The 1153433-nt window shown below is 43.7% G+C and overlaps 4 protein-coding genes and 1 pseudogene across 4 annotated transcripts; 1 reads left to right on the forward strand and 4 right to left on the reverse strand.

Moving 5' to 3' along the window:
• Nucleotides 1-99795: 99795 nt before the first annotated feature.
• On the reverse strand, nucleotides 99796-768530 carry RP1 (RP1 axonemal microtubule associated). The gene is made up of 59 exons (XM_088469748.1): nucleotides 768521-768530; nucleotides 718274-718931; nucleotides 716409-716580; nucleotides 668719-668882; nucleotides 650345-650431; nucleotides 648577-648709; nucleotides 638635-638786; nucleotides 634047-634125; nucleotides 631611-631686; nucleotides 619527-619603; nucleotides 619406-619437; nucleotides 619181-619310; nucleotides 617023-617126; nucleotides 613995-614171; nucleotides 594775-594987; nucleotides 592124-592301; nucleotides 568822-568956; nucleotides 545752-545951; nucleotides 544061-544147; nucleotides 479782-479914; nucleotides 466575-466726; nucleotides 449099-449253; nucleotides 447041-447099; nucleotides 445081-445125; nucleotides 428414-428577; nucleotides 377322-377541; nucleotides 368884-369038; nucleotides 360986-361064; nucleotides 358377-358458; nucleotides 350905-350960; nucleotides 347728-347757; nucleotides 343358-343527; nucleotides 314414-314633; nucleotides 303985-304139; nucleotides 298750-298963; nucleotides 289654-289835; nucleotides 276571-276778; nucleotides 276323-276477; nucleotides 262416-262494; nucleotides 257640-257768; nucleotides 254711-254892; nucleotides 253002-253088; nucleotides 244704-244836; nucleotides 240598-240749; nucleotides 239157-239415; nucleotides 222949-223190; nucleotides 205228-205354; nucleotides 204075-204223; nucleotides 179223-179421; nucleotides 176056-176115; nucleotides 164185-164351; nucleotides 162486-162708; nucleotides 132069-132217; nucleotides 120839-120914; nucleotides 120621-120696; nucleotides 119251-119521; nucleotides 110760-110838; nucleotides 103115-103190; nucleotides 99796-99850 (listed from the first exon to the last, which is right to left on the reverse strand). Exons 2-59 carry the CDS (start codon nucleotides 718916-718918, stop codon nucleotides 99796-99798), a joined length of 8445 nt encoding a protein of 2814 aa, XP_088325874.1. The 5' UTR covers nucleotides 718919-718931; nucleotides 768521-768530.
• On the forward strand, nucleotides 486537-486655 carry LOC148526793 (5S ribosomal RNA; annotated as a pseudogene).
• On the reverse strand, nucleotides 706841-711804 carry LOC148526794 (oxygen-regulated protein 1-like). Its single transcript, XM_088469517.1, has one exon. The coding sequence runs from the start codon at nucleotides 711802-711804 to the stop codon at nucleotides 706915-706917; it is 4890 nt and encodes a 1629-aa protein (XP_088325643.1). The 3' UTR covers nucleotides 706841-706914.
• A 161275-nt stretch (nucleotides 768531-929805) lies between the features above and the next one.
• SOX17 (SRY-box transcription factor 17) lies at nucleotides 929806-931660 on the reverse strand. Its single transcript, XM_088469749.1, has 2 exons — nucleotides 931308-931660; nucleotides 929806-930710 (listed from the first exon to the last, which is right to left on the reverse strand). The coding sequence occupies exons 1-2, from the start codon at nucleotides 931591-931593 to the stop codon at nucleotides 929881-929883; spliced, it is 1116 nt and encodes a 371-aa protein (XP_088325875.1). The 5' UTR covers nucleotides 931594-931660; the 3' UTR covers nucleotides 929806-929880.
• A 16351-nt stretch (nucleotides 931661-948011) lies between these two features.
• LOC148526796 (transcription factor Sox-17-alpha-like) lies at nucleotides 948012-950955 on the reverse strand. Its single transcript, XM_088469750.1, has 2 exons — nucleotides 950611-950955; nucleotides 948012-949785 (listed from the first exon to the last, which is right to left on the reverse strand). Exons 1-2 carry the CDS (start codon nucleotides 950894-950896, stop codon nucleotides 948911-948913), a joined length of 1161 nt encoding a protein of 386 aa, XP_088325876.1. The 5' UTR covers nucleotides 950897-950955; the 3' UTR covers nucleotides 948012-948910.
• Nucleotides 950956-1153433: the final 202478 nt, after the last annotated feature.

Here is a 1153433-nt window from a genome sequence, read left to right on the forward strand (position 1 = left end):
CTCATCCCTCTCTCTGCCTGTCTCTGCCACCACTACAAGTGCAGGGATGCAAAAAAAAAAAAAAAAAACAACGGAGGAGGGGTTGCAGTGAGGCGGTGGTGCTGCTGGTGGGGAGAGGTGAAACGAGGATAGAAGGACCCACAAAGCATAATGCATTATATACCATTCACAATAAATAAAGGACGGCCCCTAGCACCAAAACTCAGCATCCTCCCCCCTGTGACTCCTTCTTGCACTCTGCATTACAATAAGGAATCACCTCAGCTTCACATATCATCATGGGCATGCTGGCTGGTGCTTCACTCCTCGTGCAGTTCATTAATAGCTATACAAATGGGAGCATGTAAGTGAGGAGGTTACTTGTCTCATGCTGGATGGAGGTGCTGCTGTATACAGTGTAGTCAGGGTTGGTGGGAGAGGTTGCATTGAAGCTCAGAGATGTGCATTAGTGCATACCGGCCGCACCTCCCTATTGTGACTGGAGCTGTGTATTTCTGGGAAGGGAAGACAATTCTGTCTCATTCATACCTTTGTTGTGGACTACTTCATAGATATAGAGTGTGTGGAAGCCAATGCTATTTTTCATTTCATGGCCACACCTATCGGATACGTATGGTGACATATTTCCAGTTGGTTACTGTAGTATATCAGAGGGTGAGTTGATAGTTTAAGAATGGGTTGATTTAGTCCAATTCATTTGGTAAAAAAAAAACAACTGTTTGCTTACGATGACCTTGAACAAGCCCCTCACATCTGCATGTACAGGAGTTTTATTTTCCTGCGGTTATGAAGCTTTATCATACTGTAATATGCATTATGTTATATAGTCCATTTTCTGATCATTTCCCATTTTATTTTTTGTGCCGGTATCTTCTACATTATTGGCATGATGCATAGCTGGCCGCAATTGCGCACTGTATCTCAGACCCAAATTGCGCTCATTAAAAAAAAGCTGCAATGGCATCGTATATGCAAAGCGACAATTAACTTAAGATGTGTACAGTAGCGGATGCAACTGGTTTGTACCTTGCAAGAATCTTATAGACTTATGTCCTACTTGTGCCTACATTTTTAAACATTTATTTTATTTGCAACACACGCTTTCAATGTTAGGCAACAATAAACTGCTTTTCCTTTCAAGTGCGGCTCATAAACTCCCCATTGCGTGTACAAAAAAAACCCATTTTGCTTAAACACACATATAAATAGTATAATGTATTCCGTAGTGATAAAGGAATTATTAATCAGCACCTGCGGAGCATTCACAAATAGCCAATCGCAAGCGCTTTGCTAGTGCTGTGGTACAGTCCAGGGCCTATCTATCTTGGGGGTGGGGGGGCAGAAGTGACACTTGCCCTGGGTGATGGAGGGAGGAAAGCAACAGAGGGCCTGGTTCAGGGATGCACAAAATTCCAATGGCTACAACAGGGGGGAGTGGAGACTCAAATGCAGACGTGTCACGACCATTTTCAGGGCATGTGTCAGTTTGAGTCTGCTATCCCATACACAGTAAAAATGTCTCTGATGCAGGGGTGGATTGGGCCTCCAGGAGCATGGGACAGTTTCCGCTGGGCTGGGCCCTGTGCTTTCCTCAGTGGCTGCCACCCCCTTCCCTTCCAGGCTGATTCATATAACTGTGGCTGCCCCACAGAGTATGTAGTTTCTGCGAATGCGCAGAAGCTAATTTATGCCGGGACCCGCGGTGATGATGGTGCTGATAGACGTCACGTGTACGCCCAAACTAAGTGACCCGGCCTTCACCCAGTAATAGTTCATTCTTCAGTGGGGTTAATTACAGTAGGATTAAGTTTTTGGATGTAATTAGGAGTTCGATGTACATAAATGTAATTATTTGATGTTGCGGTTAATTAATAGGGATTATGAAGGGTTAATTATTTTTGTTATATTACATGGGTTTGTTGCTATGAAGTTGAAGCAGTTCATTATTTTGATATTATTGATAAGGGAATAATATTGTAAGGCGATCTCAGTAATATATGGTAATTACACTCTATTATATGGTGATCACTGATGCTCTCTGTATTATATGACAGTCACTGATGTTTTCTGTATTATATGGCAGTCACTAATGCTCTGTGTATTACATGGCAGTCACTCATTCTCTCTATATTATATGGTGGTCACTGATGCTTTTTGGATTATACGGTGGTCACTGATGTGGCGCCGAGAGGGGGGGGGAGTGGGTACTAATTATCCAGGCTTGGTGGAGGGGCCCGGGTATAGCACCGTTTCCATCACAGCAGCCCAGCACACGCTGCTGTGTGCTGGGCTGCACTGGGAGACTGCTCACGGCTGCTAAGAAGCAGCCACAGCAGTCTCCTATACCTGTGGGGGAGCGATCAAGCTGATCATGCCCCCCACTGGTTGTGCGCCGGGCTGAGGGGGCTCGAGCGACACCCTCCCCAGTTCGCAGCGGCGCTGCAAAACTGTATTTTTTTTTAACCAAAGGGGGCATGGCCACACCTCCCACAATTAGGCCATGCCCCCTTTTACCCGGGCCTGCCGCGGCTCTTGTCAGGCCTGACGATGCTTTCTGTTTTTTATGGTGGTCATTAATCACTGGCATATCTAGAATGGGTGCAGGGTGTGCAGGTCCAGGGGGCCCACACCGCACACTAATATAATTAGTATATTTACCTCTCCAAAGTCCTGTATCGGCCGGTTCTGCAGACTGAAATCACAAGGAAAATGGCATGGCAGGCATTTTCCAGGTGATAGGCTCATGCACACTAGAAATGTCTCCTAAAACATAGCACAGACGCCATGTTCCCAGAGTCTTGCACATGTGCAGTAAACTTTTGTACAAAGCCAGAGTCTACTGTGCAGCCGGAGAAGAGGGAGTCCACATGGAGGTTGCACACGGGCACCCTCCTCTCTTAAAACGCCCCAGTCACTAATGCAGTCTGAATTATATGGCAGTCATAGGCAGCAGGTGACTGCAATCTATTATTAGGGGCAGTGGGGGGGTCGAACAAAGTCTTTGCCCTGCCTAGCTTCACCCCTCGGGACAGTCATCATTACCATTCACTATTTGCACCTGCCCCAAAACACGCATATATAATACAGGTTGAGTCTCCCATATCCAAAATGCTTGGGACCAGGGGTGTTTTGGATATCGGAATATTCTGTACTTTGGAATATGTGCATACCATAATGAAATATCTTGGGAATGGGACCCAAATCTAAACACAGAATGTATTTATGTGTTATATACGCCTTATACACATAGCCTGCAGGTAATTTTATACAATATTTTCAATCATTTTGTGGTTCAAACAAAATTTGTGTACATACATGAAATTTATTTATGTTTCATATACACCTTATACACACGGCCTGAAGGTAATTTTATACAATATTTTTAACAATTCTGTGCTTTAAACAATTTGTGCACATTGAACCATCAAAAAAACAAAGTTTTTACTATTTCAGTCATGCTCAAAAAATTCCGTCTTTCGGAATATTCCGTATTTCGGAATATTTGGATATGGGAGACTCAACCTGTATGACTTTCTAAGGTTTATATGCTTCTTTATCCTGATCTCAATATGTTCTCAATTACACAAAAGTACTTACTATGCTACCTTTGAATGCCCTGTACGGCCGTACTACCTATCTGCAGGGCCGACAACAGAAATCTTTGGAACCCATTGATATCTCCGACCCCCTTTCAACCGACTTTGACACCTCCTCCACACAACCCTCTATATATGTGTATATATATATATATATATATATATATATATATGCATTTAACCTGTATGCATCTATAAAAAGTATTAAAAGCCACCCTCTGCTTATGCAGGTATTTTGATCAATTTCATAGCTGATGCTATATACTGTATAAGGTGCATGATGTAGGGTCCGCATTCACATCTTCAGCCTTTCAGACAACAATTGGGGTGCTCCCCACTGTGACCTCCAATGAGATTTAGAGTCAAATAGTAAAATTAGGAAAAGGTGAACTTACCACAGCTCTGAGACTTACATATCTGCCAATATCCAATAGCTAAAATTAAAGAACGTAAAACAGGGGTGTTTCTGCGGGTCCGAGCACCCCTGGAAAAGCAAGGGACTGGCACCTCCCACGCCATATTCTACCTTCCCTATGTTTTTCCCTCTACCACACGTTAAAAACAAAAAATTAAAATAGAGATTAATTTAATTTGAAAAAAAGTACAGAAGCTACATAAAATCCCAGCACCAGTAGTCAGAGTACTTTTTGAAGCATTAGTGCTGCAAATAAGACACACATTTTGGGAAAAAGTATCTGGCGGGTTGCTTGGCGCGGCTATATCGAAATGTCTGTGGCACACCAACGGGGCTGTTTAGTGCGTTTTAACAAAGTAGTATGTGGGCTCATCTGGATAGATACATACATACACACACACAAAGCCTCTCAGTGGCATACATGCCTAAGCACTAAATGGACAATGTGAAACATAACATGCCGTGCCACGACACGCACACACACACACACACACACACACACATATACACACACATTATATATACACTCAAACAGATCTACATATACAACCCCTTGGTGGCATACATGCCTAAGAATCAGATCCGGAGATGAATGGAAGATGGCCTTTAACACCTATGACGGGCACTACAAATTTTCATGCCATTTGGCTTAAGTAACGCACAAGCTGTTTTCCAAAAATATGTGACGAGCATATTCAGGGATCTCCTGTATAAATATATTGTGGTCTACCTGCAAGACATTCCATTGTGATATTTTCTTAAGTTTTAACACCCCTTCCCTAAACATTTGAATGAAGTCTTGACCCGTCTTTGGGCACATAAGCTATATTGTAAATCAGAGAAATGCATTTTTGAGCAGGAGGAGATTGCATTCTTCGGATACATTATCTCTGGTTCCAGTCTACGGATGAACATTGGGAAGCCCTTTGCCTCATCGTAGATTGAAGCAATTCAGTGCTGTCTGCTATTCTACCGTTTGTATAGGCAGTTTATCAAGAATTATTCATCTGTAGTGGCTCCCAACACAGCACTGACCAGGATATCACAAAATACCAAGGTTTGGCCTCTTGAAGCTGAGATGTCGTTCTCTCATTTGAAACAGCTCTTTACTTCAGCAACCATTCCGAGGCAACCAGATCCCAACCAGACTTTCTTCCGAGAAGTGGATGCCTCTTTCAGTTAGAGTTGGAGCGGTCCTCTCACATAAAGATATAGCTGAAAATGGTACTCCTGCCTGTGGTTTCTTTTACCACATGTTTTCAGCTCCTGAGAAGAAATATGCTGTGTGGGATAAGTTGCTGGCAGTTAAACTTTTCTTTCAGGATTAGCGGCACCATTTGGAAGGAGTGAAATTCCCTGTGACGGTCTGCACAGGACATAGAAATCTGCTGTATCTTCAAACAGTTTACTGTTTCAATTATTGCCAGGCCAGATGGTCGTTGTTTTTTGACCGATTTAATTTATTTATCACTTACCATCAAGGTAGCAAAAATGTCAAGGTCCATGCCTTGTTTCCTTCATTCTGTACCATTGAGTCAGACTTATTTTAAATCAGTAGCCAGTAAAGTAAAGATTCCTACAGAAAAATCATTAATGTCACCAGAACTACTTCTGAATTTACTTAAGTGGGTAAATGCATCTCACTTTACCGGCCATGTGGGGGTGAAAAAGCCCCTGGACTTGATCCTCAAAAGTTTTTGGTAGTCATCTGTACGTCAGGATGTTAAGGACTTCGCAACAGCCTGTCCTACCTGTTCTCTGCACAAGATTCCATCTCAAGTTCCTATGGGCCATTTACATCCTCTGCCAGTTCCTGACCGTCCGTGGTCCCAAATCTCCATGGACTTTATTACGGATTTGCCTCCTTGTCAGGGATTCAATACTGTCTCAGTGGTGGTGGACAGTTTCTCCAAACACCCCACTTCGTTCCCTTAAAGGGATTACCCTAAGCTCTGAAGCTGGTGAATGCATTTATTAAAGAAATGTTTAAGCTGCACGGGTTCCCCTATGACATCATCTCTGACCTGGTTAATTTGAGATTGTCCTCAGCCTACTACCCTCTGAGCAACAGACAAACCGAACAATCGAACCAGAATCTAGAAAAATTGATTAGAATCTACATCTCCGCCAATTAGGATGATTGGATTCCATCCTGTTTTAGGTGAATTGCCATCTTGTCAGTCAGTACCCATTTCGGCATTTCACCCTGAATGGATACCATCCTGTTTTACCTGAGTTGCCATCTTGTCAGTCAGTACCCCTTTCGGCGGTCTGTGACACAGTCAAACATTTTGTCAAGATTTGGAATGAGGTGTAAAGGAACTTATGCAACGCTTCTGCACATTACAAATTCTTCTCCGACAGGAAGAGAAGGAAATTTCCAATGTCTTTTATATCTCCCTTTAAAACCCCTGGTTTTTAATCAGTTTTTACCATCTAGAAATCCTCCTTCTGCCATCTCCGTTGATCATCAGGAGGAATATGAGGTGAGGCAGATTCTGGACTCCAGAATATCTTGAGTAGCAATTTAATACCTAGTAGATTGTAAGAGGCTGGCCCTGAATAAAGATGTTGGATAAAGTCTTTAGATGTTCATACCCCCCTCAGCTTCTCCAGAAACCTTTTGTGGGGTGTTCGGTGCTTACCCCTAGAGGAAGGGGGGGGTATTGTCAAAGTTGGGATGCAGTTCATTTACCAGCATCCGGGATGCCGTCGAAACGAAGGTAGGTGGGGACTGTTAGCCGTGGGTGGGGGGGGAGGTTAGTTTCAGGCACCCCCAGGGGGACTTAGGGTAAGGCACCCCCCAGGGAGGGTTAGGCTAGGGGAGTTAGGGTTAGGCACCAATGGGGGGGTTAGGGTTTGGCACCCCCCCTGGTGGATTAGATTTAGGGTGCGGGAAGGGGGTGTTAGGTTTAGGTATCACCTGGGGGAGGTTAGGATTAGGGTTAGGCACCACTAAGGGAGGGTTAGGGTTGGGGAGGGAGAGGGGAGGGTTAGGGTACTTACCAGCCCCAGTCGTGATCCAGATGGTTCGGGCTTCCAGCGTTGGTATTTAGTTCGCTGACAATACATCCGGCGGCATTACATACTATATTTGTGGGGTTGCACTACTGTTATTACACACCCATTTCCGTGCACATTTGTTCTGGCATTTATGGGGTGCTGGAAAAAATGATGGAGGTCAGGGGATGGGCAGATGCATTCAGCTAGCTTTCTGGCTGCAAAGTTTTGCTTGCAGCACATTAAGGCATCATGACACTTCATTCTACTCCCTGCGAGACAGCAAGTAAATTAGAGGAGCCTGTGAAGAGTCTGGGGCAGTGTGTGACTTATTGTGCACTGGGGGCACTAAAACATATTGTGAACTGGGGGCACTGTGTAGCATATTGTAAATTGGCATATTAAATAAAAAAATATTAGATCTTATTGTAAAAATTATTTACTTCCATTTTTTGTCTGAATGCTCAGCAGTACACACTTTTGTATAAAAATTAGACTGTGATGCTGCGAGCGAGATGAGGAGCCTGTGAAGAAGAGCAGCCTGCTAGGGAAGAGGGGAAATAGTAGAGAAAAAATCTAGATGGTAGATAAAAGTGGAGAGGAAACTAAGTAAGAAAGACATGAAGGGGAGGTATACAATCGGGAAACTGGCTGCCTTAATACCGGCAGCCGGCTTCCCGACTGTCATATCCTGGCAAGGGTGAAATGCCGGGCGTCTAGATGTAGACGCCTGACAATTCCCCGACGCCGGGCTCCGCGAGCGGACAGTCGCGCGGGGGGGGGGTTAGGTTTAGGGTAGGGATGTGCAGGCTCGGATTTACTCGGTCCTTATTGCCACTTTACCGCAAATTCGGATTTATTATATTGGCTATCCAAAACACATGACAGGCGCTAGCCAATAAAATGCCGTTTAAAGATCCGAGTAAAACCGAACCCACTCACCCCTAGTTTAGGGCTCCCGGGGGGGACAGGGTTAGGCACCTCCCCGGGAGGGTTAGGGTTAGGCCAGGGGGAGGGAGGGTTAGGCACCCCCGGGGGGGACTTAGGGTTAGGCACCCCCCGGGGGACTTAGGTTTAGGCAGCGGTGAAGGGGGGGGGTTAGGGTTAGGCATTTAGAGGGGGGATTAGGGTTAGGCACTTGGGGGGGAGGTTAGGGTTAGGCACCCTAAGGAGGGTTAGGGGGTTAGGTTAGTTTATACTTACCTTAGCGACGATCAGGATTTCCAGCGCTGTCGGGCTTCCGCTGCCGTGCTTTATCATCTGTCAGCCAGACGCTGTCGGGAATCGAACCACCGGCCATGCGGCCGGCGGTATTTCATTCTGGTTCCGAAGGGGACACTACTGTGGAATATTGTGTACGAAGGGGAGGGCTCTGAACTAGTGATTTTATGTCAGGCTAGTCCAGATGAGAGTGTTCTCATTGCTTTGCTTTCCAGGATATAAATAGAACCTCTTTTCCAAAGAGGGCCTTAATGTCCCTGAGCCAAACAGCAACTGAGATTAAGACACCAACAGCAGCAGCACCTGGTCGTCAAAGCAGCAAGAATCGGTTGGAAAGAGTGAATACAGGGTTGGAGGGCAGTCTAGTGCTTATAGCAGTTTAGCTACTATAAACACGTGTCCTGGGTGCTTAAAAGTCTAGTAAAGGCTATCCTGCCTGATGTCATATTATTCTATCGAATGGAAGGGTTTGTAGCGCCCACCTCCCTGCAATTTATCACGACCAGCAGCCGTCCCAAGGGTCCTCCAGTTCCCTATTCCAAGGAATAAAACAGTAGAAAAAATAGAAACGGAGCATGTAGGTCTAACCGGACCCAGAAGACACACTGATAATAAAAGATAAATTGTTTATTATAACATACAAGTGTAGATAATAAATGGTAGATATTGGAGATAGATTGAAAGGTCAATGACCACAATAAATTACTGCAGAAATTTGTACATAAAAAAGGAAAAAAACCTCACATGTATTATTGGAGATTAGAGCACCAGCTGTGTACTCCAATCACATGTGTTGTACTAAAGTGCTGTTAATAAATACACCTCTATAATATAGAATAAAATCCTCTTCAGGAATAGATGAATAAATGGCCTATTACTGGCATAAAATGATAGTTCCGTTATTGTGAATCCATATTGACACAAATTTTGTATCCAATCATTGGCTGTGAATGCAAAAATGTAACAGATAATAGAGCCAATGTTACCAAAAATGTGTTCCTCGCTGAGGTAAAAAGAAGGGTGAGTATTAATGCATATAAATCCTCCTCTAGCCCACCTAGGATTAAGGCTGGGGGATATGATGTGGATATGTCTCTCACCTAGTGTTCTTAGACACTTGCTGCTGTGCACTGGATCTGTGCCATGGAAAGTAAAGCAGTGATGCCGTCAATGTACGGTGTGGAGGTAATATGTCCCGTGTCAGCGCTGGTTCAATATGCGCTAGCTGATATATAGCTGCGACTGTTCACCGGAGGATCCTAGGCCGTGATGGAAGGCTAAGGCTCTACGGAGGCACTCACAGGAGTATATCAACTCCGGAGCATAGCGTTGTCTGCGACTCCAGCAGGAGGGATGGAGCTCTAACGGCTGGATCAGAGCCGTCTTTCTGATCCAGCCGTTAGAGCTCCATCCCTCCTGCTGGAGTCGCAGACAACGCTATGCTCCGGAGTTGATATACTCCTGTGAGTGCCTCCGTAGAGCCTTAGCCTTCCATCACGGCCTAGGATCCTCCGGTGAACAGTCGCAGCTATATATCAGCTAGCGCATATTGAACCAGCGCTGACACGGGACATATTACCTCCACACCGTACATTGACGGCATCACTGCTTTACTTTCCATGGCACAGATCCAGTGCACAGCAGCAAGTGTCTAAGAACACTAGGTGAGAGACATATCCACATCATATCCCCCAGCCTTAATCCTAGGTGGGCTAGAGGAGGATTTATATGCATTAATACTCACCCTTCTTTTTACCTCAGCGAGGAACACATTTTTGGTAACATTGGCTCTATTATCTGTTACATTTTTGCATTCACAGCCAATGATTGGATACAAAATTTGTGTCAATATGGATTCACAATAACGGAACTATCATTTTATGCCAGTAATAGGCCATTTATTCATCTATTCCTGAAGAGGATTTTATTCTATATTATAGAGGTGTATTTATTAACAGCACTTTAGTACAACACATGTGATTGGAGTACACAGCTGGTGCTCTAATCTCCAATAATACATGTGAGGTTTTTTTCCTTTTTTATGTTCAAATTTCTGCAGTAATTTATTGTGGTCATTGACCTTTCAATCTATCTCCAATATCTACCATTTATTATCTACACTTGTATGTTATAATAAACAATTTATCTTTTATTATCAGTGTGTCTTCTGGGTCCAGTTAGACCTACATGCGCCGTTTCTATTTTTTCTACATATTATTCTATCCACTTTAATTATTTTAATACTTCCATTTAGAATTGCGCTAATTTTGGGTAGTGGCATGGAACCAAGTGCTTCCAACAGAGCCGTAACTAGACTTTTTGGTGCCCTGTGCCAGAGAGCGCATTGCCCCCCCCCCCATTTTTTAAATAGAGACATAAGATAGTGCACTTGAAAAAGGGCCATGGCCATATGGGGAAGGACCAGGGAAGAGATAGGGGAGGCCAGGAGATGCTGGGGATAAAAGAAGAGGAAGCTACAAGTGAGAATCATAATAAACAAGAAATTTGAGAGGTCCAAAGTCCAAACAGCTCACCCTGCCCTGCGGTGCCCTGTGCCACAGCACTGGTCGCACTACCCTAGTTACAGCCCTGGCTTCCAATGACGCCAAGTCCATGTCCGCTTGCTCCTGCATCTAGGACCTGTACTGGCAGAGCAGCGTTTTTGTGATTCCCCCTGCTCTATGCTCTCACTTTCATTGTAAGTGACTCTAGGGGGGCAATGACGTTTGCTGCAATGGCCAGCTACAGCCTTCTACAGGTGTAAATTCTGGTTACACATGACAGGTCACACACAATCATGTCTGACAAGCATGCCACTGATATTTTACACCGCCAGTGGGTAAGAACCCTGCAGCGGATTGATTGTTCTATGCTACTACCCATTATATCTGGAATGCCTTCAAATATACAAGATCGACCCTCTTTTCAGCTAATTTAAATGTAAATGTTTTTAAATAAGTAAATATGTTATTCTCTAATACTAAAGTGTGCTTGTTATCTACTGTACAGTGTGCTGGCCGTAGTCTCCAGTCTTTTATGTTTGCCTACTCTCTATTTCTTTCTTCCTCTCTACCCACCCCCCCCCCCACCGTCTCCTCCTCTCTCTCCACTTCTTACTTCATCTCTTTCGTTCCCATCATCCCTTTCCTTTTCTCCCTTTGACAACCTTACTCCTCCGTTTCTTACTCTTTTCCCATCTCTCTTTTTTTTCAGTACTTGTGCTTCTGTTGACCCATCCTTAATCCTTCCAGTTGTGGTCCATGTGCACGGTGGACCAAATGTGCATGACCAAGTGCCTGGACTGTGTTTTTAAACTTTATAGAGGGCTAGTGTAAATATTTTGTATTTGTTTAAGAGGGGCGCGGGAGCTGGGTTGCTGGGTGCTCACAGTGAGTGGAAGTTTCTTTAATTAGACTCTGCGGTAGACACTCGCCGTGCACATTTGGTCCAACATGCATGCAAGCACCAACGAGGTGACATAACTTTAATCAGCATATCATTTTACTATGTAGGTTTTCTTTAGCATTGTCATTTTGCTTTTCATCTTTGTACTTTTTGCGATGTTCTCACTCTATCTTCTCTCTATTTGCAATGTGCATTTTTGGTTGTGGACAATGTTGTGAAGGGTTGGTTTTCAGGATTTTCAGGAGTGTCTTTTGCTTTCATCATGAGATGGTATTTGCAGGGCTGATGGAAGGTTTCTAGGCTCCCTAGACAAAGCTTCACCATACTGACCTTGCTCCACAATACCAAATATATATGTTTACATGACCTGTGCATTGGCCATGTTAAAAGGAAATAAACTGTACAACAATTTAGGCAAACTAAATATTAGTAGTGACGATAGTTCCCTACCTGGGTGCACTCTGTAATATATGACCATTTTGTCTGTAGGCTTCATTCATGCAGCTCCTGCTTCTTGTTCCTTCTGGGAGGGGGGGAGCTTCACAGAATCACTGGCTGGCAGGGTAGGAACGCTGCTGCCTGGCTACACCAGTACTGTCTGTCAGTGTCTCAGAGACTAAGGAACAGCCAGCCTTGACCAAGTGGAAGCAGGGGGATAGGACAGGGGCAGCGGCTTACAACATCCGAAGACGCTACAAGCATTCAGTACAATAAGGATGACTCGTTCAGAGCATACCTCCCAACTTTTTTATATCCTGGATCTGGACTTCTTGCATGAAAAGGGGCGTGGCCTTGTAGCCACTATGGCAGGCCCCCTAAAGTATGACATTTTAGGGGCATGACACGCAGTCAAGCCCCCATTTTCTGTCACGCTGGGGGCGACACAAGTACTCTGGCAGCTGCTGGGCTACCCCCATCCTCCCGGTATTAAATGAATGCCCGCAGCTCTGCAGCTAGAGCAGTGGTGACAGAGTGTGCCACAACCTCCTGACCACCCACTGGACACTGTGGCCCGCGGGTGGGACAGCGGGACAGTGCCTGAAAAGCGCAACGGTCCTGTTGCAATCTGCATGGTTAGTAGGTACTGTATGTTCAGAGTCATCCTTAATTGTAGTGTTAGGCAGCCTTATAGTGCCTGCTACCTAAAGCTGCCTAATGGTAGCGACAATCCCGGGTATTTGGAGAGTAAGTATGGAAAATAAGAGAAATGTTTGTAGACTGGAGGTGCGTGTTGTACTCTCTGGAAGTAACATCACTGTCACTGTTGTGAGGGGTCAGAGTTCATACAAACTGTAATTAACTGCCAACGTGATATCTTAGGTTTATTATATTCTAATATATTGGACATGGCATATTTCCAGTCACCTCAGTCCTCCTGTCCTCTGCTGCCTTCGTGGTAATGCCCCGTTACAGCCCATATACACCTACTAAGTCACAAGTGGAGATGCGTCTGAAATGTTGACAACCCTGAATTGCTTGTAGCTGCATACGCTAAAGGGTCAGGTTTAATTCTCTCCAGTTAGTGCTCCCTCACAAACTTGCCCACATCCAGAACTAGGTAGTGTCCCAGTTGTAAGAGAAGGAGCTGTAGCACTTGTCCCAGCCAAGGCCCCTCATAGGGGTAGGAGGAAAAAGCAAGACATGGAGATGCCTCCAGAGCTGTTAAACTTTACACAGAGCACCCTGTGGATGCAGTTATGAATGACAAAGGCTTGCAGCATGGTACAGATGCCTGGAATCCCTTTCCCACCTTCTAGGGGCTCCTTTGACATAACAGAATGCTTCACTCTGTCCAATTTCAAGTTCAAGATTAAGTCAACCACTGCCCTCCCCTGTGTGTTGTGTTGTGGCTGTGCTGTGACACCATACACTTGAATGTAACATATGTCCTTCAACTTTCATTCAAACAGAAGGCGGCGTTGCAAGAACCTCCGGCAGGTGATCTCTTGCAGCTGCTGAATGGGATCAAACTGAGGTGGCTACAGTCACCCAGTTAAGTCACCCATTTATTAAGTAGTTGCTCCTGCATCATCCTTACTGGACTTCCAGGGATGACCCCCCAATAGTGTTCCAGTTTACAGGGATCAGAGCAATTGATCCCCACTGAATCACAAGGGCATAAGGTACAAACATTTTAAATCCATTTTATTATTTATTTTAAGATATGAATTTAAGCACGTCTATATATTAGCACCAACACCACTACAATGCCGTAACCAGTCCGGTGCTGCAGTACAACACTTTTAAAACACTTTTTAATATAATACACATAGATTAATACACATATACCTTTCCTAGTCCCATTGTGTAGCACCACTGAGTCATCACATTGCTGATTGCTGTGGCTGCTGGAGCTCAGTTCAGGTTTGGTCACTTAGTAAATCTGCTGTCAGTCAATGCCATAGTAATTCATAATATGCTTTCATCATACATTGGGCTCTATTTATCAACATTATTTTTACTAAAATAATGTGAAAAAGGGTGTTTTCACACCCTTTTCACATTATTTTAGTATCACCTATAGTTATTACAGGGCAATTGGAGTAGAATTCGTAAAATTCTACTCCAACCCCTAAGTATCACTTATTTTTAGTAAAGCAGATCACATTTCCCATAACTGTACTGGGAAATGTGATCTGACCATAGTTACTAAAAATAAATGTGAATAAAATATCGGGGGAAGCCCTGTGATAATAACGCAACCTGGTCTCCCCCGGTTACCGGCCTCCTGCCCTGCTCTAACGGGGAGAGCAGAGCCGGGAGTCGGTCCCTGTAATCAGCTGTGTGGTCTAAACAGACCCCAGTGCAGTATGGGAGATCACCTGACCGGAGGAATGGAGAACATCACCGGAGGCCCGGAGCATGCAGGTAAGTGTAAGTAAGGGAGAGGGGGGTCCGCGATTGCGGGGGCGGGGCTTAGCACTGGGGGCGGGGCTTAGCGCCGGGGGGTAGCAGCGGCGACCGGTCGGCGCATGCGCGGGCACTTAATCACGGTATTTTTTGCGAAAATACCGTGATAAGGCTCCGAAGGGGATTAGCAGGGACAGAGCTTTATCGCAAGCTCTGTCCCTGCAAGGGATTTGTAGTAAATCCCTGTGATATTGCCTGAATTCGCAATGCGAATTCACTCGGTAATATCACTATACAATCTGCATTACCAATGTGGATTGTAGTAAATAGAGCCCTTACTGTATGTGTTTGGCTTTCTGTTGAGTAACATCATCTGGTAGCCCAACTACATCATTTGTTTGGTTAAGGTCATGGGACACTCTGAAGACAAATTTGGTTGGTCAGGAAATCTAATAAAGCTTTACTGTAGTAAGTAATCCAGTATATACAGTATATCTATTGGCTGGACATTATTAGCATATTTATGACTCTATAATAATAGTTTCCTATTTAATGTAATTGCAATGTCAAACAAAGTCTTGCAGCAGCTTCCATTTTATGTTTGCTGTGTTGAGAGGCGTAACTGAGCCAGCATTTGGAGGGCATGCTGGCTCTTGTAGTGCTAATTGAAGTTCCCAGGGGTGACTCCCAGGTAAGCTGGCTCTCAATTTGGATATATTTCTGTATGTGCCTTTATCATGAGGCCTAACAATAGATAATTACATGGCCCAGAGTGGGCACTATTATCTTTTAGTATAGGAACTGCAAGTATCAGAGAAGCCGTGAAGTGGCCTGGCAGCTTACCATGTACCTATACATGCATGCAACAAATATCTCTGAATTTCTATTACCATATAGTTTTCATGTATTGTTGCAGGTACAATTTAGTGTGCTGGAGGATATCTAGGGGATACTCCCCTTCTGTTTTTCTGTTTAGTATGACCCCCTCCTTTTCATGCACTATTGCCAAATTGATTTGAGCAGCTTCCTTTTTGTGTTAGCATTGTCATTTTCCCTGTTTACGCTGAAATGGGGTTTACTTCTACCTGCTCTCCATGGAATTCGGTGCCGAAAAGGGCATCTACCGTACTTTACAAGTGTCTTCTCTTCCTTGTACCCTCTTAACCAGACTTGGGTGCCAGGGCCATAACTAGGGTGGTGCGGCCGGTGCCACCGCACAGAGCACAGGATCCCCTGGGGAAGAACCGGACGCCACCACAATCTCTTTTTGTTGGATGCCCACATGTCAGTAGCGGTGCGCCCAGCTTGTTCCATGCAGTCCTGAGCTCCGCCTCCCAGACAGATCCTTGGGCCAGTGGCAGCAATGGTGCAGTGGCCAATTATGGTGGAGGTCGGAGTGTGCGGCTGTGAACAGAACAGACTGGGCACTAGCGGCTTCAGCAGCTCAGGTATTGTCTTTGCATGCCCGCACACCCTCCATCCCGAACAGCAGCACTTTCAGCATCACCCCCCAACCACACACCAAACAGCAGCACCTTCAGTATCCCCATACACCCCTTAGCCCCCCAACCCCTTTCGTGATTGCCCCCACACAATCACCCCCCATGAACAGCAGCAGCACCTTCAGTATCTTCCTGCCCCTCCCCCCCCCTAGGGATCATGCACCACCCTACACAGCTGCAGCACCTTCAGTATCTTCCTGCCCCTCCCCCCCTAGGGATCACGCACCCCCCTACACAGCTGCAGCACCTTCAATATCTCCCTGCCTCACCCCCCACTCACGATCGTGGCATCCACCGCTGCAGTCAGCCCCCCTGAACAGCTGCAGCACCTTCACTATTTTCCTGCTTCATCTCCCCTCGTGATCGCGTTAACGTGAATAAGGGGCTCTACTGTGTGAGATAACGTGAATAAGGGGCTCTACTGTGCAGTGTATTGTGAATAAGGTTGCACTGTTGCGTAGTGTCATTTGAATTGGTACTATTGTGTGACCACACCCCCACGCGCTGTCACTGTTTAAACTTTAAAGTATGGGGGCAATTGCCAAAGCTCTTTCTGGCACAGGGCACCAAAATGTCTAGTTACAGATCTGTTGGGTGCATATACTTGTTGCGACTGTGCAAATGACATTTACACAGCTATGAAAATATTGATTTGTCTCTTGGAAGTCCCGTTCACAGTGCCGATACACGCATTCACACAGATATAATCATACTTGCAACCTTCAATTCCAGGCTTCTGAACTATCAAAAGAAAATTGTTGTACCAGCATACACACTCTTTCAATTCCAGGCTATACTCACAGTGGTTGTACTTGAAATTAACATAATGGACAGGGTAGGGGGTGTAATTATGGGACCTAAACAAAGCCCTCTGGAATCGATGTGTCATTTTCTGAACTAGTACTGAAGTTTGAATACGTTCACCTGTTTAATTCCCCACCATGAGTATCAGTCTGAGAATAAGGAAGGCTCGTGCTTGTATTCATGCAGCTATGTGATGTAGAAAGGTTGTAAGGTTAAAGGTTGTATGCATTTGCCCACTTGCACTTGCATTCATCATACACATCCCTGCAGGTTGTGGAACTATACATGCCAGCAGACCCTCATGCTGTGCATGCCAAAAGGCAGGGCCGGTGCAAGGTTTCCCGGGGCCCTAGGCAGAACTTCAGCCTATTTCACTCCCCCCCACCAATGTGTGTTGTGTGTCAGTAAGTGTAATGGTGCTGTAGACAGTATATTATATACTGTTTACAGCACCATTACACTTACTGACAAACATCCCTAATATATATTAACTTACTTGTTAATATATATTAGGGATGAGCGGGTTCGGATTTCTGAAATCCGAACCCCCTGAGCCCCCACGATCCGAGCCGGATCCGAGTCGGGTTCGAATTTTCCTGCCTGACTCGGATCTGAAATCGAGGCAAAACGTCATAATCCTGCTGTCGGATTCTCACGGGTTTTGGATTCAATAAAAGGTCCCCGTGTCAGTGCCATTTTTCACTCCGGCTGTGGACAGCAAAACAGGAGGGTGGAAGTTGTGCTGCTGTTGTTGTCCATAGGGGCTGTGTCCACTCCAAAGTCCATAGGGGTTGGCTGGGCTGTGTTGTGCAGTGTCCCATAAAGGCTGTAGTCCTAAAGGGGTGCTGTAGTGTTGTCCAGGGGGTGCTCTGTCCATCAGGGGTGCTCCCCCAAGTGCAAAAATAAAAAAAAATCTGTTTGTGTGCTCTTTAGCCGCCCGTGCATCAACACAGTTGTAACAAGTGTGCGCCTGTGTCATAAGTAAAGGGCCGGCTGGCTCGTCTTTTGAAGGGTATGTAACCCCCAAAGCGCCTGAAAAAAATAAAAATTTCTGTGTTTGTGACTTGTGTGCGCTGTAGACGCACGTGCATCACCAAAGTAGCAGTGCCAAGCGTGCGCCTCTGTCATAAGTAAAGGGCCGGCTGGCTCGTCTGTTGAAGGGTGGTGTAACCCCCAAAGTGCGCTCCAAAAAAAAAAATTTTTTTTCTGTGTTTGTGACTTGTGTGCACTGTAGCCGCACGTGCACCAACAAAGTAGCAGTGCCAAGCGTGCGCCTCTGTCATAAGTAAAGGGCTGGCTGGCTCGTATGTTGAAGGGTGGTGTAACCCTCAAAGCGCGCTCCAAAAAAACATATATATATTCTGTGTTTGTGACTTGTGTGCTTTAGGCACACATGCATCAACAAAGTAGCGCCAAGCATACGCCTGTGTCATAAGTAAAGGGCCGGCTGGCTCGTCTGTTGAAGGGTGGTGTGACCCCCAAAGTGCCTAAAATTTTTTTTTCTCTGTTTGTGACTTGTGTGCACAGTAGCCACACGTGCATCAACAAAGTAGCAGCGCCAAGCGTGTGCCTGTGTCATAAGTCAAGGGCCGGCTGGCTCGTCTGTTGAAGGGTGGTATGACCCCCAAAGTGCTTGAAAATTATAATTTTTTCTTTCTATGTTCGTGACTTGTGTGCACTGTAGCTGCACATGCATCAATAAAGTAGCAGCGCAAAGCGTGCGCCTGTGTCATAAGTCAAGGGCCAGCTGGCTCGTCTGTTGAAGGGTGGTGTAACCCCCAAAGCGCGCTCAAGAAAAAATAAAAATATATTATTCTGTGTTTGTGACTTGTGTGCTTTAGCCGCACGTGCATCAACAAAGTAGTGCCAAGCATGAGCCTGTGTCATAAGTAAAGGGCCGGCTGGCTCGTCTGTTGAAGGGTGGTGTAACCCTCAAAGTACCTGAAAAAAAAATAAAAATCTTTTTCTGTGTTTGTGCACGTGTGCGCTGTAGCATCAACAAAGTAGCAGTGGCAAGTGTGCGCCTCTGTCATAAGTCAAGGGCCGGCTGGCTCGTCTGTTGAAGGGTGGTGTAACCCCCAAAGCGCGCTCCAAAAAAATCTATATATATTTTTCTGTGTTTGTGACTTGTGTGCTTTAGCCGCACGTGCATCAACAAAGTAGCGCCAATGGTACGCCTGTGTCATAAGTAAAGGGTCAGCTGGCTCATCTGTTGAAGGGTAGTGGGACCCCCAAAGTGCCTAAAAATTTTTTTTTTTTTCTGTTTGTGACTTGTGTGCACTGTAGCCGCATGTGCATCAACAAAGTAGCAGCGTCAAGCGTGCGCCTGTGTCACAAGTCAAGGGCCAGCTGGCTCATCTGTTGAAGGGTGGTGTGACCCCCAAAGTGCTTAAAAATTTATTTATTTTTTTTCTGTTTGTGACTTGTGTGCACTGTAGCCGCACGTGTATCAACAAAGTAGAAGCACAAAGTGTGCGCCTGTGTCATAAGTCAAGGGCCAGCTGGCTCGTCTGTTGAAGGGTGGTGTAACCCCCAAAGCGCGCTCCAAAAAGAAATAAAAAAATCTTTTTCTGTGTTTGTGACTTGTGTGCTTTAGCTGCACATGCATCAACAAAGTAGTGCCAAGCTTGCGCCTGTGTCATAAGTAAAGGGCCGGCTGGCTCGTCTGTTGAAGGGTGGTGTAACCCCCAAAGTACCTGAAAAAAATAAATCAATCTTTTTCTGTGTTTGTGACTTGTGTGCGCTGTAGCATCAACAAAGTAGCAGTGCCAAGTGTGCGCCTCTGTCATAAGTCAAGGGCCAGCTGGCTCGTCTGTTGAAGGGTGGTGTAACCCCCAAAGTACCTGAAAAAAAATAAAATCTTTTTCTGTGTTTGTGACTTGTGTGCGCTGTAGCCGCACGTGCATCAACAAAGTAGCGCCAAGCGTGCGCCTGTGTCATAAGTCAAGGGCCGGCTGGCTCGTCTGTTGAAGGGTGGTGTGACCCCAAAGTGCCTGAAAATTATTTTATTTTTCTGTGTTTGTGACTTGTGTGCACTGTAGCCGCACGTGCATAAACAAAGTAGCAGCACCAAGCATGCGCCAGTGTCATAAGTCAAGGGCTGGCTGGCTCGTCTGTTGAAGGGTGGCCTAACCCCCAAAGCGCGCTCCAAAAAAAAAATATATATATTATTCTGTGTTTGTGACTTGTGTGTGCTGTAGCCGCACGTGCATCAACAAAGTAATGCCAAGTGTGCGCCTGTGTCATAAGTCAAGGGCCGGCTGGCTCGTCTGTTGAAGGGTGGCCTAACCCCCAAAGCGCGCTCCAAAAAAAAAAAATATATATTATTCTGTGTTTGTGACTTGTGTGTGCTGTAGCCGCACGTGCATCAACAAAGTAACGCCAAGTGTGCGCCTGTGTCATAAGTCAAGGGCTGGCTGGCTCATCTGTTGAAGGGTGGTGTAACCCCCAAAGCGCGCTCCAAAAAAAAAATATATATATTTTTCTGTGTTTGTGACTTGTGTGCTTTAGCCGCATGTACATCAACAAAGTAGCACCAAGCGTACGCCTGTGTCATAAGTAAAGGGCCAGCTGGCTCATCTGTTGAAGGGTAGTGGGACCCCCAAAGTGCCTGAAAATTTTAATTTTTTTTTCTGTTTGTGACTTGTGTGCACTGTAGCTGCACATGCATCAACAAAGTAGCGCCAAGCGTGCGCCTGTGTCATAAGTCAAGGGCCAGCTGGCTCGTCTGTTGAAGGGTGGTGTAACCCCCAAAGCGCGCTCCAAAAATAAATAAAAAAATCTTTTTCTGTGTGTGTGACTTGTGTGCTTTACCTGCACGTGCATCAACAAAGCGCCAAGCGTACGCCTGTGTCATAAGTAAAGGGCAGGCTGGCTCATTTGTAGAAGAGTGGTGTGACCCCCAAAGTGCCTGAAAATTATTGTTTTTTTTTTTCTGTGTTTGTGACTTGTGTGCACTGTAGCCGCACGTGCATCAACAAAGTAGCAGCGCCAAGCGTGCGCCTGTGTCATAAGTCAAGGGCCGGCTGGCTCATCTGTTGAAGGGTGGTGTAACCCCCCAAAGTGCCTGAAAAAAAAATTAAAAAATCTTTTTCTGTGTTTGTGTGTGCCTTAGCCGCACGTGCATCAATATCACATAAATGGAGGACAAAAATTTGTCCGATAAAAATAAAATAGGGAAAGATCAAGAACCACTTCCTCCTAGTGCTGAAGCTGCTGCCACTAGTCATGACATAGACGATGAAATGCCATCAACGTTGTCTACCAAGGCCGATGCCCAATGTCATAGTAGAGGGCATCTAAAATCCCAAATGGAAAAGTTCAGGAAAATGATCTTAAAAAATAAATTAAAATCGTCTGAGGAGAAAGGTAAACTTGCCAATATGCCATTTACGACACGGAGTTGCAAGGAACGGCTAAGGTCCTCCCCTATGTTCATGACTAGTGGTTCAGCTTCACATGACGATGGAAGCCCTCCTCCCGCTACAAAAATCAAATGAGTTAAGCTGGCAAAAGCACAGCAACGAATTGTGCTTTCTAATTCTAAGAAGACATCACAAATCCCCATGGAGAGTCCAAGTGTGGCGACGGTTGCGATGCCTGAGCTTCCCAGCACTGGATGGGAAGAGGTGGCTCCTTCCACCATTTGCACGCCCTCTGCAAGTGCTGGAAGGAACACCCACAATCCACTTGCTGATATTCAAATTGAAGATATCACTGTTGAAGTACAACAGGATGAGGATATTGGTGGAACTGGCGGTGAGGAGGAAGTTGACGAGGAGGATTCTGATGGTGAGGTGGTTTATTTAAATCAGGCACCAGGGGAGACAGTTGTTGTCCATAGGATGAAAAAGCCCATCACGGTCATGCCTGGGCAGAAGACCAAACATTCCACCTCTTTGGTCAGGAAATATTTCCATCCAAATCCGGACAACAACTGTCTTGCCATATGTACCATATGTAAAGATGGAATAAGTAGAGGTAGGGACGTTAACCACCTAGGAACATCCTATAAATCCACCTATGACATAGGCAAAGGAGGGGGTATGCACCTGACTCAAGCGCAGTGGAGAATGATTTCCGTGTTGTGCAAGGTTCTCCAGCCCTTCGAACTTGCTACACGTGAAGTCAGTTCAGACACTGCCAGCTTGTGTCAGGTCATTCCCCTCATCAGGCTTTTGCAGAAGCAGCTGGAGAAAGTGAAGGAGGAACTAAGACAGAGCTATTCCGCTTGGTATGTGGGACTTGTGGATGAAGCCCTTCATTCGCTTTGCCAGGATTCGAGGGTGGTCAATCTGTTGAAATCAGACCACTAGATTTTGGCCACCGTGCTCGATCCTGGGTTTAAAGCCTACGTGGTATCTCTTTCCAGCCGACACAAGCCTGCAGAGGTGCGAAGACCTGCTGGTGAAAACACTGTCAGCTGAACTGGAACGTGACACGTCAACAGCTCCTTCTTCATTTTCTCCTGCAACTGGGGCTGCCAGGAAATAACCTAGGTATCCTAAGCAACCCGCTGGTGGTGATGCAGGGCAGATAGGACCAAGTTTGGACATCTGGTCCAGACTGAAGGACCTGGCAACAATTTCTGACATGTCTACTGTCAATGCATATGATACTGTCACCATTGACAGAATGGTGGAGGATTACATCGGTGACAGCATCCAAGTAGGCATCTCAGACAGTCCGTACCTGTACTGGCAGGAAAAAGAGGCAATTTGGAGGCCTCTGTACAAACTGGCTCTATTTTACCTAAATTGCCCCCCCCCTCCAGTGTGTACTCCGAAAGAGTGTTTAGTGCAGCCGGGAACCTTGTCAGCGAAAGGCGTAGGAGGTTGCTTCCACAAAATGTGGAGAAGATGATGTTCATCAAAATGAATAATCAATTCTTCCAGGGAGACTAGCCTCCAGAACATACAGAGGGACCTGTGGTGGTGGATTCCAGTGGGGACGAATGAATACTCTGTGAGGATGTACACAACACTGAAGAGGGTGAGGAATCGGTGGATGAGGAGGATGAGGACGACAACTTGCCTCCGTAGAGCCAGTTTGTGCAGGGACAGATTAATTGCCAGCTTGTTTTGTGGGGGCCCAAACAAACCAATAATTTCAGCCACAGTCGTGTGGCAGATCCCGGCGCTGAAATGATTGGTTTGTTAAAGTGTGCATGTCCTGTTTATACAAAATAAGGGTGGATGGGAGGGCCAAAAGACAATTCCATCTTGCACCTCTTTTTTTTCTTTGCATTATGTACTGTTTGGGGCCTAGTTTTCAAACTGCCATCCTGTCTGCCACTGCAGTGTCACTCCTAGATGGGCCACGTGTTTGTGCCGCCCACTTGTGTTGCTTTGTATAGTCATCCAGCTACCTCGGTGCAACCTTTTGGCCTAAAAACAATATTGTGAGGTGTTCAGAATAGACTGGAAATGAGTGGAAATTAATGTTATTGAGGTTAATAATAGCATAGGAACAGAAAAACCCACAAATTCTGTGATTTTAGCTGTTTTTATACTTTTTTCCAAAAAAATACAAATCCAAAACACAAAACCCAGAACCCAAAACACGGAAGGGTGGTTTTGGCAAAACCAATCCAGATTCAAAACACGAGAAAAGATCCAGATCCAAAACACAAAACACGAAAAATGGCCGGTGCACACCCATACTGTATGTATATATTAGGGGTGAGCGGGTTCGGATTTCTGAAATCCGAACCCCCCGAGCCCCCCCGATCCGAGGCCGTTCTGAGTCAGGCTCGACTTTTCCCGCCTGACTCGGATCTGAAATCGAGGCAAAACGTCATCATCTCGCCTTCCGGGTCTCACGGGTTTTGGATTCTATATAAGGTACCCGTGTCTGCGTCATTTTTTTCACTCGGCTGTGGACAGTGAAGAGGGATGGTGGGAGTTAGGGCTGGCTGGGCTGTGTAGTGTAGTGTAGTGCAGTGTAGTGTTGTGCTGTGCTGTGCTGCACTGCAATTGTACTTAGGAGCTGTGTCCATTCCTCCAAAGTCCATAGGGCCTGGCTGTGTTGTGCTGTGCTGCTGTTGTCCATAGGGGCTTTGTCCACTCCTCCAAAGTCCATAGTGGCTGGCTGTGTTGTGCTGTGCTGCTGTTGTCCATAGGGGCTGTGTCCACTCCTCCAACATCCATAGGGGCTGGCTGGACTGTGTTGTGCAGTCAGTTGTCCAAAGGGGCTGTGTCCACTCCAAAGTCCTGTGCAGTATCCCAGTCCTAAAGGGGTGCTGTAGTGTTGTCCAGGTGGTGCTCTGTCCATCAGGGGTGCTCCCCCAAGTGCAAAAAAAATAAATATTTTTTCTCTGTTTGTGAATTGTGTGCACTGTGGCTGCATGTGAATCAACAAAGGAGCAGCGCCAAGCGTGCGTCTGTCTGTTAAAGGGTGGTGTAACCCTCAAAGTGCGCTCCTCAAAAAATAAAAAAATTCTTCTTTTTTTTCTGTTTCTGTGAATTGTGTGGGCTGTAGCCGCACCTGCATCCTCAAAGCAGCAGCGACAAGCGTGCGTCTGTCTGTTAAAGGGTGGTGTAACCCCCAAAGTGCACTCCAATCAAAATAAAATAATCTTTTTTTCTGTGTTTGTGTGTGAAATGTATGCGCAGTAGCCGCACCTGCATCCTCAAAGCAGCAGCGACAAGTGTGCATCTGTCTATTAAAGGGTGGTGTAACCCTCAAAGTGCGCTCCACAAAAAATAAAAAAATTCTTCTTTTTTTTCTGTTTCTGTGAATTGTGTGGGCTGTAGCCGCACCTGCATCCTCAAAGCAGCAGCGACAAGCATGCGTCTGTCTGTTAAAGGATTACATCGGTGACAGCATCCAAGTAGGCATTTCAGACAGTCCGTACCTGTACTGGCAGGAAAAAGAGGCAATTTGGAGGCCCCTGTACAAACTGGCTCTATTTTACCTGTGTTGCCCCCCTCCAGTGTGTGCTCTGAAAGAGTGTTTAGTGCACCGGGAACCTTGTCAGCGAAAGGCGTAGGAGGTTGCTTCCACAAAATGTGGAGAAGTTGATGTTCATAAAAATTATTTATCAACTCTTCCAGGGAGACGAGCCTCCAGAATGTACAGAGGGACCTGTGGTGGTGGATTACAGCGGGGACGAATTAATACTCTGTGAGGATGAGGATATACACAACACTGAAGAGGGTGAGGAATCGGTGGATGAGGAGGATGAGGATGACATCTTGCCTCCGTAGAGCCAGTTTGTGCAGGGACAGATTAATTGCCAGCTTGTTTTGTGGGGGCCCAAACGAACCAATCATTTCAGCCACAGTAGTGTGGCAGACCCTGGCGCTAAAATGATTGGTTTGTTAAAGTGTGTATGGCCTGTTTATACAACATAAGGGTGGGTGGGAGGGCCCAAGGACAATTCCATCTTGCACCTCTTTTTTTTCTTTACATTATGTACTGTTTGGGGCCTAGTTTTTCAAACTGCCATCCTGTCTGCCACTGCAGTGTCACTCCTAGATGGGCCACGTGTTTGTGCTGCCCACTTGTGTCACTTAGCATAGTCATCCAGCTACCTTGGTGCAACCTTTTGGACATAAAAACACTATTGTGAGGTGTGAGGTGTTCAGAATAGACTGGAAATTAGTGGAAATTAAGGTTATTGAGGTTAATAATAGCATAGGAGCAGTAAAACCCACAAATTTTGTGATTTTAGCTCTTTTTATGCTTTTTAAAAAAAAAATACAGATCCAAAACCCAGAACCCAAAACACGGAAGGGTGGTTTTGGCAAAACCAATCCAGATCCAAAACACGAAGAAAGATCCAGATCCAAAACCAAAATACAAAACACGAAAAGTGGCTGGTGCACACCCCTAGTATGTATATATATATATATTAGGGGTGTGCACCGGCCACTTTTCGTGTTTTGTGTTTTGGTTTTGGATCTGGATCTTTCTTCGTGTTTTGGATCTGGATTGGTTTTGCCAAAACCACCCTTCCGTGTTTTGGGTTCTGGGTTTTGTGTTTTGGATCTGTATTTTTTTGAAAAAAAGCATAAAAACAGCTAAAATCACAGAATTTGTGGGTTTTTCTGCTCCTATGCTATTATTAACCTCAATAATCTATTCTGAACACCTCACACCTCACAATAGTGTTTTTATGTCCAAAAGGTTGCACCGAGGTAGCTGGATGACTATGCTAAGAGATACGAGTGGGCGGCACAAACACGTGGTCCATCTAGGAGTGGCACTGCAGTGGCAGACAGGATGGCAGATTGAAAAACTAGGCCCCAAACTATACATAATGCAAAGAAAAAAAAGAGGTGCAAGATGGAATTGTCCTTGGGCCCTCCCACCCACCCTTATGTTGTATAAACAGGACATGCACACTTTAACAAACCAAACATTTCAGCGCCAGGGTCTGCCACACGACTGTGGCTGAAATGATTGGTTCATTTGGGCCCCCACATAACAAGCTGGCAATTAATCTGTCCCTGCACAAACTGGCTCTACGGAGGCAAGATGTCGTCCTCATCCTCCTCATCCACCGATTCCTCACCCTCTTCAGTGTTGTGTACATCCTCATCCTCACAGAGTATTAATTTGTCCCCGCTGGAATCCACAACCACAGGTCCCTCTGTACGTTCTGGTGGCTCGTCTCCCTGGAAGAGTTGATAATTCATTTTATGAACATCATCTTCTCCACATTTTGTGGAAGCAACCTCCTACGCCTTTCGCTGACAAGGTTCCCGGCTGCACTAAACACTCTTTTGGAGTACACACTGGAGGGGGGGCAACTCAGGTAAAATAGAGCCAGTTTGTACAGGGACCTCCAAATTGCTTCTTTTTCCTGCCAGTACAGGTACGGACTGTCTGACATGCCTACTTGGATGCTGTCACCGATGTAATCCTTTAACAGACAGACGCACGCTTGTCGCTGCTGCTTTGAGGATGCAAGTGCGGCTACAGCCCACACAATTCACAAAGACAGAAAAAAAAGAAGAATATTTTTATTGTTTGTGGAGCGCACTTTGAGGGTTACACCACCCTTTAACAGACAGACGCACGCTTGTCGCTGCTGCTTTGAGGATGCAAGTGCGGCTACAGCCCACACAATTCACAAAGACAGAAAAAAGAAGAATATTTTTATTGTTTGTGTAGCACATTTTGAGGGTGTCACCACCCTTTAACAGACAGACGCACGCTTGTCGCTGCTGCTTTGAGGATGCAAGTGCAGCTACAGCCCACACAATTCACAAAGACAGAAAACAAAAGAAGAATATTTTTATTGTTTGTGTAGCACACTTTGAGGGTGTCACCACCCTTTCACAGACAGACGCACACTTGTCGCTGCTGCTTTGAGGATGCAAGTGCGGCTACATCGCACACAAGTCACAAACACATTACAAAAATAGTTTTTTATATTTTGGAGCACTTTGAGAGTTACACCACCCTTTAACAGACAGACGCACGCTTGTCGCTGCTGCTTTGAGGATGCAAGTGCGGCTACAGCCCACACAATTCACAAAGACAGAAAAAAAAGAACAATATTTTTATTGTTTGTGTTGCACACTTTGTGGGTGTCACCACCCTTTAACAGACAGACGCACGCTTGTCGCTGCTGCTTTGAGGACAGTATCATATGCAGTGACAGTAGACTTGTCAGAAATTGTTGGCACGTCCTTCAGTCCGGACCAGATGTCCAAACCAGTCCTTGACTTATGACACAGGCGCACGCTTGGCGCTGCTACTATGTTGATGCACGTGCGGCTACATCGCACACAAGTCACAAACATTAAAAAAATTGTTTTTTATTTTTTGGAGCACTTTGAGGGTTACACCACCCTTTAACAGACAGACGCACGCTTGTCGCTGCTGGTTTGAGGATGCAAGTGCGGCTACAGCCCACACAATTCACAAAGACAGAAAAAAGAAGAATATTTTTATTGTTTGTGTAGCACACTTTGAGGGTGTCACCACCCTTTAACAGACAGACGCACGCTTGTCGCTGTTGCTTTGAGGATGCAAGTGCGGCTACAGCCCACACAATTCACAAAGACAGAAAAAAGAAGAATATTTTTATTGTTTGTGTAGCACACTTTGAGGGTGTCACCACCCTTTAACAGACAGACGCACGCTTGTCGCTGCTGCTTTGAGGATGCAGGTGGAGTCTAGACGGGATTTGGAACCGGGGACACACTACTTCCATCAATTGTCTAAATCCCACTGCACTAATGGCGGATACCGGACGCACGTCTAACACCAACATAGCAGTCAAGACCTCAGTTATACGTTTTGCTTCAGGATGACTGCTGTCGTACTTCATCCTCATCGCTAGGGACTGTTGGAGGGTCAATTGTTTAGTAAAAGTAGTGATGTTCCTACTTCCTCTCTGGGATGACGAACAACTCCCAGCAGCAGCAACAGCACTAGGAGGAAGTGGTTCTTGATCTTTCCCTATTTTATTTTTATCGGAGAAAGTTTGGTCCTCCATTTATGTTATATTGATATATACGTGCGGCTAAAGCGCACACAAACACAGAAAATATTTTTTTATTTTTGCTGGAGAGTAGTGCACTTTGTGGGTTACACCACCCTTTAAGAAATGAGCCAGCCGGCTCTTTACTTATGGGACACAGGCGCACGCTTGGCGCTGCTCCTTTGTTGATGCACGTGCAGCCACAGTGCACACAATTCACAAACACATAAAATAATTTTTTTTTGGTTTGGACTGGAGTGTACTTTGGGGGTTACAGCACCCTTTAACGGTCAAGCCAGCCGGCCCTTTACTTATGACACAGGCGCACGCTTGGCACTACTTTGTTGATGCACGTGCGGCTACTGCACACACAATTCACAAACACAGAAAATAATTTTTTTTTTGGTTTGTGCTGGAGTGTACTTTGGGGGTTACAGCACCCTTTAACGGTCAAGCCAGCCGGCCCTTTACTTATGACACAGGCGCACGCTTGGCACTACTTTGTTGATGCACATGCGGCTACTGCGCACACAATTCACAAACACAGAAAATATTTTTTTAGTTGGTTTGGAGTGTACTTTGGGGGTTACAGCACCCTTTAATGGTCAAGCCAACCGGCCCTTTACTTATGACACAGGTGCACGCTTGGCACTACTTTGTTGATGCACGTGCGGCTACTGCGCACACAATTCACAAACACAGAAAATAATTTTTTTTTTGGTTTGGAGTGTACTTTGGGGGTTACAGCACCCTTTAACGGTCAAGCCAGCCGGCCCTTTACTTATGACACAGGCGCACGCTTGGCACTACTTTGTTGATGCACGTGCGGCTACTGCGCACACAATTCACAAACACAGAAAATAATTTTTTTTTTGGTTTGGAGTGTACTTTGGGGGTTACAGCACCCTTTAACGGTCAAGCCAGCCGGCCCTTTACTTATGACACAGGCGCACGCTTGGCACTACTTTGTTGATGCACGTGCGGCTACTGCGCACACAATTCACAAACACAGAAAATATATTTTTTTTTGGTTTGGAGTGTACTTTGGGGGTTACAGCACCCTTTAACGGTCAAGCCAGCCGGCCCTTTACTTATGACACAGGCGCACGCTTGGCACTACTTTGTTGATGCACGTGCGGCTACTGCGCACACAATTCACAAACACACAAAAAATATTATTTTTTTAGCACTTGGGGGGAGCACCCCTGATGGACAGAGCACCCCCTGGACAACACTACAGCACCCCTTTAGGACTGGGACACTGCACAGGACTTTGGAGTGGACACAGCCCCTATGGAGAACTGACTGCACAACACAGTCCAGCCAGCCCTTATGGACTTTGAAGTAGTGGACACAGCCCCTATTAACAACAGCAGCACAGCACAACACAGCCAGCCCCTATGGACTTTGAAGTAGTGGACAACAGCAGCACAGCGCAGCACAGCACAGCACAACACTACTCTGCACTACACTACACTACACTACACTACACAGCCAAGCCAGCCCTAACTCCCACCCTCCCTCTTCACTGTCCACAGACGAGTGAGAAAATGGCGCCGACGCGGGTACCTTATATAGGATCCAAAACCCGCGAGACTCGGAAGGTGGGATGATGACGTTTTGCCTCGATTTCAGATCCGAGTCAGGCGGGAAAAGTCGAGCCTGACTCGGATCTGCCTCGGATCGGGGGGGCTCGGGGGGGTTCGGATTTCAGAAATCCGAACCCGCTCACCCCTAATATATATATATATATATATATATATATACACTATATATACACAGTACATATACATCTACAGTTCTACACTAACTATCTATATAATATATATATATAATATTACTTACTGTTTACACTGTAGTTCCACTGCAGTTGCAGGCAGCGCTCGGTGACATCCAACTTCCAGGCTTTCAGCCCGGGTGGCATCTATTCCTGCTCCTCCTCTCTGAGAAGAAGAGAGGAGGAGAAATATGTATAGAGTATAGAGAGCTTGGGGGCAGACAGCATTAAGTCAGCGCTGACACTGTAGGAAGGCAGGCTGAAACCATCAGACGCTGCCAGGAACTGAGGAGACAGTGTACAGCATTGCTGCTGGTCACTGTCTCAGTCAGGTCACTGACAGAGCAGCTGGCTTTACAAGTGCCGCGGCCGCTGCTCGGATGCTACACGAGTGCCATCACTATCTGTACACAGTCACTAATGCAACAGGGTGTCGAGCAGCGCCCCCCAGTGGCCGGCGCCCCTAGGCAGCTGCCTAAAGTTGCCTAATGGTGGCGCCCGCCCTGGTAATAGGGGTAAATAAGGCTTGGGGTATATGTACTGGGGAAAGGTTATAAGGTTAAAGGGTGTATGCATTTGCCCACGGTCGCAAGAACGGTCGAATGTGCGCACACACTGCACTTTGGTCCAATATAGCCCAGTCAAATCAGATGAATATTAAACAGCACATAAGATGCTATCCTTCGATTCGACCGTTTTCCTTCCAACAAAACATGATGGAAGGTCTGACTCTGTACACACTCTTCCGATATTGAACAAATGGCTCAAAATCAAAAGAGCGTGAAGACGATTGTATAGGTGTATACCCAGCTTAAGTTTTACGACATGTAGAATTACTCTCTTAATAAATATTTTATATGTAACAGACATAGTTGGACAGCCTGAAGATCATCTACAATATGTTAAATGAGAAATCAGTTCTGTATAACCAGGTCACTGCGGTGTACCTCCAAAATAGAACTTACTACCTAATGTAGTGCAGTAGAAATTTGATTAAAATTGTCAAAGTGTAAATCTAGAAGTGATAAAATCCCACCCCTAAACAGCCTTATTTAACAATATTTTATGCATATCCTACTAACATATATGCTGTGAAGTTTTATTTTCCAAGTAGACCCCTTAATTATTAAACTACAGTACTAGTATACAAAATAAAATAATTTAATACATAAATCATGCATCCCTACTTTTAAACCCTCCCCTTTGGCATCTCACAGTGAAGATAGATGTGGAAGGTGCGGGGGCCATAGTCTGCAAATGCGTCATCGTGGCTCCGCCCCTCACTGTGCAGTACTAACATTTGTTTCATTGTACATTTTCTTGCGGATGTGTCACGGTTCTGTAGATCTGGCATGGATGGCCCAGGGTATTAACTGAGTGCAAAAAACGGGGAGGTTCAAGATACCAGGACTCATAGGTAATACAGGTACTGGCAGGCTAGAAACACTAGGAATCACGGACCGCAGCAATGCAAAGATACTAGAATTGGAACAGGAACCCAAGCCACCGGGCAGGCTCTCACCTAATGGTCCAAGGACCAGTTAGACCAGAGAACTACTCCAGTGATAAGAAGAACCTGAAATCAAAGCAGTATAGTACTGAAAGTCTGGACCTGGGAACCAAGCCAGGAATCTGAGTCTTATGTAACCAGCAAAAAAAATGGTAGTTGCTCAGATCAGCTTAATTGCATAACACAGGTGCTTGTAAAGGGCGGGGTTTACACTGAACACAGAAAAAAAAGGCAGTCAGCATTAGGAGGATGTGCTGATGCTTATAGTGCCATGTGGAGGTTTTTTGGGGTATCTCCAAGGTAAGTTAGCTCTCAGCTTTTATATGTACTGGTATCATGCAGTACATCAATTGCAATTATATGACTCAGAGTGGGTGCTACCATTATGTAGCAATAATTATTTTGGGGTGAGCTTTTGGGAGTGGGGCCCCCGGGGGGGTTCTGACTAGGCCTTTCTCATGGCATCACCACTTAATTCACATAGAATACCTTTATCACTTCTCTATTTGTTTGTATATTATTTGTGTCATTTTAATTCTTTCTCATTTCATTAACACTTATTGATTTATACTTACACATCTTTTCTTTATACTTCACTATCACCTTTTTCCCTTTTTCGTGTGATGCCCTGGGGATGGCCCTTGGTTGGAATTTTTTTGGGGTGCCTTGCTTCTCGGGCGTGAACCCCTTAATGCTAGGGACGCCAGTATAGAGGAGCCTTGACGATTGGCCTGGCGCTTATTCATATATTTGCAAATGTATGTAACTAATACCTCTGAATCGCTATTATCATGTAGGATTTAAGTATTGTTTTTGCTGCAGTGTGCTGGGGGGCAAATCTCTTTTTTTTCTGTGTTCAGTGTAAACCCCGCCCTTTACAAGCACCTGTGTTATGCAATTAAGCTGATCTGAGCAACTACCATTTTTTTGCAAGTTTGGAGAGGCATGAAGGCAGTCAGCATTAGGAGGATGTGCTGATGCTTATAGTGCCATGTGGAGGTTTTTGGGGGTACCTCCAAGGTAAGTTAGCTCTCAGCTTTTATATGTACTGTTATCATGCAGTACATCAATTGTAATTATATGACCCAGAGTGGGTGCTACCATTATGTAGCAATAATTATTTTGGGGTGAGCGTTTGGGAGTGGGGCCCCCGGGGGGGTTCTGACTGGGCCTTTCTCATGGCATCACCACTTAATTCACGTAGAATACCTTTATCACTTCTCTATTTGTTTGTATATTATTTGTGTCATTTTAATTCTTTCTCATTTCATTAACACTTATTGATTTATACTTACACATCTTTTCTTTATACTTCACTATCACCTTTTTCCCTTTTTCATGTGATGCCCTGGGGATGGCCCTTGGTTGGAATTTTTTTGGGGTGCCTTGCTTCTCGGATGTGAACCCCTTAATGCTAGGGACACCAGTATAGAGGAGCCTTGACGATTGGCCTGGCGCTCATTCATATATTTGCAAATGTATGTAACTAATACCTCTGAATCGCTATTATCATGTAGGATTTAAGTATTGTTTTTGCTGCAGTGTGCTGGGGGGCAAATCTCCTTTTTTTTCTGTGTTCAGTGTAAACCCCGCCCTTTACAAGCACCTGTGTTATGCAATTAAGCTGATCTGAGCAACTACCATTTTTTTTGCAAGTTTGGAGAGGCATGAAGGCAGTCAGCATTAGGAGGATGTGCTGATGCTTATAGTGCCATGTGGAGGTTTTTTGGGATACCTCCAAGGTAAGTTAGCTCTCAGCTTTTATATGTACTGGTATCATGCAGTACATCAATTGCAATTATATGACCCAGAGTGGGTGCTACCATTATGTAGCAATAATTATTTTGGGGTGAGTGTTTGGGAGTGGGGCCCCCGGGGGGGTTCTGACTGGGCCTTTCTCATGGCATCACCACTTAATTCACATAGAATACCTTTATCACTTATCTATTTGTTTGTATATTATTTGTGTCATTTTAATTCTTTCTCATTTCATTAACACTTATTGATTTATACTTACACATCTTTTCTTTATACTTCACTATCACCTTTTTCCCTTTTTCGTGTGATGCCCTGGGGATGGCCCTTGGTTGGAATTTTTTTGGGGTGCCTTGCTTCCCGGACAGTACAGAGGAGCCTTGATGATTGGCCTGGCGCTTATTCATATATTTGCAAATGTATGTAACTAATACCTCTGAATCGCTATTATCATGTAGGATTTAAGTATTGTTTTTGCTGCGGTGTGCTGGGGGGCAAATCTCTTTTTTTCTGTGTTCTTATGTGTCCAGGGAAGAACTAATGGAGCTGGAGTTGGAAGAGGTGTGTGTGCAGCTTGGGAGCTGCAGCGCTGATAGATGGTACACATCGGTAGATGGAATGCAGACAATGATGATGAGTCTGTGTGCAGCATGGAAACTGAGGCGCTGAGAGATGATACACAGCGGTAGATGGAATACAGACAACAGCAAGCGGTCTGCATGCGGCGTGAAAGAGATTGTATACAGCTTCGATGGTAAACAGTCCCGGTGGTTATCTGTATGAGGCTTGGAAGCCGCGGCGCTGAGATGGTATACAGTCCCGGTGGTTATCTGTATGCGACGTTGAAGCCGCAGCGCTGAGAGGCAAACAGCAATGATAGAAGTGGGTAATGGTTGAGTTTCAGCAAGGACAGTATCCACAGGAGAAGGCTCTGAAAACACAGGAGACACTGAGCCTGGAACAATCCTCAGAAAGGAACACAGTTGTTCAGGCAATGAGTCTTTCCTAAGCCTGGAAATATATAGGGAGTGGTAACAGGTAATTGGTCAGGCTGACCAGGTGAGCAGCCAGGTGAGCGGTAATCACTGGCATAGTCTGTTGGAGATTTTAGGCACAGCAATGAATGAATGTTTAACCCTTTATGGGCGGCTAAGACCACGATTCATGACAGGATCATTGGCGGCTTTGACTGATAGATTCAAAACAGTCATAAAAAGAACTGCTAAATCAGTCTTGCTTAGCATTAATTTCTATTGGCTGTCTTAAATCCATAATTCAAATACTATCATTGGCTGTTTCAAAACCACACTGCTTAGTAAATCTACCCCTAACAAATTATGGTATAAGCTCCAAAGTTTCAGATTTTACTCTATCATCAGGGAAGAAGATAATAGAAATGCATTTTGCCTTAAATAGGCACCCATACTCAGGAGCCACACAAAGCTCTGATTACCTCTTCCAATAAAACCGGAAGTATGTAATTGTGCCCACCGGTGATCCCATGGCAATGGATAAACAAAGTGAATACTGCACCCACCACCTGCAATTCTTAAAAAACAATACAAATACAGTAGTGCTAACTACACCCTTGTACAAATGTATGCAGGGATATAGGTAGTAATATCACCTGCGCAATGCCAAAGACATTCAGCAATCAAAATATACAAAACAAATTATGACTGCAAAGGGGCAGAATGACTATGGGCTCAATTTATTAACATTATTTTGACTAAAATAAAGTGATAAAGGGTGTTTTCACACCCTTTTCACATTATTTTAGTATCACCTATATCACCTAAAATAAAATGTGAAAAAATATTGGGGAAAGCCCTTTGATAATAACGCCACCTGGAGGTGGCGTTATCCAGGGTCTCCCCCGGTTACCGGACTCCTGGCCTGCTCTAACGGGGAGAGCAGAGCCGGGAGTCGGTCCCAGTAAGCAGCTGTGTGGTCTAAACAGACCGTAAGCTGATTACTGTAAAAAAAAGGAAAAAAAATAGTAAAAAAAAAAATTACTTACCTGACTCCAGGGACCGGTGGTCGGGTCTCCGGAGATGACTCCCCTCCGGTCAGCTGGTCTCCCATAGTGCACTGCTGCCCGGTCATCAGGTGATTGGGTCCCAGTGCAGTATGGGGGATCACCTAACTGGAGGAATGGAGAACATCACCGGAGACCTGGAGCATTCGCAATGCGAATTCAGTCGTTAATATCACACTACACTCTGCATTACAAATGCGGATTATAGTAAATAGAGCAGACTATACTTGACTGTACTATATAAATTACAGGTTGAGTCTCCCATATCCAAATATTCCGAAATACGGAATATTCCGAAATACGGAATATTTTCAGCATGACTGAGATAGTGAAACCTTTGCTTTTTGATGGTTCATTGTACACAAACTTTGTTTAAGGCACAACATTATTAAAAATAAAGCATAAAATGACCTATAGGCTTTGTGTATAATGTGTATATGAAACAAATTAATTTCATGTATGTACACAAACTTTGTTTGAACCACAAAATTACTGAAAATATTGTATAAAATTACTTTCAGGCTGTGTTTATAAGGTGTATATGAATCATAAATGCATTCTGTGTTTAGATTTGGGCCCTATTCTTAAGACATTTCAATATGGTATGCAAATATTCCAAAATATGTAATATTCTGATATTACTACCCTTGGTCCCAAGCATTTTGGATATGGGAGACTCAACCTGCATGTATTCCTGTAGCCAGAAACATGAAGGTGCATTACATACAGTGGTGTAACAGGTGTGCCACACAGTAATGCCCCTTACACTATTATGCCACACAGTAATGCCCATAACATCCCACCCTGACAGATTTACTTCACCAACCCTCCTCTCACTCCTACCAGTCTATCCCCTCAACTCAAGACAGGTTGCACAGTTTCTATGTCCGTGGAGAACAGATTATTGGGAACATAGCTTATAACCTATAAACTGCGTGTATCAAGTTAGTGCCCCTTATACAGTGCCCCCCTGTAGTAGACCCCCCTAGTTGTGCCCATTATGCAATGCCCCCTGTAGCAGTGCACCTTATGCAAAGCCCCCTGTAGCAGTGCCCATTTTGCAGGGTCCCCTGTAGCAGTGCCCATTATGCAGGGTCGCCTGTAGCAGTGCCCCTTATGTAATGCCTCCTGTAGCAGTGCCCCTTATGCAATGCCCTCTGTAGTAGTGCCCCTTATGCAGAGCCCTCTGTAGCAGTGACCCTTATGCAATGTCCCTTGTAGCAGTGACCTTTATGCAATGCCCCCTGTAGTAGTGCCCATTATGCAGGCCCCCCTGTAGCAGTGCCCGTTATGCAATACCCCCTGTAGTAGTGCCCCTTATGCAATGCTCCCTGTAGTAGTGCCCCTTATGCATGGCTCCTGTAGTTGTGCCCATATGCAGTGCCCTCTGTAGTTATTCCCATATGCAGTGCCCCCTGTAGTTGAGCCCATATGCAGTGCCCCCTGTAGTTGTGCCCATATGCACCACCCCCGTAGTTGTGCCCCCTGTAGCTGTGCCCCTTAAAGTAGTGCCCCTGTAGTTGTGCCCCCCCAATACTTACCTGATTCCAGCACATACCTAACTCTATGCGGCCGTCGTCTGGGCTGTCGCTCCCGCTGTCATGCTGACTGGATGTAACTTGATCCAGCAGGCATGGCCGTGCAGGCTCCTCACGTCGCGGGTGACGTCTTGACATCACCCGCGCACTGCATCAATGGGAACAGTGGTCTCTGATTGGAGGCTTCCTTAGCCTGTGATCACTTCAGAGGCCAGCATTCACAGTTGCAGTGGTGAAGCAATGGCCCCCGGCGCCCCCAAGCCACCGCAGGGGCTGCGGGGGCCGTAGTTATGCCACTGATTACATAAGTGACATAGGTGACACTCTGCTAAAAATCCCCAGCACAGGACAATCTAGATGCTGGTATTCTGTAAGGATAAAAAGCGTGATTATGCTGACTCCAGCAATAGGACTGTAAGGACAAAATAAGCATAAACTGTCTGAAGCAGAGGGCAGCAGTCATGTGAAACGTGTAACAAAGTTATGCAGTTTATCACATCACGTTTGTATTAATGCCATACTACGAATCTTCAATAAACTATTTATTTCGAAGAAGTGGTATTGAATACTCAATTGTGGGTACCTGCACCAGAAAGGACATTGGCCCTGATTCAGAGCCGCTCGTAAGCGGCCGCTCGTTCGTGCTGACCGATGTTCGCACATCTGCGCATGCATACGGATTTTAATATGCATGCGCGAACCAGTCAGTGCGGACGAAAATCGTTTGTTCGCTATATAGCAAATGCCTGCTATTTTGAGTGACAGAAGGGGGCGTATGTGGGTGGTAACAGGGGAAGGTGCTTGAAAACGGGGGTGTGGAATTCGAACGCAGGCGTGCTTAAAGGTCAAAACGGGCGTTTTAAGGGAGTGCATAATTAATACTGCAGCGTCATTGACCACGTCACTTGTTTTTTTTTTACTCAGAACTGCTCGCAAAATAGCGGTTGAAAAAACCAACCACAAGAATAGCGAGCAGTTCATACGCTGTTCGATGTACTCGATTAATCTAATAAATAGCGGACATGACGTATGGTGCGAGCGGCAAGGGGGCGTCTTTTTCAAAATTACAACCGCAAGTTTTGCTCGCTTGTTCAGACTTAGAGGCGTGAACAGACCGCAATAGAGAACGGTTTATTTGAATAGCCACCCCTTGTTTTAGAACGAACGACCGCAAATAGCGAGCGGCTCTGAATGAGGGCCTTTGTTTGCTTAGGTATAAACTATGCCTCAGGTTCAATATTTTCTCTGTACCTTAAAGAAAGTTAGATAATGAGCATAAACAGTATTAACAGGCTTGCTAAAGACATGCATGTTTAATCTTTATTCCATGAAAGATTGACCTCAGATTGCTTCTTTCTTTAAGAGTATTAGTAGGATGTGTAAGCTCTTCTTAATTCGTTCACCTAGAGAGAATTTCAGGTATTTGGTAACATTTCACTCTGCTGTCATGATGGAAGTAGCACAACAACCTCCACCAACAGAGGTGTAGAGGCCGGTTTTATATTATATTTGTACTATATGCAAAAGTATTTTATCAGTCTGGTAAGAACTAATAAGTAACTTTGGGCCTGACTCAGACCCACTCACAAGCGCTATGCGCTCGCAAGCGGGTTGATGGACACTGCGCGTGCGTGAGCCCCGGAGCGAGCAAGAAAGCACTCACTCCAGCGCTTGCATCCAAAAGGGGTGGCTGTCGATGTTGATCGACAGCTCGCCCCGTTTGGTAGGCGGGTCGGGGGGGTGGCTGGCCAAACGGAGGCGTTCCCAAATGAACGCCTGCCATTTGGGGGCGGCCCCACTGACATCACTAAGTGATGTCAGTGGTGAGCTTCCAGCTCTATTAGAGCTGAAAGCTCACTGGAGCTTGCGGCAGATGAGACCCTACCACAAGGGTCTCATCGCAAGCCCCGATGGTCGCGACCATCGCAACCTTCACATGGCCGCTCGCTAAACTGTGGGTGGTGGCTGCACAGAAAAAAAAAAAAAACGCCCTTCAGACCTGCGAGCTGCCTCCGGCAGCGAGCGGGTCTGAATTAGGGCCTTTCTGCATATATGCCAGACACCTTATCTTACAGTTTATTAAATGTCCCACAACCACATACATATATAAGTAGCAGTTACTTAACCTACTTCAGTGTCATTCGTTATTGTCCGTGATGCGTAAAAGAGCATGGAGCCAGGTGGTCTGTCATTAAGCCTGATTCCATGGTCTAGGCTCCTCCATTCCTAGTGTAGTGTTGTAACTCTCAGGCAGGGGGGGCATTCAGTGATTTCCCTGATACCCTGTTGGGCCAGCCTGACTTTGTGGAGGGTCTCACTCCTGTACATTCTAGAGTAGACTTATATAAAGTTAGGTGATTGTCCTTGTTAACTCTTGCAAAGCTATTTTAGCAATGCTTATCTTCTTAAAAAATACCTTGAATAAAGACATATATATATATATACTGGTGGCCAAAATTGCGGACACATTTTGAAATTTGAATGTTCTTCCACTTTGAATGCTTATAAAAACTATTTCACTTCACGCAGTGCAATGATTCATATATCAAATGAAAGGAAATGTAATACTGAATTCAACACAATAAACAGAGGTCAAATATTTGCATTACAAGGGAAGTTATGCAGTGAAAACAACACTTAGGGTGAAAATCCCTGTGTACTTATGATGTTACTGTCCTATCAGTATTTCGTTGGGTATCCTTAATTTTTCAAGACAGCAGCACAGCAACGTGGCATTGAGCCAACCAGTGTTTGGAGCTCTTCTTCTTTATTATGTGGTGCCATGAGACAATTATAGCCTCAATTAATTGTCTTTTATTGGATGGATGCCTCAGATGTGCCAGTTTTTTCAAACTGAACCACAAATGTTCTGTGGGGTTCAGGTCTGGGCTGTTTCCTGGCCATCCCAGCACCTGCATGTCATTCTCCGTGAACCACTGTTTGCATATCCATGCAGTGTGGCAGGAGCTGAATCCTGATGGGAAAAAATGGGGCATTATCTGGAAAAAGATCCCTGATAGAAGGTAGAAGTTTTGGTTTTGGTTGTAGGATGGTATAAATGTACTTTCTGCTGTTCAGTGTGCCATCTATGACATAAAGGCGGCCTACAGCATCTGCTGTCATACATGCCCAGATCATAACACTTGTAGGATTCTTTGTTGTCGCTTGAATGCAATCTGGATGTACCTCTTCCCCGATGCGACATCTCCGATATTTTCTCCCATTACTGCCTAATATCGATATCTCAGTTTCGTCACTCCATATCACTTGTTTCCACTGACTTTCTGTCCATGCAATGTGTTATTTTGCCTACTGTATTCATTTATGCCGCTGCTTTTTATTCAGCAATGGCTTTTATCTGGGAATCCTACCTTTTAGGCCAACCTCCATTAGTCTTCTCTGTACCGTTCTTGCACTGACAAACACACTAGTTACACTCAGGTCACTGCTAATGGCCACAGATAACATCCATCTGTCCCTGACGCAAATTCGTTTTATTCTCCTATCATCAACAGTTGTTGTGCACTTTTTCGGATGCTATAGCCAGAAGAAAAAGAGTCTTTGCTGTGAGCCACTTGAGATCCACAGATTCTAAAGATTCAAACTGAATGCCCTGTAAGACCTGAAGAACCACTGACAAATCCCACGGAGCCACTGGAGGGACAAAGGGAGGTTGTGTGTGAAGGACACCTTGAAGGAAGGTGTGGACATCCAGCATTGAAGCAATTCTATGCTGGAATGAAGTGGACACAGAGACGTGTACCTTAAGTGAAGTAAGGCAGAGTCCAAGATCCTATCCAGCTTGGAGTAAGGCCAGGACTCTAGAAACCCAAAACACATGAGGGTTATAGCTTCTGGCATCAAACCATTGGAAGTAGGTATGCCACACTCTATGGTAAATCCTAGCAGAGACCAGTTTACGCGCCCTGAGCATAGTCTGGACCACAGAGCGAGAAAACCCTTTAGACCTCAGGAGGGATGTCTCAAGAGCCACACTGTCAAAGACAGACAACACAGGTCCGGGTGAAGATAAGGACCCTGAGACAACAGGTCCGGCCGCTGAGGTAGCAGGAATGGTGCGTCTATGGAGAAGCTCCAAAGATCTGATTATCAATCCTGTCTGGGCCATACTGGGGCCACTAGCAGGACAGTGCCTCCATCTTGTTCGAACTTCTGAAGAACTCGAGGAAGAAAGGAGACTGGAGGGATTAGGTACACCAGATGGAAGGACCACTTCACTGATTAGGCATCTACGAAGGCTGCTTCTGTGTCCCTTGTTCTGGACCCATACACTGGCAGTTTGTGATTGTGTCTGGAAGCCATGGTGGACACCTCTGGTAGGCACCATTTGTCCACAATGAGACTTCCGGATGGAAAGACCCCAGCATGCATGTCATGACGGCTGAGGAAGTCTGCTTCCCAGTTTAGAACTTTCCAGTTTAGAACTCCTGGAATGAACACTGCGAACATTGCTGGGAGGTGACCTTTGGCCCATGTGAGAATACATGACACTTCTATCATTGCTGACCAACTTTGAGTGCCTCCTTGGTGATTGATATATGCCACTGCTGTGGGGTTGTCGGACTGCACTTGTACAGGCTTGCCCTGAAGAATGTCCTGAGCCAAAGTGAGGGTTTTGTAGATGACTCAGAGTTCCAATACATTGATTGGCAAGGTCAACTCGGCTGATGTCCAACTCCCCTGGAAGTAATGTTGACCGGTCACTGTGCCCCAGCACCAGAGACTGGCATCCATTGTAAGGAGTACCCAATCCAGGATCCAAAAGGGGTGACCTTTGGTTAAATGGGATGTCTGTAGCCACCAGGAGAGGGACAGACGGTCCTCTGAAGAAATGACCATCATTTGAGACTTGGGACCTCATTCAGACCCGCTCGCTAAGACACGATCGCTCGCTCTGAGCGATTTTCACCCATCTGCGCATGCGTATAATTCGCAGTGTGCATGCGCAAGCCATTCATTGCGATCTGATTCTGTTTGCTCATAAGCCACTATCAGGTCTCTGCTTTGAGTGACAGATAGTGCCGTTTGTGGGTGGTAACAGGGGAAGGTGCTTGTGAATGGGGGAGTGGATGTGCATGTCATGCCGCCAAAATGCTGTTTAAAGGGCATGCATAATTAGCAAAGTAGCGTCATTGTACACGTGACCTGCATGTATTTCAGCCAGCACTGATCGCTGTGCTTGTGGCAGGCTAAGGCAACCCCAAGGGCTGCGAGCAGCTCCGATGGCTCTCGATGGTCCCGATTAATCCTTCATTTCCCAGAGATGATGTGTTGCGAGTGGTAAGGGGGCGTCTTTAGACACTTGCGAGCACACTTTGCCGTAGCTCGCTAAAACATAATGGGCGTCCTTACGCAACGCAGTGTGAGCACTTAATTTAAATATCCGGCCCCTTTTTGCCAGCGAGCGACCACAACTTGCGAGCGGGTCTGAATCAGGTCTATGATTCAATGGGGCAACCTGTTCCACCTGGACAGGATTAGCTGTTGCAGGGGCCTGGAGTGGAACTGAGCGTACTCTACCATGTCGAAGGTGGATACCATGGATCCTCAAACTTGCATTGCTGAGTGGACTGACACTCGACGGCTGCGTAGCAATCTGCGCACACGTATTTGCAGTGTAGAGATCTTATCTGCTGTCAGGAAGATTCTCTGATCCTGAGAATCCAAAAGTGCTCCCAGATGAACCATCCTTTTTGAAGGATTCCAGGAGGATTCTCCCAGTTGATTAACCAGCTGTGCTTTTGTAGGAAGGCAATGGTTACCTGAAGATGCCGTTGAACCACCTCTGGGGAGCTTGCTAAGAGCAAGAGGTCATCCAGGTATGATACCAGCCGGATCCCCTGACCATGCAGGTGTTCCGCCATGACAGCCATAATCTTGGTTAACACCCATGGAGCTGTAGACAGTCCAAAAGGTAGAGCCTGAAATTGGATGTGTTGCTGTAGTATAGCAAACTGAAGATATTGCTAATGAGAGGATGCTATAGGTACCTGTAGGTAAGCGTCCTGAATATCCAGAGGTACCATAAAGTCCCAAGGCTCCATAGCTAGGATAATAGAGTGTCGGGTTTCCATTCTGAACCTGAGTACCCTGATGAACTTGTTCAGGGATCTGAGGTTGAGGATAGGCCAATGAGACCCATTAGGTTTCTGAACTAGAAAGATAGTAGAATAATAACCATTCCCTCACTATGATAGCGGGACTGGAACTATAACCCCTGCTTACAGCAAGCCCTGAATGGCTTTCTGGATGAGCAGGGCCCTGGTTGGGTCTGATGGAGGGCCTGTGAAGAAAAATTGATGGGGTGGCCGTCTTAGAAATGAGAGGGCGTACCCATGGGAGACCACTTTTCTTACCCAAGCGTCTGTGGTGGTTTGATGCCAGCACTGGGCAAACTGAAGAAGTCAGCCTCCTAATCTGGAGTCCCCCAGGGGGAGGCCCTTCCCATCAGGCTGAAGGCTTGTCTTTGGATTTTGAAGCAGGACGTCTGGTGGTCCAGGTCCGCTTAGTCCTCAGCTTAGCAGCCCTAGTGGAAGCCGACTGCGGAGGAAAGGATTGACCTTTAGGCTTTCCTTGGGGATAAAAGGACCTAAAGGACGTTGTCCTAGGTTTTGCGGTAGCTGCTGAAGGCAGAAAGACAGTCTTTGATGCTGCTAATGTGGCTACAATCTTGTCTAAGTCTGGGCCAAACAAGATCTCCTCATTGTAAGGTAATGAATCTAAGGTTTTCTTAGAATCTGCATCCGCCTTCCATGACCGCAGCCACAGAATGCGGCTTATGACACTGCTGCGGCCAAAGCTCTAGAAGCTAGGAGACCGAGGATGCTTCTCCAATATGAAGCTGTATCTCTTATGTGAGCTCCCTAAAACATCTAATCCTGAGAAGCGTCTGAGGGAAAAGATTCTTCAAGGGCGTCTGCCCAGTTCTCAATTGCTTTAGCCACCCATGCAATAGCCATGGTGGGGCGATCAATGGCTCATGAAAGAGAGTACACAGATTTAAGGCCAGTTTCAATCTTTCTATCCGTATGGTCCTTTAGTGAGGAAACTGTAGGGATAGGTAATGTAGCGCTTTTAATCAAACGCGTAACATGGGAATCCACCGCTGGGGAAGTCTCCCATCTTGCATAATGAGCTGCAGGAAATGGATAACAAGAGGTCAGGTGTTTTTGGAGCTGAAACCTCTTACTAGGCATCTGCCAAGCTGCTGCCAGGTGCTCAACTAGTCTATCCGAGAGGGGAAATTCTGCTGAAGCCGCTTTTTGTCATTTAAATAGTGGGTGCTTTGATTTGGGGCCGGGCTTATCATCTTCTATTTGTAAGACAGATTGAACCACTCGCACTAAAGCAGGTATATTAATTTTAGACTGAATCTCTGCTTCTTCCCCCGAAGGGAACTTAGTATTAGAGAGATCAGCATCTTCTGCCTCCTAAGATGACACCTCAGAATCTGAGAGCTGAGTACACTGTGAAGATAACACAGAACACTTAGTAATCTTACTCGGTAGGGGCTTCTCACCTTCCAACATATTTTGAAAGGCTGTAGAGGTAGCCGCTAGACTTTGGCCCTCATTCAGAGCTGTACGCTCTGAATGAGGGCCGCCCTCCATAAAAATGGAGCGTCCTCCTGGACGCTCGTATAGCTGTGGGTCACCACCCACAGCCTATACGAGCATGCAGTTTGATGGCCGCGATGGTCGTGACCATCGCGACCATCGAAACTGCGAGCCGGAGCCTGCGGTTGAGGTTTTCAACCGCAAGCCCCGGAGTGATTTTGGCTCTATCAGAGCCAAAATCACTCCCACTGACATCACTAGTGATGTCAGTGGGCCGGCTTCTGACGGGAGGCGTTCCCGTGGGAACGCCCCCGTCAGGGAGGCACGCCCTCGGCACGCCCACCAAAGGGGGCGTGCTGTCAATCAACATCGACAGCACGTCCCCTTTGATCAGACACAACGAGCGAAGGACTTTCCTTCGCTCGTCGCGTCTGGCGCATGCGCACGACGGAGCTCCCTCCGTCGTGCGCATGCTCAGTGCAGAACAGCGACCCACTTGCGAGCGGACAGCCGCTCGCGAGTGGGTCTGAATCAGGGCCTTTGTACTGAGTTAAAGAGTATGTCTACCCATGGAGGGGGCATAGGAGGTACCTGTATTGCTTATACCTGTTGTGGCAACCCCATAAGGGGAATTACAGCAGGGACTGCTAGGCAGTCTGCAATAGTGGCTAGCACCTGAGAAAAGGAAGCCCAGGGCTGGGGTGGTCTGATGGGCCTGGTGGGGTATAACAGCAAATATCCCATCCTGTATTAAATCCTCCTCATTTAAGCCTGCATCACATAATTTGCATGAGAGCAGTATGGGTGCAGCTGCTTACTTGCTACTCTTGCCTTTGCTAGACATAGCTGCAGAGTAGTATAGCACACAATATGGCACTGAGTAATATGCAACCACTAGGTGTCACAGTTGAAGGGATTTGAGGCTGTGTTCCTGGGCTGGGTCTTGGACCTGTCTTGTTAGACTCGGATGGTCTCTGGAGGAGACTAGGTTTAATGAAGTTCCTGTGCCTGTAGGATTATATTGGCAGGAGGAGCCTAGGAGTGGTTACTGAGGCTTAGCAGATTACCGGTAGGACCAGAAGGTAACTGGACTCCAGGTGAATGGAGGATGGCTGGATTGTCACCGGTTAGGACCGGCAGGTAGCTGGTCTCCAGGTAAATGGAGGACGGCTGGTTCACCAGTTAGGATTGGGAGGTGACTGGACTCCAGATAATTGGCAGGATCACCGGCTGGTTCACCGGTTAGGACCGGGAGGTGATTGGACTCCAGATAATTGAAGGACGGCTGGTTCACCGTTTAAGACCGGGAGGTGACTGGACTCCAGATAATTGGAGAATGGCTGGAACAAATAGGAACAGCTACGGACGTGTAGCAAATACACACTTGAAAGCACAGTAGGGAAGCTCACTGACAAAGCTATGAGTCCTGTTGCACTGACAACTTGTTACTGCAGCAGGTATCCTTTTATAGGGGCTGCAGGAAGCTAATTGGTGGAGGACTGCAAAAGAGCTGTTCCATGCGTGGAGGCGGTCATGTGGTCCAGTCCAACATGGCTGCGCCCATGAACCGGAGAGCGGCAGCCTAATTATGTGGAATGCTGGCCCTGCTACAGCTGAGAGACCGCAGGTGCCAGCATGGAGAGATGAGACCAGCGGGACCCGCCGGAGAGGAGGGTGCCGCCGCAGCACAGCGTGGGAGCCGGAGAGTGAACGGGACAGTGCCCATAGAGGTAAGTGATGGGGTCTGGTTCTGGGGTCTTTTAGGTGGGCTGTGACACTAGGTATGTGATATACAAGTGGGAATGCAATATACTGATCCTGCCTTATGCTTGGGCAAGCTGCAGGAGCTCACAGCACAAAATATGGCACAGTGCAGTAACTAACTGTTTGTGACAACTTTCACAAATACAAGAAATGTGAGGTACAGAACACTCTGCATACACCTGTATTTTAGGGCAAAGATGAGAAAAAAGGGAAAGATATGTGCTGACAGTATAGAGAGAGTATACAGACAGGCAGCGTTAGTATAAGTCACATACAATGCAGAAATACATATAACTGCAAAATGGCACTACAATCACCTACTCAGTCCTTAAAGGCTGGTAGGCTATAGTGCTACATAACCTGTCTCCAGGAAGAGGAATGACCGGACCCTGCTTTTCCCCGAGAGAACTGTGGCTGAGCCTGTAGAAGATGGCCGCCGGAGACCTCTGAGGGGGCGTGGTCAGAGGAGGAGAGCAGCTCAGAGAAGCTAGACCTCAGAGGAATGGCGCCCTGAGCTGAGGGGAGGGGCCGCTGTGATAGGGAAAGCTGACCTCCCCATGCTGATTGTTAACCACCTGGAAGCTGGATTCCCGCGCCATATGTACCCTGGTGGTCTAGTGGATCATGTGGTTGGAGCCAGTTTTTACCCTCAGCACCTCCAGTCTGTCCCCTGAGACTGTAGGTAAGACCCGCCTTACCTGTCCCCATAGAAACTGGGCTGCAGTCTGGGTCTGTCCGTGGGGCTGGCTATCAAGGTCCCTGGGATTCCCACCGAGAGCACCAGACGGAGCAGGTGTTGCAGCACCCGGAGGGGTGATGGAGTGGCCACACAGACGTCCTGCGGACAGTCGCTGCCCGGTCAGAAGAATAAATGTAAAATAAAGAAAATAATAAAAATAAAAGCTTTTGGGCTGCTGAAGCAGACCACTGTTATAATGGTGAGCCGACGAAACTGAAGTGCTTCTGGCTTGGGGGCGGGGTAAAGGGGGAAGGACCATTGCATCCTGGGGGCAAAGCTTTAACTGTTCGGTGCCCGGTTCTCAACCGCCACCTACACCCCAAGGTCTCCCTGTGGAGCCCTATGGACCCTGAAGAAGAAATACATATATTATAGATAAGATTCATTGGTCTGTTCATTTGTTCAGTTATGCATTCGGATACCCCTGAACCGATTGGGATGAAAATAATGTGAGGTGGTCCAGTTGGATCCTGGCCAGGTTTTAGAGGGGTTAGGTCCCGGTCAGACCCAGGGCTGAATTAACAATGGGGCTGGTGGGGCTGCAGCTCTAAGCCCCCCATGAAAATATGCCCACTGGAGACTGACAGACAGTGTTGACAGGAAAAAACCTAATAATCTAATAAGCTTGCTATGGCCCACAGCACTGTACTTGCACTGGGGATGGACATCGAATTTTGATGGTTTAACACCATCAATGTGTTTCTTGTTATGGTAGTACTTTTGCCATATGATGGCGGCTTTTTGATGATAGCCGCCATCGGATATTGTGGAAGTGATGGCCACTTGATGTTAAAATACAGCTGAATTCAGTTGTTTAACATCGAGAATGGCCACGGGTCACTATTACGCATGTGCAAACTTATTTTTTTGCACATGTATATACTGTACCATCGCAATGTTTTTCCATCTAATTCTTTTGATGTGATGATTAGTTTTGATGGTGGAAGCCCAGCAATTTGATAGCAGGTTTCCAATGTCCATTTCTACAGGATCCTCCTACAGGTGTTGTAACTCCACCTACCATGTGACATTGGCCTTGCTCAATACCATTGTGACTAATGCTAACAATTTGCTAACTCCACCTACTTTTGCTTTGGGTACCGTCTATAGATGATTTATTCCAAACTATATGAGACCACTTTTCATATTTTGCCAGGGCCACTTTAAGTTCTCAATCCTCCCCTTTCTGGCAAAAAATAAGCTTGAGTCTTAAAGTAACGTTATCTGTAGATGGAAACCCCTCTTTAAGCACCTTGAGACCTATTGGAGGACAGCGCTATATAAATAAAACTATTATTATTATTATTATTTTCACATTATTTTATACTGTGAATTTCTAACCCTATTTACCAAGACAAAAACATTGTTAATAATAATAATTGAACTTGCTAATTAAGTGAAAGGGGGACACAAAACTGTCTGGGAGATGTATCAAGCCTTGAAAGATAAAATGGAGAAGATGTTCAAAGCAACCAATCAGCTTTTAATTGTCATTTCAACTATTGTTCTAGATAAATGACAGTTAGAAGCTGATTGGTTGATTTGGACAACCTCTCCTCTTTATTTCTCTCCAAGGGGTTATTTACGAAGTGTCGGGATGTAAAACCCAACACTTCTGTTCCTGTTTATGCCCGATAATTAAAAGGGCTGTACTATTACTAATCGTGTCTTATTAGTAAAAGCACTGATCTTTTAAATATTGGGTATAAGCACGAACAGAAGTATTGGGTTTTACAACTTGACATTTATTACATAAACCACCAAGGCTAAATATAAAATATAATTGTGTCTAGCTGTTATATAGCTGTTCAGGAGCACCAGCAGCACAGTAGAGTAACAATCATATCAGAAATAATTTGTAGACTCTGTGAAAGTAGTATTCAGTAAAGAATGGAGACTCAATGAATACATAAAACATTTTTATTATACGTTATACTATAAAACAATTTATTATGCGGAATGATGCAGTGGTGTGAACTGGAGAGATGCAAGGGTGTGAGCTGGAGAGACGTAGTGGTGTGAGCTGGGAGATGCACGGGTGTGAGCTGGAGAGACGCAGGGGTGTGAGCTGGAGAGACGCAGGGGTGTGAGCTGGAGAGACATAGGGGTGTGAGCTGGAGAGACAAAGGGGTGTGAGCTGGAGAGATGCAGGGGTGTGTGCTGGAGAGATGCAGGGGTGTGAGCTGGAGAGACATAGGGGTGTGATCTGGAGAGATGCAGGGGTGTGTTCTGGAGAGATGCAGTGTTAAAAGCTATAGAGATGCAGTGTTAAAAGCTGGAGAGATGCTGGGTGCTGCAAGACTAGCTAGACTAGCTAGCTGGAGTGACTAGCTAGTCTCACAGCACCCAGAGTGGCCACAACTTGCCTGGGACATGCCTAGATGTGAACTAAAGAGATGCAGTGGTGTGAGCTGCAGAGACACAGGGGTGGGAGCTGCAGAAATGGAGAGATGCAGGGGCATGAGCTGTAGAGATACAGGGCACTGAGCTGGAGAGATGCAGTTTTGAAAGCTTAAGAGACGTTGGGTGCACCCAGATTGGCCGTACCCTGCCTTGGATGCACCAGCCCTAGCTAGTCTTGCAGCACACAGTGTGGCTGCACCATGCATGGGATGCGCCGACTCTAGCTAATCTCGCAGCAACCAGAGTGGCTGCACCCTGCTTGGGATACACCGGGATGTGAGCTGGAGAGATGCAGGGATGTGATTTGGAGGAGCTGAAGAGACGCAGGGGTGTGAGCTGGAGAGGTGCAAGGTGTGAGCTGGAGAGATGCAGGGGTGTGAACTGGAGAGATGTAGGGGTGTGAGCTGGAGAGATGCAGGGATGTGAGCTGGAGAGATGCAGGGTTGTGAGCTGGAGAGATGTAGGGGCGTGAGCTGAAGAGACAGGATTGTGAGCTGAAGAGACGCTGGGATGTGAGCTGGAGAGATGCAGGGGTGTGAGCTGGGAGATGCAGGGGTGTGAGCTGTAGAGATACAGGAATGTGAGCTGGAGAGATGCAGGGGTGTGTGCTGGGGAGACGTAGGGGTGAGAGCTGCAGAGATGCATGGGTGTTAGCTGGAGAAACACAGTGGATTGATCTGGAGAGATGCAGGGGTGTGATCTGAAAAAATGCAGGGGTGCTTGCTGGAAAGAAATGGTGTTGAAAGCTGGAGAGACCCTGTGTGCTATGAGACTAGCTAGTCTCACAGACCCAGAGTGACTGTACCCTGCCTGGGATGCACTGGCCATAACAAGTCTTGCAGCACCCAGAGTAGCCACTCCCTCCTTGGGATGAACTGGCTCTAGCTAGTCTCATAGCACCCAGAGTGGCTGCAACCTGCCTGGGACACACCGACCATAGCTAATCTTGCAGTAGCCAGAGTGTCTACACCCTGTCTTTGGTTTGATCTGAAAAAATGCAGGGGTGCTTGCTGGAAAGAAATGGTGTTGAAAGCTGGAGAGACCCTGGGTGCTATGAGACTAGCTAATCTCGCAGCACCCAGAGTGGCTGCACCCTGCCTGGGATGTGCCAGCCCTAGCTAGTCTCGCAGCACCCAGAGTGGCTGCACCATGCCTGGGATTTGCCAAGATGTGAGCTGCAGAGATGCAGGGGTGTGAGCTGGAGAGATGCAGGAGTGTGAGCTGAAGAGATGCCAGGGTGTGATCTGAAGAAACACAGGGGTGTATGCTGGAAAGATGTGTTGAAAGCTGGAGAGATCCTGGGTGCTATGAGACTAGCTAGTCTCACAACACCCAGATTGGCTGTAACCTGCCTGAGACACGCTGGCCATAACTAGTCTCGCAGCACCCAGAGAAGCCGCACCCTGCCTGGGACGCACTGGCCATAACTAGTCTCACAGCACCCAGAGAAGCCGCACCCTGCCTGAGATGTGCTGGCCCTAGCTAGTCTCGCAGCACCCAGAGTGGCTACACCCTGTCTTTGATGCGCTGGCCATAGCTATTCTCGCAGCACCCAGAGTGGCCACACTCTGCCTGGGAAGTGCAAGGCCTAGCTAGTCTCACAGCATCCAGAGTGGCTGCACCCTGCCTGGGACACACCTATCCTAGCTAGTCTTGCAGAACCCAGAGGGGCTGCACTTGGGATGCACCGGCCCTAGCCAGACTCAGCACACAGAGTGGCCGCACCCTGCCTGGGACCTGATGGCACTAGCTAATCCTGCAGCACCCAGAGTGGTTGCACCCTGCCTGGAATGCACACACCCCTAGCTAGTCTTGCAGCACCCAGAGTGGCCTCACCCTGCCTGGGATGTGAACTGGAGAGATGCAGGAATGTGAGCTGGTGAGATGCAGGGGTGTGAGTTGGAGAGACGCAGAGGTGTGAGCTGAAGAGATGCACGGGTGTGAGCTAGAGAGGCACAGGGAAGTGAGCTGGAGAGATGCAAGTGTGAGAGCTGGAGAGATGCAGGGATGTGAGCTGGGGAGACAGGGGTGTGAGTTGGAGAGATGCAGGGGTGTGAGCTAGAGAGATGCAGGGGTGAGAGCTGGTGATATGCAGGGGGCTGAGCTGGAGAGATGCAGTGTTAAAAGCTTAAGAGATGCTGGGTGCTGCAAGACTAGCTAGTCTTGCAGCACCTAGAGTGGTAGCACCATGTCTTGGATTTGCTAGCCCTAGCTAGTCTCGCTGCACCCAGAGTGACTGCACCCTGCCTGGGATATGCCGGGATGTGAGCTGGAGAGATGCAGGAATGTGAGCTGGAGAGATGAAGGGATGTGAGATTGAGAGACGCAGAGGTGTGAGCTGAAGAGATGCAGGGGTGTGAGCTAGAGAGGCACAGGGAAGTGAGCTGGAGAGATGCAAGTGTGAGAGCTGGAGAGATGCAGGGGTGTGAGCTGGGGAGATGTAGGGGTGTGAGCTGGAGAGATGCAGGAGTGTGAGCTGACGAGATGCCGGGGTGTGATCTGAAGAGACACAGGGGTGTATGCTGGAAAGATGTGGTGTTGAAAGCTAGAAAGACCCTAGGTGCTATGAGATTAGCTAGTCTCACAACACCCAGAGTGACTCTACCCTGCCTGGGACATGCTGGCCATAACTAGTCTCGCAGCACCAAGAGAAGCCGCACCCTGCCTGGGATGCGCCGGCCCTAGCTAGTCTTGCAGCACCCAGAGTGGCTGCACCCTGTCTTTGATGCGCTGGCCATAGCTATTCTCACAGCACCCAGAGTGGCCACACTCTGCCTGGGAAGTGCCAGCCCTAGCTAGTCTCACAGCATCCAGAGTGGCTGCACCCTGTCTGGGACACACCTATCCTAGCTAGTCTCGCAGCACCCAGAGGGGCTGCACTTTGCCTGGGATGCACCGGCCCTAGACAGACTCAGCACACAGAGTGGCCGCACCCTGCCTGGGACCTGATGGCACTAGCTAATCCTGCAGCACCCAGAGTGGTTGCACCCTGCCTGGGATGTACACACCCCTAGCTAATCTTGCAGCACCCAGAGTGGCCTCACCCTGCCTGGGATGTGAACTGGAGAGATGCAGGAATGTGAGCTGGTGAGATGCAGGGGTGTGAGTTGGAGAGACGCAGAGGTGTGAGCTGAAGAGATGCAGGGGTGTGAGCTAGAGAGGCACAGGGAAGTGAGCTGGAGAGATGCAAGTGTGAGAGCTGGAGAGATGCAGGGATGTGAGCTGGGGAGACAGGGGTGTGAGTTGGAGAGATGCAGGGGTGTGAGCTAGAGAGATGCAGGGGTGAGAGCTGGTGATATGCAGGGGGCTGAGCTGGAGAGATGCAGTGTTAAAAGCTTAAGAGATGCTGGGTGCTGCAAGACTAGCTAGTCTTGCAGCACCTAGAGTGGTAGCACCATGTCTTGGATTTGCTAGCCCTAGCTAGTCTCGATGCACCCTGAGTGACTGCACCCTGCCTGGGATATGCCGGGATGTGAGCTGGAGAGATGCAGGAATGTGAGCTGGAGAGATGAAGGGATGTGAGATTGAGAGATGCAGAGGTGTGAGCTGAAGAGATGCAGGGGTGTGAGCTAGAGAGGCACAGGGAAGTGAGCTGGAGAGATGCAAGTGTGAGAGCTGGAGAGATGCAGGGGTGTGAGCTGGGGAGATGTAGGGGTGTGAGCTGGAGAGATGCAGGAGTGTGAGCTGATGAGATGCCGGGGTGTGATCTGAAGAGACACAGGGGTGTATGCTGGAAAGATGTGGTGTTGAAAGCTAGAAAGACCCTAGGTGCTATGAGATTAGCTAGTCTCACAACACCCAGAGTGACTCTACCCTGCCTGGGACATGCTGGCCATAACTAGTCTCGCAGCACCAAGAGAAGCCGCACCCTGCCTGGGATGCGCCGGCCCTAGCTAGTCTCGCAGCACCCAGAGTGGCTGCACCCTGTCTTTGATGCGCTGGCCATAGCTATTCTCACAGCACCCAGAGTGGCCACACTCTACCTGGGAAGTGCCAGCCCTAGCTAGTCTCACAGCATCCAGAGTGGCTGCACCCTGCCTGGGACACACCTATCCTAGCTAGTCTCGCAGCACCCAGAGGGGCTGCACTTTGCCTGGGATGCACCGGCCCTAGCCAGACTCAGCACACAGAGTGGCCGCACCCTGCCTGGGACCTGATGGCACTAGCTAGTCCTGCAGCACCCAGAGTGGTTGCACCCTGCCTGGGATGTACACACCCCTAGCTAATCTTGCATCACCCAGAGTGGCCTCACCCTGCCTGGGATGTGAGCTGGAGAGATGCAGGAATGTGAGCTGGAGAGATGTAGGGGTGTGAGTTGGAGAGACGCAGAGGTGTGAGCTGAAGAGATGCAGGGGTGTGAGCTAGAGAGGCACAGGGAAGTGAGCTGGAGAGATGCAAGTGTGAGAGCTGGAGAGATGCAGGGATGTGAGCTGGGGAGACAGGGGTGTGAGTTGGAGAGATGCAGGGGTGTGAGCTAGAGAGATGCAGGGGTGAGAGCTGGTGATATGCAGGGGGCTGAGCTGGAGAGACGCAGTGTTAAAAGCTTAAGAGATGCTGGGTGCTGCAAGACTAGCTAGTCTTGCAGTACCTACAGTGGTCGCACCATGTCTTGGATGAGCCGGCCCTAGCTAGTCTCACTGCACCCAGAGTGACCGCACCCTGCCTGGGATATGCCGGGATGTGAGCTGGAGAGATGCAGGAATGTGAGCTGGAGAGATGAAGGGATGTGAGATTGAGAGATGCAGAGGTGTGAGCTGAATAGATGCAGGGGTGTTAGCTAGAGAGGCACAGGGGAGTGAGCTGGAGAGATGCAAGTGTGAGAGCTGGAGAGATGCTGGAGTGTGAGCTGACGAGATGCCGGGTGTGATCTGAAGAGACACAGGGGTGTATGCTGGAAAGATGTGGTGTTGAAAGCTAGAAAGACCCTAGGTGCTATGAGATTAGCTAGTTTCACAACACCCAGAGTGACTCTACCCTGCCTGGGACATGCTGGCCATAACTAGTCTCGCAGCACCAAGAGAAGTCGCACCTTTCCTGGGATGCGCCGGCCCTAGCTAGCCTCGCAGCACCCAGAGTGGCTGCACCCTTCCTGGGATATGTTGGGATGTGAGCTGAAGACATGCAGGAATGTGAGCTGGAGAGATGAAGGGATATGAGATTGAGAGACGCAGATGTGTGAGCTGAAGAGACGCAGGGGTATGAGCTAGAGAGGCACAGGGGTGTGAGCTGGAGAGATGCAGGGGTGTGAGCTGGAGAGATGCATGTGTGAGAGCTGGAGAGATGCAGGGGTGTGAGCTGGGGAGACATAGGGGTGTGAGCTGGAGAGATTCAGGAGTGTGAGCTGAAGAGATGCCGGGGTGTGATCTGAAGAAACACAGGGGTGTATGCTGGAAAGATGTGGTGTTGAAAGCTGGAGAGATCCTGGGTGTTATGAGTCTAGCTAGTCTCACAACACCCAGAGTGGCCTCACCCTTCCTGGGATGCACCGTCCCTAGCTAGTCTCATAGCACCCGGAGTGGCTGCACCCTGCCTGGGACATGACGGCACTAGCTACTCTTGCAGCACCCAGAGTGGCTGTACCCTGCCAGGGATGCACCGATCCTAGCTATTCTTGCAGCACTCAGAGTGGCCTCACCCTGCCTGGGATGTGAACTGGAGAGATGCAGGAATGTGAGCTGGAGAGACACAGGGGTGTCAGCTGGATAGACTCAGGGGTGTGAGCTGGAGAGATGCACGGGTGTGAGCTGGAGAGATAGGTGAATGATGGGTGAACATAATGGCATAACAGCCACATACTTGGGCAACCTCTAGACTCACGAAGAGTCATCCTTCAGCACTCAAGAGAGGAAAAACCCCCTGTGGAGGAAATCTCTGGGGAACCATGGCTTCAGGATCACCCTTCCCTCTGGGCATTAAGAGGTATACGAATAGATAAAGGGAGAGGTTAAATACTTTCCAATACATCCCAAAGATCATCAGTTGCCGTGTAGACTAAGGGAAAAGGGAGAAGACATTGTTGGTGTAAGAACAAGCAGAGTGACAAAATGTTATCCTTGGTGTGGTTGTGAAGAGGAAATATCTCTCTACGTAAATACAGTAGGGTAATCTGACTTATTAACTATTGAGGACATTGAAAATGCATAAAATATGAACAATTGCCCTAAGGGCCTATTTTATTCCCCCTAAAGTGTGAATTATTCCCCCTAAAGTGTGAATTATAGAAATAAGTTGTCTTATAATAACAAGTGGGTACATTCTGAAAATAAATTTCCCCAGTAAATAAGAGCTTTACAGTAAATGGTTAATTTTAGATGTTAAATGCGGTAAAATATTAAAATTTACTAGTACAATTGTGTGCAATCAGGAACAGGTTCCTAGGAAAAAGGCTATTTCACACTGAGGGCCCCATTTATCAACGAATGTCAATACTAGCGGGGATATTTTGTTCAGTATCGCAGTGATCCTGTATTGTGCCCTTCCCCTCCCCTTATCTGTATATGTCCTATAGTGTACATCCCCCCATTTTTATGTTTTTGTATTTCCCCCCACATCTATACAGTATGTCCTATACTGTGCTGGACCCCAACTGCATGTTTTGTATTGTCCACTCTCCTCAAGCCCAGCTCCACCGCTCCCTCCAGTCTTCTGCAGTCCTGACTATGACACAGCTCCAGAAGCAGTCCTTGAAAAAGCCCCTGTCTTCACAATCACTGATGTATTATGTAAGTCCCCCAAAGGTAATATATATGTCCAGGGCAGTGCTAGGTCCTTCTGCTGCTCCTCCATGATCCCGGACTTGCTCCAATAGTCTGGAATGATGCCCACATCTGGAGGCTGCGGCCGTAGAGGAAAGGACTGGATTTGATGAGGAGCCATAGGTCTCTCAGACCGGGACTGCTTCCTGATTCACATCTGTTTGCCGGTGTACACCTCTCTATCTGGTACGTTACCTAAACCCCCAAGTGCTGGAGGATAATATGTTTTAAATTGTTTTTCAAATAAAAAGATTGTACTTCACTATATTTGGCAATCTTTTTCTCTTTTATATACGTCTGAAATATATGCCTGGTGGCAATTAATGTGGAAAAAGAAAGAAGAACCACTTATAAAGGGACTTTCATTCTAAAGAACCTGCAGAAGGGAATTACACTTTATACTGGCCTAGGAGGAAGTGCTGGGACTTTATTGTTTATGTTTTTATATAATGATAGAGCCAACTATCTTTTATATTAGAGATGAGGCAAATAGGTGTCATGTGCCAATAGGAGGGGTAGGTGGGGACAGATATAATAAGGGATGGGGGGAATGACTCTTGCTTAACGAGCATGTAGTGATAAAAAAAACCAGCTAAATCATTGCAATTGGGGCTCAGTTGATTAATATGACCCTAAGCTTCTATACAGTATGTACAGCCACTGTTATCACATGCTAAACACATTTACCTCAAACTAATACAAATTAATTTATATGCCACTGTCTGTATCTCTCTCGATCATCCTGTCCCTCCTCCCTGTGCCAGCTCTCCTCACTCTGCACAGTCCTCTGTTACTGTCTCACGTGGATAGTTCTCCTGTGTTTTCCCCATCCATGATCCAAGTCCTTCCAGCCAGTTTATGTGTGTTTATCCTCCATACTGCCCTCTTGATTTCCCTAATATTACATTATGTATTCTTGTTCCTAAATGTGTTATTCCTTCCTGTACTTCTCCTAGTTATGTGCCCTTGTACATATATTCCATTTTCTATCTTGTCTTTCACCCTAATATACTGCACTCTGCTTTCCTTACCCACCTCCATCATACCCTGCTATGTAGGACTTACCTTCCTCCTTCCTGGCCAGTAACTGTAAACTGGGGGCAATTGTAGATAGGATGTTACAGGATGAAGCACTGTGATGTCACAGGACAGGTGTATGATGTCACAGCCACCATAGCAATGTTGCTGAGGTACAGCTATCATACATATACATCAATTATAACTGAATTTACATGAACTTGCAATTAAAAAGAGAGTAATGTAGAAAATGAACTATAAGGCAATATTGTACAGTGTGCCCCATTATATAAGCGAAGGGAAAATCTAAGTGATAGTAAAATCTAGACTATATCTGCATGTGCAGAGATCAGCTGCAACCAGGCGGGGGCTGATAATCAGTTCCCTCTGCACCACGCTACGCTGCACTCTGCAAAAAGCAGGTTGGGGGGGGCTACCAGAGGAGGCATCAATTGGCATTAGGGGAGAGGGGGGTCATGATAATTAAGGGTGGGGTTATTATTCCTGGGGATTTTTTTGTACACTGGGGGGTTAGGTCTCTCTTTTTATATAGAGAGATGTCACATTCATGACAACAGTAAGTGACTCATGTGCTCTTTAGTAGAGAGGTTTCAATTTATGTGATCACTAATACCCCTTTTACACCAACCTAAAAATCCCAGGTTGATGCACATCACCCTGGGATTTTTGTCTGTATAAATGGATCTACCCAGTTCCAGGGACCCGGGGATCCAACTCGGGTACTTTGCAGGGTTGGCCACGGGTTGTTCTTGCAACATCCTGCAGTGTAAACAGCACGATCCGGGTCACGATGACCTGGATCGTTCTGCATGCCGCCCGTTTGGCCGGCTTCAGTGGCACTTGGAGATAACATCATCTCCAAGCGTCCACTGCAACGCCGGAAGAGCTGGGTCACTGCAGACCCAGCTCCAGTGTGAATGGCACCGACTCGGGCATATCCTAGGTCGGCACAGCAGTATGAAAGGGGTAAGTTCCGGGTCTGATCCGGATTGGAACCCTGTTCCAATCCCCGGGTCAGACCTGGACCTTTGATATAAAAGTGGTATAAGTTACATATTTCTTTTTTTGTCATGTTAACAAAGGGGGTTTTCCTTTGTTTGTAGACTTTCCCATTACACTGTTGATATAGGCAAAGTGGGGAGGGCAAATGAGGTGATTGAAGGAAGGCGCTAGCCGCAGCACATGATGCAAAGGAAAAGAAAACTGAAATCTAGTTGGTGCAAAAACAACAACTAGCTCCTTGTGCTAATAAAACAGGTGTGTAAATAAAACAATTCAAGCTGCTAGTCCAAATAGACCAGTACCACCTGGTCTCAATAAAGTCACCCACAAAAACCGACAAATTAGGACTGCGCTATAAAATATAATATATCATATATATCGCTTGTTTGAAATAAATCAATGCTCCTCTAAATATAAAAAACTAATTTATTCACAACTTACAATAGATAGAAGTAAAAATAGACATAATAAAACAAAAAACATGTATCTAAAACACACAGTAATTGTATAAAATAGCACTGGTAGCAATTCAATTTAAATCACTTGTGACATGCACATAATCATTCCACGTAAAGCTTAGTGCATCAGCAAATGTCCTGATGGAAAAGAGGGAGATATCTCTCCTTTAGTTGGTATATATCTGTCTGTATAAACTCTGATCCATCTGCATAATATCAGTTAAAGAAAGTCTTTTCATGCACTGTGTAGATCATACTCCCACAGCACTTTTCATGCCACCCTACATCACTAGTCACTAGGGATGAGCAGGTTCGGCTTTCTGAAATCCGAACCCCCCCAAGCCCCCCCGCTTTTCCTGCCTGACTCGGAACTGAAATCGAGGCAAAACGTCATCATCCCGCCTTCCGGATCTCGCTGGTTTTGGATTCTATAAAAGGTCCCCGCGTCTGCACCATTTCTCACTCCAGCTGTCGACAGTGAAGAGGGAGGGTGGGAGTTAGGGCTGGCTGGGCTGTGTTGTGTTGTGCTGTGCTGCTGTTGTCCATAGGGGCTGTGTCCACTCCTTCAAAGTCCATAGGGGCTGGCTGGGCTGTGTTGTGCTGCTGTTATCCATAGGGGCTGGCTGGGCTGTGTTGTGCAGTCAGTTGTTCATAGGGGCTGTGCCCACTCCAAAAGTCTATAGGGGCTGACTGGGCTGTGTTGTGCAGTGTCCCATAAAGGCGGTAGTCCTAAAGGGGTGCTGTAGTGTTGTCCAGGGGGTGATCTGTCCATCAGGGGTGCTCCCACCAAGTGCAAAATAAACATTTATTTTTGTGTTTGTGAATTGTGTGCGCTGTAGCTGCACGTGCATCAACAAAGGAGCAGCGCCAAGCGTGCACCTGTGTCATAAGTCAAGGGCCGGTTTGGACATCTGGTCCGGACTGAAGGACCTGCCAACAATTTCTGACATGTCTACTGTCACTTCATATGATACTGTCACCATTGACAGAATGGTGGAGGATTACATCGGTGACAGCATCCAAGTAGGCATGTCAGACAGTCCGTACCTGTACTGGCAGGAAAAAGAGGAAATTTGGAGGCCCCTGTACAAACTGACTCTATTTTATCTAAGTTGCCCCCCTCCAGTGTATACTCCGAAAGAGTTTTTAGTGCAGCCGGGAACCTTATCAGTGAAAGGCGTAGGAAGTTGCTTACACAAAATGTGGAGAAGATGATGTTCATCAAAATTAATTATCAACTCTTCCAGGGAGACCAGCCTCCAGAAAGTACAGAGGTACCTGTGGTGGTGGATTCCAGTGGGAACGAATTAATACTCTGTGAGGATGAGGATGTACACAACACTGAAGAGGGTGAGAAATTGGGGGATGAGGAGGATGAGGACGACATCTAGAGCCAGTTTGTGCAGGGACAGATTAATTGCCAGCTTGATTTGTGGGGGCCCAAACAAACTAATAATTTCAGCCACAGTCATGTGGCAGACCCTGGAGCTGAAATGATTGGTTTGTTAAAGTGTGCATGTCCAGTTTATACAACATAAGGGTGGGTGGGAGGGCCCAAGGACAATTCCATCTTGCACCTCTTTTTTTTCTTTGCATTATGTACAGTTTGGGGCCTAGTTTTTCAAACTGCCATCCTGTCTGCCACTCCAGTGTCACTCCTAGATGGGCCACATGTTTGTGTCGCCCACTGGTGTCGCTTAACATAGTCATCCAGCTACCTCGGTGCAGCCTTTTGGCCTAAAAACAATATTGTGAGGTGTGAGGTGTTCAGAATAGACTGGAAATGAGTGGAAATTAATGTTATTGAGGTTAATAATAGCATAGGAACAGAAAAACCCACAAATTCTGTGATTTTAGCTGTTTTTATGCTTTTTTCCCAAAAAAATAGAGATCCAAAACACAAAACCCAGAACCCAAAACACGGAAGGGTGGTTTTGGCAAAACCAATCCAGATCCAAAACACGAAGAAAGATCCAGATCCAAAACCAAAACACAAAACACGAAAACTGGCCGGTGCCCACCCCTACTAGTCACACTCCCTCTAGCAGTGCACAATAAGCCCTTCGTAACTTTCAGCTCCAGGCCCATGTGGACCTTAATCTGGCACTGGTCGGACCTCTCGTTGGTGTACGCTGGGCAAATATGTAAATATGTATTTTATGTCTTAGTGTGAAACAGGATAAGAAAACTTTTAAATCTCTGCTTTTGTGAATGTATACAAATGGCAAATCAATGTCCAAAACAGGAACTGTCACTTGTAACATTTACATGGCAGCCCTACATTCTGATGCATTACCAATTGAAATTAGCAAGCACCTTGAAATTTCACCTTGTAGTATGGCTTGGAGAAGCCCACCAAGGTACCAGGGAAATCCCTTGTGAGCTCCAGTACCTGTGGGCCTGAGTGGATGGACACTGCCTGGTTCTCAGTGTCAGGATTTTTGCATACGAGTATGATGATTCTTACTATCTGTTAAGATTTGCATTACCAATAACAGAAGTGCAGAGTCTAATGTACTGGGTGTATTCACCAGGGTCTCCCAAGAAGAGGTTTGGGCTTTGCTGTGCCCAGCACGCAGGTAGCGGTTTTCTGAGTCGGTTCCTAGTGTGGTAGACTTGTACATGGAGCCAAGTGGATACGTGAAAGAGAAAGGGAGCAAACAGGGTGCTTGTTCTGCAAACAGCAATATTTCTGTAAATGTAAATATTACCTCTATCAGTGGCAAACAGAGGATTTCTAGAGGGGGGTTTAGAAATGCTTGATTTTAGAGTGTGTGGCCAGTCCATGAAGAGGGCAGAATTAGCACTTATCCAGCTTTAATATGCATCATACAAAGTGTATAATGTGTCATAATTCCAGCATATACAGGACCAGAGATCACAGTAAGCCATTAAATGTGGCAGTAGGGCCATCCTGCCTGAGCTGGATGTTTGTATTTTAGATGTGGGCACCATTCCAGACTATTGGAGCAAGTCCGGGAGTCTGGGAGCAGCAGAATAACCTAGCACTGTCCTGGACATATATGTACATATTGGGCTCTATAGCAGCACATCCCTAACAGTGCATGTTTTCCAGATCTCCTAGTTGATGCACAGGTTATTTATTAATAGCTGATACATGATACGGGCAGCACAGACGGTGTAATGGTTAGCGTTACTGCCTCACAGCACAGATACCCACCACGGCCCTACCTGTGCGGAGTTTGTATATTCTCCCTGTGCTTGCGTGGGTTTCCTCCGGGTACTCCGGTTTCCTCCCACACTCCAAAAATATACTGGCAGGTTAATTGGCCCCCAACACAAATTAACCCTAGTGTGTATGTGTGTGCGCATGTGATAGGGAATATAGATTGTAAGCTCCCCTGGAGCAGGGACTGATGTGAATGGCCAGATATTCTCTGTAAAGTGCTGCGGAATATGTGTGCGCTATATAAATAACTGGTAATAAATAAATAATGTGAAAAGATCCACAGGTGGTGCTAATTATTTCATTTGTGATACTGAGAATAAAGGTCCCCATACATCAGAGATTGATTGCAGCAATCGTTCAATTTGCAATCAATTGTGTATAAAAATCTTTCCCTTTTTCAATCGATTGCAGATTACTGAATTGCCACAATCGATTTAAAAAGGGAAAGATTTTTATACACAATCGATTGCACATTGCACGATTGCTGCAATCAATCTCTGATGTATGGGGGCCTTAACATGCAGCACTTGTAAAATTCTATTATATTACTATTTCTATTGTGGTCATGGTGTGGGTTGGGGAGGGGGGTTTCCAGGCAGATGGAAACCCCCCTGCGTTTGCCTATGTCTATGCAGGAAAATACTATCCAGTATCTATACCAGTCATGCACCCCAATAGCATTGCAGAGTCATTTTAAGCTAACAATGAGGGTTTTGTCATGAGTTACTATACACCAGCAGCTGACTTCTCAGAGTAATCCAAATTAAAATTGCCTAACTGCAATGAGTACCTAGCAATATTAATTTTGGTACAGTAGCTATAAATTACTGGCAGCTGCTAACCCATCAATAATATGTCCAGGAGCCTCTCAGAATATTGCCTGGATTCTCCCTGTGCCTCACAGTCAGCTGACAAATGTTCATGTTCACATATGATCACTTAATGTTGCACACACATGTGATGTTAGGTGCACTAGCCAGTATGTGCATACTGCATACCAAGGAACAGCAAGAATCAGGATTGGTGTCATTTCTCTCTCTTCAAACTTTTTAAGGAGAGTAGAGAGGAGTAGGTAATCAGGAAGATCCAGCTATTCCATTAGTTAAAGTATGCATTAGCTGATATTGAAAATGTATAATAGAGTATATAATAAATTCAATATTAAACATTAACAGAACAAATGTTCATTTTTGAAAGTAAGCAGTAGTTATTTGCTGGTCTTGATTAAGGGTTCCAGCTGTACTAATAGGCAATGAAACTGCGCTCTAAAGTCTATGGCCCTGATTCAGACCCACTCGCAAGCGGCTGTCCGCTCGCAAGTGGGTCGATGGTCTGCACTGAGCATGCGCACGACGGAGGGAGCTCCGTCATGCGCATGCGCCAGACGCGATGAGCGAAGGAAAGTCCTTCGCTCGTTGTGTCTGATCAAAGGGGGCGTGCTGTCGATGTTGATTGACAGCACGCCCCCTTTGGTGGGCGTGCCGGGGGCGTGCCTCCCTGACGGGGAGCCAAAATCACTCCGGGCCTTGCGGTTGAAAACCTCAACCGCAGGCTCCGGCTCGCAGTTTCGATGGTCGCGATGGTCACGACCATCGCGGCCATCAAACTGCACGCTCGTATAGGCTGTGGGTGGTGACCCACAGCTATACGAGCGTCTAGGAGGACGCTCCATTTTTATGGAGGGCGGCCCTCATTCAGAGCGTGCGCTCTGCTCAGAGCGTACGGCTCTGAATGAGGGCCTATGTTGGAACACCAGCAAGATACAATAATTAGGGATTATACAATTAAGTTTAATAAAAAAAGGCTAATTAGCCACACATAGACAAACAGGAAATAATGAAAAATAATAAATAACAATGCAATAACAATGCAATAGAGTTGATCAGACTCTCAACATATAAATAAAAAATTAAAAGAAACAGTCTTGAATTAACTTGTATCTGAGAAATAGATACAATACAAAGTAGCAATTATGTGCCTGGAGATCCTTGTCAAAGCGAGTCAATGTATCAATAATCCTTCAATTGGAGGATATTTATAAAAATAAACAAGTATGGTAGCCTGGAGACTGTACTAGGCTAATACACACACTTAACCTCCCACCCCACCCTAATATTTGCATTTATATTCAACTACCTCCTGTGACTTTCAGTTGTTTTTGCTGCAATCTGATAGCAGCAATTAGTTCAAATCACCACTCCTGAGACACACTAGGAGCCTGGGATTGTCATACATTAAAGAAAGCACCTCAGTCACCACCTTAAAATATAAAGAGCATACCAGTGACCACCATACAACATAAAGAGCATCCCAATGATTGCCATATGACATAGACAGCATCCTAGTGACCATCAAGCAATGCAGAGAGCATCTCGGTGACCACCATACAACATAATGAGCATCCCAATGACTGCCATATGACAGAGACAGCATCCTAGTGACCATCAAGCAATGCAGAGAGCATCTCGGTGACCACCATACAACATAAAGAGCATCCCAATGACTGCAATATGACAGAGACAGCATCCTACTGACCATCATACAGTTCTGAGAGCATCCCGGTGACCAGAACACATTACATGGAGTATTTTAGAATATTTTACATCTAAGGGCCATATTCAATTAGATGCGAATAGTCCATTGCCGGACTTTTTGCAGTCATCGGAGGTTTTGGGTGCAAAAAAGTATCGCGCCCGTCCCCGCTTATCCTCTTATTCAATTTCAAATCGCCGAAAACGGGACCTGGTGAAAACGAAGTGAGCGAAAAGTGCTGTCATTTTAGGGAAAATCAACCTGACACCTCCCTAAAGATGCTGTGACATGGGGGTTCACTATGGGTACCCCCGAATAGCCCTGCTGAAGGTATTTTGGGTCTTTAAATTGTCTCAATAGCTGCTGTTCAGTGTCTTTGAATAAGTGATGAAGAATAGCATTTAGCAAGGTTTTTTTGGAAAAAAGAATAGACCCAGCAAATTTGGGGTACATGAAAATCGGTGCAAGCATATTTTAAAGTGGCTAAAGTGAAATTTTAAAAATCATTAAAAAAAACACCTACCGCAAACCACCTGCAATAAAAAAAACCCCTGTGGCATACTTGGGGACCCCCTCTGAGTCTATTTTGCTAGTTTAAAAGTTTATACCACAACTTTGTTTTTGTTCTGTTTTTTTTTCCCCCAAAATGAAAGTATACTTTTTTGGGGTGTCCTGGGTTACTTTTTAACATTTTTTTGACACAGTTTACCTTTGGGGGACAGTCCAAGGGGTGCAGGGTGGTTTTTGGAAGTTTGTACCCCAAAACCCCAATTCTGCACTTTTTTCCGACACCTATTCATAGGTGATACTTTCGAAAAGTCAGAAGAATTGCTTACGGGGAAAAGTCTAGATTGGTCAAAATGACATCATCGGCGAAAAAGTATCGCCAATAACGGCTTTTCGCCGGCAATTGAATATGGCCATAAGTGGTGGGTGGCATCCAATCTTTAATACTAGTTGTACTCCTGGTGCGTAAAATCTAAGAAAATGGTAGAAGAAACCTACTAGGTGTAGTATTTTAGATCATACAATGTATCAAACAGGTGCAGAATATTGAATAAATACATTACTGCACCACAATGTCTGTGTATCTTTAGGGTGGTCATCAAAAGCTGCAATTGTGCAGTGTGATCATCTCAAATATATTCATACTGAATAAAACATTTGTTTCAAAGTGACTTTGGGGTCTATTTACTAAGCTGTGTTAGGAGTCAATGGGATTCGTACAGAGATGCCCACCAGCTGCGGCGCTAATCTACCACTGTGCGTACAAAGACGCATCATCGGACATTGCACCAACCATATGGTGGAGCAGAATCTTTGTATAAACATTGTCACCAAAATCAGTGCAAGTGCAGGAATAGACGCAGTTGCTGACCACAACATGCCCACAACACATGTACATCTAGTTAGCCAACCCTCTGCTACCACCCTCAAACGCCCACTGAAATTGTCTCTCTCTGCGAATAATTTTTTTCTGCTTCCACTGGAGGTAACCATCGACTCGGATGCTTGCACAGACTAAAAACATTGTCCGCTTGCGTCTGACATTAATACTGTGTTCTTCTCTGAATCAGGCCCTATATATACTGTACAGGAGAAAAGATTCTCTTAGAATACCAAGTTTCCAATAAATGCTTCCAATTGCTTTGAAGATGCGCCCAGGTCCAGGCATCCAGGAATAGTGGGGAACACAGGGGAGGGCGGGGGTTGATGAAGGGGTGCACTGCAGAAAATGGGGGTGCTCAGCAATTCGGGACAAGGGCTACAGGGTGGATGTTGGGGCGTGCATTGCCAGCAGCGCTTGCAGGGATGAAAGGGCTGGCTGGGACCTGTAATACCATGGCTGAAATTAGCGGCAGTGGATGCGATAGTAGCGGGACAGTGTCTAGGATGTATACCTTCTTGTATTGTCTAACTGTAATGTGTCGATCATTTATTTGTCGATCTATTAACTGTCTACCTATTTAGTTTCGATCTAGGACGCGTTGATCTATTGTTACTGATGGACTTTACATTGTCTAACTATAAGTTGTCGATCTAAGTACTGTCGCCCTTATATACCTGTCTATCTTAGATATTCGATATATTACATATCGATCTATTGTCACATTCTACTATATTACAGTCTAACTAATGTTACTATGGATCTATGGTATGTCGATCTACACACCCCGTCTAACTACCGTGGTCGACCTATTTATTGTCTATCTAGACATGGCCGATATAATGATCCACATCCAAGATCTACTTTGCCATTTAAAACTGCTTGCATCAATTCATTGCCAGAGAGGAAGCGAGAGATTTGAGATAGGACCTGTTTACAGAGTCCAGCCAGTGCTGATTGGTTTCCGTATAATTAACAAGAACACATTGAATATGTTGTAGTTCATGACTTTATATAATAGTATTTTAGAGCTTGGAAAAAAGTGAATGTGAAAATATGATCATTGGGTAGGAACATTGAAATTCAAAGCCATTTAAAGACCTGATTTATGGATTGCAGACACCAAGCTACATAATTACACAGCTGAGCAAAAAATCACCAGCCAGGTGAAGACTGACTGGAACAATTAATTCAGACATTAAGCTGAAACCTGCGCCCAATAAAATGTGTTTCCATCTATGGACATTCATCAGCTGTCATGTCTTATGGACCCTGTCACATTCTGCTAGTCCAGCTGATCCTACAAATGGCTAAAAATAGGATCTTCTTCATCAGGTATCTTACAAATGTTAATTGGTAAAGTTATGGACATTAAAAGTGTGGTTGAATAGGACAATTGTTTATTATGGCATTATAATTTAGCTAATGAGCAATTACAGCACACTTATGTTATCTTACATATTAAAATTCAATTTCCATTAGCAATAACACAGAGTGGCAGAGCTGCAGACCAGTGTGTCTGATTTTGGTTGCTGGCTTCTATCACTAGAATCATTATCTCATACATGGGGAGATGTACCAAGCCTTGGAGAGAGATAAAGTGGATAAGTTGCCCAAAAGCATCCAATCAGCTTCTGTCAGTCATCTAGCCCAGCCTTTGGAATGACAGTTAGAAGCTTATTGGTTGCTTTCGGCAACTACACAACTTTATCTCTATCCAAGACTTGGTACATCTCCCCTACAACAAGATGAAGCAACTTGTCTACAAACGTTAATATTAGTGTACCAGTTTCTCATGACTTTGAGTCCTGTGTACCAATTGTGGTGATCAGGCTGATTTCCTATCGCTCCTGATTCCGTCAATAGAAAATCAATTATGGGCATAATTTAAAAGTTTGTTGGAGGCGATACTACCTGGCAGTAGCACATTAGGGACCTGGCTTCCAGTTGCACTTTCGATAAAAAATATTTTTATATATTTGTCAGAGGAAAAAGTGCTTTATTTTATACCCCTTTTACACCGGAGCTAAAACCCGGGTTTTTGAAGGGTTAACCCGGGCAGCTCCCTGGTGTAAAAGGGCAGAGGGTTGGATCGCCGGGTCGAGTGACCCGGCAATCCAACCCAGGTAACTAGCAGGGATTAACACGGGCGTAGCCCGTGAAACCCTGCTATGGGAACAGCGCCCTCCGGGTCACGATGACCTGGAGTGCGCTGCTAGCCGGCCGATTGGTCCGGCTTCAGTGGCGCTTGGAGATGACGTCATCTCCAAGCGTCCACTTTCACTCCGCAAAAGCCGGGTCTATGCAGACCCGACTGCGGTGTGAGCAGCGCTGACTCGGGAATATCCCGAGTCAGCGCCGGCAAAATTCCGGGTCTGATCCGGATAGGAACTTTGTTCCAACTCCGGGTCAGACCCGGAATTTAGGTGGAAAAGGGGTATAAGTGATGAATTTCTTTTTGCTGTCCTGAGCCTTTGCTATTGCCACCCTGAGATGGATAGAGCAATAGTAAGACAGTACTTGTACCAGCAATGTTCTTGTTACATAAGCTTCTCTATGTTTTATATGCGGAATCAATGGATGGCGGTGCCCAGCAAAAGCGTTTCTTGTTGTGAAGATGCTTCTTCACATGATTAATAGGGAGAAGACTTATTTTTGCCAAAAAATACTATTGTTTTATGGATTTATGGCTTATATTCATTTAATGAATATATACTTAGTTTTAAACTATGTCATTACATTAAATTAAGACTTTGGTGGTTGTAAAGAACCATGGCTCATTCTTATTATGTAGTCACAGAAAAAAGAAAATTGCCCCCAGCACACTGCAGATAAATCAAAAATACTTGAATCCTACATGATAATAGAAATTCAGAGGTATTGGTTTACATACATTTGCAAATATATGAATAAGCACTGGGCCGACGTCAAGCCTCCTCTATACTATCGTCCCTAACATTAAGGGGTTCACATCCGAGAAGCAAGGCACCCCAAAAAATTGCAGCCAAGGACCATCCCCAGGGCATCACACGAAAGAGGGGAAAAAAGGTGATAGGGAAGTGTAAAGGATAGATGTGTAAAGATAAATCAATAAGTGTTAATGAAATGTAAAATAATTAAAATGGCATAAATAATATACAAACGAATAGAGAAGTGAAAAAATATTCTATGTGAATTAAGTGGTGATGCCATGAGAAAGGTCCAGCCAAGAACAACCCCGGGGACCCCACTCCCAAACGATCACCCCAAAATAATTATTGCTACATAATAGTAGCACCCACTCTGGGTCATATAATTACAAATTGGTGTACTGCATGATAACAGTACATGTATGAGCTGAGAGCTAACTTACCTTGGAGGTACCCAAAAAACCTCCACATGGCACTATAAGGATCAGCACCTCCTCCTAATGCTGACTCCCTTCATGCCTCCAAACTGCAAGCAAAAAATATGGTAGTTGCTCAATCAGCTTAATGATATACTATAGGTGCTTGTTATTTATATTATTTATGTCATTTTAATTATTTTACATTTCATTAACACTTATTGATTTATCTTTATACATCTATCCTTTTACACTTCACTATCACCTTTTTTCCCCTTTTTCGTGTGATGCCCTTGGCTGGAATTTTTTGGGGTGCCTTGCTTCTCGGATGTGAACCCCTTAATGTTAGGGACGCTGGTATAGAGGAGCCTTGACGTTGGCCCAGTGCTTATTCATATATTTGCAAATGTATGTAAACCAATACCTCTGAATTTCTATTATCATGTAGGATTCAAGTATTTTTGATTTATCTGCAGTGTGCTGGGGGGCAATTTTCTTTTTTCTGTGTTCAGTGTAAACCCCACCCTTTACAAGCACCTGTATTATATCATTAAGCTGATTGAGCAACTACCATATTTTTTGCTTGCAGTTTGGAGGCATGAAGGGAGTCAGCATTAGGAGGAGGTGCTGATCCTTATAGTGCCATGTGGAGGCTTTTTTGGGTACCTCCAAGGTAAGTTGGCTCTCAGCTCATACATGTACTGTTATCATGCAGTACACCAATTTGTAATTATATGACCCAGAGTGGGTGCTACTATTATGTAGCAATAATTATTTTGGGGAGAGCGTTTGGGAGTGGGGCCCCCGGGGTTGTTCTGGCTGGACCTTTCTCATGGCATCACCACTTAATTCACATAGAATATTTTTTCACTTCTCTATTCGTTTGTATATTATTTATGTCATTTTAATTCTTTTACATTTCATTAACACTTATTGATTTATCTTTACACATCTATCCTTTTACACTTCGCTACCGCCTTTTTCCCCCTTTTTCGTGTGATGCTCTGGGGATGGTCCTTGGCTGGAATTTTTTGGGGTGCCTTGCTTCTCAGACGTGAACCCCTTAATGTTAGGGTCGCTGGTATAGAGGAGCCTTGATGTCGGCCCAGTGCTTATTCATATATTTGCAAATGTATGTAAAAAAATACCTCTGAATTTCTATTATCATGTAGGATTCAAGTATTTTTGATTTATCTGCAGTGTGCTGGGGGGCAATTTTCTTTTTTCTGTGTTCAGTGTAAACCCCGCCCTTTACAAGCACCTGTAGTATATCATTAAGCTGATTGAGCAACTACCATATTTTTTCTTATTATGTAGTCACAAATGCAGTTCTATATTCTAAACATACTGTATTTGTAGGAAACGTTATTGTTTATCATTACTACCTTGTGGTTATTTAGTAAATTGAGTTTGTGACAGAAATGTACAATGGAAGGGCTTTAAATAAATAACTGCTTGATTGACACTCTCTGTCATTATATAAACCTTTAAAGCAGGGGTGGGGAACCTTTTTTCTGCCGAGGGCCATTTTGATATATATAACATTATTTGCAGGCCCGGTGCAAGCCACACCGACCCACACATGTCACATGGGGCGGGGCCACAATCGCCAGTAATTACAGCAATGCCCGGAGCTGTAAGGGCAGCGGTGTGACTGTCTGAAGGGTCCTAGGATACTCCATGTGGCACTTCTGCATAGATTCTGGCTGCAGAGTACCATTCTTGGCACCCTGCTAGCCAGATGAGGAGAGCAGAAAAAAGCTCAGAGGGCCAGACCAAATGACTCTGTGGGCCTTATTCGGCCCCCGGGCCTGAGGTTCCCCATCTCTGCTTTAAAGCAAGGTGTCATCAGGCTTACCTTTATTGTAAGTTATGTCATACTTGCCTACTTTTCATTTTTCTTCCCTGGGGGAAGCCTGGGGAGGAGAAGCAGGTGGGCGGTGGGGCCTAAAGTTTCATGTAATTTAGCCCCACCCCCCCATCGCCGCCCACCTGCTTCTCCTCCCTGGGAGACCTCCGGGGACCTCCGATCTCTGGGAAAATTCTCCCCATTCTGCCCACTTCACTAGGAAGTGGGCAGGAATGCGGGAGAAGAACTCTACCGGGGGTGCGGGGGGTTACCCAAAAAATCGGGGGCCTCCCTCGACTTCCAGAAGAGTAGGCATTTATGAATACCCTAAGGGGTATATTTACTAAAATGAGTTTTTTTAGAACTGGAGATGTTGCCCATAGCAACCAATCAGATACTACCTAACATTTACCTAGCACCTTCTAGAAAATAATAGCTAGAATCTGATTGGTTGCTGTGGGCAATATCCCCACTTCTAAAAACCTGCACTTTAGTAAATATACCCCCTAGATTACATTTACTTTTGCATATTAATGTATAACTTTTGAATAATATACAGTACCTACATCACGCTGTCCAAATGACATTCCACTAAGATCACTGAATGAGTAGTTTACACCATGTCCAAGGCCATTTAAGTCTAATAATTGGGCACTTCAAATGGCTTTGCAGAGACTTGTGCATAATCTAATTAATAATCATACATACCGTGAAATAAATGCACAAATGTGATTGAGCTAGGGTTCTTACTTCTCGCTTATATTCCTACAAAGGGTGGAATTCAATTGATTTCGCAGCCCGCATCTCCCGTCTAAAGTGACAGAAGATCGCGGGCCGCTATTCAATTGTGCCAGAATTTCATGCTGATCGCGCCCATAGAGGTCAGGTTTAGCCGCGTAAAGCTGCTAAACCCGACCAAAGTGCTGGGCGCGATCGCGAAAAGTGGTATTTGGGCACCCAAACATGTCACTTTTCGCACATTTCAGCTCTCATCCCCCAGGGGCTGCGAGCTGAAGTGTAGCGCTTGGCAGCTGATCGCGCCCGACAGGAGCAAGAATAGAATAGCTCCGTCGGGCGCGATAGGGGCTGGAGAGAATTGAATTCTGCCCAATGTATCTAAGTTGGAAATATGTCCTGACTGTACAGCGCATATGCACCATGTAAATGTAGGCATACTTCCATGGGCCTGATTCAGAGTTGTACGCTATTAGCACAGCTATGCAAAAATTGTGTCAATAGCCTCCTGCTGCCGCTTTCTGTGATCCGCTGCTGGAACCGATGAGGCAGCATTGGATCATTCTGCATGAACATTGGTCATCTGAGTAATCTTCAGTAACCTTTCAGGTTGCTCAGGATAGCCAGTGTTTTCACATAGCTGAAGCCAGTCAAGCTGTGTACAAGGACGCAGCCACTGGCTTCAGCATGCCCCTAAAAATGTGGCTACACATCCTCATTTTCTGGGAAGCTGTCTGATGTCCTGTCAATCAGGCTGCGGCGTCCGGGCACTGCGAGGGAGATCTGCACATGTGCAGTACAGATCCTGCGCAATCACTGATCTTATCGCAAAACATCAGGTTTGCATACAGCTCTGAATAAGCCCCCATATGTACATTTTGGAGCATGTTACACCTATAGTGGGGGAATGGTTCAGGGAAATGGCAGGCAAACTTAGGCTGAGCTCAATAGGGTATGATAATAATATCTATATAATTGTGTCCCAGAAACACCTATCAGACTACATATCTTTCCATGTGCTGGAGGGTGGTCCAAAAATACTCACTGATGATGATGGTATTTACACATTACTTCCTCTAGCTGACAGTACTTAAATAATAAGCAAAAATGCCTCCATAGTGTTGAAGCTGGATTAGTGGCTGAGACGGAATCAGTGTAAAAAGAATCTGCAAGACGCCATTTTGCGAATGACCACCCAGCGCCATTTTAGCTAAACTCACACTTAAGTACATATGGCGATGCTACTATTAGCATCATGCGATTGCATATTTTACCATACCTCATACGCACATTAATACACACAGTTGCGCTGTTAATATGTTGCACATTAGTGAAAACATAACAGCCTACATGCGAATGCTGTTTAGTAGCTGCATGCGTGCGCAATCACATAGCAAACTAGCATCTTTTCTCATATCCCTAATACTTACATAATGCACACTTACACAAAAGGTTCCATAGCTATAAAGTAAAAGATCCAAGTTTTATTAATTTATTACAAATGCTGTGAAATATAGACTATTTGGTATATAAGGTTTAATACATGATAAGTAAGCCATGTTTGGTGCTATACTGATGTGCACTTTCTTATCAGTTTTCCGGTATCATCGGGGTGAAGATCGCAACATGCATTCTCAACTTATGGACCGTAGAGAGTTAAAACACCAAAATGTACCTTGTAAAATGTTAGCAGCTTAGTTATGCATGCAGGGGGGGGGGGATAAGGGGACAACAAGCTTTTGGAGGCTGATCTGTGTCCATTTTAAGTGACCTGTTTAGCTTTTGTATCACACTGGTAGGATAGGAGTTTCAAGGTGGGGGTTTGGGAGGCCCTTTTCACAGGTGAGGGGAGGAGTATGGCTCTTACACTGCGGACACCCTTACAGGGACACACTGGGAACACACATTCTTGCAAGGAGACATCAGAGACACAGGCAGAGCAGACCCCCCCCCCCCCCAGAAGGAGGCCAAAATGCAGCTTCATTCCCCAGGAGGCCTGGAAATATCTACTCATAATGGCTAAGTAAACTGTACATTAGTTAGCCTATTTGGGTATTTGTAACAAATTTGTATTAATCTGTTTATAGCTTATATAGATTGTGTGTAGTGATTAATATGGTGATTAAGGTTATCAAGCTGTAATGCTTTGAATATCCCTTGGGTAGTTAGTGTATTTGTAGCAAGTTTGTCTCAATCTGTAGTAGACTATATGTGTAACACGTTTGTATTGTAGTCTGGTAAAGGCTGTGTTAACATTTAATAATGAAGTGAATTTGTAAAAGTAGTATTCAATATGGGTCTGACTGAGATATACATACATACTTGGTTCCATGTGTTGTTCCTTTTGTGATATGGGCCTGGTACCATGTACTTGATTCATTGGAATGGTGAATTATTAATAGTGTGATTATGGCAATAAGACTGGCATGGGTTTGGTGTTATTTCAGTGTTATAATAGAATTGTGTATTGTGAGTACTGGTATGTTGGCTACTATATGATAATTACTATCTGAATTAGTTTGTATAGTATCATGAATGTAATCATAAGCTGGTATCAGTGTTATATCATGGAACTTTAATGAATAACAGCTTTGAATGGTACAAGTAATAATCGTGTGTAAGATAGACAATGCAGTTTTTGTTAAAGATGGCTACCAGCACGTGGGTTAGACAATGGCATTACATGTGATACTCCCCCCCCCCCCCGCTGAAACATGTGCTTGATTCATGGAAGTTGTGAATTAATAGTCTTGTTATTATAGTTATAATTCTACTCAGTTTGTTGTTGTATAGTACAAATAGGTTGTTGTACTGTAGTTATTATAAGTATGATCATTAATGGATATAAGATTTACAGAGTTACAACATTATGTGAGTTTTCTTACATTCAAAATGGAGTTTGTGTTCGGAGACCATGCAGTTTGAACAATAGGACGGGCCCTAACAACCCCCCCCCCACACACACACACCCTCATCAGCCATCTTGGAAATGTGCTCACAACAGACATCTCTCTCTCTCCCTCTCTCTCCCTCTCTCTCTCTCTCTCTCTCTCTCTCTCTCTCTCTCTCTCTCTCTCATTGTTTGAAGTTTAATCACTGTTTTTTTGCATATGTAATAACTGTATCTTGGGTCTGTATAATTTCTTTGTGCTAAATTGTACTTAGATCACAGCGTGTATTATCTGTACTTTGGTTGAATAATACTTTGTGCTTTGGAAACACATGTTCAAGGTCTAAAGTCTTTATTTTACTGTATGACTGCGTACGCAAATAGCGTAAATTTTAGAGGTTTATAGGCAGGTTTTAGAAGGTATAGGTAGGAGCGTATAGAGGTTGACATCCAGAATCCTAAATAGGGATAAAGCAATGAAACTAACTGCCTAATGCAGAGCTGTACGCTATTCTGCTTTCGCAGTTGAGCAATTATCGGTAAATTGCGCATGTGTATGCTTTGCACTGCACAGGTGCTAAGCTCCATTAGCAATGCCATATGCAGAGCCTACCTTCACGCAGAGTGATTGACAGTCAGGCACCGTTTGAGGATGTTGACAGGGGAGTGGTGGCAAAAATGCGTGGCGGTTTTCTGGGTGTGTCACTGGCTGCGTCTGCGATCCCATACAGTAATAGCGTGGCTCCGGTGTTTCAGTTCAGGCTGCCATGCTGCACAGCCATAGACTTTCTCAAGCAACCGATTATTGATGGATCCTTGTGTGGGCTGCGAATGTGCATACAGTTATTGTGCATTTGCCATGGATTCGGTGGGCATCTCTGTGCTGTTCCTGGCGGCTTAGATTGTAGCATAATTTCGCACATCCTCAGTGTGCACAATCACAGCTGCGATCGGCATATAGCGTAAAAAGCTAAATCAGGCTCTAAGCTAAGAAAAGCTCAGGAAATTGTTCTAGAGTGACCACAGGGCCTGATTCAGACCTGCTCAAAAGCGCTATGCGCTCGCAAGTGGGTCGATGGCCGGGCAGTGTGCACACACGGCGTGCACACTGCGCGTGCATGAGCCCCGCAGCGAGCGAGAAATCACTCACTGCGGGACTCACTACAAGACGGGGCGGCTGTCGATGTTGATTGACAGCTCGCCCTGTTTAGTAGGCGGGGAGGGGGGATGGCTGGCCAAACGGTTGCGTTCCCGAAGGAATGCCTGCCATTTGGGGGCGGCCTTACTGACGAGTGATGTCAGTAGTGAGCTTCCTGCTCTAATAGAGCAGGAAGCTCACTGGGGCTTACGGGAACGAGACCCTACCACAAGGCAGAGCTGTCTTAGCAGCATTGTGGGCCCTGGGCAAAGCAATGCACTGGGGCCCCTACCCACCCATTCACGGGAAAAAAATGTAAATGGTCAATAAAATTAAACCTGAGTACTGACTCCTGAGAGGAAGTTGAGACCAGACCCCGTGATGACGACGGACAGATCCTCAACTCGTAACTATGCATAAAGAGTGGAGAAGTAACATCATGAGACCTGTTGTCAGGGCTGCATCTACTGTATAAAGTAAACCTATAGATAAGGTAGTCCTATCAAAGTGGCAGCCGATAAATGGATTTATGATAGTAGTGTTTTAAATTACATAATTAATTACCACTTTTTTTTTCACCCTTTAAACTACATTATTTAACTCTTTAACAGTGCATTCACTGGTTTGGAAATCTAGTCCTCATGTAGCACCTTTCCCATCCAGAAAAAAACAAGGGTTAGGTCAAGTAGATGAACTCACTGTTAAGGAGTTAAATAATGTAGTGTAAAAGGTGAAAAAAAAGGTGGTAATTAATTATGTCATTTAAAACACTACTATCATAAATCAATTTATAGGCTGCCCCTTTGATAGGGCTACCTTATCTATAGGTTTAGGTCATCAGCTTAATATAAGCACTGACCTGCTCCAGACTTTGGCTTCCAGTCACCTCACCACCAGTCCGGTGACGTCACCACCAGTCCGACCGGCACCAGAGAGACGGAGTCGGACTACGCGCAATCGGTGGCAGCGTCTGAGCGGGACAAGGAGGTGAAGCAAGCAGCAGCTGGTAGGGGCAGAGATGCTGCGTCTTGCATCATACTTGACGTGACGTCTGCATCTGGACTGGTGAGTCAACCGCAGGCAGGGGGCGGGTGCTGGTGACAGATGGACTGGGGGGGAGGTTAGGGGGTGGTGTTAGTATTGCGGATGGTGTCTTGAAACAAAATGCACAGTGCTAAAAAAAAAAAAAAAAAAACATTTACTGACAGGCCAGGACTGCAGGGGGCTGGGGGGCCACTTGAATCTTCGGGCCCTTGGGCAACTGCCCATCAAGCCCAATGAAAGAGATGGCCCTGCCACAAGGGTCTCGTCGCAAGCCTGATGATCGCGACCATCGCGACCATCACCTGGCCGCTCGCAAAAGCTGTGGGTGGTCACTCACAGCTTAGCGAGCGGCCAGGAGGCCGGCTCCACAAAAAAAAAAACGCCCTGATTCAGAGCGAGTGCTCTGAAAGAGCGTCCGGCTCTGAATCAGGGCCATAGTTCCCACTGTTAATAATGGGGGCTGCAGAATCCTGCGGTAGTTTGCATATCTCTGATCTCTGCTGTGTTAGGAATTTATTACATTGCAGGGATACCTATAACATGTAGAAACTACTGTTAAATAGGTTCACAAAAGTGTTATGCCTACTTTCATTACTTCTCAGTCTTGTATTTATTCTTTTTCATACACTAGATTGTCATAAACAACTATACCATGAGTAATTAAGCATCCTGCATACACACGTAGGCCCTCATTCAGACCTGGTCGCAAGCGCTGAGCGCTCACAACCGGGTCGATGTTTAGGCCCTGCGCACGCGCAGCGGCTGCACTGCGCGTGCGCAGGTCCCGGAGCAGGAGAAATTCTCTCGCTCCGGAGCTCGCTACAAAAGGGCCAGCTGTCGATGTTGATCGACAGCTCGGCCCATTTTGTAGGCGTGGTGGGGGGGTGGTTGCACAAACGGAGGCGTTCCTTAAGGAACACCTGCCGTTTTGTGGGCGGCTGCACTGACATCAGCAGTGATGTCAGTGGGGAGCTTCCTGCTCGATCAGAGCAGAAAGCTCCCTGGGGCTTGCGGTTGCCGAGACCCAACTTTAGGGTCTCGTCGCATAGCCCCGATGGTCGCGATGGTCTTGATCATCATGACCATCAACCTGGTCGGTTGCTAATGCTGTGGGTGGTAACCCACAGCTTAGCTAGTGACCAGGAGGCCGCACTTAAAAATACAAGTGGCCGCCCTCATTCAGAACGAGCGCTCGCTTCTCGTGAGCGCCTCTGAATGAGGGCCATAATGTGGGAAGATGGCACATTCCTACCAACAACATAAAAGAAAAAAAGTCTATAAAGTAATTTTTTAATGTGCCCTGTTTAGTACCACCATAGACTTGTGTGCCCTCGAAGGACCATGCTTCACATCAGCAATGCCTATTCAATAAAATCTGCAATACAAAAGATGTAGCCATTTGGCCAAAACCTAAGTAAAACCAATTTTGCTAAATATAACAACTGTATTTTTAAATGACATTTTTGGTTGAAGCAATTATAAAAGATTAGTGGTCAACCAATAAGGAAGCTCTATTGGCCCAATATCACTAATCATTCAAGGGGACTGAGGGCCTGATTCAGACCCGCTCGCGAGCGCTGAGCGCTCGCAAGCGGGTCGATGTTGGCCCAGTGCGCATGCGCACGACGGACGCGGCTCCGTCATGCGCATGCGCGAGACTCGGATAGCGACGGGCAAGCCGTCACTATGGGTCTCGCTACAAAGGGGGCGTGCTGTCGATGGTGAGTGACAGCACGCCCCCTTTGGTGGGCGTGACGGGGGCGTGGCTGGCCAGACGGAGGCGTTCCCATGGGAATGCCTACCGTCTGGGGCCGGCCCCACTGACATCACAAGTGATGTCAGTGGGAGCGCTTTTGGCTCTGATAGAGCCAAAAGAACTCCAGGGCTTGCGGCAGACGAGACCCTGCCACAAGGGTCTTGTCGCAAGCCCGATGGTCACGATGGTCTTGACCATCGTGACCATCTTTTTGGCCGCTCGCTATAGCTGTGGGTGGTCACCCACAGCTTTGCGAGCGGCCAGGAGGCCACTCTAAAATCAGGAAGGACGGCCCTGATTCAGAGCGAGCGCTCTGTCAGAACGTCCGGCTCTGAATCAGGGCCTGAGTGAGCACTGGTAGATGCACTAATCTCCGGTGTAGAATATTTATTGCATAGAACAGTAAAAGCAAAACCAATAAATATCCCTAAAATATTCTCCAAAACAATCTATCATGTGAGAAGCAGTTCCAGAAGACTGTAGACAATCTAAAGTAATACTACATCATAACAATGTTAATAATATGAGTTAGTGAGACTAAAGAATAGGTCAGAAGTATTACTGGTACAACAAATTGCATTTGGAAACCATGTACCATGTCTCAGAACTTTGTGAGAGCTATAGTTTAACAACCATGGAAGAGCCAAGGGTTGCTTACAAGTGCCCATCAGTGACGGAGAGCAAATGGTTAGTATAAAGGACAGGCTGTCTAGCTAACTACATTTCTGCTGCTTTATAATGACTGTTGTTGATGTTAGTCTCCCTTCAGCCTTGTAACAACATTTGTTTGATCTGTGTCTTGTTATCGCTACACCTAATCAGGCAAATCTATTGGAAAAAACATTTATTTATCATTTTCACCAGGTCACTAACAAGTTTCATATAAATAATTATTCACAGATCAACAACACAATATGGTAGTTATCAGGTAAATAGCTTCATGTTCAAAGGGTAAAACTGCATGGGCAGAAAATGATTTTTTATCATCCCACACATAGTTCTGCCATCCACATTTTTCTTGCCCATTACTTGTATTCTTACTGAAACAGCTTTAGTCCTATTAAGTAACAATTTGGAGATTCATTTTCGGCAATTGAAAATAAATTATCCAAAAACAATTTTCAATTAAATAGCTTGTGCCTTGTTTACAGTTATAGATGTATCCTCATACATCTAGCCTCAATACGCCACGCTGTGCCACTTGCCTGGTTTGATTGAGCTACCAGGTCCCGTAAAACTCTACTAGTGCCGGGTGTCTTTTTTGGCCAGAAATGCTATGCAACACTTGTATATCTGTGTGCACCTGAGTCTGTATATGAAGCACAAACGAACTTGGAATGAAAAAAGCTGTCGCTGCTATATTGTAGCAATCGCATACAGATTTAGGGTCTCTTTTTGGCACGATTGCAGCAAAGATGTGTGAGGACACATCTGTAGGCAAATTTGCACCAGGACAAATACAGCAACAGATGTTTTCATGGGATATTTATTTATATGCCGCAAAGATTGAATGATAAATAGGCCCCTTGGTGCACTAATACTGGGTAGCTATATTTTTACAGTGATCTACTATGTGACCCTTTCCTAACTCATCTGCAGCTAGAAAGTACAAAATTGCATATTCTATCTGGACTTACTCCTAACTCTGAAGGAGACCCCTTATGTGCATACATAATGCCATACATCATTGTTTATTTAATGAAACACATTTTTGTTTCCAAACATTCTGTGTGTCCACCGTTTTGACTTGGGCAAGGATAGAATAACCTTTGTCCAATAAGATCGTCAGGATTTTCATAATAGCACAGATTATTTCAGAAACTAGTGCAATAATCCTGTAGGAGGTACGGGGTGTATTAAAACCGGAGGCGGACCATGTACGGACATTCGTGGGCCTCCTCCCCCTAGGAAAAAAATCAGACGCCAGCACACGCACAGATTAGGAGAGACTCTGGCACTGTGGGAGAGTCTTGTGCTCATGCGTAGATTTCTGGTTTAGTCTTTGGAAACATGATGCCGGCTACATATTTCCAAAGCTCAAGCAGCAGACAGGAGGTAAGTAAAGCAATGGGACCCCGGCATGGGGCCCCTGGACACAGGGGCCCATGTGCACAACACAACATGCACCCATTATAGATATGCCACTGAGGAGGCAGTAACATGTGCACTCATATGGTGGATTGGGGAAAGACAGTTTCATGATGTGTGCAGGGGAATGGAAATGAGAGGAATGGATAAACAGGGTCCTGAGAATAGAGGTGGTGCTGATAGTTGTCCAGTCTGTAATAAAAAGTTCAAATGTCCAACTTGTTTTCACTAAATATAATTTAATAGTTTTGCAAGTATAAGCCTGTCTAAATTTTGTTGGTTAGACACAATCAGATGGTGGCTAGCTACCGAGGACAAACAAAAGCACGTGGCCCACACTTTTCTACCAGTGTTCCTCAATGAAAAAATGGGAGTGAGAAAGTTTTTAATGTGGGAGAGATTTATATAACAAGTGAAATATATGGAAAAAGTTATATCATAAAGCTGTAATCAATACAAAACAACCATATCTGACCACTATTCAAAGTATAGAGTATTCTAGTGATCTATCTACAATATTGTGGCCAAAATAGTATACAGGGATGATCCTAGTAACTGATACAATACAGGGCGCTATACAACACAGAGAACATTCAGTTGACATCTATACAATACAGGGACCATTCTAGTGACCACTATACAATGCAAAGATAATTCCAGTGACCAATATGTATGCATTAATGGGAGAAAGCCAGTAACCAATTTACAATGCAAGCAGTATACTAGTAACTGATATACAATACAGAAAGCATTCTAGTGACCTATATACAATACAGTGATCACTGTAGTAGAAAATATAGGTTGCATATGGCTCAAAAAGTTTATTAGCCCTTCACTCAAATTGTATACATAAATGTTGGAATATCAAGCTGCTGGCTTTTAGATATCAAAGAAATCTCTTAAATAGAAAGTAACCATATAAGTAAAGCCTGTGCTTCAATGCATGGGCATATCCGCACCATTTTCCTGGAGATTGGCGCATGCACAGTAGTCTCTACAATGTGCCAAATTCTACTGAGGAATCCATCGGGAAGAGAGGGGCCTATACGGAGTCTACACACAGGCCCTCCCTTCTCTTGATCTGCCCCTGCTTCTATGTTCATAACACTTTTATGAAATAATGAAAATAAATCTCAGTATTGAAATATGTATCTATAAATGTATTATAAACATAAGTAAATATCTATAGCAAACATAAAAATATATAAAATTGCACAGATTTAAATTGTAGATAGACTTATTTCTATATTGTACTTGTAAAGTGGTATATAACTTTTTAATGTGACCCAGAGTTCTATTGTTCAGATTGAAAAGTCCTTATACTTTTGAAATGATAACAGAGCCCATTCATATTATAGCACAGCCTAAGCGCACTTAGGAATCATTACCAGAGATTATGGAGTATTGTGGCAGATTTGCAGGACCTATAGGACAGCAGCAGAGTCTACTTGTGTAATATAAGTCCCTCCAAAATGTCCGGAATTAATGACAATCAGATATATAAGCCAAGTCTCCTACACTTCCCAAGGTGACCCATGTGATCCTCATAAAGGTCTGATATCTTTAAGCTGTGTAAGCTTGAAATAAAGTTTCCAATAATTAAAGTTACTCTTACTAACGTGTTTCAGTGCTATCAGTGCCTTTATCAAAGGTTAAATGGAACATAAGAAACATGAATCCAGAAATGGATATTTATAGTGCTGGGGGCTATTGGGGATTGGGGCTCTCAAGTTTAACTTAAGCAGGTGAGTTGATTAAGAGTCCCAGGTGTAGCTTAAGTAAGAGAGACAATTCCCAGGCATTTCAATCAGTAAACAATAAAATGAACTTGGCTTGTGTATAAAAAACAATCAGTATAAACATAAAAGGTTAATTAATTAGAACAAATTGATTTACAAACTTTTAATTTGACCTGGGATTCCTAAGTGCACTTAGGCTGTGCTAAATATTAATAGTATCTTTAACATTTTAACAGTATAATGACTTTTCTGTCTGGGCAATAGAACTGTGGATCACAATTAAAGTTACATATAACTTTGCAAGTACTACATAGAAATTAGTTTATCTACAATTTTAATCTGTACAATTTTATATTTTCTTTTATGTTTTATATAGATGTCTACAATGTTAATAATTCATAATAAATGTATTGATACATATGTCAACTCAAATTTATATTAATTATTATTTCAGAAGTGCTGTGAACATAGAAGTGCAGTGATCATTCTAAAAACAGTCTGTTGACAGCCAAACAATGTAGAGCATACTAGGAACAATGGTATGTAGTGAGCATCGTGGTAATTACCACGCATTGCAGAGAGAATACCAGTGGCTATTATACATTACATGAGCATACTAGGGATAGTCATACCATACAGATAGCATCACAATTACCTCTATACATTATATAGAACATCCCATTAGCCATCATACAATACATAAAGCATACTAGAAACAGCTAAACCATACAGAAAACATCTCATTGACCTTTAACCATTAATTACAGAGCATAGAGACCACCATACAATGCAGAGAGCCTGTCAGTGGCTACCATACAATACAGTGAGCATACTGAGACTGTCATACAAAACAAAGCACAACACAGTGACTACCATACACTACACAGAGCAACCTAGGCATCATCATACAATTACCTACATTAGTCTCATCAAAATTAACCCCATTAAAAGCATTTCACTCTTATAAAATAATGTAATAATTTTATGTAATTCCCTTATTCTTAATGTTACCTTCCCTTTACCCGTTCATCTCTCCAATTTCACTGACATGTTGATTGAACTTCATATCCTGCCACAGAGCATGGTGATAGTGTTTTGGTCCAACTACAGTACGACAGGGAGAGTGGCCATCAGTGAGGTGCCATTCACTGCAGCAATAGGCTGCACGACTCCTACGTGACAAGGGATTGCTGCACAAAACTATTTAAGCAGCCATACATCCTCTGCCTCATAGAGATGTCACATGATGTGTCTAAACTGCCTCATTACCTGGCAGGAATGTTGGTGGTCAATGTTGGGGCCACCTGACAGCGGGGTGATGAGGCCTGTGTCCTCCCCCCACCTAAATCCAGGTCTGTCCTGTCTCCTAGTATTTTCAGCCTGCACAGCTGAGCTGGGACATGCAAGTGATGAAGGTGCTCTTCAATCCCTGTCCTGGACAGCAACATCAAAGAGGAGAGTCCACCAGACACAGACCAAACCGTTCAATTCTACGGGACAGAGCAAACATGGGCTCTCTGGTCATTCTGGGCCCCTTACACCTGTACCCCCAGCTGGTCACCCTGTAGATAACAATATAGTGACCAGTGGCATATCTATAATGGGTGCAGTGTATGCGGGGCACACGGGCCCCTGGGTCCAGGGGGCCCCGCACTGCACACCCTGCACCCATATTATTTTACACTTGCCTGTCTGTGGTCCCATGTCGGGTGTCAGTTCTGCTCAGAACACCAGAAAATGACCACCGTGACCATTTTTCCGGTGTTCTGTGCATGTGCAGTAGACTCCGGGCACACTCTAGTACCCGGAGTCTACTAATGCTCTGGTGGCTGGACAGCCGCGTCAGTCGGCTGCCAGCTGCCGGCTACCGAGGAGAGAGGAGGGGGCCCTGCACGGGTAGTGCACACGGACCCCCTCCTCTCTTAGGGCGCCCCTGATAGTGACCTATATACAATGCAGACAGAATGCTAGTGACCGATATATACAACAGTGTTGGCAATATGAGAGACCTATTGGAAGTTTTTTGTCTCTACAAAATGTACTTTTGCTGTGCGGAACCCTTAAAACTACATTACACAAGGGTGCAGAAGCACACACATTCAGCCACACCCTCTCCAGTACCAGGACACTAAATGTCTGGCACTGCATAACATGTAGATGACATATGAAGAACAGCTAATAAATAAAATAGAGTAAATAGTTGCTGTAGTGTAAATTAGATGGTAGTGCATCTCTCATATGCATAGCTTGCTCCATCTCATCCCACAGATGTTTCATTGAATTGAGATCTAGAAGGGGCACCTGCCAGTCCATCTCCAACAACTTAATATCTAGATAAAGACCAACTGCCAGCCATCACCAACAACTTAATGTCTAGATGGGTCCAACTACCAGCTCATCACAGGGAACACGGGTAAGAAACACGATCACATACACCATCGAAAAACATGATTCAGCAAAACACGATTCTTGATTGTTTTAGCTGGCACAGGTCACCCATGTTCCTGCGATGCTGTACATGTTTAAACTCGGACAATCTCGGGCCAGACGTGATTCTTAGTAACTTTACCCCTTACAGTTAATGGGGGAGATGTACAGTACTAAGCTCTGAAAAGTGGTAAAGTGGAAAGTGATAAACAACCAGCCACTCAGCTCCCAACTTTCATGTTACAGGCTGTGTTTGAATAATGATAGTTGGGAGCTGATTGGCTGATGGTTTATCACTCTCCACTTTATCACTTTTTAGAGCTTAGTACATCTGGCCCATTAATGTGAGCTGATTATAACAATATTAATCTAAAACAACTAAAAATAATATTTTAGATTTTTTTCTTATAAAGTACCTTCTAGATAACTATTGTATTTCACCTAAGAATGTCTGTATTTCACCAATGAATGACTCTTATAACTATTTGCAATGTGGTCGATGTATAACATTAAGTAAAGAGGTAAAAGACTTCCTTCATGGGTCACATAAACCCACCATTACTTAACTCTTAGCTCTTGGCTGTTTATGTATCATAATAAACAGTGTCAGCTTTATGCATAGACAATGCATGCAAGATTTTATGTGCTACACTTCTGCTTTTATGTCTTTTCTAAGAATCATTACTTCATGATTGGATCTCTTTCATTTCACACTGATACTGAGCATCTTCTCCATTCATAATCAGTTCTTATTCAGAGGAACCAAATAGATTCTACAGACATTGCAGGAAATGTAACGAACTAATGGATGCTATTCGGTCACAAACTGAGCAGTCCTTTTTGTTCTCAGTACAATGACTTAGAGAAGGAGATGTGTGTGCTACACATATTACAACTTCAGAGCAAACAATTATTTGTTGCAAAGTGTTTATAAAGGTAAAATGTGCTAGAATATTTTTGCAAAAAACTTTTTTGTTTACTGTACGTTGCTCCTGGCAGCTGTTTTTGGGCTTGATGCAGAGATGAATGTATCCTTCTGTGCGGAGCATAGTGTGTGTTTTGCGAGCTTTTACACTGCCCAGTTACAATGATGTGCATTCATCAAAAGGTTTCTTTATATCCGCAAGCTCCTGGGGATATAAATAAACCTTTTGATGACCGCACATAAATGGAACTGGGTTAGTCCAAAGGTTCCTTCATCTGTATGAGAAAAAGACTGATGCCTCCATGTATTTGATAAGATTTCCCCTTAATGTTTTTGGAGGAATATAGGGCGTCTGCACATATCTCACTGATATGTGCAGGCTGCTTGTTCGGGAGAGTATGGCAGAGAGAAAACACTGCAATCTTGGGTGAGTAATCTCATTCTAAACTTGCTACTCAGGGGAGAAATCTCGATCTGCTTCACCACCAGCCAACTCAGTCACAGCTAAACTCACTTATTAGTAAATTTGTGAGTTTCAAAAGCATCAAATCCCCTGAGTTTCGGCGATGCTAATCGAGTTGAAAAAAAAAAACTCGATCAGACTTGAATCTTAGTAAATTTCTCCTATGGAGCTAAATGCTAGTCTTTGCATCCCAAAAATTTGCTTACAAAAATCTAGTTACCAAATAATTTGTATATTATTAGTTTCACAGAGTCAACGTCCTGCTTCCTGAGGCTGGTAGTAGGTAACCACTCATTGGTTCTCTCCACTCCTTCATTTTTTCTTCTGATATTATTTTTTTATTATATTATTAAATTGTATTTTATTGCAATATTTCAGTGTTTTTATCATTTTCGCAATAGTTTTTTTGACAACTGTAAAACTTATTTGGTGTAATTAGATCACATCAATTCAGACTAATAAAGTACAAATTATTTGGTAACTGGAGTTTTGTAAGCAAATTTTTGGGATGCAAAGGCTAGCACTTAGCTCCATAGAATCTTCATTAAACCGACGGACATCTGTTTCTAAAGATAAATGTCCAAGGCTTTCATCACACCCCATTCAAGGTGAGTATGCTACATAATACTGTAGGACCTTCTATTGGGTTTATTGATTTGTACTATGGAGGTTTGTGGTATGTGTTTCCCCTATTGATCTACATCAACCTGGAGTAATCCAAAGACCTCCAGATCTACATTGCAATTAGCAACCACCGTAAGACCACAATGAAAATTGTGTCCAATGCCTATCACCCACCGACAAAGAGTGAATGCATTTCTATCTCCCAAAAGAGAGAAACTTGTCTGACAGTATTACACGATATTGTTATTTTGTTTTTTCAACATTTATACGAATACATAGAGAAACAATCAAATATCTATTAGGCTAGATCTTAGAAAGCACTGGAACCATTCTGTATCTCTATAACCCTTAGACTGGTGTCACATTTAACCCCCAAGATCAGTCTGTCCTCGAGTGTGGTGCAATGTTCTTGCCCTGGTGAGTCACTTAGTAATTGTATCAGCCTTATAGCCCCATTCCAGGAAGCGTGATCTCACTTCTTGAAGTTGCTTTTCTGCTAAATCAGCTTCCAAGTTGTTGTGCAATACTCTAAAGAACTGCGAGACCGGTAGATTATTCTTTTGTGTATCTGGATGATGGCTGGTTGAATACAGCAACGTGTTCCTGTCTGTAGGTTTACGAAACAGTGTGTAAGCTAGTCTTGTGTCCTTTTTGAAGACTGTGACATCTAGGAAATTGATAGACACATCACTAATGTCTGCTGTCAAGCATACTGGACTATCCAGGGTATTAAGAAAATGAATCATTTTATGGAAAGCGCTTCCTGTATTCTTCCAAACTATGAAAATGTCGTTGATGAAACGTTTCTAATAAATAATGTCCTGTGCAAAATTGAGGAGAATATACCTGGTTTCATATGCTCCATATAGATGTTCATATATGCAGGGGCTAGATTGGAAGCCGTGGCCGTCCCTGCTGTTTGTATATAGTATTCCTCCTGGTATAAAAAATGGTCACGTTCAAGAACCTTTCTAAGCATCAGGAGTACAAACTCAATAGGTGGGCCTGAACTTGGACTCTTCAACAGGGACTCATGTACTGCCTCAATACCATCATCATGTGGTATTATGGTATATAAGGATGAGATACCCATGCTAGCCAGTAGACAATTGTTAGGTAAACCAATCAAGCTCAGGAAATCACCAGTACCCCTAGTGTAGCTACTAATATTCTTCACAATAGGCTGAAGATAAAAATCCAGTAATGAGCTATTGTTGTAATAGTAACCCTTGAGCTGAGATGATGGGGTGCCCTGGCGGGTCTACTAGGGTTTTCTGTATCTTGGAAAGTGTGTATATCACCAGGCACACTGAATTATCAACCATCAAAAATGTGTCCAACGTTTCATCTATCCAATTGTTAGTGAGTGCCATGGTGATTACCTAATCCGTTTTAATCCTGGGTAGGGGATTAAATGACACCCTCATGTAGGTGGTTCTGTTGGACAATTCCACATCTGATTGTATCAACAAGGAGCACAGATCTAAATGATATTCAATATTTTAATATCTATATAAATGCAAATACACTTAATTTGATACTATAAAACTGCACTTTGTAATAGTACAATACATTGAATAAAAGACAATGAAAAAAACAATAAAGTCATATAAAAAAATCCATCTTTTCAGATAAAGTATTGTGCAGCTGATATAATCATTGCAACATTTCCATCACTTAAGCCTTTTGTCTCCACAATATTAATTGCCAGGTTTATTCCTTTGCCTCCAGTTTCACTTTTATATGTAAAGCCCACAATCTCGCTACCCTACACAGCGGAGAAACGCGTAAAGGACTGGGGACAATTCCACCGATGTGCAGCTGCTCTGCAAAATACCTACACTTGCCGTCTGTCCACCAACTGGAAGACTCCAGTTACCCTGCATGCTGCTTTACCAGCCAGAGGTCCTTACAAATGGATATACCTCCTCTCTCAGTGGAGTGACGGCGCCGTGTGCTGTCGGTACCTGACACCTAGAGATCCAAGCCCGAGCACCGGAAGCAGTAAGAGCATATTATAAGACACATTGCTCTTGGACTGCAATTACCTATACCACACAAACCGGGTGGGCAAACAACTGAGACTGTGGGCTTTACATATAAAAGTGAAACTGGAGACAAAGGAATAAACCTGGCAATTAATATTGTGGAAGCAAAAGGCTTAAGTGATGGAGATGTTGCAATGATTATATCAGCTGCACAATAACTTATCTGAAAAGGTGGATTTTTTTTAAATATGACTTTTTTATTGTTTTTTTTCATTGTTTTTTATTCAATGTATTGTACTATTACAAAGTGCACTTTTATAGTATCAAATTCAGTGTATTTGTATTTATATAGATATTAAAATATTGAATACCATTTATATATGTGCTCCTTGTTGATACAATCAGCTGTGGAATTGTTAAGGGAGTAAATCAGGATTACTCAGTAGGAGCTGTAGTTACACTCATTGTATTTTTATACAGCGAAACATATTCTTAGAAACAATTTTAAATTTGTTTAAGCGCCTGAATATTGATAATCGAATGGTTCTGTCAGACAGTTGTCTAAGAATTTCTCAGTCATAATCTGCCACATTTGTAGAACTGCACCACACTTATCGGCTGCTATATTGACAATGGCCCTCATTCAGAGCCGTACGCTCTGAGCAGAGCGCACGCTCTGAATGAGGGCCGGCCTCCATAACTATGGAGCATCCTCCTGGACGCTCGTATAGCTGTGGGTCACCACCCACAGCCTATACGAGCGTGCAGTTTGATGGCCGCGATGGTCTTGACCATCGCGACCATCGAAACTGCGAGCCGGAGCCTGCGGTTGAGGTTTTCAACCGCAAGGCCCGGAGTGATTTTGGCTCTATCAGTGCCAAAATCACTCCCACTGACATCACTAGTGATGTCAGTGGGCCGGCTTCTGACGGGAGGCGTTCCCCGTCAGGGAGGCACGCCCACCAAAGGGGGAGTGCTGTCAATCAACATCGACAGCACGCCCCCTTTGATCAGACACAACGAGCGAAGGAAAGTCCTTCGCTCATCGCGTCTGGCGCATGCGCACGACGGAGCTCCCTGCGCAAGCTCAGTGCAGAACATCGACCCACTTGCGAGCGGACAGCCGCTCGCGAGTGGGTCTGAATCAGGGCCAATGTTCTCATCCAAGCGTAATGATTCAAAGCTTGTCTTTCACCGGGACTGAGATTATCAAACTTTTTTAAATGTTTATGTTTACTCGCTCGTACTTCTGAGTCTACCACTCTGAGAAAAATATTGAGGAAATCTCCAGAGGGGACTAGGTCCCTTGGTGGAAGGAACATGTAAATCAAGCCACATCATGGCATGATCCGATAGACAAATCGGTTCTATCTTGACTGTAGAAATGTTGGGTAATAGTGATATAGATGAAAGGATGTAATAAAAAGAGTCCCATGCGCATGCGATAAGCACGTGAACTCTTTTTCTACAGGATGCAAAAACCTCCATGTATCCACTAAATTAAGATTTTCAGCAAGAGCTGGGACACCAAACGTAGGGGGTTTACGATGTTGATCACCCTCCGAGCATTGTTTATCTAAGTAAGAGGAAGATATCAGGTTGAAATCTCCGCAAACAAACAAGGGGCTACTCTGAAGAGGACTGAGTAGGGCATTTTGTTTTTGTAAATACAGTTTAGAGTATACATTGGGGGCATAGACGGAGCATAAGGTTATTTTCTGTTCAGCCACTAGCATTTCACATATCAGATAGCGACCTTCAGGATCTGCCACCGAGGACAACAACTGGATCTGTAGATTCTGCTTTACCAGGATAACTACTCCTCTCGCCTTAGACGAAAAAGGGGCTGAGGCTAAAACCGACCATTTCAAGGTATTCAATTTAGCAATTTCAGATGCTACTAAATGCGATTCCTGTAGCCATATTATATCTATCTTCATTTTGTTTAGATACAATAGTATCTTTTTCCTTTTCTGTGGCGAGTTAAAACCACCGATGTTCCATGATCCTAATCTAATCTTATCTGCCATCACCATTGGTCAGAGTAGAAGAATGCACAGTTCTAGGATATATATAAAAAAGAAAGTTGCTCAAAGACAATCCATAACCATACAAATCATGGTGTTGGGGGGGAGAGACACATAGGGGAAAAGTTGACAGACAAACAAGAAGGGGAGACAACATCATCAGTACCATGAGGACAAGAATGGAGTTCTCCATCCCCAATTGTACATACAGCCAGAAAAAGGAAATCTTCAGGGAAACAAATGTAATCAAGAATTAACAGAATAATATTCAGGTACACTCCTAACCAACCTACCGCAATGAGTAAAATATTTAGGTCAACAGTAATATGCGGCTTATTTTATAGATTAACATCTAACTTAATGTTAAAGAGACCCAATTGTGATAGGGTCTGTTCAATAGAAAAAGTTTTTTGTTTTTTTTCCCTAGTATATGACACACCGAGACAAGTGCTCTCCAGATTCTAAATATAAGGTATGGTATTACGCTATTTACCTTTATAATAGCTTCTATTGAAAATTAGCAAACAAAAAATATCATCATACAATTGTATATAACCAAAAAACTTTCAGGCAAGAATAAGCATGAGTAAATCTTCAAAATTAACCAATGACATTCACTTGTAAATGGGGATGGCAGAAAGGAGGGTAATAACAGCAATGAGAAGTGAGAAAAGGCTAACCCACAATGTAGATGATTGTGAACCTTTTATGAAAAGGTAATGCAGTCAAGCATTTCTGGTAGCTATCACTTCTTAACAGAGTCAGCCGATCCACGACATTCATCTTCCAGCTCCTTTAGATAAGATTCTCCGTCTGCCACAGTAGTAAAATCGACAGATGATGTACCATCATATAATCGGAGACGAGCAGGGTAAAGCAAATTTTTTTTGCCTTCCTTAATGAGACGTGAACAAAGTGGAGAGAAGTCTTTGCGAGCTTTAGTCAGCTCAGCTGAATAGTCCTGAAATAGGTAAATCTTGTTCGAGTTCCGGGTAAGGTCTTGAATTTTCCGAGAAGCAGACCAGGGTGTTTCCTTATGCACATAATTGAGACACTTAAAGACTACCACTCTAGGATGGGCCCCCTGATGAGTACGCTGTGGACCCATTCTGTGTGCTCGCTCGATCACGAGGTCACCACATGTATCTTGAATGTGAAGTAGCGAGGGGAGCACATTGCGAATAAAAGTCATATAGGTCTGCATCCTTTACAGTCTCCGGTAAACCTACAATACGCAAGTTATTCCGCCTGGAGCGGTTCTCCAAGTCGTCTAACTTGTTCCAAATGGCGTAATGTGATTTCTCCATTTTAGCTGTGGTCTTTTTTAGGTGATGAACATCAGTAAAACATTCCCCTAGTTTATGTTCTGTAGTCAGCACTCTCTGGGACAAATTTTGGAGTTGTGCTTTTATGTCTGCTGTTTGTGCTTGTAATAGTGGACCCATTGCGTCCCTCACAGCCTGCACCAAGTCGTTGTAGGTGACAGGGGTGTCAGGGAGAGGGGGAGAAGCACCCAGAGGGGATATTAAAGCTATGTCAGAAGGAGTAGACTCACTGTCAGACGAGCGATCAGTTTCCAGGTTGAGCTGTTCATCTGAGGATCCCACCGTGTCAGCGGCGTCCGGCGCCGTGTTGGAAGTGTGGCATCTGTCCGTTCTGACCTTTTGCGCTTTGCCTGGAGCTGGAGCCATGAGATACCATCTCATAAGTTGCAGAGGTAAGACAGCGGGGTCTTCAAGGAGTGCACCTTGGTAAATAGAGGCCAGGGAACGGCCGTGAAATGAGGTATGCGGCGATAGGTAACGGAGCTCCTGCTTTTAGCTTCCAGCCATGTCCGCACCGGAACCGGAAGTCCGGCATTGATTGTTTATATATTATATGAGATTTAATGTACAAATATATTTAAACATAAATCTAGAATATTGGTGTGTTGGGATTGATATGGACATTTAGAGAGATCTTGTGTAACAGCCAAAGACATAAATGAAGAACAATTCAAAAACTCTTCTACTGTAAAAACAGTATTCTCGAAAACATAATTGAAAGGGTCCTGGGCCACATCATTAGGGGGTACTATTTCACTCTGATACATTGTAACATGACCGAGATGTCACCCCATAAAACAAAAGGTAAAGGGTCCAGGAGCACCTAACTGGGTGATACTTTGCCACTGTGATACTTGGTAACATGGCTGAGATGTTACCTCCATAGACACATTGCGTATATATATACTTGATATAATTTATACACATTGGCCACTATTGGTTGAGCTACTTGTTTTTGTGGGGCCATTGCTGAACTGGTTAATGACTTTGGTTTGTTTCACTTTGTCTTTTTCTTGTTGTCAATACTCTAAACTTGGTGAAATAACTGCCAATATAGTTATACACGGGTTGGGTACGGGATGCCGATGCAGTCAGAATCCTGATGCCGGCATCCCGACAGGGTTAGGATACTGACTTCGGTAAGTGTCCTAACCCTACCCCTCCTCCCTAGTGCCTAAACTTAACCCTCCCCCCAGTTCCTAACCCTCCCCCTAGTGCCTCACCCTAACCCCACTACTTACTGTCGGGATGCTGGCACCAGGATTCCGGCTGGTGGTGGGATTCCGGCATCGGCATTCTAAGCGTCGGAATCCCAACAGCCGGGATTTCAACTACCTCCCTTATACACTACTCCAACAGAGGACCTGTGAGTATCTATGGCTCTAACAAAAAGAGCTCAGTAGCTTGGGACACTGGTGATCAAGAAGGAATTTTACTGGAGACATTTTTTATTCTGCGATATGAACACTGGAACAAGAGTTGAAATCTGACACCATAGGCGTGCATGCGACATTTACACAGAAATATAAAACACTGTTTTACATCCTTAAAGTTTATTGTCAAATTATTGACAGATTGTGACATTTTTGTGTGTCTGCAATTTTTTAATTAATATATTATTTCTTAAGGTTTAATGCTACTGTATATTGGGGCAGATTGAATTAGTTCTGCCGAAGCTTGGCAAAAGGTACAGCTACCCAAACTCAAAGTTATTATGGTAGGTAAAGTCTTGCTTATTTTTGTTACACCTTTGTGGAGAGTAGAAATAAGTGGTTTGTTGGTTCCTTTATTAGCTATAAGTCGCTCATTTATATTTAGCTTTATTACAAGAAGACGGATGCATTCTAGAGAGCCACACATTACTTCCTGGTGTTGGCTGGTGGTCACTTCTCCTATGCCCGCTGCGCTCTGTTTGCGTATTGCAGAAAAGGTAATCAAATGTCACTCTTGGCCTGATTCAGTGAGGATCGGTATTGCTATCGCAATAGCGATTACGCATGCAGTCTTTCTGCGAACATATGCAATTGCAATGCCATGAGCAGTCTAACATAAGGACACCCACCTTACCTTGCACACATCCGTAATACTTAAGAAGACTGCGAAACCACAGGTAACATCGAGTACAATCGGAGCCTCACGCACACTTGCACAAGGTCTGACCTTACTGAGAAATTGCTAACCTCATCGCACGCAGTGGAAGCCCAAGCTGCGTATTGCATTGCAGTGGCTAATTTATACATGCCCCTGCAATGGCGTTCAAACGCAGTGGCACACCTGCGTTTCACTGACCAACCCCCTGTTAACACCCCCAAACTGTACTTCCTATCAATCATTCTGCGATGGGTCTGCGTAGTCACTGCAAATGCAGTCTCATGATCACAGTGGCGTCTTCGCACACGCACACTGCGATGCATGCGCAGTACGCAACAATCGGCCGATTGCATGCGTAATCGCAGTTGCGATCACTGCTGAATCAAGCCCATGGTTGCAAAAGTCACTGTAAGTGTCACATTTATTTTCCAGCTATGGGTAATATGAATATTCTCATACAATTTTGTATAAGGGCACCTGGCGTGCTGGACTTGAAGCTCCATTTGTTTCAATTAACTGTGCTCCGCCTGTACTGTGGTGTTATTATACTTCCAGCACGTCCAGTTCCTGAATATATTATACAATGTTATTTTTGTGTAGCTCGGGAGTCTGCGCTTTTGGGTAAACAAACAAAATCATAGGGCGATTAGCGCATTGTAAATTTATTGGTGCTGCAAACTAGTATCTGTCTTTGGGAACAACTATCTGTTTACAAATAAAGAATGGCCCTAAATGTTATTGCTTATGTTTAAAGTGTGTGTAACCTCAACGCCATTATGTGGTTCACACAATAACCTCCAAAATCATTAGTTTTATTAGTAAACAATGTCACTGGTATTATCTAAACAGCGATATAGTATATTGAACATGTCAATTTAATAAAGCAAATGTTACATAAAATGAACAGATACAGTATATAAAAGCACAACGAAATTAAAGTATTCTTATGTAAATAGTAATTGCCACATTCACAAAAACTGTCTTCTGTTGTATTAGTCAAGATAAGTGTCATGCATTGAGCTGCATAGATATATATGCAATATAATAAAATAAATGTTGCTGTCAGTCACAATAATCAGAAGTGATCAGTGTAAATGAAGGAATGTATTCAGAATGAGACTGGATTATAAGCAGTCACGCACTGGAGACATGCAGGGATCTGCATTATATAATCCTCATTCTAGGATCTTACATAATAAGTAGAAATCAGATGTAACCAAATCCTAAGAAAGAAATTGTATTGAAAGGCATTAGGCAGCAAGGTTTTATTTTACTTGTGCACAGAAGACCTGATTCAGCAAGGATCGCTATTGCGACTACGCACATAATCGGACGATTGTTGTGCTCAGCACATGCATGTGCATCGTAGTGCACGAAGACCCCACTGTAATCGGGACTGCGATCGCAGTGACTACGCAGACCCATAGTAGAGTGATTGACAATAAGTACAGTTTGGGGGTGTTGATGGGGAGGTGGTCGTCAAAACGCAGGCGTGCCAGTGCATTTGAACGCCGTTGCAGGGGCGTGCATAAATTAGCCACTGCGATGCCATACGCAGCTTGGGCTTCCACTGCGTGCGATGAGGTTAGCAATTCAGGAGTAAGGTCAGACCTTGTGCAAGTGTGCGTGAGGCTCCGAATGTACTCAGTGTCACCGATGGTTTCGCAGACTTGCTAAGTATTACAGGATTGTTATGAAATCCCACTGGTCCTGAGGCCGGAAGATGTAATCCCGATGCCAGAAGCTCAACAGGACTAGATCCCCACACGGTAAGTATCTCATCTATCCCTAACCTTTTCCCCACCCTAACCCTCCTTTAGGGGTGCTTAACCCTAACCTCCCCACCAAGTGCCTAACCCTAACCTCCCCCCAGGGGTGCGTAAACCTAACCCCCCCTCCCTGCACCCTAAACCTAACCCTCCCGGGGGGTACCTAAACCTAACCTCCCCCAGGGGGTGCCTAACCCTAAACCCACCTTCCCCTAGCCTAACCCTCCCAGGGGAATTGGTATGAAATACCGCCGGCCGCATGGTTCGATTCCCGTCAGCCCGACAGGAGCAGGGTGCGACGCAGCGGAAGCCCGACAGCGCTGGAAATCCCGATCGTGGATAGGTAAGTATCCACTAACCTAACCCCCCTAACCCTCCTTAGGGGTGCCTAACCCTAACTTTCCAACCAAGTGCCTAACCCTAATCCCCCCTCTAAGTGCCTAACCCTAACCACCCCCTTCCCCACTGCCTAAACCTAAGTCCCCCGGGGGGGTGCCTAACCCTGAGTCCCCCCCGGGGGTGCCTAACCCTAACCCTCCCTCCCCCTAGCCTAACCCTAACCCTCCCGGGGGGGTGCCTAACCCTAAGTCCCCCCCGGGAGCCCTAAACCTAACCCTCCCCCCCCTGCGGCTGTCCGCTCGCGTCGCCCGGCATCACTATGATCGTTGATACCGGGCGCCGGTCTCCCGGCGTCGGGGAATTGCGGGCGTCTACATCTAGATGCCCGGCATTTCACCCTTGCCGGGATAAGACAGTCGGGAAGCTGGCTGCCGGTATTTAGGCAGTCGGCTTCCCGATTGCCTCCCCTCCCAGGGGGGTGCCTAACCCTAAGTCCCCCCTAGGAGCACCTAACCTAACCCTCCCACCCGCGGCTGTCCGCTGCCGCCTGGCTTGCATTCGTTCGGTATGCCGGGCGTCGGTCTCACAGCATAGGGCTAATGATAGGCGTCGGGATTTCAACGCCTATCATTAGTACCTTGCCGGGAAATGACATTCGAGAAGCCGGCGGTCGGCATTTCGACCGTCGGCTTCCTGACTGCATGCCAGTATTACGGATGTGTGTAAGGTAAAGTGGGCATCCTTTTGTTAGACTGAGCATTGCATTTGCAATCATTAGCATATCTTCGCAGTGAGACTGCATGCATAATCGTTATTGCTGAATCAGGCCCAGAAGCTATGTTTAGTGTTTTGGTATGTTTAGTGTTTTCACCCACAAACACTTAAGATGATTTATATTATATTGATTGTTAGTTTGTTAATTACTTTGCCAGAAATTATTATTTTGTAGGGTATCTATAAATGACAAAACTTTATATGTATCATACACATAGAGCAGGCCTCCATTTCCTTTCCTTTACCATGTTGTGAATTATGGACAATTACTACTAATTAGTTATAAATATACAACATACTTGCCAACTTTTGAAAAAGCATTTCAGGAAGATTGTGAAAATAACCCCTATGAGCGTATACTGCTACATCGGAGAGGCGCGTCATAAAATTGACTTAAATCCAAATGTAAATGAGTCTCAAAGCAGTTAGTAAGATCTACTTGTTGATGAAAACACGCTGATACTTATCAGAAAATGCATGTAGCCATAGGGATCATTGTGCCTTATAACCAATGCAGGGAAATTACACTGATGATCCCATTTGAATGTAAATAGCTCTGTTTTTTATTAATATAACAGCTTCATAATTGGGATAAGGTGCAATCAGGGAGATTGATGAACTCTTCAGGGAGACAAGGAGATTGCTACTATTTCAGGGAGTCTCCATGAGGGAGAGTTGGCAAGTATAATATATATGAGGGGTATTCCCCCTAGCTGCTGTGGAACTACATATCTCAGCATGCCCTGCCAGCAAAACTGGTGCAAGGCATGCTGGGATGTGTGGTTCCACAGCAGTTGGATGGCTGCATGGTGAATACCCTTGATGTACATGCTTGGCAATGTTATGTACTTTCTATATACTTTTAATATTGATACTGTAATGTATTGCTACATTTTATATACAGTATACAGTGGCTTGCAAAAGTATCCAAACTACTAGAAAGGAAACAGTTGGCTGAATTACAAAATAGTTTGACAATTTACTTTAAGAGCTTACAGGTTAGCAATAAAAATACTGCCTGGAACAATCTGTGTGTGTGAATCATTGGATCGACAGTAATAAGGTTAACAAGCAATAGGTCGATACCAGATGATCGACAGTCAATAGGTCGACAGGTACAAAAGGTTGACACACAAAAGGTCGGCATTGCTGTAGGTTGACAGGTACAAAAGGTCGACGTGGTTCAAAGGTTGACATGGGAATGGTCTACACAAAAATGGTCAACTAATTTTTTTTGTTTAGTAACTCTAATCTTCACCCTTAGGGGTAAATTTACTAAGAATTGTGTTTGGGCGAGTTTGCAATCTCATGTGAGTTTAGCCTGTATTTCCAACTCGCAAATTTACTAAGGGCAAACACATGTGAACTCGCAGGAAACAGACATCAAAACTCTCATGAGTTTACAAAACACAAACAAATACGCCATCGGCCAGACTTGCAAGTACTTTCCATAGGAAACCATCCAACTCACAAATTTAACAAGAATCGAGTTTTGAAACTCGCATGAGAAATGACCAAACTCACCCCAAAATAGACTTTTTCAATAGACGACCTCCTGAGGTGAGTGTTTGTGTGAGTTTGGATGTGTTTGCATGTGTTCACAGGTGTTTCAAGTTGCAATTAGTAGGAAAACAATGATGATGTCTTTTAAAGGTGCTAAATGAGATGCATTGATTTGTGTGCAGAAAAAATGGCAGTATATACTACCATTGCTATTCACTGCATGTGGCTGGGATTTCAGAGGCTCTACCACCAGGCTGGTAGGACTCAGGAGCAAGAAACTGAGCAGAAATGGAGGTAATGCAGGTATCACAAATGCTGCTCAGGCCACATTTTTTTGGATGTGTTTGAACCTGAACGCATTGGCCAATGGCGAAGTCAAAAAGATGTCCCGGATGAACTGTAACAACATATTCCATTTATATGACCAAGTCAAACTGGACCTAGACCCTGACACAGCACATTCCCACTCTGTCACTGGCTACTGGTATGTTTTCTGTCTATAACCAGTAGAGTTCTCGTGATATCCCAGTCAACATTCTCACGGTACATACAGTAACTCTGGTAATGGCGGCATTTCAGCCACTAATGGATACCTGCATCTGCTTACCTAGCAGGAGTCACAGTGGCATGCAGTCAGGGTAGATTTTTTTATAGCATTGCGGGCATGCCTAATGTCCTGGGTGATATGGCATTCTTGTGGTCGGGTCAATCTGCTGGCAGCCTTTCGTCCAAACAGCATGTGGTGGGATTTCATGACCTCCTGCATAATGACCATGTTATACTCCACAGAAAAATTCACATTGCGCCCCATCTTGGTCTTGCCACGCTGCCTGGGCGCCTCATCACTGTTACCTGTACTGTCCTATAGAGTATCTTGTGTTGCAACCTCCTACACCTCACTCTCTCCCTGCCTCTCCTCTGCCCTGGAAATATTCCTTTCCCCCTCCCTATACAAACGCAAAACACACTGAAAAAAGACAAACACTAACCTCCTCTCCTAGTACCCACACACATGCCACACACACAAAACACACTGACAGGACAAAATAAAAAAACACAATCAAGAAAAACAGAAAAATGCTTTCTAAGAGCTTACAATCTACAAATACAGACAGATATGTTGACTTTGTTGGAGGTTGAATACTTTTGCAAGCCATTCTATATATATGTGAGAACAGATTGGTTTATGTAAAACAAGTGGCACCCAAGAACTATTGGATGATATCAGAAGAGAACCACTGGGAGCAGTCAGCGTGAATGTGAGCAGTTTGCTAAAACGACGATTAGGAGTAAATCTGTATCACGGTGCGTCCGTCATCCTCATCCTCAGCCAACCACCTTGAAATGAAAGAGATATGGAGGTTTAGATTTACAACTACAATCCCATAGGTTAAACGTGCATAACCATGATATTTGGAAATACACATATTATCCAAAGAGTCTGGTATATAACCAAACAGTCATGTACAGTATTCAGTTAATAAAAATGGCATTAAGATGGACCTGTCGTCTACACACAATGGAGAGAGCCCTTTTCTCATGACAATGTTGCCTATCAGTTACTAAAATCATCATCATCACTCTTTGCAAAAACTCCCAGAAAACGGAGCGAAACCAGTTAGAGACACTAACAAGTGTGGATCTATTGCTTGGTGCCCGCAGTGTATAACAACTTGCCTGGAGACATCACTTTTGCTGACCACTTACCGCAGAGGTGTGCCCCTACACAGATGCTGCATGGTGACACCAGGAATACCGGCTCTGTGTAAAGGGGAGAGTTCAGCCACCTGACTGGTGACAAGTAGCCGCTTATTGTCTGGGGACGTGGCATAACAAACTGTAAGTACACAGCTAAACAGCACAGTGTTTTAAGCACCTGTGCGAATGATCTTACACAGGTTCAAGGCACTAAGGTGAATTTAGCCCAGGAGTACCTGTTAACTGGGCCAGAAATAACAGGACCCAAAAAAGAATAAATCTGCTGTGGTGAGCTTCCATTGTAATGGCCATTAAAGGGGATCAATTTATAGATCCTTGGAGTATAACAATAAGATACATTATATTTTCTATTTGTCTTAATGGTTTTTTATATGCCATTTTATTGTGATTTTTTATAGGAATATACATTGATATAATAGCAACCGGTTGCAACCTTTGTACTGTTACATTGTGCAATAAATAAGTTTATATAAGTATTTTAGAGTATTTGAGTGTTTAATTCACATGCCAGACCTCTTTAATAATTAGCGCAAAACTAATATATATTTATTGTTGTACTGTGTCTTTGTGGAAACAGATTTGTGTGTAGTCACAAACACATAATAGTTTCTGCAGCTGTGAACATACTGTAGAAAAAAACTCTCAATGATATCATATTTATACAATGGTTTAGTATCAGAACCTGATTTGAGTTTGTTTTGTGTACTAAAATCCTCATGCCTCAGTGTTTTATTAGGTTCTGATGAACTGTGTGCGCATCATGCATCAGCGAAGGTAAGCTGACAGGCTCCGTATCGGATCAGCACATAACATGGCTGTGTGCAGCAGTGACTCCTACCCTCATGGATGGTGGAGGTTGCTGCTGTCTGTGCTGCCGCTGCCTGCACTGCAGGTTGGAGGAGAGGAGGAGACAGTAGTCCTGGGCGGGCAGCCAGATCCTGGCGCTTGCGTAATGGCACATGTGCAAATGCAGCGATGGGACCACACATGCACAAAACACTGGCTTTTAGGGACTGCATCGGCAGCAGCCCCTGGAAGCACGCTCTGCTAATCGCACTCCAGACTGGCAGTCTCAGGAGGAGAAAACACCTTCCCCTGGGACTGTCTGTCCTCTGTGTGACTGGCAGGTAGAGCTTCCAATGGGAAGTCACTGCCTGTCACAGTTTAGCCAGTATAGTCACGGACTGCAACTGGCTCACTGATGTGGCGGATCTTACTGGGGAGGCTGTAGCCCCAAGGTAAAATCAGCCACTGTCTGTGTGTATGATAAATCAACTAATTTCAGTTTCTGTATGTAGTCTCTAAACTGCTTCATGAATTTTAATTGAATGATCTAATTCATAAACAGCCTTCTCATTTGACACTTTGTACACATGCAGAACAACTATGAACAAGCACTGAAATGGATTGCTTACTTATTCAATCTGCATTTGCACTGCTTTTAAAAATGCTTTAACTGCGTTTAAAAAATATACTAAATATATATAAATTGCTTTTAATTGTGTATGTGCAATATATGGTGCAATACTTGTATGATCTTATCAAATATGACTGCATGCAAAAAAAAAAAAAAAATTAAAGTGACCACAATGTATACATAAAAATGCCAAACAGATGGCAGCAAATGCATAAATAAAGTCATGGAAAAGTATGATCACATAATGTATATTTAGTCAGCTCTCCGTAAGGGCTCTATTTACTACAATCCGCATATTGAATGCAGATTGTAGTGTGATATTAACGACTGAATTCGCATTGCGAATTCAAGCAATATCACAGGGAATTCATACAAATCCCTTGCAGGGACAGAGCTTGCGATAAGGCTCTGTCCCTGTGAATCCCATCCACACACTAGTCACTGTATTTTCGGAAAAAATACCTTGACAAAGTGCCCGCTCATGCGCCGACCGGCTACTGCTGCTACCCCCCCGATGCTAAGCCGCCCCTGGCACTAAGCCCCGCCCCCGTGATCGCAGACCCCCGCGACTCCCCCACTCCCCCCTACCTTAATTACATTTACCTGCAGTCACCGGTGCTCCGGTGATGTCTTCCATGCCTCCGGTCAGGTGATATCCCATACTGCACTGGGACCCGATCAGCTGATGACCAGGCCGCAGTGCAGCATGGGAGACCAGCTGGCCGGAGGGAGGACATCACCCGGAGCCCCGACCACCGGTCCCTGGACTCAGGTAAGTGAAGTTTTTTTTTTTCTATTTTTTTTTGCAGTGAATCAGCTTGCAGTCTGTTTAGACCACACAGCTGATCACTGGGACTGGCTTCGGGCTCTGCTCTGCTTTTTAGAGCAGAGTAGGAGTCTGGTAACTGGGGGAGACCCTGGATAACGCCACCTCCAGGTGGCGTTATTATCACAGGGCTTTCCTCGGTATCTTTTTACAATTTGTTTTTAGTAACTCTGGTCAGATCACATTTCCCATTACAATTATGGGAAATGCGATCTGCTTACTAAAAATAAGTGATACTTAGGGGTTGGAGTAGAAGTTTACGAATTCTACTCCAATTGCCCTGTAATAACTATAGGTGATACTAAGATAATGTGAAAAGGGTGTGAAAACACCCTTTTTCACTTTATTTTAGTCAAAATAATGTTAATAAATAGAGCCCTAAAAATCCAACAGTTCAGCTATGCATTCCTTGTATCTGCTACATCTTGTACAGTATGTATCAGCCAGGCTGTGCTGGCAGTTTCGCCTCTATGAAGTTCCCATTCATAATTTGCAACCTCAGTGAGAAGTGCATTACCGGAATATAATAGACATCCACCAAATCAAGGGGAACACCGAACCCCAGGTAAATACTACTAAGTATTATTATATAGTGTATTGATCTCCACCCAATACTCAACTGACATTACTTAACATTTACCTGTTACAGGAGAATACTGTAATTTCATTTGTGGATAACGTGATGATCTCAATCTTTTCCAGGAACCAGCTGCTACCTGCTTGCCAGAATAATACAGCAGTTACCAGGAATGAATATAGAGAAAAACATATATCTAATAAAGGCAAACATGTTACAACCATGCACTTTTCAATGTACTTACTGTACATCAAATTGATTTTTATTTATTTAGGATTACATTTAAAGGTTAGACATGTAAACCCACTTGTGATATAATGTATAAATAAGTTGACTAAACTTTTGTTCCTAGAGACCTACATTAAAACTGAAGCAACATAATGTATTTATTATTTGTGAGTCATAGTGTCCTCCAAGTAACAGGACTGTAGCTTATCTTTGGATGTGCCACTATTGTAGTTACTGTAAGCTGCCTCTGATCCAGTGTTTTCCATAGTCAAAAGAAATGCTCACAAATACTGATTAAACCAGGTTTGCTTTAAGAGAGTATTGGTGCCAAGGAAACATTTACATTTGTGGGCCTTTATACCTCCTGTGTCTTTTTTAAATGAGCTAAGATACAGAGGTAAAACTCGTCAAAGAAAGCTACTTATTATTCCTGGAATCCAAATGCACCAGAATTTAGGGGTTACGTGTTGAACCTTGGCTCAGGTCTTCCTGCAAACTTCAGATCCCCAAATGATGCAAAACGTCATCTACTTGGTGCCGGACCTCTCGTGTTTTAGATTGCGTCATCTTCCCGGCGCCTTATCTCCCGTGTTTTGTATTGGTCATCTTTCCGGCGCCGGATCTGTCGTGTTTTGGATTACGTCATCTTTCCGTCAGCGGATCTCAATTGTTTTAGATTGCATATTAAAGTCCGTCCCTCGTGATCGGACGCCATTTCACACTGGAGACTGTAGGGAGTGGTTAGTATAGGGGCACTTTGTACTAAACAAAAAATAATTAAGAGCACTGAAGGCAGGGCACTGTGTAGTGTGGGCTGGCTGCAGCACTCACACAAGAAAACGCCATAGGAGTGGACTGCCGCACTGTGTTTGTTACTAAAATGAAAAAAGCCTATTGGGTTACTCGTTTATAAAACAAAAAAAAGATTATTATAATGTCCTTATTAGGGTGCCATCTGGCTAATACTAGGGGCCTCATTCATTAGGGATCACTATTGTGATTACGCACACAGATGGCTGATTGTTGCATACTGCGCATGTGTATGCATTGCAATGCGCAAAGGCACCACTGCAATCACACTGCGATCGCAGAGACCATGCAGACCCATCGCAGAGTGATTGACAGGAAGTAAGAGTTAGGGGGTGTTGACCGGGGGGTGATCAGTGAAACGCAGGTGTGCAAGTCCGTTTGAATGAGATTAGCAATTTCTTAGTAAGGTCAGACCTATTGTAAATGTGCGTGAGGGGCCGATGTTACTTGATGTTCCCAATGTATACGCAGGATTGCAAAGTATTACGGATATGCGAAAACAGTAGTGGGCGTCTCTGCTGGCCTTGGGCGTCTCTATAATAGCTTTGCGATGGCAGTCATTACCAAGGTGCCATCTGCCCCCCCGGGCCGGTATGATTTCTGTGTTGTGGGGCCGCCAGTTAACAGCCGCCACATGCTCCATATGCATCTGGTGACATGCAGAGACATGCAGAGGCCACTTGGTTGTGTTACAAGAGTAATCAGCGTGACCGGCCACGCTCATTATCTTTGTAAGAAACTGACCAGCCTGGGAGCATCCTCTGTATGTTTACCGGCCGCCAGACATGTGACTAGGGTCGTCACCCAGGACGCAGGTTACCGGCTGCCAGACATATGACTAGGGTCGTCACCCAGGACACAGGTTACCGGCCACCAGACATGTGACTAGGGTCGTCACCCAGGACACAGGTTACCAGCCGTCAGACATATGACTAGGGTCATCACCCAGGACACAGGTTACCGGCCACCAGACATGTGACTAGGGTCGTCACCCAGGACACAGATTACCGGCCGCCAGACATATGACTAGGGTTGTCACCCAGGATGCAGGTTACCGGCTGCCAGACATATGACTAGGGTCGTCACCCAGGACACAGGTTACCGGCCGCCAGACATGTGACTAGGGTCGTCACCCAGGACGCAGGTTACCGGCTGCCAGACATATGACTAGGGTTGTCACCCAGGATGCAGGTTACCGGCTGCCAGACATATGACTAGGGTCTTCACCCAGGACACAGGTTACCGGCCACCAGACACGTGACTAGGGTCGTCACCCAGGACGCAGGTTACCGGCCGCCAGACATATGACTAGAGTCGTCACCCAGGACACAGGTTACCGGCCGCCAGACATGTGACTAGGGTCGTCACCCAGGACGCAGGTTACCGGCTGCCAGACATATGACTAGGGTCGTCACCCAGGACACAGGTTACCGGCCGCCTGACATATGACTAGGGTCGTCACCCAGGACGCAGGTTACCGGCCACCAGACATGTGACTAGGGTCGTCACCCAGGACGCAGGTTACCGGCCACCAGACATGTGACTAGGGTAGTCACTCAGGACACAGGGCCCTGTGTGGGTGTCGCGACGGCCACTTGTCCTTTCCTGCCCCAATGGCCTCCTCCTGCATGGGCTCCATTCCCCCCCATCGGCACCACTTACTGTTGCTGTCAAATGTAGAGGACATCAAATAAGATGTTGCAATATCAGCAGCTGCCAGCGGGAACCTGCACTGTCTGGAGAGAAACTGCACCTGCTGCTGGAGTGAGAGTGGACTGGAGGAGCCACCAAGCTGCAGTATTGAAACAAAGGAAAACTCCACAAGAAATCAAGTAAATTAACTCCTGCAGGGGGGGGAGCAGTAAATTTAAAAATACTCAGATGGGGAGGGGGCATAATAATGGCTATATAGGTGGGGAGGAGTGCACAGCAATGGGTATATAGGTGGGGAGGGGTGCACAGCAATGGGTATAAAGGTGGGGAGAGGGAAATAATGGGTATACAGGTGGGGAGGAGCAGGGCCGTAACTAGGGTAGTGTGACCTGTGCCATGGCACAGGGCACCGCAGGACAGGGGACGCTGTATGGGCCTGTCAATTTTCCAGTTAATTATCATTCTCACTTGTAGCTTCCTCTTCTTTTATCCCCAGCATCTCCTGGCCTCCCCTGTCTCTTCCCTATCCCTTCCCCATGAGGCCATGGCTCTTTATAAGGTGCACTATCTTATGTCCCTATTTAAAAAATGGGGAGGGAGGCACCAATGCTCTATCTGGCACAGGGCACCAAAAAAGTCTAGTTATGGCTCTGGGGAGGAGGGCACAGCAATGGGTATACAGGTGGTGAGGACGGCACAGCAATGGGTATACAGGTGGGGGAGAGGAGCACAGCAATGGGTATACAGGTGGGGAGGGGAGCACAGCAATGGGTATATAGGTGGGGAGAGGTGCACAATAATGGGTATACAGATGGGGACTGGACACAATTAGGCATATTCAGATGGGAAGGGCTGCACAATAAAGGGTATACAGATGAGATAGGGTGGAGGTCTCAATAAAGTGTATACAGATGGGGAGGAGTTGCACAATAAATATACACACGATGCCCATTTTTCCGTCACAGGTGTTTTTAATATGAAAACTGGGGAGCCACTTGTTTGTGTTGACTCCCAGGCTGAAAGTTGCCAGCCAGCCCCTGGTCATTACCATATTTCCCCAACAGACCTGCATGCGTAATCGCAGCTGCGATCACATTAGCGATCCGTAATGAATCAGGTCCTAGGAGCGCTGTGAGGGAGTTTATTGTTTGTTCAGGGGGCACTGTCAAAAATGTTAATAATATAAGACTTATGTGTTAAAAAATGTAACACTATCATTACTATATATTTATTTATTTATTTTTTTGTTCAGCTATATTTGTTTCTTTGAGTCAGTGAGGGTTTCTATTGTTTATATTAGTGTTATAATACAAAAGAAACACAATTTGGGATAGGACTTGTGTTAATGTGGAGTAGATCCAGATTTAAGGCTTGGGAAGTGTTGGTATAAGGATTTTTTTGATTGAGGTAGACTGCAGTCTGGTCCAAGAGATTGTGATAAGGTAAGTAGCTCATTAAACACAAAGAATCTCCTCTCTAGAACTGGGGGCTTTCTGCCGTCCTTGGATACCATGTAGGGCTGTGAGCCTCTCTTCTATAGTCCATTGCAAGGAGACTCAAGAAGAGCCAGCTGTACTGGTGGTCCCCATGAAAATAATGTTTTTTTCCCTGGACTGAGAAGTCTGTGTCATTGCAAATACAGTAAGTTCACGTGGCTGATCATTTATTAGCCCCCAATTAAAAAGCTCATTTCATATCTACTGTATGCACAGTGATGGGACACAATGTGAATTATAGTCTAGTTTATCTACAGTAACAGATTCAGGCCAATAATGGATGTGAGTGCCTAAAGATTTTGAGAAACAGATAACATTTTAGCAGCAGTAGTTCTCCAAGTAATAACAAGTGGATTGTGGTATAGCCTATCTAGCACTTTATAAAACTAATAATAATATTGCTTGTAAGTAACATAAGGTATAGTTTTTTTCTTCATTTAAATTCAGACTATGTTTATGCTTTGGTATGTGAAATCCGCTTGCATTGTTAGTCACTTATAAACAGATTTAACAGGTACTCAATTATTTCTTGCAATGCTTTGTTTGATTTCAGTTAATTTTCTGTCCCAGTAAATAGCTTCCCTCACTTGGCTGCCCTCAGCTGGCTGTGCCTGAGGGATCTGTACCTTAGCTTATTAGGAGAAATGATTTCCCTTCATCCTGCCCAGGACAAATGTGAGAGCTCAGAAGTCTATGTATGTGAGCGTCACCTTTTGTGACACTGTATAAATGATAGAAAAAGTTACAAAGAATTGTCCTTTTTTACGGCTGCAGATAAGTTCATATTAGGTTACACTTCCATTTAAAGAACACTTTGCTGTACAGTTGTACAAATCCTTATCTGTCCATTTATTTTTTGGAAGCTGTTCTCAATCTTTTTCTTTAAATTGCAAGTAAACAAAACACAAACTCCTTATAAAACACCACTTGTACTGCATTTTTCAGGTGCTTGCTAAAAGGGTCATATATATATGAATTTACCACATTTGTGCTCTCTATACTTTTGCTGACAGTTATGTATAGAAAAGCTACATTATGGATAAAGGATATATTTTATTTTTCTCTAAAGTTGTGTTCAGGACATTCATAGACAATAGATTGCTGCCATTTTGTAGATTCCCTATAACGAGCCTATGAAGTGTGTAGAGACGCTTATTGGCACATGAAGATGAGCAGGACTGAATAATATGAACTTAGGCAAGTCAGTGAGAATCATATATATGTTGCCAGGTGCTCATGTTGAAGATATCCTGGTGGCCATACACAAATGTACATACTTGTTGTCATACAAAGGGGCTGATTCTGAGTAGGACGCAGCCGCGTCCCTGTCTATTGGAGGTTGCCCATGTGTGACTTTATGTAAATGCCGCTACAAAGTCCTTCCCTGGTGTACATCTGTGCGTCCGAATGTGTCCACTGCCAGCATCCGTACACACTGAAATACCTTCGACGCCCCATCGAAAATTGCACCAGCCCTATGACAGGTGCAATTTCTCCATCTGAGGGCCTCATTCAGCAAGGATCGCAGTTGCTAATATGCACGCAGTTGGCCAATTGTTGTGTTCTGCGATTGTTGCGATTGCAGAGGTTACGCAGACCCATCACAGAGTGATTGACACCGTTTCAGGGGATATTCAGTCGGGAAGCTGGCGGACTTAATCCCGACAGCCGTCTTCCCGACTACTTAATCCCGGCGAGGGTTAAATGACAGGCATCTAAATTTAGATGCCTTTCATTTTACCGACGCTGGGAGACCGTTGCTCGGCATCTTGATCGAAGACATGCCGGGCGCCAAGCGCGAACAGCTGCGCGGGGGGGTGGGTTAGGTTAGGGGCTCCCGGGGGGGATTTAGGGTTAGGCACCCCCCTGGGAGGTTAGGGTTAGGCTAGGGGGAGGGAGGGTTAGGCACCCCTGTGGGGAGGTTAGGGTTAGGCACCCCCCCGGGGGACTTAGGTTTAGGTGGCGGGGAAGGAGGGGTTAGGTTTAGGCACTTAGAGGGGGGATTAGGGTTTGGCACTGGGGGGAGGTTAGGGTTAGGCACCCCTAAGGGATGGTTAGGATTAGTGGGTAGAATTAGGTTAGACAATACTTACCTTGGACGATCGGGATTTGCTCCTCTGCCGGGATGCCAACCGCCGGGCATGGGTCCAGCGGTAAGTCATACCGATTCCTTTCAGGGGCGTGCATAAATCATCCACTGACAAGCCATACTCAGTCTGAGGTCTCATAGCGTGCGTGACTGTTAGTAATTTCTGAGTAAGGACAGGGCTTGTGCAAGTGTGCGTATGGGTCGAATGGTACTCGAGCTTACCAATGGTTTTGCTAAGTATTACGGATGTGCGTATGGTAGAGTGGGCTTCCTTATGTAGCGCTGAGTTTGCATTGTGATCGCAGTGGAGTGGCTTGCTATCACAGTTGAACTGCGTGCGTACGCAGCATTGCGATCCGTACTGAATCAGGCCCTGAGTTTGGCCTCCTAGGGTAGCGTTTGACCACTTTCAGCAATACGGCTGTGAAACTCCCATAACACAGACCATCTCTGTGCGTGTGCTAAGCCTCCGCCTTGTTATTGCTCAGGAACGTCCAGTACATCGGCAGTACGTGTGACTCAGCTCCAACGTGTATATGCTCCACATTTGGGAAGTGCAGTGTAAATGCACAGGATGAACCTGTATAATTGCAGGCTGGGAGTGAAAGCATAGTGCTTGCTAGAGAGAATAATAAGTCACTTCCACGCCTAGCTGGCTATGCTCATGGGATCACACTTTTAATAGACTTTAACGTTTCATATATTTTCTTAAAATGGTTATTTTGATCCTCCTATAAGTCATGAAAGTAAGGGAACATTTGAACTATGTAACTACTGTCCCTCTGATTTCCTACCAGCTTTCAGCTGAACTTCAGGTACTCTGCTAAAATACCAGCAGCTACAGGCATTACTAAAGTATGGCACCAATAGCCGTTCCGGTGTCTTATTCTACGTCATCAGACTAGGGATAGATAACTGGCATATTTGTATTAAATAAACGTAAAAATAGAAAAAATATCAGTTTTTTCCGGGAACAATGTTAATTTCAAGCATGCACAGTTTAAAGGGAAAGGAGAAATAATGTGCATGTGCAGAACAGTTCAGCACAGGACACATGGGTGCAGGAATGCCAGAGAGCGCTTAAAACATCACCACCACCGCCATTTTTGAAATGATCCTATTGATCTTTGAAACAATCCTATCGATACACCAAACTGTACCTCCAGGATCAATCCAAAAGTCAACCTGTATCGTACATGGAAATTGATCTATCTGAAAGATCGATCTTCGCTGACCATTCATATGCCAGGCACAAGATAGGTAATTACAGCCCAGCTTCTAGCTTGTCCAAGGGCTGCACTGTAATTCCAAAATTTTATGAAATGTGTCTCAGGTTTTGCTGGATATTCTTTATAGTGTAGTATTTGGTGTATTATACACATGCTGTGAATGCCGTACATTCATTAGAATAAATCAAATTATGGATACTCACCCAATCCTTTTCCATCATGACCTATTTCAATATGGGAGATTCTTTCTATGTTCTTTGTGGTTATCTTAAATGTATCAACCTGATTAAATAAAAGGAGAATGATAAAAAAAAGATGCATTGCATAAAGATGCACAACATCTACAACACATAATATTTATATTGTCACATAATTCACATAATATTATTATCTTTTATTTATAGGGTTCCACAAGGTGTCTGGAGAGCCATACAGTAATAAGCAGCAGTGCAATACAATAATAAGCAGTAGTGCCATACAGTAATTAGCAGCAGTGCCATACAGTAATTAGCAGGGCCATAGCTAGGGTAGTGCGGCCGGTGCCATCGCACAGGGCACCACAGGTCAGAGGGCGCTGTTTGGGCCTGTTAAATTTCTGTTTATTATAATTCTTGGTTGTAGCTCCCTCTTATTTCATCCCCAGGATCTCCTGGCCTCTCCTGCCTCTTCCCTGGCCCTTCCCTATGAAGCAATGGCCCTTTTTTGGGTGCATTATGTCCCTTTGAATAATGGGGGGAGGGCGCCAATGCTCTTTCTGGCACAGGGCACCAAACAGTCTAGTTACGGCTCTGGTAATTAGCAGCAGTGCCATACAGTAATAAGCAGCAGTGCAATTGACATAAGCAGATAGGGGCTGATTGTGAGTTGCAGGCACTGCCAATATTCATGTAAACTGACGTTTTTTGCAACTGTATCTAAATCCTGAAAAAGTCACATTACGCATGAATTACATGGTGTCTACATATAGAGTCGCAGGACTGATTGGGCTACACAGACTTTGGAATGTTTTAAGGGTTACTGGGTGATGACTGGGAGGTGGCTAAACCAATGCTCAAAGATATTCCGTCTGATAGGTGTGTTAGGGGAGTGTTGTGGGCGTGTCGCTGGAGTAGTTGCAAACTCAAATGCTTAACTGTGTACATTGGAGGCCATACACTGATGGATATTCTGCTCCTAGCATGGGGCAGGTGCAAGTCCCGATGATGCGTCTGCTCTGCTGGGTGCGACTGCTACCGTTCAAAGTGGGTGTGCCAGCCTAGGTGTGCAGGCCACGCCGGGTTACACCATCAGAGGGTGTGACACCAAAATAGCAGAGCAGATCTGCTATTCTGGTGTCACCCCCACAGTTGGTGTCACCGCGTAGGGCTACAGCTGTTGTGATGGATGGTGCGCACGTCATTCACACCCCCCTGTGTCCGGAGAGGCTGGGGGCTGCCCTTCAACTCTCAGAGTGCTCGGAAAGACCCCAGCGTGATGAGCATGGGGGCATGATACATGGTCATGACCCCAAAATGGCAAAGTGAAGGCGCACACAAAGGTTTAATTTCGTGCCACAACGGGTGTCACCAAACATACTATAGTGACGCCACTGAGTGTGGCTGCTATATTATATGAAGTAAGGCCGTATACTGTATATGGCATAATACAGGAAAGAAGATTCCTATTGGAATTTTAAAGTGAAAAACAACAGATGTATGTAATTTAATTTGTAATTCTGTTTTGTGTTTGTATGAAATGACATAATTTGGAGCATGCGCCTTTCACATTTATTAACAACAATGTGAAGACACAATTCTCTGTTGTGTATGTAAAACTTCAAATTATTATGTTTTGTTTTTATTTGGAATGCAGCCGGAAGAAGATTCCCATTTAATATTTATAGGGGAAAAACAGTTGTTTGTATTATCATCATTACATTATTATCTTGTGTAAGAATAGAGTAATATAATAAAAAACAAGTTATTCCTTTGTGGGGCACTCACAGACCAATTATTCTTACAATTGACAAACTTAATGTCAGCTAGACAGAGGAGATTATTACAAATATTAAAATATAACCTTTAATAATATTTGAAATAAAAAAGTTTTCTGGGAAATATAAGATAGATCTGTATGCAATCATATATGGATCAACACAAATATTAGATAAGTGAAAAGTAAAAATTGTGAAACCACTGTATGTCTCCTGTGTGTTTTATTTCTTAAGTATATATAATAATATTCCATAAAACAATGGTAAATGTATTTATTGGGTGTCTGTAGAGCTGAGGACAAATCGTACTTCTTATGATAAATAGATATGAAATCAAATAATATCCAAGTGTCTTGTCCCTTTATCCTCACTACCACCTTTATTATCAAAAGATGAAGCTGTGTATTCGATTTCAGGGATATTTAAACCAGACATATATTGTATTGCCTTAATGAGTGCCATATAATTCCATGACCCATGTCACTAGTCTGGACAAAAATATAATGTAATAATCTTGGCTCTTGATGTATAGAAAAGAACACTGTGTTCGCTTAGGAATTATTGCAAATCCCAGAACATATACATGACTTATGGTGTATTCACAACTTCCATATCACTTCCTCAAGGAGACATAAATAGAAATCATGTCTCAGACACTGACATCCTTCAAGGTCAATAGTGACTATTGGTTTATATAATAAAAATCTATTTAGGGGTTTTAATAAATCCCACAGATGTCCCAATTAACAGAGCTTTGTGGAGGATTACTGTGTGGATTGGGGTGAAATCCATAGGCTCATTCAAAAACCTTGGTCTGCATTGACGTTAGATCAAGATCTAAAGTTTGGGGCCGAGAGCACAGATCAGTTGGAGGCGATCTCCCAATTCAAGGGACAAACTGGTCCATAGCCATTTTACTAGTTCCAAATGGAGAAAACCTCCTGCAGAAGGGTCTTTTAAATGCAGTAATTGCAAGGCCTGTACTTACATGCAAAGAACTACGGAATTCACGTATAAATATCAGAAGGTACATAAAATACAACAGTTTATTAACTGCAATTCCTCGGGAGTAATCTACTGCATCATCTGCCCATGTGATAAAAAAAATATAGGGATGACATCCAGACCCCTTAAACAAAGGATTCTAGAACATGTGTGTACAATAAGGAATGTGGAGATAGATCTGAAAAGACTTAAAAAACTAACCACAGGGGCGAAACACTTCCACGATACACATCAAGGAAACCCTACTGTTCTAAGAGTTTTCGGAATAGAACAAGTGAACCTTGGTATCAGAGGTGGAAATTAAACACAAGAATTGCTCAAGAAGGAGAGCTTCTGGACATTCTCGATAGGAGGTCTCAAACCGATTGGTTTGAATGAACATATTTATTATGGAGCCTTTCTATAAATATTCAATATTTATATAATTTTTGTTATAATATGTGTTTATTACATATTTCAACACTTTTTCACTTTAAATACATTATTTTTTAACACATTCACTAGTGTGGTTTTGGTTTGTTCACTTTTATATATACTGTATATTTAATAGGATCTATAATAAATAGCACTCAAACATTATAATTTGTTTTCATATTTAATCAGACTAGATACAGTGATTTACATCACAAGCTCATATGTATTCATAGCACTTGACTATTCACATTATATATTTTCTGAGGGGAATATATACATGATTATTTCACATTTTGCACTTAATATAGACACTTATACTTCGACACAAAATATATTATTGTTTTTATATTTTTAGATATTTATACACTATTAATTATGAATTTGGTTATATACACACTTATTAATACTGGGTACAAATCTATTTATGTTCATGAAGTATATGAATTACTCTAATAAAAATCTAGAATCATCTTAAGGTTACTATTATATTAGTGAGTTATATATGGGGGTAAATACTTAAGGTGCATACATACACACAACGATTTTTTGAACGATTATCAATAACGATATAGTTTATTGTTCAATTGTTGAAAAAATCGTTCACTTTCTGAGTGAAAACGATGAACGATTATCGTTCATGCGCGTTCACGTTTGTAGTTTGTAGTTCAGTCAGACTGACCAACTGACCGATTTTCATTAAGGGAATATGCAAAAATCGTTTGTAGTTAAAAAAAATCGTTCATTACACTTCAAAAAATCTGACAGATAATCTGACAGAAAATCGTTCATAAAATCGTTCATAAAATCGTTGGTAACAAACTAGTTGTGTGTGTATGCAGCTTACCAACGATTTTATGAACGATTTTCTGTCAGATTATCTGTCAGATTATCTGCCAGATTTTTTAAAGTGTAATGAACGATGTTTTTGAACTGCCAACGATTTTTGCATATTCCCTTAATGAAAATCGTTCAGTTGGTCAGTCTGACTGAACTACAAACTACAAACCTGAACCTGAATGCCCATTGTTTTAACTCAAAAAGTGAACGATTTTTTCAACGAGTGAACAATAAATGATATTGTTATCGATAATCGTTCAATAAATCATTGTGTGTGTATGCACCTTTATACTATATCACAGTGAAGGTGATTCATAATGTTACTCAAAACATTTCTTCAGTTATAACAGGATGAACGCTAAGGGCCAAATGTAATAGGGTGAGAGTTTAGAAAATGTGAGCGAAAACTGTCACATTTTTAAACTCAGCCAATGTAATAACGTCACAGAATATGCAAACATATGTTTTTGAGACTAAAAAACTCTCAAGATGTAAATTCTCATCCAGGTGTTTCCTGTTTTGGAAATACAACTCGATCAATGTATTAGTGTGAGAGTGTTAATGCTAAACTCTCCCATTTTCAAAACTCTCACTCTATTACATTTGGCCCCATATGTGCAACTTACTGTTTAGACTCTCATTAGAATCCATTGTATCTGTAAATATTATGTAGATCTTGATGATACTATTGATTTGCATGTGTAATTTACGATTGTCACAGGTATTGGATTTTATGTGTTTGTTTACTAAAAGGATTTCCAGGCACAGCTATGAACCAATAGGAAAGCTGACAGGCTGCCCTGATTGGCTCTCATAACAGTCACTCACTAGGGAGAACAACGATTGGCTGAAGTGAATGTCCATCAACCGAAATGATGCTGTAATTGGCCAGGGGATGATATGATAGAGCCGTCAACCCAGGAGACGGGTTGACCCTATGACTAAGCTGTTTGTGTGAAACGCACGTTAGAAGACACGTGGCACACGCCATTTAGTGTGTACTATGTTTTAAACTTATATTTTGTTAACCACTATGAAACTATAATACTGTAAAAAGAAGGGTGTCTGAGAGATAGTGGGACTGAAAAGCGGGAGCATTTGACTCTCTGTATCCACGTTACTACATTATATTACATTGTTGCAATTGCATAATAACATGAGACACAATAAGCGGGACCACGTGCTTTACCTGTTAGTCTACCAAGGGTGATCACCACTACCTGATCATCTCAATATATATCAATAACATGATTGCTAGTGTTAGCAACGTATTTATTGTTTTTGTGAAGCTGCATTCATTGAAGTATCCCATTTTACATTTGTAGCTTATTGCTAGTTACAATGGTCTCTTTATGGACCAGATTACTATACAGACTGCACTGAAAGAATGATATGAAGTTATTTCTTGTGCTGTTTATATTAAGAAAGGGAAGAATAAACGGTGCCTATTAATAAGGGAATGACCCATGACTAAATAAGAAACTATATCAGCCTCATTACAAGCTCTTTGTTAATTGGGACATCTGTGGGATTTACTAAAACCCCTAAATAGGTTTTTATTATATAAACCAATGGTCACTATTGACCTTGAAGGATGTCAGTGTCTGAGACATGATTTCTATTTATGTCTCCTTGAGGAAGTGATACGGAAGTTGTGAATACACCTTAAGTCATGTATATGTTCTGGGATTTGCAATAATTCCTAAGTGAACACGGTGTTCTTTTCTATACATCAAGAGCCAAGATTATTACATTATATTTTTGTCCAGAATAACCTATTAAGTCTGGATAGTGACATGGGTCATGGATATATATGGCACTCATTAAGGCAATACAATACACCGCTTCATTTTTTGATAATACAGGTGGTAGTGAGTATCAAGGGACAAGACCCTTGGATATTATTTGATTTCATATCTATTTATCATAAGAAGTACGATTTGTCCTCAGCTCTACAGACACCCGATTAATACATTTACCATTGTTTATAGAATATTATTATATATGCTTAAGAAATAAAACACACAGGAGACATACAGTGATTTCACAATTTTTAATTTTCACTTATCTAATTTCTTTTGGATCACATTTGTGTTGATCCATATATGATTGCATACAGAACTATCTTATATTTCGCGGACAACTTTTTTATTTCAAATAATAATAAAGGTTATATTTTAATATTTGTAATAATCTCCTCTGTCTAGTTGACATTAAGTTTGTCAAATTGTAAGAATAATTGGTCCGTGAGTGCCCCACAAAGGATTAACCTGATTTCTTTATATTAGTCTATACTGTTAATTGTATTCCAGGGTGCACCTCCTATATAAATTACTTTATACTCAGTATTTCAAACTGGTATTATCAATATAATTTCTATAAGGAAGGACTTATAATACACTTATCGTGCGGGTATTCCAGATCTTTAGTCTTTAGTTTGGGCTGCAAATTCCCTGTACTCTTCATGATATATAAACTATTCTGAAATTATTAGAGGCCAATGATTACAATTAAATACAATTACGGTAACAACAATTTTTTTCAAGAATCATGAAACATTGTATTTAACTGTAATCATTAGAGCCCAATGGTTACAGTTAAGTACAATGAACACATTTTTTTTTTCAAGAATCATGAAACATACTTCCCGCAAACCACTTTATATTATTAAAAAAAATACCAGCAAGAACAGAACAAGTGGCAAACGTCAGCATTTGTCCTAATACAATCACACTGATTCTATCTTCAGATGACTAATGTATGCTAACAGAAATAATTGTTGAGAGGGATTAAGTGCTTTTAATGGGCAAATAAAAATAATTATACATTTTACTAACTGAGAGCTAAAATGCAAAATGTTCAGAATGAGCAAGAAAGTAACAAAATGCAAATACAAATTATTTCACTGCATGTGTGATTTTTTTTATTAATCCACATGTATTTGTTATAACCTCTTCGTATAATAGGAGCTAATTAGAGAGCATGGTCACTGGGATGCCAGTCTAACTGGTAAGTGCATTTGGATAGTCTGTAGTTTTATAAGAGATCACTGTGTTGTGTCACTTAATAATGGCAAATAGCTACCTGATGACATCTTGTGTCATTTTCTATAAAATCTTTTCCAAATTGTCAGGGAAAGTCTCATTTTAAATAAAAATTGCCGCTAGATACTTCCTTCCTTCTGAATGTACTTACCTTTCAAAAATACCAAATGCATAATATAACTTCTGTTGTCAATATGTCTGGTGACATCCTATGGATCTCCTCTTATTTAATATGCTTTATAAGGTAGGTTTGATTCAAAATGAATATTTAAAATAAAAAAACAGATATTCTTGGAAATGAATTCATTCTATTAGCTGCACTATGCTGGGGTTCCAGGTTATATCATCTTTTACACAAGAGCTTGATGAACCACAACCTCCATGTCTTCTATGTGTTTCACAGTCATTGTAGTATCATCTTTAGGCATGAAACAAATAGGAGGAGAAAGAAGCTATCATGGAAACAAGATTGAGAGCAATGTATGGAATTACAGTGGTATGTACTGAGCCACCCAAGGATGGGTTATGTACTGTATTACCACTTGTGAGCTAAGCAAAGCTGGCCACACACCAGACCAACTTTCCTCCAACCACCCAACTAGTTGGTTGGCTGAAAGGAAAATCCGGTAATACATGGGAGCAAATGACAAACCAGCAATTTGCTCCCAAGCACCAGAAAACACAAAAAAGGTTATTCAGGCAAGTTGATTAAATCTGTTTGATTTAAACAACAGCTTTCGTCCGTTTTTTGGTGTTTGGGAGCAAATGGCTGACTGTCATTTGCTCCCATGCATTACCAGATTTTCATTCCAACCAACCAACTAGTTGTAGGAAAGTTGGACTGGTGTATAGCCAGCTTGATAATCTATTTCCAGTAACAGAGATGGGAAGATCTGTAGTGGTTTATTAGAGACAGGCATGTTACCAATGTACAGTCAACTAGAACCACAGAGATTTCACCAGAGAGACCCAAGTTGGGACACTAGCAATAAGTATGTTATAAGGAAATGTACCTTCCCACGCAGAAGTGAAGCTTTTTTTGTTATTCTTGTTAATTAACAAAATTTTTAATAGTACTTTTATTGGTACTGGATAGAACAATTTTATATTGTAGATATAACTGAGAGAACCTAGGGGGAAATGTAATGAACTGTGACTTGTCAATTTTCGCCATGTGATTACAGCAGCAGCTATAGAAGAACCAGACAGGTGTTGCCTTTTAAAAATTCATTGCTTTATATACTGATTCAAAAATCTGCAATTTTGACAAATAGTTGTTCATTATATTCCTCCCATAATCATTGACTGTGTGAAATAGTCAGGAACTTTTTAGGGCAAAATCTTCATATAAATGAAGTACTGTACATACACACAAATACGCATGGATGATTTAGAAATTATCTTTACATGATTTGGTTTTACCTTCCCCCTTTCAAATGGATTTTTATCCTGCAGTGGCTTATTGAGCTGGACAGGTCCAAATGAGTTTCCATTATCACTAAATAAAGTGACATAGATGTTGGCATCAGTTCCTGCTCCCATAACATCACCCGTGTACACCATAATCTCCTGATCTTCCAGCTTTTCCTCCATATTTCCTATTTCACTGGGGGTAGCAGAGTGGCCATGGACAACTTGGGAAATGAGAACTTCTTTTCTTATCTCTGGTTTATCGCCACCAACTGAAAAATCCCTAAGCAAGTAAATGAATCCAAAAGCTATTATGATACATATGAGCAGATAAAACTGTATAAAACACATCTATTATACTTTATACAATAACTATACACAATAATAAAAAAGTTTTGTTCAAGATACATTCTAATAAACAATTACATCATTATTTTTTCATAATGGATTGCATATCTGTCAGAAGAACACACCTAAGCTAGGTACACACCTGAACAATGTAACAAATAATGTGACAGCCGATACAATATCACTTACAATCATACGATCCCAGAACACACAATTTTGTGTACACAGAGTTGTACCCTATGATGATGTTCATACAGTTGAGCAATTATCAGCTGACTGCGCATACGCCACGGCCGCAATGCGCGGCGAATGAATTGCGAATTGCTAGCCCAGAGGATTTATTAGCATGCGATTGATAGGCAGGGGCCATTCTGTGGAAGGTGATGGGGAGAAAAATACAGGCGTGTTGCAACCGTTTTCAGGGAATGTACCATACGCCAACGGTGATCCTGTATGCAGGAAACATGGCTCCGGCGTCTCAGATACGTGGGCCATTTTCAGTGACCATAGACTCAGTGAGGAAGTTGATATTTGCGGATATCTGCGATGGTTCAGGCGGGTATCTCAGTACAAGTCCTGGATGCTGTAGCATTAGCATATTTTCGCACATCCACAGCCGTGAAAATCGCAGCATTGGCGTACATCTCTGTATCAGGCCCTATGTGTGGTCGGGAGTACACACTACACTATGTGCACCACATTGTGCATCTCATCGTCCTGTCAGACATGCAGCACATCAGATGGGACAATGCGATGAACGACATGTGTAAATGATAGATTGGGTGTACACACTATACGATGGTCGTGCAGATTGTTTAACACTACTAAGATTGTACGATATATCATATAGTGTGTACCTACCTTTATACAGTACAAGAGGGTCATCTGACAGAAGCATCGTCCAGCAAATTCTATAAATATGTATTGAGCAAATAGATATTGTGGTAGTATTTAGTCCCTCCTAAATATCCCTGCTACTTACTACTTACAGCATGTGGAAGCTAACTATTAAAGCACAATGTATGTAAACTTACTCATTTACATCAAACACGTAGAGCTTTTTACTTGAAGGTTCCATAACATGAAGTCTTTTGATATGCAGCTGGCAATCTAAAGAGTAATTACAAGGATATTTTGTCAGTAATGATGATAATACATGTACAGTATATTTTATATCATACTGTACTTTTTTAGTAAAACTAAAACAATTTATTTTGTACTATACTTAAAGTATAAATGAAGTGGAACCCACCATCTCTGCAGCTTATTGATATAACAGCCTGATGTACTTCTCCTAGCTCAACCGCGTCTAATACAGCTGTAAATGACTGTGAAGAAAGAGCAGCCTGTTTACTGAGAAATCTAAACAGCAATAGGAACATGAGCATGTCTGGCTCACATCACAACATTTTAATTAAGTCCACCTTTAGATACAAGTAATTGAATGTAATGCATTTGTCACACATTTCCTGTCACAATGTCACACACAGTATGATGCTCGCTTTACTGTGCAGGAGATCATACTCCATTTGACTTAAATCCAATGCAATGAAGGGAAATAAACACAAACGATAACAAGAAATTCAGTCTAAACACCACTTCACAGAGTTGGGTAGAAGCGGCAGGATACAGGTTATTGTATGTCTTACCAGGGCTGAAACTAGGATTTTTGTCACCCGGGGCGAGGCCATAATTTGGTGCCCCCCCCCCCCAAAAAAAAATACAACATAGAGGACGAAAAGGGTGTGTGGTTTTGTGAAACAGTAATTCCCCCTATAACACATTATGCCACACATTAATGACCCTTATAACACATTATGCCACAGTAATGCCCCTTACAACACATTATGCCACACAGTAATGTCCCTTACAACACATTATGCCACAGTAATGTCCCTTAAAACACATTATGACACAGTAATGCCCCTTATACATTAAGCCACAGTAATGCCCCTAATTCATTAAGCCACGGTAATGCCCCTTACTCATTAAGCCACAGTAAGGTCCCCTTTACATTATGCCACAGTAAGGCCCCATAAACACTATGCCACAGTAAGGCTCCTTACACATTATGCCACAGTAAGGCTCTTTACACATTATGCCACAGTAAGGACCCTTGCACATTATGCCACAATAAGGCCCCTTACACATTATGCCACAGTAAGGCTCTTATATATTATGCCACAGTAAGGTTCCTTACACATTATGCCACAGTAAGACTCCTTACACATTATGCCACAGTAAGGCTCCTTACACATTATGCCACAGTAAGGCCTCTGTTACATTAAGACACAGTAAGGCCCCATCTCCCTTCTCTTACCTGCCAGGGCTGTGCGGTGGGTGAGCTCGGGGGGTGCGGAACGGGACTGCCACATGCTGGGGAACTGTCAGTATTGCCGTCATTGTAATGTGGCGCCGCTCGTGAACCAATTGGAGTTCACGGACCCGCAGCACTGATTGGCTTGCGACCGGCACCACATTAGACTGACGGTGTCTCTGTGCAGCAACCTAGCCTACCGGCACCCCCTCAAATCCGGCACCTGAGTCACGTGCCCCCTTAGCCCCCCCCCCCCCTAGTTGCGGTCCTGAAAGAAGTATACATAACATATACCAATATGAGAACAATATAATTGTACACTTTAAAACATGAGCAAACTAGAGGTTATTTAGATTTATTATAGAGATCAACTTTTTTTTAAAAGGTTTATGTCTCCGGCTAACCTTGACTTTTATCTATAGCTGGCTGCCATGCGAACAAGCATTCTTTTTTTGATGACTAATCAAATGGAATGAAATGAAAGTACTGAGAATAATCTGGAGCTTTGTTAAATCTATTGTGACTCACTAACTAGTTCACTTACTGGGTACATTGAGAACATGTACTTTAAATAGTGAAAAGTAACTAATAAAAACATAGAATGTTGTACAATAGTGACGTTTAATGTCTTATACAGTATATTAGCAGCAAAGCAGTTAAAAAAAATTAGAGAACTTGAGGGAATTCAATAGAACGGCTGGCACTGGTGTAGATCAGACATTGTGAATATGGTGGTATAGATAATAAAAAAGGCGATGTAACTCTGGTACATACAACTCTGCTTCAGCACCTATGTGTTGATTTAAAGAAAACAATTGATGAAGGCAGTCTTGATAAAAAATAAAGTATATGCCACCAGAACTCTCATTCATGTCATGTCACTCTGTCATAATTTCTGGCTTAGACTACAGTAACCTCCTCCTCTCAGGCCTCCCTTGCCTTTTCCCACTTCAATTCATTCTTAACATCTCATTTTCTTCTCCCACCATACAGCTTCTGCCTCCACCTCTCCACAACCACTTTCACTGGCTCCCCATACCTCTCAGAATCCAGTTCAAACTCCTCACCCTAACCTACAAAGCCTTAAATTACTCTGCACCTCCTTACATTTCCAACCTACTCTCTGCCCACATTCCCTCCTGCCATCTTTGCTTCTCCTCTGACCAGCGCCTCTCCTCCACCCTGGTCACTTTCCCTAACACACAGAGCCGGCCCTAGGCATAGACATTCCAGGCAAATGCCTAGGGCTTTTAGAATGCCTAAGGGGCATCCTGTGGCTCAGAACTATTAGCGGTGCAGCAGGTCCTCAATGCACCAGGTCCTGCGACAAAGAAGGGGCCTGTATTGCTAATAATGAGTCACACTGACTCATTATTACAGTAGTATTCTGCGCTGCGGCTGGCCGCGGGTAGTCTGACTGTGGCCGGAGGATCCTCACTCTGACCAGGCTGTCACTATACAGCCTCACACCCAGACTCTCCCCCCTGAGTCTCCGTTCCCCCGCTCTGTCTAGACTACATGCACACTTGTTTCCCTGCCTGATACCACTCCCCCTAACCTTGGGTCTTCGCCCTGTCTATTCTACATGCACACTGCTTTCCCTGCCCGAGACCCCGCCCCCTAACTACGGGTCCCCATCCCTTCCTCTCCAGTCTATCCACTGTCATCTCACTCACAGGCTCTTCTATTTTCTCTCCTTTCCTGTGCCATGGAGACCAGCCCCAGCAGGGACCACACATCCTCTTCCAGGACAGGTAAGTGCCAGTGTCATCTAGGGGGGTGGTATCTGTATGCAATGGGGAGAGGTGTATTTGTTTTTTTTTCTACGAAGGGAGTGTGTTTTGCTCTCTGTGGTGGGGTGGTCATGGTGTATTAAAGTAGTGTGTGTGTGGGTTGGGTGTATTAATTTTATGTGTATGTGTGTAAGGGGTATGTTTTGTTATCTGTGTTATAAGTAATATGTGGGTCACTGATCACTGTTCTCTGTGTTTTATGGTCCTCACTGCTGCGCTCTCTGCACTGTATAGCCCTCACTGTGACGCAATCTGCATTATATGGTCCTCACTGCTATGCACTCTGCATTATATGGTCCTCACTGCTACGCACTCTGCATTATATGGCCCTCACTGCTATGCACTCTGCATTATATGGCTCTCACTGCTACGCACTCTGCATTATATGGCCCTCACTGCTATGCACTCTGCATTATATGGTCCTCACTGCTACACACTCTGCATTATATGGCCCTTACTGCTATGCACTCTGCATTATTGGCCCTCACTGCTATGCACTCCGCATTATATGGCTCTCACTGCTACGCACTCTGCATTATATGGCCTTCACTGCTATGCACTCTGCATTATATGGTCCATAGGCAAACGCAGGGGGGGTTTCCATCTGCCTGTAAACCCCCCTCCCCAGCCCACACCATGACCACAATAGAAATAGTAATATAATAGATTACTGATGTTACTAGTGCTGCATGTTCTTCTCAGTATCACAAATGAAATAATTAGCACCATCTGTGGATCTTATAACATGTATCAGCCAGTAATAAATAACATCTGCACCAACTAGAAGATATGGAAAACATGCAGTGTTAGGGATGCACTGTTATAGAGCCCAATATGTACATATGCGTCCAGGGAAGTGCTAGGTTCTTCTACTGCTCCTCCAGGCTCCTGGACTTGCTCCAATACTCTGGAATGGTGCCCACATATAAAATAAACAAAATTCATCTCAGGCAGGATGGCGCATATAAGGGCTTACTGTGATCACTGGTCCTGTATATGCTGGAATTATGACACACAATACACTTTGTATGACGCTTATTAAAGCTGGTTAAGTACTAATTCTGCCCTCTTCATTGACTGGCCACACTCACTCTAAAATTAAGCATTTGGAAACCCCCCTCTGGAAATCCTGCATTTGCCACTGTGGTCCTCACTGCTACGCACTCTGCATTATATGGTCCTCACTGCTACGCACTCTGCATTATATGGTCCTCACTGCTACGCACTCTGCATTATATGGCCATCACTGTGATGCACTCTGCATTATATGGCCCTCACTGTGACACACTCTGCATTATATGGATGAGGGGTACTGTGCTGGGAAAGGGGTGCATAATGAAGCCAGGGGAGCTATTCTGTATGTGGGGTGCTGGATGACGACAGGGGTGCTGTGCTGGGTAAGTGGTACTAGATGAGGCCACGGGCGCTGTGCTGAGAGGGGTGCTGTGAGCTGGGCAGCAAATGGATCACTGTGTGTGCTGTATCTGTGTACATGTAGCTATATATGTATCTATCTATAGAGAGAGAGAGATGTAATAGATATGTTAAAATGGGGGCAAATTAATCACAATTTGATGCCCTCTGCCAGACTCCTAAAGGAAGGAAGAATAGGAAGAAAGAAAAGTGGGGAAGGGACACCTAAGAGGTAAGTGAAAACTGAGTATCATGTATGAAGAGGTGGGGGAGAGTGTCTGCAGAGTGTATTGTGGTGGGATTATCTGCTAGGGGGCACCAGGCAAAATCTTGCCTAGGGCACCAAATTGGTTAGAGCCGGTTCTGCTCACACATGCCTCCAAGACTTCACTAGAGGTGCCCCCATCCTCTGGAACTCACTCCTTTGCCTAATCAGACTTTCTACCAGCCGTTCCACTTTTAAATGTGCCATTAAAATGGTCCTTTTTATTGCAGTGTACCTACCCCCCTCTTAAATCAATACTTCTCCAAACCCCACCATTTATCTTTCTTTCCCAGTTTACCCTCCAACTGTTCTTCCCTACTCCTTAGTATGTAAGCTCTTATGAGCAGGGCCCTCCTCCCTCTTATTCTTCCCTAGCCCACTCCATGTTACCAGTGCTCTACTACGTTCCCTCTCTCTACCCTTCAGCTACTCTAATTCTGCCTGCTCGCCCATATATTGAGTACAGGTTCACTGAACACTGATTTGATTACAACCCGTGACACCTGCTACAATAGCTTCAGTCAGTTGCTCAACCCATGCCCCAGGTTTCAGTCCTTCCTTATCTTATGTGATAATAACATTTGCTATTTCTGCTACGGCATTCCTTATGTTCTGTACTTAAGATCTGATACCTTGGGCCAAATGTAATAGGGTGAGAGTTTTGAAAATGTGACAGTTTAGCAGTAAACTCTCACACTATTACATTGGTCGAGTTGTATCTTCAAAATGGGAAAACTTCTGGATGAGAATTTAAATCGTGAGAGTTTTTTTAGTCTAAAAAACATGCAAGTATTCATGTCCTCAGACTCTATTACATTGGGCGAGCTTAAAGAGTGTGAGAGTTTACTGCTAAACTCTCACATGTTCTAAACATCTATTACAATTGGCCCCTTGTCTAATTTGAAATGTTTTGTATGTTTACTCTGTAATTGGTGCTGTGTACTTTATGTGTTGCCTTATAAATAAAAGATCAAAAAAATAATGATGCACACACAGAATACATATTTTATATTTTGCTTCTTATTTAGTTTCAGTGACTGATAGCTCCATAGTGTCATTGATACAAAATTCAATGTTCTGGGCAGATAAGACTGAACATTAACCAGTAATAATAATGAACAGGAAGGACCACATTTCACACAAACATGTACAGCAAGGGCACAAATTATTGTGTGTTCCCTTTTCACGTATTTTTTTTATATTGTGCATATATTAAACCTGTATGTAAAAGAAGTCTTTCAAAAAGATAGAATTATTACTATAGTCATTGATTTGTAAAATGCCATAGGTCTCTGCAGCGCTGCACAGTGAGGAAACCAGGGAACATACAATACAGACATAATAAGATATGCATACAAAGGACAGCAAAGCTTATGTCCATGAGAGCTTCCATCTAAAAGTTATAGCTGAAACGGATATTCCAACAATGTGGGGTACATTAAGTCAATGAAGGGCTGGAAATGGTCAATGCAATATAGCAGTTACCGGTCAATTGCAGTACGTGTTCAGGCGGACCAGCGGACCAAACCCATGCCACGTGAACATATCTCACACCATTATGGAACCACAACCAGCCGGCACGTGTCTTTTTAACAACTGCGGTCCATGGTCTTATGTGGTCTGCTCCAAACAAAACCCTACTATCACTACCAGCCCGAAAATACTGGAACTGTGGGACCATGCCACATGTTGCCAGTCCTCCAGGGTCCAATTAGCAACATCACGGGCCCAGGTGAGCTACTTTGTCCGGTGTTGTACTGTAAATAGGGGCATTCTGGTGGGTCTTCTGCTCCTATATCCCATGGAAGCTAAAGAATGCTGCACTGACCTGCTGGATATGCATCTGGTACCTCCTACATTGAATGTGGATGTGATTTGAGCCAGTGTCGCTGGTCTGTTACCACAGATAATTCTGGATGGATGCCGCAGGTCATGATCATTAAGCACCCGTGGTCAGCCACTGCGTTGTCCGTGGTGGGTGGTAATGACCTCTATGAGGGACACAAGGGACACCGTAGTTCGAGGAATGTTGAATGTCCACTCAACTTCGGAAACGGAATATCCCCTCCGTCGGGCACCCACTAAGATGCCTTGTTCGAACTGCAATGACTCACGTTGCCTTGCCATGAGCAGCATAGCCAATGTTCAAACTGACTCACAAGATGTCAGATTACACAACCGATGCAGGTCTGGACATTTGCAAGATATATTATAATACATCCATAGAGCCAGCACTCCCATTCACATATCTCAAAACCAAAGTGCCAGTCAGAGGTGAATTGAATAACAAGAACATGGCAGCTGCACTGAGCGGGTTTATCAAGACAACTTCAAACAGGTTCTTTAATATCAACGTTTCGGGTTTATTGCAACCTGTAATCCTGTATTCTGGTTGCAATAAACCCGAAAAAGTGATGCAATGGGTCCTGTTTGAACTTGAACTTTGAAGTTGTCTCCTTTATAAATCTGCCCTCATTCTTGTTATATATACTGTATGTATGTATGTATATATATATCCACAGTACGGTCACTGCGAAAAGGTTAAATTAAAAACCCTGTTAGTATCAGCTTTTTCAGGTTTTAAATAACCCTGGGTTTTAGAAACAAACATTTTGTTTTTTATTATTTCACTTTATTTTGTTTGAAATTTTTTTTTTAAATTATACAGTATGTTTGTTGTTTCCTGAGTTGGTTTCTTTATCTCTTCAGTTGATAAATATGACACACATAGCATACACACACACAGTGTACTTGCAAACACATAGCATACATACATACATACATACCATACTTACATAAACCAAGAGCAGAGGAGAGTAGGAGGCTGGCTACCAGAGTTGGATAACAGATGGCATGATGTAAGCGGAGCTGCTGTGGCTCTGTCGGTCATCTGTATTCAGTCTATTAGAGGCATCTGAGAAACTGACGCGCATGCGCAGCAGATGCAATTGTAGGCAGCCCACTCACCATGCAGACTGCACAGGCAGAGACAAGGCTCTGTCTCTGAAATAAAAAATTGGTTCGTCAGAGGGGTTTCTGGGTAATCAGAAACCCCCCTGCGTGTGCCACTGCTTTATTAGGTGTGAGATCCACAAGGCTAATGTACTCGCCTGGAGTCTAGGATAGCTTCACAGAATTCCAGGAGAGTAAGCTAATATGCCACAACAGCCATTATAAAGTGGAGAGCTTGAAAAATTTGAATTTTTTAACAGCCAGGAGGCCCAGGTCACAGTACAGGGCTCAGGGCGCCAAACTGTCTAGTTATGGCTCTGCAATGATGCAGTGGATATAGAGTATTCAGAGAGGAAAATCAGACTTGATGCATCATTTAGGTTGGAATGAACAGGGGGGCAAAATGGTGAGATGAATGCCTGATAGGAGAATATTGCATTAGTTGGAGTGGGAGACATATGCAAAGAAATAAAAACATACTGATATACAGTATGCAGTTGTGGTCCCTCTTATGCAGGCCCATAGTAGTGCCCCTTATACAGTATCCCCAGCAGTGGTCCCCCTTATACAGCCCCCAATTAGTTCCCCTTACTCAGTACCCCCAGTAGTGCCCCCCCAAATGCAGTGCCCCATGTAGTGTTCCCCCTTATGCAGTGCCCCCAGTAGCAGTCCCCACAATGCAGTGCGCCCAGTAGCAGTATCCCCTTATGCAGTGCCCTTTATATGGTGCCCCCAGTAGTAGTCCCCCCCTATGCAGTGCCCTTTATATAGTGCCCCCAGCAGTAGTCCCCCCCATGCAGTTTTCCCAGTAGTGGTCCCGTTATGCAGGCACCCAATAGTGATCCCCCCTATCCAGTGCCCCCTGTAGTGGCCCTTCCTATTATTGCCCCCGTAAAGTGGTCCCCCCAGTGCAGTGCCTCTAGTAGTAGACCCCTTGTATAATGCCTCCAGTGGTAGTTCCCCCCCCAAGTAGTAGTCCCCAGTAGAGGTTCCCCCTCCCGAATAAGTGCCCCCAGTAGTAGCCCCGCCCCCAGTAGAGGTCCTCCCAATAATGGTGCCCCCAGTAGTAGTCACCCCTTCCCTATTGTGCCCCCACCCCCAGTAGAGTTCCCCCCAGTAGTAGCCACCCCCCCTCTCCCGTTGTGCCCCCAGTAGTGCAGATAGGTTAAAAAAAAATATATATATATATATAAAAATATACTTACCTGAATCCAAGCTGCTGCTGCTCCGGTTCGTGATACCGCTCCCGCCGCCCGCCAGTCCTCCCGGGCTGGCGCGCTCAGCATTATGGGACAGACGTCATGACATCATGACGTCTGTCCCATTACCCACTGCAGGAGCCGGACTTGCAGTGGGTGCTGCAGCAATCAATGAGAGTCTCTCTGACTCTCATTGGCTGCTGTTTAACACACGCATCACCGCTGGCGGCGATGCATGTGTTATGCACAGCCTGAGCCCGCATCCTACCGCTATTGGGCAAGCGCTCAGGGGGAGGGAACGGGCTCAGCTGTGCAGCACAGGACCGGCGCTGGAAGCCTAGCGCCGGTCCTGTGTAAATGTGTAGCGCTGACCGCACACACTGCGGTCGGCGCTACACTGGCTAACTAGGGTGGGCGGGCCGGTACCGTGGCCGGCGGCACCCCCCCGCGCCGCCGGTCCCACGGCGCCCAGGGCACGCACCCTGCTCGCCCTGCCCTAGTTACGCCACTGCTGATATATGATTAATAATCAAAACTGGGAAATCCCAGTGGTAACTGCCTTAGTTATGGAGGTTTTTATAGATATTTGAGTCCATACTTTTGTTATAAAGAGTTCTGCTAAATATGGTGGAACAAACACATTGGGCAACAAAACCTTTCCAGTGTGACATCAGTCTGAAAAATGGTTGTTAATCTCCTTTACCAAGAAGTGTAGGGCACCACATTTCACACATTGTATGTCCATAGGACCCAAAGGGTAGTATTGTGGTGAATATATCATGCCCAATGCAAGCGGCATATCAGTTGATCTTGTTATACATTGTTTAAGGTCTTTGAGCGGTGCGCTATAGGCAACCTATTAGAGTTCCACCATGCAGCCGTCCTTGAGGTCAGCCTCTATGCATGTTTGGTGTACACAATGTGAGGTGATTAATTAAATAACACAGCAATTGGTGATTGAAGTTCCCACAAGACACGCTGATATATGTGGCTGCAAATAACTCTCACAGTTTCCAGACTTCCCAGCAGTGTTCAAAGTCACCCAGCAGGTGCACAAGGAGAGGTCAGTAACTGACACAGTTTCCAGATAACCCAGCAGGTCACATGTTCCTGGTCACCCAGCGGGTGCACAGAGAGAGTTCACCAACTGTCACATGTTCCAGCGCACAATGGTGATGCATTGTAAATGGCGGGTGGATATTTTGCCACATAACTCAGAAAAGAAACAACCAATTACAATGCTAATATTTTTCAGCAAATCTACTGACCAAGACCTTCAATTTGGTATATGATGTGCCCTGCTCAGAAAACGGCATCATAGAAATATGTTACTCATAAAAGTTGTCCTTCTGCTATCAATATAGAAACAGACTATACAGTTCTTCCACAGTGGCTGTGCATCTATCTACAGTACTGCCAAGCCTAAATCCTGTTAGCTTAATAAGTCTTTCAGACTGTGTATATGTCTTAACTAGGAACATAAATGGAGAACAGGAGATCAGGATCATTTATGGTAAATCTCCTTTTCACTAATACCTGTAGCTCTTGTGTCCCAAAATACAAGTCACATAGTACAGGTGTTCTCATTTGTTCAACAAAAACAAAGGGGTCAGGTCTTTAGAAGTGGAGATGTTGCCCACAGCAACCATATCAGATTTTAGGTATTATCTTCTAGAAGCTGCTAGGTAAATGTTAAGTAGAATCTGATTTGTTGCTATGGGCAACATCTCTACTTCTACAAACCTGCACTTTAGTAAATATACCCCAAAGTCTTAAACTGTAGTAAAAGTATCTGTTTTATCCTAGGTAGAGATGTGTCCTTTCTTACTGCTGCTTCAGTCGCGCCCAATAGCCTTTCTTGGTGCACCAGGTCTTGCACGACTTCAAACATATTTCTCGCTTTAAAATGTGCGTCTTATTTGCATAAATAAAACTGTCTCGGAGCGACAAAACTGTACTTGTAACTTACACAGATCAATTTGATGTGGGACATTTGTATATCTGTATGCGGCTGAGTCTAAATTTGTGTAAAAAGAACTCTAATGAGAGCGGCCGCGGCTTTTCCTCGCGCCGAGTTCCAATTCCCTTGCCATTAAACTCGCAGCCTGGTACACTGTGAGTGGATTTTTGCTGCATCTGTGAAGCGACATACGGTACCATTAAGTGATTTTCGTGCCCATAGTTGTCGGGTTTAGCCACATAAAATGGCTACCACCGACAAAAGTGCTGGGTGCGATCGCGAAAAGTGCTGTTTGGGCACCCCTGGGGCTGTGAGCTGAAATGGTGCGCCAGCAGCTGACCTCGTCCAACAGGAGCAACAATTGAATGGCTCCTGTTGGGCGTGTAAGGGGGCGAAACAATTGAATACTGCCCAAAGATACATAATTTAAAGAAAAATATGGTAAGCTGCTACTCTCTAAATGTCTTAGTCACGCTGGGCGACTTGCGCCATATGGCATATGGACAACCAATTAGTGAGGACAAATCTGAATTTATACATCCTATTTACTATGCAATAGTCATAAATGTGTACGTTGGCTTACCTCATCTCCATTCTCATCCTGTGCAAGCTGCCAGTTAACATATCTGTGTCCAGTGTCACCATGTTTCCCATACAAGCACATTCCAAAATGCAACTTACTTTTGTTCTCCAGCATATCAGCAGAAAATAAGGTTACATGATACGTAACAGCTGCAAAATTATAAGGACAGAAGCATTACAAAATGGAAGTTGGGAATTTTCAGTTAATGGCGATAGACAGATAGATAGATAGATAGATAGATAGATAGATAGATAGATAGATAGATAGATAGATAGATAGATAGATAGATAGATAGATAGATATATGAGATTTTTTTTTAAGGGAGTCAACCTTTAAAACAAATTATTATTATTGTAAGAATAATGAAACTAACAGGATAGTTAATAATATTTTTATCACATGTTTTACCAGCATTTCAGGTTATCTCACTTTATGCAACTTCACATATAATTAAGATGAGTATCAGGACAAAGTAGAGGTTAAGTGATGCTATTATAGTTAAGTAATTCTTATAAATAAAGGTACAGTAAGACGGCTACATTTGTGTAAATTTATTCTGTTAATGGTACTGGGTCACTTCAGAAATAATTAACTAGAAGGGACATTTTTTAGGTAATTTCTGTTAATGTATCTGGCTGTAACTGTGCACCATGTGACCTCTCCTCAAATCCTCTGTGCTTACATCATAAATGTAAATTGTAAACTATACAATGAGAGGAGAGCTGACCTATAGCTGCTTATATAAATAATGTTTTCATACATGGATAAATAAGTATGTATTGCCACATTATGTGTTATAATTATGTGCTCTCTGAATTAAACCCAATATATCTTTCAATTTAAAAAAGACAAAATCCAACAATAAGGTTAGATTTAATTGAGTTGATACCTACATGACCACAATGGGTGATTTACATTGTGAAAATATACTGTGATGAATCTCGCATATTATAATCAGTTTCATAAGGATTAAGGTGTTTCTTGCAATGTCCCAGTGATAATTATGTTTATTTTTTACACATTTATTGTGATGTTTTTGCCTTCTCATAACATAGTGATCATTGACCTGGGAAGGTTACAGGGTATTTATCACTATTTGATAAATTGCTGACATGATGACCTCATTAATATCCTATTAGTGATTATACACCACGCCCTGTTTTGCAGTAAACAGGGCTTTTCTGTGCTTGTTGCTGTTCACAAAGCGGGTTATCGTGGAGGAATCGGTATGGACAGGATGCCGGCTGTCAGTACACTGACAGCGGCATCCCTAAGGTTGAAATCCCGACAGGGGAATGGTGAGTACGGTTCCCCTGTCCTATTTACCCCCTAACCCTCCTTTCCTGTACCCTAATACTAACTCTCCCTACCCTGCACCCTAACCCTCCCGGTAAGTGCTAAACCTAACTCTCCCCCTTTAGTGCCTAACCCTAACCCTCCCCCCTTAGTGCCTAAGCCTAAACCCCCTGGGTGGTGCCTGAACCTAACCCCCCATTCCCAGAGCCTAACGCTAACCTCCACCCTCCCACAGAGCCTAACGCTAACACCACCCTGGGGCCCCTAAACCTTAGTGTCTAAACCCTCCCCCGCAGCTGATGTTCACCTTTCCGCGGTGTCCTTACGATCGGGATGCAGTCTGCTGGGATCCCAACATCAGCATCTCGAGTCATGTCGGGATTTCGGCGTCGGTGTTGTCTTGGCGTTCGGAATTCCGATGCCGGGGGTCTGCTGATGTTTGCGTGTAGGGAGGGGGTGGTGACGGCCTCCTTTTCCCAAAATGGGGGCATGTCGCTGCTGTTGGGGGGGAGGGAAGAGGGCAGGATCTCCATCAGCTGACTGAGATTTCCTGGCCTCATTCTCTCATAGGCGACAGCTGGGTTGCGTTACCAGAGATGCAGTGGCAAACACAGGATTTCGAAATCCTTGGTTACCGGACCAATGAAAAAATACAGAGCCACAAATATATATATTATATATATATATTATATATATATATATAGAGAGAGAGAGGGAGAGAGAAAGAGAGATTATACAGGATTTAGGACCACTACAGTAAAATACACCACTCAGCCTATGACAGGGTACACACAGACACACACACACACACACACACACACACACACACACACACACACACACACACACACACACACACACACACACACACACACGTCTACCACTAAAAAACATGAATGCAGCAGGCAAATAAATATGATTTATTAAAGGCCCATCACTCCCCAGTAGTGCCTCTTATACAGTGCCCCCAGTAGTGGTCCCCCTATGCAGTGCCCCCAGTAGTATCCCACATACAGTTCCCTCCTATGTAGTGACCCTAGTAAAGGTCCCCCCTATGCAATGCCCCCAGTAGTGCCCCTTATACAGTGCCCTCAGTAGTGCCCCTTATACAGTGCCCCCTATGTAGTGCCCCCAGTAGTGGTCCCCCCCTATGTAGTGCCCCCAGTAGTGGTCCCCTCTGTGTAGTGCCCCCAGTAGTGGTCCCCCTATGCAGTGCCCCAGTAGTGCCCCTTATACAGTGCCCTCAGTAGTGCCATTTTCAGATGGTGAGTGCTCGTGCTAGCTGCTCCTTCCCTATGGTAAGTAGTCCCGGGTTGCTAAGAGGGATCTGACTCCTTCCGCCGGACATTGGGGCTCTAGAAGTAGCGTCCAAAAGGAGCAGTGAAGCCGCTCGCGGGGACAGCTGATTTTCGCAACTGTCTCCACGCCGGAGCAATGATGAATTGCTCTGGCGTCCGCGGCGAATTAGAATATTAATTATCAGGGTCCTGATAATTAACATCCTGAATAGACCCCTAACTGCGCTGAAAACTAAGCATAACCAATATTACTGTTAAGTTCTATTGACTATTCACAGCAGTTGGAGCAGGAGCCTGATGAGACAGTAGCACTGCAATGTGACAGGTAGTTTCAAATGGCTAATAAGGATGAAGATTTACTCTCATCACATTCTCAGAGGTTGTCAGATGAGGGATAAAATGTACTATTAAGTAATAAGCTTAGATCTGACACAGGAAAGGAGGGAAATTTACATAAACAATACCGCATAGCTAAGTACATTGTACAAAATGTACAATGAAACAGAAACAGAAGTATGTATCCTCATTCAACATATATCTACAGAATAAAAAAATATTTCATGGGTGACAAATGGTTTTTTAGTTGCACAAATTGCATAGCAGCAGCTTTTAGTGACATCTTCACAGAATTAAATTACTCCCTCTAAATTAAATTACTCTACTTCCTAGCTTGAAGCAGGCAGGATGGGAAGATTTAATGGAGAATTTGTGGGTTTGCGAGGAGGGGGTGGGGCTAAACAGTGCAATTTGCATAATTTAGCCCCGTCCCCTCTTCGCGGACTTTCAAATTAAGAACATTTCCGGTTGGAAGGGGCGGGCCATAATTACATCACCAGTTTGACTCCACCCCCCGAACCAGTCTGCAGCAGCAGCTCTCCCAGAAAGGATGTATTCAAAGTCGGTAAGTATGAATTAAATGCAGCTGTACAGTATAAATTGGACATCTAAAAATAATAAGCAACAATTATCTGCCACTGATCACATCTGATAAGCACAACTCTTCCTAAAAAAAAAAGCATTGGGCCTGATTCAGAGTTGTACGATATTGCATCAGATCACCATCATGACCATCGGTCACAATGGTCGCAGCCATCGGCCATCTGAATACTGGCTGCTGGAACTGCACTGCCGGGGCCAGGAAATCTGAAATGCAATCCCTGGCCGTGGCATGCCTACAAAATGTGGGTGACGTCCTCGTATTGTAAAACAGACCTTGTTGCCACCCCTGCCCCCAAATGCCCGCAGCATGGTAATTATTCTATGGCTTAAGGGCACTGCAAGCGATTTCGCGCACATTAAAAACAGAAAATAGTGGCAATAGTACCGTGCGCCCTAAAGCAGCCCGTGGTTGAAGATAAAAGAAAGTGTCACTCACACACCACCAGAAAATTTAAAACAGAAAAATATTACCAACAATATTCCTCAGGCCCTCACCAGATGTCAGGTATACTTGAAAAAGATACAGACGTATCGAAACGCGTTGAAGGAGGAGCTGAGTGGGGATTTTTCTGGACACTTCCCAGCAGGTCCGTTTGACAGCTACCGGGGATGCCTGATATTTGAACTTATGCGCTGTTGTCTACGGGTAGACCAATTCATCTGGTGAGGGTCCATTCATTCCTCACTCGCACTTGTTTTATTATATATTTTAAATTCATGTTTTAATTTGTGTTTGGAATTAAATAGTATTACACTATTTTGGGATTGTTTTTCTTCACATATACTACGTTGGAGACTGTGTTTCTTAAAAAGAAAGGAAATCTCACTTCTGGAGGAGAGCCACAAGTTTTTATCTATGCTGGTTTGTCTACTTTATTCATAGAAGACGATCCCTAATGGTACGAGTCTGAATAAGAGGGGGGTAATTTTTATAAGAGACATCAAGGAACAATATTTTAAATATACTACATTATGGATTCTCTTGTTTTTTATTGAGGTCTAGATAACTTAGAGCACCTGAGGAATATTGTTAGTAATTGGCACATGCTCAATACAGATCTTGTACATGTGCCAATCACTAAACATTGGAGTTGAATCAGGCACATTATACAGTAAAGTTTAGTTTCTCACAAGCTAAGTGAAACTATAACAGAATACCAGACATTGTCATGTCTTTTTGTTCTCCATCACCTACAACATTACAAACAAGAGCTATGAAAATACACTATTCAAAAAAAACAACATACATGGTGTAAAAAGCCAGATACCATTGCAAACAATCCATTCATAAATCATTGATTTTTAATAGTTTTTTTCTGAATGACTTGGATAATATGGCGGTGGTCAAGTGTGTATTATACTAATTCATAACACTATGGGGCTCTATTCATTATGTTAATTATCGGGGTCTGCTCGGATAATTAACATTTTATCTCGCCACGAGCACTGGAGCAATGATGATCCGAAAATCAGCTGTCTCCCCGAACGCTCTCACTGCTCCTTTCAGAGCAATAAATCTTTTCACTGCCACTTTAGGAGACGTGATACAAGTGCGCATGCGTGACCTACAGGTCACGTATGTGCACATGAGCCCCGACGTCCGGCGGAAGGAGCCTGACAGGGGCGAAGGGATCCAAAAGGATCCCTCTTCGCGAGCCAGACCTCCTTCCCATAGGGAAGGAATGGGTTGCTCGCAGTGAGCGGGAGCAAACGCCATCTAAAGATGGCAAATGCTCCCGCAGTCAATCTCTGAAAATATATTTTCAGAGCTTGATGAATTCTGTCCCCATACTAGTGTATGGGGACAGCGGGTCATTCCGCAAGAGGAAGGTAAGTAGGAGATACAGTATCTGTGATACTAGTGTATGGGGACAGCGGGTCATTCCGCAAGAGGAAGGTAAGTAGGAGATACAGTATCTGTGATACTAGTGTATGGGGACAGCGGGTCATTCCGCAAGAGGAAGGTAAGTAGGAGATACAGTATCTGTGATACTAGTGTATGGGGACAGTGGGCCATTCCGCAAGAGGAAGGTAAGTAGGAGATACAGTATCTGTGATTCTCCTGCTTTACCTTCTTGATGAATGGCCCGATAACGTAATTTCTAAAATTGCAGGTGAAAATCTTCTGCTTTTGTAGAAATTAAGTGATGATGAATAGTCCCCTAAATCTGTGGAACTGAAAGACACAATAAGCTTGCAGAGTGCATGCTGATCAAATACCACTGTTCTTGCCATTGTGAAGTGAACATAAAAGGAGACCAGTGAGAATATAACGATGTCTTGCAAATGGGTTAGTGCTACTGGCGTCGGGATTCTCAGCACCAGCATCCTGTTCCCAACCCCTTCAAATTCTATGTGGTGGTATATTTGGTAGTCTAACAGGCATTAGGTGAGTAATGGCATAGTTCTTTTTTCACAGCTGTGATGCTTTTAAGTCACATTGAATAAATAGATTGTAAAAGTGTTTATGACATATTACTACCGAGGCTACCTATAATATGCTCCTATTGGTCCCCTTAGATGGTTTGGGTATGGGATGCCAGCCTTTAGGATCTCTGTGCTGAAAATCCCGATAAGGTTGAAATATAAATACCTGCTGGTAAGTACCCTAATCCAGCATCTACTGCTAACCTTCCCATCCGCAGCCTAAACCTAACCCTCCCCCCCGTAGCCTGACCCTAACCCTCCCCCCTTCAGCCTAAACCTAACCCTCCCCCCGTAGACTAAACCTAACCCTCCCCCCGTAGCCTAAACCTAACTCTCCCCCCTTCAGCCTAAACCTAACCCTCCCCCCGTAGACTAAACCTAACCCTCCCCCCGTAGCCTAAACCTAACTCTCCCCCCTGCAGCCTAAACCTAACCCTCCCCCTGTAGCCTAAACCTAACTCTCCCCCTGCAGCCTGACCCTAACCCTCCCCCTGTAGCCTAAACCTAACACTCCCCCCTGCAGCCTGACCCTAACCCTCCCCCCTGTAGCCTAAACCTAACTCTCCCCCCTGCAGCCTGACCCTAACCCTCCCCCCGTAGCCTAAACCTAACACTCCCCCCTGCAGCCTGACCCTAACCCTCCCCCCTGTAGCCTAAACCTAACTCTCCCCCTGCAGCCTGACCCTAACCCTCCCTCTAGTGCCTAACCCCTAACCCCAACACTTACCATCAGGATGCCGGCTGTCAGGATTCTGACTGGTGTTGGGATTCCGGGAACCGGCATTCTGATTGCCAGCATCCCGACAGCCAGGATTATAACTACATCCCAATGTAAAGTCATAACTGTAAGTAAGAATTACATCCTCATTATTAGTTACAAAACGAGTCCATTCTAATCTGTCTTCTCATTATTGTTATTATAGTAAGAATAAGAATAATAGGAATAATAATAGTCTGCTTTAATATGGAAATGCATGCAACCAAAATAATTGCTAGATGCTATCAGTTGTGCAAGTAAAATATTTTTAACAAGTGTTGAATAATGTATTCAGGGCTTGTGGTGACTTTGTATGTGTATCACATAAATTGTAACTGTAATTCTCATAAAATGCTGGTCATGATCCAGCAAGTCTCCTGAGCCAGTGTAATATTATTATAGGAGAGCAACTGATTTTATTACAATATTGTTAATCGCTTTATTTCTTGAATTCTACTGGTTACATTTTCCTTGGAGACCTATATTAACACAGTTAACCCCTGTACTGTGATTTTATGACCTCTCTGCAGTCAGGAAATTATATATATATATATATATATATATATTGCAGATGGATATCACATTTGTAACACTGGGGTGCAAGAGGAGTGTGTCCATATGGAATAAACAGTAGGACATGATCCTCTTTATTCACCAATGATATTATTAATGCTATGCAATCTACTTTAAGCTGAATATTAAAAATAGGAAGTGACAGTTCCACATACAGATTTGTCCTTGACTCCTCATACACTGGGGTGGCCTGGTGGGGCAGGGTGCCATATACCCTCTAGGCAGGTAAATTTTTGCTTCAATGAGGGCTGCAGGCACACACTGCACTTAAAGGGGATGTAGTCTGGAACCCGACGGTCTACATGCCGACCGCCGGTTTCCAGACTGCTTTATCCCGACAAGGGACGAATGACAGGCGTCTAAATCTAGACGCCTGTCATTTGGGAGACTGGCACCTGGCATCCCGAGCGAGCGGATGCCGGGCGCCGCTGCGGACAGCTGCGGGGGGGGAGGGTTAGGTTTAGGGCTCCCGGGGGGACTTAGGGTTAGGCACCTCCCGGGGAGGTTAGGGTTAGGGCTAGGGGGAGGGCGGGTTAGGGTTAGGCACCCCCGGGGGGAGGTTAGGGTCAGGCACCCCCTCGGGGGACTTAGGTTTAGGCAGCGTGGAAGGGGGGGTTAGGTTTAGGCACTTAGAGAGGGGTTAGGGTTAGACACAGGGGGGGAGGTTAGGGTTAGGCACCCCTAAGGAGGTTTAGGGTTAGGGGAGTTAGGTTAGTGAATACTTACCTTTATGACGATCGGGATTTCCTCCTTTGTCGGGCAGCCGCTGTCGGGAATTGAACCGCCGGCCATGCGGCCGGCAGTAATACATATCACACCCCACATAAAGGTCTGTTGGCCAGTCGACGGGCAGAAATTGCTCTGCAATCGCTCCAAATGTGGCTATAACACAATCAGAGCAGCCGGGCAGCATTCTCTGCCTGTTGCCTGGTTGTCACTTACCAGAGGCTAAACTACATCAGACCACTCATTAAGGTGGGAGGAGATGACAGCAGGAACTCTGTTCTCCATATTGAGCAGTGCTGCATTATGTCCCTGTTTTAGAATGGTCATTGAGAATTGCAGCACCTATCCTATGGGGTTGTAGTGGACTAGTTTTGGGGGGGGTGCACTTTACCACAGATGTCATAGAGTGCAACTTGATTGGCTGTGTTGGCCCGGGGCATCATCAGGGGGTGGCCCCTAACCTGCAGGGCAGAGCACCCCGGTGAGAGAGAGAGCAGCACAGACAAGTACAGGGGTGTTTGGGGGGATGAGGGGGCACATTAGCAGATCACTAGCCCTGGCACAGTTCTTTGCAAAAAGTGTAATCGGTCTGTGAATGCAGTGCAGAGGCGGCTGTCAGAGAATTAACAGCAGGAACAGCTAAAGGCGGCAAATTCAAAAGTGCAAATATCGATCAATGCAATGTATGTGTTTCAGTAACTGAAGAAGTGACATAGGCAGCCTGTATTCCTCACTGATACACTCAGTGGCATCACTAGGGGGTGGGGGGTTCTGCTATGCTGACCGATTAGCAGTGATTGGCAGCACAGCAGACACAGGGGGAGAGGGTGCTGGCAAGCAGAGGGACTGGAAAGTCCCTCTGAGAGCAGCAGCTGCGGGAGGATTCTCTTCCTGCAGCCACACTTATGTTTATCATGTTTATCTGACTGGTTGAAATTTTGCGACCAGAGCAGATAAAGAACTGCCTGGTGTAGTCAGAAAATTACGACCATACCAGGCAAGTGGTTAATATGCTTACTGATGCTTCACAGTATCGATTTGGAGCATTACTCAGAGAGCAGAGACCTGGGGCGGGATGCACTAATAATTACCGCCAGTCACCGCCATTGTACAGATTGCATATGCACTAACATATGCGATCTGTACAGAAAAGGACAGCTCTTCCGATAAGAGCTATCCTTTGCGATCCCTGCCGCCGTGTGGACTTCCGGGTTTATGACCCGGGAGTCCATCTGCGCATGCGCAGAGAGACGCGGTGGCCGCGGGGCATGCTGGGAGGGATCCGATCAGATCCCTCATAGCAACGTGATGCGGTAGAAGCCCATAGGCTTCTATGGAGTAACGCCAGCAAAAGCTGGCGTTACCCTCCGCATCGCAGCCCGGCGGCCAGCTGCTTGATACATACGGAAAATGCGGTAAACAGGGGTTTTACTGCATTTTCCGTTTAGTGCATCTCGGCCCTGATGGTGGGAGGATTTTCACTTGGCAAAGTAAGCAGCTTGGCTGCTCTCATTTCTGTTAGAAAACCCATACATGCATGAGACTCTAAGGCGTAAATTTACTAAGGGTCGATTTGACTTTTGTTTTGTAGTTTGATTTAGCTCACCTCAAACCGACTCAAATCAAAAGTTCAAATCCCTCATTTACTAACAAATTCGATTTGGGTCAGTTTGGAACAGTGATTTGCTGTTCGATTTGTCATGTTCATGTACAAATCGTGCAGCAAATCCCACTTCAAACCGGACAGCAAATCCCCGACTGAATCGAACTGCTTCATGCTTTCACTTTCAGCATGAACAGTTCGTTTTCACACAGATACATGCAGACATCAGTGAAATGCATGCATGTATCTTACTGTAACAAACTTATGTATAGTTACATTTAGAAATGTTGTGGGGTCCCCCCCCAAAACAGAACCATCCCCGGACTTTTCATAGCAAGTCATGGTTGTCTAAGTACAGGGAAAAAAATACGTACTTAATACAACCAGCACTGGGCTCTGGGAACCAGTCCTGGTTCTATGACAGTAAAGTTTTAATACATACATACACACTCACACATACTCACCCACAATACCTGGACTGGTCCACTTGTCCCTGTAGGGGGGTAGTGCAGGGAAGGCTGGACGGACTAGGGGGTAGTGCAGGGCAGGGTCAGGCACATATCTGGTTTCTTCTGCCAGGCATTTCCGGAGAGAGTGGCAGTGGTACTGGCAGCAAGCAGAAAGATCATTGGCGGTTGCTCCTGATTGGCTGCCATTCCGTGAGCTGTGTCTGGCTTGCGGCTGGCTCCATATTTCTAATGCTGCCGATGCTCTTTCTCCCTGGCTGCCGCTGCATTCTGTGCCACTGCCACCCAGGCCCCCTCTCTCTCTAGTCCCCTTATGATGGTATATATATATATATATATACTATATATATATATATATCCACAAGGTCTAGTCCCCTCCTGATGGTATATATATATATCCACAAGGTCTAGTCCCCTCCTGATGGCATATATATAGATATATCCACAAGGTCAAGTGTTTAACAGATAAAAAGACTATGGGGTCTATTTACTAAGCTTTGTTTGGAGATAAAGTGAACAGTGATAAGGTCCAAGCCAATCTGCTCCTATCTGCCATTTTTCAAACACAGTCTGTGACATGGCAGTTAGGAGCAGATTGGCTGGTACCTTATCACTGTTCACTTTATCTCCTAACACAGCTTAGTAAACAGAAATTCTATAGTATTTTAAAAGGCAAGGATAACATGTAAAAACTACATAATTTGTGAAAATCTATATGATGGAATATATAAGTGAATGAGTGTGTTTCACCTGCAGCAAGTCTTGGAGGACTTATTGCTGAAAGTCCAATAAGGAGAAAATTTACTAAGAAATGTAATTAAGGAGAATGCACCAGTGAAGTTTGTAATAATTAGTTCAATAAATTAATAGAGGAATGGCTGTATGAAATATAAAATTAATCCTAAACACATAAAAAATCTCATTACACATTAAACAAAAAGCATATTTACATACACAATAGGCAGCAGCAGATAAGGATATATATATATAACCACATAAAATACCTATATTGAGCAAAAAGAGTCTTTCAACCGAACTCTGGGATTATAACCGTCTGGGATTATAAAATGGCCACTTGCCAATCACAGCTCGTAGAACAGCAGCCAATCAGGAGTGGCCGTTCCTGATTGGCTGCCATTCCGCGAGCTGTGATTATCTCATGGCCGGCTCCATATTTCGAATGCCGCCGATGCTCCCCAGGCTCTTTCAGTGGCTACTGCTGCATTCCCCACCGCTGCCAACCGGGCCTCCTCTCTCTTCAGTCCCGGGACTGGAGTCCCGGCAGTCCCCGCTGATGGCAGCCCTGCTTATACCTCCCAACTGTCCCACTTTGACGGGACAGTCCCGATATTCAGGGACTGTCCCGCTGTCCCACCCAAAGGCCACAGTATCCCGCGGTAGGGGAAAGTTGGGGTAGATCATTCTCACTGCTGCTTTGCTCTTCACAGTGCGGGGAGAGGCTGGGGGCAGCCCAGCATCCGCTCGCAGGCACGCTTCTCATGGTATCCTTGGCGCGACTTGCCACGCCAGCAGCAAGGATATAGCTGGGTACATCTGTATGCACAGGCAGGGGCAAACGCAGGATTTCTAGAGGGGGTTTACAAGTACTTGATTTTAGCGTATGTGGCCAGTCCATGAAGAGGGCATAATTAGCACTTACACCAGCTATAGGCTGCCTCATGCAAAGTGTATGTCACAAATCCGTAATATACATCACAAGCGATCATGGAAAGCAATTAGATGCGGCAGTAGGGCAATCCTGTCTGAGCTAAATGTTTTTATTTCAGATGTGGGCACCATTCCAGAGCATTAGAACAAGTCTGTGAGACTGGGTTAGGGACAGAAGTACCTAGCACCACCATGGACACATTGGTCTCCTTATACAGTACACTGGATAATGTTTGTTAAACAGTATTAGTAATTAACCCTATAGATGGTCTATAGCATTGCACCCCTAACAGTGCATGTTATTATTATTATCATTTATTTATATGGCGCCACAAGTGTTCTGCAGCACCTTACAAAGTACATAGACAAATAATAAGTAACCAGTGACTTACAATACAATACAAAGCAGGGCACGGACATGTATAATAAACATTGCTATATTAGCGACCTTTACACCCATATAAGCAGCCAAGTTTTAGTTGCCCTAGTGGGGAGTAAGAGATAAATGAAAATACAGTAGGAGAAGCACAAGAGGGTAGAGGGCCTTGCTCGAAAGAGCTTACATTCAAAAAGGGAGGGACAAACAAACAGGTGTGACACAGATGGGGTAGGCAGGAAGGAAGGCAGATGTAGCAGCAAATTAGGATGAGAGCTGGAAGGCTTTAATGAAGTAGTGGGTCTTAAGAGCTCTTTTGAATGATTGTACAGAGGTGCAGAGTCTGATGGGGAGAGGGAAGGAGTTCCAGAGGTGGGGAGCAGCACAGGCAAAATCTTGGAGGCGGGAGTGGGAGGAAGTAATCAATTGGCATGAAAGGCGGCGTGTATTTCCAGATCTCCTAGTTGGTGCACATGTGTATTCATTACTGGCTGACAAAAATTAAAATATCCACAGCTGGTGCTAATTATTGCATTTGTGATACTGTGGAGATCTTTAAAACATGCAGTTCTAGTATAATTGTATTATATACTATAGCTCTGGTCATAGTATGAGCTGGGGAGGGGGAGTTTCCAGACAACTGCTGCATTTTTAGGTTGGGGGGGCAAGATATTTCATTTTGGTGCCCTTATATATTTATATTTATTTAAATATATTTATCTATATATCCATAATTTATATATTTTTATTATAATAATAATAATAATAATAATAATAATAATAATAATAATAAAATTCACACACATTGTCCCCCACAGGAAAAAACACACATATTGCATATTGTCTCCCACAGAAACACACACATTGGGCCTCATTTAGAGGCGGTCGTAGGATCGGCCGCCTCCATGTCGGTCGTTAGGCTGTGGGTTAACACCCATAGCTCTAACAACCGCTAAGGGTGATGGTCGCGATGGTCAAGACCATCGCGACCTTTGGGGCTTACGACGAGACCCTAAGGTAGGGTCTCGTCAACCTTAAGCCCCAGGGAGCTTCCTGCTCTGTTTGAGCAGGAAGTTCCACACTGACATCACTGATGATGTCAGTGGGGCCGCCCCCAAATAGCAAGCGTTCCGTTAGGAACGCCTCCGTTTGGCCGGGCACGCCCCCGGCCCGCCCAGCGAACGGAGCGAGCTTTCACTCAACATCGACAGCTCGCCCCGGATCACCCGTCGTTAGCCGGGTCTCGCCCATGCGCACGACGGAGCTGGCTACGTTGTGCGCATGCACACTGGAGCAACATAGACCCGGTTGTGAGCTCATAGAGCTGATGACCGGGTCTGAATAAGCTCCATTGTCCCCCCACAGAAAAAACAAACAAATATATTGTACCTTGCTGTAGAAAAATAAAGCACATTGGGCCTAATTCAGACCCGGTCGCAAGCGCTGAGCGCTCGCAGCTGGGTCGATGTTTGCCCACTGTGCATGCGCATGTCAGAGCCGCCTCCGACGTGCGCATGCGCAAGACCCGGCTAGCAATGCCCGCTTTGTCGCTCCAGGTCTTGCACCAAAGGAAGCGAGCTGTCGATGTTGATTGACAGCTCGCCCGGTTTGGAAGGCGGGCCGGAGGGGGTGGCCGGCCAAACGGAGGCGTTCCCGATGGAACGCTTGCCGTTTGGGGGCGGCCCCACTGACATCAGCAATGATGTCAGTGGGGAGCTTCCTGCTCGATCAGAGCAAGAAGCTCCCTGGGGCTTGCGAGTGCCGAGACCCAACCTTAGGGTCTCATCGCAAGCCCTGATGGTCGCGATGGTCCTGACCATCGCGACCATCACCCTGGTCGGTCGCTAAGCTGTGGGTGGTAACCCACAGCTTAGCTAGCAACCAGGAGGCGGCACTTCAAGATGCAAGGATTCCTACAGGAAATGAATAAAATACAGATTAATTATTGCCCCAGCCCCACACAGAAAACTTACCTGAGCTCCCGCGCCGTTAGCCATGAGCAGCACCGGCTTCCCTATCAGGTGGTGCATTTGTGCGGCCGCTCCACTGGAACATCCATCGAGCTGGCCCTGGGTATAGGGCAGGCTCGGACAGGTAGGGAGAAGAGGGCAGGCTGTGATAGGTAGGGGTCAGAGGGCAGGCTGTTATAGGTAGGGTCAGAAGGCAGGCCATGACTGGTGGGTAGCAGAGGGCATGCTGTGACAGGTAGGGAGCAGAGAGCAGGCTGTTATAGGAAGGGGTCAGTAGACAGGCTGTGACAGGCAGGGGAGCAGAGGGCAGGCTATGACAGGTAGGTATCAAAGGAAAGACTGTAATAGATGGCGTAGGCTGCTCTGAGTCTCCAGGTGCACAGTCAACAGCACAACAGGCTGTATGGCAGGTCGAGGTGTCTGGTGGTGGTATAAGGGGGGAGGTTGGGGGGCCACGATGGTGGGTAGAAGGATCCGTGAGTGAGAGGGTCTGCAAGTGGTGGGTCGAGGGTGCAGCAAGAGGAGATGGGGCAAGGGGGCATCGGTTAGTGATGCAATTTCAGAGGGTGCTGCAAGGGTGGGCATTTGGCTTCAAGAGAGAGCTAGGACAAAGGGCAGGGGAGCTGAGGGGAAGAAAATGTGAAGTGGGAGGTGAGAAGGGTGCAGGGCTGGTCCCAAAGGGGGGCCGCTCCACAGTAACGAGCCACACACTGGTCGGAACTAGGTTACAAGGGGGAGAAGGGCCCTGGAGGGGGTTACAGAAAGGATGTGGGGAGGGAGGAGGTTGACTAGCCGGAAAGGGATTATTTCTCTCTGCAAAGACACTGCCCATGGTAATCCATCCCAGATGGCAGCTGCACTGTGGCCCGCAACCCAGTATATTGACTGGCGCCGCTCTCAAATGTTTTGTATGCAGTACAGGACAGTTATACAAAATGAAGTAGAGATCAGATCTGTATGCTAAATACTTTCTTACGTAATTAAGTACCAGAATTAGTAAGAAAATCTAAAATAATACGATACAGTTCTAGATATTTTAAAGATAAACACGAGTCAGTTAAACCCTGAAGCTGATTGGCCAGTACAGTGTTACCTGTGAATAAGGGACACAGGACCTGATTCACTACAGATCGCAACTGTGATTGCAATACATTGCAATGTAAGGTAAAGGGGGCGTCCTTATGTTAGGCTGCGTATAGCATTGCGATTGCAGTCATTAGCATAACTTTGCAGTGAGACTGCATGCGTAATCGCTATTGTGATTGCAATATCAATCCTTACTGATCAAGCCCTCAGTCCCAAGGCAACACAGATCAATGTCTAGGGCAGTGGTTCCCAAACTGGGTGCCGTAGCACCCTGGGGTGCCACAAACTGAAGTTTTCTAGTATTTTTGTAGGGGGATTTAAAGCAGCAATTTCTATAAAGGCAATACTCATTGTGTATTGCCTTTGGGAAACAAAATTGCAGCTTTACAGTAAAACCAATGACAAAGCCGACAGTTGGAAAATATACCCCTTAATGTTAATTGTGTAATCTCTTTTGCTACTTCACCAAATTACCATTAAAATGGACAGCAGGCCATGAGCATATGTGGTACAAAATGAGTCATGCTAATGGTAGCATCATCTTGCAAATACAAAACACAAATACACTGGGGCAATGCTTAAAGTGGTCCTAGAGAAGTGGTAAAACTCCATCCCCCCATCTGCATTTTTTAAGTAAAGGAACAGTGTGTACAGCAGGCATGTGCTGAAAAAGGGGCGTGGTCACACAATAGTATTCCCAATTCAAATTACGCCACAGTAGCACAATCTCGATTCACCCAATTCACATTACACCGCATAGTAGTGTCCCTTATTCATGTATGACACACAATGCCCACAGTAATATTGCCCCTAATACACATAATGCCCACAGTAGCAGTGCCCTTACACAATGTCCACAGCAGTAGTGCCCCTTACACATAATACTCACAGCAGTAGTGCCCCTTATGCAATACCCATTGTAGCAGTGCCCACAGTAGTGGTAGTGCCCCTTATTCAGTGCCCAAAGTAGCGGTAGTGCCCCTCATGCAGTTCCCCCAGTAGTGGTGCCCCTTATGCAATGCCCCCAGTAGTGGTGCCCCTTATACAGTTTCCCAGTAGTGGTAGTGCCCCTTATGCAGTGACCCCAGTAGAGGTGCCCCTTATGTAGTGCCCGCAGTAGTGGTGCCCCTTCTGCAGTTACCCCAGTAGTGGTAGTGCCCCTTATGCAGTGTCCACAGTGGTAATGTCCCTTATGCAGTGCCCCCAGTAGTGGTAGTGGCCCTTATGCAGTGCCCACAGTAGTGATAGTGCCCCTTATGCAGTGACCCCAGTAGTGGTGCCCCAAGTAGTAGTGCCCCTTATGCAGTTCCCCCAGTAGTGGTAGGGCCCCTTATACAGTGCCCACAGTGGTAATGCCCCTTATTCAGTGCCCCCTGTAGTGGTAGTGCCCCTTATGCAGTGCCCACAGTGGTAATGCCCCTTATTCAGTGCCCCCTGTAGTGGTAGTGCCCTTTATGCAGTGCACACAGTGGTTGTGTCCCTTATTCACTGACCCCAGTAGTGATGCCTCTTACTCAGTGCCCCCAGTAGTGGTGCTTCTTATGCAGTGCCCCCAGGAGTGGTTCCCCCTGTAGTAATGCCCCCTGTAGAAGTAATGCCTCCAGTAGTAATGCCCCCTGAAGTAGTGCCAATAGTAATGCCCCCTGTAGTAATGCCCCCAGTAGTAGTGCCTCCAATAGTAATGCCCCCGAGTAAATGCCCACAGTAGTAGTGCTCCCAAGTAAATGCCCCCAGTAGTAGTGCCACCAATAGTAATGCCCCTGAGTAAATGTCCCCAGTAGTAGTGTTCCCATTAATAATGCCCCAGTAGTAGTGCCCCCGAATAAATGCCCCCAGTAGTAGTGGCCCCAGAAGTTATGCCCCCAATATGGAAGCCGCTTACCCCCCCAAAAAACAACAATACTTACCTTAAGCCCCGCTCCCACGTCCATCCGGCTGGCTGCTCCTCGGAACTATGGGAGAAACATCATGATGTCTCTCCTATAGTGCACTGTGGGAGCCGGAAGTCGGAGCTCAGGTGTGAGCTACAGCCTCCGGCTGGTGCTGCGAGGAGGGAGCCGGGCGCCCGCTGGTAACAAAATCTCATCGGGTGCTCGGCAAATGGAGCCTCCCTCCAGCGCCGGGCTAAGGTGGGTCGAGGGGGAGGAACTGGTTCCGTCTCCAAATAGAAGTGAAGGAACGCAGTTCTGCCCCATTCCGGCCAACTTTAACCCCTGCACTGGGGCGCAGTGCTGTAGCCACCACACAGCCCTAATTAGGGCAGCTGCTCGCACAGTGGGATATGCCACCTAATGCCCATTTTACACTAAAAACCTGGGTCTTACCTGGGTTTTCGGACAAGGTTCCAACCCAGGTCCGACCCCGTTTACACTGCACCTTCGATCTGGGTTGCTCCTGGCTCAGCCCTGTTCACACTGAACTTGGATCTGCCCTGCTAAACTTGTGAGGTCATAAAAAGTGGGAGATGACTTCTCCACAGCCACCAATCAGCTTATTTTAGGCATGACCCAGGTCGAATAACCCGGGTCGCTACATTTACACTGCACCATTACCCATTTCCATCCAGGGTCCAACCCTGGTAGCTACCTGGGTTGGATTCCCAGAACACTTGACCCAGGATATTTTTCAGGGACCCTTTCACACTGAGCCGCTACCTGGGAAGACCCAGCAATAACCTAGGTTATTGCAGCGTGGAAAATGGGTATTATTCTGGTCAAGCTCTGCACCTTTCCTATCTTCTTGCAAATGGCAGGGAAGAGACAGAAAATAAAAGCATTTCCTAGAATATTTAATTGAAAGTCCATTATAACTCATGGCCTATCTGAAGTAATAATAATATAGGGCTATATATATATATATATATATATATATAGCATAATAGCTTGATTTATATAATTTACACATGGGCCACACATGCAATCTTTACGAAACTCCGGAAACATTGGGATAGGTTTTAATTGGAACTCATGGGTAGTCAGCAGCTGTGAACCTGTGCTCTGATAGTATCATCACAGTTCAGCTAGTATTTGTACAACTGTAGTTTATTGAGGAGCCCCTGTGACAGGTGCGAATGTATCTGCCTAAGACAAACACTCTTGAGACCCAGCGACTTTCATGTCCTTCATGGATATCAAATCAATACTGTACATCAAAGCACAGAGCTGCCACTCAGTGCAATCAGTTGATCTCTGGGTTTATGAAAGTTTCATAGGCTGAGCAGTGACAGTTTTCCATTAAAAGTTTCTACCACCCGCATTGATTTGTATTGTGTGCCCGGCTTTTGTTTGTTTATTATTTTGATGCAATATCCTCACAGACACCAGTCGAGTGATCCTTTAAAAGATGTCTTTCCCTAATCAATTCAACTATTTTACTGGAGTCTTCTCCTATCAATAGCTGTGACTTTAGCTATTTGTGTTAGACTAATGGAAAAAACATTGTTTTTTGTCCATTTCATAGAGACACCAAGATAAATAATAGCATAGATTTCACTGCTTAACAAGGGATGGTGGGGGAATGCAGTATAATTTAATTTTGGGAGTCATAAGGGAAATAGGTATATACAAAATTAAATTATACAAAGATTATACTAAACCTAAAGACATTTAAATTTTATATACTTTATATACTTTTATATACTGTCCAAAGATATTAAATGCTGGCCAGGAAATCTATATATATTTATATAATGGTAAGGGCTCCCCCTAGTAGGGGAATTACTGTGAGCAATACCTGTCTAGCATAATGGACCTTATTATGAGTCGGATGTTATGTCAATATTTAAGTAAATGATCGATTGTTTTTCAACTGCGCGCGCGTCTAATTTTCTAAAATGCTGCACTACACATGCATTGCAGTACTGATTGAGACGTATGGGCATTAGGCAGTCCTTGGTGATGACTGCGAGGTGGCTATTCAGACACATGAAGTACCATCTTATGGGCATGTTATGTCTCAGGCGTGGTTGAGAACTCAGACACTTAATTGCTCACACTGCAGGCTATGCTTCTAGCATGCGGCTGGTGCAAGCTTACATAGTGCGACCGATGGTGGCATCCAAAGATGCATCAAGCAGTATTTCAGCATCTAAAGATGCTCAAAGTGGGTGTCTCAGTCCTTGCACATTCAGACGCACAGCTGTACACCTCCTAGCCAGTGGCGTAAGTTCATCCCAGATACCCGGAGGCACGTTATAATTTGGCGCCCCCCCCCCCCCCCCGTCACAGCCGCTGACACTGTAGTGTAGTAATTTGCATGCAGGCAGCCTATAGATAGACCAAGGCAGCAGCTGATGGTCTGACATGGAGCTCTCCCCTAGTGTATAGTGGCTTCTCAGGTGCTGGAAAGAGGTGACATGTATTGGGCAACCGTGGCGGTACACTCCTGGTACATAGTAACAGCCCTAAGGGGGGTGAATAAGTTGTAGACAATGGAGGAGGTGCCCCTTCAGAGCTGGAGCCCGCCGGCAGGCGCCTCCATTGTCTCCCATAGTTCTGCCTCTGCTCCTAGCAGCTTACTTTCAACGAATATTCTAAGCAGCCATAGAGTTGCTGAAAAGTTCGATGTGCGACCGAAGGTGCATCTTTGTATGTAGGCGGGGGATTAATGACACAGCTGGTGAGTGTCTCTGTGCAAATTACAATGGCTGCGGCATTAGTATAGATTTTCAGTACTGCTGTGTACAAAGACACAGCTGAGACGGGATTAGCGTCCACCTCTGAATCCGGCCCCAAGTTGCAGACGCTACAGTGGTAAAAGACGTACACATGGAATCAGGCCCATTTTTAAGGTGTCTCTGACAAAGAAGCATAGCAAGATGTGATATTTTCTGCCAAATTCTGTATTCTGCTTCATAAATATAATTGATAATTGTAGCTAAAGGCATATAGCTGTCTATTCATAGAGCAGTGACAAGCCGTTTCACTGCTTTCAATTCATAGTGTGGGTTTCCGTGGAGAAGGTTATTTCTTTTCCGGTGGCACCCCCGCTTTTTTGTATGGTGAGTGCGATTCACACTGCGTACAGATTCGCCATCTCGGAAGTTGAATATTTCCCTGCTCTCTGCCTGGCACTGGCTCCGCCCTGTCACGACCAGAGTTGTTGTACCTGGCAGGTCGCGGCTTCTGCCTTTGCAGGTGCTTTGGTGCGGTCCTACCAGTAAGGGTGCTGGTGTCTGGAGGTTGGCGCAAGGTGAGCGTGGATGTCCGAAGGGTACAGGCTATGAGGTGACATGTGAGACTGGCAGCACTGCCCGCTGGGAATTGCTGGATGCCGCCATCTTGGTTTTGGGGATGTGACCTGAATGGGCCAATCAGGTTGGAGCATCTTGAGTGTACTCTCAGCAGCCTATCATGCATTTTCCCATGGTACTTAAGGGTGTTCAGCACGCCCTCTAGTTGCCAGTGCAACGTATACACAGTGCAAGTTGTGTGAGAGTTCTCTGTGCTCCTTATCTCGGTGCGATATTTGCAGTCCCAGCAGTGCTCCGTTTCCTGCTCCGTCTCCATCACAGGCCGTTCCCGGATACCTGCATCTACCCTGCTATACCCCATTACTCACCCCACGGTTTGTGAACCCTCCAGCTCTCAGGACTCAGAATCCACTCCAGTACTTCAGACCTCTGTTCCTCAGTCACACCTCTATTGGACTTTGTTTTGTCTGCCTGACACGTATTTCTAGCCTCACTAATTGGACTTTGTTTTTTCTGCCTGACACTTGTTCCCAGCCTCATTAATTGGACTGTTTTCCTGCCAGATATTTGTTTTCAGCCACACATTATTTGGACTTGTTTATTTCTGCCAGTTTATATATCTATCACAATTTCATGAATTATAATACTCCTATTAAACCTGCTGCATTTCAATACTGCAAACCCATTCCAGTTTCTTCTCCTACATCCACCCCGGGTTAAAAAAATAATCCAAACCTGACACGCCCCCTGTTGCCCAGCGTCCTTTGCAGCAGGTCTGACGTGACCCTTCTACTCTCTGATGCTGGGACATGCGCAGTGAGAAGAAGAGATATCGGACTCCAGACATGTCTGTCTTTGTACTGCTTCCAGGGATCGCAGATCGGCCGTTTACTGGAGGACGTCGCCGGACAGGTAAGTTAATATGAATGGCTACTAAACATTACTATGGGCGGTATTCAATAAGTTTCGCACCCGCGATACTTTTTCACCTGCCGGACTTTTCGCCTATATCATGTGTTTTGGGTGCAGAAACTTTTTGCCCGCGTCCCTGTGAGTCCCCGTATTCAATATGAAAGTACGCGAAAACGGCACCCAGCGATACTTGAACAGACGGAAAGTCCTCTCCAGAATGGGGTAATCAGCCTGGCAACCCCCAAAAGATGCACTGACATGGGGGTTCACTATGGATACCCTGAATTGGCCTGCTGAAGGTATTTGGTGTATTTAAATGGTCTCAATAGGTGCTGTTTTGTGTATTTGCATAAGTGGTGAATAATAGCATTTTATTTTATTTTTTGGATAAAATAACTAGTCCCAGCAAATTTGGGGTACCTGAAAATGGGGGGTAGCATATTTCAACTAAAAATACTTTTTGAATCCCTTTTACCCACTAAGCAAAACCAAAACAGTCACCTTCAGTTCTTTTGCTTTCTAGTAGACACATTGGCAGCTTTGCAACTCTAGGCATTGTTTTGTTAATACTGTTTAAAAAAAACTTTACTGAATGTAACAGAAAAATATCTTTCTGGTCAAGTGCATAAGTAGGATTTTGGGGGCAAAATTATGAAGGTGGGCCCGTGGTATAGATGGTGTCTCCCCTACCCTCTTCTCACTTAACTTCACCAACTGGCTAGCATGCTGCTTTTCTTCCATCCCTGTTATGCACTACACTTCCTTGCCAGGTTGGATAGAATCACCAAACCTGTCTCCCTTTAAAAAGAATTAGGCCCTGATTCAGAGCCGGACGCTCTGACCAGAGCGCTCGCTCTGAATCAGGGCCCATCTCCATTAATATGGAGCGTCCTCCTGGACGCTCGTATAGCTGTGGGTCACCACCCACAGCATATATGAGCATACAGGATGATGGTCGCGATGGTCTTGACCATCGCGACCATCGAAACTGCGAGCAAAAGCCTGCGGTTGGGTTTTTCAACCGCAAGGCCAGGAGTGATTTTGGCTCTATCAGAGCCAAAATCACTCCCACTGACATCACTAGTGATGTCAGTGGGGCCGGCTTCAGACAGTAGGTGTTCCCTTGGGAACGCCTACGTCTGGCAGGCACGCCCCCGGCACGCCCACCAAAGGGGGCGTGCTGTCAGTCACCATCGACAGCACGCCCCCTTTGATGAGACACTCCGAGCGAAGGAAAGTCCTTCGCTCGTCGGGTCTCGCGCATGCGCACGACGGAGCTCCCTCCGTCGTGCGCATGCGTAGTGGGGACCATCGACCCACTTGCGAGCGGACAGCCGCTCGCGAGTGGGTCTGAATGAGGGCCTTAATACCTTGTTGTGGCGGCTGTCACCCATCAAATACATCATTCAGCAGGGTCTGCAGTAAGGGCCTCATTCAGAGACAGATGCAGTGCCAATGTTTATGAAATTCAGAGATATTTTGCTAATGTGCAAGTGCAAAAAGTTTAGGAAACCGTTACTGTGCATGCACTGACCGAGGTCTGTGATGTCATAAGCAATAGGGGATGACATCGCTATGATTAGAGACGGCATCTGTGATCCATAGGCGTTTCAGGGTGGAGACTGGGTGTGTTTGCAAAAAAAAAAGGCTGTCTCATGAACATGTTATGGAGCGTCAAGGGCGTATCTTATATCACAGCGGCATTCCCAATCGCACATCCACAGACACAAAGGACATGTTTGGAAGTACTTGAGATTAGTAGCCCGAGAAACAGCAGGGGCGCTGAGAAAGGGGGGAGTGGGTACTAATTAATCGGGCCCGGGCTTGCTGGAGGAGCCGGGTAGGGGCGTGGGTACAATGCTGACGTCCCCCTCCCTCCTCCCTCTTACATGTCAGCTGAGAAGTTGCTGTGTGCTGGGCTGCAAAGGGAGACTGCTTGCTGCTGCAGTGCAGCAGCAGCAGCAGCAGCAGTCTCCTCTGCCTTTGGGGCGGAATGATTATCCTGATCGTGCCCCCCTTGGATTTGCTGTGGGTTGAGGGGCTCACAGCGCCCCCCTCCCCGGTGCTGCAATTAAGTTTTTATTATATTTTTCCCTAAGGGGGTGTGGCCACACCTCCCACAGTAAGGACCTACCCCCTTCCCCCGTGCTTGGGACGGCTGTTAACGGTCCCGATCCCTAGGCTACTGCAAGTGGTGATGGCACATCCGATGGTGGAGTGTTTACAACCACCATCACAGTTGCACAGCCATCTCTGAACTTGCACTCTCTGTCGCATACTGGAGTACAAGGGGCAGGCTAATGATTGGCATTAGCATATTTCCGCAACTGCTGTTGAGACATCTAAAACATGGATTCTGGAAAGAAAAAAACTAATATTTTTTTGTGACATTAATTCTCTAAAATATCCTTCACTAATAGAGGACTAGTGTAATGCAGTGGGCCTGATTCTGAGTTGGACACAAGTGGAATATTGCGTACAGTTCAAAGAGCTTCTGCGATATTATTAAAAAGATTGGTTGTGCGAACATGCAAAATGCAAATATACTATGTGAACGTGGCCCAATTGTCAAGGATATCCATTAACTTCTATAGTATGGTATTGAGTAGTACAAATTTCATCAGTGGTGCACTCGCCACCCAGCGATTAAGCAGTGTATTACATGCCGTGGATTCTCTTTCGTTATACAATGCCACAGTACAGCCATCACGTAACGTTCCATGGCGCCACTCAGAAGCCTAAATGTCATGCTATGAGCAGCAAACTAGCTGGGCCCATCTGTATATGCAAATATTGACACTCTAACAGATAAGAACAAAAAGAACAAGTAACCGATGCTATAAGATTGACCATCGGTACCTGGATAGATTGCAAAACATTAAAGGAGTATTGGAACTCCAGATATTTATAATTGTTCCAAACAATATCCAAATGAAACAGAGACATACATACATGATAATTGATAGCGTATTCACAACAAATTGGGAACCAATATATATGCAAATGAGAATATATGTAGTGAATACGCAGCTTGTTGAGGGTTTAAAAACACTGTATGTATTTAGGGCCTGATTCAGGTTGGTTCGCAAGGCTGCATTCGCACGCACCCGCTCACTGCGAAAATATGGTAATGCATGCAATTGCACGGCAACCGCAGCACTATACCAAGACGCCCACCACTGTATAAAGCCACCCACTTCCCATGACATGCATCTGCAAGTCAGCGAAAACATTGGTAACATCGAGTAACATGGAACCCATACGCACAGTTGTGGTTGACCATGACCTGCTGCACAAACTAGTAAACTTCCTGACACCAACTAGATCTCTGGCTACGTATACAGTCGCAGGGGCTTAATTATGCACGCCCCTGTAATGGCATTCTAACGCACAGGCACACCTGCGTTCGCCAGACCACCCCCCCTCTCCACCCCCAAATGGTCACTTCCTGCTAATCACTGTATAATGGGACTGTGTGCTTACTGCGATCGATTCCCGATCACAGCGGCCGGTTCGCTCACGAGCACTGCGATGCATATTCATGCGAAAAGTGCAAACATTGGCCGGCTGTGTGCAAACGCAGCCTTGCGAACCAACCTGAATCAGGCTCTTAGTCCAGAAGACTTATTCTGATTGGCATCGAATGGTCAGAGCGGTTTAACACATGGAGCCGTATTCAATTTGGGAGCGAAAAGTCTGTGCTGGACTTTTCGCTCCACATCGGCGTTCTCCTGAGGATAAAGTATCGGGCGAAAACGGGAGCCAGCGAATTTGGATCTACGAAAAAAATGGGAATTTTCGGGAAATGTGTCTGGGACCCCCCTAGAGATGTCCAGACATGGGGGATCACTGTGGGTACCCCCATTTTTGCCTGCAGAAGGAAGCCGGGGTTTGTAATAGCCGCGGCAGGTGCATATTTGCGGCTATGAAGTGTTGAAGAATAGCACTTAGATTTTTTTTTCCGTTAAAATAACTATTCCTATCAAATTTGGGGTAAGCATATTTTTAAGTCCCTAAAGCTATTTTTAAAAATTCTGCAAAAGTGCACCTGCCGCTACCACCCACATTCTTTTAAACACCTGCCACATATTAGGGAACCCTCCCCTGAATTAATTTAGTTATTTAAAAACGTGTTCCCCATTTTTTTTTTTAACCATAAAAATTTAAATCATTTTTTCGGGTTGTCCCTATTTTCTTTTACTTTTTTTTGATACAGTTCGTTTTTAGGGGCTATTCCCAGGGGTGCAGGCTATTTTTTTAAAGCCTGCACCCTAAACCCCAATTCTGCACTTTTTTTCACCATGTAAAACATGGTGAAAAGTTATCCCCTTTTTTTTCAAAGACTTTTGGAACCTGCGAAAAGTCTTTGAAATTGAATACAGGGATAATTGAAATAGGCGAAAATGACGTCATGTCATTCAATTAGGCTGCGAAAAGTCAGAATCGGCGATAATTTACAGCCGATTCCGACTTTTTCGCAGCCTAATTGAATACCCCCCATAGTTGCGCTGGGAGTCAGCGGTGAATCTGTGGACATATAATATATGACCCACTGGTTTATTCATTATTTCATACTTTGGATGATGGGATCCAGTCACCTACATTAGATACATATGTTGCAACTAGCATTAGAACACCCGAACACTGTATCAAGTAAAGGGACAAAATTTGCTACAGTTAACATTACAGTTTGAGACAGAAATATTATCTGTTGGAGATACTAAAGGACTAGAAAGCGTGTAGACACCTTCATTTTAATGCTTATTTATTTCACATATTCTTTTCTATTATCACTACTTTATTTTATATTTTGCTGCTAATACTTATATTTTAAGGTAATTTAATAAAAGTTTTAAATCAATCAGAGATATACACATTGATCTGTAAGACTGTATGTAGAAAAGAAGGGATATGTGCACTGGGTAAAATAACCCCTTATTTCTTTTTTCTTCTCTCTAATAATCAAATATTTTCAAGAAAATCAATATTTAAACACAAAAAACATGATGTAAAGAAAGGATTACAGACCACCTCTTCTCTTCTCCAGCTTGCAGTGCAGCTCCTGCTCTGCACTGCAGCGATGACTAAAGTACAGGGGGGCCTGAGAGAGGGGGCTCAGGGTGACATGCCCCCTGTGCCCCCATCCCCCTTAATCTGGCTCTGTGGCTGCAGGCTGGACATCAGGTAGAGAATGCTGCCTTGCCATTTTGATTGTGTGTCATTCACAATTAGAGCAGGTGGGGAGCATCTTCCTCTACCTGCCTTTCTGCTGGTTGCCTAATGCACTGAGCAAGCGGCTGCATACTTCATGTAGGTTCCCCCAGCCCACCCTTGCTTGAAGGCCCCTAGAATCCTGGGCACTGCCCAGTGCGCCTATACATTAAGATTAAGATGGCCCTGCTTCCACATGCAGAAGCATGGACATTCAGCATACAAGGGTGGATTTTCACAATAGTATAAGGCTGTTTTGACTGACCAGGCTGCAGGCGACGGGAAGCAACAGGCTCAGTCAGTGTGCAGCAGCAGTTCTGACTGAGCTGGCATTCCAGGAGGGAGCAGCGCAGGTGTAGGCACTCCCTGCACAAAGGAGCCAAGTCCAGAAGAAAACAACAAGGAGAAAGATGTGGATCCAGTGAGCCTCAGCATCAGCCGCACCAAGCAAGCTGAATGGCATAAACAGTAAATGCCTTAAATTAAAGCCAAGGTTAGTATTTTACTATCTTGTACTGGTCTTTTGAGAAAATCCAAAAGATAATGATAGTCCAGCACAGGGTACTTTTGTTGCTTGTATACTTATAACCAATAGTCAGTCACTCCTCATCTTAGTACGGGCAATGGCCCTCATTCAGAGCCGGACGCTCTGAGCAGAGCGCACGCTCTGAATGAGGGCCGTCCTCCATAATTATGGAGCGTCCTCCTGGAAGCTCGTATAGCTGTGGGTCACCACCCACAGCCTATACGAGCGTGCAGGTTGATGGCCGCGATGGTCTTGACCATCGCGACCATCGCCACTGCGAGCCGGAGCCTGCGGTTGAGTTTCTCAACCGCAAGGCCCGGAGTGATTTTGGCTCTATCAGAGCCAAAATCACTCCCACTGACATCACTAGTGATGTCAGTGGGCCGGCTTCTGATGGTAGGCTTTCCCTTGGGAACGCACCCGTCTGGGAGGCACGCCCCCGGCACACCCACCAAAGGGGGCGTGCTGTCAATAAACATCGACAGCACGCCCCCTTTGATCAGACACAACGAGCGAAGGAAAGTCCTTCGCTCGTCGCGTCTGGCGCATGCGCACGACGGAGCTCCCGCCATCGTGCGCATACGCAGTGCACACCATCGACCCACTTGCGAGCGGACAGCCGCTTGCGAGTGGGTCTGAATCAGGCCCAATGTCTTTTGGCACTCTCTGTAAATGTTAAGGAATTTTCTAATGCTTATCCAGCATATTATTAGTTATTATACTATTTATAGTGTGTCCACAGGAATCCATCAGAACTGGGGAGGGGACAATATTATATTTATGAGTCCCAAATCAAATTTTAGACTATAGGGGTCTCGCTCTGTTTTTTTTGTGCCCCAGGGCCTCCAAAGATTTAATCCAGCTCTGAGAACAATGAGAAATACTGTATGTGGGTACTTTGGGTGATGTGTGGGTGCATTGGTGGTATTGTACTCTTAGGGTACAGGCTGGTACTGTATGTGTGCTCACTGGTGCTATAATATGGAAAAAAACGGATATAAATTGTATGTTGAATGATAATGGTATACTGAAAGGATTGCTGCTATCCTAATTAACTAACCATGCCGGCAAAGCTGGGTACACACTAGACAACTTGTGTACCCAGTTGATGGCAGATGCAACGGACCCCATTTATTAATGAGTTTTATCACCAACACGAGTGATACATTTCACTGTGTATGATAAATGGTGCTCCAGCCAATCAGCTCCCAACTGTCAACTGTTTTAAAAATGACAGATGGTAGCTGATTGGCTGGAGCGCCATTTATCATACACAGTGAAATTTATCACTCGTTTTGGTGATAAAACTCGTTAATAAATGGGGGTCATTGTGCGGTCCGCACACACACCACATGATGTATGGCAGATCTGAAGATGCAACGGATGATGCCACAGGAGGGTGCATAGGGCATACACACTGGACGATTTGAATAATCTGTCGTTCCTATCAGTCAGAAAACGACAAATCAGTTAAAAAATCGTCTAGTGTGTAATCACATTTACCCTTTTTTCTGGCGTACTGAACACAACATAAATATTTACTTCCAAAATTGCTGGCTTCTGATACTTGGCTATGGCTCCTAGCTGTCCGTAAAATATTCCCAGGCCTGCTGTAATGTATATGCTGTGCACAGGGAGTAATGTATAGTCACTCCCTGTGCACAGTTGTTAGACACTAGTCTCGCACTGCATTTGCTGCTCTTACTTCAACTACAGGATGACCATTTCCTCTTTAGCAGGGTGCTGCAGCTTGGTGTGGCACATGTCATTGGCTCTAGTATTTGTTACCAAGTAGGCCCTTCGTACCTCATTCTAACACTTGTTACGACCCTTCTGTCGATGCCCTTAATGTACCAGTCCAATACTGAGTGCTATATAAGTTTTAGCAATATTAATATTTATTGTAAAATTGCAAAATTCTGCAGACAATAGGAGCCAACTCTATAAAGTGATTGGTGGTGTGTAAATTACCCTGCCCCCATATGACTGTAAAATGCCATGCAGCAGCCAGTGTCAGATTAACAACCGGGCGGCATGGGCCGATCGTCCAGGGGCCCCCACACATAGCTAAATTTTTAGTGTGGGGGGCACTGTGGCATATTTGAACCGGGATTTCTTTGTGGCATAATGTGAACTGGGGCACTACTGTACATTTTATTTAACACATTTTGTGGTGCTGGGAGTATTTACACATTACACTTTTTATAGCATCGCCAGCATATCATATTGACAGTTTTATTGGTAGGGGCCACCACAGGTTAGTTACCCTGGGGCCCCTATTCCGGCTCTTGCAGCAGCACAAAAATTGGGGGTGCTTAAACACCAACAAAGCTGGCCCCTATGTTGCAGAGTACTATAGAGATTAAACACTATTAACTTGGGTACACAGAGGTTCTGCCAGTTGGGACTACTGTACTATAGTAAGAGAAACTTAGCTTTATGGGAGTGCTTAGTGCCTGATTCAGCAAGGAACGCAGTTGCTAATACGCATGCAATCTGGCAATTGTTGTGTTCTGTGCATGTATCGCAGTGCGTGAACCGGCCACTGCAATCAGGATTGTAGTCGCAGAGGCTACACAGACCCATCGCAGAGTGATTGACAGGAAATGCCGTTTGTGGGTGGTGAAGGGGGGGTGGTCCAGGAAACTGAGGCGTACCACTGTGATTGCATGCTGTTTCAGGGGTATGCATATATTATCCACTGAGAAGCCATACGCAGTGTGAGGTCTCATAGCGTGCGTGGCTGTTAGCAATTTTGGAGTGAGGTCAGGGCTTGTGCAACTGCGTGAGGCTGTGATGGTACTCGATTGTACAGATGGTTTCGCTATTCTGCTAAGTATTATGGATGTGCGTATAGTAACGTGGGCGTCCTTATGAAGTGCGGAGTTTGCATTGCGATCGCAGTGGTTTGGTTTGGTATCGCAGTTGAACTGCGTGCATATGCAATATTGCGATCCGTAGTGAATCTGGCCCTTAAGGTGCATATACACGTAACGTCGTTATCGTTAAATCGTTCAAAAAAATTGTTCAGTTTATGAGTTATAACGATGAACGATAATCACAAATGTGCACTCCCATTTGTAGTTTGTATTTATTGTTCATCGTCCATTGCATACTGTCCAACATGATGATTTTCATTAAGGGAAGGAACATTATTCATTCAACGTTCAAAAAAATCGTTCATTACACTTCAAAAAATCGTTCACTTTTTCAGGGGAAAATCTGACAGAAAATCGCTGGTTACAAAATCATTACGTGTGTATGTATCATTAGTCTGCAAATGATTTCTTAAAGAAACTCCAGTCTTACAGCTTCCACACATTTTTGTACTACGTACTAGTTTAAAGAGTCATTCAGATTAAAATATGCAATAGGTTACTCTCAAACATACCAGAAAGAGAAGCTTTTACAGGCCATTCCACTGGGACTTCAATCCATCTGTCTCCACTTAATGAAAGAGGAAGTGTTTTATTTATTGTCTGGTTAAAGGTATCCAAGGTTTTTGTATTCTGCATTTTCAGATGGTACAAGGATAACCGCCTCAGGTCTTCTCGCCAGTCTTCAATGCCCAGCCTCACTTTAAATAATTCTCCTAAATCATACGTAAGATTTGCCTAGACAAAGGTAAATATTTATGTTAGCACTGACAGGCCACTCACCGCAGTGATTGATTTAGAGAATATGAAAGAAAAACTGGTGCACTAATCACGCAGGTGTTGTCTAATATAGAGACTTGCTGCTGACACCAGAGGGATACCTGCAAACCACCCTCAAAAAGGAACAAAAAAATATACAAAATATACAAATAAGGTGTCTGCGCTAATCACTATATAAAAACATAGGCTGTGAAAATTATAAATATATTATTATCATATTGAACATATGAAAAAATGAACTGCAGTTCAACTCTAAAAACATATGTAAACAGTACACACTGAATGGAAAAAGAAATTGAATGTTACATTAAGGATCTAAACACATACTGTTTCCAATATATCATAGGAAGACAGATAGATGTTTTAAACTCTATGAAGAGCCTTGACGGTAATCAGCATATGTTGCTAATGGCAACCAGAATTATATCAATCTGTAAAGTAGGTATAGTCACTCTGTTGAAACTTGATATAGGGTATAGTGACTCCCTAAATTATGGAGCCGTGGAGCTAACAAAATCTTGGTATGGTGAATATAATAGGGGGGGGGGGGGTCTCCAGACCAAAACCTGCAGTCCAGTATCTCACCTGTCCCAGTGGACAAAGCTCTAAAGAATCCCTAGGAACCAACTGCTCCTGCGACTCCCAGACAAATAGAAACAAGTAGGTGTAATGTTGGTCCCTGTGACCAACGCCGCTCCGGCGACTAACTGTGGGACTGTGCTCCAGTGACTCACAAGCAGGGAAGTGATGCAGGATGGTGAGTCAGTGGAGCTACGCACAGTCGCGATATGCTGTTTGTCGTTCGAATACACAATATATCGACAAGTGTGTACCCAGCTTTACTGACATCAGAATATTGCAGGCTTCTCAGGTAAATGCAGTGATACTAGTCTTGGAACATATAAGGTGATCATTTACAAAACTATTTTAGTGGGAGAATAAATAAATTCAAATAGTCTATGGGGGAAAATCAATTCATTGCAATGTGTAGTGCAGCTGCGCACATCACTGAGAATCAGAGATGGACTGGGGCTACAATTCGGCTCCAGCTCCCCTGTGCCTCTGGCCTTCATGCCAGATGGCCAGTCCGGCCCTGTTGAGAACTATGGTAGCCTGACACAATTCCAAGAGCACCTCGGTTGGGAGTAGGGGAAATAGGTGCAATGTTGTTGCCTGTGAGGTGCCAGCATTCTACCCATTTCATTAAATGAATTGCTCCCTATCGTCTTCAAGTAACCCCAAAAATTTTATTTGAAGAACATCCTTAATCATGCATTGGTGAGTTACTCAAATTGGCAGGATCAGAACCTATCCCACTTAAATATGATCTGTTTTGGGTACTTGAAGCCTGAAGTTGGGTAACAATAGTGCATGTTGCTATAAGTTTCCAAGAATTTTCTGATCAATAAATATCTTCATTTACAAAAAAAATACCTTGTAAAAAAGTGTATCCATATATTGAGATGGGTCTTGCCTTTCTAAAATTACTGGATTTGACCTGCCTTTGTCACCATAAAACACAATAGTTAATTGTGGATAATACTCCAGAGTCATTTGGGTTTCTTCACTTGACGTCGCTAAATAAATGTTCCATTCCCCATCTGTGTTAGACAATGAATTATATGCATTAGCTTGCATCATACAAAAGAAAAAATATGCAATACAATAACAAAAAATGACAATGAAATGTTAATATAAAGTTTGAGGTATGCAATTCAGGAGTATAAACTAAATAATTTAGAATTTACTTTATTTCAGAAAATACAAATCGTATGTATTTTCCTACAAGCGGAAGCACAAGTAAACATATGTAGATTACACACAAATTTCCTCTACATAGGGCACCAGCATATCCACAGATAAATAATACTGCTAATATGTTGTATGTTTTCATTGCTTGTATGAAACAAAGTAGAACTATTATATTCACAATATGTAAGTAAAAGTATCAGTGAGTAAATTGGTAAAAGTATTGATTTGCATATATGTCTGGGCGTCAATAGAATGATTACAGAGGACAGTAGCTTGTGTGAGGTTTCATGGGCCTTACAAATAGAAAATCCTGTCAGATATTCACCACATGGAAGGTTCACTCAACAATAGTAATTTACACGCATGAAAAGATAGTATGTTGGCATGCAATGTATTTCTATTTACACAAATGCACAAACGATAGAGCACACCCACAGCAAGCTAACACTTAAGGCCCCTACACACGGTACGATTTTTTAAATGATATTGCAGCCTTCAACCGATTGGAACGACAAATCATTTAAAAAGTGCTGTGTGTAGGCACAATAACAATACCTATGCGCGCTCCCGATGGTCGTTGGTTGTGGACGGTGATCTTTTCAACATACAGAAAGAACACGACCTGTCTTTCACAACTTGTCATTCATTGTTCCGTGTGTAGGCGCAATGAACGATGTCATGGACTAAACAGATGCACGCACGAATCAGCGCAATCCGTGCGGCAAGCACCTGTGATAAAATACACAGATGCAAGGATGGATCAGTGAGATAAGGCTGTGCATCTGTGTAAAAAAAAATTAATAAAAAAAAAACGTCAAGGACCCCCCCAAAGCTCAACCAGCCCCGAGCTTTTCACAACCGGTCCTGATTGTGCTAAATAGAGGGGACAAATGACGTAGGGGTCCCTTGTATTTAGCACAACCAGCACTGGGTTTTGAACTGGTCCTGATTTTGGAAATACAGGGGACAAAAAGAGTAGGGGTCCCCTGTATTATCCATAACCAGCACCAAACTTTCTAATGGGGGAGTAATGCCACAGCCAGGGGAACCCTTTCACTGGGTCCCCTGGCCAAAGCATTACCCCTGACCCCTAGTCAGCATAGGTCGGGGATCCCTGGGGAGTTGGGGATCTCCCAATAAAGGGGTCACCCTCTCTAGGGCACCCCAGGCCTAGGCTGATAGCACGGGGCTATCCCCGACACTCCTGGAGCGGTGGGTGCTGGGTTGATAGTGTATAGTGTGGTGCAATTGAAAGAGTTAAAAATATTGTCTTTTGCAGTAGAACTACTGGTCCCAGCAAGCCTCCCCGCCTGCTGATACTTGGAGAACCACAAGTACCAGCATGCGGGGCATTTCGTGCCCGCTGGTACCTATAGTTCCATTGCAAAATAAATATTAAAATAAACACAGTACACACACACCGTGAAAGTACAAGTTTATTACAACATACATGCACACACACATTCACACTTGCAATCACTCATACTCACCTGGTTTCCCTGAAGCCAATCACATCCACTTCTCCAAGTAGAGAATCCACAGTTACCTGTAAAAAAAATTCCATATTCACCTCCTCATATGCGTAGATTATGTCCTCTTCTTTTCATGTAGGCAAAACAAAAAAACCTGGACCAGCGGACATTAGTACCGTCCTCTAATCTAAGGACGGTACTACCCGAATAACGGCTCAGTGGCAGGATATCACTATGAGAATCCTGGTGCTGAGCGCTCATTAGCTGAGAGAGGCGAGCCTTCTGCCTCTCAGCCAATGAGCGGTTCCCACCATTGACTTCAATGGTGAGAACCGCTAAGGTAACTTAAGGTTACATTCACGGTTCCCACCATTAGTTTGGTGCTGGTTATGGATAATATAGGGGACCCATCAACCAGGACCAGCTCAGAGCCCAGTAATCGTTGTGCTAAATACAGGGGACCCCTACGTCATTTGTCCCCTATATTTTGGCAACCAGGACTGGCTTTGAAAAGCCTGGTGCTGGTTGTGCTAAATACAGGGGGCCCCTATGTCATTTGTCCCCTGTATTTAGCACAACCAGGACCGTCTGTGAAAAGCCCAGGGCTGGTTGAGCTTTAGGGGGGGGCGCCGTTTTTTTATTTATACACTTATATAACATTTTTTTAACACAGATGCACCTGTGTGTAAGGGCCTGATTCGGCAAGGAACGCAATGCTGCGTTAGTATGCAGCTGGCCAATGTTTACAATCTGCGTATGCATATAAGACGCAGTGCGCATGCGCGAACTAGGCGCTGCAAAGGGGAATGTGATCGCAGACAGCACGCAGACCTACCACCCAGTGATTGACAGGAAGTACCATTTGTGGGTGGTGACAGGGTGTGGTCATGCGAACGCAGGCGTGTCAGTGCGTTTCGACGCCATTGCAGATGCCAGTGGCCGGGTGCGTGCGTGCACACACTTACTATATCAGTCCCTAAAACAAACGATTACTTTTTTGATGGTTGCCCCATCGATAAATAATCGATTGCTTGAGACCAAAGTCACCAATGTTTCCTTAACATAGGTTGGAGCTGCCATCGATGGTGCAGCTGTCAATAACCATCACTACAGTATACCATAACATTTGCTATTTTTATGGTATACTGAGTTTAAAAAAAAAACATTTTAATAAAATCGTGTTGGATAAGTTTTAAAAAGATGTTCTTAACCTTATTCAGTCATAAAAATACCTGACAATTTTGAACGGTTTTTTGGGGAAAAAATTGTCAGTTAAGTGGTTAAACTAAGTTTGTGTACATTGAACCATAAGAAAGCAAAGGTGTCACTATCTCATGCTCCAAAAATTCCGTATTTCGGATCATTCCAGAGTTCAGAATTTTATGGTAAAATCAGCCTATAATGACATTGTCAAACACTTACACCTTAGTGAACATAGGACCTCATCCAGAGCAGCTTGCAAAATGCGAGCGCTCGCTCTGAATGAGGACGGACGCTTTTTTTTTTCAGCCGGCCTCCTGGCCGCTCTCTAAGTTGTGGGTGACCACCCACAGCTTTTGCGAGCGGCCAGGTGATGGTCGCGACCATCGGGCTTGCAACGAGACCCTTGTGGTAGGGTCTCGTCTGCCGCAAGCCCCAGTGAGCTTCCTGCCCACAAACGGCAGGTGTTCCTTCAGGTACGCTTCAGTTTGTCCAGCCATCCCCCCTCCCCGCCTACAAAAAGGGGCGAGCTGTCAATCAACATCAGCAACCACCCCGTTTGTAGCAAGCCCCTGTGCTTGCACATGCGCACGGCGCGTGCGCAGTGCCCCACCATCAACCCGCTTGCGAGTGAGTGCCACTGAACACATGATTCAGAGTAGCATGTAATGCTGGGTACACACTTACCCGAACCAGCGACAACCGGCTGTCGCACCGACCAAACGCCTGATTTGGTAACCTACACATACTTATTAATCAGCCGCTCGATATGTCTGGCCAGACATCACAACTGGACGGGCATTTAAAATTTTCCTGCCCAGTTGCTATGTTAATGTCGTCAGTACCTGCAGCCAGTGTACAGGCGGTCGGCAGGTTCCCCAAACACACATGCAGATGCACCGATATAGCTTCATGCAGCGCTGACCTGAAATGTCTGTGAACTACGTCGTTCACAGACATATCGGCACCCATCGATGCGCTACCGATATATTGTTCGGCATTCGAGCAAACAATGTTACTGTAATTGTGTACCCAGTTAAGTTTGCTTTGCAGATGGATCTGGAGATATTTTGCACTGTGCATGTGTCTGAGCCAAGCATAAGTAACTGTGACAAACTATGGGCAATTCAGAGCCTTATATATTGCAGTCGCATCTCTGAATGAGTGTAACTGGGCAGCAAATCGGCTTTTGCACAAATAGGCAATGAGGAAATGAGGGCATGCAGAGATTCCTCTGATTTCACATGGATCTCTTTCACCAAGTACAGGGCTAGTGCAGACGTGAGCTGATAGTGATGATGACTAATGTCACAAGCTGATGGATGGGGGAGTGCGGCCAAGTCTGAATACAAGCAAAGATCCATATTTAGTCAAGAGCATGCAATGCGGCATCAGATACGACTGATTTGGATGCAGCCCTGAATCATGCGCTGAGTGTGCAGGTGAGTAATGATGACATCTGCGGCATCATACACCTGGAGCTACCCACTTATTGACACAAACCACCGTTTGTTCACTATAACCCATGGGCACAGAGACCAGTCACACTACTGGTTGGTTGTTGTTTTTTTTTGTAGACGTGCAATTCAACAAAAAAAACATCCTTATTGACAATGGTGGTTATTACTAATGTACAGTATATACTAATCCATTTTTCTTATCTCATTTTATTAATATGTACTTATCTTGTCCACATAGCTTTCTTTCTATGAACCTATCCAGACCTTCAAGTTCAGTTTTCGTACTGATCAAGTCATTTTAGTTTTATCACAATTAGGGGTGAGCGGGTTCGGATTTCTGAAATCCGAACCCCCCCGAGCCCCCCCGATCCGAGTCCGATCCGAATCAGGCTCGACTTTTCCCGCCTGACTCGGATCTGAAATCGAGGCAAAACGTCATCATCCCGCCTTCCGAGTCTCGCGGGTTTTGGATCCTATATAAGGTACCCACGTCGGCGCCATTTTCTCACTCGGCTGTGGACAGTGAAGAGGGAGGGTGGGAGTTAGGGCTGTGTAGTGTAGTGTAGTGTAGTGCTGCTGTTGTCCACTACTTCAAAGTCCATAGGGGCTGGCTGTGTTGTGCTGTGCTGCTGTTGTTAATAGGGGCTGTGTCCACTACTTCAAAGTCCATAGGGGCTGGCTGGACTGTGTTGTGCAGTCAGTTCTCCATAGGGGCTGTGTCCACTCCAAAGTCCTGTGCAGTGTCCCAGTCCTAAAGAGGTGCTGTAGTGTTGTCCAGGGGGTGCTCTGTCCATCAGGGGTGCTCCCCCCAAGTGCTAAAAAAATAATATATTTTCTGTGTTTGTGAATTGTGTGCGCAGTAGCCGCACGTGCATCAACAAAGTAGTGCCAAGCGTGCGCCTGTGTCATAAGTAAAGGGCCGGCTGGCTTGACCGTTAAAGGGTGCTGTAACCCCCGAAAGTACACTCCAGTCCAAACCAAAAAAAAATTATTTTCTGTGTTTGTGAATTGTGTGCGCAGTAGCCGCACGTGCATCAACAAAGTAGTGCCAAGCGTGCGCCTGTGTCATAAGTAAAGGGCCGGCTGGCTTGACCGTTAAGGGTGCTGTAACCCCCGAAAGTACACTCCAGTCCAAACCAAAAAAAAAATTATTTTCTGTGTTTGTGAATTGTGTGCGCAGTAGCCGCACGTGCATCAACAAAGTAGTGCCAAGCGTGCGCCTGTGTCATAAGTAAAGGGCCAGCTGGCTTGACCGTTAAGGGTGCTGTAACCCCCGAAAGTACACTCCAGTCCAAACCAAAAAAAAAATTCTTTTCTGTGTTTGTGAATTGTGTGCGCAGTAGCCGCACGTGCATCAACAAAGTAGTGCCAAGCGTGCGCCTGTGTCATAAGAAAAGGGCCGGCTGGCTTGACCGTTAAGGGTGCTGTAACCCCCGAAAGTACACTCCAGTCCAAACCAAAAAAAAAATTATTTTCTGTGTTTGTGAATTGTGTGCGCAGTAGCCGCACGTGCATCAACAAAGTAGTGCCAAGCGTGCGCCTGTGTCATAAGTAAAGGGCCGGCTGGCTTGACCGTTAAAGGGTGCTGTAACCCCCAAAGTACACTCCAGTCCAAACCAAAAAAAAAATTATTTTCTGTGTTTGTGAATTGTGTGCGCAGTAGCCGCATGTGCATCAACAAAGTAGTGCCAAGCGTGCGCCTGTGTCATAAGTAAAGGGCCAGCTGGCTTGACCGTTAAAGGGTGCTGTAACCCCCAAAGTACACTCCAGTCCAAACCAAAAAAAAATTTATTTTCTGTGTTTGTGAATTGTGTGTGCAGTAGCCGCACGTGCATCAACAAAGTAGTGCCAAGCGTGCGCCTGTGTCATAAGTAAAGGGCCGGCTGGCTTGACCGTTAAAGGGTGCTGTAACCCCCGAAAGTACACTCCAGTCCAAACCAAAAAAAAAATTATTTTCTGTGTTTGTGAATTGTGTGCGCAGTAGCCGCACGTGCATCAACAAAGTAGTGCCAAGCGTGCGCCTGTGTCATAAGTAAAGGGCCGGCTGGCTTGACCGTTAAAGGGTGCTGTAACCCCCGAAAGTACACTCCAGTCCAAACCGAAAAAAAATTATTTTCTGTGTTTGTGAATTGTGTGCGCAGTAGCCGCACGTGCATCAACAAAGTAGTGCCAAGTGTGCGCCTGTGTCATAAGTAAAGGGCCGGCTGGCTTGACCGTTAAAGGGTGCTGTAACCCCCGAAAGTACACTCCAGTCCAAACCAAAAAAAAAATTATTTTCTGTGTTTGTGAATTGTGTGCGCAGTAGCCGCACGTGCATCAACAAAGTAGTGCCAAGCGTGCGCCTGTGTCATAAGTAAAGGGTCGGCTGGCTTGACCATTAAAGGGTTCTGTAACCCCCAAAGTACACTCCAAACCAAAAAAATATATATTTTCTGTGTTTGTGACTTGTGTGCACTGTGGCTGCACGTGCATCAACAAAGGAGCAGCGCCAAGCGTGCGCCTGTGTCCCATAAGTAAAGAGCCGGCTGGCTCATTTCTTAAAGGGTGGTGTAACCCACAAAGTGCACTACTCTCCAGCAAAAATAAAAAAATATTTTCTGTGTTTGTGTGCGCTTTAGCCGCACGTATATATATCAATATAACATAAATGGAGGACCAAACTTTCTCTGATAAAAATAAAATAGGGAAAGATCAAGAACCACTTCCTACTAGTGCTGTTGCTGCTGCTGGGAGTTGTTCATCATCCCAGAGAGGAAGTAGGAACATCACTACTTTTACTAAACAATTGACCCTCCAACAGTCCCTAGCGATGAGGATGAAGTACGACAGCAGTCATCCTGAAGCAAAACGTATAACTGAGGCCTTGACTGCTATGTTGGTGTTAGACGTGCGTCCGGTATCCGACATTAGTGCAGTGGGATTTAGACAATTGATGGAGGTAGTGTGTCCTCGGTTCCAAATCCCGTCTAGATTCCACCTGCATCCTCAAAGCAGCAGCGACAAGCGTGCGTCTGTCTGTTAAAGGGTGGTGACACCCTCAAAGTGTGCTACACAAACAATTAAAATATTGTTCTTTTTTTTTCGGTCTTTGTGAAATGTGTGGGCTATAGCCGCACCTGCATCCTTAAAGCAGCAGCGACAAGCGTGCGTCTGTCTGTTAAAGGGTGGTGACACCCTCAAAGTGTGCTACACAAACAATTAAAATATTGTTCTTTTTTTTTCTGTCTTTGTGAATTGTGTGGGCTGTAGCCGCACTTGCATCCTCAAAGCAGCAGCGACAAGCGTGCGTCTGTCTGTTAAAGGGTGTTGTAACTCTCAAAGTGCTCCAAAAAAATCAAAAAATTTTTTTTAATGTGTTTGTGACTTGTGTGCGATGTAGCCACACTTGCATCCTCAAAGCAGCAGCGACAAGCGTGCGTCTGTCTGTTAAAGGGTGGTGACACCCTCAAAGTGTGCTACACAAACAATAAAAATATTCTTCTTCTTTTTTCTGTCTTTGTGAATTGTGTGGGCTGTAGCCGCACCTGCATCCTTAAAGCAGCAGCGACAAGCGTGCGTCTGTCTGTTAAAGGGTGGTGACACCCTCAAAGTGTGCTACACAAACAATTAAAATATTGTTCTTTTTTTTTCGGTCTTTGTGAAATGTGTGGGCTGTAGCCGCACCTGCATCCTTAAAGCAGCAGCGACAAGCGTGCGTCTGTCTGTTAAAGGGTGGTGACACCCTCAAAGTGTGCTACACAAAGAATAAAAATATTCTTCTTCTTTTTTCTGTCTTTGTGAATTGTGTGGGCTGTAGCCGCACTTGCATCCTCAAAGCAGCAGCGACAAGCGTGCGTCTGTCTGTTAGAGGGTGGTGTAACCCTCAAAGTGTGCTCCACAAACAATAAAAATATTCTTTTTTTTTTTCTGTCTTTGTGAATTGTGTGGGCTGTAGCCGCACTTGAATCCTCAAAGCAGCAGCGACAAGCGTGCGTCTGTCTGTTAAAGGATTACATCGGTGACAGCATCCAAGTAGGCATGTCAGACAGTCCGTATCTGTACTGGCAGGAAAAAGAAGCAATTTGGAGGTCCCTGTACAAACTGGCTCTATTTTACCTGAGTTGCCCCCCCTCCAGTGTGTACTCCGAAAGAGTGTTTAGTGCAGCCGGGAACCTTGTTAGCGAAAGGCGTAGGAGGTTGCTTCCACAAAATGTGGAGAAGATGATGTTCATAAAATGAATGATCAACTCTTCCAGGGAGACCAGCCTCCAGAACGTACAGAGGGACCTGTGGTTCCAGCAGGGACGAATTAATACTCTGTGAGGATGAGGATGTACATAACACTGAAGAGGGTGAGGAATCTGTGGATGAGGAGGATGAGGACGACTTCTTGCCTCCGTAGAGCCAGTTTGTGCAGGGACAGATTAATTGCCAGCTTGTTTTGTGGGGGCCCAAACGAACCAATCATTTCAGCCACAGTTGTGTGGCAGACCCTGGCGCTGAAATGATTGGTTTGTTAAAGTGTGCATGTCCTGTTTATACAACATAAGGGTGGGTGGGAGGGCCCAAGGACAATTCCATCTTGCACCTCTTTTTTTTCTTTGCATTATGTACAGTTTGGGGCCTAGTTTTTCAATGCCATCCTGTCTGCCACTGCAGTTTCACGCCTAGATGGGTCACGTGTTTGTGCCGCCCACTCGTGTCGCTTAGCATAGTCATCCAGCTACCTCGGTGCAACCTTTTGGACATAAAAACACTATTGTGAGGTGTGAGGTATTCAGAATAGACTGGAAATGAGTGGAAATTAAGGTTATTGAGGTTAATAATAGCATAGGAGCAGAAAAACCTACAAATTCTGTGATTTTAGCTGTTTTTATGCTTTTTTTCAAAAAAATACAGATCCAAAACACAAAACCCAGAACCCAAAACACGGAAGGGTGGTTTTGGCAAAACCAATCCAGATCCAAAACACGAAGAAAGATCCAGATCCAAAACCAAAACACAAAACACGAAAAGTGGCCGGTGCACACCCCTAATCACAATGCATCATCCTGTCATCTTAGTTTTACTACTATGCAGTGACCCAGTACTCTTAGTTTTATTGCTATGTACTGATTTGGTACCCTTGGTTTTATTACAATGCAGTTATGCAATGACTCTGTTTTAATAGTTTCATTTCTATTTACTGATTCAGTCTTCCTTAGTTTTATTACAATGCATTGATCGTGTCTTGTATACCTACAGTGTGTACTAATCCAGTCCTCTTAGTTATTTCTTACATTCTAATCCAGTCCTCTTAGTAGTATTACTACACAATAATCCTCTCATCCTATCTGTATTGCTATGTATTGATCCAGTCCTCTAAGCTTTATTACTAGGTACTAAACCGGTCATGTTAGGATTCATTTTTTACTATGTTCATATCCGTTCCGCTGAGTTGTGTTACTATGTTCTGTTTCTGTCATCTTAATTTTATTATGTATTGATATAATAATCAAAATTTTGTCACTGTGGACCCAGACCTAGGGGTCTATTCATCATCTACTAAGATTTTCACCTATTTTTGTATAAATTAAGTCAGGTTTATTCATCGTTCATATAATGCAGAATATATCACTGATATCTTCTGGTGCAATTGTCCCCCGAAAATTTTCACAGTCCTCATACTACAGTATATTATAGGGATGTGTAAATTTTGTAATTCATCAAGTTCTGAAAAAGCATTTTTTTTGGACCTTGACAGTGACACTGTACGCCATCCGAGATGGCGTACAGCACCCGATGCAGCAGAGGGATCTGAAAAGATCCCTCCCTGTTGTATGCTCTTACCTCAAGCCGCTCCCCCCCCCCCCCCAGCTCCCCAAGCAGTCTTCCTGTGAGCAAGTGTGAGGTCACAGCAGCAGCAGCAGCAGCAGCAAGGGATTGAAACGACGGGGCTGCAAGTCTGAGAAGGGGGGTCAGGGTCTGTGGTGGCAGGGGGGCAGGGGTTTGGGCTGGACAGATGACAGGGTTGGCTGGCAAGCCCTCCTCTTTTCTCCTGCTGCTTCACTTTACAGTCTCTCCGCAGCCTCTTCAAGACAGGCTGCGAAGAGTCCAAGAAGACCAAAGCAGCAGGAGAAATGTGCCCTATTTCCAAAAAGCTGTTTCTGCAAAAAGAGCAGCTTTTCAGAAGTGATAATTAATATAACTGGGCATATTATTATCATAATGAATAGGGCTCCTATTCTCTTTATGTACTGACCTAATGCGCCTAATCTTATTACTATGTGTTAATCCAGTGTACTTAGTTTTGTTGCTGTGTTTTTAAAGCAGTTATCTTACTGTAAATGTCTTATTATATAGTATATACTGTTCCAGTTCATTTACTTAAATATATACTGATCCAGTTATCTTAGTTTTATTACTATATACTGATTCATTCCTCTTTGTTGTATTAATATGTACCTCATTCCATTAGCTGTAGTGGGATGTAGTTAATTTGACGGCGTTCAGGATGCCGACTGTCAAAATCCCGATGCCTGAATCCCGAACCATGACTATGGACCGGCGCCTGCATCCAGTGGTGGTATGAGATGCTGATGGCTGTATACCGACAGCCGGCATCCCTTACAATGGTACAGTGTGTAAGTATAGTCTTACACCATCGGGGGAAAGGTTTAGGTACCATGGGGGGGTTAGGGTTAGGCACCATGGGGGGGGGTTCTCTTAACAGTAGTGTGGGCCCTGGGCAAAGCACTGCACTGGGGCCCCTACCCACCCATTCACAGGAAAAAATGTAAATGGTCAATAAAATTAAACCCCCTACATGCCCATCAGACCTCCCACACATGCAGAGACTGGTCTGAAGCTGGCGGATGAAGTGAAACTGGGACCGAGGTGAGTACTCATCACTGAGAGGGGAATGGGGTGGGGGAGGTTAGATCAGAATACAGCGCACTGGCGACCGGCTTATAAAAATATCACAAATTTACCAACTGGCCGCAGCTGCAGGGGGGTGGGTTGGCGGGCCCCTACAAGCTTCAAGCGCTTGGGCAACTGCCCAACAAGGCCAATGGAAGAGATGACCCTGGGGTGGGTTAGGGTTAGGCACATTAAAGGGTGAGGGATAGGGTGGGGGGGAGTTTAGCTGTAGGATGGGAGGGTTAGGGTGTGAAGGGGGAGGGTTAGTGTACTTACGGAGCCACCGTCAACATGCTTATGATCGGGATGCCGCTGTCGGTCTTTTGACTGGTGGCATCCTGAATGCCGGCATGCCTTATCACACCCGTGTAGTAGTAAAGATATACTTATTAGAAAAGATAAAAAAAACACCCTCACGCAGCCTAAAAAACCCAGCACACACAAAATGGACCTGTACATTGTGTTCTGATTATTCAAATGATATGTTTCTATGTAAAATGGCTACAAAGGAAATAGAACATAATCAATCACATATACATTACCGGATATCATGGACTGACTCTCATATGGAAGAGGGCCTGAGCTGCTGACTTCTTTCTTTTCTATAGTGGTAACATAGATAAAATGCACATTTAAGATCACAGTGAACATAATGCATGAACACATCTGTTTAATATGAACATGTATTTACAAGCTGCTAATTATTCAAGATATTGACTGAATACAACAAAAGAGGGATACTAATCAAAAACCGTATTGTTCAAAATGTAAAATTGCTCAAAATGGCCATAAATTGTTAATTAAGGGCCTGATTCTAATCTGAACGGATTCAGCATTACGATGCTAACATATGCAGAAGCAGCGTAGGCATCTGTAGTAAAAAGATGCCCCTGCATGCTTCAGTGATCTATGGACGCAGCCACCTTATTGTGCTTTACAGTGGGACTACAGGTCCCAGACATGTCCTGACGAAACAGTAAAACTCTGAAATGGTGACCTAATTGGCTGCATTGGTTGAGATTATTTATGGTTACAGAGTGCCATCCTACTTTGCTGCTTATATATACAGTATATATATATATATATATATATGCACACACACACGAGAACTGGCACATCACTCCACCCAATAAGTACTTGCCCAGGTTGCCTCCTGGATGTAGAAATAGTAGATATGTACCATCAGTAAAGCGACACTCTTAGAATCATTTACAAGAAGAGTCAGTCAGAGACAGCATCCTTAATTCAACGTTTCAGTCCTTTAATGGACTTTCATCGGGAGCACAGGATATAATAACTTACCTTAGCTTACCTTAAATACATAACACCTCAGTAACCAGTGAGCACCATACATGTAGCACACAAGGCACTGACGTCACAGCAGGGCAACGTGCACCCAACTGCGTCATGCTGTCACAAGGACCACAGCGTGACCATCGATGTGTATGGTAACCAAGTGACCATGACAGAGGAAACAAAAACAGCAATACCAATGTTGGTCATATTCAAATAGAGTCAATATAAAATATAATACAAGAGTGGAGATAGTTAGACCAACTATTAAGCAAAACCCACATGAAATAACCATGGGCAGAAAACAAGCCAAATAAAAACTAATCTTGGAAAATAATGAATAACAGGAAAAAATTTGTATATATAAACTCCCAGGGGGACTTGAAAATAGTGTCACAACTGACAAATGCTAATAAGATGTAAAATAACTAATTGATCCCAAGGGTCATAAACATTTTGGACAATACACGCCCCTGGTCATGCTGCTGTGCGTGGGATGGCATGACGCAGGTTGGTGCATGTTGCACTGCTGTGATGTCAGTGCCTTGGCATGAGATGTGTATGGCACTCACTGGTCATGGAGGTGTTCTTATGTATTTAATATAAGCAGTTTGTTGTGTCTGTGTTCCTGATGAAAGTCCATTAAAGGACTTAGGGCCATATCCAATTAGTTCGGGAGCTAATTGTTCCCCGCGATCAGCAAAAAACCGGGGATTTTTCGCCGATAATCCCGATTTTTGCCGATATTTTTTTATCCCTATCCTATTAATTTGGGCAAATTAATAGGATAGTTCGCCCATTAACACATAGGAGCCGCGATAAGCTTGCGGTCCTATGTGCACTCGCCTTTTTTGGGTGAAAAAATGGCACTTATCATGGATTATTTTTCGGGAAACATCAGGTCCCGTAACCCCCCCCCCCCCCGATAAGTGCAGTTGTCATTCCGACTACGAGTCTACTTGGATAGCCCCGAGCGAGCTAATTAGCCGCGGTAATTTACCGCAGCTAATTTGGATATGGCCCTATAATGTTGAAATCAGGATGCTGTGTCTGTCTGAATCTTCTTGTGAATGCTACAGAGTGCCGCCTTACTGCAGATCTTACTAATTAAAGGGATTGTGTTTTAGTGTTATTTTTCTGTTATATATAGGGGATAGGGTCACTTATATGTATATTTTATACATGTATATATATAAATATATTCAGAAAATTATAGCTTATCTCATTTGTGGCTAAGAAAACATGCCAAATTCCAATTGCGATCTCACTGATGGGGACACAACAGAAGAAAACGTGGTAGGCAACCATTGTCCACCCTAGGCATTTTTTCTGTGTGACTTCAGCAGGGGTGTCATTGACATCTTTGCTGAATTTTAGTGATCTAAATGTGTTTTCTTACCTGTGTTTGTGTTTTCTAGATCATCTTTATGTCCACCCAGGCTCTGGGCTACTGCAGGACTGAGCACCTGACTAAAAACTTTCTATACATATTCTTTATTGCTTGTTTATAAATTAATTTTGCACTGACAGAGTTTTGGGTTATTTTGTGTGTGTTTGGAGAAATTGCCTTCTTTAGTCATTTTTAAATCAGTTTTTCTGTTTGCAAAATATGTATTTATTCCAAGGGAATCCTAGTGACCAGTATATACGAGACTGAACCAATATCCGGAACTTAGAGATTGTAAGGCAGAGCACAGGGGGTCATTCAGACCCGCTCGCAAGCAAAGGACGCTCGCAAGCGGGTCGATGTTGCCCCACTGCGCATACGCATGACGGAGGGAGCTCCGTCGCGCGCATGCGCGAGACCCGGCGAGCGACGAGGAATACGTCGCTCAGGGTCTCGCACCAAAGGGGGCGTGCTGTCGATGGTGACTGACAGCACGCCCCCTTTGGTGGGCGTGCCGGGGGCGTGGCTGCCAGACGGAGGTGTTCCCATGGGAATGCCTACCGTCTGAAGCCAGCCCCACTGACATCAGTAATGATGTCAGTGGGAGTGATTTTGGCTCTGATAGAGCCAAAATCACTCCTGGGCTTGCGGCAGCGAGACCCTACCGCAGGGTCTCGTCGCAAGCCCGATGGTCGCAATGGTCTTGACCATCGCGACCATCTTTTTGGCCGATCGCATATGCTGTGGGTGGTCACCCACAGCTATGCGAGCGGCCAGGAGGCCACTCAATTTTCAGGTAGGAGGGCACTGATTCAGAGCGAGGGCTCTGGTCAGAGCGTTCGGCTCTGAATCAGGCCCACAGTGCAGGATAAATCAGAAGGACATCAGCAGAACAAGGTAAGAGGAACTCACCACAACCTAATGTATAGAACAATGGCTAATGCAAAGATAAAACACAACATATAGTATTATAGAGTGTGTCTTTAAAAACCTTTCCTTTTCCCCAGCTATTTGTCACAATGCTCTGACCTGTCACTGGCAGAGTCATGGATAACATTTCAGTTTTTTCTTTTCTCCACGGCTGGGCTATAAAGATGTATTTGTTCTTGATGAATGATCCATCCTCGACCACGGCTTTCTCCAGCTGTAAATTAGTTTGCTTTTCTTTTTCTATGAGCAGTTCATGTATTACACCAATGTCAACAGCTTCCAATTGACATCCAACTGCCTGTTAGATAAGAGTATTGTAGCATGGTGTTTATTGCATACTGTGGTAGGACACTTAGCTGCTCTTCCTTTGATTAATAATCAATCTTTTGCTGTCTTTATGTTTAGTCAGCATTAGCATTATACAGTACAGCTATGTGTGATGCTCAATCATGGAGTAATGTCACAGAGAATTATAATAGGCTTAGATAGGGTTATATGCCAAGGTTACAGCTATGCGATATCTGATACAGGCATGCTCATGCAGGAACTTTGGGTAGGAAATATAAATACTTAAACAAAACAAATGATTGCTGACTCGTTATTTATGTAATCCTAAATTGTATTAAGAAAACTGAACATAGTATAGTGTAGAGAACAATGGGGTCAGAGATTGGAAATAGGAGGTCCATACCTTTACTGGGACACAACCCCCCCCCCCCACGATATGGCGAATGCTATGTACAGTCACGTTTTGTCCGTTGGGTGCCACATTTTTACTGATCCCTATTTTCTTCTCCCTATTTCTTCTTTCACACAGGCAGAAAAGTGATATTTCTTAATTGTCAGTAAATGTACTATTTGGTTGGCAACTACAGTACATAGATCATTGATGTCATATGGAATGGTATTCTGATCCTTATGGGATACATGGTGACAAAGTGTATGGACTACATTGATAGAGCTCACAAAAGCATGAAGAGAAAGGTAAGTAGTTTTGAGGGTGCACTGACAACCAGAATAATATAATTTAAAAGTTATAAACTTTTTTGGTATGTATTAAATGTATTAATCTTATCAATTGAAATAGGTGAATATAAAACAAAAGAACGTGAAGAAATGAATGAAAAATAGAAAAGAGTATTAAAAAATATGTTCAACAAAAAAAACGTCGTCTGTGTTGTTACGTTTCTGTATATCACTTATCACAGCTATTTGCTTAGTGGTATTCACGTACTGTTATGTCTTCGTTTCATATGTTATAGCCAGAGAGTTTAATTGAAGGTAATTCCCTCACACAGGGAGAGATAGGTGTTGTGTAGTCTTAGCCCTTTATCAAAATAACCAGTCAATGCTGCCAAAGATACTCTATTTCACATAATTATTACACATTCCCAAATCATCAGTAATGGGCTAATCATAATGGTCCTGCTATAATTCTATATACAGTATACTGTGGCCCTCATTCAGAGCCGCACGTTACCAACAGTACGCTCGTTGCGTTCCGATGTTGACTAACCGCGCATGCGTCGGTGTTACACTGCGCATGTGCGTACGGCAGATTGCGAGCTTTTTTTCTGTCGTTCCTAAAATAGCGTACAGGAAGTGACATGTCAAATGTGATTGACAGAACAGGGCGTTTTTGGGTGTTGACGGGGGTGGAGATGGAAAAACGCAGGCGTGGCGAGGCGTTTTTGGGGCGTACATACATTAGCAGATGCGAACGTCAAATGTGTTCGGACCGTCACATACGTCACTGGAACATCCTCTTTCCCTTCAAAATGCTCGCACAGTTTAGGGTCTGGATTACTCGACCACATTGGCGATGGCCTTCTCCTCCGTCCCGGGACTCCATGATGTTGCAGCAATTAATCGCGGGTCGTCACAAAAGCAATTAGTGTTGTATTGAAAACCGGCTTGGTATGTGTTTGGAAAGTAGTTTATTGGGATAGCACAAAACCGTACGCAGGTGGAGATCATACCTGCTAATGTCAGGATTACACAATCAATTGGCGTACATTTTTGGGGGGTTTTTTTGGCCTCAATTTGTTGTTTATGGCCTATTGTGACAATAATGTCATCATGTTTTAATTAGCTCCCCTTTTTTTATTAATGTGGAATTTGCATCGTTATGTGATTTTTTAAACGTTCCTTCAAGAGGCCTTTTTTTTAAAAAAATGAAATGGTTTTTGGTGTCCTTTTTTGCCTTTAGGGCCAGGATTAAATGTAACCCATTTGTACAATAATGTCACAATACAATGTCAGATTTTTAACATAAATTTATTGGTTAAACACAAACCAATTGGCCTAATATTTTGTTTTGTTTTTTTCTGGCAAAGATACTTTTTATCAAAAATAAATAATCAATAACTGCTAACATAAACGTACAAAAATAAATTAAAAACATTTCACAAGAAAGGAGAGGGAAGTTTTGACCAGAAAGGAATATGAGCCAGGCACAGAAGGAGTGTGGGAAAAGTCGCCATTGCTGTCACCGTTTTTTCGCCCGTTTGGATGGGGGAGGGTGGGCGCCAGACCGGGTCCGGGATGCCATCGGGCTGGCCTGTCCAGAGGCAGATGTTGTGGCCTCTGGACTAGGCACAGGGCTAGGCACATTTGGAGGATTGGCTGATGTTGTGCCAGAGGTGGAGGATCCTGATGTTCCGGCAGGAAGGGAGGTCGGCTCCACCATGTGCTGGCGAACGAGCTGCTCCAGGGCATCGGCGATGCGGATGTTGGCCCTGGTATTATCCGCCAGGGCCTGACCAATGGTCACGTTGGCCGCAGCATTTTGCTCCAGGGCCTCAGCCACCCGTATCAGACTGGCGTCCATCCTCTGCAGAATCTCCGTATGGAAATCCGATTTGAAATTGAGTTCTGTGAGGAGGCCCACTGCCTGCGAGGGGGCACGCCCTGGACTGGCTTCTGCAGGGTCCTCAGCCGGATGTACTGGTTCCTCCCCTGCAGAGCCAGCAGAAATTCTGCGGCCAAGGCTTCCCTCTGGAGCAGACTCATCCGCCTGTGTCTCTGTTGGAAAAATGAGAAAAGAGTCACATTAGAATCTACATATTGGCACAATAGCATTTCAGAGTTGGTGACATCACAATACTTACCTGGGCCAACATGAGGAGCCGCAAAGTCTGGCATGTCCGTATCCATGTTGGACACGCCAAACACCTCCACAGGCTGCACACACCCCTGTGCCAGCTCTTCTAAATCCGTCAACTCCAATGACACAGGGGTGGGACCCCCACCTGTCCCCCTTGCATGCCTAGCCCTGTCCGCGAGTTTTTGCTTTAGGCGATATTTGAAGTCACCCCATCTGTGGGGAAAAATGGAAGCCATTATCCTTTGGTTTAAAATGGGGTTTGTTTTTAGGGGGGGCAAGGGTTTACTTACCGCCGTTTGACATCCCGGGCTAGACGGACATAATCACCCACTCTATTGACAGCAACGGCTACCTCTTCCCACATTCTCCACTTCTGGCTTAGACTCATATTCCTGTTTGCCTGTGGCAGGATGTCCACACACTTATGGATCAAAACCTCCATCTCCTTTCTTGTGAAATGTGGCTGCCTTTTTTTTTTGGCCACTTTGGCCGGAATACTGGGCCCAGCAGCCTCTTCCATGTCATCCTCCTCACCTATTTGTGTAAATTTACAGAATTCACAAAATCACAACTTGCCTAATCTTATGTTTCAAATTAATCGTTGATAGAAAATGCATGAAAGACTTACCGCCTGAATCTTGGCCATTTTTTCCCTGGTCTGTCGCCATGTCCGAGGTCCAAACAAGAAATACACCAGAATTTGAATGTGTTTTCGTGACGTATTTATACATGCGTCCTTATTTTGCGGCCGCATCATTGATTGTGCGGCCCTATGATCCCTCCTTAATTTGTGCGGGAAACGAAACACTATTTATGGCTTGGTGTGTCTCAAGTCGAGGTGGCGTTTTTGGATTGTTGGAGGTTATCTTGGCTGGAGTTTATTGATTGCGTAGAAAGGAGTTGGCGGTTGGAGATTCGTTTGTTGGTTAGATTTGCGTTTTTTTTTCCGTTATCTTTGTTGGTTTATATTTTTGGGACCTCATTTCTTGATTTGGTAAGTTTTGTGAAGTCTAACTTTTGTTCAGTTGTTGTTTCATTGTGTTTCGTATATTTTGTAATTTTTGGATCCCTAATTTTTTCTATTTTAGATTTTGTTTATTTTCGACCCCAAAGACCTTTTGATTTTGCATCTTAGATATTTGCTCTTGGTAAGTCCATTTTTTATCTTGTATTAGCGAACTAATTAGCGCATTTTTAGTAGTTACTCTTGTGACTTGTATTAGCGAACTAATTAGCGCATTTTTAGTAGTTACTCTTGTGACTTGTATTAGCAAACTAATTAGCGCATTTTAAACAGCTTAATAATCATTCTAACTTTTTGGTGGTTTATCTTTCGCTTTTTGAGCCAACATTTCGACCCGTTTTGATGTACTGTGTTAAATGTCGCTTTGCGGTTTTGCTAAATGGGTGTTTGGCATATTTTAACTTTGGTCTAGCACAAAATTTTTAAACAAACATGCCCAGAGTGAAATGTGTCAAGTAATTTTGGTGTTTATTTTCAGTTTGGACGTATCATGACAATACCCCGGCATGTAAGCAGCAATGGATGGTATCATCAAGCTAAGTTGTTTTAATATAGTTTTGGGGTGGGTCAAAAGCCTTACTTTGAAATCTTTGAATTTCAGGTTGATCTGGGGCGGATTGTTCTGGCCATGCTCCCGGAAGCCGACCAACCTCAATCTCATCCCAGGCGTAGGCATCGTAGGCATGCAAGGCCCCAGATATTTCGAACACGTGTCACCCTTTTTGGAATGCCCGATGATGAGGTTTTACGACGCTACCGTCTACCTCCCAAAATCATCATAGACACTCTCTCATTAATAGAAAGTGATCTTGAGCGGCAAATTGACAGTCCAACAGCAATACCACCACTGACGCAATTTATGGCGGTGTTACATTTCTGTGCCTCAGGATCGTTTCAAACAACGGTGGGAATAGTGGCGGGCATCTCCCAATCCTCCTTTTCCCGGATCCTGAGGGCAGTGATGGAGGCACTTTTCAAGCACCTCCATCATTTTATTCAAATGCCTTTGGATATGGGTGCCCTTAGTGTGGCCAAGGCCAATTTTTACCAAATAGCTGGCTTCCCACACATCATAGGGGTTGTGGATGGTACTCACCACTTCAGCCACCAGCACGGCTGGAGGCCATATTTCGAAACAGGAAACACTATCACTCCCTGAATGTATTGGTGGTATGTGATGCCTCCCTCCAGATCCTGTCCCTGAATGCAAAATTACCAGGAAGTGCACATGACTCCTTCGTCATCCGGCAATCAGGGATATGGCACAAATTAAACAACCTACAAGCTGGTGATGCGTGGCTTCTGGGTAAGTGGAGACCTTTAGTACATAACAATGTTAAGCTTGATACACAGTGTTCCTGATGTTGTCTCTTATTTTTCACAGGAGACAGTGGATACCCTTGCATGTCCTGGCTGCTCACTCCTTATTTGGCTCCCACACCAGGCCCACAAAGTGAGTATAATTCCGCACTTACAGCCACCAGGCAAGTGGTGGAGCGCTGTATCGGCCTTTTAAAAGGCTGATTCAGATGCCTCCACCGCTCTGGTGGCGAGCTCATGTATTTGCCGGATATGGTGTCGAAAATTGTGGTCCTGTGTGGGATATTTCACAACATCGCCATAAGGAGTGGTGTCCCAATGCAGCCAGAGGATGCCTTACCTGAGGATGGTCCCCCCGAGGTTGGTCGGAGGTCAGTATGTGGGGGGGCCATACGCGATGATGTGGTGGCCAGATTTTTTAGGTAAGTTTGACCAAAACTACAGTGTTTATACCTAATGTGTTTGTGTTTGTTTGCGAACATCTAATTTATTTTTATTTTTTTCACCATCTTCTGTTTGTTCACAAAATCTTTGCCACTCCAACGCTCACTACTTCCTGCTACCCTTACCAAACCTGGATCTTGTGATTTTGGGCATATATTCTGGAACCCATATCGCAACGCCATGTTTGTGGAATCATGTTGGCATGGTCCTTCGTCAACCAGTTCTTGATTGTTTTTTTTATTTAAATATTTTATTTGTATGTGTTGTATTTGAGATTATCACTGTTTTTTTTTTTTGGGAGTGACCACTTTGATTTCTCATTTATGTTGTGAATAAATGTTTGGAGAGTGAAATGGTCTTCCTTTTTTTGGACGTTAACAGCAAGTGTAACCAGGTTAACACACCTTACATTTGACTAAGGGGTAATCCAGTACTGACACCAGTTGATGTAAACTGAAATATGTTTTCAGGTTCCCAACCCACACCAAAAGGAAGCCTGTCCAAACCTTTGGATTTTGAAGATTGGCCTAAGCAGCTTGCACACCAACTAGGAACCTGTAAAATGTCGAAATATCTAATTGACACTACACCCAAAAAGGGAAATGACATTGTTACTGTTATGTGTTTCTTGTGGCTGTTTAACATACAAATACAAAACACAATCTAACTTTTAAAAAAGGCAAATCCTTGCAGGAACAGTCTACTTATGTCAGGGAAAACTATTTTTGTTTTGGAAAAAAAGAATGAGCCAGAACGTATATTAGAACAAAAAAATTTATTTAGAAAACGAAAATAAACAAAAAAAACTACTGGCGAAGGATGCCAGACAGCCGGTCAAGGCCCACAAGAATGCCAATGACATGTTGGCGCATCTGGCCAACACATTCGTCCACCTCTTGTCGACGCCTCTGTTCCTCTGTGGGTGAGAAAAGTGTGTGGATTAATAAAACAATAGGGAATCCACATTAAAAAAAGAAAAACACAACGAAATCACTCCTAAACCTATAAAAAATAAACAAAAACAAAAAGGGGGTGCTGCCAAAAATACAAGGCCTATGTACAAATTCCCACAGGTGTGATATGTGTTGTTGAAATCAGCAGGAAGAGGTAAAGGCAAACTGCTAAATCACCAAAAGTAAACCAAACAAGCACGAATAAAGGCACGACACATGATTACATACAAACAGTTTGTGGTTAAAAAAAATGTGAAAGAAAAACATACCGGGAGCCAAAACGGGAGCTCCGGAAGTCCCTCCATGTTCTTCCTCGGAGGAGCCTTCATTCCCCAAAGAACGGGGAGGGGTAATGACGGACTCCGGGGAGGGGGTAATTGGAAGAGGGGTGGGTGGAGGAGAGGGGGAAGTGGGACGGAGGGGAAGGAGGCCCGACAGTTCCGGGAGAGGGTCTTGGAAGGCTGGGGAGGAGTGGGGTATAGGGCAAATATTTGGGGTGGAGTGTTGGCTGGGGGTTGGGGATAGTGGCCGGGAACGCCGTCTGGCCGGACGGTGACGGCGTAGTCTTGGCTGTCCTCCTAAAATATGTCAAACAAATTGAGGTTAGTTTCTGGGCAAATCCGGGGCCCAAATAAAAAAAAAATAAAACAACAACAAAAAACATGCAAATAGGAGTAGAATGAAAAAAACAGAAATAGAGGGAAAACATGCACACGCAGATATGAGGACAAATAATAAATAGGACAGACAGGAAAACATGCACACGCAGTTTGCCCCACAAACACAAACATGAAAACCACAATACATAACACTTACTTTCCAGGATCTGCATGCGAAAGCATGCCAGCAAGCGGGGCGTTCGCCGTTGCAGGTCTGACCACCTGCGCTCCAGCTGCCCGATGTTGCGGCGTGAACCTAAGGACCGCAGGCGGGACCGTGCCTCCGCATACGCGGAGCGCTTCTGCCGGTTGGTGATGGGTGGAGGCTGGCTGGTGATACGGCGATCCATCACCTCCGTAAGCACCAGCAGCTCGCGCCTGGTGAATGTGGAGGCTCTCATGATGGCAATGGAGTTTTTCATACAAAACATTTTTGATAAAGTGTGCAATAAATTTCTGATTGGCTAATGTATTTTGGAAATTAACAGGAGCAATTTTATTGGTTAGTGTATGAGTCGTGTTCAACAGGGCCAGAAATCTCTGGAGAGTTATGATAGGCTTGATGCAGTGACATGCGTTTGCAAATTTAAATAAAGAAATGAACCCCGGAAAATATGCGAGGATCCACAGCAATAGAACAATTGTTTAATTGTGGTTCACATGTTTTTTGAACAATAAAAACGAATGTTCCATCCGTACGTATTCTGCGGGTAAACACAAACACGGACAAGAGTAAAGTTTCTTGCATTGTGTTGAAAAAAAAAAAAAAATTAAGCTAATTGATACATTGATTGGCATGATACGATTGAGGGAGGTAGGCAGAATAAAGGAGCAGGTAATCGACATCTGACAAGGCCACTTCCGGTTTCACTTGTGCGTGCGTTCCCTTCAAGCCATTTCGGGGATGTACGCTCGCTATTTCGCACGCTCGTTAGTTAGAGGAGGAGTCGCCTGAGTTTAGGGAGGAATTTTAGATGCGAAAGAAAATACGAGCGACCCATTGAATTTAAATAATTTTGTACGTACGCCTAACGTACGTGCGCCCGCTTGCGAGTGGGTCTGAATGAGGGCCTGTATCCTCTCTCTGCTAATACAGTATTATATTCCAACTGATAACAGTTATACTTTGGATACATTTAATCAGGAGATAAAAGTGACACAATCAGTTCCCCCTTAGTAACTGCATAAATTGGCACTATAGTCTAAAGGGGCCTATCCATTAGCAGATCTTTCTGTAAGATGAAAGACAAAAGATTTATCCCTTGAAAATTCCTGGGGCTGCTGTGACAGATATCTGTCATGTACATGACAGATTTTTGCAAACGACGAACGACGAACAATATTGCATGACATCATTCTGGGAGTGGATTTTTTTTAATGTTTCTATTCACTTTCATTAAAAAAATCGTTTGTCATTCGTCGATTACCGCAACAGATATTTCTAATATCTGTCAGCGATAAACGATAATTAACCAACATGTTGGAGAGACAAAAGACCAAATTTGTCGGCAGCGGGAGTGCGCATTTTTATCGTTCAGAGCCTATCCATTAGCAGATAAATTGAACGACTGAACGATAAATCGCTCATCGTTCAAATTTATCTGCTAATGGATAGGCCCCTTTAGTCATTATGTCATTCATATAATTTTCTTTGGGGATAATTTTGTTGGTAGGACCATATAGAAGGCTGTTTGTGGGCATTAGGAAGTTACTGTAGGTTTTTAAATGGTGTCAAATTACTGATTTGTGTTTTTTTTTTTAAATGCAAGAAAATGATTTAAAAAAAACACTTTTTTCGTTTACTCTCAAACTAATTAAACGAAAAATGCAAAAAAAAAGTAGGAAAAAAGGTGATTTTGGGGTACTTTGATGGCACCTTGAAAAATAAAAAAAAATGTATAAAAAACTATTATTTTTCAATGTAAAAAATATTGTAATTACATTTGGGGTGCCTAAACTAATGCAAAAGTTGATTTTGGGGTAACTTGAGGACATTTTTTTACCCCCAAAAATGACATGTAATTATTGGACTAATTAAGCTAATTGGAAACTTCCAATTGCCTAATTAGTCATTAGGGGGGATATCCAAGGAGTTCAGCACAGTGTCCAGACATTTTAACCTTAAAATAAAGATTTTCCTTTCGGTCTCTCACCCTCAGGGAGGTGCAAATGGAAAGATGTGAATTCAGTCTGATTGATTCAGTGTGAGTTGCTAATTTGATTGTAAAATGAATTAGGTATCCGAATTCGAAGAGAAAATAGCAACTCGCACCTCGCAATTTGCACCTAATTGGATAGTGTCTTTATTTCACTGATGTTGACATTACATTATTGTCGACTTGATGGATGTCTACATTACTAATATCGACATCAGGAACAGGTTGACATGTTCAATGTTGACATGACTACCATGTCAACATTCTTATGTTAATGATTGTCAACATTGTGAATATTGATGAGATATACTACACCCGCAAGCTCTGTGGGTCCTTGAGCACTCCACAGCAACTAATCATGCCCATATATGCCACTTTTCAATCATAAGACTTGAGGATGGTGTCCACCTTCACTTCATAGTGATCACTACGAGTAAGACCAAGGGGTTTGTGATTATAAAACAGAATACAGCAGTTACAAAGCAATGTGCTTATAAAATGCAATCTAGTAAATAAATATAACCATAACGTAAATGTGATCACTTAGATTCACTGTACATTGCCTTCAGTTCCAGATATGACTATGGGGTAAATTTACTAAGGGTTGGGTTTGCCATCTATTTGTAAACAAAGGATATTAATGCTAGATTGCAGTCTCAAAACGCATAATTTACTAATGACCGGTTTTGACTGTCATTTAAAATGTCTAAATACCCGTCGGATTTCAAACCCCTATACCGCAGAGATCTGATGGCAAACCCGCCATCAAGCTGCTGCAGAGCGGAAGCCCTGCACAAATCACTTTTAGGTGTGCAGGCCTCGTTTGCTGATATTGTTAGATTATTGGAGGGTCCCCACTTCCCCAGGAATTCAAGACCTGGACTGACCAGTTTGCAGCTGGTTGCTATGGGCAGGGGCTGGTTTAGTGTAGTGCTGGGTATTGGAAAATAGAGGGAACCCCACACTTTATTCCACTTATATTTTCCAATAACAGCCTAGGCTCATGGGCCTGGAGCTGGTTATAGTGTGTTTATATTTCTGGGGGAAAGGGGAGCACCACATTTTTTTCCTCTGAATTTAAACATTCAAATTTTCAGCAAATAAAGTTTGCACAGATCATAGTGATCTGTGCAGGGCTTCACCCAAACTTGTCAGCCACAGGCAGATCTATTGTATGAGCGTAATTGGTGTAATTTTATGGTTGGCTTTTGGTCATTTTGAAAGCCGGCGCTTAGTAAATCTCTGGTTTGTATACTTGTCTATGTAAAATAACTGATAGTTGGTCGAATGTTCTAAAGTGTTCTAAGGTCAGTCATTTGGTAATTTTTCTATCAGTTGTGCCTTTAGTAAATGGGTGAATTGCAAAAGCGACAGATAAAAAACCAAAAACCCAAACTGAATTTGTTAAATTATTAATATCTGCCAAATATTCATCTAAAGCTCAAGTCTGTTGTCTACAAAATTTCGAACATGTATTAGGGCTCTAGTCATTATGTTAGTTATTGGGGGACCCGGATAATTAATATACAAAAATTATGCGAGCGCCGGCGCAATTCCCATAGGGAAGGAGCAGGTTGCGGGAGCAAACATCATCTGAAGATGGCGAATGCTCCCGCAGTCAAGGTCCGAAAATACTGTATTTTTGGAGCTTGATGAATTCTGTTCCCATACTAGTGTATGGGGAAAGCGGGCCATTCCGGGAGAGAAAGGTAAGCAGGAGATATCTGTGATACTAGTGTATGGGGACAGCGGGCCATTCCGCGAGAGAAAGGTAAGTAGGAGATATATCTGTGATACTTGTGTATGGGGACAGCGGGCCATTCCGCGAGAGAAAGGTAAGTAGGAGATATATCTGTGATACTTGTGTATGGGGACAGCGGGCCATTCCAGGAGACAAAGGTAAGCAGGAGATATCTGTGTTACTTTTGTATGGGGACAGCGGGCCATTCCGCGAGAGAAAGGTAAGTAGGAGATATATCTGTGATACTTGTGTATGGGGACAGCGGGCCATTCCATGAGAGGAAGGTTAGCAGGCGATATCTGTGATACTAGTGTATGGGGACAGCGGGCCATTCCGTGAGAGGAAGTTTAGCAGGAAATATCTGTGATACTAGTGTATGGGGACAGCGGGCCATTCCGCGAGAGAAAGGTAAGCAGGAGATATCTGTGATACTAGTGTATGGGGACAGTGGGCCATTCCGCGAGAGAAAGGTAAGCAGGAGATATCTGTGATACTAGTGTATGGGGACAGCGGGCCATTCCGCGAGAGAAAGGTAAGCAGGAGATATCTGTGATACTAGTGTATGGGGACAGCGGGCCATTCCGCGTGAGAAAGGTAAGTAGGAGATATATCTGTGATACTTGTGTATGGGGACAGCGGGCCATTCCGCGAGAGAAAGGTAAGTAGGAGATATATCTGTGATACTTGTGTATGGGGACAGCGGGCCATTCCAGGAGACAAAGGTAAGCAGGAGATATCTGTGTTACTTTTGTATGGGGACAGCGGGCCATTCCGCGAGAGAAAGGTAAGTAGGAGATATATCTGTGATACTTGTGTATGGGGACAGCGGGCCATTCCATGAGAGGAAGGTTAGCAGGCGATATCTGTGATACTAGTGTATGGGGACAGCGGGCCATTCCGTGAGAGGAAGTTTAGCAGGAAATATCTGTGATACTAGTGTATGGGGACAGCGGGCCATTCCGCGAGAGAAAGGTAAGCAGGAGATATCTGTGATACTAGTGTATGGGGACAGTGGGCCATTCCGCGAGAGAAAGGTAAGCAGGAGATATCTGTGATACTAGTGTATGGGGACAGCGGGCCATTCCGCGAGAGAAAGGTAAGCAGGAGATATCTGTGATACTAGTGTATGGGGACAGCGGGCCATTCCGCGTGAGAAAGGTAAGTAGGAGATATATCTGTGATACTTGTGTATGGGGACAGCGGGCCATTCCAGGAGAGAAAGGTAAGCAGGAGATATCTGTGATACTTTTGTATGGGGACAGCGGGCCATTCCGCGAGAGAAAGGTAAGTAGGAGATATATCTGTGATACTTGTGTATGGGGACAGCGGGCCATTCCGTGAGAGGAAGGTTAGCAGGTGATATCTGTGATACTAGTGTATGGGGACATCGGGCCATTCCGTGAGAGGAAGTTTAGCAGGAGATATCTGTGATACTAGTGTATGGGGACAGCTGGCCCATCCGCTAGAGAAAGGTAAGCAGGAGATATCTGTCATACTAGTGTATGGGGACAGCGGGGCATTCCGCGAGAGAAAGGTAAGTAGGAGATATATCTGTGATACTAGTGTATGGGGACAGCGGGCCATTCCAGGAGAGAAAGGTAAGTAGGAGATATCTGTGATACTAGTATATGGGGAAAGCGGGCGATTCCAGGAGAGAAAGGTAAGCAGGAGATATCTGTGATACTAGTGTATGGGGACAGCGGGCCATTCCAGGAGAGAAAGGTAAGTAGGAGATATCTGTGATACTTGTGTATAGGGACAGTAGGCCATTCCAGGAGGGAAAGGTAAGCAGGATATATGTGATATCTCCTGCATTACCTTTTTGATGAATGGCCCGAAAACTTAATTTTTACAAAAGCAGGTGAAAATTTTCATTTTCACCTGCTTTTGTAGAAATTAAGGGGTATATTTACTAAAGTGCGGGTATTTAGAAGTGGAGATATTGTCCATAGCGACCAATCAGATTCTAGCTAATATCTTCTAGAAGGTGCTAGATAAATGTTAAGTAGAGTCTAATACTGTAGGTTGCTATGGGCAACATCTCTACTTCTAAAAACCTGCACTTTAGTTAATATACCCCTAAGTATGGATGAATAGACCCTATAGTAATATGAAACAAAGTGGTGCACTTTTCCACACTGCAGTCAAGATGAAAAAGAAAGAAATAAGGAATTCTCCCTCTGTGCAAGAGATTTTTTGCTTTTTAGAATTACAGTACAACACTGTGAGGGAGATTTATCAAGCACAAGTCTGTTAAACTGACTCTTTTGGTGTGTTTTTGGGTGTGTTCCAAAGCACCATTTAAAAAAAAAAAGACATACAGCAAATCACCATCCCAACTCTTTTCACACGTTAAGAATATAATTTGCTATATTAATCTGCAGTGTCACAGTGGAAATCCTGCCAAAAAATATTTGGATTTTATGGTCATGGAAATGAGTAAGTTGATTCCTGCAGGGTTAGAATCCCTATGGCCGGTATCTGAGTGGTTCCTATAACATTGTCTGTAGTGGGGTAATGTGGGCAGCAGCAGGATAGAGACTCAGCGTGACAAGTGCTGTATAGACAAGGTTATCAAGGAGCTTACAGTCAGCAGCTGATCTGGTACACAGTTAGCGGGTGCTTCTAAGCGAGGTACAGACAAGGATTGTAGTGAACTTGTGGTCTGCAGCAACGTTTGGTACACGCAGGGCCGGCGGAATGCATCAAGTTGGCCCTGCGTAGCAGGAAGGCGTCGGACTGGAGAGACGCTGCAGCCTTCTCCATTGGCCAGGTGCCTGCTGAGATTTTGTTACCAGCAGGTGCCCAGCAGCTCCTCTGCAGCCGGAGGATGGAGCACACTCCTGAGGTCCACCTGCCAGTTCTTGAAGTGTGTGCAGGGAGATATGTCATGACATCTCTCCCATAGTGCCTAGCGCAAGGAGCTGTCAGATGGTGGCAGGCCAGGAGCGGGGCTTCAGTTAAGTACAGTGTTGTGTGTCTGTGTGCCATAATGTGTAAGGAGCACTACGGTGGGCATTATGTCTAAGGTGTACTAAGACTGTGGGCATTGTGTAAGAGGCACTACTACTGTGGGCATTGTATAAGGATGACTACTACTGTGGGCACTGTGTAAGGGGCACTACTACTGTGGGCATTGTTTAAGGAGCACAACTACTGTGGGCATTGTATAAAGATGACTACTACTGTGGGCATTATGTGTAAAGGGCACTACTACTGTGGGCATTGTATAAGGGGCACTACTACTGTGGGCATTATGTGTCTAAGGGGAACTCCTACTGAAGACATTATGTGTAAGGGGCACTATTACTGTGGGCATTATGTGTCTAAGGGGAACTCCTACTGAAGACATTATGTGTAAGGGGCACTATTACTGTGGGCATTATGTGTATAAGGGGCACTACTGTGTGGCATTATGTGTATAAGAGCCACTACTGTGTGGCATTATGTGTATAAGAGCCACTACTGTGTGGCATTATGTGTATAGGGGGGCACTAATGTAGATATTATGTGTATAAGGGGCACAACCACTGTGGCATTATGTGTATTAAGGGCACTACTGTGATCATTATGTGTATAATGGGCACTACTGTGATCATTATGTGTATAAGGGACATTACTATTGTGACATTATGTGTTAAGGGGGTACTAACACTGTGGCATTATGTGTATAAGGGGCACTACCACTGTGGCATTATAAAAGGCACTACTACTGTGTGGGGCATAACATGAATAAGGGATACTACTAAGTGGTGTAATGTGAATTAGGGGCGCTATGTGCAGTGTAATGTGAATAAGATTGTGCTACTACCTTTGGGGCGTACTGTCCCTTCATAAAAAATGGGAGGGAAGGCGCACATTTATAATTTGCAGGGGGACATCAAACACCCCAGCACCGGCCCTGGGTACACGGTTATCAGATATCACCAGGCAAATGAAAGACAAGGATTGTAACAAACTTGTGTTCAGCAGCAAGAATTGGTACAAAGATGTCAGATATCTCCAGGAGCTTTACAGAAAAGGCCAAGAACTGGAACATAGTCAGAATCAAGCAGAAAGTAGGGATAAACTGGTCCACATCAGACACGGAACACCAAGGCAAAATAGACTCACAATACTCAAGCCCAGATTGCTAGATGGATCTCCCATAAACAGGAAGCAGACCAGTGACATCAGTACACAAAGATGATATAGACAAATGGAAATCTAAACCTGTGCGTGGAGCTCTTTTGACCTTACAGATGCCGTGATGGCAGTGGACCAAGGAAGCTGGTGACCCTGAGCCAACTGCTAAGACTGAACAGAACAATATACTATGGCATAGATGACTACAAAAACCCTCCCTGTGCCCTGGGATCTCTGTGATTGCCTACCTATGGTGATGAGTACAGTTAGCGCTGCTTGTGACATTTAGCAGGTTTGAAACTGCCAGTATAAGTTTGGAGTTTGGAGGACAAAATTGCCAGTGATATGTGGCCGTATCAAACTCGCCAAAAACACCATATATTGATAAATTTACCCCTATGAATGATTTCTTACTTCTACTGTCATTGTATCACCATATCATCCAAATTACAGTATGAAGAAAACAGGCCACCTAGACCAGGTCCTAAACTACTAAGACATAATCCCATTTAGCCATGACCCCTGGCTAAAGTTGGGAGCTAAGCAAAAAAAAAGGAGTAACTTTGCACCTGGTCAATACCATGTTGCAATGAAAGGGGTTCAAATCTTTTTTTGTTTTGCATGCAGTGTAGATATGCTGGTCAGCTTTATTTTTATTCTGCAATTTAGAGTTCAGCTAGGACACACTGATCCCACACCTAAATATCTTTGCACATCGTAAACCTTCCCCACCTGCAGAGCAACATGGTTTTGCCAAGGTATAAAGTTACTCCTTTGTTGTTTTTGCTTTGCTCCCAGCTCTGACTCAGCTACTCTCTTTTTATGATGAGAACTTTGAGCAGTGGTATAATTATGAAAAAAGACTTGCTCTACTACAGACTGAGCATAGCTATACTGCTTTAGTACAGAAAAGCTTAACGCTGTGCTCTGAGGACCCTGATGAAAGTGTGCTACAGTATATTGTGCTGAAACGTCGATCTGAATGAAGTGCACTGATGGAACTGCTAAGGGAGTTCATCCATTTACTAAGTTATTTTTTTCTCAATACATCACCAATAAGTTTGGTCATTTCAGTTGACTATAAAAAAATATGATTGAGTACTACGTGAAGGACTAACAGCCTCCTAAGGATTAGAAAAAAAGCAACCACATTTAGCTTTTATAGGAATAAGGAGAAGCAATAAACTAGAGGTAAAGCAGAGAAGTTTTGCTAATATATATTTCCCTTTGAGGCTGCAGTTGCTATGGTATCATTATCACTAGGTGTAGTGTATCTAAATGTAGGGCACAATAAAAGATAACGTAACATGAGCACAAAGACTCGAGTTTTAATAAAATAAAAAACAAACATTCATCCAATATGTCTATTATATATTTTTGTGTTTTTAACTTACGCGATTTCATCAGTTAAACAACTACAGTATTGGCATAACATCTAACAATGCTATCACACAATGGAAGATGTCAATTCTTTTTTTTAAGCCTTTATTTAATGTATGTATTAGTAATATTTATAGTCAGAGGTGTAGAGAGCCAGACGGGGAAGGGGGCATGTCCTAACCGAGTGAGGCATGACCACGCCCCCTTTGGAAAAAAAAAACAATTTGGGGAGGGGGACTCTGTGAGCCCCTCAGCCCGGTGCAAATTTGGTATAGGAGACTGCTGCTGCTATCAGCGATCAGTCTCCCACAGCAGCACAGCACACACCAGTGTATGCTGGGCTGCTGAGAGGTAAGAGGGAGGGGGGTGGGCAGCGTCGGACATGGGCCACCGCCGGGACCCTCCAACAAGCCCAGTCCCAGGTAATTAGTACCCGCTCCTCTCCTCCAGTATATAGTTAGTTGATTAATTGCTTAGCATTTACAATTAGTACAAAATATACACAACTCATATTCAGTTGCTTATGGAAGCTTGGAGAAAGCATTGAAGACTCTCAATGATTTATAGTGAAATGCAAACAAAAGTCATATTAAAGTAAACATGGTTTGGCTAGCGCAACATCATGGGAAGAAGTGTAAAAGAAGTTCTCCCTGGGGGTTGTACTCCTAGAGGAGACACTGTCAGACAGATAAGCTTTAATCGTCAGTCTATGGAGTCTGAGCTCTGAAAGAAAGAATAAACAAAAAGGGAGAACAGGTGGGAAGGATAGCAATTTGGTCCTGATTCCTGAAAAAGGGAGTACAGTTAATGCAGAGAGCATCAGGGTATGAGATGATGGGTATAAAATACATAGTTCCCAAAATTTCTGAAATATCCCGTTTGTCTAGTAAATGCTAGAAATGTTTTCATTGATCATAATTCAAGTAAGTTTGCTTTTCACTGATTGTAAATCAATAAGGACATTCATTATTTATCAATTGTTATTCTATCCACCATACAAATTTAATGTATGGGTTTGTTTTCAACAAGTAATGCTTCTATGGTTATATGGACATCATCACTGTACAGTATATGGAGCCTCTAAAACACAGAGCTAATATAGATTTGGTAAAGTTGGCCACACTTAATGACATCAGTTATACCATCTAGTTATTACTTTGTAACATAATTTAAGTAATGTACAGTAGCATTTGATTAAACAGTTGTGTTTTGACATATTTTGCTAGTTCTCAATGGTTCTGTAAAGATAATATTTTATTTTTTTACCAGTTATTTATATAGTGCACACATATTCCGCATGGGATGTAGTTATGAGGTCGAAATACCGACGCCTATCTTAATCCCGACGTCGGAACGCCGAAGGAAGCCAGACCGAATGAGGTAAGTCCAGGGCGTCCTTAGTGTTAGCCGCGGGAGGGGAGAGTTAGGTTTAGGGAGCGTAGCGAGATTAGGTTTTGGGGGGAGGTTAGTGTTAGGCACCCCTAGGGGGGAGGGTTAGGCACCCCCGGGGGGAGGTTAGGGTTAGGCAGAGCCATAACTAGACTTTGTCAGAGAGAGCATTGGTGCCCCCCCTTTTTTTAAATAGGGACATAAGATAATGCACCTGAAAAAGGGCCATGGCCTCATGGGGAAGGGCCAGGGTAGAGATAGGGGAGGCCAGGAGATGCTGGGGATCAAATAAGAGGAAGCTACAAGTGAGAATGACAATAAACAGGAAAATTGACAGGCCCAAACAGCACTCCCTGCCCCGCGGTGCCCTGTGCCGTGGCACTGGTCGCACCACCCTAGGTCCGGACCTGGGGGCAGGCACCCCCGGGGGGAGCTTAGGGTTAGGCACTAGGGGGGAAAGTTAGGGTTAGGCAGCAATAAGGGAGGGTTAGGGTTAGGGGTGGGAGAGTGGTAGGGATAGGGTACTCACCTGCCCGGTCAGGATCTTCTCCCTTCAGGCTCCCGGCGTCGTTATATGAACTGGCGGCTATTCAGCCGCCGGGACTTCATACCCATTCCTTCCGCAGCGCTTTACAGGGAATATTTTGACATTCATATCAGTCCCTGCTTCAGTCTAGTTTACAATATATTTTCCCTACCATATGGACACACACATACACACTAGTGTTGATTTTTTTGTTGGAATCCATTTAACTTATCTGTATACTGTTGGATTGTGGGAATAAATTGGAGTACCCGGAGGAAGCTCAATCACAGGGAGAACATACTAACTCCACACAGTTAGGGCCTTGGTGGGAATCCAGCACAAGACCTCAGTGCTGTGAGGCAGTAATGCTAACCATTACACTAACTGTGCTGCCTCACTTCTAACACTAAGGGGGAAAGTAAGAAGGGATTTGTTTCTTCAGTGCACAGGAGCCCTTTATAGAGCGTAATTTCCGTCATACAAAATGTTATATATATATTACATATCTAAAACATAACTTTTATTTCTTAATAAAATATAAAAACACTGCAAAAGCAAAAAACGCAAAATATAAAGATACAACACGGCATGTACTAAGCACCAAAGTATGGTAAAAAACTGTCATTTTCTGAGGTTTTTCCACAATACCCATAAGTATTAAAGTGGTGTGCAGCCTATATAGTACATATGTATGTATCAGGCTCCAGAAAGCAAAACTTTCTGAGCTTGTGCCTGATAGAAGCCCATAGGGCGTTGCCTTTCTGTAGCTCTCCTTCCCTCCGCGGCTTGCCCATTTGATGGCCGATGGTGCACATGCACAATAGGATGCCCAGGTCATAAACCCGGAAGTCATAACTTGTCAAGGGTCAGTTATGATCGGAACAGCTGTCCCGAGTGTAAATATTCATGTATACAGTGTTAATAAACTCCGGTATGCAAGAGAAAAGAGGGGGGATGTATCGCATAAAATATATGATTCATGATACAAGGGCTACCCTGTGATCAAGTATAGCGAAACGTATGTCAGGCCGCGGGCGGGCCACGTGGGGTGCACACGTGATCCGCAACAGTTGATTTTCCTTCTCGCACAGCTGAGCTCTGCCCAGAGTACAGCACGGGAGACGCTGCAGCATCAGAGCCGCACAGCAGACTTATCCAGCAGAATGGAATGGGTATGCCCTGCAATGCTTATTGTAACAGTGCCTACAGCCATGTATCCCTGCTGATAGATACCTCTCTGTCTTCCATCATTTTGCTATTAGGACCCCTCAGACTCTCATTCCCTGCCCAATACCTTATGGTAAGATGGAAAAAAGCAGAGCAGAGGAGCCCCATAAAATAGCACATTATATCCCCCTTTTTTGGTGCTAAACCATCACTTTACATACCTCTTGGGAATATATCAATCATGACTTATTAACGTATAGACAATGTATTATGCAAACTGTCCTCTACAAATGTTATTTGAAGGGTTATACTGTATATTTTCATTAAGGTCATTTATATGCATTAATATCTGCAGTTACACTCACATATGTATATAGATCTTTGATATTGATTGGAGAACACTCCTCTATATTTTGGTATGTGAGGCCTCCATTTTGCTGCATCGATTTTTTTGCATCGATTTTTTTATGCATTAATATCTGCAGTTACACTCACATAATATGTATATACAGATTTGGAGATCTTTGATATTGATTGGAGAATAATCCTCTATATTTTGATTTGTGAGGCCTCCATTTTTTTGCATCAATTTTTTTGCATCGATTGTTTTGGATAATTTACGACAGGTATCTGCACAATATATTCATACGGGGATGAATGAAGGGAAATGAAACATATATATAGTTGCAGTTTGAAAAGCATGTGAGTGCCGAGTTTGTATGATATTTTTTATGTAGATGGTGTGGTCACATACCAAGGGCACCCCAGATGGTCGAGTGCCGTGGATTGAGCCTGTCGTTTATTTAAATTTTGTGGTCACACTTCCAAGGGCACCCTGTTTTTCAAATGTAAGACAAACTTTTTTCTTTTTCCAGGTGCTTATTAACTGATAGCCCTGGGTGTGGTCCTGTCTCTTTAAGGCAGGACCCAGTTTTCTGTTTAAAATGTATGCAAGCTTGAGGCCAAGATGGCAGATCAAGTTCATTTATCTGAGAATCAGTGTAGGGACTGGCTAGATGGGAATGACCGTGAAGCGGTGGCCAACTTAACAAATTATTGCAATATTTTGGAACCAACATTCCCTATGTTCAAAGGAGTTGCAGTTTGAAAAGCATGTGAGTGCCGAGTTTGTATGATATTTTTTATGTAGATGGTGTGGTCACATACCAAGGGCACCCCAGATGGTCGAGTGCCGTGGATTGAGCCTGTCGTGTATATATATATATATATATATATATATTCCTTTTTGCAAATATACTCTGGTAGAAGGAAATGATCAGCTCTGATAAATAAATATTCTGAAGCTTCCGCTATTAATTAATGTATGAATCTTCTTAGAAAACAGTATTAACTATGATAATGTTTATAATACTACTGCTTATTATTTCGCTTTGGTAACCTATGTTTTTCTTTTGTAACATTTATCACTGATAACCAACACTATAGATTCTGGGACCAGACGAGATTTGGTCATTGTTACTGATTTATACCAGAACGATGACACATGCATGCATGATATCATCGGCATTCTATGTTATGTGTATATTAGTTTATGTGCGTGATTATTAATATTGTTAGTGTATACATTTTTATTTTTATCCTAATTAAAAGTTAAGTTTTATATATTTTTTTTGGGAGTACCTGAACACCCATATAGCTACTGCATACCTACTATTCTCTTATTACGTATATTATTTAACTATACTGTGACTATTTAAGTGTGCCCCCTACCAGGAGTCCTTTGTGATCCTTTTCCTCTCTTGGAAACTTTTTCAAGTTCATGATGCAAAAAGTCCAGTTTGAGAAAAATAAAGATATGTGTAATCTAAACTAAATGAAACAAATGACTGCAGACAGCAATTATTGTTTATTCCGCCAATAGTTTCATGTAACTATGTCAATTTGAGGGGGCGATTCAAATCAAGGCGATGCTGAATAGCCCCGGGAGGGAGCTCCCGGTACTATTCAATTCAGCGTGATGTTTGGTCCGACTAAAGGATTACTTCTCACACCCCCATGAGGGTGTGAGGAGAAAATTCCAACTAAAGTGCCTGCCGTGCGGTTCTTGCTGGCTTAGCATGGTGCTAAGAGCCTCGTGGCCGGCACTTTAGTCAGAGAATGCGGGTTCTCGATACTAAACACCTAGCTTAAGTTGCAAGAATCGGCATTCACCAACTTAACAGAGCGCTGAATTGAATAGCTCCGGGAGCACCCTCCTGGGGTTATTCAGTATCGTTTTGAATTGGATCACGGCCTAAGATTAGTAGTCTATACTTTATACCCCTTTTCCACCACCGTAAAAACCCGGGTTATTGCCATGTCAACCCGGGTCACGGCTCAGAGGAAAATTATCCTAGGAAAAACTCCTGGGTTGACTAACCCAGCATTTCTTCCCAAGCCTTGAACAGGGTTTTACGCGGATAAGATACGGGTAAAGCTCAGTGTAAACTGGTAACCCAGGTCATCTGACCCGGTACCTGTTTACAGCATGGTGATTGGGTGAACTTGGAAGTTGTCTGTGACAGCTGTCACCGGGGAGGGAGAGATTACAGCCTCCCTGTATGGTCCGGACCCCATCCCCACTTTATACAGGGAGGCTGTTATCTCTCCCTGTCCGTCTCCCCGGTGACAGCTGTGACATCAGACACCCTCCCGGAAGGACAGCCTCCCCCCCCTTACCCCCGCAGGTCGATGGTCCGCTCCAGTCTGTCGCTCAGGGGAGAGCTGGAGTTTCTGGCGCTTGGTGATGATATCTCCAAGCGATGGCACTGCACGCAGTGGGAACCGGGTAAGTCCCGGGTCTGACCCGGGATTTTAGTGGAATAGTGGTATGAGTTAATATAATCTTAGAATATATTTTATTGTCTGTTTTTCAGAATTATTTGTTGAAATGGTGGTAATTGTAGGGGAAGTCTTTAGGTTGTAGAAGCTTAGTTGCAGTATTAAGTTAGATAACCACTTGTACAATCATACTTTCGAAGCGATTTTACTTTCGGTTACACTTATATTCAGAAGTCCTGTTCAAAGTGCCGATTCATGCGTACACACCTCTACAATCTAACCTGTGATCCAGGAAACTCACCTGTCTAAAATATCTGCTGAAAATACACAAAGATGGCGCAGCTCCTGGGGGAGTATTTTTTAATGTTTATCTTTGGGTGAGTGCCCTATTCTTATACAGCAGCAAATCAGCTATATTTAGTAGCTTTTGATGATTTTAAATAATTCAAGATATACTATATAATTTTAAAATCTTGTTTTATTGTTTACACATTGTATCTATTGACAATTACACTTTCTGGACTGACGTCCTGGTAGCGCCTTTATATGTATTTTTTAGTGTCTGTTTTATATTTTGAGGAGTATGGGTAGAAGCATCGGACAGAATGGTAGAAAGAGCATACTGTACACACCTCACTCTTTGGCCGATATTGTACCATCAAATCAGATGAAAATTAAATAACACATAAAATCAGATTTTTTGATGCAACCAGTTTTCTTCTGAGAAAACATGTTCCAGAACAGTGCGCACACAAGTAGCCTACCAAGCATACGTAATTGGGGTGGGTGTAATGCAAGCGTGCATACAACTCTGAAAATGGCCGAATATACGCAGTTATTTCACTGCACAGAATTTGCATTCAATTCAGCATTGGCCCCTGTATTGTCTTTAGAGTATGTTCAAAGGGGCAGTACTACAAATGCCTACTCATCATAACACGTGTAAAATATTTATGTCTATCATCAACGTTTTAGTTGTACTTCTGGTTACTGTAAACCCTGCCATTATACTACTGTGTCTATCTAATCTGTATGGACTGTTTGTTGCTGCAGAGTATTCAAATAATGTTACCACTAAAATAGTAACAGCTGCTGAGGCTACAATAGAGGCTCTTCTTTCTGGATAAAACAAGTACTAGACAGTATGACAGATGTTTATTTCCAAAGTGACTTTAGAGCAGGGGTGTAACTAGGTATTTAAAGGCCCCATAGCAAAAGTATGTACAGTAAGGGCTCCTATTACCACCCAATGGTGAAAAATGCATATAACACATGTAACTTTGACAGGGAAGATGGGCCCCCTCAGCTCTGGGCTCCATAACAACGGCACCTCTTACACCTATGGTAATTACACCCATGCTTGAGGGTAAAACTTGGCAATATTCTAATTATACCTAAAGATACTGACCTCTAAGGGAGCTATTTATTGCAGTCTGTTCATGAAGGTTTGGTACGGGATGTAAATACACTCACTATGTCCATACTGAGTATGTTGACCTCACAATGCTGGGGCTAGGATCCCGACATGGGTATAATTCTACTTATAGCATTGGGGTTGATGTATCAAGTAGTGAAAACAGTGGAGAAGTTGCCTACAGCAACTAATCAGCTTCAAGTTAGCATTTATCAAATACATTCTATAAAATGATGATGATATAGTTGTTCTCAGTCAGGTTGACAGGTGCAAATATGCTCATTACAAGTTCTATTTGACTATAAAAAAAGAAAAAATATAGAAAAAATATGCTTAGTACATAATGAGGTTTATTTAAAAATATTAAAGAAAACTCAGAACAATTACTACTGATTGTCATTTCAATCTTGCTTATATTGCAGGACTACCTATTCTATAAGTACACTGGACTCCTTTCCATGTGTATTGTACAGTTTAATTTACTATGAAACAGATACTGGTATACTTCTAAAACATCAATCTTTTATTTACAAATAAATTACACGGGGACCCAATCCTACCAGTCCTTACACCTGAGGATTCTGTTGAAGAGGACAGGATGGACTATACACTGCAATAAAAATGAGCAAAGCCCAAAGTATAAAATCCCTATTATGTGTCCAACAGATACGATGGCAGATATTTATTTCCACAATTAGATGCCACCTCTTTCCTGCAAATGAAACATGGAAAGCATTTGAGCTGCAAGTATAATAAAATATTTCACCTTCTGTTTGGAAGATATTTTTTTCTTTTTACAAATAAACTTTCTTCTTCCGGTGTTCCCCAAGCTTCCAGTCAATGTGACGAACAGAACTGCATCTGCAGTTAGCTTTGATTGTTGACTGATACTAATACATAGGTCATAGGTCTTCACTGCAAATAATTACACATAGTTTTAAAACATTAAAACCAGATTTTGTTCTAAATTGTGTATCTTGATATACAGTTTAATTACATTTTATTGCTACATTACAAATCATGCACCCCAAAATTCTAAGATTATCCCCTACAAGTGAGAATTAGGGAGGTGTATTTTAAAATTAATTGTTTACTATTTGCATACATCCCTTCAAATAATAGAATTGTTTAATTTTGCTGAAACTCCCTTGTTTAACCAGTCAGCCACTATATATATATATGCCCGGTGTGAATGTGCCCCTCCTCCCACCCCCACCTTCATCTAAAGGGCCCCATACATCTACAGAGATCGGACCCGCCACTCCGCCGGTCAGAAATGCTGAGCGGTGGTCATTGATGATCGCCGACCCAACAATGTATCTGTGAAATTTTACATGTTAAAAATCACAGATTTGCAGATCACAATTATATAACACTGAAGCGCCGATCACGATGGCTGGGGATCAGTGAATTGCCCCAATCAATCATAGATGTATGGGGGCCTTAAGACTCCTAATCAATTGAACAACGGCAGGTGATCATTTATCTTATTTGTGTTTGTAAGAGCTTTATATACTGGTGCTCTAAGTATATTTTTATGTGCTTATTATCAAGATATTTTATTTTTGTGCTTATTATTTTATATAACATTTTGTGCTTTTTAATACAAGAAGTCTCCTTGTTCTTATGAAAAAAATAGCAAATTTACTCACACTTATACAGGCGCAGTAAAACCAATTTCTTGAATGTGTTTTTAAAACTATTTTCATGACAACTAGCATGTTAAAAGGTGTTTAATTAGATCACCAAATAGATTTATGGTAAGCTACCCCTCCACAAACACACTTTCTCTATTTCTATATCCTCTCCAATTTCAAATAGAATACATTATATTTTTTCAGATAAATCTGAGACAGTAAACTTATTTTGCACCTTAAATTTCTAAATCTAGAAGAAACTGTAGAAATAGAAACAAATACCTGTTAATAAAGGACCAGAAGGATTCAAAATCGGTCGTTCTGCCACTAAGTTATTTTCTTTACTGCTTAAAGTTTGTAAAAATGGAATTTCCAAAATTTCACCACTTTCTTGAAGCTGTAGTTTAACCTAAATAAAATAAAATAAAAACAATTTAGATCATGTTCATGTGATAATTAGAATTGACATGAAAACAAACACTCCCCGACTCTTGCTGATTATAAGCTAAAAAAATAAAAAGGGGGAAATTAATAATTCTAATAATATTGTTTTATTTGGTATTTTGAGCAGTTTGGTTTTGGCTTGGATCTTCCCGTCAGTGACTGATAAATGTCATTTTTGTCTGTGAAAGATGACGTTTTATCTCTTTCTAAGACCCGAACTTGGCGGGAAGATCCGAGCCAAAACCACACCGCTCATCTCTAGCTCAAATGCTATTGTAAAACCAAAATATATATTTTTTCTGAACTATTTGTCCACAGGAAATGTTGTTCAATAGAGGTATATTGATGATTATTTACCTCAGCAGAGAAAAGTACAGTTCTAATTATTGCAGATAAATAATGCTGTGTCTCGCTTAATATTTGTATAAAAAAATAATACGAAGTAATAAAACAAATGATTTTGCTTATTGTAAATAAAGACATTTGCCCAGTCCAATATCAATCAAATGATAAAATAACATTGTGGTTCCTACCGGTTTTATATATTTATTTTCCGAGAGGCCAGTGAGTAATTTTATTTAAGAAGCATAAACGTTACTGAGCTCTTAGCAGCTACACTTGTTGTTCTCATTATATATAACATCACAAAAGGAACATGCCAGGGGTGGCAGTATAAACACTATCAATTCTCATGCTATTTCTTTCCAGTTTACTTCATTACTAACAGTGTGCCCATTACTGTATGTGTGCTCTCTGTTGGAAAATGCCTTCCCCACAGTGATAAACTGTAGTCATGTATACAGCACTGTCTAAAAAGCAGTTATACTTTCAGCATAAGGACTTTTTTGTTTCAAGCAGACCCCTAGAGGTTTGTAAAAATGTTTGCGTAAAAATAAGAAGAAATAGTATTCCGTCACGGTTATAGTCTACTGGATTAGTGGTATATTATCTATGATGATGTAACGTACCATTTGTGAAAGTGTCTCAGGCTGCAGATAGTATAGAGACACAGCAAGAGCTGAGCCTGCTGCGCTGAATGAGCAGTATCAGAGTTTTAGTCCGTAATCACCTCAATTGTTTTAATTGCCCAACTGTATTCTAGAGGGATTATAATTTCAACCACTACAGATGTGTCCTCTTACATCCTTGCTGATCGCGCTACAAACGTGCGCACGTATTGCGCCATGAGGTTACCTGCAGCAGTGTACGCTATGGTACGCACTGTGATCACGCCATGCAATCCTATGCAGTGCGCATATCCGTGAGCACACGCCTCGTGCCATGCGTGGCACAATTTTACACATCTGTATATCAAACATACTGTCATTTAGCAGTGATTTGGAAATGGTAAGTGAAAGATTGTTATATTTAGGATAAAATATTTATATAGAGCCTTTATAATCCTGTTTTTATTTTGATCACTGGACTGTTGGTCCAGTGGAATTGATAGTGCCTGGAATCCCTCCAGCCGAAGAAATGTTAAGTAAAAGAATATTATAAACACCCCCCCGGGCGCACACACACACACACACACACACACACACACACACACACACACACACACACACACACACACACAGCAGTACCACAGTTGATTACCAGAATGCAAAACTCTACCATTCAATTGTACTGTATATTTACTGTACAGTAGATTTTGTAGGATATGCTGGTGCAGAAACTGTAATACATCTGAGCATTATATATGTGCCTGTATCATATGTATGTTATACATATATGAAATGTCATGTACTGTAGAATTTCAAAAGAATCTTGTGATTTGTGTCCATTTAATTTCCAGCACTTGGTACAATTATCGCATCTGACCTCCCCTCACCCCAATGTTTATGCTTATCCTTGTTGTCTTATATTTATTTTTATAGGAGCTGATTCTGAATCACACTGATATTTCATTTTAGGGTGTGATCTGGACGGTGACAATGTGATTGCATGGGAGCGTCATGGGAATGTTGTGGGCATGTATCAAAAGCTCCATGTGATTCTGAGTCATGCATAAGAGAGGGAAGGCTGTTTGTAAAGGTGCTCTTGCACTTAGAATGGGGCTGGTGCAGGTGCAAATATCAATAATGATGGTTGCAGTGGCTGGCAGAAAATCAGTGGGTGGCACAGATATTCTCATTAGCATTAGTTAGTAAATCAGGCTTGCGGACTGCGGCTATCAATAAGTACAGCCACTTTGCATAGAATAAAGAATCAGCCACATAGTGTTCAAGATATTAAGTTTCTATTGAATCCAATGGTCACTTATATATGCTACAGACAACTTTCTTGTGAAGAAAAAAGTATTAAAAAGTAATAGTAGTTTCTGGTATATAATAATTATCTAAATCATTAGATTACATGGACAGTTCAGGAGTTGGCTCTCATTTTTCTGGTATAGTAATTAGGATGCAATGCCGGAAGATACGTCATCACAATGGGGCTGACGTACAGTTGGTCGTACGCCAGTTAATATAGTATACGTTACGTGATTTAACACTGGGCATGCTCCAAAGATGGCCTAGTGCAAGTATGGGCTATGCTGGGGTATACACAATTCAACGATATCTTAGATTCTCCAAAGAGGCAGAACTATGTTGTTTGGGGCTTCTAATTTAGCCAAAGTTTGGTGAGTACGTGTCCACACCAATATCGGCTGTGCAGACCTAGACGTAAGACAAAATACACCTGTTTGCACCTAGTAGAGAGAAGGTGCGAGTGCCTACTGATGAGGATGACTAGCAGCAAACCAGGTGCACACGCCGCTGTGGTCGTATCTCAGGATGCGCACAAGTCTGCATGAGGGCGAATATACGCATTTCTCTTTTCACTACATGTTCTGTTGTGCAAAATACGCTCAAGTTTGTTTCAGCTCAGCATCAAACCCAATGTGTTCCCTTCCACCATCTGGCATCCTATGATTATGCCTGTTTGGATACTGTTTGGATACACATTGCAATTTAAACATGTTCTACACAGAATACTTCTGGAGAAAGATGCAGAAACATTGCAAAGCAGCGCTTTAGGTTTCGTTTTATATAATGTAAAATGATAACAAAAGGCCAAATCACAGACGTCATTCAGAATTCTGCAGATCATGGAAAATAATGGTTGGGTTATAATAAACTGGAGCCGTAAAGAAAAGATCAATGAAGTGAATTGCATCACTTGTATTATCATCCTCAACAACTGGCCAGAAAAAAAGAGGCTTTCAACAACCTCCATACTGGAAAGAAACACACTGCATTGTATGAATGTCACAGTTTGATAGTAAGTGAATGAGTTCAGAAAGGTCTACCTAAAACATTTTTCAGTATGTGGAGCAAATTTGTGTTTTAAAATGCCATTTTGAGCAATGCTGCCTCTCAAATGTCAGTTTTGAACAAGAAACTCAGTAAAACCATCTGATTGTATAGGAAATGTATTGGGCACCTCTATGTAAAGATGTTAGTTGATGAAAAGTAAAGGAACAATCTCCTTTCATTAGTTTGACAGTAGTCTGGTACCACACTGCTCTGTCTGCTATCTAGCACTATTTCCTGCTTACCTCCATCACCTCATCACATGCATTGTATTTATTCACATAATGACGCAATCAGACAGGTCAGTCCCAAAAGTCCCAGGTGCCAAAGGATTAGCACACTCATATCAAAACATACTCTGAAACAGGGACAAACTGGGGCTGCCGAACAGCCCTGGCATCCCTTCTTGTGAGCACACTAATGGAAAAAAGGGCATGGCTACGCCTCACGGGAGCTGCTGTGAGTCACAGGAGCTGTGACTGACCCTGTCTCTCTGTACGTCGGCTGAGCAGGTTGCCAGGAGGCGAAACTGCTTGGCCAGGCTTCAGGCCAGAACACCCCATTAGGCCATCATACTGGACCGACCTATCAAGTCATCAGCCCTTCTGGTATTTGCCAGAAGTGCCAGATGGCCAGTCCGACCCTGCTCTGAAACATAATATGACTGGTCACAGGATGGTCTACAGGGCAGGATTAAGATTTTTGGGGGCCCCAGGGCAACTAAATTGTGGGGGGGGGCCCTCACAATAAAACTGTCCATAAGATATGCTTGCGATTTTAATATAAATACTCAAAGATCCACAAATGTGTTAAACACAATGTAGTGCCCCGGTTCACATTATGCCACAAAAAATCCCCTGTCCACACATGCCGCAGTGCCCCCACATTTATGTAATGTACTGTAGACAATATGTGGGCCGACCAGTGTGTGGCGTCCCCTGGGAATTTGTCGAAGCTGGGAAATTGGCTGAGACAATATAAGTTTAAAATTGAATCACGGCGACGCCATCTTGCGACTGGCCGCAAGATGCCATCTTGGAAATGAAATCGCAAGATGCCATTTTGTGAATGGCCTCCCCAGCACCATTTTAGATAAACTCACAATTAAGTACATATGGCGAGATTACTATTAGCACCACGCGATTGCATCTTTCTCACTTCTCATACACACAGTAATACGCACAATTGCGCTGTTAACTAGTCGCATATTAGCGAATGCATAAGATAAAACACCGTTTTAGTAGCTAAATGCGTACGCATCCGCACCAAGTTAACTAGCATCTTTATATCAAACCCCTCATACTCACACATTACATATTGAAATACAAGGTTTCATAAGCTTTAAGGTATAAGATTTAAGTTTGTTCATTTAGTATAAATGCTATGAAATAAAGATTGTTTGGTAACTAAGGTTTTCTACATGCTAAGTAAGCCGTGTTTGGTTTTGTACTGATGCGTACTCTTTCCACAGTATTCTGGTGTTATCGGTGGGGAGATCGCATCATGCATTCTCAACTTATGGACCGCAGAGACTTCAAGCAACAAAATGTATAGGAAATGAATAACTGTTAGGATGTTGCATGTGGCGGGAATCTAGGGACCCTCAGTTGTTGGAGGCTGGGTTGTGTCTATTTGAATCAGCCTGTTAAATGCTCTGTAACAGATGGATCCCCCTTGGAACCAATAGCATCAGCAACAAACTTCCCTATTGTGTTGTCTATTTCTGGGGGGTATAAATATGTGTGCTCCAACACTGGGTCTTTAGTCTTCGTGCTGAATGCTGATAGACGAGGGGTTTCTTGCTGATGCCTAACATCTGGTCCGGAAGCGCTGCGTATGTATACTGTACTTGGGTCTGTATAATTCCTTTGCGCCGAATTGTGTCTGGATCAATAGCGTGTAACTGACTGTACTTTTACTTGAATAATACTTGTGCTTTGGTACCACAGATTCCAGGTCTTAAGTCTTTATTTACAGTATGACTGCATATGCAAATTAGCGTCATCCTTAGAAGGTATAGGCAGGATATTAGAAGGTATAGGCAGGATATTAGAAGGTATAGGAAGAAGTGTATAAAGGTTCTGATCCAGTATCGTTAGTTGGGGGCTCGTAGTGAAGTCACTTACCTGCTCACACAGTACATACGGCTATCGATACTTCAGCAAAGGGTGGAGTGGCCACATGCAGGGTTTACCTGCAACCGCTTTGTGCTGAAAGATCGCTATCCGTCTCCGTGTGAATCAAGGAAGCTGACTAGAATCCAGGGACAAGAGAGGAAAAAGTTTATTTTCCTCTGTTGATAGAACCTAACATTTAAAGGGGTGCCGCAGTATTGAGTACGCGGCTGAGTCGCAAGTTTGCACACAGCAAAGACGCACCTTTGCGTACGCAGCTAAAAAGGTTGTCATATGGTTGTGTGGTAGTCGCATTATTGTGTATGCGACTGGTCGCACAATAGCGTATACGTACTACCGGTTGTGCTGCCATGTGTTTAAATAAAGCCGTTGAGGTTTACATTTTTTCAATTGTTATCAATATCTGGGTTAATGTGTATTTTTCTGTGCAGGAAAAAGTGTGCAACAGTGAGTGTTTGTTGGTAGGGGTAACTTGTTCCCTACAGTTAAAGGTACCGTATGACCTTTAAGGAGTAAGTGCTAGTCGCTCGGTAAGCAGATTTACCGTTCTATACATAGTAGCAGGTGTACATGATGTCTTTGTTGTAGAGAGGTGCGTGGAAGTAGCCGCCAAATCCAAACTTCCATAGGTGTGGAAGTTGCCTTACTAAATCTAATCCGGGTGTGGAAGTTGCCTTTGTCAAATCTTATCCAGGTGTGTGGGCGCCGTCGACTTAAATCGTCCACAGGTAAGTGAAAGTATCTTGATTGTCTTTCACCAGTTGAAATCTTCATTGAAAAGCGTAGGATTTTGTCTCAGAATGGGAGCCGCGCAAACAGTAGAGATGTTAGACAATGATGTGCTGCTAATGGAGGCGCTGATCGGATCGGCACGTCGTATTATGCATACTAAGTACGGTACTTATGCGATAAGGTATTGTGATATATGGTTTAAAATGATGATGAAGAGTGTTAGACCGTTTCCCAGAATTGGTAGTTTTGATAAAAATGTATTAGATAATGTCCGGGATCACATCAGTCTGATCACAAAAAGGTTAAATATTATCAATGTTTAAAACAGTGGCAGCATGAAGGGGATGCGTGGCTTAAAAATGTGCAAGCGACGCAAACTAGCGTCGCAAGCACATCGCCAGAGAATACATCCACGGCGCTAAATTGCAATACGTGCGAGCCACAAAATGGTGCGCACGTGCGACAAGGTAGCGTTGTGGAGAGTATTGCCAGCAGTTCACGCTCACCTCCACCACCTTATGTGGATGGAGGTGCAAGTACAGTTACCAAAAATACTCATAAAAAATGTAACAAGCAATTTGTACCCTCTCTTAAGCAACCATAAAGAAAATGTTTATGATGTGGATGATGAGCCTATTGTAATGTCTGCCATTTCCCATTCTGTGCAAATGATAGATGCTGCATCACCACAATCACGAGTGGTGCCGCCATCTCCATCGGTAACAGCAAGGGAAGTGTTAACACCCTCTGCACCCATAGAGGAAGTTGTTCATACCATACATAGCAGCAGCAGACTAAACCCCCAGCCAGGTAACCAGGTCAAAGGTAGCAGCGCTACCGGTCTGCATCCCATTCGGACAATAACCATTCCAAATGGAAATGCAGATGCGAACGGTATAGTGCCCACGAGGGAAGTGGTAATGCATTGTCCTTGGACAAGAGCAGAACTAAATTCCATCATAAATGATTTCCCCGATCCCAAAAAGGAACTAGTCAAATATCAAAGATTTTGAGAAATTTGGGTAGTTCACATGAGCCCACTAATAAAGATTGGCGTGTGGTGTTAAGGGCTTACCTACCGCGCAATACCGTCGTGACAAAATTTATTGCGGATTGTGTATTGGATGGTGACGTTCCCTTAACAGACCAAGTAAACCAAGGTAACATTTCCCGTATTGTAACTCAATTGGGTATATATTTTCCGGTAGTAGTTAACTGGAATAAAATTTTCACCATTAAGCAAAAGGAGAGTGAAACTGCAGAAGATTATTGTGATCGGGCTCTGCAGGCTATCACCCAGTACACAGAGATAGAAGATATTAAAGATAGCACTCACCATAGGGGAATGATAGTCACGGTACTAATGGACGGTCTGAAAGAGAGTTTAAAAACTCGGGTTCAGACCTCACAGCCTGGCTGGTGGGGCCTCACAATAGATGCCCTCATAGAATCCGCCATCGAACATGATAAAACCATCTCAAAGAAGAGAGAAGCCCAGAGCGAAAAACTAATGGCTGTCAGTATCCAAGCTCTGGAGGGAATGACGGTAACATAACAGCCAACAGACACACTTGCACCTGCACACACACTTACATCTGAACAAGTATATGCCCTCACTAACCCCACGCAACAACAATCACATCTTATCCCACTAACCCAATACAACCACAGGTCCCATACTACTCACAAACTTCATATACCCAACAATACCCTTACCCTCCCTATCCTTACCCATATCCACCACCTTTACCCTCTGCTCAAACCTCACAACAACACATACCTTCACCCGATCCACGAACATGTTTTAATTGTAAACAAACAGGACACTTAAGTAGAAACTGTACAGTAAAAAGAGTAGGAACCCCAAATCAGGGAAGACCTGGATATCCCCATAAGGAATATGCACAGAGACCAGCAAATGTCCAGCAGGCACCAGCTCCAATTGTGGCCGTAAATGCTTTATTGGAGAATGATAGCCAATGCTAGGGGTCAGGTCATACCTTTAGTTTACAGATAGTCAGGTTAACGGGAAGTACTAGGGAAGAACCGGTCATGATGGTTGATGTAGCTGGTACTGAATATCCTTTTCTTGTAGACACAGGGGTGACCAGGTCAGTAATAAAATCTCCTGTTAATTTACAGATGACCAACAAGACAGTACCAACAATGGGTGTAACAGGTAAAGTGGAACATTATCCTTTAACAAAGTCCACAGAGGTTACTATTGGGCCGTTGCATACCAGGCATTCTTTCCTCCTGGCTGCTGCGGCTCCTACTAACCTGCTGGGCAGAGACTTGTTATGTAAGATGGATGTGTTATATATTGCACCCCTGATGGTGTATTTTTAGATATCCCAGAGAGAGTTGCACACGAAGTGCGGGATATACTGGACACTTCCCAAAGGATAATGTATCACTCTACAAGTTTAAATGAAAATCCATCTCAGGTAAATGAAATGTTGTCCCAAATTCCAGATTCCCTTTGGACTAAGGATGCACAGGACACTTGGTTAATGGCAAAGTTAAGCCCCGTAATGGTAAATTTAAAAAGCGGTAGGCAAGCTCCAAAAATTCCCCAATACCCACTAAAACAGGAGGTAGAATTAGGGGTTTTTCCAATAATTGAACGATTATTGCAACAGAGAATTTTAGTCCGTACAGCTGGTGTAGCCAACAGCCCCATCTTTCCAGTGAAGAAGAGTGGTGGAAGGAGTTATAGGCTGGTACAAGACCTTAGAGGTGTTAATAAGGTAGTAGAGAGCCAATTCCCTGTAGTGCCAAATCCAGCTGTCATCCTGATGCAGATCCCACCAAATGCAACCCATTTCACTGTCATTGACCTCTGTTCTGCTTTCTTCTCTGTGCCTCTCCACCCTGACTGTCAGTATCTATTCGCATTTACATACAGAGGTTTACAATACACATGGACACGGTAACCCCAAGGTTTCATAGACAGCCCCAGTATCTTCTCCCAGGCATTGCACGACTGTTTACAATCTTTTCAACCTGCCAATGGATCTGTTCTAATTCAATATGTGGATGAATTATTGTTATGTTCTGACTCGTTTATGTCATGTTTAAATGATACTAAACTTTTGTTACTTCATCTCTCGCATACAGGACAGAGTAAAATATTTGGGATACTGCCTAACCCAGGGTTTATGACATCTTACAACAGATATAATCCAGGCCATACAAAACATGACACTGCCACAGAATCAACAGCAAATTCGTACCTTCTTGGGAATGTGTGGATACTGTAGAATGTGGATCCCAGGTTTTTCTATTTTGGCTTTACCTTTACAGGAATTAGTATCTTCCTCAAAACCCGATCGTGTCATACACACAGAGGAATCAGAGCAGGCTTTCCTTAATCTTAAGGATAGTCTGACAAAAGCTCCTGCATTGGGAATACCTGATTATGAAAAACGTTTTGATTTGTATTGTACGGAAGCCGATGGTTGTGCTGCAGGTGTCCTTACACAAAAACATGGTGATGCCAGTAGGCCCGTAGCATACTACAGTGCCCAACTGGACACTGTAGCAAGATCACTCCCCACCTGTTTGAGAAGTGTAGCAGCTACCACTCTATTGGTGAGTAAAAGTGAGGACGTAGTATTGGGTCATGATATGATTGTCTACACTCCCCATGCTGTATCTGCTCTGTTGAACTCAGCTCAAACAAGACACATCTCTTCGGCTAGGTTTACCAAATGGGAACTAGCACTAATCACACCCGCAAACATTACTGTTAAACGTTGCAGCACGCTGAATCCAACAACGTATTTACCATATGTACAACATGATGTACAAAGGGTGGAAGGAGGCGAGTTGCTGGTGGGAGGTGAGTTCAGCAGACATATTGATACGCACGATTGGATGACATATCTGAACCAGACCTTTACTGCTAGACCTGACGTACATGACATACCTTTAGAGAATGTGGATGTGACTTTTTATACGGATGGGAGTTGTCATAGACAAACAGACACAGGTGAATTATGTACAGGTTATGCTGTTGTAAATGACACAGACATCATAGAAGCTAAGCCTCTTGGTCCTCCTCACTCAGCCCAGGTGGCAGAGTTAGTAGCACTAACTAGAGCATGTGAACTGGCAGCAGGCAAATCTGTTAACATTTACACTGACTCGAGGTATGCGTTCGGGGTGGTGCACGATTTTGGGGCTCTATGGCGTCTGAGAAATTTTATGACAGCAGCAGGCACACCAGTTGCACATTCCTGACACATAAAACATCTTTTAGAAGCAATCCAACTGCCCAAAGTGGTGGCAGTAATTAAATGTAAAGCCCATACATGTGAGGATGATCCGGTGTCACTGGGCAACAACAGAGCCGATGAAGCTGCAAAATGGGCAGCAGGGTTAAAAATGTTTTCTCCAACTGAGAAAATTATGTCTTTCCAAACAATTGATATGCTGAAATTAATTGAGATGCAAAATTTGTGTTCCATTCAGGAAAAATACATTTGGAAGTCCAAGGGATGTGGGCAAGAGTCCTCTGGGCTCTGGAGGGACAGACAAGGTAAGCCAGTAGCCCCCAAGGCATATTACCCCAGCCTGGCTGAGGCAGCACACGGTCTGACTCATCTGGGCAAACAAGGTATGTGCAAGTTGGTGAGAGCATACTTGTGCGCACCAGGTTTTTCTTCACAAGCAGAAAAGATGGCAATGTCCTGTCTGACCTGCTTGAGGAAGAATATAGGGAAAGCGATCCCTACCAAACCGTCCCACATTCCACTAACGGACCTTTCCAGGTGATACAAATTGATTTAATCCAATTACCACCCTGCAGGAACCTTAAGTATGTATTAGTGTACATTGACGTATTTTCTAACTGGGTTGAGGCCAACCCAGCGGCCACTAATACTGCTGCGTTTACTGCCAAGAAAATAGTTCAGGAATTTGTATGCAGGTACGGTGTCCCTAAAATCATTGAAAGTGAAAGGGGTACTCATTTCACAGGTGATGTTTTTCAAAATATGTGTAAGCTGATGGGTATTAATAGCCGACTTCATACCCCCTGCCGACCGCAAGCCAGTGCCAAGGTAGAGAGGATGAACGGGACTATTAAAAATAAGTTAAGTAAAATCATGGCAGAGACTGGACTAGGATGGCCAGAAGCGTTACCTTTGGTCCTACATAGCATAAGGACCACTCCTAGACCTCCTCTAAATCTGTCCCCATTTGAAATATTGTTTGGTAGACAACCTCATTTGATTATAAGTCCACAGGAAGACCTGAAGGGTAACAACGAGGTAACTGTAAAGTATCCTATAGCAATGAGTAAGCAGTTAAAGCAACAGCAGCAGAAACTGAAATTGTTGTCTAATGATATGCCTGAAACTAACTGTCATGATGTGAACCAGGAGAATATGTAATGATCAGAAATTTCTTGCGTTCAGGTTGTTTGACTGATCGGTGGGAAGGTCCGTACCAGGTGCTGCTGACAAGTACTACATCTTTGAAGGTGGCCGCGAGAGATACCTGGGTCCATTCCACTCACTGCAAAAAGGTCAATCAACCGGTGGAGAAACAAGTCGGAGACAAGGCTGATAGTGTGGACCTGTCGCTCGCGAGCTTGTTCCGGGAGGATTGAAAAGGTTGTAGTGCGTTACCTGAACTAAAAGAAACTTGCAGGTTTTGTTGTGACAATGGACGGGCCTGTTGTGTTCATTTTCATATTCTCTTTTAGAGTGTTCACCATCTTGGTCAGTTCGGGAATATCCAGTTTCTGTGATGGGAGACCGATCGAGGAAATGGGAGCTGATGGCAGTGCTGATGGAGTGGAGTCTGGAGGAATGCAGTGCCAATCAGGGGAATGTCAGACCAATCTTAGTACTGTTATTGTTAATAGAGCTGTCATTCCAGATACTCGGGGACGGTGTGGAGGTTTATCGTCTGAAGATTCCTGTATTTGTGAGCTATGTGGGTCCCTAGTTGATGAGAACTGTATCCAACGGTGCCAACCTAAATATAACCCGTACTTGGGTGGGTATCCTTTAGAGGATTATCATAGCATGGTAGGCAAAGTGTTAAATCAAACTGATTGGTGGGTGTGTTCACATGTGCCACAGGGACAGCATAATGTAGGGTTGGTGCCATTTCCGCTGAATATCACGGAAATTTTAGAATTACAGAAAGGGAAAACATTGGATGGAAAATTCCTCTCATCCAAACCACCTCATTTCAAACTCTATCAATTTCAAGTAGATAGATCACTTTTGTGTTTAAACATAACCAACCCCAATAAACCCGGGAGTTGGGAAGTGACGGGGAATGACCTTCTCACAAAGAGCTGATAATGAGCCCATAGACCATAATCTGTTACGCTCAATTAAATCTGGTGGGAAACATTTTAGGTATCGGTATACATTGAGTTCCACCAAAGAAATTATTGGTAAGGTGCCAAATGGTTATTGTGCTAAAATAATACAGCCAGAAACTTGCATGTATCAGATGGAAGACCCAGAAATAGGATTGTTTGCAAGGGAAATGTGCTTAATGATAATGATGCATACCATTCCTTATGTTCTCCCTGATAATGTATATTTCATATGTGGAAGAAAAGCGTATAAATGGCTCTCCCCGAGTTCCAAAGGTCTGTGTTACCTGGGAAGAGTAGTCCCAGAAGTTATGACCCTCACACATGTTGAAATGCTTGGTATACATAAAACCACACCGTCACCATATCTTCACACACAATATGAACACAGAGGCAAAAGAAATATGATACCTGGTGACGTGCATAAAGCCACTCAGTTAATCAGTGAGGCAACTGGCTTTCAAGTTTTAGTTGCATTGGATCCCACCAGGATTGCTCGGGGTACATTAAATTTTAGGTATATTCAGGAACTTGCTAAATTGATAGATAATATCACCGAGATGTACGATGACACATTCAGGTATACAGGGAGAGAATTGCAAGCGTACAAGAAAGAACTGGTGCAACACAGGCTAGTGTTGAATTATTTAACTGCTGTTACTGGAGGGTATTGCGTAACATTGGCCACCCAGTTTGGAGTAAAATGTTGCACCTATGTCACCAATGATACCAGTGACCCCAAGGAGGTGATAGACCGAAGGATGGATGAAATTCTGCAGCTAAAATGGGAGTTTCGTAAGAACCATAATGCTTCAGTGGCTGAAGTAGGGGAAAAGATAGAAGGATGGGTTTCATGGCTGAACCCAGTAAAATGTTTTTCAGGTCTAGGGGAATGGGTCCAGGAAGTGATCGCTAGCATAGGCAAATTCTTGATCCTTATACTAATTGTCATCATAACAATTGGCATATGCGTCCGGTGTCTTCCTATTGTGTTGAGGTGTGGAAAATGTAAAAATAGAGTAAAATGCATGAACAAAACTATGATGGTGGTCAGTAATGACAATATGAATACCGAGGTAAATATAGAACTGCATTACAACCCTGAACTAGGAAATACCATCATTTAATGTATTATATTTAGACATGCATAGAATGTATTATTGAAATGTTATTTTTAGAACACCTCAGATAATGTAAAGTCTCAATTCCCCTCCTAGACTGCTTTTATAAGACTGGTGCATTCCCACACCTTTCACATGATCTTCCAAGATCCACAGTGTGCGTATAATAGTAGTTTTATGTCCCCACCCAGAGACACATTATTGATGGATTAAGAACCACTTTGTGCCATCCCACAATAACACTAAATAATATGTAAATGTAAGCCTAAATTAAACTCAAAGAGTAGATTGTGATAGCATGTTGCTATCAAAGGGTGGACTGTCGAAGCTGGGAAATTGGCTGAGACAATATTAGTTTAAAATTGAATCACGGCGATGCCATCTTGGAAATGAAATCGCAAGACGCCATTTTGCGAATGGCCGCCCCAGCACCATTTTAGATAAACTCACAATTAAGTACATATGGCGAGATTACTATTAGCATCATGCATCTTTCTCACTTCTAATACACACAGTAATACGCACAATTGCGCTGTTAACTAGTCGCATATTAGCGAATGCATAAGATAAAACACCGTTTTAGTAGCTAAATGCGTACGCATCCGCACCAAGTTAACTAGCGTCTTTATATCAAACCCTGCATACTTACACATTACATATTCACATACAAGGTTTCATAAGCTTTAAGGTATAAGATTTAAGTTTGTTCATTTAGTATAAATGCTATGAAATTAAGATTGTTTGGTAACTAAGGTTTTCTACATGCTAAGTGTTTGGTTTTGTACTGATGCGTACTCTTTCCACAGTATTCCGGTGTTATCGGTGGGGAGATCGCATCATGCAGTCTCAACTTATGGACCGCAGAGACTTCAAGCAACAAAATGTATAGGAAATGAATAACTGTTAGGATGTTGCATGTGGCGGGAATCTAGGGACCCTCAGTTGTTGGAGGCTGGGTTGTGTCTATTTGAATCAGCCTGTTAAATGCTCTGTAACAGATGGATACCCCTTGGGAACCAATAGCATCAGCAACAAACTTCCCTATTGTGTTGTCTATTTCTGGGGGGTATAAATATGTGTGCTCCAACACTGGGTCTTTTGTCTTCGTGCTGAATGCTGATAGACGAGGGGTTTCTTGCTGATGCCTAACATCTGGTCCGGAAGCGCTGCATATGTATACTGTACTTGGGTCTGTATAATTCCTTTGCGCAGAATTGTGTCTGGATCAATAGCGTGTAACTGACTGTACTTTTACTTGAATAATACTTGTGCTTTGGAACCACAGATTCCAGGTCTTAAGTCTTTATTTACTGTATGACTGCGTACGCAAATTAGTGTCATCCTTAGAAGGTATAGGCAGGATATTAGAAGGTATAGGAAGGAGTGTACAGAGGTTCTGATCCAGTATCGTTACATTCGTCATGGATGCCCTGTTGTTAATCCAGCTCTGATGGGCTAAGTTTTAAATGTATATGTGCTTTAGGGCCTGATTCAGCAAGGAACGCTATTCTGCTTATACACACGCAACTGCATTCCTAATATCAGCAGCGCTATTTAAATGCAGGGCCAGCAACAGAAATCTTGGGGCCTGGTACACTGATGTCTCTGGGCGCCCCACCTTCTCACCACCACCCCTGATCCCGCACATCCCTCCCCTGCATGTGTTATATTTGAAGTATGAGATATATAATATGACTAAAAGGACCAGAGTGTCCTGAAACGTTGCCAGATGGATGCATATTGCGTTATTTTCACCTGCTTATATATAGATATAAAATATATTCTATATATAGCGTGCAGAGGGTCCAGCACTCCCAACAACTTAAATAACTTTTATAGGTGGGCCCTCACAAAAAATATAAAGGCATACAAAGGTGCGGCACTCTCATTAAATAATACAGATGACACAGCTGTGTATAACCGACGTTTCAGTACTTTATCTGAACTATCTAATCCTGAAGATAGTACAGATAAAATACTGAAATGTTGATTATAGACTGCTGTGTCATCTGTATTATTTACTAAGAGTGCTGCACCTTTGTATGCATATATAATTATATATATATATATAATTTTATATATATATATATATATACACACACAAATATATATATATATATATATATATATATATGTACATACATACATTTAAGGGAACAGACCCAGTGCCTTTATTTAATTAATTTTAATTTGGCTAAAAAAAAATCTATTCAATACTGTCTCTTACTTTTTTTTCCTTTTGTGATCAGATGCTGACAGCCAGACTTGTCCTCAACAACTGAACTGTTGCGTGTTCCATCCACAGGCAGCCCTCTGTCTCCATCCATATATGGCTGTGGCTGCGCCCGCCCCTCCCATTCAAGTCCTGCCCTCTTCTTACCTGCAGCATGCGCGCGGCGCCAGCCAGTCACTGTCACTGGGAGGCACAGGCTGTAGGCTTCTCATTGGTCCACCGCCGGCCCGGCAACCCAGCACTGCTCTGAGGTGCCGGCAGGGGAGAGAATGGCTGGCTGCTACTGGGCTGGCCTGGCTGCCGTTGCACCTGCTGTGGATCGCGGCGGCGGCCCGACGGGATCAATCGGGCCGGGGGTACTTGCCCCCTTAATCCGGCCTTGGTTGGGCCGTGGCTATGGGTCCCGTTGGCTGCGACCATCATTTTGTGCCCGTCCAGTCCTCGGGGCCCCTCTGGACCTCGGGACCCGGTAAGGGTGTACCCTTAATCCTCCCGTCGCTGGGCCTGTTTAATGTGTGCATTCATTTTGCATACGCAGCCTGACATAAGGACGCCCATTTCCGTTTACTCACATCCGTATACTAGCGCAACATAGCAAGACAATCGGTAACATCGAGTAATATCGGGCCCATGCGCACAGTTAAGGAAGCCCAGACATCACTCAGGAATTGCTAACTTCTGCAGGTAACGCAGTGGCTAATTTATGCACGCTAATGCCTCTGCAGACGCAGTTCCCATCGCCATTGCTAGTACGCACACTGCGATGCATACGAATGCGCAGTGTGAATTAATCGACTGACTGCGTGCGTATACACAACTACGTTCCTTGCTGAATCAAGCCCTTAGATACACTTTTATTTATTTCAATAGCCATAGTAACTGCATGAAAAACATGCAATCTTTATTTAAATGTGGGGACTATATATCACTGACTAGAAAACAATTACAATAAAGCTGACACACTGGCCTAATGTGTCTAAAAAATAACAACACACTTAATAAATGTAAATTATAAACACTCCTTTTGAAACCCTTAAAATGTCTCTAAACAACTGTTCTGTTCAACCTCCAGTAAAAGCTTTGTGAATACATTTGCAGGAAATAGAACTATTGGCATAATGCTGGCAATTATCCTGCATATAAAACTATGTTCTTTCTATTTTTAAATGTTTTATAGTGACTTGTGGGCACAATCGCAGACGGTAAACACTTTGCCGGAGGTACTGGAAAGTCTCATATGTCCAGGGGCATTTAAGCAATGAGGGGGCTTGTGTGCAAGTTTTTTGAGTGAGCCTCCATCCCATGGACATATGGCACTGGCAGCCACTCAGTCAGAGCTTCTTCTGGTTGCAGGGTTGGCGGCGTGGGCCCAACTGCACTCCGGGTGCCAGGTGCACTGCACAGCATGCAACAATTAAAGCTATGTCAAGTCACATGACATGACCCTTAACATAAATACCTGCACTCAGTATACCTTGCCTGTATGCAAGGATGGTACACAATATTGTAGAAAGGAGATAAATGTTTTACAATGATAAAGAGGAAGACTAACCTTGTTTAGGTTGTTAGAAGCTATGATCACTAACATTTTGGGATGCAGAAACATATTCAATTGTCAATATCATTCCACTAATAACTTAATCAAACGTAGCTAAACATACATAAAGGTGATATTTGCAGTTTGTGTGGCACTTACCATTTTGCAATACCAGTTGTTATTATTTTCATCGTCTTCCATTTCCAAACGGATTTTTTGAATCGCTCCGAGATTCATAGTGAGATCCACTGTGGTGCGCGATGTGCTGCCCCCTGTCAGTGTGCCTTTGGCAAACATGACTGGTTCATGATTTCCATTGATACAGCAGATTGTTAACATTACAGCAGAATTGGTTCCAGTATTTGGCATTTCAGCAGTCACAACCATGACATTGATTGTTCCTGAAAAGACCATACGTACAGTATATGCATCACATTTCACATATATAATCACACTACAACTTACAGAAACACTGCTGCTTGCCAGATTTTTGCCAAGGAGTTGCATTTGAAGTAATTCTGTCTTTATGATATAAAATGTGTTTTTAAAATTAGAGATAAGGAATTCATGTTGAGACTCTGGTGCTAATGTACCGGTGGATATTAAAAAAAAAAAAAAATAATAAAAAAAATAAAATATATATATATATATATACACATATCCATACTACATTAGAGAGATACATTTTAACAGTGTCAACATCTAAAATATCACCATGTGAAATGTTGACATTCTCAGAATGCCGACAGTTAATTGTTTGCTGTCTGTAGAGTTTAGGGTTACACTGCTGGGGGAGACTAGGGTTAGGATCTGACAGACGTCTTCGTCGGAAGTGTTGGTCACATGGCCGCTGGGACTGGGCAGATGACATTGAAAACACCATTACTACCTGAACCAGGTAAGTGGCAATCCAGCCAAGTCAACATTCTCATGTCAACCTGATGCATGCCGACATGAGAACTGTAAAACTAACAAACCACACTCCCTGCCACATTCATTAATAATAACAAAGGGAAATGAGGGAACAAAGAGAGCGGGGGGGGGGGGGCGAGTGGGGTGCATAATTTTGAGAGTACGAGGAGAGTTTGTAGGCTTCAGTAAAAGAAGATGGGTTTTTATGGGACTTGTAAGGCTGGGAGGATAGGTAAAAGTCTGATTACTTGCAGGAGCACATTCCAGAGATTGGGAGCAGGGCGGGAGTGAGAATAAGTGATACTTATTATAATTATTTATTATTATAATTGATAGTAATTATTATAACGAAACAGGAACCATTAACTGCCCTGTAATGTGAAACAGGAACCACTAACTGCCCTGTAATGTTATTATGCTATTAAAATTTCTCCACCTATTGTTCCCTAAAATATTTCCATAGTGCAGAGGTACTGTATCACAATTAACTTATCTGTCATGCAAAATTTATGTTTGTAGCATACACTTATTCTGTGTAAGCTCCACCTAGTGGTCAGCCTTATACCAGCATAATTGAAAAAATGATATGACCGCGCTCAAATTAGAAGCAGCTTATTTTAATCAAATCAATATGGTGTAATTTGTTGAATAAATCTAATGTTAATATGTAAATTGAATAATATAATGTTTGGGAGATTGAAAAATAATAAATAATAAAAGTCATAGATAAAATTGAGTAGAATAAATAATATTTAAAAAATTGTGACAGTATAAAAATAAGTTAAAGTAAACCAATCAAAGTAAAAATAAAGATAAGAATAGGATCCAAATAAAATAAGATAAATAACACTATAGTGAGCTAAAAAAAAGCAAAATAAGACACTATCACTGATGGTACCTGAAAAGAGAGAAGTATATAATGGAGTAACGATGTTTAATGCATATAGCTCTCTTTGAGAATAGTTTTGAAACTTTTAAACACTATGATTAGTTTCTTTTGGTTATATACAGAGATGATCCATTGAATACAACAGAAAGGACGGGAAGAAAAGGGTGACAGGAAGATTCAGAAGGAATTATAAAGATACCTTTATGTGTACACATCTCACCTAGTTAAGGTGAGGAGTCATCCCTAAATAGTCCTTAAAAGGACACGTTTGTGTAAAAAATCATAATCATTTCTTGTTGTATCTCTTCTTCTTTAAAGAGGGTTAGAGAAACTTTTTCCAGCGCCGGTTGGCCATCTCATATTTTTTTTATTAGATTTATCCACAAATACAAGCATGGTTTAAATTTCATAGGCTTTATCAGAATGCTCCCCAGTGCACCCTGAGTATATGATAGTACAGGACCACCATTTTAGCCTCATGTTCCCCATAATACAGGTGCAGCTACAGTATATTCTCCCCTTTGCATTAACAATAGTAAGAAATAAGAATTCTGATTTACATTTACTACCATTATATCTGCTGACAGTTCAGAACTTAGTTGTGTCTGCATTTGTGTGTTAAAACTTAGTACATTATTACACAGTACAGATTCTCTGCATACACCCACTCATATTTGTATGCTCATTATATGTATGTATACTGTACATGTATGTATTTCATGTTTTATGTATGCATTGCCATATCTCATACATATTGCATGTTTTATGTTTGCTTTACGTGAAGTGCATATTGTAATTCCATTCTATTGCTTGTTTGTATCCCAGTTTTACCAATTCACCTTATGAATTCTATTACTACAATAAAGCACTATTCTTCACATTTTCACATCTACTTTGGAACTATTGAAAAGTAGGAGTGGTTATGCTATCTGCCAACATATACTCAGGCCTTAGGGAAGTTTATAGAGAGGACAGAACATTACCTACACTCTACTTCTTATGCTGGATCTGATGTACTCTATCAATTAAATAAGTAAAAAAAAACATTGAAGATGGACTGTTCACAATGATCACCTAATGCATAATGAGTTAATGTCTGGGTGACTGCTTACTTACTACACGCCAGCCAATCAGTGGTCTCTTATTATCAATCAGTTTGTTAGTGAAGGGAGGGCGGAGTTTCGTTATACATTCTTTTTTGTTTTAGTACACATGCTGGCAGGTAAGATAGCTGAAAGTACAAGGGGTTTGAGCTAGCTAGTCTGTCACAACCATCTTTTTATGGAGTTTTTCCTGTGATTTTTGAAATCGCAGACTAATATATCTGGTTATTTGTATTTTTCACATATAATAAATCCAGATGGCGATTTGGAACATTTTGAAAATGGCACGTTTGCAGCTGTTTTCTGGTAACTTTGCAATTACCAAATCCACTGGTTTGACCAAATTGCTATTTGATAATTCTCCTGAGTGTAGACATAAATATATACACCTATCAGGATAGATATCTGTTGAGGCACTGGAGGGCAAGGACACACATGATGATAATGCAGCACATCTGAGCAGCATCTGTAGACTGACCCTCCAGATGACTAGAACTTAATTAATTAATAAGGTTACTATAGTGTACGAAGTCTCTGTCATCGGTTCAGATTACTTAATTTATATTTACATTAAGCTACTGAAGTAAATATTATTTCAATTGATTGATTTAAAAAAATAGATATTTGATTTTCATTTAATTTTGTTTATATTTAATTATGTTTGAAATTCAACGTTCAAATTCATTAATAACTCTGAATACATTATTATCTCTCGTATCTATTGCAATTCTATATATCATTAGAATGTTATGAACAAATAGAGTAATGCAATTTTTGTCACATACCTACATCAGCTCTATGTGCATGGTGCATAAATATACTCGTGTGACTCCTAACGTAAACCTGGAGCACATGCTAATGATGTACAGATTTCATAGATGCATCACCTCAATGTACGCATGTAAGCACACCATTTTCTGCGTGCTTCTTTCCTGCTTACAACTCTACATAAGCCTCTATGTATTTTAAATAGCAAAAATAATCTGCAATTGCAGGGACTTTGGTTTTAGGGCCTGATTCAGAGATGTGCATTCAACCGATGATGAACGTACATCTCCGATGGTGAGCGGTCTGCGCCTGTGCAGGACCCGTTCTGCCTATGTGCAGAATGAGTCCTGCGATTATGCTCTCAGCTCTCCCGCCCCCCAAACCACAGCTTGACCGACATGCTGCAGTGTTTGGGGAGTGGAGTGGGGGCATGGCAGGTCACCGTACCTGGGAATGGGGGCATCGCCCCCGTTTTTGGGGAAGGACGAGGCTTGGGTCAATAAAGCAAAGTCAGTCTATTACTGTAGCTTGGCAACAAGAGTTCTTAACACTGAAAGAGGGACTACTGTACTGGGAGACACCCAGAGAAATGGGAGAATCTGGGAACAAATTGTTTTGCCTGAGAATTATAAACAAATGGACCTGCACAATGGGAGTGTATTTGGAATGGGAATACAACAGCTGGCCTGATTAAGGACTTAAGCTGGCCACACACTAGACCAGCTTACATCCAACCAGCCAACTTGTTGATTGGTTGGAATGAAAATCTGGTAAGGAATGGGAGTAAATGATGATCAGCAATGTGCTCCTAAATGCCAGAAAACAGATGAAAATGACAAGTTTGTTAAATGTTTGATCTAAACAATTTGTTCAAACAACAGTTTTGGTCCATTTTCCAGAACTTGGGAGCAAATTGCTGATTGTACACCTTACCAGATTTTCATTCCAACCAATCAACTAGTTGGCTGGTTGGACAGATAATCTTTAGATGTGTGGCCAGCTTTATTCTATTGTCCATGAACGGAAGCAGAAATTTAAATATACTGTAAGCCATGGTGCTGAAGTAAAACTTTCCAGACAAAATATATCACCTCCAGTAGTTTCAGCTGTTGTGCATTGACTTTTTATATTGAAACTGATAAATTACCAATCACTGTACACGTTATGCTCAAGCCTATACTACCAGAGATCAGATGATAACTATGTTTGTAAATATTTTCAGGAACAAAGCTTCGAATATGCAACTGTCTGAAGTTTGTGGAATTATGGATTAAAGGATACTTTTGCCCTGAGCTCCGCAGACCCTAGAACCATCCCTGTCTCTATGGACCTGTTTATAGTCAGGGCAAGAAGTCACCAAAATCCAAAAACAGTAATCACCACAATCCAATGACAGTGATCAGAGAGCCATAAATCACCAGAATCCAAAGCCAGCAGCCAGAGCCAGCAGTCACAGGAACATTGGCGTATTTATAATGGGTGCAGGGTGTGCGGTGCACACAGGCCCCTGGGTCCAGTGAGGCTCACACCGAACACCCTGCACCCATTTATCTTCAATATTCACCTCTCAGGAGTTCTGCATCTGCAGCGGCAGTACTGCACAGATCACCGGGAAAATGGTGTAGCGGCTATTTTCCCACAGTTTTGCATATGTGCAGTAGGAAATAATCACAAGGAAAATGACCGCACAGTGCCAGAGTCTACCAGTGCTTAGTCACTATGTGCTGCCAGCTAGAGAGGAGGGGGCCCGGACGAAGAGTGCACAAGGGCCCCCTCCTCTCTTAATACGTCCCTGCACAGGAAGTAGTACTCCTAGCAGAAACGACGTGAAGTGGCGAGTGGCTTATCATATATTTGCAAAATGTGTGTAACTAAGGCTTCAGCATTTTATTTACAGATATAATATTACCTTTTATACTATTTTATGGCAGTGGGGGAAATATTTGTGTGTTTCTTAATGTTGCCCTTGCTGCCAATGGGAGTATTGGAGAGCGGATGCTGCAGTAGGCAGCTGTGGAGATTATATTCCCCTTCAAGCCTTGCAGGAGGAAAGAGAGGGGGAACCACAAAGAAAGAGGTGTGGGATTGATATTGCTTATCTTATTCAGGGTGGGATGTACTAAGTTTCGGATCCGCGATGCGGTACATCCCGCCACGTATCAAGTACATACCGCGTACTTAAAAATACTATTAAATATGCAAAGGACAGCTCTTCTGATAAGAGATAAGAGCTGTCCTTTACGTTGACTTGGTCTTCTGGGTTTAATACCTATTTGTTCCTCTGCACATGCACAGAATGGCGAACATCACCGCGGTGGACACTAGGAGGGATCGGATTGGATCCCTCCTAGAAGAAATGCGAATAGAAGACCATAGGCTTATATTGGGTAACGCCATCTAAAGATGGGTTCAAGCTCCAGAATGTATCTCATTCTGGAGCTTGGTACATATGGAAATGTGGGCAAAAATCTGAAAACTGCATTTTCATAGTTTTGGTTGCATTTTCATGCTCAGTACATCCCGCCGTTAGAGTTAGGAGGTCCCAAAATGAATTGAACAAATGCCTATTTGCAGAGTGTACCTTGTGTATTTTTGTACTGCACATGGTCTTGAATTGAGCATTTGCAAATGCGAGTGATGCAGAGTCATACACAATTCAACTGAATCTCCAACTGCCACTAAAAGGGAGTAACTGGGCTGTAACCAGGCGCTCTTATGTTCTCATGCAATGTGCAGTTAAGAGGTGTCAATTGAATTGCAGGCAATGCAGAAGTGTACAGAACCATAAATATGCAGGGTTTCAAATGTATCTTTTGCAGCAAGGATTGGGCTGATGCAAATGTTCCGGATAATGATGACAGGTATCAACCAAACGTGCTGATACAGGCGGTATGGCAAATGTTTACCACTGTGCATGGGTGCTAATAATATACACATTTAGGGCCTGATTCAGAGCCGCTCGCTAGATGCGATCGCTCGCACGATGTGTATGCAAATTGCGTAGGCAGTGCTACCGCACAGCAATGCATTAGCACGCCCAGTATTTCTTAGAGAGCGATCACATCGTGTATGCAGACACCCACCAGCCTGTTTTAAGACGCCCACTTGTGCACGTCATGTCCAGGAAGTGTATGCAACCATCGGTACATCGGATGCTATTGCAGCGCTTGAGGTTGACCATACCCTGCCGCAAGCACTGCGAGCACTTCAGTGTAAAAACAAGCCAGGTGACGTGTACTATGATGCCGTCTTATAATTATGCACACCTCTAAAACACCATTGAGATGCTCAGGCACGCCTGCGTTTGCACCTCCACTCCCCCGTTTTAATGGCTAGCCCCTGTTATCACCTACAAACGGTTTCCCCTGTCACTCACTCTGCTGGGCTGTTTATGTGCAGCGAGCGAACACATTGTGAACATTTGCTAAGGTATGCGCACGCGCACTGCTATGTGTACGAATGCGCACACTGCATACACACTGCATACCATCGGCATCAGCGAGCGGGTCTGAATGAGCTCCTTAGTTCTGTGCAGGCAGTGCAGGAGCAATTACACCCAATTTTCGTTCTCCTCTCCATCAGCCCCAGGATGTACAGCATAAGTGTGCATGCATTTGAGACTAATGTTTAAGTAGTATGTTCAATTATCTTTCTTGAACCATAAAATTTAATTCTAAATACACTGACATTTCACTTTTCATCTGTTACTTGAACAATAATTCCCTGTAATGGATTAACCCTTACTGCAGATTACACCAATAAACAACCGTAATGGTAATTAATTTTTAGTTTTTGTGGTGTGACGTATATACGTGAGGTGTGTTCTGGTGAGTAGGGTTCCCAGAATCAATCCCTGGTGAGCAGGGCCGGATTAAAGGGGAGGCGACAGGGGCGGTTGTGTTGGGGCTCCCACCTCTAGTGCACCTGCCGAAGTGGGGGCAGAGCCAGAACAGCAAGCCCCGCCCCGTATCATCCGCAAATCGCAAGATTAAGGCTCGAGGTGGACGGGGCCTAATTATGTAAGGTGCCCACTTTCATTAGCAACCAGCAGCTCCTGCATGTAAGTGTGTATGGGTACTGTTTTTATATGTATGCATGTATTTATATATGTATATATGTATGTATGTGCTAGTGTGTATGTATGTGTGTGTATATATCCCTAGTTATTATATATGCAGTATGTGTTAGTGTGTATATATGTGTATATGTGTTAGTGTATATATATATATATATATATATATATATATGTATATATGTGTTATTGTATGTGCAGTATGTTAGTGTGTGTATACTGTGTATGTGCTAGTGTGTACTGTATATATGTGTATGTATGTGTTAATGTGTATATATGTGTTATTATTATATATGCAGTATGTGTTAGTGTGTATATATGTATATGTGTGTTAATGTGCATATATGTGTATGTATGTGTGTGTGTATATGTGTGATTGTATATGCAGTATGTGTTAGTGTGTGTATACTGTGTATGTTCTAGTGTGTACTGTATATATGTGTATGTATGTGTTAATGTGTATACATGTGTTATTATATATGCAGTATGTGTCAGTGTGTATGTATATATGTGTATGCATGTGTGTGGGTGTATATATGTGTGATTGTATATGCAGTATGTGTCAGTGTGTGTATACTGTGTATGTATAAGCGTTACTGTGTTTGTATGTGTTCATATGAGTGTATACTGTATATGTGTGTTAGTGTGTATGTTATATATAAAATATACATTTGCTGCACATATATGTATATATATATATATATATATATATAAATGTATATGTGTGTGCGCGTGTGTAACAGAAGGCAAGTAATGGGGAGGGGGGGGTAGGCTCCACGTGGCGGGGAAGGGGTTTAGGCTACATGTGGCTTTGTGGGGGCCCCCACAACTTAGTTGCCCCAGGGTTTCCACATGCCTCAATCTGGCCCTGCTGGTGAGAGTAAATCATCTTACAACCAGGAAACTCCAATCAGGGAGAGATCATTCACCCCACAATCATTTACACAACCTCAGGGAAGACATGATTTAGTCTGTGCATTTCATAGTCACTGATGAAGCACTTGTGTAAAATAAATTAATATTCAGACTGGCCAATAGCACTTTCAATATTTAAAAAAAAAATGGCATAAAATGGAATAAAAATAATAGAAATGAGACCCTGATTGGTAATACTGTGCAAACAAGAAAGCTGTAGTTTTAGGAGCATGTTACAGCTGTAATTTCACAGCAGTCGTGGCTTGTCATCACAAAGTGGATAGGGATCTATTAGCAGCAAATTTATTACACAAAAATAAAAAGTTTATGTTTTGTGGTGAACTATTAAATGAACTTTATGAAGCGTTATTGCAAACAGTTGGATTATTTTAATCTGACATGAATTCACTGAGCACTAACTACTCCAATTTTAAGATATTTATTTCAAATAATGTCACTTCCCTTATTACTAGTACTTCTTTTAAGACTGCCTTGAAATCAAAGCTAAAACTATAATATACTGTATATAATACTGTGCAAAAGTTTTAGGTAGGTGTAGAAAAAGTGCTGCAAAGAAAGAATGCTTTCAAAAATAGAAGGTAGTTATACTGCATCAGCAAGGTCTCTCAAAGCAGACCGGGGTTTCAAAATGTGCTGTTCAAGCTCTTTTGAAGAAGCATAAAATTTGGGCAATGTTGAGGACTGTAGATGCAGTGGTCGGCCAAGAAAACTTAGTGCATCAGATGAAAGACACATCACGCTTACTTCCCTTCGAAATCGAAAGATGTCCAGCAGTGCTATCAGCGTAGAACTGTCAGAAATCTGTGGGACCAAGGTACACCCATCTACTGTTCGGAGAAGTCTGGCCAGAAGTGGTCTTCATGGAAGAATTGTAGCCAAAAAGCCAAACCTACGACGTGGAAACAAGACCATGCGACTCAACTATGCACCAAAACATAGGAACTGGAGTGCAGAAATATGGCAGCAGGTGCTCTGGACTGATGAGTCAAAATTTTAAATATTTGGCTGTAACAGAAGGCAGTTTGTTCACTGAAGGGCTGGAGAGTGGTACAATAATGAGCGTCTGCATGCAACAGTAATGCATAGTGGAAGTTCCTTGCAAGTTTGGGGCTGCATTTCGGCAAATGGAGTTGGGTATTTGGTCAGGATTAATGGTCCTCAATGCTGAGAAATAGTTATCCATCATGCCGTACCATCAGGGAGGCGTCTGATTGGCTCCAAATTTATTCTGCAGCAGGACAACAACCCCAAACAACCAGCCAATGTCATTAAGAACTGGCTTCAGTGTAAAGTAGAACAAGGAGTCCTGGAAGTGATGATATGGCCCCCACAGAGCCCTGATCTCAACATCATTGCGTCTGTCTGGGATTACATGAGAGACAGAAGGATTTGAGCAAGCCACAATAGATCTGTGGTTAGTTTTCCCTGCCGAGTTCCTTCAAAAACTGTGTGCAAGTGTACCTAGAAGAATTTATGCTGTTTTGAAGGCAAAGGGTGGTCACACCAAATATTGATTTAGTTTAGATTTCTCTTCTGTTCATTCATTTTGTTAATTGATAAAAATAAACTATTAACACTTCTATTTTTGAAAGCTGCAGGAGTCGTCCAATTGGAAAAAAATGCCTCCTGCTAGCATCACAGATCTGAGTGCTGCATTCTAATATGCAACATTGGATCATCTGCGAGACCATTGGTCATCTGAGTAACCCTGAGGTTACTCCGTTTAGCCCTCAAAGCTCCATCTGTGGAAGTCGCAAACCCTTGTCTCAGCATGCCCAGAAAATGGAAAGACAAGCCCCCATTTTCCAGAATGGATGCCCTACTCCACCGCCCCACTCCACCCCCAACTGGCCGCAGTCTGTCATTCAGACTGTGACTTAGGATACACTGTGTGCGTGGATGCAGGACCCGTCTGCACACGCACAGAATGGGTAATGCGCATGCCCAGGCACCCTACCATCAGAGTAAAGCTCTGAATTAGGCCCATAATGTACAGTAAAATGGTGACCCCTACTCCTAGACACACAGATCTACACTCTCGGCAATGCCTCTAGGTAGTTCAACATTGATCATCCCACAAACAATTACACATCCTTTAACAAAACATAACCCCTCCAACCTCCTTCCTAGCAGACGGTTTTTGAATCCAAGCCTCATTGTAATTTCGACAATGAGTGTATCAGTCTCAATGACAGACCCACAGAGCCGACCCTAACCAAATAGGTGCCCTAGGCAAGATATTGGCTGGTGCACCCTATCAGATAATCCTACCACCAAGCTTAATGTTGTATTCAATATGAAAATGTGCACTCCAATGAATTCCTTAGTATTTCCTTTAAAACCCAACCAATTTGAATATAAATTAATTTAATGTAGATTAACACTACAGTTCTCCCCTCACAGCATGCCAGTCTCTCCCCTCACAGCACCCCTCTCCCCTCACTGCAAAGTCCCCATCACCCTGTCATCCAGACCTGCACTTGTGTAGGTGACTGGCACTAGTAGGCTGCAGGGAGAGTGCAGGCGCTTTCCCTGCTGGACTTCGCAAAGGTCCATGGGAGGTGGAGCTGCTGCTGCTGGGCATGCGCAGCAGCTCTCCTCCATGACCATTTTTGTTGTTACCCGGCAACCCTGCCCCCACTGACTGTCTCTGCTCCCCAGCCTGTTTAAGCTGCCTGTTTGGAGCTGAGAGCTCTGATCATGGTAGCAACCGGTAAGGTAACCGTAGCGGTCAGCAGGGCCGCCATCAGGGGGGGACTGCCGAGGCTCCTGTCTCGGGCCCAGAGAGATAGGGGGCCTGGGTGGCAGCGGCGAGGAAGAGGATCGGTGCTGCTGCATTTGCACTACTATGGAGCCGGCCGCAAGCCAATCACAGCTCGCAGAACGGCAGCCAATCAGGCGAAGCCACGCCTGATTGGCTTCTGTTCCGCGAGCTGTGATTGGCTCGCGGCCAGCTCAATAGTATTCAGCTGGCCGCGAGCCAATCACAGCTTTTGGAACAGCAGCCAATCAGAAGCGGCTGCTCCTGATTGGCTGCCATTACGCGAGCCAATCACAGCCAGCTCCATACTTCTAATGCCGCAACGCAGATGCTTTTTCTCTGCCTGCCGCCCAGTGCATTGCTCGCCGCTGCCACCCTGGCCCCTTTCTCAGGTAATTGTATGTTTGTGTTGACCTTGTCTTGTGTCCACACAAAAATACAGCCAGCCTTCCCTAAGCCCTCTCCTTCCAAGCCATCCTTCCTTCCCTGCCCACTCCCCCAGTCCAGCCAGCCATCCTTCCATGCCACCCCAGTACAGCCAGCCTTCCTTCCCTGCCCACTCCCCCCCCAGTGCAGCCAGCCATCCTTCCCTGCCCACCCCACAGTGCAGCCAACATTCCTTCCCTGCCCAGCCCCACAGTGCAGCCAGCCTTCCCTCCCTGCCCACCCCCCCATTGCAGCCAGCCTTCCCTCCCTACCCAACCCCCAGTCCAGCCAGCATTCTTTCCCTGCCTACCCCCCAGTCCAGCCAGCCATCCCTCACTGCCTACCCCCCAGTCCAGCCAGCCATCCATCCCTGTCTACCCCCCCAGTCCAGCCTGCCTTCCTTCCCTGCCCACTCCCCCCAGTGCAGCCAGCCTTCCTTCCCTGCCCACTACCCCAGTCCAGCCAGCAGTCCTTCCCTGCCCACCCTTCCAGTCCAGCAAGCCTTCCCTGCACTACCTCCCCCTTCTAGTCCAGCCAACCAGCCTGTCTTCCCTGTCCTAGTCCAGCCAGTCTTCCCTGCAGCACCCCTATGTCTAGCCAGCCTGCCAGCCTTCTCTACCCTGCCTCTCCCCTAGTCCAGTCGGCTTTCCCTGCCCTTCCCCCCCCAGACCAAACCATCCTTCCATGCCCTTTGCAAGCCCAATCCACTTCCCTTCCCTGATTTACACACCAATTGAAGCACCATCCCCGAAGTAGCTCCACCCACATTATCCACAACTCCACCGAAGTCTGCCCTATACCCCGGGGGGCCCTGCCTATTTTGTCAGTACCGGGCCCCAAAATTTCTGATGACAGTCAGAGCAGAGAGTCTTCCAGCAGCCCGCATCCATCAGGTCCCCGTGGCATGCCCCAAATATCTGCTGGTACTGGCTCTAGGCATGCCCCTAGGAATTCCAAATGCCCTAGGCATTTGCCTGGCTTGCCTATGCCTAGGGCCAGCTCTGCCCAGCTGATGATTACTGTTTGCAAACTGACAGTCTATCAAACATCTGCAAGTTTCTGATTTCATTACTGATTCTCCAGCCAGCAGAAATCAGGAGTCTTGATGAAGAGCCTCTGAAAAGTGCATTTATCTGATGAGAGAGAACATCTGTCCTGGTAACTGTGCAGCGCCTTCTCCTGTAAAAGTTGTTGCCTTCTAACTTTTTCCCTAAAGATGTGTCAGCTTTTGTTATCAACAGACTGATAGGTGAAAAGCTGCAAACGGCGATACTGTTTTGCAGATTCCGACTTTTCGACGCTAATTGAATACGGCCCATAGAGTATACACACTATGCAATCTTGACCGCATGGTATATCTTGTCGGGGGATTGTATCCAATTAAATGTTTCTCCTGTACACTATAGGCCTGATTCAGAGATGGACACTATTAGCACTGCTGCTGCAATTTTGGATGCAGCAGTGATGCATAAAAATGGTAAAGGGCTGGAAGCATCTGAAGGCAAAAGACGCGCACTGCCGACATTACAGATCCAAAGATGCAGCATCGGATCATCATCAGGCAGCCATTGGCTATTTGAGTAAGCCAAAGCTCCTCCGTTGGGGCCAGGAAATCTGCGTCGGAGGACACAGACCCTGGCCTCGTAACGTCACCGCCTCTGCACGGCCGCAGCTTGTCAACCAGGATTCGCATGCACATGTGCGCTGCCGCCCGGTGCTTGCGCGGTCCCCAAAACAATGGTCATTTGCAACCAATCAGGGACTGCTTGCAGGTCTGAATCAGGTCCTATGTGCGGTTGTGCATACACACTGCACAATATACACCACATCATTTATTACATTGTCCCATCTGACGTGCAGTACAGCAGATGGGATGATGCAATGAAAGACAGCCGGGAATAACAGATCAGGCGTACACACAGGGCCTGATTCAGCAAGGATGAATCAGGCCTTGCAATAATGCAAATGCAGACGGAGGTCGCAGGCTGGGATCACCATTGCGACCATTGGTGGTCGTCGGTCGCGATGGTGGATGGTGCCAGGCGGCATGACAGCTGAGTAAGCCTCAGCTTAATCAGGCTGGTCGGCTTGTGAGCCCAGAAGAATGCGTACGTCCATGCAGCCTCTGGGCTTGCCACTCCCGGAAAACAGGGCAGACACGCCCCGTTTCTGGGAACCCGCACCGCCCCTTAAATGCCTCTGCCTGTCAATAAGGAAGAGGCATTAAAGGGCTTGTGTGCAACTGAGCAGGACCCATTCTGCACACGCACAGATTCCCGATGCGTGCACTAAGCCCACTATACGATGTGTACAATATATCACTCAGATCCACGTCGGAGCAATATAATGGACGATAGATTGTATAGTGTGTACCCAGCTTTAGAGTGGCACCTGTGCCTTATCAGGCCAGATATTTGTCGCTTGGGTGGAAGGCTTCTTAACATACTTTAATTGGGATGTTCCTATCACATAGCTGCTGTTCAGTCCATATACATAATTTAGTGCTTCCCAATGATCAGATAATGAGTGCACTTGATCAATGCCATCTGGCACAAATTGCCACTTTTATCGATATGGAAGCAGTGGAAGGGTTTACATGTTTTCTTTCTGTTGTTTTGTTTTTTTGTTGCATAAATAATGACAAAGTAACCATTTTTATGGGTAATTTGCCACATGTGATTAGAATTATCACATTCTAGGGCTTGGTGAAGTTAGATCAGGGATGGTGAACCTCAGGCCCGGAGGCCGTATAAGGCCCGCGTAATCATTTGGTCTGGCCCTCAGAGCTTTTCTCTGCTAGCCTCATCTGGCTAGCAGGGTGCCTAGAATGGCACCCTGCAGCCAGAATCTATGCAGTAGTGCCACCTGGAGCATCCTTAGGACGCATCAGACGGTCACACTGCTGCCCTTACAGCTTCCCAGAGCATCCTCAGGCATTGCTGTAATCATCTGCGATTGTGACCCTGCCACCGTGTGATGTCACAGGGAGGGGGCGTGGCCTTCACTGGGCCCACAAATAATGTTATATATATCAAAATGGCCCTCGGCAGAAAAAAGGTTCCCCACCCCTGGGTTAGATGAATGTTATTTCTATACCCTGATATGTGAAAACAAAAACTTGACTGATAGTGTACTTTGTTTTTTACATGAGTTTTACTATTAAAGGACCTAGATACAGTAGACTGATTGATAGATGATAAATATATTATAAGTAAATAGATGTACATTTACACAAATTTAAAGATAAATTATTTTCAGACAAACAACATGACACTGTGCATAGGAGCTGTATATATCCTGGGGCATCAGTATAGGGGCAGTTTTGTTAAGGCATGTACTGTAACATATTCAATTATTTTCAAATGTGAAAGCTTCTTGCAGCAGCCCCAGCACTCCATTAGGATAAACTGCAGTGATCACTGATAGAAACTATTAGTAACAGGGCCGGGGTGGTCCCAAGTCTGTTTTAAGGGGGTCATTTAGACCCGCTCGTGAGCGCAGGACGCTCGCAAGCGGATCGATGTTCCCCCACTGCGCATGCGCATGACGCAGGGAGCTCCATCGTGAGCATGCGCGAGACCCGGCGAGCGATGGGCTCTCCATTGCTCCGGGTCTCGCACCAAAGGGGCGTGCTGTCGATGTTGATTGACAGCACGCCCCCTTTGGTGGGCGTGCCTGCCAGACGGACGCGTTCCCATGGGAACATCTACCGTCTGAAGCCGGCCCCACTGACATCACTAGTGATGTCAGTGGGAGTGATTTTGGCTCTGATAGAGCCAAAATCACTCCTGGGCTTGCGGCAGCGAGACCCTACAGCAGGGTCTCCATCGCAAGCCCGATGGTCGCAAAGGTTTGGACCATCGCGACCATCATCATGGACGCTCGCATATGCTGTGGGTGGTCACCCACAGCTATGCGAGCGTCCAGGAGGATGCTCCATTTTCATGGAGGAGGGCCCTGATTCAGAGCAAGCGCTCTGGTCAGAGTGTTCGGCTCTGAATCAGGCCCTAAGTTCAGAGGACACTGCTTTTTTCTTGGAGACAGGAGACAGCAGAACAATATGATAAGGTGACAGACCTGACTAACACTGAGGTGTCCTCGTGACAGCATACATAACATTTGCTCATATATTTCATTAATGCATTTCAAATTTTATCTTATTTCAATTGAATCTCAAAATTGGCTTTAATTGTAAATGCAATTTAACAAAAATATGCTTTCATTTCCGGTGGCTTAAGTTCAAATCAGAAAATGTTCTAAACCAAATTGACCACAGTAATGTAATAAGTAGAAGATATCATTACTGATCAAGGACATTGTATAATATTTTTACACATCCCAACACCACAATATGTTTTTTGTCATAGTTAAAGTCCATCTTTATTCTACAGTATGTAAAGTGGGCATTGTCGTTATTTTAGGCTATGTAGTTCTGTTGTCAAACACTGTAGAACAGAGCGTAGAATGTCTGGATTGTGTAATCTAAAGGTTAAAACTTACCTTCAGTGGATGTAAATAGTTTTTCATTAGTTCTGTTGAATGTTCCAAGAAGTCTCAACTCACAGTCAGTTTGTTTGTCATTTAATGCAGTGTCTAACCACCGTTGGCATGGAAACAAGTATTTAATATCCGCCTTATCTGACTCCTGTATGGTGATTTGATCTACATACCATCCAGCTCCATAACCAACAGCGTTGTGTTCAATATGCACTCTAGTCAGCATGCCAAGGTCCAAAGTCTTTATTTTGTAGAAATTTACCTGCAATGATTTGAAAGCTAATATTTTTAATGAAGGTTGAATATACGTATTAAACATAGGCATGTAACTGTGACCGGGTTAAGTATTAGCAATATAAAAAACATATATGTATAATATGGATTGAGTGTTACTCTATTATGAAAATAAATATTTCAGTGGGGAGATCTACTAAGCCTCGAAAAGTGATAAAATGGAGAGTGATAAAGTACCAACCAATCAGCTCCTGTCACTTTACAGGCTGTGTTTGAAAAATGTCAGTTAGGAGCTGATTGGTTGGTACTTTATCACTCTCCACTTTTTCACTTTTCAAGGCTTAGTACATCTCTCACTTTGGTTCTAAAAGACAATTAAATAACTGCTAAAATATATTATAAATATTTTATACATTTTTTTTTCTATAAAATATTAAAAATGAAATTCATATAATACTGTGTAATAAGTGCAATAAAAGAATAAGGTTTAAAAATAAGATATATATTTATTTAGAACAACAAGACTGTCCCCAAACTCATCAGGACAGTATATAAAAAACAAACACATAAAAAGGATTAAACAATTAAAAAATGTATCGGAGTAGCGTATCTGATCACGACAATGGTAAGTTCATGAAAGGAGAAGATATAGGAGCCTCCAACACGTCTCATCCTTTCCTTGGACTTCTTCAGGGAAAGGACGAAACGCGTTTGAAGGCTCCTATATCCTCTCCTTTCATAAACTTACCATTGTAAGGGATTAGATAAGCTACTCCTATACATTTGAGATGAAAAAAATGCCTAAACTCACCCGAGATTGCCATCTTGACCAAACTTGAATATTACAAAATTTACACCAAAGTAGGAGACACTTGTTTTACCAGTGGCAAAAAACAGGTATAAATTATGTCGATGGGTAGCCTGGTCCACAATCTGGATTGCAAATGCATGTATCTACTCTGCATGAATGTACGGTTACCTTCATTTTGTTAGAATGGGTGAGTTTGGTTTGCTCTAACCTGGAGATACAACTTCCAAAAGACGTAAATAATGTAATTTCAGTATTGCCCTTTGAATAGTGTTATTCCTCCATTTGTTTAAAGGTGTACACAACCTATGACCAGTGTTATATATATATTTTACCCTGGATAAATTAATAATCCTAATCAATTCACATAGTGCACATGTAATTCACGGCATAAATACAGACCTTGCCCATGCTAAATATACTAGGAAAGGATGAGTGTTTCAGTCTTCTTTTACAAGAATCTCCATTTTCTCCAAATATTGTAATAAAAATGTCAGTGTCCGTACCAGAGGCAGGGAAATGCCCAGTCCTGATGTAAACTGCATAAGTGACTTCTGCAGCAGAATAATACAACACGGATCAGTACATTGCAAAGTAAAGGTCTGTGACCTTGGCAATACAGTCAATTTTATTATTATTCCATAACTTCACTCTTTTTTATGCCCAGTGTTAAGATTGAATTGGCACATATAATATGAAGATTAAAAATATTATTGTTATTATTATAATTACTGTCATTTCATTGACATGAAGCAAAGACAGCAAAGTTATTATTATTTATAGGATCATTTAGCATTTGTCTATGGTAGGGCCGCAACTGTGGGGAGGGAGGTGAGGGGGTGCCGTGATGGTTAGAGACAAAAAGTGGGAAACCCTGCCTTGTCCCTGGTGACAAAAATGCTAGTAACACAAACACATGCTGCTGTTGCAGGGGGAGAGACACAGGCTGCTGCAGTGATACAGGAAGACTGACTACACAGACTGCAGTAGAGACACGTGGGGGAGGGTTCTGAAAGGACAGAGTCTATAGTTATGGTGGGGGGGTCGCCAAATTAATGCCTTGCCCTGGCTGACAAAAATCCTAGTTTCTGCCCAGGTCTATGGTAGGGATCCTAATGTGTGGCTTGTATCACCATAAGTGGTGCATCAGTGTGGGAACTGACCAATTAGCGCAGCCCCTTTCATTCCTATGGAGAATGAACGTGAGTGACCTGTCATTTGCACTGGGGCTCAATCATTGTTTTTTTGTATTGCCAAGACTCCGGGGAGGTCTTAGTTGTTAAAATAGTTTTTCTATGGTGTGTGTCATCACTAATTGAATATTTTTTTACAGGTGAAGTACAGGTGCTTGTGGGCCCTGTTGGCACTTGTGGTTCATCAAGTTCCATCATGCCCTAGCAGGCTGATTGGGTCCAGTAGTCCACCTGGAAAGAACAATATTAACTACAATTATTATAATGCATTACCTCCATCCGCACCTCCTTCTTCTTCATTCTCCCTCCCTGAAACACAAGCGGAGCCGGCGTGGTGCGTGCGTGATAACATCACCGCGACTGGCGTCCAGAGTGACACACAGGCACAGAGAAATGCTCTGTGCCTGTGCGTGGCTTTGGACGCCAGCATGGTGAATGAACTGTGATGCCACTGGGGAGGAGACTGGGGAGGGGGGTCTGCAAGGCACTACACTGGGCCGACAGCCCAGCAACAGAGCAGCATCGCCTGCACCAGCGATGTATTTGTCATCGCTAGCGCTGCAGGCTTCCACAGCTGCACTTGCAGACACTGACAGTGTCAATAAGCGTACGGGGCTTCGGGCTTTCTGTACGGGGGGCGATCGCACTTATCGCCCCCCCTGGATCCGCCACTGGTGCCAGCCCCGTCCCCTTTGTGCATGACGACATGATGTCACGCATAGGTGGCAGGGCTCTCGACACTCAGAACTGCAGCAGTGCCCAGAGAGTTTTGAAGACGCTCCGGGCAGCTGTAGTTACGGCAGGGTGCCTGCCTGTAGCATACACAGGACTCTACAAGCAGCACTGCTGCAGCAACACTGGCTGCAATGTGTCATTATAGGCTACTAGCCAAAACAAGGGCCGTGGGTGAGCGATAGTGCCGCCCCCAGAGCCCTGCACTCTGTGCGGCCGCACACCCCTAGTTACGGTCCTGTAGTAAATACTTTTACTTTAGATACTAAGGGGTCTATTTACTAAGCAGTGTTAGGAGACAGAGTGAAAAGTGATAAGGTGCCAGCCAATCAGCTCCCAACTGTCATCTCACAGGCTGTATTTGAAAAATGACAGTTAGGAGTTGATTGGCTGGCACCTTATCACTTTTCACTCTGTCTCCTAACACTGCTTAGTAAATAGACCACTTTATTGGCAGTTTTGCATTGAAGCCAAGACCAGCATTTAGTAAACTTACCTACAGTACAAGAGGCTATTATATTACTAGACTTTCGGAATTGAGTGCAGTATTATGAGCCATTGCTCAAGTGGGTTTTAATTTATAAACCATAAAATGTTACAGGTTACTTACTATATAATACATAAAACAAGTAAAAATCTTCAACTGGTTTTAGCTATTTAGCTACAATTAAAACGGCATTGTTTTTTAGTTCATTGAGTGTGCTGGTTATTTAAGGCTACATTTCAAGTTTGCAATTTAGTAGGACTTAAATACTAATACTTCAATTAGGGGCTAAACCAAAGCAACCAAACACACAAACGTGTTTTCATTCTCTCACTTGTACTAGTCAGATAAAAACTAATTTCTGATTGATAGCTGTAGTTCAGGGGAAATGTTACTAATTGAAATGTGATTATATCTGATTAATGCCGTTACTGGTAAATGTTATAAATGTTATAAGGGGCCTATTCATCATCACTTAAATGGCCTATTACAGTAACAGGCCAATCATTACAAGGGGTCCGATAGGTTACAAGAACAAACAGCATTTTCAGTTGGCGCTGGTTCTCGGAGCCCTTCCTATGGGTAGGAGGTCCGGAGTTGCGATGAAGGATCCGAGCTGATCACTCCACCCCCTCTTAACTGCGCACCCAGTGGCCTCTGAGGATGATTAGGCCCCATTATAGTAAATACACCTGGAGCATTGTACTGAAAGCAGTTAGTTATTTCACACTTCAACTTACATTGTTCTAATAGATTTTGCAGCAGGGGAGCAAACTGCTTCCTCCTAATTGAAATTTCCTTACATGCGTTCAGTTTTACCCAATCAAGGGAAATGCACTATTTTATGTACAAATTATACATTTAATAAAGATTGCAATAGCCACCGAGGACGCGCAGTCACGTGGAGTTTCTTCTAGTTATGGAAGTCACTACTTCTAAGTTAGTAAAACATATTTCTACTCAATCAGAAAGTATACCATGAGGCTGCATTTAGGCAAAAGATTCATTCCAAGTGAAATATTTCCAATGAGTGTCATGTACAACAAGGATACATACGAGCCTTATAAATGGCTGTTTAAAATACTAGACAGCCATGGATACAATATTTCAAGGATAAAAGTAAGTGACTGTATGAGTAAATAAATGGACATTCACATAAAGCGTTACAATACACTTCATCTTGGCGATCAACGAATACAAACAACTCTGCAATGTCCTTGATGCAACACGAATAATACAACTAAAAGAACTAATAAGACATAATTCGACTACTTTGGACATTATTTGATTGGTATTCAGTCTGGTGTGAAGCCATGGCGATGTTAATAAATACCTTTACTTATATCTCTCAAATTAACCTTACTAATGTAAGCAGATAAGAACTTGACATAGTTACTCAATGGCCCCTTTGAATGTATTGAACTATTGTTATATCTATTTGCTTTTTTGTCCTGATGGAATATCTTTGTTTAAAAGTAAATGATGCATCTAAGGGGCCTATCCATTACACAACTTTTTGAACAATCCAACCAAAACCAGGAGGTTTTGGTCGCATTGTTCACAAAGTCGTATAATGGATAGGCTGCAAGGACCAGCGATGCGCGTGCACGCTGGGTCCTTGCCGACCCCGACTATCTACGGAACAAGCTGGTCAACCTGACGACGCTAGTCAGGTTCCCCATGTTCCGAGATAGGAGGTTGGGATCCTGCACTGAAAGCCGTTCAGTGAACGCCATTCAGTGTGGGCAGCGCACCTGGCGACCTGGAGGACTGAACGCTAAACGTCTTTCAGATCGCATAATGGATAGGCACCTTTACTATTATGTTGCATATGTGAAAATTGAAATCTTGGATTTACTTTCTTTTTAGGTTTAGTTCTCCATAAATGAGTAAGGGGGAGATGTAGCAAACCTTAGAGGAAGATACAGTGGAGAGGTTACCCATAGCAACCAATTAGTTTCTAACTGTTATTTTATAACAGATAAATGATAGCTAGAAGCTGGGCAACTTCTTCACTTTCTCTCTCTCTAAGGCTTGATACATCTCCCCCCTTAGGTCATATTTAAGACAATTAAATAAAATAGAATGTATAACTTTACCAGCTAATGGTGGTGTATTAGGCAGAACAGCTGCCACCTCTGCCACATTCTCTGAGCCATCCTCGTCAGGTACATGCACATCATTAGGATAAAAGCTGAGTTCTTGTTTAGTGTCAACATCTCTCATATGAACCTGCACATAGAAAGATTTTTATTTAGAAAATCCCACAAAGTCCTGGGAGCAGTCAGAGTGTTATGCAGCCTTATACAGTGTAATCGGTTTTGGGCCACATATGAGGCCCTTGAAATAATGCAGGATCTTGTCACTCGTACATAAAAATGCATTAACAGTTTGTGACCGGAAACTGACATTTGATATAGTACGTGCTTAGGGCCTGATTCAGAGCCGGACGCTCTGACAGATCACTCGCTCTGAATCAGGGCCGGCCCTCTGGTTTTTCAGAACGGCCTCCTGGCCGCACGCATAGCTGTGGGTGACCACCCACAGCTATAGTGAGCGGCCATGATGATGGTCACGATGGTCAAGACCATCGCAACCATTGAGCTTGCGAAGAGACCCTTATAGGTAGGGTCTCGTTGTCACAAGCCCAAGAGTGCTTTCGGCTCAAACAGAGCCAAAAGAACTCCCACTGACATCACTAATGGGGCCGGCCCCAGACGGTAGGCGTTCCCATGGGAACGCCTCTGTCTGGGCAGCCACGCCCCCTGCCTGCCCACCAAACGGGGCGTGCTGTCACTCAACATCGACAGCACGCCCCCTTTGGTACGAGACCCGGAGCGACGGTTTGCCCGTCGCTATCCAGGTCTCGCGCATGCGCACGACGGAGCCGGCTCCGTCGTGCACAAGCGCACTGGGCCACCATCGACCCGCTTGCGAGCGCATAGTGCTCGCGAGCGGGTCTGAATCAGGCCCTTAGTGTTGTGTAAGCAGTAGTAATAAAATGTCTGGAAGGGGAAGGACACTGTATAAATGAAAGAAGGTTTTCTAAAGTAAGTTTAGTTAATTAAGAATAACAATGTCATAAAAGTGTTGTTTACTGTGATCTACTCAATAAAATGTACTTGAATAATAAGTGATTTGTACAAAATGTAGAAGCTCATGTAGAGTAGGACACAATTTATACAGAAAATGCAGCTGTAAGTTGTGCCCATACAAAATATGCATCCTGGGTAATATGCAGCGTTGCAGGCTTCTTAAGATACCTGTGACTGTGTTTAATATATAACGTGTATTTTCCGCATTTTACACAGAGAGTGCTCGTTATGCAAATAGTGCAAGATACACTAATATCTTAAAATACACTACTAGTTTATCTTACATTAATAGCATAAGTGTATTACAGTGAGGAATCACTATGGTCTGATCTGAGACCTTGATAAAACCTCACATTATAAATAGATAAGCTCATTATTATCTATTTTAGTAGATAGATATTTGCTTTTTCCTTAGTGGCAGTTGTTATATTTTTTGTGTTTTGACGGTGTTCTCAAAATTTATTAACTGCAGGATGTCCCAATCACATTGAAGATGGATGGAAAGACAGACAGATGCTCACACATACACATATTAAAATATATTGTAAAATGCTTTATATCTATACTAATATAATAAGAATGTTGTATCTGCCTGTTCGTTCAAAGTTGGCACAAAAACTACTGAACCGATTATCATTAAAACGGAATCATTTTGTAGTGGAAACTCATAGAAATGGTATGCAGTCGGGAAGCCGGTGGACCTAATCCCGACAGCCGGCTTCCCGACTGCTTAATCCCGGCGAGGGTTAAATGACAGGCATCTACATCTAGACGCCTGTCATTTTACTGACGCCGGGAGACCGGTGCCCGGCATCCCGATCGAAATGATGGTTAGGGGCTCCCTTGGGAGGTTAGGGTTAGGCTAGGGGGAGGGAGGGTTATGATTAGGCACCCTTGGGGGGACTTAGTGTTAGGCACCCCCCCGGGGGACTTAGGTTTAGGCGGCGGGGAAGGTTGGGGTTAGGTTTAGGCACTTAGAGGGGGGATTAGGGTTAGGCATGGGGGGGAAGGTTAGGCACCCCTAAGGGAGGGTTAGGGTTAGGGGGTAGAATAGGTTAGTGAATACTTACCTGGGGACGATCGTGATTTTCATCCTTGTCAGGCTGCCGCTGTCGGGATTTGAACCGCCGGCCATGGGTCCGGCAGTAAATCATACCGATTCCCTAGAAATAACCTGCACTTTGTTTTAACTCAATCCATCATGTTAAAGCTGAGCAATAGCAAAAACAAAATGTATTGATATGGTCGATGCAAGAGATAGGTGTGGTACCATGCTCGCAGTCCATAAGGAGTGGAGAGAGAGGTGCTTTGTGTCCACGTTCACTTGAATAGGATAGGCTGCATAGCAGTCTGTGCACAGGGCACACAGTGACATTGGTGTGAGTGGTGGTGAATAGGATAGGCTACATAACAGTCTGTGCACAGAGCACACAGTGACATAGGTGTGAGTGATGGGTGAATAGGATAGGTTACATAGCAGTCTGTGCACAGGGCACACAGTGACATTGGTGTGAGTGGTGGTGAATAGGATAGGCTACATAACAGTCTGTGCACAGAGCACACAGTGACATAGGTGTGAGTGATGGGTGAATAGGATAGGTTACATAGCAGTCTGTGCACAGGGCACACAGTGACATTGGTGTGAGTGGTGGGTGAATAGGAGAGGTTACATAGCAGTCTGTGCGCAGGGCACACAGTGACATTGGTGTGAGTGATGGGTGAATAGGATAGGTTACATAGCAGTCTGTGCACAGGGCACACAGTGACATTGGTGTGAGTGATGGGTGAATAGGATAGGTTACATAGCAGTCTGTGCCAGTGGCGTAACTAGTGTCCCTGCAGCCCCCGCGGTGGCTTGGGGGTGGCGCCGAATGAGGGCGCTAGCCGCCAAAGAAGCAAGGGGAGAGCCGCGCCCAGTGCTCAGTCAGTGGTGCAATACTGTTATGCTGCGCCACATGCGCTGGAGACAGAGAAGGACCAGGACGTCACCAGGCGCAAGGGAGCCAGCGTAGCGCCCGTTGTGTATCAGTCAGTGTGACTGACTGAACTGAAGAAGAGTGCCGGGCCCAGGCTGGCTGCCGTTGAGAGGTGAGCGGGCGGCAGCTGCTTCCTGAGGACCGCGGGCGGCCTGCAGGGGTGTGGGGCCGCGACCCAGATAGTTAATCACCAGCGGTGATATAGGGCTGTGCAGCGGCTGTGACAGTGACAGAGCCTGTATTCACAGCCGCTGCCCAGCCCTGTATCACAGCCGCTGTCCAGTGAGTCCACCCCAGTATCACAGAGGCTGCCTGCCGCTGCCCTGCCCACCCCAGAATCACAGCTGCTGCCCAGCCCAGTTGTATCAGGGCTGTGCCTGGGAAGTGGCTGTGATACGGCAGGGCTGGGCAGAGGCTGTAAAAAAAAGCAGGCCAGGCCAGGGAGTGCTTGTAATAAAAAGGGCTGGAGGCCACTAGAGCCTGTAATAATAAGGGCTGGGGGGGGAGACTGGAGCCTGTAATAATAAAGGCTGGGGGGGGAGGAGACTGGAGCCTGTAATAATAAAGTCTGGGGGGGGGGGAGGAGACTGGAGCCTGTAATAATCAGGGCTGGGGGGGGGGGGAGTCTGGAGCCTGTAATAATCAGAGCTGGGGGGGGAGACTGGAGCCTGTAATAATAAGGGCTGGGGGGCGGGTGAGGCTGGAGCCTGTAATAGTAAGGGCTTGGGGGTGAGACTGGAGCCTGTAAAAATAAGGGCTGGGGGTTAGACTGGAGCCTGTAATAATAAGGGCTTGGGGGGGGGCGCCAGTAACTTTTTGGCAGGGGGGAGCAAAATTTATAGTTACGCCACTGGTCTGTGCACAGGGCTCACAGTGACATTGGTGAGAGTGATGGGTGAATAGGATAGGCTACATAGCAGTCTGTGTACAGGGCACACAGTGACATTGGTGTGAGTGGTGGGTGAATAGGATAGGCTGCATAGCAGTCTGTGCACAGGGCACACAGTGACATTGGTGTGATAGGTGGGTGAATAGGATAGGCTACATAGCAGTCTGTGCACAGAGCACACAGTGACATTGGTGTGATAGGTGGGTGAATAGGATAGGCTACATAGCAGTCTGTGCACAGGGCACACAGAGACATTGGTGTGAGTGGTATGTGAATAGGATAGGCTACATAGCAGTCTGTGCACAGAGCACACAGTGACATTGGTGTGAGTGGTGGGTGAAGGCGTTGCTACCACCAGTCTTTATCGTGCTTCAGGACACGTGGGCCACTCCCACAACAGGGCCTCTATGCAAAGCAAAACAACTGTAAGACCTCAAATTAAAAAAAGTTGACAAATTATTTTTTTGTGGGTAAAGCCGTGGGCAACGGGATCGATTTTCATGGGGGGGGGCAAAAGGTCAAGGACTACAGGGCCTGGAATTCCTTTTTCTCGCGTTTGGAATCTCGTTTTATGACAGTTATAACAGTGACTGTAGATATACAAAGACTCCCAATCCTATGTTCATTTTTGCCAGTGTTTCTGGGAATGGCCAATGCCAGTTTCATTGTTTATTTTGCTATAAAAATGTATTTATACATTATTAAATAAATATTATTAATATTAGTACAATAACTGTTAAGGTGCCTACACACTAACAAATATTTTACCCGATCTGGCCGATTCCGACGCATCAGAACGTCAGATCGTGTAAAATATGCTCAAATCGTGAGTCCCCACTCACGATCATGATGCGATGCGCATCTCCGCTGGTCGCACATCGCATCGTCAGATCTGGCGTGCAGTAGGGCACATGTGACAATCTGGAACAGGATGTACGACGGATCATTTGTCACATTGGACCAAATCGTGTGCAGGACTGCCGGGGAGCTGCCAGGGAGAGTCACAAGGGAAATCGCTCACAATGTCGGATTGTGAGTGACTCTGTAAGTGTGTAAGCACCGTTAGAGACATAGATAAATTCAATTGTTAATCTTAAATATTAAAATTTTTCCTAATCATGAGCCTAGTTTTTATTGAGATTTTGTTGACAGCCTAATCTCATTTGATTGGGATTATTTTTAAATCTATAGTCACTGCCTCACTGGTTATGGTATGTACTATAATATCTGGTATGTGTTAACATTTGGCGACAGTGAGACTGCTGCTAACGCTTTAAACTGACGGTAGGCCACAGTCATTAGTTCTCTCTGTCACGTACAAGAACGGTCAATGGGAAATGCAGCTTCCCGGTCTCGTGAGTCTGCTTATGCTTACTGCAAATTGTGATAGCAAAATGAGTGAGGCTTCTAAGACAGAAAAAAGCATTTACAAGAAGAAAATGTATGCAGAACAAACAGAAAGATAACCTCATTTTTTGCAAGCGGAAATGACAACAGTTGGCGAGTTCAAATTAAGCTATTACCACTTCATCCCCATTTTTATTTAATTCATCCTCATTCGCCTTTGTGTTAAGTTCATGGGGGAGTCCCACCTAGCAGAAATCATGGGGAGGCAACTGCCCCCTTGATTCCTACGCCCCTGCACACAGTGAGGGTGATTCACTTCAACGCGAATTGAATAGCGCCGGGAGCGAGCTCCCTGAGCTATTCAAATTCAGTGTGCTGTGTGGTCGGAGAATGCCGGTTATCGCGGTCATCGCACCTTAACAAGGGTGCTAAGGCGCGGTAACCGACATTCTCTGACCAAAGTGCCGGGCGCGCGGCTGTTAGCGCCGCACTATGCAGAAAAACAGCTGCGCACCCAGCACTCTGATCGGATTTCTCTTCGCATCCCCAGGGGGGTGCGAGAAGAAATCCTTAACGCGCCCAAACAGCGCAGTGTATTGAATAGCTTTGGGAGTCCCTCCCATCGCTATTCAATAGCGCAGTGAATTGAATCGCCCCCAGTGACACTGGTGTGAGTGATGGGTGAAGGCACTGCTGCCACCAGTCTGTATAGCACTGCTGGTCACGTGGGTCACTCCCGCGGCAGGGTCCCTAATGAAAGCAAAACAACTATAACATCTCAAATTAAAAGTACGTTGGCAGAAGTGATTTTTTTTGTGGGTGAAGCCAAAGACAACAGCTAGTTTTAAATAAGAGTTTATGAAAATATTTGTTAACATTTGTAGATCCATAAAAAGAAAATTAGTCATTTTAATTCCACTCTTACAGAATCGGGCTAAGAACGTCTTGGAAAACAGTCTGCGTTAATAATGACAAGAGGGAATGCTGTGCAGGAAGTTACAGCTTCAGATTTTTACTCAGGAAGGCAATAATATTTTAGGCATCAGATCAATTTATACAGCTCTAGATATAGCTACAAAATGTTTTCCGTTGCTGTTAGATGCTTTACATACAGTATGGGGATTTTAGAGAGCATAAATAAAAACTGTTAAAGTATTACAAAACCAAACGCTTCTAGTTCAAGTGATCAAGAGAGGGCTCTACTCTATTTACGAAGCAGCGAAGAGCCTATTATTTGTTGAAACTGCTTTGTGCCATCTCTCAAAGGGTTAACTCCAGATAAATTTCTTATCCATTTACTGACCGTTACCATCTTCCCCTTAGAACCCCTCTTTGGAAAAGGCAAAATTTTACCAACTAGGTAATGGCATCTTGAGAGTGGCATCGCCAATACCAATTAATGGAGAAATGCGCAAGCCGGAGGGGCTTCGCTGGATCCCTGCCGGGTTAAACAACTATCCATGCACGGATGTCTGCTGTGCATTCACATTTGAAGTTAACCTTTCGCTGACAACATTAGGCAGCCAGCAACTGAGAAGATGAGATTCCCAATCAGGAAGATAAAACTGATAATCCCAGAAATGGTTAGTATTAATCTGCAGCGGTGGCACATGAATATATAGCACTGTGATACAAAGGGAAGGCTACCGCTGGTTGTGGCCCATATTGATACAGTAAATAGAGCACAAATCATACAAACTGTACCAGTAGAGCATGACAGACAAAATCATACTCAACATTACATATTTTTTAAATGTACCGGAGTGATAAACAGTGGAGTTCTGTGCAAGCTGTACGTAGTACAGACTCTTACAGATAGTCCCAGTTTGCACAGTCCATGGAGTGAACTAAGGTTTGGCAAATTATTTTATTTAGTTAATTGATCAATAAAATGCTGATAAATAATGTTTCAATCCATGAAATAGTAAGCAATGGGATAAAACATAAAATGTATCCATGACCGTAGTCCAAATAAAACCCTTGGTGAAGTCTACAGTACTTACAAATAAAATTCTTAGGTACCGTCCCTATTGCTAACTCTAGCTAGATAGAATTTCTTATGGTCTGCCTATTGCACTGGGAACTGCTTATTATACATTCATTCCTCAAGTTTTATTGAACTTTGTGGAACAATTGGAAGTTATATTTACTGGGTATAAGCATAAACTGGCTGGATGGGTTTTACTCTATACCCATATAAGCTGATTATATTATCTTTTCTCTTTGAGTAATTAACATTTGTTATGTATCTAGTAAAAAAAATAGTTTATTTTAAAGTAATACACCATGGGGAATGTTTCTTCCATCTTTTTCAAGTTCCACTACATAGCGGAAGTCCCAGGTTACAGTACATTGGAAGGCACTAAAGATGCACAGATAAGCTCTCAATTGATTTATTTCTGGTACGCAGTATAAGTTATAAATTACTACAACTATCCACTACATACTGTACAGCAGTAATCTATTCTTTCCTCCTTTCTTCCAAACATATTGGAGTCTAAAAAGGTCCTCACATCTGGCAAAATTTAAAGTGCATCAGAATCCCAGAGCCTACATTTCATTATAAAACAGATAAGTCTGTTTTAATTATCACTTTGGTACGCAAGCTCTTGTCACTTCCATATATTGATTATTATTTAGAATTCTGAAATTATTACACTATAAGGTGAATGTATTTTTGTAATATCTATCTATCTATCTATCTATCTATCTATCTATCTATCTATCTATCTCCTTTATCTAGTAGAAAAGTGTCCCTTAAAATTGTGTCCAAGCAGTGCTATGGTGTTATCACTCAAACATAGTGGTGATTGTCAAAGAGAATTGTCCATTAGTTATGGTGCTAATGAAGGCTAGATTCTCTGCACTGTGATATTTTGTATGAATACTGCATGATAGTAAGACATAAAAGAACATATTCTGCATAGCTAAAGCTCATTTGTTATGTATTAACCAGGCTGAAGATGATTCAGAGGGCATTTGTTCACTGGAATGCATATGACTTTAAAGACTTGTTCCTTAGGAAATTACTGGTGGAAGCAAGTGCAGAATTTCTATAAGGCAATCACAATCAATTAGCATGACATATACCTTCTGCAGCTGTAGCCTTCTCCCAGAGCTCAGACCCATGGACAGGAACGAGGCCTTTATTATATCCCCAATGTTTCCAATATTCAGCTGTCAGAATTGATCACATGTGAAATTACTTTTAAACCAGTATATTTACAAAACATTAAAAAACAAAGAGAGGTACAGTAGCAAATAATAAAATAAGTGCAAATATGTATAGTATATAAATACAGAAATGCTCAATGCTTCTAGTGAAAATATGATGGTAGTTTAAAAATATCCAAACAAGATAAAATCTGAGTTGTTTTAACAACATAACTTTCACATGTACGAGTAAAAGCATTGATGTGGATGGAGCAGGGAGTAACACAGGCAGCCACTTTGCAGCCTAACCAATATCATTAGCATACAGCGTGTGAATTCACCAGTGCCATCATTGTAGCATGTTAGATTCACCTCAACAACTTAACTGTTGCTGTAGTAACTCAAACAGCTGCTATGGGACTGCAGGCTCCAATTTACATTCTACAAAAAAAAAGTTTCTACCTATGGTGAAACGCTTTGACCTTGGAATTGATCAATGATACATACTTTTACACTGGACATATTTATAAAAAGTAAAAAGTTGCTATTGGGATAGAGGACAGATTTTCTTTGAAGTACATTATCCTTGCATAAATGTTGCCCCACTTATGCTTATCTGTCCCCGTGGAACAAGTTGCCCGTAGCATCCAGTAAGCTTCTACCTATCATTATATAGAATATACTTGAGAAATGCTACCTTATAGCTGATTGGTTGCTATGGGTAACTTCTCCACTGGTCCACTTCTCCACTCTTTTCACTGCTTGATACATCAAACCCTTAAGGTGAGATATATCAAACCTTGGAGAGTGATAAAGTGGAGAAGCAGTTAATAAGCATCTAACTGTCATTTCAAAGACCATGCTAGTTTAAAGCTTTAACTTTAACTCTCTCCAAGTCTTGATACATCTCTCACTTAGGGAGTCAGTGGGTCTGATAGTGTAAGGGGTGTACATGCCCACATGGCACTAACAACATCCACACAGTAACACTCACATCTCAGCTTCCTACAATAGGCCCTTGAACCTTTTTAAGCCCCAGGCCCATGTGGCCCTCAATCCATCACTGATCAGGAGGCATATCTGTTGCATGTGCAATTAAATCCCCTGATGATGATGCAGCACAAACTAACGGCTTCTAATATATTCATTACATCTCAACATTTCCTCCACTGAGGAACCAATGGCAGTTGCAAGGTACAGTCCAAAACTGCCAGAGGGGGTGCTGAAAAACTATAAAATTAAGTCTACCCCACTCCAATGCTACTGTAGGGGATAGATAAACTCATCGGGGATCAGCTGGGTCTCTGTGTGTATCACAGATGTGCAGGATTAGCCCGATAACCGCAACACTTGTACACAAACGGAGCAAAAATTGAATAGCTCTGTTGGTCGCTCATTACTAACAACGCCCAAAAAATAATTTTATTCCCCCCAAACTGTCCTACCAATTATACACAAAGCAGTTTCCTGGCTTCTGTGATAGCTTTGAAGCTGCATATTTTTGTAGATACAAAACCCTGGTGTTTCTTTATATAGCTTGTGTGGCACCTACCTATGTCATATTTTATACAGTAGTTAGTTACTTAAGTCCTATGTTCTATACTGGTTTTGCAGACAGCAATAATTGTCAGTTTTTCAGTTCTTACCAAGAAAGGTTGATAGCTCAGATTAGTCACTTTGTGCAAAGCAGATTTCCCATGTTTACAAAACACAAGAACAGAGAGATCCGCGTCGTCCTCTAATGCGGGGGAACCCAGCACTTGTAGCTGCCATATACCTTTTGTAGGAGTACTGAAAGATTTTATCTTCTTCCATTCCACAGATGATTCTAAATAAAATGAATGTAACGTTTCCATTTATTACCATAAGTACACACAGATTTGTTTAGTTTATGAATAAAATATAAATACAATCAATAGAAAATCCTATACAGCGAGGAAGACACATTCACACTTTTTTATGACACCAGTTTGTATCAAAAACTAATGTTCATGCAGAAAGGACAACTATGACAGATTCACAGTGTCTGCTATGTTTAAATCAATTAGTTACAATGTATTTTTCTATCTATATTGAATTGAATGAATACAATAAAGATAACATCCTCACTGGTTCTTCTCATCTGCCAACTGTGGATTCATTTTACACTAGACACAGCTTGGATGAAAGCAACTTTTAATTATCTCCATGGTAAATGTACAGTAGTAGCAGGATAGACAAATTATGAAGGTTCTTGCCTTCATTATGAAGCTGTTGCCATACCCACTCATTTACACAATGGGCCCCTATATACACAACTGCGTGTGGCCAAACCCCCACAGGCTTGGATAACTATTCACCTCCCAAATCTCAAGGACTGTTGGGTATATGTCAGGGATGGATAGAGGAAGCCTGGCCGCATCCAACATCAAAACATGCGATGCGATTGCAATCTCATCATAACCACATGATGGCATAAATATTGTCAATGATACTGTCGCATTTGCAGAAGCAGCTGGAGCTTTGCGCATGTGCACAGAGGATGAGCTGCGGTCACCACTTCCGGGTTTTCACAGCCCAATTCTAATAGTCAATCATCGGATGGGCATCAGAAGCTGCATCCAATGGCTGTCAACCATCACAAACCCGGTGTTCGATGGAAAAAGTATATTTCCATTGAATTGGGAACATCGATGGCTGCTAAACATTGGTTTCTCGGTTTCTGATATCAATCCCTAGTATGTCTGGACTCATGGAGCTTTGTTACTATCAGCAATCGTGGTACAAAGTGATACAATGCAGGTTAAATTTGAAAAATTTGCAGCTGTTAAGGTGGAGGGGCACATGGTGGCTACAAGTCAGTGGTGCAAAATGGTGGTGATGGAGAAGGGATCCCACCCCCACTATATCACCTTAGATGACCTGCCAGCCAGTAGGGCAGCATGCACATGCTTGGGAGGCAAGGGAGCAAGAGGACAGTTAAAAGAAGAAGCAGGAATGCATGGGGGTTAGTTCTCTTATGTATAAGGATCTGGTCACATACTGCATGTACCGTCCTCCTTTCTGCTGGTCCTTATAAGCAACTACTTAAGCATCATGCAGGAGCCAGTTGAGTCTGTTGCTGAGCACCCAGAAAGGCTCTCCCTTTGTGTTTCAGGTAGGAAGAAGAATTGGACTCCCCATAGCTACAGTCAGTGCCGTTAAGAGCATTAATTGGCCTGGATACTGGGAGAGGGCGAGGCCACACCCCCTCCCAATTATTATTATTTTAAAGTACAATGTATAGCATCTTGAATCGTCACTGCATGCTGGGAAGTGGGCAGATCCAAGGGTGCACGATCAGTGTGATCACCCATCCCCCACAACACTTGCTGGGAGAGAGAGGAAGCTGCAGCAGCCTCCCTGGACCTTCCACAGCCCAGCACACAGCAGTGTGTGCTGGGCAGGGGAGAGAGACTTCTGCCACTGAGCAACAGCAGTCTCCTCTCTCTCCCAGCCCAATGTGCTACTGACCCAGGCTCTGCCCTCTCTTGGTACCTCTGGCTACAACAGGCAGTAGAGGAAAGAAACATGAAGCAACAATGAGTAGAGCTGCAATGGCACCATCTGGTGGTCAGAAGGTACACAGAATCAGACAATCCAGCCAGGTCAGAAAGGCACCAGGCAAGACTATTCAAATTGGTAATTTCACAGCTAGGCTTAGTTCCCATAAAGGCAGTGGAAAATTTCAGGTTCATTCAGCCCCGATCCTTCCCCAAAGAGGCTTCAGTTAACGGCTCTTTGGATGAGGAGCAGTGTTCCATGCAGTGTTTGATCAGGCGAACAAAATCATCAGGAAACATGGGAAGGGGGCACTGATGGCAAAACTAGAGTTGGCATTTAGACTGTTGCATTTGCACCTACAGTAGATAGTTTCAGACTCATGGGCTTCTGTTTGGATGGATATTTTGTTCAGGGCGGGAGTAGAGACGAAAAATAACACTATCCGGGTAAGTAAGGAGTTGAAGGAAGATTTGCGGATGTGGGGCAGCTTCTTATGCCAGCTCAATTGTGTGCGAATATATGGCCAAGCACGCTGTTGACCTACTATACATTGCAGCTTTCAACTGATGCAGGTTTCTAAGGATACTTGCAGGAAGAATGGAGTGCATAGGCTTGGCCGGACAATTGGAAGGACAGAGATTTGACAAAAAAACTTGGCAGCACTGCAATTGTTTCCAGTACTGGTAACAAATGGAGTGCCCACCAATTCTTTCCTTGATCTGTGATCTGGTATTTATATTGGTGTCGTATAAAAATAAAACAAAACTGGGCCCAATATCGAAGATTTCCTTTTACAACTTGCCTTATATATTGTAGATAAAACATAGCCATGTTCAAGTTTTAAAATTTGTTGGCATCAAATGAATTGGACAATGAAATGTTACTAACACAATATGACACCATAATACAGAGTTTTATGCATTTTCAAGCCACACAAGTCATACTTAAGCCCATTTCAGAATAATAACTGGACACTTGTATTTAATGGAATTGTGCACATTTGGAAAAATAAATCCACCAAAACATAAACTCAGTCTTATTTTATGGAATTACCTTTTAGCATAATTACAGATTCAGCAAATGGTTCGGTGGCATGGCAAGTGACCCAGTCATTGTGATAAAATGTGTCATTTGTACAGGTATAATCTTCTTTAACAGTGATTTTTTCCAGAAACCATGAATCTGTATAAATAATAAAATGGTTAGACATTACCCAAATAGCCCAATACCATCATAAATTGCTTTTATTAAAATGCCTACATAGTCAAAGCTATCAAAAAGTGAATAGAGTTTAAAATTGGTATTTTACATTTGGAAACAAAGATGTATAGTAGATAGCAAAATATATTTTTTTGCTCCACAGGATGTACATTATAAGTTAGAATATCAGAACTATTTACCAAAAGGAACCTAATGTAATTTGAGTTTGCTGTCTTCCCTGGTTGCCATGCAACCTTTCTTACATGAAAGAACACTCATGAAGGAATTGTCTCTTGAAACTTCATTTTTAAGCAAATAGCAAAGATAGAAAGAAAATTTTGTATGAATTTAAAGTAAACTCATATTCAATAATTGTCCAATTTCCTGAAATATTGAATTACTTAAGCCTTTTAGTATGCGTAGCATGGATTTCTTTGATTATTTGTGGCTGGTTTGTCCAACTCTTTTGTTCAAGTGCCAGAGACAGATTTTAGGACATGCATCCGCAAAAAGTTTTAGTACTTTTAGACCAGATACTGAAACTTGAGGGCCTGAACTACTAGAAAATACAGGCCTAATGTAACTGATAGCATAATAGTTGCAGCTTGGGCTAGAAATTTTGGCCCTAGATAAATGGGCAGCACGGTTGGTGCAGTGGTTAGCATTACACCTCACAACACTTAGGTTCGATCCCCACCAACGCCCTTTATTTGTTGAGTATGTATGTTCTCCTTGTAATTTTGTGGATTTCCTCCGAGTACTCTGGTTTTAGAACATAATGGTAGGTTAATTGGATTCTTAGAAAAAAAAATGAACCCTAGTATGTACAGTATGTGTACATGTGGTAAGGAATATAGATAAAAAATTCTACTGGGGCAGGTACTGATGTGAGTGATGCTCTGTAAAGCGCTGTGCAATATGTGTGCACTATATAAACAAATTCATCATGATTCAGATGTCAATGTTGTACGCAGTAGTGCGATTTTTTGCCAGTGTGCGTTTCACAGCTGCACTGCGCACGTGTAGCAATTGATTAGTGATGTTGGATGCAGGGAGGATTTATTTGCAAAGTGAGTGGCAGGGAGTGACTGTTTGGGGCAACTCCTAGTTCGCAGCTGGACTGGCCCCGAGATCTTAGCTGAGATGGACATTCTGAAACACCATATCGTTACTTTTTAGTTTGATGTTGTGACCGATGTATGACCAATATTCCCGATGCTGTGTCTACTGCAAATAAGCGGCGAACCTGAGACACCAGAGGTGGTGTCTCTGTACAGCGGACAGCAGCTGAGTTATATGCATATTTTGGCAATTCTTCTGCGTCCAAAATCACAGTTGCAAATGTAACTGCGTCACGGGCATGTTGGGCCGGGGGGCAAGGAGACATATGCCCCGCTGGCCTGTCCCATTTTCAGCACCGCTAGTACCTGCAGTGTTGCAGCATGGGGTACACTGCACTGTCTATTGCCAGAGGCAGTCTCCATCCATGAAGTTTACTTTCCACAAGTACAGTACAGATGCGTGGCCCCACTCCCTCTCTATGCTTCTCTCCTCCCATGTCTGTTTTCCGAAGGTAGTGCTGGCATCACCAAGTTCATTATTTTAGTGTCAGTCAGCCTCAGTTACAATAGCTAGGCACCCACCGCGATTGAGGATATGCCAACACAGTGGCGTCACAAGGGTGGTGCGCGGGGTGTGGACTGCACCTGGGTGTCACACCAAAGTGCCGACTCCTACTCAGTGACAGAAGCCAGGTGTTGCACTGTAGTATTACGTGCAGCACTCGGCTCCTGACAGTGAGGGAGCCGGTACTGCAAAACAAACTGGTTCCAGGGGGCAGTCCACATCTCCGACACCCCCGAAGAGACAAAAACATGGGTTGGGGCCACAAGGTCAAGCCCCAACCAGCGAAGCCATGCCCCATATTTCCCGGAGTGCGGCTTAGCAGTGCGCACTACAAGGCATCTCACATCTACCCGCACCAGGTGTAAATACAGGTAGGGACGACACTGTGCCAACACCATGGCTCGCCCGGCCCCAACAGTCTCCCCTCTCTTCATCTAATCCCCGTCTCCCCTCCGCCTCCTGTCACTAATCCCCTGCCCTCTACCTCTAATACCCGGCACTTCGCCTCCTTCTCTTGTCTCGCGGCTCCCCTCCTCCTCCTGTCCCCTGCACCACCAATACCCAGCTCCCCACCTCCTCCTGTCCCATGGCTCCCTGTCTCCTCCTGTCCCCAGTTCTCTCCACAACTAATGCCCAGCTCCCTGCCTCCCTCTCCTATCCCACGGCTCGCAGCCTCCTCCTGTGCCCGGTTCCCTCCACCTCTAATAATACCCGATTCCTCACCTACTCCTGCTGTTCCCAACTCTCTGCCTACTCTTCCTGTTCTCGGCTGCCCACCTCCTCCTGTCCTTGGCTATCCTCCACCTTTAATACCTGGCTCCCTATCTCTTTCTCCTGTCCCCGGCTCCCCTCCACCTCTAATCCCTGACTCTCTGCCTCCTCCTGTCTCTACCTCCACACCTCCTAGTCTGGATTACAGCCTGGCTCCGCCTCCCATACATCAAAGAAGACGAGGAGCCATAAGGAACTGCAGCCTGAGCACAGCTACCCCCAGCCAGCTCACACAGGGGCCTAATCATCAACACTAAATTAACGGTTTTAAGGAAATATTTAATTCGTTTCTTCGTATTCATTAACACACTTAACGCAGAAAATATCACTGATATCTCCTGGGTAAGTCCGTCTGTGCTAATTTCCACACTCCCCATACTTTAGTATGGGGCTGTAGAAATTAGGCTATTCATCAAATTTCTAAATTATGTATTTTAGGAATTTGATGGTGATACTATATGCCATGTTTAGCTGACATACAGCCCCTGTAAGGCTACCTAAGCTGCTGTATACATGGCAGCTCATGTAACAGCGGTACAGTATATACTTACCTGCAGGTCTTCCTCTGGCTCCCTCCTCCTGCTCTGGCTGTATGTTCACCCCGCTGCCTGCTGCTGCTGTCGGAAGCATCTCTCTTCTGTTCCCCGGTCCTCTAGGTCTCCTTCGGCTACCTCCTCCTTGTTGCTCTGCCGGCTCTGTCCTCTCGGCCCCTCCGCCGGCTCCCTCCTCCATGTCCCTCTGCCGGCTCTCCATCTCCTACCCCGGGGCTCTCTTTTGGCTCCCTCCACTGGGTCCCTATTTCCTGAAAAGCTGTAATCACAAAAATGACAGCTCATCGGAATAGATACTTATGGAGCGGAGGAATGATGAATTCCCCCCGTAATTAGGTGGAACTCCATGCGAGTACTAAATGTAATTATCTAAGGCAGAGGTTCCCAAAGTCCGCCATTACAGTCCACGTTTTAAATACATCCAAGCTTGAGTCCTGGTGGTTAAATCAAATGGATTGATGTACTAATTAAGTCACCTGTGCTCAAGCATGGATATCCCTAAAACGTGAACTGTAATGGCGGACTTTGGGATCCTCTGATCTAAGGAGAATTCTTAGTAATGATGAATAGGCCCCACAGAATAAAATAAAGAGCTAGAAGAGGAGAATTCATTGAGCAATTTTGTTCAAAGGTAAGAGAAGAAAAACTTTTAGGTATATTTTTTAAAATGCATTTATTGATTTGTGGTTTTATACAATAAAATACTGTGATTTGGGGCCTATTTATCAAGATGGTTTTTATAAAATTATGCAGAAACTACAGTTTCTTAGCTGACATCAACTAAAAGGTTTGACACACTGTTGTAATGCATGGCTATTTCAGTTACTGTCATATTGAGCCAGTCCGGTCATTCTCTTCTGATCTTTGTCATTAACAAGGTTTTTCTGCCCATTTACCACTGCTCACTGGTTTTATTTATTTATTTATTTAATTTTGCGCTATTCTCTGTAAATTCTACAGACTGTTGTGCATGACAATCCCAAGAGATCAGCAGTTTCTAAGATACTAAAACGATCATGTCTGGTACCATAGTCACAGTCCGATCATATTTCTTTTTCATTCTGGTGTTTGGTCTGAATAATAAACAGTAAAGCTGCATACACACATAACGATTTAGTTAATAAACTATTTTAGTAAACAATTTTCTGCCTTGAAAAAATGAACTAAAATTGTTTACTAAAGTTGTTAATTTACTATTTTCATTTAAATGTAATGAACGATTTTTTAGAACTACAAACGTTTTTTGCATATTCCCTTACTGAAAATCGTTGAGTTGACAAGTCTGACTAAACTACAAACGTGAACCCGCATGAACGAAAATCGTTCATCGTTTGACTCAGAAAGTGAACGATTTTTACAAATGATTATCGTTAAATGATATCGTTTCACGATAATCGTTAAAAAAATTGTTGTGTGTGTATGCAGCTTTAGCCTTTTAACTATGTCTGCATGCTTTTATGCAGTCATATTCTGCCACATGATTGGCTGATTAAAAATTAGCAAAAACTAGCAGGTGTACATAAAAAGTGGCCACTGACTGTGATAGTTAGATAGATAGATAGATAGATAGATAGATAGATAGATAGATAGATAGATACATACTTTGTTATATAAATACAAATCATTGTCACCTAATACCACATAATTAAACCTTGTATGTTTTTTGTAGCACTGTAAATACCTGTTTTCAAATTGCTGAAGCCAAGGACAATCCTTTGGAGTTTTCCTAGATATGCAGCTTTAATTGCAAAACTATCCACCTAAGATATAAATACAGGCATATTATAAGCATGTGGCATATGAAAGCATTTAGCATAATAATGGTATATCAAATATATGCAAAGCAAGGACTTAGACATACATGTGGCTCTTGTAGCATTTAGGCAAGTATTATCCAGGGCCGATTCTAGACCAAGTCGAGCAAAGGACGAGAATTTTCTTTGGCACCCCCCCATACATACTCAAATATAAACACACATATTACATTTTACAGTATTGCAACATTCCCAAAGCTGACAGAGCACACTAGCTATTAGGACTGAAGCAGTGGGTATAAGCCATACTTGCCAACTCTCCCTCATTGTCAGGGAGATTTCTTGAAATAGTAGCAATCTCCCTGAAGAGTCTAGCAATCTCCCTGATTGCACCTTATCCCCATTATGAAGCTGTTATATTAAAAAAAAACCACAGAGATATATACATTCAATTTCCCTGCATTGATTATAAGGCACAATTATCCCTATGGCTACATGCATTTTCTGAAAAGTATTAGTGTGTTTTCATCAACAAGTAGTAGATCTTACTAACTGCTGTGGGGCTCATTTACATTTGTATGTAAATCAATTTTATGCCACGCCTCTCAGATGTAGCAGTACACACCCACTTTACTGTCACACTCATAGGTGTTGCTATCACAATCTCCCTGAAACACTGCACTGTACACTGCACTGGGCCACGATCAGCCTAATGCCAGGAGTGTACAAGTTAGGGAAGAGAGGGCCTCTGCTCATTAACATGTTTATCTCATTAGCAGCCTTCCCTCATTATTAGGGATGTGACCCGACCCCCGTGTTTTGGTTTTGGATCTGTATCTCCTACAAGGTTTTGGATCTGGATTTGGTTTTGCAAACCACCCTCAAGTGTTTTGGTTTTGGATCTGGATTTTTTAAATAAAAAATAGATAAAAAGTTTTAAAAACAGCTAAAATCATGTAATTTATGCAATTCAAAACCTGAAATCTGGATTTAAAATCCAAATTCCGAACCGCATAAATATCAGAACCGCGACCCGGATTTACCTGGATCTCCTCAGGAGATTAGAACCGCTACTCGGATTTGCCTGGATTCACGAAATTCCTGAACCGCACATCTCTACTCATTATTCCTCCCTAGCTCCTTTTCAAACATGCTGCGACTACTCAGATCTATGTTCTCTTCTGTCCTTGTATCTCCTGGTACTCTCCGGGGACCAGTCCCTCTCCTAGTGAGTTACCGCCTATGTCCCCACTTCCTCCCAGTCACACACAACAGCGGTGCCCTGGCCGAGTCACAGCAGCCAATCATCTGCCTGTGCTAAGTGCTGAGGACCAGGGAAGGCCAGCGACCATCGATGGCCATCGCTGGTCTCTATTCATTTAGTGCATTGATTAGTGATTTGGATGCGAGTTTGCAAACACAAATCTTAGTTAATTCGTGATTTGCAGTGATGTCAATGTTATTTCAAGGAGGTTTGGTCCAATGGTGAGATGCAGTGATTTGGTTTGCGAATTAGGGTCTGACATGCAATATCTATGCTAGTTACACCTTAGTAAATCCCTGACTTGCTAATCGGGGGCTTATCACTGAAAAACAGCAAATCGGATAAACTTAACCCTTAGTAAATCTTCCCCTTAGACTCAGTAACAGGTCCATAATGAAAGATGCCACTGCGAGGTTTCAGGGATGATGCCAGGGCTCAATTCCATTAAACACACCTATATGCAGCACCAACAGTACTGCTGGACTCATGGATTTTTGGGCCTGATTCAGAGCCGCTCATAAGCGGCCGCTCGTTTATTCCGAGCGATGTTTGCACAACTGCGCATGCGTACGGATCGTAATACGCATGCGCGAACCAGTCAGTGCGGCCGAAAATCGTTTGTTCGCTAAATAGCGAATGCCTGCTATTTTGAGTGACAGGAGGAGGCGTATGTGGGTGGTAACAGGGGAAGGTGCTTGAAAACGGGGAGTGGAGATCAGAACGCAGGCGTGCTTAAAGGTCAAAACGGGCATTTTAAGGGTGTGCATTACTAATACAGCAGCGTCATTGACCACGTCACTGGGTTATTTTATAGTCAGAACTGCTCGCAAGGTTACGGTAGGAAAAACCAACCACAAGAATAGCGAGCAGTTCATAAGCTAGTCGATGTACTCGATTAATCTAATAAATAGCGGACATGACGTAGGATGCGAGCGGCCAGGGGGCGTAGTTTTCCAAAAAACGACCGCATGTTTTGTACGCTCGTTCAGACCTAGAGGCGTGAACAGACCGTAAAGAGCGAACGGTTCATTTGAATAGCCACCCCTTTTTCTGAACGAGCGAGCGCAAATAGCGTCCGGCTCTGAATCAGGCCCTTTGTTCGCAGCCCCATAGGACTGTGTACAAAAATTCATGAGTCTGGAGCGAGATTGAGCTCCTAATTGAATTGATCCCTAAGGGGCATATTCAATAGACTGCGAGAATAGCAAAAAACCCGCATCTGCAAGGTTTTTCCAGCAGGCGCAGGTTTTTTGCTATTCCATTCTATTATTAAAACAAAACACGCACCTCCTGAGCAAGCATGATTTTTCCTAAAATCGATGATTTTAGGAAAAAACACCGGGACTTGCTCTGACACCCCCGTGGCAACCCCCCCCCCCCCGGAGGACTAATTAAGCAATTGGAGGTATCCCATTAGCTTAATTAGTCCTTAATTACTTATGTACGTATGTGAGTGTGTGTGGTGTTTGTAAGTGTGTTTGAGTGGCTGTGTGTGCATGAGTGTGTGTGTGTCCTGGTGTCAGTGTGCCCCACCCAGTGTCACTGTGGCCCCCCGTAATGGGTGCTGGGAGAACTACATCTCCCAGCAGCCCTTGCCCCGCCCACCAGCCCCTGGAGCCTCCCAGGATGCCCTGGGACTCCCAGCAGCCCCCGCTCCAGTAAGAAGAGAGAGGGGAGGCCACCGGAAGACGTGGAGACCCGGGCAGGTCAGTGTTTTTTTTTCTAATCTATGCGGCGCGTGGTTTTCAGTGTTGAAAACCCTGCGTCTACTGTTTTTTCAATTGAACCCAGCGGGTATCGGGAGCACGCATACCCGTGGGATTCCGAAATTGGGCGTTAGGATTTAGCCTCGCTAAACCTCACGCCCAATTGAATATACCCCATAGTGTTGCCAATGGAGATTGTGTAACACTTTCTGTACTGTATATGAAACTGTATTTACCTCCTTTATTAAACAATCACTTAGTTAAGCTCAGTTGTCCTTTAATGTTAGTATTTAGTAACATGTTTTGTGTATAGTGCTTACATATTTCGCATTGCTTTACAGAGAATATTTAACCATTCACCTCAGTCCCTGACCCCAGTGGAGCTTACAATCTATATTCCCTACCACATGAACACACACATACACACTAGGGTTATTTTTTTACATTTATATCTAGGCAAGAATTTAGTTAACTGTGGTAATTTACAGTGGGCCAATTGAAGCAGCGGAGATATGCATTTAGACCTAAAGGCAGCCCGCAGTTAACGAGGAGCTGGCTTGAAAATACATTTGTGTTACGTAGCCTGTTTGCAGGTGCCGCAACCATGTTAACCCATAGGTCTGGGAACTAATTCCAGATTCTATGGGTTAACACACAACACAGTAATTTATCAGTAAAGAAAAAGGGTCTCTAAATGAATAGCCCCAGATGTTAAAGCTTGAGGCTACCACCCTTATTCACCCACAGTAAATTACCGCTGCTAATTGAATTCCCCCCTTAGCTAGAAGCCAAGTAACCTACAAATAGGTTTTGGATGGTTGGAGAAAACCAGACTACATGGAGAAAACCCACACAAACATGGGGAGAGCAAATATATTATACACATATAGGGCCTTGGTTGGAATCAAACACACAGCCCTAGTGCTGTAAGGCATCAATGTAATCTTATCTGCCACTGTGCTACCATAGTATAAAGTTGTATGATTTTCATGGGTGCTGAGAGGAGAGGGTGGGGCAGATTAACCAGACCTCTATAGGGGTCTGGGAGAATAGGGGAGGTGTAGCCACAGCCCCCATGCATTACCACTATCAAGGCCCACACACAATAGTATGTATATAATGAGGAGGTGTAACCATCCCCCCTCAGCGGCCCTGCTCCCAGCACCCGGGCCCCCAAAAAGTCTCTGCGGCCCTGATGATATATAAATGTTTCAGTATTCTTTTAAGACATTTATTCAGTGTGTTTTTTGTATTTGCAAATTACTGATAAAGTCCTATAGGTGTACTTTGGGTTTATGGGCAGCAGTGGTTATTTAATTCTAATTAACAGATCTTTCCAACAAAGGGATAAACTGTCCCCATGAGAATAAAAGGGTTTTATATTTTCGGAAGAGCCTGTGTTTTGTCATTGCTGTCAAATCTGCTCTGTTTACAGAAAGCAGATCCTGCTGGCTTTCCATAAAGTAGTTTGCAGTAATATTTGCAGCACTTAAAACTTGTGAAGAAAATTTTATATTGTACATTTGCAAAATGAAAACAAGTTAACTCTTAGGGAGTTTTTTATTTCTGTAATATCTGCCTTACCTAGCGCTGATTTTTATCAAGTTTTACAGATGAGAAGATGCTTTGATGGGAACATAAAAAAACAGCTTAAAGGAAATGTAAAGTGTCAATTGCTTAATCCTGTGTATATGACAAAGAAAACTGTAAGTATCTAACTTCTTTAAAGACCTGCAATAACACTTATCTTGGAAATGCTGTCAGCAATTGGATTCAGGAAATGTAAGCATGCTGAGGAGCAAAGAGCTGTTGTCTTCTAACTATTTATTATGTTGTTTTTCCTTTTTATTTGCACAGAATGAAATGTACATAGAACATGACAGGCACAGTGACCTCATGTCCATGAGTGCTTATAATTACGGACTAAAGCTTGATTTGCTACGGCATGCAATGTATTATATGTAGGGTTATAAGCGGTAACAATCTGACCTGAGTGGGGGTGGTGGGGAATTATTCTGTATGTTACAGGGTTTGCACTAACTTTGTCAACTTTAAGTTGCTTTTGTTACCCAATCAAGACGTTACGGACCTACATAGATTTATAGTGGTATACATTTTCCCTGTCATACCTGAGGATTTAAAGAATATTGCTGTAAAATTCATGTCTGCTGTAAGAAAACCTTTAGTGTGTCTTGGTCGGATATATAAGTGTTGGGGAGACATTTGCTAAAGACGATGTGCTGTGGCTTCAAAGCCTGTAAAAACTTCTGTGTCGTCTTCTGAAGCTACCTGTGCTAGTCAGGACTGGACCAGATCCTTTATCTGGGGGTTGGGTGTGTGGGGGGAGTGTGTTGTCAACAAACATTTGGGCTCCAGCATCTACAGGTGTCTGACTCAAGTCTGTCCTGGTACCCCTATCCTGTGGGTACTAGGGAGTTTGTACATATATTTACAATGTCTCCTAAATACTAAATAAATAATAAACAATCTCTAAAATTGTGAAGAAATAATAATGCCTCTTTTTATAAAATAAATAATTAGTAGATCTGTTTAATATAGAAATGGTTACACCCCCCATAAAAATACTAATAATTTTTCACCATCAAATAAATAGACGACAAGGGGTATATTTACTAAAGTGCAGGTTTTTAGAGGAAAAGTTGCCCATAGCAACCAATCAGATTCTACTTAACATTTATCTAACACCTTCTAGAAGAGGGATGTAGTTTATAGACCGGCGGACTAAATGCCGCAGATCTATATTCTGACAGCAGAAGCCCGAGAAGGGATTTAAGATAGGCGTCAAACTACTGACACCTATCTTAATCTCGACACCGGAATGCCGAAAGACCCCAGGCCGTTTGAGGTAAGTCCGGCCATCCTTAACACTTAGCCATGGGGGGGTTAGGTTTAGGCACCCCCGGGGGGGACTTAAGGTCAGATACCCCCCGGGAGAGGTTAGGGTTAGGTTAGGGGAAGTGGGGGTTAGGGTTAAGCACCACCGCAGGAGTGTTAGGGTTAGGGAGGGGAGAAGGCTAGGATCAGGGGACTTACCTGCTTTGTCAGGATTCTCCTCTGTCGGGCTTCTAGCATCGACATTTCATCCCGGCGGCTCAATAGCCCAACCCCTAGAAGATAATAGCTAAAATCTGATTGGTTGCTATGGACAACAGCTCCACTTCTAAAAACCCGCACTTTAGTAAATATACCCCCAAGGCTCTGATGCAGAGTACAATACAAATCAGTATCTTGCATGTTGTCACATTGCACATGGTCCAGGGCCGAGTATAAGCATCTACATACAGGTGATGCTGAGTCACATCTCCATTGCAGCTGACAGGTTATAACTGGGTGGTAATGGAGCACTCACACAAAGGCTACATACAGAGAGGGTGATGGAATTGCCAGCTATGCAGAGGTACTGTATGTGTTCTCTTACATTTGGCTTTTAAGTTGACTGTTTACAGATACATCTTACACTGATAATGATGATGGCTATGACACCAAATACAGTCAAGTGCATAAATATTGGGACATTGACAGACTTTTCATATTTTGGCCTCTATTCACCACCACAATGGCTTTGAAATGAAACAAACAAGATGTGCTTTAACTGCAGACTTTCAGATTTAATTTGAGGGTAATTACATCCAAATCAGGTGAATGGTGTAGGAATTACAACGGTTTCCATATGTGCCTTCCACTTTTTAAGGGGCCAAAAATAATGGGTCAAACTACACAATCCTAAATCTAACTTTTACTTTTTAATACTTTGTTGCAAATCTTTTGCAGGCAATTACAGCCTGAAGTCTGGAACGCATAGACATCACCAGACGCTGGGTTTCATCCCTGGTGATGCTCTGCCAGGCCTCTACTGCAAATGTCTTCAGTTCCTGCTTGTTCTAGGGGCATTTTCCCTTCAGTTTTGTCTTCATCAAGTGAAATGCATGCTCAATCGGATTCAGGTCAGGGGATTGACTTGGCCATTGCATAACATTCCACTTTTTAGCCTTCAAAAAACTCTGGTTGCTTTTGCAGTATGCTTCGGGTCATTGTCCATCTGCACTGTGAAGCGCCGTTCAATGAGTTCTGAAGCATTTGACTGAATATGAGCATATAATATTGCCCAAAACACTTCAGAATTCATTCTGCTGCTTTTGTCAGCAGTCACATCATCAATACATACAAGGGAACCAGTTCCATTTGCAGCCATACATGCCCACGCCATGACACTACCACCACCATGATGAGGTGGTATGTTTTGGATCATGAGCAGTTCCTTTCCTTCTCCATACTCTTCTCTTCCCATCACTCTGGTACAAGTTGATCTTTGTCTCATCTGTCCATAGGATGTTGTTCCAGAACTGTAATGGCTTTTTTAGATGTTGTTTGGCAAACTCTAATCTGGTCTTCCTGTTTTTGTGGCTCACCACTGGTTTACATCTTGTGGTGAACCCTCTATATTCACTCTTGTGAAGTCTTCTCTTGATTGTTGACTTTGACACATATACACCTACCTCCTGGAGAGTGTTCTTGATTTGGCCAACTGTTGTGAAGGGGTTTTTCTTCACCAGGGAAATAATTCTTCTGTCATCCACCACAGTTGTTTTCCGTGGTCTTCTGGGTCTTTTGGTGTTGCTGAGCTCTCCGATGCTTTCTTTCTTTTTAAGAATGTTCCAAACAGTTGATTTAGCCACACCTAATGTTTTTGCTCTCTCTGATGGGTTTGTTTTGATTTTTCATCCTAATGATGGCTTGCTTCACTGATAGTGACAGCTCTTTGGATCTCATATTGAGAGTCGACAGCAACTGATTCCAAATGCAAATGTCACACCTAGAATCAAATCCATACCTTTTACCTGCTTGATAATGAAATAACGAGGGAATAGCCTACACCTGTCCATGAAATAGCTTTTGAGTTGATAGTCCCATTACTTTTGGCCCCTTAAAAAGTGGGAGGCACATATAGAAACCGTTGTAATTCCTACACCGTTCACCTGATTTAGATGTAATTACCCTCAAATTAAATCTGAAAGTCTGCAGTTAAAGCACATCTTGTTTGTTTAATTTCAAAACCATTGTGGTGGTGAATAGAGGCCAAAATATGAAAATTCTGTCAATGTCCCAATATTTATGCACCTGACTGTATATGAATAGGTATAGTCTGATTGCTGAGATACAACTCAACAAATTGAAAAATATTATCATCACCATCATCATTTATTAACATGGGGCCTCAAAGTGTTTGTAGCACTATAAAGGGAAATTACAATAAAAATCACAAATAATACAACATATTCAAACAGACAGTACAGGAGGGGGAAATAAGATTCCTACAGTATACAGCTAAGTTAGTGACAGATAATAGCAATTGGGAGGACAGACTGACAGGATCAGAGCCCCTGTCTGTGAGTGGGGAGCGCAGGGTATGAACCCAGAGAGTGGAGGGTGAAAATATACATTTATGGCCTGATTCACAGTTGTACTCTGTAGCACAGCTGCTGCCTTTATATGTGCAGCAGCTGTTCTATAATATGCAAAAGCCACAGGAAGCGTCTTAAGAAAGAAGCCTATTGAAGCAGCTACCGAATGAACGTGACCATCGGACATCTGAGTAACCCTCAACCCAAGATCACGCTACTAGAGCTAGTGAAGCTGTGGTCTGTGTCACTGCCCCTTCCTCATCCCCAAATGGCCACAGTAAGTCAATCATGCTGCGGCTTAGGGGGCACTGTGACTATCAGTGCAGCTACAGATCTGAACATGCACAGTATAGATCCACATTCGCAGACTGCAAAACATTGGTGTTGTACATAAATCATCGGGTTTGCGTACAGTCAGGGGTGTTTTTAGAGAGGAGGGGACCTGTGGACCCCTTCCTCTCTGTCAGTGCACTTAGCATGGTAGATTCTGGCTCTGCTGTGCATGTGTGGGTCTCCAGGAAACTATTTTCCCGGGGACATCTTTTCTGCGCATGTGCAGATCACTGGAAAAATGGCCGCCACCATTTTACCAGTGATTTCTTTTGCTGCTTTGCAGGCTGGTCCGGTGCTGCGGAGCAGCACATCGGAATCTGTGGAGAGCTAAGTATATTAACTATGGGTGCATGGTGTTAGTTGTGGGCCCCCCTGGACCCAGGGGTCTGTGTGCACCGCACACTTTGTGTTATGAATACGCCTATGCGTACAACTCTGAATCAGGCCCATAGTTCCATGCACGTAATGCAGGAGTAATTACAGCCTTCATGCATTGGAAACAGCATCGGCCTCCAAGTGAATACACCACTGGTACTCTTCTCAAAGCTCATAGGCTGATGTCTTGCTGCTAAGGTGCACACTGGAAGACCAGGATCACTAACAAAAATCACATATTATAGCAAGTCACCATAAAAAGCAGAACACTCTGTCAAAGCTGGATTATTGGCTGAGACAAGATCAGTTTAAAATTGAATCGCAGCAACACCATCTTGTGACTGGCCGCAAGACGCCATCTTGGAAATCAGATCGCAAGACGCCATTTTGCGAATGGCCGCCTAAGCGCCATTTTAGATAAACTCACACTTTAGTACATGTGGCGATATTACTATTAGCATCATGTGATTGCATCTGTGACCATCGCCATAAGTTACGGCGATTCACCAAAAGCCCATTTCATGACTTTACGTAGTTTGGGTGCTCTGGATAAAGTGTATATTATTATAATTCCCCTAAAGGATATATTTTCAAAATTGGATTGCATTAGCTAAACAGAGCAAATGGCCACGTGACAACTAGCCTGTGTAGATAAGCTTCCTGGACATAACGTCTGCTCTCACTCCAGGTGGCCCTGCACGAATACGGCAAGAGGGTCATTTGTAGCACCTTACATTAGCAGGCTTCCTGCAATAAAATACCTTCAAAGCCAAGAGTGTTATCTGAGGTTTGGGTCTTGTAGCTGTGCTAATTTGCATTTACACAAGAACCTGGGAGAACAAAGGACTGTGCTTTTGAGCCTGGGAAGGGTGGGGGCTGCTGAGAGAGGGGGAGGGGCATGTGGAACTATAATGCTCAGCATTCCACACTGGTAGGTGTTCACTTAGTTTAAGTGAGATTTAAGTGCACCATTTCTCATACACACATTAATACGCACAATTGCATATTAGCGAATGCATAAGATCCTGTATGAAAACGCTGTTTATTAGCTTCATGCGCACGCATCTGCCCCAAGTTAACTAGCGTCTTTACATCACACCCTGCATACTTACACATTACATATTCACATAGAAGGTTTAATAAGCTTTAAAGTATAAGATTTAAGTTTGTTCATTTAGCATAAATGCTGTGAAATAAAGATTATTTGGTAACTAAGGTTTTATACATGATAAGTAAGCCGTGATTGGTATTGTACTGATGCGTACTCTTTCAACAGTATTCCGGTACCATCGGTGTGGAGATCGCATCATGCATTCTCAACTTATGGACCACAGAGACTTCAAGCAACAAAATGTACATAATATGAACAACTGTTAGGATGATTGCATGAGTCAGGAAACCAGAGACCCCCAGTTGTTAGAGGCTGGGTTGTGTCTATTTGAATCAACCTGTTAAATGCCTTGTAACATATGCCCTCTCCTTTAGGTTGTTTATTTCTGGGGAGTATAAATATGTGTGCTGACCCTGGGTTCCTAGTCTTTGTGCTGAATGCTGATTGACGAGGGGTTTCTTGCTGATGCCTAGCATCTGGACCAGAGAGCGCTGTGTATGTATAATTGTACTTGGGTCTGTATAATCTCTTTGCGCTAAGATTATATGAGGATCATAGCGTGTAACTGCTGTACTTTACTTGAATAATACTTTGTGCTTTGGAACCACATGTTCTAAGTCTGGAGTCTTTATTTACTGGATGACTGCGTACGCAAATTAGCGTCATCCTTAGAGGTTTATAGGAAGGATATTAGAAGGTATAGGCAGGGGTATATAGAGGTTCAAAGGCAGTATCCTTAACTCATAGGACTTTTTACAGGTTTTGTAACAGTCTATGGGGCCTATTCATCATACCTAAAATATCGAGGGAGGTAATTAGGTTTAGAACTCGCATGGAGTTCTACCTAATTACCGAAGGAATTTATCATTCCTCCTCCCTATAACTATCTATTCCGAAAAGCTGTAATTTTTGCGATGACAACTTTTCGGGAAATAGATAGTTTTCACTGCCTGCTCTAACTTACCGCAGCTGGAATCCGTGCTACGCATGGGCTGTTACAATCGTAAACCCAGCGCATGCGCAGCACTACTTACAGCTGCGGTAAGTTTGTGTGCGCTCCCCCCTCCGCTCACCTCCCCCCGTCCTGCACTTACCTGCCCACTGCAGCGCCTCCGGCTCCGTCCTGCTGGTCTGTCATGTGGTCTCCCAACAGCACACAGTGCAGTTTAGAAAAAAAAGTAATTTTTTTCTAAACTTTATTGTGTTCTGCTGGTAGAACACAATGTCAGCATTGCAGATGGAGCGAAAGGATGCATCAGAGCGCCGGAGGGAGACGAATGGGGACCTGCACAGCTGGAAGCAGGTCTGTCCTGCTATTTGCCACTTCACAGTTGCTATGTATAGCTATGAAAATTATGTATAGCTATGAAAATTATGCTATTTTCCATTAAATTCCGAAAATACATAATTTTCATAAATTGATGAATACCATAATTTCCATATCCCCATACTAATGTATGGGGAGTGTGGAAATTAACGCAGGGGAGCTTAGCAAGGAGATATCAGTGTTATCTCCTGTGCTAAGTGTCATCATGAATACTAAAATAACGTTATTTAAGGAAAATGGCCTTAAAAACGTTATTTTAGTGTTGATGAATAGGCCCCTAAATATTGATACAAACATAGCATCAACAGGAGCTTCATGACATCCATGCCTATGAAATAAATAAATACAGGAAGACTCCATACATATAACATGTTAAGTTATGGACCCCTGCCAAAAAGCAAAAACCTGCCGAAACACGGAACATTGAAGTTTTTCATTCGTAAATGCAGAAAACATGCTTACACTTAGTTTTTAAGGTAAGCAGCTTGTGTCTCCTCTTTTTTTCAATGCTTTTCTAGAAGTCATTGTAATTCTATAAAGTGCTCTACTGTAATAACACCCTTCCCTGACATCCTTTGACATCCCTCCATCATGCCAAAAAAACTTAGACTGAATGAAACATAGCACATAGAAAAACGCTATATTTAGCTGAACTCTGAAAGCGGGGCCCTCCTGTACATAAATAAATGGTACCTCCCCATAAAATAATAATAAAAAAATATTGGCATTGTATGTACTGTAAGTGAAATTGTTTTGGCCAAACTTTTCTGTAGTGTTGTGGGATTAATATATACTTACCTGTAATATTCTTTTGAAGTAATCCATATGGATAAAAAAAACCCTCATAGCTTACACAGACTGCTCCAGGGGTGCTCCCAATGGGAAATTAGTTAATATTCGGTAAGTCTCATTGCTTAATAGATGGCCAGGCAACTGGAAGTGATTTTTCATCCACTAATTGTCACACGCTGAACCCATCTCTCTTACCGGGTTTGTGTATAGCAAGCTGTGTTGCTGATGTGTCATAGCAAGTTCTCCTGGGGGAAGGGGGGGCACCATTGTCGGACTCCAGGTCTATATGTCAAATTTGGGGGTATGGTGGGAGTTCCTCACAGTGGTCTCCGCTGGTCCAATGGTGGTAACAAGGTGGAAGAAAAGTCTTCTTTGAAACTGCGGTCCGGTTGACCGCCAAATTCAAATCACCATCTCTATGTAATATTGCACATTACTCATTGTGCTACCCGAATATTAGGTCTCCTTTACTCCCGCATTCTTGTGCCTCATTACTTATTGTATTTCCTGTGTGCCTGACTTTTGGCTTGTTTCTTGTTCCTGAATTTTTTATTGTAATCAGAATCAGAATCAACTTTATTGGCCAAGTATACAATTATATACAAGGAATTTGACTCTGGTTAACTGCTAGCCAAGTAGTCACTTAACATGACAAACATTCTCAATATACAAAATTATATATAAAATAAACAAATAAAAACCTTAAAATAAAACAATTAAGATAAGGCCTAGATATTTCCAGTTAGTATTTTAATAGCAAAACTACAGAAAAAAGCTTTTGAGATGTCTAGAGGTCTTAACAGAACATGATCTATATCGCCTTCACGACGGGAGCAGCTGAAACAGAACATGACCAGGATATGCTTCATCCGCCACAATATTGCTGGACCACTTCCTAACCCTAGATAAGTATAACTCCTGTATAGAAAGAAGATCAACTCCAATTACCTTTTCTGCTATACTGATTCCTAACTACTTTCTGTAATCTGGTCCTGTCGCGTTCACTGGCTGCACCAAACCACACTACAATCGAGGTACATAAGACAGACTCGGTTATTGCAGAATAGAAGAGTGTCATCAGTTCCTTTGGAAGGTTAAACTTAATCCAGACCTCTGATTGTGTTTACCATTCTTCTGTCTATTGATTCTGTACATTACTGAACCAGTCAATAACACACTTCCTGCTGGCTGCTTTATGAGCCAGTCATGCTGTGAACCGGTGCAGGAGGCTGCAACATGCTTGACATACATGACAAGCTCATACTCCCTTGTGGGTGTTCCTGGTAAAACAGTGACACGTTAGACTCCTTTCCAAATCAAATTTTATTTATTCATTTAAAGAGTGGATGGCTTTCGTATATGTTCTAACATGGCCACTATAGTGAAACATATTGTTATCTTTGATGACTAGTGATATCAGAGGATTACCATGTATTAACACTACTCATGTATTATAATAAAATCATGCCAATTATTGCTATGTGTTATAAGCCATCCTGTTACCTGTCCTTTAGAAAAGGGTATGACATCGGTGTCTGACACATTTAGAACTCTATTCCCTGTATCTCCATGTTCTCCTTCAATGCAAATGTACACTCTGCCAGTGCTTTCTCCATCCATTGCATCTCCGGTATGTACAGAGATTGTATATTCCACCACTGAAAAATAAATATATGTGTGTTCATCACCTGCAATTCCCCAGTGAATGTGCAGTTAGTCAACAAAGACAAGTGTAAAGAACGAAAAGTTACCAGGGAGGGGATCCTTGTCAGGATACAGAGCAGGGACCTCCACACATCTATCCTCATTAGGCCTTATCCAGCAATTAAAGCTTAACCACATCTCCTGATTAGTCACTGTGTGTTTCATATGTATTGATGACAAATACCATGGCTTAAAAATCTCCGCACGGGACCAGGAAACGTGTACTTTATAAAGGGAACCCACTTGTAGTTCTGCCTAAAAAATATAAAAATAGCTTAAAACTTACTTTCATATAGCTTAAAATATTTAGATAATGATGTAAAATAAATATACAGTAGAGCCTATATATGTATATAAATTTGACCATGAAAGGAAATTATGAATTTTTACATGAGGCTACCATATGTCCAAAGTTATTTAAAAAGCAGTATCCATGTCACTGTAGTAGGCATCGTATAATAATAGCTTACTAAAATATGGTGATAAAGGCATTCGCGTGGCAGTGGTTGTGAAGTTAAACACTGAACTGAAGATCAGGGGACAATGCACTACTGATGAACATTATTTCTGATTAGTGGAACTGGATTCACCAATCAGAATTAGGCAGAAATTCAAAATGTAAACATATTGGGGTAGATGTACCAAATCTTTGAGAGAGATAACGTGGGGAAGTGGCACATAGCAACCAATCAGCTTCTAACTGTAGCAAACATGATTATTACCAGAGTGACTGGAATGTATGTGATACAGGATCCATGTGTGTATGTGTATATATTAATATCATCAGTACTGTACAGTCTATGATGTTCCTTTTTTAACTGTACCTATCTGTGTAACCTACATTTCACATTTTAGCGGTGACAGATAAATCTCCAAAATCTTACTTTTTTTTTATTTTAATGTAAGACCCTCTAATACATGAGTCTATTCTTGTATGATACTCTATGACGTGACTATAAATCAGCAGCTTTGTAGTCAATATTTACACCATGTAACACAAATACATAAAACATTGTTTGCAGACTGGAAAAAGTAATCTTCTATTCCTGAACTGTTTTTAGATTAAATGAGAAATGAAGCTAAGCATATTTCAGGTATTAGAAAAGGTATTCAACTAATCTATGAAGCTTGAAGTTTTTCATTGCAAATTGTTGTTAGCTCTAAAATAAGATAAAGTAACAATACTAAGAGATGTGTATAAATATGACACAACACAATTTAAAATGAGCTGACAAATAAATCACTTCCTATAACATGAAAAATTCTTGTAAGGCTTAATAAACAAAGAACATATCTTTGTCTAACCAAGAGGATATCAGTTAATGGAAAAATATGCAGTATCCTAAATATTTTTTTTATTCATGCTAGAAGGAGTGCGCTCCTGCACTGCCTCCTATTTAGTACCCGGCAAGGTAAGCTGACTCGATGGTTACTCGCATCCACCGATGTATTTACCACTATCAAGCCCATGCATTACAACTCCCAACAACATCCTAAGCTCCAAGCTGCTTTTATAAATAGCTGCATACCATTGTTACACCTGTGACATCCCTGTGTCTTATGCTACTGTACTTGTTGTTCTACCTGATTAAATAAATCTAAGAACTGGTTAAGCTGTACCATGTGTGGACTAACCACCATCAGCACCAACACCTGCGTTATATATTCAACACCATGTGTACCTTGGCCAAGTATGTGGTATCCTGGCATAGCAATCTGTCTGGAGGACTACTTTACCCAGCACATTCATCTCGCACTTCATCCTACACTGACAGGTCATAGACTCAGTGCCCAGATCTCCAGCATTGTGTTAATTCTATACTCCAGTGGCGTTACTAGGGTTGGTGCCACCCAGTACACCACTGTGGACTACATGCATGTACCAGGGGGCATGTGGCCACTGGCATATGACATTTTGGGGGTGTGACCGCAAGTCATGCCCCGTTCTCATGCTTGGGGGCTTGCCCAGCACAGTGCCCAGCTACTCCCAACTCCTGGCACAGTGTCACTGCTGCTCAGTGACACCATTGGAGGGGGTCAGCGGCATCATAAGGGGGGTGAACCAATGACATCTGGGCCAGGCAGGAGCCACTAGTATTACTGCTCTTCCTTCCTGCTTGAATTTCCTGAGAACCCTTGGGAGGCGAGACATTGGAGGAAAGAGATACACCAGCTTGAAGTCCCATCTTACTGCTAGTGCTAGTGCATCCATGAAGCCTGCTGGTCCTGGACCTGTATATAGGGACCTCATGGTTGTGACGTTATGCCATGAGGTCTAAATCCGGTAGGCCCCGTTTGTTCACCAGCAGTTGAAAACCCCCCAGGTGGAGAGACCACTTTCCGGCGTGTATGTTCTGACAACTGAGGAAGTCCACTTCCCAATTGAGGACTCCCAGGATGAATATTGCCGAGATCGCCGGAAGATGCCCAAATCAGTATCTTTGTCACTTCCCTCATGGCTGCATGACTTTGCATGCCTCCCTGATGATTGAGATAGGCTACTGTGGTCGCGTTGTCGAACTGGATCTGGACTGGCCTGCTCTGGAGCAAGTCCTGTGCCATGATGAGTGCTTCGTATACTGTTGAAGCTCCAGAATGTTTATGAGCAGATGACTTTCCTGATTTATCAATTTTCCCTGAAAGGTGTGATGATATAGGATAAACTTGTTGAGGGATTTTAGATTTAGAATAAGGTGATAAGACCCATTTGGATTCTGAACCAAAAATAGATTGGAATAATAACCCCTTCCTTGCTGAAAAACAGGAATCAGGATTAATACCCCTCCTTGCAGCAGGGAGTAAATGGCCTCCTGAAGAGCCTTGATCGCATCTGATGGGGAATTTGTACAAAAAAACCTCTGGGGAGGATGCCTCCGGAAAGTGAGGGCATACCCCTGAGAGACCACTTCTCAAACCCAGGCGTCTGTTGTTGTTTGCGCAACCTGAAGAAGTTGGCCTCCCACCCTGGGATCCCCCAGGAGGAGGCCCACCCCTTTAGGAAAAAGGTTTGTCATCCGGCTTAGAAGCTGGACATCTGGCCGGCCCAGACCTCTTAGTTTGTCACCTGATTGTCCTGCAAAAACTAGACTGCCTGGAAGAAGACTGTTCCTTGGGATGAAAGGACCGAAAAGAGAACTGCCTAGACTTTAATGTAGCTGTAGATGGCAGACCTGCAGATTTTGAAGCTGCCAGAGTAGCTATTATCTTATCTAACTCTGCCCCAGAAAGTATATTTCCATAAAAATGTAAGGATTCCAGAGCCTTCTTTAACCCTGTATCAGCTTTCCAGGACCTTAACCAAAGGACCCTACAAGCCACCACTGAGGCTGCTGATGCTTTAGAAGCTAAGAGTCCTGCATCTATTGCAGATCCTCCCAAATAGGAGACTGCTTCCTGTATGTGGGAGATAAATGTGAGCTGTTTTCTGGTAGCATCTGGTAGAGAATCCTCCAATGCCCCCGTCCATTCTTCAACAGCTTTGGCTACCCAAGCCCAAGCCATAGCAGGATGAGTAACAGCTCCAGATGATGAAAATATTGCCTTAAGACATGTTTCAATTTTCCTATCTGTAGGATCCTTAAGAGAAGTTGCTGCCCGAATAGGCAATGTAGCATTCCCGACTAAGTGTGTCATATGAGCATCCACAGTAGGACTGATTTCCCACTTAGAACATTCAGAATCTGGGAAAGGATACAATGATACTAATCTTTTAGTAATATAAAACCATTTATACGGGTTACCTCTTCCATAAGTTCAGTGAGCTGCTTGGATTTGGGAAACTCAGCTTTTACCACCTTCTGGTGTTTAAATACTGGAGCCTTCTTACTAGGAGCTGGTTCACCATCCTGTATATCTAGGATTGATTTGACTGCTCTCACCAAAGAAGGAACATCCACTGTAGAAGTATGGTCCTCTCTGCCTAGCTAGATCCCGAAGAACAACCCTATGCATCATCTAATTCTTCCGATGATGCATCTGAATCCATATGCTGAACAGACTGACAAAAAAGATAACTTCCGTTTAGGCACCTTAGTGACTACCGGTCTGCTCACAACAGCTGTCTGACTTGAGAGGGCATAAGCATTCATCCAGGAAGGATGCATAGGAGGTGCAAACATAGCATGCTGTGGGTACCCCATACAAGGAGGCAGCATGGGAATAGCCATACGATCCACAAACTGCTTCATTATCTGAGACAAGAAGGACACCCCAGATGGCTCCTGTACAGGGACTGGTATACAGGACTGGTGAGGTGGCTCTTTATAACAGACAGCACACAAACCATCCTTTATAAAGTACTGAGAGGACAAGCCCACCAAACAAGATTTACAGGCCTCCCCCTCCGGAATCCCTTTACTTTCTGACATATCAATTATAAAGGTAACAATACAAAGTAATGTATTGTGACAGCCTTCACAAATACCAAGTAAATGTGAAGTATAAAGAAAAAAAAACCCATACACCTGCAACAGAGGGATGAGGAGAAAAACAGCGATAGTTATAACTGACAGTCAGAAAAAAAAGGCAGTATACCACAGTCACATACAATGCATATGCAATTTAGTTGCAATGGGCTCTGAATCAACTACTGAAAACACGATGCTTGGTAGGATATAGACCACTATATACCTGACTCATGGGAGAGATATACAGGGAGACTGACTCAAAACTTCCTGAGACCAACAGCTACAGCAGCATACCGATATTGCACTGTGAGTGTCCCAGACGTGCGAAAACCTTTGAAGGAACTGCGTCTGGGTCGGGGGAGGAGCTGCCGGGGAAGAGCCTACCTACCCTAAGCTGCATCAACCAGCCCGGTACTCTGGCCTTATGGCAGCAGAAGGGTCTGCTGCTGATCCCCGGCATCAGGCAATAAGTCCCCGGTGGTCTAGTGAGGACATGGACGCTCCGGGCCCTCACTGCAGTGGCTTCCAAGTGCGTCTCCGGCGCCAGAAGCAAGAACTGCTGTGTGCGATTCCCCGTAAACGAGGAATTGCCTTACCTGACATCTCCGTGCGTCTAGTTGCAGTCCAGGCCCCAGCATCGCTGCTAGCAAGCTCTGCCATGACCTGCCAAAATCACCAGAGATGTTACTGGTGTTGCGGCCAGTTGGAGGTAGATGGAGTCGCAGTGCATATGTCTTAATTCAGACGCTCAGGACCAGGGACTGGCTGGCAACTTTTAGCCTGGGGGGCAAATGCATGCAGGCAGCCCTGGCAGAAGATTAGCGCACAGCCAGGGTGCCTGAAGAACATGCGTGCTCCACCCCCCCCAAGGTGTTCCAGGGAGAAGGTGGGTCCATATGGGATTAATGTAAAGTAAAAATAAATATATGGGGCAGCCCCGTCGTGGTGCCCATATGCAGTGCCCCCCTGTGCCCAAGGAGAGGACCCCCTTATGCAGGCCTCCAGTAGTGCCCCCTGTAGTGATCCCCCCTATGCAGTGCCCCTTGTGCCCCCAGTAGTAAGCCCCTTATATAGTACCCCAGTAGTGGTACCCCCTATGCAGTGCCCCTTATATAGTGCCCCGAGTAGCAGTCCACCCCCCATGAAGTGCCCCCAATAGTAATAACCCTTATGCAGTGCCCCTTAAATAGTGGCCCCAGTCGTAGTCTCCCCCCTATGCAGTACCCCTAGTATTGCCCTTTTTATAGAGCCCCCCCAGTGGTCCCTAGATGTAGTGCCCCCAGTGGTAGTCCCCTCCTCCCTATGCAGTGCCCCTAGTAGTTGTCCCCTCCCCTTGTAGTGCCCCTAGTAGCAGTAGTAGTCCCCCCTTGTAGTGCCCCTAGTAGTAGTAGTCCCCCCTTGTAGTGCCCCCAGTAGTAGTCCCCCGTTGTAGTAGTAGTTCCCCCCTTGTAGTGCCCCCAGTAGTAGTCCCCCCAGTTGTAGTCCTCCCCTTGTAGTGCCCCCAGTAGTAGTCCCTCCCTCTTGTAGTGCCCCCAGTAGTGGTTCCCCCTTTGTAGTGCCCCCAGTAGTAGTAGTCCCCCCCTTATAGTGCCCCCAGTAGTAGTAGTCCCACCTTGTATTGCCCCCAGTAGTAGTAGTCCCCCCCTTCCAGTGCCTCCAGTAGTGGTTCCCCCCTTGTAGGGCCCCCAGTAGTAGTAGTCCCCCCTTGTAGTGCCCCCAGTAGTAGTCCCCCCCTTGTGGTGCCCCCAGTAGTGGTCTCCCCCTTGTAGTGCCCGCCCCTCCCCCAGTAGACACATGTAATTAAAAAAAAAAACACTTCAATCCCCGCTCCCGCCGTCGCCATCCGCTCCTCCGTCTGTCCTTCCCGGGCCAGGCCGCTCTGCATTATGGGAGAGACATCATGACGCCTCTCCCATTGCCCACTGCGGGAGCCGGAAGATGGAGCGGCTCCTGCAGTGGGTGCAGCAGCAGTCGGTGATTGGCTGCTGATCAAAGCAAACACACAGCTGCCGGGGCCGGAGGCTGTGTGTTTGTCACTTGTGTAGCGCTGACCGAACTCCGTCCGGTCAGCGCTACACACGCGGTGCAGTCTGTGTTACAGTGACACAGACTGCTCGCAGCCCACATGACGCTGCTGCCCGGGGGGCACATGGCACCCTGCCCAGCCCGCCACTGCTCAGGACTGCTAACTCAAAAACATAGAAAATAAAGCATAAAATAAAAGCTTAGGACTGCCTGAGTAGTCCCCTGTTACAACAGTGCGTCTGAATCCTGCTGCACCAAAAGAACAGCTGAATGCCTGTGGCCATGGGCGGGGAATATGTGGAGGAGGACCAGAGGTATCCTGGGAGCTAAAAGCTTTAACTTTTTGGTGCCTAGATCACTCCAACCACATTATCCCCATGGTATCCCTGTGGATCCCTATGGAACCTGAAGAAGAATAAGGTCTCCAGAGTGAGACATACAGGTCTGAAATGCAGTCAAATCAGTTATTAATCAAGTATGCAGTGTAAGTAGCAGGCGTCCGTTGATTAAAAGTTCTTAAAAAAATGTCAAGATCCAATGTCATCATCAATGGTGTTCTCTCAAATGGGGATGGGGTTTCTCAGTAAGAGACAAGCTGGTGTGTGGTATGCATAATGAAATTATCTGAACCAGAGTTAACTTAACAGTAGACCATGCAGTAGTTAATGCAATTTCAATACAGATGGCAGCAAGTGGTAGAGTTTCAACAAAAAGGACTTGAATGCATAACCCACAAAATGTCCTTTAAATTTAAACAGAGAATGTTTGCTATCAATGTGAGTACACCTCACATGATTCCAGCCATTAAATATAATAAATAGGGAAAATCATAAAAATAAACTTATTGAAAGAGTTTGTAGATCAAAAAGAATGTAAAATAAAGTAATTATAAACACCCAGCTCACTGTGAACAAAATAAACATTCAGGGACACCAGGTGACAGAAGAGGATCTGACCCAACTGACAGGAATAAGAAAAATATTCATCCTGTCTTAAATTACAACAGAGCGCCAAATGATATGGATCACCCCTGAAGTGGGAGAAGTTAAATTGATAATATTGATAATGGAACTGGACATGGGATCTGCCCTTGTAGATATTACAGCAAAAGAGTATTATTACAAGTTATTTGCGAAAATTTTAAAAAACCCTGTTTTATTGATAACATATAGTGGGGGAAAAGTGTTCCCATTAGGAAAAAATTTATTTGATGGGAAATACAAAGATAAACCACAGAAATTATATTTATATGTATTACAACATGTCAGTTGGCATTGTTTGACCGTGAACGTCTAAAGCAAATTCAAATTGACTGGTAGTTTATTAAAACTTTGCAGGTTTCTACAGAATCTACAGTAGTTATTGTTAGGAGATAAAATAAATAATACACAACCCATATTTGAAAAAGAGATGGGGATGTTCAAATGAACAAAACAAGCATTGCAAAGTTACTCAGAAATTTTGCATAGCTCGACCTAAACAAGATAAAGAATGTTGGCACATGTACAATGGAGTGATGGGCTGCTTCCATAGATCCAGTATTAACTAAAAATAAATCAGGAAACATTCACATATGTGATGATTCAGAGGCGTATCAAGAGAGGAGGGGTCCCGTGTGCATTCCCTGTCCGGGGCCCCCTCCTCTCTCCCCAATGGCCGGCCGCGTCACCGGAGCAGTAAGCTCTGAGCACTAGTCTGTGCCCAGAGTCTACTGCGCATGCGCAGGTCACCGGGAAAATGGCGCGGCCGCCATTTTCCCAGCGATTTCCCTACTGCGCACGCGCAAAAAGCCGGGAAAATGGCCATGGTGCCCATTTTCCAAGTGTTTTGTGCAGCGCTACAGCCGACTCGGGGATTTAGGAGGTGTAAGTATATGGGTGCGGTTTGGGCCCCCTGCACCCATTATAATAACGCCCCTGTGAAGATTTGAAAACAACTATTAAACCACCACTACATACACAGTACAAAATCCGCTGCCAAAGATTGCGGGCATCTCTGTACCTCTGTATGGAAGAGACCATTTCCAAAAATGTATATTTTAAAAGCTTACTTCCAAATGTACATTGGATATTCATCCAATAAATATTTGACAATCAACACACAAAAAGGTTTATTTCAATACAACCATTTTATCTTTGTAATAGCTTCAGCAATTTGGCAAAGAGCCATGGGTCAAGTGTTACAGGGAATTCTTGGTAGTTGGTACGCAGTTTTATCTCAATGATACTATTATTTCAGAAAAAGATGAAGATTATTTAAACAATCTTAAAAGTGTACTCATGAGATAATGCGAATATGGGCTGAGAGCCAATTGAGATAAATGTGAGTTCTTTAAACATGGAATTCCTTACTGTGGATATAACATTTTAAAAAAAAGCACTGCACAAGTCTGAAGACAAAATGTAAGTAGTACTGTGAGCACCACAATAAGCAACCAATCGCATGTACATTAAGATCCTTTACAATCGCAGAATATTAATATGCACAAATCGCTCATAAAGTCTTGTTTGGTGAATTTGGACAGAAATTCAATTGATCACACACCATCATGTGTTTATTATTGTCAATCCTAAAACAGAAGTACCTGTAATGACAACTGCCAGATTACAAAGATGGTGCTTATTATGGGGAGCTCATACTTCAAAAATTGAATTTAAGAGACAAAACTTCATGGTGACCTTGACTGATTGTCAAAAACCACTTGTCAATCAAATTGATGAATCTGTACATTGGTAGGGCCACTTCCAAATACAAATGCTGTCATCAATTGAGAAACCAGAAATGATCCTGCGTTATCTAAAGTCTATGATATTATAGGTAAAGTTTGGAAATAAACATGGCCATCCATTGTATCCCAGATTCTCAGCAAGTAAAGGTCAACTAGCTGTATGTATGTAGGTGTATGTCAAGGAACGTTAATGGGTAGGTGTAACACAATTGTGTACACTAAGTTTTCTGCAAGAATATTGGAAAAATTGCAAGAATGCCACCATGGCACAATGAAAATGACGTTCTTGGCTAGAGGTTTTGTATAGTGGCCAGGAATAGATGGTCAGATCAAATCAATACCTAAAGATTGTAGGGATGTCAAAAAATCAAAATGCACCATCATTAGCTCTGTTGCACCCATGGGAATGTCCCTCACACCCAGGGGCATTACAATGATTTTATTTTTTCTTGGGGGGGGGGGCTAGAGATGATTTAATTTTAATGACTATATTCTTCAAAAATGATCAAATGTTAAGTAATTTAAGAACTAAAATGTTAAATCAGTTCAAGAGCCAATCTAAAGTTAGTTGACCAATCTAAAGTTGTTTCTATAGAAATGTCTATTCAACCAGATGTAACTCCAGAGACTCTGGTTGCTACATAATATATGTGAATCTTCAGCCATACTTAAAGTTATCCCTAAGTTTACAAAGAAAGCACGACTTACAGAAGCCTTTACCCCATGGTTTTACTACCATTATCCTAAAAGGCAACAGACATTACTCATAGACTCAATTTATAGCCTAATACTGTATATTCACACAGTTAGAATAACAGTGTCTTTGTGTTTGATTCAGAGTCGCACTCTAAGCCGATGTTCATGCAGTTGGCTGATGTTTTTAGAACTGTGCATGTATCTGCATCTCACTGCGCAGGCATCCCGATTGTTACCACTCCGAGGCGCAGATTCAATTTGCATGCAGGTAATGTGGTTTTAAGTGGGTGTTCCGTTGAGGTAACAGGAGGGTGGCTAGTCACATGGGCGAGTCACTGGCATGTCGCTGACAGCGGCTGCATCTAAAGATGCAAAGCCACTCACATGGGAGTCCATGTTCAGACAGGGAAACTACCCCCATAGGGCTGAAGCAAGTTTCGATGGTGCGTCTGATGGTGCACCGATGGTGTATCTAAGTGGCACTGAGACAGATTTCTACAAGCGCAAGGCACAAAGACAAAGTGGTCATCTCAGTTTTGATAAAAATCATCCGTGGCACTAGCATAAAAGCGCAGACACAGCCCTGTCTGTGTGCATCTCTAAATCAGGCCCTTTACTTCATTGTATTCCTGTCACAGGCGGGATGATTTTTGTATTTGCATTTGTGTCATTTGTCCAATGATCATCTTTTGTTCTATACACATGTTGTTACATCCTTGAGAGGATGCTTGAAATATTTGACACCACACTCAGATGGGAATAACACACGGTCTGATTCAGCTGCAGACGGAATTGCAAACAGGGGTGCCAAGAGGGGGGGAGCAGGTACAGATTACCCGTGCTCGGGCTTCCTGAATGGCCCAGCGGGGGTCCGGGTCCGGCACCGCTCCGCCCCCCTCCCAGCAGCAAAGCTTTTTTTGGGGGGGGGGGAAGGGGGCGTGGCCAAGCCTCCCGCAATTAGGCCACACCTCCTGTTACCCGGGCCCACCGCGGGATCACGCCGCCTGCTGCATTACGCATCCGAGCTGCGTTGTCCAACGCAGCATCAGATACTCTGCGGAACATCGGCCGGCTAAGGTGACCCATGAAGTTACGAGGTATACTGTACTTCCGCCACACACTCTAATACAAATGCTTCAGTAGTATTGTTATTAATTTCTGCTCCACTATTCTTCCTCTCGCTTGAAATTAATGTCCAACCACCCTCCCATGAAATAAAACATTTTCCCACACTACCCCCTCCCCTGCAAATCATTCCTCATCAACCAGAGACAAATTATTAATTAGGCAAGGAATAGACAACCTGTGGCACTACAACTGCTGTAGAACTATACCTAGCAGCATGCCGTGCCACAGTTCTGATGGTAGGACATGCTGAAATTGTGACAAAGCATGCTGGGATGTGTAGTTACACTGCATGCTGGGATGTTTAGTTCCACTGCAGCTGGAATGCCACAGGTTGCCTACCTCTGCATTAGGCAACCTAGACTCCTGACATTCATGGATGTTTTTTTAACAAATGGAATAGGAGGGACTTTACCGAGCATCTTGCCTAGATACCCGTTGGTCTTAAACAGCCCTGTTCTGTAATTAATTCTCTACTTCTCTAATTCATTATGTAATTTCCCTTTCATTATTCTCCCTCCCCCTTGTTCTTAATTCTCTTCCACCCCTGTAATTCATTTCTGCCCCTCCCTTTCTAGTTATGCATTCATAGCACGTAGAGTAGGGGATGTCAGTGGTATTACAAACCTTGGTGCTAATTGAAAAGCTGGGAGCACACGCAGTGATTACTTGTAGCACCCTGGTCACGCGCATGATTATGTGTTATTCCAGGTACATCCCATACTCTGCTCACTGCTTGTATACAAGGTAAGTGGAGGAGAAGGTAAAAAGCAAGGGGGCAGGAGTAGGGTTGTCAGCTTTGTTCTGGCAAGATACAGTACAGGACGGGGGAATAGCAGGCGTGTCTGAGCGTGCAACTGTCTCGTCATCTGGCAGGTTATTTGCAATGGACATTCTGAACAACCGTAGGGTTATTCATAATGGCATACTTTGTACAGATACGCTGCCTGCGTGCAAATACTCACAATCAGGCCCAGTGTATCATATTTAGTAATAATGAAATGATTGAAGGTGAAGGATCTTCCAATACTTTTATAATTAATAAATATGAACATTGAAATATGACCCAGTTTATTCCCTCCATTCTCTTCAATGTAGATTGAAATTAAATCTAAGAGAATGGATAGAATAAGCATGATACATTTGCATTGATTATTGGCTAGATCCTTACTGAATATATAACATAGGCAAATATACTGTATAAGACATTGGCAACAAATAATTAATGAAACAATATAACATGTCTGTTTTGGAGAGATCTGAAGAAATGAGCCATTGCAGTCTATGTATTCTGATCTTTAGCTACTAGGACATGGGTAGCACCTCTGTGGATGACCAAAAAAGCTTGATGGCAAACCGTGCAGTTTGCTGTGTATTCATCACCAGTGACAGGGCTGGGCTGGCTCACAGATATTCTGTCCCCCACTCAGACCTTTGACCGGTGGCGGCTCCAGAGGTGAGGCTGCAAAGCAGTCTAAAATTAAAATAGGGGAGCCACACCAACTGCCACCACAAATGCTGCCAAACATCGCCGGCCGGGACTCACTGGCAGTTGGTGTGGCTCCCCTACTTGAATTGTGGACTGCGCTGTAGACCCACCTCTGGAGCCGCTGACCTATATCTTGATTGCCTCTTACATTTAAGGGATGCTCTTGTAGACATCCTGCAGAGTTGAGAGGTGTAATCTTACTGGTGGCAAATGTGTGAGACGGATCTGCTCCGCTCCGAGTCCAGGAAAATAGGCTAAACCTATGTGCGCTACTGGTATGTAATGTAACATGCACTCAGCAGTGCACAGAGGCTGAGCCTAATTGTCTGGACTCAGAGCTCTGCATCACACAGTCACCACCAGTAAAATTACAATTCTCAACTCTGCAGCACGTTGAAGACCTAATATGGGACAAACTGTGTTCCGTATTGAATCAATGCGGAATGTAGCAATTTATTTTGAAATCCGAGACAATCCTGTATTATATCAGATGGATAGCAACCCTAATGATGAGGCTGCTATTTTGTGTTCTGCAAACTGAACCTGCCTCTGCAAAGACCCCCACCAACTGCCCCACAGACTGACAAACATTGATATAGAAGAATGCCTATTGAGAGACGCATGAGTGTATATACAGTATAACAGTGAAGTGCTAACATACCTTAATCTGCTGTGTGTTTCCACTAATTGTAAGTTCTATTTGTTCTTTGTGTAGTTGACCATAAAACAAAATAGAAAAGCGGTTCAGAGTCTCCGAAGTCTCAAATCCAGAGCCAGTAATATCAATTATCCATGAGCCTCCTGACTGTGCAATAGGTTTGGGGCTAGTTGATAATCTCTTGCCTTCAAACATAGTAAATAGCAGAAACAAGTAAAAAGATTACAAGGTGAGTAGGAATATCATGAAATATTTATATGACATATTACAGGTTGAGATGTCTTACACTAATAGGTAACCATAGCAACAATCTTTCAAAACTGTCCTAGACAAATTAATTATTTTTAGTTTTTCTTATGCTGGCCATACACGCTACAATTATCGGGGCGATCCGCCTGATATCGGCGGATCGCCCCGATAATTGTAGCGTGTGGGGGGGCGACCGAGGGTTAAATATTGCTTGGTCGGGCATGCCGGATTGTCCAGCATGCCCGTCCGATGCGATATTTACCGGTAAAACTGTCGGCCGCATCGGGCAGTGTATGCCCAACCGTGGCCGATGGACAGACATTTCGTGTGTTCCTTCCTACAGAAGGAACAGGGAAATGTCTCCGGGGGCGGAGCGCGGATGTCGGGCTGATACACTGTGAGAGAAATCTCACAGTGTATGCCGGTGACATCTGCGGCAGGCAGGCTGCCAGATAAAATGTCTGTCGGTCTGACAGACATTTTATGTGGCCGTGTATGCTCAGCATTAGTGATATATACAGTTTTACTTTTGCTTAGGTGTGTGTTACTGATTACAAAATATTATTTTTTTTACTTTTCACATAAAACATGTTTAATCATTATAACAGTGCTAAAACGTTTAAGTACTACATCCAATATATCTAATGGTTAGCAAATAAAAAAAAGTGTAATCTGTCAAGCAGAACTGTCCATAAACTATTATTATATATTATATTTATGAGGTAATATTGATTAGTAATGTCAGTCTGCGTCTGCAGAGATTGTTTTGGAGATGGTCGGGTTTCAGTGTTGGCATGTTGACGTTTCTTTAGGATATGCACAAAAATATTTGTTTTTCAGTTAATTGGAATGTTTTCTCATGCGGGATGGAGTATAAAAGAGCAGGTAACACAGGGCCTTATTATTTTTTTATTTCAACATTTATAAATGAGTGTTGCTTGCAGTGTAAAGTGACTTACAGAAGTGTCCTTAAACACTGTTGCTTCAGTCATGCCAAACAGCCCCTCTCGGCGCACCAGGTCCTGGGCGACTTGGCCGCACCGAGTGTCTATCTGACTCAAAATGTGTGCTTACTTGCATAAATACAACTAGAAGCGACAATCCCACATTGATTTCACTGCTCAATTTGTGTGCGAATGAATCTGTATGTGAAGTGCCATGATACAGCAGCTGCGGCTTTTTCCCACTTCAAGTTCTGTTGCGCTTCATCTGTGACTTTGTACATGTTTAAAAGTAATTCCTGTGTGGTTAAATTCACAGGCCAGTGTATCTAGTACATTATGACTAGTGCTTCTCTGTGTCTGCAATGCGAATAAGACAAAAATGTAAAGAAAAAGATGGTACGCTACTCCTCTTGGAGTGGTTCAATCACGCCAGGTGTCCCGCGCTGTATGGCATATAGACGCTGCTAGGTGTATGAGGACGCATACGTATTAAACACTGCTTTAGCTTTATTCATACACTTTAATAAATGGGTGTATTTTTCCCATTTGCAACCAATCAGATACAGTCATCATTAGCAGCTCTGCAGTTAATAGTATCAACTGTACACTTTCCCCAGGGTCAGAGGTGATGTAAGTTACTCCCCTTCAGTGTGCGGTGTGGTACATAGGTGCATTTGGAGTGATACACCTCCTATTGCCTCAAGCTAGCTCTCTAGGGTGTGGGCAATACCTGAGAAGGGGGTCCCTGCCCATGCAGGCTTTATAACAGTCACACATATAGATACAGGTATAGATAGACACATGCAGCAACAGTACTTTTGAATAACTTGGGCGCCAGACCTTCTCTTATAAAAATATACCACTTTATTTCTCTCCTCCTGCATATGACTTTAAAGGACAAGAATGTGGTTATAGCAGCTTCTCCTCTCCCTCCAGCTCATATACTTGGCATGTCAAATGGTATATGACAATCTTATGGATATGGTTACATTACATCACACTCTTCTCCATCAGCACAGTCTTTTCTATTGCAGCTATCAAACTCTCAGCTGCAGCCCATCCCTATCCTACAGGAATGGCTCCTATAGCCACACTGCTACCACAGTGACCCCCTCTTTAATGGCTGCTGAGGGGCTTTTATGCATAAGGGACTCCTCTTGTCCCTTAACAACAAAGCTACTGGAAAATTCCTCTTCCCCACCTCTTCAACACATATACTGACATCTCTTACCCCTCTCATGGGAGCTGAAAACTTCACTGGGCAGCTCACACTGCAACCTTTCAGCTCTTTCTCTGTGGTCTCTCACAGACTTTATCTAAGTGGTCTCAGACCAGGCCTATCTCTCCTTTGGCATTAGATGGGCATCGTGGCAGCTACCATGGCCCCGCCAATCTCCCCCTGCCAGGGGAGCATGAGGGCTACATTTCTGCTTCCAGCTCTGACTCTCCCCAAAGATGTCTCCTTTCTCCCAACTTCTCCATCTCAATCCCCCTGTTCTTCCTCCCCCCTCCTTTCTCTTATCTGCCTGCTACACACCCAGTCTTCCCACCCCTGCGTGTCTATCTCTCCAGCCCCTCCTTTACCTGAAAACTGATCCCCAGGGTTTGAGGAATGTAATATCTACAACAGGAAGCAAGCTTTAACACTGAGAGGGGTGTATTTACAAATACTGTCTCCTAGAGGGTGTTACATAAGTAAAGCTGGGTACACACTAGGACGACGGAACAGCTGACCGGCTTTTAAGTACATACACAATTACTAATCGTCGGCCTGATGTGTCGTGTCTGAAGTCACAACTGGGTGGGCATTTACATGTGCCCGCCCAGTTTTGATGTCAGTCACCAGTGGCCTCTGCAGCAAGTGTACGGGTGGTCAGAAGTTGACTGTCCATACACACAGCACAATATGCAGATATATATGCAGATATATCTGCCATATTGTCTGTACACACTGGCCGACACACATACGATATATCGACCATTCAATTGAACAGCCGATATGTCGGCCAGTGTGTACCCAACATAAGACCCCTTCAGGAGGCTGTGTTTGAAACCTTTGATTAGACAAGTCTCAATTTGTGAATACATGCCCACGGCATGCCCTAACAGGTACTTTTATTGCAACTGCCTGCCCACTACAGTCACATTCATGCCCACTTACTACGAATACACACCCATTCCAGTCCGGGTCCCAGACCACTAGTCACAAATAGTCTCGAATCAGACGATGCAGAAAAATATGCAGATCCCGAAAAATTGTACATGCACAGTGTAAATTCCAATTTGAAACTGAAAAAGTGTCAAATTGCATTTTAGACTAACTGAATATGACCCGTAGTGCAGGCAGGGGTTAGAAGAGGAAGCTGAGGGGTAGAATGATATATAGCTATGCAGTGCTCGAAGTGAGCCGGTATACAACGGTATGGTATACCGGCACTTCCAGCACTGACCCGCCCACCGCCGAGAGGCATATGGAGAAGGCGCTGATGCTGCCTTCTCCATATGCCGGGCACCTGCTGAGTTTGTGTTACCAGTAGGCGCCTGGCGACTCCTTCCCTGCAGCTGCAGGACGGAGCTCACTCCTGAGCTCCGCATCCCGGCTCCTGCAGTGCGTGTTGGGGAGAGATGTCATGACATCTCCATGATGTCTCTCCCTCTCCCTCAGTGCAGAGCGCGGAGCTGACGGGAGGACTATGCACTGTGTACTGTGGCGGACGGCGGCAGGCACCGAAGCGGGGCTTCACGTGAGTATGTTTTTATGTGTGTTTGTCTGTGTGTTTATGTGTAAGGGGGCTCTACTTCAATGGGAACTACTACTATGGGCACTACTTCAAGGGGCACTACTACTACTACTATGGGCACTACTTCAAGGGGCACTACTGCTACTACTATTGGCACTACTTCAAGGGGCACTAATACTATGGGCAGTACTTCAAGGAGCACTACTGCTACTACTATGGTCACTACTTCAAGGGGCACTACTGCTACTACTATGGGCACTACTTCAAGGGGCACTACTGCTACTACTATGGGCACTACTTCAAGGGGCACTACTGCTACTACTATGAGCACTACTTCAAGGGGCACTACTACTACTACTACTGTGGGCACTACCAGTACTATGGGCACTACTACAAAGGGGCACTACTACAAGGGGCACTAATGTTGGCACTACAAGAGGCACTATTACTCTGGGCACTACTGCAAGGGGCACTACTACTATATACTGTGGGCACTAATACAAGGGGCACTATTATTGTGGCCAATGTATTGGGGGTACTGTTACTCTTGTGGGCAATAAATAGGGGGCACTACTGCAAGGTGCACTACTACTGTGGGCAATATATATAGTGGACACTATTACTATTGTGGGCAATGTATAGTGGCACTACTACTGTGGGCATTGTATAGAGAGCACTATTACTGTGGGCATTGTATAGGGGGCACTACTACCAGGAACGCTGCATAGGGGCACTACTACTGTGTACATTGTAAAAGAGCACCACTACTGTGGGGCAAAGTATAGGGATCACTACTATAAGGTGCACTACACTGTGGGCATTGTATAAGGGCACAACTACTGTGGGGATTGCATAAAGGGCACTACCACTGTGGGCATTGTATAGGGGGCACTACTATTGTGTGGCATAATGTGTATAAGGGGTACTACGGTGTGGTACACTATACTACTGAAAAAGCCGGGTGCTGCATTGTAGAATTACGTGCAGCACTCGGCTCCTGTCACAGTGAAGGAGCCAGCACTACAAACACACTGGTCCCCGGGGGCAGCCCGTACCTCCTGGACCCCCCGGAGACACTAAAACCAGGGTTCGGGAGTGCGGCCCCGCCCCCACATGTTAACATTCCACAAAAAATTTAAAAAATATATTTTTTTTCAGTTTGTGTGTGTGCTAGCTACGCTATTTATTGTTCGGTGACACTGCCGACCAGACTGCAGTTTATCATCCACGTATTGTAACACTGTAAGTGGTAGCCCAGTGTGTTATTCTGATTCATAAAAAATATTGTGACACTAAGTGGCAGCGCAGTGTGTTATTCTTTTCTTCTTATTCATAAAAAACTATTGTGACATTGTAAGTGGTAGCGCAGTGTCTTATTCTTTTCTTATTCCTAAAAAATATTGTGACACTAAGTGGTAGCACAGTGTGTGTTATTCTTTTCTTATTCATAAAAAAATATTGTGACACTAAGTGGTAACGCAGTGTTTTACTTATAAAACATCTTGTTACACTGTAAGTGGTAGCGCAGTGTGTTATTCTATTCTTATTCATAAAAAATCTTGTGACACTGTAAGTGGTAGCGCAGTGTGTTATTCTATTCTTATTCATAAAAAATATTGTTACACTGTAAGTGGTAGCGCAGTGTCTTATTCTATTCTTATTCATAAAAAATATTGTGACACTAAGTGGTAGCGCAGTGTGTGTTATTCTTTTCTTATTCATAAAAAAATATTGTGACACTAAGTGGTAACGCAGTGTTTTACTTCTAAAACATCTTGTTACACTGTAAGTGGTAGCGCAGTGTGTTATTCTATTCTTATTCATAAAAAATATTGTGACACTGTAAGTGGTAGCGCAGTGTGTTATTCTATTCTTATTCATAAAAAATATTGTGACATTGTAGGTCATTGATACCACAGTGTAATATTTAAATTTGGTACAAATTGATGTGTGTGCTCTTCCCCAATTCATTCATGTTTGTTGATGTGGAGAACTCATGACGTCTCTCCCATAGTGCACTGCGAGAGACGGAACCCGGAGCTCCCAAGTGATCTCCAGCGTTGGCCTCCAACTGCGGGAGCAGGACGCCCGCTGGTTACAAAATCTCAGTGGGCGCCTGGCAAATGGAGCCTCCCTGTGGCGCCAGGCTGAGGTGGGCCGGAGGAGGTGGAACTGGTTCCGTCTCCTCCAGCCCACTTTAACCCCGGTGGGTGTGGGGGCCCTTTACATGTGGGGACCCAGGGACAACTGCCCCTGTTGCCCTCCCGTTAATCTGGTCCTGGTTGCTTGTGTCTTTTTAATGTAATTAAAGTTGTCATTTTTTAAAGAAAATGACGTAGGGCTCCCCCCAAAAAAGCATAACCAGCCCTGGGTGCCTCAGCCAGTCCTGGTTCCTAAAAATATGGGGAAAAACGAGAAGGGTTCCCCCGTATTTTAGGAACCAGCACTGGGCTGCTGAGCCAGTCCTGGTTTTTAAAATAGGGTGGGGAAATTGCATAGGGCTCCCCCTATTTTTAAAACCAGCACCAGCCTCAAATCTGGCTGGGGTGTAATGCCACAGCCAGGGGACCCTTTCATCGGGTCTGCATTATCAGTTTCCACGTGGGGTCTCCAGTCAATAGCCAGGTAGCAATGTATGTGGTCACACATACATTGCTAATGCATGAACTGGTCCAGGTGTAATTTTGTTATTTTGAGAAGACCCCTGGATGCTACAGAGACCTGCACAAGGACTTAGGTGAGTATAGTTTTTTTTACAGGTAACCCCTTGAAATTCTACTTGGAGAAGGGGCCCGAACATCTGGCAGCAAGTAAGTATGTGTGAGTGTGGTAGGTATGTAATAAAATGTTACTTACTACGGTGTGTGTGTCTTGTGGTTTTTTAACTATTATTTTACAGCGGGAGTAGTGGGTGCTGGCCACCTGCTAGCACTATTGGTTCCACAAGTGCCAAAGGGCAGGCACGCTGGCACCTGTAGTTCCACTGTAATAAACAATAGTTTCATTCTACTTTCAACACTATTACCCCTGCACCCACCGCCCAGGGATGTGGGGAAGTGCCTCGAGCTTCAGCTCAAGCCTAGGGTGCTCTGGAGAGGGGGGATGACTTTATTAGGGGTCCCCCACCTCCCCTGAGATACCTGGCTTGGGCTGATCGGCTTGGGGTGATAGTGCTTTGGCCAGGGGAGACCTGGTGAAAGGGTACCTTGGCTGTGGCATTACACCCCGGCCAGATTTGAGTCCGGTGCTGATTTAAAATAAAAAAAAGTTTTCCCCCTATTTTTAAAGCCAGGACTGGCTCATCAGAAAAGTGCTGGTTCCTAAAATACGTGGGTACCCTAATAATTTTTTCCTCCATATCTTTAGGAACCAGGACTGGCTGAGGAGCCTGGGGTTGGTTATGCTTTTTTTGGGGGGGACCCTAAATAATTTTTTTTTTAAATTGACACTTTAGGTATTTTACATGCAGAAACATACACAAATCACAATGATCTGTGTATGTTTCTGCCAAACTCGCAGCTCAGGAGGTGGTCTACAGTATTTGAAGCTTCTATTTAAGCCCGAGTTTGCTACAATTATTTATTTATTATTTTATTTATTAACAGTTTCTTATATAGCGCAGCAAATTCGTTGCACTTTGCAATTGGAAACATAAATAGAACAAAACTGGGTAGTATCACACAGATATATAGGTAGGAAGACCCTGCTCGTAAGCTTACAATTTTACACCTGTTGTTGTAATCACAATTCTTGGTAAATTCCCGAGTTGTATCTTTTTCAGTGAAAGAACTTTCGAGTTTGGCCGATGGTGTATTTAATCGTGTTTGCAATCTCACCCGAGTTTTTCAGTGAAAATAGAAAAATATATTTTCAGGTTACAACTGGTAACAATAGATTTTATTTTTGCAAACAATATATTAATTTTAGCTTAAATGATGAAAGATGGAGCAGATTGGAAGGGTGGGGGGTCAAATGTTATGATAGGTGCTCTTATCAGACATTTTCAACTTTCAAACTGTGGGGCTGATATGGAGTTAAATGCAAGTTGGACATAATTGCTCCTGCATTGTTTGCACGAGAAACAAAATGTATATACTGCCATTGGCAGATTTTTATAAGTTATATGTATCCCTGTGGCCGGACCACCCCATCCGTATACTTGGTTTCATAACCTTCAACATTATCAGTACACACTTCACCAGCCCTATCTGGTGCAAAAGATCTGAAAATAGATGTCATTTGTGTACATACAACTCTGCATTGCCTGCAACTCCGTCAACACGCCCTCTCTAAATTTAGGGTGAGAACACCCCATTACCTCTTAGTTATGCCCCTTGTGGAGGTGTGTTTAGTTTGCATAGGACTCATAGGGCACTGAAGCGAAAACAACCAGGATATGCTCAGCAAATTGGCTAGTGGTCATGTGAGTCCCAGTTAAATAAAATGTATTTCCCTTTATTTGTCTGTGGTATCCAATTAAATCCTGTTGTTTTTTAGTTCTGAAAACTTAGATAGGATTATCACTGCCATCATCGCAGGAACAAGGGCTTCTTATCACGCCTGAGGCGCGCAAAACAAAATCCCCGATAAGTGCCGCATCAGGGCTAGTTGGCCACGGTAATATACTGTGGTTAATAGGATACCTGCCTAAGACTGTCAAATTTTGCAATTAAACATAAATTGTATTATCATTATTGAATGCAGACGTTTTATATGTAAACCTACACATAGAAGCCTGCTTTTTGTTATTTTGGAAAGGTAGATTAATTTTGAAACAAGAACTACAAAGTATTTATGTGGTGTCTATTAAATATCAATAACAAAACACTTTTTTGGCCATTTTGGTTCAATTTTATTAGAATACGCTAAAAGACTAATGGTATTTTCTGAAAATACTACATCTTCTTAAAAAAAGCCAAGGTATAATTTGTGTGGGTACTGCATAAAAATATGTGAGCATCATGTCTAACAAAGACTAAGGATGGACGAGGATTAAATCCGATTGCAACCTCAATAGCATTATATAGTCTCATATTTGTAACTCCCACCGAATGATGATATAGCGTTCGAGGGAAGTCTGTCATTTTTCTAACCTCTGTCAGGTACAGTATATAAGTGTTAAGGCAAAAGACCATTAGGCAGACTGAAGTAAATAAAATCAATACCTTGTGTGTACAGTTTGCAAACTGTCTGACATAATCCCAGGTGACTATCGAGCCAGTTCCACAGTACAAACACCCATTCACTAAGAGAGTCTTGAGATTCTTTTACTGTGACCATCTTCATATACATTCCTGCTCCGTAGCCTTCCCTGTCATGTCCAATCACCACCTTTCGCAGCGCCCCCAAAGACACCGCCTCTAACACAAAACAGTCAGTCTAGAAGGAATGAAAACACAAATGTTATAAAGAAAAACAATGAACACAATGTATATATAACCGCACAATAGGATATACAATGTACAGTACCCCAGCAAAAAATTGTACAATAAGCAGACATACATGTGGCGTACTGTACAATCTTGCAGGTCCTTACTGAAAGTGATCTATACTATTTTGTGCTTATATAATATTTTAATCCATCTAATGCAGGACACAAGTTGAGGTTCTCAAATGGACAAGAAAAAGAAAAAAATAAACCCTGACATTAATTTAAAAAATTTGTTTACATGAAATATCTTTATATCTTGATGTGGTTTATTAGTCTTATTATTGTATGATATGCTTTAAACAGCATAATCACTGAGAGCATGTGAACAAACATAAATATTTACTCTATTATAAAAGGTTTAAATTTTTTACTAAAACACATCTTCATGATGAAATAAATGCAAAAACTAGGCTGAAAACAACCAAAGATCTGGCCCATGGTCATTAATTTCCTTGCTTGAAATTAGGTCCCATTTGCTTCTGTGATCACTCTTTACATCAGTGGTTCCCCAGGTTTTTTATAATATAAAACATTTTCTCAAAACACCTGTCCTTAAGTATTTGTCACATTTGTGTTAAAATAACGTTAAATAAAACTGAAATATATGAGAAACATAAGCATATTTCAGGTAGTCCTCCGCAATCTCGAAAAAGTGTGTGTGTGGATCTATTGCATCCTGGGAATCACGGGTCCATATAGATGGTGAAGGGCTAACATCATGATGTGAGAGCCCCCCCCCCCCGAAGTGGCCAGTTGCAGGCTTCTATTGGAGAGGAGCAACTAAAAGTAGGCAAGTATTGCATGTGTGTGTACATACAGTGGTGGCATTGGAGAATGCAGACACTGGCTCATATACAGCGGTATACTGGTGGTGCAGTGGAGCTTACAGGGTCTGTAACGCCGCCTCTCTCTGCTATGGAGACTCTCAGGGGCACGTCCTATTACTATAGAGAACGGAGCTGAAGAGGCATGGCATACTAATAGCACACAAGGACGGAGGTCGCACCTCTGACAGTACGAGGACCTAGGACTGCCAGACAGTGACAGCGCAGGGTGCTCCAGGGTAGATATGCATACTGAGGGCAATCGCTAGTAGGCAAGCAAAGCGTACAGAAAGGGGTGGGCACATAGCATGATCCGTGCTACACAATATACAGAGATACATATACATTTTACCTCCAACTCTGCATTAGGCCAAGTGCAAGGTTGTCCCAAGTTTATCATGTGAAATGCAGGGAATAATTAGCAGATGAGATCTCTTTTCTTATAAACAACTGCTTGATAGTGAAAGTGATAAATGCATGGAATAAATTCTCAGCAGTAGCGCTGAATAATAGATTAAGTTAATAGCTGGGATTGATATAAGGTCATTTAGGAAAGAAAATACAACCTATTTTACATAATAAAATGTATTTTTACTTATTTATGATCCTCATACAGATCAGCATAAATTATGCCCCACAGAGAAATAGTATACTGTAGATGGCTATATTAATAACTGAGATACTGGGGGTGCTGAATAACATGCACTAAAAAAAAAGTAAATTGAGATACAATGTATTAATTCCTATGCTTCCAAGGCCACATAGGAACTATGCTTCCAAGGCCACATAATAACTTTTGAAGGGGATGTAGTTATGAGACGGCCGCCGGTCTCAATACCGACATCTGAATTCCAACAAGGGACTTAAGATAGGCGTCCAAATACTGACACCTATCTTAATCCCGACGCCAGAACGACAAAGGACGCCAGCCCAAACGAGGTAAGTCCAGGGTGCACCTTAGCCGCGCGGGGGGGGGGGTTAGCTTTAGGGAGCGTAGCGGGGTTAGGGTTAAGTTTTTTTTGGGGGAAGTTAGGCACCCCTAAGGAGGAGGGCTAGGGTTAGGCACCCCTGGGGGGAGGTTAGGGTTAACCACTAGGGGGGGAGGTTAAGGTTCAGCACCACTAAGGAAGGGTTAGGGGGTGAGAGGGGTAGGAATAGGGTACTTACCTGCCCTGTAGGGATCTTCTCCCTTCAGGATGCCGGCGTCAAGATATGAACCGGGACTTCATACCCATTCCCTACTGTAAGTGTCACCTATGGATGGGACTATTCATTCTAAATCACACATGACATATAAATGAACCATTTATTAAAACTGATTATTGGTAGCTGTGCAAAAAGGTATTTTATGATATAGCAAATGAATACCTTTGTTTTTACAACTATACTGGAAAACTGGCAATGTAAATGTGATTATTTGCTGTGGGTCACAACACTTATTCTTGTCAAACCAGTTTGCAGCCTTGCCTTTAACATTATTTTAAAAATACATTATTTTCAGGGCTTTATCCATGGTTTTACTTTGTAAAAATATATAAAACTTTGTTTGCTAAGTATGTTTGGTTTATTTGGTTATATGCATATTTTTCTGCAATTAGTTAATTATATATTAATATTAAAATATAAAAACTTAAATATTACTGCAAATTTTGATTTAAATGGTGTTTTTAAACTCATATTGTTTTAAATGTGGATAAAAGATATTGCTCAGCTTAATCCGGGGATTTGTTTAAAGATTGTAGAATAGTTTGCGGCAAAAAGTAAAATAAAACTAAGTTACCTAAACTTCAGAAGCCTTATCATCATACAGAATTGAATATGCTTCTTGTTCCATTGGGAGCATTGCAGGAAAGTTTAGTTTAAATATTTGTGAGATGTATTACCCATAATAATGATATAGGACTTCTACTGTGTGAAATAGGACATTTATGAATACACAAGGCTGTGTTATTTATTTTATGTTATTTTTGGCTTTCTATAAATACAAACAATAGATGTGAGCAGTTTCGGACTGGTGCATGAAGGGCCCACTAGGGAAATGCAGTTATAGGGGCCCATACTTAGGGATGTGGCCAGCATTCAGAGGGGTTGTGACCAGCCTCCACAAAGATTAATAACTTCAATGCATTGTAGAAAATACACCATATTCCAGTGCAGTATAAAGTAACACATGTATAATGTATAATTCAAGTGCACAGTCTGGAACCTGATCCCTAAAGGAGGGGGTGGGCCCTCAGGCAGTGAGGCCCACCGGGGGTATCCCCTGTACCCCTGTGGGCCAGTCCAACCCTGGATGCGAGATTGGGGTTAACTTGCTTAAAGAGTAAATTTACTGAAGTGCAGGTTTTAGAAGTGGAGAATCTGCCCATAGCAGCTAATCAAATTCTAGATATTATCTTCCAGAAGGTGCTAGACAAATATTAAGTAGAAACTGATTGGTTGCTATGGACAACATCTCCACTTCTAAAAAACCTGAACTTTACTAAATATACCCCTTACAGTCCACTTATGGATTCATGGACCACACTGAAAGGCTTACTAATGCCATCTTCTGTGTGATACTTTTGGAAGATGCATCTTCCGAGAATTAAATAGTTTTTGACACAGTGTCAGAGTCTGTACTACCATTCTGGGTACAGGTTGTGCAGTATGGGGACTCTTTGAACAAGGAGCCCATGTGCACCGTACACACTATACCCATTATAATGCTCTTTCTTACAAGTTTCAAATAGACTGGACCCTAATTTCTCCTACAACACGGTAACAAAATTCTTGTTACCAAACTACTGCAATGTTACTCAGCCAACTTTGTTTTTAACATAATTCATTGTCTAGAAAGAATTTCCCCATTTCTTCCCATCTTGATTAATAAGTCTTCAGATTTTCCACAGCGTTATGTGACTAGAATGGCAACCACAGTCACATGGCACATAATGTAGTGACCAGAGTACAGCTTTAGAAAACACCTATAGGCTCAGCCATCACTCTGACAATCTCCCCTCCTTTTTCCTCTTCTGCCATAACATGAATTACTGACAGATGTGACGCTGTGGCAACCATATTTGTTTGCCCCTCAGAGAGTTATTGAAAAGTAGATAATGATTTGCTGGGTGATAGCAGATGCATGCTTTAAAAGTACTTAACTTGCTATGTAACAAATGAAAAACCCTTCTTTGTGGTTTTGCTGCGTTATGATCCTGGATGAACCTCTAGCAACAAGGTTTTGTAATATACCTGGCAACAGTTCCGTTTTAGCAGTGGGAAAATCTGTTGTCAGTTGGACAAAGGGTGGGCTCTGCAAGGTTGGAGATAGCAATGGGAATATCCTGGAATGTGTTCTCATAATTACCCCTAAAGAGAGTTGCACATCTGTTCCTGACTAAACAGTCCAGCTCCTCATTGGGTTAATGCAACTCATTTTAAGGTCTCCTAACTAATTTTGCCTTATAAATACAATGATCATTCATTGATCATATAATCATTTAATAAATATCTTTTTTAAAAAAAAATATTATATTTGCTGTATTTCCAGAACTGCTGCAGAACATATAATAGTCTGAACCCTCCTCCATGAAAATGGAGCAGCCTCCTGGCCGCTCGCATAGCAGTGGGTGACCACCCACAGCATATGCGAGCATCCATGATGATGGTCGCGATGGTCTTGACCATCGCGACCATCGGGCTTGCGATGGAGACCCTGCGGTAGGGTCTCGCTGCCACAAGCCCTGGAGTGATTTTGGCTCTATCAGAGCCAAAATCACTCCCACTGACATCACTAGTGATGGGAACGCCTCCGTCTGGCAGGCACGCCCCCGGCACGCCCACCAAAGGGGGCGTGCTGTCAATCAACATCGACAGCACGCCCCCTTTGGTGCGAGACCCGGAGCGACGGAGAGCCCGTCGCTCGCCGGGTCTCGCGCATGCGCACGACGGAGCTCCCTCCGTCGTGCGCATGCGCAGTGGGGGAACATCGACCCGCTTGCAAGCGTCCTGCTCTCGCGAGCGGGTATGAATGACCCCCTATGATCTTCAGTGTGTAAATGTTATGCATAATATCATGATCATCAGCATTACACTGTATTTGGTTCTACAAGTTATACATTTGTCACAAGTGAAAGTAGACCATTCTTTAAAATTATGTTTACCTTGTTTCGTGTAAATTTGTCTCCTGGGATCAATGATTTGGAAAGTCTCCTTGCACCTGAGTCTCCTCTCTCTCCATAAACAGTTATATACACATTTGCTAAGGTATCTGCTCCCCAGTGATCACCAATGTGCACAGCTACTATATACTGGTTTACTAAAAAAAAAAGATTATCAACAGTAGTCAACATAAAGTAAATAGCATAAAGTCTCATTGCAATGACTTTAATAATATTCCACATTAACAAATGCTCTTGTAAACAGAATCTTACAGTCTGATATCAAACAGTACAAGAGTACATATGATGGAAAAAAAATTACAGTTTTGCATATAACATATATGAATAAAACATAATATAGGTAATTTACTTACACAGAGCTGTCTTACTATATGGGGACAATGGGCCTGATTCAGAGCCGGACGCAATTAGCGCTCGCTCGTCCAGAAAATAGGGGTGGCTATTCAAATCAACCGTTCGCTCTTTGCGGTCTGTTCACGCCTCTAGGTCTGAATGAGTGAACAAAACTTGCGGTCGTTTTTTGGATAAATACGCCCCCTGGCCGCTCGCATCCTACGTCATGTCCGCTATTTATTAGATTAATCGAGTACATCGACCAGGGTATGAACTGCTCGCTATTCTTGTGGTTGGTTTTTGCTACCACAATTTTGCGAGCAGTTCTGGCTATAAAATAACCCAGTGAAGTGGTCAATGACGCTGCTGTTTTAATTATGCACACCCGTAAAACGCCCGTTTTGACCTTTAAGCACGCCTGCGTTCGGATATCCACTCGTTGTTTTCAAGCACCTTCCCCTGTTACCACCCACATATGCCTCTTTCTGTCACTCAAAATAGCAGGCATTCGCTATTTAGCGAACAAACGATTTTCGACCGCACTGACTGGTTCGCGCATGCGTATTACGATCCGTACGCATGCGCAGTTGGGCAAACATCGCTCGGAACGAGCGTACTGCCGCTTACGAGCAGCTCTGAATCAGGCCCAATGACAGCTGCCCGGGCCCCATGATTCTAGGTGCCCATTTTGGCAGGTACAGTACTGTTTTTTAACGGTCTATGGGCCTGATTCAGAGTTGAACACTATGCCACTTTTCACGCAGTTGAGCGATTATAGGTGGTCTGTGCGTATATCATAGCCGCATTGCGCACTCTCGGTGAAAGAATTGTGATCGAACTTGCTGTGAGCAATCACTTGCAATTGATTGACACGAAGAGACTGTTTTGTGGGTGGTTACGGGGAGTTCCCACCAAAACGTGGACATGATGGGCCGTTTCCTTGGCGTGTACTAGCCAGTGTCTGTGAACGCGCACGCAGAGAACAAAGCTTCAGCGTCTCAGTTAAACCGGGCCATTCTGGGTGACCATAGACTCACTCAAGAAGCCGATGTTTTCAGGATCACCATCCAATGCTGCGTTTGTGTACACAGTTGCGGGCAGCTACTAGGGCTCCGGTGGGCATCTTAATACAGATTCTGCCGGCTGATGCATTAGTATATGTTAGCAATTGCTAAATTTTTTATGTCCATTGCAAAATCAAACATAAAATCACCTATTAAATCGAACACATCTGCCAAATAATACACCTGGTTAATGCAGCTGATTGTAGCATAGATGTTGGTTGTTGTGTATGTAAGTGTTAAAATATATATAAAAAATAAATGACATGGGGTCCCCTCTAAAAGCACAACCAGCACCGGGCTTTCCTGAGCTGGTCCTAGTTGTGAAAATGTGGGGGGAGGAAGATGTAGGGGTCCCCCGTATTGTCCACAACCAGCAGCGGGTTCTTACTAGATGGGGTGTAATGCCACAGCCAGAGGACATGCTTGTTGGGGTCCCCAGGCCAAAGCATTAATCTCCCCACACTAGTCAGCCCCGGCTGGAGATTACTGGGGAAGTAGGACTCCCCCAATAAATGCATATCCAAGAAAAATCCAAAAAATACTCAATTAACCCTTGGCGCTGGTCGGGCTTCTTTTTACTGTCCAGGTTCCCTGGACAGTAAAAATAACAAACGGAGCTGTATTTGTGTACACATACAGCTCTTCCCCGCAAGTGACAGGAATCATGAGGATTCCTGCATTTGTAAGGCCACCAGCCAATCAACAGACTTTACTGTAGTAACCAGCTGCTAAGTGGCTGATTGGCACTGTCTGTTAGCCAATCAGTGGCCTGCTGGCTGTTGATTGGCAGCCAGGCCACTCACATTCAATCAGCGACCGGTTACTACAGTAAAGGGCGCTGATTGTCTGGCGGCCTTACAAGTGCACGAACCCTTGTGATTCCTGTCACTGGCGAGGAAGAGCTGTATGTGTATACACATACAGCTCTTCAGTGTCCAAATTGGATCACAATGCTGGTTTGTTATTTTCTTAATACAAACAGCAGGATGCTACTGGAGAAGAGGACCGAACAAATTTATACTTTCTACATTGTCAGTACTGCCTTTATGTTAATATTTCCTTTATAGGGGTTCTCCAAGTAACGGCATGCGGGGGAGGCTTGCTGGGACATATAATTCCCCTGTAAATCACAATATTACTTTATATATAATATTTAACACTATCAACTCTGCACCCACTGCCCAGGAGTGCGGGGGATAGCCGTATGCTTCAGTCCATGCCCGGGGTTACAAGGAATAACTACCCCAGGAATCCCCTGCCTTGGCTGACTAGTGTGGGGTGATTACTGCTTGGTGAAGCGTGTCCCCTGGATGTGGCATTACACCTCAGCTAGTAAGAGCCAGTGCTGGTTGTGCAAAATTGGGGGATCCCTACTCATTTTGTATTTCTACTAATTTTGTACCCCTTCTAGTTCTGTCCCCCGAATTTTCACAACCAGGACCAGCTCAGAAATCCCGGTGCTAGTGGTGCTTTTATTGGGGAGCCCACCTCTTTTTTTAATCTTTTCTAGATTTTTTTCACACGGAAACATGCATGGATCTCACTGCATGTAACCCGCACCTGCTTATGCTAAACTTGGCAGGATGAAGCAGGTCTACTATTTTGTGGATGTTGTGTTCGATTTCAAATCGAATATTAGTAAATCAGAAAATCTTATGTTGGTCTATGTAAAAAGAATACCAATGTTTAGATGATATTCGATTTTGAAGGGGATTCGGGGCCTGATTCAGAGGCCTCCTGGCTGCTCGCATAGCTGTGGGTGACCACCCACAGCTATTGCGAGCGGCCAGGATGATGGTCGCGATGGTCAAGACCATCGCGACCATCGGGCTTGCGATGAGACCCTTGTGGTAGGGTCTCATGGTCGCAAGCCCCAGAGAGCTTCTGGCTCTAATAGAGCCGGAAGCTCTCTCACTGACATCACTGGTGATGTCAGTGGGGCCACCCACAAACGGCAGGCATTCGCTTGGGAACGCCTCGTTTGTGAAGCCAACCCCCGGCCACGCCTACAAAACGGGGCGAGCTGTTGATCAACATCGACAGCCGCCCCTTTTGTAGTGAGTCCCAGAGCGAGCGCTTTTTGCGCTCGCTCCGGGGCTCACGCACGCGCAGTGCACACGCCGCGCGTGCGCACTGGGCCACACCTGCTTGCGAGCGCAATGCGCTTGCGAGCGGGTCTGAATCAGGCCTTCGGTTTTATATTCGATTTCACATTCGATTTTTACTTGATTTTGAAAAAATCTCTGATGCTCAAAATCGACAGCAAAATCGAAAGCAAAATCACCCAAAACCAAATCGACCAAAAACGAACATTAATAAATATACCCCTTAGTATCATTAAATGATACTCTTATACAGGATATGGTCAATATCCTGGCAAAGGGATTGCTGGCGCTTAGAATACTGGCACCGGAATCCCAACACCTGTCAGAATCCTGGCGCCGGCATCCCAACCGCAGGCTTCCCAAAGGTAAGTAGCGGGGTCAGGGGGAGGGTTAGTGTTAGGGGTTAGGTACTAGGGGGAGGGTTAGGTTTAGGCACTAAGGTGGGAGGGTTAAGTTTAGGGTGCGGGGAGGGGGAGGTTTAGGCACTAGGGGGAGTGGAGGTTAGGTTTAGGCACTGGTTAGGGAGGGTTAGGAAGAAGGTTAGATACCTACCGAAAGGTGTCGGTATCCTATCCCTGTTGGGATGCCGGGGTTGGGATTTTGACTGCCGGGATCCTAAGCACCAGCATCCCATACCTAACCCCTCCTATACAGTACATGAACCTGTGGGGAGAGTTTATATAATGTAAGATGCAAACTTACATTACATAAATGTACCATATACAGTAGGAGTCTCATTCAATGATACTAAGTAGTATGCTGTATATACTGTAGTATACAGGGGATCTATGGGGACCTGGATTCCTGACTGATGCCTCATGTTATATATCTCTGGATATAATTCCAGCAGCAGCAGTAACCAAGGGACTGGCAGCCATCTCACTCAGTATCGCACTATGAGACATTCCTATGAAATGTTTGTGTTTTCAAGGCTTATAATGTTTAAAAGTTTCTGTTAATTCATGATTTTTTTGAAAGTACCAATAAATCGAAAGGTTTCATTTTACTGACCATTTACATTTCTATTCCCGTGAACGGATGGCCCGGCTTTTCTACCAGCGGATGGCAAGGTCAAAATGGACATGGCAAAAAAACTGCAGGCGTGGTTTATCTGATTACCCCCTCTGTTGTGACTCATTGCCCTTGCAAAACTTTCTGATTGCCCTTTCCATTGCCCTTTGCAAAGCTCTCTGATTGCCCCTCCATGACTGTCTCACAAGCCCTCCCTGCATATCTCCATAAATGCCCCCTCCATAGATAATTCTCATTACCCCCTCCATAGCTCTCTCTCACTACCAGTTCCTTCCAAATAACACTGTAGCCCTTGCAGCAAACACTGACTCCCTCACAGCTTACTCACTGACCCTTTTACAGCTCATCCTGCCCCGTCACTGCCTTCCTAACAGCAATCACTGACTCCCTCACAGTACTCACTGTCCCTTTCACTGTCCACCTCACAGTGCTCCCCCCTTCACTGTCTACCTCACAGCACCCCCGAGCCCCTTTTAAAAATCACCTCACAGCACCCCCAGGACACCTCTATGATCACCTCACAGCGGTCCCCCTGGCCCAGGGTCTACTAGCACCCTGTACAAGAATATTTGGAGCCCTCCCCCCAACTACTGTAAATCCATAATTAATAATTTTATTATTTTTATTAATAATAAACATACACATTGTCCAAAAACCACAACATTGGCCCCCACAGAGAAAAAAAAACACAAATTGGCCCCCTCAGAAAAAATAAAATTGGCTCAGACAGGAAAAAATAAAATATATTGTCCTCACAGGAAAAAAACACATTTGACACCACAGAAAAAAAAACACATATTGGTCCCCAAAGGAAAAAAATAACACATTCGCCCCCACAAAAAATAAAACCACATTTGTCCGCACAGAAAAAAAAACACATATTGGACCCTATCGAGGAATAATACACACACATTAGCCCCCGCAGAAAAAAACAAAAAACAAACACATTGCCCCTGACAGAAAAATAAACACAAACATTTTTTTTTCTATTTTTGTGACATGTGTGCGCTGTAGCTGCACGTGCATCAACAAAGTGGTGCCAAGTGTGTGCCTGTGTCATTAGTAAAGGGCTGGCTGGCTCGTCTGTTGAAGAGTGGTGTAACCTCCAAAGTGCTGGGAAAAAAATAAAAAATAATTTTTCTGTGTTTGTGTGCGCCTTAGCCGTACGTGCATCAATATCATATAAATTTAGGACAACATTTTGATAGATAAAAATAAAATAGGGAAAGATCAAGAACCACTTCCTCTTAGTGCTGAAGCTGCTGCCACTAGTCATGACATAGACAATGAAATGCCATCAACGTTGTCTGCCAAGGCCGGTGCCCAATGTCATAGTAGAGGGCATATAAAATCCCAAATGGCAAAGTTCAAGAAAATTACCTTAAAAAATAAATTTCAATCTTCTGAGGAGAAATGTAAACTTGCCAATATGCCATTTACGACACAGAGTGGCAAGGAACGGCTAAGGTCCTCCCCTATGTTCATGACTAGTGGTTCAGCTTCACATGACAATGGAAGCCCTCCTCCCGCTACAAAAATCAAACGAGTTAAGCTGGCAAAAGCACAGCAAAGAACTGAGCTTTCTAATTCTAAGAAGATATCACAAATCCCCATGGAGAGTCCAAGTGTGGAGACGGTTGCGATGCCTGTCCTTCCCAACACTGGAAGGGAAGAGGTGGCTCCCTTACCATCTGCACACCCTCTGCAAGTGCTGGAAGGAGCACCCACAGTCCACTTGCTGATATTCAAATTGAAAATGTCACTGTTGAAGTACAACAGGATGAGGATATTGAAACTGGCGCTGAGGAGGAAGTTGACGAGGAGGATTCTGATGGTGAGGTGATTTGTTTAAATCAGGCACCAGGGGAGACAGTTGTTGTCCGTTGGATGAAAAAGACCATCACAGTCATGCCAGGGCAGAAGACCAAACATTCCACCTCTTTGGCCTGGCAATATTTCTATCCAAATCCGGACAACAACTGTCTTGCCATATGTGCCATATGTAAAGGTGGAATAAGTAGGGGTAGGGACATTAACCACCTAGGAACATCCTTCCTCATACGTCACTTGCAGCGCGTTCATAAAAAGATACTGTCAAGTTCAGAAACTGTGACCGTAAGCAGTCCAGGGACACCTAAATCCCTTTGTCCTGTTGTATCCAAGCACCTACAAACCACACCTCCTCAGTCACGATCGGAAGTAGTCCTGCAGGCCATGTCACTGGCATGACTGACTCTCCTATCCGGGATTCTTCGGCAGGATCCTGCATTGCTACGCCTACTGCTGCCGTTGCTGCTGGGAGTCATTCATCATCCCAGAGAGGAAGTAGGAACACCACTACTTCTTTTCATAAGCAACAGACCCTCCAACAGTCCTTAACGAAGAGGATGAAGTACGACAGCAGTCATCCTGAATCAAAGCGGATAACTGAGGCCTTGAAAGCTATGTTGGTGTTAGACGTGCATCCCGTATCCGCCATTAGTGCAGTGGGATGTAGACAATTGATGGAGGTAGTGTGTCCCCGGTACCAAATCCCATCTAGATTCCACTTCACTAGGCAGGTGATACCGAGAATATACAGTGACATCAGAAAAAGTGTTCTGTGACAAAAACTGGGACAGCCCACTGGGTAGATGTATTGCCTTATGCAGCAACAACAGCAGCGTCACCAGTAGCAGCATCTCAAAGCGCCAGCTCGTTCCAAGGCAGGCTAAGCTGTGTATCACCGGTTTCAATAAGAGGCACACCGCCGACAACCTCTTAGAGAAACTGAGGGAAATTATCGCCCAATGGCTTAGCCCACATAGACTCTCCTATTTGTGATACTGACAACACAACCAATATTGGGCGGGCATTACATCTGGGCAAATTCCAGCACATCCCATGTTTTGCTCACACAATAAATTTGGTGGTGCAGAACACTCTTGAACCTGCCCTGTCATCACCTGAAGCAAGAGGTTGTGATGCGGTGGAACTCAACCCTCTATATGCTTCAGAGGATGGAGGAGCAGCAAAAGGCCATTCAAGCCTATAAATCCACCTACTGTATGTAATAGGCAAAGGATGGGGTATGCACCTGACTCAAGTGCAGTGGAGAATGATTTCCGTGTTGTGCCAGGTTTTCCAGCCCTTCGAACTTGCCACACGTGAAGTCAGTTCAGACACTGCCAGCTTGAGTCAGGTCATTGCCCTCATCAGGCTTTTGCAGAAGCAGCTGGAGAAAGTGAAGGAGGAGCTAAGACAGAGCGATTCCTCTCGGTATGTGGGACTTGTGGATGAAGCCCTTCATTCGAGGGTGGTCAATCTGTTGAAATCAGACCACTACATTTTGGCCACTGTGCTCGATCCCAGGTTTAAAGCCTACGTGGTGTCTCTCTTTCCGCTGGACACAAGCCTGCAGAGGTGCAAAGACCTGCTGGTGAAAACACTGTCAGCTAAAGCAGAACATGACACGTCAACAGCTCCTTCTTCATTTTCTCCCACAACTGGGGCTGCCAAGAAACAACTTAGGCATCCTAAGCAACCTGCTGGCAGTGATGCAGGGCAGACAGGACCAAGTTTGGACTTCTGGTCCGGACTGAAGGACCTGCCAACAATTTCTGACATGTCTACTGTCACTGCATATGATACTGTCACCATTGACAGAATGGTGGAGGATTACATCTGTGACAGCATCCAAGTAGGCATGTCAGACAGTCCGTACCTGTACTGGCAGGAAAAAGAGGTAATTTGGAGGCCCTTGTACAAACTGGCTCCAGTGTGTACTCCGAAAGAGTGTTTAGTGCAGCCGGGAACCTTGTCAGCGAAAGGCGAAGGAGGTTGCTTCCACAAAATGTGGAGAAGATGATGTTCATCAAAATTAATTATCAATTCTTCCAGGGAGACCAGCCTCCAGAAAGAACAGAGGGACCTGTGGTGGTGGATTCCATCGGGGACGAATGAATACTCTGTGAGGATGAGGATGTATACAACACTGAAGAGGGTGAGGAATTGGTGGATGAGGAGGATGAGGATGACATCTTGCCTCCGTAGAGCCAGTTTGTGCAGGGACAGATTAATTGCCAGCTTGTTATTTGGGGGCCCAAACAAACCAATCATTTCAGCCACAGTTGTTTGGCAGACCCTGGCGCTGAAATTATTGGTTTGTTAAAGTGTGCATGTCCTGTTTATACAACATAAGGGTGGTTGGGAGGGCCCAAGGACAATTCCATCTTGCACCTCTTTTTTTTTCTTTGCATTATGTACTGTTTGGAGCCTAGTTTTTCAAACTGCCATCCTGTCTGCCACTGCAGTGCCACTCCTAGATGGGCCACGTGTTTGTGCCGCCCACTTGTGTCGCTTAGCATAGTCATCCAGCTAGCTCGGTGCAACCTTTTGGCCTAAAAACAATATTGTGAGGTGTGAGGTGTTCAGAATAGACTGGAAATGAGTGGAAATTAATGTTATTGAGGTTAATAATAACATAGGAACAGAAAAACCCACAAATTCTGTGATTTTAGCTGTTTTTATGCTTTTTTCCAAAAAATACAGATCCAAAACACAAAACCCAGAACACAAAACATGGAAGGGTTGTTTTGGCAAAATCAATCAAGATCCAAAACACAAAGAAAGATCCAGATCCAAAACCAAAACACAAAACACGAAAAGTGGCCGGTGCACACACCTAGTATATACGCCAGTGGTATTCAACATGAGGTCCTCCAGCTGCTCTGGAAATACACATCCCAGCATGCATGCCCTGATATCAAGGCATGCTATAACTGTAGCAAGGCATGCTGGGAATACCCCGGATATACACTAATACATTTACATAAAACATCAGAGAAAAGATACACCTCTACAAAAGAGACATAGGGGCCTATTCATCAACACTAAAATAACATTTTTAAGGACATTTTCCTTAATTAACGTTATTTTAGTATTCATGAACACACTTAGCACAGGAGATATCACTGATATCTCCTTGCTAAGTCCCCCTGTGTTAATTTCCACACTCCCCATATATTAGTATGGGGATATGGAAATTATGGTATTCATCAAATTCCGAAAATTATGTATTTCGGAATTTGATGTTGTTATCATACGCCACTGTGAGGTGGCGTATAGTCAGTCACACTTAACTGCTTCCAGCTGGGCAGGTCCCCCGGCGTCTTCCACGGGCGCTCTGGTCTCTCTTCTGGCTCTGTCTGCTGCTGACATAGTGTTCTCCAAGCAGAACACAATAAAGTTTAAAAAAAAAAAAATTATGTTTTTTTTTCTAAACAGTACTGTGTTCTGCTATGAGAACACGTGACAGCATAGCAGACGGAGCCGGAGGCTGCTGCGCGGGCAGGTAAGTGCTGGATGAGGGGGGGGGGCGGAGGGGGAAGGGGGGCAGGTGAGCGGAGTGGGGGACACAAACTTACCGCATCTGTAGGCAGTGCTGCGCATGTGCTGGTTTTACAAATGTAACAGCACATGCGCAGCACGGATTCCAGCTGCGATAAGTTAGTGTAGATAGAGATAACTATCTATTTCCCGAAAAGCTGTCATCGCAAAAATAACAGCTTTTCGGAATAGATAGTTATGGAGAGGAGGAATGATGAATTCCTCTGGTAATTAGGTAGAACTCCATGCGAGTTCTAAACCTGATTACCTCCAGAGTAACTTTAGGTATGATGAATAAGCCCCATATGGTGATACATACTGTATGTGTAAAAGTAATGAGTTCGGCATTGCTGATTTAAACTAGATTTCAAAGCTCTTAAATAGCTGTCAGTTAGTATGCAGCATAGTATGTCTGTTTGTTACCTTTCATTTGATATACAAGTTACCATACTAAATTATAGTCCCTCATAACGGATTTGACATCTGTTATGTGTGCTCAGCTGTATTTACCTGGCAACAGTTCTTGTTGATTATTCAGTACTCGAAATTCTTTTATAGTTTCCTCCTCTTGTGTATCCACTGTGAGCCAACAGTTGCAGTCAAATTGTACTTCTTGTCCAGTTTGCTGCTTCACCATGCAAAGACTTTCCAAATGCCACCCTGGTGCAGTGGGTAAATGATCACAGACAATACGCATTTTATAAATCTCTCCGACATCTTCCAGTTTCACCTGTAACATTTGCATTAATTGAGTTCAAAAAAATCACTATAAAATACAAAATACTTTAAGATCTATGTTTGTTTACCCTTTACTGATTCTTAAACATTTTATAATGAAATATTTAATACCACAGGGCAGCCTTGTTTATTTGGTACATACAGACAAACCAGTGCATTGGACTGAAAAAATATTTAAAAAATAAAAATAAAAACAAAAAAAACATACAATGGTATTTTTTAAAAGCTATGTTTATGCATTTGAAAATACAACAACATATTGCAGATATTAGACCAAGAACAGTGGAGAATATGTTACAGCTTGTAACAGAATACATAAATACCTGTCAAACCTAAGATACATTTGTAATTCAACTTGTTATTTACAGTTTGAGGTCATGCAGCATCTAAGGTGGTAAGAAATCAGGTCATTAAGAAGATGGAAATATTTAACTCATGCTACTATGATACAAACTACTTGGCTCAAAAATGTCTGTGCAATACTTGCCTACTCTACTGAAATAGCCGGGGGGCTCCCAAAAATCAGTTAGTGATCCCAGCCGCCCGGAAAAGTGGGCAAGTCGTTTCTCGATAGGCTGCCATCTGCCCACATGCCCCCGGACCTCCCGCACCCCTACACACACTCCCTGCTTCACAATGCAGGTAATCTCTGCATTTTGTAGCGGAGCGGGGCCACAATGATGTAGTCACATGGTCACGCCTCCTGCTCTAACCCAATGCCGTGTCATGTCCCCGCCACACCCCCCTTATGCCGCACAGCCAGAATGTCAGCAAGTATGACCTGTGCCAAACGAAGTGGTTGATATAGGATACGGTATACAGGCAATACCATTCCTCAGTACCTTTAACCTTTTCTGAGACCCTGGCTTGTTGTTTTTTTTTTCTTTTTTTCTTTTTACATTTTCCAATGATTTTTAACACAGTACTGTAGTCATTTTTTATTATATAATATGCACTTGTATCATCCCCTTAACCATGATCTATTAGGGATCCATTAAAATTCTGGACTTTTCTTTTTACGTTTGACATTTTCCACTTATTCATTTCATTATCAGCAATTATTTAAATATAACTCCCTCCTCCTGAGAAGGCTGTACCGGGTCTAGAATTTGGTGAACCAGGCACTTAGGGTTAGGTCGGCTATATACCATATTTTGGTCAGTCAATATCTTGGTCATAGGATGTTAGTCAGTAACAAGACTTTCCAGGTTTAATTGGTTTGGGAATATTAACATCTGCCCTAGTAAGATGGTATACGTTCAGGAAGCCGTCGGACAGAATGCCAACAGCCGCCTTCCAGACATTGTTATCCCGACTAGGGACGAATGACAGGCGTCTAAATTTAGACACCTGTCATTTGACCGACGTCGGGAGACCGGCACCTGGCATCCCGATAGATCGGATGCCAGGCACCGCAACGGACAGCCGTTGGGAGGGAGGGTTAGGTTTAGGGCTCTCGGGGGGGGGGGGGACTTAAGGTTAGGCACCCCCCCGGGAGGTTAGGGTTAGGCTAGGGGGAGGGAGGGTTAGGGTTAGGCACCCCCAGGGGGAGATTAGGGTTAGGCACCCCCCCGGGCATCTTAGGTTTAGGCGCGGGGAAGGGGGGGGTTAGGTTTAGGCACTTAGAGGGGGGATTAGGGTTAGGCACAGGGGGGGAAGGTTAGGGTTAGGCACCCTAAAGGAGGGTTAGGGGGTAGATTTGGTTAGTGAATAATTACCTAGGGACGATCGGGATTTCCTCCTCTGTCAGCCACGCTCTGTCGGGATTTGAACCGCCGGCCAGGGGTCCAGCGGTAATTTACACCGATTCCAGTAAGATTGTTAAATATTAGCATTAATGGAAGGAAGGAAAGGAGAACACATAAAAAAAGCCCATTTATGCTAATATTATCAGTCAGATGCATCTCAAGATACAGTAGGTCCAGGACCCCATTAAATACAATTCCTTGTTATTTTTCCCTTTAAAACTTTCTTGAGAATCTTTTTTTTCTGCAGCCGTCCAAACGAACATATCAATTTAGTGGTGTAATGGATTGCTGCAACTTCATTTAATATAGCTACCACACTAATGAATTAAATAATATCAACTAGAGTGGTCAATCCATAATAATCCAATCAGAAGAACAGCCAGCTAGTGCTTGTGATCATCCTTATGATCATTATTATATCTTGTTGCACCAGCTCATCAGTACCCGTAACAGATACTGTACATCCTCTGACAGGTGTCTCCAGGTCTGTTTCAGTAATTACTTGGATATGTGCTTTCTGTACTCAACCTACACTTGCCCACCCCTTCCCTCTTGTGTCCTGCTTCTACAATTGTAGCGAGTCGTAAGTATAAAATGCAGCAACATCTAATTAAGGATGTATGAGTACACACTATAGTGCATATGTGCAGTGCTGAAATACTTATTGTACACAAATAAAGCAGACATACATCATATTCTACATGAGCCCTGTCATGTCTTCTATGCTTGTCTTTGAACTACCTAGTGTTCAATCCCGCCGTAAGACAACAACTGAATCTGTCGAGTGTCACACTAACCTCTATGTCAATTTAATGATCCTCGCCCTCAACCATTTATATCTTTCAAAAACGAGCAATGTCCTCTATAGCTTGTGTTGTCCTTTATTGTTTCTCTAGTTGGCATCAGTTCTTTTTCATCTTCCTCATGGTATTGTCAAATCAAGCTGTGTGATTAAGAGGGTTTGATCCATAATGGTGAAAGGACCAATTGTTAATTTCTGTGACCTGTTTGTGGATCACAAATATTAGAGCTTGTGCGAGTCCAGGACCGTAACTAGGGTAGAGCGACCTGTGCCATGGCTGTTTGGGCCTGTCAATTTTCCTGTTTATTATCATTTTCACTTGTAGCTTCCTCTTCTTTTATCCCCAGCATCTCCTGGTTGCCCCAGGAGTACCCCTATCTCTTCCCCGGCCCTTCCCCATATGGCCTTTTTCAGGTGCACTATTTGTCTCTATTTAAAAAATGGGGGAAGGGGGGAAGGCACAAAATGCTGTCTCTGGCACAGGGCACCAAAAATTCTAGTTACGGCTCTGTGTGAGACCTATAGTTGTAGGAGATCTTCACCAAATTGTGAATGCTTGCCGTAAATACGTGTCTTCTTCCATCGAGGATGTTCTCCACTTGTCCTCTTTAGGAGGTTTGATACAACTCCTCCAGTGCCTGTTATTTCCTGTTGGAAGATTTCGCCATCCACTATAGGTCAATAGATGGTTTGCATACAAGTCCAATGGCGGGAGAACTGCGCATTTGCAGAAAAGGGTCTTGTGAGATCGCTCGCAGTGCCCGCTAAGACGCAGAATAATTGTCACGCTGCGGCTGTTTGGGGCAGGAAGAAGGAAGCAACTCTGACCGTTTACAGAATGGGGGCGTGTCATCCCCGTTTTGTAGGTGTGCCAAGGCTAGGGTATGCACAGATTTCTTGGCCCTGACTAAGCAGTTATGGCGGTCATTCTTAGTAAGCTGAGCTAACAGGCGGTTGGCATTTGAGCTTGCACTAGACTTTTTAAGGTACAGATGCTCCTCACTTGCTGTGCCAGGTGAAGGTGCCGCCGGGCTTCCTGATCACAGGTCGTGTAGGCGGTCGTAAGTCCCAGCAGTTGTTAAACAGGCAGAAGCTTAAGTGAGGAGCACCTGTATTATATTTCAGATAATCAATTATAAACAATGTACAAATAGTATATGGGTGTGTTCCCTAAGGTTATTGTCATTGGTGGTGCTCCCCAAGGTTTAAATCGTGATGGTTATACAATGCTGCGTCTTATGACGCAGCACTCAGATCTGCGATGCTGGCAGGAGGTGTCTCTTTTTCTTCAGGTGCCTCCTGCTGTATTAGCAAATTTTAGCATTGCTGCTGCGTAGCGATGATCGTGTACAACTCTGAATCAGGTCCAATGTTACTGACGTGATTACATACTATGGATAAAAGAAAATGCAAAACTGATGTATATCACAAAAGTAACATATGTAACTAATTTATCACTTGGGATCCGTGGCAGCTCAAGGCACCCGAAACTCTGTTGCCTGGAAGGGAACAGCCGCAGTCAACCAGGCCCCTCAATATCCGCTTGGTTACGCCTTGTCTGTTAGTCTTCAGCTCCCAGCTGTCTCCTATACAGCTGCAGTCCACCTCCTCTCTGGCTACTGGCTGCCTCCTCTTCATCCCCAGCTCGCATACTCTTCAGCTTCTGCTGCCTCCTCCTCCGCTTCAGCCCACCAGGCAATTGGTCCATACTGTCTGTTGCGACAGAGCGGCAAGTTTATAGGCTGCTTTGGCTACAGACAGCAGGGCACACAGGGAAGGCATATACACTACAAGTATGCTACATGCTGCATATACACTACATATACACTACAGTACATGCTGCATATATACTACATATACACTACATGCTACATATACATTACATGCTGCATATACACTACATATACATGCTGCATTTACACTACATGCTGCATATACACTACATATACATACATGCCGCATATACACTACTACATACATGCTGCATACACACTACATGCTGCATATACACTACATATATATACATGCTGCATATACACTACTACATACATGCTGTATATACACTACTACATACATGCTGCATACACACTACATGCTACATATACACTACATGCTGCATATACATTACATGCTGAATATACAGTACATATACTTTTTGCATTTACACTACATGCTGCATATACACCACATACTACATATACACTACATACTGTATACACCACATGCTGCATAAACACTACATATACACTACATGCTGCATATACACTACTACATACATGCTGCATATACACTATATGCTGCATATACACTACATATACAAGCTGCAATTATACTACATGCTGCATATACCCCACATGCTGCATATACACCACATGCATCATATACATTACGTGTTGCATGTACACTACATGCTGCATATACATTACATGCTGCATATACACTACATGCTGCATATGCCTTACATGCTGCATATACACTACATGCTGCATATACACTACATGCATCATATACATTACATGCTGCATATACACTACATATATACTACATGCTGCATATACACTACATATACACTACATGCTGCATCTACACTACTATACATGCTGCATATACACCATATGCTGCATAAACACTACATATACACTACATTCTGCATATACATTGCATATACATACATGCTGCATATACACTACATATACATGCTGCATTTACACTACATGCTGCATATACACTACTACATACATGCTGCATATACAGTACATACTGCATATACATTACATGCTGCATATACACTACATATACACTACATGCTGCATAAACACTACATATACACTACATATATATCATATGCTGCATCTACACTGTATATACACTACATGCTGCATATACAATACATATACATACTACATTTATACTACATATACATGCTACATATACACTACATGCTGCATAAACACTACATATACATGCTACATATACACTACATATACATGCTACATTTACACTACATGCTGCATATACACTACATATACATGCTACATATACACTACATGCTGCATAAACACTACATATACATGCTACATTTACACTACATATACATGCTACATTTACACTACATGCTGCATATAAACTACATATACATGCTACATTTACACTACATGCTGCATATACACCACATGCTGCATAAACACTACATATACACTACTACATGCTGCATATACACTACATATACATGCTGCATTTACACTACATATACATGCAGCATATACACTACATATACATGCTGCATATACACTACATATACATGCTGCATTTACACTACATATACATACATGCTGCATATACACTAAATATACATGCTACATTTACACTAAATGCTGCATAAACACTACATATACACGACATGCTGCATATACACCACATGCTGCATAAACAATACATATACACTAGGGATGAGCGGGTTCGGATTTCTGAAATCCAACCCCCCCCGAGCCCCCCCCGATCCGAGTCGTATCCGAGTCAGGCTCGACTTTTCCCGTCTGACTCGGATCTGAAATCGAGGCAAAACGTCATCCCGCCTTCCGGATCTCACGGGTATTGGATTCTATAAAAGGTTCCCACCTCGGCGCCATTTCTCACTCCGGCTGTGGACAGTGAAGAGGGAGGGTGGGAGCTAGGGCTGGCTGGGCTGTGTTGTGCTGCTGTTGTCCATAGGGGCTGTGACCACTCAGTCCATAGGGGCTGACTGGGCTGCGTTGTGCTGTTGTTGTCCATAGGGGCTGGCTGGGCTGTGTTGTGCTGCTGTCATAGGGGCTGGCTGGGCTGTGTTGTGCAGTCAGTTGCAGTCATAGGGGCTGTGTCCAGTTCAAAGTCTATAGGGGCTGGCTGGACTGGGTTGTGCAGTGTCCCATAAAGGCTGTAGTCCTAGAGGGGTGCTGTAGTGTTGTCCAGGGGGTGATCTGTGCATCAGGGGTGCTCCCCTAAAGTGCACTCCAAAATTTTTTTTTTCTATGTTTGTGAATTGTGCAGTAGCCGCACGTGCATCAACAAAGTAATGCCAACCGTGCGCCTGTGTCATAAGTAAAGGGCCGGCTGGCTTGACTGTTAAAGGGTGCTGTAACCCCCAAAGTGCACTCCAAAAAAAAAAATTTTTTTTTTTTTTTTGTGTTTGTGAATTCTGTGCACAGTAGCCGCACGTGCATCAACAAAGTAGCGTCAAGCGTGCGCCTGTGTTATAAGTAAAGGACCGGCTGGCTTGACCGTTAAAGGGTGCTGTAATCCCCAAAGTGCACTCCAAACAAAATAAAAAATTATTTTCTGTGTTTGTGAATTCTGTGCACTGTGGCTGCACGTGCATCAACAAAGTAGCGCCAAGCGTGCGCCTGTGTCATAAGTAAAGGGCCAGCTGGCTCGTCTGTTAAAGGGTGGTGTAACCCCCAAAGTACACTCCAAACAAAATAAAAAATAATTTTCTGTGTTTGTGAATTGTGTGCACTGTGGCTGCACGTGCATCAACAAAGGAGCAGTGCCAAGCGTGCGCCTGTGTCCCATAAGTCTGTTAAAGGGTGGTGTAACCCCAAAAGTGCACTACACAAAAAATAAACAATTCTTTTTTATCTGTGTTTGTGTGCGAAATGTATGCGCAGTAGCCGCACGTGCATCAACACAGCAGCAGCGCCAAGCGTGCGCGTGTGTCATAAGTCAAGGGCCGGTTTGGACATCTGGTCCGGACTGAAGGACGTGCCAACAATGTAAATTTCTGACATGTCTACTGTCACTGCATATGATACTGTCACCACTGACAGAATGGTGGAGGAATTATTTTCCGTGTTTGTGAATTGTGTACATTGTGGCTGCACTAGCATCAACAAAGGAGCAGCTGTGTCATAAGTAAAGGGCCGGATGGCTTGTCCGTTAAAGGGTGCTGTAACCCCCAAAGTGCACTCCAAAAAAATTAAAAATTCTTGTTTTTTTTCTGTTTTTGTGAATTGTGTGGGCTGTTGCGGCACCTGCATCCTCAAAGCAGCAGCGACAAGCGTGCGTCTGTCTGTTAAAGGGTGGTGTAACACTCAAAGTGCGCTCCACAAAAAAAAAAAAATTCTTCTTTTGTTATCTGTCTTTGTGAATTGTGTGGGCTGTAGCCGCACCTGCATCCTCAAAGCAGCAGCGACAAGCGTGTATCTGTCTGTTAAAGGGTGGTGTAACCCTCAAAGTGTGCTCCACAAAAAATGAAAAATTCTTCTTTTTTTTTCTGTCTTTGTGAATTGTGTGGGCTGTAGCCGCACCTGCATCCTCAAAGCAGCAGCGACAAGCGTGTATCTGTCTGTTAAAGGGTGGTGTAACCATCAAAGTGTGCTCCACAAAAAATAAAAAATTATTTTTTTTTCTGTCTTTGTGAATTGTGTGGGCTGTAGCTGCACCTCCATCCTCAAAGCAGCAGCGACAAGCGTGCGTCTGTCTGTTAAAGGATTACATCGGTGACAGCATCCAAGTAGGCATGTCAGACAGTCCGTACCTGTACTGGCAGGAAAAAGAAGCAACTTGGAGGCCGCTGTGCAAACTGGCTCTATTTTACCTGAGTTGCCCCCCCTCCAGTGTGTACTCCGAAAGAGTGTTTAGTGCTGCTGGGAACCTTGTCAGCGAAAGGCGTAGGAGGTTGCTTCCACAAAATGTGGAAAAGATGATGTTTATAATAATGAATTATCAACTCTTCCTGGGAGACCAGCCTCCAGAACGTACAGAGGGACCTGTGGTGGTGGATTCCAGCGGGGACGAATTAATACTCTGTGAGGATGAGGATGTACACCACACTGAAGAGGGTGAGGAATCGGTGGATGAGGAGGATGAGGACGACATCTTGCCTCCGTAGAGCCAGTTTGTGCAGGGACAGATTAATTGCCAGCTTGTTTTGCGGGGGCCCAAATGAACCAATCTTTCAGCCACAGTCATGTGGCAGACCATGGCGCTGAAATTATTCGTTTGTTAAAGTGTGCATGTCCTGTTTATACAACATAAGGGTGGGTGGGAGGACCCAAGGACAATTCCATCTTGCACCTCTTTTTTTTCTTTGCATTATGTACTGTTTGGGGCCTAGTTTTTCAAACTGCCATCTTGTCTGCCACTGCAGTGTCACTCCTAGATGGACCACGTGTTTGTGCTGCCCACTCGTGTCGCTTACATAGTCATCCAGCTACCTCAGTGCAACCTTTTGGACATAAAAACTAGGGGTGTGCACTGGCCACTTTTCGTGTTTTGTGTTTTGGTGTTGGATCTGGATCTTTCTTCAAGTTTTGGATCTGGATTGTTTTTGCCAAAACCACCCTTCCGTGTTTTGGGTTCTGGGTTTTGTGTTTTGGATCTAGATTTTTTCTTAGAAAATAAAAAAAACGCTAAAATCACATAAAATGGGCCTTTTTTTTGTTCCTAAGCTATTAATAACTCCAATAATATTAATTTCCACTCATTTCCACTCTGTTCTGAACACCCCACAACTCACAATATTGTTTTTAGGCCAAAAGGTTGCACCGAGGTAGCTGGATGACTATGCTAAATGACACAAGTGGGCGGCACAAACACGTGGCCCATCTAGGAGTGGCACTGTAGTGGCAGACAGGAAGCCAATCAGCGTTATGGTGCCCATTTGCATGTAGCACGGACCCGGGAGATCCGTGCTACATGCATCTGTGTGATTGGCACAGAGCAATGACAGGTCCGTGAGACCCGTCTGTGCTGCTGTGGTAAAAGAAAAAAAAAACCTGTGTAAAAAAAGAAAAAAATGGTGTGCCCCCCCCAAAAAAGAGCAACCAGCCCCGGGCATTAGTGACCCAGTGCTGGGTGTGCTTAAATACAGAGGACAAATGATGTAGGGGTCCCCTGTACTTAAGCACAACCAGCACCGGGCTAGTCAGAACCAGCGCTGGTTGCCAAAATACGGGGTCAAACGACGTAGGGGTCCCCCGTATTCTGCGCAACCAGCTCTGGGCTCTGATCCGGTCCTGGTTCTGGAAATACAGGGGAAAAAAATGAGTAGGGTTCCCCTGTATGTTCCAGAACCAGCACTGGACTTTTCTAGCGGGGGGCTGATGCCACAGCCAGGGGAGCCCTTTCACCGGGCCCCCCAGCCGCAGCATCAGCCCTGACCGCTAGTCAGCTCAGGCCGGGGATCCCTGGAGAGCTGGGGACCCCCCCATATAGAGGGTTCACCCTCTCCAGGGCACCCCAGGCCCAGGCTGATAGCCCGGGGCTATCCCCTCCACCTCTGGTGGCGGTGGGTGGCGGGTTGATAGTGTGGTGTGGTGTAAATAAAGAATATCAAACATTGGCCCTCATTCAGAGCCGTTCGCTATTTGCGGTCGTTCGTTTAAAAACAAGGGGTGGCTATTCAAATGATCCGTACGCACATTGCAGTCTGTTCACACCTCTAAGTCTGAACGAACGAGCAAAACATACGCTCGTTTATTTGTTAAAAACGCCCCCTGGCCGCACGCATCCTACGTCATGTCCGCTATTTATTAGATTAATCGAGTACATCGACCAGCGTATGAACTGCTCGCTATTCTTGTGGTTGGTGTTTGCTACCACAAATTTGCGAGCAGTTCTGGCTATAAAATAACCCAGTGACGTGGTCAATGACGCTGCTGTTTTAAATATACACACCCATAAAACGCCCGTTTTGACCTTTAAGCACGCCTGCGTTCGGATCTCCACTCCCCATTTTCAAGCACCTTCCCCTGTTACCACCCACATACGCCTCATTCTGTCACTCAAAATAGCAGGCACTCGCTATATAGCGTACAAAGGATTTTCGGCCGCACTGACTGGTTCGCGCATGCGTACTAAAAAGCGTACGCATGCGCAGATGTGCAAACATCGCTCGGAACGAGCGTACTGCCGCTAACGAGCGGCTCTGAATGAGGGCCATTGTCTTTACAAGTAGAACTGAAGGTCTGAGCAAGCCTGCCCCGCAAGCTGGTACTTGGAGAACCACAAGTACCAGCATTAAGGGCCCACTAGTACCTGTAGTTCACCTGTAAAAAAATGTTTTAAAAAACACAGGACACACACACCGTGACAGTATAAGTTTATTAAACATACATACACACACACACATGTACACATACTCACCTATGTAACCCTGTAGCATCGGTCCACTTGTCCGGTAGAGTATCCATAGGGGACCTGTGAAAAAAAAACATACTCACCATCTCCTATGCGAGGTTCTGTCCTCTTCGTTCCAAAGTAGGTATTCCCGGGACTTGGCAAAAAAAAAAATGAAAATCCGATCCAAGAACTTAGTACCGTTCTATAGAACGGTACTTCCTGAATGAGAGCTTAGCGGCGGAGTATCACCATGGAAACCCCACTGCTAAGCGTTCATTGGCTGAGAGAGGTCATCTCCTGTCTCTCAGCCAATGAACGGCTCCCTCCATTGTAGTCAATGGTGGGAACCGCAGGGTAAACTTTAATAAAGACAATGGCCCTCATTCAGAGCCGCTCGTTAGCGGCAGTACGCTCGTTCCGAGCGATGTTTGCACATCTGCGCATGCGTACGGTTTTTAGTACGCATGCGCGAACCAGTCAGTGCGGCCGAAAATCGTTTGTACGCTATATTGCGAGTGCCTGCTATTTTGAGTGACAGAATGAGGCGTATGTGGGTGGTAACAGGGGAAGGTGCTTGAAAATGGGGAGTGGAGATCCGAACGCAGGCGTGCTTAAAGGTCAAAACGGGCGTTTTATGGGTGTGTATATTTAAAACAGCAGCGTCATTGTCCACGTCACTGGGTTATTTTATAGCCAGAACTGCTCGCAAATTTGTGGTAGCAAACACCAACCACAAGAATAGCGAGCAGTTCATACGCTGGTCGATGTACTCGATTAATCTAATAAATAGCGGACATGACGTATGGTGCGAGCGGCCAGGGGGCGTTTTTAACAAATAAACGAGCGTATGTTTTGCTCGTTCGTTCAGACTTAGAGGTGTGAACAGACTGCAATGTGCGTACGGATCATTTGAATAGCCACCCCTTGTTTTTAAACGAACGACCGCAAATAGCGAACGGCTCTGAATGAGGGCCAATGTTTGATATTATTTATTTACACCACACCACACTATCAACCCGCCACCCACCGCCACCACCCTTTATTGGGGGGGTCCCCAGCTCTCCAGGAATACTCGGCCTGGGCTGACTAGCTGTCAGGGTTGATGCTGCGGCTGGGGGGCCCGGTGATAGGGCTCCCCTGGCTGTGGCATCAGCCCCCCGCTAGAAAAAGTCCAGTGCTGGTTCTGGAACATACAGGGGAACCCTACTCATTTTGTTCCCCTGTATTTCCAGAACCAGGACAGGATCAGAGCCCAGAGCTGGTTGCGCAGAATACGGGGGACCCCTACGTCATTTGTCCCCCGTATTTTGCCAACCAGCGCTGGTTCTAACAAGCCCGGTGCTGGTTGTGCTTAAGTACAGGGGACCCCTACGTCGTTTGTCCCCTGTATTTAAGCACACCCAGCACTGGGTCACTAATGCCCGGGGCTGGTTGCTCTTTTTTTGGGGGGGGTAGCACGCCATTTTTTTTTTTTTTTTTTACACAGGATTTTTTTTTTTTTTACCACAGCAGCACAGATGGGTCTCACGGACCCGTCAGTGCTCTGTGTCAATGACACAGATGCAAGTAGCACGGATCTCCTGGTCCGTGCGCGCATCTGTGTCATTGAAATACACAGCAGCACAGACGGGTCTCACTGACCCATCTGTGCTCTGTGTCACTGTCAATCACACAGATGCATGTAGCACGGATCTCCCGGGTCCGTGCTACATGCAAATGATCACCATAATGCTGATTGGCTGAGAGCCGTGACAGGCGGCTCTGTCAGCCAATCAGCACTTTGCCCATTAAAGGCAAAGGCATTTTTTTTAAATGGCCGCTCGAGGCAAAACCTTGAGATCTGACAGCAGATCTCGAGGTTTTGCCTTGGGAAAGGGATCCGGGGCAGACAGGGAGATCCGAGCTTGGACTCGGATAGCCCTGGATCCCCGAAGTTCGGGTGGGTTCGGTTCTCAGGGAACCGAACCCGCTCATCTCTAATAAAAACACTATTGTGAGGTGTTCAGAGTAGACTGGAAATGAGTGGAAATTAAGGTTATTGAGGTTAATAATAGCATAGGAGCAGAAAAACCAACAAATTCTGTGATTTTAGCTGTTTTTATGCTTTTTTTAAAAAAAAAAATACAGATCCAAAACACAAAACCCAGAACCCAAAACACGGAAGGGTGGTTTTTGCAAAACCAATCCAGATCCAAAACACGAAGAAAGATCCAGATCCAAAACCAAAACACAAAACACGAAAAGTGGCCGGTGCACACCCCTAATATACACTACTACATGCTGCATATACACTACATATACATGTTACATTTACACTACATGCTGCAAATACACCACATGCTGCATATACACTACATATGCATGCTGCATTTACACTACATATGCATACATGCTGCATATAAACTATATAAACATGCTACATTTACACTACATGCTGTATATACACTACATATACACAATCATGCTGCATATATGCTGCATAAATACTACATATATATTACATGCTGCATATACACTACATATACATGCTGCATTTACACTACATGCTGTATATACACTACATATACATACATGCTGCATATATACTACATACATGCTGCATAAATACTACATATACATTACATGCTGCATATACACTACATATACATGCTGCATTTACACTACATGCTGCATATCCACTACATATACATACATACATACATGCTGCACTTACACTACATATACATGCTGCATTTACACTACATGCTGCATATCCACTACATATACGTACAATGCTGCACATACACTACATACTGTACATGCTGCATAAGCACTATATATATACTACATGCTGCATATACTGTACACTGAGTCTTAGTCCGGTGGTCGTGCAGAAATTCTGCCTAGTCTTAGCCGCGTTAAATGTGGAGAAATCACCCAGTACCCCTGAAAAGTGTCTACTAACACTGGGAAACAGTATAAAAGGTTATTAGTGGCTGTAAGCAAAGTATTTGGGGGTATCGGTGAAAGCCGGACCGGACAAGATTCCGAAATGCCGGACTGGGACAGCTCCCTGCAGTGACCTCTGCTGCTGAGGAGCTGTCAGCTGTATAATGCGTGTCGCCGTCCGGGGGGGTGTCAGTGATAGGCAGGGAGCGTTCATTATAGTGGCTCCCTGCCGGACCAGATGCCGGAACGGACCAGCTCTGCTGCTAAGAAGCTGTGTCTGGGGGTTGTATTGTGCCGTGTAGTGAAAGCCTGTCACCGGGGGGGGGGGGGGGAGATTACAGCCGGCTCCCTCGGACAGACAGCGCGTTCCGGTGTGACGGCATCTGGTCTGGCAGGGAGCCACTGTAATGAAGGCTCCCTGCCTGTCACTAACACACCCCCCGGAAGGGGACTCGCATTATACAGCTGACAGCTCCTCAGCAGCAGAGGTCGCTGCAGGGAGCTGTCCCAGTCCGGCGTTCCGGAATCTTGTCCGGTCCGGATTTCAACTAATCCCAGTATTTGGGGCTTTTAATAGGGGTCAAATGGTTGATTTTTGCATTTTTTACTAAGAGTTGAAAAATTATATAAGTGTTTTTCACCAATTTAAAATCTGTACATGAATTTTGGGTGCATGAAGAAGCCTATAAGTTGATTTTTGTGCTATTTTTGGGTGGTGGTGGGACGGGAGGAGACGTCAAAGACAATTCTCGCCCTGGGCTCCACTTGGTCTAGGACCGGCCCTGCTTGGCATCACATACAATAGGAATGTGTAGAAAAGTATGGTATTCAATGGGCACTATTTTTCTTATCTATCTTATCTATTTATTTACTTTTATGTAAAAAAAAGATTGAAACTGGGAACAGCTTTAAAGTCCTAACGTTGCTCAGGAAATATCTATATTCTGTTAGCTAGAACAATCTGTTGTATGGAACATACCCGTGTCAAGTTTACAGATTAATATGATGTACTCTGAGAATATGTGGAAGCTGAACGCAAGCAATATGCAGTAACTTATACTACAGCAAATCAATGTGTATACGATCAATACACACCATAATGCTATTAGAAGGCCAGTAACACATTAAGCGGATGTATTATACTTTTACAGGGACTATTGAATGTTCATGTATTTCAGGTCATCCGATTTTTCTTACAAGTATGATAACTAATTAATCTCAGTGTACCGTGTTTGCAGTAGTCACAGCTGCAAAACTAGTGTGTGCATATATACAATGTGTATATACAGTATATATATATATATATATATATATATATATATATATTAGGGGTGTGCACCGGCCACTTTTCGTGTTTTGTGTTTTGGTTTTGGATCTGGATCTTTCTTCGTGTTTTGGATCTGGATTGGTTTTGCCAAAACCACCCTTCCGTGTTTTGGGTTCTGGGTTTTGTGTTTTGGATCTGTATTTTTTTTTAAAAAAGCATAAAAACAGCTAAAATCACAGAATTTGCTGGTTTCTCTGCTCCTATGCTATTATTAACCTCAATAACCTTAATTTCCACTCATTTCCAGTCTATTCTGAACACCTCACAATAGTGTTTTCATGTCCAAAAGGTTGCACCGAGGTAGCTGGATGACTATGCTAAGCGACACGAGTGGGCGGCACAAACACGTGACCCATCTAGGAGTGACACTGCAGTGGCAGACAGGATGGCAGTTAGAAAAACTAGGCCCCAAACTGTACATAATGCAAAGAAAAAAAAGAAGTGCAAGATGGAATTGTCCTTGGGAATGTTGTATAAACAGGACATGCACACTTTAACAAATCAATCATTTCAGCGCCAGGGTCTGCCACACAACTGTGGCTGAAATGATTGGTTCGTTTGGGCCCCCACAAAACAAGCTGGCAATTAATGTGTCCCTGCACAAACTGGCTCTACGGAGGCAAGATGTCATCCTCATCCTCCTCATCCACCGATTCCTCACCCTCTTCAGTGTGTACATCCTCATCCTCACAAAGTATTAACTCGTCCCCACTTGAATCCACCACCACAGGTCCCTCTGTACCTTCTGGAGGCTGGTCTGCCTGGAAGAGCTGATAATTCATTTTGATGAACATCATCTTCTCCACATTCTGTGGAAGCAACCTCCTACGCCTTTCGCTGACAAGGTTCCCGGCTGCACTAAACACTCTTTCGGAGTACACACTGGAGGGGGGGCAACTCAGGTAAAATAGAGCCAGCTTGTACAGGGGCCTCCAAATTGCCTCTTTTTCCTGCCAGTACAGGTATGGACTGTCTGACATGCCTACTTGGATGCTGTCACCGATGTAATCCTCCACCATTCTGTCAATGGTGACAGTATCATATGCAGTGACAGTAGACATGTCAGAAATTGTTGCCAGGTCCTTCAGTCCGGACCAGATGTCCAAACTTGGTCCTGCCTGCCCTGCATCTCCGCCAGCGGGTTGCTTAGGATACCTAAGTTTTTTCCTGGCAGCCCCAGTTGCGGGAGAAAATGAAAAAGGAGCCGTTGACGTGTCACGTTCCGCTTCAGCTGACAGTGTGTTCACCAGCAGGTCTTTGCACCTCTGCAGGCTTGTGTCGGCCGGAAAGAGAGACACCACATAGGCTTTAAACCTAGGATCAAGCACGGTGGCCAAAATGTAGTGGTCTGATTTCAACAGATTGACCACCCCGGAATCCTGGCAAAGCGAATGAAGGGCTTCATCCACAAGTCCCACATGCCGAGCGGAATCGCTCCGTCTTAGCTCCTCCTTCACTTTCTCCAGCTGCTTCTGCAAAAGCCTGATGAGGGGAATGACCTGACTCAAGCTGGCTGTGTCTGAACTGACTTCACGTGTGGCAAGTTCGAAGGGCTGGAGAACCTTGCACAACACGGAAATCATTCTCCACTGCGCTTGAGTCAGGTGCATACCCCCTCCTTTGCCTATGTCATAGGTGGATGTATAGGCTTGTATGGCCTTTTGCTGCTCCTCCATCCTCTGAAGCATATAGAGGGTTGAGTTCCACCGCGTCACAACCTCTTGCTTCAGGTGATGGCGGGGCAGGTTCAAGAGTGTTTGCTGGCGCTCCAGTCTTCGGCACGCAGTCGCTGAATGGCGAAAGTGGCCAGAAATTTTTCGGGCCACCCAAAGCGTCTCCTGCACGCCCCTGTCGCTTTTCAGAAAATTCTGCACCACCAAGTTTATTGTGTGAGCAAAACATGGGACGTGCTGGAATTTGCCCAGATGTAATGCCCGCACAATATTGGTGGCGTTGTCAGATATCACAAATCCCCAGGAGAGTCTAAGTGGGGTAAGCCACTGGGCGATGATTTCCCTCAGTTTCTCTAAGAGGTTGTCGGCGGTGTGCCTCTTACTGAAACCGGTGATACACAGCGTAGCCTGCCTTGTAACGAGCTGGCGTTTCTGAGATGCTGCTACTGGTGACGCTGCTGCTGTTGCTGCGTAAGGTGATACATCTACCCAGTGGGCTGTCACAGTCATATAGTCCTTAGTCTGCCCTGTTCCACTTGTCCACATGTCCGTGGTTAAGTGGACATTGTGTACAACGGCATTTTTCAGGACACTGAGGACACTTTTTCTGACGTTTCTGTACAGTCTCGGTATCGCCTGCCTAGTGAAGTGGAATCTAGACGGGATTTGGAACCGGGGACACACTACCTCCATCAATTGTCTAAATCCCACTGCACTAATGGCGGATACCGGACACACGTCTAACACCAACATAGCAGTCAAGGCCTCAGTTATACGTTTTGCTTCAGGATGACTGCTGTCGTACTTCATCCTCCTCGCTAAGGACTGTTGGAGGGTCAATTGTTTAGTAAAAGTAGTGGTGTTCCTACTTCCTCTCTGGGATGATGAACGACTCCCAGCAGCAGCAACAGCAGCAGCGGCAGCAGTAGGCGTAGCAATGCAGGATCCTCCAGAGGAATCCCGGATAGGAGAGTCAGTCATGCCAGTGACATGGCCTGCAGGACTACTTCCGATCCTGACTAAGGAGGAAATTGACGAGGAGGGAGTTGACGGTGTGGTTTGCAGGCGCTTGGATACAACAGGACAACGGGATTTAGGTGTCCCTGGACTGCTTACGGTCTTAGCCAAAGTTTCTGAACTTGACAGTAACTTTTTATGAACGCGCTGCAGGTGCCGTATAAGGGAGGATGTTCCTAGGTGGTTGACGTCCCTACCCCTACTTATTTCACCTTTACATATGGTACATATGGCAAGACAGTTGTTGTCCAGATTTGGATAGAAATATTGCCAGACAAAAGAGGTGGAATGTTTGGTCTTCTGCCCAGGCATGACCGTGATGGGCTTTTTCATCCCACGGACAACAACTGTCTCCCCCGGAGCCTGATTTAAACAAACCACATCACCATCAGAATCCTCCTCGCCAACTTCCTCCTCAGCGCCAGCTACACCAGTATCCTCATCCTGTTGTACTTCAACAGTGACATCTTCAATTTGCATATCAGCAAGTGGACTGTGGGTGCTCCTTTCAGCACTTGCAGGGGGCGTGCAAATGGTGGAAAGAGCCACCTCTTCACGTCCAGTGCTGGGAAGGTCAGGCATCGCAACCACCACCACACTTGGACTCTCCTTGGGGATTTGTGATATCTTCTTAGAAAGCACAGTTCTTCGCTGTGCTTTTGCCAGCTTAACTCTTTTGATTTTTTTAGTGGGAGGAGGGCTTCCATCGTCATGTGAAGCTGAACCACTAGTCATGAACATACTAGGGATCGACCTTAGCCGTTCCTTGCCACTCCGTGTCGTAAATGGCATATTGGCAAGTTTACGTTTCTCTTCAGCTGATTTAAATGTCTTTTTCAAGGTCATTTTCCTGAACTTTGCCATTTGGGATTGTATGTGCCCTCTACTATGACATTGGGCATCGGCCTTGGCAGACGACGTTGATGGCATGTTATCGTCTATGTCATGACTAGTGGCAGCAGCTTCAGCACTAGGAGGAAGTGGTTCTTGATCTTTCTCTATTTTATTTTTATCGGAGAAAGTTTGGTCCTCCATTTATGTTATATCGATTTGATATATACGTGCGGCTAAACACAGAAAATAATTTTTTTTTTGGTTTGGACTGGAGTGTACTTTGTGGGTTACAGCACCCTTTAACGGTCAAGCCAGCCGGCCCTTTACTTATGACACAGGCGCACGCTTGGCACTACTTTGTTGATGCACGTGCGGCTACTGCGCACACAATTCACAAACACAGAAAATAATATTTTTTTTGGTTTGGACTGGAGTGTACTTTGGGGGTTACAGCACCCTTTAACGGTCAAGCCAGCCGGCCCTTTACTTATGACACAGGCGCACGCTTGGCACTACTTTGTTGATGCACGTGCGGCTACTGCGCACACAATTCACAAACACAGAAAATAATATTTTTTTTGGTTTGGACCGGAGTGTACTTTGGGGGTTACAGCACCCTTTAACGGTCAAGCCAGCCGGCCCTTTACTTATGACACAGGCGCACGCTTGGCACTACTTTGTTGATGCACGTGCGGCTACTGCGCACACAATTCACAAACACAGAAAATAATTTTTTTTTTGGTTTGGACTGGAGTGTACTTTGTGGGTTACAGCACCCTTTAACGGTCAAGCCAGCCGGCCCTTTACTTATGACACAGGCGCACTCTTGGCACTACTTTGTTGATGCACGTGCGGCTACTGCGCACACAATTCACAAACACAGAAAATAATATTTTTTTTGGTTTGGACTGGAGTGTACTTTCGGGGGTTACAGCACCCTTTAACGGTCAAGCCAGCCGGCCCTTTACTTATGACACAGGCGCACGCTTGGCACTACTTTGTTGATGCACGTGCGGCTACTGCGCACACAATTCACAAACACAGAAAATAATTTTTTTTTTGGTTTGGACTGGAGTGTACTTTCGGGGGTTACAGCACCCTTAACGGTCAAGCCAGCCGGCCCTTTACTTATGACACAGGCGCACGCTTGGCACTACTTTGTTGATGCACGTGCGGCTACTGCGCACACAATTCACAAACACAGAAAATAATTTTTTTTTGGTTTGGACTGGAGTGTACTTTCGGGGGTTACAGCACCCTTTAACGGTCAAGCCAGCCGGCCCTTTACTTATGACACAGGCGCACGCTTGGCACTACTTTGTTGATGCACGTGCGGCTACTGCGCACACAATTCACAAACACAGAAAATATATTATTTTTTTAGCACTTGGGGGGAGCGCCCCTGATGGACAGAGCACCCCCTGGACAACACTACAGCTCTCCTTTAGGACTGGGACACTGCACAGGACTTTGGAGTGGACACAGCCCCTATGGAGAACTGACTGCACAACACAGTCCAGCCAGCCCCTATGGACTTTGAAGTAGTGGACACAGCCCCTATTAACAACAGCAGCACAGCACAACACAGCCAGCCCCTATGGACTTTGAAGTAGTGGACAACAGCAGCACTACACTACACTACACTACACAGCCCTAACTCCCACCCTCCCTCTTCACTGTCCACAGCCGAGTGAGAAAATGGCGCCGACGCGGGTACCTTATATAGGATCCAAAACCCGCGAGACTCGGAAGGCGGGATGATGACGTTTTGCCTCGATTTCAGATCCGAGTCAGGCGGGAAAAGTCGAGCCTGACTCGGATCGGACTCGGATCGGGGGGGCTCGGGGGGGTTCGGATTTCAGAAATCCGAACCCGCTCACCCCTAATATATATATATATATATATATATATACACACACACACACACAGACACACACTGTATATATTGACACTGACACCTTCAAGTTGAAGAAGAGGGATAAACCATACAAAGTGACTGACAGTGGGACTCTGTAAAATGTAAATAAAAATAATTACTCGTTATGTTGTTCTATTTCTAATAATAAACCACCTATATCTTCATTTCTCAGTAAGTGCCAATTCTTCATTTTTTCTACCAAGAGAGGTATATTTACAGTATATTAGAGATATGCGCCAACCCCCTTGTTTTGGTTTCATCGTCGTGTTTTGATTTTGCCAAAACCACTCTCACGTGTCTTGATTTTGGTTTTGGATCTACATATATTATTTAAAATGAATAAAAACAGCTAAAATCACATAATTTGGGCCTGTTTATTAACCTCAATAACATTAATTTCCATAAAATTTTGACCACCTCATAGAGTGTTTGGAGAAGCCTGTACAGATCAGTGTGATGTGTGCAGTGCTTATGTGTGTGTACAAGTAAATAAAGTGTCAAAAATGTAAAAAGAAAAATGCGTTGGACCCCTCCCCCCAAAGCACAACCAACACCGGTCATTTTTGTAGCTGTCCTGTTTGTGAAAATAAGGGGAAAAAAAGACATATAGGTGCCCTGTATTTTATGCACCCAGCACGATGCTCCTGAGCCAGTCCTGGTTGTGAAATATGGGGGAAAATGACGTAGGGATCCCCGGATTTAAAACAAACAGTACCGGGCTCTTTCTAGCGGGCATGTAATGCCACAGCCAGGGCACACGCTTATATTGGTACCCCCGGCCGAAGCATTCAGCATCCCTCCCTTGTCAGGCTGAGGATTCCTGAGGAAATGGGGACCCCCAATAAAGGGGTTCCTCTCTCCCAGGCACCCAAGGCCTGCCCTGAAGCCTGGGGATATCTCTGGTACCCCTGAGCAGTGGATGCCAAGTTGATTTTCCATTTGTGTCAAAAATAGAATAATATTGTCATTTACAGGAGGATTGCAGATCCCAGCAAGCCTCTCCTGCATGCTGGTACTTGGCAAACCTCAAGTACCAGCAAGCATGGGCATTAAGGGTCCGCTGGTACCTGTAGTAGTCCTGTAAAAGAAATCTAAAAGAAAAAACAGGACACACATACACCAAATGTTGTATTTATTTTTTAGTCATGCATACACTCACATATATACACACAATATATATTAACCTTCACTTCCTGTAGCCATTCTGTCCACTTGCCCAAGTTGCATTCCCGATTGTTTAAAAAAAAATTACATACTCACCTACCCCTTGGGTCAGATCATCTACGTTACATGCAGGCATCCCACATCTTGACAAATCAAAAAAACTCACATTTCCAGACACCTATTGCAAACAATAGGCCAGCTCAGCTTTTCCATACAGTGGAGATGCTTTGAAAACCAGCATGCCTGCAGCATGATGAATCCCTCTCCCAGTCAAGATGCAATGAGTTTGCAAAATTCCTTGCAGATAAAGTATCCTCCATCCGGGCTGGAATCCCCACAGTGCCATCAAAGGAGTGCCAAACTATCAAGGTAAGCCACCTGTCTCCCTGGAACAGCTTTGACATAATGGATCTAAAAGACATTGCTAAAATTATCAGAATGTTGCGACCCACCACCTGTGATCTGGACCCTGCCTCAACCAAGCTTCTCATAGGTTGTATAGACATTATTGGCCCTGTAATTGCAAAAATAGTTAAATTCTCTTTGCAAACAGCCATTTTTCCAGAACCACTAAAGGAAGCAATTGTTAGACCACTTCTTAAAAAACCTAATTTAGACCCTGACTGCATGACCAACTATAGACCAGTATCAAACCTTCCTTTTCTAGGAAAGGTCAATGAAAAAGTGGTGGCAATGCAACTGGAAACCCACGTCTCAACCCATGAAATTTATGATCCATTCCAGTCAGGATTCAGGAGAAGACATAGCACTGAAACAGCCCTGGTATGTGTGCTTAATGATCTTCTGATGGCAAGAGACAGAGGTGATTGTTCAATCTTAATCCTTCTGGATCTATCAGCAGCATTTGATACTGTGGACCACGGGATCCTAATTGAGCGAATGAAAAATCTCTGTGGACTGGATGGCACAGTCCTTAGCTGGTTCAAATCATTTCTCACTGGCAGGTCGCTTTCAATTTTGTGGCTCCAACCTTATGGAACTCACTTCCCCGCACAGTTCGAGAGGCCTCCACTCTAGAATCCTTCAAAAATAGACTCAAGACTCACCTATTCACCCAAGCATTACACTAATGTCCCTTGTTTAAGCTTATTTTGTATTTTGTACTGTAAATGTAAAGCACTTTGAGTCCTTTAGGAGAAAAGCGCTATATAAATAAAATTATTATTATTATTATTATTATTATTATTGACACAGTACTGTCCTTTAAGGACAGTACTCCCCAATGTGGCATCTTCCAAGATTTCCTTCCATAGAAAACTATGGGGAGAGCATCCATTGGCTGAGAGAGGCGAGCCCCTGGCTCTCTCAGCCAATGAATGCTTCCCCTATAGGTTTCAATGGTGGGAATGACCACTAATAACCCATTCCCACCATTGAAACCTATGGGGGAAGCATTTACGTACATACAAGGGCCAGTTATCGAATTGATCAGAAGGCAGTGGAGTTACTAGGTATCCGGTACCTCCCACTACGTGTCCCTGACCGGGCGAACATGCCGGCCATGATTAAATTAAAATTTCTGGATGATCTAGCTAATGGGTGGTCCGGTGCACACCCGGACCACCCCTCTCAGCTTGAGCTGGAATCAATAATAATGTTTGGCCACTTTTCCATCTTGAGGAATTTGGCTGACTGCTCAGGGTCCTCACAGGAACTGCACTGTACTAAGTAACAAGTGTCACATTAATATATATATATATATATATATATATATATATAAAATAAAATAAAGGGGTGCACTCACCAGTCTGTCAGCAATTTTAAATTGTATTCTTTATTCCAACATCATAAAACAGACTGAGAATTCTCATTCCCTTTATTATGCTTATGTTTTTGGTACTTGGGTTTTTTCCTGTACTGAATATTGATGGAAGCACCCCAGCAAGTTGAATTATTTAAGTGAGTGTGGACTCTGCATGATTATATATATATATATATATATATATATAAACACACTGACCTCTTACCCAAGGATAAAGTGTAAGACCGGCATTCACATTCAGTTCCAAAAAGGCTTTGGGCCTGATTCAGAGCCGTTCGCTATTTGTGGTCGTTCGTTCAAAAACAAGGGGTGGCTATTCAAATGATCCGTTCGCAAATTGCAGTCTGTTCCCACCTCTAAGTCTGAACGAGCGAGCAAAACATACGCTCGTTTATTTGATAAAAACGCCCCCTGGCCGCACGCATCATACGTCATGTCCGCTATTTATTAGATTAATCGAGTACATCGTACAGCGTATGAACTGCTCGCTATTCTTGTGGTTGGTGTTTTCAACCGCTATTTTGCGAGCAGTTCTGAGTTAAAAAAAAACAAGTGACGTGGTCAATGACGCTGCTGTATTAATTATGCACTCCCTTAAAACGCCCGTTTTGACCTTTAAGCACGCCTGCGTTCGGATCTCCACTCCCCGTTTTCAAGCACCTTCCCCTGTTACCACCCACATACGCCTCATTCTGTCACTCAAAATAGCAGGCCCTCGCTATATTGCGTACCAACGATTTTCGGCTGCACTGACTGGTTCGCGCATGCGTACTAAAACCGTACGCATGCGCAGATGTGCGAACATCGCTCGGAACGAGCGTACTGCCGCTAGCGAGTGGCTCTGAATGAGGGCCTTTATTCCAAAAGCATAGCAAACATACAGACTGGTGTGATGGTAGGTGTCCAACAGCCATTTCAACTTAGCCTTGTCAGTTTTTGTCAGGGGCTATGGACTGAATGTGAGTGCCGGTCTTTTACTTCACCCTTTGGGCAAGAGGTGAGTGTGTTTACACATTAACTACTTCTGGACTTGTGCACCTTCTATTATAACTATTGAGAGCAGTCTCAGAGTTTTATTTTATATATATATATATATATATATATTTATATATATATATATATACGGTGCTGTCAATATATATATATATATATATATATATACTGTTTATATATATATATATATATATATATATATATATATATTAGGGATGTGCGCCAGACCATTTTTGCTGGATTTGGATTTGGTTCTAATTCGTCGTCCGGCTTTGGATTTGGATTTGCTAAACTGCGGTGACTGGCTTTGGATTTGGATTTGGATTTTTTTACAAAAATTTACAAAAAAAAGCTAAAATCACATAAATTGGTCTTTTTTTTCTTCCTAGAGTATATTACTAACCTCAATAACATTAATTTCCAGTCAATTTAGAACACCTCACAGCTTATAATATTGTTTTCAACATTATTGGCCAAAGGTTGCAGTGAGCTGACTGGTTACTAAGCGACAAAGCAGCGGCACAACGACACAGACACCACAGTATAAAGCACATCTATGACACATTGCCACACAGCAGTGGCAGAAATGAAAAGTAGTGCACCCACCCAGTGGGAAACGGCCAGCAGAATCACAGTACTTACAAAGTGGGCTACGGCCCAAGGAGTCACAGTGCACAATCTTATTCACATTACACCGCACATAGTGCCCCTGATTCACATTACACCATAAAGTAGTGTCTCTTATTTATGTTACGACACACAGTAGTGCCCCTTTTACACAATGCCTACAGTAGTGACCCTTATACACAAAGCCCACAGTAGTAATGCCCCTTATACAATGCCCACAGTAGTAGTGCCCCCTATGCAGTCCCCTTAGTAGTAGGTCCCCCTATGCAGTGCCCCCAGTAGTAGTATGCCCCCCCAGTAGTATGCATCCCATTATCAGCCCCCCAGTAGTATACCCCCATTAGCAGGCCCCCAGCAGTATGCCCCCCAGTAGTATGCCCCCCTAGTAGTATGCCCCTCATTAGCAGGCCCCCAGTAGTATTCCCCCCATTAGCAGGCCCCCAGTAGTATACCCCCCCAGTAGTATGCCACCCCAGTAGTATGCCCCCCATTAGCAGGCCCCCCCAGTAGTATGCCCCCTACAAGCAGGCCCCCAGTAGTATGCCCCCCAGTAGTATGCCCCCCATTAGCAGGCCCCCCAGTAGTATGCCCCCCAGTAGTATGCCACCATTAGCAGGCCCCCCCAGTAGTATGCCCCCCATTAGCAGGCCCCCAATAGTATGCCCCCCAATAGTATGCCCCCCATTAGCAGGCCCCCAGTAGCATGCCCCACAATAGTATGCCCCCATTAGCAGGCCCCCAGTAGGACACCCCCAGTAGTATGCCCCCATAAGCAGGTCCCCAGTAGTATGCCCCCCAGTAGTATGCCCACCATTAGCAGGCCCCCCAGTAGTATGCCCCCCAGTAGTGTGCCCCCCATTAGCAGGCCCCCAGTAGTATGCCCCCTCAGTAGTTTTCCCCCCATTAGCAGGCCCCCAGTAGTATGCCTCCCCAGTAGTATGCCCCCCATTAGCAGGCCTCCCCAGTAGTATGCCCCCCATTAGCAGGCCCCCAGTAGTATGCCCCCCAGTAGTATGCCCCCCCCAGTAGTAGGCCCCCCATTAGCAGGCCCCTCCAGTAGCAGGCCCCCATACACACATGAAAAAAAAATTACCTGTATCCCCGCTCCAGCCGCCGTCCGCTCTGCTGCCACGTGACGAGAAGGGAGCCGGAAGACGGAGCTCCTGAGTGAGCTCCAGCCAGCTCCCTCCGTGCAGCAGCCAATGAGAGTCTGTGTGACTCTTTGGCTGCTGTAACAAACACACAGCTGCCGCTGGCGGCTGTGTGTTTGTTCTGTGTAGGGCAGACCGCTATCACAGCGTTCTGCCCTACACTCGAGGAGCCCTGATGTTGGATTCTCTAGCGAGAATCCGACATCAGGCGGCCACCGTTCGGCTCCGAATGGGGATCCGAGTCAGGCGGGGATCCCGTATGGTTGGAGCAGTTCGGATTCCACAGAATCCGAACGGCTCATCTCTAATATATATATGCATATGTAACTCCACCAGAAACAGGACGGCACTCAGAGATTTTTTTTTTTTGCTTACTAATCTCTGAGTGCCGTCCCGTTTCTGGTGGAGTCATATGTGATATATTGGACAGGCACCGGAGGATTATCATCGTTTATGTGACAGAGTTATCTTTCCACATAGTCCCCATAATTGTCTAGGCATTTGTTCCAACAGTACACCAAGGCATCTATCCCGGTATAGAAGAAATCTGTGTCAAGTGCCTGAAGCCAGGACATGGCGGCTTGCTGAACTTCACCGTCGTACCCAACATGAACACTTTTTCCTGTACCCCAGCTGCTCATGAACGATGTTCAGTTCATCAGCAATATCTCTGACTCAAATACGTCTCTCCTCCTTAATCAGACCTTCAATGCAGCACAAATTGCCATCTGGGGTGGACATGCTTGGCCGGCTGGATCGCTGCTCATCTTGTACGTCTGTTTTGCTGATATCAAAGGCAGTGCACCAAACCCAAACCAGTTTCCATGACATGATGTTATCACTGTACACCTAGACAGGTTGGCGATGAATTTCCCTTTAGATGCAGAAATCTGATCACACTATGCACCTCAGTGTTTGACCATGTTTCTGCCAGCCCCGCCATCTTGCAACTGATGTTGGGACAGTATGACTGATATGTGGCACAGTCTAATGGCCGTGAGGGGAAGTAGTGGTCTATCTGCTCTGGCGTGGCAGGAAATTCGCATGAAATAAAGAACATTACACACGTGAGAGGTCTTGCTACCTTACTTATAGAACCACCGTAGGGCGTTTGTGTGTGTATACAGTATACATATATATGTATATATATATATATATATATATACTAGCTGTTATTTGTGCCATCACCTGACATTTTATTTGGCAGACTGCTACTGGCCACATCTTTACCCGCCACACGCAGGTCACGCAGCCCAGTGCTCACAGATTGCCGCCGGCTGTACCTTTTCCCACCACTCGCCCTAAGGACACACAGCCTGGCACACAGTTTGGTATATTGTTTCCTACTTACCCCCCTTGAGTAATTATGTAAGTATGTAATTATCATAATATAGCCTATTCTATTCCCTGAAATATACATACAATAGTGAAGGTTTTATCTCAATTTTCAGTAGGTTTTCAGTAAACCTGGAACAAACAAACAAATAAACAAACAAATAGACAGACAGACAGACAGCCAAAAATTCTAAAACTGGACAATTCGGTCTAAAATGAAACTGCCAATAAATGTTACAATTACTGATAAAGTTACAGTTTTATTTATAGGTGTGTGTGTGTATACATAGTGACACTGACACCTTAAAGTTGAATAAAAGGGAAAACTATTGTAAAGTGGCTGACAGTTGGCGTCTGTGCAATAGGGAATGCTGGTGCTACATAAATAAATAATAATAATAGTGACGCTAGTGATAGTGAGCCACGTGATGGAATAATAATTAGGCCTTAAGTCATACCTGCCAATATTTCAAAAAGCAAACATATGACATAATAAGCTTTTTCCATGATCTACCCAAATCACATCCAGATTCAACCAAACCATGCCTACATCATATCATAGTAGGCCGTTTCCGTGAATCAGGACAGTTCTGCCACAAAAGAGACTTTTGAAAGTCAGGCCTTACTGCTGTTATGTCACATTAAATAGTACTAGTGAGAACAGAGATGGGAGCTTCAAGGCTATTACACTGTTGTGGCCCAAGTGATCTTGATCTGGTTATTTCTGGAATGGAGAGGGCCAGACTGCATCACAAGGAAGCATGGTGGCATCCCAAGCTGATGAAGGGGCATGATTGATTACACAATCTGGAAACCTTACTAGCATTTGGAAGTGGTAAGCCACCACCAACCCTATTCCCTACCCTGTAAATACTTGTGCACTGACACATGAACCAGCATTCTGCACCTGTTCACCATTGCTCTGCTGTTCAGAGAAGTGGTAAGAGAGACATACTGTACCTCTCAATGTTCCAGGCAGTTAAGATAAACTTTCTAGATGTTGGTATGGTGGGGTTGTCCATACAGAATGGGAACAGTTGGATGTGACAACAAGAACAAAGACAGAACTTATTCAACTTTTGTTTGATTGTTCTTTGTGGTGAGTTTAAACATCAGAGTGACTGTAAATAGTCAGCCAAATATGGCAGCTTTTTAAACTAATTTAGATTTACATTAAGGCATTATAGTGGTTTTCACTCAAAAAACAGTTTATACCAAAACATCAATGGCTTCATAAATTCAGAAAACTGAACAGATATTAATACATCCTAATAACAGACTTGGCAGGGATTTAGCTAAATGAGTGTATGTGTACTTACAAAAAACTCATCCTTAGAGTCAGGAAGAAAAGCCGCCACGCCAGCTGTTTGTGGCACAACAGGAATGTCACTGGTTTTCCCATCTGATCCATAAACTATGAAATTCACTTTTAACTCATTACTCTGTGAGGAATCATTTGCCGTTTTTACTTGTATAATCCATAATTTCCCTAAAACAAACAAAAAAATAAATGAGCATGAATTTTCCAATATAATAATCATTTAAATTATATCCTAAAACCTATGCGCAACACTAAAATGCTTCTTAAAATATACCTCCGGAAGCCGGTGGATTGGAGAGTGACATTTAGCTCTAATACGAGGGGTATTCAATTAGCCCCGATCATTTTTCGGGGGTGAAAAACTGAACTTTTCCCTATTTTTAAGTTTCGGGCAATTAAATTAGAGCCCCTTTTTCCTACGAAAATTATCTGTTTACAGGAGGAAACAAATGGAATCCGTGATAAGTTCACAGACTTATGTGTTTTCGCAGGGATGTAGTGAGTATGCCGGCGGACGAGAAGCCCGACCCGGGACTAAAGATAGGCGTCAAAATGCCTATCTAAATACCGACGCCAGAATCTCGACAGCCGTCATCCCAATCAAAGGTACCTCAGCTATTAGCTGCAGGGGGGAGGGTTAGGTTTAGGCACCACAGCATGGTTAGGGTTAGTATACTTACCCGACCCCAGTCGGGATACCGAGCATTGGGATGCTGCCTGCATTTTGACAGTTGGCATTCCGACTGCCGTTATTTCATACCCAACCCGTTTTCGCAGGTGGATTCTTGAAAAGAGGCTACAGATACGCCCAAGTTCATTGTGGCTGTTCGCACGACTAAGTGTGTATGCATCGTGCCACAGTGTGCTATGGCGCATCCCCGATCTCGGTGGTGCATCTTCAGTCCTATGGAGACGCAAGTGCGCGTATCCGATCACGGGAGTCCGTGCGCTACAGACAAGGATGTAGTTGGGCATATCTAATTATCAGGGATTTTATTTCAGGTCATGCTGAGGTCCCACAAATAAATCCCCGATACTGCCAAACTTCAGGGCTAATTTACTGCGGCTAATTGCATTCCCCTCTAAGTTTAAGAAATTCATATACATTTTACTAGTCTGAAAAATGCAATTAAATCATATGCTGTTTAATGCTTACAGTACAGTATATGAAAATGTGCATCAAAAATACTTTAAACATAGAAAGTCTGTAATAACTACACAATGTTCAATATATGTGATATCCCAAACAAAACTGCAGCTTTTATTTTTACTCCCCGCAGTCGTATTTTACTGTTCTCCTGGTATAATTTACTTTCTTTGTTTTTTCCTGCCTCTTTTCCCCACTGTATTATATAGTATTTAGTAGATGAGATAGAGTACAATTCAGGGCAATATGTATGTTTATGTAGACATACAGTACTTGAAGGTTGCAAACAGGGCTGCATAGTGTATAACTGGGGCCCATAATATGAATAGTAGGGGATAACATGCCACTCTAGTGCCAATGAGCAGAATCTCTATGTAGAGCCTAGGTGCTTGCCTACAATCCCGAAATGTCTGGTAGACCGCCGATATTCGGGAGATCTACCATATTCCCAAGAGAGTTAATCGGTCTCAGTCCACTGCTAGTGAATTGTGGTGAATTGCATCATTTTTGGTCTCATCCCCTTGTTGCTCAATGACTTAATTGTGGCATTCAAGAGCGGGGAGGCAGGCCTGCAACGATACGATTCATAGGACTATGTTCCACTGTACCATACGCATATCGCGCAGCATCCATTCAGTGATGGGAGAGGGCTGGGGGAAGCCCAGCTAGTGAGGCTTCCGCCAACCTGACGTTATTTGGAGGCGTGCCATGCGGGCACACCTCCAAATAATGTCACATAGGGGGCGTGGCCTATGGTAATTAGACCATGCCCCATTTGCGGTCGATGTTTGGGTGTACTGTAGAGAGCCAACACAGGGTGCTCCGACCCCTGGATCCGGCCCTGGTATAAGGGGAGTACAATGAGGGGTCTAATAATATGGAATTGTATGAGAGCAATTCCTAGAAAATTATTTGAATATATAAGTTGCACTGTGATAGCACATTATAGTATAGCATACTATAAAGTAATATTATAGAGTGATATCATGATATAGCATATTAGATATACTGTAGCTACCATGAAAGTGCAGGGAATCCGGGAACTGGACTGGAAATTCCATCAAACCCTCCAGGAATAATGTCCCAATAAGCTGTGCATAGGGGCTGATTATTATTAGTAACCTTTATTTATAGGGTGCCAGAAAGCACCTGCAGAGCCTTACAGAGAGCATACACAGATAATGCAAACATAACAGGATATAGAACTTGATGAGCAAACTAGGTGAGTCTCATCGCAAGTCCGGTGGTCGCGATAATCGCGACCATCGCCAGGCCGCCCGCTAAAGCTGTGGGTGGTCACCCACAGCTTAGCGAGCGGCCTGGAGGCCAGTGAAAAAAAAAATAGGCCTGTCCTGATTCAGAGCGAGTACTCGCACATAGGGCCTGATTCAGACCCACTCGCGAGCGGCTGTCCGCTCGCAAGTGGGTCGATGTTATGCACTGAGAATGCGCACGACGGAGGGAGCTCCGTCGTGCGCATGCGCCAGACGCGACGAGCGAAGGAAAGTCCTTCGCTCGTTGTGTCCGATCAAAGGGGGCGTGCTGTCAATGTTGATTGACAGCACGCCCCCTTTGGTGGGCGTGCCTCCCTGACGGGGGCGTTCCCACGGGAACGCCTCCCGTCAGAAGCCGGCCCACTGACATCCCTAGTGATGTCAGTGGGAGTGATTTTGGCTCTGATAGAGCCAAAATCACTCCGGAGCTTGCGGTTGAAAACCTCAACCGCAGGCTCCGGCTCGCAATTTCGATGGTCGCGATGGTCTCGACCATCGCGGCCATCACAAAGCACGCTCGTATAGCCTGTGGGTGGTGACCCACAGCTATACGAGCGTCCAGGAGGACGCTCCATGAAAATGGAGCCCGGCCCTCATTCAGAGCGTGCGCTCTGCTCAGAGCGTACGGCTCTGCATGAGGGCCATAGCGAGCGTCTCTGAATCAGGGCCCTAGTACTATAAAGGGATAAAGGTCCTCATTCAGAGCCGTAGGCTCTGAGCAGAGCGCATGCTCTGAATGAGGGCCGCCCTCCATAATTATGGAGCGTCCTCCTGGACGCTCGTATAGCTGTGGGTCACCACCCACAGCCTATACGAGCGTGCAGTTTGATGGCCGCTATGGTCTTGACCATCGCGACCATCGCCACTGCGAGCCGGAGCCTGCGGTTGAGTTTTTCAACCGCAAGGCCCTGAGTGATTTTGGCTCTATCAGAGCCAAAATCACTCCCACTGACATCACTAGTGATGTCAGTGGGCCGGCTTCTGACGGTAGGCGTTCCCTTGGGAACGCCCCCGTCAGGGAGGCACGCCCCCGGCACGCCCACCAAAGGGGGCGTGCTGTCAATCAACATCGACAGCACGCCCCCTTTGATCAGCCACAACGAGCGAAGGAAAGTCCTTCGCTCGTCGCGTCTGGCGCATGTGCACGACGGAGCTCCCGCCGTCGTGCGCATGCGCAGTGCACAACATCGACCAACTTGCGAGCGGACAGCCGCTTGTGAGTGGGTCTGAATCAGGCCCAAAGGTTTCAAAGAAAGAAATATTCAAGTAATTTAACAGACACTTGAACTTGTCTTTCTCTTTCTATCTACAATAAAATATGCCCTTCAGAAATTCAATCATAACTGCTGTAAGTATAAATATAAGGTGGGATTTGGCGCTATTAGTCCAGGGATATAGATAGTACAAAATAAAGTTCCAAATGGTCAATAGATATCTTTCTTTCTAGTAATGAGATAAATAAGGTTATAATTTAAGGTTATAATCCCACCTTATTTATATTTGTTTATTTGTATATCTGGGAGGTTGTAAAACTCCTTTGGTGTGGGAGGCTGCTTTTTGTTTGTTTTTGCGCAATCTTGTAATTTAATATTTCTATTGATATTTTCTGTAAGTATAAGAAAGACAGGCAACTTCCTACTTAACAGTTGTTTGACAACCTATGCTACTCCAACTGCGGTAACACAAGTCTGAAAGTAAAGAATTGAGCCTAAAAGGTTTTCCTAACGGAGTCTCTGAAGTAACTACCTTTGTACAGTATTTTCAATTACTTCCCGACCAGCAGTGACACATTTTCATCACATTAGAGAAATTCATTATCGCGCACATACTAACTTTGTACTTTTACTTAGCATTGAAGTATGTTTTTTTCTATTCTTTACTTCAAAATGACTTTCGCTATGCTGATTCACAGTGTGATTATCTCTCCTGGCCTGCTGTGTTTCTTACCTTCCATGTCTTCTTCCGGATTTTCCCTTTCTGCAAACAGAACAGATAAAATTAATCATCAGTCAGTTTTCCAAATGAATAATAACATGATAATGAGCTGAGAATTCACAACACTTTACATTATCATTAGAGAGCTGAATCAACAAGCTGTTCTCTCTTTTGAGTTTTCAATGAAACCCCAATTTGTACCTTTGTAGTTTAGCAGTGGCTATGAAACACTAATCATGGTATTTGTATGTTTCTCACATTCATTTTTACATTTGTTGGTTCTTGTAATGTGTCCACTAGTGTATGTAGTCAACTGTTAAGATTCAGTCCTTCTGTAAAGACAAGTGGAAATCTACATCTAGGACTCCATTTGGGATGTAGTTATTATCCCAGCTGTCGGGATGTTGGAGCTCAGATTACTGGCTCCGGAATCCCGACATTATTTATTTATTACCAGTTATTTATATTTATATAGCGCGCACATATTCCGCAGCGCTTTACAGAGAATATTTGTCAATTCTCATCAGTCCCTGCCCCAGTGGAGCTTACAATCTAAGTTCCCTATCACATGCACACACACATACACACTAGGGTTAATTTTGTGCCAATTAACCTACCAGTATATATTTGGAGTGTGGGAGGAAACCGGAGTACCCGGAGGAAACCCACGCAAGCACAGGGAGAATATACAAACTCCACACAGTTAGGGCCATGGTGGGAATTGAACCCACGACCTCAGTGCTGTGAGGCAGTAATGCCACCATTACACCGTCTGTGCTGCCCACATCAATCAGTATCACAGGGCTGGAATCCCGACCGCCTGCAACCTGACAGCAAGTAGTGGGTTAGGGGGAGTGCTAGAGTTAGGGTTAGGGGTTAAGGTTAGGCACTAGGGGGAGGGTTAGGGCTAGGCACTAGGAGGGGAGAGTTAAGCTGGGTACACACTAAACAATGTGTGTACCCTGCGGTGCGGCTGACGACCCCCCCTCCCCGCCGACATATCAGGCGGCCGGTACACATTAGATCCGGTGTCCAACTGCCCAATATATCTGCCCCGCCGCATACATCTGCTTGGAGTAACGGTGGGATCAACAGGACCTGAGAGGAGCTTCTTGCAAGGTTGCTGTTTGCTGATTGGTTTCATACCCTCCTCTGTAAAATGCTCACTTGTCTACTTAATATTGTAGACCACCATATATGGTAATTAAGCCTAAATGTAGGATCTGTCACATTTTTATGATCAGACCTTACTACAGTACACTATGGGAAGTTTGTTTATGTGTCTTTTTGAGGTTCACACTTTGGAAATGAGCAAATGAGAAAGCTGCATCAGAGATACCACTCTCAAAGATATTCAAGTGTGAAATTATATTGGCTGATATATGCGCCTCCTGGACTCTCAGGTGATATTTGTTAAATACCCTAAATAGTACACGGATGTGCTCCCATGTGAGTAAAAGAGAATCTACATAACGATAAAAAGAGAAAAAGTACTCTCCTGATCTAATGATACATAAAACTTAGCTTTTATTGATGAGAATAATATAAAAATAAAATAGAAAAAATTCTCACATATAATACAAGAAACAACAATTTCATGAAATACAATACTTATTCAATAAAACACCTTAATAATAAGATCTAAATGATCAATATTATGGGTCACAAAGATGCCGAAATAATGCACTGTAAATTTGAGCCCAGGGCGCATCTACCAATATATGGGGTTAAAAATACCAAAAATTCATACAATGCCCCATATCCATAAAACAATGATCTCACGATGTTAGGTGCAACAGGCAAACATTCAAAATATATATGATGTAAAGATGATTAAACCAAACGATAAGGAATAGATTAAATATAACTATCCTCAGGCGAAAATAAAGTGTTAACTATTCAAACATATATATATATATATATATATATAGGAAAATCCTTGCTTTAAAGCATTGTCAGATTGAGCTGCATGTAGGGCCAACCTGATGATGCGGCTGACGACCCCGTGGGAGCGCGCAACGGCCGACATTGTGTGTACACACTTGACGATTTGAAGATTTGTCATCCCTATCCGTCGGAATCGAGCAAAGCATTCAAAGTATTGTTAAGTGTGTACCCAGCTTTAGGGTTAGGTACTAGTGGGGGAAGGTTAGGATCAGGCACTAGGAGCAGAGGCTAGGTTTAGGCAGTGGGGAGGGAGGGCTAGGTTTAGGCAGCGGGGAAGGATGACTAGGTTTAGGGGTAGGGTTAGGATACATACCGACAGTGATTCGGACTGTCGTGATCCCGAGCGCCGGCATCCCATACCCAACCCCTCCATTTCGCCTTCATCTAGCACACAAGGGTCAATGTACAGTTTAATGCCTTCTGTGGAGGAATCATGTGTATGTAGCTCTGTGCATGCTCCATGGCTGAGTGCACGCATCTACCAGCTGTTCTGATGCATAAGTATCTCAGCCACATATTCCCTTTACGACTTGAGGGGTGTAACTGGATTATAATAGGGCATTGACATGTAGCTAAGGTTTAGTGAGTGCATGTACGCAGGACTATGGACTGTGTATGTGTATGCCTAGAGCCATCTGTTTTCAGACACATCACCGGTTCAAGGACAGGACTGAAGCACTGGTAATGATGGTGGCTATAAAATACAGAAACATAGAGTGCCAGCCATCTATAAGAAGGGACAGCAGTCTGCAGCTTTATGTCTGCTCCTCCAAGTTTGTAATAGACTGGGGGTGTGACATGGATGGTCGGGTCAAAATGTTCACAGTCAGAATGCCGACAGTTTCTGTATGTCGACATGGTTAAACCGTTGACATGTATATAATGATGACATTTAACATGTCTGCATCAGAATGCCATCATACAGTTTTTGCTTATTTTTATGGTTAGGGCTAGGGTTAGTTTTACGGTTAGGGTTAGTCAAAGGGTTAGGGTTAGTCTGAGGGTTAGGGCTAGGGTTAGGCTTAGGGCTAGGGTTAGTTTTAGGGTTAGGCTTAGGGCTAGGGTTAGGCTGAGTTTTAAGGATAGGGTTAGGTTAAAATAAGCAAACAATGGCATGTTGACATTCTGGTGTCGACATATTATATGTGGCCATTTTAAACTTATCATTTTTGAATGTCGACATATTGGTTCTTTGAGTAGGTGCGTCATTAATAGCCAGGTCATAGTAATACTTCTACTTACCACTAGCAAACAGTACTCTTTCCGTTTTCCCATCTTCCTGCTTCTCATCCAGCCATCTGAGTGAGTTTAGTTACAAATATATTATTCAAGCATTATATAAATACGAAAACTATTAAATCGTGGAAAAATGGTATGCAGCGCTATATTACACCAGAAGACAATTAGCTATGTGGCTTCATTAGGAGATTTTCTTTTCTTCTTCTTATAAACAGGAAATAAAATTAAAAGCTTAATGCATTACTTAATTACTTGTTCATTTTAATTCAATTTGCATAAATTAAACAGTTTTAGTCTGAATTGCAAAAATCAGCATTGGGCAGTAAAAACCCAGTTCTGGGCCCATGTGATTGGCTTTGTAAAAGTGAGCCTATGTTTTTCCTGAGCTTCATTGTTTTACAGAGAATGATTGTGGTGTGAAAAGCAATAGTTTACATAGGTAGAGGAGTTAGAACCACTGAGGCTCTGGGCAGGTAAGGGTGTTAGAGGGCATGGCCACTCATATACATTGCTATGGTGCACGTCATCACAAAGCAGTGTTGCTCGCAATCGGGGCCTTAATTGTGGCATCGCAGGGGGCATGGGTACACATTCACTTCATGGACAATTATTGAGGCCAGAGTAATCTGACCCACCCCCACTCCACCCTCTTGATGCCCCTGGGTGGAGTTGAGGAGTGAGGAAGCTCCTTGCAAAGTCCAGGGTGAGTGTAAGGGTACTCCTAGTTCTGTAGAGGAGTGCATAAACAATATTTAATTTTGGGACATGGGCAGAACTACCACCCATATCGGAGAAATCTGCTGAGGTTCCTCGATGGTACATTCAGTGGATACTAAATATTTGCTGCTATCCTCCCAAAATGGCTATTTGGGAAAAACCCAACAATATTATTTGGTAAATAGGTTCCTAAGGAGAATTAGTTCATGACAAACTGTAACATGTAAATTATCATGGCTTACCTTGCACAGGCTTTAGACCATGCATGTACAGAATAAAATCATGCTAAAGAGGGGGAGGAGCATAGAGGATGCCGTGGAGGGATTAGAAGATCCCTCTCTGATGATGCTGTCCCCATAGGATTAGAATGGCTAACAACATTTCTAAGCTTTTTGGAGCCTGGTAAATTGGCTCAGACCACAAGCTCCATTGAGAATAATGAGTACTGCAGTCTGCAGTGTTAGTTTGCTTAATGCATGAGGAAAAGGAAATAGCAAGCTCAATGAGATTGTTTTACCAGCGTATGTAAATATTGATAGTATTTCCAGATTGCTCACTGAACTCCTTAGCTGTGGTTCATTATGGGAGGTTGACACTCACTATGTCCACAGTTAGTATGTTGACGTGAGAGGCGCCGGGATCCAGACACGGGTGTTGTGCTATTTAGAGTATTTTAACTGTGCAGGTATTATAACATTAAACATGTCAGTAAGTGCCATGGTGGGAAGTGGCATGGTTAGCTGAGGTTGCTTCTAATAATATTGAGGAAGAGGCAGGGCCATAACCAGAGGTTGACCAGGATAGCACTCTCCAGGGCCGCTGATGGAGGTAGGGGGCACCACAGGAGCCATAGTTTACCGCAGCCCCTGCATGTGTTTCTTAATACATTGGGGTGAACTTTAATTTCTTATTACAGCAATAGGAAATTATAATTATCTGGTTTAAAACCGGATTATTGATAAATTGGCCCCACGGACTCTGCACTATCATGTCATCACTGCCCCTTAGACCCTTTGTTTTTCATAGTAGCAGTGGAGAATTGTGTTTTGTGTTAGTGCATTTTGTATACTAATGAATTTATGATAATTGATCATATCACAGAACAATAGTCTAATTTTTGCATATAATCCATTCACATGGCTTCTAAACAGAGTGAAATACAGTAGCAATAGGACAATGGGCGGGATGCATGATGTATCGCATTTTGGATGCGGTGTATCCCGCCACCCATGCTGGCGTTAATTATGCCGGTATGCATGAAGAAAATCACAAAGGACAGCTATCGCGGTGAGAGCTGTCCTTTGGGAATGAGGGACTTCCGTGTCTATTACCCAGAAGTCCCTCTGGTGTCATTCTGCACATGCGCAGAATGACACACGCACCGCGGGGGGTGCTGGGAGGGATCCGATTGGATCCCTCTTACGGTACTCTCCGAAGAGAAGCCCATAGGCTTCTATAAGGTAAGGCCATCAAAAGAAGATAGCGTTACCCACCACATCTAAGCCTGGTGCATATGAGAAATGTGATCAAACCCATGTTTTCAGAGTTTTACTGCATTTCTCACATTGCTGTATCCCACCCAATACTCAATAAGAACACCATCGTGCAAGTTGGTAACAAACAATGTGTTCCTTCAACCAACAATCAATGAGGATAATCATCCTTATGTAGGTTTTTTTTATCAAACATATGAAGACAATTCCTATTCCCAGATGGTAACCAAAGGATAGCTTCTGAAGAAGAACCAATAGGTTCGAAACAGCGTTATGCAGTGTGTGGCTGTTGGACACTGTATGGACATTTTGCTGTCACTACCAAGGATGGTCTTGTTTCCAGGACTTCACCTATCCTTTGGTTACCATCTGGGCAATGAGTATGAGGACATTCACCTAATGGAACCGTTGGTGATTTGTTGTATGGTTGTATATATTTTACATTGTGAGTGCAATTTATATTAAAACCTTTTAATCTTGTATAAAGGTGTCTGATCTACTGGTCTCTCTTGTTTGTGTTTCTCCACTTATTTCTTTATGAGTATTGGACAATAGTCTTGAGAGTACAACAAAGGGTGAGAAGGAGTTTTCACTGTTTACATGTTTTAGATTTTAGGTCCACGTGTAACCAGCCAATGAGCGGGTGCTACATATAAAGCGGCCTCTGATTGGCTGTCGGGCCGTGGGATTCCCAAGGAGGCCCGCCAGCTGTCATTCGCGAAGTATTGATGTGTGTGACAACACATAGCAATACTTGTCCATATGGGTTCCGTTACTCGGTTTGTTATGTTGCCAAGACCCCTGGATGCTACGGAGAGCAGCGTGAGGATGGAGGTGAGCATCAGATCTTTATTCCAGGTACATCCAAATGGATTCTACATGGGACAAGTGGACAGACCAGCTGGCAACAGGTAAGTATGTGTGAGTGAGGTAGGTGTGTAATAAAGTTTTACTTTAGACGGTGTGTGTACTGTCTTTTTTTTAACTATTTATTTTACAGTGGAAGTACGGGTGCTGGCCGCCTGCTGGCACTTGAAGTTCCACAAGTGTAAAAGGGCAGGCATGCTGGCACCTGTAGTTCCACTGTAAAATACAATAGTTTATAACTATTTAACACATTATTACCCCTGTAATCACAGCCATGGGGTGCGGGGAAGATCCCCAGGCTTCAGACCAAGCCTGGGGTTTTGTGAGAGGGAGGACTCCTTCTTGTTGGGTCCCCACCTTCCCTGAGATCCCCGGCTTGGGCTGACCGGCTTGTTGTGCGAATGCTTTGGCCATGGAAACAGGTAATAGGGTCTACTGGCTATGGCATTACACCCCAGTCGGTTTGGGTCCGGTGCTGGTTTTAAATATAGGGGGACCCCTATGCATGTTTTTCCCCCTATATTTAAAACCAGCACTGCCCCTGCAGCCAGGTGCTGGTTCCTAAATTACGGGGGAACCCTATTCATTTTGTTTCCCATAATTTTAGGAACCAGGACTGGCTGACAAGTCCGGGGCTGGTTATACTTTTGGGGGGGGGTCCATAAGTAATTTTTTTTCATTAATTTATCTCTTTTTTTACTATTTACAGGCAGAAACATACATGGATCACACAGATCTGTGTATGTTTCTGCCAAACTTGCAGCTCACAGGCAGGAGAATTGATTTCACAAATGTTTACAGGAGTGTTGTCCGTTCTCTAATATGTAAAGCATATTAGATAAACATTATCAAAACTATTAGAAATTTTAATTAGAGATGTGCGCTGACCCCCATGTTTTGGTTTTGGATCTGGATTTATTTTTGTGTTTTGGTTTTGCAAAACCACCCTTGTGTGTTTTGGTTTTTGGGCTGTTTTTGAAAAAAAAATTGAAAATAAAAATGTTTTTAAAAACAGCTAAAATCATGTAACTTATACAATCCAAAACCGAAAATTCAGATTTAAAATTTAAATTCCGAACCACGAAAAGATCAGAAAGCAACTTGGATTTATCTGGATTCACAAAATTCAAATGTATTCGGATTTCTGGAGAAACTAACTGCACGTCTTTAGTGTCCTGCATTACGGTTTGACACCTGTCAAACCGTAATGCAGGTTTCCTAAGGCGAGCTCAGGGAGGACAGAAACCTCCCGCGGAGCAGAAGGGCAAATAAAATCATAAAATCAAGATTAAAAAAAAAAAAAAAGCCGCTCTGCTGTGAATCACAGCTAGCAAATGTGATAAGGATCAAGTTCAACGGAGTATGTATGAGTAAGCAACCTCTATGTTGTTTCTGTAGTAACCTCTTATTTTCTCCCTTCTCCTTCAATCTCTACACTGGCTCCCCTTCCCCTTCAGAACTCAATTCAAGGTTCTTACACTCACCTACAAAACCCTCACTCAATCTTCTCCCATTTACATCTCTGACCTCATCTTCCCTTCACACTCCCGCCCATCCACTTCGCTCAACAAATGCATGCCGTCTCTCTTGCCAACTGATTACTTCCTCCCACTCCCGCCTACAAGATTTTGCCTGTGCTGCTCCCTACCTCTCCCTATCAGACTCTCCATCTCTCTACATACTTCATCAAAACCTATCAGCTCTCATCCTAACTCACTACCTCATGCTCTTTCCTCCCTGTCTACCCCATCTGTGTCACACCTATTTGTCTGCCTCTCCCCTTTAGAATGTAAGCTCTCACAAGCAGGGCCCTCTTCCCTTATGTGCTTCTCCTTTTACTTTCTTCTACGCCTTACTCCCTACAAGGACACTTTATTACTGACTCCCTGCTGCTTATTTTGAGTGTTATAATCGCTATGGCAGCAGCAATGTGTACAAACCATGTCCTTGTCCTGCATTGTATTGTACTGTAAGTCACTAATTTCTTGTGTGCTCATTTGATTATGTACTTTGTAAGGCACTGCCGGACATTTGTGGTGCCATATAAATAAAGTATAATAATAATAATAATTTTAGAGCAAATACTTTCATTGTTTAAAACACTTGGGGTGCCAAGTCCTTCACTTTGCCAGGGGCACCTGTACTCCTACATATGGCACTGGGAAGAGGATTCAAGTCAGTGTAGAATCTATGTCATGCCCTGCTACGTTTGGAACATTGGTGTGATAGAGTTACAAATTAATGTCATATGATCATGGAAAGATATGAAGGATGAACATGAGGAAGTAGGCAGTGACTTGATCTTAATGTGCTTAATGACAAAAGCACAAGGGGCATGTTTTTTACACAAATATAGACAAGACGGTCATACAAAAAGTAAGTTTTGTTTCTTTAATGTAATTAAAAACCGATTTACAAAAGTCTACATAGCCAAAACCCATTTAGTTCTTCTGTTGTTCTTTGGGTAAAGAAATAAAATAGTAGCAAATGATGAGAACTGTTCAGTACGCCTTTCCTAGAAGTAAGAGCCTGCATGTTGTGTCATTTTATGTTTTCAGTCCATATCAATCAGTGTCCCTCAAATTGCTTCAAGCAAAAAAAAAAAAATTATGCAATTTTTCTGTCCTGGAATTAAAGTCCTCAGCTTAGAGTTAAATAAATTCCTTCTGACAAGAAGTTTTAAATTGAACGCCACTGACTTCATTAGGTTTACATCTCTTGTGGTGCGTCTCACGAACTCTGACAGCAGATAAACAACTGCCTTGAATTGACCATTTAACATCTAAATATAACCCACTGATTTCCAGGCTGCCTTCACATGCAGAAGTCTGAGCAATGTTACATGACTAGCTACAATAAACTCGTTTTTTTGCCAGCACTAATGAAAGTTTTAATCTACAACAAGACGTCCAGAATTTTATAAGATTATTACATTGTAGAATGCCAGTTGGCATATGACAATCTTGTAGGAAAACTGTACAAATGTCAAAATAATTGGATTTGTTATTATGTCTCAAACCCACACAATAAAAAAGCTGATATTAAACTGACAATCCAGTCACCTCTGAATAACAATAATTCATCGTGTTTAAAGTAAAGACTCCTTGTTTTCCTCCATAAACCATGAAACCCTTCTACTGACAAGTTTACAGGAAACTGTTAGAGGAAAAGTACTTTTTATTGGGAGAGGGAAACAGACAAAGATTTAGGAAGCAATTTACACCGAAAATGTGCACCTTAAGGAAGCTCGAAAGCTGCACAGTACTTACAATGTATATAGGAGAATATTACAGGTTGAGTCCCCCATATCCAAAATGCTTGAGACCAGAGGTATTTTGGATATCGGATTTTTCTGTATTTTGGAATATTTGCATATTATATGAATTATATTGGGAATAGGACCCAATCTAAACACATAGCTTTTATGTTTAATATACACCTTATACACACAGCCTGCAGGTAATTTTATATAATCATTTTGTGATTAAAGCAAAGTTTGTGTACGTACATGAAATTCTTTTAGGTTTCATATACACCTTATACACACAGCCTGAAGGTAATTTAAAAAAATATTTTTAATAATTTTGTGCCTTAAACAAAGTTTGTGTACATTGAACCATCAGACAACAAAGGGGCTGATTCAGAGCTGCTTGCAAGCGGCTCGATGTTACCCCACTGCGCATGCGACACCTCCGGCGTGCGCATGCTTGACATCCGTCCAGCGACTGCAGCTCAGTCGTTACGGGTCTCGCTACAAGAGCTACAGCTGTCTATGGTTAGTGACAGCTCGCCCCGTTTTGTAGGCGGGGAGGGGGGGTGGCTGCACAAACGCAGGCGTTCCCTTAGGAACACCTGGCATTTGTGGGTGGCCCTACTGACATCACTAGTGATGTCAGTAGTGGACTTCCTGCTCTATTAGAGCAGGGAGTCCACTCGGTCTTGGGGGAGCCGAGACCCTACCACAGGGTCTCGTCGCAAACCCGATGGTTGCGATTATCGCAACGGACTCCAGGCCGCTCGCACAAGCTTTGCGAGCGGGCTGGAGAAAAAAACATAAACAAAAGAAAACACGCCCTGATTCAGAGCAAGCAGCTCTGAATCAGGCCCAAAGGTTTCACTATCTCAGTCATGCTAAAAAAATTCCGTATTTCAGAATATTCAGTATTTTGGAATATTTGGATATGGGAGACTCAGCCTGTATATGATTACCATGCAGAGCCGTAACTAGACTTTTTGGTGCCCTGTGTCAGAAAGAGCTTTGTGGCCCTCCCATTTTTTAAATAGGGACATAAGATAGTGCACTTGGCTGCAGGAAAATTGAGACTGTTGAGAGGATTATGACATGTTAAAATAAATATTACCGTATTGTTATGATTTTGAGTACTACATGTAACATACCTGTTGCATGGAAATATTACTTTGTGGTCACATCTATCCTCTGTATATTGTATGATGACTTTATCCAAAAACCAACCTTTACCTGTAAAAGACAATTAATTTGGACTGAAACATGCCATGGTATTTCTAGGAGAGTCACACTTCTTGTAACTTAACAAAAAATCTACAGACATAAATATTGTTCAAAATACTACAGTCTATGCATAGCAACTATTGTGTCTGTGCATTGCATTAAAATTAAACTGCCCTGCAAATAGGAACCAATGAAAGTGCCTATGGAGTGCTATAAATGTTTGATGGATTTATTTCCTATATGAAACAGTATTTCTGTTTTATATGGGAGAGGGGTGTGTGTGGGGTGATCTGGACATCTGCAATCCCCCCTGTGGTGAGGATATGCTTATTTAAATATGCTGTTTGCATTTGTTAGGGAAATGGAAGCATATTGAAATTTTTGTGAACAGGCGTATTCTAGATTTCTTTCTAAAAATGAGAGCTTCAAGCCCTTGCTGTGTATTTGCTTAAAGCCACAATCCCACATACTGTACTGCTGTTTTGTTCTTTTTTTCTCTTCATGGAACATGTCTGTTAAATACGAATACAATTTCTTTTTTTTAAGATGTTCTTTTTGGACAAACTCTGTTTGTGAAAGTTATATGGCAGCAAAGTCTCTCCTTTGGAACTCATTTGTATTTCAGCACTCAAGCTTATTTCTGAGGGAGAGTCACCTGATCTCCGAGTCAGAGCCCTTCCTTCTTGTACCTGATGGCAGGAGAATGAGGTGGCCGAGGGGTATTGTACTGTGAAAAGGCATGCTGAGAAGAGGCATTTTTCAGAGTATCTTTGCTCACTATATTATATGCCATGTGAACACCATGGTACTCACGTAACACTTAATAAACAATAAACCATTAATAGCATTTTGAAGAAAAAGGGTAAGGAAAAATGACCACACTCGTGTATATGCCACAGTGATTTATGTAAAATACACACATAAATATATAAAGAAGAACAAATACATCATTTTTAATGGGGTTGCAGCTTAAAATAGTTGTATATCCTTTTTGATGTTGATTAATGCTTTTGAGAGAGATCTACAGGACTTTAAGAAGAGGAAAGGGCGGCCATTGTCATAACAGGTGGTCACAAGCAGGTTTTGAGTCAACAACCCATTTAGTAGGTGATTAGATTAAGAAATCAGTCCCAAAGAGAACAAACATGCATTTAATTTTTATATATTAGTACTGTAGGGATTAGAGCTAGGATGATGACACATAGGAGCTCATTCAGAGCCACTTGCTAAGATGCATACTCTGGCTGCTGCCGATGGTATACATTGTGTATGCATTGTGCGCATGCCCATACCTTAGCGACAGTTCACAATGCATTAGCTCACTGCACATAGACAGCCCAGCAGAGTGAGTGACAGGGAAGCCGTTTGTAGGTGGTAACAGGGACTGGCCATTAAAACCGGGGGAGTGGAGGTGCAAACGCAGGCGTGCCTGAGCATCTCAACGGTGTTTTAGAGGTGTGCATAATTATAAGACAGCATCATAGTACACGTCACCTGGCTTGTTTTTACACTAAAGTGCTCGTAGTGCTTGCGCATGGTATGGTCAACCTCAAGCGCGGCGATAGCATCCGATGTTACCCGATGTACCATGGTTGCATACACTTCCTGGACATGACGTGCACAAGTGGGTATCTTAAAACAGGCTGGTGGGTGTCTGCATACACTATGTGAGCGCTCGCTAAGAAATACTGGGCGTACTAATACATTGCTGTGTGATAGCACTGCCTACACAATTTACATACACATCGTGCGAGCGATCGCATCTAGCGAGCTGCTCTGATTCAGGCCCATTGTTCATTCTGCTGGGTGGTGTCATTGGGGTATGACTGAGACTACTGAAGCCTGGTGATGACTGCAGTGGCGTCACAAGGGGGGTGCGGGGGGTGCGGCCCGCACCCGTGTGTCACCCGCTGGGGGGTGACACCAAGGTGCAGGCTCCCCCTCAGTGACAGGAGCCGGGTGCTGCACTGTAATATTAAGTGCAGCACTCGGCTCCTGTCACAGAGAGGGAGCCGGCACTGCCCGTACCCGCACTTCCTGCACCCCCCACCGTCACCACCCCATTGTTTGTTGGCCACGGGCCGGGGACCAGGATTGGGCCGTGAAGCCATGCCCCATTCTCGAGGCCACACCCCTTTCTGAGACCACGCCCCTTTTTCAGCGGACGCCGTGCGCATTGCGTCCCTCCACGCACCGGGTGTCACCGCGGGGAGGGACGCTACTGGATGACTGCAAACGTTTGTGTCCAAGCATGGTAGAAAGCAAACATTTTGCAAAACAAATTTAAAAATTTCACTCAACTCTAATGTCAGTGATCAAAAGTATTACGAGCTAATGAGTAATATTGTGGCCTCCGCAACTTGTGCAAAGCCGTTAGGTCCAGAAGATAAAGCTTATTTTCCCCCAGGCCGTCACTCCTCATCATGTAAAATTTGTAGTTAGAAGAATGAAAACCAGTGTAATGATGACACATAGTTGTGGAATTTCTTTGTACACACACGTTGAAAAAACGTAGCACACAGTTATCATACTGTACCTTCTTTACTTCCATCATGGCTCATGCTGATTTTCTGGAGTATTCCCAATGATACTGCTTGAATGGAAAATACATCAACCTATAGTGGAATTAACAGTAAATATGATTGAATCATTGTAAATTGTATAAAAGTATATGATCAACAAAAGCACATTTAATATTAGTCATTAGGAATTTTCACAATTAGCAATACTCACCCACACACTCCCCATAGGAGCTGAGTTGCAGCCAAAGTGGCTATGTTTATGGGGAGCCACGGAAGCCTGATATTCTATCTTGTGCTAATGAGAGAATCATTATGGCTAATGTGGGGGTCCGTGCATCTGTAAACCGGAAGCCATGCCACCCATTGATGTTATGCCAGCCTCCCCAACTGTCTTCATTAGTATTGACCCTTGCACCAACCTAATGCTAGGTGCTAGAGACATGTCAGAGACCGGCTTCCTTTCCCGGTATACATGACTCAGAATCACACTGAGCTTTAGATACACACCTACGACACTCTCATAACACTCCCTTATGTCAGGGCAGTACTGTGCGCACAAATTTTTGCCGCCCCAAAATGCCCTATTTCACAAAGAGTCCAAGAGCCGTCCAAGTCACAATAGGACAGAGATAAGCAACAAGGTATAAATTTGTAACTGCTCGGGGGCGTAGCTTGGCCGAGTATGGAGTAGGCAGCAGCTTCCTCAGCTCTGTGGGTGTGGGTTACAGAACTCCCTGCTGGATCTCCAACGCCGCTTATTCCTGCCACCGCCATCTTTGGTATGAGGCTCCCTGCTGTGTATATGTCAGTGCCTGCATTCCTCCTGTAACCGAAGCTCCTGTGGTGCCTGTGATCGCAATCTACTGCCCATACAGCACGTTAGGCTGTTCCCAGAGAATTGTGGGCCCTGAGTCTGGGTGGCTGGGCTGGCTCTCCCCTGGATTATTTAAGTTACAGAGCCCTGACACCACCATTTTATCTGGTCTCAGCTTCAGGGTGTTCTTTTGCCCTCCATATCTCCCCAGATGGAAGTTGCAGCCAGTGCGTGCTAATATAAATCCAGTGTAGGTCCTGCTCTGCTGTGGTGTGCTGGATTTAGGGGTGCTCATTGGATTAAATAGCTAGACAGTGCTCCCCACTTGTTCTCTATCCTGGTTTGGAAAGCTGGATTGTACAAAAATTTGTCAAGCCCTGCTCTACACGCTTCTTTAACAATCTAAAAGATGCAGATGACTGGCTGGAATGGCAACCTCAAGCCCCTCGCTGAAAGGTCTATGATCAGTTGTCCGCTATATATATTCCATTTTGTTTAATTTAGGGTTAATATTACCATTAAGCGCCTTTTTTACATTTATTATTATTATTGATGATTTATTGGTATTATGGGGCTATTATTCTGCCAGGGAATGTCCTATTTTATATGGGAAGACAGGCCACCGCGTGTAGCTATGAAAACTTTGTACAGATCCAATGCTGCTGGCGGCTTGGGTCTTCCCAATCTCTGGTTGTATTACATGCAGGGCCGGATTAAGGGGGGGGCAACAGGGGCCCTCACACACAGAGGGCCTCCCACACAGGGTAGGTGTGACCCTGTCAAGAGCAGGTGTCCGGTGGCACTCAGCTGCTGTGGCTCTGAGTTCTAATGTATGCAGCAGCACAGTCAGTGACCCCTGACCCCTCATCAGCGCCACGTGACGCATCACATCTAACGACGCTGATGAGGGGACTAGGGAGCAGCTCTGCAGGGACTCAGGTCACGTAAGTAATCAGCTGTGGGCCATTGGCGCTTGCAAAGGGAGTTTCTGGATACCTAGAACCCCCCCTCCCCTGACAAAAGGATTTCTTCCTACAACTGGCTGGCTACAATAGGGGCTGATCCAACACGGCAAGCCCCCCCCCAATTTGAATAGCAGCATTACGTCGAGAGGGGATGGGGCCTATAGATGCAAGGTGCCCGCCCCCACTAGCAACCTGCAGCTGCTGAATCAAAAGTGTAAGTATGTATGTGTAATGTTATAGTGTGTATGTATGTTAGTGTGTATATATGTGTACGAATGTGTTAGTGTATATATGTGTATGTATGTGTTTGTGTGTATATAAGTATGTGTTCTTGTGTTAGTGTGTGTATACTGTAGATGCGTATGTGTATATATGTGTTAGTATGAGTATACTGTACTGTATACTGCATATGAGTTAGTGTATATATGTGTATATATGTGTTAGTGTGTGTATACTGTAAATGTGCATGTGTTAGTGTGTATGTTATATAAAATGTATGTTATATATATATATATATATATATATATATACATATATATTAGGGAAGAGCTGGTTGAGATTTCTGAAATCCGAACCACCCCCGAGCCCCCCCCCCGATCCGAGCCGGATCCAAGTCAGGTTTGAATTTTCCCGCCTGACTCTGATCTGAAATCGAAGCAAAACGTCATCATCCCGCTGTCGGATTCTCGCAGGGTTTGGATTCAATAAAAGGTCCCTGCGTCGTTGCCATTTTTCACTCTGGCTGTGGACAGTGAATCCTGGGAGTTGTGCTGCTGTTGTCGTCCATAGGGTCTGTGTCCACTCCAAAGTCCATAGGGGCTGGCTGGGCTATGTTGTGCATTCTGTTGTCCATAGGGGCTGTGGCCCTGATTCAGAGGCGCCCGCTATTTGCGAGCGCTCGCTCCGAAACAGGGCGGGCCATTTTTTTTTTTTTAACCAGACTCCAGACCGCTTGCTAAGCTGTGGGTGACCACCCACAGCTTTAGCGGGCGGCCTGGCAATGGTCACAATTATCGCGACCATCGGGCTTGCGACGAGACCCTTGTGGCATAGTCTCGTCCACCACAAGCCCCAGTGAACTTCCTGTTCTAATAGAGCAGGAAGTTCACTGCTGACATCACTGGTGATGTCAGTAGGGTGGCACACAAACGGCAGGCGTTCCTTCAGGAATGCCTCCATTTGTCCAGCCACCCCCCTGCACGCCTACAAAATGGGGCGAGCTGACAATTACAATCGACAGCCGCCTCATCTTGTAGTGAGACCCGCTGCGAGTGAAAATAATCCATCGACCCGCTTGCGAGTGCTATGCGCTCGCGAGCAGGTCCGAATTAGGCCCTGTGTCCACTCCAAAGTCCATAGGGGCTGGCTGGGCTGTGTTGTGCTGCTGTTATTGGGGCTGGCCGGGCTGTGTTGTGCAGTCTGTTATCCATAGGGGCTGTGTCCACTCCAAAGTCCATAGGGGCTGGCTGGACTGTGTTGTGCAGTGTCCCATAAAGGCTGTAGTAAGGGGTGCTGTAGTGTTGTCCAGGGGGTGATCTGTCCATCAGGGGTGCTCCACCAAAGTGCAAAAAAAATTATTTTTCTGTTTGTGTGCGCTGTAGCCACATGTGCTTCAACAAAGTTGCGTCAAGCATGCACCTGTGTCATAAGTCAAGGGCCGGCTGGCTTGTCTGTTGAAGGGTGGTGTAACCCCCAAAGTGCACTCCAAAAAAAATAAAAAAATATTTTTCTGTGGTTGTGACTTGTGTGCGTTGTAGAAGCACGTGCATCAACAAAGTAGCGCCAAGCGTGCACCTGTGTCATAAGTAAAGTGCCGGCTGGATCGTCTGTTAAAGGGTGCTGTAACCCCCAGAGTGCCTGAAATTTTTTTTTTTTTCTGTGTTTGTGACTTGTGTGCGTTGTAGCCACACGTGCATCAACAAAGTAGCAGCGCCAAGCGTGCACCTCTGTCATAAGTTAAGGGCCGGATGACTCATCTGTTGAAGGGTGCTGTAACCCCCAAAGTGCCTGAAAAAAACATTTTATTTTTCTGTGTTTGTGACTTGTGTGCGCTGTAGCCGCACATGCATCAACAAAGTAGCAGCATGCGCCTCTGTCATACGTCAAGGGCCGGCTGGCTCGTCTGTTGGAGGGTGGTATAACCCTCAAAGCACGCTCCGAAAAAAAAAAATATATTTTTCTATGTTTGTGATTTGTGTGCGCTGTAGCTACACGTGCATCAACAAGGTAGCGCCAAGCATGCGCCTGTGTCATAAGTAAAGGGCCGGCTGGCTCATCTGTTGAAGGGTGGTGTAACCCCCAAAGTGTCTGAAATTTTTTTTTAAAAAAATCTTTTTCTGTGTTTGTGTGCGCCTTAGCCGCACGTGCATCAATATCACATAAATGGAGGACAAAAATTTGTCCGATAAAAATAAACTAGGGTAAGATCAAGAACCACTTCCTCCTAGTGCTGAAGCTGCTGCCACTAGTCATTACATAGACGATGAAATGCCATCAACGTTGTCTACCAAGGCCGATGCCCAATGTCATAGTTGAGGGCATATAAAATCCCAAATGGCAAAGTTCAGGAAAATGATCTTAAAAAGTAAATTTAAATCGTCTGAGAAATGTAAACTTGCCAATAAGTAATTTACGACACGGAGTGGCAAGGAACGGCTAAGGTCCTCCCCTATGTTCATGACTAATGGTTCAGCTTCACATGACGATGGAAGCCCTCCTCCCGCTACAAAAATCAAACGAGTTAAGCTGGCAAAAGCACAGCAAAGAACTGTGCTTTCTAATTCTAAGAAGATAACACAAATCCCCATGGAGAGTCCAAGTGTGGCAACGGCTGCGATGCCTGACCTTCCCAACACTGGACGGTAAGTGGTGGCTCCTTCCACCATTTGCACGCCCTCTGCAAGTGCTGGAAGGAGCACCCACAGTCCACTTGCTGATATTCAAAAGTGAAGATGTCACTGTTGAAGTATAACAGGATGAGGATATTGGTGTAACTGGCACTGAGGAGGAAGTTGACAAGGAGGATTCTGATGGTGAGGTGGTTTGTTTAAATCAGGCACCGTGGGAGACAGTTGTTGTCCATGGGATGAAAAAGCCCATCACGGTCATGCCTGGGCAGAAGACCAAACATTCCACATCTTTCTGGAAATATTTCTATCCAAATCCAGACAACAACTTTCTTGCCATATGTACCATATGTAAAGATGGAATAAGTAGGGTTAGGAACGTTAACCACCTAGGAACATCCTCGCTTATACGTCACCTGCAGCGCGTTCATAAAAAGTTACTGTCAAGTTCAGAAACTGTGGCTAAGACTGTAAGCAGTCCAGGGACACCTAAATCCCTTTTTCCTGTTGTATCCAAGCGCCTGCAAACCACATCGTCATTTTCCTACTCAGTCAGGAATGGAAGTAGTCCTGCAGGCCATGTCACTGGCATGACTGACTCTCCTATCCGGGATTCCTCGGGATGATCCTGCATTGCTACGCCAACTGTTGCCGCTGCTGCTGTTGCTGCTGGGAGTCGTTCATCATCCCAGAGAGGAAGTAGGAACACCACTACTTCTTTTACAAAGCAATTGACCATCCAACAGTCCTTAGCGAGGAGGATGACGTACGACAGCAGTCATCTTGAAGCAAAGCGGATAACTGAGGCCTTGACAGCTAAGTTGGTGTTAGACGTGCGTTCGGTATCCACCATTAGTGCAGTGGGATTTAGACAATTGAAGGAGGTAGTGTGTCCCCGGTACCAAATCCCATCTAGATTCCACTACACTAGGCAGGCGATACCGAGAATGTACAGAGATGTCAGAAAAAGCATCCTCAGTGTCCTAAAAAATGCAGTTGTACCCAATGTCCACTTAACCATGGACATGTGGACAAGTGGAACAGGGCAGACTAAGGACTATATGACTGTGACAGCCCACTGGGTAGATGTATCACCTTATGCAGCAACAACAGCAGCATCACCAGTAGCAGCATCTCAAAAATGCCAGCTCGTTCCAAGGCAGGCTACGCTGTCTATCACCGGTTTCAGCAAGAGGCACACTGACGACAACCTCTTAGAGAAACTGAGGGAAATCATCGCCCAATGGCTTACCCCACTTAGACTCTCCTGGGGATTTGGGATATCTGACAACGCCACCAATATTGTGTGGGCATTACATCTGGGCAAATTCCAGCAAGTCCCATGTTTTGCTCACACAATAAATTTGGTGGTGCAGAATTCTCTGAAAAACGACAGGGGCATGCAGTAGACACTTTGGGTGGCCCGAAAAATTTCTGGCCCCTTTCACCATTCAGCAACTGCGTTCCAAAGACTGGAGCACCAGCAAAAACTCTTGAACCTGCCCTGCCATCACCTGAAGCAAGATGTTGTGACGGAATGGAACTTAACCCTCTATATGCTTCAGAGGATGGAGGAGCAGCAAAAGGCCATTCAAGCCTATACATCCACCTATGACATAGGCAAAGGAGGGGGTATGCACCTGACTCAAGCGCAGTGGAGAATTATTTCCGTGTTGTGCAAGGTTCTCCAGCCCTTCAAAGTTGCCACACGTGAAGTCAGTTCAGACATTGCCAGCTTGAGTCAGGTCATTCCCCTCATCAGGCATTTGCAGAAGCAGCTGGAGAAAGTGAAGGTGGAGCTAAGATGGAGCGATTCCACTCGGTATGTGGGACTTGTGGATGAAGCCCTTCATTCGCTTTGCCAGGATTCGAGGGTGGTCAATCTGTTGAAATCAGACCACTACATTTTGGCCACCATGCTTGATCTTAGTTTTAAAGCCTACGTGGTGTCTCTCTTTCCGGCCGACACAAGCCTGCAGAGGTGCAAAGGCCTGCTGGTGAAAACACTGTCAGCTGAAGCGGAACGTGACATGGCAACAGCTCCTTCTTCATTTTCTCCCGCAACTGGGGCTGTCAGGAAATAACTTAGGTATCCTAAGCAACCTGCTGGCGGTGATGCAGGGCAGGAAGGACCAAGTTTGGACATCTGGTCTGGACTGAAGGACCTGCCAACATCTTCTTCCTATGTCTCCCCAGCCCCATCTCTTCAGCAACATTCCCCCTGTATCACTTCATCTCCACGCCCCCAACCCCACCCAACCCGTGTCTCTTCAGTCCCACTTACTTCTAGAAGGCTGCTGAGGCTGTCTCTCCTCTTGGCAGGCAGCTCAGCTCCTCTAAATGTTATGACAACACGCACTCTGCTCCGGCATACAAAATAATGTTATTGCACCGGCCACCAGGTTCCCTCTATTTCTGTCTATACCTGGCTGAATGTAGCAGTGACATAGACAAGAGGGACACAGGCCCTGATTCAGAGCCGGACGCTCCGACAGAGCGCTCGCTCTGAATCAGGGCCATCCCTCTTACTTCTTGGAGCGGCCTCCTGGCCGCTCGCATAGCTGTGGGTGACCACCCACAGCAATAGCGAGCGGCCAAAATGATGGTCGCGATGGTTAAGACCATCACGACCATCGGGCTTGCGACGAGACCCTTGTGGTAGGGTCTCATCTGCCGCAAGCCCTGGAGTGCTTTTGGCTCTATCAGAGCCAAAAGCACTCCCACTGACATCACTAGTGACATCACTACTGACATCACTAGTCAAGACCATCGCGACCATCGGGCTTACGACGAGACCCTTGTGGTAGGGTCTCATCTACCGCAAGTCCTGGAGTGCTTTTGGCTCTATCAGAGCCAAAAGCACTCCCACTGACATCACTAGTGATGTCAGTGGGGCCGGCCACAGATGGTAGGCGATCCCACGCCCCCAGCACGCCCACCAAAGGGGGCGTGCTGTCAATCACCATCGACAGCACGCCCCCTTTGGTGCAAGACCCATAACGACGGCTTGGCCGTCTTTATTCGGGTCTCGCGCTTGCGCACTTGGGCAACATCGACCCTCTTGCGAGCGCTCAGCGCTCGCGAGCGGGTCTGAATCAGGGCCACAGGAACTTTACTCACATGATTCCTAAAGGGCCAGGGCCCCTTGGAATCTCAGGGCTTGGTACATGTGTTCCCTTTGTACTCACCTGTTGCCGTGCCTGCATAGCAAATGTAGATTAATAGACACAGTATTACAAGTGGCATTGGACACAATGTATATATTCATTCAAAATGAAGTTGGTTACCTGACCCCTCTGAAATTTTGAAGTTTGAAACTTGCTTTTATGTAGTTTGCGTTCGCCAGAATCTCCCTTATTTCCAATGATATTGATATAAACATTAAATTCTGTATCAATATCAGAACTGTTGCCTGTATAAACATGAATCTCATAATCCAGCACTGCAATACAGATAGAAAGATAACACTGTTTACATTATTTGCATGCCATTCTAGAAATAGCTACTTTTCGTATGTAAGAAAATGGAATTGTTGCAATATATTATTCAGTACTACATTCTATAGTTGCAGAATAACGATGTCATTGGGCACAGTTGTCACTCACACCATACCATTTATTACAAACACTGGTGCCACAAAATACATTTCTACAAATTTGATTAAGTAGTTCTAATCAATTTTCAACCAAATGGCATCGTCCCAGCTGCTTGTTCAATAATTTATCCAAATTCACTGAATGTCTTTTCCTGTATGGTGGATCTGGGTTTGTGAGTAGAATCAAATCCAATTGTGTCACTGCTAGCAACCTAATCATTTTACATTGCATTAGTACATTGATTTGTGCTTTCATTAAAATATCAAGTGAATCAATAACATATAACAGGAGTGGGTGTAGATGGTGCTATTATAGTAAGTACAGCAAGAAACTTCAGCAACTTTCAATATTCTATAATTTGAGTGATTCAAAGCCTCTGAATAATTCTGTGATCTGCAGGGGAAGCCTAAAATAACATAAGGCACCACCACATGTTCTCGACAGTTTTCAATATTTTGTTTCTCTAAGGGGAAAATTCAGCTAAGAACGCTATTTCCAAGATGGATGGTTGTGCACACAATGGATTTATAAGGTGAGCAAATAGGCCCGGATTAAGTGCCACATGGGCCTGGGGCTAAAAATGATTAAAGGCCAATTGTGAGATGCGATGAAGGTATGACCAGAGTGGGTGCAGGGTGGGTGACCGTGTGTCCCATTGTTGATCTGGCCCTGTAGGCAAATCTTTCTTGATTTTTGTTCGCACCACTATAGGACACAAACAAAAAGTAAGGTTTTCCTAAGGCAGAACTTTGCACATAAATGAATTTGCCTCTTAGGGGTATATTTACTAATGTATAGGGGTATATTTACTAATGTGATTTCACAAACTATTTGCATTCAGTTTTCATTTGATTTTACTAAAGGCAGTGGGTGCTGGGTTGATTGTGTATAAAAATAGATTAAATAACATTGCCTTTTACAGGAGAACTAGACGTCCCAACAAGCCTCCCCGCATGCTGGTACTTGGAGACCCACAAATACCAGCTTGCGGGGCATTAAGGGCTCTCTGGTACCTCTAGTTCACCTGTAAAATAAATATTAAAATAAACACAAGACACACACACCATGAGTAGGTGTGCTACATTGAACATAAACTCAAATGTTCGATAGGATTAATTACACTGACTCCTACATGGATTTAAAACTATATTGATTTATATTATTATCATTCTGCCTACCAACACACTTTCTCATTCAGTCATAGGAGTCTCAATGTTAATTTAGAAAAAGGACTCCAGCCGTATAATTTCAATCCCAAATATGCATAACTACATTGGCGTATCTATAATGGGTGCAGAGTGTGCAGTGCACACAGACCCCTAGGATGAGGGGAGCCCCTTCTGGAGTCCTGCGCTGATACTGCAGCAGCACAAATCACCAGGAAAATGGCATAACAAGGTGAGTACTCAGCATCACAGATGTGAGTCCAGGTCGCGGACCTGTAGTGCACCAACATCCGCCACTGGTCCGGAGGTTCTCTCTCTGGTTGCAACACACCAATGCATTTCAACTCCACAGAGTCTTTGTCAAGGCTGCCGTTCTACAACAAGATTCTAGAACAGAGATATCCGTCTCTTTTCATTCTTTTCTGCAAGCAAGTAGCTTGTTTGTGTGAATTCTATAAGTGCTCTTTTTTACTGTAAAACACTATTGGAGGCATTTCTTCTGATTTATATAAAAGGATTTATCTACTGATTGCTGATGCACTGGAGTGGGGAGGAAATGATTATATTGATGTGATAGGTTGATTATCATACAAGCTGTGTAAGCATATAACCTGGGGAAACACTCCTAGAGGAAGGCCGACAGTAGAGGAAGGCCGACAGTGGGCGAAACGCGTTGGACCTTTACACCATATTCACCTTTGCCTGACAGTCCAGTATCCGCTTATTCCATCTACTTGTATAAAGATTAACATCTCGCCAGCAGCGGTCATGTGACCTGGAAGCGACGAAGGAAGCTGAACAGCAGTCCGCGTCCAGGAGCCGAGCTGACATCCAAAGAGGGCAGAAGAGTGAGATCGGCAGCAGCGCGGCAAGAGTCGGGTGAGTTCCCTTACTGGAGAGGGGTTGCCTGGCGGAGATCGCAAGGTCATAACCGGTCCATCCCCTCCCTAGGGCTTGTCAACTACGTACAGACGAATCATTGTGTTTTTATGCTGTCATAATTTTTTGTTTCATTAACGATTCAAGTGACATTTGGCTGGATTGCTATATCTATATGTATTGGTATATGTTTTTGTTTATAACACTGGTATGTAGCCAATACTCGGAGTAAAACGCTTATTTAAACATACACCATTGTTATCATCTTATTCCTTTTCTCCTCTCTACCACCGACCCACCACCAAACATTTACAAAAGGGTGAGCGCTGTAAGTTTTTATTACTGTATCCCTAGAGAATTTTACAATCTCTTTTATTAGCTGCACACCCGCTACAGACATACTCCAGTGCGCTACCCACTTAATACTTGCGCTATATAACCTGAAGGGCTATCACCTTTCTGGTGATGATTTTTTTAATGTACTGTACAGAGCTTATTTTCTCATAAGTGTGTACTTCTATTGCCGTATGGTTCTTATCTATTTGGGAGTCATTTTTCTATTTCCCTAAGCACGGGGTGACAGAGAAAAGCGAGGTAACGCACTATTGTGCTTCCTTTTCTTTCTTTCTCTCTCTCCTGCGTATGCCTGATGAAAGAAGATATTATTCAATGGAGGATTATTGAGGCACTATCAAACTCCTGACGCGATACACAGGAATTGGAACAACAATGGCGCAATTGGACTGGACTCATCCATTTTATTGAGTTTCTCAGGGAAATGGGGGGTTCCAGTTATTGGTTTAGTCTATGCAACTTTTGCCTGAGGTGCCTTGTAGTGTGCCTTTTTTTGTTTGTTTATACATGCAAAAGCAGCCAGTATTTACCCTGCATGGAAAAAATTAATGTATTTGCACACCTTGCATTGCAACATAGCATGTTCCAGATGGGAAGTTACTTTGTTCCCAACTCAGAATCAGCAATCAGTAGGCTCTCTACATGTAAGCAATGTTTTTATGACAGGACACAGCAAGGAGCTTAGAAAGGGTAAATGGACAGGTGATATGTCAGCAAAGTTAGTTTAATCCACGTTTTGCTTGCACACAGGGAGTTTAGAAATTATACAGAACTGTGTCATTATAACACCTGTTTATCATGGTAGCACTGTAGTATAATGATTAGCATTATTGCCTCACAGCACTGAGGTTATGAGTTCAATTCCTGACCAATGCCCTATCTGTGTGGAGTTTGCAAGTGATTCTTCTTGGTACTTTGGTTTTCGCCCACACTCCGAAAAACTTATGTGTGTGTTGGCGTGATAGGGAATAGAGATTGTAAACTCCAATGGGGAGTGAGTGACTAAATATTCTCTATAATCCACATAAATTTATGTATACGCTATATAAATATCTGCTAATATATAAATGTCATAACCATGATATATATATATATATATAGTGATGACTTGGGGTATTTAGCTCGGCAGAAGGTGGATGGGTGCAGTGTTTAGGTGCTTATGGAGGGGTCCACACACAGCTTTCAGGTAAACAAATTATGCTTTTACTTCCAGCTTGTGAATTCAGGATACAGAAAATAACAAACAGAAAATAACAAAACAACCTAGCCCCTGTTTAGGGCATGTAGCTCACTTCTTGAGCCCTCTCTAGTGTGATGCAGCTAGTCTACCAACAAAGTCCCTGCCTGCTTCTTGCAGGCCTATTGCCGGCTCCAGCCTGGCTTGGCTTGGCTGCCACAGCTACACAATGACAGTCCTGGTGGCCTTCCCTGTATCACACAGATATCGGCCTTGGCTTTCTCAGCCCGCAGCTTTATTGCTTCAATGTCCCATGGTCAGAGAGTTTTGTGGTCCCCCCTTGCCTCCTCCAAGGTCCAGACACCGGCCTCCTGGCCCCCAATGGCTCGCTCAGCTTCACTGGGCTCTCTGGCTGTTACAGTCCCAACTAGACTGTCTCCACCAGCCTGACTGCTCGGTCTTCTCATTAGCTTACACCTGAGCTCTCTCCTCCAGGCAGGTGTATCACCACTCAGTATTTCAACCCTGTGTGGGAGGATCTCTCCAATCCCACACAGAATTTGCTGCTCACCAATGCCATCTCTGGTGATACTGCCACAATAAATATATATATATATATATATACATATATATATATATATATATAAATATATATATATATATATATATATATATATATATATACAGTCAGGTCCATAAATATTGGGACATTGACAGAATTTTCATATTTTGTCCTCTGTTCACCACCACAATGGCTTTGAAATGAAACAAACAAGATGTGATTTAACTGCAAACTTTCAGATTTAATTTGAGGGTAATTACATCCAAATCAGGTGAACGGTGTAGGAATTACAACGGTTTCTATATGTGCCTCCCACTTTTTAAGGGGCCAAAAGTAATGGGACAAACTAAACAATCCTAAATCTAACTTTCACTTTTTAATACTTTGTTGCAATTCCTTTGCAGGCAATTACAGCCTGAAGTCTGGAACGCATAGACATCACCAGACGCTGGGTTTCATCCCTGGTGATGCTCTGCCAGGCCTCTACTGCAAATGTCTTCAGTTCCTGCTTGTTCTTGGGGCATTTTCCCTTCAGTTTTGTCTTCATCAAGTGAAATGCATGCTCAATCGGATTCAGGTCAGGGGACTGACTTGTCCATTGCATAACATTCCACTTTTTAGCCTTAAAAAACTCTTTGGTTGCTTTTGCAGTATGCTTCGGGTCATTGTCCATCTGCACTGTGAAGCACTGTCCAATGAGTTCTGAAGCATTTGACTGAATATGAGGATATAATATTGCCCGAAACACTTCAGAATTCAGTCTGCTGCTTTTGTCAGCAGTCACATCATCAATAAATACAAGGGAACCAGTTCCATTGGCAGCCATACATGCCCACGCCATGACACAACCACCACCATGCTTCACTGATGAGGTGGTATGTTTTGGATCATGAGCAGTTCCTTTCCTTCTCTTCTCTTCCCATCACTCTGGTACAAGTTGATCTTTGTCTCATCTGTCAATAGGATGTTGTTCCAGAACTGTAATGGCTTTTTTAGATGTTGTTTGGCAAACTTTAATCTGGTCTTCCTGTTTTTGTGGCTCACCACAAAAACAGGTTTGCATCTTGTGGTGAACCCTCTATAACCCTCTATATTCACTCTTGTGAAGTCTTCTCTTGATTGTTGACTTTGACACATATACATCTACCTCCTGGAGAGTGTTCTTGATTTGGCCAACTGTTGTGAAGGGGTTTTTCTTCACCAGGGAAATAATTCTTTTGTCATCAACCACAGTTGTTTTCCGTGGTCTTCCGGGTCTTTTGGTGTTGCTGAGCTCTCCGGTGTGTTCTTTCTTTTTAAGAATGTTCCAAACAGTTGATTTGGCCACACCTAATGTTTTTGCAATCTCTCTGATGGGTTTGTTTTCATTTTTCAGCCTAATGATGGCTTGCTTCACTGATAGTGACAGCTCTTTGGATCTCATATTGAAAGTCGACAGCAACTGATTCCAAATGCAAATGTCACACCTAGAATCAACTCCAGACCTTTTACCTGCTTAATTGATAATGAAATAATGAGGGAATAGCCCACACCTGTCCATGAAATAGCTTTTGAGTTGATAGTCCCATTACTTTTGGCCCCTTAAAAAGTGGGAGGCACATATTGAAACTGTTGTAATTCCTACACCGTTCACCCGATTTGGATGTAATTACCCTCAAATTAAATCTGAAAGTCTGCAGTTAAAGCACATCTTGTTTGTTTCATTTCAAAACCATTGTGGTGGTGAATAGAGGCCAAAATCTGAAAATTCTGTCAATGTCCCAATATTTATGGACCTGACTGTATATATATATATATATATATATATATTTTTTTTTTTTTTTCATAATAGAATGAAATAGTTAATATTGAAAGACTGCTTTATGGCACCTACTGATATTAATTATTACTAATACTTGCTTGCAGGGCCAGCACAATGCAGTATGTGGGGTAAGCATTGCAGGGGGGCATCGGCCTGGAGAGGTGTCCTCCCCTCTGCTTATTTTCTGAGCGCCTTTACAGCTGTGCTCATTGCCTTGCTGAGCCTGTGATAGACAGGCTGAAGTAGCCACTGCTGCAATGTCATGGGCAGGCATGGCAGGGCAAAACTAAGGGTGGTCCAAGGGTGGACTGGGTGGCCGTGGTCATAAATTACATTTTAATTCGGGCGGATTGGCGATCTGGGTGGTCCGGACTGCGATCCACCCATTAGCCAGGTCGCCAATCCACCTGAATTCAAATATAATTTATGTCTGCAGCCGCCCAGTCAGGAACTGATTTCTTTGCCTGGCATTGCCCGCCCCTGAGTGGGAGGAGATCGTTTGTTCCCCTGCCTTGTTAAGTTGTTATAAGCAGCGCCACTGTCAGCAACAGCATGTAAACCAGCAGTTTACACGTGTGCCATACGCAATGACGTCATGCTGCGTGTGCACTCCCGCTCTATCTATGTGTGGTGTGCTGTGCACAAGAAGAGGAGCAATGGAGGAGCTGCCTCAGCTGCGCACCGCGACACCAGGAGGAGGAGAACATGAGAGAGAGAGAGAGAGAGAGAGAGAGAGATGGCTGGCAACACATACTTCCCAAACACTGGATTTCAGTGTGGGCTGCTAATATTTGCTAAGTGTACAATCAACAGCTTGTATAAATGTCTGCAGTACTTGTAGCAGTTTGTTATTGTATGGACCTAGGTCCTGATTCAGAGCCGCTCGCAAAAAGCGAGCGCTCCCTCTGAATCAGGGCTGCCGCATTGTTTTAGATAACCCGGCCTCCTGGCCACTCGCTAAGCTGTGGGTGACCATCGCGACCATCGGGCTTGCAACGAGACCCTTGTGGTAGGGTCTCGTCTGCCGCAAGCCCCAGTGAGCTTCCGGCTCTAATACAGTCGGAAGCTCACTACTGGCATCACTCGTGATGTCAGTAGAGCCGCCCACAAACGGCAGGTATTCATTCCAGAACGCCTCCGTTTGTCCAGCCACCCCAACACCTCGCCTGCAAAACGGGGCGAGCTGTCGATCAACATTGACAACCGCCCCGTTTGTAGTGAGAATTTCTCGCTCGCTCCGGGGCTTGCGCACGCTGCGCATGCGCAATGCCCCACCATCGACTTGCTTGCGATCGCATAGCGCTTGAGTGGGTCTAATTCTCAGCAGAATGAGAATGAGAGGCTGTATTAATAGCTTTCACATCTCATAAAGCCTGCCTACAGCAAGTCTTACACAGTGAGAATAATGTGCAAGTCTCCCTGTCATTCTCATTCCTTATTAATAACTCAAGTGAGCCATTTGATGTGTAAACTGTGTTTTGAAGAGTAATTACTGTGTTTGCTGCATATTACAGATTTTATTTCTGATACTCAGTAAGTCTGTTTCTTCACATGTATTTTTCAGCATACATTAGATGTACAGTAGCTTTAATGTCAACATCATGTCATTCTCAGAGGCATTTGAAGGTCTTTTAGTGATGCAAATGTCAATCCACATGTTATTAGTATGGGGCTTTTTTTCACTTGACCTACATAAGTTAACTGAAGCTAAAAACTTTTTTCTTTTTCTTTGATTTCACCAACATTGAACTTAATTAGAAAAATAACAAATGAGCTGAAACAGACCTTCCATCTCTCTATTGGGCTGTTTCTGACCTGTGAGCAGAGCAAAAAAAAAAAAGCAGTATCTTTACACCATGGCAAAGCCATGTAACACTGCAGGTGGGTCAGATTTACAATGTGCAGAGAAATGTAGCAGTTTGAGAGGTTATGTTCTAGCTCAAATCTCAACCAGACTTCTATTTACATTTTATTAACCCAACTACTGTTGTTTTCCTAAATATCATGCTAACTTGTGTCTTGACATGTATTGATAGCAATTTACCAAGCTTTGGTCACAATCAAAGCTCAAACCAGCCCTGGATGTCTAAAAACTCTGTATTAATTGAAAAAGATACAGTATATATAGTATGTGTAATATATTAGCTGTGGTAAGCAGTACAGGAAACTGCCACCATTGAGAATACATACAGGCTAATGGATCATTGCCATCTATTGATAGAGGCAGCTCTCGCCACATGTCTCCATCATCTTGTCCCTCTCCGAGCCATCGATTAACAGGTAGGTAAAACTCTTGACCAGAGGAAAGATTCTCCAGTTTTACATCCTCTAAATACCACTCTGGACTTTCTCCTGAATTGTCATGGCCAATGCGGATTTTATTCGGTTTCTGCAGATATTTTAAATTAATCTGTAGGGGGGAAAAAAAAATCACATGATACATAACTAAAACATCTGTTTAATATAATAAGTATAATAGGAACAATTATACCATTCTGAAGAGCATCAATACTAGGGGTCTAATCCAGCAAATCACTTTGACTGAATAGTTGGTAGTATTTAGAGAGACATCTTTTTAAGACATTTTGGACTTTTTTTTAATAGAATGTGTTATATAAAAGTAACATATCAAAAGACAATTTTGTTCTAAATGTGATATTGTATTCAGTGCACTATTCTCAAATAAATGCAGCATTTCATGTACAGTGGCAATGAAAAGTATTTGCACTTTTTGGCATATTCCACATTTTATTTTCTTAAAATTGATTTATTAAGCAATTGTTACAACGGATCAAAACAAAATAGTCTATAATGTCCTGCAAAAAAATATATATATATATCCCCAACTCAAATCTATTTCTTAATCAATTATAAATAAAAAGCATACAAGACATGAACAATTCTAAATTGGTAAACACTGTTCTCTACAACCTGCATAAGAACAGCATGGAATAGGAATCCTGCAACATCTTGCAGTCCTCTCCTTCGGTAGACTTCATTAAAAGTTCTGAACCTGACCATACCTCCCAACAATAAGGTTTTGGCAGCACCATAACGGCTGTGCTATGCCCTGTGTCGCCACGCCCCCATAGAGCATGATGCCAGGCAGAGTGGGCAGTGCCAGCAGCGTCGGGATTAACAGCACTAACCAGAGCGTCCTCATGATACTCTGGGGGGCTGTAAGAGCTGCAGTGTGCACGTCTTGACCGCTGGGTGGCACTGAAGCTGCGATTTTGGCTGCAGGGTGCCATTCCAGGCACCCTATTAGCCAGTTGGAACCGTCGGTTAGCAGTAGGGCCTCCCATAGGGCTCTGTGCAACGGAACTGCTTGTACACCCCTAGTTACAGCCCTGGGTTTTGCCCACATAACGTTAAATTGTGTCACATACCCATATTCCAGGAGCTCCCTCAAATAGGATCTGCCAGGGCCAGATAAAGGACTGTAAAAGGGATCCCAAGAAGTGGATGCCTTCTGAATCAGGGCCAAAAAGAGTTAACCAGTGCAATAAATAAGAACATTAACCTTATATTGGCAAACTAATTACACATTGGGATCATATGTATTTTGCCAATTAGATAGAATTTAGAAAAGATGACATTGTTTGTTTGGATCTTTGCTATTTTTCCATTTGAATGTATACCTATTTGTTATGTATTACTCTCATTTGTGATGCTTTTTTACTCAGCTACTTTCTCCCACTGGTAGCGTCAATACAGAGCAATATGCAGAGAGCTGGGCACCACTGAGAGCTGATGTGAGCCCGCAGTCTCAGATTCATAGGATACTGCCGAATGCCGCAAAGAAACGTCATCAAGGAAACCTCAAGTCAGATGCATTATTATCCTGCACTACCAAAATAGCATACGACCCAGTTCCTTATGGTGGGGCCCCCTTGGTGGCGGGGGACACATAGGCTGCAGCCTGTTTACCTACCCTAAAATATGTCCTTTCAGACTGCACTAAATAGGGACATTTGGGAGGTAGTCTCTCAGTAATATTGATAAAGGAAGCACTTCACCAAACAGAAGGCTATCTAACGTTCAACTAAACCCAATGTTTTAGAAACATACACTAATACATGACAACGACTGGATGTCAACAGACAATAAGCAAAGGAATGTTTAAATCACTTGCCATTCTGTCTTTCTCGTTTTCTCTATTAGGGTATGACATTACTCAAGGGATAAGGCTGCAACAGGAACATGGTCACATGCATGCATACATGGGATGCCCAGATTGCCTAGCACACCTCAATGTACCTTCCTACTCTCAGCTCTCTGGAAATTCCTCTGTTATATCAGGGGCTTTTTGTCCCTGTTAATCATGCCGAAAAAGCATTCAACTCACAATTAAGTTTCTTTCCTATTTATTAAGTCTCTAAGCAGGAGATACAGTATCCTGCTTTAATGGCAGAATCAGAGAACACCGCTGCCCCCAAACAATGTATGGGAATGCTGTGATTACTCTATATCTCAAACTCTGTAAATTAAACGTTATCATGATTGTCCCTGATAGTAAATGCCATCTTCAGCCAGCTTTTTCCAAAGGATCAGAGGGCTTGATTCAGACCCGCTCGCTAGATGCGTTCGCACGCAGCCAAAGTATGAAAATCCGGCGATTGCACGGCAAGGCATTAGCACGCCCACTATGTCTTAGCATGCGATCACAGTGTGTATTTAGACGCCCACCAGCCTGTCATTAGACGCCCATTGTCCCACGTCATCTCCAGGAAGTGTATGCAAAAATCGGTACCATAGAGTACTATCGGAAGCAAACGCAGCACTTGTGGTCGACCATACCCTACCGCAAGCACTGCGAGTGCTTTAGTGTGTAAAACAACCATGTGAAGTGTACTATGACACTGCGTCTTAATTATGCACGCCTCTGAAACGGCGTTAAGATGTTCAGACACTGCGTTACAAAAATTGTCAAAAAAGCTAGTCACATAATTGTGTTTTTTTTTGTTCCTAGAGTATTAGTAACCTCAATAACATTAATTTCCAGTCATTTACAGTCAATTTAGACCACCTCACAGCTTACAATATTGTGTCCCCCATTATTGGCCAAAGGCTGCAGTGAGCTGGCTGGTTACTAAGCGACAGAGCAGTGGCACAGACACCACAGTTTAAAGCACATTTCTGAAACATTGCCACACAGCAGTGGCAGAAATGAAAGGTAGTGCAAGATGGAATTGTCCTTGGAATTATGTTGGATATTAAAAAGGACATGCACACTATAACAAACCAAACATTTCAGCGACAGGGACTGCCACTTTTGTGGCTGAAGTGCTTGATTTGTTTGGGCCCCAACAAAACAAGCTACCAATCAGCTTAAGGCAACAGCTCTACAGTGGCAAGATGTCACCGTCATTGCCATCCTCACCCTCATCAGTGTGTACATCATCCTCACACAATATTAATTCACCATTATAGAAGACTCTGTATTGTGACGTAATTGCTGGGAAAGGTCTTTCCTCATGGAATTTCCAGTTCATTTTGATGAACAGCATCATTTCCACATTTTGAGAAAGTAGCCTCCTACGCCGTTCGCTCACAAGGTTCCCAGCTGTGCTGAAAACTCTCCGAGTACACACTGGAGGGTGGGCAGCTTAAGTAATGCAAAGCCAGTTCATACAAGGGCCTCTAAATTGTCTTTTTTTCCTTCCAGTACTCGAAGGGACTCTGTGAAATGTCTAGTTGTACGGTGTCATGAAAATAATCCACCATTCTTTGGACGGTTATCGTATCAAATGGAGTTACGGTAGAGGTGTCACTAATGTTGGGTTATTCTTTTAGACCTGACCAGATGTCAAATGTTGGGTTGACTTATCTGCATCACCACTGGGTCTTTTGGGAAAGCGGAATTTTTTTCTGGCTGCTGCTGAAGAAACTGAAGGAGGAGACTTTGTAGTGCTTGTGACACTTACCAACTTGCTCACCAGTAGCTCTTTGCATCTTTTATTACCTGGGTTAGTTGGAAAGAAAGACACAGCATATGACTTAAACCTAGGATCAAGCACGGTTTCTAAAATGTAGTGATCAGATTTCAAGATCATTGCCACCCGTGGATCCTGGTGAAGGACTTGATCTACAAGTTCTGGCATACTTTGTGAATTCGCTTTGTTTAATCTCCTCCATCAATTTCTCCAGCTGATTTTCCAAAAGCCTAATTAGAGGAATCACCTTACTCAAACTAGCAGTGTTTGATAACCTTGCACAAGTCAGAAAGTACTCTCCATTGTACATTCCCCCTCCTCTCCCAATGCCATGTCTTGTTGTATAGCTATGGATGGCTTTTTGCTGTTCCTCCATCCGCTGAAGCATATAAAGGGTGGAGTTCCACGTTGTTACCACCTCTTGCTTCAGTTGATGGCAGGGCAATTTAAACTGTTCTTGCAGGTGCTGCAGTCTCCTGCATGCTGTTGCTGAATGCCGAAAATGTCCTGATATTTTTCGGGCCACAGATAGCATCTCCTGCACTTCCCTGTCATTTTAAAAAAAAAACCTGCACCACTAAGTTGATTGTGTGAGCAAAACAGGGGATGTGTTGAAATTCACCCAGCTGTAATGCTTTCACAATATTTGTGGCATTATCACAAATCACAAATCTTGAGGAGAGACCAAGTGGGGTAAACCATGTTTCTATGACATCTCTTAGTTTTTCAAAGAGGTTGTCAGCGGTATGCCTCTTATTGAATCCGGTGATACACAGAGTAGCCTGCCTCTGAATGAGCTGGCATTGTTTGTTATATACTGCTTCTGCTGAAGGCGATTCACCCACCAAGTGGGCTGTCACAGTCATGTAATCTTTAGTTTGCCCACTACCACTTGTCCACATTTCTAAGTGGACAGTTGTTACAATGGCATTTTGTAGGGCAATAATTAGGTTCTTTTTAAAGTCCTGGTACAGCCGAGGAATGGCTTTTCGGTTAAAATTATACCGAGATGGAATTTGGTACCGGGGACACAGTGTCACGCTGGGAGGCGGGTTTTTGAAAGCCGAGGTCTGAGGCTGTGGGAGGAGGCGAAGGCGAGGGGCCTGGACATATGATCTCCGCATCCACAAGTCTTGGTCGTTGGCTAGACCTAGTCAATGGTGCGGAGTCTAACTCACAAGGAGGTGTTCGCCAGTGACCCCTCCAAGCAAGATATGGGCTTGTGCGGTTCCCTGTAAGCAGGTCACGGTCCTTTGACTTGGTGACCAAGGCCTGCAGGGAAAAGAGAATCAAAAACACCCGTGGCCCAAGGGTAATGCCTGGAATAGGCACGTGGGGAGTGGGATAGAACTCCTGGCTGGAGAAAGGCACTTGAGGTGCTGGCTAGAGAGGTGTGGAGATTTATTGGTAGGCTGAGGTAAGAGCTGGATATCCCACGAAGTATATACCAGATTGCCGGCCAGAGATCATGCACTAGGGTGCAATGAGACGAAGGGTTAACCTGCACACAGGCTGTGATGGTAAAAGCACTGCGGTGAGATGAAGGGTTAACTTGCACACAGGCTGTGATGGTAAAAGCACTGTGGTGAGATGGAGGGTTAACTTGCACACAGGCTGTTGATTAGTAAAGGCACTGTGGTGAGATGGAGGTTAAACTTGCACACAGGCTGTTGATTAGTAAAGGCACTGTGGTGAGATAGAGGTTAAACTTGCATAGAGGCTGTTGATTAGTAAAGGCACTGTGGAGAGATGGAGGTTAGCTTTCACACAGGCTGCTGATAGTAAAGGCACTGTGATGAGATAGCTCAGAAGCTATGGAAGAAACACACTGGAAGCACGGGAACCTGGAACGAGACTCCTCTAGTTACAGTAGTGGCGACAATGATTGTTCAGGCAACTACCTGGAGCACAGGAGCTGGATATATACCCCTGGAAGCCTGCTGATAGGCCCACAGCGTCAGCTGACCAGCCGGGCCACTCAGGGAAGGAAGTACTGACATAGGGGAAGTGTCATGGCGGCGCCCATGATGGAAACTGCGATCCCCGCTCACCGGGTCGCCTGACACCACAGCTACAGGATGAATGCTCAGCTCCTCCCACGTCAGCGCACCAGCTGCCCTACTGCCCGTGAAGTCAGAGGAAGCCGGCGGGACGGTAAGGGACGGACGATCCCCGGCTGAACTCTGACACACAGGAGCACGATTAACTTTGTAAAACCCACTGCATTAATTGCGGATATTGGACGCAGATCTAATAATAGCATAGCTGTCATGGCGTCAGTGATCTGCTGTGCGACTGGGTGAGAGCTGTTGTACTTGCTTCCCCTTGCAAGAGATTGTTTAACAGTCAATTGTTTTGTTAAACTACTACTAGTAGTCTTCTTGGTCCACTTCTAGGATGAAGATCCAACCCATCAGCAGCAGCAGGACTAGCGCTCAAGGATTATTCTGAGGAGTCCTGGAAAGGGGATGAGTCACCTAGCAAATTGGATGCCGGACTACCTCTGATCATTACTGTGGATATTGAGGATGAAAGTGTTGGATGTGGAGATTGCAGATGCTGGGATCTAGTAGAGAGAAGGGAGTTAGCTGATGCTGGACTGCTTGTTGTTATTTTTTTAGCACCAGTTTCTGATGTTATAAAATACTCGTCATGAGCTCGCTGCAGATTACACAATAGCGTGGAGGTTCCTAGATGCTTAACGTCCCTAAATCTACTTACTGTGGTTCCACAATGGCTACAGAGGGCTTGACAAATGTTTTCAGGATTTGGGTAAAAATAATTCCAGACATAAGAGGTGTATTTGTTGGTCCTATACCCAGGCATGACAATGGTCTTCTTCTTATCATGGCCAAGAGCTGCTTCCACCGGTGCCTGACTGTACACAAACAACATCTTCATCCTCAATATCCTCATTAGTGCCAGCGTCAGCTACAGAAATATCCACCTCATCCTCTTGCAATTCCACATTTGCATCCTCATTTCCATGTCATCAGCAATACTTATGCTGGTCATCCCCACAAATACAGAGGGAGCAGAAACTGTGGAAGGTGGCTTCTCTGAAAGGCCAGGCTCACACATAGCACTCGTGGACACACTTAAACTCTCCTCAGGGATTTCTGACATTTGTGTTTCTGAATGCACAGTTTGATCTACTGCCTTAGTGGCTTTCAGTTTTTTTACACTTCTATAGTCTGAGTGAAAAGGTCTTTCATTGTCATGAGAGGCAGAAGATGCCTCACTGACAGTTGCAGAACCACCACTCAGAAATAAAGGCCAAGGTCTGAGCCTTTCCTTGCCTCTGCGTGTGGTTAATGGTATGTTGCCAATAGTCACTAACCTTTAGAGGTCTTGAGCACGAGCTTTAGATGATAGTGAAGGACTAGTATCGTCATCATGACTGGCTCCAGCAGCTGCAGTGCTAGCATTTGCTTGCTGCTTCTGCTCTCTCGGTTGGTTGTCGTGATCCATATTGATGAAAACACTCAAGTTGTACAAAAACTACTTACTACTACTATTAGTATTATGTATTTACTAATCACCACTCACTGTGGAGTCACAGTGCTTGTATAAACAGAGAGCTACAGCCCAAGGACTCACAGTGCTTGTATACACAGTGGGCTACGGCCAACAGAGTCACAGTCCTTTATATGAAATGGGATACGCCCAAGGAGCCACAGTCCTTGTATACACAGTGGGGTACAGCCCAAGGAGTCACGGTGCCTGTATACACAGTGGGGTACAGCACAAAAAAAAAATTATTTATTTTTTTAACTTTTTTAAACTTTTTTTTTGTACACACAGCCACTTGTCTTGCCACTTTAATCAGCAGAGTATAGCGCAGTATACATCAGCATGCAGTGCGCCCCAATACACAGTCACTTTGCCAGCACAGCCACTTTTAAGTCTGGACACAGTCACTTTAATATGCAGAGTATAGCGCAGCATACATCAGCGTGCAGTGTGCCCCTTTACACAGTCACTTTGCCAGCACAGCCACTTGTGAGTCTCTGTAAACAGCCACTTAATCAGCAGAGCAGTGCGCAGCATACATCAGCGTGCAGTGTGCCCCCTTACACAGTCACTTTGCCAGCACAGCCACTTGTGAGTCATTGTACACAGCCACTTTAAGCAGAGCTGTGCGCAGCGTGCGGCGCGTGGGAGTGAAATGGTGCCGAGTCCCGGCGCCTTATGTAGAGGCGAACTCTCACAATAATCCGACGTCAGGAGGATGACGTTCGGCCTCGCAGTGGGATCCAAGTCAGGTGGACTCGGATCCCCGCTGTTCGGAGCATTTCGGATTCCACAGAATCCGAACCGCTCATCCCTAATCTGCAGTAACACTGCCAGGATAGAACCCATATAAACTTTCAAAGATGCCTTTAGCGTCAAAATTACAACTTTTAACATTCGCTGGGACAGCTGCTAATCAGCACATCTGTCCCAGTATGAAGCCGTTCATAAATGAATAATTCCTTTGTGCCATGATATGTGGCCCTGAAGGTATTTGTGGGAGCTGAAGAAATCTGGAGTGATGAACTGTGCAAGTGTCAAGAAAGTCCAATTACTTTAGAACCATCCTTTGCAATAAAATAAATTTTCCTTTTTCTCACTTATAATATTGCTTATTGCATAGTTTAACGTTACTGCCGGCTTAAATTAATCATGAGACTGAGGGGAAATAGAACCTTTATTGTATGCCGCATTTTTGTGCTTAATTCAGGTTTGACTTTGCATAATGTGCAACCACAGGCACCTGAAAGAGAGGGGGCAAGGGGGTAACTTGCCCCCCCCAAAAAAAAACATTTGAGAGCGGTATTGACTGGGTTGCAGTGCACAGTGCAGCCATGGTCTGGGATGTATTACCATGGGCAGTGTCCGAGCCGAGAGAAATAATCCCATTTCCGTCTGGTCCACTTCCTCCCTCCCCACAGGAATTCTCTGTCCACCTCTGGGGCCTTCCTCCCCCTGCACCTAGCTCCAACCAGTGTGTGGGTACTTACTGTGGGCTGGCCAGTCTTTTGGGACAGCCCTGCGCCCTTCTCACCTCCCACTTCGCACATTCCTCCCTTCAGCTCCCCCGCCCTTTGTCCTCTCTCCACTCTTGGACCCAAATGCCCCCCCTTGTGGCATCCCCTATAGAAATTTAGGAATCAATGCATCTTTCAAACTGCTGGAAATAATCCCTTCAGAAACTTCCAAATCAAGTCTCTCCCGTAGTTGTCTACTGAATATCTCAGTGGGATCATTCTCAAGTAATCTGTATACTGTAACATCTGACAGTTGTCTGTCAATTTCTGACATATATTCATGCAAATCTTGAATTACAATTGCTCCGCCCTTATCCGCAGGGCGGAACACCACATCATTATATCCCGATAAATCTTGTAGAGCTCTCCATTCTCCTATAGATTACTATCATGATGTTCACTACATCCCTTTGTCACAGAGTCCAACACATTTTGATCCAACATTCGTACATATGTTTTAATTGCCGCATTGTTAGATAGCGGCTCAAACGATGATCTAGGCTGAAACTTTCGTACCGCAGTCGGGATTAAATTTTCCATATCAGTTGATGGCCTTGATATAGCTTTGGCTCCATTGTAATATTCATGTAGTTTTAACTGTCTAGTCAAATGATATTTTTCCACCTCCCATTTCACTGGGTCAAATTTGGTTGTGGGAATACAGGATAATCCCCAACTAAGAACCTTAGCCTCCAAATCTGTAAGTACACGAGACGAGATATTGATTTATCGTCGTCTCCGCTGTAAAGGTGGTCTCCCCACTTTTCTTGACCCGCGATCGCGTCCATTGTTTGCCCCTATGGGTAATTCTCCTCGTCCTCTTTGGGGTATGGACATACTGTCTTTCATCCCTAAATGACCTGAATGATTATTGGCTCCAGCCATCCCGACATCTGAGTCACTGGTGTTGTACTGTGATGAATCCGAGGGGCCGTACAATTTGCGATAACCACGTCTCTCAGGCCGGCGTGACTCGCTACGGCCATTATTGACCCAATTGTACACCCGATTTTGATCATAATCTAATGACACTTTAAGCATTTTAGATTTTTTAAATTGGATTAACTCATGTTTGTATGTAGCCACCTGCTTATGCATTTTCTCCATCCAAACTGTGTCTTTATCAGCCTCAAACGCAGGTTTATGTTCTGTCTCAAAGATGGAAATCTTATCACGAATGACCTCAAGTTCCCTTGTGGCTTCTTCAATCACCAACAACATGAGATCATAGCTACATTTATTTAAAATAGCAATCCATCTTTTACAAAAAGTTGTATTGTGTCGTCCTATTGTGGGACAGTTCTTTATGCGAAACCCCCTGGGGATCCATTTTTGCTTAAAATAATCACTGAGAGTTATCCCATGATAATGAAAGTCCAGCTCTGTTTCAATTTAAGCCAGTCGCGATACAGATGTTGTAATGATTTGGTAGCTTCATCGTCACAAAACTGCTCTTTAAATAAAATCGCCTCGGCATCCGAGTCAGAAAACATCAACCTGCTTCCTTGCGTCAACAAGTCCATGTTAATAACCTCATAAGGTCCAATATCCTCATTTGTACCCTCAGCCATGATGAAATATGTCCCTCTGCTAACACAGCAGAAAATACAGAAACGTGCAGCACAGATAGTAATCTCCTAATGTTTGGGTGCCAAACCCAGTGTAAACAGTCCCTGTCCGACTGTAAATACACCAAATAATGTCCTCAATGGTGGCACTCCCATAAAAAGAAACTAATGCAGCGGGTGCCCTCCAAAAAAGGTCAGCCACTGTTGACCCTAATGTATAATCCACATAGGCGGCACTCCGTACTCCAAAAATGACAATGCAGGAGGTGTGATGAATATCACCAATGTTTCGGAGCCTTTATTATAGCCCCTTCATCAAGGTATAAGCAAAAAAATACAAACAATACAAACATTTATACTCACTGAACCCCACGTGTGTGGTCGGTGCCGCGCGCTGTCCATGGCCGGGTCTCCCGCTAATGACATCATCTCACCTCTCCTCCACACCAGCGCTTCATCAGCGTCAGTCCTAAGAGAGTGGAGATGCCCACAGCCTGTTCCCCTATTGTCATGGTAACGCGCAGTTACCGAACTAGAATACAAATATCAAGACATATATAGTTTTGCTTGATACTACCTCTTTTTTTAATAGGATTCATGCATTGTCAGATATACCGCTGGGGAGTTTCTTATGTAGTATAGATATTAATAGTCTGTACACTGTGATCCCCAATGCGGAGGGCCTGATGGCAGTTAGGAAACTTATTGTTGAAAGTACCATTTATAGTGGCCCTGATGCAGGGTTGGTGATAGATTTATTGGATATGATTCTCAACAAAAATTTCTTTATGTATAATGAGAAGCTGTATCTGCAGCTAGTTGGCGTAGCGATGGGGTCGAATGTGGCCCCATCCTACGCCAACGCATACATGTTCCTAGCGGAACAAGAAATTTTCTTTCGGGACGTCTATGTATCTGGCATGATTTTCTTTTATGCCAGGTACATAGACGATATATTCCTGATTTGGACAGGTACTGAATCACAGTTTAGAGAATTCATGGATCAACACAATCGATCCGATAATCCAATTAAATTTACATTTGATATTAGTGACATGGGGGTGAACTATTTGGATGTCAAGTTAAGATTTGAGAATGGTAAATTGGTGATGGAATTGTTTAAGAAGCCCACTGACAGGAACACTGTTACATTTTGGCAGCTGCCATCCCAAAGCATTAAAATATGGTTTACCATACTCACAATTCCTGCGGGCTCGCAGGATTTGTAGTAATGAAGCAATGGCTCAGAGGGAAATTGATTTGATGAAGTGCAAGTTCCTTGAGAGGGGGTATTCTGTTAATATTCTACATCAAGCTATTGAAAAAGCCATGAATATACCTAGGGCTGACCTTCTTAAAACAGGAAGAGTCAAAGGAAGAAAAATTGGGAAGTTACCATGGATTAATCACTATCATACTCAAAGTAATGAGTTTAAGAATATAACTAAAAAACTTTGGCCTATTGTAAGGTCTGATCCTGAGTTAAACCTGCAGGATATTAATATCATGCCTTGTTACACTAGAGGTCGAAATCTTCGGAATTGGTTGGTAAAAACTGATATCAGCAATATGAGCAAGACTGACAGAGGATGCTTTTTGCGTCCCAAATTGGGATGTTTTAGATGTCTCAATTGCATGACCTGCCGTTCACTAACGGTAGGTAATAGTTTTTGCCATCTGTATAGTGGCTATAGGTATACCATTAGACACCGTTTAACATGCACAACTAGGTACATTGTATATGTAATTAATTACTAGGGATGTGCAGGAGCCTGCACATCCCTAGTAATTACCTGCCCTTGCGGGCTTATTTATGTCAGTAAAACCGATAGAACCTTAAGGGAGCGGATGGCGCTACACCGGTCGGCCATAAGGGCCGCTATTTCATCTGGTGGTAGTGACCAACCTGTGGCCCGTCATTTTGCTGTTAGTGGTCACAGTGTTGCCTCATTAAAATATATGATCATAGATCACATACCAAAATCTCTAAGGGGAGGTGATAGGTCCCGCAGACTACTCCAGTGTGAATCTCGTTGGATTTTTACACTGGATGCTTTGGCACCTCGTGGGTTAAATGAAAATTTGGGGCTTCATTGCTTCCTTTAAAACCATGTCTGTTAGCATAGATCTATATTATATATAATAGCTATTGTATTGTTGTGTTCTAAGGGCCTGATTCAGAGCCGCTCGTAAGCGGCCGCTCGTTTGCTCCGAGCGATGTTTGCCCAACTGCGCATGCGTACGGATCATTATACGCATGCGCGAACCAGTCAGTGCAGTCGAAATTCATGTGCTCGCTAAATAGCGAATGCCTGATAATTTGAGTGACAGAAAGAGGCGTATGTGGGTGGTAACAGGGGAAGGTGCTTGAAAACGGGGAGTGGAGATCCGAACGCAGGCGTGCTTAAAGGTCAAAACGGGCGTTTTATGGGTGTGCATAATTAAAACAGCAGCGTCATTGACCACGTCACTTGGTTATTTTATAGTCAGAACTGCTCGCAAAATTGTGGTAGGAAAAACCAACCCCAAGAATAGCGAGCAGTTCATACCCTGGTCGATGTACTCGATTAATCTAATAAATAGCGGACATGACGTAGGATGCGAGCGGCCAGGGGGCCTAGAGGCGTGAACAGACCGCAAAGACCGCAAAGAGCGAACGGTTGATTTGAATAGCCACCCCTATTTTCTGGACGAGCGAGCGCTAATTGTGTCCGGCTCTGAATCAGGACCTAAGGCTGCTATAGTTCAGTATGGGGGCATCATGGAGTTTATATGTTCTCCCCAAACTGTCAGCATGCTCATTTAGTATGGTTAATGATATTTTTTAATTTTTTCAGCATTGAATTACTCTGCTTATATTCTGAGGCTCTGGCGATTTCTAATTTGAATGCTAAAAGTATCCCTTTTAAGGTTGGGATAAAGATATAAGGATAACTGTATTGCTTTTCTGGGTCTTTAAGGTCTCTCTTTAGGGTTTGTTAGGTGAAACAGTTCTAGCACACTGACTGCTTTAAATTGTACATTTTTATGTAAGGCAACATGTTTTTTATTGGTGTTTGTATTGTTATATTTATGTAACTATATATGTCTTGATATTTGTATTCTAGTTCGGTAACTGCGCATTACCATGACAATAGGGGAACAGGCTGTGGGCGTCTCCACTCTCTTAGGACTGACGCTGATGAAGCGCTGGTGTGGAGGAGAGGTGAGATGATGTCATCAGCAGGAGACCCGGCCATGGACAGCGCGCGGCACCGACCACACACGTGGGGTTCAGTGAGTATAAATGTTTGTATTGTTTGTATTTTTTTGCTTATACCTTGAGGAAGGGGCTATAATAAAGGCTCCAAAGCGTTGGTGATATTCATCACACCTCCTGCATTGTCATTTTTGGAGTACGGAGTGCCGCCTATGTGGATTATATATATATATATATATATATATATAAAGCAAACATGTAGAAACCCCCAACCCCTGCAAATATCAGCGGTGATATGCATATGTTTGCATTCACATTGCGATCGCAGCCTAACATAAGGACGCCCACTTCCCCTTACTCACATCCGTATACTTGGGCAACATAGCGAAACAATCGGTAGCATCAGACCTATACGCACAGTTAAGGAAGGACAGACCTCACTCAGGAAATGCTTACTTCAGTGCATGCTATGAGACCTCAGGCTGTATCTGGTATCATAGTGGCTAATTTATGCACGCCCATACAACGCCGTTGAAACGTACTGGCACTTCTGCGTTTGCCCGACCATCCCCCCATCATCACCCACAAACGGCACTTCCTGTCAATCACTCTGCCATGGGTCCTCTGTGATCGTTTTCCCGATCGCAACGTCTGGCTCGCGCATGCGCAATGCATACGCATGGGCAGTGCAAATTAATCGGCCGATTGTATGTATAAGCAACTGCATCCCATTCTGTATCAAGACCTCTGTCAGTTGCTGTTTCCGTCCTAAAAAGAAAAAGAAACTCCACCCATTTTTGTCTGGGCACTCAGAAACCCCCCTGCATGCACCACTGGGCACTATTAGAGTAATACAGACAAGTGGGGGACACTATAGGAATATACACATAAGTGGGCAACACTATAAGGATAATACAGATAAATGGGGCAATGTAAAGAGAATACAGACAAGGGTGCAAGGGTGTACTATAAGAAATATACAGACAAGTAGGGGGCACTAAAAGACATACAGACAAGTAGACAAGTGGGGTGGCACTATAATACAGACAAGCGGGGCACACTATAAGAATAATACAGACAAGGGGGGAAGCTATAAGGAAAATACACAGGGACCATAAAACAAGACATATGGGGGGACATAATGATAGAATGACATAGAGGGGCATATGCAGACATATGTGAGGATGAGACAAAGAAGAAAAATGTAGAGTAATCTAAAGAGAATAGACATAGACATATATACTATGATTGCAAAAGTATTTTTAGTAATTTTATTATAAAAGCTATTTGTCCAAATATACAGTACTAGCTGATGAGCCCGGTTTCACCACTCCAATAACACATTAAGCCTTCACCTCTATAGTAATTCATCACTGTTATAGTAAGACATTACACACCTTCACCTGTGTACTAACACATTCACTCCCATTCTGCAGTAGCATCTTTCCCTCCCTTGCCTCTGTTGTAACACATTAGATATTCCCCTTCCTCACCTGTGGTGAAATACAATTCCTCCCTCACACCTGTAGTAACACATTACCCTCACTCACCCCTGTAGTAACTTATTCCCCTCCCTCACCACTATAGTAACACATTATGCCCACACACCCGTGTAGTAACACATTACCCCTCTTGCCCATGTTGTAACACATTACCCTCCATCGCCCGTGTTGTAAAGTATTTCCTTCCCTCAGTCAGTAGTAACATATTTGACATTCCCCTCCCTCACCAGTGTAGTAACACATTCACCTCCCTCATCTGTTTAGTAATACATTTCTTTCCCTCATCTCTATAGTAACACATTCCCCTACCTCATCTGTGTAATAACACATTCCCCTCTCACTATAGTTGTAACATTTTCTCCCTCACCTGTGTAGAAACACATTTCTTGCCTCACACCTGTATGAACACATTACACTCCCTCACCTGTGGCCTGAGCTATTGAGGAATCTGTGAAAACACATTTTATCTCTTTGAAGTGTCTGCCTCATAAACCATGTCAGGATCATATAGCTAGTGGTGGCTCCAAATGTGGGGCTAACGCACAGTCCAATATTCAAATAGGGGAGCCACACCAACTGCCAGTGATGTTTGGCAGCAGCTGGGGTGACAGTTGGTGTGGTTTCTCTATTTGAATATTGAACTGTGCAGCAGCCACGATGAGTCAATCAGTCAGTACAGGGGGAGGAAACACTTTATCCCCTTTCACACCCTTAGGAATCGAATTTCTAATAATCCCTGCTTAGTGTGTGCCTACGTCATGGAAGGCATATTCTGCCCGAGTTTCTAGGTCCAAGGGTTTAAGCTGGGCATTGATATAAGGATAGGGTCTTTGTACAGAGCTGTGCCATAACTTGTTGGAAAAGCTGTTTGTGCATTTTAAATCAGGACATTGCACACATCACTTTTAGCTATACAAGACACTTTTAATGGATCAAGTGTGATGAACAGCAATGAAAATACAAAGAGAGAACCTCCTGAGGGGATCACGTCCATTGACTGGGTTGCCAGCCATAGCTGAGACCACACATAAAAATAACAACTTTCAGTAAATGAAGTCAGTCTTCTCAATTACCTTCCTGAAACATCTAATTTCAGCAATGTGCTACAGTATGTCTGATTTCCAATGCATTATCTGGCATGGCACAAAGCAATGGCCGTGGGTAAGATAAATAGGTAAGATTCCTGCTAAAGGTATTTAGTAAAGAAAAATAAAAGCTATAGAAATGTAGAAATTGTTATCTCACATTCTCAATCAGTGATGGACGACCTGATACACTTCTAATGCCACATATGGGGTCCTCTAAACTGCAAAGAGGATGATCAAGTTTTAAGCTGGGCATACACTACACAATTATCTATCAGATATCTGTCCAATCTTGCTGGTTGGAATGAAAACCTGGTAATGTATGGGAGCAAATGACAGCCTATCATATGGTTTTTTACAATGAAAAAAGGACAAAAAAAATTGTTCAAATTGGTTAAATTTGTCTGAACAACCATTTTTGGCTATTTTCCTGTGTTTGCGAGCAAATGGACGATTGTCATTTGCTCCATACATTACCAGGTTTTCATTCCAACCAGCCAGATTGGACAGATATCTGACAGAAAATTGTATACCCTTAATCATAGGAATAATTAAAAAAAATACATTTAATCAGAGAGAAACCAGTCTGTAGTAACATCAGCAAGCATTTATGTAAGATAAAGATAGATAAAATAAATAAATGAATAAATAAATAAATAAAAGTTCTGGGAACCAGATTTTCAACCAGCTGTTAAAAGTTACGTGTGAGGCTGCAACAGATGTTGAGTTTTTTTTTCCTTTTCTTATGTTCACCCTGATAAAGAACGTGTGTGGAACCTAATCTGTATAACAGATTCCTCCAAATTCCTCACTTAGCTGTATACTGGGGATCACACTGTTCCTTCATGCGGAGGAAGGAGGGAGAGCCCCTGGTGCAGACTACAGGGAAATGTAAGAGAGTGTGATTCATATCTCCATAAATTACTGTCAGTTATAGCCTCCAAACCGCAGGATTTAGTGCCCAGAGGTTTGGAGGTTTAAAATGCAAATCAACATTGGCGTGACTTGTAGGTTTAGTAAGTTACAATTCAGCTAAATTTCAGCTTTACAAACACCAGAATACAGCTCAGGCCATTGCAATTGCTCAGATTGCATGCAGTTTTAGCTATCAGTCTGGCTAGTACATAACAGGAAAATTAATCATAAGTATTATGCAGATACTTATTTAGCCATATCCATTGGTTGAGGAGTGTTCCTGCGCTGCCTCCATCCTCAGTGCAACAGGTAACTGAGCTGATGGTCTCTAGAACCTGCTGGAGCTCAACAGGAGGCTTGACCTCCGACATGAGCTACTGTACTGCACGTGCGCAACTTGTTCGCTACATTAGAGGGGCATAGTGCTACTATCCATCTGTTTTTACCACTCTGATGCCAGGTGCACTACAATGCCCAGCAATACTCTAATGCTCCAGGCTGCATCAATACTACTATTTGTACACCTATTATATCCGTGTGTCTTATGATACTTGTTGTTTCATCTGGTTCAATAAACCTACGACCTGGTTAAGCTATACCACATGTGGACTAACCGCCACCAGCACCAAACAACTGCACAACACATTTAGGGCTCTATTTATTAACATTATTTTTACTAAAATAAAGTGACATAGGGTGTTTTCACACCCTTTTCACATTATTTTCGTTTCACCTAAATTTACTAAAGGGCAATTGGAGTAAAATTCGTAAAATTCTACTCCAAGCCCTAATTATCACGTATTTTTAGTAAGCAGATTGCATTTTCCATACTGTAATGGGAAATGCAATCTTCCTGAGATTTACTAAAAATTAAATGTGAAAAATACCTGGGGAAGCCCTGTGATAATAATGCCACCTGGAGATGGCATTATCCAGGGTCTCCCCCAGTTCCCAGACTCCTGGTCTGCTCTAACAGGCAGAGCCAGGTCCCAGTGATCAGCTGGGTGGTCTAAATAAACTGAAAAAAAAAAAGTAAAAAAATCCAACAAACTTCCCTGAGTCCAGGGCCGGTGATCAGTGCTCCGGTTAACTGGTCTCCCAGCTCCTGCACTGTGACCCTGGTCAGCTGCAGCATAGAACAGCTGACTGGGTCACAGTGCAGGATGGGAGACCAGCTGTCCTGAGCACCGAATGGAGGACATCACCGGAGCAGTGATGACCTGACTGGAGGTAGGTGAAAGTAAGGGGTGGGGTTACGGGGGGGCCTGATCGTGGGGGGTGGTGTAGCGTCGGCCGGTCGGCGCATGCGTGGCACTTGTCATTGTAAGTCTTCTGAAAAATAAAGTGATTAGGCTTTGGAGGGGATTCGCAGGGACAGAGCTTTATCACAAGCTCTGTCCCTGCAAGAGATTTTGAATAAATCCCTGTGTTATTGCCTGAATTCGCAATGCAAATTCAGTCGGATATATCACACTACAATCAGCATTCTAAATGTGGATTGTAGTAAATAGAGCCCTCAGCACTTTATAGTATAAAGTGCTGAGGGCTCTATTATACACTCTGGCACCGTGTATTGACTGCTATCTAGTAATGGGACTATTTGCATAACCTTTATTCCACCCAGTGTCATTCCGCTGTACATCTTCGCTACTGCAACTCTGCTAATCAGTTATGAGACCAGGGGGTATATTTACTAAAGTGAGAGTTTATAGAAGTGGAGATGTTGCCCATAGCTACCAAACAGATTCTATCTATTATCTTCTACAAGGTGCTAGTTAAATGTTAAGAAGAGAAAAAAACAAAGAAAAGTAACTCTGTATGGTGAGCACTCTTAATACTTTATGGTCTAAGACAGGACACAAATATGTATCCCTAAAAAATAACCTTTATTTCAAATGTCTAAAATATGAGATCCCACGCTGAAATACCCATTCAGTCCAATAAATATACACGGAAACAATACAATATACATAAACAAAAAAATACAAAATTTGTGTAAGATAAATATAACTCCCTGAGACAGGCGAAATATTAAATAATGAATATATTACAGTATGATAATTATAGATCAATACATAATCTTGAAGCAGTTGTACCTGTAAAAATGTCTTATAAGGTAGGTAGTGGGTGTGCAAAGGTTTTCAGGATAGTCAAGGCATAGGATTATTACTCCTCATTCTCCTGCTCCTCACCTATGCTAAGTGCTATCTATGAGGAGTGAGAGATTACCGGAGAACAAGTTGCCTTTAGAAACAACAGACTAACAGGGGCGTTGCTCACATTTCATTTCTGCTGTTGAGTGTCATACATAAAGCATCGGACACACAATGAGAGAATTACTCTAATGAGATAGCCCACAGTTAATAGACAATTGAGACAGTTAAAGACAGGGTGTCACACAAATTTACACCATCATTACTCTAAGTTGTAGTCATGATTAAATCCACCTGTAAAGCAGATAACAAGCCATACATTCATGAATTAAAGCCTTCCACATAAACTATCTTCCCCTATATAATATAAAGACCAGTGAACGTCAGCAAAATCATAAATGGAATGGAAGGGTAATGTAATGAAAATACTTCAGATGGAGATAAATAAGACAAGGAAATCATAGGTACAAAATACTGAATGGTGAAAAAAGTAACATTCAATAAACTACTAATATAGGTTTCAAAAGAGAACTTCAGACATATGTATAAGTACCTGAGAACATTAGGTAATAGATGATCTATTCAACGTGTGTAGTCTATTCTCTAATACATAACATTAAATATGATAAATGTAATCACTGTGCGTTACTCATGATAATGGGAGATGGTCCCTGTAATGCCTATGCCTAACAGATGTAAACTGTATCAGACCAGGCAGAGACAATTATCACATGTGTTACACTACATACAGAACAACAGCCCTCCTTCCCAGGATAAACATAATAGATATAAGTTTAATATTAGGACATAAGGTAATGACACAGATACGTCCTGGGAGACGGGTGCCGTCGGCAACACAATAATCAGTGAAGTAAATGCTGAACCATAATTGAATATAATGGCTCTATGTTGTAAAGCTGCATGTGCATAATAACCTCCAAAATAGCGCTCCACAAGAATCTAACAAGTGAGAGGAGCAGCGTTTAGATAAAAAGAAGAAAATGGTAGAAATATTAGTGTCTCTGGGAACAGAGATACATGTAATAAATAGAAATAAAGTGTACATACATTGATGATAAAGCTGCAGTCCGCTAGACATGCATAACTATAAGTACTAATGAAAACTGAATGCAAAATGTAAGAAAATAAATGAATCCCGCTAGGGTACAAACTTGCTATGGGGATGCCGCGTACTGCGCAGCCACGGGCATCCGTCTCTCCCAACACGCGTTTTGCCGGTAGCTTGGTCACAGGGTGATCACAGGTAGAAAAATCCTGTGTGATATAGTGCTGGGGAAAGGAGTTGACCAATCACTTAAAAATTAGATCCAGATTGACAAACCATTCAGCCTATCAATTTAGTGATACACTAATTGAGCTAAAGGATCTTTTCAAGTTAACTCTATAGGTGTCTGCTATCTATTTAGATAGTCTTTAAATATGATAATTGTTTAATAATTACGCTGGAGAAAATTCTACATTCAATTACTGATGGACACATAATTTAGAAAAATCACTACCAAAATATAGATATTATAAAAATGTATCTAAGTATTAAAACCTCATCTCTGAGAGATGTTTTGTCCTAGTATAATTGTGAAATGTGTAAAAAATAAAATATTCCCTAAATATGTGAAGGGTGCAATGTGAAAAAAATATAATATGTAGTAAACTAAAAGAATAAATTATAAAATTATATTGGTGAGACATGTTATAAAATAGGAAATAATGTGTATAAATGATGAAAGTGCTGTGAAGGAATGTATGATATGTCACTAATGTGATGGTGAAAGAAGAAAAGGAAAAGACAAACAAATTTATACAGAGATAACTTAATCTTAACAATAAAATAGTGCTAATCTACTATGGCGATCACATATTTGTGAAAATAAATGCATTTGTGAAAATAAATATTCAAATAAATTGAGTGAATAAACCAGATGAGTCTCCAGTCTGTGAATCAATTATCATTAAATTATGTGTAGACAGGGCAGAATGTATGTCAAACCGATACTATTAAATAAAATTCAGCTTCTATTGATCGTTAATGGTATACAAACCAAGGAGATAATCAAACGGATATCTATAGAAAGGGGGCGTAACTATTATATTCGTTCAAACCTCCAGGTGTGAGGGTACCCAATCTGAATATTGATATCACCTCCTCTAATACCCATCTTCACTTTCTCCAGACAGAAAACTTTGAGTTTTCCAGGGTCACTATTGTGTTTGTGCAGAAAATGTCTGGCTACCGATGTAATATTCTTCATTCTGTCCACATCAGTCCGGGCATTTCTTATGTTGCCTGCGTGTTCAGGTATACGTAATTTCAGGGCTCGTGTTGTCATTCCTACATATCTGTGATTATATTCACATTGCAGACAGTAGATGACCCCTGTTGTATTGTAGTTAAAATAGTCCTGAATACGCACATTCCTCCCAAATTTGTCTTGAATCTGAACAGTTTTAATTATATGTGTACAGGCTTTGCAGCCGCCACAGGGAAAAGTACCTACAGCCTTGGATTTCTTTTTCGAAAACTGTTCAAAATCACTGTGAGTAAGAAGATCTCCCAGATTCTTAGCTCTTCTCCAACTCATCGAGACACCTTTTTCAAGATGCTGCCTCAGATCTACATCCAATAAGAGGACTGGCCAGTGTTTCTGTAGGATACCCTTAAGTTCCTCCCACTCTTTACAGAAGTCTCCAGCAAATCTGAGTTCCTTATGTTCTTCTTCTTTGTATCCTTTAGGTTTAGGGAAGATTAGAGTGTCCCTGTTAACTTGGGACACCAGGTATCTGGCTTTCTTGATTGTCCGATTACTATATCCTCTGGCTTTTAATCTTAATGAGAGAGCTTCACATTGTTTAGCATAATCGGCTTTATTTGAACAGTTGCGTCTTAGGCGAAGGAACTCCCCTTTAGGGAGATTGGAAATGTTGGGTGGAAAATGGCTACTTCTTTCATGTAATAAGCTATTGGTTGCTGTGGGTTTTCTATACAAACCCGTCGTCACCTCACCATCTGATTCTTTGAATATTTTTAAATCCAAGAAGTAAATAGCCTGTTTGTTGATCTCCCAAGTAAATTTTAGATTCAATTAATTGTTTTCATGAATTCTAAGAATTCAAGTTCTCCTCCTCCCAATATAATAAAGATGTCATCAATATACCTTAGCCATTGTATAACATGCTGGGTATATTTGTCATTGGTTTCAGAGAAGACTACTTACCGCTCCCACCAACCCAAAAAAAGGTTGGCCTATGTGGGAGTACAAGTGGAACCCATGGCCGTGCCCCTGATCTGTAAATAAAATTTGTTCTGAAACGTAAAATAGTTTTTATGGAGAATGAAAGATAGTAATTTGATCAAAAAGTCATTGAATTCACTCCTACTGTCCATCTCCAAAAAATAACTAACTGCATTTAGGCCATCCTGGTGTCTTATAGAGGTGTAAAGTGATTCCATGTCTATAGAGGCAAGTAGGTAATTCTCCTCTAATTTCACATCTTTTATCTTCTTTAAGACATCTCTAGTATCTTTGAGGTAGGAGGGTAAAGAAAGTACCTGATCCCTCAGATGCATATCTATAAATTTACTTCCCTGTTCAGTAAGGCTGCCTATACCCGACACTATAGGTCTGCCTGGGGGATTGTTGACATTCTTGTGAACTTTCGGTAGTGTGTAGAATGTCGGTATTCTAGGGAATTTGACTTGTAAAAAGTCTAATTCGTTCTTAGTGATAATCCCCTTTTGGAAAGCTTCTTGTATCAGTCCTTTATAAAGAGATTGAACATTTTCTGTAGGATTGAGCAATAATTTTGTATAACAAGAGGAGTCATTCAACTGTTTAAGAATCTCACTCACATACATCTCCACAGGCCATAATACAACATTGCCCCCCTTATCAGAAGTTTTAATGACAATGTGTTTCCAATTTTGCATCATCTTCAATGCCAATCTTTCATGTTCTGTCAAATTATGCTCCTGAAAGTTGAAAGATTGTTGTCTCTCCTGTAACGCATCCAGATCCCGGGATACTAATTCCATGAACACCTGAACTGATGCACATGTGTTCTCGAGAGGAAAAAATGTAGATTTATTTTTGCACAGTGGTCTTATCTTCCATATCCCTGAGGTAGCTCTGGATTCTTCTTCCAGTTCTTCCAAAATATTTAGAGCTTCGAAATCCATTGTAATTTCTATACTCGTTGCATCAGAAATCGTAAAAGGAGAAGTTAGGTTCCCTACCACTTGTTGGGTAAGGGGATTACTCGTCTCCTTAATTTTTTGTTGATTCATGAAAAATTTCTTTAGAAGTAATTTCCTCCCAAATAGATGCAAGTCTTTTTCCCAAGAAAAACGTTTAAAATTAGTTATTGGGGAAAAGGACAGTCCTTTCTTAAGTAAAGAGATTTGTGCTGGTGATAGAATTTCATCAGATAAGTTAATGATCTTTAGTTCATCCTCTTGAGATATCTCCATTATCTCCGTCTGTTGGTTATGGTTGATTGTCTGGATGGAAGTGGTGGGGTACCTCTTCCTCTTCTTCCTCCACCTCCTCATTGGCCTCCTATGCGATATCTCCCTCTTGGATTCTCTATATCCTCTAAAAAAGGGACCGCAGGACTGAGGGAATTGGACCTGGAATTAATTCTCACATCAGGATATTCATCCGTGCCTGATGACTCAGCTTCAGAGGATGAATAGTTGTAACTATCATTCCTATGGTGTGTGTGCTCAGTTCTTAAATTCCATTTAAAGATTTTTTCAGTTGAGAAATCTCTTTTATCTCTGGAAATTTTGTTTCATTTTCTCTCTATAATTACTTTTTCGTAATTGTCCTTTTTATGTAGATCAAAACACTTCTGGAACTGTTGATCTTGTTCCCATATTTGAAGTTTCTTCCCCAGACCCTCTATTTCCTTTTCCACTTCTTCTAACACCAGAAGATCATGTTTAATGAGGACCGTCATGAGGTCTTATACACATTTTAGTAGACAGGACTCCCATTCTTTTTGGAGAAAATTTTGGGTCTCAGGCCTCGTGGCGATAGTTTCTGTTTCTAAGGTATTGAGATCCTAATTCACTCTCAGTTGCTTATGTAACAAAAACTTAAGCTGTGAGAAATCTTCATCCCAATTAGTACTAGCACTTTCATCTTCTCCTAATGATGAGAAGATATTGTCCAGGTCTTCATGGGTCCTTCTTTTAGTGGTCAACTCCTATTTCAAATTAAAAGTAGACATTTTAAAAAATAATATAGGAAATAGGTAGGGGTGGGATCTGTGTGGAAATCTTAGTTAGGTTGTAATAATATGATCTAAGTGTGAAGTGCCATGCTGACGATGTCAAGAAACCCGAGTTACCTCAGTAGTACAATAGTTTAAGAATATAGGGTAAGGGACGGGAAGACTGGTCGCACAGCAAAAATCTTAATAGGATCGTATACTTTGGTATCTATATACCTATATGTACATATATATGTACAAATTGTTCCAGATGAACCACTAGTCTGACAAATATTACTGGTCAAATAGGTAAATGTAGGAGGAGTGGCGGTGCTCACTAGAGTCGTACAAGCTATCAAATGGAGAGAAAAAAACAAAGAAAAGAAACTCTGTATGGTGAGCACTCTTAATACTTTATGGTCTAAGACAAGACATAAATATGTATCCCTAAAAAATAACCTTTATTTCAAATGTCTAAAATATGAGATCCCACACTGAAATACCCATTCAGTCCAATAAATATACACGAAACAATACAATATACATAAACAAAAATATACACAAAATACAATTTTCCTTCCTTCCTTTGCCCTGAGGAAGCCGGACATCTGGCGAAATGCGCATCGGCGCCTGAGACCGCTGGATCACATGGACACACAAGTCCAAAACTGATTGTCATAAAAACACTATGTCAGTAGAGCCGCTGGATACTATATAACCAGGCACTTCAGACCGCTGAATTACATGAGCGCATATGTCCTAATTGAATTATTGTAAAATACTATGTGAATAAAACAGAAGTGTTGAAAAACATTATGACAGTAGAGCTGCAGGACACTGTAAACACATGCTGAAGACCGCTAAATCAGACAGACGTGTATGTTTAAACTAAAATACGCTATGTTCAGAGGTATCTGGAGAGAAAACCAGATCCTCATAGATACAATGTTGCAATATCACCGCGTGCCAGTTGTAAAATACTTTATGAGCAGAGCTGCTGTACACTGTTAACATAGCACAAATAGAAATACTGGGAGAGAAGTGTATCTTAACCCAGAAACAAGTGCATAAAAGTGGTAGCAAGTAGCACTGTGTATTTAAATGCCGGGAATTGACAACAATAAGTCAATATATATTTAATCACTATCGTAGGACACAAATGCAACACAGTATCCATTAATATGGGAGACACTGTATCGAATGATACTGAGACAGATTTATTTCATAATTAAAAAAGTTCTTCTAATTTATGGTGTGCAAGCGCAATGTGACACGGATTAAACACAATATATAGTATCCAGCAGTACACATATTATATACAAAATAACAAACGTACTAAATATTGTTTGAAATAAATGTTACTACTTTGACTCAAGACAGAGTAAAATCTTCTTGCTCTGGTAAATAATTTACATTGTATCTCATAACAAGAGAGCAAGCAGATTAAAATACTTTGTATCATATATATATATATATATATATATATATATATATATATATAATTAGATCATAATAAGTGATCCAGCGATCTAATCAGGCTTTTTAACCACATTTTCTCTTACTTTACACACTATTTCTTTATTTTAACCCAACAATATAATTTTTAAATGTGATAATAAAAGTTATCTTTTACAAATATGATGCAATTGTAATACCAACATTGTAATACCAACATTTAAAGAGCCAAGCCCCTTCTTTGTCCCCTGTTTTCTTATTCATTCCGGAGTGCACCCGCAGATCTCACAACTTTTTTCTTTTCTATAATTAATTTACCATAAGTGAGAAGGGTAGCACCTTTTTCCTCTAGTCTCTTTTTCTTATATAAAGAGCTAAATATTTTTGAAATTGGTGAATTATAACACCAGATATAATTATTAGGAGGAAGGAAGAAAAAATACAATTAACCAGGATCAGTGCGGAATTCTCTTATATTCCTTAACCTAGATTTTCTGCACAAACACAATAGTGACCCTGGAAAACTCAAAGTTTTCTGTCTAGAGAAAGTGAAGATGGGTATTAGAGGAGGTGATATCAATATAATTCTGTTGAGAAAAGAAACATAATGGATATTCAGATTGGGTACCCTCACACCTGGAGGTTTGAACGAATATAATAGTTACGCCCCCTTTCTATAGATATCCGTTTGATTATCTCCTTGGTTTGTATACCATTAACGATCAATAGAAGCTGGATTTTAAGTGGACCACAACAGTAATAAGCAACCATTATTTAATAGTATCGGTTTGACATACATTCTGCCCTGTCTACACATAATTTAACGATAATTGATTTACAGACTGGAGACTCATCTGGTTTATTCACTCAATTTATTTGAATATTTATTTTCACAAATACATTTATTTTCACAAATATGTGATCGCCATAGTAGATTAGCACTATTTTATTGTTAAGATTAAGTTATCTCTGTATACATTTGTTTGTATTTTCCTTTTCTTCTTTCACCATCACATTAGTGACATATCATACATTCCTTCACAGTACTTTCATCATTTACACACATTGGCCCTCATTCAGAGCCGTACGCTCTGAGCAGAGCGCACGCTCTGAATGAGGGCCGGGCTCCATTTTCATGGAGCGTCCTCCTGGACGCTCGTATAGCTGTGGGTCACCACCCACAGGCTATACGAGCGTGCATTGTGATGGCCGCGATGGTCGAGACCATCGCGACCATCGAATTTGCGAGCCGGAGCCTGCGGTTGAGGTTTTCAACCGCAAGCTCCGGAGTGATTTTGGCTCTATCAGAGCCAAAATCACTCCCACTGACATCACTAGTGATGTCAGTGGGCCGGCTTCTGATGGGAGGCGTTCCTCTCACTTGTTAGATTCTTGTGGAGTGCTATTTTGGAGGTTATTATGCACGTGCAGTTTTACAACATAGAGCCATTATATTCAATTATGGTTCTGCATTTACTTCACTGATTATTGTGTTGCCGAAGGCACCCGTCTCCCAGGACGTATCTGTGTCATTACCTTATGTCCTAATATTAAACTTATATCTATTATGTTTATCCTGGGAAGGAGGGCTGTTGTTCTGTATGTAGTGTAACACATGTGATAATTGTCTCTGCCTGGTCTGATACAGTTTACAACTGTTAGGCATAGGCATTACAGGGACCATCTCCCATTATCATGAGTAATGCACAGTGATTACATTTATCATATTTAATGTTATGTATTAGAGTATAGTCTACACACGGTGAATAGATCATCTATTACCTAATGTTCTCAGGTACTTATACATATGTCTGAAGTTCTCTTTTGAAACCTATATTAGTAGTTTATTGAATGTTACTTTTTTCACCATTCAGTATTTTGTACCTATGATTTCCTTGTCTTATTTATCTCCATCTGAAGTATTTTCATTACATTACCCTTCCATTCCATTTATGATTTTGCTGACGTTCACTGGTCTTTATATTATATAGGGGAAGATAGTTAATCTCATTAGAGTAATTCTCTCATTGTGTGTCCGATGCTTTATGTATGACACTCTACAGCAGAAATGAAATGTGAGCAACGCCCCTGTTAGTCTGTTGTTTCTAAAGGCAACTTGTTCTCCGGTAATCTCTCACTCCTCATAGATAGCACCTAGCATAGGTGAGGAGCAGCAGAATGAGGAGTAATAATCCTATGCCTTGACTATCCTGAAAACCTTTGCACACCCACTACCTACCATATGAGACATTTTTACAGGTACAACTGCTGCAAGGTTATGTATTGATCTATAATTATCATACTGTAATATATTCATTATTTAATATTTCGCCTGTCTCAGGGAGTTATATTTATCTTATACAAATTTTGTATCTTGCATTTTGTGTATTTTTTTGTTTATGTATATTGTATTGTTCCCGTGTATATTTATTGGACTGAATGGGTATTTCACTGTGGGATCTCATATTTTAGACATTTGAAATAAAGGTTATTTTTTAGGGATACATATTTGTGTCCTGTCTTAGACCATAAAGTATTAAGAGTGCTCACCATACAGAGTTTCTTTTCTTTGTTTTTTTCTCTCCATTTAATAGCTTGTATGACTCTAGTGAGCACCGCCACTCCTCCTACATTTACCTATTTGACCAGTAATATTTGTCAGACTAGTGGTTCATCTGGAACAATTTGTACATATTGTGATAGGATCATTGGTAAAGTGGTCTGTGGCAGGTACATTTGTCCCAGATTCCTGTCTTATGTGTTTTAAACCCCCAGGAGAAAGTCTGCAGTGTAGCAGGCTTGAGTTTCGGCTTTTTGAAAAGCCGGTTTGGGACCTGGGGGTTGTGGGTGAGAGGAGAGGGAGGGCTCCACCCATGGCCACTCCAGGTTTTGGTTCTCGCAGCCTGGTAACAGGCTTGTTAGGGTTTCCACCTGAGAGTGGCCAATATAAGCCTAGTGTGTTGAGGGCTGATTGTCTCACCTGGGAGAGCAGACAGGGAGTTTGCTCAGAGACACTTGAAAACCTATCCGTGAGTGTTGTGCTGTGCTTTTGTTGCTGGTGAGGGCATTAGGCCCTGCCAGGTTCTGGTAGTGAGGGAACCACCTGTGAAGTTAGTGCCCCGACAGGGCTAGGATTTATGTTTATGTTTTCTTTATATTATTTCTGACATTGTACAATAAAGACTGGCGCCGACCAGCTTGTACTCGAATCCAGTCTGGCGTACTGTTTCCCAGCTGCTGTGTGTGAAAGGAAGGAGTCCTCTACCCAGGAGAGGGACCCCCTAACCTGACTGTGTCACAATATGGTGGAGAATGCGGGCAACCACACACACTGAAGTTGCAGCAAGAGGAAAACTTTCCATTTAAAAATTAAAGGGACAGACACCCAATTTGTGAGTGTGGAAATAACACTGTGTCCTTTAGAGGAGGCATCAGCCAGTGCTCAGAGAGGCAAGGTTCAGCTTCCAATCTACACCCCAGGACAAAATGGAGGAAATTATTAAGGCCTTGCTCCAAGCTACAGCAGCTCAGCAGGAATCTACCAGAGCTCAGCAGGAATCTACCAGAGCCCAGCAGGAGACTAACAGACTTCAACAGGTCGCCATTGAGGAAACCTGCCAGGCCTTAGCGGAAAACAGCCAGGCCATAAGAGAGGTGGTACAGCACCTGGTCGCCCGGCCCAGAGATGTTAATACTGGTCCTCCCACCACCACTCACTCCGTACGAGCCAGTCACTTCCTCCAAAAGATGACTTCGGGCGATGATGTGGAGGCCTATCTCGCCGCATTTGAAAGAACGGCCGAAATGGAGAGTTGGCCCAAGGAGCAGTGGGCAAGTCTGGAGGCACCTTTTTTGTCTGGGGAGCCACAAAAAGCATATTTCGACTTATGCCTGGCTGATGCCAAGGACTATAAAAAACTAAAACAGGAGATCCTAACTCGCTTGGGAGTCACCACCTTTGTTCGTGCCCAACGGGTCCACCGCTGGGAGTTCCATAGGGACAAGCCTCCACGTTCACAGATGCATGACCTTGTCCATCTGTCCTCAAAATGGCTACAGCCCGAGACGCTGACGGGACCACAGATCGTGGAAAGGGTCGTGATGGACCGGTACCTGCGATCATTACCTGTGACTCTGCGCAAGTGGGTGAGCCATGCAGACCCTAAGTCCGCGGACCAGTTGGTCGAGCTGGTGGAGAGGTATGTGGTGGCTGAGGAGCTGATGAGTATGCCCCACCGATCCCCGATGGTGCACCGGCGAACTCCCACAGACACTGGTAAGACTGTTCCAGGGGAGAAGGGTGCTGGGCGGTGGAATGTACCTAAGACTGAGGGTGTAGAACCTGGAGACAGGCCTGCCAGGCCAGGAAGGTTCTTGTCCCGACAACAACTAGACATTAATATGACTCAGTGTTTCCGATGTGGTGGCTTCGGCCATATTGCCGCTAATTGTTCACTTACAACTGAACCTATGCAATGTGATACTGCTCATGTCTACCGCAGGGGGTCTTTCTTTGCACAGACAGCCTGTACGGCTGACCGGCAGGCTGAGACTGAGAAGCACATGTGTTTACTCACTGTAGATGGCAACCGAGTAGAGGCACTGTTAGACTCTGGTAGCTTGGTGACACTTATAAAAGCTGAGCTGGTGAACCCCTTGAGGCATACAGGGAAAACTGTTGGTGTGACCTGCATACATGGGGATACTCGATATTATGTTACGGCCGAGGTGAACATCGAGACACCATGTGGCTCTGCTATAGTTTCTGTGGGTTTGGTGCATGGTCTGGTGTACGATGCAATATTGGGGAGAGACTTTGCTCACTTCTGGAAGTTGTGGGAAAGCCGTTTTGTTCCAGAGGTGAACAACCCCGATCCATTTGAGAAGGTTGTCGATGTAGTGGAGGAGGGAGTTTCTTCTGAGTCAGAGTTATTCCCCTTTTCTACTATGGTTGGCGAACTAGAGAATGCGGAACGTGACGGTGGCCCGCCAACTGATGTGCCTCCCATTGAGGTGGGAAGTGTTGTTGGGCCAGGTGATCGTCTGCCTGATTTAGAGGTCAGAAGAGAGGTCTTTGCCGTGGAGCAGACGAATGACCCTACTTTGGTAAAAGCCAGGGAGAATGTAAAACTAGTTGATGGTAAACCCGTAGACCCTGATAGTCCTTTGTCCTATCCCCACATGGCAATGTGTCAGGATTTGTTATATCAGGTGACTAAGAAGGGGGAAGATATTGTGGAACAACTAATAGTTCCCAAAGCCTACAGAAGAACAGTGTTGGATCTGGCCCATGGTCATATAACGGCAGGCCATCTAGGGGTAGAGAAAACCTCTGAGCGAATAATGCAGAGGTATTTTTGGCCCGGGCTTCATAAAGAGGTGTCTGACTTTTGCGCATCCTGCCCTGAGTGTCAGTATCATGCTCCCAGGCCACATTTTAAGGGTCCACTAGTTCCATTGCCTATTATAGAGGTGCCGTTTGAAAGAATAGCGATGGATTTGGTTGAACCCTTAATGAATTCTGCCAGGGGACACCAGTATATTCTGGTCATAATGGTTTACGCTACCAGGTACCCGGAAGCGATCCCGTTGCGCAATACGTCAACCAAGACCATTGCCAGAGAGCTAGTTCATGTCTTTAGCAGGCTGGGTATACCCAAGGAGATACTAACTGACCAGGGTACACCGTTTATGTCAAAAGTCATGAAAGAGTTATGCCGCCTGTTCAAAATTGAACAGTTAAGAACTTCAGTTTATCACCCCCAAACCGATGGGCTGGTCGAGAGGTTTAACAAGACGTTAAAACACATGCTTAGGAAAGTGGTCGACAAGGATGGTAGGGATTGGGATTACTTATTGCCATATTTATTGTTGGCCATAAGAAAGGTTCCCCAGTCCTCCACCGGGTTTTCACCCTTCGACTTGTTGTATGGGAGACACCCATGGGGGTTACTAGACATTGCCAAAGAGACATGGGAGGGGCAGTCTAGTCCTTACAAAACGGTGATTGAGTATGTTTCTCAAATGCAGGAGAGAATTGCTGCGGTAGTGCCGATAGTGAGAGAGCACCTGGAACAGGCTCAACAGGCACAGCAGAGGGTATACAACCGCAATGCTCGGTTACGCAGCTTTGCTCCTGGGGACAGAGTGTTAGTGTTGGTTCCCACTGTGGAAAATAAACTTTTGGCTAAATGGCAAGGGCCCTTTGAAATCTTAGAAAGAGTGGGGCAGGTCAATTACAAAGTTTACCAGCCGGGGAAAAGAAAGCCGGAACAGATATACCATATAAATCTGTTAAAGCCCTGGAAAGATAGAACGGTACTGTCGGCCGTCCGAGCCCCTCCAGTAAATCCAGGGCCCTTAGTTCCCGAAGTGACAGTGGCAAAAACCCTGTCGGCAATTCAACAACAAGAGGTCAAGGAGTTTCTGATCAGAAATAGGGTGCTGTTCTCTGACGTACCTGGGAAAACCTTGGTCATTAAACATGACATCATCACTGACCCAGGGGTTAAAGTTAATCTAAAGCCCTATAGGTTACCAGAAGCACAAAGAGAATCGGTGTTGAAATAAATTAAAGATATGCTAGAGTTAGGGGTTATTGAAGAATCACATAGTGAATGGTCAAGTCCCATTGTGTTGATTCCAAAGCCCGACGGGAGTGTGCGTTTCTGCAATGACTTCCGAAAGTTGAACAGTGTTTCAAAATTCGATGCCTACCCAATGCCAAGGGTGGATGAACTGATTGAGAGACTAGGGACGGCAAGGTATTTAACCACTCGACCTAACCAAAGGGTATTGGCAAGTACCGTTAACCGAGAGCGCCAAACAAAAGACAGCTTTTTCAGCGCCAGAGGGCTTGTTTCAGTACAAGATGTTGCCCTTCGGGCTACATGGGGCACCTGCTACCTTCCAAAGAATGATGGACAGGATTCTAAGGCCCCATAGACGGTATGCGGCTGCTTATCTGGTTGACGTGGTCATTCATAGTCCTGATTGGCAGTCTCACTTACCCAGGGTACAAGCAGTGTTGGACTCCATCTATAAGGCAGGTTTGACAGCCAACCCAAAAAAGTGTTGTCTAGGCATGGAGGAAGTAAAATATCTGGGATACACCATTGGCAGAGGCCTGATAAAGCCTCAGCTCAATAAAGTTGATGCCATACAAAACTGTCCACGGCCTCTGAATAAGAAGCAGGTGAGAGCCTTCTTGGGAATTACGGAGTACTACAGGAGGTTTATACCCAACTTTGCCACCATGGCAGTCCCACTGACTGACCTGACCAAAGGCAAACAAAAAGTCATGGTAGAATGGAGTCCTGAGGCAGAGAAGGCTTTTCAGGAGTTGAAAGTAGCGTTGTGTTCCCAACCAGTCCTGATGACTCCTAATTTTGAAAGGGAATTCATAGTACAAACCGATGCATCAGAAGTAGGTATAGGAGCGGTCCTGTCCCAGAACAAGGAGGGTGAGGAACACCCTATTTTCTATCTAAGTAGAAAGTTGAATGTACACGAGAGAAACTATGCCACAGTGGAGAAGGAGGCATTGGCCATAAAGTGGGCATTAGAGGCTCTCAGGTACTACTTGGTTGGAAGAAAGTTCAAATTGATCACTGACCATGCCCCTTTAAAGTGGATGTCCGAAAATAAGGACAGTAATGCGAGAATTACGAGATGGTTCTTGGCGTTACAAATTTTTAAACTTTCAGTGGAACACAGGCCAGGAAGCCAGCTGGCCAATGCTGACGCGTTGTCACGCGTTCATTGTTTGGGGGCTTCAGTTGTTCCGCCCCACAGGTCGAAACAAAGGGGGGGGATATGTGATAGGATCATTGGTAAAGTGGTCTGTGGCAGGTACATTTGTCCCAGATTCCTGTCTTATGTATTTTAAACCCCCAGGAGAAAGTCTGCAGTGTAGCAGGCTTGAGTTTCGACTTTTTGAAAAGCCGGTTTGGGACCTGGGGGTTGTGGGTGAGAGGAGAGGGAGGGCTCCACCCATGGCCACTCCAGGTTTTGGTTCTCGCAGCCTGGTAACAGGCTTGTTAGGGTTTCCACCTGAGAGTGGCCAATATAAGCCTAGTGTGTTGAGGGCTGATTGTCTCACCTGGGAGAGCAGACAGGGAGTTTGCTCAGAGACACTTGAAAACCTATCCGTGAGTGTTGTGCTGTGCTTTTGTTGCTGGTGAGGGCATTAGGCCCTGCCAGGTTCTGGTAGTGAGGGAACCACCTGTGAAGTTAGTGCCCCGACAGGGCTAGGATTTATGTTTATGTTTTCTTTATATTATTTCTGACATTGTACAATAAAGACTGGTGCCGACCAGCTTGTACTCGAATCCAGTCTGGCGTACTGTTTCCCAGCTGCTGTGTGTGAAAGGAAGGAGTCCTCTACCCAGGAGAGGGACCCCCTAACCTGACTGTGTCACAATGTATATGTACATATAGGTATATAGATACCAAAGTATACGATCCTATTAATATTTTTGCCTGTGCGACCAGTCTTCCCGTCCCTATACCCTATATTCTTAAATGTTAAGAAGAATCTGATTGGTTGCTATGGGCAACATCTCCACTTCTAAAATCTCTCACTTTAGTAAATATACCCCCAGGAGCCTCAAGTTAATAGGTTCTGGTCTTCATACACTGACACCACCAACAATACTTGTCTATCATCAATTGATTACTTTGGCCCAATTAACATAAAAATAGTATTGACCCCATTAACTTGTAATTAATTTATATCATAGCTATCATCTAGTCCTGATGGTGTTTAAGTAATTTTAGATATATTTCTGAAACTATATTTTCCATTTTAGACAAAACAATTGAGGGTAAAACTGCGCACACAAGCAGCAGCAGTGGGGAGTACTTTACAAGGAGGTCATCCACCTCCGAAATATAGAATACCACAAAAAGATTAAAGTGCTCCCGGAACTGCGCACAGCTGAGAAACTAATCAATGGAGGTACAATATTTACCACAGTATGAACGCAATCTCATATCCCAAAAAGTAAAGAAGTCAATTATTTTAATAAGTTCAATCCAAATGCTATTTCTCCAAATAAAGAGCTTTGGTCCTGTGGGTGGTCTTGATTTTCAAATGCCGGCTTCCATATGAAGTAATCCTCAAGAAAAGGGAAACAAAAAAACAAAGGAAGAACCAATAGTGTAGTAGGTCTAGGTAATCCTCTGAGAAAAGTCTTCCCTTTTAAAACCTCAGTATACAGATAACATACCGTACTCACGTATAAAACGGAGTATGTAACACCGAAAAAGGTTTCTTTATCCTCTATGTAACCAGTAACAGGAGTGTAATTCTTAATATATCCAGAAATATAAATAACAATGAAAAAGATGATAGGCGTACCCAAATTCACAATCAACCAAGTTAAGATAACTTGGTTGATTGTGTACTGCCAGTGCGGTACTTATACTGACTGTTGCCTTTGCCACTGCACTATCCAGCAAATCACAGGAGCACTTTCTCCCAACATGAAGGAGGAGCACTTTCTCCCAACTTACCAGTTGACTATCTCAGTTAAGATGTTTTGTCCTGGTGCAAGGTGTGTGACATCATGACATTACGGTGTGCGACACTGCTGAAGAGGCAGAAGACAGGGAAGCTAAGTTTTGCCATCAGCTAGAGACACAGGGGGTTGATCCGGTGTATGCATAGACAGGGGATGGTGCTGGTGACACAGAGGAGATGGCGTAGTGGACACAGAGGAGATGGCATACTTGCCTATTTTTTAAAAATAATTTCAGGGAGATTGTGAAAGCAACACCTATAAGCGTGTGTTAAAGTGGATGTGTACTGCTACATCTGACATAAACTTGACTTACATCCAGTGTCGGACTGGGACATGAAGGGCCCACTGGGGGAAAACAGTGGCAGGGGTCCATGCTTGAAGGGTGTGGTTATCCACCAGAGGGGGTTTGGCCAGCTACCACAAATGCTTGGCTAACCAATAGACAAATCTTTGTGTAGTTTCTATAAAAGGGAACCAAGCACCCATACTGATCAGTGTTCCTGGTAACTGACCATCTAAAAGAGTAAAAATCTATAATTCAAGGTCTGGAATCTGACACCTTGAGGATGGGGGTGGGCCCACAGGCAGTACCCCTGTGGGCCAGTCCAACCCTGCTTACATCCAAATGTAAATGAGCCCCAAAGCAGTTAGTAAAATCTAATTGTTGATGAAAATGCACTGATACTTTTCAGAAAATGTATGTAGCCATAGGGATCATTGTTGATTATAACCAATGCAGGGAAATTATACTAATGATCCCATTGGAATGCATATATCTCTGGGAGGGGGGGTTAACTATAACAGCTACATAATGGGGGTAAGGTGCAAAAAGGGAGATTGCTAGACCATTTAGGTAGGAGATTGTTGCTTTTTCAGGGAGTCTCCCTGAAAATCAGGGACAGTTGCCAATTATGGGAGATGGTGCTGTGGATACAGAGGAGATAGCTTGAGGGCACAAAGGAAATGGTGCTTGGACACAGAGGAGATGGTACTGGGGATGGAGCAGATGGCTCTGGGGACACAGAGGAGATGGTACTGGGGATGGAGCAGAAGGCGCTGGGGACACAGAGGAGATGGCACTGGGGAAGCAGCAGATGGCGCTGGGGATACAGAGGAGATGGTACTGGGGATGCAGCAGATGGCGCTGGGGATACAGAGGAGATGGTACTGGGGATGCAGCAGATGGTGCTTGGACAGAGGAGATGGCACTGGGGATGCAGCAGATGGCGCTGGGGATACAGAGGAGATGGTACTGGGGATGCAGCAGATGGCGCTGGGGACACAGAGGAGATGGTACTGGGGATGCAGCAGATGGCGCTGGGGATACAGAGGAGATGGCACTGGGGATGGAGCAGATGGCGCTGGGGACACAGAGGAGATGGCACTGGGGATGCAGCAGATGGCGCTGGGGACACAGAGGAGATGGCACTGGGGATGCAGCAGATGGTGCTTGGAAAATGTATGTAGCCATAGGGATCATTGTTGATTATAACCAATGCAGGGAAATTATACTAATGATCCCATTGGAATGCATATATCTCTGGGAGGGGGGGTTAACTATAACAGCTACATAATGGGGGTAAGGTGCAAAAAGGGAGATTGCTAGACCATTTAGGTAGGAGATTGTTGCTTTTTCAGGGAGTCTCCCTGAAAATCAGGGACAGTTGCCAATTATGGGAGATGGTGCTGTGGATACAGAGGAGATAGCTTGAGGGCACAAAGGAAATGGTGCTTGGACACAGAGGAGATGGTACTGGGGATGGAGCAGATGGCTCTGGGGACACAGAGGAGATGGTACTGGGAATGGAGCAGAAGGCGCTGGGGACACAGAGGAGATGGCACTGGGGAAGCAGCAGATGGCGCTGGGGATACAGAGGAGATGGTACTGGGGATGCAGCAGATGGTGCTGGGGATACAGAGGAGATGGTACTGGGGATGCAGCAGATGGTGCTTGGACAGAGGAGATGGCACTGGGGATGCAGCAGATGGCGCTGGGGATACAGAGGAGATGGTACTGGGGATGCAGCAGATGGCGCTGGGGACACAGAGGAGATGGTACTGGGGATGCAGCAGATGGCGCTGGGGATACAGAGGAGATGGCACTGGGGATGGAGCAGATGGCGCTGGGGACACAGAGGAGATGGCACTGGGGATGCAGCAGATGGCGCTGGGGACACAGAGGAGATGGCACTGGGGATGCAGCAGATGGTGCTTGGACACAGAGGAGATGGTGCTGGGGATACAGAGGAGATAGCTTGTGGACACAAAGGAAATCGTGCTTGGACACAGAGGAGACTGTGCTGGGGATACAGAGGAGATAGCTTGTGGACACAAAGGAAATCGTGCTTGGACACAGAGGAGATGGCGCTGGGGATACAGAGGAGATGGCACTGAGAAGACAGGGGAGATAGCGCTGGGGAGACAGAAGAGATGGTGCAGGGACCCAGAGGAGATGGCGACAGGGTGCTGTTCATCGATGAGGGCACATTTTAATTTTGAAGGGCAAAATGTTGAACATGCTGCATCATGTTGCTAAAGCTGAACTTTACAGTTCTTGGATTATCTATATAATAAGTGAGAAGTATCATCTATATCAGGGATGGGGAACCTCAGGCCCGGGGGCCGTATAAGGCCCGCGGAATCATTTGGTCCAACCCTCTGAGCTTTTTTCTGCTAGCCTCATCTGGCCTAGCATAGCACCCTGCAGCCAGAATCTACGCAGGACGCTGCAGACGGTCACACTACTGCCCTTACAGCTCCCCGGAGAATCCTGTATATTTCTGTATATTACATTGTTTCTAATGTTAGCATATAAGTTGTTACTAATGTATCAAACGGTTGTTACTTTTGTCTGAATCCCACAGTCACTGAATAGCACAATGCTCTCAATAGTTACATAGGAGCATATTTTAGCCGACTGTCTATTGAGAACTCTGTTATATCGTGATCACTTTTACTTATTAGTGAATTACAGGTTCTTAAGACATTAGTAGCAACTTATATGGTAACATTAGAAACAATGTAATATACAGATACAGTCACTAGAACAACAAGTTTAACATCTTTGATAAAATTAAATAACAGCTCATCACTGCTTTGCTGTCTTTAGCCTATTTTTGAATAATGAACAGAGATAGTACTATAAGTATAGGTATTAACCAATATATAAGAGAGAAAGTACTATCAATGTGGGTATTTACCACTAAATATAGTAACATCATGACTACTGAATAAGTAAAATAAAAGTATAATCACCAGTGGTTCATACATAGTAATCAATTTGATTATCGATTTATTTCTTCTAATAAAAATAAATGAATATATATATATATATATATATATATATTTGAATTTTTTTTCACACATCCATTGCACTTATATGGATGTATTGTCAATGTATGTAGACTTTGTGTTTTTTGTTAAATATGTATATTTCGCTTAGGGCATAGGTCTGTTAAAACAACTGAAGTATTTTAATTAATATACATAAAAGCTATATTTTACTTAAATTTTGGTCCAGGTGCACTGCCAATTAGACTTATTTTCTTTCTTTTTTGGTATACATTTGGTTTAAGTCTGGTGGTAGCACATCCCTGTTAATTTGAATTTAATAAAATAGATAGTAACTTTAATTTTGGATATTGATCTAGATTCTCGGTTATTCCTTCTTGTGCAGAGGATACTTTTCCAGTTTAGCTTCATACACACATTGTCACATGGCTCATGAGCAACTCAGCACTCGATACATTCAGACTGTGCAGATATTATAATCAATCCACAATCTTTGATTTGGCAAAGTTTAGTATATGGAGATTACAAACAGCAGCCACACAGTGCCACTGCGGTTTGACCCCTTCTGTCCAGTACCAGCATTCCCTCCCAGATGGCAGTCCTGCTAGACATGGGCCCTCATTCAGAGCCGTACGCTCTGAGCAGAGCGCACGCTCTGAATGAGGGCCGGGCTCCATTTTCATGGAGCGTCCTCCTGGACGCTCGTATAGCTGTGGGTCACCACCCACAGGCTATACGAGCGTGCTTTTTGATGGCCGCGATGGTCGAGACCATCGCGACCATCGAAATTGCGAGCCGGAGCCTGCGGTTGAGGTTTTCAACCGCAAGCTCCGGAGTGATTTTGGCTCTATCAGAGCCAAAATCACTCCCACTGACATCACTAGTGATGTCAGTGGGCCGGCTTCTGACGGGAGGCGTTCCCGTGGGAACGCCCCCGTCAGGGAGGCACGCCCCCGGCACGCCCACCAAAGGGGGCGTGCTGTCAATCAACATTGACAGCACGCCCCCTTTGATCGGACACAACGAGCGAAGGACTTTCCTTCGCTCGTCGCGTCTGGCGCATGCGCACGACGGAGCTCCCTCCATCGTGCGCATGCTCAGTGCATAACATCGACCCACTTGCGAGCGGACAGCCGCTCGCGAGTGGGTCTGAATCAGGCCCATGGTCTTCAATGTTGGTGTGAAGAGTGATTTCAGGGGGTGAATCAGCTGCAGACACAGTGACAGGGATCACGTAGATTCCCGATAATCGGAAATCTGTGCATGTGCCTGACCCGTATTGCACATCTCATACCATTCCAAACGGCATGAGAATACGACTGCCTCTACATTTACTTCTAATTTGCAAAGTTATCAAGGTTATAAACAAGGTATAAAATGAAGGCAGGTGTACTTCAGGATCCAGCTAGTATGTAATATTTAAACTCTTCCATGCAAACATTTTCTTTGGATATTTATTTATTAATTACTGCCTGTTTGTGTTTTTCCTATAAAATGCTATGTGAAGTCAATTAAGCAAACTTTTTGTAATGTAAGTAGTTTTCCTAGATAAGATTCTGAGTCACAGGACTCTGGACCTCATTCAGAGGCGATCGTTAGTTGCAAGCGGTCGCACTGAATCAGGGTGGCCACTTGCATCCTGAATGACTGCCTCCTTGTCGATCGCTAAGCTGTGGGTTAACACCCACAGCTCTAGCGACCAACATGGGTGATGGTCGCGATGGTCAAGACCATCGCGACAATCGGGGCTTATGACCAGACCCTAAGGTTGGGTCTGGGCACTCGTAAGTCCCAGGGAGCGTCCTGCTCTGATTGAGCAGGAAGCTCCCCACTGACATCAGCAATGGCAAGCGTTGCGACGGGAACGTCTTTGTTTGGGAAGGCACGCCCCCTGCCCGCATCCCAAACGGGGCGAGCTGTCACTCACCATCGACAGCTTGCCCCATCTGCTGCGAGACCCCTAGCTGGGTCTCGCGCATGCGCACGATGGAGCCGGCTCAGTGCTTGCGACCGACTCTGAATGACCCCCACTGTCCAGCACCCCACCTGCCATAGCCAAGTGCCTCCACGTGCACTGTCCTTGAGAAAACCAATTCCTGCCACAAAGAGGACAATTTCATGTCCTTATTTAGCAGCAGCATTTCCCCAGATACCACTCCAGCGGGAAGAGGCAAACCCAGCTCTTCTGTCACTCACCGGACAATAGAGGAGGTGGCACTAAATCTACTTCATCCAATTGCAACTGTCTACACATTCCGGAGATCAGCTCCTCCTTGTCCGGAGTCCAGCTGAATATCAATGCAGCAACAGAGCGGAGGGGGTTCATACGGAGGTCAGTGCTGAAGCCGGAGTGATTTCAGAGGAGTGCCGCAATTAAAAGGCAGGGTGTTATTTACCATTAGTAAATCTGGAATGGCACGGCGCCATGCATAGAAGCCTAGCAGAAACACTAGGTGCTGAAAAGACACAGGGGGATAATGCTGGAAAGACACGAGATGGTGCTGAAGACACATGGGGATAATGCTAGAAACATATGTGAGGAATGGTGCTGGAGACACAAATGGGGTGGTACTTGAGACAAACAGGGAGGATGGTGCTGAAGACTAATGGGGGGATGGTGCTGGAGACCCACTGGGATGATCACTGGTAGGATTAGAAGAAAAGGCTGGGGGATAGTAATCTTCAGTAAGACACCTATTCTAAAGATGTCATATTACTGATACAAATTATACCAAATTAGCAAAATACAGTATAAAAATATCAAATTATTTATTCAGGGAAATTCACATTTTGCCCTGCTCCAAAACTTATCTTACTGTGTATTGTCTGGTTGAACCTCTTTTGTATGACATTGATTATCTTCCTACTCAAACAGACATTTCTAGACCATGTGATCTCCTACATGAATAGTGAATACCAGCTGGAGACACTGCCTGCCAAGGGAGGATCAATTTCTTCACAAGTTCCCCATTGCACAGAAACCACCATATACAGTAGGTAAGAATAGACTCTCAGGGGCCTATTCATCAACACTAAAATAACGTTTTTAAGGACATTTTCCTTAATTACCGTTATTTTAGTATTCATGAAGACATTTAACACAGGAGATATCACTGATATCTCCTGGTTAAGTCCGCCTGCGTTTATTTCCACATTCATCAAATTCCGAAATTATGTATCTTTGTAATTTGATGGTGTTACTATATGCCACTGTCAGGTGGCGTATAGCAGGTTACACTTACCTGCTGTCAGCTGGGCAGGTCCTCCTCGGCTCCCTCCATCACTCTGGTCACTTCACAGGCTCCGACTACTGTGCCGACACTGTGTTCTCCTGGCAGAACACAGTAAAGTTTAGAAAAAAAAAAATGTTTTCCCCTAAACTTTACTGTGTTCTACCAGGAGAACACAGTGGCCCTGATCAGTGGCAGGCTGGGCCGGGGGGCAGGGTGCCAGATGCCCCCCGGGCCGGTACAATTGTGTGGCACTAGGGCCGCAGGCTGTAAGCTCCTTCCCGGAGTCAGCTGCTTCACTCACTCACTCACCCTCCCTGTCACTGCACCACCTGATGAGGAAGCAGCTGAGACAGGAGCCAGCAGCAACCAATACATGCCCTGTGAGCCGAGAAGGTCTCACCCAGACGCGATCTAACTCCGCACTGCACCGACACTGTGAGAGCCGCAAACCCCGGCCAATTAGCAGAGAAGATGGAGGCCGGGCTGTTTTTTTACAAACTACAGCCCAGGTGGGGATCCTGGAGACCTGGACTCCCGCTGCATCTCCTCCTGGACCGCAAGGTACAGTTAATAACTGGCTGCATGTAGTGACCCCTGGCTCCTCAGCTCTCATACTCCAAAGAGACCTGCTGCATAACATCTTGCAATAAAGCTGTCAATCATTCACCTTGCACATGCAGCAGAGTGACTGTAATGCATACAGACGAGCAAGCATCTAGTGGTTATGCAAATTTTGGTACCATAAAGAGCCCCAGAAGCATGTATTTGGTGACTGGCAGGGCTTTCTGGGACTTGTAGTTCTCCCGCAGTAGGGGAAATGTAGTTAGCTGAAGCTTTGTCTTATTTCTAATCCTTCTTGAAAATAGACTTCCTGCACTTTACCAGACAGCCCTGAAGTGTGTTCGGTGTATCTGATGTTAAATGGCTGCACAGAGGGTGGTTGGTGTTGCATTAAGTGAATTGTTTCCTTGGTCTGTGAGGAAATGGGTTCTATGAAATGTCTCGGTAGTGCCATCATTTGAAGAGTAGCATGTGTTTTATAGTTGTCTGGCACCCATATACAAACTAGGGATGAGCGGGTTCGGTTCCCTGAGAACCGAACCCACCCGAACTTCGGGGATCCGGGGCGATCCGAGCCCAAGCTCGGATCTCCCTGTCTGCCCCGGATCCCTCTCCCGAGGCAAAACCTCGAGATCTGCTGTCGGATCTCGAGGTTTTGCCTCGAGCGGCCATTTAAAAAAAAATGCCTTTGCCTTTAATGGGCAAAGTGCTGATTGGCTGACAGAGCCGTCTGTCACGGCTCTCAGCCAATCAGCATTATGGTGCTCATTTGCATGTAGCACGGACTCGTGAGATCCGTGCTACATGCATCTGTGTGATTGACAGTGACACAGAGCACAGATGGGTCAGTGAGACCCGTCTGTGCTGCTGTGTATTTCAATGACACAGATGCACGCACGGACCAGGAGATCCGTGCTACTTGCATCTGTGTCATTGACACAGAGCACTAACGGGTCCGTGAGACCCGTCTGTGCTGCTGTGGTAAAAAAAAAAAAAAAAAACCTGTGTAAAAAGAGAAAAAAATGGCGTGCCCCCCCCCAAAAAAAGAGCAACCAGCCCCGGGCATTAGTGACCCAGTGCTGGGTGTGCTTAAATACAGGGGACAAACGACATAGGGGTCCCCTGTACTTAAACACAACCGGCACTGGGCTAGTCAGAACCAGAGCTGGTTGCCAAAATACGGGGGACAAATGACGTAGGGGTCCCCCGTATTCTGCGCAACCAGCTCTGGGCTCTGATCCGGTCCTGGTTCTGGAAATACAGGGGAAAAAAATGAGTAGGGTTCCCCTGTATGTTCCAGAACCAGCACTGGACTTTTTCTAGCGGGGGGCTGATGCCACAGCCAGGGGAGCCCTTTCACCGGGCCCCCCAGCCGCAGCATCAGCCCTGACCGCTAGTCAGCCCAGGCCGGGGATCCCTGGAGAGCTGGGGACCCCCCCAATAAAGGGGTCACCCTCTCCAGGGCACCCCAGGCCCATGCTGATAGCCCGGGGCTATCCCCGCCACCCCTGGTGGCGGTGGGTGGCGGGTTGATTGTGTGGTGTGGTGTAAATAAAGAATATCAAACATTGTCTTTACAAGTAGAACTGCAAGTCCCAGCAAGCCTGCCCCGCATGCTGGTACTTGGAGAACCACAAGTACCAGCATGCAGGGCATTAAGGGCCCACTAGTACCTGTAGTTCACCTGTAAAAAAATGTTTAAAAAAAACACAGGACACACACACCGTGACAGTATAAGTTTATTAAACATACATACACACACACACACACACACACACACATGTACACATACTCACCTATGTAGCATCGGTCCACTTGTCCGGTAAAGTATCCATAGGGGACCTGTGAAAAAAAACATACTCACCATCTCCTATGCGAGGTTCTGTCCTCTTCGTTCCAAAGTAGGCATCCCCGGACTTGGCAAAAAAAAAAAACGAAAACGCGATCCACGAACTTAGTACCGTTCTATAGAACGGTACTTCCCGAATGAGAGCTTAGCGGCGGGGTATCACCATGGAAACCCCGCTGCTAAGCGTTCATTGGCTGAGAGAGGTCATCTCCCGTCTCTCAGCCAATGAACGGCTCCCTCCATTGTAGTCAATGCTGGGAACCGCAGGGTAAACTTTAATAACCTTGCGGCTCCCAGCATTGACTACAATGGAGGGAGCCGTTCATTGGCTGAGAGAGACGGGAGATGGCCTCTCTCAGCCAATGAACGCTTAGCAGCGGGGTTTCCATGGTGATACCCTGCCGCTAAGCTCTCATTCGGGAAGTACCGTTCTATAGAACGGTACTAAGTTCGTGGATCGCGTTTTCGTTTTTTTTTTTTTGCCAAGTCCGGGGATGCCTACTTTGGAACGAAGAGGACAGAACCTCGCATAGGAGATGGTGAGTATGTTTTTTTTCACAGGTCCCCTAGGGATACTTTACCGGACAAGTGGACCGATGCTACAGGGTTACATAGGTGAGTATGTGTACATGTGTGTGTGTGTGTGTGTATGTATGTTTAATAAACTTATACTGTCACGGTGTGTGTGTCCTGTGTTTTTTTAAACATTTTTTTTACAGGTGAACTACAGGTACTAGTGGGCCCTTAATGCCCTGCATGCTGGGACTTGCAGTTCTACTTGTAAAGACAATGTTTGATATTCTTTATTTACACCACACCACACAATCAACCCGCCACCCACCGCCACCAGGGGTGGCGGGGATAGCCCCGGGCTATCAGCATGGGCCTGGGGTGCCCTGGAGAGGGTGACCCCTTTATTGGGGGGGTCCCCAGCTCTCCAGGGATCCCCGGCCTGGGCTGACTAGCGGTCAGGGCTGATGCTGCGGCTGGGGGGCCCGGTGAAAGGGCTCCCCTGGCTGTGGCATCAGCCCCCCGCTAGAAAAAGTCCAGTGCTGGTTCTGGAACATACAGGGGAACCCTACTCATTTTTTTCCCCTGTATTTCCAGAACCAGGACCGGATCAGAGCCCAGAGCTGGTTGCGCCGAATACAGGGGACCCCTACGTCGTTTGTCCCCCGTATTTTGGCAACCAGCGCTGCTTCTGACTAGCCCGGTGCTGGTTGTGCTTAAGTACAGGGGACCCCTACGTCGTTTGTCCCCTGTATTTAAGCACACCCAGCACTGGGTTACTAATGCCCGGGGCTGGTTGCTCTTTTTTGGGGGGGTGCACGCCATTTTTTTCTTTTTTTACACAGGTTTTTTTTTTTTTTTTTTACCACAGCAGCACAGACGGGTCTCACGGACCTGGCATTGCTCTGTGCCAATCACACAGATGCATGTAGCACGGATCTCCCGGGTTCGTGCTACATGCAAATGGGCACCATAACGCTGATTGGCTTCCTGTCTGCCACTGCAGTGCCACTCCTAGATGGGCCACGTGTTTGTGCCGCCCCCTTGTGTCGCTTAGCATAGTCATCCAGCTTCCTCGGTACAACCTTTTGGCCTAAAAACAATATTGTGAGGTGTGAGGTGTTCAGAATAGAGTGGAAATGAGTGGAAATTAATGTTATTGGGGTTATTAATAGCGTAGGAACAAAAAAAGGCCCATTTATGTGATTTTAGCGTTTTTTTTTATTTTTTAAGAAAAAATCCAGATCCAAAACACAAAACCCAGAACCCAAAACACGGAAGGGTGGTTTTGGCAAAACCAATCCAGATCCAAAACACGAAGAAAGATCCAGATCCAAAACCAAAACACAAAACACGAAAAGTGTCCGGTGCACACCCCTAATACAAACCACCTCTGGCAGAATGCTGAATTTAGGGCCTAATTCAGCATGGATCGCAACTGCAACAGCGTATGCAGGTGGCTGATTGTTGCGTACTGCGCACACACGACAGCAGCATTGCGCTCGCATTGCGAACACACATACTACGGAAAGCCATCCTAGAGTGAGTGATGTCAAGTCAGCATTTGGGGGTAGTGACGGGGGAGGTGGTCGGAGAAACGCAGGCGTGCCTGCCCTTTTGAACACTTACATAGGCGTGCATAAATGAGCCATTGCGACAGCGTACGCAGCTTGAATGCTTACTGTGTGTGACTAGACTTGCAATATCTGAGTAAGGTCAGACCTACTATAATTGTGCGTGAGGGGCCGATGTTAGCAGTGACAGCCGGGAAGGTTCCTCGGCTTGCCTCCTGACTTTCAGTGTCAGGCTGTGGCACAGTGCAGCTAGCATGAGAAGGGGCCGGCATACTAACACAGTTTCCCCCCTCAAGCTCCCCCACCAGAACAGCTTCCCTTCCTTAGCTCTGCAGTAGCCCCACCTCTCTTCGCTTCCTCGCTTCTCTTTCCTTCCTGCTTCTACTGGCACCACACAGAAGAAGGCTGACCCTACTATAACTGCAGTGCACACCACAGAGGTCTCTCCCACTGTCCCCTTCTCCCCTGCAGTCTCTCCCACTGTCCCCTTCTCCCCTGGAGTCTCTCCCACTGTCCCCTTCTCCACTGCAGTCTCTGCCAAGGACCCCTTTCTCTGCAATCCCTCCGACTGTGCCCCTATTCCCCTCCAGTCTCTCCCACTGTCCCCTTTCCCCTGCAGTCTCTCCCACGGTCCCCTTATCCCCTGCACTGTAGTCTCCCTCACTGTTTCCATCTCTCCCACTATTTCCTTTTCTCCTGCAGTCTCTCCCACTATTTCCTTTTCTCCTGCAGTCTCTCCCACTATTTCCTTTTCTCCTGCAGTCTCTCCCTCTATTTCCTTTTCTCCTGCAGTCTCTCCCACTATTTCCTTTTCTCCTGCAGCCTCTCCCACTATTTCCTTTTCTCCTGCAGTCTCCTCCACTGTCACTTTTCCACTGCAGTCCTTTTTACTGTCTGAAAAGTTTGAGCTTCTTCCCCCTCTCCATATACAGTATGCCTGTACTCCCTCCCCATCTGCACCTCTTCCCCCTTTCCATCTGTACCTTTGCCCCCTCCCCATCTGTGTCTATGTCCCCTCCCAGCATGTTTGCCTCTGCCCTATTACCGCATGGCTGGTGGCTGCAATCAGGCGGCTGGACAGAGGACCAATTGCATTCGTGCCATAAAACTGAATCTAAGGATGACTGTTAATCACAACTGTCTGTTACTAACGGGCTTATTTCTCACAATCTGCAATTTAAATGTGGATGTGATAAATATTTTACACCCAAATTTGCAATATGTAAATTAATAATTTGATGCAAATTTTCTAAAATCCTCTTGCCAGGAGACGGGCTCCGATAAGAGCCTGCCCTGGGGAAGAGCTACGCTATCAGAGCTATCACACTGATTTCTGGTTCGGGTCCTCGGTGTACACTGTGTATGCGCGGCTCTCAGGGGCCAACAGAGAAGAATTCGGAGCACCACTCTCCGGAAGAATTTTCAAAATAGTGGCCCATAGGCTACTATTGGGTAACGTTATCTGGAGATAGCGTAACCCTATTGGGGTCAAGCTCCACAATGTGCTGGTAGAAAAGCCAGGGCCACTTACTTGTGTTTGCCAGAGCGCTCGCTCTGAATCAGGGCCGGCCTTCTTGTTTTTTAGAGCTGCCTCTTGGCCGCTCGCATAGCTGTGGGTGATTACTGCAGCTGTAGGCAGTGCTGCGCATGCGCTACTTTTACGGATGTAACAGCACATGCGAAGTACTGATTACAGCTGCAGTAAGTTAGAGCAAATAGGGAAAAGTATCTATTTCCCAAAACACTGTCATCACAAAAATTACAGCTTTTCGGAATAGACAGGGACGAGGAATGATGAATTCCAGCGGAAATTAGGTAGAACTCCATGCAAGTTCTAAACCTAATTACCTCCAGATCATGTTTAGTTATGATGAATAGGCCCCTCAGACACGAGGTATACATAGGGTTTGCATAAAACAAAAAAAACATGGGGCAGCAAAGTGACAAAGACTTGTTTGATGGTACCGCTTTAAAAAATAACTCTGTGGGGTGGCAGACAAATAACTTGTAAGTAAGGGTGACACTGATGGAATAAAAACATTTTTTTTTCTTTTTAAGTGGCCAAACATTGTAGTCCCAGCTGGTGGCAGTAGTGATAAAAAGCATCTTAAATGCATTTCACACTATCAAAGTCCCTACAGCTTATATGGTCCTAGGCGGCCCCCATGCCCCTGGCCGTTCACTTCATATTTCCTATTCTCAACAGTGTGTGCACATGGTATTCATCCCTGTCATAGAGAGGTATTGCCTTGCTCTTACTTCTCCCTAATATTGTTTCCCATGCATGTATGATTATAAGAGCCAGAATTTAAAGAACAGGTGTCAAAGGATGCCATAAACTGTAGTTACGCCTCTGCCCAGTGTAAATGCACCGCTACCTACTAGGGGACCCCAAATACATGAGTGTACCAGGCTCCAAGATTTCTGTTGCTGGCCCTGCCTGGACCTGTACATCCTGCACTCATGATAGATATACCACTGCATTTGGCTGTCATTTCCATGGCAATTGCTTAAAGTTTACCATGGCTGAGCCATAAGCAGATGTTAATGTACAGTGTGTTTCACCGCTATTGGCCCTATGTACTGGAAAACTGGTCGATAAAGGTTCATAATGGCATGTAACACACAGACACGATGAATGTGGATGCCACAGTGCACAACACCACTGTCAGAAGCAGGAATACTTACTGACTAGCAGTGATGACTCCAGAGGTGGGGCTGCAGCACAGTCCAAAATTCACATAGGGGAACCACACCAAGCGTCATCCTAACTGGCATCCTCACTGGCAGGTGGTGTGGCTCCCCTATTTGAATTTTGGACTGTGCTGCTGACTACGGTGGTGAACAGCTGGCCTTTACTTAGCGCGTGCGTGTGCAACTGGCCTGGATGCTAATGGTAAACACATTCAACACTTGCTATGACTTCCAACAAAGTCTCACTCCCCCCCATAGCCACATTTCCCTCTGTTTCTCAGGGACCCCCAACATTCTACAATGTCTCTGTGACCCCCCAACCACATTCCTTCTGTCTTGCAGTGACCCCTTCCCACACACACACACATTTCTCTCTGTCTCTCAGTGACTTCCCTTCCACACACATACACATTCCACTCTGTATCAGTGCAACAACCCCACATTCCCCTCTGTATCAGTGCAACACCCCCACATTCCCCTCTGTATCAGTGCAACACCCCCACATTCTACTCTGTATCAGTGCAACACCCCCAGATTCCCCTCTGTATCAGTGCAACACCCCCACATTCCACTCTGTATCAGTGCAACACCCCCACATTCCACTCTGTATCAGTGCAACACCCCCACATTCCACTCTGTATCAGTGCAACAACCCCACATTCCCCTCTGTATCAGTGCAACACCCCCACATTCCACTCTGTATCAGTGCAACAACCCCACATTCCCCTCTGTATCAGTGCAACACCCCCACATTCCCCTCTGTATCAGTGCAACACCCCCACATTCCACTCTGTATCAGTGCAACACACCCACTATCCCCTCTGTATCAGTGCAACACCCCCACATTCCCCTCTGTATCAGTGCAACACCCCCTCATTCCCCTCTGTATCAGTGCAACACCCCCACATTCCCCTCTGTATCAGTGAAACCAACATTCTCCTCTGCCCCTGTGACACCCCCACATTCCTAACTATCTCAGTGACACCCCAACATTCCCCTCTGTATCAGTGCAACACCCCCACATTCCCCTCTGTATCAGTGCAACACCCCCATATTCCCCTCTGTATCAGTGCAACACCCCCTCATTCCCCTCTGTATCAGTGCAACACCCCCACATTCCCCTCTGTATCAGTGCAACACCCCCACATTCCCCTCTGTATCAGTGCAACACCCCCACATTCCCCTCTGTCTCAGTGACACCCCAACATTCCCCTCTGTATCAGTGCAACACCCCCACATTCACCTCTGTCTCAGTGACAACCCCACATTCCCCTCTGTATCAGTGCAACACCCCCACATTCCCCTCTGTATCAGTGCAACACCCCCACATTCCCCTCTGTCTCAGTGACACCCCTACATTCCCCTCTCTCTCAGTGAAACCAACATTCTCCTCTGTCCCTGTTACACCCCCACATTCCCCTCTGTCTCAGTGACACCCCAACATTCCCAACATTCACCTCTGTCTCTGTGACACCCCCACATTTGCCTCTTTGTATCTAAGCAATCCCCCCCTTATATTCCCCTCTGTCTCTTGGTGATCCCTCCATTCCCTTCTCAGCGGTAACATTATTATAATGGGAGTCTTCACCAGGGAAGAAATGGTCCTGTTAGCGGGATCTGCCTCTCCCTGCACCATGTTGCAGGAGGTGTCCATGGCTTTCCTCAACCACAGCCAACCCCTCAGGATGAACCAGATGCAGGGCTCAGGAACGGGGGCTGTTTAGGGGGGTGCAGCGGTGCAGAAATCCAGCAATAATCACTCCTTTGCATGGTGGGCGTGTGGCAGGCTGGGAGCGGAAGAGAGGGCGGTCCTGTCTGAGCTGGAAGAACCTCAGTGCAGAGGTTCAGTGCAGCCCCTACCATAGGAGCCAGGGACGGGCCCCCCTCACTGTCCGGGTCTGGGACTCCAGTCCCAGCAGTCCTGCTTGCATTAATTACCATACTGTAAAAAAAGCTGTGCTACCTGCATACCTGAAATGTGTCAGCACTGTTTGTATTAAACAGCTGATGATTCCCTGATCCCAACATGATGGGACCAGAATTTGTTTCTTCGCCATAGACATAAAGAAAAACTGTAGCATCAGTGCCAGCATTAGGGAAATTGCCGGTTACGACGGTGATCTTCCATTCTCCTTCTGAAAACAAAGCAATAGGGAATGTATGTAAATACTAATTAGCAGAAAGCGAGGTGAAAATAGCATATGAGGATGACAAATAGCATTAATTACAAAACATACAGACACAAGAGATGTTAAATGGTTAAGTGCATTGACTGAAAAATAATGACACACTCAGACTTGTTAGAGACCATGGATCAAATACTTATGTCAACTCCCTGTGATCTTGGGCCTCAGACCATTGCACTGTACACAATTATATAGCGCAAAAATAAACAAACAATGAACTTATCCACAAAGCTTGACCCATGTACAATGAAAATCTACATTCTAGGCAAATCTAATATGGTACTTTGGATGTTATTGCTCTGGAGAATTAAATGTTTCAAGTGAGAGGAGCCATTGTGCTTAATAGATTTTCCAAGGACGGTTAGATTTCAGGCTCAATTTGCACATCATTGTTTTCATTTTAAAATTTTTCATGTAAATAATGTTTTACATACTATAAGCATTTAAACATAGCTTGAAACAGGACCAGCCATCGCAACAATCGAGCGTCCGATTTGGTAAGCTATACACAATTACCATCAGCCACTCGAGATGTCCGGCCGAACATCACAGCTGGGCAGGCATTTACATTTTCCCACCCAACTGAGATGTCAGTGTCGGCGGTCCCACCCTGCGACCAGTGTACGGGCGGTCAGCAGGTCGCCGTACACACAGCCAGGTGCACCAATATATCTGCATGATATATCAGCATTAGCTGTGCTGCAGGGCCGACCTAATATGTCTGTGAATGACGTTGCTCACAGACATATCAGATATGTTGATCTGCTACCCATATAGTTTGATCGAACAATATATCTACTAGTGTGTACCCCGATCACACACAAACAAGGAATATATAGGCGCTAGTCAGTAAAAAAAATATTTATTTAAAATACATATAAGAAAAAGACAAAGGAAAGGATTATATTAAAAATCAAAAAACACATCATAAAAAAGTACAGGATAAAACCATATATAGGATAACAGTCATATATGAGTATGTCATGTAATAGTGTACAACAATATATAATTAATGAACGTATAGCTAGAAAATACCTATAGATATATAAATCTGTACTCAGGTACAAAGATAACTAATACTTTAAAGTAAAGAATGTATCCGACCTAAAAAACAAATAATTTTTTTACTGACTAGCGCCTATATATTCCTTGTTTGTGTGTTTTCTAATTTATGGGAATCCAGCAATTTTCCCATCTATAAGGGCTGCTGTCAACCATTATGGCATTTCAAGACTACCATACATCTGATTACTGTTTTAGTTACCCTCTTTATAGGTTAGCGCCCATACGTATTAGGTTTTTTTTTGGTTGTACCCAGATTTACTTACTACCACTAAATTCTAATTGTTTATACAGATAACATGTACTGGAGGTTGGCACCATGGAAGGCTGTGTTTTGCGTCGATTGCAGAACAGTCGATCCCGACACGCGCCGCACCACTCTCACTGCGGCCGCTCTAGGAAGTCTGCCAGCGGACCACCAGCTCCATGTGACTCTCAAGGGCTACATTTAGGTACTGCACCAGAGAGGGACTGCACCCGAAAGACTAAGGTAACTGTATACCTAGCTTAAGGATTATAAGTAGGGGTGTGCACCGGACACTTTTCGTGTTTTGTGTTTTGGTTTTGGATCTGGATCTTTCTTCGTGTTTTGGATCTGGATTGGTTTTGCCAAAACCACCCTTCCGTGTTTTGGGTTCTGGGTTTTGTGTTTTGGATCTGGATTTTTTCTTAAAAAATAAAAAAAAACGCTAAAATCACATAAATGGGCCTTTTTTTGTTCCTACGCTATTAATAACCCCAATAACATTAATTTCCACTCATTTCCACTCTATTCTGAACACCTCACACCTCACAATATTGTTTTTAGGCCAAAAGGTTGTACCGAGGAAGCTGGATGACTATGCTAAGCGACACAAGGGGGCGGCACAAACACGTGGCCCATCTAGGAGTGGCACTGCAGTGGCAGACAGGAAGCCAATCAGCGTTATGGTGCCCATTTGCATGTAGCACGAACCCGGGAGATCCGTGCTACATGCATCTGTGTGATTGGCACAGAGCAATGACAGGTCCGTGAGACCCGTCTGTGCTGCTGTGGTAAAAAAAAAAAACCTGTGTAAAAAAAGAAAAAAATGGCGTGCACCCCCCCAAAAAAGAGCAACCAGCCCCGGGCATTAGTAACCCAGTGCTGGGTGTGCTTAAATACAGGGGACAAACGACGTAGGGGTCCCCTGTACTTAAGCACAACCAGCACCGGGCTAGTCAGAACCAGCGCTGGTTGCCAAAATACGGGGGACAAACGACGTAGGGGTCCCCTGTATTCGGCGCAACCAGCTCTGGGCTCTGATCCGGTCCTGGTTCTGGAAATATAGGGGACAAAAAATGAGTAGGGTTCCCCTGTATGTTCCAGAACCAGCACTGGACTTTTTCTAGCGGGGGGCTGATGCCACAGCCAGGGGAGCCCTTTCACCGGGCCCCCCAGCCGCAGCATCAACCCTGACCGCTAGTCAGCCCAGGCCGGGGATCCCTGGAGAGCTGGGGACCCCCCCAATAAAGGGGTCACCCTCTCCAGGGCACCCCAGGCCCAGGCTGATAGCCCGGGGCTATCCCCGCCACCCCTGGTGGTGGTGGGTGGCGGGTTGATTGTGTGGTGTGGTGTAAATAAAGAATATCAAACATTGTCTTTACAAGTAGAACTGCAAGTCCCAGCTAGCCTGCCCCGCATGCTGGTACTTGGAGAACCACAAGTACCAGCATGCAGGGCATTAAGGGCCCACTAGTACCTGTAGTTCACCTGTAAAAAAAATGTTTAAAAAAACACAGGACACACACCGTGACAGTATAAGTTTATTAAACATACATACACACACACACATGTACACATACTCACCTATGTAACCTGTAGCATCGGTCCACTTGTCCGGTAAAGTATCCCTAGGGGACCTGTGAAAAAAAACATACTCACCATCTCCTATGCGAGGTTCTGTCCTCTTCGTTCCAAAGTAGGCATCCCCGGACTTGGCAAAAAAAAAAAACGAAAACGCGATCCACGAACTTAGTACCGTTCTATAGAACGGTACTTCCCGAATGAGAGCTTAGCGGCGGGGTATCACCATGGAAACCCCGCTGCTAAGCGTTCATTGGCTGAGAGAGGTCATCTCCCGTCTCTCAGCCAATGAACGGCTCCCTCCATTGTAGTCAATGGTGGGAACCGCAGGGTAAACTTTAATAACCTTGCGGCTCCCAGCATTGACTACAATGGAGGGAGCCGTTCATTGGCTGAGAGAGACGCGAGATGGCCTCTCTCAGCCAATGAACGCTTAGCAGCGGGGTTTCCATGGTGATACCCCGCCGCTAAGCTCTCATTCGGGAAGTACCGTTCTATAGAACGGTACTAAGTTCGTGGATCGCGTTTTCGTTTTTTTTTTTTGCCAAGTCCGGGGATGCCTACTTTGGAACGAAGAGGACAGAACCTCGCATAGGAGATGGTGAGTATGTTTTTTTTCACAGGTCCCCTATGGATACTTTACCGGACAAGTGGACCGATGCTACAGGGTTACATAGGTGAGTATGTGTACATGTGTGTGTGTGTGTGTGTATGTATGTTTAATAAACTTATACTGTCACGGTGTGTGTGTCCTGTGTTTTTTTTAAACATTTTTTTACAGGTGAACTACAGGTACTAGTGGGCCCTTAATGCCCTGCATGCTGGTACTTGTGGTTCTCCAAGTACCAGCATGCGGGGCAGGCTTGCTGAGACTTGCAGTTCTACTTGTAAAGACAATGTTTGATATTCTTTATTTACACCACACCACACAATCAACCCGCCACCCACCGCCACCAGGGGTGGCGGGGATAGCCCCGGGCTATCAGCCTGGGCCTGGGGAGCCCTGGAGAGGGTGACCCCTTTATTGGGGGGGTCCCCAGCTCTCCAGGGATCCCCGGCCTGGGCTGACTAGCGGTCAGGGCTGATGCTGCGGCTGGGGGGCCCGGTGAAAGGGCTCCCCTGGCTGTGGCATCAGCCCCCCGCTAGAAAAAGTCCAGTGCTGGTTCTGGAACATACAGGGGAACCCTACTCATTTTTTTCCCCTGTATTTCCAGAACCAGGACCGGATCAGAGCCCAGAGCTGGTTGCGCAGAATACGGGGGACCCCTACGTCGTTTGTCCCCCGTATTTTGGCAACCAGCTCTGGTTCTGACTAGCCCAGTGCCGGTTGTGTTTAAGTACAGGGGACCCCTATGTCGTTTGTCCCCTGTATTTAAGCACACCCAGCACTGGGTCACTAATGCCCGGGGCTGGTTGCTCTTTTTTTGGGGGGGGGCACGCCATTTTTTTCTCTTTTTACACAGGTTTTTTTTTTTTTTTTTTACCACAGCAGCACAGACGGGTCTCACGGACCCGTTAGTGCTCTGTGTCAATGACACAGATGCAAGTAGCACGGATCTCCTGGTCCGTGCGTGCATCTGTGTCATTGAAATACACAGCAGCACAGACGGGTCTCACTGACCCATCTGTGCTCTGTGTCACTGTCAATCACACAGATGCATGTAGCACGGATCTCACGAGTCCGTGCTACATGCAAATGAGCACCATAATGCTGATTGGCTGAGAGCCGTGACAGACGGCTCTGTCAGCCAATCAGCACTTTGCCCATTAAAGGCAAAGGCATTTTTTTTTAAATGGCCGCTCGAGGCAAAACCTCGAGATCCGACAGCAGATCTCGAGGTTTTGCCTCGGGAGAGGGATCCGGGGCAGACAGGGAGATCCGAGCTTGGGCTCGGATCGCCCCGGATCCCCGAAGTTCGGGTGGGTTCGGTTCTCAGGGAACCGAACCCGCTCATCCCTAATTATAAGGCACGGACATTTCGGCCACACCAAATCGCAGCCTTACTCAGCATCTTTACAGCACTGACCACACCACTACACGCATGGTATAGGAATACCTGATGCAGTGTAGAGGATTGATATAGAGTGACATCAGTCACACCAAGTTTAGTCCGTTCAGGACTTCTACAGACTTTACCTCTACCCTATACGTGGAGTGAGTAAACCGCTTTCCAGCGTATCGCTCTGCACACCACACACACTGTGGTTTTTACAGATTTGTATGTCATGTTATATATTGTTTCTACGTAGTATACCGGTATTAGTCTCCATTAAGTAACACATGCACATTGGTTACAGCTGTATTGATCTTATACCATTGCTTTTATAATACAATACATTTTTATGATTATTTATCAGAGTCTAACCACTCTCAGTGTATTTATTTAACACACACTGGGTCTGATTCAGTCTCGCTCGCGAGTGCACAGCGCTCGCAAGCGGATCGATGGTCCCTCACTACGTATGCACACGCCGGAGCTGGCTCCGGCATGCGCATGCGCGAGACCCAGCCAGCGACAGTCGCTACGGGTCTCGCACCAAAAGGGGGAGGTTGTCGATTTTGATTGACAGCTCGCCCCATTTTGGAGGTGGGCAGGGGGGGTGGCTACACAAACGGAGGCGTTCCCGAAGGAACGCCTGCCGTTTGTGGGAGGCACCACTGACATAACCAGTGATGTCAGCGGAGAGCTTCCTGCTCTGTTAGAGCAGGAAGCTCTCTGGGGCTTGCGACAGACGAGACCCTACCACAAGGGTCTTGTCGCAAGCCCCGATGGTCGCAACCATCGCAACCATCACCTGGTCACCCACAGCTTAGCGAGCGGCCAGGAGGCCGCAACAACAAAAACCAAAAACACCTGATTCAGAGCGAGCGCTCTTCAAGAGCGTCCGGCTCTGAATCAGGCCCACTGTGTATACCTATGTAATACTCACTGCATCATGGGTCTAATACAAAGACTGCACTGTATTATATTAACCTTATTAATACATATATTCAACTATGTATATACCCTATATTAGCTTATTGTTCAAATATATATTCACGGCTACCTAAATAGGTCATAACTAGTTCATTTTATCATTTAAGGCCTCTATACATGCTGGGTGTCCACCTTTTTATCACTTCTATGTATACATTCAGTGAGGCTCTGTAGTGCCCTCACTAACACCCAGCAGCTATAACCTAAGCCAGGCCACTGAAGATTAGCGCATCCCTTCCCTATACAATAATTCAGTTAATGTACTTAATGTATCAAAAAGTGATTGATTTATTTTTTCAGTCATTTTTGATGCACTTAGTTTATTGAAGTCCTCCAAAACAATCGCCCTTCGTGTATTTCAATTAAATTTCTAACAAAGCAATCTGTGTAACACTTGGTCCAGATGTTGAAGCATAATGCCAGTAGGGATTGACATTAACCAGAGGCATGTAAGTTCCATTTATTTCCAGACTACTCACAGGTGACAAAAGGGTCAATGTATCGAGCAGTGATTACTCTTTCTATTGCGTTTTCTCTGAAAAAAGAGCTTATTACTGCTTCTTCATATGGGGGAGATTTATCAACCAGTCTAAAGAGGACAAGTGGAGGTGTTGTGTTGCCCATAGCAACCAATCAGATCCTAACAATCATTTATCTAGTATGGTACATTCTATAAAAATGCATCCGAATACTTGAATAAGTTTGAGGATAGATAAGCACCCTGTTTGATATGTAATTTTGTTAGGTAAGTTAAGAGTTAAAAGCTGGAGGGGGATGTGGCTAGTATTCGTCACTTGAGGAGTATAAGCCTATGGTAGGATTTAAGGGAGGGCTTAGAGGTTCCATATAAATAGCCTGGTGAGGGGAGCCATCTTCCTCTTTCCAGTTTATTTCAACCAGGCTGGCTAAGTGGCATATGTATTGTATTTTATATGTCTGTCTTTCTCTTCTTCTTTCACATTTCACACCCCATTTATTTCCCCTGGTCTACCACCCTCTCTGTCTCCTGTTAATTTTATCTTTTACTACCTTCCTATTTCTAATTTCCCCCCTGTCCTTTCCTTTCTGCACATGTTCCATACTTTTCTTCCCCCTTCCCCAGCTTGTGTTTCCATATAGTCCCTGTTACCTGCCAGTGCCCTCCCTCCCTGTCATTTCCAGATACACAGGCCCCGTGTCCCCCCCCCCGCGCCCCTGGCTGCCAGGCCTCTCACCTCCGTGGCTGCTTCCCCAGCCACGCGAGGGCCATGGTTCGCTCAGGTGCAAGGCTCCACCTGCCTGCGCTCCCGCTGCCGGCTCTCGATTGCCGCCCCCCCACATCGACCACCCCTTCCCCGCGGCCGCCTGCTCTCAAGCGGCAGCGATATTAGCTAGACGGCCCCCACTCCCCGTCTCCCCTCACGCTAAGCGCGGCCATCCCGCTCCCTGCACCGGTAGCTAGCTCCACCCACAGGGTTGCGGCGGCCATCTTGTGCAGCCAGGCGCCGCATGGTGCTCTGCCGCACCCCTCCGACCCCCCCATGCCCCCACTACTTAAGAACAGGGGGGCACCTCCCTGCACAGCCTCCCCCCTGCTCTGCCAGCACCAGAGACTCCCTTGGTGCGGTGTCCCCTAGCGCGCCACCCACCAACTTGTCCCCTTTCCCCCCCCGCACCCTGGGGTGGGGGTTACACCCCCCTTGCATTTAGGGGTGGCTGGTGCACAGCACAATAATCCTGCCCCATTCAAGCCTACAATGACGCGCCGCCGGGCTGCCCCCCCCCTTATTTCCCTGCCACCGGGATGCTGCACATAAGCCCAATGCATTTTTCAGCCCCTTATCATCCGCCCCGCTTATGCACTGCCAGCCACTGCCCCCCACCCTCCTCCAGTTCGCCCCCTCCACTGCTAACGCGCCCGCCCCCCCCTTTTTTCCCAGGGATTGGCGCATCACTACAAGGCGCAATAGCTATGCCCATCCAGCCGCATGCCACTACAGCTGTTTTCCTGAACCCATACATGTTTCCACCCCCTCCTCACACCCCTCCCCCCAAAACCTGATCCTGTACCCCCGCTGGCTACAGCATCTCCTGCTCTTTCTTCTGCGGAGGGACTTTGTTGCGTGGGTTTCACCGGATATTTTTTCGAGCCCCCAGGTCACAGTTTTTTGAGCGTCTAGGACCATTGTCGAAGTCCAGCGGACAGATGGTGCTGATGTCGAATCAAGTCGTGGTGGGCGCACCGCGCAGCGAGGGACTGTTGGCGAACACAAAGGAGCCAGTGGCTGGGCCTTCCACGTCAGGATCAGGTGAGCATGGTGTTAACCCATTTGCGCAGCACACATTCCCCTTCCACTGATGATTCTAGCGATTCTTCCAGTTCATTTGTAAATCCGCGCAAGCTTAGACGTTACTTAGTGCAAATTTAATGGGTAGCAAGGGTGCCCTTAGAGATTTAACACAGTGTCAGCAATTGAGGTACCGGATGAAGCGCGGGTTATGGTTCACTGAGCGAATACGGCTATCCTTAAAGATTTAAAGTTTTAAAGTAGGGAGCGGTTAGTGAAGAGTAAATTTGTGGATATGTTTGTGATAACGGCTGACGCACGTAGGTTTAGTTCAGGCTAAGTCAGCAGGAGTAATGGCGGGGGCCTTCGGGTATGTTATGTTTTTTGCGGCGTGCTACCTTGAGTCCAGACACAACAGGAGGGACAGGCAGTGTTTTCAATTAGGTTTCAAGGATGTTGAGGTTTGGTTTGCTCGACCAACTGCCTAGCTTGCCTGCGGAATCCTCGGTTGGTCGGAAGCAGCCCTTTCTGGCCTGCCCAGATCTGTGGGCATCAGCCGCTGGTAGTGCTACGCGTGTAATATCACGCAGGGTCATATGGGGCAGGCTGTGGATACAGTCATATCTGCATGCTCTGTGGGAGCATTCATCCAGCCAAGGTGTGCGCGTTGGTCTGCCGCACAGGGTCAAGGAGAATATTGCAGCAGCAGCGCAGAGGTGTTCAGAAAAGCACCGTCATTGATTAATTTGGGGGTTTTTGGCGTGGGTTTGCATTTATCTTTGACACAGGAATATCCGTGGTTTCTGAGAGGAATCTGAAAGCGGAAGTTGGGTGGGGGCCCATGCGTGGCCCCTTTTGCTCCACCCACTTTTGGTACGGTTTAGGTGCACCGCCTTCAAGGGGGTGTCGTAGAAGGAATTGGGTAAATTGGGGTTGTTACAGAGTCTCTTACATAAAAGGAAGGGTTCGGCAATCACACAAAATATCTGTCAGATCACTGCGCCATTTAACAAACGGGGGGAGGGCTCTACTAGCTAAGGCAGATATCGCATCTGCTTTTTGACTGCTGCCCATTTCACCCCGAGTCCTTTAAATATTTGGGGTTTGGAGTTGCAGGGCTCAATTACGTTACACAGAGGAAAAGCCCTTATGGCCTTGTGGTTAAGATGACTGTTTATACATGGCGGCCGATTGGCTTTTTCATTTCGTGTACTTTAGTTGAAGGTTTTAGTTACTTTTTGCAGTAGTTGTCCATGCGGGTATTGGGACATACTGTGGTGTCCCGCTACCTGGATGTTTTCATGTTATGGGGCTAGTAGATACCAGAGTTTGCCAGTATTCAATTAATTTCCTTAGTTTAGTCGTTATGGGAGCCCCGATGGCTCGTGACAGGTAAGAAGGTTCAGTTATGCGCATTATCTTATTTGCGGATAGAAATCGATACCTTGATAGGATTATGCCGCTTGCCTATGGCGAAGGCGTGGCGTTTTGGGGAGTTGCTAGAAGCATTTCATTTTGGCAAAAAAAAAAAAAAAGTTTCGCTAGTACAGTTGCAGTCGCTATCGGGCCCCCTCAGTTTGGCATTTAGAGTCATACATAGGGGTTGGTTTTTCAGTAGACGGCTAGAAGGAGCCACAGCAGGGGTTAGGAAGCCTCGTCACCTCATATGTGTCCCTCTGGAGCGGAGTGGACATGCTGCGCATTTGTTTGTTTTTTATGCGCAAATTCAACGGAGTACAGTTCTGCACACGTCACCCGTAGCCAAGTCCGAACTTAGACCGTTACGTATGCATCCTGTTCATTAAGTGGTGCATTTGAAGGGGAGTGTGGCACGGAGCCTTGGCCGGTTTCCTGTGGGGTTCAGGGCCTAGACAGGAACATCCTTATTCTTGAGAATTTTTCAATTGTAGTGGCGGTCGAACTGCGGTCCAGCAAGCCTTGCATTAGGCAAATCCTGTTTGGTGATAACTTAGGTGTGGTATAAGAAGGCTCTAATCTAGGACGGACTTGGATCCGGCCTCGCAGTGGTTAGGCATCTATGTGTTTAAGGAATATTGAGTTTAGGGCACGGCATGTTTCGGGCGTTGCTACCAAGATAGTGGACATCTTATATCGTTCAGTAGGACATGTTTCATTCGCTCGCGCCTCCTGCTAATTTGCATGGTTTCTCCTTCCCCTTCCATGCCTGGCGGATCGTCACGCCGGCATCCAGGGACTAGCACGGAAGTCATGGGCACCAAGTACATTAAGACCTACACTCTAGTTTTGTGCGATTGGCAAGGTGTTTAGCTTCCAAGAGCGGGCGGTTAATGATTGTATGGCAGAGTTTGTCTGTAGCTGCTATGACAGGGGTCGTTCCAAGGCGGCTTGTCTCCAGCGTTACCCAGTATAATTTTCCAAGTTGCACGTTTGGCGGATCCTGACAAATTATTTGTATTAAACAAGGCATTTAATAGGGTGGGCAAGAGAGTATTAACAAAGGTATTTAATAGGGTGGGCAAGGGAGCGTCCTAACAAAGGCGTTGCGCGGAGCCCCATCAACACAGCCCTATTGCAGGATTTGATTGGGCCAGTAAAGGAGTGGCTTCGGTCAAGTGCTAGGCGCCTCCCCCCCCCCCCCCCCTTTTTGGTTAGCATTTTCATTAGCTTACTTTAGGGCTTTTAGAATGGGTGAGCTAGTTGCTGCTACTAAGATTTCTGCGCTATCAGGTTTAATGTTAAAATAAGGTGGTTATCAAACCGGTATTGAGCTTGTGCTGAATAGATGGGTCTAAGACAGATTAACTGGCAGGGAGCGAGGGATTTCTATTCAGATGTATGCAGATCCAGTGATTTGGCCAGTTGCTCTTTGGGGTACTTTAATAGGGTTTGCCCTCCAGGTGGCGGGCAGTGGTTATCCATGTTAATCTAACTCCCTTTTGTCCAGGTCGTAGTTTACGAGGGTGTTTCAGAATTATATTATAGCTAGGGCAGTGGAAGTCGTATTTAAAACAAGTAGCATTAAGTAGTTGCGCTCCTTGCGAGTTTGTTGGGAAACCCAGGGGCCTTATGCCTACTGCCGCTAGGGATTCTGAAAGGATTTTCAGCTTTTGCCCTCAAGGAGGTTTTGCTGTTTTTCATCTTCAGATGGGTCACCCAACTATTTGTTTCCCTTTCCTTGTGGTTAGATTATTGTTGTTATTATACATAGCAATTTCTGTTTGTATTAAATACCAATATCTGTCTGTATAAATGCCAATTCTGTCTAGGTGAACTTTCGGACAGGGTTGTCTGTGAGTGCTAACTGTCGGGTGTGGGAAAATTCCTATATTTACTGGGCTAGCCATCACCCTTTGGAGTTACATGCCCAATTTTGGTTGTGAGTGCGTAAGTGGCATTGCTTAGGATTACGAGAAATTCACTGTAAGTGCCTGCTAGATGCCCCATGGGCAGCAGAGGAGAAGTTTGGGGCCAGACTTGGGAGGCAATGATTTGGTCGCGTTCGTGGGTATTGAACAGATATGGCCATTGCACGCTTGTCATTTAGCGTTTGGTGGACGCGTCATACAATACCCAAGTTTATGTCACGGGGCAGAGAGCTTGCATAGGCCCGACGGGGTACATCTCACGAGCGCGCGGCTAGAGCGGTTGACCAATGACCTCTGCAGTTTTAATTTCATTAAGAAGGTCACAGTTTTGGTGGCGGGCCTGGTTCTGCGAACCGGGCTTTGGCGGGAAGCAGTGCTCATGGGCGGCCTATTATTAGCGCAGGAGTGCCTGTGGTAGCATTCTTCCTTTGAGAGCGGCCAGTTTGTCACCGCCTAAAGGGGGGACATGGTCATTGTTCCAAGGGAGGGACCAATGCTGTGCCAATTAGGGAAGGATGGTACTGCCCCAGGTCAGTCTGTGCAGGGCGGGGATCCGCCCCTTTTTATTTGTATTGATATCCACTGGGCTGTGGCCTTGGAGCACTTCTTTCTTCTTGCCACCTATTCTAGAATTTCAATTTGATCAATAAATTCTGGCTGTGACCTCTTTGAATTCCATATTCATGTGTCAGTGTGTTTATTTCTAGGTTTAGGAATAAGTTAAGTTAACAAAAGGGAATAATAAAACAAATGGGTGACTTAATGCATCCGAATACTTGAATAAGTTTGAGGATAGATAAGCACCCTGTTTGATATGTAATTTTGTTAGGTAAGATAAGAGTTAAAAGCTGGAGGGGGATGTGGTTAGTATTCGTCACTTGAGGAGTATAAGCCTATGGTAGGATTTAAGGGAGGGCTTAGAGGTTCCATATAAATAGCCTGGTGAGGGGAGCCATCTTCCTCTTTCCAGTTTATTTCAACCCCACCCACCCGTGTAAGATGGTTTGTGTAAATTTTTCTGTTGTTGGATAGTGCATTTGTCTGTGATTTTCTCCCAACAGGTAGAGGTGCAGCCTGGCGGGAAGCAGTGCTCATGGGCGGCCTATTATTAGCGCAGGAGTGCCTGTGGTAGCATTCTTCCTTTGAGAGCGGCCAGTTTGTCACCGCCTAAAGGGGGGACATGGTCATTGTTCCAAGGGAGGGACCAATGCTGTGCCAATTAGGGAAGGATGGTACTGCCCCAGGTCAGTCTGTGCAGGGCGGGGATCCGCCCCTTTTTATTTGTATTGATATCCACTGGGCTGTGGCCTTGGAGCACTGCTTTCTTCTTGCCACCTATTCTAGAATTTCAATTTGATCAATAAATTCTGGCTGTGACCTCTTTGAATTCCATATTCATGTGTCAGTGTGTTTATTTCTAGGTTTAGGAATAAGTTAAGTTAACAAAAGGGAATAATAAAACAAATGGGTGACTTATGGCAGCTAGAATCTGACTGATTGCAGTTTGCAATGAGTTTGATACATTTGCTTCTCATTACTCTACCTTCATCTACGTCTTACCTTCATCTACTTCTTACTCTCTACCAGGGCACCTAACACTTGGTTGCTTTGCATAATAGCTTCTCTGGGTGTTATGGTCACAAATGTAGCAATGTATATTATCCATGTCCTGTATCGAATTGTATTGTACTGTACTGTAAGTCACTGTAAACCAACCTATTTGTTTATGTACTTTGTAAGGCGCTGCGGAACACTTGCGGCGCCATATAAATAAACGATAATAATAATAATAAATCTCCCCCTATGTATGAAAAGGCTGTCTGTGGAGAAGACACCATGGTTCTGGATGTGGCGGGGGAGCGACATATCGAGTGGTCATACACCGGATTGTGCAGTGTGTACGGACTGCTCGATATATCATCCAGTCGCATCTGCCATCACTAGGTACGTACATCGCCTAGTGTGTACCCAGCATTACTGTCATTTTACAGGCTGTGTTAGAAAAATGATTGGTTGATAGTTTATCTCTCTCCAAGACTTGATACATCTCTCCCAAAGAGAAATCTGTCCAAGAACACAAAAACTTTTAAATTTGCTTCTGCGTATAAGTTATATGCTAAAACTCGCTATTTGTGTCTGTGAAAATAAATGCTTCCGACTCAGAATCAGCCCTATTGCAACTAATTGTATCTAACTCTGGGCCTGATTCAGACCAACTCGCAAGCGCGAGTTGGTGGCCCAGTGTGCATACGCGGCGTGCGCACTGCGCTTGCGCAAGCCCCGGAGCGGGCGCACAAAGCACTTGCTCCGGCACTCGCATCCAAAAGGGGCAGCTCTCGATGTTGATTGACAGCTGCCCCGTTTGGAAGGCGGGGCGGGGGGGTGGCTGAGCTAACGGAGGCGTTCCTGCAGGAACGCCTCCGTTTGTGGGCGGCCCTACTGACATCACTAGTGATGTCAGTAGGTGGACTTCCTGCTCTAATAGTGCAGGAAGTCCACTGGGGCTTGCAGCAATGAGACCCTACCGCAAGGGTCTCGACGCAAGCCCGATGGTTGCGATGGTCTTGACCATCGCGACCATCATCATGGCCGCTCGCATAAGCTGTGGGTGGTAACCCACAGCTATGCGAGTGGCCAAGAGGTCGCAACAAAAAAAAACACACGCCCTGATTCAGAGCGAGCGCTCGCTTTTTGCGAGCGGCTCTGAATCAGGGCCTCTGTTTATAGGAGAATGATGTTCAAAACTGGGCCTGATTAAGCATGGATCGCAACTGATATTACGCACATAATCGGCCGATTGCTGAGTTCTGTGCATACGTATGCATCGCAGTGTGCGTGCGCAAACACTACACTGTGATCGGGACTGCGATCACAATGACCACGCAGATCATCGCAGTGAGACTGCGTGCGTAATTGCTATTACATTCGCAGTTGCGATCCGTACTGAATCAGGTCCTATGTTCCTATACATAACAGGCCTATGGCTCGCCAGGTATTGTAAGACTATAATTTACAGCATACTCGTACTCTGGGTCTGATTCATAATATGGAATAGAGTAAGAAAGAGCCAGTAACTGTGCAGTTTGGTAAAACCATGCTGCACTGCAGGTGGGGCAGATGTAAAATGTGCAGAGACATTTAGATTTGGGAGGAGTGTGTTCAAACTGAATCAAAATTGCACTGAAAAATAAAGCTGTCCAGCATTTGTGGACTACATGCAACAGCAACCAGTATTTACCCCACATGCACAAAAATGTGTGTATTTGTGGGTGAGGTGCAGCTACAAGGGGACCCAGAGCTGAGGGGGGCCATCTTCCTTGTCAAAGTTACATGTGTTATATACATTATTTACTATTGGGTGGTAAATAGGGGCCCTTACAAACTTTTACTATGGGGCCTTCAAATACCTAGTTACATCCCTGTTTGCACCCCATGAATTGCAACATGGTCTGTCTAGGTACACAGTTACTTGCTCTCTCTTACTGTATTACCAACTCTGAATCATACCCTCTGCCTGTCAGCTGCTGTCAGCTATCTGGCAGAGCATACTATGGAGTAAAGTTACTAAGAATCGTGTTTGGGTGAGATTAAACTAGAATAGGTTCCCACAAACACACGTGAGTTTTCACAGACCAAACTCGTAAATTTACCAAAAAGTGAGTTTTGCTAAATCGTGTTTTTCAATGGTGAATGCAAACGTGTTTTGTCATGTGAGTTTTAGGCAAAACATGTGTGAAAATGGATGTGTTTGTAAAACACGTGTGAGAATGGTTGTGTTTATAAAACAAGTGTGAGAATGGATGTGGTTATATAAAACACACAGGAGAATAGTTTTGTTTATAAAACACACAGGAGAATGAATGCATCATCCTAGAAACATGTTCTGATTGAAGCAGTCACGTCATGTACACACTGCCTAAGCATATGAAAACACCACAAACAGCCAAACCTTTGAGGGTTTTGTTGGTTGGAGGTTGCAGAAGGAAAGTGAGGAGTGTGTTTAGTGGTGTAGAAGAGTTTTTGGCTACTGGAATAGATTGCTGGTTGGTATGTGGAAATTGTTTTGTGCTTATTTATTGTCTTGTCATATATCTGTTTGTCTAATTTTTCTGTCTTTCTTGATTGTGTTTTTTTCTTTTGTCCTGTCAGTGTGTTTTGTGTGTGTGGCATGTCTGTGAGTAGTAGGAGAGGAGGTTTGTGTTTGTTTGTCTCTTTTTTCTGTGTGTTTTGCATTTGTATAGGGAGGGGGAAAGGAATATATCCAGGGCAGAGAGGAGAGACAGGGAGAGAGTGAGGTGGAGGAGGTTGCATCTCAAGCGGACAGTGATGAGGCGCCCAGGCAGAGTGGCAAAACCAAGATGGGGCGCAATGTGAATTTTTCTATGGAGTAGAACATGGTTCTTGTGGTGGAGGTCGTGAAATCCCAGCTACATGTAATGAATACCAATGGTAGTATATATTGCCATTTTTGTTTCTCACAAATCAATGCACCTGATTTGGCACATTTAAAAAACATCATCCTTGTTTTCCCACTAACTGCAACTTGAAACACCTGTGAACACATGCAAACACATCCCAACTCACACAAACACTCACCTGAGGAGGTCGTCTATTTGAAAAGTCTATTTTGTTGAGAGTTTTGTAATTTCTCATGTGAGTTTCAAAACTCAGTTCTTGGTAAATTCGAGAGTTGGTTGGTTTCCTATGGAAAGTACTTGCGAGTTTGGCTGATGGTGTATTTGGTCGTGTGTTGTAAACTCATGCGAGTTTTTATGTCTGTTTCCTGCGAGTTCACATGTGTTTACCCTTAGTAAATTTGCGAGTCGGAAAAACAGGTTAAACTCGTGTGAGATTGCAAACTCGCCCACGCACGATTCTTAGTAAATTTACCCCTATGACTTGTAGTTTCACAGCTCCTGGTTAACTACAGGTTACCTGGGACTGATATAAAATGTAAATTTGACTAAATTTACCATTGATTTCAGCAGGGCGTTTCTCTTCATTAGACAGTTCGATTTCTAGGATATGAAGAGAGAATTAATAGACAGTATAGTGATTGCTTGTTATGTAACAACTTAAGTATAATATGATATCAGTGATTTTACATATATAATACACAAATTCACACGGCATTTGTTTATGTGCCTCCATTGTCCCCCTCATTATCATACTGCCCCTGTCATATGCAGTCCTGTCCTAACACACAAGTGGACGGGTCATTGCTTCCCACAGGCAGTGCCGCAACTAGGGTTGTACAACCGGTGCCGCACAAAACGCAGGTCTCTGTGGGCGGCACTGTCGCTGCTGCATGGCCCTTGCTTCTGGCTAGCAGGGTGTCTGGAACAGTACCCTGCAGCCAGTATTACAGTGGCAGTGCCACCCATAGTGCCCTTTGGACGTGTGTACAGCTGCCCAGAGCATCTTGAAGCATCGTATCACCGCTGCACTTCCGGTGCTAATGGCCCCGCCCCCCTATGTATGATATCATGATGTCATGCGCAAAGGGGGTGGGGCCCAGTTCAGGACACACATTTACTGATCTGCTTTGCTGCTGAAAATGTTCTGGTAATATGTCTCCGTCCTCAGAAAAAGTTCAAATTAGCCTTAACCCAGTGGTTCCCAAACTGTGCGCCGCAGCACCCTGGGGTGCCTCGGGACACTTGCAGGGGTGCCTCAGGTTGGTGGTCCAACACCAAATAAAATTCTTTATTGTCAATGTAATGTAATGTAATGTAATGACAAACAGAAGTGGAACCCTGTCCACCACTACATAACTGAGCCTAAGGATGACAGGTAAGCACAATTTACTTCACTACATTTTTTTTCTGAATTTCTCAATAACAAACTTCTGGCTTAGGGGTGCCGTGAAAACAATGCTGATACTCTAGGGTGCCGTGATTCAAAAAAGTTTGGGAACCACTGCCTTAACCACTTACTGGGCATAGTCTCATGGGATACAACACAGGCAACTGGGTTTTCGCTGACACAGTTGCATATTATGAAAACTCGCTGTCCAGGTCTCTCTCTTGACTGTCACTGGGGTAATGTGTTCTGCACATGTGTAGAACGGATTTCCTACTGCTGCTCCTTCTCCCTTTAGTGATGAGGCAGTCTCTATTCACCGACCTTTCTGTCACAATATGACATATCAGCTGTAGCTGGGGGGACAGATGATCAGTCCTCCCTGACACATGCCCCACTGTCCCCTGGCTCTGTTTTATTGCAGGATAGGTAAGAGCCACTCCTGGGGGGAGTGGGTAATACTCTGAGAGGGAGGGTTATCTTTGGCACTGGGGAAGAGTAATTATACTACATAAGAATTATTAACCCTGTGGGGGGGGCCTCTTCCACTGGGGATCTTTAATCACTAGGGGGGAGGGGGGAAATGCCATTGGGGATGTATTACAGATGGGAGATCTTTTGCCACTTGGGGGTGGGAGGAACTATTACAATGGGGGCCTATGGGTAAAAGGGAGTATTTTTTTTTTCAATAAAATATTTTAATCAATTTTATAAAATACATTATACATTTAATTAAGTAAAAAATAGACAACTTCTTGGCGTGTTTTTTTGGGGAAAAATAGCCCGTTAAGTGGGTAATTAGTTTAAAAATATATTTAGTTTATTATTATGAATATTTTTTTTCACTTTAATAACAGTTCATTAGAAATGATTTGATGTTTTATTATCATCCCTGTAATTATCTTGATGATTAGTATATATCTTGGGGATGTCTCCATTGCTATTGCTGTCTGTGTCTATGAAGAGGTTGATGTATTTGAGGCAGAAATAGAAATAATGTGCATATTTGGCATCTCACCATATAAAATGTTTATACACATAACTTTATTTTTTTTTTATTTTAGCGCTTTATATATAATTAATATTGCTCTGCTGAAGACCCTGTTAAACCTACTGATGTCATTATGTTACCTTGCACCTGAAGTTCAATTTCTGAATGAAGATCGCCCTTAGACATATATGGAAGCCACCTATAAGTGTAAAATGCATATAGTTTAAGTTTTACATGCAATAATGGCCTACAGAAAAAAATGAAATAAGAAGCAATATAATTTATTATTATATTATACTAGTTAATGGACCTTGTATATCCTGGGTCACTTCAACCTGCTACGCCCTATCCCTCCCTGCTATACTTGCCTATTCCCAGTGTAGTAGTCCCATTCTCCTCTTCAGCTGCGGGTGCTCAGTTCCATCGCTGAGGTGTGTTATTGGGGGGGGTGGGGGGGGGGGGGCATGCAACAGCTGCGGTGTGTGCCGTGGCTCTCACTGTGCATGTTGAAATGTGACAGACCCTTTTTTGATTATTATATAGATTATGGATTTTTATAGACTTGTTAACATCAAATTTAGGTAGGTTTAACACAGGCGGCGGATGCTTTAAGACCACAGGGGAGATATCAATCCTTGAAGAGAGATATAGTAGAGAGAGATAAAGTACCAACCAATCAGCTTCTAACTTTACATCTACCCCTAACTGAGGGCCCCATTTATCAACGAAGCATAACCCCTTAGTGCTACCTTTCCGACTTCAGTGAAGCCTTCCAGGGTTTTGTTTTTTTTTTACCATCAATTGTCTTTATCACAATATTTAGTGTATCTGATATCTTTATATTACGTTTTTGCTTGAATTTTTTTATTCATATGCCTATACTAAAATTAAAGTGATTTATTTTTATCTTTTGATAGTCTGGATAATTGTTTTCTAATACAAGATGCACACCTGTACTAGCGCAATTGATACTCTTCTACTGCCGGGTCCTCGTGTCATGCACATGCGCAGACGGACCGTCTCGCATGCGAATTACACAAGACCCCCGTCGCTGGCAACGTTAGGACCTCGCGCCGGAAGGGTAAATATTGGTAAATACCAGTGGATTTTTTGTTTGTATCACAATAATAAACGAAAAATACCGCTGGTGTTTACCTTCGTTGATAAATGGGGCCCTGAGCATGTTAAATTGGACAAGAAAAAAAGTGTGTTCCTTCCTTATAGCACTGTCTTTTATAACACCACCCTCATTACCACCAGCTACAGACTGAGTGGGAGCAGCACAGACAAGAATATGATAAGCAACATATGAGTTAGGCTGGATGCATTAGTGTAAAGAACAATGGAGTTAGTAATAATTATTGGGGCTGATTATGAGGGTAAATGGGTTAATTAAATGAAGGCATTATGTTGATGAGATGTCATTAGGGGCTAATGAACATAAATGGCAGTCACTAGGGAAAACTCTGTACTGTATGACTGTCACTGGATGCTCCCTGTATTGTATGGCAGTCACTGGGATGCTCTTTGTGTTATATGGCACTCACTAGGATGCTCCCTCTATTGTATAGTGGTCACTGGGATGCTCTCTGTATTGCATGGCAATCTCAGGCTCCTAGCGTGTCTTTGAGGTGGAGATTTGCAATGATTGCAGCAAGCGCTGCTACTGGCTGCAGGTTGATGAATATGAAAGTAAACATGGAAGGGGGGTGTGATACAAGTGTATTTGCCTAAGGTGGCTGAAACTCTTTTTCGGGTCCTTCCCAAATTTTTTATAATTTTTTACGTTAAAAATACTACACGCACAGACAGTTTTTACCACCTTGCAAAACCATTTATCAATTTTATATTTTCTGTACAGATCTCTCTCCCTTGATTTCCAGCTGGAAGCTTGCATGGCATTATGTATTACACTGCAGGTCTCCTTTGGGTTAAAATGGAAATTTTTAGTTTGACTCTGAACTCTAGAAATAAATGTGTTGAAAGAATGAATGCCCATGTGACAGGCAGTAAGATCTCAGGCAAATGAAAGTGCAGACTTTACTGAAAAACCTTTTTGTGACACAGGTTCTGGATTATTTTGGGGGGCTCAGGTGCCATAAAACTGACATCAAACACAGAAGTATCCTTGAGGGAATACAGATATACAGCACTTAAAAATGCTGGATGTTGAATTGTGACGGTGTGAATAATGTTACCTTTCACAATGGAAGCAATATTCTGAGAGTCCTCCCTGTTCCCTGATGATTACTTTCTCACAGTACCAGTACTGTGACTTGTGATTGGCCTCGCAGCCTACGAGCACGGACTGCAGCTTCCCAAGTGACACAGCTTCAATCTCAAACACATCAACCTAAGGGATGAAAGCAAATTTGAGGTATTACTGCAGAATACATCCACTTCTCATTTACCTGGGTGACTGTTGCTATCTGCATGATAACACTGTATCATTCCATAAGAAAATTGATTTTTCTACACATCTGCAGTACTTGAGAAACAGGTAAAATGAAGCCTAGAATCTTCCATTTAAACTGCAGCTTTTCTTTACTTGGGATATTATACTATTCTCCCTGTGGTTGTATCAGTACTGTGGTGCTGGCACAGGTTGAGCAGCTTTATTAGCCCCAAGTGTAGGAACGTCAAACAGAGCAGCAGCGGATGGAGGAAGGTGACGGAAGGGAGTGCAGGGGCTGCACAGTGGCAGTGCAGGAGGATGTGTTGCTATGGGATTGTGATGGTGCTGCTACAGAGGGGAGAAAATGTGTTGCTACGGGGGGAAATGAGAATGTATTGTTACATGGGATGGCCACAGCTCCAGTGGTGGTGGAGTATCCTGCTTTGCAGCAGTGCCCATACTTCTGTCTTTATAGGGACCTTTTACAATGCTTCATGGACTTTCCCACTAGTAAATTGTATGTATTTTACTAAAGCAAGTAAAATTTTATAGTGGCTTCTTTAACTGAGAGTGTGATCTCCCAGTGTGCTTCTCGGACTAGAACATTTTGTGCACCCCTGATCTAGATCTATCCACTCACACAGGGTTATTGCAATTTTTTTTCTTAAGGTTTTTTTGTCCTCTTGTTGGGCTATGATTGCTTGAAACAGAAGCATCTGGGTATTGGTGGCTTACTCCTCAACCACATGTACACTATTGTAGCCCTCAAAGACTGTTCTAGTGGCTATAAAAATGGAAATAATAGAGTAGTGATTGAGGGCTGTAACCCGACAATAAGGGCACAAACCACAAAATGTAAACTTGGCAGCATATTCCCCAAGATATACAGGCTTTTGTAAAAACAATGGTTTTAGAGATCTTGGTGAAGCCGCCCTAAAGCCGGCCATACACGGTGCGATATTGACGATTTCCCTTGAGATTCTTCCCTTGAAATTCTCCATACGATGTGTTCAAATGATGTAAGACTGATCATTATGATCATATGATGCTAATGTGTATCACATAGTACACAATAGATCACAATCTTATGGTTTTGCGAAATCGTCCACATCGTGCAAAAAATCGCACTGTATATGGGCCGCTTAAATTCTCAAGTAAGGCGGGGATGAATTGTTGAAGGACCTGCTGTTTGTTTATTCCTGTATTTAATATCTCAAATTGTCACATAAAGTAAGGATAGCTGGGATCTTCTATATCTGGTATTAATCGGACATTAAAACAACATTTTCAAATGTGCCCCCCTTCCCACATGCTACATCCCACCCTCTCCCGACTTCGTCCCTGCTTAATAATTACCTGAGGTGCACACCCCTGCTCCCACTGCGCATGTTGGAGACTTATAGTATATATAATGTAACACGGGATGTAGAATAGAGGACTCACGACAGACAGGTACTCGGTAAAGCAATGTCTTTAATGGCAGCAGACACTGCACTTTAGCATACACAGGCTTAGGCCTGGACACACACCGGCACATAAAATAAATAAACAGGTGAGAGTAAACGTCCCAGCCCTCCCAGTGCTTAATGGTTAGTCGGCTGCAATGGCCTGCAGCCACAGTCTGCCATGCTCGTCCAGCATAGCCAAAATCATCAGTCCATGGCACTACAGAACTTTGGCCTACTAACTGCCCGCTGCCATCGCCCAGAGCACTGGGTGTATGAGAGTTTTAAACTCTTCCTGTTTTCCAGTGATGATTCCAGCTGGGTTTGTGCAAGCCAGAAAACCAAGCCAAAAAATGGATGCGATGGAATACTGTATGTATAGGGTTGGAATACTGTATGTGGATGAGATTGTGCAAAGCGCAAAAATATATATGTATAAGCAAAGATTCCATCTCATACATATACTAATAGTTTTCAATTCATTCTTTCGTTCCATAATTACTTATGCTAATAGATTTTTTCCACATATCTATAGTTCTATACATATATATTTTTACAATCTTCGCGCTTATATAATATATATTTTTACAATCTTTGCGCATATATACAAAACAATATTTCTCTCATTTATATATGCTTTACATTCATAATTGGACCTGGCAATAAGTTGAACACAATGATGCATTCTGCTGATAACTTCAAGCAAAATGTTTTTTTGTAGCAATCTGTGGACCTCATTCAGACCCGCTCGCAAGCGGGTAGATGGTTGTGCATTGCGCATGCGCGGCGTGTGCAAGCCCCGTAGCGAGTGAAAAATTAACTCGCTCTGGGGCTCGCTACAAACAGGGCGGCTGTCGAAGTTGATCGCCAGCTTGCCCCGCTTTGTAGGCGGGGTGGGGGGGGGAGTGGCTGGACAAATGCAGGCTTTCCTGAAGGAACGCCTGCCGTTTGTGGGCGGCCCTACTGACATCACCAGTGATGTCAGTAGTGAGCTTCTGACTCTATTAGAGCCGGAAGATCACTGGGGCTTGCAGCAGATGAGTCCCTACCACAAGGGTCTTGTTGTAAGCCCGATGGTCGCGATGGTCTTGACCACCGCGACCATCGCCTGGCCACTCGCAAAAGCTGTGGGTGGCCATCCACAGCTTAGCGAGCAGCCAGGAGGCCGGCTTAAAAAAAAAATGCTTTTTGCGAGCGGCTCTGAATGAGGTCCTGTGTGTGCATAAGAGAATACATTTAGCACTTTTATTAATGTTTTTTCTTGAAGTTTTATTATATTTTAGATTATTTAAATAAAACACACCCAATTTTAATATACATAGGGCCTGATTCAGAGCCACTCGTAAGTGGGCGCTCGTTTGCTCCTAGCAATGTTTGCCCAACTGCGCATGCGTACGGATCGTTATACGCATGCGCGAACTAGTCAGTGCGGTCGAAATTCATGTGCTCGCAATGCCTGATAATTTCAGTGACAGAAAGAGGCATATGTGGGTGGTAACGGGGGAAGGTGCTTAAAAACGGGGAGTGGAGATCCGAACGCAGGCGTGCTTAAATGTCAAAACGGGCGTTTTAAGGGTGTGCATAATTAATACAGCAGCGTCATTGACCACGTCACTGGGTTATTTTATAGTCAGAACTGCTCGCAAAATTGTGGTAGGAAAAACCAACCCCAAGAATAGCGAGCAGTTCATACCCTCATTAATTTAATAAATAGCGGACATGACGTAGGATGCGAGCGGCCAGGGGGCGTATTTTTCCAAAAAACGACCGCAAGTTTTGTTCGCTCATTCAGACCTAGAGGCGTGAACAGACCGCAAAGAGCGAACGGTTAATTTAAATAGCCAGCCCCTTTTTCTGGACGAGCGAGCGCTAATTGCGTCCGGCTCTGAATCAGGCCCATAGTCCTTTATTCTGGCTTTAGTATTAGTGAAAATGGGATCATTAAGCAACTAAATTGATTTAAAGAATCAGCCAAATGCAGCACCCCCACAGGAATAAAAGAAGACAGATTTCATGACACAGGCACCTTGAAAAAGTCCTACGTGACGAAACACGTTGGTGTTAACGGAACCCCCACTGACGTCACCTCTGAGTGAGCGCAAGGCAGCAAACTCCTCAGTGTGGGACACATCGGCTCTCTGCAAAAAGCTAAGGAAAGAACGCTGTCCAGGCCAGGGGCTGGCTGGCAACTTTTAGCCTGGGGGCAAATGCATGCAGGCGGCCCTGGCAGAGGGGTAGCGTGTAGCCAGGGTGCCCGAAGAACGTGCGTGCTACGGCGCCCCCCCTCAAGTGTTCCAGGGAGGAGGCGTGTCCATATGGGATTAATGTAAAGTAAAATTAAAGATTAGGAACAGCCCCGTCGTGGTGCCCATATGCAGTGCCCCCCTGTGCCCCAGGAGAGGACCCCCTTATGCAGGTCTCCAGTAGTGATCCCCCTATGCAGTGCCCCTTATACAGTGCCCCCAGTAGTGGTCCCCCCTGTGCAGTGCCCTTGTGCCCCCAGTAGTAAGCCCCTTATATATTGTGCCCCCATTAGTGGTACCCCCTATGCAGTGCTCCTTATATAGTGCCCCCAGTAGCAGTCCACACCCCATGCAGTGCCCCCAATAGTGGTAACCCTTATGCAGTGCCCCTTAAATAGTGGCCCCAGTTGTAGTCTCCCCCCTATGCAGTACCCCCAGTATTGCCCTTTGTATTGCCCCAGCAGTGGTCCCTCGATGCAGTGCCCCCAGTGGTAGTCCCCTCCCCCCTATGCAGTGCCCCTAGTAGTTGTCCCCTCCCCCCTATGCAGTGCCCCTAGTAGTTGTCCCCTCCATTTGTAGTGCCCCTAGTAGTCTATGAGAAACATGAGGAAGTCATAGCAAGTGTTCAAAGTGTTCGCCATTAGCATCAAGGGCAGCTGTACACGCATGCGTGAAGTGAAGGCCAGCTGTACACCCCCCTAGTCAGCAGTGCTGTCCAAAATTCAAATAGGGGAGCCACACCAACTGCCAGTGAGGATGCCAGTGAGAATGCCAGTTGGTGTGGTTCCCCTATTTGAATTTTGGACTGTGCTACAGCCCCACCTCTGGAGCCGCCACTGCTAGTCAGTAGGTATTCCTGCTTGTGACAGTGGTATTGTGTACTGTGGCATCCACATTAATCGTGTCTGGGGCCAATAGTGAGTGAAACACCATATATATATATATTATATATATATATATATATATATTAATGGAGAGCGGGTTTGGATTTCTGAAATCCGAACCCCCCTCGAGCCCCCCCGATCCGAGGCCGATCCGAGTCAGGCTCGACTTTTCCCGCCTGACTCGGATCTGAAATCGAGGCAAAACGTCATCATCCCGCCTTCCGGGTCTCGCGGGTTTTGGATTCTATATAAGGTACCCGCGTCGGCGCCATTTTCTCACTCGGCTGAGGACAGTGAAGAGGGAGGGTGGGAGTTAGGGCTGGCTGGGCTGTGTAGTGTAGTGTTGTGCTGTGCTGCTGTTGTCCATAGGGGCTGTGTCCACTCCTCCAAAGTCCATAGGGGCTGGCTGTGTTGTGCTGTGCTGCTGTTGTCCATAGGGGCTGTGTCCACTCCTCCAAAGACCATAGGGGCTGGCTGGACTGTGTTGTGCAGTCAGTTGTCCATAGGGGCTGTGTCCACTCCAAAGTCCTGTGCAGTGTCCCAGTCCTAAAGGGGTGCTGTAGTGTTGTCCAGGGGGTGCTCTGTCCATCAGGGGTGCTCCCCCCAAGTGCAAAAAAAATATATATTTTATGTGTTTGTGAATTGTGTGCGCAGTAGCCGCACGTGCATCAACAAAGTAGGGCCAAGCGTGCGCCTGTGTCATAGGTAAAGGGCCGGCTGGCTTGACCGTTAAAGGGTGCTGTAACCCCCAAAGGGCACTCCAAACAAAATAAAAAAATATTTTCTGTGTTTGTGAAATGTGTGCACTGTGTCTGCACGTGCATCAACAAAGGAGCAGCGCCAAGCGTGCACCTGTGTCCCATAAGTAAAGGGCCGGCTGGCTTGTCTGTTAAAGGGTGCTGTAACCCCCAAAGGGCACTCCAAACAAAATAAAAAAATATTTTCTGTGTTTGTGAATTGTGTGCACTGTGGCTGCACGTGCATCAACAAAGGAGCAGCGCCAAGCGTGTGCCTGTGTCCCATAAGTAAAGGGCCAGCTGGCTCATTTCTTAAAGGGTGGTGTAACCCACAAAGTGCACTAGTCTCCAACAAAAATAAAAAATTATTTTCTGTGTTTGTGTGCGCTTTAGCCGCACGTATATATCAATATAACATAAATGGAGGACCAAACTTTCTCCGATAAAAATAAAATAGGTAAAGATCAAGAACCACTTCCTCCTAGTGCTGTTGCTGGGAGTTGTTCATCATCGCAGAGAGGAAGTAGGAACACCACTACTTTTACTAAACAATTGACCCTCCAACAGTCCTTAGCGAGGAGGATGAAGTACGACAGCAGTCATCCTGAAGCAAAACGTATATCTGAGGCCTTGACTGCTATGTTGGTGTTAGACGTGCGTCCGGTATCCGCCATTAGTGCAGTGGGATTTAGACAATTGATGGAGGTAGTGTGTCCCTGTTTCCAAATCCCGTCTAGATTCCACCTGCCTCCTCAAAGCAGTAGCGACAAGCGTACGTCTGTCTGTTAAAGGGTGGTGTAACCCTCAAAGTGCGCTCCACAAACAATAAAAAAATTATAATTTTTTTTCTGTCTTTGTGAATTGTGTGGGCTGTAGCTGCACCTGCATCCTCAAAGCAGTAGCGACAAGCGTGCGTCTGTCTGTTAAAGGGTGGTGTAACCCTCAAAGTGCGCTCCACAAAAAATAAAAAATTCTTTTTTTCCTGTCTTTGATATTGTGTGCACTGTAGCTGCACGTGCATCAACAAAGGAGCAGTGCCAAGCATGCGTCTGTGTCCCATAAGTCTGTTAAAGGGTGGTGTAACCCCCAAAGTGCTCCAAAAAATAAAAAACTATTTTTTTTCTGTGTTTGTGACTTGTGTGCGATGCAGCCGCATGTGCATCAACACAGTAGCAGCGCCAAGCGTGTGCCTGTTTCATAAGTCAAGGGCCGGTTTGGACATCTGGTCCGGACTGAAGGACGTGCCAACAATTTCTGACAAGTCTGCTGTCACTGCATATGATACTGTCCTCAAAGCAGCAGCGACAAGCGTACGTCTGTCTGTTAAAGGGTGGTGTTACCCCCAAAGTGCGCTCCAACAAAATAAAATCGTCTTTTTTTTTCTGTGTTTGTGTGTGAAATGTATGCGCAGTAGCCGCACCTGCATCCTCAAAGCAGCAGCGACAAGCGTGCGTCTGTCTGTTAAAGGGTGGTGTAACCCTCAAAGTGCGCTCCACAAAAAATAAAATTCTTTTTTTTTCTGTCTTTGTGAATTGTGTGGGCTGTAGCTGCACCTGCATCCTCAAAGCAGCAGCGACAAGCATGCGTCTGTCTGTTAAAGGATTACATCGGTGACAGCAACCAATTAGGCATGTCAGACAGTCCGTACCTGTACTGGCAGGAAAAAGAGGAAATTTGGAGGCCCCTGTACAAACTGGCTCTATTTTACCTGAGTTGCCCCCCCTCCAGTGTGTACTCCGAAAGAGTGTTTAGTGCAGCCGGGAACCTTGTCAGCGAAAGGCATAGGAGGTTGCTTCCACAAAATGTGGAGAAGATGATGTTCATAAAAATGAATTATCAACTCTTCCAGGGAGACCAGCCTCCAGAACGTACAGAGGGACCTGTGGTGGTGGATTCCAGCGGGGACGAATTAATACTCTGTGAGGATGAGGATGTACACAACACTGAAGAGGGTGAGGAATCGGTGGATGAGGAGGATGAGGACGACATCTTGCCTCCGTAGAGCCAGCTTGTTTTGTGGGGGCCCAAACGAACCAATCATTTCAGCCACAGTCGTGTGGCAGACCCTGGCGCTGAAATGATTGGTTTGTTAAAGTGTGCATGTCCTGTTTATACAACATAAGGGTGGGTGGGAGGGCCCAAGGACAATTCCATCTTGCACCTCTTTTTTTTCTTTGAATTATGTACTGTTTGGGGCCTAGTTTTTCAAACTGCCATCCTGTCTGCCACTGCAGTGTCACTCCTAGATGGACCACGTGTTTGTGCCGCCCACTCGTGCCGCTTAGCATAGTCATCCAGCTACCTCGGTGCAACCTTTTGGACATAAAAACACTATTGTGAGGTGTGAGGTGTTCAGAATAGACTGGAAATGAATGGAAATTAAGGTTATTGAGGTTAATAATAGCATAGGAGCAGAAAAACCTACAAATTCTGTGATTTTAGCTGTTTTTATGCTTTTTTTCAAAAAAATACAGATCCAAAACACAAAACCCAGAACCCAAAACACGGAAGGGTGGTTTTGGCAAAACCAATCCAGATCCAAAACACGAAGAAAGATCCAGATCCAAAACCAAAACACAAAACACGAAAAGTGGCCGGTGCACACCCCTAATTATATATATATTATTCCAGAAAATACTGCACTCTAGTCCATACAGAATGACATCAGGGGGTGCTCCTCTAGAGGCTCAAAGGCCCATTTGCATACAGTCAGGAAGGAAGAAAGCACTCACCACTTGTTGTACAAAAGTATAAATCAATTGGTTTAATCCATAACACACGGTCTGTTGACATTTCGGTCCCTAAGGACCTTTGTCAAGACTCACCACCCAAGACAGTACAGCAACCAAGAAGCAATAACACCCATAAGTCTGAGCCTGCTTATATAGTCCCCACACCTGGTAGTGCACAACACTTGTGTCTCATCAGCATGAAACAGGAAGTAGCCTTACAGGATAGCAAAAAAACACTGCAAAGTGCCCATGCAGGCTATGAGACATGATATTGTATAATCCCTCACTCACCTCGACAGATGCACATCGCATATGTATGGACAAACATAGTAACATCAAAAAAACGGTTGTTCATGGACAAACAGGAAGTGGCATGCGTTCCACGCCGTGGAACGCATGCAAACCGAAAGTGCATAGTCACATGATCGGCAGCGCGTCAGAGAGAGCAATTGAATCTATAGAGAACCCAGCTGTATCAAACACTGTGCTTTCCACATGATGGGGCGCACAAAGACGGAAGCAGCACACCAATGACATATCAAAATACCTGGCTAGATAGCCCAGATAGCAAATCAGGGCTTGCACTCCAGAATAAAAGGAAAAATGTCACCATGGCAACAAAAGTAAATAATCAAATAGAACTAGCTGTTCAAAACTGTTAATCAATATATTGCAAAGATAAATGCAAAACCAGTAGTAAGGACACCAAGCAGGCTCAAACAGAATAGAACAAATACAATATTCACCATAATCACATTTAAGTGCATAATACTTGACAATATACACAAAAATTTTTTAAATATTAAACGGAGATGGTGGTCAGTATTGGACACGCAACAAGCCACAGGTTAATATCAACCCTGGCGAGTCACATGAGCAACAGCGCACATCCAACTCAGCACTACACAAAAATCTACTTTATCAAATATTGTACAAATCAGATAAACATGTAACACTAATACATCTAAACAGAAAAAATGAAATAAACAATAAAAATAAATAAAAAAATAATTAGACAGAAAAATATATACTATAATAAATCAGACAAAAAAACATGAAAACACATATATATAATTGCCAGCGCTGCCAAACTAAAAATTAGCACCAGATCATCAAAAGAATATATTATATGGATGATTTTCTTTCAGCCCACGTGGGGCAACTGTATCGAGATTGAAAATCCACCTCACGTTTTCTCAACAACAGTTCCCTGTTGCCACCTCTTATCAGTTTGGGAATATGGTCAATTAGCATGCACCGTAATGATGTCAACTGGTGCTTTGCATCCAAAAAAATGTTGTGCTACAGGTTTGTCAGTACCGTGCGTTGATAATGCCAACTGTATAGACGACCTGTGGTTCACCATCCTCTTGCGGAATCCTCTAGTAGTCATCCCAATGTAGTAAAGCCCACATGGGCAGATCAAGATATAGATCACATGATCCATGGTGCAAAGTAATTTGTGCTTAATATTGATCTTCCTGCCACTATGGGGATGGGGAAAACTGGAACCAGCAATCATAGACCTAAAAGTAGTAGAGTTGGCACATTTGAAGCAACCAGGCTTAGAGTTCATAAGCCACTGGGTCCATTGTGCAGTGGGATGCTGCATAGGTCTCATCAGTAGTTGCCGCAGGCTAGGACCTCTCCTGTAAGCCATCAATGGAGGTCGCTTACTCACACTGCTGAAAGCCTTATCTGTGGATATTATATCCCAATGTTTATATATTGCTTTTTTGGTCTGTGCTGAAGACAGATCATAAGTGGACGTATGTATCATCCGGGTGGGATCAAGTACTGTCTTGGTGGTCTCATTTGCATGTCAACGTCTAGCCTTGTGGAGGCACCTAACAACCGTGTTTAATGCATATCCCCTCTCAAGGAACCGTCCTTTCATTTCTTCAAGTTGCCTCTCAGTCTGTATCGCATTGCTGTTATTGTGTAGTACTCGCATGAACTGCGATATCAGCAGACTTTCTTTCAGTAGGGGTGGATGGTGACTTAAGGAATGCAACAACGTGTTGCGGTCAGAACTTTTGAGAAATAAAGTAGTAGAGTGCAGTCGATTATTATCAAAAAAGATTGTAACGTCCAAAAAATTGATTGTGTCCCTATGTAATAGGGCCGTGAACCTAATCGGACTCTCTAGTATATTGAGGTCATTAACCATCGCATAAAATGCTCCCTCTGTGCCACACCAAACCAAAAACATATTGTCGATATAGCGCTTATAATATCTGATATTTTCACCGTAAGTACTTAGCAAATGTTTATGCTCATAGTGGTCCATTTACAGGTTGGCGTAGGATGGCACCAGGATGGAACCCATTGCTGTCCCCGCCACCTGCATATAGTACTCTTCACCATATATAAAGTGGTTTTTACACAATACCAATCGTGCCAAATCCAACAATAAAGGAATGGGTGGTCCATTGTGCACACCCGTCCTTAATGCAGCTTCCATAACCTCTAAGCCAGCATCATGAGGGATTACCGTATAAAGTGAGGCAACGTCCATGGTAGCCAACCACATGTTGGATGTTAAACCATCCAATGGCAAGGTCTTAGCTAGAAAATAAGTAGTGTCACGAATATAGCTACTCATTGACATAACATGTGGCTGTAAAAAACTGTCAATGAACATTGCCAATGGCTGTAGAACAGACCCTCGGGCCGAGATGATAGGACGCCCGGGCGGGGTCCACAAGAGTTTTGTGGACTTTAGGAAATAAATATAAAATAGGGCAGACCGGGTGCATCACTTTCAAAAAGGAAGCTATTCCCTCGTCTAGCCACTTATGTTGAACCGCCCGGTCGATCACATCATCAACTTGTCTTTGGATGTCATACATTGGATTGAACCTAACCTTGGAGTAGGTATCAACGTCATCAAGCTGTCGGCGTACTTCAGTGTCATACGTCGACCAGTCCTGGATGATGACGGCACCCCCCTTATCCGCCTGTCTCACCACGATACTTTCATCCAACATAAGCAACTTTAGTGCCTGTCTCTGTGGTACTGTCAGATTGTCATATCTTTTAACATCTTGGTAGGGTCCCAAATCCTGTTCAATAAATCGCAGAAACGTCTTAATACTTGGTTAAAGATTTGGGGATCAAAGAAACTAGGTGCTTTAAAAAGAGACTGTGCAGTCACACCCTTATCAGCAGCAAAGAACTCACATAACCGGAGTTTACGTCCGAATTTGTAATGATCTATGGACCAATCAAAATGATTATGTCTCACCGTGGGCACAAATGACAGTCCCAAAGACAATAATTCATTTTCAGCCATAGTCAACGGTCTACTTGAAAGATTATATATATCAGTACTAATTCCTCCTGCGCCCCCTTCCTCACTTTCTTATGCGCACCCCCTCTTCTCATGGGGTGCCTCGGTCTAGATCGAGCAGAGGCGTATCGGGATCTCTGTGGCCTCTCCCTAAAAAAGTAACCCCACTTGGTGGTCTATGTAAACTAGATTCGTTTTCAGAATTAGATTGTGAGGAAGAAGTATCAAATCATGCTAGGGGTCTATGTCTTGCTTGCACAAATAATCTATGAGGATTGGAATCATTGTGGAACCACCTATAGACATGGTGGTTCGCATAGTCATTATTGACCGTAGCTAACTTTTTCTGTTTAAATGTTACAAGTTCTTGCTGATATGCAGTGATATTTTCTTGCAATTTATTTCTGTAATAGTCTGACAGGAATTGGCCATGCAACATTAAATCAACTTCTCTTCCCTTCGCTTAAGCCTAAGTAGTCTATGGTATAGGTCAGTGCAAGATTCATCAGGTAGCTTTGTAAATTCAATGTGGTCAAACAACACCTTTTCAGCGTCATCATCAGTTAATGAAACTAATGTGTTTTGTGCTATATCATATGCAGCATCGTCAAGAACGTTAGAAAACTCAGTAGACATATTTCAATCGTGTGAGTAAGCAAAACCACATGTGTTTTTCACTGAATGACTAATAATCCAAATTACATACCATGCTGAAACAGACATATATATGCATTAATCAATGGGTCACATGTTCTAGAATGAATGAACATCTAACCGTAGGGAAAGGGGTTAATAATAACCCATATATAGGCAAGAAACAGTACACGCATGACAATAGACAAAGACAATAACATATACCACAGGCACAAAATCAGTTTAGTCAATGACCTCAATACACTGCAGTGCTGGCAATAATACAATACAAACACATATACACTATAAAAAATTTGTAGTGTTATAAAAAATAAAGTGTTACTGTTCAACATGGTGGCTCCTAAGTCTCTTAGGGTATGCCCATATCACAGAGTGACATCCAATAGTCCAAGAAGAGAAAAAATAATAAATAAATATTGGGGTAGGTACCAGCCTAAGGGAACTTCACAAATAGGTGCGGCTCCCCAAATTATTATTCCAGGAAAGACTGCACTCTAGTCCATACAGAATTACATCAGGGGGTGCTCCTCTAGAGGCTCAAAGGCCCATTTGCATACAGTCAGAAAGGAAGAAAGCACTCACCACTTGTTGTACAAAAGTATAAATCAATTGGTTTAATCCATAACACATGGTCTGTCGACGTTTCGGTCCCTAAGGACCTTTGTCAAGACTCACCACCCAAGACAGTACAGCAACCAAGAAGCAATAACACCCATATGTCTGAGCCTGCTTATATAGTCCCCACACCTGGTAGTGCACAACACTTGTGTCTCATCAGCATGAAACAGGAAGTAGCCTTACAGAATAGCAAAAAAACACTTCAAAGTGCCCATGCAGGCTATGAGACATGATATTATATAATCCCTCACTCATCTCGACAGATGCGCATCACATATGTATGGACAAACATAGTCACATCAAAAAAATGGCTGCTTATGTTGGATGATAGTATCGTGGTGAGACAGACGGATAAGGGGGGTACCGTCGTCATCCAGGACTGGTCAACGTATGACACTGAAGTACGCCGACAGCTTGATGATGTTGATACCTACTCCAAGGTTAGGTTCAATCCAATGAATGACATCCAAAGACAAGTTGATGATGTGATCAACCGGGCGGTTCAACATAAGTGGCTAGATGAGGGAATAGCTTCCTTTTTGAAAGTGATGCACCTGGTCTACACTATTTTATGTTTATTACCTAAAGTCCACAAAACTCTTGTCGACCCGCCCGGGCGTCCTATCATCTCGGCCCGAGGGTCTGTTCTACATCCATTGGCAATGTTCATTGACAGTTTTTTACAGCAACATGTTATGTCAATGAGTAGCTATATTCGTGACACTACTGATTTTCTAGCTAAGACCTTGCCATTGGATGGTTTGACTACCATGGACGTTGCCTCACTTTATACGGTAATCCCTCATGATGCTGGCTTAGAGGTTATGGAAGCTGCATTAATGATGGGTGTGCACAATGGACCACCCATTCCTTTACTGTTGGATTTGGCACGATTGGTATTGTGTAAAAACTGTCCTATGCCAACCTGTTTATGGACCACTATGAGCGTAAACATTTGCTAAGTACTTACGGTGAAAATATCAGATATTATAAGCGCTATATCGACAATATTTTTTTGGTTTGGTGTGGCACAGAGGGAGCATTTTATGCGGTGGTTAATGACCTCAATACACTAGAGAGTCCAATTAGGTTCACGGCCCTATTACATAGGGACACAATCGATTTTTTGGACGTTACAATCTTTTTTGATAATAATCGACTGCACTCTACTTTATTTCGCAAAAGTTCTGACCGCAACACGTTGTTGCATTCCTCCAATCACCATCCATTCCTACAGAAAGAAAGTCTGCCGATATCGCAGTTCATGTGAGTACTACGCAATAACACCAATGCGATACAGACTGAGAGATAACTTGTAGAAATTAAAAGACGGTTCCTTGAGAAGGGATATGCATTAAACACGGTTGTTAGGTGCCTCCACAAGGCTAGACGTCGACATGCAAATGAGACCACCAAGACAGTACTTGATCCCACCCAGAAGATACATACGTCCACTTATGATCTGTCTTCAGCACAGACCAAAAAAGCAATATATAATCATTGGGATATAATATCCACAGATAAGGCTTTCAGCAATGTGAGTAAGCGACCTCCATTGATGGCTTACAGGAGAGGTCCTAGCCTGTGGCAACTACTGATGAGACCTATGCAGCATCCCACTGCACAACGGACCCAGTGGCTTATGAACTCTAAGCCTGGTTGCTTCAAATGTGCCAACTGCACTACTTGTAGGTCTATGATTGCTGGTTCCAGTTTTCCCCATCCCCATAGTGGCAGGAAGATCAATATTAAGCACAAATTACTTTGCACCATGGATCATGTGATCTATATCTTGATCTGCCCATGTGGGCTTTACTACATTGGGAAGACTACTAGAGGATTCCACGAGAGGATGGCGAACCACAGGTCGTCTATACGGTTGGCATTATCAACGCATGTTACCGACAAACCTGTAGCACAACATTTTTTGGATGCAAAGCACCAGTTGGCATCATTATGGTGCATGCTAATTGACCATATTCCCAAACTGATAAGAGGTGGCAACAGGGAACTGTTGTTGAGAAAACGTGAGGCAAGGTGGATTTTCAATCTCGATACGGTTTTTGATAAAGTAGATTTTTGTGTAGTGCTGAGTTGGGTGTGTGCTGTTGCTCATGTGACTCTCCAGGGTTGATATTAACCTGTGGCTTGTTGCGTGTCCAATACTGACCACCATCTCGGATTAATATTTTAAATTTTTTTGTGTATATTGTCAAGTATTATGCACTTAAATGTGATTATGGTGAATATTGTATTTGTTCTATTCTGTTTGAGCCTGCTTGGTGTCCTTACTACTGGTTTTGCATTTATCTTTGCAATATCTTGATTAACAGTTTTGAACTGCTAGTTCTATTTGATTATTTACTTTTGTTGCCATGGAGACATTTTTCCTTTGATTCTGGAGCGCAAGCCCTGATTTGCTATCTGGGCTATCTAGCCAGGTATTTTGATATGTCATTGGTGTGCTGCTTCTGTCTTTGTGCGCCCCATCGCGTGGAACGCACAGTGTTTGATACAGCTGGGTTCTCTATACATTCAATTGCTCCCTCTGACGCGCTGCCGATCATGTGACTATGCACTTTGTTACAGCAGCCAATGAGAGTCACACATACTCTCATTGGCTGCTGCACAGAGGGAGCCGGCTGGAGCTCACTCATGAGCTCCGTCTTCCGGCTCCCTCCTCGGCGCGTGGATGCAGAACGGACGGCGCGGGAGTGGGGATTCAGGTAAGTTTTTAATTTTTTTTATGTGTGTAAGGGCCGGGGGCGCTACTGGGGGGCACAACTACTGGGGGGGTCTGCTACTTGGGGGGGCATACTACTGGGGGCCTTTCTACTGGGGTGCCTGCTACTGGGGGGCCATACTACTGGGGGGCCTGCTACTTGGGGGCATACTACTGGGGGGGCCTGCTACTGGGGGGCATAATACTGGGGGCCATACTACTGGGCGGGCCTGCTACTGGGGGCCATACTACTGGGGGGCCATACTACCTGGGGAGGCTTGCTACTGGGGGGGCCTGCTACTGGGGGGTTCTGCTACTTGGGGGGCATACTACTGGGGGGCCTGCTACTGGGGGGCATAATACTGGGGGCCTGCTACTGGGGGGCCTCTACTGGGGGGCCTACTACTGGGGGTCATACTCCTGGGGGCCATACTACTGGGGGGGCCATACTACTGGGGGGGGCTGCTACTAGGGGGGCATACTACTGGGGGGCATACTACTGTGGGCATTGTGTAAAAGGGGCACTACTGTGTGTCGTAACATAAATAAGAGACACTACTTTATGGTGTAATGTGAATCAGGGGCACTATGTGTGGTGTAATGTGAATAAGATTGTACACTGTGACTCCTTGGGCTGTAGCCTACTTTGTAAGCAAGTACTCTGATTCTGCTGGCCGTACCCCACTGGGTGGGTGCACTACATTTCATTTCTGCCACTGCTGTGTGGCAATATTTCATAGATGTGCTATATACTGTGGTGTCTGTGTCGTTGTGCCGCTGCTTTGTCGCTTAGTAACCAGTCAGCTCACTGCAACCTTTGGCAAATAATGTTGAAAACAATATTATAAGCTGTGAGGTGGTCTAAATTGAGTGGAAATTAATGTTATTGAGGTTAATAATACTCTAGGATGAAAAAAAAGACCAATTTATTTGATTTTAGCTTTTTTTGTACATTTTTGTAAAAAATCCAAATTCAAATCCAAAGCCAGTCACCGCAGTTTGGCAAATCCAAATCCGGACGACGAATTAGAACCAAATCCAAATCCGTCAAAAATGGTCCGGCGCACATCCTTAATATATATATATATATATATATATATATATATATATATATGTACATGTGTGTACACATATATACAATACAATGGAAAACTTTTAGGCAGGTGTGGAAAAAATGCTGCAAAGTAATGCCTACACAATAAACTGGACGATTTGAATGATATCGTTATCGTTCATCGTCCGCAATATCGTGCAGTAGAGATGCCGTCAACGACCAGCGATGCATGCTCCCGCTGGGATTACGTGATGAAACAGTTTGATAACAAGATCTGTGGTTAGTTCCTCAAGATGTTTGGAACAACCTCCCTGCCGAGTTCCTTCAAAAACTATGAGTAAGTGTACCTAGAAGAATTGATGATGTGTTGAAGGCAAAGGGTGGTCACACCAAATATTGATTTGATTTAGATTTCTCTTCTGTTCATTCACTTTGCATTTTGTTAATTGATAAAAATAAACTATTAACACTTTTATTTTTGAAAGCATCCTTACTTTGAATAATTTTTTACACACCTGCCTAAAACTTTTGCACAGTAATGTACTATATATATAATGCCAAACAATGAAATATATTTGGCTACCTAACTAGACCTAGGGGTAGATTTACTGAAGTACTGGTTTTTAGAAGTGGAGATGTTGCCCATAGCAAGCAATCAGATTCTAGCTATTATCTTTTAGAAGGTGCTAGATAAATGTTAAGTAGAATCTGATTGGTTGCTATAAGCAACATCTCCACTTCTAAAAACCTGCACTTAAGTAAATATACCTCCTAGTTTCCTGGCATGTTGGATTCTGCAATAAAATTGTAATGTTCCTTATTCATATGTGACTATGTTGTCTGAGCAATAAATAATCACAATAAGCAACATTTGAAACAAACTTAATTATTATATTACCTGCCCCTGCTGGAATGGATTTAATAAATCAGATCTAAACAGCAGTCTTTTCCCCGAATCTCCATTTTCTCCAAAGATGCAAATATAAACTGAAGTTTCTGTTCCGGCATGTTCCAAATGTCCAGTATAGACAATGACCTCATATTTCACAACTGAAAAACAGACAATTATCTAATGTTAATAAACATTAAAAATGTTGTGGCATCTGGAAAGCACGCCCTGCAATCCTGGTCCAACAGCGGACTTCAATGCAAACACCATACCAACACACACAGAGGGATTCTACCACACCATTCATGTAGATCCTGGCCTGGAAGATCAGCCTCATTCATGAAGTTACATATGGGGGTCACAAGTTATTTATATAGCAGATGGATGTTATTAATACGTGCAAACCAAGCTTTGAACAATGGATTTCTTTAGCTTTCTCCATAAAAGATCATAATCAAAGAAACAATCTCTTCAACTGGGGAATTAAAATACGACGGTGCAACCAGCAATGCGCCAAGCGATGTAACGATACATCGCGCATGCTGTACACACTGCCTGATCCGCTGTACGACGGCACAATGTATTGTTACATGCTGCATGTAACTACACCGCACCAGCCGTGGAACCATCCCATCTGAGTTGCAGCACATCCAATGGGACGATTCATTGAACAACGATCAGGAACGACGGATCAGGCGTACACATTATACGATGTGTACGATATATCATTCCGATCTGAGATGGAAAGATATATCTGATGATAGGCCCTATAGTATGTATCCAGCTTTAGTTTGAGTCAGCACTACCTCAGCTACCAGATCCAATAGAAGTAACAGACAATCAAAAAGATTTCGACACGTAAAATGTAAATTCATAATAAATAATTTTTTTATTTCTCCTAAAACTGATAACAAGCTCAACTTAAATATGGTGCAACATGTAGACTAATGACCAGGTAACACAGGATCATTTGATGTAGTCTGGCTGGAGTAGTTACGCTTAGCTCGTCCTACGACTACAAATATTGTAGGGTATCTGATTTTCAGACAGCTGGCTGAATAGGAAATTGTGAAAAATCATCATAGTGTAATTGTAAGAACTTGAATAGAGAAAACGATTAGGTAGAAGAAATTGTAAATTCATTTTCATTGCTTAAAGGCAGAAAAATTAGTTATATAAAATTTAATTGAAAGTATAATTTGATAATAACAGTGCATATGAGAATCAGAGACATTGGAGTTTCACCAAAAAGATAGACGAGGATAACTAGTTTTTAGGATTATAAATCTTTGTTTGAAGGATTCTTCTTATAACTTTTATGTATAGAGTTTCTGCATCCTTGGTCTTTGAGTTCTAGCTAATGATATAGTTTGTACGTACTGAGTGACCTCAATAACCCTCATCCTGCTAATGTACAGTTGTGTGAAGCTAAAATCTTCAGCTCTGTTCTGATGTTATCTAGAAATGTAATAGAAGTGAATGCATTATAATTTGATTCCTTTTAACTTCTTATATCTTCAATGTCCAAGGTCGGTCAGTCTGTCTGTCTATATATGTTTGTCTGTCTATTTTTGTTTATTAAATGCCCTAAGAGCCGATGTCCTTGTGTCAACCTTGCTGCCAAAGCCCTGCCAAATAACTCTATAATTACACCAACATATTATTATACCAGCTAATCATCATAATGAAGTAAAGAGACAGACACAGATGTTTACCAAAAAAATTAAGGTTAAATGTATTGTATAAAAATCAGGGAAGTGATAAGGTAAGAGAAGAATGTATAGTGGCTGACAAACAGGCCTGGACTGGCCCGCCGGTGGGCCCCACTGCTCTTAGACCCCTCTCCATTCTGTGAGGGGGCGGGGCTTAGAGGACGGAGATCTCAGAGGTCGGGCGCTGGCAGTTTTGCCACATTTCGGGAGAGTTACTGGTGAGTGAGGTAATGCTTTTTTTGTTTTTGTTGTTGCTCGGAAAATACAGCCTGGCCAAAACGGGATGGCCTTGGCAGTCACCATTCTGTGACAGGCTGCCTGTCATTCCAGATGCAGGATCTGTGTCTGGTCTCACAAGATGTGGTAATCCTAGTCTCGCAAGACCGTAGAGAGGCACTGCTGATCACTAGTATTGAATTCCTACAGGCGTGACATCACTTCTGCCCTTCTGTATGGTTTATAGCTGCAATTCCGCCCTTCCCTGTGGAAACCATTTTGGTATAGTGTCAATCCAAAGTGATATGGTTGTCAAAATTGACATACTGTACATAAGGGGACAGTGTGATAACATAAAAAATTATACAAGAACATACATACACAATGTCACACATAACACAGTAACTAAAAAAGTTTCTAATCATATTTATATCTTATTGTTACTTTATTATATTAATTTAATTTGTATTCCTTTTCTATTTATATCTATTTATATCTATAATTCCTGAAGCTTTGTTATAGAATTGAATAATATCATATGAAATGACATAATGCAGTGGTTCTCAAACTCGGTCCACCCAGCAGGTGCACAAGTATGTTCATTACTCACTGACACATTTTAAAAGATCCACAGGTGGAGCTAATTATTTCACTTGTGATTCTGTGAGGAAACCTGGAAAACATACACTGTTTGGGGTCCAGAGGACCGAGTTTGAGAACCTGTGACATATTGTAATGTATTTTATTTTGATTAAAATTACTTTTCTGTGGAAAGTTATATATGATAAATTTACTATCCCATTTAAGGAGTCGCAGCAAGTGGAAGATCTTTGTACGTTTCATCATGGCGGATGAGGAAGACGTGTCTGTGAGATTACGTCAGAGATGTGTGATTGAATTTTGTGTTGAAATGGTTCCATACACTGGGCTGTTGTTTGGATTCCGGATCATAATGACAAATCCATGAATCCTCACACGTCACAATCGATGTCAGGAAATTGGCTTTCCTCTCCAACATTTGAACGATGTTCTTGCACGATTCAACTTGTCATCGCATGTGCTCTTCTGTGAGATTTCTAGGTACCCGCCTGACACACATGTGATACATTTCCAGTTCCTTTGTCACAATATGTTGAATCCGCTCTAATGAGATGACAAGTGAAGCCTAAAATTTGCATAAAGTAACCTTCTGTCATTTAGCAACATCTCCGCAGCTTTGGCAATGTTGACATCTGTAACTGCAGTAGATGGTCTCCCAGAACGCGCTTCATCAGTCACTCGCTTATTACCCTCTTGGAAGCGCTTCCACCTTGAAATAACGGCAAATAATTGCAACACGGCTAATTGTTTTTCCACTGTATGCTTGCCATAACGTTTCATTTCCGCTTTTTCCAAGTTTAACACAATATTCAATCACACATCTCTGACGTAATCTCACAGACACGTGTTCCTCATCCACCATGATGGAACGTACGAAGAGTTTACATTCGCTGTGACCAAACAAAGAAGACTATGGCAGTCCATCCGCAGGTTCAGACACATCGAGCTTCACAATAATCAGCATAGCGTTGCCATGTCTACCTATGGGACAGAAAAACAGAGGCAGTCCCATTACTTTTCAATCAGCCCTCGTAGATGTTATCTTAGAAATGGGGGTAATTTAAGGCCTATGTTGTGGCCCTTTGGTGTTCGGGTCCCAAATTAAAAAGTAATTTTTGACTCTTCTCTTGCTATATTTTTTCAAAATTGCTTCTTTTCCAGTGTGTGGTGACTTTTTTTTAGGTCTACAAAACCCACTTCAGAAGGGCTGCTTCCATGTACCTCTTTGAAATGTACTGAGATACTATGATTTTCCCTTTTGTTTCTGATATTACAAAGTTGTTCGTTGATTCTTATATTCAGTTTGCGGATTGTCTTGCTGATGTGTTGTAATCCATATAAGCAATATAACAAGTATACTACCCCTTTAGTGTGGCAGGTGAGCTTGTCCATTATCTCATCTTTTCCATTAGCATATGATACAATTTTTTTGTGGTTGTGATTTTTTTCCCCGCAGGCTGCACAATAATAGAAACCTTTAAAGTTTGAATTAAGCTAGGTGTTTTTTGTCTCTCTCTTGTTTCTGAGATGATTTTTTTACTAGGCTTGTCTTTATTGTTGGTGCTTTTCTAAATACGATTTTAGGTTGGTTTAAGTAGAATTGATTTCAGTTCTTCATCTGCCGTCAGAACATGCCAATGTCTCCTTAAACTGTCTTCCAGGTACTTCATTTTGTTTGCAAAAATTCAAAATAAACAGAACATATTTTCTTTCATTCATTTTACCTTATACTTTAGTAATTCTGTCCTATTTATAATCTCTATCTGTGTTTGGTTCATCTCCAATGTATCTATCCTATAATTGTTTCTTTACAGTTGTACCAGTAGGTCCTTGGATTGTGTTTGGAAACTCGCTATGTTGTGAGCAATTTTTCCTGATACGTCTCAGTTTGCATCTTCGAATACGTCTCAATTGACATCCTGGATAACCATTTCCTGTGGTGATTACTGGCTGCATCCAAATAGCTGCTACAGTCCACAAGTTTAACATAGGTCTTTGTTTCAATCTTCCCTTCCATGCATATATTGTTAAATCCAAAACACTGATGCTTTTTTCGCTGATCTCTCTGGTAAATTCTAAATTGACAATATTCTGGTTTATACTTTGGATGAACACATTCAGTTCATTTTTTCACCTTCCTATATTATACTAATGTTATCTATATAGCGTGTCCACAATACAATGTTATTCAGAAAATTGTTTGTCCAAATAATTTCTTCTTCCCATTGGGCTAAAAAAAGATTTGTATATGATGGTGCAAATTTTATTCCCATCGCTGTTTTCTTATGTTGTAAAAAAATTTCTTTAAACCAAAAATGATAATGCTTCATAATGAACAGTGGGCCTAATTCAGACCCGCTCGCGAGCGCTGAGCGCTCGCAAGCGGGTAGATGTTGCCCAAGTGTGCATGCACGAGACCCGAATAATGACGGCCAAGCCGTTGCTACGGGTCTCGCACCAAAGGTGGCATGCTGTTGATGGTGATTGACAGCACGCCCCCTTTGGTGGGCGTGCCAGGGGCGTGGCTGCCCAGATGGAGGCATTCCCATGGGAACGCCTACCGTTTGGGGCCGGCCCCACTGACATCACTAGTGATCACTAGTGATGTCAGTGGGAGTGCTTTTGGCTCTGATAGAGCCTTTTGAGGAATTACAATGGAATGTAGAAAAATATACACTCCACAGGAAATTAAAACTTAAAGAATTTTTTATGGGCGAGGTACTTGGGAGGAACCATCACAATTTAATCATCCGTAATGCAGATAAAGGTGGGGCTATTGTCCTACAGGACCTCAAGGATTACAAAACTGAAGCTGAGAAACAGTTATCTGATGAATCCATTTACATTAAATTACAGGGAGATCCAACACCTTCCTGCAGAAAGAAATTACTTTCGATTTTACAACAAGGAGTGGATTCAAATTGTATATCCAACACATTGATGAATATTCTTCTACCTGAATTTCCAATAACACCAAACTTTTACACAATTCCAAAGATTCACAAGGGCTTGAACCCTCCACCTGGACGCCCAATAGTATCTGCGAGGGGTTATTTACTACAACCAACAGCAATATATCTAGATTCACAACTGCAAAAATATATTCAGAAGGAACCAACCTTCCTATTAGATACCACCACTCTACTTAATAAATGATGTGATATGGATCTTATAACAGATAATTGCTGGTTGGCAAGTATTGATGTAATTAATCTCTATACATGTATCCCTCATGACTTTGGTCTTCATTGTGTTAAGAAATTCTTGATTTCCAGGACTGAGTGTTCTGTGGCATTGATTGACTTTTTTCTTCATCTTTTTGAGTTGATAGTAACCAATAATTTCTTCATGTATGATGCACAATATTTCCTACAAGTGAGGGGCTGCGCAATGGGTTCGAGCACAGCCCCCGTTTATGCTAATATTGTTATGTTTATTGTGGAGAACAATTTATTCTTTGAGGATCCTTTAATGTCAGCACACATTACCTTATATGCACACTACATAGACAATTTAATTGTATTTTGGGACGGAGAAGTTGATATTTTAAAATCTCTAATTGAGAATCATAATCTAAGTAGTAACCCCATTAAATTTACTTACATTTTGGACAGGAAGGAAATTAATTTCCTTGATGTTAAGATTTCTGTTCTTGATAATTTCATTGTTACGAGCTTGTATACAAAACCAACTGACAGAAATATGCGGTTACAAGCACATAGCTGTCATCCAAAGAGTCTCATTAGAGGACTCCCATATTCTCAGATGGTCAGAATTCGCTGCATCAATAGCGATGCTGACAGAGCAACAGAACAAATTGACAAATTAATTGACCGATTTTAGGAAAGAGTCCTATCGATGGATAGGAAATTGCTTCTTTCTAAACAGCATAGTACTCACGTTAAACCCAAGTTCCCTTGGGTTAACAAATATAAAGTTGCCTCTCCCATAATCAATAAAATCGCCAAGAAATTTGGCCCTTAATAGAATCTGATGAACAGCTTCATCTTGCTAATACCGAACTAATGCCCTGTTACTCTCGGGGTCGCAACCTTAGAGACATTCTCTAAAAACCGATATTTCACATCTTGGCAAAGGTAATAATAATCCCACACTTTTTCCTAAAAAATTAGGTTGCATTAAATGTACATGTGTAACGTGCCAATACTTGATTGCAGGTGATACATTCCATCATCCGCATAGTGGTAAACTTTGTTCCATTAAATTCCAACTTACCTGTAATACCAATTTTGTAATATACCAAATAATTTGCCCCTGCGGTTTAAGTTATATTGGTAAAACAGAGCGAAAATTTAAGGAGCGCATGGCGGCTCATAGATTTGCCATTCGTAATGCATTATTGTCAGGTTCCAGTGAACAACCTGTAGCTCGTCATTTTTCTGAATTTAAACATCCCCTGTCTAGTTTACGCTACAGGATGATTGATTTCATCCCCCCGCTGTCATGTGGTGGTAATCGAGCAAAAAAACTATTGCAGCGTGAGACCCACTGGATAGTTAAACTTGATGTTTTATTCCCTAAGGGTCTTAACGAAAGCATTTCTTATGCTAATTTTTTGTAAATTACCTGTAAGTTTGTAGTCTATTTGACATCTCTTTGTATTGAGTGTTTATTGTAGTGAGATCTTTTTATTATAGTGAGATCGTTTTGTTGCTATTTACAATGGTTATGTGATGACATTATTTCATCATGATGTTTGTTTATCCCCGTAGCCATGGTGATGGGTAGTCACTGAAGGAGCGACACCGCACACTATTAGCGCGATGACGTCATTCAGAGGAGATGCCGGGCAGGTGTGCAGTCCCGAGCCGGTGTTCCTGTCTTCACCGGGTGTAGTAGTATATAAGGTATGTCTTTAATGTTTGTTTGTTACTTTTTCCTGACAACAGTTTATTATAACTGAAACGTTGAAGCTGCTAAGAGCCTGTGACTGAATTAATTATCTCCTTCATTTTGTACGTACCCCTTTCTGTGAGGGCACCGGCATCAGCTGTGGTATCTTGTTGGGAGTGCCTAACCTTTTCTATTTTATATACAGTCAGGTGCATAAATATTGGGACATTGACAGAATTTTCATATTTTGGCCTCTATTCACCACCACAATGGCTTTGAAATGAAACAAACAAGATGTGCTTTAACTGCAGACTTTCAGATTTAATTTGAGGGTAATTACATCCAAATCAGGTGAACGGTGTAGGAATTACAACGGTTTCTATATGTGCCTCCCACTTTTTAAGGGGCCAAAAGTAATGGGACTATCAACTCAAAAGCTATTTCATGGACAGGTGTGGGCTATTCCCTCGTTATTTCATTATCAATTAAGCAGGTAAAAGGTCTGGAGTTGATTCTAGGTGTGACATTTGCATTTGGAATTACTTGCTGTCGACTCTCAATATGAGATCCAAAGAGCTGTCACAATCAGTGAAGCAAGCCATCATTAGGCTGAAAAATCAAAACAAACCCATCAGAGAGATAGCAAAAACATTAGGTGTGGCCAAATCAACTGTTTGGAAGATTCTTAAAAAGAAAGAATGCACCGGAGAGCTCAGCAACACCAAAAGACCCGGAAGACCACAGAAAACAACTGTGGTGGAAGACAGAAGAATTATTTCCCTGGTGAAGAAAAACCCCTTCACAACAGTTGGCCAAATTAAGAACACTCTCCAGGAGGTAGGTGTATATTTGTCAAAGTCAACAATCAAGAGAAGACTTCACAAGAGTAAATATAGAGGGTTCACCACAAGATGTAAACCATTGGTGAGCCACAAAAACAGGAAGACCAGATTAGAGTTTGCCAAACAACATCTAAAAAAAGCCATTACAGTTCACTTCTGGAACAACATCCTATGGACAGATGAGACAAAGATCAACTTGTACCAGTGTTGGGAAGAGAAGAGTATGGAGAAGGAAAGGAACTGCTCATGATCAGTGAAGCATGGTGGTGGTAGTGTCATGGCATGGGCATGTATGGCTAGCCAATGGAACTGGTTCCCTTGTATCTATTGATGATGTGGCTGCTGACAAATGCAGCAGAATGAATTCTGAAGTGTTTCGGGCAATATTATATGCTCATACTCAGTCAAATGCTTCAGAACTCATTGGACGGCGCTTCACAGTGCAGATGGACAATGACCCAAAGCATACTGCAAAAGCAACCAAATAGTTTTTTAAGGCTAAAAAGTGGAATGTTATGCAATGGCCAAGTCAATCCCCTGACCTGAATCCGATTGAGCATGCATTTCACTTGATAAAGACAAAACTGAAGGGAAAATGCCCCAAGAACAAGCAGGAACTGAAGACATTTGCAGTAGAGGCCTGGCAGAGCATCACCAGGGATGAAACCCAGCGTCTGGTGATGTCTATGCATTCCATACTTCAGGTTGTAATTGCCTGCAAAGGATTTGCAACAAAGTATTAAAAAGTGAAAATTAGATTTAGGATTGTTTAGTTTGTCCCATTACTTTTGGCCCCTTAAAAAGTGGGAGGCACATATAGAAACCGTTGTAATTCCTACACCGTTCACCTGATTTGGATGTAATTACATTCAAATTAAATCTGAAAGTCTGCAGTTAAAGCACATCTTGTTTGTTTCATTTCAAAGCCATTGTGATGGTGAATAGAGGCCAAAATATGAAAATTCTGTAAATGTCCCAATATTTATGCACCTGACTGTATATATATATATATACATATATATATATATACATATATATATATATATATATATATTCTTGGTAGACTTTAATTAGTCATGCACAGAAATATAAAGCCACAACAGTGTATAGCACTTTGTAATTGATTTTAATTGATTTAAAACAAACAATACATTTAAACTTACCTTCGGGATGCTGGCGGTCGGTATGCCGGCACCAGGATTCTAAGTGCCGGCATCCCCTACGTTCAGTATCCCAACGCCCGAGAATTAGGTGTTAGGCACTAGGGGGAGGGTTAGGTTTAGGGTGCAGGGAGGTTAGGTTTAGGCTCTAAGGAGAGAGGGTTAAGGTTAGGGTAGGGAGAGGGGGAGGATTAGGATACCTACCGACAGGTGTCTGTATCCTAACCCTATCGTGATGCCAGCATTGGGATTTTGACCACCAGGATCCCGAGCGCCGTCATCCCAAACCCATCCCATTTAAACTACATACAAATATATTATACCCCTTTCAGACAGAGAAAAGAACCCGGTAATTTTCCGGCTCTAGCCGGGTCGACCCGGGTTTTTTTTCTGTCTGAAAGGGTCAACACGGGACCTAATTCCCAGTACTTCGACCCAGGTATTTACCTGGGTTTTTCCCGGGTCTTACACGGGTTGGAGGCTGTCTGTGAGGTGCCGACCCGGGCATAGTAAGCAACGCTTATTGGCTGAGATGGCGGTGCACGGGCTGCACTTTTCATGACCTCATCTCTGTGTGCCATAAAAGCAGTCCATTTATTATGACACACTGTATATTGCAGGGATAATCTGTGTTCTGTGTGAAAGGGGTCGACCCAGGAATTTGCCGGGAATTATGTGCTGTGTGAAAGGGGGTTAGGAGCAAATTCCCGGGTCCTTCCCGGGTTGAAAGATATGGGAAAAACCCAGGTTTTAGGGATTTTTCTGTCTGAAAGTGGTATAAGTGAAAAGGGTGAGTGGGCAGATTGTTTGTATTTATGGAATGCCTGCTTTTAATAGCCATTTATTATTTAACACACATTACGCAGTGCTTTACAGAGAATATATAATCATTCACATGAATGGACAACAGTTTACATTCTATATCCTCTACCACATGAGCACACACACTAGGGTTATTTTTTTGTTAGAAGCCAATTAACCTACCATTATGTTTTTGGATTCCATAGTAAATGTCCTACTTGTGCATACACAATTATTGAAGCTTTCATATATTGTTTAATTTTCTATATGTTGCAGTTATTATTGAAGTTAGGAGAGGAGTACAATGAGGAGTTCACAAATATTGTGTTCAGCGAACCTCTAAATATCCAGAAACCAAAGTCAAGAGCCGACTGGTGTGAATGGAAGTGAAAAATAGGCAAAACAAATTGAGAAAAATTAGTTTCCGAGTGTTGAAGACATCCAAAACCTTAAGAGTAAAAGCAGTTGTGAGTTTGAGAGGACAGACTGTTGATATGGTCTGCACAGTCAGTGAGAGGAGTCTTGCATCATGATATTCCTACCAATAGATTGTTTATCCCTCTGCTATAGATGGTAGTTATTACTGAAGTTAGGCGAGCGCTACTGTGCAGTCTCCATATTGGTTTCTTTAGTGAGGCTTCAATCCCTAATCAAGATGGCCACCTTCTGTGTTTCTGCGCAGCACCATATTGTCACTGTGTTAGAGCAGCACAATGGAGCACAGATGCTCAGAAAGACCCTACCTTTACCACTAGACCCACAATACTGATACTGCTAGTTTTCTGCACTGCTACCAACATACAGTCCACCACGAAAACAGACACAACAGAGCTAGTTTCAGGGCTCATACCCCATGGAATAAATGTGTTGTATTAGCATTTCAATGCTTGTATAATGCATAAAAATTAGTCTAAAAATGGAAATCATGTTTCCAATGACCTCATCATACCCACTCACAATGTTAGTTGCGCTCAGCACAGTGGCGGAACTAGCGGCAGTGCAGCCGGTGGCTTGAACCGGGGTCCGCTGTGGTGCAGGGGCAGACAGACTTTCATTGGCTGCTGAGTCCACGGAGGGAGCCGGCTGGAGCTCACTCATTAGCTCCATCTTCCGGCTCCCCCCGCAGTGGGTGATGGGAGAGACGTCACAACGTCTCTCCAATAGTGCAGAGCGGTCCGGCAGGAGCGGGGATTCAAGTTGTGTTTTTTTGTGTGTGTGTGTAAGGGGCACGGGCACTGACACTGGCACTGCATAGGGGTGGCGCTACAGGGGGCACTGTATAGGAGGGGTGGCTGCTACTAGGATCACTGTATGGGGGGGCTCTACTGGGGGCACTGTAAAGAGGGGGTGGCCACTACTGGGGCACTGTTTAGGGGGCACTACTACTGGGGGCAATGCATAAGGGGACTACTACTGGAGGCAATGTCTAGGGGGGACTACTACTGTGGGCACTGCATAGGGAGGACTACTACTGGGGGCACTGTGTAGGGGGGACCACTTCTGGGGCACTGTATAAGAGGCAGTTACTGTGTGCACTGCATAGGGGGACCACTACTGGGGGCACTGTATATGGGGAACTGTATATGGGGCACTTCCCGGAGGCACTGCATAGGGGGACAACTACTGGGGGCACTGCATAGGGAGGGCCCAAAGCATATTCTTCCACTTGGGCCCACCACTCTCTAGTTCCACAATGGTTCAGCAAAACTGTGGTTTTCGACCAGCGTCTGGTCAATTCAGTTAATCCCACCGAGGTTAAGGGGTGACCTCAAATATCAAATAAACAGTTGCACACAAGTTATACAGCATCACAAATGCATTTGCAAAACTACTGTTTTTAAATGCAAATCAAATGTAAGTCTGGACGTTACATTTGAGAGAGCCACGTAAACTTGGGAATGTTATGCTGCTGTTTCAAACATTTATATAAAGACAACTAATATTTCTTCCATAGCTATTGTTGATTATATTTTATTTTTGTGACTAGCGATAAATGCAAGGGAAAGAAATAGATGAAGAGTGACTCGCACAGCAAATCAATTTAAAATGAGAGTGAAAATGTAAGTACGTTTTTTACAGGTTTTGTTTAATGATGGGACATAGAAAGTTACTGTGCCCATAATGTAAAAGAGCATTTAAATGCTGCTCATTAAGAAATAATTAGAAATAGGAGGGAGCAGAGATTTTTAAAAGTATCATAAACATGATTTCAGTATTTACTAAACAAAATGAAAATAAAAGTGAACTACAATGGTTAACATAATGTTATTGTTGGGTAGAGTATACAGAGGAATCAGCATGTATTCTCCTGCACTGTACAGTGACAGAGGGCCTGATTCAGACCCACTCACTATCTGCGTACGCTCGCTGGATGCGTATACAAATTTATCAAAGTGATGCCACGGGAAGCGAATGCTCGCCAAGGCATAAGCACGCCCACCATGTCTTAACGAGCGGCCACTTTGTCTGAGCGTACACCCAATCGCACGGCAGAGCCGCCCACCAGCACACGTCATCTCCAGGAAGTGTATTAAAACATTGGTACATCGAGCACCATAGGATGCTAACGCAGTGCTTGCGGTTGCTTTACCCTACTACAAGCACTGCGAAGAAATCAGTGTAAAAAAAAGGCAAGTGACGTGTACTATGACGCTGCCTGTTAATTATGCACGCCTCTAAAACGGCGTTGAAACACTCAGGCACGCCTGCGTTCGCATCTCCAACCCCCCCGTTATTAGTGTCCTGCCACCCACAAACGGCCTCTCCTGTCACTCATTACCCTGAGCTGCCTTTGCTGGGCGAGCGAGAGGGATGCGATCGCAGTGTGTAGTTCGCGCAACGCGCAGAACGAAGCGTGCGCATGCGAGTACGCAGAACATCGGGTCGCTTGCGAATGTACAGCGCGAGTGAGCGGCTCTGAATCAGGCCCAGAGACCCTACTGTATCTAGGAATCCTGATCTCACTGTGTATGGTGAAATGTAAACATAGGATTATTTCATTATGTAATATGAAAACCATAGCAGCACTTACCTGGGAAAATAAATGCACTATTTTCCACAACTGGAAGCTCGCAGACAAGCGCGCCATTTCCACAATTTCTTGACAAGCACCTGTTGGCTTCAAAAGTGAATGTTTTTTCATTGTTCATTTTATGGAGAATTATCTGAAAAATAGAGTAGACATTTTTACATTTATTTTGTCTTTTCTTTGTTATATACTTTTCTTATATACTGTACTCTTTACACTCAGAACAATTATGTCCACAAACTTAAAAAAATGCTGCTAGATTTAATTCTTCATGTAAATGTCCAACCAATATACCCTAATGACTCTCTACAAAATAACCGACTGAAGAATGGTGTAGTGGTTAGCACTACTGCCTCGCAACACTGAGGTCATGGGTCCAATTCCTGATAATGGCTTATCTGTGTTGCGTTTGTCTGTTCTCCCTCTTCGCCTTCCTCCTGCATTCCAAAAACATACTGCCTCCTGGGCCGCTACAATTTTAGTGATCCAGTGCCACCTGTGCTATAGCATGTGTACCCCAATAGGGGCTAACAGAAAATGGCTGCCCCTATAGCAGGCTCCAAAAGGTGGCTGCCGTCAACCAATGAAGAGCCAATGAAGGGGCTGGAGAGTGGAAAAAGGAGGTTGGGCTTATCGGGGTAGTGTGTTAGGACTCCTGCTGCCAATGCCTTCTTCACACCATACTTACCAATGCTCCCTCATTATCAGGGAGACTCCCTTAAATAGTATCAATCTCCCTGACTCACTGAAGAGTGTAGGAATCTCCTTAATAGCACCTTACCCCCATTATGTAGCTGTTATATACTTGGGGGAAAAAATAAATCAGAGATATATACATTCAAATGAAATCATCAGTGCTATTCCCCTGCATTGGTTGTAAGACACAATGATCCCTATAGCTACATGCATTTTCATATAAGGTTTCTCGTGGCCACTTATATGGACAACTTGTAAAACACAATACATAGACAAGCCTTGACATGTATTAGTGTGTTTTCATCAACAAATAGATCTTACTAACTGATTAGGGGCTGGTTTACATTTGGATGTAAGTCAGGTTTATGACACGCCTCTCAGATGTAGCAGAACATGTTTACTTTTACGCCGCACTCATAGGTGTTGCTTTCACAATCTTCCTGAAATGCCTTATCAGAAATAGATAACTATGCTTCACACTGATTGCTGCTGCTGACTTATGAATGTAAAGGGACCTTCATCCTGCTGGGTCCACTCAGTAGCTGCTGCACACAGTGGGCATTGGACCCGCCTTTCAGCAGTATCTGCTTCCACCAGCTCTGAGTAGCCCATGAGGAGTAAATAGGCACACTGGTTGAAGGTAAGATTTAGCACTGGGCACATCATAGTACTTTGCAGCACTGGGCACACAGTGGTACTGGGCACACCATAGTACTGTCCAGCACTGGGCACATCATAGTACTGTGCAGCACTGGTGGCCACACCACCATACCCTGGCTTCGGTGACCAGTGACTGGTGGGCTGTAACTCCTAGTAGCATTATACTCAGTTACAGACATGTCCCTCCCTGAGGCATGCCCTATGCCCTATTGGTACATGTTTGTAAAACCAATTCCTGTGTGGTTAATGTTGCAGCCTAGTGTCTCCAGTACATTGTGATTAGTACATCACTAATTCTGTGATGGGTAATAAGATGCAAATTGAAAGAATTATACAGTACACTACTCTCCTTGGCGTGTTTCAGTTACAGTATACCGTGTATATCTCACGCCAAATGGCATTCAAACACTAGGGGGTAAATTTACTAAAGTGAGAGTTTTTAGAAGTGAGTTTTAGAAGAGATGTTGCCCATAGCAGCCAATCAGATTCTAGCTATTATCTTCTAGAAAGTGCTAATTAAATGTTAAGTAGAATCTGATTGGTTGCTATGGGCAACATCTCTTCTAAAACGCACTTCTAAAAACTCTCACTTTAGTAAATTTACCTCTCAGTGTATAAGGACACATCTGTAGGTCCTTTTCTAACAAGGTATGAGTGACAGGTTGACAGACATATTCTGCAAGACACAAGCATTATCATGAATTCACAAGCATTATCATCGGTCTGACTAATTGATTAATAAGTGATATCACTAACTGAAGTTTCATCTTTTTGACCCATATCAGATCTTATTGGGAACAGGGCCTGATTCAGGGAATGTAGTTGCTTATATGCACGCAATCGGCCAATTCTTACGTTCTGCGTATGCATCGCAGTGCGCATGCGTTAACTAGCCTCTGCGATCAGGACAGCGATCACAGAGGATACGCAGGCCCATGGCAGAGTGATTGACAGGAAGTGCCGTTTGTGGGTGGTGACAGGGTGTGGTCAGCCAAACGCAGGCGTGCTAGTGCAATTACATGCCGTTTCAGGGGCGTGCATAAATTATCCACTGTGATACCATACGCAGCCTGAGGCCTCATAGTGTGCGCTGAAGTAAGCATATGGGTCCGATGTTACTCGATGTTACCAATTGTTTAGCTATGTTGCCAAAGTATACGGATGTGAGTAGGGGAAAGTGGGCGTCCTTATGTAAGGCTGCGACCGCAATGTGAATGCACACATTTACATATCACTGCTAATATTATCAACTGCATAGTGTGCGCATAAGCAGAATACCGATTCTTGACGGGGGCCCCTATCAGTGGTCCAAATATATATATATATATACAGTCAAGTGCTAATCAAAGTGCATGATAATAACATTAAAAAGACATAAATCTGTGAGAATAAAAATATATAAATACCGATAAAATTTAAAACACAATTTAATTCAGGGATTTTAAAAACTCATAAGCATAATAAAACTGCTAAGCAGGAGAAGTTCACTCAGTGAATAGCCAGTTCAGCAACAAATAAAGGGCACGATTCAATTCAGCGCGATGTAAATAGCGCCGGGAGATAGCTCCCGGAGCTATTCAATTCATCGCGCTGTTAGGTCGGGGAAGGCTCGTTATCGCGCCTTAAACAGGGTGTTTAGGCGCGATAACGGGCATTCCCCGACCTAACTTCCCGGCGCGAGGCTGTTTTCCCGGCACTAAGGGCAGAAAACAGCCTCGCGCCGGGACTTTTGTCGGATTTCTTCTCTCATCCCCAGAGGGATGAGAGAAGAAATCATTAGTCGGACTTGTCAGCGCGGTGTATTGAATAGCTCCGGGAGCCAACTCCCGCAGCTATTTACATCACGCTGAATAGAATCGAGCCCAAGGTAGAAGATAAATATTGAGGAAATAAAAAATACAAAAAAATACAGATAAAAATAAATAGGCTTATCTGAATCAAGGTGAAGGTTATTTCTGGGACAAAGAGAGAATAGCCCAACGTGTTTCGACTGCTGACTGCTTCCTGTGGATGAAGGTTATGGTGTAATGTCCACCCTTTTATACCCCTTCATAACTCATATTGTAATTGTCCCTAATGAGTTATGCACTTTTGCACTTTTATGTTTATGCCATAAAACTGGGTATGGGATCTATATTGTTTACATAAAACCACTTTTTATAAATAAGCGGAACTGTCGCCCACAATCAATCCCACTGTGTTGTCCATATATATACTGCACTTTTTAAGGATGTTTCGAAACACTGAACGCACAATTAAGAGAAGTGATTTATGTCAAAAAAATTTTAATGAGAGCAATACAGTGACACATACTGAGTTACCTACTGAAAATATTGATAATTTATTTTGGGACATTGAAAAGCTTATGACCAAAGAAATTAAAGCTTGGTGGGATGTAAAAGGTCTTGAACATTACATCTCCGTGAATAGGATCCAGAGAGGACTGAGAATCCAAAAAAATCCCACCTTTGGTCTAGATAAAACAGATTTTATTAGAGAATGGGATAAGATCCTGCATAGATGTTCCTTGGACCTTATGCAACTTATTATCAAAGAAAACAGGACATTTTGCAGAATTTGGAACAGGAGATTAAGGTCAAAGAGCAACAAATGGAAGAATTTAAAATGAAAGATAACTTTAAGGAGAATGAAGTTGTCCTAATGAAAAAATTTGAAAGAACAGAAGAAACAGTAATTAAAGGCAAAGAGAAGAAATTCCATAGAGATAAACAAGACTATGAAACCAACAGAATTAAACAATGGTCAAGATTCCAGAATCCTAGCAATAATATTCCCACTCCATCGAGAACACATTCCGTCTGGAAACCTACTTTTAAAAGATATTATAGAGATGAACAATCCCCAAGATACAGAACAACCCACACACGGAATAGGTATGCAGCCCTACAGAGACTGGAATCCACTGGCGACTCAGATCAACCTAATTTTTTATCCCCAGGTCCAGATACAATAAACGACATGAAGCAACCTGTCAGGGAAACAGCAACTTTAGCATCGCCCCTGAAAAGAAAACAGCGAGAAGAAGAGGAAAATGGGGCGGGAGGAAGAAACCTAAAGAGAAGGTATCTCTAATGAATCTCCAACAACAAGGCATCTTCAACTTATCACAACACCAATTAACAGAATCCAAGATCATTTTACTAAGCAAAGGGTTAAATTATGCGCCGACATCCAATATGAACAAATTTGATGTATATATAGATCTGAATAAATTTGTGAGGAACCTGACACTTAAAAGGCACTTTATAAGGAAGGAATCAGCACCTATTAAAAACTTTATGGAGTCAACTTCAAAATCAGGATTGAAATGTAAATCCACCTACTATCCTCTAGAGTCTAAAGGCAGCCACATAGAAGTTTTCTATGAAAAAGTAAAAAAAGACCTATGTGAGGGAGGGAAAGTAAAAGAAAAACTACAAAAACAGAATTTGAAGAATGAAGAGAAACATGCCCTGAAGGAATTGCAAAAGAACAAAGATGTGATAATAAAACAAGCTGATAAAGGGGGGGGTTTGGTCATCATGGATCGAGAAGCCTATCTCAAAGAAGCTGAAAGATTATTGAATGACACGAACTCATATAGACCATTAAAGGGAGATCCTGTAGAATATTTAGATGATATGAGGGCACTTTTGTTATGTGGTCTCCGCAATGGAGTTATTAACAAGGATGAATTTCAGTTTCTTATGCAAACCAACCCCATTACCCCTATATTTTACTTTTTGCCTAAAATTCACAAATCGATGACATCACCTCCAGGACGCCCTATTGTAGCTGGTATAGACTCGCTTACCTCCCATCTTTCTGAATATGTTGATGTTTTTCTACAAAAACAAGTTATTATACTAGACTCATATTTGAAAGACACTACGAATGTTTTACAATGTTTAAAGGGAATCAAATGGCAACCAACATATTCCTGGGTTACGATAGACGTACAGGCTTAGTACACCTGCATTGAGCATAACAAAGGGATCAATGCATGTAGGAAAGTCCTAGAAAAGGATGAATCCATTAGTCCCCTTCATCGAGAATTTTTATGTGACTTGATGTCTTTTATTCTTACTCACAATTATTTTAAATTTTTGGATGTTTTTTATCAACAGATATGTGGCACAGCTATGGGTACTATTTTTGCCCCTAGCTTTGCGAACATTTTTATTGGGCATTGGGAAGATAACTACTTATACAAGAACAACCCATTTCATAAAAATATTGTATTATACAAGAGATATATTGGCGACATTTTAATCATCTGGGAAGGTTCTGAGGAACTTTTTAATCAATTTTTAACATATATTGCAACCAATGATTTTAATTTGAAGTTCACGTCCCATTTTAGTAATGTATCGGTGGAATTTTTAGATCTGGTTTTATCATATGCTAATGATGAGATCATTACGAATAACTATATTAAAAAGGTCTAATAGTTATTTACATTTTAAAAGTGGACATCTTAAAAGATGGAAAACCAATATCCCCTATTCTCAGTTCTATAGAATCAAGCGGAATTGTACGAGAGAACAAGATTGTGAAGAACAAATTCAAGTCTACACGGAGAGATTCCTAAGCAAAGGTTACCCTATTGAATTGTTATCACAGGCAGCAGAGAAAACTAAAGACTTGCCAATGGATGACTTGCTGAATTATAGAAACAAAGATTGGGGAAAGAAAAAAGATTGTGTGCCTTTTGTGACCACCTACAATGGACACAAGAACAGAATTAGGAGCTCCTTAAAGAAACACTGGCATATCTTGCTCATGGACCCAGTCCTGAAAGAGATCCTCCCCTCAAGGCCTGATATAATGTATAAGAAAAATAAGAACCTAAAGGACATTCTAGCACCAAGCATGATTAAGAGTGGGACATCTCAAATCAACGAAATCCTCCCAAGTGTCTAGGTTGCTATAAGTGTGGACATTGCAATGTCTGTAAATATATCCATCCACGAAGGAAAATATTTCACAACTTTGATGGTTCAAAGGAATTTAAAATTAAGAACTATATGAACTGCAATACCATCTCCACCATTTACCTTTTGGAGTGTAAATGTGGTTTAAAATACGTGGGGAAAACTAAGAAACCGTTAAAATTGAGAATTCAAGAACATGTTCGCAATATCAGGAACAAGGTCGAGGGACATGTGGTGTCCAAACATTTTTCTGTCTATCATGATTCCAATCCGGAGGACTTAACTTTTAAAGCAATAGAGCATGTTAAATTAGGAGAGAGAGGGGGTGATCTAGGGAACAAATTATCAAGAAGAGAAATGTTCTGGATCTTCGAGTTAAATACCATGGCTCCACAAGGATTTAATGAGAGTTACGAGATTGCCCCATTCTTGTAAGAGACAAGGCGGTAGTTGTGTATGTTAATAAGAACCTACAACCAAACCATTGTGTATATGCCCAATCTCGTCCGATCTTGGAAGCTAAGCATATATGGGCTTGGCCAGTACTGGGATGGGAGACCTCCTGGGAATACCAGGTGTTGTAGTGTTCATACATACTTACAACAGGGCGCAAGATAGCCACTGGGTCCTTGAATGGTTTTAACTCTCTACCTTTGTTCCGTGGTACTCATGAATTTTATCCACCCCCTCCTCCATCTTTAAATAATTAATTTATTCATAAATAATCTAGTTTTAAAGGTATTTTCAAAGTTTTCATTAAGACCCTTGCTTGCCTATTACTATTTTTTAATCAGCCAGTGTTTTCTTATGTTCTTCTTTTTTATTTATTAATTCATTAATATCTATTATTCTAAACTAGTCAGTAATTTATACCATGTCGTCTATCTTATTATATTTTATATCAAAAAATGTTTCCCCTTTTTTTATTACTCCATCTTCCTTTTTGCCATCTAGAACTCGATGCTGTATACTTAAAACCTGCTGCTATATTTGAGGCTTATTGTTTTACAATGCCACTATCACTTTATGCATATCCAATTGGTGTATCTATTAACATTCACAGTTTGGGCTAAGTTACCCTTTCTCAAAATGACGCTTTTAAGTGTCCAAAAATTACTGAGTTTTTTTCGCTTCCGCAGACCCACGGCAGTGCCTATTTCTGGAAGCGCGTGACCTGAATGAGATTTAGATGACGTCGTCCATGGGCGGGTGCTTGTGGAGATGATGAGCATTGGAATCTGTGCGGAGGTCACGTGGACTGGACGGGAGTTGACCACCCGCGATACCATTCCTGGATACTGATGGACGGATGCCGCGTGGAGCCAGAAGTGAGGGCGGAAGTCACAGCAGACGCCGATCCCATTGCCTAAGACCCGGAAGAGGGCGGATGTTGACACTGAGGGCGGAAACTTGGAGTCTTTTGGGCGGAAGTACCGCTTAGTTTCATGCTAAGTTCTACTTAATATTAGAAAGATCTGGATATTACTGGAATCCCATTTACGTTATAAATAATGTAACTCGTTTATAGGAGTGGTTTGGAAGTTTCTTTTGCTAAATCACTCCGTCAGACCGGATATGAGGTCACTAATTGTAATGAGGCTGACTAATTAGTTCTGTTTAAGCTTGGTATAAATATGGACTCATGCCTGCTAGCTAACATCCCTTGAAAAAGTCCCATTGGATGAAACGCGTTGGGGAAGCTGTACTCTTGCCTTTGAGTTATTAAGATAAGCACCTTTGAACTCATTGCTGTTTTTAGAACCTTATTCTCAGTTCATTTGTTTTTTATTTATATTATTGGGCTTGTGCAATACTTACCATTTTCCATTTGCACTTTATTCCAACACTTTGGTGTTGAGATTTATGTATCTGCTTTTTAACTCAGTCATCATTTAATATTATTAATATCTTTGCTCCTTCATTTTTTAGATATTAATTTGACATTTAAAGTCATATGTAATATGTGCGTTCTTATTTCATGTATCCATGTTAGTGTGTCCTTTTGAAATTTTGATTAAAAAATATTTTTGATATATATTTATTGCACTGTGCACTTTCTAAGTGACGCCTGTCGCTGTATTATTCACTTTTGCCACATTTTCGTTTGGGATTTGCCCCAATCCCTCTTATTGGTATTCAGCTGACACCTTTAGGTAGTGCGTCTCGTTATTTATATACCTTTCACTTTATTCGTTTACTACAGTTTAAATTATTTTTAATACTATATTTACTGTTGTTGGCTGGCGCCATAGCCATCACATTTGTTCCATATATATATATATATATATATATATATATATTACACACACACACACACACATATATATGTGTGTGTATCAAGGCAGGGGCGGGCAGCACTCGACAAGACTCCGCAACCACAATAATTCACAGCAATACTTTGCTAGTTGATGCCAACGTTTCAGTGTTGTACCACTTTTATCAAGTCCTGATAAAAGTGGTACAACACTGAAACGTTGGCATCAACTAGCAAAGTATTGCTGTGCATTATTGTGGTTGCGGAGTCTCGTTGAGTGCCGCCCGCCCCTGCCTTGATACATGTTTACATTGGGAAGGCACCAGAGCATACAGAACCTATACAGCGTGCCGGGACTTTTTTGTTCATATATTTAGATGTATATATATATATATATATACACATTCTATCTACACAGTGTGTGTTATATATATATATATATATATATATATTTCATTTAATATTTTGCCCCCCCCAACCCCACAACCAGCAGCACCACACATATCAAAAAAAAACATTAATTGACTCACCCTCCCAGGCCAATCACACAGCAGCAGACTCGAGGCAGCAGCTGCAGCTACTGTATACTTTTTCCTCCAAAGTAATAGGGTGTGACATTATTCGCACATATGGTTTCGCACCTAATCGCATTTTTTTTTTTTGCGAATATCACTCTCATTTCACGTATGTAATGGGTCACAATATTTCAGCCCCATACACTGTTCGCATGCGATGTCCCGCGATGCAACTCCCAGGACGCGAAATTTAGATCAACCGGAATGCGATTTTCATTTCAGCAAGCATACTGGCACAAAGAGAAACCCCCATTGGCAGTGCCAAGTCCCATGACTTAGGCATCACACACTATATAAACCCCTGAGACACCATTTTGTGCTTTGATAGGGAGTGAGAAGCTGAATCAATGACAGGAGAGGTGTGGTCTGCAGACACAGTGATGCAGCACGGCAAGCAGGAGAGCTGGGGGAGCTCAGCACAGGCTGGAGGAGGAGGAGGATCTGACACAGTCATTATCATCAGGAGGAGGAAGGTTTGTCTGACCAGGAAGTGCAGGAGGGGGATGATGACACACAGATGGGGGAGGAAAATGGAGATGAGGGGGAGGATGTAGAGGAGGAGTCTGAGTCTGCTGATCCATTGCCTGGGAGGACGCGCTGTATGCGCAATATGCGCTTCACCTATGATGAAAATTCTGCACTGGTACATGATATGGTACCAGTGTTCACACGTCTCCTGGGAGAACGCGCACACTCTACCCCCCTGGCCAGAAAGAAACAACTGTGGGTTGGCATCACAGAAGCTGATAATGCTGTCAGTAGCTGCGGACGGGACGTTTACAACGTTAAAAAATGTTTCAACGACATGAAACGTGTGTTAATGGGGAAAATGGCGGATGACGTGAATCAGTCCTGCAAGACCGGTGGTGGGCGTCACATCCCCATACACTACACATCTTATGAACAAGAGCTCAAACAGATCATTTCACCAGAGATCCTACCCGGGACTCATATTGTGGATACAGACCTCCAAGCCCGGCCCCTATTGGTGAGTAACATAACAGTACTTATATTACATTTTTGTATTTGCATAATTTTCAGGGGTGTTAGTACTGCTCTATTACTGTACAATAAGCTGCTGCTGTACAACTACACATACAAGTATGCTGTCACCTAGATTGGTACAAAGATGTCATTGTTTGGCCATTCTGGGATGTGTAGTGCTACATTTTTTTTTTTTAGGGATTTGTGTAAAGAATAATGTTATCAAGTAAAAATAGAATAAAACTCAACACTAATATTTTGTTGGAGTTAAGCTAGCACAGAAAGGACCATTGCACTGTTTAAAATCCACAGTCTTTTTTATTTAATTTGTCCACTGCTACAAATAATTGTAAAACACATGTAATGCAGCAAATAATAATGTCTTTAATTGTTCCGCAGCTGCTCCAAGGAGGAAGAATTCTACGGCAAAAAGGGCTCGTCCACGTGTTGAAGAATATACTGCAGGTATGTGCTAAAATAGAGATGTAGGGGACAGCAAATTAGTATGTACATGAGCATTTAATAACGATATACACTCAAAGCATACATGCTTTAATGAGGACATTGGACCTCATTCAGAGGCGGTCGCAAGAAGCGAGCGCTCGCTCTGAATAAGGGCGGGCGCTTGACTTTTCAAGTGTGGCCTCCTGGTGGCTAGCTAAGCTGTGGGTTACCACCCACAGCTTTAGCGACCAACCAGGTTGATGGTTGCGATGGTCAAGACCATCGCGACCATCGGGGCTTGCCTCGAGACCCGTAAGCCCCAGGGAGCTTCCTGCTCTGATCGAGCAGGAAGCTCCTCACTGACATCACTGCTGATGTCAGTGCGGCCACCCACAAAGCGGCAGACGTTCCTTAAGGAATGCCGCAGTTTGTGAACCCACCCCCCTGCCACACCTACAAAACGGGTCGAGCTGTCGAACAACATCGACAGCCACCCATTTTGTAGTGAGCTCCGGAGCGAGATAATTTCTCTCTTACTACGGGGCTTGCGCACGCACAGGGTCTAAACATCGACCCAGTTGTGAGCGATCAGCGCTTGCGACCGGGTCTGAATGAGGTCCATTATCCTTAGATTTAAATACACATACCTGTAGAATAAATTCTTGTGGCCACAATCTGCAAACAATGCAGGAGCATTACAACTGTCTAGCCTCTCCCCCCCACCATTACTTAAATATAATTAATAATCCTTACCTTTTTATAGGACCATCACGTCCTCATTCACCAACTCCACAACGCCATTGTCAGGAAGAAGATGATGATCATGACATCGTCTTAGGCCCGTATTCAATTTGAGGCAGCGTTTTCGCCTCTGCCGGCGAAATCCCATTTTTGCCCACATCGCCAGTTTGGAGGCGAAAACTTTTTGCGCGCGAGCCCGCTATATCCCCGTATTCAATTTGAAAGTAGGCCGAAATCGGGAACAGGCAAAACTTGTGATCGGCGAAAAAAAACTGGATTTTTCTGGAAATAATTGTAGGACCCTCCTAATGATGTCCAGATCAGGAGGACCACTATGGGTACCCCCGTTTTTGCCTGCAAAAGAAAGTTGGGTTTTTAAATTGCTTTGCCAGGTGTTTTTTTTTCCGACTTTGAAGAAGTGATGCAGAAGAGCTTTTTTTTTTTTTTTTTTAAAGAGGTTCCATCAAATGTGGGGTACATGAAAATGGGTACTAGCATATTTTTAAGTCCCTAAATGCATTTTTTTTTAATTCTGCTAAAATGCACCTTCCGCATTTGAAATCCCGACTTCCTTCAGGAGATAAAAATGGGGGTACCCATAGTGATCTCCTATGTCTACACATCTTTAGGGGGGTCCCTGTAATAGTTCCCAAAATTCCCGTTGTGTTTTACCTGTAAAAAACGGGTTAGAAGTTTAATAAAAAAATTACATAGGGTCCCCCCCCAAAAGCCTAACCAGCCCCAGGCTTGCCAGCCAGTCCTGGTTTCTAAAAATAGGGGGAATAAAATGTGTAGAGTTCCACCATAATTTAGAAACCAACACCAGGCTGCAGGGACCAGTCCTGGTTTTAAATATAGGGGGAAAAAAGACGTGGGGATCCCCCTATATTTAAGACCAGCACCAGATCCAACCGACTGGGCTGTAATGCCACAGCCCGGAGACCCAATCACCGGGGCTCCAGGTCCAAAGCATTAGCACCCCAAGTCGGTCAGCGCAAGCCTGTGATCTCGGGGGAGTCGGGGACCCCCAAAGAAGGGTCCCCTCCCGACCACCAAAGGGTTACGCTGAAGCCCGGGGCTCTTCCCCATACCCCTGGAGCGGTGGGTATGGGGGTAACGGGGGGGCCAAATAATGTAAAACTATTGTATTTTACAGTGGAACTACAAGTGCCAGCATGCCTGACATTTTGCACTTGTGGTACTACAAGTGCCAGCAGACATGCGGCACCTGTAACTTCACTGTAAAATAAATAGTTAAATAAAGACAAAACACACACACCATGATTAGTATAACTTTATTACACACACCTACCCATTCACACAAAATGTGATTAGTATAACTTTATTACACACACCTATCCATTCACACATACTTACCTATACCAGCAGTTCCTGTCCCCTTGTCCAATAGAAAATCCTTAATGAATGACCCTGCAAAAAAAAACATACTCACCTATATCCTGGCGCAGCTCTCCGCAATAATCCATGAACTTGGCGAAACAAACAAATTAGTTCACGATCCACGTACCCAGGATCTGTATGTGTGTTGTCACACATACAGATCCCTTCCAAATGCCAGCTGACGGGACTGCACGGGGCTCGCACGTCCCGATAGCCAATCAGCGGCCGCGCTGACTGTAGAGCGGCCGCTGTTTGGCTCCGGCTACTGACAGTTCCCATGTGACAGTTCCCACCAGACAGTTCCCACATGAGAACTGTCAGTAGCCGGAGCCAATCAGCGGCCGCTCTAAAGTCAGCGCGGCCTCTGATTGGCTGACAGGACGTGCAAGCTCTGTGCAGTCCCGTCAGCTGGCACTCGGGAGGGATCTGTATGTGTGGCAACACACATACAGATCCTGGGTAGGTGGATCATGAACTCATTTTTTTGTTTTGCCAAGTTCATGGATTACTGCTGAGACCAGTGCCAGGATATAGGAGAGTATGTTTTTTTTTTTGCAGGGCCATTCATTAAGGATTTTCTACTGGACAAGGGGACAGAAACATCAGGTATAGGTAAGTATGTGTGATAGGGGTGTAGGTGTGTGTAATAAAGTTATTCTAATGATGTAGTGTGTGTTTTGTCTTTATTTAACTATTTATTTTACAGTGAAGTTACAGGTGCCGCATGTCTGCTGGCACTTGTAGTTCCACAATTGCAAAATGGCAGGCATGCTGGCACTTGTAGTTCCACTTTAAAATACAATAGTATTTGCCCCCCCCCATTACCCCCATACCTACCACTCCAGGGGTATGGGGAAGAGCCCCGGGCTTCAGTGTAAGCCCGTGGTGCTCGGGAGGGGGGGGCCTTCTGTGGGGGTCCCCGACTCCCTCGAGATCACCGGCTTGTGCTGACCGACTTGGGGTGCTGATGCTTTGGATCTGGAGCCCCAGTGATTGGGTCTCCAGGCTGTGGCATTACACCCCAGTCAGTTGGGTCTGGTACTGGTCTTAAATATAGGGGGATCCCCACGTCTTTTTATCCCCCTATATTTAAAACCAGGACTGGTCCCTGCAGCCTGGTGTTGGTTTCTAAATTACGGTGGAACCCTACACATTTTGTTCCCCGTATTTTTAGAAACCAGGACTGGCTGGCAAGCCTGGGGCTGGTTTGGCTTTTGGGGGGCGGAACCCTATGTCATTTTTAAAAAAAACTTTGAAAACGTTTTTTTACAGATTAAACACAACAGGAATTTTGGGAAATATACAAGGGACCCCCCTAAGGATGTGTAGACATAGGGGATGACAAAGGGTACCCCCATTTTTATCTTCTGAAGAAAGTCGGGGTTTCTAATAGCCGCCGCAGGTGCATAAATGCAGCTTTGAATAAGGTGATGCAGAAGAGCATTTAGAAGTTTTTTTTAGGGAAAAATAACTTATCCCAGCAAATTTGGAGTAGTTGAAAATGGAGTTCAGCATATTTTAAAGTTGCTAAAGTGATTTGAAAAATTGTGAAAAACCCACCTGTCGCAAGCACCTGCAATGAAAAAAAAACACCTGGGGCGTACTTGGGGACCCCCCCAGAGTCAAGTTCGCTAGTTTTTAACTTTGTCCCCCAACATTTTTTTTTCGCCCCCAAATTGAAAGTGTTTTTTTGGGGTGTCCTTAAGTGTTTTTTTTTTTTTGACACAGTTTACCTTTGGCGGACTGTCTGAAGGCTGCACGGGTGTTCCCGCAACGTTGCACCCCAAAACCCCAATTCTGCACTTTTTTCCGCCTTGTATACATTCATAGGTGATACTTTTTTCGCCTATTATATTGCATTGACTTTCCGCCTAGGCGTAAGTCTTCCAAATTGAATACGGGGTAAAAGCCAAACAGGAGAAAATTACGTCATCGGCTAAAAGTTTTTCGGCGAAAACGGCTTTTCGCCGCAAATTGAATATGGGCCTTAGTCACAGTAGATCCTGGCATGGCTGTGGATGAAAATACACAAGTGGTTACTAACAACAAACAGCAATTGAACCGCACGTCACCACAGCCTACACCTACACCTCAACAACCCCCTTCTGTAGAGCAAATAGCTTTGTCCCTTGATAGCTTTAGAACTAAGCAGGTGTTCTTTATGGAGAGGCAAACGCAACAAATGGATTCCATTAATCATATGTTAAAAATATTGAGTGCTAACAGAGTAGTTGAGGGTACAAACATTAGAATGGCTAACAATATTGAATTAAGGCTGCTTGACCTCACTCAGGCTATTCAGGCATCTTCACAGAGAGTTAGTAGGGCAGAGGGGCCTAATAAAGGCAACATCATCATCCACTATTAGTAGTGTGTGTACATCTTCACTTAGTCCATCACCTACCACTCCACCCCGGCGCAGTCTACGCACACATGGTGGTGTGCTAAAAGCCATAGTTAGAGGTAGAGCAGGTTCAGCAGACAAAAAGAAAAAGTAACACATGTTACAGTATGTTTAAAATTAAAGTTATTACCGCACTTTTGGAATGCTTTGCATATTTGAATGCAGCAGATATAGATATATGTGTGTTTTTTCACTTTTATATATACTGTATGTATATATATATATATATATATATATATATATATAGCATGCAGCATCTTGCATGGTTACAGCTCAGTCCCCTGTGAAATTAACATACATTTTAAGTAATCTGTTTGTAGGCATGCAGCTTGAACACATATACACACATACACATTCTGTAACATCGTGCCACAAATACTTACTTGAAAAATACTGCTGTTTGATCCTCTGTCGAACCTCATTCCCGCCCTCTGTATTGACCACGCCCTTTGATGGAAAAGGGTTTGGCTCGTCCACAACTGATGCAAATGTTCCCAAGGTCATCATGCCCTTGCCCAAGGGCCATGTTATGGAGCATGCAGCACGACTGGATGATGTCACACACTTTACGCACATCGTAAAGTAGGATGCCAGCCGACCGGTCCAAACAACGACAACTGCTTTTCGAAACCCCAAAGGTACACTCTATTACTGACCTTGTAGCAATGTGTGCATTGTTGTACCGGTGCGGTGAAGTGCCTCGTGGTGCAACATAGGTGTCATGAGCCAAGTCTGACACCCATATCCTGAGTCACCTAAATGTTGAAAGAGGGTAGTTAAAAACTTTAAAAAAAAAACCTAATAGAGAGAAACACACATATTCCAACTTAAATGTAAAACATACCAAGTAGCCAGCCCTTCGGCATGTGTCCTTCTAGAAACCTCTCCCACAGGGCTGACTGGCGCAGGATATATGCATCATGGAAAGACCCTGGGTAACCTGCCACCACACTGAGAATCTTGAGGTTAGCATCACAGAACACGTGCACATTGAGGGAGTGGTAGCCATGTCCTTTTTACATAGACATACCCCCTCAAGTGCGGTGACCTCATCCCAATGTGGGTGCAGTATATGGCTCCAAGCTCATTACGCAATGCTGAGAGGCGACAGAATGCTACCTTAAGATCCAGCCACTCGAACTCACAACGAGGGAATGAGATATATGATCGCCACAACTTCTTCAGGGCAAATAACACTTGAGATAAATGCCTTGAGAAAGTGGCTTGTGTAATACCCAGCACTCTAGCGCTCACTGACTGAAATGAGCCAGTGGCAAAAAATGCAGGGCACACATTAATTTAGGCACTGCATAGTTGCTACCAGCTAAAGGCTCCAAATAATCTCTCACCTGCTCAAGGGTCATGAGGTTTGTGTGGTTTTAAAACTAAATAATTGAACCACCTCATGATCTAAGAGGGAGTCTAGATCCATCCTTAGTCGATATCCTTGCCTGGCACATCAACAAAATCGCAAGCTATTACATTAACCCCTATGTCTGTAGTTGAGTGAGACTAGTAAGAGATACCTTCAGTGATCAGCACATTAAAGGAGGCTCTTCAAGCCTGTAGCAGCCTCCAGCAGAGACTGAGCAGTGCTCTATCTGAGATGAATGTCACAAATGACATACCACAGCATTCATCACTAGCAGTTCCCTTATACACAGACATTTGTATAGTCAGTGGTGATTACATGCTCTACAGAAACAGAATTGAGCTGTAGCGCAAGATGAGAGAGACAGAGGGCCTGATTCATTACCGTTCGCAACTGCGATTACGCACGCAATCGGCAGATTGTTGCGTTCTGTGTATGCATCGCAGTGCATGTGCGTGAGCCGGCCACTGCGATCATAACAGCGATTGCAGTGAATATGACCCATCAGAGAGTGATCGTGAATGGTGACGGGTGGGTGGTCGGCGAAACGCAGACATGCCAGTGCGTTTGAATGCCGTTGCATGGGCGTGCATATATGAGCCACTGCGATGCCCTATGCAGCCTGAGGCCTCAAAGTGTGCGATGAAGTTAGCAATTTCTGAGTAAGGTCAGATCTTGTGCAAGTGTGCGTGTGGCTACGATGGTACTCGATTGTACCGATGGTTTTGCAGTCTTGCTAAACATTATGAATGTGTGTAAGGTAAAGTGGACGTCCTTGTGTAGTGGTGCGGTGGCATAGCGATCACAATGAATTAGCATACTATCGAAGTTGAACTGCATTTGTAATCGCTATTGTATTCGCAGTTGTGATCAGTAGTGAATCAGGCCCAGAGCCCACTGTGAAATAATGAGAGCTGTTTAGATTTGAAGTTTATTCTTAGAAATCAGCATTTTTTACATGTAATTATTATCTATCAATTTTCTTTTATATTGCTTTTTCTCCATGCTGTGCTATGGAAGCCATACACACACAATATACATGATATTTTGCTGTATTTTAAGATGATGCCTTCTCACTATCACCTGATGGGTTGGATAGTGGGTATTGGTGGCGGTGGTGGGCGGCACCTCAGTAGGCTGCAGTTTTGCCTAGGGTGCTGGGAAACCTTTCACCGGCCCTGCGTGTAACCAGGCCACAAGAGTACAGCTGTGATCCCTGTTGTTACCTATGCTCAGGACAGCTTATTTCTTTAACTTTATTACGCACTCTCCAGCACCTATATTAGGCTTTCTAAAGTAAGAGCGTTTTGCAATGGGATGTAGTTGGGATACCTACAGCCGGAATCCCAGAATCCCGACAGTAGTGGAGAAGCCGACGTCAGAATCCAGACAACCGGCATCCCGATTGTAAGTATAGCGTGGACTAGATAGGTGTTAGCCGTGGGGGTGAAGGTTAGGTTTAGGCACCAGGGAGTGGGGGGGTTAGAGTTAGGCTATGGGGGGTTAGGGTTAGGCTACAGACAGGGGGGCTAGGTTTAGGCACCACTTGGGGGGGGAATTAGGGTAAGGCACCAAGGCGGGAGGGGAGGGTTGGGATTAGGGCGCGAGGTAGGGAGGGTTAGGGTGCACAAAAGGAGGGTTAGAGGGTTAAAGGGAGAGGGTTAGGATACTTACCTAACCTCTGTCGGGATACCTCAGGGCTGGCTCGAGGCATGTTCGACCAATGCGGTCGCACAGGGGCTCCATCCCATAGAGGGCGCACCCCTCCCAACATCCCGATTTCAGCGGGACAGCACTGTTCTGCTGTTCCACCCGTAGGCCAAAATGTCCCACGGGTGGTCTGGTCGGGAAGTTGGGCTCCGCCACGTGCGGCAGTGCCGGACCCCGGAGTAGCTGAATGGATGCTGCACTGCATCCATTCAGTGCCGGGAGAGGGCTGGGGGAAGCCCAGCTAGTGACGAAGTGCAGGGCTCGCTCCCAGCCTGACATTACACGGGAGGCGTGCCGTGTGGGCACGCCCCCAAATAGCGCCATTTAGGGGCATGGTCAATGGTAATTAGGTCACGCCCACATTTCCGGGCAATCGCTGCAATGCCGCGCGCGACTAGAGGGTGACGACTACCCAAGCGGCACAGGGCATGGCTAACACTGGAGCAGGTCCTGGGATACCGAGCATGGGGATGCCACTGTCTGTATTTTGACAGCTGGCATCCTGACTGCTGGTATTTCATACCCAACCCTTGTGCATTGACCTCAGCAGTCCCACAAGATTACTCAACTAGCAATATCTATATACAGCTGAAGCTGGTTATCATCACACACTGATAATACAAGCAGTTCTAGATGTCTTACACTAGATAACTCAGAAGTGGAACTACCATCAGTGCTAGGCCCTGGCCATGCCACGATGCACCCCACTCCAAAGCGTCTGTGTCCACTCTAGGGCCCACTCACCTATCAAAAGGGCAAAGTAAAGGTCTCTGCTGAACATGTGTAGACCAGCGCATGTCTAGTAAACATAGATACTTTGTGATGGATGAGGAGCACTCAGCGTTGCCTTCATCCATAAGTGAAAGCCGGCAGTCTCTAGGACCTGCCGCGGCTCTGTCAGGAGGCCTGACCTCAGACATGCGCTACTACTCCACGCGTCTTTCTCCTTGGCGTCATTACACCCATGCCCAGTTCATTGGAGATGTGGGTGGTGTGGTTGACCGGAGGCACCACCCTATAGGGAACGCAGGGTCCTGGACTGATCAAGAAGACAGCGGTGACTGCAGGAGAATGGAAAGCACTGCATACTAACATTAGCGCATCCGCTCTGGAGTTTAGCAACTGACACAGGAGCTCCTGTATAACACTGCAACGCTCCCGGTTCCTCACACGGCAGGCTGCCCTTCTTTCTTTTTCCTTGTACAGGCAGGCTGTCTCGGCCGGGGCTGTCACTGACATCATTCATGCCTGATGCAGCAGCAGGCAGAGAGAGGGTGTTGGAATGATAAATTGATTAATGGATTCTTCAAGTGGAATGCTGGGTGGGGGGGAGTTAATAGGTGCTAAGTTAGGTTTAATGGGCACAGGGTGTATATGTATTAATGGGTGTGGGGTGTAAATGTATTAATAGCTCCTGGGTGGGAGGGAAATTAATGGGTACTGTGACCAACCACCACACTGGTCCCCATAGACTCTCTTACCCTGCCATACTCCAGACTTGTCCCCGAAGACACTGAGACTGCAGTCGCTGCTGGTGCAGCCTGCAGCTGAGGGTGAGGAAGGGACCGGGAGCTCCTCTCATCTCTTCTGCTACTGACCGGTCAGGTGAGTCTTCTGTGGTGGGCTGGGGCAATTAATGTGTGTTTTATTTATTTTTTCTGTGGGGGCCAATATGTTTGTTTTATTCCTCTAGGGGCCAATATGTGTGTTTTATTCCTGCTGTAGCCAATTTTTGTGGTATTTTTTCTTTAAATAAAAATAACGATAACAATAAAATTATTAATTATTGATATCATTGGATGGGGGGCTCCAAAATTTCTTGCACAGGGTGCTAGTAGACCTGGAGCTGGCCCTGCCTGGGATACAGAGGGTTGGTTATTCTCCTGGGAGCCCAACAAGTGAGCATCGGATATAACTGGGACTTCACAGGGCATGTGCCAGACCCACACATGCGAAGAAGAGGCCTCTGTTCTGCTCTTTTGATCGTATGTTGCTCTCACGGAACACTAATGTACTTATGTACTAGTCTGTGCATCTTACTGCGATTGAAAATTCATTATCACCACAATTTATTAATAAAATATTGCTGGTGTCCAGTAATTTGTAGTCATAGTAACCAGACTGAAAAATGTCTTTTGTATAAACACCTGGCATTATGGTATATTTACTGTATTAGAATCAGGATAGAAGCACTTAACCAGAATTTGTTGCTGTAAAAATGTGTGTGAAAAAGAGGTGATCTCGAAATTAATGTAATTTGTATCTAGGTAAGAGGTCGTCTGTGAGACTTCATTTCTTAGATGACTGATCCACCAAGAGCCTCAGTTACCCATTGTTATGAACAGTAAATTATTGGTACTTTCATTCTGAGTATTCCTTAATGCAACCATATTAATTAAAAGAAGACCCTTGTCTGACCCTGTCTGTGTCTTTCAGTCCTATTTATCAATATATAGCAATAGACAGCGTCAGACTGGGGCATGAAAGGCCCACTGGGAGGAATGGAGTGGTAGGGCCCAAGGTTGATGCTAGATCCTATGTGGCTAAAGGACCTCTGTGATGTATCAACCACGTGACCGCTGCAGGAGGCTGGACCACTCCTGCGTTACTATCCACGAGGGCACAGAGGGAGAATAAATGTTTGTGGCGAGCGTAGCGAGCCACCGTGCCCGAAGCGTGGCGAGCGTTAGCTTCCCCGCCCCTCCCCCTTTCATGCAGAGTCACGTGGGTGTGACATCATAGGTCCCCTGCAGCCCTCTATTCTAGTCATAACCTAGGGCCCAATGCTAAATAAGGATGGTCAGCTACCAGAGGGGGTGTGGCCAGCCACCACAGAGGCTTGGCTAACTATTAGAGAGTGCAGGTTCTTGGTCCCTTTATAAATATATATAGTAAATATACTGATAGTGCATGCATGATAATGTACCAGATTTATAACAGCATAGTACTGTATTGAATACACCATAGTGCTGGGACTGCAGTATTATGTAACATATGTATTAATTTTAAGCACATGATGGTGATCCTATATATACCACTTGGATGCATTGTACATGTGATTTGCGATCTCAGTGCTGACCGACCAGTGTCTAAAACTCAATGAGAACTGCACTAGGTCTAGTAATTGCAAAATGATGCCATTATAATAAAAAAAAATTAGACTATCTAAACTTATAGCACTGGGATTGCTTAATTGTAGGTTAGTGAATGATTGCAATGAGTTACAATGCTGTTTCAATCACAGGTAGGAACTAATTTCTATAGAAGTGAACCAAGCACCCATGTTCATCAGTGGTACTGCTCCACCAGGTAACTGACCATCTCATACAGTAACAATATATAATTTGAGTGTACAGTCTAGACTGGTGTCAGTAATTTTTGCATAATGTAGCCCATAGGTTACAGCGACTAAGCTCTGGCACAACCTTGCATCCCCCAAAGAAACCTATGAGGGCAGCAGCGGCTGTCGGACATGGAGGGACAATGGTATGGAGATACAGTATCTGCTGTGATCCCTCCATGGTACACTCGGGGATACTTAATATTTGCGGGTATCCTCCGAAAACATCCGTTATCCAGCAAATATTATTTGATAAATAGGCCCCAAAGACAGGGAGAGCTGTTGATGAAATGATATGCAAATTAAAAATGTTTTATTAATTTGAAGCTGCTTAATAGTCACTGCCCTTTTCCTCTATGAGAACATCATAACTCAGCATAGGGAACAAGTGTTTGTGTAAACATGCCCTTAGAAAATAGTATGACCCAATTCCATCTACCCCTATTCATTGCCCAAATACATGTAATTGTATACGACTTCTGTTTACCTACTGGTTCTAAACATCTGCAGTACTTGTTAACTCCATTCCTGCAAATACTCTCTCACAGGTACATTACTAACACTTTCCTCTCAAATACAGCACTTCATACACCAGACTACCCTTATGACATTTAAATGTAAACTGCACTTTAATAACTATATTTATCTAATGGATGTCTGTTGACTGCAAACTACACTTTTACCATTTGTATTGTTTCATAATGTTTTGAACATCTAAATAGTTTTCTCTACTAAAATTATACAGATAATGACAGGAGTATTAATTGCTCTTTGTTTATCTGCTAATGTTCCTGCATTTACAATGGTCTTGGGGTATGTGTATTTGGAATGGTAAGTACAGGTTATCAGAAAACATGAGCTCATCTGTATTTTGGAATTTCTTAGCACTAGAGACATCTAGTGGTCAGTTTTGTAAAATCATGCAGTCATTCTAAATTGTTACTAATTGATCATATAATTATCTCAGACTGTAATGCTTTAAATAAAAATATTTTAGTTGGTTCTGCAGGAAGAAAATAATTAGCATTTATTGCTTAATTAGCACAGGTCAACGTCAATCGTATATAAACAGCTACATAGAGCGGTATGTAATAAGGAGTGCGTTTTGGAAATATGCAAAACTCGCACATTTTTAGATCTCACACAATGTAATTTTAAGAAGACGGTAGATGTCTACATGGACTGAAGAAGACCGGAACAAAGGGTAGGCGAGTAAGTTTTTTTTAAAGGTATCATTGTGGATTGTACTGGACAAGGGGATAGACCGGCGCTAGGGACAAGGTAAGCAGAGCCGTAACTAGACTTTTTGGTGCCCTGTGCCAGAAAGAGCATTGGCGCCCCCCTCATTTTTCAAAGGGACATAATGCACCCAAAAAACGGCCATAGCTTCATGGGGGAGGGCCAGGGAAGAGATAGGAGAGGCCAGGAGATGCTGGGGATGAAATAAGAGAAAGCTACAAGCAAGAATGATAATAAACAGAAATTTGACAGGCCCAAACAGCCCCCCCTGACCTGTGGTGCCCTGTGCGATGGCACCGGCCGCACTACCCTAGCTACGGCCCTGAAGGTAAGTATGTAGTGTCAGTGCAGGTGAGTGTGAGTGAATGAATGAGTGTATGTGTAATAAAATATTAAAACCCTTGGTGTGTGTGTCCTGTCGATTTGTTTAATATTTCTTTTGCAGGTGATCTAGAGGTACCAGTGGGCCCTTAATGTCCCACACGTTGGTACTTGTGGTTTTCCAAGTACCAGCATACAGGACAGGCTTGCTGGGATGTTTAGTCGTCCAGTAAAGGACAAAATTATTTATTCTATTTTTTTTACACAATCAACCCAGCACCCGCCGCCCAGGTTGCTTTGGCCGGGGGAGCCCACGCTAGACAGAGACCAGTGCTGGTTGTGGCTAATACGGGGGACCCCTACTCATTTTGTTCGCCATATTTTCGCAACCAGGACTGGCTCACTGAGCCTGGTGTTGGTTGTTAAAAATATGGGGACCCCTACGTCTATTTTCCCCTTTATTTTCACAGCCAGGCCTGGCTCAGAAAAGCCCTGTGCTGGTTGTGCTTTTAAGGGGGAGACACCACTTCATTTAGTGACACTTTATCTGAGCTGGTGCATCTAAAATTGCCACATGTGATCTTGTGCTGATAGACTTTTTAGCTCTACCGTCCCAATCCTAAGTCATTTTTGAATTTTAAGTACTTAGTGATTCATAACTTATAAAGCCAGAAATAAGAACATAGGTCAGTGAAAAGCAGGGTCAAAAAATTTGAGAGACACATATTTAAAGGCTGTGGTTGTCCTTGAATATTAGATACAATTGGCATTATAACTTGGTACCTCGAAGGCTGGTCCCAGGTCTACTATCACCCTGGGAGAGAAAATTAGGACCACCCCTCCCTCCCAATCCAACAATATTCATAATTAATACTTTTATTTTTATTATTTTACACACATTGTTCCCCACAGGCACAAAACACACGTTGTTGCGCTCAGGAAAAAAAAAAAATACATTGGTCCCGACAAAAAAAAATACGACACACAGTCCCCCACAGAAGACTGACCTGTCAGTAGTAGTGGACCCTCAGCTGCATGCGGCACTGGGACAAGCAGCCCCTGCAGACTCAGTCGTGCAGTGCATTATGTGGCTGGTATCTGTGTGACCTATGAGGTCACACCACAGGTCATGGCCCAAGTTGCGTCTGAGCTGCCCGGAAGAGCCCAGCACTGCCCAGGCCCAAATTTAGCAATGGCAGTGCTGCTGGTGCTGCAGTTGTCACCAGGCCACTCCAATCTTGATCAGTCGGGACCCTGGTAGTGGCTGCACTAACCCCCCCTGTTTGGCGGCTCCGCTGGAATGGCCCTCAAGCCAGCCCTGGTCCTATCACTGTCATGCACAACAAAAGCTACAGCGAGAGTCTCCCTTAGTGGCTCCAATTACAGCAACGGAGACAGGACAGATACTCATATTTATAGGTAAAAAGAAGCACAGTTAAAGTACCGTACATTGAAAATACAATTTAGAGGGGAGTGCACTCTGCGCTGTCTCTCCGTCTTGTGCGCTGATGTCATAGTGTGACCTCTGACCCAAGTGCGCTACTTCTCTCTCCAACCTCCTGGTTAAGTTTTCTACCATGTGGACTGGCCTCCATCATACACCGCTGACACCTATTATCATTATAGGTTCTGCCATAAATACATGGCAAAATATATTCATAACATAAACATCTTAGAAATTGAACATCCGTTGGGGTGCAGTACAGTCCTCAAAGAGGATCTAAACTGCTCTCGCCATCATACAGTCACAGAAATAAGGGCACTCATCAGTCTTCTTGTAATACAAGTTATGATTGGGCAGTTGTGACCAAGGTCCAGCTTTACGGAATAAGCTCAGTGGTAGCAGACTTTTGGTCGGTGGCTAGTATTTAGTTGCACAATAAGGTTCTCCACATAGTAAAATCAGGAGCTGAACATATAATTCAAATGTCAGCAAGAAAGTATCTGAAAATAGCACACACCTAGCCACTGTTCAGGGCACTACCTCTTCTTGGTCCCTCTCCGATCCGTAGGCAGCTAGGCCGCTTGCTACTTTTAGTTAGTTGCTGTACCACAAATACGTATTTCTTGGAAAGCTGGGGTTCACTCCTCAGCCACTGTGCTCTCTCCGGAGCGTCTGTCTTCTGTAAAACACTATCGGGTATTCAATATGGAAGCGAAAACTCAGTTTTTGCGTTAATATTGCACCTATGACGTCATTATCGCAGGTTTTAGTTTTACACCGTATTCAATTTCAAAGACTTTTCGCAGGTTCCAAAAGTCTTTGATAAAAAACGGGGATAACTTTTCACCATTGAATAGGTGTCGAAAAAAAGTGCAGAATTGGGGTTTAGGGGTGCAGGCTTAAAAAAAATAGCCTGCACCCCTGGGAATGACATTTAAAAAAGAACTATGTCAAAAAAAGTTTAAAAAAAAAATAGGGACACCCCAAAAAATTAATTTAAAAATTGGGTTAAAAAAAAAAATGGGAAAAAATTGTTTAACAATAGGGAAATAGGTTCAGGGCTATTCTGCAAGTATGCGGCAGGTGTTTTCTAGAAAAGATTTATAGCGACAGGTGCACAATTGCAGAATTTTTAAAAACTTACTTTAGGGATTTAAAAATATGCTAGTACCCATTTTCATGTACCCCAAATTTGATGGGACCATTTTAAAAAACGAAAAAAATAACGTAAGTGCTCTTCTGCATCACTTCTTCAATGTCGGGAAAAAACACCTGCTGCGGCTATTTAAATCCCCGACTTTCATTTACAGGCTAAAACGGGGGTACCCATAGTGATCCCCCATGTTTTTACAACTTTAGGGGGGTCCTACAATTTTTTTAAGGAAAATTTCGTAACTTTACGCAAAACCCACTTCACAGGCTCCCGTTTTCTTTAGTTTCATATTGAATATGGGGATAAGCGGGCGCGCGCCCGATACTTTATCCCAGGTAAAAGCTCCGATATGAAACGTAAACTTCGACAGCGAAGTTTAAGTTTCATATTGAATACCCCTGTATAAGTGGCCACCCATCTAAAATGGGTTTGTTTTTGCAGCTTCTTTCGCCTGCCTTCTGCAGATCACACCACAGCCCTTCACTCAGGCTCTGCAGTAAGCCATCTCCTCAGACTTTCTGCCATTTGTAGGATACACAGTGGCCTTACACCTCTATTCAGTTTTTGGCTGATGATTGACCTGTCTCCTCAGCTCCTTGCTAAGCCTCTATCTGTCATATTCCAGTTTGGGAAAGATTATCCGACTTGCAGTTGTCGTTGCCTGTTTGGATATTTTAGTCCTAACATTTACCTTTAAATTTGTGGCAAAGATTGATAAGGGAAATTTTATATCACCAACCCGGCAGCTCTGCTGCTATCTTTCTTGCACAAAATGGAATAATTAACCTTGGGTTTACTTATAGATCTGTGTGTGCTGGCTTTCTAATGTTCTTAGGATGGACTCTATGCTACAATGCTAGCCATACATCCTCTGTGCTGCTATAAGCCATGCTGTGCAGGAACAATACTGGCAGAGTGACCCATAATTTCCTTCTGCACATTTATAGACATTTTAAGGTATTATAACCCTTTATCCGGTCTACCCTGAACATCACTGTCATTGCTGTGTCTTGTGCATATTTGCACACAGCCTTTGTATATATACACCAGCATTCTGTCTAGCACAGCGTCCTAACCACCCTTTATTGCCGAGTTCTAGATCACTTGTGGATGGTTGTAGTGGGGAAATTGTAGAAAGGCGAAAGCGGGGTCCCCATCAGGTAGCCAAAGGCTCGTATTAGCAGAGAGGTTCCCAAACTCCACCATTAAGATCCAGGTTTTAAGGCTATCCATGCTTGAGCTCAGGTGACTTAATTAGTACCTCAGTCAATTTGGTTTAACCATCTGGGCTCATTAATGGAATCATGAAAATCTGGGCTGTAATGGCAGAGTTTAGGAACCTCTGATGTAGCATATATTTTACTTGACTGAATGCAGGTGTGCCAATAAATTAGAAATTAGGTTAAAAGCTATATAGTTAATGATGATGCTGTTAATTTGGGTTTCCAATCAGTTTAATTTATTTGAAATAAGTATGGTGGGTTGAAAGTAGTGGGGTAAAAAACTGTAAAGTAGAGATGTGCGCCGACCCCCATGTTTTGATTTTGGTTTTTGATCTGGATCTCCCCTGGTTTTGGATATGAATCTGGTTTTGGATTTTTCTCCTCCGTGTTTTGTTTTCGTGTTTTGGTTTTGGATCTGGATTTTTTGCAAAAAATCATAAAAACAGCTAAAATCACATAATTTGGGCCTGCTTTTGTTCCTACAGTATTATTAACCTTAATAACAATGATTTTCAGGCATTTCTAGGCATGTTTAACCACCTCACAGCTCACAATATTGATTTCACTATTTTTCACCAATATAGGCCAAAGGCTGCAGCGAGCTGGCTGGCTAAAGTAAGCAACAGAGCAGCAGCACAAACGCACGGCAGTTTAAAAAAATATAGGACATCTATGAAACATTGCCACACAGAAGTGGCAGACAGGATGGTAGTTTACTAAACTATAATAATGTCAGTCGGCAATGCCCCAAATTGTGCCAAATGTAAAGGAAAGAGGTGCAAGATGGAATTGTCCCTCCCACCCACTCTTATGTGGGATATTGAAAAGGACATACACATCTTGTGCGCTAATGTGGTTCAGCCTAACACCCACGCACACACAGAAGAAATAAATATATAAGACAGTGACACTTGTATTGTTTATTTTTTAATTGAACACGACAGCAGTCGCTGGTTCTTGTGCGCTAATGTGGTTAAGCCTAACACCCACGCACACACAGAAGAAAAAATATATAAGACAGTGACACTTGTATTGTTTTTTTTTTTTTAAGATCGACTGGAGTCGGGCAGCACAAGGTTGCAAGTGCAACGTGCGTTGCTGGCTGGCTCTTGTGCGCTACTGTGGTTAAGCCTGCCTAACACGCATGCACACACAGTAAAATATAAAAACTTAAAAATAAACTTTTTTTTTTTACTTTTTTTTTTTTGGAGTCCAGAACTTGGGCCCAGAGATGGACACAGCACAAGCCCAAGACACAGCAGACAGCCCAGATGGATCACCAGAGAGCACCGTGACCAGAGACCAGAATGGATCAGCACAGACAGCACAGTGATAGTGATAGTGACTGCACCGTGACCAGAGACCAGAATGGATCAGCAGACAGCACAATGACAGTGACAGCACCGTGTCCAGAGACCAGAATGGATCAGCAGTCACCAGCCCAGGGCACAGCAGATAGCACCAGTACTCTCCCAGCCCTACACTACCCACCCTCCCTGTTCACTTTACACAGCCGGAATGGAAATGGCGTCTGTCGCGTGGTCCCTTATATACTACATTGATCATAGAGATGAAACCTCGCGAACCGCGAGATTTCCATCTCTAAGGTTTTGCCTCGGTTTTGAGAACCGAGTAAGGCGGGAACCTCCGAGCCTGCTTGGATTCGACTCGGTTATGCAAAATTCGGGTGGCCTCGGTTATCTGAGAACCGAACCCTCTCATCTCTACTGTAAAGTACTGGGAAAGTGAGAAACCTGGCAGTCTGACTCATAAATGATTACTATTAAAATAAATATCTTCTTAAAGAGCAATTAAAGCCTCTGTTACTCTTTGATTTATGCCAATAAATAACATATCTGAAATAAGTATTTCAGGTCAAGCATTTATCTGCTTTGCCTTGGATCACTATTGAATGGAGACCAGAGGAAAATCCTTGCACAAAAATGTCGTTGATTTCAATGATTGGCTTGCATTTTCCTAGATAATGGAAATACCAACAGACGGGTTTGGGATGTAGTTAGGAAGCCGGCAGTCGGTCTTCCCAACTGTGAAATCCCGGCAAGAGACTAATGATAGGCATCTAAATCCCGACGCCTATCATCAGCCCCACGCCATAATCCGATCACAGGTAAGCCGGGCATCGGGAGCGCATAGCCGCGTGGGGGGTTAGGTTTAAGGGCTCCCGGGGGGACTTAGGGTTAGGGACCCCCTCGGGAGGGTTAGGGGTAGGCACCCCCGGGGGTAGGTTAGAGTTAGGCACCCACCCCGGAAGGGTCAGGTTTAGGGTGCAGGGAGGGGGATTAGCTTTAGACACCCCAGGAGGGGAGGTTAGGGTTAGGCACCCCTAAAGGAGGGTTAGGGGGGAAAGAGGATGGTTAGGTGGTTTACTTACCTTCCTCGGGATTTTATGCTGCCGGCCTTCCGGCATCAGTATTTCATCCGCTGGGCTTAGGTCCGTCAGTATGACATACCGATTCTGACGGGTTTATCTAAACACAAGGGGGTATATTTATCAAAGTTCGAGTTTGTCCGCTTTTGCATTTCTGGTGATTTCACATTCGATTTGCATTCCATTTTGATCATCAGAGATGAATATGAATGTGAAATCGAATATAAAACCGAATCCCCTTCAAAATATCGGAAATTGTCTGAACATCGGTACTTTTATGGTGCATACATACAGACAGATTTTCTGTCAGATCTGAACGATTACGATTTTAAAAATCGTTCAATCGTTCATATCTGAAAGAAAATCTGACATGTAAGCCTGCAACGATGAACGATACGCGTTCCCGCTTGTCAGATAACGATATCTGACATCTGATGTGTTTGCAGTCAGATTTGGACGATTCCATTCATTTTAATACAGTTTAAAATTGTTCAATCGTTCAAATTGTTCACATCGTTGATCAAATAGTTCAATCGTTCATCGTTCATCGGACATATCTGACCGTATGTATGCACCATTACATAGACCGACATAGGATCACCTGATTTACTAATATTCGAATTGAAATCAAACACCAAATCGAACACATAATCGAGCACAACATCTCCAAAATAAAAGACCTGCTTCATGCTGGCATTTTTATCATGGTTCTAGCATGGTTCATGATTCATCTATAAAATCAAACACAAAATTGAATACAACATCCCCAGAATAATAGACCTGCTTCATGCTGCTTATGTTAGCATGATGTGGGGTCCCCTCTCAAAAGCACAACGAGCTCCAGGCTATGTGAACCGGTCCTGGTTGTGAAAATATTAGGGAAAAAGAAGTAGGAGTCCTCTATATGTTCAACAACAAGCACTGGACTCTTAGTAGCGGGGTGTAATGGCACAGCAGTGGAACACGCTTCACAGAGTCCCCCTGCCAAAGTGATCAGCACTCCACACTAGTCAGCCCAGGCCGGTGATTCCTGGGGAAGTGGAAACCCACCCCAATAAAGGAGTCCCTGCTCTCCAGGTAACCCAAGGCCTAGGCTGAACCCTGGGGCTAAATTGAATGATGGTTTCTACAATTGTTCTATTATCACTAATTTGTTTATGCTATTCTTCTTATACCTAGTCAGTTTACAACTCACAAATTTCTTTAAAACACAATTCTACTTTTAATGGAACCTCCATTCATTCAATAAATCCACACTAAAGAGGGGGCTCAGCCTCTCTAGAACTTCCTGATACCTGAAGTAGAGAACTGGCTCGTACCAAAACATGTAATGGGTTGGTGTTGAACTATTTGATATGGACAATACACCAAAGCTGATTCACCATGAAACAAAAAAACACTGGTTTATGTGCAAAAGTAGATATAGTTTAATGCTACAATTCATCAAATAAATATCTTTAGAAATTAATCACAATAATAATATACAGTCAGGTCCATAAATATTGGGACATTGACAGAATTTTCAGATTTTGGCCTCTATTCAACACCACAATGGTTTTGAAATAAAACAAACAAGATGTGCTTTAACTGCAAACTTTCAGATTTAATTTGAGGATAAATACATCCAAATCGGGTGAACGGTGTAGGAATTACAATGGTTTCAACATGTGCCTCCCACTTTTTAAGGGGGCAAAAGTAATGGGACTATCAACTCAAAAGCTATTTCATGGACAGGTGTGGGCTATTCCCTCATTATTTCATTATCTATTAAGCAGGTAAAAGGTCTGGAGTTGATTCTAGGTGTGACATTTGCATTTGGAATCAGTTGCTGTCAACTCTCAATATGAGATCCAAAGAGCTATCACTATCAGTGAAGCAAGCCATCATTAGGCTGAAAAATCAAAACAAACCCATCTGAGAGATAGAAAAAACATTAGGTGTGGCCAAATCAACTGTTTGGAACATTCTTAAAAAGAAAGAACACACCGGAGAGCTCAGCAACACCAAAAGACCCGGAAGACCACGGAAAACAACTGTGGTGGATGACAAAAGAATTATTTCCCTGGTGAAGAAAAACCCCTTCACAACAGTTGGCCAAATCAAGAACACTCTCCAGGAGGTAGGTGTATATGTGTCAAAGTCAACAATCAAGAGAAGACTTCACAAGAGTGAATATAGAGGGTTCACCACAAGATGCAAACCATTGGTGAGCCACAAAAACAGGAAGACCAGATTAGAGTTTGCCAAACAACATCTAAAAAAGCCATTACAGTTCTGGAACAACATCCTATGGACAGATGAGACAAAGATCAACTTGTACCTGAGTGATGGGAAGAGAAGAGAAGGAAAGGAACTGCTCATGATCCAAAACATACCACCTCATCAGTGAAGCATGGTGGTGGTAGTGTCATGGCGTGGGCATGTATGGCTGCCAAAGGAACTGGTTCCCTTGTATTTATTGATGATGTGACTGCTGACAAAAGCAGCAGAATGAATTCTGAAGTGTTTCGGGCAATATTATATGCTCATATTCAGTCAAATGCTTCAGAACTCATTGGACGGCGCTTCACAGTGCAGATGGACAATGACCCGAAGCATACTGCAAAAGCAACCAAAGAGTTTTTTAAGGCTAAAAAGTGGAATGTTATGCAATGGCCAAGTCAATCCCCTGACCTGAATCCGATTAAGCATGCATTTCACTTGATGAAGACAAAACTGAAGGGAAAATGCCCCAAGAACAAGCAGCAACTGAAGACATTTGCAGTAGAGGCCTGGCAGAGCATCATCAGGCATGAAACCCAGTGTCTGGTGATGTCTATGCGTTCCAGACTTCAGGCTGTAATTGCCTGCAAAGGATTTGCAACAAAGTATTAAAAAGTGAAAGTTAGATTTAGGATTGTTAAGTTTGTCCCATTACTTTTGGCCCCTTAAAAAGTGGGAGGCACATATAGAAACCGTTGTAATTCCTACACCGTTCACCTGATTTGGATGTAATTACCCTCAAATTAAATCTGAAAGTCTGCAGTTAAATCACATCTTGTTTGTTTCATTTCAAAGCCATTGTGGTGGTGAATAGAGGCCAAAATATGAAAATTCTGTCAATGTCCCAATATTTATGGACCTGACTGTACATAAAAAGATCCAATTAATTAAAAATACATTAGAAGAGATACAGAAAAATTACATGTACTTTTACGTCTGGTTCCCATAAAGGTCATATGCATTTTCGCCTCTTCAGTAATTGAATAGGGCAAATCGCTGGGACGCACATGCCATGAATTCGCTTTCCAAACAGGCGAATGTAGCAGAAAGAACAAGTCTCCGACTTTTCGCGGCTAACTGAATACGGGCCTCGATAAAAGTTAGTAATCAGCTTGAAACAGGATTCTCCTATGGTTCCAATTAACCCTCTGTATGCTGTATTCTGGGAGCATCTGCAGCTGCACGAAGTCTACTATTCATGCGCTTTGTACATACAATATAAGTGTATCATCAGCAGTTATTACTGGTGCTTACCAAGGGCTGCTTCCTATGGTGGATTAATCCCTTTAACAGCGGAGTGTATCCAAAAGTCAGTCACCTGCCAGTGCACTCGCTGTATCTCCGTTCCAGCAACACCATGTAAAGCCATGTGGAGTGTACTGAAAGCTACTGTCCTGTAGCTGTGAGATCCCTCTGTCCTGCAGTGACAGAGGGAGTCTCCGGCGACTTCGTTCAGGCTCCTGCTCACCACACTCTGGCAGTGTTTTATAGGTGTGGAAGTGTCCTCAAGCCGGTTTATCCTTTTTCATATGTGAATAGGATTAAAAAGCAGGTACTCTAACGGGTTTCACTCTGAAATTAGATTTTTCTCAAAAGAGTGCCATGTTGCAGGGTACAGCCCCTTGTGGTTTCGATTTCTCCATCTCAACTATTGGTCACATAATTTTGCACACAGGTGTACTGTGGGCCTGATTCACTACGGATCGCAATATAGAATACGCACGCAGTTCAATTGCGATAGTATGCTAATCCATAGGAATTGCAAGGCCGCCGAAGCACTACATAAGGACGCCCACTTCATCTACAAGCACATCCGTAATGGTTAGCAAGACTGCGAAAACATCGGTACAATCCAGTACCATCGGACCCATATGCAAATTTAAGGCAGGTCAGACCTCACTCAGGAATTGCTAACTTCAGTGCATGCTATGTGGCCCCAGGCTGCGTATGGTATTGCAGTGGATAATTTATGCACGCCAATGAAAGAGCGTTGAAATGCACTGGCATGCTTGCATTCCCCCAACCACCCCCCCATCACCACCCACAAACGACACTTCCTGTCAATCACTTTACGATGGGTCTGCGTAGCCGCTGTGATCACAGTCCTGATCGCAGTGGCCAGTTTGCATACACTGTGTTGCATACGCATGCACATTACACAAACATTGGTTGATTGCGTGCGTCTTAGCAACTGCGATCCTTGATGAATCAGGCCCTGTGTTCTGATTATCTGCGTCTCTTCATTATATTTAGACAATCAAATACATCACAGAATATACAAAATATACACATAAAGATAAAACATTTATTAAACTATGCAACAATGGTGTACTGTATATATAGGGCAGCACAGACAGTGTAATGGTTAGCATTACTGCCTCACAGCACTGAGGTCGTGGGTTCAATTCCCACTACGACCCTACCTGTGCAGAGTTTGTATATTCTCCCTGTGCTTGCGTGGGTTTCCTCCGGGTACTCCTGTATCCTCCCACACTCCAAAAATATAGGTAGGTTAATTGGCTCCCAACACAAATTAACCCTAGTGTGTATGTGTGTGCGCATGTGATAGGGAACATAGGGCCTGATTCAGAGCCGGACGCTCTGACCAGAGCGCTCGCTCTGAATCAGGGCCCTCCTCCATGAAAATGGAGCGGCCTCTTGGACGAGCGTCCAATGATGATGGTCTTGACCGTTTGCGACGGAGACCCTGCAGTAGGGTCTCGCTGCCGCAAGCCCTGGAGTGATTTTGGCTCTATCAGAGCCAAAATCACTCCCACTGACATCACTACTGATGTCAGTGGGGCCGGCTTCAGACGGTAGGCGTTCCCATGGGAACGCCTCTGTCTGGCAGCCACGCCCGCGGCACGCCCACTAAAGGGGGCGTGCTATCACTCAACATCGACAGCATGCCCCCTTTGGTTCGGGTCTCGCGCATGCACACGACAGAGCTCCCTCCATCATGCGCATGCTCAGTAGGGCACCATCGACCCGCTTGCAAGCGTCCTGCGCTCGCGAGCGGGTCTGAATGACCCCCATAGATAGTAAGCTCCACTGGGGCAGGGACTGATGTGAATGGCCATATATTCTTTGTAAAGCGCTGTGGAATATGTGTGCGCTATATAAATAACTGGTAATAAATATATATATATATATATATATATATATATATATATATATATATACAGCGGAAAAAATAAGTATTGGCCACCTCAACATTTTTTCAGAAAATATATTTGTAATGGGGCTATTGTAATGAAATGTTCACCAAATGTCAGCAACAACCCATGCAATCCACACATGCAAGGAAATCAAGCCATAGATAAGTTATGTGTAATAATGTGAAATGACAGGGAAAAAGTATTGAACACACTAACTGAGATTTATTTAATACTTCGTACAAATGCCTTTGTTGGCACTGACAGCTTCAAGACGCCTCCTGTATGGAGAAACTAGTCGCATGCATTGCTCAAGTGTGATTTTGGCCCATTCTTCCACATAAACAGTCTTCAAATCTTGAAGGTTCCATGTGACCTCTTCTATGACCTCTTCTATGAACTCTGGCCCTGATTCAGAGCCGGACGCTCTGACCAGAGCGCTCGCTCTGAATCAGGGCCATCCTATTTAAATGTGGAGCGGCCTTTTGGACACTCGCACAGCTTATGCGAGCGGTCCATGATGATGGTCGCGATGATCAAGACCATCGCGACCATCGGGCTAGCGATGAGACCCTGCGGTAGGGTCTCGTGGCCGCAAGCCCTGGAGTGATTTTGGCTCTATCAGAGCCAAAATCACTCCCACTGACATCACTAGTGACCACTGACATCACTAGTGATGTCAGTGGGGCCGGACCCAGGCGGTAGGCGTTCCCATGGGAACGCCTCCATCTGGCAGCCACGCCCCCGGCACACCCACCAAAGGGGGCGTGCTGTCAGTCACCATCAACAGCACGCCCCCTTTGGTGCGAGACCCGGAGCGACAGCTTGGCTGTCGCTGTCCGGGTCTCACGCATGCGCACGACGGAGCTCCCTCCGTCGTGCGCATGCACATTGGGGTAACATCGACCTGCTTGCGAGCGTCCTGAATGGGACACTCTGATCTTTAGTTCTTTCCATAGAGTTTCAATTGGATTCAAGTCAGGTGATTGGCTGGGCCATTCTAGCAGCTCTGAAACCAATTGAGAGTGTCCTGGGCTGTGTGTTTGGGATCATTGTCTTGCTGAAATGTCCCTCCTCGTTTCATCTTCAGCATCTTGGTAGATGGCAGCAGATTTTTATCAAGAATGTCTCGATACATTTTTCCATTCATCCTTCCTTCAACCACATGAAGTATGCCAGTACCGTATGCTGAAAAACAGCCCCACACCATGATGTTCCCACCTCCAAACTTCACTGTTGGTATGGTGTTTTTGGAGTGATGTGCAGTGCCATTTCTCCTCCAAACCTGGTGTTTTTGTTATGGCATCCAAAGAGTTACATTTTGGTTTCATCTGACAAGACTATATTCTCACAGTATTTCACAGGCTTGTCCAAATGTTGTGCAGCAAACTTTAAACGAGCTTCAACATGCCTTTTCTTCAGCAATGGAGTCTTGCGGATGGAGTCTTACAGTCCTTCTGTAACTAATGCCATCAGTATGTTTTGCAACAATAAGGTTATGAAGGTCTTGAGAGAGCTCTTTGCTTTTACCCATCATGAGATGTTTCTAGTGTGACACCTTGGTAATGATACACCTTTTTATAGGCCATCAGTTGGGACTGAACCATCTTATATTAATTTGCACTGACAAGGGGCATGATTGCTTTCTAATTACTGATAGATTTCAGCTGGTGTCTTGGTTTTCCATGCCTTTTAGCACCTCCCTTTCTTCATGTGTTCAATACTTTTTCCCTGAGTCATTTCATATTATTACACATAACTTAATTTATGGACAGCTATGGTTTGATTTCTCTGCATGTGTGGATTGCATGAGTTGTTGCTGACATTTGGTGAAAATGTTATGACAATAGCCCCATTACAAATATATTTACTGAGAAAAATGTTGATGTGTTCAATACTCATTTTACCCGTTGTATATATATATATATATATATATATATATATTGTGACACAGTCAGGTTAGGGGGTCCCTCTCCTGGGTAGAGGACTCCTTCCTTACACACACAGCAGCTGGGAAACAGTACGCCAGACTGGATTCGAGTACAAGCTGGTCGGCGCCAGTCTTTATTGTACAATGTCAGAAATAACATAAACAAAACAAAACATAAATCCTAGCCCTGTCGGGGCACTAACTTCACAAGTGACTCACTACAAGAACCTGGCAGGGCCTAATGCCCTCGCCAGCAACAAAGGCACAGCACAGCACTTACAAATAGGTTTTCAAGTGTCTCTGAGCAAACTCCCTGCCTGCTCTCCCAGGTGAGACCCTTAGCCTTCAACAAACTAGGCTTATATTGGCCACTCTCAGGTGGGAACCCTAACAAGCCTGTTACCAGGCTGCGAGAACCAAAACCTGGAGTGGCCGTGGGTGGAGCCCTCCCTCTCCTCTCACCCACAACCCCCAGGTCCCAAACCGGCTTTTCAAAAAGCCGAGACTCAAGCCTGCTACACTGCAGACTTTCTCCTGGGGGTTTAAAACACATAAGACAGGAATCTGGGACAAATGTACCTGCCACAGACCACTTTACCAGTGATCCTATCACAATATATATATATATATTTGGAATAACTTAGATACTGTAGATCTCTACTGTAGAGCTATGCACAGACTATTACTTAAGAAATGGCGATAACAATGTTTTTGGCTTATGGCTGCAATAAAAAAAATTATATTACTACTATAGACACACATATATTTTTATATATATATATATATATATTATGACACAGTCAGGATAGGGGTCCCTCTCCTGGGGTTTACACACACAGCAGCTGTAGAAACAGGATACAAGTCAGGGGTTCTCGTACAAACTGGTCGGCACCAGTCTTTATTGTGCCAAATGAATATAAACATAAAAAAACATATACATAAGTCCTAGCCCGGCTGGGCACTAGCTACACAGCAGATTCCCTCTCTATAATAATGGTAGGGCCTATTACCCTCACCATCAACAAAACACATGCACAGCACTTACAAGGATTATCACCAAGTGTCTCTGAACAGGTTAGTCTGCCTGCTCTCACAGGTGTGAGACACTCAGCCACAAACAAACCATGCTTATATTAGCCCTTTTCAGCTGCAAGCTCTAATGAGCCTGTTACCATGCTGAAAGGCCCAAAACCTGGAGTGGCCTGTGGATGGAGCCCTCCCTCACCTCACATCCACACCCCCAGGACCCAAACCGGCTTTTCCAAAAGCCGACACTCAGGTCTGCTTACAAAACAGACTACTCCTGGGGGTTTTTAGAACACAATGTTAAATATGTTAGGAAAAAAAGAATCTGCACACAATTTCAGACAAAGTTGAGGTGCCAGGTCAAGGTCAGTAATATAAAAAGATCCAATGTGGAATATAGACCAGCACACTCCAGTGCAAAAAACATGTCATTTAATATCCATGATGTAGCAGGGGAAACAAGCCATCCATATGCTTAGGTATATAAAGACATCAGTACTTATCATAGCCAACAAAATACAGGCTCCGTGATGTCATCATGTCAATAACGTTGTTCATGCACGTTATTGACATGATGACATCACGGAGCCTGTATTTTGTTGGCTATGATAAGTACTGATGTCTTTATATAACTAAGCATATGGATGGCTTATTTCCCCTGCTACATCATGGATATTAAATGACATGTTTTTTGCATTGGAGTGTGCTGGCCTATATTCTACAGTTGCACTCTTATTTATAAAAGCAGTGGAGTGCTTGGTACATAAAGGTAAATAGTTCACATAAAGAACCAGCACATCCATTTATAAATGCAAAAGAACCCCCATATATTTGTGAAAAATTTTTTCCAGCAGCATCATGGAATTAGCAGCAATATAAAATGTATCAGAGTGTAGTGAGATCCAATACAAAAGTGAGGCATAACGTTAAAACAGAATACTCAGCCAAGCCAGGGTGGTCACCACAACTGTAAATATGTCAACATCTCACAAGACCCACATGGTTACAGGGTTATATATATTGTCCCAGAGTGGTAAGGGTTAACGCTTCACTGGGCCAGTCTTGGGGTTCTGTGCATGAGCTAGCTAGCAGGTTTATGTATGCGTAGTAGAACTGAAGGCCTAGACCTGGACTTTTAGTTCCACATATTACATAAAAAGAAATAATATAAAAATGATTCAAAATTTATGGGGATAACCGAAGATTGATCACATCGGTACTCACACCATCACACTCCTTGTCATATACTGTAGCAACCCATTTCTCTCCTTGAGTTGTAGACAATCCCCTTGAGTGGATTGTCCACAACTGCCTTACAGTCTTTCTCTTCTCACTGCCTCCTTGACTCATTTCAGTCTGGCTTTCCTTCTGTCCACTCCACAGAAACTGCCCTCACGGAAGTCAGCAAATCCAAGGGCCACTACTCTCTCTTTTTATTCTCTTCAACCTCTCTGCTGCTTTCAAAACTGTGGACAACCCTCTCCTCCTGCAAATCCTTCACTCCCCCAAACTACCTGATACTGCCCTCTCCTGGCTGTCCTCCTACCTCTCTAACCATTCTTTCTATATCTCCTCTCATGACTCTACTTCCCCCCATTTTCACTACCAGTTGGTGTCCTGCAAAGTTCTGTTCTTGGACCTCTCCTTTAATCCCTCTATACATCCTCCATAGCTGAGGTAATCTGCTCTTTTGGCCTTCAATATAATTTTTATGCTGATAATACTTAGATCTACCCCTCCTCCCTTGATCTCTCCCCTATCTCCTCACTTCTGTATCTCTAACTGTATCTCTGCTATTTCTTCCATGATGTCCCACCACTTTCTTAAACTCAACATGTCTAAGACTGAGCTGATCATCTTTCCTCCCCCCTGTAACTCCTCCCTTTCCTTCAAACCACACATACAGTACCTCTCACAGGCTCAGACCCTTTCTCACCCTGGAGGCAACTAAGACCTTCATCCACTCATTGGGCATCTCGAGATTGGACTACTGTAATCTCCTACTTTCTGTCCTCCCTGCCTCCTGTTTCTCTCCACTCCAATCTGTCCTCAATGCATCTTCCTCTCCAAACACACTACATGTGCATCCCCTCCCCTACAAGTCCTATACTGGCTCCCTTCTAGAGCCCAATTGAAACTTCTCACATTCACTTACAATGCCCTCACCAAAACGTCTCACATTTACATCTCTGACCTTATGTCCTTTCACATTCCAGCCCACCCACTTCGCTTTACAAATACGTATAGCCACTCCTGCCAACTGATTATTTCCTCCCACTTGCCCAAGCAGCTCCCCACCTTTGGAATTCTCTCCTTTCTATCAGACTCTCCAACTCTCTACTACTCTTCAAACAGGCTCTCAAGACCCACTTCTTCATCAAAGCTTTCTAGCTCTCATCTTAACCCACTGTTCCATGCTCATTCCTCACTATCTCTTTTCTCTGTGTCACCCCTGTCTGTCTGCCCCTTCCCTTTAGAATGTAACCGCTCACGAGCAGGGCCCTCTTCCCTCACATGCCTTTCCTTCCCTTAATCATACTATCAATTACTCCCAACTCACCACAAAGGCTCCTAACTGCTGCAATATTTATAATCCATGTCCTTGCCCTGCATTGTTTGGTACTGTTAATAACTGTTTTCTTGTGTGCTCATTTGCGTATGTATTTTGTAAGGCGCTGCGGAACCCTGGTGGCGCCATATAAATAAAGGATAATAATATAGGATTCCCCATGCTTTGTATCTGAATGCTAATGCCATGGAGACACAGAAAATCTTAACTCGGGTTAGGGTTATTGGCGGTGATAAAAATGCCATGCCCTTTATTAATAGGGTGAAAACTTTCATGTTTGCCATCTCTAGGGCACTTCCTTTCCTCTCATAAACATCCTTAAGTTTTCAGCTTTGGGTAACGGTATTTAGGTAAAGTTATTCGCTTTAATGAACAAAGCAAAGCAGAACACAGGACAATATAGCTGAGCATTTCCTCCCAATTCGCATCAAGTCAAGAATAGAGAAATGAAAACTGCTTGCTGGGAAGTGCTCATCTCTCATTTCTTATTGTTTCCTCCAGCATACAGAATTCATTGACACCCTTCAAATTATCATATAAAATTTATGGCATGTGGTAAGCAAATGGACTGTAGAAAATACAATAGAACATATGGCACAAAAAAATCATGTGGGCATAATTAAAATGACTTAAGTTCTATTCTGTTTTGATATTCCTAAAGTACACAGATTTAAAGCGGCCAGATGGTATAATTGGTTATGCAAAGTGATTCTCGCTATCAAGCTGCAGTTGTTTTACTCAAGTCTGGAAGTAAACAAGTGAAGATAAATATTTGGTGATTACCTGATCCTCAGCAAGTTGCTTTTTTAAAAAAAAAACACATATCAATGTATGAAAAAGTAAAGAAGAATACTCTTTAAAATACCTGCTAGGCATATGGAAGTGCAAGATCAGATCATAAGGTGACAACTGAATGAAAACTCACAGGAAAAGGTGACTGAATTTGGGGTAGTGCCCGATGAGTTGCAGTAACAGGGATCTATTCGGCAAGCACAATTATACTGAAATCATGCGGAAAGAAATATTTGCTATGCAGGAACGGAATAACGGAGAAGATAATGTAATTATCAGATGCAAAGTTCTGATTGTGACACAGTATCAGAAATGTTTTGGAATTGAACTGCCAGTTCCTGGCCGGTGACTGATAGGTGTGCTATGGGAGCAAGGGCTGGCTGGCAAGTTTTAGCATGGGGGCAAGTCCAGGGCACTGGCCCATAAACAACGGCTTATGCTTAAATAGAGATTGCGAGGTCTCGCGCGCAGACCGACCGTGAGAGCGTGTCCTAATCAATGGCTCAAATAGGGATGTTAGTTTCATACATACACTTAAATAAAACATTATAAGAGAAAAATAGAATGGTGGATATTTCTCAGAAACAGAGACAATATAGGGCCCCATTTAACAACGAAACAGAATACCTTTAGCACTTACTTAAAGAGGTTATGGTCCTCTTTCAGTATCTAACAAACAGCAGTAAGACACATTCCCTAGCCCCAGTATGTCTCTGCCTCGTTCCCCCAGACCCAGTAATTTCCTTAGTAGTGCCCCTTATGCAGAGCCCACGGTAATGTCCTTAGTAGTGCCCCTTATGCAGAGCCCCCAGTAATGCCCCTTATGTTGTGCCCCCAGTAATGTCCTTAGTAGTGCCCCTTATGCAGAGCCCCCAGTAATGCCCCTTATGTAGTGCATCCAGTAATGCCCCTTATGCAGAGCCCCCAGTAATTCCCCTTTATGCAGAACCCCCAGTAATGCCCCTTTATGCAGAGCCCCCAGTAATGGTCTTAGTAGTGCCCCTTTATGCAGAGACCCCAGTAATGTCCCTTATGTTGTGCCCCCAGTAATGCCCCTTAATTTATTCCCCAGTAATGCCTCTTATTTTGTGCCCCCTCCCAGTATAGAACACGCCCCTCTCACCTATCTGTGCAGATCCAGATCCAGAGCAGCAGACGCAGGCTCCGCTCGTCGCGGGTGACATCATGACGTCACCCACATGCTGCATCACTGGGAACGCTGGTCTCTGAAGCAATCAGAGGCTTCTGATCGCTTCAGAGACCACTGTTGCCAGCCTGTACTGCCCGATTGGAGCTGTGCTCCGATCGTGGCAGGGATGTGGACTGCCTGCGGCCCGCGGGCCGGTTATAGCTGCCAGACTGGAGCTCAGCTCTGGTCATGGAAGCGGGCCAATGTAGGGACCGGCCCTGGGGGGCATAAGGCACCCTGCCCCCAGGCCCAGCCCGCCACTGTATGGGAGTGTTGCGGGCGTGTGCCTAAAGTGGTTATGAACTCAGACGCATAATCAATTGCAACCGATGATTTTCTCTAAAGATGCAACAAGCCATATTTGAGCATCTAAAGCAGGGGTGGGGAACCTTTTTTCTGCCAAGGGCCATTTTGATTTTTAGAAAATCATTTGGGGGCCATACAAAATTATTAACTTAAAATTTGCCTCCTATATTTGGTTAAAAACGTTATTAACTCACCCTTAATGCGATGGCTGTAAGTAACTGCTTCTCTATGGTATGTTGCCAGGCAGAGTCTGGAGGGGCAGTCCCTATGGATGTGTGACAGGCAGATTGATAAGGCAGCCCTGGGATCCTCTCAGTCCTAACCTGCCTGATGACAGCACTGACTGTACTCACTCCCTGCTGTGCCACCACTGCCTGCTTGCCCGCGCTGTTAGGGTGAGACCCTGCACGCCCCTGCACTAACCAGCTCAATGGCAGCCATATGACAGCCCTGATCCCTCCCCCTTGTGCGCTGCCTGCCTGTCGCCGCTGATGGGGAGAGAGCCCTGCATGCCACTCAATGATAGCCCTGACACCCTGATCCCCCCCTGTGCTACCTGCCACCGCTGATAGGGAGAGAGTCCCTGCACTAATCCGCCCGTTGATAGCCCTGCCACCCTCCACCACTGCGCTACCTCCTGCCGCTGATAGCCGATGACAGCCCTGACACACACACCATCCCCCTGCCGCCGCTGATAGCGCAGCGGGGGGAAGGGGTGTGTCAGGGTTGTCATTGGCTACCAGCCGCCGATGACAATCCTGACATCCCCTCTCCCCCGCTGCACTATCTGCTGCCAATGACAGTCCTGACATCCCCGCTCTCCCGCTGCGCTACCTGCCGCCGCTGACAGCCGCTACACTACACTACGCTGATTCTGCTGCCGGGCCGGATGATTTCACCTTGTGGGCCGTATACGGCCCGCGGGGCAGAGGTTCCCCACCCCTGATCTAAAGACACTCATAGTGGGCGTCTCAGTCCTTGTGCATGCAGACACATGGCTATGCACCAAGAAAGCACTTGTAGCAGTATTTATATAAAGTTGCAGAAGTAATAGCGTCAGAAGATGCACACGGATATTTGTGTGTGGCATGCATGGGCACTGCAGCATTAACTGATACACAGTAGCAGGACAGAGGTTTCTGCAGCTCTCATACACTGCTGTCACTCTCATGAGACTCAGCACCAGGGGTCACAGGAACATGTTCTGCTCTGTGATTGGAGAGATGAACACAGGCTTCTTTCACCCCTGAAGACCAGCAGGCTCATTGGAGTGATCTCATCAGTAGTTACTTGCTCTACTGTACACAGCTAGAGAGCACAGGTAGGACACCCTGTTGGCTTGTGGGGTGGAGTGGGTGCAGTGCATACAGAGTAGAGGTACCTTGATGTTGGATGGTCATCTTCTGGCAATACTTTCCTGTTGTACCCCACCCCAGCAGAGAGGCAAGGTATTCCCCCAGGTTAACATATATAGGGTGACAGATATGATGCAAATTAATAAAACAGGTTATTCCACAATCTGGTATTAGTCCTAAACCAACCACGATATAAATTATCAAAGTTGTATCCTACACTTACACTATAGTCTGATTGGTAAGGGGTTTGTATAGATTCATAGTAAAGAACACTGTGATTCAATAAGGTTAAGTTTCTGAAATATGCACAATATACATTTTAACCATATCTTTAATGAAGTAATACCATTGAACATAAAAGATATGGGTCAAATGTTATAGGGTGTGAGTTTAGAAAATGTGAGAGTTTAGTAGTAAAACTGTCACACTAATATATTGATTGAGTTGTATATTCAAAACAGGAAACACCTGGATGATAGCTTAAATCTTGAGAGTTTTTTGAGTCTGAAAAACATGCAAGTTTCCCTGTTCTGTGACTTTATTACATTGGCTGAGTTTAAAAATGTGAAAGTTTTCTAAACTCTCACCGTATTACATTTGGTCCTCTGTGTCTGCAGCACATGCTATGCTGAACTGCAAGCTTTCTTAAATCTCTACAAGGACTACAGCTCACACTATACTGTATCAATAAAATTCCTATACCAAATATAGTAAATTAGCAATATTTATGCAAGAAATAGTCTTTTCCTATCAGGGGGTTCAGAACAATTTTATGTTGGGGGGCCAATATAAAATTGTTCCGATGCCCATCCCCCCTCCCCCCTCCCTTCCTCCCCCTTCCTCACTCCCTCTCCTCTCCTTCCTCCCTGTCTCTTACCTGACTGAGCGGCAGGCGGCCAGTATGGATGGTCAGGGGCTGTGCTTTATAGCAATAGGCTGCACAGCCACTGCACCGCATGGAGGAGATGCAATGTGCGGCATTTTAACTTAAAGACCGCACATTACACCTCCTCCTCCATGCGGTGCAGGAGCCGTGCATCATATTGCTGTAAAGCACAGCTTTAACATTGATGTTAATCAATTTTGATCGATTTTAAATAAATCAAAATCGATTAAAAATCGACCTTTAGTAAATATACCCCTCAGCATCTCTCAGCCTGAAACCACTCTTTATTCTCTGTTGCCGTCCTCAAGTTTTACTCACTGTGGAGCTGCTTTTCCAACCACATCCACCTCCACAAGATGGCACCGCCCCTCCTAACAGTCCTTATGCTCCTCTGGTTCTAACTGCTGTGTCAGGCAACTGCTGTTTCAGGATAAGGGAGCTTCTCCTGAGCTTTCTGAAAATTACTGTCACTCATCTGTCCTCTCTTCAACTGTCAGATTTTTGTACCTCAGAGGATTGTGGGGACTGTAGTTTCCTGTAGCATTGCAGCTCCCAGATACCTAGAGATTGCAGGGTATCACACACGGACCTTCTGTAAGCCCCGCAACCCTATACAAAGCTGGGATATTGGAAGATGAGCTCATGAATGGAGGTTGATCTGATGGCAAGTGGAAGGAGGCTGTTGGCATGTGGAGGTGATCTGGTGGCATATAGAGGTGGTCTGATGTTATCTGGAGAGTTTCTGATGGCATTTGGAGAAGATATGATAACATGTAATGGGGTCTAATGGGCATGTGAGTATATCTGAGGAGCATGAAAAGGGCACTGTGGTTCCCAAGTTCAACAGTTCCCTCCACAGTGGACAAAATTTGGACACTGGGCACAGTAGTGAGGTAAGTGTGTTGACGATTTTTGTGAACATATTGATATGATGAGAAGTTCTGTGGGGCATATGTATAGGTCTGAAGGCATGTGAGGTTGTTAACCATTTCTTATACCCTTTAAGAACAATTAGTTGGATTGGTTTGTGCATGTGTGTTGGGGGTGATCAAAGTCTTTTCCCCATGTGAAAGAAAGCCTAGCTTTGCTCCTGAACAGTCTCGAGCATACTTAGAGAAAATAAAAATCCTTGTGTTTAGGGAGCGTACCTGCACCGATTCCTGTCCACAACTCTGTGTTAACTGCTTACCGTCAGTGTGTTTGTATAGTACAGAGTAAGTAGTTTTATGCCATTAAATATTTACATTAGGCTAATAGTCCATTCTTTCAACTGCCTTTTCTTAATTTGTCACTGATAATATGTATGTATGTATTGAGACCCAGGCACCTCCAAGTTGATGTTGACAAAGTACCATCTCTTTTTTGTCAGGTTAGTAGATATGGTTTACATAATGATTCAATTTCCCACTGGCAATCCTTAACACTAATCTAAAGCTAAGTATACATCTGAATGACATGCTGATCATCCAATGTTCCTTCCGATAGTGCGATCATGTGTCCCAGCATAGATACTGTGCAACTATCCAGGGGTTAAAGTGGGTAAGTATGGGGTGGAACTGAGTTCCGTCACCTCTAATGGTTGGTGGAACTAGTTCCACTTCCACCAAGTCCCTGCACAGAAGTCCCACAGAGAGCCACTCACTGTCTCCCTAGGGAGGCTCAATTTCTTCAGAGGTCCCTTATCTCAGAGAAACCAGCATATAGGTAAGGAAAGAATCAAGCGAAGGCAATACATAGGGGCTGCAAAAAACATTGGGCATCCAAGTGACATAGACTAGTTTGCGGGGACCCCATAAAAAAACTCAGAGGCACGGCAGAAAAATAACACTGATGATATATCACCTAGGCGGCCCCCAGCCATTCACTTTACCATTTCCTACAGTATACACAACAGTGTGTGTGTGTTTGTGTGTGTATAACAAAAAGATTTCACACTTCTTTTGGCCTGTTAGGCTAGCGGTGCGGGGTGGGGTGGGGGGCTTTAGTAGGTGGCATGACAGATGAGTTCCACCACCTCTCCTGTACCACTTTAAGCTCTGCAACCATCATGAGCGATGCCTGTGTTTACTCCACATTGCACATCACAACATCTCATCTGATCAGGGGTGCCGAGAGCAGGGGGAGCGAGTACTATTTACCCAGGCCCGGGCTTCCAGAGGGGCCCAGGGCCATGCCCCCTCCCTCTCCCTCCCTCACAGCAGCCCAGCACACAGCAAAAGAATGGTACTGCGATGGGCACTCGGTTCGCCCCGAGTTATGCCAACCTCTTCATGGGCATGTGGGAGTTGGAGGTCGTGTGGGGGTGTGGGCAGCTCCAACAACTTAAAAGGAATTGTGCGGAAAAACATGAATTTATCCCGCAAGCTAAAAATATGGGGGATAGGTTTGTGGCATGTGGATATAACAGGGCCCACATTGGGGAATCCCTTGATAAGGTGAAAAATTTGGAAAGAAAATCATTATTGACCAAGAAAGTGAGAGATCGATCTACTGACAATAAATATCAGTGGGCGTTTATCTCTGAATACACAGATCAACATAAAGACATTCAAATTGTTTTTAAGAAACATTGGGGGCTACTAAAAAAGGATCCAGTTATTGGACCAACGATCCCACATCGACCCATTTATATATACAGGAAGGCTCCCAATTTAAAATCAAGATTGGTAACCAGTGTACTACCCACACCTAGCTCTTCATTTATCCTTTCAAAAGGATTCTATAGGTGCGGTGGTTGTCAGGGAACAGTAAACTTGAAAATCTAGATATCAATGGGAAAACGGTCCATATTAAAGATTTATAACTTGTAATAGCAACAATTTCGTTTATGCAATACAATGTACCTGTAATAAAACATACATAGGGCGGACAACGAGGCCTTTGAAGGTACGTGTGGGTGAACACCTACGTAATATCAAAAAAGGCCTGGACACCCACTCTCTGTCCCTACATTTTAAGTAGATACATGGAAGTTCTTTGACAGGGATTTCAGGCTTTTATGGTCTGAAAACCATTAAGCCCAATAAGAGATCAACTGATATTTCTGGAGCTTTAGCGAAAGCAAAGATGAATTGTATTTACACTTACAAAACCCTTGTTCCGAATGGCTTGAACAAGGATTTTGAAGTTAAGTGGTTTTTGTAGTTTCTGTTTTTATGCTTCATGCTTTTATGTTGGTAACATTTATTTTTTCAGTTTTTTTAGATTTATTTCATTGTGGATTTTGGACTATGGGAATTCTCCATCATGATCACTAATGTTCACCACTAAATAAATGAAGGACAAGCACATCTATTGGATTATTGATTTGTTACATTTATTGTATATGTGTTGAACATCTGGCTGTTTGTATTTATATGTGTGTTCATTTTGTATATCACATGTTTGTATGTAATTTTAATGTGTCTATTGTTTGGTTTTCCATGGTAACCACTGATGTTTTTTTATCATCCACGGGAGCAGGGCTGACTTTATTTCCTGGTCTGTGACACACGTGTGTCATTTCCGTCTCCTTAGTTATCTATGGGAGTCGGGCTACAGTTTCCGGCTTGTGACACCCATAGGTCACTTCCGGCGACTGACACACATCCGGCGGTTGGGAGTCTGAGATGTCTCCTAGTCTTCTTCAGGGGCTGGGATGATTCCGGTTCCGGGCTGTGACAAGCATATGTCACTTCCGGCAGCAGACATACACTTGGCTCCTGGGAACCCCTAAAGACTGCCTGGTAAGGCTCTCTCTTTGGCGAATTATGCTCCTTATTGGTGGGTTTGAATGTTACCTGCCATGGGACAGAGCATTCATCTCCAAGAGATAACACCTGTTTTTCTGACGCTAACCCCGCCTCCAATGACTGTGATTGGTAGGCTGTAATTTAAATAGCCCTTTAGCACACTATTTGTTTATCTTGATAAAGGCTCCCCAGACAGCTGAAACGCGTTGATCCTATTATACAGAAGTGTGCTATTTTGAATTTATCCAGAGGTATGCCCTGTATGTTTTTGCACTCCTTTTCCATGCCATGATAGTTGGACGTTTTTGCATGTGCTATAGACATTTAACATTACTTGTTCTGGACTGCCTCTTGGAATTTGTTTTCTTTTATTTAAATTTTTAATGTTTTAATCTTTTTTCTGGCATTTTAAACAATGCTGGATGTATTTTGTAATAATAATCAACTTTTTTGATATATTTCCTGGACTGGACTGATATTGATTGAGGATACATTTGAAAAGATACCTTTATATGTGGAATTTAAAACATTTAAACCGTAAGTTCGGTATGCATGTCACTTACAGAATTAAAGAAACCTTGATATGTCTGCAACACTCTCCGTTTTAGTGAGTGAATGGTACGCTGTACCCCATAGTATTTAGAGCACTTACAATGTGGGATGGTCTATGCTAAAGATACCTTTTACACAATTATCACAGTGGTTTTCTCTGTGAGTATGGTATGCTCTCCTGTACCCCTATAGTTGATATCCTCCTGTCATGCATGATATATCAAGGGACGTGTTGAAAAATAAGTGTCACAATATATGTTTTTTTTGTTTTTCTATTTTTCAACACACAACAAGATAGAGACGATTACAAACTTGTATCTAAGGAGTCCCTAAGAAAGACGTATATGAAGATTCTTTTTTCCTGATTCAAGGGACGTTATCTGTACCATTTACATAAGTATTTTTCCAGTCATAGAGCGCCTATTGTTGCATCTTCTGTTCCAAATTTTGTGTTTTATTTGAGCTGCAGTGGGAGACTTCACATGGTTGCTGTGCAGCAGCCACAAGCAGTCTCCTATGCCAGTGGGGGGGGAGCGATCACACTGATCGCGCCCCCCCTGGGTTTGCGCAGGGCTGAGGGGCTCAGTGCGCGCCCCTCCCCAGGGCGCAGTGCTGCAGTGCTGCAGAAGTGTGTTGTTGGGTTTTTTTGCTCAAGGAGGCATGCCCACGCCTCCCGCGATTAGTCCACGCCCCACTTCACCTGGGCCCGGCAGGGCTCTCTACGCCCCTGCATCTGATGTAAAAAATCCCGCACCTGTTAGGTTTTTCCCGCAGATGCAGGATTTTTGCTATTCAATAAGGTGCGTTTTTTTGTTTTTTCTTGAGAGCTGGGAGATTTTTTATTCTCACACCTCCAAAGCAAGTGTGATTTCCCTAAAATCGTAAATTTGGTTGATGACGTCAGGGTCTCTCCATTATTATCAATCATGGTAATGTCTAAATCCCCTTCACATAGAGGACCCTAACGTCATCGGCCAGTGTCCAGCGTCATTCCCAGTGTCCAGTGTCATTCCCTACCATCCAGTGGTCATAGTGGGCAAATACAAGCTTGTGGCGAGCGTAGCGAGCCACCGAGCCTGAAGCGCGGCGAGCGCAGCAAGCCCTCGAGGGGACAACTTTCTTATTTAGGTGGGGACAACTTTTGGTACTTGTGTACGTAAAGTACACATTTAAAACATTCATTCATTAATATGCCTGTCAGACCACAACTTTACAGTATGAGATACGTCACAGTGCATGGCCAGCCTTAACACCCCCAGCCTTAACACCCTGCTTCCCCCCTGTGCGGCCATCGGGGCATCGGTTCTGGGTAAATTCTCTTTTTTCTTTTGAGGAGGCATGGTCATGTCTCTGTCAGATTTGACCATGCGTCTCCCGGGATTTGGCCATGCCCCTCAGTAACCAAGCCTGTGGAAGCTCTCTGCACGCTTAAGGGAGTGCACACAATGTCCAATACGGCCGACTTGCCATTCCAAAAATATTTGGAGGTGTCCTGCGATTTCAACCCAAGTATTTTAGGGACCAACCCTCAGAGGTTACCTGGGCGCAGTGGGTAGGCCCATAACCATGGCCATGATTATGCCAAAACCTCTAATTATTTATTGCAAAATTCTATTGCAAAATGTATTATATTACTGTATATATAATTAGTAATGTTGTATGAGTTTTTGTATTTGTAACATTAGTCTCCACAGGTAGCAACCCCATTATATATCTATATATATATATATATATATATATATATATATATATATATATTCAGGGTGTGCAGTCTAGGGCCCTTTTCTACATTTTCTATTTAGTGTGCTCCTATGCACACCTGAAGGTATGAGACTCCTTCAACCTAGGCTAGCACCCCTTCCCACCTGTCCCCTATTGGTTTTAAGCAGGGATCTGGCAATTTGACTGCACTTTAGTAATAGGCACAATCTAGGTAAGTCCTACAAATTTTTATGCTGTAGTGCAGCTATGGGTTGATTTTTGGGGTGTGGGTCCCCTGGATTTCTTTGGTTGGGCTGCTTCAGGGCATCGCATTCTAAACACATTTTCCTTTCTTGCACTTTTAGCACCTCTATTGTTTGTTTAATATATATGTATTATTTTTCACATCTTTATTTTTCACCTTACTATATGCAGCAGCAGCTGCTCTTATCTATTTAACACCTTTTTACACTTCACCTTTCACCTTTCCTCATTAGAGTGATGCCCTGGGGTGGCTCAGCTGGGCTTGTTCGGGGGTGTCCTGCACTCTGGATTTCAACCCCAGTATGTTAGGGACCTACCCTCAGAGGTTACCTGGGCATGGTAGGTAGGCCCATAACCATGGCCATGATTATGCCAAAGCCTCTAATTATTTATTGCAAAATTCTATTGCAATATGTATTATATATAATTAGTAATGTTGGAGTTGTGCACCTGTATTCCTCTTTTTGTGTTTGCAATATTAGTCTCCACAGGTAGCACCTCCCATTTTATATATATATATATATATATATATATATATTTATATATTCAGGGTGTGCAGTCTAGGGCCATTTTCTACAAACTCCAAAACTATTGCAGTGGACATACATGCTGGATGATTTAGCGTGTCCGACCGATCCATATATTGCGATCTGTTGTGCAAATACACAGTTCAATTATGTGGGCGATCCACCGATATTAGGCAGGTCGCCCAGGTAATTGTATAATGTATGCCCAGCATTAGATATTAGAAACTGATTTTAGATCACAATTATAGAGTCCTATCAGTACATAAATTAGCATGTAAGTAACAAAGCCCTGGATATATGGTATTAGTCACCCAGGTTGATATATTTGTGCAACAATGTATTAGAAGCAAGCTGCAGTATCTGCAATAGTGAGGGGTTAGTAAGACTTTCTGTACTCGTACATGTTAACAGTATATTAATGTGTAAGATTGAACCTTAAGGTTGCTCCCAGATGTTCTGGTCCGGTCTTTCCTAAGTATAATTCTCCGGTACTGTGCACTTCCCTCACAGATATGAGTCATAGGGTAATTCCCAGATAGCTGATCCAGTATCTCCTAAGTGAAAGTTCTCTGGAGCTGTGCACTTCCCCTATTGTTTTATGCAGGTCTCTGGTATTCTGTCATCTCTCACATCCAGAGAACTTTCCATTGATACAGTAGTGTAAAGATAGTCACTATCTAGCAGGGATAAGTGATGAAAACTGAAGCTTTTCAAAGTTTGGCAAATTAAACATTTCCACAGGCCCCATAGAAAGCTATGGGGAATGTTGCTGCAGTTGGAAACAGAGGGGCCACAGTAAATATCTCTGACAATGCGATAATCCTCTGAAAATGGCCATTGACCACAATATTTAGCTTAATAAATAAGTCGTTTGGGTTGCCCAAACACTGTAATATGCAATGTTTTATGTTAGTATCATTACACAGTTATGGAAACGTATGTAAAGGCTCCCCTAGCTGTGACATTATTTATTACAGCACTATCTGCTTTTATAGGAGGCCTTTGTTACAGAGCATATTCTGTTCGGTACTGCTACTATAATCACATCTTGTAGTATACACCTTGTCAGTATGAATAACTCATTTTGGTGATTTTAAGGGAATGTGATCGGGATAGAAATTGTAGAGACTCAGGGATTGAGCACCCCTTCAGGAATACAGAACAAAGCTGACTTTCCCTCCGTTCTTTAGTAAAGGAAAGACTTAACCTGCTTAGGAAGTCAATGTGGAAGGAAGAATATAAAGTACGACTGTGCAGTGTTATTATCCCTGTGCTAGCTCCCCAATCCTTCATGGCAATAAGGCTGCTATTGTTCTGTAATCCAGGGAGCCAGAAGACATGGCTTTCATAAGCAGTACAAAAAGAGCAGCATACACTTTCTGGGCCAGCTGTACTTGTCAGAGGGTCGGGAAAGGCACAATATGACATATTGTAAGAGATTAAACCTCCTGTGAGAATTAGGGCCTCTTGTCTGCATTATCACTGACAAGAAAGGACTCAGACAAACTCTGCTACATAATAAGAAAACAAACCAGATAAGTTACATGTAAAAATATAATCCTTCAGGTAGCGCTAGTGTAATATATTTCTGCTGTTGTCTAATCATAACAGAATGGAAATCGCTTTATTATTATTATTATCACTTTATTATTATTATTACCACTGATGTAATTCATCTTATTCTCATCCACAGGTAGTTTTCCACAACTGCTCCCATCAGATGCTGCTACTTTGATTGCAATAGAATAGTTTTGAAAAATTGTTTTAGGTAATTTGCAGCTACTTTTATTTAAGCAGCCATTACTATAAATGAAGATAGGAATTTATTGTGAATCTGTGTTGGTCTACTCCCCTCTCACCATTTGTTTATCTTATACTTTATTGCACCCCAATCTAGTGTGTGTTGAAAACTGGGGGTGGGGCCCAATCAGTGGGCACACAGACACATGTTTGTAGCTATACTTATTAGTAATCAGGACGGCTGCATAGCCATAGGCTGCTATAGTCAGTGTGAGATTCAAAGTGATTAGATTATAAGTGTCATTAGAATTCGATAACTAAAGCTGGCCACACATCTAAAGATTATCTGTCCAACCAGCCAACTAGTTGATTGGTTGGAATGAAAATCTGGTAACGTATGGGAGTAAATGTTGATCAGCAATTTGCTCCTAAATGCCAGAAAACAGATGAAAATGGTAGTTCAGAAAAGTTTGTTAAATGTTTGATCTAAACAATTTGTTCAAACAACCGTTTTTGTCCATTTTCCAGCGTTTGGGAGCAAATTGCTGATTGTCATTTGCTTTCATACCTTACCAGATTTTCATTCCAACCAATCAATTAGTTGGATGGTTGGATGTAAGTTGGTCTAGTGTGTGGCCAGCTTAAGAGTTATGCTGGAGGACAACTGAAGAACATCCTAAAAGCCAGAACTCCTTCTGAAGGACAGCGTACAATGGGCCTGATTCAGAGCCGTTCGCTATTTGCGGTCGTTCGTTCAAAAACAAGGGGTGGCTATTCAAATGATCCGTTCGCAAATTGCAGTCTGTTCACACCTCTAAGTCTGAACGAGCGAGCAAAACATACGCTCGTTTATTTGTTAAAAACGCCCCCTGGCCGCTCGCACCATACGTCATGTCCGCTATTTATTAGATTAATCGAGTACATCGACCAGCGTATGAACTGCTCGCTATTCTTGTGGTTGGTTTTTGCTACCACAATTTTGCGAACAGTTCTGGCTTAAAAAAAACCCAGTGACGTGGTCAATGATGCTGCTGTTTTAAATATGCACACCCATAAAACGCCCGTTTTGACCTTTAAGCACGCCTGCGTTCTGATTTCCACTCCCCGTTTTCAAGCACCTTCCCCTGTTACCACCCACATACGCCTCATCCTGTCACTCAAATTATCAGGCATTCGCTATTTTGCGAGCACATGAATTTCGGCCGCACTGACTGGTTCGCGCATGCGTATAACGATCCGTACGCATGCGCAGATGTGCGAACATCGCTCGGAACGAGCGTACTGCCGCTAGCGAGTGGCTCTGAATGAGGGCCAATATACTTATGTGACTAAAGCTGGGCATCCACTATACAATTTTCTGTCAGATATCTGTCCAATCTGGCTTGTTGGAATGAAAACCTGGTAATGTATGGGAACACATGACAATTGTCCATTTGCTCACAAACACTGAAAAATAGCCAAAAATGGTTGTTCAGACAAATTGGTTAAAACACACAAATTTAACCAATTTGAACAATTTATTTTGTCCTTTTTTCAGTGTTTAAAACTATTGCTCCCATACATTACCAGGTTTTCATTCCAACCAGCTAGATTGGACAGATATATGACAGATAATTACATAGTGGATGCCCAGCTTTTGCTGATTCGCCATCACTTAAGGGGCCTATCCATTAGCAGATCTTTCTCTACGATGAAAGACAAAAGATTCATCCCTTGAAAATTCCTGGGGCTGCGGTGACAGATATCTGTCATGTACATGACAGATTTTTGCGAACGACGAACAATATTGCATGACATCATTCAGGGAGTGGATTTTTTTTAATGTTTCTATTAATTTTCATTAAAAATATCGTTCGTCGTTTACCACTTATAAATTGACAGATATTTCTAGTATCTGTCAGTAATAAGCGATAATTGACCAACATGTTGGAGAGACAAAAGAAACAATTTGTCGACCGCGGGAGTGCGCATCTGTCATCGTTCAGGGCCTATCCATGACAGATAAATTGAACGACTGAATGATATATCGTTCATCGTTCAAATTTATCTGCTAATGGATAGGCCCCTCACCTGCTGTATGCATATCCAGGAATCTTCTTACTGCACTCCCTCCTTGGATGGGATGTAGTCAGCATCCCGGCATGTGAGATGCTGACAGTCAAAACACCGGAGCTGGTATCCCGGCTCTAGTATCCCGACTGACTGCCCACCAGCCACCCGGAGGTAAGTTTTGGGGGTTAGGGGAGGGTTAGCTTTAGGGTTAGGCACTAGCAGGGAGGGTTAGGGTTAGGCACTAAGGAGGAGGGTTAGGTTTAGGTTGCGGGGAGCAGGAGGTTTGGTTTAGGCATCAGGGAGGGAGGGTTAGGGGTAAGGGTTAGCATTAAGGTACTTACCTGGTAGTGTCAGGATTCTGATTGTTGGGATGCCGCTGTCGGTATTCTGACTGGCGGCATCCCGACTGCCAGGATCCCATACCCAAACCCTTTGGACATTACACTCTGCTTGCTGCTCTTATTGATTGCTTTTGTTTTTTAAAACACCTCTGACTAAATCAGTTGGGTACAATGTAATTTGGGCTTTCATACTACTGAAAATCCTCTTTGTATTGTCTTTATCCTTTGCTTCACATCTATCCGCTTTAAACATTCTTTATTTTAGTAATTATTTCCTGCCCTCATTACTTCTCATACACTTCTCTTTATATTTCACTTTTGCAGCTGTGCTCATACATTTAGCAGCACTGTTTTTTACCTATATTTTTGAACATTTATTATTATTATTATTTTTATTATTATTTATTTATATGGCACCACAAGTGTTCCGCAGCGCCTTACATAGTACATAAACAAATAAGTAACCAGTGACTTACAATACAAAGCAGGATACGGGCATGTATAATAAACATTGCTATATTAGCAACCATTACACCCATATAAGCAGCCAAGTTTTAGTTGCCCTAGTGGGGAGTAAGAGATAAATGAAAATACAGTAGGGAGAAGCACAAGAGGGTAGAGGGCCCTGCTCGAAAGAGCTTACATTCAAAAAGGGAGGGACAAACAAACAGGTGTGACACAGATGGGGTAGGCGGGGAGGAAGGAAGATGTAGCAGCAAGTTAGGATGAGAGCTGGAAGGCTTTAATGAAGTAGTGGGTCTTAAGAGCTTGTTTGAATGATTGTAGAGAGGTGTAGAGTCTGATGGGGAGAGGGAGAGAGTTCCAAAGGTGGGGAGCAGCACAAGTAAAATCTTGGAGAGGGAGTGGGAGGAAGTAATCAATTGGCATGAAAGGCAGAGTGTGTTAAGTGAATAAAGAGGGCGGATAGAAGAGTGAATGGAGATGAGTGGAGGCTGTGTGATATAGAGACAGTGTATTTAGGGTTTTTAGGAGTTCTGATCCCGGGTTTATGTGTGTGTTATTTTTGCCCTTTCGCCGTTCACCACCTTGAGAAAGGCAGTGGTTATAGCTCTCTCTCGCACGGTACCCTGGTTCCTTTATGAGTCCCTTTAGATCGCACAGGAAATGACAATAGAAAAGGTACAACGATACCTTTATTTTATGTACACACTACTTCTACATGTAAAATCAGCAACTACAAACTATTATACAGTATATACAGAATTGCCAGTAGTATTAGCTAAACTTTGGGAATCCCACACACATGTCCCTACAGCAGAGGCCCCTTTAGTGCTAGGAATGTGGACAGTCACTCCGTCTCACTTAACCGCCTTGGCGGCGTATCTTTCGCCAGGCCTTCTCCATACAGCCAGGTCTGTGGCTTGTGGTTTCCGGCCGATTGGCCTGATGGTCCTCTGCTCGCCAAGAGCAGAGCGTGCCGGACAGTCACCCAGCTCCAGCTGGCACACCTGTTGCATGCCACTGCACCGCTCCGGTGGGAGCGTACACGTGGGCTCCGTGGATAGCAGGCTGGCAGGATCTCCCCACTCCTGTGCCCAGCCTGTGTCCTGCCACTCAGGCTAGGAACTCCACTCAGATCTCAGATTAGAACTCTAAAAACCCTATCTACACTGTCTCTATATCACACAGCCTTCACTCATTGTCATTCCCCTTATTACCTCATCTACACCATTAACACCTTTTACTTCAACCACCCCCTTATTCAGTGTCTACATAATCCTTTACTCTTTTACTTTTTCCACCCCTATCCTCGCCCTCTAGTCTCGTCCACTGGCTGTTCTCCCTTTCTTCCCTCCTCTGTCTCCCTTCCAATCCTCTGATTCTCTCCCCCACTTTTCCTGTTGTTCCATTCATAACCACCTCCCACCATCCATGGCCTTGCTACCCCGCAACTAAGCCCCACTCTCTCCTGCTTGTCACCTACAGGGCTGCCAAGAGAAATCGTGGGCCCCGCTACAGCAACTTCCTGGGGTCCCTCCCTGGAGGCGGTGTTTCCACAGCATGTTCGGCATGTCTGCACCTCTTTGTGGGAGTGTCTAGCATGTGAGAAGCAGCCGCTCACAGGACCATGGCATAGCTCCCAGCAGCTGGGACAAGAGTATTCACTATTAGTATGGAGGGACAAACCCATAATAGTTGCATTTTAGCAGGATGCATTTAGATGTTATAATAACACACAAAATGAAAGAGCAACAACTTTATTTTATACATTTCTCATGTATATAACACATAAACATTTCTCATGTATATAACACATGTATATACATTTCTCATGTATATAACACATCTACCTCTATAATAAAAATATTTTTTGTTATAGAGGTAGATGAACAAAGAACTTCATTTTGACATAACATTAGCTCATTTTAAAATGCACGAATTCCGCAGCATATACTGTATATCTATACTATATAAAAGCTAAACTTTGCCCTTCTGTCTTTCTATACAAATCCACAGTTTACAAGCCACAATCATGAAATTTTACATACAAGCTTATTAAAACACAGCAGAGGCAACTAAAAAATTTTTAAATTGAAATTAATTACTGTTAATTTTAATTAATGAAAAACCACAATTTATGCATAGCATTCACCCTCTACAGGTCAGGGATGGAATTACAAAAGGATTTAGCTTATCTACTATTTTTTATTTTCTATCTTTTCTACTAAATCAAAATGAATCACTGTTAATTTTTTATTAATTTAAAACCACAATTTTTGCTGGACACTCATTGTGGGGCCTCAAGGCATATGGGTACGGCCCCGGAGCAAGTGTTTTGTGTTGTCATGTTTTGTCATGATCTTAATGTTTATTATCGAAGAGAGCTTTAGCAGGCTTTGCCAGCATTCTCAGCTCTCTGACTATACCAAATTATGCAACAACATTAACTTCTTTCTTCCAACTGTGTCAAAATGATGACTTTGCAAGGACCCTGCTGTACTGTGAGCTGCCAAAATATTACACACGGAATGCTTCTCCCAAAGTTTTTCTGCGCAGAAAACAGGGAGTTGCTGTAGATGGTCATCCTGGTATCAGAGCAACAGAAGCTCTTGGCCGTATTTACACTGTACATCCTACAAATTTTGAATGCTTCTATCTCCAAAGTTTGCTTTACACTGTTACAGGTCCTACTTCCTTTGAAGACATTATGACTGTCGATGGGGAAGCTTGTCACACTATTCGTGAGGCCTGCTAAAGGAGAGGTTTGTTGGAGGATGATGTGTAAACAAACATTCTTAAAATCCCAGGCAATGCCGGGTACTCCAGCTAGTATATATATATATATATATATATATATATATTTATATATATATATCTATATATATATAGATATATATATATACACAGTCAGGTGCATAAATATTGGGACATTGACAGAATTTTCATATTTTGGCCTCTATTCACCACCACAATGGCTTTGAAATGAAACAAACAAGATGTGCTTTAACTGCAGACTTTCAGATTTAATTTGAGGGTAATTACATCCAAATCAGGTGAACGGTGTAGGAATTACAATGGTTTCTATTTGTGCCTCCCACTTTATAAGGGGCCAAAAGTAATGGGACAAACTAAACAATCCTAAATCTAACTTTCACTTTTTAATACTTTGTTGCAAATCCTTTGCAGGCAATTACAGCCTGAAGTCTGGAACGCATAGACATCACCAGACATTGGGTTTCATCCCTGGTGATGCTCTGCCAGGCCTCTACTGCAAATGTCTTCAGTTCCTGCTTGTTCTTGGGGCATTTTCCCTTCAGTTTTGTCTTCATCAAGTGAAATGCATGCTCAATCGGATTCAGGTCAGGGGATTGACTTGGCCATTGCATAACATTCCACTTTTTAGCCTTAAAAAACTCTTTGGTTGCTTTTGCAGTATGCTTCGGGTCATTGTCCATCTGCACTGTGAAGCGCCGTCCAATGAGTTCTGAAGCATTTGACTGAATATGAGCATATAATATTGCCTGAAACACTTCAGAATTCATTCTGCTGCTTTCGTCAGCAGTCACATCATCAATAAATACAAGGGAACCAGTTCCATTGGCAGCCATACATGCCCACACCATGACACTACCACCACTATGCTTCACTGATGAGGTGGTATGGTTTGGATCATGAGCAGTTTCTTTCCTTTTCCATACTCTTCTCTTCCCATCACTCTGGTACAAGTTGATCTTTGTCTCATCTGTCCATAGGATGTTGTTCCAGAATTGTAATGGCTTTTTTAGATGTTGTTTGGCAAACTGTAATCTGGTCTTCCTGTTTTTGAGGCTCATCAATGGTTTACATCTTGTGGTGAACCCTCTATATTCACTCTTGTGAAGTATTCTCTTGATTGTTGACTTTGACACATATACACCTACCTCCTGGAGAGTGTTATTGATTTGGCCAACTGTTGTGAAGGGGTTTTTCTTCACCAGGGAAATAATTCTTATGTCATTCACCACAGTTGTTTTCCGTGGTATTCCGGGTCTTTTGGTGTTGCTGAGCTCTCCGATGCGTTCTTTCTTTTTAAGAATGTTCCAAACAGTTGATTTGGCCACACCTAATGTTTTTGCTATCTCTCTGATGGGTTTGTTTTGATTTTTCAGCATGATGGCTTGCTTCACTGATAGTGACAGCTCTTTGGTGGATCTCATATTGAGAGTCGACAGCAACTGATTCCAAATGCAAATGTCACACCTAGAATCAACTCCAGACCTTTTACCTGCTTAATTGATAATGAAATAATGAGGGAATAGCCCACACCTGTCCATGAAATAGCTTTTGAGTTGATAGTCCCATTACTTTTGGCCCCTTAAAAAGTGGGAGGCACATATAGAAACCATTGTAATTCCTACACCGTTCACCTGATTTGGATGTAATTACCCTCAAATTAAATCTGAAAGTCTGCAGTAAAAGCACATCTTGTTTGTTTCATTTCAAAGCCATTGTGGTGGTGAATAGAAGCCAAAATATGAAAACTCAATCAATGTCCCAATATTTGTGCACCTGACTGTATATATATGTGTATATATATATATATATATATATATATATACGAATCCATGATCCGGCAATCAGTGGAGAATACTGGTACTGAGCCGGGTGCCCTCCACAGCCAAACTCGTAATGAGTAATGAGGTCCACTGCAATATAAAGTCCCACAGGCGGCACTCCGGATGAAGAAAGAGATAACACTCAATGCGGCATAAAGTGCAACTTTTCAAAGCCTGTATTGGCGCTTTTGTGAATCCAAATACAAGGACTAATACAACTTACCGGACTTTAAATAGCAAGCATCCCTCGTGCATGCCTGATGCCAGTCCCTGCATCCAGTGCCGGAAGCCAGCCGTGCAGGAAGTGACATTAAAGCCCCCATGTTACCACAGTGACAGGGCTGGATTATAGGCAGGGTGGATGGGGCGGCTGTCCAGGGGCCCCCACACATTGCCCCTACCCTGCCCACTCTGCCACCTCCCTGGCTAGGCTGGCTCCCGACAGCATCGCTGACTCTACTACAACTGCATAGCCCTCCCCCTTACTCACCTTCTAGTCTGGTGTCTGTTTCCCTCTGCCGGGGTGGATGTGCTCGGCGCTCTGCTCGCTTGTCTGGTTTCCTGCTTCCAGCCCATGCTGCTGCTGCTCCTCGGTGAACAGCCACAGACAGCAGCTCTGGCAGGAGGAAGATAGTGGCTGAGGGTAGGATACTCACCAGTCATGGCTTCCGGGGTCTGGACAGGTAACGCATCGGTGCCCAGTTCCTGGCCCTCTCCTGTGTGTGTGTGCACACTATGCCCTCCATTGCCCATTGCAATGACAGCGGTTGGCTGCCCAGAGACCACCCTCCCTGCTGGCCGAACTGCCCCCCCAGTATATGCCTCATGTGTCCTATCATACAGGTGCATAGTAGTGGTGGAGAAGGTCAGTGGTGTTACTGTAACTTTATTGGTTGGGGCCCCCAAAGCTAAGTTGCCCCGGGGCCACCACAAGTCTTGATACGGCCCTGCACAGTGATAAATGAATACATAAACATACAAACATTTAGAACGCTGTTCTCTGGAACTTACATCTGTGATCATAAAACATACCTAATATTAATATGACATTAATGGTTAGAATCGAAATGCCACAATAACTGCACATACAATACAAGATCACTTACTACCTAAGAGGCCAGTCTGTGACTGGATACAAATTGCTACTACAGGTAGGGTCTCCCATATCCAAATATTCCGAAATACAGAATATTCTGAAATATGGAAATATGACTGAGAGACCTACTCTATGAAATGCCTTACCACGCACAGTAAGACTTTCCTTTAATCTCTAATTCTTAACGCGTTCCCTGAAAACTCACCTCTTCAGGCAAGCTTATCAGATTCCAGAACCGCCCACATAACCTTCATAGCTTCCATATCTAATTACATACCCTTTCACAGTCCACACATAACCTCACACATTGTCTTTCTTTCACATCCTCCTGACATTTGGCCAACATTCCTGTGTGACTGGATCATGCAGCCCACCTAGAAACTTTGCATTCTGGCTGGACCAAAATACAATATATAGCTCCTATCCTTGTGTATCATTGCCTATTTCCTTATACATTGTAAGCTTGCGAGCAGGGCCTTCCTACCTATATATCTGTCTGTTATTACCCAGTTTTGTTCTATTTATGTTTCCAATTGTAAAGCGCAATAGAATATGCTGCGCTATATAAGAAACTGTTAATAAATAAATAAAATAATGCAACCTTTGATTTTTGATGGTTCAGTGTACACAAACCTTGTCTAAGGCACAAATTATTGAAACTATTGTATAAAATTACCTGCAGGCTGTGTGTATGAGGTGTATATAACACATAAATGCATTCTGTTTGTATATTGGGGACCCATTCCCAAGATATTTCATTATGATATGCAAATATTCCAAAATATAGAATATTCTGTTATCCAAAATACCCCTGGTCCCAAGCATTTTGCATATGGGAGACTCAACCTGTATACAAAAATGTAACAGACTCTATGCAGCGCTAGCCATTTACCAACATGGTCAGTAATTTTGCAAGACTAATGTAAAACATATTAACAATGAATATTCTGGCCTTAATTGTTTTTTTTACACTTTTTTTTATCTGGAACAGCCATTAATATATGGAAACTCAAATGATCTGAATATAGCAGTAAAAAGTCTCTACTGTACATCTTTATTTGTCCAAGTCACATAATAATAATAATAATAATAATAATAATAATAATAATAATAATAATGTCACATTTAGTTTGTATCAAGTTTGTGCAGATTCAGGTAAGACAAAAGTCTCTTAAACAGGCGTGTGTGCAGGTCTCTATTCCTCCTAAGCCACTTCACTAATAGGACAATAAAACTAGATGAGACAGTAGCAGTGTTGTAGCAGGGCTATGGGAACTGGCAGCACAGGATGTAAAGAAAATTGTCTCTACTGTGATGTCATCCTCACTGCACATTAAATTATTTAGGTGGTATACCAGACAAGCATAATATATAGACATCCGTGTTATATTGGTAAAAATGTTCATACTTAGTGTGCTGCAATATGTTATTTTGGTATCTGAGAATATTATGTTGGCATGACATTAGCAATCAAGCTGAGCTGGAAAACAACTTTGAAGGGCAGAATTTTACTGTAGTGTTCAGTAATTTGTAGTCAAAGTAACAAGACTGAAGAGAGTCCTTTGTATAAACACCTGGGATGATGATATATTAGCACTCGGCAAGCTTTTCACTAGGACAGAAGCATTTAACTGGAATTTACTGTTAATATGTGTCTGCAAATGAGGTGTTACATAATGAAATGACTGTAAATGTATAACTAGAGGAAGTGTATGTCTATACCACTTCAATTTTGTTACAAGTTCCTTGATGCAACAAGAACCTTAGTTGAACCTTGTTATGAATAGTACATTTTTGTTATCTTCCATTGCCAGCTCCTGAGTGAAACATGCACTATAATTACTATGGGCATCTTCCCTAATCTCATCTGTGTTTTGGGGGGAGATGTACTAAGCCTTGGAGAGAGATAAAGTGGAGAGAGATAAAGTACCAACCAATCAGCTCCTAACCGTCACTTTACAGGCTGTGTTTTGGCAGTTAGGAGCTGATTGGTTGGTACTTTATCTCTCCCCACTTGATCTCTCTCCAAGGCTTAGTACAGCTACCCCTTGATGTTAGAATGTATATTTTTAGCCCAGTCCATAGCATCATGGTGGTACCTGATGCTTTATAGAATATAACAGCACAGCCCAGTGACATAAGGGACTTTCTGGAAATGGGAAAAGAAACTGCTGAGGTCTAATGCCAGGTATTCAGCCAATACATTTACAGACATCCAGAGTTGCAAGTGTTTTAAAAGAAAGCGCAATATTGAATAAATGTGTCAATAAAACATTTCTTTGACATGTAAAAATAAATAATTCAAAGTATTTTGATTTTGTAGTGTTCATAAAGAATAACAACAAAAAAGAGTCTTTTGCGACTTAAAAATAGTTCATGAAATGCTAGAAGTTAAGAAAGGTCATTACTGCAGTAAGATGCTGAATTAAGCTATTTAAAAAACAAAATTAAGATTTGAAAGACTTACCCGTTTCAGCTCCCAATCGGGGTGATGACCGGTTCCATCATGTCCTATTCTGATCTTGTATATTTTCCCGATATTTGATAGTCTTACCTACAAAGAGATAATCATGTATATTATTTTGTAATAATGCCCCCACTGCATTAACGTATTGAAACATTGTAAAATCCTTCAACCAAGGCAGCAATATAAAATTGGTTTAGTTAGTATCTCCACAGATGCAGCAACATTTTATTAAACAAAATGTATATAACTACAGGGATGGAAGATCTAGTGTCTGTAAATACAAGCTCAATAGGTCGACATGCAAATGGTCGACAGGGTCAAATGGTCATCAGTTAAAAGGTCAACATAGATTTAAGTCGACAGGGTCAAAAGGTTGACACGGTCAAAGGGTCCACAAATTGTCGACACATGTTTTTTCATGATTTTTAATGATTTTAGGATTAGGATTAAGGTTAGGGTTAGGCAATGAGAGGAGGGTTATGGTTAGGCTATGGAAGGGGACGGTAAGGGCTAGGCACTAGAGGGAGGGTTAGGGTTAGGCACCAGGGGTGTGGGTTAGGGTGATGATTAGGGTTAAAACAACAACAAACAATGTGTCAACCTTTTCTTCATCAACCATTCATATGTCGACCTTTTAGCCATGTTGACCATTTGAACATTTCGACATTAGTCCATGTTGACCATTTAACAGTTAACCTTTTGACCCATTTGACCTATTGCCTATCGACCATTTGGTGTAGTCCTACTGACTACCTAAATACCCTAGATCTTTCAATCCACAGCCGTCACTACTGAAGCTTCTCCAGGTTATTTTTATTATATAGACAATGCCAATTATTATTATTTTTTTTTGTACTGTGCCATCAAATTACGCAGAGTTGTGCAGAAAGAATATTTGCCATTCACATCTGTCCTTACTGTACACATTTTCAATTTAAATTTCGTGGCTGTGTCATTGTTTTGTCTGTTTGGTCTGTGTGGGGCCCAATATAAAACATACTGCTAACTACAAAGTATATGGCATCTTGGTGTCCATAAATTGATGAATTATCTCTATTTTTTACTGGGCTTGAACCAATATAATATGCTTGGGTACAGGATGCCAGAATCCTGACAGGGTTAGGATACTGGCACCTCCCAGTAAGTACCCTACCCCTTCCCCTAACTCTAACCCCCTCCTGCAGCCTAATCCTCCACCTAACCCCAATAATCCCATCGGGATGTCAGCGGTCGGTATTGCTGGGATTCTGACTGGTGTCGGGATTCCAATGCTGGCATTCTGAGTGCTGGAATCCCGACAGCCAGCAAACTAACTACATGACTGTTATTAAAGTTTTATATCTACAAAACATTAATACTTTTATAGTCTCTTAAATAACCTTATTTATAGAAGCTATTGTGGTTCTTGCTTCTGCAAAAGAATACGTAATTTATCATTCTAGGATGCAATGTATAAATGTATTAATCTCATTTGTTATTATCATCACCATTAGAAAATGTTCTTTATAAGATAATTATGCTATTTTCATTTAGGAGCGAAGCTAATGTTGGACACAGCAGAAATGATTGGAGATGAGAGACAGAGAAAATCCTCTCTAGGAAAGCTCTTCATTAAGATTCTATTTGTCACACAAGTAAAAGTATTTGAAACTTTATTTATACAGCTGTAGCAGTGTGCCATGGGTAAGTACCATAAAATCATCTTCTTGTCTAGGCTGAAAGAGCTGATCTTTGTTGCCAGTTTCTAGGATGATGGGACCAGTGTTCCCTTTGCTGCCATACACCCACAGGGTCACATCAGCTGATGTTCCAGCACTGCCTGTCAGGATGGACACTTTCCATTGATCTGAAGAATGAGTAGGATTTCCATTGCTATTGAGCTTTCTACCATCTACAAAGTCAAATAACCATTAATTAACAATCATACTTTGTTTTATGTGTTATATAAATACCATATACTTGAGATTGGCACTTTATTTTGTTATAAAACTGTTACATGAAAGACATATAAACAAGCAATAGGGAGTGCAAAAGTAGAGTATTACAAATTCATTTAATATGGTATAATTACCAGGAAATACAACTGAAACATAAAATGCTATTTAAAACCACAAAGGGTGGCCCAAAAAGGGTTATTACTTCAGATATATAGTAGGGAGAAGTATAATGTAAAGGAAAACTTCCTAACATATAATGCAAATGTAAAGTCCACCAAAGTCTCTAGAGATCCGGTATATTTTAGAAATCCAATTAGGTATGGCACAAGGATAACTGAATGCAGTTTTTTAGCCCAAATGCTGATGTTATAATCAACCTCACTATCATGAGTGCACCTCACCACCGCTGTACATCTTATTCACCAGTAGCAATCCTGGAGTAACGGCAGTGGAGGGAGGCAGAACCTCCGCTACCCCCCTACGCTACTGATGAAACCGTTGAAATACTACAACGGAGAAACGCATTAAGGATTGAGAATTCCTCTAAATGCTGGTCCATCATCGCCAAAGTCCTCAAGTGGTATGCACTCTAACAACAGGGACTTTTCTGGATACAAAGTTGCCATCTCTGGTTTCAGCACAAGCCGTGCATTCCCTCTATACACCGGCCGATGACGTGTTGCTCCTGCTGACCTGGCTCCATAGCAACATCAGGTGGTTGCTATTAACGTCTCTAGGGGAGTGTAATTCACCGAGGTTCTGCCCCCCTCTTCTGCCGTTACTCCGGGATTGCTACTGGTGAATGTCGAGCCGGCCCATGGATCAGGAACCCTCTTTGATTCTAGGGGGCCTGCTGTGCCGCCCCCAGCCATTTTGTCACTGTCGATCTTTTGTCTGTCTAACATCTATTGTTGAATTATATAATGTATGTTTTTATTTATTTACATTTGTTATTACGAATACAAACACAGTGAGCCGGAAATGTGTATTTTGGGATACATTCTCTACAGGTAACACTGCTTATACTGTATTTTCTTTTAATATAACAGCTCTTATTATAATAAGGCTGTTTTAGGCTCATTTTATTTGCTGAAATTTACTAATATATTAAGCAAAGCATTTTTTTTCAAACAATGAAAAAAACCTTTCATTTGAAGTTGTTTAGCATTGGAAATAAAATCTTTGCAACTCATTATTATTTTGCTAGAACATTAGACAGGGGTGATTAGGTCATTTTTGTTGTGTGCCACTTGTTCTGGTTTGGAGCAGAACATGACAAAACAGACAACACTTGGTGGTACAGTGAAATGGATATATTTAGGATATATTTAGTTAGTTTAGTGTAAACACAAAGCAATGTGAGTTAACATGTGTGTACTGTAAGTAATAGCACAGTGCAGCAGAAATGTAATGTTGGCTTGGCATGCAAGATATGTAATTACTAGTATGCATATGGGGGCCTATTTAAAAATTTTTTTTTACTAAAATCATGTGAAAATTGATGTTTTCACACCCTTTGTACAGTATTTTAGTATCTCTTAAATGTATCAAAGGGCTTTTGGAGCAGTTTTCGTGAAAAACGACTCCAAGCCCTTAAATTCACTTTAGTAAGCAGATCGCATTTCCAATATTTGTAATGGGAAATGCGATCCTGGGGAGGAGACAGCGGTGCATGTGCAGGCACCGTCTCGGGGTATTTTCTGAGAAAATACCCTGAGAACAGTGATGTGCGGTGAGGTCAATGGCTGGGGAGGCGCACATGGAGATGGGTTTTAGTGCTTGGAGCCTGTCTCACCCCCTTACTCACTGTAACTCTCCCCTCACTACACTAACCTTCAGTTTCCATTGATTCTCCTACTTACATCACTGTGTCTTCTCTTGCTGCTGCTGACTAAGGTCCAATCTCTAAACACTGCAGTGCACTTCCTGGTAGCATGACACATCCAAGGTGTCCATCAGTGCTCAAGGCACACCCCCCCATACTCAGAGGCATGCCTCTATTAGCTCTCTTTCTGTAGAGCTTACTGCCCCTGGAGTGGCCCCGCCCTCTGCTCTGCAAGCAGTGTCTGACTATACAGAAGTGAGGCTGAGCTGTTGCTGCCTAATCTCTCATCTCCCTGCAGTCCCTGGGAGCTCCACAAAGCTGGTGAGTGTCAACTATAAAATAGATTACAATAAACAAAGTTGTTTATAAATTATAAATATCTTTGTATTATTATAATTATTTTTATATCAAATCTCAGGAGTATGGCAGGAGAGGCTCCCCTGACTGTACGGTCCTGCCTGAGAAATGTGGGGAAAGGATTTGCAAGGACAGAGCATTCTGTCCATGCATTTGATATTTGATACATCCGAATTTGGGTGAATTTCTCACATCCCATCCGCATCTGAAATGCAGATTGTGATAAATATGCCCCAGTCACAATGCCCACCACCATATACAGTGGTATCCCAGGATAACATCTTCATGCTGCAGCACAAAGCCTCAAGTATCATATCTAAATAGTAATATTCCCAACAAGCCGCAATATAACAATAACAAAGTATGGATAGGAAGTAAATATATGACTGGAAAGGCGCTGTCAAAAGCAAATATGAATACACAGAAAAATATGACCCCAAATATGAATACACAGAAAAAAGATCGAACAGCGCTAGTGATAGTAATACTCCCAATCTAAATATACTAAATAGCTCCAAATCTGCTAAGAAGACACTTAGATGTTACAAATACTTATATAGCATATTATAGTAAAAATTGATATATTCTAAATAGCTCCCTTAATTAGAATCCAATATGGCTTGGTTCATAATATAAACATTTAATAATAAAAATATGCACAAAAATAATGATAATAGTCACAAGATATTAAAAGAAGCAGCAGCACATAGAACAATGATATTCCAGCATAAGATGGATGAATTAGCTCAATTCATGAAGATCTAATGTCCATGTGATCCATTAGATATGTTGGAATCAAATGATATATCACAAAGGCACAAAATAGATAGCAACGTACATGGAAGGAAACGGAGTCAAGGTAGGGGGCAATCCGGACGATTATCCAGCAATGTTAGATATATTACCAGCCTGCAGAAATGATCCTGTTTGTGGCTTATCCAGTTGGACAGCAAGGACAGCAGTGTCAATGGCAAAGGTGGTAAGGATGTGTAGTGCTGGTCCGGAATTTCCCATATGCATCTCCAATTCGATCCTGATATTCTGAGGTGCTAGTAGATAAATCCTGGGGTGCTAAACGCGTTTCGTTGTGGAAAACCCCCTACAACTTCGTCAGTAGCTCAGTGAAGCAGTCCCCTCAAAATGGGGTTTAAATACCCTAATAGTGATTGTAAAATTAATGCAGCTGTACACATCCTAATTGGTCTGAACCAAGCCGTATATGTATAGCAATTTATATGAATCCATATACGGCTGACCGGAGGGAGGACATCACCTGCAGCCCCGATCACCGATCCCTGGACTCAGGTAAGCTTCTTTTTTTACATTATTTTTACAGTGAATCAGCGTGTGGTCTGTTTAGACCAAACAGCTGATTACTGGGGCCAGCTCCGGGCTCTGCTCTGCCCGTTAGAGAGGAGCAGGAGTCCGGTAACCAGGGGAGACCCTGGATAACGCCACCTCCAGGTGGCGTTATTATCACAGGACTTTCCCCGGTATTTTTTCACAATTTATTTTTAGTAACTAGCAGACAGATCACATTTCCCGTTACAATTATGGGAAATGAGATCTGATTACTAAAAATAAGTGATACTTAGGGGTTGGAGTAGAATTTTACAAATTCTACTCCAATTGCCCTGTAGTAACTTTAAGTGAAACTAAAATAATGTGAAAAGGGTGCGAAAACACCCTTTTTCACTTTATTTTAGTAAAAATAATAATAAATAGAGCCCTTTGTGTGACCAGAGGAGAGCGTGACATCCCAGGCAGGAAAGAGGAACTGCACGGGTTGTGACAGGCACGGGGTGCTAGAATGAATACTACAGAAAAACAATGAACATAGTGAGCATAATGGGGACAATGAGCTTAATGCAGGATTAGTGCAGCCATTTTGGGTAAAAAAAATCCACAGGTTACATAACCCACTTACATAAGGTACCAGGTGAGGTAGCCTTTTTGGGCTCACTACATAGGTTACCCTAGGTGGAATAAGCAACACCTAGAAGAGATGACACAAAATGGGGAAGTTGCAGTGTACTAAAGGTAGAAGCGGAGCCCTTACATGACCATCAGTTACAAGTATTTTTCATCCCACTCACAGGAGTACCAGTCAAAGCAGCCATCATGGGCGCACTACAAAGGTAACAATGTGTGAGATAAACCATACTAAGAAACTAAGACATATTTACTTGTGACTGAAACGTGTGTAATACGATACGCACTGAATGAATAGATCCATGTGTTGTTCATCCTGCCCAAAAAAGAACCATCTTAGGCAGCAATTTGGGGCGCACTGCGTAGGTTACATCTGGCAGGGTGTGCAATTAGCGGATGTATAACATTTAAGAGGAGAGAAGAAGAAGAGAAGGAAAAAAATGAAAGAGAAACTGAATACAAAGACATAAAACTATGGTGACAGCATTAGAAAAAGTAAACTATTGTAAAGTTAATCAAAAATAAAAAAGAATGGAGTAAACTGCAAAAGCTCTCGTGACTCATCCTGTGCCTAACGTCTCCATCTCTCCTTCAGGTCCTCCTAACATCCCATCCACTCTTCCTTCTCAGGACAAAATATAATAGAATAAGATTGCAATAACCTGCCATCCTTAGGTTTATACCTACAGTAAAACACCAGGTTAGTTGTGCCTTAATCAAAATTTTGGGGCCCCTGCATCTTGATAAACAGGTCTCTTTTTTTGTTTCACTAATTACAACTAGAGATGAGCGGGTTCGGTTCCCAGAGAACCAAACCCACCCGAATTTAGCATATCCGAGACGGATCCAAGCAGGCTCAGAGGTTCCCGCCTTACTCGGATGTCGAACACCGAGGCAAAACCACAGAGTTGGAAATCTTGCAGTTCGCGAGCTTTCGTCTCTATGATCAATGTAGTATATAAGGGTCCACGCAACGGATGCCATTTCCACTCCGGCTGTGGAGACTGAACAGGGAGGGTGGGTAGTGTAGGGCTGGGTGAGGTGCTGGTGCTATCTGCTATGTCCTGGGCTGGTGCTGATCCATTCTGGTCTCTGGTCACGGTGCTGTCACTGTCACTGTGCTGTCTCCTGATCCATTCTGGTCTCTGGTCACGGTGTTGTCACTGTCACTGTGCTGTCTGCTGATCCATCTGGGCTGTCTGCTGTGTCCATCTCTGGGCCCAAGTTCTGGACTCCAAAAAAAAAAAAAAGTAAAAATTCAAAGTGTATTTTATATTTTTCTGTGTGTGCTCGTGGGTGTTACGCTTAACCGCAGTAGCGCACAAGAGCCACCCAGCAACGCACGTTGCAACCTTGTGCTGCTCTACTACAGTCGTGCTCCAAAAAACCCCCAATATAAGTGTCTTATATTTTTTTCTTCTGTGTGTGTTCGTGGGTGTTAGGCTAAGCCGCAGTAGCGCACAATATCCAGCCAGCAACGCAAGTTGCAATAACCTTGTGCTGCCCGACTACTGTCGTGCTACAAAAAAAAAACAATAAAAGTGTCTTATATTCTTTTCTTCTGTGTGTGCTCGTGGGTGTTAGGCTTAACCGCAGTAGCGCACAAGAGCCAGCCAGCAACGCAAGTTGCAACCTTGTGCTGCCCAACTACTGTCTTGCTCCAAAAAAAACCAATAAAAGTGTCTTATATTTTTTTCTTCTGTGTGTGCTCGTGGGTGTTAGGCTTAACCGCAGTAGCACACAAGAGCCAGCCAGCAACGCACGTTGCAACCTTGTGCAGTCCAACCAGGGGCTGGCTGGCAACTTTTAGCCTGGGGGGCAAATGCATGCAGGCGGCCCTGGCAGAGGAGTAGCATGTAGCCAGGGTGCCCGAAAGAACGTGCGTGCTACGGCGCCACCCCCCTCAGGAGAGGACACCCTTATACAGGCCTCGAGTAGTGCCCCCAGTAGTGATCCCCCCTTGTAGTGCCCCCAGTAGTAGTAGTCCCCCCCTTTGTAGTGCCCCCAGTAGTGGTCTCCTCCTTATAGTGCCAGACCCCCCGCAGTAGACACACATAATATTAAAAAAAAAAAACACTTACCTGACACCCGCTCCTGCTCCTGGTCCCGCCGCCGAGATCAGCTCCTCCATTCGCCGCTTTGCTTTATGGGAGTGACGCGTCATGGGAGTGACGAGTCACTCCCATTACCCACTACGGGAGCCGGAAGATGTCCGGTTCTGGCAGTGGGAGCAGCAGCCGATGATAGTCTGTCTGACTCTCATCAGCTGCTAAAGCAAACACACAGCTGCCGGCTCCGGCGGCTGTGTGTTTGTGCTGTGTAGCGCTGACCGAACTCCGTCCAGTCAGCGCTACACACGCAGTGCAGTCTGTGTCACAGTGACACAGACTGCCCGCGGCCCGCGGCCCACATGACGCTGCGGCCCGTGGGGCACATGGCACCCTGCCCCCGGCCCAGCCCGCCACTGAGTCCGACTCCAGTCGTGATCAAGTCCAGTCGTGGGCCCAAGTTCTTCTGGAGCTGATAAAAAATATAAATCATCATTTGTCTTTTTTTGTAATATTTTTGTGTGTGCGCACGACTGCACGTGTGTGAATTTTTTAACCGCACCTTGGCTACACTATTGGTGATTGTGACACTGCTTCAAGACTGCAGAAAATATGGAGGGCTGTCACATGACAGGAGAGCAAGGCCAAGAACCACATGTTGTAGTTTCCGTCAGCAGTGCAAGGTCGTCAACTTCCTCATCCTCTAGGAAGGCCCATGCCCCAGGGCTTAAGTCACGCCACCGATATGGTAAAGCAAGTATTACTGAAGTTAAGAAAAATTTTTTTAAAGGATATTTGCTTTTAGATAAACAAAAAATTGGCAATATGCCATTCACTACACAAAGTGGAAAGGAAAGGATAACGTCTTGGCCTTTCTTTATGAAGAATGCTGATAGCCCTTCTGCTTGTAGTAGTAGTAGTGGTGGTGGTCCAATTAAAAATGTGAAAGTTGTTAAGACAGCTCCTGGAAAACCAACTGTGTGCCCTGAGAAATTGAAATCACATATCCCCGAGGAGAGTGCAAGTGTGTCCGCGGTTGCCATGTGTGAGCCTGACCTAAATACTAGTGTACTGGAGGATCCTCCAAGTTCCAACATTTGTGTGCCCTCTGTAAATGTGGGGAAGGACAGTCAACATCTTGCACACGTAGTCATTGAGGATGCTTCTGTGGAATTGCACATGGGGGAGGAGGATATTTTGGTAGTTGAAGGTGTTAAGGATGATAAGGATGTTGATGATGAAGATGTTGGTGATGAGGATGTTGATGCCAAGGATATCCTTTGTGTAAGTAAGGCAACAGCTGTTGCCCATGGTTTGAAAAAGCCAAAGCCCATTGTTGTCATGCCGGGACAAAAGACCAAAAAATCTACTTCTCACGTGTGGAATTATTTCCATCCCGATCCGGACAACAGTTGTCAAGCCATATGTGCCCGTTGCCATGCAAGAGTGAGAAGAGAGAGTGACCTAAACCAGCTAGGAACCTCCTCCTTGTTACGTCACTTGGAGCGCATTCATCAAATATCAAAGTGTATGTCGCCAAGTTCCAAAACTCAAAACGTAACAAGTCCAGTGTCACCTACCTGCTCCCTCTCTGTGGGATCCAAGCGCCTTCGATCTCCAACACCTGCATCATCATCAACATCCTCATTCGTGATCGGAAGTAATTTAAAAAACAATTGACTATTAAACAGTCCTTTGATAGAGGAGGTAAGTATAACAGCTGTCACCCAGTTTCACAGCGGATCACTGACGCCATGACGGCTGTGCTAGTATTAGATGGTGAAATAATAAAAAATGTGAATTATAGTGTGGAGGAAGTGCAAAAGGAGGATGAGGGGGAAATTTGTGCCCTATCTGACGCTAATGTGGATGTTGATGATAAGGATGTGGTTTGCGTAAATCAGCCACCAGTGGCAGCAGTTCTTGCTAATGATTTTAATCTAAATTCTGACAACAGTTGTGAAGGCATCTGTTCCATTTGTAAAGCCACAGTTAGCAGAGGAAGGGACATTAACCATCTAGGCACCTCCTCCCTGTTACGTCATTTGCAGCAAGTTCATGCAATTTGTTTAACAAAATTATAATTTGTAAATTAATAACAACAGTCTAGTATCAGCTACCAGCAGTTTGGACCAGCACATGCAATCTCCACCACCAACACCCTCATCATCAACCTCCTCCTTAATAATTGAAGGTATTCCTTCCAAAATATGTTTTGTGGGGCCCAAACAAACCAAGGAGTTCAGCCACAAAAGTGTTAGTCCTAGTGGCTAAAGTGCTTGGTTTGTTAAACTGTGCATGTCCTTTTTAATATCCCACATAAGAGTGGGTGGAAGGGACAATTCCATCTTGCAACTCTTTCCTTTACATTTGGCACAATTTGGGGCATTGCCGTCTGACATTATTATAGTTTATTAAACTGCCATCCTGTCTGCCACTGCTGTGTGCCAATGTTTCATAGATGTCTGATATTTTTTTAAACTGCCGTGTGTTTGTGCCGCTGCTCTGTTGCTTACTTTAGCCAGCCAGCTTGCTGCAGCCTTTGGCCTGTATTGGTGAAAAATAGTGAAATCAATATTGTGCGCTGTGAGGTGGTTAAAAATGCCTAGAAATGCCTTAAAATCATTGTTATTAAGGTTAATAATACTGTAGGAACAAAAACAGACCCAAATTATGTGGTTTTAGCTGTTTTTATGATTTTTTAAGAAAAAATCCAGATCCAAAACCAAAACCAAAACCAAAACACGAAAACAAAACACGGAGGAAAAAATTCAAAACCGGATTCAGATCCAAAACCAGGGGAGATCCAGATCCAAAACCAAAACCAAAACACGGGGGTCGGCGCACATTTCTAATTACAACACAGAGGGCCTGTTTCAGACCCGGACGCTATTTGCGGCCGCTTGCTCTCAAAAAGGGGCCGGATATTTAAATTGAGCGCTCGCTCTTTGTGGTGTGAGGACGCATCTATGTCTGTGCGAGCGTCCGCTAAATCCGCTCGCTATTTTTTCAAGATGCCCCTTTGCCGTTCGCAAATCACGCCATCTCCTGTTTTTATTAGATTAATCGGGAACATCGAAGGCATCTGAACTGCTCGCAGCGCTTGAGGTAGGAATTACTTCCATTAATCACTGCGAGCAGTTCAGGCTAAAAGACAACCAAGTGACGTGATCAATGACGGTCCTTTGCTAATTATGCACTCCCATTAAACGCCGTTTTGACCGTTGGACACACCTGCGTTCGCACAACCACTCCCCCGTTTTCAAGCACGTTCCCCTGTTACCACCCACAAACGGCACATTCTGTCACTCAAAATAGCAGCCCCTCTGTGTTTTACGAGCGCACGATTTCCGACCGCAATGACTGGTTTGCACACGCGCATTGCGAACCATACGCATGTGCAGTTGTGCGACCATCGCTCAGAGCGAGCGTGCGGATGCTTACGAGCGGGTCTGAATCAGGCCCAGAGTCTTCTCGTGACTAATATGCAAAGCACAGACTATCAAGGTAGCTAGTTTATAAATCCTCCATCTGATCTGGTTGCTAGCGCATAACTAACATCTGGTGGTTATATCACCACAGGTCAAGGCACTGGCGATTTAAGCAGAGGCGCAGTGTGGCTCCACAGCACCTGGAACAAATGCAAGTTATGGCATTCACCCGAGGACACAATATATTAACATAAGATTGCAATTACCTGCCATCCTTAGTTTCGTCACCGCAGTAAAATAATAAAACACAATGTCCCCCAACAGTAAAAACAAACAAACACATTGCTTTGTTCTGGCGACGGGTATTCCGTCAGTGTAAGCAGCAATGATCTGCCAGGGAACGGTCCTTGGTGGTCTTATTAAATATTTATTTAAAATATGTCTCAGAAATTGTTGATTTAGGTAAATAATACCTATTTAAAAGCATATTTAAAAATATTTTTTGAAAAAAATAGCCCCAGTGGGTTTCTGGCACCACCCTATGGGCATGTCCAGAAAGCCTTTTTAGCAGGTAAGACTATGGAGAAAGCAACAGAAGAGTTAGGAAATCTGAAAAACAGATATACAGCGGTGTGGGGGACACAATTACTAATATCACTCATCTTCTGTGACAAAATCAACTGTTCATTAAGCTCAGTTCAGCTATTCACAGTTCATTTATTGTCATCTATAATGTTGTCAATGTAATGTAGTACATTGTAAGAAATTGTAAATATTCCACCTTTATATATAACATAGACCCCTATGAGAGAGAAAATTGTGAGCTATAAATCACCAACCAATCAGCTTCTAACTTACATTTTATAGGCTGTGCTTGAAAAATGACAGGAGCTTATTGGTTAATACTTTATATCTCACAATTTTATCTCTCATCAAGCTTTGATACATAGGCCCCATAAACCATAAGCAGATCAGATATGTGTACTGTACTTTTTGTCTTTGTGCATGCTGTCTTACTATCTAGACCCTTTTCACTTAGAAACTTTGGGCCCGATTCAGACCCGGTCGCTAAGCCGCGGACGCATGCTATGGGCGATTATCGCCCGTCTGTGCATGCGTATGCGGTAAAAGACGCATGCGCGAACCAGTCACTGCGTCCGGGAATCGTGCGCTCATAGTACACAGACTGGACGCTACTTTGGGTGACAGATAGTGCCGTTTGTGGGTGATAACAGGGGAAGGTGCTTGTGAACGGGAGAGTGGTGCTGCGAATGCAGGTGTGCCTGGGTGTCAAAACTGAGTTTTATGGGTGTGCATAATTAGCATGGAAGCGTCATTGTACACGTCACTTGATTGTATTTCAGCCTGCAGTGATCGCAGTGCTTGCGGTGGGGTAGGGTCTGCGTGCAGCTCCGATGGCTCTCGATGGTTCTGAGTAATCAGACACTTCCTGGAGATGACATGTGTTAAGAAAGAAAAGTGGGCGTCTTTGGACCAGCGTGTGTTCACTCTGCCATCACTCTCTAAGACATAGAGGGCGTCCTTACACCAGACAGTGCGATCTCAGAATTTGCATACCCGGCCCCTTTTGGCTGCGAGAGAGCGCAGCTTAGCGTCCGGTTCTGAATCGACCCTTTTGTCCATTACCAAAATTTGTAGTGATATTCTCAATCAGTTCACCTGGGTTAATTTGATTCCCACTGACTAATTAATTAAGCAGTGTAATATTTAGTGCCGAGCTCAGGAGGGGGGTGATGTCGACATCTCTGTTATACCCCTTTTACACCAAAATCCCGGGTCCGACCAGGGCCGTTTCTAGGGGCAGGCGACCCGTGCAATCGCACGGGCGCGCTGCCTCCTACCCCTGCTGCAGAAACAGCCTGTTAACTGCCGGGTGCCCGCTGAGATTCAGTTACCAGCGGGCGCCCGGCAGAGCAGCCGGAGACGGAGATGGAGACGGAGGCTCCTGCTTCCAGCTTCCGGCTCCGGCTCGCACAATGTGCACTATGGGAGGACGTCATGACGTCTTTCCCATAGTGCAGAGAGAGGAGCAGCCGAGCGGAGCGGACGGCAGAGCGGGGCTGAAGGTAAGTATTACTGTTTTGGTTTTTTTTGTGTGCAGGCAGCCTGGAGAATACTTGGGGGGAGGCACTACCACTGGGGCACCCGGGCACTACTACTGGGGGCACTTCTGCTGGGGGAGCCACCACTACTGGGGGCACCTGGGCACAGCTACTAGGGACATTACTCTGGGGGCACTTCTTCTGGGGGATACACCACTACTGGGGGAGACACCACTACTGGGGGCACCCGGGCACTACTACTAGGGTAATTACAAGGGGGGCACTTCTACTGGGGAGACACTACTACTGGGGGCAACCGGGCACTACTACTAGGGACATTATAAGGGGGGCACTTCTACTGGCGGAGGCACTACCACTGGGGGCACCCGGGCACTACTACTGGGGACATTACTCTGGGGGCACTTCTGCTGGGGGAGACACCACTACTGGGGGCACCCGGGCACTACTACTGGGGACATTACTCGGGGGGCACTTCTACTGGGGTTATTGCTTAGGAGGCACCACTACTGGATGCATTACTCAGGGGCCAGGGGCACTTCTACTGGGGGCACTACTGCTTGGGGCTTTTCTACTTGGGACACTACTACAAAGGGAGCATTACTATTGGGGGCACTAATACAGGGGCATTAATACTGGGGAATTTATAAAGGGGACACTACTACAGGGGGCATTACTATTGGGGGCAATACAACTGGGGACACTACTACTGGGGCATGACAACAGGGACCATTACTATTGGGGGCATTACTGATGGGGGCATGACTACAGGGGACATGACTACAGGGGGCACTACTAATGGGGGCTCTGCATAAGTTACACTACCACTGTGGGCACTGCATAAGGGGCATAAATACAGGGGACACTGCATATGGGGACAACTACAGGGGGCACTGCATAATGGGCACTTTTGCCTGAGAGCCAGTGGGGGGGGAGCCTAAGACCTGTCGGGATGGAATGGTAAGGGAGGGGGCTGGAATGGTAAGGGAGGGGGCTGGAATGAAGTGTGTATTATGTGAATCATGTTTTTTCAATGTGTTTTATGTGGTTCTGGATTTAATAATGTATTTGAGGTGGATGTGGTTTTAAAACGTAGTTTATGTGCCTCTGGCTTTTCCAATATATTTTATGTGGAAGTGGTTTGTTGCAGTGTATTTTATGTGGATCTGGCTGGGCTCGCTCCAAACGCGACTAAAACCGGGTGTGATGCAAGGTCATACTTCGTCACACCAAAGGCATGCACACAGAAATGCGGCGTGGGCTTGTGACAGCTAGGCCACACCCCATTTTTTGAGCGCGCGCCTCCGGCGTGCGCATGCTGTCTATCTTTTGTTTAGCTACATATATTTTTCAGCACTTTGCCTCTGACAGGTTAGACACCCCTGTACTCAGTAGTCACGGTGGCTGTCATTCTGTGGTCTTTCTAGATCACGTTCCCTTACTGTGATACCACACCCCCTCACGATGACGCCACGCCCACTCCACAATATTACTGCTTCGAGGGGGGGGGGTGCATTTTGACTGCTCGCACTGGGAGCCTCAGACCCTAGAAACTGCCCTGGGTCCGACCCTGGAATTTGAACACTGGTTAAATCCCAGGTCGAACTTGGCTTCAGACCCCATTTACACTGCAACTTGACCCGGGTTATTCCCGGGATTGCCCCGTTCACACTGAACCCGGGTAATCCCTGCTTTTCTCTATAGAAGTCATTAAAAATGGTCTGTTTTAAGGTCTGACAAAGATGGTCACAAAAGGCAACAAAAGAGAGGGGTGGGGACTGATTACAGCATTGCTACAGGTTGCTGTTCTGGCTGTGGCAGGCTGTGTATCCTGCGTTTGTGGCTGCTGGTCAGGCTGTGGTGCAGGCTGCAGTTCTGGCTATGGCAGAAAATGTAAGAGTTGAGCAGTAAAACTCTCACACTAATACATTAATCGAGTTGTATTTTCAATACAGGAAACACCTGGATGAGAGTTTAAGGGGTCTATTTACTAAGCAGTGATAAGAGACAGAGTGAAAAGTGATAAGGAAGTAATAAGATTCCAGTCAATCAGCTCCCAACTGTCATTTTTCAAACACAGCCTGTGAGATGGCAGTTTTTCTTGATCTTGAGAGTTTTTTGAGTCTGAAAAACATGTAAGTTTGCATGCTCTGTGACTTTATTACATTGGCCGAGTTTTTCTAAACTCTCACGCTATTACATTAGGCCCATGAGGTCTATTCAGCAATGATTTTTTTACATCAAAAATGCGGAAACTATCATTTATTAGGTAAATCTACTATTCAGCAATGGCATAATGGAGAAGATAACGCAATAATCTTCTCCATTAATTCCCATCTTGCAGAGCAGCGCACTGTAGGGATCAGTTATTGATCTCTACAGTGCGTTAACGCTTTTTGCTGTTCAGCAAATCAAAAAGCGTTAAATTACTTGAAAAATATTTACTTTATATAACGCCATCTCAGAATGGTGTAATATGAAGAAATTAAATTATATTTCCTGAAATTTGCAGGGACAAAGAGAAATTTACCTATAAGTCCCTGCAGCATCTTGTAACTCCGCCCAGTTTCCGTCCTTGCTTTGAGGTGACCAACGACTGGGTTGTCATTCTAGAGCCTGTCAAACCTGCCTAAATTGATTGACATGTGTACTAGGGGTGTGCACCGGCCACTTTTCGTGTTTTGTGTTTTGGTTTTGGATCTGGATCTTTCTTCGTGTTTTGGATCTGGATTGGTTTTGCCAAAACCACCCTTCCGTGTTTTGGGTTCTGGGTTTTGTGTTTTGGATCTGTATTTTTTTGAAAAAAAGCATAAAAACAGCTAAAATCACAGAATTTGTAGGTTTTTCTGCTCCTATGCTATTATTAACCTCAATAACCTTAATTTCCACTCATTTCCAGTCTATTCTGAACACCTCACACCTCACAATAGTGTTTTTATGTCCAAAAGGTTGCACCGAGGTAGCTGGATGACTATGCTAAGCGACACGAGTGGGCGGCACAAACACGTGACCCATCTAGGAGTGACACTGCAGTGGCAGGCAGGATGGCAGTTAGAAAAACTAGGCCCCAAACTGTACATAATGCAAAGAAAAAAAGAGGTGCAAGATGGAATTGTCCTTGGGCCCTCCCACCCACCCTTATGTTGTATAAACAGGACATGCACACTTTAACAAATCAATCATTTCAGCGCCAGGGTCTGCCACACAACTGTGGCTGAAATGATTGGTTCGTTTGGGCCCCCACAAAACAAGCTGGCAATTAATGTGTCCCTGCACAAACTGGCTCTACGGAGGCAAGATGTCATCCTCATCCTCCTCATCCACCGATTCCTCACCCTCTTCAGTGTGTACATCCTCATCCTCACAAAGTATTAACTCGTCCCCACTTGAATCCACCACCACAGGTCCCTCTGTACCTTCTGGAGGCTGGTCTCCCTGGAAGAGCTGATAATTCATTTTGATGAACATCATCTTCTCCACATTCTGTGGAAGCAACCTCCTACGCCTTTCGCTGACAAGGTTCCCGGCTGCACTAAACACTCTTTCGGAGTACACACTGGAGGGGGGGCAACTCAGGTAAAATAGAGCCAGTTTGTACAGGGGCCTCCAAATTGCCTCTTTTTCCTGCCAGTACAGGTATGGACTGTCTGACATGCCTACTTGGATGCTGTCACCGATGTAATCCTCCACCATTCTGTCAATGGTGACAGTATCATATGCAGTGACAGTAGACATGTCAGAAATTGTTGCCAGGTCCTTCAGTCCGGACCAGATGTCCAAACTTGGTCCTGCCTGCCCTGCATCACCGCCAGCGGGTTGCTTAGGATACCTAAGTTTTTTCCTGGCAGCCCCAGTTGCGGGAGAAAATGAAGAAGGAGCCGTTGACGTGTCACGTTCCGCTTCAGCTGACAGTGTGTTCACCAGCAGGTCTTTGCACCTCTGCAGGCTTGTGTCGGCCGGAAAGAGAGACACCACATAGGCTTTAAACCTAGGATCGAGCACGGTGGCCAAAATGTAGTGGTCTGATTTCAACAGATTGACCACCCTGGAATCCTGGCAAAGCGAATGAAGGGCTTCATCCACAAGTCCCACATGCCGAGCGGAATCGCTCCGTCTTAGCTCCTCCTTCACTTTCTCCAGCTGCTTCTGCAAAGCCTGATGAGGGGAATGACCTGACTCAAGCTGGCAGTGTCTGAACTGACTTCACGTGTGGCAAGTTCGAAGGGCTGAAGAACCTTGCACAACACGGAAATCATTCTCCACTGCGCTTGAGTCAGGTGCATACCCCCTCCTTTGCCTATGTCATAGGTGGATGTATAGGCTTGTATGGCCTTTTGCTGCTCCTCCATCCTCTGAAGCATATAGAGGGTTGAGTTCCACCGCGTCACAACCTCTTGCTTCAGGTGATGGCGGGGCAGGTTCAAGAGTGTTTGCTGGCGCTCCAGTCTTCGGCACGCAGTCGCTGAATGGCGAAAGTGGCCAGAAATTTTTCGGGCCACCCAAAGCGTCTCCTGCACGCCCCTGTCGCTTTTCAGAAAATTCTGCACCACCAAGTTTATTGTGTGAGCAAAACATGGGACGTGCTGGAATTTGCCCAGATGTAATGCCCGCACAATATTGGTGACGTTGTCAGATATCACAAATCCCCAGGAGAGTCTAAGTGGGGTAAGCCACTGGGCGATGATTTCCCTCAGTTTCTCTAAGAGGTTGTCGGCGGTGTGCCTCTTACTGAAACCGGTGATACACAGCGTAGCCTGCCTTGTAACGAGCTGGCGTTTCTGAGATGCTGCTACTGGTGACGCTGCTGCTGTTGCTGCGTAAGGTGATACATCTACCCAGTGGGCTGTCACAGTCATATAGTCCTTAGTCTGCCCTGTTCCACTTGTCCACATGTCCGTGGTTAAGTGGACATTGTGTACAACGGCATTTTTCAGGACACTGAGGACACTTTTTCTGACGTTTCTGTACAGTCTCGGTATCGCCTGCCTAGTGAAGTGGAATCTAGACGGGATTTGGAACCGGGGACACACTACCTCCATCAATTGTCTAAATCCCACTGCACTAATGGCGGATACCGGACGCACGTCTAACACCAACATAGCAGTCAAGGCCTCAGTTATACGTTTTGCTTCAGGATGACTGCTGTCGTACTTCATCCTCCTCGCTAAGGACTGTTGGAGGGTCAATTGTTTAGTAAAAGTAGTGGTGTTCCTACTTCCTCTCTGGGATGATGAACGACTCCCAGCAGCAGCAGCAACAGCAGCAGCGGCAGCAGTAGGCGTAGCAATGCAGGATCCTCCGGAGGAATCCCGGATAGGAGAGTCAGTCATGCCAGTGATATGGCCTGCAGGACTACTTCCGATCCTGACTAAGGAGGAAATTGACGAGGAGGGAGTTGACGGTGTGGTTTGCAGGCGCTTGGATACAACAGGACAACGGGATTTAGGTGTCCCTGGACTGCTTACGGTCTGAGCCAAAGTTTCTGAACTTGACAGTAACTTTTTATGAACGCGCTGCAGGTGCCGTATAAGGGAGGATGTTCCTAGGTGGTTGACGTCCCTACCCCTACTTATTTCACCTTTACATATGGTACATATGGCAAGACAGTTGTTGTCCGGATTTGGATAGAAATATTGCCAGACCAAAGAGGTGGAATGTTTGGTCTTCTGCCCAGGCATGACCGTGATGGGCTTTTTCATCCCACGGACAACAACTGTCTCCCCCGGAGCCTGATTTAAACAAACCACATCACCATCAGAATCCTCCTCGCCAACTTCCTCCTCAGCGCCAGCTACACCAGTATCCTCATCCTGTTGTACTTCAACAGTGACATCTTCAATTTGCATATCAGCAAGTGGACTGTGGGTGCTCCTTTCAGCACTTGCAGGGGGCGTGCAAATGGTGGAAAGAGCCACCTCTTCCCGTCCAGTGCTGGGAAGGTCAGGCATCGCAACCACCACCACACTTGGACTCTCTTTGGGGATTTGTGATATCTTCTTAGAAAGCACAGTTCTTCGCTGTGCTTTTGCCAGCTTAACTCTTTTGATTTTTTTAGTGGGAGGAGTGCTTCCATCGTCATGTGAAGCTGAACCACTAGTCATGAACATACTAGGGATCGACCTTAGCCGTTCCTTGCCACTCCGTGTCGTAAATGGCATATTGGCAAGTTTACGTTTCTCTTCAGCTGATTTAAATGTCTTTTTCAAGGTCATTTTCCTGAAGTTTGTCATTTGGGATTGTATGTGCCCTCTACTATGACATTGGGCATCGGCCTTGGCAGACGACGTTGATGGCATGTTATCGTCTATGTCATGACTAGTGGCAGCAGCTTCAGCACTAGGAGGAAGTGGTTCTTGATCTTTCTCTATTTTATTTTTATCGGAGAAAGTTTGGTCCTCCATTTATGTTATATCGATTTGATATATACGTGCGGCTAAACACAGAAAATAAATTTTTTTTTGGTTCGGACTGGAGTGTACTTTGTGGGTTACAGCACCCTTTAACGGTCAAGCCAGCCGGCCCTTTACTTATGACACAGGCGCACTCTTGGCACTACTTTGTTGATGCACGTGCGGCTACTGCGCACACAATTCACAAACACAGAAAATAATTTTTTTTTGGTTTGGACTGGAGTGTACTTTGGGGGTTACAGCACCCTTTAACGGTCAAGCCAGCCGGCCCTTTACTTATGACACAGGCGCACGCTTGGCACTACTTTGTTGATGCACGTGCGGCTACTGCGCACACAATTCACAAACACAGAAAATAATTTTTTTTTGGTTTGGACTGGAGTGTACTTTCGGGGGTTACAGCACCCTTTAACGGTCAAGCCAGCCGGCCCTTTACTTATGACACAGGCGCACGCTTGGCACTACTTTGTTGATGCACGTGCGGCTACTGCGCACACAATTCACAAACACAGAAAATAATTTTTTTTTAGGTTTGGACTGGAGTGTACTTTCGGGGGTTACAGCACCCTTAACGGTCAAGCCAGCCGGCCCTATACTTATGACACAGGCGCACGCTTGGCACTACTTTGTTGATGCACGTGCGGCTACTGCGCACACAATTCACAAACACAGAAAATAATTTTTTTTTTGGTTTGGACTGGAGTGTACTTTCGGGAGTTACAGCACCCTTAACGGTCAAGCCAGCCGGCCCTTTACTTATGACACAGGCGCACGCTTGGCACTACTTTGTTGATGCACGTGCGGCTACTGCGCACACAATTCACAAACACAGAAAATAATTTTTTTTTGGTTTGGACTGGAGTGTACTTTCGGGGGTTACAGCACCCTTTAACGGTCAAGCCAGCCGGCCCTTTACTTATGACACAGGCGCACGCTTGGCACTACTTTGTTGATGCACGTGCGGCTACTGCGCACACAATTCACAAACACAGAAAATAATTTTTTTTTAGGTTTGGACTGGAGTGTACTTTCGGGGGTTACAGCACCCTTAACGGTCAAGCCAGCCGGCCCTTTACTTATGACACAGGCGCACGCTTGGCACTACTTTGTTGATGCACGTGCGGCTACTGCGCACACAATTCACAATCACAGAAAATAATTTTTTTTTTGGTTTGGACTGGAGTGTACTTTCGGGAGTTACAGCACCCTTAACGGTCAAGCCAGCCGGCCCTTTACTTATGACACAGGCGCACGCTTGGCACTACTTTGTTGATGCACGTGCGGCTACTGCGCACACAATTCACAAACACAGAAAATAATTTTTTTTTGGTTTGGACTGGAGTGTACTTTCAGGGGTTACAGCACCCTTTAACGGTCAAGCCAGCCGGCCCTTTACTTATGACACAGGCGCACGCTTGGCACTACTTTGTTGATGCACGTGCGGCTACTGCGCACACAATTCACAAACACAGAAAATAATTTTTTTTTGGTTTGGACTGGAGTGTACTTTCGGGGGTTACAGCACCCTTTAACGGTCAAGCCAGCCGGCCCTTTACTTATGACACAGGCGCACTCTTGGCACTACTTTGTTGATGCACGTGCGGCTACTGCGCACACAATTCACAAACACAGAAAATAATTTTTTTTTAGGTTTGGACTGGAGTGTACTTTCGGGGGTTACAGCACCCTTAACGGTCAAGCCAGCCGGCCCTTTACTTATGACACAGGCGCACGCTTGGCACTACTTTGTTGATGCACGTGCGGCTACTGCGCACACAATTCACAAACACAGAAAATAATTTTTTTTTGGTTTGGACTGGAGTGTACTTTCGGGGGTTACAGCACCCTTTAACGGTCAAGCCAGCCGGCCCTTTACTTATGACACAGGCGCACGCTTGGCACTACTTTGTTGATGCACGTGCGGCTACTGCGCACACAATTCACAAACACAGAAAATAATTTTTTTTTAGGTTTGGACTGGAGTGTACTTTCGGGGGTTACAGCACCCTTAACGGTCAAGCCAGCCGGCCCTTTACTTATGACACAGGCGCACGCTTGGCACTACTTTGTTGATGCACGTGCGGCTACTGCGCACACAATTCACAAACACAGAAAATAATTTTTTTTTTGGTTTGGACTGGAGTGTACTTTCGGGGGTTACAGCACCCTTAACGGTCAAGCCAGCCGGCCCTTTACTTATGACACAGGCGCACGCTTGGCACTACTTTGTTGATGCACGTGCGGCTACTGCGCACACAATTCACAAACACAGAAAATAATTTTTTTTTTGGTTTGGACTGGAGTGTACTTTCGGGGGTTACAGCACCCTTAACGGTCAAGCCAGCCGGCCCTTTACTTATGACACAGGCGAACGCTTGACACTACTTTGTTGATGCACGTGCGGCTACTGCGCACACAATTCACAAACACAGAAAATAATTTTTTTTTGGTTTGGACTGGAGTGTACTTTCAGGGGTTACAGCACCCTTTAACGGTCAAGCCAGCCGGCCCTTTACTTATGACACAGGCGCACGCTTGGCACTACTTTGTTGATGCACGTGCGGCTACTGCGCACACAATTCACAAACACAGAAAATAATTTTTTTTTGGTTTGGACTGGAGTGTACTTTCGGGGGTTACAGCACCCTTTAACGGTCAAGCCAGCCGGCCCTTTACTTATGACACAGGGGCACTCTTGGCACTACTTTGTTGATGCACGTGCGGCTACTGCGCACACAATTCACAAACACAGAAAATAATTTTTTTTTAGGTTTGGACTGGAGTGTACTTTCGGGGGTTACAGCACCCTTAACGGTCAAGCCAGCCGGCCCTTTACTTATGACACAGGCGCACGCTTGGCACTACTTTGTTGATGCACGTGCGGCTACTGCGCACACAATTCACAAACACAGAAAATAATTTTTTTTTGGTTTGGACTGGAGTGTACTTTCGGGGGTTACAGCACCCTTTAACGGTCAAGCCAGCCGGCCCTTTACTTATGACACAGGCGCACGCTTGGCACTACTTTGTTGATGCACGTGCGGCTACTGCGCACACAATTCACAAACACAGAAAATAATTTTTTTTTAGGTTTGGACTGGAGTGTACTTTCGGGGGTTACAGCACCCTTAACGGTCAAGCCAGCCGGCCCTTTACTTATGACACAGGCGCACGCTTGGCACTACTTTGTTGATGCACGTGCGGCTACTGCGCACACAATTCACAAACACAGAAAATAATTTTTTTTTTGGTTTGGACTGGAGTGTACTTTCGGGGGTTACAGCACCCTTAACGGTCAAGCCAGCCGGCCCTTTACTTATGACACAGGCGCACGCTTGGCACTACTTTGTTGATGCACGTGCGGCTACTGCGCACACAATTCACAAACACAGAAAATATATTATTTTTTTAGCACTTGGGGGGAGCACCCCTGATGGACAGAGCACCCCCTGGACAACACTACAGCACCCCTTTAGGACTGGGACACTGCACAGGACTTTGGAACTGACTGCACAACACAGTCCAGCCAGCCCCTATGGACTTTGAAGTAGTGGACACAGCCCCTATTAACAACAGCAGCACAGCACAACACAGCCAGCCCCTATGGACTTTGAAGTAGTGGACAACAGCAGCACTACACTACACTACACTACACAGCACTAACTCCCACCCTCTCTCTTCACTGTCCACAGCCGAGTGAGAAAATGGCGCCGACGCGGGTACCTTATATAGGATCCAAAACCCGCGAGACTCGGAAGGCGGGATGATGACGTTTTGCCTCGATGTCAGATCCGAGTCAGGCGGGAAAAGTCGAGCCTGACTCGGATCGGACTCGGATCGGGGGGGCTCGGGGGGGTTCGGATTTCAGAAATCCGAACCCGCTCACCCCTAATGTGTACACAGGCTTTATATTAGCCTGTATATATTTATATTTATGTGCTATTATATTTAAAATGTATATATAAATTTTAAATATAAAAGCACATAAACTATACATGTATACAGACTAATATAAAGCCTGTGTACACATGTAAATCAATTTGGACAGGCTGTATTTTGACTCACCCGGTCGGCAGTCACCTCAAAGCAGGGACGGAGACTGTGCCTGAGCGCATGACTGAGCAAGCGCAGAAACAGAAGGTAAAGTTTTTGGAAACCGATAACAATGCCTTCTGTAACATTGCAGGGACAGCGTGTTACCGCAACCGCTGTCCCTGCAGAAAATATTTCTAAATAGCTAAAATAAATTTTATTAGTTGATAAAAAATCGTGATGATGTTGCCCGATAATATCCTGGGCGACATCGTCACTGTTGCTGAATAGAGAATTTGAGCAAGGCCTTAGCTAGGGTAGTGTGGCCTTTGCCATGGCACAGGGCACTGCAGGGCAGGGGACGCTGTTTGGGCCTGTCAATTTTCTGTTTATTATCATTCTCACTTGTAGCTTCCTCTTATTTCATCACCAGCATCTCCTGGCCTCCCCTTTTTTTGGACCCTTATGTCCCTATTTGAAAATGGGGGGCGCCAATGCTCTTTCTGGCACAGGGCACCAAAAAGTCTAGTTACGATTCTGCCTTTGAGATAGATAAAGTGGAAAAGTTGCGCTTAGCAACCAATGACAGAAGCTGATTGGTCGCTATGGGCAACTTCTCCAGTTTTTCTCTCTCAAAGGTTTAATACATCTCCCCCACACACAGTATGATGTGACATTCAGTAAGACTGCACTCTTTCAACAACTCACTGTTGCTTGGTGGTGGTGATACTGATGGGCTGCGAGCAGCGAGATCCTGTGCTTCGGCAATTACATGTTGTTTCATGATCTCTTCCTTTTTCTGGTTGAGATTTGCAGATGTTCCCATAGGCTTTTCTCTGCCAACTAAAATTAAGAAATACTCACTGGTGATTGGCTGTGTGACACAGGCTCTCCCAAATGTACCCAGCAAATGAGGTACGCATTGCACAAAACAGAAAATGTGTAGCAATCTTGCAACTTGTCACCAAGGGGCATAATTACTTCTAGACGCATTTAAACTGCGGTTGTAGTGTGATATTTTCACCTATTTTCACCTAAATTCGCATTGTGAATTCAGAAAATATCACTTGAATTTATAAAAAAAAATCACTTTCAGGGACAGAGCTTGCGAGATAGCTCTGTCCCTGCGAATCTCCTCAGCACAATTCTCATTGTATAATTCTGGAAAAAATACAGTGACACTGTGTCTGCGTGTGCGCCCTCCTGTCTTCTCCGGCGCCCTGCTGCTCCATGCCCCCTGCTCCTTCTGTGTTTGCCCTATTTCCCATGCCCCTGGTGTACAAAATAAATAAAATAAAACTTACCTGCACCAGACGGCTGATGGGTGATCTCCTCTCTGTGACTTAAACAGCTAAGGTGTGCAGTCAGCTAAGATACAGCGAAAGTATCAGACAGCACTTTACTGCATTTCGGCTGACTGTACGCATCAGCTGATTAATGTAAGTCACAGAGAGGAGATCACCGATCAGCTGTCCGGTGCAGGTGTTTAATTTTATTTATTTTCTATTCCCATACCTCTGTGATCAGCCTGTGGTGTATTAGACACACTAGGCTGATGACAGGCACCCGCTCTGGGCTTGGCTATGCCTGTCAGATGTCAGGCAGAGCAGAGTAGGAGTCTGGGAACAGGAGGGAAGCGTGCATGACGCCATCTGAAAATAGTGTTATTATTGCAGGGCTTCCAATTTTAATTACAATTGAACATTAGTAAATTTGTAACACATCACACATTTCCCAATACAAGTACGGGAACTGTGATCTGCTTACTAAAAATATATGAGTTAAGGGTTTGGAGTAGTTTTTTTACGAAAACTGCTCCAAAAGCCCTTTAATACATTTAAGTGATGTGAAAAAGGGTGTTTCACATTATTTTAGTAAAAATAATATTGATAAATATCCTGCAAGTCCTTTATTCTTAATTTACCATTTAAGCTGTGAGAACATTTATGGCTGGAATGATTGAGCTGAGTATGGGGTCTGCTTGAAACCTTTCTAGAGTAATGACTGCTAGTTACTAACAAACTGTTGTCACATGGACAATTTAGAACGCGGTTAATTTTTTGGCAAAACACATATCAGTCAGAAGAGCATACTGTACAGTAACACAATGTAACCAATAGGAAATGTTGTTTCCTTGTCATTAAAGGGTTTCAGCTTAAAATAATACAACAAATTTTCACAGCTAAAATATTCTGAAGCACAGATGGGGGTTTATGAAAAGTTGAAATTGGACCTAATTGCTCCCACATTGCGTGCACGGAACTAAGTGTATTTTATACAAAGTGAGTGGGCTGCCTCTATCCATGTGCTTGGCTTGATACACTTCCACTAGCCATATCCTTAATGCAAAACATACTGTACTGTACATCTGAAAAAAGGGAACTTTGCATGGCTCTCAATTATTATTATCTTTTATTTATAAGGTGCCACAAAGGTTCCATAATACCATAGCAACATTACAAATTGTAACGGTATTCAGACAGAATAGTTACATACAAGAATACAACTTGCAGGTATACATAAAAAATTAGAGATGTGCGCCGACCCCCGTGGTTTGGTTTTGGATATATATGTCCTCTTGTTTTGAATCAGGATTGATTTTGCCAAAACCGCCATTACGTGTTTTTATTTTTGGATCTGTATTTTTTCTAAAAAAATAATAAAAACAGCTAATATCAATTTGGGCCTGTTTTGTTCCTACAGTATTATTAACCTCAATAACATTTATTTCCACTTGTTTCCAGTCAATTTTGACCACCTCACAGCTCACAATATTGATTTTTTCATCTAGTTAAGGGCCAAAAGGTTGCATCCAGCTAGCTGGCTGACTAAGCTAAGCGACAGCAGTGGGTGGCACTAACATGTGGCATTTCAGCTTTGCACATGGCACAGAGTAGCATTGCAGTGGTAGATAGGATGGCAGTTTAATAAACTATACGACCCCTAGGAATTTTAAAAACCAAGATGTTATGCCCGACGGAGTTGGAATGTTTATGGACTGAAGACAGGGAAAGGACGGAAGGATTGATTAGTTTTCAATTTATTTAATTTAATATTTTGATTCTTAAAAAATTATGAGGGAAGATCAAACTAGGATCAAGTTCTTCAGTTCCTAAAAGACATCTTTGATCTGGAGGAGGATTTTTAAGTTTTTATACATCATGGTCTAATAAAAAAATGAGGTGGCCTTGCTTGTGGAGGTGCTGCTAGAACAGACATTTAGTATCCGGAATACACTCCCTGACTTCTAACCTTTCAGGATATGTAGATGTATTTTTACAGCCATTGGTGACCCAGCAAAAGAGTTACATCAAAGATACAACAGCGGTGCTACAAGACCTAGGGAGTATCGTATGGACAGATTCCTTCCTTTTAGTAACTTGTGACGTCAAATCACTGTACACGCGCATCCGCCATGCTGACGGCTGTGCCCACACATACCATTACCTGAACCATCAATCTGATCTCCCAAACTCACAAATTAATTTTTTAATGAGTAGTATAGAATTAATTTTAAACCACAATTATTTTTGGCACCAGAACCAATTCTTCAAACAAGTAACTGGTACCACGATGGGCAGTCGTTTCACGCCCAGTTACACGAATCTCTTTGTTGCCAAATGGGAGAATGAAAACATATGGCAGAATAACCCATTTCAAGACCACCTCAGACACTGGAAAAGATTCATAGACGACATCATTTTCATCTGGGAGGGTGATGAAGAGACTTTAACCCAATTTTTAATGCATCTGAACAGCAATCAACTTAACCTGGAGTTTACTCATAATTATAGCAAGAACACAATACAATTTTTGGACCTAGAAATTTACATAGAAGAAAATAAAATACATACACGCACCTTCTTCAAAAAGGTAGACTGCAATAACTACCTTCTCTCTTCGAGTAACCATCACCCAAAATGGATTGGAAACATCCCAGGGGGACAATTTCAACAAATAAAAATAAACTGTACAAATTATGAAGATTTTAAAAAACAAAGTTAACTTCTGAAACAGATTCCTTGAAAGAGACTATTCAGAAAATATAATAGATAACACCCTGAAGAGAATTGAGAAATTGAAAAGAAAAGACAAGACCTGTTACAATATAATAAGAAAAAAGAACTGAGTCCTATGAAAACTCTCTTCATCACGCAATATAACAGCTACACAAAAGGCTTGGAACAAAGCATGAGAAAGCACTGGCATCTACTGAAACTAGATCCAGAAACAAAAGACCTAGTCTCGACTCAACCGAGAGTAATCTATAAGAAAGCCCAAACAATCCAAAATATTCTAACTGTAAACTGTATACCACCAAAAAGTTCTATCCCTTTGTTGCAACAACAGGGATTTAATTTTGTTTAAATTGCAAAGTATGCAGAGATACTGGCATCAACAGCACAAAACCAGTCATTGGTTTTTGTTCAAATGCCAAAAACATAAAATTGTATCTACTGGAGTGTCCGTGCGGCCTTCAGTACATTGGTCACACCATTAGAAAATTGAAGACAAGGATTGGAGAACACATTAATTAAAAAGGGGTTCACAGCACACAGCATCTCCAATCACTTTCTACTACACCATCAAAAAGACCCGAGAGGTATGAAATTCTTAGCAATAAGGAAAATTGAAAAAGACTGGAGAAGGGGTCAGTATCTAGAAAGAATCTCAAAGTCAGAAACTGAATGGATTTATTAAATGGGAAATCTCCATCCAAAAGGTCTGTACATAGACTTTGATTTGGGAGCATTTCTTAAAAGTCTGAAGACACAGAAGGTGAGGAACTGACTGAATAAATCCAATGCATCAGCAGTGTCAATCTCGTTATATATCCTTACAGAGTTAAACACAATTTATTAATTAAATCATAACATCCTTCATAAAACATTTATACATAATATCTATGCATCTTATCTTTTACAGTTATCAAATATTTCCATATATATTTTTCATTCTAATAGGACCTGGCAACAATCTGTATATATCGTTGCACACAATTGATACAATGAATAAGGGGACTTTTTGCAGCTATTTTTTTTTTAGAACACATCAATTGATTTTAAAGACATCAGTTTATTTTAATACATCCATTTAATTTATGTTTTGCACACAAACGAATAAAGTAAATTTTTATTATATATATTTTTTTTCAGATTATGTGGTATAACACACATAGCCTCATTTTATAATTTCCCAAGAACAAGCAAAAGAGGGATCTAAGGCATTTATCCAATTATTCAATTAATTAGCCAATTAAAACAGTCCCTCAGGAATAAAAGGAGGCAAACTTCACCTCACAGACACCTTGATAAAGTCATCCATGACGAAACGCTTTTGTGTAAGAAGGACCCCATACTGACGTCAACATAGAGTAGACGCGAGCACACGAGGCAGCAAGAACTCCCAACATTAACAGCGGCTCTCTGCTTAGAGCCTGGGAGAGGACACAGTCTGAACAAGTGAAAGCAGAAGTCAGACGGGCCATTTACACTGCAGACTGAGCCCGTTCCCGACTGCTGCAAGACTCTAGCAACCATCAGCTCATACCGCTGCTAGGGAAAGGTAGGGTGAGTAAACCAGCCGGTGCTCCGGACACAGCCCCATTGTCAGTCACGGGAGACCTGGACTAATATATTGAGTCCACTGTATATTCAGACATTGCCGGTCCTAGAAACATTTTTTAATAATTTTTAATTATTTAAATTTATTTATTTATATTTATATATTATTTCTTTTGATATCAGTTCTGACATTTCCATACCCATATCTATAGTTATTGTACATGATCTTCATCTTAGATGCATTGATCATCCAAGCACGGTATAGATTTCATTTAGTTAAATACAAGCGCGTCTATGAAATTGCATTCAACGTTTACTAGTTTGTACTCAGGGAGGTTGTTAGGGATAATGGGACCAAGACTTGCTGTTTACACCAGAGGATTCCAGCATGATACTCATTGTTAGTGGAACCTTCGTTGTAGCAATAAAGTGTGGCCCGGCCCGACAGCTGTTTCGATACCCTCCGGTACCTTCTTCCAAGGGCATTGCCTCAAACACTAAGGCCTCATGTCTTTATTGCTACAACGAAAGTTCCACTAACAATGAGTATCATGCTGGAATTACATTATTAAACTGCATGTCGCATTTTTTTGGCTTACATGAACGGTCGTTGTTAGCTATTGGGCTATGTAACTTTTGATGGTTTTTATGGATTAAAACTATTTTTTGCATATAATGCTTATAAAAACTGTTACATTTCATGCAGTGCAATAATTCATATATCAAATTAAAGGAAATTTAATGATGAATTCAACACAATAAAGGTCAAATATTTGCATTACAAGGCAAGTTATGCAGTGAAAACAACACTTAGGGTGAAAATCCCTTTGTACTTATGATGTTACTGTCCTATCAGTATTTAGTTGGGTATCCTTTATTTTTCAAGACAGCAGCACAGCGACGTGGCATTGAGCCAACCAATGTTTGGAGCTCTTCCTTCATTATTATGTGGTGCCATGAGACAATTATAGCCTCAATTAATTGTCTTTTATTGGATGAACGCCTCAGATGTACCAGTTTTTCAAACTGAACCACAAATGTTCTATGGGGTTCAGGTCTGGGCTGCTTCCTGGCCATCCCAGCACCTGCATGTCATTCTCCGTAAACCACTGTTTGCATATCTATGCAGTGTGGCAGGGAGCTGAATCCTGATGGGAAAAAAAATGGAGCATTATCTGGAAAAAGATCCCTGATAGAAGGTAGAAGTTTTGGTTGTAGGATGGTGTCTATGTACTTTCTGCTGTTCAGTGTGCCATCTATGACATAAAGGCGGCCTACAGCATCTGCTGTCATACATGCCCAGATCATAACACTTGTAGGATTCTTTGTTGTCGCTTGAATGCAATCTGGATGTACCTCTTCCCCGATGCGACGTCTCCTATATTTTCTCCCATCACTGCCTATATCGATATCTTAGCTTCGTCACTCCATATAGCTTGTTTCCACTGACCTTCTGTCCATGCAATGTGTTCTTTTGCCCACTGTATTCATTTCTGCCGCTGCTTTTTATTCAGCAATGGTTAGTCTTCTTCGTACCATTCTTGCACTGACAAAAACACTAGTTGCACTTAGGTCACTGCTAATGGCCGCAGATGACATCCATCTGTCCCCTGACGCAAATTTGTTTTATTCTCCTATCATCAACAGCTGTTGTGCACTTTTTCCGACCATTTCCTTCTTTGTTTTGTATAGATTGTGTTTCCTGATAGCGTAAACAAAACTTTCGTACCCCTGATGTTGTCACATTCCCACCACCTTCTCTCGCAATTGCTGCATAGGAAAGACCATTTTCACGTAACAGCACATTCCTGGATCTCTTCCTGGGGGACCAGTCACCACTTTGCCTGGATGACATTGTTGTATTTATTTTTTACACGACGTTAGCACTAAACAATACACACAAACATCCAACCATAATTGTACTTCAGTAACCAACTTTATTCTGCAAAATGAAACAGCCAAACTGACCTTTCCCACCTTTGAATATGACCTTGCGTCTGCTCATAAATGACAGCTGATTGGTCCTCAGAACGTCGATTCCGATTGGCTGGTAGTAGCTGTTACTACAATCCGCTTCTTGAATCTAACGCATCTTTGCTTCTTTGTCTGACTTGAAAGTAGCATAGCTTCCCTTGTGATGCAAATATTTGACCTGTGTTTATTGTGTTGATTTCACCATTAAATTTCCTTTGATTTGATATATGAATCATTGCACTGCATGAAGTGAAACAGTTTTTATAAGTATTCAAAGTTGAAGAACATTCAAATTTCAAAATGTGGTCGCAATTTTGGCCACGAGTGTATATATATAAACACATACATGCACATATATATACACACACACACACATATATATATATATATATATATATATATATGTAGAAATGTCCAAAGCATTAGATGACCAGCACACCAAATTAATGCAAAAATTAAGTTTTGATATCATCATTGCATTCATCAAACAGTATATCTGTACAAAAAGCAGCGTCAGTTCACAAAAAATAAAGTGCAATAATGCATTAGTGCAAAGGCATAATTGTGATACTCATCATGATGAGTGAACCATCGCTGTGGCATATGGAGTGTGTAGCCCGGCCTGACAGCTGTTTCGGCACCCTCAGGTACCTTCTTCCTGGGGCATAACCACACAGCTTCTCGCCTGTATTCTTATACCCTCAGTGAGGCACACCTGAATCTCCTAATGACGCTATCACCTAGCATTCACCTGTGTAGCTCGTATTCCCTGGAACCTCCGTGTGTCAGAGCGACGTGTCCAGCGGGGACCCAGAAGTGACGCGTGCGCTCCAACAGAGCTTGTGTTCCACAGCCCGGAAGTCATTTTCTGGCTTAGCTGTCAATGCTACAGTATCAAATGAATAATCATACAGCATAAAAAGTATTAGATACTTCAGTGCCTAGTGACAGCATCATATAGTTCAGGCTATGCCTCACAGAGGGTAAACATCATACTGTAAAATCACAAAAAAAATCACTAAAAGTGCTGAATAGACACAAGAAGGACAGAAACAGAAGATATGTTATTAGATGTAACACATCATAGAAAGCAATAAAGATTTAATTCTTGATTAAGCCCCAACAGTGATATAGAGCGTAAATCATAAATCCAGCGACACTCATTCTGTAGTAGTTTTTTACTACGGTCACCGCCCCTCATGAGCAGAGGTGCAGTATGTGATCGATCGGCGTCATTTTAAAATCTAGAAGGCTATGACCCATCTCAACAAAATGCCTGGTAACGGGGAGTATTGTCATCTACCCCAATGAATGCTTAAACATATGGAGGCGCGATGTAACGCAAATATTGTCACTGGATTTATGATTTACGCTCTATATCACCGTTATGGGATGAAGATCCACTCACAACAGCAGCAGCAGCAACAGGCGTTGCACTCAAGGATCCTCCTGAGGAACCACGGGTAGGAGAGGAGTCAGTCATTCTTATGAAATTGGATGCAGGACTACTTCCGATCATGATTGAGGATGTTGATGATGATGCAGGTGTTGCTGATGGAGATTGCAGGCGCTTGGATCAAGAGAGAAGGGAGCAGCTAGGTGAAACTGGACTAATTGTTGTTAAGTTTTTTTCTAAAGTTTCTGAATTTGAAATACCCTTTTCAATTTGATGAATCCGCTGCAAGTGACGTAACAGGGAGGAGGTTCCTAGATGGTTATGGTCCTTACCTCTACTCACTGTTACTTGGCAATGGTTACAGATGACTTGACAACTGTTGTCTGGATTTGGGTGGAAATAATTCCACACATGAGAAGTGGATTTTTTGGTCCTTTGCCCAGGCATGACAACAATGGAATTTTTCCCACCATGGGCAACAACTGTTGCCTGATTTACAGTTTTTACTCAAACATCCTCAGCATCAACATCCTCGTCAACATCCTCGTCATCCTTGCTAGTGCCAACTACAGAAATATCCTCCTCAATTCCACAGAAACATCCTCGATTTCTGCGTCAGCATGTTGACTTGTGCTGCTCGCCCCTACATTTGCAGAGGGCACACAAATGGTGGAAGGAAGATCCTCTTCAAGTACAGTATTAGAAAGGTCAGGCTCACACATGACAACCACTTATATACTTGGACTCGGGGATCTGTGACTTTTCTGAGCACATACTTGGTTCACGTGCCTTAGTGATTTAAATTTTTTTGACAGGGAGAAGGGCTTATATCATCATAAGGCGGCAGAACCACCAATCATAAATAAAGGCCAGGGCCTTATCCTTTCCTTGCCACTTTGTGTAGTAAATGGCATATTGCCAAATTTTTCTTTCTCTGCAGCTAACTTAACATTAAATTAATTTTTTTCTTTAACACTATAAAACATTGCTTGCTTGATTTTAGATGCCTTGACTTAAGCCCTGTATGCCCTTTGGCATCGGCTTTAGTTCGTGATGTAGATGGACTAGTATCGTCATGACTGGTGGCACTGGCAGCAGCTCCACTACTAGTATGTGGTTCCTGCAGTCTCAACTGATCGTTCTCCGTAACAAACATGAATGAAGTGGGGTAAAGCACACACATCAATTTGTACCAATTTTAAATATTACACTGCAGTAACAATGACTTACAGTGTGACAATATTTTTTACGTATACACTGCGTTTCCACTAACAGTGTCAATATCTTTTATGAATACACTGCATTTTCCACTTACAGTGTGACAATATTTTTAACAAATACACTGCATTTTCCACTTAAAGTGTGACAATATTTTTTATGAATACACTGCATTTACTTAGCACTAACAGTGTCAAGATTTTTTACGAATACACCCCTGCAGCCCCTGCCCCTGATGGACACAGTCAGAAATCCCTGGATGGACACAGCAGCCCCTGCCCTAGATGGACACAACAACCCCTGGATAGACTCAGCAACAGCAACCCCTGGATGGACACAGCAGCCACTGCCCCTGGATGGACACAGCAACAGCAACCCCTGGATGGACACAGCAGCCACTGCCTCTGGATGGACACAGCAACAGCAACCCCTGGATGGACACAGCAGAGATGGACACAGCAGACCCTGGATAGAAACAGAAGCCCCTGGACACAGCAATCCCTGGATGGACACAGCAGCCCCTCTTGGATGAAGCACAGCCCTGACAGGCAATCCAAAACCCGCGAGAATCCGACAGCAGGATGATGACATTTTGCCTCGCTTTGAGATCCAATTCAGGCAGGAAAACCCAAGCTGGACTCATATCTCTCCTCGGATCTTCAAGTTCGGGTGGGTTTGGTTCTCTGAGAACCGGACCCGCTCTTCTCTATAAATAATAGGTAGTAAGTGGGGCGCACTCAGTGAACATTGATACATGAGAACACCTCATTACAGTCCAGCATTGCCCCTTCGGGTAACAAGGGGAGAGGTGACATACAACTCTGCTTCATGTGTACGCTTGGTTCCAGAGTATGTACAGTGTAAAAACACACTAGACACAGTAATGTAATCAGTGAGTTAAATAGTTAATTTCTACATAGGCATATAAGTTACAAACACATATATACCCTTGCTAGGCCTCTTGAGGTTTGAAATGAGATTGTCTTAATACAGTTGCTGTTTTTCCATAGAATGGTCAAATGACCTTTTGGGGTCAAATAAGCCATAAATATTGAGGCCTAGCTCTACCTGTCATTTCTACTACTAGAAGTATAATGAGCCATTCATAGCTTCTATGTTCTTATCAGTTAGCTACATTCCATTCTAAGATGTGTAGAGATGCTAAGCATTATGGGTAATTAACAGTGATGTCCAGACTCTATACAAAGGAGTCTTGAAATAGAGTTCATCTCCAGACATTAGGATACGTCATTAATGTATTTCTTTGTCTGGTAGTATATCTTAGTGCTTACGGAGCATGTGCAAGAGAGAAAAGTTTGGTCAATGCTACGTTGTACCAATGAGTGTTTCATACCTAGCACTGTATGTAATTAATATGGCCTTAATATCCGGAAAGCCAACACCCCATTTTAGGGTATATAAACCAGAGGTATACAAAGGACCCATTAGCTCGTGGTAGATCTGAGACTGCAGTAGGATGCTGCCAATGTATATTATATATTATCTGGGTGTTGGAAAACGAGGGCTCCCCAGAGAGAAGATAAGATGAAGTACATCTTATGCTGAAGATGATGAATTACCGGTGTCATCTGAATACATAGACAAAAGTTGAGTATACAGTATACTTTGTATGTTGTTTGTTTATTGTTTGTTTGTTACTTGTAAATAAAGTGTGTTTATTTGTACTCACTCATATTGGTCACATGTGTGTACTATTTCATTTTGATCAGAACGAAACCCACCGTTATGCAAGTAAGCTCCACAAACAGGCGTATATTCAACTCTGCATTGAGACCACATACTGCTACACATTACATTCTGTATCCACTAAACAAACTTCTGAGGGAAGGGGGAGTGACCTGTCACCTGGGCATGGTGTAGGATGTTAGTCCTGCAGCTCTCCAGCCCAATTATCTCGAACCTTCATGCTGAGACAACCTTGAGATACTTACTTAACTGTATCTAATGTTGGATGTCCTCCTACTTTCCTGGAGGTGTTTTTGCCAGGCTTTGACCTCTATGTGCTCCTCTGTTCCTCCGTACTGTATTAGGGCAGCCGCTGGACCGCCATTATGACACTCTCCAGTCTGCTTTCCTGCTGTTTGGTGGTGCTTTTACTGGCGCCCAGCCGCTCCTTGCTCTGGACTTCTCATGCTGACTGGTCCCTTCTGTTAACTGGTTCTGCCTTGGGTGCTGACCTTCTGTTGTGCTCCTTTGCCCACCGCCATCTTGGAAGCCTTCTGCTGGTCCATGTGTCACTCCAGTCGCTGATGCTGAAGTTTCTCCCTGGCGCTGCAGTCCTTGGTATTGATTTTCTGCACTGGTCTCATGTCTCTTCTGTTTTCTGTACTAGTGTTCATCTCTGCTTCATCCCTGTAGCCGCCTTTACAAGTGAGACTGTTGCTTCTCCTTGCTGCAGCTGAGGTGCTGGACTTCCTGTACTATCCAGGGCTCCCTGTGATTAAAATATCTACTTTCCTTTCTCCTTGCCTGCTGCTCCAGTGTATTGCTTTCCTATTCAGGGCTACCTCGTGGAAGATTACTGCAGCTTTTTGTCTGTAGTTTATTTGCTGACTTGCTTCAGCACAGGATCCTGCTTCAGCTGTTACCTTAGCTCCCTGTGGTTCTGGTCTGTTCAATGTACCCTCTAGATTTTGATTTGGGTGCTGATACTTACCTCATACATGCCGACTTTCTGGCAGTCCCTTCCGGGAGGGGGCTGCCAGGTCGGTCCAGCAGGGAAGATGCAGGCAGCTGTAATGGGTGGAGCAGGGGTGTGTCCATGCATTTGTGTCATAATGGCCATGCCCCCCGCTTTATAATGCCGATATTACCGGCATTACAAAGCAGGGGGCAGGGTTACGATGACGCAATTTAGTGCAAATCACGTCATCGCCACCCGAATGCGGTGGCGGGGGGGTAAAGGGGGGCGGCGGACGATGCGGGAGACTTGCCTCCTCTTGCGGGGTGTCAGGAGCGGCACCCGATTTTCGGGAGGTTCCCGACAGTCCCGGGAGAATAGGCAAGTATGACTTACCTACTGTTGCAGTTCTCTCCTGCCGTAAATGTACCTTCTATGCACACCATGGAATGTCTCCTTCAACCCATTAATAATTCGGGAGGGAAGGTGGCGGAGTGATTACTATAACTGCATACTGAATTGTTTTCTTAAGTCAAGTTCTCCTACAACCGTGGGTTAGAACCACTGAGATTTAGAGGTCTGTTTCCATCCTTGCGGAATGTAATGCTCTTGTCATTGACCGGTTGATTCCCTTTGAATCTTGGAAGGTGACATATTTGAAAAACCTTGCTGCTGTCACGACCCGGGTTTCGCGGTGTGGAGATTTGTGGTCCTTACCAGTGAGGGCGCTGTGGTGTGGTCCTTCTGGTGGGGGAGCAGGTTTATGGAGACTGGCATTGCGTGTATGCAGAGGTCTGCCAATGTTGGGCCATCCTGACAAGGGTAAGTCTAGTGGCGTCTCTGCATCAGTGTGGTCCTTTTGGTAGGGTAGCTGGCGTATGGAGACTGGCATTGCATGTACACAGAGGTCTGCCAGTGTTGGGCCATCCTGGCAAGGGAAAGTCTAGTGGCATCTCCGCGTCATAGCTGTCTGGGTGCCACCATGTTGTCTTTGGCCATGTGACATAGCAGGCCAATTTTCTGTGGGTCACCTGCTCTCTCTGGCCTATCACGTCCCATTACTGGGTACTTAAGGGTGTTTGGAGCACCCTGTAGTTGCCAGTGCAACGTGTTCACAGTGTCAGCTGTGAGAGAGAGTTCTCTGTGCTCCTGAAACCTTAGTCTTGTGCTCCAGTGTTTGCCCTAGCTCCTTGTCAGCCTCCGGCTCCCTGCATAGCCTGCACCGCTCTGCCTTGCCTTGCACTCTACTGGTGATCAGCCCTGCACCTTCCACCAGGCCCACTCCTGCCTGAAATGTCTCCTCAGTTAACCCATTCCTGCGCAGCCATCATCTCAGCTTTACCGGATTCTCCTTTCAGCCATCATCTCAACATTACCGGATTCTCCTTTCAGCCATCATCACAGCATTACCGGATTCTTCTTTCAGCCATCATCACAGCATTACCGGATTCTCCTTTCAGCCATCATCACAGCATTACCGGATTTCCCTTTCAGCCATCATCAAATCATTACCGGATATCCCTCTCAGCCACTATTCAGCATACCAGGATATCCACTTCACTCTTACAGTCTATCTGGATTCACCTCATTCACCTCTGTCACTGATCTGGACATTTGTTTATTCCCACTCACCACAGTTCCCTCCTGCCACATAAATCAGTTTGTTTATTACTGGACTTTAGTTTATCTTATTGTTCATGTCTACCAACATTCACATTAAACAACTCACCTTTCAGTTTAAACCTGTTCCGGTGTCTACTCCTGTTACCAACCTGGGTCCACAACAAACACAGACTCTAACAGCTGTCATTGACAGATGTTTTGTTATAGACTCATCTCAGTATGCTACTGGATGAGCCCGCTGTATATATGTGCAGTCTCATTTGCCCGGAGACCATGTGAGACCAATTTCTGGAACCATTTTCTATTCAGTGGATCAGAGTATTGTTCTTCGCTTTCGCAGGATTGGGAACTGTTGGAGTTTGCGGTCGGGGGTGACAGTCTTCTAGGACTCTTCTGCTGATGGTCAGGGGATTGTGACATGGGTTGGCTCATTAGCCTCAGGGTGGAATGACCCTCCTGAATTAATGTTATATTGGGTATTTATGTATTTCTGTCCTGTCCTGTTTTGACTTAAGGGTATTTGATGTATTGTTGCCATTTGCTTTTACCTAATCTGTTATGTCATTGTTCTGCTAGTTATGCTTTTGAATCCTGCTTTGATGTTTTTAGCTGTTATATATGGTAACCCCCCTCCATTTTTCTTCCCCTCCATTAGTACTGTACTTATTCACCTCTGGGATTTAATCTGTCATATTATTCTTATTTGTTTATCTGTTTGATTTGTTTACTATTTGGGCGGTAATATTTAGTTATGTTATCTAATTTATTATTTCAGGAGTCTATCAGTTGTCCCTTTCATCCTGGACTAGATACCATGGCCTTAGGGTACACAGGAATAGTTGCCCCGTGTTCTTTGTTTTGGGTGGTTATAAGTCATAGAGTAGTGTAAGGAGGGGTTTTGTTTTGTTAGGGATGCATGTATGCCATAAATTGGGGGTATGACCATGCAAGGTGGGAGATAATGGGGGGTGGGTGCTGTATTTCTCTATATGGTTTGGAGTTGATGGTTAGTGTACATTTTGTTAGTTAGTTATTTGCTTTCTAGTGACCATTTTTCCGTAGCCAAGTTTGCATCAGAGCTGCTCTGTTTGATGATAGGTGTTGGAGTTTTTTGTATTTTGTACAGTACTTTCTCTATTCTGATTTGCTCCACATGTTTCAAAATCCTATCTGTCAATGCTTTTCTTAATGTACATTGACCATGTCTCCCGATTATACTGCTTATTGTGGGTGTAAACTTTAAAATTATTTTTTGGGCTGGAGAAAAGTCTCTGTCAGATCTATTTAATTTTTATAGGTGTAGATTTAAATATCACTGCTCTCTCCTCAGTAGTTAGTGCATCTGGTACTACTCAACATATAGTACAAGAGAGGCAGGGGCTTTTTCAGAGAGGATGGGGCCTGTGTGCAGCCTCCTCTCTGGCAGCACACTGAGCGCAGTAGATTCTGGCTTAATGCTAGAATCTACTGCGCATGCTCGGGTCTCCGGGAAAATGGTGCCCGCACCTTATTCACAGGGAAATCTTTACTGTGCATGTGCAAGTCACAGGGAAAGTGTCCGTCGCCATTTTCCCTCTGATTTTTGCTGCTCTGCAGAGCCGAAGAGACTATAGAGACTACGGAGAGGTATGACTATACTGTATATGAGTGCAGAGTGTGCTATGTGGGCTCCCTTGGATCCAGGGGCCCCTGTGCACCGCACACCCAGCATCCATTATAGATACACCATTGTATTGAGGACAACAACAACATAAATTAAAAAATTATAAAGTGGAAACATTCATTTAAATTTGAAATAAATTACACACTTTTACATATCAAAATGGATCCTGTGTTTTGATTGTACTTTTCTTACAAAGCCCATAGGCTTTGTTTGGCTTGTTGAGTGTTTTTGCCTTAATTCATTTAATTATCATTTTGTTTCTGTGAGTATCACCTATTATGTTCTCAGGCAAGTGCATATTTTACTGCCATCTGTTTTAATAGTCAGTCTAAAACACAGGCTTTGTGCTGGATTCCATATATCAGTGTGGTACTTTGCTATGTTTAATCAGACTATTTGGTAGTTGAAGACTCAAAATGAAAAATGGAATTTGAAACATAAAAAGATAATTAATCTTTGCAGATAATAAACAATACAAAAACAATTATATTTATATGAAGCATTCTACAATGTTTATAATAACAAACACCTACAGATTAGCGCAAATGAAAATTACATTTAATCTACAGTATAGGACATGAATGATGCATTGAAACCACACAACCATTGCCTTAAGACAAGAGCCATTTTCAATATTTGCATGAAAAACTATTTGAACCAATCCTGCTGACACAAGAATATTGGGCCAAATGTAATATCCAGAGCCGTAACTAGACTTTTTGGTGTCCTGTGCAAGAAAGAGCATTGGCGCCCCACTCCATTTTTAAAATAGGGACATAAGATGAGTGCACCCAAAAAAGGGCCATTGCCTTATGGGGAAGGGACCAGGGAAGAGATATGGGAAGCCAGGAGTTGCTGAGGATAAAAGAAGAGGAAGCTACAAGTGAGAGTTTTAATAAACAGGAAAATTGACAGGCCTAATCAGCGCCCCCTGCCCTGCGGTGCCCTGTGCCATCGCACTGGTTGCGCTACCCTAGTTACGGCCCTGGTAACATCTTACAAATTTGTGGCAAGTGCTGAGATTTTGGCAGTTTAACTGAGAGATTTAAGCAGCAACATTTTTGGTAGTGGTGTTAAGTGGGCTGAGGTGTACACTCCTGCTGCTGCAATAAGGTGCTCCCATCGTGCACTGCTGGCTACATTACTAATATGGTAAAATTTTGACCAAAGCTTAATATTTAGTGGGTTTTTTTGCTTATATACCCTAGTCATTACTTCAGTATGACTAGGCTGTGACAGCCACATATCTGTTGCTGCCAATGTGCCTCCCCTTAGCTTAACCTCACTCTGGGAGATGTAGCAAACCTTTGAGAAAGAAAAAGCAGAGAGGTGGGTCATAGCAACCAAACACTGTCATTTCATAAACTGTGCTAGATAGATGAGAGCTAGGAGCTGATTGGTTGCTATGGGCAAATTCTCCACTTTATCTCTCTTAGGGCCGAAATTCAAATCAGTGCGATGATGAGGGAGCTCCTGCAGCTAATCAATACAATGCGCTGGTTGCCTGGTCAGGAATTGGTTAAGTCAGAGAATGCCGGTAACCGCCATTCTTTGACTAAAGTGCCGTGCTAAACAAGTCTGGGAGCAGATCTTTAGTGGAGCAACTTCCTGGAATGTGAAGCAATCGGCAGTAGACTGGGCATTTTGTGATATGTAGTTCCACCACAGTGGCAGTCTTACAGTATCTTAACTCAAACTCAGGGCCTGATTCAGCTTCAGATGGAACTGCAAAGCTGCTTGTAAGCAGCTTTGCAATTCCGTATGTGCTGATATGGTAATGCAGCAGGAGGCATCACGCCTTCTGCTGCATTATGTATCTGAGGTGCACTGTCCAACGCAGCATTGGATATTCTGCGAAACATCGGCCGGCTAAGGTGACTCATGGGGTCATGCAGCCGGTCGCTGCAGAAGCGAGGAAGAGGCTAGGAAATCACCTTCAGCCAATGGAGATCCTGGCCTCTTCCCTCCTCCCACGCCTCCGTTTTGGGAAACGGAGGCCATCGCCGCCCACAAACGGCAGCAGACTGTCAATCACTGACAGTCTGCTGCCAGTTTGCACGTGGGATCTGCCTGCGCAGATTCCCTATAATCAGAAGTGCACTAGCGTTCACTGCTGAATAAGGCCCTCATCCTCAAAGCCCCCACATCAGGTGGTTTTCCTCTCCATCAGGGGTATCATGAGGGCTCCCCACCCACATCAAGTGGTTTTCCCCTCCACCAGGGGTGTCAGGAGGGCTCCCCACCCCACATCAGGAGGCTTTCACCTCCATCAGGAGGATTCTCATCCTCATGCTAATTGCACTATGCAGGTCACTATCTTATCTATGACTAATGGTATATACTCCTAATTAGCCCCAGGGCTGCAGCTGAGGTCACTCTTCATACAAACATACATTACATTCCTCAGTGCAGTCCCCATCTTTATATATCTTTAAAATAGACAATGTTAGAATGTTATCCCTTATCTTGTGTCTCTGGTATACGATGGTAGCGCTGTATACATTTGGGGAAGCCAATGCTCATATTACCCATGGGGCTGCATTCGGCATCCTGGCAGTTAGGGTGCCGACACTCATTTTACCGGTGCCAAAATAAAATGTCGGTCAGAATCCCTGCCTGCCGGGACACTGACGGTAAGTAGCGAGGTTGGGTGGGAGGATTAGGCATTAGGGGAAGGGTTAGGCATAGACTCTTATGGGGTAGGGTTAGGTTTAGGGTGCAGGCAGTGGCGTATCTATAATGGGTGCAGTGTGTGCGGGGAACACCGACCCCAGGATCCAGGGGGGCCCCGCACCGCACACCCTGCACCCATATTATTTTAAACTTACCTGTCCATGGTCCCACGTCGGGTGTCAGTGCTGCTCAGAACACCGGAAAATAACAGCCACTACACTCTAGTGCCCGGAGTCTACTAATGCTCCAGTGGCTGGCCAGCCACATCAGTCAGCTGCCAGCCACCGGGGAGAGAGGAGGGAGCCCCGCACGGGAAGTGCACAAGGGCCCCCTCCTCTCTTAAGATGCCCCTGGGTGTGGCGAGGGGGAGATTAGGTTCAGGCACTAGAGGGGGAAGTTCAGTTTAGGCACCAAAGAGAGAGGGTTAGGTTTAGGGTAGGGAGAGGGGGAGGGTTAGCATACCGACCAACAAGTGTTGGTATGCTAACCCTGTCGGGATGGGATTCTGAACGCTGGGATCCCGCCAGCGGGCATCTTGTACCCAACCCCTTTACATGTGTTCCAGGCACATTAACTGAAGGGGATCTATACACATCTCTAATGCAAACCCTTCACTTCTCCTTCAGCACTACTGTGCATGAGTTGTCTGAGTAGAAAGTGCCAGGGACGGATGTTATGGATCCCTCTCCTGGTATTTTTTGTGATCTGTAGCCCATAGGCAACAACAGCTAATGCCACAGTGAGATAGTGTTAGCTACCGGGGCCAGTCTCTGGAATGCAGATACATTCGGGGTATTCTATAAATCTGTAGGGTGTTTTTGGTGGATATCTTGCAAATTTACTTTAGTAAGTAGACCTAATAGAAACATTGTCACATATTCGGGGGGGGGGGGGAGGGGGAGCGCCCAAATGATAATTTGCCTCCGGGTATCTGGGATGACCTTACGCCACTGACGTGACTTTACACATAGGGGATGGGGCTGCCAACCAACAGAAGTGCAGCTGTGTCTGGAGCATCTTCAAGACCAAAGGACACTATGGGCAGCAGTGATACTGATTGCAAGCTGCCGTACCAAGCCCCATGCTAGCCAGAAGCAACAGCCATGGGGAAGCGACAGTGCCACCTACAGAGCACTGCCATCTGTGCAGCAGCACTGGTCACACAGCCATAGTTATGGCCCCATCTGTAGATGTGTGATGGGGCTCAGAAGCTGTGTATTGTGCTCAACCTTTGGAGCTGTGTGTTAGGGTCTAGTTGTAGTGTGTTGTATTGCTCCTCTGTTGCTGTGTGATGAGGCTCTGTAGCTGTATGTTGTGTTACACCTCTGTAGCTGTATGTTGTGTGTGTTACACCTCTGTAGCTGTATGTTGTGGCTCAGCCGCTATGTGTTGTGTAGCATCTCTGTAGCTATACTCTGTAGCTCTATGTTGTATGTGTTACACCTGTGTAGGGAAGGCAGCAGTAGGGGTCCATGCTTAAGGGGTGTGGTCAGCCACCACAGAGTCTTGGCCAACCATTATAGAACATGAAGTGGCTAACAAAAAATATCACTATCGTATCACATCAATTTGATATATAGTGATGTTTAGTAGACATTCATGTAGACTTAACTGTCCAGCGTCTTCGTACTGTGTCCGGCCCCTCTGTGATCCTGGGAAGCAGTGAGAAGACAGACATATTGGGAGCCCGATATGTCTCCTTCTCACTGTGCATGCGCCGGCGTCTGATAGCAGCGGGTCAGGTCAGACCTACTGCAAAGGATGCTGGGCAAAAAGGAGGAGCCAGCACCGGGTACCATGCAGAGAGCAGGAAAGTATGCGACTTCCCTGCTCTGTTCAGTTTGTAGTACAGATTACTCTATCCTGAGATGGCATGATCTGTACGCAGCTCAGCTTTCCGTTCTTCTATGAATTACACTCACCATACAAAAGTATGGTGATGCGATTAATACCGAAGTGGGGGTGCCGCTGGAGAAGGAATAACCTTCTCCATGGTAACCCCCTTTATCAGTGGCGTAACTTCATCCCAGGTGCCCGGAGGCAAGATAAATGTTGGTGCCCCCCCAAACTAAAATGTACCACCCCCCACCACCTATGCCAGCCCCAGCTGCCGCCGCCCCCCTTATGCAGTTCATTTTATATAATGCCCCCAGTAGTGGTCCGCCTATGTAGTGCTCCCCAGTAATGGTCCCCCTATGCAGTACCTCCAGTAGTGAGCCCCCATTAGTTGCCCCCAGTAGTGAGCCCCTTGTAGTTGCCCCCAGTAGTGAGCCCCCTGTAGTTGCCCCCAGTAGTGAGGCCCCTGTAGTTGCCCCCAGTAGTGAGCCCCCAGTAGTTGCCCCCAGTAGTGAGGCCCCTGTAGTTGCCCCAGTAGTGAGCACCCTGTAGTTGCCCCAGTAGTGAGCACCCTGTAGTTGCCCCCAGTAGTGAGCCCCTGTAGTTGCCCCCAGTAGTAGGCCCCTGTAGTTACCCCCTGTAGTAGGCCCCTGTAGTTACCCCCAGTAGTGAGGCCCCTGTAGTTACCCCCAGTAGTGAGGCCCCTGTAGTTGCTCCCAGTAGTGAGCACCCTGTAGTTGCCCTCAGTAGTGAGCCCCTGTAGTTGCCCCCAGTAGTGATGGCCCCCACCGCACGCGCGCACACACACAAAAAAATATCAAACAAACACTTACCTTTATCCCCGCTCCAGTGCTGCTGCCGTCCATCCCCGGCGTCCGCTCCTCGGCACTATGGGGGTGACGTTATGACGTCACTCCCATAGTACACTGCGGGACCCAGAGGACGGAGGGAGCTCCGTCCTCCGGCTGCCACAGGGGGTTTGAATAGGAGCCGGGCGCCCGCTGCTAACACACTCAGCGGGCGCCTGGCAATTGGAGGGCGCACCCCTTGCACCCTCCGTAGTTACGCCAATGGAGGTGGAGCGCCGATCAGCGGCGCTCCTTCTCCATGCAGCTCCCGTGGACAATGGAGCCAGGTACCCCCTTTAGGGCTGACGCACGGTGGCAAATGACTCCATTGACTCCGGGAGTTCCGCCACTGCCCTCTATGAATTACTGAAATCAGTGAAAAGCCCTGTTTTCAGCTAAGCAGGGCAATTAACTACTCTATGAATAGACCCCAGAGCCTGCAGACTACATGGATGCTACAGTGTATGGTCTACTCAACCATGTTCCTGCTCTACCAGGTACTGTAACTGACCCTGTAATAGAGTAACAATAGATAATTCACATTGCAGGCAGTACAGCCCACCGGGAATTTCCCCTTTACCCCTGTGGGCCATTTCAACCCTGTTTGTAGCTGTATATTGTGTAGCAGCTCTGTAGTTGTTTGATGGGGATCTTTACAGTAAGTGTGTGCTGTGTAACTGCTTCGTGGCTGTGGGCTGGGGCTCAGTAGCAGCTTGCTGCTGCTCTCTAAAATTAGTGCTATGTATATATTATGTACATTGTACCTGCATTTTATGATGAGTAGTATAGTTGTGTGTTTCAGCTCAGTAGCTGAGTGTTTTGCCCTTCTGCTCCATGGGAGGTTTCTGTCCTCCCTGAGCTCGCCTTAGGACACCTGCGTTACGGTTTGACAGGTGTACTGCCCCAGTCAAACTCCCCACCTGCCACTGTCCCCGGAGCGGGCCATGAGTGCAGGAGTCAATATGTAATTGTATGAAAGTCACACAGATCTGGACGTCAGGATTATAGGCTTCTGGGCAGTGATACGCCTCGGAAGTCAGCAACACTCCAATAACAAACTAATAGTCAATCACGTCACATACTTTTGATTTAAAAATGTTTCTTTCTTGGCTCTCCAATTTTGTCTTGGAAATATCATCATAAGTGATGTGTTGTTGGTCAGTGATCATGAATGACAACATTATATAGAATATATTTATGCATCTGATTCTGAAGAGGACACAGACGCTGCCATGGCTGAGTCTTGCCTCAGTCGCGCCTGCGTCTCTCTATGCTAATGCTGCGGCCGATTCTGTTCATACTGGGATTCCAACTTGCATTGGCACTAATTTGTCTTGGTAAGTCACCATCGGTAACACAATCAAAGGGCCTGATTCAGAGCCGCTCGTAAGCGGCCGCTCGTTCGTTCCGAGCGATGTTTGCCCAACTGCGCATGCGTACGGATCGTTATACGCATGCGCGAACCAGTCAGTGCAGTCGAAATTCATGTGCTCGCACAATAGCGAATGCCTGATAATTTGAGTGACAGGAGTAGGCGTATGTGGGTGGTAACAGGGGAAGGTGCTCGAAAACGGGGAGTGGAGATAAGAACGCAAGCGTGCTTAAAGGAAAAAACGGGCGTTTTATGGGTGTGCATAATTAAAACAGCAGCATCATTGACCACGTCACTGGGTTATTTTATAGCCAGAACTGCTCGCAAAATTGTGGTAGCAAAAACCAACCCCAAGAATAGCGAGCAGTTCATACCCTGGTCGATGTACTCGATTAATCTAATAAATAGCGGACATGACGTAGGATGCGAGCAGCCAGGGGGCGTATTTTTTCAAAAAACGACCGCAAGTTTTGTTCGCTCGTTCAGACCTAGAGGAGTGAACAGACCGCAAAGAGCGAACGGTTCATTTGAATAGCCACCCCTTGTTTTAGAACGAACGACCGCAAATAGCGAGTGGCTCTGAATCAGGCCCAAAGTTTGCACCAGCCCAATAGCATTGGAAATTTTTACATTTGAACATGACGTCCCGTGTCAGCGCTATCGTGTCTTTAACAGCACGCCCGTGTCTGCCTAACCATCCCTGTTACCTCCTAGGAATGCCCACTGAAATCCATAGCTCTTGCATCCAAATTTGTTACACGTCACCCTGCGGTAACCATTGGGAGGCATGCTTGGTGTGAATCGGAAGCATACACAGACTCACAACATAGGCCAACTGCGTGCGGCATCGACACTGCGTGATCCTCTATATCAGGCCAAATTTGCAGGATATCCGAGATCACCCATTTTCGTCTGGTACCAACAAATATTAAGGATCCCCCAGATTTAACATATAAGGACCACAGCAGATAAATGCTGCTTCTCCCTCAATTTCTATTGTAGCTTGTCTCCCGGCAGAAGTTGATGCTAAATTTGTGTGAAAATGTACATTTTCACATTTTAAATTTAGTCATAAATATTTATCACATCTGCGTTAAAAATGCAGATTGTGATAAATATGCCCATTAATCTGCAATGTTGTTTCAGTTTGTTCTTCAGGTAAAAAGTCTGTACAGTTCTGGAGCATGGCTGAGAATACTTACACTTGATGACTTGTGGGTAAAACACAATGTTCTTCTCTCCTGTGTGTATCATTGGCTTGGCAAATCCACTGGACAACTGTCCGATATATATCCCTTTACTCCTTACACTTTCCAAAGTCACAGATCCATTTTCATAGTTTTTTTCCACTTTGAAATGACAGTAATCATCCCCTGTGCCCTAATATACATAGAACCACAGATTAGTCACATCAGAACAATGTCATCATGCCTTGTACATGAATTTCCTCTTTTAAAACACTAACGTGTGTCACACTGGTTTAATTGAGGTGATTTTGCAAGATGTTTACAGGGTTTTCTGACTTATATGTGTTTTTACACATAACATAAAATGTTACAGTGGTATCAAATATTCCTCTTGCTATACTGAGTTGTCCTACACAAGGATTAGAGTCCAGTAAGTGTCTACACAATTTAGTTTTTTTTTAATTTGGAAATTAAGATATTAAATACAAAATGTTGAAGAATGATAGTAGAGGATTGCACTAAAGGTGTGTTCACTGTTCACATTACTTTTATTGTTTTGCACAGGCTGACATGTGGCGCTTTCGTTGCTGCTGTTCATGTAAAGAGCTAAGTTGTTACAGAAATACATCGCATTGTGCAGTGTGTTTCCCAAAACATTAAGGGCCTCATTTATCAACGAGTTTTATCACTCACAATGAGTGATAAAACTGGTTGCATATGATAAATGGTGCTCCAGCCAATCAGCTCCCAACTGTCATTTTTCAAACAGATGACAGTTGGGAACTGATTGGCTGGATCACCATTATCATAGGAAATGAGTTTTATCACTCGTTGTGAATGATAAAACTTGTTTATGAATGAGGCCCTATGTCTACAGTTAACTTGCTGCTCAAACTGTCATTCGTGTTTCAGCATATGCTTCTGGAGCAGGTCGTACATCGTTTCCTAAGGGTTTTATATATTTAATTTAAATAATCCATGCAGGAAAGATTATAAGAAGAAGATGGACTAAACCTGAAGATGAAGATGGCTATGTATAGAAGACAGGAAGCCCTATGGATTTAGGTGGGAGATTTAGGTGGGAGATAAAAAGATGTATACAATGGCATGGGTTAGTCTTTAATGTAAAATAATCTTATATATTTCTATGTTTTTTTTACAGTCACTTCAATGTATGGAACTACCAATCCCAGGCTTTGTTTTGTTGCCCTATACTCAAGGAGACATTTTCCAGGATTTCATATTTACATAGTTGGTAAGGTTGAAAGAAGGTAAGACAAGCTCATCGAGTTCAACCTTTTATAAAATATAATTTGCTACCCCATAGGAAGGAAAAACAAAACTCCCAGTGACAATTGCCTCATAGAAGGGGAAAAAATTCCTTCTGACACCAAAAATGGCATTTAGTATATTCCTTTGGTCCATTACGTCCATAATGTACTCATCTAAGCAAAGCTACAGATACCATTTCTTGTAAGGCAATCAAGGGTCTATTTATGAAAGGCATAAAGCCCTCTGGGAAAATTGATTACTTTTTTTGCAAGATTTGGGGCTTTGCCCTATCTGCTCCTGGTGAAGGCTAGTGATCCCTGCAGCTGGCTGACATACTTTGTACCCCATGTTTACTCAACTTTGAAGAGTTTTCAAGTTACAACTTGTTTAAAGAATGTAACCTTGAGACTCATTTTATGCAATATTGTTTCCATTCATCATAGTTTTGAGACTTTGATATATACCCATGAAGTAGTCCCTTGAAGGAACGAAACGCATAGAGTTTTGGTGCCATATCTAACTGCCATGGTTGAAGTCCTTGTCATCATGCTCACACCTAGAAGGATTTTGACAGGATCTAGTTCCACCTCTTCTAAAGTGGCATTACCATAACACCTTTTTATCAAATCATGTGTGCAATTTTTTATACAGTTTACAATTATTTTATCAAGAATAAAAGATATTCTGATTTGAACTAATGAGTGGCTACACTATTCTTTTGTGTGAAATTTATACATATATACATATTATAAATATAATTATACATATTAATAAAGTCAGCTCTAAGGTATTTCTTTTTCTAAAGAAAGCAATCTCAATTTATTGTAACCTAACCTAATCTATCTTTTGCAACTCAGTACAGTAGTAGTGTATTGTGTTCCTAAAAAAACCCTCTGTAGCTGTTGGCTATGGCTCAGCACAGCAGCAGTGTAAAGTGTGTTTGAGCTAAGTAGCAGTGTGTTGGCAGATCGTAAGAACAGTACTATGGCTCCATAGAGTAAGATTGTGGATTTCTAAGTGTAGATGTTCTGACAGCATAGTTCTGTGTTATGTCTCAGTACACTAGCAGATGGGGTTCAGTAGCTTTGTAATTTGTAAAATTAGAAAAATAATAAAATGTCCAAAGTTGTGCAAATTGTTTAAAGTGAATTAATTATATTTTTTGCATACAGGGACCAGTTCAGTTTTGCGAGATGGCCGCGATGTACTATTCTGGAACACCACTTTACAGCCATCAACATTGCACCCCATAGAGGCATGTAAGAAAACATGAGATGTCAGCCCTCGATAATAATGAAATATGAGTGCAACCGAGCATCACGTGATGATTAGCAGCACAGCACGCAGAGTCCAATCCCGCCATAGTGTTTATTATATTAGAGAAAAATACTCACTTCTCCATTACAACTGCCATTTTTTATCTGCAGAAACATTCTGGGCCGTGTTATACTTTCGAACATACAGACTGCAGGTCCTATTTTATGCACCCTCCAGTATGAATCCACATTCTGCTTTCCTGCGCCACTGAGGATACCGTCACGTCTCAGGCATAATGCCTGGCTCCAGCTGGTGGACAGTAAAATTATAGCCCCACTGTGGAAAACTCCCTTACAGATAAAACAAAAAGAAGTAAAGATAAATGCAACCTCTTCTATTATTGAATGCTATTCATATACCACTCAATATTCTCTGCTACAGAATAGAAACTGTAAAACAGTGATAAGTTCAACCAAATTATATCCATAAAATATGTGATAAATATCTGTTTATTATGTACAGTAAATGTAGAACATATTGTTCAGTGCATGTACAGAATATTGAATATTACATGCATGTTACTCAGTTACATGTAGCGGGGATAAACTCTTTCCCTGTATTGCTACACCAATATTAATCCTTTATTTTATCTCTTACCCCTTCCACGGAATGGGCTTGGGAACACCCCCAGAAGGTAAATATAAGATAGGGTTACAATATCATTAAACAATAAATTGTCTTTGCTTATGTATATATGTTTACAGTATCAATATAGGATATGTCTTATTATCTAAGTGAGATCCACGCAAACGTTTAAGTATTTTATTATACTGCTCCAATTTTTGCAAACTGTAGAGCAAGGTTCTAGTTAGAATTGCAACATACTTATGTTTTACAGTTGGCTATTAGCATAGGATAACCATAATACACAGTGAACATATGTGATTAATTCGTACATGTGGATTAACATACATCAATATATACAACTATTCGTCTATCAGTTACTAAATTGCAACTACCCTTAAAGCTTTAAAGTATAATACACTGGGGGAGATGTAAGAAGCTCAGATGAGGTATCAGCGCATGTTTTGTGCGCTGATACCGCTTCTGTATGATCGGGGGTTTGGTGGTACAAGATAGCAGCTGCAATAGCCTGGGCCATGTATGAATGGTCAGAACACCTGACTGTTCGGCCTGCTGTAGCTGTCACCATCGACACCTACAGCTTGGCGTTGCCCTATACCCACAGCATGGACAGCGCTGTCAGCTCCAGGCTGCACACTGGGATCTCGAGATCCCACGCATGCTCAGTGAAGCCGGCCAGGACTGAGACACAGCGCATCAGCCTAGTGCGGTCTCTAGCGGGTAGCGTCAGAGGGGGGAGTTATTGCTCCCCCGCTCCAGCCGATGAGATGTTTATACATATCATCGGTAGTGCTTCCTGCTTCGTCTCGGTAAAGAGGCGAAGCAAGAAGCGATAAAGCGGCACATTAAGTGCCACTATAATACATCTACCCCTCTGTCACTCACTCCTCTAAGTTCCAAAGTTGAGTTGTAATAATATAGTTTTAACAGTCCTCCTATCTTACAAGATGACACTGAGGTAATCACAGTCAATAAAGACAAGTTTTTGGGAAATCTTTTGATGCAATTCCAATACTTGTGGCAATTACACCTATATCTGAATTTATGTTTTGTCGTTTATCTTATATATAGTCTTTTGCTCAGGGTGCAGACTATTAATATGGTTAGAGAGGTTTTGCTCTCTATATTTTCCAGTTGCTAGGGAAGATAGTTGGAATAGAGAGAGGTTTTCATATAACTAGTTATTTTGTATGGTTGGTGCTGCTGAATAGAAGACGGTAAATATACACAGCCGCTTGGTAATAGCACTAATTATTCATCAATTAACCTTCTGCAGTCACGTATTGTATCAGTCTTTCTTGCAATCACGAGACTCTGCTACTGTGCTATAAATTGTATATAAATATCTCTCCTAGATCTTTCCATAAGTAACTGAGCTCTGAACGGATCCCTTTAGACTAGTTTGGCTGCCTATAAACAGGCTTATACTTAAATGTGGACAGTCTATTTGTCAATAGTACATCTCTTACACCATGAGCTGAGCTAGCAGTTAGCTGTCTTTCTCATAATACTGCTGAGAGCTAGGCAGGGGATAACTGCAGTTGTAGTGAAGTGATAACCTCCCTGCATTAGCTAATTTGTCTGGTGTACTATTTCAGTGATGAATAAGGAGAGAGTTTGTTTAGACTGTGTAGGCAGGGGCGGATTAGCCGTTACTTACTGCGGGAAGAATCCCGGTGGGCCGATTGATTGTGGGGCCGCTTTTCAATTGAGGTCCTGCCCCTCGACCTGCATCACCCGTCTCCTGTCCTGTACAGACTGTTTTACACAGGCAGCCTGTCTGTTAGTGCCTGGCCGCAGCTGAGCCTCTCTCGCGCAGGCCCGCTGAGAGCCGCGGCGGCCCCGGGTAATGGGGGCATGGCCTAATCGCGGGAGGCGTGGCCATGCCCCCTCCCCCCCAAAGAAAAAGATTTGCAGCGCCGCGAAGCGGTGCTACGCGCTGGGGAGGGGGCGCTCTGGGCCCCCTCAGCCCTGCTCAAAGCCAGGGGGGGCGCGATCAGTGTGATCACTCCCCCCCACAGGCATAGGAAACTGCTGTGGCTGCTGCTCAGCAGTCACGAGCAGTCTCCACTGCAGCTCAGCACACGCTGTGTGCTTTGCTGCTGTGAGGGAGGGGGAGTGGCACCGGACCCGGGCCTCCGTCGGGCCCCTCAGGAAGCCAGGGCCCCGGTAATCTGTACCCGCTCCCCCCCCTCTTGGCGCCCCTGCTCTCGCGAGAAGAGAGGCCAGCCTATTAAAGCACCACCCACCCAGAGGGGTGAGGAAGTGGCGGTGATTGGTATGGCCGCGGGGGTAAGTTGCTGCTGAGTCTTCTGTTACAGCTGCCGCTGCGCCTGTCTCACTGCAGAGAAGCGCGCCCGAGCCTGAGCTATTTACACAGTTCAAACCCCTGCTGATCGATTCGCAGGCCTGGCAGGGAGCCAGGTTGGTAACTGTACTGGTTACTTCCTATCTGAATGGCTGCCTGCTCAGTGCGCATGCCTCCCTCTCTGCCAGGGACAGTGAGTCCACTGTCCCAGGCTGGTACAATATTTGTGGGCCGCAGAGGCTACATCACTGGCTGCTCCACTTAAGTGCAGTCACCACCTGTGCTGAGCATGTCTCTGCATGCAGCCCATCCTATCCAATGTGTCACTCACTGTCAGTGACATATACTTCCTCTGAATCCTAGTATGCAGTGGCGTAACTAGGGTATTTGGAGCCCAGGGCAAATTTGAAAAGGGAGCCCCCCCCCGAAGTGCGCGCGCCAAAGGCGACTGCGGCAAAAAAATGGGCGTGGTCACTTAAAAATGGGGCATGTCAACATGACACACCCCTTTATTTTCACACTGAACATTCCTATCCATATGCAACTTAACCCCAGTAGTACCCCTTATACAGTACCCCCAGTATGCAGTTGTGGTCCCTCTTATGCAGGCCCATAGTAGTGCCCCCTATACAGTATCCCCAGTAGTGGTCCCTCTTATACAGCCCCCAATTAGTTCCCCTTACTCAGTACCCACAGTAGTGCCCCCACCAAATGCAGTGCCCCATGTAGTGTTCCCCCTTATGCAGTGCCCCCAGTAGCAGTCCCCACAATGCAGTGCGCCCAGTAGTGGTATCCCCTTATGCAGTGCCCTTTATATAGTGCACCCAGCAGTAGCTCCCCCATGCAGTTTTCCCAGTAGTGGTCCCCCTTATGCAGGCACCCAGTAGTGATCCCCCCTATCCAGTGCCCTCTGTAGTGGCCCTTCCTATTATTGCCCCCAGTAGTGGTCCCCCCAGTGCAGTGCCTCTAGTAGTAGGCCCCTTTTCTAATGCCCCCAGTGGTAGTTCATCCCCCAAGTAGTAGTCCCCAGTAGAGGTTCCCCCTCCCGATTAAGTGCCCCCAGTAGTAGCCCCCCCAGTAGAGGTCCTCCCAATAATGGTGCCCCCAGTAGTAGCCACCCCTCCCCGTTGTGCCCCCACCCCCAGTAGAGGTCCCCCCAGTAGTAGCCACCCCCCTCCCCCTTTGTGCACCCAGCAGTGCAGACAGGTTTAAAAAATATATATATAAAAATATACTTACCTGAATCCATGCTGCTGCTCCGGACCGCGACACCGCTCCTGCTGCCGCCACCCGCCAGTCCTCCTGGGCTTGCACGCTCAGCATTATGGGAGAGACATCATGATGTCATGACGTCTGTCCCATTACTCACTGCAGGAGCCAGACGGAAGCCCGGCTCTTGCAGTGGGTGCTGCAGCAGTCAATGAGAGTCTATCTGACTCTCATTGGCTGCTGTTTAACACACGCATCGCCACCAGCGCTTGCGGCGATGCGTGTGTTATGCACAGCCTGAGCCCGCCTCCTAGCACTATTGGGCAAGCGCTCAGGGGGAGGGAACTGGCTCAGCTGTGCAGCACAGGACCGGCGCTGGAAGCCTAGCGCCGGTCCTGTGTAAATGTGTAGTGCTGACCGCACTCACTGCGGTCGGCGCTACACTGATGGCTAACTAGGGCGGGCAGGACCGTGGCCGCCGGCGCCCCCCCCGCGCCGCCGGTCCCACGGCGCCCAGGGCACGCACCCTGCCAGACCCCCCTAGTTATGCCACTGCTAGTATGCACTGTGTCTGCACTGCCAGGGATAGAAGAGGTCTCTTCTCCCCGCCCCCTCCCGGAGTCCCCACCCCTCCTGCTGTTCCTGGCATGTACTCATGACACAAGCAAACACCTTGAGATCCCATCTCCCTGCCCCCTTCCAATCCCCGCCCCCTACTGCTGTGCCTGAAATATTCTCAGCACTGTGAGGGTCCAACTCCCCGCCCCCATCCAGTCCCCACCCCCTTCTGCTCTGCAAGGACTGTCCTTCTCCCTTGCACTCAGCTTCTGGTGGGTGAGGGTCCAGGAAGACAGAGCTTCCTACAGTGCAGCAAATGCAGGTAAGTACCAAAGGATGGCTATGTATTCATGCTATGTGGTAATGTGGGTTAGGAGGGGTAAATTATCAGGGGGATGAGGAGGTGTAAATTATCAGGGAGCTGAGGTGGGTTAGGAGGTGTAAATTATCAGGGGGCTGAGGTGGGTTAGGAGGTGTAAATTATCAGGGGGCTGTGGTGGGCTAGGAGGTGTAAATTATCAGGGGGGGGTGAGGAGGTGTAAATTATCAGGGGGCTGTGGTGGGTTAGGAGGTGTAAATTATCAGGGGGGGTTAGGAGGTGTAAATTATCAGGGGGCTGAGGTGGGTTAGGAGGTGTAAATTATCAGGGGGTGAGGTGGTGTAAATTATCAGGGGGCTGAGGTGGGTTAGGAGGTGTAAATTATCAGGGGGCTGAGGTGGGTTAGGAGGTGTAAATTATCAGGGGGCTGTGGTGGGTTAGGAGGTGTAAATTATCAGGGGGGGTTAGGAGGTGTAAATTATCAGGGGGGGTTAGGAGGTGTAAATTATCAGGGGGCTGAGGTGGGTTAGGAGGTGTAAATTATCAGGGGGGTGAGGTGGTGTAAATTATCAGGGGGCTGAGGTGGTGTAAATTATCAGGGGGCTGAGGTGGGTTAGGAGGTGTAAATTATCAGGGGGCTGAGGTGGGTTAGGAGGTGTAAATTATCAGGGGGCTGTGGTGGGTTAGGAGGTGTAAATTATCAGCACAGACGGTGTAATGGTTAGCGTTACTGCCTCACAGCAATGAGGTCATGGGTTCAATTCCCACCATGGCCCTTACTGTGTGGAGTTTGTATATTCTCCCTGTGCTTGCGTGGGTTTCCTCCGGGTGCTCCGGTTTCCTCCCACACTCCAAAAATATACTGGTAGGTTAATTGGTTCCCCACAAAAATTAACCTGTGTGTGTGCGCATGTGGTAGGGAATATAGGGCCTGATTCAGACCCACTCGCAAGCGGGCGAACGTACGTTCGGCGTACGTACAAAAATATTTAAATTCAAGGGCTCGCTCGTATTTTCGAACGCATCTAAAAATCCTCCCCAAACTCTGACGACCCCTCCTCTAACTAACGAGCGTGCGAAATAGCGAGCGTACATCCCCGAAATGGCTTGAAGGGAACGCACGCACAAGTATAAACCGGAAGTGGCCTTGTCAGATGTCGATTACCTGCTCCTTTATTCTGCCTACCTCCATCAATCGTATCATGCCAATCAATGTATCAATTAGTTTTTGTTTTTTTCAACACAATGCAAGAAACTTTACTCTTGTCCGTGTTTGTGTTTTCCCGCAGAATACGTACGGCTTAAACATTCGCTTTTATTGCTCAAAAACATGTTACCCACAATTAAACAATTGTTCTATTGCTTTGGATCCCCGCATATTTCCCGGGGTTCATTTCTTTATTTAAATTTGCTTACGCATGTCACTGCATCAAGCCTATCATAACTCTCAAGAGATTTCTGGCCCTGTCGAACACATGACTCATACACTAACCAATAGAATTGCTCCTGTTAATTTCCCAAATACATTAGCCAATCAGAAATTTTTTGGCCACTTTATCAAAAATGATTTTTAGGAAAAACACCATTGCCATCATGAGAGCCTCCGCATTCACCAAGCGCGAGCTGCTGGTGCTAACGGAGGTGATAGATAGGCGTATCACCAGCCAGCCTCCACCCATCACCAACCGGCAGAAGCGTTCCGCATATGCGGAGGCACGGGCCCGCCTGCGCTCCTTCGGCTCACGCCGCAACATCGGCCAGCTGGAGCGCAGGTGGTCGGACCTGCAACGGCGAACGCCCCGCTTGCTGGCATGCTTTCGCATGCAGATTTCAGAAAGTAAGTTTTATGTATTTTGTTTTTCATGTTTGTCTTTGTGGCCCAAACTGCGTGTGCATGTTTTCATGTCTGTCCTATTTATTCATTCTCCTCATATTTGCCTGGCCATGTTTTCCCTCTATTTCATAATTATTCCTTCTCCTCATATTTGCATGGCCATGTTTTCCCTCTATTTCATAATTATTAATTCTCCTCATATTTGCATGTTTTTTGTTGGTGGGGGGTGATTTTAAATTGTTTTTTGGCCAGGATTTGTGCTGAAACTAACCACAATTTGTTTGACATCTTTTAGGGGGACAGCCAAGACTACGCCGTCACCGTCCGGCCAAACGGCGGTCACGCCCACTCTCCCCAACCCCCAGCCAACACTCCACCCCCAATAATTCCCCTATTCCCCACTCCTCCCCAGCCTTCCAAGACCCTCTCCCGGAAATGTCGGGCCTCCTTCCCCTCCGTCCCACTTCCCCCTCTCCTCCAACCACCCCTCTTCCAATTACCCCCTCCCCGGAGTCCGTAATAACCCTGCCCCGATCTTTGGGGAATGGAGGGTCCTCCGAGGAGGACGATGGTGGGACTTCCGGAGCTGCCGTTTTGTCAACCGGTATGTTTTTCTTTCGCCTTTTTTTGAAGCACAAACTGTTTGCATGTAATCATGTGTCGTTCCTTTATTCGGGGTTTTTGGGTCGACTTTTGGTGATTTAGCAGATTGCCTTTACCTGTTCCTGCTGATTTCAACATACACATATCACACCTGGGGGAATTTGTACATAGGCCTTGTATTTTTTGCAGCCCCCATTTTTTTTTTTTGTGTTTTTTTTTTTTTTTGGAGTGATTTTGTTTTTTTTTTTAATTTTTAATGTGGTTTCCCTATTGTTGTATTAATCCACACACTTTTCTCACCCACAGAGGAACAGAGGCATCGTCAAGAAGTACAAGACTGTGTGGCCCAGATGCGCCAACATATAATTGGGGTGCTCGTGGCCCTTGACCGTCTGTCTGGCATCCTTCGCCAATAGTTTTATTTTTGGTTTTTCTTTTTCAAAATAAATTGTATTTTTCAAACATACGTTCTGGCTAATTCGTTTTTTCAAACCCAAAGATTGTTTACCCTGACATAAGTAGACTGTTCCTGCAAGGATTTCCATTTTTTTAAAGTAAGATTGTGTTTTGTATTTGTATGTAAAACAGCCACAAGAAACACATAACAGTCACAATGTCATTTCCCTTTTTGGGTGTAGTGTCAATTAGATATTTCTACATTTTACAGGTTCCTAGTTGGTGTGCAAGCTGCTTAGGCCAATCTTACAAAGCCAAATGATTGTACAGGCTTCCTTTTGGTGTGGGTTTTGAACCTGAAAACATATTTCATTTTAGCTCAACTGGCGACAGTACTGGATTACCCCTTAGTCAAATGTACCGTGTGTGAACCTGGTTACACTTGCTGGTAACGTCCAAAAAAAGGAAGAACATTTCACTCTACAAACATTTATTCACAACATAACTGATAAATCAAAGTGGTCACTCACAAAAAAAACACACAGTGATAATCTCAAATACAACACATACCAAACAAAAACAAACCAAAAACAACAAATCAAGAACTGGTTGACGAAGGACCATGCCAACATGATTCCACAAACATGGCGTTGCGATATGGGTTCCATAATATATTCCCAAAATGTCCAGATCCAGGTTTGGTAAGGGTAGCAGGAAGTAGTGAGCGTTGGAGTGCCAAAGATTATGTGAACAAACAGAAGATGGTGAAAAAAACAACAAAAAATTAGAGGTTCGCAAACAAACCCAAACACATTAGGTATAAACACTGTTGTTTTGTAAAAACTTACCTAAAAAATCTGGCCACCACATCATCGCGTATGGCCCCCCCACATACTGACCTCCGACCAACCTCGGGGGGGCCATCCTCAGGTAAGGCATCCTCTGGCTGCATTGGGACACCACTCCTTATGGCAATGTTGTGAAATATCCCACACAGGACCACAATTTTCGACACCATATCCGGCAAATACATGAGCTCGCCACCAGAGCGGTGGAGGCATCGGAATCGGCCTTTTAAAAGGCCGATACAGCACTCCACCACTTGCCTGGTGGCTGTAAGTGCGGAATTATACGCACTTTGTGGGCCTGGTGTGGGAGCCAAATAAGGAGTGAGCAGCCAGGACATGCAAGGATATCCACTGTCTCCTGTGAAAAAGAATAGACAACATCAGGAACACTGTGTATCAAGCTTAACATTGTTATGTACTAAAGGTCTCCACTTACCCAGAAGCCACGCATCACCAGCTTGTAGGTTGTTTAATTTGTGCCATATCCCTGATTGCCGGATGACGAAGGAGTCATGTGCACTTCCGGGTAATTTGGCATTCAGGGACAGGATCTGGAGGGAGGCATCACATACCACCATTACATTCAGGGAGTGATATTGTTTCCAGTTTCGAAATATGGCCTCCAGCCGTGCTGGAGGCTGAAGTGGTATGTGAGTACCATCCACAACCCCTATGATGTGTGGGAAGCCAGCTATTTGGTAAAAATTGGCCTTGGCCACACTAAGAGCACCCATATCCAAAGGCATTTGAATAAAATGATGGAGGTGCTTGAAAAGTGCCTCCATCACTGCCCTCAGGATCCGGGAAAAGGAGGATTGGGAGATGCCCGCCACTATTCCCACCGTTGTTTGAAACGATCCTGAGGCACAGAAATGTAACACTGCCATAAATTGCGTAAGTGGTGGTATTGCTGTTGGACTGTCAATTTGCCGCTCAAGATCACGTTCTATTAATGAGAGAGTGTCTATGATGATTTTGGGAGGTAGACGGTAGCGTCTTAAAACCTCATCATCGGGCATTCCAAAAAGGGTGACACGTGTTCGAAATATCTGGGGCCTTGCATGCCTACGATGCCTATGCCTGGGACGAGATTGAGGTTGGTCGGCTTCCGGGAGCATGGCCAGAACAATCCGCCCCAGACCTACCTGAAATTCAAAGATTTCAATGTAAGGCTTTTGACCCACCCCAAAAGTAAATTAAAACAACTTAGCTTGATGATACCATCCATTGCTGCTTACATGCCGGGGTATTGTCATGATACGTCCAAACTAAAATTAAACACAAAAATTATTTGACACATTTCACTCTGTGCATTTTTGTTTCTAAATTTTGTGCTAGACCAAACTTAAAATATGCGAAACACACATTTGGCAAAACAGCAAAACGACATTTCACACAGTACATCAAAATGGGTTGAAATGTTTGCACAAAAAGCGAAAGGGAAACCTCAAAAAAGTTAAAATGATTATTAAGCATTTTAAAATGCGCTAATTAGTTCGCAAATACAAGTCACAAGAGTAAGTAGTAAAAATGCGCTAATTAGTTCGCAAATACAAGTCACAAGAGTAAGTAGTAAAAATGCGCTAATTAGTTCGCAAATACAAGATAAAAAATGGACTTACCAAGAGCAAATATATAAGAGTCCAAATGCAAAGGTCTTTTGGTTCGAAAATAATCAAAAACTAAAATAGAAGAAATTATGGATCCAAAATTTAAAAAAAAGAAGAAACACAATGAAACAACAATTGATCAAAAGTTAGACTTCACAAAACTTACCAAATCAAGAAACGAGGTCCAAAAAATATAAACCAACAAAGAGAATGGAAAATAAAAACGCAAATCTAACCAACAAAAGAATCTCCAACCGCCAACTCCTTTATACGCAATCAATAAACTCCAGCCAAGGAAACCTCCAACAATCCAAAAACGCCACCTCGACTCGAGACACACCAAGCCATAAATAGTGTTTCGTTTCCCGCACAAATTAAGGAGGGATCATAGGGACGCACAATCAATGATGCGGCCGCAAAATAAGGACGCATGTATAAATACGTCACGAAAACACATTAAAATTCTGGTGTATTTCTTGTTTGGACCTCAGACATGGCGACAGACCAGGGAAACAATGCCCAAGAGTCAGGCGGTAAGTCTTTCATGCATTTTGTATCAATGATTAATTTGAAACATAAGATTGGGCAAGTTGTGATTTTGTGAATTCTGAAAATTTACACAAATAGGTGAGGAGGATGACATGGAAGAGGCTGCTGGGCCGAGTATTCCAGCCAAAGCGGCCAAAAAAAAAAAGTCAGCCACATTTCACAAGAAAGGAGATGGAGGTTTTGATACAGAAGTGTGTGGACATCCTGCCACAGGCAGACAGGAATATGAGTCTAAGCCAGAAGTGGAGAATGTGGGAAGAGGTAGCCGTTGCTGTCAATAGGGTGGGTGATTATGTCCGTCTAGCCCGGGATGTCAAACGGCGGTAAGTAAACCCTTGCCCCCCCTAAAAACAAACACCATTTTAAACCAAAGGATAATGGCTTCCATTTTTTCCCACAGATGGGGCGACTTCAAATATCGCCTAAAGCAAAAACTCGCGGACAGGGCTAGGAATGCAAGGGGGACAGGTGGGGGTCCCACCCCTGTGTCATTGGAGTTGACGGATTTAGAAGAGCTGGCACAGGGGTGTGTGCAGCCTGTGGAGGTGTTTGGCGTGTCCAACATGGATACGGACATGCCAGACTTTGCGGCTCCTCATGTTGTCCCAGGTAAATCTTTTTATGTCATCAACTCAGAAATGTTATTGTGCCAATATGTAGATTCTAATGTGAGGCTTTTCTCTTTTTTCCTAACAGAGACACAGGCGGATGAGTCTGCTCCAGAGGGGAGCCTTGGCCGCCGAATTTCTGCTGGCTCGGCAGGGGAGGAACCAGTACATCCGGCTGAGGACCCTGCAGAAGCCAGTCCAGGGCAATCCCCCTCGCAGGCAGTGTCCCTCCTCACAGAACTCAATTTCAAATCGGATTTCCATACGGAGATTCTGCAGAGGATGGACGCCAGTCTGCTACGGGTGGCTGAGGCCCTGGAGCAAAATGCTGCGGCCAACGTGACCATTGGTCAGGCCCTGGCGGAAAATACCAGGGCCAACATCCGCATCGCCAATGCCCTGGAGCAGCTCGTTCGCCAGCACATGGTGGAGCCGACCTCCCTTCCTGCCGGAACATCAGGATCCTCCACCTCTGGCACAACATCAGCCAATCCTCCAAATGTGCCTAGCCCTGTGCCTAGTCCAGAGGCCACAACATCTGCCTCTGGACAGGCCAGCCCGATGACATCCCGGACCCGGTCTGGCGCCCTCCCTCCCCCATCCAAACGGGTGAAAAAACGGTGACAGCAATGGTGACTTTTCCCACAATCCTTCTGTGCTTGGCTCATATTCCTTTCTGGTCAAAACTTCCCTCTCCTTTCTTGTGAAATGTTTTTTTGTTTTTGTTGTATGTTTATGTCAACAGTTATGTTGGGCCAATTTGTTTGATTTTGGAACATATCTTTGGCCAAAAAATATGTCCCCAATATTTTATTTGTTTTTTTATTTGTTTGAGCAATAAATTGAAACAAAAAATCTGACATTGGATTGTGAAATTATTGTACAAATGGGTTACATTTAATCCTGGCCCAAAAGGCAAAAACTGGCCAAAAAAAAAAAAAAAGGGCTCTTTAAGGAACGTTTAAAAATTCATATAACGAGGCAAATTCAAGAGGCACAAATAAAATGGTGAGAAAATTAAAACATGATGACATTATTGTTACAATAGGCCCTAACCACCAAATTGAGGCCAAAATAAACCCCCACAAATGTACGCAAATTGATTGTGTCATCCTGACATTAGCATCTCTGAGTTCCACCTGCGTACGGTTTTGTGCTATCCCAAAAAACTGCTTTCCAAGCACATACCAAGCCGGTTTTCAATACAACACTAATTGCTTTTCTGCCCTCCCGCGATTAATCGCAACAACATCGAGGAGTCCCGGGACGGAGGAGAAGGCCATCGCCAATGTGGTCGAGTAATCCAGACCCTAAGCTGTGCGAGCATTTTGAAGTGAAAGAGGATCATCCAGTGACGTATGAGTCGGTCCGAACACATTTTACGCTCGCATCTGCTAATGTATGTACGCCCCAAAAACGCCTCGCCACGCCTGCGTTTGTCCATCTCCACCCCCGTCAACACCCTAAAATGCCCTGTTCTGTCAATCACATTTGACATGTCACTTCCTGTACGCTATTTTAGGAACGAGTCAAAAAAAGCTCACAATCTGCCGTACGCACATGCGCAGTGTAACACCGACGCATGCGCGGTTAGTCAACATCGGAACGCAACGAGCGTACTGCTGTTAACGAGCGGCTCTGAATGAGGGCCATAGAGTGTGAGCTCCACTGGGGCAGGGACTGATGTGAATGGTCAAATATTCTCTCTGTAAAGCGCTGTGGAATATGTGTGCGCTATATAAATAACTGGTAATAAATAAATAAAAAATCAGGGGGGGTTAGGAGGTGTAAATTATCAGGGGGAGTTAGGAGGTGTAAATTATCAGGGGGCTGAGGTGGGTTAGGAGGTGTAAATTATCAGGGGGGTGAGGTGGTGTAAATTATCAGGGGACTGAGGTGGTGTAAATTATCAGGGGCTTAGGAGGTGTAAAGTATCAGGGGGCTGTGGTGGTGTAAATTATCAGGGGGCTGAGGTGGGTTAGGAGGTGTAAATTATCAGGGTGAGGGGGGGTTAGGAGGTGTAAATGATCAGGGTGAGGGGGGTTAGGAGGTGTAAATTATCAGGGGACTGTGGTGGTGTAAATTATCAGTGGCGGGTGAGGTGGGTTAGGAGGTGTAAATTATTGGTGGGGTGTGAGGGGGGTTATAAGGTGTAAATGATCAGGGTGAGGGGGGTTAGGAGGTGTAAATTATCAGGGGGTGAGGTGGGTTAGGAGGTATAAATTATCAGGGGGGGTGAGGAGGTGTAAATTATCAGGGGGGTGAGGTGGGTTAGGAGGTGTAAATTATCAGGGGGGGTGAGGAGGTGTAAATCATCAGGGGGGGTGAGGTGGTGTAAATTATCAGGGGGCTGTGGTGGGTTAGGAGGTGTAAATTATCAGGGGGGGTGAGGTGGGTTAGGAGGTGTAAATTATTGGTGGGGTGTGAGGGGGGTTAGAAGGTGTAAATGATCAGGGTGAGGGGGGGTTAGGAGGTGTAAATTATTGGTGGGGTGTGAGGGGGGTTAGGAGGTGTAAATGATCAGGGTGAGGTGGGTTAGGAGGTGTAAATTATCAGGGGGGGAGTAATCATATTTGGTAGGGGAGGTAGGTTTGGGATATAATGTAAATGTGTCATGATGTTTTATAAACTAACTTTTTTTGTGGGGGGTTAGGTTGGTTGAGGGTTGCAATATTGTATCTGATTTAATGCAGCAGTAGTCTGTGCGGTGGGGTATATTAATAGTACAGGCTATATAAAATATATTTTTATTAAAATTCATGATGAGATGAGGGCAATGGGGCTGGGAGATGGAGCTTAGAGAGAGGGATGTCTGGGGTGGGGGCCCTGGGGGAGGGGAATGATTAATGATGAGAATAGAGATGATCTGTCTGTGGTGGGAGGGGGGTACTGCTGAACTAGGGAGAGGTGATCTGTCTGTGTGGGATGGGGTTATTTTGTGGTGTGAAGGGCTGTGATGAGGGGGCTGAGCTGTGGAGGGCAGTGCTATGAGGGGGGCTGTGGTGTGAAGGGCTGTGATGAAGGGGGCTGTGAGGAGTGCTGTGAGGGGAGAGGGTTTTGCTGTGCTGTGGGAGGATATTGTGATGTAGGGAGATGGTTGACACTGGCAGCACAAAGTAGATGGTGCTGGGGCAAAAAGGAGATGGCCCTGGGGGCAAAGAGTAGCTGCAGCTGGACAGTGGGATGTATTGGCGAGACCCAGGTGGATAGTTTTGGAGAGTGACAGGGGGATGGTGCTGGTGAGAGCCTCTGTTGTATGTTGATGACATTGGCTTTATTACTATGCTAACAGGCGGTTTCAGGACCATGTGATCTCCTGCATGATTAGTGAAAACCAACTCAAGACCCTGCCTGTCCAGGGACGAACAATTTCTTCAGAGGTTCCTAGTTGCAGAGAAATCATATAGGTAAGAAAATACTTATTCACATGCTGTGTTTATTCACTGGAGAGAGGTGCTGGGGGCATTTCCATCAGCTCCCGCAGTAGTGGGCATGTCCACAGCATGATAAAAACAAGGGGAGTAGCTTGCGGATGTAGCATGTCACACGTGGCCACACCCCTTGCTGCAAGGCCACAACCACTTTTTCAGGTGCGGGCCTTCGGTGCGCACATGGTGCCACTTTCAGGATTTTTTCCAGGGCCACTTTAAATTCCCAATCCGCCCCTGTGTGTAGGTCTCTTGCCTCAGTACCTCAATTCACGGACAGAGCTATCAGGCTGCTCCCCCATATCCTCTCTCCAGGTTTATTTGGTTTCCAGGTTTCTCTCTCTCCTCCTCTCACACCTGCCGGACCATCCACCATTCCTTCTTTGTCCCCTCTGTGACAAATCTCAGTTTCTCCTCAGCTCCAGATCACCCGTCCAGCACCTCTAGTCCTCTCTCTCCCTGGTAACTGCACCTGCACCTGCACTTCTCCTCTTACCTGACATTTATACTGGCCAGGGTCTCACGCTCTCCCTCTTCTCAGCCCAGCGCATGGTCTTCCAGACCTTTCCCTAGCATGCCGGCTGCTGCAGAGCTTCTTTACAACCACTGCCCCAATGTTTGTTTTAACATGCATGCATACAAAATATATAACACGTTACATTTCTATAATATCTTTATATATAAGCTACCTACTAATACATATATTTACTTTACAACAATATACACATATATATTTTTACATGTCTATATAAAATAATTAATACAATTGTATACTGTTAGGGGTCACATACATATTTAAAGGATCACTAGATCCCATCATTTTAATTTTCATATATTATCTATAGTTGCCCACTTTTTATATCTCCTCTCTGCGAGAAGCCCGGAGAGGAGACGCAGCTGGCCACATCTATTGGTGGGGACGGGCTCTTATGTCATTAAGCCCCACCCTGTCACAGGGAACTGCATTGAATTGTAGGGCCGTGAGGAGGGGCGGGGATAAAGTATTCATTTAGCATCATTTAGCCCCTCCCCTTGCATATGGAGCCGCGATTCCTGGCAATTATCTACCCATCCTGCCCACTTCACTAGGAAAATGGGTGGGATGCTGGAGATCAGGACACTCTTCTGGTGGAGCAGGGGCATACCTGGATATTTGGGAGCCTCCCGCCACTTTCTGGGAGAGTAGGTAAGTATGATATTATCCATGAAGGTGGATAAACAGGCCCTGATTCAGAGCCGGATGCTCTGACAGAGTGCTCGCTCTGAATCAGGACCATCCCTTTTAATTTTTAGAGCTGTGGATGGCCACCCACAGCTATAGCGAGCGGCCAGGAAGATGGTTGCGATGGTCAAGACCATCGCGACCATCGGGCTTGCGACGAGACCCTTGTGGTAGGGTCTCATTTCCGCAAGCCCTGGAGTGCTTTCGGCTCTATCAGAGCTGAGAGCACTCCCACTGACATCACTTGTGATGTCAGTGGGGCCGCCCCAGACGGTAGGCGTTCCCATGGGAATGCCTCCGTCTGGGCAGCCATGTCCCCAGCACGCCCACCAAAGGGGGCGTGCTGTCACTCCCCATCGACAGCACGCCCCCTTTGTAGCGAGACCCCTATCCGGGTCTCGCGCATGCGCACTGGGCCAACATCGACCCGCTTGTGAGCGCTCAGCGCTCGCGAACGGGTCTGAATCAGGCCCACTGTTCGGTGTCAAGCTGATATATCACAGCAGGTTCACTAAAAAGCAAAGCGTTATCTCCCAACTTCATCACAGATAGCTGAAGCTCCTCCCACATCTCTAGAACAGTGCCTTGATACTTAGGTGCATATCCACTAGCCAGGGGCATTTCTAGAGAGGAGGGGTCCCGTGTGCAGTCTCTGACATGGCCCCCTCCTCTCTGTCCGGTGGCCGGCTGCGCACTGAGGGGTGCGCGGCCAGCGCCGCACTTATAGACTCTGGGCACTAGCGTGTGCCCAGAGTCTGTAGCGCATGCACAGGTCATTGGGAAAATGGCTGCGGTGGCCATTTTCCCTGTAATACGCATGTGCAAACAATGGGAAAATGGCAATTTTTACAGGCACAGACACCGAAGCCGACATGGGACTCCGGAGAGGTAAGTTTTATGGGTGCAGGGTGTGTGGTGCGGGCCCCCCTGGACCCAGGGGCCCGTGTTCCCCGCACACCCTGCACCCACTATAAATACACCCCTGCCACTAGCAGATAGTGGAACGACAGTACGATTACAACATTGTAATCGTACAGTCATTCCTCTTCCCCCGCAGTGCCTACACTGAATGATATGTCGCTCAGTGTAGGCACCCTCCCTCATCCCTAACCAGCATGTTCAGGCGATGGACTGATGTCGAAAATGACCAGCGGGAGCGCGCATTGCTGGTCATTTTCGAAATTTTCTTGCCCGATTCATGCACAATAACTATATCGTTATTGTTCAATCGCTCATTTTAATCAGCAAGTGGATACGCAGCTGAACAGACTGAAATGCTGCTAGTGCAGTCATTTCAGTTATGCTGGGTACACACTGGCCAATATATTGTTTGTAGAGCCGACGAACTATACAGTATATCCTCCCGGCCATCGACCAGTGTATACACCCAATATATTTGTAAACAACGCAATATATCTTTCACATCTGCCTGTGTGCACAGACAACTGACTGACCCATATGCTGGCCACAGGAACTCCCACCAATGATGTCACTAGCTGTTCCTGTGGCCAGACATATCGGTCACTAAGTGTGTATGCACACCTGCCATTACTTTAACATCACTGCCCTTGCATATTTTAGAACCAATCCACACAATGCATTTCTGCAAACCACGTCTGTCATTGTTTCAGCTACAAAGCCCTCTCCCTCCCCTTCATACAGTCCCCATCTCATATTAAAATAAATTGCATGCCCCTGGTTTTGGAAACAATTGGGTCTGTCAGTACTTATTAACCTGTGCTACAGAAAACACACAGAGCGGTTATTGTTATTGAGCAGTTATCGTCTGATGATCATCTGTGTTTCGGTAACATTTTGTTTGACGTGTTAGAATAAGCAAAAACACTAATAGTAGTTTCTGAAAATACAAAGTCTTACGAGTATAAAAAAGTATACTTTGTACAGTATGTGTACTGCATAAGTGGTTTATGTATCGAGTGTACACATTGAAAAATGGCCTCAGCACAGGGGTGAAGAAACCCTCAGCAGTCTGCAGGTAAAATGCATATTTTTTAAGCCATTATGGATCCTATGTATTAAGTTGTTTTTTACATAAACTTATGCAGAAACTGCAGTTTCTGCATCATTTTGTGTATTGTCCCTATATACTAATAGCACAATGCAGGAGATTTCACAGAAATCTCCAGCAAAGTGCTAATTAGCGCTGCAGATCCCAGTTCCCATTATTATCAATGGGGACTACGATCTGATTTCTATGTACTAAACTCCAAAAAGCGAAGCTTTTCAGAGTTTGGCCCCGGTAGTTTACACCTTCTTCAGATAGTGTAAACTAGTATCAGCCTATGGAGATTTACAAACAGGAGAGAGATCCTTCGATCCCTCCCCCGCAGCCCCCGGCCAGCTCCGGGAGCTGACACTGTGCACATGGGCAGTGTCAGCATCCCCCTGGAGAAGTCTTTTACTTCTGTGAAAGACTTCTACAATTTGCCGGGGATATAACTTGCAGAGACAGCGGTTAACGCAACCACTATCTCTGCGAGTTCCTCTTTGTACATAGCAGGGATATTTTCATTAAAAATTAAAATATCCCTGACGATATGGATAGATAACAATGTGGGTTGAGCTTGGTCTCTATAAATCCTGAGGACTTGAGACCTAAACGTGCAGCCGCTGTGAAAAGTATTTGTGACGAGACTTTACAGGTATCATCTCAGACTGCGGCATAATCCTTCTATTAATCGTCTGTGAGAGAGGACTGCCTCTACAATGTTGTGATTTTGCATGGTATTAACATCTTACCTTTTGGATGCTCTTGAACTTTTTATTAACTATTGTCAGTGGGTGTATGTTTTAGAAATTATATTTAACCTGCTTTTAGCAATAAATATTTGATTGTACAATTAGTTACAGACAGTGAACGTGTTACTTGTATCCACTCCCTGATTCCTAAAGCTGCTTTATACATTGTTTCTTTCTTGCTTGGGACTGACTGGTCCATGATTATTAGTACATAAACCCCTAAGTGAGAAGATAAGTTTTCGCATTATATAATACATTTTCACTGGAGTTCAGGCATTAGGATCAGGAGATTGGATTGTGCTCATCATAGCCTCACAATACACTTTAACCTAGAAATGGATCCTTTGGCTTTTTTCAAAATCAAAATACACTATTACTTTATCATCAGACATCTTAAAACCTGACTGTCCAATTATAAATAAGTTTTAATGTAATACATTAATATAATGATACAATGTACCTTAACATGTGCAGCAAATTCTGTGGATAATTCAGCATAACTTCTAATGTCATCGTCTGCTGGTTCTCCGTCCTTGTTAAAGGAAATGGTCATACCCGGTATTCTGGTAGACTCCAAAGTAATACATCGGTTAACCTGAATATGAACCTCGAGTTCACATAGAATTCCGCTGTTTTCCTATATAAAAGTAACAGTATTAAAGTACAGTATAACAAACTTGTCCACACTTGTAAGTTATGTCCATGAACACTTTGCTATTGGTCAGGAACACTTTTCACAGACTTAGGGGCTGCTTTATCAAAGAGCAAAAATCTCTATTGCCATTTATGGCATCAATAGAGCTTTTTATGTTTTGCCCAATACATCAAAGTGTTAAGTTGGTAATAAGTTTATAATTACTTTCCCCCCACTAATTTTTTCCAGTGCTGCCCTTTGTATGTCAAAGCCTATTTAACAATTATTACACATGTAAACTGTCACAATAACTCCATGTACATGTTTTGGTTTTGACATTAACATTACAGATAAACTCAAAACTAGAAAATGAAGCATGTAGACTCTTAGTCAGTGACAGAATTTCACATAGAGTGTACTGCTAAAACATTTGCACCGCCACTTTAGGTACTTAAAATGTGCATTTTTTTCACCTACAATAGATTGGCTTGGGGCACCATTTACATGTTATGTAACTCCAGGCAATAGGAAAACTGCTGCTATCTTTTTTTGGTTATGACAGCTTTACAATTTCACCTTTTTATTTGTTTATATGTGCTTATTAATGTTGTTCCACAACGAAATGCACCTAAATAGCATATATATTATTTCACTGAGAGTCGCAGTAATGATCTGTTTACAGTCAAAAGCTAAATTGGTGTCAAAATGTTTTCATGTCGCGTAACTTATAGGCTCTCTAATAACTCTTCCCTTAAACATTATCTAAGGAGACGTCTGTAGTCTGTGCACAGTGCTTTGGTGCAGTGATATGGTTAGCATTCTCCATGGAGCACCATGAACCACCTATATCTAGGGCTCATGTTTAGTTATACGTAAGGAGAAAATATTTGCTCTATTGACTGCCAGAACCACACTAATCTATAGATAAATTTAGATCCAAGCTTAAATATAGGCACATGACATAACAATAGAAGAAGCCTTTAAACTTTTCCAGTTTGCAAAGGAGCCTATACAAATAATTTATGGTTAATTTACAACCAACCTGCAGTGCTTCAGATTTATAAGTGCCATTAGGGAACAACAACTTTTATGGGCAATATGTATGATACCTCTGAGACTGGTGATAAACTACATTTCTATATATTTCTATGTTGTTGCCTTTATCTTCTCTGGAGCTGCAAATACTATCTATCTATCTATCTATCTATCTATCTATCTATCTATCTATCTATCTATCTATCTATCTATCTATCTCAATCAATTTATAAGCTTATAGGCTTAAAATAAACAAGAGAAGACACAAAAACAATTCCCCCCCAGCACACTGAAACAAGCCAGTAAAAAGGCCAGTATTCTATATGTAAATGAAATGTAGTAGACTCAGTTTGCACACGTTTGTAAATGTATGTAAAGCCAATCTCTATATTTAAAAGATAGGTTGGAACAGGTAGTATTTTAAGATAAAAACAGGAAAGTTATAGTTTTCAGCTGTCTCAAAATATTACAGTAGATTAATGTGAAAAGGGTAAATATACATATTCATTTGGAGTGTGTGCACCATACTTGCCGACCTTTGGACGTCCCGCTCCGGGAGTGGGCAGCCTGGGCGGCACTGAGGAGGGTGTACCACATCAGAAGTAGGCAATGCTGGAGGCGTATCGGCGACACATTGTGTCATCGTGGCCCCGTCCCCCACTCTACAATGCCACAATTATCATTATTGTGAAGTGGGGGCAGGGCCATGATAATGGGACTCAACCCAAATTGGGTCATCGGTGGTCAGTACTGCCCACTTCACATGATCCGGGAGAGTGTGCACTAATCAAGCCTCTCCATGAAAGCTTTATCGTTAGCAAATGACACACAGAAGGGCTCATTAACTATCGTTACATTTACATGACTGATTACCAACATTTCAATAAGCAAAAGCAGGACTCCCATATTCCCCTCTAACCACACCCAAACTTGTCTAATGACTACCACCCAAATTCAATCAGCCATGCCTACAGTATTACCAAATTAGGATCTGTTAGAAGGTGGGTGCACTAGACCATATCAGCTAATTAGACACTTGCTTTACTTTTGAACGTTCCCTAGAAAGATAAAATATTGTTTCCAATTGGCTGCTGTGGTTCACCTAAAATGTTGCCCCTAATGTAAATTAGCATATGAACCCTAATATGTTTCTTTATACGGTTATGCATATAACATTTTCCCATCATGGGCAGTGGTATGACACCCTGCAGCCAGTACCGCTTCTCCAGAGCACCAGCCTGTAGAGCTGCTTGGCGCATCCTAAGGGCACTGCAGACAGTGCTCCACTTCCCTGTGGCGGCGACCCGCTCCAATAGCATAACATAATGAAGTCAGATGTTAGGGAGCGTGGCCGGCACAGGACGGCACAGAAACCTGCTCTGGCACTAGGCTACATGCAAAAGCAGCCAGTATTTACCCTGCATGCCAAGAAAAATACATGTATTTGCACCCCTTGCATTGCAACATGGTTTGTTCCAGGTACAAAGTTACTTGTTTCTCTTTTTAATTTGCTCCAAATCAGCCCCAGAATGTATTTTGGATTACCTTACACAGGAGTCATAACTAATTTATCACTATAGTAATAATATGATATCCTTACTGCATACAATTACATTAGACAGTTTATACACAGCTAACACTGTCACGTTTTTTAAGAATTCTAATAAACAACATTATGCTGAGAAAAAATAGAACTGTTGTCAATGGGGTCTGTAGAGAATATTTTTTACACAATGTGCTTAAAAAGCTAAACAAAACACATTTCATGGTAGACTGCAAACAATTTCTTTTATATTGTTTTAAAATGAATTCTTCATACCATTGAAGTGACTTTTCCCTTGTCTATTGCCAAAGCAAGCTGTCTGATGTGATGACTTCTGAAAACACGAACCTTTCCTCTTTTTACCAATACATCAAAAAAACCTGCATGTTTTTAGAAAAGTTTGAATTGTATTATAATGTATTATAAACTCCAGTACTTGTACAAACACTGTAATACCAACATTGCTGTCCTATTATGTTAAAATTCAGTACTACTTAAGTGCCTACATAAAGAGGGCTGCATGCAGACACTTATTGGAAATATACAACATAAATATTATTTCATGTAAGCCCCTATTGAGGCTGTTAGGGATAGTGGAGGTGACGGCTACAACAAAATCTATCAAATTTATCACTGCAAGTTGTTTTTCTTTTTTTCCATCCCTTTACGCTAGAAGAAATGCAATTTTTTTCTATTTTTTCCTAAATAATTGTCAAATATTCCAGCATTAATCTATATAATTACATTTTACATTCGTGTACTGAACATGATAGGACCAATCGCACGCGCAGACTTCCCTAGCCCTCCCTAAATTACTGATCAACATTCCACCGCTGATAATAGTCAGGTATTATTTTTATATATCTAAAAAATTTTTTACAAAAAATGTATTTGCAATCCACAAAACATTATTGATATGTAAATATTAGAACATTTCATGCGACTCCACCCTAAATCTGCACATTTGGATGAATATTCTGTATTGTGTCCAAGGAATAATTTATCGATTCCATCTGAATCCATTTTTTCTGATTAGAATGGAGAGAAAACAAGTGGTGCTATGTGTTGCAAATGTACTGTAGTTACTGATAGACCATACTAGGGTGAACTTTGACTAGGGATGCTGAGACACAGGGCCTGATTCAGAGGACGGAATTGTACAGACGCACACAACTGGCTGTGCAATTCCATCCATTTAAAATGCAAATGCAGAAGGAGGTGTCAGACAAGGTCGCAGCCTGGGATCACCATCGGAACAATCGCGACGATAGTTGTCCCTTCGACCAGGCTGTGGTAGCTAAAGCTTACCGCAGCCTGACTGGGTCCTGGCACCCATGCAGATCCTGGCCTCCTCCCTCCCGGAAAACGGGGGCTGCCCGAGAACACCCCTGCTCCACCTCCTTAATGCTACTGCCTGTCAGTCAGGCAGCGCCTATGAGGCTCAGCGAGCGAACTCACAGACGTAGGGCTGCATATGCGCAGTACACCTCCTTCACATGCGCAGTCCATCAACCATCGGAGATGTGCACTAAACATCTCTAATTCAGGCCCAGTTTTCCTAGTGAATACCAGGTACTACTCCACACTAATGCAGCTCCTTTACTGGGCTGCACTACAGCCAAAACCCTTGTGCTCAGTACTGCTGTGGGGTGAGTATTTATCACACCTAATAATTATCTGTCGTAACAGAATATAAACTTTATTTCTAAGACTTACCATAGAAAGATATAATAATTTGAAATAATAAAACATCACAATCATACTGAGTGCAAGGACCAGGGAGGGGAAAACATATACCACTGAATGTTCAGCAGTATATCAGCCTTTGTTAGCATTTGTGGCAGTGGTATAGCGCAGCTAGTATCATACTGCTTTAATCTAACACATACGTACCACAAAACCATAGGCTTATATAGTAATTCCGCAAATCCATAGTAACTGATCAATTCGACTTTTAACGGCCACAGTCCATTGGGAAATATAATCCTCAGCCAATACTATCTCTGAATAACCAACATTCTCCTGGTTATTGATCTTTCTAAAGTAGACAGGTAGAGAAGTTGCCCATAGCAACTAATCAGCTTCTAGCTATCATTTCATGGAATATACTTTATAATTGATAACTACAAGCTGATTAGTTGCTATGGGCACTACACTACTTGTCCCTTGTAGAAGGTTTGATACATCTGGAAGAGCTAGCTTTGGTTTTATTTGACACCTTAATCTGGATGGGCTAGCTATATATAATGTGTGTTCAAGTCTTCCTAGGTTTTCTGTTGAGATTGAAAATGGCTCCTTTTGGTTTTTAGCTAATGGTAGTACAGTACAAAGGGGAACCACCTCTAATGTTGTATATGTATCTAAAGTCGCTTTTCTCTTGGTGCCACGTCCCATGCAAAAACATTTGTTCATATGAGTCTTAGAGTAACTGTACCATATTTATCCTTCTTGTTCCCAAGAGCATCCACTCCGCCGTCTGGTGTGAGCCGGAGGAATTTCCTTGTTGCTTTGCAGTAGAGCTGTATACTGTTCTCATGCTGATACTTCCATTTCTCAGCATTCCACTGACAGAAGAAATATAAAAAACAAATAATCAGCCCTATAATACTGGTCTCATAAAAAAACTGTATGATCATAAACATTGACATATTTCCTTTACCACTTCATTTTTCTTGACTTCAAGTTCGTGTCCTGTTGAATTGAAAACATTATATCAGTAAATACAAATTTTCTCTTGCATATTATAGGGAAACATGTTCATATTTTGTTTGGATGCTTACTGGCTGGGAAGTCAGCTTCATCTGAGATGGATAGGTTCCTTACAATTTTTCCATCTTCCTCTCCTTCATCAAGCCACCTAGGTAGAACACATCATAGGAGTTTTAAATGTATTCGACACAAGCATAGTATCACCCCTGTGACTGTTTCTGTAGATGCAACCTTCATATACTGTATTGCATAATACAGATAAGACTAAGGGGTAAATATACTTAGAATCGTGTTTGGTTGAGATGGCAATCTTGGGTGAGTTTAGGCATGTTCTTCATGATGCAGATGCAGCCCCCCCCCAAAAGCATAACCAGCCCCGGTCTGCTCAGCCAGTCCTGGTTTCTAAAATTACTAGGTACAAAATGAGTAGGGTTCTCCAGTAATTTAAGAACCAGCACTTGGCTGCAAGGCCAGTGCTGGTTTAAATATAGGGGGGAAAAATGCGAAGAGATCCCCTTATATTTAAAACCAGCACCGGACCCAAACCGACTGGGGTGTAATGCCACAGCCAGGTGATCCTATCACCAGGGCTCCATGGCCAAAGCATTCACACCCCAAGTTGGTCAGCCCAAGCCGGGGATCTCAGGGGAGGTGGGGACCCCCCAAGATGGGGTCCCCCTCTCCCGAAACCCCATGCTTGGGCTGAAGCCTGGGGCTCTTCTCAGAACCCCTGGGCTGTGGGTAAGGGGGCAATAATGTGGAAAATAGTTATAAACTATTGTATTTTACAGTGGAACTGCCAGCGTGCCTGCCCTTTTGCACTTGTGGAACTACAAGTGCTAGCAGGCAGCCAGCACCATACCTCCACTGTAAATATAGGGGGACTCCTATGCATTTTTTCCCTGCTATATTTAAAACCAGCACTGCCCTGGTGCTGGATCCTAAATTATGGGGGAACCCTACTCATTTTGTTCCCCATAATTTTAGGAACCAGGACTGGCTGAGCAGTTCAGGGCAGGTTATGGTTTTGGGGGGGGGACCCTACGTAATTTTTTTTTTTTACATTTAACCTGTTTTTTACAGGTATAACACAGAAGCAGCCTTCACATATCTTACTGATATGTGCAGGCTGCTGGCCCGGGAGAGCTTTGCAGAGAGAAAACACTGCAATCTCGGGTGAGTAATCTCATCTAAACTTGCTACTCGGGGGAGAAATCTCAATCTGCTTCACCATTGGCCAACTCACTTCTTAGTAAATTTGCGAGTTTAAAAACGGGAAAATCACCTGAGTTTTGGCAATGCAAATCGAGTTTAAAAAAAAAGAAACTCGATCAGGCTCGATTCTTAGTAAATTTACTCCTAAGTGGCAGTTACAGTACCAAGACTCCTACAAAGTAAACTAGAGGTGTCGAATATAGCAGCCAATCATATTCTAGCTATCATTTATCAAGTGCATTCTAGAAAGTGATAGCTAGTCTGATTGGTTGCTATGGGAAACACCCACTTTTCCTTTTTATATGTTTAGTAAATCAACACACTAAGGGGTATATTTATCACAGTTTGATATTGTATTCAATTTAGCTCATCTGAAATCGAATCAAATCGAATGTAGAAATCCCTGTCAAAATCCCACATTTACTTATATTTGATTTTGGAAGCCTTTTCTAAATCAAATTTGATTTTGAATAGTAATTTCTTGTTCGATTATGCATGCCCATGTCCAAATCGAACACAAAATCGAACTTCAAATCCCCAAAATAATAGACCTGCTTCATGCTGTCGATTTTAGCATGAGCAGGTATGAATTACACAGATGCATGCACAGATCAGAGAGATCCACGCATGCTTCTGTGTGTAAAAAGTTTGTAAAGTGTTAAAAAAAAATGACGTGGGGTCCCCCCTAAAAGCACGACCAGCACCAGACTTTTCAGAGCCGGTCCTGGTTGTGAAAATATGGGGGACAAAAGATGTAGGGGTACCCCATATTTTGCACAACCAGCACTGGGTTCTGTGAGCCATTCCTGGTTTTGGAAATACGGGGGACAAAAGACGTAGGGATCCCCCGTATTTTCCAAAACCAGAACCAGACTCTTTCTAGTGAGGGTGTAATGCCACAGCCGAGGTACCCTTTCATTGGGTCCCCTGGCCAAAACATTATATCTGACCGCTAGTCAGGCCAGGCCGAGGATCCCTGGGGAGGTGGGGATCCCCCCAATAAAGGGGTTACCCCTCTCCAGGGCACCCCAGGCCTGGGCTGACAGCCCAGAGCTATCCCCGGCTCCCCTGGCTGGTGGGTGCCGGGTTGATTCTGTGTAAAAATAGATTAAATAACATTGTCTTTTACAGGCAAACTAGAGGTCCCAGCAAGCCTCCGGCACATGCTGGTACTTGGAGAACCACAAGTACCAGCATGCAGAGTATTAAGGGCCGCTGGTACCTCTAGTTCACCTGCACAAGAAATATTAAAATAAACACAAGACACACACAACATGAAAGCAGAACTTTATTACACTCCCACACACACTGACACATACTCACCTACAATCCCTGTACACGTCCTCTTCTCCATGTATGCATCCACGTCTTTCTAAAATTAAAAAATGTGAAGTCCCGACCCATGGATATAAGTACTTAGAACTGGTGAGAACCGCTAGGTAACCTTTAGTAACCTAGCAATTCTCACCATTGAAGCCAATGATGAGAACCATTCATTGGCTGAGAGAGGCGGAGGCAGAGACACTTCTCGTCTTTTTTATTTGAGTGGGATTTGAGTGGGATTCAGTTTTCTATTCGATTTGACATTCGGTTTTGTCTTTAGTAAATCTCCAAAGGCAAATTTAAATGAAAACTGAATGCAAATCAAATGTGAAATCACACAAAACTCAAAATATACCACAAAATGTCATTGATTCAATATACTTAGGGGTATATTTATTAAAGTGCAGGTTTTTAGAAGTGGAGATGTTGCCCATAGCAACCAGTCAGATTCTAGCCATTATCTTTTAAAAGGTGCAAGATAAATGTTAAGTAAAATCTCATTGGTTGCTATGGGCAACATCTCCACTTCTAAAAACCAGCACTTTAGTAAAAAATACCCCTTAGAATGGACTGATTTCAACTGATTGGTTTTAAGGACAGATTTGGGAAAGATGGCGGTCTCTGTAACAAGTCCATTGTGATAGCAGCATGCAGTTCTTTAACAGATTTTTCTAATTTTTTTACAATATTTATTTTTCAAATAGAATATACGGTAGCTCCCACAATTTGATTAGAGAAAAACATGGTGACTTCTATAATGATTACACTATTTTTCATGTCAGACTTTGAAGAAATTAAGTTGCATGCCATGGATATAAAGCTATGCTGGTTTACTGATAATTTCAGAATATTAAATTGTAGAACAACAATCCCTAGCAAGATTTCATTAGGTTCATTCTCAGTCAACCGGCATGTGAAAGGGTTCTGCAGCTCAACTGTTCCTTTAATGAAAAGTTCACAAGCATGATGCATTTATTTTGTTCTTCATCGTCTGCCAACATCTGGAAATACTGTATTTAACTCTGAGATTATTGTCTTTCGCTGTCTGCCCATCAAAGTGAGGCTTTGAGAATCATACATTATTCCAGGTATAGAGTAATACCCCTTTTACACCTAAATTCCTGGTCTGACCCGGAGCTGGAACAGGGTTCCAATCCGTATGAGACCAGGAATTTAGCCAGCGACGACCCAGGATATTCCCGAGTCGGCGCCGTTCACACCGAGTCGGGTCTGCATAAACCCAGCTTTTCCGGCATTGAAGTGGACGCTTGGGGATGACGTCATCTCCAAGCGCTACTGAAGCCGGACCGTTCGGCTGGCATGCGGCGCACTCCAGGTCAACGTGACCCAGAGCGCGCCATTCACACTGTAGGGTTTCACGGGTTACTCCCGTGTTAAACCCTGCAACTTACCTGGGTTGCATTGCCGGGTCACTCGATCTGGCGATCCAACCCTCTCCCCTTTTTACACCAAGGAGCTACCCGGGTTAACCCTGCAATAACCCGGGTTTTAGCTTCGATGTAAAAGGGGTATAAGGGTCATGTGACTGTCTCACCAATTAAAAATTAACAGTAGGCCGTTAATGGGCCCAGCAAAGTACTTTCATATGATAAAAAAGCAACTAAGTGACTTTTGATATCTTCTTACTCTTCTTATTGTTAATTCTAGACAAATAATCATTCTAATGGTAGAATTGAAATGTTCACATAGTTTATTGACCTTTTAAACAATGTACATTATCTCATTTAAATGAATATTGTTTCAGGCTTCCAGGAAAAATCAATATAAGCACATATACAAATGCATAAAAGTGTCTGTTTATAAATGTGTTCTCGATCCCAGACAGATTGGACAGATGCCATGGATTGGATGGTATGGCACATCATTGTTTGCAATGACTCAACTATCCCATAATAAGAACTGTTTCAATTAATCCATAGCCAACTTTTAACTGGTTTTCCAATTATGACAACATGAGACTTATTTGAAGAGATGGAAACAATCTCTTTACAGTAGAAGCTATAGAATACACTGACAGTTTACTGGTTTCACTGTCATCAGGCTCTAATATATCACAATGAGGACTAAATCTGGGTACACCCTGGCTATTTCGTTCATTCAATTGAGCGTCCGATATTTCGTGGGTGCGTCGGCCAGTGTGTACCAGCGATATGTCAGTGAACGACGTAATGCCCAGGCATATCGCGTCGGCTGTGTTGCTATATTTGCAGATAATGGGGCATTGTGCTGTGTGTACAGGCAATCAGCCAACTGCCAGTACACTTGCTGCACAGGCCGCCGGGGAGGGGGGCGCTACATGACCCCCGGCCAGATGGCAGTGATAGTTGGTCAGTGTGTATGAGCAACCATCATCTGCAGATATATCTTTATGGTGTCTACACAGCTACCAGTCTAGTGGACAATATCATGAGAGACTGATGATGATCTCACTGTGGGCCCCATTTGTTAATGATAGCAATTGCTGTATGATTTGGGCATGACATTGCCGCCCATGATCGCATTGCAAGACGCGATCCTATCGCCGGAATGTATTATCCGGCACATGCAGGGACAGGGGTTCTAAAAGGGGCCTTTTCCTGCGGTGTGCCCGGAGAGCTGCCGGGGCTACTGCACATGCGTAGTCCCGCTGACTGCACATGCAGGGCCACTATTTCTGCTGCTAATTATGCAATGTGTAGCCCATAGGCTACAGTGACTAACACCATTTGCAGATGGCATTAGCTGTAGGGCCAATATGTTGGTAAATTTCCCCCCCCATCCTCTGCGCTTTTGAATAAAGGAACAGCAAATGCCGTAGGCGCGTGCCGCAGAAAGGGGCGTGGTCTCAAAAGAAAGGTGCGTGGTCACACAAAAGTATCCCCAATTCAAATTACTCCACATAGCGCAATCTTATTCACATTACACCGCACATAGTGCCACTGATTCACATTACACCACATGGTAGTGTCCCTTAGTCATGTTATGACTCACAGTAGTGCCCCTTTTACACAATGCCCACAATAGTGCCCCTTATACGCAATGCCCACAATAGTAGTGCCCCTAATACGCATAATGATCACAGTAGTTCCCCTTATACAATGCCCAGAGCAGTAGTGCCCCTTACACATAATGCCCACAGCAGTAGTGCCCCTTACACGCAATGCCTCCTGTAGTGGTGCCCCTTATGCAGTGCCCCCAGTAGTGGTGCCCCTATGCAGTGCCCACAGTAGTGTGCCTGTTATGTAGTGCTCCTTATGCAATGCCCAAATTAGTAGTGCCCACAGTAGTAATGTCCCCTGTAGTAATGCCCCATGTAGTAGTGCCCCCAGTAGTAATGCCCCAGTAGTAGTGCCCCCAGTAGTAGTGCCTGCAGTAGTAGTGCCCACTGTAGTAATGCCCCCAGTAGTAGTGCCCACAATGGTAATGCCCCCAGTGGTAGTGCCCCCAGTGGTAATGCCCGCATTAGCAGTACCACCATTGGTAGTGCCCCCAGTAGTAGTGCCCCCAGTAGTAATGCTCCCATTAGCAGTGCCCCCAGTAGTTGTTCCCCTTTATACAAAAAAAAATACAATTAAAAATACAAACACTATACTTACCTTAAGCGCCGCTCCTGCGTCCGCTGCTGTCTGGTCCGACAGCTCCTCTGAACTATGGGAGAGACGTCATGTTCCCGTGGAGCTCAGGAGTGAGCTCCAGCCTCTGGCTGCTGCTGAGGGGAAAGAGCTGGGCACCCGCTGGTAACAAAATCTCAGCGGGCGCCCAGCAAATGGAGCCTCCCTGCGTATTGCTGACTGGCCAGGTAAGGTAGACCGGAACGAGTTTCGCCTCCAAATAGAACTGACGGAACGCAGTTCCGCCCCGTTACGGCCCACTTTAAACCCTGATAGCAGGTATTGGAGATACCTGCTGTGGTCCCTCCTTCATACATCAGGGGGAAAAACTAATATTTGTGGTTAACCCACCAAAAACGTGGGTTTTTGGGGATATTGCCGCAAATATACAATGATAAATGGGCCCCTGTGTGTGTAATCATTATCCAGTCATATTAGCAATACCACACTGGATCTGACCAATCAGCCCTAGCGGCGGGGTCTCTTCTGATATGCATGTCAGTGGTCCTGCTTTTTCACAACTTTAGTATGCTTAGTATGGAACCAATGAATTGGTGAAATTCAAAAGTGATATTTTCTAATCCGGGGGTATTTAATATGCGCTCCTTCAGCTGCTGTGGTACTATGCATCCCTGCCACAGTTTTGCTATTAGGGCATGCTAAAACTGTGGCATTGCATACTGGGATGTACAGTTCTACAGCCGCTGAAGGGCCACATGCTGAATACCCCTGCTCTAGTCTGTATTAAAAACATTATTGAGTGAGTATATAATTTGATGGAGAGGTGTCAGTGAATATAGAATATTCCAATTTTTCAAAAACATCTCACACAGTGCCCTAAATGTGCATAACATTAATTAAAGGCTATTGGTCAAGAAATATACAATATATAATTGAATATACACAGTAACTTGCTAAAAGACAATGTCCAGGGACTAGTTATTTAATGGTTCATAGTACACTGGCTGGACTAATGCTGGCCATACACTAGTGCGACCAGCATAAGATGCGATTCATCATACGATTTCCGTTGAACTCCCTGGCAGTCCCGGCCGCATGATTTGGTGCTTTTTGACACACAATGTACATACGATCTCACGTACGATCATTCGCCCCTATACGATCGGTCATGATACGATCGATTGTGTGTCTCACTTAAAACATGCAATCATAATAGATTTAAATGACACCAATCGGACGATCGAACACACGATGTACATACGATCATTCGCCCCTATACGACAGGTCGTGATACGATCGATCGTGTGTCTCACTTAAAACATGCGATCATAATAGATTTAAATGACGTCACTTGGACGGTCGGACGCACGATGCATCGCATGCGCAAATACACAGCATGATCTGCATACGATTATGACGGATAATATGGGCTGCATGTCTGATCATAAGATACGTAGAAGAGCGGCTGGAGTGCGCATCGGATCGTATTCCTACCTAAATACTACACGATTTCCACACAATACGTCGTACGAGGCGTCTAAAATCATACACTCGGCACGAAACTGCGCTAGTGTATGGCCAGCATAAGGGATAAAGTGGTGTACCCTGAGTTCTGCCAATCTGCTGCATCAAGCAGGATATTATCATGATAGTGTCCAAAATGTAACTTTCTAGGGAAAATCCAGCAAACTGAGACTGCAGCCAATTAGGGTAGTGTTTTGATTATATACATCCTTTAAGTCCTTGCTTTCCAGATTACTCTGTTTAGAGGAAACATTGCTGGTAAATATGCTATAAGAACCTGTTCAGATGAAAGACTTCACAGGAAATACAGGGATGCCTGTTACGGGATGTAGTTAAATACCGACGACAGAATGCCGGCTAGGGATGTACAGTCAGGTCCATAAATATTGGGACATTGACAGAATTTTCAGATTTTGGCCTCTATTCACCACCACAATGGTTTTGAAATGAAACAAACAAGATGTGCTTTAACTGCAGACTTTCAGATTTAATTTGAGGGTAATTACATCCAAATTGGGTGAACGGTGTAGGAATTACAACAGTTTCAATATGTGCCTCCCACTTTTTAAGGGGCCAAAAGTAATGGGACTATCAACTCAAAAGCTATTTCATGGACAGGTGTGCGCTATTCCCTCGTTATTTCATTATCAATTAAGCAGGTAAAAGATCTGGAGTTGATTCTAGGTGTGACATTTGCATTTGGAATCAGTTGCTGTGAACTCTCAATATGAGATCCAAAGAGCTGTCACTTTCAGTGAAGCAAGCCATCATTAGGCTGAAAATCAAAACAAACCCATCAGATAAAACATTAGTTGTGGCCAAATCAACTGTTTGGAACATTCTTAAAAAGAAAGAATGCACCGGAGAGCTCAGCAACATCAAAAGACCCGATAGACCACGGAAAACAACTGTGGTGGATGACAAAAGAATTATTTCCCTGGTGAAGAAAAACCCCTTCACAACAGTTGGCCAAATCAAGAACACTCTCCAGGAGGTAGGTGTATATGTGTCAAAGTCAACAATCAAGAGAAGACTTCACAAGAGTGAATATAGAGGGTTCACCACAAGATGCAAACCATTGGTGAGCCACAAAAACAGGAAGACCAGATTAGAGTTTGCCAAACAACATCTAAAAAAGCCATTACAGTTCTGGAACAACATCCTATGGACAGATGAGACAACGATCAACTTTACCAGAATGATGGGAAGAGAAGAATATGGAAAAGGAAAGGAACTGCTCATGATCCAAAACATACCACCTCATCATTGAAGCATGGTGGTGGTAGTGTCATGGCGTGGGCATGTATGGCTGCCAATGGAACTGGTTCCCTTGTATTTATTGATGATGTGACTGTTGACAAAAGCAGCAGAATGAATTCTGAAGTGTTTTGGGGCAATATTATATGCTCATATTCAGTCAAATGCTTCAGAACTCATTGGACGGCGCTTCACAGTGCAGATGGACAATGACCCGAAGCATACTGCAAAAGCAACCAAAGAGTTTTTTAAGGCTAAAAAGTGTAATGTTATGCAATGGCCAAGTCAATCCCCTGACCTGAATCCGATTGAGCATGCATTTCACTTGATGAAGACAAAACTGAAGGGAAAATGCCCCAAGAACAAGCAGGAACTGAAGACATTTGCAGTAGAGGCCTGGCAGAGCATCACCAGGGATGAAACCCAGCATCTGGTGATGTCTATGCGTTCCAGACTTCAGGCTGTAATTGCCTGCAAAAGATTTGCAACAAAGTATTAAAAAGTGAAAGTTAGATTTGGGATTGTTTAGTTTGTCCCATTACTTTTGGCCCCTTAAAAAGTGGGAGGCACATATAGAAACCGTTGTAATTCCTACACCGTTCACCTGATTTGGATGTAATTACCCTCAAATTAAATCTGAAAGTCTGCAGTTAAATCACATCTTGTTTATTTCATTTCAAAGCCATTGTGGTGGTGAATAGAGGACAAAATATGTAAATTCTGTCAATGTCCCAATATTTATGGACCTGACTGTATGATAGTCTTCGAGATACCGAAGCCTATCATAATCCCAACACCGGAATGCAGAAGGACGCGGGTCCGAATGATGTAAGTCTGGGGCATGTGTCTTCTTATCCATGGGGGAGGGGGATTTAGGGTTAGGCACCACCCTGGGAGGGTTAGGCTAGGGAAAGGGGGGGTTAGGGTAAGGCATCCCCGGGGGGAAGTTAGGGTTAGGCACAACCCCGGGAGTGTTAGGTTTAGGGAGTGGGGAGGGGGGGTTAGGTTTAGGCACCGCGGGGGGTGGAGGTTAGAGTTAGGCACTGGGGGGGAGGATAGGCTCCCCTAAGGAAGGGTTAGGGTTAGGGGGGTAGAGGGGAGGGTTAGCTTTACTTACCTCCGGTGTCGGCATTTCATCCTTTTGGGCTCGCGTTGTCGGGATTAGAAACAGCTGTTGTCATTACAACCCTATTCCGCCCATTACAGCTGGATGGAAAATTATTTAAAGTCCAGCAATGAAAGAGATTATTTATGGTAAGAGCTGTGTATTGCTTTTCCACAAGATGCAACATATACTGTATGGTATCACAAAAGCAGTCAAGTTGCCAGATTTGAGGGAAGCAGGAACAAGCCAAAGTCAGTGCAGGCTGAAGGCAGCATAGTTAAATGTCAAACATTAGGAAGCTCCTGAAGTATTAAGAAATACCCTGGAATAGCCTCTCAAGTTAAAACAGTATATGTTGTAGTGACAGACAAGCAAAGCAAGGGACCAGCACCACAAAATCAAGTGTTCCTGTCCTGACACAAGGAGTTTTTCCCTTCTAAAGCTGTACTACACTGTACAGTATGCCTTAGCTTTCTCTAATCTAACTAGAGCAGTGGTTCCTAAACTCCGCCACTACAGTCCACATTTTAAGGATATACATGCTAAAGCTTGGTGACTTAATTAGTACCTCAGTCAATTTAATTTAACCATCTGGACTGAAGCATGGATATCCTTAAAACCTGGACTGTAATGGCAGAGTTTGGGAACCTCTGAACTAGGGTGATTGAGTTAGAAAGGTAGAAATTGACAGATATATGTGTTTTTTCTCTATTTAGCAAGGTAGGCTTTTGATCAGTGAGTGTCCTATGATAAAGTTTTTTAAGCATGATAAAGCTATGTTAGTATTGCATTTTTTATATATATATATTTATATATTAGTGGTTGTATGCTAGGTGGAACCATTTTTCAATTAATTCAGTACTGTACCTGCAGTTTTGGATCATCTCAATACACCCTTACACAATTGAAAATGTTTGTGACCACAGCCATCTGCATCTTAGAAGTAGCTCAAGCAGCTCAGTGAGTAGCTGAAGAGCCAGTTCAGGAGGCAATTCAGTGAGAAGCTGTGGAGAGAACTCCTTTAGGCTCAGGAAGCTCAGTGAGTAACTGAGGAGGCAGCACAGGAGATAACTCAGTGAAGAGCTTTGCTGTGGAGAGAGCTGATGAGGGCTCAGGCAGCTCAGTGAGTAGCTTAGGAGGCAGCTCAGGAGATAACTCAGTGAGGAGCTGTGGAGAGAGCTCCTTTAGGCTCAGGAAGCTCAGTGAGTAACTGAGGAGGCAGCACAGGAGATAAGTCAGTGATGAGCTTTGCTGTGGAGAGAGCTGATGAGGGCTCAGGCAGCTCAGTGAGTAGCTTAGGAGGCAGCTCAGGAGATAACTCAATGAGGAGCTGTGGAGAGAGCTCCTGGGGGCTCAGGCAGCTCAGTGAGTAACTGAGGAGGCAGCTCAGGAGATAACTCAGTGATGAGCTTTGCTGTGGAGAGAGCTGATGAGGGCTCAGGCAGCTCAGGAGATAACTCAATGAGGAGCTATGGAGAGAGCTTCTGTAGGCTCAGGCAGCTCAGTGAGTAACTGAGGAGGCAGCACAGGAGATAACTCAGTGAGAAGCTATGGAGAGAACTCATGAGGGCTCAGGCAGCCCAGTGAGTAGCTGAGGAGGCAATTCAGGAGCTAGCTCAGTGAGGGTATGCTAAGACAGCTCATAGGGGCTCAGGCAGCTCAGTGAGTAGCTGAGGAGGCAGCTCAGGAGATAACTCAGTGAGTAAATGTGAAAAGAACTCATGGAGGAGCTCAGAAATCTCATTGGGCATCTGAGGAGATGACTCAATGGAGAGCTATGTGGAGGAGCTGTGGGGTGTCCTACAGTAGAAGGGGAAGTTCAAACAGGAGCTCAGGAGGAATCTAGACAATACAAAGATTGAGTTATTGTGTATTTAGCTACTAAAATAAAAAAAGTTAGAAGATGCTTTCCTGTAGCTGTAGAAGTGCTGGGGTGGCTAAATGTTGACCATGTAAACTGAGAAAAGTCTGTGTTTACCTGGCAGAGACCTTAGGTGCACATAAACACTGTCATTGACCAAAGGCTTTAAAGCTAATTCCATCCCAATACTATAGTATACATTATTTTTCACATAATTACTACAGTGCTTTCATACAGAAATGTACCATATAAAATCAAATAAAGTAAGACAAAAACTACCTCATTTAACTGAACCAACCTGTAACAGAAAAAAGTGTATTCCTTGTCTTTTAACTCATCATGAACAATCACCTTCTCCATGTACCAGCCATTGCCTATAAAATTGTAATAGTAAATCAAGAAAGAGATAAAGTAAGATCCACATTACTTTTATTAAACCCATACTGTGGTTGTGTAATGGATGAAAATGTATTCTAAACCAAATTAAACAATTTGAAGGCTGTTTATTATAATATAAAATTATACTCAGCTTATGGTAGAAAAGATATTTGTTAAATAAGTAAATGGCTACACAGTAAATGCAATTTGGGTAACTTTGTGAAATTACAATCTGCCGTTTAACTATTTGTCATTTGATTCATTCCTTTACTATCACTATTAGAGATGAGCAAAACATTTCAGCATATTTTCAATTTCTATGAATCTTAGGGTTTTGTGGCCATTTAAGACATTTAAAAAAAATGTCACACTCAAATATTTAAATGTGGTTTTGACCCCAGTTGTGCAAAGTCTGATGTAAATGACTGCATTGATAATTAATAAATATATCTGACGAACGGATGTGTCAACAAAAGCAATAATTTAATAAACCTTATAGAATTAAAAGAGCTATTAATAGTTATAGAAATGAAATGCAACAAATATCCTGTAGGTGGTTTTGGGTGGGAGAGGGGGGAGAAATGTGACATGTAGGGGGGGATCATATGGCCTGATTAAGAGACCCACTCATATAGGTCTTTATAAATGATCTGTGTATACGTCCAGAATAGTCACTCACATGTATCATCATCATATTAAAGCAAATTAAGTGACTATTATAACTTATTTGGTATGATGCTTTCTATTATCCAATATACAAACATACATATTTAATTTTATTGACATATTTGCATATGGCAAGGCAAATGAATTGTTTATTATAATATACTTGATATGATGTTTTATATTATCTAATATACATACATGCTTGTTTGAATGTATTAACATATTTGTATATATCTATGTATGTCAGTTATGTTTTGTGCGGCTAATAGTTAATGATTGACCTTTATGTATAAAAAACTTGGTTATGGAATCCCCGTATCCAAGAGACCAAATAGAGTATATTTATGGGATAAACAGGGCCCCTGATTGTTAGGGAATAACCAGTACTGGCCATTATGATTTTTAATCAAAGCCAGCAATGACGTGATATGTGTATGCCGGAGTTGCCAGGGAACGGTACAGCCAATAATTAAGGGGAACGTCATTAAGCCATGTGATCACTGAAACCACATGACCGGAAATTTACATCTACGGGGATATCTGTTACCCTACCCCAGCTTGGTCACTTGGATATGGGACAATGTCCAGGATAGGTCCTTTTTGAGCATGTGACTGCAACATGAGCACATGATCGACATGTTGACGTGCTCTTGGAGAATCAAAATATCAAAGATATGGAAGTTTCATAGAACCATCTATATATCATAACATTTATTAGGTAAGATTGCCTCCTTTTACTTTTATAGTTAGAATTTATGAAAAACGGATGTGTCTGTTATATATTTTATACAAGTGTTTTAGATTCCAGTAATTTACAGGGTATAAAAAGAGCCTCTGTGTTTAATGGTATTATGCTTCTGATGAAGTTGGATGATACTGATCCAGCGAAACGCGTTAAGCCCCACAACAAAAACTTGGCAGGTTGGTAAGTAATCCTGGACGGTTGGACTCTTCACGGATTTTTGGACATTTAAACAAGCTTCCCATATAGACTTTGGACCTACATCTACAAGTGGACATCTACACAGCCCCAGGCATTTAAGCAGCACACGCTAAGAGGACTGTCATCATTTCAATCCACTGTTTGGTAACTATTTCTGTGATTCAGATATTCAGTCATTTGGGAGCAAGTCCTAATACCATAAACTATACAAGAGAGACAATACCACCTACAGGATGTTTCTTGCAATTAATTTCTGTAACTATTAATACTGTAGCTCTTTTAATTCTATAAGGTTTATTAAATTATTGCTTTTATTGACAAATCCGTTCCTCAGATATATTTATTAATTATCAATAATATTATCATTGGATTAGTGCTGGTTCTTTATATTTATTTGCACTTTAGTTGTTTTTACTCAGGGATTGACAATCCCTTACCGGCTGCTACATGGTAGCGCACTGTAACAAAAAATTTTTGATTCTGTAAATGACTGCATGTTCTCTGTACAGCAGATATGGATAAGCATAAAATCAATCAACACTATATAAAAAAGCAATAATAATAAATAAAAGTTTTTTAAGTGGATTAGTAAAAATCTAACTATTCACCCAAAATCATCAGTCGGGTTACGCATCAAACTGCTGGAGTTTTGCTCATCTCCAGTTACCATATACTTTCAATAATTAAAACTACCTCTATAATTTAACAAACTTTATTTGAGTGTTAAGGAGAATTAATGTTCTTTACCTGGTTCAAGTCCATCATGACCTATGATGGCGGTGTGTAGGTCACCAAGGTGCACAGCTTCCAGATAGAAAGTATCAGTCTAGCAAAAAAAAAAAAAATCAAACAAAATAACAGAATGGAAATTGAATTCATTTCAGACTATTCTGCTGGTGAGTTCTGAAATGTACTGGAAATGTTTAGTTCACTTGGGTTAAAAGTGTGATATATATATCCAGACTGTGTTATGATGAACTTTATTATGTTAGACTATCGTATTGATTTGGAAATACATCATGCTGCTTTGTACCGCCTGGATTCTATTTCTAACTATATCAAATAGAATCTTCACAGTAGGAACATGGTGATGATGGAGTACTTACATTGTAGGATTAACAACATGGAATGTTCTGTCCATCAATGTAATATAACCAGCATCATGGGGCTGACAATGGGTGGGACATTTTTATTTAGAGGACTGAGAGCCTGATTCAGAGATGGTAGTAATGCAGCCACGCTGTAACATTGGTGGTTATGGGAATATGCAAATGCTCACCTCAGCCTTCCCTTTGTGCTCCAACGTGCGATGCAGTGTACGAGCAGTGCGACGCCCTGGTCTGTGCATTTGTGATTGAGATTGTAAACACTTCAACATCAATGCAAAATCGGTCACACCATCGATATTTGCAGTATCCTAGGGTCTACTCTAGCTACTCTCCTCTAATCCAACTCGGAAGCATTGTATTTGCAATTGGGAACGCAGCAGTTCCCAGACACACTCACATAACACACCCATGAAACGGACCTTCTTTGCGAACACTTTGTCACCTCCCAGTCGCCAACCCTGATACGCTCAGTAACCGCAAACTCCTTCTCAAGTGTTAGCGATACCGTACACAATTGAGGATGGCACTTGGGTTCGCACGTGCGCAGTAAGGGATTCTTGGACTTTCACACATGCGCAGTAGCAAAACATCACTCAACTGTGTAAATAGCAGCACTGCATCCATCTCAGGATCAGGGCCTGAGTCCAGTAGGGTACGTACTTCTATTTTCAATAGTACTAGTAGGCCAATGTTACCTTTGTGTTAAAAAACGTCATACCTTTATATTAAAAACTATTATGGATATGCCCCGTGAGCTGCATGATGTAGCTTTCCAACTTTATATAACGTGGTTTTCCTGAGTTAGCTTCTCCCATTTGCCAACAGAAGTGCAGGTATATCATGAAAGGGTTGTCTAAATATGAACATATCTTCAGCACTTTTAAAGTATAGGTTAGTGTCAAGTAAAATGTATTCTTCCAGTTTGACAGGGATTGTCTGGTTTTGTTTGTTCACTGTATATCTACAAGAGCTTTGCAGCCAGCTAGGGTGATGTGTCTTGCTGTATTCTCTCATGGAGCGTGGTACCTAGGTTCTAGTCAACATTATCCGCTCAATAGTTGTAACACAACTCCCTATTATTTTGTGGCAAGTGCATGTTGCAAGTCATTGAGCATGAGGGAGAAAAGATATAGCTATAACACCTGTGACTCCAACAATAAAGCAGCAAACACTTAAGCTGCATACACACACAACGATTTAGTTAATGAACGATTTTAGTAAACGATTTTCTCCCTTGAAAAAATGAACTAAAATCGTTTACTAAAGTTGTTCATTTACTATGTTCATTTAAATGTAATGAACGATTTTTTTAGAACTACAAACGATTTTTGCATATTCCCTTACTGAAAATCGTTGAGTTGACAAGTCTGACTGAACTACAAGCTACAAACTACAAACGTGAACGCGCATGAACAAAAATCGTTCATCGTTTGACTCAGAAAGTGAACGATTTTTACAAACGATTATCGTTTAACGATAATCGTTCAAAAAATCGTTGTGTGTGTATGCACCTTAAGGGATACCTTTAAGAACGGACTTACAAAAGCCAACACTTCTCAATATGTTTAAGTGGGATATTTAATCCAAAGCAAAACACAATGTATTGAATGATATTGCCTTTTTAAATTTCATACTTAAAAGCTCTGAGAAGTGGTACAGTAGCTTGTTTAGTAAAATGACCCAAAAGGTCCCCCACACACGGAGCGATATAGCAGCCGATCCGATGGATCGGAACGATATCGCAGCTATATCGTTCCGTGTGTGGGCATGATATCGTCTGCTGTGCACTCCCATGGGGTGATCTGTCGCTCCTGCAGATCTTTCTGCATACACAAGAGATCTGGAGAATCGACTAACGATACATGCTGGTCTATTTACGGCATATCGGGTGTTAGGGCACCGAATCGCTCCTTGTGTGGGGACCGCCCGATATGTCGGCCATCAGATCCTCGATCTCATCACTGGGTACACATCGTACCGTGTGTACCCAGCCTATTTGTGCGTATACACTGGACGATAAAGTGGACGACTGAACGATAACGATATTGTTATCGTTCCGTCGTCCACTTTATCGTCCATTTTTAACACCAAAAAGATGAACGATGACGACGACGCGCGTTCCCGCGGGTCGTTCGTCATCATCGTTCATCGGGCTGACATGCAGGCCAACCTGACGATCTCGTCAGGTTGCTGCATGTCAGGGAATGGGGGAGAGAGCCCGGCGCTGAACGATATCGTTAATGATATCATTCAGCGGCTGTGCTCAATGTCATGAACAACATTGAGCACAGCCTGCCGGGGACAACACTACACGATATCGCTCAGAGAGCATATCGTGTAGTGTGTACCCCCCATAAGAGACTGCAAAATTGTACTAAAACCAATAACTGTTTTCATCATAAATTATAATAGACTATATAGATAAGTGTGTTTACTGGGAAATACCAATAGTGCCTTTAATAAGCATTTCACAAGAAATCAGTAAAGCACCATATGTTTTACATTACTGCTGGAATCCTGTCAGAATATTGAATGTCAACACCAAAAAAAGAAGACATGGTTTAAAGCCCAGAATGTTGACATGCAGTTTTTTGCCTACATTGTTACATTGTTAGGGTTAAATTTAGGGTTAGACATAGGTTTAGGGTTAGGCTAAAATAAGTGAAAAACTATTCAGGTGTCAATATGTAAATGTCGACAGTATGACCATGTCGACATTTTAACAATGCCAACATACTGCTTGCTGGCATGGTTGACCTAAAGTCCATGTCGACATTCAGAATGTTGACACTTCATACCTCACCCTTACTGCTGTTGCCCTACCACAGAATAAAAGGTTTAGGGCTTGGCCTAGTTATGATATTAGTCTGTGCACTTATATTAGAACTGAAGTTTGGGTTGCTTGATATAATATTAGATTCAAGGATAGTTCAGGAGCTAGAATTATTTTTGTCTTGCCTGAGGCTAATGTAATTACTGAGAGTTAAGATTACATTTCCACAGATCACCAGATCAAGCACATAATGCTTCCTCCCTAAACTGAACTCTCCTCATCTTTTCCTACGGCAAATATCGTTTCCCCCATCCAGACAATATCACTAAAAATCCTAATAGTGTAATTGAAGACACTGTGTGATGGCCTAACATTAATTTTACCTCTTTATAACAATGATCCTCAATAAAGCAATAAAACAACAACATAATAGCATTTATATAAAACAATGAAATGAAACACCATGGAACAGAGCTACACTATCCTGCAAAAGATACCAAAAGCAATCTACTAACATGCAATTAGAAACCATTTAATTTTGCACAGCAGTTTAATTATATATGATACAGTGGGTGTTTATTTTAATGATTAAATATTTGAATAGTTCAAAATAGATTATTTCATTTTTGTATTCATATATTTTCTACACACTAAGGGCCTGATTCAGACCCGGTCGCGAGCGCTGTGCGCTCTCGCAACCGGGTCAGTGGTAGGCCAGTGTGCATGCGCACGACGGAGCCGGCTCCGTTGTGCGCATGCGCGAGACCCGCATAGCGACGGGCACTCCGTCGCTCCGGGTCTCGTACCAAAGGGGGCGTGCTGTCGATGTTGAGTGACAGCACGCCCCCTTTGGTGGGCGGGCCAGGGGCGTGGCTGCCCAGACAGAGGCGTTCCCATTGGAACGCCTACCGTCTGGGGCCGGCCCCACTGACATCACAAGTGATATCAGTGGGAGAGCTTTCGGCTCTGTTAGAGCCGAAAGCTCTCTGGGGCTTGCGGCAACGAGACCCTACCACAAGGGTCTCGTCATAAGCCTGATGGTCGCGATGGTCTTGACCATCGCGAACATCTTCCTGGCCGCTCGCTATAGCTGTGGGTGGTCACCCACAGCTATGTGAGCGGCCAGGAGGCCGCTCTAAAAAACAAGAAGGCCGGCTCTGATTCAGAGCGAGCGCTCTGTCAGAGCATCCGGCTCTGAATCAGGCCCTAAGTTCTTGCAGATAACTTTCGATGACATTTAACGAAAACATGGGGTATATTTACTAAAGTGCAGGTTTTTAAAAGTGGAGATGTTGCCCATAGCAACCAATCAGATTTGACATAACATTTATCTAGCACCTTCTAGAAGATAATAGCTAGAATCTGATTGGTTGCTAGGGGCAACATCTCCACTTCTAAAAACCTGCACTTTAGTAAATATACCCGCATAGAGTGTATGTTATGCATTACTCACTTGTCCTTTAAGGAAAGGGGTTGGCTTGTTAGATCTCAGCAATTGTCTGGAACCCGTGTCACCGTATTTCCCATGCAAAGACATGTAGACGTTGGCATCAGTTCCTGCATTCCACAGATCTCCAGTGACTACCTGAATTTTGTACTTTGTCACTAGAAGAGAAAACATTTAATTGGAACACATATATCGGCTTATGTAATAGGGTGCGAGCTGTAGCTGCTCTGTGATCTTCTGCGAGCCCTCCCGTGTTTTTAAAGCGGCAATCATTTTAAAGGCAAAACCAGCTTGGTTTTGCCTTTAAAATGATTTCCACTTTAAATGTACGGGAAGACTCGCAGAAGTTCCGGCATCGACTGTAACTCGCACCCTATTACATAAACCCCATAGTATTGTAATATTGTGAGATTTTTAAGTGTCCTTTATTACTTATTTATGATTACTCTTTCATAAGACTGCTACTGATTGGCTGCCTGTCTTTAAAGTAGGCTGGCTTACCAATCTTACCTCATTTGCGTCAGAGATGCTCTAGTGAGCAAGAAAGTAAAGTAGAATTGCTACTACACTACAGAAACTTGTAGGCTGATCATTCTTAAAAATAATAATCTGCAAACAATCTGATTACATTTAATTGGGGACAAATATCATACTAATTAAAAATAGTACTATAATTAGTACTATATAACATATACATTATTTATAGGGGCATATTGATCATTTTTAAGGGGGCTAGAAAATTATGTATAACATAATTATTAATAACTTTAAAGTTGATAAATGTTTTTTTTTCTAACTCTGAACCCACCAGCAACGTGTACCAGGATGGTGCCAATATTAAATGTAGCATTGGTATCACTAGGTCCGGAACTGATGTCAAGTAGCACAGCCCAATAGAGAAGGGGGAGGTGGGAAGGGGTTTTTAATTTTTTTCTCTACACAATGAAAAGTATGATAGCTGCGGTTTTAACTATCTCGTCTGCCATAAACACCTCAGATTTGGGATTTTTTTCCCAGCAGGTTAACCTGTGGTTTCTGTAATGACAGGTTCATGTATTTGGTGATTTGCATTGTAATATTATTTTTTTTTTCACATCAGGATGGAGTTTTGCGGCGATTCACATTCAAAAATGTTTTTTTTCCTGTGATTTTCTTTAGATTTTGCCTGAAATAAATGCAATTTGCCTTAAACATAATTAAATTTATTTCAATATGTTTGCTACTACACTGGGTCCTTGCTATGTACTAAATAATGCCATGTCCCTCATCCAGTAATGTTATACATGTTGGTTGACACAAGACCATACCCTAAAGCTTTTGTGTTGTGGGAGAACTATGAGATTAATTAAAACTAATAGGATATCTCTTAGACTAGATATGAGGAAGAGAATATTATTATTGGCAACTGTACTGAATGGTGAACTCTACAAGCATGATGCTATAAATTAGCTAAATTCGTATAGCAAGAATTTTATTTTCCCAACATCAAAAAATGATTATCTTAAAGATATTGGCCCTCATTCAGAGCCGGACGCTATTTGCGGTCGTTCGTTTAAAAACAAGGGGTGGCTATTTAAATGATCCGTACGCACATTGCAGTGTGTTCACACCTCTAAGTCTGAACGAACGAGCAAAACATACGCTCGTTTATTTGTTAAAAACGCCCCCTGGCCGCACGCATCCTACGTCATGTCCGCTATTTATTAGATTAATCGAGTACATCGACCAGCGTATGAACTGCTCGCTATTCTTGTGGTTGGTGTTTGCTACCACAAATTTGCGTGCAGTTCTGGCTATAAAATAACCCAGTGACGTGGTCAATGACGCTGCTGTTTTAAATATACACACCCATAAAACGCCCGTTTTGACCTTTAAGCACGCCTGCGTTCTGATCTCCACTCCCCATTTTCAAGCACCTTCCCCTGTTACCACCCACATACGCCTCATTCTGTCACTCAAAATAGCAGGCACTCGCTATATAGCGTACAAAGGATTTTCGGCCGCACTGACTGGTTCGCGCATGCGTACTAAAAAGCGTACGCATGCGCAGATGTGCAAACATCGCTCGGAACGAGCGTACTGCCGCTAACGAGCGGCTCTGAATGAGGGCCATTATTAGTTATGTGAAGTTCTCATGCTTTAGAATGTATGCAGTTGCAAAAGTTAATAGTAGATCTTTTATAGAATGTCATATGCATTTTAGGCTGAATAGTTCTTTAAATGAAAATTATATTTTTGTAACAAACAACACATTGTATTTTTACACAATTGCTCAAACACAAACACAAATAATCCAAGTACAGTTTAAATTGCCAAAAAGAAACAAGTTTATCACGTCTGGAAGTCACTGTGCCATGCAACATTTAATAATTGTTTAATAACAATAGTTAAATAAAAAAAACAGCTGAATCTGTAACTTTAAAAAAAAATAAAGTTCACGAAAACAGTGTGTATGTTTGTGTGTGTTTGTATATAGTGCCTTGCAAAAGTATTCACCCCCCTTTGCATTTTTCATGTTTTGTTGCCTCACAACCTGGAATTAATATGGATTGTTTGAAGGTTTGCATCATTTCATTCACAGAACATGCCTACAACTGTGAAGTTGTGTTTTTTTTTTATATTGTGAATCAAAATTTAGGCCAACATAACAGAAAACTTCAACGTGCATAACTATTCACCCCCCTAAAAGTCAGTACTTTGTCGAGCCACCTTTTGCGGCAATTACAGTTGCAAGTCGCTTTGGATAAGTCTCTATGAGCTTGCCACATCTTGCCCCAGGGATTTTTGCCCATTCCTCAAAGCAAAACTGCTCCAGCTCCTTCATGTTAGATGGTTTCCGCTTGTGAACAGCAATCTTCAAGTCTGACCACAGATTCTCAATTGGATTGAGATGTGGGCTTTGACTAAGCCATTCCAACACATTCAAAATGTTTCCCCTTAAACCACTCGAGTGTTGTTTTAGCAGTATGCTTCGGGTCATTGTCCTGCTGGAAGGTGAACCTCCGTCCCAGTCTCAAATCACAGGCAGACTGAAACAGATTTTCCTCAAGAATATCCTTATATTTAGCACCATCCATTTTTCCCTAGACTCAAAACAGTTTCCCAGTCCCTGCTGTTGAAAAACATCCCCACAGCATGATGCTGCCACCACCATGTTTCACTGTGGGGATGGTGTTCTTGGGGTGATGGGAGGTGTTTGGTTTGCGCCAGACATAGCATTTTCCTTGGTGGCCGATAAGTTAAATTTTAGTCTCATCTGACCATAGCACCTTCCTCCATACATTTGGGGAGTCGCCCACATGCCTTTTGGCAAACTCAAATCGTGTCTTCTTATTTTTATCATTAAGTAATGTTTTTTTTCTGGCCACTCTTCCATAAAGCCCAGCTCTATGGAGTGTACGGCTTATTGTGGTCACATGCACAGATACACCAGTCTCTGCTGTGCCTCTCTGATTAATGCCCTCCTTGCCCGGTCTGTGAGTTTTGGTGGGCAGCCCTCTCTTGGCAGGTTTGTTGTGGTACCATGTTCTTTCCATTTGATGATGATGGATTTGATGGTGCTTCGGGGGATCATCAAAGATTTGGATAGTTTTTTATAACCCAACCCAGAATTGTACTTCTCATCAACTTTGTCCCTGACTTGTTTGGAGAGCTCCTTGGTCTTCATTGTGTGATGCCTCTTGCTTAGTGGTGTTGCAGCCTCTGGGGCTTTTTAGAAAAGGTGTGTTTATACTGACAGATCATGTGATACTTAGATTTCACATAGGTGGACTTCATTTCACTAATTATGTGACTTCTGAAGGTAATTGGTTGCACCAGAACTTTTGAGGGGCTTCATAGCAAAGGGGTGATTACATATGCATATGCCAATTTTCTGAATTTTATTTAATAAGATTCTTTTTTATATATATATTTTTCTCATTCCACTTCACCAAATTAGACTATTCTGTGCAGATCCATCACATAAAATTGAGATAAAAAAATAATAAAATACAGCCGGGCATGGCCTAGTCTCATGGGGGCCTGGTTACATATCACGCATGCTGCGAGTCACAGGGTCTGGTCTCACAGCATGCCCCCATCTTTCAGTATCCCAGCCAAGCAGAGTGCCGGGAGGTGAAGCTGCTCTGCCAGGCTTTGAGACCGGACCGGCCCATTTGGCCATCGGCCCTTCTGGCATTTGCCAGAAGTGCCAGATGGCCAGTCCAGAACTGATATCTATATACAGGACTGGATTAAGGGGGATGACAGGAGCAGTCGCCCCAGGGCCCCCACACACAGAGGGGCCCCCCAAAAGGTGTCCAGAGGCACCTATTCCCGGGTGGAGGCGCATCAGCTGTGGCTGTTCTTCTCAGGACCAGCTCTGCCGGGACATCAAGTGAGTGGCGGGGAGGGAGCAATAGGTTCTGTATAGCTTGGGGGGAGGGGGTTAGGCTCTGTGTAAGTTTTTCTAGGTAGGTAGGCTTCATTAAGGCTTTCTAGGGGAGTAGGCTTCATGTGGCTTAGGGGGTTAGGCTCCGTGTGGGGCTTTCGGGGAAGGTAGGCTCTGTGTGGCTGACAAGGGGCCCCCCACAACTTAGTTGCCCTGGGGCCCCCACAAGCCTTAATCCGGCCCTGTATATATATATATATATATATATATATATGTATGTTGCCCGTGGCCTCGCCCAACATTTTTCTTATTTCAGCTGTTCTAGTTGTATTGCATTGCATCCCTGGAGCGGCCCACGTGACCGGCAGCGCTATACAGACTGGTGGCAGTAGTGCCTTCACCAACCACTCACACCAATGTCACTGTGTTAACTGTGAACAGACCGGTATGTAGCCTAGCCTATTCAAGTGAGTGCAGGTCCAAAGCACCTCTACCCCACCCCTTACCATGGACAATGTCAATAAATTTTGTTTTTGTTATTGCTCAGCTTTAACTTGACGGATTGAGATGAAACAAAGTGCAGGTTATCTCTAGGAGTTTCCTCTACAAAATGATGCAGTTTTCAAGAAAATCAGTTAAGTTGTTTTTGCACCAACTTGGAACCAACACAACGTTCTCATAATTTTATTATAGATATATATGTATATATACATCCAGGCATTGTGCACAGTACCGTTTAGGTAAAGTAGGTAATTAAGAAACTGTTACCTACTTTGCCTTTGTGCAAAGTGGTGAACACTTTTTGCTTCTTCACTTCCTACAATTCAAAATAATACAATTAATATGTTATAGTATTAAACAACCCCCTAAAAAAACTACAGTAAATAACAAGAGTTTTAGATCTGACAGATCAAAGCTTATTATAGATCAGAGGCGTGGTGACACACGGTGCGCACTCTGACTATCCCAAAAAAGGGGTGTGACCTAAAATACATGGGCATGGCCTCATGGGGGCTCCCGATGACTTAACTCTGGGGGTAGCCCAGCACCACCGGAGATGCTGGGCTGCCCCCGGAAACTGGGCAGTCAGCACTGTCGACTCCTCTTCTATGACAGAAGCCAGGTGCTGCAGGAGAATGTAGCATTTTGATGTCACCCCCTCCAAGGGAGACACCCAGGTGTGGCCCCCACCCCCCTCCTGACGCCACCATTACAGATCAAAGTTTATTAGGTTTAAAACAAGTTTAATGGCAATATTGCATTTTCAAACACCCCAACAAACAAAATTACACCATTTTTAGTTTCAAACACCCCAACCAAACAAAATTACTCTATTTTGAATCCGCCCAAAAAACAAAATAACACTAGTGTTAAATATATCAAACACCACTTGTTGTTGCCAGTGGTACTGAGAGGGGGGCAGTGGGTAGTAATTACCTGGGTCACTGGAAGAACCCGGTATTGCAGGGTGGCACAGTCACTCCCGCGTTATGCCGTAGTCGCACCTCTTATAATGTGGTCACGCCACCAAAAACACACTACGCCGGCTTCATTGCCGTGCACAACATATATAGACATTAGGCCAGAGTGTGCAAGGGGTGTGGCTGTGTCTCCTCCCCGACATCTGGGCCCACCAGGGCTCTCAGTAGCTCTATTTGTTGCCACAAAATAACACTGTAAATCATTAAAAAACAAATTCATCTCTTACAAAACAAAACACAAAGGGGGAGATTTATCAAATCTTGGAGAGAGATAAAGTACCAACCAATCAGCATCTAACTATCATCAAAACACAGCCTGTGACATGACAAAAGCTGATTGGTTAGTACTTTATCTCTCTCCAAGGTTGATACATCTCCCCCTAAGTCACTTGTTACAACAAGGGAGACTTCAGTGAGTGCAAAGCCATTACTTTCTATAACAAAAACACTTCATACTCTGGCATCTGCTCTTACACATGCATTTCACGAATCCTTGACCAGGCCCAGTTACTAGCAGTGTCGCTACTGACATGAGAGAAACCTCCTTCTCTAGAGGAAGATCTGTGTGGTTAAGAAGTTTTTAAGGGCAAAGTAGATAATTAATTTCCTAATATACAATTCCCAGGCAAAGTAGGTAATGGAGGTAATAAACATAATTTCCTACTTTGCTAAACATGTTTCAGGCATTGCGCACACTTTTCATATATAGCAGCTCAATCAACCTGAATAAAGTACATTTTAAAGTAAAACTTCTATCCTGATCTTACTAATATCATACCTAGAATGGACAACTATTGCAGCACATTGTACTATAAATTAAGTAGTTACTAATGACGATAAATACAAATCAGAATGCTCTTATATTAAAAACAAACGTGTCCCAGGAAAGTTCATTGTAATACAAAGAGCCTGGTAAAAATAGCCTAGCTTGTGCCTTTACCTATTGACCACCAACATGTGGCTTGACACTGTAACAATACATTTCTAGCTGGCCAATGAAAATAATAGCTAAGACAGAATGTTGTTTGAAGCAAACTCTCACCACAGTAAAGCTGTGTGTAATTATAATTTGGGAATTATAAACTGTTGGAAGTTGCAAAAAGCATTGTAAGTAGGAAAGTGGAACCATTGTTACAGTAATTGGGTTTTCTGGGTACAAAGTAGGGCTTGGGTACGGGATCCTGGAGGATGCGATGCCAACCCTATCCCACCTTTCCCGCAGTCTAACTCTAATCTCCCCCCGCAGCCTAACCCTAACTCCCCCCCCCCCACAGCCTAACCCTAATTCCCCCCCCCAGCCTAACCCTAACACTTCCCCCAGTGCCTAACCCTAAAGTTAACCCTCCGCCTAACTTTAATACTGCAGGTGGTCAGGATTTCAGCACAGGTATTCTGAGCCCCAGCATCCCGACCGCCGGAATGTCAACTACATCCCCAATGTAGCAACCTTTTATATTATTGTTACTATGCAATTTAGATATCAGTTAAACATTAGTATTTTCCACAGCAGATTGCCAAAAAATACTGGTTAAAACAACTTCTGTTTATTTCTATGTTAGTTTACTTATTAACTAAATAACTTTTCATAGTGTATTGTTGGTCGTGAAGCTTGGCTGGCATAGGTAAGTAAGGAGGATAATCTGTTTAGCCTCCATTAATTACAGTAAAGCAGGACAGTGAGAGAGATGGCTGCAATGATGGTCAGCACTGTCATTGAATGGAAAGCAGAATTTTTCTTGAATTATAAGAAAAGCTCTGAAAATAGATGTAATACTAACTACCTGGCTGGCAGCTGAGTATTCCATCAAGGCCATGCTGCTCTCATCCTGTTCCCATCTGTCATATAGCGCACTCTCCTCCCTCATTAGGAAGCTTAATGAGCTCCCTGCTGTCTTACTGCTAACACTGCTAAAGCATTTATAGCCCCCGACTACCAAGAGCCAGCATCTTAGGTCTCCAAAATGAATTTGTTTAATCAGGTAGCACCTCCCATTATATATATATATATATATATATATATATATTTAGGGTGTGCAGTCCAGGAATCTTTCCCATATACTCCATGTAATGTGCTTTATTGCACACCTGAGGGAAAGGAGATGCCCTCAGTCTGGATTAGCACCCCTTCCTTTTCGGTTTAAAAGCTTAGGGTCTGGTAATGTATATGCACACTGGTATTAGGCACAATTCTAGGTCCTACAAGTTATATACTGTAGTGCAACTTTGGTTAATTTTTGGGGCGTGGGTCCCCCTGGATTGCTTTGGTTGATCTTTTTCAGGGCACCGCATTATAACACATTTTTGTTTTATAACACAATTTAAGCCTTCACTGTTTGTTTATTATACATGCACTTCACTTTTTTATTTTCATTCTTTGGATGCAGCTGTGGCTGCTCTTAACTATCTCTTTTACACTGCACTTTTCTTACTATGGCGATGCCTTGGGCAGCTTAGCTGGGCCAATTTGGAGGTGTCCTGCGCTCTGGATTTGAACCCTAGTATGTTAGGGACCTACCCTAAAGAGGTTACCTGGATATGGTGGGTAGGCCCATAACCTTGGCCATGATAATGCTAAAAACCTTTATTCACTGCAAAATTTTATTGCATTTATATATTATCAATTATTTTGAGTTGTGCACCTGAGATTTGTTTGTTTCTGTGCCTGCAATTAGTCTCATCAGGTAGCACCTCCCATTATATATATATGTGTCTGCCTTGTTCTTGATAAAATTCATGTGAGACTGAAATGTTGAACAAGGCAGACACAGTTGTCAAGTTTGATTCTTTCATTTCATCAGACCTGTGAGTGCCGCCTTTCCCTTGCTACATATATAAGTGGGTGTTCAATTGAACTTCCAGGAAGGCACCAAGGCAAGCAATTTATTTTGCATTTATGTGGAGTGCCAGCCATTTGACTATATATATATATATATATATATATATATATATATATTTTTTTTTTTTTAGGGTGTGCAGTCCAGGAATCTTTCTCATATACCCCTAGTCAGTTAGTAAGATCTATTTGTTGATGGAGACACACTAATACATTCCAGGGCTTGTCTATGTATTGTGTTTTGCAAGTGGTTCCATATAAGTGGCCATGAGAAACCTTATATGAAAATGCATGTAGCTATAGGGATCATTGTGCCTTATAACCAACGCAGGGGAATAGCACTGATGATTCCAATTGAATCATACTTGCCTACTCTCCCGATTCAGCCTGGGGGCCTCCCAGAAAATCGAGTGCTGCCTCCCGGTGGCTGCCGCCACCCCCCCATGGTCACAGGAGAAATCCCCGCACCAGAGGAGGAGGGGAGGCCATTGACGCGATTCACGTTGAATCACATCATTTTGACCCCACCCCCTACTACACAATGCTGGTAATCTCTGCATTGTGTAGTGGGGCGGGGCCATAATTATGCGATCGTGTGGCCATGCCCCTTCACCGCCCACAAATGCCAGGTAAGATGCCCGGCAACGCCCCTATGCCAGCCACTCTCCCCTGCTATGCCGATCCGGCTGCTCCCTCCCAGAAGGGGGAGACAGAATGTCGACAAGCATGATTTGAAAGTATATAACAGCTACATAATGAGGGTAAGGTGCAATCAGGGAGATTTCTACACTCTTCAGGGAGTCAGGGAGATTGCTACTATTCTAGGGAGTCTCCCTGGCAATGAGGGAGCATTGGCAAGTAAGGGGTGAATAATTCTGTATAATAAGTAAGGTAAGCACATGATGTTCCCCCCAAGAAACTCTGGGGATATCCTAAACATGTTGCTATAGGGTCCACAAGTTTCCTAGCTCTGACATTGCAGAAAGTGATATGTTTCTACTATTGCTGTCCAGCTATTATAGAAAAGAAGTAAGTGATTGGATATTTCAAAGGCCCATATAGAAGAACAACAACAACTCAGGGCCTCCTTGTTGCTGTAGATTGAATTCAATATTTAATCTTGATCTTTGTTCTGCCCATTATCTGCCCATTTGGCATATTTACATGTCAGCCTAAAAAGGGTCAAAGCTTTTCTAACTGATTATTTAATCTAAATCAGAGCATAGAGCTCAATGAGCAGGATAAATGTATACTGGCCTGACCTGGCAGCTTGGCATGCCCATGTCTTATCAGGGGGAGCTCCATGCAGATTTCTCCATCATCTTTGTCTTGTGAAAGCCAACGGTTTAGCTTCATGCAAAATTGCTCATTTGAAAAAATGTTAAACAGTTGCACCTATAGAAACAGAAAGTTAGCAGGAGTACAATATTCTCCACAGCTTAATATTTATATTCCACAGCATGAAATAATGACAGATGTAATGTCTATATAATACCATGACTATAGGGTTATGATAACTACGTCAATATAAAAAATTATTTAGTCAAAAAGCATTGTATGACCAGATTCACTTGTGATTAGTGATCAATGTTTAACAGTTGCAGTTTGGAAGGTGCAAAGTGTTCCCTAACCCAAAACAAACCCCGAATTTGGTTATTAACATAAATAAGAACAAAAACTCCATATGTATGGTTGACCCTAACTCCAAACCATAAGTCAAACCCCATCCCTAACCCTATGATGGTGTCTAAAGTGGAATTTTATATAAAAATTTAAATTAGCATCCATTGGATGCTGGATTAGATCTGTTGCTTCTTTAAGAACTAAAGACAGCATTAAAATTAGGATCATAGTAGCTATCAAGTAGCTATCAATATAAAGTGGAAACTATCCTGGTCTTGATGAAGTGGGAGTATGGATCGAGTAAAAATTAGAGATGTATGGATCCGGTTCTCAAAGAACCAACAACAACCGAATTTAGGGGTTCTGAGTCGAATTGAGTCTGCATTCGGAATCACTAGGGTAACGTGTCGACCTGGTTCGGATCTTCCTGCAGTTCAGAAATAGGATTTAAAAACTCGGGTTTTGGATTTCATGCTAACAGGTCAAAATGACGTAATTTTAGCTATTTAAAAAAAGAATGTAAAAAAGAAAATATCCAAAGCCAAAATACATGAGGGTGGTTTTGCAAAACCAAAACACAAAGATGAATCTGGATCCAAAACCAAAGCACGGGGGTCGGCACACATCTCTAGTAAATCTGGAGCACCCTGTTTGAGTCTCTGCATGGGAAAAATGGGATACGTTCAGTAGCCTGACACGGGTGATGCCGGCGCAGGAATACTGACACTTGTCAGAATCCCGGCGCCGGCATCCCGAAGGTAAGTAGCGGGCTTGGGGGGAGGGTTATGGTTAGGCACTAGGGGGAGGGTTAGGGTTAGACACTAGCGGGGGAGGGTTAGGTTTATGGTGTGGGAGGAGAGGTTAGGTTTAGGCACTAAGGGGGGAGGTTAGGTTCAGGCACTGGGGAGGGAGGGTCAGGATACCTACCGACAAATGTCGGCATCCTAACCCTGTTGAGAAAAACTGCTATTGGTTAGGATAGGACTCTGTGGTATGCTGGTGGTTCAAATTTGTGTGATAGTTCAGTTTCCAGTGAATATGAATTGAGGAATACCACATTTTTACCCTTATATATGGCTTTTTACCACTTTACAATAAACAAAGATGACCACCTACTGTATGCCTTAGGTCACAATATCAGCCACAATGACAAGGTCTCAAAACAAACTTTTTGATACACTAAATCAACTTTTTGATACAGCAAATCATATTTGTGTTAAATTGATTGTTACCACTAATAATGATTTGTAAATAGTTTTCTTTTCCAGTCGTGTCCAGCCCTGTGCGCAGCGGGTAGTAATAGATTGTCCTTCAATATAAAGTGTGTGGATAAGTTTGTTTCCTACAAAAAGCTTATACAAACAAGCGGACTGTATTCAGAATGATATCAAAGTAAAGACAATGTACCTCTTCACAGTGCCAGCCAGGGGATTCTCCAGAGTTAGTGTGTCCAATACGGATTTTATAAACCTCACCAACATCTCCAATGTTAACCTGAGGGAAAAGAATAATACTTTCTATAGGTACTACACAGATTTCATAGATTAACATACCCATCTTAAATTATTTGTTATATTAATGTTAGATTTTTTATCAGAAGCTGAGTAATAGAAAATTGTAATCATAACTGTGCATTCCTATTGGTTTCATGAGAGCATAAACATGTTTGATCTCAATTTGGGACCTCTATCCTCCAACTGCCAGCAAGGCAGCGATAAAGCCTACATTTCTCTCTACTTTTGGTGGGTACATTGAGGAGTAAAAATCAGCAGTGGTTTACAAAGTCCAACAAGGATGGGAACCGGAATACCCAGCCAGTCCTGTGAATCCACATTCTGTGTAGCATTCCTGTAATTATCATTCCTGTATCAATCATTCCCATCCTCTATATCATTCCCATCATCAAAATCATTTATATTATCTAAATCATTCACATCATTTAAATCACTTATATTATCTAAATTATTCACATCATCTATACAACCTGAAGTTTGTGTAGAAATGTGGGAGAGGGGGAAAAGGGGGATGAGAAAACATTTGCTTATTACTTACTGTAGGCTTAGTGCTGTGATCACTGAGAGTAATCTAATTAAAGCAATAATGATTCAAGGGCTACTATGGAAAGCTATACAAGGTACATGGTATCTTGTTTGATGGCCAACACTGTTGACTTGTGAAATGGAATGATAGTAATATCAAGAGACTCATGATTAGTTGGTAGGGGTATATAAATCTACAAAGAATACTAAAAAGGTGAAAAAATCCAAAATTGATTAAAAGAATACTTTTACCTACCTAAACAGGGAATTGAATTGTACTACACATACGCGTAATTTATAATGGGTGCAGGGTGTGCCGTGCACATCAGCCCTTAGGTCCCGGGGGGGCCCAAACCGCACATCCTGCACCTAGAGGACTCTGGCATTTTGCTCTCTTGTGCCATCTTCCCGAATATCACACAAAGGAGGAGGGACCTGCTTGCCGGCACAAGGTTAAATGCAAGGCTGGGGGGTTGCTTTGCTTGGACTAGGGGAGGCCCGCGCACATGGGGAGATCAACCTGCGTGTAAACCTGAGAGATAGTCATATGCAACCATCGAGCCAGAGTTTGTTTACTAGCTGGCCTGCCTCATTTGTAAAAACCATACAACACAAAAAGAGCGTCTGATTTTCTAAAAGAGTTTGTACGATCCACATAGATACGTAAAGCACGAACCACATACAGGGAGGCTTCACCTACAGAAAAGTCTGAAGAATGAAAAGCTGGAACCACAATCTCTTCATTGCCATGAAACCGGGACACTCCCTTTGGAAGATAACCTGTCTGTGTATGGAGGCCATCTCTATCCTGGTGAAAACAACAAAAACAACAAAAAAGGGAGCAACAAGAGAGTGCTGCCAAATCAGAGACTCTGCTTGCAAAAGAGATATAGAGGAGAAAAAGTGTCTTTGCTGTCAACCACTTCAAGTCCACAGGTTCAAATGGGGGAACTTGTAACCCCTTGGGAACTAAAGACAAATCTCGTGGTGCCACCGGTGGGACAAAGGGTGGTTGTACTCAGAAATGTTTTTCTAATATCCGGCAGAGAAGCAATATTTTGCTGGAACTAAACTGACAGCGCAGACACCTATACTCTCAGAGTGGCCAGGTGAAGACCGAGGTCTAAACCATCTAGGAGAAAAGCAAGTACCCGGGAAATACTAATAACCTTAGGGTCATACTTTCTGTGGGAACACCATTGACCAAAAGAATGCCAAACTCTGTAATAGATGCGGGCAGAGGAAAGCTTTCATGCCCTAAGCATCGTTTGAATTACAGAGCTAGAGAAACATTTGGCTCTTAAGATGGAAGACTCAAGAGCCACGCCATCAAAGACAGACAAGGTAGGTCCGGATGCAGGAAGGGACCCTGTGCTAACAGATCCGGCCATCGAGGAAGAGGAAACGCAGTGTCTATGGATAGATTCCATATGTCGGTGAAACAATGGTGCCTTGGCCAAGCAGGAGCTACCAGTATTACTGTGCCACCTTCCTACTTGAATTTTCTGAGAACCCTTGGGAGGAGGGAAATTGGAGGAAAGAGATACGCCAGCTTGAAGTCCCACCTCACTGCCAGCGCATCCATGAAGGCGGCTGAGGGGTCTCTGGGGCTGATTCAGAACCGCTCGCGAGTGCAGGACGCTCGCAAGTGGGTCGATGGTGCCGAATTGCGCATGTGCACGATGGAGGGAGCTCCGTCGTGCGCATGCGCGAGACCCGAATAACGACGGCCAAGCCGTCGTTATGGGTCTCGCACCAAAGGGGGCGTGCTGTCTATGGTGAGTGACAGCACGCCCCCTTTGGTGGGCGTGCCAGGGGCGTGGCTGCCAGACGGAGGCATTCCCATGGGAACGCCTACCGTCTAAGTCCTGCCCCACTGACATCAGTAGTGATGTCACTGGGAGTGATTTTGGCTATGATAGAGCCAAAATCACTCCAGGGCTTGCGGTCACCAAGACCCTACCACAGGGTCTCGTCGCAAGCCCGATGGTCGCGATGGTCTTGACCATCGCGACCATTATCATGGACGCTCGCTATAGCTGTGGGTGGTAACCCACAGCTATGCGAGCATCCATGAGGCCGCTTGAGGGAGGAGGGCCCTTATTCAGAGCGAGCGCTCTGGTCAGAGCGTCCGGTTCTGAATCAGGCCCTCTGGTCCTGGACCTGTACCTTGGAACCTTGTGGTTGTGACGTGAGGCCATGAGGTCCACATCTGGTAGGCCCAATTTGTTTTTCAGAAGTTGAAAAAACCCCAGATGAAGAGCCCACTCTCTGGCGTCTATGTCTTGATGACTTAGGAAGTCCGCTTCCCAGTTAAGGACATCCAGGATGAATATTGCAGAGATAGCCAGAAGATGAAGTTCTGCCCATATCAGAATGTTTGTCACTTCCCTCATGGCTACATGACTTCGCATGCCTCCCCGATGATTGAGATAGGCTTCTGTGGTTGCATTGTCGGACTGAATCTGGACTGGCCTGCCTTGAAGTAGGTCCTGTGACAGGTTGAGCACTTTGTATACTGCATGAAGCCCCAGGATGTTTATTGGCAGGTGACTTTCCTGATATGTCTTTCTTCCCAAAAAGTTATGATGACCTGTCACTGACCCCCATCTGCAAAGACTGGCATCTATGGTGAGGAGCACCCAATTTGGAATCCAGAATGGGCGACCCTCCGGAGTGAGAAGGATCCTCTGGGACTGTATTAGATGATACTGCCTGTTCCACCAGGAGAGAATCATTTGTTGCAGGGGCCTGGAGTGGAACAGAGCATATTCCACCATGTTGAAGGTGGACACTATTGACCCCAGGCTCTGCATCACTGATAGAATGGATACCCTTCTCTTGCATAGCAATTTGTGTACTCACAATAATAAACACCCTTTGTGCCTGAGAATCGAGAAGTGCCCCAAGATGAACCATCCGCTGTATTGGAGAGAGGATTCTTCCAATTGCAGGCAATGGTCAGTTGGAGATGGTGTTGTAGAACAGCTGGAGACTATGCCAAAATCAGAAGGTATCCAGGTATGGGATTATTCTGATGCCTGAGGTAGGCCGTCATAATTGCCATTATTTGGTGAAGACCCGAGGGGCCATTGATAGACCAAATGGCAGTGCCTGAAATTGATAATATTGTTGTAGGACAGCAAACCTTAGAAATGGGAATGGCGTAAAAGGCACATGCAGATATGCATCCTGAATGTCCAAGGAGGCCATAAAATCCCCAGGTTCCGTAATTGAACAAAGAGCCTCCATACGGGTACACGGATAAACTTGTTGAGGGTTTTCAGATTTAGAATAGGGCAATGAGACCCATTTGGTCTCTGAACCAAATTTAGATTGGAGTAATAAGCCCTTCCTTGTTGAACCACAGGAACCAGGATTATCACCTTTGCCCGCAGCAGGGAGTAAATGGCCTCCTGGAGGTCCAAGGTCTTGATAGAATCTGATGGAGGAGTTGTACAAAAAAACTTCTGGGGAGGATGCCTCTGGAAAGTGAGGGCATACCCCTGAGAAACCACTTCTCGGACCCAGGCATCTGTTGTTGTTTGATGGCAGTAATCCGCAAATTGAAGATGTCGTCCTCCCATCCTGGGCTTAGAGCCTGGACGGGGACCTCCTTACCTGCATCCCTGTGCTTGAGCAGTCCCCCTGTTATAATGGTGCATCTGAATCCGGCCGCACCTAACTAAAAACTGAATTCCTGTGGTCAGGAGCGGGGTATATGTGGAGGAGGACCTAAGGCATCCTGGGAGTTGAAAGCTTAACTGGTACATGGATCACTACTGTACAACCACATTTTCCCCGGATGTGGATTGAAAGATCTACAGTAAAAAGGTAGACAATGTCTAGATAGACACCAGATGTTAGAAAGTCAATAGGTTGACAGGGACAAAAGGTCAACACACTAAAGGTCAACATGTACAAATGGTCAACAGGGTCAAAATGTCGACATGCATATGGTCGACACAAAAATGGTCAACACATGTTTATTTTTCTAACCATAATCTTCATCCTAACCCTCCCCTTGGTGCCTAACCCTAACCCTCCCTCCTGGTGCCTAACCCTAACCGTTTGGGTAGGTGCCTGACCCTAAACCATCCCTTCTACTGTAGTGCCTAACCCTAACCCTTTGGTAAGTGCCTAACCCTCTCTCCTGGTGCCTAACCCTAACTTTTGTGGTAAGTGTCTAACACTAACCCTAAAAAAACAAAACAATTTTCATGTTGACATTTCGACCCTGTTGGCCATTTGTACCTGTCAGCCCTCTTACATGTCGACCTTTTGTCCCTGTCGACCTATTGCTTGTCCAACATCTGGTGTCTATCTAGACATTGTCTACCTTTTTAATGTAGATCTTTAGACCAGATCCCATTTTGTCCATGGTATCCCTGTGGATCCCTATTGTTGATATTAAAATGAACCTCTATATACCCTGCCTGTACCTTCTAAAACCCTTCCTATAAACCTCTAAGGATGATGCTAATTTGCGTACGCAGTCATACCATAAATAAAGACTTAGACGTGGAATCTGTGGTTCCAAAGCACAAGTGATATTCAGGTAAAAGTTCAGACAGTTACACGCAATTGATCAAGACACAATTTAGGCGCAAAAGGAAATTATACAGACCCCAAGTACAGTATACATACGCAGGCGCTTCCAGACCCGTAGATAGGCATCAGCAAGAGACCCCTAGTCATACAGCGTTCAGCATGAAGACTGAGAACCAGCGTTCATGCACTCATATTTATACCCCCCCAGAATAAACAGGACAATAGGGAAGTCTGTTGCTGATATCATTGGTTCCCAGGGGAGAAGCATCTGTTACAGCACATTTAACAGGCTGGTTCAAACAGACTCTCCCTGCCTCTAACAGCTTGGGATCTTCCTCTTCACGCCCCCTGCAACATCCTAACAGCTGTTCCTAAAATATACATTTTGTTGCTTGTAGGCTCTGCGATCCATAACTCGAGAATGCATGATGCGATCTCCTCACCGATAACACCGGAATACTGTAAAAAGAATACGCATCAGTACAACTCCAAACACGACTTGTTTAGCATGTATAATACCTTAGTTATCAAATATCTTTATTTCTCAGCATTTAACTAACTGAACCAACTTAAATCATACACTTTAGAGCTTATTGAACCTTATGTGTGAATATGTAATGTGTGGGTATTCGGGGTTTGATATAAGGACACTAGTTATTAATGGGTGAGATTTAAGTGCATAATTTCTCATACACAAAGTGAACATCCAGCAGTGTGGATTGCTGAGCATTGTAGTTCCACATGCCCTCTGTCAGCAGGCCCCCACCTGTCCTGTGTTCAAAGGAAAAATACCTCTTTTGTTCTCCCAGACTCTTGTGTCAACTGTGAATCAAGCTGTGAAGTTGGGGCCATCCTGTCTGTGTGTGGGGCTAAGACCTGTATAGGATTCAGACAAATCCAATTGTGTAGATCAATGCCTGGATTATATTACAATTGCCACAACTATACTTTATCTGCATCCAGGGATTCCCAATTTGTATGTAAAAATACCCATTGTCTATTCTATTTACTTTTACTCAGAAAGCTTGTTCTTCCAGTTGCCCTTGGTAGATTAACAAAAACATTGCCATCTGTTCTTAGCTCCTGAAATGTAACTTGAAATGACGCTGGTCACAAAATGACGTCTTGCAGATTCTTGTTTCTAAAATGGAGTCTAGCTGCTATTTGCAAGATGGCATTGTGCACGCTTCAATTTTAAACTGATCTTGTCTCAGCCAATTATTCAGCTTTGACAGTCCACCCTTTGATAGCAAACAACATGCTATCACAATCTGCTATTAGAATTTAATTTAGGCTTACATTTACATATTATTTAGTGTTATCATGGGATGGCACAAGGTGGTTCTTAATCCATCAATAATGCGTCTCTGAGTGGGGACATAAAACTACTATTATACGCACACCGCAGATCTTGGAAGATCATGTGAAAGGTGTGGGGATGCACCAGTCTTATGAAAGCAGTCTTGTAGGGGAATTTAGACTTTACATTATTTGGGGTGTTTTTTAAAAAAAAATAACATTTCAATAATATGTTTTTTTATGCATGGCTAAATATAATACATTAAATGATGGTATTTCCTAGCTCAGGGTTGTAATGCAGTTCTGTATTTACCTCGGTATTCATACTGGCCACTATCATAATTTCATTCTTTCGTTTTACTCTGTTTTTACATTTTCCACACTTCAACACAATAGGAACACACCGGACACATCATATTTCTTTTGCCTCTGTGATCATATTGTGTGTGAAGATAGGGTGACGGTGTGTTTTTATGTATACCCAGCATTTCAACATGTGTGAGGGTCATAACTTCTGGAAGTATTTTTCCCAAATAACATAACAATTACAATACTAAAATTGGTCAGACACTCCCCTGATTGGCATTGCACTCCTCCTGACTCCACTCCATCAGCACTTCCATCAGCTCCCATTTCCTCAATCGGTCCCCAAACAGATCATCACGACAAAACTCTGGAAAGAAAAAGAACTAGGATGACCACAGCAGACCACTCCATTGCTGGAAGCACTGATCTACACATTTCTTTAGCTCAGATATCTCACAGTCACCTTTTTAATCCTTCCGGCACAAGCTCGCAATGGACAGGTCCATGTCTCTGCCTTGTATCTCCACCAGTTGGTTAACCTCCCTATAGTGAGTGGAATGGACCCACGTATCTTCCCCGGCCACCTTTTGTGGATGTAGTATCATCAGATACGGACCTTTCCACCGATCAGTCAAACAACCTGAGCTAAAAAAAATTTGGATCATAACAAATTCTACAGATTTGACATCATGACAGTTTGCATTAGACATGTTAGTTAATAACACTTTCAATTTCGGTTATTCTCATTCATCTTTGTGAGACCCTGCACAGTAACCTCATTATCATATTTTCACATGAGGCTGCCTGTTTGAACAGTATCTCCAAGGGGGGCAAATAAAGGTAAAGACAGTCTGGGATAATCTTAGTGTTGTTACCCATCACCTTTCACATGTTCTTGGAAACGTCACCTGTAAAATAAGTCCCCCCATCATTTTTTTAATAGTTCTAGGGATATAGTATCTGCATACAGGTTCCTGCAATTAAATCTTGTTATTAATAGCTACTGCTCTAAATAATGCCTGGGCCACGGGGTTGAATAGTATTCCGAGTAGTCGACCTCAGCCTGGCATGGCTGCCGTTTATCCTAAGCAACCTTGTGTCCTATGAGTGGGAGATAAAGCACAACAGTTTAATATCATTTAAACATGACCTAAAATACAACAATAAATCGTCCACATTTTACATTAGAACAGATACATTGGCAGGTTGAAAAGATTGTAAACAGTCATATAAGGCCTGGGAGAAGATACTGGGGTTACCTATGAACCCTTGGGAAATTCGTGTTCCTGTGTGGTGTTCTTCACTTTGCAGTACTTACTTATGTGTCCCACTTGGTGACAGTTAAAACATAATTTTGAACGGGGTGGATGAAAAGATTGTTGTGGGATTTGAGCAAGAGGGAAAGGTGGTGGGTATGGGTAAGGATAGGGAGGGTAAGGATATTGTGGGGGATATGAGTATGGGACCTGTGGTTGTGTATGATATGTGGGGTAAGGATGTGTTTGCTGTGGTGTGGGATTGGTGAGGACGTGTAATTGTTCAGGTGTGTGTGTGGGTGCAGGTGTGTCGGTTGGCTGGGATGTTATTGTCATTCCTTCCAGAGCTTGGATACTGACAGCCATTAGTTTTTCGCCCTGGGTCTCTCTCTTCTTTGTGATATTTTTATCATGTTCTATGGCAGACTCTATGAGGTTATCTATTGTAAGTCTCCTCCAACCAGGCTGTGAGGTCTGAGCCCAAGTCTTTAAGTCGTCTGTCAGACCTTCCATGAGTACCGTGACTATCATTCCCCTGTGGTGAGTGCTATCTTTAATATCTTCTATCCCAGTGTACTGGGTGATAGCCTGCAGAGCCCGATCGCAATAATCTTCTGCAGTCTCACTCTCTTTCTGTTTAATGGTGAAACTTTTGTTCCAGTTAACTACTACTGGAAAATATATACCCAATTGAGTTACAATGAGGGAACGTCACCATCCAATACATAAATTTTGTCACGTCGGTATTGCATGGTAGACAGGCCCTTAACACCACACGCCAATCTTTATTAGTTGGCTCATGAGAACTACCTAAATTTCTCAAAAATCTTTGACATTTGGTTAGTTCCTTTTTGGGATCGGGGAAATCATTTATGATGGAAGTTAGTTCTTCTCTTGTCCAAGGACAATGCATTACTACTTACCTCGTGGGCACTACACCGTTCGCATCTTCATTTCCGTTCGGAACAGTTATCGTCCGAATGGGATGCAGACCTGTAGCGCTGCTACCTTTGACCTGGTTACCTGGCTGGGGGTTTAATCTGCTGCTGCTACGTATGGTATTAACAACTTCCTCTACTGGTGCAGAGTGTGTTAACACTTCCCTTGCTGTTACCGATGGAGATGGCGGCACCACCCATGATTGTGGTGATGCAGCATCTATCATCTGCACAGCATGGGAAATGGCAGACATTACAATAGGCTCATCATCCGCATCATGAACATTTTCTTTATAGTTGCTTAAGAGAGGGTACAAGTTGCTTGTTACATTTTTATGGGTATTTTTGGTAACTGTACTTGCACCTCCATCCACATAAGGTGGGGGAGGTGAGCGTGAACTGCTGGCAATACTCTCCACAACGCTACCTTGCCGTACATGCACGCCATTTTGCGGCTCGCCAGTATTGCAATTTAGCGTTGCGGATGTATTTTCTGGCAATGTGCTCACGACGCTAGTTTGCGTCGTTTGCACATTTTTAAGCCACACATCCCCTTCATGCTGCCACAGTTTTAAACATTCAAAATATTTAACCTTTTTCTCTCGGGAGTGCATCAAACTGATGTGATCCCGGACATTCTCTAATACATCCTTATCAAAACTACCAATTCTGGGAAACGGTCAAACACTCTTCCTCGTCATATTAAACCATAAATCACAATACCTTATTGCATAAGTACCGTACTTGGTATGCATGATACGACGGGCCGATCCGATCAGCGCCTCCATTAGCAGCACATCATAGCCTAACATCTCTCCTGTTTGCGTGGCTCCCATTCTGAGACAACTCCTACGCTTTTCAATAAAGATTTAGACCGGTGAAAGACAATCAAGACACTTTCACTTACCTGTGGACGATTTAAGTCGGCAGCGCCCACACACCTGCATAAGATTTAGTAAGGCAACTTCCACACCTGGATAAGATTTGAAAAAGGCAACTTCCACACCCGGATAAGATTTAGTAAGGTGACTTCCACACCTATGAGAGTTTATATGTCGGCTACTCTCACGCACCTCTCTACAACAAAGACAACATGTACACCTGCTACTGTGTATAGAACTGTAAAGCTGCTTACCGAGCGGCTAGACTAACCCTTGCACCTAGCCTTTAAGGATCATACGATACCCTTAAGTTTGTTCAACAAATATTCACTGTTACACACTTTTTTCCTGCGCAGAAAAATACACGTTAACCCAGATATTGGTAACAGAAAAAAAATATAAACCTCAATGGCTTTGTTCAAACACCAGGCAGCACAACCGGAAGTACGTATACGCTATTGTGTGACCAGCCGCATACACAATAATGTGACTACCGCACAACCGTATAATGACTTTTTTAACTGCGTACGCAAAAATGTGTCTCAGCCGCGTACTCAATACTGCGGCACCCCTCTAAGCGTTAGGTTCTATCAACAAAGGAAAACAAACTTTTTCCTTTCTTGTCCCTAGATTCTAGTCAGCTTCCTTGGCTCACACGAAACGGATAGCGATCTTTCAGCACAAAGCGGTTGCAGGAAAACCCTGCATGTGGCCACTCCACCCTTTGCTGAGACATCGATAGCCGTATTTGCCGTGTGAGTAGGTAAGTGACTTCACTCGATGAGCCCCTATCTGTTGATATTAAAATTAACCTCTATATACCCCTGCCTGTACCTTCTAAAACCCTTCTTATAAACCTCTAAGGATGACGCTAATTTGCGTACGCAGTCATACCATAAATAATGACTTAGACGTGGAATCTGTGGTTCCAAAGCACAAGTGATATTCAGGTAAAAGTTCAGACAGTTACACGCAATTGATCAAGACACAATTTAGGCGCAAAAGGAAATTATACAGACCCCAAGTACAGTATACATACGCAGGCGCTTCCGGACCCGTAGATAGGCATCAGCAAGAGACCCCTAGTCATACAGCATTCAGCATGAAGACTGAGGACCAGCGTTCATGCACTCATATTTATACCCCCCCAGAATAAACAGGACAATAGGGAAGTCTGTTGCTGATATCATTGGTTCCCAGGGGAGAAGCATCTGTTACAGCACATTTAAAAGACTGGTTCAAACAGACTCTCCCTTCCTCTAACAGCTGGGGATCTTCCTCTTCACGCCCCCTGCAACATCCTAACAGCTGTTCCTAAAATATAAATTTTGTTGCTTGTAGGCTTTGCGATCCATAACTCGAGAATGCATGATGCGATCTCCTCATCGATAACACCGGAATACAACTCCAAACACGACTTGTTTAGCATGTATAATACCTTAGTTATCAAATATCTTTATTTCTCAGCATTTAACTAACTGAACCAACTTAAATCATACACTTTAGAGCTTATTGAACCTTATGTGTGAATATGTAATATTGTGGGAATTCGGGGTTTGATATAAGGACACTAGTTATTAATGGGTGAGTTTTAAGTGTATAATTTCTCATACACAAAGTGAACATCCAGCAGTGTGGATTGCTGAGCATTGTAGTTCCACATGCCCTCTGTCAGCAAGCCCCCACCTGTCCTGTGTTCAAAGGAAAAAACCTCTTTTGTTCTCCCAGACTCTTGTGTGAACCGTGAATCAAGCTGTGAAGTTGGGGCCATCCTGTCTGTGTGTGGGGCTAAGATCTGTTTAGGATTCAGACAAATCCAATGGTGTAGATCAATGCCTGGATTATATTACAATTGCCACAACTATACTTTATCTGCATCCAGGGATACCCAATTTGTATGTAAAAATACCCATTGTCTATTCTATTTACTTTTACTCAGAAAGCTTGCTCTTCCAGTTGCCGTTGGTAGATTAGCAAAAACATTGCCATCTGTTCTCAGCTCCTGAGTTGTAACTTAAAATGACACTTCACAAAATGGCGTCTTGCAGATTCTTGTTTCTAAAATGGAGTCTAGCTGCCATTTGCAAGATGGCGTCGCGCACGCTTCAATTTTAAACTGATCTTGTCTCAGCCAATTATTCAGCTGCGACTCTATGGACCCTGAAGAAAAAAGGGGGAGATGTGTCAAGCTTTGTAGAGAGACAAAGTGGAGAATTTGGCCAAAGCAACTAATCAGCTTTTGTCATAGACTGTGTTAAGCTGGGTACACACTGACAGATATATTGGCCAACCAATTGATCGGCCAGTATATCTGGTGCCCTTCGGCCAGTGTGTACCAGCTTCGTTCACAGACATATTGCGTCGGCTGTGCTGCACAGCCGATGGACAGATATATCTGTCCATCGGCAAGTGTGTACAGGCGATCAGCCGATTGCCCGTACACATAAGGCGGCAGCCGTGGGCAGGGGGTGTGGTGCGACCCTGGCCAGCGGAACCCGCGGATGCCTGGAAAATGATGGTCATTCAGTGTGTCTGAACGACCATTATCTGCAGATATATCTGTGCAGTATATGTACCAACCTTTAGATAATGACAGAAGTGGATTGTTTGCTTTGGGCAACTTCTCTACTATATCTCTAAAAAGCTAGATAAAGTACATCTCCCCCATAGTCTTCTAAGATTGGATGAAAACCTGGAAAGCAGCAAACAGTGAAACAAGATAATGAGAATGCCATGAGGAACTTACCACAAGTATATTCTAATTAGGGGTGAGCGGGTTCGGATTTCTGAAATCCGAACCCCCCTGAGCCCCCCCGATCCGAGGCCGATCCGAGTCAGGCTCGACATTTCCCTCCTGACTCGGATCTGAAATCGAGGCAAAACGTCATCATCCCGCCTTCCGGATCTCGCGGGTTTTGGATCCTATATAAGGTACCCGCGTCGGCGCCATTTTCTCACTCGACTGTGGACAGTGAAGAGGGAGGGTGGGAGTTAGGGCTGGCTGGGCTGTGTAGTGTAGTGTAGTGCAGAGTAGTGTTGTGCTGTGCTGTGCTGTGCTGCGCTGTGCTGCTGTTGTCCATAGGGGTTGTGTCCACTACTTCAAAGTCCATAGGGGCTGGCTGTGTTGTGCTGTGCTGCTGTTGTCCATAGGGGCTGTGTCCACTACTTCAAAGTCCATAGGGGCTGGCTGGACTGTGTTGTGCAGTCAGTTGTCCATAGGGGCTGTGTCCACTCCAAAGTCCTGTGCAGTGTCCCAGTCCTAAAGGGGTGCTGTAGTGTTGTCCAGGGGGTGCTCTGTCCGTCAGGGCAGCTCCCCCCAAGTGCTAAAAAAAAAAAATGTTTTTCTGTGTTTGTGAATTGTGTGCGCAGTAGCCGCACGTGCATCAACAAAGTAGTGCCAAGCGTGCACCTGTGTCATAAGTAAAGGGCCGGCTGGCTTGACCGTTAAAGGGTGCTGTAACCCCCAAAGTACACTCCAAACCAAATAAAAAAATATTTTCTGTTTGTGAATTGTGTGCGCAGTAGCCGCACGAGCATCAACAAAGTAGTGCCAAGCGTGCGCCTGTGTCATAAGTAAAGGGCCGGCTGGCTTGACCGTTAAAGGGTGCTGTAACCCCCAAAGTACACTCCAAACCAAATAAAAAAATATTTTCTGTGTTTGTGAATTGTGTGCGCAGTAGCCGTACTTGCATCAACAATGTAGTGCCAACCGTGCGCCTGTGTCATAAGTAAAGGGCCGGCTGGCTTGGCCGTTAAAGGGTGCTGTAACCCCCAAAGTACACTCCAAAGCAAATAAAAAAATATTTTCTGTGTTTGTGAATTGTGTGCGCAGTAGCCGCACGTGCATCAACAAAGTAGTGCCAAGCGTGCGCCTGTGTCATAAGTAAAGGGCCGGCTGGCTTGACCGTTAAAGGGTGCTGTAACCCCCAAAGTACACTCCAAACCAAATAAAAAAATATTTTCTGTGTTTGTGAATTGTGTGCGCAGTAGCCGCACGTGCATCAACAAAGTAGTGCCAAGCGTGCGCCTGTGTCATAAGTAAAGGGCCGGCTGGCTTGACCGTTAAAGGGTGCTGTAACCCCCAAAGTACACTCCAAACCAAATAAAAAAATATTTTCTGTGTTTGTGAATTGTGTGCGCAGTAGCCGCACGTGCATCAACAAAGTAGTGCCAAGCGTGCGCCAGTGTCATAAGTAAAGGGCCGGCTGGCTTGACCGTTAAAGGGTGCTGTAACCCCCAAAGTACACTCCAAACCAAATAAAATAATATTTTCTGTGTTTGTGAATTGTGTGCACTGTGGCTGCACGTGCATCAACAAAGGAGCAGCGCCAAGCGTGCGCCTGTGTCCCATAAGTAAAGAGCCAGCTGGCTCATTTCTTAAAGGGTGGTGTAACCCACAAAGTGCACTACTCTCCAGCAAAAATAAAAAAATATTTTCCGTGTTTGTGTGCGCCTTAGCCGCACGTATATATCAATATAACATAAATGGAGGACCAAACTTTCTCCGATAAAAATAAAATAGGGAAAGATCAAGAACCACTTCCTCCTAGTGCTGTTGCTGCTGCTTGGAGTTGTTCATCATCGCAGAGAGGAAGTAGGAACACCACTACTTTTACTAAACAATTGACCCTCCAACAGTCCCTAGCGATGAGGATGAAGTACGACAGCAGTCATCCTGAAGCAAAACGTATAACTGAGGCCTTGACTGCTATGTTGGTGTTAGACGTGCGTCCGGTATCCGCCATTAGTGCAGTGGGATTTAGACAATTGATAGAGGTAGTGTGTCCCCGGTACCAAATCCCGTCTAGATTCCACCTGCATCCTCAAAGCAGCAGCGACAAGCATGCGTCTGTCTGTTAAAGGGTGGTGTAACCCTCAAAGTGCACTCCACAAACAATAAAAAAAATCTTCTTTTTTTTCTCTTTGTGAAATGTGTGGGCTGTAGCCGCACCTGCATCCTTAAAGCAGCAGCGACAAGCGTGCGTCTGTCTGTTAAAGGGTGGTGTAACACTCAAAGTGCTCCAAAAAATAAAAAACTATTTTTTTTATGTGTTTGTGACTTGTGTGCGATGTAGCCGCACGTGCATCAACACAGTAGCAGCGCCAAGCGTGCGCCTGTGTCATAAGTCAAGGGCCGGTTTGGACATCTGGTCCGGACTGAAGGACGTGCCAACAATTTCTGACAAGTCTACTGTCACTGCATATGAGACTGTCCTCAAAGCAGCAGCGACAAGCGTGCATCTGTCTATTAAAGGGTGGTGTAACCCTCAAAGTGCGCTCCACAAACAATAAAAATATTCTTCTTTTTTTTCTGTCTTTGTGAAATGTGTGGGCTGTAGCCGCACCTGCATCCTTAAAGCAGCAGCGACAAGCGTGCGTCTGTCTGTTAAAGGGTGGTGACACCCTCAAAGTGTGCTCCACAAACAATAAAAATATTCTTCTCTTTTTTTCTGTCTTTGTGAAATGTGTGGGCTGTAGCCGCACCTGCATCCTTAAAGCAGCAGCGGCAAGCGTGCGTCTGTCTGTTAAAGGGTGGTGTAACCCTCAAAGTGCGCTCCACAAACAATAAAAAAAATCTTTTTTTTTCTGTCTTTGTGAATTGTGTGGGCTGTAGCCGCACCTGCATCCTCAAAGCAGCAGCGACAAGCATGCGTCTGTCTGTTAAAGGATTACATCGGTGACAGCATCCAAGTAGGCATGTCAGACAGTCCGTACCTGTACTGGCAGGAAAAAGAAGCAATTTGGAGGTCCCTGTACAAACTGGCTCTATTTTACCTGAGTTGCCCCCCCTCCAGTGTGTACTCCGAAAGAGTGTTTAGTGCAGCCGGGAACCTTGTCAGCGAAAGGCGTAGGAGGTTGCTTCCACAAAATGTGGAGAAGATGATGTTCATAAAATGAATTATCAACTCTTCCAGGGAGACCAGCTTCCAGAACGTACAGAAGGACCTGTGGTTGTGGATTCCAGCAGGGACGAATTAATACTCTGTGAGGATGAGGATGTACACAACACTGAAGAGGGTGAGGAATCGGTGGATGAGGAGGATGAGGACGACATCTTGCCTCCGTAGAGCCAGTTTGTGCAGGGACAGATTAATTGCCAGCTTGTTTTGTGGGGGCCCAAACGAACCAATCATTTTAGCCACAGTCGTGTGGCAGACCCTGGTGCTGAAATGTTTGGTTTGTTAAAGTGTGCATGTCCTGTTTATACAACATAAGGGTGGGTGGGAGGGCCCAAGGACAATTCCATCTTGCACCTCTTTTTTTTCTTTGAATTATGTACTGTTTGGGGCCTAGTCTTTCAAACTGCCATCCTGTCTGCCACTGCAGTGTCACTCCTAGATGGACCACGTGTTTGTGCCGCCCACTCGTATCTCTTAGCATAGTCATCCAGCTACCTCGGTGCAACCTTTTGGACATAAAAACACTATTGTGAGGTGTGAGGTGTTCAGAATAGACTGGAAATGAGTGGAAATTAAGGTTATTGAGGTTAATAATAGCATAGGAGCAGAAAAACCCACAAATTCTGTGATTTTAGCTGTTTTTATGCTTTTTTAAAAAAAAATACAGATCCAAAACACAAAACCCAGAACCCAAAACACAGAAGGGTGGTTTTGGCAAAACCAATCCAGATCCAAAACACAAAGAAAGATCTAGATCCAAAGCCAAAACACGAAAAGTGGCCGGTGCACACCCCTAATTCTAATGCATGTTCTATGAAGGGAATTAGCCATTACTGCTAGTAATCAGAGATTTCAGACAACAATGGAGTCTAAACCTATACAGGGTTGGCTACAGGAACATGGGAAGAGAGAAATTTTTTTTATTCTAGAATAGAGGGGTTGCTAGCAGCACAAGGACAGAACAAAAAATGGAGTGGTAGTAAAAGGGCTTTATATTTATTCCCATCAAGGGGGATCAATCCCACCCATATGCTGACCTAGACATTTTTATGGTGCTCTACAATAATTATCAATGCTCAGGAGATAAATATATAGAGAAAGAATCTATGCAATATTTTAAAATGTTTTCCATCTATCAGAAAAATGGCACCTGAATATACTGTATGTGTATAATATCTATGCAGTTTTTAATCAGTAACATAATCATTAGTGTGACTTCTATGAAGTATGTTTATCCTTGAGCTGTTTTACTCCTAGCCCTTAAATCCTTTCATTTTAATAATAGGACAGCATATTATATCTTAAATAAAAACCAACAGGACTACACCTGAAAGATGACTGTAGAACCTTATGATTCCATTTCAATAATGTTTAATTAGAATTAACTCTAGTGTAATACAGGTTGTGCATGTTTATCTCACATTAAGGGGCCAATTTATTTAATAAAAAAAAACCATGTACTTAATAAAATATGTACTGTATGACCACTTTTTTATTTGCAATCAATTTGTATCATTACTTTTTCTAGTAATACAAATTCTTGTGATGTAATTTACCAGCAAAGGGTCACTGCAAAATGCGCATGTGGGGACAGAGCACAGTACCTTGATCTGGCTGGGACGAAGCAAAGCCTTTCCAGGTTTATAAGTTCGCATTGGTGGGTATAGGGTAATGACATCTCAAACAAAGCTTTTTATATACTGCAAATAGAACATGGGCTTAGGAGGCTATAAGTGAATGTGATGTTTGCCTAGCATTAACCAGGCACATCTGCTTCTGTTGCCAACCAGAACACATCTAATGATAACTACTGCTTGCGCTTGGTCGCAATTGCATTGTTTTTAAATAGACGCAAATTGGAGCACAAGTGTGATAGCTCACATAGCTCTGCATCAGTATCTTGGAGATTAAGAAACTTGTCGGGAGAGATATATGAGCATAATTGCTGTGTTTTCTTAATAACTTGTAAACCTGCGCTACCCGCATCCATGTAAACCTGCGCTACCCACACCCATGTCAGAAGTAAATTACAGCTGTGTCCACATTCATCTTCTTTCCATGCTCGTTAAACAGCTCTTCTAGTTGCGCCATGCCGTGGCGTCACTCTGTAGCGCAGATGTATTTTCAAGCAACTTTTACCTTTAAATGCGTAAATGTAAATGTGAATAGGACATATAAGCAGCTTGTGCTGATTAAAATGATGTGCAGCATGCCTATATTATGTGTGCAACTGTGGGTGCATCTGCATGTGAAATGCTACGTTACAGTGTCTCAGCCACATTTCATTTTAATCAGCAGAAGCTACTTGTGCATCCTATTTGCCTTACTTTGTGAATAAGACACATTTGAAGGTAAAAAGTTGCACGAAGAGACGCTCATCGCTACCGAGTAGAACGTGTTTAAAGCGACTTCTAGCGCATAGAGGTAAGTTGTATGTAGACACATCTGTATATATTTGGACAGCATTATAATGTGGCGCATTTCACCAAAGTTTCGCTTTCAAAATAAAGACAAAGACCGCAAATCATCAAGCAGTCTATTACATGCAAGGCACCTTTGGTGATTATGTAGATAGTTGTATTGTTACCATTTGTTTTACATATTTACATACATGAAAGGTATCTTCATGGCCACTCTGGAATACATCATCTTCATTACTATACAGAAAAACAGGCGCTGATACTCTGATATGTCCATAAAACATGATGTACACTTGAGACGTGGTCCCAGCAGAAGGCATTTCACTAGTGAAAACTGATACCTTCCATTTTCCAGCTGAAAGATAAAAAAAATGAAGATATAAATATATTAATAAGACTATTAACAGACATTTTAACTTCCACGAAAATTTTTAATTTGACATAACATGGGGTGATGCATCTATTAGACAATTTTATGCTGTACCTATGTACAGGCTAAGTGTAAAGTTAAGATTTTGTACTGCCTTCCATTGCTGGAACACATTTTTCCTTCAGATCCCATTGGCCCAGCACTGATATATGCACAAGCCAATGTCTGCGCATGCACAGTATGCTATCAGTTTGTTTCCAGCCCCATATCACAACAGCATTTTATATTTGATTTTTTTTGTAAATATGCCCCTTAGTAACATAAAAGAAAATTCTTGCAATATATTATTATTCATTCACCTGTTAATTTGTACATTAAATAAAAAAAATTAATAATAATAATTCAAACGACACTTTATTGTAATGTTTGTTTTTTAGTAGAAAAGATATTTATAGGGCGCCCACCTCTATGTGGCTGGATAATGGCTGGCAGCTTTCTTAGGGGTCCACCGACACCCTAAAACCCGAAGATGAAGATATATAAATATATGATAGCTCCAATAGGCCTACCTGGACCTCAGAGACACAGATCCACTCTCTATAGATACAATCAATTTATTATATTAAAGATAATAAATATAAAATTTGGTCTGGTTAATAATACATTAACAGAGGATCTTATCAGCACATGAAGTCATAAAATACATGCAACAATCAGTTCATATATGGCATACCAAAAATATACATAATCTATAGAACAAATAAAATATAAAAAAAATGTAAATTAAAAAATAAATAAAGAATAATCAAAATGACAAAAATAGTAAAATAGGCTAGTGATCACAATTTCATCCGAAGGAGTGATTAAGAGAAGCAGTAGGTGTATGCTCCAATTGCGTGAATAAATCTTTACGTCCTTTAAGTAATATCACTCAATCCTTTAGTGAAGAGAGATAGTTATAAAGTGACATATGCATATGAAAAATTTTATCCGCGTTTCTCTTCAATAGATATAATGTATCCAGCCTTGTTCTGTCTAAACTCCTGAGTAGAACTTCAGTCACTTCTAATAAATATGATGCAATTGGAGCATACAGCTGGTGCTTCTCTTAATCACTCCTTTAAAGGAAATTGTGATCACTACCCATTTTTACTATTTTGATTATTCTTTATTTTTAATTTTTAATCTTTTATATATTATTTGTTCTATAGATTATGTATATATTTGGTATGCCATATATGAATTGATTGTTGCATGTATATTATGATTTCATGTGCTGATAAGATCCTCTGTTAATGGATTATTAACCAGACCAAATTTTGTATAGATTATGTATATTTTTGGTATGCCATGTATGAATTGATTGTTGCATGTGCATTATGACTTCATGTGCTGATAAGATTCTCTGTTAATGGATTAACCTGACCAAAAGTTATATTTATTATCTTTAATATAATAAATTGATTGTATCTATAGAGAGTGGATCTGTGTTTCTGGGGTCCGGGTAGGCCTATCGGTGCTATCATATATGTACGTTTGTTTTTTAGCTTTAAAAGCACACTAGTCTTTGTTTTACACCATGATATTAGATTTTTTTATGTTTGCTTATAATCGTTATGATGTATGGTTGATGCTAGAACCAAGTGGGCTAAAGAACCTCTGACATCACAAACAGCAAGGGTGGGGCAAGGTTGGTGGGCTAACAGTTTTACTATCCATGTGGACATCTATTGGGAATAGTAACCTGTGGCAAGTGAAGTGGAGTGGAGCCATCTTGCTCGAAGCGCGGCAAGCGAAGCTAGCCCACGAGGGTACATGGTGGGTCCCATGTTCTGAACTTGCTCCTCCCCCTGTTGTCGTGGGTCACATGGTTGTGACATCAGTCCTTTAGCCTACTTTAATTTAGACCTAAGGTCTAAATTGAAGTAGACTAAAAGACCTCTGATGTCATAACCATGTGACCTGTAATCTGCTATTGTCAGAACATGGACTGATAATATTCATAAATTTTTATAGAATATGTGAAAAAGAAATAAGAAAACCAAAGCTTTAAAAGAAAAAGTGCAGCAGCATATATACAGGAGTGCTCCCTACCATTCCAAATTAAACACAGCAAACAAAAGGAATGTATATTCTTGTGCACTCAATTAGGATACAGATATTATTTTTTTGAATGGTAGATCAAACAAGTCTCATAATCTTTTGGTCCAATACAATTTATACATTTATAAACCAAGGGTAATGAGTCCACCCAATATTGGGTTTAGTGTGGTTTCCTCTGATTTCACTTTTCCCTCTGTTCTAGGGTATTCCAATGTTCACTCAATCACAGATATTAAACGTGTAGTTTCCACACACCCTAGATAGCATATACAGTAAATCCACAAGGTCTCACGGGAAGGCCCAAAGGTACTGCTAGGTGATATGGAAACGTTTATCCCAGTTGTTATTCCTGGTACCCAAAATCTTTGCTGTAATCCTCCGGCACGTTTCAGCTCTACATAGGAGTCTTTCCGTGGCTGCTTCCCGGAAAACCTTGTGGATTTACTGCATATGCTGTCTAGGGTGTGTGGAAACTGCACCCTTAATATCTGTGATTGGGGCACTGCATTGGGGGCACTACTGGGGGCACCGTATAAGAGGCACTACTGGGGGAACTGTATAAGGGGCACTATTGGAAATGCATAACATACACTTCAGGGAGCACTGCATAATGGGCACTACTGGGGGCAAAGCATAAGGGGCACCACTGGGGGAACTGCATAAGGAGCTTTACTGGAACACTATAATGGGCACTGGGGCACTGCATAAGGGGAACTACTAGGGGCACTGTATAAGGGGCACTACTGGGGCACTGTATAATGGGCACTACTGGGGGCACTGCATAAGGGGCACTACTAGGGGAACTGTATAAGGGGCACTACTAGGGGCACTGTATACGAGGCACTACAACAAGGGCCATTGCATAAGGGGCACTACAACAGGGGCACTGCATAATGTGCACTATAACAGGGGGCATTGCATAAGGGGTATTACTACTGGGGGCACTGCATAAGGGGCACTAATACGGGGGGCACTACATAAGTGGCACTGCTACTGAGGACATTGCATAAGGGGTACTACTACAGTGAGCATTGCATGAGGGGCACTACTACTAGGGTCATTGCAGAAGGGACACTACTACCGGGGGAATTAAGGTGCATATGGAATTGAAAAGAATGTTCCCAAAGTGACGAGAAATGATGGTGTGTCATTTTTCAGTGGCCAGGCCCTTCGTGGTATGCGGCCACACCCACTTTTTCAGCACATAGTGGGGAGGGCCAGGGGCATCTTAAGAGAGGAGGGGGCCTGTGTGCACTCCCTGTGCGGGGCCCCCTCCTCTCTCCCTGGTGGCCGGCAGACGACTGACGAGGCTAGCCAGCCACTGGAACCAAGAGTGTGCCTTGGGTCTACTTCGTATGCGCAGAACACCGGAAAAATGGTCGCGACGGCCATTTCCGGTGTTCTGAGCAGCGCAGACACCTGACGTGGGACCACGCACAGGTAAGTCTAAAATAATATGGGTGTAGTGTGTGCGGTGCGGGGTCCCCCTGGACTCGGGGGTCCGTGTGCCCCGCACACACTGCACCCATTATAGATATGCCACTGGGAAGGGCTCTGTTTGTCATCTTGCCCTGGGCTCCAAATACCCTAGTTACGCCACTGGTGACAGCGATGTGCAATGGAGGTTACTTCTCATGGCAAATCATTTTAACCAGGGGATGGTTTATTAAATGGTAGAGACAAGTAGCAGGATAACACAGGGTTAACAGTACTACAGCAGGTACAGGATGAAAGGAACACCCAGTTGCAGCCAGGAAGATTTAAGGGTATGCTGGGCATTGTGGTGTATCTAGTTAGGGCCACCAACAGCTTTGCCGTGTCCCAGTATTGGAAGGCGGCATGGCCAGCCCAGAGAGGTGTGGCCAGACTCCCTCTTTCCAAAAAAGAAAAAAATGTATATTGCGGCCACACACACGGAGGCGCCGATGTGTGTGTGGGAGCATCGGTGTTCAGGGGGAGGGCTGGTGCAGTGCCGGACTGGGACATGAAGGGGCCTCTGGAGGAAGGCAGTGGTAGGGGCCCATGCTTAAGGGGTGTAGACAGCCACCACAAAGGCCTGTCCAACCATTATAGAGGACATAGCCTTCAGACAACATGGGTACTACATTGCATGGTCTGTTCATTCATGTGCCTGCTCTATCAGGTAAATAACACTGTAATAGAGTAACAATGTATAATTCAAGTGCACAGTCTGAACATTAGAAGAGAGCGGTGCCCTCAGGCAGTGGAGCCCACTGGGTATTTCCCCTGTAGTCATGTTGGCCAGTTCGACCTTGGGCGGGAGATTGTGATCGCACCTCCATGGCACATCATGCAGAGATAGAGAGGAATGACTGCTGCTGCATGAGCAGCCACTCTCTCTAGATCAGATCACAGCATGACAGCTACATGTGTGGTGGGCTGGGTGGAGAGGCTATGGCAGCTGTCAGCTCTCTCACTACCTGACCGAAGTACCGCATCAGGAGAGGGGGGGCTACAGAAAGCAGGACACCATGGGCCCCTCCAACACATCTGGATAAAGAGTACCCTCTTCCCCCCACCTCTACACCCCCTGCACCTAGTGTGGCCGGCTGTTCTAATCCCGACAGCGGAAGCCAGGCAGGGGTGAATATCCCGAAGCTACAAAGGTAAGTAGTAACTAACCTATTTTTACCCCCTAACCCTGCTTTAGGGGTGCCTAACCCTAACCCCCCTCTAAGTGCCTAAACCTAACCCCCCCTTCCCCGCAGCCTAACCTTAAGTCTCCCGAGGGGGGTGCCTAACCCTAACCCCCCCCTTCCCCTAGCCTAACCCTAACCTCCCAGGGGGTGCCTAACCCTAAGTTTCCCCCGGCAGCCCTTAACCTATCATGCAACCATGTATATACAGTGTACAGCAGGTCAGAGGTTGTGCCTCCGGCATCTGCCGCTCCAGGTCCTATTGCCCTGCAGCTTTGGTATACAGAGGCAGTGCAGAATGCTTTTCTCTAACATGGAAGCCACTGGCATTGGTTTTGCCTATCACATTGCCCATAAATAATTTGATTTGGTATTGGACCACCAATCCTTGGTACCCCTGCAAGTGTCCTGTTGTACACCAGGGTCCATTGCACATAATTAGGGAACCATTGGTCTAGACCAGTGTTTTCTAAACTCATTCTTCAGGGAGCACTAACAACAGTGGCGTAACTAGGGGGTCAAGCGGGGCACGTGCCCTGGACGCTGTCGGACCAGGCGGCAGGGGGAATGCCGCCGTCTGCCATCCAGTTCAATGCAGTCTGCGGCTCTACACTGTATACACACTAAAACAAACTACCCGGCAGCAGTGTGTTTGTTTTAGCAGCTAATAAGAGGCAGACAGATTCTTATTGGCTGCTGCACCCAGGGCCGGCACCAGGCTGGAGCTCACTCATAAGTGCCGCCTTCCAGCTCCCACATTGGGGGGAGGGAGATAGACGTCATGACGTCTCTCCCATAGTGCTGAGCGGGAGGAGCAGACAAGAGGTGGGCACATGAACGGGGATTCGGGTAAGTATAGTTTTGTGTTCTGTTTGTTTTATGTGTAAGGGGCACTACTGGGGGCACTGTATAAGTGGCACCACTGGGCCATTGTATAAGGGGCACTAATGGGGGCACTGTATAGGGAGCACTGCTAAAGGGGGCACGTCAATAGGGGGCACTACTACAGGGGGTATTGCATAAGGGGCGCTGCATAAATTGCACTACTACTGGGGGCGCTGCATAAAGGGCACTACTACAGGGGGCATTGCATAAGGGGCACTGCTACTGGGGACATTGCATAAGCGGAACACCCCTTGTTGCATGTGGTCATGCTCACTCTGGTGAGCGCACACAGTGGGGGGCATTTTTCATCTTGCCCTGGGCGCCAAAGACCCTAGTTACGCCACTGACTAACAGTGCATGGGTATCTAATTGCAGCAGAATCCCACCCACTTTCTGAAGACCCTTTAATTTGTCATAAAGATTGTACTGCATTACTATGCATCTGCACTTAGGGCCTTATTCAGAGATGTATGCTAATACCACTGCAGCTGCGAATTTGTACACAGTGGCTGTACGAAAGCAAACAAATATCGCAGCAGGAGGGATTTCTATTGAGATTCCCACCAGCGGCTTCGCTAATCCAAACGACTTCATATAAAGGTGCAAATTAGTTCAGATTATTATTATTAACAGTTTCTTATATAGCGCAGCATATTCCATTGCGCTTTACAATTGGAAACATTGATAGAACAAAACAGGGTAATAACAGACAGACATAGAGGTAAGAGGGCCCTGCTTGCAAGCTTACAATCTATAGGGAAATAGGCATTGATACACAAGGATAGGTGCTATATATTGCAATTTGGTCTGCCAGAATGCAGAGTTTCTTGGTGGGCTGCATGATCCAGTCACACAGGAATGTCGGCAAAATGTCAGGAGTATGTGAAAGAAAGACAATATGTGAGGTTATGTGTGGACTGTGAGAGGGGATGTGATAAGACATGGAAGCTATGAAGGTTATGTGGTCGGTTCTGGAATCTGATAAGCTTGTCTGAAGAGGTGAGTTTTCAGGGAACGCTTGAAGGATTGAAGAGTAGAGGTAAGTCTTATTGTGTGTGATAAGGCATTCCATAGAGTGGGTGCAGCCCGAAGAAAGTCCTGTAACCGTAAATGGGAGCAAGTAATGCGTGGGGATGAGAGATGCAGATCTTGTGCTGAGCGGAGAGGTCAGGTTGGGAGATATTTTGAGATGAGTGAAGAGATGTATGTTGGTGTAATTCGGTTAATGGCCTTATGTGTAAGTAACAGTATTTTGTATTGAATACGGTAGAAAACCGGCAACCAATGGAGGGACTGACAGAGCGGGGCAGCAGACGATGAACGTTTGGCAAGGAAGATAAGCCTCGCAGCTGCATTCATAATGGATTGTAATGGCGATAGCCTGTTTTTGGGAAGACCAGTAAGGAGACTATTGCAATAGTCAATGCGGGAAATAATGAGTGCATGGATTAGAGTTTTTGCAGTGTCTTGTGTGAGATATGGTCGAATTTTGTATATGTTTTTTAGATGTATATAACATGATTTTGAGACAGATTGAATGTGGGGAACAAAGGACAATTCAGAATCAAGGATGACACCAAGGCAGCGAGCTTGTGGGGTGGGGTGGGGTGGATTGTTGAGTTATCAACAGTGATAAAGAGATCAGATTGGTAACTGTTATTGGCCGGTGGAAATATAATTAATTCTGTTTTAGAAATATTAAGTTTCAGGTAGCGAGATGACATCCAAGATGAAATGGCAGAAATACATTCAGTGACACGGACCAATACAGATGGTGATAAATCTGGAGAGGATAGGTAGATTTGAGTATCATCCGCATACAGATGGTACTGAAATCCAAAAGAGCGGATTAGTTTGCCAAGAGAGGTGGTATAGATTGAGAATAGCAAAGGACCTAAAACAGAGCCTTGCGGAACTGATAGAGGTAGCGAAGAGGAGGCAGAATCAGAAAAACGAACAGAAAAAGAGCGATCAGATAGGTAGGAAGAGAACCAAGAAAGGGCTGTGTCCTTAAGACCTAGGGATTGTAATGTTTGTACGAGAAGAGAGTGGTCAACAGTGTCAAAAGCAGCAGAGAGATCTAGAAGAATTAGAAGTGAGTAATGGCCTTTAGCCTTGGCAGTGACCAAATCATTTACTACCTTAGTCAGTGCTGTCTCTGTGGAGTGCTGGGAACGGAAGCCAGACTGAAGTGGGTCCAATAAGTTGTGGGTGTTAAGAAAGTGTGTGAGGCGGGTGTAGACAAGTCTCTCCAGTAGCTTGGAGGGGCATGGGAGCTGGGAGATAGGATGGTAATTAGAGAGAGTGTTAGGGTCAGAATTTTGTTTTTTCAGAATGGGAGTAATCACTGCATGCTTGAACAGTGATGGAAAGATGCCAGTAGAAAGAGAGAGATTACAGATTTTAGTTAGGGTTGGGATGAGCACAGGAGACAGAGCTTTACTAATTTGTGAGGGTATAGGATCTAGAGGAGAGGTAATAGAGTAGGAGGATGAGAAGAGTGTAGATACTTCATCTTCATTTGTGGGGTCAAATGAAGAGAATGTGCCAGAGGGTTCAGGTAGGGAATTGAGTAGGTCACTAGCTGAGGAAGAGAATAACATTTCATTTCGGATATTATCAATCTTGTCCTTGAAATAGGAAGAAAGATCTTGTGCACAGATAGTAGCAGGTGGCTTGGGTGAGGGGTAAGAAGCAGTTTAAATGTATTAAAAAGTCGTGTGGGGTTAGAGGCTTGAGCAGAGATAAGAGATTGGAAATATATTTGCTTGGCAGTGTCCAGAGCAGTACGATAAAAGTTGTAGATAGACTTATATGTGAGGAAGTCACTTGGAGTGCGAGACTTTCGCCACTGACGTTCTACTTTACGTGAGAGTTTTTGTAGATGCCTTGTTAAGTTAGAATGCCATGGTTGACGTCTGAGTCTACGCGGAGTGTGATGGGTAGCTGGAGCTACTTCATCGAGGGCTTTTACTAGAATCTGGTTTAGCTGTGATGCAGCAGTCTCAGGAGAAGTGAGTGCAGAAATTGGTGAGAGTTGTTGTTGTAGAGAGGTAGATAGTTGTTGAAAGTTAATCACATTAATATTTCTGCGGGTTTTAGGAGGTTTGGTTGATTTCACTGACATTGAGGTTGATGTAATGGAGGAAAGTATGCAGGTGATAAGATTGTGATCTGAGAGAGGGAAAGGAGCATTAGTGAAATCAGAAACTGAGCATAGTCTGGTAAATACAAGATGAAGGCAGTGGCCCTCCTTATGAGTAGAGGAGTCAGTCCATTGGGAGAGGCCAGGAGAGGAGGTTAGAGAGAGTAGTTTGGAGGCATGAGGAGATTGTGGACTGTCAATGGGGATATTGAAATCACCCATAATGATGGTGGAGATGTCTGAGGATAGGAAGTGAGGGAGCCAGGCTGAAAAATGTTCCAGAAATTGGTGCGGTGGCCCAGGCGGGCAATAGATAACAGCAACTCGCAGAGAGAAAGGGGTGAAAGTCCTGATAGAATGTACTTCAAATGATGTAAATGTGAGTGAAGGTACCTGTGGGAGAACTGTGAATGTGAAAGACTGGGAGAGTAATATTCCTACCCCACCTCCTTTACAGTTGCTAGGCCTGGAGGTGTGTGAGAAGTGTAGGTCACCATGTGAAAGTGCAGCAGGGGAGACAGTGTCTGATTGTGTGAGCCATGTTTCTGTTATTGCCAGAAGGTGATCAGTCAATTTTTGTACTTCTGAGTAACCCTATGTTCATGCAGCAGCAGCAACAGAGATACCTGAGCCATTTTGGCTGCATACGGGATAGCGGTCGCAGGCTGAGACATGCCCTGAAAATCGTCACAACACATCTGCGTTTGAGTCACCACTACAAATGGTCCCTGCCTGTCAATAACTGCAAATAAATCCTGAACTGTGAGTGACAACGTAAATGAAACTTGATGCATGTGCCGTACGACCCAGATGCATGCGCGGATTACCGATAATCAGGTCAAACTGCATAAACATCGACATTGAGTCCATCTCTGAACCATGTTCAGAGAGGAAGAAAACACACACAAGATATGGTAGACAAAGATAGGTTAACGCATAGGAGACTATAGTTAGTTTACTTACCTTAAGGATTCCTGTGACTGAATTAGTGAAGAAGTAAATAAAAAATGAGGTTGACTAGTTCTACTTGATTAATGCAGCAAACACTGGAAGGTGATGGGGTTTTCCACAGTAAAACTGTTAGTAGATAAATGCAGGTACTCAAGGGTGCCATGGTTTATTTACATGAATTAGGGATGGCCATCAATGTTAACACCATTGATGGTTTTTCTCCGATGGTCATTAGATTTGCCATCGATGATGGAGGTACTTTTTAGCTTCGCCTGCAGTACTCCACAGCCAACACAATGCTAAATCCCATCCCCTTTTCCTATTGGCTCACCAAAAAAGCCTGCCTCCCTTCGCTTATTGGCCCACTGCCCACAGTAGAAATGCACATTGATAGGTGAAACCATTGATGGAGAGGTAAGTAATATTATGGGTGCAGGGTGTGTGATGCGGAACTCCCCTGGACCCAGGGGCCCGTGTTCCCCGCATGCCCTGCACCCATTATAGATACGCCCCTGCCTGTCGGCATCATGATTCTGACCGCCGGAATCCAGAGCATTGTCATCCCGTACTCAACCCAAAGAAGACAGATCATTTGCTCTCTACCCCACCTATCCTCTCTGCACATGTGACTGATCAACTTTCAAGGAACAGATTTTTCCAGAGGAGACTAATGTTAAGTGCAGGGCTGTTATTAATGTTATGTGGAGGCTGATGTGGCGGTAGTAATGTTATATGGGAGCTGGTTTGGGTGGAAATTGTTATTGGAGGAAATAAGCCTATTCAAGGTGAATGTTAATTATTTAATGTCTGCCAGGGCCCCTGGATGATGCCACTGGGACTGGCCTAGGTGGCATATGTGGGGAGCATTGTGTCATGAATTGTTTCAGGGCGACCTTGCCCCCTGCTGTAGAAAAAAAAAACATTATTATGCAGCAAGATGCAAGACTACAATGCTGGCCTACAGTAACAAGAGTCTTGGAGAGATCTCCTGGAAATTCTGGTACAGTAGGCATAAATGATTTATCATTGAGGAAAAGAAGACATAAAATGTGGTTGTTGATTGGGGGTTGTGAGACCTAGATTGTTCACTTTTCAGTTTTTTAGATGGTAAATATTACCTATTCATAAAAAGGACCGCATGCACCCAATACACACCTGACACTTGGTGTGAAAGCTCTTTATAATCAAATTAATCACATTTTTGTTTGTTCCACAGTTAGCATTATATGTTGTGATGCCTGAGAGCACCTTTAACGTCCATGTCACTTACTTCAGTAAGTTGGCTACTGGATATGGCTTCCAGGTGTCTGGAGATACAGGGCCTGATTCAGACCCGCATGCGAGCGCTGAGCGCTCGCAAGCGGGCCGATGTTGGCCAAGTGCGCATGCGTCGCTATGGGTCTCGCTACAAAGGGGGTGTGCTGTCGATGTTGAGTGACAGCACGCCCCATTTGGTGGGCATGCCGGGGGTGTTGCTGCCCAGGCGGAGATGTTCCCATAAGAACGCCTACCGTCTGGGGCCGGCCCCACTGACATCACAAATGATGTCAGTGGGAGTGCTTTTGGGTCTGATAGAGCCAAAAGCACTCCAGGGCTTGCAGCAGACGAGACCCTACCACAAGGGTCTCGTCACAAGCCCGATGGTCGCGATGGTCAAGACCATCGCGACCATCTTTTTGGCCGCTCGCAAGAGCTGTGGGTGGTCACCCACACCTATGCGAGCGGCCAGGTGGCCGCTCTGAAAAAACAAAGGGAGGGCACTGATTCAGAGCGAGCACTCTGAAAGAGCGTCCGGCTCTGAATCAGGCCCACTGTCCACAGGTTAAAACAAATTTCCAGGTCGCAGTATTGTGTGAATACAACTGAACATGTGCAGGCATTCAAACTGTCTGTGTATGAATCTCCACCTCCCAATGCTTCAGATCTCACCTATTAATCTGTGCTAGGTGATTTCAATGCATTTGCTTTGAACATCTGTGCAAACCCTGCAAACTTTGAAAGAGATCTTGGCTTTTGACTTTTGATTTATTACTGGATTACCCCTCTGCCTGCTCCTTGTCTGTTAATGCCTATTCTGCTGTGTTCTGACCTGTGCTTTGTTATTGGATTACCCATCTGCATGCTCCTTGTCTGCTAATACCTGCTCTGCTGTGTGCCGAACATATGCCTTGTTACTGGACTCTTTTTGCCTTAAGCCTTGCCTGGTATATCTTCTTCTCTGTCTACCGATCCTGTGCTGTCCAGCCACATGCAATGTACTCCTAATCAGGTGAGCTTCATACTCTTATTGTTATTATTATGGATACCCATCTATGTTGCCATATTGGATAGTGAGTCTATGCCATTGGCGCTCAATTTCAGAAATAAGTTATAACTTAGTATTGTTGTTTGTGATCGTATGTAATAATTGTGTATTGATTTATATGTGCATTCATAAGGGCAGTGTGATAAGGAAGGTGTGTAAATAATAAACCAAAGTCTTACTCACTGCCCTCCTCTAACTCAGAAACCTGTGTACTACATAGGAGGTAGTGTTGGGAGGCAGAGGAGGAAAATGTCAGTGTTGTTTCTCATCCTCCATTCCATTAATAAGTTGGAACTAGGGCACTGGTCTGTGAGAAAATATAGGCACAAGACTTTACTACAACAGATCCGCGCCAGCTGTGGATAGCCTGGTAAGGCAGGGTCAAGTGTGAGTAAAGTGGGTTAGCAAAGGTTTCATTGTGGCTCATATTGGAGATGATAAGTTACTGTACCATCTTTAACACTGAGGATGAACATACGCCAACATTGTTGCAAAAATTGGTGAATGTATTGATGAAACATGTTTGCTTTTAATGTTCCCAAAAAAGCGACAGATTCAGCAGAAGATGCATCTATTGTATGGTCATCAATGTTTTCCAGACACAATTGGAGAGATTGGCAATTCACAAGTCACTGACAGAAGACCAACTACAGAGATGGCTTAGGACACACCTCTACCAGCTCTAAAGCTGTCCATTTTAAATTTACCCTTCCTGCAGTGAAACATGATTTTGCCAAAAGGCAAATCTGCTTCCTTTTTTCCTTTGCTTCAAACTCTGCATCAACCCCTAAGAGTCTATCTTACCTCACAACAAAGATTAATAAATTCAAAATTGTATCACCCTGGTAGCCATCATCCGATCAGAAGGCGATTAACACCACTACGCCCCAACTGTGTATCAATCAGTGGAAGAAATGCTTCAAAAAAATGCTAGCTACCAAGGTGATCAGTGAGAGTCACAGTCCTTGTAGAGAACTGCTCATCCTGAAGAGAAAGAAGAAGGGCGACATCTATTATTGTGTCAGCTACAGGAAGTTAAATCACATTGAAGAGCACTTACAACACATGATAGAAGTGTTTGAGAAACGCAATAGATACAGACGAAAAGTGAAGACTTCAAATTATTATCTCCTGAAGCCATGACTCAATTACCTAGGGTACATAGTGAGTCCTGGAAAGTTAGAAAATGCAGAATATTGTCCTACCTTTGCAACAGTCAAGTAGAGTGATCTCTGGAAATCCCTGGGTATTACAGCAGTAGAACTTTGCAAAAATAGCTACTCCTTGACACAAGCTATTATACGGAATATCTGGCAGATAAGCATTAAAAAATGTGCCTGCTCAATGGATTAAAGCACAACAATAAGCTTTTGGTAAACTGAAATCTTTGGCAACAGAAGCATCTTAATGGTTCTCTCATTAATGCTCAAAAACAGTCTACTTGTTCATAAATGTCAGTAACCAAAATCTAGCACATAGGAGGGAAATAAAAAGAGTGATTGCATACACTAGCAGAAGTCTCTGAATTTCAAGGAGGAATAATGTAAACTATAATTTATTATATAATGAAATTAGTGTGCCTTGCCCTAGTCAGTAACTGAAGAGTTTTGGGTTTATTTGGCTGTGATGCTGTTTTTACTGATAACAACCCACTCAGCATTTCAAGACCAGGTGAAATGGAACAGAGATAAGCATCAAGACTTCCCAAGTGGAACAGAGATGAGCATCAAGTCTTGGCAAGCATTCATTTATAATACAAAATTGAGCAAAGGTTAAACAGAAATGCAAAAGCCTCATCTTAATTAGCCTACTGTACTTGAGGAAGAAGAAGTTTAAAGGAATGAAGCAAACTGAGAAGATTAAGAAATACCCTATTTTAATTCTTCACTAGGTTACCACTGGCAAAGTATACCAATTGAAACAGAGAAAAGATCCATAAAGAAAGTGGATTCACTACATTATTTGCAGTTAAAGTATAACTCTTAGAACCATTTGCTGTATGGAAGTCATGAAATATTTAAAGACATTGTTAAGTTGTGGTGAAATTCTGAAGCAAAGTCAATGTAAAGACACTAATCTACTGTATAACTGTGATTAAATTAAGTATTGGAACAGGATCTTCACTGACATGGAGCAGCTGAATTGGTAATACACAGCTCTTATTACCTTTGAGTGGATATTTCGTTTGTGATATCCAGACGAGATGCAACTATCATTTTTGCTGCTAACTAGGGGTGTGCACCGGCCACTTTTCATGTTTTGAGTTTTGGTTTTGGATCTGGATTTTTCTTTGTGTTTTGAATCTGGATTGGTTTTGCCAAAACCACCCTTCCGTGTTTTAGGTTCTGTATTTTGTGTTTTGGGTCTGTAGTTTTTTGGAAAAAAGCATAAAAAAAACAAAACTCACATAATTTTTTTTCTTTGTTCCTACGCTATTATTGACCTCAATAACAATAATTTCCACTCATTTCCAGTCTATTCTGAACACTGAACACCTCACAATATTGTTTTTTAGGCCAAAAGGTTGCACCGAGGTAGCTGGATGACTGCTAAGCGACACAAGTGGGCGGCACAAACACGTGGCCCATCTAGCAGTGACACTGCAGTGGCAGACAGGATGTCAGTTTGAAGAACTAGGCCCCAAACAGTACATCTATAGAAAAAAAGAAAAAAAAAAGGAAAAAAGGAAAAAAGAAAAAAAAAAGGTGCAAGATGGAATTGTCCTTGGGCCCTCCCACGCACCCTTATGTTGAATAAACAGGACATGCACCCTTTAACAAACCAATCATTTCAGCGCAAGGGTCTGCCACACGACTGTTGCTGAAATGATTGGTTCGTTTGGGCCCCCACAAAACAAGCTGGCAATTAATCTGTCCCTGCACAAACTGGCTCTACAGAGGCAAGGTGTCATCCTCATCCTTTGTTGATGCACGTGCAGCTAACGCGCACACAAACACAGAACAGACCAGCCGGCCCTTGACTTATGACACAGGCGCACGCTTCGCACTGCTACTTCGTTGATGCATGTGCGGCTAACGCGCACACAAACAGAAAAATAAACACTTTTTAAATGTTTTAATTTTGGGGGGCACTTTGGGGGTTAAACCACCCTTCAACAGACCAGCCGGCCCTTGATTTATGACACAGGCACATGCCTGGCGCTGCTACTTTGTTGATGCACGTGCGACTGAAGCGCACACAAACACAAAAAAAAAAAAAAATTCTTGCACTTGGCACCCTTGATGGACAGAGCACTCCCAGGACAACACTACAGCACCCCTTTAGGACTACAGTGACACAGGAGCCACTGAAGACCATCGTGACCATTGGGCTTGCGACAAGACCCTTGTGGCAGGGTCTCATTGCCGCAAGCCCCAGAGAGATTTCGGCTGTAACAGAGCCGAATTCTCTCCCACTGACATCACTCGTGATTTCAGTGGGGCCAGCCCCAAATGGAGGCGTTCACATGGGAACGCCTCCGTTTGGGTAGCCACTCCCCTGGCCCGCCCACCAAAGGGGGCGTGCTGTCACTCAACATCGACAGCACGCCCCCTTTGGTACGAGACCCGGAGCGACGGCTTGCCCGTCGCTGTCCGGGTCTCGCACATGCGCATGATGGAGCCGGCTCCGTCGTGCGCATGCGCTCTGGGCCACCATTGACCCATTTGCAAGCGGTCAGCGCTTGCGACCGGGTCTGAATCAGGCCCAGAGTCTGGCGGGACAACCCGAGCCGGACTCGGTTCCCGGCTCGGATCGGGGGGGCTCTGGGGGGTTCGGATTTCTAAAATCCGATCCCGCTCATGCCTACTGCTAACCATGACCATTGTGTCAGCATAAAAACTGAAGTCAACATTCAGTGGTTATTCTTCTGAATTGGAATCAGAGTGTAACCCCCCCCTTTAACCTCTAAAGGGGACACTAGGTTACCAACCCCACAACGTATATTAAATGATATGACTCTTGTTCTGATCAGTGCCTCCACCCAAGTGTTTATGATGTGTGTGGGTCTACTTGGGTAAACCCAAATGATAATGCAGTGTTATAAATATTAAACCAACATGTGTTTGTATATCTCCTCAGCAATGTTAGTAACTCACACTCTTCTCGATTTTGTTCCCTCCGGGGTTTGCTTCAGATACCGCAGTGCTTCAGAAAAGACAGGTAAGTAACAATACACAGATGGTATATTTTTCTTTTTCCTTTTAAATATAACACTGTGTACACACCTCAAACAATAATATACAATAGTGAAACCGACATAGAGAATACAATGTTAACACTGGTATTTCACTGCAACCAGGTTTAGTAGAATAATCCAAAGATACTGTTCTCTAATTAAAAGACATTCAGCGGAAGATATGTTGCTTTTCCTTTTTTGGGTATCTTGTATAATGTCACTGTGTGATGGTATTTGAATGAGTTCACAACACTAAAAGTCTTTTGAAGGTGAACTGACGATGGTATGTAAATAGCCAGAGGCTGGCTGGCAACTTTTAGCCTGGGGGCAAATGCATGCAGGCGGCCCTGGCAGAGGGGTAGCGTGTAGCCAGGGTGCCCGAAGAACCTGCGTGCTACGGCACCCCCCCCTCAAGTGTTCCAGGGAGGAGGCGGGCCCATTTGGGATTAATGTAAAGTAAAAATAAAGATTAGGAACAGCCCCATCGTGGTGCCCATATGCAGTGCCCCCCTGTGCCCCAGGAGAGGATCCCCTTATGCAGGCCTCCAGTAGTGCCCCCAGTAGTGATCCCCCTATGCAATGCCCCTTGTGCCCCCAGTAATAAGCCCCTTATATAGTGCCCCCATTAGTGGTACCCCCATGCAGTGCTCCTTTTATAGTGCCCCCAGTACCAGTCCACACCCCATGCAGTGCCCCCAATAGTGGTAACTCTTATGCAGTGCCCCTTAAATAGTGGCCCCAGTTGTAGTCTTCCCCCCTATGCAGTACCCCCAGTATTGCCCTTTTTATAGAGCCCCCAGCAGTGGTCCCTCGATGCAGTGCCCCCAGTGGTAGTCCCCTCCCCCCTATGTAGTGCCCCTAGTAGTAGTCACCTCCCCCCTATGCAGTGCCCCTAGTTGTTGTCCCCTCCCCTTGTAGTGTCCCTAGTAGTAGTAGTCCCCCTTTGTAATAGTAGCCCCCCCCTTGTAGTGCCCCCAGTAGTAGTCCCCCCCCAGTTGTAGTCTCCCCCTTGAAGTGCCCCCAGTTATAATCCCCAGTAGTGGTCCCCCCTTGTAGTGCCCCCCCGTAGTGCCCCCAGTAGTGATCTCCCCCTTGTAGTACCCCCAGTAGAGGTCTCCCTCTTGTAGTGCCCCCAGTAGTAGTCCCTCCCTCTTGTAGTGCTCCCAGTCCAGTAGTGGTTCCCCCTTTGTAGTGCCACCAGTAGTCCCGCCCCTTGTAGTGCCCCCAGTAGTAGTAGTCCCCCCCTTGTATTGCCCCCATTAGTAGTAGTCCCCCCCTTGCAGTGCCTACAGTAGTGGTTCCCCCCTTGTGGTGCCCCCAGTAGTGGTCTCACCCTTGTAGTGCCAGCCTCCCCCCCAGTAGACACACGTAGTGAAAAAAACAAAAAACACTTACCCGAATCCCTGCTCCCGCCGTCGCCATCCGCTCCTCTGACTGTCCTTCCCGGGCTGGGCCGCTCTGCATTATGGAGAGACGTCATATTATGTCACGACGCCTCTCCCATTGCCCACTGCGGGAGCCGGAAGATGGAGCAGCTCCCGCAGTGGGCGCAGAAGCAGCTAATGAGAGTCTGACAGACTCTCATTGGCTGCTGATCAAAACAAACACACAGCTGCCGGAGCCGGCGGCTGTGTGTTTGTCACTTGTGTAGCGCTGACCGAACTCCGTCCGGTCAGCGCTACACACGCGGTGCAGTCTGTGTCACAGTGACACAGACTGCCCACGGCCCGCGGCCCACATGGCACCCTGCCCCCCGGCCCAGCCTGCCACTATAAATAGCCAACTAACATCATACTTGCCTACCCTTCCGATTTGGTCGGGAGCCTCCCGATAATCGGGTGCCGCTCCCAACCTCCAGGGAAAGCAGGCAAGCCTTCTGGCTGCCGGCCACCCCTCCTTTCTCCCCAGCAATTTCATGTAAAGCCCCCGCAGCGGGGGACATTTTGGCCCCACCCCCTGCTTCACACTGCCTGTAATATCGGTAGTGTGTAGCCGGGGCGAGGCCAAAATGACGTGATTACGTGGCTCCGGCCCCGCCCGCAAACACTCGTCGTCTAGCCGGCCCCGCCCCTGTGTGCTGGCCACACCCCCCAGTCATGCCGATCTGGCTGCTCCCTCCTAGAAGGGGCAGCCATATAGTCGGCAAGTATGACTAACATATGTCACTTAGAAAAACAATATCACTTTTGCTGGGATATACTCCTGGACTGCAAACGGTACTATAGGGCTTGGTATGTTCTCCTGGTAACTACGGTCGAAGAGTTTTGAATCTGATAGTACTCACATAGTTTATGACTTTGCTAGCTGTTTAAAATTGCTGTTCCTGATGTGCTATAATATTTTGGATTATATTATGAACAGTCATGGACAATGGGTTAATAAATTGACCTTCCTTCCCTATTGTAGAAAAATACCTCCAACGCATTTAAATAAGGCATTCCTCAATAATACTTTAAAATGAAGGTAATCCTCCTGTATGCCACCTGCTCTGTGTTTCTCTCACTTTGGACTTTGAGCTTTGTTCCCCCTCAAATTAGGTCCCAGAGTAATAGGTGCACTATGTTGATACACAAATATATATGCACATTTACTGACTTCCAGAGTAGGGGTGATTTATTTAGCTATCAGTAGTTTGCTGGTTCATGTTACTCCAATACAAGTGATTTCTCTACCTCACTGAAGTATAAATTATTGCAGACTGGGCTTCAGGGCTTCTTTAAATGCTGATGTTAACAGTACTTGGTTTGACTAATATATGCCCTCTGTTTGAGGAGAATACTAGGTGCTGGGTGTGCTGGGGTCAGCAATAATAATAGGAATGATAATGCTTCAAAAAGGGCTCACCACCTCCTGTAAGCTGGGAACTCACTGACTGCTGGTGAAGCGATACTGCTACAAAAGCCCGCCTCCTCCCCAGCTGATCCTCTCAGTCTCTGGGGTGTGTCACAGTAGCCCGCCTCCTCCCCAGCTGATCCTCTCAGTCTCTGGGGTGTGTCACAGCAGCCCACCCCTCTCAGCCGACTGAGGGCTTCCACTGCTTATCAGGCACAGCCACGCTTCCCAACTGCCGTCCGGACCATTGCCGGGACCACATGCAGCTGCTTTACTCCTCCGCATGTACCCTCCTCACCAAGGGTTTCCTGCCTTCCTTAGCCCTCACTGGCTCCTCTAATCCAGCCTCACAGCCGCTGCTGCCGTCCTCCTTAGGTTACCTCAGCATGCGCGCTGCAGCAGTAGATCAGAGGGCTCACGAGGGGGAACTCCAGTCTGCCAGCTGACACTAGCTCTCTCCTATTTATAGCCTTCCCCTCAGCCTGCCACAAGCCCCTCCCCTCTGTACCTAGTGCATGCCATTTCTGGAAACTTCCAGGATCCTTACTAACTTTTGCACTATAATTACCTATATGGCCGTGTGATGTCATGAGTAACCATATAGTAGAATTGCCTTCACTAGTCACAGATACAACAGCTCCATGTACATTCCCTTTATATGAATACCAATAAATAGCCCTCCATAACTGTACATTTAATTTCAGGTTACCTGAGTTTTTTATTACCCACTATTTACAGTATATATACCGTATATACAATGTGTGTGTCCTGTATTAGCAAGGAAAAGGTTAATTATTTAACACAGGGTGTTACAAGAGAATACATAAAAATGGCTTATAAAATACCCAATTTATACCCTAAATAAAGCCTAGCTTAAACTGCCACTTTTCTGCAGTAGTCTATGGGGGATTTTTGGGAAGGCATACCTGAGGGTAGAGGATGAATTAGAACTTGGGGTTTGTTTTGTTAGATAGCTCTTGTTTCAGTGTAGGGCCTTTTGGGGTTCAGGTTATTGAGAAAGTTTACAGTTTTTTAACAATTGGCCAAAATACGCCCCATTTTAAAGATAGGGAATGTCAACTTGCTGCACATGCTCAGTAGGTGGCCTCCTGCATGGGATGTACAGTGGCTTCAAGCACTTGTGCTATATCATTAAGCTGATGTGAGCGACCACCATACCTTTTATTTGCAGTTCTGGGAGGCATGAAGGGAGACAGCATTGGGAGTATGTGCTGGTCCGCATAGTGCCATTTGGAGGTTTCTGGGGTACCTCCTAGATGAGTCAGCTCTCGGCTTATACATGTGCTGTTATTATGCGGTACATTCAATTGTAATTATATGACCCATAGTGGGTGCTACTATTAGGTAGCAATAATTATTTTGGGGTGAGCGTTTGGACATGGGGCCCCTGGAGTTGCTCTGGCTGGGTCTTTTTCAGGGCATCACCGCTTAATTCACATAGATACTTTTTCATCACCTTTCTATTTGTTTGTTCATTATTTATGTAATTTTAATTCTTTCTCATTATATTAACACTTATTGATTATCTTTACACATCTATACTTTACACTTCACTATCACTTTTTTCCCTTTTTCGTGTGATGGCCTGGGGATGGTCCTTGGCTGGATTATTTTGGGGTGCCTTGCGCCTCAGACGTGAACCCCTTAATGTTAAGGATGCCGGTATAGAGGAGCCTTGACGTTGGCCCGACGCTTAATCATATATTTGCAAATGTATGCTGCTAATACCTCTGAATTTCTATTATCATGTAGGATTCAAGTGTTTTTGTTGATATTGCTGCTGGAGGGAATCTCTCTTTTTCTCTGCGGTTCAGTGTAAACCCCACCCTTTACAAGCACCTGTCCTATATCATTAAGCTGATGTGAGCAACCACCATACTTTTTATTTGCAGTTCTGAGAGGCATGAAGGGTGCCAGCATTGGGAAGATGTGCTGGTCCGTATATTGCCATTTGGACGTTTCTGGGGTACCTCCTAGGTGAGTCAGCTCTCGGCTTATACATGTGCTGTTATTTTGCAGTACATTCATTTGTAGTTATATGACCCAGAGTGGGTGCTACTATTAGGTAGCAATAATTATTTTGGGGTGAGCATTTGGGCGTGGGGTCCCCGGAGTTGCTCTGGCTGGGCCTTTTTCAGGGCATCACCACTTAATTCACATAGATACTTTTTCATCACCTTTCTTTTTGTGTGTTCATTATTTATGTCATTTTAATTATTTTTCATTATATTAACACTTATTGATTATCTTTACACATCTATACTTTACACTTCACTATTACCTTTTTCCCTTTTCGTGTGATGCCCTGGGAATGGTCCTTGGCTGGATTATTTTGGGATGCCTTGCGCCTCGGACATAAACCCCTTAATGTTAGGGATGCCGGTATAGAGGAGCCTTGACGTTGGCCCAGCACTTAATCATATATTTGCAAATGTATGCTACTAATACCTCTGAATTTCTATTATCATGTAGAATTCAAGTATTTTTGTTGATATTGCTGCAGTGTGCTGGAGGGAATAACCTTTTTTTCTGTGGTTCAGTGTAAACCCCGCCCTTTACAAGCACCTGTGCTATATAATTAAGCTGTTGTGAGCGACCACCATACTTTTTATTGAGAAAGTTTTTTAAAATTGGCCAAAATATCCCCATTTTAAAGATAGGGAATGTCAACATGCTGCACATGCTCAGTAGGTGGCCTACTGCAGGGGATGTACAGTGGCTTCACTTGGGTGCACTAAGATGGCTGACTTTTAGCGGCTGCAGGCATCAGCGGCAGCGTGACCCAGGGGAGGAGCGGGCGATAACAGCGGCAGAACCCGGCGGAGGTGCGGGCATTAGCAGCGATGAGACCTGGTGGAGGTAGCGGGTGTTAATGGGGCAGGAGGATCCAGTCCCTGCCAGCATTTGTCTAGTTCGGCAGCGGTACCATTTTTGAATTTCAAAATGGCCACCAAGAGCTAATCATGGCTTACGATGTCATCGCCCTGCCTTCTTGGCTGGATTATATTAGCCAGTGCGAGGCAGCGGCTCCCAGTCCGTTGGTGGGGAAGGAGCATTGAAGAGCTCCTGAAGCTTGAAGACGCCGGAATTCTTGGGGAGGTGGCGACCATGTAAAAGAACTTAAAGGCTGCCGTCCCCCAGGTGAAGACACCGGAGCCCTGGGGAGATGGTAGTCCCCGTAAAAGAGTTTAAAGGCCACTTTTATTGAAATAAGTTTATTGTGTTTATTATAATATTTTCTTACAGGGAGACTACAGGTACCCGTAATGCCCAGCATGCTAGTACTTATGGTTTTCCAAGTACCAGCATACGGGAAGGCTTACTGGGACCTGTAGTTCACCTGCAAAAGACAATATTAGTACATCTATTTTTACACTACACTTTACACAATCAACTCAGCACTGTCACGGTCTGTTGCAAGGAATTCCTCGGTTAGAGGACTGGGAGCCAGGGGGTTAGGGTGGCTAGGAGGCAACTGATGGGGTGTTAAATAATAATGTCCTCTACATTGGTCAAACCCAGGTGTTGGCTCAACCTGACCAGAGGCACAGAGTCTAACTTCACTTGGTGGTCTACACTAGAGACCCCTCCTATTGGGATTTGGGTTGTGCCGCACCAATTGAGCAGGTTGCGGCCCTCTGGTCAGGTACCTGGGAGTGACGAGGAGACCAGGAGAATAGTAGGAATGAATACGCAGGGTAATGAATGTAAAGAATACTGTGAGTTCGTACACTGGGCTACAACAAAGGAAACTTGAAACCTGAGAACACAAAAGATCCCAGCAAGGGCTTGCACTAGAGAGTTTCTCTGATGATCTGGACACAGAAACCCATGACGGGGTCGAATTAATGTTATGCAACACGTCGTTCTCAAAGAAGATTTGCTTGGGAAATGATTCCTTGCTGGACAAGTGTCATGGCTGCCAACACTTGAGAATCCTGGAGGGAGGCAGGCCTACTAGGCACAATAAACTAGAGTGGTCTTAGGAATCACCTTTCCATAAAACTCAGTAGCACAGGATAAAAGTAAAATAGAATTTATTCACAAAAGAATGATAATCAGCAAGGTCTCAAACAGCACAGAGGTTCACATATGCAGTCTTTAACATATAATAACTAACGTGGTAGGGAACCCCGAGTCCAGAATGAGGCCAACACCTCAGGATGACACTGAGGACCTTTGCCAGGGTAGAACCCTGTAGTAATGGAAATCCGGAAGAGAGCGGACCCTGCAGAATAATATAGTTCCGGGACAGGGCCGAGCCCTGTGGTGCAGTGAGAGATGAAGCAAACTTGAGCCTTGTGGGGTAGTGAAGTCGGAGCAGGGTTAAGACCTGTAAGGCAATGAGATTCCAGGACATGGTTGAGCCCTGAGGCGTAGCTAGAGTCCGGAGCGAGGTTGAGCCCCGTGATGCAGAGAGGACTGTAGCGGGGTTGAGCCCCGTAATGCGGAGAAAATTGTAGCGGGGTTCAGCCCTGTGATGTGGAGAAGATTGTAGCGGGGTTGAGCCCCATGACGTGGCTAGGGTTCGGAGCGGGGTTGAACCCTGTGATACGGAGAAGATTGTAGCAGGGTTGAGCCCTGTGGTGTGGCTAGGGTTCGGAGCGGGGTTGAGCCCCGTGATACGGAGAATATTGTAGCAGGGTTGAGCCCTGTGGTGTGGCTAGGGTTTGGAGCGGGGTTGAGCCCCGTGATGCAGAGATGACACTGTAACAGTGCAGTTGATAACTGTAACAAGGATGAGTACAATATCCATAGGAATGGAAAAACAACAGGCAAAGTAAATAGTTGAGCAAAATGGTGAAACTGCAGTGATGGAGCAATAAGCAATACTTAGGCAACAGGAATGCTGGGCCCTGTAGTGCAGTGGATGACTGACATCAGAAGTTCATCTGGAATATAACAAAGTCCACAGCAATCCACAGGCACAACGGGGATCTAGCAGGAGTCCAAGAAAAGACCTGAAAGCAACGTGCACAGACTCTGAGACACAGTAACAGTCTTTATACTAGAGGTCTGTGATCCATAGGAAGTTTCAGAACATGTGACCAAAATGGAATCAGGTTTGAAATAATTAGCAATCTAGAATTCCCACAACCTGACGACACCTGGGAAACAGATGATCACTTTAACACTCTATCCCCTGAATGAGAAGCATGCCAGTAAGCAGGATAGCTCCTCCAACATTCACAATGGAACTTTGGCATTAGTAGTCTCTCTTTATGTACAGAAACAGTCGCAGTCCTGACAACAAGGAGTACATTAATTCAAACAAACCATCTACATACTCTTGATCCCAATACTCTGTGCCTTCTTCCGTTCGGATTCATTACCATCCTAGGGCATGAAACTTGAACACCCCCCCCGGGCAGGAAACTTGTAGAGCCCCTTCTGGATTATGACACTTGAAACCCCCTTCTGGAGTATAGCACTTGAAATCCCCTCCAGGGGTATGACACTTAAAACCCTCTCCTGGTGTATGACACCTGAAGACCCCTCCTGAGGCATGACACTTGAAATCTCCTTCTGGGGAAAAACACCAGAAGACCCCTCCTGCAGTATGAAACTTGAAATCCACACCTGGGGAATAACACCTGAAGACCCGTCCTGGGGTATAATACCAGAAGACCCCTCCTGGGGTATGACACTCAAAAACCCCTCCTGGGGCATAACACCTGAAGACCCCTCCTGGTTTATTACACCAGAAGACCCCTCCTGGGTTATGACACTCAAAAACCCCTCCTGGGGCTTAACACCTGAAGACCCTCCTGGGGTATAACACCTGAAGACACCTCCTGTGGTATATCACCCAGAGACTCCTCCTGGGGTATTAAACTAGAAACCTGCTCCTGGGCTACGAAACTTGAAACCCTCTCCTGGGTTACAAATCTCAAATTGGAAGAAATACAATTTTAAAGTATAGATGATCTTTCCTGAACTGAAACCTTGTCAGAAGTTATGCCAACTGGCGCTAAGGGCTCAAACATGTCTCTTGGAGATGACAAGACAGGTCTTCCCTCCAAAGGAAATGGTCCATAAGCCTCCTCTGGAATTGCCAAATTAAATGGGTAAAAGCATCTTGTAAGCGGGCCCCAATCAAAAACTTGAACCTTGTTTTGTGTGGTAGACGTTACCCTCTTGTCCGGAGCTGAGGGAACCAAAGCTGCAGATGACTGGGTACAGAAACTGAGGTCACGGACATTGGAAGTCTTGCTCTTATTACTACCGCTAGGTTGGCAAAGGAGACTGTCCTTAATAAAGTGATCAGCACTTCTGCAGTATAGGCAGAGTTGTAACTCCTGGCACCACAAACATTCAGCCTCAGTAAGCTTAGAGCATTGGTAACTGCGATGTCTCACCTTATCTTGCATGAAAGAAGTTTTGGTTAACTCAGGGGCAGCATCAGAAAACTTAGAAAAAATGTAAAAAAATTTAGAGAGAAAACTTTGAAGCTGTTCTAGAAGTTGATAAAAACAGTTAGAGGTTGGTTGATACTCTCAGGAATAAATTCTTCAATAGAAGTTGATGATACTAGAGGATGAAGCTCTGGAGAAGTAGATGCAAGAGGTTTTACTGGCGGAACTTGAGACAGAACCGAAGTAAAAGTATCAATAACTGAATGAATGATTTTTAGTTTAGTAAAAACTTCTTGCAATTGTTGTCCTATGAGTTGCTTGGCTGCTTCTAGTGCAGCTATACAGAGGATTAGGTCTTGAAAACCGTTTAACCCTGGAACACGGCAGCTTGCATGTTTTTAGGCTGTTCAAACTGTCATGGTCTGCTTCAAGGAATTCCTCAGTTGAAGCACTGGGAGCTGGGGGGTTAGGGTGGCTAGGAGGCAACTGATGGGGTGTTAAATAATAATGTCCTCTATATTGGTCAAACCCAGGTGTTGGCTCGACCTGACCAGAGGCACGGAGTCTAACCCACTTGGTGGTCTTCACCATGGACCGCTCCTATTGGGATTTGGGTTTCGCTGCACCAAGTGAACAGGTCGCGGCCCTCTGATCAGGTACCTGGGAGTGACGAGGAGACCAGGAGAATAGTGGGAATGAATATGCAAGATAATGAATGTAAAAAATACTGTGAGTTCATACACTGGACTACAATGAAGGAAACTTGAAACCTGAGAACACAGAAGATCCCAGCAAGGGCTTGCACTAGAGAGTATCTCTGATGATCTAGACACAGGAGTGTATAGAAGAGCGGCACTAGGAGTCAGTACACTGTACTGAGTTCACATGCTGGTGATCCAGATGCAGGCACAGGCACAGGAGAATGACACTTGGAATCAGTACACAGATGACGTACTAAGTACACACATTGGTGATCCAGATGCAGAACTGGTGCAGAAGATGTTAAACTGGAGTTCCAGCACAGAGACAGGTGCTGACATATACGTAGAATAACTAGATGCTGATTAGTGCTGGAGTTTCAGCACAGAGACAAGTACTGAAGAAATCACTGGAGAAGTCTGATCCTGAGAAGCACTGGAAGGAGTCACTGGAAATAACCAGTATAAAGCTAGGAGCGGATCCAGACACTAGGATATAACACTGGTAGGAAAGAATGTGGAACTTGGAAAACTGCAACAGCTAGTAATCTCAGTCACTGGAAAAACAAAGTTGAACAGCAGCTTCTTGTTCCTGGAATCAGACTAATTACCTTTAGATAGTTGGTCATTGGTTCAGAAGATCAGCTGAGTGACCGCAGGATTACCATTGGGAGAGACTAGTCAGGTGATATGGACTGTCATGGCTGTGTCCATGATAGTAACCGCATGAACCAAATCATGGAGCAACACATGGATGTCCTAGCAGAACCTGGGGAGAATGTTCAGCGCGCCACCCACCACTGAACCTGGCGTCTGACCATCTGGAAGATCAGGAAAAAACGGCGCAATGGTGAGTAGTGGCCGATCCCAGGCCGCATCCTGACAGACACCCACCACCTAGGGGTGCTGGGGATAGCTCCGGCTATCAGCCTAGGCCTGGGATGCCCTAAAGAGGGGGACCCTTATTGGGGGGGTCCCCACCTCCCCAGAGATCCCCGGCCAGGGCTGACTAGCGGTCAGGGGTAATGCTTTGGTCGAGGGACCTGGTGAAAGGGTTCCCCTGACTGTGGCATTACTCCCAGCTAGAAAGGGTCCAGTGCTGGTTATGGATAATACAGGGGACCCCTACATTTTTTGTCCCCTGTATTACCAAAATCAGGACCGGCTCGGCTGAGCCCAGTGCTGGTTGTGGTACACACAGGGGACTCCTACGTCTTTTGTCCCCTTTATTTTCACAACCAGAACCGTCTGTGAAAAGCCTGAGGCTGGTTGTGCTTTAAAGAGGAGCACGCTATTTGTTTTTTACATTTTTCACTTGTTTTCATTTTTTTTAACACAGATGCATGGATGGATCTTACAGATTCGTCCATGCATCTGTGATTTATTGATTTTTTTTTTTTAAATGTGTGGCGCACAGAGTGCACTGATCCATGTGTGCATCTCTGAATCATATTTTTTACACAGAAGCCTACATCACGATTCTCACTAATCCGTGCATGCAGTCAGCTATCGTGCATGATCTAAAGATATGCAAGTTTAAGCACCATAGCGTGACCTGGAGTGCCGGGGAGAGTTCAAGGGAAATTGTCCACATCTTGAATGTCAAGATGGCCGCCGTGAGCCAATCACGGCTCACGATGTCATTGCCCCCCTCCACTTTGAGTCCCCCTTATCTGTACTGCTTAATCTCCCCCCCCTCTCCACACCTTTCTGTCTCCCCCATCCACACCGCTCTGTCTCCTCCCCCCATCCACACCACTCTTATTAGTCTGTCTTCTGCTCAGACCTCAGTTGCATAAACTGCATGTGTGTATTCCAATGAGCACACAATTCTGTGAATTAGCAGCTCCACAGCAATCTCACTCTGTGAGAGAGCTGAATCTGCAGTTAACCACAGGGTGTGATAGCATACCATATCTGTATTGCGCAAGGAACACATCCATTTAGGCATCAGTGTTAATGATCAGAATTTCATTGCTTTTTGAGTTTGAGTTGCAGAAATTCAGTAGGTTTTGTGAAATTTCAGATCATGTCTAAGAAGCCTTAATGAAACATGTGAAACCGTAAGGTTTTTTGTCTATGGAATTTTATCTTGGATGTCCTTTCTTTACCTCAAACTAATTTTTTCAAAAACTTAGTGAATAATATTCCCACTTGCCTATAGAAGCTCCTCAAAACCTTACAGCATTCCCTGAAAATAAATTTCTTTAGGCAAGCTTATTGAATTCCTGGGTCACCTTCTTAAATTCCATTGTCCCTTCTACCCGATTACCACACCTTTATATAGTTCACAGACATTCTACACTGTATTCAATAGAGCTCTAACCCCTGACTTAATCACATAGCCATTGCTATCTGGCGGTACCATTATGCAATACAGTGTCACTTAACCTCATGTATTAAACTCCTATTTCCCTATAGAATGTAAGCTTGTGAACAGGCACTTTTACTACTTTGTCTGTCTGGTAATACACAGCTTTGTATTGTTACCGTGTTTGTCCCCAATTGTAAAGCGTTGAGCATTGTGGATTATACTGGTGCTTTATAAACAAATGGTAGTAGTAGTAGTAGTTATAATAGTAGAAGTAACAGTAGTAGGAAATATTGATGACAGTATTTGAGCTGTGTGCAGTTGACTCAAGGCAGATGTACTAAACCTTGGAGTGAGATAAAGTGTAGAGAGATAAAGTGCCAACCAATCAGCTCCTAACTGCATTTTTATGCATGTTTTAGAATCCAGCATACATTGCAGAATAATTGGTAATTGAGTAGCTACAAATAGACATATCTGTGTGTTTTCTCTTCCAGAAAGGCTGAAACGAACCCATAAATGATCATTTACGAGAATTACTTTTTAGAGAAAGAGCTGGATCCGTTATTGTCGTGAACTGTAACATGAATATTTAATATGCAGCTTTTTACTAACATTCATTCATCTTAACACATTCACAATTTGTTACTCACATTCATTGTTATCCTGTACCTGTGAAGCTGAGACTGAGATAAAACCGCACAAGTATATAAAATTCACTTTACAAGAAGAAATACCTATAGTAATTATTTGTGTAGATGAGCTCACACAAAACTTTTATTTGCTCACATAAAGACATCTCGTAATAAGCTTATAAAATTAACAGCCTGCACAAGAATAATTACAAACCAAATCAGGAGAAAATATTTCACATTATCTTTGGTAAATGCAGGCGGCATGAAGAGTTTTCGGAGACTTAAATCAGAGTTTAGTGAGCACTGTGAGATGACATTATACTTTTATTATTACTCTATAAAAGTATACACATTACTGCTACCATGTACAGGCAGATATTGTATTGATCTGTCTGCAGAGATACAACATATTGTTCTGCATTTTACTTACCCACCAGTCAGTGTCATATTGAGCATGGATTGTCACAGTGGGTGTGGGCTCATCTTATAGGAAGCTCTAGCTGTTCAATATCTGTTGTATGTAAACCAATGCAATTTAATCATTACGACCTATCTGCTTACAAATTCCCAGCCCTAACATAGGAAATATAAAAATTCATTTAATTTCAACATTCTTGTTTCCAAAGAGCTGGGACAGTAGATAATATATCTGGAATACAATTATTACATGAAGGAATGTTATAGAATGGGCCTGGACAACCTGTGGGTCTCCGTGTAAAACTACAAGACCCAGCATACCCTACATGCTGTCACAGCAACTGGTGAGCCACGTGTTGCCTATGCCTATTATTGGAGATAGTTCAAGACTGTAGATTCTTATTGGGTTAAACAACTTATTTGTATTAATCATTAACTCCAAACACTGTTCCATTCACCTAAAATATTGCATTTTTACCATTATGTCAGGTTGGAAAGAGGGTTGAGTGACAAGTTTACATGCAAGTTTAAGATAAAATTAAAGTTAGTGAAATTTGGACACATCTGTTGCACAGCGACTGCAATCATCAATTATGTGGGAAGTTCAGGAGCAGGGCATTTTGTACCTGGTGGAAGAGGGCATGTTGGAGGTTCTGCAGGTATACTTTAAGACATAACTGTTTATCAAACTTTTGTTCAGAAAACACTTCACAAGCATTAGATTAGGTTGCAGGTATTCCTGGAAGTTTTCTTAGTCAGCCAACCTAGTTCTAATAATCAGTCAGAGCAGGGTCAGACTGGACCACATGCCTGAGGGCCCTATCCCCTTCTCTAGAGGTCTATAACTTGGTAAAGCAGGATCATGTATGAACTTGGGTGCTTAGTTTGTTTCTCTAAAAAGTACACTAAGATTAGCTCTTCTGCTAATTAAAGTGGGTAGTCCTGAAACACCCCTGTCCAATCCTGTTCTTTGAATGACCTTTCTAAAGGTTGGTGAACTACCTCTGTGGTAGCTGGCCACACCCCTCTGGTGGCTGGTCACACCATTTAGTATTGGGCCTCTACCACTGAATTCCCTGATAAGCCCTTTATGTACCAGTCCACCACTAAGTCTGAGGGCATAAGGTCCACTGAGCTTGGCACCCATGAATATACTGGGCCAGGAGAGGTTTTAATATACAGTCAATATATTTCGGGCTCCCATAACTTTAAAATGATAAACCTGGACATGTTACCTGAACTTTTCTCAGCCCATGTAACCACTCCACACTTCTATTTAGACCCAAAATTAGTTAGATCAGTTTAGAAAAGAAGAATAGAGACATTAAAATTTCTAGTATAAAGAGAGACACATTTCTTGGCCACGCTGAACCTCCCATTGAATGCTTAAGCCACCTGTGACACTGTTAGATTGATCAAACATGTTAGGGTCTTAAATGAATAAACAAAGTGAGTGGTGCTGTGCTGGGCCATCTGTGATCATTGATCATAATTAGCAAATATATAATACAAACAAAATGAAAGCAAAACAATATAACAGAATTTAAAATTCACAAAACAAAGCCTATTTTATAGTCTACATTACCACAGAGTGTAAGTGTATATAGAATATTTCATAAAATAAACACATTACACATAATGAACGTTGAATTAAAATGTCTAATCAAGCAGAAATAAGAGAAACTGAAGTGGAATTTCTTGCCAATCGTATTTTACGGTGGAATTGGCCGCAGAAGCGCATATCAATACAGTACAATTTTATCAGGTCTCTCTTTGCTTTGCTGTTCTGTGGCATGGTTTGGTCATTCTACTCTGTATTTGGAAACTCTGTATTCTGCACTTCACAGAATTTTTATAGTCTATAAATAGTTGAAGTGACGGTGTCAATTTATACAATTCTGCTTTGTGGTTTGTGAGGGAAGAGGATCATATAAAGCACTTAAGGCTAAAACCCACCACGCGAGCATGTCATATTCTGCTGAACAGTTCAGAACATTTCTTTCATCTCTACAGAATAGATTTCAGCCCCAATCTAGTTGCAGATATACAATATAAAAAATAAGGTACCCATTGATTTTTAGATACTAAAGTATAACAACTGGTCATTACATAGTACCTAATTAATGTCACTCTTTAAAGTAAGTTGCCATGTACATTTATCCCTGAGATCATTTCTGAATATAATAGGTAGTTAACTACATGTTTCAGCATTAAAAAGGGATATATATATATATATATATATATTAGGGGTGAGCGGGTTCGGATTTCTGAAATCCGAACCCCCCCGAGCCCCCCCGATCCGAGGCCGATCCGAGTCAGGCTCGATTTTCCCACCTGACTTGGATCTGAAATCGAGGCAAAACGTCATCATCCCGACTTCCGGGTCTCGCGGGTTTTGGATCCTATATAAGGTACCCGCGTCGGCGCCATTTTCTCACTCGGCAGTGGACAGTGAAGAGGGAGGGTGGGAGGTAGGGCTGGCTGGGCTGTGTAGTGTAGTGTAGTGCAGAGTAGTGTTGTGCTGTGCTGCACTGTGCTGCTGTTGTCCATAGGGGCTGTGTCCACTACTTCAAAGTCCATAGGGGCTGGCTGTGTTGTGCTGTGCTGCTGTTAATAGGGGCTGTGTCCACTACTTCAAAGTCCATAGGGGCTGGCTGGACTGTGTTGTGCAGTCAGTTCTCCATAGGGGCTGTGTCCACTCCAAAGTCCTGTGCAGTGTCCCAGTCCTAAAGGGGTGCTGTAGTGTTGTCCAGGGGGTGCTCTGTCCATCAGGGGTGCTCCCCCCAAGTGCTAAAAAAATAATATTTTTTCTGTGTTTGTGAATTGTGTGCGCAGTAGCCGCACGTGCATCAACAAAGTAGTGCCAAGCGTGCGCCTGTGTCATAAGTAAAGGGCCGGCTGGCTTGACCGTTAAAGGGTGCTGTAACCCCCTAAGTACACTCCAAACCAAAAAAATATATATTTTCTGTGTTTGTGAATTGTGTGCGCAGTAGCCGCACGTGCATCAACAAAGTAGTGCCAAGCGTGCGCCTGTGTCATAAGTAAAGGGCCAGCTGGCTTGACCGTTAAAGGGTGCTGTAACCCCCAAAGTACACTCCAAACCAAAAAAATATATATTTTCTGTGTTTGTGAATTGTGTGCCCAGTAGCCGCACGTGCATCAACAAAGTAGTGCCAAGCGTGCGCCTGTGTCATAAGTAAAGGGCCAGCTGGCTTGACCGTTAAAGGGTGCTGTAACCCCCAAAGTACACTCCAAACAAAATAACAAAATATTTTTTCTGTGTTTGTGAATTGTGTGCGCAGTAGCCGCACGTGCATCAACAAAGTAGTGCCAAGCGTGCGCCTGTGTCATAAGTAAAGGGCCGGCTGGCTTGACCGTTAAAGGGTGCTGTAACCCCCAAAGTACACTCCAAACCAAAAAAATATATATTTTTTCTGTGTTTGTGAATTGTGTGCGCAGTAGCCGCACGTGCATCAACAAAGTAGTGCCAAGCGTGCGCCAGTGTCATAAGTAAAGGGCCAGCTGGCTTGACCGTTAAAGGGTGCTGTAACCCCCAAAGTACACTCCAAACCAAAAAAATATATATTTTCTGTGTTTGTGAATTGTGTGCGCAGTAGCCGCACGTGCATCAACAAAGTAGTGCCAATGATGGAAGCCTTCCTCCCACTAAAAAAATCAAAAGAGTTAAGCTTGCAAAAGCACAGCGAAGAACTGTGCTTTCTAAGAAGATATCACAAATCCCCAAGGAGAGTCCAAGTGTGGTGGTGGTTGCGATGCCTGACCTTCCCAGCACTGGACGGGAAGAGGTGGCTCTTTCCACCATTTGCACGCCCCCTGCAAGTGCTGAAAGGAGCACTCACAGTCCACTTGCTGATATGCAAATTGAAGATGTCACTGTTGAAGTACAACAGGATGAGGATACTGGTGTAGCTGGCGCTGAGGAGGAAGTTGGCGAGGAGGATTCTGATGGTGATGTGGTTTGTTTAAATCAGGCTCCGGGGGAGACAGTTGTTGTCCGTGGGATGAAAAAGCCCATCACGGTCATGCCTGGGCAGAAGACCAAACATTCCACCTCTTTGGTCTGGCAATATTTCTATCCAAATCCGGACAACAACTGTCTTGCCATATGTACCATATGTAAAGGTGAAATAAGTAGGGGTAGGGACGTCAACCACCTAGGAACATCCTCCCTTATACGGCACCTGCAGCGCGTTCATAAAAAGTTACTGTCAAGTTCAGAAACTTTGGCTAAGACCGTAAGCAGTCCAGGGACACCTAAATCCCGTTGTCCTGTTGTATCCAAGCGCCTGCAAACCACACCGTCAACTCCCTCCTCATCAATTTCCTCCTTAGTCAGGATCGGAAGTAGTCCTGCAGGCCATGTCACTGGCATGACTGACTCTCCTATCCGGGATTCCTCCGGAGGATCCTGCATTGCTACGCCTACTGCTGCTGCTGCTGCTGTTGCTGCTGCTGGGAGTCGTTCATCATCCCAGAGAGGAAGTAGGAACACCACTACTTTTACTAAACAATTGACCCTCCAACAGTCCTTAGCGAGGAGGATGAAGTACGACAGCAGTCATCCTGAAGCAAAACGTATAACTGAGGCCTTGACTGCTATGTTGGTGTTAGACGTGCATCCGGTATCCGCCATTAGTGCAGTGGGATTTAGACAATAGATGGAGGTAGTGTGTCCCCGGTTCCAAATCCCGTCTAGATTCCACTTCACTAGGCAGGCGATACCGAGATTGTACAGAAACGTCAGAAAAAGTGTCCTCAGTGTCCTGAAAAATGCCGTTGTACACAATGTCCACTTAACCACGGACATGTGGACAAGTGGAACAGGGCAGACTAAGGACTATATGACTGTGACAGCCCACTGGGTAGATGTATCACCTTACGCAGCAACAGCAGCAGCGTCACCAGTAGCAGCATCTCAGAAACGCCAGCTCGTTCCAAGGCAGGCTACGCTGTGTATCACCGGTTTCAGTAAGAGGCACACCGCCGACAACCTCTTAGAGAAACTGAGGGAAATCATCGCCCAGTGGCTTACCCCACTTAGACTCTCCTGGGGATTTGTGATATCTGACAACGCCACCAATATTGTGCGGGCATTACATCTGGGCAAATTCCAGCACGTCCAATGTTTTGCTCACACAATAAACTTGGTGGTGCAGAATTTTCTGAAAAGCGACAGGGGCGTGCAGGAGACGCTTTGGGTGGCCCAAAAAATTTCTGGCCACTTTCGCCATTCAGCGACTGCGTGCCGAAGACTGGAGCGCCAGCAAACACTCTTGAACCTGCCCCGCCATCACCTGAAGCAAGAGGTTGTGACGCGGTGGAACTCAACCCTCTATATGCTTCAGAGGATGGAGGAGCAGCAAAAGGCCATACAAGCCTATACATCCACCTATGACATAGGCAAAGGAGGGGGTATGCACCTGACTCAAGCGCAGTGGAGAATGATTTCCGTGTTGTGCAAGGTTCTCCAGCCCTTCGAACTTGCCACACGTGAAGTCAGTTCAGACACTGCCAGCTTGAGTCAGGTCATTCCCCTCATCAGGCTTTTGCAGAAGCAGCTGGAGAAAGTGAAGGAGGAGCTAAGACGGAGCGATTCCGCTCGGCATGTGGGACTTGTGGATGAAGCCCTTCATTTGCTTTGCCAGGATTCCAGGGTGGTCAATCTGTTGAAATCAGACCACTACATTTTGGCCACCGTACTCGATCCTAGGTTTAAAGCCTATGTGGTGTCTCTCTTTCCGGACGACACAAGCCTGCAGAGGTGCAAAGACCTGCTGGTGAACACACTGTCAGCTGAAGCGGAACGTGACACGTCAACAGCTCCTTCTTCATTTTCTCCCGCAACTGGGGCTGCCAGGAAAAAACTTAGGTATCCTAAGCAACCCGCTGGCGGTGATGCAGGGCAGGCAGGACCAAGTTTGGACATCTGGTCCGGACTGAATGACCTGGCAACAATTTCTGACATGTCTACTGTCACTGCATATGATACTGTCACCATTGACAGAATGGTGGAGGATTACATCGGTGACAGCATCCAAGTAGGCATGTCAGACTGTCCATACCTGTACTGGCAGGAAAAAGAGGCAATTTGGAGGCCCCTGTACAAACTGGCTCTATTTTACCTGAGTTGCCCCCCCTCCAGTGTGTACTCCGAAAGTGTTTAGTGCAGCCGGGAACCTTGTCAGCGAAAGGCGTAGGAGGTTGCTTCCACAGAATGTGGAGAAGATGATGTTCATCAAAATGAATTATCCGCTCTTCCAGGGAGACCAGCCTCCAGAACGTACAGAGGGACCTGTGGTTGTGGATTCCAGTGGGGACGAGTTAATACTCTGTGAGGATGAGGATGTACACACTGAAGAGGGTGAGGAATCGGTGGATGAGGAGGATGAGGATGACATCTTGCCTCCGTAGAGCCAGTTTGTGCAGGGACAGATTAATTGCCAGCTTGTTTTGTGGGGGCCCAAACGAACCAATCATTTCAGCCACAGTTGTGTGGCAGACCCTGGTGCTGAAATGATTGGTTTGTTAAAGTGTGCATGTCCTGTTTATACAACATAAGGGTGGGTGGGAGGGCCCAAGGACAATTCCATATTGCACCTCTTTTTTTTCTTTGCATTATGTACAGTTTGGGGCCTAGTTTTTCAAACTGCCATCCTGTCTGCCACTGCAGTATCACGCCTAGATGGGTCACGTGTTTGTGCCTCCCACTCGTGTCGCTTAGTATAGTCATCCAGCTACCTCGGTGCAACCTTTTGGACATAAAAACACTATTGTGAGGTGTGAGGTGTTCAGAATAGACTGGAAATGAGTGGAAATTAAGGTTATTGAGGTTAATAATAGCATAGGAGCAGAAAAACCTACAAATTCTGTGATTTTAGCTGTTTTTATGCTTTTTTACAAAAAAATACAGATCCAAAACACAAAACCCAGAACCCAAAACACGGAAGGGTGGTTTTGGCAAAACCAATCCAGATCCAAAACACGAAGAAAGATCCAGATCCAACACCAAAACACGAAAAGTGGCCGGTGCACACCCCTCATATATATATATATATATATATATATATATATATATATATATATAGAGGCACATAATAAATGCAAGTGACAATATGAATACAAGCAGACATTTTGCTTTCATGTTATCAAGGTGACGATTTATTGTATAAAATATGCTGCTCTTTGAACCTTCATCCAATGGAGATTAATAAATAACATGGTTCTAAGTGCTAATATTCCTGCAATCAATATAGATGTTCAATTTTTTCAACTCTGTTAGAGAAAAGCCAATTAGAGCTAGATTTTTGAAGTGAAGAGTGGCAAAGTATCAACCTATCAGCTCCTAACTGTCAGTTTACAGGCTGTGTTTGAAAAATGGCAGTTAGGACTGATTGGTTGGGATTTTATGTCCATTCACTTTTACTCTTTCCAAGGCTTAGTACATCTCCCCTTTAATAAGAGGCATCTTTTGCAAGTCACCGATTCTCATTGGTTTTGATCCTGAAATTTAAAATGGCATTAATATTAAATGTAAAACATGCCACTTAGTAAAATCTAGCCCTTGTAATCGGATGGGTTGAGATAGTTTAAGCACATTTGTGTGCATAGCCCCATGTTATTATTAATATGGCCCTTTGCTTGTGAATATGGCATTGCTCTTGTGTTTTGTGATGCTTAAAGTAAATGTTTAATTCTTGAAAGAACTAATTTGCAGTTTCATTGTGAACTTAAAAAAGAAATAAGTGTTGGCACTGCTGTTACTAAAAAAGATCTGCAAAAGTATAATATAAGCATCACCACCTGCAACATCATGTGTTATGACTGTAAGAGCGTCAAAAACATATCTCCCACAATGAATATGGAATACCAAATATCTCAGGCCCTATCAATATCCTGAAATGTATGCGCAGATAGCACCAGTGAAAATTCCTAGCACACTGTTTAGTAAAATAATTTATATACAACTTGAACAGCTTAAAATTAATTTCCTGTTCGGCACAATGAAATGTAAAAATATTATTAAAATAATAATAAATAAAAAAATTAAAAAAGTTCCTGTCTTAAAAGATATTACAATATGTACGATAGATACTTTGGTTAGCACCATTACTAGATTAATTCATTTGTCCCTGCGGTAATAAAACCTATCCTAGCAGAAAGGCTGGAGAATGAGTCTAGTGCAGAGGTTCCCAAACGCGGTCCTCAAGGCTCCCCAACAGTGCAGGTATTAGAGGTATCCATGTTTGAGCACAGGTGACTTAATTAGTACCTCAGTCAATTTGATTTAACATGTGCTTAATCATGGATATCTCTAAAACCTGCAGGACCACGTTTGCGAACCTCTGATCTAGTGAAAAAGATTGACATGATAGTAGGGTAAAAAGGAAGTAGAGAGAACTGTGTTTAATTCTAATTTAATAAGACGTTTTGCAAGATCATAAAGGTTGATAAGAAATGTAATAAAATTATAGTAACAATTTTATTAGCCATGGTTTGTGGAGGTTTATATATTGTGATATAGAATATTGTTATTTTCATCATTTCCCATAAATGAAACTCCTTGAAACAAATTGCTTGTTTGATTTCCCCTGTAAAGTCTAATTATATTCACAATTTGTATTGTTGAAATTGGATATAGACTTGATAAATGTTGCCTGCCTTTGCTCATATTTCTGAAAGCTTCAATACCTTCCAAAATGTATTTGTTGTCATAAACAAATGACATATTATTATTATTGCTCTTGCTGCCATTAATACATGGAAGTTTCATGTTATAGTGTATATTGTTATTCTCATCTACAAATGGATACTTATTTAACAATTGGAGAGATTCTTTTTTGGTGAGTTCAGAATATAGCATTGGAAGATTCTCTATATCATAGGGGCGGCGGTATGCAAATCCTCTATCCAATTCATTTATAGGATTCATTATGGCAGTTAAGATTGGACAGTGCTGCCCACAAATAACTTGCAGCTTATCCAGTGAGTCCTGTTCTTTTACTTGTCTCCGGCTTGTGCTAGGAGAGCTGAGAGGTTGGCCATCACTAGTATTTTCAGCATCAGCTTGTGGCAAAGGATGTACCTTGTTACCAGTGTAATGGAACTCAACTGTGGCAAATGATGTTAAACTTGCACTTTTAGCTCCAAACTTCTTTATGGACTCCAATGAGACAGAGTCGTGTGTTTTGCTTTTTATTAAAGCATCGGATGATTTGGGCCTGGCTTTTGAGTTGGTGCTGAATACATCATTAAAGGGTTCTGAGTCACTCCCATGGGGCATGTTAAAGTAATGGCATGTGTGGTGCTTAGGCTTAGCCATATCCTCCAGTTCCGAGGAAGACACTTCAGCTATCATTTCATTAATTTTGCAAGCAAAATGGAGGTAAGAAACATCATCACTGGTATTGTCAAGTAATGTGTCTGCAGAAGTTGTATCTAGATTAGTATACATTCCAGTTATGGCAGGCGGTGACTTCCTCACTAAATGATTTTCCTTCAGTAGCCATCGCCCTTTATCTATGAGTACTCCACCGTCTGTACCTGTGTCTGTTTCGGCATGACCACCTTCATTGAAAAAATACTTTTTTAGTTCCTTATTTTGGGAAGACATGGGCCTTTGGGAAATTAAGTAACCATGGTCAACAGCATCCTCCAGTAGTGGCAATGATGACCTTTTTAAGCTACTTAAGTTATCTTTTACTATTTCTTTTTTATTACTAGGACTTGATATGTTTTCTTTAGACACGCATTGGTGACTTTCACAATGTACACTGAAATGTTCATTATTTTTATTCTTTGGAGATCTTTTAGGCTGGGTTTGGATAACACTGATAGGTGATACAGATGTTGGAGTCTTAGGTAGTTTGAATTTAGATTCTGCTTTACCATAAAGTCTTTCAATAGTTCGTTTGACATAACCTGATTTAAACAGCTTCTTGTGTACCTGTTCCTCTCCACTCTCTGTCATAATCTCACTGGATGACCTCAGGTTATCACTCATGCTCTCCTCACTGTCCGGTCTATAGTCTGACCAATCAGAAGACATGGGACTTTGCAAACACTTTTGATGTTCAGAGCCATGAGAAATATTTTTCCTTTGTTCCATCTCTTGCACCATCATTTTTACTTTGGACACTTTTTTGGGAGAAACACTGCATGTTTCCATGTTGTGATCACTTCCAAAGTTAATATGTGACATGGATGAAGCTGTATATGTCTGGGATAAATCCACATGACATTTTTCTAAATGATCTATGTCAGTTGATATTGATTCTTCCATCGGCAAATCAGTAGCCACAATATTGAATGACTCTTGAGATTCTAGTAGACTGCATTGTTGTAGATACTCACTAGATTCATTATGACAATTTTCCCCAGAAAGTTCTCTGTATAGTTCAGCTGCAAAAAAATGTAAGTCGTCACTGTCACCAGCCAAGACATTTTGTGCTTCATTTTTCAATAAATCTGGCTTGTCACACGGTTCTGTCATGCATTGTGAATCAACTTTGTCTTTAACATTCAAGTGATGAAGTTGGTCACTATCGATACTATTTGTTGGGACTCTTGGGTATTCCTGCATAGGTGTAGGCTCAATTACGCTTTGGACGTTATTCGTAACTAAATGAAACCTTGACTCTTGCAAATTTAGAACAGCTGCTTTCAAGTCATCTGCTTTTTCAGTAATGGCGATTTGTTTCAGTGTCTGAAGTAAGGTAAATATTGTAGAACTACTGTTAGGGCTGTTGGACAAGCCCTCTATTGTTTGGAACATACCCTGTTTTAAATGTAGGACTATCAGCCAGGCAAGCAGTAGCCGAGATGACGAAGAATCTACTTTAGATGGAGAATTTGGGAGACTTAAGGACTTTTCTAATTGCCTACACTTTGAGTTTTGTATGTTTTGAGGGGACAGCTTCAGCTGTTCTGCCCACACATCTCTCATGCAACTACATTTGATGTAATCCGCTAATGTCTTATTTTCAACCTGAACAGCGGCATCAGTGCTTGCCTTTTTTGGAGGCACATTTATGAGTTGGTGGCTTGCCATACAATTGATTAACTCCTCGGCTTTATTGCTCTCACAAAAGGTGTTGTGTCCAAAATCTGTAAGCTGCTGGGCAAATAATTCTGCAAAGTGTTTACTGCTTTCCATGACAACTGAGACAGCATCGTCAGTAAATGATTCGATATTTTGTATAAACATCTCTTTTTGTGTCATTGGTTCTGCATGAAATGGTTCCACTTGATGTTCTTCATCCTCGTTATGCATCTGGATACCATTTGCATTTCTACACACTTCACCTGTCATCATCATAGTTGTTTCTGCACGTGGCTGAGAGCCTGAGTCTTTGCTGGAATGTGTGAGATCACTCTCTAACCTTGTAGAAGACAGCAGCTGAAGCACAGGTAAGGCAGCATTAGGTAATATATTTGTTAGCCAGGTTTGAATATAGCTTTCAAGATCATTTGGGAGAGTTGGAGAATTACTAACTTCCTCTGATTCCAATCTGTTTGTATTATTTGCTGTTTTTGTTTCATGTACTTTGTTATTTGGTTTCTTCTTTGGAACTTTTTGCTTTTTTGCTGTTTTCTGTGATCTTTTAGATTTTTCTGAAATGTTTTTGGGTATGGGTTCATCTGTTACATGGTTATATTCAGTAAGGGAACACTCTGCTTGGTCATCAGTGTAAAGTATAGAACCATTTGAGACAATGGTGCCACTGTAATCTGCTATTTCTTTGCTGGAAATTATGTCAATCTCTGCATTGTCTTTCTTCTCTTTGTTTTTCTCACTATTTTGATTTAGGGAATAAATGGATTTATCAATTGTTTTAACAGATCTTGGCTTTACCTTTGCCATTTGCCTGTTGCCCTTTAATTTCCTTATTGTACCTGCTTCAGATTGATTTGTAATAGAGGACTTCTGGGGAGGAAATATTTCTTCAAATACAATATGTTTTGTCTCAGGGTTCATACCGCCACAAGATATTCCACAAACTATTTGTGTAGATTCTAGAGGAGGTTTTCCATCATTTGGAACATTTGTATTAATTTCCTTTAATGAATCTCCTATAATCTTCTTCTTTTTCTTTTGTCCCATAGAGGATGTAGAATGATTATCATTGCTGAGGCAGCTGTCGGTTCCCGACCCTGTTACTAAATTGTCCATAGAAGTGGCTGATGATAGGTCCTTTGTACCATGAGTTTCATTTGTAGAGTTGGTGGTGGGCACCGCCGCCATTGGTGACACAGCATTTCCTTGTGACACTGAATCCAGGCAATCTTTAAGATCCAGTTCTGATTCATTATTTGTATGTGTTGTTTCTCCATGTAATGGGGATTCTTCAGAGAATGTAATGGAAGCACTCACAGACCTTTTGATTTCTTTAAATTTAAATTGATCCTGATGGTACATGTGTTTGCCTGCAGAGTAGGGTCTATCTCCCGTAGAAAGTCCTGTGAAACACACATAATCACTTCTGTCAGATTTCCTCACACCTTTTTCGTATACTGTATTTCTATGCAACAGTTCCATGCGAGGGGTCTCTCCTATGTCAAAGTTCTCCTCTTCTAATTTGAAAAAGTTCTCTTCATTTTTGTGATCTGTTTCAGTTCGTTTTGGGTCAGCCCCATTAGATCTTAAATTAACATTGTCAGCAGTTGTCAACATTTGTTTATTGCAATGATCCAGAATATCATTTACAGATTGTACAGGGTTGCTCTCCATATCATTAAAACTGAACATGTGTTTCATATTTTCTTGCAGTTTCCCTTCTGATGCCCTCCTGATGAACAACCGTCTCTCTTGGCTTTTTCTAATCCCCGGTGTGGGAGGTCTGTAGAAACTAAGCTTTTCTCTTTTCATAGGGGATGTTGTGTTTTGATCAGAAATAACATTGTAATCTTGAATTTGGTTTTGGACTCTTTCAGCATTAGTTTCGTATCTATGTTCTATTGAATCTTTAGTTTCATCATGGGTTTTGTGGTCAATGTTAGTTATTATTTTAGGAGAATCTATGATACTTACTGATTGAATTTCTGGATTAACAGAAGAACAAATAACCTTTTTTTTGTAATAGGATAGGTTGGCTCTACTGACTGTGGTTGACCAATTAATGGTTTCTTCTTCTCTTATCTTAAAACGAACTTTCATTTCTACAGTCATAGTTCCATCACAGTTAAGATGGACTGATTTTTCAATGTTGTCCCCTGGAGAAATAACTGGCAATTCCTCCCCGGAATGTGGCCACTGTTCTGTTAGGTGTATTTCGTTGTCTGGTATGTGGGAAAAATCTGCAAAGTCTCTGTCGCTATTGCATACATTTGCTGAAGAATGGACGAGATCCTGTTCACTGGGAGTTGTGACAGGCTCACTAGTCTTCACATCTGACATTCAGTATGAATTCATGACAAGAATAGATGAATAATAAAAGGTAATTTAAGAGTTTAAGTTATCCAGGTGAGAAGACAGCATATAGAGGCAATCATGGAAGAAAAGGAAAGAGATAAAGATGAAAGTTAGTAAAAGCAAGTAAGAAAGGCAAATAAATCATGATGTACACACACATTTATTAGAAACAAATTATTGAAGGACATATAGGAAACCATATTATTTGCATTATAATACACATGAAAACAAACTATAATTGTATGATTGAGGGATTGTGGATAAGAAAAAGATGGGAAAGAAATTACATAAAACAATCATTATACTAGGGTTTTGCTTATTTATTAGAGTTATATACAAAAAAATTAAACTACATCTGCACAGACCATAAATTCACCCTTTTTCCCTGTATTTGGTCAATGTTGGATAATACCTGTAAAGTTCTTCCAGGAAGGTGCACCATACAATATATAATGAAGATTGACAACAACAGAAGAGATAATTTCCTACTGGGCACTCAGTTATTTATATAGCTTTCAGAGGTGTATGATATGGGGAAAAATAATAGGTTGATTACATGTCTCATACAGTTATCAACCTATGAGTGTTTTCACATGTACTAGGTGTTTAGCAACTCAGCATTTAAGTTACCTGACAGTGACATGCCTTTTGTTGGGACCATCCATAAACTGACTGTGGTGTCTTCTGGCAGGTCTTGATGATAGCTATGTTATATGTGCTATCCATAAACCATCAGGAAGCTACTCATGTTATGCAGATGATCTGGAGCAATTTATCAAGCACATATAGACACATAGGGTATGCTTCGGTTTTGGGTTTTCCGGCAGTACTACATCTCTGTAATTTGCTGATTTACGAAAGTGCAAACAGATGAGAAACTGATGACAAACCACACTTTAGAGTAGTTCACCATCAATGATCTTAACATTACAAGTATAGAAACCTCATATTTACTAAGTGGTTGGTTAGAACCTTACCTAAAAGCACTGCCAAACCCACCCAAATAAATGACCTGCCTCTGGCAGATACGTTTGCAGATAGCACTGGGCAGATCTTGATTATTATAATTATAATATTTTATATTTATAATAATTATTATTATTATATATTATAATCTTGAAAATTATGATGTTTAAAATTCTGAAAAAAATGCTAATAATGAAACTTAGGGCCAGTTTTGAAAAATAGGGGGGAAACCGGCATGGGGTCCTTCTTTTTTTTTTTCAACAACCAGCACTACGCACAACCAACCAGCTTTTTTATTTATGTATTTAACTGACTGCACAAAGTAGATACGTATATTTATATACTAACCACACCCCCCTGCAATTTATACACCTGGATTTAATTGTGATAATACAGGAAGGGTATTTATTTCACAGAAAGGGGTAATGGGTCAATAAGCCTCTGACGAAGATAACATAAAAACATGTTACGCGAATCCTCTAAACAGATCCAGGAACTTTTGCATAGGAATGCACTGGTTTATCAGGATTTACATCAAGTGACTTTCAACTCCGGTCCCATTTAAATTCTACCTTCTAAAGACACAGGAACCTAGGAATTACCCCAGCGGGACTGCACAGAGCTGCAGGAAGAATTTAAAAACCCAAGAATCCACCTGTGGAAGGGTATGAACTGTTGCTTTTGGACACGGTAATAACACTTGGTAATACCAACCTGCAGGTTAGGCAACAACAATTTTAATCAGTGACTTCCATCATATTTTTAAACCCGGGACTCCTGTATACAATATACTCTTTTATTGAATGCTAAATTATATATTTATTTAATTTTTTTATTCTCATTTTAGTTTTCTGCTTATTTATGCAATGTGAATAAGTCTAATGCTTTTTTTCTATACATCTACCTTTGTGCAGTGTTTTTGATACACACACTGGCCCTCATTCAGAGTCGGTCGTGAGTGGCCGCTCGGTCGTACGCCTAACGACCGCAAAACTGAAAAGGGAAGCAATCGCTTGGCCGGTCGGTCGCAACCAAAGTGACGCCCATACGTGAACGATGCACCTCCTCTAGCTAGCGAGTGATAGCAGCTAGCGATCGAGTCAATCGTTGTCAGTCGTTGTCAGTCGCTGTATGTTAATTTTCTTCTGATGGGTGCAGCCGCTTGTGTTGTGTGCAAATTACAACAAAAATTAACAAAAAAACACATTGAATAAGCCATCCCCATGGAATATATTTATTCTTATTATTCTCTAATGCAAACGCAACTGAATCAATTATAAGCCAATTAGCAGTGTTATTAGCAACATCAAACAATTATTAGCTGCTTGCATTGTGTGGCACAAAATAGAAACATTAAACATAACATCAGTCACATTCGATAGTATCGATTGTGCTCTGGTGCTTGAGAGAGCACATACCCAACCTCAAGCTGTACAATCAGCCAGGCCTCTAACCTGCTCACAGAGTGACATTTTACTACTTCCGGCCTTCTATGTCGTAGCAGGAAATTTATGTACGCCCCTAAAACGCCTTGAAAACGGTGAGGAACGCCTGCGTTTTTAGACCACCACCCCCGTCAACACCCACAAACGGACTTTCATGTCAATCAACTCTTGGAAGCCACTTCCTGCTCGTAAGCCGTACGATCGACAGCATTTTGGATCGCAAGGTCTCGTACGCACATGCACACAACTAACCGTACGCATGCGTGGTTTGGAAACATCGGATGCGTACGACCGAGCGGCCGCTTGCGACCGACCCTGAATCAAGCCCACAATGTTTTGCACTGTTTTCCATGATCATTTTAGATAAACAACCGGCCAGTGCTATTGACACTAAAGCAGAAAGACATGCAGCGTGGGTCCCTCTGCCATAATGTCAACCAGCCCTAGACCGAACAGCCAAGGCCTGGAATCCCTAGGGAATAGTTGGTACCAATAAATGGGATTCCCTGGTCTAAAGACAACCAGCCCTGGGTACATACCCCTCTTCTCCGTACCCTTGATGCAGTGGGTAGCTAGTTGTGATTAATATTGTTTTTTAAAAGTGGACTACTGGTCCCAGCAAGGCTGTCAGGATATGATGGCGCTTGTTGATCTACAAATCATTGGAAAAGGTCCTCTTCGGACCATATAGCATTCACAGTTCTTGACAAGACAAAAAGCAACAATACTGCTCCACTGGGAGCCCTAGCGCAACTGAGAGGTCACTTGCGGACAAAATTCAAAAAGGAAAGATGGTGAGAAAATTAGTATATATCGGTCAGTATGACTTTTTCCATATTAAGTGCATCAAAAAGAGCAAGACATCATAACTTGCACAAAAAACATGACATCATAGTGGGCTGATACACAGCAACTGCTACGTGAGTTTGTGTAGAGTATCTTATATGAAATCGCTCTTTGCTTGCCAAGAAAATGAGTGCAGGCTTATGCACCTATGTAGACTTGGGTAACTGTGGCACTCACACCCACCTGTGCCTTGAGAGGACGGGGGAGGAAAGAGGTGCTACAACTTCGAGTGATAAGGGAGTGGTCATGCAATTACTTACACATGCAGACTGTGACACGGTGCCATAGTAGCAGTATACTAACACACCCTGAGGGAACCTGAGTCCTAAAGACTTGCCCAGCGGGCTCTTCAGGCTGAGAAGTGCCATTCCAGGCATCCTGCAAGCCAAATACAGTTGCCACTGGGGGGTCTTGCACGCTGGGTGATAGCACACTCCTACTGTAGTTATGGCCCTGGAGACACAGACGCTTATGTGTCCAAAAAACTTGTCTTATAGTATTTGTGAGTGGTCTGCAGCAGGTGTGACTGCACTGATGATGGTGACAATTGTCATCAGTAGCGAGCCACTTGTGATCCACTTATTAATAATGCACTGCTTGTTTCAGCGATTGTGATAGCAGCGTTACATATGTAAGCAATTGCAGCTTCTTTAGTGCAAGCATTTTACACCTACAATTTTTGATGCAGTTTTGTCCAACTCTGCATCAGCTCTATAGCTTTTAATATGTGTTTTTATCTTTTGTAACTTTGCTTATATTAAAATAAGCTGTTTCTTTGTTACACACATTTGTTTCTAATTAATATTATTGCTCCTCATGGCAGAATAGTTGAAAGAGTAAGTGGGCTGTGTTCATAAATATACTTAGACTATACGTAATCTTGGACAAAAAAGTATACAAAGTGGAACTCATGATTTTAGGGGTTCCATACAAAAGATCGACAAAGATTTGTTCAACACCAGAAGTTCGACATGGAAGAAAGTCGACATGACAAAAAGTCGACAGGTACAAAAGGTCAACATGGTGAAAAGGTCGACGTGGAAATGGTCAACACAGAAATGGTTGAAACATTTTATTATTTATTTTTAGGGTTAGGTTTAGAGTTAGGGTTTGGCACTAGGAAGGACGGTTAGGGGAGGCACCAAGGGGAGGATAAAGGTTAGGGAGAAGAATAAAGTTAGAAAAATAAAATCATTTTCCGTGTCGAACTTTTGAACATGTCGACATTCTGTACTGTCTAACTTTTGTCATGTCAACTTTTTTGCATGTTGAGAATTCTTAGAAAATTATTAGAAAGGTTAATAAAAGGGGAGTTAGATTAATTCTACTCACGGCTTCTCATTTCTGGTTTTGTTCTTGATTTAGGAAAGACGCGTTGGTAGATCCCAGGTAATTTAGCTGGTAGATATTCTGTTTCAGACTCATAATTTACTGCCTTAAAAGGTTCTCTGCCAGCTGCTACTATTGTTCCAGAACTCAGCAGGAGAGCATGGGTGCTAAGAATCTGTGAGATTACAAAAGTAGCCAAAATCATGGATTATTAAAATATTTTATAAATCGTGCTAGAAATGGATTAATATAATATAACATCTCACCACACTGGGCCTGATTCATTACGGATCGCAACTGCGATTGTAATAGCGATTACACACGCAGCCTCACTGCGATAGTAAGCTAATCCATAGCGATCGCTATGCCATCGCAGCACACATAAGGGCGCCCACTTTACCTTACACACATTCTTAATGTTTAGCAAGACTGAGAAATCATCGGTACTATCGAGCACCATCGCAGCCTCATGCACAAGCTCTGACCTTACTCAGGAATTGCTATGGCATCGCAGTGGCTAATTTATGCACGCCCATGCAACAGCGTTTCGCCGACCAACCCCCATCACCTCCCGCAAACGGCACTTCCTGTCAATCACTCTATGATGGGTCTGCGTAGTCACTGCAGTCCCGATTGCAGTGGCCGGTTTGCGCACGCACACCACAATGCATACACATGCGCAGAATTGCCCGATTGCGTGTGTAATCGCAGTTGAGATCGGTAGTGAGTCAGGCCCACAGTCTCAAAGAGAGCCCACTTCAAAGTTTGTACTGTTTTAATAGTATAGATGAAAATAGTTTAGAAAAGTGCCTACAGCTTCTAAAATGCTAGGACATCACCATCCCCCTTCCCCACTTCTAAAATCACCCTTGAATTGCCAATGAAACCAGTGGCACTTGCGTGACATGGCGAGCACCAACAAACCTCACAAATTATAACTACGACTGTCGGAGCTGTTGTCCCATCCATGGTTTATTGTTAAATACCTCCCAAAGTAATTTCTTATTACTATGATATGTGGCAATAACAAAATATATTTTTAGGGGGACTGCCTCCAATGATAAATATACCCCTGACAAAGCTATGTTTTATTACATAAAATCATCTTTAGAAATGAAGAAGTGTATGCAATAATAAAATGCATATTTATAATACAATATGGAGCATATATTAAACCCAGGGAAAAAAAATCTCACTCCCCTATACTACTATAGGGGGTAATTCAGCTTAGGAAGGATTGGCAAAGCTGCTCACAAGCAATTCCGTCTTTGCTAATATGCAAATGCAGCAGGAGGTGTATGACACCCCCTGCTGCATTTGTGATCCCAGCACTGTGACCAAGGTCGCAGGCTGGGATGCGTTGGTGGACGGCGCCGGGCCCCAGGACAGCTGAATAAGACTCAGCTTGTGTGTCCAGGAAATTGCATCCGTAGACGCATCCCCTGGCCTCACTTCTTGAAAACGGGGCCGATGCCCCCTGTTTCTGGGAACGCCAGCTGTCCCCATCCCCGCACCACCCCTTAAATGCCTCTGCCTGACAATCAGGCTGAGGCATAGCAGGGGCTGCATGCGATCACACAGGACCCATTTCGGGAATCTGCATTCAGCATTGCACACATGAGCAATGTTGAATTAACCCCCTAGGTCCAAATGGCTCATTAACAATTACCACTCCATTTAAAACACCAAATTTAGACATCAAAATCATGATTAAACATGGAATTACATTAATGACATACTCTAAAATAAGTTTAAATATCTGTTTGCTTTATTACTCCACTTTCTGATTAATCCACTTTCATAGGATGTTACTTATTTATTTAGTAAATTCTATTTATATAGTAACATCTATTTTTAAGTACTCTTACCCTTCTTCCATCAGTGCTGTAAAGTTTGAAGACCGGAAACTGCAAAGCCTCCGATATTTGATACAGAAAGGCATCAAAGTTTTGTATAGACTTCTTATTCAGTACCAAATCATGTTTAAATTCTTTATCTCCATTTTTGTATACCACACAGTTCTTTGAGCTTCCAAGTACAATAGTGTTTTCCCTTTGAAATGGTGCAACCTCACTTTGTCGTGCCACCTGCATAACTCGGCGACGTGCACTGATTGGTCTGCTGCTCTGCCATAACAATGGTTTCTTGCTCGCTCTTTCAAGGTTTATTGGCTTAATCTTCTTTTGATGGGAACAAATATAGGATTTACCATCTTCAAGTTCCTCTAGAGAGGTTATGGGATGTATGCCACGTGGAGTTGTTATGTTCCTTACTCCAAAAGGCAGGGGTACTTTTTTGGAGAGGTTGTCTAGCAATGCATCAAATGTCTTGAAAGACCGGTTGGTCACAACCATTTTTATTCCATTAAACCTTGGGTCTCCACTTTTGTAGAAACATATTCTTTTGGTGAAACCAGGACCTGTCATTCGTGAATGCCTTGAAGAAAAAGCTTGTATGCTCTCTGTGGAGTTGGCTGGAGCCACCGAGATGTTGGTCGATGTAGTTTCACTCATTTTTGACAGTAACCTAAAAAGCAATAACATATAGTTTATTTCCCTGCTATGAACCAATTTAAAATATACAATGAAATAGATTTGATAAATTGTTTATATTTCCAGGTTACTGGAAGTAATTGATTAAAGTCCCAACTTTCCATGGAAGCTACTGGATTTTGGGTGATCCAACATGTTTCTGTAAGGAAATTTGTTCATAAGCCACCAGCACTGTTTCACCATTAACGTGGACCTGCCCTATGGCGCTGCCTCCAATTTACACGCTTGAGTTGAGACGTTACTGAGAATCTGGGGCCTTAGGTGTTATTTTCTAGTAAAGTCTTAGATTGTCAACTAAGTACAAATCAACTATTTGTTAATCATTTTTTACCTATTTACTGCTGGAAAGTTATGCATATCAGAGGACAGAGGCTGATAAGTAGTAATTTAAATAATGCAACTGTATCTTTATTTTTCAGAAAATCCAAAGTCTTACTTCCCAGCATGTGCCTACAGGAAACACCAGTCATCTCATTAAAAGCTGAAGCACCATCTTCATAACAATAGCGCTGATTCAGAGGTGGACGATAAACACACAGTCGCTGCATTTTTGTACACAGCGGCTGTGTGTTATTATGCAAATGCCATAGGAGGTGTCTTGTGTAAGTAGACACCTCCTGCCGGCTTCTGTGTTCCACTGCTGCACCTAAAGAGGCAGCATCGGATCACCACTGAGTAGGCATTGGCCATCTGAGTAACCCTAAGCAGGGGTGATTTAAGAGAAGAGGAGGCCCGTGTGCAGACTACTCTGTGCGGGCCCCCTCCTCTCTATGGTGTAGTAGACTCTGGCATTGTGCCAGAGTCTACTGCGCATGTGCAGGTCTCCGGTAACATGATGCCCATGCAATGGTACCAAGGACACCTCTACTGCACATGTGCAGGTCTCCAGTAACATGATGCCCACGCCATGGTACCAGGGACACCTCTACTGCACATGTGCAGGTCTCCAGTAACATGATGCCCATGCCATGGTACCAGGGACACCTCTACTGCACATGTGCAGGTCTCTGGTAACATGACTGTGCATATGCAGGTCTTTTGTAACATGATGCCCGCGCCATGATACCAGGGACACCTCTATTGCACATGTGCAGGTCTCTGGTAACATAACTGTACATGTGCAGATATCTGGTAACATGATGCCCGTGCCATGATACCAGGGACACCTCTATTGCACATGTGCAGGTCTCTGGTAACATGACTGTGCATGTGCAGCTATCCAGTAACATGATGCCCACGCCACATGGCACCCGTGCCTTAGTACCAGGGACACCATCTACTGCGCATGCGTAAATCTCCTGGAGTATGGCCACCTTGCCATTTTCCCGGTGATTTGTGCTGTTATTACAACGCCAACGTGGAACTCTGGTGTGGTAAGTATTAAACATGGGTGCAGGGTGTGCGGTCCGGTGCAGTAAAAATGCCAACACCATAACAAAAATAGGCATATAAAGTCACAAAACAGAAAGAGGCAGCAGTTCCCCTCGTCACCCACATTATTCTGGTTATCTAAATGAGCTGTAATTTTTCTTATATGTTATGTTATACTATACTCGGCTTGTGTACAAACCGTGGGCCTGATTCCGAATCACTCGCTATGCCAATATTCACCCAAATTGTTGATATTTTTCGACTGCACATGTATCACTAAAAAGTCGCACAGCACATGCGTACCACAGAGGCGCAGTTACAATTGAAACGCTCAGTATCTGAAGTCTTGGAAGTGTGCTGGGTATTCCTGGGAGGTGACTATTGAGACAGACAGAAATGGTTCTACAGATCCTCCTCCAAGGTGCCTCCTCAGACATTCTACTCTGTTCGGAAAAGAGCAGAGCGAAGTTCTTTTCAGAGCAGGACGCAGGTGCACAGAGCAGGAGCTCGCGAAGCTACAGCGGCATTGACTGGCCCCTACTAAGGATTTGCTATGATGCCTGCTGTCTTCCACCCCTGGTGTTGGTTACATTGCGTTACTCAGTTCAGCCTGCTCCACTTCATGTGCAAATGAGCTCTGATGCATCTTCCATTATCAAAACACACTTTAATTGTTCATGATAACTCAGATGCAATCCTACTTTTCATTCCACTTTAACACTGCAAGATTACTCGGCCAATTCACATTTCATGCATATTAAACACACATTTCCTTTATACTATGCATTCAGCATTAGTAGCTTATTTAATTGAAATACATACCAGTAATTACCAGCAATTTATAGCTGGCTTTTAATTACAATGTTTGCATGTTTAAATAGATAGAACACAACAGTGTGACTTCACTAAGTCCAGCGCAATCTTCCGGGAATGGTACTAGTTAAAAATTCATGGCTGTCTGAAGTCAAATATAAATATAAATGCAGAACACAGAAAACATTAATTTGGCAGCATTTCATGGTGTTTGGTTCACTGTCAATAATCTCTTGAACTAGACAGAATAATGAACATGCTTTGTATTATAAACCAGTGACTGTAAAGTGTTTTAATTTCTATCTTTCAGGTTTATTGACAAACTAAAGTTGGGTACACACTTAACGATGTCTGTACCCAGCGATGCGACCCACTATTCCCCCGCAGACAGGCCGACATATAGTATGGCCCGTACACACTAGACGACCCGGTGCCCAACTGCTCGGGTTGTTTGCCCCTGCCGCATCACGCAACATGGGGTAATCAGCCAGATCGTCAGGTCGGCCCTACATGCAGGCCAACAGGATGATGAGACCGAACAACATAGAGCATACATACTAGACGATTTTAAACGATATGTCGTTCCGATGCGTCAGAATCTGGCATATCATTCCAAAGATCGTCTAGTGTGTAGGCACCTTAAGACACTGTGCCTGATTCAGAGGTGGACAGTATTGCACAGCTTCAGGGAAGTGGCAGGGCAATACCATCCAGCATTAATATTGTGATAGGTGGCACCATAGGTCACCCATAGAGGCAAGGTGGAAACACTGGTATTGTGATAGGTGGCACACATAGGTCACCAATAGAGGTGGGTGGGCAACACTGGTATTGTGATAGGTGGCACACATGGGTTACGCATAGAGGTGGGGGGGGCAACGCTAGTACTGTGAAAGGTGGCACACATAGGTCACCCATAGCAGTGGGGGGGCAGCACTGGTATTGTGATAGGTGGCACAAATAGGTCACCCATAGCGTGCCTCATGTTACATTACTGCTCATGCTTCAGCCTGCAGGAGGCATACAGGCATCACAGTGACAGGGGAACAGCAGGGACTGGTGTATGTGAGCATGATCCTGCATCTTGCCTGCTTTGTGTACAGCATTGTGTGATGCTGCCTGCACCAGGCATCCAGGTGTTAGAGGAGCAGCGTCACATGATGAAGATCTGGTAGCGGGGCCACCTCACAGACATGGTGCAGGGTCTCCGTTGCAAGCCTGATGGTCGCGATGGTCAAGACCATCGCGACCATTATCATGGACGCTCGCTATAGCTGTGGTTGGTAACCCACAGCTATGCGAGCGTCCATGAGGACGCTCCAAAAAAAGGTAGGAGGGCCCTGATTCAGAGCGAACGCTCTGGTCAGAGCGTTCAGCTCTGAATCAGGCCCTGAGAGCAATCACGCAGGACCCATTCTGTACATGTGCAGACTCCCAACAATCGGATATGTACACAAACAAACGGACTTGCATACATCTCTGAATCAGGCTCACAGTAAAGTACTTTGGCTAATGACCTATAACAATTATTAGTAATTATTATTTATAACAGGTCTATATAACAGTTTTGTGATCAATTTCCAACTAAACACTGGAATCTTGAAGTTTTGTCAGGATGTGGTGTAAGGAAATATTACTGTATATATACAGTATATGTATGAGGCAAAGGTGGATGTAGGGACCCAAACAAGTATGTAGCCATTTTATAACTATATTGGGCCTGATTCAGAGATGAACGACTAATTTCCACCTGCGTTGAATGGGAGCAACTGGGCAGCAACGGGACATTTGCATGTATACAGAATTACGACCTATTCAAAGTTGTAAGTATGCAGAGATCCGTCTGATTTCAGAGATATCTCTTTTACCAAGCATAGGACTGGTCCAATTGTGCGCTAGTAATGATTGCGCATCTATAATAGCGGCAGGGAGTGCTAGCCCACACCACACACTCTCAGGTCCCATTCATTATACACAGGCGCTGCAGAAAACATGGGGAAAATAGTGGCTGCTATTATACCGAATATTTGCACATGCGCAGTAGAGAAATCACCAGGAACATGGTGCCGGCGCCATGTTCCCTGAGACCTGCGCAGCTGACTCTAGCACAGTGTCAGAGTATACTGTTACGCCAGCGAGAGGGCGGAGCCTGCATATAGACAGCACACGGGCTCCATCCTCCCTTAAACCTCCCTTGTGATTAGGGCTACTTTCACAAGACGATGGGTAGAGGTGGTAGCGGCTGCAGTGATGCTTCCAACTCTGTATAAAGGCAGAAATAAGCATTTATTTCCAAGCATACAATGCGGCCCCAGCTGCGCCCGGCTTGTGTGCGACTCAAAGGCGCACACTTTGTATAAGGCGCACACAAGTGGTCCATGTTTCCAGTCTGCGCATGCTTCCCGATGGTTACCGCCAAAAGCTGCAGAATTAATTTTGATGCAGAGAACAATTCAGTGAGGGTTCCTGAGTGGTAACAGGGGGGTGGCTAGCCAGATGCGGTCGTGACGTAGTCACCTACTGCGGCTTTTGCCGCAGGTGCACTGATTTTCACTGCATTGTTCAGATAGACATTCTGCATCTCTGTAGTGCTGGTGCAATGTTTGCTGGTGTGAACGATGTGCGGCCGATGGTGCTTCTTAATACGCAAAGCGGTTGGGCATCTTTGTATGAAGCCCATCCGGCATTAGAATAAATACGCAGTCACGCTGGAAAAAGACACAATTGAGGCTGTATTAGTGTGCCCATCTGATTCAGACCCACATTCTCCATACATGAAATGTAAACACTTTGCTGATCAGGGTTACTGAGAAGCTCTGATAATTGATCACATGACTACATAGTGCCTCATAACGATCCGTTTATTAGGCTCAGGATTAGGAAATGGTATTGCCTTTAGGCTTGATTCAGAGATGTACACTAAAGCAATTGCAACTGCATACACTCACGGATCGCAGTTGCTTAAATATGCTAATGCCTTCCAAAGCACAGCCGAGCATAGGGACGCCCACTGCTGCCTTCTCGACTTTTAACAGCATAAACATAAGTAACATCGAAGCACTTTGGCCAGTCACGCAGCATGTAAGTCACATCTGACCAGCCGCAAACAAGGCTGCTCTTCTGACACTCAGAGAGCTCTCATACTCCGAAGCTGATAGCATTAGCTAATCTATGCACGCCCATGTAATGGTCTAAGATGGCTACGTTTTTCTAACCACCCCGTCACCACTCCCAAACACTGACTACCTGTCACTCACTTTGAGAGTGGTTCCTCTATACAAACGTAATCGCAATGCAATGGCAGCATTGCGTCCGTCTCTGAATCAGGCCCTTTATCTCTTTTGTACCTATATTATTAGTGCAGTTATACATTGTGCCTAGTAAGTTAATACGCTTAATACATTTTTGTATATTAGAATGTGCATCAACATCATTGTTTTTCATGTATTTTATTAAATTAATTGCCTATAGTCCTATACAATACTGTGGGGTATAAGCACTAAGCCTTGGAGTGAGATCAACTGGATGGATATAAAGTACCAACCAATCAGCTCCTAACTGTCATTTTTCAAACACAGACTGTAAAGTGACAGTAGCTGATTGGTTGGTACTTTATATCTGTCCACTTTATCTCTCTTCAAGGTTTAGTGCATAGACTATTTTTATATTAAAGCATTACAATTGTCAGGGACCTTTCCAAGGAACTCCTGCACAAATGTATAGCATAGGTTAACTCTAATATTCTATGAGCAAACTAAAAGGAACCAACAAAACAGTTATATCTAACTCTACAGACCTTTTACAACACCCATTTTTTTATATATATTTTGTTCTCATCTAAGCCATCATTATGATGAACAATGGTACAACATTGACTGTATGAAATGACTCTACGCAACACAATGTTTCACATGTAGCATGTAAAAAAGTGTCTTTAAATATCTGTTGCTATAAAGAAATCAATCTCAAAAATATTTCTGTATTACATTTCAAATAAATAGTTTTCTAATGCAAAAGTCTCGGCACTTACCTGTCATTTATCTTGCCATGAATTCAGGATTTCAAATTGCATTTGAAAATGTCCAGTCATGCAGTTCTGGTGTAAACAGCTCTGATACACACAACCTATGAGCAGTCCTGGCACTCAGAACATCAGTATCAATTTGCCTAATACGGTTTTAGAGATAATCGCTGGAGTCAAATTAGGGAAACCAGGCTTACAGCCGCCATTCATAGATTATTTTGTGTGCTAAGTTACTTCTCTACACAAAAGATGTGTGCTCAATATATAGTAATGTTTACGCTGTTACAAATAGTATTCTGAATTGATGGTGTTACATCTTTGATGGAATCAGTTATTAAAACAAATATATTTTGATGCTGAAGTTCTACCTTCTCTGTTATATGATATTCTAGCTGTTGTTTTATGTAAAATTATTTAAATGTATGGCTGATTTGAGTCTTTTCCTGTTGTGATAAATGTCCCTCATTAAAAAGTCAAAGGTGTATATGTAATAGGCTGTGGTGAGTCTTGTGCGAGACTACCCAATGTTTTTAAATAGCAGTCATTTAAAGGGCAAAATCAATATTGTTTTGCCTTTTAAATGACTGCTATTTTAAAACATTGGGCAGTCTCGCACGCAGGGCCGGCACCACCATTAGGCAGCTTTAGGCAGCTGCCTAGGGGCACTGGAGGGCACCGCTTGCTGCCCTGTTGTGTTAGTGACGGTGTACTATAACTATAATGGCCCTTGTGTAAAGTTTTCCGAGCGGCGGCCGCAGCACTTGTAAAGCCAGCTGCGGCCACCGTTATGTCCAGGCAGTGACAGACAGTGTGTATACTATAGTGGCCCCTGTGTAATGTCAAGCTGCGGCCGCGGCACTTGTAAAGCCGGCTGCAGACACCGTTCTGTCAGTGACTGGGACAGTGTAACTACGCAGCACTGTCTTCTCACTCCCCGGCCCCCGAAGCCGCAGTGTCTGATGCGCGGAGGGGTCGGGCTGCCTGCTTTGTCACACAGTAGACAATAAATTTGAAAAGTCGTATTTGTATGTGAGCAGCTGGAGGGAAGGTATTGGGGGAGGTAGGGGCAGTATTGTGTAGCTTTGCCTAGGGGGCCTAGAAACGGGACTCACCAATTTGTGAAGTCTGCAGCATATTACATATACCCCAATACGTGGCACAATATTTAGCAATATGGGTAATACCCATGTGTTAAAAGTAGGGGTGTGCACCGGCCACTTTTCGTGTTTTGTGTTTTGGTTTTGGATCTGGATCTTTCTTCGTGTTTTGGATCTGGATTGGTTTTGCCAAAACCACCCTTCCGTGTTTTGGGTTCTGGGTTTTGTGTTTTGGATCTGTATTTTTTTTAAAAAAAGCATAAAAACAGCTAAAATCACAGAATTTGTAGGTTTTTCTGCTCCTATGCTATTATTAACCTCAATAACCTTAATTTCCACTCATTTCCAGTCTATTCTGAACACCTCACACCTCACAATAGTGTTTTTATGTCCAAAAGGTTGCACCGAGGTAGCTGGATGACTATGCTAAGCGACACGAGTGGGCGGCACAAACACGTGACCCATCTAGGCGTGAAACTGCAGTGGCAGACAGGATGGCAGTTTGAAAAACTAGGCCCCAAACTGTACATAATGCAAAGAAAAAAAAGAGGTGCAAGATGGAATTGTCCTTGGGCCCTCCCACCCACCCTTATGTTGTATAAACAGGACATGCACACTTTAACAAACCAATCATTTCAGCGCCAGGGTCTGCCACACAACTGTGGCTGAAATGATTGGTTCGTTTGGGCCCCCACAAAACAAGCTGGCAATTAATGTGTCCCTGCACAAACTGGCTCTATGGAGGCAAGATGTCATCCTCATCCTCCTCATCCACCGATTCCTCACCCTCTTCAGTGTGTACATCCTCATCCTCACAAAGTATTAACTCGTCCCCACTTGAATCCACCACCACAGGTCCCTCTGTACCTTCTGGAGGCTGGTCTCCCTGGAAGAGCTGATAATTCATTTTGATGAACATCATCTTCTCCACATTCTGTGGAAGCAACCTCCTACGCCTTTCGCTGACAAGGTTCCCGGCTGCACTAAACACTCTTTCGGAGTACACACTGGAGGGGGGGCAACTCAGGTAAAATAGAGCCAGTTTGTACAGGGGCCTCCAAATTGCCTCTTTTTCCTGCCAGTACAGGTATGGACTGTCTGCCATGCCTACTTGGATGCTGTCACCGATGTAATCCTCCACCATTCTGTCAATGGTGACAGTATCATATGCAGTGACAGTAGACATGTCAGAAATTGTTGCCAGGTCCTTCAGTCCGGACCAGATGTCCAAACTTGGTCCTGCCTGCCCTGCATCACCGCCAGCGGGTTGCTTAGGATAACTAAGTTTTTTCCTGGCAGCCCCAGTTGCAGGAGAAAATGAAGAAGGAGCCGTTGACGTGTCACGTTCCGCTTCAGCTGACAGTGTGTTCACCAGCAGGTCTTTGCACCTCTGCAGGCTTGTGTCGGCCGGAAAGAGAGACACCACATAGGCTTTAAACCTAGGATCGAGCACGGTGGCCAAAACGTAGTGGTCTGATTTCAACAGATTGACCACCCTGGAATCCTGGCAAAGCGAATGAAGGGCTTCATCCACAAGTCCCACATGCCGAGCGGAATCGCTCCATCTTAGCTCCTCCTTCACTTTCTCCAGCTGCTTCTGCAAAAGCCTGATGAGGGGAATGACCTGACTCAAGCTGGCAGTGTCTGAACTGACTTCACGTGTGGCAAGTTCGAAGGGCTGGAGAACCTTGCACAACACGGAAATCATTCTCCACTGCGCTTGAGTCAGGTGCATACCCCCTCCTTTGCCTATGTCATAGGTGGATGTATAGGCTTGTATGGCCTTTTGCTGCTCCTCCATCCTCTGAAGCATATAGAGGGTTGAGTTCCACCGCGTCACAACCTCTTGCTTCAGGTGATGGCGGGGCAGGTTCAAGAGTGTTTGCTGGCGCTCCAGTCTTCGGCACGCAGTCGCTGAATGGCGAAAGTGGCCAGAAATTTTTTGGGCCACCCAAAGCGTCTCCTGCACGCCCCTGTCGCTTTTCAGAAAATTCTGCACCACCAAGTTTATTGTGTGAGCAAAACATGGGACGTGCTGGAATTTGCCCAGATGTAATGCCCGCACAATATTGGTGGCATTGTCAGATATCACAAATCCCCAGGAGAGTCTAAGTGGGGTAAGCCACTGGGCGATGATTTCCCTCAGTTTCTCTAAGAGGTTGTCGGCGGTGTGCCTCTTACTGAAACCGGTGATACACAGCGTAGCCTGCCTTGTAACGAGCTGGCATTTCTGAGATGCTGCTACTGGTGACGCTGCTGCTGTTGCTGCGTAAGGTGATACATCTACCCAGTGGGCTGTCACAGTCATATAGTCCTTAGTCTGCCCTGTTCCACTTGTCCACATGTCCGTGGTTAAGTGGACATTGTGTACAACGGCATTTTTCAGGACACTGAGGACACTTTTTCTGACGTTTCTGTACAGTCTCGGTATCGCCTGCCTAGTGAAGTGGAATCTAGACGGGATTTGGAACCGGGGACACACTACCTCCATCAATTGTCTAAATCCCACTGCACTAATGGCGGATACCGGACGCACGTCTAACACCAACATAGCAGTCAAGGCCTCAGTTATACGTTTTGCTTCAGGATGACTGCTGTCGTACTTCATCCTCCTCGCTAAGGACTGTTGGAGGGTCAATTGTTTAGTAAAAGTAGTGGTGTTCCTACTTCCTCTCTGGGATGATGAACGACTCCCAGCAGCAGCGGCAGCAGTAGGCGTAGCAATGCAGGATCCTCCGGAGGAATCCCGGATAGGAGAGTCAGTCATGCCAGTGACATGGCCTGCAGGACTACTTCCGATCCTAACTAAGGAGGAAATTGACGAGGAGGGAGTTGACGGTGTGGTTTGCAGGCGCTTGGATACAACAGGACAACGGGATTTAGGTGTCCCTGGACTGCTTACGGTCTTAGCCAAAGTTTCTGAACTTGACAGTAACTTTTTATGAACGCGCTGCAGGTGCCGTATAAGGGAGGATGTTCCTAGGTGGTTGACGTCCCTACCCCTACTTATTTCACCTTTACATATGGTACATATGGCAAGACAGTTGTTGTCCGGATTTGGATAGAAATATTGCCAGACCAAAGAGGTGGAATGTTTGGTCTTCTGCCCAGGCATGACCGTGATGGGCTTTTTCATCCCACGGACAACAACTGTCTCCCCCGGAGCCTGATTTAAACAAACCACATCACCATCAGAATCCTCCTCGCCAACTTCCTCCTCAGCGCCAGCTACACCAGTATCCTCATCCTGTTGTACTTCAACAGTGACATCTTCAATTTGCATATCAGCAAGTGGACTGTGGGTGCTCCTTTCAGCACTTGCAGGGGGCGTGCAAATGGTGGAAAGAGCCACCTCTTCCCGTCCAGTGCTGGGAAGGTCAGGCATCGCAACCACCACCACACTTGGACTCTCCTTGGGGATTTGTGATATCTTCTTAGAAAGCACAGTTCTTCGCTGTGCTTTTGCCAGCTTAACTCTTTTGATTTTTTTAGTGGGAGGAGGGCTTCCATCGTCATGTGAAGCTGAACCACTAGTCATGAACATACTAGGGATCGACCTTAGCCGTTCCTTGCCACTCTGTGTCGTAAATGGCATATTGGCAAGTTTACGTTTCTCTTCAGCTGATTTAAATGTCTTTTTCAAGGTCATTTTCCTGAACTTTGCCATTTGGGATTGTATGTGCCCTCTACTATGACATTGGGCATCGGCCTTGGCAGACGACGTTGATGGCATGTTATCGTCTATGTCATGACTAGTGGCAGCAGCTTCAGCACTAGGAGGAAGTGGTTCTTGATCTTTCTCTATTTTATTTTTATCGGAGAAAGTTTGGTCCTCCATTTATGTTATATCGATTTGATATATACGTGCGGCTAAACACAGAAAATAATTTTTTTTTGGGTTTGGACTGGAGTGTACTTTGTGGGTTACAGCACCCTTTAACGGTCAAGCCAGCCGGCCCTTTACTTATGACACAGGCGCACGCTTGGCACTACTTTGTTGATGCACGTGCGGCTACTGCGCACACAATTCACAAACACAGAAAATAATTTTTTTTTGGTTTGGACTGGAGTGTACTTTCGGGGGTTACAGCACCCTTTAACGGTCAAGCCAGCCGGCCCTTTACTTATGACACAGGCGCACGCTTGGCACTACTTTGTTGATGCACGTGCGGCTACTGCGCACACAATTCACAAACACAGAAAATAATTTTTTTTTTGGTTTGGACTGGAGTGTACTTTCGGGGGTTACAGCACCCTTAACGGTCAAGCCAGCCGGCCCTTTACTTATGACACAGGCGCACGCTTGGCACTACTTTGTTGATGCACGTGCGGCTACTGCGCACACAATTCACAAACACAGAAAATAATTTTTTTTTGGTTTGGACTGGAGTGTACTTTCGGGGGTTACAGCACCCTTTAACGGTCAAGCCAGCCGGCCCTTTACTTATGACACAGGCGCACGCTTGGCACTACTTTGTTGATGCACGTGCGGCTACTGCGCACACAATTCACAAACACAGAAAATAATTTTTTTTTTGGTTTGGACTGGAGTGTACTTTGGGGGTTACAGCACCCTTTAATGGTCAAGCCAGCCGGCCCTTTACTTATGACACAGGCGCACGCTTGGCACTACTTTGTTGATGCACGTGCGGCTACTGCGCACACAATTCACAAACACAGAAAATAATTTTTTTTTTGGTTTGGACTGGAGTGTACTTTCGGGGGTTACAGCACCCTTAACGGTCAAGCCAGCCGGCCCTTTACTTATGACACAGGCGCACGCTTGGCACTACTTTGTTGATGCACGTGCGGCTACTGCGCACACAATTCACAAACACAGAAAATAATTTTTTTTTTGGTTTGGACTGGAGTGTACTTTGGGGGTTACAGCACCCTTTAACGGTCAAGCCAGCCGGCCCTTTACTTATGACACAGGCGCACGCTTGGCACTACTTTGTTGATGCACGTGCGGCTACTGCGCACACAATTCACAAACACAGAAAATAATTTTTTTTTTGGTTTGGACTGGAGTGTACTTTCGGGGGTTACAGCACCCTTAACGGTCAAGCCAGCCGGCCCTTTACTTATGACACAGGTGCACGCTTGGCACTACTTTGTTGATGCACGTGCGGCTACTGCGCACACAATTCACAAACACAGAAAATAATTTTTTTTTTGGTTTGGACTGGAGTGTTCTTTCGGGGGTTACAGCACCCTTAACGGTCAAGCCAGCCGGCCCTTTACTTATGACACAGGCGCACGCTTGGCACTACTTTGTTGATGCACGTGCGGCTACTGCGCACACAATTCACAAACACAGAAAATAATTTTTTTTTGGTTTGGACTGGAGTGTACTTTCGGGGGTTACAGCACCCTTAACGGTCAAGCCAGCCGGCCCTTTACTTATGACACAGGCGCACGCTTGGCACTACTTTGTTGATGCACGTGCGGCTACTGCGCACACAATTCACAAACACAGAAAATAATTTTTTTTTTGGTTTGGACTGGAGTGTACTTTCGGGGGTTACAGCACCCTTAACGGTCAAGCCAGCCGGCCCTTTACTTATGACACAGGCGCACGCTTGGCACTACTTTGTTGATGCACGTGCGGCTACTGCGCACACAATTCACAAACACAGAAAATAATTTTTTTTTGGTTTGGACTGGAGTGTACTTTCGGGGGTTACAGCACCCTTTAACGGTCAAGCCAGCCGGCCCATTACTTATGACACAGGCGCACGCTTGGCACTACTTTGTTGATGCACGTGCGGCTACTGCGCACACAATTCACAAACACAGAAAATAATTTTTTTTTTGGTTTGGACTGGAGTGTACTTTCGGGGGTTACAGCACCCTTAACGGTCAAGCCAGCCGGCCCTTTACTTATGACACAGGCGCACGCTTGGCACTACTGTGTTGATGCACGTGCGGCTACTGCGCACACAATTCACAAACACAGAAAATAATTTTTTTTTTGGTTTGGACTGGAGTGTACTTTCGGGGGTTACAGCACCCTTAACGGTCAAGCCAGCCGGCCCTTTACTTATGACACAGGCGCACGCTTGGCACTACTTTGTTGATGCACGTGCGACTACTGCGCACACAATTCACAAACACAGAAAATAATTTTTTTTTTGGTTTGGACTGGAGTGTACTTTCGGGGGTTACAGCACCCTTAACAGTCAAGCCAGCCGGCCCTTTACTTATGACACAGGCGCACGCTTGGCACTACTTTGTTGATGCACGTGCGGCTACTGCGCACACAATTCACAAACACAGAAAATAATTTTTTTTTGGTTTGGACTGGAGTGTACTTTCGGGGGTTACAGCACCCTTTAACGGTCAAGCCAGCCGGCCCTTTACTTATGACACAGGCGCACGCTTGGCACTACTTTGTTGATGCACGTGCGGCTACTGCGCACACAATTCACAAACACAGAAAATATATTATATTTTTAGCACTTGGGGGGAGCACCCCTGATGGACAGAGCACCCCCTGGACAACACTACAGCACCTCTTTAGGACTGGGACACTGCACAGGACTTTGGAGTGGACACAGCCCCTATGGAGAACTGACTGCACAACACAGTCCAGCCAGCCCCTATGGACTTTGAAGTAGTGGACACAGCCCCTATTAACAACAGCAGCACAGCACAACACAGCCAGCCCCTATGGACTTTGAAGTAGTGGACAACAGCAGCACTACACTACACTACACTACACAGCCCTAACTCCCACCCTCCCTCTTCACTGTCCACAGCCGAGTGAGAAAATGGCGCCGACGTGGGTACCTTATATAGGATCCAAAACCCGCGAGACTCGGAAGGCGGGAAGATGACGTTTTGCCTCGATTTCAGAATCCGAGTCAGGCGGGAAAAGTCGAGCCTGACTCGGATCGGACTCGGATCGGGGGGGCTCGGGGGGGTTCGGATTTCAGAAATCCGAACCCGCTCACCCCTAGTTAAAAGTAAGTGGGTTTCACTGCCATCTCATGCCAACACACAGGTGAAACTCAATGAAATAATGTAAAATATGAGAGAGTACTCTATATAGCATTGTTAAATTATATTAAGAAATGCAGTAGTGAAAAAAAGTTTTAATTCAAGTAATTAATTTGATATTTTAGGTAGAGAACCCCCTGGCATAAATCTTTTAATTGCAGAATTTACTGGATCATCTCCAGACAAACCTTTAGACCAGGGGCGTAGCTAAGTATTTGAGGGCCCCATAACAAAAGTTTGTAAGTGCCCCCTATGTACCAACCAATGGTGAAAAATGCATATAACACATGTAACTTTGACAGGGAAGATGGGCCCCACTAAGCTCTGGGCCCATAGCAGCTGCACCCCTTGCACCTATGGTAGTTACGCCCACGCTTTAGACTATGAATAGACTGTAGCATGTCCTCTTTAGAGGGGATAGCTGTATTGCACAGTGGAAAGACCAGCCTGTAGAGTAGAGGATGGCAAGTGTATGGACCTGAGCCACAGCTGACCAATCACATGCAGCCCTCTGTAGCCTGGATTTCTCCACACTAAGTAAGTGTAGATTTCTATATATGAGAGAAATTGGCTTTAAAGATGACTTTATTCTAGAAGGAGGTCTTTCAGAAAGGTAAGTGTTGCTGACTTTGTGGTAATACTGACATAAATTCTTCTAGGGCTGCAGTCAGGGCCAGCACTACTAGGTGACTCTAGGCAGTTGCCTACACCGGTCATGGTTAGAGATCATCTAAAACATTGAATCGATGACATGATGTCACTCATTAAGGGTTTTCAATACCCCCCTTTGTGACTCCTTACAGAGCATTGGCCTCAGACGTGAATGAGAGTCAGCCAGCAGCTTCTTAAATGGGAAGCTGCTGGTTGCTGCTCCTCCATGTCAGTGTTACACAGGGAGTGTAGCACTTGGCTATAATGTCACAGCCAAGCTCCCATTCTGGGAAGTCAATGATGGTGTCCCCACCTTCTGTCTGCCTATGTAACAAGTGCTGTGATGTGCAGGCACAACACCAGAGGGGGGGCAGCAGGTGTGATGGGGGTTTGCCTAGGGTGCCCCCCCTGTCCCCCTTCCCCAGGACTAGGGTCCCCCCCGCCGTCCCCCTTCCCCAGGATTGCACCAGCACTTGCTGCAGCATAAGGTGAGAAAATGAGAATGGAGGTGCTATTTATTGCTATAATCACAATATGAGTATAAAGAGAAGGTGATGTCCTTAAATATTATCATGTCACTAATAACTGTTCCCTGCAACAGGCAGATACAGTCAGTTTCAAAATGCAATTAATGTTCACTGCAGAAATTAACTTTTAAGCAACCAAATTGATCACCAGAGAAAATGACCATCATTATTATACAATTTAAAATGATCTGATTGCCGGAAAGAACCTTCTGACATTTTGGTTAGACATATCCTTTGTCAGATGGTGTTCGTGCAGCTTAATCTGTACAATGAGAAATCCACATATGGCTGTCCTGTCCTGCTGCCAGACCTATAATAAGATTTGTAGCCTCTTTCCTTAATCCAGATTATAGAAGATTTAATAGAACCGTGGCATAATGAAGTACTTGTAGGCATCTGACTGTTACGTTTGCTGAATTAAATGGTACATATATGTTTTTTCTTATTGTTATTTTGTTCTGCTTTCACATTAGGTGATCTTATAAAGATATATAATTTGCTTTCATGTTTTTTTTCTAATCAGTGAAATTATTTATGTTACTGAAACTGGCCATGGAAGTAGAAACAGTTACAAAAACAGATACATGTATCTTAGCCCTAAGAGCTGAAATGAGAGCAACGGATTTGTCACTAGTGATTGTATCAAGATAGGGTTACCAGGTTATGGTGACCAATGAGTGAGAATTTTGTAAGTGAACAGATTATTATATCATACACCCAATGCCAAGTCCTGACAGGAACCACAGGCAGCCTCCCAACAAAGTACCCCAACCAGGGTTGGACTGGCCCATAGGGGTACAGGGGAAATCCCTGGTGGGCCCCACTGCCTGAGGGCCCCACCACTTGCTCTAATGTAAGGTTTCAGACTGTGCACTTGAATTATATATTGTTACTCTATTAGAGGGTCAGCTACATGGTCTCTAATGTCTGTGCAAGCCTTTGTGGGGACTGGCCTCATCCCTGTGATAACTGACCACATCCCAAAGTATGGGCCCCTACCACTGCATTCCCCCGGTGGGCCCTTCATGCTTCAGTCCGACACTGACCCCCAACCTATTTAGAGCATTGTTACATTAAATTCCCTTGGCCAGACAATTAGGAATTAAGAAAACAGGGGCTCAGTTCCTGCACAATTTTTCTGGCTGTATATATCTTGGTATGTAACAAAATTTAGGAAATCATCCAGGAGTGGCCATGAATTACAACAGTCCCAGGTACTTAAGGAACAATTTAACCTAATGAAAAGCTCTATTAATAGCAGCATTGAAAATAAACAACCGCTAATTACCTTTTACACCGTCCCTTACAGTTGTTTGTCTGAGGACAGGGGCAGAAGAGACAATTTAGACCATACAAAGCGCTAAGAACAATGTGCTCATAGACCCATATCAGACTATTGTATATAGATGGCTGGTGCATTTGCATAACCCTATCATACTGTATGTTGGTTGGTGAAACCATATTTAAACTTGATGTCTCACAAGCTAAGCCACTGCTGACGTCCTGTAATGATGATACGTGGTACATGGTTCGGCACAAGTTTTGATGTTTGCATATGGGAATTAGAGATTTGCTTGGCAAGTAAATGTGTAGCAGGCATTGAAGCACTAAGGAGATTTCCAAAGCAACTGGGTATCATAACAGTCACTCTGCTGCTTGAAGTGGCAACTTCATTGGTGCTCAAACTATCATAAGGCATGTATGTGATTACTGTTTAATTACAGAAACAAATTCACCAAATGCAAAGTCCTGCATTGGTACGGACAAAGTTATTTCATTTGTGCCTGAGAGGTTTCTGTAGCATGACACATAAAAGTGGATTCTTACAATATCATATCAGATTTTCTATACTGTCATTATTGCACTGTTATTTCTTTTTATGGAATAGGTTAGTAAGTTAGCACAAAGAAAAACAGAAATTATATTTTAGCCAATTTCCAAAACTACATGTAAATTTGCAAATTGCATGGAATTTCACAAATTAATTTTTTCTGTCTCTATTACTGATTTGTTGGTCCCTTAATGTGATTCATGAATTGCCTTCCCAGGTTTTTAAAATGTAAGTAACAATGTCTGTGTGCCCTTCTGCAATGCAAACAATTTACCTAAAAATATTAACTGTTCACCCTTGTATCTTATTTTATGAAACAAAAGAAAATCCAGTTTTTTCACTGATCTGCAAAACTAGACGCAATCCACACTTAGCAGGGAATATCTTTGCTCAGGTGAATATCTGCCATTGGCTGGTGTCAAACTGCCATCGTGCTCCACAAACCCATGCACTTAGACAGAAAACAGGTGCCCCAATGCAATTTGCAGGGTGAGATGTCATCACGCTTCAAAAGTTTTCACATCATAATTGACCCCCTAAATGTTCAATCCAGCATATCTCTGAAGGGTTCTGATACAAATGAATTACAGCAAAAAATGTGTTTACAGTTTAATAGTTTCATATTGTTGCAAAATATGTATTTGTTGTTATACCTATCATGGTACCCCATTTTTTTGTTTATAGATTACAGAACTGGTTACTCTATTAAACAAAAAAAATGTATCTTAGCCATCATTCCCATTAAATGCTTTCTCTGTCTATGGGAGGTAAGGATTTATCCCAAACACTCCCCCCATCACATTCTTATACACATACCAAAGCCGGATTTAGACCTCATGGGGCCCTAAGCAAGATATCAATTTGGGGCCCCACTTCCTCAACTGCATGCAATTTTACACACTCGCACTGCCCACATAGCTGCACAAACACACATTGCCGCCATAACTGCACACACACACACTCAGCCCTCATAGCCGCACACACACAGCCTCCAAACAGTAGCTGCACACACACAGACACATTGCCTTACTAACACGGACACCCCTTAGTGACAGATACCACTTTCTGACACATCCCCTTACTGACACTGATACAGACACACTTACTGACACAGACACAATTACTGGCACACCTTACTGACACAAATGCTGACACAGACACCACTTTCTAACAGACACACTTACCTACACAGACACCTCTTACTGACACAAGCACATTTACTGACAGACGACGCTTAATGACACAGATACGGCTTACTGACACAGACACCGCTTACTGACACGGTCACCCCTTACTGACAGATAGCACTTACTGATAAAGGCACACTTACTGACACAGAAACCACATACTGAAAGATTCCCCTTACTAACACCACTTTTTGGCACATTACTATACATACATACTTACTGACAGATACCCCTTATGAACACACACAACTTACTGACACAGATGCCGCATATTGAAAGACACCCCTTACTGACAGACATTTACTGACACTGACACCACTTACTGACACAGATGCCGCATATTGAAAGACACCCCTTACTGACAGACATTTACTGACACTGACACCACTTACTGACACACATACTTACTGACTAATACTGCTTACTGACACACACTTACTGACACAGATACGCTTACCGAAAGACACCACTTACTGAACAATACCCCTTACTGACACATACTGACAGCACTTTCTGACACACACTGACACTACCTACTGACACACACACTTACTGACACAGACTTATTGATTTATTATACATTCCCACAGCACAAGAAGACACACAACCCCCTCCCCACCGCAGCCACCCTCCACGGACTATAACAGGTGGGAGATTGAAACATCAACCAACCTCCCCAACCCCCCATGGCCCCCTCCACCCTCCCAGACTATAGCAGGTGGGTGCTGGAAACATGAACCTGCATCTCCAGAGGAAGTGTTTCCAGCACTGCATCACAGCCACGGACCCAGCTCAGCTCTCCTCTCCTCATAGGCAGCAGCCTCCTCCCATAATCTTCCCTTTGATCGTACAGTTAATGGGGGTAGGAGGGGGATTACTGATGGGGCTCTTGGAGCGAGTCCTTGCACACAGCACCAGCAGAATTATGCTGGCTGGCTTGGGCCAGCTGCAGCTGGGCAGCCACTCCCCTCCCATCCCTCCCTCTACCTCCCTTTCTTCCCTCTCCCTTCAGTGCACTGCAGACTACAGTGCAAGCACTGGGAGTGCGGGTCTGCGTAACATCATGACTTCATGCAGCGCACGTTGTGCTCCTCCGGGAACTGGTTATAGAGGCACAGGAATGGATTCCTGCCATGTAGTTTTGTGGGGCCCTAGGTGGCTGCTTATGTTGCCCTGTGGAAAATCCACCTCTGACATATACACACACACCCGCACATATATAGGTCCACAAAACCACCATGTATAGGTTTGTGCAATTGGTGGCAACTTTGTGCCCATAGCTGTACCATACAACAAAGTGATAGAGTGACAACAATTGAATAGCATTCATCTTATGAGTAGAGCTTATCTGTTTATCAGTAGCTGAGTCATCAACATAAACAGTATTTCTATAGTGATTATTATGTCACTTGTGTCACATGGCTCACTCTGAAAGTGTTCTGTGATGTCAGTTATGGCAAATATTATTATTATTATTATTATTATTAACATCCTTTATTTACTAGGAGGCACAGCACCGTACATGGGGTAGGCATAAAACATATCTTCACATGACAAACATTTCCACTGCAGTTTAAAATCAAAATATAATGGGAATGATGGCCCTTCAATCTACTGTAAATTATAAGGTCACAAAGAAGTTGCTGTAGGTTGAGTGTTTTATATGGTCCCAGAACTCCACGGCAATATGCTTATATTTTACAGTCAGGGTACTTTATTCCAATTATATTGTACTTTACAGCACACAGTTTTAGTTTGCGAAGATTAACTGCAAGTGTTGTTTTCTGCAAGCGATAGGATCTATTTATTCAGCCGCAGTGACCTTTAAGCATTTTCTTCTTTTTACAGTGGCTTAGAAAAATGTTTACTTGATTTATTTACATAAAAGACAATATCTTGGTGTATTCATTTTTGTAGAAGAAACACATTTATAGTTTATATAGTAATATTGTTTGCATATCTCTAGCATATGGATGCAAATATTAAATCAGGCATTTGGTTTGTTGGAAGAATTCATTTTAATTGCTTTATGTTTTAATACACTGATGTCCATCAATTCATGGCCTTCAGTGCAGCCTAGCAAAATCAGAGCTTAATACATATTTTATAGTGTTTTGTTTACTGTTTGAGCGATCACCCTATACACACTGGAACAGCAGTAACTATGTGTAACTGCTTTGTTCTGCTGAAATGAAATAAACAGATAAATAGAACATACGGAATAGAACTCGCCGTAGCAATGTGTGCTGTGAACAGAACAACAATAAACTTCATGGGATTGTCAAAATTGTATTTAGCAGTCAAGGTCAACCTCGGATAATCATTCATGTTGAGTATGACAGGACAATAGAGCCTGTGCTCATAAGAAATAGGCAGGCATTATGTGTGCACCTCTCAATCTCAGCTGATAAGACATTCTTGGGACTTCAAATAAATCACTTTAAAACAGCAACAGAAATGGCAAATCTCTGCTCACATATATTTAAGCTATTTGCCACCAGAAAATAGCAGGATGTGCAGAATGGCTACATGATTCGCTCGGGGAATTCAGCAATATAGCTCGCAATGCCAGAAAAGTGACATCACGCACACACTGTGTATTTACTTGAAATTGGAATTTGACTTTTAAAAATGCTCTTGTCTTGATAGTGCTCATAAGTTATGCAAAATAAATATAAGAGATGTATATATATAATGGGTTTTTTTTCAACCATAGCAATAGACTATCTATAAACATGAGTAAATAAGCCATTGTACTAATGTGTAATAACAAGTATGCACTTGGATACCACAATGGACTATAAGGCTTGTAATTAATTGATTGCAGCAAAATATTCCCATTGTTATGCTAATTAGTTACCTGTGGACTTGTAAGGAAATATTAATAAAGAGGCTTCACTGTTTTATTGAATGGTGGAGGCAGATACTTTTTATGTTGAACAGACCATTGTGTGGATAAATGTGATATTTTGTTTCCCTCATTCACCCATATTTTGTTCCCTCTTGTTATATGTTATGAACCTGACACAGAGTGGTAACCATGAGAGGACGATACGGTATTGCACGGCTCTAGCCGGCCCCACCATAGCGGTAGTGTTCTGCCTACTAGTACCTATTGTGTGTTTGCCAACATTGTTTATAGTTTTTTCTGTTTTAATTTGCCCATTGTTTGTTTTCACACTTTGTATATATAAGATTTAATAATGACTATGTAATAATCGAGAAAGCGTGTCTGTATGTTCGTCTGTTTGTTCTTTATGCACGAGTTTTGGACCTACTGTAGCTCCACCAAATTTGGCATGGTGATGTAGTTTGACCAGGAGTAGGTTTTTGCCTTGGTTTGAACTTCGTCAGGGACACATATCAAACAATCCCAAAAAATGGAGACACTCTTAAATTACACTACACAGGTTCTGGGGCTGGCTCCAGTGGAAATTGACAGTCTGCAAAAACCTGCGAGAAAGCTACAAAAGTATCCTATTAACCTCAGTATGAGCAAACTTGATGACTCATGCAAGTTCATATTAAATCCAGAGCTTCTGTGTTTGCATGTAAGGCATAACTAGAACTTTGCCCCCCCCCAAAGGTAAAAAAATCATACACTTGCCCCCACACAGAGCCCATTCATGTTATGCTACACAGACCCCATTCAGGTTATGCCACTCAGAGCCCATTCAGGTTATGCCACATAGTAGTACCCCTTATACACATTATGCCACACAGTAGTAGTGCCCCTTATAGATTATGTTACACAGTAATGCCCCTTACACATAGGCGTCTTTATAATGGGTGCAAGGTGTGCAGCGCACACGGGACCCTGGGTCCAGGGGGGAACACACTGCACACCCTGCAGCCGTAGTTAATAATATACTTATCGCTCCACAGATTCCGAAGTACTGCTCCGCAATGCTGGACAGGTGCTGCAGAGCAGCAAAATCTCACTGGAAAATGGCCGTGGCCACTTTCCCAGTGATCTGCGCATGCGCAGAAAATATGTCCCCGGACAAATGGCGCCCTTACACATTATACCACATTATACTCTTTACAGCTTAAGCCACATATTAGTAGTGCCCCATATAACATATTATTCCACACAATAGTAGTGCACCTTACACATTATGCACACCCAGCAACTCACCTCCCCATGTCCCTCCAGCAGCCTCTCACCTCCCACTGTGTGCCATCAGCTGCCAGCTGATGTGGATTTAGGGCCGGTCTGCATTCTAATTACAACTGGTGCACCGGCAGGCAGTGGCAGACATAGACAGACAGCGTAGACACATTTGGAATCTGGCAGCCAATCAGGAGCTGCCACTGCTAATTGGCTGCCATTCTGCGAGCTCTGATTGCCTTGTGACCGGTGGCGCTGTCTCTTCATGACAGCCTGCCAGTGTGCCAGCTGTAATCAGCTGACGGGCCGCGCCAAATCAGAGAAAACACAGTTTTTTATAGCCCTATCCATCAACCACCAAACAAATTCACTAAGTTAATTTTTTGTATCAGATCGGTTTGAAAATGTATCTAGTTTATGCATCTTGGGGTCTATGTACAGAGGCATCACCGGGTCTGGTGACACCTGGTGCACACTCTGGATACCCCCCGTGCGCCTCAGGCACAGCCAAAAAGGGGGTGTGATCTAAATAAAGGGGCGTGGCCTCACTGGGGATCCCAATATGATCACTCCAGGGGCAGCCCAGCATCACTGGAGATGCTGGGCTGCCCCCGGAGACTGGGCAGTCAGCACTGTCAACTCCTCTTCTATGACAGGAGCCGGGTGCTGCAGGAGAATGTCACACTGCAGCATCCAGCTCCTATCACTGCAGAGGAGCCGGCATTTTGGTCTCCGAGGGTGACACCCGGCTGCGGCCCACACCCCCCTCATGATGCCACTGTCTGTGTACTAAGCCTTGGAGAGAGATAAAGTGAATGCAGATAAAGCACCAACCAATCAGCTCCTAACGCTTTTTCAAACACAGGGGTAGATGTATGATGCTCTGTTACAGGGTTTATCAGTATATGCGCACATTATGCACTGCAGATACCGCTTTTCCCATGTATTAATGTGGTGTTATGTGTTAAACGACAGGGGCACTATGAGCATATGGTGTTCTCTCCTGGTGCAAACCTATCGCACATTAAATTACTGCTTACTGGGCGGAATAGGTGTCTAATTCTACATGAACTCCCATATGTCAATAAATGTGTCTTTAGCAGTGGGTTCTAATACCAAATACAATAGAAAAAGTCCAGTTATCAGAGTCTCAGACAACAGCACATCCTCTTTCCTCTTGTAGGCTATCTGAAAAGATGCCTGGGGGGTAAAACATCTGTTATACATAGGGGAACAATGAGCAGAAACTCTGATGTTCAAAGCTGGAGCGATCTGTAGAATGGTAGTGTGTGATTCTGTGTGATTCTAATTTCCAATGCATTTAAGGAAGGAAAGCAAAATTGATTATAGTGTTTGTTTAAAGTTGTGCTCCATTATTTTAAGCATCAAAGGCTGTGTCTTGTTTTAGAAAGTTCAATTCAGATTTACATTGCTATAACTGATCGATGAAACAATTTTCGGAGCCAAACTATACCTGAAAAAATATAAGCTGCCTCTAATGGCACTTATTGTGCTGGCAAATGGCTGCGTGAATACTACACTAATCATTCACTTGTAGTGTTTCCATATGCCAGGCCATCATGTTGTGTGTGCGCAGCTATTTTTCTGTCTTAGCTGTATTTATCATTGATGGGTCAGTGGATGTTTTATATTGCTGCAGTTGCAAATCTGGGTACAGCGAAACCTCGGTCTTAAACTGACTTAAGCTGTTTCGATCCACCAGATAATTGTACAGTGTATTTGCGTGACTGACCACAAATGATCGTTCTGTCAGATATACCATATCATTCGGCATGTCTTGCAGGTTAGATTATTTGTGAGCTGCTAATCTTCCACATCGAGCAGTGTATGTGCTGACCCAGGCCCAGCGATATTTCCCCTGTTCCCTTATGCCGGGTACATGCTAGACGATATGTCGACTGATCGGACAACATGTCAGCAACATCGTCTAGTGTGTGCCCTCAATGTTACCGAGGATGCATGCTCCCACATTCTAAAGGGGAGGGGCAGACAGACAGGGGCGAGACAGATGGGTAGATAGTGAGGAAGGAGCATGGAGCAGTTGGTTAGGATATATGCCGCGGAATGTGTATGTTATAAGATGACATTGTGTTATATCAAAATTAAGTCCTACGTTCATCTTTCTCTATGACAAAAATAGATTTTATTTATGTGTTATTTGCATGAGAAATGTACAAAATAAAGTAGTTGCCCTATAATTGTTGTCCGTTTCATTTTAGCATCTAAATACATCCAGCTAAAAATGTGGCTATATGGGACTGCCCCACCAGCCTAATAGTGAGTACTATAGTCCCGGCTGCTGGATGCTATGCCGTGCTCCTGTTAGTGGGTGCTTCTTAAATGCTAGGCCCACCCACAGAGAGGTGCAGCCATCCCCAACATGCAGTGGCCACGCTTCCTCCAAGGGGGGACCCTCAGGATGTTGCTATACTCAGGTCCAGGATTTCTCATGGCAGCCCTTAAGACAGTAAGGAATAGGGTTTGGTGGTGGGGTAGCAAGTCCATGGAGTGAGGGAGGTGGTTAAGAGTGGAGGAACAGGAAGGGTGGTTGACAGAAGTAAAGGGTTGTAAGGGAGACTGGTGAGAGAAAAAAGGGGAAACAGCAAGTGGAGCAGACTAGAGGGGGAGGATAGGGGTGGAAAAAGTAGGTAAAGCAGAGGATTATGTAGACACTGAATAAGGGGGGTGATTGAGGTAAAGGTATTCATGCCAGGCTTGCCTACCCTCCCGATTTGGTCGGGAGCCTCCCGAATATCGGGTGCCACTCCCGACCCCCAAGAAAGGCAGGCAAGCCTCCCGGCTGCTGCCTGACCCTCCCCAACTACTACAAGAAACCACCCGCAGCGGGGGGCCCGATTCACAATGCCAATATTTTTGGCATTGTGAAGAGGGGGCAGAGCCACGATGACACGATCGCGTGGCTCCGCCCCTAAAACTGCATCATTACCTGACCACGCCCCCCGCCGTGCACAGACATTCAGCTCCCTTCCGGAAGGAGGGAACTGAATGTTTGCATGTATGGTTAATGCTGTGGATGAGGTAATAAGTGAGAAGAAAACTGGAGTAGAGGCTGTGTGATGTGGAGACAGTGTGGACAAAAGTGGTTAGATGTTCAAAATACAGGTAAAAGAACAGTGTTGATAATGTATGAGGTGAAATATAAATAGAAGTAATTGAGTACTGGGAGCAGGAATTAATTACTAAAATAAAGAATGTTAAAGTAGATATATGTGAAGCGGTGGAAAGAGGCAATAGAGTACAAACAGGATGTTTAGTAACATGAGCCAAAAATTACAATGTACAAGGCCGATCTAGTTAAAAGGTGTTTTGAACAACAAGAGCAATCAGTGAGGGCAGCACAGAGTTTGGGAAGTACTTGCAATGTTTAAGCAGGGAGTGTCTTGATGTCACGCCGAGGGGACATTGCCGCCGGCATCAGGAAGTACCGGGGCACTGAACTAGCTGCTCCGTGCAGCTCTGCAGCAACACTACAGACGTCAGGATTCTGTTCCCGGAATCCTAAGAGCTAAATCCAGGTGCAGCGGGACAGCGACGGTGTTGCCCCAGGGCCCTGCCCCTTGGACGCCGACACTATTTGCACACCCCTAGTTAAGGTCCAGGGTGTAGCCCTTTTGTACATTTCTAGATCTCCATTTTGTTTGTATACCTAATAGCGCATTAATATTTTGCTACCAAAACAAGTGGTAACAAACTTTTCTTCTGTATATGGTTGTGTGTATGTTTATGTTGGTGTATATACGTCTGACATAAATCTGGCACATATATTACAGGTGCAAAGCTTTTTTGAGCATAAATTATGTGCAACATGTATCAAAATCAGTTTCAGCCCTATAAACTCTGATGTTCACTGTTGTTATATGTATTTAACACTGTACCATATAGACAAATTACAATAGTATTAATATTTTTAACAATAAAAAGTATGATATAATATATTTAAGAATAGTCTTAATAAATGCAGAGTGGATAATGTGTGGTAGAACATTATATATATTAGACAGGCACTTTTAGTCGAGCCTACATTTTATTTTTGATTTAGATTTGACTTTTTTGGACCAACTCTCCTTTAAGTTATGCTACAAATGAGTCTTAGGGGTATATTTACTGAAGTGCGTTTTTTAGAACTGGAGATGTTGCCCATAGCAACCACTCAGATTCTACTTAACATTTATCTAGCCCCTTCTTGTAGATAATAGCAATAATCTGATTGGTTGCTATGGGCAACATCTCCACTTCTAAAAACCTGCACCTTAGTAAATATACTCCTTAGAATTTGTATGAATTCCTGGTAGCTGTTAAGCACAGAGGTTAAGATGTCCACTGTTATGTGAGGAGTATAATCACAATATAGGCGAAGCTTGGCATAAACTGCTCACACAGCCAAACGTGTTTGCTTGAGAAGTTTACTAGAAGGCGTTTCTAAGGACGCGATATTAGCTGTGTTTTCTTAATGCCATTGGTGAGTATAAAGCAAATAGAAACAGAAGTAGAGCAAGATTGCCATGGTGCCAGAGATAAATAATTCACACTGAGTCTTGGAAGTACTGTGTATTGTGTAACCTTGTTGGTAAAGTTCATTAGTTATGTATATATTTGTCTGCCATTCAGCAAGGACAGTACATAATTTTCAGTATCTTACAAAAAGTTGCACAGCTTTCTGTCGTTTTGTAAAATATGACATCAACATTCTTTCAATTGATAGAGATGAAAGATAGAGATAGAGTCAGATTTCTGTTCAATGTAGTGTCTACCACAGCGCCATACTAGCCCTCCCAGCGCCCAGTGGAGATGACGCTCCCTCCATGTGATGTCACATGGGGGCGGGGCCACAATCGCTGGTGATTACAGCAATGCCCGGAGAATACTCAGGATGCTCCGGGGGCCTGTAGCGACAGCGGTGTGACCATCTGATGGAGGGCGCTCCAGGCGGCACTGCTGCATAGATTCTGGCTGCAGGGTGCCATACTAGGCACTCTGCTAACCAGATGAAGGAGCCGTGGGTGAGCGGCAGTGCCTCCCACAGAGCGCTGCGCTCTATGCGGCCGCACCACTCACACAACCCTAGTTACGACCCTGGTCTAACACATGTATGACCATCCTTGATAAAGAAATACCATGGCATAACATAAGCCAGTGTTTACCAATGCCAGTCCTCTGAGAACCCTAACAGCGCATGTTTGACAGATCTCCTCAGTATCACAAGTGAAATAATTAGCTCCCACTGTGGACCTTTTAACCACTTGCCTGGCACAGTAGTATGATATACAGTATGACCACACCAAACTGGGATTTCCCTGCCAGCAGCTACTGGGGGTTAATCTTCCAAAAGCTGCTGGGCTCAGCCAACCTGGCCAGACACTGTGTTGCTGTGGAAACCTCCGCTAGCCTCCTGCTGCCAGTAGGGCTATAGAAGGTGTGCAACAGTTTTCCTACAGCCCGGTCTCAGGGAAGCTTTCCCCTTGGCTACAGGCACTGCCTGGGGGCTTCTGTGATCGTCGACCCTTTTTGTCTAGCCTGGGCTACCTCAACCCTGCTTTCTCCCCCTCCCAGCCAACAAGGGCCTTTGAAGTAAGGGACCAGTTTCACTGTCTCATCATGATCAGGTCCCATATGGTTGTATGTGTTGCTTCTGTCATACTTAATCCACTGCCCCTGATACTGACACTGCTGCTGATCCTGACACTACAACCTGATCCTGACACTGCAACCTGATCCTGACAGTACTGCCCCTGATCCTGACACAGTCCTTGATCCTGACACTGCCCCTGATCCTGACACAGTCCCTGATCCTGACACTGCCCCTGATCCTGACAAGTACAGACTGCTTATTTCTTTCTGAGAAACTAGATGCTTGGAATGTGGTACTAACACAGTTGGCAAAGTTTCAAAACAATTTGACATGAGGGGGAGTTAAGTTGGAAAAATAGACACTTCAGACCCAGGTGTTTAAAACTTCAAATATCATAATCTAAATACATTATTTGCATCCAAATAACATCAATGATTACCACTGACATTTGTTCCCTCACACTACAGAAACGGTATAAAGCAACACAGCCCGAACTCAGTGATCGCTATACTGTAAACAGAGCCTCCACTAACCATCATACAATTCAATGACTGCCATACATTAGAAAAAAAATGATGGCCGCCACATAATACAGAGAGCATTTTTGAGACCTCCATACACTACAGAGAGCAGTTTTCAGACCACCATACAATACAAAAAGCAATTTTGTGGCCTCCATATAATTTAGAGAGCATTTTTGTGAGCACCACAAAAACAGAAAGTATTTTTTACCTCAACCAGCTACTTGCTGTCAAAGTGACCAAAATATCCCAATGGCTCCAACAGATATTACAAGAGGGTAATAAGGTAGATGCAGTATTTTCTCGGAAGCTAAAAGCCAATCTCTCTCATTAAAAATTTATTGGCTAAAGTATTTGTTAAATTGGCCATTAAACAACCCACAAAAGATTGCAGCGCAATTTTCAGGTGTACTTTTTCAATCTACAGTATATGACTTGCAAGAACAATGCACCTTGGCACTAAAAATGCTTTCAGTAGGGTCATAAGCCTCATGTAGCTTGATTTATAGGAGATAAGCTTCAGTGGTCACTTATTTCTGAGTATTGCGGCCCTTTATTGCAACCTAGCAGTGGCAGTGCTGCCCCTTATCACCTATATTCTTCATGCTGATAGTGCAGCCTTTAGCAGCAGCTATCTACTATATAAAAGCGAAAATTTTTCCTTCTGTCTTTCTATACAAATCCACAGTTTAAAAGCCACGATCGTGAGATTTTACATGCGAGCGTATTAAAACACGGCGGAGGCAACTAAAAAAATTTGAAGAATTACTGTTAGTTTTTAAGTAATGAAAAACCACAATTTTTGCATAGCATTCTCTCTCTACAAGTCAGGTATGGAATTACAAAAAGATTTAGCCTATCTTCTATTTTTTCTTTTCTATCTTCTATACTAAATCGAAATTAATTACTGTTAATTTTGAATTCATGATAAACCACAATTTTTGCATAGCATTCGCCCTCTACAGGTCAGGTACGGAATTACAAAAGGATTTAGCTTATCTACTATTTTTTCTTTTCTATCTTCTCTACTAAATCGAAATTAATTACTGTTACTTTTTAGTTAATTAAAAAACACAATTTTTGCATAGCATTCGCCCTCTACAGGTTAGGTATGGAATTAGAAAAGGATTAACCTTATCTACTATTTTTTCTTTTCTATCTTCTCTACTATATAAAAGCGAAAATTTGTCCTTCTGTACTTCTGTCTTTCTATACAAATCCACAGTTTACAAGCGAACATCGTGACTTTTTAAAAACAAGCGAATTAAAACACAGCGGAGGCAACTAAAAAATCTAAAATGGAATTTAATTGCTGTTAATTTTTAATTAATTAAAAAACAATTTTTGCTGAACGCTCATTGTGGGGCTCACGGCATATGGGTAGGGCCTCGGAACAAGCGTTTTGTGTTGTCATGTTTTGACATGATCTTAATGTTTATTATTAAAGAGAGCTTTAGTAGGCTTTGCCATCATTCTCAGCTCTCTGACTATACCAAATTACGCAACAACATTCACTTCTTTCTTCCAACTGTGTCAAAATGATGACTTTGCAAGGACCCTGCTGTACTGTGAGCTGCCAAAATATTACACATGGAATGCTTCTCCCAAAGTTTTTCTGCACAGAAAACAGGGAGTCGCTGTAGATGGTCATCCTGGTATCAGAGCAACAGAAGCTGTTGGCCATGTTTACACTATACATCCTACACATTTTGAATGGTTGTATCTCTGAAGTTTGCTTTACACTGTTACAGGTCCTACTTCGATTGAAGACCTTAGGGCTGTAGATGGGGAAATTTGACACACTTTTCATGAGGGCTGCCTAAGGAGAGGTTGGTTGGAGGATGATGTGTAAACAAGCATTCTTAAAATCCTGGGCAACGCTGGGTACTCCAGCTAATCCATAATAACAACATTGCATTGGTATCATTGCCTTCAAATCACAAAGAGCTTAGTTTATATAGTGTTTATCAAACTTTAAAATAAATACAGATAGTTCAGTTCTTAAGGTGCTTATGTTGAACATTGCCAAGTATGATCTTCACCTACCTGACACAAGTCAATAACATCACACAGGGCACCACAGGTCAGGGGGCGCTGTTTGGGCCTGTCAAATTTCTGTTTATTATCATTCTCATTTATAACTTCCTCTTATTTCATCCCCAGCATCTCCTGGCCTCCCCTATCTCTTCCCTGGTCCTTCTCCATGAGGCCATTCCCCTTTTTTGGGTGTATTATGTCCCTTTGAAAAATGTGGGGGGCGCCAGTGCTCTTTCTGGCACAGGGCACCAAAAAGTCTAGTTACGGCTCTGCACCATACTATTGTATGGTGCGTGCGATTCATGAAAGGACAGAAAGCTAAGCTTTCCATTTATTTGTTGGCTTCGCAGTCGCCATCTGAGGATGGCGTAATGTGCTGCTCCTGCATGAAAAGAACAGGGAACTTGCCTGTCCTTGAGCCAGGTCCCGTCCTTCATGGTTGCTCTGACACTTTTTTAATCCCATATATACTGCTTCCACAAGCAGTCAGAAGCCGCCAGCACGTGTGCAGAAAATAGATCAAAACAGGGCATGCGAATAATAGGGGGAAAAAAATGATAACACTGAAAAAAAAAGGCTGGAATGCAGAAGAAGGAAATACCGCATCACTACGCAAAAAACGGTGAGGGTACATGAATCGCTACTTATCTAAGCTATAGATCACATTGAACTGATGCGATCTATAATGATAAATAACAATTCTGTCCAGCACATCTTTATGAATAGTCCGCTTATAGTTTGGTTAGAGATACAGCAGGATAAATTGATATGCACTGTTCTTGTACATTTGGATGCCTGAAGAATTGTTAATGGCGTATACCTATTGGAGTTTTTATATAACATGCAGGTTATCCCTATGGAAATGGGCATGAGACTGGAAACCATTGTTACTGGTGTCACCATACCACTTCATCTGGTGTTGCTGTAGCATTTTACCGATTGCTACGAGTTAAATATTTTTGTGTTTGCTATATGTTAATTTATCTAGTACGGCTACAGTGAGCTCTGAAACTAACCACAATGTTAGTAAATGTGTTTTCATTCAACACAATAATAACTGGCATTTTTAAATAGTTGGATACAGAAGTGGCCATGGCTGCATCTATTGGCAGTCTCCCGTCTGCGACTTTATGCAAATACCGCTACAAGGTCCTTCCCTGATGTATATCCCTGCATCAGAATGTGTGCATCATTAGATGATACCATCCGTCGCACAATCAAAAGTTTTTAGGGATTCTCGCAAATGCGCAGTAACAAAAACTCGCTGAACTACAGTATGTGAACAACGGCATTACACGCAGCTCTGAATCAGAACCATTATGTCGGAAGAAGTTGGCAACACAGGTTTAAGGCCAGATTTTACTTTGTAGACAAATTCCTGTAAAGTTGCTCTGCACCAACCTTAGAGTGTACTGTACACAGGGTTGCCTACCCTCCCGATTTGGGCGGGAGCTTCCCGATAATCGGGTGCAGCTCCCGCCCCCCGGAAAGGCAGGCAAGGCTCCCGGCGGCTGCCGATCCCCCCGATATCCCCCGCAATGTACTCCTAACCCCCGCTGCAAGGGCAGCCAGTGACGCGATTCACGTCATTTTGGCCCCGCCCCCTGCCTCACAATGCCTGTATTATCGGCATTGTGTAGCGAGGGCGGGGCCAAAATTACGCGATCGTGTGACCCCGGCCCCGTGACGCCTACAAATGTCATGCACCCGTCCGGACACGCCCCTTTTTCAGCCACGCCCCCGCTGCCCTGCCGATCTGGCTGCTCCCTCCCGGAAGGAGCAGCCAGAAAGTCGGCAACTATGACTGTACATAGTGGAAAAAACAAAAATGTCACTGCAAATTCCAGCACACTGACACTATAGGACCACTCCTTAATTAAATTCAACTTTCCCTTTTTTTGAACCACTGGGTTAAACCTCATCTATACTAATATTATAAGAATGTTGTGTTGCTTCCAAGTTGGCGCAAAAGCTACTGGACCGATTTTCATGAAAACTGCATCATTTTGTAGTGGATACCCCTAGAAATAACCTGCCCTTTGGTTCATCTCGATCTGTCAAGTTACAGCTGAGCAATAACAAAAACAAGATTTATGTACATAATCCATGCAAGAGACAGGTGTAACACCATGCGCGTGGCCAGTAAGGGGTGGGGGCGGGCTACATAGCAGTCTGTGTATCGGTGTGAGTGGTGGGTGAAGGCGCTGCCTCCACCAGTCTGTAGATCACTGCCACCACAGGGCCCCTATTGCAAAGTAATAAAACTAGAATCTCAAAAAAAATAATGTTGGCAGAAGCGATTTCATCGTGGGCGAAACTGCGACCAACAGATACTTTATATTAAATCAATCATGTAATAGGAGTTTAGGACTGTCTAACGGGCATTTATTGCCTTGATGGAATGTTGACTATGAATGTGTTAGAGCACAATGTAGGTATGGTAAAGGCACATTGGGCTTAATTCAGATGTGGACGCAATGCCGATATTTACACATATTGAGCGATTGTTAGCCATTGCGCATGCGTGTCACACCTCGACTGAATTACAATTACGCTCACACAGAGGAATCATTCACAAAATGAGTAACAGGTAGTCAGAGTTTGGGGGAGGTAATAGGGGGTGGTTAGAAAAACGCAGGCGCATTGGACCGTTTAAACACTGTTCACCACTGCATTCTTGTATACAGCAGCAGGAGAGCCCTCTGTGGGTCTGGTGACGCGCTATGTCTGCGATAGCTTAGACTTGCTCAGGAGACCGATGGCCGCCTGATCTGCATTCGATGTTTCCGGTTTTGTGCATGAGCAGCAGATGTGAGATGCTTACAGTGGGGGTCTCTAAACACTGGGCGGCGAGTGAGTCATTAGCATATTTTAGCAAATGCGATCTGTGAAAGATATCAGTTGCGATGGTATTGGCATCCCCATCTGAATCAGGCACATTGTCTGCCACCTCTAAGACCTTGTACAGAACACCATGATAGTGAGGAAAGGTTATCTGTCACACTGCTTACTGTACTCACACTCTCCTTGAAGCACATTAAAATATATTGTCCCCCAAAGTACCTACCCTTCAAGGAATGCCCTGATTAACCATGTTCCTCCCATTAGAATAAGTAAACCTTGCACTCCCTGTGTAGTCAGTCCATGTTTACATACAAAAAGATGCAATAGCACAAAAATAGGCACAACTATAAATATGGCACTTGCCCTCCTGTCCTGCATTTTTTTCTCATCCATAAATAACCTTTAACCCCCTTTTCACCCCTGTGTTGAGCCTATATTGGCATTTTTCAAGCTGGTCACAATCCAACATCAATATCAGTATTTTATATAAACAGTACAAATAATACCCTGTATCTTGTTCTTTTCTCTCAGAAGACTGATTATTCAGAATATACCATTCACTTGTTTGTAACTCCTAACATGGCAAAGGCAATCTACCTAAAATGGTCAAAAAGAGTTATTTTTTCAGAACATTAGATAAAAGCAAATGTGTGTATTTTTTTTCTTCTAACAACCACTTAACTGGCTTATGTTTTCACCCAAAACCGTTCGTAAATTGCCATTTTTTTTTATTGAATTACAGTAAATTTAAAAATATTTTTAAAAATGTATTTAAAGATTTTATTTTAAAAAAATTCCTGTGGGCGTCACGTAATAATTATAAAGTGGGGCAATACCATCCACCCCTGTGACATTACTCACCCACCTCTCTCCACCATACCATCCTGCAGAGCACAGTGGAGTACGGTTCAGTCCCCACTGCTGCAGCTGATCTCTGCACACGCAGAGATCAGTCAAATAGTGCTCAGGGGAAAGATAAGTTCCCCCCTCACACTTTTGATTACGGCTTATTGCCCCAAGAATGCCGTTCATATGGCATTCTGGAACGAGATTTCGGAATGATGTCGGCGGTCCCAAACCGCTACATCACTCTCGGGGGGCCAGAGTAGCAGGAGCCGAGGGACGGAGCAGACGACACTGAAAGCCCAGCTGGGTGCAGTGGCATGCCAGGTAAGTGGTTATGAATACTTGTTTCTTTCTTTGGTATCAATACACCTTTAAAAAGCAGCTATAAATAAAATTCTACACACAGGTTTTCATAATAAAACCTGCACTTGAAAATTATAATGCATTTTGTGTATTTGAGCCTAGAGGTTGATGCAGACGTGGGTACCATTACGTCTTTAACTGCAGCTACGTTTTGCGCCTTTATACTAACGCTGGGGCCAATTTTGTTAACAGGCAGTTGCCTCACTTGCAGCGGTGCAAATCCAGCTTGGTGCGCAGTTTCTCTGTCTGAACTATGCGTCCTGTGTGAGTGTTTCTGCGTCTTTAAATGTCGGGGCCATGCCCGCTTCTGCCTAGCCATCCCCCTGGTACATTCCAGGGATGCTCACTAAAAACCGCACTGCATACGTCCTAATTCATTCTGTGTTAACCAACTGGACTCATGCGCAGCACTCATAATATCGTCCGACTGCGTGCATATTGGCATTGTGTGTGGTTAGTGTCCACCTCTAAATCAGGCCCAGATTGTGTAGCATAATATGGTAGCCTAGCAGGATATGCCATTTTTAAAAACTGGACAACCTACTCTCCCTGGAAACCGTAACGCTTTCTGTAATGCAGGGCATTATGGTCTGATGCCCCAAGTGTCTAGATGCCATAGTGACTTTCAGTAACCCTTCCCCCAATATCCTACTAGTCCTTTGCAAAAGGGTAATAATAACTTTGCATGTAATATCTATACATGCACCAGTCACACTATTTCATCCTGTCATATCATGTTTTTTCATGGTACTGGCTGAAAAACTGAATCTAAGGGACCCTAAAAAGGGCATATGTGCATCTATAGCATTCCATGCGACGACTATTATTATTATTAATATCGTTTATTTATATGGTGCCACAAGTGTTCCACAGCGCCTTACAAAGTACATAAACAAATAAGTGACTTATAGTACAATACACTACAATGCAGGACAAGGAAATGGCTAATACCCATTGCTACATTGGCGACCATAGCATACGCACACACAGAGGGGGGGTTTCCGAGTACCTAGAAACCCCCCCTGGCCGCCGCTCCATCGCTGCGCAGCTGAATTAGAAGGAGCAGCCGGAGTTCAGCTAACTTGCAACTGGCTGGGCTGCTAGCTGAATGTAGGGAGCGCTGTAGTGGCAGCACGCAGCTCCTTCTAGGGAGTTCCGATGGGGCATTGCGTTGTGAGAGGCTCTCTATTCCCAGCGCTCTATCTTGGAGCCGCAGGTGAGGGGGTGCGGGGGTGTTTCTGTAATAAATGATGCTGTCATTGTTTGCCTGGATGTGTGTATGTAGTCTGTGTTGGTGTGCGTGTGTATTCTTTGTGTCTGTCGGTGTGTGTAGTAAGTCTGTGTCACTGCCGCCATCAGGGGGGTACAGCTGGAAATTATGTACCGGGCTCAGAGGGGGCCCCGCACAATGCAGATGATCCTGCCTGGGAACTGCTACAGGCAGATGTCTGCCTGTAAATACAGAGCAGTTTGCGGTTAGGATCAGCACTGTGACTAGCGGCATGCAGGAGGGCAGAGCACTGCTCCATTAACAAGCTGCGACATTGCATCTATGCAAGGCCACCTGTTCTTCTTTCTTCCCTGCAGGGGACGAGTTAAGTCCCCTCTCCCTGCCCCCTAACTGAGTCCCGCCCCCTCCTCTCTCTCCTGCTCTGCCCGGCCTGTCTGTCTCTATGGCAGGTGGAGTGTGAGGTCCCTTCTCTCTGCTTTTTCCAGAGTCTACTCCCCTCTACGAGGCCCCGCCCCCTCCTGCTATGACGGAGCCTGTCTATGTCACATGCAGGCAGCAGCTGGAGTGTGAGGGACACAAAAAGCTGCAATCAGAGTTAAGTACCTTAGGGTGAATGATGTACTTATTCATGTTATGTGGGTGAGGTGGGGGTATATACTTATATTACCTGGGGCCTGGTGAGGTAGTTTGAGGGGTGTAATGTATGGAGGGGTAAACATATTGTCTGGGGGTTGAGAGGTGTAATGTATGGGGGGGTAAACATTGTCTGGGGGTGAGTTGGGTTGGGGGGTATAGTAATGTATGAAGGGGGTGAGGTAAATGTATCTGGAGGTGTATAGTTACGCATCGGATGGGAAGGGGGGATGAGAGGTATAGTAATGTATCTGGGGGTGTATACTTAAATATTATCTGGGAATTGAGATAGGCTTAAGGATGTAATATATCAGGGTGTGTGTGCACCTATTTTATCAGGTAGGGAAGGTAGGTTAGGGTGTGTAGTATTATATTGTGGGGGGTTTGTATACTAATAGTTTTTTTTGGATTGAGATGGGTTATATATATATATGTGTGTGTGTGTAATAAATATAGGGGGTCGCTCAGTGTGTAGAGGAGATGGGGGGTCCTGCTTTGTTTGTTTGTACTGGGCCCCACAATTTCTGATGGCAGCCCTGTGTGTCTGTATGTGTGTGTGTAGTCTTTGTGAATGTGTCTGTCACTGTGTCAGTGTGTGTAATGCTGAACAGTCCATCAAACATATATATTTCAAACGAGTGCTGCTGCTTGTTTTCATCTGGTTTCATATCAAATCTTTCCAGAGGGCACCTTTGGAAATTAGTAAGATTGTGGGAGTGCCGGGCTATTGGCATGTATACTGTGTATATATACAGTATATATATATATATATATATATGTGTGTCTGTGGATTTATTTAATTGGTTCTGTATTCGGTATTTGGAAACCCCCCTCTCAAAATCCTGCGTTTGCCACTGCATAGGCGGCATGCATTTGTTGAACAAAGAGGGCGGGCAGGAGAGTGAAGAGAGATGAGGTCAGAGATGTAAATGGGAGAGGAATGGGTGAGGGCTTTGTAATAGGGGTGTGCACCGGCCACTTTTCGTGTTTTGTGTTTTGGTTTTGGATCTGGATCTTTCTTCGTGTTTTGGATCTGGATTGGTTTTGCCAAAACCACCCTTCCGTGTTTTGGGTTCTGGGTTTTGTGTTTTGGATCTGTATTTTTTTTTAAAAAAGCATAAAAACAGCTAAAATCACAGAATTTGTTGGCTTCTCTGCTCCTATGCTATTATTAACCTCAATAACCTTAATTTCCACTCATTTCCAGTCTATTCTGAACACCTCACACCTCACAATAGTGTTTTTATGTCCAAAAGGTTGCACCGAGGTAGCTGGATGACTATGCTAAGCGACACGAGTGGGCGGCACAAACACGTGACCCATCTAGGAGTGACACTGCAGTGGCAGACAGGATGGCAGTTAGAAAAACTAGGCCCCAAACTGTACATAATGCAAAGAAAAAAAAGAAGTGCAAGATGGAATTGTCCTTGGGCCCTCCCACCCACCCTTATGTTGTATAAACAGGACATGCACACTTTAACAAATCAATCATTTCAGCGCCAGGGTCTGCCACACAACTGTGGCTGAAATGATTGGTTCGTTTGGGCCCCCACAAAACAAGCTGGCAATTAATGTGTCCCTGCACAAACTGGCTCTACGGAGGCAAGATGTCATCCTCATCCTCCTCATCCACCGATTCCTCACCCTCTTCAGTGTGTACATCCTCATCCTCACAAAGTATTAACTCGTCCCCACTTGAATCCACCACCACAGGTCCCTCTGTACCTTCTGGAGGCTGGTCTCCCTGGAAGAGCTGATAATTCATTTTGATGAACATCATCTTCTCCACATTCTGTGGAAGCAACCTCCTACGCCTTTCGCTGACAAGGTTCCCGGCTGCACTAAACACTCTTTCGGAGTACACACTGGAGGGGGGGCAACTCAGGTAAAATAGAGCCAGCTTGTACAGGGGCCTCCAAATTGCCTCTTTTTCCTGCCAGTACAGGTATGGACTGTCTGACATGCCTACTTGGATGCTGTCACCGATGTAATCCTCCACCATTCTGTCAATGGTGACAGTATCATATGCAGTGACAGTAGACATGTCAGAAATTGTTGCCTGGTCCTTCAGTCCGGACCAGATGTCCAAACTTGGTCCTGCCTGCCCTGCATCACCGCCAGCGGGTTGCTTAGGATACCTAAGTTTTTTCCTGGCAGCCCCAGTTGCGGGAGAAAATGAAGAAGGAGCCGTTGACGTGTCACGTTCCGCTTCAGCTGACAGTGTGTTCACCAGCAGGTCTTTGCACCTCTGCAGGCTTGTGTCGGCCGGAAAGAGAGACACCACATAGGCTTTAAACCTAGGATCAAGCACAGTGGCCAAAATGTAGTGGTCTGATTTCAACAGATTGACCACCCTGGAATCCTGGCAAAGCGAATGAAGGGCTTCATCCACAAGTCCCACATGCCGAGCGGAATCGCTCCGTCTTAGCTCCTCCTTCACTTTCTCCAGCTGCTTCTGCAAAAGCCTGATGAGGGGAATGACCTGACTCAAGCTGGCTGTGTCTGAACTGACTTCACGTGTGGCAAGTTCGAAGGGCTGGAGAACCTTGCACAACACGGAAATCATTCTCCACTGCGCTTGAGTCAGGTGCATACCCCCTCCTTTGCCTATGTCATAGGTGGATGTATAGGCTTGTATGGCCTTTTGCTGCTCCTCCATCCTCTGAAGCATATAGAGGGTTGAGTTCCACCGCGTCACAACCTCTTGCTTCAGGTGATGGCGGGGCAGGTTCAAGAATGTTTGCTGGCGCTCCAGTCTTCGGCACGCAGTCGCTGAATGGCGAAAGTGGCCAGAAATTTTTCGGGCCACCCAAAGCGTCTCCTGCATGCCCCTGTTGCTTTTCAGAAAATTCTGCACCACCAAGTTTATTGTGTGAGCAAAACATGGGACGTGCTGGAATTTGCCCAGATGTAATGCCCGCACAATATTGGTGGCGTTGTCAGATATCACAAATCCCCAGGAGAGTCTAAGTGGGGTAAGCCACTGGGCGATGATTTCCCTCAGTTTCTCTAAGAGGTTGTCGGCGGTGTGCCTCTTACTGAAACCGGTGATACACAGTGTAGCCTGCCTTGTAACGAGCTGGCATTTCTGAGATGCTGCTACTGGTGACGCTGCTGCTGTTGCTGCGTAAGGTGATACATCTACCCAGTGGGCTGTCACAGTCATATAGTCCTTAGTCTGCCCTGTTCCACTTGTCCACATGTCCGTGGTTAAGTGGACATTGTGTACAACGGCATTTTTCAGGACACTGAGGACACTTTTTCTGACGTTTCTGTACAGTCTCGGTATCGCCTGCCTAGTGAAGTGGAATCTAGACGGGATTTGGAACCGGGGACACACTACCTCCATCAATTGTCTAAATCCCACTGCACTAATGGCGGATACCGGACGCACATCTAACACCAACATAGCAGTCAAGGTCTCAGTTATACGTTTTGCTTCAGGATGACTGCTGTCGTACTTCATCCTCCTCGCTAAGGACTGTTGGAGGGTCAATTGTTTAGTAAAAGTAGTGGTGTTCCTACTTCCTCTCTGGGATGATGAACGACTCCCAGCAGCAGCAACAGCAGCAGCGGCAGCAGTAGGCGTAGCAATGCAGGATCCTCCAGAGGAATCCCGGATAGGAGAGTCAGTCATGCCAGTGACATGGCCTGCAGGACTACTTCCGATCCTGACTAAGGAGGAAATTGACGAGGAGGGAGTTGACGGTGTGGTTTGCAGGCGCTTGGATACAACAGGACAACGGGATTTAGGTGTCCCTGGACTGCTTACAGTCTTAGCCAAAGTTTCTGAACTTGACAGTAACTTTTTATGAACGCGCTGCAGGTGCCGTATAAGGGAGGATGTTCCTAGGTGGTTGACGTCCCTACCCCTACTTATTTCACCTTTACATATGGTACATATGGCAAGACAGTTGTTGTCCGGATTTGGATAGAAATATTGCCAGACCAAAGAGGTGGAATGTTTGGTCTTCTGCCCAGGCATGACCGTGATGGGCTTTTTCATCCCACGGACAACAACTGTCTCCCCCGGAGCCTGATTTAAACAAACCACATCACCATCAGAATCCTCCTCGCCAACTTCCTCCTCAGCGCCAGCTACACCAGTATCCTCATCCTGTTGTACTTCAACAGTGACATCTTCAACTTGCATATCATCAAGTGGACTGTGGGTGCTCCTTTCAGCACTTGCAGGGGGCGTGCAAATGGTGGAAAGAGCCACCTCTTCCCGTCCAGTGCTGGGAAGGTCAGGCATCGCAACCACCACCACACTTGGACTCTCCTTGGGGATTTGTGATATCTTCTTAGAAAGCACAGTTCTTCGCTGTGCTTTTGCCAGCTTAACTCTTTTGATTTTTTTAGTGGGAGGAGGGCTTCCATCGTCATGTGAAGCTGAACCACTAGTCATGAACATACTAGGGATCGACCTTAGCCGTTCCTTGCCACTCCGTGTCGTAAATGGCATATTGGCAAGTTTACGTTTCTCTTCAGCTGATTTAAATGTCTTTTTCAAGGTCATTTTCCTGAACTTTGCCATTTGGGATTGTATGTGCCCTCTACTATGACATTGGGCATCGGCCTTGGCAGACGACGTTGATGGCATGTTATCGTCTATGTCATGACTAGTGGCAGCAGCTTCAGCACTAGGAGGAAGTGGTTCTTGATCTTTCTCTATTTTATTTTTATCGGAGAAAGTTTGGTCCTCCATTTATGTTATATCGATTTGATATATACGTGCGGCTAAACACAGAAAATAATATTTTTTTTGGTTTGGACTGGAGTGTACTTTCGGGGGTTACAGCACCCTTAACGGTCAAGCCAGCCGGCCCTTTACTTATGACACAGGCGCACGCTTGGCACTACTTTGTTGATGCACGTGCGGCTACTGCGCACACAATTCACAAACACAGAAAATAATTTTTTTTTTGGTTTGGACTGGAGTGTACTTTCGGGAGTTACAGCACCCTTAACGGTCAAGCCAGCCGGCCCTTTACTTATGACACAGGCGCACGCTTGGCACTACTTTGTTGATGCACGTGCGGCTACTGCGCACACAATTCACAAACACAGAAAATAATTTTTTTTTTGGTTTGGACTGGAGTGTACTTTGGGGGTTACAGCACCCTTTAACGGTCAAGCCAGCCGGCCCTTTACTTATGACACAGGCGCACGCTTGGCACTACTTTGTTGATGCACGTGCGGCTACTGCGCACACAATTCACAAACACAGAAAATAATTTTTTTTTGGTTTGGACTGGAGTGTACTTTCGGGGGTTACAGCACCCTTTAACGGTCAAGCCAGCCGGCCCTTTACTTATGACACAGGCGCACGCTTGGCACTACTTTGTTGATGCACGTGCGGCTACTGCGCACACAATTCACAAACACAGAAAATAATTTTTTTTTTGGTTTGGACTGGAGTGTACTTTCGGGGGTTACAGCACCCTTAACGGTCAAGCCAGCCGGCCCTTTACTTATGACACAGGCGCACGCTTGGCACTACTTTGTTGATGCACGTGCGGCTACTGCGCACACAATTCACAAACACAGAAAATAATTTTTTTTTTGGTTTGGACTGGAGTGTACTTTCGGGAGTTACAGCACCCTTAACGGTCAAGCCAGCCGGCCCTTTACTTATGACACAGGCGCACGCTTGGCACTACTTTGTTGATGCACGTGCGGCTACTGCGCACACAATTCACAAACACAGAAAATAATTTTTTTTTTGGTTTGGACTGGAGTGTACTTTGGGGGTTACAGCACCCTTTAACGGTCAAGCCAGCCGGCCCTTTACTTATGACACAGGCGCACGCTTGGCACTACTTTGTTGATGCACGTGCGGCTACTGCGCACACAATTCACAAACACAGAAAATAATTTTTTTTTTGGTTTGGACTGGAGTGTACTTTGGGGGTTACAGCACCCTTTAACGGTCAAGCCAGCCGGCCCTTTACTTATGACACAGGCGCACGCTTGGCACTACTTTGTTGATGCACGTGCGGCTACTGCGCACACAATTCACAAACACAGAAAATAATTTTTTTTTGGTTTGGATTGGAGTGTACTTTCGGGGGTTACAGCACCCTTTAACGGTCAAGCCAGCCGGCCCTTTACTTATGACACAGGCGCACGCTTGGCACTACTTTGTTGATGCACGTGCGGCTACTGCGCACACAATTCACAAACACAGAAAATAATTTTTTTTTTGGTTTGGACTGGAGTGTACTTTGGGGGTTACAGCACCCTTTAACGGTCAAGCCAGCCGGCCCTTTACTTATGACACAGGCGCACGCTTGGCACTACTTTGTTGATGCACGTGCGGCTACTGCGCACACAATTCACAAACACAGAAAATAATTTTTTTTTGGTTTGGACTGGAGTGTACTTTCGGGGGTTACAGCACCCTTTAACGGTCAAGCCAGCCGGCCCTTTACTTATGACACAGGCGCACGCTTGGCACTACTTTGTTGATGCACGTGCGGCTACTGCGCACACAATTCACAAACACAGAAAATAATTTTTTTTTTGGTTTGGACTGGAGTGTACTTTCGGGGGTTACAGCACCCTTAACGGTCAAGCCAGCCGGCTTTTTACTTATGACACAGGCGCACGCTTGGCACTACTTTGTTGATGCACGTGCGGCTACTGCGCACACAATTCACAAACACAGAAAATAATTTTTTATTTGGTTTGGACTGGAGTGTACTTTGGGGGTTACAGCACCCTTTAACGGTCAAGCCAGCCGGCCCTTTACTTATGACACAGGCGCACGCTTGGCACTACTTTGTTGATGCACGTGCGGCTACTGCGCACACAATTCACAAACACAGAAAATAATTTTTTTTTGGTTTAGACTGGAGTGTACTTTCGGGGGTTACAGCACCCTTTAACGGTCAAGCCAGCCGGCCCTTTACTTATGACACAGGCGCACGCTTGGCACTACTTTGTTGATGCACGTGCGGCTACTGCGCACACAATTCACAAACACAGAAAATATTTTTTTTTTGGTTTGGACTGGAGTGTACTTTCGGTGGTTACAGCACCCTTTAACGGTCAAGCCAGCCGGCCCTTTACTTATGACACAGGCGCACGCTTGGCACTACTTTGTTGATGCACGTGCGGCTACTGCGCACACAATTCACAAACACAGAAAATATATTATTTTTTTAGCACTTGGGGGGAGCACCCCTGATGGACAGAGCACCCCCTGGACAACACTACAGCACCTCTTTAGGACTGGGACACTGCACAGGACTTTGGAGTGGACACAGCCCCTATGGAGAACTGACTGCACAACACAGTCCAGCCAGCCCCTATGGACTTTGAAGTAGTGGACACAGCCCCTATTAACAACAGCAGCACAGCACAACACAGCCCGCCCCTATGGACTTTGAAGTAGTGGACAACAGCAGCACTACACTACACTACACTACACAGCCCTAACTCCCACCCTCCCTCTTCACTGTCCACAGCCGAGTGAGAAAATGGCGCCGACGTGGGTACCTTATATAGGATCCAAAACCCGCGAGACTCGGAAGGCGGGATGATGACGTTTTGCCTCGATTTCAGATCCGAGTCAGGCGGGAAAAGTCGAGCCTGATTCGGATCGGACTCGGATCGGGGGGGCTCGGGGGGGTTCGGATTTCAGAAATCCGAACCCGCTCACCCCTACTTTGTAAGAGAGTGTAAGAATCTTGAATTGGGTTCTGAAGGGGAAGGGGAGCCAGTGTGGGACTTGTAGGAGAGGAGAGGCAGATATAGAGTGTTTGGAGAGAAAAATGAACTGAGCAGCAGCATTGAGGACCAACTGGAGAAGAGAGAGATGGGAGTTGGGGAGGCCAGATAGGACAAGGTTACAGTAGTCCAATCTGGAGATGACCAGTGAGTATGTTAGGGTCTTAGTAGCATCCTTGGTGAGAAAGAGTCTGATCCTGGAAAAATTTTTGCGATGAAAAACGACAGGACTGTGAGAGGTTCTAGATATGTGGTTTGAAGAAGAGAGAGGAGTCCAGGATAACTCCAAGGCAGCGAACTTTGGGGCTAGCGGAGATAGTTGTGCCATCAATTAATATAGAAAGAGTGGGAAGTGAGGTTATGTGGGAGGGTGGGAAGATGATCCGCTCAGTCTTAGACATATTAAGTTTAAGAAATTGCTGGGACATCCAGGAATATATAGCAGAGAAACAATTGGAGATACGAGTGAGGAGAGAGGGGGAGAGGTCAGGGGAGAAAAAGTAGATCTGAGTATCATCAGCATAGAGATGATAGTGGAGGTCAAAAGAACTGATGAGTTCACCTAGAGAGGACGTATAGAGAGAGAATAGGAGAGGTCCAAGAACAGAACCATGGGGAACACCTACTGTAAGAGGATCTGGGGGGAAGGAAGAGTCATGAGAGGAGACAGAGAAGGATCAGTCAGAAGGTAGGAGGGCAGCCAGGAGAGGGCAGTCTCACGTAGACTAAGGGAGTGAAGGATTTGCAGCAGGAGAGGGTGGTCCACAGTGTTGAAAGCAGCAGAGAGGTCAAAGAGAATGAGCAGGGAGTAGTGGCCCTTGGATTTGGCAGAAAGAGGGTCATTGCTGACTTTTGTGAGGGTAGTTTCAGTGGAGTGGAGAGAACGGAAGCCAGACTGAAAAGGGTCAAGGAGGGAGTGGGAGGAAAGAAAGGCGGTTGTAAACAATAGTAAATATGTAGAAAAATGTATTCAGGTGCGCTGTCAATTAGCAGCCAGGCAGAGGTAGTCAGCCTCTAGATATATATACAATATAAAATATAGAGAATGGCACTTGTAGCTATTAATAAAAGATAAATAAATATAAGTGAAATAAAAATTGAGTTGCATAAAATGGATGAGAAGCGGATGTCTAAAAAATGAAAATACATTTATTAAACAATAATGACATATAAAAGAAAATGAATATAAATGATGTAAGGTAAAACCTCTATTCAGGAGCATATATGGCATTCATATATAATTGTACAACTCTATGGAAGTCGTTGATGGGAAGTAATAAGTAGTATTAGTGTCCAGGTGAAATATCAATATAAGCAATAGGTGTGTGTTCAAATGCAGTTAATAGCAACCAGATGGAAATCCTTAATAATAGCAGTCCAATTGACAGATCACTGCAGAGCCACTATCGATGGTATAAATGACTGCAGTATTTGCATCGATCCGCAGGACAAATCCCTCAGGATGGTAGTTCAATTGCTGGGGTAGTAATACAGATGAAAATCCTTTATAGTAACAGTCCATTTGACAGATCACTGCAGAGCCACTATCGATGGTACAAATGACTGCTCTATTTTCCTCAATCCGCGGGACAAATCCCTCAGGATGATAGTTCAATTGCAGATCACTGCAGTGATATGGGTAATGGTAGAAGATAAGTGACTAAGGGGCCTATTCATCAACACTAAAATAACGTTTTTAAGGACATACACAAACTTAACACATCTGTAGGCAGTGCTGCGCATGCGCTGGTTTTACAGATGTAACAGCACATGCGCAGCACTGTTTCCAGATGCGATAAGGTAGTGTAGGCAGGGAAAAGAATCTATTTCCCGAAAAGCTGTCATCGCAAACATGACAGCTTTTCGGAATAGATACTTATGGAGAGGTGGAATGATGAATTCCACCTATAATTAGCTAGAACTCCATGAGAGTTCTAAAGCTAATTATCTCCAGAGAATTTTTAAGTTTAATGAATAGGCCCCTAAGTCTCTCGCATTACGGCAAGAGGAGATCCTTTGTGATAGCAGTCCGATTGGCAGGTCACTGTAAATATAATAATGATGGTGCAAGTGACTGGAATACGTTCATCAGTCCACAGGACAAACTCTCCAGAGTGGTATTTCAAATGGCAGATCACTGCCGTGGTATGATGGACGATCAATAGCTGTATCCTCACACAATAGGGCTACACCCATAGGAATTAGGTGAAGACCAATTCTCACTGGATCCACAATTAAATGAGCTCCCAATGTCCATTGAGTGCCTGTGAAAATGGCTTAAAGCGTTTCGCTGGACATTAAAACTCCAGCTTCATCAGAAGCATAACCAAGCTGGCTCAAGGGTGCTCCTAATATACCCCTTTAACAAGTTAAACAGAAAACACCTGTGTGTTTAATCATTGATATTTAAATTAGACTTCTGCTTCTCTAAGAATTACAAAAAAATGAATATAAAAATGGAGGCAATCCTTTTTAACTTAATGACACACATATCTTTATAAAATACACAAGTAAATGAGTGACACCACAGTTACCTTAATACTGCTATACGTTCGTATATTTGTATATCTATTACGGATTACGATCCGATCACGTGAGTGAGTTTGTCCTGTGGACTGATGAACATATTCCAGTCACTTGCATTGTCGTTATTATATTTACGGTGACCTGCCAATCGGACTGCTATCACAAAGGATCTCCTCTTGCCGTAATGCGAGAGGCCCCTTAGTCACTTATCTTCTACCATTACCCATATCATTGCAGTGATCTGCAATTGAACTATCATCCTGAGGGACTTGTCCCGCGGATTGAGGAAAATGCAGCAGTCATTTGTACCATCGATAGTGGCTCTGCAGTGATCTGTCAACTGGACTGTTACTATAAAGGATTTTCATCTGTATTACTACCCCAGCAATTTAACTACCATCTTGAGGGATTTGTCCTGCGGATCGATGCAAATACTGCAGTCATTTATACCATCGATAGTGGCTCTGCAGTGATCTGTCAATTGGACTGCTATTATTAAGGATTTCCATCTGGTAGCTATTAACTGCATTTGAACACACACCTATTGCTTATATTGATATTTCACCTGGACACTAATACTACTTATTACTTACCATCAACGACTTCCATAGAGTTGTACAATTATATATGAATGCCATATATGCTCCTGAATAGGAGCATATTCATTTTTTTTTATATGTCATTATTGTTTAATAAATGTGTTTTCATTTTTTAGACATCCGCTTTACATCCATTTAATTCAACTCAATTTTTTATTTCACTTATATTTATTTATCTCTTATTAATAGCTACAGGCACCAGTCTCTTTAATTTTTTTTTGGTTGTAAACAATACACTCAAGGAGTTTGGAGGCAAAAGGGAGGAGAGGGATGGGTTGGTAATTGGCGATAGTGTTAGAATGAGGGGTAGATTTTTTAAGAATGGGGAGACAAGGGCATTTTTGAATGCAGAAGGGACAGTGCCAGATGAGAGGGAGAGATTGAGAAGATGGGTAAGATGGGAACAGGCACAAGTAGAGAGGTAGCACAAGAGACATGAAGAGATAGGGACATGGGGGGAGGTGGATGGGGGGGTGGACTGATTGAGGGCCATGACTTCCTCTCCAGATACAGGGGAGAAGGACGTCAGAGTAGGTAAAATGGATGGGGAGGGGTTATCTGGGAGAGGAGGAGGTGGAGTGCTGGGGGACTGGTGGAATATGATGTCCTGATGTATGGAGTCAATTTTAGCTGTAAAGAAGGTAGCAAAATCAAGGGCAGAGAGCAAGGAGGGGCCAGCAGCACATGGCATTAAAGCACAGACTTATTTGTACAACTTTTTTCTGTATTAGGAATACCTGAATGATTTGCAGAATTTCTAATAAACAGCTATAATGTATCATGGTAATGTTTTAAAAACTCAATCTTGTTAAATGTATCCTTTGATTTTTCTGTTATTTAATCAAGTTTAATTTATTCTATTCTTAGTCACGCATAGGAACTTAGGACTTGATTCAGACCCGCTCGCTAGATGCGTACGCTTGCACCCAGGGTATGCAAATCCGGCACACACCCAGCAAGGCAGGCGATCGCACGGCAAACCATAAGCACTTCCACTATGTCTTGGTGTGCGATCGCTTTGTGTATGTAGACGTCCACCAGCCTGTCTTAAGAAGCCCACTTGCGCACGTCATCTCCAGGAAGTGTATGCAACCATCGGTACATCGGGTACCATCGGAAGCGAACACAGCACTTGAGGTTAACTATACCCTACCGCAAGCACTGCGAGCACTTCAGTGTGAAATATAACCAGGTGACGTGTACTATGACACTGCCTTTTAATTATGCACACCTCTGAAACGGCGCTGAGACACTCAGGCACGCCTGCGTTCGCATCTCCACTCCCCCGTTTCAAGCGCCCAGCCACTGTCACCACCCACAAACGGCTTCTACTGTCACTCACTCTGCTGGGCTGTCTATGTGCAGCGAGCGAACACTTCCCGATCTCTCGCACAATGAGAACCATCGGCAGCTACGAGCGAACGCATGCTAGCGAGCGGGTCTGAATCAGGTCCTTACTTCTAATGCGCCAGTCAAATGTGTGCTTCACTATTAATACATTTCTTATATAAGGTTCTCCTGATATTGTGGGTGCCAGTTATGCATGTGCTCACATATGTTGTTTGGATGGTATGATGGCCAAATATATTTATTAGCAGAAGAGCACACACATACAGCCTATGTTGTTTCCCTGTAGTACATATATTCAAGTCTTACCTTAAAAAGATCCAAGAGGTACTTTCGTCTGTTAAGTATAACTTAAAATACCATTAAAGTTTAATAGTAAAGAATAAAACACACAAACACAGTTACAAATGTTGAATTTTTAAATGTATTAAATGTGTTAGAGCTGGCTTGGTTAAAAATGTACTCAGACGAGGGAGTATTTTGAATACCTTCACTAGGGATGTGTAGTACATGAGAGGTTGAGGAACACTGACATAGAGTATATACATCGCAGTTCATGATTACAATCACTTTATACGTACAAAATTAGTAATAAGAAAAAACTGAACAAAATGAGGATGAACATGAACAGAATTAAACAGTATATTGAGTTAGTACCTGCTTTCCAGTGAGCTGGATCATCGGACGTCATTCACCCAGGGAAATACTAGATGTGTTAGCAGTTAGAAGCGAGTAAGCTGCTCTCTTGTGGGTCATGCAGCTGAATAATGAAAATATATTTATTTAAAAACTCACTGTTTGTTCTCCATTGAGGCTTTACTGTAGCAACAGTAAATAAACAGCAAATAAATGCTTGCCACACCTAGTAATCTTTACCACTAAGGCCGTGGATTAACTCACCGTCGCTCTGTGTCTCAATCACATTCAGACAATGTGAATATTGTATCACTGTCTTAATTGCAGGACAGGATATTAATATGATTAATGTTTATAGTGGACTAGACGTTAAACATTATTTCATTAAGTGTTGTGGATGAAACCTGCAGTGTTTTATTTATGTTTCTATGTCAGATCACTTTTGCTTTACTGAGAAAATGATTCAGAAGTTGCCAGGTACATGCTGCCATATTTTAACCAAACTCTATTCAGCATCCTGAGACTCACTTGCATACTTTTAAAATGGACCAGGTGCAGTTAGTGAGTTGCAAAAAATCACATCATAGTATCCCCACCTCCTACTGGCCAATTCCACATACATTGGTCCTGATTAAGACCCGCTCGCAGCCGCTGACCGCTTGCGAGGTCTGTGGGCTTTTTTTTTTATTTTCTCCGGCCGCTCGCAAAGCTGCGGGAGACCACCCACAGCTTGTGCGAGCGGCCTGGAGCCTGTCGGGATATTTGCCACCATCAGCCTTGCGACAAGACCCTGTGGTAGGGTCTTGGCTTCCAGAAGGCCGAGTAGTCCAGTACTGACATCAGTTGTGATGTAAGTAGGTCCTCCCTCAAACGCCAGGCGTTCCTAAGGGAATGCCTGCGTTTAGCCAACCACCCTCCCTACACACCTACAAAACGGGGACAGCTGTCACTCACCATCGACAGCGCCCCATCTTGTAGCGAGCCCCATAGTGACTGAACTTCAGTCGCTAGATGGGGCTCGCGCATGCGCAGATCAAAAACATTGAGCCGCTTGCGAGCACTGTGTGCTCATGAGTGGCTCTGAATCAGGCCCATTGTGCAGTAGTGGGCTATGCCATAATGATACAGTTCACTATGATTGAGTCATCAAGCCTCCAGCTAGGATCTAGGAGCCTAGTTTACTCTACCTGCAATATTCTAAGAGAGTAGACAAGTATGTCCTAAGGGCCTTAGTTACAGCTTGTAGTAAAATCCAGATAGAATTTTGTATCTTATGTTACAAGGAGGAAAATGTAAAATATATGGACATATTCAGAGGTATGCAGACATATTCAGAGGTATGCGGATATATTCAGAGGTATGCGGACATATTCAGAGGTATGCCGATATATTCAGAGGTATGCAGACATATTCAGAGGTATGCGGACATTATCAGAGGTATGCGGACATATTCATAGGTATGCCGATATATTCAGAGGTATGCGGACATATTCATAGGTATGCCAATATATTCAGAGGTATGCGGACATATTCATAGGTATGCCGATATATTCAGAGGTATGCGGACATATTCATAGGTATGCCGATACATTCAGAGGTATGCGGACATATTCAGAGGTATTCAGACATATTCAGAGGTATGCAGACATATTCAAAGGTATGCCGATATATTCAGAGGTATGCGGACATATTCAGAAGTATGCAGACATATTCATAGGTATGCCGATATATTCAGATGTATGCGGACATATTCAGAGGTATGCCGATATATTCAGATGTATGCAGACATATTCAGAGGTATGCAGACATATTCAGAGGTATGCAGACATATTCAGAGGTATGCAGTTACAGTATATTCAGAGGTATGCGGACATATTCAGAAGTATGCGGACATATTCAGAGGTATGCTGATATATTCAGAGGTATGCGGACATATTCATAGGTATGCCGATATATAATTTCAGAGGTATGTGGACATATTCAGAGGTATTCAGACATATTCAGAGGTATGCAGACATATTCAAAGGTATGCCGATATATTCAGAGGTATGCGGACATATTCATAGGTATGCAGACATATTCAGAGGTATGCAGACATATTCATAGGTATGCCGATATATTCAGAGGTATGCCGATATATTCAGAGGTATGCCGATATATTCAGAGGTATGCAGACATATTCAGAGGTATGCAGACATATTCAGAGGTATGCAGACAAAGCTGCACTTGCATTCAGTGCTCCAATGCAATATGGCAGTGGTTCCCAAACTTTTTCAAATCACCGCACACTAGAATATCAGCATTTTTTCTACGGCACCACTGGGCCAAAAGTTTCTTATTAAGAAATTCAGCAAAAATTAAATAAAGAAAAATTGTGCCTATATGTCACCCTTAGGTTCAGTTATGTGGTGGTGACAGGGCTGCCCTTCTATTTGTCCACATATTCTCTGATTGGCAGTCATTAGCACTGGCTTTACCTATCACACTGACTAAAAATCATGTTATTTGGTACTGGACCACAAACCTGAGGCACCCCTGCAAGTGTCCTGAGGCACCCAGATGGGAACAACTGCAATATGGATTTCCTCCTAACTCTAAATGACACCATGGGCCAAATGTAATAGGGTGCGAGTTTAAGTAAAAAATCCAACTTGCACCTTCTCGCATTTTTTGAAGGTGCGAGTTGGTGCCGGGACTAGCAAATGTAATAGCCTGCTAACTTTTGAGCTTGAGGCTACTACACTATGTGAATGTGTGCGAGTATTTCCTATGTAAGCTCACACCTTTTAATGCGACTAGCATTAAAAGGTGCGAGTTATACAGAAGCCTTCACAGATCAGTGAGAAATAAAGAAGTGACTTTAAAATGAAAAAAAAAAAAATGATGTTAAGCATCATGAAGTCAGGGCTCGAGAAGCATAACCAGCCCCGGGCACTGTATGCTGGTTTTTAAAATACACGGAACAAAATGAGTTTGGGTCCCCTGGTTGTGGAAATATAGGGGGCAAAATGAGTAGGGCGTCACCTAATTTTCCATAACTAGCACTGAACTCATTCTAGTGGGGGTATAATGCCACAGCCAGGGGAACCCTTTCACCAGGTCCCCCAGCCAAAGCATTACCCCTGACCGCTAGTCAGCCAAGGCCGGGGATCCCTGGGGAGGTGGGGACCCCCCAATAAAGGGCCCCCTCTCTCCAGGGCACCCAAGGCCTGGGCTGATAGCCCAGGGCTATCCCCGGCACCCCTGGCCGGGTTGACAGTGTAAGTGTGGTTTAAAAAATAGAAGTGTAAATATTGTCTTTTTCAATAAAAATACAGGTCCCAGCAAGCCTCCCCAACATGCTGGTACTTGAAGAACCACAAGTACCAGCATGTGGGGCATTACGGGGCCGCTGGTACCTGTAGTTCTACTGCAAAATAAATATAAAAAAATGACAAGACACACACATACCATGACAGTAGTCACACAGTAGTCACACATTAGTAGTAGAATGGGTCATACTGAAGACTTCAGAAAAGTTTCATTGTCTCATAAGATTTAGGCCCTCATTCAGAGGCGCTCGCAAAATGCGAGCGGTCGCTCTGAATGTGGGCGGCCGCTTGGGTTTTGAAGTGCGGCCTCCTGGTCGCTAGCTAAGCTGTGGGTTACCACCCACAGCTTTAGCGACCGACCAGGTTGATGGTCACGATGGTCATGATGGTCAAGACCATCGCGACCATCGGGGCTTGCGACGAAACCCTAAGGTTGGGTCTCGGCAACCGCAAGCCCCAGGAAGCTTCCTGCTCTGATCGAGCAGGAAGCTCCCCACTGACATCAATGCTGATGTCAGTGCGGCCACCCACAAAAAGGCAGGCGTTCCTTAAGGAACGCCTCCGTTTGTGAAACCACCCCCCCGCCCCGCCTACAAAACAGGCAAAGCTGTCCCTATTGTAGTGAGCTCCAGAGCGAGAGAATGTCTCTCTCACTCCAGGGCTTGCGCACGCTGAGTGCAGCTGCTGCGCGTGCGCAAGGCCTAAACATCGACCCGCTTGCGAGCACTCAGCGCTTGCGAGTGGGTCTGAATCAGGTCCTTAGTGTGCTCATATGAGACTCCTTCAGCCTAGGCTAGCACCCCTCACCAGCTATACCCCATTGGTTTTAAGCAGGGAATCTGGCCAGGGGCATTTCTAGAGAGGAGGAGGCCCGTGTGCAGTCTCCCACATGGGCCCCCTCCTCCTAGTGGCCAGCAGCGCACTGAGCTGTGCACGGCCAGCGCCGGAGTTATAGACTGGGCACTAGATTGTGCCCAGAGTCTATAGTGTATGCACAGGTCACCGGGAAAATGGCCGTGGCAGCCATTTTCCCTGTACTGCGCATGATTCTGGTATTTTGACTGCACTTTTGTAAAAGGCACAATATAGGTAAGTCCCACAAATTTATATAGTGCACTTATTGGTTGATTTTTGGGGCGTGGGTCCCCTGGATTGCTTTGGTTGGGCTGCTTCAGGGCATCGCATTATAATACATTTTTCCTTTTTTGCACTTTTAGCACCTTTATTGCTTGTTTATTATATATGTAATATTTTCACACCTCTATTTTTCACTTTATTTCTAATCTATGCAGTAGCTGCTCCTATCTAATATTCTTTTACACTTCACCTTTCTCAGTATAGTGATACCCTGGGGTGGCTCAGCTGGGCTGGTTTCGGGGTGTCCTGCACTCTGGATTTTAACCCTAGTATGTTAGGGACCTACTCTAAAGAGGTTACCTGGGCGCGGTGGGTAGGCCCATAACCTTGGCCATGATTATGCTTAAAACCTCTATTTATTGCAACATTTTATTGCAAAATGTATTATTTATATATAATTAGTAGTGTTGGAGTTGTGTACTTGTAACTTTTCTTTTTGTATCTGCAACAATAGTCTCAACAGGTAGCACCTCACATTATATAGCACCTCCCATTATATATATATTCAGGGTGTGCAGTCTAGGGCCCCTTTTCCATATACTCTATTTAGTGCACTCATATGCACACCTGAAGGCATGAGACTCCTTACAGCCTAGGCTAGCACCCCTACCCACCTGTCCCCCTTTGGTTTTAAGCAAGGATCCTGGCATTTTGACTGTACTTTTGCAAAAAAGAAACTGGATTGCTTTGGTTGGGCTGCTTCAGGGCATCGCATTATAACACACTCTTCCTTTTTTGCACTTATAGCACCTTTATTGTTTGCTTATTATATATGTAATATTTTCACACCTCTATTTTTCACTTTACTTCTAATTATGCAGTAGCTGCTCCTATCTAATACTCTTTTACACTTCACCTTTCTCACTATAGTGATGCCCTGCAGTGGCTCAGCTGGGCTGGTTTGGGGGTGTCCTGTGATCTGGATTTTAACCCAAGTATGTTAGGGACCAACTCTAAAGAGGTTACCCTGGGCGCGGTGGGTAGGCCCATAACCTTGGCCATGATTTTGCTAAAAACCTCTATTTATTTATTGCAAAATTTGTTATTGCAAAATGTATTATTTATACATAATTAGTAGTGTTGGAGTTGTGCACTTGTAACTTTTCTTTTTGTGTCTGCAACAATAGTCTCAACAGGTAGCACATCACATTATATATTCAGGTTGTGCAGTCTAGGGCCCCTTTTCCATTGTGTCATAAGAAGTAACCTTTCCAACAAATAAGCTCAAGTGCTGATAGTGTGAAGTGGAAAAATATAGGAGCAATAACTGTTCAGTGTCAAATAGAATTGTGTGCTGCCAAGTTGTGCACAGTTTGGTAAAGGCCCTTTCTTGTTTCAGCATGACCATGCTAGGCCAGAGTCATGACTTCAACCCCGTTGAACATCTTTGGGATCTGTGAGCCAGGCCTTATCACACAACATCTTTGCCAGACCTCATTAATACTCTAGTTGCTGAACTGACTCCATATTAATATAGATGGCTATGGAATAAAATGTTCAACAAGTACATACAAGTCAGTCGTGTAACAGGGCGGTGGTGCTCTCTGTGCAACCCCCACCCCCGGAATGCATACCATCATAAAGTCCCGCTCAGGAGGTGGATTGGCGGTGCCACCATCATCGGTTAAGTACAGAACTGCCAGGAGCATGCTGTGGATGCTTTCAGCAGCTGTGCAGGTCCCTTAGCTCCTTCCACAGCATTGTGGGAGACATCCTGACGTCTCTCACCAAACAGTGCAGGAACCAGGAGATGAAGGAGGACAGGTCACAGAGGCAGGTGAGCATGGTGGGTTCTTCCCCAGGGCATTCCACCCCGTGCCTTGGCATCGGCCGCACCACCCTCATTATGGCCTCGCATATATTAGGGTTGAGATTTCCAGGTATCCACATACTTTTGGCCATGTAGTGTAGTATATAACAGCACTGCCCATTTTATGACCTCCAAACTGACAAAAACAGATTGTAGAACTAATGTAAAAAACTACCTACAGTACACTACCTCTATATTACCCTATTTAGCACTTTTATTATTTTATATAAAAATGATTGTATTGCCTTATTTAGTTCCAGTTTTGTAAATGTTATTTATGAAATTTAAGGCTTTGCGCTGTATCTAACATTGTAAGAGGAGGTGGGTCAGACAACTGCCACCACTCCATGCAGCTTCCCCTTCATGGCGCCTCGGATACCACAGGCTCTTCTGAGCAGCCAGGCTGCAGTCTGGCACTGCTATGGAGAAGCCGACCTTTGTGGGATGTCTCCCACAATGCTGTACAATGAGCCAAGGGACCTGCATAGGCAGGCCCGCCAAGAGCCGTGGCGGTCCCGGGTAACAGGAGGCATGGCATAATCGTGGGAGGTGTGGCCACACCCCCTTGGGGGGGGGAAATATATATTTTCAGCTCTGAGCCCCGTCAGCCCGGCACAAAGCCAGGGGGGCGCGATCGGTGTGATCGCTCCCCCCCCACAGGCATCGGAGACTGCTGTGGCTGCTGCTCAGCAGCCACAAGCAGTCTCCCACTGCAGCTCAGCACACGCTGTATGCTGGGCTACTGTGAGGGAGGGGTGGCGGTGTCGGACCCGGGCACCCGCTGGGCTCCTCATGAAGCCCGGACCCAGGTAATTTGTACCCGCTCCCCCCCTCTCTCAGCGCCCCTGTGCACAGCTGCTGAAAGCAGCCCCCATGCATCCTCAGCAATATAGGCAATGGATGTGATTTTATTAGCCATCCTGCAAACTATAACTCCTAATCTATATTTGCACTAATGCAAAATTAGCTGTGTATTTAAAAGTATGTGTATATTATTGTACATGCTTGTAATTGTTTTTACCAGTTGAAGATGTTGGTCTGTGAAGTGTCATTTATGTCCTAGTGTTTACTTAACACAGGGTAATTCAACTCCTTTGATCAGCTGGTCATGTGGCCTCAGCTGTAGCCTGTATTAATCAGACCTACTTTATTTTTGCATTCAGTTGTGGGGGCAGTGTCTGGGGGGCAGTTGACTGAGTTCAAAAATTTACCAAGTGAAGAAATTTACAAAGTGTAGATTCATTTTAAAGAACAGTTAAAAAAACTGTTGAAAAACATTGAACAACATCTGAGACCAGGTAATACCAAAAAAACATCTTGACCATTGTCATTTGTAATATATTCTCGAACCATGTCTAGGAAAAAAAGGCAAAACTCTTAAGCTGGCCACACACTAGACCAACTTACATCCAACCAGCCAACTAGTTGATTGGTTGGAATGAAAATCTGGTAAGGTATGAAAGCAAATGACAATCAGCAATTTGCTCCCAAATGCCAGAAAATGGACAAAAACTGTTGTTTGAACAAATTGTTTAGGTCAAACATTAAACAAACTTGTCTGAACGACCATTTTCATCTGTTTTCAGGTATTTAGGAGCAAATTGCTGATCATCTTTTACTCCCATACCTTACCAGATTTTCATTTCAACCAATCAACTAGTTGGATAATTGGATGGAAGTTGGTCTAGTGTGTGGCCAGCTTTAAAGCTATGTGTGCAAATGCCAGGAGCATAGCCGATAAAATCTCTGAACTAATTGCAATAATGACAAGGGATGAACTAAATATTGTAGCAATTACAGAGTCGTGGTGTAACGAAAATCATGACTGGGACATAGCTATACCAGGCTATACTCTATTTAGAAAGGACAGAATGGGGAGGATTGGAGGAGGAGTAGCTATGTATGTGAAAAACAGCATAAATGCTACTATCATACAAAATGTTGAAACAACAACTGAGGCCCTTTGGGTGACTATAGAAACTGGGGATAAGGACATAATTCGCACTGGGGTGATCTATAGACCACCTGGACAGGGACAGCAACTGGATAGGTACCTATTGCAGGACATTACTTTAAAAGGAGAGGTCATAATCATGGGAGACTTTAATTTACCTTAATTTACTTAAATTTACGGGGGGGGAGTGTGGTTATTCTTGATGTGGATGATTACAATAATGAGATTATTCATCAATTAGCTGATGCAGAGACATATAAAAAATTGTGAATTAATCCATCTAATTCTATTATTAAAAAATTAGAGGTTTTTCTGAATCTTTACACTACAAAAAAAGTTATCACTGAAACAATACATGATTATATTCACATAGAGAATCCCACTATACCAGTGATATATGTGTTACCTAAAATTCACAAAAATAAAGAAAAACCCCCTGGGCGCCCCATTGTGGCAGGTACAAATTCTATACTTTCTAATTTATCACACTATTTAGACTATTTACTTCAACCTTTGGTACAGGAAACAAAATCTTACCTGAGAGACAGTGTATCTATTATTAGAGACCTTTTAGAAATAAATTGGCTTCCTGGATACAAATTGGTAACAGCTGACGTTACCTCTTTGTATACAATTTTTGGACACCAATTGGGTTTGGATGCCATAAGGTATTTTTTGGATCAAAAAGATATGTCGGAAGATCACAAGAGTTTAATTCTAGATGGCATATTACTGATTTTGTCCAATAATTTCTTTTGGTATACCAATGATTTTTATTTGCAATTGAGAGGGACTGCCATGGGCACCAGGATGGCACCAAGCTATGCCAATTTATTTATGGCATGGTGGGAAGACCACTCCATTTGGAGTGGCCATAGCTTTGGTGCCAGCCTGGTGTCCTGGCGTCGTTACATAGATGACATTATATTTATATGGGATGACAATAAAAGTCCCTTGGGAGATTTTTGTAATTACCTAAATGAAAATAACAAGGATATTAAACTTACCTTTAATGTTAGTGAAATTTCTGTAGACTTCTTAGACCTTACAATATACATTGAGGATGGGACAATTAAAACAAAAAATTATTTAAAACCTACAGACTGCAATGGGTATATTGAAGCCAGTAGTAATCATCATCACAACTGGCTCAATAGTATACCTAACAGCCAGTTCCACCACATACGGAGAAATTGTATGGAAATCAGTGTATATGAAGATCAAGCCAATCATCTGGCAATACAATTTACAAATAAAGGATATAATAAAACATTGGTAAAATGAGCAAAAGAAAAAGGATATCAATTAGATAGACTGGATGTGATATGAAAAAATCCGAATGCTGTTAAACCCAAAAATAATGGAATTGCGTTTATCACCCAATTTAATAGTCAATATAAATAAATAGAAAAAATAATAATATGACATTGGGGGATTTTAAATCATGATCCATCCTTAAAACCCTTTATCAGTGAAAGGCCCAGATTTACATACAGAAAAGCACAAAATATTAAAGATAATTTGGTAAGAAGTGCCATTGCTGTTCCTAGTTCATCCTCTATAAACAAATCAAAAGGTTTTTATAGATGCGGGATATGCAGTATGTGTAAAGCTTGTAAAAGTACCACTCCAAAAATAACAGAATATAAATCCACTCAGACAAATAGGACTTTTCAAATAGATGATTTCATTACATGCCACACCAAATATTGTATTTATTTACTCGAATGTTCCTGTGGGAGTCAATATATCGGCAAAACGACAAGAATGTTAAAAGATCATCTAGCCGAACACGTGAGAAATATAAAAAAGGGTTTGGAGACACATAATGTTTCATTACACTTTAAAAGGGAACACCAGTGTGATATTAAACATTTAGTGTCTTTATGTGGCATTAAGGCAATAAAATCTGATTGGAGGGCTAACAATAAAGATAGTAACCTTGCCAAAATGGAAATGAAAATTATCTATTTATTGAAGTCGTTAACCCCTAAAAGGTTAAATGTGGATTTTGAGATGAAGTGGTTCTTATAACTTTTATAATTATTTTTATTGATTTGTGATGGTTTTATTATTATGGGTACTTATGGAAGCAGTATTTATTCTGTTAATTATTATTTTAATTAGTATTCTGATCTCCATGATGATCGATTATTATGTATCAATCAATGGGAATTGCGATTACGATGGTAATCATTAGTACCTTCTATGTTATTTGTTGCTTTTTAGCATCTGGACTAATTATGTTTTTATTTTTTTATGTTGTCTGTATTCCATGTGAGTTATACCATCCTTTGGAACCTATTACTTTGAAAGATGCTCCGGTTACCATGGTGATCATTGAAATATATTACCGGAGGTAGCCTGTGTACCATGAAAGATCGTCCCCCGTTTAATATATGGATGGAACTAAAAATGTTATCCTGTGTTTCCCGGGGAATCTGGAGTAAAATGAAGCCTCGGAGCCGCGTGACGCTTTCCGGTCAGGTGATGCTGACTACTTCGGGAGCGCAATTCCCGTCGGCAGGAAGTTGTCATCAGCCTGTTTGTTCCATCTTTCCAGGTGTTTTGGCGCTTGAAAGAACATTTAGACGACCAAGGGGTTTTAAAAAAACATGAACTGGATACACTAATACATATGGACTGGATACATTATAATATTAATATATATCCATTTGGATGCTTATATTTTATCTTTTAATATGTAATTTTAATATTAGATATTTGTATTAAGGTCAATAGGATATTGATTATCAGAATGTACAGTTTTTTCTCCATTCAGAGAGATGGTGGAATGGAATGGATTTCCGGAGTTTGTATAATACTTGAATATGTTTATGTCATGTGATCTATGTTAGGGTATATATACCCTTCAGGTTTTTGACATCTACTACACCCTGAGGAAGGACCTATGGTCAGAAACGCGTTGGTGCTTATGTAAAGTATTATTATACTCTATTTTCATGTTACCTCTACCTATTGTTTTGGAAGAGGAAATTCTATTTTAAATATTTTTATTTTTGGAGCTGTTTTTTCCATTTTGTACTATTAAATCAACTTGTCTGTGTTTGCTGGTGGAGAACTCCCTTCTTTTGACCTGGCACATGTGGGGGCTATTGGTCACACATACAAAGAAACCTTTATGGGAACGTTTACACCTGATCCCAGGTGAGTGCTCCTTTTGAGGGGTTCTGGTTGGGAACGTGATATTCTAAACTCCATAGCCGGTAAAAAAGATACCTTTATGTGAAAGCATTATATTCTGTTGAGGTGAGTCTCAGAAGGCAGACTCCAGAATATTTAAAGTGTACTCGTATTTAGAAGTATGACCTACTGCACATCTTCTCTTCTGTTTTAAGTGGAATTTTTATCAAGGCGGACATCCTCTAAGCATTCCCTGGGGATCGCGCTTCTTTGGATCACTCTATTTGTCTATTGTAAACTGGGAGGTGTCTGCTGCAAGTTCCTCTAGAAGTGGCGACTTTCTAAATTCCCTTCAGGGAGCATGTCTCAAACAATTAGGGCTCTATTTACTACAATCCAAATTGGTAATGCAGATTGTAGTGTGATATTACAATAGGCAATATCACAGGGATTTACTACAAATCCCTTGCAGGGACAGAGCTTGCGATAAAGCTCTGTCCCTGCAAATCCCCTCCGCACACTAGTCACAGTATTTTTGCAAAAAAATACCGTGACCAGTGCCGCGCACATGCGCCGACAGACCGTCGCTGCTACCCCCCGGTGCTAAGCCCCGACCCCATCATTAATCCCTGCCCCCAGCAATCACAGACCCCCGCGACCCCCCCTCTCCCTTAATTACACTTACCTGCATGATCCAGGCTCCAGTGATGTCTTCCATGTCCTCCGGTCAGGTGATATCCCATACTGCACTGGGACCCGCTCACCTGATGACCGGGCCACAGTGCAGGATGGGAGACCAGCTGACCGGAGGGAGGACATCCCCGGAGCCCCAACCACCGGTCCCTGGACTCAGGTAAGGACATTCTTTTTATTACTTTTTTTTCTTTTCTTTTTTTTACACTGTATCAGCGTGTGGTCTGTTTAGACCACACAGCTGATTACTGGGGCCGACTCCCGGCTCTGCTCTCCCCGTTAGAGCAGGGCAGGAGTCCGGTAACAGGGGTAGACCCTGGATAACGCCACCTCCAGGTGGCGTTATTATCACAGGGCTTTCCCCGGTATTTTTTTACAATTTATTTTTAGTAACTCTGGTCGGATCACATTTCCCATTAATTCAGATCACATTTCCCATTACAATTATAGGAAATGCGATATGATTACTAAAAATAAATGATACTTAGGGGTCGGAGTAAAATTTTACGAATTCTACTCCAATTGCCCTATAGTAACTGTAGGTGATACTAAAATAATGTGAAAAGGGTGTGAAAACCCTTTATTTTAGTAAAAATAATGTTAATAAATATAGCCCTTAGTGAGGGAGCCCACTCACAAAAATGCTATTCTGGACTTGATACTCACAAATTGTGACAGAATATTGGATGTAAATGTGGGTGAGAACCTAGGATCCAGTGATCACCAAGCAGTATGGTTTAGTATAAAGTCAGGGTCCAATTCATGCCACACACAAACAAAAGTGTTAGATTTTAGGAAGGCTGACTTTGCAGTGATGGAAGATGTGTTACTGTATCAGTGGCAGATTGGAGGAACTTGGAAGGAGCGCAGGAGAGGTGGGAAAAAATAAAAAATGCAAACTAAAGGCTACAGACCTTTGTATTAAAAGGGTTAGACAAAGCACCAGGAAAATGATATCAGTGTGGTTTACAAATCAGGTATCAACTAGTGTAAAATTAAAAAAAGATGGCTTTTAGGATATATAAGCAGCAGACCCAAAATAATAACGACAAAGAGGTGTATCTTGCCAGAAGGAAGGAGGCTAAGAAGGTGATTAGGCGTGCAAAAGGCAGAAGCTGAGGAGAAAATGGCCCAGTCAGTAGATAAAGGGAGCAAATCTTTTTTTAAGTATATAAATGAAAGGAGGAAGTCATATGGAGTAATAATAAGACTTAGGACAGAGAGTGAGTACATGATCGAGGGAGACAAAGAAATAATAGATCATCTAAATAATTTTTATTGTTCAGTATTCACTACAGAAAAAGAGGGGAAGGGGCCACATTTACGTTGCAGAGGCATTCAGAAAAATGAAGTTCATGAAAGTACATTTACAGAGGAGAGGGTCCTAACAGAACTCTCAAAACTGAAAGTTGATAAATCATGGGGCCAGATGGGATACATCCAAGGATACTAAAAGAGCTTAAAGGGGTCCTGGTAACACCATTAACAGAATTATTCAACCAGGAGTAATTCCAGAGAACTGGAAAAGAGCAAATGTAATACCACTGTACAAAAGTGGAAGCAAAGAAGAAGCAAGTAATTACAGACCAGTGAGCCTTACATCAGTAGTGGGAAAAATAATGGAAACACTATTAAAAGAAAGAGTGGTGGAATATCTCAAATCCAACAATTTACAGGATCCCAAGCAGCATGGATTTACTCAGGGGAGATCATGCCAAACAAATCTTATTGACTTTTTTGATTGGGTGACAAAAGAAATAAATCAAGGGGGGGCCGTAGATGTAGCTTATCTAGACTTTAGTAAGGCTTTTGACACTGTCCCGCATCACAGAATGATAAACAAACTGGAAAGCTTGGGATTGGATTCTATGACTGTTGAATGGATAAGACCTTGGTTGCAGGATAGGAAACATAGAGTTGTAGTAAATGGAGTGTATTCATGGGAGGGGAAGGTTACCAGTGGAGTACCCCAGGGATCTGTACTTGGGCCAGTGCTTTTTAATATCTATGTTGGTGATATTTCAAATAATTTTAAAGGGAAAGTATGCCTTTTTGCAGATGACACAAAACTATGCAACAGGGTAGACACACCAGGAGGGGTAAAACAAATGACTGAGGATCTGGGTAGACTAGATTTATGGGCAAGAACATGGCAACTACAGTTTAATGTCTAAAAATGCTAAATCATAGTATCAAGGACACTATAATGGAAAATACAGAGGAGGAAAGGGATTTAGGAGTCACCATTTCAAATTACTTAAAGGCAGGCAAGCAATGCACCAAAGCAATAAGGAAGGCAAGTCAGATGCTTGGTTGCATAGGGAGAGGAATCAGTAGCAGGAAAAAAGAAGTGATAATACCACTGTATAGGTCCTTGGTACGGCCTCATCTAGAATACTGTGTTCAATTCTGGAGGCCATATCTCCAGAAGAATATAGACACATTAGAGATGGTACAAAGAAGGGCAACTAAAATGGTGCATGGCCTACAGCACAGAACTTACCCAGAAAGGCTTAAAGATCTTAATATGTATAGTTTGGAACACAGAAGGGAAAGGGGGGACATGATATAAACTTTCAAATATATGAAGGGTTTTAACAAGGGACAGGAGGTAAGCATTCTTCAAAGGAAGAGATGTACAAGAACACAAGGACATGCACTGAGACTGGAGGGAGGTAGGCTCAGAGGAAATTTGAGGAAAAAGTACTTCACAGAAAGGGTAGTGTATAAGTGGAATAGCCTCCCATCAGGGGTGGTTGAAGCTAAAACGGTGGAACAATTTAAACACGCTTGGGGTAGGCATAAGAATATCCTTAAGAGAGATGTAAGGAGCAAATAGGGTTAAAGTTGCCTAAAGGATACATGAAAAGGGGCAGACTAGATGGGCCAAGTGGTTCTTATCTGCCGACAAATTTTATGTTTCTATGTCTATGCTAGACAATGACTGTTCCTTGGATTGCTGTCTGCCCTGACTTTGACTCTTTAAGACTATTTTCTGAATTGTTGCCTCTTCTGACTATTCACTTGGATCTGACCATTATTTGAATTGTCGCCTGCTCTGATCTATGTCCTAGATATTGACTTTTACTGGTTTCCCTCAAAAAAAGACCTATACTTAGACCATGGTACTTATGTTGGCTAATTTGATTACATGTACCTTATTGGGTACCAGTGAGTATATTCAGCTCTAAAAAATTAAAAGTGAAGATCACAACTAGCTGGTACTAAAGTCTTATACTGAGAATTCAGCAGTTGGTATCACATTAACGCATGCCTAGCTGATGGAGACAAATCCTACTCAAGGATAACCCAATCAACTTCAGATTTTTACTCAGAAGGTTCAATCCTGTCCATTAGAGAGGCAGCTTGGTTAGAGACTTCCAGAATTTAATAGGTTTCTGCTGCAAACGTAATTTACTACTGACTGACTGATCTGGCTCTGAGCAGTCAGTTTAGGTTAGGAAACTCATTGAGGTCCACAGGTATTTTCTTCAAGATAGTATACTCTCTTATTACCAGTTAAAGTATTCTTTAAGCTGCATACACACAATGATTTAGTAAATGAACAATTTTAGTAAATGATTTTTGCTAATTTTTTCAAGGGAAAAATGAACGAAAATCGTTTACTAAAATCGTTCATTTACTAAATGTAATAAACGATTTTTTTGAACTACAAAGATTTTTGCATATTCTCTTAATAAAAATCGTTGAGTTGGTCAGTCTGACTGAACTACAAACTACAAACGTGAACGCGCATGAACGATAACCGTTCATCGTTTTAACTTAGAAAGTGAACGAGTTTTTCAACGATTGAATGATAAACAATATCGTTAATGATAATCGTTCAAAAAACCGTTGTGTGTGTATGCACCTTTAGTATTATGTGACATCTTATACACCCTTGTTCTCTGACCTATCATGTGATGTTAGTACTAGAGATGTGCTGCGGACCATTTTTGCTTGATTTGGATTTGGCTCTGATTCATCGTCTGGCTTTAGATTTAATTGCCAAATTTGCCATGACTGGTTTTGGATTAGGATTTGGATTTTTTACAAAAATTGACAAAAAAAGCTAAAATCACATAATTTGGACTTTTTTTGTTTGTTCCTAGAGAATTATTAACCTCAATAACATTAATTTCCAGTAATTTACAGCTAATTTAGACCACCTCATAGCTCACAATATTGTTTTCACCATTATTGGCCAAAGACTGCAGTGAGCTGGTTGGTTACTAAGCGACAGAGCAGCGGCACAGACAGAGCAGCTTAAAGCACATCTATGAAACATTGCCACTAACTGCAAAGCCACAGTACTAAGGAGTCCAAGGAGTCACGGTGCTTTTATACACAGAGGGATACTGCCCAAGGAGTCACAGTGCTTTTAATTTATACACAAAGGGCTACTGCCCAAGGAGTCACAGTGCTTGTATACATAGAGGGCTAAGGCCCAAAGAATCACGGTGCTTGTATACAAAGAGGGCTAAGGCCCAAGGAGTCACAGTGCTTTTATACACAGAGGGCTACTGCCCAAGGAGTCATGGTGCTTTTATACACAGAGGGCTACTGCCCAAGGAGTCACAGTATTTTTAATTTATACAGAGGGCTACTGCCTAAGGAGTCATGGTGCTTCTAATTTATACACAGAGGGCTACTGCCCAAGGAGTCACGGTGCTTTTATACACAGAGAGCTACGGTCCAAGGAGTCACGGTGTTTGTATACACAAGGGGCTAAGGCCCAAGGAGTCAAAGTGCTTGTATACACAGAGGGCTAAGGCCCAAGGAGTTATGGTACCTTTATACACAGAGGGCTACTGCCCAAGGAGTCACTGTGCTTTTAATGTATACACAGAGGGCTACTGCCCAAGGAGTCACTGTGCTTTTAATTCTTACGCAGAGGGCTACTGCCCAAGGAGTCACGTTGCCTGTATACACAGGGGGCTAAGGCCCAAGGAGTCATGGTGCTTATAAACAGAGAGGGCTCAGGCCCAAGATTTACGGTGCTTTATGCACAGAGGGCTACTGCCCAAGGCGTTACAGTGCTTTCATACACAGAGGGCTACTGCCCAAGGAGTCACTGTGCTTTTAATTTATACACAGAAGGCTACTGCCCAAGGAGTCATGGTGCTTGTATACACAGAGGGCTAAGGCCCAAGGATTCATGGTGCTTGTATACACAGATGGCTAAGGCCCAAGGAGTCACAATGATTGTGTACACAGAGGGCTAAGACCTAAGGAGTCACGGTGCTTGCAAACACAGAGGGCTAAGGCCCAAAGAGTCACTGTGCTAGTATACACAGAGGGCTAAGGCCAAAGGCGTTACAGTCCTCTTATACACAGAGGGCCACTGCCCAATAGTAACAGTGCATTTAAACACAGAGGGCTAAGACCCAAGGAGTCACAGTGCCTGTATACATAGTGGAGCACAGCACCAAAAAAAAAAAAATATATATATATATATATATTATTTTTTTTTTACTTTTTGAACTTTTAACTTTCTTGAAAGTTTTGTTTACATTTTTAAACTTTTTTTTTGTACAGTCAGCCACTTGTGAGTCTCGACACTTTAATCAGCAGAGTATAGCGCAGCATACATCAGCGTGCAGTGGGCCTGATTCAGACCCGCTTGCAAGCGCTATGCGCTCGTGAGCGGGTCGATGTTTGGCCACTGCACATGCGCACGCTGGAGCCGGATCTGACGTGTGCATGCACGAGACCTGGCTAGCAATGGGCGCTCCGTCGCACTGGGTCTTGCACCAAAAGGAGGAGGCTGTCGATGTTGATCGACAGCTCGCCCCATTTTGGAGGTGGGCAGGGGGGTGGCTGGCCAAACTGAGGTGTTCCCGACAAAACGCCTGCCATTTGGGGGCGGCCCCACTGACATCACAAGTGATGTCAGTGGTGAGCTTCCGGCTCTATTAAGAGCCAGAAGCTCACTGGGGCTTGCGGGACCGAGACCCTACCACAAGGGTCTTGTCGCAAGGCTCAATGGTCACGATGGTCGAGACCATCGATACCATCACCTGGCCGCTCGCAATAGCTGTGGGTGGTCACCCACAGCTATTCAAGCGGTCAGGAGGCCGTACCAAAGAAAAAAAACGCCCTGATTTAGAGCGAGCGCTCTTTCAGAGCGTCCAGCTCTGAATCAGGCCCTGTGTGCCCCCTATACACAGTCACTTTGCCAGCACAGCCACTTGTAAGTCTGGACACAGCCACTTAATGAGCAATGTATAACGCAGCATACATCAGCATGCAGTGTGCCCGCTTACACAGTCACTTTACCAGCACAGCCACTTGTGAGTCTGGACACAGCCACTTAATGAGCAATGTATAACGCAGCATACATCAGCATGCAGTGTGCCCGCTTACACAGTCACTTTACCAGCACAGCCACTTGTGACTCTCTGGACACAGCCACTTAATCAGCAGAGTATAGCGCAGCATAAATCAGCGTGCAGTGTGCCCCCTTACACAGTCACTTTGCCAGCACAGCCACTTGTGAGTCATTGTACTCAGGCACTATCAGCAGAGCAGTGCGCAGCATGCGGAGCATGGGAGTGAAATGGCGCAGAGTCCCAGTCTCAGCGCCTTATGTAGTGGTGAACTCTCGCGATAATCCGACATCAGGAGGATGACGTTCGGACTCGCAGTGGGAACCGAGTCGGGTGGGAACAAGCGACTCGGGTGGACTCGGATGCCCGCTGTTCGGAGCAGTTCGGATTCCACAGAATCCGAACTGCTCATCCCTAGTTTGGACGCATGCTATGGTTAACTTTGTGTCTTGTACTTATGCTCTCCAATTTGGTTGTGTTTTAATGTTTACTCTTTGTGCAGCGCTGCAGAAACGTTGTGGTGCATTATAAATAAAAAATAAAATAATGTCTGTAAACATCTAGCTTTCATTGTCAATGAGGCTATGGGAATATTTTCTAGATATTACTGTAGCCCAACCTTTGAAAATTCCTGCCATCGTTTTAGACCCTAGTATTAGTACAGTATTTGTGAATTAGATGTTAGAGCTTTGTCTGCAGGGGCCATACATTACAAACACATATTGAGACGTTAACTATTGCAGTCTTCATTTAAAAAATAGGGTTCCTTATGGCTCTAGTGCTTTATCGCCCCAATGCCAATCTGCTTTTCACTGTAGAAGTAGCTGCCTCAGATGTAGGAACTGGAACTATTCTTTGTCAGGAGGGTGTTTATAACCAGAGATTTCATCTTTGTGTCTTGTGCTTCAAAGTGCAGAGAGAACTATGATTTTGGTGAATTACAGATGTGACCTTATACACTGTGGCCTCTCGGTGTTGCCAGGTTCCCAGCAACTTGGTTGCCAAGTATCTTTCTCGCTTACAATGTGCATCATTCACATAAATAAAACTGAAAGCAACAAAACATCTTGGCTACATTGAACTGGTCGATTTGATGTCGACATCTGTGTGCAATTGAGTCTGTATCTGTATAATACGAGCAAAGAGGCAGTGACCGCGGCTTTTTTTTCACGCCAAGTTCTGTTGTGTTTCATTTGCGAATTTGTATGTGTTTAAAACTAATTCCTGTGCAGCTAAAGTTGCAGCCAGCATCTCTAGTACACTGTGAGCTGCGTTTGCGATGCAAATAAAAAAAATAAAAGTAAAAGTCAATACGCTACTTTTCTCGGAGCAGCTTAGTTGCGTCGTATGGCATATAGATTATAGATGTATGAGGACATATCTGTATTAGCCATACAATGGGCTTTACAGAACTGAAGCCATTGGTTGGGGGTGTCCTACATCCCATTATTGTTTTATAAACCATAACTTACTTTTTTTTTTCAATATTCAATTTCATCATTACATTCAGACCTGGCTCTAAATATACCTATGCAGATATCCTGGCTTTAAGATTTAAAAAAAAAAAAAAAAATGCTGAGAGCTTGAAGAATATGTGTTATTACTTATTTACGGATTTTTGCGGCTCTGACTCCTGTACACACTCAGGGCCTGATTCAGAGCCAGATGCTATTTGAGGACGCTCGTTCTAAAAAAGGGGCCGGATATTTAAATTGAGCGCTCACTCTTTGCGGTGTGTTGACGCCTCTATGTCTGAGCGAGCGTTCGAAAAATGCGCTCGCTATTTTGTAATGACGCCCCTTTGCCTTTCGCATCACACGTCATCTCCAGTATTTATTAGATTAATCGGGAACATCGAAAGGCATCTGAACTGCTCGCAGTGCTTGTGGTAGGATTTTCTTCCCGCTATCACTGCGAGCAGTTCAGGCTAAAAGACAACAAAGTGACGTGGTCGATGACGCTCCTTTACTAATTATGTACTCCCATTAAACGCCCTTTTGACCGTTAGGCACGCCTGCGCTCGAATCTCCACTCCCCCGTTTTCAAGCACCTTCCCCTGTTACCACCCACAAACGGTACATTCTGTCAATCAAATTAGCAGCCCCTCGCTGTTTTACGAGCACACGATTTCCGACCGCAATGACTGGTTTGCGCATGCGCATTACGACGCATGCGCAGTTGTGCGATCATCGCTCAGAGCGAACGAGCGGCCGCTTACGGCTCTGAATCAGGCCCTCACTCCCATCTTACATTTGTTCTTCAAAATAATTGCTGGTGTTGCTGGAAGTTAATGATAGCAAACTTTCAGTGCACCCTGACATTATCGAAACAAATGAAAAGTGCTGTGGTTGGCTTCCTTTAGAAGAGATGTCAGAGATATGTTCCTTAAGGTGAGCTGACACCCTAACTAGGATCTACTAAACATTTAACTTGTTTGTTCAAAATTAGTAATTTTGTGCAACTTAGGCCCGTATTCAATTTGAAGCGTTAAGTCTGGATCCGCGTTAAGTTACCGCCGATGACATCATTATCGCCTGTTCTGGTTTTACCCCTTATTCAATTTGAAAGATTTTCTGCCTAGGCGGAAAGTCAATGCAATGTAATAGGCAGTAAAGTATCGCTTATGAATGGCAGGCGGAAAAAGGTGCAGATTTGGGGTTTTGGGGTGCGATGTTTTCGGGAACCCCCGTGCAGCCTTCAGACAGTCCCCCAAAGGTAATCTGTGTCAAAAAAAAATGTGAAAAAAACTTAGGACACCCCAAAAATTGACTTTGAAAAGGGGGCGAAGAAAAAAAAGTTGGGGTACAAAGTAAAAAACTAGCAAACTTGACTCTGGGGGGGTCCCCAAGTATTCCTCAAGTGTTTTTTTATTGCAGGTGTTTGCGGAAGGTGGATTTTTCATGATTTTTTCAACTTCACTTTTTCAACTTTAAATATGCTGACCCCCATTTTCAAGTACCCCAAATCTGCTGGGATAAGTTATTTTCTGGAACAAATACTCCTAAATACTATTCTGCATCAGGTATAGAAAAACACTATTTAGCAGCTATTGAGCCCGTTTAAAAACACCAAATACCTTCAGCAAGCCAAATCGGGGGGTACCAAAGTGAACCCCCATAGAGCATATTTTGGGGGGTGTCAGGCTGATTTCTCCAAAAATGACAGTACTTTCCGCTTGTTACAGTATTGCCGGGTTCCGTTTACGTCTACTTTGAAATTGAATACGGGGTAAAGCGTGCACGTGTGCGATACTTTAACACCTACAAAACAGGCGAAGTCGGCGTTGTCTGGGCCGCGTTAAGTTAACGCGACTCGGCTCAAATTGAATACGGCTCTAAGTGTACTGGACAAACTTCTGGTAGGGTTTTGGCTTTTTTGTCCATATGGGACAACTTCTGTTTAGAGAGGAGGGGTGCTGGAGGGAGGGGGTGGGGTAGGGTAAACATAGGCAGTGCACAGTAAAGACATGGGGAAATGATTTATACCTTCTAAAGAGTTGGGAAGAGGACAAGTGTTGAAGTTGCCCATAGCAACCAATCAGCTTTGTGGTAGCATTTATAAAGTGCATTCTATAAAAAAGATAGGTAGAAGCTAATTTGTTGCAATGGGCAGTGGCCGATTTCCCACTAGCCACGTGTGACAGTCATGTGAGGCACCTGCTGGGGCGGAATAGCAGGAAGCCCCTCCTCCCACATCAGAGCAGATGCTGATCATGTTTATGTGTAGCACTACCAGCAGGGAGATGAGGGTAGGGGGGGGGGGGTCACTGTCAGCAATTTCTGTGTGCAAAGAGGTTGGGGCTACCTGCTGGGTCCCAGCTTTGGGATCACCCAGCCCCGGCCATCTTGAAGGGGCAGAGCCAGAGCCACCTGTGTTTATGCAGAACCACCCAGTAGCTGTGAGAGGTGGCTCTGAATAAACACAGCTGGCTCTGGCTCCACCCTGCCATGACGGCCGGGGGCAGCTGGTCCCGAAACTAAAGCCTTGGGGACCCAGCAAGTAGCCCCAACCTCTCCGTACACACAAATTGCCACACACAATCCCCTCACCCCATCTGACTGCTAGTACTGCTACAGTACATTAAAAAAAGGATTGCTCTAATGCCATGAGAGGAGGGCAATATTGTTGTGCCTAGGGTAACTTCATCACCTTTACATCAGTTTATGTGGTAGATTTATATGGCTGCTAAATGTGCCAGAAAGAAGATTCCCATAACTGTTTCACTAGGTCATCCATACTAAGGGTGTGATTCTGAGTCGGATGCATCTACCACTGCATTTCCGTTTGGTCGCGGTAGTCTATTTACTTCCTTACAGTAATGTGAGAATATGCCCATATATACTAAAACCCATGCATCTGTGTATGGTAAATATTTTTAGAACAAATGTTCGGCCAGCACCAAACGTTTTATCTAAAAAATATTTTGCATTGTATGTTATTTGTATTAGAGTGTGGTGATGCAGGTTTTTGATGCGCACCTGTTAAGGGATCACAAATTATTGTTTAATCTGTGTATGGAAGCCTATTTCGCCCACTGTTTTTATGTCTGCTATCACACTGTAATCAGAGGTCAGAGAGCAATATCAGGTGTAATCAGAGGTCAGAGAGCCATAACGTGTAATCAGAGGTCAGAAAGTCATAACATGTGTAATCAGAGGTCAGAGAGCCATATCAGGTGTAATAAGAGGTCAGAGAGCAATAACAGGTGTAATAAGAGGTCAGAGAGCAATAACAGGTGTTATCAGAGGTCAGAGAGCCATAACAGGTGCAATCAGAGGTCAGAGAGCAATAACAGGGGTAAACAGAAGTCAGATAGCCATAGCAGGTGTAATCAGAGGTCAGAGACCAATAATAGGTGTAAGCATAGGTCAGAGAGCCATAACATGTGTAATCAGAAGTCAGAGACCCTTAAGAAGTGTAATCAGAGGTCAGAGAGACATAAATGGTGTACGCAGAGGTCAGAGAGCCATAACAGATGTAATCAGAGGTCAGAGAGCAATAACAGGTGTTATCAGAGGTCAGAGAGCCAAAACAGTGTATTCAGAGGTCAGAGAGCCATAACAGGTGTAATCATAGGTCATAAAGCCATAACAGGTGTAATAAGAGGTCAGAGAGCCATAACAGATGTAATCAGAGGTCAGAGAGCAATAACAGGTGTTATCAGAGGTCAGAGAGCCAAAACAGTGTATTCAGAGGTCAGAGAGCCATAACAGGTGTAAGCATAGGTCATAGAGCCATAACAGGTGTAATAAGAGGTCAGAGAGCCAGAACAGGTGTAATCAGAGGTCAGGGAGCCAGAACAGGTGTAAGCAGAGGTTAGTGTATTACTGGTGTAATGAGATGCCAGAGAGTCATAACAGGTGTAATCAGAGGTCAGAGAGCTATAGCAGGTGTATGCAGAGGTCAGAGAGCCATAACAGGTGAAAATAGAGGTTAAAGAGTCATAACAGGTGTAAACAGAGGTCAGATAGCCATAACAGGTGTAATCAGAGGTCAGAGAGCCATAACAGGTGTAATCAGAGGTCAGAGAGCCAAAACAGTGTATTCAGAGGCCAGAGAGCCATAACAGGTGTATTCAGAGGTCAGAGAGCCATATTAGGTGCATGCATAGGTCAGAGAGCCATAACAGGTGTAATGAGAGGTCATAGAGCCATAACAGGTGTAATCAGAAGTCACAGAGTCATAGCAAGTGTAATCAGATGTTAGAGAGCAATATCAGTAGTATGCAGAGGTCATAGAGCCATAACAGGTGTAATCAGAGGTCAGAGAGCCATATTAGGTGTATGCAGAGGTCAGAGTGCCATAACAGGTGTAATGAGAGGTCATAGAGCCATAACAGGTGTAATCAGAGGTCAGGGAGCCATAACAGGTATAATCAGATGTCAGGGAGCCATAACAGGTGTAAGCAGAGATCAGGGAGCCATAACAGTGTAATCAGAGGTTAGTGTATTACTGGTGTAATAAGATGCCAGAGAGTCATAACAGGTGTAATCAGAGGTCAGAGAGCTATAGCAGGTGTATGCAGAGGTCAGAGAGCCATAACAGGTGTAATCAGAGGTCAGAGACCAATAACAGGTGTTATCAGAGGTCAGAGAGCCAAAACAGTGTATTCAGAGGCCAAAGAGCCATAACAGGTGTAATCAGAGGTCAGAGAGCCATATTAGGTGTATGCAGAGGTCAGAGTGCCATAAGAGTTATAATGAAAGGTCAGAGAGCCAGAACAGGTGTAATCAGAGGTCAGGGAGCCATAACAGGTATAATCAGATGTCAGGGAGCCATAACAGGTGTAAGCAGAGATCAGGGAGCCATAACAGTGTAATCAGAGGTTAGTGTATTACTGGTGTAATAAGATGCCAGAGAGTCATAACAGGTGTAATCAGAGGTCAGAGAGCTATAGCAGGTGTATGCAGAGGTCAGAGAGCCATAACAGGTGTAATCAGAGGTCAGAGACCAATAACAGGTGTTATCAGAGGTCAGAGAGCCAAAACAGTGTATTCAGAGGCCAAAGAGTCATAACAGGTGTAAACAGAGGTCAGAGAGCCATAACAGGTGTAATCAGAGGTCAGAGGGCCATAACAGGTGTTATCAGAGGTCAGAGAGCCATAACAGGTGTAATCAGAGGTCAGAGAGCCATATCAGGTGTAATCAGAGGTCAGAGAGCCATAACAGGTGTTATCAGAGGTCAGATAGCCATAATAGGTGTTGTCAGAGGTCAGAGAGCCATAACAGGTGTAATCAGAGGTCAGAGAGCAATATCAGTACTATGCAGAGGTCATAGAGCCATAACAGGTGTAATGAGAGGTCAGAGAGCCAGAACAGGTGTAATCAGAGGTCAGGGAGCCATAACAGGTATAATCAGATGTCAGGGAGCCATAACAGGTGTAAGCAGAGATCATGGAGCCATAACAGTGTAATCAGAGGTTAGTGTATTACTGGTGTAATAAGATGCCAGAGAGTCATAACAGGTGTAATCAGAGGTCAGAGAGCTATAGCAGGTGTATGCAGAGGTCAGAGAGCCATAACAGGTGAAAATAGAGGTTAAAGAGTCATAACAGGTGTAAACAGAGGTCAGATAGCCATAACAGGTGTAATCAGAGGTCAGAGAGTCATAACAGGTGTAATCAGAGGTCAGATAGCCATATCAGGTGTAATCAGAGGTCAGAGAGCCATAACAGGTGTTATCAGAGGTCAGAGAGTCATAACAGGTGTAATCAGAGGTCAGAGAGTCATAACAGGTGTAATCAGAGGTCAGAGAGCCATAACAGGTGTTATCAGAGGTCAGATAGCCATAACAGGTGTAATCAGAGGTCAGAGAGCCATAACAGGTGTAATCAGAGGTCAGAGAGCCATAACAGGTGTAATCAGAGGTCAGAGAGCCATAACAGGTGTAATCAGAGGTCAGATAGCCATATCAGGTGTAATCAGAGGTCAGAGAGCCATAACAGGTGTTATCAGAGGTCAGATACCCATAACAGGTGTTGTCAGAGTTCAGAGAGCCATAACAGGTGTAATCAGAGGTCAGAGAGCAATATCAGTAGTATGCAGAGGTCATAGAGCCATAACAGGTGTAATCAGAGGTCAGAGAGCCATATTAGGTGTATGCAGAGGTCAGAGTGCCATAACAGGTGTAATGAGAGGTCAGAGAGCCAGAACAGGTGTAATCAGAGGTCAGGGAGCCATAACAGGTATAATCAGATGTCAGGGAGCCATAACAGGTGTAAGTAGAGATCAGGGAGCCATAACAGTGTAATCAGAGGTTACTGTATTACTGGTGTAATAAGATGCCAGAGAGTCATAACAGGTGTAATCAGAGCTCAGAGAGCTATAGCAGGTGTATGCAGAGGTCAGAGAGCCATAACAGGTGAAAATAGAGGTTAAAGAGTCATAACAGGTGTAAACAGAGGTCAGATAGCCATAACAGGTGTAATCAGAGGTCAGAGAGTCATAACAGGTGTAAACAGAGGTCAGATAGCCATAACAGGTGTAATCAGAAGTCAGAGAGCCATAACAGGTGTTACCAGAGGTCAGAGAGCAATAACAGGTGTAATCAGAGGTCAGAGAGCCATATCAGGTGTCATCAGAGGTCAGAGAGCCATAACAGGTGTTAGCAGATATCAGATAGCCATAACAGGTGTTGTCAGAGGTCAGAGAGCCATAATAGGTGTATTCAGAGGTCAGAGAGCCATAACAGGTGTATTCAGAGGTCAGAGAGCCATATTAGGTGTATGCAGAGGTCAGAGAGTCATAACAGGTGTAATGAGAGGTCAGAGAGCCATAACTGGTGTAATCAGAAGTGAGAGAGTCATAGCAAGTGTAATCAGATGTTAGAGAGCCATATCAGTAGTATGCAGACATCATAGAGCCAGAATAGGTGTAATGAGAGGTCAGAGAGCCATATTAGGTGTATGCAGAGGTCCATATGCAGAATCGGACACACCTCACATTTAGAAAACAGGACTGAGGCGCTTGTCAGTTATAGAATTTATAAATATCATCTTATATATTAAAAACAATGATTAGTAGACTGAGCAAAAATTTTCAAGCAGAGATTATATCAAGATAAATATTGATTATTTTTCTTTCAGCGCATAAGCTTTAAGCCACAAAAGCAGTGTAACCTGTAAACATTTGGAGGAATTCAGCTACATAAGTATCTAATTGTTTCAAACCGACGGCAACATCCAAGTTTGACTGACACACAGAAAACTGCAGCAGAGGGAGTTGTTAGTTCAATATGTAAATCTCAAGCAGCAGCCATCAAGATTGTCAGCCCAAAGCACAAATATTTATTTAGCTGTACTTAGCGAGTGTTGTTATTGTTCGTTATTAAGTAGCAGGGAGAATTATATTCTGGTTAGTTGCTTTAGCATGCATGAATATTAGACAGTGCGTTTTCTCACTCACTCCCATAGGGTGTAGTAACAGGGGCAGAAGTATGGGAGACAATGGAGGCGCCTGCTGCCGGGCGCCAGCACTGAAGGGGCACCTCCTCCATCACCCACAATATAGTCACCCCACTTAGGGCTGTAAATATGGGGGATAGAGGGGCACTAAATGATAACTTGCCTCCGGGCACCTGGGATGAACTTACACCACTGTGTAGTAAGTATTACCAAGCGGCCAAAACCCCACAGCAGAAGCCCGGCAGAGGTGAAGATTTTTCTCCCCTAACCCTAACTCTCCCTTAGGGGTGCCTAACCCTAAGCTCCACCCCAAGTGCCTAACCCTAACCCCCCTCTAAGTGCCTAAACTAACCCTCCCTTCCCCGCAGCCTAACCCTATCCTCCCCCCGGGGGTGCCTAACTCTAACCCCCCCTTCCCCTAGTCTAAACCTAACCCTCCTGGTGCCTAACCCTAACTGTCCTGTCCCGTCGTCCCCCCGCAGTTGTCCACGCCCGGCTTACCTTCGTTTGGTATGCCAGGCGTCAGGCTATCGGCGTAGGTCTAATGACAGGCGTCGGGATTTCGACTTCTGTCATTAGTACCTTGCCGGGATTAGACAGTCGGGACTACATCCCCTCCTATACTATGCCTAGACTTCCAAACAGGGAACTCAGGATGCCCACAGTATTTATGTTTAAGGGCTTTTCCAAATGCCAGCAAGGTTCAGGTCATGCTGGGAGGTTATTTACCTCAGATCCAAATACAGATTGTATTATTCCTCAGTAAACACACTTCTCAACGTATTTCTCGACCTCCAAAGCCCATTGGCACTTTCCTCAGGATATATATTTGCTTTGCTTTGTGGAAAATCTGACATCATCGCATGCCTCATAGAAACCTATGGGGGTTGCGGCGTTGTTGGAAATGGAGGGACAGCAACAGAGGATATCTGCTGCAATCCCTCCACAATACATCTTGGGGATACTTAATAATTATCCCCCAAAAGTAGGTGTTTTCAGGGAATACACTGCAAATAATAAACAATAAATGGACCCCACAGTGAGTTCCCCAACACTCTCCTCTTTTCTGCATCCTACCTAGCTTGTTGTTTTATTGCTTGTGTTTTTTTCTAAGAGATTACAACTCACAGGTACTGCACCATTTATGGGTTGAGTAGGAGATCCCAGAATGCCGGCGGTCAGAATACCGACAGAGAAATCTCAACAGTCAGAATCCTGACTCAAGCATGTAACTGTCCTAATCCTAACCACTAACCCTACCCCTAACCTACTTTTCCCGCAGCCTAACCCTCCCACCCTGCAGCCTAACCCTCCCCACTGCATCTTAACCCTAATTCCTGCCCCTCAAGCTAACCCTCCCCCTAACCCTAATACTTAACTTTGGGATGCTGGCAGTCAGGATTCTGGTGCTGGGATTCCAACTGCTGTCGGGATTCCGGTGCCTGTATTCTGAAAGCTGGCATCCCGATTGCTGGGATAGTAACTACATCCCCCATTGATATGTCATGTTTATCTGTTACTTTGTACATGTCATGTACAGTGCAGGAAACTTTTTGGCACCTTAAAAATAAAGTATAATAATAATAATGTTTCTACCACTAAATGATTATGTGTAATAGATTTATATAGCTGCCACTGCAAAAAAAGAGTATCTCTCTCCTGGTCAAGTCACACTGTGAGCTGCTCAGTTGCTATATGATAACAAGGGAAGAAGGCGTGGTGGTCAGTTTGCAGGGGGTTTTATTATGAACACTCCAAGGACTCGCTCATCATTCCATCATCTGTTGTGTAACTGTGGTTGCCTTGGTAATAAAAAAAACTTAGAAATTTGTAAATTATTAATAGCAGCTTGATTCAGACCAGTAATGAAAACTAAACAATGTTTCTTCTAACTTGGTAATCAGATTGATTTCTGTTAAAGTACAAACAACTCACAACTCTTTAAAGAGGATTGTAGCTTTAACTAAATGGCTATCTGTCTCCCTCTGCTGGGCATATGTGTAAATTCACTATTTTTGTTTATATTCTTTAGCATTTTCCAGAAATCTTATTGACTTAGAAGCATATTTGTTAATAAATTATGCCCTGAAAATATATGCATACTACTGTTCCTGCATTATTAAGGGCAGAATGAAATATCCATGGAATGCAATAAAACAGAAAGCAGGTGATTTCAGACATATTTCCTGCTTTCCATCTGTTGACACCCACAGCAGGCGTCCCCATAGTTCTATTTTACCAGATCTGCAAAAAGAATCCATCTTCAGATGGCTTTAGGCCAGTGACTGCTGTGCTGGAAAATGATCCCTCTCCGATGGGCTGCAGACGGTCCCGAAGCGCATTACGACTTTTACCCCACTACTAGGGTTGCCATCTCTTGACACATATAAATTACACAGGTGTAATGGAGATTTGAAGTCAGCCAGCCACAGAATCTGTGTATGTAGTTCATATGTGTCCCTTATTAAATTAATGAGGTAGCAACCCTACCCACTATGTATGCACATCTTGAGAGCCACGTATGTGCAGTAGCTTTGAAGGGGCCCATAGTAAAGTGATCATGGATACACTTTACTTCTCTCTGATCACATGGACAGGCTATTATTGGAGCCAGATTTAAATTAGTACATTCTAGTGATATGCATAAAAAAAGGATTCTTAAAATTTGGGGGCACATCACATTTTAAAATAAATATACTCTTTGGTAAGATCCCTGGCACCAGTGTACATTACAGTTATCATACTTCACTCTTCCCTTCCTTTATCTCAGCCTACATTTTCCTTACAATCAGGTTTATAGCAAAAAAGATCCATGTGGTGAAACTGGATTTTGTTAATTGGATCCATATACATATATTGTTACAGGATGCAGCTTATATGCCGGCGGATGGGATGTCAGCAGTCGAAACACCACTGCCGTAGTAATGCCGATGCTGAAACCCCAAAGAACATCAGGATACCGCCATCGTCATCCCGACTGCCGGAATGCTAAACGTCCGGACGGCGGTAAGTATGCGCAGGTAGCTGGGGATGAGGGGGTTAGGATTAGGCACCCCCAGGAGGAGATTAGGGTTAGGCACCCCCCAGGAAGGGTTAGGGTTAGTCTACATGAAGGGGGGGTTAGGGAATAGGCACCACTGGGGGGGAGGTTAGGTTTAGGCACCCCCCGAGAGGGTTAGGTTTAGGGTGCGGGAAGCAGGACTCGCAACAGAAATCTTGGGGCCCAGTACACTCATGTTTCTGGGGCCCCTTATACCCTATCCTAGTCCTTATCCAAGCCTGTCACACACACATCCCTCTTCCCAGCTCATGTGTCTGTCTCACATCCCTCTTCCCCAGCTCCTGTGTCTGTCACCCCCTTCTTCCCTAGCCCCATTGTCACACCCCCCCTTCTTCCCTAGCTCCATTGTCACACACCCCCTTCTTCCCCAGCCCCTGTGTCTGTCACACCCCTCTTCTCTAGTCCCATTGTCACACACCCCTCTTCCCCAGCCCCTGTGTCACACACTCCTATTCCCCAGTCTGTCACACCCGGCCCTTGTCACATGTCCCCCTCTTCCCCAGCCCCTGTCACATCTCCCCCTCTTCCCCAGCCCCTGTGTCTGTCACCCCCCTCTTCCGTATCCCCATTGTCACACACCCTCTTCCCGAGCCCCTGTGTCCTACACCCCTCTTCCCCAGTCTGTCACACACAGCCCCTGTCACATGTCCCCCTCTTCGACAGCCCCTGTCACATGTCCCCCTCTTCCCCAGTCCATCACACACCCCTCTTTCCCAGCCCCGTCACATCTCCCCCTCTTCCCCAACCCGTCACATCTCCCCCTCTTCCCCAACCCCTGTCACATCTCCCCCTCTTCCCCAACCCCTGTCACATCTCCCCCTCTTCCCCAGCCCCTATCACATCTCCCCCTCTTCCCCAGCCCCTGTCACATGCCCCCCTCTTTCCCAGCCCCTGCCACATCTCCCTCCAGCTCCAGTGGCTGCCACCCCCTTCATCTCTAGCTCCCCACCACCTGACCCATGACTCTCTAGCCCAGCCCGACCTCGGCCAACACTTACCTGCTGCACTTACCTGTATTTTTCAGTCTTCTCTGGCGGCTCTCACACCCGGTGGTCCTCGGTCTGATCAAGCAGCATGGCGTCATGATGTCACGCATGCTATGTCGGTCCGGCCTCCCTGTGTTTGCTGGGACTAGTCGGGAGGATCTAGCCGCAATCGTCGTGCCGGGTGCCCTGCTTACACAGCAGGTAGCTGTCTGCAAAGCCAAGGTGGACACATGAACTGGGCTCCCAAAATTCCTGAGGGTTCGGGAGCCCTCAGAATCTCAGGGCCTGGCACAAGTGTCCCCTTTGTCCCCCCGACCCCCGTTGCTAGGCCTGGTGTAAAGGGGTTGTTAGGGTTAGGCACCACCGGGGATTAGGCACTAGGGGGGGAGGTTAGGGTTAGACACCCCTCAAGGAGGTTAGGGTTAGGCACCACTAAGGGAGCGTTAGGGTAAGGTACCACTAAGGGAGCGTTAGGGTTAGGGGGGGGTTAGGGTCCTTACCTGCATCTGTCGGGATTCTGCACCATTCGGCCTGCCAGCGTCGGTATTCTCATACCAATTCCATTATAACATGTGGCTAACCTAAGCTTAACAGAAGCCACTGTCTAGACACAGGGATCGTGGACAGAAACTCACTTTTAGTAATGGATCGGGTGTATGCACAGTGGATATCAGGAAACATAGGGCCTGATTCAGACCCGGTCGCAAGTGCTGAGAGCTCGCAACCGGGTCAATGTTTGCCCACTGGGCATGCACATGACGGAGCCGGCTTCATCGTGCGCATGCACGAGACCCGGCTAGTGATGGGTGCTCCGTCGCTCTGGGTCTCGCACCAAAGGGGGCGAGCTGTCGATGGTGATTGACAGCTCACCCCATTTGGTAGGCGGGCAGGGGGGGTGGCTGGCCAAACGGACGCGTTCCCAAAGGAACGCCTGCCATTTGGGGGCGGCCCCACTGACATTACCAGTGATGTCAGTGGGAGAGCTTCCGGTTCTATTAGAGCCAGAAACTCTCTGGGGCTTGTGGCCACGAGACCCTACCACAAGGGCCTCGTCGCAAGCCCGATTGTCGCGATGGTCTTGATGGTCACAATAGCTGTGGGTGGTCACCCACAGCTATGCGAGCGGCCAGGAGGCCGAACAAAAAAAAATTAAAAAAACGCCCTGATTCAGAGCGTCCGTCTCTGAATAAGGCCCATAGTCTTTTATATATCTATTTCCTGTATATATATTCTATTTATGTATTAAATGCCTAAACAGATTTGGCCTACAATTATGATGTCACTGAGTGGTGCTCCATGATTGGTGCTCCCCCAGTTAAATACCACAATCTAGCACAGCACCCATATGTCTTGATAAAGACCCAGGATTGGGTTGAAACATGTCAACATTTTTCTTTTGGAAGCTGTGGAAATTTGCTACTGACCCTCATAGGTAAACTATGCTGGCTTTCCTATTTTTTGTGATATAATTGTTGTATATTTGTATGTCCATACCCTATATGGGATGTTTTGTATATGAATAAATTTATCGTTTTAAATCATATACACATATTGAAACATACTTTTTTAAATTTTTCTCTGGGGAATATTATATTTCCGAGCATCAAAGAAAATATATGGTGAATGCAAGGACTTGCGAGTTAAAGATACCGTGATGTGAAAGAAAACGTTAGATTAACTGTGAGTGGGGTACGCCATACTTATTGATATTTGAAGTTGGTCGCATTTACAAATAAACCTTTATATACTTTCCCCTAAACTATATGTGAGTAAGGTATGCAAATGCATCTGTAAAGAAGCTGGGTGACGGTACAAGCACGTGATTCATCACATCAGCGGTGAAAGAAACCTTTACATGCACGTTTTATTGATGTCATATTAGGAGTAGGGTACGCATGAATACAGTACCAACACATTGAAATTGCACCCATATGGAACTTCATCTGATGCACTAAAGAATTTACTACACATTGGACTTTATTCTGTTGTTACTATTTCTTCCAAGTATATCTAACTTGGAATGGAGTGACGTATCAACAGTAGAGGGAGAAGAATTACTTGAGGACATCTCTCATGTTAAAAAAGGAACTTATTGTATTTTCACATTTTGTATATATACCAACATATAGCCACCTGTATATGAACAGTCTCTATTTCTGTTTGTTGTTATAGGAGCTCAAATTTATATTAAAATATTTAGCAGCAGTTATGGAAATATATTATTTATACAGCACTAAATCATATATATCACAGAAAAATAATGATATTCTGTCCTATTCATATTTCATACATTCACAAAAATGTAACCTAAAGGTCTCTAGTTTTAGACTAGGTAAGTTACTTCGTACTAGTACATACTTTAGACAAGTGATCTCCAACTGTTAGCTCGCGGTCTTAATTTTGGTAGCTCACCTAGCTGCAGTACTGCCGAGTCAACCAGGAGGAAGTGACCTCTGAGGTGTGCTCCCGCATGGTATCAGCGCCATGGGTGGAGCCACAGGGAAGCACGTCAGGTGATTGCCACAACCTCTACAGCTTCCCTGTGGTACCACCCATGGTGTCTAAGCTACGGTAGAGTGAGTGACTCCCGTCCAGCCCTGCCGGAAAATCACACAGCAGCCCTGCCTTGGAGCCGGTAATTAACAGTGAAATGTGCCTGCTCTTAAAGTTTATTTACAAACTGCAACAATATCACTGTAATAATTAAATGCATTTTCATATTAAACATTTTTTTTTCTTTTCATTTTCATTAAATTAACTTTAATTGTTTGGTAATTAGCCAGATTTTCTTTTTCTACAATTTTAGTAGCTCTTCAGGAGGTTTCATTTGTCTAAAGTAGCTCACACCTCAATTAACGTTGGAGACCACATCTTTAGACTATGGTTCATACTAGTATGCAATTGTTTACTAAACTAAAATTGCCGTTGCCTTGACAGCTTCACTTCAATTGCTTTTCTCTTTAGTTAGTGTGACACCTACTGGCAGTGCTGCAGTATAACCTGCCAAATAATATACATTACACACATTACACACATTTTGAGCCTGATTTAGAGTTTGGAGCAAGTAAAAAAAAAGCAATTGGACTCCTGGAACAAACCATATTGTTATGCAAAGGGTGTAAATGCATTCTGTCTTTGTATGCAGGGAAAATACTGAACAGCTTTTGTGCTACATTTAGAATTAGTGCTGAAATTTAGAATTGGCAAAAACCACCTCCCAACTACAGAGGGCCCATTTATCATTAAATATTTGCGGCTTATTCCAACACCCATTTTCGTGAGGTAACTGCAAATATTTAGAATCACCTGCAGCAGATATCTCTGATACCTGCAGCGATCCCTCCATTCCCGACTGCAGCTGAAGCCCCCATAGATTTCTATGGGGGATGCAATGCTGCCAGATTTGCCAACTTCCGGAATGTGAAGCCCCTCCAGTCTAATGCCCTCAGCCTGTTGTAGCCTAACCAGCAATGGTGGCCACACATGTGCAGTAGCCCAGGCAGCACTCTGGGAACATCGCAGGAATGGGATCCTTTCAGAGCTCCTCTCCCTGCGGCATACATGCCTACCCACCCGGAAGTCGCGGGAGGCTCCCCCGGAAGGGAAGGCACTTCTCCCGCATTCTCCCCACTTCCGAGTGAAGTGGGCAGAATAAGGAGAATTTTTTTGTGGACCGGCGGGTCCACGAGTAGGGGACGTGACGTAATGAGAATTGCTTCATTTGGCCCCGCCCCCTTAATTAAATATTGCCATGAGGGGCTGGGCTTAATTGTGAGATCTGTCTGGCCCCGCCCCAACACCTCCCGGGGAGAAGTCAAAGTATGCCCTGTGGGTGCTGGATAATATATTCCAGAGCTATGATCGCATCTTGCAATGCCATCATGGGAGGTAATAACATGCCCAGATCACATTGCAAATGCGCTCATTAATAAATGGCCCGCCAAATCTCTCTGCACATTTTAAATCGGCCCCACATGCGTTGTAACATGGGTTTGCCCAGGTGCAAAATGCCCCTTTTTATTTACTAAAAATATAAAGTTATCCATTGAGCTCTGCAGATATTGTGAAGAATAATATTTATATGCATTGGTAGGTTGAATTCATAGCCTATATTCATGGGAATGCAGGCTATGAATTAGATGGAAACTGTGACTTCAATAAGGTAACAGTTCCTAGTTGCAATAACCTACTTGAAATAAACATAAACAGGGCCACTAGGAGGTTTAGAAGAGCACACAACAGAGACATTTGTACTGGGCCTTCTGGGTCTAAGAGTTTTTCATATTTTGTTTTTTCAGAGGTTATTTATGTATTTTTATAGCAATTAAGGTTTTTATTTAAACTGATGACTCAAAATTGGTGACAACTTGTTTTTAATGAGCAGTAAACTACGGCGTATATTTACTAAAGTGAGAGTTTTTAGAAGTGGAGATGTTGCCCATAGCAACCAATCAGATTCTACTTAACATTTAACTAGCACTTTCTAGAAGATAATAGCTAGAATCTGATTGGTTGCTATGGGCAACATCTCCACTTCTAAAAACTCTCACTTTAGTAAATGTACCCCTACATGTTTATCACCAGAGCTTACAGTTGTATCTATAAAATGGCTCATCTTCTCCATACAAGGCAATGAAAGAGATTTCCTTGCCTGACTATCAGGAAGTCTAAATGACTGGATATACATTGGCTGTCAAGTGACTATTTTGGGAAGGGTTGCTTTTCCCCCTGACCCTTAAAAACAACTTGACCTGTCTGGACTGACTTTTTCCTGTATCTCCAAGTATAAACTTGAATTGCCCTTTGTTGCCCTGACCTCAGCGTGCCTGGGACTCAGCGCCATTTGATGAGTGTTGGATATGACTATCAGTTTATATAATCACTCTGCTACCATTTAGTCATAATTCTTCAGTAAGCACCCATTTAGTTAATAGATTTCACAGCACAATGTATTTATTTTGTAATAATGAACCCTTGAAAGAGCCCTGCAGCTATATTCAGCCAAGGAAACATTATTCAGATATGCAGACCAAACACATTTAGCCACAATTTCAAGTAATAAAGGGTAGAACACCACATGAACTACTGTATATCTAATCAACAACATACAGGCCAGGATTAACTAACCTTGGGGTGTACATCCCACCAGTCACCGCAACCTTACTAATTGCATATGTACTAATACATGCGATTAGTACCGCAAAGGACAGCTCTTGCGATAAGAGCTGCCCTTTACAAAGCAGCCGAAGCCAGGTGAGGTGGTCTCCGTGGGACTCTGCCCCCTCCGAGCTCCAGGAGCTTCCTGCTGGTGACCTGTGCAAGAAGTCCAGGGCTCCTCCACCTCCCTGCACCCGGAAGAAGATTAGGAGGAGGAGGCGGAGGACCCAGGAGGAGCACGGGCCGGCAACCAGGAGACTAAGGTGAGTGGGGACCAGTGCTGGGCGACTGCGGGGCGGCGGTGAAGCGTCAGGTGCGGATGCGGTAAGAAGCCCATAGGCTTCTATAGCGTAATGCCAGGTGTTCATGGCGTTACCCTCTGCACCGATAATAGGGCGGCCGGGGCTTAGTACATACAAAAATATGGTAAAACCAACGAAAATGGGGTTTTTACCCCATTTTTACTTTAGTACATCTCGGCCACAGTGACATAGTATAGTGAAATTGACAGTGAGGGCAGTGAAATATTGACATAATTTGCCTCAGCTTCGACTGGTTTTGAAAAATAGAGGGAAAAATGGTATGGGGCTGGGCCATAACTAGGGTGTTGTGACGTGTGCCACGGCACAGGGCACCACAGGGCAAGGGGCGCTGCTCGGGCCTATCAATTTTCGGTTTATAATAATTTTTACTTGTAGCTTCCTTTTCTTTTATCCCCAGCATCTCCTGGCCACCACTATCTCCTTCCTAGCCAACTTCCCGTCCATCTGGCTATCTCCCCCTCATTTAGCCATCTTCTCCTCCCTGTCCATCTCCCCAAACACCTTCAGTCACATCCTCCTTTATTTAATACACACATTTCAAAATACTGTCATACCCAGAACTCAAACCTATCACCTCTCACATAATAGTCAGACACCTTACACATGGAGCTATCTGCCCACAATTTCTGATGGCAACCCTGAACACAACCACCGATTCCGACTCAGGCGTTACCAGCACTCTTTGAACAGCTTTGCCGGTGAGAGTAAATTACACGGATCTCCCCACCGCTAATATTTGCTGCATATACACTAGTAGCACTCTTTCTATACCTTCAGTCGGTGATCTACACTGCTGGCTCCAGGCTTGTGCACAGCTGTTCTGCTGCTTCACCTGCGCTCTGCTACATCTAGAGTCATACTGCATAAATATTGTGTATTGTCACTGCAGCCACTGGATTCACACTGTATTTGGAAGTGACACCTGGATAACAGTGGTACAACAGGATCTATACCCCTTCATCATCATACAGGACAAATTTGTCATGCCCCTTTCCATAAGGCCATGTCTCTTTTTTCGGGAACACCTCTTATGTCCCTGTTTGAATAGTGTGTGTGTTGTGGGGGGGTGCTCTGGCCCAAGGCACCAAAAAATCTAGTTACAGCTCTGGCATGGGGTACCCCCTATTCTCCAATTACCAGCGACGGGCTGAGCCAGCTCGGGGGCTAATGCCGTAGCAGGAGGACACACAGCCCCAAATTGGGCAGCCCAAGGCTGGAATTCCTTGGAAAGTGGGGATTACAATAGTAAACTGAGGGCCCCTCTCCTGAGGATCTACCAGCCCCCCTTGCCCCGAGTTAGAAGCTGATTTGTTTTTTTTGGGCAACTTCTCCACTTAATTCTACCCAAAGCTTGATACATCTCCCCCATGGAGAAAATAAAATTTCAACACAAATAGGGTCCAGTTTGGAATCAAACCCAGTACAGTGAGGCAGGCATGCAGTTATTATGCCGGCGGACGGGTTGCCGGGCAGTCGAAATACCGATGCTGCAATCCCACCGTGTGGGCATAATGCAGCCGCCAATATCCAAATGGACATCAGGATATCGATGTCGGCATCCCAACTGCCAGAATTCCGAATGTACAGAAGGTGGATAAGTATGAAGGTAAGCCGGGAATGGGGGTAGTTAGGATTAGGCACCCCTGGGGGAATTTAGGGTTAGGCACCCCCCTGGGAGTGTTAGCATGCGGGGAGGGAGGATTAGGGTTAGGCACCCCCAGGGGGGGGTGGTTAGGGTTAGGCACCTACCGGGAGACTTAGGTTTAGGGTGCCGGAACGGGGGGGTTAAGGTTAGGCACCACTGGGGGGGACTTAGGGTTAGGCAACCCTCGGGAAGGTTAGGTTTAGGCACCACTAAGGGTGGGTTATGGTTAGGGAGGGCAAGGTATGGTTAGATTACTTATCTAGTCGCGTCGGGATATCCTGCTGTCGGGCTACCAGAGGTGGTATTTGAACCGGCGGCTAAAGAACCGGCGGTATTTCAATACCATTCCGAGAAAAGCAAGTACATATTTATCAGAAACATAGTAAGGATGTGACACTTTTGGTGCTGAGGAACTGCAAGTCTATGTGTGTTCTAATTTGACTTTTACTTTCAAAGCAACTCTGAAACCACTAATTACCAAACCCTTTTTTTATAATTAATTCTTGGACAATTAGAGATCTTAGTTGTGCACACTCTTCTAGATAACTTTACAGACATTTAATACAAAAGCATTTGACAGAACAAAACAATTTGCTGAGGAGCCAAATGTTCCTGGAATATACAGTATGTGAAGGCAGGACTGGATCATGGACAAGGCTTATGTTACCATCTCTATGATGATAATACCCAAATTTACCTCTCTTAGGCAGGGATGTACTAAAGGAAAAATGCGGTAAAAACCCTGTTTTCTGAGTTTTTACCGCATTTCCATATGGACTAAGCCCCAGTCGCTCTTTTATCGGTGCAGAGTATAACGCCAGAAAAATCTGGCATTACCCTATAGAAATCTATGGGCTTCTTACCGCACCCTGCACATTACGCCTCACCGCTGCCTCACTGCCCCGCAGACGTCCAGCACACACCTGCTCTCCATGGTTGCCATCCCGTGCTCCTCCTGGGTCCTCCTCCAAATCTTCTTCCGGGTGCAGGGAGATGGAGGAGGAGGAACCCGGGGCTTCCTGCACAGGTCACCAGCAGGAAGCTCCCGGGGCTCGGAGGGGGAGTCCCACGGAGACCCCATTATCTAGTGTCGGCTGCTTCACAAAGGGCAGCTCTTATCGCAAGAGCTGTCCTTTGCGATACTAATTGCATATGTTAGTACATATGCGATTAGTAAGGTTGCAGTGACTGGCGGAATGGTCACCGCAACCTTAGTATTTCCCGGCCTTAGGGCCTGATTCAAACCCACTCGCGAGCGGCTGTCCGCTCGCAAGTGGGTCGATGTTCTGGACTGAGCATGCGCACGACGGAGGGAGCTCCGTCGTGCGCATGCGCCAGATGCGACGAGCGAAGGAAAGTCCTTCGCTCGTTGTGTCCGATCAAAGGGGGCGTGCTGTCAATGTTGATTGACAGCACGCCCCCTTTGGTGGGCGTGCCGGGGGCGTGCCTCCCTGACGGGGGCGTTCCCACGGGAACGCCTCCCGTCAGAAGCCGGCCCACTGACATCACTAGTGATGTCAGTGGGAGTGATTTTGGCTCTGATAGAGCCAAAATCACTCCGGAGCTTGCGGTTGAAAACCTCAACTGCAGGCTCCGGCTCGCAATTTCGATGGTCGCGATGGTCTCGACCATCGCGGCCATCAAAATGCACGCTCGTATAGCCTGTGGGTGGTGACCCACAGCTATACGAGCGTCCAGAAGGACGCTCCATTTTCATGGAGGCCGGCCCTCATTCAGAGCGTGCGCTCTGCTCAGAGCGTACGGCTCTGAATGAGGGCCTTACTCTGATATCTCCTTTGGTAATCTATCATGTCACTTTCTCACCGTCAGCTGTCTCCTCATGGGTATCACAGTGCTATTGATATAACCTTTTGGTGGAACCTTGGGGTGACAGCTGATGTGAAAGTGGATGTTAGACCACACAGATGTCCTTAACCAGGATAATTAGGTTTATTGGTAACAGCAACAGCGGTAGTACAACAGGTATCAACGGTACACAGTAGCAACAAAGCGGTGGTCACTACAGTGGTGATTTGAAGGCAATGTTGGTCTTACACCTGAGAGCTAAGTATTGTACATCTGCAAAGTACTGTTACACTCTACACAGTGCCAGACTGCACATGTGCCAGGATGTCAACAGTTGAAGGTTGGACCACCCGGTGGCTCTGGATCCTAGTTCCCGGATGTATGCAGAAGACAGTGTCGGAGTACATAGCTCTCTAACAAGCACTTCCTGAAAATCAATATTTCCAGTGTGTGTTTCCCCCAGCCAAGATCCTCTCCCCTGTCTGCACTATTCCCATCTCCCACTTCACCCCTCTTCAATGTAATCTTAACTGCCCAGCTCATGTTTCTGTGTCGTCACTCTACCCCTGCTGCTCCTGCTGCCAGTCACTTCACTTGTTCCCTGTGCCATTCAGAATCAAATTCAAACTTGTCTATTTCACCAATAAAGTCCTCACTCACTCTGCTCCTCCCTGTATGTTAAGTCTTATTTCAACTCACACTCTCTGCCTCCCTCCCACTTTCCTCTGCCAACAACCACATCCTCCTTTGTTACCTCTTCCCACTCTTGCCTTCTGAACTTCTCCTGTGCTGCTTCTGACCTCTGGAGTGCAACGACCAGTCAGACTTGCCTCCAATCTTCAAATGTGCTCTTACACTCTAATTTCATCATTGAAGCCCACTACCGCTTCTTCCAATCTCCAGCTTCTGAACTCATCAACTACTCTCCAATCATACTCCATGTGCTTGTGCAGTACTTCCCACATTGGCCAACTGCTTGCATATCGAATATATGCGGGTAGCGAGCACCTCCGAGTCAGGTCCTTGGTGAGAAACGTGTCTAAACTGTGGAATATATGTGTTCAATTTTGTGATGTAACTAGTGGCCCTGATCACCCCCACCCCCCCATAACACTTCTATCCTGCCCACTACCACTGCCCGATATAAAGTAACCTCAGGCAGGGAGAGAGCGGAGATTCCTGCTCCCGGACCCTCCCCAGCCCAGCACACAGCTGGTGAGATATATGTTGGGACTTTATGCAGAATATCGGGATGGTGATCTGTAGTGCGTTGAATTTTAAAAGGGCCCCTTGGAGGCATTTTCCTACATTTTCATTGTCAGTAAACCTGAAGGTTTGTTGATTGCCAAACAACATGCTGAAAATATGTGATTTAACCAAATAGCGGATTTATGTTTCCCTCTGTCTCTTTTCCTGACCTGAAGCCCCTGTACAACATCTACAATGTAATTTCTGTTTTATCGCCAACAGTGTAAATGTACATTGTTACCTCTCCGGTTGGTTTCCCAAACTTTGCAATAAAATCCTTAAGCAACTGTTTACTGATCATCACTGAGGGCCTGGTTCAGAGATGTAGGCAAACCCGATGGTCTGCGTACATCTCTGATGGCTTTGGGGACTGCACATGTGACTGACCCATTCTGTGCATGTGCAGAATGGGTCCTGTGTTGTCGCAGCCTCATCATGAGTGACATGCTGCAGCCATTTGGGGGCGGGGATGGGGCGGTGCTGCCTGTATTTCCAGAAAACCAGATGCGTCGGCCCTGTTGTCTGGGAATGCAGAGGCCAGTGTCTGCATCTTCCCACTCAGATTTACTGGTCTCGCAGGCAGTCGGACCCCTAACCCTAACCGTCCCCCTAGAATCTTACCCTCCCCTCCTGCAGTCTAACCCTAACCATCCCCTAAACCCAGTGCTGTAACATGGCTTCCGAGTTCCCTGTGCCAGCCCCATCCCCTGGGCACATGACGTCATGATGTCGTGCAGAGGGGTGGGGCTGCCAACACCGGGAAGTGCAGCACTGCCCAGGGCACCTTCAGGACTTACAGCCGACAGGGTATATGGCATGCTCGGAGTGCCCAAAGGCAAATTCAGAATTATGGGCCTGATTCAGACATGTACGTAAATCCGATGCGTTACATACATCTCCAATGGCGGGGCCACCCTGCGCTCTGTGTGGCGGCACCCCTAGTTACAGCCATGCCTAAACCTAATCTCCCCTCCTGCAGCCTAACCCTAACCCTCCCCTTCCCCAGCCTAACTCATCTTCCCTTCCCGCAGCCTAACCCTAACTGTCTGCATTCTGAGGCATTTCACATGTTGACATTGTGAACATGTCATCATTCTTCAAATGTCGACATATTTAATGATGCCCTTTCAACAGTGTTGACAGTGTAATTGTCTGCATTATAAATGTCGACATAATGACTGCATCCCCTGGTAACTGTGGTGAGTCAGTAACAGATATAGGGCTTGATTCAAACCCGTTCGCTATATGCGTGCACTCACAAGTGGCCCGATGTTCTGCGTACGTGCATGCTTCGTTCTGCGCGTGTGCGCGAACTATTCACTGTGATCACATACCGCTGAGTGACAGGAGAGGCGGTTTGTGGGTGGTAACAGGGGCAGTCCAGTAAAGACAGGGGGGTTGGCGATGTGAACGCAGGCGTGCCTTAGTGAATCAACGCCGTTTCAGAGGTATGCATAATTAACAGGTAGCGTCATAGTACACGTCACTTGGATTGTTTTTACACTGAAATGCTCGCAGAGCTTGCGGTAGGGTAAGGCTACCACAAGCACTGCATTCGATCCGATGGTCCTCGACGTACCAATGTTTTCATACACTTCCTGGAGATTTTAGCTGTTTTTATGCTTTTTTTAAAAAAAATACCGATCCAAAACACAAAACCCAGAACCCAAAACACGGAAGGGTGGTTTTGGCAAAACCAATCCAGATCCAAAACACGAAGAAAGATCCAGATCCAAAACCATAACACGAAAAGTGGCCGGTGCACACCCCTAATACACACACACACACACAGCTTCCTTCCTCCTGCCCCCTTCTTCCTGCAGCCTGCCAGTCACTGAGCCGCAGGCTGCACAAGCAATGGCACAGCTGAGCCATCGCTCAGTTGCCCAGAACCTCTCTGCAGCGCTGGCGGGTGTGACTGTCAGGCAGGTGCGCTGCGTGATGTGTGCGCAGCGCTGGTGATCGGATTACTGTAGAGATCCAATCTCTGGTGGGGGGCCCTCACAGGGGGGCCTGGGGGTACTTAACCCCAGTGCTCCCCCAGCTCTGGGGGAAGGCGTAGCGGTGAGTGACAAAATTTGTGGGTCCCAGGGACCCACCATTTTAAAAAAATGGGGTCCTGTCTGACCATTTCTGGGTCCCATCATAATTTATGCTTTAGAGCTCCCCATATGCCTCTCAGACCTCCCCACATGCCCCTAAAATGCTCATCTGATACCCCCAACAGCATCAGATATCCCCACAAGCCCTTTAAATGCATGTTTTAATGCCTCCACGATCTTTCAGGTAATATGACTTGTCTGTTCACAAAACCCATAGTGAATAAGTAGGCTTACCATATCATCACTTTAAACAGGTTCTGTGGCTCATTAAAACCAGGTGAAATCCAGGCATGAAGTCAGCCAGTCAGAGAACCCGTGTAATTAATTCAATTGTCCCTTTTTAAAGCAATAGTATGGTTAGCCTATGAATAACGCTTTAGGTAATAGGCATATTTATCAAGGATAAATGCCCGGTCTTTACACATTATGCCGCACATTAATGCCCTTTACACATTATGCAACACAGCAATGCCCAGCCTTCACACATGCCACACATTAATGCCCGGTCTTTACACATTATGCCACACAGCAATGCCCAGCCTTTGCACATTATGCCACAGAGCAATGCCCAGCCTTTACACATTATGCCACACATTAATCCCCGGTCTTTACACATTATGCCACACAGCAATGCCCAGCCTTTACACATTATGCCATGCAGTAATATCCCTTACAAATGATGCTGCACATTAATGCCCTTTACACATTATGCCATGCAGTAATATCCCTTACAAATGATGCTGCACATTAATGCCCTTTACACATTATGCCATGCAGTAATATCCCTTACAAATGATGCTGCACATTAATGCCCTTTACACATTATGCCATGCAGTAATATCCCTTACAAATGATGCTGCACATTAATGCCCTTTACACATGATGCCGCACATTAATATCCTTTAATCCCCCTATGCAGTGTCCCCAGTAGTAGTCCCCCTCTGCAGTGCCCCCAGTAGTAGTCCCCCTCTGCAGTGCCCAGTAGTACCCCCCCTGCAGTGCCCCCAGTGGTAGCCCCCCTCTGCAGTGCCCGCAGTGGTAGCCCCCGCTGCAGTGCCCCCATAGTAGTTCCCCTCCACAGTGCCCCCAGGAGTCCCCCATATGCCTCTCAAACCCCTATGCAGTGGAGGTAGCTGCCCCTCAAATAGAAGTGACCTGGGCATCAGGCCCAGATCACTAAAGGGCAAATTGGTGGGTCAACTACTGGGGACCCACCTATTTGCCCTTTAGTGACCTGGGTCTAATGCCCAGGTCACACACCTATTTGGGGGGGGGCAGATTCCTTCAATTGGGCCTAATGCCCCCTATGTAGCCCTGGCCTTGTCCCCGCCTATATACCTACAGACCTATTGCCTGAATTTATGCCACGGACCTAGTGCCCAACAACCCTGGTGGTCTAGGGAGGGGTAAATAATGGTTGCCCAAGGCCGCCTACCCGCACGGTGGAAAAGGGGTACTCCTTTATTGGGGGGGTACCCAACTCCCCAGGGATCCCCGGCCTGGACTGACTAGCGGTCAGGGATAATGCTTTGGCCGGGGAAACCGGTGAAAGGTTTTCCCTGCCTGTGGCATTATCCCCCCACTAGAAAGAGTTCGGTGCTGGTTCTGGAATTTTCAGGGGACCCCTACTCGTTTTGTCCCCTGATTTTCCAGAACCAGAACACTCTGTTACATTGGGCGAGTTGATTGTTTTCAATGTGAAAACATCTGGATGCGAGTTTCAGAATGGGGAGTTTTAGTAACTCTGAAAAATGCGAGTTTTAGTGAACAGACACCCTATTACATTGGAGAGCTGTGAAAAATTGCGAGTTTAGCACCAAACTCGCACTTTACCAAAACTGACACTCTATTACACTTGGCCCTATATTTGGCTACTGGTGAGCTCTGCTGCTGATTTTTATACTTTGGGCCACCCATGAAATCATCCGTGCTGTGTTGTTGTCTCTCTGCAGCATTAACATTAACAATCTGTCTGTCCATGGCTCTGATTCTTTGGTCAGTGAGCTCTGCTGTGCGACACATTTCAATAGCTGCTGACAGATCTAAATTCTCTCTTAATAGACGGCGACGTGTGCTCTCACAATTTATATCCAATACTAACTTATCTCGTATAAGTTCATCTAATGTGCCATACTCACACATTGCTGTCTTTTCTCTCAGACGGGTAACAACATTATCAATTGTTTCACCTTCCTCTTGTTTACTGCAGCCAAAAATATACAGTCAGGTGCATAGATATTGGGACATTGACAGAATTTTCATATTTTGGCCTCTATTCACCACCACAATAGCTTTGAAATGAAACAAACAAGATGTGCTTTAATTGCAGACTTTCAGATTTAATTTGAGGGTAATTACATCCAAATCAGGTGAACGGTGTAGGAATTACAACGGCTTCTATATGTGCCTCCAACTTTTTAAGGGGCCAAAAGTAATGGGACAAACTAAACAATCCTAAATCTAACTTTCACTTTTTAATACTTTGTTGCAAATCCTTTGCAGGCAATTACAGCCTGAAGTCTGGAACGCATAGACATCACCAGACGCTGGGTTTCATCCCTGGTGATGTCTATGCCAGGCCTCTACTGCAAATGCCTTCAGTTCCTGCTTGTTCTTGGGGCATTTTCCCTTCAGTTTTGTCTTCATCAAGTGAAATGCATGCTCAATCGGATTCAGGTCAGGGGATTGACTTGGCCATTGCATAACATTCCACTTTTTAGCCTTAAAAAGTCTTTGGTTGCTTTTGCAGTATGCTTCGGGTCATTGTCCATCTGCACTGTGAAGCGCCGTCCAATGAGTTCTGAACCATTTGACTGAATATGAGCATATAATATTGCCCGAAACACTTCAGAATTCATTCTGCTGCTTTTGTCAACAGTCACATCATCAATAAATACAAGGGAACCAGTTCCATTGGCAGCCATACATGCCCACGCCATGACACTACCACCCCCATGCTTCACTGATGAGGTGGTATGTTTTGGATCATGAGCAGTTCCTTTCCTTCTCCATACTCTTCTCTTCCCATCACTCTGGTACAAGTTGATCTTTGTCTCATCTGTCCATAGGATGTTGCTCCAGAACTGTAATGGCTTTTTTAGATGTTGTTTGGCAAACTCTAATCTGGTCTTCCTGTTTTTGTGGCTCACCAATGGTTTACATCTTGTGGTGAACCCTCTATATTCACTCTTGTGAAGACTTCTCTTGTTTGTTGACTTTGACACATATACACCTACCTCCTGGAGAGTGTTCTTGATTTGACCAACTGTTGTGAAGGGGTTTTTCTTCACCAGGGAAATAATTCTTCTGTCATCCACCACAGTTGTTTTCCATGGTCTTCCGGGTCTTTTGGTGTTGCTGAGCTCTCTGGTGCGTTCTTTCTTTTTAAGAATGTTCCAAACAGTTGATTTGGCAACACCTAATGTTTTGCTATCTCTCTGATGAGTTTGTTTTGATTTTTCAGCCTGATGATGGCTTGCTTCACTGATAGTGACAGCTCTTTGGATCTCATATTGAGAGTCGACAGCAACTGATTCCAAATGCAAATATCACACCTAGAATCAACTCCAGACCTTTTACCTGCTTAATTGATAATGAAATAACGAGGGAATAGCCCACACCTGTCCATGAAATAGCTTTTGAATTGATAGTCCCATTACTTTTGGCCCCTTAAAAAGTGGGAGGCACATATAGAAACCTTTGTAATTTCTACACTGTTCACCTGATTTGGATGTAATTACCATCAAATTAAATCTGAAAGTCTGCAGTTAAAGCACATCTTGTTTGTTTCATTTCAAAGCCATTGTGGTGGTGAATAGAGGCCAAAATATGAAAATTCTGTCAATGTCCCAGTATTTATGCACCTGATTGTACCTGTCGTATATATCACGTTTTTTGCAGACTAAAAATATGTCTCCAATGCATCCAGGATTGCTTTTACGTCTTTTTGTTGCTCCTCAGAAAGATTCAGGTTGTGCTTATAAACATGACGACATTCACTGCCCATCACTCTGCTCAGGGTGGCTGCTTGCACCTCAGCAGATGTATCATTAAGGGGTCTATTTACTAAGCAGTAAAAGGAGACAGAGTGAAAAGTGATAAGAAAGTGATAAGGTGCCAGCCAATCAGCTCCCAACTGTTATCTCACAGGCTGTGTTTGAAAAATGACAGTTGGGAGCTGATTAAAATATTCTTTAAACTTAATTAAATAATAAAAGTAACTATTTCTGAGCAGTTAATAAGGTTAGGTCTCTCTATTTTATATAGAGATGTCACATTCATGACATCAATAAGTGACCCATATGCTCTTTAGTAGAGAGGTTTAAAATGATGTGATCACTAATACCCCTTTTACACCAATCTGGGATTTTTGTTTGTGTAAATGGATCCACCTGGTTCAGGGACCCGGGGATCCAACTCAGGTACTTTGCAGGGTTGGCCATGGGTCGTTCCCTGCAGTGTAAATGGCGCAATCTGTGTCACGATGACCTGGATCTTGCCGCACGCCGCCCGATAGGCCGGCTTCAGTGGCGCTTGGAGATTACATCATCTCCAAACGTCCACTGCAATGCCGGAAGAGCCGGGTCACTGCAGACCTGGCTCCAGTGTGAACAGTGCCGACTCAGGAATATCCTGAGTGCCGCAGTATGAAAGGGGTAAATTCCGGGTCTGATCCTAATTGAAACTCTATTCCAACCCCCGGGTCTGTATAAAAGTGGTATAATTGACATTTTTCTATTTTTGTCATGTTAACAAAGGGGGTTTGCCTTTGTTTATAGACTGCCCCATTACACTGTTGATGTAGACAAAGTGGGGAGGGCAATTGAGGTGATTGAAGGAAGGCACTAGCCGCAGCACATGATGCAGGTCACATCCCCTGTGTAGATCATACTCCCACAGCACTGGTCATGCCCCCCTACATCACTAGTCACACTCCCTGTGGCAGTACACAATAGGTCCTTCGTAATTTCAGCTCCAGGCCCATGTGGACCTTAATCTGGCACTGCATGTCAATCTTGCTGAGGCTTGGGGGCACTATGTGCGATCACGCAGGACTCTTTGTGCACATGTGCGGAACCGGTCCTTTGCATGCGCAGGTGCCCCACCATCAGAGATGTACGTAAACCATTGGGTAGCAATCGGGTTTACATACATCTCTGAATCAGGCACAGCATTTGGAATTTAAATACAAGAGTGCTCCAAACAGAACACTTTCTTCTTTGGTACTGATAATATAAACACAGTGGTCGCTTTATTAGGTACACCTGCTCATTAATGCAACTATCTAATCAGCCAGTCATGAGGCCACGCAATGTACAAAGTATGCAGACATGGTAAATAGGTTGAGTTATTCAGACCAAGGGGTCTATTTATCAAGCAGTGAAAAGTGTGGAGAAGTGGACCAGTGAATAAGTTGCCCATAGCAACCAATCAGCTTCTACCTATTGTTTACAGACTGTACTTGATAAAAGCTACTTCAAAATGATTGGTTGCTATGGGCAACTTCTACACTAGTTCACTTGTCCACACTTTTCACTGCTTGATAAATAGACCCCCAAGCATCAGAATTGGAAAGAAATTTCACTCTGACTGTGGAATGTTTGTTGGTGCCAGACGGGGTGGTTTGATCATCTTAGAAACTGATGTTCCCTGGGACAACAGTCTCTAGAATTTACTAGCGATTACAGAACATGGTGCGTAAAACAAAAAAACATCCAGTGAGTGGCATTTCTGTGGGTGAAAATGCCTTGTTAATGAGAATGGGCAGATTGGTTCTAGTTGACAGGAAGTGACAGTAGAGCAATAAACCATGCGCTAATCACAAAGCATTTTGATCCTTGAAGTGGAAAGATATCACACTAGGTTTCACTCCTGTCAGTAGGTACGGGAAACTGAGGGTACACTGGGCAGAGGCTCACCAAAACTGGTAAGTTTAAGATTAGAAAAATGTTTCCTTGTCTACTGAACCTAACTTTCTGCTGTATGATGCAGATGGCATGGTGACTATTTGGTGTAAACAACATAGAACCAGTGGCGTCACAAGGGGGGTGCGGGCCGCATCCGGACATAAGTGCTGACTCCCCTTCAGTGACAGGAGCTGGTTGCTGCACTGTAGCATCAAGCATAAGCATTAAGTGCAGCACTCGGCTCCTGATACAGTGAGGGAGCCGACACTGCAAGTAGACTGGTCCCTCGGGGCAGTCAGCAACTCCAGGACCCCCCGAACAGACTAAAACTGGGATTCGGGCCACATAGCCCCGCCCCCTTACTGCAAGGACACGTCCCTTACCACGAGGTCATGCCCCGTTTTAAATGATGTGCAACAAAGCCACGCGCACTACTTTGATTGCACCCGGTGTCACCCAGTGGAGTGACGCCACTGCAGGGAACCATTCTGCCTTATATCAATGGTTCAGTCTGGTGGTGGTGTAAAGCTGGGTACACACTGGAATGATGTCGGGCTAATTTGCCGTTTTGTAATGACAAATCATCTACATCGCTCAGTGTGTAAGCATGACTGTACTCCTGCTTGGTCGTTAGCCACTGGTTGTCCATGCAGCACAACAAACCTAGCATTAATGCAAGTGATATGATACACATCGCTTTGTGTGTACAGCCAACCAGACTACCAGGTGACATGGCATTCCAATTTGGCCTCTGAAGACGTCACCTCTAGCCACTCCTAGCCAGTGATCTTAAAGATGGTTGTTCTAATGTGTACAGGAGCAATGATAAATCGTATACCAACAAATGATACAATATATCGTTCAGTCATTGACAAGATTGTACAGTTTTAACTTCAATATCGCTTGTTCTGGGCTCAAGGGAAATCAACGGTAGAGTCGGAATGAATGCTGGTCACTCCAGTGTGTACCCAGCTTTAGGGTATTGTTGGTGACCATGTGGATCTATTTATGGCCCCAGTCTACCCATCTTTTAAAGGCTATTTTCAGCAGGATAACACACAATGGGCCTGATTCAGACCCACTCGCGAGCGGCTGTCCGCTCGCAAGTGGGTCGATGTTATGCACTGAGCATGCGCACGACGGAGGGAGCTCCGTCGTGCGCATGCGCCAGACGCGACGAGCGAAGGAAAGTCCTTCGCTCGTTGTGTCCGATCAAAGGGGGCGTGCTGTCAATGTTGATTGACAGCACGCCCCCTTTGGTGGGCGTGCCGGGGGCGTGCCTCCCTGACGGGGGCGTTCCCACGGGAACGCCTCCCATCAGAAGCCGGCCCACTGACATCACTAGTGATGTCAGTGGGAGTGATTTTGGCTCTGATAGAGCCAAAATCACTCCGGAGCTTGCGGTTGAAAACCTCAACCGCAGGCTCCGGCTCGCAAATTCGATGGTCGCGATGGTCTCGACCATCGCGGCCATCACAAAGCACGCTCGTATAGCCTGTGGGTGGTGACCCACAGCTATACGAGCGTCCAGGAGGACGCTCCATGAAAATGGAGCCCGGCCCTCATTCAGAGCGTGCGCTCTGCTCAGAGCGTACGGCTCTGAATGAGGGCCAATGTCACAAAGCACACATCAAGCTGGTTACATTCTGCTCTGCGCATGCTTTGTGGGTGTAATTACTACAGATGTGCGCCGACCCCTGTGTTTTGGATGTGATTTTTATTAAAAAAATAACAAAAACAGCTAAAATCACATAATTTGGGCCTGTTTTTGTTACTATAGTATTATTAACCTCAATAACATTAATTTCCAGTCATTTCCAGTCAGTTTTGACCACTTCACAGATCACAATGCTTTAATTCAGTTTAGGCCAAAAGGTTGCATCGAGCTAGCTGGCTGATTTAGCTAAGCAACAGACATGGGCGTAACTAACATATGGCAGTTCAGCTTCCAACATGGAACAGAGTGACACTGCAGTGGTAGACAGGATGGCAGTTTAATAAACTACACAACCCCATATGAAGTTTAAAAACCAAGAATGTTTTCATTAATCAAGAACTAGGTCAGAGGTCCGAGGGAGTTGGAGTATGTTTATATTACTGAAGACAGGGAAAGGATTGATTAGTTTTTAATTTATTTATTTTAATGTTTTTATTCTAAAGAAAATTTATGAGGGATTATCAATGTAGGATTGAGTTCTTTAGTTCCTTAAAGATATATTTTTTTATACATCTGATAGAACTGCGGTGGCCTTGCTTGTAGAGGTGCTGCTAAATAGTACACACTGTAAATAGATGTTTACTTTGTGCTCAGGGAGGTTGTTAGGGATAATGGGAGCATGACTTGCTGTTTGCATTACAGGGAAGCAGTCTGTAGCTCTCCGGCTGAACTACAATTCCCAGCATCCATGCTGTTTGCCGGGCCTACTGGAAACTGTTTGTCAACAATGGGTGGCATGCCCCAGGTTACCTCAGCCTGCTTTTCGCACTGTATGTAACATGTACATATGTATGTATGTAACCAATATACATAACTAATTTTTGCATTTGCACTTTATTGTACACATCCTGGCAGGAAGATGTTCTGTGCTGCTGCTCACATTTATGGTCTCTCGCATGACACCCACTATCTACTTTATCCAGTTATTCCACTTAGAGTCACCTACATACAAAGGAGGTAGGCAGGAGTGTTTTAAGAGATGAGGGTGTCCGTGTGCAGCCTCCATTTGGGCCCCCTCCTCAGCGCACTGAGCATAGTAGATTCTGGCTTCATGCCAAATTCTACAGCGCATGTGTGGGTCTCCGGGAAAATGGTACCCACGCCTATTTTCCTGGGGACATCTTTTCTACGCATGCGCAGGTCACCAGGCGAATGGCTGTCGCCATTTTCCCAGTGATTTCTTGCTGCTCTGCAGCGCCAGTTTGGCACACCAGAATCTGCAGAGGGGTAAGTATTTATTAGCCATAGGTGCAGGGTGTGCAGTGTGGGCCCAACTGGACCTAGGGGCCCGTGTGCACCGCACACCTTGCACCCATTATAAAGACACCTATGGAGGAAGGTGTTTATTGAATTGAATTGTTATTTATAATAACAGTCTATCAGTTCACCAGGGTCCTGGGGCAACCAGTTAGGGTTGGGGGGGGAGCAATTAATAAAACTGACTACATTTTAAAATCTACAATGTTGGCACATCAGGAAACAAATGTTTCATTAATCAAGAGGCCTGAGGAAATGGAGTATTTATGTAGTTGAAGGCAGGGAGAAGAAGGGTTGATTCGTTATAAATTTAATTTAAGTTTTGTATTGCAAAGCAAATTTATGAGGAAAGGGGGGTTCATTTAAAAATAAAATTGACTCATTCACATCAATCTTTGTTCCATTTGAGCTCTTTGGTAGTTGCATCTCACCAAACATGATTGTTATGATCAAGGAAAGCCAAGCTCACCAGGTTCGTATCTACAAATCAAGGTTGAAAACTGGCATAAGAGTATTTTGCCAGTATGCCTATTTGTGATTTTAGTTAACTAAAAAAAAGAATGCATCAGAACAGTGGCACAAAAGCACAGCAGTTTAAAAAATATAGGATATCTATGAGACATTTGCCACACAGCAGTGGCAGACAGGATGGCAGTTTAATAAACTATAAAATTAAAAATGTCAGGCAGCAATGCCCCAAACAGCACATAATGCAAAGAACAGAGGTGCAAGATGGAATTGTCTTTAGACCCTTCGCCCACCCTTATGTTGTATATATTAAACAGGACATCCACAGTTTAACAAACCAATCACTTCAGTGACAGGGACTGCCAATTGTGGCTGAAGCAATTGGTTTGTTCGGGCCCCCACAAAACAAGCTACCAATGGGCAGCTGACTTTGCTGGCAATGATCTCTCCATGCACAAACTGGCTTTACAGAGGCAAGATGTTGTCGCCATCATCATCTGATTCCTCACCCTCATCAGTGTGTAAATCATCTTAACACAATATTAATTTGTCCCCACTGCAATGCACCATTACAGGTGCCTCTGAAATTTTTGGACGTAATTGGCAGTAAAGGTCTTCCTCGTGGAATTTGTAGTTCATTTTGATGAACATCATCTTTTCCAGATTTTGTAGCTTCCTACATCGATCGCTGACAAGATTCCTGTCTGTGCTGAAAACTCTTTCTGAGTACACACTGGGGGTAGACAGCTCAAGTAAAACAAAGCCAGTTTGAGCAAGGGCCTCCAAATTGCCTTTTTTTCTTACCAGTAGTCAAACGGACTGTCTGGCATGCCTATCATTCATTTCAGCTCCTCCTTCAGTTTCTCAAGCTGCTTTTCTAACAGTCTAATTAGGGGAATTACCTGACTCAAGCTGGCAGTCTCTGAACTCACTTCACAGGAGACTACTTCAAAGGGTTTCAGCACTTTGCACAACACAGAAAGTATTTTCCACTGAGCTTGAGTAAGGTACATTCCCCATTCTCTTCCTATGTCATAGTGCATGTAGCTTTGGATGGTTTTTTGCTATTCCTCCATCCACTGAAGCATATAAAGGCTGGAGTTTCACCTTGTAACTACCTCTTGCTCCTGCTGGTGGCAGGGCAAATTCAATATTTTTTGCAAGTGTTGCAATCTTCTACATGCACCTGCTGAATGGCGAAAATGTCCAGAAATTTTTCGGACCACAGAGAGCATCTCCTGCACATCCCTGTCATTTTTTTTTTTAATTTGCACCACCAAGTTGATTGTGTGAGCAAAACATGGGACATGTTGAAATTCACCCAGCTGCAATGCTCTCACAATATTGGTGGCATTGACAGAAATAACAAATCCTGAGGAGAGTCCAAGCGGGGTAAGCCATTTTGCAATGACTTCCTTGAGTTTTTCTAAAAGGTTGTCAGTAGTATGCCTCTTAGTGAAGCCGGTGATACACAGAGTAGCCTGCCTCTGCATGAGCTGCTGTTTCTTAGCTACTTAGCTGCTGTTGGTGCCGCTGAAGGCAATACGCCCACCCAGTGGGCTGTTACAGTCATGTGATCTTGCGTTTGCTCTGTTCCACTTGCCCACATATCTGTTGTTAATTGTATAGTGGGTACAATGGCATTTTGGAGGACACTAATTATGTTTTTTTTCAATGTCCCTCTACAGTCTGGGAATTGCTTTTCTAGTGAAGTTGAATCTAGCTGGGACTTGGTAGCGGGGACACAGGACCTCAATTAACTGTCTAAAACCCACTGCATTAATGGTTGATATTGGACGCACATCTAATACCAGCATAGATGTTATGGCGCCAGTGATCCACTGTGCAATTGGGTGACTGCTGTCATACTTGCTCCCCCTTGCAAATGATTGTTTAACAGTCTATTGTTTTTTTTAAATTACTACTACTTTGTTTTTAAACTTCTACATGGAAATGGGCTTACATCATCATAATAAGGTAGAACCACCAATCATAAATAAAGGCCAAGGCCTTAGCCTTTCCTTGCCAATTCATGTGCTGAAAGGCATATTGCCAATTTTATGTCTTCCTGCAGCAATCTTTCCCTTTTGATTTTCTTTCTTTAACACTGTAAAAGATTGGTTCTTCGATTTTAGATGCCCTGACTTAAGCCCTCCTTGCCCTTGGGCATCAGTTTTAGTGGATGACATTGACGGACTAAAATCATCACTGGTGGCAACAGCTCCAGAACTAGTATGCAGTTCCTGCTGTTCTCTCAACTGATCGTTCTCCATATCAACAAACATGAACAGCACACCCCTGGATGGACAGCACACTGGATGGACAGCACACCCCTGGATGGACAGCACACTGGATGGACAGCGCACCCCTGGATGGACAGCACACTGGATGGACAGCGCGCCAACAGCGGGAGGATGATGTTTTGCCTCTTTTTGGAATCTGGACAGGCGGGAAAACCTGAGCCTGACTCAGATCCGGATACCCTATGTTTGGGTGGGTCCGGTTTTCGGACCTGCTCATTTCTAGTAATTACAGTCAACTCTGTATCAGCCACAAAGCTTTACTTAAACTGTACCTGTAACTATCTGCCTGACATTACATTCAAAGCTTTTTGACCTATGTGCATTATAAAGTAATGTGCTATTTGGAAGTCCTATACAGTATGCTATACGGTATACGTTGCAGGATGTATAATATCCTCTGAAATCACAAACTGCATTTTTACTTAAAAATAAAACAAAGCCTTGCCAAAGAAAACATTAATCTGCAAAAAACATTCCAACTTACATGATCCGTAACTGCCCCACCTGTTCCTTTTCTTTAATATAGTTATTCCTTATTTGGATGACTTCCCCAGCAACGGTAGTCAGGAGGAAATAAAATGGAAGGTGTCCTGCTTTGACCTAATTATACAAGGTTAAAAGTCACATTTTCTAAGCAAGTGACAATAGGAATAATGACTTATCAAGGAAAACGTGAGAAATATTTTTACACAGAGGAAAACGGTAATATAATTGTTATCATAGAAATATATTGCATCTCATGGTTACTGTAAGGAATCTATATAAGATGTCTTCCTGTTTTGTTTCCAAATTTAACTGAAGAGATTCACGTACGAATCCTCTGTTTCTGCAGATGTTTTTGATTGCACCTGTGCAAGGCTCTAGTATCTAGGGATAACGTTTTCTCACAAAATTCATTGACAAGTGGGTTGTTTAGAGTTTACTATGGTGTTTTCTACTTAAAGTGCTATTTTTGAACAGTTTTTTATTTTTAGGATGTCCTGGATGCAATGCTACACTAGAATTCCTGGTGCAAATTTCATAGATCACTGTTTCCTTTCATAAAGGATGTTCACAGCTTATCTGTCAGCTCCAGGGCAGACAGAGGCCAGAAGGCTAGGAAACCAGGCAGGTGGTCTTAAAGACACTTTCAAAGCTTGGAGATTTGACTGTTATTGTAGATGTCATACTAAATCATGTTTATTACTATAAATAGATTTTGAATGATTTACTCAAAGCAGTTATTGAAATGTTGGTATTTATTAAAAAAATATTTACAAGAACAGATTACAAAGAATAAATTGCTCTCCAGACTATAGCTATAGGGCCCATTTATCAGCAGAAACAATATCACAGCCATAACACTGATTTTCCTATCAATAAAAAGAAAATCAGTTATCAACTTAATTTAACGAAAATATATGGCCAGGGCTCTGCTCAATGCTATGGGGGCCCTGTCTTTGCAGATACGCAGCTGTATGAGCCCACTTCTTACACACGCAAGCACAGTAGAACTGAAAGCCCAGATTAGGCCTTGCACTTCAATTTAGTATAAATGAAAAAGGTTAAAAATCTTTAAAAAATTAAGGGGTCTATTTACTACGCAGTGTTAGGAGACAGAGTGAAAAGTGATAAGGTGCCAGCCAATCAGCTCCCAACTGTTATTTTTTCAAACACAGCCTGTGAGATGGCAGGTGGGAGCTGATTGGCTGGCACCTTATCACTTTTCACTCTGTCTCCTAACACTGCTTAGTAAATAGACCCCATAATGAGTATTTAAAAATATTATAAAATAAATGAGTGTGCAGAGATAGGACTAAACGGGCTGCTATCTTTCAAATTATTTTATTTTATTTACCTTTTCTTTCTGGCATCTTCCTGTGCTTTTCAGCCATGAATTTCTATCATCATTCAGAGTTGTTTATTTTCATTGCCTTTGAGTATGATGAAAACAGATACACAATCATATGGTAAAAAGACACAGGACCTCAATTATGATGCACAGTGGATGTCGTGGTTTTGCACCCATCAACTCTCAGGAAACTAGAGGAGCACCTATTGTAGGTGTTTGTAGAGGCTGAACAATCTGAGTAGGCACACTGGGCCTGATTCAGACCCGGTCACGAGCGCTGTGCGCTTGCAACTGGGTCGATGGTAGGCCAGTGCCAGCTCCGTCGTGCGCATGTGCGAGACCCGGATAGCGACGGACACTCCGTCGCTCCAGGTCTTGTACCAAAGGGGGCGTGCTGTCGATGTTGAGCGACATCACAAGTGATGTCAGTGGGAGAGCTTTCAGCTCTGTTAGAGCCGAAAGCTCTCTGGGGCTTGCGGCAACTAGACCCTACCACAAGGGTCTCGTCGCAAGCCCGATGGTTGCGATGGTCTTGACCATCGCGACCATCTTCCTGGCCACTCGCTATAGCTGTGGGTGGTCAGGAGGCCGCTCTAAAAAACAAGGAGGCCGGCCCTGATTCAGAGCGAGCACTCTGTCAGAGCGTCCGGCTCTGAATCAGGCCCCCTGTGCAAACCTGTTACCTTCCCATTAGAAGTCCAAACTCCTAACACTTTACAAAACAATCCCATTATTAGTAGTATCTTCCTAAAATACATCTTTATAAAGCTTTGTTTACAGTATGTCACAAATTAATCATAGGACTGATGGGACTTCGGGACAGTCATTATTACATATGGTAATTTAATATATTTGGAGATTTGTGTTACATCAGACACAGTGTGACTAGAAATTTGCTGCTCCCCCAAAGTGCATCTGGAAGCCTGCCTATAGGACGCAACATCTTCGCACATCTGCTAAACCACCCCCGTTACCTCCCAGTCACCGCCCAGGAATGCCTCAATCATTTCTGCCTGCATGCATCTAACTTTGTACAGCGATTCTGTGCGAACAAACCCAGCATGCATGTGCGGTGCAACTCAGACGCATGAGCATATTGAAAACTTTGCTCTGCTGAATCCGGTTCAGCATTAGGCCCTAATGGTATAAGTACAATCTCTGCTAGCTCAATGGTCCTTATGTGAAGCTGTGTGGCTTTCTGCCCAGTAAGGACACCCCCTTAAAATATCTAATATCAATCACTTCACTGCTGTGCTCCTCAATGTTAAGCATGTTTGGAACTTATAAGAAAGAATTGAGAAGAGCTCTCAGAATGCGCTTAAGTATAATCACCAAGCAGCTGTTGGGTGGAGTGATACCTCTAATGAAGCTGAGGGATAACCCTAGGGAAACGCATTAGGTGCTTACTACTACTACCAACAGGATTGATTTGTTTAATCTGCACTGTCGCAACCAGCTTATTTAGTATACTTTATATGTGACCAGCCGCTTATCAAGGAATCAAGGAGATCACTCATGCTCTGCGAAGCACATCTTTGCTAAAACAGACTCCCCCATTTCAGAAAATATTCCCTCTACCCAGGGCTGTCTTAACAGCAGTGTGGGCCCTGGGCAAAGCAATGCATGGGACCCCTACCCACCCATTCACAGGAAAAATATGCAGTGTCCCTTATACAGTGCCCCCAGTAGTGGTCCTCCCTGTGCAGTGCCCCCAGTAGTAAGCCCCTTATATAGTGCCCCCTATGCAGTGCCCCCAGTAGTGGTACCCCCTATGCAGTGCCCCTTATATAGTGCCCCCAGTAGTAGTCCCCACCATGCAGTGCCCCCAATAGTGGTACCCCTTATGCAGTGCCCTTTAAATAGTGGCCCCAGTTGTAGTCCCCCCCTATGCAGTACCCCCAGTATTGCCCTTTATATAGAGCCCCAATAGTGGTCCCACGATGCAGTGCCCTCAGTGGTAGTCCCCCCATTCCATGCCCCTAGTAGTAGTCCCCTCCCCTTGTAGTGCCCCTGGTAGTAGTACCCCCCTTGTAGTGCCCCTAGTAGTAGTCCCCCCTTGTAGTGCCCCTAGTAGTAGTCCCTCCCTTGTAGTGCCCCTAGTAGAGGTCCCCCCTATGTAGTGCCCCCAGTAGTGGCCCACCGATGCAGTGCCCCTAGTAATTGTCCCCCCCTTGTAGAGCCCCTAGTAGTAGCCCCCCCATTGTAGTGCCACCAGTAGTAGTCCCCCCCTTGTAGTGCTCCTAGTAGTATCCCCCCCCCATTGTAGTGCCCCAGTAGTGGTCCCCCCAAGTAGACACACATAATAAAAATAAAACACTTACCTGAATCCACGCTCCTGCTCCCGCCGCCACCATCTGCTCCTCCGTCCGTCCTCCCGGGCCAGCACGCTCTGCATTATGGGAGAGACGTCATGACGTCTCTCCCACTACCAACTGCGGGAACCGGAAGGTGGAGCCCGGCTCTGGCAGTGGGCGCAGCATTCATTGAGAGTCTGACAGACTCTCATTGGCTGCTTATTAAAACAAACACACAGCTGCCGGCGGCTGTGTGATTGTCACTGTGTAGTGCTGACCGAACTCCATCCGGTCAGCACTACACGCGCGGTGCAGCTGTGTCACAGAGACACAGACTGCCCGCGGCCCGCATGGTCTCAGTTGAGGCGGCGGCACCTTCCACTATGTGGCGCCCTACTCGGCTGCGTACCAGGACGGGTCGCTTGTCACGGGAGGGGGGGTCACTTGTCAAGGGGGGGGGGAGGGGGGCAGTCGGACACTGCTTTACAAAAAAAAACATTTACTCACTGGCCGCGGCTGCAGGGGGCTAAAGTGCCCCTTGAAGCTTTGGGCCCTTGGGCAACTGTCCTAAAAGCCCAATGGAAGAGACAGCCCTGCCTCTACCACTACTGGATTATAGTCAGATGCTATGATTTATGAGCATTTTATTTAAATGTTTATTATTAGATGTTAATTAAATACCAAAGGTTTTTTTTTAGTAGTGTTGCCATAATTTTGTAATAATTTACATTATTAAGTGCTGTACAATTTTTACATAATTGATATATTGATTAGTAACTTCAACATAAAGCACTGTGTTACATTTTCCATATGTTTGGCACATATTCTATAATTTACCAAGAACACCCTCAGTATCCCATCCCCTTCCATTCACCAGTGATTACTTCTTCTCAGCCACAATCTTGCTTTTGCAAACCCTTGTGAGTTTTGGGAATTGAGTGCTGCACAAAACAAGGTGCACGGCACAGAAAAGAGATTTCTGCATATAGTGCATATGTATATGAGGAATTAAACTAGAAAAAATAAAGAAACATTTACCAAAAGCATAAACAAATAAATAGCTTAAGTATATCTAATGGGGCGTCATTAACTTTGAGGGAGAAATGCCTAATTTATTCAAGGTCTATTTCTTCACCTTAACTTTTCTTTTATTGAAGAGTATACAGTAGTTATAGATGCGAATTCCTATGTAAAAACACATTCATATAGGGAATAGTTACATATTACAGAAATACGATCCTGATATGCCCTCACTCTTAGGACTTAGGGCCTCATTCAGAGGTGGTCGTAGGATGCAAGCGGTCGCTCAGAAACAGGGCGGCCGCTTGCATCCTGAACGGCCGCCTCCATGTCGGTCGTTAGGCTGTGGGTTAACACCCACAGCTCTAACGACCGCTAAGGGAGATGGTCGCGATGGTCAAGACCATCGCGATCATCGGGGCCTACGACGAGACCCTAGGGTAGGGTCTCGTCAACCTTAAGCCCCAGGGAGCTTCCTGCTGTGTTTCAGCAGGAAGCTCCCCACTGACATTACTGGTGATGTCAGTGGGGCCGCGCCCAAATGGCTAGCATTCCGGCGGGAACGCCTCCATTTGGGTAGGCACGCCCCCTGCCCGCTCAGCAAACGGAGCGAGCTGTCAATCAACATCGACAGCTCGCTCCGTCTGCTTCGAGCCCGCTAACGACGGATCACCTGTCATTAGCGGGGGCTCGCGCATGCGCACGACGGAGCCGTCTCCATCGTGCGCATGCCCTGTGGACCAACATCGAGTCGGTTGCGAGCGCTCAGCGCTCGCGACCGACTCTGAATGTCCTTAGGGCCTGATTCAGAGCCGCTTGCTCTGACAGAGCGCTCGCTCTGAATTAGGGCGGGCTTTTTTTTTTTTGGAGCGGCCTCTTCGCCGCCCGCATAGCTGTGGGTGACCACCCACAGCTATAGCGAGCGGCCATGATGATGGTCGCGATGGTCAAGACCATCGCGACCATCGGGCTTGCGACGAGACCCTTGTGGTAGGGTCTCATTCATCGCAAGCCCCAGAGTGCCTTTGGCTCTAACAGAGCTGGAAGCTCTCCACTGACATCACTTGGGATGTCAGTGGGGCCGCCCCCAAATGGCAGGAGTTCTCATGGGAACGCCTCCGTTTGGGCAGCCACCCCCCCGGCCCGCCCACTCAACATCGACAGCTCGCCCCCTTTGGTACAAGACCCGGAGCGCTGTGGACCACCATCGACCCGGTTGTGAGCGCTAAGCGCTTGTGACCAGTTCTGAATCAGGCTCTTATTTCAATATAAATGAAGCTATTCTGAGCAGAGTTTTAAGATAAATAAATAGTTTGCATTAATGATGGGAGTTGCCCTATAGTGCTGGTAGGCAGGAGTTTAAAGTGATATTTACAATTCCCACTATCATGTCTATATCCATCTGCAATACCACAAATATAGGCTGACAAATACTGTAACACACTCTGCAGAAATCACTGCTTCCACATAGATGTTTAGGATCCCCCCAATAGATTTTGAATAATATTAACGTCTGGGGATCGTAAAGGCAGTTTCAAAATCTTAGTATTTTGTTCCTGTCTATACGTCAGGATTGATTTTAATGTAAGGTATGATGTATAGTATGGATTGTTGTCATTTCTGCTGCAATTTCTTCACTGGGAAATATGTCTTGAGCTATTGTCTTCCACTCAACCCCAAGGCATAATAAATCCACCCACATGTTTAATGGTTACAGTGGCGAATGCAGAGGAGACATAGAGGGGGCAATTGATCGTAGTCCCACATCTTCATACACTCTGGTGGATGACCAGTGCCACCCCCTAATTAGTGTGCTACTGCAGGTGTACCTGTGAAGCAGACATAAGGGAGATGTACTAAGCCTTGGAGTGTGATAAAGTGGACAGAGTTTAAGTAGCGACCAATCAGCTCCTAACTGACATTTTTCAAACATAGCCTGTAACATGGCTGTTAGGAGCTGCTTGCTTGGTACTTTGGGCGGGATGTACTAAAGGCAAAAATGCGGTAAAACCCCTGAAAAAGCAGTTTTCAATGGTTTTACCGCATTACCCAAATATACTAAGCACCGGAATGTATCCTTCATCCCGATGTATAACGCCACCTATCAATAGAAGCCTATAGGCTTCTTATCGGGATGCTTCCCCTCTGGCCGGAGCCATCACAAAGGGCAGTTCTTATCGGGAGAGCTGTCCTTTGTGATATTCTTGGTTATGAACCGGGGGATGTACCGCATGGCAGAAACGATGCTTATTACATCCTGCCCTTTATCTCTCTCCACTTTATCACTCTCCAAGGCTTAGTACATCTCCCGCATAGGATGCTGCCTGGCAGCTCTGATGAGTTTAAAAAGACAATCAGAGCAGCCAGGCAGGATACATTATAAGCCTCACAGCCGCCACTCTTATTCTATGTAATGTGTGGCCAATTCGAGGAACAGAGAGGTGACCTCGGGAGCAAATGGACCAGCATCACTGATCTTCTCCCCAATGTTGGCACAGGGCCCAGTAATGGTGTCCTACACCTCTGCTTCCCTGTCCACAGCCAGCTGCTTAGAGGTTCCCATGGTTGCCAAGAATATACATAAGATGGAATTGGTATCGCATGGCCGGCGGTTCGATTCCCGGCAGTGGCAGCCCGACATCAGCAGAGATCCCGGCAGCGGAAGCCCGACAGCGCTGGAAATCCCGATCGTGGATAGGTAAGTATTGTCTAACCTAACCTAACCCCCCTAACCCTAACCCTCCTTAGGGGTGCCTAACCCTAACCTCCCCCCCAAGTGCCTAACCCTAATCCCCCCTCTAAGTGCCTAACCCTAACCACCCCTTTCCCCGCTGCCTAAACCTAAGTCCCCCGGGGGGGTACCTAACCCTAAGTCCCCCCCCGGGGTGCCTAACCCTAACCCTCCCTCCCCCTAGCCTAACCCTAACCCTCCCGGGGGGGTGGCTAACCCTAAGTCCCCCCCGGGAGCCCTAAACCTAACCCCCCCCGCAGCTGTCCACTCGCGGCGCCCTGCATCACTACGATTGGGATGCCGGGCGCCGGTCTCTCGGCGTCGGGGAAATGGCGGGCGTCTACATCTAGACGCCCGGCATTTCACCCTTACCGGGATATGACAGTCGGCATGCCGGCTGCCGGTATTTAGGCAGTCGGCTTCCCGATTGCATACCCATAAGATCCCTGCGGTAAGTTTACTAAAGTGAGAGTGTTTAGAAGTGAAGATGTTGCCCATAGCAACCAATCATATTCTAGCTATTATCTTCTAGAAGGTGCTAGTTAAATGTTAAGTAGAATCTGAATGGTTGCTATGGGCAACATCTCTACTTCTAAAACTCTCAGTTTAGTAAATATACCCTTTAGCATCTAAGATGTTAAGAATATTTTTTAAACATTGGACCCATCTTCACCTGGCTTAATAAGCCTACTGGAAGAGTGCCATATATTTATATTTTCACATCCAGGGCATTTGGTTATAATTGGTCCTGCATTGTGTCAACAAAAGTAATTGGGTATATTTGCCCATATGCAGAGTTGTGTGCCACTGATTTTATTACTTTTCACAGACATTCAAATGTTTGCATTCAACTTTATAACTAGCTGTTGACCACGGCTTTGCCCAAGATGAAATCGCTTCTGCCAACATTTTTTTTAATTTAAGGTGCTCTAGTTGTATTGCTTTGCATAGGGACCCTGACGCGCCAGCAGTGCTATACAGACTGGTGGCAGCAGCGCCTTCACCCATCACTCACAGCAATGTCAATGTGTGCCCTGTACACAGACTGCTGTTTAGCCTATCCTATTCAAATGAATGCTGGCCCAAAGCACCTCTCCCCCCCAGCCCTTACCAGCCACACACATGGTGCCACACCTATCTCTTGCATTGATTATGCCAATAAATACATTTTTTTATTATTGCTCAGCTTTAACTTGTTGGATCGAGAGGAAACAAACTGCTAATTATTTCTAGGAGATTCCACTACAAAATAATGCAGTTTTCATGAAAATCCATTCAGTAGTTTTTGCGCCAACTTGCAACAGACAGACAAAATATAATAGGGTGAGAGTTTAGAAAATGTGAGAGTAAACTCTCACACATTTTAAACTCGGCCAATGTACTACAGTCCGAGAACAGGCAAACTCGCATGTTTTTAGACTAAAAAACTCTCACGATTTAAACTGTCATCCAGATGTTTTCCCATTTTGAAGATAAAATCGACCAATTTGAGAGTTTACTGCTAAACTCTCCCATTTTCTAAACTCTCACCCTATTACAATTGGCCCAACGTTCTTATTATATTAGATTAGAATACTATATTATTTCTTTAAACATAAAATTAATGATGGCGCATATCTATTAATATTCAGATATAAGAAGAAGAGAAAAGAGGAAAAATAAATAAAGAAAGAAATACAGAGTGGAGGGGAGAAAGAAAGAGGGAATATGGATATCAGGATAAAAGCAGAAGATCCACTGTATGGTTGGTACATAAGATGATTTATTACAACTAAAATGTTTCAAATAAAAAATTTAATTATCTTATGTACCAACCATACAGTGGATCTTCTGCTTTTATCCTGATATCCCTATTCTCTCTTTCTTTCTCCCCTCCACTCTGTAATTCTTTTATTTTTCCTATTTTCTTTTCTTCTTATTCTTGAATATTAATAGATATGCGCCATCATTCATTTTCTGTTTAATATTCCTAATACTAGTAGAGGAAACTAGTAATTTTTAGGCAGCTATCTTAGCTCTCTTTTTTCATTTTTCTATTGCATTGCGCAGATAGTATAGGCAACTTTTTTATTATTTCTTTCTAAACAAAAGTAACAATTTTCAACTGTTTAGAATTTACCCCTAATATGTGACACAGTATCACCTATAATATTTAACTTTCCGTTCGCTTATCTTATTAGAATAAATGAATATGCAAAAAAAATTTTGGGAAACAACAGGATGGATGTCAGAGTACTTATCTATGTTTTCATTTATTTGCATTTTCCCTGATAATGATTTAGTAACTATTACACTTAAAATGTTCTTAGTCATCACTTGCCAAGTCATACAAGAAAAACAACACATGTTTGTTTTAAGTATAATACCTTTATATGGCTAATGAATGTTTTTAGATGTTACAGTTAAGGGCCATTGAAGTTCCTTCCTCACCCTGAGGAAGGAAAGAGCATGTTGCATAAAAACATATTACAACTAAGGAAGGACTTGAGTGTTCCTGAAATCTAGCATCTGGGAATGTTTCTTAACCTAATAATGATATCATCTTGTGAAAGCTTTCATATATTGACCCATTCACTCCTGAAAATATATAACATATATAATTACTATTATTCTTATTATCTTTTAATTTATATGATAAGGTTCTGTAGCACCGTACTTAGGCATAGAACATAGAATATTACATTGGAGTAAAGTAAACAATTTAGATAGATATAGACAGTGACACAATTTAACATAAGTACATAATTAGGTAATTAAAACATGTAAATAACTTCATGTATTGGGAAAACTGTAATAAAGAGGACTAGTTGGGAGGCTAGTGCTGTAGTGTTTATTATGTGCTTCTTCTGAGTGGAGCCTCCAGCCTGCAGCTAACATGTGCCACTGCTGCTGAGTGCTGTGAGGAGGGAGGGCTGAGCTGCCTGGGAATGATCTGGTCCTGGAACACACTTGTTGCTACATAAGCTACGGGAGGAATTTAAATATTTAAGAATTTTCCTTCCTCTGCTACCACTACAGAGCAGTTTTATACTCGCCAACCTCCTGATGAAGTCCTCTGAAGATGAAACGTGTTGAAAGTGCAGGACGCTTTCCTGTATTTCTAGGTCCAGTAATCGTTCCCTTTTGAGGGTCTGCAGAAAGGCTTTTATATATATATATATATATATATATATATACAGTATATATTTTTTTATTAGTTTTTTTATTGTACGCATTTTTAATTCTCATGTAATTATGTAATATAGATTATGATCAATGGAAGATGAGAGTTGACACACAAACCATTTTAATCATTCCAAAACACTTTATTAAAATTCAAAAATGCATAAAACTTTTCTTATTAACATAGAACCTGTTATTAACCCAATTAAAAGGAACAGGATTATTGAACAAATCTTTATAAATTGTGACGACAATCACCCAACACGTTTCGTTGATCATCAGGGGTTCTGTGGTGTCTTTGACTTGCTTGTCTCAAAATGTGTAAGGACCCACTCTTTTAAAGACAGCTAATACTGGTTGATTCGTTAGACAGCTCCTGTGTATTTTTAAATCCTTAATTATAGGAACAAAATATCTCCTTAAGTGCTTGCTTCTGTTGTATAACAGATCATATAAAAATCCCAGACTTCTCTAATTCCTCTTTAACAAAAAATCTTCCTTAATTACTTGCTTCCATGCAAATCTCAGAATTTTCGTACACTTCTTTAACAGAAGAATAGTCATCCACCTTTGTGAATCTGGGAATTAAGGAGATATGTTGTTTATTTTGTTAATAAAGTGTTTTGGAATGATTGTGGTTTGTTTGTCAATTCTCATCTTCCATTGACTCATAATCTATATCAATATTTATATCAATATTGTATCACCAAAGGGGATTGAAATTTTGAATATCAAGCGCTCCTCAGGTTATCATTTAATTTATGTAATTTTCTGATCTCTGGAGACAGAGAGGTCTACATTGAGGATTGCTGCTTGGAATACACCAATATATTATTGGATACATTATTATACTATTGTGGCTGTTTTAGCACATAATTGGTAATTGTTAATATCATGTATTTATGTGTTAATAAATTCCTTTAACACTATCTGTGGTGTTACTCTCCTCTTTATATGTATTGTTTGGAGATGATTATGGAGTACAAGGTCCACACTTGCTGACTACTACTAAATTACACACAGATAAGAGAATATTTTATTAGTTCTGGAACACAAGCATATTTATTTGATTTCAGTCTGGTGTTTAAACGTAACTTATCTAAAATACTACACATAGTAGGTGGCACACACATAATCTGTGCAGCTAATCTGGGCCTGAGTCGCATAGCAGGTCTGGATTTACGAAATCCGAACCCCCCGAGCCCCCCGATCCGAGCCAGGTTCCACGTCAGGCTCGGGTTTTCCCACCTGGCTCGGATCTGAAATCGAGGCAAAACGTCATCATCCCACTGTTTGATTCTCGCAGGTTTTGGATTCTATAAAAGGTCCCACGATCGCCGCCATTTTTCATTCCAGCTATGGAGTGTGCACAGGGAGGGAGCTGAGATTTGTTGCTGCTGACGCTGACCATAGCGGCTACTGTGGTCCAGTGCTGTGATGCTGCCCCCCCAAAAAATAAAAAAACTCATACTTGTCACTGTCATCGGCGTAGCTGTCACTGTGACTGTCATCAACGTAGCTATCACTGTCTTCGGCGAAGCTATTGCTGTCACTGTCATCAGCATAGTTGTCACTGTTATCGGCGTAGCTGTCATTGTCACTGTCATCGGCGTTGCTGTCGCTGTCACTGTCATCAGTGTAGCTGCGCAGAGAAGAAAACTTTTGTCACTGTCATCGGTGTAGCTGTCACTGTCACTGTCATCGGTATAGCTGTCACTGTCATCAGTGTAGCTGTCGCTGTCACTGTCATAAAAAAACACCTGTCACTGTCATCGGCGTAGCTGTCACTGTCACTGTCATTGGCGTTGATGTCACTGTCATCAGTGTAGCTGTCGCTGTCACTGTCACTGTCATAAAAAAAACACCTGTCACTGTCATCGGTGTAGCTGTCACTGTCATAAAAAAACAGCTGTCACTGTGATCGGTGTAGCTGTCGCTGTCACTGTCATTGGCGTAGCTGTGCAGGGGTCCTGTGCTTCTGTCTGTCAAGGAGGGCTACTATTTTTACAGGGGTGATTCACTCCACATAAATAATGGAGAACAAAAATTTGGAGGATAAAATAGGGAAATATCAAGAACCACTTCCTCCTAGTGCTGAAGCTGCTGCCACTAGTCATGACACAGATGATGACAAGCCATCAACGTCGTCTGCGAAGGCCGATGCCCAATGTCATAGTAGAGGGCATGTAAAATCCAAAAAGCCAAAGTTCAGTAAAATTACCTTAAAAATAAATTTAAATCATCTGAGGAAAAACATAAACTTGCCAATATGCCATTTACGACACGGAGTGGCAAGGAACGGCTAAGGTCTTTCCCTATGTTCCTGACTAGTGGTTCAGCTTCATATGACGATGGAAGCCCTGCTCCCACTGCAAAAATCAAACGAGTTAAGCTGACAAAAGCACAGCAAAGAACTGTGCGTTCTAAGAAGATATCACAAATCCCCAAGGAGAGTCCAAGTGTTGGCAGTTGCGATGCCTGACCTATCCAACACTGGACAGGAAGAGGTGGCTCCTTCCACTATTTGCACGCCCTCTGCAAGTGCTGGAAGGAGCACCCACAGTCCAGTTGCTGATATTCAAATTGAAGATGTCACTGTTGAAGTACAACAGGATGAGGATATTGGTGTAGCTGCTGCTGAGGAGGAAGTTGACGAGGAGGATTCTGATGGTGATGTGGTTTGTTTAAATCAGGCACCGGGTGAAACAGTTGTTGTCCATGGGATGAAAAAGCCCATCGTCGTCATGCCTGGGGATAAGACCAAACATTCCACCTCTTTGGTCTGGAAATATTTCAGTCCAAATCCAAATCCTTGCAGGTACCATAACTCAGTCCCAGAGTTGGATAGCCATCCCTGTATCTCACAGGTCTAGGCTCAGGCCTCCTGGCCCTCACTGGCTTGCTAGCACAGTGAGCTCTGTCTGACTGGTCTGCCTCAGTCCTCCATGTGGGCCTGATTCAGACCCGCTCACGAGCGCTATGCGCTCGCAACTGGGTCGATGGTGGCCCAGTGCGCATGTGCATGACGGAGCCGTCTCCGTCGTGCGCAAGCGCGAGACCCGTATGGCGACGGGCAATCCGTCGCTCTGGGTCTCGTACCAAATGGGGCATGCTGTCGATGTTGAGTGACAGCACGCCCCCTTTGGTGGGCAGGCCGGGGGCATGGCTGCCCAGACGGAGGCATTCCCATGGGAACGCCTGCCGTCTGTTGCCGGCCCCACTGACATCACAAGTGTTGTCAGTGGGAGTGCTTTCAACTCTGTTTGAGCCAAAAGCACTCTGGGGCTTGCGGCAACGAGACCCTACCACAAGGGTCTCGTCGCAAGCCCGATGGTCGCGATGGTCTTGACCCAGTTTTGAAAACTGATCGGGTCCTGCAGGACGCGCTGGCACTGTGTGTGCTGCAGCCGTCTCACCTGCCAATCCCTGCATGTCTGGCATCTCACCGGCCAATCCCTGCATGGTGGAGTCCTCTCTGGTCAATCCCCACGCGGCGTCCCCTCCGGCCAATCACCGCGTGGCGTGCCCTCCAGCCAATCGCCGTGCGGCAGACACCACGCCATATCGCTGCACCCAGCCAGACATTGTGACTAAGAAGATGCTGCCCGAGAGCAGCTACTTCAGGTACCATTCCTACATAGGGGCAGTAGGAGAGTGCATTCGGAGGACTGATAACTGCATCAATTGTACTCCATGTGCTGTCTATCCTTACCCCCTCCCTACCCTCAGTTCTGCCCCAGCTGCAATGCTAACCCCTCCGTAATCCAAGTAATGCCCCCAGTATTACCTTCCCCTAACCCCTCCTTGCCCCCTAATACTGCCCTAGTTATCTACCCTTACCCCACCTTAACCCCAGTATTGCCTGCCCCTTACCTCTTCCTTGTCCCCAGTACTGCCCTAGCTGCTAACAACTATTTTAGCCCTCTACCTCCCATACTGCCCAAGCTGCTATCTACACTTTCCCCCTCTCTAGCCCCAGTGCTGTCCCAGCTGCCATCCTGACCCATCACTTTCCCTAACCCCTCTCTCTGCCCCCCCCCGGTACTGTCCTAGCTGCTATCTACCCTTGCCCCCTCCCTACACCCAGCACTGCCTGTCCCTAACCTTCTCCTTGCCCCCCAGCACTGTCTCAACAACTGTGTGCATTTACCCCTCCCTGGCCCCAGCCCTGCCTGCCCTTACTCCCCTCTAGCTGTAGCTCTACCCCCAACTCCTCCCTGCCTTTACCCCCAGCTTTACCCCAACTGCTACATAACCCCCAGCACTATTTCAACTCCTGCCTGTCCTCAACACCAATAATATGTGATGGGACCCAGAAAAAGTGGTGTAGGACCCCAATCTTTTAAAGTGAGGGGTCCCTGGGACCCACAATTTTTTTTGCTCAGTGCGAACACTGCAGCTACCTAGGTGCAAACTTTTGGCCTAAAAACAGTATTGTGGGGTGTTCAGAATAGACTGGAAGTGAGTGGAAATGAATGTTATTGAGGTTAATAATAGCATAGGAACGAAAAATAAATAAATTCTGTGATTTTAGCTGTTTTTATGCTTTTTTCCAAAAAAATACAGATACAAAACATGGAAGGGTGGTTTTGGCAAAACCAATCCAGATCCAAAACAAGAAGTAAGATCCAGATCCAAAACCAAAACACGAAAAGTGGGCGGTGCACACCCCTAATACATTCACAGTAGCGGGCAGTTTCTGCAATTACAGGTCCCATGCGACCATCTGCTGATATTCTGGGCCAAATGTAATAGGGTAGAGTTTAGAAAATGTTAGAGTTTAGCAGTAAATTCTCATACTTTTTAAACTTGGCCAATGTAATAGAGTCTGAGAACATGAAAACTCGCATGTATTTCAGACTGAAAAAACTCTCACGATTTAAGCTCTCATCCAGATGTTTTCCCATTTTGAAGATAAGACTTGACCAATGTGAGAGTCTACTGCTAAACTCTGCCATTTTCTAAACTCTCACCCTATTACATTTGGCCCTCTGAGTCTTGTGCATCTATGTGACCCTACGGCCCCCAGCTCTGTGCTGTATCTATCATGTAGTTGCGAGTAACCTAAGTTCTATTCACAGTAAGCACATGTAATTACATTACTGATGGTACTGCTAATAATGGGATTTGCAAGACACTTATGTCCCCTATTCCCAGATATTATTTAGACCTCAATCAGGACTTCCACTTACTGCATTTATATTCACCTGAAGAATGTTGCTGCCTGACTGATGACTGTATGACTGATGACTGTATGACTGTATGACCGATGACTGTATGACTGATGACTGTATGACTGTATGACCGATGACTGTACCACTGATGACTGTATGACTGTGTGATTGTATGACTGTATGACTGATGACTGTATGTTTGTATGACTGTATGACTGATGACTGTATGACTGTATGACTGATGACTGTATGACTGTGTGATTGTATGACTGTATGACTGATGACTGTACGATTGTATGACCGATGACTGTACCACTGATGACTGTATGACTGTATGATTGTATGACTGTATGACTGATGACTGTATGTTTGTATGACTGTATGACTGACGACTGTATGACTGTATGACTGTGTGATTGTATGACTGTATGACTGATGACTGTACGATTGTATGACTGATGATTGTATGACTGTATGAGTGTATGACTGTATGACTGATGACTGTATGACTGTGTGATTGCATGACTGTATGACTGATGACTGTACGATTGTATGACTGATGATTGTATGACTGTATGAGTGTATGACTGTATTACTGATGACTGTATGACTGTGTGATTGTATGACTGTATGACTGATGACTGTATGATTATATGACTGTATGACTGATGACTGTATGATTGTATGACTGTTGATTGTATGACTGTATGAGTGTATGACTGTATGACTGATGACTGTATGACTGTGTGGTTGTATGACTGTATGACTGATGACTGTATGACTGATGACTGTATGACTGATGACTCTATGATTGTATGACTGATGATTGTATGACTGTATGAGTGTATGACTGTATGACTGATGACTGTATGACTGTGTGGTTGTATGACTGTATGACTGATGACTGTATGATTGTATGACTGATGATTGTATGACTGTATGAGTGTATGACTCTATGACTGATGACTGCAGGGCCGTAGCTAGGGTAGTGCAGCCGGTGCCATAACACAGGGCACTGCAGGGCAGGGGGCGCTGTTTGGAACCATCAAATTTCTGTTTATTATCATTCTCACTTGTAGCTTCCTCTTATTTTATCCCAGCATCTCCTGGCCTCCCCTATCTCTTCCCTGGCCCTTCCCCATGAGGCCATTACCCTTTTTTGGGTGTATTATGTCCCTTTGAAAAATGAGGGGGGCGCCAATGCTCTTTCTGGCACAGGGCACCAAAAAGTCTGGTTACAGCTCTGTATGACTGTATCACTGATGACTGTATGACTGTATGAGTGTATGAGCCTGTTCTTGCAAGGAAAACTTCATATAAAAAGTCCTATCAATACTTTTATTCCTGGATTCAGTTTACCAAGTAAACAATATTTCTTTATGAGCTATGGGCCTGATTCAGCGGGGTCGAGACACAATTCTGCTATTTACGCAGATCGGACTATTATTAAGTCGCACTGCGCACGCGTCATGATTGCTTTGCGATTCCGTACGCACATAGGAATCATTCACAAAGTGAATGTCATGTGGTTAGCATTTGGGGGAGGTAACGTGGTGTGGTTAGGTGAACGCAGGTGTATAGGACTGTTTAAATGGAGTTCCGTGTGTGTGCATAAATTAGCCATTGAGATTGCTTTCACAGCATGAGCCCTCTTTCCGTGTAAGGAGAGCTACAGTATTAGAGACAGGTCAGACCTGCCACAATGGCCACATGGCTGTCCGATCTGCATCGATGTTACCAGCAACTTCGGACGCAGATGAGAAGGCAGCAGTCGGCATCTGTATGCCCATGTAAGCTTTCAACTATTAGCATATTTTCGCAGCAGTGTTCCATGCGATATTGCAGCTGTGATCGCATTAGCGCCATCTACTGAATAAGGCCCTATGTTCTTTAACATGATCTTTATACTGATGGCCATCCAGCTGCTGTGGGACTACATATCTCAGCATGCTCTGTCACAGTTTTAGCATGCCCTAAGAGCAAAACTGTGGCAGTGCATGCTGGGATGTGTAGTTCCACTGCAGCTGGATGGCATAAGTTTGACACCACTGATTCAGATGCATCGGTGCTTATAGAATATGTTTAACAATGTGAATTTATTGCACTTTGTTAATGAGCAAAAATAATTTTACTGTCACTGTTGCTGAATTTCATAACCCAAGATAATCTGCTCTGTATACTGAATCCATTCTAAAGTATTCTCCAGACAAGAGTTTTCCCGCATGACAACAATCCAAATGGAAAAACTGCCTTGAAAATACATGGCTGTGTGGTCACTCCAAGACAATTATGCCCATATCATTAAACATTAGTGAAGGTTTTTATAGAGGGTACTTCTGGATTTTATGACATTGAGTTATTTCAACATTGTGCAGAATAAAACTGGAAGATGAATGTGTGCTCATCAATAGTTCATGAAGTCACTGGGCTGTAACTTGAGAAGTGTTATTCATTTCAGATTAGGAACCTTCAAGCTCCCATCAGTTTCAGCCCTACAATGTGCTCCTGCTGGGATAGGATCAGCTGATTTTCGTGCTTAGTTAAGTAGAGAATATGCCAGGATTAGGTACTAAATGTACCTGCAAGGAGGTGGATGCACTAGGACAAACAGGCACAGCGGGTGGTCCTGTGATAGCAGATAGCTAATCACACTGATTTCACAGATACCACAATGCCAGTAAACTCAAACTAAATTATTATTTACCAATTTATCTGCCATAGTCCATATTTCATTATGTGTTAGGTGATAATAAAAAAAAATCAATATACATTATTGCAATTAAAATACAGAATGTCAGCTAATAGGCAACGATTTAATGAAAATTCCAAAATGACATAGTAGTGCTTCCCTGTGTATGCAATAAGTATTGGAAATGTTTTAGTATCAAACTGACAAACCCATCATATAGCAACTAAAGAGAAATATGCCTTCATCTAACATGAGGTCACACAAAAATAATTTGGTAGCTGTAAGTCACAGCTCATTTGCCGTTTTGTGCATATGTCAATGAATATCCCCCATTGCCAAAACTGTGCAATGTCACTAAAAAGAAGGACTATGTTTTGCTGTATATAACCCGCTGATCAGCATTAAACAATCGCTAGTGACACTGCATATTATACATATTTACATGCAGTGTGTAACCAGTGTATACACAGTCAGGGAGAGTCAGTGACAATACTATAATGACCCCTTTGCTTTCAGTTTATTAAACATGTGAAAAAGACCATACAGGACCTGCATCAGACTTTCAGAGTTGAACGCAAACACAAGTTGTGTTTTTTTCCACAGTAACTTACTATCTTTGTAAGTACACATGCTCTTCTTTCATGATGCAGGTCTTTTGATGTTGTGATTTGGCCACATTTTGTACATCTTGCACCCTTTGTCAGGGGAGGTAAGATAGGGTTTGGTGGAGAGGGTGTGCAGACAGGCATGTGATATGTTCAGTTCCCGACAGCAGCTGTCCGACAAAGGAGGAAATCCCGATCATCCTAAAGGTAAGTATTTACTAACCTAACCTAACCCACCTAACCCTCCTTAGGGGTGCCTAACCCTAACCTCCCCCCCTGTGCCTAACCCTAACCCCCCCCTCTAAGTGCCTAAACCTAACCCCCCTTTCCCGCTGCCTAAACCTAAGTCCCCCGGGGGGGTGCCTAACCCTAACCTCCCCCCGGGGGTGCCTAACCCTAACCCTCCCTCCCCCTAGATTAACCCTAACCTCCTGGGGGGGTGCCTAACCCTAAGTCCCCCCAGGGAGCCCTAAACCTAACCCTCCCCCCCCTGCGCAGCTGCTGCTGCGGCGCCCGGCATCAGCTCGATCGGGATGCCGAGCGCCGGGCGCCGGTCTCCAGACTTCGGGCAAATGACAGGCGTCTAGATTTAGATGCCTGTCATTCATCCCTAGTCGGGATAAAGCAGTCTGGAAGCCGGCGGTCGGCATTTAAACTGTCGGGTTCCAGACTACATCCCGTAGACAGAGCCGTTATTAGGTCAAGTGGAGCCCTGAGTAAAAATTTCCTTTGGTGTGCCCCCTCCCTTCAAAAATGAACATATCTCAGGAAAATGCTTTCAACATATCAGTCAATATATATATTGTGAATTTTATTTCACAATAACTATACAATTAAAACAAAATACATTATTCAATTGCCATACTCAATTCATGCATATTGCTAACTAGCTGGGATACTCAGTGTTGCCCGGTTTAAAGACAGGACCCTGAAGTACATCTACAGCCTTTACAACGTGTTTACATTGTCCTCATCTATAACCTGATTCCATTGATCCTGAAAAGGACCCCATAGTTTGCTAACAAACATGCAAACAGTGGCGTAAAGGGCATTACTCTATGGTATAATGTATAAAGGGCATTACTGTGTACTGTATGGGGTATTATTGTGTGGCTTACTGTATAAGGTGTACTACTGTGTGGCATAAAATGCATGGGCTCTGTGTGGCATAACCTGAGTGGGGTCTGTGTGGCATAACATGGATGGGCTTTGTGTGGGGGAAAATGTATGTGTTTTTTTTAACTCTGGGGGGCCTTTTTAGATCTTGCTATGTGGCCCACAAAGTTCTAGTTACACCCTTGCATGCAAACACAGAGGCTCTGGATTTAATATGAACTTGCATGAGTCATCATGTTGTCTCAGGCTGAGGTTAAAAGGATACTTTAGTAACTTTCTCACAGGTTTTTAGCAGACTGCCAATTTCCACCGGATCCAGCCTCAGAAACTGTGTAATTTAAGGGTGTCAATTTTTAGGGATTGTGTGACAGTGTGTGGCCGTGACAAAGTTCAAACCTAGGTAAAAACCTATTCCTGGTCAAACTGCACCAGCCTGCCAAATTTGGTGGAGCTAGGTCTAAAACTGGTCGTGCATAAAGTACAAACAGACACGCTTTCTCGCTTATTATATAGATGTTACACACGTTTTAAACAAAATACTGCTGAGATGTGTAGATGCTAAAAATACTTGAGGAGGACATCTCCCATTGTAAAAGACCCATCCTTTTCTTGTTTTGGTTATTCAAACCTTGCTCAGCACCCTGCAAACAGGGACAATACTTGTTAAAGTGCCTATAATATAGAAATGTACAGTGAAACAGATGGGAGAGGCTTTTACTTACTTGAGAGGAGTTTAAAGTTACATCCACATGGGTGACTATTTTCTTTTATTGAAAAGCTTTTAGTTGTGTGTGTTGCCTTGTCTATGAACGTGGATACTTTCAGTACCTGTTTCCTTCCTTTTATAGTAAAACAAACAAAAAATGTTTATAATGTGCATAATTGGATTCTACAATGTAGGTCTAAATGACTAATGAATAACCAGTTGGAGGAACTTTGTTTAGCTGGACAAAGAACATCTATCTGTCTCCCATTATAAAAGGAAAAATCCAGTTTTGTGGTTTTTCATTTTATTAAAACAAATTTCTGTTGGGTATGGAGGGAATAGAATAGCCGGGGTGGGCAATAAGAGGCTCTCCAGCTGTTGTTGAAGCACACATCCCAGCATGCCTTGCAACAGTTTTAGCATGGTCAAATAACAAAACTGTAGCAGGGCATGCTGGGATGTGTAGTTCTACAACCGTTGGTGGCCGGTTATTGCCCACCCCTAGAATAGAGTAAAAACTGATTGTTTTTTTGTTTATTCAAATCTTGCTCACCATAGACCAGACCACTCTGCAGCCCAATCATCGCCTCTGAGACCAGGCACACTGAGTCTCCTACCTTCCTCCCTCTCCGAGACATGCTTAGGCGCAGTTCCCCTCTCCACGCTTCTAATGAATATTAGAGGTGAAGACATTGCGCGGCATGACATCATCACACCTAACATTCAGTGAAAGGGAGAGAGGATAACACCATTGGTGGTGACCTTGGCTGCACCATTCCAGGCTACAGCTTTCTGGGCAATGACCCTGTCAGCCTGCCTCTCAAGCCACCCGAGGCATGTAAATATGGTCACAGTACAGTATGAGCATGTAGGGTTTGGTATATCAGATCTACATGAAAAGATGCCTAGAAAACCCCCAAATGGTAGACAGTCAATGGGTCGACAGGGACACATAAGGTGGACCTGGATGAAGATAGACAGGTGCAAAAGGTGGACAGGGTCAAAATATCAACACAAAATGGTGACACAAAAAATGGTTGACACTTTTTTTTCTAACCCAAGTCTTCACCATAAAGGTGCATACACACGAGATGATATCTTTGAACGGTATGAACGATAACGATATCGTTCAATGACATATCGTTCATATCTTTCCATGTGTATGCAATGAACGGCCAACGACGCGCACTCCCGTTGGCCGATAACGATATCTTTGGTCTTCCATACATGAAGGCCAATTTGGTCGATATCGTCAAGAATTGCCTGTTCAGAGATGTTGCAAGATGACTTCACTGAAAGATATCTATCATAAATATCTTTCAGTGTGTACAACCAGTATCGTTTGTCCTGCACTACAGAAACTTCAAGGGAAATCGTTCAGCGATATCGTTGATGCAGCACATCGTTCCATGTGTCCCCGGCTTCACCCTTCCCTTGGTGCCTAATTCTAACCATCCCTCCTAGTGCCTAACCCTAACCGTCGAGGTAAGTACCTAACCCTAACTGCTAACCCTAAAAAATAAATGTGTCAACCATTTTTGTGTCAATTATTTCAGTATCGACCTTTTGACCTTGTCAACCTTTGGTACCTGTCTATCGTCATCCAAGTCAATCTTTTGTGTGTCGACCTTTTGACCTATTGACTGTCTATCATGTGGTGTCTATCTAGACTTTGTCAACCTTTTAAATGTAGTTCTATTGACTGGAACCCGAGCATCTCAATGCGGAATGCACCTGTTTAGAGTGAGTGAATACTTGTGCTTACTGGACCTCTGTTGCAAGCTGATGATGATGATGAGGCCTTCTGTTGACCACTTATGATTTGCCAAAAGACACATTCAGTTATGCAAAGACTATGCTAAGCGACACGAGTGGGCGGCACAAACACGTGGCCCATCTAGGAGTGACACTGCAGTGGCAGACAGGATGGCAGTTTGAAAAACTAGGCCCCAAACAGTACATAATTCAAAGAAAAAAAAAGAGGTGCAAGATGGAATTGTCCTTGAAATATGTTGTATAAACAGGACATGCACACTTTAACAAACCAATCATTTCAGCCCCAGGGTCTGCCACACGACTGTGGCTGAAATGATTGGTTCGTTTTGGCCCCCACAAAACAAGCTGGCAATTAATCTGTCCCTGCACAAACTGGCTCTACGGAGGCAAGATGTCGTCCTCATCCTCATCCACCGATTCCTCACCCTCTTCAGTGTTGTGTACATCCTCATCCTCACAGAGTATTAACTCGTCCCCACTTGAATCCACCACCACAGGTCCCTCTGTACCTTCTGGAGGCTGGTCTCCCTGGAAGAGCTGATAATTCATTTTGATGAACATCATCTTCTCCACATTCTGTGGAAGCAACCTCCTACGCCTTTCGCTGACAAGGTTCCCGGCTGCACTAAACACTCTTTCGGAGTACACACTGGAGGGGGGGCAACTCAGGTAAAATAGAGCCAGTTTGTACAGGGGCCTCCAAATTGCCTCTTTTTCCTGCCAGTACAGGTATGGACTGTCTGCCATGCCTACTTGGATGCTGTCACCGATGTAATCCTCCACCATTCTGTCAATGGTGACAGTATCATATGCAGTGACAGTAGACATGTCAGAAATTGTTGCCAGGTCCTTCAGTCCGGACCAGATGTCCAAACTTGGTCCTGCCTGCCCTGCATCACCACCAGCGGGTTGCTTAGGATACCTAAGTTTTTTCCTGGCAGCCCCAGTTGCGGGAGAAAATGAAGAAGGAGCCGTTGACGTGTCACGTTCCGCTTCAGCTGACAGTGTGTTCACCAGCAGGTCTTTGCACCTCTGCAGGCTTGTGTCGGCCGGAAAGAGAGACACCACATAGGCTTTAAACCTAGGATCGAGCACGGTGGCCAAAACGTAGTGGTCTGATTTCAACAGATTGACCACCCTGGAATCCTGGCAAAGCGAATGAAGGGCTTCATCCACAAGTCCCACATGCCGAGCGGAATCGCTCCGTCTTAGCTCCTCCTTCACTTTCTCCAGCTGCTTCTGCAAAAGCCTGATGAGGGGAATGACCTGACTCAAGCTGGCAGTGTCTGAACTGACTTCACGTGTGGCAAGTTCGAAGGGCTGGAGAACCTTGCACAACACGGAAATCATTCTCCACTGCGCTTGAGTCAGGTGCATACCCCCTCCTTTGCCTATGTCATAGGTGGATGTATAGGCTTGTATGGCCTTTTGCTGCTCCTCCATCCTCTGAAGCATATAGAGGGTTGAGTTCCACCGCGTCACAACCTCTTGCTTCAGGTGATGGCGGGGCAGGTTCAAGAGTGTTTGCTGGCGCTCCAGTCTTCGGCACGCAGTCGCTGAATGGCGAAAGTGGCCAGAAATTTTTCGGGCCACCCAAAGCGTCTCCTGCACGCCCCTGTCGCTTTTCAGAAAATTCTGCACCACCAAGTTTATTGTGTGAGCAAAACATGGGACGTGCTGGAATTTGCCCAGATGTAATGCCCGCACAATATTGGTGGCGTTGTCAGATATCACAAATCCCCAGGAGAGTCTAAGTGGGGTAAGCCACTGGGCGATGATTTCCCTCAGTTTCTCTAAGAGGTTGTCGGCGGTGTGCCTCTTACTGAAACCGGTGATACACAGCGTAGCCTGCCTTGTAACGAGCTGGCATTTCTGAGATGCTGCTACTGGTGACGCTGCTGCTGTTGCTGCGTAAGGTGATACATCTACCCAGTGGGCTGTCACAGTCATATAGTCCTTAGTCTGCCCTGTTCCACGTGTCCACATGTCCGTGGTTAAGTGGACATTGTGTACAACGGCATTTTTCAGGACACTGAGGACACTTTTTCTGACGTTTCTGTACAGTCTCGGTATCGCCTGCCTAGTGAAGTGGAATCTAGACGGGATTTGGAACCGGGGACACACTACCTCCATCAATTGTCTAAATCCCACTGCACTAATGGCGGATACCGGACGCACGTCTAACACCAACATAGCAGTCAAGGCCTCAGTTATACGTTTTGCTTCAGGATGACTGCTGTCGTACTTCATCCTCCTCGCTAAGGACTGTTGGAGGGTCAATTGTTTAGTAAAAGTAGTGGTGTTCCTACTTCCTCTCTGGGATGATGAACGACTCCCAGCAGCAGCAACAGCAGCAGCGGCAGCAGTAGGCGTAGCAATGCAGGATCCTCCAGAGGAATCCCGATTAGGAGAGTCAGTCATGCCAGTGACATGGCCTGCAGGACTACTTCCGATCCTGACTAAGGAGGAAATTGACGAGGAGGGAGTTGACGGTGTGGTTTGCAGGCGCTTGGATACAACAGGACAACGGGATTTAGGTGTCCCTGGACTGCTTACGGTCTTAGCCAAAGTTTCTGAACTTGACAGTAACTTTTTATGAACGCGCTGCAGGTGCCGTATAAGGGAGGATGTTCCTAGGTGGTTGACGTCCCTACCCCTACTTATTTCACCTTTACATATGGTACATATGGCAAGACAGTTGTTGTCCGGATTTGGATAGAAATATTGCCAGACCAAAGAGGTGGAATGTTTGGTCTTCTGCCCAGGCATGACCGTGATGGGCTTTTTCATCCCACGGACAACAACTGTCTCCCCCGGAGCCTGATTTAAACAAACCACATCACCATCAGAATCCTCCTCGCCAACTTCCTCCTCAGCGCCAGCTACACCAGTATCCTCATCCTGTTGTACTTCAACAGTGACATCTTCAATTTGCATATCAGCAAGTGGACTGTGGGTGCTCCTTTCAGCACTTGCAGGGGGCGTGCAAATGGTGGAAAGAGCCACCTCTTCCCGTCCAGTGCTGGGAAGGTCAGGCATCGCAACCACCACCACACTTGGACTCTCCTTGGGGATTTGTGATATCTTCTTAGAAAGCACAGTTCTTCGCTGTGCTTTTGCCAGCTTAACTCTTTTGATTTTTTTAGTGGGAGGAGGGCTTCCATCGTCATGTGAAGCTGAACCACTAGTCATGAACATACTAGGGATCGACCTTAGCCGTTCCTTGCCACTCCGTGTCGTAAATGGCATATTGGCAAGTTTACGTTTCTCTTCAGCTGATTTAAATGTCTTTTTCAAGGTCATTTTCCTGAACTTTGCCATTTGGGATTGTATGTGCCCTCTACTATGACATTGGGCATCGGCCTTGGCAGACGACGTTGATGGCATGTTATCGTCTATGTCATGACTAGTGGCAGCAGCTTCAGCACTAGGAGGAAGTGGTTCTTGATCTTTCTCTATTTTATTTTTATCGGAGAAAGTTTGGTCCTCCATTTATGTTATATCGATTTGATATATACGTGCGGCTAAACACAGAAAATAATTTTTTTTTTGGTTTGGACTGGAGTGTACTTTGTGGGTTACAGCACCCTTTAACGGTCAAGCCAGCCGGCCCTTTACTTATGACACAGGCGCACGCTTGGCACTACTTTGTTGATGCACGTGCGGCTACTGCGCACACAATTCACAAACACAGAAAATAATTTTTTTTTTGGTTTGGACTGGAGTGTACTTTCGGGGGTTACAGCACCCTTAACGGTCAAGCCAGCCGGCCCTTTACTTATGACACAGGCGCACGCTTGGCACTACTTTGTTGATGCACGTGCGGCTACTGCGCACACAATTCACAAACACAGAAAATAATTTTTTTTTGGTTTGGACTGGAGTGTACTTTCGGGGGTTACAGCACCCTTTAACGGTCAAGCCAGCCGGCCCTTTACTTATGACACAGGCGCACGCTTGGCACTACTTTGTTGATGCACGTGCGGCTACTGCGCACACAATTCACAAACACAGAAAATAATTTTTTTTTGGTTTGGACTGGAGTGTACTTTCGGGGGTTACAGCACCCTTTAACGGTCAAGCCAGCTGGCCCTTTACTTATGACACAGGCGCACGCTTGGCACTACTTTGTTGATGCACGTGCGGCTACTGCGCACACAATTCACAAACACAGAAAATAATTTTTTTTTGGTTTGGACTGGAGTGTACTTTCGGGGGTTACAGCACCCTTTAACGGTCAAGCCAGCCGGCCCTTTACTTATGACACAGGCGCACGCTTGGCACTACTTTGTTGATGCACGTGCGGCTACTGCGCACACAATTCACAAACACAGAAAATAATTTTTTTTTGGTTTGGACTGGAGTGTACTTTCGGGGGTTACAGCACCCTTTAACGGTCAAGCCAGCTGGCCCTTTACTTATGACACAGGCGCACGCTTGGCACTACTTTGTTGATGCACGTGCGGCTACTGCGCACACAATTCACAAACACAGAAAATAATTTTTTTTTTGGTTTGGACTGGAGTGTACTTTGGGGGTTACAGCACCCTTTAACGGTCAAGCCAGCCGGCCCTTTACTTATGACACAGGCGCACGCTTGGCACTACTTTGTTGATGCACGTGCGGCTACTGCGCACACAATTCACAAACACAGAAAATAATTTTTTTTTTGGTTTGGACTGGAGTGTACTTTCGGGGGTTACAGCACCCTTAACGGTCAAGCCAGCCGGCCCTTTACTTATGACACAGGTGCACGCTTGGCACTACTTTGTTGATGCACGTGCGGCTACTGCGCACACAATTCACAAACACAGAAAATAATTTTTTTTTGGTTTGGACTGGAGTGTACTTTCGGGGGTTACAGCACCCTTTAACGGTCAAGCCAGCCGGCCCTTTACTTATGACACAGGCGCACGCTTGGCACTACTTTGTTGATGCACGTGCGGCTACTGCGCACACAATTCACAAACACAGAAAATAATTTTTTTTTTTGTTTGGACTGGAGTGTACTTTGGGGGTTACAGCACCCTTTAACGGTCAAGCCAGCCGGCCCTTTACTTATGACACAGGCGCACGCTTGGCACTACTTTGTTGATGCACGTGCGGCTACTGCGCACACAATTCACAAACACAGAAAATTATTTTTTTTTTTGTTTGGACTGGAGTGTACTTTCGGGGGTTACAGCACCCTTAACGGTCAAGCCAGCCGGCCCTTTACTTATGACACAGGTGCACGCTTGGCACTACTTTGTTGATGCACGTGCGGCTACTGCGCACACAATTCACAAACACAGAAAATAATTTTTTTTTTGGTTTGGACTGGAGTGTACTTTCGGGGGTTACAGCACCCTTAACGGTCAAGCCAGCCGGCCCTTTACTTATGACACAGGCGCACGCTTGGCACTACTTTGTTGATGCACGTGCGGCTACTGCGCACACAATTCACAAACACAGAAAATAATTTTTTTTTTGGTTTGGACTGGAGTGTACTTTCGGGGGTTACAGCACCCTTAACGGTCAAGCCAGCCGGTCCTTTACTTATGACACAGGCGCACGCTTGGCACTACTTTGTTGATGCACGTGCGGCTACTGCGCACACAATTCACAAACACAGAAAATAATTTTTTTTTGGTTTTGACTGGAGTGTACTTTCGGGGGTTACAGCACCCTTTAACGGTCAAGCCAGCCGGCCCTTTACTTATGACACAGGCGCACGCTTGGCACTACTTTGTTGATGCACGTGCGGCTACTGCGCACACAATTCACAAACACAGAAAATATATTATTTTTTTAGCACTTGGGGGGAGCACCCCTGATGGACAGAGCACCCCCTGGACAACACTACAGCACTCCTTTAGGACTGGGACACTGCACAGGACTTTGGAGTGGACACAGCCCCTATGGAGAACTGACTGCACAACACAGTCCAGCCAGCCCCTATGGACTTTGAAGTAGTGGACACAGCCCCTATTAACAACAGCAGCACAGCACAACACAGCCAGCCCCTATGGACTTTGAAGTAGTGGACAACAGCAGCACTACACTACACTACACTACACTACACAGCCCTAACTCCCACCCTCCCTCTTCACTGTCCACAGCCGAGTGAGAAAATGGCGCCGACGTGGGTACCTTATATAGGATCCAAAACCCGCGAGACTCGGAAGGCGGGATGATGACGTTTTGCCTCGATTTCAGATCCGAGTCAGGCGGGAAAAGTCGAGCCTGACTCGGATCGGACTCGGATCGGGGGGGCTCGGGGGGGTTCGGATTTCAGAAATCCGAACCCGCTCACCCCTAGTTTATACTCACGAGCACGATGCCGATGCGCGTCCCCACTCATCGTATATCGCATCTTCTGATCTGCCGTACTGTAGGGCAGATTAGCCAACCATGAACACGATGGAAGCCGATCGTGAGGGTTTTTTTCCTCACGATGAATCATACGATTCATCACACAATGCGGAATTTGACTGACAGAAGCCTGGACACGCCCCATCACCATCTTGTGCAGCATCGTGTATGGAGCAAGACAGTCGCACTTTGGGAGCCTGCACACTGAAGTGTTTTTTTGGACAAGTTTTAGTGAGTATTGGTACAGTTTAATACAACCACACTGACCACCAATATGTGCTCCCCACTGCCCACCAATGTGTGCCCCCAGGTAATAAATGCATGACCCAGCCATGCCCAGCCACCACCTGCCGTATTGAGGCGGGCGGTGGCTGGGTCATGCATTAAGCTCCCACTGCCCACCAATGTGTGCCCCCAGGTAATAAATGCATGACCCAGCCACCGCCCGCCGTATTGAGGCGGGCGGTGCCTTAGTCATGCGTTAAGCTCCCACTGCCCACCAATGTGTGCCCCCAGGTAATAAATGAATGACCCAGCCACCGCCCGCCGTATTGAGGCGGGCGGTGGCTGGGTCATGCATTTAAGCTCCCACTACCCATCAATGCGTGTAATACATAAAAAAAAAAAAAAAAACACGTATTTTACAAAAAAATCACCATACATTACATTTAAAAACACACATTATTTAAAGCTGGGGGTCTTTTACCTTTCGGTCTCCAGCTTTTGTGGAACTACAGATCCCTGGATGACCTGCCACCCACCTTTGAAACTGTTTTTAGGGCATCTTGGGATCTGTAGTTCTACCACAATGACAGGCCCAAAGGTGGAAAACCCATACTGTCAAAGAAAAACATTATATTACCAAGCAATAAACACATAACATTCCTGTAAACGAAAACATGATTAGAATACCATAACAAACCTTTAAAAACCTGTAAAAAAGAAAATATTAAAACATTAAGAATGTGAAGTATAACAACATTACATTTAACAAAACTATATACACAAATATTTAAATGTCCTTTTTTTTCTTATTCATAGATAATGTCCATGGATTCATTTATATCCTGCACTCGAAAGACTGTCTGTGGAAGATCAGTTCTCGGAAGTACCACAATAAGTCGCACAAGTTGGCCGCACTCGAGGAACTGTTGGTGTATACGAAAAAATACATATCTGATGCAGACCTGAAAACTGTACGGCAAAAGATTCAAAATCTCAGGACAGTGTACATCAAAGAAAAAAAGAAGGTGGATGACTCCAAAAAATCAGGAGCGGCTACAGATGAAATATATACTCCTGCGCTGTGGTACTACCAAATGATGTAATTCATCAGTGAACAAGAGCCTCAAAGGGAATCAATCATCTTGATGTCTGAGCGTGAGGGAGATGAGGAGGTTTCAGAAGTCTTGGTAAGTAGTGACACAGTTTAAACCAAAATCCTTAATGTTTTTGTTGTTAAATCCCAAAAATGTCCAATTTAGTCAGTAGTTCACAGACAGTCCTCCTGCCATGGTACAGCACCTGGTCCATTGAAATAGGTCATGTACTCCTCCCTCACTTCTTTGGCACGTGCGGTGGATGTTGTTGTAGTTGGTGGTGCAGACACAGATGTCAAATGTTCAATGTCCTCCAGGGGTCCTACATCTTCTGGTCTAGCTGGGACTGGTCCTCGTTGAGTAGATTTTCTTCACAGAAAGTTGTGCAGCACACAGCACGCCATCACGACCCAGTCTATCTTCTCCACATGTAGATTGATGGTGGTGTGGAAAATGCGGAAGCGGTTGCTCATTATTCCAAACACATTTTCCACAATGCGCCGTGCCCAGGATAGACGGTAGTTGTATATCCTTTTCTCTCTGGTCAGGCCTCTGTGTGCAAATGGCTTCATCACATGTTCATGTAATGCAAAAGCCTCGTCTGCAATGATAACGTAATTTAGGCCGTGCTTTGTCTGGTCCAGTGAGGGCAGGTTGAGGGTTTTGTTGGCGAGTCTCTGGTAGAAAGCCGTCTTCTTGAAGGACCCACCATCCGAAGCACGCCCATTCTTGCCGACATCCACAAACAGAAATTCGTAGTTGGCATTCACCACTGCCATGAGAACGATGCTGAAGAATCCTTTGTAGTTGTAGTAATATGATCCGGTATTGGCAGGTGGGTTGATGCGGATGTGTTTCCCATCAATGGCTCCTCCGCAGTTAGGGAAATTCAAACGTTGTTCAAAATCTTCCGCGATGCTGGTCCACTCCTCCATGGTGTTAGGAAACAGTAAAAATAGTAAAAAAGATGTTAAAACATGACTATAATATTTTTTATATCTTTTTTCCCTATATAGACTCCCACCCAAGACCCTGATTTAACATCCACACCGGACCTCAGTCTGCTCGGTGGCGACAGTGATCCGGAAGAATAGCACACAAGTGGAAACTCAAGTTCCACCTAGACCCTCATCTTCTCAACAACCACAAAAAAAGAAAAAAAAACAAGGCAGAACGGAGAATTTTACAGAACGTGAGGACCATTTTTTACAAGTCGCAGAACGGCTGCTGCAGAAACCCCCAGATGCAATAGATGATTTCACAGCTCATGTGAACAGCACATTGAGAAATCTGGATGCAGATATCCAAAGAAATTTTTTAAGGTTAGACTTTCCTTCGCTCGGAGTGTCTCATCAAAGGGGGCATGCTGTCGATGGTGACTGACAGCACGCCCCCTTTGGTGGGCGTGCCAGGGGCGTGCCTGCCAGACGGAGGCGTTCCCAAGGGAACGCCTACCGTCTGAAGCCGGCCCCACTGACATCACTAGTCTATCAGAGCCAAAATCACTCCTGGCCTTGCGGTTGAAAAACTCAACCGCAGGCTTTTGCTCGCAGTTTCGACGGTAGCGATGGTCACGACCATCGCGACCATCATCCTGCACGCTCGTATATGCTGTGGGTGGTGACCCACAGCTATACGAGCGTCCAGGAGGACGCTCCATATTAATGGAGGTGGGCCCTGATTCAGAGCGAGCGCTCTGGTCAGAGCGTCCGGCTCTGAATCAGGGCCAAAGTGTGGTGTTTTTTTTTAACTTACCTTGCAATAATGGTACTGTAGCACTTTTATGATGGCTTTGCAGGTCTCCGGAATGATGACGCCCAAGGACTGAGGTGAGATGAGTGTCCCAAACTTCAGGTCTTCCAGTGACCTTCCTGTAGCCAGGTACCTTAGGGTAGCCACCAGTCTGTCTTCAGCAGTGATTGCCCTCCGCCACCTTGTGTCCTGTCTCTTGATGTGGGGGGTCACCAGATGCAGCAATTCTTGGAAGCTGGCGTCATCCATGCGCAGGTAGTTCCGATAGTCGTCCGGGTTGTTCTCCTTGATTTCCATCAGCAGGGACATGTGGGAGCGGGTATCCCTTTGTAGCAGCCACTCCTTGGTCCAGCATGCTCTCGTCCTTCTTCGCTGGGCCCTCTTCCTAATCTCTCGGACCCCAGCTTCAGCGACCAACACTCTATACTGATAGGGACGCATCAGTACAGAATTCAGGAACAGGATAGAATGCAGGTAGATAGCACACTTGCAGGTAGAATAAACTTTTTATAAGGCAAGCCAAATACAAAGAGCACAGTAGCAATGTACAGGATTCAGCAGGAATACACCTAGCCTCATCTAGTAGCAGAGCAGAATGTGCACAGAGTTTAAAGGGTGCCTGCTTTTTATACTCCCTAGATAGCCCCTCCCATTGTTATGGCTATTTAAATTTCCCACCAATAGTCAAGAGCCTGTTTTATTTTTTTTTTAAACTCACGATTTGTTATGGCCAATCTCACGATACGTACGATCCGATAGATCGTGAGATCGTAAGACTGATTGGGTGTCTTTTTTCCAAAATCGTGATCACGATGGCAAGGGAGCTCCCGTGAAAGTTCATGAGGAAATTAGCCATAAAATCGTATCGTGAGCACATCGGTATATGTGTGGGCACCTTTAGACTCTTGAAAATTTGGTCTGATTAGAGGTCAGAGGTGGTACTGAGCACCAGTGAAAGTCAGCTGGTGTATGACCTCTGTAATAAGAATGTACTGGGCTCTCAGTCTGATGAGATGTGTGCCAATTTTTGGCACTGTAGTGTAGAATGCTATGAAGTGGCTTGATTTAATTTTTTCTCAAAAAAAGGAGACAGTATTCTAAATACCTTGGCAATTTGTTCCAATATTAAGACCTATTATATTCATATATCAAGTCCCACGCTAATATATTTAAAGCAAATGATGTGGCAGCCCAAATCTATTCCCTGACTACGATGCTGTAATTTGAAGGTTTGTACTTAGGAGCTGCCATGTTACACTATCATGCACTGTGTAGAGAAAGAGGACTGTGGTGCACCACATGATGTACATTTGACAGATAATCAAGGAACACATGTGGGATAGTGTATGCACAGCCCAGGTCCCCAGATCAGCCTAATCCACCACTGAATTTGTTTATTTAATTTGTTCTAGGGCCACCAGTACAGAGATGCCACTGTAGCCTTATTAGGACAGCTCTCTGGTGTCAGAGGACGGTAATTGGCTCATGTCTCATCTTTTAGTTGATGTCCCTGTCCAGGATGGCCATAAATGTATACTAATCTATTTGTTATCTTATATTGTGTTCTTTAAAAAACATACAAGTCCAGGTTATCCCTCATATATTTTGGGGTGCAGAAGGATACAGAGGAAACTTATATAATTTTTACCCTATGCCCACTAATTTCTTCGAACAGTTATGGGCAAATAGCAGAGATAGCTAGGAGAGGGAAAACTTAAGCTAGGTACACACTATATAATTATTGGGCCGATTTGCTAATTATCAGGGGTTCGGTCTGATTTATATATTGATTTATATATTGATTTTGTATAGTGTGTTGCCATGAGTTTTTCAGCGTTCTGACGATAAAATGGTTAAAAACTTCCACAAACTCATTCCTTCGATTATCTGATTGGTCGGCCAAGGCAAAAAATCTCAGCCTTAATCTCCTGATATCGGGCAGTGTGTGTGCATTCTCGATAATCTGCCCATATTTCCTACGTTTTCCCATGACTATGTCATCCTCCTTGTGGGCGGACATATACATAATCAGTGTGGTGTGGCCGAAAATCGGTAACTTCTGATAAAAAAAATTGCATAATGTGTAGCACAGATATTGGGGCTTTCCATTTGCTGAAAAAGCAACACGTTTCTCAGTCCGATCAAATATAATGGACAGTGTGTACCTAGCTATAGGGTAGTTTGAGTCAGCAGCTGTCACCTGTTAACTGTTAAGGTGCATGCACACGGAACGATATATCGTTACGATATGAATGATAGCGATATGGTTCAACGATATATCGGTCATATCATTCCGTTTGTATGCAATGAACGACCAACGACGCGCGCTCCCGCTGGACGATAATGATATCGTCCATCGGGCATGCATGCAGGCCAATCTGGATGATATTGTTCATTTTCTATATGGGAGAACGATCGTTGGTCGTTCATCGTTGGTGAAATCGTTGGTGTGTGGATGAACAATATCGTTCATCCAGCACACCAGGAATTTCAAGGGAGATCGTTCAGCGATATCGTTCGCTGAACAGGTCGTCCCTTGTGTACCCAGCTTTACTTTGTGTTACTGACAGCACCTGGCTAAGAACAGCCCTGAGCTAAACCTGTCCTATGACTATAAAGTGTTAGCTTGAACTGGATTTGACTTTTCCCAGAGTAACAAGCACATGCATTTACATTAAGAACTCCCTAATCACTGCAAACTACTTGAAAATTAAGATTTAGTTACAGATGAGGTGAAATCAACAAAATTAAAATAAAGCTATTAGTTGTCAAAACAAAATGACAAATTTGTTGGGTAGCACCAATTACCTCAGATCCCCGGACCTGGCCCGAGGTGAAAGAGCTTTGTCAGAGAGGTGTGTGATTTTGGGATTAGGAATGTCCCTGCAAAGTGAGTAGTTAAGTGGCCCCACGAGATGTACACCTGAGTCTATGCCTAGCACCACATGTTACATAGTTATACATGTAGATTCATTTGTTATTCATGTAAACAAAAAGCTGGATGGGAGCAGATGGTAATTGCACTATCTGTTAATAAAATGTTATCATCTTCTTAAAACAGCCTCCTAAACACCACATTAGCACCTTCATCATAATGTTTTGTTTCAGCTAATTGCCCGCAAATGGTGTAAATAAAGGATTAATGAAAAGTTCTGTAATTTAATAAAGTGTCAGTGGGGTCCTTTTGGCTTTTAATGTTCAGATCACATTATAGGCTGATCTTTATAGGATTGGATACTGTTATCTCTGTGTATGTGGAGATAGGATTTTGGCCCTCATTCAGAGGCGGTCGCAAGAAGTGATTGCTCTCTCTGAATGAGGGTGGACGCTTTGTTTTTTTGTGCGGCCTCCTGGTCGCTAGCTAAGCTGTGGGTTACCACCCACAGCTTAGCGACCGACCAGGGTGATGGTCGCAATGGTCAAGACCATCGAGACCATGGGGGCTTTTCGACGAGACACTAAAGTTGGGTCTTGGCAAGCGCAAGCCCCAGGGAGCTTCCTGCTCTGATCGAGCAGGAAGCTCCCCACTGACATCATTGCTGATGTCAGTGGGGCCGCCCCCAAATGGCAAGCGTTCTGTTGGGAACGCCTCCGTTTGGCTGGCCACCCCCCTGCCCGCCTCCCAAACGGGGCGAGCTGTCAATCATCATCGACAGCTCGCCCCCTTTGGTGCGAGACCCGTAGCGATGGAGCGCCCGTCGCTAGCTGGGTCTCGCGCATGCGCACATCGGAGCCGGCTCCGACGTGCGCATGCCCAGTGGGCAAACATCGACCCGGTTGTGAGCGCTCAGCACTTGCAACCGGGTCTGAATAAGGCCCTTTGTGGGCTGAATGTAGGCACATACCAACGCCTAGGAAATTGTGGTTTTTATATGTGTATTGTGAGTGGCTGAAGTGATCACGGCTGCAGTCGCGCACGCTGGTCTGCTGCGAAAGTATGCTAATGCATGCAATCGCAAAGCACTTGCACGGACAACATGCAGACTATAACCTTCCCCTCTCTCACATCCACAATACCTTGCAAACCTCCTCTAACATTGGAAACATCGTGTACCATCGATCCTGCAAGCAGAATTACAGCAGCCCTGATATTACCTCTAAATTGCTAACCTCGTTGCACACATTGAGTACTCAAGCTGTGTAGCAATCGCAGAGGCTAATTTCTGCACGCTCATGCAACGGCGTTCAACCGGACAGGCACGCCTGCGTTTCTCCAACCACCCCCCCGTCACCACTGCCCAATGCTCACTTCCTGTCAATCATTCTACGATGGCTCTACGTGATCTCCGTGATCGCAGTGCGATTGCACTGCTGCCTTCACGCACGCGCACTACGATGCATACGCATGCGCAGTATGCAACAATTGGCCCTCTGCGTATGCTTTACCAATAGCGATCCTTGCTGAATTAGGCCCATAGCTCACAACATATGTCCATCTGAAAGGACAGCAGTATTCTTATGTCATATTTATTCCCTGCTGAATTGTCAAACACACAAGGGACCCACAGTTGTTTACCGCTTAATAAAAACAATGGGAATCCTCTTTTCTGCAGAAGTTAAAATATGTTCAACTAGCCTTTAAGAAATCCAAATAGACAATGGCAACAAACCAGTTAGATCGTGTTTTGCTGGTGTCATCAGCAACATCTTCTGTACTTTTACATCAGGCCTATGTTACACACAAAAGATACACCTCCCAACAAGCACCCAGGCTGCTAGGTGGGGAAAGCCAGGTGGCACTTAGGCTTAGGCTTAGTAAATAGACCCTAACCACAGTGACACACACAGTCAGTCAGAGCCTCTCGTAGTCAGGGGCGGCAACAGTCCGTAGAAAGCCAGGTGTTTTTTTTTGTTTGAAGAAATGGATTTATCTGCATTATACAGGGGAAGCTATGGGGGCAGTTAAGGGCATAGCCAGAACTTTGTGTGTGGGGCTGCATGTGTGTGAGAGGCTATAGGGGCAGTGTTCATGTGAGGCTATGGAGGCAATATGTGTATGAGGCTATGGGGCAGCGAGTGGTTATGGGTACAGTATGTATGTGCGGCTATGTGGGCTGCATGTGTGACGCTATGGGGTCAGTGTGTGTGTGTATGTATATGTGTGATGCTATGGGGGCAGCGTGTTTGTAAGGCTATTGGGGCAGTTTGTGAGAGGCTATAGGGGGAAGCATGTGTGTGAGGCTGTGGGAGCAGCGTGTGTGTGCGGCTATGGAAGCAGTGTGTGCGTGTGTGTGTGAGGTTATAGGGGCAGTGTGTGTGTGTCTATGTGGGCAGTGTGTGTGAGAGGCTAGGGGGGCGACACGTCTATGTGAAAGGTTATGGGGGTGGGTTGGGTACGGAATGCCAGCACTCGGAATCCCAGTGGTCAGAATCCTGATGCCGGCATCCTGACAGGGTTAGGATAACGAAACTTGTTGGTTGGTATCCTAACCCTACCCCTCTCTGTACCCTAACCCTCCCTTCCCAGTGCCTGAACCTAACCTCCCCCCTAGTGCCTAACCCTAACCCTCCCCCTAACCGCAGTACTTACCGTCGGAATGCCTGCGGTCGGGATGCCAGCGTCGGGATTCTGACAGGTGTCGGTATTCCGGTGCCAACATTCTAAGCGACTGTTGGGATATTGACCGGATCCCCATGGGGCAGTGTGTGTGTGTGTGTTTTGAGGCTATGGGTGCAGCATGCATTTGTTAAGTTATGGGGGCAGCAACTTTGTTTAAAGCTATAAAGCTATGGGGGCAGTCAGGGCCATAGCCAGAACTTTGTTGGCTCCATAGCAATATTTTACAGGTCCCAAAGCTTCTAGAGAGACACCTCTAGAGATAACTTGTCCCCTAGTTCATTTTGTGAACCATAGTGACCTAGTTAATGTTATGCTCATAGAAGTTCCCTAGTTTATTTTATGAACCATAGTAGTGCCCTAGTTCACACTGTCATACAGTGTCATCAATTCATATTATGCCACACTATAGTGCCGCCAGTTCATATTGTGCCACATTACTGTGCCCCAAGTTTATATTATGCCACACTATAGTCCACTTCATATTGTGCCACTTTACAGTGCCCCAAGTTCATATTATGCCACACTATAGTCCACTTCATAGTGTGCCACATTACAGTGCCCCTGTTATGTTCGGTAACATTATAGTGCCCTCCAGATACAGCGTAAACATAAGTAACATTGAAGGGCATCAAGCGGCCATCTTCACAATACACAGGGCCGGCTTGAGGCATGTTCGACCAGTGCAGTAGAACAGGTCCACCCCATAGAGGGCTCACCCCTCCCAACATACCGATTTCAGCGGGACAGCACTGTTCCACCCATGGGCTGAAGTGTCCCACAGGTGGTTTGGTCGGGAGGTTGGGCACCCCCACCGCCGCAGCTGTGCGACTAGGTGGCGACGACTACCCATGCTGCACAGGGTGCAGCTACACCTGGAGCCGGCCCTGACAATACATATTGGTATTCTTATACACTGGATAATGTAAGTAACACAGTATTAATAATTAACACTAAAGATGATCTATAGCAGTGTTGGCTAACATTAGGGCATGCTAAAACTGTGGCAGGGCATGCTGGGATATATAGTTCCACAACAGCTGGAGTGTCAGGGTTAGCCAACACTGATCTATAGTATAGGCTGTATAGCAGAGACTGTGAAAAAGGTACTTTCTGTATCAATTTTTTAATCTCATAAAAATAACATAAGTGGTCAGGGAAAGGTTAAATATCCCGGACGCTCTGAATCAGGGCAATTTTTTTTGTGCAGCCTCCTGGCCGCTCACATAGCTGTGGGTGACCACCCACAGCTATTGCGAGCGGCCAGGTGATGGTTGCGGTAGGGTCTCGTTTCCGCAAGCCCCAGTGAGCTTCTGGCTCTTAACAGAGCCGAAAGCTCACCACTGACATCACTCGTGATGTCAGTGGGGCCACCCCCAAACGGTAGGCGTTCCGTTGGGAACGCCTCTGTTTGACGAAGCCACCCCCCTGCCCGCCTACAAAACGGGGCGAGCTGTTGATCAACATCGTCTGCCGCCCCCTTTTGGTGAGAGACCCGGAGCGACGGAGCGCACTTCGTTAGCCGGGTCTCGCACATGCGCACGTCGGAGCCAGCTCCGGCGTGCGCATGCGCAGTGGCCAAACATCGACCCGCTCGCGAGCGCATAGCGCTCCTGAGCGGGTCTGAATCAGGCCCTGAGTTTTTAAACATAAATTCTCCCATCTCAATTTAAAACACCTGTTACTTCTTAGTGGTTGCTGCTCTCTGTTCCCATGCGCTGAGTGAGTGCTCAGATCCACACACCCAGGAGACCTGTCTGTGGGCATGCGCAGCAGCTCTGTTCTGACTGTCTCTTATGCTGCATGATGTGGCCGTGCTTTAGTAAAATTGTTATATATACTACTGCTATTGTGGTCATAATTTGAGCCACTGGCTGGGCATGGTGATTGCGTGCAGCTGGAGTATCCCCAAACACACACACACTTTGCCTTTGAAGTTGGTATAAGATTTATGGGTATATGTACTAAGCCTTGGACAGTGATAAAGTACCAACCAATCAGCTACTAAATGTTAATTTACAAGCTGTGCTTGAAAAATTGCAGTTAGGAGCTCATTGGTTGGTACTTTATCTCTCTATCTTTATCTATCTCTAAGGCTTTGTAGATCTATCCCTTAAAGTAGCCTCCATACTTTGGACAAGTTATCAGATTTTTTTTAATTCACTTTATTCACACTGAACTAATTTTACAGATTTCTTCCTGATATCAGAACTAGTTATGAGTAGGGGTTAAAGTGGGCCGGAATGGGGCGGAACTGCGTTCCGTCACTTCTATTTGGAGACAGAACCAGTTACGCCTCCTCCGACCCACCTTAGCCCGGCGCTACAAGGAGGCTCCATTTGCCAGAAGCCCGCTGAGATTATCTTACCAGTGGGTGTCTCTCCCATAGTTAGGGGAGCAGCCACACGGACCAGATGGCAGAGGATGCGGGAGTGGGGCTTAAGGTAAGTATTAGGTTTTTTATTTTTTATTAAGTGGCTTCACTATAGGGGGCATTACTACTGGGGGCACTAATCAGGGGGCACTACTACTTGGGGCATTACTCAGTGGGCACTACTACTGGGGGCATTACTCAGGGGACTTTACTATTGGGGGTTTTACTCAGGGGGCACTACTACTGGGGGCATTACTCAGGAGGCACTACTACTGAGGGCATTATACAGGGGGCACTATTACTGGGGGCATTACTATTGGGGGCATTATACAGGGGGCACTACTACTGGGGGCATTACTCAGGGGCATTACTATTGGGGGCATTACTCAGGGGGCACTACTACTGGGGGCATTACTATTGGTGGCATTACTCAGGTGGCACTACTATTGGGGGCATTAACCATTGGGGCACTACTACTGGGGGCATTACTACAGGGGGCATTACTACTAGGGGCACTACTATTGGGAGCACTATTACAGGAGGATTACCAATGGGGGCATTGCATAGGGGGCACTGCATTAGGGGGCTCTGCATAAGGGGCACAACTACTGGGGGCTCTGCATAAGGGTCACTGCCACTTTGGGCACTGCAGGGGCACTACCACTACTGGGGGCACTGCATAAGGGGTACTACTACTACTGTGGTCTCTGCATAAGGGGCACTGCCACTGTGGGCTCTGCATAAGGGGCACTATCACTGTTGGCACTGCAGGTGCACTACAACTACTGGGGGCACTGCATAAGGGGCACTACTACTGAGGGAACTGCATAAGGGGCACTACTATTGGGGGGATTACTAATGGGGGCATTGTATAAAGGGCACTACCACTGTGGGCACTGCATAAGGGGCACTACCACTCTGGGGGCACTGCATAAGGGGCACCACCACTACTGGGGGCACTGCATAAAGGGCAACACTACTGAGGGCACTGCATAAGGGGCACTACCCCTACTGTGGGCTCTGCATAAGGGGCACTACCACTGTGGGCACTGCATAAGTGGCATTAACACTACTTGGGGCACTGCATAAGGGGCACCACTACAGTGGGCATTGCATAAGGGGCAACACTACAGTGGGCATTATGTATAAGAGGCACTACTGCTGTGGGTATTTTATAAGAGGCATTACTACTGTGGGCATTGTGTATAAGGGGCACAAATGTGGACATTGTGGAAAAGGGGCACTGCTGTGTGTCATACTTGAATAAGGGACACTACTATGTGGTGTAATGTCAATCAAGATTGTGCTACTGTGCGATGTAATTTGAATTGGAAATACTATTGTGTGACTACGTCCCTTTCTCTTGAGACCACGCACTTTTTTTGGCAGGTACTGTGCCTTTATTCAAAAAGCACCAAGGGGGGGCGATGAGTTCCACTACTTCTCTAGGACCACTTTAAGCACTGGTTATGAGAATTAAAAATGAAACAGAGAAAAGGTGCTGCTACTGCGTACCATTGATTTACATCAGAAAATAAGCAATGCATATTAGTATTCAGACATGGTGTAATCTACTTGTCAGCCCCGAGTGAAGCTGTGAGCATTTTGTCTAAAGTACAGGTTCTCAAACTCGGTCCTCAGGACCCCAAACAGTACATGTTTTCCAGGTCTCCTCACAGACTCGCAAGTGAAATAATTAGCTCCACTTGTGGATCTTTTTAAAATGTGTCAGTGAGTAATGCACCTGCTGGGTGACCTGGAAAACGTGACCTGTGTGGGGTCCTGAGTACCGAGTTTGAGAACCACTGGTCTAAAGGGACACTTCCTTATTAAAATGGGATTGTGGCTTGATAAATTCTCTTGGCTTAATTTTCCTTTCCGCTTGCTCAGAGTCTCTACTCATGATTACAATTCCGATGCGCGTCCCCGCTAGTCGTACATCACATCTTCAGGTCTTGCCTGCTGCAGGCAAGACTTGCCAATCTCAGACACGATGTGGTGCAGATCGTACATGTGTTTGTACTCACTATCCAATGCACGATCTATCGTCCATTGCATCACTTGACTGACTTCCCCTGTACACGCCCAATCTCCATTTTGTCAGCATCGTGACTTCAAGGAAGATGGACGCGATTACCTTGTCCAGCACATCTGATCGTGGAATCTGGTAATTTGGTGAGTATATTTGTACTGAGCATCAATGTACCGTATATGCAGACCCTTTCCACCAGTGTATATGCCTGATTTACTTGCCAACAATGTGACCCAACCACTGACCACCTATATGTGTATAATGCATTCCCCACCCACCCACTGACCACCTATATGTATATGATGCATTGCCCACCCACCCACTCAGCACCTATGTGTTTAATGCATCGCCCACCCACCCACTGACCACCTATATGTGTATAATACATTGCCCACCTACCCACTCAGCACCTATGTGTTTAATGCATCGCCCACCCACCCACTGACCACCTATATGTGTATAATACATTGCCCACCCACCCACTCAGCACCTATGTGTTTAATGCATCACCCACTGACCACCTATATGTGTATAATGCATTGCCCACCAACTTAGAACCTATGTGTTTAAGGCATCACCCATCCACTCAGCACTTATGTGTTTAATGCATCACCCACCCACCCACTGACCACCTATATGTTTATAATGCATCGTCCACCCACTCAGAACCTATGTGTTTTATGCATCGCCCACCCACCCACTCAGCACCTATGTTTTTAATGCATCGCCCACCCACCCACTGACCACCTATATGTGTATAATGCATTGCCCACCCACTCAGCACCTATGTGTTTAATGCACCGCCCACCCACCCAATGACCACCTATATGTGTATAAGGCATTGCCCACCCACCCACCCACTGACCACCTATATGTGTATAATGTATCGCCCACCCACTCAGAACCCATGTGTTTAATGCATTGTCCACCCACCCACTGACCACCTATATATGTATAATGCATCACCCACCCACCCACTGACCACCTATATGTGTATAATGCATCACCCACCCACTCAGCACCTATGTGTTTAATGCATCGCCCACCGACCCACTGACCACCTATATGTGTATAATGCATAGCCCACCCACCCACTCAGCACCTATGTGTTTAATGCATCACCCACCCAATGACCACCTATATGTGTATAATGCATCACCCAACCACCCACTGACCACCTATATGTGTATAATGCATCGCCCACCCACTCAGAACCTATGTGTTTAATGCATTGCCCACCCACCCACTGACCACCTATATGTGTATAATGCATAGCGCACCCACCCACTCAGCACCTATGTGTTTAATGCATCGCCCACCCACCCAATGACCACCTATATGTGTATAATGCATCGCCCAACCACCCACTCAACACCTCTGTGTTTAATACATCGCCCACCCACCCACTGACCACCTATATGTGTTTAATGCATCGCCCACCCACCCACTGACCACCTATATGTGTATAATGCATAGCCCACCCACCCACTCAGCACCTATGTGTTTAATGCATCACCCACCCACCCAATGACAACCTATATGTGTATAATGCATCGCCCACCCACCCACTCAGCACCAATGTGTTTAATGCATCGTCCCACCCACCCACTGACCACCTATATGTGTATAATGCACCGCCCACTCACCCACTGAATCAAATAAATTACTGAATTTAAAAAAAAACTTAATTTAAAATGCAATCAGAATTTAAAAGATTGAAAACCCCATAACAACATAACCAACCAAAAACAGAACCAAACCAAAAACAACTTTAAAAACTAAACCATAAACAACTTATAAAATGTATAAACAGTCACTAACATTTATTTATATATATATATATATATATATATATTAGTGATGAGCGGTTCGGATTCTGAGGAATCCGAACCGCTCCGAACAGGTGGAATCCGAGTTCACCCGAATGCAAGTTCGGGTGTTCCCGCCTGACTCGGATTCCACCTCGAGGCCTCGCGAGAGCCGGGTGACGTTCGGCCTCTATAAAAGGCGCGGCGCCAGGCTGTCGGAGCCATTTCGCGTGACTGTATCAGACGGAACAGTCACGCTTAGTTACTTAGTGATAGAGATGGAAAAAGTGAGACTAGAGTTAGATTACAGTTAGAGAGAGTAGTTCTTGCTACTGTGTGCTCCGTGACTGGGCTTAGCCCACTGTGTGTATTATACAAGCTCCGTGACAGGACATAGCCCACTGTGTGTATTATATAAGCTCCGTAACTGGACTTAGCCCACTGTGTGTATTATACAAGCTCCGTGACTGGACTTAGCCCACTGTGTGTATTTATATTATACAAGCTCCATGACTGGACTTAGCCCACTGTGTGTATTATACAAGCTCCGTGACTGAACTTAGCCCACTGAGTGTATTATACAAGCTCTGTGACTGGACTTAGCCCACCGTGTGCATTATACAAGCTCCGTGACTGGGCTTAGCCCACTGTGTGTATTATACAAGCTCCGTGACTGGGCTTAGTCCACTGTGTGTATTTATATTATACAAGCTCTGTGACTGAACTTAGCCCACTGTGTGTATTATACAAGCTCTGTGACTGGACTTAGCCCACCGTGTGCATTATACAAGCTCCGTGACTGGGCTTAGCCCACTGAGTGTATTATACATGCTCCATGACTGGACTTAGCCCACTGTGTCTATTATACAAGCTCCGTGACTGGGCTTAGCCCACTGTGTGTATTATACAAACTCCATGACTGGGCTTAGTCCACTGTTTGTATTATACAAGCTACGTGACGGGGCTTAGCCCACTGTGTGTATATTATACAAGCTCTGTGACTGGGCTTAGCCCACTGTGTGTATTATACAAGCTACGTGACTGGGCTTAGCCCACTGTGTGTATAATACAAGCCCCGTGAAGGGGCATAAGCCCAGTGAGTGCATACAAGCTCCGTGACAGGGCATAAGCCCACTGAGTGTATTATACAAGCTCTGTGAAAGGGCATAAGCCCACTGAGTGTATTATACAAACTCCGTGACAGGGCATAAGCCCACTGTGTCTATTCTACAAGCTCCGTGACAGGGCATAAGCCCACTGTGTCTATTTTACAAGCTCCGTGAAAGGGCATAAACCCAGTGAGTGTATTATACAAGCTCCGTGAAAGGGTATAAGCCCACTGAGTGTATTATACAAGCTCTGTGACAGGGCATAAGCCCAGTGAGTGCATACAAGCTCCGTGAAAGGGCATAAACCCAGTGAGTGTATTATACAAGCTCCGTGAAAGGGCATAAGCCCACTGAGTGTATTATACAAGCTCCGTGACAGGGCATAAGCCCACTGAGTGTATTATACAAGCTCCGTGACAGGGCATAAGCCCACTGAGTGTATTATACAAGCTCCGTGAAAGGGCATAAGCCCACTGAGTGTATTATACAAGCTCCGTGAAAGGGCATAAGCCCACTGAGTGTATTATACAAGCTCTGTGAAAGGGCATAAGCCCACTGAGTGTATTATACAAGCTCCGTGACAGGGCATAAGCCCACTGAGTGCATACAAGCTCCGTGAAAGGGCATAAGCCCACTGAGTGTATTATACAAGCTCCGTGAAAGGGCATAAGCCCACTGAGTGTATTATACAAGCTCCGTGAAAGGGCATAAGCCCACTGAGTGTATTATACAAGCTCCGTGAAAGGGTATAAGCCCACTGAGTGTATTATACAAGCTCCGTGACAGGGCATAAGCGCACTGAGTGTATTATACAAGCTCTGTGACAGGGCATAAGCCCACTGAGTGCATACAAGCTCCATGAAAGGGCATAGCCCACTGTGTCTATTATGCAAGCTCTGTGAAAGGGCATAGCCCAGTGAGTGTATTATACAAGCTCAGTGAAAGGGCATAGCCCACTGTGTCTATTATACAAGCTCTGTGACAGGGCATAAGCCCACTGAGTGTATTATACAAGCTCCGTGACAGGGCATAAGGCCACTGTGTCTATTATACAAGCTCCGTGACTCCAGTTCATAGTGATAAATTAATATGGATCACGAGAATGAACCGAGAGGAGAGCAGAAACAACATGTAAATGCTAGCATTGCAGCGGCTGGAAGTCCATCACTTTCATCTAAAGCTGATGCTCAAGGGCGTAGAGGCTTTAAAAACTTAGGGAACTTGAAATAAAAAAAAATAGATTTCACAGGGGTAAAGATAAAAAAAAACCTCTAAAGACTACTACTATTGCAGAAAAACTGAAATTTGACAACATACCATTCACCACACGTAGCGGCAAGGAAAGACTCAGGCTTTGCCCTTTATTTCTGAGTGGTGGTTCTGCAACTGTCAGTGAGGCATCTTGTGCCTCTCATGACGATAAAAGATCTTTTCTATCAGACTATAGGAGTGTGAAAAATTTAAAACCAATAAGGCAGTAGATCAAACTGTGTTTTTTGAAACACAAATGTCAGAAATCCCTGAGGAGAGTCTAAGTGGGTCCACGAGTGGCATTGCTATGTGTAAGTCTGACCTTTCAGAGAAGCCGCCCTCCACAGTTTCTTTTCCATCTGTAGTTGTGGGGATGAGCAGTATTGCCGAGGACATAGAAATTGAGGATACAACCCCGGAATTGCAAGAGGATGAGGGGAATATATGTGCAGCTGACCTTGGCACTAATGAGGATGTTGAGGATGAGGATATTGGCCCTCATTCAGACCCACTCGCAAACAGCAGTACGCTCGTTGCGTTCCGATGTTGACTAACCACGCATGCGTCGGTGTTACACTGCGCATGTGCGTACGGCAGATTGCGAGCTTTTTATCTGTCGTTCCTAAAATAGCGTACAGGAAGTGACATGTCAAATGTGATTGACAGAACAGGGCGTTTTTGGGTGTTGACGGGGGTGGAGATGGAAAAACGCGTTTTTGGGGCGTACATACATTAGCAGATGCGAGCGTAAAATGTGTTCGGACCGTCACATACGTCACTGGAACATCCTCTTTCCCTTCAAAATGCTCGCACAGTTTAGGGTCTGGATTACTCTACCACATTGGCGATGGCCTTCTCCTCCGTCCCGGGACTCCACGATGGTGCAGCGATTAATCGCGGGTGGTCACAAAAGCAATTAGTGTTGTATTGAAAACCGGCTTGGTATGTGTTTGGAAAGCAGTTTATTGGGATAGCACAAAACCGTACGCAGGTGGAAATCATACCTGCTAATGTCAGGATTACACAATCAATTGGCGTACATTTTTTGGGGGTTTTTTTGGCCTCAATTTGTTGTTTATGGCCTATTGTGACAATAATGTCATCATGTTTTAATTAGCTCCCCCTTTTTTTTTTTAATGTGCAATTTGCATCGTTATGTGTTTTTTTAAACGTTCCTTCAAGAGGCCTTTTTTTTAGACAAATGAAATGGTTTTTGGTGTCCTTTTTTGCCTTTAGGGCCAGGATTAAATGTAACCCATTTGTCCAATAATGTCACAATACAATGTCAGATTTTTGTCATAAATTTATTGTTTAAACACAAACCAATTGGCATAATATTTTTTTTTAGTTTATCTGCCAAAGATACTTTTTATCCAAAAAAAAAAAACAATAACTGATAACATAAACGTACAAAAATAACTTAAAAACATTTCACAAGAAAGGAGAGGGAAGTTTTGACCAGAAAGGAATATGAGCCAAGCACAGAAGGAGTGTGGGAAAAGTCGCCATTGCTGTCACCGTTTTTTCGCCCGTTTGGATGGGGGAGGGTGGGCGCCAGACCGGGTCCGGGATGCCATCGGGCTGGCCTGTCCAGAGGCAGATGTTGTGGCCTCTGGACTAGGCACAGGGCTAGGCACATTTGGAGGATTGGCTGATGTTGTGCCAGAGGTGGAGGATCCTGATGTTCCGGCAGGAAGGGAGGTCGGCTCCACCATGTGCTGGCGAACGAGCTGCTCCAGGGCATCGGCGATGCGGATGTTGGCCCTGGTATTTTCCGCCAGGGCCTGACCAATGGTCACGTTGGCCGCAGCATTTTGCTCCAGGGCCTCAGCCACCCGTAGCAGACTGGCGTCCATCCTCTGCAGAATCTCCGTATGGAAATCCGATTTGAAATTGAGTTCTGTGAGGAGGCCCACTGCCTGCGAGGGGGCACGCCCTGGACTGGCTTCTGCAGGGTCCTCAGCCGGATGTACTGGTTCCTCCCCTGCAGAGCCAGCAGAAATTCTGCGGCCAAGGCTTCCCTCTGGAGCAGACTCATCCGCCTGTGTCTCTGTTTGAAAAATGAGAAAAGAGTCACATTAGAATCGACATATTGGCACAATAGCATTTCAGAGTTGGTGACATCACAATACTTACCTGGGCCAACATGAGGAGCCGCAAAGTCTGGCATGTCCGTATCCATGTTGGACACGCCAAACACCTCCACAGGCTGCACACACCCCTGTGCCAGCTCTTCTAAATCGGTCAACTCCAATGACACAGGGGTGGGACCCCCACCTGTCCCCCTTGCATGCCTAGCCCTGTCCGCGAGTTTTTGCTTTAGGCGATATTTGAAGTCGCCCCATCTGTGGGGAAAAATGGAAGCCATTATCCTTTGGTTTAAAATGGGGTTTGTTTTTAGGGGGGGCAAGGGTTTACTTACCGCCGTTTGACATCCCGGGCTAGACGGACATAATCACCCACTCTATTGACAGCAACGGCTACCTCTTCCCACATTCTCCACTTCTGGCTTAGACTCATATTCCTGTCTGCCTGTGGCAGGATGTCCACACACTTCTGGATCAAAACCTCCATCTCCTTTCTTGTGAAATGTGGCTGCCTTTTTTTTTTGGCCGCTTTGGCCGGAAGACTGGGCCCAGCAGCCTCTTCCATGTCATCCTCCTCACCTATTTGTGTAAAATTACAGAATTCACAAAATCACAACTTGCCTCATCTTATGTTTCAAATTAATCGTTGATAGAAAATGCATGAAAGACTTACCGCCTGACTCTTGGGCATTTTTTCCCTGGTCTGTCGCCATGTCTGTGGTCCAAACAAGAAATACCCCAGAATTTGAATGTGTTTTCGTGACGTATTTATACATGCGTCCTTATTTTGCGGCCGCATCATTGATTGTGCGGCCCTATGATCCCTCCTTAATTTGTGCGGGAAACGAAACACTATTTATGGCTTGGTGTGTCTCAAGTCGAGGTGGCGTTTTTGGATTGTTGGAGGTTATCTTGGCTGGAGTGTATTGATTGTGTAGAAAGGAGTTGGAGGTTGTTGAATCGTTTGTTGGTTAGATTTGCGTTTTTTTTTCCGTTATCTTTGTTGGTTTATATTTTTGGGACCTCGTTTGTTGATTTAGTAAGTTTTGTGAAGTCTAACTTTTGTTCAATTGTTGTTTCATTGTGTTTCGTATATTTTGTAATTTTTGGATACCTAATTTATTCTATTTTAGATTTTGTTTTTTTTCGACCCCAAAGACCTTTTGATTTTGCATCTTAGATATTTGCTCTTGGTAAGTCCATTTTTTATCTTGTATTAGCGAACTAATTAGCGCATTTTTAGTAGTTACTCTTGGGACTTGTATTAGCGAACTAATTAGCGCATTTTTAGTAGTTACTCTTGGGACTTGTATTAGCGAACTAATTAGCGCATTTTTAGTAGTTACTCTTGGGACTTGTATTAGCGAACTAATTAGCGCATTTTTAGTAGTTACTCTTGGGACTTGTATTAGCGAACTAATTAGCGCATTTTTAGTAGTTACTCTTGGGACTTGTATTAGCGAACTAATTAGCGCATTTTTAGTAGTTACTCTTGGGACTTGTATTAGCGAACTAATTAGCGCATTTTTAGTAGTTACTCTTGGGACTTGTATTAGCGAACTAATTAGCGCATTTTTAGTAGTTACTCTTGGGACTTGTATTAGCGAACTAATTAGCGCATTTTTAGTAGTTACTCTTGGGACTTGTATTAGCGAACTAATTAGCGCATTTTTAGTAGTTACTCTTGGGACTTGTATTAGCGAACTAATTAGCACATTTTAAACAGCTTAATAATCATTCTAACTTTTTGATGGTTTAGCTTTCGCATTTTTAAGCCAACATTTCGACCCGTTTTGATGTACTGTGTTAAATGTCGCTTTGCGGTTTTTATAAATGGGTGTTTGGCATATTTGAACTTTGGTCTAGCACAAAATGTATCCACAAAAATGCACAGAGTGAAATGTGTCAAGTAATTTTGTTGTTTATTTTCAGTTTGGACGTATCATGACAATACCCCGGCATGTAAGCAGCAATGGATGCTATCATCAAGCTAAGTTGTTTTAATATAGTTTTGGGGTGGGTCAAAAGCCTTACTTTAAAATTTTTGATTTTCAGGTTGATCTGGGGAGGATTGTTCTGGCCATGCTCCCGGAAGCCGACCAACCTCAATCTCATCCCAGGCGTAGGCATCGTAGGCATGCAAGGCCCCAGATATTTCGAACACGTGTCACCCTTTTTGGAATGCCCGATGATGAGGTTTTTAGATGCTACCGTCTACCTCCCAAAATCATCATAGACACTCTCTCATTAATAGAAAGTGATCTTGAGCGGCAAATTGACAGTCCAACAGCAATACCACCACTGACGCAATTTATGGCGGTGTTACATTTCTGTGCCTCAGGATCGTTTCAAACAACGGTTGGAATAGTGGCGGGCATCTCCCAATCCTCCTTTTCCCGGATCCTGAGGGCAGTGATGGAGGCACTTTTCAAGCACCTCCATCATTTTATTCAAATGCCTTTGGATATGGGTGCCCTTAGTGTGGCCAAGGCCAATTTTTACCAAATAGCTGGCTTCCCACACATCATAGGGGTTGTGGATGGTACTCACATACCACTTCAGCCTCCAGCACGGCTGGAGGCAATATTTAGAAACAGGAAACACTATCACTCCCTGAATGTAATGGTGGTATGTGATGCCTCCCTCCAGATCCTGTCCCTGAATGCTAAGTTACCAGGAAGTGCACATGACTCCTTCGTCATCCGGCAATCAGGGATATGGCAGAAATTAACCAACCTACAAGCTGGTGATGCGTGGCTTCTGGGTAAGTGGAGACCTTTAGTACATAACAATGTTAAGCTTGATACACAGTGTTCCTGATGTTGTCTCTTATTTTTCACAGGAGACAGTGGATACCCTTGCATGTCCTGGCTGCTCACTCCTTATTTGGCTCCCACACCAGGCCCACAAAGTGAGTATAATTCCGCACTTACAGCCACCAGGCAAGTGGTGGAGCGCTGTATCGGCCTTTTAAAAGGCCGATTCAGATACCTCCACCGCTCTGGTGGCGAGCTCATGTATTTGCCGGATATGGTGTCGAAAATTGTGGTCCTGTGTGGGATATTTCACAACATCGCCATAAGGAGTGGTGTCCCAATGCAGCCAGGGGATGCCTTACCTGAGGATGGCCCCCCCGAGGTTGGTCGGAGGTCAGTATGTGGGGGGGCCATACGCGATGATGTGGTGGCCAGATTTTTTAGGTAAGTTTGACCCAAACTACAGTGTTTATACCTAATGTGTTTGTGTTTGTTTGCGAACATCTAATTTATTTTTATTTTTTAACCATCTTCTGTTTGTTCACATAATCTTTGCCACTCCAACGCTCACTACTTCCTGCTACCCTTACCAAACCTGGATCTGGTGATTTTGGCCATATATTCTGGAACCCATATCGCAACGCCATGTTTGTGGAATCATGTTGGCATGGTCCTTCGTCAACCAGTTCTTGATTGTTTTTTTAAATTAAATATTTTATTTGTATGTGTTGGATTTGAGATTATCAGTGTTTTTTGGTTTTGGGACTGACCACTTTGATTTCTCATTTAAGTTGTGAATAAATGTTTGTAGAGTGAAATGGTCTTCCTTTTTTTGGACGTTAACAGCAAGTGGAACCAGGTTAACACACCTTACAATTGACTAAGGGGTAATCCAGTACTGACACCAGTTGATATAAACTGAAATATGTTTGCAGGTTCCCAACCCACACCAAAAGGAAGCCTGTCCAAACCTTTGGATTTTGAAGATTGGCCTAAGCAGCTTGCACACCAACTAGGAACCTGTAAATTGGCGAAATATCTAATTGACACTACACCCAAAAAGGGAAATGACATTGTTACTGTTATGTGTTTCTTGTGGCTGTTTAACATACAAATACAAAATACAATCTAACTTTTAAAAAATGGTAATCCGTGCAGGAACAGTCTACTTATGTCAGGGAAAACTATTTGTGTTTTCGAAAAAAAGAATGAGCCAGAACGTATATTAGAACTACAAAATTTATTTACAAAACGAATCAAAAAAAAAAAAACTACTGGCGAAGGATGCCAGACAGCCGGTCAAGGGCCACAAGAAGGCCAATTACATGTTGCCGCATCTGGCCAACACAATCCTCCACCTCTTGATGACGCCTCTGTTCCTCTGTGGGTGAGAAAAGTGTGTGGATTAATAAAACAATAGGGAATCCACATAAAAAAAAAAAAAACACAACGAAATCACTCCTAAACCGAAAAAAAAAAAAAAAAAAAAAAAAGGGGTGCTGGCAAAAATACAAGGCCTATGTACAAATTCACACAGGTGTGATATGTGTATGTTGAAATCAGCAGGAAGAGGTAAAGGCAAACTGCTAAATCAACAAAAGTAAACCAAACAAGCACGAATAAAGGCACGACACATGATTACATACAAACAGTTTGTGGTTAAAAAAAATGAGAAAGAAAAACATACCGGGAGCCAAAACGGGAGCTCCGGAAGTCCATCCATGTTCCTCCTTGGAGGAGCCTTCATTCCCCAAAGAACGGGGAGGGGTAATGATGGACTCCGGGGAGGGGGTAATTGGAAGAGGGGTGGGTGGAGGAGAGGGGGAAGTGGGACGGAGGGGAAGGAGGCCCGACAGTTCCGGGAGAGGGTCTGGGAAGGCTGGGGAGGAGTGGGGTATAGGGGAAATATTTGGGGTGGAGTGTTGGCTGGGGGTTGGGGATAGTGGCCGGGAACGCCGTCTGGCCGGACGGTGACGGCGTAGTCTTGGCTGTCCTCCTAAAATATGTCAAACAAATTGAGGTTAGTTTCTGGGCAAATCCGGGGCCCAAATTTAAAAAAAAAAAACAGCACCAAAAAACATGCAAAAAGGAGTAGAATGAAAAAAACAGAAATAGAGGGAAAACATGCACATGCAGATATGAGGACAAGTAATTAATAGGACAGACAGGAAAACATGCACACGCAGATATGAGGACAAATAATTAATAGGACAGACAGGAAAACATGCACACGCAGATATGAGGACAAATAATTAATAGGACAGATAGGAAAACATGCACACGCAGATATGAGGACAAATAATTAATAGGACAGACAGGAAAACATGCACACGCAGATATGAGGACAAATAATTAATAGGACAGACAGGAAAACATGCACACGCAGATATGAGGACAAATAATTAATAGGACAGACAGGAAAACATGCACACGCAGATATGAGGACAAATAATTAATAGGACAGACAGGAAAACATGCACACGCAGATATGAGGACAAATAATTAATAGGACAGACAGGAAAACATGCACACACAGATATGAGGACAAATAATTAATAGGACAGACAGGAAAACATGCACACGCAGTTTGCCCCACAAACACAAACATGAAAACCACAATACATAACACTTACTTTCCAGGATCTGCATGCGAAAGCATGCCAGCAAGCGGGGCGTTCGCCGTTGCAGGTCTGACCACCTGCGCTCAAGCTGCCCGATGTTGCGGCGTGAACCCATCGACCGCAGGCGGGACCGTGCCTCCGCATACGCGGAGCGCTTCTGCCGGTTGGTGATGGGTGGAGGCTGGCTGGTGATCCGCCTATCCATCACCTCCGTAAGCACCAGCAGCTCGCGCCTGGTGAATGCGGAGGCTCTCATGATGGCAATGGAGTTTTTCATACAAAACATTTTTGATAAAGTGTGGCCCAAATTTCTGATTGGCTAATGTATTTTGGAAATTAACAGGAGCAATTTTATTGGTTAGTGTATGAGTCATGTGTTCAACAGGGCCAGAAATCTCTGGAGAGTTATGATAGGCTTGATGCAGTGACATGCGTTTGCAAATTTAAATAAAGAAATGAACCCCGGAAAATATGCGGGGATCCACAGCAATAGAACAATTGTTTAATTGTGGTTCACATGTTTTTTGAACAATAAAAGCGAATGTTCCATCCGTACGTATTCTGCGGGTAAACACAAACACGGACAAGAGTAAAGTTTCTTGCATTGTGTTGAAAAAAAAAAAAAAATGAGCTAATTGATACATTGATTGGCCTGATACGATTGAGGGAGGTAGGCAGAATAAAGGAGCAGGTAATCGACATCTGACAAGGCCACTTCCGGTTTCACTTGTGCGTGCGTTCCCTTCAAGCCATTTCGGGGATGTACGCTCGCTATTTCGTACGCTCGTTAGTTAGAGGAGGGGTCGCCTGAGTTTAGGGAGGAATTTTAGATGCGAACGAAAATACGAGCGAGCCATTGAATTTAAATAATTTTGTACGTACGCCTAACGTACGTGTGCCCGCTTGCGAGTGGCTCTGAATGAGGGCCATTGTTTGTATAAGTCAGGCATCAGTGGAAGCAGCTCTTGGCAAAGATAAGAAGGCCATTGCCATGCCTGGGCAAAGAACCAACAAGTCCACATCTTTTGTGTGGAATTACTTTTACCCAAACCCTGACAACGTTTCTCATGCCATTTGTAGCCTCTGTGGGACCACAGTTAGTATAGGTGGGGACGTTAAGCATCTAGGAACCTCCACGCTATTACATCATCTGCAGCGAGCTCATGACAGGTGTTTGATAACAGAAACTACTGCTAAAAAAATAACAACAAGCAGTCCAGCATTAGGTAGATGCCTTCTCTCTACTAAATCCCAGCACCTACAATTTCCGCCGACAACACCTTCCTCAATATCCTCAGGAATGATCAGTGGTAGTACAGCATCCAATTTGTTAATGCTAAGTCATGGTGACTCCTCCACTTTCCAGGACACCTCGGAAGAAACTGAATCTTTGAGTGCTAGGGCTGTTGCTGCTGCCGCTGCTGCTGGTGGTGGATCTTCATCCCATAAGTGGACCAAGAAGACTACTAGTAGTATACCAAAAAAACAATTGACTGTTAAAGAATCTTTTGCAAGGGGAAGCAAGTATGACAGCTCTCACCCTGTCGCACAGCGGATCACTGGCGCCATGACAGCTATGCTAACATTAGATCTGCATCCAATATCCACAATTAATGCAGTGGGATTTACACAGTTAATTTAGGTCATGTGTCCCCGGTACCAAATTCCATCTCGGTTTCATTTTACCCAAAAAGCCATTCCTCGGCTGTACCAGGACATTCCTCGGCTGTACCAGGACGTTAAACAGAACCTAATTATTGGCCTGCAAAATGCTATTGTACCCACTGTCCACTTAACCACAGATATGTGGACAAGCGGTAGTGGACAAACTAAAGATTACATGACTTTGACGGCCCACTGGGTGGGTGAATCGCCTTCAGCAGCAGCAGTATCTAACAAACACCAGCTCATTCAGAGGCAGGCAACTGTGTGCATCACCGGATTCAATAAGAGGCATACTGCTGACAATCTCTTAGGAAAACTAGGAGATGTCATAGAATCATGGCTTACCCCACTTGGTCTCTCCTCAGGATTTGTGATTTCTGACAACGCTACAAATATAGTGAAAGCATTACAGCTGGGTGAATTCCAACACATCCCCTGTTTTGCTCACACAATAAACTTAGTGGTGCAGGGTTTTTTAAAAAATGACAGGGGCGTGCTGGAGATGCTGTCTGTGGCCCGAAAAATTTTGTGACATTTTCGGCATTCAGCAACAGCGTGCAGGAGATTGCAGCATCTGCAAGAGCAGTTTAATTTGCCCTGCCATCAACTGATGCAAGAAGTGGTAACGAGGTGGAACTCAACCCTCTATATGCTTCAGCGGATGGAGGAGCAGCAAAAAGCCATCTATAGCTATACAACAAGCCCTGACATTGGGAGAGGAGGGGGAATGTACCTTAGCCCAGCACAGTGGACAGTACTTTCTGTCTTGTGCAAGGTGCTTAAACCATTTGAAGTTGCCACTTGTGAAGTGAGTGCTGACACTGCTAGCTTGAGTAAGGTGATTCCCCTGATTTCGCTTTTGGAAAAGCAGCTGGAGAAATTGAAGGATGAGATTAAACAAAGTGATTCCGCAAAGTAAGCTGGACTGATAGATCAAGTCCTTTGTTTGCTTCGCCAGGAGCCAGATCTTGAAATCTGTTCATTATATTTTAGCAACCATGCTCGATCCTAGGTTCAAGTCGTATGCTGTGTCTTTCTTTACAACTGACACAGATCTTAAAAGATCCAAAGCTCTCCTGGTGAGCAAGTAGGCAGCTGAAGTGACACAGGGCACTACGATGACGTCTCCTTCTTCGGTTTCTCCAGCAGCAGCCAGAAAAAAAATCACCTTTTCCAAAAGACCCAGTGGTGATGCAGATAAGTCAAATCAACATTTTGACATCTGGTCGGGTCTAAAAGACTTGCCCAACACCAGTGACACCTCTACCATAACTCCATCTAATAAGATTACAATCCAAAGAATGGTGGAGGATTATTTTCAGGACACCGTACATGTAGACATGTCACAGAGTCCATTCGAATATTGGAAGAAAAAAAATGCAATTTGGAGACCCTTGTATAAACTGGCTTTGCATTACTTAAGCTGCCTACCCTCCAGTGTGTACTCGGAGAGAGTTTTCAGTACAGCCGGGAACCTTGTGAGCGAACGACGAAGGAGGCTACTTCCACAAAATGTAGAAAAAATTATGTTCATTAAAATTAACTGGAAATTTCACGAGGAAAACCTTACCCGCCAATCAGGTCACAGTACAGATACTTCTGTAATGGTGGATTCCAGCGGGGATGAACTGATATTGTGTGAGGAATCGGATGATGTACACACTGATGAGGGTAAGGATGGCAATGATGGTGATAACATGCCACTGTAGACCTGTTGCCTTTAGTAGATTGGAAGATTTTTTTGTGGGTGCCCAAACAAACCAAGCACTTCAGCCACAAAGTGACAGTACCTGTTGCTGAAATGCTTGGTTTGTTAAAGTGTGCATGTCCTTTTTAAGATCCAACATAAGGGTGGGTGGGACGGCCCAAGGACAATTCCATCTAGCACTACCTTTCATTTCTGCCACTGCTGTGTGGCATAGTTTCATAGATGTGCTTTAAACTGTGGTGTTTGTGCCACTGCACCTCTGCTCTGACGCTTGGTAACCAGTCAGCTCACTGCAACCCTTGGCCAATAATGGTGAAAACAATAATTTAAGCTGTGAGGTGGTCTAAATTGGCTGTAAATGACTGGAAATTAATGTTATTGAGATAAATAACACTCTAGGAAGAAAAAAAAGCCCAATTTATGTCATTTTAGATTTTTTTGCCAAGTTTGACAAAAAATCCAAATCCAAAGCCAGTCACCGCAGTTTGGCAAATCCAAATCCAAACGACGACTTAGAACCAAATCCGGCAAAAATGGTCCGGCGCACATCCCTAATATATATATATATATATATATATATATATTAGGGGTGTGCACCGGCCACTTTTCGTGTTTTGTGTTTTGGTTTTTTTATCTGGATCTTTCTTCGTGTTTTAGATCTGGATTGGTTTTGCCAAAACCACCCTTCCGTGTTTTGGGTTCTGGGTTTTGTGTTTTGGATATGTATTTTTTTGGAAAAAAGCATAAAAACAGCTAAAATCACAGAATTTGTGGGTTTTTCTGTTCCTATGCTATTATTAACCTCAATAACATTAATTTCCACTTATTTCCAGTCTATTCTGAACACCTCACAATATTGTTTTTAGGCCAAAAGGTTGCACCGAGGTAGCTGGATGACTTTGCTAAGCGACACAAGTGAGCGGCACAGACACGTGGCCCATCTAGTAGTGACACTGCAGTGGCAGACAGGATGGCAGTTTGAAAAACTAGGCCCCAAACAGTACATAATGCAAAGAAAAAAAAGAGGTGCAAGATGGAATTATCCTTGGGCCCTACCACCCACTCTTATGTTGTATAAACTGGACATGCACACTTTAACAAACCAATCATTTCAGCAACAGGGTCTGCCCCACAAAACAAGCTGGCAATTAATCTGTCCCTGCACAAACTGGCTCTACGGAGGCAAGATGTCGTACTCATCCTCCTCATCCACCGATTCCTCATCATCTTCAAAGTTGTGTACATCCTCATCTTCCCAGAGTATTAATCCATCCCCGCTGGAATCCAACACCACAGGTCCCTCTGTACTTTCTGGAGGCTGGTCTTCTTGGAAGAATTGATCATTCATTTTGATGAACATCATCTTCTCCACATTATGTGGAAGCAACCTCCTACGCCTTTCGCTGACAAGGTTCCCGGCTGCACTAAAAACTCTTTCAGAGTACACACTGGAAGGGGGGCAATTTAGGTAAAATAGAGCCAGTTTGTAAAGGGGCCTCCAAATTGCCTCTTTTTCCTGCCAGTACAGGTACGGACAGTCTGACATGCCTACTTGGATGCTGTCACCGATGTAATCCTCCACCATTCTGTCAATGGTGACAGTATCATATGCAGTGACAGTAGAGCTCCTTCAGTCCGGCCCAGATGTCCAAACTTGTTCCTGTCTGCCCTGCATCCTCCATTTATGTGATATACGTGCAGCCAAGGCGCACACAAACACGTTGGGGGTTACACCACCCTTCAACAGACGAGCCAGCCAGCCCTTTACTTATGACACAGGCGCACTCTTGGTGCTACTTTGCTGATGCACGTACGGCTACAGTGCACACAAACAGAAAAAAAAGAATAGGGTTTTTTTGCACTTGGGGGGAGTACCCCTGATCGACAGAGCACCCCCTGGACAACACTACAGCACCTCTTTAGGACTACAGCCTTTATGGGACACTGCACACAAGTCACAAACACAGAAAAAAATATTTTTTTCATTTTTTCCAGCACTTTGGGGCCCTTGACTTATGACACAGGCGCACGCTTGGCGCTGCTACTTTGTTCATGCATGTGCGGCTACTGCACACACAATTCACAAACACAGAAAAATTATTTTTTTTTCTTCTTTTGGAGCGCACTTTGGGGATTACACCACACTTCAACAGATGAGCCAGCCGGCCCTTTACTTATGACTGCTTTGAGGATGCAGGTGCGGCTACTGCGCGTACATTTCACACACAAACACAGAAAAAAAGAAGATTATTTTATTTTGTTGGAGCGCACTTTGGGGGTTACACCACCCTTATACAGGCAGATGCACACTTGGTGCTGCTGCTTTGAGGATGCAGGTGCGGGTACAGCCCACACAATTCACAAAGACAGAAAAAAAAGGAAGATTTTTTTATTTTTTGTGGAGCGCACTTTTGGGGTTACACCACCCTTTAACAGACAGATGCACGATTGGCGCTGCTGCTTTGAGGATGCACGTACAGTGCACACAATTCACAAACACAGAAGAAAATGTTTTTTTTTGTTGGAGTGCACTTTGGGGGCTTACACCACCCTTTAAGAGATGAGCCAGCCGGCTCTTTACTTATGGGACACAGGCACACGCTTAGCGCTGCTCCTTTGTTGATGCACGTGCAGCCACAGTGCACACAATTCACAAACACAGAAAATAATTTTTTATTTTGTTTGAAGTGCACTTTGGGGGTTACAGCACCCTTTAACGGACAAGCCAGCCGGCCCTTTACTTATGGGACACAGGCGCATGCTTGGCGCTGCTTCTTTGTTGATGCACGTGCAGCCACAGTGCACACAATTCACAAACACAGAAAATATTTTTTTATTTTGTTTGGAGTGCACTTTGGGGGTTACACCACCCTTTAACAGACAAGCCAGCCGGCCCTTTACTTATGACACAGGCGCACGCTTGGCGCTGCTACTTTGTTGATGCACGTGCGGCTACTGTGCACACAATTCACAAACACAGAAAAAAGAATTGTTTTTCTTGCACTTGGGGGGAGCACCCCTTTAGGAGTACAGCCTTTATGGGACACTGTACAACACAGCCCAGCCAGCCCCTATGGACTTTGGAGTGGACATAGCCCATATGGACAACTGACTGCACAACACAGCCCAGCCAGCCACTATGACAGCAGCACAACACAGCCCAGCCAGCCCCTATAGACTTTGGAGTGGACATAGCCCATATGGACAACTGACTGCACAACACAGCCCAGCCAGCCCCTATGGACAACAGCAGCACAACACAGCCCAGCCAGCCCCAGGGCGCCGAGAGAGGGGATTGGGTACAGACTACCCTGGCCCGGGCTTCCTGAGGGGCCCCTCTTAGTGGGCTTGGGCAGCCCCTATGGACAACAGCAGCACAACACTGCCTTGCCAGCCCCTATGGACTTTGGAGTGGACACAGCCCCTATGGACAACAGCAGCACAACACAGCCCAGCCAGCCCTAACTCCCACCCTCCCGCTTCACTGTCCACAGCCAGAGTGAAAAATGGCGCCAACGCGGGGACCTTTAATAGAACCCAAAACCTGCGAGATCCGACAGCGGGATGATGACTTTTTTCCTCGATTTCAGATCCAAGTCAGGTGGGAAAACCCGAACTGGACTCGGTTCCCCTGCTTGGATCAGGGGGGCTTGTGGGGGTTCGGTTTTAATAAACCATCTCATCCCTAATATATATATATATATATATATATATATTAGGGGTGTGCACCGGCCACTTTTCGTGTTTTGTGTTTTGGTTTTGGATCTGGATCTTTCTTCGTGTTTTGGATCTGGATTGGTTTTGCCAAAACCACCCTTCCGTGTTTTGGGTTCTGGGTTTTGTGTTTTGGATCTGTATTTTTTTGAAAAAAAGCATAAAAACAGCTAAAATCACAGAATTTGTAGGTTTTTCTGCTCCTATGCTATTATTAACCTCAATAACCTTAATTTCCACTCATTTCCAGTCTATTCTGAACACCTCACACCTCACAATAGTGTTTTTATGTCCAAAAGGTTGCACCGAGGTAGCTGGATGACTATGCTAAGCGACACGAGTGGGCGGCACAAACACGTGACCCATCTAGGAGTGACACTGCAGTGGCAGGCAGGATGGCAGTTAGAAAAACTAGGCCCCAAACTGTACATAATGCAAAGAAAAAAAGAGGTGCAAGATGGAATTGTCCTTGGGCCCTCCCACCCACCCTTATGTTGTATAAACAGGACATGCACACTTTAACAAATCAATCATTTCAGCGCCAGGGTCTGCCACACAACTGTGGCTGAAATGATTGGTTCGTTTGGGCCCCCACAAAACAAGCTGGCAATTAATGTGTCCCTGCACAAACTGGCTCTACGGAGGCAAGATGTCATCCTCATCCTCCTCATCCACCGATTCCTCACCCTCTTCAGTGTGTACATCCTCATCCTCACAAAGTATTAACTCGTCCCCACTTGAATCCACCACCACAGGTCCCTCTGTACCTTCTGGAGGCTGGTCTCCCTGGAAGAGCTGATAATTCATTTTGATGAACATCATCTTCTCCACATTCTGTGGAAGCAACCTCCTACGCCTTTCGCTGACAAGGTTCCCGGCTGCACTAAACACTCTTTCGGAGTACACACTGGAGGGGGGGCAACTCAGGTAAAATAGAGCCAGTTTGTACAGGGGCCTCCAAATTGCCTCTTTTTCCTGCCAGTACAGGTATGGACTGTCTGACATGCCTACTTGGATGCTGTCACCGATGTAATCCTCCACCATTCTGTCAATGGTGACAGTATCATATGCAGTGACAGTAGACATGTCAGAAATTGTTGCCAGGTCCTTCAGTCCGGACCAGATGTCCAAACTTGGTCCTGCCTGCCCTGCATCACCGCCAGCGGGTTGCTTAGGATACCTAAGTTTTTTCCTGGCAGCCCCAGTTGCGGGAGAAAATGAAGAAGGAGCCGTTGACGTGTCACGTTCCGCTTCAGCTGACAGTGTGTTCACCAGCAGGTCTTTGCACCTCTGCAGGCTTGTGTCGGCCGGAAAGAGAGACACCACATAGGCTTTAAACCTAGGATCGAGCACGGTGGCCAAAATGTAGTGGTCTGATTTCAACAGATTGACCACCCTGGAATCCTGGCAAAGCGAATGAAGGGCTTCATCCACAAGTCCCACATGCCGAGCGGAATCGCTCCGTCTTAGCTCCTCCTTCACTTTCTCCAGCTGCTTCTGCAAAAGCCTGATGAGGGGAATGACCTGACTCAAGCTGGCAGTGTCTGAACTGACTTCACGTGTGGCAAGTTCGAAGGGCTGAAGAACCTTGCACAACACGGAAATCATTCTCCACTGCGCTTGAGTCAGGTGCATACCCCCTCCTTTGCCTATGTCATAGGTGGATGTATAGGCTTGTATGGCCTTTTGCTGCTCCTCCATCCTCTGAAGCATATAGAGGGTTGAGTTCCACCGCGTCACAACCTCTTGCTTCAGGTGATGGCGGGGCAGGTTCAAGAGTGTTTGCTGGCGCTCCAGTCTTCGGCACGCAGTCGCTGAATGGCGAAAGTGGCCAGAAATTTTTCGGGCCACCCAAAGCGTCTCCTGCACGCCCCTGTCGCTTTTCAGAAAATTCTGCACCACCAAGTTTATTGTGTGAGCAAAACATGGGACGTGCTGGAATTTGCCCAGATGTAATGCCCGCACAATATTGGTGGCGTTGTCAGATATCACAAATCCCCAGGAGAGTCTAAGTGGGGTAAGCCACTGGGCGATGATTTCCCTCAGTTTCTCTAAGAGGTTGTCGGCGGTGTGCCTCTTACTGAAACCGGTGATACACAGCGTAGCCTGCCTTGTAACGAGCTGGCGTTTCTGAGATGCTGCTACTGGTGACGCTGCTGCTGTTGCTGCATAAGGTGATACATCTACCCAGTGGGCTGTCACAGTCATATAGTCCTTAGTCTGCCCTGTTCCACTTGTCCACATGTCCGTGGTTAAGTGGACATTGTGTACAACGGCATTTTTCAGGACACTGAGGACACTTTTTCTGACGTTTCTGTACAGTCTCGGTATCGCCTGCCTAGTGAAGTGGAATCTAGACGGGATTTGGAACCGGGGACACACTACCTCCATCAATTGTCTAAATCCCACTGCACTAATGGCGGATACCGGACGCACGTCTAACACCAACATAGCAGTCAAGGCCTCAGTTATACGTTTTGCTTCAGGATGACTGCTGTCGTACTTCATCCTCCTCGCTAAGGACTGTTGGAGGGTCAATTGTTTAGTAAAAGTAGTGGTGTTCCTACTTCCTCTCTGGGATGATGAACGACTCCCAGCAGCAGCAGCAACAGCAGCAGCGGCAGCAGTAGGCGTAGCAATGCAGGATCCTCCGGAGGAATCCCGGATAGGAGAGTCAGTCATGCCAGTGATATGGCCTGCAGGACTACTTCCGATCCTGACTAAGGAGGAAATTGACGAGGAGGGAGTTGACGGTGTGGTTTGCAGGCGCTTGGATACAACAGGACAACGGGATTTAGGTGTCCCTGGACTGCTTACGGTCTGAGCCAAAGTTTCTGAACTTGACAGTAACTTTTTATGAACGCGCTGCAGGTGCCGTATAAGGGAGGATGTTCCTAGGTGGTTGACGTCCCTACCCCTACTTATTTCACCTTTACATATGGTACATATGGCAAGACAGTTGTTGTCCGGATTTGGATAGAAATATTGCCAGACCAAAGAGGTGGAATGTTTGGTCTTCTGCCCAGGCATGACCGTGATGGGCTTTTTCATCCCACGGACAACAACTGTCTCCCCCGGAGCCTGATTTAAACAAACCACATCACCATCAGAATCCTCCTCGCCAACTTCCTCCTCAGCGCCAGCTACACCAGTATCCTCATCCTGTTGTACTTCAACAGTGACATCTTCAATTTGCATATCAGCAAGTGGACTGTGGGTGCTCCTTTCAGCACTTGCAGGGGGCGTGCAAATGGTGGAAAGAGCCACCTCTTCCCGTCCAGTGCTGGGAAGGTCAGGCATCGCAACCACCACCACACTTGGACTCTCTTTGGGGATTTGTGATATCTTCTTAGAAAGCACAGTTCTTCGATGTGCTTTTGCCAGCTTAACTCTTTTGATTTTTTTAGTGGGAGGAGTGCTTCCATCGTCATGTGAAGCTGAACCACTAGTCATGAACATACTAGGGATCGACCTTAGCCGTTCCTTGCCACTCCGTGTCGTAAATGGCATATTGGCAAGTTTACGTTTCTCTTCAGCTGATTTAAATGTCTTTTTCAAGGTCATTTTCCTGAACTTTGCCATTTGGGATTGTATGTGCCCTCTACTATGACATTGGGCATCGGCCTTGGCAGACGACGTTGATGGCATGTTATCGTCTATGTCATGACTAGTGGCAGCAGCTTCAGCACTAGGAGGAAGTGGTTCTTGATCTTTCTCTATTTTATTTTTATCGGAGAAAGTTTGGTCCTCCATTTATGTTATATCGATTTGATATATACGTGCGGCTAAACACAGAAAATAAATTTTTTTTTGGTTCGGACTGGAGTGTACTTTGTGGGTTACAGCACCCTTTAACGGTCAAGCCAGCCGGCCCTTTACTTATGACACAGGCGCACTCTTGGCACTACTTTGTTGATGCACGTGCGGCTACTGCGCACACAATTCACAAACACAGAAAATAATTTTTTTTTGGTTTGGACTGGAGTGTACTTTGGGGGTTACAGCACCCTTTAACGGTCAAGCCAGCCGGCCCTTTACTTATGACACAGGCGCACGCTTGGCACTACTTTGTTGATGCACGTGCGGCTACTGCGCACACAATTCACAAACACAGAAAATAATTTTTTTTTAGGTTTGGACTGGAGTGTACTTTCGGGGGTTACAGCACCCTTAACAGTCAAGCCAGCCGGCCCTTTACTTATGACACAGGCGCACGCTTGGCACTACTTTGTTGATGCACGTGCGGCTACTGCGCACACAATTCACAAACACAGAAAATAATTTTTTTTTTGGTTTGGACTGGAGTGTACTTTCGGGGGTTACAGCACCCTTAACGGTCAAGCCAGCCGGCCCTTTACTTATGACACAGGCGCACGCTTGGCACTACTTTGTTGATGCACGTGCGGCTACTGCGCACACAATTCACAAACACAGAAAATAATTTTTTTTTGGTTTGGACTGGAGTGTACTTTCGGGGGTTACAGCACCCTTTAACGGTCAAGCCAGCCGGCCCTTTACTTATGACACAGGCGCACGCTTGGCACTACTTTGTTGATGCACGTGCGGCTACTGCGCACACAATTCACAAACACAGAAAATAATTTTTTTTTAGGTTTGGACTGGAGTGTACTTTCGGGGGTTACAGCACCCTTAACGGTCAAGCCAGCCGGCCCTTTACTTATGACACAGGCGCACGCTTGGCACTACTTTGTTGATGCACGTGCGGCTACTGCGCACACAATTCACAAACACAGAAAATAATTTTTTTTTTGGTTTGGACTGGAGTGTACTTTCGGGGGTTACAGCACCCTTAACGGTCAAGCCAGCCGGCCCTTTACTTATGACACAGGCGCACGCTTGGCACTACTTTGTTGATGCACGTGCGGCTACTGCGCACACAATTCACAAACACAGAAAATAATTTTTTTTTTGGTTTGGACTGGAGTGTACTTTCGGGGGTTACAGCACCCTTAACGGTCAAGCCAGCCGGCCCTTTACTTATGACACAGGCGAACGCTTGACACTACTTTGTTGATGCACGTGCGGCTACTGCGCACACAATTCACAAACACAGAAAATAATTTTTTTTTGGTTTGGACTGGAGTGTACTTTCAGGGGTTACAGCACCCTTTAACGGTCAAGCCAGCCGGCCCTTTACTTATGACACAGGCGCACGCTTGGCACTACTTTGTTGATGCACGTGCGGCTACTGCGCACACAATTCACAAACACAGAAAATAATTTTTTTTTGGTTTGGACTGGAGTGTACTTTCGGGGGTTACAGCACCCTTTAACGGTCAAGCCAGCCGGCCCTTTACTTATGACACAGGCGCACGCTTGGCACTACTTTGTTGATGCACGTGCGGCTACTGCGCACACAATTCACAAACACAGAAAATAATTTTTTTTTGGTTTGGACTGGAGTGTACTTTCGGGGGTTACAGCACCCTTTAACGGTCAAGCCAGCCGGCCCTTTACTTATGACACAGGGGCACTCTTGGCACTACTTTGTTGATGCACGTGCGGCTACTGCGCACACAATTCACAAACACAGAAAATAATTTTTTTTTAGGTTTGGACTGGAGTGTACTTTCGGGGGTTACAGCACCCTTAACGGTCAAGCCAGCCGGCCCTTTACTTATGACACAGGCGCACGCTTGGCACTACTTTGTTGATGCACGTGCGGCTACTGCGCACACAATTCACAAACACAGAAAATAATTTTTTTTTGGTTTGGACTGGAGTGTACTTTCGGGGGTTACAGCACCCTTTAACGGTCAAGCCAGCCGGCCCTTTACTTATGACACAGGCGCACGCTTGGCACTACTTTGTTGATGCACGTGCGGCTACTGCGCACACAATTCACAAACACAGAAAATAATTTTTTTTTAGGTTTGGACTGGAGTGTACTTTCGGGGGTTACAGCACCCTTAACGGTCAAGCCAGCCGGCCCTTTACTTATGACACAGGCGCACGCTTGGCACTACTTTGTTGATGCACGTGCGGCTACTGCGCACACAATTCACAAACACAGAAAATAATTTTTTTTTTGGTTTGGACTGGAGTGTACTTTCGGGGGTTACAGCACCCTTAACGGTCAAGCCAGCCGGCCCTTTACTTATGACACAGGCGCACGCTTGGCACTACTTTGTTGATGCACGTGCGGCTACTGCGCACACAATTCACAAACACAGAAAATAATTTTTTTTTTGGTTTGGACTGGAGTGTACTTTCGGGGGTTACAGCACCCTTAACGGTCAAGCCAGCCGGCCCTTTACTTATGACACAGGCGCACGCTTGGCACTACTTTGTTGATGCACGTGCGGCTACTGCGCACACAATTCACAAACACAGAAAATATATTATTTTTTTAGCACTTGGGGGGAGCACCCCTGATGGACAGAGCACCCCCTGGACAACACTACAGCACCCCTTTAGGACTGGGACACTGCACAGGACTTTGGAGTGGACACAGCCCCTATGGAGAACTGACTGCACAACACAGTCCAGCCAGCCCCTATGGACTTTGAAGTAGTGGACACAGCCCCTATTAACAACAGCAGCACAGCACAACACAGCCAGCCCCTATGGACTTTGAAGTAGTGGACAACAGCAGCACTACACTACACTACACTACACAGCACTAACTCCCACCCTCCCTCTTCACTGTCCACAGCCGAGTGAGAAAATGGCGCCGACGCGGGTACCTTATATAGGATCCAAAACCCGCGAGACTCGGAAGGCGGGATGATGACGTTTTGCCTCGATGTCAGATCCGAGTCAGGCGGGAAAAGTCGAGCCTGACTCGGATCGGACTCGGATCGGGGGGGCTCGGGGGGGTTCGGATTTCAGAAATCCGAACCCGCTCACCCCTAATATATATATATATATATATATAATTTTCCAAAGTATTACAAATTAGGACAATATTGTATAAGTCCATATTTTTTATAAAAATGTCTATGAATAAGGAACGCGAGTTCATCATAGGCTTCCTGGAGCATTTGGAGGCAAAGGAGTGCCTATGGAGGATTAATAATCGCGACTACTCCAATAGGGCGAAGAAACTTATCGCATTGGAGGAACTGGTTGAATACAGCTGCCAATTCTACCACGATGCAACACTGAAGTCAGTGCACCTCAAAAGCCAAAACCTCTGCACTGTGGGCCTGATTCAGACCCGCTCGTGAGCGCTATGCGCTCACAAGTGGGTCGATGGTGGCCCAGTGCGCATGCGCATGATGGAGCCGGCTCCAGCGTGTGCATGCGCGAGACCCGGATAGCGACGGGCAAACCGTCGCTCTGGGTCTTGTACCAAAGGGGGCGTGCTGTCGATGTTGAGTGACAGCACGCCCCCTTTGGTGGGCGGGCCGGGGGCATGGCTGCCAAGACGGACGCGTTCCCATGGGAAGCCGGGGCCACAATCTGTCCTTGCGCCATGTGGGTATTGGCCTATTCAATCTGGCATCTGAGCCACCGTATATCATAGAACAGGCTAGGTATTGGGGCTGTTAAAATATGGGGATAATGCAGTTTTTACATCATAAATGCATATAGCAGCTTTCTTCAAAACCACAATTGCTATGTTATGTTTTCCATGTTTGGAATGGCAATGTTTTTAATGCTGTCATAAATACAGTTTTATCACTTGCAGCCATATTGGCTGAAATTTTGACCCAGTTTTACACTGTTTATACAGTACTTTTCTACATTTGCAAAAAAAATTAAATAAATCAAGTTTTTTTTTTCTTTCACAAGAACCAAATGTGTAGTGTTTTTCCTTACCTGGTACTGCAGCACTTTCACTATAGCCTTGCAGGACTCCGGAATGATGATGCCCAAAGCCTGAGGGGATATGAGGGTCACAAACTTCAGATCTTCCAGTGACCATCCTGTAGCCAGGTACCTCAGGGTAGCCACCAGCCTCCCCTTAGCAGGGATATCCCTCCGCAGCCTTGTGTCCTGCTTCTGGATAAACGGGGTCACCAGACACAGCAACTCCTGAAATGTGGCGTCATCCATGCGCAGGTAGTTGCGATAGTCATCCGGATTGTTCTCCCGAATCTCCATCAGCAGGGACATGTGAGAGTGACTCTCCCTCTGCAGCAGCCACTCCTTAGTCCAGCATGCTCTCCTCCTATGCTGGGCCCTCTCCTTCATCGCCTTCAGCCCCCCCAGCATAAGCAACCATCACTCTATACCGATAGGGATCCACAAGCACAGAATACAATATAGAATAGATACAAGGCAAAACAAAGTACAGTATAGCACAATAGCAATGTACAGCATTCAGCAGATATACACCAAGCCTCACTAGTCACAGAGCAGAAGTGCAAAGACCTAAAATGGCACCTGCTTTATATACCCCTGAGTTAAGCCCGCCCATTATTAACATTTTTGTACAATCTGACCATTCATCGTTGTGTGCAAACGATTTATCGTGTACGATCTCACGATTTCATCATCGGACACGATGCACGATAGATCATGAGATCGTGTGACAATTTGGACAGTTTTTGCTCAAAATCGGCTCCACAACTGCTGGGTAGAGTTCAAGGGAAATCGGACACGATATCGGATCGTGACCAGATCGCCTAGTGTGTGGGCACCTTTATTGCCAAAATATATGTATAAAAAAAAACAATCTAGTGGCGCAAAACACCCCAAAGCAGCAAGGCTCAACTGAACAGAGCCACCAACTCACAAATGTACATACAAAAAAATAGAAGATCACATCTGTGCTAAGGATTGTCCTAAAAGAAGAGTCATTAAAGAGGCAGGATATTTTACTTTTTTTCCTCCTTTGTGCTCTTCCTAAATATTGTCCTATACATGCAAAAGAAAAAAATACATAATACGATGTATCATCAGTTCGTCACACTTATATTAGAATGAGGTGAGTCCACCAAGGAAACAAAAAGGCACCTTCAGGTGACCAACCACCCACACGGAAATATTGGCACACCTTTAAAAACAAACGCTTACATGTATAGCTGCGCTGGTAAACATATAAAAGTTTCTTTAAATTCCTATGATTTTCAAGAGCCAGTCCCTTGTCTCACCCATGTATAATATACATCCAACAAGAGAAAGAAATAGTGACCATAGTGTAATATTGAAAAAGTATAAATACAGTTTATTGTATAAACAAACTAAAATATTGGGGTTATACCCGTGCCACAAGGTGTAAAAAGTAGTCACAGATCACAATCAAGCCAAAAGAGATGGAACCCGGGTATATGGCATGTGTTAAGAAATGGACTATGGTACTGGATATCTACTCCTGTTTTGCCATTCTAACGAAGTGTTTTGTCGCTCTGCAGCATCTTTTTCAAGATAAGTGGCAACCTAAAATACATTATAGTGCATCCAATTATGGTACAATGTAAAAAAAAAATAATATATATATATATATATATATATATATACATATATATATATATAAATATATATATATATGTCACAATTGTCAAATTTGTCAAAGTTGCAGTTTTTTGGACACTTATGCCATGAGCTTTGAAGGGGTAATTTTATTAAGGGCAAAAACCAAAGTTTTCTGCCATTAAAAAAATCCTTACTTTAAATCATATGGCAAAAAAATTGCAGAAAAATTGCAATTTTGACAAACTGCAGTTCAATTATTTCCCCCTAAATCAGTGTTTCCCAAACTTGGTTCTCAAGGCATCTAACAGTCCAGGTTTTAAAGATAGCCATGCTTTAGCACAGTTGTCTTAATTACTACCTCAAGGTCTGATTCTGAGATGGATGCAATGTCGATGTTCCCAGAGTTGAGCCAAAAAGTCCTGGACTCCCTTATTCACACGCACAAACCTAAGGGTCAGATGGCATTTGCAATTTAGTATGACATCGTTAATAATTTAGAAGGGTGTTGCAATCCCTTGGGATTTCACAGTTGAGACTGGATGGTGAACTAAAGTAAATACAAAAAGGGTCCGTTTCATGTGCACGTTATACATCTGAGAATGCTGCTGTATTCCCAATTGCAAATCCACAGCTACAGAGGCCATGTTTACTTGGATTTGAGGAAAGTAGCTAGAGATGACCCTAGGCTTCCGCAAATGTTGATGGTGTTACTGATTTTGTGTCCATTATGGAGTGTTTACAATCTCCATCGCAATTGCACAGACCATGGGGGCTGAAAATGGGTGTCTCAGAGCTTATATGGTCCGATTCAGCAGTGGACGCTAGTGCACTGCTGAACGCAGATTCCCAATATTTAGGAATCTGCGCAGGACCCATTCTGCGAGTGTGAGAATGGGTCCTGTTAACTCGCTTGCAGACTGGCAGCAGACTGTCAGTGATTGACAGTCTGCTGCCATTTGTGGGCGGGGAGGGGGTGGCGATGCCCTCCGTTTCCCGAAACGGAGGCTTGTCGCTGCCGTGGTTGGAGAGGGAAGAAGCCAGGATCTCCATCGGCTGACAGAGATTTCCTGACCTCTTCCTCTAAACTGTGGCAGCTGATTGCGCGACCCCATGGGTCGCTGCAGCCAGCCGATGATACGCAGATTATACGATGCTGCGTTGGACAGCGCAGCTCGGATAAGTAATGCACAGGAGGCGTGATGCTTCCTGCTGCATTACCATATCTGCAAGGATCGGAATTGCAAAGGTGCCTGCATGCAGCTTTGCAATTATGAGCATTGCAGAATCAGGCCCATACACTTCATTGCACAATAAAGCACAAAAGGGAGGCCGAGATTATCATTTGCATATTTCCGCAACCGCTGTTGTGGGAGTGGCTGCAATCATGGCTACATTACCAACCATTTCTGAATCAGACCCTCAGTCAGTTTGATTTAACCATCTTTGCTCAAGTATGGATATCCTTAAAATTTGGACTGGTAGGATGCAATGATTTTCTACATTTTAATGTTAAAAATACTAAACAAAAACTCACCTACTGTATGACTTTCTATACTTGATAACAACTTTAAAAAGTAGTTTCCGAAAAGTGTATTAAAATTATCAAAATTTGTATCTAAATGTAATATGCATAATGTCTTTCACTTTATAATTTTACTGATGCTAAATTATTTCAAAGTAGTTTGATATACAGACAAAATATTAAAAATTATTTTGGTGAATTTTTGTTGTGACTTCTAAATTAATAATAATAATAATAATAATAATAATAATAATAATAATAATAATAATAATCTGTTATGCTTTGCAATTTTGAATCAGCGCTCTATCTGGGGTTGTATGTTTTAACATGGAATAACAATAGTCTATAACATGGTCTACAAAATAATTAAATGTTTTGAAGACCCACTCCCTTTACCAAGAAGAGTTTACTGCTCAACATGACCTCTCCAGTAGACTAAACAAACTCACAACAAAAACTTTAACTTTGTTTAGTCTACTGGAGAGGTCACTTTTTACTGTCTGAACACTTCCTGGCTATGCCTAAAAATGCTACACAGCTTCTTGTTCCTGTAAGGAAGTACTCACTATCTACACATTTTATATTACACACTTATCCTTTTTTTGCACAAAATTAGATTAGAGGTCTTCTCTGATTTATTGTGATGTTGTTATATTGGGATCTTTTGAAAAAAATATATATATAGAATGCTGTGGTCATTTAAAGACACTCATCATGTTAATTACAAATGGACAATTGTCCGACCGATATTAAAATGACGAGAAGCAGCCTCTGGGCTGTGCATCAAGATGCGGCCTTGGCAGTGTAGCAGCTTTGAGGGCTGGTAAGTCTTGGCGAGAAGCAGCCTCTGGGCTGTGTAACAAGATGTGCAGAAGTGCGGCTTGTGCCGCTGGGTTGTCACGCAGCCGTACACTAGTTTGCGTACTTGGAGTGCAGTAGTGCGGCTTGTGCCGCCAGGTTGACACAAGTGGTAGTACACTGATTTGCGTACACAAGGTGCAGAAGTGTGGCTTGTGCCGCCAGGTTGACACATGTAGCAGTACACTAATTTGCGTACACGAGGTGCAGAAGTGCGGCTTATGCCGCCAGGTTGACAAAAGTAGCAGTACACAACTTTGCCTACACTTAGTGCAGTATTGCGGTTCGTGGCGCTCGGTTGACACAAGCAGAAACTCACTGGATAGCTATAAACAGGATGCTGCCTAGATGACACAGATGGCAAGTGGGAGACATGCGGACCCTTCCGCCCGGATGACACAAACGGCAGGAATCAAAACTAAACAGACGTGTACAATTGATGCTCGACTTCACACAGGAAACTCACAACTAAACCGGAAACACGTAGAACGCTATCACCGGCACCTGAGCAGCGCACCAACAAGATAGAAGAAGGGAGACGTACCAATCCTGTTTTAGCAGATATGATGTCAGCCAGATGGGAGGACTACAAGCTGACAGCATGGCGTCTACGTCTCCCAGCAACCGGCCTGAGGGCGTCTCCATCAACCATGTCATGACTGCGGCTTGTGACAATTGCCTTATCACAACTGTCTCAGTCTCCACTCAAATCCGCTCTGAATTATTTTGTTTCTGCTGTATCTTCATCCAATTAAATTGTAGGTTCTCCCATGTGCAGGGCCCTCACTGTTAAATGAATGGATCTACATGTCTACAGAAAATGGTAGTTTCAGAAGTTTAAATGTATAAATCACTGCAAGATGTAATTACATTGTAGATGGTAAAGATATCAAATTGTCCTAAAAACTTTGAATGGTTTTTACCATTATGTAGTGGGTTCAAAAACATTTGGGTCGATTTAATAGGAAGCAACTTACTCGCGGCCTTAAGTGTGTCTATATTCCGCACTTATGTACCTCTCGGGTCTAATTGAATTGACTCCATTATTGGTTTGTTTTACTTATTGTTTGGCGCTGCAAAGCAATGTGTCACCTTACAAAGCAGAGTACCTGGGAGCTCAGCACAGAGCTGTAACTTCAGCAGAAGCAACGTTGTACTGGCAATAGAGGCCAGTCAGGAAATGAAGTTTATAGGGCAGTATCCCCCTGGGATTGGATGCTGCGATCAGCTGGTCTGGGGGCAGTGCTCTGAGCGGAGGAAGAGCGTCAGGTGACAGAGTCCAACATGGCTGTGCCCATACTGTGGCTTAGAAGGTAACTCTGGAGTGCAGCTTGTGTGCAATCATGCTGGGAAGCAGGGCAGCCATCAGAAATTGTGGGGCCCGAGACTGACAATATAGGTAGCCCGCCCCCAACTTGCCAGCCCCCTTACACCCTTTCCCCACCACTATACATCTGGCCATAATTACTGTATACTGTACGTTGGTCTTTGGCAAGTATAATCTGATATAACTGTCTGAATGCACAATCAATCAAAATGACCTGATCCGGGTCTGCTAGAAAGGACATATACACACACACACACACACACTTAACTTAGTATCTTGCTCCTTTTTCTGTCTCAGCCTGTATGCTCTGGAAGCCGTCTCCTCACACTACATGACCGCCTGCTGCAGCTCCTCTCTTTCATTCAATGGCGTGACGATATGCAGCGCCTGCTTCAGTGTCAACAGAAAAACTTTTACGGCAGGACAGTGGGCACACCGGCCAATGCAAGAGGCGGGGCGGGAGGGTGGAGCGGCTGGGGCTGGGTGAGAAGTGACTCATAATGAGTATTGTGCGTGGGGGGGAGGGAATAGCAGTGGACATTTGGCGCGGGCGGCCGCAGGCCCGTAGCGTACTGGTAGGAGTGGCCGGCACCCAGTGGCAAACGCAGGATTTCTAGAGGAGGGTTTCCAAATGCTTGATTTTAGAGTGAGTGTGGCCAATCCAAGAAGAGGTCATAATTAGCACTTATCCAGCTTTAATACGAATCATACACAGTGTATTGTGTGTCATAATTCCAGCATATACTGGACCAGAGATCACAGTAAGCCATTATATGCATCATACAAAGTATATTGTGTGTTATAATTCCAGCATGTACAGGACCAGTGATCACAGTAAGCCATTAGATGTGGCAGTAGGGCCATCCTGTCTGAGCTGAATGTTTTTATTTTAGATGTGGGCAAAATTCCAGAGCATGGGAGCAAGTCCGGGAGTCTGGGAGCAGCAGAAGAACCTAGCACTGCCCTGGACATATATGTACATATTGGGCTCTATAGTAGCACATCCCTAACAGTGCATGTATTCCAGATCTCTTAGTTGGTGCACAGGTTATTTATTACTGACTGATACATGTTAAAAGATCTACAGGTGGTGCTAATCATTTCATTTGTGAATCTGAGAAGAACATTCAGCACTAGTAAAATTCTATTACATTACTATTTCTATTGTGGTCATGGTGTGGGCTGGGGAGGGGGGTTTCCAGGCAGATGGAAACCCCCCCTGCATTTGCCTATGGGCACCCCCACTGGGCCTGTCACTGCAGGGAGTAGTAACAGGCGGGCGGGTAGTAGCAGGTGCTGGACGGGCCCCCCGAGTGTTCAGGCCCGGACACCAGTCCTCGCTGTCCCCCCTGATGGCAGCCCTGTCTTTTGGTCCCTGAATCCCTTTGTCCAATCGTAATAGGCCATGGACACATTTTGAAATCGACTTAACTACCAGTCTTTCACCCAGTTGGAGATACCACACAGTATGCGTCATCGTGGATAGCTTTGCAAAAATGGTTCATTTCATTTTGGTATTTGGTCTCCCTTTAGGTCATGCTCTGACTGCTCTCTTATCAAAGTGGTTATCAGTCTCCACAGATACCCTCAAGAATTTATTTCAGACCATGGGATTTAATTTGTCTCCAAAAATATTTTTGTAAGATCCTACACACTCATCTCACTTTCTCACACACTATTACCCCCGGACTAATGGGCAATTGCAACAAGAAAATCAGATCTGCAGATCTTCCTCTATGCATCCGCCAATCATGGCAAATGGGTAGATCACTTGCCTTCACGAGGTTCCATCAATCTTCCTCAGCCATTCCTTATTAACCTCCATCAGAAGTTTCAGTAGTGGATTTCTTACTTCTGAATTTTTCTAAAATATGTGATAAAGTCAAGGGATCATCAACAGATCTTTTGCTTAATACCAGAGATGCTGGAATTTATGACTATGAGTAGACTGTATGTACTGGTAAGTATTCTTAACCCCTCCCCTGTCCCCCCCTAACTCTTCCCCAGTGGTGCCTAACCCTAACCTCTCCGGTGGTGCCTAACCCTAACCCCCCTTCCTGCACCCTAAACATAACCATCCCAGGGTGTTCCCTAACCTCCCCCCCAGTGAAGCCTAACCCTAACCCCTCCTCCCAGTAACCTAACCATAACCTCCCCCCGGGAGTGCCTAACCCTAATCTCCCCCTGGGGGTGCCTAACCTTAACCCCCCCATCACCACTAAGGGCCATATTTAATTGCGTCATTTCGTCTGTGGGAAGCTTTCCGTCCAATTCAATTACAATGACTTTTCAAGTGGAAAGTCAATGCATGAAAAAGATTTGCCTCTGAATGGTGGCAGAATAAAATGCAGTTTTGGGGTTTTTGGGTGCAAAGTTGCGGGAACCCCTGTGCAGTGTTAGGACAGTCCCCCAATGGTAAACTGCATCCAAAAAAGTATTAAAAAAACTTTAGAATACTACAAAAAAGTACTTTCTTCATCCTCTTCAGGATTCCAGTGTCGGTATATCGACGTCTGGCACCGTGACTACATCCCCCCACATTAAGTATTTGGTACAACAGAATACAGGTGAGCACTTCATGCTCTATGGAACTAGAGGTTGTTAAGCATGATGGAATGGGTATGGGATGCCAGAGTTTGGGATCCCGGCGGTCAGAATCCCGATGCTGGCATCCCAATAGAGTTAGGAAACTGATACCTGTCGGTCGGTATCCTAACCCTCCCCTTCTCCCTACCCTAACCCTAACTCTCGCTCCCCAGTGCCTGAACCTAACCCCCCTCTCCTAGTGCCTAAACCTAACCTCTCTCTCCCTGCACCCTAAACCTAATGCTCCTCCCTTAGTGCCTAACCCTAACCCTCCCGTTAGTGCCTAGTCCTAACCCCAACCCTAAAGCTAACCCTTGCCCTAACCCTGCTACTTACCTTCGGGATTCTGATGATCGGGATGCCAGTGCCGGGATTCTGACAGGTGTTGGGTTTTGGGTGCCGGCATTCTGACCACCAGAATCCCTGTTGTCTGGATATTGACCTCATCCCAGCATGAATACTGGATGCTTGCTCTATAGGTTTACACAATTTCTGGGTGCAGTCATCACTTTAATGAGCTTGCAAACTAGTGTGGTGTGGGTAAAAATGTATACACTACATAAGGTAGTAGAATAACAATTGTAGCTGTTAGTAAGGTGACTACTGTATGGTATTAAAGCAGCATTTCTGTGCAGATACCAGTTGTGTGAATGGGTGGATCGAGAAGATAGTCAGCTGCTGGCAATATATCTCGACTGAAACTATATAGAGGCTTTCACTCATTCTGAATGGACACTCTTGTGGTCATCTGCCTGCTTGTCTGGTATTTTTCTTGGCTTCATGCTTGCTGCTGGAAACAGGGCCAGGCTACTTCCCCATGTTAACTGAAGTGTACCAGCAGCTGATGTAATCAAAGAGACCACAGAGATCACCAAAGGAGGCGCACAGAAGGCAGCGACTAGCCGGGCACAGCGCCCTGCCCGATTTAAAAAAGGCAGAATGCACCCTGCCCCTATGACGGTGCCCCGCTAAAAGAACCTGCCAGGTGCCATCCCCAACCGTGGGCTGCAATGTCTCACGAGGGGGGGGCGATTGCGGTGCAGCGCTCACCGCCGGTGAATAGATGCTGTCCGCATCTGTGCACAGTGCACACCCCCAAGGGTGATGAAAATCTTAAAGACATGCCCCCTTTCCTCATGGTCATGCCCCCTTTTCGGAGGCACAAGAGAGTGCTCTTTCTATGGTTCAGCGATCTGCCCCGCGTCGGACCTAGAAGGAACACTATGCTATATGGTTGATGAGTTACTCCAAGCGCTCCCTTTAGAATGATGTACATGTATATAGAGCTATATTCTCTTCTGCACTATTCTAGCTCTTTGTATTATGTTTACATTTGCATGTATATATGGCAGTGAGTTCAATAGATTGTGATATGTATTACATGTTGTTTTATTGACCAAATAAATTATTTTTTCACAATCGGTGCATAATTGATATAGTCTGCACTAGGGGTGAGCGGGTTCGGATTTCTGAAATCCGAACCCCCCCGAGCCCCCCCGATCCGAGTCCGATCCGAGTCAGGCTCGACTTTTCCCGCCTGACTCGGATCTGAAATCGAGGCAAAACGTCATCTTCCCGCCTTCCGAGTCTCGCGGGTTTTGGATCCTATATAAGGTACACACGTCGGCGCCATTTTCTCACTCGGCTGTGGACAGTGAAGAGGGAGGGTGGGAGTTAGGGCTGTGTAGTGTAGTGTAGTGTAGTGCTGCTGTTGTCCACTACTTCAAAGTCCATAGGGGCTGGCTGTGTTGTGCTGTGCTGCTGTTGTTAATAGGGGCTGTGTCCACTACTTCAAAGTCCATAGGGGCTGGCTGGACTGTGTTGTGCAGTCAGTTCTCCATAGGGGCTGTGTCCACTCCAAAGTCCTGTGCAGTGTCCCAGTCCTAAAGGAGTGCTGTAGTGTTGTCCAGGGGGTGCTCTGTCCATCAGGGGTGCTCCCCCCAAGTGCTAAAAAAATAATATATTTTCTGTGTTTGTGAATTGTGTGCGCAGTAGCCGCACGTGCATCAACAAAGTAGTGCCAAGCGTGCGCCTGTGTCATAAGTAAAGGGCCGGCTGGCTTGACCGTTAAGGGTGCTGTAACCCCCGAAAGTACACTCCAGTCCAAACCAAAAAAAAAATTATTTTCTGTGTTTGTGAATTGTGTGCGCAGTAGCCGCACGTGCATCAACAAAGTAGTGCCAAGCGTGCGCCTGTGTCATAAGTAAAGGGCCGGCTGGCTTGACCGTTAAGGGTGCTGTAACCCCCGAAAGTACACTCCAGTCCAAACCAAAAAAAAAATTATTTTCTGTGTTTGTGAATTGTGTGCGCAGTAGCCGCACGTGCATCAACAAAGTAGTGCCAAGCGTGCGCCTGTGTCATAAGTAAAGGGCCGGCTGGCTTGACCGTTAAGGGTGCTGTAACCCCCGAAAGTACACTCCAGTCCAAACCAAAAAAAATATTATTTTCTGTGTTTGTGAATTGTGTGCGCAGTAGTCGCACGTGCATCAACAAAGTAGTGCCAAGCGTGAGCCTGTGTCATAAGTAAAGGGCCGGCTGGCTTGACCGTTAAGGGTGCTGTAACCCCCGAAAGTACACTCCAGTCCAAACCAAAAAAAAAATTATTTTCTGTGTTTGTGAATTGTGTGCGCAGTAGCCGCACGTGCATCAACAAAGTAGTGCCAAGCGTGCGCCTGTGTCATAAGTAAAGGGCCGGCTGGCTTGACCGTTAAGGGTGCTGTAACCCCCGAAAGTACACTCCAGTCCAAACCAAAAAAAATATTATTTTCTGTGTTTGTGAATTGTGTGCGCAGTAGTCGCACGTGCATCAACAAAGTAGTGCCAAGCGTGCGCCTGTGTCATAAGTAAAGGGCCGGCTGGCTTGACCGTTAAGGGTGCTGTAACCCCCGAAAGTACACTCCAGTCCAAACCAAAAAAAAAATTATTTTCTGTGTTTGTGAATTGTGTGCGCAGTAGCCGCACGTGCATCAACAAAGTAGTGCCAAGCGTGCGCCTGTGTCATAAGTAAAGGGCCGGCTGGCTTGACCGTTAAGGGTGCTGTAACCCCCGAAAGTACACTCCAGTCCAAACCAAAAAAAATATTATTTTCTGTGTTTGTGAATTGTGTGCGCAGTAGTCGCACGTGCATCAACAAAGTAGTGCCAAGCGTGCGCCTGTGTCATAAGTAAAGGGCCGGCTGGCTTGACCGTTAAAGGGTGCTGTAACCCCCAAGTACACTCCAGTCCAAACCAAAAAAAAAATTATTTTCTGTGTTTGTGAATTGTGTGCGCAGTAGCCGCACGTGCATCAACAAAGTAGTGCCAAGCGTGCGCCTGTGTCATAAGTAAAGGGCCGGCTGGCTTGACCGTTAAGGGTGCTGTAACCCCCGAAAGTACACTCCAGTCCAAACCAAAAAAAAAATTATTTTCTGTGTTTGTGAATTGTGTGCGCAGTAGCCGCACGTGCATCAACAAAGTAGTGCCAAGCGTGCGCCTGTGTCATAAGTAAAGGGCCGGCTGGCTTGACCGTTAAAGGGTGCTGTAACCCCCGAAAGTACACTCCAGTCCAAACCAAAAAAAAAATTATTTTCTGTGTTTGTGAATTGTGTGCGCAGTAGCCGCACGTGCATCAACAAAGTAGTGCCAAGCGTGCGCCTGTGTCATAAGTAAAGGGCCGGCTGGCTTGACCATTAAAGGGTGCTGTAACCCACAAAGTACACTCCAGTCCGAACCAAAAAAAAATTTATTTTCTGTGTTTAGCCGCACGTATATATCAAATCGATATAACATAAATGGAGGACCAAACTTTCTCCGATAAAAATAAAATAGAGAAAGATCAAGAACCACTTCCTCCTAGTGCTGAAGCTGCTGCCACTAGTCATGACATAGACGATAACATGCCATCAACGTCGTCTGCCAAGGCCGATGCCCAATGTCATAGTAGAGGGCACATACAATCCCAAATGGCAAAGTTCAGGAAAATGACCTTGAAAAAGACATTTAAATCAGCTGAAGAGAAACGTAAACTTGCCAATATGCCATTTACGACACGGAGTGGCAAGGAACGGCTAAGGTCGATCCCTAGTATGTTCATGACTAGTGGTTCAGCTTCACATGACGATGGAAGCACTCCTCCCACTAAAAAAATCAAAAGAGTTAAGCTGGCAAAAGCACAGCGAAGAACTGTGCTTTCTAAGAAGATATCACAAATCCCCAAAGAGAGTCCAAGTGTGGTGGTGGTTGCGATGCCTGACCTTCCCAGCACTGGACGGGAAGAGGTGGCTCTTTCCACCATTTGCACGCCCCCTGCAAGTGCTGAAAGGAGCACCCACAGTCCACTTGCTGATATGCAAATTGAAGATGTCACTGTTGAAGTACAACAGGATGAGGATACTGGTGTAGCTGGCGCTGAGGAGGAAGTTGGCGAGGAGGATTCTGATGGTGATGTGGTTTGTTTAAATCAGGCTCCGGGGGAGACAGTTGTTGTCCGTGGGATGAAAAAGCCCATCACGGTCATGCCTGGGCAGAAGACCAAACATTCCACCTCTTTGGTCTGGCAATATTTCTATCCAAATCCGGACAACAACTGTCTTGCCATATGTACCATATGTAAAGGTGAAATAAGTAGGGGTAGGGACGTCAACCACCTAGGAACATCCTCCCTTATACGGCACCTGCAGCGCGTTCATAAAAAGTTACTGTCAAGTTCAGAAACTTTGGCTCAGACCGTAAGCAGTCCAGGGACACCTAAATCCCGTTGTCCTGTTGTATCCAAGCGCCTGCAAACCACACCGTCAACTCCCTCCTCGTCAATTTCCTCCTTAGTCAGGATCGGAAGTAGTCCTGCAGGCCATATCACTGGCATGACTGACTCTCCTATCCGGGATTCCTCCGGAGGATCCTGCATTGCTACGCCTACTGCTGCCGCTGCTGCTGTTGCTGCTGCTGCTGGGAGTCGTTCATCATCCCAGAGAGGAAGTAGGAACACCACTACTTTTACTAAACAATTGACCCTCCAACAGTCCTTAGCGAGGAGGATGAAGTACGACAGCAGTCATCCTGAAGCAAAACGTATAACTGAGGCCTTGACTGCTATGTTGGTGTTAGACGTGCGTCCGGTATCCGCCATTAGTGCAGTGGGATTTAGACAATTGATGGAGGTAGTGTGTCCCCGGTTCCAAATCCCGTCTAGATTCCACTTCACTAGGCAGGCGATACCGAGACTGTACAGAAACGTCAGAAAAAGTGTCCTCAGTGTCCTGAAAAATGCCGTTGTACACAATGTCCACTTAACCACGGACATGTGGACAAGTGGAACAGGGCAGACTAAGGACTATATGACTGTGACAGCCCACTGGGTAGATGTATCACCTTACGCAGCAACAGCAGCAGCGTCACCAGTAGCAGCATCTCAGAAACGCCAGCTCGTTACAAGGCAGGCTACGCTGTGTATCACCGGTTTCAGTAAGAGGCACACCGCCGACAACCTCTTAGAGAAACTGAGGGAAATCATCGCCCAGTGGCTTACCCCACTTAGACTCTCCTGGGGATTTGTGATATCTGACAACGCCACCAATATTGTGCGGGCATTACATCTGGGCAAATTCCAGCACGTCCCATGTTTTGCTCACACAATAAACTTGGTGGTGCAGAATTTTCTGAAAAGCGACAGGGGCGTGCAGGAGACGCTTTGGGTGGCCCGAAAAATTTCTGGCCACTTTCGCCATTCAGCGACTGCGTGCCGAAGACTGGAGCGCCAGCAAACACTCTTGAACCTGCCCCGCCATCACCTGAAGCAAGAGGTTGTGACGCGGTGGAACTCAACCCTCTATATGCTTCAGAGGATGGAGGAGCAGCAAAAGGCCATACAAGCCTATACATCCACCTATGACATAGGCAAAGGAGGGGGTATGCACCTGACTCAAGCGCAGTGGAGAATGATTTCCGTGTTGTGCAAGGTTCTTCAGCCCTTCGAACTTGCCACACGTGAAGTCAGTTCAGACACTGCCAGCTTGAGTCAGGTCATTCCCCTCATCAGGCTTTTGCAGAAGCAGCTGGAGAAAGTGAAGGAGGAGCTAAGACGGAGCGATTCCGCTCGGCATGTGGGACTTGTGGATGAAGCCCTTCATTCGCTTTGCCAGGATTCCAGGGTGGTCAATCTGTTGAAATCAGACCACTACATTTTGGCCACCGTGCTCGATCCTAGGTTTAAAGCCTATGTGGTGTCTCTCTTTCCGGCCGACACAAGCCTGCAGAGGTGCAAAGACCTGCTGGTGAACACACTGTCAGCTGAAGCGGAACGTGACACGTCAACGGCTCCTTCTTCATTTTCTCCCGCAACTGGGGCTGCCAGGAAAAAACTTAGGTATCCTAAGCAACCCGCTGGCGGTGATGCAGGGCAGGCAGGACCAAGTTTGGACATCTGGTCCGGACTGAAGGACCTGGCAACAATTTCTGACATGTCTACTGTCACTGCATATGATACTGTCACCATTGACAGAATGGTGGAGGATTACATCGGTGACAGCATCCAAGTAGGCATGTCAGACAGTCCATACCTGTACTGGCAGGAAAAAGAGGCAATTTGGAGGCCCCTGTACAAACTGGCTCTATTTTACCTGAGTTGCCCCCCCTCCAGTGTGTACTCCGAAAGAGTGTTTAGTGCAGCCGGGAACCTTGTCAGCGAAAGGCGTAGGAGGTTGCTTCCACAGAATGTGGAGAAGATGATGTTCATCAAAATGAATTATCAGCTCTTCCAGGGAGACCAGCCTCCAGAAGGTACAGAGGGACCTGTGGTGGTGGATTCAAGTGGGGACGAGTTAATACTTTGTGAGGATGAGGATGTACACACTGAAGAGGGTGAGGAATCGGTGGATGAGGAGGATGAGGATGACATCTTGCCTCCGTAGAGCCAGTTTGTGCAGGGACACATTAATTGCCAGCTTGTTTTGTGGGGGCCCAAACGAACCAATCATTTCAGCCACAGTTGTGTGGCAGACCCTGGCGCTGAAATGATTGATTTGTTAAAGTGTGCATGTCCTGTTTATACAACATAAGGGTGGGTGGGAGGGCCCAAGGACAATTCCATCTTGCACCTCTTTTTTTCTTTGCATTATGTACAGTTTGGGGCCTAGTTTTTCTAACTGCCATCCTGCCTGCCACTGCAGTGTCACTCCTAGATGGGTCACGTGTTTGTGCCGCCCACTCGTGTCGCTTAGCATAGTCATCCAGCTACCTCGGTGCAACCTTTTGGACATAAAAACACTATTGTGAGGTGTGAGGTGTTCAGAATAGACTGGAAATGAGTGGAAATTAAGGTTATTGAGGTTAATAATAGCATAGGAGCAGAAAAACCTACAAATTCTGTGATTTTAGCTGTTTTTATGCTTTTTTTCAAAAAAATACAGATCCAAAACACAAAACCCAGAACCCAAAACACGGAAGGGTGGTTTTGGCAAAACCAATCCAGATCCAAAACACGAAGAAAGATCCAGATCCAAAACCAAAACACAAAACACGAAAAGTGGCCGGTGCACACCCCTAGTCTGCACCCATTTCGTGTACATCATTCTAAAGGGAGAGCTTGGAGTTACTCATCAACCATATAGCATTGTGTCCATTTGATTCAGTTAATAAGTGTATAACTGATTGTATTGTTGAGTTTCTGTGCGGCAAACCTTTAGTTCATTGCGCACAGCGAGATCCCTTAAAACTTTTTTCTAGAATGAACACTAGCAGCAACAATAGCAATTTAATATTCTGCTTCTGCCAGCTGAATTGGAATGGTATTCAGTCAGTCTTCTAAATAGCTTTGCCCTCAGTACTACTTACACTCCTCGGTGTAATGTAATGTCCTACTTCGCAAATTGTTCCTTGTTTGATATGAATGTGCTCCCACTGTCTCTTATTTAAAAAGCAATAAGCAAATGACATCCCAGAATGGGTTGTGTATAAAGATGCTGGAATGCCTTTGTTGCCTATAATTATGGCTAGCTGTGCAGCAAGAGGATACCTCAGTGACTTTCAAAGAGAAGTTATTGTTAGGGCAAATTTAACAGGAGCATCAGTGCCCAAAATAGCTAAACTTGCTAATGTACAACACCAACAGTCAGCATGGAGTTACATGAGACAAGCCCTGTCAGCAAGGACAATAGTGAGTGAAAGCACAAACTCAAGGATTGTGATGTCAGTGCAGTAGTCTCATGTGCAAGGCAAAACAGCCACATCAATTAATTGCAATTCCAATTTGTCTCACAAGCAGTTTCCCCAAAAATGGTCTGAAAAAACATCTACAGAGCAGGATGTCATAGTCAGATTGCAGTACATGAACTTCTCATCACATCTGGCAATGCATGCTGGTGCAATCAGCAATGGATTACCAATCAGCTGTAAGATAAATGATCCTTCATTATGTTCACAACAAATACTGTACAACAAAGTATGGGCTTCATTTATCAACAAGTTTATCACTCTCAACATATGATAAATGGTGCTCCAGCCAATCATCTCCCAACTGATATCTGTCCGAAAAATGACAGTTGGGAGCTGATTGGCTGGAGCAACATTTTTCATACGCAACAAGTTTTATCACTCATTGGGAGTGATAAAACTTGTTGATAAATGAGGCCCTATATATGTTGCCAAATCAGCAGCTCTTACAGTACAGTCCATATTTATTTAGAACTGAAATAGTTTTTAGTAATTTTAGCTGTTTGCCAAAACATATTCAAGTTACAGTTATATAATGAAAATAGTTTAAAAGTGCAGACCAGCAGCTTTATTTTGAGGGTATTCACATCTAAATTGGAGAAAGGGTTTAGGAATTACAGCTGTTTAATATGTAGCTTCCTCTTTTCAATGGACCAAAAGTAATTGATCAGGTAAAAGGTCTGGAGTTAATTCCAAGTGTGGCATTTGCATTTGGAAGTCGCTATGAACCCACAACATGCAGTCAAGGGAGCTCTCAATGCAAGTGACATAGACCATCCTTAGGCTGCAAATACAAAAACAAATCCATTGGAGAGATAGCGGGTACCTTAGGAGTGGCCAAACCAACAGTTTAGTACATTCTGAGAAAAAAGAACGCACTGGTGAGCTCGGCAACATAAAATGGCCTTGATGGCCATGGAAGGCAACAGTGGTGGATGATTGCAGGATTCTTTCCATGGTAAAGAAATATCCCTTCACAACACCCAGCCAAGTAAAGAACACTCTCCAGGAAGAAGGCAAATCATTACACAAGTCTACCATGAAGAGGAGACTTCACAAGAGCAAATACAAACCATACAGTGCAAACCATTCAAAAGCCTCAATAATGGAAAGCTCAGATTAAACTTTGCCAAAAAAAAAAATCTAAAAAGCCAGCCAGATCTGGAACAGCATTTTTTGGATAGATGAAACTTAGATCAACCTGTACCAGTAGATGGAAAGAAATACATATGGATAAGACTTGGAAAGGCTTATGATCTGAAGTATACCATATCATCTTTAAAACACGGTGGAGGCAGTGTGATGGCATCGGCATGCAGGACTTCCAATGTCACTGGGTCATTAGTGTTTATTGATGATGTGATAGAAGACAGATGAATTCTGAAGTGTATATACTGTCTGCTCTGCTTCAGCCAAGTTCAGCAAAGCTGGACAGAGCTTCACAGTACAGGTGGACATAGAAGAAGTGGAATATTTTGTAATGGCCAAGTCAAGCACCTAATCTCAACTTGATTGGGCATGCATTTCACTTACTGAAAACAAAACTAAAGGCAGAAAGACCAACAAACAAACAACAACTGCAGAGAGTTGCAGTAAAGGCCTGACAAAGCATAACAAAAGAGCAAACCCAGTATTTGGTGATATGCCTGCAAAGGATTCTCCTAAAAGTATAAAAAATATATATATATTTATGATTATGTTAATTTGTTCAATTGCATTTGAGCCCCTGAAAATAGGGGACTCTGTATAAAAATGGTTGCAATTCCCAAATGTTTCATACATATTTTTCTTTAATTAAAGCTGAAAGTCTGTACTTCAATTGGATCTCTATTGTTTCAATTCAAATCCATTGTGGTGGCGTACAGGGCCAAAATAAAAAAAAATGGTGGCAGTGTCTAAATATATGCGGACCTATCTGTAGTTCTTGTTTTCAAGAGTGAAGGGTTCCGGTGGCTCAGATACTTTTAATCAAGCTTTTTCTGGGCTTATTGTGTTTGTAGATATTCCCTTAAGGTGGGTACACACTGCAAAGATATATCTGCACATCGAGTGAACTGCAGATATATCTGTAGATGATGGTCGTTCATATACACTGAATGACCATCATCTTCCAGGCAGCCACTGGTCCTGCTCGCCATGGGTCGGGTCCGTCCCCCTCTTCGCGGCTGCCGCTGCATGTGTATGGGCAATCAGCTGATCGCCCATACACACTTGCCGATGGATAGATATATCTGCAGATATATCTGCCATCAGCTGTGCAGCACAGCTGATGCAATATGTCTGTGAACGATGTCGTTCACAGACATATCGCTGGTACACACCGACTGATGGGCACCAGATATATTGGCCGATAGATTGATCAGCCAATATATATGACCGTGTGTACCCAGCATTAGGAGCCAAGGTCAATCTTAATCATTATTTTAACTCTTTCACTGCTAAGGATGAGTGGGACTTATCTTCAACAATGCAGGATTTCAAATAGGGGAGGGAAACTTATCTAAAGGTCCTCCCTTTATGATGCTGTCACTCTGACCCAACAGGGACAGGGCCTGATAACATCATTGTGCTTGAGTGAAGAGACAATGACATCATTAATCCCAACCCCTCTAGTTAATCCACTACAGAAATGTTCAAAAACCAGGAAATATTAAAATTAAAGTGCTGTATCTCCTCCTTCCTAGAACCTACTGATCACCAGAGAATAATCCCTACACTGCTGAAATATTATGAAGTTCAGAGATGGGGTATACCCTGAATATTAGACAATATTGACCTGCGCTATAGATCTAGTAACAGAATCGTTATATAAGGTGAGACATTTAATGTGCATGATCCCCCCCAATCCTGGCACTAAAGAGGGCGCTCCCTCTTTCATACAATGTACCCCTATTATTAATTTTCTGGTGGTCACCAGACATTAATACCCCATACTACCCTATACTACAGAATGCGTTAAGAGCAGGGATTTTCATGCCCAGATCCAGGGACTGATAAAAAACAAAATCTAAAAACAACCTGCGCCCCAAGGACCGCAGCTCAGTCCACACTCAGGAGCCCCACTCCTTCAAATATACAGAAAAAAACACAATGTGAGTGGTCCAATGAGCGCTGTCCCCATATACAACTCATCCTATTCTCTCCCGGATGACTCAATGATCTCAAATGGGGAGAAAAGATAACATGTAGTTATACTCCAGATATAGATGGTTTTTCAGATGATCAATCATACAAACAGGAACCACTCACCTAAAACAGGTGAGATACGTTCACATAAAGGTATCTTTATGAATTCCACTAATCTGGTCACAAGTTTATTGGTGCTATTCAGAACTTGTTCCCTTCTGGGAATAGACTCACCTGGGATCAGGTATAAACGTTCCCTAAAAGGTATCTTTGCACCCCGAAATTAGTATAACTTCATTCGTATAGATAGCATCCTTATAGTGACTTGTAACATCTGACTGAGGAAGCGACAGTGAAACGCGCGTCTCAGACCCGCGAATCCGGCTGTGTACAGGCGGGATTCGTCATGGCAGCATACTGACAGGCTCTTCTAGTGGCAGATTTTCTATACTACACACCGGCTCCCTGGAGGTGAGCGCTCAGGTACTTTTCATACTACACTTTCTTTAGCGCACTGAGTGGCTTTATTTAACAGAGACAAGTTTGTGACCCTGCAATACCTTTAGGGCAACAGAGCTCCACTTGTCCTGTACTAGCCATAGTGCAGCTACACTCATACTCTTTCTTCCTATCACTGCATATGCGATCTGGGTTTCCCACCACTCACCACTACCTTTGGTATATGACTGGCAGCAGCACAGATCGCAAACCTATGCTGTGTTATTTCATTACGATAACTATTGTCTCTATGAGTACTCTCATTGGGGTGCACCTATTAGAGGTTCCTGCAATGTTTACACCAGGACCTTCTTTTTAACGCAGTCCAACAGCAGATACTCATTGTACTTATTCCCTACCCTGGGAGTACCTTTATAGTACGCTCACATGCCATTCAATGGCTATACAATGGCATGCAGCAGCTGCTATTTTGTAAACTCCACATAAAGGAGTAGCTTTACTTTTTCCTATAACCTTACTGTCTACAAGTACCTGGGTGGCATCACAGGCGACCTACGTGTGATCTGCCTCTCATTACAACCTGTGATTTACTTATATTCATTTTGATATTTGCAGGGTCAGCTATTATTTCATCTGAACCCCTTATCATTGTATTTCTCTGATTACTGTTCAGTGTTATTGTGCTGTGATATCTCACGTAACCTATATTGAATATTGTATGGTTATTATCACATTCTTTTCTAGAAGATTTGCTTGTATGCTTCTGCCGTAATTCTGATTAGCCATTGTGCTATGACGACATTATGAGGTCATTGAACTAGTATATGTTTTATATAAGTCTCAATATTGTATGAGACCAGAGAATTATAGACCTATTTGTAATATTTCACTTAGCTTCACACAATTGTGATAAGTATTGTATTATATGTTGTCTTATGTTCTATGTATGTTCGTGTTCTGCTTGTGATAATTTATAGCTGTTATTCCAACAGTAATGCCAATAAGTAACAGGCTCAGACTTGTTTTTGGTATTTTAAAATATATCTAATAAAAGTTATTTTTTATATATTATTCTTATTATAACCTTTACATTCGAGTGCCCCAACAAGAGAGTTTTCTTCTTCTTCCCCATACTACGTTTATCTATACTCTCATGGGGAGCACCTCCACACTTTACAATATTTTTGCTTGACACCTATACTAGGGTTTGATATTTATAATTGTGGATTTTCATTATTCTTTTGACTAATTATATCCAATATATTATATCCTGTGCTCAAACTATATCCCCCTATTCCCCCCTTCCCTGGTCATTTAAGAATCCAGTACATGTCTGCCATAGCGGTAGAATTTGGCAGTGGCCATAGAGGTAGCAGTGGATATTCAATGCCACCTAACGTGCACAGTGGTGGCGGGCCTGATTTTACAAGGATTAAGGTCCTGCCAATCACAGCAGGTCAGTTATAAAAATGGGGCCGCGATCGAGCCAATCGCAGCTTGCTGCGGTGCAAACCCATGATGGCCACGGCATGCCAATTGTGGCTTGCCGCATCATCACTCCATACCCTGGTGCTGGCTTATAGTAGCCAGCGTGAGGTGGCGGGAGTCAGTTCCTTGGCTGGGAAGAAGCAGAGAAGAGCTCCTGAAGATGGAAGATGGAAGTAAGAAGACGTCCTGAGGGTGGTGGCCATTGTAAAAGCGCTTAAACAGTCCTCCGCCCACCAGATGAAGACAAAAGAGTCAATGCTGCTCACAGTGGTTTCGGTGAAGACACCGAAAGCCCTATGGCAGCAGAATGCCTTGCAAAAGAGCTAAGACCTGCTATGCTCCTCAGGTGAAGACTGCAGAAACCCTGAGGTTGTGGAGGGTGCTGCATCCCAGGTAAGGGATCTAAGAAGTCCTGAGGGTGTTAGCCCTCAGGTGAAACATGAGAAGGCCCTTCTGGCTAAACCAGGATTAGTTCAGTTAAAGCAGTGATTCCCAACCTCGGTCCTCAAGGCACACTAATAGTCCTGGTTTTAGTGATATCCATGATTGTGCACAGATGGTCAAATCAAAATAACTGAGGTACTAATTATGTCACCTGTGCTCAAGTATGGCTATCCCTAAAACCTGAACTGTTAGTGTGCCTTGAGGACCGTGGTTGGAAACCCCTGAGCTAAAGACTTCAGGACTGGTAAATCCATTGTTTACTTTTTCACTAGACCACCAGGGATCAGGGACCAGCGCCCTGTGAGTATGCTCAGGCATTAGGCCTTTTGAACCATAAGCCTGTATTCAATTAGCTGCGGAAAGCCGAGATCCATGAAAAAGTATCGCCGATTGCGACTTTTCACCTGTCGGAAAATTATTGCCGTATTAATTTACACCCGTTTTTCGCGTACGCGGAACCTCAATGCAATGTAATAGGTGAAAAAGATTTGCCTCTGAATAGGTGTAGAAAAGAAGTGCAACATTTTTGTTTTGGGGTGCAAAGGTGGAGAAACCCTTGGGAAAGCCTCCCAATGGACAACTGCGTAAAAAAAAATCCTAAAAAAAATAAAGAACACCCCAAAGAAATACATTTAATTTGGGGGCAAAAAAGGGCAAACTGGGGGGACATGTTCGCAAACTAGCAAAATAAGGTTCTGGGGTGCACTAAGAAGGGGTCAAGTGTTTTGGGGATTGCAGGTGCATTTTTGGGGCTGGAATTTCACTTTATTTAAAAGTTCACTTTAGAGACATTAAAAGATGCTTGCACCCATTTTCAGGTACCCCAAATTTGACAGGACTACTTACTTTCACCAAAAAATACGGCTTTATGCCATTCTTCACCACTTGTGCTAATACACTAAGTAGTGGCAATTGTGCGAACTTAAGTACCCCAAACAGTTTTATTACAGCTAATCGGGCACTACTAAATTGATCCCCAATGTTTCTGCATCTTTTTCAGGGTTCAGGCTGATTTCCCCGATTCTGACACCACTTCTCGCTTGTTCTGACTTTGCGTGTCGCTGTTTTTGCGTCTTTTGGAATATAATACAGAAAATAGCGTGGAAGCGGATGATAAGTTTCCACGGCTAAAATACACGACTTACTATAGGTGAAAAGTCCGGCAGGCGAAACTTTATCACGGGTGCGAAACTAATTGAATACCGCCCATAGATGAGCAATAGGCCTGGGCGCAGAAGGGACATTAGGCTCACTATCATGGTAGGTGGGTAATAGGTCTGAGGCTGCAGATGGTGTACTCTGTAAGTATTGTTATATGAGCCCCAGTGTTTAGTAGGCACTAGGCCGAGCCACAGAGTGCATTAGGTGCAATAGGTATTGGAGTTTTAGCCGCATTGGTTAGGCAGCACTAGGCCAAGCCACAGAGGGCATTATGCCTTATAGGTATTGTGTATTGTCCCCATGTTAAGCATTAGACCCTATATAATAGTATTGTATAAGCCCCATTTATTAGGCATTGCTAGGAAGGTCCATGTTACTAGTTAATCATCATTTAATCTCCCGTAGTCAGGCTCTCATTGAAGGTATGCTGTTGGTAAGGTAGCTGCTTGCAGTACCAGATTATGGTCCACATGGGCCTTGAGCTGAAATTTATGAAGGGCCTATTGTGTGCTGCTGCAGGAGGTGTGACTAGTGATGGGAGGAATGTGATCAGTGCTAGGCAGTGTAGGGGGGGGGCTTGTGAAACTTTCAACTCAGGGCCATCCCTATACAAATTGGTGCCCTAGGTAAAATTTTAGCTGGTGCCCATCACCCCTTCTTCCCTAGATATAGGATCCACTCAAAGAAACAGCGCTGCATCCCACACAGTGTGCTTCCCTGTTCCCCTGCTTTCCATATTGTGTGCTCCCTTTTCCTCTACATCCTATACTGTGTGCTCCTCTGTTCCCCTACATCCCATACTGTGTGCTCCCCTTTTCCCCTACATTCCATACTGTGTGCTCCCCTGTTACCCTACATCCTATACTGTGTGCTTCCGTTACCCTACATCCCATACTGTGTGTTCCCCTTTTCCCCTACATCCCATACTGTGTGCTCCTCTGTTGCCCTACATCCCATACTGTGTGCTCCCCTTTTACCCTACATTCCATATTGAGTGCTCCCCTGTTACCCTACATTCCATACTATGTGCTCCCCTGATCCCCTACATCCCATACTGTGTGCTCCTCTGCTCCCCGACATCACATACTGTGTGCTCCCCTGTTCCCCTACATCCCATACTGTCTGCTCCCCTGTTACCCTATATCCTATACTGTGTGCTCCCCTGTTACCCTACATTCCAAACTGTGTGCTCCCCTGTTACCCTACATCCCATACTGTGTGCTCCCCTGTTCCCCTACATCCCATACTGTGTGCTTTCCTTTTCCCCTACATTCCATACTGTGTGCTCCCCTGTTCCCCTACATCCCATACGGTGTGCTCCCCTTTTCCCCTACATCCCTTCCTGTGTGCTCCCCTGTTCCCCTACGTCCCATTCTGTGTGCTCCCTTTTTCCCCTACATCCCATACTGTTTGCTCCCCTTTTCCCCTACATCACATACTGTGTGCTCCCCTTTTCCCCTACATCCTATACTGTGTGCTCCCCTGTTCACCTACATCCCATACTGTTTGCTCCCCTGTTCCCCTACACCCCATACTGTGTGCTCCCCTGTTCCCCTATATCACACACTGTGTGCTCCCCTGTTACCCTACATCCATACTGTGTGCTCCCCTGTTCCCCTACATCCCATACTGTGTGCTCCCCTGTTACCATACATTGCATACTGTGTGCTCCCCTTTTACCCTACATCCCATACTGTGTGCTCCACTGTTACCCTACATCCTACATTGTGTGCTCCCCTGTTAACCTACATCCCATACTGTGTGCTCCCCTGTTGCCCTACATCCTATACTGTGTGCTCCCCTGTTACCCTACATCCCATACTGTGTGCTCCCCTGTTGCCCTACATCCCATACTGTATGCTCCCCTGTTCCCCTACATCCCATACTGTGTGCTCCCCTGTTCTCATACATCCCATACTGTGTGCTACCCTGTTTTCCTACACCCCATATTGTGAGCTCCCCTTTTCCCCTACATCCCATACTGTGTGCTCCCCTGTTCCCCTACATCCCATACTGTGTGCTCCCCTGTTCCCCTACATCCCATACTGTGTGCTCCACTGTTCCCCTACATCCCATACTGTGTGCTCCCCTGTTCCCCTACATCCCATACTGTGTGCTCCCCTGTTCTCCTACATCCCATACTGTGTGCTCCACTGTTCCCCTACATCCCATACTGTGTGCTCCCCTTTTCCCCTAAATCCCATACTGTGTGCTCCCTTGTTCCCCTACATCCCATATTGTGTGCTCCCCTGTTCCCCTACATCCCATACTGTGTGCTCCCCTGTTCCCCTACATCCTATACTGTGTGTTCCCCTGTTCCCCTATATCCTATACTGTGTGCTTCCCTGTTCCCTTACATTCCATACTGTGTGCTCCCCTGTTACCGTACATCCCATACTGTGTGCTCCCCAGTTACCCTACATCCCATACTGTGTGCTCCCCTTTTCCCCTAAATCCCATACTGTGTGCTCCCCTGTTCTCCTACATCCCATACTGTGTGCTACCCTGTTTTCCTACACCCCATATTGTGTGCTCCCCTTTTCCCCTAAATCCCATACTGTGTGCTCCCCTTTTCCCCTGCATCCCTTACTGTGTACTCCCCTGTTCCCCTACATCCTATACTGTGTGCTCCCCTGTTCCCCTGTTTCCATATCGTATGCTCCCCTTTTCCCCTACATCCTATACTGTGTGCTCCCCTGTTACCCTACACCCCATACTGTGTGCTCCCCTGTTACCCTACATCCCATACTGTGTGCTCCCCTGTTACCCTACACCCCATACTGTGTGCTCCCTTGTTACCCTACATCCCATACTGTGTGCTCCCCTGTTACCCTACATCCTATACTGTGTGCTCCCCTGTTCCCCTACATCTCATACTGTGTGCTCCCCTGTTCCCCTACATCCCATACTGTGTGCTTCCCTGTTCTCCTACACCACATACTGTGTGCTCCCCTTTTCCCCTACTTCCCTTCCTGTGTGCTCCCCTGTTCCCCTACATCCCATACTGTGTGCTCCCCTGTTCCCCTACATCTGATTCTGTGTGTTCCCCTGTTCCCCTACATCCCATACTGTGTGCTCCCCTTTTCCCCTACATCCCTTCCTGTGTGCTCCCCTGTTCCCCTACATCCCATACTGTGTGCTCCCTTTTTCCCCTACATCCTATACTGTGTGCTCCCCTTTTCCCCAACATTCCATACTGTGTACTCCCCTGTTCCCCTACATCCCATACTGTGTGCTCCCCTGTTACCCTACATCTCATACTGTGTGCTCCCCTGTTCACCTCCATCCCATATTGTGTGCTCCCTTGTTCCCCTACATCCCATACTGTGTGCTTCCCTGTTCTCCTACACCACATACTGTGCGCTCCCCTTTTCCCCTACATCCCTTCCTGTGTGTTCCCCTGTTCCCCTACATACCATACTGTGTGCTCCCCTGTTCCCCTACATCCTATTCTGTGTGCTCCCCTGTTCCCCTACATCCCATACTGTGTGCTCCCCTTTTCCCCTACATCCCTTCCTGTGTGCTCCCCTGTTCCCCTACGTCCCATTCTGTGTGCTCCCTTTTTCCCCTACATCCCATACTGTTTGCTCCCCTTTTCCCCTACATCACATACTGTGTGCTCCCCTTTTCCCCTACATCCTATACTGTGTGCTCCCCTGTTCCCCTACATCCCATACTGTGTGCTCCCCTGTTCCCCTACACCCCATACTGTGTGCTCCCCTGTTGCCCTACATCACACACTGTGTGCTCCCCTGTTACCCTACATCCATACTGTGTGCTCCCCTGTTCCCCTACATCCCATACTGTGTGCTCCCCTGTTACCATACATTGCATACTGTGTGCTCCCCTTTTACCCTACATCCCATACTGTGTGCTCCCCTGTTACCCTACATTCCATACTGTATGCTCCTCTTTTCCCCTACATCCTATACTGTGTGCTCCCCTGTTCCCCTACATTTCATACTGTGTGCTCCCCTGTCCCCCTACAATCTATACTGTGTGCTCCCCTTTTCCTCTACATCCTATACTGTGTGCTTCCCTGTTACCCTACATCCCTTACTGTGTGCTCCCCTGTTCCCCTACATCCTATACTGTGTGCTCCCCTGTTCCCCTACATCCCATACTGTGTGCTCCCCTGTTCCACTACATTCCATACTGTATGCTCCCATTACCCAACATCCTATATTATGTGCTCCCCTGTTCCCCTACATCCCATACTGTGTGCTCCCCTTTTCCCTTACATCCCATACTGTGTGCTCCCCTGTTCCCCTACATTCCATACTGTGTGCTCCCCTGTTATCTGAGGAGTCTGAATAACAATCAGTTCAAATGATTTCAGACTCCTTGGATCAGTGGCTGAGGCTGAGAGATCACTTCATCCTTCTTTTATAGCATTCCCGGAACTCGACCCCCCGAGGCAGGCAGAGAGGTGTTTGATGTCGGCCTGATGGGGAATGAATGTGCAGGACCTTGGACAGCCTTGGACAGGAATATCTATTTTCCTGTTTCTAGCAGATCTTGGATCCTGTGGACCTATTTACATGGGGAGGCTTGGAGCTGCAGCTCCTTCTCCCCCGTTGTTAATCCTACTCTAGTTGCTTGTGTTATTATCTTGTGATTATTTAATTTTTCTGTAACTATGATAGCATTGGTTATGTAAATGCATTTTGGGGAATTAGTAGAAGCATGTGTTAGGGAGTGCACTACACCCAGCATGTGGCCACTCGTTAGGTCCTGAGGTATGACTGGTAATTGCAGCAATAAATTTCATTTGTATTTGTATAAAATTCAGCGTGGTATTATTCATGTTCATTCAGCCTTGATGTATTGTTCAAAACAATAGTGCATTACCAACCTTGAGGAATCCGCCGGACCTCAGCCTGGCGGATGAAATCCCGACGCCGGAAGGCCGGCAGATGAAGATCCCGACTGAGGTGAGTAACTACTCTAACCCTCCCCTCTCCCCCCCACCTAACCCTAACCCTCCCTTACGGGTGCCTAACCCTAACCTCCCCCCTAATGCCTAACCCTAACCTCCCCCCAGGGGTGCCTAAACCTTACCCCCCCTCCCCACACCCTAATTGCAACCCTTCGGGGGGATGCCTAACCCTAACCTCCCCCCGGTGGTGCCTGACCCTAACTCCCGCTCTTCCCCTAGCCCAGTCCTGACCCTCCCGTGGGGGTGCCTAAGCCTAAGTCCCCCCCCGGAGTACCTAAACCTAACCCTCCCCCCTCGCAGCTATGAGCTCCCGACGCCCAGCTTACCTACATTCGGTATGCCGGGCGTCAGGAATTCGGCGTGGGGCAAATGATAGGCGTCAGTATTTGGGAGGCAATCGGGAAGCCGACTGCCTAAATATCGGCAGCCGGCTTCCCGACTGTCTTATCCCAGCAAGGGTGAAATGCCGGGCATCTAAATGTAGACGCCCGCATTTCCCCGACGCCGGGAGACCGGCGCCCGGCATCACGATCGTAGTGATGCCGGGCACCGCGAGCGGACAGCCGCGGGGGGAGGGTTAGGTTTAGGGCTCCCGGGGGGGACTTAGGATTAGGCACCCCCCAGGGAGGGTTAGGGTTAGGCTAGGGGTAGAGCGGGTCAGGGTTAGGCACCCCCCCGGGGGACTTAGGTTTAGGTAGCGGGGAAGGGGGTGGTTTGGGTTAGGCACTTAGAGGGGGGATTAGGGTTAGGCACTTGGAGGGGAAGTTAGGGTTAGGCACCCCTAAGGAGGGTTAGGGTTAAGGGGGTTAGGTTAGGTTAGTGGATACTTACCTATCCACGATCGGGATTTCCAGCGCTGTCGGGCTTCCGCTGCGTCGCACTCTGCTTCTGTCGGGCTGCCGCTGACGGGAATCGAACCGCCGGCCATGCGGCGACGGTATTTCATACTAATTCCCAGTATTTACACACCTATCATTTCGGCATTTCGACTGTCGGCTTCCTGACTTATATATATATAATTTGTGTAGCTACTGCATAAAAAATTGTTGATGTTGAAAAGGCAATAGAAATAAATTCTAAACGAGACGAATTTAGTACTTTCTATTGCCATTTTAATTTTATTAGTTTTATTTATTTGTGTGTAATGCAGTGCTCTCAGTACTTGATTCACATGGCATATGTTCTGGGAACTGTAATAACTTTGCTCTGTATCTATGGTCAAAAAAAGTTGTCTATGGTCAACTTTTCTGTGTTCACCTCCAACGACACAACTAGGAAGTCAAACTCAAGAGTTACTTTTTGTAGCATTGCTGAAGCAATTTCTTCATCATCTAATGTCACTCCAACAGATAATAATTGCTGAGAAACAGACATAACTCTGTCAGTACTAGTATGTTAAACTGTCAGCCGAAATCAGAAGTGACGGGTACTTCCGGGTCGGTGATTATTTCAATTTTATGAATTTTAGCCACTATATTTATGTTTAAACTTAAAGGTATTAAGTTAGGGTTTCATTCATTTAATCCCACTTATTTATTTAGCATTAACTATCAGTGCTTCAGTACATTCAACCCACTTCCTGTTTGAGGATCAGCAACAGGAACCCACTCCCCTCATGGGTATATTAGATCCACTTCACCACTGACCACAATTCCTTGAAAAAGACCCACTAACAAGTCGAAATGCATTGGCGGTGGTACACAGCAGGGAGGAAACTCATACTGGAGAGGGACCCATTTCACCCATCCCCTTGATTAGATTTATGGAGATCCTCAAGGTCTGGTGGTCAAGGGGTCCCAGTGCATACCTACTTGGGCCCATATTCAATTAGAAGTGAAAAGCCGAGATCCGCGAAAAAGTATCGCCGACTGCGACTTTTCGCCTGTCGGAAAAGTATCGCCGTATTCAACTCCAGCTGCTTTTCGCATACTTAAAAAAGCGACGTAATAGGCTAAATAGATTTGCCTCTGAATAGGTGGAGAAAAGAAGTGCAACATTTTTGTTTGGTGGTGCAAAGGTGGGGAAACCACTCAGAATCCTTAGGACAGCCCCCCAATGGACAACTGCATGAAAAAATTCCTAAATAAACTGAGGAACACCCCAAAAAAGTGCTTTAAAATTGGGGGCGAAAAAGTGCAAAGTGGAGGGACAAGTTTGCAAACTAGCGAAATAAGTTTCTGGGGGTGCACTAAGAAGGGGTTAAGTGTTTTGGGAATTGCAGGTACATTTTTGGGGGTGCAATCTCGCTTTATTTAAAAGTTCACTTTAGTGACTTTTAAACATGCTTGCACCCATTTTCAGGTAACCCAAATTTGACAGGACAACTTACATTCAATCAAAAAAACTGCTTTATGCCATTCTTCACCGCTTGTGCAAATACGCAAATTAGTGGTAATTGTGTGAACTTATGCACCCCAAATAGTTTTATTAGGGCTAATTGGGCACTTTTACATTGATCCCCAATGTTTCTGCATCTTTTTGGGGGGTACAGGCTGATTTCCCCGATTCAGACACTACTTTTTGTGTCTTTTGACATCGCCTGTCTCTGTTTTCGTGTACTTTGTAATTGAATACGGCGAATATTGGGGGCGCGCACGATACGTTTCTGCGGCTAAAATACGCGATGTAGGTGAAAATTCCGGAAGGCAAAACTTTATTGCGGGTATGAAACTAATTGAATTCCGCCCTTGGTATGTTTGTTTCCCACCACTTTTTTGCTATTTTGTCACTATACTTTTAGGGTAAACTGCATTGTGATTGTCGTATGTTTATCTGCACTTTCCTTTATATAGAGGTAAATTCATGTTTTATTAATAAATGTTTATGTCAACTTAGCACTGTGTTGGAGATATTATTCCCTGTTTAATGTCATTGACTATTGTTGTGTATATATATTTTTACTTGGCTATATATATGATTACTGTACAAAGTGTGGGTGCCGTTGCTATACTCCTACTTTTCATTTTTTATTTGCATTACTCTGTCAATGTAATCACTCATACTGCTACATTCACATAACTTGCCACTCTATAATACACGTCTTAAAATAATTCTTCTCATGAGACCTCCATCTTGGTACGCTGCCTGCAGTGCTGTCCACATGTCATTTGCTAACATCATCCCATGTATGGTAGAGTACACATGTTGCTGTACACTTAAGCCTTTCTCTACATTGTCTGGGTTTGGGCCTTCAACTGCATCTACTGTGACTTCCCACAATCTTTATCACTATAATTGCATTTTCATAGCAAACTTCCATTTTGTTTTAGCTTGATAAACCCCATTATGGGTGTAGCTACTGTATCTATGCTTCTTACAGACATAATTGTGTATCATCTGTGCTTTAATCTGTTTCTCTGCTGTCACACTACACTCTGCATTATGTGGCATTCAATGCTGTACATGTGCCTAAGATGGCATATGTGTGCTGCTCTGGGTATTCTAGTAGCTTGGGGCTTATGTATTTGAAAATTGTGTGCGTGGGCACATAACCTGTTGGAAATACGTGTGTACAGGCTTGATAATATAGCAGAGTTCTGTACACACCAGCGGATGTCCTGAGACTACAAAGAACCCAGTTACTTAACCACTGGAGTGATTTTAATGAAGGTAAAGCAGGTACACCATGAGCCTCATTTATCAATGAGTTTATCACTCAAAACTAGTGATAGATTTAACTTTTTATGATAAATGGTGCTCCAGCCAATCAGCTCCCAACTGTCATTTATCATAAAAAGTGACATCTATCACTAGTTTTGAGTGATAAACTCATTGATGAATGAGCTTGTGACTGTTATACACGCTAGCAGATAGAGCAGAGCTTGAGCGGAGAGGGTGTCATACAGCTCACCAGCAGGTAGTAGCATTTTGGTGGCAGTTATTCACAGGTTTCTCAGGAGCTAAGTGAAAGACAACTGTCACTGTTTCAATCTAACATAGTGATAAGATGGTGCTGCACATGCTCAGTACTTAGTTCTGCCACGTGGGGGGATATGGAGTGTGCATCAGGTATCAACAGACGCGCACTCCCCATCCCCCCACCCGACAGAGCCGCGCATCTGAATAGAGGGCATGGCCTAACATAAAGAGGTGTGACCTCGCACGAAATCCCGATTGTATTACTATGGGGGCATGCCCAACATCCCCGGAGATGCTGGGCTTCCCCCGGAGACTAGTACCTGAGTGCTACAGAAGAATGTTACACTGTAGCACCCGGCTCCTGTCACTGAGAAGCCGGCATTTTGATGTCACTCCCGCACCCCCATAGCGATGCCATGAAGCCACCAGGGAGGAGTAACATGGAGTCTGTGCAGTACCCACTCAAACTTCAACAACCTTAGCATGGTAACTCCAAAGCTGTGCACGTGTGGGTTTGAAGGCTTTTATAGCATAATTAAAAATTTGCCATGAAGTACTTCCAGCAGTGGTTCTAAGCCTTTTTGATATTATCACACAATCTAAAATAGCTTCAGTGTAGGTAAAATAATGTAATAAGAAGTAAAAAATAAAAAAATAATGAATGTATTTTTTTTTAAATGATTGGATAAGAAAGCTTGGCTGGGACTTTTTTATTTTTAATGGAAATATAGCTCATATGTTCCATTGTATATTGCATAGGTTTTGAAGAAATGTCTTCCATGATGCCTACATAGGTAATGACAATTTGCTTGGGAATTAATTGTGTAAGGGACTGTAGAGATACTCATGGAATTCTCTGTGCAGAAAACTTTCAGGAAGCTGGTAGATAACCAATAGAAAAGCCGTGTATCAGTTATAACATATGAATGCAACACAAGATTAACTATACCCTACTTGTATGTGGGCATATTAACACAATGATCAGGTACTAGTCTAACAGAAGACAATGGGCCTGATTCAGACCCGCTCGCAAGCGCATAGCGCTTGCAAGCGGGTCGATGGCCGGGAAGTGCGCACGTGTGGCGTGCACACTGCACGTACACGAGCCCCATAGTGAGTGAGATATTCAGTCGCTCCGGGGCTCGCTACAAACGGGGCGGCTGTCGATGTTGATTGACAGCTCGCCCCATTTTGAAGGCGGGTCTATTAGAGCAGGAAGCTCACTGGGGCTTGCGGCAGACGAAACCCTACCACAAGGGTCTTGTCGCTAGACCGATGGTCGCGATGGTCACCCACAGCTTAGCGAGCGGCCAGCAGGCCGGACAAAAAAAAAACGCCCTTCAGACCTGCGAGCGGGTCTGAATCAGGGCCAATGTCTCTACTCCATTTTAAGTCAAGTTAGTGATAAAATACTCCGGTCTGGCGTCCAGGGGAGAGCGGGAATTTCCAGCGCTTGGTGAAGACATTATCTCCAAGTATCGGCACTGCACCCGTGTGTCGTGTGAAAGGTGCCAACCTGGGATATTCTCAGATCGGCGCCGCAGTGGGAACTGGGTAAATCCCAGATCTGACACAGCTTGGAACTGTATTGCAAATCCCGGGTCAGACCCGGGATTTTGATGGAAAAGGTGTATTACAAATCTGTACAACTTATTTGCTATTAAAATCTTGAAATATGCAAACTGCAACAAATGTCAGGCGTATTCTGTGTAGTGAATATAGTAAACTTGATTACAGCTATGTTTTCTCTGTGTTTCCAAATAATTACTCTTCACTGTAGATTGTAAATTTGCATGCAGGGCCTCTTGCTTCTCTGTCTGTATGTCTGTTATACACAGTAATATTTTATTACTGTGTTTCCAATAGTAAAACACAACAGAATATCCTATATAATTATGGAAAATGTACAATTAGCAGCTTGCTCTTCATGACTGGTTGGCTTTGACTACTGTACCAAAAGTATTTGCTTTACTCTCCTTAATAAATACTTCCAGGGGTTTACTTTCTTGCTACAAGACTTCAATAGTGAATCTAAAATTATAAAGTACTAGTAGAGGGACCTGGCACATGCTGAGTCATCTCATTCCTCTGCTGCATATACTGACCACTTACCAGAGCCGTAACTAGACTTTTTGGTGCCCTGTGCCAGAGAGAGCATTGGCGCCGCCCCCTCCCCCCTTTTTTTAATAGGGACATAAGATAGTGCACATGAAAAAGGGCCATGGCCTCATGGGGAAGGGCCAGGGAAGAGATAGGGGAGGCCAGGAGATGCTGGGGATAAAAAAAGCGGAAGCTAGAAGTGAGAAAGACAATATATAGGAAAATTGACAAGCCCAAACAGCGCCCACTGCCCTGCGGTGCCCTGTGCCATGGCACTGGTCGCACTACCCTAGTTACGGCCCTGCCACTTACTAGCATAGAGTGGTGAGGCCTTTCTTCTAAGGTCTATCCCTTTGCACAGCAGTGGGAGTCATTAGAGTAGCCAGCTTTCACTATATAATTCTGAACAGACTTTACCAGATTATATTTAGAGATGTGCGGGTTCGGTTTTACTTGGTTCTTCTCACCACATTAGCGCAAGTTCGGATTAGTTCAGATTTATCTTATTCGCTATCCAAAACACATGAGAGCTGGATAGCCAATAAGATAAATCTGAACTAATCTGAACTTGCGCTAATGTGGTGAAAAGAATTGAGTAAAACCAAACCCACACATCTCTAATTATAATATACAGTAGATTATTCAATTTATAGACAAGTGGCCTCCATTCAATATAATATGTCTACACCATAGGCATATTTATATTGAGTGGAGGGTGTGAGGTGCTTAGGGGCCCCTGGGTCCAAGGGGGGCCCCCACCACAAATCCTGCACCCATAGCATACTTACCTTGTGCCAGCAAATGGGTCCCTTCTCCTCCTCAGCACCATCTTCCCAGTGCCATTCTCTGGTAAATGGCACTGGCACTGTGCCTACTCTCTTGTACCATTGTGCCATCTTCACAAATATCACTGGGAAAATGGCGCTGCAGAGGAGGAGGGACCCTTTTGCCGTCACAAGACAAGATGCTGGGCTTGGTCTAACCTTATATCATTGCCTATAAAACATGGTATTGGTGAGCTTTAGCTGATAAAATCCAGCAATGTGTTCCCTCCTCTGGAGTAATAGTTGAGTTTATTTGCTTTGGGTAATAAGCAAGTTTGAGTAATAGAAACAGTGGTACTTCATCTTTGGCACTACCTGGCTACCTCATGCTCTGTGCCAGCAGCTTGGCAAGGCTGCCATAGCTGAGAGAGATAGATACTGTTGAGTGCACTTAAACAAATATTCTCTATTATAGATATAATATTGAATTATCTTTTCAAACTTGTAATAATATTGCTTCATTACAATTAAAGTCAGCCTATTTAAAGGACTACTAAAACAAAGTATAAAGTGTATCCAATACAAGAAGTCATTTTGGTAATTGTACAGTATGTTTAAACTTTCCCATATTTTCAACAACAGGGCTTATTTTGCTGCATTTACACTTGCCCATACTTGCCAACTCTCCCTCATTGTCAGGGAGACTCCCTTAAAAGTCCAGCAATCTCCCTGATTGCACCTTACCCCCATTATGAAGCTGTTATATTTAAAAAAGAAAAAAAAGAAAAGAGAGATATATAATTCAATGGATCATTAGTATCATTTCACTGCCTTATTTACAAGACACAATGATCCCTATGGCTACATGCATTTTCTGAAAAGTATTAGTGTGTTTTCATCAACAAGTAGATCTTATTAACTGCTTTGGGGCTCATTTACATTTGGATGTAAGTCAAATTTATGACACGCCTCTCAGATGTAGCAGTACACGCCCACTTTACCGCCGCACTCATAGGTGTTACTTTTACAATCTCCCTGAAATGCTTTTCAAAAGTAGGCAAGTATGCACTTGCCATGTGCATGGGCAGAGAAGGACAGAGGCAGAGGTGGCATAGGCAGTCACCTAGGGTCCTGCACTCCAGTCACAGCTGGACGAAGGAGGAGGCACTGCATGTATAGATCACTGGATCCGCTGCAAGACTAATCGCTACTCACTATGGCAATGACCAATCAGTGATCAGTGAAAGCCTGTGCAGGCTCAGGAGGCAGACACTGGACACATAGGCCGCAGGGAAGAAGCCAAGAGGCACATGTGCCAAGTGAAGAGCGCCAGTCATCATGTGCTGTCTGCGTTGGCACAGACACTGAAAGACTGAAAGAGTGAGTAATTAAAAATAGAGACAGCAAAACAGTGTTTTTGTTTTTTGTATACATGGTGGTCGTGTGTGGGGGATGGGGGGTTGGAGAGGTTTTATATGTATGTTGAGGTCATATTGTATATAGAGATTAGAAACTAAAATGTTCTGTACATTGTAGGGTAGTTCTATATATGTTGAGATCATATTGGATATGGAAAGGAGAAATTAGTTGCAAGGGAGGAGATGGAAATGAGCTACAAGCTCAAAAAACAGTCAATTCGTTTTTTTCAAAATGTGACTTTGTTTTAATTTTTCTTCTAGGGTCCTGCAAATCAGAGGGCCACCATTGTGGATGAGATCTTAATATTGCAAGTTATAATTTTCTGCTGACATCCAGTGTCACTGCAGTCTTCAGTCTTCCACATGATCAAAGCTCTTCAGTCATACCAATGACAAACTTTTACTATGGGACCTTCAAATACCTAGTTACACCCATGGCCCTACATCATGTAGCAAATAGAAAAGACTGGTACCTGCAGGGGCATATTAAGAGCGGAGGGGTTTCATGTCCCCGTCTGGGGCCCCCTTCCCTCTCCCCGGTGGCCGCCAGCAGACCAAAGGCTGACCACCGGCGGCCTCAGTAGCGGTAGACTCTGGGCACTAGTCTGTGCCCAGAGTCTACAGCACATGCGCAGCTTGTCTGGAAAATGGCGCGTCCGCCATTTTCTTTGGGATTTCTCAATGTGCATGCGCAAAACACTGGGAAAATGGCCATGGTGGCCATTTTCTGGCATTTTGGGCAGGGCTGAAACACCCGACGCGGGACCTCGGAGAGGTAAGTATTAGAAGATATGGGTGCAGGGTGTGTGGTGTTGGCCCCCCTGGACCCAGGGGCCCGTGTGCACTGCACACCCTGCACCTATATTAGATACGCCCCTAAGTACCTGGCAGGCTTTGTAATGATTATTTAATGATTATTTGTGTCATATTGTACTTAGATAGTGCTAAGAGTTTTGCTGGAAATGACAGAGACACTGCTAAATCTAATTCATAACATCTACCACTGCTGAACAATGTATAGTCTCCAACGCTGTTACCACAGACCCAGGTAAGGATGTAATAATTTCTCATAGATCACAGGAAAGTAATGCTTAGACACACAAGTACAAAAACGTAAGTTTATTTATTCCACTATAAAACAGCAGTAGAAGATAAGTACAAATTAATTTTACAAGCATTAAAATAATTAGTTAAATCAACTATACCATACCCAGCATTGCACAAGAAGCTACATTGCATTAATGTCCCATCTTAACTTACTTCATATTATATGCAGAAATTCTAAATGCTTCATACACTACAATAATTGTAGTAACAGATATTACTTGATTCAGTGATTAAAGATGGCAATAAACTTGTGGAACTGGCATCATTATATCCATCTGAATGAGAGTTCAGTTCTGTATCACGTTTCCCATCAAACTGTAGGTATTGGTCAAACTCATCCTTATCAATATCACTGATGAGATGGGCTTGTTGGATGTGATCTGTTCTGATGATCTGCTGAGGATCATCTGGGAGGACTTTGTGCTCTGGTGGTGCCACTTGCTGAGGTCTGCTAGAAGACCCATAGTGTTGGGCATAATACAATGATGGGGATGCCTGCTCCCTATTCCCCTGTGCAGTTTGCTCAGTCTGTGGCATTGGTCTCCCATACATGGAGCTTTCAGTATTATTCAGGTGGGGGATGCGATAGGAAGTATTGTAGGTGTAAGGCAGCATATGGTTTTCTACTTGGGTAGGTGGTGAGTAAGACAAATGAGCATCTTGGGGCATCTTGTTGGCAAACTGTGATGTTGGCAAATTGTAGTTTTTGTAATAGTGTCCCATTGAGTGTTGCTCCTTGTAGCGGCTGTTCTGAGGCAGCTGGTGATGATCAGTATAATCTGTGCTGACATTGTCCAGACACACCAGGCCATCACTGTTCAGTACAGCAGAGTGAGGCAACTGTGAGGCTGGGTAATAACATTCACCTGCCCTCTTCATCCTCTTCTCCTGCTTCCTCCTTCTGGGTCTGTACTTGTACTCAGGGTGATCCTGCATGTGCTGTACTCTCAGTCTCTCCGCTTCCTCCACAAATGGCCGCTTTTCAGCCAGTGGTAGAGATTTCCAGGACTGCCCTGTAAACCACAAAGAAAAAAAATATTAGGACAACTATAAGTATATGAGTTATTTCACTAAGCAACAAAACAATAACCAGAGATTGTAAAATAACATGGACATTAATCAATAACATAATTCATTATTTAAAGCAATGATCTCATAGGATTTATCATAAGAATAGTGGCAGAAATCTTTGTAAAGATAACACAAGTGTGGCATACTTACAGACTATAGACTCCATTACTAGATTTATTACAGATCCCATTGTATCTTTCTGCCCATCAACATCCACAGTACCCCAATGAATTGCTCTGCATCTTCCTCCCACCACAATGATATCCTTTTTGCCTCCTTAACTAGCATTTTGCACAATAATCGCTCAGGTGCCCCCTTATCCCAGCAGGTGTTCCCTCTATCTCAGCCAGGTGCCCCCCATATCCCGCTATTTATCCCCCTTATCCCATTAAGTTTGCCCCTTAAAATAGCCAGTTACAATACCGTTTATCCCTCCAAGGTGTCTCCCTTCTAATAGCCAGGTGTCCTCCTTGTCCCCATTATCCCAGCCAGGTGTGCCCTTTATCCCACCCAGATGTCCCCCCGGTGCCCCTGCTTACCAAGCATCTTGCTGAGCTCCGCATTGTGCAGGTCCGGGTTCTGTTGGGCCAGTCTCTTGCGCTCATCTTTAGCCCAGACCATGAACGCGTTCATAGGACGGCGGATCCTGGCCTCGGCTTTTCCCCTGGGGTTGGCAGATCCTGAATCGCATTTCACCTTAGCCTCCCGTATGGTAGTGAAGGTCTCAGCCCACTGGCACTGCCCCAGCCCGGGCATCATCATTGGCACTGAGCACGTCCCCCTCTTCTGCTCGTCACTGGCGTATCCACCATCAGGGCTGCTCATGTTTCTGTGGGGAGAGGAATCGCAAATCACAGCTACTGTCCAGGGCGGTGTCGCAGCTGCTGGTCACACGGAGACTAGTTGTGACTTGTGCTCACCCCCGGGAGATCCACTTCTATAACCACAGCTCCAGCCAATCAGCGCATCGGTGCCGGGATATTTTGAATAAGGTGTGAAGTGTGTGGTCAGCTAGCACTTCAGCAGGTAGAGGACCTTCAGCATTAGTTTTGCTGCAAAGGGTAATCTGTCCTTTATGTAAATAGCACCACAGGCTAAAACCAACATAAACCACTCTTACCATGTACTAAGATAGATTACACTTTTATTGCTGGTCTCGTAGCTGAGATATAAATAAAAATAATGATCATTGTCCAAATGCAGATTGGATTTCCTCTAGTTAAATATACGGCTGTTAAGCAATTCAGTTCCATGTACATTATCCTGATTATCTATTTTCATCCTATTTACCTTGATAAAGTAATATGCTTTTCTGTCTATAATAATCTGATGTAAACTAATAGGTAATATTTATATTGCTATTATACTATAATTTTATAGACTGAGCGTTTTTTTTAGTCTAAACTTGAATCGTTTTTTCGAAGGTAACAAGTTCTAATTCTAAACTGCATCGATGGTACAACAAGACATTACATCAGATCTTTTTTTCTTTAATAAAAGGTACCTTAACATATATTACACTATTCTGTTTACTTATAACTGTCTTTAGGATGTTAATTAGATGTCACCATATTATGGAATTTTAATCTATATATTTTTGCTTTAAACATGCGGGTTCTTTTGAAATCTGTATCATTTGCCCTCAGTTACTGCATGATAATCTCAGCAGAGTGAGAAAAACTTCAAAGAATAAATTATTTTATTATCTGTCTTTACTTTTCTCTAAGAAGTAATTGTCAAACCATAAGCAATATACTTTATGCGATGAGTAGATTAATGTAAGCCTGGTAACTTGTTTGCAGTCAGATACAAAATAATCGTTTCATAACTGTTACATTAATGCAACTTGTTGGTTGTAACAATTTTATCAAAACTGATATTAGTATACATTTTACAGGGAACAAAAGACAATGTTGTGGGTTAATTCGATCCAAGCAAATATCTCAGAACATCTGATCCTTAATTAAGGTACTGTAGATATTAAATAGAGATGTGTTTTTACGCTTTTCGTTATCGAAATCACGGGATCATCAAAGGGCTGGTGAAAGTGAATGGAGATAATTATTTGCTTTAGTGGCGATATTAAAATACAATGTGAAGATATATGGTGGTCTCCTTATCAGGACGCCCCTCAGATCCAAGACATAGAGAAATAATTGTGTTTGCTGGCTGGACAGTGTTTGTGTAGTCAACAGACTTAAAAAGGAAGGCACTTCATTAAGGCAGATAGGGGTTTAGGCTGGCAGAGACATGTCATGTTACGTTGATGGGATGTGTGAAAAGACCGAAACTTGGCCTTGTCTGCTCTCATCTCACCCGAAACCAGCCGCAGTCACTGTGGGGTTCCTCACCTCTGAAGAGCAGACACATTGTCACACCTCAGGACCTCAGCGGAGGTCCCACCCTAGAGGCTCTTGTCAGAGCCAAGGACCCAAGTGTGAGAAATAATAAAGGAGGCGTCCAGTCCTAACCTGACAAGTTTAGCATAATTATTAGGACCGATTAAAAGCACTAAACTAATTTTAATAACTTTTCTTCTGCCACAAAGTGTCAGCTTCAAATCGGCTGCTGGGAGAGCAGATCCCCAATACACAAAGTCTGAATAACAAAGCAGCAAGTGTCAACCGAAACTGGCCTGTAATGTGTAGAGGGAGGATTCCCCCCTCAGTGCTGGGAGCCTGGACCCAATGCCTGGCCGGTAGGCACTGAATACAATCCCCCTATAACTCCATGTACACATCTCTGTATCCTGAGTGCTGAACATGTCTATATATTATATACATCCCTCTATCCTTCCTGATGTCTGGACTTTTCGTACTAAATATTATGTCTGTACTTGTATATACATCTATCCTTCCTGGTACCTGTACTGGTCACCAAATATTATGTGTATACAACTATATACGTCCCTGTATTCTTCCCGATGTCTGGACTTTTGGTACTAAATATTAAGTCTAAGTTCAACCTGTATATAAATCTATCCTTCCTGGTGACTGTACTGGTCACCAAATATTATGTGTATACATCTATATACATCATTGAATCCTTCCTGATGCCTGCATATTAGGAACTATTGTATCTTTACTATTGTACCTGTATCCTCCTCCATATTAGTTACTAAATATGATGTATTATCAGTATATAAATCACTGTATGCTCCTGCATATTAGTTACTATTATATCTATACCAGTATATAAATCACTGTATCCTCCTCCATATTAGTTACTAAATATGATGTCTTATCAGTATATAAATCACTGTATCCTCCTGCATATTAGTTACTAACTATTATATCTATACCAGTATATAAATCCCTGTATCCTCCTGCATATTAGTTACTAAGAGGTTTATTTATCAAGCAGTGAAAAACTTATTGAAGCGGACCAGTGGAGAAGTTGCCCATGGCAACCAATCGGCTCCTACCTATTATTTTATAGACTGTACTTAATAAATGTTACTTCAAAGCTGATTGGTTGCCATGGGCAACTTCTCCACTGATCCACTTCACTAAGTTTTTCACTGCTTGATAAATAAACCTATAAATATGATGTCTTATCAGTATATAAATCACTGTATCCTCCTGCATATTAGTTACTAACTATTATATCTATACCAGAATATAAATCCCTGTATCCTCCTGCATATTAGTTACTAACTATTATATCTATACCAGTATATAAATCCCTGTATCCTCCTGCATATTAGTTATTAACTATTATATCTGTACCAGTATATAAATCACTGTATCTCCTGCATATTAGGTACTAAATATTATATCTATACCAGAATATACATCCCTCTATCCTACCTGATGTCTGGAATGTTGGTACTAAATATTATGTCTATACCTGTATATACATTTATTCTTCCTGGTGACTGTACTGGTCAGCAAATATGTGTATACATCTAAATACATCCTTGTATCCTTCCTGATGCTTGCATATTTGGTGCTATTGTATCCTTATCAGTATATAAATCACTATATCCTCTTGCATATTAGTTACTAACTATTATATCTATACCAGTATATAAATCCCTGTATCCTCCTGCATATTAGGTACTAAATATTATATATATACCAGTATATAAATCACTGTATCCTCCTGTATATTAGGAACTAAATATTATATCTATACCAGTATATAAATCACTGTATCCTCCTGCATATTAGGTACTAAATATTATATCTATACCAGTATATAAATCACTGTATCCTCCTGCATATTAGGAACTAAATATTATATCTATACCAGCTTATGAGTTACTGCATATTAGGTACTAAATATTATATCTATACTAGCATATAAATCACTGTATCCACCTCCATATTAGGTACTAAATAATATAACTATACCATCACTGTATCCTCCTGCATATAAGTTACTAAATATTATATTTATACCAGTATATACATCACTGTATCCTCCTGCATATTAGTTACTAAATATTATATCTATACCAGAATATAAATCACTGTATCCTCCTGCATATAAGTTACTAAATATTATATTTATACCAGTATATACATCACTGTATCCTCTTGCATATTAGGTTTTAAATATTATATCTATACCAGTATATATATCCCTGTATCCTCCTGCATATTAGGTACTAAACATGATATCTATACCAGAATATAAATCCCTGTATCCTCCTGCATATTAGTTACTAAATATTATATTTATACAAGTATATACATTACTGTATCCTCCTCCATATTAGTTACTAAATATTATATCTATACCAGTATATACATGACTGTATCCTCCTGCATATTAGTTACTATTATATCTATACCAGTATATAAATCGCTCTATCCTGTTGCATATTAGTTACCAAATATTATATCTATACCAGTATATAAATCACTGTATCCTCCTACATATTAGGTACTAAATATTATATCTGTACCAGGATATTAGTTACTGCATATAAAGTATTAAATATTATATCTATACTATCTATACTAGCATATATGAGGTATGTCTATTAAATAACGAGACTGATTAATAACTTATCTTTATTTATTGGTATTACAAATTTAATGTTTGTCCTCCTGAATATACTCCCCATTTACACTAATACATCGATGTAGTCTTGTTTTCCACTGGTGGAAGGCATGGAGCAAATACATTTCTCTTAGTTGTTTCAACATATCTGCTGTTTTCTTCTTTACAGCATCAACTGATTCAGAATGTGTCCCTTTAAGCGCTGATTTAACTTTTGGGAAAAGACAAAAGTCGCAAGGTGCTAAATCGGGCGAATATGGAGGATGTTCAAGTGTAGTAATGTGATTGTCGGTCAAAAACTGCTTCACAGAAAGAGCGCATTGTCCTGGTGAAGAATGAAACCATTTTTCCACAGTTGCGGCCGTTTCTTTCTGATTCCTTTTTCAAAACTTCCCTATAATAATGCTGGTTACTGTTGTGCCTTCTGAAACCCCAAATTACACCCTTCATATCGAAAAAACAATGAGCATTGCTTTGAATTTTGACTTGCTTTGATGAGCTTTTGTCATTCTTGGTGATGATGGTGTTTTCCAGTGCATTGACTGCTTTTGGTTTCAGGATCGTACTGGAAGATCCAAGTCTCACCACAAGTGATTACTTTATGAAACAAGTTGGGATCTGCATCAAGTTGCTGCAGAATGTCAACACAACATACCTTGCGACGTTCTTTTTGCTCTTGTGTGAGAACCCTTGGGACCATCTTTGCACAAACTTTCGTTCAGCATTTTTTCGGCACTCTACAGAAAACACAACCAAATTAAAAGACCACTCACAATCGACTGAACGTCATAGAGTGTTGCTGCTTGTCATTCAGGTTCAGACAAGTTCAAGGTTACTACGTATGCAGTTAGAATCGGTTCTGACTGCTTTGTTTACTAGGTGGAATCACAGTCTCATTATTTTATAGACATACCTCGTATATCACTGTATCCATCTGCATATTAGGTACTAAATATTATAACTATACCATCACTGTATCCTCCTACATATTAGTTACTAAATATATCTATACCAGTATATACATCACTGTATACTCCTGAGACTATGGGGTCTATGTACTAAGTAGTGATAAGAGACAGAGTGAAAAGTGATGTCTGTGATAAGTGGCAGCCAATCAGCTCCCAACTGCCATCTCACAGGCTGTGTTTGAAAAATGACAGTTGGGAGCTGATTGGCTGGCACCATATCACTTCCTTATCACTTTTCACTCTGTCTCTTATCACTGCTTAGTACATAGACCCCTATATATTATATCTATACCCTTCTAACTATATATATCCTTATATATCATCTATTGTCCGTATTCAATTTGAGGCGAAAAGTCAGATGTCAGACTTTTCGCCATCATCGCTGTTTTTTCCTGGGATAAAGTATCGGGCACGTGCCTGCTTATCCACTTATTCAATTTGGTTCAGGTGAAAACGGGACCAGGCGGAAAGGTAAGTATCGGAAAAGTCCTGTTAATTTTTGAGAAAGCATCCTGGCACCCTCCTAAAGATGTCCTGACATGGGGGATCACTCTGGGTACCTCAGTTTTGGCCTGTGGAAGGTAAGTAGGATTTTTAATAGCCGCGGCAGGTGCATAAATGAGCCTGTGAAGAAGGGGTGAAGAATAGCACTTATCTTTTTTTTTTTTTATAAAAAGAACTATCCCCTTCAAATTTGGGGTACATGAAAATGGGTGTAAGCATATTTTTAAGTCTCTAAAGCCATTTTTAAAAATTCTTCAAAAATGTACCTGCTGCTACCACCCGCATTTTAGAAAACACCTGCAGCATACATGGGAACCCCCCCTGAATCAATATCGCTAGTTTAAAACTTTGTTCCCCAATAATGTTTTTTTCACCCCCAAAAACAAAGTACATTTTTTGGGGTGTCCTGAGGTTTTTTAAATTTGTTGACGCAGTTTACTTTTGGGGACACTCCCAGGGTTGCAGGCTATTTTTTTAAGCCTGCACCCCTAAAACCCAATTCTGAACTTTTTTTCACCATTTATTACATGGAGAAAAGTTATCCCCGTTTTTTAACAAAGACTTTTCGCAGTGGCGAAAAGTCTTTGAAATTGAATATGGGGATAACTGAAACAGGTACTAAATAATATAACTATACCATCACTGTATCCTCCTGCATATTAGTTACTAAATATTATATCTATACCAGAATATAAATCACTGTATCCTCCTGCATATAAGTTACTAAATATAATATCTATACCAGTATATACATCACTGTATCCTCTTGCATATTAGGTATATATGCAAGAGGATATTATGTATATTACATCTATACCTCTAAGTATATATCCTTATATATTTCCGAGTGACAGGACACTGAGACTATATATTATATCTAATGCCTTCTAAGTATATTCCTATCTATTACCTGAGAACAGGACACTGAGGGCCTCATTCATTACTCTACTCAACTGCGATTACACACTCGATCGACCGATTGTTGCGCTCTGCGCATGTGTATGCATTGCAGTGTGCGCGTGTGAACTAGCTATTGGAATCAGGACTGCGATCACAGAGGCTACGCAGACCCCTAGCAGATTGATTGACAGGAAGTACTGTTTGGGGGTGGTGACAGGGGTGGTTCGGGGAAACACAGGCGTGCCAGTGTGTTTACACACCGTTGCAGGGGCATGCATAAATTAGCGATGCCATACACAGTCTGAGGTCTCATAGCGTGTGTGGTTGGTAGCAATGTCTGAGTAAGATCAGAGCTTGTGCAAGTGTGCATGAGGCTGTGATGGTACTCCATTGTACCGATGGTTTTGCTATTCTGCTAAGTATTACGTATGTGTGCAATGTAAAGTGGGCGTCCTTATGCAGTGCTGAGTTTGCATTGAGATCGCAATGGATTAGCTTGCTATCACAGTTGAACTGCATGCGTACGCAATATTGCGAACCGTAATAAATCAGGCCCGTGAAGCTGTATATTCTATTTATACCCCTCTATATATATTCCTATATGTTTTCTGAGTACAGGACATTGAGACTGTACATCATATCTATACCTCTAAGTATATATCCTTATATATTTCCTGTGACAGGACACTGAGACTATTTTATCTATACCTCTTCGGGCCATATTCAATTTATCGCTGATGACGTCATTTTCGCCTGTTTCACTTATCCCCATATTCAATTACAAAAACTTTTCGCAGGTGTGAAAAGTCTTTGTTAAAAAAAATGGAGATAAGTTTTCACAACTGTTTATGTGGCGAAAAAAAGTGCAGAATTGGGGTTTTGGGGTGCAGAATAATACAAAATAGCCTGCAGCTTTTGGAATGTCCCATTAAAGAAATCTGTGTAACATTTTTTTAAAAAGTTCCTCAGGACACCCCAAAAAAGATACTTTAATTTTTGGGGCAAAAAAAAAATATTGGTGGACAAACTTCTAAATTAGAGAAATTGATTGCGGAGGGGTTCCCAAGTATGCAGCAGGTGTTTTCTAGAATGCGGGTGGTTGCGGCAGGTTTATTTTTTAAGAATTTTAAATAATCACTTTAGGGACTTAAAAATGTGCTTGCACCCATTTTCATGTACCCCAAATTTGATGGGCATAGTTATTTTTATTTTTTTAAAAAGATAAATGCTATTCTTCACCACTTCTTCACAGGCGCATTTATGCACCTGCTGCGGCTATTTATAAACCCTGAATACCTTCAGCAGGCCAAATCGGGGGTACCCATAGTGATCCCCCATGTCTGGACATCTTTATGGGGGTGCCAGGCTGATTTCCCCTAAACCGACAGGGACTTTACGATACTTACCTTTCCGTCGGGTCCCATTTTTGCCGGATCCTAATTTAATATGGAGATAAGCAAGCACGCACCCTATACTTTATCCCTGTAGAAAACGGCGATGATGGCGAAAAGTCTGAGGTCATACTTAAATATGGCCCTAAGTATATTCCTTCATATTTCCTGAGGACAGGACACTGAGACTGTATATTCTATTTATACCCCTCTATGTATATTCCTATATATTTCCTGAGTACAGGACATTGAGATTGTACACCATATCTATATATCTAAGATCAGTATTCAATTAGTTTCGCACCTGCGATACTTTTTCGCATGCTGGACTTTTCACCTACATTGTGTATTTTAGCTGCGGAAATTTATCGTGTGCGCCCCTGCTATTCGCCGTATTCAATTCCAAAACACATGAAAACCCGGCAAATACAAACCAGGCAAAAGGTGCTGACAGAATTGGGGAAATCAGCCTGACATCCCCTAAAAGATGCACTAACATTGGGGAACAATGTACATGCCCCCAAATAGTCCTAATAAAGCTAATTGGGGTACTTAAGATGTGTCAATTTCTACTAATTAGTGTCTTTGCAGAAGTGGTGAAGAATAGCATTAAGCAGTTTTTTATGGTGAAAATAAGTAGTCCTATAAAATTTGGGGTACTTGAGAATGGGTGCAAGCATGGTTTAAAGTCGCTAAAGTGAAGTTTTAAAAATAAAAAAACCGCATCTCCAGCAAACACCTGCTATCAAGAAAACACCTCACCCATACTTGCAGACACCCCAAAAGTCTATTTTGCTAGTTTAAAAGTTTGTACCCCCACTTTTTCACCCCCATTTTCAAAGTGGTTTTTAGGGGTGTTCCTCACTTTTTTTAGGGGTTTTTAAACACAGTTATCCTTTGGGAGGCTGTCCCAATGGTGCTGAGTGGTTTCCCCACCTTTGCACCCCAAAATAGCGATTTTGCACTTTTTTTCGACACCTATTCATAGGCAAAACTTTTTCACCTATTACATTGCATTGCGTTTTCACGTACGCGAAAACAGTTTGTCATTGAATACGGAGATAAGTTTCTGCCTGGCAAAAAGTCGCAATTGGCGAAACCTTTTCGCGGATTCTGACTTTTCGCTGCTAATTGAATACGGGCCTAAGTATATATCCTTATATATTTCCAGTGGCCGATCAATTGATTGTAAAGAAGATATGTCTGTGAACAAAGTTGTTCACAGACATATCTCATTGGCTGTGCTGCACAGCCAATGAACAGATATGTCTGCAGACATATCTGTCTATCGCAAGTGTGTACGGACGATCAGCCGATCACCTGTACACAGGGGTGCAGAGAGAGGGGGGGGGAAGCAGGGCCGGAGTAAAGGCAGGGCGACAGGGGCGGTTGTCCAGGGGCCCCCACACACTGTCCCCGACCCCTGGCCACATGCCTCAGGTCAGGTCCGGCTAAGGTTGGTCGCGATCTACTAGAAGCTCGCGGAGATCCTGCATGTAGATCGTGACCAACTAACTGGGAATGCTGGCCTCTGAGCGCTTCAGAGGCCAGCATTCCCAGTGATTCATTGCGTGGGTGACGTCATGACGGCACCTGCGCGATGAGAGGAGCCTGCGCGCCGCGACGGCGGGACCCGGGAGCCCTGACAGGTACGTTTTTCACAGGTGTGTGGGCGCGGAGGGGGAGTTCATACTGGGGGCACTACTTTAGGGTGCACGACTACAGGGGGCATTGCAGGGGGCACAACTACTGGGGGCATCAGACAAGTGGTACAAGGTACAACTACAGGGAGCATTGAATAAGAGACACAACTATTGGGGGCATTGCAGAAGGGGTACTATATTTGTGTATATATATATGTATATACTGTATATATATATTTATATAGATATATATATATATATATATAACCTTTATTGATAGGGGCCCCCACATGTTTGTTGCCCAGGGGCCCCCACAGAGCTTAATCCGGCCCGGGGGGGAGACACGAGCGGGTACTACTTACCCATGTCCGGCACAGCTCCCCATCCACAGCAGCCCAGCACATGCTGCTGTGTGCTGGGCTGCACTGGGAGACTATCCGAGGCTGCTAAAGCAGCAGCCCGAGCAGTCTCCTATGCCAAAGGGGGGGAGCGATCAAGCTGATCATGCCCCCCCATTGGCTGTGCGCCGGGCTGAGGGGCACACAGCACCCCCCTCCCCAGTGTAGCAAATGTTTTTTTTTTTTCGCAGGGGGCGTGGCCACACCCTCCGCGATTAGGCCACGCCCCTTACCCACCCCACGGCCGCCGGGACCTGCTGCAGCATGCAGATGATGGTTGTTCAGTGTGTATGAACGACCATCATCTGCAGATATATCTGTCAGGTGTGTACCCAACTTGAGACTGTATATTATATCTACTGTATATCTCTAAGTATATATCCTTATATATTTCCTGCTGACAGGACACTGACACTGTATATTATATCTATACTTCTAAATATATATGCTTATATATTTCCTAGTGGCAGGACAATGGATGCTATAAATAATGTCTATTGGGCATATGTATCATTAATCGGGTTTTAGACTAGATAAATGTAATGTCTTACAGCTGCTATATGCGACAATATAAAATTTTGGGGGAAATGTATCAAGTCTAGGAGAGAGATAAAATACCAACCAATCAATTCCTAACTGTAATTTTTCAAACACAGTCTGTAGAATGACAGGAACTGATTGGTTGGGACTTTAGCTCTCTCCTCATTATGTCAGTCCAAGGTTTAATACATCTCTCCCTATGTACTGCCAGAATGTCTCAAAAATCACATCTGGGGACAGGAATCTGAAATAAACCCGTCCCTGTGATGTGTTAGAATGAAGTGATCACATTAGCGGTCACTTCACTTCTGTTTTGTGCCTCTTCGGCGTTATGCACATGCACAGTCCATTAGTGGCCATTGCTGGAGTGGCTCTGGAGGAACACGTTCTCAGCAATATTTGCAAAGGGTGACAACAGCTAACGCTGCCTTCAGATGGTGTTAGCCGGCAGGGCCAAACTTTGCTTTCTATTCTGGAGCTTGGTAAATCTGACAGTTTTGCAGACACATTTTTGGAGGATAACAACAAATATTAAGTTTTCCCAAATGTAACAAGGAGGGAATACAGCAGATAACTCTGATATCTGCTGTGGTGCCTCCAATTCCAACAACCACAATATTCAATGATAGATAGGCCCCTATACCTTTTAGATGGGATGCAGTTAGAATCCCGATGACTGGGATTCCGGCCGGAATCCCAACACTTATCAGAATCCCGGCACTGGCATCCCGACCGCAGGGATCCCAAAGATAAGTACTGGGGTTAGGGGGAGGGCTAGGGTTAGGGGGTTAGGGTTAGACACTAGGGGAAGGGTTAGGTTTAAGTTGCAGGGGGGAGGTTAAGTTTAGGCTGCAGGGAGGAAAGGTTAGGGTTAGAAGTAGGGTTAGGGGCTAGGTTAGGTTTACTTACCTCTAGGTTTCGCGATTATGACCGCCAGGATGCCAGGCGCTGGCATTCCGTACCCATCCCCTTTTAGACATTAGTATATACCGGTTACTGAGCATGATAGAAACAAAATTATCTTAAATTATTATTATTATTATTATTATTATTATTATTATTATTATTATTATTATTATTATTTGTTTACCACAATATTACAAAGAGCTTTCCAGAGAACATTTAATCATTCATATTATCTCATGTCCCATTAAAGCTTACAGATGGGGAGAACTGCCCTTTCTGTAGGCACACGTGAACTAATGTCCCGAGTGTGCAGTTACACTGCTAATCAATGCAAACTTTTTCCACTAGTAACTAGTGGAGAAAGTGCATATTTTGGGAATGGCGGGACATCAGCATGCTGGAAAAGCAGCTGTCCAGACTTGGGAGTAATTCTGAATTACTCAGGTGCATTGGTGTTCCCTGCTGCAACTCTCATCAACAAAGATGCCACTGGGCCGCTGCAAATTATAACGAATAGGCCCTTATGCCTCCATATGCTGTATATCCCTGAATCCTGGCATTTTGATACTGGGCACTATATAAAATCTGTATACCTTTCAATACACTTCCCTAAATGTGCATAGATATTATAGACCTAGGAGCAAAAATGATTCAGATTTGCACCTGGACAAACCAAGGTTTTATTTTATTTTTTTTGAATGCATGTGATTTAGATAAATATTGGGAGATTTCATTATTACACTCAATTTAATCCTACTGAATATCTTTAACCGCCCCCCTCCCCCTGCAGTGCATCATGGGTTTGCAGAGGTACAAAATTGCCCTGTCCATTCCAGCAGGGTTTCTCCTAATTTAAAATAAAATAAAATAAGGCTTAATGTATACAGTTATCATACCTGTATAAGCATGCCTTTATGATCAGCTTACAGTGTAATAAGCCACTCTAATTGCTTGCATGTATGATCCCATATTACCTCCTATAATATCAGTTACATATTATCACCGGTAATAATGAACAAGGTGCACTCTTTACAGTTTGTAAAAATGTCCTGAAAAATGTTTCATGTAAATACTAGAAATGAAATATATTTGGACTATTCTTCTATATAAAATTAAGTATACAGTGTATATATGTTTTGCTTAAAACATACATATACGTTCATCAGTACATAAATGTTCTAAGTGGATCGCTATCCTAAAAGTTTTTCCATTGCAGTATGTTGGTATAACTAAGGTCATCCACTTAAAATATTGGAATCAATGCTTGTAATATACATGTCATTCTTTTATAGGAATATTTTCAACTGTGGCTTCCAGCTGGGGTGTAACAATTAGAATGCCACCGCAGGGCATGCACGGATGGAAAGCCATTGGGCTACAGACTGTAAATCATTAGCATGAAATAAATGAGAAACTATTTTTCTTTCATTTTGTTTTCAGCAATCTGCGCCAATAATGTGCAGACATACCTTAATTATTCTTGCAATTAAATTATTGTTTTGAGACTACTTCAATAGATAGAGCTACGGGTGTATAAATGCAGAAGTAGATTATTAACCAGACGTCCCGATGGAATTCGATTTGCCTAATATCTCCATATCATCTGTCTGCTGCAGCTTGATAAAGGGATTAAAGAGTTAGAGATAGGCGACAGCAAAATCTGATATATCTATCATTTTATTAAAAAGAGGTAGACTGGGTATCATCGCCGTCTGTTAGAGTAACACCTCCACCAAATACATGACAAGGACGAGTACACACCGCATAAATGTGATCTGTCTGCAGCAATCAGCCGAATAGATTCAATAAGTGCTTGTACATTTCCTATATATATATGTTTGTGTGTATGTATGTATGTATATATATATATATATATATATGTGTATGTGTGTGTATATATATATATATATATACATACGTGTGTATGTGTGTGTGTGTGTGTGTGTGTGTGTGTTTGTATTTGTGCGTATTTCATATTTGTGTGGGTGTATATATATATATATATATATATGTGTTTGTGTATTTCATATGTGCGTATGTATTTATATGCATGTATATATATATATATATATATATATATATATATGCATGTATATTTTATGTGTGTGTGCATATATATTTGTGCTTATTTAAATGTATGTATATACATTCACATTTGTGCATATATATGTGTGTGTTTTTTGTGTATGTATATATTCTTATATATATATATATATATATATATATATATATATATAAATATATATAATAACAACAGCAGTAACAGTTATAAGCAAATAGCATGATAATGACCACACATTACCAATATTCAATGGCCTTCTATATTGGCTTATTTTGAGGTGTAGAAGTTATTTACGAAAATAAAGTTTAAAGTACAAGAATATATACATATATATATATATATATATATATATATATATATATATATATTTTACCAACGTTAAGGTGAACAATTCGTGGGAGAACGAGGGTAACTTAGGGGAAACTATTGGGGATATGGAATTGTAGATGGGATGTAAAGTGTCACATAATAAAATGGTTTGTTTTATCTCCTCAATGAATATGGTGAGCAAATTAAAACACTGGGCAAAGATGTAATCCTTTGTCAGAGTATTTTTTCTAAATCTAATTAATGTAAATTGTCCTTAATGAGGGGCGTTAATTGATCAATTATACTCTGAGCTGAGGCACGTGACTGGTAAGACTGGTAGCTTACCGTATTCTTTCTAATACACATGATTTTTTGTTGTTTATTTGTTTTCTTCTAGTTTTAACTTGATTACTGTATTCCTCATAGAACATTGCATGTATGGATACAAATCATGTTTCTATAACCGATTAATAATGAGATGTACATTTGCATCTCAAGAGCGTACATTAGCTAGTTAAATTGGTTAGGACACAATAAATAGATCTAAGCTAATATCACCATCTCTTTTTTTTCTGGGTTAAATCTTCATTTCTATGCTTGACAATGACAGATGATATATTAGAAAACAGTGGTGACTTTAAATGCATTTATTAGTAAAAACTTTATTAATATATACGTAAACATTATACACAACGTGTACAAATCTGTAGGCGATCCTTGGTCTTAAGTTTAATTAAATTAGATCGTCGAAAGCAGTATTCTCTGTATGGCTAGTGGTCAATCAGCAGCCGACCAGTTCAAATTTGTTTGCATCAGACAGAAGGGTAGTCATTACACTACCAAAATATTAATACAGTGCTGCAGTGTGGGTGCTGTGAGTCCACAGTGATTAACCTTACAGCACTGAGGCCACTGGTAACCTAGCAGGGTTTCCTTCAGGTTCCTCCCACAGTCCAAAAGCACCTCTCTGTAAAGTGCTGCCCTATATAAGTAAGAGTTAATAATGAAATCTTATAATGTAACTAGCAGTTATTTTATATGTGCATCAATTGGAAGGCGTATGCACAGTGCAAGAAAATAAGCAACACCAAATCGTTTTCAGAAGGGCCCCATCTAGAGCTTGTTATATGTAAATATTTGTGATTTGTTTAAATAGTCCATATCTAGGTTTGTGTGGATCACAGGTTAATCCCAAATTGTGTATAATAAGATTATGTTCAGGTAAACGTAACAAGCTCCACAGAGATGCAGTGATTATATATATATATATATATATATATATATATATATATATATATATAGGCGCTTTATTAATGCATATAGAGATCACTCCAAATCTCTAGGCAGTGGTTCAGCAAGAACCCTGCCTTCTGCTACACTGACAACCTTATATTGCCCACAGAGACTGTATGTATACACCAACGTGCAACGCTGTTTAGATCCACACGTATTATATACATGTAGCTCTGTGTGTAATGTCTACTATCGATTACATTTCTAATACTGTGCCCTTTTCTACCTGTGCTATCAGATGAACATTGCGCTACATTCACTGTGATATGAAGAGGGGTCCATTTTGTCTTTCTTACAAATACTGTGCATTGACCCTAAATGTGTCCCATCCGAATACTTAGACATTATTGTTAAATATGAAATTACTATCTGGCAATGTTCTGGTATAGTGGGTAGTAATACTAACCTTTATAACAAAACATTGCCAGATATGAGATATATGACCTTCCTCAATAGACCAAGTTATATCTCAGCACAGTATCAGAAAAATTCCCAAAAAATAATGTAGTTACTACACCTAATTCAGGAACATCAACAGTTTCTGCATGCATTTACTTGCAGGAACATCTGATTGATCTGAATATGATAGTAATGACATTACAGTCAAATCTTAGATATAATGAATATATTATATAATAAATATTGCGCTGATAGTGAACTGGAAGTCTCTTTCTGGGAGACAATTATTAAAGTGTTGTTATATCCCAGATATAACTTATCTGAGTGCTTCCATCTAGTCTACAGATAAGGAACCAGTATCTCTCGCTGGTCATATTTATAATCTGTCCCTAAAGAAAAGTGGCAAAACGTTTACCAGTATCTATCAGCACAACAGCAAAGTAGTAAATGGACCAGAGGTGCTCAATCCATCAGTTGTGGATATAAAAGTCTCATTAGGATGGTCTTGCTGACACTTGTAGTTCCACCACAGCTGGAAATCATACTGTACTCCAAACCCTTTCCTCAGATAATTATCCATTTAATGCCGTGACAATAGCTTTACACATAAAATATAATGTGGAGTGAATTATAGAACTTGTTACACTATAGAGGACCGGAGCAACACCATATATGAGTAATGATTGGCTTTAAAACCCAACGACAACAATAGCTTTCCAGTACCATTTCTAATATTAGTTAGACGACAGCTAAAATTAATATATGCACCATAAACGCTTCATAAACCTGATTTTCATGAAATAATATAGACAGCGACATTCGGACTGATTAATAACAGGTAACTTCGTTAATGACAGGAGAACATACACTGTTTATTTAATGCACTTTTCTTCATAATTACAAGGTAATATCAGGCAGCTTATTGTATAGACTTGTGTTTGTCACCGAAAGCAACCCCAATGGAAACATATTTACTTCCCATTACAAGTGAGAACTAACCCTACTGAATGAGATCACATTCAGGAAACCTCACAAGCTCCTCACTAATTTACTATCCAAAAATTCCAAAAAATAAATTATCTGTAAAATAAATCATCTGGCACCGTTTTTGCCTCAGGTATATGTGACTTAAATGTATTTAATTTTCCCATCATATATTTTACATCTCACGGTGTTACTCCAATACTAATTTTTGACTTCCATTAACGGAATGTCACTATTAATGAAACATTTAGGCTAGCACCTGTACATTATTAACACCTTCTAATAATATTAATCGCAGAAGTCAATGACATTGTTTGTATAATAATATTGCATCTGAAAATAAACCGGCAAATTTATTTTACTAGGAATCCACCGATGTATTGTACTTTACCGTTTGTATACATGAAATCGTTTGCCACACAATAAATACATTTATAGCTGGGTATGAATGGCTGATGACATGGATAGAAGACTAAGAGAATCATTCCTATTAACTCTTTATTTGTAAAAGTGCAAAACAAAATCATCATTAAAAAAAAGTTATTTAAAAAATAAACAAATAAATGTATTATACAAAGAGGGCGTGTACATGTACACAGATTTTTTTGCATTGCATTCAATGAAGACTAAAAGATCAAATGTGATTTGATCTCAATGTGAGTGGTATGGCCAAACCGAAGACACGTCAGTTCATATGAAATAAGTTACATAAATTATTTGCTGCAAACATTATTTCAAAGTCTTCCCGTACATTAGTCTGAAACGACCTGGATAGCCGGAGCTGGGAATGACTGTGGAGCAGGCACTGGGAACTAGCACAGCAGGAAGCAGTCTCTCATACATTTGGGTAATTGCAGTAGTAGACTGCGGTGCTGGCATCTGACAGTACAGAGGATATGAGGCCACCATTCTCTGCACTGAGGGCAGCCTGCTCCTGTCCAAGGAAATGCATTCCTATTTCTGTCTTTGCCACATAATTAAGATACTGCTCGAATTCAGTCCTGTCCACCTCACCCAGCATCTCGGTCTGCTGCCCATGTTCTACTCTTCCCATGGGCTGGGGCTCTGGTGGAGGGGAGGGCTCTCCAGCTTGTGCCACAGGACGGTGTCTGTCAGTGCTAGGCATATACATCTGGCTGTAGTACATTTGTGGGGGTGTCTGGCATCCCATCATGTTCTGTGCAGGGCTCCCGTGCCCCATCTGCTCAGCCTGTGGTGGTATATGTCTACCTAGCATGGTGCCTGCAGGGCTCTGCTGGTGGGAAGTGTATGGAGTGTTGTAGCTGTAGGGCATCATCTGGCATTCTTCTTGGGAAGAGGATGTGAAGAACACAGGGTCAGTTTCAGCTATATCCAGGGGTGATGTTTCTGGTGTGGGCAAGCTGTAGCTGTCATAGTGGGCACCCATTACCTGGGGCTCCCTGTAGTGACCAGCCGGAGGCAGCTGGCTGTGATGATAGGACTGCTCAGGATACCCCAGACTAAAGTTATCTACACACATCCTCCCATCACTAACCAGGACTGCGGGGTCAGCCTGCTCTGACATGTGCATGAAGCCACTATCTGCCCTCTTCATCCTCTTCACTTGCTTTCTCCTCCTGGGTCTGTATTTGTAGTTTGGGTGATCCTGCATGTGCTGTACTCTCAGCCTCTCCGCTTCCTCCACAAATGGCCGCTTTTCAGGCAGTGTCAGAGATTTCCAGGACTTTCCTGCAAATCACAGGAGAAGCAAAGAAATCAGCATAAGGATATCAGCAGCAAATGACATCATCATGTTATTAGTGAACTTCCAAGAAAAAGTTATAATGATAACCTCAGCACAGTAATAACTATTATACCAGCACAGCACTGTACCATGTAATAACTATCATAAGTGCAGTATGATATATATAACAGCCAATACACAACAGTGTGTCAACTAATAAAAGAGTGAATTCAATACACCACAATGTATAATAGAAGAAAAGGACTATTCTACGCCACCCAGTGTATTAAATAAAATAGCATAGTGCACTAGTATAATAATAAGGCATAAATCAAGCAGAACTTTCTATCTGACCGTGTAGTAATAATATTTATATATGCAGTTCACATACAACCGATTAATTCAAGAATAAGCAATTTTCTACGAAACATACTGTTTTATAGCAATGTTATATGAACATTATTTTAGAAGATATCATGCCATGAGAATAATAAATATAATTAATATTTAAACATAACATTATTGTAATGAAAACTCTGGCAAAAACAAACAATATATACTTAATAATAGATTAAAATAGAAAGAAGCTAAAACATATCTTGAACTTACTAATTATTCATTGGTTTTCTTGACGACCACCCTCCCATTCCTATCGCTTCCAAATGTCATATCCCATTCAGATGCCCGACCCCCTCCCCCTTCATCTCACCCTGGTTCTCCCCTTATCCTGGCAAAGTGTCCCCCTTATCCACCCGGCGTCTCCCTTGTACCCATTATAGTCAGTTATCCTCCTTATCCCACCCAGGTGTCCTCCCGGTGCCCCTCCTTACCAAGCATCTTGCTGAGCTCTGCATTGTGAAGGTCCGGGTTCTGCTGGGCCAATCTCTTGCGCTCATCTTTAGCCCAGACCATGAACGCGTTCATAGGACGGCGGATCCTGGCCTCGGCTTTCCCCCTGGGGTTGGCAGATCCTGAATCGCATTTCACCTTAGTCTCCCCCATGGTGGTCAAGTTCTCAGCCCACTGGCACTGCCCCAGCCCGGGCATCATCATTGGCACTGAGCACTTTCCCTGGATCTGGTCGTCACTGGCGTATCCACCATCAGGGCTGCTCATGTCTGGAGAGAAGGAGTCGCAGAGCACAACGGTGTCGCAGCTGTTGGTCACACTCTGCTGCTGGCGGTGACTTATGTCCGTGCAGAGAAGATACTCAGAGTTCTATAACCACAGCGCCAGCCAATCAGCGAACGGGGCGGGGATAACTGGGAAAGGTGATTAGGGTGGGGCGATGCTAATATGTATTTGAGGGTGTGCCTCTAGCCTTGCCCCTTCCATGCCCCTCACCCCTCTCATCTGAGGGACACCTGCAGTTACCCTGCTGTTATACCACTCACACTCCTGTAACATCAGTATGAATGTGACCTCTGTCAGATACACCGTGCAGGAATAAAATCCTATTTGCTCTATTCCTAATGCATTGTATTCATAATCACTATCTTAGCCGCAGCAAATAGGAGATAGAGGGACAGATAATTGTGCTTTGAAATAAGTCTATGTGTTGCTGTAAACTACGGCCATGTAATGTTATGTCATATGCTTTTTTCCAGTACAATCAGAAAAACTAACAGGATTGCATCAATATTTTTATTTTTATATGTATCGTAAATAAGAGGAGTGCATTTGTTGTGAGATGGAATTAAAACGTTGTGTTTATTATCACATAATCAGCTGCATAGGATATATATATATATATATATATATATATATATATATATATATATATATATATATACATACATATATATATAAACGATTATTTGATGCAATCAACTATATATATATAATTGATTGCATCGAATAATCGTTTATATATATATATATATATATAATTGATTGCATCTAATAATCGTTTTTAAAAAAATAATACAAAGTGTCTATTAGTAGATAGATAGACATATTTTGTTTATTCATTTACAATATATAGAACCATTTGGAAAATACGGACATCAATACTGTACTGTACTGTTTTCACTGAAATTTAATAAGACCTTATTCTTATATCTATCAAATTATCTGTTATCATCACGTATATTATTTCGTCTTAATACAAGTGATGAACGATCTTTACAGGAATGTTGTACATACACCAAAGACAATCATGTTGTCATATTTAGATTATTTGTTTTTAAGCAATGTTAGTCAAACATCGAGGCACCTCTAAGATAATAAATCAGAGGTTCCTTTATGTCTTTCACCCTCTACAAGAGCTGTAAAGTTTTCTGTAACTAAATTTATTACACTGTTCAACAAGTTTTCCTACTGTTATATATCATATTTACTAATAGTAGTATTTTATGGCGCGTTACGTACATGGAGAACTTGCTGGTAACTGTATTATTTGTTACATATGTGGATATAACATCGTAAATATCCAACACAGTCATGCGAGAGACACCTTGGCGACGTGCAGCCTATTGCCTTGCAGAGTGTAGTGTGTAACCTTGTAGGTGCTATTTGCTGTATAGTGGAGTCAGTACAACGCCCGTCTCTTCTCACCTGTTTTCCTATAGACTTTGTATTACAAAGCCCGGCAGTCTGGCTGGTAACACAACAGTTACTGTACATACAATAGCAGCACATCTAGCTGTCTCTGGTGTTGCTTTGGGAATGGTGCCATATTGTAATATATGTGTATTAAGTCAGTATCTCTTCTAAACCCAAATGCATAAATCTGCGAAGGTCTTTTACATGTTATTGTATTAAGGTAGATTTCAGTTTCTATTGCATTAAGTGTCCTCGGTGAGCAATGACCGTACTATACAGTAGCCTTACATGTGCATGATACTGCACTAAGGAGTGTTCTCGGTGAGCAATGACCGTACTATACAGTAGCCTTACATGTGCATGATACTGCACTAAGGAGTGTTCTCGGTGAGCAATGACCGTACTATACAGTAGCCTTACATGTGCACGATACTGCACTAAGGAGTGTCCTCGGTGAGCAATGCGTACTATACAGTAGCTTTACATGTGCACGATACTGCACTAAGGAGTGTCCTCGGTGAGCAATGACCGTACTATACAGTAGCCTTACATGTGCACGATACTGCACTAAGGAGTGTCCTCGGTGAGCACTGACCGTACTATACAGTAGCCTTACATGTGCACGATACTGCACTAAGGAGTGTCCTCGGTGAGCACTGACCATACTATACAGTAGCCTTACATGTGCACGATACTGCACTAAGGAGTGTCCTCGGTGAGCAATGACCGTACTATACAGTAGCCTTACATGTGCACGATACTGCACTAAGGAGTGTCCTCGGTGAGCAATGACCGTACTATACAGTAGCCTTACATGTGCACGATACTGCACTAAGGAGTGTCCTCACCGACATATAATTTTCAGCTATTTGATATTTTCCTTCTAAGGTGGAACTTGCCCAATTCCATGCACACTACTAATGTATATCACTTTCATCTTCCAGAATAATGCCCCAGCACACGACCCCAGTTCATTGACAATTACTATATATTATTAAAGTATTGTGCTAAATAGGTTTCTATGAAAGTTCTGCTTAATTGAAACCTAGCTTCTCCTACAGTTATCAAGGTCAGCCAGAAATGGCACACAGGGGCTGCCAGCATCCGCTCCGCTTCCTGTAAGGTCACAGCTCATGAAGCAGTGATTTAGGAATCCTAATAGAGGTTTAGGATTCAGGTTAAGATTCCTAATTTTAGAATCAGTCTCAAACAGGACTGACTTAGTAACCCCTGCACTGCCAAGTACCTGCTAAGCAAGCGAAGAATATAACGAGAAATGAGATAGACTACAAATTCTAAACTTGAGAAACTGCGAGGAGCGCACGTACAAAAACTTTTCAGTGTGGATCTAAGAAGTATATGAAAGAAATTACGAATAATCGAGGAATTTTAATCGTAAATCCACATATTCTTTACAGAGAACGCTAGGCAATTATTTCCAGACATTCTCTCGATTCAATCTCTCTCTCCTTTCTCAATTTTAGTGAGGAAAGTCCAATACAGTTGAGCATCACCAGTCTGTCCTTCAGGTACATGTAACTGCGAGAGGCGCCTTCTCTTCAACATATATATGTGTGTGAGTGCATGTATGTATGTATTTGTGTGTATATATATATATATATATATATACATACACACACAAGTATATATATATATATATATATATATATATATATATATAATTTATATATATATATATACACATATATATAAATATATACACAAGCACATATATATATATATATATATATATACACACAAACATATATATATATATATATATATATATATATATATATATAGTCCCTTTGTCCCAACAGGACTCAATTCACATTACACATTCTACAGAACGTGAGGCAGCCTCTTTGGACTCACTGAGCCACTCTTATAGGTAATTAATACCACTTAGTCTAGTAATTACTATTTTTATTTCTCATACGAATACATGTATTCAAAGTATATATAATATATGTAATTATTTATCTTTGCATATATATATATATATATATATATATATGTGTGTGTGTGTGTGTGTGTGTTTATTATCCACATCCCCTATTATAATGTATTGTATTGTATTGCAAGTCACTGGTTACTTATTTGTCTATGTACTTTGTATGGCACTGCGGAACACTTGTGGCGCCATATAAATAAATGATAATAATAAACATATATATATATATATTCACCATTAGGGGGAGCATTCTGAACAGTGAGTTGTTCTTGGCTTTGACTGAAACTGTTCTTTGACACTTGTGTTATGATAGACTTATGCCCCTGAGTTTGTTTACGGAGTACTATACCTGCAAGACATTACAGGTATGTGTATTAGGACTAGTAGTCAAACATGGAGCTACTGAAGATATTACATGACAGCCAACAAGAGTAGTGCGTGAATAGTTGTCTAGTAATTTAAATAACACATCCATTTGCCTATGATATGTTGATTATAAAAACAAGTATCAGCTACAGCAGTGAAGGGCAACAGAGGGCCTCATGTGGCCCTGCAAGCCTTCATTTATGGCCATCAGTTCCTTTCTCTTTAAGGAGTCGATTTACTAAGCAGTGTTAGGAGATAACTGTCATATTTGTTTGTCATTACCTGTAACGCTCATGTAAAATGCCGTCTTTTAAGTTATTACAAATAGTGTCTCTTTCATTGTTTAAGTACGGCCTTTTTTTGAAGGTTAGAGGGTCGCTGACGGCGGCCCCTGAAGTGTATCAGGTTGCCTTATCACTGAGCTACAGGGTTTTTGGTAAGGTGTTAATCAAGACAAATTCTGCACAGTTTATTCTATTGGAAATAATATTGTCATCATGCCATAACATTACATTTTACATTATCTCACATGTTATATTATACAGGTTACTTACTTTTTGATCTGAAGTATAAACTATACAAAAGAACTCCGTAACATAATTGATAAAATGCCATTATTAAAAAGTGTAATGATCTAGGAGCCCATTTATCAAAGATCGCTTCTGCAATGCGATCAGGGCAAGCCAGCAACACCTCTGATCGCATTGAAAAAAGCGATCCTATTGGCTGGGTGTATCATCCGGGATATGCAGGGACACGGGCTCCGAAAGGAACCCATCCCTGCAATGTCTCCGGAGAGCTGCCAGCCAGGGAAGGAGGTGGTGCGCACATGTACATCCACCACAGCCAGGGAGGGTTCTGGCGGATCACTCCGCTGGCTAATAGTGTACGGTGTAGCCCATAGGCCAGAGGTTCACAAACCTTTTTCAATCATGGCGCCGTAGTGTATCAGTATTGTTTTCACAGCACCCCTAAGCCAAAGTTTGTTATTGAGAAATTCAGAAAACAATTTAGTGAATTAGTAAAGTGAAGTAACTTGTCCCTATCTGTCCCTAACTTGTCCCTATCTGCCATTTTCCCAGTGATCTGCACATGCGCAGAAAAGATGTCCCCGGGAAAGTAGGCACGGGCGCCATTTTCCTGGAGAACCCCGCATGCGCTGTAGATTCTGGCATGAAGCCAGAATCTACAGCGCTCAGAGGAGGGGGCCCACATGGAGGTTGCACACGGGCCCCCTCCTCTCTTAAAACTTCCCAGGAGGAATCACAGCAGGTGTCGGAGATACCTGCTGTGGTCCCTCCTTCATTCATACGGGGGATACTTATTATTTGTGGTAAACCCCCAAAAACGGGTGTTTTAGGGGATTTTACCTCAAATACACTTTGATAGATGGGCCCCTTAGTCATGGCACTGTTCCCATTTACCCATCAAAACAATGTAGTACAGTACATTCCCTGAAATGAAAGCGCTCACAGGGCTCTATTCAGCACGCAAAATGTACCTTATTTCATGTGGAAACAACCATTTCCTCATGATTTAAGTATGCCAGCTATGCAGAAACGGGTTAACAGAGAAGATAATGCGTTATTGTCCGACTCCTACAACGTCACACTGTAGAGAGCAAGCCATTGCTTTCTACAGCACTTAAGGTTTTCTGCTATTCCAGTAGCATAAAAACGTAAAAAAACATCCTTAAAGGCTTACCTTATATAACGCTTTCTGAGAATGGTGTTATACAAGGAAAATCCTAATTTGTGATGAAAACTGCAGGGGCAAATGTATTTCATACAATTAGTCCCTGCATCCGGCTGGGCCCCATCCATTGTTCACACACTTGCCTCCCCTCATTTGGAAATTAACTATATATTTATTTATATGTGTACTATATATATATATATATATATATATATATATATATATAGCTCTTCCAGACACTTGTCTGCCTTGAATTTATACTGTCACCCACACACACGTTCGTCTGTGGAAACAGCACTTGGGAGACAGAGGCACGTGTGAGGGAGGGAGAATAATGAATTCAAGGGTGACAAGTGCTGATAGAGTACATATAAATATATACACTATATATATATATATATATATATATATATATATATATATATTATAAAGAGATGGGTGTGTGCAGATCAGGACAGTCTTTACAGACAACCAAAAAGACTGCCTTTGGGGACATTGTAGGGACATACCATGTTAAAGCAACCTCTGTCCCTGAAAAGTTTTTTCCTGCATAGCGGGGAAAATTTGGGAGAAATAGCGAAAAACTGTGTCATACATGTATAAAAACACAGTTTTTATATCAAAACTTTGGAGCAAGTATGATAGGGGAAGGAGTATGACAGGGGAGGCTCTGCCTCCCCTGCCTACCCTGACTGCATGTCCTTGGTGTGAGCATGTGCAAGCCAAACACAGCAGCGGCGTGTTCACACAACTGCAAATCATGTAGCCTAGGATACAGGCACAGATATGACTGTCAGGAGGAATATCTCTTGTGGGCACTAGAGCAATGATTCCCAACCTCTGTCCTCAAGGCACACTAACAGTCCTGGTTTTAGTGATATCCATGGTTGAGCACATATGGATAAATCAAAATAACTGAGATACTAATTAAATCACCTGTGCTCAAGTATGGCTATCCTTAAAACCTGGACTGTAAAGCTGGCCACACACTAGACCAACTTACATCCAAGCAGCCAACTAGTTGATTGGTTAGAATGAAAATCTGGTAAGTAATGGGAGTAAATGATGATCAGCAACTTGCTCCTAAATGCCGGAAAATGGACAAAAACTATTGTTTGAACAAATTGTTTAGATCAAACATTTAACAAACTTGTCTGACGGCCATTTTCATCTGTTTTCTGGCATTTAGGAGCAAATTGCTCATTTACTCCCATTACTTACCAGAATTTCACTTCAACCAATCAACTAGTTGGATGGTTGGATGAAAGTTGGTCTAGTGTGTGGCCAGTTTTAGTGTGCCTTGAGGACCGTGGTTGGGAACCCCTGCACTAGAGGGTTGGTACAGCGATAAGCAACGAGGAAGCGGACGATCAGCAGCACTATCTCAACATTTCTGATTGGCTGATAGACTGGTGATTCCTGCAGCTAAGTCTTAAATCATTAGTTTCAACTCTAAATTATATTAAGTTACAGCCCCATGTTCACCTTGATTAATAGACATTTCCATTGCGTCATTACTACCGGAAAGAAGATTCCTCTTTTATCTCTAAAGGGCAAACACCAGATGTTATTTACAGTAACCTTTTTATTTTATTTAATTTTAATTGTGATTTAATTTTTTATTTATTTTAATATAATTTACGTTATTTAGTTTGCATTTAATTATTTTTTGTTGCAAATGCATTTTTTGAGTTAGACTATTCTCTCTTATTTGTATGACATTTTGTTATATTATTATATTGTGAACAGATGGGTTACTTTAACTCTGCCAAGCCATTACACTTTGTACCCATTATCATGGAGTATATGTATACACCCTTGTATGCCCTATGTACATAATCATATACGCCCTATGTGGTTGAACGCATTTGAACCCTGAACATATACAAGAAATGACTTATGCAAGAAAAGACTCACTTATGTGTATATGATCATGTGGTCAGACGCATCTAAAGATGCATTCAGCTTGCACAGTTTAAGCATTTCTGGGTATATACAGTACGTCCTATTCTAAGTTGAATGGAAATTGCCCGGATCTGTCTTTCTGTGAAATAGGGCGTTTTGGGGCCGGAACTGGGCGGTGACAATTACATGTAACAACCCTGAATTCACAATCGCATGTAACCACCCTGTCCTGGGAGTGTCCTGGATGTGTATCAAAGCTCTGTGCAATTTGTGCATACTGGGAAGGGAAGCCTGTTTCTGATGTATCTCATGCATCTAGCATGGGGCTGGTGCAAGTGCAGATACTACTACTGATGATGTTTTTTGCTTGGAGACACACAAACCCCCAAATTTGTTGACAGGATTCTTGCATTTGAAATCAAACTTCTACGGGTGCCTACAATTGCATCCATTTTGCACGTTACTCAGAATCAACATTATAGTGTAGAGGTTTGACAGCGTTAGTAGTAGAGCTGTGCAATAACCCCCGTTTGGCAAAACCACCTTCAAATGTTTGGTTTTGGATTTAATTTGGCAAAACCACACTCAAATGTGTTGTGGTTCTTTTCTGTTTTGGTTCTGGATTTCTTTAAAATTGATAAAATTAGCTAAAATCATGTAATTTGGACTTGCTTACAAGCAATTGAAAACCCGTGATTCGTTTTTTAAATCCGAGTTCCAAACTTACAGTTGACCCGAGCCGGGACTCGGTTCTCCTAGGAACCCTAAAAGTAATCCGAGCCGGGACTCGGGTCTCCTAGGAACCCTAAAAGTAATCCAAGCCAGGACTCGGGTCTCCTAGGAACCCTAAAAGTAATCCGAGCCGGGACTCGGTTCTCCTAGGAACCCTAAAAGTAATCCGAGCCAGGACTCAGTTCTCCTAGGAACCCTATAAGTGATCCGAGCTGGGACTCGGTTCTCCTAGGAACCCTAAAAGTAATCCGAGCCGGGACTCAGTTCTCCTAGGAACCCTATAAGTGATCCGAGCCGGGACTTGGTTCTCCTAGGAACCCTAAAAGTAATCCAAGCCGGGACTCGGTTCTCCTTGGAACCCTAAAAGTAATCCGAGCCGGGACTCAGTTCTCCTAGGAACCCTAAAATTGATCCGAGCCAGGACTCAGTTCTCCAAGGGACCCTAAAAGTGATCCAAGCCAGGACTCGATTCTACTTTGGAACCTCAAAGTTCAGGTGTGTTTGAAGTTGAACTGCATATCTCTGGTTAGTAGTAACTTATAAAGTGTCATTACCTTATTTGTTAACATTACAATAATATAATGAAGTGTCATAAACACAAGAGAGACTACAGTCTTGAGAGTTATAACAATAATTGCAAAATTTGCATACACATATAAAAAAGCACAGATACAAAGAATTTCTATTCAATTATATTAAAATTAAACTGCATTAAAATAAAATTAAATATTAAATTAAATAACACTGTTAAAAGTGAATTAGGAATCATATTTCCTATAGCAATCCTAATGGAAATATCAATTAAGTAATGTGTATAGGTGGCTGTGACTTCTTATAATATAGCTGCAACTCTAACAATTTAGGTATCATCAGCTGATGAGGAGGTAACTAAGCAATTAGCCAATCAGAAACTGCTAGCTAGTGCTACTGATAGTTATCATTATTAAGTGATGCACCTACTGTAAGGCATATCTGCGTATGTGTTCAGGTCTATAGAGTTCCAGATACATGAATATGCCCTTACTGTCCTCGGCTAATACTTGTTCACCCATTCCCTCCCCTATTCTAAGAGATGCCAAAATCTGGATATACATACAGTCCTTTTTCTTGATACACATGTACAATATGGAAATGTATCATTACTCAAAATGAAAAGACATACGTCTAACTCTTCATGAGCTCCTATAGCTCCATTTCCAGTTTGCCCTCATATATTTAAAGATTCTGAACCCGATAGACATGATAGATGGTCAAATTGGGAGAAATCTGACTTTACAGAGCTTGAAAACAACCTGGATCGCCTCTGACATTAGTAATCATACAAGGACATGGGCAAATGTCATAAGGGGGCATTAAAGCCCAAAATACAATGTATTATCTTGTGTCTGAAAAATCTTATGGAAGAGAACCCTTTCAGATACAGGTGTATGATGTATATTATGGTGTACCACTAGCTTTTAATGTTTGAAACAGTATTTACTGTACATTTTAAAAATAACCAAGGTAAATGAGCATGGCCCTTCTCCCTCTTGTGCTTCTCCTTACTTATACTTTCATCTAGTCCTCACTCAGGCACCTAACACCTGGTTGCTTACGCTCTGTTGTTTATTTGAGTATTATGATCGCTAATGCAGCAATGTGTATCCTTGTCCTGCATTGTACTGTACTGTAAGTCACTGTTATCTTGTTCACTTATTTGTCTTTTTAAGATACTGTGAAACTCTTGTAGTGCCATATAAATAAAGGATAATAATAGTAATAATAATAATAATAATAATAATAATAATAATAATAAATAGTTAGCCATTAAATACTGTAATGCCTATTACAATCTGAACATAATAACAGTAACAGCACAAATACTAACAATTATACATCTTGCAAGATAAACAAATATAAAGGGGCTGATTCAGAAGTGAATGCAGAAGCAGCTGTGACTGAGTTGCCCATCTGCTACAAAGTCTTTTCCTAGTGTACATTCGTGTGTCAGAATGTGCAAGGACTGAGGCTCCCACTGTCAGCGTACATACACACTATATAGCCTCGCACCATTTAAACTTGCACCAACTATGGGAGGAGCAGTTTCTCTGTTTGCGTATGGCTTCCTATGTGAGTGGTTGAACGTCTGTGTATGTAACCACTTTCACCGACATGCCCGCAACACTCCCATAACACACCTATAAGATGGACCATCTCCGTGCAAGTGTCACCTCTCCGTCTCCGTGCATGCATCTGATATCGCAACTGCGTCTCTGTACAGACACACTTGGGACGCAAGTGCGGTGCGACTTAGATGCATACACCGTAGCAAGGAAACGGTCTACTGCGTCCAACATCGGCAGCAGGTCCACCTTTGAATCAGCCCCAAAGTGTCAACGATAAGTGCTAATCAAAAGACATTTACTATTTTGTATGGTATATGGGCAGAGTTAAGCTGTCTTTGCATGGGGCATCAGACCATGTAAGGATACTCTGCCCTCATACCTCGCTAAGGGCTCTATTGATTAACATTATTTTAGTATCACAAATTTACTAAAGGGCAATTGGATGAGAATTTGTTAAATTCTACTCCAAACCCTAAGTATCACATATCTTTATGGGATATGTGATCTACCCAGTTATCCTAAAAATAAATCGTGAAAAAATACCAGGGGAAGCCCTGTGATAATAACGGCACCTGGAGATGGCATTATCCAGAGTTTCCCCTGGTTCTCCAACTCCTGGTCTGCTCTGACCGGCAGAGCAAAGCAGGGATCCGGGTGCCAGGCCCCAGTAATCAGCTGTGTGGTCTAAATAGACCACATTATTATTATTATTATTATTATTATTATTATTATTATTATTATTATTATTACCAGTTACTTATATAGCGCACACATATTCTGCAGCTCTTTACAGAGAATATTTGGCCATTCACATCAGTCCCTGCCCCAGTGGAGCTTACTATCTATATTCACTACCACATGCTCACACACATACACACTATGGTTATTTTTTTTGTTTGGAGCCAATTAACCTACCAGTATATTTTTGGAGTGTGGGAGGAAACCAAAGTATCCAGAGGAACCCCACGCAAGCACAGGGAAAATATACAAACTCTCCACAGTTAGGGCCGCAGTCGGAATGGAACCCACAACCTCAGTGCTTTCAGGCAGTAAAGCTAACCATTACACCGTCTGTGCTGCCCTGACATGCAGATCATTGCAAAAAAAATTAAAAATAGTAAAAAAAACAAAAAAAAAACTTACCTGATTCCAGGATGATTGGTGCTCCGGTGATGTCCTCTGGGGCTCCAGTCACCTGGTCTCCTGGCTCCTGTACTGTGACCCCGGTCAGCTCTTGGATAGAGCAGCTGACCGGGATCACAGTGCAGGATGGGAGACCAGCTGACCAGAGCCCCAGAGGACAACGGAGCACTAATCACAGGAGGTAAGCATAATCTAAGCGGGGGGGGGGGGTCATTCGTGAGGGGATGCTGCGGTATTCGGTGGAGGGCTCATGCACAGACAAAGTCTCCCTGTTTTTTTGTGTGAAAAATACAGGGAGAAGTCTGCAGACAGAATTTGCAGGGACAAAGCTTTATCGCAAGCTCTATCCATTGCAAGGGATTTTTGATAAATCCCTATGATATTTCCTAAATTCGTAGTGTGAATTTAGTCAGAAATATCACACTACAACTACATTTTAGATGCAGATTGTAGTAAATACAGCCCTAAGTGACTTATTTATTTTCATAGCCATTGTTGAATGACCACTTGTATTGCATTTGAAACAATGTAGTCTGATGACGGCCACACAATTGGTCATCATCTAACCCTTTAATATGGGCATACAATATTTACTAGATATTATTGCTCTGTGTCAGGTGGCCCTCTGAACATGAATCAAGAAAGGCTGTGTTTTATTCTTCTGTTGTTACTGTAGTCAGTAAATATTGGATACCTATTGAAGTAAAATTGAGCTTCATGATGTCTAAATAATGCGGATTGATGTTGTAAACAGACTACAGTTCTCCTGTTAACATCTAACCCCTGAATGTTATTGTTGCCATCCAGCTGCATGTTTCACCAGTTCTGATCAACAGGTTGCATTATTGTACCCATATATGTTGCAGCTTTCAATCTTGTCTGAAACAAGCCATGCTAAAATAAATTAATATACACATACTGACCTGAAAAATAAGTTGGAATGGTGATTGAAAACTGATATATGATAAGTGCTCACGTGTTGAATGCAGTCAATGAATGGCCAGGTCTCTACATAGTATGACAGCACAAGTGAGACTACGATATAAAGGGCATTATGATAACGGCAAATAGGATTTTCTATAAAAATGGACCAAATCCGAATCAGTGAGACCTTGATTTTCTAGGGGAGATCATCCACAGAAGTGTCAACTGTCTGACAACTGAAAACAGCCAAACTGGTAGACTAGATTGGATATGTTTGGGTACCTCAAAATGACATCTGCGGTCTCCTTCACCCACTCACAGTCATCACACAATCTTATCTCCCTCTCATCATACTGTATGCTGTCTGTCTCACACATTATCTCTCACTCACCCTGGCTCCAGTGTTTGATTCACTTAAGATATGAAGCCCCAGACGCTCAGGCCCTTTATAAATAGGCCTTTCAGTGAATTAATGTTATGCCTGTATGGATGAGTTGAAAGGATTATACTTTCATGGTTATTTGTTTGTCGTGTGTATTATATGGTAAAGCCAATTATAAATGCAGATGTATTTTCTGGTTCACACTTTCTTTTCACACTCTGATCAATACTACAGTTTATGGTTTCACTCAGTCTTGTCATTTACGAGTATGGTTTCACTAATGTTCTCCCTGAAAATGGCACTTTCACACGTTCACCATTACTTACTGTGAGAGGTGTCAATATATTTAGCTGCATTATATATGGCAAAGGAAAGAAATAAGTGACATTGTTTTGCAGCACAAGTAAATGATTTGTAATATCCCCACTAACAGCCATTTCTGATTTGTTCAAATACAGAGTTAGATAAATAGAGACACCCTGGACTTTATAAAGGCAATCAGTAAAATATTCCATTCACAGAAACTCATGCCTTTTGGCCTAAACAGTGACCATGATTAGATTACATCAAGTCTACTTTACTAATTTATATGATGTTATGTATACAGATGTAAAAGGTATAAAGGGAGATGTATCAAGCCTTGGAGAGAGACAAAGTAGAGAAGATGCCCAAAGCAAATAATCAGCTTATAACTGTCATTTCACAGGTTCACAGATTCAAATCCCGACAGCGGCTGTCCAGCAGGGATGAAAATCTCGATCATCCAAGTTAAGTATTTCCTAACCCTATTCTACACCCTAGCCCTCCCTTTGGGGTGCCTAACCCTAACCTCTCTCCCAAGTACCTAACCCTAATCCTCCCTTTAAGTGCCTAAACCTAACTCCCCCTTCCCCACCGCCTAAACCTAAGTCCTCCGGGGGTTGTGCCTAACCTTAACCTCCCCCGGGGATGCCTAACCCTAACCCCACCTTCCCCTAGCCTAACCCTAACCTCCGGGGGGGTGACAAACCCTAAGTCCCCCCAGGAGCCCTAAACCTAACCCTCCCCCCCGCGCTGTCCTCGCCCGGCTTATCTTCGATCGGTAAGCCAGGTGTCGGGCTCCCGTCGTAGGTAAAATTACAGGCATCGGGATTTTGACGTCTGTTATTTAACTCTTGCCGGGATTAGACAGTCGGGAAGCCGGTGTTCGGGATTCCAGCATTCGGCTTCCCAAATGCTTCCCCATTTCACAGACTGTGCTAGATAAATGACAAAAGGTGATTTGTTGCTGTGGGCAACTTCTACACTTTTTCACTCTCCAAGGCTTGATACATCTCCCCCATATTGAGACAGAAAGATGACTTATTTTGAGGCACTTTTGTGATCAATTAACATGAAACAAATAGTATAAAATATAACTTTTATTGAGTGTACAATTAAAATTTCAGTCAAGTATTCTTATAGAGACAAAACACAAAAACATATTTTTTTTAAAAAAAGACACAATAAAAGTAATCATCACTCATAACTTGTGGTCAGAAAATAGACCAACAAAGAAAATATTATAGTGGTTATATAATTAAGGCCTGACAAATGTGGGCAAAATAATTGCCGAAAGTAAAAATATACTTGTATAAATTAGATAGATAAAAAATTGCTCTAACTCTCCATGGAGCATCATTAAAATCGCCTGTTCATACACATTATAATACAACATAGGCTATTTTGGACTGAATTAGCTGTAAATGTCACTCTGGTGGCATGATGTGAAAATCCTTCCCTAGACAAAGTCATTGGTGCTCAGAGGGTGGGGCCACTCCCTAGACATTGGTGCTCGGGGGGTGGGGACACTCCCTAGACATTAGTGCTTGAGAATTGTTGGCACTCCCTAGACAATGGTGCTCAGGGGTGGGGGCACTCTCTAGGCATTGGTGCTCAGGGGTGGGGGCACTCCCTAGACATTGGTGCTCATGGATGGGGGCACTCCCTAGACATTGGTGCTCGGGGGTTGGGGAACTCCATAGACATTGGGGCTCGGGGGGTGGGGGCACACCATAGACATTGGTGCTCAGGGGCTGGGGGCACTCCCTAGACATTGGTGCTTGGATGGTGGGGGCACTCCTTAGACTTTGGTGCTCAGGGAGTGGGGGCTCTACCCAGACATTGGTGCTCGGCAATGGGGGCGCTCCCTAGATATTGGTGCTTTGGGGGTGGGGCATTCCCTAGACATTGGGGCTCAGGGGGTGGGGGCACTCCCTAGACATTAGTGCTTGGAGGGGAACTCCCTAAACATTAGTGCTCAGTGGTGGGGGCACTCCCTAGACATTGATGCTTAGTAGGGGCACTTCCTAGACATTGCTGCTCAGGGGTGGGGGCACTCCATAGACATTGGTGCACAGGGGATGGGGGTACTCCCCAGAAATTGGTGCTACTGGGGTGGGGGCGCTACCTAGACATTGGTGCTCAAGGGGTGGGGGCACTCCCTAGACATTAGTGCTTGGAGAGGCACTCCCTAAACATTAGTGCTCAGGGGTGAGGGCACTCCCTAGACATTGATGCTCATGGGGGCACTTCCTAGACATATGTGCTCGGGGGTGGGGGCACTCCCTAGACATTAGTGCTTGGAGAGGCACTCCCTAAACATTAGTGCTCAGGGGTGAGGGCACTCCCTAGACATTGATGCTCATGGGGGCACTTCCTAGACATATGTGCTCGGGGGTGGGGGCACTCCCTAGACATTGGTGTTTGGGTGGGGCACTTCCTAAACATTGGTGCTCAGGGGTGGGGGCACTCCCTAGACATTGTTGCTCAGAGGATGGGGACGTTTTTAGACATTGGTGCTTGGGGGTAGAGGCACTCCCTAGACATTGGTACTCAGGGGATGGGGGTACTCCCCGGACATTGGTGCTATGGGGGTGGGGGCACTCCCTAGACATTGGTGGTCAGGAGGTGGGGGCACTCCCTATACATTAGTTCTTGGAGGGGCACTCCCTAAACATTAGTGCTCAGGGGTGGGGGAACTCCGTAGACATTGATGCTCGGGGGAGCACTTCCTAGACATATGTGCTCGGGGGTGGGGGCACTCTCTTGACATTGGTGCTTTGGGGGTGGGGGCACTCGCTAGACATTAGTGCTTGGAGGGGAACTCCCTAAACATTAGTGCTCAGGGGTGGGGGCACTCCCTAGACATTGATACTCGGGGGGCACTTCCTAGACATTGGTGCTCAGGGGTGGGGGCACTCCCTAGACATTGATGCTTAGTAGGGGCACTTCCTAGACATTGGTGCTCAGGGGTGGGGGCACTCCAAAGACATTGGTGCTCAGGGGATGGGGGTATTCCCCAGACATTGGTGCTCAGGGGCAGGCCCGTAACTAGGGTAGTGCGACCAGTGCCATGGCACATGGCACCGCAGGGAAGGGGGCGCTGTTTGGGCCTGTCAATTTTCTGTTTATTATCATTCTCACTTGTAGCATCTTCTTCTTTTATCCCCAGCATCTCCTGGCCTCCCCTATCTCTTCTCTGGCTCTTCCCCATGAGGCTATGGCCCTTTTTTGGGTGCATGTCTTATGGCTCTATTTGAAAAATAGGGAGCTGGGGGCGCCAATGCTCTTTCTGGCACAGGGCACCAAAATGTCTAGTTAATGCTCTGCTTAGGGGGTGGGGGCACTCCCTAGACATTGATGCTCGGTGGGGCACTTCCTAGACATTGGTGCTCGGGGGTGGGGGAACTCCGTAGACATTGATGCTCGGGGGGGCACTCCCTAGACATTTGTGCTCTGGGGGTGAGGGCACTCCATAGACATTGGTGCTCAGGGGTTGGAGCCACTCTGTAGACATTTGTGCTCAGGGCATGGGGGCACTCCCTAGACATTGGTGCTCTGAAGGTGGGGTCATTTCATAGACATTGGTGCTCCAGGGGTGGGGGCACTTCCTATACATTGGTGCTTGGAGGGTGGGGGCACTTCTTAGACATTGGTGCTCAGGGGTGGGGGCACTCCATAGACATTGGTGTTCAGGGGGTGGGGGTACTCCCCAGACATTGGTGCTATGGGGGTGGGGGCACTTCCTAGACATTGGTGCTCAGGGGGTGGGGACACTCCCTAGACATTACTGCTTGGAGGGGAACTCCCTATACATTAGTGCTCAGGGGTGGGGGCACTCCCTAGACATTGATGCTCGGGGGGGCACTCCCTAGACATTGATGCTCGGGGGGGCACTTCCTAGACATATGTGCTCGGGGGTGGGGGCACTTCCTAGACATTGGTGCTCAGGGGTGGGGGCACTTCATAGACATTGGTGCTCAGGGGGTGGGTGCACTCCCTAGATATTGGTGCTCAGGGGGTGGGGGCACTCCCTAAACATTAGTGCTCAGGGGTGGGGGCACTCCCTAGACATTGATGCTCGGGGGGGCACTAACTAGACATATGTGCTCGGGGGTGGGGGCACTCCCTAGACATTTATCCTCAAGGGGTGGGGGCACCAACCTAATTTTCTATTGACTCAGAAAGTCAGTCTAAAGTAGCTCACAAAACAGTTTTAGATCTACTCTAGCTCTCTTAATTTCACTCTTAATTAACCAACAACAAAACAAAGATCAATTAACAATTACTTAATATTGTTTCAATTATATGTTACTTTTACATACATCTGTTAACTTGTCAATCTTTTGCTCAAAACTTATGTCATTTATATATGACATAATTAGTCATGTCGTTCACCAGGGTTACAGACTGTACATAATAAATTAGTGAAATCTGCAGGAACCATTATTTCCTTTTCACAGAGGAGGACATTTCCCAAAAGACTGTCTCATTGTGTCAGTATGCCTGAATACATTATGTACTGTGCATCTATGTATACGGACCATCAACAAGATGTAGCTGATAAAAGTGTGTGCCTAACATCAGCTTCCTCTGCAGGTGTGTGATTTATTTGTTAGGTCTACTCTATACAAGGGAGCAGGTGCCCCTATACATTGTTTATGCCTAACAAAAAAAGTTCCCATGCTTATTTGACTTTAACATTGTAAATTTTTTCTTCATGTAATATTTCTTACTGGGAAAAGAAAAAAAATAAACATTTTTGTCTAACATTTACAATAATCCAGCAATATCAGTCTTAGGTCTGAAGGACTGAATGTGAAATCTAGTCATAATGTAGACTTTTAAAAGCCTTGGAATAAATGGTGTATCCCTATGTAACTTCATTAGTCAATCCAAGTTATTATCTTATTAAAGATCAAAATAGTATTTGCTCATATTTTGCCATGGAAGGGCATGTTACAATTTCCTCATAATAAAGTTAATAAACTGCACTGTAGTGTACTTTGTTGACATTGTCCAGGTTTACTACTGTCTATTATTTCTGCCAGAATACTGCAGCTACTGTAAGCCTATCAGCTAAACATTATCTCTGTTCAATCCACTTATAATGCACTGATGTTTATTAACACATTTCCAATCACTTACTGTATCTCCTAGATAGATTCCACCAGCTCAGAAAAGATGTTCTCCATGACTTTCTATAGGGAAATTACTTAATTCCACCTGAACCCACCCTCTTCTTCTCCTTTGAGGTCAACGCCTCGACCCCTCTACCCACTTCCATGGTTACATTGCGACCTGGCTCCCCATTTCCTTTCCTCTGACCTCTCATCCTCGCCAACTTCAGCATCACCACTGACAACACTTCAGACACTGTTGTCTCCAAACTTCCTCCTTTGGCCTGTCCCAATGATTATCCTCCCCTACTCTAAGTCTCAATCACCACCTCAACCTCATCTTTTCCCACTGCTGCAACATTTCTGATTTCTCTAACTCTCCTTTTCCAATTTCTGACCATCACCTTCTCTTCTTCTCACTCTCCTCATCTCCCCTGCTCACAAAATCTCCATTATCATGCTCAATCTCGACAACCTTGACCCTCCTCTACAGACGCTGTACTATAGAGAAACTACAAACAAGGGGGTTCTGGTCAGTATTGCTGTTTTGTATTTATACTTATGAAGTCCAGGTCTTCCTGATGCAGAAGGGTGCAAACCGTCTGTGCATTTTCTGTCAGTGTTTCCCCTTTGGGCTAATACACGTGGGTACTAAAACAGACTGATGGTGTGTCCAGTAGGCAGGATAAGCTGTCAGGAGGGAACTAATAACAGCTCTCTAGTTCAGTAGTGGGATCTAGGGAAAGCCAGATAAGACAAACTAATGGGTTCAATACCAGAAGTCCAGACTCAACTGCTAAGTTAACAAATACCCTACAGAGATAGAGTTATTTATTGGAGATAAATATGTCATATTTCGCTCCATGGGACCATGGTCATCTGGCGTCTCTACCTTGTCTATCCATATAGGAAAATGCAACTACATTAAAATCACCCATTACGATTAAATGCAATGAAGGCATATAGTTTATTAACTATTGAAATAAAGAATGATTTATCATAAATCTGCCTAAATTTAGAGATTACAGAAGGTGTATGTAGTTCCCTAAATGACATAGCAACCTGCTGTGGCAAGCTGAAGATGTGTCACCTTATCCTGCAACCCCTTACATATCAATATAACGACACCTCTAGACTCCGAGTTATGCAAAGCTGAGGCCACTAGTTACTGCTGCAGCATGAACAATATTAAATGTCAATTTTCAGTTAAATGGGTCTTGTGTAGGAAAGTGATATCGGCTTTGTGTTAGTAAGTTCCTTACACCTTTTAGCAGGGGAGTTAATGCCCCTTACATTCCAATAATTTGTAGTGGAGGCATACTAGAAATCATAAAGGTTATAGCTTCATCAGCAAGAAGGTGGGACCAGCAAGCACAGGGTATATCACACATGACTATCAATCTTCTAGTCTTAATAGCATCCGACAGGTATACAGGTATCACAATGGAGTGCAACAAGGACAGAGGGCCTCATTCAGAGGCGGTCGGAGGATGCAAGCGGTCGCTCAGAAACTGGGCGGCCACTTGCATCCTGACCGCCCGCCTCTGTTGCGGTCGTTAGGCTGTGGGTTAACACCCACAGCTCTAACGACCGCTCGGGTGATGGTCGCGATGCTCAGAGACCATCGCGACCATCGGGGCTTACGACGAGACCCTAGGGTAGGGTCTCACTTGTCGTAAGCCCCGGAGAGCTTCTGGCTCTGTCTGAGCCGGAAGCTCTCCACTGACATCACTAGTGATGTCAGTGGGGCTGCCCCCAAACGGTAGGCGTTCCCATGGGAACGCCTCCGTTTGGGCTGCCACCCCCCGGCCCGCCTTCCAAACGGGGCAAGCTGTCAATCAACATAGACAGCTCGCCCCCTTTGGATCGAGACCCGCTACGACCGGCGCTATCGGTCGTAGCGGGTCTCACGCATGCGCACGCCGGCGCCGGCGTCTTCGTGCGCATGCTCTGTGGGGGGCCATTGACCCGGTCCGAGCACATCGGCGCTAACGACCGGGTCTGAATGACCCCCAGAGGGTCTCATTCAGAGGCGGTCGGAGGATGCAAGCGGTCGCTCAGAAACTGGGCGGCCACTTGCATCCTGACCACCTGCCTCTGTTGCGGTTGTTAGGCTGTGGGTTAACACCCACAGCTCTAACGACCGGTCGGGTGATGGTCGCGATGGTCAGAGACCATCGCGACCATCGGGGCTTACGACGAGACCCTAGGGTAGGGTCTCACTTGTCGTAAGCCCCGGAGAGCTTCTGGCTCTGTCTGAGCCGGAAGCTCTCCACTGTCATCACTAGTGATGTCAGTGGGGTCGCCCCCAAACGGTAGGCGTTCCCATGGGAACGCCTCCATTTGGGCTACCACCCCCCGGCCCGCCTTCCAAACGGGGCGAGCTGTCAATCAACATCAACAGCTCGCCCCCTTTGGATCGAGACCCGCTACGACCGGCGCTGTCGGTCGTAGCGGGTCTCACGCATGCGCACGACGGCGCCGGCGCCGTCGTGCGCATGCTCTGTGGGGGGCCATCGACCCGGTCAGAGCGCATCGGCGCTAACGACCGGGTCTGAATGACCCCCAGAGTGCCTTGGTAAGAAAAGAAAGTCGATGGGTCCGGAACTCCTGTAGATTTGCGTCACAGGTTCCTTGCTCCGGTGCCCTCCTTTAGTGAAAGACTGGGTTCCCAATAATAGACATGCGATGAAGACAGCAATCAGAGACTCATATCTAGGTGAAAAAAGAAAGTGGAGTATAATCAACATTTCGGAGGCAGAGCCTCCATCCTCAGGACACTCAGGTACCGTAGAATACGCCGGAACATGCCAGCGCTCAATGAATAACATCACTCAGTAGCGCCAGTGGAGCCCGCGATCACCTGACCTTTTGCTGTGCTGGATGTGGTCATGGCAACCAGATAAACAATCTTTTGTCTGACTCATTACCCAGGACAGCAACAAGGCTAAAACATAATTGTGCTCTCATATCACATGAATAAGAAATCAAGTGATGCAAAATCAATGCTAAATACAAATAGTGCTCATTGTAAGTGTGATAAAAACTACACTGGAAACTAAACAAAAAGCAAGAATAATAACATAAAATATGACATTGCAAAAGTAATAACACTTATGATAATACAACATTATCTACCATACAAATATGGAACAACAGGTTATTTGCAGTGAAAAATAAAACAAACACAAATGCGCTGTGATTCTAATAACAGCACAATGTCATGAAAACAACATAATTACCAATTACCAATTCTAAACCAGATTGACAGATGGTTCTATGCAACATACAGAACACTAGTTGTATAACACCAGAAATAGTCCAAACTGTATCAGGACAACCTTAGATCTGTCAAATCATGAAACAATACAATTATACACAAAACTAGAATGGATAATGATGCAGACTATGATGTGGCTGAAAGAAAAACTATATATGATGGCAATGTATTACCTGTAGAAGTAACCTGCTAAGAAAAAGTATAATGACACAAGCTGAAGGACATCTGTAGAAAATAAATATATATGGGATGCCATCAAATAAATAAAAACAAGCCAAAGAAAGGCCCAAGTAAGAAATTATAAATGTTTTGGCTCTGTTACCACCACATAGAGACAATGGAACGTGGTCTATTATGCGGTACCTGAGTGTGGTTACCCCATGTTGGGCTTGAGCAAAATGTTGTGCTACTGGTTGGTTACCCGTATTATTGGCTGCTCTTATGGTTAAACGGTGTTGTGCCATTCGTTGTTTGTCTCTCTGTCTTGCCCACGTAGTGTAGAAGACATGGACAAGACAGGAGATAGACAATGAATTTAGAGCTACAAGTGAGAGAATGGAAAATTTTACTTTTTTTGCCTGAATATGGGTGAAAGAAACTGTCACCTGTAATCATAGAATGACAGGTGAGACATCCTATGCATTTAATGAAACCGTGTTTGCGATGTAAGAATGTGAAGTGGTGCGGGCCGAAAATCCTGTGTTGTCTGTTGTGACGACATAGGGGTCATATGTACTAAGCCTTGGTGAGAGATAAAGTGGAAGGAGATAAAGTACCAACCAATCACCTCCTGTCATTTTTTAAACACAGCCTGTAAAGTGGCAGTTAGGAAGTGATTGGTTGGTACTTTATCTCTCTTTAAGGCTTAGTACATAGGCCCCCATAATAATATTGTGAATCCTTGTGTAACATTGTCTAATTCTAGTTTTAGATAACATAGGTAAGTCTGATTGTACTATGGGCCACAATTGTTTGACTCTTTTACTAGTGTACTGTATATACTCATGGTACTGTGGCCCTGATTCAGAGCCGGACACTCTCACAGAGCGCTCGCTCTGAATCAGGGCCGGCCTTCTTGTTTTTTAGAGCGGCCTCCTGGCCGCTCGCATAGCTGTGGGTGACCACCCACAGTTATAGCGAGCGGCCAGGAAGATGGTCGCGATGGTCATGACCATCGCGACCATTGGGCTTGCGATGAGACCCTTGTGGTAGGGTCTTGTTGCCGCAAGCCCCAGAGAGATTTCGGCTCTCACAGAGCCGAAATCTCTCCCACTGACATCACTCGTGATGTCAGTGGCGCCGCCCCCAAACGGAGGCGTTCACATGGGAACGCCTCAGTTTGGGCAGCCACTCCCCCGTCCCGCCCATCAAAGGGGGCATGCTGTCACTCAACATCGACAGCACGCCCCCTTTGGTACGAGACCCGGAGCGACGGTTTGCCCATCGCTATCCGGGTCTCGCGCATGTGCACGACGGAGCCGGCACTGTCGTGCACAAGCGCACTGGGCCACCATCGACCCGTTTGCGAGCGCATAGCGCTCACGAGCGGGTCTGAATCAGGCCCTGTATTTGTTAACCCTCATAATAACATCTATGGCTGGAGATTTAGAAGATGGTTTCAATAGATTACTTCTTGTTGTGGGCATGGATTTGGCTTTGGCCTGTGTTAACTCCCTAGAGGGTAGCCCCTTTTTTACCATTATATCAATGATTTCTTATTCATGTGATATGAGTGCACAATTATGTTTTAGCCTTGTCGCTATCCTGGACACCAGGGGGTATATATATCAAAGTTTGATTTTGCATCCGATTTTATGTTCGATTTAGCTCACCTGAAATCGAATCAAATTGAATGCATAAATCTCTGTCAAAGGGGCTACATTTACTAAAATTCGATTTTGGAAGCCTTTTCTAAATCGAATTCGATTTGGTTCGATTTTGAATAGTGATTTCTTGTTCGAGTTTGGATACCCATGTCCAAATCGAACACCAAATCGAACACAAAATCGAACTCAAATAATAATAGACCTGCTTCATGCTGGAATTTTTAGCAAGAGATGTGAATTACACAGATGCATGCACAGATCAATTAGATCCATGCATGCTTCTGTGTGTAAAAAGTTTTTAAAGTGTTACATTTTTGATTTTTTTTTAATTACATGGGGCCCTTTCTAAAATGTGAAAATATGGGAGACAAAAGATGTAGGGGTCCCCCATATTTCCAAAACCAGAACCGGACTCTTTCTAGCGGGAGTGTAATGCCACAGCCGGGGTAACCATTCACCGGGTCCCATGGTCAAAGCATTATACCTGACCACTAGTCAGCCCAGGCCTGGGATCCCAGGGCAGGTGGGTACCCCCACAATAAAGAGGTTCCCCCTCTCCAAGGCACCCATGGCCTAAGGACCTGCTGATACCTCTACTTCACCTGCAAAAGAAATATTAAAATAAACACAAGACACACACACGATGAAAGCAGTGATGTGCGGTCAGGTGAGGCAGGTTAGCAGAGCCTTTCCTGTCATTGAGGTATACTCCAAAGTTTTGACTATAAAAATAATAAGAAAAAATGTAAAAAATATTATAAATATCTTTTGTATTATTCTAATACTTTGTATAGCCAGAACTCTGGATTAAAGAGTGTATGGCAGGTGAGGCACTACCTCCCCTTGTCTACTTTTTCCGCACATCCCTGATCAAAACACACCAAATTTCCAGCACTGTATATACTGCTGCACCATTGTATAATGCCCACATGAACCCTTGGGTTTATATTTGTATGTTCAAATCTGGCTCTGATACTAGCCAGTGCCTCCCCAGCCTTTTACCTCACTGCATTCGCTGAGCGTTCATTGGCTGAGAGAGGTGAGCCTCTGCTTCTGTTGACTTCAATGGTGAGAACCACTATGTCATTTTTACAACCAGGACCGGCTCAGAAAAGCCTAGTGCTGCTTGTGCTATTAGGGGGGCCACGTCATTTTTTAAAATATTTTTTTAACAGATCTGTGCATGCATCTGTGTAATTCTGAGTTTGATTCGGTGTTCCTTTTCAAATCGATTATTAGTAAATCAGGGATTTGTATGTTGGTGTATGTAAATGTACCAATGTCATGGCGATATTTGAATTTGAGTGGGATTTGAATCTCATCCTGCTAGTGTGCAAGCAGTGTAACTTACTTTTAGCGATGTAGCTTGGAAGGGCGCAGCAGCAGTCAGCCCTGCCCCGCAGTATCATTGCTCTGCCTCCACTCCTGGTATGTACGGCAGCTGCCTATCCTCTGCTGGTCCATTCTGCGGCTCCACCTTCTCCTGGTATGTGCAACATCTGCTGCTGCCTCTCCTCTGCTGGTCCATTCTGCGGCTCCACCTCCTCCTGGTATGTGCAACATCTGCTGCTGCCTCTCCTCTGCTGATCCATCCTGGGCTCCACCCCCTCCTGGTATGTGCAACATCTGCTGCTGCCTCTCCCCTGCTTGTCCATTCTGCAGCTCCACCTCCTCCTGGTATGTGCAACATCTGCTGCTGCCTCTCCTCTGCTGGTCCATCCTGGGCTCCACCTCCTCCTGGTATGTGCAACATCTGCTGCTGCCTCTCCTCTGCTGATCCATCCTGGGCTCCACCCCCTCCTGGTATGTGCAACATCTGCTGCTGCCTCTCCTCTGCTGGTCCATTCTGCAGCTCCACCTCCTCCTGGTATGTGCAACATCTGCTGCTGCCTCTCCTCTGCTGGTCCATCCTGGGCTCCACCTCCTCCTGGTATGTGTAGCATCTGCTGCTGCCTCTCCTCTGCTGGTCCATCCTGGGCTCCTCCTCCTCCTGGTATGTGCAGCATCTGCTGCTGCCCCTCCTCTGCTGGTCCATTCTGCAGCTCCACCCCCTCCTGGTATGTGCAACATCTGCTGCTGCCCCTGCTCTGCTGGTCCATCCTGCAGCTACAACCCCTCCTGCTTTGTGCAACATCTGCTGCTGCCTCACCTCTACTGGTCCATCCTGGGCTCTGCCCCTTCCTCAACAACACCTCCGGCTGGAGGCACAACACTACAGAGTCAGACAGCCCGGCACCCGCACCTGGACTGGTTTAAGCATATTTAGAATGTATAGCTTTCTCAGATTGCTATACAATTTAAGGGTGTTCCCTAAATGAAGCCACCCAAACAATCACTTAGATGGCTTATCAATCTGGACATTAACCAAGTGGGAGGTATAACAGTATTACACTATTATACATAGAAAGGGTGCTTCCTATAGGACTACACCTGACATTACCACACAAGCATTGTAACTTCAACAAAGTTTGGTTATTCCACTACATACTGTACAGTTTCCTCATCATTTATACTTCTCAGTATATCATATTTGTGTTTCAGCATATACTAAATTGAATCTATCTGTAAAATTTCACGGGACTCCTCTCTTTCAAACAAGGCTACCTCTGAGTCTGTTGGTTCAATTATGGGGGAGATCAAATACTTTTAACGGTCTCTTTACTATTTCTTGGCTTTCAAAAATGTCTGCAGTGTTTTGTCTGGAAGTGGTGGTTCTTAATGACATCATTGCATTCGCAACACGATTATAACAACAAACCCCAACTCCCTGGTCTAAGCAACATCACCAATAAGGGGAGCTTTTAGGTAAGTTTCTCACCTCCATTTGAACCCCTGCAATGCTTTGGACAATCATTATCCAGCTAAATTATGCTAGTAAGGCAATCTGTCTCTCGGTACTGCTAGTGGTGTTCTTTGGGTTCCCTTGTGTCCTCTTTTCACAGGACAATCCCTTTTTCTTCATTCCAAAACTTTAACTCACAATATTTTTTTCCCAACAATTAGAGCTCCTAGCAAGCCCTACTTAGCAGAACAAGGGTGTATCCCCTTATAACTATGTATAACTGTATTAACTTATTTGGTACCTAAGAGGAAGTATACTATAGTATAGACTGCAAACTTCAGGTCACTTTTCCGTATTATGAGCACCCCCGGAGCATTGTACATATGGTTATAGGAACTTCTAGCACTGTGTCTATATTGAAAGTAATAAAATGCAATTATTGAAGTTCCATATTTTATTAACATTGTTATTGAGACAGAGACTCAGGGGCGCATTTATAATCAGTGCAGGGTGTGCGGGGCAAACGGGCCCCTGGGTCCAGGGTGGGCCCGTACCGCACACCCTGCACCCATAAAACTTACCTCTCTGGAGACCCACATCAGCTCCGGTGTCTGCGCCTGCAAAAACAGCTGGGAAATGGCCACCGCGCATGCGCAATACAGGGAAAATGGTCGCCACAGCCATTTTCCCGGTGGCCTGTGCATGCGCTATAGACTCTGGGCACACTCTAGTGCCCAGAGTCTATAAGTGCGGCACTGGCTGCGCACCGCCAGTGCGCAGCCGGCCGCTGGACGGAGGGGGCCCGTGTCGGAGACTGCACATGGACCCCCTCCTCTCTAGAAACACCCCTGGAGAGACTAGTCTGTATTTGATGTTTTAAAGCAACATAAAACAACGTTGTTGTTTTATATTGGGGTAATAGGTTGATTTAAATGACTGTTAATGATGTACTAGGTTCACTTTATATTCTGGAGATACCTAAGAATACCTCAGCTCTTTGTTTGGAGAGAGTTCCTTGGAAAACTTTGAAGAAGGTCATAGAATAGGGTGCCCTCAGTTTGCACTATACACACTGCTCAAGGCTGCCTCTCTGTCCCAGAAGCAATGATTTCATTTCCTTACTGTATTCTCACTACCTTTCCTTGATGACTCGTGCCTCCCACACTTTTCCTTAATAACTCATTTGTCTTTCGTCTCTAGTGCAATAAATTTCCTAAAATTGTTTTAGAATCGCAGGATCTAGTATTAGTTCCCATATAATTTTATTTAGACAATAGGATATAGAGAGAGGAAAGCTGAACTTTTGTTTGCCATTGAATCTCATATAAACAAACAAATGTTGCTCCTCATGTTGGCTTCTTGCTCGTAGCTAATTTGATCAATAGTAAATGCTCTGTAACGCATGCCAGTCAATGATCTGGGTGTGCCAGGTGCCGCCTGTATTCTGAGTGTTTTTTATCCCATTAGAAAGATTTTTTTTCATGTCAGACCATCAGTTACATCATTTTACAAATTGTAGGCAGTAACAGTTTGGCTGTTCTCCTATCTGGTTATTAACATGACACCATGGGCCCGATTTATAATAATCTGCATTTCAAATGCTGATGTGATTGATAAAATCGCCAGGATTTGCAATGCGATATTTGAATACATTGCAAAGATGTATCAAATATCGCATTAGGGGCAGAGCTAGCGAGACAGCTCTATTCCTGAGAATCCTCTTTGCACACTTTTCAGGGTATTTTAAGCAAAAAAATACCCTGACAATGTCAGTGCGTGCACTGCCGGCTCTCACCCCCGCTTCCCGCGCGATTGCCCCTGTCCCCCGGCATCCCTCCCGCTCTCAGTTTACCGATCAGATGACTGGGTCACCTGTGATTCGTCTGAGGTCTATCAGTCAGGCAGGCTGATCACTGAAACCTACTGGGGCTCTGTATTTTCCTGAGTTAGTGAAGGTGAGTCGTGGGAAGCCTGCTTAATGCCATCTCCAGGTGGCGTTATCATAGGGCTCCCTCCCGGTACTTTTTAGGTAAATTTGAAGCAGATCGTATTTCCCATTAAAAGTATGGGAAATGCAATCTGCTTACTAAATGATTGCAATAATTAGGGCTTGGAGTAGTATTTTGCGAACTCTACTCCAATTTCCCTTTAGTACATTTAGGTGATAGTAAAATAATGTGAAAATGGTGTGATAATACCAATTTTCACATTATTTAGTTAACAAAAGATTGATAAATAGGGCCCTATGGGTTCTATTAATTAAACAGTGATAACCCCTTTATCTGGAGAAAAGGTTTTTCAGTGCTTCCTCTTATTCAACAAGAGAGATATAATTATTATTCCATACAGTACCTCTATTTTCATTGGTTTCAGTGCCCACAGAGCCCGTAGAATGTGGTGTATGGGGGCTAAGAACGGTGTATGATAAATTTAACCAACAGTAAAATCCAAGGTTTCCTGTGGTGGCATCACCTATACCCTTCTGTAGGGGAACTGCAAAGCTAGTGAGTGGCAGAAAGTCACCATTTGGTAACATGGTTTCCATTGGTGCTTCAAGAGGTGCCACAGATTATTAAATAAATTGGGGCTTTCTATGTTCTGTATTGCTGCGATATGCACCGATAGAGAATGCACCCACTGAACTACTAATGATAAATAAACTAATATGTATGAGGATAATAAGTTACACAGAGCTGTGCATAGAAAGGGTTACTGAGCATCAATGTCATGTAAATATAGTTATAGTTAAACAAGTTTTTATTGAGGCAAAAGCAGTTTACTAATAGTATCAGGCAAAACAGTTGTAGTTCAGGTTACACAGTCACGGACTAGGTTAATGTAATGTAGAGTGGACGAAAACAGTTGTAGTCCAGGTTATACAGTCACGGACTAGGTTAATGTAAAATAGTTGACTAGAGACATTACACACTGTAACAGTAGGCTGTCAAATGTTTAACAAAATAATAGGATGTATAAAATGCAACAAATGTACTCTTCACATGAAAATAGAGTAGCTTACCCCAAGGGATTGATAGGATCAAGAGGAAGAAATAGCAATGTCTGGGCCATTAAGAAGAACCCTAAGCGCACACTAAGTAATATGCTGGACATTATGAAAGGGAAAGTACATTTTTATAACTCTCCCAGACATCAAAAATTAATGTTTCAATCCACTCCATTTAGAAAATATGAAATAGCTTATGATGATATTACTGGAGAATAGGAGGGGTAGGTTGAATCCAGTTTTAAAGGATTATTTGATAGCTATTTAAAGTGTTCTGCTCCCCTGGAAACCTGCTAACCCATAGGAAACAATACAAGAATGGCCCACTCTGGTGTAAAAGGGACATAAAGAACTAAATTGTCTTCAGCATGACGTTTGACAGCAAACCAAAAGCCTGAGACCACCTGACAATCCCAAAGGCAATGACATAAGGCTGCGTCCAGCGCATGGCAGGACATGAAGAAGTGGAGACCCATAGTAAATTTCCAATGTGGGGACAGATAAATGTAGTGAATTATATTGAGGAATAATCCCACATTTGAACTAGCCTTCAATGTCTTGCAGCTAAGACTAAAAGCCTTTCAAATCTCAAAAATGTAAATGGGGAAGCTATTTAATACTCCCATTGTAATTGCCCCATGATCAATGTATTCCCATAAAAAGACATAATGGGTCTGGTTCTGAGTCACTTGCAGTGCCAATGTCACACGTAGTTGAGCTATTTTTTTTTCCTGGACACGAGTTACACTGTGCATGTGTCCCGATTGTGTTGCAGATAGGCAGGGGCACCGAGAGGGGGAAGGCGGGTACTATTTATCCGGGCCCAGGCTTCCTAGAGGGGCCCGGTGCCGCCTCCCTCACAGCAGCCCAGCACACAGCGTGAGAGACTGCTCGTGGCTGCTGAGCAGCAGCCACAGCAGTCTCCTATGCCTGTGGGGGGAAGCTATCACACTGATCACACCCCCCTCTGGCTTTGCCCGGGCTGAGGGGCTCACAGCGCCCCCTTCCCCAGCGCGTACTGCAAAAGTGTTGTATATTTTATTGTTTTAGGGGCGTGGCCACGCCTCCCACAATTAGGCCACGCCCCATTCACCTGGGCCCGGCAGGGCTCTCTACGCCCCTGCAGAAAGTGCACGTAGTCATGGGCAAAAAACCCAGAGCCCCATCAAGAACAACTTTGATGGGAACCAAGATATATGGCAACAGATTTAGAAGGCTTGGGGGTCTATTTACTAAGCAGTGTTAGGAGACAGAGTGAAAAGTGATAAGGTGCCAGCCAATCGGCTCCCAACTGTAATTTTTCAAACACAGCCTGTGAGATGACAGTTGGGAGCTGATTGGCTGGCACCTTATCACTTTCTTATCACTTTTCACTTTGTCTCCTAACACTGCTTAGTAAATAGACCCCTGAGTTTTGAAAGTAGAATACTGTGATTAAAGATAGGTTTAAGGGAGAGACATTTACTTTTATATAATTCCAAGAGAATTTGAATCAAATTACGATTTTTACAGTGTGTTCAAACCCTGGTCTGAACCAAACCCACAAAAAAGGACTGTGAGGCAACATTGCTAACCACTATGCCACCATGTCATGGAATTCTCAAGATTGCCTATCTCTGTGTTGTGTTGTATTGTGTTTCTTGCTTTATTTTACTTACCCTTATTTATTTATTTTTGTAATTGTTTTCTAGCATCAATTTCTCTGATGTAAAAAGTGAAAGTAACATTTGTCAGCAACCAACTCCCTTTATCAAAGCTGATGAAGTTAGAATGTAACTTTAGTTGTGGCCCAGGGATGCTCAGAAAGTCTGGTTTATTTATGAGGGTCAGAGGTTTGTGTTTGATTAACATTGCAACAAACATTTTATTGTCCTAGTCACTTTGGAAGGAGATTGAGGAGACATTGACATGGTTATTAAACATAGACTTTCTTTACAACTGCAAATAACCTAAAAATCAGAGATAAGAAATCTAATGGAGGTGGAAAATTAAACAGCAACTCCATTTGTTTGTCTTCTGTATTAGCTATCACGTTCAGGTAGTAAGGTGAAGGTTTTCCTTCTCCATCTTTAATCCAATCCGGTGGGAGAAGGATTTTTCTATCTTCATTTTACTGCAATTGATATCACTCTTAAGCCTTACACAGACATTATGATGTGCGTGTCACCAATTGCGGAATAATCATAATTGAGACAGATAAGGTCAGAAGAAGAATGCCAGTGTTGGAAAGTGTTTGCTCATTTTTGCATCAAAACATCGCCCATAATGGGAAAAAAAGCAAATTCATTTTTACTGAGATTGAAATATCTGTTTAAAATATAAAGTAAAAGTAAATACACATCTATACGAGAAATTGTCATATTTGCCGACACTGTATGAAGATCCCTGGAGATGAGGATCAAGTGGGACATTCAAGGTGGGGGTGTGATGAGGCTCCTACTGGGCTAGGTAGAATCTGGGAGGTTGCTTTACTGTCCTGAGAGTTTAGGACAACTTGCTGAAATTTGGGAGTCTCCCTGACATTTCGGGAGAGAAACAATGTGGTGTCCTGTATAGCAGGATAACCAAAGAAACTCCTTTGTGGGGGCACTCTTATCTGTTAAACTTAATTTGCATTCATAAAATATAGATGTTATTAAATTGCACCTAAAACAAAGACACATTTTTAAAGTTTTTTGACATATACACATTCATTTTACAAACAAAAAATACATTTTGGTATTTCTGAGCAAATATTTTACCACACAGAAATTATATGTAATTGGGATTTGGCCTAATCAGACCACTTTGTAATTTATAATAATTATCCCATTACGATTATTCCCTAGACAATTAAACGGGAAAGAAAAGGCGAGATATAAGATATGCTTGTTAAACAGAATATCATTCATTGATATTCTACAACATCTTGGCTTTATTTTTATAATTATACAAGGTCCTCCCCTGGCATTGGATTTCCCCCAAAAAATGTCTACACAGTAGGAGGACATTTGGTTACTCTTAAGCACGGAGTTCCTGTTTTCAGAAAAATAAAAATGTACCTATCCAAAAAAAATTTTTCATCTGTAACATGAAGACAAAGGTAGATGGAATACTGATGACTTACGAACATCATAACCATGTCCTAGCCTATAGGTTGATAAATATGATCATCTGAGATAAGATCCAGGGCTAATGGAAGGGTTCATGTGTCTGCTACCAGTGCCTCCCAATGACTTTACACCTGCCACTGCAACCGTCATCATTAGTATCAGCACTTGCGCCAGCCCCATGTTAGGTGCAAGAGATCCGTCAAAATTAGGCTTCTCTTCCCCAAGTGTATCACTCAGAATCACACAGAGAGATTGATACATCCCCACGACACTCTCACAAATCAGAGACGTTCTATGCACTAGCATTGTTGCTGCCCCAATCCACCCAGTTTCACAGAAAGATGATTCAGACATGTTTTGTATGATTAGGACAGACATGAGCAAAAATGTACAAATTTTTTGTATGGTAAAACCCACCATTTGTGACCAGCACAAAGTTATGCCTTACTTAGTATCAGCCACAAATCAGGCATAGAAATAAAGCATAAGAGAAAACTTTAATTATCATTTCATCACAGTATCACAAATTAAAAATAATGCATAAAAATAAAACATATGAAAAAAAATTAAATTCTCACTTAAATTGCAACGCGTTTCAAAGCACCTGGCCGCTTCCTCAGGGAGTGTTGAATGAATTCAGTCAACACATTAATTCAACACTGCCTGAGGAAGCAACCAGGTGCTGTGAAACGCGTTGCAGTTTTAAGTGAGATTTTAATTTTTCTCTTTTTTTATGCCTTATTTTTAACTTGTGATACTGTGTTTTTAAATTATTCAAAAAATATTTGCATGTTTAATTAGTCCTCTAACCATTTTTGTCTACAATGGTGAAAACAATATTGTTATTATTATATTTTGTTTATCCATGACAATATTGAGTTATATTATGATGCCATTATTCTAACTCATAAAACTCTTATTGACTATCAGTTTGGGTTGGTCATCCCTTATTTGCCAATTGCAGCCCATATTTCATGTTAGGGTAAGAGGGTGTTTGACCACTTGTACCTTAAGTATTGACACTACTTTTAATAGTCCTATATTGCTAGGCTTCCATTTATGGAGAATAAGTGACTTGTTTTACATAGAGGAAGTGTCACAATTAAGTATCAATCTATAACGTACCCTTCTCAGCGCAAGAGATACTCTTCTGCTTTCAAATGTATTTCCTGTGAGTTAAGTTGGCAAACCCACCAGTTCTCCTTAGGTCACAGAGATTGGGAAACCATTGGCACCACCCCTACATTAATTTTACTTATGTGAACATGCTTGTATTGTACTCATCTTATGATTACTTGTTTCTATTCTGCCCTCAAGGCATACAAAGACATTCAATCACCCCAAACCATGCCCAAAAATGTCTGATGTTCTGATGAAACCAAGGTTGAACGTTATGGCCTTAATGTTAAAATATATGTCTGGTGCATAGACAACCCAGGTCATCTAAAGAATACCATACAACTATCATGCTTTGGGGCTGCTTGTCTTCAGCTGGGTCAAGGGGTCTGGGCAGTGTAAAGGGCATAATCAGTAGCTACAAACAGCATGATATTTTGGCACAAAATCTATTGCCTCTGTCAGAAAGATTAATATAAAATGTAACAGGACCGGACTGGCCATCTGGCACTAATGGCAAATGCCAGAAGGGCCTATGGTCTGATGGGCTGGTCCGTCTTGAAAGCCTGGTCAAGCAGCTTTGCCTCCTGGTGCTCTGCTTGGCTGGCATGCAGAGAGATGGAGGCTTGCCGTGAAGCCACCATGACTCGCTACATACCTATGTGATATGCGGTCATACCCCTTGCCTATGGCATGCGCACACAGAAGGATGCCAAGCTGTTCTCCCTGAAAAGGAATGTTACCTTCCAATATGATATCAATCCAAGGTACACATCCCAACCAAGGAGTGGCTTCAGAAAAGGAACATCACAGTCTAGCAGTGGCTCAGTCAGAGTACAAAGGTAGATGTTGTACTCGTGCTCAGTAAGGAAATAGTTATGTGTACAACACAAAACATGATATATGCTGAAATCTAAATAAAGGCTCCAAATATGTATACTAACGTGATTCACCAGTGTTCTGAATACTAATGTCACTTAGAGCATAGTATATACAGATTTAAGTAAAAGATGTCCAGTTGAATGCTTACTGTACGTATTAACATCATATTTCCACTGGTGTGACAATTACTAATTTCTAAAAACATGGATCACAGTGTCCACAATGTTTTTGTTTTTTTTTGTAGCCAGATATTCTCTTTTTTGTATTTCAAGTTAATGATAGTCTGGTACACTGGAGCCTATTAAATCATATAAACCTTCTGTTGCCATAACTTACCAATACACTTTTCTGAAGCATGAAGTACGTATCGCTGGGGTGCCAGCGATACCTACTCCAGCTGGGGTGCTTGTGAAGGAGCCAGCTGGGGTGCTTGTGAAGTAGTGAAAATCCTGGTCTCTTTATGGTTAATAATAATAAAATAAATATATCACACAGTAACCTCCTGGATACACGGATAGGTCTCTGAGTGCACACATGTAGCATCATTAACTGGACTCCTTTAGAATAATTATTTATTTAATAAAGTTGGAAATTATGCTCCTTAGCATGTCTTGTTGTTGCACTACATGTGTGTACTCTGAATTCTCTTATTTTAACTATATAATTAACTTCTAGACAATGGCAAATTATCACAACACCACAAAAACAAAACAACTGTTAGAAATGATTTTATACACTACTCTACAACTATAGTAATCAGTGCACTTGTGTTGACCCTGTAGTTTATAGTAAGCTGCGTTTACATTGTTATTTGGTAGACTACAAGTGATTAACTTGTGGAGATGCTGACCATTGCTCACCAAACAAGGTCTATCTTTAAAGACCCCCATCCAGTCCAATCAAGCTATGATGTAAGCAATAAGAGGAGTCCGTTTTCCAATTGCCTGTCCCAGAGAAACATTTAGACAGAGAAAGACAAACACCTGGAATGATAACAAATACCAGGTGAATGAAGAACTTAACATCAAAGTTTCTCTAAAAGATCTGAACTGTAATCAAGGCTGTGAACCTGGGTTAAAATGTCACAGGGAGGCTACCACAGAGGAGCATTTATCAGTGTAATTCCCACACAGTCAACAAATAAAACCTGTCACCAAATAAATCTAATCATTTACTTAGTGTAATGTAATTCACCCACTTATAATGCAGTCTTACAGCCGACAAGATGAGTGAAGTATATCTGTCTATATTTAGTTTGTATACTGTTGCACAGAGCAGCTTCATAGCTACACACTGGCAATCACGCACTGAAAATAAAAATTATATATCATTTTTAGTTTTGTATCTAGTTTGGCAAGAATCAATTTAATATTGTCTAAAAGAAAAGAAAACAATATATATTCCAATCCAAAAGAACTATGGCAGTGAATATGTAACACGGATACAAGAGCGTTATGTGAACTCCACAAATCTCATAGCACTGTTACCCTGTGGCAGATAGTATTTTCAGACTCCCCTCCTCACCAGCAATAGTTATTGTTCTGCCCCTGCATGCAGTGGCGGAACTCCCGGAGACAATGGAGTCATTTGCCGCCGGGCGCCAGCCCTGAAGGGGGCACCTGGCTCAATTGTCTGCCGGTCGTTCCAGGCACTGCATGGAGAAGGAGCGCTGCTGATCGGCGCTCCACCTCCAGTTGCGTAACTACGGAGGGTGCAGGGGGTGCAGCCGCACCCCCCATTTGCCGGGCGCCCGCTGAGTGTGTTACCAGCAGGCGCCCAGCTGGAGGACGGAGGCGGAGCTCACTCCTGAGCTCCCTCCGGCTTCCGGGTCCCGCAGTGCCCTATGGGAGTGATAGGGGACAGACGGAAGCAGGCACTGGAGCGGGGTTTAAGGCAAGTATTGTTTTTTTTTAATTATTGTATATGTGTGTGGGGGGGCATTGCAGTGGGCACTACTGGGGGCTAACTGCTGGGGGCATTACAGGGGGCACAACTGGGGGCATTGCAGGGGGCTTACTACTGGGGGCTAACTACTGGGGGCATTATAGGGGGCTAACTACTGGGGGCTTACTACTGGGGGCACTACAGGGGCCTTACTACTGGGGCATTACAGGGGCCTTACTACTGGGGGCATCATATGGGGGCACTACAGGGGCCTTACTACTGGGGCACTACAGTGGCATTACTACTGGGGGCATCATATGGGGGCACTACAGGGGCCCTTACTACTGGGGCACTACAGGGGCCTTACTATTGGGGGCACTATTGGGAGCAATACAACTGGGGGCATTGCAGGGAGCATTACTACTGTGGGCACTACAAGGGCATTACAACTGGGGGCACTGCATAGGGGGACCACTACTGGAGGCACTGCAAAGGGGGACCATTACTGGGGGGCACTATATAGGCAGGCACTGCCTAGGGGGACCTCTACTGATTGCACTGCATAGGGGGACCACTACTGTGGGCACTGTATAAAAGGAACTGCATAGGGGGCGGCGGCAGCTGGGGCTGGCATAGGTGCTGGGGGGGTGGTACATTTTAATTTGGGGGATGGGAGGGGATAAATATGCCCCAGGTATTTAGCTTCTGTCTGGTAGATAGAAGCTGACTAGCAACCTTGATTGCCAGACCACCTGGAGGAGGCTAATAAAGGGTGTATCAATCTCTGTGTTAAGTCTCTCACTGCCCAGGGAACAGATCTGAAATGCCCGTTGCTTTGTATAAAAGGAACTGCATAGGGGGGCGGCGGCAGCTGGGGCTGGCATAGGAGCTGGGGGGGTGGTACATTTTAATTTGGGGGATGGGAGGGGGGGCACCAACATTTATCTTGCCTCCGGGCACCTGGGATGAAGTTACGCCACTGCCTGCATGGGTACTAGAGCTCAAATACACTGCTGCTCTCTACCGGCTAAAAACACAGGCCATTACAGCAGGGTTGCTGTTATGCACGGAAAGGTGACAATTAGACATAATTGAAAGGAAGTTATTGGGCTCATAGTAACTTTGCTGATTGTATAAATGAATTTATCCATTTTGTACACTGCCATAATGTGTCCATATATGCATTATTATACATTGTAATTCAGAGTTAGGAGCAGATAAAAAAAGAGCAATATGTACCTTGAAAAATCCAAGTTGCACTTCAGGTGGGTCAGGTGTATAATGTGCAGAGAGATTTAAAGTTGTAAAGCTGCTCAGTGCTTGTTTGCTACATACAAAAGCAGCCAGTATTTTCCCTGCATGCATAAAATGAAATGCATTTGCACCCCTTGCAGGGGTAATTTAAGGCTGGAGAGGACCAGTGTACAGCTGCCTGTGGACCCCTTCCCCTGAAAAAAATGGCACCTGCACATGTGTGGGCTATCAGCAAAATTCTGGCACTATGCCACAGTTTTTGGAGCATATGCATACATCCAGCATTGTCTTCACAAATATGGATTTGGTGTCATATTTCCTAAGATAATGACAGAAACAACACATGACCAGCCGGCAGGAGCGGCAGTAGTAGGCTTGCCATATAATCCCTTTAATTCGGGACACATGAATTACACAGATTCTGTGGCTGGCTGACTTCAAGTCTCCATTTTACCTGGTTTTAATCACAGAATATGTGAAATTCACATGTGTCCCGAATGAAAGGGGTGATATGGCAAGCCTAGAAGATAAGTAAAACATTGGTGCAGGGTGTGTGGTGTGGGTCACATGGACCCAGGGGTCCATGTGTGCCGCAGATCATACACTTATTATAGATACACCATTGATCTCTTACATTGCAACATTGTACTTTAAAGTAAAGAGAATTATGGGCAATATTAAAGTGCAATATTAGCAGCATCTGCTTTGCAATAACCTGATTGTTTTTATATGGTAAATGTATAATATGTATGTGTTGTGACAAAAACACCGGAAAAGGGGAGATAAATATGCCCCAGGTATTTAGCTTCTGTCTGGTAGATAGAAGCTGACTAGCAACCTTGATTGCCAGACCACCTGGAGGAGGCTAATAAAGGGTGTATCAATCTCTGTGTTAAGTCTCTCACTGCCCAGGGAACAGATCTGAAATGCCCGTTGCTTTTTTGTTGCTTGGACCCTAGGTCTTTCCAATGGATAGAGAGGGAAATCCATTACGTTAGTTAGAGCAAGACAGGCTAGAACTTATGTTTATGATTTTGTTTGTTTTCTACTCATGAATAAAACTAGCTGTGACTACTTTTATCAAGGCCTTGGACTAGCGTGCTTCTAAATGACTTCTGCAAAGTGCCACCATCTATCCTGGGAGATGACACAGCTTAACCCAGTCTTGCAACACAAATTGCAGCCAAAAGTTTTAATGTGAAAAATATAAAATGACAGACATCCAAATGTTTTTGCTGTTGGGAAAATACTTTCAAATGTAAAAACAGAGCTCTATTTGTTTGAGTAAAAATGAGAAATGTATAGAAAAGAAATATTGTATATATTTAAATAAAGAATGCAATGCCATAAATATTTAAAACAATTAAGACAATGTTTATAGCCTTTTGGGGAAATATACTGTATGCGGTTCTGGTGTGCTTGCTTAAAGGATTCCAAAGGTATGCCTGATGGAGATGGACATTTTTTTAACTCTAACTAGCTGTCCCTAATTCCTACCTTCAGATGCTCCGACTTCTTCTCCCGGCTGGTATCCTCTGCACTCGTGCGTACACTTCCGGTACGGCATTTCCAAACTTCCGGTTCACGCTTGACACTGTCACACTGTTTCAAGGTAGCTGGTGTTGATAGCAGGTCCCCTCTATATACTTTAAAACTTCAAAAAACTTTATTGATTTTTGTGTTAAAAATGGAAGTCTTATCCCAAATATGACGATAAAAATGGGGGCAACCTCATGGTATGCTAGCAAAGCATTCTTAATGTAAAAAAAATAATAAATAAAATTAGGTTTAAGATATAACATGATGTAAAAATATAAGTTGTGTAGGAATAGTGGGTGTTTTTTGTGTAAAATTATTTATGACAAGAAAATTTAGATTTGATGGACATTTTTATAAAAAAAGGTTTTAATTCCAGATCTATATTTAAGCCATAGGGCTTCAGTGTTCTTAGGTAAAAAATCCATTTTGTTTAGTATTTTATTAGTTCCGCTGCTCGATTCCCTCTTCTCCAATTAGTATGTACTTTTTGTGTTCCCATAAATTTTACAGAGGATGGGTCTTTGTTGTGGCACTCTAGGTAGTGTTTTGAGACACTGTGGGTTGTGAGGCCTTTCTTTATATTATATAGATGTTTGGCTATTCTGGTTTTGAGTCTCCTTTTTGTCTGTCCCACGTATTGGTGGCCATAAGGACATTCAAGGAGATAAATTACATTCTCTGTATTGCAAGATATCTGGTCCTTCAGTTCATATTCTTTTTTTGTTTGGCTAGAATAAAATCTCTTTGTGGAAATCGTATTAGTCTGTTTCGTTGTTCGGCAGGCTATGCAATCCTGACAGTAGGAAACAACTTTACTTTCTCTCGCCTCTATTTCAGGTTGATTTTCTATTGGTATAAAACTTCTTGTTAGTTGATCCTTTAAATGTTTTGCCTTCTTGTAAATGATTCTTAGATTTTTTGGCAATAGTTGTGACAGTTGTTCATCTAAACTCAGTATATGCCAATGCTTTTTCAGAGCTTCTTCCAATAGATGATGGTCACTGCTGTATTGTGTTATAAATGCAAACTTAAAGTTGTCTGAAGGATTTTTTTGCTAGTATATGATCATGGTTTTTCTATCCATTTCAGCAGTTTCTTCGATTTGTTTTTGCAGTTGTTCTTCTTCATAACTTTTTTCCATAAACTTCATCTTCATGTCTTGGCTTTGGGATTCAAAACTATCCTTGTTTGAGCAATTGTGTCTTACTCTTCTCAGCTGTCGTCCTGGAATGTTGGCTAGCCACTTATTATGGAGGTCACTTTTGGTTGATAAAGCATTGTTGCTGCTTACTTCCTTTATATGAGTTCTAGTTTCTATTTTCTTATTGCGTAGGAAGATTTCCAATTCCAGGAAGCATATTGATTCTTTGCTGTTTACTGATGTTAATTCCAACCCATATTCATTATTGTTCATATATTTTGGGAAAAGACTGTCATGTTGGGAAATTCATGGTGGTGTCATCATCAGAAGCTTAGGAGAGCCAGACTCTGCTTCCCATCTATAGCACGAGATACCATGCTCAAATGCATGACTTCATTCATTTTACCAAGAAATGGTGACAACAAGAAACTTTAACAGGGGTGCAGATCATGGAAAAGATCATTATGGACCATTACCTATGGTCACTGCCTGCAGCTCTGCACAAATGGGTGAACATTTGGAACCCTAAAACAGCAGACCCCCTGGTGGAAATTGTAGAATGGCAATATGTCAGCTGAGGAACTCTTGAGTGTACCTCTTTGGCTCCAAGTACCATTTTGGTGATCTGCAGTGAATTCTGATTAGACTGTTCGAGGAGAAATGTGTGCTGGGCAGTGGAATGAATTTAAAAATCCAGAGTCTGTAGGCTTGGAACCAGAATATTGGCCATTTGTACCAGCAAGGTTCCTGACTCGTAAAAGACTTGAGAAAAATATGATCAGATGTTTTAGATGTGGTAGCTTGGGCCATCTAGTTGCTAATTGTCGACTTACCTCTGAGCCTTTGCAATGTGATACTGCTTATGTGAATCACAGAGAATATTTTTTTGCTCAGCTACTCTTCACTGCAGACCGACAGACTGAGCCAAATGTATGTCATTACTGTAGAAGGCAAACGGGTAGAGGCTCTGTTAGACTCTGATAGCCAGCTTACTCTTGTAAAAGCAGAGTTGGTGAACCCCTCAATACGTTAGGGAAAAACTGTTTGTGTAACCTGTATACATGAGGATACTTGGTATTATATTACTGCTGAAGTGAAATTAAAACCGCCATGTCTTTAGTTACTGTGGGATAAGTTCCCTCTTTGTTGCTATATTGGGAAGAGATTTTTCCCTATTCTAGAAGCTTTGGGAAACCCAATTTAGTACAGAAGTAAATAACTCAGACCCATTTCATAATGTTAATGATACAATGGCAGTGGGAGTGTTTATAAAGTCTGAACTATTCCTTTTTTCAAGCATGACTGGTGAGTTAAAGAATGACAACAGCAGCAGTGGGGTACAGAATATGTACCTCCTAATGAAGTAGGAAATGGCAACCCAGTTCTTATAAAACTGTCATTGAACATGTTTCTGAGAGGCAGGAAAGAATAGCGGCAGTGAGAGAGTACTTGAACAGGCACAACACCTTTGCTTCTGGGGACAGAGTGATTATTTTGGTTCCCAGTAGAAAGTACATTTTTGGCAAAGTAGCAAGGACCATTTGAAATCATAGAAGAAGTGGGTTAATTATAACGTTTACCAACCTGGGAAAAGAACACCAGAACAAATCTACCATATAAATCTTATAAACCCTTTGGAGGATAGAAGAGTTCTGTCAGCCAACCTATTCCCTCCAGTAACTCAGTACCTTTGGTCCCCAAAGTAACAATAGCCAAAACCATCTCAACTATTCAACAGCATGAGGCTAAAAAAATTCTTCTAAGAAAAAAAGATTTGTTTTCTGACATACCTGGTAAAACAGCAGTAATTAAACATGACATAATCACTGAACCAGGGGTTAAGGCTAACCTTAAGCCCTATAGAATACCAGAAGCCCATCTAGAATTGGTGTCTAAAGAAATTTAAAAAATGTTGGAGTTAGATATAATTGAAGAGTCACAGTCAGTGGTCAAGTCCCACTGTACTCATTCCAAAACCCAACAGGAGCTTACGCAATGATTTCCATAAATTGAATAGTGTGTCTAAGTTTGCTGCTTGCCCAATGCCTCATGTGGATGAACTCATTGGGCCGAATTCAATTCAGTGCGATGCTGAATAGCTGCGGGAGGGAGCTCACGCAGCTATTCAATTGAACACACTGTTAGGGTTGTCGGGAATGGGTTAAGTCTGAGAACGCCAGTTATCACGACTTAACGTGGGTGTTAAGGCGCAGTAACCGGCATTCTCTGATGAAAGTGCCGGGTGCACAGCTGTTAGCGCCATGCTAAGCCGGCAAACAGCTGCGTGCCCGGTACTTTTGTCGAATTTCTCCTCGCATCCCCATGTGGGTGTGAGAAGAAATCCTTTAGCAGTCCAAACAGCGGGGTGTATTGAATAGCTTTGGGAGCTCCCTGCCGCGGCTATTCAACATCGCACTGAAATGAATTCGGCTCCTTGATAGGCTGGAAATAACATGGTGCTTAACCACTCTAGGCGTAACCAAAGGATACTGGAAAGTGCCATTGAGAGACAATTCAAAACAAAAGGCATCTAATTTTTTAGGTCTATTCCAATAGAAGATGTTGCTATTTTGATAACATTGGATACCTGCCTCCTTTCAGAGGATGATGAGTAAAGTCCCATAGATAGTATGCTGCTGCTTATCTCAATGATGTATTCATATATAGCCTTGATTGGCAGTTTCAATTACCCAGGGTACAAGTAGTGCTGATTTCCATCCGTGAGGCAGTATTGACAACCAACCCATAAATATGTTGCTTAGGGATTGAAGAGCTTAAGTATATTAGATACACAATTGACAGAAGTTTGATAAAGCCACAAATTAATAAAATTGAGCCAATATAAATTGGTCACAACCCATAAATAAGAAGCAGATGAGAGCTTTCCTTGGTATTATAGAAGAAAGTACACTTAAAATGAATTATCTACATGAAAGTGCAACTAAAAGGGGAAAAACCTTTCTCCACAATTCAAAACATTTGACCATTTTATGGGGTCGTGAGGTAAAAGGAGCACTATTGCAGTCATTATGTGTCATAGCTATGAGCAGTCCCACGCTGTTCCGATGGCACATCACCAAGGTTGGGTAGGTACTGTGATTATTCCTATAAACTACAAGACTAAGATATTTAAAGAAGCGGAACTATTGTGGATATTAGTTTTGTTGTATGTATAAATAGTTTTAGGCAAAAATAATAGGGTTAGGTATGATAGGGTGAAGCATCATGGGCAGAAAAGTCTGGCTACGATGTTCTCATCCTGCAAGTAACATTGGGCAAACATATTGGGCCTGATGCTAAGATGAGTGCAAATGTTCCATAGATGCTCCTGCTTTGCATGCACAGAAATAAGTGCTCATATTCGCCCATATGCAGAGCTGTAAATATTGTGACAAGGTCACTGGCATCATAGTGGAAGGCAGGTATATTTGCCCTAGATTCCTGACCTATGTCTTTTGAAACCTCAGGAAGGTGTTTGTGTTAGGAGCTTTTTGGGTTATTAGCTTCACAGGAGGCTAATTAGGGTTTTCAGCTGTGTGGCTGTTTTTAGTGCTGTGAGCCTGATCATTACAGGGAGAGACTGCCTGGGGAAAGGACAGACTTTTGTGTCTCTGTATGAGAATCAGGTTGATGAAAGCAGGTAAATTAAACCTGAAAAACCCTTCTAATACTTTGTTTATTAGTGAGTTAGGATCACTTCAGTATAGTTAGTGCCGACGGCAAGGTGTTTATTTCTGTTTATTTTGTTTGTTTGCCTAATAAAACTGGCGGAGACCAGTTGCACCAGACCAGTGAACTTTGTGTGATTACTCAGCTGCTGCGCAGTGCCATCTACCCCAGGAGATGGTACCAGTTCCCCGACCTTGCTACATGTGGTGGAGAATGCGGGCATCAATGGTCTGCGCATAAGTGAAGACAGCAGCAGCTTTGAGAGTTCTGCAGAAAGCAGGTCTGTGTCTGTCTGGACTGAAATTAAATGTGGCACAGAGTAAAACTGCAGGTGTGATACTCTGCAGAGGCTTTTGCACAGTGGGACATGCTGGGAACTGTGGTGCCTCACACATAGAAGGAAGTCAGTTGGTGCTTTGCCTGCAGAGCTGTGGAATCTGGTTCAGTTAAAGGGCCCGACATTCCTTTTTTGCTGGAAACCCATACTGATACATGTCCTGGGTGAAAGAGGCTACAAAGTTGCTGGAAAAACTCCACAATATGGAGGATATTGTCAAGGCCTTGCTACAAGTGACAGCAGTACAGCAAGAAGCCTCTAGGGTACAGCAAGAAGCTACCAGGCAACATCAACTGGAGGTTGAAGAGGCATGGCGGCAACATCACCTAGAGATTGAGGAAACCCAATGGCAACAGCACGAGGACAGTGAGTTCCTAAAAGAGGTGGTGCAGCATCTTGCAGCACTGCCTGGAAATGCTTCCCCAAATGTTCAAAACGGCTCCATAAGGGCAAGCCATTTCCTTAAAAAATTGATGATGTGGAGGCATACTTGACTGCCTTTGAGAGGACGGCCAAGCGGGAGAGTTGGCCTAAGGATCAGTGGGCTGGATTGCTGGCCCCCTTTCTCTCCAGCGAGACTCAAAAACCATACTTTGACTTAAGCACGGCAGATGCTTTGAACTATGAAAAGCTAAAAGCAGAAATTCTGACTCGCCTGGGAGATACCTTGTCGGTCCAAGCACAACGTGTGCATCGCTGGGTATGCTATAAGGACAAACCTCCCCACTCACAAATGCACAACCTAATTCACCTGACCAAAAAGATGGTTACAACCAGAGACACTACAACCAGAGACAGATGGTTGAAAGAGTTGTCATGGACCGTTACTTGAGGTCCCTGCCCATGGCTTTATGCAAGTGGGTGAGCCACGGGGATCCTAAGACAGCTGACCAGATACTGGAGATGGTGGAAAGGTATCTGGCAGCAAAGAAACTGCTGGCTATACCTCAGCGGCCCCTAGATCCATGACAGCGCACTTTGGTGAATCCCGGTAAGACTGTTCCGTGGGAAAAGGGTCCTGGGTGGTTAAGAGAACTTAAAACTAAAGAGACTGTGAGTGCTCAGTTTAAAGATGGGTCAGTGGGGCCAGAAAGGTCTCACATGCCTAAAAGACTTGACAGTTATGTGATTAAATGTTTTAGTTGTGGTATGCCAGGACATGTTGTTGCAAATTATCCATTTGTTCATGCAATGTGATGCTGTCTTTGAACATAGCAGAATGTCTTTCTTTGCCAGGTTAGCCTGTACTGTTACACTTTCAACTGAGTCAGAAAAACAAATGTGTTAGGTTGTTAGGAGGTAACTGGGTAAAGGCATTGTTGGACTCAGGAAGTGTAATCACCCTTGTGAAAGATGGGTTGGTAAATGCTTTAAAGGGCCAGTGAACAACTGTTGGTGTAACTTGCATACATGGTGACACCCGTTATTATAATACTTCTGAAGTGAATATTGAGACCTCTTGTGGTTTAGCTGTGGTTAATGTGGGAATGGTCCCTTCCTTGGTACATGATGTTATAATAGGGAGAGACTTTCCCCATTTTTGGAAATTGTGGAAGTCCTGTGTGGTCACAGAGGCGAACAGTATAGAGTCAGTAGACCATCCTGGTGATATGCTGGCCGCAGGTGTGACCCCAGAACCCTCAGATGCTTTCCCTGTTGCTAGTATGGCTGGGGAAGTGGTAGATGATGAGTAACAAAGTGAGGTACCTCCTCCAGAGGAGGCAGAGGTGATAGACAGGGCCAGTGAACAACTGTTGGTGTAACTTGCATACAAGGTGACACCCATTATTATAATACTTCTGAAGTGAATATTGAGACCTCTTGTGGTTTAGCTATGGTTAATGTGGGAATGGTCCCTTCCTTGGTACATGATGTTATAATAGGGAGAGACTTTCCCCTTTTTTGGAAATTGTGGAAGTCCCGTGTGGTCACAGAGGCGAACAGTATAGAGTCAGTAGACCATCCTGGTGATATGCTGGCCACAGGTATGACCCCGGAACCCTCAGATACTTGCCCTGTTGCTAGTATGGCTGGGGAAGTGGTAGATGATGAGAAACAAAGTGAGGTACCTCCTCCAGAGGAGGCAGAGGTGATAGACAGGGTGGAAAGCATACCTCCCTTTTAAATGAGAAAGGATTTGTTTGCATCTGAACAGTTAAAAGACTCCACCTTGATAAGAGCCAGAGAAAATGTGAAAGTTTTTAATGGGAACCCATTAGACCCAGATAGCAGGCTTACGTTTCCACACATGGCCCTTAACAATGAGCTCTTGTATCAAGTGACAAAAAGGGGTGAGAATGTGGTAGAACAGCTTGTTGTTCCCCAGACATATAGAAGAACTGTATTGGACCTTGCTCATGGTCATATCACCGCTGGACACCTAGGGGCTGAAAAGACCATTGAAAGGGTTTTGCAGCGGTTCTTTTGGCCTGGGGTATATAACGATGTGTCTGAATTCTGTTCTTGCTGCCCTGAGTGACAGTATCATGCACCTAGACCCCATTTCAAGAGTGCTTCAGTGTCCATGCCTGTTATAGAGGTCCCATTTGAACGGATAGCCATGGATTTGGTTGGGCCCTTGTTAAAGTCTACTCAGGGACATCAGTATATCCTCGTAATAGTGGATTATGCTACTCGATATCTTGAGGCAATTCCTTTGCGTAATATGTCAACCAAGGGTATAGCTAAAGAGCTTGTGCATGTTTTCAGCAGGGTGGGAATACCAAAAGAAATTTTAACTGATCAAGGTACCCCCTTTATGTCTAGAATTATGAAGGAGTTGTGCAAATTGTTTAAAGTTCCTCATTTGAGAACCTCCGTTTACCATCCTCAAACGGATGGATTGGTCAAGAGGTTCAGCAAAACTTTAAAAAGTATGCTAAAAAAGCTTGTTGACAAGGATGGGAAAAACTGGGATTATTTGTTGCCATATTTGATGATGTCTGTTAGAGAAGTACCACAGTCTTCTACAGGATTCTCTTCTTATGATCTGTTGTATGGAAGACATCCCAGAGGGTTGCTAGATGTTGCTAAGGAGACATGGGAAGGACAACACACACCCTATAAAAGTGTAACTGAACAGGTCTCTCCGATGCAACATAGGATTGCGTCTGTGGTGCCCATTGTCAAAGAACATATGGAGCAGGCCCAATAAGCCAAACAGAGAGTGTATAACTGGAATACCCAGATACGTACATTTTCCCCTGGGGACAAAGTGCTTGTTTTGATACCCACAGTGGAAAGCAAGTTTTTGGCTAAATGGCAAGGTCCGTATGAAATCAGGGAGAAAGTGGGTAAGGTTAACTATAAAGTATACCAACCAGGCAAAACGAAGCCTGAACAAATTTACCATGTTAATCTTATCAAATCCTGGAAAGATAGGTTAGCTCTGTTAGCTGAACCAAGCCCACCAGTAGCGTCAGTCCCTTTGGTTGCAGAAGTAAAAGTGTCCGAAACCCTGTCAGCCGCTCAAAATAATGAGGCTAAGGAGTTGCTTATTACTAGGAACAGGGGCCCTCATTCAGAGCCACTCGCTAGCGGCAGTACTCTCGTTCCGAGCGATGTTCGCACATCTGCGCATGTGTACGGTTTTTAGTACGCATGCGCGAACCAGTCAGTGCGGCCGAAAATCATTTGTACGCAATATAGCGAGTGCCTGCTATTTTGAGTGACAGAATGAGGCGTATGTGGGTGGTAACAGGGGAAGGTGCTTGAAAACGGGGAGTGGAGATCCGATCGCAGGCGTGCTTAAAGGTCAAAACGGGCGTTTTATGGGTGTGCATAATTAATATAGCAGCGTCAATGACCACGTCACTTGGTTTTTTTTAACTCAGAACTGCTCGCAAAATAGCGGTTGAAAAAACCAACCACAAGAATAGCGAGCAGTTCATATCCTGTTCGATGTACTCGATTAATCTAATAAATAGCGGACATGACGTATGGTGCGAGCGGCCAGGGGACGTTTTTAATAAATAAAAGAGCGTATGTTTTGCTCGCTCGTTCAGACTTAGAGGTGTGAACAGACTGCAATGTGCGAACGGATCATTTGCATAGCCACCCCTTGTTTTTGAACGAACGAACGCAAATAGCGAACGGCTAGAGATTTGTTTTCAGCACTGTCCGGCTGCACAGCCATAATAAAGCATGATATCATTACAGAGCAAGGAGTTAAGGTCAATCTAAAGTCATATAGAATTCTTGAAGCACAGCGTGAGGCTGTCTCTAAAGAGGTTAAGAATATGCTAGAACTTGGTGTCATCAAGGAGTCTAATAGTGAGTGGTCCAGTCCCATAGTTCTGATTCCGAAGCCTGATGGCAGCCTACGCTTCTGTAACGATTTTCGTAAGTTAAATTCAGTTTCCAAATTTGATGCGTATCCCAGGCCAAGTGTGGATGAGTTGATAGAGAGGCTAGGGACAGCCAGATATCTGACAACACTGGACCTGACAAACGGTTATTGACAAATACCATTAACTGATAGGGTGAAAGACAAAACAGCCTTTTCTGTTCCAGAAGGGCTATTCCAGTATAGGATGTTGCCTTTTGTATTGCATTAGGGCCATATTCAATTTGAGGCAAAAAACTGTTACCGGCGATAATTTATCACCGATGATGTCATTTTTGCCTATTGTCTTTTTCCCCGTATTCAATTACATTGACTTTTCGTCGGTGCGAAAAGTCAATGTAAAAAAACGGGGATAATTTTTCGGCTGCTTTTAGCTGCAGAAAAAAAGTGCAGAATTGGGGTTTAAGGGTGCAGGCTTAAAAAAATAGCCTGCACCCTTGGAAAAGACCCCTAAATAAAATGTGCGTAAAAAAAGTAAAAAAAAAAAAAAAATCGGGACACCCCAAAAAATAATTTTCAAATTTGGGGTAAAAAAAAGTGGGAACAAATTCTAAAGTACCGTAAAGTACCAAGCGTCCACTTTCATACCGGGAAAGTCGGGTCTATGCAGACCCGACTCCGGTGTGAGCGGCGCCGACTCAGGAATATCCCAAGTCGGCACCGGCTAAATTCCGGGTCTGATCCGGAAAGGAACTCTGGGCCTGATTCAGACCCGCTCGCGAGCGCTGAGCGCTCGCAAGTGGGTTGATGGTGCCCTAGTGCGCATGCGCATGACAGAGGCTGCTCCGTCGTGCGCATGCGCGAGACCCGGCTAGCGACGGGGAAGCTGTCGCTTCGGGTCTCGCACCAAAGGGGGCGTGCTGTTGATGGTGAGTGACAGCATGCCCCCTTTGGTGGGCGTGCCAGGGGCGTGGCTGCCAGACGGAGGCGTTCCCATGGGAATGACTACCGTCTGGGTCCGGCCCCACTGACATCACTAGTGATCTCAGTGGGAGTGATTTTGGCTCTGATAGAGCCAAAATCACTCCAGCGCTTGCGGTCACCGAGACCCTATTGCAGGGTCTCGTCGCAAGCCCGATGGTCGCGATGGTCTTGACCATCGCAACCATCTTTTTGGCCGCTCGCATATGCTGTGGGTGGTCACCTACAGCTATGCGAGCGGCCAGGAGACCGCTCCAAGTTTAGGTAGGAGGGCCCTGATTCAGAGCGAGCGCTCTTTTCAGAGCGACCGGCTCTGAATCAGGCCCTCTGTTCCAACTCCAGGTCAGACCTGGAATTTTGGTGGAAAAGGGGTATTAGCGAGCTAGGATCACTTCTGTATAGTTAGTGCCAGACGGCAAGGTGTTTATTTCTGTTTATTTTGTTGTTTGCCTAATAAAATTGGCGGAGACAAGTTGCACCAGACCAGTGGACTTTGTGTGATTTCTCAGTTGCTGCGCAGTGCCATCTACCCCAGGAGATGGTACCAGTTCCCCAACCATGCTACAATATCTATGTGGTGCTCCTGACCCTATCCATATGCTTTGTTTGCTACTCGTCATCATTAGTGCGGACTTACAGTAGCCTATGACTGGTATTAATACTATGCTTAGGAAAACAGCCATATTTACACTTACACTCAACTCTGCATAGTCCACAGTAAAACACCCTGACTGAGCTTTGCCTATGAGGGAGATGTATCAAGTCTTGGAGAGAGATAAAGTTACGAAAAGCAACCCACCAGCTTCTAACTGTAATTTATCTATCATGGTCTTTGTTAGATGTTGATTGGTTGTTTTAGGCAACTACTCCACTTAATCTCTCTTCAAGACTTGAGACAATTCCCCCTATGTGAGAATGCCCCTGGAATGTATACGACTCTGCATTGCTTTCATACGCTCAATTCAAGAGCAAACACGCAAGTTACTATCCCCAAATGGGTGTATCGGATCCATTATTACAAAATATTGTACAGCATTTTTGTAATTTATAAACAGATTAAAGAGAAAATAATTATATAATTGGGATCTTTTTTCCCATTAAAGAGTAGATAAAGATCTAATCAGTGTTTATTTTATCTTTGTTTTAGTTAGTTTAGTTCCACTGTAAGATGAAGATGTACATAGCAATGTGACAGCTGAAGAAAAGACCATCATCTTGGAGAAATGACACAACAACCAATGTTACCAATATGAGAAAACCTGGGAGTTTATGGCGGCTATGTCACTGAAAGTAATAGAGTATAAACAAGTACATAAAGGAGTATATTGTAAACTTCTGTGCCCATCACAGCTCTCTATACACTTGGATGGACACAATGAAGGGAAGTTTTGTTTTTGTATGAAACTTCCCCTCCATGCTTCGGCATTCAATGTAATTGTGGAAAACAGAAACAAAGGAAAAATTAAAGGAAATCAACATACAATTTGACACCATTTATTGGACTAACATCATTTAAAACATTCAATCTACTAGATTTCTCCACAAGTATCTGTCACTGTAATAAGAGTTATCAGTTTCATAACAAATACATTGATACCACTGTAAAAGATACATATACCGTACACAAATGATGTTCTTTATGTATAAACATTTGTAACTAATAATCTACAGCATAATGAGTGAGGTGCTTATAATCAGTGAGATCGGGTTAGGTACAGAATCCTAACAGTCACGATGCCGATTATCAGAATATCGACAGCGGCATCCCAATGGCCAAAATCCAGACGAATTATGGTAAGTATTCTAACCCCAATTATAACCCAAACCCACCAATCCCGCAGTAACCCTAACCATCCCCACCCCCAGTCTAACCCTTACCGTCCTCCTAACCCTAAACCTAACCCTAATTCTCGCCATCAGAATCTGTCATGATTGTGACAGTCGGGATGTCGCTGTTGGTATTGTGACCATTGGCATTCTGACCGTCGGGATCCTGACTACATCCCAGTGAGACCAGTTGTCATCACATCATTATTTGTGTGTTGTATGGAAAAATACGCTTCTACTGTAAAATAGCACGAAAGTCATCTCAGACTTCAGCTACTTGGCCTACTGCCCTAAATGGTCATGTAAATTCCCTTGCTGATTTATAACATTCGTATAATTTAAAATATGGGGTGCATAATCCCATGAATACATACAAATTCAGGAATTACACCTTTGTAAATAGACAATTGTCACCTACACACAAGTGAGGCCACATTTTTATGTGCTTAACCAATAAACATGAGAATGTAGCCAAATTATTCTCTTGGAACCAGTAACAAGAGGCAAAGTAACAAATATTGTTTTAATCCACAATGGCGGCTTCCACTACATGTAGGTGCGGCTTCCCTATTTAAATTTTGGACTGCGCTGCAGCCTCACCACTGGAGCCGCCACTAGATAGGAGTAAAATAAGGACTGGGAAAAGTGTGACACATGGAAGCTGGACTCATTAGGAATGTATGGGATATCTCTGATTGGTCAAAATGTGGGAGCTCTGACCAATCATTGCGCTCCCATTTTTATGGTCTGTGGTGGAATTGTCATTTGCAACAGGCTTTTATTGGAACAAGTTGTATGATGTCTAAGATATTTTTCTATGCAAAGTACCAAGGAATTTATAAGTAATATAATGAAGAATGATTGGCTTAGGGGAGTGTTTTTTTTAATAAACTATTGTCCCATTCAGTGTGTGTATTTTTTGTATTTTGTTTTACAGGTGCACTGCAGGTGCCAGCGGGCCCTGTCTGCCAGGACATGCTGGCACTTGTGGTTCTCCAAGAACTACAAGTGCCTTTGTAGCCCTAAAATTTGGGAATGTATAGCTGGGACCTGTACTGTGATCCTGGAGTGTGCAAAATAGTCCTAGCTTTATTGGCTGTAGAGTTGGGTATACCTAGGAGGGGGCCTGCAATTTTGTATATTGGTCCAACCTCCCTAAGGAATTCAACCCTAATGCCTAATGGCCAAGGCCTAGTTGACCTAGGCCAGCTAGCAGATTTGCAGCAGGCAGGGCAGGTGCTACCATTAGGCGGCTTTAGGCAGCTGGCTAAGGTGCCGGCTCTTTGGAGGTGCGCCACTGAGGTCATCTGGTACAAAAAAATTAAGAATGTCTCTGAAAGTGACATCCTTATACTACTCAATGCTACCAGTGGCATACAGTTACCAGTATTGCCAGGCAACTGTGATTTAGTTTTTGTGTGTGAAATAGACACAGAACAATACATTTATTTTAAAAAGTCAAGTGTGCATGTGAGGTGTTGGAAAGAGGGAATGGGGGCAGGGGTGGTAGGTAGAAGCTTTGCCTAGTGCGTGTATCTTTGTAGCTGCCCTGGCAGCAGGCTCTAAACCTACCACTTAGTAAACTTGTAATAAAAGAAACATTGATGGTGCTTCGATATTCAATGGTATTATAAAGTGTGGATTCTCTGCTGGTAATACTCTGCAAAACGTCAGACTTTTGCATTGATATTCCTGAGTGCATGAGGTGCTGGGCAGATACTAAGGGCTGTGCCTGGGTAATTATTCTGACTACTGTAGGGCAGGTAAAACTGACATTTTTAGTAATAACAGTCAATATATTTTACCCATACAGCACATGTCATCACTGTATTTGTAGTCATTCACTCCAGATAGGTAGGTTTGGTTTATTTATAAGACCACATACTGTACAAGAGAGAAAGAGCTGTTTGTGCGTAAGAGCTCAAATTATACAGATTAAAGATGATTTACAGTGTAAACTCACAGGTTAGTAGTCTCTGATTTAATGTATCACTAATAATGTTCCTGACTACTAATCTTCAACATCACTAATACGAAGCTCCAAATTTTGTAATCTTACAAATGCATGAAAGTTACAGGTACAGGTGAGAGCCTGGTTATTACTAATGTAAACTAATGGCGAGCGGGTTCGGTTTTACTCGGTTTTACTCGGTTCTTATCGCCACTTTACCGCAAATTCGGCTCGATTTTATTCGCTATCCAAAACACGTGTTTGGCGATAGCCAATAAAAAGATCCGAGTAAAACCGAGTAAAACCGAACCCGCTCACCCCTAATGTAAACATATTTTTTTTATGAGACATTTTAAAGGTAAATTTTTATGATAACATGTTACTGAAAGAGGGCCTGATTCAGAGCCGGTCGCTCTGACAGAGCGCTCGCTCTGAATCAGGGCTGGGTGACCACCGACAGCTATAGCGAGCGGCCAGGAAGATGGTCGCGATGGTCAAGACCATCGCGACCATCAGGCTTGCGACAAGACCCTTGTGGTAGGGTTTCGTTGCCGCAAGCCCCAGATAGATTTCGTCTCTCACAGAGCCGAAATCTCTCCCACTGACATCACTCGTGATGTCAGTGGGGCCGCCCCCAAATGGAGGCATTCACATGGGAACGCCTCAGTTTGGGCAGCCACTCCCCCGGCCCACCCACCATAGGGGGCGTGCTGTCACTCAACATCGACAGCACGCCCCCTTTGTTGCGAGACCCGGAGCGACGGAGTGCCCATCGCTATCCGGGTCTTGCGCATGCACACGAAGGAGCCGGCTCCATTGTGCATTTGCGCACTGGCCCACCATCGACCCGGTTACGAGCGCACAGCGCTTGCGACCGGGACTGAAACAGCCCCAGAATCCATTTTATAGGACAAGTTTAGCAATTTCACGTATTGAGTATTACTTTATTGATTATTTCATTTCCTGAGATAATTTGCAGTGTTTTAATTCACACACTTAATTAAAGACTCCAGAAATCACAAAAATCAAATGAATTACAAACTGTACCAAGTTGTTTTCGTCATCCCTAGTTATAGGGCCAGTTAATTCTTTACTCACTCCAGTAATTAGTTAGGACTAAAGGTGCATACACACACAACAATTTTTTGAACGATTATCGATAAACGATATCGAGTATTGTTCATTGTTGATAAAATCGTTCACTTTCTAAGTTAAAACGATGAACGATTATCGTTCATGTGCATTCACGTTTGTAGTTTGTAGTTCAGTCAGACTGAGCAACTCAACGATTTTCATTAAGGGAATATGCAAAAATCGTTTGTAGTTCAAAAAAATCGTTCATTACATTTAGTAAATTAACGATTTTAGTAAATGATTTTCATAAATTTTTCCCTTATTCTTATTTTGTTGTCCCAAATTTCATTTAAATATGCGCTTTTAAAAGTATAATCTGTCTGAATTTGATATATCCTTTCTTTCTCTCCTTCCTTCTCCTTCCGGTTCGCGGGACGCACGTGATGACGCACTTCCGGTTAGCGGAAGTGCGGGAAAATGAATGGACACACCCCAGGGGAGGGGTTTATGGGGTATTTAAACCATATTGTGAAGACTCACCATTAGGCTTCTGAGGAAGGACCAGAGCGTCCGAAACATGTTAAGCCCGTGGTGAGAAAGGACCTTTCTGTGTGTACTGCTGGATCACCATTTGATTTACCATCCTCCATTATATTCGGGGACCCGGGCTGCCCGGGACCGGTGAGAACCTGATACATTTGGAGTATCAATTACGGTGAAAAAATTTCTTGTCAGCAGACATCATTTTGGAATTACCACTTTTTGTGGTTATATGCTGTTTTAATTTTTAAACCATGTGAGTGTAATGTTTGAATAAATTCCTATGTATTTTTTGGATTACAGTGTTGCACTATGATTTTTTTCTCTTTTCTTCTTTGAAATGCACGATTAAATGAAGAATTGTTGATCTATAAGAACACTGGTCCAACACATTTCTACAACAGGGATTTTTTACATCACAGAATTGGACGGACTTTGAAACTAATGATACATTCTAATGTAAGAGAACTTATGACAATTAGCGCCATTTTATGACCAACTGTTTTTTTTCTTGTTATATTTGTGAGGAATTGGTAATATTCCTTGGTTCATAATAGGCTGCTTGTTTTTGTTTTTTGCGCAATTTGGGATTCAAATTTGTTTACACTACTGTCTTTGTATTACCAGAATTTCAAGTGCTGCAATAATGTTCTCTTATAGGGATAATAGGAGGGAACTCCTTAGAACCATTTTTTCTAATGATGATGAATCTGTCAGTGATGAGGATTTGAGTAGTGTAATTAAGAAATTAGAAACCACCATGACCAAAGAAAACAGGTTATGGTGGGAGATAATTACCTTAGAACGGTATCAAGCAGATCATTTGATACCAAAAGGTCTAAAAATTACCAAAAATCCATCATTTAATTCCGCCAATGAATTGTTTAAGGCTGAATGGAATATAATTTTGAATAATTATTCCTTCCAGCTGATGGAATTCATTTTGAAGGATAGAAGAATGGTTTTTGATCAGCTTGAAAAAGAAATCAATTATTTACAAACTTTACTAACTCCATTTAAAGATCTAGAGGACTTCAGAATATCTGAGGCCGAGATTATGAGAAAAATGGAAAAAGAAACTAGATTATTGAAGGAAAAAAAACAAAGGAAGTATATGAGAGATGTGAATCTATTAAAGAATCCCCCAATAGATCATATTGAAGTTGAAATAAACCAGCAGGACAGAGAGGAACAAAGATCTGAAATGGGATTACTTAATAGAAAGGTGAATCCAAAAACATAGTTAAAAGAACAGCCGATCCCATATAAAATGAGGTATACAGGACCACCTAATTTTTCTAATAACAGAACATTTTAAAAATGTAAGAAAAATTTTAAAACGAGAGACCCTTGGATTCCGTCCGATACTAAATATAGAGATCAGACATATTATCCAAAAAGGTCGTGGAGGAGAAGTCCAGAAACAAGATTTGATGATTTCTCCTTTAGGAGGAACTATAATCAGTTTCAAAATCTCACTCATGAAGAAGCTCCAGAAACCCCTTTTTTAGGGCGGAGCCAGAGGAGAACACGATGGACATAAACAAATCTATAGTCAGGAAAAAGAAAAAAACAAAAAGAGGGAAGAGAGGAGGAAATACAAAATTGAAAAATAAAAGTATTAGCAATTCTAAGAATCCTCTTACCATAGTGGATAATGAGGATGAAAGTAAAATTTGTAATATAAGTAGTCATACACTTACAGTTGACGAAGAAAAAGTTTTAAAAAGGGCTTAAAATATGCCCCAACAAAGAAAATTGATTCATTTGATCTTTTTGCTGATATTCAGAAATATATTCGTAAGCTTACTGTTAAAAAGTTCTTTTTAAATAAAGAGGAAGATAAAAATCCAAACAGGGAGACCACCGATCCCGGTGGGTCAATGTTTAGACCTAAATCCACATTCTACCCGTCCTATCAGAAAGGACCATTTATAGAATGTTTTAATAATATTGTCAGTGAGGAAACTAATAAACTTCAGAACTATAGGAAGAAATCTAAGTGTAATTTAACATAGAAAGAATATATAGCTTTACAGGGTTTGAAAAATAATAAAGAATTAGTTACCAAACCTGCGGATAAAGGGGGGGGGAGTTGTGCTAATGGAGAAGGAGTGGTATATAGATTTGATTGAAAAAAATCTAACGATGGGAGATACATATAAAAAATTTAAAGGTGACCCGACTAACAAAATAATACAATCCTTGATAGAATTAACAAATAAAGGAGTTGAGAGACAGGTTATTACAAAATCAGAATCTGACTTTATTAATATCAAATGTCCATCGACACCAACAATATATATGTTGCCGAAGGTTCATAAAGACTCTTTGAACCCTCCGGGAAGTATCAGGCGTTAATAGCATAACTTCAAACCTATCCGCTTTTATTGATTCGCTTCTTCAACCTATAGTGAAAAATACTAGAGTGTTCTTGAAAGATACAAATGATGTATTAAACAAATTAATGAATTTAGTGGGAAGAGGATTCATTTTTGGTCAGTGCTGATGTTAGTACTTTATATACTATTATTAAACCTGAAAAAGGGTTACAAGCTACATCATATTTTTTAGATCAGACCGATTATTCTTCCGACTTAAAGAATTTTATACTGGAAAGTATTTTATTCATTTTAAAAAATAATTATTTTTACTTTAATGGAACATATTTTTTACAACAAATCGGGATGGCTATGGGTACCAGGTTCGCTCCCAGTTATGCCAACATCTTTATGGCATTCTGGGAGGAACAAAACATTTGGCAAGATGGACGACTGGGGGCGGGCCTGGTATCCTGGATGAGATATATAGATGATGTTCTTTTTATTTGGAGAGGTTCAGAAGATGAACTCTCCATTTTTTGCGATAAATTAAATATGAATGATTTTAATATTAAGTTTACTTTTAGTATAAGTAGCGGTGAAATTGTTTTTTTAGATTTAAATATTTATATTAAAGAAGGTGCTATATATACTAAAAATCATAGAAAGCCCACAGACTCCAATGGCTATATTGAAAGATCAAGTCAGCACCATAGGAATTGGCTGGAAGGTATTCCTTTCAGCTAGTTCTTAAGGGTAAAAAGAAATTGTACAGAACAGGATGTCTGTGACTTTCAAACTATTGAAATGGCGAATCGTTTCCTTAAAAAGGGTTATGATGCTAAGACCATTGAACGAGCAAGAAAGAAAGTGGAAACGTGTGATAGATTGAGTCTTTTGACAAGTATTAAAAAACCCGAGAAAGATAATAAATTTGAGTGGGCATTCTTTAGCCAATATAATTCTGAATTTAAGGAAGTTGAGCGAATTTTTAAAGATAATTGGTCTATCTTGAAGAATGATCCAGTAATTGGTACCAAAATTCCTGATTAACCCACATTTATTTATAGGAGAGCTCCTTCTTTAAAAGATACTTTAGTAAGGAGTAGTCTAGAGGATGAAAAACGTATTAGTATCCGCTCTAGTGGTTTTCATTGCTGCGGAAGTTGTCTAATGTGTAGAACGGTAAAAGGGCACCGGAAAATTTGTGACTTTATTATTAATGGCCATAAATATCCCATCAAAGAATTTATAACCTGTCATACGCAAAATGTTGTTTATGCTCTTGAATGTCAATGTGGACTTGTATATATAGGCAAGACTAGTAGGAACCTGAAAGTTCGCCTTTCTGAGCATATATACAACATTAGAAAAGGGTTGGATACCCATACTGTTTCAGCGCATTTTAAAAAGAAACACAATCTAAATGGATGTTGTATTAAGAGTTTTTGGGGTATACAAGCACTTTCTTCTTCTTGGAGGTCAAAAGATTTGAGTGTAAGATTATCACAAGCCGAGATGCGTTGGATATAAAAATTAAAAACTTTGGTACCTAATGGCCTCAATGGGGATTTTGAAATTAAGTGCTTTTTATAATTTTAATTCTTTTAAATTTTAGCTTAATATTAGCTAATTTTTATTCTTATTTTGTTGTCCCAAATTTTATTTAAATATGCGCTTTTAAAAGTATAACCTGTCTGAATTTAATATATCCTTTCTTTCTCTCCTTTTTTATATGGACTATTAATGAATTATGTATGGACGTTACCACGTATTTTTATCTATATTTATCACATTCCCTATCAACGTTCTTGAAACTTATACTCCTCTTGTCTCCATGGAAACTGAATGCTGAGTTGGTGTTCACAATCGTTCACTTCCTGTCTATGGAACGCAGGATCTCCGCGAAACCAGAAGTGCCATGGCCATTTTGGATGACGCACTTCCGGTTCGCGGGACGCACGTAATGACTCACTTCCGGTTAGCGGAAGTGCGGGAAAATGAATGGACACACCCCAGGGGAGGGGTTTATGGGGTATTTAAACCATATTGTGAAGACTCACCATTAGGCTTCTGAGGAAGGACCAGAGCGTCCGAAACATGTTAAGCCCGTGGTGAGAAAGGACCTTTCTGTGTGTACTGCTGGATCACCATTTGATTTACCATCCTCCATTATATTCGGGGACCCTGGCTGCCCGGGACCGGTGAGAACCTGATACATTTGGAGTATCAATTACGGTGAAAAAATTTCTTGTCAGCAGACATCATTTTGGAGTTACCACTTTTTGTGGTTATATGCTGTTTTAATTTTTAAACCATGTGAGTGTAATGTTTGAATAAATTCCTATGTATTTTTTGGATTACAGTGTTGCACTATGATTTTTTTCTCTTTTCTTCTTTGAAATGCACGATTAAATGAAGAATTGTTGATCTATAAGAACACTGGTCCAACACATTTCTACAACAGGGATTTTTTACATAACAGAATTGGATGGACTTTGAAACTAATGATACATTCTAATGTAAGAGAATTTATGACAATTAGCGCCATTTTATGACCAACTGTTTTTTTTCTTATTAATTTTTCCCTTGAAAAAATAAATGAAAATCGTTTAATAAAATCGTTCATTTACAAAATCGTTGTGTGTATGCACCTTCAATATTAGTACCTCCTTATTTGAAAAGCCTCTATCACCCTGGGGACGGGAAGTATCAAGCATTAAATTTTGAATGCATAGCAAAATGCCGTATGCATGTAGATTTGCAATTAAAGCCGCAAAGGGCAGCTCTACCAATAAGAGATATCCTTTGCGGTGTGAGGATTTCCAGGTTTGTGACCCAGGAGTCCTACTGTGCAGGTGCAATGCCCCGGGAGACCCTGGGAGGGAGCCTATTGGACAGCTCACAGGGAATGCAGTGAAAAGAGGCTCATAGGCTTCTATTAGGTAACACCATCTATAGACAGCATTGCCTTTCGGGTACAAGCTCCGGAAAGTTTTGCTTTCTGGAGGTTGATACATATGGTAAATGCTGTTGAACCTCCGAAAACTGTAATTTTCAGAGTTTTGACCACATTTTGCCATTAGTATATCCCACCCAGAATGAGTTAAAACATTATTTACACTCTTTGGGTACTACTCATGTAGAAATTAAAAGCTCTGTTTCGCGAACCACCTGTAAAAGCAGGGCTTGTCACTTTTTCGCCGTATTCAAGAAGGTGTTTATCATGCGGAAGTCTAAGACTTCTCCAGTGATGCCTCTGCTTAATGTTAGAATTATTTCCCAAACACTGTGCTGGCCCCGCTCCTGAGCACTTGACATCATGATGTTGCTCAAAAGGGGTGGGAACGGCCACACCGATAAGTGCACAGACTGTAGTGTGCCCATCTGGAGGCTCCATAGGACACTTCAAATGGCACTGCACAAGTGATCATGGCTGCAGGGTGCCATTCCAGGCACGCTGCTAGCCAGAGCAAGGGCCATGGGGCAGTGATGGGACTATCCACAGAGCTCTTGCACCAGGGGCATAGCCAGAACTTTGTGGACCCCATAGCAACATTTTGAAGGGTCCCCTTACTTCTTCTAGAGAGACACATCTCCACTGCAGTTGTTCATTTTATGTGCCATAGTAGTGCCCTAGTTCTTTTTATGAACTATATTGGTGCCCTAGTTAATGGTATGCCCCATAGTAGTGCCCTAATTCACATTAAACCACAATGTGCCCCCAGTTCATATTATATCACAATGAAGTGCCCCAAGTTAACAATATGCCACATTGAACTACTGACAGTATACAAATGCCATACAGTGCCCTCAGTTCACATTATGCCACACAGTGATTAGCGGGCATTTCAGGGAACATGGTAACCAACTTTATGACCTGGGTGCAGTTGAGTCAGGCCCCAGGGGTGGGTCCCCTAAGCCTCAGGGCCCTAAAGCAACTGCACCTCCTGCACCCACTATAGGTATGTCCATGCATTGCGCTCGATGCTGTGGCACCAGTTGCACACCCCTAGTAACGGTCCTGCACAGAGCCCTGGGTGCACCGCACCCATTATAGATACACCAATTATCTCAGGGTGGTGTAATGAGATCATTGGCGTAATGAGAAACTAAATCCTCGCTAGGAGAAATGCAGATAACTTGCCTCACCCACGTTGTGTCATTCGGTGGCCTTTGCACGAGAAGATGCTGGTGTGCAAAACACTGCCGGGGCATGAGCAGTGTGATCAAAAGGTAACATCGTCACAATAATAAATTCTTGCAGGCATCGCAGATAAGGTAAGTATTGCTGAATGTCTAGTAAACATCACTATATATGGCATCGATATGATGAGATATATAATAAAGATTACCACTCTGCCTATTCTGTTGTACATGAGTAGTCCCCTTTCAGTAGAAATAAATATTTATTGTTGCAAACATTTTTCTACACTTTGCAGCCATATGTATGAGAAATAATTATTACTTTATTAATCTTAATCTCATTTAATGGTCAACCATATCAGCATTATTGTACTGAGTGACAAGATTAGTAATAATAATAGAAAGATAAGGGAATAAGTGATGTGTATGAATGAAAACAATTAGCACAGAGATCTGCAATGGTGGTTTCTAAACCATTATATAGTACATTGCTGCATCCTATGTGAAAATGACCTACTAATTGTTCTATTTTTTTCTATATAGGCTTCTGTATGTGAGAAAGGGACAGTTGATTGGTCATTCATTCCGTAAGTTCTCAAATTAAATGATTTGGATCAACTGCAGATTATACCAGTTATAATACTGGCTTTTATTTAGTAACCCAGATCATGGTATACAGTATGTACTAAAGTTGATCATAAATTTCAAAAGAGCAAAAACAATTTGTGTAGAACATGCATAATATAACTTATCATCATTAGCATCTTATTATCTGCGAAAATCATGGAGTTCTTTATAAAATGGGTGATTCTTCAAGCAAAATAAGACATGAAATATGTAAGGAATCTTATAGTTGGGGCAACACTGAAACCAATGAAATGGCAGCACAGTGGTTCTAAAGCATGTCAGTCCATCAAATTCACCATACAGCATGCAGGAGACTCCAGTTTCGAAGTTCATAATTTGTCTCACCACTCAGGTAAGACTCCTAACTTGCGGCACATCCCAATGCATAAGGATCCTCTCTCCTTCAGTCACCACGAATACATCTTCCTCAAGCATACTAACATCCTATATTTCCAGGGACTCTGCTGCTATTACACATCCCACTATCTAGGGACCTTTCATCTGTCATGCTGGTAATTATATGCAGACCTTTAACCCTTCCATAGCTGGGCTCTTCCAGTCAAGCATATAGATTCTCAGGACTCTTCAATGGGACTGCAGTACTGTATCTCCTGGCGATTGCTTTCCGTCACTGCCTGCAGGCCTATAATGTCATGACCTGAGACTATAAAAACTCGGGTTCCCGGCATCCAAGTGGCAGTTGGCCATTTATGCTAGGGCTATGGGACAGGAGGAGGGATGTCACACAGTACCCTGGCATACAGAGGGGTGCATGGCGGCTGCCATGAGCTGCAATTTATTTCTTTGAAGGAATGGCCCTATAAGGCAGAAATGTGCTCCCTGCAAGAAGCCCCTAGGCAAAAAGGGGTCCAGGACCTGAAGCCATGATGTACCAACAAGATGGGTAGTGGTGCCCCCCACCCCCCAATGTGCTACAAGGAAGCTGCAGCTAAACCAAGTGACTGCAGCGTGAGTGTTAGTGAGGGAGCCTGCAGTTTCCGTGAGAGTCCCTGGAAAGAACATGAGAGGGAGAGCTGCCAGTCACCTGAAATAGAGAGAAACTGCAGTGTGAAAGCAGCAGTGACCAGATCCCAGTGAAAGGGGGATCCCAACCTTTAGGGGTACCCCAGAAGAAGTGACCCAGATGTATGACTCATGTAAGAGGACAACATGGGTGACTGGCTATAAGATCACGTGGTATAATTATCAGACCCTCTCATTAGGATAGAGTCCTCATATTGGTAGAAGCTCCCTGAGAAGTGCAAGCATAGTGAGAGGGGGTCACTGTATGGGCAGCTTAACTCTATGAAGGGTCTTGAAGCAACAGTGTGGAGTCTGAGAGGGTCCCTAGCAAGAAGGCGATGTCGCGCCCATGGAGATAAAGTGGAGAAGTTGTCCAAAGCAACCAATAAGCTTTTAACTATCATTTCAAATATTGTGCTAGATAAATGACAGTTAGAAGTTGATTGGTTGCTTTGGACAACTTCTCCATTTTCTTTCTCTCCAAGGGGTTATTTAAGAAGTGTCGGGTTGTAACACCCAAAACTTATTTTCCTGTTTATGCCCGATAATTAAAAGGGCTGTGCTATTACTTGTCATGTCTTGCTAGCAAAAGCACTGATTTTTAAATATGGGGTATAAGCACAAACAGAACTTTTGGGTTTTACAACTTGATACTTATTAAATAAACCCCCAAGGCTGCTAAATATAAAATATAAATTGTGTCTAGCTGTTATAAAGCTGTTCAGGAGCACCAGCAGCACAGTAGAGTAACAATCATATCAGTAATAATTTGTAGATTTTGTGAAAGTAGCATTCAGTTAAGAATGGAGACTCTGTCAACGAATACATAAAACATTTTTTATTATATGTTAAACTATAAAAACAATTTATTATGAGGAATGACGCAGAGGTGTGAGCTGGAGAGACGTCGGGGTGTGAGCTGGAGAGATGGAAGGGTGTGAGCTGGAGATACACAGTGGTGTGAGCTGGAGAGATGCAGGGGACTGAGCTGGAGAGAAGCAGGGGTGTGAGCTGGAGAGACGCAGGGGTGTGAGCTGAAGAGATGCAGGGGTGTGAGCTGGAGAGATGTTGGGGTGAGAGCTGGAGAGATGATGGTGTGTGAACTAGAGAGAAGCAGAGGTATGAGCTGAAGAGATGCAAGGGTGTGAGTTGGAGAGATGCCAGGGAGTGTGCTGGAGAGAAGCAGGGGTGTGAGCTAGAGAAACACAGGGGTGTGAGCTAGAGAGACACAGGTGTGTGAGCTGGAGGGACACAGTGGTGTGAGCTGGAGGGATGCAGAGGAATGAGCTGGAGAGATGCAGGGGGCTGATCTAAAAAGAGGTGTATGCTGGAAAGATGCAGTGTTTAAATCTGGAGACATTCTGGGTGCTGTGAGACTAGCTAGTCTTGCAGCACCCAGTGTGGCCGCACCCAGCCTGGGATGCGCCGGCACTAACTAGTTGCACAGCACCCAGAGTGGCTGCACCCTGCCTGGGACATGATGGCCCTAGCTAGTCTCGCAAAACCTAATTGGCCGCACACTGCCTGGGACACGCCAGCCCTAACTAGTCTTGCAGCACCTATAATGGCCACACCATGTCTGGGATGTGAGCTGGAGAGATGTAGGGATGTGATCTGGAGAGATGCGGGGGAGTGAGCTGGACAGACGCACTGGACTGATCTGAAAAGATGCAGAGGTGTATGCTGGAAAGACGTGGTGTTGAAAGCTGAAGACATGCAGGGTGCTGTCAAACTAGCTAGTCTTGCAGCACCCAGAGTGACCACACCATGCCTGGGATGCACTGGCCCTAGCTAGTTTTGCAGCACCAGAGTGGCCACACCCTGCCTGGGATGTGCCGGACCCTAGTTAGTGTCACAGCACCCAGATTGGCTGCACCCTGCCTGGAACAAGCTGGCCCTAACTAGTCTCGCAGCACTCAGAATGGCCGCACCATTCCTGGGATGTGAGCTGGAGAGATGCAGGGAAGCAACCTGGAGAGATGCAGGGGTGTGAGCTGGAGAGACGCAGGGGTGTGAGCTGGAGAGACGCAGGGGTGTGAACTGGAGCGACAGGTGAATGATGGGTGAACATAATGGCATAACAGCCACATACTTGGGCAACCTCTAGACTCACGAAGAGTCATCCTTCAGCACTCTGTGGAGGAAACCTCTGGGGAACTATGGCTTCAGGATTGCCCTTCCCTCTGGGCATTAGGAGGTATACTATTAGATAAAGGGAGAGGTTCAGTATTTTCCAATACTTACCAAAGATCATCAGTTGCTGTGTAGACTAAGGGGAAAGAGAGGAGAAGACATTGTTAGTGTAAGAACAAGCAGAGTGACAAACTTTTAACCTTGGTGTGGTTATGAAGATGAAAAATCTCTCTACATGAATACAGAAGGTTCATCTGACTTTATAACTATTGAGGACATTAAAATTGCCTAAAATATGAACAATTGCCCAAACTGCCTATTTTATTCCCCCTAATGTGTCAATTATATGACTTAATTCTCTTATAATAAAAAGTGGGTACATTCTGAAAATACATTTTCCCAGGAAATAACAGCTTTACAGTAAATGGTTAAATTTAGATGTTAAATGCGATAAAATAGTTAAATGTACTGGTACAATTGTGTGCGATCAGGAACAGGTTTCTAGGAAAAAGGCTATTTCACACTGAGGGCCCCATTTATCAACGTATGTCAATACTAGCAGGCATATTTTGTTCAGTATTGCAGTGATACAAATGAATATGTCACTGGTATTTAGCATTACTTTCCTCGCCGGCGAGGTCCAGCAACGTCCCTATCCTCGGCAGCATCCTCCGCTCCGCTGCTGGCAGCCTAACACTGCCAGCAACAGGCTTTTATGTCATGCGCTTGTACGATGGTCAGTCTGCGCATGCGTCATCTAAAGATGCCAGGAGTGATGCAGTGATAAACAGTGGTAATCTTAGATTGTTAAATAGCGAGTGATAAAAGTGTTATGTATCATTGATAAATGGAATCCTTAATATTTGCATAGGCAAAGATTCATCACTTGTTACAGCTCTATTTCATACACTTTAGTATTTACTATTTTGTCCCATTTCCTCATTTGGATATACTTTGTTCATGTATAAAAAGGTCAGACACCTCACTATCTCCAGATCAGTGACTTAGGCAGTGTTTGACATGAGGGGGAGTGAACACCCTTACCAGGCCAATCAGATGCCCCACATGCTCCTAATCTGTATGTCCTGCTTTATGCACCCTTATACTGTATGTCCTGCTTAATGCACCCGTATACTGTATGTCCTGCTTTATGCACCCCTATACTGTATGTCCTGCTTAATGCACCCGTATTCTGTATGTCCTGCTTTATGCACCCCTATACTGTATGTCCTGGTTTATACACCTCTATACAGTATGTCCTGCTTTATGCACCCCTATACTGTATGTCCTGCTTTATGCACCCCTATACTGTATGTCCTGCTTTATGCACCTCTATACGGTATGTCCTGCTTTATGCACCCCTATACTGTATGTCCTGCTTTATGCACCTCTATACAGTATGTCCTGCTTTATGCACCCCTATACTGTATGTCCTGCTTTATGCACCCCTATACTGTATGTCCTGCTTTATGCACCCCTATACTGTATGTCCTGCTTTATGCACCTCTATACTGTATGTCCTGCTTTATGCACCCCTATACTGTATGTCCTGCTTTATGCACCCCTATACTGTATGTCCTGCTTTATGCACCCCTATACTGTATGTCCTGCTTTATGCACCCGTATACTGTATGTCCTGCTTTATGCACCTCTATACTGTATGTCCTGCTTTATGCACCCCTATACTGTATGTCCTGCTTTATGCACCCGTATACTGTATGTCCTGCTTTATGCACCCCTATACTGTATGTCCTGCTTTATGCACCTCTATACTGTATGTCCTGCTTTATGCACCCCTATACTGTATGTCCTGCTTTATGCACCCCTATACTGTATGTCCTGCTTTATGCACCCCTATACTGTATGTCCTGCTTTATGCACCTCTATACTGTATGTCCTGCTTTATGCACCCCTATACTGTATGTCCTGCTTTATGCACCCGTATACTGTATGTCCTGCTTTATGCACCCCTATACTGTATGTCCTGCTTTATGCACCCCTATACTGTATGTCCTGCTTTATGCACCTCTATACTGTATGTCCTGCTTTATGCACCCCTATACTGTATGTCCTGCTTTATGCACCCGTATACTGTATGTCCTGCTTTATGCACCTCTATACTGTATGTCCTGCTTTATGCACCCCTATACTGTATGTCCTGCTTTATGCACCCGTATACTGTATGTCCTGCTTTATGCACCCGTATTCTGTATGTCCTGCTTTATGCACTTTATGTACAGCCATTGTTATCACATGCTAAGCACATTTACCTCAAACTAATACAAATTAATGTATATGCTGCTGTCTGTATCTCACTCCATCATCCTGTCCCTCTTCACAGCCCTTTGTATTACTAATGATCCCTCTGCCAGCCCTCCTCACTCTGCACCGTCCTCTGTTACTGCGTCCCATGGATAGTTCTCCTGTCTTTTCCAGTTTATGTGCGTTTATCCTCCATACTGCCCTCTTGATTTGATTTGAGTCTCCCATATTCAAAATGCTTGGGACCAGGGGTATTTTGGATAACGGAATACTCCGTATTTTTTAATAATTGCATACTATAATGAAATATCTTGGGAATAGGACCCATATATACACACAGCATGCATTTATGTGTTATATACACCTTATACACACAGCCTGCAGGTAATGTTATACAATATATTCAATAATTTTGTGGCTTAAACAAAGTTTGTGTACAGAAATTAAATTCAGTTATGTTTCATATACACCTTATACACACAGCCTGCAGGTAATTTTATACAATATTTTTTATCATTTGTGCCTTAGACAAAGATTGTGTACATTGAACCATCAACAATCAAAGGTTTCATTATCTGAGTCACGCTGAAAAAATTCTGTATTTTTAATATTCCATATTTCAGAATATTTGGATATGGGAGACTCAACCTGTACTACATTATGAATTCTCGTATTTAAAAGTGTTATGCCTTCCTGTACTTCTCCTAATTATTTGCCCGTGTACATATATTTCCTGTTCTATCTTGTCTTGTCCTTACCCAACTCCATCATATCCTGCTATGTAGGACTTATCTTCCTCATTCCTGGCCAATAACTGTAAACTGGAGGCAATTGTAGTCAGGATTTTACAGGATGAAGCACTGTGATGTCACACGATAGGTATATGATGTCACAGCAACCGAAGCAATGGTACTGAGGTAATTATAACTGGATTTACATGGACTTGCAATAAAAAAGAGAGAATAATGTAGAAAATGAACTATAAGGCAATATTGTACAGAGTGCCCCATTATATAAACGAAGGGAAAATCTAAGTTATAGTAAAATCTAGACTATATCTGCGTGTGCAGAGATCAGCTACAACAGGAGGGACTGATGATCAGTTCCCCCTGCACCATGCTCCGCTGTAAAAAGGAGGTGATGGGGGGGTTTAACGGGGGAGGGGGCATCAATTGGCACTAGGGGAGAGGGGGGTCATGATAATTAATGGTGGGGGCTAATATTGCTGGAGATTTTTTATACACTGGGGGGCTATTTCTGATGGGGGTGGGAAATTAAATTTCAGTTGGGCCTATGGACACAGGGCTTGGGGGGAGGGTGCATCACACCCCCTAGGTATATATTATTTATATCAAATATTTAAATATATTTTTAAAAAATAGTCTTTAAACTTAATTAAATAATAAAAATAACTATTTCTGAGCGGTTAATAAGGTTAGGCGTCCCTTTTTATATTGAGAGATGTCACATTCATGACATCAGTAAGTGACCCATATACTCTTTAGTAGAGAGGTTTAAAATTGATGTGATCACTAATATCCCTTTTACACCAACCTAAAAATCCCGGGTTAATGCACATCAACCCGGGATATTTTAGGGATCCAACTCCGGTACTTTGCAGGGTTGGCCACAGGTCGTTCCCGTGGCACCCTGCAGTGTAAACATTGCGATCCAGGTCACGATGACCCGGTCATTCTGCATTGCGCCCGATTGGCCGGCTTCAGTGGCACTTGGAGATTACATCACCTCCAAGCGTCAACTTCAACGCCGGAAGAGCCGGGTCACTGCAGACTTGGGTCCGGTGTGAACGGCGCCGCAGTATGAAAGGGAGTAAGTTCCGAGTCTGATCCGGATTGGAACCCTTCCAACCCCCAAGTCAGACATGGAACTATGGTATAAAAGTGGTATAAGTCACATTTTTTTATGTCATGTTAACAAAGGAGGTTTCCCTTTGTTTGTAGACTTTCCCATTACACCATTGATATAGGCAAAGTGGGGAGGGCAATTGAGGTGATTGAAGGAAGGCACTAGCCGCAGCACATGATGCAGGCCACCCCCCATGTGTAGATCATACTCCTACAGCACTGGTTATGCCCCCATACATCACTAGTCACACTCCCTGTGCCAGTGCACAAAAGGCCCTTCATAAATTTCAGCTCTAGGCCAATGTGGACCTTAATCTGGCATTGGTCCCATAATGTCCTGGTATGTACTGCTGTTCGTCATATCTTATGCTCCTGCAATTAAGTACTGTGCTGGAGGAGGCGCCCTTCTGTGGTCTGACCGATACGATAAATGTGCAGGAGGAGATGGCGAGATATGTGTCCTAACATGTAACCATTATGCTTTGTGCTAGAAGAAAGGAGTAAGTTTTCAAAAGTTATCCCTGTTATTACCCTGCTTTGTTTCAAATAAACTATTCATCCTGTTTCATCCTGGTGCCCAATTTATCTGCACTGTACCTGTGACCCGCTCTAACACAACATACCTGTTTTAAACTCCGGAGTATATGGGGGACACATTGGTACATTTGTCCTTACCCACAACCAGCTAGGGCAGAGTAAGTGTTATGCACTATACACCATGACACTTCTGACATTTGTACCCAGTACCAGTAGGGTTTTACATGACAGTCCTCTAGCCGGGCAGCCATCTTGCAATAAACCCCCTCACTATGGAGTTCTCTTCAGGGGATCCAGCAATACACAACATATGGAGGCACTCAACCCTTCACACACGGGTGTCTCTTCACATGAGATCTCTCACCGATCTTCTACTGTGGCACCAGGCAGCGCTCCCCCTCAAATCCTCTGTAGGGGTCTCTCCCTTGCTGTGGGAACTTCCCCTAACTCCATGCAAACACTCCTGGTCTCCAGCTGTAGTCCCGTTATATCTGCAGCACATCCTCCATCTCTGTCCTACAGATAGCGGCTTCTCATAAGGGTGCCCCATTGTTTAGGTTCAGTCAATGGGGAATATTTAGCAACTTAAATTTGTGAGATATCCACCAAAAACACATGGGCTGCTATTTGTAAGATTTACCGAGCCCCAGAACTTCACATCTTTATATGGCTTTATCCATAGTAGTCTTTGAGCCACATTCCGCACAATTTACCATTAGCGCGGTCATCCCCAGAGAATAAAGTAAAGTGTTTGCATTACTTTTTATTACGTTTTTGTGATACATCATTTCTTATTACCATAATAGGCACAATAAAAAATTACAATTATCGGGTTTAAAACCCAATAATTAATAAATATGCCCTCAAAAGAATAAATTATCAGCAGCACATTATATACACCAGCACTAAAGTACTACCCAGGAATATCACCAGTAGAACGCCAGGATATCCTCTTATTATTTCATCATACAGACTTTGTTAGATAACTGGCCCAGCATTAAACACATGACTTATATATCTTATTCCCCAACTCAGTACCTTAAGGATGGGCATGCACCAGTGCCACTGTCCAGTCTGGCACGGCTGCTGACTGATGGCACTTGTTTGCATCTTACAGCAGGGCTGGCAAGAGGGTGGAGGAGCAGGTACCCAGGCTCAGGTCTGTTGACAGGGCCTGGGTCCTGCAGCCCCGTTGCCAGATGCTGAACTACAGGGAGAGTGAAGAGACTGCTCCTGCAGCAGCTTCTCTCCCCAGCCCATCACATGCTGCTGTGTGTTGGGCTATGGAGAGAGGCTGCAGCAGCCTCTTCTGTCTTCCTGCGTGATGTGCAGGGGGGGCTATTACACCCCCCTCCAATAGATCTGCCACTGGCGCCCCCATGTATATTTTTGGAATTTAGTAAGGAAGGGTCTGGCCACATCTACCCGTGTTGGCCGTGCCCCCTCCCCATACTATGGCCGGGCAAAGCTGTCGGCGGCCATGCTTACAGAGTGCCTGGTGAAGAACCCTGATAGCGAAAAAGTCATCGGTCACGTCCTTTGGATACCAATACTGGTACCAATCTTCCTGCTTTCAGCTCTTGCTCTGTGTGACATCACATGCTCCAGAGTGAGAGGTATCACCAAAGGGTGTCAAGGCTCCTGTTTAAAACCCCTTTCACAATCTTTTTCAAGTGTTGTAGAAGGTATCTCAAAAATTGGTCACACCTACTCCCCTGATTGGGGGATAAACACTTTTTACTTTATGTTCAAAAAGTATGAGAAGATCATAATTATTTACAAATGTTCATATCATTCTACAGTTTGTGCCATTATTAATGAATGGTGTTCATCTGTTCATGCTGCTATTAAAAACTGTTTGAATGCCTATACAGAAATGATTCATAATAAGATTATACAGAAAGATACTGATCATTAATGTTTTTCCTTTTCTTTTCTATCTTTTTTCTTTACCAGCTATATGGTGTTACCACTGTCTATATGAGAGCTAATCATACCCACATCTGCCAGGAATTGTTTCCTGGAAGGAATAATTCTGTTTAATGAAAACAAGAATAAAACATATGAAAAGAATCTTATAAATGTATACCAGACACAATCGACTGCAAACAATTTATCTAACTGTCAGAAAACACAAAGCAAGTTGCGGAAAATAGCTACAATTGTTGGAAGTAGTCTTAGGATATCCAGATACTTTGTTAATATATTTTATTATTTTATAACAGTCTCTAGAGCATAATTTATCAGCTACAATATAATACTTTGCAAGCAATAACATAGAATAGTATATATGAAAGGGACAATAGCAGCCATGCAACTAATATTTACTATAAACTTGGATGGTAGATTGACAGACCGAATGTTTTTCTCTGCCATGGCTAGCCCTACAATGGAGAGGATCCAATGTTTCTCCATCATTGCAAGTTTTATTTACAAAGTTCAACTAAAGTATTGATAGCAGGGCAGGCAGGCTCATCTAATTGGCTACCTATGTACAGGAGGGGATCGGTATGCGTCCGGTGGTTCCCATCCCGATGCTGGAAGACCAGCAGTTCTAATCCCGATGGGTAAGTATTTTCCTATTCACTAACCTAACCCCCCTAACCCTAACCCTCCCTGAGAGATGCCTAACCCTAACCTCCTCCCCAAGTGCCTAACCTTAACAGCCCTGTAAGTGCCTAAACCTAACACCCCCTTCCCCGCAGCCTAATACTAAGTCTCCGGGGGGGGGTGCCTAACCCTAACCTCCCCCCGGGGGTGCCTAATCTTATCCCCCGCTTACTCTAGCCTAACCCTAACCCTCCCAGGGGTGTGTCTAACCCTAAATCCCCCCGGGAGCCCTTAACCTAACCCTCCTCCCCCGCGGCTGTCCACGCCTGGCGTCTGGCTTACCTTCGATCAGGATGCCGGGCGTCGGGCTCCTGGCAGAGGTAAAATGACAGGCATTGGGATTTGGACAACTGTCAATAAACCCTTGCAGGGATTAGACAGTCGGGATGCCGACGGTTGGCATTTAGACCGTCGGCATCCTGACTGCATACCGTGCAGGAGATATGCTCACCTTCAGTTACCATCCCCTGTATTGCTCAGTATGCCATACCCAGGACTTGAATGCCCATACTAATGTACTGCATTCAGACACCTAACACATGGAGCTATATGCTTCTTGCTCCTGGATAGAAAACCTTGTAATTATAACTGTATGTAAGTGTGGAAGGCTGTGCTGGGATCAAGTGTTTGATCCCAGCATCAGCAGAGTTGCAGGGACAGGCAGAGGGGATGTGTCCTCTGCGGGACACATCCGTTGCCGGCGCTGGGACAGTGATGTCCCTAGTGTTGGTGCAGATGCCGCGGGCACCTGGTGAAGGGACCGCCTGGTCCCTTTCATCAGTGCCGGCGGTATTGTGGCGCCGGGAGAAGCTTGGCTCTGGGCACAAGCTCAGTGGAGCTTGGCATCCGGCAGCCAAGAAGCGGCGGGTAGCCAGCGCTGGGACAGAGTTGGGCGCGGTCAGGCGTTAGGCGCAGCGCTCCGTGTGGCGGGTGTTTGGCTCTGGCCGTGAGCCAAATCTGGCTCGCAGGCCAGCAGCCAATAGGAGGCGGACGCGATGAGCCAATCTTATATTAGACGGCGCAGAGCGGGAAAAGGCAGTTCGGTGGTGGAGAGGGAGGAGAGAAGACCTCCCGAAGAGCGGAAGATCGGCGCGTCAACAGGGGCGGTGGCCGCGGAAGAGGCCAGAAGACGCCGCTGTCAAGAGAGAAGACAGGCGGCGCCGACTGGAAGAAGAAAAGAAGAGGCAGCGCCGCTGGCCAAGGCGGGCCAGCAGCCGAAGAATGCGGCTGAGGACCGGAGAGGACTGCGGGGGAGGGAAGTAAAAGAGTGTCATGAAGTTCCCCCCCGCAGCCTCTTCCAATGTAGCAGGTAGGCCCTCCATGAGGCCCACCATATACCCCCCTCCCTAGACCACCAGGGTTGTCGGGCACTAGGCCCGTGGGGCATTGTCGGGCACTAGGCCTGTGCGCAAATAGGCGGGCACAAGGCCCGGGGCACAATAGTGGGCATTAGGCCCCATTAAAGGATTGGCCCTTTATCAGGTGTGAGTGGCCTGGGTACTAGGCCCAGGTCACTAAATAATAAAGTAGGCGGGCAGCTGCCCGAGCCACCCAAAATATAAGGTGGTCTGGGCATTAGGCCCAGACCACTAAGTGAGCCCCACAGATAGGCAGGCAAATAGGCCCCAATAAAAAGTGGTCTGGGCATTAGGCCCAGGCCACTACCAGAGCCCACCGTTAGGCAGGCATCTAGGCCTGAGCTACAACATAGAAAAAGGGGACACTGGGCAGTAGGTCCAAGTCCCTCGTGTACCCTGCAGTAGGCAGGCATAAGCCCTGAGTCGCTGGTAAGACCCTGGGCGTTAGGCCCAGGGCCCTGAGCCCATTAGGTGTGCCACTCATATAGAAAGGTAGCCCTGCATAGATGATTAGAGGTGTGAGCAGTGGTGGAGAGCTGTACGGCTCCCACCAATGAGGTAGTGTTTTCCCCAGTCACTGAGAAGAGGAGCTGGCCAGCTCTGGATAGGTAGGAAGCAGGCATTTAAAAGGGACAGCACCGTGTTTTGCTCTTGTATACTTATAGTCTGTGTTTGGTGTTCCGTGCAGGGTAAAAGTTCAGTTATTGTTATACATGTCGCACTACACACACTGTAGGTTGAGGGCTATGTCATTTTAGTATGTGTAGTTGCGTGACATAGGTTTAGGCCCTGCACGGCTGTGTTGTGTATTTCCTTACAGGGACCTGTAAGCGAGTGAGCGGACGAAGAGCAGGAGAGGACACGGTGAGAAATATCTGTGTGTACTGTCTCTCCCTGTTTGTTTGTCGCTACCTATCCTTCCTTCTTTCTGGGTGGACGGTGAACCTTGCAACCCGGTGCAAGGACGGATCTTCACCTGGTGTGTGAGTACCGATTGGTGAAAATTCGGGATCTGAGGCCAAAAGTGCCAATGATGCTCTTCACTTAAAACCTGAATTTATCCCTCGGCTCGGTAGGGCCCGTCAGTCGACGTGAGGAAGGACGGTACTCAACATGTCTCCTTCCCCCTAGGTCATCGTGTCCGTGTTCTATTTGGAGGTTCCTGGACCGTCTGTTCAACACACGGCCTGAAGGTGAGAGGGTGCGATGCAAGGTAAGGAACAGACGTACACCTGCACGGCAGCAGGCACTGCACCACACTACCTCTTACATTTGGCGTAGTCGGCAGGATCACAGACACGATGTGGACCACCGGCAAGAGGACCCCCTACGGACAGCTCCGGAGTGGAACAATCCCCGGATGTTTGAGGACAAGAGTGACTGGATTACGGTGTCGGGAGAAGACATCATGAAGATGGTGCAGCGGTCAGTACAGCGAATGTCCCTGGTGTGAGTTTAGGGCGACAGAAGATGAAGAAATGTCCCCATTGGAGAACAGACAGATGGTCCAGCAAGCGGTTCAAAGATGTGGTCAGAAGAACCCGGTGAAGAGGAGACTCTGGTGTATGCTCTGCGGAACCTACGGGCATGAGCATAATAGCTGTCCATGTGATTTCAGAGTGGCACCAGGAGGACGAAGAATTTTGGTGTGAAGGATGTGGAGATCCAGAACACGAGTTGCCGGATTGTCCCTGGACGGAAACACAGAAGAAAGCAGAAATATCTTCTGTGTCGCGGCAGGTGGAGCAACACCAAGAACTCCGGCACAAGGTGACCAAGGAGCCAGTGTGTGAGCTCTGTAAGGAGAAGGGACATGAGCTTCAAGATTGTCCGTGGGACGAAGACCGGATGATCTTGGATGGCCGAGCCCAGAAGTGGTTAGATGAAGCCAGGAAAGTGGAGAAGAAGAGCATGCTGGAAGTACGTTCGCAGGTGCCCATTGTTCCTGAGCAGGAGTCGAAGGGTAGAGATCCCTGTGTGAAGAAGGTGGTAACAGCACCCCCATGCTGGAAGTGTCGGCGGCAGGGACACTTGGCCCATGAGTGTCCCTGGGAAGATGCAGTGGCACTGTTATGCCCCGAAGAGGCCCCAGTGAAGAAGAATCCTTGCCCGTAGAGGATGGATGTGGATGACTGGGAGGTGAAGATACCGCGCTATAAGGAAGAGCGCGAAGACCCAGTGGCAAAGAAGTCCAGGATCTCCACATGCTGGAAGGGTCCGCGACTTGGATACCCGGAGATGTCAGCGGAAGAGATGGAATACGCTGAAAAAGGAAACTGTCGCCTGCTGCAGGAGTCTGTGTAGAAGAGTCCAGATTCATGGAAAATGTCGGCAGAGACCCGGGAAGAAGAGGATGCCCCGGAGGAAGCGACTATTGGGTGGTGGTTAGTGCCACACCCTGAATGCAGTGAAGATGCCCCAGACATCCTTAGAAGGAAATTCCCCATGGTGGCCCATCGTGAGTGGCACTGCCGAGTTGCCACTCCCACAGAGGATCCGCAGACTGAAGTCAGGAGGTACGAAGATGGAGAGCCCGGAGCCAGTGGAGAAGGAATGTGGGGTCATAGTCGGTCCCGGCTGGGCCCTTGAACAGATCCTACTGGAGGGACCATAGAATACCCTGACCCGCGGACGATGGAGATGGAAGAAGACTTTGTAGGGACTACAAAGGAAAAAGGGGGGGGAAATGTGGAAGGCTGTGCTGGGATCAAGTGTTTGATCCCAGCATCAGCAGAGTTGCAGGGGCAGGCAGAGGGGATGTGTCCTCTGCGGGACACATCCGTTGCCGGTGCTGGGACAGTGATGTCCCTAGCGTCGGTGCAGACGCCGCGGGCACCTGGTGAAGGGACCGCCTGGTCCCTTTCATCAGTGCCGGCGGTATTGTGGTGCCGGGAGAAGCTTGGCTCCGGGCACAAGCTCAGTGGAGCTTGGCCAAGAAGCGGCGGGTAGCCAGTGCTGGGACAGAGTACCTGCTCCCAGCGCCGGTCAGGCGCTGGGCGCGGTGCTCCATGCGGCGGGTGTTTGGCTCTGGCCGTGAGCCAAATCTGGCTCGCGGGCCAGCAGCCAATAGGAGGCGGATGCGACGAGCCAATTGCGGCTCGCCACGTCATAGCTCCGCCCACTCGCGCCGTATTATATTAGACGGCGCCGAGCGGGAAAAGGCAGTTCGGCGGCGGAAAGGGAGGAGAGAAGACCTACCGAAGAGCGGAAGATCGGCGCGTCAACAGGGGCGGCAGCCGTGGAAGAGGCCAGAAGACGGCGCTGTCAAGAGAGAAGACAGGCGGCGCCGACTGGAAGAAGAAAAAAAGAGGCAGCGCCGCTGGCCTGGATGGGCCAGCGGCCGAAGAATGCGGCTGAGGACCGAAGGACTGCGGGGGAGGGAAGTAAAAGAGCATCACGAAGTTCCCCCCCGCAACCTCTTCCAACGTAGCAGGTAGGCCCTCCGTGAGGCCCACCATACACCCCCCTCCCTAGACCACCAGGGTTGTCAGGCACTAGGCCCGTGGGGCATTGTCGGGCACTAGGCCCATGCGCAAATAGGCGGGCACAAGGCCCGGGGCACAATAGCGGGCATTAGGCCCCATTAAAGGATTGGCCCGTTATCATGTGTGAGTGGCCTGGGTACTAGGCCCAGGTCACTAAATAATAAAGTAGGCGGGCAGCTGCCCGAGCCACCCAAAATATAAGGTGGTCTGGGCAATGGGCCCAGACCGCTAAGTGAGCCCCACAGATAGGCAGGCAAATAGGCCTGAGCCCCAATAAAAAGTGGTCTGGGCATTAGGCCCAGGCCACTACCAGAGCCCACCGTTAGGCAGGCATCTAGGCCTGAGCTACAACATAGAAAAAGGGGACACTGGGCAGTAGGTCCAAGTCCCTCGTGTACCCTGCAGTAGGCAGGCATAAGCCCTGAGCCGCTGGTAAGACCCTGGGCGTTAGGCCCAGGGCCCTGAGCCCATTAGGTTTGCCACTCAGATAGAAAGGTAGCCCCGCATAGATGATCAGAGGTGTGAGCAGTGGTGGAGAGCTGTACGGCTCCCACCAATGAGGTAGTGTTTTCCCCAGTCACTGAGAAGAGGAGCTGGCCAGCTCTGGATAGGTAGGAAGCAGGCATTTAAAAGGGACAGCACCGTGTTTTGCTCTTGTATACTTATAGTCTGTGTTTGGTATTCCGTGCAGGGTAAAAGTTCAGTTATTATTATACATGACGCACTACACACACTGTAGGTTGAGGGCTATGTCGTTTTAGTATGTGTAGTTGCGTGACATAGGTTTAGGCCCTGCACGGCTGTGTTGTGCATTTCCTTACAGGGACCTGTAAGCGAGTGAGCGGACGAAGAGCAGGAGTGGACACGATGAGAAATATCTGTGTGTACTGTCTCTCCCTGTTTGTTTGTCACTACCTATCCCTCCTTTTCTCTGGGCGGACGGTGAACCTTGCAACCCGGTGCAAGGACGGATCTTCACCTGGTGCGTGAGTACCGATAGGTGAAAATTCGGGATCTGAGGCGAAAAGTGCCAATGATGATCTTCACTTAAAACCTGAATTTATCCCTCGGTTCGGTAGGGCGCGTCGGTCGATGTGAGGAAGGACGGTACTCACCTCGTCTCCTTCCCCCTAGGTCATCGTGTCCGTGTTCTATTTGGAGGTTCCAGGACCGTCTGTTCAACACACGGCCTGAAGGTGAGAGGGTGCGACGCAAGGTAAGGAACAGATGTACACCTGCACGGCAGCAGGCACTGCACCGCACTACCTCTTACATAAGCTAGTTGTAATTTTCAGTTTACTTGAACCATTGCAGCTAAGTAGATCTATGTAGTGTGTGGCTGCATGTAGTGTGTGGCTACACATTACCTACAGTAGATCTGCTTAGCTGCAATGTTTTAAACTAAAAATGACAACTAGCTTCATATAGTTAGAATCAGAAGGGCATGTGTTAAGTGTCTGACTGTGATATATGAGGTAGTGAGTTTGAACCCCATGTATAGCATGCTGAATAATGCATGTTTAAAATACATAGGGATTTAACTAAAAGTTACAATTGACAAGGTGCACACAAATCACAATGGGGGATATGTATGAAGCTCAGAAGCAGTATCAACGCACGTTATGATTTCACGCATGCTACGTGGAGCCGGCCGGGACTGAGACACAGCGCATCAACACTAGGCTGATGCCCTGTGGTCTCTAGCGGGGATCGCCGGAGGGGGGAGTTAACGCTCCCCAGCTCCAGCTATTTCATTGTTAGTGCTTCCGGCTTCGCCTTGTAAAGAGTTATCCTTTTGACCAGGAATGATGATGTTCGTCCATGCAAGATGACGTTTTGCCTCTTTCTGAGTTCCGTTTTTTTGGAGGGAAAAATCCGAACTCAACGTGCAAACTCGAACCTATCCGAGCCTGCACATCCCTAATTTATATACATATACACACAGACACGGGTGTCGGTGGTGGGGGAGCGGGTACTAATTAGCCAGGCCCAGTCTTGTTGAAGGGGCCTGTGAGTAGGCCACGGTCCACCGCCGCACCCCTCCCTCTTACCTGTCAGCATCCCCAGCACAATAAATGTATGTGGTGCAAAGCAAAGGACCTATACTAATTAAAATCACCTGGGGCAGGTAGGAAGATTGCTAGCCCAGGAGACGGTGTCTCACCTTAAAGTGTACCCTAAATACACACATACATAGGAAAAAGGGGGAGCTGGGCTGCATATCCTAATTTAAACATAATAAGAGGTGTTACAATATAATGTGTCAGTATTAGGGATGTTAGGGACTCATCTGATGAGGTTCACCTTGGCGAGGTAGGTGGGCAAACATTTTTTGGTCAAACTTACTAAAAACCATGTTATTTGTTGGACTTTATTATAAATATTTTGATAATCAGTATTCTTAGTGGTTAGAGTGTGCACATGCATTTTCCTTTTTTTCTGCATTAGAACTACAGGTCTCAGCAAGGTAGAAGCTCTTTGTTTAAATTAGGATGTGCAGCCCAGCACCCCCTTTTTCCTATGTATTTAAGGTACACTTGAAGATGAGACCCCTTCTCCTGGGCTAGCACTCCTTCCACCTTACCCAGGTGATTTTGATTAGTATAGGTCCTTTGCATTACAGTAATACCTTTAATTGGCACTATTAAAGTCCTAGACACATTTATATAATATGTCAGTATTAGAGATGTTAGGGACCCACCTGATGAGGTTCACCTTGACAAGGTACAGTAAGTGGGCAAACATTTTTGGCCAAACATGTACTAAGAACATTATTTAAAAAACATGTTATTTGTTGGAGTTTATTATAAATATTTTGATCATCAGTATTCTTAGTGCAACTGCATTTTTCTTTATTTCTGTATTATGTTGTTGGACACCCAGGTCAGAATAGCTCTATGTAAAATAGAGTGCCATATACAGCACATATACTGACCACTCTCCTTGCAAATCCTATGCTTGCTCATGCAGATGAATGTGGGGAAACTACAAGGGATTCCGTTGCTATGGGGCCCAGAGGTGGGGGGCTTTTTATGCCCCTTGCTCCCCTTGTTCCCTGGCACATGTGCAAAAGAAGCCTGTTCTGCCCCTGCTGCATTAACCTGTTGGCACAATACTAGTACACTCTGGATATTTTATATTCAACACATATGCAAAGCATAATATAACACTGTGCTTATATGAGTTTTACGCCTTCTATTATGAACCAAGGCTAGAAGGAGATTGAATAAACACCACATGCTGCATTCATTGCTTCTTATAGATAGATAGATAGATAGATAGATAGATAGATAGATAGATAGATAGATAGATAGATAGATAGATAGAAATATATACATACCACATCAACAATAAGATACGTGTGGTTTATCTGACTTATTTTACACCCAAAAATTGTTCCATCTCCAACTGAGAAAATCAGGTAAATGGAACTCCAGTCCTCAGAACATCTAGAATTAGAGCCCAGTACCAGACACACCCGAAAATATCATAAGGTAGTAGTTCAAAAAGTTATTAATATGAAAAACTTGAAATTCAATAATAATAATATAAATGTGCATATAACATAAAATGTATAGTATGACAATAATTTCACATATATAACAGTCAATATAACAGATAAAAGTATATAAATAAAAATGATAATGCAACAGATTCACTATAGACAATCTACATATATCTAAAATTATCCCTGTGGAAGTCGGTATATAACGAAACGCGTTGGGGGGTTCAGTGTTATTGTCCATTTGTCACTACATTGTAGATCTACACCAACTGAGAGCTTTCACTCTTGAAGTGCAGCCTTTAACGTGGATTGATTCCATCCTCTAGCAGTATGACACATGTAGATAAAAGGCAAGTTCACCTCCTCCCTATTTCCAATAAATAACTCCAGCCTCGGTTTTGACAACAGATATTTTCAGGTTACAGCATAAGCATTTTTTTATGAATTAATTGTTTTGAGCTTGTATTCCATCTTGGAGGCTGTTAGAGCCAAGATCCTTAATAAGTAGTCATGAATGGAGCAGTGATACAAGGACAGTATATGATTACTGAGATCATAGTGCTCAGAGCTTAAACTTACCAGTTAAATGGTCAGAAATTAAATGTCTACTAGCAAAAGAAAAATAAAGGATGTTCAGCAGATTAAATGGGCTGTTTTGCTAGCCTAGGCAGTCATCAGGCTTGGGCCATTAGACTACCTGGAAGACAGAATCTTGAGCATACTATGGTCTCCAGTGGAAAATTAAGATGTCCACAAACGTAATGTTCACCATCAGATAACAAAGATGTATCATTAATAAAAGTGGGATTAGTTGGTAGTTCGCGATAATGTTGTTGGCTGTTTTTGTTTTAAAAAAGCAATTATGGGCCTGATACAAGGATTTATGTAAATGTAATATTTATGTAAATATCCTATGTTTGTTGATCTACACATGTGCAGAAGCCATGTGCAGATCTGGCCATGTGATGTCAGACGCAGTGCTCCAAAAGACGCGGCATGATTGATCTGCTGAATGACATGCTGATGGCGTTTGGGGGCGACGACATTTTAGTAAATGGGGGTGTGTCAGCATTAGGTATGTTTCAGACTTGAAAAATAGTTTTGCCAAAACAAATCATTTCCAGTGGCGGTTGCAAGACAGCACAGTACAAAACTGCCAGAGGGGTTGCCAATAAAACAATAAAATTAAGTCTATCTGGCTCCAAATGCTGCTGCCGGGGATTGATGGTTAAACTAACTGGAGATTAGCTGGGTCTCTGAGAGTATCACAGGCATGCCGGATTAGCCGGCCCCCTGACTCTTGTGTCTGATGGCACCCAAACGGCTAGTTTTGGAGCTGCAGCACCTATCTAGCAACCACCACCGGTCATTTCTATTGGCAAAAGCCTAATACAGTACCATGCAAATTATGTCTGTGGTGGAAGCAGTACATAACTTCCTTTAGAGATTCATTGAAAATAACCATACAACAGAGGCATTGATTCTTATCATGTGGACTTAAGCTATGTTGTATGAAAGTCGCCAAGAAAACTGCTAAAACAAAAAGTTAATTTCTCAAAACAGTATTTCCCAAAAAGACTGATTATGTCCCCGAATATTACATTTAACGTTTAAATTCCAAAAAGACAAAAGCTGCACCTCAACTGCATTATACCAAATTGCTCTCTAATGATGATTGTAGGCAGCATCATCACCCCCGCAAAAAAAAAAAAAATATATATATATATATATATATATATATATATTATATATATATATACACAGTGCCTTGCAAACATATTCACCCCCTTGGCTTTTTACCTTGTTTGCTACATTACAACCTGTAATATATATATTTTATTTTTTTTATCTGAATTTTATGTGATTGATCTGCACAAAATAGTCTAATTTGGTGAAGTGAAATGAGAAAAATATATATGAAAAAGAATCTTTATAAATACAATTCTGAAAATTGGCATGTGCATATGTAATCACCCCCCTTTGCTATGAAGCCCCTCAAAAGTTCTGTGCAACCAATTACCTTCAGAAGTCACATAATTAGTGAAATGAAGTCCACCTGTGTGAAATCTAAGTGTCACATGATCTGTCAGTATAAACACACCTGTTCTGAAAGGCCTCAGAGGCTGCAATACCACTAAGCAAGAGGCATCACACTATGAAGACCAAAGAGCTCTCCAAACACGTCAGGGACAAAGTTGTTGAGAAGTACAATTCAGGGTTGGTTATAAAAAAATATCCAAATCTTTGATGATCCCCCAGAGCACCATCAAATCCATCATCATCAAATGGAAAACATGGCACCACAACAAACCTGCCAAAAGAGGGCCGCCCACCAAAACTCACAGACCAGGCAGCACAGAGACCAAAGGTAACCCTGAAGGAGCTGCAGAGTTCCACAGCAGAGACTGGTGCATCTGTGCATGTGACCACAATAAGCCGTACACTCCATACAGCTGGGCTTTATGGAAGAGTGGCCTGAAAAAAGCCATTACTCAGTTATAAAAATAAGAAGACATGATTTGAGTTTGCCAAAAGGCATGTGGGCGACTCCCCAAATGTATGGTGGAAGGTGCTATGGTCAGGTGAGACTAAAATTTTACTATTCGGCCACCAAGGAAAATGCTATGTCTGGCGCAAACCCAACACATCCCATCACCCCAAGAACACCATCTCCACAGTGAAACATGGTGGTGGCAGCATCATGCTGTGGGGATGTTTTTCAGCAGCAGGGACTGAGAAACTGATTTGTGTCGAGGGAAAGATGGATGGTGCTATATACAGGGATATTCTTGAGCAAAACCTGTTTCAGTCTGCCTGTGATTTGAGACTGGGACGGAGGTTCACCTTCCAGCAGGACAATGACCCGAAGCATACTGCTAAAGCAACAACACTCGAGTGGTTTAAGGAGAAATATTTCAGTGTGTTGGAATGACCTAGTCAAAGCCCAGATCTCAATCCAATTGAGAATCTGTGGTCAGACTTGAACATTGCTGTTCACAAGCGGAAACCATCCAGCATGAAGGAGCTGGCGCAGTGCCTTGAGGAATGGCAAAAATCCCAGGGGCAAGATGTGGCAAGCTCATAGAGACTTAACCAATGTGACTTGCAGCTGTAATTGCCACAAAAGGTGACTTGACAAAGTACTGACTTTAGGGGGGTGAATAGTTATGCATGCTGAAGTTTTCTGTTATGTTGTCCTAAATATTGTTTGATTCACAATATAAAAGAAAACACACAACGTCACAGTTGAAGGCATGTTCTGTGAATTAAATGATGCACACCTTCAAACAATCCATTTTAATTCCAGGTTGGGAGGCAACAAAACATGAACAATGCAAAGGGGGTGAATACTTTTGCAAGGCACTGTATATACCCAGGTGCTTATTAACTGATATCCTTGGGTGTGGTCATGCCCTTTATGCCAGGACCCATACTCATGTTTAAAATGTGTGTGCTAGCTTCAGCCAAATGTGGCAGGGCAAATATCATATATCTCAGAGTTAGTGTAGGGACTGGCCAGATGGGAATGACCGTGAAGTGATTAGTCAGCTTGACAAATTATTGCAATATTTGGAACTAACATTCCCTGTATTCAAAGGAATTACAGTTTGAAAAGTAAGTGAGTGCCAAGTTTGTATGATATTTTTCATGTAGATGGTGTAGTCACATGCCAAAGGCTCCCCAGATGGTTGAGTGCCATGGATGAAGCCTGTAATTTATTTACATTTTGTGGTCACACTTGCTAGGGCACCCTGCTTTTCAAATGTAAGACAAACTTTGCCAGTTTATCCTCAGGTGCTTATTAACTGATATCCCTGGGTGTCTCCTGTCTCTTTAAGCCAGGAATCATACTCATGTTTAAAATTTGTGCGTTATCTTAAGCCAAATGTGTCAGAGGGATGATCATATATCTGAGAGACAGTGTAGGGACTGGCCAGATGGGAAAACCATGAAGTGATTAGTCAGCTTGACAAATAATTGCAACATTTTGGAGCTAACATTCCCTGTAATCAAAACAATTACAGTATGAAAAGAAAGTGAGTTCTGAGTTTGAATGATAATATATATATATATATATATATATATATATATATATATATATATATACAGTCAGGTCCATAAATATTGGGACATTGACAGAATTTTCATATTTTGTTCTCTATTCACCACCACAATGGCTTTTAAATGAAACAAACAAGATGTGATTTAACTGCAGACTTTCAGATTTAATTTGAGGGTAATTACATCCAAATCAGGTGAACGGTGTAGGAATTACAACGGTTTCTATATGTGCCTCCCACTTTTTAAGGGGGCCAAAAGTAACGGGACAAACTAAACAATCCTAAATCTAACTTTCACTTTTTAATACTTTGTTGCAAATCCTTTGCAGACAATTACAGCCTGAAGTCTGGAATGCATAGACATCACCAGACACTGGGTTTCATCCCTGGTGATGCTCTGTCAGGCCTCTTCTGCAAATGTCTTCAGTTCCTGCTTGTTCTTGGGGCATTTTCCCTTCAGTTTTGTCTTCATCAAGTGAAATGCATGCTCAATCAGATTCAGGTCAGGGGATTGACTTGGCCATTGCATAACATTCCACTTTTTAGCCTTACAAAACTCTTTGGTTGCTTTTGCAGTATGCTTCGGGTCATTGTCCATCTGCACTGTGAAGTGCTGTCCAATGAGTTCTGAAGCATTTGACTGAATCTGAGCATATAATATTGCCCGAAACACTTCAGAATTCATTCTGCTGCTTTTGTCAGCAGTCACATCATCAATAAATACAATGGAACCAGTTCCATTGGCAGCCATACATGCCCACGCCATGACACTACCACCACCATGCTTCAATGATGAGGTGGTATGTTTTGGATCATGAGCAGTTCCTTTCCTTCTCTTCCCATCACTCTGGTACAAGTTGATCTTTGTCTCATCTGTCAATAGGATGTTGTTCCAGAACTGTAATGGCTTTTTTAGATGTTGTTTGGCAAACTCTAATCTGGTCTTCCTGTTTTTGTGGCTCACCAATGGTTTGCATCTTGTGGTGAACCCTCTATAGTCACTCTTATGAAGTCTTCTCTTGATTGTTGACTTTGACACATATACATCTACCCAGGGCCGGATTAAGGTCTGTGGGGGCCCCTGGGCAATAAACTGGTGGGGGCCCCATCAATTACATTATTAAATATAAAGTTACAAGTGATTTTCCAATATTTCTAAAGTTAACTAAAAACAATTAAAATCACACAGACATCTTTCTGTACACCAAAATAATCTTTAGTTAGGTAGAAATCTCTATATATATATCTATAGATATATATACATCTATATAGATATATCTATATATATATATCTAGATATATATCTATATACATCTATATATACACATACATATAGATGCATAGATATGTAAATACACACACATATATACACATGTATCTACAGATCAATATATATTTATACATATATACATACACATACATATAGATACATATATATATATATATATATATATATATATACACACACACACTATATATATATATACATACACACACACACATTATATATATATATATACATATATATATACACACACATTATATATATATATATATATATATATATATACACACACACACATTATATATATATATATATATATATATATATACACACACAAAATATATATATATATATACACACACATTATATATATATATATATATACACACACACACATATTTTATATATGTATGTGACTGTGTACAACCTTGATTGGATTTGACGTGTAATGTTTAGAAATTGACTTGTAATGTGTGCCTATTTTATGTGTAGAAATGTGTGGTACCTGCTTGTCAGCTGTCTAACTTAGCTCACAACCACACACGGGGAATTGGCTTGGACGTCTGCTTCCTCTCTGAGTCTCCCCTGCAGTGCTCTCTCTGTGAGTTGGTTACATCGGTTAGTTACAAGTCCTGAGTGAGCAGTCAAAGTCTTGCGAGATGTGACATCATCATCTCGCGAGACTTTGACTGCTGCTCACTCAGGACCACTGCAGTACAGGGAAGCTCCTCGGAGGAGCTTCCTAGCTGTACTGCTGTATTACAATGCCGGTCCTCGTCGGCGGCTGCTGTTAGGAAGCAGCCGCCGACGAGGACCGGAGTGCACACAGTTAAATGCTCTGTTTTTTTTGTTCTAGTTGTGGGGGCCCTGTGTGTGTGGGGGCCCCTGGACGGCCGCCCCTGCCGCCCTGCCTATAATTCGGCCCTGCATCTACCTCCTGGAGAGTGTTCTTGATTTGGCCAACTGTTGTGAAGGGGTTTTTCTTCACCAGGGAAATAATTCTTTTGTCATCCACCACAGTTGTTTTCCGTGGTATTCCGGGTCTTTTGGTGTTGCTGAGCTCTCCGATGCGTTCTTTTTTTTTCAGAATGTTCCAAACAGTTGATTTGGTCAAACCTAATGTTTTTGCTATCTCTCTGATGGGTTTGTTTTGATTTTTCAGCCTAATGATGGCTTGCTTCACTGATAGTGACAGCTCTTTGGATCTCATAATGAGAGTTGACAGCAACTGATTCCAAATGCAAATGTCACACCTAGAATCAACTCCAGACCTTTTACCTGCTTAATTGATAATGAAATAACGAGGGAATAGCCCACACCTGTCCATGAAATAGCTTTTGAGTTGATAGTCCCATTGCTTTTGGCCCCTTAAAAAGTGGGAGGCACATATTGAAACTGTTGTAATTCCTACACCGTTCACCCGATTTGGATGTAATTACCCTCAAATTAAATCTGAAAGTCTGCAGTTAAAGCACATCTTGTTTGTTTCATTTCAAAACCATTGTGGTGGTGAATAGAGGCTAAAATCTGAAAATTCTGTCAATGTCCCAATATTTATGGACCTGACTGTGTGTGTGTATATATATATATATATATATATATATATATATATATATATATATATATAGCTTTCATTAATTTTTATTCATTGTAATGTATTAAAACTAGTCACAAGACATTTAATCATCTATTATGTATCTTTTTTTTTATTGTTATAAATGAAAAAGTGACTCATGCTCATCTATCCAATGTATTATCTCTGAATTTTCTTTTTCCTATTGGGGATTCATATATAGCATCAGTATTATCTATATTTTTGTCAGCTTAACTCTCTCAATCACTATGGTTTGACCTAAAACGCCACAGAGGGTGTTTCCAGGATGTATAAAGGCATTTTTTTCTTAATCTTCCTAGTGTACAGGATTTCTAGACAACTGATAAAATACTGTGAAATAATCTCTTATCATAGGAGCGAGTTAAAATTTCCTTCAGGCATTTATTAATAGGTTTCAATTGCATGATGTATCCTTATGGCTTATCCAGAGATGCATGTCGGGTGAATAAGGAAGTAAAACACTTCCTCTGCCTCTCACTTATCTGTGGAACAGCTATTGGTGAAAAAATATCAGCTGCTAACTAAATCATGCTGTGCTATGTATAACTTTGTTGATTTAACTAGGTCCCCAGAAGGAACACACCCTAGATTTACCAGACAAACTGTCTAATAAATCTTAAATATTTTCTTGGGGAAAAATAAGGTAATGAGATGTGTGTTTAGATATAGGTTTGCCTGATTTTTTTTCCTTTTGTTTGATCACACTGATAGGAAGGTCAGTGTGCAGTTCCCATGCATTTAAGAAAATAAATAGATATAAATCTGCACATTGACATGATATATGAGTGACCAAATCAAGTGGTTCATTTGGATAGATGATACACTAATAGAATATAATTAGACTCCAATTAAGCATTAGACAAAGCTATGAATAAATTGTGGAGAACTATAAGAGATCAAGAGTTTTTTTAAATAGTAACTTAATAGTAAGTGTACATGTAACATAAACTGAAAATCTCATATAAAAGCAACATGATAAATCATATGAAAAAAACAAGCAAAACATGGTAACAATAAGCACATGTAAGAATGTTACTGGGACCAAGTAGTATTGAGCTGCTGAAGCCATGAGAATTTGTGGTGCCAAGTTTGGTGGAATTTAGGCAATATTTGCTGGGAAATATAATAATAAATAATAATAATATTCGATATAAAACATTCCCAAAAGTTATGTTACAATGTGGGATCAATTCTGATTGCTCTGGAAAGAGAGGACTTTTTTCTTATATTCTGAAGCAACTATTAAATTGGTGCTTTTTTTGGATTTTAGAAGATTATTAATTATTTCCACTGCATTTATTAGTTTCTTCTGTTCAATACAAAAAACAGTGAATTGAGCAACTGTAAATCATGATGCGGAAAAGGTTTTAGACAAAGGAGGGGAAGGGGCCAGAAAAGATCCAAAGAATGGAAATCATGGTCTGTGAGGCAGATTATACTGTATCCAGCTTGATTTTTTTTAAAATATTCTCATTATTAGTGGAAGGGGAGACACATAAACCAAGGCATAGTTCTATGGCAGTGAGAGAACATCTTTCCTATCAGTCTTCATTCACAAAGATGAAGAATAGAATAGTGGACGTTTTCAGTGATGTTCAGGACTATTTTCAGGCCCCTTGATGTATTTGTCCTTTTTATCCTTATCTAATTGTTGTTGATCTACAGTATAAAATAAACACTTTTAGGGTTTCATATGTTCTTCTCCAGTCTATTATGCTTGAGGAAATGTTCATCTGCTGTTGCCCATTTCCGTCTGCCTGGACTCCCTGACTGTGAGCTTACAAGCCTTGAATGCAGACACGTAAGAATGCAGACAAGTAAGAATGGTCTAACATCTAGGCACTAATAATGACCTGTTCTCAGGTTGGCTGGTCAGGGGTGTATCTAGGGATCTGGGCGCTCCTGGCAAACTAATGGACTGGCGCCCCCCTCCCCCCATAATTTCTGAATATTAATACTATACATTAAATAAGTACTTAAACTGATTCCCCAGCTAGCCCCCTATGCAATGCCACCAGTAGTAGTCCCCACTATGCAGTGCCCCCAGTAGCGGCCACCCCCCATACAGTACCCCCAGCAGTATTCTCCCCTATACAGTGCCCCCAGTAGCAGTCCCCCCTATGCTGCCTTGCCCCCAGTAGTAGTCTCCCCTATGCATTGCCCCCAGTAGTAGCCCCCCTATGCTGCATTGCCCCCAGTAGTAGTCCCCCTATACAGTACCCCCAATAGTAGTCCCCCCTATGCTGCATTTCCCCCAGTAGTAGTACTCCTATGCTGCATTGCCCCCAGTAGTAATCCCCCCAATTTGGTGCCCCAGTAGTGGCCACCCTCCACATAAAGTACCCCCAGTAGTGGCCACCAGCTATACAGTGCCCCCAGTAGAGGCCACCCCCCCCATAAAGTGCCCTCAGTAGCGGCCACCAGCTATACAGTGCCCCCTAGTAGCAACCCCCCGTGCCAGGCTTATGCACACAGAAGAAAAAAATACACAACTTACCTGATCCCCGTTCCTGACGCTGTCCGCTCCTCCTGGCCTGCTCTGCAGTGCACTAAGGGAGAGCCAGAAGATGGAGCTCATGAGTGAACTCCAGCCGGCTCCCTCCATGGACGCAGCAGCCAACGAGAGTCTGTCTGACTGGCAGCTGTGTGTTTGTAAACGGTGTAGGGCAGACCGCTCTCACTGTGGTCTGCCCTACACTTGCGGGGGCCTAGCGATGGGCTAGTTCGGCCCCTGGGGTAGTCCACCCCTTGGCTGCTGGTGGCACTGCCGGATGGCGCCCCCCTTTGGCCGGCGCCCCTGGCGAGTGCCATCCAGGCCAATGAGTGGATACGCCCCTGTGGCTGGTTCTTCTCTAACACATTAATACTCTCATTATTAGTGGAAATGGAGTGAAAGACATCAATCACGATATAGTTCCATGGCAATTAGAGAACACCTCTGGCCACCAAAATCAGAAATAGAGTTGTGGAAGCTTTCAGTGGCCATTCAGGTCTCTTTCTGGAACTTCCCAGTCTTTCACTACCTGGTGAAATAATGTAATTTGAGGAAAATTCATTTTGGTCGAGGTGGCAGTTAACTTTCCACCTCTAGTTTCTTGTATACTGCAAAATATATGACTGTTAGACCTAAGAGATATTTCTCAGTCAGGACATAATAAGATCTACCTATTGGAACAAGGAAACAATGTTCCTCCCTGTTTTGAAATATATGAATCTGATATCTTTGTATCCCTATTTATCTTGACATGTGTCCTTGATTAGAGACATACATTTTAATATGTCAATTTCAAGTCTATTATGTTTGAGGAGATGTTCATCTGTAATGTCCATTTTCCTTGTGCCTGGGCTCAGACACCATGAGTTTTGGCATCTGAAATAAGAATAATCTAACACCAGGGCATAAACAACCAAAAAGAATAGGGTGCTTATTTACTAAGCATTGGATGGAGAAAGAGTGGATGGAGATAAGGTACCAGCCAATCAGCTCCTAACTGCCATGTCACAGGCTGTGTTTGAAAAATGACAGTTGGGAGCTGATTGGCTGGCACCTTATCTCAGTTCACTTTATCTCCTTCCAAGGCTTAGTAAATAGACCCCTAGTTCTGTTATGGAAATAAAAAACTCCATGGTGAAAAGGATCTGATATATGGAGACCATTCAGTAAGATTTCTGTGCCACATTCATTACAGTTCCAAGGATTCCAAAGTGAATTGTTTTATTTGTATGGATTGTTTAGATCCAGAACAGATCTGAACCTACCTGATTTTACTCCGCAAAAGAATTGGTGAATACAAGCCTTAAAACATTTAAAATGCAACTTGATATTGCGTGCTGTTGCAGAATATTACTCACAAAGTGAAGCAGGATTTTTTTATTTTCTTTGGGATCTATAACACTGGGGAACAAAAAAATATATTTTTTTTCTTGCCAAGGATATAAGATCAGTTTGAGAGTACTCGCAGGTCCTTTTTTCACATTCGATCTATAGCTGAATTGGCTCCAGTTTTCAAATTAATGAAAAATTTTAAAATTCTATTATTTTCTCCATTTGAAGTACCTTACTAGTCTATGCCTGCTTTACCTTACAGAATCAACTTAGTTTTGCTTTTTTAACAACTACCCACTTTCAACAATAACAAGAATTTGTTTTATTTGTGATAACATGGCTGGTAGTCACATTTGAGACACATAACACATTCAACTCTCCTCACTAACGCTGGGAGGAGGCGTGGCAGTGCACTGCTGAGCCTGCTGGGACATCCTCAGACCACAGCCACACCTCTTCCCAGCATACAGAGAGGAGCAACACATAACACATTCATATCTCCTCACTAATGCTGGGAGGAGGCGAGGCCAGTGCACTGCTGAGCCTGCTGGGACATCCTCAGACCACAGCCACGCCTCCTCCCAGCATACAGAGAGGAGCAACACATAACACATTCATATCTCCTCACTAACGCTGGGAGGAGGCGTGGCAGTGCACTGCTGAGCCTGCTGGGACATCCTCAGACCACAGCCACGCCTCCTCCCAGCATACAGAGAGAAGCAACACATAACACATTCATATCTCCTCACTAACGCTGGGAGGAGGCGTGGCAGTGCACTGCTGAGCCTGCTGGGACATCCTCAGACCACAGCCACGCCTCCTCCCAGCATACAGAGAGGAGCAATAGAGAGGACTGAATGACGCAGTTAGCACACTCCTGTTCCTTAGTTCGGCCTTCTCTCTGTCCCACCACAACCAATTTCCCGCTGATTGGGCTTGTTTTGTTCAGTACGTCCTCGGCTTTGTTGGGAATTAGCACTGACTGTGTGAAACTAATTGTTTTCACCGTAAAAATGAGTTCTTCTTGGAGACAGTGTACTAACAACCCTGATGTTTTTTGTTATATTTGTGGCAAATACAGTGTTGCAAAAGAAAGAAATATATAACTGTATTCATAAAACAAGCGTATCAGGCTTATTTTGGACGTCACATAAGCCAGCAAGACAAGATTTGGGTACCTCACAAAGTTTGTAATACCTGCGTGGAATCACTCCGCAATTGGACTAAAGGTGATCGAAAAGGACTTCATTTTGGCATACCTATGATGTGGTGTGAGCCAAAAGATCACTTGAGTGACTGCTATTTTTGTGCTGTAAATGTATGAATTCTGCAAAACATCCGATACCACATAGCGAAGATTTACCTGTACCATCATTCCGTTCTTAGTGCAGAGTTGAATGTGATGATGTGGAAATGTTAATTTCATCCAGTTCAAGTGACAACACAGATAAAAGTGAGTTTGAAGAGAGTTGCTCTACTCCAAACAACTTTTCTCAAAAGGAACCAAACAATTTAATTTGTGACTTGAATTTATCGAAAAAGGGGCTGAGCTTTTAGCATCCAGACTTCAAGAAAAGCACTGTCTTCAGCCGGATGTTACTATAACGTCATATCAAAATAGAGAGCAAGCCATAGTGCCGTTCTTTAGCTAAGATAACAATCTTGTGTATTGCAACAATATTCCGGAACTTCGCCAGATTATGGGTTTACCAGAATATCGAGCAGAAGACTGGCGGCTCTTTTTGGATAGTTCTAAAAGGAGCTTAAAGTCCATATTACTACACAATGGGAATAAATTTGCATCGATTCCTATCAGTCATTCAACAAAACAAATAACAGTATGAAAATATCAAGTTAGTCTTAGCAAAAATTGCTTATTCTCAGCATCAGTGGTCTGTTTGTGTCGATTTAAAAATGGTAAACTTTCTTCTTGGGCAGCAAAGTGGATATTCTAGGTATCCTTGTCACATACTGTATGCTTATGGGATAGTTGTGCAAAATAAAAGCACTGGCAGCAAACCGTATGGCCTCCAAGAGAAGTTATAACTTCTATAACTTATAAGGAGAAGCCAACATCATTCATGAGCACTGAATTGACAGGAAAACAATCATACTGCTGCCTCTCCATATCAAACTGGGTTTAATGAAATAATTTGTAAAAGCATTGGACAAGTCAGGCGATTGTTTCACGTATATTTGTTGAACATTTCCATCTCTCAGTATTGAAAAATTAAAGGCAGGAATTTTTGACGGCCCACAGATAGGGAAACTGGTGACGGATCCAACTGTCATGATTTAGCCCACAACATGTTAAAATGTTTCGAGAAAGTAGGTGCCAATATGAGTATTAAAGTAGATTTTTTGTACAGCCATTTAGATCACTACCTGTCCAATCTAGGAGATTTAAGCGAAGAACAGGGTGAACGGTTCCACCAGGATATTCAGGTAATGGAAGAAAGATATCAAGGAAGGTGGGATCCTCACATGATGGCCGATTACGGTTGGAGTCTGCAGAGGGACTGGCCACAACAAGAATAGAAAAGAAAATCCTACAAAAAACGGTTCTCATAGCTTCCTAACACTTATGTATGTAATTATCCTGTGTCTTTTTATAACATTTTATGAACCAAATTTAATCAGAATAAAAAATATATATTTTTAACTATTTTTAACATTGTTTAATTTAATTTTTCATAAATATTAAAGACATATGCATATCTCAAAAACTAGAGCCAATTGAAAAATAAGCATGGCCTATTCATGATCAGGAGCACAAAATTTATCAAAATCGACTCTTAAATCCCTGGCAACAGATTGACTGTTCCCCAGTGTAATCCTTGCTTATACCAAAATGAATGTTGGAGAAATTTCCTTTAACTCAATATTGCATCCTTGTAACAGCACTTAAATGACCAATATCTCTCAAACTCATTACATCCAAACTTGTCTAAAGAGTAAACGTCTGGCATTCACCGGGCCAGCCCAAATGAACATGATTTTGTCCTGTCTTCTTACCATTTGGTTCTGCTTCATACCAATAAGGGAGACAATATACATTTTGTTTTGAAGAAGGAGCATCCACACATTGTTATGACACTGAAATGTGAGACTAAGTTATCAATTTCTGGATATTAGAGGATCAGAAGAATATTTCCAATCCAAATGCTCTTGAATAAAAGGAGATACTACAAAAAACTCAAATATTTGGTCTCTCAACTACTTGGTCTCTGTTCAACTTGGGTGGTTTAATTTATGTATGGCAAGGTTTTGGGCATCAAATGCCCAACAGGCTGCTTGGGCTGAGCTGAATGTTGGCACAAGGGTTTTTTTTGTGGCATGTGTTCTACAGTTGCTTATTTTGTTATTGTTGCTTTCTTATTTGTCATTGGTACTTTATGCAAATGAAATGTGGGAGACAACCAGCAGTCCTGCTGAACAGAAAAGAAAGATGGCCTCTGCCCTTGTAGTTTTGAAATTACGCTTAAAAGGACAATAACTTAAACTCTTTTCTGTTTTAACGGATTAATATTTTTTTCTTAAATGTCCTCAGAAATTATAAATTCTTAAATTTAAGTAAGTCAAGAACAAGTATTTAAAAACTTATTTAACTATTTTTGTGAAGAAAATATTCTTAGGGGATGTCGATCACCACCATGGAGGTCTGTGTAGCAGACTCCTTTAGCATCATCCTCCACTTCCCATCACCCTTGTAGCCACAGACCCACCCCTGTAAAATTTCACCCACAGTATGTTCTTGATGTCTTAATAGCATTATTACCCACCAATGTGTCCATAGGTCTCATTGTACAATGATGCCCATTGAAGCATTACACAATCACACCCCTCCCCCCATTGTGGCAATAAACCCCCTGGGGCAAAAGGTCCTCCCACACTACAAGTGGCAATAAATCATTTTGACTTTGACCGGCCATTAGCCCAGTAGCTATATATCCTTCCTGCAGTGGCACTACGCCCTCCCTCTCATGCAGAGCACAGTTGAGCGGATCACAGGGTTGACTAATCATCTGCACCCTGATTGTTGAGATCATAGAAATAGTGTTCAGAGGATAACTTCCGTTCCATTCTTTGCACTGAACTACAGTTTTGTCATCAGCACATGTGCTCCAAAATGCCAAATGCACTGCACTCTCGAGAGCAAATCATGTGTAGGGGTAGATCAGCAGCAGGAAATCAGTTTGGCACATGTGCAGAACTGATTCCTATTTAGAATTCTAGGGCACAAAGCTGGAGAGCATGGACGCATGGGACGTGACTGTGTAAGTCAACGTTCATCACGTGCAACTTCGCCAGGTAAGTGGTTAAACACACATTGGGCCTGATGTAGATTTGCAAGCAAATCAGGCGTACTTTGCTCTATACAGTGCATACAGTTATCTCATGGTAACTTGTGAAAAGCTGAGATAAGTGCTTTTTCTGGCAAAAACAACAAAAAAGGTTTTTCGCCTCTGCATAAATTGACTATTAATTTTGCAGAACATTAAAAATACCCATTTGAGCTGCTTGTTGGAGTTTACAGTTATAGTTGTTTCCTAACTCTCATCACACAAGGTTACACCCTAAACAATCACCAAACTTTGTTGTGTCAAAGAGAAAAAAATCAGGAAAAAGTTAAGATGAGGAGATCACTGATAGAGACCGGGCTGGAGCTCTGTGTTCTGCAAAGCTGATTTCTACAGTACTTTCCCAGCATTACTTTTGAGATCTGCTGCAGCACAAAAGGCCAATTAAAATGTGTTTCCTACAGTACATGTTCATTTGGTTCCTGAAGTCCAAGTCACACACATCATATAGTTCCTATCAAGCTTTTCCCCAAGGTCCTGTAGGCTCCTGCAGTACTAGTCCGGGAAAGGAAACTACTTGTTCACTAATGTCTCCTGAGCATCTGCTAACTTCTTTGTTGCCATTGGCAGTGAAGATGTTAATTTAAATTTCTTTGTGCATGTTTCAGGATATCATCAGTGTTTTTACAGACAACAGTTAAACAAAAAAGGAATTGAGTTCTCAGTATTATGTAGTATGTCCTATACTTTACCAACATAATTTCGCATAGATACGATAATGGGCATTAACGAAATGCAAAAGTTGTGGGCATACAATGCACTTCTGTTTACGCATTGCACCTTTCTATCTCGCTCATAACAAGAGCATACACACATTTTGGTTACTGGTACTGCCTCCATAACAACAATTTGCTTTAGCCTTTGCAGGTCTGACTGGTAATACAAATCCAGTCTACTATTTCTTCACTAAGTTCAACTTTTTTGTTCTCCTAAATACTGCTTGGTCAGGGGATGCAGTCAGGGTACCAGCGGGCACTATCCCACCCACTAATATCCCGACATTGACAGCCCGACAGCGGACTAAAGATAGGCATTGAAATCCTGACGCCTATCATTAGCCCTACTACAAAATACCGACACCCGGCATACCGAACGAAGGTAAGCCGGGTGTCTTAGCGTCTAGGCGCAGAGGGGGAGGGGAGGGTTCGTTTTAAGGACCCCTGGGGGGACTTAGGGTTAGGCACCCCCCGGGAGGGTTGGGGTAGGGAAAAGGGGGGGTTAGAGTTAGGCACCACTAGGAGAGGGCTAGGGCTAAGCACCACCCCCCCGGAATAGTCAGATTTAGGTTGCGGGGGGGGGGTGTTAGATTTAGGCACTAATGGGGGGAGGTTAGGGTTAGGCACCACTAAGGGAGGGTTCAGGGGGGGAGAGGGGAGGGTAAGGTTACTTACCATCCCCAGTCGGGAATTTGGTCCATCGGGGCTCCTCTGTCGGGTATTTGATCCGGCGCATTAAATACCGATTCCCTTGGACAGTTATGTCTAGAGTAATCATGAGAATGATAATGAAAACAAGTCTTTATTACCTGCATCAGTTTCTTGCATTTAAATGTTTTGTCTACATTGATGGAGGTATGTTTTAACATATCAAGTGCATTTGGAAGGTGCAAAAGGTGTCAAAGTATGGGCCATGTGCTGATATATGCCACTATGTGTCCACTCCAACCAATAATTCTGTTTTAAAATGTGCACCTAGCTATAATTAAGCTACAGTATCAATGTACTTCATGCACCCTGTATAACGTTGGACCCGTTTGCACAGACACAAGCTCCCCTCCTACAGGATTTATGTTCTTAATTTGCAAAGTTTCTGTAATTTGTTCCCAGGTAGATGTTGTAGTTAGGGGTAACTGGAATGATTAATATTTTTCTCACCTACAGCTACATGTACAATGAAAAAGGTTACGTTTGTGGTCAAGACAGCACACAGTGGGTAGTGTACAAACTCCATAGGGATTTATCATATGATATATATAGAGGGCGTTGCCTAATAGGAGCCTATGGGCTTCTTATCGACTTCCCTGAGAGGGTTTCAATAGGATCCCTCCCAGGGTCCCCCATGGCTCGCGCATGCACAGAAGGACTACCAGGTCATAATCCCGGATGTCCCTATACCGCAAAAGACAGGTCTTATGGGAAGAGCTATCCTTTGCTTAAATGTACATGCATACAGCATTACTTAACGCCGCTATACATGCAATTAGTGGCAGGATGCATCACATTGAAAATGCAATATTTGATGCATCCCACTCATGATGTGAAGTGAATGCAACATCCAGAAAGTGACTGAACATAGCTCTGGCTGATAAACGCACCAGGAACATGTGCAAAGAACAGTAGGTAACTATCAATTAAAGTGGATTTTATTACATGATATTGTTAAAATGTAAATTGCTAACGGAGAGAAACCAATTTTATTCATATCCAGGGCTGCTACTTATGTGGACTAGTTTTTTTATGTTTTAAGTCTGTTAATGTAACCAAGAATAACACATGTTAATGGGCAAAAAAATCTATTATGTTGGTTTTATACATCACGTATATACAGGGGCGGATTGGGATGGAAAACCAGCCTGGGAAATTTCTGGAAGCAGCCCTAATGGGGGAGGGGTCTGTTGAGGGGGCGGGATTTGTCAAGAGGGAGGTGGTGGGATACTGAGTTGGATGCAGTGGTGGCTTTCTTTGCGTCTTTTGCTGCAGCTGCGCAGGCGGCATAATGCTAATGCTGCTATAGAGCCCATCCCTGGTGTACATCCGTGCATCTGACTGTGCAAGACTGAGACAACCACAGATGCTGCATTCATGCTTTGTGCATTTTAGACCCTCCCATCAGTCGCACTGTTGACGTAAGTTACAGCGTCATTCATGTCTCTGTACACAACCACTATCAACAACATGCCTGTGTCACTCTAATTACACCCTCATTCTATGTTACATCTGCATCTGATTAGCCAACCCTCTGTAACCACCCAAGTACAGTACGCCAAACACATTTTTAATTTACTGCTTCATGCATGCGCCAGAATCTGTACTGTGACTCTGGGCTTGATTCAGAGACGGACGCTCTGAAACAGCGCTTGCTCTGAATCAGGGCATTTGGGGTTTTTTTGTGCGGTCTCCTGGCCGCTTGCATAGCTGTAGGTGACCACCCACAGCTATTGCGAGCGGCCAGGATGATGTCCGCGATGGTCAAGACCATCGCGACCATCAGGGCTTGCGACGAGATCCTTGTGGTAGGGTCTCATGGCCGCAAGCCACAGAGAGCTTCTGGCTCTAATAGAGCCGGAATCTCTCCCACTGACATCACCGGTGATGTCAGTGGGGCTGCCCACAAACGGCAGGCGTTCGCATGGGAACGCCTCCGTTTGTGAAGCCACCCCCCGCCACAACTACAAAACGGGGCGAGCTGTCGATCAACATCGACAGCCGCCCCTTTTGTAGTGAGCTACGGAGCGAGAGAATTTCTCTCTTGCTCCAGGGCTTGCGCACGCGCAGTGCGGCTGCTGCGCGTGCGCAGAGCACACCATCAACCTGCTCGCAAGCGCTCAAGCACTTACGAGCGGGTCTGAATCAGGCCCTCTGTACGGACATTATCGGGATGTATGATGGTAAAAAATAAAAAACACATTGGTCCCAATAGGAAAAGACAAACATTGGCCCCCGACAGGAAAAAACATAACACATTAGCAATCACAGGAAAAAACAACATACACATTGGCTCCCACATGGGAAAAAAGCATATTAACCCCTCAAGAAAAAAAAAAACAACTACATTGACCCTCACAAGGAAAAAAATAAAACACATTTGTCCCTTACAGGAAAAAATAAAACACATTAATACATTTACCCCCAGCACCCAATTAGTTTCCCAGCACCCATTACTAAATTCACACATAGGGCCTGATTCAGAGCTGCTCGTAAGCGGCCGCTCATTCGCTCCGAATGATGTTCGCGCATGCGTATGGGTCGTAATACGCATGCGCCAACCAGTCAGTGCGGTCGGAAAACGTGTGTTTGCAAAAATTGCGAGTGCCTGCTAATTTGAGTGACAGGATGAGGCGTTTGTGGGTGGTAACAGGGGAAGGTGCTTGAAAACGGGGAGTGGAGATCCGAACGCAGGCGTGCCAAACGGTCAAAACGGGCATTTTAAGGGTGTGCATAATTAACAAAGCAGCGTCATCGACCACGTCACTTGGTTGTTTCTTAGCCTGAACTGTTCGCATGATTGCGGTAGAAAAATCCAACCACAAGCACTGCGAGCAGTTCAGACGTCTTTCGATGTACTCGATTAATCTAATAAATAGCGGAGATAACGTAGGATGCGAGTGGCCAGGGGGCGTCTTTACAAAATAGCGAGCGCATATTTTGTTCGCTCGCTCAGACATAGAGGCGTCAACAGACCGCAAAGAGCGAGCGCTCAATTTAAATAGCCGGCCCCTTTTTCTGAACGAGCGAGCGCAAATAGCGTCCGGCTCTGAATCAGGCCCTTAGCACCTATTATTACATTTACCCACAGCAACCATTCTGGGGTCAGTCACATTCATATAAAGTAACGTTGTGTTCTGGGGTCAGTCACATACATATAAAGTAATGCTGTGTTCTGGGGTCAGTCACATTCATATAAAGTAACGTTGTGTTCTGGGGTCTGTCACATACATATAAAGTAACACTGTGTTCAGGGGGTCAGTCACATACATATAAAGTAACGTTGTGTTCTGGGGTCAGTCACATAAATATAAAGTAATGTTGTGTTCTGGGGTCAGTCACATAAATATAAAGTAACGTTGTGTTCTGGGGTCAGTCACATACATATAAAGTAACGCTATGTTCTGGGGTCAGTCACATACATATAAAGTAATGTTGTGTTCTGGGGTCAGTCACATAAATATAAAGTAATGTTGTGTTCTGGGGTCAGTCACATACATATAAAGCAACGCTGTGTTCTGGGGTCAGTCACATACATATAAAGTAATGCTGTGTTCTGCGGTCAGTCACATACATATAAAGTAACGCTGTGCTCTGGGGTCAGTCACATACATATAAAGTAACATTGTGTTCTGGTGTCAGTCACATACATATAAAGTAACGTTGTGTTCTGGTGTCAGTCACATACATATAAAGTAACGTTGTGTTCTGGTGTCAGTCACATACATATAAAGTAACATTGTGTTTTGGGGTCAGTCACATACATATAAAGTAACCCTGTGTTATGGGGTCAGTCACATACATATAAAGTAACTTTGTGTTCTGGGGTCAGTCACATACATATAAAGTAACGTTGTGTTCTGGGGTCAGTCACATACATATAAAGTAACATTGTGTTCTGGGTCAGTCACATACATATAAAGTAACGTTGTGTTCTGGGGTCAGTCACATACATATAAAGTAATGTTGTGTTCTGGGGTCAGTCACATACATATAAAGTAACGTTGTGTTCTGGGGTCATGCACACACATACAGACCTTGTTGTACCCATACACCCCCCCGCACCTACACACACACACACTCTCTCTCCCTTGGTGGTGGCCATCTTCTGAATACACCGCCCCACACACTCACCCTGGTAGTGCCCATACCCCCCCTACACACACACACACACACACTCTCCCCTGGTAGTGGCCATCTTCTGCATACACCCCTCATACACACACATACACACCCTGTAGTGCCCATATTCTCCCCCCTCTACACACAATTTCTCTCTCCCCTGGCGGGGGCCATCTTCAGCATACACCCTCCCCCACCCACACACAAACACCTGGTAGTGCCCATACCCCCTACACAAACCCACTCTTTCCCCTGGTGGTGGCCATCTTCTGCAAATACCTCCCCCCAAGACACACACACGATAGTGCCCATACACCCAAAAAAAAACCCTCTCTTACACACACACACTTTTTCCCCCGGTGGTGGCCATCTTCTGCAAACACATCCCCCCACACACACACAACCTGGTAGTGCCCTTACTCTGCATCCCCCTCCCCACACACCGTTACCTTCCTGTTGCTGTCCATCTCTGCTGGGTCTGGATCTTCATAATTCAGCATTTCAGCTCCCATTGAGAGCCCATCCCGCCTCCAATACTTGTGGCCACGCCCCCTCCCATGCTGCCTACTGTACTGGCTCCGTGCACAGGGGGAGAGGGTGTGATTTCCTTGTGTGTAATAATAGAAGCCAGGGGTTTGCCAGAGAGCGCAGAGGGCAGCTGTCAGTACATAATCATGTGCTTCTTAGTATTGTTATACTATGAAGCTCATGGTTGTATACTGCCGACTGCCCTGCCCCCGCCCTCTGTCTGACAAATCCCTTGCTTCTGTTACACATAATACTGACATCTTAGTGCAGCAGTGTGACGGAACATGGTGCCCCTCCTCCCGGCTAAGCTACTGACCTGCTGTCGTGCTCCTGCTCCTCCCGGCTGCTCCTGCTCTTGCTGTGAGGCTACTACCCGGAGCCTCAGCAGCAGTAACAATCAAAGTCCATCGGCGTCCACCCGCCTAGCCCCGCCCCTGCACCAGCGTGATGACAATTTGCAAGTGCGGCTGCTCGCTGCCGGCATAGACAATTTAATAAAGCGGCCTGGCTGACAGTGTCAGCCGGCCCGGCAGAGGAGGGGGTGGGACCTGCCCAGCGGGAACCTTCCCGCTGTCCCATGGCCCAATCCACCCCTGCGTATATACTATATACTATCTAGTTGCAACATTGGCCTTATACATTAAAGCCCTGTGATCATGTAATTAATATAATCATAAATGATTACTTAGCTATAACTTATAAAATACTGAAATATTTTAAAGCCAATAAGAAAATATAAAATACAAATTCCCAAAAATGTATCAGTTAACTTTTATTGTTCATTAAATACTTAAAGCTATTAAATGAATTAATCACAGCAATAAAAATGTGTTATGTAATATCTTCATTCATTCTTTCAAAAATTAAGGATTGAAGGAGTTTGATCTGTAAAATACACAATAGTGATCTGCCAGCAGTACCTATGATGTGTTACAGTAATTATTAACCACATACCTATTGCTACATGCTCTATTTATAACAGCCACTACATTTTATCATGAGTATCCGGTAACCAGAGGAATTAACAATTTCCCAGAAGTTGAAAACATAACGCACAATCTGTAAAATAATCCTACATAACTTGGAAACAGATATACATATTAAAAAATTTGAAACGGTAATAAGAATCAATATATATAACATGATAACTCCCATTCTGAATTGAAGCCCCCTGGTTGCTTTCTAAATGAAAAATCCCCGAAAAAAGATTTTTAAATGATACCACCGTGCTTAGTGCCCATAACAAATAATATTTATAAATCTGTCCCTGACATATGCTGATATTGATCCAGAATTAAATTTTTGATAGGAGCAGGTTTAAATGATTTGGGGGCCTATTTATCAATCTGCATTGATAAGGAGGATTTTTTTAACCCCACTTACCATGGTTATAAAAAAATCACCCATAGATGCAATTTATCGAGAAATTATCAAAAGGGCAGGTATGTGAATAGTTCCATATTCTCTGGAAATCTATATGAACAGACTGCATATCTTATTGTTACGATTATACCTTACATGCAATAAGCCACGACTGGTGTCCAGAGTTGGCCATCTTGACAAGACTTGGAGAGAAAAATATAGGACTACCTCCTGTAAATTAACTGAGGTCCTCCCTGTATTTCTCTGCATAAAAGGGGATATAAACTCAAAACATTCCAATTCATTCTAGTCCGAGAAATAGTTTTCACTTCTTTGGTTTCATACTCTGGGGCAGTTATACCCATTGTGTATTACCCTATTAATAAAATTGTTGCTCTTTTCTTTTGAATTAATTTTGCAATAAGACCTTATTCCTGCCTCACCTGTAGTCATACTTATCTCAGCCTCCCATGTTTCACCAAATCTTTCTTAATGTCTCATCATCTCTTTCTCCTAAAGCCTCCTCATCTCTCACTGTAATGCCCCATATATCTCTCCTAATGCCCCCCCATTCCCTTCCTAATGCATCCTCATCTTTCTTTCTCTCCTAATGCCCCTATATCTCTCCTCATCCCTCCTAATGCATCACCTATTGTCCCTTCATCTCTCTTATTGCCCCCTCATTCTTCTCACCTATTGTCCCCTCATTTCCTCATCTCTCCTATTGCCCCTTTCTTTATGTACCATGCCCAGTACCCTTCCATTGCAAATGAAAGACAATGCCCCTCTTGTATTATAGTGTAAATATGAAATATATTTAATGACCAGTAAATGTGAATTACATGGCCTGATACAGAGGTGGAGGCTAATCCCAGAGTGACTGCATATTTATAGGCAGTGCATCTGCGAATTTATGCTAATTCTGCAGGCGATGGAATCTGTCGCACCAATGGACATCACCAAAAGTGCAAAAAAAAGTCACAGTCGACGACCGCAACATGCCCGCGACACACCCTTTTTGGAATATACATCCCCATGTTACCACCCAGAAACGCTTATTTAAATACCACTTCAAATTCGAACTGCGTCCCGGCCACATGCGTAGTACAAAAAACATCAGATAACTGCGCAAACATCGGCATAGCGTCTGCCTCTGAATCAGGCCCACGATTTGGCTTGATTTACCAATAAAAATTACAAAATACATAATATATATACACAACCATGTAATAGGCAACCGTTATCTTTCTCTAACCTGATGAGCGTATGGAAAAACAATTAAACAATTATATCTTTGTCAGGTACAGAAAATGTTAAATATATATTTGTAAATGTTATTACCTGTATCCTTATATTTTATATTTAGAGTTTTTTTTCTCCTAATGCCACCTTCAAGTTAAGTGAGATCAGTTTCCTTTAAAAAGAAAGCACATGACCTTCGCAGTTGTCGCTTCATAATATCATGTGACTATGGCCAGTGATGACTACTAGCATATCAGAGATTTAAACAAAGGAGCACTTTATTTAATATCTAAGGGTGCATACACACTTAACGATTTTTTGAACGATTTAACTATAATGACGTCGTTATCATTCAATCGTTGAAAAAATCGTTCAGTTTCTGAGTTATAACGATGAACGATTATCGTTCATGTACGTTCACATTTGTAGTTTGTAGTTTGACTGACCAACTGAATGATTTTCATTAAAGGAAGCAACATTTGTTGTTCCTTGTTGAAAAGTTCATTAAAAAAATCGTTCATTACACTTCAAAAAATCATTCACTTTTCAAGGAAAAATCTAACAGATAATCTGACAGATAATCGTTGGTTACAAAATCATTACGTGTGTATGCGCCTTTAGACATTCTGCTGAATAAGTATGAATTACGGGGGAAAAAAATCGTAATTGAAACAGGACAATACGCTGCAGGGAAAAAAAAAAACCCTTGATTTATTAATTTATATTTGGACTCTATTGTTTTTCTACCTCTGATACATTATGTATTAATACTAATCCAAAACAACTGAGTGATACATTGACCCCTTCACATCTAGATTTAGTCAAAGAACTGCTACAACAGTTTTCTTTTTTTATTGTGATGCTTTGGCTTCTGGAATAGTTTTTTAGTCTTTCTTCTATATCCAAAAATAATCTTGTGATGGTGTTTTTTTTACATAGCAGATAGGGATTTTATGTTGAATGAAAGTTGTTAGAAATACATTTTGATTTTATAACCATTACATAAAATACTGCCGCCACTGATTATTACCATCACTTCCTGACGCTGGTATAATTAGTGGCGGCAGTGCTGTTTGATGTGATTTTAAGGACTGGGGCAAATGTTTTATTATTGGCACAAGTACTTTATTAATTACATTCTTATTTAATTTTTTAACCCTTTCGCTGCAAACTTCCGTATTTGCATTAAGACTGCAGATGACTCGTCACACTCAACCCTTCCGGGGAGGGGGCTGTGCAAATGAAAAAAGAAATGACCTGGCCCCTCTAGTAGCTATTGTATTTTTATCACCTGTGTAATAAAATATTAGCATTGGGTGGTCCTCAATCATTATAGGGGAATGTCTGAGCAATGAAAGAATGATGGTGAACTTTTCCTAATGACAAGCCAGCATATATTTATTTAACCATTTAACAGTCCAAACCAATGAGGGGCAATGTGATGTTTTTCAAAACTCTCAGAGTCCCCTACTACCTGAAGGGGCCACACATTGCCTTCACAGAGAAGCATCATCGTCCAATTAGAGACTAACAGGCATTTCATAGATAATGTGAATTTGCTTTAAACAACTATGTGACATCAAAGTCACTTGAAAATGTATAAAAGAAGTAAAATGACTTTGGTAAGAAGGCTGCATATGACCCGTATATAACATTCCTACACTTCCACTTATCTGTCACCGATTCCTCCTGCTTCTCCGCCTTTAATTCATTTATACCAACATTAGTAAATTGGATTGTGTAAATAATTATATTAGCTGAATTTAAAAATAATTTAGAAAAATCTTTTAAAAAAAAATTATATCACCAATTCATATGATGATTTGCAAATGATTGTATCAAACATCATGGGCTTCTAACCAATGTACTTTTTGAGCTGTAGATTTCAACTGACATGTATTAAATTCATCTCAAAATATAGGAATATTGAGGCTTGTACCCATGGAGCTAATATTATACCTCAGCATGTGTTTATTATGTCTGATAAAAGCACTTTCACATTGATAGTCAAAAAACTAATGTAAATGTACTGTAGAATTAATGTTTGGCACAATATATTGAAGTTCTATCAGAACCAGATAACAATGGGGCACTATTGCTGGGTACACACTGGCCGATATATTGGCTGATCAATTGATCGGCCAATATATTTGCTGGCCATCGGCCAGTGTGTACAGAGGTTATGTCTGTGAACCGCGTCGTTCACAGACATATCGCATTAGCTGTGCGCACAGCCGATGAACAGATGGCAAGTGTGTACGGGCAGTCTGCAGACCACCCGTACACACACAGCGCCAGCCGTAGGGTGGGGGGACGGCCTCGCACCCGACCCACCTCCCTGCCAGCGGGACCCGCGGCTGTCAGATAGATGATGGCTGTTCAGTGTGTATGAAGGACCATCATCTACAGATACAGTAAATCTGCAGATTACCCATCTTAAGTGTTAGCACTAATGAGGTAATTTTGCTATTTTTACATATTTAGGTAGACATTGGAGCTGATAGTGTAGGCGGTGTAACCATCCACATGGCACTGGCCACAACCAGGGGTGTTTCTAGAGAGGAGGGGGCCCGTGTGCAGTCTCCAACATGGGCCCCATCCTCTCTGTCCTGCAGCCGGCAGCGCACTGAGCTGTGCACGGCCAGCGCCGGAGTCATAGACTCTGGGCACTAGAGTGCGCCCCTGAGTCTATAGAGGATGCGCTGGTCACCGGGAAAATGGCTACAGTGTCCATTTTCCCTGTACTGTGGATGCGCAAACAACGGGAAAATGGCCACGGCTGCCATTTTTCAGTAGTTTTTACAGCACCGGACCCCCATGCCGACGTGGGACTCCGGAGAGGTAAGTAATTCTATGGGTGCAGGGTGTGCGGTGCGGGGCCCCCCTGGCCCAGCGGCCCGTGTTCCCCGCACACCCTGCACCCATTATAGATACGCCCCTGGGCACGTCCCCTCCACTTCACACAATAAGCCTTTGATCATTTTTAGCCCCAGGCCCATATGTCCCTTAATCTGGCCACTGAGTTTGCAGTACACTATTCTACAGGAAAGCATGGAGAGCACACAGGAAGGCAAACTACAAGGATTTGTTCTTGGGTTTAGCATGCCTCTCCTTTTTGCTACAATAGAAAAAAAATATTCCATTAGTAAGAAAAGGTGTGTTTTTTAAATATAAATCAATGTGGCAGGCTATAAGAAGTGTTAGTGTTTACAATTTTCCCTTGTTAGTATTTCAGGCTTCTAATAATGATATATAGTAATGGACTATCATGTCATTTACAGTCACATGGAACATGATTTAGTGACAGAGAGACAGGAATGCCCTTCTGAGCTCTATCTGCACTGTGACATCCTCAGTGTATAAAACTGACTATCCTTCAGTCATTTTTGTTTGCCATCCACAGGGATTTTGAAAAGGAGATAATGATTTGTAGTAAAACAGCTATGTAAAAGGGCAACAGATGCATGCTTAAAATGTATTTATTCTGTAAAGAAAAGAAACAACTCTACTAGTTTAATTACACAGGTCTGCAAAAATGTAAGGTATTGAAAGCTTTTTTAATAATGCTTTTATATTCTTAATTATACTCCTGTGTACATCAAGAAATAGTATATTAAAAAAAAACAACATAACATTTACCTATAAGAGGGTTACATAAATTTCTAAGAAAAAACAAGAGGTTTAATTGTTTTTGACATATTTATTGTGAAATACGAAGAAGTATAGATGATATCACTGTGTTTTTGTTTTAATTACATAATAAAATAACAATAAAATCAAACAATAATAAAAACAAAACCATAATTATTGAAAAAATCATTAATATCTTGTTTTTTTTTACTTGAAAACTTCGTTTTGTTGCTTTAAGTTTGTAAGCTTTTTCTGTGTCGTTTCTGTGTATCATCCAGCAGTAGTCAGCCATCATGGTGACGTCCCAACGACTCTGGTATCATCTTCCTACATCTTTAACGTCTTGGTGGAACCGTTCACCCTGTTCTTCACTGTAGTCTCCGAGATTATTCGGGAAATGCTCAATATGGGAATTAAAAAAATGTACCTTTAAACTCATATTGCAGCCAAGGTTTCTGTAACTATTAAGCATTTCCCTGACAATTTCTTTGTAGTTTGGATACATGACATTGCCTAAAATTTTTGAAATCACTTGTACTGTATGAGTGGTTTGTTCTGTATATGTACTGTGTGTGTAGTGTGTAGTTTGTACTATGTGTGTGTATGTGGCAGGGGTTAAAATGAGCAGGCACATGGCAAAACTGTGTTGCATCTGTTATATTTGGTTCCACCTTCACCAGCTCACCTTGTAGTTGTAGTTGTTGTGTGTGTGCAATGTTCCTTTAGACAGTATGGGGTTTAGGCCCTGTGAAAATTTCATTGGGGATCACTATAGATACCCCCGAATAGGCCTGCTGAAGGTATTTGGGGTACTTAAATGATCTCAGTAGGTGCTAATTAGTGTCATTGCAAAAGTGGTGAAGAATAGCATTTAGCAGTTTATTTTGCAGAAAATAAGTAAAAGTTTTAAAGTTGCTAAAATGAAGTTTTAAAAAACATGAAAAATCCACCTGCCGCAAGCATCTGCAATTTAAAAACACCTGGGGCATACTTGGGGACCCCCTGGAGTCTATTTCGCTAGTTTTTAAGTTTGTCCCCCAACTTTGTACTTTTTCACCCCCTTTTTCAAAGTCACTTTTTGGGGTGTTCTTAAGTATTTTTTAAACTTTTTTTGACACAGTTTACCATTGGGGGGCTGTCCCAAGGCTGCAGGGTGGTTCCCGCAAGTTTGCACTCCAAAAACCCAATTCTGCACTTTTTTCCGACAGCTTTCATAGGCAAATCTTTTTCGCAGATTCGCTCCAATTAGGCCAAACGCACCGGCAAAAAGTCTTTGGAATTGAATACGGGGAAAAGTTTTCACCTGGCGAAATGACGTCACCGGCAATACTTTTCCACAGAAACTGACTTTTCACACCTAATTGAATATGCCATAAGTCTCTTGATGCAACAGTGTTATAGTTTTTACTGCAAGGCAGAGAAGCTGATTGGATTATTATTACAAATACATATTACATGTAAAAGTGTTTAACTCATGTCATATATGAATTATTGCTAGCATATCACATGTAAAAATGCATATTGGCATGGTAACACTAGGAACAATTATTTCTAGTGTCATATAAATTCACATTCACTTTACAATTAAGTAAAATGCTTTAAAAAAATGCCAGTTAGTGATTGCAATCATTGGATTTATTTTAGATAGAGAATATGAATACATTTTTAAATAAACATAATAAAAATACATAAAATAAATAAAAGTAAATCCTTAACTGGCAATTGAACTAGAGCTCTGAGCCCCAGCAAAGCAAACTTTCCTAACTTTAGTTTTGGTCACTTACCTTAACAGCCCGACTATGAAAAGGATTTATAAATGTAATCAAACATTTGGGAAATAAGTACAATACGAATATCAAAATTTTTGAAAATTGAAAAATGCAATGGAATATGCTGGTGTTATATAAATAAATATTAATAAGTAAATACATTTGTGCAGTAATAGTGATCATTCACAGCTCTCCAAATAGAAATAGAATGTGAATCATTGTTGAATTATTTGTCATGTTCTCACATGTGATGTGTCCTAAACTTCATACTTAAGTTGTCAGTATTATACAGTATATGCTCATAATACTGAGACGCTTGATCTTTAGTACAGTAAAGTGTTCTATACTGATCAATTATACAGTAAATTGGTAATTCTTTTAAAATGTTCTTGCGTTGCTCTCTAGCACCTGATACAGTGCACTATCAGTTTCCTCTTCCTGTATTTCCCATCTGTTGACAACTAACACTTAACAATTGTCTGAGAAAATACATTTTCGATGCAGATGACTAAACATTTTTGAGAAATGTAGATAGTAATAGTAACTGAAGAGGTCATGTAAAGTTAGATTTTGGGGAATTTCTGTACAAGTCAATGTTAAACGAGATCTGCCCTTCCGCTTTATCAGACAGAGACAGAAATATTTCAATCATAAAATATAACCCATACTGACCTTTCACATGAACCAAGCAAATGCTGACTTTGTTGTAAACGCTTCATGATAAAATAATGGCTCATACAATGAATCTGTGAAACGCATTGGGCCTGAGAGATGAATAAGTAGCCCATAGTGAGGAGCTCCAAATTGTTCTTTGCTGCTAACATACTTGCGACAATCAGCTCCCTCCTTCCGGGAGGGAGCGGATTGTCAGCTAACAGCAGGGGGCGTGTCCGGACATATGTGTCCATTGGGGTGGAGCCAGGGGCGGGGCCGTGCAATCGCGTCATTGTGGCCCCTTCCCCTATTCACAATGCTTTTATTTTCGGCATTGTGAAGCAGGAGGCGGGGCCACAATGATGCGATTCAGCGGCACCCAAAAATCGGTAGGCTCCCGGCCAAATAGGGAGGGTAGGCAAGCCTGGCTGCTAATACATTACTCACATTTGTCTGTTGTATTATCAGAAATGGCCAACCTGTGGCTCTCCACCTGTTGTGACACTACAAGAATTTAAATGTTAAGTCGTGTTTAACCTGCGAATTGCCTACAATTTGGCTTTTAGTGATTTTCTGATTTACAAAATCACACCCAAATCACAGAAAAACAGCAATCGACCAAAAACAAATCTTAGTAAATATAACAGTAAATATACCCATAGATATCACTTTATATAATGTACTAAAAAATGATAGGTAAAATCTGACTGATTGCTATGGTAATGTCTCCACTTGTCCTCTTTAGAAGGTTTGATACATCTCCCCAATAGTAAGTGGGGTTAAGGGAAAGCAAAGAGCAAAGCCAATGAAATCACTGGCTGCTTGCAAATAGCTTATGTGATAGGCAGGTGGCTTAACTACTGTCATTGCAGGGGATCCAGCGACTACTGGGCCTGGAGTTGAGGTGGCCCTTGAAGTGTAGGAGCTAGTTACCAGTGCTTCTATTTTTGCGGCCTCTGCTGTGCTCTTGTGAGCATATGGAGGGGCCCACACCTTGGAAGCATGGACCCTCCTAATTTTCTATGGAGCCAGTGGTAAGGAATTGTGACCTTGAGGTATCAATATATGAGATTCTGGATTGTTAGGGTGAGTTGTAGATAAAACAAGAGGTGCGAATATAGAATAGAAAAGGTTGAACTACTGTACATTCAGTCTGCATTGAAATCACTACATTAATGCAACATTCCAGCCAGAGGGATGCAAGATAGGGATGTTATTATCCCCCTTTCAATATGTCAAGCAGCAAGAAATGAATTAGATAGCTGACATACCGGATAGATCTAGCTGAGTGTACATATTTTATTAATTTCACGCATGGGCATTACATTAGCAATAATAGCCTATGTGACTTTCATGGGGCCGAGAAATACAAGGAGCTTTGTGAGATTCAGCTATCTATATCTTACAGCATATGGGTGCTTTGCATACCCATGGATATTAGCTCTAAACTTTCAAGTTTTGTTCTCTCGCACATAGCAGAGGGCATAAGTGATAGATCCCTGACACGTATGGCACTATCTCTAAGGAAATATCTGCACACAAAATAAATTGGATCAGAGACTATATTCTAGTCCATCTGCAGTCTGTGGAAAGATTAAATTCATTCTAAAAATCCTGTTTTCAGCACCACCTGCAATCCTCCCGTTCCCTGACATACTGGGCCTGATTCAGACCGTCGGGTAGGCAAACCGTCGCTCCAGGTCTCGCACCAAAGGGGGTGAGCTGTCGATGTTGAGTGACAGCTCGCCCCCTTTGGTGGGCGAGCCGGGGGAGTGGCTGCCCAAACGTAGGCATTCCCATGAGAATGCCTGCCATTTGGGGGCGGCCCCACTGACATCACGATGTCAGGATGCAGCCTTGGATCGGCCGCTACTCATCTCTGCACTGGTGTCCTTGGGCTTAGGTGTCCAGATGCTGGAAGTGGAGGTGAGTGGTGACTGAGTATTCTCCCTGGGGTCCGCTAGGGCTTCCATGCATGCGTCCTGGTTTCTGGGGTGCCGGGCATGGGCGCAGCCATGTTGGCTCATATCACCTGACTAGTCTCTCCCAATGATAGTCCTGTCTTCACTCAGCTGATTCTCTGATCCAATGATCAGCCACCCAGGGGTATTTAAGTCTGACTCCAGGAACAAGTAACTGCTGTTCAACTTCTTTGTTCCAGTGCCTGTGTGTTGCTTCAGCCTGCTCACAGTTCTCTAAAGTCTCCAGCATTAGCTTCCTTGCTATTCTCAGTCTGAGAGTTAGTTCTCTCCTAGTAACCATGTTTTTCTATGTCTGTGTGTCTTTGTGCTACTGAGGTGTCAGATTACCTGCTAGTAATAATTAGCTCCCAGTTGCCTCTTTAAGCATTCCCAGCCAGTCTACAGCTCTGTGTTTGTCTGTGTATATCTGCACCTGCATATGTAATTATTCCCAGTATATGCATGTGTCCAGCCTGCTCTGTGTTTGTCTGTGTAAGTCAGCATTTCTAGTTTTCCCAGGCAGGATCAGCCCTTGTCCACTCTGCTTTGTGTTTGTCTATGCAGCCAGCACCAGCATTTCTAGTTTTCCCAGAATAAGCCTTTGTCCATTCTGCTCTGTGTTTGTCTGTGCAGCCAGCACCTGCATTTTTAGCAAACTCCAGTACCTGCCAGTGTCCACATCTCCCTGAGCTGCTGTGCTAATCAGTTCCTGGTTTTCTCAGTGATTCTCAGTACATTTCTCAGTAATCTCATGCAAGCCGGTGATCAAGATTTCTAATTGTGTTCCAGTTTATCTCCAGTGTTCTAGCAATAACTTCATGTAATATAGTTTCCGGTCTTCTGCCATTCCCAGGTACCTGTCCAGAGGGCCGCGACCTGCTCACTTGGTGCAGTGGAAAACCAAATCCCAATTGGAGGGGTCACTGGAGAAAACCACCAAGTGAGTTAGACTCCACGCCTCTGGGCAGATCTAGCCAAACCTGGGTTCAGCCGCAATAGGAGACCTAGTCCAGTCACTCCCCTAGTCACCCGAACCTCCCGGCTCACTGTCCTCCGGAGGAACATTTGCACCGGATCGTGACACACGAGTGATGTCAGTGGAGAGATTCTGGCTCTGTTAGAGCCGAAATCTCTCTGGGGCTTGCGGCCACGAGACCCTACCACAAGGGTCTTGTCACAAGCCTGATGGCCGCGATGGTCTTGACCATCGCGACCATCAACCTGGCCACTCACTATAGCTGTGGGTGGTCACCCACAGCTATGTGAGCGGCCAGGAGGCTGCACAAAAAAAACAAAAAACGCCCTGATTCAGAGCGTCCGGCTCTGAATCAGGGCCACTGTGTGCTAAGTCAAGCATGAGGAAGGAGTGGGCATCTTCACCTGACATACTGTACACATAGGGTGGAATTTATTTCTTGGAGATATGCCACCATATAGTTAGCTACAGCATATCTGAGAGTGGTGATCACTTAACACCGTTAATTTTACTATAGGTTGTGAGGGAAGATAGCAGATGATTATGGACACAAAGGCCCTCATTCAGAGCTGTACGCTCTGAGCAGAGCGCACGCTCTGAATGAGGGCCGCCCTCCATAAAAATGGAGCGTCCTCCTGGACGCTCGTATAGCTGTGGGTCACCACCCACAGCCTATAAGAGCGTGCAGTTTGATGGCCGCGATGGTCGTGACCATCGCGACCATCGAAACTGCGAGCCGGAGCCTGCGGTTGAGGTTTTCAACCGCAAGCTCCGGAGTGATTTTGGCTCTATCAGAGCCAAAATCACTCCCACTGACATCACTAGTGATGTCAGTGGGCCGACTTCTGACGGGAGGCGTTCCCGTGAGAACGCCCCCGTCAGGGAGGCACGCCCCCGGCACGCCCACCAAAGGGGGCGTGCTGTCAATCAACATCGACAGCACGCCCCCTTTGATCAGACACAACGAGCGAAGGACTTTCCTTCGCTCGTCGCGTCTGGCGCATGCGCACGACGGAGCTCCCTCGGTCGTGCGCATGCTCAGTGCAGAACATCGACACACTTGCGAGCGGACAGCCGCTCGCGAGTGGGTCTGAATCAGGGCCAAAGTGCCCATGTTCAGATCATTCGAACACTGGGCCTGTTTCAGAGCCGCTCGTAAGCGGCCGCTCGTTCGCTCTGAGCGATGTTCGCACAGCTGCGCATGCGTATGGGTCGTAATGCGCATGCGCCAACCAGTCATTGCGGTCAGAAATCGTGCACTCGCAAAACAGCGAGGGGCTGCTAATTTGATTGACAGAATGTACCATTTGTGGGTGGTAACAGGGGAAGGTGCTTGAAAACGGGGGAGTGGAGATCCGAACGCAGGCGTGCCTAACGTTTATGGCATTTAATGGGAGTGCATAATTAGTAAAGGAGCGTCATCGACCACGTCACTTGGTTGTCTTTTAGCCTGAACTGCTCGCAGTGATAGCGGTAAGAAAAACCTACCACAAGCACTGCGAGCAGTTCAGATGCCTTTCGATGTACCCGATTAATTTAATAATTTAATATATACCGGAGGTGACGTGTGATGCTAACGGAAAAGGGGCTTCTTTACAAAATAGCGAGCGCATTTTTCGTTCACTCGCTCAGACATAGAGGCGTCAACAAACCGCAAAGAGCGAGCGCTCAATTTAAATAGATGGCCCCTTTTTTGAAACGACCATCCGCAAATAGCGTCAGGGTCTGAATCAGGCCCACTGTTCCGACAGTACTGGACTGGGTAGGGAATCTCTGCAAGAAGATCAGATGAGACACCAAAATGACGAAGGCAGTACTTGGGAAGAAAAGAATGGAAAACACTTTTAAGAATCTTTACATTTCCCAGTCCTATGGAACTTAATAATCACTAAACCAATATATTTAATCATAATATTCAAAGGTAATCCGGAAGTTTCCTATAGTTAAAAAAAAGTATTACCCTTCCACTTCATTACAGCCGTCTGAAGCCCACCGGTATCTTTATTACACTGTCATGTTACATTTTGGGGCAGGTGAATATAAGGGGCACTACCGGGGGCACTGCATTAAGGGTGCACTACTGGGGGCACTGTATAAGGGGCACTACTGGAGGCACTGAATAAGGGGCACTACTGGGGGCACTGTATAAGGGGCACTACTGGGGACACGGTATAATGGGGCACTGCATATGAGGCACTACTACAGGGGGCACTGCTCAGGGGCGTACTTATAATGGGTGCAGGGTGTGCGGTGCACATGGGCCCCTGGGTCCAGGGTAGGCCTGCACCGCACACCTTGCACCCATATTATACTTACCTCTTCAGAGTACCACGTCGGCGCTGGGGTCAGCGCTGTAAAACTGCCTGGAAAATGGCCACCGTGACCATTTTCCCATCCCTTTGCGCTCGCGCAGTACAGGGTAAATGGCCGCCGTGGCCATTTTCCCGGTGACCTGCGCATGTGCTATAGACTCTGGGCACACTCTAGTGCCCAGAGTCTATCAGTGCGGCACTGGCCACACTGCACTCAATGCGCTGCCGGCCGCCGGGCTGAGAGGAGGGGGCCGGTGACCGAGACTGCACATGGGCCCCCTCTTCTCTTGAAACGCCCCTGGCACTGCTACTAGGCATTGCATAAGGGGCACTACTGTAGTGGGCATTGCAAGAGGGGCTCTACTATAAGGATACTAAATTTGAACCTTTATACGCTCCTACCTATACCTTCTAAAACCTGCCTATAAACCTCTAAAATTTACGCTATTTGCGTACGCAGTCATACAGTAAAATAAAGACTTTAGACCTTGAACATGTGTTTCCAAAGCACAAAGTATTATTCTAGTAAAGTACAGTCAGTTACACGCTGTGAGCTAAGTACAATTTAGCACAAAGAATTATACAGACCCAAGATACAGTTATACATTACGCACGCGCTCTGGACCAGATACCGGCATCAGCAAGAAACCTCCGTCAATCAGCAATCAGCAAGAAGACTCCAGACTGGGGTCACAACACACACATTAATACCCTTACAGAAACAGACAACATAATAGAGAGGTTTGTTGCTGATCCCATTGGTTCCCCATCACGGTGCGTTTGTTACAGGACATTTAACAGGTTGATTCAAATGGGCCCCGAACAGCCTCTAACAGCTTGTTGCCTCCATTTTCCCGCCTCATGCAAATCTTGGCTGTTGGTTTTACAATGTACAATTTGGTGTTTTAAGTCTCTACGGTCATAAGTTGAGAATGCATGTTGCGATCTTCACACCGATGATACCGGAAAGCTGTTGAGAGAGTGCAGATCAGTATTATACCAAACACGGCTTACTTATCACGTATAAAACCTTAGATACCAAATAGCCTTTATTTCACAGCATTTGTAATAAATGGATAATACTTGAATCTTATACTTTATAGCTATGGAAACTTTTATGTGGGTGTGCATTGTGTAAGTATTAGGGGTTTGGGAAAAGACGCTAGTTAGGTTTATCTGATTTGGGGCAGATTTGTACGCATGCAGCTAATAAACAGCGTTCGCATGCGGGGTATTATACATTCGCTAAAATGCAACATGTTAACAGCACAACTGTGTGTATTAATGTGTATATGGGGTATGGTGAAAGATGCGATCGTCTGATGCTAATAATAGCATCGCCATATGTACTTAAGTGTGAGTTTAGCTAAAATGGCGCTGAGCGGCCATTCACAAAATGGCGTCTTGCCGTTCTCATTTCCAAAATGGTGTCTTGCGGCCATTCGCAAGATGGCGTCGTTTCGATCTTATTTTAAGCTGATCTTGTCTCAGCCAATTATCCAGCTTTGACAACTGCTGGGGGCTTTAAGGTGCATAAGGAATGTTCCGAAAGTGATGTTCCCAAAGTGATGAGAAATGGTGGTGTGTCATGTTGAAATGCCCCCATTTTTCAGTGGCAACGTCCCACTTTTTCGGTGCATGCACATACTTGGGGGGGCTCCATTTTTTATCTTGCCCTGGGCTCCAAATACTGTGGTTACACCACTGCTGGGCAGTAACTAGAATGGCAAATATCTGCTGTATGCAAAACCTGTCTAAATTCTTTAATGCTTATACATTTTCTCCTTGTCACCAGCACCCTAAGGTGCACCCAACATAAATGTGGTCACATGCATCATCCACATCTCAGCCGATTTTCTGTGTCCTCTAAATGGCAGTTTCTGTGTGGTAACAATGCAAATGCACGTAAGAGAAGTGTTTGGTGGGTGTGCTGTAGGCATGTAGTCAGAGTTACTTGCTATTCTGAGTCGTGTGCATGCCAACAGGACTCCAATTTCAGATGGATCTCCTGGTGCGTGTAAGTACCACATATACTGATGACAGCTGCTCTCATGTATAGAATAGTGTGTTAGTGCGATTGCATAGATGCATACTCTTTATAACGTGCAAATAGTCACATTGGCTTTCTGTTCGCATTTAGGGCCTGTTGCAGACCCGATCGCGAGCACACTGCGTTTTGTAGGCGGGTCAGGGGGTGGCTGCCCAAATGGAGGCGTTCCCGACGTGATGTCTGTAGTGAACTTCCTGCACTATTAGAGCAGGAAGTTCACTGGGGCTTGCGGTGGACGAGACCCTACTCGTTGCAAGCCCGACGGTCGTGATAATCGCGACCATCGCCAGGCCACCCGCTAAAACTGTGGGTGGTCACCCAGAGCTTAGCGAGTGGCCTGGACTGGGGGGAAAAAAAACGGCCCGCCGTGATTCAGAGGGAGCGCTCGCAAATAGCAGCGCCTCTGAATCAAGCCTTAGTTTGCAGCGGTCACCCAGAGTTTCATTCTCTCTATGTACAAATCATGCCTTTATATTTCTTTTCATCTTTTTTTTTTTTTACTTTAGTCATATTAATTTTAAATTCATGAAGTGCATGTAATGATGTCATGTGATAATCCCTATATTGCTATTAGCTGCATTGTGTTCCTTCCATTTAAGTACAGAAGACAACTTCTTGCTGCGTAAAAGAAAGTGGATATTTTATTTCTCCAGAGACTTTATGCGTTGTGACCTTGGGGACAAAGCACAATGGACTGTTGCACATGATGCCTCGAACTCCCACGAGGGGAGCTTTAGACATTTATACTGGAGTCTGGCGACCAAATGCTGGTAAGTGTCTTAGATGCTGACTGCAAATTGGACAGTTTGTTCAGCTACCATGAGGACAGGAAGCACTGAGAGTTTCTGCAGCAGTGGTTGGCCTGAGATAATACCATTGTATAGCCAGGCTGAGCAGCCTCTCCCAGTGCTGAGAGCTTGGAGCCTGGCGTCTGGCTTTTTGGAACATTGCCAGTCTTAGGTTCTCCAGTCAGGGGGGAGGGCATGTGTCCCCTCCTAAGCAGTTCCACACACAGCACGGCCACACCTCACCTTGCAGAGGAAATCTGGCTACGGCTCCAGACTTTATGACTTCTTCTTTTAAAGTCCAGTTTGTTTTCCTCCCACTTTCATCTGATGACATTCTCATAGGTCTCACTGGGACATATTCAAAATGACATATACTATATAGTCTATAATAAGTGATGGGAGAAACAGTGTGTCAGATCCTGATGCACTGCCCTGTGCTAATAACTGGAGCCCCATTCACTTTCAAACAATCAGTCTAAGCTATGAAATCATCAGGATGCTCACAGGGGGCATTTAACCCAGTCTCAGCCAGAAGGACATCCGAGAATTACTGGTCACTCTGGCAGGGAGCTTGTCTGCTGAATCAGCATGTACAGAAGCTGCTGCACAGAACTATACTGTGTTTTTCTATTTAAAGAGAATTTTCAGCCCAAGTCAGCAAGCACAAGTGGCAGGAATAGATTTGTTGCTGCTTTAAAATCTGGACTATGTTTTCTACATGTACACTGCAGTCTAACTACATTGTATGCCATTTTATTTTACCACACTATCAGGGGATACTGAAGGGGAGGCCTAGAGGCCAAGTGCAGGGGGAGTGACAGCAGTGCAACTAACAGTGCAGCAGGTCCATTGCATCCGGGTCCCTGAGGGCTCAAATCCAGTTGTTGCACAGAGGGCCCTATGTTGGACCCAGTGGTGGAACTAGCGGTGTTGCAGCCGGTGGCTTGCAGGGGCCCATAGCCGCCGCTAGTGTCCCCGCAAGTGTAGTACAGACCGCAGTGAGAGCGATCCGCACTACACTGTATTACAATAATTCACCAATGGATTCCTATAGCCCTATGGAAAGGTTCATAACATGGGTCGTTTCTTTCAGAAATGTAATTTCCACTTCTTTTATCTAGAGAGAACTCGGGAACACAACAAAAAACACAATCATAGTGTAGATGTATAAAATAATGTCTCCTTTAGATCAAACTGTATATGTAGTGTGCCTACCAGAAGATATGGTCTGTGGAATAGGCAGACAATGACGTTTATGGATGTCTGGTGAGGGAGGTCCCTCCTTGGAGTATGCACATGGATTTTTCAATTCTTCCACTCATACAGCTGGCAGCAGCGACACTGGGGAGGAGAGACAGTGGGGGCAGCGGAGAGTAACAAAAATCACCACTGGAGGACGGCTGCTGGGCATGCCCAGGCACAGCAGCTCCTCCTCCCATGGACCTCTGCAGTCCAGTAGCCTTGGCCTGCCTGCAGGGAGACAACCAGGGAGTTGGGTGCGCCAATGCTCTTGCTGGCACAGGGCATTAAAATGTCTAGTTACAGCTCTGTGGATGAGGATTGCAATGGGTGATGTTGCTGGCTGCTGCTGTGATCTGTACTGCTGGTTAATTGGTGCTGTGCTTGGAGAGGCGTGCTGGGTCAGAAGCGGAACTAGCGATGGTGCTAGGGGGCACCACCGAAAATCTTGCCTAGGGAATCAAATTGGTTAGGGCTGGCTCTGTTACTGGGGGCACTGCATAAGGGGGACTACTACTGGGGGCAATGCATAGGGGGACCACTAATGGGGGCACTGCATGGAGGGACTACTACTGGGGGCAATGCATAGGGGGGATTACTACTGGGGGTACTGCATAGGGGGGACTAATACTGTGGGCACTGCATGGGGGGGACTACTACTGGGGGCAATGCATAGGGGGGACTACTACTGGGGGCACTGCATAGGGGGGACTACTACTGGGTGCATTGCATAGGAGGGACTACTACTGGGATCACTGCATAGGAGGGACCACATCTGGGGGCCCTATATAAGGGGCACTACTGGGGGCAATGCCTAGGGGGACCACTACTGGGGGCACGGTATATGGGGCACTACTGAGGGCACTGCATAAGGGGACCACTACTGGGGGCACTACATAGGGGGGCCCAAAGCATATTCTTGCACCTGGGCCCACCACTCTCTAGTTCCGCCACTAGTTGAGCCACAACCACTAGTGCCAGGGACTGGTGATCTACTGGTGATCCTCAAAATTACCATAAGTTAGTGATAAGCTAAGCTATGTGGAGAGTAGATAAACAAGCCATGGTCAGTACACAGATAATACAGCAAAAATGTACAGTAGTCAAGAACTTGCTGGTTTAGTACAAAGGTAACAACAATAGAAATAGCATGGCAAGATCACAGGCATAAACCACAGTAATCAGACAATGGAAACCGATGGTTTTAAGTAGCCCAGTATGTCTACTGATTGGCCACTGATTAGGGAGAGGTGAAGCTCATAGATTGAAGAGAACAATGCCAGAACTGAGTAATACGATGCATTAGCAATTTTTTAATTATTATGTGACACTATCAACCTGTGTGGTTCTATGTGAATTCACTGTTCAGTGTGCAACTTATTCATTAAGGCAATAAAAAGGATAACTTTTTCCAGTTATTATCAGTCGGTTTAAAATTTTATTTTATTCACCAACAATTTTAGCACTGTTTTTTTAAAAAAGAAAATCTAACTTAAAATATTTACTACATTGAGATAGCCAATAAATAAAACAAATCATGAAAAGAGGTTCACCAGAGCTCTTTAACATTGCTCCGATGTGGAGACAGCTGATCCAAAATAAGCAGTCTTGACCCTTTCGGAGCAGTGGAACTTAGCACTGCCGAGTCTGACTCAGCAGTGCTGGTGTGCCTGCATGAACTGGGCTTCACGCACAAGCACAAAGCCCCATGTCTGGTGGAAATAGCCAGATAGGGGCGGAGGGACCTGAAAGTATCCCTCTTCACAACCCGGGACTCCATCCCATGGGGAAAGAGCGGGGCTGTGGGAGCAAACGCCATCTGCAGATAGTGAATCCTCCCAGCAGTCAAGCTCCAAATATATTATATTTTTGGAGCTTGATGAATTTAGGTCCCCATACTACTGCATGGGGACTGCAGGACAGATTGGGACTGAAAGGTAAGCAGGAGATGTCAGTGATACGTGTCTCCTGCAATACCTTTATTATGAACAGTCCCGATCCTTAATGTGTAGGTGAAAATTTTCACCTGGTGGTAGAAACTAAGTGGTGATGAAAGGACCCCTAATTTTCTGTTTTATAGAGCAGTATAAGTGAATGGGAGACTTCTGTGTCATGTGACCACAACACAGCCAATCAGAGAAAATGCAGTGCATTTTGCATATCTGCTTCCTGCCTCTGTGGGCTGTGACTGTGCTGCCTCTGTGGTGGTAAGTGTTTTAGCATTGTGGCAAGTTGGTGAGGTGTATGTGGCAGTTAATGTTGGTGTACTATAAAATATCCGGTGTTCCATTTTGGACTCTCTGAAAAATAGTCATCCTGTAGCGAGGTCTTGACAAAAGCATCTCCTTTCAAATGGAGAGAAGAAATATGCCAGCACCCTGGTTTTAACCATATTGTACATGGTGCCAGCTGTTTGGCAATATTAATGGCAAATATGTATTGTGACAAAAACAATGTGGAAGTTGTCAAGGTAAAATATATATACCCAAGGTTCCTAGCTTCTGTCTGATAGACAGTTAGCTAGTGAGCAACCTTGATTACCAGACCACCTGTGTGAGGCTGATAAAAGGTGGGTCAGTTTCTTTAGTCTGCCTCTCATCTCACTGCCCGGCGAGCAGTTTGAGACCTTCAGATAGAGAAAGGAGAGAGAGCGAAAGAGAGAGAGAGACCAATGCTGCTTTGTGAGTTGGACACTAGGGGCCTGATTCAGAGCCGCTCGTAAGCGGCCGATCGTTCGCTCCGAGCGATGTTTGCCCAACTGCGCATGCGTACGGATCGTAATACGCATGCGCGAACCAGTCAGTGCGGTCGAAATTCATGTGCTTGCAAAATAGCGAATGCCTGATAATTTGAGTGACAGGAGTAGGCGTATGTGGGTGGTAACGGGGGAAGGTGCTTGAAAACGGGGAGTGGAGATCCGAACGCAGGCGTGCTTAAAGGTCAAAACAGGCGTTTTATGGGTGTGCATAATTAAAACAGCAGCGTCATTGACCACGTCACTGGGTTATTTTATAGTCAGAACTGCTCGCAAAATTGTGGTAGGAATAACCAACCACAAGAATAGCGAGCAGTTCATACCCTGGTCGATGTACTCGATTAATCCAATAAATAGCGGACATGACGTAGGATGCGAGCGGCCAGGGGGCGTTTTTTTTTTCAAAAAACGACCACAAGTTTGGTTCGCTCGTTCAGACCTAGAGGCGTGAACAGACCGCAAAGAGCGAACGGTTGATTTGAATAGCCACCCCTATTTTCTGGACGAGCGAGCGCTAATTGCGTCCGGCTCTGAATCAGGCCCTAGGTTCTTCCACCTTGAGAAAGGGAATTGTATGTTAGTTAGAGCTAGACAGGCTAGGATTTATTTTTATGTTTTGTTTATTTTGTGCTCTCAAATAAATCTAGCTGTGGACACTTGTACCAAGGCACTGGACTGGTAAGATACTGATGGCTGCTGCATGCAAAGTGCTGACATTTACCCCAGGAGATGGTACCCATTGACCTGATCTTACAACAATATATAGAACAAAAAGACAATAATTGTCAATGCTATCAATAGCACTGCAACTGTGTGTATCTAGCAAATAAAAGCAAGGGGGTTTTGTGCAGATTTTGATAAAAAAAATGGCTAGCATTCCGTCAAAAAGGGAACCCGTTCTCTGCAAGTCACTACTCTAGCATATATGCCCAGCACATTAATAAATTGCAGATAAATGCACTCACCTCTCAAGTACAGAGGCTAACATCCGGACAAGGCCTGGCTTGTGAGTAAGGAAAACATTAATGGTTAACAGCCGAAGTCAGATAGTTTTGCCATCTATGGTGGAGAACCAATGGTTCTCCATCATCGATGGCAGAAAGCCTGACAGTTTTCTTTTTACTTAATGTCAGGACACTGGACCTCATTCAGAGTCGGTCGTAATCGCCCGCTCGGTCGTATGCATCCGATGTTTCCAAACCACGCATGCGTACGGTTAGTTGTGCGCATGTGCGTACGAGACCTTGCAATCCAAAATGCTGTCGATCGTACGGCTTACTAGCAGGAAGTGACTTCCGAGAGTTGATTGACATGAAAGGCCGTTTGTGGGTGTTGACGGGGGAGGTGGTCTAAAAACGCAGGCGTTCCTCACTGTTTTCAGGGCGTTTTAGGGGCGTACATAAATTACCTGCTACGACCGACATAGAAGGCCGGAAGTAGTAAAACGTCACTCTGCGAGAAGGTTAGAGGCCTGGCTGATCATACAGCTTGAGGTTAGGTATGTGCTCTCTCAAGCCCCAGAGTAGAATCGATACTATCGAATGATACTGATGTTAGGAGTGATGTTTCTGTTTTGAGCCACACAATGCAAGCAGCTAATAATCGTTTGCTGTAGCTAATAACACTGCTAATTGGCATGTAATTGATTCAGCTGCGTTTGCATTAGCGAATAATAAGAATAAATATATTTCACGGGGATGGCTTATTCTATGCGTTTTTTTGTTAATTTTTGGTGTAATTTGCACACAACACAAGAGGCCGCAACCATCAGAAGAAAATTAACATACAGCGACTGACAATGACTGACAACGATTGAGTCAATCGCTAGCTGCTATCACTCGCTAGCTAGAGGAGGTGCATTGTTCACGTATGGGCGTCACTTTGGTTGCGATCGACCGGCCGTGTGATCACTTCCTTTTTCAGTTTTGCAGTCGTTAGGCGTACGGCCGAGCGGCCGCTTACGACCAACTCTGAATGAGGTCCACAGAGCCTAGCTCTGTCCCCTAATGCACCCGTGAAGCCCCGCCCCTCAGTTCTGACTGGCCGACAGCCCAGTATGTCATAGAACAGAGATGACCATCAGTGGTTGAAAACAATCAATAGTTTCCTTTTGAATGGTTTTGTACCATCGACGATTACCACAGATGATACCATCGATAGTGACCCACCGATGGCCATCCCTATTTGAGAGCCACAACCAATTAGGCCTTATATGGGCTTGAATGATAGCAGTCACGACACACTAGGCAACATACTGAAAATAAATATGCTTGTACTTGGGTTTACCCATATTGTACATTGTACCCGCTGCATGGCAGTATTAATGCCATATGTGTATACAAAACAGAAAGATAGTTGTTGTCTGTGCTATCACTATATCATTTGCACTGCAATTCTGTGTGTAAATAGAAAATAAAACATGGGATATTTGTTCATATTTTGATCAAAACAATTGCAGTTAGTCACCAAGGAACACCAAGCTCTGGAAGTATATATGAACTGTCTTGAAGTGATGAAAATATGAACAAAATCCCTAGGTTTTATTTGATAGACATACACAGATTTGCAGAGTACTAGTGAGAGCGCCGACAGCTACAACTGTTTTTCCCTGTAAAAGGAGAACTTCAACACTATTTATTGTTATGTCATATAATTTTTTCTTTAAATGTAATGTATATCATAATTGCCATAGTGCCATCTACAGGGTCAGAAATGAATAAAAGATTATATAAAATTAGCAATCTATGCATGCAAATTCAAACCCTTCAATACATTTCATAAGGATCAATAATATAATTTATTATAATGTTTTAATTTTTTACTAACATTTTAAAATACAGATACTATTATTTAAGTGTATTTCAAATTTAAATGTATGTTTGAATAATATAGGCATATTCGGTCATACAATATGTTACATTTTTGGAATTTATAATATAAAATGGAGGGTGTGCTGGTTCCTGGAGTGCCATTTGGCACCAGAGTTGGCTCTCAACTTAGATATATTAATGTATGTTCTATTATTATGTGGCACAACGGTATGCAATTATATGATCTAAAGTGGGTGACATTATCATGTAATGATAGAGACCACCGGTACAGCGATGGCTTGACGTGGCCAGTATGGCTTAAACATATCATTGCAAATATATGCAACAAAGATCTCTGCATTCTCTTATCATATACAGTAGTATTCATATCTTATTGCTGGTTTTTTGCAGTGTGCTGGGGGAACATTTTTCCTTTTTTTCTTATTTATGGAATTTATGTAAAAAATCTGTAAAAATATAGATCTCTTCTTCACAAAGAAAATCATTGACATAATAAGTCTCAAAAATGCAACCTTATATTCCGACAAAAAAACAAATACAAGGTAACCTATGTATATATCAGGTGCAAAGTGAACACAATTAAAATATGGTTAATTAACAGCTGTAATGCAGCTCCCACTTAAAGTGCTGGGAACACTTATATAGCTATACAAAACTAGTAAAATACAGAACAATGGAGCGCATATAGAATAAAACAAATTTTGTTTAATATAACATGAAAAATCACTAATAGATAATAAAACAATAAAAGAAACAATGTCTATAGACAATAAATGCCACTGATTGGTCTCAAGTTTCCAGCATAGAATAGTGAGATGTTCCAATTAGTATTGTGGCAAAAGTGCCAAATAGTTCACGTGCTCACTCTCCAAGGACTTAGGCCCTCATTCAGAGGTGGTCGCAAGAAGTGACTGCTCGCTCTGAATGAGGGCGGCTTACCTTTTCAAGTGCGGCCTCCTGGTCGCTAGCTAAGCTGTGGGTTACCACCCATAGCTTAGCGACCGACCAGGTTGATGGTCGCGATGGTCAAGACCACTTCCAGTCTTTTCTCCTCACATTTTCAGTCAGTGACATCATATCTTTCGGTATACATTCCTGTCTCCATTTATTATTTATCTTTTTGCTTCTTTTATCCCTTTGTCATTTTGCCCCATCCTAAGCACTCTGCCACCCCCCCTCCCCAGTGGCTTTGTGAGGTAGCTCATCCTCTTACCCCTTCTCCCATTGACTCCCATTCTGTTGTGTCGCTGAGTCATGCATGTCTCTGACACTGGTGGCATTTTCTTACAGTACTCCCAACTGTACAATGGCCCCTTCACCAACCACCGGGATTAACCTCCCTAGCCAGACCTCTGGGGTCCGCGGTTCCTGACAGCTCCACTCTGCATGTGCTGATGCCACTGGATCATGCTGATAAGGTGTGTGTTGGTTTTACAGGCAGGGCCGGCAAAAGAATTCTTGGGGCCCGGTACACTGATATCTCTGGGGACCCTACCTTCTCACCACCACCCTGATCCCATACATATCTCCCCTGCATGTGTGATATGTGAAGCAAGATAATGTTAACTGAAAGATATACCAGCCTTTAAATAAAGTAAAAATACACTATGTCTTACCACACAGTCACTGATGATGCAGGCTGTATTTCTTGTCTGACGTCTCTTCCATGGTCTTCTTGATGCCAGTGCTGTGGATGCCTCAGAGGTAGGAGGGCTGATGTCTGCAGCCAGCCATGCTCAGTCTTCAGCCCCTTATCACCTTCCTCAAATTCAGCCTCTCATAACTATCCTCATCCCAAAAGCTCCTCATCACCTTCCTCAGCCTCAGACCCTCATCACCTTCTTCAGCCACAGACCCTCATCACCATTCTCAGCCCAAAAGCTACTCATAACATGTCAGCCCCTCATCACCATCCTCAGACCTCAGCACCTTCATCAGACCACCATCACCTTCCTCAGCCTCATCACCTTCCTTAGCCCCCAACACCCTTAACCTACCCCAGCCCTTAGTCCCATGACTCCTATCACCTTCCCCAGCTCTTAGGGCCTCATTCAGAGGCGGTCGGAGGATGCAAGCGGTCGCTCAGAAACTGGGCGGCCACTTGCATCCTGACCGGCCACCTCTGTTGCGGTCGTTAGGCTGTGGGTTAACACCCACAGCTCTAACGACCGCTTCAGTGATGGTCAGAGACCATCGCGACCATCGGGGCTTACGACGAGACCCTAGGGTAGGGTCTCCCTTGTCGTAAGCCCCGGAGAGCTTCTGGCTCTGTCTGAGCCAGAAGCTCTCCACTGACATCACTAGTGATGTCAGTGGGGCCGCCCCCAAACGGTAGGCATTCCCATGGGAACGCCTCCGTTTGGGCTGCCACCCCCCCGGCCCGCCTTCCAAACGGGGCGAGCTGTCAATCAACACCGACAGCTCGCCCCCTTTGGATCGAGACCCGCTACGACCGGCGCTATCGGTCGTAGCGGGTCTCACGCATGCGCACGATGGCGCCGTCGTGCGCATGCTGTGAGGGGGGCCATCGACCCGGTCCGAGCGCATCGGCGCTAACGACCGGGTCTGGATGACCCCCTTAGTCCCACTCCCATGACTCCCTTCACTTTCCCCAGCCCTCAACCCCTTTTACTTTTTTCAGCCCTCAACCTACTTCACTTTCTTCAGCCCTAAACCCCTGCCCCCTTCCCCTCTCCACTGCAGCCTACCTAACAGGCAGGGACGATGTACAGCGGTGTGACCTATCGCGTCACGCCGCCGCATTGCTGAAGGTCATGTCCGGCCTGGGCCATGTCTGAGCCACATGGAAGAGCCCAGCGCTGCCCGGGCCAGACTCCAAGAAAGCTGGAGCTATCTGCCGGCCGGAGCTATCTGCCGTCTGCGGCCCGATTTGTGCCTGTATGGACATCGGGGCCCCTCTGGACCTCGAGGCATGATACGGGTGTACCCGTAGACCCCCCTTTTGCTGGGCCTGGTTACAGGGGGCGATCTCCCTGATCTCCCATCCAGGGGACACACCACTGCTATCTGCAATATAACACCATAACTCTGTCTTTTTAATCAGGGTTATAGCAAGGTATTTCTTCCCCTTCATTACATAAATCTATGTTACATGCCAGAACTTTAGCTGGGTACTCACTGGAGCGATATCAGCCCGATATGTAGTTTGCAGCCAAATCGGAACAATATCGGCTGGATTGTTAAGTGTGTATGCCTAATCTGTGTATTCCCGCAGTTGTTAGTAATATCTTCTGGTCGGCTATGCTGTATTACCAACTGGACGATATCGCATGTGGTGCCTTGCAAGGTAATGAAGGACGGAACGAGGAATTGTACCGTTCTTCATTACATCTTTCTGATGTGTACCGTGGATACGATATGTCGGTCCATCGGCCGCCATATTGTCCGGGTACACATCGCTCCAGTGTATACCCAGCTTAGACAACTAAGATTTCTACTGAGATAAAGTAGGAGAAAGTGCTCAAACATCAAAACCTAGTATCCCATGTCAGCAAATTCATCTTACATCTTCTTATGTGTAAACAGTAAACCCGCCTCTCTCAGGGGTCTATTTACAAAGGGGAGATAAGGGGTTAGAAATGCTAAAGACAGAGAAAATCCCTCTACATAGCGCTTCTTAGTATGTACTAAAGGGATTTCCTCTGCCTGCAGCTTGCCAGTGCTAAGTGCAGGCTACAATATCGCACTGCACCAGGGGCACTTAGCACTGCCATAGACACCTATGTATCCCAGGTATTAAGGGGAGATGTCACTTACCGTCGGGTTTCTTCTCCAGCGCTAATACCGCCACCTGTATCTGCCGATATCTGCTTCTCCTCACTGGAGAAGCAGGACTTGAGCTGTGTCAGTTTGGACATTTGTTAATAAAGTTTGTTGAAAGAAAAAAAAAACTCCTCTCTGCTTTCTGCGGCACGGGACTCCGGAGACCTGGTGACGGTGAGTCCTGTGTCTCTTTACTGTGCTGCTTACACTGCCGAGGGGGTGACTTAACGTTCACTCTCCTCGGCAGGTCTATTATTAGTAATACCCGCGGTAGCCAGCTCCTGCTTTGCAGCACGAGCAGGCGAAGCAGGAGTGGCATTAACTCCACGGTTTGTGGAGTCTTAGTAAATAGACCCCTCAATCTGTTAAATACTAATTCCACTTCACCTAACAAAATACATTTTCAATTCTCAGACCCTAACAGTCACTAATATAAAAGTGGTCGTTCCTGACATTTATCTATGTTTCTAATGGCTCATTTCCCCTTCTTAATCTGCAACTACATCACTTTTCTGATAGCACAGGGGGTGACACCACTAGTGTGGAGAGATTGGTGTTTGTAACCCCCATGACGTCAGAGGAGGACACAGCTGGGAGCACGTTCTGTGCAGCGTTTCTCCTGCAGTTCACTTGGTTTCCTGTGGAAACATGAGCCATCAGACACACTCTAATAGAAAATATAGCTAATTAGCATCAGCCTGTGAGTAATTACTTTATTTTAAATAGATGACCATTAGGATTCAACATACTGTATGTAAGACAGCCCTGATGTTTCTTTACTTTGCTAGTTACTGTATATAACAGTTAGATAATGAGGGTAAAGGGGCTGTGCTTTGAACAAGGTATTTAAGTTTTGCAAACTATGCGCTTTTTTCACAGTAAAAGAAAATCTGCAATGGTTATAAAACAAGTCTGCACAGATGGTAAAATGGGAAATACAGTACACTTTAGCCCATTCAGAAACCAGCAAAACAAGTAGCTTTATCATCATACTATTTTCTAGCATCGTAAATGAACCCCTCTTAAGGTGGGTACACACCTGACAGATATATCTGCAGATGATGGTCGTTCATACACACTGAACGGCCATCATCTGCTTGGGCCTTCTGGTCCCGTGTGTCCCGCCCCCCTCCTCGCGGCTGCTGCTGTGTGTGTACAGGCGGTCTGCAGACCGCCCATACACACTTGCCAATGGACTGATATGTCTGCAGACATATCTGTCCATCGGCTGTGAAGCACAGCCAATGTGATATGTCAGTGAACGGCAGTGTTCACCGACATATTGGAGGTACACACTTCCCGACGGGCAGCAGATACATTGGCCGATCAATTGATCTGTCAGTGTGTACCCATAATAACTCACACCCTTCCACCAGGTTCATGCAATTTGTCACATATCCCCTGTAATGCAGCACACATTCTTGGGCACATATCCTTTATAATGCAGCACACATGCCCTGTAATGCAGCACCCATCAGTAATGCAGCAAACTGCCCTGTAGTGAAACAAACATGCCCTGTAATATAGCACACATCTTCTGTAATTCAGCACACATCCTTGGACACATAACCACTCATGTAGCCATCATTGTGCTAGAAAGTGGTAGCAATTTTCTTGCAGTATACATTCTCCTTATTCTTTACCCCATTTTATCCTAAGTTGTGAGTGGAGAGTAAAGATGTGAGGGGCTGCTTAGTGATGGGGACAGAGATTGGGGTTTCTCACCAGTTACCGTCTTTAGATGGTCCAGTGGGGGGCACCATCTTCCTCCTTGGAACAGCGCTAGAGGAACAAGTTGGCACTAATACAGATGAGTTTGAGTCTGCACAGATTCCGGTTCGTCCAATAGGGCTGTGGCTCAGAGACTAGCAGCCAATCAAGAGCGGCTGCGGTGAACCAATCATGGCTCGCCAAATCATAGCTCTGTCCACTCCTAGCGTCTTATATTAGATGACGCCGAGTGGGAGAAGTTAGTTCGATGGCAGAGATCAAGCAGTAAGTAAAGGAAAAAGTAAGAGCTTTAGCGGCACAGAAAATGGTAGACGATGCCATGATCAACAAAAGTATATAGAGATTCAGCAGCAGTGCTTTGAGGATGGCGTCAGATGGAGGTCGATGGAGCCAAAGTGGAAGACTGGAGAGAACTGCATTAGTGGAATTCAAAAGAGCTATACGAAGTTCCCCATGGCAGCCTTGGGGCACTACTACTTAATCCTCCTAGACCATGGGTTGTCAGCTCGAGTGAGTGACCCTTGGCAATAAGCCATTGTAAGTGCCTCTGGGCATTAGGCCCAGGTCAATGTGATAATAATTAGGCAGGCCAAGGTAGTAGGATATGTTGAACAAACTTTGCTCACCTTGGCTTCCAAGTGTCCCTTCTGCTTTCTCTTCTCTTGCCTGTTTCATTTTGTCTGTCACTCTCCTCATGTGCCCATATCTTCAGCCTAGGTAACCATTTTAAACCCCACATGCTCTCCTTTGTGTCTAATCACCTATGTCTGTCTCTCTTTTACTTACCCCCTGCACAGCTCACTCCCTGCTACCCTTCCATCCCCTGCTTTCATATCAAACCCTGCACCTCTCACTGCCTTCTTCCCTCTCTCACCCCCTGCACCTCTCACTGTGGCTACAGACTTCGAGCAACTATTGGCTCATGGCCAATGCCAAAGGCTATTGTTTCCTTTAACTGGCTGTTGGTATGCTATCCGGGATTGGCTCGCGGCCGGTGCCAGCCAAGTTTGCTGCTGCTGCTGCATCTGCCCTGGTGCCGGAATCCGATGCTCAGTCCCATGAATGATTAAAACATGTTCCTCAGTGCAGAAGCCATGTTGTAATGCAATCTTGCTTTTCAAGTTAAGTTACAGTAATTTATTGTGTTCTATAATGAATAATAAAAGTATGGATTATTGATTAAAGATAATGCTGGTCAGTCCCCTTTGGAAGTCGTTGCTCTACTCTAATGGCCTGGCGAAATGCATAGTGAGACTCAGTGCTTTTAATTTTAGAACTAAAATCCCAAACGGAAGTCAAAGAGAATACACTATCCCTCAGTCAAGCCCAAAATAGCAGTAGATGAAGAGGGTCTTCTAGAGTAGACCACCGCTCTCCCCACCAAATTTTGATATAATTTATGACTTATTTTTTATCACTATGCATTGCGCCTAATATACAGATATACAGGAACACAATTGGAGCCAATGGTGCACTTCCCTCAAAATATTAACCATCATCTTTCTAGCTTGTATCCTAAACATTTTTCATTTCTGTTAATTAAGAATGATGAAGTTTAGAAAATTTTGAGCATAATGTGGTCAAGCTGTGATTTAAAAACAATTCGATTTACTTTAAAGTTTATAAAGTCAAACATTTTGTACCCCCCTTGGAAACTACCACAACTTTCCCATAGACTACCAGATTGTTTAACCCATATTCAGTGTATGTTCATTACAGTCTTAAGTACAATGTAATTCATATAGTGTAATAAGATAAATTAGCCAATGCAGGAGAATTATAGAGAAAGTTAAAAAATAGTCACTTGGATTTAATAATTAATATGTCAATGGAAACTCAACAATATGTGCATGTACTCTTCATGAGATCATTGAATATGGTTTGTAAAGAAAATATTTTTGTCAGTTAAATCAGCATTCAAATATGAATATTGACTAAAATAACATCTACTCAGAGGTGAAAGAGGATAAACTGACTTAAAAGACGGGGCATACGTCAATGAAAGTTTTCTTTTGTTTCCAACTTCAAGGACAAGTGCAAACAGAAGTCTGTTGCCCCATGCTAGTGAGATTAAGCATGATCATTTACTCCTTCCTTTCATCCCTGACCTTTCGCATGCTCAGGCTCTGATCAAGTATGATGGGCCAGTAAACTATTGACATCATCCATGAGTTCTAATCAATGGGAAATTCTGCTTTGCACAATCGAGAGGAAAAACACGTTTTTCATAGTCCTTTTTACTAATCGATTATCACATGAAATAACTTGTGTGTAAGCGTGTGATTCATTTTACGATGTCATACATAATTCTGTTCAGCAATCTACTAGGTCCAAAGTGACTTGCCCAAAATCAAAACAGCTATCAATGGGCTAAATTTGGTAGTCTACCAGCCACCTCGGGAAGAGTATACAAGCGGGCCAACCGCAAAATGAACTTTTAATTTATGACTTTCTTAATTCATAGTAATGATGGGACATTGGGGCTGGTTTTACTGAAGCTGCAAAAGAGTTTTCTGCTAAGTCTTATACATGAATTCATAGTTCTATGGCACTCTCCAAGATAGAGCAAAAGGCACACATTGCTGCCACCCTTGTCTTTTCTCACACATGTAAATATATAATGAAAGGAATCAATTGACTTTGGGCCTGATTCAGACCCACTCGCGAGCGGCTGTCCGCTCGCAAGTGGGTCGATGTTATGCACTGAGCATGCGCACGACGGAGGGAGCTCCGTCGTGCGCATGCGCCAGACGCGACGAGCGAAGGAAAGTCCTTCGCTCGTTGTGTCCGATCAAAGGGGGCGTGCTGTCAATGTTGATTGACAGCACGCCCCCTTTGGTGGGCGTGCCGGGGGCGTGCCTCCCTGACGGGGGCATTCCCACGGGAACGCCTCCCGTCAGAAGCCGGCCCACTGACATCACTAGTGATGTCAGTGGGAGTGATTTTGGCTCTGATAGAGCCAAAATCACTCCGGAGCTTGCGGTTGAAAACCTCAACCGCAGGCTCCGGCTCGCAAATTCGATGGTCGCGATGGTCTCGACCATCGCGACCATCACAATGCACGCTCGTATAGCCTGTGGGTGGTGACCCACAGCTATACGAGCGTCCAGGAGGACGCTCCATGAAAATGGAGGCCGGCCCTCATTCAGAGCGTGCGCTCTGCTCAGAGCGTACGGCTCTGAATGAGGGCCTTTGTCTCCTGATTGTCTGGTTCATTCAGCTTCTTGACTCAGAATAATGAAATTGCAGCACTTTTTGTAGGCTTTGAATAAACTGCAGAACATATTGTGGGTAGAAAAAGATCCAGTAGTTGAGACATTGCAGAATTTGACCAGCTAACTTCTCTGTGTCACACAATTGGTTATGAATAAAGATGCTAGCAATTCCAAAGCGGTATAAAACTTGTTTAGCTGGGTTGAAACGAAAATCCCAAATATCAACGCCACAACAGGGCTTTTCTGCGCCCTGTGCCGGCCACGCCCCCTGAGCTCATGACATCACGATGTCATGTGGGGGGGCGGGGCAGCAGCGCTGGAATTTACAGCACTAACGGGAGCATCCTCAGGATGCTCTGGGAACTGTAACAGCTGCAGTGTGCATGTCTGAAGCCTCAGGACACTCGGAGCGGCACTGCAGAGATTCTGGCTGCAGAGTACCATTCATGACACCCATGCTAGCCTGAGGCAGGGGTCTGGGGGTAGCGATGGTGCCACCAGCAGGGTTCTGTGCTTTATGCAGCGGCACCACGCCATTGGATATAAAGACCCTAATTCAAACTTCTAGCTTGGAATTTTCCGCTTGCATTTGCTGTGCGCATTCAAGTTTCTTGCTAATGTTTGCTCTTCACGTTAACAATCGTGGTTTCAATTTTTTTAAGACACTAAGAAATATCTAATAATAAGTATTTTTTCTTTATTTGGCGAACTGCGAGGCCACCACTAACACTACTTTTCAAAGTTGCCATTCATGCTAAAGTTTACAGTTCACCAAATAAAAATAAATATAGATAGTTTTTGGGGTGAGGGAGGAAACTGGAGCACCCAGAAGAAACCCAGATAAAGATGGGAAGAACATACAAACTCAGACATGGTTGAAAATCATCAAACTGTCTTTTATATAGCCAAAACTTTTTTAGTGAATCAAAAATTCAAAAAGTGCTATGTCAGACCAAAGGTAAGTAGACCTTTGTATTTTTGCTCATGTTTTTGAACATATTAAAACAAATTTTTGAAGACAAGGATCTGAGCCCCTAATTATTTTTAAATGTTAAATTGTGTTTGTCTGGGATTTCCTCAGTTTGCGAGAATGCTGATATTGTAACCAGTCCACTCTTATGGTTTTGTTAGTGAGGTCAGGGCTGCACAAAGCAAGGCACACACTTGAGATGTGTTTCTTCTTACAATTACGCTTACAATTAAAAGTCCAGATGAACATGCAGATTCATGCGTATACACTATTACAATCTGCCATGCGCTCTGTGATCCTCATCTCTTGAAACCATCTGCTGGAGCATCTGCAGATGTATTTTTACAGAATGATTGATGGTGTGTACACACTTCCAGGTTTGCCCGACATTGTTCTATCACATATCATAAATGTTAGGGCTCCCATAAAACCAGATCTACAGATGTGACTGATTTTCTTGACATATAACATGATTGCGGGTGCGTACACACTTTTACAAAATGTCACTAATAGGTCCTAAATCTTATGATTTGTCAGACGATTGTATAGGTGTGTACCTAGCTCAAGAAAGGGAAATTGTCATATTGTAAGGCGGACAAAAGAAGGCCAGAGACTGAGAGTTAGATCTTGGAAGAAACAAGGTCCTCCAACAGTACAGAGTAGTGATGTTAAAGAACCAATAGCAAAAAAATGTAGTTGGATACAGTAGGGTCAAATGCAATTGTTTATGAAACAAAGTTCATACACCTGACTAGTTCATTGTGGGATTATTGTATAAATCTCTATACAATCTCATATTGATTGATTTTGTTCTACCTGATTGGGGAAATGATGAATAAAGAAGCCTAAAAGCAGTCTCTAAGTATGATATTTACACTCAGATACCCTGTTACTGTTTTCTAAATATACCTTGTATGGCACTGCATACACATAGTGGCGCGCAATCTTACAAATAAAAGTTAATAATAATAATGGGGTTTACTCTAATTATGACATAGAAACAGAAAAGTGAAATTAAAGTAGTAGTTCATGTTTGCTAGTTTGCACTTTTCTATGGCAGTACACCTACTCTAGAAAATGTGCTTTTCATATTCAAGCAATGAACTAGGGCACGAAGCTAACACTTTTTTAATAAATAAAGTTATGATGGAGATGGCAAAAAACCTGCAACCCGTTTCATAATTTACACTAATATATTTTAATGTGTTCTACATTAGAATGACAAGAACTTTTTTTTAATTTTCAGAAGAGCTGCCAAGGAAATCAAGTATAAATAGGCAAGGACAGTTTATTCCATGGTGGGCATGCTGACATTCACATGCGGTTCATTGAATTCACTTTGTGGCCTTCATAAATATTCCCTGTTGTAATTACCGTCAGTGAAATTAATTGAATTACAGGCTCTTCAACAAAGGATGTATCAATCACCAAGCTACATATACATTATATTGCCAGGTCACCAAGACCTCAATTTATCACATGCACAATTTGCATAGACAGTTGCGGGTTGGGTTCTGTGTTGTTAACAGTTGGAGATGTTAGATATTTCCAGTGCATTCATTTTAATTAAAGAACTCAGCACAACATTTGTGCTATACTGCCTTATGCCAACAGCTTTGCTGAATGATAAACTTGTGATTTAAGATAAAAAATAAGCTGTTTTGTTAACAACTCAGTTTGTTCGCATAGACCAGGTATGGTAACTGCCACTGGATTTCTGACCAAATTTACTCTGCATATGTTGATACATCTGGAAGACCTGACCCATTAGTACTGTGTCAAGGTCTTTGGGCACACATTGTTAGGTCACATAATCATCAAATTGTATTATCCAGCACTGCCAATTGAGGTCTGATAGATGACAATGAGATATTGATCAGGATAAGCAGTCATTTTGGCCCGCACGCAATGTAAACTCACCATTCGATGTATACTCATGTTCTCAGCAAGCAACAGTTCCCTTATGTTCTCAGCAAGCAACAGTTCCTTATTGCCTTGTACAAAAATAACGCAGCATCAGCCTATATTTCTAGTCAAGATGTTTTCAGAATTATCACAAGGACCTTGCAATTTTGTTTAGCAGTAGAATTATCATAATATAGGGAAAAATCGAAGCAACAGTCTGACATAGGTCAGAACGGAGGTAGAGTGGTTAACATTGTTGCCCCTGAGTGCTGGGGTCAGGGGTTTGATTTGTAAGCACCACAGGGGCATGTACGAATGTAAATTACTAAATGGTTTATTTATGAATGAGCCTCATTTCTAGGCTATGTCACTGTTTCACACAATTTATCAAGGTATTAATCTATATTGTGCAGCTTACAGCTGTCTCTATAGACCTCTAATGGGCATAGCGGCCTAAGTTGATTTAACATGCAATGAAAAGATTAGCTTTTGGCTGCTAGCTATCACTGTCTCAGGATGGCATTAGCTATACCCGGCAATTGGGACCAGCAAAACCGGAGAGCATTGCAGTATCCCTGCCATGCCAGATCAAATTACTATGCACATCACTGTCAGCGGAAGGGAGAAATACACTTGCTAAGTAGTAGGATGTTTGCTTGGGCTCCCAGCACAGTAAATGGTGGTGGCACATCGTTATGAATTGCTGCAGTGATAGATAATTATAGTTACCACTGCACACCAAAGTCAAATGGTCTCATAAATGTTATCTAAAAGAGCTGCAATATATAAGTTACAAATAGGCCCATGCGATTGATAGCAATAACAATATTCCGATCAAGTTAAAAAACACCTGTTGCACCAATGACATGTGGTTAAGAAAACCCGCAATTATTAATTTGGGGTTGTCCTTTATAGAGTTCCTACAGTTGAAGCCACTAGACATTCCGCTCTCCCAGTGTCACAAAGTGATGGTCCCAGTTCTCAGCACAAAGGAGCAATAATATTTTATCACTGTCAGGACTGTCACGTAGTCTCTGTAAATAAAGCAGCTTTGTACTTCCCTGCTTTGTTACAATGTACTGTACTTCACTAGGGACTGTAGACTGCCTCTTAGACTTATTTATGTCATGTCTAGAGGGGACACAGTGTCAGGATATGCAGCAAATGCCTTTAGAGTAACATATCTTGTCTTCCCTTTCACAACTAAAACTGTTTACAAATCACATTCTGCCAATTAGCCAACATCTCAACATCTCATAACATGAAAAGCCTTTGTGCTTCAAATCCTTATCTAGAGCGTTAGAGATTTCATGTATGGGAGAAATCAATAGCAGAATGCTTTTTACAAACATAAATTTTTTTTATAAGATAAAATAAAACAGATCTTTAGGAAAAACCTTTTTGTTCCAACTTAAAAGTCGTGTGATTTGTACACAGGGCCACCATGAACAGTGTCAGGTCCTGGTATAAAGGTGGATGTAGTCATGATGTGTGGTGTGTGGCCTCACTTGCTGTGAATAAAAGGGCCCAATGCGTTCCACTGAAGGAATGTAGCCACTCAATGAGAGCATGGCACGAGAAGGGTTCTAGTGAAATGTACAGCCAGGGTCATAGAACTATGACCCAGAAGGTATCCAGCAAAGCTTCTCAAGATGGCGTTATCTGGTGGTGTAAAGCCTAGTGTTTTACATCATGATAAATTGAGCTAAGCTGTCGTCCCCATAGTGGTCAATGGGAATGGTGATTAAATGTAGAAAGTAGGTAAGATAACCCTTTGTTAAAGAAGAGAAGTGGTGATAGGTGGTGATAGAGACTTTTGGCAGGTGTCTGTGTGTATATACAATGGGCCTACCTCTGAATGGGACATGCAGCTGCATAACCATAACCAAACCATCAGCCCTCTATGTTCATCCAGCTCTGCTAATACATACATACTCTAATACAGTGATCTCCAACGTTAATTGAGGTGTGAGCTACTTTAGAAAAATGAAACCTCCTGAAGAGCTACTATAATTGTAGAAAAAAAATCTGGCTAATAACGGAACAATTAAAGGTAATTTAATTAAAAAAAAAATTAATAGAAAATAAAAAGGAGTCACTCACTCCACCATAGCGTAAACGCCGTGGGTGGAACCACGGGGAAGCACATATCAGGTAGTTGCTATAGAGGCTGCGGAAATCACCTGACTTGCTTCCCTGTGGCTCCACCCATGGCGTCAATGCCATGGGGAGCACACTTCAGAGGTCACTTCATCCTAGTGGACTCAGCAGTACAGCAGCTAGGTGAGCAACCAAAATTAAGACCACGAGCTACTGGTGGCTCGCGAGCTACATGTTGGAGACCACTGCTCTAATACATACATCAGAGTCTTATTCTTATGAAGGTATATAGCTGTATTGCTTTTACATTTCACACAATCATATTTTTAAGTTCTTATTGTTTCATGGACAAGTTGCACATTTTTATTTTAACAATGGCAAAAATGGGAGTGTTAGAGGAGTTGCTTAATTCTGGCACAGTGCACCATCGCAATAAATAAAGGGCAACAGTGTGTCTAGAGTTGTGCATCTCATTATGCATTTCAGGGTTTTGCATTGATCTCTGAGAGCTGTACCAAACATAGGAAGTTCCTGGGACTTGTATGTTCAGCCATGTACTCCTACATAGAACTGCAGTTTTTCTATTTATAACTACATGCAAGTGTTATTTCACACACATCAATGTGTGGCCCAAAATCGACAACAGTGCCCTATAACAATGGGATCATTATTGCAACATGTAGTAATTGCAGTGATATTGGCTGCACAGCACAGTGTGGCAGGATCAGCTCATGTGTGGCCAAGTAATATCATGGTGCTGACAGTATAAGAATCCCAAGTTCATTAGATTTGTCTCTGCAATGTTTTGTCCCATTAACCAACTGTCTGAGCAGAATTGGTCCCTCAGTTTTGGACCATATATGTGTAATTATTACAGCCATGCAGGCTACGAATACAAATTTACAAATCTCTGGAGAAATAATGCAAAGATTTCCACAGAGTATTGATTGAATTGAACCAATTTGAAGAAACGGTCTCCTAATTCCAGGAAAGTACAAACACATGTTATAATTTCATGCTTTCAGGCCTGATTAGATAAAACAATGGTGTCACACTCACCATAATGCCATTTGGATATTCCTTTTGGCTATTAACACACAGCCAATTGATCTACAAATTGTTGCCTGTTTCATTCAGTACATAAAGCTAAGTAATGTAACAATATAACAACTCCAGGGGAGAGTTCAGCAGCTGGACAGAGTAGCATTGTATATTCTGTAAGTAAAAGGTTTGCTTTCCATTGATAGCAGCCAGTGCTTATCACACTTCCCTGCTGCTCTCTGGTGAATGCTGTCACTTCTCATTAATATAATTTTTGATTTTGATAAACTAACTGTAAGCCCTTTACACAAAGCAATACTCTGGGGTCTATTTACTAAGCCTTGGATGGAGATAAAGTTAATGGAGAAAAACTACCAGCCAATCAGCTCCTAAACTGCCATGTCACAGGATGCATTTGAAAAATGACAGGAGCTGATTGGCTGGTACTTTGGGGTCTATTTACTAAGCCTTGAATGGAGATAAAGTGGACGTAGATAAAGTACCAGCCAACCAGCTCCTGTCATTTTTCAAACACAGCCTGTGACATGGCAGTTAGGAGCTGATTGGCTGGTACTTTATCTCCATTCACTTTACCTCCATCCAAGGCTTAGTAAATAGGCCTCTCTGTTACCTTCCAATATGATGCTGTTTACATTGATTTAGTGTGTTTCAATCTTGTTCACACAATGATTTTCTTATATGATATGCACGTGGCCAGTCATTACCAGTCATGTGGCATCATCTAAGCCACATATATCACAGCTCTCCCTGAAGGCAATAGAGGTGATGTGACATGCCAAACTATTTCTCCACTGATTTTCTCCTGATATTTTCAGTTTAATACACAGTTAAAAAAAAAGAAAAAAAAACACTCACGTGGATGAACTTTAGCCCTTCCATTTAATAAGGTTCTTCCAACAACTCCAATAGTCACAGTTAAAGTTAGAACACAGACATCATGGCTTTGGGCAGCAATTTATTAGTTGTCTCTAAGTCATATCAAACTGTCTTAGTGTTTGTAATAGTCTTTCCTTATTTATATGTTAAACATTCTTCTGCTGTCCTTTGACTCTGCATAGTTGAGCTGATCATATAGATTGCAGAACCAAAACTATGTAGTTATTTTTCAAAAGCACTGACGTTACTTATTATTATGTAGGTCTAGTAGTGATTCGCCTTAAAGTTACTCATGAATCTGGCTGATCTTATTGTAATATCTGAATTAGTTTTAACTTTAAAATCATATTTCTGCTTCAAAGCCCTTTGTCATCCAGTAGCCACATTCCTGGAATTTCTTTTATGGTAGAATCACAGAGATAGAAAAATATATTTATTCTGACTAGTTCACATTAAAGGGATAATATATTTCTTGGATTTGATGTGGGTTTTGAATTTCCTTCAGGATAGGATATTTAACTGTTAAAAATCCATATAAAAGACAATATTATTTGAATTTGACAAAATAAGTACAGATTTTTTTTTTTTACCTTTTAAACATACATTTGCCATGTTTTCAGCCAGAAAAAAAAAAATACACATTTTTTAAAAATCAGCCATATTTATGAAGAACGCTAGTAATGGTGACAAAGAAGCTATTCAGTAACATTTCTTCCGCTCAACTTGCATTTCTAAAAAGTCTTTTAGAGCTAGAATTTTTGTTCTGATATGTTCATAATGCAGTTTTAAGGGGCCTTTTTATTAACAATATTTTACTGGAAATCCTCTAATAATGGCTGTTGCTGGAGGCAGGGGCGTATGGCCAGGATGGCACTCGCCAGGGGCGCCAGCCGAGGGGGGGTGCCATCCGGTGGTGCCATCTGCGGCCAAGGGGTACAATCAGGCTGTGATTACACTCCTGCTAGGCTGCTACTGCCCACTTAAGTGAAGAGGGAGCCTGCCCCTACCGCTGGTGCTACTCCCAGTCCCTCCATGAGTAAAGTGGGAGCCCGCTCCTACTGTCTGCCGCCTGGGCTACAACATGACTGAAGAGGGAGCCCGCTGCTACTGCCTGCGCTACTTCCTCCATGCGTGAAGAGGGGGTCCTCTCCTGCCGCCCGCACTATGCTCTCCTCGGGTGAAGAGGGGCCCGCTGCAGCTGCCCGCACTATGCCCTCCTCGGGTGAAGAGGGGGCCCGCTCCAACCTGCATGCCGTGCTGACTACCTGTTTGATTGCAGATAGTCAGCTTCCACTTGTCCCCTTCAGTCCCCTTTTTCAATAAAGTATGTCAGCAAGCGTGACGTCACACCTGCCGCGCCGCATGGGAGAGCTGTGGCGCATGAGGAGCAGTGCTGGCTAACCAATCCGGAAGATGCAGCCAGAAGTATCTTTCTTCCAGAAGGTAAGTCATGAAGCCTGTAATTTATTGGGATTTGATGATTTGTTTTAGTATGTGATGTACAAGTGATTATATTTAGGCTAAATATAATCACTTGTACACTACAGGGAGAAATATGTTATGGGGCAGGTTGGGGGAGACGTGAGATGTCATAGAGGGAGGATGGGTTACAGGGGAGGAATGACAAAGGAATATGTGGCTGGGGACACAGAAGAGGGATGGCTGGGGAGAAAGAAAATATGGGGGGAGGGGGGCGCAAGTCCATTACTTTGCCAGGGGCGCTCAGACCCCTAGATACACCCCTGGCTGGAGGATTCATACAAAGTGAAGTATCCCCTGTATGTATGAAGGGGTTACCACAGCAGATATTGGAGATATCTGTTGTGGTCCCTCCATTTTCGATGATCGCACATGTGCAGTAAGAATACCAGGTCCCATCCCGGAAGTTATTGCATAAGCAATCTCTTTACTTTCTACACTTCACAGGGGCTGACTCCTATGTGTTCTTTGACACTTTGCCCCAACAATTAATTTCTTATTGCCTGGATACGTGGTGATAAGAAAAGAGAATTATTGAGGCTAAAGTGTGAGTATAGATAAATGTACCAATCATATACTGGAACAGTCAATAAATTTAAAAAAAATGAATATACAAACTAGTCTCAGGTACCCCAATTCCAACACATGTCATTTGTAATTGGACTATATATTTAAGGAATTTTCTAGTGGCATGCAAACACGTTCATGCCAAAATCAGTTATTCAAGAACATCAAGTACTTTCCATAGGTTACATAGGGTAAAGACCAGAGAAGTGTGAGGTAGCTTATTAAATTCATTATATTTACAGTAAAGAAAATACTGTTTATTAGAATACATATATTTTCCATATGAAATCAATAGTGTTTTATATACTGTATTAATTTCACTAGTAGTGCCCAAAACATAATGAGCAGCACTGTGCAATATGATGGGTACGGTATAAATAAATGAGTATTAGCAAGCAGAAGCTTATTTTTCACTCATTTGGGAAAGGAGTATTTATTGTGAAAATTTTATGTCACCAAATGTAGCTGCTTAATCCCTAAGCCAGACAACTAATGATGCGCATCCCAGCGCTAATATCACATTAGTAGACAGGCCCAGGTTTTCTGGTGATATGTGGGGACCACTCAAAATGAAGCTTAAGGCAATCAATATCAAGTTAGTAGTTAGTGGGTACACAATTAAAGTCAATGGGCAGGATGCACCAACACCAAAAGTGCGATCAAACCTGGCCACATTCCCCATATGCATCAAGCTCCAGAAAGCAAAACTTTCTTGAGCTTGGACTCGATACGCAACGCCATCCAAAGATGGCGTTACCTAATAGAAGCCTATGGGCTTTCTATCGCAATCCCTGAGAGAACTGGGATTCCTCCCAGTGTCCCCCTCGGCTCGTGCATGCACAGGCCAACGGCCGCACATGTGCAGAAGGACTCCAGGGTCATAGGACACAAAGGACACTTACGGTATCTTGAGAACTGTCCTTTGCGATTTTACCCACAATTGTACTAGCACAGCAGCAGACACTTACTTTGGTGACACCTGGCGTGGCTGGCAGGACTCCTCTCGCTTACCGTCCGCGCAGCTGTTGGGGGCAGCCCACAGCCTCTCCCTTGCCTCTCTCTGCATTGTGGCTGCTCAGTGACACCATCCGATGGGGTGACACCAATGTAGCACAGCAGCTCTGCTATTTTGGTGTCACCCCCTTGGATGGTGTCACCCAGAGGAGCCCGCCCACTCCCCTAGTGACCCAAGTGTACAAGCATATGGCATTACGCTGCTATGCTTGTGATCAGTGATGGGATGCATCGCATACAAAATGATGCAACCTGTCCAATAAGAGGACTACTAGTATGGAAAACATTGCTAACCTACTTTTGAAAATAAACAAGCTGGATATTCTATTATGGGATCAATCACACAGCAATGTAAACAGTACTAAACTGCAAATATCACATTCTGATAAAACTCTACCTCCAAATACAAACATATCTACTAATTTAGATACTGGCAGAGTCAGCGCTAGTCAAAATTTTGGGTGGTGCCCCCCATAGGATCCTGAAAAAGTGTGTGGCCTCACAGGAGGGGCGTGGTCTCACTGTGCCTTGGCCCCTCCCTATTGGGTTGCACTCCCAGGACCCCTCACCCAGCACAGATCACAGGACAGCACACATCACCCATCACAGCACCCTTCTACCAGCACAGATCACAGCACAGTACCCCTCACCCAGCACCCCTGCCCCAGCACAGCACCCCTCACCCAGCACAGCAACCCTCTCCCAGCACAGCACCCGCGCTGACCACTAGCCATCGTCCAGGTGCCTCATCCCCGCAAACCGCCACTACCAGCTCAATGTTTGCTGCTGCCAGGCCCAATTGGAGCGGTCAGCTGAGCTCCGATCATGCACGCTGCGCAGTGACAGTAACAGCTTCCAGAATCTCTGCCCAGCCAGCAACAGGTGCCCCGACCGACCCACCCCAAACCTCTCCCGGCCCTAAATGGGCTTGTGTGCCCCTAGGCATTTGCTTAGTTTGTCTATGCCTAGGGCCGGCTCTGGATACTGGAATGTGTGAAACTTGTTTATTTTAGTGTTAATAGTAATTATACCTAGAAAAACTACAGCGTAATCAAAACAAATCATTAGATAAGCAGAGGGTTTGCTATAGAGGTTTATTTTACAAAAAATACATTTGGGTACACATTTAAGCAAGTAGAGTAACCAATCATAAATTAGTTTGTACCTGTCTAGTGCAAATGATACAACAAAAGCAAATGGCTGATTAGTTATTGTTTAGTAACAAATATATTCCTAAATTCAGTGAATGCTTTTAGTATATAACCTCATGTTTTTTCTATTAAAGAACTTTAAATGTTGAAACATGGTACTTGCTTAAGTCATACTTGTCAACTCTCCCAATTGAAAGTAATGGATAAATTAGGTCACCTCCCAGATCAACCATACGATACCCATAGGAAGTCAGGTCCCTTTTGCAAATCAGGACTGTCTCAGAGAAATTAGGACAACTTGGGCATATGTTTAGTTATCTTCATCTGTGCAAACTATGAGAAATCTGAGGTCTGCTCCCTATCTTCCTTCTCCCAGTCAGATTTTGTATCGTGTTCAGGCCAGGCCCCAATGATGTCATAGCCTGAATTGATGTCACAAATGTATTTTGCCAAATGGACACACGTGTGTATTTGTTTTGTCTGTATTTGGTTTATGCAGGTCGTGTAATCCTCAATATGGCTACTCACAAATAAAAAATAATAATCATAATAATAACCGCACCTCCACAGTATTGACAAGAAAACTATTGCTGAATATAAAAGGATTATAGGGATCAGAACTAGAGGCTACAATAATAAATAGACTATAATTTACTATCGAATTATAGAAAAGAGGTAATTATATTATTTACATAAGAATCGTGGATGGCATGTCCTGGGATTGACATACATAATGCGCTGTGGGGAGGGTTTTTTTTTGGAGAGGTAAGTGTATGTTTTGGTTACACACAGAGGGCTTGATTCATTATGGATCGCAACTGTGATTGTAATAGCAATTACGCACACAGACTCCCTGCGATGATATGCTAATCCACTGTGATCGCTATGCCATCGCAGCACTCAGTGGCGGGCTGGGCCGGGGGTCAGGGTGCCACCTGCCCCCCGGGCCGGTACAACTGTGTAGCATTAGGGCCGTCCGGTCCTCTGCCGGGCTCCCTGTCTGGCCGGCTCACATCAGCCGGCAGGACAGGCTCACCTCAGTCTGCCGGATCGGCTCACATCCGCGGCTGCTACATCCTCCCATTCGGAGAAGTGACCTCAGTCAGTGTCAGTAAGTAACTGTGTCTCTATCTGAGAGGGGGAGGAGAAGTGATTGCTGCCCAACACTGCTGGTGACACCTCCCACCTCAGTGCCTTATACCTCCTACATGACTGCCTCACACCTAACCTCCAGCTCACTGGACCTAGGCCCTCATTCAGAGCCGTACGCTCTGAGCAGAGCGCACACTCTGAATGAGGGCCGGCCTCCATAATTATGGAGCGTCCTCCTGGACGCTCGTATAGCTGTGGGTCACCACCCACAGCCTATACGAGCGTGCAGTTTGATGGCCGCGAAGGTCTTGACCATCGCGACCATCGCTACTGCGTGCCGGAGCCTGCGGTTGAGGTTTTCAACCGCAAGGCCCGGAGTGATTTTGGCTCTATCAGAGCCAAAATCACTCCCACTGACATCACTAGTGATGTCAGTTGGCCGGCTTCTGACGGTAGGCGTTCCCTTGGGAACGCCCCCGTCAGGGAGGCACGCCCCCGGCACGCCCACCAAAGGGGGTGTGCTGTCAATCAACATCGACAGCACGCCCCCTTTGATCAGACACAACGAGCGAAGGAAAGTCCTTCGCTCGTCGCGTCTGGCGCATGCGCACGACGGAGCTCCCGCCGTCGTGCGCATGCGCAGTGCACAACATCGACCCACTTGCGAGTGGACAGCCGCTTGCGAGTGGGTCTGAATCAGGCCCCTAGTTTCCAATTTATTCACCCATTCTGCTTTTACCTGTTTATATACAGTGTATATATATATATACACAACAACCGCTTGGCACTCTTCCTCTCATGTATAGGTGGGTGCCCTCTGCAGATAATCACAAAACAGGCAGCAGTGGCAGCGGCACTCCTCGGTAAAGAATATGACACTGGTTACAAAGAACCTAAATTACTTCTTCAACGTTTCAATCACAATAATGATTTTCATCAGGAAGACAATACTAAGCAAAGAGACACTTACCTAAATAACATCTAAGGAAACACCACGAGTGCGGCTGGCTCCATCCGTCTACAGGGGGCGTCTGACGTCATCGCATAGCACTACGCAGCTAGCGCGGCATCAGCGAACCCGTTACTAAGGAAACCAGAAAACAATTGTGACATAATAATACCGGCACCAATAACTAAAAATAACATAAGATCATAGCGGCGATATAACTTAAGGGGATCAGAAAGCAATAACAGTGACCTAACTAATAATGGCTTGGTATAATTCCAAGTATAGAAGAAAAACAATAAGAAGCTGTCAAATAAAGACTACATGTGCAGCGTACAACACTATAAGGGAATAAATGAATATGAGTGTCTATATGAGTAACGGAGAACATAATTAATTAAAGCAAGATAAGGCTTGGCAGTAAGGAAGATTTTATACAAATGATGACAAACATTAATACACTAGACAGTGATATTAAGTTTACATATGCCAACGAGGTTCATTTTCTGGATGTCTTAGTCAGACTCAAGGAAGGGGTACTCCAGACAACTATTTATAGAAAACCTACTGACAGGAATACCCTGTTATTATCCACAAGCTTTCATCCAGGTAACCTCAAAAAGGGACTGCCTTATTCGCAGTTTTTGAGGATACACAGGATATGTAGTGACCCTGAAGATGAGTCAAGGGAACTTGACATCATGACTAAGAAATTTGAGGATAGGGGTTATTCCAGACAACTGTTAACAAAAGCCAGAACAAGAGCGTTGGCTACTCCAAAGGAGATTTTGCCTAATGTTCAAAAGAATCGCAGTGATAACAAATTGGTGTGGGTTAACAGTTTCAATACGGCAAGTGAACACATAATTAGCACAGCCAAACGTTTCTGGCCGATGATCAACAAAGACCAGAGTCTTAAAAGTTTGAAAAACACTTCGTTGTTGCCCTGCTACAAAAGGGGTAAAAACATTCGTGACTGGTTGGTACACAATGACATCACTAGTTTTGGTGGTACCCCCGTTACACATTTCTTGACCAAAAAACCGGGCAACTATAAATATCTGGGCTGCACGACCTGTGGATACCTGGAAACGGGTGACAGTTTTGTCCATCCACACACGGGACATAGATACAGGATAAACAATGTACTGACTTGTACTAGCCAGTATGTAGTTTACTTTGTTCGTTGTCCCTGCGGCTTATTATGCATCGGCAAAACAACTGGACAGTTCCGTGAGAGAATGGCCCTTCATAGGTCTACCATTAGACTAGCCCTCAGTGGTAAGGCCAATGATCAGCCGGTGGCCCGACATTTCCGTCTGCATAGACATAATCTATCTACCTTAAGATATAAAATGATTGATCAGGTTCCTGACAATCATAGAGGAGGTGATAGGGCCCGTAAGCTTCTGCAAAGAGAAGCATTTTGGATACATCGTCTCAATACCATACAGCCGAATGGTTTGAATGAGACATTATCCTTATCTTGCTTTAATTAATTATGTTCTCCGTTACTCATATAGATACTCATATTCATTTATTCCCTTATAGTGTTGTACGCTGCACATGTAGTCTTTATTTGACAGCTTCTTATTGTTTTTCTTCTATACTTGGAATTATACCAAGCCATTATTAGTTAGGTCACTGTTATTGCTTTCTGATCCCCTTAAGTTATATCGCCGCTATGATCTTATGTTATTTTGAGTTATTGGTGTCGGTATTATTATGTCACAATTGTTTTCTGGTTTCCTTAGTAACGGGTTCGCTGATGCCGCGCTAGCTGCGTAGTGCTATGCGATGACGTCAGACGCCCCCTGTAGACGGATGGAGCCAGCCGCACTCGTGGTGTTTCCTTAGATGTTATTTAGGTAAGTGTCTCATTGCTTAGTATTGTCTTCCTGATGAAAATCATTATTGTGATTGAAACGTTGAAGAAGTAAATTAGGTTCTTTGTAACCAGTGTCATATTCTTTACCGAGGAGTGCCGCTGCCACTGCTGCCTATATATATATATATATATATATATATATATATATATATATTTATATATATAGCAAATGTGCATATAGATATGTTTATTATATAATATATATATATATATATATATATAATATGTGTATATATATATATATAATATGTGTGTGTACACCTTACACCTGGTTGCCTCACACCTAACCCCCTGCTCACTGCAGCTAGGGGCCCATTTCACCATGCTGCCTTTACCTGGTTGTATACAGTATATATATATATATATATATATATATGTGTGTGAATGTATGCATATATATATATTAGGGGTGTGCACCGGCCACTTTTCGTGTTTTGTGTTTTGGTTTTGGATCTGGATCTTTCTTTGTGTTTTGGATCTGGATTGGTTTTGCCAAAACCACCCTTCCGTGTTTTGGGTTCTGAGTTTTGTGTTTTGGATCTGTATTTTTTTTTAAAAAAGCATAAAAACAGCTAAAATCACAGAATTTGTGTGTTTTTCTGCTCCTATGCTATTATTAACCTCAATAACCTTAATTTCCACTCATTTCCAGTCTATTCTGAACACCTCACACCTCACAATAGTGTTTTTATATCCAAAAGGTTGCACCGAGGTAGCTGGATGACTATGCTAAGAGATACGAGTGGGCGGCACAAACACATGGTCCATCTAGGAGTGACACTGCAGTGGCAGACAGGATGGCAGTTTGAAAAACTAGGCCCCAAACAGTACATAATTCAAAGAAAAAAATAGAGGTGCAAGATGGAATTGTCCTCCCACCCACCCTTATGTTGTATAAACAGGACATGCACACTTTAACAAACCAAACATTTCAGCGCCAGGGTCTGCCACACGACTGTGGCTGAAATGATTGGTTCGTTTGGGCCCCCACAAAACAAGCTGGCAATTAATCTGTCCCTGCACAAACTGGCTCTACGGAGGCAAGATGTCGTCCTCATCCTCCGATTCCTCACCCTCTTCAGTATTGTGTACATCCTCATCCTCACAGAGTATTAATTCGTCCCCGCTGGAATCCACAACCACAGGTCCCTCTGTACGTTCTGGAGGCTGGTCTCCCTGGAAGAGTTGATAATTCATTTTATGAACATCATCTTCTCCACATTTTGTGGAAGCAACCTCCTACGCCTTTTGCTGACAAGGTTCCCGGCTGCACTAAACACTCTTTCGGAGTACACACTGGAGGGGGGGCAACTCAGGTAAAATAGAGCCAGTTTGTACAGGGACCTCCAAATTGCTTCTTTTTCCTGCCAGTACAGGTACGGACTGTCTGACATGCCTACTTGGATGCTGTCACCGATGTAATCCTTTAACAGACAGACGCACGCTTGTCGCTGCTGCTTTAAGGATGCAGGTGCGGCTACAGCCCACACATTTCACAAAGACAGAAAATAAAAGAAGAATATTTTTATTGTTTGTGGAGCACACTTTGAGGGTGTCACCACCCTTTAACAGACAGACGCACGCTTGTCGCTGCTGCTTTAAGGATGCAGGTGCGGCTACAGCCCACACATTTCACAAAGACAGAAAAAAAAATAAGAATTTTTTTATTGTTTGTGGAGCGCACTTTGAGGGTTACACCACCCTTTGTATATTCTAAATATATTCTAAAGTAGTAGAACCCAAAATGATGACAGGGTACCAACTAAGAAACAAATGTTGCTTTTACTGATAAAAGTTTCACAATAATAGTCACTAGAATTGTAATGCAATATAATATGGTGCCTGTAAACCATTGGTTATACACCAACAGATTAAACAAACAAATAAACACAATGGACAATGCTGCAATATGTCAAAATTGTCAGAAGGAAAAGTAAACAAATATAAACAAAAATAAACAAAATATAGACAAATGTAGACAAAATATAAATAGCAAATGTGCCGATCTATTTGTGAATAGGCACTGGTACTGGTCTCAACCTTAGATGCCGCCAACTGAATAGTCAATATGATAGAGATGGTTAAAGTATAGTGTTTAGTCAGGGAGATCTAGCGGTGTCCCGCTAGTTCCAAAGGGGTACCTCGGTGGTATGCTGTAAGTCCTGTGTTTGTTTAATCTGTTGGTGTATAACCAATGGTTTACAGGCACCATATTATATTGCATTACAATTGTAGTGACTATTATTGTGAAACTTTTATCAGTAAAAGCAACATTTGTTTCTTAGTTGGTACCCTCTCATCATTTTGGGTTCTACTACTTTAGAATATATTTAGAATATACAGAGTTCAGGAAATAGGTTGTGCGCAGCATCTGGTCCCCACGTTTCTCTGTATTTACCCACTGGATGAGGTCAGGCATCCCCCAGTGCAGCAGCATACCTGTGGCAAGCAGTACCATCTACACCACTTGCGCAGGACCTACAATCTCTCAAGAAAGATTACACCACCCTTTAACAGACAGACGCATGCTTGTCGCTGCTGCTTTAAGGATGCAGGTGCGGCTACAGCCCACACATTTCACAAAGACAGAAAAAAAAATAAGAATTTTTTAATTGTTTGTGGAGCGCACTTTGAGGGTTACACCACCCTTTAACAGACAGACGCACGCTTGTCGCTGCTGCTTTAAGGATGCAGGTGCGGCTACAGCCCACACATTTCACAAAGACAGAAAAAAAAAAGAATTTTTTTATTGTTTGTGGAGCGCACTTTGAGGGTTACACCACCCTTTAACAGACAGACGCACGCTTGTCGCTGCTGCTTTGAGGACAGTATCATATGCAGTGACAGTAGACTTGTCAGAAATTGTTGGCACGTCCTACAGTCCGGACCAGATGTCCAAACCGGCCCTTGACTTATGACACAGGTGCACGCTTGGCGCTGCTACTGTGTTGCTGCACGTGCGGCTACATCGCACTCAAGTCACAAACACATAAAAAAAATATTTTTTATTTTTTGGAGCACTTTGAGGGTTACACCACCCTTTAACAGACAGACGCACACTTGTCGCTGCTGCTTTGAGGATGCAAGTGCGGCTACAGCCCACACAATTCACAAAGACAGAAAAAAAATAATATTTTTATTGTTTGTGGAGCGCACTTTGAGGGTTACACCACCCTTTAACAGACAGACGCATGCTTGTCGCTGCTGCTTTAAGGATGCAGGTGCGGCTACAGCCCACACATTTCACAAAGACAGAAAAAAAAAGAAGAATATTTTTATTGTTTGTGGAGCACACTTTGAGGGTTACACCACCCTTTAACAGACAGACGCACTCTTGTCGCTGCTGCTTTGAGGATGCAAGTGCGGCTACAGCCCACACAATTCACAAAGACAGAAAAAAAAAGAATATTTTTATTGTTTGTGGAGCGCACTTTGAGGGTTACACCACCCTTTAACAGACAGACGCACGCTTGTCGCTGCTGCTTTAAGGATGCAGGTGCGGCTACAGCCCACACATTTCACAAAGACAGAAAAAAAAATAAGAATTTTTTTATTGTTTGTGGAGCGCACTTTGAGGGTTACACCACCCTTTAACAGACAGATGCACGCTTGTCGCTGCTGCTTTGAGGATGCAGGTGCGGCTACAGCCCACACAATTCACAAAGACAGAAAAGAAAAGAATATTTTTATTGTTTGTGGAGCGCACTTTGAGGGTTACACCACCCTTTAACAGACAGACGCACGCTTGTCGCTGCTGCTTTAAGGATGCAGGTGCGGCTACAGCCCACACATTTCACAAAGACAGAAAAAAAAAAAAGAATTTTTTTATTGTTTGTGGAGCGCACTTTGAGGGTTACACCACCCTTTAACAGACAGACGCACGCTTGTCGCTGCTGCTTTGAGGATGCAGGTGGAATCTAGACGGGATTTGGAACCGGGGACACACTACCTCCATCAATTGTCTAAATCCCACTGCACTAATGGTGGATACCGGACCCACGTCTAACACCAACACAGCAGTCAAGGCCTCAGTTATACGTTTTGCTTCAGGATGACTGCTGTTGTACTTCATCCTCATCGCTGGAGGGTAAATTGTTTAGTAAAAGTGGTGGTTTTCCTACTTCCTCTCTGGGATGATGAACAACTCCCAGCAGCAGCAACAGCACTAGGAGGAAGTGGTTCTTGATCTTTCCCTATTTTATTTTTATCAGAGAAAGTTTGGTCCTCCATTTATGTTATATTGATATATACGTGCGGCTAAAGCGCACACAAACACAGAAAATATTTTTTTATTTTTGCTGGAGAGTAGTGCACTTTGTGGGTTACACCACCCTTTAAGAAATGAGCCAGCCGGCTCTTTACTTATGGGACACAGGCGCACGCTTGGCGCTGCTCCTTTGTTGATGCACGTGCAGCCACACTGCACACAAGTCACAAACACAGAAAATATATATTTTTTTTGGTTTGGACTGGAGTGTACTTTGGGGGTTACAGCACCCTTTAACGGTCAAGCCAGCCGGCCCTTTACTTATGACACAGGCGCACGCTTGGCACTACTTTGTTGATGCACGTGCGGCTACTGCGCACACAATTCACAAACACAGAAAATATTTTTTTATTTGGTTTGGAGTGTACTTTGGGGTTACAGCACCCTTTAACGGTCAAGCCAGCTGGCCCTTTACTTATGACACAGGCGCACGCTTGGCACTACTTTGTTGATGCACGTGCGGCTACTGCGCACACAATTCACAAACACAGAAAATATTTCTTTATTTGGTTTGGACTGGAGTGTACTTTGGGGGTTACAGCACCCTTTAACGGTCAAGCCAGCCGGCCCTTTACTTATGACACAGGCGCACGCTTGGCACTACTTTGTTGATGCACGTGCGGCTACTACGCACACAATTCACAAACACAGAAAATATTTTTTTATTTGGTTTGGAGTGTACTTTGGGGGTTACAGCACCCTTTAACGGTCAAGCCAGCCTACCCTTTACTTATGACACAGGCGCACGCTTGGCACTACTTTGTTGCTGCACGTGCGGCTACTGCGCACACAATTCACAAACACAGAAAAAATATTTTTTTATTTGGTTTGGAGTATACTTTGGGGGTTACAGCACCCTTTAACGGTCAAGCCAGCCGGCCCTTTACTTATGACACAGGCGCACGCTTGGCACTACTTTGTTGATGCACGTGCGGCTACTGCGCACACAATTCACAAACACAGAAAAAAATTTTTGGGGGGGTTTGGACTGGAGTGTACTTTGGGGGTTACAGCACCCTTTAACGGTCAAGCCAGCCGGCCCTTTACTTATGACACAGGCGCATGCTTGGCACTACTTTGTTGATGCACGTGCGGCTACTGTGCACACAATTCACAAACACAGAAAAAATATTATTTTTTTAGCACTTGGGGGGAGCACCCCTGATGGACAGAGCACCCCCTGGACAACACTACAGCACCCCTTTAGGACTGGGACACTGCACAGGACTTTGGAGTGGACACAGCCCCTATGGAGAACTGACTGCACAACACAGTCCACCCAGCCCCTATGGACTTTGAAGTAGTGGACACAGCCCCTATTAACAACAGCAGCACAGCACAACACAGCCAGCCCCTATGGACTTTGAAGTAGTGGACAACAGCAGCACAGCACAGCACAACACTACTCTGCACTACACTACACTACACAGCCCAGCCAGCCCTAACTCCGACCCTACCTCTTCACTGTCCACAGCCGAGTGAGAAAATGGCGCCGATGCGGGTACCTTATATAGGATCCAAAACCCGCGAGACCCGGAAGGCGGGATGATGACGTTTTGCCTCGATTTCAGATCCGAGTCAGGCGGGAAAAGTCGAGCCTGACTCGGATCGGCCTCGGATCGGGGGGGCTCGAGGGGGTTCGGATTTCAGAAATCCGAACCCGCTCACCCCTAATATATATATATATATATATATATATATCAGTCCCAATAGAGGCACTCACCAGTCAGATGTAGCCAAAATGATTTATTTCAGTGTTCTATCAGAGGCCGAAATGGCGACATTTCGGTCATATCCTGACTTTTTTCAAGCCAACAGCATATATCAACAGCAGCAAGAACTGGCTGTACATTGTGTATACCTTTGATTGTTGATACTGTTGATATATGCTGTTGGCTTGAAAAAGGTCAGGATACGACCGAAACATAATTTCGGCCTCTGATATAACACTGAAATAAATCATTTTGGCTACATCTGACTGGTGAGTGCCTCCATTGGGACTGATATTGTTGCCTGCTATCTGAAATACAGACTGGTGTGGCTGGAGTGCACCCCTATGCTGGAGACTAATGTAGGTGTGAGTGCAGGACTTGGAGAAATATATATATATATATATATATATATATATACACTTGTTCCCTCATGGGCTCACTTCCCTCACCACAGGATTATATTCCCCCTCTATGTCCAAGTGGATAGTAGGGAATTACGTTGGACAGTAACTGAAGACGTCAGGGTACAGATACGGGGGAGGATCTATCCGCTACTCTTGTCCCATCTGCCCCTCTGTCTTTCTCCTTCACCCACTCTCCTCTCTATCCTCCTGTCAATGTCCCTCCTTTTCCTTGATCCTCTATTACCCCCTTCCTACCTCCCCCTTTCCCTTCAATCCTATCTCCACCCTGCCACATATATTCCCCCACTACACCTCCCCCCTACAAATCCCCTTCCTCCACCCCACACATGCTTCTTCCTCCCCACTACACCTCTACTCTTCTCCCCACTACAAATCTACCTTCTTCCCCCCTACACCTCCTCTCCCATACACATCTACCCTCCTCCCCATACACATCCATTCTTCACATTCAGCACCACAAAACTGAACCTAAGGATGGCAGGTCTGTTACTAAGGGGTCTATTAATGAAGCAGTGAAAAGAGTGGAGAAGTTGCCCATGGCAACCAATCAGCTTCGAGGTTTCATTTATCAAGTACATTCTGTAAGATAATAGGTAGAAGCTGATTGGTTGCCATGGTTTCTCCACTGGTTTACTTCTCCACTCTTTTCACTGCTTCATGAATAGACCCCTAAGTGACTTATTTATCACAATCCAAATTTGCAATGTGTTAATTAATATTTTCAAGCAAATTTACTAAAGTCTTCTTGCCAGGAGACGGGCTCCGATAAAATCCTGTCCTGAGGTAGAACTGGAAGCAGCGTGATAGCCTAACGCCATCATACTGCTTTCTGGTTCAGGTCCTCAGCACACACTGTGCATGATTGGCTCTCAAGGGCCAAAAGAGAGGGATCCGGAGCACCCCTCTCCAGAAGAATAGTAGACCATAGGCTACTATAGGGTAACACCATCTGGAGATGGCGTTACCCTATCGGGGGCCAAGCTCCACAATGTGCTAGTAGAAAAGCTGGGGCCACTTGCTTGTGTTTGCCCACTAGGCTAAAAGGTGCCAGCCAGCCCCTGGCAGAACTACATAAGGACACCCACTGTACCTTACACACATCCGTAATGTTAGCAAGACTGCAAAACCATTGGTACCATCGCCTCAGGCACACTTGCACAAGCTCTGACCTTACTCAGAAATTGCTAACCTCGTGGCACACAGTGAGTACACAAGCTGCGTACGGCATCGCAGTGGATAATTTATGCATGCCCATGCAATGGTGTTCAAATACACTGGTACGCCTGCATTTCACTGACACCCCTATGCCGTAACCTCCCACAAACAGCACTTCCTGTCAATCACTCTGTGATGGGTCTAAGTAGTCACTGCGATCGCAGTGGCTGGTTCGCGCACTACGATGCTCATGTATGCACAGAATGCAACAATCGGCCGACTGCATGCATAATCACATTTGCGATCGGCAATGAATCAGGTCCAGACATTGCAATCAGATTATAGACTGGCTCATAATCGTTTGTTAGAAACAATTAAATGGACATGTGAATACCATCCTCACATAAAGGTAGTTTGTTTCATGACATTATTTAATATAAAGAATTGTTGCTGCTGTGAAAACTGCAACATATGTGGTTATATTTGTGCTACTTTTTATAATAATTCTGTATATTCCGAATGTTGCAGACTGAAGATCTGTGAAATAAGTTAATTTCCATGTAACGGATTGTAATGCATTCGGTATGTTTCAGCCAGTACAATGTCACATTTTCTGTAGTGATAAGACTACAGCAGGAAGTTGTGAGAGGTCAGGAAGGAAGTACTATGGAGGCAGAGTCGTAAGAGCAGTCAGGTCCCCTGTGTGCGCTCTCTTGTACAAAAAAACCCCACACAGAACAAAACATAAAAACTTGCAGTTCAAAAACTAAACAAACTAAAACATTTAAGCTTTAAACTCCATGCTCACTGCAACTTTATCAAAGTAAGGGTCAATTTATGCAATTTCCTCATTCTTTTAGTGATTCTGGGATTGTGAATACCTACAATGAGCATTAGATTTTATGTGGTAATTCAATTTGACCCTTCACAGTTCAGAGGAAATAACTCCAAATACTAAATGTGATCCATTACGTTACATCTGACATGGACTTGACTTAGCTAATAATGGCACATCTCCAAATGTCACCTGTTTCCGAAATCGTACAGAAGTGGATGGCAATTTTCATTAAGGATGACTGGAACATTTCTGTTTTTTAGAATAGTTGATGTAGAATTACTGTACAAAATACCAAAACAATAATAAAGCTAGAATTAGGAATGTAAAAAATGTAAAAACATACTATAATATTCAGTGCTACAAACATGGGTATAGCAGGGGCAGCAGCTGTGTGGCTACCCACTTGTGCTAATTTGAAGCCATGCTGCTCTCTGTGGTGTTGGCAGTAAGCAGGAAGCTTAGTGAGCTCTCCAGTGTATGACCACTGGCACAAGTGTTGGACTGGGGCAGTGAGGGCAAACTGGGGGTATGCAGTAGTAGGGGCCAATGCCTAAGGGGTGTGGACAGCAACCTGGGGGCTGTGGACAGCCATCAGAGAGACTTGGCTAACCATTAGAGAGTGGACCCTATATAAATATAGTAAATGCTGACATCAAGTGCAACAGTGCATTGATAACAGAAATGCTCTGTAGTAAATACACCATAGTCCTGGGAATTTAGTATTCTGTAACATATGTATATTAATAGTTAGGCACATGATGGGGATCCTGTTGATATATACCACTTTAGTGCACTGTACCTGTGATATGGGACCCTGGTACTGAACGACCAATGTATAATTTGAGTGCACCCTGGAACCTAACCTCTAATGAGGGGGTGGATCCTAAAACAGTGGGGCCACTGGGGATTTTCCTTTTACCCCTGTGGACCAGTCTGACCATAACTGACACCACATGGGATGCCACAGAGAATGCCAAACACATTATCAGATATTCTAGAACTCCAAAACTAAATTCAGTTCAGAGGGGAAGGGAACTTTGCTATCCCCTTCTGATTGAAGCAGGAAGCACAGAAAGGTATAGACCATTGGGGTGTCACTAGAAGCTTTGTAAGATTTTTAACATCTTGCTAACATTTTTGATGTCAATTCCAGAAGATTCTGAAGGAAAGATCCTGGAAGTAGGTGCTGGGGGTGTGATGATGTGATCATATCATCATGACCCCACCACCGCTGTGCACAAATCATGTCATTGCACCCTGGGAAGTGTGGGTGGGTTGCCTGCTTATGCATGGAAACTGTCCTACATGTAGATGTCTTCTGGAGATACGGTGAGAGAAGGCAAATATGACTCACGGGTAGGGTTCTCACAGGAAAACACTGGGACACACATGTACCAGTTACTTGCTTTTCCCTGTGGGATTCACATATTATTACTGCAATTAATAATAAAACCCGCCAGCCTCATGTCATTCAAGGTGAATCAGGTGTTCTTAAGTTCTTACACAGTTCATATCCAGGCCAATCCTGCCACACAGGTGATAGGAAAACGACCGCACACACAGGCTAATAACAGTGATTGTGGTCATCTTCAGACTGCATCTCCAATAAATCACTGTCATACGTTATTGTTATTTTCAGACGACACGCTGCAATATTCAACTAATCTTCTAATATCAGCTGCAACTGTGAAAAAACATTGAAAACAGCATTGAAAACAGGCTTAAGCTATGTGATACTATGAGTCCTGCTTGGGAAGCCTGTGTCAGATGGATCTCTTGTAATACGGAAACTTGCAGTAGACTAGAGGTGCCTACACACTTGGCGATGTGCTCATGATCCGAAATTGTGTCCAATTTCCCTTTGAACTAACCCCAGCAGCTCCCCGGCAGTCGTGGGCACGATTTGGTGTTTAAAACTGTCCAATGTGACAAACGATCTATCATGCCTTCTAACTATTCCAGTGCATCATGACTGAGACTGTCAGATCTGCCCTACAGCACGGCAGATCTGAAGATACGATGTACGACCTGCGAGGACGCGCATCGGCATCGTGATCGTGAGTGGACACTCATGATTTGGGCATATTTTACATGATCTGTCATCACGATGCGTCGGAATAGGGCAAATCGTGTAAATATCACTAAGTGTGTAGGCACCTTAAGGTAGTAAGTGAGGCTTCCGCTACTACCTGCAAATACAGCCACTTTGCACCCAACTCAATATGAGAGAAGGTATAAGAGATATCCAGTGAGGCAATTTCTAAGACTATTCCATTAGACCCTAATAAACTGTTTAAATACATAAAGAATGCAACGGTATCCAAATACGAGCTGGTATAGACTTACTTGTAAAGCAGAAAGAAAGACACTTGCTCACTGAAGCAAACAAGAGCAAAGTCTGGATGATAATAATAGTTTAATAAGAAATATGTGATTATTGTTTTATTTTTTTCCTCTCCTAATATTCATTATAATTCACAATTTTACCATGTTTATTTTCAAGTAGCGGTTGAGAAATTAGAAGCAAACTGAGCACCATAACTGAGATGGATACATTGTAACATATAGAATTCTAGAATAAATGTACAAATTCAATATTTTGTTTGTTATTTGGTAACATTTTAATTTGAAATCTAGGAATGCTATACGGTTTATGATGCATGTAAGCTGTGGAATGGCAGCCAAAAGGGAAGATGATGAGTAGGCAGAGAATGTAATTTCCTTACAGAGGTAGCTGGAGACATGACCTGCTTCCCTGATCTCTCCATGTGAACTGATCTCCTCATACACTCAGGAGCAGCTCTAGTGTGTTAGGTGTTGTTTACTTTACAGATGGCGCAGATGATGGACGTGTTTGGAATGCGTTTTGCTTGCGATCAATAGATGTTAATCTTAAAGTCACCATACTCCTATTTATTCTCTGGGAAATTATCTTTCATGTTGGCAATGTTGTCTGTGCAGCTTCTGTGATATACTAGAGCACAGGTTCATTATTAATCTGCTTCTTTAGATCTCAAGTGACAGTACTGAGGGTAGGATTGTCCATTGTAACTGTCTTTGTTACGCTTATCGCATAGCTGATTCAGCTTTGCATTGCCATATCAGATTTGGAGAAATACTCTAATTATGAGACCTGCAAAGCCAATCTTTATTGTACCGGCTGTAAGTGGATCTCGCTCTGTGGGGTTGATACAATTAGCCGCGAGGGGGGAAGTTGCCATTGAAAAGGCATGGAAATGCCGGCAATAGCACAGCAACTCGTCCCCCTGGCGGCCTGATCTCTTCCCAGATTTGTGAATTTTTGTACGCAGCCCTGTGGGGCTGTGAACAAAAATCTGGGAATGTTTGAAGGTACCACAAGTGCGGCATATAGCCATACTTACTCGCAGCCAAGAGTAATTTGCAGCTAATTAAATCGACCATTATAAATGTTATTAATTTAAAAAATAATACATAATTTATGTAACAACAATATACTATAGTCTTTTACAGCCATAATAACAAGACTTCATCTAGCCTCCAAGCAATAAAATTGTACTTATATGAAATATAAACTTGCCCCAAAGCTATGTCACTAAGCCCATTCTTTGCTTTTTAACCCAACATGTATTACACATTACAGGAAACCAAGCCATTAAGGCATTGAAACTATACACCAAAAATGCAGTGCACATGTATCTTTCCACATAATAGTTTAAAACTCATTTCAAGTATTAGAAAGGGTCTAAATAATATACTCTGTGAGTATGCAATAGCTTCACCAATAGCCTACAAGTGGTATATTTTTTATTACATCCTGAACTTACTGAATAATGTTATATTATGTTCGAGGCGATTTTTGCTCAATATGCTTGAATTATGGCAAACGTCTTTTTTTTAGGAATATTCCAGTTCACCATGATAATTGGTAAAACTTGGATGACTGAAAATCGCATTAATATCACAATTGGCAGAATCATTCCTCATATATATTACTTATATAGAGGGGATTCCAGACATCTTTAATGCCCCTTTATTTCCTATGATGATGGGACCTACTTTGTACTTCAGCACAATATATTTTGCAAATCTAAACCCAGTGATCTTTGGTATCACTGAACCCTGTAGTTGATCTGAGCATTCGGCATGTGAGCTGTGATGAGCAATACCATGTAGATTTACAAAGGCAGACTGACCTCAACATTAGCATAGAATGATCACATAGGGTTCGGTATTGTCACTCGTTAGGAGGAGCTGTGTGGTGCATTTTTTTTTTCATTCCCTTAGAGAATGTTAACAGGAAAAAGCAGTAGTTGACTGTTGGCAGCAAAAGAGACATTTATGTAGGTTATAAACATAATAATCTATCACCCTGAAAATATATAGCAGAAGAGAACAAAAGATATTAAGTAATGTCCACAACTGCAACCACGTACATGTCAGGAAGAGATCAAAGACGTTTTAATGTTTGCTACGTGAGGAAAACTAGTGAAACCACTTTGCAGGGAAGAGTCCAAAAAAAGGAGAGAGTAATATGTTTATCCTTTTTTTGTTTGAGTGGTTAAAGAATAGGGTGGTAGCCAGCACCTCCAGATAATGAGCGGCACCACAGTACATTCCCTGCCACCGGGAGAGGGTGGGCTTCTGACAACTCCTTGAAGCAATTACTATATAACCGATTATAGCTAAATGAGTGCTCTGCTGAGTGAAGATTGTGTAATTGTATTTTGTAACAAGAGATCATGTAGCCATAAAACAACTGAAAAAGTATTACAGTATCATTTACACAGAAATATGAAAGACCATACAAAATAACATACCCGATTGGGGGAGGGGGGCTAGGAACAGGGATATGTCTTTGGTTAGCCTATAACAACCTATCAGCAATTCGATTTTGTTGATCTAATGGAAGTTAGACAATGAAAGCAAAATTGATTGGTTGATATGGATTACTGTACTTTAGCACTTGGTTAGTAAATATGTATATTTTTTATTGCTTTTCTCTTTGATCATAAAATGTGTAGCAGCTGGTGCTTACTGTGGTTTTGGTGATGGAAGGCAGAGATCAGGCCCGACAACAGGGGAGTACAAAGGGGACACTTGTACCGGGCCCTGATGTGCTGCTGCTGTATTCAGCAGGGCACAGACAGAGAGAGAGGCTGGCAGCCTGGCACAGCATGTGTGACGTCATTGTGATCGCCCCCTCCCCCCCCACACACACACAGCCAGAGGAGACTGTTGCCACAGGTAACGCAGGGGGGGGGGCAGGTGGCAGATCCAGTCTCCTCCATTAAGCCCAGACCCAGGTAACCTGCTTCCCCCCACTTGGTGCTCTTGCACAGTCCAGGGAAAGGTACCAGCAGCTGCACAGACACTTCCAGCACATCTAGTATGCCCATACATTAGCATGGCTCTGGGCAGAAGACACCATTACACTTTGTGCCAGTATTAATCATCGGAGGTACAGAAGAGCCACAGCCTAGTCTTAAATGGTCATTGTTGGTATTATAAAGCAATCTGTAATAATAACAAAAAGGAATTGGTATGACATACCACCGGACCTAAGCCCGGTGGATGAAATACTGACGCCGGAAGTCCGGCAGATGAAGATCCCAACAGCGCCTGGTAAGTATCCTAACCCTACCCTCTCCCCCCCTAACCCTAACCCTCCCTTAGGGGTGCCTAACCATAACCTACCTCCTAATGCTTAACCCTAAAGCTAACCCACCTCTCCGCACCCTAAACCTAACCCTCCTGGGGGGGTGCCTAGCCCTAACCTCCCTCCAGGGGGTGTCTGACCCTAATCCCCCCTTTCCCTAGCATAATTCTAACTCTCCCGGGGGGGCCTAACCCTAATTCTTCCCAGGAGTCCCTAAACCTAACCCCCCTCCGCCGTGGGTAACAGGTCCCGACGCCCGGCTTGCCTACGGGATTTCAGTGTGGGACTGATGATAGGTGTCGGTATTTAGACACCTATCATTAGTCCCATGCCGGGATTTTACAGTCGGGAAGCCGGCGGTTGGCATTTCGACCATCGGCTTCCTGACTACATACCAACAAAAATACTAGATAACTCTTATGCTATCTTCTGTTCGGTGAACCTATAAAGGCCTATGCAGTAGGTGCAGCTCTGTAGGCAGTTTTATGCGTGCACAGATGGCAGTCAATGGGTTACACAGCAGAAACAAAGAAATAAGTTAATCCTTGCCGTCATTTGATATAGTAAGCATATCAATGCCTTTGCCAAGAGTACGTCTGATGGGGGATTTGTGTGTGTGAGGAACTAGTAGCTATTAAGCTCATTAAAGAAAAGACTCTGAAACAATATACTATGTTTCTTCCTTGTAAGAAAATGTGCTCTGCAATAACACAATAAACTCAAATTGTTACATGAGCAGCTTAAAGAGGAAGCAGTGCAGGAGAAAAGCGAAGGAAGGACAGAAAAAGAGTGCAAACTATAAGTTAGGACCAACAGAGGGAGAACGAAAGGATTGCTAGTCCATTGATAAATGGGGGTTTTTGGAAATAAAAATGGCATCATTTGACCAATAGCTTTTTACTGGAATGACACTAATGTGCCAGTGTTTAGTATAATCAGTTTTGGCTGAGTGATGTTTATGTAAAATACAAGTTTACATAAATACTCATTTGCATAAATTCATTTAAATACTCATTACTTTACAGTGTCACTCCTGCTCTGCTTGAGAAGCAGCATGTCTGCCACTAAAGCAAGTGAGGTGCCTAAAGCCCTATTGCAGCTATATTCTCCCTGCTGCTGGCTCCATAAGCCGAACTCACTGATTTTGCCCACCTGCACAGATATCCGGCACTATTGCACAACTTTCAGCTACTAGTACTGCATACCTGTAGCTTCTCCAGACCAGTCACAGTGATATCTGAATGGCCAGACACAGTTGGATCCGGTAGTTTCAGAGTTCCCACTAATGTGTGCAGACTCCCTTAGGTGACCGCTCTGCCAGTAATCCCATACTGTATACGCCAACACAGATTGTCTCATACAAGGAATGGTTGAGAAAGTTGGCAAGGGGGCACTCTGCCCATTTTTTATTTAATTTTAAACAGTGCACTGTGCATAGCAACTGTCTCATTAAAAGTATAGGATACAACTCTATTTCGACAAACCCTGAGCTGCTGCTGAGTTCAGGTCCTTTTGTGGTGTGGGAATGTCCATGCACGACAAAGGAAGCACCATCCCAACCACTTTATCTCATTACAATAATATAATACTCTTCACTGCTCTACAAAGCACAGGTAAGTTTACTCCCTGCTATTTTCAGAATGTCTACTCCACCCAGATCCTCCTTTATGCCGAGAAAACTTCTTCTCCCCTTAAAATGTGGCCATAATATTTCACAAACGTATGCACCCTGGCAGAAATTTTGGCACAGTTGGGTAAATCGAGGTGTATTGTAGGTTTAAAGCTGCAATTGAACCCCAGAGCTGTTGTTTTGACCTCCGCTGATTATTTTTCTTCCTGTTACATATTTAGCTTTCTTGCTGTTTGAATGACTCATTAGTGTGTGTCATGGGTCCTCGGCAATATGCCAGCATTAATGCCCTTTCCGATATGGCAAACCTGTGTATTACACCACATATATCACTAATGACAATAGTAATGCATACTTTCCTGCTTTTGGTGGTAAGTGTAGGTGGTCCAGTGACACAATTCATGGACCGTGGCTCTAATGATACTAATTGCAGTAAATAGCGTCATCAAGCACCCACCAAGCACACTTCTCTAAGGAAGTTGGCAGAATCTGGAAGTGTGTCTTGCTCTTTCGGGAGAACCACACGAAAGTCATGAGTCTTCTTAACATTCTTCCAAATATTCAGTCCTTTGCTGTCTCCAGCCATTGGAATCCTAACATGTGACACATATCCTATCCTGTGATACATATTAGCTAAACAATTAGGGTCTGACTTAGAAATAAACATAATAATGCAAAGTTTGTGTAATCACAAAAATTAGTATTTTGAGTCACAAGTATGATGTTATACAACAATATAGATAGACACTAAGTGCAAACTAATTCGATAGACAATAGATCTTAGTTAACGACAAAAACAGGATAATACTTATGTGAATCCTATATTATAATAGTAGATAAAATATCTCTACTCCAAATATTATCCAAGAAAGAAAATACACGTTCAGCTCGTTAGGGAATTCCCACATGGCTTTCACTCAGGTGAAACTTCTTGTAATCCCACAGATAATGTAGTGATGGTAGTAGGCGAATCCTTAGGCTCCCATATTACAAATCCGTATGCAAAAAAAGAGAAAAAATGGGGCCACCATAGTATAATACCGTCATTTAATAATTTATAAGTAAAGTCATATAAAAAAATGGTTTTAATAAATACACAATAAAATCCACCAAAAAGTCTTAAGATTCAAGGCTTACCAGATGGTGTGGTTGTAACGAATTGACACCTATAATTGCATATTTAGAAATCCACACTTCCCAGGAATAGGAATCTGTAATCCTCTAGCAGCATAGAGTACATCCTTTTGTGTCCCCACCTCCTGGATTCCAGCCTCAAGTCCACAAAACACTAACGCATTTCAACTCTATATGGAGTCTTTATCAAGGTGCTTTTTTGAAGCGCAGGTTGCTAGACCTTACTTTCAGTTACACACGTATGATGTTATCTAGCATACAGATATGAAGAACACAGTCTGTCATCATCATCAACTGGGAAATGTGCACAGGCCAAATCATTTTCCAGACATCATATTTTATGCGGCACAAATGGTTCTACTATAAATCAGTTGCTTAATATTTTTCTTTTAGAACTTGAAACTAGTGGTTGAGGTATTTTGTGCTGCATTGTTATTATCAAGAGATATGTTATTTTATTGAATTTGCCCCAAATAGATCTTTGACTTCAGTTTTGCTATCCCACGAGTTAGCCATGAGCGTGAAAGGCATAACTATCTGTTTTATCTTGTTGCACTGGCATATTTGATAGCACAAAATTTTACAATCTACCACAAATTTTCAAAAAAGCAGCCAACATATATAACAAATAATATTATAGACCAATAATCAGTTGTGCTGGCAAACATCACTCTGCTTAAATAAGGATAATAATTAAAAATATATATTTAAAAATAATAATTATGTATTTATTAACATTTATGTAGCTCACACATATTACACAGAGAATATTTTTTCAGTCATTTACCATCAGTCCCTGCCAAACTGGAACTTACAATCTATATTCCCTATCAAACGGGCATACATACACACTAGGGTAAAAAATGTTGTCAGAAGTCAATTAACCTAGCAGTATGTTTTTGGAGTACGTGAGGAAACAAGAGCACTTAGAGCAAACCCATTCAAACACGGAGAGAATATACAAACTCCATTATGATTATGTCAGGATTTGAAAATGCTACACCCAACCAAAAGTATCAGCCTGGCGCTAATAGAGTAAAATTAAATGATATACCACAGCTGCAAACACCTATGGGTCTGTGTAAACCCAATTAAAAGTCACCTTCTGATGATCACAAACAAAAACTACAATGATGGTGTTGCGCTAATTGATATTGTAATTAATCATAAGCAAATACTTAGCATGGCAGAAAATAAATTCAAGGCACCAAATAAATGTATCTGATATAAATTTTATATAAGTACGGTTAACATGTCAATAAAATAATGAATATAACATATAAAAAAATACAACCTATATAATTAAGAAGTCTGTACAGACTAATCTACATACATTACAAAAGAACCTACTGATTCCTAATAAAAAAAACCTGCAATAGCAGATTCACTGAAGAAGGAAAGATCATGTAAATTGTGATCAATCTAAAAAACCGACAGTTCTCACCGGACCAAAATCCACATATGAGAGTCCTTAAAACCTCCTTTGTTCTGACCGCCGGGTCTTAACGTGGGGTAGCGCTTAATTTATCTCCAGATGTATAATAGGAGAAAGTGTTGAAACAACAGTCTCCGCGCTACTGGAGTGCACGTTTAATCCACTCTATATTGTCCAACAGGTATAGCAATTGATGGTGTCTATCAACCGACAGGCTGATGGATAAGGTTATCCTCAAACTGGGAAATCCTAAGGCTATAATAAAGTCAACATGTGACCACCTATTACCTTTCTCTGTCTTTATTCCAACCTGTGGGCACCGTCACAGCATATTTGAATAGTGCTCATGGCTCTCCGTGGAAACAAAGTGATGTCCAATGTCAATAGAGCAACTGTCTCACTTAGTATTAGTCCGCTAACGCGTTTCACTTCTGCTACATGAAGGTTATCAAACAGTATGAATTCATAGTTGCCCTATTGACATTGGACATCACTTTGTTTCCACAGAGAGCCACGAGCGCTATTCAAATATGCTGTGATGGTGTAAAGACGGAGAAAGGTAATAGGCGGTCACATGTTGACTTTATTATAGCCTTAGGATTTATCCTTTTGAGGATAACCTTATCCATCAGCCTGTCGGTAGATAGACACCATCAATTGCTATACCTGTTGGACAATACAGGTTGGATTAAAAGTGCGCTCCAATAGCGCAGAGACTGTTGTTTCAACACTTTCTCATATTATACATCTGGAGATCAATTAAGCGCTACCCCAGTGAAGACCCGGCGGTCAGAATAAAGGAGGTTTTAAGGACTCTCATATGTGGATTTTGGTCCGGTGAGAACTGTCGGTTTTTTAGATTGATCACAATTTACATGATCTTTCCTTCTTCAGTGAATCTGCTATTGCAGGTTTTTTTTATTAGGAATCAGTAGGTTCTTTTGTAATGTATGTAGATTACTCTGTACAGACTTCTTAATTATATAGGTTGTATTTTTTTATATGTTATATTTTTTATTTTATTGACATGTTTACCATAATGATATAAAATTTATATCAGATACATTTATTTGGTACCTTGAATTTATTTTCTGCCATGCTAAGCATTTGCTTATGATTAATTACAATATCAATTAGCGCAACACCATCATTGTAGGATTTGAAAATGACATCAGGACTGTTAGGCAGTAACGCTAACCACTAAGCCTAGCTAAAATGCTCAATGTATAGTAATGGATCAACTGAACATTTTATTGTACTTAAATTTGTTGTTTAACTCTTCCCTACTTAGCATAAACTGTTATGTTTTTAAACTGACTTCATTATGTACAGAATTACCTGTAACACCTACGGAATTGCTAAAAGAGGCTATACAATGTAATAATGAGGAAAATAATCAAAATACAATAAATATAATCAAAATATTTTATTTACTTTCTAATTAAAAAACCTAAAATGCAATTGTTTCTAAGTGTTACAGGATATATGAAAATTTTGTTGATGATAATAAGGATGTTCTATTGCAAGAAGGAACTTTCATCCACGGGAAACTTTCAATCTAAGATGCTTCTAAAAGTTTTTCCTTTGTTTCCTCATTTAACTCTTGTCCAAATAAACAGATGAAAGGAGAACTAATTTGATATAAACTCTCCCTGTTTAATTTTTGCTTATTATCCTTGATTATTAGAAAGGCGCCAGCACAACCCTCTATTGAAAATCATGCAGATTTATATTGTGTTAGGTGACATTCCCATTACTCTATAATCTTAACTAGTGTATGAGGTGTTTAGAGACCAGCTATGTCAACAATTTAGCTCACTACAAACAAAGTCTCATTGTATGTTTGGGAAGAGTTGGAAATCATTGGTACTACCCTGCTGCTTTGGTTGTGATATGCCACAATACTGTAAGATCCTAATTTGTTAATTCACAGTTATTTTCTGTGGACAATTTTACATTCAATAGCAGGTTAAAACCAGGACACATCCTGCACTACTTTGTATGTAGAATAAACTGCTTTTGGAGAGTACAGCGAGACACTTCATGGCTTTGATCTATTCCTCAGAATGGCCATAGATCAAAACATTTATTTTTTATTTTTTAAAATTGAACAATTGGACAAAGAATACTAAGCCTTGAAGAGTGATAAAGTGGAGAGAGATAAAGTAACAACCAATCAGCTCCTAACTGTCATGTTACAGACTGTGCTTGTAAAATGGTAGTTAGGAGCTGATTGGTTGGTACTGTATCTCTCTCCACTTTATCTCTCTTCAAGGCTTAGTATATCCCCCCATAGAATGATGCCCACTCCATGTAGAATGTGGAAGCATACCTTTACTTACATTAAGTAGTGGCTCCAAGCTTTACTCACACACCTAGGAGGCAATTCAGCATTTGTTAAAAATAAAAAGCCAAAATATAAAATAACTTCTAATATAAAAGTGTAATGGGGCCTATCACACTGATGGGGCCTATTACACTGATGGGGCCTATTACACTGATGGGTCCTATCACACTGATGGGGCCTATCACACTGATGGGGCCTATTACACTGATGGGTCCCAAGTTCAATATCTAGCCACTCTATTACATAATAGTGGATGGATATACAGAGGGATTTGTTGCATAAATACAGAAAGAAGCACGGGTTGTCAAACAGCTTGTAATTTTAATCACCATTTACTTCCCCAGATAACCACTTAACACATTAAAACTGATTGTTAAAAGACACTTGTAAATACACAGAACACATGTTCTTTATCATGCAGGATACACATATTTTTCTAACCGTGCCCAAGTATGATAAAGCAGCTTACATTTTTGAAAACCTAAAAGTCTTGTCACAGAGCAGATTAATTCAAGAGCTAATTTTGTTTTCTTATAGTAACACTTCTCTGGAGTACCGTCAGATAAAGACACTCAACAGCAACACTGTACATTCCACAATTAGTGATTTATTTGCTCACCCAAGTTTGAGATTTAACATATTGACATGACAGTGGTAAGGACAGGAGATCTATTCCCCAAATTAAAATTTTCTTTATTTTTTAATAATTTATTTAGTCCTTTATTATTGTAATAATGGGCCTGATTCACTACAGATTGCTATTGCAATTGCAGCTGCAATTACGCACGCAGACCTGTTGCGAAAATATGCTAATGATTGCAATCGCAAAGCCAGCCTAGAGACGTCCACTACCGCTTTCGCACATCTGTAAGGCCTCGCAGACCTGCGGATACATCGATAACATTGGCCCTAATGCACAATTACAACAGGTCTGACCTCACTAAGAAATTGCAACTGCCATCGCACGCAGTGAGTACACTAGCTGCGCATGCCATCACAGTGGCTAATTTATGCATGCCCAGGAAATGGCATTCTAACGGACAGGCACACCTGCGTTTCTACAACCACTCCCCCGTCACCACCCCCAAACGCTGACGTCCCATCCCTATATCTGCGATGGCTTTGTATCTGCGTAAGTGATCGCAGTGCCATAGCGATGCTAACTCACACAGACGCATTGCAGTGCATGCGCAGTACGCACCATCGGCCGATCTGAATACGCTGTTGCAGTTGCCATCCATGATGAATCAGGCCCAATGTTTGCCAGGATTGTCTTTTTTTCTCCTGTATGATGCGGATCTACTGAGACCCCTGCAAGTGTACTGGGCTTCCTCAGGGGTAGTTAATATCCTCTTCCACAAGATTAGATATTTATAGGACTTCTTATTAGCATAATTAATTAGATATTGGGGAAACAAAAATGGCCAAAACAGGATTTCCTGTTTATGGATGAAATCTATTACCACCCTTAACTCATCTTTACAGCTATTAGACATCCTTCCCTTTCACATAAATTAAAAAACGGATGATTTGTACAAAACAGTTCATATACATTAAAAAAGTCTCAACAGCGGTATATATAGAAAAACTGGAAGTGCCACAGCGATCCCGGAAACAGGAAGTCATCTGCACACAGACGGTGCGCTTAGCAACAGTACCCGCATGCAACTAAATTCAACATAGAGTTCCCCCTTAAAAGTGCTCTGCTCACTACATGGCCACCAGAACCGGAAGTGCTTGGGAGGGATCCAAAACCGGAAGTGCCCAGTAATACTATATAAAAACATTATTTAACACACTATTTCAACGCCCATGTGACTGGTGATTAGTAAAATGAGCCTAAAAGATACCACATATCCATGGAATCATATATATATATATATATATATATATATATATATATATATTACCAGGAATGGTCTGGTAATGGGCCAGGCAGGCAATTACAATCCCATCATCAGTTATGGTTGACAAAATAAGAGATATTACTTAGAGAAGGATGAGTCTTTGTTCAGTCCTGCAATAAGTGCATGCATCAGTGCCTAGTTACCACCTAAGTGGCTGTTTGACCATTTACTGGGCCTTATTGGCCCCTAGCAGGACTAACACATCATAGTTTCCCCACAAGGCATTAGGAAAATAAACATGGGGAGTTAGGCTCATCCTGCAGGAGGTCATACAGCATATAGTAACTCATTGTGGTCTGCATTTCTTTGCACAATATCCTGTTCACTTATGTAATTGGTTGATGCTGTACCATGAGCTACCAACTTGTATTAATGTTCAGGTCAAATGTTGCCAGCCTTCCCGTGTCTACCATATTTCAGGGGGTCTAGTATACATATTTGTTCTGGTATAACAAAAAAACAGTGTACACGTAATAAGCCACAGAACCATAATTCCCCAACAATTCACTGCACAATGTTTATGAAAATGTTGCTAAGAGAAAGCACAAGTACTGAGTCAATAAATAACACCATTAGACTTCAAGATGTGTATGATATCTGCAAAACAATCTTTGCCGTGTGCAGAACATGGTGTGGGCACACTGTACCTATTCTGCAAGACGGGAAGGGAATTGTATTCAGCTGGGAGATTGAGGCTGTTAAGGGTGGGTGGTTTCCTCAACATACACTGTGGGAGGAAGAAGGTGGACAGAATGCAGCAGAGCCCATAGAATAGAATGGCATTCAGAGAATAGAGGGTGAAATACAACTAATTGTGTGAGTATTATCCAGCATTCCCTGGAGAGGAATATGAAGGAACAAGGGGAGGTGGGAAGCTAGCTGAAGACTGTTATAGATTAAGATCTTTTTTTATTTTTTATTTTCCATGCTCTTTTGCTGCCGGCTGCAGCAACGCCTCACCCACTCCCTACCTATAAACTGTCAGCAAGCCAATGTCGGGCACCGCGGCCAAGTAATTGCTGATGACATACAAGCTGAATTTTTTTTCAAATTTGCCTTCCTGCCTTTTTGTAAGAAAAATAAACTAGATCAGCGCCGCAACAAACATGACAGGAAAAATAACAACACTTGTGCAGCACTGATACTGGAACAGTGCTGGTTCCCTGCCTCGCACTGCAGAAAGCCCCCTAGACAGCTGCGAAGGCTGAGATTAAAGATAAACTGGGCACAGTGACTTATATCAAAGGTCAGCATCATAGTGTTAGCCACAATAAGATACTTCTATTCTATTGCTGTGAAGACTTGAGACACAACAATATTAAATAGAAAAATGAAAAACATAATGCAATCTATATAACCATATGTATAATCCTTAATTTAGAAATACTAATAAACATAGAAAAATAATGTTTAACAACAGAAAATGTTGTATTGATCAATCTAGCCCTTTTTTTTATTTGCTTCTTATGTTATTTTTTTTTTCTTTTAGTTTTATTTTGGGGTGGATGGGGGAGAGGGGCTATTTTAAATTAGATCTTTGCAAAACACGGCATGTGCCAAGTGTGCATGTGTGTCATGGCCAATGAGGCACAATGCAGTATGGGAGAGAGCAAGAAGAGAATGGTCTCATCATGCTTATCTCCCTTGAGGGCGCACACAACGCCATCCTGAGATCATTCAGAATAGCTGTTTCATCAGTTGATCTGAATGATGAGAGCCCGTCTGCAAGCTGTAGGGAAATAGGCATTGATACAGCCTCTGGGTAACTGCTGTCAGGGGGGCACCAGGGGCACACAGATAAATCCAGCTGGTGCAATAAAGTTTTTTTTGTTTATTGAAAGTCTCACCAACCGCTGGCTGTGTCCTAAGATATGCGACACAGAGGGATGAGGAAGCAGGAGCTGGATAGACACTGCAAGACTGGCAGGAGAAACAGTGGGGGCTGACTGGAAATACATAGGGGGGATGGCTGGAAAAACAGTGGTGGCTGGCAGGAGAAACAGTGGTGGCTGACTGTAGAGTCAGAATGGGGGTCAGCTGGACAGACAGTGAAGGCTGACAGGAGTCAGGTGCTGGCTGGACAGACAGAGGGGAGCTGGCTGTAGAGACAGTGGGGGCTGGCAGGAGAAACAGTGGGTGCTGGCTGGAGAGACAATGGGGGCCGGCAGGGGACACAGTGGGGTGCTGGCTAGAGACACAGTGGGACTGGCAGGAGAAAGAGTGGGAGCTGTTTGTAGAGACAGAGGGGGGATGATGGGAGAGACAGTGGGGATTGGCTGTAGAGAAAGAGGAGGACTGACTGTAGAGACAGAGGTGGCTGGCTGGGGAGACAGTGGGGTGCTAGCTGGAGAGACAGGGGGAGTAGACTGGAGAGACAGAGGGGGCTGGCTGGAGAGACACTAGGGGTGCTGGCTGGAGAGATACTGGGGGTACTGGCTGGAGAGAGAGAAGGGTGCTGACTGGTGCTAGAGAGACACTGGAGGGATGAAGCAAACCAGAGCCACTGGGGGGAGGGGGGAGTACACCACCATCTATTTTGCCTCTGGGTATTTTGAGATAAGCAATGAATATTGTAGTTTGGTTGATAATCTTATGTGTAAGTAGAAATAAACAGGGAACCAATATAAGGATTGAAAGATCAAAGCAGCAGTGTTTTTTGTGAGATATGGGCATATTCTGGATAGGTTTCTTATTTGTATGTAACATACAGATTGAATGTAGGGTGCGAAGCACAATTCAGAGTCGAAGATGGCATGCTGGCAGTGAGCTTGAGGGGGAAAGGTTTAGTTCTTGTGTTGTCAACAGAAATATAGATGTCAGGTCGGTAACTACTACTGACTATTTTAGGTAGATAGAGTTTGAGAAGGCGAGATGACTTCCAATATGAAATGGCAGAAATACATTCAGTAATGTGGACCAACACAGATGGTGAGATCTGGACAGAATAAGTAAATTTGGGTATCATCCACATACAGAAGATACTGAAATCCAAAAGAACTGATTAGTCTGCCACAAGAGGTGGTATAGATAGAGAAAAGCAGAGGATTTTGGACTGAGTCTTCAACTGATAAAAGAAGTAGAGAGGAAGTGTAGCCAGAGAAGCAGACACTAAAAGAGCAATTTGATAACTACAGTGGGCCGGGGCGTAACTAGGGCAGGGCGAGAGGGGTGCGTGCCCTGGGCGCCGTTGGACCGGTGGCGCGGGGGGGTGCCGCCGGCCACGGTACTGGCCCGCCCACCCTAGTTAGCCAGTGTAGCGCCGACCGCAATGAGTGCGGTCAGCGCTACACATTTACACAGGACCAGCGCTAGGCTTCCAGCGCCGGTCCTGTGCTTCACACCTGGGCCCATTCCCTCCCCCTGAGCGCTTGCCCAATAGCGCTAGGAGGCGGGCTCAGGCTGTGCATAACACACACATCACCGCCAGCGCTGGCGGCGATGCATGTGTTAAACAGCAGCCAATGAGAGTCAGATAGACTCTCATTGACTGCTGCAGCACCCACTGCAAGAGCCGGACTTCCGTCCGGCTCCTGCAGTGGGTAATGGGACTAACATCATGATGTCATGACGTCTGTCCCATAATGCTGAGCGCGCCAGCCCGGGCGGGAGCGGCGTCGCGAGCAGGACCAGGACCAGAGATTCAGGTAAGTATATTTTTATGCATATATATGTATATATATATTTTTTTAACCTATCTGCACAACGGGGGAGGGGAGTGGCTACTACTGGGGGGACCTCTACTGGGGGAGGGGTGGCTACTACTGGGGGCGCCATTGGGAGGACCTCTACTGGGGGGGGGGCTACTCTACTGGGGACTACTACTTGGGGGGGGAACTACTACTGGGGGCATTATAAAAGGGGCCTACTACTAGAGGCACTGCACTCGGGGGACCACTACTGGGGGCAATAATAGGAAGGACCACTACAGGGGGCACTGGATAGGGGGGATCACTACAGGGTGCCTGCATAAGGGGACCACTACTGGGAAAACTGCATGGGGGGGACTACTGCTGGGGGCACTATATAAAGGGCACTGCATAGGGGGGGACTAATACTGGGGGCACCATATAAAGGGGACTGCATAAGGGGATACCGCTACTGGGCGCACTGCATTGTGGGGACTGCTACTGGGGGCACTGCATAAGGGGGAACACTACGTGGGGCACTGCATTTGGGGGGCCACTACTGGGGGTACTGAGTAAGGGGAACTAATTGGGGGCTGTATAAGGGGGACCACTACTGGGGATACTGTATAAGGGGCACTACTATGGGCATGCATAAGAGGGACCACAACTGCATACTGGGGGTACTGTATAAGGGGTACTACTGGGGTTAAGGTGCATATGGATAGGAATGTTCAGCGTGAAAATAAAGGGGTGTGTCATGTTGACACGCCCCATTTTTAAGTGACCACGCCCATTTTTTCCAGCACGCGCCTTTGGCGTGCGCACATCTCGGGTTGTTGGGGGGGCTACCTTTTCAAATTTGCTCTGGGCTCCAAATACCCTAGTTACGCCACTGACAGTGGGTAGAAAACCAGGCTATGACTGTATCTCGAAGACCTGCGGAGTGTAGTGTTTGTGTGAGAAGAGAGTGCTCAACAGTGACAAATGCAGCAGAGAAATACCAGAGTGATAGCCTTTAGACTTAGCAGTAATCAAATCATTCACCACTTTAGTCAGTGCAGTCTCTGTTGAGCAGGGCCATAACTAGCCAGGGCTCTGTGGGTGGGATCATCGCCGCCCCAATGAGCTGTGTGAGTTAATTACGCATGTTTTCAACTTTGGTTACCATTTTGGGATTTTATGTTGTATTGTGACTGAAATGTTTTGGGGGCATGACTGCGTGTCACGTCCCCATTCTCATTATGCTGGGTGCTTGCCCAGTGCTTCAGGAGCTGCTGCCCCCAGGCATGCACACGTCATATAACACCGCTGTTTGTTGACACCATCCTAGAGGGTGACATCAAATTAGCAGAGAAGCTTTGCTATTTTGGTGTCACCCCCCTGGATGGTGTCACCCGGTGGGGTCCACACATCCCTAGCAATGCCACTGATTAGGTGTACAAGTGAGTATACTTATATCCACAATATTGAACAGAGACATGACTTTACAGTGTTAGTATTGAAGGTTAAAATTGGATTCAACTTATTTGTACACAATATAATAATGTAATAAAGTATCATTCAAGCTGTCTTTATCATAAATAATAAATGCAAAAGTCACTTATTCAACATAAAATATATTGAAACGCAACCACAAACATAAAATACAAATAAATTAAAGGAATTCAAGTAAATAAAAAATATCAACTAAGCACCTGTTGTTTTCCTATTTAAGAATAGATGGCGGCGAGTCGATATAATAATAATAATGGTAATGCTAGCTGTCAGCTGCAGGAATCAATAAGTAATCAGCAAATCACAAGCAGCTAGCTAGTCCGGGTGATAGTCATTATCAACATTGCTCTCTAGCACCCCCACAACACATACTTCTCCTAACAGGTGTATTTGTGGATGCATCCATGTTCAATTGTGTCACAATTCTGTGAATAAATCCTTTTTGTATGTTCACCTCTAAATCAGCCCCTCTATGTCCATAAAATTACCTCCAGCCCTAGAACCAATCATTGCTGAAATATAAATCATATGTGTTCATTCCTTTATTGGCAGCAGTAGATGGCAATGAATCACTGAAAGCTTATCCTTATCTTCCTGAGAAGTAGAGAGTGGAGGTAGTGTACTGTTCTACGCAAATCTTACGGATCCGCGCCAACCCCCATGTTTTGGCTTTGGATCTGTATCACCTTGTGTTTTTGGATCTGGATTTGGTTTTGCCAAAACCGCCCCTTGCGTGTTTTGGTTTTGGATCTATTTTTTTCAAAAATCACATCAATTGTTTGTTTGTTTTTGTTCCTACAGTATTATTAACTTCAATAACATTAATTTCCACTTGTTTCCAGTCAAGTTTGACCACCTCACAGCTCACAATATTGTTTTATTCTGGTTTAGGCCCAAAATTGCACCAAGCTAGCTGGCTGACTAAGCGAAGCGGCAGCAGTGGGTGGCACAAACACGTGGCAGTCCAACTTCCAACATGGCACATCAGGAAACATATGTTTTCATTAATGTACAGGCCTGAGTATGTATGTAGTCGAAGGCAGGGACAGGAAGGGTTGATTGGTAGTAAATTTAATTTCATCTTTTGATTCCGAAGCAAATTTACGAGTGAGGAGGGGAGAGCATGGGTAAACAATATGTTTGATGTTTTGCCCACAAAACTTGGTGGTTCAGAATATTTTTTTTTTAAATTAAGGGGGCATGCAGGAGATGCTGTCTGTGCCCATAAAAATTTCTGGACAGTTTTGGCATTCAGCAATCGCATGTTAAAGATTGCAGCAGCAGTGGCAGTTCAACTTACAACATGGCACATCAGGAAACAAATGTTTTTATTATTCAAGACGCCTGAGGGAGTTGGAGTATGTATGTAGTTGAAGGCAGGGAAAGAAAGATTTGATTAGTAGTAAATTTAATTTCATTTTTTGATTCCGAAGCAAATTTATGAGGGAGGAGGGGAAGGGAGGAGGGGAGGCATTTCCAAAAAATATTTTACTCATTCACATCAGTCCTTGCCCCAGAAGAATCCTTGAGCGCTATGCCTGCTGCTGCTGGGAGTGGATTTTTATCCCAGAAAGGGGACCAGGAAGACTACTAGTAGTGCTTTAAAAAACAATTGACTGTTAAGCAATCCTTTGCAATTCCCTACCTGTACAGGGACATTAAAAACAACATAATTAGTGGCCTCCAAAATGCAGTTGCATCCACTGTCCACTTAACCACAGATATGTGGACAAGCTGAGCAGAGCAAATACAAGATGTAAGATTTAAGTCTTGCATTGTGTCTTTCTTGGGAATCCTTGAGTGCTATGCATGCTGCTGCTGGGAGTGGACTTTCATCCCAGGAAGGGATGAAGACATTGTGTCTTTCTTCCCAATGGACAAGAGATGCAAAGAGCTGTTGGGAAGCAAATTGTCAGCTCAAGTGGCAAGTGATGCAGTGGTGGCTTCTCCTTCTGTTTCTCAGCAAGTGCATCTGCCAAGAAAAAACTAAACTTTCCCAAAAAAAACACTGGTGATGCAGATGAGTCAACACAACCAAGTTTTTTGTATTGTGCCCAGGCATTACAATGGGCTTTTCCTTATCATGGGCAACAACTGTTTCATCCACTGGTGCCTATTTTACACAAGCATCATCCTCATCAACAACATCTTCATCATTATCATCCTCATCCTCAACAACCTTACTAGTGTCAACTACACAAATATCCGCTCATCCTAGTACACTTCCACAGAAGCATCCTTGATTTCTATGTCAGCATGTTCACTTGTGCTTACATCATCACAAGAGGCAGAACCACCAGTCATAAATAAAGGCCAAGACCTTAGCCTTTCTTTGCCACTTCGTGTGGTGAAACTGGCATATTGCCAATTTCATGTCTTCTGCAGCTAACTTTCCCTTTGATGTTTTCTTCTTTACCACTGTAAAAAATTGGTTGTTGATTTTAGGTGCCCTGACTTAAGCCCTGTATGCCCTTGGGCATCGGCTTTAGTAGATAATGTAGATGGACTAGTATCATCATGACTGGTGGCACTGGCAGCAGCTCCAGCACTAGTATGTGGTTCCTGCTCTCCTCTCAAGTTTCAACTTATCGTTCTCCATATCAACAAACACAAATGAAGTGGGGGATAGCACACACACCAATTTGTACCAATTTTAAATATTACACTGCAGTATCAATGACCTACAGTGTCACAATTTATTTTATGAATAAGAAAAGAATAACACACTGTGCTGCCACTTACAGTGTCACAAGATTATTTATGAATAAGAATAACACACTGTGCTACCACTTACAGTGTCACAAGATTAATTATTTATGAATAAGAATAACACACTGTACTACCACTTACAGTGTCACAAGATTAATTATTTATGAATAAGAATAACACACTGTACTACCACTTACAGTGTCACAAGATTAATTATTTATGAATAAGAATAACGCACTGAGCTACCACTTACAGTGTCACAAGATTAATTATTTATGAATAAGAATAACACACCGCGCTACGATTTATAGTGATGTCATTATGTTTTATACTGTATATAATGCAAGTTAACTAGAATTTTTTGTGTGGTCTTGTAGTCGGCATGTAGACTAATAATTTATTCACAATTGAGGAAAGAAGTGAAAAGTTGAATATTAGACTGCACAACCACTTACAGTGTCACAAGATTAATTATTTATAAATAAGAATAACACACTATGCTACAACTTATAGTGTCACAATACTCAGATGATAAACTGCGGTCTGGCCAGCAGTGTCACCAAACAATAATAGTGCAGCTAAGTTGCTAACGCACACACACAAAAAAAGCACTTTTATTTTTTTGGACACTGGGGAAGAGCACCCCTGAATGAGGCAGCAGCCCCTTGATGAACAACATAGTCAGAATCCCTATTTTATGGACAACAAAGCACACCTACTGAGTGCGGACAGACTACCTGCAGAGTCACAAATACGTGGACGATAAACTGTGGCAGTGTCATCATACAATAATAGCGCAGCTAAGTTGCTAACGCACACACACAAAAAAAAAGAAAAACAAAAGTACTTTTCTTTTTTTACACTGGAGAAGAGCACCCCTAATTGACAGAGCAACCCCCCTGGACAACACAGAACCCCTTTATGGACTGCAGCCCTAGCCTGATGGACAGGGCAACAACACAACAGCAGCCACAGTTAATTGACAGAACAAGTGACACAGCAGCTGCAGCACCCACTGAAGCCCTCCTTTTATATACTGCAGCCTGAGGCCCTTTATGGACAACCCAGCCGCAGTCTCAGGCCAAGACCCTGACTGGACACACACACTGAGTGACTGACAGTGACTGACTACGTCTGCTAGCTTCTCTCTCTACAGCCGGAGTGAATATGGTGCAGATCGCAGGGCCCTTTATATTATCCAAAACCCGCGAGAATCCGACAGCGGGAGGATGATGCATTTTGCCTCGTTTTCGGATCCGAGTCAGGCGGGAACTGGAGCCTATCTCGGTTCTCACCTCAGATCTGGAAGTTCGGGTGAGCCAAGTTCTCAGATAACCGGACCCGCTCATCTCTACGCAAATTCCAGGAAGAAATGTTCTTCTGTAACCACACTTTTAGAGCAAGTAATTACAGAGTGACCTGGCTTCCCGCAGTATGATGATATGAATCAGCACGTGTCTTATCCTTGACTTAAATCCACCATTATTGTGTAAGGCTCACCATCTGGAATAAATTAAGGTTTAGAGAAGTTTTGAATATAAGGATATATATGCTCTGCTGTTTTCTATGTTGTTTAGACATAGGGAACATAAAAGATGAAAGTGTATTTCTAATTTTATCAGCAGAATATACTAAGAGTGTTTGAGGAAAGGTATGGAGTTCATTAGACAGTCTACATGCGCAGTTAGATGAAAGCAAGTTTGGTAAACAGTAGATAATCAGAAATGAGTCAGGGTATACACAAAAGCAGGTTCACAGATATAAGTTAGGTCATACATACAGGTAAATAGGAACATAATTAGCATAGAAAATGTAAACCAAACAAGCATACTATGTACATGTCAGACTTAGCTGACTGCCAATAAAAATAATTGATATAGTGTCCTGTAAACTATAGTAGAAACTGCAGTAGAACAACTCTCCTCAGTGATGGAAATGCAAGTTGTCAGCAAAACCTTACAATACTCTTACAAAAGCTGGACCAAAAACATCCCAGGAGTACTGCAAAGACATAGCAAATTCCAGTTTTACTGATCCGGACCCTTGCAACCAGTACATAATTATCATTCTACTCAATGTGTTGTGTGGCCCTTGTCTCTCCAGTATTCTTTCAGAAGTTTATGATCCATAAGAATAATTATTATATGGATATTAATTATTTGGAGTTTCAATAACTTCTGAAAGACCATGTTTTATTTCTTTGGATAAACCTCTGTTATAATGATGCAGAGTCATTGCACAAAATTGCCAATGACCTATTGGTGAAATTCAGCAGTGCACCCAACCACTGTATGTCTTCCTTGTCAAGATGACTTCAGCTGTGGTGGAATGATTTGAGTCAATGAAAAATATATTAATTGCATCAATGAAATCATACAGGTTCTCTAAATTAGGTATGTATTTTTCAAGTATGTTGTACACCTAATCATCTATAGGCAACATAATCATCAAAACACCTAAATCTCTTTCACAGTGCAACCAGGAAAATTGCAGTTGGAAATGTAACCTACAGCGATATAGGAATTGATGACATTGGTGTCTGCTAAACCTTGGGAGGGAGAGATATGAATGGTGGTTTCTTAAGGAGTTATAAGCGAGACAGGATGGACAAGCAATTCTTGAGTCTGCTTTCGTAAATCTGTCATTTTCTGTGTGGGGAGGGGGTTGTCATCAAGAACTGCAATGGCCTTGTGCAAATTAAGAGTCTAACATGCTGAGATTTGGGGCAGCAGACCTGAATCTACTGGATCAATTCATTATTGCACCGATGTCTGGACAGCTGCTGCCAAAAGAAGTTGTCTTGTGGACCTCTAACACTACCAATTTTGCCACTAAAAGTAGTAGTAAAAGTTTACACTGTCGAGTTGTGAGGGCCAGGGGGGGCAGAGGGATCAAAATGGATCCATCTTGGCAGCTTGGCTCTTCTTCCTATAAGAAGCAGAGGAGCTCAGTTGCATTAGTTCCCACAGTCAAGTATGACGAATAGAATAATTACTAGTGTATAGGGATAATGTTGCACATTGAGTTTTTAGGGCACACAGGATCCCTAAAAACTCAAAGTGCAACATCATCCCTATGACGATGACCATAGCTTTCTGGCCAATCAGCTTATGAAGAGGCACATTACATTTGTTATAATGGCAAGCATGAACTGACTCATGAGGCAAAAATAATAATTCTCTTATGGAGTAATATTATTTTTTAATATATTAGGGAGCATAAATAATATATAATTTATTAAGAGACTAATATTATTTATTAATTATACTAAGGGAATAAATTTTAATTGATTGTTAACTTGGGACAATACAATTGTATTTATGACTAAGGAAACAATTCTTATTTTATGGCTCTACCCAGGAATAACCCAGATCGGAGGTGCAGTGTGAAAGGGGTCTGACCCGGGTCTCACCCAGCTCTTTCCCGTGTTCAAAATATTGTGTCAGAGGTGGAACTTTTTTGTGAAAGTGGTATTAATAATGATGATAAATGAGTATTGAGTCTTGCATGAATGCGGATTGATAAATTTGGTGGTTTGTATTTTTCTTAGCGAAAAATAAATAATAATATTAATAATCATGATGGCAATTTAGAAAAATATGGATTTTCAACAGTTTTCCAATCAGTTTTGTTTATTTTAGTAAATCTAGTGGTTTAAAACCCCTGAAGAAATTGTTAAAAAAAATGGTGGATTTGCAAAACCAACCTTTAGTATATATTCTCCTTTGATTCAAAGCAAACACTAGCAGGTCAGAGCACAGTCTGCTTCGGTGGACTCCATGGTTAAAGCCTGATTATTCTGTGATGGAATGGGTATCAGAAAAGGAGAACAGTTCCCAGAGTCAGTAACCAAGAATAAAACAAGGTCAATGCAGACAGAAGCTGGTCATTGTATGGCTAATCATGTACAGTTGTTGTTAAACACAAGCCAGTTCAGTAGCAAAGCAAGATCATACCAATAATCAGTTTACACTAACCAATACTTCCTCTGGTTGGCCCTGATTAGGGACAAGTGAAGAACATTGAGTAATTACAAATCCCTGGGAATAGTCTCACAAAACAAGCAATTCCACCCATATTACTATTTTTGGGCACCACCGGGTTAGTTCTTGACCTATGAATGTGTTTCTTAGTTGTTTTGCATACAGAACCTTGGTTGGGACACAAGATAAATCCTTAGGGCCATATATAATTTACAGTATTCAAGATATTGAAAAATTCCTACTCATTTTCATAATTAGGTTAAGCTTTGGTTATATTTGGGGTTTGACAAGAAAGATATATTAATAGTCTTGTGGACAGAACTCACATAATAAGAAAATGTATTGCTATTGCTAACTTCAGTAATTTCGTAGGGTTTAATGCAGTGATTCCCAACCTCTGTCCTCAAGGCACACTAACAGTCCTGTTTTTAGTGATATCCATGTTTCAGCACAGGTGGTTAAATCAAAATAACTGAGGTACAAATTGAATCACCTGTGGTCAAGTGTAGCTATCCTTAAAACATGGACCGTTAGTGTGCCTTGAGGACCGTGGTTGGGAACCCCTGGTCTAATGTATTTGGGACTCCGTTTAAAACCTAAACTTTAGGTGACGGCAAATGGACTCCTCTTAGGCAATATACTTACTACTTTGAAATCAGTAGTTCTGTGACAATGTTTAAACACAGAATGGCATTTAAATTATGATTGCAGATGTTCCAAAAATGGTTAAGAAATGGAAGATTCCATCTCTGGGACATTTAAATTAATGGAATAAAATGGAGGGAAAGGATCTTGGGTGACTTCATACACACACAAGAAGGAGAACTTTTGGAGCATGAGAGTGAAGAACTGTTATGTCCATACTCTACCAAATACACATAATCAGAGCAATCAAACTGATGATCAGACACATATCATGTTAAATATTGATTGAGACTGTTTGGTGCCTTCTGCCTGATCATTATTATTTTGAAGATATAGATTACAGGTAAACAATAATTCAATGCCTTGAATTTGACTGTCCAGAACTGTTATACAAGTTCAGATCCCGAGTTGGGTGTGATGGGTACCTACAGCATTGTGTATGACTTTGAAGGAGGTAATTCATAAAAGCAAAACCATAGCGCAAAGGTTTATGGGATTAGAGAGAGACTATCTTTACTAGAATTCCGGTATTTTTATTTTGTGAAGAGATTTCACAGGAATTCATTTACTCTTTGGCACCTTTTTTAAAAGACAGTCACCAAACAGATCTGGAAATTAAAGAAATAGTTTAAGAGATTTCAGGATGACCTAATCACTTGGAATTGTGTAGATAAAGGCATGTAGAGGCTGCATACTTATAGGTTTTGCCATTCAGAGGGACAGATGACATCTGCAAAAGGACTTGATGTTTGCCCAAACTATTAGTTGTCAGTAGAAATTAATGGTTCCGTTTTTTGAGAAAACTGAACACACCCGAACTTTGGGGTTTTGAGCCAAACAGAGTCCCAGTTCAGAATTACTTTGGGTTTCTGGGTATAAGTCATGACTCGGATCTTCTTGCAATTCAGATTTAACTTAGATTTAAAAAACAGATTTTGAGTATTTTGAATAGCATATAAGTCCCTCCATTGTGATTTCAGGTTTTGTGAGGTGGTCAAAATTGACTGGAAATGAATGTTATTGATGTTAATAATAGTATAGGAACAAAAACAGGCCCAAGTTACATAATTTTAGCAGTCTTTATCAATTTTTAAAGAAATCCAAAACCAGAACCGAACCAAAAAACTTTAGGATGGTTTTGGCAAAACAAAAAACTTTGAGGGTAGTTTTGGCAAAACCAAATCTATAACATGGGGGCCTCTGCACAACTCAAGTGTCCTACACTTGAGTTGTGCATCTACGGTATTTTGAGTTTCCAACTGCACTTTAGTGGAGAGGTGAATTTCTGGCCTCACTTTATACAATGTAAAAAGCATCAAGAATACAAAAGTGGCGCGGTTAAAACAGACAGTTCCATTGTCACCTCACTCTCCTGATTAATTTAAGCCAGGAATGGGACAAAACTGAAGAGTATTTCAGTCGCTTTACATGCTACTCTGTATCAGACCTGTACAATGTACTGTATTATATATTTTCGTATTTGAATCTTAATCAAAAAAGAAATGTGTAGTCTGTTTTTGGCCACACAATATTCAGGTTATTAGCCCCTATCAAACACGGACATAGGGGACAAGCACACTTTTTAAAACTTTTTAGTGCTTTCACTTAGTTTAGGATGTTTTTTATGAGACCTAGTTTAAAAAGCATACTTAAAAACAAATAGGTGGGATTTGATGCTTTAATGGACTAAACTAATATGACACATTAATGGCACAATTTTTTTTTTTTATTAATTGCGAGGTTTATGTTATGAGTATAAGCAAAAGAGAATCTCACTAATAGATGGCAATAATTATCCAAGTATGTTTCTAGGCTGGAGACATATATTGATTTAACATACCAAGGAAGAGAAAGTCCAAGCTGCTTGTGATCTTGTAATGGCTTTGATGAAGTCTTAGTCACAACTTAGAACAGTGCAATCAATATGAGCATGTGAAATAAATTAATGATTACAAAGCATAAGGACATGTGACACAGCAGCGCAGGTCACTGAATGTTTATCAAACACAGGTGTTACTGTCACGGTACCAGATGGTAGTGCACACAAGTTAAAAATATTACTTTATTGTTATCCTGAAAACTTCAATTTACTTTAGATGCTGGTAAACACCAACATAGTAGAAGCTACAGAACATACAGTACATAAATAAGTATCCCTTAATTTTGAAACTTAAAAATGAAAGCTGGAACACCCATGTCACCTCAGGCTATAAATTCCGTCATTCGCTAATTACCTGATTTAGCTTCCAGCCAAGACCATCCCCAGGGCATCACACGAAAAGGGGAAAAAAGGTGATAGTGAAGTGTAAAGAATAGATGTGTAAGGATAAATCAATAAGTGTTAATGAAATGTGAGATAATTAAAATGACATAAATAATATACAAACAATTATTATCTATTATCATGTAGGATTTAAGTATTTTTGATTTTGCTACAGTGTGCTAGGGGGCAAAACCCTTTTTTCTGTGTTCAGTGTAAACCCCACTCTTTACAAGCACCTGTGCTATGTCATTAAGCTGATTTGAGCAACTACCATATTTTTTGTTTGCAGTTCCTGCAGGAACGCCTGCCGTTTGTGGGCGGCCCTACTGACATCACTCGTGATGTCAGTAGGTAGACTTCCTGCTCTATTAGAGCAGGAAGTCCACTGGGGCTTGCGGCAACGAGACCCTACCGCAAGGCTCTCATCGCAAGCCCGATGGTCGTAAGGGAGGGAGGGAGGCCACAACTAAGCTGTGGGAGGCCACAACTAAAAAAACAAGTGGCCACCCTGATTCAGAGCGAGCGCTCGCTTTTTGCGAGCGCCTCTCAGGCCCGGTATTCGCAATGATTATCCCAATATTAATCATAAATTAGAAATTATATTAAATGTGAATTTACAAATACAGTTGTAAACACCATTGTGCAAAACAATCATGCTAAAATAAAACTTGAAAAATGTGCCCCTGGAGCTTCGCACGTGTGTAAATGACCGCCTCCACAGTGCAATTATGTCTCATTTTTGCTCACCTTACTTATTACATTTAGAAAAAAAAAATTTATTCTTCTACTAATTGATGCAGCAATAACATCATATAGTTTTATTGATGTTTATTGTAAGATCAGGTAGTATATTTACAATGATGTAAAATGTAAACTTTCAAACATCTTAAAATATAATAAAAACAATCTATAACTGCAACATATAAACTGAATCATGTTCAGGGGGGAAAAGACCTACTTCTTAGCACGAAGCAGACCTCAAACTGAATATTTGAACTGCTCATATTTGTAATAATCTGAAACAGCAATTCACATAAAAGTGCTGTTACTCACAGGGCCGTAACTAGGGTAGTGCAACCAGTGCCATGGCACAGGGCACCGCATGGCAGGGGGCGCTGTTTGGGCCTGTCAATTTTCCTGTTTATTAACACTCTCACTTGTAGCTTCCTCTTCTTTTATCCTCAGCATGTCCTGGCCTCTCCTATTTTTCCCTGGCCCTTTCCCATGAGGCCATGGCCCTTTTTCAGGTGCACTGTCTTATGTTCCAATTTAAAAAATGGGGGGGCGCCAATGCTCTCTCTGGCACAGGGCACCAAAAAGTCTAGTTACGGCTCTGGTTACTTGCATATGTTCAGCCCTACAACACTAGCAGCAGGAGCAACAAGTAGCATAGATAATGTTTAGACACGTGGCTTGACATTAATAATAGTAAATTCACAAGTCGTAATTACACTACTTGTATACAATATAATAATTTAACGACGTTTCATATACTCAACAGTGATAGTATCTACACATTAATAAATGCAAAAGTTGTATTTACCATTTAATATAGAACTAAATACAAACACAAACTAAATTAAGTTAAATTGCCATTATTTACTCCTTTAAAAATCCTTCCTGTTTCAGACCTATCATTGTATTCCATTTCACCAGCTCTTTGAAACAATTACACCTCCGGGCTGCCTCATCAGTCTCAATTATGGGAACGTGCCCTCAAATGTTCTGCTTTTAAAGTTGTAAGTGTAAGATGCAACCAAATCTGCATATGGATGTGGGCATAGGGATACATATTTTTGATGCACATGTGCATTAAAAAAATATAGTTTACACTAAAAAAAAGACAAATCCAACTTTGAATGATGCAAGTATCTATTAATGAGCATGTGATATGAGTGGTACGTTAAAGCAGTTTGGATATGTAGTTCTTGAATAGAAGACAATACCAGTAGCAATTTAAAACAGCATCAACATAAGTGATATATGTGATAGAAATATGGGTACTTCCGTATCTTTGCAGCCCCCTGCTGGCTACGCTACTTACGTATCTTCACTGACCATCATATGTGGGGGCGAGTGTGTTCGGCTGGTCATATGCGGCGAGTGTTCGGCAGCTAAAGAAATGCGGCGAGTATTCGGCAGGTAAAGAAAGGTAAGTCTGACTTGTATTATTGTTATTGCTTTACACAACAGTTATATTGCGCGTCATCGGCGCCGAAATACAGTAGGGCGCGGCGTCGGCGCAGAAATACATTAGCAAGAGTCAGTAGTGTAAGTAGTACAGTACCTTACGTAGTGGCTAAGTAAGTTACGTAGCAGGGGCCGCAAAGATACGGAAGTACCGAAATATGACCCCTCAGAGTAAAGGTGGTTATACACCAGTCATTTCCAGTCAATTTTGGCCACCTCACAGCATCTGAAATCACGAGGGACGGACTTAAATGCAATACAATATAAGCGCGATCCGGTTTTTAGATCCGAGTACCGAACTTGGCGAGAAGACCCGAGTTGGAACTCAGCTCTATGCGGAAGTGATCCAGGCCAGGACAGGTCGACTCATAACCAAAAAGTTCAAGTGTGTTAAGTTTTCATCAAAACCGAACCACTCATCTCTAATAATAATCAAAATGAATGACCCTCAGTAAAGTCACTGGTAAATGCTCTCAAAAGGTAGATGCTCTGTGGATTTGATCGCTAGAACTCTGTACCTTTGCAAAACACCTGTTGATTGCAAAACGTGATTTGACATAAATACCTGAGTACTGGAATTATGAAATTACATTGACAGATAAAATAAAGCATAGCTGCAATTCTTAATAACTACTGGGTAAAGTGCAGTGATTTGGTTAGGAAGTACATTTTAGTGGATAATTACTATTTTCCCAACATGAAATGGCCTGTTAACCCAGTAATAACACAGCAATAAGATCTTTCAATATTGAGATGAAGATAAAACGGAAGATGTCATGGGTATTGATATCATGTCCTTGGTCGTAGTACCTGCCAAATCAAGAGCTTATGACAACCAAGACACTACAAATCCCGGCTTTCAATTTTCTCTGACAAACTCAATATTGCTACATCAAGTTACTAGTGCTTGTTAAATATCCCCTAGAAAGCACAGCATGATAAATATTTGGTGGTTTCATGTTCATTTTAGATCTCACAGTAATGGTTACAAGTTACATACAGTAGTTATGTAGAACGAAAAAATATATGCGTTCAACCCCTAATTCTCACAGTCAAGGCATAAAAACATAAAACAAACTATAAACGATAACGGCAAGAAATGCATCCAATGGAAAAACTCAATATTAGCATCTCCAATTTTAAATCTAAATCTATTGATCAGTGAAAAGTATAAGCATGTCGCTGGCACCATGAAAATTAGGTAGGCTATAGTTCATTTATTATTCATTTATTTATTAGTTTACATCCATAACAAAATCGCTATTGTAACCTCAGATGTACATATGAGTGATGTTCTACTTTTGATATGTATTCCAACACTTTTTATACATTAGTATTTCACATAATTTATTTTCTATAAACAATGCTAGAAAAGCAAAATTTTTTCAGTTCATTTTGTTTTGTGGTGGCATTTGAATTCCAGTTGGAGCAAAATGATAGGGGCAATTCCATGTCGGACATTGAGGTACAAGTTCCGCCTGGGAAATGTGAAAACATTCTGAATCACCTCTATAGTGGAGTGAGGTGACTGTTCTGCTGAAACATTTTGAATATTCCACTCAACCGGACAGAGGGGCTGATTCAGCAGAGGACGGAATTGCAAAGCCGCACACAAGCAGTGTGTGGGCGCAGATCCTGGCCTTGCTACTCACGGGAAATGTGGTAGACACGCCCCCATTTTCGGGAGCGCCAGCCGTCCCCACCCCTTTACCGCCCCATAAAATCCTCTGCCTGTCAATCAGCAGGGGCTGTGTGCGATCACGCAGGACCCATTCTGCTCATGTGCATGATTCCCAATAATTGCAAATCAAATGTGCTTGCACAAAAGTTTGTTCATTATCAAACACCCTGATGCATGTGGCACAAAAACAGTCACGTTAATTAGAACTCAGGCCCTGATTCTGAGATGAATGCAATGCCGATATTTACACAATTGTGTGATTATCTGTAAACTGCGCATGCATCGCACTGTGCATACGTCAAAGTCCATTAAATTGCATCTATTTACAAGCAGTGTGATTAACAGTCCGTTTTCGGGGCATGTCGCAGCCTGCATCTGCAATCGTGTACGCAATAAAAATGGCTCCAGCATCTCAGTACACATGGCCATTCTGTATGACCATAGGGTTATGCAGAAGGGCGATTATCGAAGGATCTGCGATCGATGCTGCATTTTTGTACCCATACTCTTAGATTTACGAAGGCACCAATGGGCTTCTCAATACAAATCTAGGCATATGCGAAACTTGCATATTTTCACACATCCGCTGCATACAAATTCGCAGCTACAGTGGCATTCAGCGTCCATCTCTGAATCAGGCCCTCAGCGTGTGCCCAGTGTACAGTATGATTTGCTTGGAGATAACTACCAAGAACTATTGATAAGTATTATCCAGTATTGTCCAGTTTGAATATTCAGTAAATAAATGTGATAATAGTTGTACGATGTTTTGAATGAAACCTTTTGATATAGCTCATGTTATTGCAGCCATTGAAACAAAGCATTGTGTTAGCAGCGATGTGTTGTTTCCTCCCCGAATAATTAAGGCAAATTCAATAGAACAAGACTGTAATGTGACAAATATCACAGGCTTTCACATGTTTATCACTTCAATGCAAGAAGTGAAGTATGTATAGTTACTACTACTAAGAGATATTCATTACTATACTGTTCTGATGAATAATGAACTCATTATGAATTTGGGTACGGAACTTGTGCTTAAGGCTTCTGAATGAAATGATCTTCTCCTACAGAGAAGATTACAGCACTATAATTTATTTTATTGTCACCCAGCTCTATTTACAGGCTAAGGGCCTGATTCAGAGCCGGACGCTCTGACCAGAGCGCTCGCTCTGAATCAGGGCCCTCCTACCTGAAAATGGAGTGGCCTCCTGGCCACTCGCATAGCTGTGGGTGACCACCCACAGCTTATGCGAGCAGCCAAAAAGATGGTCGCGATGGTCAAGACCATCGCGACCATTCGACTTGCGACGAGACCCTGCGGTAGGGTCTCGCGGCCGCAAGCCCTGGAGTGCTTTTGGCTCTATCAGAGCCAAAAGCACTCCCATGTCAGTGGGGCCGGCCCCAGACGGTAGGCGTTCCCATGGGAACGCCTCCGCCTGGACAGCAACGCCTCCGGCACGCCCACCAAAGGGGGCGTGCTATCACTCACCATCGACAGCACGCCCCCTTTGGTGCGAGACCCATAGCGACAACTTGGCTGTCGCTATGCGGGTCTCGCGCATGCGCACGATGGAGCTCCCTCCGTCGTGCGCATGCGCATTAGGGCACCATCGACCCGCTTACGAGCGCTCAGCGCTCGCGTGCGGGTCTGAATCAGGCCCTAAGTTCAAAATGTAACTGAGGAAAGGGAAATTCTGCAGAGGGGAAAGCTAAAGAATCTATCACCAGAACTTCACTTTATCGCAAAATTTTGTATGCACACCTTTGAATATCACCTAATGCTACCTCTTATGTCAGCTCTTTCTTGCATCTTGTGGCATTTGTAGTTTGGAAACAGGATACAAGCTCATTGTGACAAACAAATTCCATATTTCTGATAATATTTGGTTCCCAAAATAATGATGCTAAAAGATTAAGCGGTCTATTTACTAAGCTGTGTTAGGAGATAAAGTGAACAGTGATAAAGTACCAGCCAATCAGCTCCTAACTGCCATGTCACAGGCTGTGTTTGAAAAATGGCAGTTAGGAGCTGAGTGGCTGGTACCTTATCACTTTTCACTCCGTCACCTAACACTGCTTAGTAAATAGACCCCTAAGGAACTTATTCAGATATGGTTGCAAATGCTGTCGCTGCTTCATTCCATATGCACTGGCTGAGTGAAAATATGTCGCAGCCGCTGGAATTTGTATTGAGAGCCACACCGGCAGCTTTGGAGATCTACCGCTTGTGTACAAGGATGCAACCATCAAACACACATAGGTCGATTATCAGACTTCTGAGTAACCCAATGGTCATGCAGAATGGCCGTCAGAAGTGAGACACTGGAGCCTTTGTAACTGCGTAGGAGATTGCAGTCGCAGGCTGAGACGCTTAAAAATCGGTCACAACATGCCTGCGTTTAAGTCACCTCTCCCCCATTACCACCAAAAAATGGTCCCAGCCTGTCAATCACTTGCGAATAAATCCTCACTGCAAACGCTGTTGCAGGACCATCCGGCACATGCACAATGTGACTTATACCCCTTTTCCACTGCCCAAAATACCCGGGTTATTGCCGTGTCAACCCGGGTAGTGGCTCATTGGAAAAGGCTCCTAGGAAAAAATCCCGGGTCGATTGACCTCGAATTTCCTTCGGGTACCAAGCAGAGTTTTTAGCAGGTAAAACCCTGATCAAGCTCAGTGGAAATGGGTTACTCGACTCGAAACCAGTTTCCAGCATGGTGATTGGGTGGTGTTCGGAAACTGTCTGTGTGACAGCTGTCACCGGTGAGGGGGAGATTACAGCCTGCCCATATGGTCTGGACCATTCCGGTTTTTACCCCATCCCCGCTTCATACGGGGAGGCTGTATCATCAAATGTTATACAGTTATAATGAATAGACACTATTTTTGAACACTACAAAAGTCTCCTGATGGTTTTTTGATAAAAGACTGGAAGGAAAAGAGACATACAAGTCCTCACTGTATAACATTTGATGATACCCGCTAACCGGAAGTTACAGGAGGGTGACTTCCGGTCACACGCTTGCAGTCTGCTATAAAAAGTGTTCCTGATTGAATGCACACATACAGCCTTGAAGAAGAGCCAGAAGAGGCTCGAAACATGTTGGCCTAGATATGTGCTGCTGCTTGAACCAGACTGAGACTTGAGTCTGTGAGTGTCTGGTGTGGGTTTAATCTGGAGAATCCGCACCTTTACATACCTGGAAGACACTCACCTCATTTGACTAGTACACTTTTTGCTAATTCGAGCTAATACTCGCTCCCTTTGTGCTCATTATTTGTTCATATTTTTATGTATATGTTGCTCCTTTGAGAGCTAATTAGTATAATATTTTATTGTTTGTATTGCTCATTGTGAGTCTGAATAAATGCACTAATTTTTATCTGACAGCCCGCGAACAGCTATTGTTTTATTTCTTCAGAGAAAGCTATTCTGTATTGTGTTGAATTTAATTTTCTTCTACTCTGTCTGCCTATCTACTCATATATACTCCCAGCACCCAGGGTATCCACCAACCTACTTACCTTTAATATAGATACATCAGTTGGCCAGACCACAAAACAAACAGATATGGTCGATTTGGCCTTTTCCTGTGTTTTCAAACTAGGCATACACCTAAATTAGCAGATTTCCACAAGTGTGGTTACTTTTAGTAAAAGAACAACTATTTTAAAAAGAAACAGAAATGTTCTATTAGCCAGAGACAAATAAGTGCCCAGGTTGTGGTTGCCTTCCCCATTGTAGCCCTCAATGAATGATGTCTTGTCCCTGTCACTTCCACTCTTCATGACTGATGCATTAAGGCTTCCGATATCAGGCCGGACAGTGGTCACTTCTATTACCGACCAGCACCATATCATGCTGCCTGACTTCTGTTAGGACACCTTTAGGGGGGGGAAGTTCCCTACAGTGAAAGACAATGTTTCACTGTTAGTAATTTCCAATGTCCAAAAGGGATAGCCTTCCACTTTTGCCATATTTGTGCTGTGACTCTTACCCATACAATAAATTAGAAAAAGGTCCGGCTACAGCAACACACAGTCCATGCCGTGATGTAAACCTTGGTAAGGTCTTTTTGCCTATCCAAGTGGAGGAGTTAAGGAAGTTGTTCATTGCAAGATATTCACATACAGTAGTGTTTATTTGCCAATTGACAGGTCTACCTTCGTCAAAAATGTTTTAATTGGCTATTGATATGCTAGGGTTGTCAGGGACAAAGGGCCTGTTTCAGAGACGGATGGAACTGCAGAGCCGCACACAAATAACTGTGCAATTCTGTCCATCTAAAATGCAAATGCAGAAGATGTCTGTAGGAAACAGGCACCTCCTTGCTGCATCTGTGATCCCAGCGCTGTAACCGAGGAGCTGAATCTTAGAGCAGCCTTTTGTGACTCCAACATACACTTGTCAATGAGCCTTTTCTTGGTCTTTTACTTGCCAAACTTTTATTTCAGCCTGATTGTCTGCTAGACATGGTGCAATTCTCTACACCAAATGGTGAGCATACCACTTGTTGGATGGTTGGATGATTGCTTCACTTATATTACACAGTGTACACTATAAACATTTATTTTCTTTTTCTCTGTACCAAACATTGGTTGGAGAAGTGCTGGAACTACCAATCTTTCTACATTTTTTCACTTTATGGAACAAGTGTGCATGAGACGTAACTCTGTGGTTGCTTTAGCTTGAGCTATTCTCATTTTGATTGGGGATGGAAGGGTCTTGGGTGACGGGCTGTACAGGGGCGTATCTATAATGGGTGCAGGGTGTGCGGGGAACACGGGCCCCTGGGTCCTGGGGGGCCCCGCACCTCACACCCTGCACCCATAGTATTACTTACCTCTCCGAAGTCCCACGTCGGCGCAGGTGTCCGGCGCTGTAAAACGACTGGAAAATGGCCACGGCGGCCATTTTCCCATCATTTGCGCATGCGCAGTACAGGAAAAATGGCTGCCGCAGCCATTTTCCTGGTGACCTGTGCATACACTATAGACTCTGGGCACACTCTAGTGCCCAGAGTCTATAACTCTGGCGCTGGCCATGCACAGCTCAGTGCGCTGCTGGTGCCGGGCAGAGAGGAGGGGGCCTGTGTTGGAGACTGCACATGGGCCCCGTCTTCTCTAGAAATGCCCCTGGGGCTGTGGCTACATGCTGGGACATCAGTGGCCACAAATGATACAGGAGGTAGTAGTGGAGCACTGACCTGGATAGTGGGCCAGTATAGTCGCAAACCGTATTAGGGACCTTAGGCACCTTTTGGTGTAACAGTCCAGGTGCATTGGAGCCTGTAGTTAGGTGCTTTGTTGTTTTTTTAGCAGCTTGATCCCCTAGCCCTGTACCATATGGCCTAGATTGGGGTTTTACTAAGACAGTGGGACCCCATACCCCACAGATTGTATCACCATTTTCATCATTTGCAAACACCAGTCTAGATTATCAGCACAATTGCTGATCATACTTTTGGACACACACTTTTTTTATTGTTATTATTTACAAAAACATACAACATTTAGTAGCCAATCATCATAATAACTTACCTGCATGATACCCTTTAAGCATATGATACTCTTTGAGAATATTCAAACATACTGTACACATTTCGCATAGCATGCAGGATCGCAGGTATGTCATGATGCCTGCAGCTTTGCATATTACATAACATTTACGCAATTTTGTCAGCAAATTGTGTCCAAGCCTACATCAGCTCCTATGAGTCTGCCAGAGAATAAGTTCCATTAGTGACTGGAAAGCACATACTGTATGCATTAAGAGATGACATCCTATAACCCTACTGATATGTGCCTTTTTAAAAAAAAAAAATCAAATGTATCTTAAATACATAGGAATAAAATGATGCCGTTATAGTCACCTGTTCATGGCAGCATGACAATACAAGGGGTTCTTTTCTACGCAGTTTTATCTTTTGCGAATTAAAAATACTATTTAGACTTAAATTTAATAAAATTATGGCATTGTGAGTTTGACTGCTGCAATTCTTTATTTTAAAAAAACAAAACGTATATACTAATAATTAAGTAGAAAAGTTTAAGTGTCCAGGGAGAACAGATTGAATTACCTAGTGTATTTATGGCTGCAAAGTGCAACTGCTAAGGTTGTTCAATTGTCCCTGTGGAGAGGAAAGAAACAGAATACTCTCGAAGGCTAATTAAACATGGAAACAATTTGTGTACATGCAGAAAACAAGGCCTGTCGTTCTTCAGTGCCAATAATAATACTCTATTTCCTATTTGCACTGTATAATGTGCAGGATGAAAAACAAGTGATACTGTTCTACAATCCCCTGTGATATGGTTACAGAAGTCCTGTAACTTAATAATGTAATAGAGTCTGGATCACATAGAATGGCCAGCTAAAGCCAGGCTGTGTCATTCTGCAGTAACGTGAGGCTTATTACATACAAACCATAAACACCGGTGAGAAGTGTCACTGCTTCAGACACCTTACATGCTCTGAGACAGCTTCAGGCCACTGGAAATACATGTGTGATAAAAAGTTACACTCTATAAGATCTGGGTCCAGAAGACCATTTAATGGAGCGATGAAAGATATCAGTGATCAATGATGTAATCTTAGTTAGCAGAGTTATTGGGCCAAATCTAAGCTTATAACACCATTTGAGAATTCCATTTCTTACTCTTGATATAAATCTCACATAGAATTTTTCCCCCTCAAACTCTCGTTTTTTACTTTGATGCGCAACATATCAGCTATGAACCAATTTAAAAGAAACGTTTGAGACACTAATACCTTAAACCGCAGCAGAAATTCAAAATCAACTTTATTAAATATACATATAAATTGCTTGGTTATGTTTTTGTGTTGCTTTATTCTAAAATATATTGTGTTGTTGTGCCAAACAAATGTTCAGGCTTGTGCACATGGGTGCTATTCATAACGATTTCTCCTCTGTTCCATTGACAGATGCATAAACAAGAGACTTATACTCATATAGCTATTACTAATATCTATAGACATAGAGCAGTGACCACAGCAATGGCAGAGCAAGGATGTGGGGGATCTTTCACTAAATTCTACATAATAACAGACAGCACACCTAGCGCTCACCAATGGGTCGAATGTTTGGGCAGCAAATTTGTAGTTAGGGGTAACCCAGTCCCTTTACCGAAATTACAATATGAATAGATGCTACAAATTGCATCTGAGAGTTTAAAGTGTGGTTCTCAATGTTGCCACTCGGTCCACATGAAAAGGTAGAGGCAATGATTCTGGTAAATGTATTACTTCAATATGCAAATAAATGGTCATTTGATGATGACTTGTGTCTCACTAAAGGAGACTATTGGTGTCAAAATGTGTGTGTCTAAAAACAATACAAAAAAACAGCATAATACACAATGCAGATCTGTCTTGAAACTATTGTGAAAGCTGAAAATATAATGAAATAAAACGAGACAACACAATAAATAACAGAACAAAAAACAAAACAAAAATATATATAAAAAAAACTACCCAATCAAAAATAATAGTCAAGGAATTGAGATGATTAGGCCAAAAATCAGTAGTTTTAAATCTCTGTATCCTTGATACATTCTGGTGAAATTAGAGAGCTGCGTCCCACAATTATAAAGTAAAGCTGGTCTCTTTGGTGATAGTTTGATATAAGTATTAATGTCCCAAATAGGATCCTTAGATATAAGTGCTAATTTCCCAAATAGGATCCTTCTTGTAATGCTTTTCTTCTAATGGGGTACCCCTGAAGATGCAAGCGGGGGGACTGTAACAAGGGAACAGTGTGGGAACTCTGGACTATACTGCCCTCCAAAGAGACAGGCAAATAGTGTAATGCCTGTCAATAAGCATCCCCGATGCCTGCCTCAAAAGGATGTAGCAGCAGCCTGGGAAGGGGATGTTCCTATCTTCAAATCCCAAGGGACTTTTCATCAGAGACCCCCTCCTCTAACAGAGTATATTGGAATAAATTTACATGTGTAAAATAACATACAGTATGCCCATACATTTTACTTAGAATTTAAAGTTATTTAACCACTTAACTGACTAATATTTATTCCAAAAAACTTTCAGAAATTGTCAGGTTTTTTATGATTGAATTAGTTCAAGAACATCCATTTATAACTTATCCAACACAATTTTATTAAATAAATTACATTTTTTCTTAAACACTTAACATTAATATTGATTTTTAAAATATTAATCAATGATATATTGGGCTATCAATGACAAGAATACTGCAACATCATGACTTTGCATTTTCCTGGGGGCTGCTCAGAGGATCAGCTGCTGGGTATACACTGGAGGGCTGCTTGACTAACATTCCCCGGCGGCTGCTCCTTTCTGCAGCATGCCGGGTTGGTGTGCTGGCGAGGCTGCCCGGGGAGGGTGCAGGGATGCAGAGGCCAGAGAGGTTCTTCTGCGACTGGCAGCTGTTGGAAGAGTATCTTCTGTCAGCTGCCCAGTGGACATATCTAGCTGGTCGCATTGTTTGCATACATGTCAGGGAAAGCACAGCCTGGCGTGGTCTCAAACTATGCGACTACACCAGGCAAGTGGCTAAGAGTCATGAACGTAGAGAATAAACTCTATCTATAAAGTATATTTCTTCTTTAACTCTTTTGCTGTAGAACACTGATTTGGAAATGTCTTTTCCACAGCACAGATGCTTGAAACACATGGATTCTGAAACTTGAAAAGCACTACCTAAAAAAAATTGCCAACGCACCCTCCACACATCATTGGCAGTCTTGGAATGTTTTCAAAATATACATTTCATCTGTTATGAATGCCCCTATTGTTTATACGGTAAAAACAAAAGATGTGAGCAATGCCAGCAACTCTTCTGTAATGAAACTAAATTTCAGCTAAGAATTTGCCAGTTGTGATAACATTCGTATTTTTCAATATGTGCCCACAAACTGCTGATTTGTGATGATCCCTAATTAGTGCTGAACATTTTTACATTTAAAGGATTCCTATAAATTATTTTATTATTAGGTTTCCAGCAGACATCAAGTTCCAGAGAGCTAGGAAGGGAGAAAAGCTAATGTCAAGAGAGCTCAATCAATGCTGACACGTTTCAGTGGAGGGGGTCTGTAGCATCTTAAGAGCATAACTGCTCCCTTGTGACAGGTGAGGATCTTTCCCTTCACTTAGGTTTGAAAGTTCTGTTAATACTAGCACTTTTCCTGCTGGAAAAATGTTAGCAATAAAAGCTCCTGTCTGCTACCACTGTAATCGTGGGTCTCTCAGAACAGCAAGGAATTCTCCTTTAAATGCACTCTATTCATACCATATTCTCAAATTACTGCAACATGAAATCTCATTAGATCCTTGAGATCTAATACTAAGGTCACTGGTATCCCAGCTATTTACTTCACAAAGCATGGTCTCACTCCACCAGACTGCTCCCCTCGACCTGTGCAAACATCTGCTCATCTTCGCTAAGCCATTGTCATGATCCGCAGATGGGAATTCCTCTGAGGAGGACAGAGCCAGGGGGTTAGGATGGTAGGAGACAGCGAGGGGAGTGACAGTGCTAGTGTCCTCACTAAAGGTCAGTCCCAGATGTTGGCTAGACCTAACCAGAGGCGCAGATTCTAACCCACTCGGTGGTCTTCACCAGTGACCCCTCCAGTTGGGATATGGGTTTTGCCGCACCGAGTGAGCAGGTTGCGGCCCTCTGCTTAGGTACCTGGTAGTGAAGAGGAGACTAGGAAATGTCACTGCAGTAATGAATGGAATGATGCACTGATATGCATTGTGAGACATTGCTGGGTACACCAAGAAGTGACACCAGAGGAGTGGCATAGACTAGCTGGGAGTGATGATGAATAATGGAAGGTCAGGTACTGGATGCTTTGGGTAACTCAGAAGACCTGGACGCAGGGTAGTGTACTTGGTGCACTATAGAAACAATTATGGATAATGACTGCAGCAAACTCAGCCACTGGTGGGTGTACTTGATCCACTGTAGAAATAGGTTCCGGACACAGACACTGGTGAATGAACTTGTTACACTGGAAATAAGTTCAGGACACAGACGCTGGTGAATTAACTAGTTACATTGGAAAAGGACACAGACGCTGGTGAATGAACTTGTTACACTAGATACAAGTAGCTGAGCAAGAGAACTTCATTAGGAGAGGTGAGACTTGGACTTTGATAATCAGCTTAGCAGCTGAGACAAGTAACACAGGAACAGAGCTGAACTCAAATCCAGCAATCAGGAAGAAACTTGACACAGTGGTGTCAGTTTAGCATCTGAAACATGTAATGCTGGCCATACACGGGACGATTTTTAACACGATTTTGGCATTTTCTACAGGTTAGTTTGCAAATAGTTGTATTTTGAGTCTTCTGCAAACCCGATGCGCATCCCCACAGTCGTCTAGTTGGATCGCAGATCAGATGGTTTTGCAGAGATATCTCAAGTGATCGTGTACGTCGTGATACACTTCCATGCATCTTATCCAATGATCTTAATGATCAATCGTACACCATTTGACCACATCTTATGAAGAATTTCAAGGGAAGAATTTCAAGTGAAATCGTACAACTGATCTTACCAACTTTGAATCTCACCATGTATGGGGGCCTTTACTCAGAGAATAGCATTGAGAGCTGTACTGCATGCTGGAATTCAGTGAGAGAGCTGCTATATATAACGCAGGTTAGTAACTGGATGTACTGTAGTTCCAGTCATAGAATAATAAAACTACAGGGAACACTGACACAGGGAAAGCTACTGAAACTAGTGCTGGGGAGTAGTACAGGAGGAGACTGAGGAAACAAGGTAAATGAGGCTGAGCTGGATAAACACAGGAGGATAAACTGAGGCAAGACTTGAAGTAAAACAAAAATAGGTCACTAGGAATCCAGACGTGAATATGCTCAGGAAGGCACAGGGGATAGAGACATGAGCTGGCTCCAATGGTATTAAAGAGCCAGACGCAGACTAGCTGTGGGATACGCTGAAAAGTAACCTAGAGCCTGGAACAAATACTGGCATCTTAGTCACAGGGAGAGCTAAGGTGAACAGCAACTTCCTGCTCCTGGAGTGAGTATAAATATCCTTAGGTAGCTGGTCATTGGATCATAGGATCAGCTGATTGACCGCAGGACTACCATTGGGAGATACTAGTCAGGTGATTTGGACCAACATGGCTGCATCCATGCCCGCTACTACGGGAACTAGGACACACGCACGGAAGCCCTAGCAGACCCCGGGGAGAAAACTCAGTCACCACTCACCTACACTCCCAGCGACTGAACACCTAAGCACAAGGACACCAGCACAGAGTTGAGTAGCAGCCAATCCCAGATTGCATCCTAACACCCATGCACCTTGGCTAAAACCTAGGTTCTCTTGCCCAAATGAAGACACATGGGTGGTACCAAAACTGATTTGTGCTTTGCAACAATCTTTTTGACTTCATAAATATCCATCTCATCTCGCACAGAAATGGAAAGTCAGCAGCCAGAACTCTTTTAGTCAGACACACAATAACCAGCAATACCCCTTTTCCACTGCCACAATAACCCGGGTTATTGCTGGGTCTATCCAGGTCGCGGCTCAGTGGAAAAGGTTCCTTGAAATTAACCCGGGTCCAGTGACCTGGGAATTCGACCCTGGTGGAGACCAGGGTTGAACCCAGGTATTGGTCCGGTGTAAACGGCACGATGACCTGGGTCATGCCTCAAACCAGCAGATTTGTTGGCTTCAGTAGAGCTTGGGGATTACATCATCTCGAAGTGTCCACTATAATGCCGGAAGACCTGTGTCACGGAAGATCTGGATCCAGTGTGAATGGCTGGACCTAGGAAATAACTCTGGTACAGCCACCGATGTAAAAGGGGTAAAACCTGGCTCTGACCCGTGCTTAGTGGCTCAGGTTGAAGAATGTTTTTTGGTGGAAAAGGGATTTTACATATAGGTTCCACAGATGCTTTTTCCTACAAAGATCCTGTAATTATGAGTGTAAGATTGTCTCTTTGTTTGGCTTCTTTGTGTTCCATGCACTGTAATTTGACTGAGGTTTCAATACACATAAGGTGAATTTTGGATGAATCTGGAACAATTTCACTCAATGTGCCAATGTGACATTGGCACATGCTGACTGGTCTTGAGCAAGCAGTACACGGAAAAGTCTTAATATAGGGGTGAGATAAAAGTGATACATATTTGCCAATTTTGAAACCTTCCCGGAAAGGACATCTAGCTGATCAGTGAGGAGGCCGGTGCTGGGTGCTTCATGTCATTGTGCCCCGGATCCTGCCCATTTCACTAGGAAGTGGTTGGGATGACAGAAGGTGACCTACTCTTCTGGGATTCTGTGGAATTTCTCAATAAATAGAGCCCAACATACATTCCAGGGGAGTAAGCAAGTATTAAGTTATAATAAGCAGAACTTTCAAGTGACATTTTACTTTTTCTGGCAAATACATTCCTATGCTCATCCAGAATCCCATAAATCATGTAAAGCATCTACTA

Source organism: Taudactylus pleione, unplaced genomic scaffold, assembly GCF_031769625.1.
Source record: "Taudactylus pleione unplaced genomic scaffold, aTauple2 ptg000093l, whole genome shotgun sequence".
NCBI classification, from domain to species: domain Eukaryota; kingdom Metazoa; phylum Chordata; class Amphibia; order Anura; family Myobatrachidae; genus Taudactylus; species Taudactylus pleione.

Coding starts and splice junctions, on each gene's coding strand:
- SOX17 (XM_088469749.1), bottom strand. CDS start 931,593: ATGAGCAGCCCTGATGGTGGATACGCCAGTGACGAGCAGAAGAGGGGG. Junction 930,711..931,307: donor GGAGCTCAGCAAGATGCTTG/GTAAGCAGGGGC, acceptor TGTGGTTTACAG/GGCAGTCCTGGAAATCTCTA.
- LOC148526796 (XM_088469750.1), bottom strand. CDS start 950,896: ATGAGCAGCCCTGATGGTGGATACGCCAGTGACGACCAGATCCAGGGA. Junction 949,786..950,610: donor AGAGCTCAGCAAGATGCTTG/GTAAGGAGGGGC, acceptor TGTGATTTGCAG/GAAAGTCCTGGAAATCTCTG.
- RP1 (XM_088469748.1), bottom strand. CDS start 718,918: ATGAGTGAAACTACATCGACCAACATCTCGGTGGCTCCAGCCAACTCC. Junction 304,140..314,413: donor TCAACAAGAACTGTTGCCAG/GTAAATACAGCT, acceptor TTTTTTTTTTAG/TAAACCAGTATATAGTAGCT. Junction 262,495..276,322: donor TACCCTTTTCTAAAGGACAG/GTAACAGGATGG, acceptor TTTATATCTTAG/GTGGATAGTTTTGCAATTAA.
- LOC148526794 (XM_088469517.1), bottom strand. CDS start 711,804: ATGTCAGATGTGAAGACTAGTGAGCCTGTCACAACTCCCAGTGAACAG.